The sequence below is a fragment of the Pleurodeles waltl genome, chromosome 4_2, assembly GCF_031143425.1.
Source record: "Pleurodeles waltl isolate 20211129_DDA chromosome 4_2, aPleWal1.hap1.20221129, whole genome shotgun sequence".
Lineage (NCBI taxonomy): Eukaryota > Metazoa > Chordata > Amphibia > Caudata > Salamandridae > Pleurodeles > Pleurodeles waltl.
The window spans coordinates 299,570,333-300,723,765 of record NC_090443.1 but is presented as its reverse complement, the minus strand read 5'-3'; positions in this window follow the sequence as shown (position 1 = coordinate 300,723,765).

Genomic DNA, 1,153,433 nt, shown 5'->3' with positions numbered 1-1,153,433 from the left:
AGTCTGGGTACCTCTAGAATCCCTAGGATGTTGGAAAATACAGACGCAAATTTGGTGTGGGTAGCTTATGTGGACAAAATGTTATGAGGGCCTAAGCGTGAACTTCCCCAAATAGCCAAAAAAGAGGCTTGGCACCTGAGGGGGAAAAGGCCTGGCAGCGAGGGGGTTAATGTTATGAAACTATTTTGTGTTTCTTTGTTTTTTATATTATTATTTGGATTTTTTAGCTATTTATGTTGGAAATGTATGCAGTCAATATTTCTGCTATGTTTTGTGAGCCAAGGATGGCAATATTTTGGTGTACAATATGTTTCCAATTACATTTGTATAATACAATGTTTTTGTACTCAATATTATGTCATAGAGCCTAAAAAACAAACATACATTTTAGGTATGAAAAATATTTAAACATAGATAAAAATGTAAAACTAAAGAAACATAATTAATACGTTCAACTATTAATGACATGTTACTAAGAGCTACCTGCCCAAATTCCCAATAAAAACAAATAACACAAAATTACAGTTTTAAATGTAAATATTAATTTTATTTTTAAATTAAAAAATGCATTTAAAGTGTAATCAATTAAATAACAAACAAAACATACCAAATCCATTAATTTAAATGAACTAATGTATAATTAAAAAACACTAGCCACTCAATCTACAACAATCCAAAATATCTGTTACTATAATATAATACATTTCTAATTTTATATAAAAATAATTAAAAATATATTTCTCAATGACACTAACAATGAAATAAAAACAAATTCAATAAAAAAAACAATAAAATATCAATGAGACTAAAGTAAACTATATTTTAAACGCTGCTTAAAAACTTGTTGTGAACAATATTTAACATAAGCGTAATGCTTACCTTTAATTTTTTCCCTATTGCCAAGGTTCCTACTGTATTCTTGGCAACAGAAATTCTGTTGACACAGGTATGTTCTTAGTGACAGATAAGCTGTTACAGGTTGAGATATGTTTTGTGACAGGGACATTGACGGGGTATAAGACCTAAATTAGAGATTGGTAATGTGGTAGTCCATCACAAATGTGATGGATCACCTGTCTGTCATATTACAAGTGCTTTATCTCCTAAGTCTTCCTAAGGTTATGACCTCAGGGACAGTGCAACTGATACAAGTTATAAATATCTTTAGAGACCAAGTTGCTGCTATGGGTAACAGTTATTGGTAAGACTGCTCCTGGAGACTTTGTTCCTGATGTACGACCATTTAATTTTACGACTCTCTAATTGCTATTGATTGCACATCACAATATGAGACTTGCAAAATGTAAAGTACAAATGTGTCTCAGACACATTGAGTGATTCCCAATGGGGTCGCAAATGACATACCTCATTAATATTCATGACGTAGGTCACAATTTGCAACCCGATGGGAATGGCCACACTCGCAGGGATGTCTGTGACTGCTTTTCAAAAAAGCAGTCCTTTTTTTCTAAATGCAGTCCATTTTCCTCAAAGGAAAACGGGATTTATTTTTAAATGACAAATTAAAAATTGTCTTTTCATTTTTTCAGATTAGGCAGTGGTCCGTGAGACCACTGCCTGCTCAGACAAAATATTTTCGCATGTATTCACAAAGGGGGAGGGTTACCGTGGGGACCCGTCCCATTTGTGAATGGGTTAGCACCAATTTGAAATTGGTGTTAACTGAGATTGTTTGGTGACCTACATTCACAAAACAATCATACATACCACTGCAACTCGCAATTAGGATGGGACGACCTCATGATACGCCTTCCTAATTGCGAGTTACACTCCCTATTTTGCGAGTAGGTAATTGCGTACCGACTCGCAAAAGAGGGATGGTGCATCCTACCTGGCCTTTTTGTGATCACACATGGAGATTTTCACATTTGCGTCTGCAACAAGGCGCCGTACATCGAGCCCTGTGATTTTATTGTTAGGAATGTTGTTACAGGTTACTTCCTAAGTGATAAATATATTGTTCACTTATGTTATGTCATTAGTCCCATGAATGTTGCTACATGGTTTGAATGTCTTTCATTATAGGGAAACTGATGCTGATTTTGTGTGCAGAGACACAGGTGTTGCCATAGGTTATGTCCTTAGTGACAAGTGTGCTATTACAGGTTCTGTCATTAGTGATAGGGGTGCTGTCAACAGGTAATACTTACTTATCGGTATATTCATAATCCTACCTGGCCTTTTTGCAGTCGCAAATGTCACTTAAAACGACAGAGATGAGATACAGGTTACCTCCTTGGTGACGCGGATGCCTGTATCTGTTATGCACATAATGACAGGGGTGCTAATACAGGTTATGAACTTAGAGATGCTGACACAGGTTACATCCTCTGACAGGGTCACTGATGCAGGTTATGAACTTTCAACTTTTTCACAAAAAAACTGATGCTACCACAGGTAATACCTTTAGAGACAGAACTCCTGGTTGGTGTAACTGATGTTCTTCGTTACAGGGTTACTTTCACAGTGTCCCGCAACATAAGTGAATTAGTGACAGGGGTGAACCTATGGGATAAATCCTTAGTGACAGGATTGGAGCTACCTGGTATGAATATCATATTGACGGGGATAGTGCTGCAGGTTAGGTCCCTAATGGCAGGGATACTGCTACTGGTTATGAATGTCTTTGTTGCAGGGATGGTACTACAAGTGATGTTCTTAGTGTTAGGGATTGCTGGTACAGGTTACTCCCTTAGTACGGGTAAGTGACCCACACAGGTTAGTTACTCAGGGCCACATGTACAAATGTCAGGTTTTGTGACTCACAAATTGCAAGTCTAAGCGACTCTCAATTTTCAAGTCACACAACCTGATGTACAACAGTGTCTCAGACACTGTTAGCAATTCTCAAATGGGTTGCAAGGGACATGCCTCATTAATATTGATGAGGCAGGTCGCAAATTGCTACTCATTTGAGAATGGCTGCACTCACATGGATGGTGGCCTACTGGGGTCAGCAGGCCACCATGTCTGTGACTACTTTTTAAATAAAGCAGTTTTTAGGGTCGAGCAGGCAAGCGCTCTGGCCCCTGCTGTAATCTCTCTATGAGCTTTTAACCACGTCCATGTCATGCCCATCACTTTCTTTGGTTTGTAGGCTTGGCTTTTAAAATTTTCTTGATTTCATTTGTGAAAGACATGCACAGGTTATTTATTCTGGTGTTTAGCTATCCTCGAGTGCACTGGCCAACTACTGAAAACATACGAGGATCCATGTTTTCCGTATGGTTTCTGGACTACTTTCTCTTTTTATTTCCTATGCAGCGTGATTCCGCTGGGCAGTAATCAAGTGCTTTGCATGACTATCATTTTACTTCTATTGTTTATCCTAACACTCCTTGGCGAATTCAAGGTTTTACACAGCCCGATCGTGCTCGTTTTTTAAATTATTTATTTGTAATTTCCCCTTGTCCCTATCCCCACTGCTACCCCCCCCATCCCCTTGTTTAAAGGTACTAGGGGTCCGCGGGGAGAGGGGTCTTAGGAGTTTACAACGCTAATAGCTCTAACTTGAGCAAATGCAAAACCCATTGGATTGCAAATGCTTGTGTTTTGCTGGTGCGGAGACAGTGGGCCTGGGCCGCTGCGGTCCCTGAATTGAAACAGGGAACTAGTCCTGTGCGTAGAGGGCACCTCAGCTCTGACAAGCGCTAGGCCTTCCTGGCGCCATGACCGCCACTCCTGGAAGTAGGCAAGAGGATGTTAGTGCTGGAATGTGTCAAGAGAGGACTGTCAGAAGCAGGCCCAAGTAACGGGGGCTTATGCATGATAAAGGGGGCTGACGAGGCAGGTCGTGCTTGCCTAAGCAGTTGTTTACAGCCATGCACTGGTGTGCAGAAAGTGGGATCAACCCTACCCTCGCAGTATCTGGAGGTGGAGCTGCCATGTACTGTCAGTACTGGGCTGGGCTCAACAAAGCACTGACATTCCAAGGGTGCGTGATCAGGCATGTACTGTAAATAAAAAAGCGGACTCAGGAGTACATACTACTGTAGGTAATGGATCAGGGGGAACAATATATGTACGGGTGGATCAGGTACTTTGGGTACCTATGGTTGACTCGAACCCTGATAATGAAGGGGTCAGGGGAGAGACACTGTGGCTATACAAGACTCGTGCTAAAAACGTAGAGTATATATGAAGTGGATTATACAGTGTAAGCACAGAGGCACTGCTTTGTCAAGCCAGATGGGTAAAATGAATTGATTGTTGCGGATGCTGTTAGTACAATCCATGGTTTAATGCAGACACATACATACCAATGGACCCGATTCAGATGAAAGACTCCTGATTATTGGAGCAAAACATGGCTTTATTTTAACAGTTTCCCGCCTGAAAATGCCTTTGCTTCAATAGAAGTCAATGATGGAAAAACATTCTCCCTATTATTTTTTTAACAATCTCCCACTTTTCTGAAATGTTGGCATTCATGCAGACTAGTGGTGATAAACTAGGCTCCCCAGTCCACATACGTCTCCCTGGTTCACCATTACACATACCTGTACAAAAGGCAAGGTTATCCAGGCAGTGTTAAAACAGTTGCTGAACTTGATCATGTTCACTCTCTTAAAACGATGGATTCAAACTGTGACTCAGTACTTTAAATGGAAATATACCTGTCTGCTCCTGAGACGTGCCTACTGCCTCGTTAAATGTATGGCAACAGTGCTGAAAACGCAGGTTATATCCCTTTCAAATTGGAGAAGTGCAGGTTCTCAGTACCGGGCATTACCTGTCCATTTAAAGCACCGAACTTGATTGAAAAAAGGATGGATTACTCAGACAAAATACAATATTTGGTGTGACTAAAACACCCGCAAATCAAGTTATGAGCTCAGTCGAGCACTCATTACGAGTGCGTATATTGGTTATTTTTGTTTTCTGATAGCAAGGGCCGTGGATCATCACCTGCTTTGGTCAGTGTGCCGTCAAGGGGCAAGTACAGTGCTGTGAGAAGCATTTAGCTGACACAGGAGCAGGCGAGGGTCTGCCAAGATAAATACGTGTTTACGCTGTGCTTGTTAGACATTGCCATCGATTCCACCTGTATGAGTAAAGCCAATTACTTTGGTGTTACTGCAGATGAGGCACATGCACTTCCCCATGTGATGCCTTTAGCAGGACAGCAGGCTACTGCCTCCGCAGCAGTGCTTAATTTTCTAAATAAAAAGGTGCCGGTGGTCAAAGCTCTCCTCTTAAACACGCGGCTGCTGCAAATAAAAGTGCGAGCACATAATACTGAGACAGCGTAATCCTGAAGCCACCTTGGGCCTCTTCAATCCATTTACAGCCACTCCTTGCCCCTTCAGCTCACTCTTGCAGCTTCCTGCTTTTCCCCTTTCTGACGCTTTTTCGTTTTTCTCTTCCTCCGTCTTTCCCATATGTGTCTTTTGCTCACAGTAAATGCTTGAGACAGAAAACTAAGCGCCGTCCCTCAGAAATGAGTTCCAGTGCTCTGCACTTGAAATAGCAAGCACAAATTAAGCACTGCTCCGCAGGGCCACGCTAGTCTGCTCATGAAGTACTGGTGGAGGGCACTCTTAGCAAGGCTGTGTCAAGAATGGGGGTGGGCAGGTATATGGTGCGTATGAGTATTGAGGAAGTACTATTGGTGTTTGCTCCGCTGGTCACAGCTTGCCCTGTTTTGATCAGTCGTGCATTACCAGTATATAGGATGGGATAACCTTTGCAGTGGCATGGTATATGATGAGAAATAATTTGAGATGTTTTAAAATAATGGTAACATAGTAACGGATACTTTGCCGTGAGTCAGGTCTACAAGGAAGGATATATGTTGTATCAAAGATGTATTTGGTAGAGTGCAGAGTTTGTTCAAAAACTGCTTTTTGGTGTTAGATCCTGAGGCTTCTTTATGTCAACTTTTTTAGTTTTCATTTTCTATTTCTGCGCAAAAAAAGTCCAGTTAGAAATTTACAACGCTAATAGCTTTAACTTGAGCAAACGCAAGACCCATTGCATTGTACATGCTTGTTTTTAATGCATCCCGTTTAAAAAAAAAAGGAAATAGCATGCATTTAAAAAAACAAAAGGAAACATTTCAGTTTCACTTTTTTTGAATTAGCATGTACCAGGGTCTGCTCTGAAAAAAAAATTGCGCCCCCATTCACAAACGGGAAGGGGTCCCTTGGGGATCAATACTCATTTGCAAATGGGTTAAAACCAATTTGAAATTGGTGATAACTGCGATTGTTTTGCGACTGCATTCACGGTCACAAAACAATCATACATACCACTCGCAATTAGAAAAGGATACTCTCGGCACGCCCCTTCCTAATTGCGACTCACAAACTTATTTTGTGAATCAATGAATAGATAACGGAATCGCAAAATAGCATTTGTACATACCAAAATGCATTTTTCTGTGCGCAAACGGCCCGATTTTGTGAACTAGGATGTTTGCGTACAGGGAAAAGCTTTGTACATTTGGCCCTCAGTGTCAGGGATGCTACAACAGAGCCAGTATGTCGTTGGTGGCCGGGGCACGGAAACAGGTTAACTCCATAGCGACTCCTGAAGATAACAGTTTATGTACTTACTGACAGGCAAGCTGCCGCACATTATAAACTCAGTGACAGGGATGCTGCTATGGAATATGTTCTCCGGGAGAGGGAATCTGCTTCCAGTTGTGATGCCTTTAGTGAAAGGGGTACTACAGGTAACAGAGTTTTTGACCAGGACGCTCCTGCAAGTTATATCCTTAGTTCTAGCGATGCTGCTGCATGCCCTTAATGCTACCTCGGTACAGGGCTATAGATACAGGTTAGGTGTTTAAAGACAGGAATTCTGATAAGTATCCTTATGGGCAGAAATGCTGCCACATGTTATGCCCTTGGTGACAGCGATACTGTTAGAGTTTACGAATGCGATTAGTGACCCTTCTGCTGCCATAGGTTATGCCCTCATCTGCGTGGATGATGCTGCAGATTACGTCCGACGTGTTATGTCCTTAGTGACAGGGATGCTGATGCTGCAGATGCATGCCCTTAGCGACAGTGATGCCATTACACGTTATGTCCTTAGCAGCAGGGGTGGGAATACATTTCGTGAATGCCTTTAGTGATATGGATGCTGATACTGCTGAGGTCTTAGTGACAGGGATGCGGATACAGATTTTGATCTTTACAACATTGCTAATGCTACAGTTTATGTCCTTAGAGATAGATGCCACCACAAGTAATACGTGGCTTTAGTAACAGGGATGCAGACTATGTTTTACTGATCACGAATATTCTTCATAACAGGGATGCTTCTCAGGGTTTTGTGACTTTTGTCCTTATTTAAATGGATGCTCATGTGTCTTTAGTTACAGGGATGCTGTACAGGTTCTTTCCTTAGTGACAGGGATGCTGATACATGAACGTCTTGGCAACAGAGATGCTGAAAGACTGCTGCGCGCATGCCCAGATGCCCCTCCTGCCTTCTAAGAGATGGGAAACGCTCAGCGCTTCATAAGAGACCCGCAGCCCGGCGTGGGACGCCCCCTGATGGTGGCTGTTCAGCACTGCAGAACACTGGATGAGGGAGACAAGGGTCTAGCTAAGTAGGACACGAGGACACACGTCCGGCTCCGAGTCACCTTATTCCTCACCTGAGCTACCCTCTGCCGTTCAAGAACTGTAACCCACATACATCTCTGCTGATGCTCTGCAGCCCTCTTGTTATACTAGTGCTGGGGCTCACACCAAGCTCTGCCGACGCACGTCAGTCCTGATCTCTTACTCCTCCTGTTAAGCATAGCCAGAGTGTATTTGTTCACACACAGAGTGAGGCATTCATACAGCCGATTCCCAAGGGTCTGTGGCAGAGGCTCAGTAACAGAAGAGAAAATAGCTTGAAAAGTCGCTCGGGGAGCTTGTTGTGTGACAGTGACGACTAGAGATTAAGGAGGGACTAAGGCGTTGCAGTGGGTTGGGAAGTGGCAGATAAGGAAGACCTGGGGGGCCGCATCCGTCCTCAGTATCATTGTCACTGTGGATATCGACGACTAATTGCAGAAGTGGGCAGAAGACCGCCTTATTTTACCTCCAAAGACAACCAGCTGCCACCGTTGCCCTCTAAGGGTTCCCTACATAAACATACTTTGGTTAGGGTGACCAGATTTTCACAACCAAAAACCGAGACGGGCACAAACATAGAAATAGGACAGACTTGACAGGTCATATATATATATATATATATATATATATGTATTTGTGTCGCTAAATGACGTGTCGTTTAGTGACATATGTGTATATATAATAATACCACCCTTCCCCCCTCCCCCAAATTGCTGTCAGATGCTCCAGGGTCTGACCGTTGATGAGTTGGACCTTAGCTTATGGGAGACCTTATTCACCCCTCATTAAATCCCCACTGTGCTGTTTGAATGATGCGAGGCAGCACAGCAGGTGACGCTGGATTTGTAAACTTGTGTCTCTGGTGTGATAAAGGGCTGGATGAAACGTGAGGCTGCACAACTTTGTGATCAATGTCCACATTCATCCGACCCTCTCCCAAAAACCGAGACGTCTTTGTTTTGACAAAAAGTGTTGGGACACTGGGACAGTCCTTAAAAAAAATAGGACGTCTGGTCATCCTAAATTTGGTGCATTGGTTGACCCTTCAACTGTTTCCAGAACTGTTGTTGCGCTTACAACCCATTCTTGATGGGTTCAGCTCTGGCTGTTTGATTTCATTCCCCACTTTCCTCCTTTCACCTGGACTGCAGGGAGGCACCACCCACTGACCAGTCTGCCTTTATTAAACCTAGTCCTGGGAGTAATTTTAACTACGCCGGAGCAATTGGAGTAATTTTGGCAAATTCCAAATTACTTTTTGATGTAGAATTACTCATAATTACATGATTACGCCCACTTGCATAATTAAGAGTAATTTGGGGGGATGTAAGCACAAAATCAATAAATTTAGCATACAGGAGCAGATGCCTGCTCTGCTGTTCATGTTGTTGTTTTGCACTTAGTGCTTTTTTCTTATAGCAAGCACTAACATCTAGTTCGGACACAAGAGTGCATTTTGCCCTAAGAAACTAGTGTTAAATGCCAGGAGTGATTTGGGGAAAATTCCTCCCTAAGAGCACATTTAGCGAGCACAAGCGATCGTTCACCCTGCTGTTAGCACAAAATGCATACTCATGTCCACCTTTGCACTAAGAAATACCACTAAATGCAGAATTACACTTCTTGCATAATTGTGTATAATCTCATGGAAGTTGTAAGTAATTCTGCATGATTATACTACACAGAATTACACAAGTTGTGCCCACCCTTAATTTTACCCCTAAGATACTTAAAGCTCTCTTGTGAGAACATAGCCAGACAACTAGATGGAGTAGTCACTCAACTCATGAAGAATCCTAATGCAATCTAAAGCAGTGTGCTGCATCTGAGGCCTCAACTTACAAGCGGATGTTGCCCCAGCACTCCTGCGCCCACTGAATATATGAGTGGCTCGCTCAATGCACCTGGCAGAGAAGGATTGGTTTTATAATGGAATAACAAGACTACAAGTTCCAGAACAGAATTCAAAGAAAAAAACAAAACTGGAGCTGCTACTCATGTATGGACCTAGGAATCAGGCCTGAAGGTGTAGACGAAGCGGTTGCTCCCAGGCCCCGCCGTGTAAAGCTAAGGAGTGGAGTAAAGCACCGTGAGGAGTAAGATTAGGAACTCACTGGTGCCAGGTGCTGTGGTGTGGCACTGGGAGCAGGGACACTGGACATGGCTCTGAAAGAAGTCTACTGCTTAAGGTCTATAGCACAAGAGATGTACACAATGCAGCAGTGGAGCTGGGAGTGGTCAGCTCACCAGACAGAGCCTCAACAACTACACAGGAGAAAGAAGTGTCAAGCAAGGAGCAGTACCGGCATGGATGGAGTGGGCATGGACTTCAGTCCAAGATATTAACTGTGCATCAGGAGGTGGAATGTAGGTTTGAAGAGGTTGGTGAGTGGCTGGTAGCAGACAAGTGGGGATCCATCACAGACACATTATCCCGAAGCAACATCAGGACCGAGGAACTCAATAGCCAGGCCCATCTTTCCCACCACCCTCCTTTTCACTTTGTCATTGAAACATCACCGGACAGCTGTAGAACTGGACATAGTGCAACCACTGTGAAAGGAATCAAGGGATAAATCACATGGTAAAGGACAAACAAGTGTTACAAAGACTACAGTGCCCACGTAGGAGACCACGTTACCAACAAAAACATTTGTTCACAATAGCAAGCAGCATGGGTATATAATCAATTAGAAAAAGTACTTAATTATTATATATACAAGCAATAAAAATCTAAATTATCTTAAAATCACATCAAAGGAAGCCCCTATCAAAACACCCCAGAATAGAAGGACAGAAAAAAGTGCAGAGATCAAGTGCTCGTGATCAGAAAAGGAAACAGGAGATAATAAATCTCACAACAATCTATATACCATACACTAAAAAACAGCCTGTTGGTTAATCTTCTTCTGCATTGAACCAATCTTAATTTAAAAAAGTATTAAATTCTAATTTTAGTCCTTCATCAACACTATAAACAGTAACCAAATTCAGGCTGGAGCATCGTCGTTGACGTTTCGACCCCCTTTTGCTCTTAAGCCAATTCTAAGCTCCTCAACAGGTCTTCTTCAGGACTAACCGATAGGGACCCCTAGAAAAATCCAAAAGGAATCAATAAATCCAACTCAACATCACACCACCATGCTGCAACCAATCACCATACATACTTACCCATTATTTCAAATCGAAGCATGTAACCTCAATCTTCTCCAAAGTTACTTTGAATCGAACCAAATCTAAAAATCCAATCAAAAACCAACTCAATTAAACATGTTATCAACCCCTTGCACAAAGTAACCTACAGCAATATATCCCTCAGATTCTTACCCAACATTTGTAAGCATACCTTTTTTCGCTCGTTGATTAATAATCACACAAAGTCCATCCCATGTATCACTCCTTCAATATTTGTTTTCTCCTTCAAAACAAAAAAATAAACTCATTGACTAAATGTTACTTGCCAACAAAGAAGGTCCCATCTCCTCTTATGGGTCTCACAAAAGCCACCCCACATCTAAATTCACTATTCATTCCTGTCCATTCAATAAACTATAAACTTCAAATACATTGCCTTTAACTCCCTTAACAACCAGATTACCTCTTGACCATTACTATCCTTATCGTATCTTTTCACACCGCCGCTTTAAAAACAAAAGACACAGCGTGTGGAAGACCGCGCTTTTATAATCTAGATCAGCGCGTCTTATTTACGGCATCTACCGGTATTTTAAAAATGCTGAACATACTACCTTCGGCACTTTTGCCTGTCTCAAGCGTCCGTTAGCGAAAAACGGCAAACAAAGGGAATCGCTCCACCTTCGGGGACATTACAGCACTGCCATAGCTCAAATATTTTACATTCACTTGGAATATAAACTAACAAACCGGTCACTAGATCAATCCCAACAAACATCAACATTCCCGAATCCTTATGTGCGATTACCTCTGGACCATTAATGTCCTCTTCGTATTTTTCACAGGGCCTCTTTCCCCAAGCTAAAGACGCGGCGTTCGAAAGAACGCGCTTTTATACTCTACATCAGAGCGTCCAATTTCCGGCATCTAAAGACATTTCAAGAATGTCAAACACACTGCCTTTGTCAGTTTCGCCTGTCTCTAGCGCCCGTTCGGGAATGACGGCAGACAAAGGGAATCAACCTTACGGCACATTTAGAAAATACAACAAATGTGCTGTGCTTGTTCAAATATGTTATACTCACTTCAAACACACAACATAAGCCGGTCATTAAATCAATCCCAGCAAACATCGACAATTCAAAATCCTTATGTCAATTCCATCGTACTGCTCCCTCAGTACAGTAATTATCAAGAATTGGATCTCTCACCAATAAATAATTCTTCATCTCCAAATCAAAAAAGCACAGTATCACCAAGTACAAAATTCAATCACAGGACTAAAAGAAAAACTAGGACTATCACATAAGTTCTAAAACCCTTATTCTGAATTTCTCTATGTTAGTCATATTCATGCCCAACTCTCTAACCAATTGTATTTATAAACCCATATTACTCTCAGTCAACCATTAACCAAGCTAGCTGTCTGCCTGGCTATTTCCTCATATTCATTAAGGCCCTCACTGACCGAGTCCAAAAGATGGATCCACTTACATTCTCTCAATTTCAAGACATTTGTCATATTGCCCCCTTGTTGATTAGGGACGATCTTATCAATCACCAGCCATCTTAAGGAGTCCACTTGATGGTTCAATGTATTAAAATAATCTACCAAAGGTGCACCTTGTATTTTACATCTGGTACAGCTACAGTGCTGCAGAATCTGTACGTTAACTTTCTGTTTAGTCTGCCCAACATACATCAGATCACATGGACATTTGATGACATAGATTACCTTCACACTATTACAGTTCGTATGTTCTTTGAATGTCACAGAAACATTTTTATACTGAAATGTTTTCATCTCGAAACATAGTGTGCATGCTTTGGATGATCCACCTTTAAAATGGCCCACAATTTTCGGTAAGTTTAACATTGATGGCAACAAGGGTTTATTGGGTTCCACTAGCATAGAACTCACCACCCAGCCTTTGATGTTCTTACCCCTCTTGAAAGCATGCATGGGGGATCATATATTTCAAGATCATCTGAAATCATATTCCAATGTTGGTTGATAACTTTTCTTATTTGTGTACTTCTAGTGGAGTATGTTGTAACACAAATCAGTCTGTTATTGCCACTGTATGTTTGTACCCTAGGTTCCAGGACATTCTCCCGATGACAAAACCAAGCTCTTTCACGCACCTTTCCAACTATACTTTTCGGGTACCCACGTGTTACTAACTGATTCACCAAATCTTCAGATTCTGTGAAATAGTCTTGTTTAAGAGAACAGTTCCTCCGAAGACGAAGGAATTGTCCATAGGGTAGATTATCCCTCAGATTACGAGGATGATGGCTAGAATATTGTAGCAATTAATTTTTCTCACTCTCTTTCCTATAGAGAGTAGTATATAATCAATGTTCATTTACCTTAATAGTTAGATCCAGATAATTTATCTCAGAGGAACTATGTTGTATAGTAAATTGAATATCCTCCGATCTATCATTTAACCATTTATGAAATTCCAACAGCTCTTTCTGTGAACCTGTCCAAATCATAATTACATCATCAATATATCCTTTCCACATAGTTACATGGGCAAAGTATGGTAATGTTTCATCAAAGATATAACGTTCAAAAGTATCCATACATAAAATTGCTACATCGGGCGCAAAGGTGGCACCCATGGCCACTCCTTTTGTTTGAATGTAAAAATTACCCTGAAAATAGAAAAAGTTCTTAGTCATTGCTATTTCTAACAGACCAACTATAAAACTTGTGGGTACTTGCAAGGGGTTTATTCTCCTATCAAGTGCTTCTTTAATCACCTGTAAAGCCTGTCCTTGAGGAATATTCGTGTATAATGAAACAATATCTATCGTTACCAAAATTTGATTATCACAGTCAAAATTCAGATTGTCAATTAATTTAATGGCTTCCATTGTATCCCTTATATAGGCTTCTGTCACCGGCACCAAAGGTTTCAAAAATAAATCCACATACTTACAAACTGCTTCTAAAATCGAACCACATCCCTATATAATTGGGCAGCCTGGAGCGGTCAAAGGAGTTTTATGTATTTTAGGGAGTGTGTAAATTGTAGGGATACGAGGATTCTTCCTATTTAAAAAGTCATATTCAAGATCTGTCAAGAAACCCATCAACAAACCTTCATTTATGACTCTTTTAATCGGATCTACCAAATCATTTGTGGGATCTCGATCAAGTCCTATAACTTCCTGCCTCTGCCAATTACATGAGAGTCTCATTCTTATAGTCCTCAGTATTTTGTACTACTATAGCTCCACCTTTGTCCGCCGTTTTAATCACCATATCCTTATTAGATCTTAATGTGGATACAGCATCCTTCTCTGCTTTTGTGATTTTATATTTCACGTACTTCCCCTTAGAGATCAAATTCATCGTATCTCTCATGACCACCTGTTCAAAAGCCAAAGTCTTGTGTGACATTACATGAGCCGGAGGTGTAAAGGTCGATGGTGTCCTTAAACCAGTCACAGAATAGGGAGGGTGGGGCACAGTTTTATTAAAATAGTACCTCAATCTGAGCTTCCGAAAAAATTGATGTTATTCCATTTTCAGATTAAAGGAGTTTGGTAAATTTGTGGGGACAAAAGATAATCCTTTCGATAGTGCCTGTTCTTCTGTCGGTGATAGTTGGTAAATTGATAAATTAACCACTGCATTAGGTGCATTCACCACCTGTAATGCTGTCTCCGTGTTTGTATTTCCTTATTTTCTTCCTGCTGGAAGTGCACCTGTCTCCTGCTTCTGTACCGTCCTCTGTTCCAACCTTGTCCTCTGGGAAAACCCCTGTTCAATGGTTGCCCTCCCCCTCTGGGTTGTGTCCATTGTGTAGGACCTAAAAAAGGTCCAGAGGTTAGATCTAACTGATGAAACTCCTGGTCTCGGGGGGCTGTACTTGTATTAGGTTGCTCATTGTCACTTTCTCCTCCACTAGTACCTGAGGATTCAGAAAAGGTTGTGTACTGCCTGGGTCCACCCTGCCCTCTCGTAGAGTATCTACCTCTTGGATCTTGTTTATAATATTCCTCCTGCAAATATGGATGTCAGTTTTTTAATCATAAAAACTGATATCTCTAGCCAATTTATCTAGCTTGCAAGCTTGAGTATTGATTTTAAAATCCTTCATCGTCCTATCTAGACGATCCAATGCCTCTTTCACATAAACCAAAGCCTTATGATCTAAAATCTCCTTTTCCAGGTCAGCTATCTCCTTCATCAGTTTTTGTACCTCTTCTAATGCCGTTTCCACTCCCAAAACCATCCTGTGGTGGGAACAGTATTGGCTACAAAACTAAAATGCTCTTTAAATCTTGGATTGTCCACAAAAATTGCTGGTTCATTCCTAACTTGCAATCCTAATGGAATGATATTGGATTGCAAATGTTTAGTTAATGAATGTCTGTGTAAATGGGTTTGTACCAATTTCTTCTCAAGTCTCTCTAGTTTATTAGTCCTTTCACTCAATGATAGATCAATAGTTAACGGAGCATTCCCTAAAAACTCTATACCCATTTGGCCCTGGATCAACCTATTAATATAGTCCTCACTGTATGATAATGTTTCTTTCTCGAATGCCATAATGTAAAAAATTATTTCAAAATATCACCAATTCATGAATATAAGACAGACCCTTCGCAGATCAGCACCTGCTCTGAGAATATAAAACAAACCACAGAGGGTAACGCAAATAACCCCAGGGGGCTGGGTAGGAACTATGTTACAAAGACTACAGTGCCTCCGTAGGAGACCACCTTACCAACAAAAACATTTCCTCACAATAGCAAGCTGCATGGGTATATAATCAATTAGAGAAATTACTTTATTATTATATATACAAGCAATAAAAATCTAAATTACATAAAAATCACTTCAAAGGAAGCCCCTATCAAAACACCCCAAAATAGAAGGACAGAAAAAAGTGCAGAGATCAAGTGCTCATGATCAGAAAAGGAAACAGGGGATAATAAATCTCCCAACAATCTCTATACCGTACACTAAAAAACAGCCTGTTGGTTAATGTCCTCCTCATTGAACCAGTCTTAAGTTCAAAAGGTATTAAATTTCCATTTTAGTCCTTCATCAACACTATGAACAGTAAACAAATTCAGACTGGAGCATCGTCGTTGATGTTTCGACCCCCTTTCGCTCTTGGGACAATTCTAAGCTCCTCAACGGGTCCAAACAAGGGCAAATCCTGATACACCGGAATCAGCAAAAGTGTCCGTGGGCCAAAAGGGGTGGTGTTGTTCCCAAAAGACAAACAAACAGCAAGAGAATCCAATAACACAAGAGTGCTTACCAACACTCAATTACCCACTAGCAGAGTCAAAAGCAACATTGCACAGAGGGAGACGTGGGGCCTATGAACTTCCTAAACATGCTCTAGGACCAACTTTGGCAAACCCCCAAACTTTGAAGCCTACATTTCTATCCCAGAATCGACAATCCAAGCAAAAACCCGAGAAGAACCAACGAAAGAAACACAGAACCATCTGATGGACATGTTCCTTAAAAATATTCTTGAAGCATTCTTATTGGCAAAAGTTGGGATATCAGAGACCCTGGCACTAATGATTGACACAGTGTCTGTCGACCTCAGCTTGCTCCATACAGTCCAGCAGAAGATACCGGGCAGAGTCAACAGATGTTGAAGCATCTTTGGAAACAATGACCTTTACCACTACAAGATCTACAAAAAGAGATGATGAAGATGCAGGAACATATCCATCATGTATATATGGACTTCTGAGATGCATGGAATGCAATTTCCTTGGATGGAATTAAGATTAAGAAGGACTGCTGGAAGCATCCCCTGGAAAAGCATTGTTATGATTGCGGGAGGGGGGTTGGCAGGCTATGTTTTTGTTACTATGAATTAATTTAAACACTGTATTAAAATATTTCAGCATTGCTGCCCAACAAAAGGAAAATGTGATGTAATGAGTGATTGTCCTCCTTGTTTATACATTATCAAAGAGGATTTAAATTAGTGTGGCTTTTGGATTGGGAAAGTAGAAGAAATCAATAAGCATAGATCTATTGTTGATGGTCATGTTCCAGTGATAATATAATCATTTTTTGAATTATGGACTTTATATACACTATTTTCCAATGCATGACTTTTCTAAAGAAAGACTAAAGATTATACTTTGATACAAGGAGTCTATTGTCACTAACTATGATTAGACTTTCCCTTATGACATCTAGAGATCATCCTAAACGACAAGCTCAGCATTATGGCTCACATCAACGCACTACACACCTCCTGCTTCTACATGCTGTGCATGCTGTGAAAGATCTTCAAATGGTTGCCTAAGAACACCAGACGGACCATCACACAAGTACTCATCACCAACAGGGTATAGTACAGCAACATTCTCCATTCTTGGAATCTCCAAACAATTCCTACATAGATTATACACCATCCATAACACCTCCACAAGACTCATACTTGACCTCCCATGCCATGCCCACATCACACTACACCTCAGGAAGCTTCTCTGGCTCCCCATTCACACTCGCCATCAATTCAAACTTCTCACACTCATATACAAAGCCCCACGCAACACAGGACCAGAATACATAAACAGCCACATATACTTTCACCAACCCACCAGACACCTATGCTCTGCTTCACTCTGACTCACACACACTCCCCGCATCTGCAAAAGCAAAACTGGAGGTCACTTATTCTGCTACATCGCACCCAAGACAAAAAAACAACATCCCTCAACATATCAGAGCCTCCTCTTCTCTTCCTGAGCTGAAGACCTGACTCTTGGTGTAAATACCTTGGGGACTACACACCTGCACAGCTGCCTAAGTGCTTGGATGCCCTGTTGGATGATTAGTGCACCATACAAATCATCAGAAGATAACATAACATAACAGGCCAGATGTACATAGATGCAGTTTTGCATTTCCTAAATTTCCTTCAAAGAAATCGCTACTTAGGAAATGCAAAATGCTATCTACCAAGAAACCAAGATACCAATTTCCTAAGGACTACAAAGAAGGAATCGCAATTAGGAAATCGCAAATTAGAAATCCAATGCCAGTTGTGATGATGGGCTGCTTTTGCATTTCCCAAATAGCGATTTCCTATTAGTTAATTGCTATTTGGGAAATGCAAAATCAAGAGTTATAGGCCAAAGGCACCCCCAAAATGCACCCCAAAAATAGTGGTGCACAGGTAGAGCACACATATGCCAAAGAGGCATGTGTGAGCTCTATTGCACTTTAAAAAAAAAGCATTTTGGGGTGCTTTTTTTAAATTGCACATAGTTACCATCGACTTTAAGTGAATGGTAATTGCAATTTCTAAATGCCCAACTCGCATTTAGAAAATGCTTTGTACATCTGAATAGGAATAGCAAATAGATAATCCGTGTTTTCAATTTCCTTTTCAGAGAATTGCAGATTGCGATTTCTATTCAGTAGAAATTGCATTTTGCGATACCCTAAAGGGCTTTGTACGTCTGAAAAGCCCATTTTGCATTTCTTAACGGCCCAAAACAACGACTCGGACCATTACGAAATGCAAAATGGCTTTGAGCATAACATACCAAAACATTACATAACAGAGCATAACATATCATAACATGGATTGTTTGACGGAGGTGATTTTCTTATCAAAACGTGTAACACAGTTTAATAATTTTTCAACTACAACTGGAGTGCGGGTGTTTGTTCCCAAAGGAATTCTGTGCATCTTTGATTGCCTCCGGCAGCTGCCTGGAGTCCTGTATTGCCTTCTTCTTGCTTTCAGTTATATATTACACAATGGCAGTCATACTGTGTAGTTATAGTTAAATCCTAGTTACCAAAGGAAGAGTGCTTTTTATTTGCTAATAAGTTTGGCACTGTTTTATGAATCATCAAGAAAATTGCTAAAAAAAAGTTCATCCATGTCAGCTTGTTCCTGGAAAGGTTTGGTGTGATCTGTCAAGCAGCGACAGAGAGTAAATGAGGGTCCCAAAACACAAGTTACCCATGAAATTAACATAGATTCTGTGAAAATGGCTCAATGGAAGTACGCCAAACTTGACAGAAAGCTTAATATAGGTCCAGTAAGTGTGCTTTTTGTAATTTGGTGTAAATCCATTCACTAATTTTTGAGAAATTACGGTTTAAAAACTTCATACATCTGAACGGTTGAGTTAGTGGGAGACTCACACGAGATCCGCGATCATGCAACTTCAAATAAGAGAACAATCTGATTATGCAAGGGGGCTTTTTCCTTATCAGCTACCTCACTGTTGTAAAAGTGAAAGGCTCCTGAGACCTTCTGTGGGAGCTCACGCTCTAATTGGCTGGCCAAAACATTAAAAGGAATGTTGCAGCCACTATTTCAGGACACCAGGACCCAAGAAACCTGAAAATTAGAAATAAATAGTGTATAAGGGGTCAAGGTATGGGTACCCTAAGCCCCTGGACCTTCAAAAGGGTAGGGCCATATCATTTTATTTTTATTTTTGGGGTTTCTGCAATCTAGCAGATGTACTGCTGGAGCCAGCGTGCCCCCCCTTGGGAGTGCAAGGCCATGCTGCCTCCTGCAAGAGTCTTGCCAGATCAGAAAAATTAGAAAAATTATAAAAAGAGTAGTGGGAGGGGCCTGAGTGTCTGCAGTGGGTTGCCATGAACAGGTGAAGGCCATGCACGGCCGGGAGTTGACTGCCCGGAGTGGGGGGGGAGTTTCTGTCTTCAGGGGGTTGGGCATAGGACCTGGCCTGAGGACCACACCTGTGTGTGGCAGAGGTTGGCCTTACATATGGTGATAAAACCTTACTTTACGGTAAAAAATCATTCAAATTCACTGAAAAAAGAAAGGTTAAACTGACATTGTTAGATGAAAATGTCAGTTTAAATGGCATTTTTTAAACTAAAAGAAACACTGACATTCAACAGTTATTATTTTAAGTAATATAATTCACACCCCACAATGCACTGCTTATCACCACACATATTACAACAATCATGACATGTTCTGTGCCATCATTGATAACATTACAGATAACAACTGAACTGACAACATTGACAACAATTTTGTTCTTGGTGGGGGCATGAGTTATAGTTACTTGAAATAAATACAACTGTTAAATTTCAGTGGTTTTTTTTGTTTAAAACCGTAGGTTTAAACTGGCATTTACACCTATCTATCTTGCACTCTTCCCTTTGTTTTTAATAAAAAAAACATAAAACATATATATTTATATATATATATATATATATATATATATATATATATATATATATATATATATATATATACCCCAAAAGGATCCCACTTTAACTGAAGAGATCGGCACTCCGACAGTGGTTGAATAGCAAAAAGTATTTATGTAGTTGATTCCTCAGCTAAATAAATAAATACTTTTCACTATTCAACCACTGCTGGAGTGCCGATCTCTTCATTTAAACTGGGAGCCTTTTAGAATGTGACATGCGTGGGCAGGCACGTTAGTGAGCACCACTGATACTTGGGAGCACGCCGGTACTGCAGGAGTTTTAGGTTGCCACTAGGTAGTCATAGAATATACATTTTTTGACTTTCCTATATATTTGGCACCGTTTGAAGAATCTTCACAAAATGTTCTCAAAACAGTGTTGCAGTAATTCTTGTTGCGCGTGACGAGTTTGGCGGTGATCCGTCAAGCGGGAGCTGAGAAAAAGGGGCCTAAAAAAACATTGCATTTCTCATGTTAATTCCCATAGAATTCTTTAGATATGACTACAGGCTGAAGCACTGGACAGAATCACACAAAATTTGGCAGAAAGCTAGCTGTCGGTACGCAGATTATGCTATTTGGTGTGAATCTGTTCAGTAATGTTTGAGATATTAAAGGGAAAATAAATTTGTATATCTGGACGCGAATATTTTGCAAATATTTCACTAAATTTGCTAATTTTTCATGAATACCAGTGCAAAAGGAAGTGTTGCAATTGGCTGACCGCAACCTGACTACAAAGTTGCAATAGCCATTTTATTTCATGGGACAAAGTCCCTTGGGGTGAAAATCCAAATTGAAAATGGCATACGGGGTCAGGGTGAAGGTACCCTGATCCCAGGAGTGTGATATAGGTGCTTTAGGTGCATATTATGGTTTTGAAATAATTTTGCATCACCATGCACAATATTTGTGAAAATGCGCAAATTTTTGTGAGTTATTCACGAATATGCAAAAATGTGAAAGAAAAACCACAGACTCATTCATACACTAATTCTTTCACTCATGCATGCACTTTGAGACTCATGTGTCCACTCACACACCCAGTCAGACACTCATGCACCCCCTCACACCCATTCAGACTCACACACTCACTTTTACCCAAACACTCACACACCCACTCCCAGATCCACTGACAGAGATAGGCCCTGTAAACAACCTACGCGGCCCACAGCCAACGGATGTGCATGGGGATGGATGGTTATAAGGGCTTGGCTGCAAGACCTGGTTTCAGGCATAGTAATTAAAATTGCTTTATGTTAAAAAATCATTGAAATTCACTGGAAAAACCAAAGGTTACAGAGACTTTATAGTTATGCTCCGAATGTACTCATACAAAACCATAGAAATTCAGCAGTTATAGTTCTTTTAAGTAAATATAACTCAAACCCTAAGGTAACTATAACTCACACCTTCGCCATGCACAGCTAATTACTCCACATATTATATCATTGATAAGATCTTGTACAGCATCTTTGATACTATCACTGCAACATTTTCAATAAAATTATTGATAAGAAAACTGTGCATGACAAGGGCACGAGGTATATTTACCTTAGGGCGCGAGCCATAGTTACTGAAAATAACTTTATAACATCCCTGTGACTTTTGTTTGCCAGTAGCTAATTATAGTTAGGGCCTAGTTTCTATAGGAAGAGCGTTTTTTGTTTTGTAAATAACTCTGGTGCCACTTGATGAATCTTCACAAAATTGTTCAAAACGTGTTTTTCGCATTCATTTTTCCATAGAGTCCTTAGACATGCTTACAGCCCAAACCGCTGGATGGCATTACACCAAATTTGGCAGGAAGCTAGATCCTGTTCCGCAGATTGTGCTTTTTGAGATTTGTTATAAATGTGTTCAGTAGTTTTGAAGATATTAAAGGTAAAAAAATATAGATATTTAGGGACGCGGATCCTCCATTGATCCACTGCTGGTTGATCCACGGATGCGTGCGCCAATGCAAGAATCTGATTGGCTGGCCGCAACCTGACAAGGGAGTTGTGGCCGCTATTTTGTTTGATCAGGGAAACGGTCCCCGGGGCTCAAATGTTGGGTGGAATGTGGATGAAGGGGTCAGAGTAGAGACTTCCTGACCCCATGGAAGGTTTATTAGTGATGAAAAATATAAATTGTGTTTTTAAAATGCATGGGCTTAATTTTTGGATGTTTTTTTAGATCTGTGGATCCAACCATGGGACTAAGCATGGCCCCTGGTGTAAATCTACGAGTGGATTTGTGGATCTCGGGAACCGTAAAAAAAATATATAATCATACACCCACTCAAAACAGGCAGACAAACACTCTCACTGTCACTGTCACACCCAGACAAACACTCTCACACCCACTCTCACACCAGACAGACACTCTCACACTCACTCTCACACCTAGGCACACCCTCTCACAGCCATCCTCGCACCCAGACACACTCTCTGACACCCATGCTTACATCCAGATACACACTCTCACACCCACTGTACCTCCCAGACAGAGTCTCTCACACCCACTCTCACACCCAGAGATACCCTGTCACACTCACTCTCACAGGCAGACACTCTCATACTCACACTTACACTGAGACAGACACTCTCACACCCACTCTCACACCCAGAGATACCCTCACACTCACATCCCAAGACAAGCACTCTCACACCCATAGACTCTCCCGCACACCCAGTCTCACACCCAGACACTTTCACACCCATTCTCACACTCAGATACTCTCACACCCACTCTCACACCCAGAGACACCCTCTCACACACTGTCATATCCAAACACAAACTCACACCCATTCTCACATCCACAGACACTCTGTCACACCCAGTCTCATATCCAGACACTCTCACACCCATTCTCACTCCAAGACAGATACTCTTACCTCCACTCTCACAACCAGATACACCCTCTTACACACACTCTCACACTCAGAAAGACACACTCACTCTCACACTCAGAAACAGCCTCTCACACACATTCTTACAGCCAGGCATACATCATTGCACCCACTCTCACACCCAGACATTCTCACACCCACTCTCACAACCACATAGACCCTCTTGCACTCAGACACTCCTACACCCACTCTCACACCCAGACACACCCTCTCACACCTATTCTCACACCGAGAGAAAGGCCCTGCGGGCAACTCCTGCCACGCATGGCCAAAGCCCAGGGCAGTATTGGGTGATTAGGAAGGTTGGCAGCAGGGACTGGCCACGGGCCAGGCTCTGCAGCCAACCCCTGCCGCTGTCCGCAAAGGCATGTTACGACCCTGTCGTCCCATCTCTAGGGGGCGCTGTAAGGGGACTGTCGGTAGCCTAGGAATCACCTTGAACACTTATCCAGAGTCCCTTGCTGACTCCCGTTTGTTTCTCTTTTCGCCATGGTATACGTTTGTAGTATTACATTTGGTTCCTGGGACTACAAATCCCATAATGCACAGTCTGGTAGTCAGGAAAGCCTGGATTCTGTTATTCATTGTTTTCTATGGGAGAAGTACAGTTGCTCCTTTTCACCGGATCCTCTCCTCCAGGACTTGCGAGTGTCCGAAACTACACACACCTGAGACCTCTCCTGTGCAGCCCAGTCATGTGATTCCACCTGGGGTTTTCTGCAGCTTGGAACTGCTTATAAGCAGCCTTTTCCTCAAGATCCTCATTGTGCATTGGAGTTCGATTCCTTTGTGTTACAGACCCTTTATCTGATGGTGTTCCAGTCTTGTTCCTGTTCTGTTCCAGCTTGAACCTGTTCCCTGTGTCTCTGCCCTTCTCCTGATTGTTCCAGCCAGAGTCTGCTCCCTATCTCTTAGCCTTGTACCTGTTTGTTTCTTACAGAGCCTGCTCCCTGTTTCTCTGTCCTGTTCCTGTCTTGTTTCAGCCTAAACCTGCTCACTGTTTCCCAGTCCTGTTTACTGCTTATTCCTACTCCCTGTATTCTAGCCCTGTCCTTGCTTGTTCCAGTCAGAGCCTGCTCTCTGTTTCCAAGTCCTGTTTTCTGCTTAATCCTACTCCCTGTATTCCAGCCCTGTACTTGCTTGTTCCAGCCAGAGCCTGCTCTCTGTTTCCCATTCCTGTTTCTGTTTGTTACAGCCAGAGCATGTGCTCTGTTTTCCATTGCCTTTCCTGCCTTTGCTTCAGCCTAAGCCTGTTCCCAGTTCCTGCCCCTGCCTCCTAGCTTGTTCCTTCTGTTTCCGTTTCTTCTTCGGTATTTGTGTCTGGTAAGTGTTCTATCAGTCTTCACCAGCATATAAGTGTTTTCCTTTGTTGTGGGATTGGCTCCTGGGTTCCAAGAGGCAATTCCAGCCCCCATCCTTGTCTAGTGTTATACGTTGTCTTTAGTGCCTAACAGTGATAGTGTGCTATTGTTGTTTTTCCAGGAATTGCCACTGTGTTTCCAGCTGGACCCACAAGAGCTTGTCTTGTGTATGTAAGTACTATCCTTGTTTGTGCTCTAAGGGTCCAGAGACAGAATCACTTCTGCTGCCTCCTTTCTATGGGGCTGGCGTGGTGACTATCTGTAAGAGCAAACTGCGCAGAGGCATTGACATTCCCTGTTGCTGTGGGAGGTTCTGTGTCCTACCCTGTGTACAACCCCAGTGTGTTTGACCATTAGTAATCCGTTTCCTGTTTGTTTACACAGGGGTTGCTCTGCTTTTACTTTCCTGTTTCCTGTGCCTGTCCATAGCTGTCTTTTCCCGTGTATGCTTTTAGCTGCTCTTCTGCCCTAGTACACTACCTCTTTGGGATATTTTGTGACCTCCAGAGGTGTCCCAACCAGAGTCCTGATCAGACCCACCCGAAATCGTGACAAGGCAGTGTGCGGCACGGGGTTGGGTGTTTAGAGGGGGGTTGGCCATCGGGCCTAGCCAGATATTACAGCACTCATGACAAGTTTTATAACTTCAAGAAAATTATCAATGAAATTAGCAGTCAAACTGCTGACAAAAGAACTTTGCATGGCGGGGGTGTGAGTTATAGTTATCTTAGGTCGTGAGCTGTGGTTACTTGAAATAACTTTACCCATAGCTGCTGAATTTCTGTGGCTTTGTGCAAATAAATTTAGAGCCTAACTACAACAGCCCTGTAACCGTCGTTTTTTTAAGTGAGTGTCCATGGCTTTATTAATTTTATTTTCTGATTATAACGAGCTACATATATCTATCTATCTATCTATCTATCTATCTATCTATCTATCTATCTATCTATCTATCTATCTATCTATATATATATATATATATATACACACTTCAGATCAGTGTGTATGAGACTAGCTAATCCTAAAGGTAAACAGTTTTTGAGTGTCTGTGGTGTTGTAGAGCGATCCATATAAAAAAGATGGTCTACTGGTCTACGCCTAAAACTTGGGAACTAGCCAGAGTTCCCTACCTCCTTTTTAGTATAATTTATGCAGCACGCTAAGCCTGAAAGAGGATTGCGTTGACTTAGACTTAGACTGGGTGCTCCCTTGCGTCTGGGCAAAACTATGTCCCTCAGACATGATCTAATGAATGCAAAACACATGCTGCTATTAGACATTGCTGGTTAGCTTGGATAGTATTTTACCAATTCAAAGCTGTACTATTGTGCCTGGAGTAGTAAAAAGACTTTGTCATTTTTCAGATTGGTGCGCATGGCATCAGCTAACCCTACACTTAAAGATTTTGCTGCATAATGGCAAAGGTTATTATCATCGGTGTGGATGGCACTATGCCAATCCTATCCTTAAAAACTCTGCTAGAAAAACAGACATTTGAGGGGAGCAGTTTTGAAGTTTAAGAGGTGTTGTTGAGTGGCTCATATAAAGAAACTACTCTCCACCTTAAACTTTTGAACTACCCGGAATTTACTACATATATGCATACACAAGCACACACACACACACACATACATACAGACACACACATAAATTAAATACATGTGTAAAATTATTTAACATTATATTTTTTTTAACTTATTAACTATTGAAAATACATTACTTTAAAGTTGATATTTATTAAAATATATATATCTGTACTTGTTTCTGATTGCTATTTTCTTCCTCTATATTTTTGAACTTATATAAAGAGACCCAGAATGCCTCAGCCCCTCTTCCACAATGGCTGCACTCTATGTCATGGCGAGGAGAATGAGGATCTTGGCAGATTTGAGGAGAGAGAGGAGGAGACAGGAGCGCATTTTCAGAGTGTGCATAACCCATTTTAAGCAGACTGAGGAGGAAATTTATGATAAGTACAGGTTAAGCTCAGCCATGATACTTGACCTGATAGCTGAGCTACAAACCATCCTGCAGCACACAACACACAGGACCAATAGCATGCCCACACATGCGCAGGTATTATGCTCCCTGAACCTACTAGCCTCAGGGAGCTATCAAGGGGTTATAGCAGCAGCTGGAGGGGTATCACAGAGTGCCCTCTCTAGATTTTTCAATGCATTTCCTAATGCCATGTTGAGCAGAATACAACTGTACATAAGATTCCCCAACACTCCACAGTCATTACAACAAACTAAAGTTCGTTTTTACCAGATAGCACAGTTCCCCCATGTCCTAGGTGACACTGATGGGGCACATGTAGCAATCTGACCACCATCGGCCAGCGAGTATGTGTATCACAACCGTAAAAACCATCATTCTATGAAAATACAGGTGATATGCGATGCCTCCTACATCATTACCGATCTTGTGACCAGATACCCAGGGAGCACACATGACTCCTACATCTTTCACCACAGCGGGACACACACAAGACTGCTAGCTGGGGAGTTTGGGGAAGGATATCTACTAGGTAATTTGATAGTTCAGAATAATGCATTGATGTAAGCATGACGTCAGACAGCAAATGTACTCATTTTACTCTCTGTGCATTCAGGAGACAGTGCTTACTCAGTGCACACCTATATGCTAACGCCCTACCTGAGCCCTGCCACTCCAGCAGAGAGGAGGTACAATGCTGCACATAGGGCTACCTGCAATGTGGTGGAGTGCACTTTTGGGCTGCTGAAGATCCGTTTCAGGTGCATCCATAGGAGTGGAGGTGCACTACAGTACAGCCCTGAGACAATATGCAAAATTGTGGCCACATGTGGTATGCTGCACAACATAGCAACCACCAGGGACCCTTACCACCCCTTCTACCAGCAGACAGGACCAGTGCAGCAGAAGGCAGGCAAAGACGTGCTGACATCACGCGCAACCATTTTTGATGTAAGTAATGAAAAATCCACTTCAATAATATGTATTTTAGTAGTTAGCATCTTTATTACCTGGACTTCAGGTAAACAATGTGTCATTAGGACATAGCTATTCACAATGGGCAGACATGAACTATTGATTGATTGATTTATTGATTGACCTGTGTGGCAACGGCACGCCGTGATATCTGGGCTGTTGAACTTGCAAGCGGATTGACTGATCTACAGAAGCTATCAAACTTTCCCAAATATTGGTGATGGTGCCTCGCTGGCTGACACGCTCCTGCCGTATCTAGTGCATAGTTCCCCAGTGGCCTGTGTCAACACCTTAGTGTTTTCAGCAACTCTTTACTGTCCCTCAATCAGGGTCTCCAAGTGCTTGTTTTGTAACCCCATATTGCTATTGTGAGACACAAACTGTCTGTGCAGTGACTTCAAATGTTTGCATTGCAGGCGCTGCACCTTCAGCATGAAAGCTTCCAGGCCGCCAAAGATTGATGGGCCCACTCCTTCTTCTGTGCCCTTTCTGCCTGCATCGTGGCACTTCCTGAGGGGAACTGACTGACGCTGGCACTGGTGCAGGGACTGCTGTCTTCCTGTGGGACTCCCCTCTGGTGGTGGTGTGGGTTCGGGTTCTGACATCTCATCTGAGTCCAGGTTGTACTCTGGCAGTGGTAACACCCTTGCCCTGCGTCTAGTCGGAACAATACTGTAGGACTCACTGGTATTTGAGTCTGACTGTGGCTGTGTTTCTGCTTCCCCCACTTTTTCAGATCCTGTAGCAGCAGGGACTGAGTCATCTGCAAGGACAATTTGCAGCATGTCAGTTCTAGCATTTGTCACAGATTTCCACAGGGTTTCTTTAAATGACAATTAAATTGTGTCACCCTGAGTCGTTTGTGGTGTTTCTCTATGTGGCTGACCACTATCTTGCTATTTATGTTGTGAATTCACCTTAGGGTTGTGTACTACCACTCCCATAAGGCACTGTTATGTTGTATGTAAGATGTGACATGGACTACTTTTCATTGTGCCTCAAGCTATGTTCTATTTCCTAAGGGGCATGTGTACATGCACATGTGGGGATACACATAATCACTGGCCTTACCTTTGCTGGTGCTGGGTGTCTCTGAGGTGTCAATGTCAGTTACACCACTGACAGCTGATGGCAGCAATGTGGACTCCACCAGGTCTTCAATAGGGGTGGACGGTGTGTGGGTGGATGGTCCACCTCTGGTGCTCCTAGCCTCCCTAAGCCTGCTGGCCACCCTCTCCTTGGCACAGGACCACAAATCGTACGATTGCTTGCGTATCTCCTCCACAGAGCGCTGCGCAACACCCACTGTGCATATTTTTGTCTGGATGTCAGACCAGAGTTTCCGCTTCTCACTGTCAGGTACTTGGAGTGAGGTCTTGCCAAAGAGTCTATCATGGTTCCCAACAACCTCCTCAATGAGCACCTCCAATTCTTTCTCACTGAATTTTAGCTTCCTCTTCCTGTCTCCCTTCTCCTTCCCATTGCCAGCAATGGCCATGTTGCAGTTTAATTCTGGCTTCCTCACAATGCTGACTCCCTGGTGCTGGGCTGTGTCTCTCTCACTGCTCCTATGGGTGTGGCATCTGGAAACAGCATGGGCTGACTCACTTCCTGCTTGTGATGTCATCAGGCTGTTCCGGTTTGCCATTTTCGCTATTTGCGATTTTCAGTTACCGAATTGCAATTTATTTTGCGATTCGGTATTTCCATCTCGCAATTAGCGTTTGCGAATTTTAAGAAATCACTATTAGTGATTTTCTAATTTGATACATCGCGTTTTGCATTTCTAAAATTGCGATTTCCTAAAATTCGCAATTTGGAAATCGCAACCTGGAATTTTGATACATCTGGCCCTAGAACCGTTAAATAGAGAGCGGTTACAGACCTACAGGGAAAATGAAATCAGTGATGTAATGATGGAGTACTATGATTAGTTGTTCCTTACTACTGACAGCATGGGAGCCCACAGATGGAAAGTCACATTAAGGTGGGAATACAGGCAAGGAAAGATTAACAGAAAATTACTCTAGACGTGCCAGCCTCTGAATGAGATGGAAGTTGAGTTGGTGACCCAGGCCACAGGTAAAGCTCCAGGAAGTGACAGGTTACCATTGGAGTTTTATGAAAAATTAAGCTTGCTACTGACCCCCAGGCTCTTAGCGCTATGCCAGTCATAAATAGACAGGCAGTGTCTCAATAATGAGTTGGGAGGCAATCAATGTTACACTGACCAAGCCTGGCTGGGCCTCACTGAAGGTATCCTCGCTATCACTCATGAACTTGGAATGCAAGATCCATGGTAAAGTATTGACAGTCAGTAGAATGCCCCTACTACCATAGCTGGTACACTTGTACCAGGCATGCTTCCTTCCACAAAGAAACACCTAATTCAAATCATGAAGGAGCACACCTGCATGGCGACCTGCCAGCAGTAGTGTCAGTTGTTATGGAGAAGGTTTTTAATTCCCTCAGCTATGACCACGTATTCACAGTTTTTCACAGGAAGAGCTTCAATCCTGAGATAACAGTGTGGTTCAAATCACTATGGGCCAGATGTAGCAAAGGTTTTTCCCCATTCTGTGTCTATGGGAAAAAGTGTTTGTACATATGGCCCTATATTCTAACCCATGGCCAGGGTCAAAACAGGGAAAGTAATCTCTGAGCATTTTCCTATACAAAAAGGCACATGTTAATGGTGCCCCAGTACCCTTTACTTTTTTCCCTGAACATGCAGTTGCTGGCATCAACATTTTGGCTGTAAGGGGAAGACAGGAGCATTCAGCTGGCACAGCATTTACACATAAAATCAACATATGCAGATGATGTTCTGCTCTTCATCAGAAATGAGACAACAGGGTTGCAACCTTCACTGTCCCAGTTGAAGCTTTTGGCAGTGTGGGATCAGTGAGGAAAATCATGTTTATTCCCACTGAAACACCCACAGAGCTGGGCCTGATGACTGTCCCTGAACTGTCATTGACATGGGAAACACCATTATATACCTAGGTGTGTGGATATACCAAATGGATGAGACCCTCATTTGGGCAACTTAGGTGTGACAGACTAAAGGATCAAATAATCAGCATCTAGCGTGCCCAAACTGCCCCTCTCAGTTATAGGTGGGATAGTTATCAACAAAATAGTGGCACTTTCCACTTCTTATACTTATTCAGTAGTATTCAACTTGGTGTACAGAAATATTAATTCATGGACAATAACATTACCTTAAAGGACATAATATGGAGAGAGCACAGACATAGAGTCTCCCTCGACAAATTACAGCCGCCAAGTATAAATAATAAGACACATGGTCATGAGAAATCAGTTGTGCCAAAAACTGATGCTACTGCAGAATGTGGCCAAATACTGTTGTAAATTAGTGCTCCAGAAAAACAGTAAAGTTGAGCCCAGGTATGTGGGCTTGTCCCTGTTGGTGGCCATGGGCCAAATCACACGCAATGAAATTCAGACACTTAAACATGGATAAGTGAATAGTGTAGGAAACTTCTCAGTTGCAGGGAGTCAGAAGATGCTGCCCTTACATCTTACATAACACAAAGGGAGAGCAATATCACGTGACATGGTGGGACACGATAAAGAATGATGACAGACCACCATGAAAGAAGAAAATGCACATATATCTTACAGTTATATATGACAAGTAGAATCAACAGTATACATATGACATGTGAAATGGTGGGCTGTATGCAATATAGTGGCTATAGTAACGATGTATGATCACCCCACTCAAGGATTATGCCTTGTGCACTGACACGACTGATAGAGATTTGATTAGCCATGTCTGTGGGCCTCCTTCCATGAACCCCAAGACTGCAAACACTGTGTGCTAGAATAATAGACACTGAAAATTTGCATATGGTCTTGTAGTGAGGTTTTTACTGGTATATGTTATGTGCAGACATGCCATTGTTCCAAGTGTTATAATATTTGTATCAGACTGATAATACCAATTGGTTACAATATTTCAAAACTCAATAAAACATATTTTTAAACTCTATCTTGCATGTCTAATGTGTACAGACCCTGGGACATATAACCCATCTCAACACACTATGGCCCTCATTACGAGCCTGGCGGTCTGTGACCGCCAGGCTCGCGGTTGGCGGGAGCACCGCCGACAGCCCGGCGGTGCCCCGCAGGCATTCTGACCGCGGCGCTTTGGCCGCGGTCAGTGCAGGAAAACCGGCGGTCTCCCGCCGGTTTTCCGCTGCCCGTTGGAATCCTCCAAGGCGGCGCAGCTTGCTGCGCTGCCTTGGGGATTCTGACACCCCCTACCGCCATCCTGTTCCTGGCGGTTCACCCGCCAGGAACAGGATGGCGGTAGGGGGTGTCGCGGGGCCCCTGGGGGCCCCTGCAGTGCCCATGCCAATGGCATGGGCACTGCAGGGGCCCCCGTAAGAGGGCCCAGCTTGTATTTCACTGTCTGCATAGCAGACAGTGAAATACGCGACGGGTGCAGTAGCACCCGTCGCACCTTCCCACTCCGCCGGCTCGATTACGAGCCGGCTTCATCGTGGGAAGGTTGTTTTCCCCTGGGCTGGCGGGCGGCCTTTCGGCGGCCGCCCGCCAGCCCAGGGGAAAACTTGGAATACCCTCCGTGGTCTCTGGACCGCAGAGCGGTATTTCTGCCGCGCAACATTAGCGGGCGGCCTCCGCCGCCCGTCAATGTTGGAATGGGGGCCTATGTTGTGTTTATAAGTAGGCCAGGGCAGTAACATTCGCAGTGCTCAAAAAGGTTGCGGAATTTGGGCACTTCATGCTAGGTGGATTTACGCCGAGTTCCCAAATTTCTGCAATCCGGGGCATGGAGGAATTTTTTTCCAATTAGTGCGGGCAAGGATAGTCTCAGGCCACTTGTGAAATTTTGTGCCCGCTCGCGTGGATTCCGACTGCAACATCACCATTATAGGGCCGCTTGTGACCGACTGCGGCTGCACCAAGGGAATATTCTGTTCTCGGGAAGCAGCTAAATCTACTTCAAAAGGCGTTTGTGATTGGATTTTGTACTCGAGTGGACTGTTCAAGTTGTTTTGTTAGTGTGAGAAGCCTTTTTTGTTTTTTACTTTTTCCTACAACAGGAAGGAAGTGCCCCAGAGACTCCAGCTTCCTGTTCCTATCCAGCAGACTCTTCCCAGTGCTTTGTCCACCTCATGGTCACTTTTCACTTGGATTTCGAGGTGGAAGGACCACTCTCTTTGTTTGCTGAATATACCAGTATTTCTTTGTACTCTCATTTGATTTTTACATTTCATTGTGGTGGGTGGCCTGGAGTTTTAGTAGAGACCTAGTTATGTTTTTGCATTTCATTTCTCACCTTTTGAGAAGGAAACATGTTGCACAGTTCAGTACCTTTACTCCACGTTTGTTACAACTGCAATATTCATTTATTTTACTATATGGTCTAGTCTTCCAAGGGGCATCCAGCCAGTAGGCCCAGTATTAGTCATCAGTGCGTGAAAGAACTGTTTCTGTGGTATATGTTTTTACAACCATAATTTAGGCCAAGGATGGCATTGGATTACATTAAAAATGTTGGCTAATGTTCATATTTCATGTTTTTTTCTGCAAAAAGTGTAAATGTGAGGTAATATTTGAGGCAATCAGAGGATGTGTGTTGCTGTAACATTTTTATAGGTCAGTTAATTTTCGTGTTTGGCATTGCTGAATTAGTGGTAGTGTTTTCTTCAGTGTTAACATGCCTCATTTGCCTGGCCAATGTGCAAGAGTTGTGTGAGTGTCTTTTCCACAGGCCACCATTTGTCCTTGTTCTCCATGCCATGTGGCTAGAGGCCATTTTGTGTAGTCTATAGCCATAGGCTTGAATGTGTTCTTTGTTCTCCATGCCTTCTCGCTCATTATAGTTTTTTGACCATGTGGCTGGTGGCCATTTTGAGCAGCCAGCCAGTGTGCTTTTGCCATAGGTTTGCATGTATTCTTTGTTCTCCATGCTTCCATGATTCAGCGGCCATTGTGTGCAGCCTGCCGGGTGTGCTTTTGCCATAGCCTTGCATATGTTACTTGTTCTCCATGTCCCCTTGTCCGCTGTTGTTGTTTGACCATGTGGCTGATGGCCATTTTAGGCAGCTAGCCTGTGTGCTTTTGCCATAGCCTTGCATGTGTTCTTTGTTCTCTATGCCTCCTTGCTTGCTGTTGTTGGTTTGACCACGTTGTCGGAGGCAATTTGGGGTACTCAGCAAGTGTGCTTTTGCCACAGGCTTGCGTGTTCTTTGTTCTCCATGCCTCCTTGCTCGCTATTGTTGTTTCACCATGTGACTGGCGGCCATTTTGAACTGCCAGGGTGCTTTTTCCATAGGCTTGTATATGATATCAGTTTAATAATATTCTTGAGGATCATTGTAGTATATGTATATGATGAATGTTATTATGATGAACAGTGGTTGATAATATATTACATGCATTTTATTTTACATTTTTCTCATACTTCCCGAGTACCAAGATCGACAATTCATTTAAAAATTTATTTTTTAATGTTACATCTTTTATTTCAAATGTAATTTTAATTTCTGCATTTTTTTAAAACATTTTGCCTCAATCGACCCATCCACCCCCTGACACAACAACATTCAGTTTTTAGGCACTATTGCATTCCCCTTGAAGCCCCTGCTTGCCGTTGAGTAGGTACACTGCTCACATACCAGCATCATTCATTTTTTAATTGTTATTCCATTTTCCTCTGCACCACCTTGCCTGCCATAGGCACACAATAGCCTTCATTTTTTAAGGATTATTCCATTTACCCATTCTCCTCCCTGACTGCCACAGGTGTATCCTTTAGAGCAGATGCACATAAAGCAAAGAGCTATATCTGAATGCTGTGTTATCCCGATTGGAAATTACATTTTATGTTATGGTGGTGTGGTTTGACTTTCAAATGGTTGGATAAATAGTTCTTAATTATTACCTAAGTAACTAACCACACTGAATTATATTGTCTATCTTTGTACTAATTAAAACTGCAACAATGCAACATTTCACTAAATGTTTTTCTTGCTTGTTTGATTTATGTGCACAAGAGATGAAGACATATCACCCACAGAACTGCCAAGTAGAAGGCCAATACAAAAATATGTGACATCAGAAATCCAATTAGTGCCACTGCCAGCTGACAGCTTTAAGATGACCCTAAAGAAAGGTACTACCAAAAAGTGGCCAGTGAGAGGCATCTTTTTTCCACTTGAGTTTTGACCACAACCTGTTTTAGGAGACACTTCTCCACCAGCCTCTGGGGAGAAACCTGGGAGTAGCACTGTGGCATCAATGGCACCACCCCAACCTAAGCCCAAGCCCATGTCTGTCAGAGAGGCCGCCATTGCAATCATGGCGACGCCCACGAGCATTGACGTTGAATTGGATTTGTCCCTTTCCCAAACAGTACCCAATCATTTCAGGAATCATTAAAAAGTGAGCAGCAGCCACAGCCAGCAATAGTAGATCTTCCGGAAGTTGGAGCAGGAGGTTGAACTTCCTCCTTTTAGAATACTAGTCTCCCAGATCTCCAGCAAAAAAAGGAAGGATACGCCACCATCTTCTCCGACCACCCCTTCTGATGATGATGATCTGGACATGGATTGGACTCCTGCAGATTCCGAGAGATGCCAGGAGAGGCAACCGAAAAGAGAAAAGTTCCTGAAAGCCTTAGAATTATGGAAGGGGATAATGAGGAGGATGACAACGAGCCAGCCACTGTTATGAAAGCTGGCACAGAGGAGTCTGATAGTACCCCTCCTATTCAACCTGCTCTGAAGGATGTGGCAAAGGTACCACTTCCAGCTCCTATATTTGTAAAGGCCCAGCTGAGACCTGCATCAACCTCTACCTCCGTAGATGTAGGCACTCCAGAGGGGCAATCAATGACACACCCATCTACCTCTAGTTCTTCTTCAGGCATTGCACCTGGCACACTAAGAAAGTACTCCTCCTCAGTTTGGGACTTTTTTATGCTTAGCAAGCAGGAGAAGAACATTGCAATATGCTCTATTTGCCACACAGGTGCTTGGTGGGTAAGCCTGGATCACACTATGGTACTGAAGGCCAAATGACCGATATGAAAAAACATCATGCAATACAATGGGAGAAGCACCTTAAAAAATAGCTGAATATGGTGGTGGTGACGGTGAGGAGAGACGGGAAACATCAGCTCCAATCACGGTGTGAGGCAGAAGAAGGTGACTTCTTTTTGCAAAGCAGCCCTGTCCCCAGCATCACCCACCTCAGCCACCTCAAAACGACACAAGGCTCAGAGTCAGATGGAGTCACCAAAGCATACTGCGACTGCCCCAAGACGCACATTGAGTCTACCACCTCCTACTTCTCGGATGTCACCTGCATCAGTAGACCCAGAAAAGAAGAAAATCCAGGCTACAATTACAGGATGTGTTAGGTAGGAGGGCCCTTATGACCAGAACCATTCAATGGCACGTTTGTACAATATGAGGCTGGCAAAAATGTTAGTGCTGGACATCATCCCTTTTTCTTTTGTGGAAGGAGTGGGATTTTTAGAATTTGTGGCAGCCATCTGCACAAAATAGAAGGTTACAATTCAGTTCTATTTTGCCAGAGTTGCTGTTCCAGCGTTCCATCACAATGTGCTGCAATGGTTGATTAAGCTTTGCAACAAAGTGCTGTTCACACTATCCCCCTAATGATAGACATGCGGCCCAGTTGTCAAGCAATTGATTACATATGTATCACTGCACACTGGATCTCTTTTGTTGGGGTAAGACAACACCTATCTACAGGTCTTGGCCCTAAAGAAAGTTTTATGCGCGTTAGGCAGCATGCAAGAGTAACCATGTTCACCATGGAGAAATCCCATATAGCTACAAACACCTTGAACACATTTAACATCAAGGTGTATGAATGGCTGCTACCCAGAGATCTCAGAATTGGATTAGTTGCATCAGACAATGGCAGTAGCATAGCAAAGGGCATGGCTATTTCAGGGTCCTGTGTTTGGCGCATTGCATCGACCTGGTTGTGCAGGAGTTTCTAAAAAAAGAATATATAATCAGCAACATACTGACCACTTGTTAAAGAATCTGCACTCATTTCAGCCATTCTTTTAAAGCCGGAACCAGTTGAGCATTATTCAGTATGCTATCAGAGTACTAGTTAAAGCCCTCATACAGGAGGTGCCAACACGCTGGAACTTGACCTTTTACATGTTGCAACGTCTATTTGAGCAGTACAGACCAGGTTCTGGGCAAACCACTGGCCTTTAAGGACAAACTCAACTTCCCTGACTGAGTATGCCACAATAGTACTTTTTAATTAGTTATTGTTGAACATCTGTCTTTGTCAAAGAAAAGAAGACATAGCTTATAGAACATTGTGTTTGTGTCTGATTTATGCTGCCCCACAAATCGTCATAAGTTTGTTCCAGATTGGAGTTAGACCAGTGTGCAGTGAAGAAGATTTCACATTCCCTTCAGGACATTGGAGACAATGACTGCCTCTGTCGCATATCTATCCTTTTTTTTGCCTCACCTAGCAGGCCTGCCCCAGAAATTGACTGATTAACAAGACTGCCATTGGCAAATTCAAATATGTTGCTTGCATCAAAGAGGAGATACAGGGGGTCATTCTGACCCTGGCGGTCACCGACCGCCAGGGCCAACGACCGCGGAAGCACCGCCAACAGGCTGGCGGTGCTTCCATGGGCATTCTGACCGCGGCGGTACAGCCGCGGTCAGAAACGGGAAACCGGCGGTGTCCCGCCGGTTTCCTGCTGCCCCAGGGAATCCTCCACGGCGGCGCTGCTTGCAGTGCCGCCATGGGGATTCCGACCCCCTTTTCACCGCCAGGAACAGGATGGCGGTAACGGGTGTCGTGGGGCCCCTAGGGGCCCCTGCATTGCCCATGCCAATGGCATGGGCACTGCAGGGCCCCCCTAACAGGGCCCCACATTGATTTTCAGTGTCTGCTAAGCAGACATTGAAAATCGCGACGGGTGCCGCTGCACCCGTCGCACGCCTTCAGCTTTCCATTCGGAGCCGGCTTCCTCGTTGAAGGCGCTTTCCCGCTGGGCCGGCGGGCGGCCTTCTGGCGGTCGCCCGCCAGCCCAGCGGGAAAGCCAGAATGGCCGCCACGGTCATTTGACCGCGGTGCGGTCATTCGGCGGCTCCCGCCAGGCGTGCGGTTACCGCCGCCGGCGGGAGTCGGAATGACCCCCGCAATCTTGTACCTACCATTGTGCTTGGATGGGAAGAGGTGTCTACTAACTATTGTACCAATGAGTGAGGATATATTATTGGGTGATTGTGAGTGATGATCGATGATTTATGTGGTGACCGACAATGAGGGAGGGTGTTCAACTAATTAGTAAACTTGATTTCGATCATTTGCAATGTTTGGACCCTGATGGGTGATAATTTTTCCTTAAGGTAAATGGCCCTCTCAAACTTAGAGAAATTTACCTGCAGGTTCCATTCCCTTTTTCTGGTTCTTCAGAGGGCAGGCCAGTCAGCTAACAAACACAAATCTAGACTACTACGCAGCAAAATACTACAATTCTGTTTCTCTACTTGTTCTTCAATAGCAGTGGACTATGGCCCTCATTACAACTCTGGTGGTAAATGCTGCCTACTGCCGTGCTGACGGCCGCCAACATACCGTGACCGCGATGGTAATCGGCTACGGGCATCATGATCCACACATAGAATACCGCCACAATACAGACACCCACACAAGTCCGCCAGACCAAAGGTCAGTGATAAACTGGTGATAGCAAAACCCACACAGTTACGCCAACAGGAATACGCCCACAGTATCACGACCAACGAATCAATGCGGTGGTCTTTCAAACGCGGTAAACCATTGGCGGTAAACACCGCTGCTCTCAAGATACACACACTCAAACATAACAACACCACATTGGACCATTCAAAATACACACACCTGACACACATACACACACCACAACCACACACTCAGACCGCTATAAAACACACACCCACATTACCCACAACCCCTTACAACAAAAAAAAAGATAGCCAACTGAGAGAGACAAGCCAGGACCACCCATTCAATCAGAGGCACAGAACACCATCACCCATACACCATTCACGCACATCACCGCATACACAACAACATATCACCCCTCACATCACCCCACATATCCTCACACATATCACTCACACCACACCCATGGTACCCCAAAGACACCCCAGGTTTTCAGAGGAGGAGCTGAGGGTCATGGTGGAGGAAATCATCCGGGTAGAGCCACAGCTATTCGGATCACAGGTGCAGCAGACGTCCATTGCAAGGAAGATGGAGCAATGGCAGAGAATCGTGGACAGTCAACGCCGTGGGACAGCACCCAAGAACCAGGGATGACATCAGGAAGAGGTGGAACGACCTACAGGGGAAGGTGCGTTCCATGGTTTCAAGACACCAGATTGCTGTACAGAGGACTGGCGGTGGACCCCCACCTCCTCCCTCACAACTAACAACATGGGAGGAGCAAGTCTTGGCAATCATGCATCCTGGGGGCCTCGCAGGAGTAGCAGGAGGACTGGATTCTGGTAAGTCAAATCTTAACTACTTCATCCCCCCACCCTACCTGCATGCCATCACAAACTCCTACCCCTACCCTCACCCCATCACTCAACCACCTCACATATACCCCACTATCACAACCCACCCATCCCAATACCATGCCCTGCATGCAACAACAATGCAAGGAGACCCATCATAGACCTGCATGGGCACCCATCACCCCAGCATGCCCAATTGAGAGAATCACCCAGCCCACAAAATCACCACTCACAGAAGGCCAAGCTGACAGGGGAAGCACAGTCATAGAGGGAAACACACCCATGCACAGGATGGCACACACAGATACATCAACTATGCATTTGCATCCCAACAGGACCCCTACCCAACGAGGAGGTTCCAGCTACATCCAGCCCCCCGAAGAGGCTCTGCACACCTGGATCTGGATGACCAACCTGGCCCATCAGGGACCTCTGGACAGTCGGTTCCCCTGCCACAGTCCCAACCCACTACAGACCCTCCCCCTTCAGGAAACACCAGCACAGCACCCACCCAGTGGGCCCATACTTCTGTCCCCAGGACATGTCAATCAGCAGGGTGTCCACCACTACAGGGACCCCAGGCAACCCGCAAACACAGGACGATCAGGGACCTGGGGTCAGTGGCAGTGGGCACACGGTTCAGGGGACAGAGGCACAGGACAACAGGGAAGCTGGGAGGACTGCTGGGTGACAGGGGGAGGACAGGCCAAGGGAACCAACCCTCTACGAGGCATTCTCAAACATCATTGGAGCATACCCCCATTCCCCGGAGACCATGGGCCAGGTACTGGCCAAGTTACAGGAGACCCAGCGGCTGCAGGAGGGACAGTACCTGGGGATCAGAGAGGACCTAACAAAAATATACATCATCCTGGTCACCATTGCAGGGGTGCTGGTTGACATGGGCAAGACCATGAGGGAGGCAGTGGCACAACAAAGGGTGCCTGACACTAGCAAAACTGAGGAACAGCCTTCCACCTCCGCTGGCGCTAGTGGACATGAGGCCCCGCCACAGGACCAACAGGCAACAAGCACCCCAACCCCTGCAGAAAGAGAACCACCCCGCAAACGGTTCCTGCGATCCAGACAGAAGACAGAGAACATTGCCAAGACCCCCGCCAAGAAATAAGACTCTCCTGATTGTCACCCTTCTGTCCCACTCTGTCACCCTGTCCACCTTGAACTGCCATTATTCCCCTTCCTGTGCCCCATTGGACAATGCACCTGTGATACCAAGAGACTGGAGTCTCACTGGACATTCCTCCACCATCACCCCAGCCCCTTGCACATACCCCCATATTGCACAAAAATAAACACCCTTGAAACAAATACCATACTGGAGTCAGTCTGATGATTCGAAAAATGTATTAGTACAACATTATCAAAGCATTGCAATGCATATGTTCAGTGAAATATACTACAGGATGACCTTTGGTGGGCAGCAATACATATAGCAGGAGCCAGAATGGGGCACACACATCTGAAAATAGAGAATCAAAAGGGTACAGTCAGTGTCCTTAGACAGAGGGTAAGATGCTGCCATGTACAATGTCCAAAAGATTACTGAAAAGTAAAGTTGAGTTACAGTCTCTTACCTGTGTGTCACTGGAAGTACTGCTGTATAATGTTGGTTCTGTTGTCCACATTTTCTTCATCTGCCTCCTCTTCCTTACTGTACACAGGCTCCACCACTGCCACAAGACCATATCCAGGCTCATCCTCCTGCAGAAAAGGCACCTGACGTCTCAAGGCCAGGTTGTGCAACATACAGCATGCCACGATGATCTGGCACACCTTCTTGGGTGAGTAGGGCAGAGATCCACCTGTCAGATGGAGGCACTGAAACCTGGCCTTCAGGAGGCTGAAGGTTCTCTCAATAATCCTCCTTGCACGCCTATGTGCCTCATTGTAACGTTCCTCTGCTCTTGCCCTGGGATTCCTCACTGGGGTCAGTAGCCATGAGATGTTGGGGTAACCAGAGTCACCTTTTAAATATCGAGGGACAACTGTTAGACACACACTAAGCCTTAGGGACAACCCCATATCCAGACACCTACTTATACTGGGTGGGGACCTTGGGCTCACCTATTAGCCACACCCGGTGCCTCTGGAGTTGACCCATCACATAAGGGATGCTGCTATTCCTCAAGATATAGGCGTCATGCACAGAGCCAGGATATTTGGCATTCATATGGGAGATGTACTGGTCCGCCAAACACACCATCTGCACTTTCATTGAGTGATAACTTTTTCTATTCCTGTAAACCTGTTCATTTCTCCGGGGGGGAACAAATGCCACATGTGTACCATCAATAGCACCTATAATGTTTGGGATATGTCCCACGGCATAAAAGTCAGCTTTCACTGTGGCCAAATCATCCACCTGGGGGAACACGATGTAGCTGCACATGTATTTCAGCAGGGCAGACAACACTCTGGACAACACGTTGGAGAACATTGGCTGAGACATTCCTGATGCCATGGCCACTGTAATTCGAAAGGAACCACTTGCCAGGAAATGCATCACTGACAGAACCTGCACTAGAGGGGGTATTCCTGTGGGCTGGCAGATAGCTGACATCAGGTCTGGCTCCAATTGGGCATTGTAAGAAAATGCCTTCTTGGCATGGTTACCCCCTGACGTTTTTGTCTTTGCTGATGCTAAGTTATGACTTGAAAGTGTGCTGGGACTCTGCTAACCAGGCCCCAGCACCATTGTTCTTTCCCTAAACTGTACCTTTTGTCTCCAAATTGGCACAACCCTGGCACTCAGGTAAGTCCCTTGTAACTGGTACCCCTGGTACCAAGGGCCCTGACGCCAGGGAAGGTCTCTAAGGGCTGCAGCATGTCTTTTGCCACCCTGGGGACCCCTCACTCAGCACATGCACACTGCCTCACAGCGTGTGTGTGCTGGTGGGGAGAAAATTACTAAGTTGCCATGGCGCTTCCCTCAGAGTGCCATGCCAGCCTGTGGTATAGGTAAGTCAACCCTCTAGCAGGCCTCACAGCCCTAAGGCAGGGTGCACTATACCACAGGTGAGGGCATATGTGCATGAACACTATGCCCCTACAGCGTCTGAGCAAAACCTTAGACATTGTAAGTGCAGGGTAGCCATAAGAGTATATGGTATGGGAGTTTGTCAAACACAAACTCCACAGTTCCATAATGGCTACACTGAAAACTGGGAAGTTTGGTATCAAACTTCTCAGCACAATAAATGCACACTGATGCCAGTGTGCAATTTATTGTAAAATACACCCAGAGGGCATCTTACAGATGCCCCCTGAAAACATACCCGACTTCCAGTATAGGCAGACTAGTCTCTGCCAGCCTGCCACACACCAGACATGTTGCTGGCCACATGGGGAGAGTGCCTTTGTCACCCTGTGGCCAGGAACAAAGCCTGTACTGGGTGGAGGTGCTTCTCACCTCCCCCTGCAGGAACTGTAACACCTGGCCTCAAAGGCTCACCCCTATTGTTACAGCGCCACAGGGCATCCCAGCTAGTGCAGATGCCTGCCCCTCCAGCCACAGCCCCCACTTTTGGCGGCAAGGCTGGAGGAGATAATTAGAAAAACAAGGAGGAGCCACCCACCAGTCAGGACAGCCCCTAAGGTGTCCTGAGCTGAGGTGACCCTTACTTTTAGAAATCCTCCATCTTGTGAGTGGAGGATTCCCCCACAGGGATGTGCCCCCCCCCCCACAGGGAGGAGACACAAAGAGAGTGTAGCCACCCTCCAGAGTCGCTGGCTACTGCCCTCCCAGACCTAAACACACCCCTAAATTCAGTATTTAGGGGCTCCCCAGATCAGAGGAAACCAGATTCCTGCAACCTTAACAAGAAGAAGGACTGCTGACCTGAAGCCCTGCAGTGAAGACGGAGACGACAACTGCTTTGGCCCCAGCCCTACCGGCCTGTCTCCCAACTTCGAAGAAAACTGCAACAGCGACGCATCCAACAGGGACCAACGACCTCTGAGGCCTCAGAGGACTGCCCTGCACCCAAGGACCAAGAAACTCCCATGAACAGCGGCCCTGTTCAAAAACCTGCAACCTGCTTGCAACAAAGAAACAACTTTAAAGATTTCACGTTTCCCGCCGGAAGTGTGAGACTTTCCACTTTGCACCCGACGCCCCCGGCTCGACCTGCGGAAAACCAACACTTCAGGGAGGACTCCCCAGCGACTGCGAGCCCGTGAGTAGCCAGAGACGACCCCCCCTGAGTCCCCACAGCGACATCTGCAGAGGAAATCCAGAGGCTTCCCCTGACCGCGACTGCCTGACCCAACGCCTGGAATCAACACTGCACCCGCAGCCCCCAGGACCTGAAGGAACCGAACTCCAGTGCAGGAGCGACCCCCAGGCGACCCTCTGCCTAGCCCAGGTGGTGGCTACCCTGAGGAGCCCCCCCTGTGCCTGCCTGCCTGCCTGCATCGCTGGAGTGACCCCCGGGTCCCTCCATTACTTCCTATCTAAAACCCAACGCCTGTTTGCACACTGCACCCGGCCGCTCCTGTGCCGCTGAGGGTGTACTTTCTGTGCCTTCTTATGTGCCCCCCCTGGTGCCCTACAAAACCCCCCTGGTCTGCCCCCGAGGACGCGGGTACTTACCTGCTGGCAGACAGGAACCAGGGCACCTCTGTTCTCCATTGAAGCCTATATGTTTTGGGCACCTCTTTGACCTCTCCACCTGACCGGCCCTGAGCTGCTGGTGTGGTAACTGTGGGGCTGCCTTGAACCCCCAACGGTGGGCTACCTATGCCCCAACTTTGAGACTTGTAAGTGTTTTACTTACCTGCAAAACTAACCTTTACTTACCTCCCCCAGGAGGTGTTGATTTTTGCACTGTGTCCACTTTTAAAATAGCTTATTGCCATTTTTACAAAGACTGTACATGATATTGTGTTACTTCAAAGTTCCTAAGATACCTGAGTGAAATACCTTTCATTTGAAGTATTACTTGTAAATCTTGAACCTGTGGTTCTTAAAATAAACTAAGAAAATATATTTTTCAATATAAAAACCTATTGGCCTGGAGTAAGTCTTTGAGTGTGTGTTCCTCATTCCTCATTTATTGCCTGTGTGTGTACAACAAATGCTTAACACTACCCTCTGATAAGCTACTGCTCAATCACAGTACCACAAAATAGAGAATTAGAATTATCTATTATTGCCACTATCTTACCTCTAAGGGGAACCCTTGGACTCTGTGCACACTATTTCTTACTTTGAAATAGTATATACAGAGCCAACTTCCTACAGGTGTGGAGAAGTGTGGCTCAATGGTTAGAGCGGCAGACCCTGAAGCAGAGATCTGGCTCAAGACCAGGGTTCAAGTCCCGCTTTGGCAGGTCTTGGGCTCAATTCCCCTTGACCAGATAATTCTCGCCTCGGTGCCTAATCTAATTCATGGGTCCCACTCTGCAACTCTGGGCAATAGCTTGCTTAATCTCCACAACGGCCCCAACAGCGCTTGGATGCCTGGCTTCACCCTGGGGGTGCTCAGGAGTGGGCGCCTCACAGGGAAAAGCCAGGAGGGGTTCCATAGCGGTATGAGTACAGCGCCTTGAGACCCTAACGGGTGAGTAGTGCGCTATACAAGTGCTAATTTACATTTACATTTTACAGGCATACAGTTCTTGGATTGTTGCACGATCAAGTCTGTATGTGATGATAATGTGTCTGCCCTCCATTGTTGACAGGTCCACCAGGGGTCTGTACACTGGAGGATGCCGCCATCTCATCATCTGCCTCAGCGGCTGTAGCCTATGGAGGAGAACGGTGAGCAGAAGGTCATATTTCTACATAGAATGCACAACTGTTGCTGAAATTAGGTCACAGAAGCAGTATCTGAAGTTGAGTCAGTTGATGGCCCAATGCCTGCTATGACGCAGTTAGGTGCCATGTGGCCCCCAGAAGTGGGGGCTGTCTGACCTGTGAGGAGGGACAAGTGGAATAAGGTAAGTGTGCTGGCGTTGTGTTCCGTCGCGGTAGGCGGTCGATGACCGCCGCGCAACTTTGCATTGATTATCATTGGGCCCTATGGGTTCCAGGAGCCAATGGCGATGTACGTCGGCGGTGAAGGTACGCACCGCCGCGGACGTCACCGCCATTTTCTAACTATTCATTCACTTTCTACCTGACCGTCAACAGGGGAGGACCTACACTGCAAGTGCTGCTGTGACCTGAGTCTGGAAGCGACAATGGCTAGAGTGTCTAGGGAAGGACCCCTGCCTTCACTGCGGAGGAGTTGGAGAAACTGATGGATGGGGTCCTACCCCAGTACACATTACTCTACGGTCCTCCAGACAAACAGGTGAGTAAACTGTGAGCATGATGTGTGGGCAATGCATGTTTGGAGTGGTGTGGATGTAAGCCACATGTTGGGGGGTGCTGAGGCGTCCTGGCCTGAGTGCTGCATGAGAGGTGGTCAGTGTATGTGCGTCAGGGCATGGGTGGGAACTGGGGGGTAATGAGTATGCCGGTCTGGACGGGTGAGTAATTTCCTTTTCTCCTATCTTTTCCCTCTAGGTCAGCGCCCACCAGCAAAAGGGTATTTGGTGTGCCATCACCAAGGAGGTGCGGACCCTGGAGGTCTATCACAGGCAGAGCACCCACTGCTGCAAGAGATGAGAGGACCTGTGCCGCTGGACCAAGAAAACTGCAGAGGCCCAGCTGGGCCTGGCCTCCCAACCGTCGCACCATGACCCCCCTGTTGTTCCGCATCCTTGCGGTGGCCTATCTGGAGTTGGATGGGCGCTTGAGGGCATCACAGCAGCCACAAGGGGGTGAGTACAGATTCTGAATCCTGACTGCGCGCTTTAGGAGCTAGCTGGTTGGGGGATGTGGGCTGTGGGTGCCCGTAGGCCAGGGCGATCATGGCAGGGTAGGTCCCTTGTGTGCAGGCTCTGAAGCACTCCAAACCCAATGGTGTTAGTGGGCATCTACTACTGGGCAAGGTCCTGTGGGTGTCAGGTGTGCAGATGCTGGCGTTAGGCATTGTACCCCATGGGCTGGTGACTTCCTTAGAGCAGGTTTGGGCATGGCCTAGTGCATAGGGCAGCTCCCTGTGTATTGTGTACGCCAACGGTAGTGTTGTTGCTGGCATTGACAAAGTGTATCCGCTGTCTCTCCCCCCCCCCCCTTTTTGCTTTGTCACCCTGTCCTTATGTGCATTAGCATCATCTGGCAGAGGAGCAGAGGCACCGGGGACGGGGAGAGCTGCACAGGGCCCAGGAGGCCAAATCCACCTACGGTGAGGGCACCAGTGAGACTGAGGGCGAGGGGAGCACCACAGCGGAGACTGGAGGGGACAGTTCTGACAGGGATGCCCCCTCTGATGGAAGCTTCCTGGTGGTGGTGGACACCTTTGTGCCCAACCCAACTACAGGTACAGCCACCACTCCCCGTACCAGCACCGCCCTCCCAGCAGCCCCTCAGCATGTTTCCCCTGCCTGCTCACCCAGGAGGGTGGGCACCTCCTTCGCCCCAGGCACCGCAGGCCCTGCCCCAGTCAGCCCTGCTCCCCTCAGTGAGGAGGCTATTGACCTCCTGAGATCCCTCACTGCTGGGCAGTCAGACATTCTGAATGCCGTCCAGGGTGTCGAGAGGCATTTGCAAACAACAAATGCATACCTGGAGGGCATTCACTCTGGCGTGGCGGCCCAACAGAGAGCATTTCAGGCTCTGGCCTCAGCACTGATGGCAACCATTGTCCCTGTGTCCAGCCTCCCCCTCCAACTTCCTCTATCCAGTCCCAATCCCCTTAACCCCAGCCTATTTCAAGCACATCTTCAGACCAGCAATCACCCAACTCAACACACAGAAGTGGCTCAGGCAAGCACAAGCACCACACTTAATCTCATAGGCACTCACACAAGCACCATCCCCATGCAGACACACCAACATCCACTGCCTCCACTGTGTCCCCTCCTCCTCGTCATCCACCCCCCTCTCAGTAGCGTCTCCACTCACACCTGCATGCACTACATCTTCATCCACTCCCTCCATCACCAGCATGCCCATCACAACACAGCCCTCTCGAGCAGTCACCACCCCCACAACCATGCACATGTCCCCTGTGTCCTCTTCCAGTGTGTCTGTGACCCCTCCTCCCAAAGTACACAAACGCAAGCACCCACCCACCCAGCAGCCATCCACCTCACAACAGCATCCAGCCCATGCACCTTCTCCCAAACTCAGCAGACATACACCTACTACAACCACTCCCTCTTCCTCCACTCCCACACACTCCCCATCCTCCTGTCCCAGTGTGTCTAAAAAACGTTTCCGTGCAAACTTTGACCTCTTCTCTACGCCTCCCCCCTCCTTCCCCTCACGCCAGGATGTCAAGATCCCAGGCCAGCACCACAGCCACCAAGTCGGCGTCCGCTGTGGTACCTGCAAGTCCCAGGAGATCAAAGGGGGCACCCGTCAGGGCTGCCAATGTTCCACCAACCCCTGCAAAGGACCAACCCATTCCACCACCTGCCAAGTTGAGGAAGGTGCCAGCATGCAGCACGGCCAAGAAGCATGACCCACCCAGCAAGGCCTCCTCCAAAACGGCATCTGCAAGGGCCAAGGTCCCAGCAGCGTCTGTCAAGGTGGTGAAGGGGAAGAAAACCCAAGGCAAGGCACTTCAGGCCTCGGAGCCTCCAGGTGAGGGACTGGTGCCCACCATCAGTACCGACAGCCCCTCCACCTGTACTGCGGCAAGCACCGCCACCTGCACCGCCAACTGCCCCGCCAACTGCCCCGCCACCTGCACGCCACCTGCACCACCCCCTGCACCGCCGCTGCCGCAACAACTGTCAGCAGCATCATCCCCAGTGGGCAGCTGTCCGAGTCTGCAGGAGTCAGCCTGGTGTCTCCCTCCAACATTACCAGCACCTGCACCACGGCCAGCACAGGGAGCATCTCCGCCGCAGACACCGCCACAAGCACTGCCATCTGCACCGCCATCTGCACCACTACATGCCCAGCCGGTACCACCACATCTGTCATCAGCAGCATCACCAGTTTGCGGGGATGCAGGAGGGGGCCTGGACCCTCCCGCCACCACTTGAAGCACCACCACCAGCACCGGCACTACCAACAGTTTGAAGCCTTAGTTGCCGCAGGATGGAGTGTGGCTCTGCCTCCATGGAGTATCATGCTACCTGTTCCCTGCACATCTTTTGCCTCAGTCACCCAGGTGAGGGAATGGGAACTGGCACACCCCAAGTGCTGCATCACTGGGCACAAGGCCCCTCCAGAACCAGTGGAAGAAGGCATCCACTATCACTTTCCTTGGCAGGATGAAGCAGACTGGGCACAAGGCCCCCTCCAGAACCAGTGGAAGAAGGCATCCACTACCACTTTCCTTGGCAGGATGAAGCAGACTGGGCACAAGCCCCCCTCCAGAACCAGTGGTCAAACCACCCACATGAGAGACTGTGGCTTTGCACTCCCCAGGACCAAGCAGTGGGCAAACCACCCACTTGAGAGACTGAGGCTTTGCACTCCCCAGGACATCGCTGTGGCCATGTTGCCACCTCCAGGAGCAGTGGAGTTGTACCATCTTCCGGCTGAGGTGAAAACCCCCTTTCCCCCAGAGGTGCCTGTGTGTTTTTGACCCAATGCCCCTGCCGTGTTCTCTCCATTTCGAGGCAGGAGTCAAGTGAGGGCTTCGCCCATGATTTTTTTGCCCACTGGACCTTAAACATTTGCAAAGGACAGTGTACGGCCTTCTGTACATATTGTAAATATTTGTATATACTGTTTTTTCCAATTGTTAACTTTATCTGCATATTTCTAAATATCACTATTTGCACTCAATTCCTTTTGTCCTTGCATTCTTCCAGGGGGGTACGGGGTATAAATGTACTGTTGCTTCATGTGTTTGTGTGTATGGTGTTGTGGGTGAGGGTGGGGGTGTTGCGTGTTGCGTGTGTGTGTCACTCTCTTTTCAACCCCCTTCCCCTTTGCGCTAGGTGCAGTATTCACCGTGGTCATAGGCGCTGCAGTCTTTGGTGTTTCTGGTATATTAGCAGATGCACCAGCATCAGTAGGACCCGTAGTTCGGGCTCCAGGCATCCTGGTTCTTCGTTGAGGGACGAAAGGTGAGTGGTTTCCCTTCAGAACACTGTTTCCGCCATGCTTTTGATGGCATTGGTACCGCCCCGGAAAAGCTAGCGGATTGGTGGGTTGTGATAGGGTGGGCGGTACATTGTCTTCCGCCTGTCTGTTGGTGGTGACCGCCGCAGTGTTAATTGCTACCGCCGTGGTGGTCGGAGTGTTAAAGTGGTTGTCTATGATTGTGGTTTCTGCTGTGGTCGTGATTCCATTTTTTTTACCGCCGGCCTGTTGGCGGTATTACCACTGCTTTAACACTGACCGCCAGGGTTGTAATGAGGGCCTTTATGTCTATCTTGCACAGGTCAGGACTGGGACGGAGTTACTCAGAGTCAGGAGGAGGATGGAAGGACTCCGGACGGGACTGCCTCAACAGCCAGAAGAAGGAAGTTATCAACTTCAAAGGGAAACCATGATGATGACTTTGAGGCCTAGTATTCACCTCAGTGGACTGGAGGGAGGTGCATTGATTTGGGAAATGCTTCTAAGTGTGTGTGCTGCGCTGCTGGCTCAAAGGTGAAACTCCTCTTATGTTCTTGCTCTGCCTCTGAGTCTTCTTGGTCCACTTCTCATGAAGCTTTCCTTCCTTCTGTCCTTCTCTTTGACTCTACAATACAGTTTCTGTTTTAGAACCTGCAGGCCTTCTCCTCTCCTGCACAAACGAAAGGTGAAAGCTCATCACTCTTGCTTCCCTACTGGACAAGTTCACAGCCAGGCACTCAAGAGTGGCAAACATTCCAAGAAGATTGCAGATGCGCCGCCCACTTTGGCAATATGGTATCATTTTTCTTTTGTTAAACATAATTTTTAGAACTTGGTGGGTTCACTTCACTCCTGCATAATTTGTATTTTTCAAACCTAGATGATATAATATTTAGATATATGCTATCTTGGGTCTCTGGTACTGAAGGAATGTTTGCAATGCATTTAACTGAACTGTTTCATACTCATTCCTTCATTTCCTTCCACAACAGATTGATGATGATGTGCTGCTCAGCACCCTGATGAATACTGTCATGTACTGTTTGTCTTTGTCACACCTCCCCCAAATCCCATTTCCCAACCATTCATCGAACTCCTAACCCCCTTATCCCAGGCTGAGTGATTTGTTGAGGTGTGACTTAATTTGACACCATAAATGGATCACACACATGGTGGGGCTCATGTGGTGAAAGCTTCACCAGCTCACTGCGAGATCTTCTATTACCTCAGCAATAGCCCACACTGGCCCCATTTACCCACCCGTGCACAATTTGTCAACATCACCATTCAGGCCTTGTGTTGTGCTGCATAAACACTTACCCTTGGCCACTCTAGTCCTGACTCTGAATCCACTTCTCCTGACACAAGGATTTCCTAATTTTATTTTCAAATAAATACTCACTCTCAAGGAAAGTGAAGAAGTTATTATTGCTAGTTTTTGTTATCATATTAGGTCTTCTTTGCTGTGTCATCGTGGTAGTCTGGTCTGAGTCTTTATAAAGTTATGATATAAATAATATAACCCACTAACTCTGTGGTTTTTCAATCTAGTTGGCTGTGATGGATAATCCTTTGATTAATCTAGCAGTTAAAGTTCACCTAGGTGGGAGTGGAACCTCACTTGTGATGTTGTCCCAGTTACCACACTATCCTTCTTCTACTACCCGCACCAAAATGGCACCTTGGGAAGCCCTGCAGTAAGAAAACTGGGAGAGGTAGCAGCCCTTGCTTCATCTATTCAGGTAGGAGAACTATGGAGTGAAATTGAATGGTTTATTTAGTAACTAACTTCTACTGAAGAGATGTTGTCTTGGTGTATCTAGGTTGTAATAGGCAAAATAGGCAATGGCAAGTCACCCCCCTCCAGTGGTCAGTATATTTACAGAGGGTGGTAGGACAAGGATATAACTAACTGGCATACATTTTAAAGCATATTTAAACAACAGGCTATGCTAAAAGACAGCAGTCCACCTTAATAAAGATTTGAGACATAAATAAAGTAAAATAAATGATTCTTCTTTAATTTATTTTTTTTACAATTATAAAACTCACACTTTCTACCCACAACAGGTCCACCCCTTTCCACACGCAAATCACCCCATCCCCAACCAATGTCCAAAGAAAAGTTAAGTGTCTAAAGTCCGAATTAGTCCAAAGCCCGGTCTTACTCCCTTTCCCACCCTCTCCACCCAAAACAAATGTCTCTCTCACCCAAACAAAAATATATATTAAAAAAGGGCTAAAAGAGGGTGTTCTCCACATGGGTCTGGAGATCTTCGAGGAGTCCCTCAAGGTGTGCAACCCCGCGGCACTCAAGATGCTGCAGGACATGGTGCTGGAATATGTGGTCTGAGCAAGGGGGCAGCAGTGGTCCGGCATGGACAGGAAACTTAGGAAAGAATAAAGGACGGAAGTACTAGGAGATGATGAGTGGGTACTGGGAGAGAAGGTAAACACACCAGCACCTTGAGACCATACGGTCGATTAGCTGCACTTTATAAATCACTGATTGATTGATTGTTTTACAATGCATTCAAAACTTTGTAAATGCTGTATTAACTGAAGTGGATTCACATTGCACAGATAGCACTATTGTACAACCAAATTGAACCATGCTGAAGTTAGGTCATACATGGGTGACTGAATGCCATGGTCAGGGAGGTGATGAATGATGATGGGTGGGCAAATACATATCTGCATTGCTTAACAAATACAGTGAGTTAAGGGAGTAGTTAGAAAATTAAATATCCCCACTTTGAACTAAGGTTTTGATAACCAAGCAAAGCAAGCTAAGTAGGTGAACACATCTCTTTCCAATAGAGCTCCCTTATTTCTTCATCAAAGCAATTATCCATTCATTGTTCTATTCACCGTTTGATACCCACCACTTAAACTCTACATTCTCTCATCCCTTCTTTCACCATTTCAATCCATTCATCCATATATCCACACATCCATCCATACATTCACCTATCCACCCTTTCAACCATTTTTCACCCATCCATCCATTTAACCATGCATTGTTATCCATCCACCCATCCTTTTACACACCAAGCATCCTTTTACCCATCCACCCTTCACCCATCTAGGCATCCTTTCACCCATATACCCTTGCATCTCCTATCACCCACCTACTCATCCTTTCACCCAGCTACACATCCTTTCACTCATGTACCATTTCAGCCACCCTTTCTGTTAACAGTTCATCCTTCTTTCCCTTTTTCCTCAACCCATCATTTGTAGCATTCATGATGAGCTTTTGTCTGCTGAGTTGCAAAGTTGCAAATATAAGAGGCTGTTAAGAACTCAACCAATGTCCAAAGAAAACTTAAGTGTCTAAAGTCCAAATTAGTCCAAAGCCCGGTCTTACTCCCTTTCCCACCCTTTCCACCCACAACAAATGTCTCTCCCACCCAAAAGTAGCTGTAGTATCTAAATGCAGGGGTTCACAAGCAACACCCTTGCAGTAATCATACTAGTAATTGTCAAAAAGCAATCAATATGACTAACCAACACCCACCCCTACTGCTGCCAGTTCTCCCTCTCCGAACACTGCTGCGTCTGGCACACTGGTACTTCCTCTAGCCCCAACGCTGGTAGTCAGTGCTGCTCAGAAGCACATCACACATTTTAGATACTAGATACACCTTCTCTTGTTATTTTTTAAGAACAATTTCAGCAAAATACTACCTCAATAGATCACTTCAGTTCTATCTTCTTCTATCTTTCGCTTTAGGAATTTTGTTAACTATGTTAGAAAAGCAAGGTAGTCAAGTCAGGCCAATCGTAAATGTTTTGTAATGGAGGAGCAGAGCTAAGTCACTGAAGTATAATGAAAGGGTGAAATAATTGGTCAATCAAGGACATAAGGTGAGGTCTTTGTTGGCAAATGCAATCGGACTGTCCTCATACTAATTTCTAGCCATGCTGCACTGACACTGCTGGTATGGTATACTACTGTATAAATTAATAACACCAACAACACAACTTTGAGAGGGCACCATGGCCATCTCTTGTTTTACTGTTTGATCATGAGAAAGAAAAAGAAAGCCTTCTCAACAAACATGCTTAGAAAAGCTCATTGGGGCATGCAATCTTCACAGTAGAGTACCGGTTCTAAAATATGTTCTCTTAGTTTTACAATACCAGTCCAAAAGATATATAAAGGGAGAGGGAAAACTTACTAACACACAGCAGAAAGCTACAGACTAGTACAGACAGCAGGATAAACATGAAATATAGAAAAAAAACAGGATAATGCAAGGATAACAAGAATTTAACAAACCATAGATAGAACCAAGATGAGTAGGAAAAAAGGAGTCTGGCACAGTAATAAAAAAAGGAAAAAATGTTAAAAAAGGGGAGAGGTAAAGTTAGTGAAATAGTAATAGCAGGAGGACTTACTGGGGCCAGCAGATCTGCCAGCTGCCACACTGGTGGTGGCACCCTTATCTCCTTGAACTGTCTCTGAAGCCCCCTTGATTCCCTTGGGTACTGAGGTAAGAAATAAAGAAGATTAAAAAAAATGGATTTGTGATACAATTAATCACCAAAAAATATATTGACAAGCAAAGTCAAACACAGATGTTGTAATATTGTACTTTCCTAAATCAGATTGTCTATAGCACTAGTTGAGTTGGCCTATATTTATTTTCGAAAACATAAGTCCTATTAAAAATGTCCTAAACCTAAACTACATTTCGAATCACTATTGCGTTGCAGTGATAAACTTTGCTTGTCAACCACCTTTGATGGGCCAACACAGTCTCCCTTTTCAAAGCATAGAATCACACTACATATCACCGGGAGATTGAGACTGGGACTGTATGAGCTACAGTAAGAAAGGCACGTAGAATGCTAACTCACTGATATTACTTACTACTACCACTATCTTAGTGACAGGACAGAGGAGTATGCATAGCTTCTTAAATAATCAGCCCAAGTAAGTGTCAACGAGTAGGAATAGGTAGTCCTAGCACCTGGCTAGCTCAAATTGGATCACACAATATTCATCATAACGTAAACTCAACATACCTCTGAGTGTGAGCAGCATGCTATTTGAAAAACATTATCATTGAAGAACACAATAAATAAATAATTACTCACCGAGACCCAACACCTCAATGCCCAGCAGGTCAAGCAGATCCTGCTCATGGTCCTGTATGCTCTCTCAGTGGTGCGTTAACACAAACACCACAGCACACACTGACACAATAAAGAAAATTGAGGGATGGATGAACCAGATAGGAAGAGGATTGAAAAGATTAAGGGTGGATTCAAAACTGGGCCTGTGAGAAAGTAGCCTCTTTCTAGCATGGTTACCCCCACTTTTCGCCTGTTTGTGAGTGTGTGTCAGTGTGTTTTTACTGTGTCACTGGGATCCTGCTAGCCAGAACCCCAGTGCTTAGAGATAAAAACCTATATGTCAATGTGTTTTGCCTGTCTCACTGGGATCCTGCTAGCCAGGACCCCAGTGCTCATAGTTTGTGGCCTAATGTATGCCTGTGTAGTGCCTAACTGTGTCACTGAGGCTCTGCTAATCAGAACCTCAGTGCTTATGCTCTCTCTGCTTTTAAATTTGTCACTGTAGGCCAGTGACTCCATTTACCAATTTCAATTGGCACACTGGACCCCCCCTTATAAGTCCCTAGTATATGGTACCTAGGTACACAGGGCATTGGGGTTCCAGGAGATCCATATGGGCCTCAGCATTTCTTTTGCCTCCCATAAGGAGCGCAGACAATACCCTTACACAGGACTGCCATTGCAGCCTCTGTGAAATAGTGCACACGCGATTTTACAGCCATTTTCACTGCACTTTAGTAACTTATAAGTCACCTAAATGTCTAACGTTCACATGCTGAAGGTTAGGTGCAAAGTTACTAAGTGTGAGGGCACGCTTGCACTAGCAAAGAAGCCCCCACATAGTTCAGGGCCATTTCCCTGGACTTTTTGAGTGTGGGGACACCACAACACACGCATGCACTACATATAGGTCAATACCTATATGTAGCTTCATAATGGTAACTCCAAATATGGCCATGTAACATGTCTAAGATCATGGAATTGTCCCCCCATTCCACATCTGGTATTGGGGAGCCAAATCCATACATCCTGGGGGCTCCACCATGGACCCCCAGTACTTCCAAACCAGCTCTCTGAGGCTTGCACTGCAGTTAAAGCTGCTGCTACCTCACAGACAGGGATCTGTCCTCCTGGGGTCCTGGCAGCCCAGTCCCAGGAAGGCAGAACAAAGCATTTCCTCTGAGAGCAGCGTGTTACATCCTCTCCCTATTTGGTGCATCAAATTTAATCCATTGTCTCAAAAGTCCCATTAGTTACATAGTCATTTAATTTGAGTCTGGTATATACAGATATCACATTATTCTCCTGATAAAATTGTTTGTTTGTGGCTGAAAGCAAGCTGTTTTAGCCTGCTTTATAGTATGCAATGATTGCTTCTTGAAACAGGGCAATACACTTTTTTTTAATGTCACTGGGCCCCGTGCAGATGCAAGTGATATGTGCCAAGGTTTCATTTAGATAGTTATAAAGTCTGCAGTTAGGGTAACTGGTAATGGACTTTCAGAAGCCTTCAATTTTTTTCAACTGAACATGCAACAGACAGTCTCTCAGAAACTGTTGTTTTATAGATGTCTCTAAATTAGAGTTTATGTATTTCTGGCTGGACTGAAGGTATGATTCCTTAAGTCACTCTATATGTTTGTAGCATGATAATTTGTAAAGATCTCTTGAAAGGACTTCTGAAGATCCTCCCTGATTACTCTTTTGCAAGTTAATTGTTGCATGTTCTAGAGATCTTTAAGCAAGGGTAAATTATGTTCTTTGATAACAGAATTAATTTAATCAAGAGCAAATAGTGATCTGGTCATATTGTCCTGTGTCAGCCCTTGAAAAAGCAAGATGGGTTTTGCAGAGGCACAGCCACAGAAGTAGTTGATTTTCCGAGCCAGGTGAACTGCCTCAATTGATGATAGACTTAATTCAAGTGTCATTGTTGCATGAGGAGTGGATCTTCTTAAGTTAAATAAAAGATGTGCATTTTAGTTTAAAAAAACATATTTAAATTATGTAACTTTTTTTGTTTAATACCAACGACCCATAAGTGAGAAGTGGAACAAGTTTTGCCCAAAAGGCCATTGTAGTGGGCCTAATCACAGGCCCCCGTATGTTAAGGCAAACGTTTTTAATGCTTTTGTTATCATGACAGACTTTGTTTTTAACATATTTAGTCGCTGTCCAAAGGTTGGATTCTTTTTCAGATGAAAGCATAGACAAACATACAATTTTATCTCCCAATTTCCATATAAATGTCTTTAGGTTATTCACGAAGGATATGATTTTTGTTTTATTGATGTTCGCCGAAAGGCTATTACAGTTGGTGCTGTAGTCCAGTTGGAGTTTGTGAGCAGATCTGAAGATCATCTGCATATGGCGAGTAGCTAACTGGGCAATGGCCTAATTTTGGTGGATGGAATTCAGACTTTTGAATGTAATCGCCTGTATCTAATCTTTACAAGGAAACAGAAGAGGAGTTTGAGTTCACCCTTGCTTGCGCCCATTCTCAATAAAAATGTTGTGGGAGAGGTGCGACTGGTTCGTTGGCTTGGTTTTCATCCATGAATTAGAATATAATGCAACTATCAGGTGCAGCAGGTTAGCATGTGCACCCATATCTTGAAGCTTGACCAAAGATGGTTGCAGTGTACCTTATTGAACACAGATTAAATAATACACAAAGCATGTATTTAATAGTCTTCTTTTGTATACTGCCTTCTCTAGTTGAAGTGTCAGAGCTAAGATGTTATCTGTGGTTGTGCAGCCTGCCCTGAATCCAGCTTGGTAAGCGGATAGAAGGTTATTGCATGTTACCCATTCTGTTAAATGCAATAGTAAATATTTTGCAAAGAGTTTATGTAGGAAGTTGGCTCTGCATGTACTATTTCAAAGTAAGAAATAGCATGCACAGAGTCCAAGGGTTTCCCTTAGAGGTAAGATAGTGGCAAAAAGAGATAATTCTAATGCTCTATTTTGTGGTAGTGTGGTCGAGCAGTAGGCTTATCAGAGGGTAGTGTTAAGCATTTGTTGTACACACACAGGCAATAACTGAGGAACACACACTCAAAGACAATTCCAGGCCAATAGGTTTTTATATAGAAAAATATATTTTCTTAGTTTATTTTAAGAACCACAGGTTCAAGATTTACAAACAATACTTTAAATGAAAGGTATTTCACTCAGGTATCTTAGGAACTTTGAATCAATACAATATCATGTACAGTTTTAGCAAAAATGGCAATAAGCTATTTTAAAACTAGACAGTGCAATGTTCAACAGTTCCTGGGGGAGGTAAGTTGTGGTTAGTTTTGCAGGTAAGTAAAACACCTACAGGGTTCAAAGTTGGGTCCAAGGTACCCCACCGTTGGGGGTTCAGGGCAACCCCATATTACCACACCAGCAGCTCAGGGCCGGTCAGGTGCAGAGGTCAAAGTGGTGCCCAAAACGCATAGGCTTTAATGGAAAAGGGGGTGCCCCGGTTCCAGTCTGCCAGCAGGTAAGTACCCACGACTTCGGAGGGCAGACCAGGGGGGGTTTGTAGGGCACCGGGGGGCACACAAGCAGGCACAGAAAGTACACCCGCAGCGGCACAGGGGCAGCCGGGTGCAGAGTGCAAACAGGCGTCGGGTTCGCAATAGGTTTCAATGGGAGACCCAGGGGTCTCTTCAGCGATGCAGGCAGGCAAGGGGGGGGCTCCTCGGGGTAGCCACCACCTGGGCTAGGGAGAGGGACTCCTGGGGGTCACTCCTGCACTGGAAGTCGGATCCTTCAGGTCCTGGGGGGCTGCGGGTGCAGTGTGTTTCCCGGGCGTCGGGTTCTTTGAAGCAGGCAGTCGCGGTCAGGGGGAGCCTCTAGATTCCCTCTGCAGGTGTTGCTGTGGGGGCTCAGGGGAGTCAACTCTGGCTACTCACAGGCTTGCAGTCGCCGGGTAGTCCTCCCTGTAGAGTTAGTTTTCCGCAGGTCGAGCCGGGGGTGTCGGGTGCAGAGTGGAAAGTCTCACGCTTCCGGCGGGAAACGTGTGGTCTTTAAAAGTTGCTTCTTTGTTGCAAAGTTGCAGTTTCTTTGGAACAGGGCCGCTGTCCTCGGGAGTTCTTGGTCCTTTTAGGTGCAGGGTAGTCCTCTGAGGCTTCAGAGGTCGCTGGACCCTAGGGGAAGCGTCGCTGTTGCAGTTTTTCTTGAAGTGGGGAGACAGGCCGGTAGGGCTGAGGCCAAAGCAGTTGGTGTCTCCGTCTTCTCTGCAGGGCTTCAGGTCAGCAGTCCTTCTTCATCTTCAGGTTGCAGGAATCTAGTTTCCTAGGTTCTGGGGAGCCCCTAAATACTGAATTTAGGGGTGTGTTTAGGTCTGGGAGGGCATTAGCCAATGGCTACTGTCCTTGAGGGTGGCTACACCCTCTTTGTGCCTCCTCCCTGAGGGGAGGGGGCACATCCCTATTCCTATTGGGTGAACCCTCCAAAATCAAGATGGAGGATTTCTAAAGACAGGGGTCACCTCAGCTCAGGACACCTGAGCTCAGGCTGTCCTGACTGGTGGGTGAATCCTCCTTGTTTTTCTCATTATCTCCCCTGGACTTGCCGCCAAAAGTGGGAACTGTGTTCAGGGGGCGGGCATCTCCACTATCTGGAGTGCCCTGGGGCATTGTAACAGTAAGCCTGAGCCTTTGAGGCTCACTGCTAGGTGTTACAGTTCCTGCAGGTGGAGGTGTGAAGCATCTCCACCCAGAGCAGGCTTTTGTTTCTGTCCTCAGAGAGCACAAAGGCCCTCACCACATGGGGTCAGAAACTCGTCTCTCAGCAGCAGGCTGGCACAGACCAGTCAGTCCTGCACTGAACAATTGGGTAAAATACAGGGGGCATCCCTAAGATGCCCTCTGTGTGCATCTTTTAATAAATCCAACACTGGCATCAGTGTGGGTTTATTATTCTGAGAGGTTTGATACCAAACTTCCCAGTATTCAGTGTAGCCATTATGGAGCTGTGGAGTTCGTTTTTGGCATACTCCCAGACCATGTACTTAATATGGCCACAACTGTACTTACAATGTCTAAGAATAGACTTAGGCACTGTAGGGGCATATTGCCCATGCAGCTATGCCCTCACCTGTGGTATAGTGCACCCTGCCTTAGGGCTGTAAGGCCTGCTAGAGGGGTGACTTACCTATGTCACAGGCGGTATTGTGTGTGCATGGCATCCTGAGGGGGATGCCATGTCGACTTTACCTTTTTCTCCCCACCAACACACACAATCTGCAATGGCAGTGTGCATGTGTTAGGTGAGGGGTCCCTTAGGGTGGCACAACATATGCTGCAGCCCTTGGGGACCTTCCCTGGTCACAGGGCCCTTGGTACCACTGGTACCTTTTACAAAGGACTTATCTGTGTGCCAGGGGTGTGCCAATTGTGGAAACAATGGTACTTATTAGGTGAAAGAACACTGGTGCTGGGGCCTGGTTAGCAGGGTCCCAGCACACTTCTCAGTCAAGTCAGCATCAGTATCAGGCAAAAAGTGGGGGGTAACTGCAACAGGGAGCAATTTCCTTACACAAGCCCCCCCCCCCCAGCCCACAGGCCAGGAGACTCAGCCAAAGCTGGGAGAGTCTTCCTAGTCTGTCAGGCGAGGAAGAGTTGAGGAAATAGGCTGGGTTGTTGCAGGGCCTACTCTTCCTTACATCCTCCTGTTCAGGTCATTCCCTCTGGGGAACTGACCCACTTCCACAGTGATAGGACCTAGTCTGAATTGCCTCTTGTCTGTGCTTTTTATGTCTTCACCCATTCTCTCTATTTTGGGGTTAGAGGTATCCACCTCTGCTAATCTTATCTTAGCCAGGGTCACCCCTAGCTTATCCAAAGCTGGAGTAACCCCACCAGGACCAACAAGGTCAGGGGACCTAACTTGCTATTTGGCATGGGGTCAGACCACCATGCCAAGGATAGTGCAGCCATAAAGGCTAACACCCAGCAGAGGCCACTGACAGCTGTCAGTGCCCAGAACCACACCTTTAGCTCTTCACCTGCAAGGGAAGGAGCTAAGTTACAGGCTTCTTTGGGTTCAGGGTGCCTGTCTGCTGTGTAAGAGTGGGGGGTTACTACATCTTGTAGTAAATACCCTTCTTCCACTCTTTCTTCTGTTAAATGAGGAGCCACTCACTCAGGTTTAACAGTTGCCTGACTAGCCAGGACTTCTTGTGGGTCAGGTTGGACTTTACCAGTGCCATTTTTGGAGTTCTCCCCTACTGAAGCAGAATCTCCTTGGCTTGCCGGAACCTTAGCTAAAGGTTGTCCACCTTTCCTACTCTGTTTTCCTTTCTTTTACTTTTGGGGCCTACTTGCAGTTACTGCAGGAGTAGCACCTCCAGAATCCTTGGGAGAGGACTTGCTCTGGACCAGTTCCTCTCGTGGCCTCTGACTAACCTCTGGGTAGTCATTTCCAAGGAGGCAATCAAGGGGGAGGTCTGTACTGACTACCACCCTTCTCCAGCTAAAAGTCCCACCCACTTTTATGAGCACAAAAGCCACAGGCCTATCAGTGACCCTGTCTGGGCTAACTCTTACCCTGGCAGTCTCATCTGGGATGTACTGGTTGGAGAACACCAGCCTGTCATGCACAATAGTGTGACTGGCACAACTGTCTCTCAGGGCAGTGGCTGGGATTCCATTCACCAGTAGGTGGTGGAAGTGTCTGCTTCCCTCTGGAATCTCCAACTCACCTGTTGGGCCCTTTTTCCAGTTGAAGGCTATGAAGACCTCCTCATCCGAGGAGTCATTCCCAATGGCTACACTGGTCACCCCTGGGATTTTGCTAGATGGTTTGTTTTTGGGACAAGAAGTGTCCTTGGTGTGGTGCCCTGTCTGTCTACAGTTTTGGTACCATGCCTTAGTGGCATCCCAGTTCTTACCCTGGTACCCACCTTTGTTTTGGGTTGTGTCTTGGGGCCCACCCACCTGGTCTGGTTTTTGGGGGCCTACAGAGGACTCTTTTTCTTTATTTCTAGTGTCACCCACTTTCTCCTGGGGAGGCTTTGTAACCCCTTTCTTTTGGTAACCCCTAGTGGAAGTTTTGGTTACCCTAGTCTTGACCCAGTGGTCTGCCTTCTTTCCCAATTCTTGGGGAGAAATTGGACCTAGGTCTACCAGATACTGATGCAACTTTTCATTGACGCAGTTACTTAAAATGTATTCTTTCATAAACAAATTATAAAGCCCAACATAGTCATGCACTTCATTTCCAGTTACCCAACCATCCAGTGTTTTCACTGAATAGTCTACAAAATCAACCCAGGTCTGGCTCGAGGATTTTTAAACCCCCCTAAACCTAATCCTGTACTCCTCAGTTGAGAATCCAAAGCCCTCAATCAGGGTAGCCTTCATGAGGTCATAGGATTCTGCATCTTTTCCAGAGTGTGAGGAGTCTATCCCTACACTTTCCAGTGAACATTTCCCAAAGGAGAGCACCCCAGTGAGATCTGTTTACTTTTCTGGTTGCACAAGCCCTCTCAAAAGCTGTGAACCATTTGGTGGTCATATTTAGTTGCAATCCCTTTGGGGATGTTTAGCATGTCAGGAGTATCTCTGACCCTATTTAAATTGCTGCCACCATTGATGGGACCTAAGCCCATCTCTTGTCTTTCCCTTTCTATGGCTAAGAGCTGTTTCTCCAAAGCCAATCTTTTGGCCATCCTGGCTAACAGGAGGTCATCTTCATTGAGGCTGCCATCAATGCTTTCAGAGTTGTTGGACGCTCCTGTGAGAGAAGCAACATCTCTGACTATTACTTGTGGAGACAGGGTTGGAGAAACCCTGGTCTCCCTAACTAGGACTGGAGGGGGGAAATTCTCCTCCACATCACTAGTTTCCCTCTCTGTAAGGGTATCTTCAGAGGGGTTGTCTCTAGCAAACTCTGCCAAGAGCTCCTGGAGCTGTACATTGGTAGGGTTTGAACCAGTTTTTATCTTTTTGATTTTGCAGAGAGACTTTAACTCTGACATCCTAAAATGCAGGTAAGGGGTGAGGTTGAGTTCCACCACCATCTCTTCTGCAGCAGACATTTTGTTTCTAAAAGTTGAAATACTTTTTAGGAATCTAAAACTATGTCTAGAACTTAATCCAAACTTTTACAAAACTTTTAAACTCTAAAAGAAATGCGAACAGGGACTAACACAAGGCCCTAGCAGGACTTTTACAAATTTAGAAAAATAGCTCAAATTAAAAAAATCTGTTTCTAATGACAATTTTTGGAATTTAGTAATGTGATCAGGTATTGGCTGAGTAGTCCAGCAAATGCAAAGTCTTGTACCCAACCGCTGATCCACCAATGTCGGAAGTTGGCTCTGTATGTACTATTTCAAAGTAAGAAATAACACGCACAGAGTCCAAGGGTTCCCCTTAGAGGTAAGATAATGGCAAAAAGAGATAATTCTAATGCTCTATTTTGTGGTAGTGTGGTCGAGCAGTAGGCTTATCAGAGGGTGGTGTTAAGCATTTGTTGTACACACACGGGCAATAAATGAGGAACACACACTCAAAGACAATTCCAGGCCAATAGGTTTTTATATAGAAAAATATATTTTCTTAATTTATTTTAAGAACCACAGGTTCAAGATTTACAAACAATACTTTAAATGAAAGGTATTTCACTCAGGCATCTTAGGAACTTTGAATCAACATAATATCATGTACAGTTTTAGCAAAAATGGCAAAAAGCTATTTTAAAACTAGACAGTGCAATTTTCAACAGTTCCTGGGAGGAGGTAAGTTTTGGTTAGTTTTGCAGGTAAGTAAAACACCTACAGGGTTCAAAGTTGGGTCCAAGGTACCCCACGGTTGGGGGTTCAGGGCAACCCCAAAGTTACCACACCAGCAGCTCATGGCCGGTCAGGTGCAGAGGTCAAAGTGGTGCCCAAAATGCATAGGCTTCAATGGAAAAGGGGGTGCCCCGGTTCCAGTCTGCCAGCAGGTAAGTACCCGCGCCTTCGGAGGGCAGACCAGGGGGGTTTTGTAGGGCACCGGGGGGGGACACAAGCAGGCACAGAAAGTACACCCTCAGCGGCACAGGGGCGGCACAGGGGCGGCTGGGTGCAGAGTGCAAACAGGCGTCAGGTTCGCAATAGGTTTCAATGAGAGACCCAGGGGTCTCTTCAGCGATGCAGGCAGGCGAGGGGGGGCTCCTCGGGGTAGCCACCACCTGGGCTAGGTAGAGGGACTCCTGGGGGTCACTCCTGCACTGGAAGTCGGATCTTTCAGGTCCTGGGGGCTGCGGGTGCAGTGTGTTTCCCAGGCGTTGGGTTCTTTGAACCAGGCAGTCGTGGTCGGGGGGAGCCTCTGGATTCCCTCTGCAGGCGTCGCTGTGGGGTCAACTCTGGCTACTCATGGGCTCGCAGTAGCCGGGGAGTCCTCCCTGTAGAGTTAGTTTTCAGCAGGTTGAGCTGGGGGCCTTGGGTGCAGAGTGGAAAGTCTCACGCTTCCGGCGGGAAACGTGTGGTCTTTAAAAATGCTTCTTTGTTGCAAAGTTGCAGTTTCTTTAGAACAGGGCTGCTGTCCTCGGGAGTTCTTGGTCCTTTTAGATGCAGGGTAGTCCTCTGAGGCTTCAGAGGTCGCTGGACCCTGGGGGACGCGTCGCTGTTGCAGTTTTTCTTGAAGTGGGGAGACAGGCCGGTAGGGCTGGGGCCAAAGCGGTTGGTGTCTCCGTCTTCTCTGCAGGGCTTCAGGTCAGCAGTCCTTCTTAGTCTTCAGGTTGCAGGAATCTAGTTTCCTAGGTTCTGGGGAGCCCCTAAATACTGAATTTAGGGGTGTGTTTAGGTCAGGGAGGGCATTAGCCAATGGCTACTGTCCTTGAGGGTGGCTACATCCTCTTTGTGCCTCCTCCCTGAGGGGAGGGGGGCACATCCCTATTCCTATTGGGGGAATCCTCCAAATCAAGATGGAGGATTTCTAAAGGCAGGGGCCACCTCAGCTCAGGACACCTTAGGGGCTATCCTGACTGGTGGGTGACTCCTCCTTGTTTTTCTCATTACCTCCCCTGGACTTGCCGCCAAAAGTGGGGGCTCTGTCCAGGGGGCGGGCATCTCCACCAGCTGGAGTGCCCTGGGGCATTGTAACACGAAGCCTGAGCCTTTGAGGCTCACTGCTAGGTGTTACAGTTCCTGCAGGTGGGAGGTGTGAAGCACCTCCACCCAGAGCAGGCTTTTGTTTCTGTCCTCAGAGACCACAAAGGCCCTCACCACATGGGGTCAGAAACTCGTCTCTCAGCAGCAGGCTGGCACAGACCAGTCCGTCCTGCACTGAACAATTGGGTAAAATACAGGGGGCATCTCTAAGATGCCCTCTGTGTGCATCTTTTAATAAATCCAACACTGGCATCAGTGTGGGTTTATTATTCTGAGAGGTTTGATACCAAACTTCCCAGTATTCAGTGTAGCCATTATGGAGATGTGGAGTTCGTTTTTGACAAACTCCCATACCTTATACTTATTATGGCCACAACTGTACTTACAATGTCTAAGAATAGACTTAGGCACTGTAGGGGCATATTGCTCATGCAGCTATGCCCTCACCTGTGGTATAGTGCACCCTGCCTTAGGGCTGTAAGGCCTGCTAGAGGGTGACTTACCTATGCCACAGGCAGTATTTTGTGTGCATGGCATCCTGAGGGGGATGCCATGTCGACTTTGTCTTTTTCTCCCCACCAACACACACAATCTGCAATGGTAGTGTGCATGTGTTAGGTGAGGGGTCCCTTAGGGTGGCACAACATATGCTGCAGCCCTTAGGGATCTTCCCTGGTCACAGGGCCCTTGGTACCACTGGTACCTTTTACAAGGGACTTATCTGTGTGCCAGGGGTGTGCCAATTGTGGAAACAATGGTACATTTTAGGTGAAAGAACACTGGTGCTGGGGCCTGATTAGCAGGGTCCCAACACACTTCCTAGTCAAGTCAGCATCAGTGTCAGGCAAAAAGTGGGGGGTAACTGCAACAGGGAGCCATTTCCTTACAGTTTACCTTCTGCATCCAGAAGGGCTATCAAGCACAAGTTTGCAGGGTCTTTTGGCTTCCCTTTTTATGAAGTGGTTGTATTATTGGCCCTTGCCATCGTTCTGGTACTTCTCCTTACAGTAAGACAAGGTCAAACACCAGCTTTAATGTACTTGCCACAACTGTGGATCATGTTTCATTATGTCAATTAGGATCCCATTGAGACTCAGGGCATGACAGTTCTTACTTTTTATTATCAGTGAAGATATCAATTTTACTGGTGTTGTCATCCCTTTGTTGACATACCAATGTACTTCAAAGGTTCTCGGGCACCAGCTTGTATAGTGAAATGTCATGTACTCTTCACATTTGACAGATGGTATATCGGAATCGGTCGCAAGCCTATATGATGATTAGCTAGTCCATATTAAATGGCAAAACTTTTTTGTGTCTTTTTGCTCAACTATTTTTTAAAGTTTAGCCCATTTTTGTATTAGCCTCCTCTGTTTTTATCCTCCTTACTGTTTTTCTGTTTGCTGGCTTTATTTGCTTTATAGTGTAGGATTGTTCAATGCTTTGTTGAAGAGTTACTAAAAATCACATGGATCTACTGAATTTTTATAGTTAGTAATTTCCTTGAAAACTCATTGATTTGTCTTCTTCTAAATTGGATGTTGGCTACGATGTTTTGGGACAGATGAGATATAATTTTTATTGTATTGTACCACATTTCTTTCCATATGCTGTCCTACCCATCAGGGTTACTGAACTCGTAAAGCATCTTTTTCAACATAGGGTTAGTGCTTAGTGTTGCAGTTTGACTGACAATTTAACATATCAGACTATAGTTTTATTGTTTATGGCAGTTGACTTATCTGGTATAGAATCTAGCATTTGAAAACTCGAAAATACATATCTTAATCTGATAGTCTGAGGATTATGGCAACTCCTTAAAGATAATTTCATAGTTTTCACACTTGAAAATATGAAAAGTGAGTCAGAGACAAATCTGTGATAGAACTTGAGTTTATCAAGACCAATGTCTTCCTTGAAAGGTTGAGCATTAGATAAGCGACTGTTAAGACAACGAAGGCCAGATTCCATTAAAAAAAGTTCTAAGAAATTTATATTTCTGAATGTTGCTTTTCACTTTATTGAAAAAGATAGGCAGGGGTATGAAAAAGGCTGTACCTGGACCTTCTTTGGAGGTATTCAATGCTGAAAATACTTAGACTAGGTCTTTGTTGAAGTCCCCTGCTGCAATACAAGGATGGTCCTTATAGTGCTCTATTAGGTGTTCCAGCTTCTCCAAGGTGCTGTTAAAGTCAATCCTAGAAGCTGGTCAATGAACGTTTATAATATATAGCCACTCAGCCCTAGAATTACCCTCCTTAACAACGAGGATTTGATTGGAGGAAGATGTAATCTCTTTACATCTTAGTTTACAATGGTTGTTGATTAACATAAGCAATTCTCCCAGTGAGTGACTGACTCCGGCCTTTTTGCCTTCATCTCGAATGTAATAAAGTTGGAGTAACTAAAACTGTCATTTTTCCAGGACTCTTGTAAGCATACTACATGGGACTTAATTAGAAAAGAGTTTAAATCAAGTTTTGAGATTGTCAGGTGGCCAGATATGCCAGCAATGTTCCAGGAACAAATCTGTATGGGTTGTTGGTTGTCGTCTTTTGATAAGGAACCTTTGTTAGACAGGGTGTTCTATTAAGCACTTTGTTTTCAAGTTGGAACTATTATTGTTACAAAACATTGCATCCAACTGTGCAAACACAGGTGGCTATTTATGTTTGGCCATCTGAGCTAAGAGGATGCCCCATTCCTCTCGTTCTTTCCTGACCCAGATTTTGGATACAATCTCCTCTGTGGCTCAAGTTACATTGGTGAGCTCAATGTTACTGTTGTTTTCAGTAAGAAAGCAAAAGGACGCAAGGTCTGCTGAGGTCACCCACCTAAGTTCTAGAAAAGAAGTTCTTATTTTTTAGAAGATTCTGCCGATTCAAAACGTCTTGAGACCCCCTCGATTGGTAAAGAGGTTTAAAATCCAAGATCGTTACTGGTTTACTTTTGACACGGAAGAAGTGTGCGCCTTGGTCTCCAGAGCCTTGATTCGGATAATTATGTGATTTTGGGCCAGATGTATGAAACATTTTTGCACTCTCAAACGGTGCGAATTGCAAAAATCGGCCGTTTGCGAGTGCAAAAACGTGGTCTGCGATGCATGAAATGCATTCGCAGACCAAAAATAAGAAATCGCAATTTTTGCGATTTTTTGCGTTGCGACCTGCTTTTGCAAGTCGCATTTTGCAATTCGGTATTTCCAGTAGGAAATTGCGAGGCGCAAACTGCGATTCTCAAAATCCAAGTCGTAAAGGGATGCATCAAAAAATCGCAAATTGCGATTTTGCGCAGAATGGCATTTTGCATATATATAAGAGGTATAGGTTGAACTCAGCCATGCAGCTGGAGGGGTCTCACAGAGTACCCTCTCCAGATTTTTGAATTCTTTCATCAACGCCATGCTGAGCAACCTACAACAGTACATCAGATTCCCCCACACCCTACAGGAAATACAGCAGACCAAAATAGAATTTTACCAGATAGCACAGTTCCCCCACGTCCTAGGTGCCATAGATGGCACACATGTGTCAATATGTCCACCATCAGCCACAGAGTATGTGTACCGAAACCGTCAATACCAACATTCCATGAATATTCAGGTGTTATGCAATGCCTCCTATATCATAACTGATCTCGTGGCCAGGTACCCAGGGAGCACACATGATTCGTACATCTTTCGCCACAGTGGGATTCACACAAGACTGCTAGCTGGGGAGTTTGGTGAAGGACATCTACTAAGTAATGTCACTCTGTATACTGGTGCATAGATGGCGAACCCATGTCAGATGGCTCAGTTACTCATCACACCCTCTGTCCCTTCCAGGAGACAGTGCGTACGCAGTGCGCACCTACATGATGACGCCCTGCCTCAATCCTACAACACCAGCTGAACAGAGATACAATGCAGCACACAGGGCAACCCGCAACGTGGTGGAGCACACATTTGGACTGCTGAAGAGTCGCTTCCGATGCCTCCACAAAAGTGGAGGGGCATTACAGTACAGTCCAGAACAACATGTAGAATAGTGGCTACTTGTGCAATCCTGCACAAGATAGCTACAACCAGGGGCATACCTGTAGAAATATGTGAATTTGAATCAGATGAGGATGACAATCCCATACCACCTCTACAGCCAGCAGACAGGACCAGTGCAGCAGAGAGAAGGCAAAGGCATGCCGACATCACACACAACCATTTCAGATGTGAGTATAAATGACACAAATCCTCTGAAAACTGTACCTGTAGTGAAAGAAATGTATTACCTTACGTCAGGTAATGTACGAGTGAGTAATAAATGAAACAGGTGATGTGACAAACGCAAAACAACAAATAACCAGAGTTATGCACTATTTCTTCATAGTCGCAACAGCAGTCTAATGGCAGCAAGAGTCATTTTTTTCTACCAGGCACACCACTCGGGTGCCCAGTTATGTCACTGGCACCTCTATTGTCACCTTCAGTGGCAGTGCTGTGCCTGGCACTGCGCCGTCTGGTGTCTGCTGCTGGAACGGCAACACTGCTGAGGCTGGAACTGTCCTCAGTGTCCCCCAGTACTAGCTCACTTGGAGTGGCTGATCGTGGTCCCATGATGTGTTCGATCACATTTGTGATCTGAACAAGTCCATGGACAATGTCCCTGCTGCTATGTGCAGCCTCCACTTGCGCAGCCACTGCGCGACGGGCAATCAATGCAGTCGAATTTGCCATCCTGTTAGAGGACCGGCAGTAGCTGCCAAACATTGTACGGAATCTGCGCTCCTGTCTGCCCTGGCTCACCCTCTCATGGTGCAGCTCCTTGCACAGTTCACGGACAGCACTTGTAAGGTCCCTGTTGTCCTGTGAAGCCTGCACCTGTCCCTCACGCAGCTGTACAATATTACTATTGAGTGCGTCAAGTTGGCGATGCAGGCCCATCATGTTGCGGTTGTGTTTGCGCAGGTTTCGGTCTAATGCAAGGATCCGCTTATTTTGCAGACGCTGCTGCTGCAACATAGCAGCTTCAAGGCCCCCGAATAAGGAGGGACCCTCAACTGTCTCATGCTGCTGTGCCCAGGACTCCGTCGCAATCCTGCGTGATGCTGTGGTTGGCTGGCACCTGCCCTCCGGAATATGGCTGCGCCTGTCTGGTGCTGATGGTGTGCTTGGCTCTTCCTGCTGCTCATCAGAGTCGTTGCTGAGCTCTGGCAGTGGCAGTGCCCTGGGCCTCCGTAGTCCAGTCGACATGTGGAGGGACCCACTGGTGTCGGAATCTGAGGGCAGATGGGTGTCTGTCTCTCCTACACATGCAGATGGTGTGGCTGCTGGGCCTGGCCCGCCTTCAACAACAATATGCAGCATGTCAGTTCTGTATGCTACATTATCTGTCAGACAATAGCAATAAAGGTACAGGTACTGGTCTATACGGTGTTGTGTGTGTTGTGTTACTTTTCGTGTCACTATACTTAATTACATTGTTGTGCTACTTTCAGTTCTAGGTTGTGGACTGCCACTCCCATAATGCATTGTAGTGCTGCTTCTAAGATGTGGACTGGACTACTTCACACACTGTTTCACATTACATGCTAATTCCTAAGGGGCTTTTGTGCATATACATATACAATATTGCACCTACCTTGGCTGGTACTCTGTGTCCCGGAGGTGTCGATCTCTGTGACCCCAGTCACAGCTTCAGGGAGGAGTGTGGACTCCACTAGGTCCTCCAATGGTGTTGATGGTGCCTCTGTTGGTGGATCGCCACCTGTACCCCTGGCCTCCGCAAGTCTCCTTGCCACCCTCTCCTTTGCATGGGACCGCAGGTCGTACCACCTTTTTTTGATCTCTTCGATGGAGCGCTGTGCCACTCCAATGGCGCAGATTTTGGACTGTATGTCTAGCCATAGTCTCCTCTTTTCACTCTCAGGCACCTGGAGTGAGCTTTTTCCAAACAGGCGGTCATGGCTCCTCACCACCTCCTCAGTTAGTACCTCAATCTCCTGTTCGCTGAATTTCAGCTTGCGCTTCCTTTCAGCCTTCTCCTGTGCTTGGCCTGGGGTGTCCATCCTGTCTCAGGTGTTCTTGCTCCTTCTGAGTGCTGCTCTGTGTGGCTGGGCTGCTCTCTCTCAGGATGCTAGTTTGGGTGTGGCACCTGAAACTGCCTGGGATGACTCATTTCCTACTGGTGATGTCATCAGACTCCTCCAGGTGTGCATTCTCGAACTTTCTCGCAATTTGTGATTTTTTACTGAATCGCAAAAAAAACGCAATTTGCGATAATGCAAATTGCGATTCGGTAAATGGGCCTCGCAAACCACAAAGAGCGATTTTTAAGAAATTGCTAATTCCGGATCGCAATTTTTCTACATGGCCAATTGCGACTCGGAAATAGCGATTTCTTAAAAATCGCTATTTGCGATTTGCAAGCTCCATTTTTCATACATATGGCCCTTTGTGCCTCAAGTAATTGTTGAAACTCGTTCCTTTAACCTGGGGCTAGGGCAGGACTGTGTTGGAAAGTGATCTGGTTTCCTTAGGTTGCACGAAATTGAGGTGACACAGTTATCCGTTAAAACAGCCTTGACCTGTCTTTAGGTGCAAATTTTATTAACGCATCTGCCACTCGATGCAACAAGTTCATCATAGGCGGAGTGAAAACTTGACTTACTGCCTGCGCCGAACCCTTGATTAATTTTCCATTCTGGCTGTTAGCTACATTTTGATATCCTGTATAGGAAACTGTCTTCTGTTTATGTTGCTTAGTGAATTCATCTGATGTCTGCTGCGCAGTTTCCAAGATTCCATTTGAAATAAGGCTCTTTATGTTAACCCAAACTTGTTCGGGCCCTTCCAAGGATGTTTGGGCCTGTATTGATAATTCTCCTGCATTGCCGACATGCTGCTTCGAGTGTGGCACAGAGATGAATGTTTGGTTGGCTGTAGTCAAAGCGTTTCCTGCAACTACTTGACTGTAGAGTAACGCTTTGCAGTAATCATTACTAAGATTGCCCTCTATGTGAGGCATAATAGCTATGCTTGAATGATCGCTGGTCCGCCTTTGTGAAGCAAATGAGGACTTCATAGAGACACTCGTTACGTTTCTTAAAATCGGAAATCATTTTTTGTGCCTCCGATTGATTGCTGACAGCATCCGTGCCCAACTCTTTAGCCTTTACGTTGTGCAGATTTGTTCATCCGCTTTTTCAGTCATCATTTGCTTACATGAGTTTTAAAAGGTGCTTTTAGATCATTTGGGTTGATGCTTTGTGCCTTTTCTACAGCCGCTGCAATCTCCTCCGCCTCCGATGCTACAGATTTTGAACACATTTTACAATTTTCTTTATCTTGTCCCACACTTGTGCTTGACGTTAGTATCTAATCGCTCAAGGCTCTCTCGCAGATTTGAGTTGGTCTAGGTAAATCTTGAGCCATGCAGGCAAGTGAAGCTGTTTTCATGGAATTGTTTGTTATTAATTCTGATTTTACGCAGGAGCATCTCTTTGTTGGGCGGAGCTGCAAAAGGCTTATTAAATCATGGATCCTCATCAAGCTAGAAGTGCTCTTCATTAATGTTGACATTTTGTGTCCACCCTAATTAAAGTTTTACTAAGGGAGTTCCACGTGGTTTAATGTTCTTATATTGATTTTAATAGTATAACTTGCTCTCTAATATGGACTGGCTGAATTTCCAAGGCCTCCACAATTTTTTGTAAGAGTGGTTCTAATTGCTCTCATAGCAGAGAGAACTGGATATGGTGGAGGGCTTTCTAAATCCTTTTCCAATCAATAATCTTGACCTGCGGAGTCAAACACTGTTGCTCTGGCCTATGTGGATGGAGAGGATTGAAAGTTAGTTTGATTAGTCAGTACCATCAGCAGATCTGAATTGTAGAGCGAACTTGCTAGCTCAGTTTGCACGTTAGTAACAGAATTCAAGTTCTGGGCAGCAACTACTTTGAATTGTTCAGAGACTTTGCTCTGCCTTGATGTAAGGGTTGGAACCTCCTGAGATAGGGACTCCTCAATCTTCGCTCTCCCATAAATTGAATGCTTTGAGAACCTGTAATGTCAAATACTGATATATAAAAGACACTATGAAGCTCAACTTGAGTAATCAGTGGTCCCTGAGGATCAGATTGGGGTATTAAAGTGATATCAGTAAACTAAGCCATTCTTGGAGTACGGGGTTTCCCTGTCCCACCAGTTGGCCCAATTAATGCTGTGTTTCCATTGTCAGAAGAATGCTTTGAATTATTACAGTTTTGTTTCAATTTCTTTATTGGCTTTTGAATAATAGGTATGTACCTTCTGGGTATCGGTCAACTGTCCAGTGTTTATGAAACTGTTCATAAAATCCTGAATAGGAAACTCAGTGTCTCAGCACGAACAACCAGACTAAATGCCTCTCATAATGACCTAGAGGATTTGACATACAAAAGTCTCAAATAACAGAGCAACATAACAGATCCAACAACTCATAATACAGTGAAGAACCTCTTGTCCTGCCCCCCTCATCAGTGCTCTCTTACAGAGAGTCCCTTAACCAAGTTTATCAAACTGTGCCATGGGGCCCCTGTTGTATACCCAACTAAAGTATCCACCATATTAATCGGGCTCCAATCCCTCTCACACCTCAGCCATGTCCTTCAAGGGTCAGGTGAAATGTGCTCAGTCTATAATATTTTTGGCCACACCCTCCATTGCCGCAGAGGCGGCAGGGCTGTCCCTGCCCAGATCACGAATCAAGGCATCCCATACCAGCAGGTCATCCACTAGTTTATCATCTCATTTGACCGTCTTCATGTGTGCAGGCTCCGCCCTAGCCCATTCCATCAAGTCACGCAGCTAGTCCGCAGTCAGGGGGGTGTCGAGCTCAACCACTGAATGGCTATATAGCTCTTGGCTAGAGTCAGCCCGAGAAATAAAGTTTTTTAGAAAGTTTCTTATTTTTCCTAGCTGGAACTAGTCGCAGTAAGCAGAATTTAATTTCTCTGTGTATCGCCTACCTCGTAGCCCCCATAAGTGCTGAAGCACTCTGTCCCAGCAAGGGAGAATCCGTGGTCAGCTCCACAGGACATGTAAAAAATCTATCTCCATATATCCACAATGGGTGCAACTTGCATTCCTAATGAGAAAAATCATGTGAAGATGCTTTGGTGAGAGATAAGTGACATGTACCACATTATATTGAGTAAACTTAAAGCACGTTAGTAGAGATGTCCTGTACCCCACTGTGTATCCTAGTCAATTATGGGGTTGTAATTTGGAACTTGCAGACCTGCTGCCACGTTTCCTGTACCTTCAGAGGGGGTCTAGGTCTACCCACCGGTAACGCTCGGTGTATATGTGTTATGGTTCTAATACCCCCAGTCAGCGTCAGCAGCTCAACAAGCGCCTGGGTAAGGTCAGAGGATTCTGGGAACCCTGGCCACACTTACCGTGCCGTGGTGGCAATTTTGGCATTTTTAAGGAATTGGCCCAGACCTAGATTTAACATCTCTGTGGCCTCCTGTAGGGTTACAAACCAGCCTTATGGGTTTAAATTCTCTAAGGTAACACAGCCCCCCTCCCGCCAGTGAGCCACAGATATGGATCATGCAAATTTGTGCAAAGAGTTGGATTTTCTATATCTCAAACTTCGCGGCATAAGGTGCCCTGTGGATCACTCTGCGGACCATCTGCTCCCACAATCTGCACACCATTCTTAGGAAATGTGGCATTCCACTGGTCTCATCATTGCCCCTCAGCAACAGGAAGCTGAGATCTTCCTCTCCCACACAGCTGTCAAAAAATTATTCTCCCAATTATGTTCATCATCGAACCAATGTGTGGCATGCTGTAAGTGTGAGGAAGGTAGTGCAACTCCAGATCCGGCAACTGAAACTGCATCGTCGTCCAGGGCAGTCCAGAGTAAGGCAGGAAAGCCACCTAAACCTCCACCAACTGTCCCAGTTGGAACAAATCCAATTTTGATTGATTGACATGTAATCGTGAAAGGTCTCTAAATACCCTCTTCACAGCCAGCATGATCGGGCTGAGGTATCTGGCTGACAAAAATACGAGAATTCGGCCTAGTATCTTCTAAACAACAATCAATAGCGACAGAGGCCGATACCTGAATCCAGGGGCAGAGGGATCTATCCCTGGGTAAGGCATTAGCACAACCAGCGCCTCCCGCGTGGTCTCTGGGACCAAACCTCTCTCCTAGATTATCAATAGTTTATCGGCCATAGTGTCCGGGAGAGTTTTATACAGTTCCACAGGTAGGCCATCTCCACCTGGCTCCTTAGCTGTCTTTAGTGACACTATGGCTTGTAGAATCTCTTGTTTGGTTAACAGCTGTTCTAGGTCCACCGATCCAAGGTCCCTCAGTCATTCCAGTGAATGCAGGTAAACCGCCACCTCCTGCCTTGAGAAGTTGCCAGGCAACGTGTACAACTGTCTGAGGTGAACCATTGAAGTCTCATTGATAGCTTGCTGCGTACGCACAACTCTCCCTGTTGAGTCTCTGATTAATAATATGGGTTTTAATTGGTGTTCCTGCCTGATCACCCTAGCTAACAGCCTACCAGCCTCATCCCACTCCATATGCAGGCGGCCTCTTTATGAATGTTATACATATTTTTCTAAGCGCTCCCAGGAGAAAAGGACCTGTCGTTTAGCAGCCTCCCAATCCAAGCGCACTAATGGGTCATGTGGTAACGTCCTCTCTAAAGTAGCCAAATTACCTTTTTAGAGGTGCAGCTTTCTTTCCAATGTCTGCCAAATGCTTGTAGTGGTCATAATATCCACACGGAGGACTACCTTCATAGCATCCCACTCGGTCGCCCTGCATGGGGTGCTCTCCCAGGTATGAGTTAAATAATCAGTCAGGGCCTCGGCTATCACCCCCCCTATAAACTGGATCAGTAAGGGAATTGGCTTGCATTGGCCATAATGGAACCCTTGGCGGTCAACAAATCAGGGAGTAAGTCATAAGTAAGGGCAAATGATCAGAAATATACCATGACAAGTATACCGCATCCGTCACCTGCAGATTGTTTTCGGACTGCATAAGGAAGTGGTCTAACCTACTATGCATTTTTGCTGCAGGAGTAAGAACGTGTCTGCTGATGTAGGGCCCTCCAAATATCCAAGAACCCTATGCCACTCAACAGTTGTCTCAGGGCTTCCATCATATTGGGCTTAGTACCCTGTCGCACCAGGAGCCAGTCCATGTCCACATCCAACACACAGTTCAGGTCTCCTATTATAATTAGTTTAGCAGGCAGAAACCCCCTCAATGACACCAACACTCCCCCAAAAAATAACCAATCATCTACATTGGGAGCATAAATGCTAATCAGGAAGATGTCATGCGCATCTGAGGTACCATGAAGGATAAAATACCTTCCATTTGGATCAGTCTGTGCCTCCAGTTTTTGGAAAGGGACTCCAAGGGCTACCCATATAACAGCCCCCCAAGCAAAGCCTGAATAAGAAGTTGCATACATCTGTCTTCTCCGGCGTCGACAGAGGGAAGCCACACAATCACCCCATAAATGAGCTTTATGTAAAAAGGTGATCAATGTCCTATGTTGTTTAAGAGAGGCAGGAATTTTATGGCATTTGTCTGGTTTATTTAGCCCTGGAACATTCCACGTGAGGAACTTATATTCTTGCCCCAACCCTGGCATGTCTATTTGTCCTGATCCTGAAGACCCTCCCACTGGACCACATTAAAAACAGAGGTAAAGCAAATGACACATGAGCTTTAAGAGCACTGTCCCACCAATGAACAGAAACAAAAATCACAACAAACAACCATACCCCTCCCACTCTCATCCCCTCCCCCAGGCAGAATATGCAGAACCCCTTACAGCTCAACCTATGGATAAAAGGGCCCTGGTCACCGCAACACTTCCCAACCCCTTCCCCACCCGCTTAACAACTAAAGGCAAATACTGCATGAATGTACCCATGATCCATGGGCCCCAAACTGGTACTCAGCAGACCACCAAGCGACAAGTCCCAGTCGCATCCCACCACAGACCACTCAAGTACAACACCCCACATACAATTTCTACATATACCAACAATTATGACTCCCGTCAATGTACCTGAGTGCCAGTAGGGAGCACTTTCTTACCTATCCCAGAGTATTGGAGTTTCATCATAAACAAGAATATAGTATGCAAAACATACAATTAGATACTTATCAATAGTCTTCTATGGCACTGCAAGGGGCTGCTAGGTGTGATAGTCTCAGAGATCGCCCCCCTCCAAATGCGTCTCAAGGGGGTGGGGTTATAGCTTGCCACCCCTAGCACTGGAGTCGGACGTCTAACCAAAACAATCCCTGCACCCCATCCCCTAACCATAACAAAGCAGGAAATGAGGACATTCAGAAAACTCATCCAGCATCTGTACTGTCACTCATGGTATCAGGTACCAGCCTGATCTGTGAAAAGGCATTCTTGTCTAAGAATCCCTGAACCTCTGACTTCAGTCTCAGAGATCACCCCCCTCCAAATGCGTCTTGAGGAGGTGGGGTTGTAGCCTACCACCCCTAGCACTGGAGTCGGAGGTCCAACCAAAACAATCCCTGCACCCCATCCCCCTAACCATAACAAAGTAGGAAATGCTGATACTCAGAATACACATCCAGTGTCTGTACTGTCACTCAGAGTATCAGGTACCAGTCTGATGTGAGAAAAGGCATTCTGGTCTAAGAATCCCGGCACGTCTGACCTCAGGGTGCCATCTGCACAGACCAGTATTCAACGTGGCACCGGAGTTGCCTGATCCGCCATAGTTTCAGAAGTTGTCCTTCTGTTGTGAGTTGAGTGCCGCACAGCGCTTTTTTAAGTGTTACGCTTACCAGAAGTGTTAATGCCATCTAGTTGCCCCAGTGTGTCCAACCAGCCCACCACCTCTTGTGGGGATTTGTTGAAGTGGACACAGCTCACATATTGTACCCTCAGTTTGTCAGGGAACAGCAAACTGTATTTGATGTTTCTGGCTCTCAGTTAATGTGTGACCTATAGGAAATTGGACACTCCAGGTATAGTCAGGGTAGATGAAAATCTGCTTGTCTCCAGATCTGGGAAGGCTACGGTTGCGCACATGTTGGAGGATGGCATTGCGGTCCCAGTAATTAAAAAGTTGAGCCATCATGACCTGTGGGGGATGGGGGGGAGCTCCAGTGCCCTTTGGGCCTTCTCTATCACAAAGAAGTTAGAGAGCTGTGGAGGGTGGAGGCTGTTCGTGATCCATTTCTCCAGGAAGAGCTCAGCTGAGAGCCCCTGCAGGAAGCCCATCAGACAAATATTATTATGCAGTGACCGGCTCTACGCATTCTCCAATCGATCCTCCATGTGTATAGCACTGCATTTTAGACCCTCCTCTGTGGCCCTTAGCACCTTGACCTTCTTTTTGAGAACATCCACATTGTCCTCCACAGCAGAGGTCCAATCTGCCAACTTCTGGAGATCCTATACACATGATTGATCTCCATGGCCACTGAGTCCATTTTCCCTTTGAGCGCCACCCAGGAGCCTTGTACAGCTGCCATAAGCTCTGCAGTAGTACAGCTCCATGCCAGCAGCCCAGTGAGCAGTCCCCCCCTTGTTGTGCTAGTTGTCCCTCGGGCAACATCACAATGTATTGGTCAATTTTATTGACCTGTGTCGGTTTCATCCTCTTATCTCTCTCCATGGTCTGTGGCTCCAGCAAGGACAGTGCACACTTCACTACTAGGTAGCATTTGTTATGTTTAAAGCCAACACAAATGTTTCCCTGTGCCTCGGCAGGGGGCCTCCCTGGGAGTGAGTCTCCCCCAAGGTGCCACCATTCCCTACCCACAGTGCAGCAGCAACCAATATGTGGTCAGCCTAGGAGCAACATATTTGCTCTCAGTAGGCCAAGTTGCAGTGCTCATATAACGTGCATATTATCTGTTCCTCATCATTGGTCCAGTCCACCTCTCTCCTCCCCAACTTTTCAGATCCAATCAGGGAGGCACAGACATCAAAGTACTCTTCCTCTAGGCAGAGTCTGTCGGTCTCAACATCAAGTCCCAGTTCTGGGAAGTGATCAGCTTTTGTCTTGCATCCAGAGGATGGGGTTAAAGCGGGTGCCCAGCAGTAAGCACAGTCCCAGTGGTCCCCCAACCGTCTCAGCCCGCAGGCCAGCTGGGCCCCACAGTGCACTCATGGTCACCTCTGCCCTCAATTCAGCTGCTACAAGTCATTGCATCCAGCCCTCGTGTGACACCATGCATGTCAAAGTCCAAAGGCCATGCCGAAAGCCTCCAGCCCAGGACACCGCCCTCGCCGACCTTCCTCCCTTCAGGTCCGACACCTTTCTCAGGGCTACTACAAGTGCTCAGGACGTTTTCACAGTATCTTGAAGGATTGTGTGGGCATTTACATTAGTTACTCCTACCTCACCTCTATTGTTGTCCGGGGAAAGATGGTGGAGGAGATGCCTTTACTGTTACCCGTAGGTTGTCCCACTGGGGAAGCCCCAAGGGACGGTTGGTGAGCGCCCAAGTCACGCGGCATGTGTGAGGAACATGAGGCCACCGGTTTCCCCTTTCAGACGCCGTGAAGCAGGGGTGGCTCAGTTGCAGCAACCCCACCCATGGCTATCGGCTCACCTGTCTTCAAGGCTGGAAGCCCTCCCCACTGTCATGGGCTCCACAGGGAGGAGTTACACCCACCAGAGGTCTAGATGGGACATGTCAGCTACCATTCAGCAGATCTCTGGACCAGTGCATTGTTTTTGTTCCTCGCCATTGATGCGGCCTCCTGTGCCTGACACCTTGGGCTTCCTGTCCTGTGTTCTGGAGTGTGCCCCAGGCAAGCGACCCGTCTCGCGGCACACTGAGTTCTCTGCAAATGTGTTTCTCGGGCTCCCTCTGGAAACAGGGCATCAGGGGGTGTGACCAGGGCAAATTGTAGTTCCCCATCAACAGACAGGGGAGCAAACAGAAAGAACATCTACACAGGCATTTTAGCAGGTCACCTCTTTCAATTAGTACTGGTTGACATCATTGAGAGCTAAGAGCTAATTGATTTCTGCTTTAAGAGTGACAAGCTGTTATGCAATCCTTGTGACCCAGATAGTAATTGTTTCTGCATTGAATTGTAGTCCTTCTGTTCTCTGACTTAAACTGTTTTTCTACTGAAACTACATTAGTGTCATCTGAAGACTGAGGGTTGTCTATAATTAAACCTTGAGATTCCCCTCTCACTGAAGGCCAGTGAATCTGGCTGTGGTGCCAGTCCAGGTGTATAGCCTGGCCAGTAAGATTGCGGAGGTGTGAGCTTCAGATTTTCCGACAATCCAGCTGGCACATAATGCTGAAATACAAGATACCAGAAGCAGGGTACATGAGAGGGGCCTTTGGAGAAGTGGAAGGGGAGAGGAATGCAGATTTGTAAGAGTGCTAGGACAGAAAACACACTATTTTGTAAAATAACCAATATTTTTTAGGACTCTCAAAACAGAATGGGATAGTGTGTGCATTTTTGTCTGTTTGAATGCTAAAATTCCTGGTGAAATCTGACAGACCATTCACCATAGCCAATGGAAAGCACCTATACCCAAATGTTTATCAGACAATAACTTTAATAGGGGGTGTAACACCCCCCAAAGCTGTGCCCCTGTGCCAGTCTATGCTCTACGGTCACTGTTCTTAATATCAATGTTATCAGAGTAATCGTCCTGTCTTGACTGGACATAGGGTTTTCCAGTATGCTCTGACCCCCAACGTCCCTACCAGGATGACACAACAGCATTGAACCTTGGGCTAGATTAGAATTTACAGTTTTCCGCAACCTTTGCTGGCGTATTTTTATCTTGCCTTCCTATTTCTGGATATCACAGAAATCGCAATAAGTAGGGTTTCCATGAGCTCCTGGAGTTGACAATATTTGTACTTTAAAAGCACAATGTCCCCCCAAACGTTGGATTAAGTTGCATTGCCCAAACTCTATTTCCTGATTTAAACTAGCTGTGTCCAAATGTCCAGGTTTCCAATTAAATCAGTTAAATTAGGTTACTGTGGCTGCAGCTGACCCAAATGGCCCAGTTTGCCTGCCACGCCCACTGCAACTGCAACCACACCTCCACCCACTCACCCTCCAGCGGTCAAAGTCCCACACCGTCAACAACTAAGCACTCGCACAGTTCTCTAAGCAGATGGTGCTGGCATCAGGTAATGGGAATGTCATGACACAGGAAAGGAGATGGCTGGTAGAGGGAGGAGTAGCCGGTGAAATCTGCCCCTGCAATGTAATAGGGTGCAGGGGGACCTGGTGGAACCCAACAGGAGCCGGTCTTCGGAATCGGACAGCACCGATCAAACAATGACCCCGGCGGACAATATCATGGGGCACAAGCACTCCTGGTAGCCCCTGCCCAGAGTCTTAGCATAAGGCGTAAGGTGGAGTCACCAAGTGGAGATGCAAACAGCCAAACTGTGGAGAGTGACAGTGTCTGTATTTATAAATAGGGGCAGCTCCTTCGCAATGGCAAAGGAGCATCATCCCCTGGATAAGGGTCAGAAGCTGAGAAATAAAACAATAGCCTACTTTTGTTTTATTTTTCAGCTGCTGGCTCAGCCAGCATGTGCAGGGTGGTGCTGGGCCATGGGAGGTGGGAAAGGGGAGGGGAAGTGGAGGGCACCTAAGTGTGCATGTTAGTTTGGCTGGCGGTCTTAGGCCAGCCAAACTGACATGGCACTTAGGTTTGTCCAACCGGGCTGTGTTGCACAGCTGGGTTGGAGAAACCGCACAGACTCTCATGCAGTGTCTGAGTGGCAGACCAAGCCGCTCAGACCAGTCCTGGCACTGCTTTCACACTAGGTTTAGCATGAGAACAGCGCCAGGATTGCATGGGGAGCCTGTGCTGGTGTCCCAGGGACTGCTTGGACACCATCAGAAGAGAAGCGTGAGGAAGCTGGCAGCATCGGGACAGGTACGTTTATTTTTTAAATGTATTTTTTATTTGTTTTCCCTCCTCTGTCCCCCGACCCCCCTTGAGATTTGTGTCAGCTGCCACTGTTCATAAACATGAGATATTAAGACCCCACACACATTTCTCCCCATTATAAACTTATGCAGACCCTGATGTATTTGTCTCCTCACACATGTCCTCCTGCTCCCTCTGCTGTATTCAAAAATCAAGATATTAAAATACCCCTCTCACACCTGTCTTCCTTCTCAGGTGTATATAACTGGGGATAAATAGTTCTCCTGCATATATCTCATTTCACTCCTCTGCAGTATTATTCAACCTAAGATCTTACATGCCTTTTTCACAACTCTCTCTCTTTTCAAATATATGTAGTCCCTGAGATATTTAATTGCCTTCCAAATATATGTTCACACACTCCCTCTGCAGTATTTCTAAGCCTAAGGTATTAAATGTCTCCCATATCTCCTGCCTTCCCTTCTCAAACATATGCACACCGTAAGATATTCAATTGTCTAGGTGTTATGTCTCATCTTACCCCTGTGATGCATTTACAAACCTGAGATATTAAAAAGTCTCTCACATCTTTACCTCTTTTCAAATGTATGCAGATATGTAGACACTGAGGTATTTGTTTCTTCATATATTTCATCTGCCTCAAACTGCAGTACGTATACATCAAGATATTAAAAAGCCCACACCCTAATGGGCTTGCAGCAAACATAACAAAAACTCAGTCCCAATTTAAAAAATGAAGTTGTAGTTACTTGAGTGAACTATAACTGGTGAATTTCTATGTTTATTTGAAAATGTTACTTCCTTCTGGGATATCCACACACAAATTGGTCACCTCACAGCGCCCTCACCAGCTGGTGCCTGTGTCAGGGATGGACCAGTCGCCTGTTAATTATTTTCACCAAATGACAAATAGTCAAACGTGGCACTCCAAGGATCCAGTATTCCTCTATTTAATTATTCACAGAGCCACAACTGGCGTCTCCCGACGGGTTGAGGCCTACACGATCTTGATCACTCGTCGGGTGATGGTGGTTGTGGCTCTGTGAATCATTAAATGAATACTGGATTCTTGGAGTGACACATTTGACCTTTTGTTGTTTGGTGAAAAGAATAAATAAAAATAAAATATTTATATATATATATATATATATATATATATATATACCGCCACTAGCTAGTTAGGACCATTTTGTTCCATTGATGGAGCGTTTTTTGTTTTGTCAATTACTTAGGCGCCGCTTAATAAATCTTATCGAAATTTTCAAAACTTATACTTGGGTCAATTCTGCTGCTTTGTTGAAAGTTTTGAGGTGATCTGTCAAGTTGAGGCTGAGAAAAAGGGGGGATCCATAAACACCTTTCCCCATTCTGTGTCAATGGGATTTTTCAAATTTCTGAACACGACTACAGCCTGAACTGCTGGACGGAATTACACTAAATTTGTGCCCTAAGGTAACTAAAACTCACACCCTCGCCATGCACTGTTAATTAACCCACAAATTAAAGCACTCATGACATCTTTAATAACATCATTGATAATATCAATCTAATATTTGCTGGTACGCTTTTGTTGAAAGAACTGTGCATGGCGAGGGTGTGAGTTATAGTTACCTTAGGCCACGAGTTATAGTTACTTGAGGTAACTCTAACTATAACTGGTGAATTGTATGTTTAAAATGTGAGTCTAACTATAACGTCCCTGTAACCTTTGTTTTTTAAAGTGAATACATACATATATATATATATATTTATATATATATATATATATAAATGTGTATATATATATATATTTACTTACTTTCACACCTATTCTCACATATCCAGGCATAGCCTCTGACAGCCACTCTCACACCCAGATAGACACTCTCACATTCAGAAAGACACTCTCACACCCACTCTCACACCCAGAGAGACATTCTTACTCCCACATGCAGACACTTACTCTCACACTCAAAGAAACACTCTCACACTGACTCTGACACCCAGAGAGACACTCTCACACCCACAGAGAAACTCTCACTCTCACACCCAGAGAGACAATCTGACACGTAGTCTGACACTCAGAGAGACTTTCACTTCCAGTGTTACAACCAGAGAGACACTCTCACACCCACTCTCATACCCAGCAAGACACTCTTACACTCACACTCACTCTCACACCCAGACACTCACACTCACTCTCAGACTCACTTTGGCACCCAGAGAGACACTCTTACACCCACTCTGACACCCAGAGAGACACTCTCACACCTACTCTCACACCCAGAGAGACACTCTCAAACTGAGACTGATAGCCGGATAGAGACTTTCACATCCACTGTCACATCCAGGCAGAAACTCCCACACCCAGAGAGAGACACTCACAGTCACTCTCACACCAAAGCAGACATGCTCATACTCACTCTTACACCCAGACAGACACTCTCACACCCAGACAGACCCTTTCACATTCACTGTCAGACCCACTGAGAAAATCTCACACTCACTCTCACACCCAGAGAGACACTCCTATACTTAGTCTGAGAGACTCTCACACCCAGTAATGCAACGAGAGATACACTGTCAAACCCACTCTCACACCGATCAAGACACTTTCACACTCATTCTCACAGAGAGATTCTCAGACCCACTCTCACACCCAGAGTGACAAGTTCACACTCATTCTCAGCCCTAGGTACAGACTGCCACACTCATTCTTTTCATTGGACACATTGGATTTGTGAAAGTAGGAAAACTGTTTGACTTCTCTGAATATTTTGGAAAAAATAAAAGTAGGCCTGTAACTGTTATAAGACTTTTATGAACTTGTGACCTCCTGCTGCAATGGAATGTTGGAAGGTTGGTTGCTATGGTAACGAAGCTAGAGAAGCATGTGGGCAAGGCATAAATAAAGACTAGACTGTGACTTTGTAGTTGCAGGTCTAGTGAAAAATATGTTTAAACATATGTTTGACTGTGAATTAAGTATTTTATGGAAGTAGTAATATATTTGAAATTATTTTACAATATATTGAGAAAAAAGTTGGTAGTCCCGCACAAATCAAAGGATCTATCCACAGATTTATACGGGGGATCTTGCTGGGCTATGTGGAGAAATTGCAGATTCCAGTACAAGTGGTACGGATTTGAGCTATCTTTTGAGGAGTGTTGGAAAGGGTTACGTGTAAAAACCAATTAGGATCTGTATAGCAAAGGTTAGGTGTGCAAGAGAGATTCTAAATCAGCTTGTTATTATGTAACCTTGAAAACAAAGGTCAAAAGGTTGCCATTATTGTTTGGCTGGCCTGAGAGTGGTGTTCCATTATTCTGGTTGGTTTTTGCATACTTTCAGTGAGATTAAATTCGAGCTGATACTGACAGAGAAATATACACACCAGCAAACACACTAAACAGGTATGTGTTGTAGAATTAACTTAAATTCATGATGTGTTAATATAAATTAGAATAAATAGAATTTCCAAAACAACTGCAAAAGATTATAAATAATAGATGTGCTATAACAATAATGATATGTTGAATGATCGGTAAAGAGAGAATACATTTTTATTTTACCGCATGAGACTGAACTGTTAGCTACTTTATAGGTAAGCTATAGAGTGGAGAAGTTTGTAATAATGAGGTGAAAGATATGTTTGTTAGTAAACAGTAAACTGTGCACTTAACTAGGGTGTAGGTAGACTATACAGCAGGATTTTGTTTGGGTAAAAAGATAAAACATGTCCTTTTAAGATTCAGAGACTTAGACATACAGTTGCAGACACTTATGTTAAAAGATATATTGATTGTCCCTATCATAATGCAAGTGATATACTTATTAGGAAAATGATTAAGGTACTGACCCAAGTAGTCCAACGGTGACATAGGCAATTATACATACAAGTACACACTTATGCAACAATTATATTTCACAGGTATTGGAGTCAGTTGCACAAACAGATACATATCTGTGTGCTCACTGTATGTAATTAGACATTTGGTGGGAAACTCATAAATATACTAATATAGTCACTCAGATATGCAGGCAATTATTGACATAACCTACTCTCACATGCAGACAAATACTCGTTTAAGTAAGGTTCAGGCCTACTACTGCAGACTGTGATTGTACAGTTTTAGTAGTACTGTGACTTGCTATTAGAAAGGCTGCTTATTAATCCTTTAAGTGTTGTCTTAGTGATGAAAGTTGAGTAGCCTGGTAGGGTATAAGTAGAATGTAGAGCAGGGTGGTTTGAAGTTAAAAGGATACCTGCACACCCATCGGAGCACCTATGTACACTTCAGCTGCTCTTAGAGCCATACAGCCAGTCTCAAACCCACTGTCAGATCCAGGCAGATGCTCTCACACCCTTTCTCACACTCAGTCAGACACTTTCACAACAAGGTTGATATCCACATCAGCACTAAAAGATATGCTTAAGTTTTGAATAAAATGTATTTGTGAAGGGGTATTTTTATAACAGAAAATGTGTTTCTTAAATAGAGAATCACTAAGTGATTTTAACATGAAACTATTTAAAATTTTGTAGAGGTAAAATTATTATTAATTTAATTTGCAGGTATTCAGTTGTACTTAAAGAAGAGCCAGAAAGCCTCATAAGAGAGAAAGAAATAGGAAACAGAGGAAACAATACTACCCGATTCAATCTGAGAATAAAAAGCCAAATAAGGTGGAAAATGTGGAGAAGGCAAAAAAGAACAGCTGGTAAGAGCACTAAGGACTTTCTGAAAAAGTATGTTGAAAATTAAAAAGTGAAAACAATGTGTCCAATGAAAAGAGGAATTGTTGGTAATACTAGAAAATGTAATAAGGAAAGAAAGGAGTTGACTTGGAGACAACAACAGTTTTAAGGAGATGAGAGTAAAATGTTTCAAAGTAGAGTAATTCAGAATTTGTTAAAGAAGATGAAGATGTGTGAAAGGAAAAGTGCTATAATTAAGCAGAAGGTACTTATTAGGAGTATAGTGGACAAAGCGTTCCTTTTGAAAAGGGAACTTTCTATCTTAATATTAAACACAAGGAAGACACTATACAAAACAGTAGCATGCATGAGGAAAAGAACATTAAGAAAAAGGCTGATTAACAAACGTAATTTCTGTAAAGTCTTGAAAGGTGAAAGGATGCACACACCTAGCACAGAACCATTTTTTATTACAGAAAGCCACTTGTGAGAAAACATATTACTGGATGCAGTTGACACAATGGGCAGTTGCTATGAAGTGAAGAATGGCACTCCCTTAGAAAGAGAACAGTTAGTTCCAAGAAATGTAGAACAAGTCATAACTGAAGCAGTACAAGGAAGGAATACCCAATGTCCTGTGTACAAGTGGAAGTGTAGCAGTATTGGTAGTGTCCATCAGGAATCAATTGATAAATTGCTATTTTTTCTAAGAGAATTTTCATGGAGACGTCTGAAACAGAAACTTAAAATGCTTCAAGAATTACATCCATGCAAAGTTAGAAAATACACTAAATTACAAGGTCATTTATTGGCATGTTGTAGGAGGGTGGCCTGGTTTGTGGTGGGTACCGAAGGTACTTACACCTTATACCAGGTCCAGTTATCCCTTATTAGTGAAATGTAGTCAGTGCCTAGAAGCCAGGCTGTCTAGAGGTAGCTGCAGGCAGAGCAGCCAAGTCTGAACTGGGAGACATCCCAAGCTCTTGAAATACCACTGTAGTCACACAGTACTCACACATGAAAGACAGTACTCAGTGTTACCAAAAATAAAGGTACTTTATTTTAGTCACACAATGCCAAAAATACTTTGGAGACTATACTCCCTTAGGAGGTAAGTAAATTACACAATATATACACTAGTAACCAAAAACAGGTGAGTAAATAGTCAGAAAATGGTGCACACAGTAAAAATCACAATAGGTTTCTATTGGGAACACAAACCATAAACTAAAGTAGTGGAATGCGAAAGTTGGTTCCCACCTAGGCAAGTGTAGTGTGAAGAGGGGAGAGGAGTGTAAGAAAACACAAAAGGTAAGTGAAATACCCCACCCCGGAGCCCAGGAAAGCAGCAAGTTTCCTGAAATACACTGGAAGTTGTGACAGAAGATAATGCAAGAACCAGAAGAGACTGCAAGACACCATCGATGCATTCCTGGACCTGAGGACCCATGGAAGAAGAGGACCAAGTCCAAGTAGCACTGAAGAGCCCAGGGAGAACAGGAGCCCCTGCTAACCCGGATAAAGGTGCAAAAGAAGAACCACCGGTGAGAAGTCAGACAGTATTGCACCAAAGAAGACAGATGCAGGCTCCTGGTTGGTGCAGAAGGTGTCCCATGCCAGATGGATGAATGCAGTCTGGTTTGCGTCACTGAATTCCGCCAACAAGCCTTGGCACACGCAAAGCTCGCAGTCAGCAGAAAATGGTGCTGCCCAGGACCAGGAGGGACCTGGTGGCCTCTACCCAGGAGGCGTAGACAGAGGTGGCTCTCAGCAACTCTGAGACCCTCAGAAGACCAGGCAGCGCGCACAGGAGTCCCACAGCACAGGTACTAAGGAGGTGGAAATAAAGGCCCACGCAGCACGACACAAAGGATTCTCATGCTGCCGGAGAACCACTCAGGAAGCTGTGCGTCACAAGATGGAGAGCTGGGGGCCTAAGCTGTGCTGTGCAGGAAGAACCTCTTGGAAGGTCGCACACAAGCCTTGGCAACTGCAAGTCATGCGGTGAACGGGGGTACTGTCTTGCGTGGGGAGGCAAGCTCTTACCTCCACCAAAGTTGGACAGCTGGACATTGGCACTGCCAGAGTCACTTTAGTCCACTACCCGTGTTGCTGGATCCACGCCTGTCATCTGGAGAGGGGAACCACGCCACAGGTCGTCACTGCAGAGAGGTGCCTGTTGAAAAAAGGAAGTTACTCCATCATGCCACGGGAGATTCCTTTGGTTCTTCTGGTGCAGGCTGAAGACAGGCAGTCCTCGGAAGATGCACAACCTGGAAACAGTTGCAGTTTCTGGCAGGAGCTGAAGTTACAATGTTGCAGAAGTCGTCTTAGCAACTTTGTTGCAGTTTTGTAGAGTTCCTGGAGCAGTCAACGGTTGAGCCGTTAGTTGAAGATGAAGTAAAGGTTGCAGAGGATTCCTGCTGGAGTTTTGCCATCCGAATCTGAAGAAACACCCAGAGAAGAGACCCTAAATAGCCCTGAAAGGGGGATTGGTCACCTAACCAGGTAAGCACCTATCAGGAGGGGTCTCTGACGTGACCTGCTGGCACTGGCCACTCAGATGCTCCCAGAGTGCCCTACCATCTTGGAATCCAAGACGGCAAAATCCAGGGACACTCAGGAGGAGCTTTGGGCACCACCCCTGGGTGGTGATGGACAGGGGAGTGGTCACACCCTTTCCCTTTTTCCAGTTGTGTGCCAGCGCAGAGACTGGGGGTCCCTGAATCGGTGTAGACTGGATTATGCAAGAAAGGGAACCATATGTGCCCTTCAAAGCTTTTCCAGAGGCTCCGGGAGGATACCCCTCCCATGCCTGTGACACCTATTTCCAAAGGGAGAGGGTGTAACACTTCTCTCCTAAAGGAAATGCATTGTTCTGCCTTCTTGGGATTGAGCTGCTCAAGCCCCATGTGGGCAGAAGCCTGTCTGTGAGGTAGCAGCAGCTCGGGCTGCAGTGGAAACCTCAGAAGGCTGGTATAGCAGTACTGGGGGTCCACTGTGTATCCCTTAGAGTGCATGACATTGTGCAACCAATATTGGAATCAGTATTGGGGTACAAATCCCAGTTTTTAGACATCTTATTTGGCCTTATTCGGAGTTACCATTGTGAAGCTGTATATAGGTATTGACCTATGTACAGTTCACACTTAAAATGGCGCCGCACTCATGAAGTCTGTGAAAATGGGCTTGGATGATGTGGGGGCACCTCTGCTAGTGCAGAGGTGCCCTCACACACAGGTACCTTTGCCCCAGCCTTCAGGGTTGGAAGACCTGATATATAGGTGACTTATTAGTGACCTGGTGCAGTGAAAATGGCTGTGAAATAGTGCATGCACTATTTCACACAGGCTGCAATGGCAGTCCTGTAGAACCCTTTGTATGGGCTCCTTATGGGTGGCAAAAGAAATGCTTCAGCCCGTAAGGATCCCCTGAAGCCCCAATGCCCTGGGCACCAACTACCATAAACTAGGGACCTATAAGGGGGGTCCTGTATGCCGATTTGGAGTGAAATAACGAGTCACTAGTATGTATTGACAACTTTAGAAACAGAGAGAGCATGAGCACTGGCGTTCTGATCTGCAAGACTCCAGTGACAATTTAGAAAACAGTGAAACACATTGATAAGCAGGCCATAACCAATAAGCACTGGGGTCCTGACTAGTAGGATCCCAGTGACACAGTCAAAAACACACTGTCATAAGGCAGAAATGGGGGATAACATGCCAAAAGAGGGTACTTTCCTACCTAACCCCCGAGCGACAATAAGGCTAACCTTGCCCAGATGAGTCTTTATTGTCTAAGTGGAAACATCTGGAGAGTCCATCTGCATTGGAGTGGTTACTCCCAAGTCTATGTTCCACTGTAAAGTTCATACCCTGTAGGGAAATGGACCACCTCAACAATTTAGGGTTTTCTCCTTTCATCTGTTTTAACCATAAGAGAGGTTTGTGGTCTGTTTGAACTATGAAGAGAGTCCCAAACAAGTAGGGTGTTAGCTTCTTCAGGGCCCAGACCACAGCAAAGGCCTCCCTTTCTATGACTGACCAACGCTTTTCTCTAGGAGTCGAACGTCTACTAGTAAGAGCAACAGGTTGATTCTGGCCCTCTGAATTAAGTTGTGATAACACTGCCCCAACCCCTCCTCAGAAGCATCTGTCTGGACAATAAACTTCTTAGAATAGTTTGGGCTTTTTAGGACAGGTGCAGTACACATAGCCTGCTTAATCTCCTCAAAAGCTTTTTGACAGCTGGCTGTCCATAATACCTTCTTGGGCATTTTCTTTGAAGTGAGTTCATAAAGAGGGGCAACAATGGAGCCATAATTCTTAATGAACCTCCTGTAATACCCAGTGAGACCAAGAAAGGCTCTGACCTGGGTCTGAGTAGTAGGGGGAGACCAGTCTAAAATGGTCTGGATCTTCCCCCTAGTGGTTCAATCTGTTACCCACCAACTAGGTGTCCCAGATAAACCGCCTTCCCCTGCCCTATCTGGCATTTTGATTACTTGATAGTGAGGCCTGCTTTTGGCAGGACCTCCAAAACTTTCCACAGGTGGACCAGGTGGTCAGCCCAGGTGGAGCTAAATATAGCAATATCATCTAGATATGCTGCACTGAAAGCTTCCAGACCTTGGAGGACTGTATTCACCAGCCTTAGGAAAGTGGCAGGTGCATTCTTCAGGCCAAAGGGCATAACTTTAAATTGGTAATGCCCTCCAATGGTTGAGAATGCAGTTTTAAGTTTAGCATCTTCTGATAGCTTGATCTGCCAATACCCTGCAGTCAAGTCAAAAGTGGTCAGATACTTGGCAGATGCCAGTGTATCTAACAGTTCATCAGCCCTGGTTATAGGGTGACCATCAGTCTTGGTGACTGTGTTGAGCCCTCTATAATCCACACAAAACCTAATCTCCTTTTTCCCCTTCTGAGGATGAGGTTTTGGCACTAGCACCACTGGGCTGGCCCATGGGCTATCGGAGTGCTCAATCACTCCTAGGTGTAATGTCTTTTGAACCTCAGACTTAATACAGTTCCTGACATGGTCAGGCTGCCTATAAATCTTACTTTGACAGGTAAACTGTCTCTAGTATCAATGGTATGCCCACACCAAGTGGTCTGACCAGATGTAAGTGAAAAGAGTTCAGAGAATTGGCCTAGGAGGTTCCTGCAGTCCTCCTTTTGCTCTGCTGTAAGGCAGTCTGCAAGGATAACTCCTTCCACTGAACCATCAGCTGCAGTGTTGGAGAAGAGGTTTGGAGAGGGTCACTCTCTTCCTCCTGCCCCTCGTCGGTGGCCATGAGAAGGGGCAAGTCTGCTATATGATAATAGGATTTCAGGCGGTTTACATGAACTACTCTTAGAGGACTTCTGCGAGTGCCTAGGTCTACCAGATAGGTGACCTCACCTTTCTTCTCCACTATGAGATGTGGACCTCTCCATTTGTCCTGGAGTGCTCTTGATGCCATAGTCTCCAATACCCACACCTTCTGTCTTGGATGGTACCCAGTTAGGACAGCCTTCTGGTCATGCCATTGCTTCTGGAGCTCTTGGCTTGCCTGAAGGTTTTTAGTGGCCTTTTTCATGCACTTAGCCATTCTTGATCTTAGGCCAAGCACATAATCCACAATGTCTTGTTTAGGGGGCTTCAAGGGTTGCTCCCAACCATCTTTAACATGTGCAAGTGGACCCCTAACAGAGTGACCAAAAAGGAGTTCAAAGGGGCTGTAGCCCACTCCCTTCTGGAGTACCTCGCTGTAAGCAAAAAGGAGGCATGGCAGCAGGACATCCCATCACCTCCTGAGTTTTTCAGAGAGTCCCATGATCATGCCTTTGAGAGTTTTGTTAAATCTCTCAACCAGTCAATTAATTAGTTTGTGGATGATAGGGTGTGGTGAATTTATAGGTTACACCACATTCCTTCCACATTGCTTTTAAGTATGCAGACATGAAGTTGCTACCCCTGTCTGATACTACCTCTTTAGGGAAGCCCACCATGCAAAATATTCCCAGGAGGGCGTTTGCCACTGCAGGAGCTATAGTGGTCCTTAAGGGGATGGCTTCTGGATATCTAGTGGCATGGTCCACTACCACTAAGATGAACCTATTTCCAAAAGCAGTTGGAGGGTCAAGGGGGGCAACAATGTCAATCCCATCCCTCTCAAAGGGTACCCCAACCACAGCTAGTGGGATTAAGGGGGCCTTTGGAGTGCCACCAGTTTTGCCACTGGCTTGGCAAGGGACACAAGAGCAACAACACTCTTTTGTGTCTTCTGACATGTGAGGCCAGTGAAAGTGAGGGACCAGTCTGTCCCAAGTCTTACTTTGCTCTAGATGTCCAGCAAGGGGAATGCCATGTGCCAGTGTTAGGAGGAATTACCTATACTCTAAGGGAATGACCAGTCTCCTGGTAGCACAAGGTTTTGGGTCCCTTGCCTCAGTATAAAGGAGATTATTCTCTCAGTAAACTCTGTGAGAGTCACTGACATCCCCTGCTTCTTGTTTGACAGCTTGCTGTCTCAAACTCTCCATTGTGGGACAGGTCAGCTGTGCTACACTCAGTTCCTCACTGGCAGGCCCCCCTGCATCCAAGAGCTCAGCTGTATCAGCCTGAAGCTCCCCTGGTGTAGGTTCTGCACAGGGAAATGACTCATCCTCATCAAAAAGGGAATCTTCTGGAAAGGGAGGGATAGTAGACAAGGGTTTGCCCTTTCTACCCCTAGTTTTTTGGAGTACTTGGTCCATTGTTCCAGGATCCAAGTTTCCCTGTCCTCTTTGTCTCTTGGCCTGAGCTCTGGTGAGAGATAAGTTGTGCCCAGGAATGCCCAGCATTGCTGCATGAGGCTCCAATTCCACTTCAGCCCAAGCTGAAGTCTCAAAATCATTGCCCAGTAGACATTTTACAGGTAGGTCAGCGGATACCACAACTTTCTTTGGACCAGTAACCCCCCCCCCCTCCCCTCAAGGTGAGATTCACGACAGCAATGGGGTGGATAACAGTTTTGTTATGGGCATCAGTCACTTGGTACTGATGACCAAGTAGGTGTTGCTCAGGAGCTACCAATTTTTCCATCACCATAGTGACACTGGCACCTGTGTTCCTATAGGCCTCAACCTGAACACCATTTATTAGGGGTACTTGCTTGTACTTATCCAAATTAAGGGGACAAGAAACCAAGGTGGCAAAGTCAATGCCACCATCTGAGACAAAAACAGCCTCTGTGGTCTCCCTACCTAGACCAACCCCCACTACATTACCAAAGGTGAGCCCAGCTAGTAGTCTTTTTCCCACCACCACGGCTATTACTAGGGACACTAATGAAGCAGTGGGGGTTGTGGTGGTGGGAGGTTTGGTGTTCCTCTTGGGACAAATAGGATCATTTGCCCAATGGCCTTTGATTTTACATAGATAACACCATGGCTTGTTCTGATGGTTGGAAGAGGATTTAGGCCCATCCTTAGAAGATGTTTGGGGACCTGATGAAGACTCTGACTTTTTATCTTTGTCCCCACCCTTATCATGAGACTCACCATCCTTATTCTTGTCCCTGTCACCCCCTGTATGAGCTTTTCTGCTCACCCTTTTTCTGACCCATTTGTCTGCCTTCGTTCCCAATTCTTAGAGAGAGGTCAGATCTGAGTCTACCAGGTACTGGTGCAACAACTCAGACACACAATTGTTAAGAATATGCTCCTTCAAGATTAGATTGTGTAGACCCTCATAATCAGGCACTTGGCTGCCATGTAACCAACCTTCTAAAGCCTTCACTGAACAGTCCACAAAGTCTATCCAATGTTGTGAAGACTCTTTTCTGGTTTCTCTGAACTTAATCCTATATTGTTCAGTGGTTAAGCCAAATCCATCAAAGAGTGCTGTCTTCAAAACATTGTAATTGTCTGAATCATCTTCTCTGACACTAAGTAGTCTATCTCTCCCCTTGCCAGAGAAGGACAATCACAGAAGAGCAGCCCACTGCATCTGTGGGACCCTCTGAACTTTACGGGCCCTCTGAAGTGCAGAAAAACACTTGTAGATGTCACCCCGTCCTTGTAAGGGGGAACAAACTTGTGCAAGTTTCTAGAGTCAAATGTGTTCTTCTGAACACCATATGTCCTGCAACTGCTATTGCTGCTGCCACCATGGGGAACTAACCCCAACCCCTGTCCTTCCCTTTCCACAGCTAGGGCTTCCCTAAAAAAGGCCAACTGTTGCTGTTGCAGCCTCAGTCTGGCCTCCTCCAACATCAGCTTTCTGAGTTCCCTATCTAGGGAGTTGTCCTCAGGGTTGGCTGTGTGGAACACGTCTGAGACTGACGTGACATGGGAATGAGCAGAGTCTGACCTTTCCCTGGCTTGTGTAACCCTAGTTACCTGGCCTCTAGGTGTGAATGGAGCTCTACTTGTGTGTGACCCCTCCTATTGCCAGCACACTATATGGTTTACCAGGGGGAAGATCTTGGGAAGGACCCTCCCCTGCATCCTCAGGACCCTCTCCTGATTCTACCTGGTTAAAATCCCCCTCTGCCTCCTCTACCTGGTGACCAGACTGTTCTTTGTCATCCTGGAGAAGGAGATTTAAAATGAAATCTTTGTTAGGGTTCTTCCCAATCACTAGGCTTCTCTCTAAGCAAAGCCCCTTCAAACTTTTAAAGTTTAGGTTCTCATAAGTGGTTTTGACAACCCTAGGATGGCCCCAGAAGAAGACATAGTGATAGAAAAGTTAGAGTAAAGTGAAAGGAACTAAAATACCTACTTTATAACATTTAGAATTTTAGAATGCAAGTGCAACTACTAGGTATACGTTTGTATAACCCCAAGAGTAGAGTACACTTTCCTGTCGAAAGCCCCTGTGACAAGGCAATTACAAGTACTTATCCCACCGCTGCACCACCAATGTAGGGGGCTGGCCTGGTTTTGTAGTGGGTACCTAAGGTACTTACACCTTATACCAGGTCCAGTTATCCCTTATTAGTGAAATGTAGTCAGTGTCTAGAAGCCAGGATATCGGGAGGTAGCTGTAGGCAGAGTTGCAAAAGCTGATCTAGGAGACATGAAAAGCTATTGCAAGACCACTGTAGTCACACAGTACTCACACACATGAAAGACAGTGCTCAGTGTTACCAAAAATAAAGGTACTTTATTTTAGTCAGACAATGACAAACATACTTTGGAGACTACACTCGCTCAGGAGGTATGTAAATTGCACAATATTTACACTGGTAACCAAAAACAGGTAAATAAATAGTCAGAAAATAGTGCAAACAGTGAAAATCACAATAGGTTGCTAAGGGATTGGGGGAACACAAACCATAAACTAGAATAGTGGAATGCGAAAGTTGGGTTCCCACCTAGACAATTGTAGTGTGTAGAGGGACTCTGGGAGTATAAGAAAACACCAAAGGTAAGTAAAATATCCCATCCCAGAGCCTGAGAAAGCAGGAGTAAAACACAGCAAGTTTCCTAAAACACAATAGAAGTTGTGATAGAAGGTAATGCAAGAACCAGAAGAGACTGCAAGATGCCAACGTTGGATTCCTGGACCTGGGGACCTGTGAAAGAAGGGGACCAAGTCCAAGAAGCACTGAAGAGTCCAGGGAGAACAGGAGCACCTGCTAACCCAGAAGAAGGTGCAAAAGAAGAGCCACCGGTAAGAAGACAAAGTCAGAATTGCACCAAAGAAGACAGATTCCTGTTTGGTGCAGAAGATGTCCCACGCCGGATGGATGAATGCAGTCTGGTTTGCATTGCTGGATTCAGCCAACAAGCCTTGGCACAACCAAAGCTTGCAGTTAGCGGAAAATGGTGCTGCCCGGGATCAGGAGGGACCTGGTGGCCATTACCCAGGAGGAGGAGACAGAGGGGGCTCTCAGCAATTCAGAGAGCCCTCAGAAGACCAGGCAGCATGCACAGGAGTCCCACAGCAGGGGAACAAAGGAGGTGCAAATGGAGGCCCACGCAGCACAACACAAAGGATTCCCAGGCCGCCGGAGAACCACTCAGGAAGCTGTGCATCACAGGATGGAGTGCTGGGGGCCTAAGCTGTGCTGTGCATGAAGAACCTCTTGGAAGGTCACACACAAGCCTTGGAACTGCAAGTCACGTGGTGCACGGGGGTACTGTCTTGCATGGGAAGGCAAGCTCTTACCTCCACCAAAGTTGGACAGCTGGAAGTTGGGACTGCTGGAGTCACTTTAGTCCACCACCCGTGTTGCTGGATCCACACCTGTCATCTGGAGAGGGGACACAAGCAACAGGTTGTCGCTGCAGAGAGGTGCCTGCTGAAGCAGGGAAGTGACTCCATCACTCATGGAAGATTCCTTTGGTTCTTTTGGTGCAGGCTAAAGACAGGCAGTCCTCGGAGGATGCACGTCCTGGAAACTATTGCAGTTGCTAGCAGGAGCTGAAGATACTAAGTTGCAGAAGTCGTCTTTGCTTCTTTGTTGCAGTTTTGTAGAGTTCCTAGAGCAGTCAGCTGTTGATCCGTTGATAGAAGATGAAGTAAAGGATGCAGAGGATTCCTGCTGGAGTCTTGCAATCCAAATCTGATTAAACATCCCGAGGAGAGACCCTAAATAGCCCTGAAAGGGGGATTGGTCACCTAACCAGGTAAGCACCTATCAGGAGGGGTCTCTAACGTCACCTTCTGGCACTGGCCACTCAGATCCTCAAAGAGTGTTCCACCACATTGGAATCCAAGATGGCAAAACCCAGGGACACTCTGGAGGAGCTCTGGGCACCACCCCTGGGGTGGTGATGGACAGGGGAGTGGTCACTCCCCTTTCCTTTGTCCAGTTTTGTGCCAGCGCAGGGACTAGTGCTTCATGAACCGGTGTAGACTGGATTATGCAAGGAGGGCACCATCTGTGCCCTTCAAAGCATTTCCAGAGGCTCTGGGAGGATACTCCTTCCATGCCTGTGACACCTATTTCCAAAGGGAGAGGGTGTATGTAGGAGGCTGGCCTGGTTTGTAGTGGGTACCTTGGGTACTTACACCTTATACCAGGTCCAAATATCCCTTATTAGTGAAATGTAGTAATGTTCTAGCAGCTTAGGCTGATAGAGGTAGCCAAAGCAGAGCAGCTTAAACTGAACTAGGAAACATGCAAAGCTCATGCAATACAACTTATAGTTACACAGTACTTATACACAAGTAAAAACAATACTCAGTGTTACCAAAAATAAAGGTATTTATTTGGGTGACACAGTACCAAAAATATCTTAGAGGCAATACTCCTTCTGGAGGTAAGTATTATAAACAATATATACACTAGACACCAAAATTAGACAAGTAAATAGTCATAGAACAATGCAAACAATAGGAAATGCTGCAGATTGCAATGGGAGAAAATAGGTCTAGGGGCAACACAAACCATATACTAAGAAAGTGGAATGCGAATCACTAATTCCCACCCTAGACAAGTGTAGTGTGTGCAGAATCGCTGGGAGAGTAAGCATACAGTAAAGGTAAATAAATCACCGCACCCCAGATCCCAGAAAAGCAGGAGTAAAGTTCTGCAAGTTTTCTTAGGACACACTACAGCTTGTGATTGTGATTATGCAGTAATCAACCAAGTCTGCAAGCAACAAACAGTGGATTCCTGGACCTGAAGACCTGCAAAGGAAGGAGACCAAGTCCAGAAGTCGAAAGAAGTGCCAGGAAGGACAGGAGCCTCTGCCAACCCAGAAGAGGGTGCAAAAGAAGAGTCCACGGTTAGTCAAAGACTGCAGGAATGCACCCTAGGGAAATGCCAGCTGGTTCCTGCATGATGCAAAGGATGTCCCACAACGTGAAGATGGATGCAGACATGATTTCATGTTGGAAGTCGCCAACAAGCCTTGGTTACGATAAAAGTGAGTTTTGTGTAAAAATGGTGCTGTCTGGACCCAGGAGGGACCTGGGGGACTCAACTCTGTATGAGGAGGAAGAAGGGGTCTCTTCACTTCAGAGAGCCCTCAGGATGCCAGGCAGCACCCAAGGGAGTCCCAGGTCACGGGGACAAAGGAGGTGCAAAACCCAGTTGGTGCAGCAGAACAAAGGAAGGTCCCATGCCGCCGGAGAACAACTCAGCGAGTTGAGCATCACAGGATGGAGTGCTGGGGACCTGGGCCAGGCTTTGCACGAAGGAATTCTGCAAATAGTGCACAGAGGCCTCAGGAGGTGGAGAAGATGCCGTACACAGGGGTACCATCGCTCTCAGGGAAGGCAAGGTCTTACCTCCACCAAATTGCATCAGCAGGACCTCAGGCCAGTCTATATTGTAGGGGTCCAACCTCTTTGTCCTTAGGAGCACGCTCGTCGCTGTGAGAGGAGTCCAAAGGTACCTGTCGTCATTTTGGAAGCTGCCTGCTTGAGCAGGGGAGTGACTCTGTCACCCCACTGGAGATTTCTTTGGTCCTTCTTGTGCAGGATGAAGACAGGGAGTCCTCAGAGTGTGCACACCATGGAAAATGTTGCAGTTGCTGGCTGGAGCTGAAGTTGCAGAGGAAAAGTATCCCTTGTGGATACTTTGTTGCTGTTACAGCGGTTTCTGGAGCAGGCTGCGGTTGATCTGAGGTCAGAGGATGATGAAGTAGTTGCAGAGGATTCCTGAAGGAAACTTGCAAACAGAATCTGAGGAGAACCCACAGGAGAGACCCTAAATAGCCCTGAGAGGGGGATTGGCTACCTTATCAGGTTATCAGGTATGGACCTATCAAGAGGGGTCTCTGATGTCACCTGCTGGCACTGGCCACTCAGAGGCCTCCAGAGTGCCCCCACACCTTGCAAAGCGAGATGGCGGAAGTCTGGGACACACTGGAGGACAAGGGGTCCCTGAACCGGTGTGGACTGGCTTATGCAAGGAGGGCCCCATCTGTGCCCTTCAAAGCATTTCCAGAGGCTGGGGAAGCTGCCGTCCCCAGCCTGTAACACCTATTTCCAAAGGGAGAGGGTGTAACACCCTGCTCTCAGAGGAAATGCTTTGTTCTGCCTTCCTGGGACTGGACTGCCCAGACCCCAGGAGGGCAGAACCCTGTCTGTAAGGTGCCAGCAGCCGTAGCTGCAGTGCAAGCCTCAGAGAGCTGGTTTGGCACTACGGGGGTCCATAGTGGAGCCCCCAGGATGCATGGAATTGGCTACCTAATACCAGATTTGGAATGGGGGACAATTCCATGATCTTAGATATGTTACATGGCCATATTCGGAGTTACCATTGTGAAGCTACATATAGGTATTGACCTATATGTAGTGCACACGTGTAATGGCGTCCCCGGGGGGTCCAGGGTGCCAATTGAAATTGGTAAATGAAGTCACTAGCCTACAGAGACAAATTTAAAAGCAGAGAGAGCAGAAGCACTGAGGTTCTGATTAGCAGAGCCTCAGTGACACAGTCAAGCACTATGCAGACACACACATTAGGCCATAAACTACGAGCACTGGGGTCCTGACCAGCAGGATCCCAGTGCGACAGGTAAAAACATACTGACATACAGGTAAAAATGGGGGTAACATGCCAAGGAAGATGGTACTTTCCTACAGTGTAACACCCCTCTCCTAAAGGAAATGCATTACTCTGCCTTCCTGGGATAGAGCTCCTCAAGCCCCAGGAGGGCAGAAGCCTGTCTGTGAGGAAGCAGCAGCTGGGGCTGCAGTGGAAACCTCAGAAGGCTGGTGTGGCAATACTGGGGGTCAACTGTGGAGCCCCCAGAGTGCATGAGATCGTGCAACCAATACTGGAATCAGTATTGGGGTACGATTCCCAGTTGTTAGACACCTTACTTGGCCATAGAGTTAGCATTGTGAAGCTGTATATAGGTGATGACCTATGTACAGTGCACACTTAAAATGGCGTCCCCGCACTCACAAAGACTGGGAAAATGGGCCTGGACGACGTGGGGACACCTCTGCCAGTGCAGGGGTGCCCTCACACACAGGTACTTTTCACCCAGCCTTCAGGGTTGGAAGACCTGATATGTAGATGACTTATATGTGACCTGATGCAGTGAAAATGGGTGTGAAATAGTTCATGCACTATTTCACACATGCTGCACTTTCAGTCCTGTAGAAGCCTTTGTATGGGCTCCTTGTGGGTGGCAAAAGAAAAGTTGCAGCCCATAAGGATCCCCTGGAACCCCAATGCCCTGGGAACCTATGTACCATATACTAGGGACTTAGAAGAGGGGCCAGTATGCCAATTTGGAGTGAAATACTGAGTCACTAGTATTTAGTGATAAATTTAGAAACAGAGAGAGCATGAGCTCTGGAGTTCTGATTAGCAGAACTCCAGTGACAATTTAGAAAACAATCAAACACACTGACACCCAGGCCATAACCCATAAGCACTGGGGTCCTGACTAGCAGGATCCAAGTGGCACAGTCAAAAACACACTGACATCAGGCAGCAATTGGGGGTAACATGCCAAAAAGAGGGTACTTTCCTACATGTCTTTTAAAGAAAGTCTGAAAAAGCACTTTCTATCACTTTAGGATACTAGCTGTGCATCATTAAAAAATTAGCAATTTATTTAGGAGACTTTATTATGTAAAAACCCCAGCTTTGTGTTTAGGATATTTGAATAGAGCTCTGTTACATGGCAGTGTGTCAGGTGTTGAGAAAGCTTCTGAAGATGCTCACTTCTGTTTCTTTGGGCATGAAGAAGACAATAGAGAAAATGGTGAGGTAGTGAGAACAGGTGTAGGTGAAATGGATAAAGAAATTAACACTGACAATTTTAAAGAAGAGATGGGAAAGTTTAATGCACTGTGTTCTGAGAAATCTGAAAATGGTTGCATTTGTTGTCAGCACACTCACTAAAGAAACCATCTCATAATGTAGTTGTGTTTTCTAAAACTGAACAACATAACAATTATGAGTGGTGAGAATTTGGTGCATATCTATCTGTAGAAGAACGTTTTCATTTAGACACAAAGGAAAGAATGTGTAAATATTGTTATAATACATTAGAAGAAAATACAATACCAGCTACAGCAATTTAAAATAGATCAGAATTGAAACCAATACCACAAGAACTTGACTAATTAAATGTGTATGAATCAGTTCTAGTACAAACTGTTCAGCCATTTCAAGTAATTATTCAAATGGAGCCAAAGACAGACAAGCCCCCACCAACAGAACTTCAGGAAGGACTTAAAGGAAGAGTTGTATATTTACCACAAAAAAACACATTTTGACACTGGATTAGTAAAAGATATCTGGCAAGAGTTAGTTAATGTGAATAAACTAAAAAAAAGCCGCATTATACTTGAAGGAAAATATTATTTTTTACAAGAATGTTGACATAATTGGAAATGTAAGTTGTACTGATAATGACTTACTACAATCAAGTGGACGAATAGAAAAAGTGGATAAGAAGAAGTCAGAAGAAACATATGATCACTATAGTATTCATCCACTTAAGTCAAAAAAAGTTGTTGCGGATGCTATTGATCTGTCTTAAATAAAACAAGCTAGAAGTGTATGTGAAAAAGGTTTAGAGGTTTGCTGTTTTCTGCTGCTATTTCCCACACGAGTAGGTGGCCATTACGATGACGACTTGAGCATATACCAGCAGCTGAATACAGGTAAACAAGGTTATAGTCAAAGGATCCTAGGTTTCGGCAATGTATTCCATACATATACCATTTGTTATTTGAGAGTGACTTGTCAGGACTGTGTTATGCTGTGAACCACTCGCTTAAGACAGGAGTCAATCTTCAAAATCTAGCTGCAAGGGAGTTTGTTGGTAAGATAAACGGTAAGGATGAAAATGTGGAGTACAAATTTATCAATTTGATGGAATGTCAACATGGGACTAATGAATACTGGTACCATCGTCATAGAGAATTTAAATGTGTGCTCTTCAACTTAGGTCCACTTACTTGTTTTGTGATGCTTAGTTGCACAGAGTATGCTTGGGATGATTTACTAGAATTTCTAGGCAAATATGTAACATAAAGGATATTCATTTGAAGACAGCAGGAGAACTTTACTCTTTGGATCCTGCTAAAGGATGTAGATATTTCAATCACAAGTTTCACACGATGCTGGGCTTTATATGCAACAAAACAAATCCTCCTCTTGGAGAAGTCACAGATTTTTTTGGGAGAAAAGAGTAACTGGCAAGAGATGTGCCTCATATTCACAGGCTATTGTGGATAAAAAAATAACCAACATTTGGAACTGATACTGATGAGTGTGTATTGTGTTTCATAGAATAGTATATTACATGCAGCATTCCAGATGACAATAATAGCAAAACCCTATGACAGTAAGTTCTATGCTTCCAGACACATAGACGTGGCAACTATTACAGTTGAAGATACAGATGTAAAGGAAACATTTATACCAGATGTCATTTTGGATTTCCAAGGCCTATCATTTCTAAGGGGAGAATGAATAGCTTTTTATCTGCAGTGAGGCATACACTGACAAGTAAATCACCAAATAATACATATTATCTAAAAGATCAGAAGCTTCCAAATATATTAAAGATTACAATCCTGTTATTTTGAAGTTATGGAGTACAAATGTGGACACACAATTAGTTGCGGACAATTCCATTGCTGTTGCTCACTATGTCACTTCAGACATCACTAAATCAGAGAAAACAGAGATGAAGGAAACATGGGAGGAGATTTCTGCAGAAAAATCTCTCTCAAAGAAATTAAACAATTTTAGCTTGAAGATGCTCTCACATAGGGAGATAAGCTCATTTGAGTTCTGTGACAGGTTAAGTTCAGCTAGCGTGTACTCAAAGTCTAGGTGCATTGCTTGTGTTAGTCTAGGACTTATACACATATGAAACAGAGTTTTGAAATCTTTCTCACACATTCATTACCTGGCAGAGTTCGATCCGGAGAGTACAGATATTGTGAAAACAAATATGTTGGATACCTACTATCCAAGAAGAAGTCCACATCTTGAAAATGTGTGTCTTTATGAAATTCTGCAACACTATAGGTCCCGAAACAATGTGTCAGAAAGCATTGATGAAGGCAGATATGCTGTTGCTGGTTGCGACAGTTGTTTTGTTAGGCATGCAAAAGGTAACTTAATTAACCATAGAAAACGTACTTGTCAAATTACTGAGAAAAAAGATTTTTTCTACTTAGCACTTCTCCATTTCTTCAAACGTTGGCGTTCTGAAACAGATTTACTTGGAGAATATGATTGCTATGAAGACTCTTTCAATGCTATAAAAGACACCAATTAGTGTCCAATTTCTTCGAACTATCTAAAAATGTTGAATGAAGAAAATGAACAAGATGAGATTATTGGTGCTGAGATAGCAGAGGACAGCTAACAAAGCAGCCAGAGTTGTGGACCTTTCAGTCAAGATCTTCTTGGTCAGCCAATTATTGAGAATGAAGCAGCCATAGCAATGAATGAGGTAGGAATAGCAATGTAGTAAGCAAGAGAAAAAAATGTTGACTTCCAACAGTTTGTAGAACAAATGAATGATGAGCAGAAAGAAATATATATAGAAGTCAAAGAAAAAATAGAACACAGATTCCTGCATGAAAACAATGAATGCAAGTGTTCGAGTTTTCAGACAATTCTTTCATATATTAGTGGACAAGCTGCATCTGGGAAAAGCTTTGTGACGGGCCGTTGCTACCGCAAGCGGACCCGCCATATTCAGAAGATCGAGACTGCACTGCCACTTCCTACCCGGAAGTGCAGCGTGTGCCAACCAATCCCCTTGCACATCCGGGTGACAAGGGGCAGAGGGAGCCATTTCGCACCGTCACCCGGCGTCAAAAGGAGGATGTTTCGGAGGAGATGGAAGAGACAGGAGAGTGGAGGTCACGGAGCGGGAACCCTGGAAAAGAAGACGGAGACAAGGAGGAAAGCAGAGGATACTCCAACCCAGACGGCCCAGCAGAAACCCATACCGATGACGGGCGATCCGAACCAGTGGCGCGGGAGGCGCCCAGCGCAAGCTCCGACTACTCTTGGGGAACAGCGTGGCCCCTTCAGGTGAATGGCTGTCATAAATCTGAGTGAGGGCGGACAGGGGAGGAAGTGAGGAAGTGAGGAAGGGAGGAAGGGAAGAAGGGAATAAAAAACAGAGCATTGTGTGCCGAATGAAAGAAGGTGTTCATTATTTTTGTTTTTTTGTTTGGGGGGGTGTAGCGGTCCCATTTGAATTGTACGTTTTCAGTCTATTGTTGGATATTTTGATCCTGGTAACTAAGTTGGGTACTATATATATGCTCGGAGGGTAAATTCAGAGTAAAATCCTACGACCCAGAGCTCAAGGGGGGGGACACAGGGAAAGGAACCAGGGTAGAAGGAGGGTTAGAGTAATAGACTTACCTCCAAGTACTAGTGGTAGCAAACGTCAAAGGAGGTGGATAGAAGCGACCCTATAGGCAAGAGAGAATAGAGAGCGACACGGGCAATCAGATCGACGCCCTAAAGTAGGAAAAACTGAGAACAGGGAGGAAAGGTAAAGAAGACCAGGAAACCTATATAGAGAAACCAGACTCGTACAGAAGAAGGGAGAACGAAAAGAGGAGAGAAAGAGGGGGAGTCAGCAAGTACAGAAAACAGAAGAACCAAAAGAAAGCCAGACTGAAACTAAGAAAGAAAGGAGAGAAAAGGGGGGGGGGGAGAAAAGGAAGTAGTGGCAAGTAAAGGACAGTCACCTTACCTGTGTCTATTTCGCTCTTTTCCCCAAATGCACCTCCTGGGAGCCCTGTAAAGAGAAGACGAAGAGAAGAATAAAAAGGAATGTTCATCGTATATACGGGAAAACACAGACCTAAGTGCACAATCTTTACATCTGATAAAAATCATCATACCATCTGACCACTGGCTATTTGTCCTCTTTGCGCCGCCCTGCTACAAGCTTCTTCATTCAAATTCTAAGCACATATCTACAGAAGACTACAGCCTCTATTTTGTCAAGTGTTGTATTTGCACCTATTGAATTAGCTGTACCCAGCATCAAAGGAGTTACCTTGCACCGTCTACTCATGCTACCTGTTGAATACAACATTAAACTGACATATCAAATGATATCTGGTGAGGCTTGACACAAAGTTTCCAGAGTGTTGAAGAAATTAAAGCTTTTAGTCAGTGATGAGGCACGTTGTCAATGCTTGCCTTTGTGCATATGAAAATTCAACAGTTATTGAAGAACAGAGTATGATGTACTTTTTGGAGGAAAGCATGTAATTTGTTTGGTGATTTATTACAAATTACTACTATAAAAGGATAGCTTGTATTTAGCACTCTTACATGAAGAAACTCACAATTCCTAGGGAGCATTGGAAATGTAAACATTTGGTTGAATTTCCAATACAAAGAATGAATTGGAAACATGTGTCAAGCCTCTGATATCCAATATGAAAATATTCTGAAGGACATCAGAGCAGGAATACTGTCAGTAGAAGGGAAACATTGTTTAGAAACACAACTTAGAAAGAATAAATTTACTTCAAAAAAATCTGCAGCACAGCTAATGTTTGAATTTATTCATCCACAAAAATCTGTGTGTCTAATGCGTTCTCTTCAAGCATGCATCTCTTTCAATGAAGAACTGCTGCAGCAGGAGAAAGAACATATACTAAATCTTCCAGCAATTGATAAATTGGAACATCAAGGACTAACAATAGTCTTGAATGAAAAACTGAAGTTAAAATTGCATTTTTTAGAAAAGTCTGTTTTCAAAACTGCGGTACTAGAAAAGTGTCTACGTGTTTGTAAGAACTGCAGGATGATTTTGCATCATGGCCAAAATAATTGATTTCATTTTGTATCCCAACAGAATTGAGGTTAAATTCTGAGCAAATAAATTTGATGATGTTAAAGGTGTAATAGATAGAAAGGTCTGTTGCCCGTTTCTTGCTTGTAAAAGAATTGTATACTTGCAGAAAGCAGTTTCCATTATGTTTAGTGGTTAGCACATGCTGTAACAATTCATAAGTCTCATGGCCCAAGTGTAGATGCTACATTTATCAGCATTGGAAGTACTATATTCAAGGAGGGGATGTCATATGTAGCTTTGTGACGTGCTAGAACTTTGTCCAGTTTGTATCTAATAGACTTTGATGACAGTAAACACTGATTCAAGGTGTGTGATAAATTATAAACATTTGAGAAACCTGTATGCTCCTCATTTAGGGCAGAACCCAGTTAATGAAAAACCTAGAATATTACCAAATTGAAAGATTTTGAAGGATCATACTGGTGTTCCTGAGAAAAGAAGACAAAAACAAAAGAAATAATTATTTGCGAAAAAGGGCAGTAACAAAGGTGGTGAAATTGTACGTTATCAGTTTTCAAACATGGATGAAGTCAACTGCTATGCCACTGTAGCTCTCAATGCACTATTCTCTTTACCTGCTCTGGTTCACACAATTAAACAGAAAAACATTAAAAGATTCTGCTCTGAACTCTTTACGTTCTTAGAATGCTTGTCCAGTGATAGAATTAAAACATATTCTGCATCTCATATTTGACATCTTGTTGATGTGTGCACTGAATCTGTACATTTCACACAAAACACTCAGGGAGATACATGAGAATCCCTGATGGTCATACTTGGTATCTTAGAGGAAGGGATGGTACCTATTGAGAAACTATTTGGACTAAGTTATTCATGGCATCATGACTGTGAAAATTGTTCCTTCTCTTCAAAAACAGAAGTAGATTCAGAACATTTTATCTACTTGACTCTACTAGCCTTAAAACGGTCAGTTGCATCACAAAATAATTCATATACAAAATGCATCAGATCTTCTATCAACTTTGAACATAACAAGAACTGGCAAGTATTTTATCTTAATGCTAAAGTGATGAAATGCAGCTGGAACTCAGTTGGAAACTCTAATTACAAATTTTAAAGCAAGACAATTTTCACTTTCCAGTAAAACATACACTTTTACAGCCATTATTTTCCATGAAGGAGTAAGTGTTACATCTGACATTATACTAGTTATATCATAAACACAACTGGATGGACAGAGTGTAATGATACTAAACTTACATTTAATCAGAGATTACCCTATACATTCCCAACTTCTTACCTTCTGTTTCTTGTACCAAAATTCTAAGGAGGATTACTACTGGAGAAATGCAATAGTACCTGTATGGGGCTTTTTATATGAGAAAATAAGGCACCATATTGACTAAAAGGGGTAATGTCTTTCCAAGGGATTGCAAATCTTCAAATCTTCTCACTTTTGGATTAAAACCCTAGACATAGTACTAAACTGGAAATGGAGATCAGAAACTTTGAACTAGAACAAACATCTACAGAAGATGCAAAGCACGACTGCTAAACTTTTGTTTCAAGAACAACTGGAAAATAATTAAAATAACTCCTCTTCAATGGATTACTGTACTTTATGACACCATGCGGCCTACCAAGGGTGATATCTTTAGGTACCTTTTTCAATACTCCTATGATTCATACACATTAATTATATTTACATAGGTACAATATTCTTTACATAATTGACAAGTGTAGCTAAAAGAGTTTGGTTAATATTTGTAGTGAGTGCGATACATAGTAATGTTAAGTTCAAATAATGTGCTATGCAGCTATGTTTTTTTTAAAGTCCATATGATTGTTTGTTCCCCCCACTGTTCAAGGGTGAGTATCTATATGCACTTAATATATAGTGCAAAAATGTAGAAGCTGAGGACACTGGACAAGAGAATATGACGTGATTAAATAATGTTTGTCATTTTTATACAGAAGTATAAAACATTTTGCTTCTTGCAATTAACAATATTATTTTTATTGCAGATTGAGAAGTTTTAATACAGAACTTAATAGAAAAAGTTACCTTTTATTTATGTCTTCTCTCTTTTTACAGAGGTTGAAGAAGCTATTTAATGCGGTAATTTAGGTAACTAATTACATCTCACACACCCATGTACACAGTGATGCATACACTGACACACCCAGGCACACACTGACACAGACAGTGACCCACCCTTGCAAACACTGATGCATAAACTGACAAAGCCAGGCACACACTGATGCATACAAAGACATATACAGGCACACACTGATACATACACTAATACACCAAGGCACTCACTGATGCATATACTAACAAATCCAGGTACACACTGATGCATATACTGACACACCCAGGCCCACACTAATGCATACACTGACACACCCAGGCACACACTAATGCATACAATTAAATATCCAGGCACACACTGATGCATGCACTGACACACCCCTGCACACACTGATACATACACTAACACACCAAGGCATGCACTGATGCATACACTAACACATCCAGGTTCACACTGATGTATACATTGACACACCCAGGCACACACCGATGCATACACTGACACACCGAGGCACACACTATTGCATACAGTAACACATTCAGGCACACACTGATGCATACACTGACACCCAGGCACACACTGATGCAATCACTACCACACCCAGACACACACTGATGCATACACTATCACAACCAGGTTCACACTGATGTATACATTGACACACCCAGGCACACACCGATGCATACATTGACACACCCAGGCACACACTGATGCATACAGTAACACATTCAGGCACACACTGATGCACACACTAAAACATCCAGGCACACATGGATGCATGCACTTACACACCCTGACATACTCTGATAAATACACTGACAAACCCAGGGGCACACTGATGCATGTACTATCACACCCAGGCACACACTGATGCATGCACTATCACACCCAGGCATACACTGATACACCCACGTACACAGTGATGCATATACTTATACATCCAGCTACACACTGATCAATACACTGACACACCCATGAATACACTGATGCATACACTGACACATCCAGGCACACACTGATGCATATACTAAGACATCCAGGCACACACTGAGGCATACACTGACATAGCCAGGCACACACTGATGCCTTTACTGACACACCCTCATACACACTGATGCATACACTAACAGACCAAGCCACACACTGATGCATACACTGACAAAGCCAGGGACACACTGATGCATACACTAACACATCCAGGCACACACTGATGCATACACTGACACAGTCTGGCACACCCTGATGCATATGCTAACACACCTAGTGTCCCACTAATGCATTAACTGGCACACACATTTATACACTGATGCATACACTAACACACCCAAGCACACACTGGTGCAAGCACCGACACAGCCAGGCATACACTGATGCATACACTAACACACCCAAGCACACATTGATACATACACTGACACACCCAGACACACATTGATGCATACACAGACACACCCAGGCACACCCTGACACATAAAATTTAAAAATAAAACCACGCACACAGTTATTTTCAGTAAATATGGCAGTTCCAAAAAATAAGTTTTAATTAAAAAATATTTTTAACTGTTTTTTTTTGTGTTTTTTTTTTTTTAAATGGGTTAAAAACCAAGGTTTATAACCAAGAAAACAGTATGCAAAACTGTTGCATTTTCATAAAACATGTTTTGGTAACTGAAAATTAAGTAAAACAAATCAACAGCAGTGGCTCTTAACTTTTTCAAGCATGGTGATTATGTCTGCTTTTTTTTAACAACAAGTTCCTGGTACTTGTCGCAATGGATGACCATCTCCTTAAGCATATTGCATATTGGTGTAATAGATATATTTTGAAGAGCTGGAGCACCAGAAGAAGTCAGTGGTCCTGGTGCAGAAGAATCAGTAGCTCTCTCCCTGATGTAATGGAGGTATGTGCGCTCATGTTAACTTTTCAAATGATTCTGGATAATATAGTACCATAGCTACACTTTTCACAGTGCCTCTAGAAAGGTTTTTTTTTCCACATAGAGTGCACCCCACATATTTTGCACAAGCTTTTTTCCTCAGAAGTGGGGATGGTGAACCATCTCCACACATCACTTTCTTTTCTATTTGTTTCATCCAGATGATCATACTCTTCTTCCATGCTTGTAGACCTGCCAGGACCTTCTGCCAGGACCTTCTGCCATCTCAATTCCCAAATAGGAAAGTGTAGTCTTCTCACCAGGAGATAACAGCAAAGTGACTGTTGGATTTGGTTTAGTTGAAAACTTGGGTGTGGATCTTATGAACCAATGGAAAGGTATGATTTTCTTTTTTTTCATACCTGGGCACCATAGATGTTGCGACAAATCAGCGGATTCTGCATATTCTAAAACTACCTTATTTCTATATAAATAAATAGTACAATCATTAAGGAGCTCTTGGATATATGTAATGTTGTAGTATATTTGAATTTATACAGTATTACATGCAAAGAAAATGTATTAAATAAATCAGCGAATCTGCGGTTCGGAATGCAAAATAACATATGATCGGAGGAAAAACCATAGAGTTCATTCACCCGGCAGTTTGCGGGTCTGTGGAAAATCCACGGATCTAAATTTTTTCACAAATAAAAAATTAATTAATTGACATGCTATAAATCTCTTTGATACTATCATTTTTGGTATAAATATACTTCATTACTTTTACATATTTGTTGGAATCGCTTTAACTGAATTACTGTTTGCTATCAACCAACTATGATATAATGGAGTATGTTGTAACAGTACACAATGATCACATAATTTGGAAAAATTGATATATAAACATTTAACATATTTTTCATTAATACAGCAACAAGATTTACTGAAAAAAATCAAAGTTTGCAGGCCAATTATAGTTAGGAATTAGCTTTGAAAAAACTGTGCAAATTCACTGAAACAAAGAAAGTTTACAGGGACATTGTAGCTAGGAAATAGATTTTTAAAAAACTTTGAAATTCCCGGAAAAACCAAAGGTAACAGTGACGTTATAGTTACATCCTGAATTTACTCATACAAAACCTTAGAAATTCAGCCGCTATAGATACCTGAGCTAACTATAACTTGCGCCCCCGTAATGCACTGCTTACAACCTCACACATTACATCACTCATGACATGGTCAGTGACATCACTGATGACATCTCAAATAACATCATTGATGACATCACTCATTGATGTGATCACCCACTCACACTGTCATACAAGCTGAAATACATACACTTATAGACAAATAGTCATATACTCGTTGACAGACCCATAAAACTACTTATATACATCCATACATTCAATCAAACATGCAGTCACACATGCACTCATTCACCTAAATGTCACTCACTCATCTATTCAGACAGCTATACAACTGCTCATATATCCACTTACTGTGCCATACTCCCACTCATACACCTATAAGAGCACTCATTTACCACATACACACCTACACAACCAATGACACATCCACTTAGTCACTCATGCAGCCAATCACATAGCCACTTGCTCAGACACTCACTTATGCATAGACAAACTCACATTTATTCAATTACAAATGCACTCACTAACTCACTCACTCAGCAATAGTCACTTACACAGCAAGACATTCATACATACAAGCACTAATACACTCACTAACTCACTTCTTAAGACAATCACAAAGTCACTGACAGAGCTAAAGCAGCCACTGAGAAACCAATAAAGCTATTTTTATATTTGGTTACTCTTCTGTACAACAACTGACGCAACCACTCACTCACCCATCCAGCAACTTACATACCCACTCACTCAGTGATACAGCTAGTCACACATCCAGTTAGTGTCTGATACAGTCACTGATCCAGCCACTCACTTATATATACAAAACGTATACATCCACTCATTTAACTATACACTCACTAACTCACCAAGTCAGTCTCTCATACAGTCCCTTACACACAATCACTCAGCTACACAAGTGTACACAGAGCCACTTACCCATCTGAACAGGTGCTTAGACACCATTAGCCCAACCAATGCACCAAATCATAAATCCACTCAGTCACCAATACACCTACTTACAGATCCACTTACTCTCCCACACAGGGACTGAGTCAACAATTCACTCACCCATATAGTCACTTATATACCCACTCATACATACATATAACTATTAACATTAACCAGATGATGTCATCAGTGATGGCATCAGTGATGTCATTTGAGATGCCATCAGTGATGTCACTGACCATGCCATGAGTGATGTAATATGTGATGGCATAAACAGTGCATTACATGGGTGCAAGTTATAGTTAGCTGAGGTAACTATAACTGCTGAATTTCTAAGGTTTTGTAACAGCAAATTCAGAATTTAACTATAACGTCCCTGTAACCTTTATATATATATATATATATATATATATATATATATACACACACAGACACGCACACCCTTGTATAATTATATATTTTAATATTTTGGATAAGCCTTTTTACTGAATGTGTCAGTAGTTTCAAATCTTGTATTTCAAGAAAAAGAGCTCTTCACTGAGAGTGATTTCTCATAATTCACAGAGGTAAACTCATTTAAAGATATTCAGCTTCCATAAACAAATACAAATGTTAAATGGATTGTTAACTCAGCATTTATTCTTTCTTTCAGGGCAGGTAAAAAGTGCTTTCACAAGATAGTCCTACTCAGATCATTAATCAGCACACCTGACAAGCTCATCCTTGCAGGCCTTTCCTTGATGCAATCTCCTTCCAATGAATCCTTCCTGGCTTAGGGGAATAAACACTGCAAACAGAAAACTTTGTCTACAAAAAGTAACACTGTCCCACATTGCACTTTGTTTTCTTTCTTTACACATGTCTTGTTAAGCCTCAGCTATTCTGTCAATATACTCGAAAAGAAAAGCACATTTTAGATTTTTTTTTAAATTCCTTACAATGCTGTATGCATTTAAAAACTGATGTAGAATAACACACATTGTTGCATAAAACACACTTCAAGTATGGGCATATTATTCCCAAAAAACACATATTTCTTAAATCATTCGCAGACATTTCTGCAATCTCAAGCAAACAATGAATACTAAATAGATGACTTAAATACTCTAAATATTTCTAAAGAGTACTAAAATAATTAATAAACTCAGGGCTTCATTTACAAGCCAGCGGCGTCAGTTTGTAAAGCCCTACGCCATATTATATCTGTGCCAGTATAATGTATGCAGGGTAGGCATTGCCCTAGAAAAAGTGACATAGAACTGACGCAATGAAATGAACAACTTATCACTGCATCACTCTACGACTTCTCTGCATCAAAATGTTACCTCCTACTCAGACCAGGCATAAAATTGACGCACTGCTTTTTCCTATGGGACTCCTCTTGCATTGCTGGAGTTGCGTCAGTTTAACGACGCAACTCCAGCAATGTGTCACTTTAGCACCAACAAATGCGTCAGAATTTCTGACACATCTGTGAAAACGTGCACCATGGAGCTCTGTATTGTAAATACAGCACATCTATGGCTTTGTTAAGGGATGTGTGGCAGGCACAAGAAATTTTATGCATGAATGACAATGCACCAGTTTCTTGTAAATTAGGCTCTCAGTCTTTTGATATGTAAATGTCACCAGACCCACTCAGTGGCAATACTTGATGCCCGATTCATAGTTTGTATATCTGTTTTGTGAGTTATGAACTTGGGTCCTAACCATTTCGTTTGAGTTTCAGTGACTTTTCGCTTTTTGATTTGCAACCATATCTCCAATTGACTATGATGTTTTTCAGTGACTTTCTAAGGTTTTTTTAAGCACCAAAGATAACCATAACTTCACTCCAACCTTTGTTTTTTTCAGTGAAAAGTTCGCTTTTTGTGATCATACTACATGCAGTAATGCCCTGTCCCCTATCAACCATGGATTGCCAGCCCTTGCCTAGCTGTGCACTGTGAAAGTTAGTAACAATGATTAGCCTTTGGCATGGCCCTGTACCAAACACTCCCTGGGCAGTCATGCCCCTTTGTGTATGGCTTTTGACACCAATGTGCTAGATTTAACAATGATTAGAAGCATCCAGTGGCATGGCATTTTGAACATTATATCTAAGTGATTGTATATTATTAATTCACTGTGTTATTTTACAGTCAACAAGAACATGGGAGGAGGAATTAGAGTTCTACAGTACAGAAAACTGGAATATGAGGCTATAATCTCATTCAAGACTTAACTACATTTCCTGGGTGGATTTACAGGCTGACTTAGAGTTTGGCAGAGAGGGTATCCATCACTACGGCGAAGGAGTAGTCTCTGCCAAACTCAAAGCCTGCACAAATGATGTACAAATGTGCGGACCTTCTCTGTCTCTGTTGCTGACATACTCCTCCAATAGCCAAATTAAGTAAGGGCTATTGGAGATTTGGCCATTCAACCATCCACTTGATTTAGAGTGGGCCATTGAATGGACAGTTTTTGCTCTCCCATACTGCTGTTAAAAATGAGGCAGCGCGAAACAGTGAACTTGTATGAATGGCCCCCACACCAGGGGTGAAGTCTCCCATGGTGTGCAGGTCATTAGTGTTTGGGTGTCCAAAATCAAAATTCCACTTTGGGATTTTATTTCAAAAGAAACAAAAACTTGCTAAAAGTTTAACAGGTGGGCGTCATGTTTTACCGAGCCATCCGTCACATTCTTAACTCATTGAAAGGAATCACTGTGATGCGTGGTGTTTCCTGTAGTGCTTAATTTGTAAAAGAATGAGTGCAGGCACCAAATCTCTGCTCAAAAGGCCACGGCTGGTGCTATTAAATATGGGCCCCTCAAATACCAAGTCTGTGTAGTCTTAAATCCACCTCATCACTCTTTAATCCTCTAACAGACACTCACTGGCCTTTCTATATGACACTCTTGTAGGTTCCTGCTTTCTTCTTTTGTGGCAGTTGTTCCATATTTTTCTTTCTCATTCGTTCCAGTGGCGGCCACCATAAATATCAAGGGGAGGGGCAAGGGGGATGATTGGGGTGGGGGGGACAAATGATAAAATTAAAAAGAAAAAAAGACCGCTGCCACAGCTGTCTTCTGCCGCCTCGCTCGTCGTTCATTTCGTGTTCTGGTGTCCCAGCATTTACTGGGACAGCAGAATATGCTCCCCAACAATCCTGGCACAGCTTTCATGCTAAACCTAGCATGAAAGCAGCATCAAGATTGGTCTCAGTAGCTCGGACTGCCGCTCAGACACAACCCTGGGGCCGGTGCCGTTTCTCCAGCCCGACTGAATACACAGCTGGGCTGAAGAAACCTAAGTGTGCATGTGTGTTTGGCCGGCCTAAGATGGCCGGCCAAAAACACATGCGCACTTAGTGCATTCAATTTTTTATCCCCCTTCCCACCTCCCATGGCCCAGCGCCACCACTCCCTTCACATGCTGGCTGAGCCAGCAGCAGAAAAATTAAACGATATTGAAGTATTGCTTTATTTTTCTGCTGCTGGATCTTAGCCGCGGGGGAGGGGGTTGACACTCCTCTGCCATTGCGGAGGAGCTGCTCCTGATTCATTCCCCTTTGTGTGTTTATCCCTCTCCTGCTCTCTGCATATGTCTGCTGAGAAACCTAAGTGCCAGTCCCCAAAAATGAGTGCCAGTGGGCACCAATGGCTCAAATTAGGCACTGCTTTCCTGTCAATATTTAGAGTTGTGCACTGGGTGGACAAATATAAATTTGGAAGACAGGTACTCCATCAGAGCAATGGAGTATTTTACTTTGTCATCCTGACGGAGTACAATTCGTACTTTGAAGTGTGATTCAGGCCTTCAACTCTGAATAAGAATTATCTGTCAAAATGATGGAATGATCAATGTTCCTACAAGCGGAAGTACTTTACAGACATTAGGGTCTAAAAAAAGATCATGAAAGCAAAAATTACAGAAACAAGGGAGACACTAACATTACTAACTAGGTGATTGTATCTTCCAATGTAAGAAATGGCAAGCAAGCAAAAATACACTTTGTTGAAAATCCAAACATGAAATGTCAAAGACTTGAAAAACAGAACAATGCGTCGTCCCAAACAATTTCATGTCACATGGGCTCCAAAATGAACTGTAAACATATATTTTCCAATGAGCACACTGTAATACAGATTATATGGCAACCATGCTGATGTAAAAAACACAACACAATTAAACAGCATTATTGAGTGACGTAAGGAAAGTACTAATTATAAGCAAGTTTGTTTATTTTGTGGTGTGCCTATGAGAAAAGCCCAAATCGGAACACAAAGCACTGGATGAATTCATCACTGTATTATATAAATAAAAGATAATGTCCCATATGTACAAAGACATTTTGCGTGTGTGCGATTCATAATTTTTGGGCCATTAGGATATGCAAACTGCCATTTTGCTATGTAGGAAAGGCATTTGCAGTGGTGTAAAGTGTAAAATTCGGGCAGTGAAATGCGCGATGGGGCTATGCCTGGGGGCCCCTGCACTGCCCATGCCAATTGCATGGGCAGTGCAGGGGCCCCCAGGAGCACCCCAAGTCGCCCTTGCCGCTAGCCTTTCCATGGCAGTGTTTACCACCGCGGCCAGGCTGGAGGTCGGGGATTATTTCGCCTGGTGGTATAGTGGAGGAGCCGGCGGTATGGCTGTGGCTATAGCGCCACGTTCATAATAGCTGGTGGAACACCACCAGTGTGTTGGCGGTGTTACCGCCAGCTTACTGACAGCCGCCAGGGTCGTAATGAGGCCCTAAGTAATCAGATAACACTTTATTTCATTCCTGAGTTACACTCTCAGCTACAGGCCTCAACGCTCAAAAGCAACGCAATCCCAGCACATGTGCAGGTAGTGTGTTGCCTACACCTCTTAGCTTCTAGCAGTTACCAGGTGGTCTTAGCAGTGGCAAGAGGGGTCTCACAAAATGCCTTTTTCAGGTTCTTTCACACGTTCCTCGACTTCATGATGAGCAACGTTAACCAATATATATCATTCCCCAATACCACCAATTATTGCAACAAACCAATTTGTTGTTCCACAGGGCAGCACAGTACCCTAATGTTATTGGCCGTGTTGATAGCAAACATATAGCCATATATCCCACCCCCTGCCACAAGACCAATGGGTCATGACTGTACAGACTGGATACATGCTGCAAGATAGCCGCTACATGTGCTGTACTGCACAATAGTGCCATGAAGAAGGGTCTCCACAACATCCCCATAGAGCCTGATTCTGACTCTGATGATGACTTATCACCACTACAGGTGCAGCAGGAGGGCACACATGCAGCAGAGGGCCGTGTGCGACACACAGAGATCACCAACAATTATTTATAAGGTAAGAGAAATTAACACATATAATAATGAAACAGCACAACTGATGGTAATGCTTGGTATCTAACTGAGAAACCACCATTTATTCAGGTAGTAACATTGTTTTAATCGAAGATCAACTGTATCCTAATGGATGTAATAGTGTGACAAAAATGCAACAAAGTATGTAAGGCAAAGCAAAACAAAGTCTCTGAATGTACAGTTTCCCTTCTTTTGGCTTCTGGGGTTGGATGACTTGTCAGCAGCACTAGGCCATGGGACTTTTGAGATGTCACTCCAAGAAGTGTGTCGGCTTGAACACCTGTAACTGCATGCCTCCTGAATGGATGTGCCACTGAAGTTAGCGACCTCTTCGCTCTCAGGTGCAGCCAGGATGTTGGGGACACAGCTATTCTCAGGTGCTGTGGTCACTTGCTGCAGCCCACGTGCAATGTCCTGACAGCTGTACCCCATGTCAGTCTGACTGTTCACAGCCGCCTTGCTAGGTTGTTGTGGCTACTGCCAGGTAGTTGATGGACCGGGTGAATAAATCAAACGTTGCCAGCTACTGCCTGTGCCTCTGTCTCTGCTCATGGTACTCCCTCTCCAAATTTTGCAGCAACTTAGACATTCTTTGTAGCTGCCTACTGACAGTCAGTATTTGTTTTGTCTGCAAGCGCTGTACGGAGATGATGGACCTCTCCTACCCACCATACACAGGAGAACTCTAACATGTTGTCTGACATGTTCTCGGTACAGCCTGCTGATCTTTGCTCTCTATGCTGTCTGTGTGTCCTGGCCTCCGATGTTGTTGGGTCCCTGCTCCGTGATTGACCCTGATCACTGTCCACAACTCTGGCAGTGGGGAGATAATTTCTCTCCTGCCAGTTGGAGTGGAGGAGAGGGGCTGAGGGGATGGCGGTGCTGTTTCCTCAATGACCACATCAGTGTCAGTAGACCCTGCGGCTACAATGTTTTCTGACACACCGGAGCTGTGATCTGTGCAAATGCATGTAAATAGGTATTGTAAATAAATGGATAAAGTTTGCCCACATTATTGTTGTGACTATACTTCATGTTTGTGAAATGTTTATGTTATACAAATATGTTTGGTGTAGTCATCAGCACACAGTTCAACAAGCCAATGATGTATAGACCAACTTCCATGATGTATTGCTAGGGTGGGGCAAGCATCTCAATGGAGTTATACATGCTGTGATGTTTGGTATATGTATTTGCTAACATTATGTTTTGCTAGGTAAGTTAAGGGAAGATGACTTCTCCTGGATGGTTCCTGCTGGATTAGATGTGTCGATGTCAGCTACTCCCACCACACTCTCGGGTTCCAGGGTGCCCGCTATGAGTATTTCCATGGCAGTTGGAGGGGGTTGTTTTGAGGGTCCTCCACCTGTTTCACTTCCCTCTGACATCCTGCTGGCCACCATCTCCTTCGTACGAGACCTCAGGTCATGCACCCTTTTTCTGATCTTAGGAATGGTGGTCTGGGTGACCCCTGGGGAGTTAACCTTTGCCGGGATGCTGGTCCATATCCTCCTTCTTGTTTGCCCCCTGCCACTGAGAAGAAGGCCTTCACAAACAATTGGTCCATATGGGCCACTCATTCCTCTGTCAGATCTAGCTCCTTCTCAGTAAATTTGAGCTTCCTCTTCCTGCTTCCTGAGTCCTGGTTCCCATCTTCTGCAGCCATGTTCTTCTCCAGGGATGGAGTTATTCAGTCGCAGTGGTGATGCATGACTACTCATTACATCTAGCTTAGGCCTCTGGGTTGTGGCCATACCCTGTATTTGTAAATGTCCTGGTCTGACATCATCATTCTGCATTCAGAAAGCTACATTTCCTTTTTACAATTTCCTATTAAGAAATGACAATATTGCAATTTCAAAAATTGTGATTTCCTAATTTCAAATGCAAATCCATAGAAATTGCTATTTGTTGGATCAGTGGGTATGTAGATACCATTTAGCAATTCCCATATAGCGATTTCTGTGAATTTGGATATCGAAAAACAGGAATTTCTTGCATGTGCCCCAGTATTTCCATCACAAAGTGATGATGACAGCATATTTATAAAGTTAATAATTATACATACCTTATCTTTTAAGCTTAAACATTAAACAGTAAATTAAATAGTAAATATAAATAAAAATGAAAAATAATAATAATGTAAAAAAAAAAAATCTAAAACATCTGTCTAGGTACTTACCAGTTAAACATTGTGGTAATTCTAAATGCTTACTATTTTTCAGGCTTGCAGATGTTGCAAAAGATCATTCCACTCCTTCTTATTCTTGCTAGGAAAACAGTAGTCCTATCTATAGTTCTTTCCCAGCAAGGTTTTGTTACAGCCTCTACCTGGATTACCTGTCTATCTGTCCCCAGCTTGCAAGTAATCTAGCTAGCAAGTAATCCAGAATGCAGCTAAAGTAGGTCAGAATGCAGCTCCTCACCTCATTCTGAAGCTTCCCTGCTGCTCGCCAGCTTTCTGCCTATTGAGGTTATCCATTGGTTTTTATAGCCAAGTTGTCCACTGTTAGAAATGTGGTCTCTAGTTGGCAGTCGGTTTGAACCCCACCCAAGTAGGGACCCTCACTCTTGTCAGGATAAGATAGCTACCCGCTCAGATAACCCCTGCTTACCCCCTTGGTGGCTTGGCATGAGCAGTCAGGCTTATCTCAGAAGCAATGTGTAAAGCATTTGCACATAACACACAGTAATTCAGTGAAACCACTACAAAAGGACACCACACCAGTTTTAGAAAAATAGTCAATATTTGTCTGTGTAAAACAAGACCAAAACGATAAAAGTCTAATAAACAGTGCTAAAGATATGACTTTTGTAAGATTTAACTTAAAAATATAGTTCCTTGAAGTCGATAGATCCACCTGGAGCTATCACGGCGTCGTGATCAACAAAACCAACAGTTCAGGGCGGCCGCGGCATCGCGAGCCAGCTACAGTGTCGGGAAGACCCGCAAACAGTACCTTTGGATTTGCTGGGCGTCGTGATCCTCGCAGTGAAATCCGGAGAGCGGTGTCGCTGGTGTCACGGTGTCGGTCTCGGAGTTGGTGCGGGAGTCATCGGCCCTTGAAGTCACACGCGTTGCGGATCGAACTCTGGGCTGATGAAGTCAGGAGCACTGTTGTGGATGGGGTCGCACCTGCTGTGCGAAGCGGGACTGTCGACGTGCGGTGCCCACAGGTCATGGTGCAGGCAGCGGCTCGGTGATGGTTGTCCAGCGGCGGCGGTGAGACCAGGGCTGCGGTGTGAAGCAGGGTGGTGTGATGTGCGGTGTCACCAGGTCACGGCACTGTTGTGGGCGGTGCGGCATGGGACGGCTCCGTGCAGCATCTACGGGTCGCGGTGCAGACAGGGACGTCTGTTGATGACACTGGAGTCAATGGTGCTGGTGTTGGGGAGTCGGGGCTATAGTGCGGGAGGGGACTGTGCTTTGTGTTCCTCACGAGTGGTGTCCACAGGCCATGGTGCAGGCAGTGGCACCGGTGTCAGCAGGAGTGTTGTCGTCGGGGAGGCCCATGCTGTGGTGTGACCAGGCGATGCCGTAGTGCGGGGCCCACAGATAGCGGTGCGAGCAGTGGCTCAGTGAATTCGTCTGATGATGCCATTGGTGAGACAAGGGTCACTGTGCGAAGCAGGGCAGTGTGGCTCTGTGTGGTGTCGGCAGGCTACGTGCAAGCCAGCGACTTCGTTGATGGTGTTGTAGTGGTGTTTCTTCTTTTACAGGATACAACCCACAGCTCCCAGTGATGCAGGTTGAGGAAACTGAAGTCAGAAGCAAGCTCTACTCCAAGCCCTTGGAGAACTTTCTCAAGCCGGATACACAGCAAAGTTCACCCATTGCTCTCTTTTAAGGTAGAAGCAGCAACTGCAGGCCAATCCATCAAAGCAACACAGCAAAGGGACAGTACTCCTCCTCCTCCAGCTCTTCAGCTCTGGGGTTTTGGGTCTTCTTCTTATACCCCTTTCTGCCTTTGAAGTTGGCAAACTTCCTTGTCCAGGGCAGGTCCCAGACACACACCAGAAGGTTGGAGACTGCATTGTGTCAGGGCAGGCACAGTCCTTTCAGGTGTGAGCGACCACTCCTCCCTCCACTCTAGCTCAGATGGCCCATCAGGATATGCAGGCTACACCCTAGACTATTTTGTGTCACTGTCTAGAGGGAATTCACAACAGCCCAACTGTCAAACTAACCCAGGTGGGGAATCCACAAACAGGCAGAGTCACAGAATGGTTTAAGCAAGAAAATGCCTATTTTCTAAGAGTGGCATTTTCAAACTCACAATCTAAAAACCAACTTGACTAAAATATGTGTTTTTCAATTGTGAGTTCAGAGACCCCAAACTCCAAATTTCTATCTGCCCTCAAAAGGAATCTGGCTTTAAAGTTATTTAAAGGAAGCCCCCATGTTTAACCTATGAGGGAGATAGGCCTTGCAACTGTGAACCCTGAATTTGGCAGTATTTCACTGTTAGGAAATGTACAACACACCAGTACATGTCCTACCTTTTAAACACACTGCACCCAGCCCATGGGGCTACCTAGCACCTACCTTAGGGGTGTCTTACATGTACCAAAAGGGAAGGTTTGGACCCGGCAAGTGGGTACACTTGCCAGGTCAAGTTGGCAGTTTAAAACTGCACACACAGACACTGCAGTGGCAGGCCTTAGCCATAGTTACAGGACTACGTATGTGGGTGGCACAATCAGTGCTGTAGGCCCACTAGTAGCATTTGATTTACAGGACCATGACACCTCTGGTGCACTTTCCCAGGGCTTACCAGTAAATTAAATATGCCAATTATGGATAAACTAATCAACAGTACAATTTACTTAGGGAGCTCTTGCACTTTAGCACGGATCAGCAGTGGTAGAGTGCGCAGAGACAATAAACCAGCAAAAACAGAGTCCAGTACATCATAAAACAAGAGGTCTGAAGGCAAAAAGACAGGGGAGACACACCAAACAGCTGCCAGGTCTAACATCTACCTTCAAGGCTTTATCTCTGTGCCACTGTATTCATAAAGGCCTCTACTTTAGATACCAGTTCCTGCCTTAGCTCTAAAAAACGCATTCTACTCTTGTCCACTGCTAAATGTCTCACCCTTCCCTGCTTCAAGCAATCCTGAAAGGGAGGTTGTTCGTTCTCTTTCTCTGAACTAAGCTCTGAATCTCTCTGCCAGTTGTTTCATATTCTTGAAAGAAGACTTACTTTCTGTAAGACCGGGCACTTTAAGCTTCCATACCTCTTCTGATCCTATCCCGCATTTAATTAATTGAGCCAGAGAACTCTTTGGCATGACAGTTCATGGTCTGTAACTAGCATTCATCCACCTACTTCCTCATGTATGCATTCCCTTGTCAGTATTTGTAAACATCAGTTATTGAAAAAATCATATTCTCTGCCTCTCTCTTTTCAAATATATGAATACCATGAGATATTTTACTTTAACATTCCCTATCATGTTTCTCTCCCCAACCCCTTATCTTCTGTGTACTCCTGTGGTACCCTATTCTACATTTACTCTCCATTAATGGGTGGTGTCAGGTATCCATCAAGACATACAGCCCTGGCAGATGAACATTATGGACGTCACTTGATGAGGCGGCTCTCAAGTGCAATATGTATCTGAAGGGTGAGTCTCCATGCCCAACATGTTAAAGGTTATCTGTAGCTGACTGCTGGTCCGTACATAGCCCTCAGATGTTGACATCATCACTTCAACCCACCTCTACATTTGAGGAGACAAGATATGGACCATTAAAAGAGGGGATGCAATATGTATGTGATTCTTCAAGCGTATGAGCACCCTGTTGAATAACAGCCGCTTTGGGAATCATCTGTGATTTGAGCATGAACTTGTGTTAACTGGAAGGCAGAATCTGTGAGAAGTTAGAGATAATTAGAGAAGCGATAATTTTTTGATTGCTTCTCAGAAGTCAAGTATGATGAGATGGTTCTAGGCTCCAGAGAGATATTCTTTGAAGGTGTGGGAGCCAGATAAGCGTAGTCTCTACTACTGATGGGATGGAAATATTAATTGCATAGTAAACAAGTGTTTACCCCTGCCATGAGTGCCCAACCACATGTGAAACTGAGATCCTGACTTTTATTTTGGACCTGGTATCATGCTTATCTTGTGTGTGCCTAGTCACCTACAACTGTCCCTGAGAATGCATGTTCCAGATCTTTGACCAGGAGGGGTAACCAAATAAGCCCTCCTATTAGGCAGTGGACTACTGTCCCTGTCCTGATTACCTGATGTAAAGTGATGGTGTAATTTTACTATGTTATGTGAATTTTTAGTATGGCCAAACCCTTTTTTCTGTGTCAGGGTGAGTGCAGTATACTGGCCACTCTCATGAAAAGTTCTGCTGTTTTTTTAAATCTAGAACCTTGTGCTAACATTCCCTGTGTGTGATTGTGGAAGGATGTTGTTGTTGTACGAGTCTGAGTGCTGGGGCCAATGAGATCCATTTTGGATGCCTTTGATTAACATGGCACAAGTGGAGGGTGAGGACAGCTTCCCAAAACAGCGGACATGCACTGTCTGCATTTCTGTGGCTGGACGGTGGAGACCCAGACACAGAAGTGAGGAGGATGGGGACAGGGCTGCCTTCACAAAGTCTAGAAAGTCCTTGTTATCAATGGACCGACGACTAGTTCTTTCCCAGCAAGGCCACTTAATGGATTGATGGGATGCTGGTGGGACTGCTGTTTCTATGGTTCAAGGTGAGGAGGTTTTAAGGCTAGGCATGACCTTTTGTATGTCTCTAATGAATGGATTTGGAAGGCCAATGACAGCCAGCTGAAGGGAGCTCACACTTCACTGACCTCATGTTTTGGGTACTCCTCCTTGGAGCCAGCCCCGTCACTATCTGCTGTGAGAAACCTCACTTTGCACACAGTTGTGTCCTGAGAGCAGTCTGTAAATGACTACTGAAAGAGAACCCACCAAAACTGGATCCGAAACCTTAGACAGTGGCTCTACATCCTCTTTCTAGCAAATGTGCATAAAAGGTAGACCTAAACCAGCCCACTTTGTTTCAGTCCACATTTCCCCTTGAACGAGGAGTGGAGTGCTCCACAGAAAAATCAAAGAGTTGCTGTGTAACCAGGGATGGTGTCTGTCTGACAGCCAGTAACCTCGAAGAGGGAAGGACTTCAATTGAAGTCTGCACTTTCTGCTAAAAGAACCAAGGATATACAGAAAGAGTCTAGAAGTCTGTCTGCCTGCTGAGAGAGAGAAAGAGTATGCTTGGCCCTGCAACAGAAGAATCTGTCGATGAAGAGAATCCCAGCATGTTCCTGGCAGGAGGATAAGCGGGAGGAAGCTTCAGAGCAAAGGAAGGGAGCCATGAGTGAACGTGCTAACACACGCAGGTTCTCTTTGTCAAGTTCTCGAGTGAGTTGAATAAAGATGGCACCAAAACTCCGACATCTCATCAGAGCTTTGAGATATTTGTACTGCTGACAGAGAAAACAAAAGTAGTATTGCCACTGAAGCGGAAAGCCAGGATTGACTTGTAGGCTGCAACAACACAGATAAATTAGTTCAAAGAAACTCATCTGAGAGGCCTCTACTGCTATGTCCAATCACTAGCCTGCACCCAGCAAGGAGGGCTTCTGCTGCTGAACAAGGATGTGACAGTGCTGACATGCCCAGTGAATCTGCTCCAGGAACCCTGGCACAAACAAGCACACATAGCTGTCACCATAAGGGCAGGAGTATGTCTACACGTGCTGTACATGTTAAACTGCAACTAAATCAAGGGCAGGTGAACATGGGGCATAGTCCACACAAGTGGACAGAGACAGATGAACATGGGCAAGACCACTACACTTTTCAAACAAGTGTTGGAAAATACATTGGTCCACTAACAAGTGAAACTGCTTTGAATATCTGCAGCTACTCATGATCCTAGTCTACTCAATATAGTGTAGGGAACTGTAGAGACAGCAACTCAACTATAGTGTTAAGGAAAGGAACACTAGCAGAAAGGAAAGTGGAGGATGCAACTGATTATACCCTGTATTATACACTCATAATGTTGTGTAGTATTTCGTTTTGCTGTGTGATTAAAGTATTTTCTTTCTTCATACAAGATAAGCTCTGGGCTGGATATTACAATATTGTATCTGTTAGTTGGCTTTTACATTCTGACCTCTTGCCGCCCACATCACCACCCTGATAAGTCTTTGACTGCTCACCCTCGTTGTCCTAAAATTCAAGTGTGGATAGAGTTAGACTTAACCCAGTTTGCAGAGCCATAATAAGGCAAGCCCCAGACATCAATGGCAATCAACCTTATCCACAATTGTTGGAACCTACTAGCCCATGTTTACATGTGCCCCCCAAATGGGGTCTGACGACTGCCTAATCTTATTTTACAAAAATGGATACGTTTTAGTAGAGGCAGATTCATTGAGTGCAGGTGTTTAATAGGTCTGTATAGACAGACCTTCCTTTTCAGACATTTGGGAGCAGATCCAAAAATGAAATGATGGACATTGGACCTTAAAACCGACCCAGGCTATAATATGCGACCAATGGAAGTGAAGTAGAAGAGCAATAGCTCTGAAATGAGATCATAGTTAAATCTCAATTTTTGTAGATTGATTTTGAAGAATTTGGAGAGGGCCAAAAGCTATTTGGCAATGCCGAGTTATACAGGTACGTTAGTCCAAGGCCAAGCATACTTCAACAAAATCAGAGCCAAGTGTTCTGCAACCCTCTAAAGTGAGCATAGGGATTACGGTGCAATTTACACATCTGATAGATGCATGGCTGTTATGTAGGGGAAATAACGGACAGCATATTGTTCAAGCCTTGGGGCGATAGAAATAATAAACACACCACACACTTTGTTCGGTTAACAACTGCCTTTTCACCAACTTGCAGGCAACTTTATTCTCTCGGCTCCTGACGTCAGGACTCAACCACACCAACTCGGGTCCGAGGGGGTTTGCCTTTCACCCTCGTGCTGGAGCTGACACAGAAACACCCCTGTCAGCACTGATCACATGGTTTAAACATAACATTCCTCCTTAACTCAAAATAAAATAAGCAAACGCAAAACAGAACTAGTTATCGAACACGTACGCTGGTATCACTTCCCCAACAATGGAAACAAAACACAGTTATTGCCATTTGACCTGTATGAGTTCTATCAGAAACCCACAGTTATGAACATACATAGTCCTTGAGCTTTACAGTGGCAGAAGGCCGGGGACATAGATCATATCGCCCATGCCTTTTCGAAGTGCTGCATCTGTTGTAGAATCCGTAGTGGAAACATCTGAGTTCATTCGACGAGCATCAGAATCATGATGACGGTTTGGAATTGCCCAAGGCACATCCTGGGCCTCCCTGGAGGATATGTCAGGACCAGGTAAGGATTCATCATTGACAGGAAAAGGCATTCCATCCTCCTCCTCATCACCAACACAACCTTCAGACGTTTCGGGTGGCCCCTGATCCTGCCCATTTCAATGGTATCGCTTAAACCAGGAAACATTTCTCGTTACCACTTCAGCACCTTTGTTCACCGTCACCAATGCGCCCTTTACTCAGGCAACGGTCCATGGAATGGGCTCAAACGAAAGTCTGAATTTTCCTCCGGATGTTGATTCTTCATCAGCACCAATTCCCCTACTTGTAGGTCTCTGATGCGAGCTCATCTCTTCTGAGACATTCGATCATTCTGTATTTTGCGATGGCGTAGCCGGATAGCCACGTGATCTTGGAGCGGGGTGGGAATGCTCACATGAGGAATTGTGTCTCTTACTTCCCTGCACATACAAACCACAGTAGGGGCCACTCCCGTAGTGCAGTGTGGCGTCAGACGGTATTCCCTTAAAAATTCAAATATGGCACACTCCATGTTCCTACCCCGGGCTACTGCAATCCTCAGCACCTTGTTTAATGTCCTCATAAATCGTTCCACTTCCCCGTTGGCTTGAGGCCACCGAGAAGTGATCTTTCTGTGATGAGTGGCATGCGAAGCCAGGTAGGAGGCAAACTCGTGACTTGAGAAAGGGGGACCATTACTGTTCTCAATTCTTGCAGGATCCCATGGGTAGCCATTATTTTCTCCAGACATGGTATCACTCTCTGTGTGATGGTGGCTTCCAGAACTTCCACCTTGGGATACTTTGAAAAGTCGTCTATGACAACTAACATGTGTCGTCCGGCGGGCAAACTGCCTAGATCTGCACTGGCCCTTTGCCACGGACTGGAGGGAATCGGCTCTGTGATGATGGGCGATGGAGGTTCCGCTGGGCTAAGGGTTTGACACACATGACAGTGTTGTATGGTCTGTTCCACACGGGCATCCAAATCAGGAAACCATACCTTACTTCGCAACCTTGCCTTTGTCTTTACCATCCCCTGATGGGCGGCATGCGCTAAGTCAATCGTCTTTTGTCGCAAACTCTCAGGAATAACCAAACGACTGCCCCGCAAGAGACAATCCTCGGAGGAGACTGCCAGTTTGTGTCGAACACAGAACAGAGACTGCAATGTTGCACTGGAGTCAGCGGTTCTGAGAGACAAGTTTTGTTTCAACAAATGCCACCTACCAACACAAACACACGAAATTGCCAGTTGTAAGGCCTCATCCATCCTGGTGGCCTCTTGTATCTCTTTCAGTGACATCGGCAGTGGCCTGGATCTCTCCACCATCAGCCTCACGTATTCCTCAACTGCCTCCGCCTCATCTTCTTCCCAAGCCTTAACTGGTCTGGCATGCCTTGAGAGGTTGACAGCTGGATTTTGGGCACCCGGTCTGTACACCACAGAGAGCTGGTATCCCTGCAGCTGGAGAATCCATTTTTCTATTCGGGGTGGAGGTTGAGGCGCCGTTTTACTGAATAAAGGTATCAGTGGCTTGTGGTCCGTGGATACAACAAAAGGATGACCATATATGTACAGATGAAAATGACGACAGCCCCAGTGTACAGCTAACACTTCTTTTTCAATGTGGTAATAGCGTCTCTCCGTCATTGTTAATGCTCTGCTAGCATACGCCACTGGTGCCCATTCGCCATCATCACCCTTTTGTGACAGGACAGCCCCCAGCCCCACGGGACTGGCATCGACAGACAGTTCTGTGTCTTTGAAAGGGTCAAAATAAACCAACGTGGTGTCTGCTGATAGCGCTTGCTTGGTTGCTTGAAATGCAGTCTCTTGTATCGAACTCCATTCCCACGTGGTGTGGGTCTGTACAGTACGTTACCATGCCCAGAAAGCTGCGGACTCCTGTAACGGATGTGGGTGCGGGTGCCAATTTTATATCAGCCACTTTCTCAGAATCAGGCCAAACACCTTTTTCCGAAGAGTGATACCCAAAGAATGCAATGTCTTGTCTCAAGAATTCACATTTTTCTCTGTGTAGCGTTAACCCTTTTAGGTGCAGCCTGTGGAACACAGCACAAAGTCTCTTTAAGTGCACTTCAACCGTGGGAGGGTGCACTAGGATATCGTCACTCACATTGATGACACCCTTCAGACCAGCCAGCACCCCTCGTATAGTGTCTTGAAATACTTCTGCGGCGCTGGCGATCCCGAAACGCAAACGCCGGTACCTTCTTAGCCCGATGTGGGTGGAGAATGTCGTTATGGCTCTGGATTCCGGTGCCAACATCAGCTGATGATATCCTGCACGGAGGTCCATTTTCGAAAACCACCTTGAGCCACGGACTTCCGCTACAATATCATCCACCGTGGGGGTGAGATGACGTTCCCTCCGGATAGCCACATTTGGTAGTCTCATATCAACACAGATACGCACTTCGCCAGGTTGTTTTGGTTTGCACGTGACAACAATCGGTGACACCCACGGAGTTGGCCCTTCAACTTTCTCAATAATGTCAGCCTCTTCTAGCTTCCGTAGATCCGCTTCTACCTGGGGTCGAAGGTGAAATGCTATGCGTCTCTGTTTGAGGGCCACTGGTTTGATAGTTTTATCAATGTGCAGTTTTATCTGACGATCTTTCAGACACCCAATCCCTTTGAACAGATCAGCGTGCTCTTTTTCCAGGCACTCCAGCGCCCCCAGATGTATACTGAATGCAAACACCACCAATTTTAGCTCTTCCGCTATGCGGCAACTGAATAGCATTCCGGTGCCTATTTTTGTAACATATATTTTAGCCCGGGTGGTTATGTCATCATGTGGTCTGTGGTGAACACCCCGGCCAGTGGAATTGGCGTGGCAGATCCAAATGCAAACACTTGCACTGAGGTGTGACGAAGTTGGGGGCGATTTGGTAGTTGGCTGAATGCGGATTGAGCCAGTATGTTTATTGAGGCCCCCGTATCAATGAGTGCAGTCACCTGATGACCTGCCACTCTTATCTTGCACTTGGGAATTTTCTTCCTAATCAGACTATCTGGTTCAGTTGCATGAATAATGTATACTATTCCTTCTGGCTCATCATCATCATCCATGTCTATGGTGTCCTCTTGTTGTTGAATTGTTTTCGCGGCGTGCATTGTTTTGGGTCTTTCTCCCTTGGGCCTTGCTGTGGAATGGCACACCTTGGCAAAATGATTGACCTTCCGACAGTGCATTGTTTTCCTAACGCTGGGCATTTGCCTTGGTGTGGGTAGGACCCTCCACACATGTAGCAGGAGCGACTCGTGCTGGTAGACTTAATTTTGTCTTTTTTTCTTACTGTGGCAGCAGACGTGATGGTATTTACTGGTTCTGCCTTGATGGACCGTGTGAGCGCAGATTCCATGTGCAGCGTCCGTACTTTGGATAGCTCCTTTGATCGACCCATAGTCAACATGTCTGCCGTTGTCATGCCTGGAATTTGTAGTATGTGTTCCATTAATTCGTTGGAGTGGCACCCTTGAATGAATTGCATCCGCAGGGTCAGGCAAAGTGCACGTGCTGGCCAGTTCTCTCAATCGCGCATAGAAGACGTCCACTGATTCCTCCGGTAGTTGCCTAGCTTGCCGGAGCAGAAAACGCTCATAGTCTGGTTTGGCCAGAGGTTCAAAATGAGCTGTGATTGCTTGTTTGAGAGTCAGATATGTGAACGGAGGTACCTCTTCCACCACCGACTTGCTAATCTTGTGGATCGCCGCCCCGCCCACGTGTAGGAGCATTGGTCGTCGCCGGTCGGGGTCCAGCGCCATTGCTGCAAAGTAATTTTCTAGACGCTCTACCCATGACTTCCATTTTGCTGACTGAGCTGATGGGGGCCCTTCCACCAGAAAAGGCTCAAGCGCCGTAAATGTGGCCATTGTGATGTGCTTTAACGTCTGCCAAAAGACTATGTAATTGTGGTGACACAAACAACTAAGTGTTCCCTTTGATATCAGTGCAGCGTAGGAGATGACAATTATAAGGCTCACTTTTTTTTTCTCTTGCAGAATTGGAATAATCTTCCTGTGCCGTTGTGTCACGTGAAATAGGAGTCTTTTACTTTGACTCCAACCAGCTGGTTGCAGACAGGACGCCGTAAATCAAATGTTCTGGGCGTGGCCTGTTCCCCGCTCTGGATTGCCGACTCACCGCTTGATGGTGCCAGCGGCTCTGTGCGCGTGCCGTCCTCTCCAGTCTGCTTGCCTCCTGCGGCAAGAAACGCACTAGCTGCCCACGCCGCCTCCTGCGAACACCAGGCTGAAGAAAAAAGGAATGCCGGCGCGCGATCGAGTGACTCTCCAGCCCGGCCTTTGCTGGAATCACGACCGCTGGAGCCGCCCGCTCAACTCAGCATGCGCTCGCAGGCATCAGCCACTGCGTACCGGTCGCCAGGGCGGGTACGTGCGAGGTCCGTTTCATACCCTTGTCGCCAATTTGTTATGTAGGGGATATAACGGACAGCATATTGTTCAAGCCTTGGGGCGATTGAAATAATAAACACACCACACACTTTGTTCGGTTAACAACTGCCTTCGCGCCAACTTGCAGGCAACTTTATTATCTCGGCTCCTGGTGTCAGGACTCAACCACACCAACTCAGGTCCGAGGGGGTTTGCCTTTCACCCTCGTACTGGAGCTCACACAGAAACACCCCTGTCAGCACTGATCACATGGTTTAAACATAACACATGGCAAGGTTACAACAGCCAACCAGAACACCATATACAAACTAGAGTCAGTTTTAACACCTAGATTGTTGAACATAGGAACTCTGTGGGGACAGACAGCAAGATCAATGGAATAGAAAGAGGATTCCTAGGTGCTTAGTTTGAGCCAGGTTCTATGTTTAGCTTGAGCCAGGTTTGGCCCATTCAATATTTCATGTCCAGCAGGTAATGTTAGAAATAGGGAAAATCGATTAAATATTGTCTGAGCCCAATAAGATTTTGGGTATCACCAGCATGTGTGAGGAATTACAAGCCATGAGATCAGGAAAGTGCCACCAAAAACTGAACATAAAGATTACGTGTGAGGATAAATCCAAGCTTTGGTGGTCACCAAAGGAATATCCTGTGGTTGAACACCAGTAAAAACCTTAAGGGGATCTTTGAGTACATTTGATCAAAAAAGATGCAGACCAATGTAACATCTGGCTTTTAATGCCAGTTATGCAGAGCTAATTATGAGGCATGACATGACGTAATGTAACATAACATTTGTGTCAATTATCAAGGAATAAAAATCATGACAAAGAAGGAATAGTTCTGTCCACTGGGTTTAAATTAAATGGAAGTACTTAAGGGGCCAGATGTGCTATAAAACTGGTCAAAAATACATGGTCGTAGGTTATGCCCAATATTTTTGCAGCCAGTGTTGAATTTTATGAATCGACCTATGTACCAATAGGTCAGGTCACAAAATTCTGAATTGGAATGGGTAGCAATCCGACTTACCTCCTGAAGTATTTAAGGGTAGGTTGCAAATTGCAACTCACTCTGATTGCCACAGCCACATGAACGTGGTCTGCAAAGGTCAGCAGAACACTATGTTTATGATTGTGTTTAAATAAGGAAAACGTTTTTCTTTAAATGCATCCCATTTTCCTTAATGGAAACAGGACTGACTATGTTAAAAAAAAGTTTATTTCTTTAAAAGTTTCAGTGAGAGTTAACAGTGGTCCTCTGGACCACATCATATCCTCCCTGAAACAAATTCTAAGATTTATAAACGTGAAAGGGCTCAGAGGGGACTGATTTAGCATTTGAATAATAAGCTCGCAATAACCCACTTCCAAATAGCGATTGGTATCCGGTAGAAATCCCATTTTAGGAATCGTAAAATGGGATTATAGATGGCAAAGCCTGTTTTTGCAGTCGTAAACTTCCATTCACTATTTGCGATGTCACCTTTTTAGATGCCTAATTACAATAATCAACAACTGAAGGCGACCAATTAACTTTTCTAAAGTGCCTGACAACAATTTAAATTAATTTTAATAAGTTTCAACTATAAACATTTTTGTTAAAATCTGCTATTTTTTCCGTAGATGTTGAATCGTATATCGAGCGCAGGAGCAGCAAATTCACATCCATGCAAAAAAGAAGATGCTATTTCAAAACGGGGTGAGAGTTGAAAAAATGATTTAAAGGCAGAAGTTGAAAGGGGCCAATCATGGTAGCATGCGAAAACATCAGCTTCAACAATAAATCTTGACAATCCTGACTGCAAAAATAAAGGCCTGTAAAAAATATGTATCTGGTAGTTTATATTGCCATGACACTGATTCTAACCATCAGTCCGTGCCCTGTAATACACACAAGGTCGGGGTTTATTTGGCTACGACAAAATGTTTGCAGATCAACATTCTTCTCTGATTACTATTTTTGCAGTCTGCATTTCTTACTCTTCCTTCTAGAGGTCTATATTTTTGAGTATTTATTATTGCTTTACCTATATTTAACTCTAAACTCTCACGCATAATTATAGCTGTTACCTTACTGGGCTACAGCATCTCACCTTCCATGGCATGAGTTTCCATTGAACATTTGCAAATGTTTTTACATGATATAGTAAGTTGCGTAAGCTTTGCTTACTTACCAGTAATTACAAACATCCATGAACAGTAACGCCAAACTAAACAGCCCAGACCCAAGGCAGAAAACAGAGGTGCCTAAAATCTCCCCACCCTCGAGGAACTATGCGAACACAGTGAAAAGGCCACAAAGAGGCACCAAGCAACACCTACAACAGGGCACAAGACCACACCGGCCGAAGTTAGGTACAAAAGACAAAACAAAGGGGAAACCAGAAGCACAGCCAATGGTAGCCCAAAATATAGCAGATGGGTGCCCAAAATACAAAAGGGGGAAGACCCTGACCAGAGGAACAGGCACGTTAGAGGAAAAAATTCAAGAAGGCCCCAGAGGAAGCATTCCAAACACAGAGGTCAGGACCCAACATGCCACAAAAGGGGACATGCATTCTGTTCATGAAGGCCATCTGCCCACTCCAGAGCACAGGCAAGAGGGAGCAAGTGCAGCACCTCCATAATACAATACATACTCCCCCTAAGTGGTACGGGTATGCCAAGACGTGGTTCCCGTGCACACTGTGTCACTGGAAAAAGCTATATCCAGCTGATGACCCTATAACAAGGGCAAAACTGGTTCTGGGTTGCTTTTGTTCCGGTTCAGGAAGGACCTGGCTTGGCAGTTGGGGCTGGACTGTTCCCATTGGAGCAGGGACAAGACCAATTTGCATATACCTAGATGCAAACTGAGGTGGCATGGTGTGCAAAATAACAATGGATGGGGATGGGGTCTGAATAATTAGAATTGGCTGAGTTTAATTAAAGAATTCCATCCATCACTTTTTGTATACTTTAGTATGTCTTCTAGTGACATGATTACCCAGCCAGCAGTGCATATAGAAGGGAGACGCTAACAACCTGTATGTGATTCGAAGGTGGGGTCTAAACCTCCATCCGCGCACATTCATAGATGCAGTCAGAGAGCCACCCCTGATAGCAGCAACTATCTTTGTTTAAATGTTTTGTAAAGCACTGGAATGTTGTGTCATCTCTCATTTGTGACACACACAATTGATGTTGTGTCATCTCTCCTTTGTGACACACACAATTGAAAGCACAAGGGTGATGATACACAGGATGAGGGTATGCTTTCCTATAAGGGATTCCTTAGAGAGCTCTAGGTGGTGGTTTTGGGATGGGCGGTCTTTCTTAAGGGCCTCAACGCCCCCTCCCTCCACTCACCCTTCCCAGTGCAGAGATGAAGGGGCTATCCAGTGTCATAACCCAGAGAAGAAAGGCCTAGGAAGTAGCTGAGCATACAAGAATTGGCTTAGTCCCTATCAATGCTGCACAAAGGCACACTCTCAGAGGAGCAGCTGACATTTTGCCATGTCATATACATTTCCGGATCCAATAGGTGGAACGGTAGAAGGTGCCATGGCAAACAGACAAAGAGTTGCTTCATTTTAGGATAGAGACTTTGCAGCTGCTTCCTGACATTTGTATCATTTCCAGACATTTGAGAGGGAAAGGGGTTACTGCTGGGATTAGGATGAGAGCTGGATTGTAATTGGGGTTGATGCTGGAATTGTGGTTGTGTTTGGCATAGGGGTTAGAGCTGTTCTTAGGTTGAAGTTGAAGGTGAGGTTGAGACTAGGAGAGGTTGGTTTGTAGTGCAAGTGTGGTTAGAGTAATGCTTTGCTTGGGTTGGGGTAAGGGTTGTGGTTGGCTTTGGAGACAGAGACGGATTTAGGATAGTGGTTATTCATCAGTTTGATTAGCTGTTGAGAGTGGGTTTTGTGGGTGGTTTGTACTTGAAATTGTAATTTGGGATTTGCTTGGTTTTGTGATTGGACTGGGATTGGGGTTGTGGTTGGTTTTGAGATGGAGTTGAGTTTGTATTTTTGAATGGACCTCTAATTGGTTTGGGATCTGGAACTGTATTTTGGATTATTGTGGGAGTTGTGATTGTGGCTGGGAGGTGTATTTGGTTTACATTGGAATTGTGGTTGGGCTATGGCTGGATATGTGATTAGGGTGGGGTTAGAGTTGTTTTGAGGGTTGAAAATAGACATTACAGATAGGGTTGAGGTAAGAGTTTGAGTTGTCATTTTGTTTGTGGTTGTGGCAGGAGTTGGAGTTGTGGTTTGGTTGGGACATAGACAGGGAGTATGGGGTGGGGTTTTTGATTTGTTTTTGATTTGGGTTTGGAATAGTAGTTGGGGTTAAGTTGGAGTTGTGACTGAGGCTGGGGATTGTAACTGGAATGAGTTTGGATTTGTTGTGATCATGACTATAGTTGTGAGTAGATTGTGATTGGTGTTTGAGGTGTGGGTTTCGGTTTAAAGGCTGGGATAGGTATTTGAATTGTAGTTGGGTTATGATTTGTGTTCCTGTAGGGGTCAGAAGTAAGGGCTCTAGTTGTGTTTGGATTTGGAGTTAGCGTGTGTGATGTTGGTTAGAGTTGGAGCTGTGGTTCTGTTTTGGGTAAAGGTAGCAGTTGGAAATGATTTGGTTAGGGTAGGGAATTGGCTTTCTGGTTAGGTTTATTTGCGTATAGATTTGCAGTTGAGGTTTTTGTGCGGTTGCAGCAGAAACTTGAGTTGTTGCTGATTTAGGGGCTGCGTATAGGTTAGTGTTATCAGGGGATTAGGGTTGGATCTGGAGTTTTTTTTTTTTTTTTATTAGGATTGACCTTCCCAAAACAATGCAAAGTGGACTTATGAAAAAGAGTACATTAGAATGTAAACAAGGCCATTATTTCTTAGACCATTCTCACTTAATTTTATATCACTGATGCATTTTCCAACCACACTATGTCATAACATATTAGTATTGATTCTGTACTCTGTGACTGGTGTTCTTTCATGTCAAAAGTGATCAGCAGGTCTCTAGAAATAGGAAGGTGAGTAGCCAACTAACAAAGTTCAGATCAATAATCACACATTATAGGAAAATAACTTGTGTTAAGTATAAAAATATTTAAAGTATTATCTCTACACACTTTTTTCATTAATAAGAATTTTGACCAGTCCTCCAAGCACTCTACCGACTACCTACAGCTAGATGAGCAATGTTCAAGATGCTTTGCATCATCCACAGAGCCTCCCAAGGAAAAGGACCATTATGCCTACCACTGAAATTCAAGTGATGCAAACAAAATACTCTTACTACAAGAAATTATCAGGCGGCAGTGCTTTCTCAGTAAACTTCACCTAAGCTCGGGAAAGCACTGACAGCCATGATTTGAAACATCCAGGAGTATTTACAGTTTACAAGAGAGGTAAAACCATGGCTGTTACTAAGATAACTACACCATCCCATAACCCCGAAATAGAACCTGGAACAATAATTCAGATTTTCCACAGCTTGGTGGGTAGAAAATCATGATTTTAGACACTGAGGCTACTATTATGCACTGTGAACAACAGCCACTTAGATTATGTTGTTCGCATGCTTTCTAGGTAAATTTTTACTGTGAATTGGGCATAATTAGGCTAAGCGGCATAATGATGTAATTTCGGGAATTTTTAGGAATTTCACATAACAAGCATTATGCATAAATCCTGAAACTAAGTGAACTACGCCGGTGTGATTAAAATTTTGCAGAGGTCTAGAGAGTATACTGGTCAGGTTCTTTCATATCTGTGGACTGTAAATTGTACTTGAAGGTGCAATTTTATGGCAAGTGACAGAGGCCAGTATTATGATTGTCCTTTTTATTTCCCCTCAAACACAGCAGCAAGAAGGGTTGAATGCAGAATCAGAATCAGAACCTTAACGTGATAAACATGCATAAATACTCAGAACACGCACCCATTTTCCTTCTTTTTGCTGCAAATGACAACATGCTACATACCTCCATAGCACTTAAGCCAACTTCTGATTCTGCAATGGTCTCCACATCCTAGAAAGATCCTCCCATGCAATACATCGAAGTAATATTCAAACTTATCCTGGAAACAACAACAACCAAAAACGTTAATGAAAGAGAACTGTTAATATGCAGGATAATATTAGCCTATGTGTCTTTAATAAAATTTGATTTTCTACCCACCAGGCTTTGTAAAACCTGAAATTCATGGCTAGCATGGAGGCCAATATAATGCATGTTTAATACCTTGCCATAAAATTCAGAAGGGCACTTGCCACAGGCTTGAAATGAAACCTTTTGAACATCTAATCAGTTTCTTAGTCTGCAGAAGCAAGAATACAGCTTAAACTTCCTCCCACCATAAACACCTTAGAGGCCATAGTGTCCCTTGCTAAATGAGTTCCAAAATGTTCAACATTAACACCTGCCTTCTTCATGACCTCCTTAACTCATGTGGCCAACTCAGGACTTGAAACAGGTGTGTGTGGATATCTGAATGAAATTTACAACTGTGAATCGCCCTATTTTCTTAAACTCAGAGTTCTGTTCTCATACTCTTTCAAACAACTCACCACACACAAAACCTCCTGATCTCCCATCCCAGGATATAAAATAATCCCAGACATAGTCAGTTCTTTTCCTAATAACTTTGTATGAGAACATCCAGACGTAACTTCTAGTGCCCTTATATCTGAAACTCGACACAAAGAAACCAGACAAAGCAGCGCAGCCAACTTAAACGACAAAATCTTCAGAATGAATTGCTTATTTCCTGCCCAACTGACAAACTCATTTAAAACCAATTCAACATCCCTAAGAGATAAAAACGTAGCTCCTGGAGGGATCTCCAACTGAACACTTGTTACCAAACCCTTTACCAACTCATGCTGCTCAACAGGCACTCCATTCATCAATTCATGACCTACAGAAACCACAGACCTACTCTAATTCACTGAACTATATGCACTACCTTGTTTAAAAACATCTGCTAAATAATAGACTGCACCCTCTCCAGGTGGCGAAATAGGATCAAACCCCACCCTGTGAACATCAACAAACCCATCTTTTCCATGTCAACCTTTATGCTTTTTTGGTACCCGGAGCCTGAGACTCCTTGATGATCCTTGAAGCCTCTGAAGATAATCCTGACATTGACTCTCTTCTCCCTAAATCATCCAAACAATCAACAGCAGGTATCCCTGCAATGCCAATTTGTGACTCTCCCCTGATGCATTCTTCAATAATTCTAGAAAACATAGTAACACAAATAGATCATCTATCAACAAACTCATTTCTTTCGGGAGCCATGCCTGAAATAGCCTAAAGGGAGTCAGCAATAGAACTTCTGTCTCCTCTCTCCTTACTTTTACCAGAAGTCTCTGAATCATTGAAAATGGAGGGAACTCACAATTGCAACCCAAATCCCAACTCTGCAGAAATGCATCTATTACCCTGGCATCTGGATCCGGTCTCTAAATGAAATAATCTGGAACCTGCACATTCAACCTGCACGCAAACATATCCCCCCAAATGGACCCCACTTCCTTTCCAATCTCTTGAAAATTTGCAGATCCAACCTCCAATCACTTGAATCCTTCAGATATCTTGAATTCCAATCTGCCACTGAATTGCTCAACACCGCAATATGCTGTGCCTGTATCATGATATTCCGATCTAGGCAAAAATGCCAAACATTCCTTGCCAAATCTGCCAAAACTCTGGAACACAGACCCCTCAGTCTGTTGACAAACCTGATTGCTGACACATTGTCCATTCTCAACAACACACAGCATTTCATGTGATCCTTGACAAAGCTCTTCACCACAAAAGAGCCTGTCAACAACTCCAAATAAGTGATATACATCTCCTCCTGAGACCATTTCACTTCTGTCATGAACAAACCACATCTCCCACCCAGCCCTGAAGGTTTGCATCCGACTCGATAACCAATGCTGGCAAATCTCCAAAAATGGCCTGACCATTCCATGACTCCAAATTGGCCAACCACCAATCCAACTCTATCTCTGCCTCCTGACTCAGATTCACCCCTCTGCAAAGCCCTGTAATGTGGTGGTCCTGGAAAAATGGCTTGTATTGATGATGTCAGAAGGCTTAAGAGTCTTGCCAACTCAACCAAGCCTTTATTGGCCTCATTAATTTCTCAAACCTCCCCATCATGCCTTCCCATTGGAACATAAAAATATGCCTGAGATCCATGCAAATTGGTGCTGTTAGATATGCATCGTTGAGATCTAGACATGTTAACCAATCTCTTCTCCTCAGTCGATCCCTCAACAAATCAATACCTTCTACTTTGAAATGACTGTACTTCTCCCAATAGTTTAGATCTCATAAATACATCACAGGCCTTATGCCCTTGTCCTTCTCCACCAAAAAATATTGCTTACAAAACCTTCTAAAGTTTCTCTTGATTTCTGTATTGCACTGTTTTCCAAGAGAGCATTTACTTCCCAAGTTACTAGCTTTTCTTGTTCCTTTGCAAATCTCAAAAACCCTTGGTCTTCTTTCAAGCACAGGGATTCCAACAAACTCTATTTGATATTCCTGTACTGTCTCTAACATCCAAGGATCTCCTGTAATCTCCTTCCAATGTGGTAAAAACCAGGTAAGTCTGCCACCCAGTTCTATATAGATACACGAAGGGCTTTCTGCCAAACATACCTGATGCTCCTCTGGCACTTCTGTCTCCTTTTGGACCTCTAGAACTTCCTCTTTGAGTCTGCGGGAAGAAAGTCAACATTCAGAATACATGTCGGGTCTAAATCCTCATGTGAAAGAAGCTTGAGTGATGCCAAGTCCTCAGCCAGAGAATGGACCCTGCATTCTCTGATCCCCACGAAAGATTTTCTTACCTTTCTGAACCTTTTTAATAGAATTGAAAGGTCCTACAAATCGCAATTTGTCTTTAACAAATGACTCTCCAAAAAGCAATCCATTGGCGTCTGCCTCTAATTTCTTACTGGCCAGTTTTTCCAACACAGGGTCTAATTTAATTAAAATACTCTTCCTTCTTGCCATACAGAGGGCTGCCTTTGAATTTCCCAACAGACAAATTGCCCTTTGCACTCAATGACACATCTCATCCACATTTATACCTATATGATTATAGTATGCCTCCCCACACATGTCAACACTTTTATTTAAGGATGTGTAGCAATCTATCCTGGCAAACTTTAGGCTGTTATCCAAGCTTTTCTGGAGACCCCATCCAGATTTATGTAAAAACACCATCTTCTTTTGATCCAGTTTGTGTATAAAAGCCACCTTATTTCTCAAGTAGGTCTTGGATACTTAACCATGTTGGTACCTCCTTAATCATCTCATGCCTTATCTTGTACTGAATATACTGTGCTATCTACTCTGCTGGGGGTCACTGAGGAGAAAAAATGTTTTGAATAAGGAGTAAACAAAATGTCCTCCACAAACAGATCCATTAAACTCTTCAAATCCTCACACTTCTTGCGCTCCCTCAGCTGTTGTTTCTTCCGCACTTCATCCTAATCTGAATCATCTAAATCAGAAGAGCAACATAACTCAATATCACCACTAGTTGATGTCTTATTACAAGCCACCACTTTGTGACCCCTTTTTTGGCCTTTGTAGCCTTTTCTCACAACTTCACTTGAGTTGTCCTCTTTTCCCTGCCACAATTTCGAGTTTTGCCATTCTTTTCCCAAGTGCTTTCTTTTTTTTGCGAGACCTTGCCCCCTTTCTAGAGCCACTTGCCTCAACCTCAGTTACTTAAACAGGCCAACATTGCTCCTCTTCCAAATTACTATAGGATCTGCCCACTACTGGTATCAAGTTTTCCACATAATCATCCAAACATTCCCAAGCTGTGAAGCTAAAGATGTAAAGGCCTTGTCAACACAAGCCTGAATCTTCACTTCCGAACTTTGGCTTTCAATCTAATCTGCCATTTTATGTCCTAAACCACTTAATAGTACAGACTGAAAAGCCAAACAGCATACACCTCTAAAACCTACAACTCAGAATGAGACATTCCATTTCCTTAATGGTCTGTCCTTGGGCAAACTGCTTTTCTCCCAAAATGTGGCCACTGAATTCAGCTACTTCTTCAAAACAACATTTCCCAAACTAGAATGACTGCGGCATGCATGCCTACACTCCCTCTTATGTCAGCCCTTAACAGACAAGCCAGCTGTAGTACATCAACAAGTGTTCGCAAGCACTCCATGCGGCTTGCCCTCAATAACTGTACCTCACAATCCTCACAAGGATTTTAATTCTGAATACCGCATGTTTGACCTGTCACTCCTTGGCGTGGTTTCCCCTGTCTTTTGGCTTCTGGCCTCCTGTTTTTAATCCTGTGCTGAATTTAAAGAGCAAGTGCTCTCTGTCAAAATGGTATTAGTGATTGGCATATTTGATTTACTAGTAAGTCCCTCGTAAAGTGCACCATGTATGCCCAGGGCCTGTAAATCAAATGCTTCTAGTGGGCCTGTAGCACTGATTATGCCACCCACATGAGTAGCCCTATACATATGTCTCAGACCTGCCACTGTATTGTCTGTGTGGACAGTTTAAACTGCTATTTTGACATGGCAAGTGCACCCACTTGCCAGGCCCAAACCTTCCCATTTACTACATGTAAGTCACCCCTTAGCTAGGTCCAAAGCAGCCTCCTGGGCTGGGTGCAGTATATTTAAAAGGTAGGATATGTACTGGTGTGTTTTACATGTCCTTATAGTGAAATACTGCTAAATTTGTTTTTCACTCCTGCAAGACCTATCTCTCCCATAGGGTGACATGGGAATTGCCTTCAAATATCTTTCAAGTGTCATTTCCCATTGGAAGCAGGCAGAGATATGGAGTTTGTGGTCTCTGAACTTACAATTTAAAAATACATCTTTTAATGAGGTTGTTTTTTCAAATTGTAAGTTTGAAAATGCCATTCTGTGCCTCTGCCTCTCTGTGGAATACACGTCTGGGTCAGGATAACAGTTGGGCTGTTTGTGAATCCACTCTAGACAGTCACCCAAAGGGAGCTGAGGTGTCCCCTGCAAATCCTGATAGGTCTTCCTGAGCTGGAGTGGTGGGAGAAGCTGACACTTGCACCTGAATAGGGCTGTGCCTGTCATCACACAAAGCAGTCTCCAACCCCCTGGAGTGTGTCTGGGGGAGGGCAGGAATGCTAGGCCTTGTGCATTACAAATACTTTTCTTTGAAATTTGCCTGCGTCAAAGACTGGAAGGAGTATAAGTACTGGACCTCTGACCGCAGAAAGTTAGACTCCTTCTGGACTGAGGACATTCTGTCAGGAAGAAGAGCTGGATGCTGTAGGAGGGAATGCCACTCTGCCTGTTGCTTTGCTGTGCTGGCTTGCTGCTTGCTGCTCTTGTCTTGGGGGTGAAAGGACTGGACTTTGCTTTCTACATCCTGCTTCCAAAGGTTCTCTAAGGGCTTGTACTGAGCTTGCCTCCTGTTAAAAAGTCTCAGGAAATTCTACAACTTCTCTTGCTGAGAGTCCTGACTTGCCAAGTGGCACCAAATCCAGTTCCTGGGCCCTTGGGAGTGAGTTCTGGTGTACCCAAGAAACTACAATCCCATAGCGACTTTGGCACCAGCACTGCTGTTTGACTCTGTGTCCCTGCCTGCACCGAAGCTGTGGTCTCTGTTGAGTGCAACAACAGTGATCAATGCCAAAGGCCAAATGCCGCTGCAGCACCTCCGAAGAACTGCCACAGTGTGAGTCTCAAGTGCCATGTCACCCACGACTTTGACACCCGACTTTGCTTTCTACATCCTGCTTCCAAAGGTTCTCTAAGGGCTTGTACTGAGCTTGCCTCCTGTTAAAAAGTCTAAGGAAATTCAACAACAACTTCATCTGCCAGTACCTGGGCTCTCTTGCTGAGAGTCCTGACTTGCCAAGTGGTACCAAATCCAGTTTCTGGGCCCTTGGGAGTAAGTTCTGGTGTACCCAAGAAACTACGATCTCAGAGCGACTTTGGCACCAGCACTGCTGTTTGACTCTGCGTCCCTGCCTGCACCGAAGCTGTGGTCCCTGTTGAGTGCAACAACAGTGATCAATGCCAAAGGCCAGACGCCGCTGCAGCACCTCCGAAGTCCTGCCACAGTGTGAGTCTCAAGTGCCATGTCACCCACGTTTTTGACACCTGACTCGGACTCCACCGCAAAGTTGACGCTTCCCATCTTGATCTGCTAGATTCATCAACCCTGCCTTGTCGTAAGAAACCGATGCTCACCACCAATGCCGCTTCACCTCCCCTGCAACCGTAAGGAACCAATGCCTCACCTCCCTTGCCTAGCAGCAAGGAACCAATGCCTCACCTCCCAGGTAGCAGTAAGGAACCAACGTCGCACCGGCTCCAGCAAAGCCTCACCTCCCCGACTCCATGCAAAGTCTTTGTTTCCCCATTGTTTTCCCAGGTATTGGGGTCAGGGCGACTCTGTGACCGGCCCACGCTCCCTTATAAGTGGCATCGGACTGTTGGGAACTATTCCATCAAGATGCCGTGATAGCCCCAGTTGGAGCATTTTTGTTTCTAAGTGTTTTACTAAGATTTAATCTTTGAAAATGTGTTATTTTTACTTGTGTATGTTGGATTTTTGTTGTTTTGGTCTTGCTTTACTCAGATAAATATTGGATATTGATCTGAACTAGTGTGGAGTACTTTGTGGTATTCTCACTGTGTTACTTTGTGTGTGTACAAATACTTTACACTTTGCCTCTGAAATAAGCCTGCCTGCTTGTGCCAAGCTACCAAGGGGGTTAGCTTGGGTTACCTTAGCTGTGTAATTCCTTACCCTGGCTAGAGTAAGGGTCCTTACTTGGACAAGGTGCAAACTACTGCAAACTAGAGAACCCATTTCTAACATTGGTGATCAGTGGTGAGGATAGATTTTGTATCTATACATTACATACAGTGATTGTTGTATGCTACTTCCATATCGCAGACCACTATACCCCAACATACTGGTGTGGTTTTTCTGTTTTTGCAACTTTTGAATTTGATTCACAACCATGTCTCAGTCTGGTGAACCATCATTTAGAGCTGCAGAGTTGATGTTTGAGTAGGTGAGGTTGGAGATCTATTTGGTGCCTCAGCTCAAAAAGTTATGCTAGGAGCTCAAATGTTCTATTAAAGTTAAAGGCCTCGCTAAAATGCAGGAGCTACAGAAGACACTGAGGGCTGGTTGGCAGCAAAGGAGGCTGAAGAGCACATAGATGAGGAGAATGCTGTTGTGGAGGGAGAGGAGCAAAACATGCATGATGATTTGATGGAGAATCAGGATCTGTCTGGGAGGAGGGCACCTTTCAAGGCAATCAGCAGCATTTCCTCAAGAGGTCTGATTCCAGAGGAGCTGGAGGACAGGCGGGAGACTAGGAGTCTCCAAATGGAGCTGGAGAAGCTCAAGCTGGAGCATGAGATGGAGCTTCATTGGAAACTAGCCAGGTTCCAGAGAGAGGCAGAGAAAGAGTAAATCGCTGTGGAGAAAGAGAAAATCACCATAGAGAAGAAGAATTATTTTTTAGCTCAAGAGCTGAGCTTGAAGGAGCTGGATCTAAAAAGCAGATGGTGGCAGCAGTTCTATGGTGCAGTCTGTGGGGAAAGTAAATATACTCAAGGATGTGGTGAAGGATTTTGCTGTGGGGAAGACATAGAGCAGTGGTTCAGGGGTTCTGAGGTGGCAGTGAGGATGAATATAGTCCCTGAGAGGGATTGTGGGGGGGGGGCAGACCTGTGGAAGTATATCTTAGTGGAGGGGAGGAACACCTTGTTGGCATTAGATCCAGAGGATCAGAGGATCCAGAGGATCAGATGAGGTACCCTACCATGAAGGACGTCTTCACCAGGAGGTATGGTCTCCCCCCACAAAGTTACAGGCTAAAGTTTAAGAAGAGTACTAAACTTGGGTCCCAGACTTGGTTGGAGTATGTTGATTCTTTCTGCAAAGCACTGGATGGTTGAGTGAAGGGCAGCGAGGTAACAGACTATCAGGGGCTGTACAATTTGATTGCATGGGAGCATTCGTGTAGTCGTCATTTTCCAGAGCCATGCCAGCACTTGATTGACAGCAAGCTTATTGTCCCCAGGAAGCTTACCAAGGAGGCTGGCTCAGCACCAGGGTCCAAAGTTGTATTTGGGAGACTCAGTCAAAGGTGGGCCAGGGTCCCCAACAGAAGAAGGTGGGGGGACAAGGATAAAAGTAAGGAGTTCTGTAAAAGACCCCAAACCAGTTCCCAGAGTAGGATATCCCAACCTCCTGTTGAAAAGAAAAGTTAGTTCCCTTTAAGAAAGCCTGCAAGGAAGGGACCTCTGAAGTGTTTTGCCTGTAACCAGGAAGGGCATTTCTGGGGGAGTTCCAAGTGTCCCAAGCGGACACAGCCCCCACCGGTGGGCAGACCCTAGGGGTTGCAAGAGTAGCGCTTGGGGAGGAGTTGGCCACAGTTGGTGGTGGAGAACCAGCTGAGTTGTCCCTAGTCTCCCTGGGTGAGGGGGAGGTGGTCCAGAGCACCCTCATGCCTGACAACACTAAAAAGTACAGGCAGTGAGTGATCATTAAGGGGAGGTGGGTGGAGGCTCTGAGAGACACAGGAGCCAGTATGACAGCTGTCATCTGGTGTCTGAGGAGCAGGTAATTCCTAGTGTGGTCCACCAGGTTGTAGCAGTAGCCAACAGTGAGCAACAATGCTTGGTAGCTCAAGTTTCCTTTAAATGGGGAGGGGTCTCAGGTCCTTTGAGGGTAGATGTGAGTCCATTCATGCCTGTTGACTGTCTGCTACGGAATGACCTGGAGCATACCACCTGGAGCATACGCACTTGGAGATGTTAGGATTGCCAGAGTGGGCGTGCATGACCACACGGTCAATGGCCGACAGAGAGGCCGATCAGCAGGACTTGGAGACTGGAACAATGGCCCAGGTACCAGCCAGCAGGGGTAATGGGTGAGGGAAACCCGCTCCTGAGATTCCCATGATCTGGGAGTAGACTGAGCCTAAGTGCTACACCCTGCAACCTACAGGGGGAAGAAGTGGCCGAACTGGGGGAACTACCTGAGCTGACCCATTGGCAGCGGGAAAGGAGGCCCAACCAGGGACGAGTTCTGTGCAGCACAGAAAGTGTGCTCCACTCTTGAGGGTCTTTGGAAACAGGCCAAGGCCCAGGCAGCTAGTGACGCCTCTGGATCTCACCTGATATACTGGGAGAATGATCTCCTGTATAGCGAGCCTAAGGTTGCTGAGCCTGGGGCAGCCCTTGTGCTGGTGGTACCCCAGTGTTTCAAACCCTTCCTACTGGGTCTGGCTAATGGTGTGTCAATGGCAGGTCATTTTAAGCAGGACAAAACCTTTGACAGGCTTCTCACCCACTTTTATTGGCTCCAAATGAGGAAGACCTCAGATGTGTTCTGCAGGACTTATCAAGCCTGCCATGCGAGTGGCAAATCTTGAAAGAGGTGCAAGGTTGCTCTTCAACCGTCTCCTGTCGTGAGCACCCCTTTTGAGCGGGTGGGCATTGACACTGTGGGGCTCTGGACCCCAAGACAGCTATGGGCAACAGGTTTATCCTGGTCTTGGTGGGCCATGCCACCTAGTATCTGTAAGATATCCCTCTCAGGACAGTGACTGGGCCCACCGTGACCAGGGCACTTATGGGGATCTTTACCCATGTGGGTTTCCCTAGGAAGTGGTATCTGGTACCAATTTCACTTCATTGTACTTGAAACCCATGTGGAAGGCGTGTTGTGTTACCTACAAGTTCACCACACCTTACCACCCCCAAAGCAATGGGTTGGTTGAAAGGCTCAACCATACCCTGAAAGGCATGATTAATGGTCTCTCAGAACCCATGAGGCATAAGTGGGCTTTCTTGTTGCCATGTCGGTTGTTTGCCTTCAGAGAGATACTGCAGAAGGGGGTTGGCTTCAGCCCTTTTGAACTTCTCGATGGCACCCCGTGAGAGGGCTTCTCAGTTTGGTGAAGGGGGGCTGGGAGCAAGCTCCCAAGAAGCCACCCCAGGATAATCACTTACATGCTGGCCTTCAGAAGCTTGCCCAGGAGAATCTGGAAGGTAGCCAGGAAGACATGAAATGCTGGTACAACCAGAACACCACCCTGGTTGAGTTTCAGCCTGGCCAGAAAGTGTGGGTGATGGCTCCTGTACAGCCCTGTGCTCTCCAAGACCATTGATGAAGGAGCGCAAGAACAATGTCACCTACCTGGTGGACATGCAGACTCCTAAGAACACTTTGAGGGTCCTGGCATGAACTGCCTCAAGCTGCACTTCGAGAGGCCTGAGTTGACCATGCTTTTGGTCACAGATGATGGTGTGGAAGAGGGGAGTGCACCTCTCCCAACCTCCTGTCTTCCAAAGAGCAGGATTGGTCAGTGGAGGGTGTGAACCTTTCCCCTACTTTAACGCTAGAGCAGCAGAAGGACTGTCGCCAATTACTGGGACACTTCACCTCCATGTTCTCGCTTACAACTGGAGTCACCCAATGGTGTCCCCATGATATTGACACTGGGGACAGCCTACCTGTTAAGCACAAGTCTTACAGGTTGACTGACAGAGTGAGGAACCACATCAAAGATTAAGGCGGTCATTCTGACCGCGGCGGTCGCCGCCCGCCAAGCGGTTCCCGCCGAAAGACCGCTCCGCGGTCAAAAGACCGCAGCAGCCATTCCGGCTTTCCCGCTGGGCCGGCGGGCGACCGCCAGAAGACCGCCGGCCGGCCCAGTGGGAAAGCCCCTTCAACAATGAAGCCGGCTCCGAATGGAGCCGGCAGAGTTGAAGGGGTGCGACGGGTGCAGTGGCACCCGTCGCGATTTTCAGTGTCTGCAAAGCAGACACTGAAAATCTTTATGGGGCCCTGTTAGGGCCACCCCAGCCAGTGGCATGGGCAGTGCAGGGGCCCCCAGGGGCCCCACGACACCCGTTCCCGCCATCCTTTTCCTGGCGGTAATTACCGCCAGGAACAGGATGGCGGGAAGGGGGTCGGAATCCCCATGGCGGCGCTGCAAGCAGCACCGCCATGGCGGATTCCCTGGGCCAGCGGGAAACCGCTGGCTCCCCTTTTCTGACCGCGGCGGTAGAATCGCCCAGGAAGCACCGCCAGCCTGTTGGCGGTGCTTCCGCTGCCCTCCGCCCTGGCGGTCATGGACCGCCAGGGTCGGAATAACCCCCTAAGTCTCCAAGATGCTGGAGTTAGGGGTGATTGATCACTCCAAAAGTCCTTGGTCCAGCCCAGTGGTTCTGGTCCCCAAGGCTGCTCCACCCAGTGTCACACCTGAACTGAGGTTCTGTGCTGACTACCGGGAGCTCAGTGCCATCACTAAGGTAGACATGCACCCCATCCCCTGAGCTGATGAGCTCATCTACCGGTTGGGCGCTACCAATTTTCTCAGCACGTTTGATTTAATGTCTAGACACTGGCAGAGTGCCTTAACAGAAGGGGCCAAGGAGAGGTCGACGTTGTCAAAGACAGAGGGGCATTAACAGGTCCGTGTTATGCCCTTTGGGCTGAAGAATGCCCGTCCACATGCCAGGTCCTGGCTAGGTTGGAGAACTTCAGTGCAAACAGGGTGCATAACACTACCTATTATACTGCTTTGCCCTCTTCCATTCGCAATAGACAGAATCTCGATGGGTCATGTCTATCAACAAGTACTGTACCAGTTCACAACAACAAATTAACCATCATCAAATTAACAGGCTTTGAATAATTTAGGAGATCTGTTAAATGCCATTGATCAGTCTAATTTAATCCTCCACTCCACTGCAGTTCTCAACTAGCTACAAACTAGGAACTTTTGGCAGGAATTGATAAATTAGTTTGACTAAAAAAATTGAATTTCAGATGTTGGCACTGCTTTATCCTGCAAGTTCATACCTGAAGAATACCAGGTTTTTTATTTACTTACGAAAGACGGATGCTGCAAGGTATGTAATTTGTCACATCCCTACACCTCTTCTCCAACGAAAACTCTATTTTTCTCTCTGTGGAAAAGTTGCTAAAATATGTATAAAGGTACTTGAGAATGCATAATAGGGAAGGAAACTTGTTACCTGCACATTTGGCCAGGTGCCAAGGAGAATAAGCGAAACAATGATCTGCAGATTATTTTTTGCAAAAGAGGCACTTCATCATGTCAGCACGGGGAGCTCCGCGGTGATCCGGTTTTGAGGGCAAACAAAGATGTTTTTGTCTCATTTTTCTGCTCTGTCCCTCATCAGAAACGTTCCCCTCCCAACGGCTTCGGTTTCCGACTGGACATTAGAACTTAAAATGCCGAATAGAGGCGGAAGCGAACCTACCAGCTGACATTTATTCCACCTTGGGGACAGTAACCCATCCCCGCGCTCACTGCAAATTAAAAAAACGCAAATAAAAAATAATTTAGATTTCTTCTCAAAATCGAGACAATTTGGACTTGATTTAGAGGTGAGTGGAAGGGAAGGATTCTCTTATTGCTGGAGTAGGTGCTAACTTTGGTAGGGAATCCACTGGTGGAATTTTGTCACCCACATATTATCACTGCGGTTGATGAAAATGCCACCTACTTTGGTGGTAACCCATTCGCAAAGGGGAAGGGGTCCCCAAGCGACCCCTCCCCTTTTGCAAATGAGGGTGCAAACATTTTTTAAACGCAGACAATGGTCCCAGGGACCACTGCCTACTCTTAAAAAATGAAGAAAAAAAACTGCATTACATTTAAAAAGCAATAACAGATATGGTGGTCTGCTGATCCCAGCATGCCAAAAAAGCGCTTTGCAAAAAAACTCCTAATAGCACAGTTTTGCAATTCGCTGTTTGATACTCGCAATCTGCAATGTATTACAGTGTGTTTAACACTGTTCGCGATTCGCAGTGGGTCGCAAATGGACCTGCCTCATCAATATTCATGAGGCAGGTCACAATTTGCGACCCATTGTGAATGGCTACAATCACAGGGATGGTGGCCTGCTGGGGTCAGCAGACCACCATGTCTGTGATTGCTTTTTAAATAAAGCATTTTTTGTAATGCATCTCGTTTTCCTTAAGGGAAAACGAGATGCATTACAAAAATAGAAAACTGAAAAGTTTTCTATTCATTTTTAAGAGTAGGCAGTGGTCCCTGGGACCACTGCCTGTTCTGAATTTTTTTTTGCACCCCTATTCGCAAAGGGGAAGGGTCCCCGTGGGGATCCCTTCCCTTTGCGAATGGGTTACCACCAACTAGAAGTTGGTGGTGCCTGGAGTGTTTTGCGACTGCCTTCCCGGTTGTAAAACAATCATACATAACCCTGAGAGTCGCTATTAGGAAGGGACACCCTTGGCACGCCCCTTCCTAATAGCGAGTAGCAACCCCTATTTTGCGAGTCGGTAACAGGTTACTGACTCGCAAAATAGGGAGGGTGCATGGCAAAAGCCTTTTACCTGTCGCAAATGGCCCGATGGCTAAAAGAGCTTAATACATCTGGCTCACAGCGCCTTGAGGTATTAGCGTTTGCTCACCACTCATGGCCAGTGGTGTTGTAAGGATGCCACTGCCCCTGCTATGGGCAAAGAAAAAAAGCCGCTTTCTTCATGGTTTATAATAAAAAAAGACAGCTATAATTGGGTTGCATTGGGCCCTTCAGATCCCTGGGCTCTAGGGCCACTGCACCTGCTGTCCTATGATGAGCTATGCCCCTCATCATGGACCTTCAGTAAGCGTTGTGATGTGACTGTGAGAACCTGCTAAGGACTGAAAGATGCAAAAGATAAGAATTTGTCAAATTGATAAGTTTCAACGGAATACGATGTCGCTGTGTTCCATTCAATATATGGCTTGTGAGTGAGGCAGCCAGAACAGCGAGCACGTGGATTTCAGTGGTGTTTTGACCACGTTTCAGCAGCTGCAAGGGTCCTTGAAGGTAAATATTATTGATAATTTCAGTACCCTATAAAATGTTTAACGCTCATGAAGTCCTGAAGATGGTCCCCTGAAATGATGTGAGCAGGACCAAAACATCAACAGTTTAGAAGCTTGGCAGGGCATTGCATAGTTGCTATAAAAAGGAGAATGGGTCGTTATAATCAAACAGCAGAAGGGTGTTTTCTTCTGTTTTGGACCTTTATGCTCTCGAAGTCCCTTCTTTGATTTGTTTTTAAACTGTGTTATGTGTAGTACATCCTTGTATGTTATTAAAGAGAGCTGCGCAATAAGGTTAGTGTGGCTCTCTATGGTGGGTCACATATAGGGATTTCCTGTGTCGTTTTGAAACCTACTTCTTTTGTATATAAAATAAAAAGTTGCTTTGTATTTAATTGCTCTCTTTTGAGGCTAATTATGCTTTGAGAATTCATATGTGTGATGGATATATTCGTTTATGAATGTATTTAATGTCCAAGGGGCATTTTGCTTGATATGTTGATTTTACTAGTTACCCCAGCCCCTTGTGATAATACTTAGCAGGGTACACCCTAGGATGCTAGGAATATGGAAAAGACAGGAACTGCTCGGAATTGACCCAGAGGGGGGCTTCTGGAATTTATGAACTCTGTTTACAAACTGCTTGAAAATAAGGGACGACAATTTCCAGCCATGGTGCCAAGATTTCTCTTCCAGAATCAAGAGGCCTACCAGTGGTGACTGATAATTTTTTCTGTGCTCCTAGGCTGGGGTATTGACTGCAAACTATCCTGTGGACCAGAAAACTAGAGAGTTCTACAATATTGCCAGCAGATGCTCCTTCCACCCTGCCTCAAAGAAAGGAGCTGATGAGCTGCTTAAAAGGTGTGTTGGAGGGGCATGTGCATGAGGAAGCTGTGCCTAAAAGAGAAGGTGCTGCAAAGGAGCAGATACAGATGGAACTGAACTGGTCCATTGTGAGATGGGAAATGACCTCCATGGCTCAGCCAGAGGGTGGGGACTAGAAGCCCAGGGTACTCCTGCAGCATGTGGTGAAAGGAGAACACCAGTAACTGTGAGTGCATTGTGGAAACCAACTATGTGGCTTTTTTCGTTTAAGAACTGAGCATCTAGAAGTATTGAGGGATTCTAAAGAATGCTGACTACATTTGGTGGTCACTTCTGAGGAACCATTGTGTCAGAAGTAGTGCTGTGCCACTGTCAGAGGGGCCATTGACCAACACTGCCGATGTACTACTGCACCTAAAGTAGGCACCAACTTGTTTTCAAGGTGGGCTTGTGATTGGTCCAGAGGATGATCCCAGGAATCAAGACACACCAGACCATGAGCATACTGACTAAATGGTGGTCTCCTCAAACTTGGTACTAGTGCTGCCTACACATACCAAACCTATTTGCAAATTATGACTATGTCAGCTGGGCTGAGACAAAGTCACAGTGATCCCTGCTCCGGATAGACACACCTCACCATGAGGAGAGTTTCACCTCACCAGTTGCTGAACACTTGCTAGCCTACCTGCCCTATCAAACACGAGAATAAATAGAAAGATATTGTACAGAGGAGGAAATATTATCCAGAAGAGAGCCCACCAATTGAGAGGTTTAGACACACTGCTCATCACTTGCAACTAATGACAACTAACAAGGATCAACATGACCTCCCCACAAACATTACGTCCCCCAAGGAGAACTAAAACTCTTACTTGCATTGAATTTCGAAAGTCACAGAAGTATCACTTGATGGGAGCGTGGCTAGGCCAGCCAGTAAGATGGCTGCCACAATGTGAGGCTCTGCTGGGCGCCTGGCCGAATCTGCTCATTTCTCCTGTCAGGAGCGGCACCTGCAGCATAAAATTGTGCCCTGAGGTTCCCTGCAGACCCATGAGCTGCTGGGATAGTTTGCTGCTGGGGTTTGTCTGGGGCCGGCTGTTGCTGGCCGTCCTGGGCCTCTGGGGGCGGGCCTCTGTTCCGGCGTGGGCCGCGACACCTGGGGGCGCTTCGCGATAGGCCTCATTCGTCTTGTCGGTGGGCCCGGGGAAGCGGAGTGGCTGCAGACGATTACGCCCGGAGATAGGTGGGAGCGCTTGACTCTCGCCTGGAGGCCGGATCGGCGGTCATATCGGACCACGGCCTCTTTTGTGTTGGTGGTGCTCCGGGCTCCCGTGGCTCGGGCCTGTCGGGCCGCGTGGGCCGTTGCGGCTGTCCTTGGTCAGGCCTTGGGTGAACGTGCTGGGAGCCGGAGGCCAGGGAGGGGCGGTGCCCAGTTGGACCAGCGCTGGCCTTGGGAGTCGAGTTGCTCGCCGGCTGGATGCCCCTTTGGGCCGCCGGGGGCTGTGAGGTGCGGTGAATGAGCTGCCTCTGGGGCCCGGAGGGCGGGTGGGCTCTTGAAGGTGAGGTGCTGCGCTTTGGGCCTTCTCTGCTGCGAGGGATATTCGCCGGCTGATTCGAGCTGGGGGTGGCCGCTTGTTGTGCTGATAGGCGGCTGGGACCATTTCCTGACTACTTAATCTGGAGTTCTGGGTCCCCCTGGTGATAGTCGTCGCTGCTGAGTGGGGCTGCCGGACGAGTTTCTCCCCTGGCTGCTGGGCACTGGTTGGCCCTTTTGAGCAGGTACATTTCTGAATTCAACAGTGTTGATTGCGGCTGTGTGCTGCTGGCGAGGTTGTGGGGCTGCCTGGCTGGGGGGCTCGGCCGGCATGTGGTGGATCTGGAGACCTGGTAGCTGTACTGTCTCATCCTGAAGGCACTTGGATCTGAACTCAACGGGCTGGTCTCTGGCTTGCTGTTATCTGGCCGGTGGAAGTGAGTCTGTGTCCCACTCCCGCTCTTGCGGTGTTCCGAATATGGGTAAGACGGAGCAGAAACAGGCTAGACTTACCTTCGAGGGCGGGAAAAAGAGGGGTGGGGTTTCTGCCCCTCCGCCCGGTTGGGAGTTCGCTGAAGAAGGTGCGTCGGATACCTCTGCCAGGGCTATGTTCCTCAACCTCAAGGGCAGCCTTGCAAGTATTGACGCTAAGCTTGACCATCTGACTGTGCAGTTGGACCGAATTAAAGCCAGGGTGGATGATCACAACTCCCGGTTCGATCAGTTGGAAACGCGCACCTCGGAGCTAGAAGATCAACGGAATGGCGAACAGGAGCAGTTGCTCCGAATGGAGCGCATACTGGAAGTTATACAAAATAAAAATGAAGATTTGGAAGCCAGGTCGCGTTGCAATAATATCCAAATAATAGGCCTCCCGGAGTCCACGGAAATGGGCAGAATGGAAGACTTTGTGGAGGGCATGCTATCGGAGCTCTTCCCTGGGGAACTTTCCCAGATGATGGTGGTGGAGCGGGACCATAGGTCTTTGGGACCCAGGCCACCTCCTGGGACTCCCCGCACCCCATCATTGTCCGCTTGCTAAACTATCGGGATAGAGACGCTGCGGCTGGACAGGGAGCGGAGACCTGTGATCTACAAGAATACTGAGTTCAACATTTTTCCAGACTACACTCCCAGTGTGCAGGCCGCACGCATGGGGTTCCTGCCAATTAAACGTACCCTGAGCCAGACTGATGCTAGATTCTTGCTTATTTATCCTGCAAAGCTGAGGGTGCAGCACTGGAGTAAACTGTTTTTCTTTACAGCCCCAAAGCTTGCTGCTAAGTTCGCTAAAACGGTGCCTAGGAGGTCGGCGGTGGCAGTCTCAGATGGGCTGGAAAACTAGAGTGTAGCTTTAAGCGATAATGACTGAATGTGTAAGGGTACTACTGACAGAGATCTTTTCTTGCTGAGAGGTGGGTGACCCAGTGTTGGTGCTCCCGCCTTGGGCTGCTCCATTGTTTAGTTTTTTGCTGGCTCTTGCCCTCCTCCCCCTGTCCTGTTGGGGTAGCGGGATGGACGGCCTTGCACTCGTCCCTTGGATGAGTCCTAGATACGCTATGTTAGTTACCAATGGGGTTAATGTTGTACTGGGGGGTGTGCTATCTGCTTTGACCCGGTTGGGGGGTCTGCGTGGGTGGGGGGTGTCTAAGTTCTTTCACTTTCTATCTTCTCTCTTTTTCTCTTTCCCCTTTTCCGAGATTGACTGGCAGGGCAGGGTACTGTGGATGTGCTACGTTCTCGTAGACCCGTGGGTATGGCGCTGGGGGGAGGGACCTTGGTCAGGTGCCTCACTTGGAATGTGGATGGCTTGAACAATGAGCGTAAGCTGCGACATATGTCAGCTTATGTTAAGCGCCAGGAAATAGAAATATGCATATTACAGGAATCCCATTTGGTGGCAGATATGCAGCATCAGCTAAAGGCTGGTTGGATCGGAGAGTGTCATTGCGCGGTGTTTTCGCGCTACGCGTGGGGGGTGGCGATATTAATCCGTAAGGGTCTGCAGTAGCGCACCCAGAGGGTTATTGCAGATCCAAACGGTCGCTGTTTTAATTCGCGGCACCCTGCTCTATGGAGCTTGCAGACTAGTGTCAGTACACGGCCCAAATACGGACGACCCTGAATTCTTCTGTGAGGTGTGGCGCTTGGTTGAGTCACTGGGTAGCGGTGCAGTGCTCTTGGGAAGGGATTTCAATGTGGTTTTAGATTCAGCGGCTGACCGTGAAAGCCAGGCCAGGGTGCAGAGCGTTGCCATCGCTAGAGCCTTGTCGTCTGCTATGGCAGAGGGTGCTTTGGTAGATATCTGGAGGGATAGACATGAGTCTGCTCGAGAGGGTACGTTTGTTAACTATGCCCACAACAGTTGGTCCCGCATAGATCGTTGGTAGGGTTCGAGAGATGTTGAGCTATGGACTCAGTCGGTGGAACACTTAGCGCGAACCCTGTCGGATCACTCGCCGGTCAAGTTGGTTCTGGCGGTCCCTGGTGGGCCTGGGCGGGCGTGCTTGTGGCGCTTACCTCATGGGGCGTTGAGGGACACTGCCTTTCGTGAGGAGGTCCGTGAGGCCATTCTACATTATTTCGCAGAGAAGATTGGATCCGTAAGCTCGGCGGGCACTTTGTGGGAGGCCTTCAAGGTGGTGATCCAAGGTGTGATCCAAGGTGTGTGTCTTGCGAAACAACATGGTGTGTTGAAGGCGTGGCGACAGGAACTGGCTGAATTGGAGGAGCAGATTTCATAATTGGAGCGGCGCTTGGTGGTGGATTGGTCGGGTGCTATGCTGGCGGCTCTTCGGGATGCTGTATCGCGGTATGAGGAGGCTTTGCTCCGGGAGATCTGCTTTTTGGGGAGATATGCCAGGGCGCGGTGATATGGTGAGGGTAAGAGTGCTGGGTGCATGCTGGTGTGTATGTTGTGTAGGCCTTGGGCCAGCAATTATGTTACTGAAATTGATAGTGCTGAGGGTGAGCGGGTGGTGGGGACTGATGGTGTTATGAGGGTTTTTTCAAAACATTTTGAGGACCTCTACGCTGAGCCCACTGGAATGGACGTAGGTGCAGCTCGGGATTATTTCTCAGAGATTTCTCTGCTCTGGTTTGATGAAGCACACAGGTCATATTTTGATGCCCCCTTTTCTGAAGAGATGGTAAAGGCGGCGATTCGTGGCTTGCCTGGGAATAAGGCCCCTGGCCTGGGCGGATTGACTGCGGCGTTTTATAAGGAGAACGCTGATATTTTGGCTCCTCACCTTTTGGAAGTTTATGCTGAGGCTATGGAGACTGGGGTGCTCCCTCCCTCACTTCGTGAGGCTTTGATTGTTACGATTCTCAAGCCCGGCAAGGATCCGCACTGCTGTGACTCGTATCGCCTGCTCTCTTTGATTAATATAGATAATAAAATCCTGGCCAAGATGATTGCGGTGCGATTACAGCCGCTGCTCCCGAAGTTGGTATTGCCGGACCAGTCCGGTTTTGTGCCCGGTAGATCTACGTCTCATAACCTGCGCACGTATTTCGTGATCACTAGCACGATTGACACAGAGGATGATGCGGCGGCGGTGTTCTTGGACGCCACTAAGGCCTTTGACTCGCTGGCGTGGGAGTATTTGTTTGCGCTGTTGGTGAGAGTGGGTATGAGTGCGCGCTTCGTGCAATTGATCCAGCTGCTGTATTCTGAACCCACAGCAAGATTGCGGTTAAATGGTAGTTTTTGAGGCCCCTTCCGGGTGGCTTGTGGGACTCGTCAGGGATGCCCTCCTTCTCCGCTGCTATTTGCGGTTGCGATGGAGCCACTTGCGGCGTATCTGAGACAGCATCATAATAAGAGGGGGCTAACGTTTTCACAGCGGCCTATCTTTATATCCTTATACGCAGATGATATTGTGCTGTATGTGCGTGAGCAGCGGAACAATTTGGATGTGCTTCTGGACGAGATTGTGCGCTTTGGTATTTCCTCTGGCATTGCGATTAACTGGTCTAAGTCGGTGGTGATGCCCCTCACTCGGAAGACTGTGGAATTCCCCTCCCGGTATCCGATTGGATGGTCGGTTGGTCCGGTACGCTATCTGGGTGTCTGGCTTAGTTGCGAAGTGGAGACGCTTTGGCGGGCAAACTACGGTAAGGCTATCGCGTGGTTGGAGGATAAAGTTGAGACGTGGCGTTTGCTGCCGCTTTCGCTTCTTGGGCGCATTGCGGTCGTTAAAATGTGAATCTTCCTCTTATTCTCACTGCAGGTTTTCTACGGCGTCTTCGGTCTGCCATGATACGTCTGGTTTGGGCTGGTGGACAGCTCAGGACCTCCTGGGAGAAGCTGACATTGCCCTTCGAGCTGGGCGGTCTTGCTGCCCCAGATTTGGAGCTATACTATCTCTGTGTTCAGGCCCACTTTGCGTATTACTGGTTGCACCCTATCCAGTATTTGCTGCACCTTGCCTCTGAGAGTGATGCAGTGTGGCCTGACGGTCTGTCTAGAGTTCTCGGCAATCTTCCTTGGCACAGGGTGTGCGGTGTGGATACAGTGCAGTGCACGGTTAGAGCTTGGACCGCTTTATTGCGCCGGTCTGGTGTGAGCGAGCCTTTTGCTCCCTCGTTGTCGGTGCTAGATGTCGCAGACAAAAGAATGTTCCACGATGTGAAGCTGCGTGACCTTCTTCGCGATTCTGGCATAACTGAATTGGGAGAGTGGTTTGCGGATGGGTGGCTGATATCTCTGGAAGTTGTGCTGGAGAATGGGCGCGAAACTGCGCTGCATAGGTTGTATGTACTGCATGTCTACGCGATGCTGCGTGTGCATTTCCCCAGTCTTCCGGAGGCCCTTTCGGTGTGCCAGGCTCTTGAGGTGCTGTGCCTGGCGCAGTCACTACGGAAGCTCATTTCCAAAATATATACCTGTCTGCAGGATCAGCAGGGTGGCGCTGCAACGGCTGCGAGACCTCTCTGGGAGATGGATTTGGGCGAGCCCATCACGGAGGAAACGTGGCGGAAATGCTGTGCGAGCATGAGAGCCCTGTCACCTAATTACAGGCTGCGGCTTATACACTTTAAGTTTCTGCATCACTTGTACTACACTCCGAGAGGCCTACATGATATGGGCTTACACGTGGATGCGTGCTGTGAGAGGTGCAAAGCTCCGGATGCTGATTTCCTACACCTTGCATGGCGCTGCGGGGGTGTCCATGCTTTCTGGGTGGAGGTACTGCATATGATAGAGCTGGGGCTTCCTTTCTCCCCCAAACTTGCGCTGCTTGGGTATGTGGATGAGGTGCCACCGGTCCATAGGCGTCTGGTTGGCCTATTGTTCCTGCTGGCGAAGCGTAGGGTTGCAATGTGCTGGGGTCGAGGCCGGGTCCCCCGCGGCTCGGATTGGTTGCGAGATGCTTAGTTCTGCCATGAACAACTGATGATATTCTGGGAACTGATTCCTGGGGGCTCCCGGCCGCAGGATATATGGGGCTGCTGAGTTCCTTTTTGGAATCTCTTCCGTGAGGCTGCTCAGGTGTGTTCTGGCTGGCCGCGAGCATGGAATTCAGGTTACTGTCGCCTTCCTTCAGCGTCGCAGCTGCTATATGGTGTCTGTTAACTGTCCTGCCCTCCTTCCTCCTGTCCTTGTTTGTTCTTTGCCCTTTTCTTTCTAGTTGATCATGGATGTTTTGTGCCTTGCGAATACCTGCTTCTGGTTTCTCGCCCCTAGATTTTGACTTGTATATGCTCTATGACCATGGGCCGAGATATTGCCCGGGCGTTCCTGATGGACGGGGTGCGGAGCATCCATGTCTCTTTAACTGGTGATCTGCACTCGGCTGCAGTTCTGGTCCCTGTGTGGGACTGTAAAATGTTGTTATCATGCTAATCCTGTTTGATGGGCAGCTTTGTTATTTGACATCCTTGTTCTGTTGATTAATCAATAAATAATAAATAAATATAAAAAAAAAGTATCACTTGATTTTGCTGTACTAAACTAGATGGCTAAGTATATGCTAACATAGAAACACCCTTAGGTGCAAGAGAGATGCACAAGATTAACCAGACACTTCCCAGAAAAGAAAGACACAGACAATGTCAATGAATAGTACATGATTGAAAAACTTGAATCACTCCATAAGGGTATGACAAATGCGCTGTTGAAAAACAACTACTGTGGGTTTATAGTCTACAAACAAACATGCAAGGTGTAAACAATGAGGTTCCTTGGGTCCAGCTGAATAGGAGACATAAACAATTGGGTAACACATACACTAAGTAACCCTCATCACTGTTAACCTGTCCCCCGGTGTCAGAAAGAAATGTTTCATGACAGCGATGGTCATAATGCATGTAGAAAAAGGAACACAAGATACCTTTTGAGGACTATTTAAGCCTTTTCCCTCCCCCTTTTTAAGATAATGTTTGTGCTATACCAGGGGCATAAACCTTAGTTAACCAATTTATCATGATCTTAATATTACTAAAAAATATATCCCTCTGCACGCCAGGATAAGAATATACACATTTAAACTAATCCTGCTCTCCTTTGGTGATAATACTGGGAGATGTACTCTTCTGAACTAACTAGCAGTCAATCTTTAAACTACAATGGCATGCTCAATGTATAGCGTCCCCATTGGTAATAATACTGAGGGCAAGCAAGACAAAATACTTGGGAACTAACTTTCACATGACTACCGTGACTCACGCGATGGACTCTAGACCAATCACACTCTAGCTGAGACCTCAGACTTGAGAACTATCCTTCCCATGACTATAGTGAGTCACGTGGCAGACACTTAGACCAATCATTCTGAAGCAGGGCATTCAGCGAATGAGGCCAGAACACATCAGTTACCATGTGACCGACAGTACCTAATCATACTGCAGCCAGTAACAATGTGACCAACAGAGTCCCACCCAAAGATAGAGCTCAAATACATAAAATTTTCAGTACTGCTATCAATGATGACTCATACTCATGCTACCATAAAATTTAGCATTTAGACTAATGCCTCTGGCTTTCTCAATTTGTGACTATAGATCTAGAAACAAATAATTTTCTTTCATATAAAGGTGGCACACACTATCGCTATTTTTCCACTAATATAGGGTAACCCATGATATTCCATATGTAAGTGTCTGATTACAGGTGTGGCCCACCCCTGCCAGACCAGAAAGTTAGAAAGTAGCCCTAAACAGGATCAAAGCTGCACGTGTGATAAGCATGTTGAGTTTCTGCATATCAATTACAGCACCACCCTCACACATGTGCTGTGTCATTGAATGCTTTTTCCATGAATCATCACCATCCCAGCATGATGGATAGTATCCTATTGCTTACATTTATATGCCTTTATGCGGTAGGTCTTGACATTTAAATATATAGAGGTATGAAATTCCGGTCTATCCAAAAGATACATATCTATTCTAAAATACACTCATGGAATTAGATTGAAGAATCCTTTCTACCCTGAGAAATGCCCCCGACAGGTTATCTGGCTCTTAGATTGGGTACAAACATGTTGGCACTTTCAAAGCAAAAGATGATCAGGCCATGGTACCCCTAAACATCCAGTAATTTGTTAAGTCACATTTTAATCATAACTGAGGTACCTAATAATAAAGGATACAGCTGTGGTATAACTTAAGGTATTTCTAATATAAACTGGATCCCTGTACAAGCCAGGAAAAGAATGTGGCCCTCATTACGAGTGGAGTCCGCCCGCCAAACTTGTACCGCCATCTGACGGCCAGTGTGGCCAGAATACCGCCAGCCCAGTGGAAATCAGGGCCTTAACATTGACGCCGGCACGTAATCAAGCACCCGCTGCGCTTTCCACTGCCCGTAATTCGGACAGTGAAAAGCAAGACGGGGATGTTCATGGGGGCCCCTGCACTGCCCATGTTAAGCGCATGGGCAGTGCAGGGGCCCCCAGGAGACCCCCAATGCCCCCTTTCCGCCAGAATTTCCATGGCGGTCCAACCGCTGAATGCAGCGCCACCCTACTGGATTACAACTGCTGACACCGCCAGGCTGTTGACTGGCGGTGTCAGCGGTTGGACCATGGCGGCTCAGCCACGGTCGTAATGTGGCGGTCAGACCGCCACGACCGCGATGGTCCGACCGCAACCGTGAGTCTGGTGGTCTTAAGAACGCCAGACTCATTAGAAAGCCTATGTCTTAGAACTCCCCCATTCATTTTGATCGAGTCTGCTCTAATAGTAAAATCTTATCAGGATGGATGAGGTGGCCACTGATGAAGCATGCCACATTACGTGTTTGAGACTACCTCATGTAAAATATTTTTTGACCTGGGAACAAGGAGTTAGGAATAGGTATTACACATTCTGTCAATAGATTCACTTCACTCATTGTGATTTGTACTAAACTATATGCCCTCAAATAGTTATCTACAGTATTGTGTTGTGTATAAATAGTAAACTACTTATCTCTTTCATAAGTCAAAGCACTGGCTGGACATTGATTAATTGATTGTCCTTGAATGAGTTCTGAGTTTTAAGCCACACATCGACCCCCTGCATATGCGCTGGACCTCCTGTCTTTACTAACCCAGAGAGTTAGTTGCTTAAAGACTGTACTTGATGCTCAGTTACAGGCTCAATAGTAAGGTAACACCCCAGGAAACTAGTGATAAAACTTCTTGATTATTAGGGTCTGGACTTAGTAACCCCTGTCTGTCCTGGGGATCCTTAAAATAGTTCTCATGGGGGGTACGAAGTCAGAGAGAGCAGGGGCTAGAGATTCACAGATAGGTGGTGGTATAGAATCTGGAGCAATAGGTGGTACAATGTCATGAATAGCAGAAGTTACAAAGTCAGAGATACAAGAGAAGTTAAAGAGTCAGAGAAAGCAGAAGGGTTCACAACAGAGATGGCAGGTTGTATAGAGCAAGAGATAGGGTAGAAGGCATAGAGTCAGAGACAAATGCGTGAGTACAGAGTTAGACATAGGAGGGGTGGAGAGTCACAGATGGTAGAGAGTCAGATTGAAGACAGTACAGTCATAGACCACAAATGGGTAAAGAGTCAGAGGCAACCAAAGGGGTAGAAGATAGATTTAGCAGGCCACATGGAGTGAGCGATAGGAGAGGGGTGCAGTCCATGATAGCAGAGGAGACACAGAGTCAGATATAACAGAGGGTACAGTCAGAGATAACTGAGGGGGTACAGAATCATAGCTAGAGCCAGAGATAGTGGGGAATAAAGAGAGTGAAAGCAGAGAGGTTACAGAGTTTGTGTTAGCGTTAGAGATCTAGAGGGAGTACAGAATAATAGATAGAAGCGGGTACAAAACCAAAGATAGCCATGAGGGAACAGAGTAAAAATCATCAAGAAATACAGGGTTAGACATAGCAAGGGGTGCAGTGTGAGAGACAGCAGGCAATAAAGAGTAGAAACTCAGAGTCAGAGAGGGAGTACTGAGTCAGAGAGTACTCAAGGTCCTGGTACACATGTAAGGATGGTCTTGCTGAGGTAAGGAGGAATTCTCAGCACAGTTTGCTCCACAGCACCTCTGGTCGAAATGCAACAAGCAATGACTGCCTCAAGGTGAGGGGGCGAGACACAGAAGGGCACACATCCTTGCAGCATTGTTAGGGTTATTGTTAATGGCCACCTGTACAGTCCACAATCCATCTGGGTGCAGTTGGTATGGTAAAACAGTGAATATGAGTAGGCTGTGACGGAAAGTTTTGGATGCATCGCACCCGCCCTTCCCGTTTCCCGATTTTCAAGTCTCAGGAATTAACATTGCGTGTTCTGTCCTATTGCTTCTTGGTGTCCCAAGCCTGCACTGTCTTCATTACTGGAACATAGCATCCACCTCTACTGCTGGAAGGTACCTGCACAGACACAGTATGGGACCAGAAGGTGATTCTGCATACTGAGAAAATTCACCTATGAGAGATACAAGTCTGTTGGCAAAATAGCAACATAAAACTGAATACTCGTGTCACTTTTCAAAACTCCACAAAGCACCTTGACTTGGATTTTAGTACTTTCTGTGCCTGAGAATAGTCAGCCTCCAAAACATGAAGGACTATGTTGTCCAGGTTGACTATTAACCTGTTGAGGTGCAAAGACCATCAGCTAGATGAGTAACGTAAATGCCAGTTACGTTGATTAGGCAATCAACACATTTGGTTAAGTGTCTAACAAACCGAATTGAGTAAGTTAATGTTCAATGTTTAGGCTTTCACTCAATTAAATTGAGTAGGCGTGTAACCAAATTAGCTCAGTATGAAATTGTTTTAAACAATGTACAAGTGCCCAAAATGGATCAGATGGAAGATTGGTTAGTATTGAATAATAAAACGTTATTGCATTTGTCAAAATACTGGGCAGTGATTGGGTTGATGACATTATCATGGTTAGAAGAGTCCTGTATGTGGGTAGTGGTCCCAGAGAGATTTCTGGAGCCTGTGTGGTGGTCAACTTTAGAGATACTGGCATAGTCGCAATGCTTCTACATGGCCTAAACTCATCACAGTCAAATTTGAAGCACATCTGGTCATTTCCTCTGGGGTATTTCCATAGGGGTTTACATTGCACATATGGAGAAAACTGACATCCTCTGTACATTCACGTATGTGCAAGGCCATCAGCCTTTTAGTGTCCCGGGGAGAAACGTGTTTGTCCCTCTAGTATCCCTTGAAGACATTGACTGGCAACTAGAAAGGGAAATTACGAGTCTAGCTCATGAGCCCAGACTTGCCCCATCTAATAAGGACTTTGAACATTTCCTCCAAAGCATTCTATTATTCTTTTCTACCGGAGCAGGAATTAACAACAATTTTACTCAAATAATTGTTTCTGATGTATTTCATGGAATATTGCATGGCTTGGTACTAAGCTAGCAAACCCTGATTAAGTTTCATCAAACCGTTTGATTGTATCTGACTACAGGAGACATGTGCCTTGAGACCTTTTTCATTGCTGGTCATCGTACTTTTTGTGCTCCAGCAACCCCCTCCCAGTTTGGAAGAGCAAAGGTAGGCTTAGCCCTGTTAATTTCACAAAGGTATTCTGGCTCTGTAACACTGCAGATACTTAATTCACCTCACTATCAAACGGTCTGCTTGGAAGGTTTGGCTGCAATAAATATAGTTGTGACCACATTTTATAATACCAGTTCCTCTTATAAAAATGGGGAAGTGATTAGGGCACTGAAAACTGAATTTGCACCTCAGAGTAATCATGAATGCGCTATATTATGGGTTGGTGACTTTAACACTTGTATGTGTAACCAATCATAATCAAAGGTTTGTGGTATTGTGAACGATAAAGATATTGATTTTAGATAATGTCTTAAAAAGTATTTTAACAGAATATACGTTTTTTCCATCAGATCTATGCAAGTTCACCCACACTCAAGTTTCAATCCTGACATAGGAGCTGCTTCAATGATTGATTTTGCCCTCTGACAAGATCTGACCACTTTTCTTCAGGATTTGAAGGTGCTTTCACATCGCGCAAGCAATCGCAACCCTTTAAGACTGACACTTTGCACTGAACCAGGCTTTGCACTTTTAGCTGTGAGCAGTAAAGAACTTGACTTATCAACTGACAAAGGGATATTATTAAAGTGGTCCAAGCTTAATACCACTAAGGTTGTTTCTGAATTGCTGCAGACTGCTAACACGAAGGTTATGGCTTGTCTCAATGATGGCAACCCTTTAGGGAGGGAGCAGAGTTGGCTTGACTGGGTATGTCCCATTGAACACAATACACTATAAGTAGAGTTAAATAAAAAATAAAAAACCTGTATACCCTGACATTTAGGCATTCAGGTTAGCGTACAAAATGTCTATCGCAAATAGAAAGACCATAACCAGGGAGGAAGCTTGGGACCCACGCCATCTTGCAGTGCAACTAGAGATAACAAGAACTCTGCAGGGTTACAAATTGCCTCTTTTTTAGAGACACTGCAGTCTCAAGGCCAGCAACAGTTATCCCACCTGAGAGGTGGGTAGAGCTCCTCGGAATTATATACTCATCTACAGCTGATGATATACAATGAGTACTTTTTGATAAACCCTCAGGACTAGTTCTTTTTGAAGTGCTAGCAGTTAAGGCTGCTCTGACTAAGAGCTTGACATGGAAGGCACCAGGCCCTGATGGAGTACCATATTATCTTTTTAAGGCCAACCTAGATCTCTGGCCCACACTACTTACTGACATACTGGTTAGGGCTGCTGGAAAGACCAAACTTCCCAAGTCTTCTTCAAACTCAATAATAATTCCTATTTACTAGAAGGGGGAACAAGGAAACCCTGTTTGTAACAGACCAATTGTGCTATTGGAATCGGTAGCAAAGGTGTCCGAATGTGTCTGGCTGGAGAAATTGGAATAATGGATCTGTAAAAACAGTGTACTGTTAGGTGTTCAATGTGGATTTCGCCGGGCTTAGGGATTATTGAACACTGCTTAAATGTATATATGTTGATAGTGCAATACTCGATTGCTAAGACTGGTGCACTACATCTGGCTTTTATTGACTTTTGAAGTGCATTTGATTGTGTCAGTCAAATGAAAGTATGGGGTAAAATGGTGAACCTTTGTGCTGATCCCTCTATTGTTAATTTATTGATACAGCTACCAACAGACACTATCACTTCTACATGTTATGGCTGTAAGGGTGAATGCACAGGATCTATCAAAATCAGAATTGGAGTCGGACAGGGCTGTATACTGCCCCCTTTCTCTCTAATTTGTACATCAATGAATTGGAAGGTTGTTTAAGGGTAAGGGTGCAGGATATGTCCCAGATAGGGACATAAGGACCCTACTTGACAACAGCAAAACCGCGGCCCTCATCCTCCTGGACCTCTCAGCCGCCTTCAACACCGTCTGCCACCACATCCTGCGCACACACCTCAACGACGCAGGGATCCTTGACAGAGCCCTGGACTGGATCACCTCCTTCCTCACCAGCAGAACCCAGAGAGTCCGCCTCCCTCCATTCCGCTCTGAAGCCACCAAGATCATCTGCGGCCTACCCCAAGGGCCATCCCTCAGCCCAACCCTCTTTAACGTTTACATGACACCACTCACAAACATCGCCCGATCACATGACCTCAACATCGCCTCATACGCTGATGACACTCAGCTGATCCTCTCCCTCACCAAGGACCCCACCACCGCCAAAACCAACATTCATGAAGGAATGAAGGCCATTGCCGAATAGATGAAGAACAGCTGGCTGAAACTGAACTCTGACAAGACGGAGGTCCTCATCCTTGGCTCCACCCCCTCCGGCCTGGGATGATTCCTGGTGGCCTGCCACACTGAGAACCGCACCGACACCCACAGACCACACAAGCAACCTGGGGTTTATCCTGGACTCATCGCTATCAATGACCCAGCAAGTCAACACCTTCTCTTCCTCCTGCTTCAACACCCTCTGCATGCTTCAGAAGATCTACAGATGGATCTCCCCCGGAACCAGAAGGACAGTCACTCAAGCTCTCGTAAGCAGCAGACTGGACTACAGCAACGCCCTCTAAGTAAGAAACACGGCCAAGCTCCAGAAAAGACTGCAACACATGCAGAATGTCTCTGCACGCCTCATCCTAGACATCCCCTGCCACAGCCACATCACAGCCCACCTGAGAGACTTGCACTGGCTCTTCATCAACAAGAGAATCACTTTCAAGCTCCTCACCCACGCTCACAAAGCACTGCACAACACCGGAGCAGAATACCTTAACCGACGACTCACCTTCTATACCAGGGCCTACTAGCTTCACTCCACTGACCTTGCCCGAGCCACCGTTCCACGCATCCATAGAACGACCACCAGTGGCAGACCGTTCTCCCACCTCACCGCCAAGACATGGAACACCCTTCCTATCCACCTGCGACAGAAACAGGACCTGCTAACCTTCAGGAGACACCTCAAGACCTGGCTGTTCAAGCAGTAGTAGCACCCCCTCATTCCTCCACCCACCTCAGCACCTTGAGACCCTCACGGGTGAGTAGTGCGCTTTACAAATGCTATGATTGATTGATATAGGGTCACACCCTTTGTCTGTACCCCTCTACGCAGATGTTGCGGTGCTAACTCCTGTACTGCAAATGGGCTCCAATTATTAATTGACTCACTGAATTTATGGAGGATTTAGACCACCAGATAAATCATGCTAAATTGTATTTGATAATCTGTGGCCCACATACTGTGAAAATCAGGACCCCTTTGTGCGGGGACACCCTTACAGAACGTTAAAACCTTTCAGTATCTTCGGCGTCCCCTTTGATTCCATCTTGAAATGGAATAACCTATGTAAAACAAGAGCCCCGCAATTTGATTGTCCAATAATAGTGGTCTTCAGGTTTTCCAGTAAATTGAGCTTTAAACCCCTAAATGAGACAATAGGTGTTTATAGGAGGAAACATATCCCCCATCACAATTTATAGGGTGGAATTATGGGCACATAAAGAGCAGAATGGCTTATAACCGATCAAATATGAATTTTCACAGAGATTTCTCTCTGAACCAAAAAGTAGCCCTAACTTTATTTGTCACTAAATTAGGTAATGGCTACCTGGAGAACTACATCAAGTTACGGCCACTTGTCCTCTGGTTTTCAATATGGTCTAAAGAGGAAACTAAATTGAACCACATGATTATAGTGATTGTTTAGCCCTGGAGCACGTTCATATGAATCCCTGGCTCACATATGTGAAAGAAAGTTTTGAACTGATTTGAAAATCTGATTTTTTTGTAAAGCTGACCAAATGAGCCTCGGCTCCAAAAATATTGAAAACGTTCTTCCTGGATAAATGTGATGAGGCCAGATTGTAAAAGGAGGTAACAAAACCCTTGATGTGAACTTATACCTTGATTTTTACCACCAGTGCAATGGTGCCATAACTTGTGAATATATCACATGTCTATCGCAGATTCCTTGTCAAAAGATTTAAGCTCAACATAGTGCATGCCAAACTGACTTTTCCTGGGAAGGGTCTGTGTCATAAGCCTTTATCTCCTTGTCCTTGTGATAATCGCTCAGCTCAATAAACAAAGCAATTTGGTTGTATGATGCAACCACGCCGGCCGGAACAACGCATGCCTTAACGTGGTCCGAACCACGACCATGTTGTTTCCATGCATGCCTTTACCACGCATGCCTTTACAACAAATTTCATTGTAAAAGCATGACTAGTAAAGGCATGTGTGGAAATGCATGCGAAAAGGCATGCGTGGTTCTTTCATGCAACCCCTCCACCTGCCCTGAGGCCTAAAACTACTCCCACCCCTAATACCTAAACTACCCTGGCCCCCCACCTGCCCTCAACCCTAAAAAAAAACTACCCCGACCTCCCACCCCCACCCCACTAACAAAAGTACCACCTGTACTGAACCCTAAAAGAAAAACTACCCCCACCCTTGCCCCATAAAACTATAATACCCCCAACACCCACCACCCGCCCTGAGCCCTAAAAAAAAAACTACCTGACCCCCCACTCCGCTCCTAAAAAGTAATCTACCCTGACCCCCACCTGCCCTAAAACCTCCCCCTCTAATAAGTAAACTACTCCAACCCTCCCACCCACCCTAAGCCCTAAAAAAAGAAAAAACTATTGGGCCCCTGCCCATAAAAACTGTAACCCCAACCCCCCTACCCACTCTGAGCCCTAAATCCACCCCACCACTTAAAACTACCCACCACCCCTGCCCCAACCCCACTTACCTCACCACCTCCTCTCCCGATCCTTCCTCCTCTTCTCTTCTCCCTCCTCCACCCTTCCTTAAACCTTCCCCTACCCCTTTATAATTAAACTACCTCGCCCCACATTAAGGCCTAAATACAAAAAATACTAAAATCCCCCACCCTGTCTTTAAAAAAAAAAAAATACCCTGACCCCCACCCTAATCCCTTAAACCCCCCCCCCCCCCCATAAAAAAGAAATAGCCCTCCCAGACCTCCCCACCCCAATCCCTCAATCCACCCCCACCCCTGTCCCATCCCCACTTACCTCACCGGCGTCCTCGCATCCTCTCCCGAACAACGCATGGCTTTTTTCTGTGCCTTAACCACGCAAATGTGTAGTTCAGCACATGCGTGGTTAAGGCACAGGGAAAGCCATGCGTTGTTCAAGCAAGCGTGGTTATGCTTCGGTGGGAAATGTGCCCGTCCTTAAGGGCGCATTGTTAAGGACGTTTCCCAAGCAATTTATGTTATTTTATTGTTTTTATTATCAATCTAGGATTCGTGTTTTATGTCCATTGTTTCGTGATAGTATTTTTAGACAATACAAATCCGCTCTATTGTTTCTACAAGAACTTGGCACATAGTATGCATGTATTTCTGCAGACAAGTATATCCAACAATGTATTAAGTTATGAGAGAGGCAGTGATATGCGTGTAAGATGATGACAGAATATGTATGCACACAATTCCTCTTTACATGTCATCGCTTTAGATTATTCTCTGTTAACAATGTTTTTATCATTAGATTTTCTTATGTAACAGTGTTCTATCTTTATATGGCTTTTATTTTTAAAGTGCATAGTTTATGCAATTTTTGCAGAATAAAGATGAATTGAATAAAATAAGGCAGGCTTTAAATCATCTAAGTTGAGTAGAAATGTAACCAAATTAGCTTAGTAGGATGGTAATCAAGTGTACTAACTAGTCAATCAGTCAAGTGGGTTGAGCAGGCCATTACCAAATGGTTGAGAAAGCAATCAACCTAATAAGTTAGGTACTCGATAAACTTTAAGTAGCCAGCTAACTGGGCCAGTAAAGGCTGTTAACCAACTGATTACAACATAGGTAGCCCAGAATTAATCTGCTGACCACTAGGTAGTAGATTTGATGCCACGGCAAGTCCTGAAAAGATCAAGGATATGTTATGTTTTCTACACAAACCCTGTCTTTTGGAAACACAAGTTAATATTCCTGTAAAGGACATGGAGTACATGAAATGTCAAGATGGCGTTGTTGAGGGTCTGCAATAGAAAACCCAAAGTATTCAGAGCTATACAAGCTGAGGAAAGTCAACTACCTGTCATCCCAACAACGGGCAACCTTGACTTGTGGTATCTTACACCTCTCAGCTTACCACTCGCACTACCTACTGAACAAAACGCTGACAGGGAGTTAATGGTGGGGGCAATTTCTGTGAGCCATTTTGGAGGGTTCGCTACCCTGGTCAAAATGCACCTTCAATCTCAAAATGGTTATTCATCTTTGGATGTGAGTGGAAAGTTATTCATCCATGGGACCTAAACAGATGCTTTTCTTGTCCTCTTCATTGTAAAGACATGAGCCTTCAGTTGTGGTGAGGCGTAGACATATGCACGGTGGTCTCCATTACTTGATACTGTTTCCCCTATGTTTTTTTAGCCTCAGGAATCAAGGCAGTACAATTCCGGTCAGTTCAAATCCAGACTAGTTTTATTCCGGAGAAGGTTTTCTGTTCCCTTCCATCATGCTCTGCATTTGTAGCTCTTCCTGGTGTGTTGACGTTTAGAATGAAAACTGAAGAAACAATCTCCTGATGCTGCCTCATTTTTTTTTACTGAAACGCCAAAACATGGTGGACAAGTCTAGGAGCTGGGAGTCATTATGTAGCCTTCAGTCTTCACTTCGTTAATGGGACTTTCTGCTACCTGAGTCTAGGGTGACCACCCACCCGTAAGTTTCACGGACTGCACGTAATTTCGCCCTGCGGTCCTTTGTCTGTGATGAAAGCCTTAACGGACAGCATTTGTCCGTAATGTCAGCCTTTCACCTAAAGGACAAAATGTAATTAGGACAGCTCACTTTCCCCAGCTTGACTGGAAGGCAAGGCGACTCCTGTGGTCTGAGGAAGGGAGGGGCAGACAGATAAGAAAAGGCCTTCTTGCCAGGTTGTCTCCTTCCCTAAAGAAATGCAAATGTGCACAACTGGTAAATCTGCAAATGTAAAGGGGCTTTGAAACCTGCATTGACATTAATCAAAGGAGTCACTTGAAGATTTCTGATGACAAAGACATTTTATTTTTGAGAGGTACCTTAAGGGTGTTCCAAGATGAGCTGTGGACGGTGTGGTTTTATTGGACTATTATAAGAAAATGTTAGTACTAGGTATAAACTGTATATTATTCAAATCTGTATTTTAGAAGGACTTTTTTTGTTTAACTGAAATGTATTTGCACATTTTGTAGCAGCCTATATTATAATGTGTGTAATGCATGTTTAAAATAAGGACTTACACATGCACAGTTCTTCCAGGGACCTCAGTATCTCACTGTACTAACAAACATTGGCAGAGCCAATAAGTCTCGTCTACGCAGAGTTATTGGCTTTGCCAATGTGTTTTAGCCATGTTATACACCACAGTGGCTGCTGTTCAGCATGGCTAAAAGTTAGAGGCAAAGTGGTGTAGAGGGGAGTAGAGTGGCATAGGAGCAGTGGCGTAGAGCACAGTGGTGCAGAGTAGAATGCAGTGGGGTACAGGGCAGTTGTTTAGAGTTCATTGGCGTAGAATGCAGTGGCATGGAGTGGCGTGGGGCAGCACAGAGTGGCATAGAGTGCAGTAACATAGAGTGCAGTGGTGTAGAATGCAGTAGTACAGAGTAGAGTGGTGTAGAGTGCAGTGGCGGAGAGTGCAATGTTGCAGAGTAGAGTGTCAGTGCAGTAGTGTAGAGTGGCGTAGAGCGGTACAGAGAGCAGTGGCGTACAGTACAGTGGTGTAGAGTAAAGGGCAGTGCTGTGCAGTGCAGTAGAGTGCAGTGGCATAGAGTGACATGGGGCAGAGTAGAGTGGAATACAGTGATATGGAGTAGAGTGGCATACAATAGAGTGGCAGGGAGAGCAGCCTTGTAGAGTGGTGCAGTGGCATAGAGTGCAGAATAGTCTTGAGTGGCATAGAGTGCAGTGGCGTAGAGTGGTGCAGAGTGGAGTAGTGTAGCGTGGTGCTGTGCGGAGCAGAGTATAGTGCTGTAAAGTGCAATGATGTAGAGTGGAGGTATGCAGAGTAGAGTGGTATAGAGTGCAGTGGAATAGTGTTTACTGGTGCAGAATGCAGTAGTACAGAGTAGAGTGGTGTAGAGTATAGTGACGGCCAGGGCAGTGTTGCAGAGTGGAGTGTTGGATTGAAGTGGCGTATAGTGCAGTTGTTTAGAGTTCATTGGTGTAGTGCGTATTGAAGTAAAGTGCTGTGGTTTAGAGTGCAGGGGGGCAGAGTGGCGTAGAGTGCAGTGGCATCTAATAGTTTGTTTCAGAGTAGAGTACAGTGGCATAGAGTGGAGAGGTGTAGGGTAGAGTGCAGTGGCATAGAATGCAGTGGCAAGGTGTGCAGTGGCGTGAAGTGGATTGTTTCACAGTAGAGTGAAGTGGCGTGGAGTGGAGAGGTACATGGTAGAGTGGAGTTGCATAGAGTGTGATGGCATAGAGTAAAGTGGCATAGAGTAGATTAGAGTGACGTACAGTGTATTGATGTAGCCTTCAGGGGCATATAGTTGAGTGTTTTAGAGTAAAGTGCACTAGCATAGAGTGTATTAACATAGAGTGCAATGGCGTACAGTGCAATGTTGCAGAGTGGCATCGACTGGAGTTGTGCGTACTAGATTGGTGTTGCATAGGCTGGATTGGTATAGCTTGCAGAGGCATAGAGCTCAGTGGTGTAGAGAGACGTAAAGTGCATTGGCAGAGTAGAGTGGTAAAGAGTAGAATAGAGAGGAGTAGTGTGAAGTAGCATATAGTTCAGTGGCTCTGAGTGGAGAAGAGTGCAGTGTTCCACAGTGCTGTGGCATTGATTGGTGTAAAGTGGAGTGCTGCAGAGTAGGGTGCAGTGGTGTGGAGTGGTGCAGAGCAGAGTGGAGTGGAGTATGCATGATGTGGTAACACACTGCCATTACAGACAACACGTTTTTGTTTGAAAAGACCATTACCTTGCACAGACATACAGTTTTTTCAAATAAAATGATACAGTGCACAGACAATGATGTGTGGAAATTGCATCACCTAATGCAATGATTTGTTTTAATCATATAAAGGTATCTGTTTCCAGCACATATCAGAATGAACAAAATGTGCTTCATTTGTACTCCTAATTCTGATATGTTGTGAAGTTTATAGAAAAAAACTCTTTCCTAACCACAGTAACCAGCAAGATTGCCGCACGAATCCTCTCACTTTGAAGTCAGAGAAAGAAGAGTAAACACTATGGCCCTCATTACGACCCTGGCGGTCGGCGGTAATTTGGAGAAAGGTACTGCCAACAGGCTGGCGGTACCTTTTCCCAAATTATGACATTGGTGGTTTGGCTCAAGCCAAACCGCCATTGTACCACTCCGTCCGCCAGGGAAGTCTCCAGCCAGGCGGGCGTCACAATCCCACCCTCGGGATTATGACCCCCACCTACTGCCATGTTTTTCATGGCAATCGTACCGCCACGAAAACCATGGCGGTAGGCACTATCAATGCCAGGGAACTCATTCCCTGACACTGATAGGGGTCTCTCCTGTCCCCCTCCCCCTCCCAAAAGTCCTCCCCCACCCTCCCTCTCCTGCCCCCGCACATTTACACACCCACACGCAAACACATACACAATCATACACACATGCATACCCACATCCACCCACGCATGCACACATGCACACATACATACACACACACCACAACACACACCAACATACATTGTCGCACGCACGCATTCACAACATACACGTACACTCACATTCAGATATTCGTGCATGCATTCAGCGTGACTCACACCCGCATGCACGCAAACACAATACAGACACACTCCCCACACACATGCAATACCCCCCCACACACACACCATCCCCCCTCTCCTGTCGGAGAACCTGACTTACCTGCTCGCAGAGACTCCTCCGGGAGGAGACGGGACGCGGCGCTGCTGCCAGCAGCAGCTTCCGCCAGCAAAACACCGCCAGGCCGTATCATGGCTCATGGTGTGATCAGCGGTGTTTTGCTGGCGTGGGGATGATGCTGGCAGCAGCACCACCTTACCGCCGTCTGCTGCCATGACCGTCGATGGTATTCCACCAACCTCCTGGCGGAATTCCTTCATGTCATAATGGGGGTGGGCAGCTGGTAGCCACAGCGATGGTATGTAGCCGTAGGCGGCAGTTACTCCCAATGTCATAATGAGGGCCTAAGTTCCTACCGAAGACAGAGTCTGACATTTGACCTTGTTCTTTGAATGCACAGCAAATGTGATGTGATAAGAACAAGATTTACAGGCCTGTTTACAGAAAGGGAGTACTCAGAAGGATACTGTAAGTAAGGTTTGGGCTAGGGAAGGGACGAACTTAGGCTACATAGCCTAAAACAAAATAAATCCAGCAAATTGAAAGCAATGAAATGTGAGTTACAAACCACAAAGCCAATGGCAAGCAACGGGCAGAATGCATTCTCAAGGAAGCTCTATGAATGTACTTAAAGTGACAGCCATGAGATACATTGTGGGGAAAGTCCAGTATTTCAGTCCATTCCATATCTTGCAGAGGTTTGGCCACATCAATCACCCAGGTAGTATGATGAGAAGACCTGGAGTGGTCTCAATGTTGCAGGAAAGGTCTGTACACCCATTCTAACAGTTTGGCCTATGGTGTAGAGCTTCTGGCACACCTCATGTAGGGTTAGTGCTAGGTGGCAGATATGAAATAGGGCATTTAATTATTGTTTACGGTGGCTGTAAGTAAGAAATTGACTGGGGTGAAGATGGTAGTCTTCCACAAGGGTTTGGAAATTTAGTAGCTCGCTGTCCTGAAGCAAATCCCCCAATTTTAAGACACCTGCAGCATGCCTCTTGTGGAGTTGCTCTGAGCACTGCTGTCCTATGCGAGTGGGAAGTCTTAGCAAAGGTAGTGCAGGAGCACAGGGTTTCTTCGTGTCAGTGAGTTTACAGGTTCTAGCAAGGCAAGAGAAAGCTGTGCATGATAACCCCGGATAGTGATCCAAAGAATGGTTAGTAGGAAACAATGAGCAGTGCAGTAAGCCCTCCTTAAAAGTCTTTACGGATAAACCCCATCTCATGCAGGGGGGTGGGAAGAAAGCCAGCAAACTACCCTTTGGACCTGTGCAGCTGAAGAATAGCGTTCTAAGTCCAGAAGGCCTAATCTAACCACAGTCACGGGTAGATTTAGAGTGGAAAGTGCTTCCCGATGACGCCCTAGAGACCAAGTCAGATGTGTGGCATGTCTGAAGGAGGAATGAAGGAAGAGCATGGGAAGGTTTTCAAAATAATACTATGATCGGAGGAGCACACCATCTTCACTAGTGTCACGTGGCCCACTACAGAAAGCAGAAGAGAAGACCAAAAAGCAAACTGGGCTCGGAGGGACTGTGACGCTCTGCCGAGATTTCCATCCTGCAAATCAGTGGGAGAATGGAAGATATAAATCACTAGGTATCGAAAGGTAACTGGCTCCCAGTTCAATCTGAGGTCTAATTGTATATAAAGGGGAAAACAGCACCATATGTTAAAGAAACACTAATTAAAATTTAAAATGTTTACATTTTGTTTGTGCAATTTACATCCCAAATATTTTAAAGATTTTATGTGAACTTGACACTTAAGAGATAACCTAGATCACTAGTTTGGCGTTTGCTCAGTTTCAAAACCATTTTAAGACATGGACAAAGCAGACAATTGCCTTGCACAACCTTGCAAGGGGTCTGGCCCCCTGCTCACCCTTCACAAGCATGAACAGTGGACCATTGCACCAGAAGAGTTTGCCAAGGTAGGTAGGTGCTGCTTGTTCAACCACTTGACAGTGCCTCTTCTGTATCTCTTCTGTCTGCGGAGACAGCTCCCCAGGTACCCAATACCTTCAGATAGTCTTGGTGGACCTATCTTGTCTGATTTTATGAATTGTCCCACCGTGTTCTTCAATTCCTTATTTATCCCTTAGCAAAACCTCCCATTTTATCTCGATTTCATCCTCCTTTTTTTTATTATGTTTCATTGGTAGTCCGGGCTCCCAGTTCTGAGATAAATGTAGAGTCTCAGACATACACTAGTGCTGTGAGACTACAGATAAGTTGTGGGTACCTCACATCCTGACATTAGGGGGGTCATTCCGACCCCGCCGGGCGGAAACCGCCCAAACACCGCCCCGCGGTCAAATGACCGCAGGGAGCATTCCAACTTTCCCGCTGGGCCGGCGGGCGATCTTCAAAAGATCGCCCGCTGGCCCAGCGGGAAAGCCCCAGCAAAGATGAAGCCGGCTCCGAATGGAGCCGGCGGATTTGCTGGGGTGCGACGGGTGCAGTTGCACCCGTCGCGATTTTCAGTGTCTGCCAAGCAGACACTGAAAATCTTAATGGGGCCCTGTTAGGGGGCCCCTGCAGTGCCCATGCCAGTGGCATAGGCACTGCAGGGGCCCCCAGGGGCCCCACAACACCCGTTCCCGCCAGCCTCTTCCTGGCAGTGTAAACCGCCAGGAACAGGCTGGCGGGAAGGGGGTCGGAATCCCCATGGCGGCGCTGCATGCAGTGCCACCATGGAGGATTCCCTGGGGCAGGGGAAAACCGTCGGGAAACCGCTGGTTCCCCTTTTCCGACCGTGGCTTTACCGCCGCGGTCAGAATTGCCCCGGAAGCACCGCCAGCCTGTTGGCGGTGCTTCCTCTGCCCTCTGCCCTGGCGGTTGGAAACAGCCAGGGTCAGAATGAGGGCCTAGGTGTGCTACTGTCGCCCACACCATCAGCCCTCCCTCATTATTTTATTTTTTTAGGTTGAAGGTCCATGGGCGGTTGGGGTGAGCCAGATGTTTTTGTTCCATTTGTTTATACTAGCTTAAGGTTAATTACTTTAGTGTTTCCCAAACTGTTTGCCATGGTTTTAAAATGTTCAGAAACATAATCAAAATGTTGCTGTTACTTTCTCTTGAAGAAAGATTGGGTAGATTTGGGTAGGGGTGATGGCCTTGACACAGTACTGAAGAGCATTAATTTACTACTGAACAAGGATGTAATGTGACACCTGAATGTAGCATACCAGGAGGCAATCACAAAAAGACCACAGTGAAGAAATAGCACTATGTTAAAAAAGAGTAAATAAATGCACTGATAACGTAGTGAGGCATGGCCTCTCTTGGGTGTGTCTGTAAAACTGAGGTTGAATTTTGACCCTTAGTCCTGAATTTTGACCCTTTGTCCTGACTTTTTAACAGTCCTGTCCAGAATTTGCCTCAATGCCAGGTGGTCACCCTACCTGAGTCATTATCCTGCATTTTGACCTGAAGGTGCCTCCACTTTCACATTGGAAGCTCGCCAAGCTTTCCAATTTGATAAACAGCATATTCTCATGTCAGGTGACAAGTTTTGATTGCAGATGGATGTGATCTGGGTTCGATACGTTTATTTTATTAGTGCCCCAGCAGCAAAACAAATGCTTATGAATAAAACACCTCTGTCTCCCCACCTCTCTCTACATAAAAGTATTTAGTTATATGTGTATTGTTATTTTTATTTCGCGTCATGCATGAGTCAGACTCCGCAGGTTGAGAGCGCGAACCAGGTGCGCGAGGACCACAAACACTTTGCACGCGTTCGGCCTCCCCCTTTGCATGCCCTTCATAATTGTAGTTATTAACCATATATGCGTTTGTAGGTCACGGAGACCTGGTGGCTTGCTATAGTTATTAAAGCGCCTCGGAGCACCAACGCCTCTGCCACCGTGCACATTTCTCCGTTAGTGCATTTGTGCCCACGTAGCACCTCAAGCAGGTGGAAAGGTTCATGCGATGCTCTAAGCGTGCCAGCGTGTGCTTTGTAGCAGGTAATCATCGCCAAAAGGTCAAATTAACTGGTGAATTCTGTGCTATACCAAAAGCGTGAGGTATAACATATAAACATATAATAATATTATGAGTAAGAGTACCCAGCTGAAATGTGCACATTTTCCCTCCTTCGAAAGGATAAAAGGCGGGTGCTCTGACCCGCGGTAAATAGTGTATTAAACTTGCAGGCCAGTACTATGACACTGGGCGATTAGAATCCCTGACACCTCTGTGGTGCCGAAGCGCCATCTTTGGAAAGGTCTCTTCCTTGCAGGCCAATTTTAGTAAGGAATCCAGAGAAATAAGCAACAGCAGGATTGTTATAAAATGAACCTGTGCAGAGGTACACAGGGCGTTAGCTGAAGGGAAGCAGAAAAACAAAAAAATAAAATAGCATTTTGTCTGAGTCTTCTAGGCACTTCTAGTCTCCCTGTTTCCTTTCTGATGTAACATTACAGGGAAACTTCGGGCCAGATTTACTACAAAGTGACACAGCGCGGTACTGCGTCAACATTTGCAGTGCCACTTCACTTTAGAAACGCAGAGATGCGCCGTCTATACTAAAAGTCGGCGCATCCCCGTGTTTCCCCCGTGCAGTGGCTAAATATAGCTGCAAGCGCCAATGCAGGCATCCTTGCACCACAGGGCAAGGGGGTCTGCATTGAAGGGAATTATTGTGTATGTTCAAGAAGGTATCCTTTCCTGCACATAAAGGAGCATAATTAAGAAAAGTGGCGCTGCACACAGTGCAGGACCACTTTTCTTCCGCCCTTTACAGCCCCCCCACCACTACCATGTGTGCGCTTTATTTAAAATATGGCACACCATGGCACAGGGTAGGGGGCAATAGCATAATTTTTATTGGCAAGCACAAAGTGCTCCATCCATTCTGTAATCTCTCTTTGGGCTTGAAACCACGCCCATGCCACGTCAGTCACTTACATTGGTTTGTGGGCTTGCCTTTTAAAATCCGCTTGCTTTCATTTGTGAAAGGCATTCATACGTCATGCCTTTTCCGGTGTTTAGCCCACCTACACAGCACCGGTAAAGTACCAAAAACACACAAGGCTCTATGTTTTCAGCCTGGAGTCAATGCATGCATTGCAGCACTTTTTAAATATGGTGCAGGGATTTTGGCCTCGTTGGGCCACATTAGCATAAAAAAATGACGTTAATGTGGTGCAAGAAGGCGCTAGAGGCTCTTAAATATGCCCCAAACAATCTACATTGGCGATTTGGCACTTCTATGTGTGCTGCAGAATGCAGCAAACATAGAAGTAGAAATTCATATTTTTTGAATGATTGTTTATGTACAGGAATGGGCACCTTCCTGCACATAAACAATCATTCATGGCCTTCAACTCTATCTGTGTGTGCTGCAGAATGCAGCACACATGGAAAAAACAAAAATGCAGAGGAATAAAAGTATTTCTCCTGGCTATGCCATGCTAACGCCACCCCTGGGGTGGCGTTAGTTTTTGGCGCTACCACAGATTTGCGACTTCTTGTAAATCTGGGGCAGCGCCAAAAGCAATGGGTGTTGTGGTGGAATGCCCACAGCAACACCCATTTCACGCCCCTCTGACGCAAAAAGCTGTGTCGGAGGGGCCCATATTTACAAGGTGGCATTAAGCCACAAAAAGTGGCTTAGCGCCACCTTGTAAATGTGTCACACTGCACAGCGCCACCGGAGTGTCACAAAAAGTGGTGCTCCGGTGGCGCAGGGGCCTTGTAAATCTGGCCCTTCGGTTCTAGGTGTGCTTGTTCAGTTCTGTGGGCAAAGCTATCCATGGACATGCTCCCTTTAAAAAATCACTTTTAGGGATGTCTTAATCAGTCTATACCAGAGGTCATCAATCTGCGGGGCACGGCCCCCTGGGGGGCCGTGGAGTCATGAGAAGGGGGCACAGATTTCCCAGCCTCACTTCTGCCTGGAATCCAAAAATTTTGAAAAAGACAACTGTTAATTTGGATAGTTTAAAACGCTTTAGCTGAATTGTCACTCAGTGAGTCTCCTGTTCAGTGAAACAGAGGGAGGGACAGGCATCTAAACAAGCGTTCATGCCGGGATGCCTACTTGCCTGAAAGAAATGCAAATGTGCGCTACAAGTTAATCTGCACATGTAAAGGGTAATCTGCAAATGTAAAGGCTGGTTGGGAGCCCCTACAGGCTTTAGATGATGGAATCATTGGAAGCTTTGTGACGACAAAGATTTCTTCTTTTTGAGTGGTAGTAAAAAAAAGTTAACAACTGAACTGTCAAGTGCATGATTTTAATTGGTATTCACATAGTGTTTACTATCCCAGAGGAAGAGTTGAAGGGGCAGTTATGTAAAAAACAAAAATGTATTACATATGGTCTAGGTATTACTAAAATATGTATTTTGGAAGCACCATTTTATGGTAAAACTGTGTGCACATTTTGTAGTAGTCTATTTTGTACTGTGTGTAATGCAAATATAAAATAATGACTTACATATTCACAGCGCTTTCTGTCACTGGCTGTGCCTCGTAGCACTAAAAATACACCAGCCACTATTCTGCAATGCACCAACCACAATTCAATTATATGACTATCTGGTTACACACAGACTTCTAAAGTGCATTAACCAATAGAGGTTTCAAAATGTACTAGTGCATTTCCCACAGAATAACAACTTTTTAAATTTATTTTTCATTTAATCTTCCCGTTATTTTATATGTAGCCTCCTGGTGGTGAAAGCTTCACATTATTTTACATGTAGCTACCTGGTGGTGAAAGACCTAAAAACTGAAGTCAACAACAGCAGCAAACTAATCTAACCACAAGTCAGTTTTTACTAAAATGGAAGCATTTGTTTTCATTTAGTTAAAAATAAAAAAACTTTTTAGAAAAACAGTTTGAAGGAAGATTAAGCAACCACTTTCTCCCCTAGAATTGAAGAAAGCATCTTACTTTGACTTTACAGTTCATTATTAACAATTGTAAATGGTATGTTTTAATTATGATGAATGATGTTCGGCAACCTCCAGTTCCATGCAGTTGTAAAAGCCAAGTCATCAGCACACCATTAAATAGAGTATGGTTCTCCTCGGATGCCGTGCACTAAAGTTGCAGCCCATGCATTACAGCCATTATACAAAAGGCAACTGGAATTATGTGATTGTGTGGCAAATTTCACATAATCACAGATTTGACACATTTTCCACATAATCCATCATCTGCTGCATAATCTGCTGATTTTAACAAAAATAAATGTGTGTATAGCTCAAACGGTTCAAAAATTACTAAAAAGTAGCGACACAGGTTGCAGCGCAGTAGAATGTCCTTTGCAAAGCAGGACTGGTCAACTTTTTGTTGTTTATTGTTATATTTAGGTGTTAAACTGGTATTAATGAGGTGCAACCACAGATTGACCACCTCTTGGAAGAAAAACAGTCACACCCATCACATTAGTTCAGAAACATATTATTATCTAAATACGTTTTGTCAAATTATGTTTTGTTTGTGAAAAAAAGTACCATTGTGGATTTTGGGGTCATTCTTTTTAGAGACTTTTTGTTTGAGCTGGTTGGTAAGCCTCCGGCACGAACCACAGCCACCCACTAACATTTGGTTTGCTAAACACTTTTTAATATTATTTTCCCACCGTATAAATGATTTGCTGTGGGAATTGAGGGTGTTTATGGTTGTCGATGATGAGGAATACCAGATTTTTGAAATTTTGTCAGGAAGGGGTCCTTACGCCTAAAGATTTTTGACAGGGGGATCTCGCATCAAAAAGTTTGAAGACCTCTGGTCTACACCCTTCTCTCTCTGACTCTTTACCCCTGCTAAGTCTGACTGTGCCCCCTGCTGTCTCTGACTCTGTACATCTTCTCTCTCAGACGTTGAAACACTGCTCTTTCTTTCCTATAAGGTACCGCTGCTCCCTCTGACTCCATACTCTCCTTCTGTCTCTCACTCTTTACCCTCTCTTTCAACTCTGTATCTGCCTTCTATGTCCTACAAGGTACCCTACTCTCTCTGACTCTAAACTCCCCTTCCATCTCTGACTCTTTACCCTGTCTTTCACCTCTTACTCTGTACCTACCTGCTAACTTCTACAAGGTACCCCTACTCTTTCTGATTCTATACTTCCCATCCATCTCTGACTCTTTACCCTCTCTTCCACCTTTTACTATGCTGTGTCCTACTAGGCATCCCGCTCTCTGTAGCTCTAATCTCCCCTGCTATGTCTGACTTCGTGCACTCTCTGCTATCTTTGACTCTCTGCTGCACCCTATGATCTCTCTGACTCTGCATTCCCTTCTATCTCTAAATCTATACCACTGTTATTTCTGCTTCCGAAACCCTGTGCTTTCTTACTCTGTGCCCCATTCTCTTATATTCATGTTTATACACAGTACGTAATTGAGCCAATAGAATAGGAGGACGGTGTATCTAGGCTTCTGAGAGCAATGAAGACATAGAATATATGATGCTGAGGTTTAGAATGTTATTGTCAGAACAGAAAAGAACAGGCAGGTGAATGGTTGTGAATTTTTGCTGATTCCTGGGGTTTGAGCTTATGAAGAATAAATCATACTTTCAGAGAATGTTGTCCTATATCATTACGCAGAAACTACAAAGAATGGGGTTTTGGGGGGTGGGAGTCAACCACCATTAGGTCTCCCTACTGGGAGGATTGGGGAAGTGGGACAGTCCATGGCGGCATTGGGCTTCACGGGCATCTTTTGGACAACATACTAGCCCTTTGGTATATAACCCTCTAATTTGTGACGCCAGCCACCATTTTCTAGAGGTGACACGGAGGCTGGTGGTTATAGCGACCAGATAATTTTAGCTATCGTACAGTTAAAAGAGGTTTGCTGAACATAGACCTACCAGCATATCGCTTGAAGGGAAAGAGAAGATGACAGTGAGGCTGTTTAAAGAAGGCACCGCATCCACTTGTTGCAGGTCCAGGCCCTGACGCAGGTGAGGCCCATGCAATTGGGCCTCCAAAGAGGTGGTGGCGACAATTTCCACCTGCTCACCTTCATGCCAGGCCCCCAGTGTCATGGTAATAGTCCGAGCTGCTTGTACAATTTCAGAGCAGCCCCTGCAGGCAGGGTGCGGGTGATGGTGCAGCACATGGTGGAGCGGCTGCTGCAGGCGGACAGAGTGCTGCTTAAAGTTCCCCAAGTGGCCTGCGGTGGCAGAGGAGGGAAGCAGGCAGTCTTAGTCACACCCCATTAAGCGGCCCAAGATGTAGCACAGGCTGCTGCAAGGGCTACCTCACGGAAGGGCATGGAGGGCGTGGCCTTAGCACCAGTACACCAGACCTCTTTTTTCTTTTTCAGGTTGGGGCAGCACAGGCAGTGGAAGACTCAGGAGTCATGGCCACACCGAGAGGAAGAGGAGGCAGGGCCCGGGGCTGGCTAGCCGAAGCACCAGCGGAAGGAGGTTGCACACACAGCCGGGAGCTGCCACGGATGCCCACTCAGGGTCACAAGACAGCCAGGTTAGTATGCCTGCCAGCATCGGTCACAAAAAATCCGGGTTAGTAAGCCTGCCAGTGTCATGACATGGGTGAGGCAATGTCCGGGCACCGAAGAACTGCAGTGAGGGAGCAGGGTGGCATGTGGTTCACAACAAGAAGAAAAAGTGTGGATAGGCAGAGAACATTCAGGGAGGGAGAGAGCACCTCCCAGGCCATCAGGTAGGTATGGTCAAGATGAGAGGTATCACACAATGTTGGACTACGATGAAGAGAGCATGGAGGAAGGAGAGATCAGGGATTAGGATGAAGCGGAAGGGCAGTGGTGGGGAGGAGGCGAAGGGGGGGTGGAGAGGTCTACTCACCCATCTGCTTATCAGTCATTGCAGGTAGTAAGTGCGGCAGGGAGGCCTGTCGGGCACTGGGATGCTCCCCAGTGGAAGCAAGTGGCGAGGTGGAAATCTCTAGAAAGGCCACCGACTTTAAAGCCAGGTAGGCCGGTGGTGCGGCAAAAAGAACACATGGTTTCAGAGGCAGTGGAGGCCAGGGAGCCTCTTATTAGCAGGGAGACCCACTTACATAGAGGTACTTATGTATTGTATGCCAGGGTGGGGATAGACACAGCACTGACTCTCGGGGCTGAGACGACGGTAGTCAGCGACAGTTCGCAATCGGCACCAATTACTAGTGGTCAACAGGAGCAGAAAACAGAGGGAGATAAAGGAGCACAACAAGGAAAGGTGGAACAGAAAGTAAAGGAAGCAGACGGTCACACAGGCCAAACGGAGACTAAGGAGTTGAAAGTAAAGAAGCTCCCATCCAGGGGGATGGCTAGGTCGTTGGGTCACACCTGATGTTGTCGACCAAAGAAAAAATATGGAAAGGGGACTAAGTAGAGATGTTGAAGCTCCTACATCGGGAACTGAGATCAAAAGAGCGGTCGAAAGAGAAGGAATTTGAGTTGGCCAAAAGGCCAAAAGTGCAGGTCAACATTGAAAATTGGACAGCAGCCTTAGAGGGTGGGGTGCTTTTCAAATATATGGACATCATTAGAAAGACACAGATTAATTATGGCGGGTAGGCATGGGTCCAATACGTTGAGGAGTTCTGGGCGAGGATGGCATTAGACCCTGATGGCCAGTGGGAAGAAATCAACTCCGACCCGTGGCAACACACCATGGGGCCAGCTAAATTTGGGAAAACAATTTTCACAGCCAGTGGGCTTCGCATAGTTTATCGCCCCTTTCATGGAGGTCCCACCCGAGGTGAGGCGGGGTCATCAGGGAAGAGTCAGGCAGAAATTATTGGGAGTAGTAGCAGCCAAGTGGGGGCGTGCTGGGACTTTAGCAAAGGCATGTACACAAAGGAATATTGTAAATTCAGACATGATTGCTCCAAGTGCAGGGGGAAGGTGCCCATTGGTCAACTGTTTCAGATCCAGGCAACGGAGCAGGGGGTGCAGGAGCTCAGGGACAGACACCACAGTCTAGTAGGTGACAACAGCAGGGTAACTGGCAGCAGTCTTACTGGTGGTGTGGGGGGACACAAGACGCCGGGGGAAGGGCTCCTACTCCAATTAAGTTGGATAGGTTGCGATTTTGGTTGGAGCAGTATGACAGGACAGATATAGAAGAAATGTTGTAGGATGGTTTTACCTGCGGCTTTTGACTAGGCTATTTTTAGCCCACATGAGTGGTGCTGGGCAGCAAATCTTAAATCAGCTGGGATACACAAACAAATAGCGCAGCCAAGCTGGATAAAGAAGTGCGAGAAGGTCGCATGGCAGGCCCTTTTGCAGACTGGCTGGGGTAAAACCTTATTGCTTCCACAATTGGGGTGGTGCCAAAGAAAGAGAAAGGTCAGGTTTGGCTCATACCACACATCTAATGGCTGGAGGGTTCTTCGGTGAAAAACGTTTACCCGGAGGAGCAGGTGTCGGTATCATATGCATCAGTAGATGTGGCATTGGCGCTGGTCGAAGAAGTCAGACAGGGGAATTGATGGCGAAGAGTGACATCAAGTCTGCCTTTCGTCTATTGCCAGTACACCCTAGGGACTTCAAGCTTTTGGGAATTCAATTTGATGGGAAATGGTATGTAGACAAAGCACTTCTCATGGGATGCTCCATATCATGCGCCCTTTTCGAGGCCTTTAGCAACTTCCTACAGTGGGTCTTTATGGAACACACATGGCATACACAGATCATGCACTTCCTAAATGACTTCCTGCTGGTGGGGACAGCAGGTTCTAGACACTGCCAAGAATTATTGGAAGAATTTTAGGTCATCGTGGATCACCTAGGGGTGCCTTTGCTCCAGAAAAAAACTATGGGTCCCAGTACAGTTCTGGTCTTCCTGGGCTTGGAGATTGATTCAGAGGCAATAATGGTACACCTCCTAGATGATAAGAAGGTGGACATTATGCTGTTGTTAAATAACATGTTGTACAAGCAGAAGGTGACGGTCTGGGAAATACAGTTTTCATTATTTCATTTGAATTTTGAGTGCTGGGTGGTATGGCCAGGCAGGACTTTCTGTAGACAACTAGGTTTGGCGCTTTCAGGTAATTGGCTACCACATCACCATATACACCTAACAGCAAAAGTTAAAGAGGATCTGCACATGTTGCGCCTCTTTTTGGAGTCCTTTAATTGGGTTCCATTGATGTCTTGGCAGGAGCTGGAATGGGATGCACAGATAATTTCTGATGCAGGAGGAGGTACAGGCTTTGGCATCTGTTGGCAAGGAAAATGGTGCATGAAAGAATGGCCTCAGAGTTGGAAGCGGGGGGAGTAGCATTGCCTTCCTAGAGTTCTTTCCTTTAGTTGTAGCAGTGACAGTATGAGGGCGGCAGCTGGCTCACATGAAGGTAGTCTTCAGGATAGACAATATGTTCTTTGTGCAGGTAGTCAATTTCCAGTCAGTCAGAGACCCACAGGCACTTCAATTGCTGCGAGTTTTCGTCTTAGGATATCTGCGGCATAATATTGCGTATCAAGCAAGGCACATCCCAAGTGTGGCCAATGACACTGCAGATGCTTTGTCTTGTTCACAGTGGGAGAGGTTCCATGGGCTGGTCACAGACATGGAGCTGGTCAAGACACAGATGCTTCGGGACTATAGGAGACAAAGGATGCTTCAACTGGTGCTAAAGTCCTAAGCGGTCTTGATAAGGGATTCTTAAGCACAGGCTTGGCAGAAATTCTTGCAGCACGGGGTGAGCAGAAGGTAGGAAGAATGGGAGAGGGTGGAAGACGTGGTACAGTATATTCTGGCATTTGGGATTGATAGATGGGGGCAGTCAAGGGTCACAATATCAGGTACATTAGCTTGTATTGCCTCCATGGAGAAACTATGTTGGGCCTATGCACCATCCGCAGGTGAGTTAGGACGAAGGATGTTAGAAGGTTTGGCCAGGGAAACAGGAGGAGCTGAGTCAGGGACGAGGCCAATCACATTCAATTTGCTGGAATGGCTTATGCTTGCCACCGATTTGCACGAACTGTAATGAGGTAGTGCTGTTTAGCACCCTCATGTCCTGGATGTTTTTCGGAGCATTCAGCGTGTCGGAATTGCTGGGAGGTAAAGGCTGTGCTGGAGTGCTTCGGCACATGTACGAGGTGTGGGCACCTGGCTGGCAGGGTCCAAAACGGACCAGGTCTGGAAAGGGGCAGCTATATGCATGAGGAGGTACCTCTTGGCGGCGTTATGCCCACTTCAGTTGGGCCAACAATTGAGTGAGCTACAGGCATCAGCGTGGGGCTTGGTATTCCAGCATGAAGATAAGAAGCCTGTCATGGCCTTCCAGTTGTCCATTTTGTGCAATGGCTTGTGTCACTTGGGGATAGAGGCTTTTTCTTTTGGTACACATTCTTTTAGAATAGGCATGGATACAGAGAGGGGTAGGAAAGTGTGGCCTAGGGACAGGTTAATGCATATGGGTAGATGGAGGTCGGACTGCTACTGGTATTATGTGCACTTTGGGGGAAGGGGATTGGAATGCAGGGAAGCTTCTGATGTTCTTTGTGTCTTGCAGGTTCAGAACTTCCTGGGATATCCATTTGGTAGGTGGGATACTCGTTTCTTAAATAGGCTCAGAAGCATGTAGCCAACAGCAGCTACGGTTGAATATTGGTTTGGATGAGTCAGTGTACATGATGTGATGGAAAGGAAAAAAGGGATGCGATGGGACGACTTGCTGCCACACTTAAATAAATGTATGGCTAGGGGACAGTGTCCAGACATGTTGATAGTACTCCTCGGGGAAAATGATCCAGAGGTGCAGAAAGGCTTAGTGGTCGTTAAAACCATGAAGAAAGACTTACAAGAAATTCAAAAGCAATGGTATGGATGTCATGTAGTGTGGACAGTGTTTGTTCCACGATGGGTTTGTCAGGAAGCCCATAGACCTGGGGCTATTGAACGGACGCATCGTAAAGCCAATAAAGAGATACATGCCTTTTGCAGTAGTAAAGGCATCACTGTGCTAGAACACATTAATTTGAGATTTGAAGACAAAGGGCCCCATTCACAAAGGTAAACTTAGACATTTGGGGGGTCATTCTGACCCTGGCGGCCGGTGACCGCCAGGGTCACCGACCACGGGAGCACCGCCAACAGGCTGGCGGTGCTCCCGAGGGCATTCTGACCGCGGCGGTTCAGCTGCGGTCAGAAAGGGTAAACCGGCGGTCTCCCGCCGGTTTACCACTGCCCTACAGAATCCTCCATGGCTGCGGAGCGCGCTCCGCAGCCATGGGGATTCTGACACCCCCTACCGCCATCCTGTTCCTGGCGGGTCTCCCACCAGGAACAGGATGGCGGTAGGGGGTGCCGCGGGGCCCCTGGGGGCCCCTGCAGTGCCCATGCCCAGGGCATGGGCACTGCAGGGGCCCCCGTAAGAGGGCCCCGCAAAGTATTTCAGTGTCTGCAAAGCAGACACTGAAATACGCGACGGGTGCAACTGCACCCGTCGCACCCCTGCAACTACGCCGGCTCAATTCTGAGCCGGCGTCCTCGTTGCAGGGGCATTTCGTCTGGGCCGGCGGGCGCTCTTTTGGAGAGCGCCCGCCGGCACAGAGGAAATGTCTGAATGGCCGCCGCGGTCTTCTGACCGCGCCGCGGTCTTCTGACCGCGGTGCGGTCATTTGGCGGCGGTACCTTGGCGGACGGCCTCCGCCGTCCGCCAAGGTCATAATCAGGGCCTTGGTCTAAGTTCAGACCAAAAGTTTAAGTCTATAATTTTAGGTATTCACAAAGGTACGTTACAAGTAGTATCTGCGTCTGCACTCGGGCGGATCATCTGCACTCAGGCCAGATCATCCGCATTTGGGCCGGATCATCTGCACTTGGGCCAGATCATCCGGACCAGAGCCGTAATCAGTGTAATCCCATGCACAGGAACATAATCAAGCCCACCTGCAACTCAGACCCAAAAAAAAGATAAAAGCAGCACACAAGCAAGGCTCTGGTTTCCCACGAACCATACTGTGCCTGCCTGTGCTGCATATATTGAAACCATGCTGCCCACTAGGAGGAAAAAAAACAGGCGGAGACCACCATGATCCTTAAATGCATTGTGAGGAACTACAAGAGACTGAATGGTCTCCCACTCTAAAGTAGCAGTTCCTCACAACAGGCAGCTTTATGGCAACAGCTGGCCATGGCAGTCACTGCATTGGGGGAGGACATCTGGACTATAAATTACATTAAGAAGAAGTGGCAGGATGAGAAGAGGAGGGTGAAGGAGAAGTACACCACGATAGAGGTGACCAGGGCTCTCCCAGGTGTACAAACTAGAGCACACCTCTCACTCTCCCCACTTAAGAGGGATGTTCTCTCCACTGTAGACCCCCAGCTGCTCCCTGGGCTGCATGTGACTGATGACCGTAATGTGGTGCCAGATATTTTGCAATGTAACTAACAATGACACCAAATGAATAATGTTTGTGATACTCAATGAATGTGTCCATGAATGGTGTCACAACTAAGTGCTATCTGCATGGTGACTCTGCCCCTCATGTGTTGCAGCTAGTCCATTACACTACAAGTGCCAGAACCATTTGTGATGGCAATAGAAATTTACAATAACTCAGTCCCAAACAGTGAACCATCACTGCTGCCTCGTACACTTCACGCTGATGTATGGCAGTAGAAAGGTCCCTGCTGTTGGCATGTAGATGCAAATGTGTAGTCATGCCACAGGTTGCACATAACCAAATATCTTGGACATGTCTGATGACCTTTCTGTTCTGTTGACACATATAGTCAGAGAACAGTCACACACAGGAGCACAGGTCCCTGCACCATCAGTGAAGTTACGTCATAGAGCCAAACTACCCATACCATCAGCACAAACTGGTACGTAAATATGGCTAGGGCAGGGAATTCTTCCATACACTGTTACCAGTCAATTCATAGTTAATGTACATGAAATGCATGAACTGTGTCAAACCTGTGAAGTGAACTATGTATGCTTGTGTTTCAAGTGCCAACTACTATGTTAACTGAAGACACACCTATCATATGTAGGCCCTGTGACGTTGTCCAGAAAGGTACAGCCTGCAGTGACCTCTGGAACATGTATGGGTGTGACTTCTGGTCTGACACCACACACTGGGCAGATGTCAAACACTGGTAAGGATACATGAAAATGGCTTCATAAAAAGCTTTTGCCCCTAAACTGTGCCACATACCAGCCTGACATGTTGGTCAATGATATGTCTACCAAATATGTATGTGTATATTACCTACCGAAGGGTTCATAAGTGCCCTCACGTAGGTTTATGTTTGCGGTGGTCAGTGCTGGAGGTCTACATGTGACAAGCCACAATGACTCACCTCACGGGATTTAAGGTGTTTGTGCCTTCTCAGGTATACATGGCTGTCACTCTGGGGAACTGTCTTAAGTGTTTCCATTGTTCATGGAATGTCATTCAAGTAGAGAGCGAGGCAACACAGTGATTGATCCACCCGTGACACTCTCCACGCAGGCCACTTCAAACCATGCAAAGTGGCCTGCTGTGGCCTCATAGACTTGATTAACTGGTGTGTGCAGCTAGAGTTGCACAAAGAGCGATCCTCCAGGGCCTTGAGGGGCTCATTAATTTGTCCACAGGTACATCATGGAGAGGTGAAGTCACAACCTGTTCCTAATTTCCTGACATGGATACTTGTTGATAAGATGCCAGAAAACAACTGATAAAGTCATGTTGTTGGTGAGCGGTCTACAGATACCGGCAGGCTTGCATTTTGGGAGTGTGATAGGGGATGGCAAGTTGGTTGTAGAGGAGGAAAGACTTAACATCTAGTGGTTGAAAAGCCCAGCTTTTCCACTTGAGCAAGATGTGGGCTCCTTTAATTCTGTCAATCTCCCTTTGCCAACAATATCCCAAATTAATGAACCCCAGAATAGAAGACCACAAGATGTGTGCTGACCATGACTGTATACAGTGTCAGGTAACATAGAACATGAAGTTAGAAGCACAGGCTAAAGGGTAAGTGCACAGCAGTGATAGCTGCCCTCAAAGACTATATTTAGCAATGTAGTCCTGTTTGGGGGCGGGGATAATCAAATGTCACCTATACGTTGGTTGATAATTGGGTATATCAAACATTTACCTGTCAATTTACTGACAAAATCTGATGTGCAAAAATTGCCCAGCTCTGCATGTTCCGGAAGACTTCTTTACAAATTAGCACATACCACATCATACTTCAGATGCATGATGCCAATGAAGATGTATGTGTGTCCAGAGCTAGCCGGTGCAGGACACCCAAGTCATTCCTGTCCTATAGCTCTCAGAGACGTCCAATTACATTTTTGCCTGTAAGTGTGGAAAATGGTTGATCGGGGACTTGGTGTAACTTGTAGATCACTGGCCCATATCTCTAACATGTACCATCATCCTTTGCTATCAGTAATGGATATGTATGTTATGTGACAGCCGCTGCCAGGACAAAATCAGTGATAAGGATGACACCATCCAGGGGTTTAGCAGACATCTTGGCTGGAGCAGTCAAACCCACTGCCATCTGTGTGTCAGGTAAGTGTGTCATATGGTGTGGTAAACTATTGATACTTCACCCTTGAACAAGAACTAATTCCTTGTGGAAGTGGATGAGCAGATATTGCCATTTTTGATCTCTCCTGTAGTTGGTGTGCAAAATGTACTTTGATTTGTGATGCTTATGTCAGGTGTGCTTAATCACATTTGACACATGAAAAGTAGTAACTATGGTGTCACCTCTCTCTATCGCTGCTGGATCTCAGACCAGTTCTTCTGCTACACACTCAAGGAGCAGCTGACATCTCGGGGGAGCTCAGTACCACACAGACCTTTGATAGGAACTGGTGAGTTTGCGTATGCATTTCACATCTGCTTTCCAGATCACATGTGGAACATCTGTTAAATTGAAGGTTTTTTTACCAATACCTGTGTTGCACCACATCATGTTGTAAGCCACATACCTAGCCTTTTGCAAACTCTGTCTCACAGGTGGTGACGATGAAGATCTGAGTCTGGATGACGGAGCAACTACCAGTGACTGGGGCCTGGCAATCAGACTGGCAAACGCAAACCTACTTCTCTTCCAAGTTGCCTTGTCAGCTTCCAGAACAGCACAGGAGGGATAGGAGGAGGGAGATCAGGGGCTGAAAAAAGTAATGTGAAGGCCAATCCCATGACCACTCCATTTGGCCCATGCAGCCCAGACACAAAGCATACATCTGATGTGTTTGGCATGGTGCCTCCTTCTACAACCCAGAGGATTGCCCCTTGCCCACAAACACCAACCTACAGCTCATCTCTTCACAGCCCTTACATCCAGGTCAGACATGTTGGTTCCCCTACCCATTCCTACTGTGACAGTGTCTCCCAGACCTTTTCTCAAACATCTGAGGAACATGCCAGCTCTGGTGAGGAGCAGGTAGCCTCTAGTCACAAATCTATTCCTCACAACCTCTCACTTAGCACTACCCCCTCTGCTTGTGCACCTGCTGTTGGTATCTGAGGGCATCCCAGGTGGAGAGTGCTGGCAGATATACATGTCGGAGAGTGGAAGGAAGATGTTTTCCAGCAGCAGTCAGATTTGAGGCAGGATATTTGTGACATAGGGGCTACACTGTCTGAATGTCCGCCTCACTGCAGGACATGCACCAACTCCCACATTTGGTGCACAGAATGACTCAGGTGTTGGAGAGGATCAATACATCTTGGTAAGACATGGGCAAGAGGCTGAATGACACAATGTGATACAGAGGGAGTAGAGTGCAAGAGACCATGCATTGGCTATGAAGATGATGGAAGGGATACTCAAAATAATACCAATTCCTTCACAGTCAATGCATGGAGGAGAGCCAACACATCTATCTGTACCATACCACCTCTAACCCCTGGTTAGGCAACCTGCACCAGGCCCCCACCCCCCACTGTGGGAACACTCACCTTGCACATGCCCTCTAATGCACTGCCACATGCCCCCCCTGTAAAGGCTCCAAGAAACCCTGTCCAGGCAGACCCCCACACAAGACAGACTCAGACACCCGCTGGCCAGGAAGACCTCCACACTTTACAGGCTCAGACACCCGCTGTCCAAGCAGACCCCCACACTGGACAGACTCAGACACCCTGTGTCCAAGTGGACCCCCACACTGGACAGGCTCAGACATCCGCTGTCCAAGCATACCCCCACACCGGACAGGCTCAGACACCTTCTGTCCAAGCAGACCCCTACACTGGACAGACTCAGACACCCGTTGTACAAGCAGACCCCCACTCCTGACAGGTTCAGACACCTGCTGTCCAAGCAGACTACCACACTGGACAGGCTCAAACATCTGCTATCCAGACAGCCACCCACACTGGACAGGCACCACACCCACCTGCAACTAAGAACTCCAGGAAATATACAACATTGCAAAGGTTCTCACCACCAAAACTGAGAAGACCCAGCCGAGATCCCCCATGAGCACTGTGGTATATGCGTGCACAGCACTATGTAAATAAATACATTTTTGCACATTTAAATTTGTTTGGTCACTAGTTGATGATGTTCAAAGTCTTAATGTGGCTGTAGGCCATGTATGTATCAACAATGTGGGTAAGACATGTTCATCACTAGTACCATCTGTGTACAATTGTGTCATGTGGAAGGCATAGCTAACCAAATCCAGATGTAGAATTCCATACAATGGTTCCAGCACAGAGAGTGAACTACACAACTTTCTTTCTTCATTTTTCTTTATATAGATAAATGTATTCGATAAAACACAACCGTCCATTGGGAAAGGAAGAAACCAAAAGAAATATTGCTCTTCACAGAGTAGGGGCATGAGACATGGAGAGGGTTGGCAAAATAAATATAACACTTGAAGAAACAACATGGGAAACAGTCTATTCATATGGAAGAAAAAGAAAAGTCCAGTCCAAATGAAATGTTGAGTCAATAAACATTCTGGTCATCCGCTTTCTCTATCACAATGAGATCCTCTGCCGTTGTGGCCTCTTCCTGGCTGGCCATAGTAGGACCAGACACCCCGTGGGACTGAGACACACAGCAGTACGAGGGGTAGGAGGTACAGAGTGGGAGGAACGACAGGGGGACACATGGATGGTGGTGTGGGAGGGATGCTGAGACAAGGCAGAAATCATGGCTGCACTAAAGGAAGTGAGGGTGGCATTGATGGAATCCAGGGGCCGGGTCAAGTCCTCTCGAGTCCTAAGCTGTTCTTCTATTAACTGCTGTAGGAGTCGAGGGAGGTTGGCCTGCTCCCCCTGAAATGCCACCATCCCTTCCTGGGATGCAGCCACAGGGGTCACAACACATGGAGGGGTTTGGGTAGTGGAGGGATGTTGGTTGTGGGGGTCAACTGAGCTCCCAGTCGGACTAGGTCCGGCACACGGAGGGAGACAGTTGGCAGGGATGGCAGCTTGGGGCCCAGTTGGACTGGGGGCCTCATGTTCTAGGGAGGGGACAGAGCCAATCGCACATGTAGGAGATTGCAGTTCTGGGCACACCTCTGGCTGATCAAGGTCTTCAATGTCCAGGGTAGAGGCAACACCCCTCCCCCTTAACGGCCAGAGGTGTCAAGATCAAGGTCCCCCTATCGGCTCCACAACCTCCACCCAGGCATTGTCCTCAGAGTCCATCCGGGTGGGTGCACTTCCCCTGCCTGTAGGTGGTGCAGATCCCTCCTCCTCCTCTTATTCCTCAGTTGTCCTGTCTGCCATCGTCCCCAGGTAGCTCCTTGGTCCCCGGTACTTTCTTGGACAGCCGGGTCCACTGAAATGGAAGTGAGAACATTATGTAGTTGGTGTCTAAATCATGGCAAGGCACATGAGTATCTGAAGCAAAAGCTGCCTTTGTCCACCTTTGATCTCACTGACCAATTCCAGCTGACTTTGATTCCCAATAGAATGTGTACTATCACTGATATGTCCAGATATGACTCACACCTTGATATCTGTCACAATTTTGGGCGGTATACCCTACTGTAGTGACAAAGCAGAACCTTAAGCAAAACCTAAAAACCTTGTCCTGATTCTCAACTGCCATAAAAGTTGTATGTGTGAATGATTGAACTGAAGTTCAATTTACCCAAAGATATTGGGACAAAGGTTGCCTGTCCTCACTACCTAGTCTTCTTCACAAGTCAGTGTACAAGTGGAGATGGAGCACTGTCTGGATGGAGCTGTTCGCCCCAAAGCCATGGCCTCGAATTACAAAGGTAAACTTAGAGTAAAAGTCTAAGTTTAGACCAAAAATCTAAGTTTAGGCCTAGCGTCTAACTTTAATCGTAGTACAGTTAGACTTTTGGTCTAAGTTTACCTTTGTGAATCATACCCCAAGTGTAAAATATAGACTTTTGGTCCAAGTTAACCTTTGTGAATTGGACACCATGTGTCAATGATCACCCTGCCAAGAGCAGACTTGGTAGCCACGAAATATTGAATATCATCTGCTGTGTAGCGTGATCTGATTCCACATAAATGCTTGAATGGGTGTACAAGTGCAAATCAGCCCTGGGCCCTGACCTTTGCGAGGCTGTGGGTACATGCATTAGGAGATGCCTGAAACGATTTGCCAATATACATGGCAGGTGCCACATTTGGCAGTTCAGGATTGTCTGTTGGTGCTGCACATCAGTTGGCATGTGTGCAAAGGTGGCTCAACAATTTAGCTGTGAAATGAGACAGACGAGCCACTGTTGTAAGGACAAGTGCGTTCGTTCAACCTTGGGAATTCCGGAACCATATTGTGTGAGACAGGTATTCCAAAGTCAGCCATTACTCCAAGATACAAGAAATGTTTTTTTACACTGTTGATACACAAAAACAAGGCATGCATGTCACAGCATCCGACACAAGAAATGTGACCACTTGACCTCACACTGGACAGGCTCTAATCCATCCATTTGGCATTGTACCCAGCAGTGATAAGGCCCTTTCTTCCATAGTCATGGTGGAGGCATTGCATTTCTTCACATGAAAGCATGAGTGAAGGCTATTTCCCCTATAGTGTCCAGCACACTACAAGCTCCAGAATGCACATTGGTCAGTGCTTCCTAAGTGATCCCATGGGGCACTGGCCTTATGACTGTTGCAGCAAATGTCCAGATTCTGTACATGATGACGTGATGCATGGTTCTACAGCTCTGTTAACTCTCACACCATGCTACCAGACACAGCATGCAGGCAATGCACTCACCAGACATCTGCTGCTTCACCTCCTCCAGCTGAGCATGGAGGGTTGGCCAGGCTGTACTCAGGACCCTCCTGTACAGTGGTGTGAGGCAGGGCCAGTGTATGTGGGGTTGGCAGAACTGCACCAGCAGTTCTTGGCCCTCAGACGTGTCCAACATTTCAGTACCTCCCAGCGCTTGCAGCACATCCTGGCCCGCCGGTGGTATACGCCCACTGCACTGCAGCGCTGCGCAATCTGCACCCAGATCTGGGCAAATGCTGCATTGGTCAACTGGTCCTCGGGCTCCCAAAAAGCTGAGGGTAGTGATCTAGCACTATCCCAGCTAAGATGTCCAATTCCCTTTCCCTGAAGGGGAGTGCCCTTTCCTCAACTCCTTCAGCCATGTTGGGGGCAGTAAGGATGAACTGAGCAGCAAGATGGCAGAGGATCCTGTCTGTAGCAGAGGGTGACTCAGAAGGACTAAAAAATGGCTGCCTGCAACTTCCTGTCTGGAACTTCCTGCCTTGCATTTCCTCTATGTCACTTCCTATTGATTATCATTGGGTTAGCCAGATTCTATGCGGATCATCCTCACCCAGAGCATACGCTCTGCATGCGGAGTGTAGGATCCGCCTGCGGGGCATAGCACTGTCATCAGAATGGATTTTTTTTTGGAGTGACAAATGGAAATCAAACATGACATATGCAAGCGTGTACTGAGGGAGGAATGGAATGTTTTGTGGTTACACTTTACACTACAGAACTTCCTAGCACAGTTTTGCACTTTGCATTTCATTATGGTACATGTGGTCCAGATATCTTACTCACAACTTGGGAAACTGTGCTGTATCACCAATCCAGGCTCAGGTTGTGATACCAATCCCTGGACACACGGCACCAAGTACACAAAGGGCCAGAGGTACAGTATAAGACTGGGAAGCCATTTCAGCACTGACTAGTTTTGCACGCAGGCCCCAAAACAGAAATTGTAAGTTAAAGTGTGTGGATCATGCAGGATTGCCATTTTTTAACTAGTTGCACATATTGGCATGCCCATTCTGTAACAATACACAATAATGAGACCTGCCCTCTCCCCTCCAGTGCCAGTGAAAAATGCTCAATACTCCCCTGGTCAGTCAGGACATGCCCACGACCTACGCACTACTGGTAGTGGCCCTTCAATCATTGCACATGGGTTACAATCACTACACTGCAATATCTCTTGGCAGGAAAACCCACTTTGGTTACAAGGACAGATCTTCTAATGTGGCACCTTCACTCCAATGGGCAACCGCCTTTGTGAAGCAGAGGCCTCCTGTGACACAATCAAGGGAGGTCTCACACATGCTGAGCTTTGATCCCCAGAGCCAATGAGGCATTAAGTGACGTTTGACACGCTAGTCCATGACGTGCGCATAATAACATGCACAGACAATCTTTAGTCTCCTGGGGACAGCTGTTGTACACAGACATCATGTATGAGTCGCAAAGTAGTCTCAGGACTGCCTATGTGGACAGAGGGGGTCATTCTGACCCCGGCGGTCTCAGACCGCCGGGGCCAGGGTCGGCGGGAGCACCGCCGACAGACCGGCGGTGCCCCGCAGGGCATTCTGACCGCGGCGGTTCGGCCGCGGTCAGACAAGGAAAACCGGCGGTCTCCCGCCGGTTTTCCGCTGCCCTACAGAATCCTCCATGGCTGCGGAGCGCGCTCCGCAGCCATGGGGATTCTGACACCCCCTACCGCCATCCTGTTCCTGGCGGGGATGGCGGTAGGGGGTGCTGCGGGGCACTGCAGGGGCCCCCGTAAGAGGGCCCCACAAAGTATTTCAGTGTCTGCTATGCAGACACTGAAATACGCGACGGGTGCCACTGCACCCGTCGCACCTTCCCACTACGCCGGCTCAATTCTGAGCCGGCGTCCTCGTGGGAAGGTTGATTTGCCCTGGGCTGGCGGGCGGCCTTTTGGCGGCCGCCCGCCAGCCCAGGGCAAATCCCAAAATACCCTCAGCGGTCTTTAGACCGCGGAGCGGTATTTTGGTGGGGGAACTTCGGCGGGCGGCCTCCGCCGCCCGCCGAAGTTAGAATCAGGCCCAGAGTGTTAAATGTCAACCAATCATCATTGACAACAGACTGCAAACCACATGAGGCCACGACACATGTTGCTCGGGTGAAAAAAGTGTCAACTAGCTGGTAACGGACCTTAATACCCTGCCCTCTGTTTTTTACAATGGCCCGGTTGCCTGGTTTCAGACCTAGCTGAGGGTCCAGAGGTATGTGTAAGCCATGATTTGATGCTATGTTGTGCAATACACAAAAGGATATTATAATCTTGCACACACCCTGAGGGGAGTACAGCAGCACCCCCCGTATGATCAAGACATCTGAATCTTGACTTCAGGAGCCCAAAATTGCATTCAATTATGGCTTGTGCACAACAGTGGTTGCACATCTGTATGGTGTGAGGAGATGAGGGGAGATTGCATGTGCATCATCACCTGATGAAGGAAAAGGAGTGACATTTGAAAAAGGTCTCTCATGACTCTGTGTAGTACATGCTGTATGACGGACGTAGTACATGCTGTGTCTGTTTGAGGCATGAATGTGGGATGGAGATCAGCTTTGTCTGATATTTGTGCACATGTGCATACATAATTATGCATCTCATACTTGTGTGGTGCTAGGTACTTACCCAGTAGCCGTATGTTGACAAATTCTCCTGCTGCCATCCGCCGGGCAAGAGGTGATCTCTGGAAAACAAAGTTGCCATGGGTACTGCCTGGGAATACTGCATGCACATCAATGAAGCTACCACTGGCATCATAGACACCCTGCATGTTGATGGAGTGCCAGCGGTGTCTGTTGCAGAAGATGTGTGCATTGTGGTGAGGTGGCTGGAGAGCCACATGAGTGTAAGCAAATGCACCTAGCATATGTGGGAAGAGGGAAATGTGGAAAAAAAACCTAGCTACCCTTTACCTTCTGGCCAGTGTATGGGGCATTCGTATGTGGCCCTGGGCTCTCCTACTGATGCAGCTCAGTACCTGATGCAGGCATTGGGACTAGGTTGCCTGGAAGATGACGACAAGGTCACCCTGAGACCCTGTGAAATGACCCTGTAGCAAAGAAATGGAGAGTTGCTAGGATCTTGACCTAGGCTCGGATGACGTGGGAGTGACAGGTCACTGAGTTAACATCTTGTTCCCACTCACAAACCATCTCCAAGATGATATCAGGGGGAAAACGGTATCTGGCCAGGACATCTTGGCTGGACATCACAAAGAGGTTTATCCTTTGTCTAAAGATCCTCTCTACTCTCCTCCTCCTCAATTGATCCTGATGCATAGCAAAGGGAAAACCGACAAACACATTCAATGACATATTGCAAGGCCTGAAAGGGTTGGTTTGTGTCAGCTTTGCTTTCATGTGTGCAGCAAGGCTGTGACTGGGTGTGGACTGAGGAGTTTCAACTGGAGCTGGGTGGGGGATGGTAGGCACTAACACAGGTGTGTCATCTTCCATTTCTGCCTGATCTGGTCTGAGTGCGGACGACCCGCCCCTGAGCGCGGAAGTAAATATACTACTCCCCATTTACCTTTGTGAATACCGAGCAGTCGTAAACTTACACTTTTGGTCTAAACTTAGACCAAAAGTGTAAGTTTACCTTTGTGAATCGGGCCTAAGGAGTTTTTTTAAGGGAGACGGTGTTCACCTGTCCTTCATGCGCATAGAACTATATTTTTCATATTAAGGACACACTGAAAAGCCTGTTGAACATACCTTAAGTGAGTCCTAAAAGGGGTGGGGGGGTAGAAAAGTCTGTGGGCCTTTTTCTGGGTGGCAGAGGCACGGCAAGTTGCCAAAGTTAGAGAAATTTAGGGTTGTTTAGTGGCAGTCCAGGTGCTTAACAAAGGGTTCACAACAGCACGCACGGGCGAGTTATAAAGTTAAATGTTTGTTAAGAATGTATCTTAGTTACAGGTTCAGTATTTTGATAAGTATAAGGCAGTGCAAGGGAAAAAACTGTTGAAACCGTATATGGAAAGTACTATTGAAAGGTCAAGGATGGAGGGAAAGGGGGGAGAGTAGGGAAGGGGGAGGTTTTATGTAGGTGATTACGTTTATAGTGAGGTGGTTAGTTTTGTACGGCAAAGATCAAGGTTTTCATTGTAAGTGCACCTGTTGCCAATAAAGTGGCTTTTTCCACACTCAGGCCTGTTGTCTGTGGTTGGTAATTTCCCCCTCTTTTCCAACCTATTTTAGCCATTGGAGAGAACTTTTAGATAGTAATTTATTGACTTTATTTTTGCCCTGCACGAGAGGAGAAACGTAAAGCAATTGTGCTATTTTATGGCATCAGCAAGTTTCTATTTAAGCACTCGCCTGTGATTCTAACTACTCTACTTTCAACCATGTGTAGGTAGCATTGACAGTTAGTCCCTTTACAGGTAGCGGTGACAGTTACTGGTGCACAGCAGTGAAACTGCGCGAAGGGAGGCAATGCTGCATTGCCTCCCTTCGCTCAGTTTCACTGCTGATGCTGTGCTCTTGCCAAGGATACACACGACAGGAGCGTGCCTCTCTACTCTGAGTCTTACCGACCGGTTGTAGGGGCAACACTGATCATACTACATTGGGCGTACTTCAGACACAGCACCACGACATTTGTAGTGCCCATTTCGGACGTGTCTTCCCAAATTATACTGTGCAGTCAACATTACCACAGTGATGTGCACACCAACTCACGAGCGTGAAGCGGATCTCACATGCTTTGAGTAGTGCCATCCTCACAGATTTACATCTCTGCAGATCTGTAAAGTGATGTGCACACCAAATTTATAAATTACCCATTTTAGTCATGTAAGTGCAGCCTTCCAAGAAGGATCCTCATTGGTGACATGCACACCTATATACTCTTGTAGCCTGGTTATGAAAATGTAAGTGTGTTATTCTCGTAAGGGACATGCACACCTATGTACTCTCGTCAGTGACCCGCACACCTATATACTCTTGTAGCCTGGTTCTGGAAATTTAAGCATTCTATCCTTGTCAGTGACATGCACACCTATATTAATTTGAAGACTGGTTATGAAAATATAAGCATGTTACTTTTAGGACAGCATTGTGACATGCATAATCTTTATATTCTCATACAAAATACAAGCAATAGTAAGATACATATGCATCCACCATGGCTACTATGAATCTTCCAGCGCCAAACCGTTCATGGTGATTGCGGGTGAATCTAATTTAAAGTGAGAAGAATAGAAGGAATATTTTGTCAATTACGTTGCTACATTTGACACACAAGATATGTCTCCAGAAAGAAAGATTTATTTTTTTTGCATTGCCTAGGTCTAGGAGGTTGGAAAGTATACAATTGCATGGGGGAAAAAACATGTTTAGGGGATGTGTTTGGGGACACATTGGCAGATTTAGATGCCTACTTTGCTCCAGCTGTATGTAGGACTATAGACAGATATATTTTTTTTCACAGAAAAAAAGAGAGAAAATGAGAAAATAGTCGACTATATAGCCTCCTTAAGAAAATTAGCTTTGTCATGTAAATTTGGGGGGGTTAGAGGATGAGTTAATACGGGACCAAGTCATCATGCACTGTAATAACCCCAAATCACAGGATAGGTTGTGGGTACATGATGAATCCACCATGCAGGAAGTTACTGCAATCATTAGTAAATCAGAACTTACATCTTAGTGCGCTAAGGCTGTAATATCTACTAGCAAGAATGAGAATGGAGATGATTTGTCAAAATTGTTAAAAGGAAAGGTCAGACAAAGAAAGTTCAGGAGCATAATAAAAAAAGAAATACAAAATGCAGGGAATCAAAGACTAAGGGGGTCATTCCGACCCCCGGCGGGTCGGCGGGAGCACCGCCAACAGACTGGCGGTGCTCCACAGGGTATTCTGACCGCGGCGGTTCAGCTGCGGCCAGAAAGGGAAAACCGGCGGTCTCCCGCCGGTTTTCCGCAGCCCTGTAGAATCCTCCATGGCGGCGCAGCTTGCTGCGCCGCCATGGGGATTCTGACCCCCATACCGCCATCCTGTTCCTGGCGGCTTCGGCCGCCAGGAACAGGATGGCGGTATGGGGTGTCGTGGGGCCTCTGGGGGCCCCTGCAGTGCCCATGCCAATGGCATGGGCACTGCAGGGGCCCCCGTAAGAGGGCCCCACCCTGAATTTCAGTGTCTGCTCAGCAGACACTGAAATTCGCGACGGGTGCTACTGCACCCGTCGCACATCCTCCACTCCGCCGGCTCCATTCGGAGCCGGCATCCTCATGGAGGGGTGTTTCCCACTGGGCTGGCGGGCGGCCTGTTGGCGGTCGCCCGCCAGCCCAGTGGGAAACCCAGAATACCCGCGGCGGTCTTTTGACCGCGCAGCGGTATTCTGGCGGTTCCCTCCAGGCGGGCGGCTCCCGCCGCTCGCCGGGGTCAGAATGACCCCCTAAATACTAGAATGGAAGAATTGAAAGGCAAATGTTACCAACGTGGCAGCTTGTATCCTCTAGCACACAATAAAAAGTGTCCAGCTGTAAGGCAAAAGTGTGCAGAGTGTGAAATTAAAAGCCTCTATGCATGGGTGCACTGGAAATCTAAGTTCATTAAGTGTGTTGTGGGTGAGGGAGAACAAGATTATCAATCCCATTCTGACACTGATAGTCCCCAAGTGTTGTGTGTACAAGAATGTGTAATGGATGTGAATGGGCAGAACAGGAAGAAACCGGTCTGTGAAATAGTTGCTGTGGGAGGGCATATAACGTTAGTGGCTGACCCTGGCTCACCCTATACTATTATTAATGAGGAAACATGGACATGTTTATTTTGCACCAAATTGGGATCCAAATTGGTGAAACCGGATATCCAACCACTTAACTTTACTGAAGAAACTATAGATTTACTAGGTTACCACAAGTTATTGTTTGAATTCAAAGGCAGAAAGGCTGTGTGTAAGTTGTAAGTAGCAGTTAAAGGTATGCGTGTGCTCAGATGATGGGATCAAGGAAACCAGGTATTTCACTAGATCCTAATAGTCCGGATCCAATGTTAAGTGTGAGTAATGAAAGGAAGAAAGGGGTGGATTTGATAAGAACATTTCCTACAGTGTTTTCTGGGAAAGTAGGTGAGCTCAAATAATTTATATACAAAATTAAATTGGAAAATTATGTATGTCCTAAAGTACACAAGGTAGGAAACATCCCTTAGAGTGTAAAAGTAGAAGTAATTAAAGAACTTAGGGGGTCATTCTGACCCTGGCGGTAATTACCGCCATGGCGGAGGTTGGCGGTAGCACCGCCAACAGGCTGGCGGTGCTCCGCCGGTCATTCTGACCGCGGCGGTACAGCCGCGGCCAGAAGCGGAAAGCCGGCTGTGTACCGCCGACTTTCCGCTGCCCATGGGAATCCGCCATGGCGGCGCAGCTTGCTGCACCGCCATGGGGATTCTGACAGCCCATACCGCCATCCTGTTCCTGGCGGTTCACCCGCCATGAACAGGATGGCGGTATGGGGTGTCGTGGGGCCCCTGGGGGCCCCTGCAGTGCCCATGCCAATGGCATGGGCTCTGCAGGGGCCCCCGTAACAGGGCCCCACAAAGAATTTTAGTGTCTGCTTTGCAGACACTGAAATTTGCGACGGGTGCAACTGCACCCGTCGGACCTTCCCACTCCGCCGGCTCCATTCTGAGCCGGCTTCCTCGTGGGAAGGGTGTTTCCCGCTGGGCTGGCGGGCGGACTTTCGGCGGTCGCCCGCCAGCCCAGTGGGAAAGCCAGAATGACCGCCGCGGTCTTTCGGCGGGAACCGCTTGGCGGGCGGCGACCGCCGTCCGCCACAGTCAGAATCACCCCCTTAATGAATTGGTTGATGCAAAGATAATAGAGCAGGTGGAATCCTCTGATTGGATAGCTCCCCTAGTTGTGGCAAGGAAAGCTAATGGATGTATCTGTTTGTGTGTTGGCTTGAGGGAGCTATATAAAAGTATTTTTGTGGACATGTTTCCATTGCCATGTATAAACGAGGTGTTATCAGTAACCAACGGAATGAAGTGGTTTTCCATTATAGACCTCAGATCTGCATACCATCAGGTACAGTTACGGTACAATAGCTAACACCTCACAGCTTTCGTTACTCCTATTGGGTGCTTTTAATTTAAAAGAGTACCTTTTGGGTTAGCCTCAGGGGCTGCAATGCTCAAAAACATATGTTTAGAGTGTTCCAAGGCAGGAAAAGAGTCATTTTTGTAAGATGACATCCTAATAATGGGAAAAGATAAAAGGGAGCATGATGTGGAGCTGCATAAAGTATTAGTAACATTGAAACAGTATGGTTTTACAACTGAAGAATCCTAATGTAAAATTGAAAAGAATACTGTGACATACTACAGACATGAAATCAGCCACAAAGGCATCCCACCCAAGACGGAACTAGTGGAAGCTATACGGAAAGTGCCCACTCCGCGGATCAAAGATGAAGTACGATCCTTTTTGGGACTATCAGAATGTTATGCTAAAATTGTAAATAATTTCTCAAGTAAAATGTTCCGTATTAGGCAATTACTAACGAAAGGCAACACATTTCTGTGGTCAGAGGACTGTCACAAACGTTTTGAAAGTATAACAGATGACATTTATAAATCCCCAGCATTTCAAGGATTTGACCCAAGATACAAGAGTTTTGTCACCACTGATGCTAGTCAAAGGGGTTTAGGGGCTTTACTTTCCTAGTTACAGGGGGATGGCACAGAAAGGGTGGTAGCCTTCGTATCCCAGATAATTAACCACAGCAGAGGAGATATACTCCGCTGCTTAAAGAGAAGAATTGGGATGTGTTTGGGGCATAAAATATTTTAGACTGTTCATCTGGGGAATTGAGGTAGTAGTACGGAGTGACCACAAACCACTATCCATAGTCCTTACATCGCATGGTCTTAGTAATGTTTCACCAAGAATAACAAGGCTCTCCATGCAATTGTTAGACTATGTGTATGTATTTAAACATCATAATTGGGAAATACACAAAGACCAGGGAGGGCAACTTGTACTTGGCCTTTATAGATTTATCCTCAGCATTTGACTGCGTAGTACATGGAAAATTATGGGACATTTTAAGTAGTATAGGGGTTGAACCAGCAATAATTCAGTTCATCCAGGACCTGTATACAGGCTGCAGAGCAAGAGTGAGATATGGGGTAAGAGGAGAATGTACTAGGCCCTTTGGCATACACAGAGGAGTACAACAAGGCTGTATATTAGCTCCACTCTTGTACTCATTATATATAAATAATTTAGAATGTGAACTCATAAGTAAATGTAAAGATCTCCCTCAAATAAGACATCGCCCTTTCCCGGCGCTACTTTATGCAGACGATGCTGTACTTATGGCCTGGACTCCACTAGCCCTCCAAAAGCTTCTGACCACTTGTATAACCTTTATGACAGACTTGGGCCTTACAGTTAACCGCTCTAAAACTTTTATAATGAATTGCGGTAGGAAATCGAGCAAGATATATAACATCACTACACAAGATGGGAAAATTGATACAGCCAGATCATTTTCATACCTGGGTATAATGTTTGATAAACAGGGTTCCTGGGCACACTGTGTGAAAATTAAAAAAGCGCAGATCACGAAAGCAACGGCAGCCTTGAAGATCTTCTCAAAAAGGTTAGGGGGGATCACCCCACAGAACATGGTAAAAATCTACAGAGCCAAGTGTATCCCAGCCGCCATGTATGGATCAGGTATTTGGGGATAAACTAATTGTAACCCGATCCACACGGTGGAAAATGATTTCCTGAGATACTTGTTGATGGTACCAAATGGTACTTCATTGTACATCAGTCATGCTGAACTAGGGGTTTCTTTCCTAGTTGACTTAATAAAGATACAGCCATTATTATTATGGCAGAAAGTCTGGACCTCAGAACATACTGGACTAAACAAGGCAATTTTACGTGACTGCATGGCATCAATACATTCTTTAAGAGTCCCATGGCTGGGGTATACAGGGAGTGCAGAATTATTAGGCAAATGAGTATTTTGACCACATCATCCTCTTTATGCATGTTGTCTTACTCCAAGCTGTATAGGCTCGAAAGCCTACTACCAATTAAGCATATTAGGTGATGTGCATCTCTGTAATGAGAAGGGGTGTGGTCTAATGACATCAACACCCTATATCAGGTGTGCATAATTATTAGGCAACTTCCTTTCCTTTGGCAAAATGGGTCAAAAGAAGGACTTGACAGGCTCAGAAAAGTCAAAAATAGTGAGATATCTTGCAGAGGGATGCAGCACTCTTAAAATTGCAAAGCTTCTGAAGCGTGATCATCGAACAATCAAGCGTTTCATTCAAAATAGTCAACAGGTTCGCAAGAAGCGTGTGGAAAAACCAAGGCGCAAAATAACTGCCCATGAACTGAGAAAAGTCAAGCGTGCAGCTGCCACAATGCCACTTGCCATCAGTTTGGCCATATTTCAGAGCTGCAACATCACTGGAGTGCCCAAAAGCACAAGGTGTGCAATACTCAGAGACATGGCCAAGGTAAGAAAGGCTGAAAGACGACCACCACTGAACAAGACACACAAGCTGAAACGTCAAGACTGGGCTAAGAAATATCTCAAGACTGATTTTTCTAAGGTTTTATGGACTGATGAAATGAGAGTGAGTCTTGATGGGCCAGATGGATGGGCCCGTGGCTGGATTGGTAAAGGGCAGAGAGCTCCAGTCCGACTCAGACGCCAGCAAGGTGGAGGTGGAGTACTGGTTTGGGCTGGTATCATCAAAGATGAGCTTGTGGGGCCTTTTCAGGTTGAGGATGGAGTCAAGCTCAACTCCCAGTCCTACTGCCAGTTCCTGGAAGACACCTTCTTCAAGCAGTGGTACAGGAAGAAGTCTGCATCCTTCAAGAAAAACATGATTCTCATGCAGGACAATGCTCCATCACACGCGTCCAAGTACTCCACAGCGTGGCTGGCAAGAAAGGGTATAAAAGAAGGAAATCTAATGACATGGCCTCCTTGTTCACCTGATCTGAACCCCATTGAGAACCTGTGGTCCATCATCAAATGTGAGATTTACAAGGAGGGAAAACAGTACACCTCTCTGAACAGTGTCTGGGAGGCTGTGGTTGCTGCTGCACGCAATGTTGATGGTGAACAGATCAAAACACTGACAGAATCCATGGATGGCAGGCTTTTGAGTGTCCTTGCAAAGAAAGGTGGCTATATTGGTCACTGATTTGTTTTTGTTTTGTTTTTGAATGTCAGAAATGTATATTTGTGAATGTTGAGATGTTATATTGGTTTCACTGGTAATAATAAATAATTGAAATGGGTATATATTTTTTTTTGTTAAGTTGCCTAATAATTATGCACAGTAATAGTCACCTGCACACACAGATATCCCCCTAACATAGCTAAAACTAAAAACAAACTAAAAACTACTTCCAAAAATATTCAGCTTTGATATTAATGAGTTTTTTGGGTTCATTGAGAACATGGTTGTTGTTCAATAATAAAATTAATCCTCAAAAATACAACTTGCCTAATAATTCTGCACTCCCTGTATTATGGCCTTTTTTGAAAACATGGGCCATAAAGAATATTACACAAATCCAGAATTACTGGAAAGACTTACCAGGAAGGATCTGAGGGCCTTGACTTTGAAGTACCTAGAAGATCAGCGATGGGAAGTAGAATCAAAGAAGTGTAGTGTCATGTCTAACCAATTCATCTTGTCCACAGAGGGCATGCAGCCCTAGCTGGTAAACGTGGCAAAACCCTGGTATCGTTTTGTCCTTACAAGATTAAGGTTAGATACGTTCCATTGTTTGGTAACTTTTCCGACTATGAATGATTGGAGTGTATCCTTAGGGCCATGTCCCTGTGATGCAAAGGCAGCTCAAACTACGATACATGTGGTCCTCTTTTGCAAATTTTATGAAAAACAGAGAAAGCGTTTTTAGTGCCTTTTTTAAGATTTATTAACTTGTGACAGTGTCGCACTGCGTATATTAATTTCCAGATTTTATCCTCAATTGAAATATGCAGAATCATGGCACATTTCCTATGCTCTGTAATAACTGCAAGAAAGTCTATGGGTGTATCGGTGTCAATATAACTAGGCCATTTAATTATTTGTGATTGGATTAATTAATACGACAATGTATCTTATTCTTGGTATTTTTTTATTTTTTATTTTTTATTTTTATGTATTTATTGTGTTTTTTCTTCTTTTATATATAAGATGTGTTTTATCCGTTGCTTTTATGACTTGTTGGAAAGTCGAATAAAGTTCTGTGCTTCCAAACCGACTCTGCTATTTCTGACTTTGTACTGCCTGTGCTATATTTGACTCTGTAACCAGCCGATGGACTCACTGATTCTTTACACCATGCTGTTTCTGATTCCCTTGCTTTCTCTGATTCAGTACCCCTGCTTTCTCTCATTGCAGACCCCCGGCTATCTCTAGCTCTCTCCACACTATCTAGGACCCTGTGCTGCCTCTGCTGTCCTTGACTCAGTATCAACCGCACCTTCTTCTGTGCTATTTCTGACTCCACACCCCTTCTACCTCTGACTCTTTAAACTAAGTCTGACCTTATAACAAACTGCTGTCTCTGCACATTTTCTCTCTCTTAGGCGTTGAATCTTTGCTCTTGCTAACTCTATACCCCTGTTATCGCTGATTCTGTATCCCCAACTATCTCTGGCTCTGTAACCACTGCTCTCTCTTACTTTGCACCCCAAGAGCTGTCTCTGACTCTTTTCCCTCTTTTCCACATTTTACTCTGTACCCGCCTGCTATCATCTACAAGTTATCACTGCTGTCTCTTTCTGTATAGTCCCCTGCTATCTCTGATTCTGAACCCCTGTGCTATCATTGATTCTATACACCTTCTGCTCTATCTGACTCTGTGTAGGAAAGTGCCCCTCTTGGCATAGTTACCCCCACCCCACATTTTGCCTGTTTGCCTGATATTGATGCTGACTTGACTGAGAATGTGCTGAGATCCTGCTAACCAGGCCCCAGGACCATTGTTGTTTCCCAAAAAAACTGTACCATTGTTTCCACAATTGGCACACCCCTGGCAAACAGCTAGGTCCCTTCCAAAAGGTACCCATGGTACCAAGGGCCCTGTGGCTAGGGTAGGTCCCCAAGGACTGCAGCATGTATTATGCCATCATATGGAACCCCTCCCCAAACACAGGTGCATACTGCCATTGCAACTTGTGTGTGTTGGTGGGGACAAAAGGGCTATGTCAACATGGTATCCCCCTTAGGGTGTCATGCCCACAAAATACTACCTCAGGCATAGGTAAGTCACCCCTCTAGCAGGCCTTATAGCCCTAAGGCAGGGTGCACTATCCCACAGGTGAGGGCATAGCTGCATGAGCAAAATGCCCCTCCAGTGTCTAAGCCCGTTCTTAGACACTGTAAGTGCAGTGTGGCCATATTGAGTACATGGGCTGGGAGTTTGTCATTAAAAACTCCACAGCTCCCTGATGGCTCCACTGAAGTCAAACTTCTCCGCACAGTAAACCCACACTGATGCCAGTGCTGGATTTATTGAAAACTGCACCCAGGGGGCATCTTAGAGATGTCCCCTGTATTTTAACCAAACGTCTAGTGCAAGACTGACCTGTTTGTGCCAGTCTGACAGTTCCAGACAAGTGTCTGACCTCACAGGGTAAGAGCCTTTGTGCTCTCTTAGGCCAGAAACAAAGCCTGCACTGGGTATAGGCTTCACATCTCCCGCCTGCAGGAAGTGTAACACCTGACAGTGAGCCTCAAAGGCTCAGGCCTCCTGTTACAGTGCCCAAGGGCACTCCAGCTAGTGGAGATGCCCACCCACCGGACAAAGCCTCAGTTTTGGTGGCAAGTCCAGTGGAAAAATTAGGAAAAACAAGGAGGAGTGACCACTTCAGTTAGGACCACCCTTAAGGTGCCCAGAGCTGAAGTGACCCCCTCCCTGCAGAATCCTCCATCTTTGTTTGGAGGACAGGGACCAATAGGGTTAGGTCTGTGTCCCCCTTCCCAAAGGGAGAGAATACAGGAAAGGTGTAGTCACCCTCGGGGTTAGTAGCTATTGGCTACTGCCCTCTGACCCTGTAAAGCCCTGAAAACCAGGATTTAAGGGCTCCCCTGATCCTAGCTCATCAGATTCCTGGCAACCTCAAGAAAAAAAGGCACTAAAGCAAGAAGAAAGAAGGACTGCTAAGCTGATCCCCCTGCAGAGGAGACTCCAAACATCAACTGACTTGACCCCAGCCCTACTAGCCTGTCTGCAGCTCCAAAGACTCCTGCTCCAAAAAGGTGACACATTCTGCAGGACCAGCAACCTCCCTAAACCCCCAGAGGACTGCCTGCCTACCAGAGGACCAAGATCTCTTAAGAACAGTGGCCCTTTCCAGAAGAAACTCCAACAAAGGTTTCATGAACACCTCCCCGGATCCGGGAATCCTGCCCACTCTGCACCCAACGCCCACGGCCTGTGTCCAGGTGGCCCACCAGTCCAGAGCAGGTCCCCAGGTGATTCTGACCTTGTGTCCACCCTGGGTCAAACCCTCCTGGCCAACACGATACCTGCAGCCTAAATCTGGAGGACCCCCCTGACTGCAAGAGAATTGGACGAAGATTTCAGACGCCTAAAGGTACCACTGCACGTGCAGCCTCCTGGCCTTGGGGAATCAGACCACTGGCCCAACAACATTCAGCAGGCGGCTTCCCTCTTGCCCAGCCTGTTGTTTCCTGGAACCAATCCTCTGGACCAAGCTTGCTGCATCTTTGTAATCCTTAGGGTCCCCCTTATTGAAAAGCATTGGGAGCCCGATGCTGTGTTTGCATCCTGCACCCGGACACCCCTAGGTCGCGGAGGGTGTGAGTTTGGTGCTGATATGTTGCTCCTCTGGTGCTCACCTAAACCCCCCAGGTCTGCCCTCTGAAAACGTGAGTACTTATCTGCTGGCAGATCCAATTCCGAGTGCCCCCGTCTCCATAGGAGCCCATTTTAAATCTTGCAGCAACTTTGACCTTTGCACCCGGCCGGTCCCGTGTTCCTGGTGGTGGGTGGTTAGGGTTAACTTGTCCCCCAACCTGTGGATATCCTAAACCCTGGAGACTGGAACTGTAAGTCTTGTACTTACCTCAAAACTGTACTAACTTTTCTTCCCCCCTAGAACTGTGTTGAAAATAGCACTGTTAACTTTTTAAACAGATTATTGCTATTTACTTGAAAACCATTTAACTTGCCAAATTGAAACAAAGTGGTGTTGATACATATGCTTACTACTTACTAATGTAGTTACCTGCAATCAGAATCTTGTGGTTCTAGAAATAAAGCAACAAAATATATTTTTGCTATATAAAAACCATTGGCCTGGAGTTAGTCATCTATTGCCTGTGTGTGTACAGCAAATGCTTTACACTACCCTCTGATAAGCCTAACTGCTTGAACACAGTACTCAGAAAGAGAGCATTAGTATTATCTGTTTTAGCCTCTGTTAAGCCTCTGGGGAACCCCTGAACTCTGTGCTCACTACATCTAATTTTGATATAGCATATACAGAGCCAGCTCCCTACACTCTTATCTCTCCATGTGATCTCTGTCTGTGTCCCCTGCTGTCCAATAGCCTAACACAAAATGATGGGGCCCCTGCAGAATGTGCTGAGGACCACCCCAGCCTCACATATCACAAAGATATTTGTTGGCCTTGGGCTTTATGGGGGCCCTCTGAAGGGTTGTGGGTCCCTTGAAGGGTTGCCTCCCCAGCACTACTGAGGCTGCAAGGGCCTGCATTACACCTCTTCTGCTGTCTCTGAATCTATACCCTCACTATGGCTGTGCTCTCTCTGAGTACTTCCTCAATCCCTCATGCTCTGCACACTTTGCTGTCTCTAACTCTGAACCCCCTGCTATCTCTAACTCTGTAGGCCAGCATAGTATCTCTCTAAATCTGCATACCCTGATATCCCTGACACTATACCCCCTGCCAACTCTATATGCCTTCTGCCTTCCATGGGCTATCTCTGGCTCGATGCCCCTTTTTATCGATAGTTTCTCTGCTACATATAATTCAGACACTCCTTTGTTGTCTCTGTCTATGTGATTCCTGCTACCTCAGACTCTACATTGCCCCCAAGTGTTATCTCAGGCCCTGCACCTCTTGTACCTTTGACACTGTGTGCTCCTTGCAAAGAGTGGCAGAGTTTCTGTGTACCTTCTGTAATCTATCTGTCTGTGACCCAAGTTGTGGCTGCTGCCAGGAAGGGGTGTGGGGGGAGGGGACAGCACATGGAACGGGGGTGTGAGAGAGCAAAAAAAAAAACTTACCGCCCCCTCCTTGATCTGCCGCCTCTCGCCTTCTTCCCTCCCCAACCAATCCCAACACTTCTCTCATGCTGTTTACACAGCATGAGAGAAGTGCCACAATTGGCCTGAGCAGGCAGAAATGCTGCTCAGGGAGGGAGTGGGGCACTGTGCTTGGTCTCCACCCGACTGCAAAATACTGCTGGGTGGAGAGTTTCTAAGTGCGCATGTCAGCTTGGCCGGCCTCAGACGGCCGGACGGTCTAACTGACATGCACACTTACACTACCCTCTGATAAGCCTAACTGCTTGAACACAGTACTCAAAAGAGAGCATTAGTATTATCAGTTTTAGCCTCTGTTAAGCCCCTGGGGAACCCCTGAACTCTGTGCTCACTACATCTCATTTTGATATAGCATATACAGAGCCAGCTCCCTACACTCTGTATCTCTCCATGTGCTCTTTGTCTGTGTCCCCTGCTATCAAGTAGCCTAACACAAAATGATGGGGCCCCTGACTCTGTACCCCTGCTACATATTACTCTGTACCCCTGCTACCACTCACTCTGTACTCCTGCTAACTCTCACTCTGTACCCCTGCTACATCTGACTCTGTACCCCTGCTATCTCTCACTCTGTACCCCGGCTAACTCTCACTCTGTACCGCTGCTACCTCTTGCTCTGTACCCCTGCTACCTCTGACTCTGTACCCCTGCTACATCTGAATATGTACCCCTGCTACCTCCGGCTCTGTACCCCTGCTACCTCTCACTCTGTACCCCTGCTACCTCCGGCTCTGCACCCCTGCTACCTCTCACTCTGTACCCCTGCTACCTCTGACTCTGTATCTCTGCAACCTCTGACACTGTACCCCATTACCCCTGCCTCTGTACCCCTGCTACCTCCGGCTCTGTACCCCTGCTACCTCTCACTCTGTACCCCTGCTACCTCTGACTCTGTATCTCTGCAACCTCTGACACTGTACCCCATTACCCCTGCCTCTGTACTCCTGCTACCTCTCACTCTGTACCTCTGCTACCTCTGACTCTGTACCCCTGCTACCTCTGACACTGTACCCCTGTTACCTCTGCCTCTGTACCCCTGCTACCTCTGAATCTGTACCCCTGCTACCTCTGACTCTGCACCCCTGCTACCTCTGACTCCTTACCCCTGCTACTTCTGACTCTGTACCCCTGCTACCTCTCACTCTGTACCCCTGATATCTGTGACTCTGTGCCCCTGATACCTCTGACTCTGTACCCCTGCTACGTCATACTCTATATCCATGCTACCTCTCACTCTGCACCCCTGCTACCTCCCACTCTGTACCCATGATACCTGTAACTCTGTACCCATGCTACATCTGACTCTGTACCCCTGCTACATCTGACTCTGTACCCCTGCTACCTCTCACTCTGCACCCCTGCAACCTCTCACTCTGTACCCCTGCTACCTGTGACTCTGTACCCCTGATACCTGTGACTCTGTACCCCTGATACCTCTGACTCTGAACCCCTGCTACCTCTGACTCTGTACCCCTGCTACCTCTCACTCTGCACCCCTTCTACCTCTCACTTTGTACCCCTGCTACCTCTGACTCTGTACCCCTGTGACTCTGTAGCCCTGCTATGTATCTCTGCTACCTCTGCCTCTGTATCTCTGACTTTGTATACCCGTACTCTCTGGCTCTTTTTCTCCTGCTGCCTCTCTACCTCCTGCTGCGTCTCATGCTGCAACACATCTTATCTCTCTGACTCTGTACCCCTCTGTTGCCGCCGGCTCTGTATTTCCAGTTATTATTGACTCTGAACCCCCTTACCCGCAGAGTACCTCTGCCCCTGTGCAACCTTCTATTTCTGACTATTCCGCCTCTCCCCCTCCACGCGCCGCTTCTGTTTGAGGCTAGAATCAAGTCGGATCCCAGCACACCCGCGGATGCGCTGGTGTCTTGGCGCTGAACTCCGGTTCGACATATGCCAGCCTCGGCTGGTTCCAGGGTACGTGGGCACATCCTGCCGCAATCTGCCTGTCAAGCTGGCACCGTATGCGGTGGGGGCCGCTGGGTGGGTGTGGGGAGAAGGATGCCTATCAAAGCTAAGCATCGGAGGGTACATCGATTTGGGTGTGGGAGGGGCACAGGCTGGCACAGGCACCCGTTGAGAGCACGAAGGCCGACAAGCAGGCGGTCCCGGGAGGACATTGGGGCTGGCAAGCTGTGGAGAGGAGGAGGAGGGGCGTGCCGAGGGAGGGATGATTGAGGGACGCGTCTTTTGGGGCTGACGATGTGTGCAGTGCTGCAACTGAGGGTGCAGAGTTGTACTGCGGGCGGAGGCATAAAGGGACACAGCGAGTGAGGGTTATGCCATGGTCGGGGGCACTAAGGGCTGATACCCGTGTGTGTACAGACGAATACTGAGGTTTCCTAGGCGGGTTAAATCGGTGGGGGGGGGGGGGGGGGGGGGGGTTGGGAGGGGCTGCTGGGGGCTGGCTGTGAATACTGTGCAGACTTTAACCTTGACTGCCCCTTTTATCTGCGATCTCTTTGGCGAGAGGCCAATAAGTGGCTGGGCATCCACATTGAATTCCCGACCCTCCGGTGGCGGTGGAGGGTCCGATAGAGAGGCCCTGCCAGCAGAGGCTTGGGGTGAGCACATGCTGTGATTGGCCTCGCTTCTCATCATGCAATTCAAAATAACACAACAGATGTCAGGTTTCTGGTGTGAATCATGCAGAAATCAGTTTTTAAAGCCTTGGCTTCAATCTGTATTTGCTGTTCCTGACTCAGACCTCGAGGCGCCTCAAAATCCAAGAGAACAGGGGTATTTCAAAACTGAAAGACCTTCAGAGCTGTTTGCTCTCCACTCAAACCCCCTGACATATCATAGTCTCCAGCCTGTCAAGAAATCTATCTTGCCTGGCTAATTACTTTCAGAAGCAAAAACCCGGACAGGCCAAGCCTAGAAATAGGACTGAAGGCTGACGCTTTTTATGTATATTCCAGGGTCTAGGACTTAGGTCTGGTTTGGGCTTTACATTTACAGATTTTAATTGATACTTTTGACTTGAAAGCTCGTAACAGGAATTTTTGTGTAATATTTGTAATATGTGTGATATTTGTAAAATAACATGGCGCTAAATGATGTATAACACAATAATTGACATTGAGGGCCAGATTTATGCTGGTCTTGCGCTGTTCCAGCGCCACATTAGCATCATTTTTTTGATGCTAATGTGGCATTGGAAGGGGAAAAACGCCACACCATATTTAAAAACTGGCGCAATGCTTGCATTGCGCCACTTTGTAACCCCTTGCGCCACATTATACTTGTGCCAGGCATAAAGTATGCAAGGGGGGGAAATCCGGCGCTAAGGGGACGTGAAAATAGCACAAAGGAATCTATTAGATTTCTTTGTGCCATTTTTATCAGCATTTTGTAACGCTTGCTAAGTGCAGACATTAAAAAGAGGCTCCCATTGATTACAATGGGCTCTGGGAGCTTTGCAGGTTTAGCATCATCATTTTTTATGCTAATCCTGAAAAGCGCCGGACTAGCGTAAAAAATTATGAGGTTAGTCACCCTAACTACCGCTATGGTGAGCCGTATTTTAAATATGGCTCTATCATGGTGGCGTTAGGGGGCTCTAAGGGGCATAGAAAAAGTGGCGCTGCACTAGGTGCAGCGCCACTTTTCATAAATCTGCCCCTACATGTGTAGTGATACACGCACACGCGCGCACGCGCACACATACACAAACACACACGCACCTAAATTGTTCTTAAAATGAGAGTATACATTTAATTCCTGCTTTGAAAGATGGCTTGACTTTCATCTCGAAAACTGGGACATGTTTTTAAAATTGATAACAGTGTCAGGACACCGGGACAATCCTCTGAAAACCGGACTGTCCTAGAAAATACAGGACGTCTGTTCACCCTAAGAATGAGGCTACTCACATGCTAGCGATTCACCCCTCAATCAGCACATCTCAATCAGCATAGATTTGCAAAAACAGGAGCTGCCTTTGTCGATGTGATCAATAAGGCATATCCTAGCCCAGTCTCAATTTTTTAATGTGGATTACTTATCCTTGCTGCTGACATCAGGTTTTGGGAGTGCTTTCCGACGAGTTCTGATAATTTGTCTCTCTCCCCACAGTGTGTACCTCTCCTTAGAGAGAATGTGCCTTTGTGGAAGCTTCTGTTAGTAAGCGAAAGTACATTGTTATTCAGACTGATACGTGAAGCCTTTTTTCATTAACCTACCGACATGTACCATAACTGTAGAAAATCTTCAATAAACTGTCTGTAAAGGTTAGCAAACCCCAAAATGTTATTGTATCTTCTTTACAGTAAATGGAATCAGTGATTCCCGTTAAGGATCTATGCTGATACCTTAGTCTGACAAGATGAATCCTAGAAAAGATACTAATTTAGGACCAACATACATGTATCCAGTTTAGCATTTAAATATGTGCATGTTGGCTGCTCAATACTTCTTTTACATGTTGTCTTTATGTTTTTTCACGTTCTGTGAAAAAATGAAGATATCAAAGTAGATTATGATAACGATATTTAATATGTCACAGAAAATCTCTTTGATCAGGTGCTGGGATGAAACGGGAATGTCCCACAAAAAAATAGTGCTACCCCTCTGAACCAAGAAGGGAGAGTTTCTAGAGAAAAAGAACAACAAATGTCCCTGGGTTCTAAGAGATCTGCTGTTGCTACACAAATAATGACTCGATTCAAACTATGTAAAATAAAAAAATAAAAAATATATATGTATGTATGTATATATATATATATATATATATACATATAATAATTTATATCTCATTATTAAAAGCATATATCCTTACTCAAAGATTTATACATATAAAAATGTCACCACCATAAGGAAGTTCACATATAAATACCACAATTATGTTGATTTTATGCCTCTTTTTCATTACTCATCATAAAATGTTGAATAAATCCACAATCCTTCTTTCCATGCAATTATGTAAGGAGTCTAAGGTCAACACCTCTTTCTCAAAGACATCTTTTCTCTTGGTGCTATAATATGCAAGATAGCCAGGAAATTATACAACACCTATTCCTAAGTACTGCAGATTAATTCGACACTTAGGGCCTCATTACGAGTTTGGTGGTCCTGTGACTGCCTTGTTGGTGGTGGCGGTCTGACCGCCAACGGTCTGGCAGAGCAGACCTTCCTGTAACGAGTTTGGCGGTCATACAAACAGAAGACCGCCAGCCGCCTGCCAGCACTGCCAGGCAGCACAGGCAACCACGGACACAAGGAAGCACAAACAGGCCAGCAAAGAAAGTGTTTCCACCCGACCCATTACAAGGTTGCACACTGCCGTGGCAGTCCAACCAACATGTACAAGCAGTACAAAGTGAGACACTCACCTGCAGTCAGCTTTACACATTTTGACCACCATGGAGCCATTCCCAAACATCATGCCACTGCTGCTGCTCGTCAAAAGACAACAGAATAAACATTGATGTGGACGCCATCAACCGTAAGTACACACACCTACCTGTATCATTTACCTTTATAAACAGCTTTTAGCACCAGAAAACATTACAGGTGTGCAAACGGGTGGGGGTGGTGACTGCAGGTTTGCTGTATGTGGTGGATGTAGGTGTGTCTGTAGTTGTGGTGTCTGCGGGTGTGGTGCTTGTGGTGGATGTCGGAGGGTCTGCTGGGGTGATGTCGGCGGGTAGGATGGGTGTGGTGGTTGTGTCAGTGACAGTTTCGGTGGTGTATGTAGGTATGCTTGATGTTGTGTGTGATGCTGGCCTGGGGGTGTCAGGGGAAGCTGTGACTGTTGCTATGTCTGTCGGTGGATGTTGTTTGTGTGCATGCCTGTGTGTCTTGTGGTGCTTGTGTTTGTGTGCGCTACATTTGTCTGTTGTGGTGCATGCTTGAGGATCCTTGAGGATGCTTGAGGATCTATTTGTGTGCTTTGGATAGGTGAGGGAAGGGAGGATTTGGATTGGGAAGAGGAGGTGGAGGGGGGATGGAAGCTGGGGGGTGACTGGCTGCTGTCAGTGTGGAGGCCAGAGCCTTAAAAGATCTCTGTAGGCCAGACATTGCACCATGAATGACTTCCAGGAATGGATTAATCTGTTGCAGTTGACTTGCCAATCCCTGGATGACATTCACAATAGCGGTCTGACCCACAGAGACACTTCACAGGAAGTCAATAGCCTCCTCACTGAGGGCAGCAAGGGTAACAGGGGCTGGGACGGAGGGACCTACGGCAAAGGAGACACCCTTTGAGGGTGCTCTTGGGTGAGCGGGCACAGACAACTAGGTGGGGAGCAACAGGGAGGGCAGTGATAGAACGGGGTGGCAGACAAGGATGGTACTATAGGGTCTCCGTTGGGTCCGCCACCACTAGGGAGTGATCTTTGGAGGAGGAATCCGATGGTTGGGATGTAGATCCCGTCTCTTTCACCTGCCTGTGCTGATGCTGCAAAAAGATGAGAAATAGGGTCATAATATATACATTATAACACTTCAATCACAACTGTGATTGACAAACAATATCATCATGTCAAGCGGCACATTCACGTGCATAACATATGCAAGCATGCCATCTGGACTTACCAAAGTTACCCACAGGCTTATCAGGATCCCAGACAAATACAACTGCATGGCTGAAGTCTTGCAACCTTAACAACCATACAACAACTAGGTGACCTCTCCATCCTCACAGCAGTGCCACATGCAGCAAATCCCAATTAACCTGTAGCCAATAATACTATTCCTTTGTATAGTATCTTCCTATATTTCACACACAAGTTTATGCACACATCCATTTTGCTATTTTGCACTCACATGATGTACCAACATTTTGAGATGATGCCAAAGAAATCCAGCTATCTCAGATACAAAAGTGCAATACCCTGGAGTAGTTGGGATAGAAATACCCATGTCACAATGGACAAATTTCAACAATGTACAGCTCAAAAAGAGACACCTGTCCCAATAGAGTCAAGGAGATAGTATCAATGTCACTAAGGTAGCCCTCACCTGTGTCACTGAAAGGAAGAACATTGGCGTCAGGTCCACACACACCACAATAAATCTGTAAGCCCCAGGATAGCCACCAGTAACGTCTGACACCCATTACAATGACATCTTCTGATTGTCTCTGTAGTAAACATCTGTACCTTGCATGTTGGACAGACACAGAACTTGCAAGAACTAATAGAAGGACTCCAACCTGCTGTCTAAGGAAAAGCAACATCACTATCCACATCTAAGACATGCTAACCCTGGTATCTGTCTGTGGATGAATGCTTGAACCCAAACATATGTGATGCCAACATCACTGCAAATCACTCCATGATGCATGTAGGAGGCTGGCCTGGCTTATAGTGGGTACCTTGTGGTACTTACACCTTGTGCCAGGTCCAGTTATCCCTTATTAGTAGAATAGACGTGTTTCTAGCAGCTTAGGCTGATAGAGGTAGCTATGGTAAAGCAGCTTAGGCTGAACTAGGAGACATGCAAAGCTCCTACTATACCACTTATATCATATAGCACAATATCACAAGAAAACACAATACTCAGAGTTACCAAAAATAAAGGTACTTTATTTTAGTGACAATATGCCAAAAGTATCTCAGAGGAGACCCTCACTTAGGAGGTAAGTAATATACACAAATTATATGTACACAAACCCAAAACAGGTAAGTAACAGTAAGAAAAGTAGTGCAAACAATGTAGAATCACAATAGGATGCAATAGGTAGACATAGGCCTAGGGGCAACACAAACCATGTACTCCAAAAGTGGAATGCAAATCACGAATGGACCCCAAGCCTATGGGAAGTTGTAGAGGGTCGCTGGGACTGTAAGAAAACAGTAAGGGTGTCCAAAATACCCCACCCCAAGACCCTGAAAAGTATGAGTAAAGTTACCCTACTACCCCAGAAAGACAGAATAGTCGTGATAGGGGATTCTGCAAGAACCACAAGCACCAGCAAAACACAGAGACGGATTCCTGGACCTGAGGACCTGTAAAGGAAGGGGACCAAGTCCAAGAGTCACAAAAGTGTCCAGGGAAGGCAGGAGCCCACTAAACCCCGGCTGAAGGTGCAAAAGTGCGGCCTCTGGGTGGAAGAAGCCAAAGATTCTGCAACAAAGAAAAGGGCCAGGAACTTCCCCTTTGGTGAGGAGATGTTTCACGGCGTGCTGGAGGTTGCAGACGTGTTTCCACACAGAAATACCACAAACAAGCCTTGCTAGCTGCAAGAGTCACGGTTAAAGATTTTGGGTGCTCCTGGGGACCAGGAAGGACCAGGATGTCGCCCCTTGGAGGAGGAGACAGAGGGGGCACTCATCAACTCAGAGAGCTCCCACAGAAGCAGGCAGCACCTACAGAAGTACCGGAACAGGCACTTAGAAGATCTGAGGACAGCGGTCGACTCAGAGTCACAAAGGAGGGTCCCACGACATCGGAGTCCAACTCAGCGAGTGGGGCAATGCAGGACGGAGTGCTGGGGACCCAGGCTAGGCTGTGCACAAAGGAACCCTTGGAGAACTGCACAGAAGCCAGAGCAGCTGCAAATCACGCAGTACAGAGGTTTGCTGTCTGGCGTGGGGAGGCAAGGACTTACCTCCACCAACTTTGGACAGAAGGGCCACTGAACTGTGGGAGACACTTGGACCCAGCTCCTGTGTTCCAGGGACCACGCTCGTCAGGATGAGAGGGGACCCAGAGGACTGGTGATGCAGAAGCTTGGTGCCTGCGTTGGCAGGGGGAAGATTCCGTCGACCCACAGGAGATTTCTTCTTGGCTTCCAGTGCAGGGTGATGGCAGACAGCCCTCAGACCATGCACCACCAGGAAACAGTCGAGAAAGCTGGCAGGATGAGGCGCTACAATGTTGCTGGTAGTCATCTTGCTACTTTGTTGTGGTTTTGCAGGTGTCCTGGAGCAGTCAGCGGTCGATCCTTGGCAGAAGTCGAAGAGGGAAGTGCAGAGGAACTCAGGTGAGCTCTTGCATTCATTATCTGAGGAATAGCCCAGAGGAGAGACCCTAAATAGCCAGAAAAGGAGGTTTGGCTACTGAGAAAGGAGGCTTGGCTACTGAAAGAGGTAAGCACCTATCAGGAGGGGTCTCTGACGTCACCTGCTGGCACTAGCCACTCAGAGCTGTCCATTGTGCCCCAACACCTCTAAATCCAAGATGGCAGAGGTCTGGGACACACTGGAGGAGCTCTGGGCACCTCCCCTGGGAGGTGCAGGTCAGGGGAGTGGTCACTCCCCTTTCCTTTGTCCAGTTTCGCGCCAGAGCAGGGCTGGGTGATCCCTGAACCGGTGTAGACCGGCTTATGCAGAGATGGGCACCATCTGTGCCCATCAAAGCATTTCCAGAGCCTGGGGGAGGCTACTCCTCCCCAGCCCTTCACACCTATTTCCAAAGGGAGAGGGTGTAACACCCTCTCTCAGAGGAAATCCTTTGTTCTGCCTTCCTGGGACTGGGCTGCCCAGGTCCCAGGGGGGCAGACACCTGTCTGAGGGGTTGGCAGCAGCAGCAGCTGCAGTGGAGATCCCGGAAAGGCAGTTTGGCAGTACCCGGGTTCTGTGCTAGAGACCCGGGGATGCATGGAATTGTCCCACCAATACCAGAATGGTATTCGGGTGACAATTCCATGATCCTAGACATGTTACATGGCCATGTTGGGAGTTACCATTGTGACGCTACGTATAGGTAGTGACCTATATGTAGTGCACACCTGTAATGGTGTCCCTGCACTCACAAAGTCCGGGGAATTTGCCCTGAACAATGTGGGGGCACCTTGGCTAGTGCCAGGGTGCCCACGCACTAAGTAACTTGGCACCTAACCTTCACCAAGTGATGGTTAGACATATAGGTGACTTATAAGTTACTTATGTGCAGTGAAAAATGGCTGTGAAATAACGTGGACGTTATTTCACTCAGGCTGCAGTGGCAGTCCTGTGTAAGAATTGTCTGAGCTCCCTATGGGTGGCAAAAGAAATGCTGCAGCCCATAGGGATATCCTGGAACCCCAATACCCTGGGTACCTAGGTGCCATTTACAAGGGAATTATAAGGGTGTTCCAGTGTGCCAATGAGAATTGGTAAAATTAGTCAATAGCCTGCAGTGACAATTTTAAAGCTAAGAGAGAGCATAAACACTGAGGTTCTGGTTAGCAGAGCCTCAGTGATACAGTTAGGCACCACACAGGGAACACACACAGGGCATACATTATGAGCACTGGGGTCCTGCCTGGCAGGATCCCAGTGACACATGGGCAAAAACAAACATACATACAGTGAAAATGGGGGTAACATGCCAGGCAAGATGGTACTTTCTTACACACACCCCCCCCCCCCCACCCACAAACGAAGGACAATAAGGCTAACCTTACCCAGATGAGTCTTCATTGTCTAGGTGGAAATATCTGGAGAGTCCATCTGCATTGGAGTGGGTACTCCCAGGTCTATGTTTCACTGTATAGTCCATTCCCTGTAGGGATATGGACCACCTCAACAATTTAGGGTTTTCACCTTTCATTTGTTTTAGCCAAAGTAGAGGTTTGTGGTCTTTCTGAACAATAAAGTGAGTACAAAACAGGTATGGTCTTAACCTTTTCAGTGCCCAGACCACAGCAAAGGCCTCCCTCTCAATGGCAGACCAACACCTTTCTCTAGGGGTCAACCTTCTGCTGATAAAAGCAACAGGTTCATCCTGGCCCTCAGAATTCAGTTGTGAAAGTACTGCCCCAAACCCTAATTCAGATGCATCAGTTTGTACAATGAATTTGTTGGAGTAACAAGGGCTTTTTAGGACCGGTGCAGAGCACATGGCCTGTTTGAGCTCCTCAAAAGCTTTTTGACAGCTGGCTGTCCACAACACCTTCTTCGGCATCTTCTTGCTAGTGAGATCATTAAGAGTGGCTGCAATGGAGCCATAATTCTTTTTGAATCTCCTATAGTACCCTGTGAGACCTAAAAAGGCCCTCACCTGGGTTTGAGTTGTAGGGGGGGGGCAGTCTATGATAGTTTGGAATTTCCCCTGTAGTGGTGCAATCTGTTCTCCACCTACCTGGTGGCCCAGATAAACCACTTTCCCCTGTCCTATCTGGCACTTTGAGGCCTTGATAGTGAGGCCTGCCTTCTGTATGGCTTCCAAAACTTTCCATAGGTGGACCAGGTGATCATCCCAGGTTGAGCTAAAGACAGCAATATCATCTAGATATGCTGCACTAAAAGCTTCCAACCCCTGCATGACTGTGTTCACCAACCTCTGAAAAGTGGCAGGTGCATTTTTCAAACCAAAGGGCATTACTGTGAATTGATAGTGCCCTCCAATGGTTGAAAATGTAGTTTTGGGTTTAGCATCTTCTGATAACCTAATCTGCCAATACCCTGAAGTTAGATCAAAAGTGCTTAGATACGTGGCAGAAGCCAGTGTATCTATGAGCTCATCTGCCCTGGGTATAGGGTGAGCATCTGTCTTGGTTACTTGATTGAGCCCTCTATAATCTACACAAAACCTCATCTCTCTTTTTCCATCTTTGGTGTGAGGTTTTGGTACAAGCACAACTGGTCTAGCCCAGGGGCTTTCAGAAGGCTCAATCACTCAAAGTCCAACATTTTCTGCACCTCTTGTTTAATGCAGTCCCTGACATGGTCAGGCTGCCTATAAATTTTACTTTTGATAGGCAGGCTGTCTCCAGTATCAATTGTATGTTCACACCAGGAAGTAGTACCTGGTACAAGTGAAAAGAGTTCAGAAAACTGACTTAGGAGATTGACTCAGTTGTCTTTCTGTTCAGCAGTAAGACAATCTGCTAAGACCACTCCCTCCACTAAGCCATCACCATCAGTGGTAGAGAAGAGATCAGGGAGAGGGTCACTCTCTTCTTCCTGTCCCTCATCTGTTGCCATGAGTAGGGTGAGATCAGCCCTGTCAAAGTAGGGTTTTAGGCGGGTGACATGAATCACCCTAAGGGGACTCCTGGCAGTGCCCAGATCTACCAAATAGGTAACCTCACCCTTCTTTTCAACAATTAGATGGGGTCCACTCCATTTGTCCTGGAGTGCGCTTGGGGCCACAGGCTCCAATACCCACACCTTCTGTCCTGGGTGGTACTGGGTCAGGACAGCCTTCTGGTCATGCCATTGCTTTTGCAGATCCTGGCTGGCCTGAAGGTTTTTACTGGCCTTTTTTCATATACTCAGCCATTCTGGATCTTAGGCCAAGTACATAGTCTACTATGTCCTGTTTAGGAGCTTTTAAAGGTTGTTCCCAACCCTCCTTCACAAGAGCAAGTGGACCTCTTACAGGGTGTTGAAAGATGAGTTCAAAGGGGATGAAGCCCACTCCTTTTTGTGGTAGCTCTCTGTAAGCAAAAAGGAGGCAAGGTAACAGGACATCCCATCTCCTCCTGAGTCTTCCAGGGAGTCCCATTATCATACCTTTGAGAGTTTTATTAAACCTCTCAACCAGACTATTTGTTTGTGGATGGTAAGGGGTGGTAAACTTGTAGGTTACACCACACCCCTTCCACATTGCTTTTAGGTATGCAGACATGAAGTTGCTACCTCTGTCTGACACCACTTCCTTAGGAAAACCTACTCTGGAAAAGATTCCCAGGAGGGCCTTTGCCACTGCAGGAGCTGTAGTGGTCCTTAAGCATATGGCTTCAGGATACCTAGTGGCATGGTCCACTACCACAAGGATGAATCTATTGCCTCAAGCTGTTGGAGTGTCAAGGGGGCCAACCATGTCAACCCCTACCCTTTCAAAGGGCACCCCAACCACTGCAAGTGGAATTAAGGGGGCCTTTGGAGTACCACCAGTCTTGCCACTGGCTTGGCAGGTCACACTAGAGCGACAAAACTCTTTTGTGTCCTCTGACATATGAGGCCAGTGAAACAAGGGGACAAGACTTTCCCAAGTTTTCATCTGGCCCAAATGCCCAGCCAAAGGAATGTCATGTGCCAGGGTAAGAAGAAACTCTCTGTACTGCAAGGGAATGACCAATCTCCTGGCAGCTCCAGGTTTAGGGTCCCTTGACTCTGTGTACAAGAGGTTATCTTCCCAATACACCCTATGGCTGTCACTGACATCCCCATTCTGCTGTTTGACAGCTTGCTGTCTTAAACTCTCTAATGTGGGACAGGTTTGCTGTGCCACACTCAGCTCTTCCCTGGCAGGCCCCCCTTCACCCAAAAGCTCAGCAGTGTCTGCTGCCAGCTCCTCTGGTGTAGGTTCTGCACAGGGAGAGGATTCCTCTTCCTCAAAAGGGGAATCATCTGTAGAGGGAGGGATAGTGGGCAGGGATTTACCCTTTCTACCCCTAGTTTTTGGGAACACTTGGTCCATTGTTCCAGGATCCAAGTTTCCCTGTCCTTTTTGCTTCTTGGCCTGAGCCCTTGTCAAAGCAAAAATATGCCCAGGAATGCCCAGCATTGCTGCATGAGCCTCCAACTCCACTTCTGCCCAAGTAGATGTTTCCATATCATTGCCCAGTAAGCAATCTACAGGTAATTCAGTGGCTACCACAACGTTCTTTGGACTAGTAACCCCCCCCCCCCACACACAGCCACAACAGCCATGGGGTGGCTAAGAGTGTTGTTATGAGCATCAGTCACTTGGTACTGCTGACCAAGTAAGTGTTGATCAGGGTAGACCAGTTTTTCTATCACCGTAGTTACACTGGCTCCTGTGTCCCTGTAGGCCTCAACCTCAACACCATTGATAAGGGGTAGTTGCTTGCACTTACCCATATTAAGGGGACAAGCAGCCAAGGTGGCAAAGTCAATTCCACCATCAGAGACTAAAACAGCCTCTGTGGCCTCCCTAACAAAACCAACCCCAACTATACTGCCAATAGTGAGCCCAGCTACACACTTGGATTGGCTATTAGTAGTAGACTTCCCACCACCACTGCTATTACTAGGGGCACTAGAGGTTGCAGTTGGGGTTGTGGTGGTGGGAGGTTTGGTGTTTTTCTTTGGACAAGTGGAATCACTTGCCCAATGGCCTTTTACTTTACATAAATAACACCAAGGCTTTTTCTGATTGTTTGAAGAGGATTTGGACCCACCAGCCCTAGAGGATTTTTGTGGGCCTGATGAAGACTCAGAATGTTTACTTTTGTCCCCACCCTTGTCAGAAGACTTACCATCCTTCTTCTTGCCATCCTTGTCACCCTCTGTATGAACTTTTCTATTCACTCTTGTTCTGACTCATTTGTCTGCCTTCTTTCCCAATTCTTGGGGAGAGGTCAGATCTGAGTCTACCAAGTACTGGTGCAACAAATCAGACACACAATTGTTAAGAATATGCTCTCTCAGGAAAAGATTATACAGGCTTTCATAGTCAGAAACTTTACTGCCATGTAACCAACCCTCCAAGGCCTTCACTGAACAGTCAACAAAATCTGTACAGTCTTGAGAGGACTCTTTTCTGGTGTCTCTGAACTTAATCCTGTATTGTTCAGTGGTTAAGCCAAATCCATCCAAGAGTGCATCCTTCAAAACTTTGTAATTATTGGCATCACTTTCTCTGACAGTAAGGAGCCTCTCCCTACCCTTTCCAGTGAAAGATAGCCACAAGATAGCAGACCACTGCCTCTGAGGGGCCAACTGTACCATACAGGCCCTCTCAAGTGCAGCAAACCAATTATTAATGTCATCCCCCTCCTTGTAAGGGGGGACTATCTTATGCAGGTTTCTGGAATCTTGGTCTCTAACAGTATTACTATCTGAAACACTGCTGCGGCCACCATGGGGACCTAACCCCATTCTCTGTCTTTCCCTCTCTACATCTAGGAATTCCCTGTCTAAGGCTAGCTGCTGATGTTTAAGCTTCAGTCTGGTCTCTTCCACCCTCAGCTTTCTGAGTTCCCTTTCCATTAAGTTATCCTCAGGGTGGGAGGGTTGGGAATGTTTGGATACAGGTGAGATTTGGGAATTGGCAGAGAGAGACCTGTCCCTAACTGGCTGGATCCTAGTAACCTGGCCTTTAGGAGTGAAAGATGCTCTACTAATGTGTGAGCCTCCCCCAATACCAGTGCCACTAGGGGGGCTGCTAGAGGGCAGGACTTTGTAAGAACCCTCCCCAGCATCTTCAAGGACCTCCTCTGAGTCTGACTGGGAAGCCTCCCCCTTTTCCACTCTTTCCTGAGATGGGTTAGACTGGTTCTGGTCATCCTGTAAGAGAAGGTTAAAGAGAAACTCTTTTGTTGGATTCTTACCTATGCTTTAACCTCCATCCAGGCAGAGACCCCTCAACCTTGTGTAGTTTAAACTCTCATAAGTTGCCTGAACAACTTTGGGAGTGACCTTTACTAAAGACATGATAGAAAAAGGTTTAAGGATAGTGAGAGAAAAAGTTTTAGAACTTTTGGAAGTACAGAGAAAAACTTTTTCAAACTTTCAGAAAACTTTTAAAAGTTTCAGAACTTTTCAGAAACTTAGTAAAAGGTTTTAGAGCAGAAAACTAAACTGTTTTGGTTAAATGTACATATACTGAACTATTTGGTATAAGATTTTCTTATGAAAAGCACAAAATGACAAAGTGGTAAAGCAGTTACAAGTACTTATCCCACCGCTGCACCACCAATGTAGGAGGCTGGCCTGGCTTATAGTGGGTACCTTGTGGTACTTACACCTTGTGCCAGATCCAGTTACCCCTTATTAGTAGAATAGAGGTGTTTCTAGCAGCCTAGGCTGATAGAGGTAGCTATGGCAAAGCAGCTTAGGCTGAACTAGGAGACATGCAAAGCTCCTACTATACCACTTATATCATATAGCTCAATATCACAAGAAAACACAATACTCAGAGTTACCAGAAGGTACTTTATTTGAGTGACAATATGGCAAAAGTATCTCAGAGGATACCCTCACTTAGGAGGTAAGTAATATACACAAATTATATGTACACAAACCCAAAACAGGTAAGTAACAGTAAGAAAAGTAGTGGAAACAATGTAGAATCACAATAGGATGCAATAGGTAGACATAGGCCTAGGGGCAACACAAACCATATACTCCAAAAGTGGAATGCGAATCACAAATCGCCACCTAGCCTATGGGAAGTTGTAGAGGGTCGCTGGGACTGTAAGAAAACAGTAGGGGTGTCCAAAATACCCCAACCCAAGACCCGGAAAAGTAGGAGTAAAGTTACCCTACTACCCCAGAAAGACAGAATAGTCGTGATAGGGGATTCTGCAAGAACCACAAGCACCAGCAAAACACTGAAGACGGATTCCTGGACCTGAGGACCTGTAAGGGAAGGGGACCAAGTTCAAGAGTCATGAAAGTGTCCAGGGAGGGCAGGAGCCCACTAAACCCCGGATGAAGGTGCAAAAGGGCTGCCTCCGGGTGGAAGAAGCCAAAGATTCTGCAACAACGAAAGGAGCCAGGAACTTCCCTTTTGGTGAGATGTCCCACGGCGTGCTGGAGGTTGCAGAAGTGTTTCCACGCAGAAATACCGCAAACAAGCCTTGCTAGCTGCAAGAGTTGCGGTTTAGGATTTTGGGTGCAACTCAGAGAGCCCCCACAGAAGCAGGCAGCACCCGCAGAAGTACCAGAACAGGCACTTACAAGATCTGAGGACAGCTGTCGACTCAGAGTCACAAAGGAGGGTCCCACGACGTCAGAGTCCAACTCAGCGAGTTGGGCAATGCAGGACTGAGTGCTGGGGATCCAGGCGAGGCTGTGCACAAAGGAATCCCTGGAGAAGTTCACAGAAGCCGGAGCAGCTGCAAATCACGCAGTACACAGGTTTGCTGTCAGGCATGGGGAGGCAAGGACTTACCTCCACCAACTTTGGACAGAAGGGCTACTGGACTGTGGGAGACAATTGGACCCAGCTCCTGTGTTCCAGGGACCACGCTCGTCAGGATGAGAGGGGACCCAGAGGACCGGTGATGCAGAAGTTTGGTGCCTGCGTTGGCAGGGGGAAGATTCCACCGACCCACAGGAGATTTCTTCTTGGCTTCCAGTGCAGGGTGAAGGCAGACAGCCCTCAGAGCATGCACCACCAGGAAACAGTCGAGAAAGCCGGCAGGATGAGACTATAATGTTGCTGGTAGTCATCTTGCTACTTTGTTGCGGTTTTGCAGGTGTCCTGGAGCAGTCAGCGGTTGATCCTTGGCAGAAGTCAAAGAGGGAAGTGCAGAGGAACTCAGGTGAGCTCTTGCATTCGTTATCTGAGGAATAGCCCAGAGGAGAGACCCTAAATAGCCAGAAAAGGAGGGTTGGCTACTGAGAAAGGAGGCTTGGCTACTGAAAGAGCTAAGTACCTATCAGGAGGGGTCTCTGACATCACCTGCTGGCACTAGCCACTCAGAAATGTCTATTGTGCCCCAACACCTCTGAATCTAAGATGGCAGAGGTCTGGGACACACTGGAGGAGCTCTGGGCACCTCCCCTGGGAGGTGCAGGTCAGGGGAGTGGTCACTCCTCTTTCCTTTGTCCAGTTTCGCACCAGAGCAGGGCTTGGGGATCCCTGAACTGGTGTAGACTGGCTTATGCAGAGATGGGCACCATCTGTGCCCATCAAAGCATTTCCAGAGGGTGGGGGAGGCTACTCCTCCCCAGCCCTTCACACCTATTTCCAAAGGGAGAGGGTGTAACAACCTCTCTCAGAGGAAATCCTTTGTTCTGCCTTCCTGGGACTGGGCGGCCCAGGCCCCAGGGGGGCAGAAACCTGTCTGAGGGGTTGGCAGCAGCTGCAGTGGAGACCCCGGAAAGGCAGTTTGGCAGTACCCGGGTTCTGTGCTAGAGACCCGGGGATGCATGGAATTGTCACCCCCAATACCAGAATGTTATTGGGGTGACAATTCCATGATCCTAGACATGTTACATGGCCATGTTCGGAGTTACCATTGTGACGCTACATATAGGTAGTGACCTATATGTAGTGCACATGTGTAATGGTGTCCCCGCACTCACAAAGTCTGGGGAATTTGCCCTGAACAATGTGGGGGCACTTTGGCTAGTGCCAGGGTGCCCACACACTAGGTAACTTGGCACCTAACCTTCACCAAGTGAGGGTTAGACACATAGGTGACTTATAAGTTACTTATGTGCAGTGAAAATGGCTGTGAAATAACGTGAACGTTATTTCACTCAGGCTGTAGTGGCAGCCCTTTGTAAGAATTGTCTGAGCTCCCTATGGGTGGCAAAAGAAATGCTGCAGCCCATAGGGATCTCCTGGAACCCCAATACCCTGGGTACCTAGGTACCATATACAAGAGAATTATACGGCTGTTCCAGTGTGCCAATGAGAATTGGTAAAATTAGTCACTAGCCTGCAGTGACAATTTTAAAGCTAAGAAAGAGCATAAACACTGAGGTTCTGGTTATCAGAGCCTCAGTGATACAGGTAGGCCCCACACAGGGAACACATACAGGGCATACATTATGAGCACTGGGGTCCTGCCTGGAAGGATCCCAGTGACACATGGGCAAAAACAGACATACATACAGTGAAAATGGGGGTAACATGCCAGGCAAGATGGTACTTTCCTACAATGCATGACAACAGTTAGGAACAATCCTCAATCATTACAAACATGTGCAGTGCCCTTTTCCACATGATGCGACATCAAGGGCACAGATAAACACAGAGTAGTTATACAATATTGACTTAACTGTCATGTTTCTCATTGCTGCTGCAGTCCTACATGCCAAATGACATACTGAGACATGAAGATATCTGTCAGACAATAAACAATGCTGACACACTCCTGTCTGTGGCACAGCATGAAATGCACCACCATTGTAAATGTACTATTCCACTAATAGCTTTCCATGCACATATATGTGAGGGAATACAGACATCATCCCATCAACATGGGTAGTACATGCATGAAATTGCAGATTAAGGATGTTTTCTAAAGAGAAAAGGACACATGCTGACATGTAGGCACAAGGAATGTTGGCTACAGTCATGGGACACAATTCTACTCAATGGACATTCCCCACTTACCAAGGGAAAGTAGTTTGCTACATCTGCAAATCATTAGCCATGTAAGACATTTCACATCAATGCTGGGCAGAAACACATCACAGACTGCAGTGAGGCACCAGCACACATCATACACTGAAGGTAACTTGCTTCTGGGTGGCAGATGTCTACATACACATATGACCAGACACATGGCAGAGGACAGTGGTCCATACCTCACTTACCTTTTGTCTGTGACTGTTAGGGGAAGTGATATGTTGGTCATAAATTACACCCACTACAACAATAAAAAGCACCAGTTTGATACACATGACATAAACAATCTCCCATCTACTGTATGACACATGGCTCATCCCTAATTGTCAGGGGAGCAGTCAGTACCCCACTCAATCACCTGACAATGGGACAGGCAGGAGATTGTTGTTTACTCACCCCACTTGTGGCTGCTGTGCTGTCCTCAAATGCCCATCCAACACCAGGTAGGCCACCACCAGAATATGGGCCATGAGGGGGGTCATGGTCTGACGGGAACCCCGCCTACATTGAGAGGACAGTCCCAGCTGGGCCTCAGCAATCTTCCGGGTCCAGCGTCCCAGGTCCTCCCACCTCTTTCTGCAGCGGGCGCTCCGCCGTCTGTGGACCCTCAGGGTACGCACCTTTGTGGTGATGGTTCTCCAAATCCCAGACAAGACAAGAAATTATGTTTACAGGTCCCATCCAAAATGACTGCATCACATACATGTCAATACACAAAGCTATGAACATTGTTTTTTGCCCAAACTGCCCAAGTGTACCACCTACCAGCCACTGAGTACAGGGACATGACTACAAACACTTCCCAATCTGCAGACAAGCTCTAGCAAAGTGAGAGCTGAGAAACTATGGGACACATCCCACCCCTGTGGCTTCTGATTGGTACACTCCTTGGGCATGAATACATTAAAACACTCACACTCTGTGAGAATTATTCCCTGCATACAGTTCCTACAGGCTGCTGCCAGAGTACAAACTCAAACATTACATGTGGTTAACAATGAAGGGACTGGCATGGTGGGTGTAGAAGGTGTCTAACCTGTCCATGTGTGGATATGTGGACTGACAAATGCATTCTCATGCCACCTCAGGGGGAGGGGTTCTGTATCATGTACCTGTGCCACAGAACATGCTCCTGGACAAATGTGTCCATCCTACAGAGATGGCATCCAACAAACAAAGGCATGCATTGTCCATTTTCTGCAATGTGACCACAAATGAGTCACATATCATGGGTTTCCAGGATTCATCACTCTGTCTGGACTGTGGTGTCCATCATCTATGCAATAAGTCTGCACAGGATAATTATGACCTGTGTGATGATGTAATCATGGCTGTGGCAGTAAGGGCCCCGTAAGGAGTCATAGACACACATTGACAGTGTTGCCAAGTGCACATTATTCACAGATAATTGGTTTCCTACTAAAACCATTTACATACTCATCAGGGAAAGAACCTCAATAAGCTGCATTTTATCACAGGGCCTAGAGTGGTTCACATAACAAGGATACACTTGGATACAGGGACTGGGCACAGTGTCACAATTGCATAGTCAAAATGACTCAAAACCAGCCTAGACTTGGACCCATACTGGGAGATACATTTGACAGACCCTGGTCTCTGCAGGCTGAGCAGACAGAACCTACATGAAACTCCATTCCCATCACTTCCATGCAAGACAGTACATCATGTAGCCAACAACAATTTTCCATGTGGTGTGTATGTGACAACTTGAAGGGCAGAGTGAGTCAGGATATGCCCTCAGAATAACTGTTTAGTAACGCTAGATGTGGTTAGATATCTCTGTGGCAACATACATATAGCTCACTTTACACACACCTGACACATACAACACACATACACAGCCCATGCTGTCACTCAAATACATGTGGTCTCACATTAACAACATCCATGTGTCAAGGGATGTATGCTGATGGCTGTGATGTCACCTCACCTAGTTTTGTGCTTCTGACATAGGTACAACAGGGTACATTCAAGACACACACACACCAAAGTCTAAAGACTCAACATCTGGCACTGAACACAGTTACATGCACATTGACTCTCCCACTGATGCCCCACCAACTCCACCTCCATGGCGTTGACTCTACATTCTGGCACACATGGGCACAATCTAGCCTGTGAGGAGGGAAAACATGGTGAAGTATAGTGAATAAAAGTAGACATGAGGTACTTACCTGCTCCTCTGGTGCAACATAAAGCTGTCCGTACAGGGGTAGGACCTCCTCCACTAGCTTCTCCAACTCCTCCAGAGCTAATTCTGTGTAATTGGCCGTGGTGATGTGTAATGTGTATCATGTCCTCAACTTAGGACTTGCCTTGTCACAGTTTGTCATTGACATGCATAATGTATGTTGCAAGGGACAAACAGAATGATGGCTGAACTCATTACTTATACTACATAGATACCCAGGGAGGGTGAGGTTCAGACATCCACCTGTCTACCATCTACTGCCCAACCTTCAGACCATGGAAGAAAGACACATCAGCCAGATCTACTATCTGAATAGGCAAACAATTTTGGATCTCTGTCATCAGTTGGAGTGAGATCTGATGCCTGCCATTCTTCATCCAAATAGCATTCCACCCATTACACAAGTAATAGCAGTGTTTCACTTCCTGGCCACAGGGTCCTTCCAAAATACAGTGGTCCTATCTGCTGGGATGTCCCAGTCTATCTTCAGTCTTTTATTGAAGGTTGTAGTCCCAGCAATGTTAAAACACCTGGACAGCTGTATCTGGTCTCCACAACGTGAGGATTTCGCCCATGTGAAGCCTGACTTCTATGGTTTGGCACACATCCCACATGTTGTAGGAGCCACTGACGTTACACATGTTGGCTTGGTTCCACCGCATGGCAATGAGCAAGTCTATCACAACAGGAAGAACTTCCATTCCATCAATGTCCAAGTTGTTTGCCTTGCGGGCCTCTACATTTCACAGGTCTGTGCCCGTTATCAGGGTTCAGTTCATGATGCCTTCATCATGCGAAACAGCAGTTCTACAGCTGATGTCACGACTGTGCCCAGAAAGGGCCTGGCTCGTTGGTAAGTCACATATGTCATGTTTGTTTGTATGAAATGTCTGTTGCAAAAATTTGGATGAGAGGGACACATAGTTTCACATACGTCCCATTCCATTACTGGGGACTCTGCATACCCAAACCGTCCATAGTTGTTGACACCTGTGAGGAACCCAACTACGCCAGAGGAAGTCCGCTTCAACGATGCCCATGGAAGAACAAGGCGTGTCGTAGAGCAGGCTTTTGGGCTCCTGAAAGACAGATTTCAGTGTCTGGATAAGACAGGTGGAGCCCTCCTCTACTCACCCTAAAAAGTATGTAAGATCATTGTGGCCTGCTGCATGCTCTACACTATTGCCCTGAGGCAAGATATCCCATATATTCTAGAAGAGTGGGAGCTAGCAGTACCACCGGGTGAGAATCCTGAAATGACAAGTGAGGATGACAGTGATGAAGAGAAAGATGAAGACTTGCGGACAGAATCTCATCAATCACTACTTCACTTGAGTATAAGCATGTAATGTCATGCGAATACTGTGACTTTATGGAGAACTGTAAGGGTCAGGATGTGTTGCGTAGGGTATACTTTTTCCAATTGACATGGGATCTCATGCTATGCAGTATACAGCCAAGGTTTGCTTGCTAACTCAGACTTGTAAATATTACTACTTTGATGATCTGCTTTGTTTGTGTCTGTCTCATTGCAATGTGAATCAATCTACTGAAGTTTGATATGAGGTTTTGGTCATATGTATAATTTTTCCTGTCTAAACTCCTTGCATTGTGTTTCATCCAGGTCTCTTCACCATGCCATCTTCATGTGGGCATTTCAGAGTTGTGACATTAGCAGTTAGCCCCTGCTGTTCTGACATATGAAGTGGACATGGATTGATCCAGGTAATGTTGGTCACAGATATGGTGTGTATGAGTCCTGTGCCAAAGCAGCTTGGACAGTGGGTTGATGGAATTCTGAAGTGCACAATACACTTGTTTGATGTGGTGAGTTGGTCCAATTGTCTTGTGTGTGATCATGTGGCTTAGAAACATGTCATTCAGTGCAATCTGTGCATTCTACCTTTACAAGGTGTTGACAATGAACCGGTATGACCTTTGTGTAGCTGTCGATGTGTTTCCTCATTGCAGCTAACAGTGTGTGTACCACAGCACTGACATAGGTTTGTTTCATGCCACCAGATGCTTGCTCATTGTAATAGGATGGACCTATGATCAGGGACTGTTGTACTGTCCTCTGTTTGTGCCATGGCATATGTGTCGTAGGCAGACATGGTTTTGGTATGTGATAAGGCTGTAGCTAGTGACAATATACACTAATGTGTTAACCTGTTCTACGGGGCACTGTCTGACAAAGCCCTTTCTTCTGTGTTCTGGGGAATTATACCTTTGGGATATCTAGCCTGACTCAATATGGTTCTGCCATTCTAGGCTGTGACAGTCCAGACATTTTAGCAGCCTATGTGCTGTACTGTACAATAAAATGTTTGGTGTGGCCAGACACTTGTGTCATTTTGTTCCTAATTCTCCTCAGCATGACACTACCTGAAACATATCCCTCCTTCCCTTACCAAAGTATGTCTTCCTCATGTGCATCACATGGGTTTACAATTCAATCTTTCAAAATGTATAAAATATCGTAGTAGATAGTGTTTTTGTGATAGGTGTGTTTATTTACATATCTGCAGGAAATAAATGTAAGACTCAACTAAAAAGTAAAGTGAAGGGATCAGTCATGGTGGATGAAATCAAATTAGTAGATGCCACAACATTTGAAATCCAAAGACCAGTGTCCTACTACCATGAAAAATGGGAAGTGGTTTAAGGACAGTCAACAGAGTGAATCTGTGGCACACAAAGGAGTTATTTCAGGAAAAGGTCACTTGCTGGCAGTGGTTGTTATCTTGTCATCCGCACCTCCTAGAGTCTTGGGTGAAAGTCTGTTTGTGGGGGGGATCTGCTTGTACAGAGGCAGGGGTGTCTGAGACGGGTCATTCCCTTGACAGGGCATCCCTTCCAATGGCTGCCACAGATGTTAAAGAGGCTGCTGTTGCTTGGCCAAAGGAAGGGGTGTAGTGTTGCTCATGGTCCCTGATCAGAGTACTACTGATCTCCCTGAACACCCCTGTTAGGGTGGGCAAGATGGTGTTGGTGGTCTCCCACTTTTCCAGAGACTCACGATTGAAGCTGTTTCATCTCCCCGAGTTCGACAAGTACCAGGCCCATCACGCCTTGGGATTGTTTTTAGGCTTCCAAGATTTTGCTGACTATAATTGTTGGAGGTGTTTTGCCGTGACCCAGGATCCTAGACTGCGAGGCACAAGATGGTTGTCACAGTCCTTGGGCCACAGGTTAGAGTTCAACTGGCTGCCTGAGATGTTGAAGCAACAGGGCTGAGAGGAGTCGATGTGGTTACGGGGAGGCTCACTGGTGTCATCCGACCAGAACCATCTTCATTGTCCAGACGTCCAGGAGTGGTGTTCTCACAGAGGGCTTCATCCATGGGGCAGTGGCAGTCTCTCCAGTGGGCTCGGTATTCACAGTGGCAGCTAGACCGCTAGATATGAGAGACACAATGTTAAAGGTTGTTTTGTGACATCTACCTCCAATACAAAACAGTGGCATTTGGCTAAGGCCTTGTACACATCCTAGTTGCAGATTTCTCTTATGTGACAGGTACACATGCTATCAGTTGTATTGACCTGACATTTTAATAACATAGCAATTCTATTACAGTCAGCTAGCTTCACAATGTCTGAGTTGATTAATACTTGGAAGAATGGTCATGGACCCATTTATTGCCAGTGGTGCAGGCTAAACAGTGGCTGGGCAGGATGATGGTTAGGTCATTTGAAGACCTAGTTGCCTGCTATGCAGGCAGACCCAGAACCTTGTTGTATATGTGATAGTTGCCATTGTGTGGTCAGTACAATGTGAATGTGTCTGCTGCTAAACCATTCATATGATGTATCTTGGGGCCTTTGATCTGTCTCAATTTTTTTTAACACAGGTTGAGCTGTCCTTGCTGTCCACAATATTTTCATATTGGCATAGCTGCTCAATATGGATCTGGATTGTTAGCCACATCACAGAGTGTACCATGATCTGTATCTTGGTCCCTCTCAGGTGGGTAAACTTCATTTGTGAGTTTACAGACAGATGCACAATGTAATAGGGACACTTGCCTGGTTATTGGAGTTACAGGGAATGGCCCTCCTGGGACCTAACGCCATGGTACTCCAGGTACTACACACAGTATACATAGGTCATCCTCTCAGGTGAGTACAGTGCAAAGGCTAAGTAGAGGGAGAAGGGTAATTGGAGCAGAGGACACTGTTGTGGCTGAGTGAAGTGACAGTAGCAGTGCCTCATGGCCTTAGCATTCCTGTCAGTGCCTGTCCTTCCCACACACTATACAGATGTCATCCTCTCAGGTGTGTATACTCTAATGGGGAGTTGGCAAACAGGCTAATTGTGAGTAGAACATTGTTCAGGTGTTTGTAATGTGGAATAGTGCCTGCTGGGAATTGTAGTATTGCCAATCCCTATACCACACACACTATATGTTGTTGCCCCAGGTGATTCTAGAGGCCAGACAGGGGTCTATGGACAGGTGGACACTGGGCTTTTGAGTGGGTTGACAGTGAAGTTAGCAAAAGGTGAGCACTGATAATAAAATGTGGTGATATTTTAATGTTATGACTTACCCGACTCCACTCTCCCAAGTATTCCTGTCAAGCTTTCAGGACGCAGGTTGGCCAAGACCTTCTCCTCCCATGATGTGAGTAGTAAAGGGGGGGCACCACCACTCGTCTGGACATGTAGCTGGTGCCTGGATGCCATGGGACAGACCTTCCCTGAGGTAGTTCCACCTCTTCTTGATGTCGTCCCTTGTGTGCGGAGTGGGGCCTACAGCATTCACTCTGTTGACTATCCTTTGCCACATTTCCATTTTTCTGGTGAAAGTAGTGTGCTGGACCTGGGATCAAAATAGATGTGGCTCTACTCTAATGATTTTATCCACCATGACTCTTAAGTCATCTTCAGTAAAACAGAGATTTTTCTGGGGTGACTTGGTGGTGATAATTAAAAAATATCTTGGTGGTGAGAATTAAACAGATGAAGAGAGTACATGGAGTAGAGAGGCATAAGTTGATGTGATAGGCATGTGTTGGGGGTGTGGGATATGTGCTTAGGGAAAGTTGGAGGGGTGCCTATTCTATGGTTTTATCTTTTTTGGATTACTTGCTTTTGCTTGAGTGTTTGGTGTTGTAGATACAAAGGATTGTGGTATGTGAAGGGGTGTGTTTTATAGTGTGATTTGCAGGTGTGTTGGAGATGGCAATGTATGCCAGCTGTGTTGTTTTCAAATCCATCCAATGTGGTGTTGCGTTTTACTTTGTTGACCGTGAACCATCGTGGTTCGGACTGCCATTGGTAGACCGCCGTGGCTGCCCGCCACTGTGACTTTTGACTTGTAATATGGTCGTTGGTTGGTTGACGGGCTGTTGGTGCTGGTGGTCAGACCAGCTATTTTCCACCCTCCAAAGTACGGGTGGTGTTGTTTTTTTGGCTGGCTTTTGTCAGTCCTGCCTGTGTAACTCATAATACGGCAGTCTTTTGACAGTCAACCTGGCAGTCTTTTGACAGCCGCCACTATAGTGGTCTGGCGGTCCAACCGCCAAACTCGTAATCGAGCTGTTAATGATGAGTAATGAGAAAGAGTTGTAAAACCAAATAGTTGTGGTTTTTATATGTGATGTTCAGAATGATAATGAAATTTGTATTTTTATATATATAAATTTATGTTTATGAATACATCTTTGTTTAAAATGATGTAATGAAATAGTTTTTAAAAATATTTTTGTATTTTTATTGTGCACAGTTTTAACAGTGCTGCTGGTTGAATAATAACAGTAGTTATTTTATGAAGCTGAGCCTTACATAAACCAAGAGGCATACCTATTTACTCAAAACCTCCATATATATTATTAAAACTGATTTTCTACTTAACTCCTGCTTTAATGTGGATGAGATATATGCTCCTCGGAGATCTAATTTAGTGAACATCATTGCTGAACAGACTTGATTTAACAAGACCAAAATTAGAGGTAATGGGTGCCTATCCCACACTGTGATAGTGTTTAACTCTCTGTAGTCAACACAGAGTTGAAGTTCACTATATGCCGTGCAGATGAAAAATAATGTTGTCCTAGCAGGGGATGTCAAATGGCGAAACAAACTTTTCTTTAAGTTGTCTTCAATTTATTATTTCATCTATGCATCCACCTTCAAAGTCCAAGGGTAGATACAAACATGTGGTATTTTGTCATCTGTTATTTATTATGTGGTACAATCATATTCTCTGCAGTGGCAGCGTGTCTGCACCTTTCTCATTGAACACAATAGTAAATTCAATGTAAACATCAGGAATGTTAAAGTTATTTTCTGTGATGTTGAGAATATGCCACTCAACAACAACTGGGCTGGAATAATGCTGCCTTTGAAAAATCATTTGTTCTCACAAGATTCTTAAAGTAACCTATGAAGTCTTCCTGTCCATTTGTGGAGTGTGGAGTCATAGCCAATATGTTCCTAAGACAATAAGAAAAGTGTAAGTATGTATAAGTTCAAAGCAAATAGCTTTAGATTGGCCTAGGTCTGCAGTCAATGCCCACTCCTCTGAGTTCCTTGCATACTTCTCCCCCGTTAAGTGGATCAATGTCAATCCCCTGGATGGATTCCATCTGTTCTTTCTTAGAGTAACAAATATAATGGGCTTCAGCAATCTTGATATACATGAAGCAATCTGCTGCTCCAGAATCTAACTGGGCTTAGCATTCTAGCATCCTTTCTGGAGTTGCCCAAGTAACGTTTAACAAAAAATCAGCTCGACTCTCTGCAGACACTAGTAATCCCTTCTTGCCCAGTCTTGGTCTGCAGCTTAAGACCGGACTAGTGCATTTCTCTGCTGCTGAGGGTAGTTCCTCACACATCAACCTGTTTCTTGACAGTATATTCAAGTACCAGTCTTACACCTTTTCTCTCTCTCCTCACTTGAAATGGGCTTGCACAGTTTCTCAATCTCTATTAGTTCATCTGAATTAAAACCTGATGGAGCACCCAAGGGACACTGGTTACTCATCAATGAGGCATGCTTCTTCTTTCAGATATTTTCTCCTTTTGTTGATGATCAATTTGAAACACCAAATCAATTGATGAATTGGTGGAGGTGGGGCAGTTAGTGATCAGTGCGGCTTCTAAATCATCTCAAAGTGCAAGATTAAAAATGTCTGCAGGCTTCATCCTTCCAAGCTGCCAGGCAGCTGCTTAGTACAGAAGTCCTGCCCTTGACCCCAGCGTGCAAGCTATCCATGGTTTTGATCAAATATGAAGCTCAAATTATTGAAACACATGAATATCTGAAAAAAAACAATTGTAATGCAAAAATATTGTGGTATAGAATTTCAATGCCTTTTTGGGGTAAGTCATATCATTTTAAGAACATCGCTGTGTTATTGTGTTTATTATAATTTTCAGTGACAGATTTTTAAAAAATATTGTTTTTAAATATTTCAATGTGTTTTAGTTAATATATGAATTTAATGTGTTACTATTGTTGGCATAATTGTTATGAATTTTTTTAAATATAGTTTGCATTTTTTAGTGATTTAGTATTTTTAATTTAATTGTTATTAGTACTTCATAATGTTGTAGTGGTTTGTTGGATTTGTATAAGGATAGGGTAGGAAGTTATTTAAATTAGAAGTATCATTATTTCATTATTATTTTGTTTTGTATTATTAATTTTAATTGAATAATTAAGTATTTTCGATATTATAATATATTTTCATTTTATATCATTTACATTGTTATTTTTTTATTGTTATTATTGGTAATAGGAGGCTATATTTTAGTAGCAGGTTTTTGGGTTTGTAGGGATAATGGATGGGATGTAATTAAGTAATAATTATTGAAATATATTTTGTATTTATTAATTCATTATTCAATTGATTATTATTAGTGTACATTTTGTAATACTAATTTATGTAAGTTATATTTTAGGTGTGGGTTGCTAGGTTTGTAGGGATATGGTGTGGTAAGCTAAATAACATTAATTTAATGTTCTTTTGTACATTATTTATTATTTGATTAGTCAATATGTAAATTAATTATGTAAATGCATTATTTTATTAATGATTGTGTAAATGCTCTAGTATTAGCTTTATTTGTACATGTATTGTAACATGTATATGTGTATTACCCATGTAGTTTTAAATGTTGTGTTTTATTACTGTTTTGTACAATAAATTTGTATTATTATTCATGATATTGTACATATACATAAAAACATAATCAAACATTCATGTATGTGTTTATATAAATATATTTATTTTTTATTATTAAAAATAGTGGAATTTATTTATGTTAAAAATGTTCACGATTTACTGCTTTAAAGTATAAATATAATAGAAAAACAATATTTTTGTATGCTTTTTAACAACATTATTTTTCCCCAATATTCTTGACATTTTCCTCACAAGTATAGGATCATAATATTGTGGTAAATGATATTGTTGACACAATATTTTTGTCAACTATATTGTTTACTACGATATTGTGTCATTGATCTATTCATGGCGCCATAGACAGGTGAGCCACAGCCTTAAATATAAATGTTTCACTGAAGTTCTTGTAATCTTTATAGAACCTTAGAAACCCTGCTGATTCCTGATACATTATAGAAGAGTTTGTAGTGTATTTATTTGGAGTGAATTCTACAGTTAATTGTTAAGTTGGTGTGAAGCCACAATAGTGATCCTGGAACAATGCTTTTAACCAACAAGGTACAGAGTGAGAAGCAACACCCTCGATGATCTACGTGCAGTCCTCCAAATGTCTGTTTGCATTCCAACCTTCCATTCTAGCACACACACTTCCCATTTCAAAAACATATTCCATACGGTCATGAAACACATACAATAACACCACACATCTTCCCCAGCACACCAGAGAGACACACAACACTCACAAGCAGACATGCACACACCTAACAAGAGAGAGATAGTAAAATTACTTTGCCCTAAAACATTACTTTACTGTAAAACAAAGCATTAGTTCACTTTGGTACGATACATTCCCAAGCCCTGCGTCTAACAACCTGTTCACAATGCTTCCAACAATGGCAATGTAACTCCTAGTACAATCTCCCTCTACATCAAACAAAAACACAACAGTTTTCCTCTTCTCACTCATTATCAACATCTCTCATCTCCACATTTATCTTTATATAATGGCACTCTACCTAAATTTTAAATTCTTCTATCTTCTAACCTGAAAGCATATCTCATCCCTTTTATCTCTCTTTGTGAATTGCCCAATATGGCAGCATTTATTCTACAAAACAAGATTTTGGGCTCTAACACACTGTCCAGCAGTAATGTTGGCCACTTGGTTTCATCATTGCCTTGTCTCTATTTATGTGTTCCCTTATTTTACATTTCCTCTTAGTCCCTTATCCTTATGCAGGAAATCATTCCTCTTCTGTCTGTTAATCAAGCAACAGGGAGATAACTTGGTAGCAAGCATGCACCCTACCAACAATCTGAGTTGGATCTTCCTGGTCACAGCATTAGGATAAATTTTCTAAATAAACAAAGAAGCGTGTACGGACTTCCTCCATCTAATTTCTGAATCAAGTGCCACCTGGATAAATTTCTTTACCACTCTGTTAAAATGTTCATCATAGCCATTAGCCTCAGAATGGTTTAATATCACTTGAGAATGCTTGATTCCACAACTGTCTGGGACATTTTCAGACATAAACTGAACTCAATTATTTGAAGCAATCTCTTGTTGTATCCTTTCTTTCTTTACAAAAAAGATTACCTAAGAACCAAATAACAACCTCATTGGTGAAACTTCTAACCACATGCGCCTCAGGCCATTTGAAGTAAGAAGCTATTGCATGTAATTCCTTTTGAAGTAATATAGAAAAGACTTGCATCAAATTAGTAGCTTTCTTACACCAGGGCCCTTACAGTGACTGCTAGAGCACTGCACATCTAAATCAATTTACCACTCCTACAAAAGAAACTTACAATTTCTTACCCACTTGCCACTCACAATATATGTTCCAAGCTACCAAACAAATTATATTGCTTTCATTTTTGTACCTGAAATTCTGCAGTGACCCTAATAACATAACCCAGTTAACGCTTTGCGTATGCCAACACGTGGTATAATTTTATTCTCCTCACAATATCACTATTATTTGACATCTGCTCATTTGCAACACTAAGTTATACTGTACAGTCACTTATTAATTTGTTCTCTCTAGGCCAGCCTATCACTAGATACTCTTCAGTGTTCATCAACTCAATATCCTTTCCCATTTTCTTCATCTATCTACTCTTTCTTAACATATCATTACTCGATTTGCCTACAATCTCCACTACATTAAAATAAGTGAAAGCAACTTCACCCTCCTTGTCATCACTTTCTCTTATTTCAACGGACAAGTTAAATCAAGACAACACATCTACAAGTCTATTCATTCTAACTCATACTTGTTGGACCACCAAACTTAAGCTTGCAACTTTGAAGCTAGTCTTGAGAGTCTGAGATTTAAATTTTTAACTTCCTCAGGTACAAACATAGTACCCCTTATGGCTCTCTAAACTGCTCAGATGCTTAAGCACACAAAACAGGTCATGTTCAACTATAGAACACTTTCTTTCAGCTGGACATAATGTGTATGACATGTACAACACCACCCACACTCCCCAGTTTTCTTTCTCTGTAGTAACTCAATTCATAACCACTTGCATCGACTTCTGTCATGCATTACTCCCGATCACAAATGGTTTTAAACAGGGTGCATTTACAATTTGTTTTTTTTAATCAATTTGAGACATTATTTTTGTTCCTGATTTCAAATAAATTTTACAATTTTTATTAATTTCTGTAACATTTCTCTACAAATATGGAATAAAACTTTGAGACCTAAAAATGATTAATGAAAGCTGCTCAGGTTGGGTTGGACTCAGTTGCCCACAGCCCCCTTTGTGTTATGCAACCTGTTGGGAGGAGGAGAAGCCTGGGCAGGCTTAACATTGCGCTTTTAAGATGGATAGGTAAAGCATGGACCTTTTTGTCGAAGATTGGTTAGAAAACGTAGTGCTACAAGGGAAATCCTGGTGATTTTTCTCAGTTGAAAGAGTGCGCAGGATATTAGCAAGAGCCCACGCCCAGGACAACCCCCCTGACTGATCATTGCCAGGCCCATGAATTACAGAGACTGAGATAATATACTCCAGCTCCCCGTAAATGTGGCCCCTGAACACTTGCCGGGAAAGAAGTCAATATATATCAAGAGTAAACAACCCTGGTCCAAAGGCAGAGGGGGACATTTATACCTATCAGGATGACACTGTGCCAAAATGGCATTAAATACTCTCTGATCTTTCCAGCGAAGCTAAGAGTAGTCCAAAAAGACAAAGTACGGTGTCTACTATCTACACAGGAGGCGTGGCAGTGAATGGAACACCAGGGCTAGTGATCAGAACCAAAGGCTCAGTCGGAGGGACTACATGCATGGCAGCTTCAAAAACCCAAGAAAAGGAGAGGTGCAGGCAGTAGATTGTCTCCAACAAAAGCACAGATAAAGGCGGAACAAGAGAAGGTGGTGGAAGAAATCAAGATCTGCAGTGACAATCTCAGCAGTAATAAATGGGGAGCAATAGCACTAGAGGAAGTGGATAGTGGGCCAGACTCTGCAGGGTCTGACACAGAGACTGAGGGGGAACACCTACCTGTGATCACACCAATGACATAGTACCATATTGTGTGACACAACACCTATATGCGAACTGTGCCTGTGGGGTTGAAGGCCACTAAACACGGGCTCATGCCCAACAACTGGTACTTTTGATGCATAAGCTCTAAGTTTGCGGAAGGATGGTGAGGAGCCAGTGCGCAGCACGCCATGTGATTTTCTATATCTTTGTTTAGTTCCTGCAGGGACTACCCCAGCATAATATAGTGCACAAGACATTTCTTTAACATTACATGTTTAATTGGCTAAGGGTACACACATACCATGAATTGAGGGTGGTGATCATGTTCTGGATCACAGCACGGTAAGGTAGGGTGGGGGTTGTTCATGTTCGGGAATGTTCTAATCACTATGCACACAAGGACACCATACCGCACATGTAGTGGAGGAGATACAACCCTTGCCGGTGCACTGATGGCCCCATATGGGCATGTAGGATTGCTATGACAAAGACACAAACCCTGAACTTGACATTGTGGAACGTCAATGGCCCAAGCAATGCAGTTAAAAGAGGCCTGGTAACCAGGGCCATTAATAGATACAGGGCAGGCATGATATTCTTTCAGAAAAACTACCTAATGGACGCACAACACAAATGTGTAGGGTAGGGCAAATATAGAGTGGCATCCTATGCGCAATACACCTCGGTCTCCCGGGGGTGGCACTCCTGCTTCGAAAGTCACTACCGATTCATGTCCTCCGCATATGGTCGGACACTGCGGGATGCTACACAGAGATGCTGGGAGAATGGGAAGGGGAACACGTGATTCTTCTTCATATATATGCCTCGCACGGCTTTCAACTACAGACAGTGCAGACGGTAGGGCAACTCTTGGTTGGGTTCCCACGGGCCTGTACCATAGTGGGGGGAGACTTCAACCTGGTAAGCAACACATGCATGGACAGAAGGAGTACTAAACCAGAGGGAAAGGCCACAGTGGGGAAGTTGGGGGAGTTAATATGGACATTCGGACTGACTGATGTATGGAGCGCACTTCATGGATGGGAGAGGCAGTTTCTCCTTTTACTCACATCCACATAACATATCCTCCAGACTTGACTATGTCCTGACACTTAGAGACAAAGTGGGGAGGTTTCTAAAGGCTAAATATCTGTTGCGAGGGATCTCCGATCTTTCTCTGCTGAAGGTCACCCTGAACACCGGTAGAGACAAGGCTCCCTAGGGTTGGAGAATGGCTACCTGGAGGTTGGCTGACAAACAGGTAGTGAAGACACTAGACAAGGCCACCAAACGCTACTTCTGAGACAACAAAGGAAATGTGGATAGCCAAGTATAGTTTGGGAGGCATACAAGGAGACTCTCAGAGGTGTACCAATAGTAGGAGGGGTGGGAGATAAAAGGGCCAGGCTACAACGGCTGAAGATGCTAGAACATGAAATAGAAGCCTTGGAAAAAGACCATGCCACCCACGTTACGGCATCTGTCTAATGGCAGCTAGAGCAAAAATAAATAGAATATTGAGAGTTTGTGTGCCATGATGTGAATAGCTCCTTTCTTGCCAAACGGAAGCACATTTATGAAGCCGGCGATAAGGCTGGTAAACTGCTAGCTTGGGTGGGGGCCAGAGAGCAGTACTCTATGCACATAAGGGAATTCAACTTAGAATTGGGAGGAACTGTGAGGGGCAGCGGACAAAAGCACAGAAGCATTCATGAAATATATGACCGCCTTCTACCCCCCAAAGCTGAGACCCCTGAGATTGAGTGTTAGAAATGGGGTCTGTAGTTGGCAGGTGGTGTGCACCCTGTCCAAGTAAGGACCCTCACTCTAGTCAGGATAAGGGAGATACCCGCTCAGATAACCCCTGCTCACCCCCTTGGTAGGTTGGCACGAGCAGTCAGGCTTATCTCAGAAGCAATGTGTAAAGCATTTGCACATAACACACAGTAACACAGTGAAAACACTACAATAGGTCACCACACCAGATTTAGAAAAATAGCCAATATTTATCTATTTAAAACAAGACCAAATACGATTAAAAACCCAACATACAGTAACAAAAATGTTGAATTCTACAAGTTTTACTCGAAAATACAGTTCCTTGAAGTCGATAGCTCCACCTGGGGCTATCACAGCATCATGATCAACAAAACCAACAGTTTAGGCCGGCCGTAGCTTGTGGGCCAGCTACGGAGTCGGGAAGGCCCGCAAACAGTACCTTGGATTTTCAGGCTGTCGTGATCCTCGCAGTGAGCTAAGTAGAGCGGCGTCGCTGACGTCACGGTGTTGGTTCCGGAGTCGGTGCAGGAGACGTTGGGCCCTTGAAGTCACACACGTTGCGGATCGAACTCCACGCTGATGAAGTCAGGTGCGCTGTTGCGGATTGCGTCGGGGCTGCGGTGCGAAGCAGGTCGATGCGATGAGCGGTGCCCGCAGGTCATGGTGCAGGCAGCGGCTCGTTGATGGCGTCCAGCAGCGTCAGTGAGATCAGGGCTACGGTGTGAAGTGGGGTGGTGCGATATGCGGTGTCCACAGGTCACAGTGCAGGTAGCAGTGGCGCCATTGCTGAATCGCTGTCGTCGGAAGGCCCGAGCCAGCGGTGCGGGATGGGGCTGTGCTTCGTGACCCTCACGAGTGGGCTCCACAGGCCACGGTGCAGGCAGGATGCCTGGTGATGACACAGGAGTCGATGGTGCTGGCGTCGGAGGACCGCGGCTGCGGTGCTGGACGGAACGTTGCTTTGTGCCCCTCAGGAGTGGTGTTCACAGGCCACGGTGCAGGCAGCGGCTCCGGTGTCAGCAGGAGTGTCATCATCGGGGATGCCCAGGCTGCAGTGTGAGCCGGCGATGCTGGAGTGCTGGGCCCACAGGTCGCGGTGCAAGCAGCGGCTCGGTGAAGTTGTTCGATGATGGTGTCGGGGAGACCAGGGTCGCGGTGCGAAGTGGGGCAATAAGACTCCGTGGGGCGTCAGCAGGTCACGGTGCAGGTCAGCGGCGTCATTGGCGGCATTACAGTGGTTTCTCCTCTTGCACAGCACAAAATACACAGTTCCCAGTGCTGCAGGTCTAGGAAACTGAAGTCTTTGGTGTCCCTAAGACTTCCAACAGGAGGCAAGCTCTACACCAAGCCCTTGGAGAATTTTCTCAAGCAGAACACACAGCAAAGTTCACCCAGGCCAGTCCAGCAAAGCAGCACAGCAAAGGGACAGTACTCCTCCTCCAGCTCTTCATCTCTTCTCCTGTGCAGAGGTTCCTCTTGATTCCAGAAAGATTCTAAAAGTCTGGGGTTGTGGGTCTTCTTATACCCCGTTCTGCCTTTGAAGTTGGAAAACTTCAAAGCAAAGTCTCAAGTGTTTGCAAGATCCTTCCTTGCCCAGGCCAGGCCCCAGACACTCACCAGGGGGTCGGAGACGACATTGTGTGAGGGCAGGCACAATCCTTTCAGGTGTGAGTGACCACTCCTCCCCTCCAGCACAGATGGCTAATCAAGATATGCAGGCTACACCCCAGCCCCCTTTGTGTCACAGTCTAGAGGAGAGGTGTGAGCAGCCCAACTGTCAAACTGACCCAGACGGGGAATCCACAAACAGGCAGAGTCACAGAATGGATTAAGCAAGAAAATGCCTACTTTCTAAAAGTGGCATTTTCAAACAGACAATTTAAAAACCAACTTCACTAAAAGATGTATTTTTAAATGGTGAGTTCAGAGACCCTAAACTCCACATTTGTGTCTGCTCTCAAGGGGAATCTGTGCTTTAAGGATATTTAAAGGCAGCCCCCATGTTAACCTATGAGAGAGATAGGCCTTACACAGTGAAAACCGAATTTGGCAGTATTTCACTGTTAAGACATATAAAACACACTAGTGTATGTCCTACATTAAACATACACTCCACCCTGCCCATGGGGCTACCTAGTGCCTGCCTTAGGGGTGCCTTACATGTAGTAAAAGGGGAGGTTTATGCCTGGCAAGTGGGTACAATTGCCAAGTCGAAATGGCAGTTTAAAACTGCACACACAGACACTGCAGTGGCAGGTCTGAGCCATGTTTACAGGGCTACTAATGTGGGTGGCACAACAAGTGCTGCAGGACCACTAGTAGCATTTGAGTTACAGGCCCTGGGCACCTCTAGTGTACTTTACTAGGGACTTACCAGTAAATCAAATATGCCAATCATGGAAAAACCAATCAACAATACACTTTACACAGACAGCAAATGCACTTTAGCACTGGTTAGCCGTGGTAAAGTGTCGAGAGTCCTAAAGCCAACAAAAACAGGTCAGAAAAATAGGAGGAAGGAGGCAAAAAGACTGGGGATGACCCTGCAAAAAGGGCCATTTCCAACACTGAGCTTAAAAGTTTTGTACGGTACTGTATGGGTAATGCTCTGAGCCGAGACAAAGAGGTGAACATTACAACAGGATCTCACAGAGGCAGAAATAACAGCAGTTTTAGCTCAGCTGCAAGCAGAGAAGGCCCCAGTCCCTATAGACTACCTGTAGAATTATTTTGTAAAGTGACGCAACAGGTGACAAAACCAATACTGTCCGTGTACAAAGATGCTCTGCAAAGGGGATCCTTGAGGGCTGATCCCCGCACAGCGTCAATAGTTCTCATTACTAAGACCGGACAGCCGGAGCACAGGTGTGATTCTTACAGGCCTATCTCTCTGTTAAATTTATACACCAAAATCCTTTAAAAAATGCTGGCTAACAGACTCTATAATGTGATCTCTGACCTGATAAATGGTTTCATAACAAGGTAGCGCTATCGGATCCAGGGAGGATACCCTGGACCACTGTGTTAATGGATGCCCACAAGGAGTTTGATTCGGAGGAATGGCCTTTCTTGTTTTTACTTCTAAATAGAATGGCGTTTGGGCCTCATTACATTAAGTGGGTTAAGCTACTCCATCCCGACCCATGTGCTAGGATCAAGGTAAATGGCTAAATTCAGAGAATTCCCTATTGGAAGAGCCATGAGATCGGGGTGTTCTCTCTCACTGATGCTTTTCGCAACGGCGATAGACCCTTTGGTGACGCTCATGAGGGTGGACACACAGATTTGGGGTTGGATTGGAGGAGAGAGTGTAGCTCTACGCAGACGATGTTCTGCTATACCTGACCCATAATAAACAGTCACTGCCTCAGGTGCGGGAACTGTTTCACTTATTTGGAGAGTTCTCTGGGATCGTGGTTAGCTGGGAGAAATCACTACTCTTCAAAATGGAGGGATGGGGGTCATTCGGGCCCCTGCCACTACCGTTAGAGATAGATCTACACGGATTCAAACACCTGGATATTTGGATAACTAGGGATGCCAACTCCTACACCCGGGAAAACCTCGATCTGCTGATTCAGAGATTGAAAAGGGGTGTGAAACACTGGTGTAGCTGCCACTCTCCCTACTGGGTAAAGTGGCTATTTTTAAAATGATCTCTCCTCTTCGACTAACGTACGTTTTACAAAATAGCCCAAATGCGATACCGAAGTCCTTCTTTAAATGAGTAGACACCCTGTTAAGGACGCTACTCTGGGCAGGTGGCCCACCACGCTTAGCACTATAGACTTTCCAATGCTCTAAATTTGAAGGAGGGATAGCACTCCCGAACCTACAGAATTACTGTGAGGTGGTGTAGGTCAGCATAGTGAACGATTGGGTGTATGCAGATAGGGAGGACCCAGCATTCAGAATGGACAGGTGGGGAATGACAGACTTCAGCATGAACTATATGGGAGCCGATTGCGAGAGAGGGCATTCCCGGCAACGTGCACAGTGGTAAAGAGATGGAATGGTCTGCTCAAAGAGATGACGTGGGACACAAGACTCGCACTCTGCAGACCACTTTGGGAAGGCGCACGAATGTGGCAAGTGACTTCACTGCAGGGCTTCCAAGGGTAGGATGCAATTGGTATGTCGACCTTGGCAGAGGTGTGGGACGCTAGTAGCGTGGTTCCCTTTGATCTCCTCTAAAAGGAATACGAGATGCCAACTACACAATGGCTTAAATCCAGACAACTGCGGCAGGTACTCACCCATAGCATAAATATAGCTGAGGAAACACACAAAGACTCCCTGCTAGAACGGAGGCTACTGGGCGGACAGGTGAAACATAAACTGATATCCCTCACATACGGCACACTAGTTTGAAACACAGGGAATACTGATTCGCCTTAAAGAAAAATGGGAAAGGGATGTCGGGGAGCTTGATGCCGAAGACTGGCAAGAGGCACTGGGTTTCCCACCTGAAAGAACCTTTAAGGGTAAATACCAGTTAATACAACTAAAACTCTTACACTGTGGGGCAGAAGGACATTCATACACACTTGGTGGATATGCCCAGAAATATGCCACTTTTACGAGCAAATCACAAACTCGATGGTAGCAGTGGGGATTGCCTTTGATCTGACACCCCTAATGGCTCTATTGGGCATATGGGTGCCCTAAGACCTCACAAGATGCAAAAAGATCATGGTAAATGTGGGTTATATGGTGGCAAAGCGGAACATCGTTCAGTCATAGGGAAGCAAGACTCCCCCCCCCCCCCCCCCCACCCCAACACTTAAGAGATGGGAAGAGGACATGGAAGGCTGCAAAAACTTAGAAAAGGAAGTGTATAAAGACAGGGGCTGTGTGAAAAAATATGAGAAGATTTAGGGGACCTGGGATTCGGAGGACATGCACTTGTCAGAGTTGGAGCAGCTGAGCATGGTCTGAGACAAAGGGCAAGGGGCATGGAGGAAGGATTGGGAACATGGGAACATTTAACGGACTAACACCTAACTGAATGTTATAATGAGCCACCCACTCGGGCAAGAATATTGCTGATATGGGAAAGGAGGGAGGCGTAGGTGGGGACAGGAACTGGTGCTGTAATATTTGATTAATACTCTAATACAGCGTTCTTGCAATTGTATCTGCTTTATATGACAACAAATAAAATTAAAATGATTAAAAAAAGAAAAAAAAACATTGCGTTTTTAGCGATCCTTGTATCCTACAGCACAGGAATCCTAAAAGCTGCTTGGGTGGGATGGGCTTGATTGCCCTAAATCCCCCTTGTGATCTGTAGCCTGCTGGGAGGAAGAAAAGGCAGGACTGGCTTAACATCATGCTTTTAGTGCTCCCCCGTGTCTTGCAGCGCAAGAATCCTGAAAGCTGCTCAGTTGGCATGGGCTCAATTGCCAGTGGGAGATTTTAATAAAAAAATCAGGAGAGTGTATTTCTCCCATTGACTTCTATTGAAGGGGAGGCAATCTCAGGTGGGAGACAGACAAAATAAAGCCATTTTTGCCTTAAAAAATCGGGAGTCGCTTACCTGAATCAGTTCTATGGGCATGTATGAATTGCCCACAATGGGCTTTGGGGGAAACCGACCCACAGGAGTGTTCTTCCATGATTATTGGGCGATTTGAACAGTCCAGGCATTTTAAGGGCTAATTTTGGGCTATGCTCGCAAACGTGGGATAGCCCAACATATGAAACTAGCCATTTAGAGTAGGCAGCCAACATTTTGTAAGGTGACCTGGTGGTTGCACATTTATAGAGAGTGATTGTGTGATTATTGCAGGGTGAGTAGTGCTGATGCATGCCAAGCGCTTGAAAGAGGCTATGCACCTTCTGCACATTTACATTTACATTTGCAGGAGGCCGCCAGGCTGGGCCTGTTGGCCTGAGGGATCCGTGTTGTCATCTGCCCAGCTCTCTGGGTGGCCGAAGGAGTTGCTGCTGTGGTCCTGGCATGTTTGCCCTGTGCAGCAACTCGCCTGTGAGAAAGGTAAGCGAAAGGGGCTGCTCCTGTGTAAGGAGAGCGACCCCTCTGCAAGTGTATGGTACATGGGGCACACGTAGGGCAGCACAGCGGCCGGCACTGCAGTTTATGGAGGGCTGGGTAGGCAGTTACAAGGCAGGCTGTGGCTGAGTGCCGGCGGGCCCTGGGAGATTCTCCAGAGGCAGTGGCACGTGGGTGGGCCCTAGGAGATCCTAGCAATGCGGTCATTCATGGGCAGGCCTGGGTGTCTATTAATGGGGAAGAGTGTCGGCTTACCCCAGGGACTCACACACAAATTGAGTTGCCAGGCCCAGGGGGACACAGGAAACATCAGCGTGGTGTCAGGTGTGGCCTTCGCATGTAACATAGGCCCTCATTCCAACCCTGGCGGTCTCTGACCGCCAGGGCGGAGGGCAGCGGAAGCACCGCCAACAGGCTGGCGGTGCTTCCAGGGCTATTCTGACGCCGCGGTCAGAAAAGGGGAACCGGCGGTTTCCCGGCGGTTTTCCCCTGGCCCAGGGAATTCTCCATGGCGGCGCTGCTTGCAGCGCCGCCATGGGGATTCCGACCCGCTTCCCGCCAGCCTGTTTCTGGCGGTTTTCACCGCCAGAACCAGGATGGCAGGAACGGGTGTCGTGGGGCCCCTGGGGGCCCCTGCACTGCCCATGCCATTGGCATGGGCAGTGCAGGGGCCCCCTAACAGGGCCCCATACAGATTTTCACTGTCTGCTTTGCAGACAGTGAAAGTCGCGACGGGTGCCACTGCACCCGTCGCACCCCGGCAACTCCGCCGGCTCCATTCGGAGCCGGCTTCCTCGTTGCAGGGGCTTTCCCTCTGGGCCGGCGGGCGATCTTCTGGCGATCGCCCGCCGGCCCAGCGGGAAAGTCAAAATTACCCCCGCGGTCTTTTGGCGGTTTCCGACCGGCGGGCGGCGCCCGCCGCCCGCCGAAGTCGGAATGAGGGCCATAGTACTTGACAGTGGGGATAATGGCAGAGAGGCCGGGATGGCAGGACTGGCAGGGGATGGCTTAATCATGGCTCCGTGGGGATGATTTGGCACCATGTTTGGCTTCGGGAGCAGCCCCCGAGATGAACACAAGTATAGAGGATACCGACAACAAGTGTACAGGAAAGCACGCTCTTGTTCATTGCTACTGGGCAGCGAGGGTCTTCCGGGGACAGCAGCAGTCAGGGCACTGGACACAAGAGCAAGGAAATGTTGGGCCCCAACACAATGCACAGAACTCAGTCTTTCGGAAGGTAGGGGGGTCACACGGGGCAGTGGGAAAGAGCTCATACTTCAATTAAGTTGGACTTACTGGATTTTTAGTTGAGTGATGGTTTTTGATGGGCTTTCCAGTTGGGTTATGAGCAAGGTTGGATTGGGATGAAAAATAGGTCCAGGCACCCTATTAAAAAAGTGGCCCGCAATTGCGGATTATGCCTTTTCGCATAGCACTGCTTCAGTGTTTGAAATAGTATCAAAATAAGGAGGGGTGTTCTCTAAAAGAGACTTCCTAAAAAACAGAAACAGAATGATCTGTCTAGCTGTCAAGATCTAAGAGTATAACTTTTGTTTTCTTAGCTCCACTGAGATTTAAAAAGAGGCAAACATTGCCATCTCTCCTTGTGCATGGATTAGTGCACACTAGTGAACCATAGCTGAATATCAGTGAGGCCATTTCTGTTCAGGCCCCCTGCTCAATCTACATACATTAATGTGCCCGTAGCCGGCCCAAGTTAGGTTTTTTTATCAATGTGTCGGCCCAGCATTTGTATCAATGTGGTGGGGGGCGGGTGGGGGTGGGGGTTTGAGGACTGGGATTGATGACTCCTGTCCTGTTGGTGAAGGGGAGATAACAAGGCCTCCAGAAATGGTAGCATCTGAACAGGCACAGATCGATCTCAAATCGGCCACCACTCTGCCCTAAAACGCGGCCCATGGCTGCATCTAAGACACTGGCCAATCGGCCATTGCCCGAGTGCCCGCCTTACCAATCCGACCCTGGTTATGAGGGCCCAGAACTACGGAGGTGTGCTGACAATCTCAAGCCTGCCAAGGCACAGAAAACAGTTGTAGAGGAAAAACTGAACAAAGCGATCCAGGAGGCCAGGATGACGGTCACATTTGGTGATTGGACCCTGTAGGGGACCTCATTATATCCTCCACTGGTGTGGTGCTGAAAAAGGAAAGAGGTCAGTTTCAACTAGTACAACACTGATTTTATAGTGGACAACATTGTATCGTGTACTACATCTCTGAAGATATTGCTATGTCACTGGTTGAGTAAATGGGGAAAGGGAAGCACATGGCAAAGAGCGATATCAAGTCTGCTAATAGGCTGTTGTTGGTACATCGTGATGATTTTCAACTACTGGGCATTCACTCTGATGGTCAATGGTATGTGAATAAGACATTACTCATGGGCTGCACAAAATCATGTGCACTATTTGAGCATTTCAGTTCCTTTTTGCAGTGATTGCTCACATGATGCACATGGCATTCATCAATCACACACTATTTGGATGACTTCTTTGTGGATCAGCCCGGTTCTGAGAACTGCCAGTGGTAGCTGGCAAGTTTTCAGGAGCTCATGGGTGACATAGGTGTGCCTTTGGCACCAGACAATAAAACATTAGGGCCTAGTACAGTTTTACACTTTCTTGGCTTTGAACTTGTTTTGGTGTCTATGGAAGCCCATTTACCAATGGACAAGAGTCTATACATGCGGTTGCTGGTGGACTTTTTGTCCGCTAAGGACTAAGTTCTAGTGTGTGAGGTACAGGTGTTGATGGGTCATCTGAATTTCGCTTGCAGGGTGATCAGAGCAGGGAGGAACATTTGTAGGCACTTGAGGTTGTCATTGGTGGGTTTGTCTCAGCCTCACCATCACTTGAGGTTGTCTGCAGGAACACAAGAGGATTTGCACATGTGGCGTATGTTTTTGGACAACTTCAATGGTATCCCTTTGATGGAGCACAAAGAGCGGGCGTTCGTGATGAATTGTTTGAAATACAATATTGTGTTCAAGGCATAACATGTACTGGGAGTGGACAATGACATTGCGGATGCCTTGTCTCGTTCACAGTGGGAGAGGGTCCATGGGCTGGTCATGGAGGCGGACAGGGACAAGACACTGCTGCCAGCAGATATGTGGAGCATAGGAGACAGAGGAGGTTCCAGCTGGTAGTAGGGTCACTGGTGGAGTCCACAAGGAGAACTTATACACAGACATGGGAGGAGTTCATACAGAGTGGTGCACAGAGTATACCAGCGGGTTAGAGCAGGAATGAAGGTATTGTACAGTTCATTTTGCCTTTGATCAAAAAGGGCTTGTCCAGGGTTAACATAACAAGGAAATTGGTGGGGAGTGCATTCATGGGCAAGCTATTTTGGGGGTACCCCTCATGGACGGGGCGATTGGGAAAGCGGATTCTTGAGGGCTGGACAAGAGAGTGAGGCAGTGGGAGAACTCGATGGAGACCGTTGTTGTGTCCATTGATTGTTCAGGAAGGTGGCTGAATTCTTGCCGGTGGTTTGTGACAGAGAAGGGGAAGTGTATTGTTTTCCACACTGATGTTGTGGATGTTTTTCAGAGCCTTTTGAGTGTCGGAGTTACTGGGGGGATGGGAGTTCTAGGGGTTTGACTTGGGACAATGTCATGTGGACGGAGGTGGCATTGAGCTTTTTCTGTCCAAAACAGATCAGAGGGCACATTAGAAGAAAATGAGGCTTTAGAATTACCCCGTGCATGTGTTGTGCCCGGTTAGATGGGGAGAAAGTCTGTGAAGTTTGGCTCGGAGCTTGCGCAAAGAGGTTTTCCTACATGGCTCTGGGATCAGGTAACTTCCTTCCAACTCATGGCGTTTTTAAGAAAAGCTCTGGTACTCCTGGGGGAAGATTCAGGTGCCTTTGGCACTCATTCTTTCAGGATGGGGGTGGCCACTGAAGCAGCAAGATGAGGTTGTGGCAGAGAACTGATTATGGGTTTGGGGAGTTGGTCCTCTGAATGTTTCAAGAGATATGTGAGATTTGAGGGGGAGACAGGTTGATGTGATGTTGTTTTGGTTTGCTGACCCTTTATGTTATTTCAGTTGCTGTAGCAGGCCAGGAGGTAGTGTCCCTACTTATCTGGTTTGTGGGACACTCGTTCATTAAGTGGGCGGAAAGGCACGGGGTGCAGAGAGGTCATGGCTCTAACCTGGGGTTCAACAACTGTTAGTTTACTGTATCATTGTATGGTAAAAGGGGGATGCGATGCAGGGAGCTGTCACACTGTTTCAATAGCCGGTTGCGATATCATTGCTGCCTTGATGCTCTGGTCCTACATTTAGGAGAAAACAACATGGTCATTACAAAAGGGTTAGCATTGTCAAAAGAAATAAAAAGGGGTTTGAAGGAAATCAAATGACAGTGGTCAGGATGTTACATTATTTCGTTATTTGGATGGAATTTATTCCAAGGAGAGCATAGAGGTGGGCAAGGAGGCCCACAGTCATAGACAAAGCGAGGTGGAAAATCAATAGGGATTTCTGCAAGGATGAAAACTTGGATGGGGTAGAACATCTGGACCTGAAATTTGACACTGTGGAATTTTTCCAGGGAGATGGGGTGAATTTGTCTTGCAATAACAGAAGAAAACCCACCTTCAATATTGGGTTCCTAACAAACGGAATCCCTCACTAATAAAAAAAGACGAAAGAATAAGTGTCGCAAGACACCAAACTACAAAATACATCGGGATGTCTCTAATGCCAAAATATTTATTATTCAAAAACGTATATAGACATAAATATAGTTATTGAAAGGAACAAAAATAGTCTTATGCCCCCTGGGACAAAAAGGTTTAAAAGCTAAAAAACTACACAATCACACCAGCTCAGTCATACAGAATAACATACAATCCAAAGAAGGACAAAGCATATACATAAATAGCACTTAAAGAAACAAACATAAAGAACTTTCCCAATAGCACCAACTAATCTCAGTGTACTAATTCAACATGATTATAATTTCACAATACACAAAACTTCAATACAGATAGCAATGTTGCAAGGAATCCTCTGTTCCTGTTGTGGTATTTATTAATTCATAAAATAGCCTTATCTGTTGATGGCAATACTTTCCATTGGTCATAATCCACACTAGCTGTATTGGAAGGGAAAAGAAATTCCAGTCTTTTCTTATCACAAACATAGATACTCCTAAGTGACCCATCAAAGAGTGTTAAAGATAGAAATTATAAATAGCTCCAAAAGGTAGATTAAAAATATCGGTTGCTCCAGTAAATGCATGTTCTCAATAAAGTGATAACCCGGAGCTACTACCAAGTCAGCTCCATTAAAGTGTCGCCCCACTTGGCAACAAAAACAGTGAAGTATAACTGTCTTACTTCTTGGCTTAGAACTTATAGAGCACCATGCATCCTCCATCGTAAAACGATTCCATCCTCAATCATCGCACATAGACCAAGATTTCTTCATAAAGATAAAAGCCAAATCAAAAATATGTCACTGCCCCAATACCTCGTCTGAATAAGCAGACGGACGTTGCTACAAACGGAAAACTCTGTGTGTAAACTGCTGTTTCAATGTAATATTCTGTAAATCCCTCATCACGCTTACCTGATGGGTCTCATGCCAACGGTAACGGCCAAATCGATGACTGATTCCCACCCGTTCTCTCCACCTATCTGAAAAATATGTCCACATGAAAAGCGAAATAATGTCACTTAAGAACTAACGAGAGAAAGAAGTCAGAATTGGAAGTGCTCACGATATGTAGCGAGATTAGAATAAATTAGACGACGGGCAAGTAAATGTCTCGAAGTGAAGCAGGAATGTGTGGCTGCCACACTTCAAAAAATGAACTGAAAAATGCCCTAAAATTGTACATGATAGTACACATTAGTCAGTTGCAAAAATAACAGCTGTCTATCCCAAGAAACAACGAATATTTTTATCGATCTTTAAGAGGAGATATGAATTACAAGATCTGTCAGATAAAAAACAATCCCCCAAATAAGGACTGAAAAAAATTACTAGTAATAACCCCAGTTAAATCAAAAATTAATAGATGAAAATGTGAGAATGATGGCAACACACATATGCACCATCCAATTTTTATGAAGGCGGGTATTCAGCAATACTGAGCCCCATGCGTCCTTATGGTGCAATTCATTAGTGTAGAGAATCCTTTATCATGCTGCAAGATAATCTTGTACGGGTCTACCTCCAGACAAACAAGAAGACATAAGGAAGGGCATATCTAGACAATGAAAGCTTAATAATTATCAAAGAATATCCATCTATGATGACACCCGGAGAAGGATATGGATCCAACAAAGGGTAATGAAACCCCATGTTAGATTTCTCTTACTGAAAAAGATTTAAAAGGGGCTAACTGACCTATCACAAGAAAGCATTCTCCCACGGTATTTTGTCATTAAGTCCTTGATGTACCGTGTCTAGAAAATAGATCCAATAACTTCCCTTTTTTTCTGTGCTTATCAGTGTCTCCTTGTAGTGTTACAATCTTCTCAAGGATAATCCATTTCAATTCCCCTTCCTCATGTCCCTTCTCTATACAGTGATCAACTAGGGGAGCTTGAAGCTGTCGATTTCTGATCGCTGACATATCTTCACTAAATCGAACTCTGAATTGTCTTCCCGTCTCCCCCACATATCCTAGATGGCAAGGACACATAATGCAATAAACGGCATTGCAGCTTTGACTGTTGGTGGTAGATTTTAGATATACCATTTTGTTTTTGTACTGAAAAATATCAGATAACATAGCTTGGGCACAGGCATGGCAGACTCCACACCGATGGTTGCCCAAGACAGGATTGGTTCCTGTGATACTCTTCTGAATGAAAGTATTATCTTTCATCGATCTAGCTTGAACCAATTTATCTTGCAAGTTGGAATTTCTCTTAAACGCAAACATAGGTTTAGGGAGAGGAGCATAGTCATCATTGGTGTTCAATATATTCCAATGAGTATTGATAATTCCTTGTAACCTGCTATTGATATTAGAATGTCTAATTACACATACCATTCTAGATTGTTCTTTTTTCCTGTGAGGTTCAAGGAAGATGTCCCGATCATAATACTTCGCCCTCTTATAGGCATCCTGAATTACCCTATAAGGGTATCCTCTCTGGAGAAAATTATCATTCATCCTTTTGGCATTCCTATCATATTCATTAATACTACTACAACTCCTCTGAATTCTGAGGAACTGACTGAAAGGAATGCTCTGTCATTGGCAGCTAGGGTGATAGCTATCAAAATGTAATAATGTATTCCTGGCCGTAGGTTTCGTAAATAGAGTCACTTGAAGATATCCCTTTTCCTCAAAGATAAGAATATCCAAGAATTCTACCTTATGATTGCTAACATTAGGAGTGAATTTGAGGTTGTTGTCACACAAATTAAGCCACTCAACAAACTCCTGAAGGTGTTCTCTATCTCCTTCTCAAATAAAGAAAATGTCATCAATGTAGCACCCCCACTGAGTGACATTTTCAAAAAAAGGGGCAATTTCATTATATATGTGTCTTCTTTCAAAGAGACCCATGTAAATATTTGCCACACTTGGAGCACATGCAGCACCGATACTTACTCCCTTGATTTGTCTGAATATGTCTCCATCAAATTCAAAGAAGTTATCCCTCAACACTATTTCGAGACAACTCATCACAAAATCAACCGGGACATCGATAGTCCCTTCCATTAACAACTGCGTTTGTCTTGCTACATGATGGATCTTTACATTTTGCAGTTAAAGAAGACCCTGGTTCGAGCTTTGAACATGCACAGGTGAAGTGGTTGGCCCTAGTTGGGGGGTGGGGGGAGTCAGAAAATGTCAGGTTCTGGGGTCTTTTTCTGAGTGGCTGTTGGCCTGTAAGTTGGCAGGGTTTTGAAATAAAATAGATTTTTGTTGCCATAAGCAAATTCAGGATATAGGGGAAGATGTCGAGAAAGGACACCGGGAGGAGGCAGGAAAATAAAAGTTATGCTTTAGGAATTTTAGATAGATAGATTTTAAGAGATATAGGTTAAGTGCTAGGCGAGGTTAAAGATTTTAAGAGATATAGGGGCATATTTATACTTTTTGGTGCAAAACTGCACTAACACAGTTTTGCATCAAACATTTTTGCACCGGCTTGCTCCATTCTTGAACGCCAGCCGAGCACCATATTTATGGAATGATGCAAGCCAGTGCAAAGGGTAGGCTAGCGTAAAAAAAAATGACGCTAGCCGGGTGAGGTGGCGGTATGGGAGAAGGGGGTTTTGCACCAAAAAATGACATTAGGCAGGTTAGAGTAAAAAAAAAATGACTCTAACCAGTCTAGCGTTATTTTCTGATGCAAAACCATCCATACCACATGACTCCTGTCTTAGAAAAGACAGGAGTCATGCCTACCATCCAAATGGCCAGCACATGGGACCAGGGTCCCCTGGGCATGGCCACTGCACCCAATGCCATGTAGGGGGGCCATTTCAGGGGCCCCAATGGCACTTAAAAAAAAGACTTACCTGTACTTACCTATATTTACCTGGGCTGGGTTCCCCCATCTTCCACTGTCCCTCTGGAGTGGGTGAGGGTGTCCCTGGGGAGGGCACCAGTGGGCTTATTCCATTGTGTTCCATCATGGAAATAGGCTCACAGGTCCCCTAACGCCTGCCCTGACCCAGGTGTTAAATAATGGTGCAAAGCAAGCTTTGCACCATTATTTGACCCCTCTTCCCCCGTGCGTGATTTTAGCACGGGGGATAAATGTGGCGCTAAGGCCATCCAGTCATTTTGTGGATGGGAACACCTACCTTGCATTTCATTGATGCAAGATAGGTTTCTACGTCCAAAAAGTGACTTTAACTCCATAACTTTGGCGCTAGACGGGTCTAACACCAAAGTATGAATATGGAGCTAGTTTTGCACTGAATTTGCGTAAAACAAATGACGCAAATTCGGCACAAAACAAGTATAAATATGACCCATAGATTTAGCGCTAGACGAGGTTAAAGGTTACCATTTTTTATTGTGCATTCTAGTAGGTAATTAGTAAGATATGATGTGGGGATGGGAATTTTAGGGGTGGGGAGGTTTAGCAATCGTAGCTGACTTGTTGTATAGCCAGGTTAATAGTTTGCAAGGCATAAGGCCTAGGGTTACATGTGATGTGCGCCTGTTTTCAATAAAGTGCCCTTTTTCCCACTAAAAATATGCCCCTGATGTATGTGCTGCTCTCCTCTCTTCCAATGGGTTTTGGGGGGAGGCAACCTACGAGAGTGTTCCCCAGGCATTATTGGGTGATTGGAACCACCCAGGCATTTTATGGGCTCATTTTGTCTATGCCTGCAAAAGCGGGATAGTACAACATATAATACAAGTCATTTAGATTAGGCATCCACCATTTTGTAAGGTAACCCAGTAGCTGTGCATTTAGAGAAAGCTACCCTCCCTCCCTCCCCATTTAGTTTAAGAAGGGGTGTTCTTCCTTTTAATTTTTTTCAGTTCCATGGAATTTTGGTTAGCTTTTGTTGGATACAGGTGCTCAGGGCAGGGCAATGTATATTAGGTTGCTCTTGAAGCAGGTGCACAGCAGTTGGCCTAGAAGTTAGAAGGGTTTTGAAAAAAAGTTGACTGTTGTCATAGGCGAATTCAGGATATACGGAAAGGTGTCAAGAAAGGGTACCTGGAGAAAGCAAGAAACTAAAAGTTACGTTTTAGGAATTTTAGATACATTGATGTTAAGAGATATAGGTTAGGTTCTAGGGGAGGTTCAAGGTTACCATTTTCAATTCTGCATTAGAGTAGGATTTAGATATTGGTAGGATATGATGTGTGGGTGGGGGAGGATTAGCAATTGTAGGTGACTTGTTGTAGAGCGAGGTTAATAGTTTGTAAGGCATAAGGCTTTGGGTTACATGTGATGGGCACCTGTTTTTAATAAAGCAGCCATTTTAACACAAAAAATATGCCTTTGTTATATGTGCTGCTCTCCTCCCGCTCGATCCCTCTTATGTTCTGCAGCGTGCTGGAAAGAGGAGAAGGCAAGGCAGACTTAACATAGTGCTTTTATAGCTCCATGTGTCCTAGAATGGGAATCCTGAAAGCTACTAGGTTAGGGCTGGACTCAGTTGCCCACAACCCCACTCGTGTTCTGCAGCTTGCTGGGAGGAGGAGAAGGCTGAACTGGCTCAAGATCATCCTTTTCGCAGTCCTCAATGTCCCGCAGCGTGGACCGCACATGAGGCACCAGGTCCAGAACTGGCACGTCTGTGCCCATCAGAGTACCGAGGAGGCCAAGCTGGGCTACCCCTCTTTCGTTTGATATCCCTTTTGAAGTTTGGCTAATACTTCTTCCCAAATGGGTAAGGAGAAATTGGTGGCACTCAATATTGTAACTTTTTTAACAAATGTGATGGGGCCATTAATGATGAAATCAGGCTTGCAAACGCTCCATGGACCGCGAAGGAAGCAGCCATACTATAGACCACACTATTCCACTTGACTGCTGCCCATTAGCACAACCATCAGTAGCCCATACCCCAGGTCCCAATAACCCATGTGTCATCAATGAACCATTGGCAATAGAGCGTGCTTCCCTAAAGAACCTGAGTTACCTGCAGCTAAGAAATCAAAAGGGGCCATACATAGTGAACGTTCAAAGCCAAAGGTGGGCCTAGTCTCACATTCACTATCTGGGGATCTACTGAAAGATCAACAGGGAGCTATAGCTCTGGAGCAGAATGCTGTGGACGCCATAAACCTAAAGCAACAGTTGCTGATGGAAAATGCTCCATGCTCTCTAGAGACTTTTGTGTAGTATTCTTTTAATAAATTCTCAGAAAGGATTAACACTTTGGAGGTCACTTGCAAAACTTGTTTAGACTTGGTCAAACTGTTATCTTGATGGTCAAACTCGGGTAGCCAAGACTAATTCTATCACCCACCTAATAATCAGGAATGTGTACCTTTTACTTATTCACGGCTAACAGGAGGTGATGTCGAGTTAGCCCCTGCGGATACGTAGAAAGAGTATGTAGCCCTGGATGGAGGTTCCAACCACTGATCTAGACAGCTCCGGCATGTGGTTCTCAAAATTTAATCAGGGGAAAAGTTAGAGGATGGGACAGAATTGTTTTTACAATTGCTATCTGAGGATACCCTGTAAGTGTGTTGAAGTGGGTGCTGCGTCTTCAACCTGAACAGAAGAGGGGTAGTTCAAGTTAAAGAACAAAGGGCGTGATTTAAGAAAAGTGGTGCTGCACCCAGTGCACATCCACTTTTCTTGTGCCCCTAAGCGCCCCCTAACACCACCATGTGTGCACTGTATCTAATATACAGCACACCATGGCAGTAGTTAGGGAACTAGTGTCAAAAATGTTGACGCTAGTTCAGAGCTTTGCAGGATTAGCATCAAAAATGTTGATGCTAATCCTGCAAATCCCATTGAGGCCGATTGTAAACAATGGTGTGCCTCCTTTTAACGCCTGCTCTGAGCAGGCATTAAAAGGCATGCTCCCCTAACGGGGGAACATCCCCTTTCCATACATTATGCCTGGCGCAGGCCTAATTTAGCGCAAAGGGTTACAAAGTGGCGCAATGCATGCACTGCGCCACTTTGTCAATTTGGCACAGCAATTTTGGCCTCGTTTTGCACAAAATGATGCTAATGTGGCGCAAGGAGGCGCTAGGACTCTTAAATCTGTCCCAAAGGTAGCCATTGGATGGGCTAGAAAGTAGGAAGGTTTAAATACATGCTGGACCCTATCAGCATGGTCGGACGTGTCCCGCGGATGGGGAAGGCACCGAAAACATGTAGGCTTGTGCAGTGGTCAATTTACATTCTGCATTTTTTGCGGGAAAAGCTTTAGCATTATTGGCCTCTCCTTTACCATTCAACAATAAGATATTGATAGTTCCTTTAGGCAATTTTTACAGTCCCCTTTCCTTAAGTAATGTAGCCCATGGCATGCACAATTCCACATTAGTTATTAGTCAATCCTAAAATCCCGGTCACTTAAGTGCGTCTGTCTAATCAGTTTGTATTTATAATCGTTTTACTCCCCTAAACTCTTTTTTGGATCAGGATGGGAATGTGCCTTTGACTCGTTCTGTCCAGGAAGCCGAGAATTCAGTAACTAACTCTTTGCAGGGAGGCGTGGGCAGCCATAAGGTGGATGGCGTGTAGGGTATACCACCAGTATTCACCAGAGTGTGTAAAGATACTGTGATGGAATACTGCGGGGACAAGGTCAAAATTATGGAATTCCGACTGGATTATTGCAAACGCAATTACTCTGTTTTGTGTTTTCAAGAAACCTTAACCAGTTCTTTTCAATTAGATGGGTATTTGTCATTTTGCTCCCCTGCGATCAGTACAAATAATGGTAGGGTTAAAAGTGGGTTAGTGGTTCTAATCTCTATCAACTAACCAGGGAAAGTGACTAAGGGAGTTATAGAATTTCCTTTTTACCAATTTGTTAGATATGAGTTTAAGGAGGTTTTAATTCGGGCCCGGGCTCCCAACTAGTGAAAAGGCAAGGGTGGTTTGACTCAGTCTATACAAAGGCCCATAGTGCCCTAAACAGGCTTTAAAGCAATCCCCTTGAGGCAGAGAGGTAGTAAAACAATGTAGGCTCTATTAGAAGCTAGCAGACAATCGGGTAGTTGTTAATGCCTCTTTTTAAGGGATACGTCCTTCCCCATTGTGTAAACTGGAAAAATCCCCCCTCCAACACCCCCTCCCCGGATGAGTGGATAAAACACTTCATTTATTTACTCACCAGGTGCATCGCCTCTTTGGAGAACCAACATGGGGCTGCTGAGATACCCTCTAGCCCCTTTATTTAGATCTAGGGGAGTTAATTAGTGGCCTTAAGAACAGCAGAAAAGGGAGAGCTCCGGGACCTAATGGAGTGACATTATATATATTTAGAAAACATTTTGATTTATGCTACTCCGGTTACCAATGTGCTGAAAGTTGCGGTAAAAGGTGGTTCGCTCCCTAAAAGAAATCAGTCCATGAATGTCCCAATTTAAAAAAAAAGGGAATAACTCTTACCCAGATGTTACAGGCGTATTTCTTTATTAGCTTCAACACTTAGAGGCTGTCAAGATTAGAAATCTGGGCAGAAGAAAATAACATAACTTGTGATGTACAGTATGGTTTTTGGAAAGAACTGGGTACTATTGAGCAATGCTTGAATCTTAGGGGGTCATAATGAACCCCGGCGCTTCAGCCCGCCATGCCAACGGCGGGTGAAAAGCCCGCCACCGGCATGGCAGGCTGAACCGCCATATAATGGACATATGGAGGGCCGCCTGCTGCATCCGACAGGCAGCTTGACGGTGGAAGGAATCATTATCCGACAGGGCAGTGCTGCTGCCCTGTGGATAATGACCTGTACTGCCCCCAGCCTTTCCCTGGCGGGTTCCCCCACCAGGGAAAGGCTGGCAGAAGGGGTGCTCCGGGGCCCCCCTGGGGGCCCCTGCACTGTCCATGCACTTGGCATGGGCAGTGCAGGTGCCCCTGTGCAGTGCCCCATCACGCAGGTCACTGCCCGATTTACGGGCAGTGATCTGCGCGACGGGTGCAGCTGCACCAGCCAAGACCCCAGTGACTGTGCTCTCTCCCTCTAAATTTGGATGCTTATGACTTTGCACACCCCACAACTGGCATACTGGTGCCGCCATATAAGTCCCTAGTATAGAGTACTTAGGTACTTAGGTACCCAGGACACTGGAGCACCAGGGGTTCCCCATGGGCTGCAGCATGTATTGTGCCACTCATGGGAGCCCATGCAAAATGTGTCTGCAGGCCTGCCATTGCAGTCTATGTGAAAAGGTACGTGCACCCTTTCGCTACAGGTCACTGCACCAAGTCACTGTACGTCACCCCTTTGGCAAGCCCGTCTATCCCTAAGAGGAGGGTGCAGGTACCTGTGTGTGAGGGCACCCCTGTATGAGTAGAGGTGCCCCTACGAACTCCAGCTCCACTACACTGGACTTTGTAAGTGCGAGGAAGCCATTTTACCTGTGCACTGGACATTGGTCACTACCTATGTCCAGCTACATAATGGTAATTCAGAACCTGGGCAAGTATTGGTTGTATGATTCCTTGCACCTTGAGGGCTCCTTAGAGGTCCCCTCAGCATTGCTCCTTACAGTCTTTTGGGGTTTTCTAGGCAGCCCGCGCTGCTGCCACCCTCCAGTCGGGTTTCTGCACTCCTGCTGCTTGACCAGCTCAAGCAGAGGAAGGCAGAACAACAAAGGATTTCCTTTGGGAGAGGGAGGCAACACCCTCGCCTTTTGGAAACAGGAGTTACATGGCTTGGCAGGGGTAGCCTCTCCAAGCCACCGGTATGCTTTGAAGGGCACATTTGGTACCCTTCTTGCATAAACCTGTTTACACCAGTCCTGGGACACCCAGTCCCTGCTCTGGTGCAAAACTGGACAATGGAAAAGAGAGTGACCACTCCCCTGTCCATCACCACCCCAGAGCAAGAGCTCCTCTAGGTGGCCACTTGATTCTTCCATCTTGAACCAAGGTAGGCAGGGGGCCCTGGGAGTATCTGAGTGGCAAGGTCAGGTTGGTGACATCACAGCCCCCTCCTGATAGGTTGTCACCCTGCTAGGTGACCAAACCCCCTTCCTGGGCTATTTAGGGTCTTCCTTTTGGGTGGGTCCTCAGATTTGACATGCAAGATTCCAGCAGGACTCCTTTGCAACTTCATCTTCTGGCCACTGGGACTGAAACTGGACCCTCCAGGAACCAACAATCTGCAACTACAGCGATGACTCCGCTCTGCAATAGTATTTCTCCGGCTTCTTCCAGCAACTGCAACTTTTCCCTGGCTGTGAAACCTCTGAGGATGATGAGTCTTCAGCCTGGACAAGAAGTAAGAAGGAATCTCACTTGGAGTGAAGGAGTCACTCCCCTGCAGCCGCAGGCACCAACTGCAATGATGACCAACTGCGTGGATCCTCTCCCCTCCAGAGCTGCGTGGATCCTGCATCACAGATGATGGTCTACAGTGGCCCCCTTGGTCCTCCCTACCAGCTCGCCAAGTTGGGAGACAGTAAACCCTTGCCTCTCCTTGCAGGGCAGTACCCCTGTGCACCGCAACTCATGCAGGTACCAAGGCTTATTTTTCCTCTTCCAAAGGATCTACAAGCTCCGCGTAACCCCGGCCCCCAACTCTCCTTCCTGCAAAGCACAGTCTCCTGCCTGCTGCTCCCGGCGACTAGGGACTCCTCTTCAGCTGTGCTGAGTGGGCCTCACTGCAACTCCTGTGCCTGCTGCCGTTGGGTTTCCTGTGGGGGATGCCTCCTCTTCTTGTGACTCTCCCAGCTGCTGAGGGTCACCCCAGACTCCCCTTATTGGGTCACGTCCCCTCGACCTTGCTGTTCCTCTTCAGCCTTGCAAAACATTTTCTCCATCTCTTGCATTTCCCAAGGCTTGTTGGTGGTTTTCCAGCACCACTGACTGTCTGCATCTCGACTACCGACGAGGGACATCACTTGCATTACTTCTGGGACTCCTATTCGGCTCCTGTGCTGCACCGCTGACCTTCTTCATCCACCATCCACCTGGTCCTGCATCCACAGAAGGGTGGGTAGTGGCTCCTGCCACCACCGGACACTCCATCTCGAACTGGACTACGTCCCCTTCCTTTGCAGGTCCTCTACTGTCAGAATCCACCTTTGGGTTCTTCCAGTCTTGGTTGGGTCTTGCATAATCCTTTTCCAAATTCCTCCTGTTGGTTTTGGGGAGACCAGGTACTTACCTCTGCTCTTCTGGTCACTGGGGGTCTCTCTGGTGCTCACATCTTGGGGTTCCCAGTTCCTCCAGCTCTCTTCTACTGATTCCACTTCCTTCGGTGGGGGACTGCCTTTCACATTCCACCCTTTTAGTATATAGTTTGGCTCTCCCCTAGGGCCCTCGCTATTTGCTATTGCTTTTAGCAATGCCTATGGCTTTCTGTGCTATTTACTGATTCCTAATGTGCATAGAATAGTGTGTTTACTTACCTCCAGTTGGGGGATTGCCTATTCACTATTCTGTTATCTGTGTTACTGTAGGAGGCTGGCCTGGCTTATAGTGGGTACCTGGTGGTACTTACACCTTGTGCCAGGTCCAGTTGTCCCTTATTAGTAGATAAGTAGTGTTCTAGCAGCTTAGGCTAATAGAGGTACTATTCAGCAGTTTTGGCTGAACTAGGAGACATGCAAAGCTCCTACTATACCACTTATATCATATAGCACTATATCATAAGAATCACAATACTCAGAGTTACTAAAATTAAAGGTACTTTATTTTAGTGACAATGAGCCAAAAATATCTCAGAGGATATACTCCCTTTGGAGGTAAGTAAAATACACAAAATATACACACAAACCAAAATCAGGTAAGTAAACAGTTAGAAAAGTAGTGCAAACACTGTAGAATACAAAAGGATGCAATAGGCCTAGGGGCAACACAAACCATAAACTAAGAAAGTGGAATGCGAACCATTAAGGGACCCCTGGCCTAGTGTAGCGTGTAGAGGGTCGCTGGGAGTGTAAGAAAACACTAAGGGTGTCCAAGATACCCCACCCCAAGACCCTGAAAAGTAGGAGTAAAGTTACCCTACTTCCCCAGAAACACACTAAAGTCGTGATAGGAGATTCTGGAAAGACCACAACAGACTGCAAAGCCCTGAAGACGGATTCCTGGACCGGAGGACCTGTAAAAGAAGGGGACCAAGTCCAAGAGTCATGAAAGTGTCCAGGGGGGCAGGAGCCCACTAAACCCCGGATGAAGGTGCAAAATGGCTGCCTCCAGGTGGAAGAAGCTGAAGATTCTGCAACAACGGAAAATGCCAGGAACTTCTCCTTTGCAAAGAAGATGTCCCACAGTGTGCTGGAGGATGCAGAGTTGTTTCCACACAGAAAGACCACAAACAAGCCTTGCTAGCTGCAAAGGTTGCGGTTGAAGAAAATGGGTGCTGCCCAGGCCCAGGAAGGACCAGGATGTCGCCCCTTGGAAGAGGAGACAGAGGGGGCGCTCAACAATACAGAGAGCCCACACAAAAGCAGGCAGCACCTGCAGAAGTACTTGAACACAGGTTCAAGAAAACTGAGCACGGCGGTCATCTTAACACTACAAAAGAGGGTCTCACGAAGCTGGTGGTCAACTCAGCGAGTTGAGCAATGCAGGACGGAGTGCTGGGGACCTGGGCTATGCTGTGCACAAAGGGTTCTTGGCAAAAGTGCACAGAAGCCCTAGCAGCTGCAGATCACACAGTACACAGGATTACTGTCTGGCGTGGGGAGGCAAGGACTTACCTCCACCAAATTTCGACAGATGGACCACTGGACTGTCTGGGTCACTTGGATCTAGTTCCTGTGTTCCAGGGACCACACTCATCACAACGAGAGGGGACCAAGAGGACTGGTGAAGCAGAAGTTTGGTGCCTGCGTTAGCAGGGGGAAGATTCCGTCGACCCACTGGAGATTTCTTCTTGGCTTCCAGTGCAAGGTGAAGGCAGACAGCCCCCAGAGCATGCACCACCAGGAAACAGTCGAGAAAGCCGTCAGGATTAGGCGCTACAATGTCGCTGGTTGTCTTCTTGCTACTATGCTGCAGTTTTGCAGGCATCCTGGAGCAGTCAGCGGTCGATCCTTGGCAGAAGTCAAAGAGAGAGATGTAGAGGAACTCTGGTGAACTCTTGCATTCGTTATCTGAAGAGAAGCCCACAGGAGAGACCCTAAATAGCCCTCAGAGGAGAATTGGCCACCTAGTCAGGTAAGCACCTATCAGGAGGGGCCTCTGACGTCACCTACTGACACTCGCCACTCAGAGGCTTCCATTGTGCCCTCACACCTCTGCATTCAAGATGGCAGAAGTCTGGGACACACTGGAGGAGCTCTAGGCACCACCCCTGGGGTGGTGATGGACAGGGGAGTGGTCACTCCCCTTTCCTTTGTCCAGTTTTGTGCAAGAGCAGGGGCTGGGGGATCCCTGAACCGGTGTAGACTGGCTTATGCAAGGAGAGCACCATCTGTGCCCTTCACAGCATTTCCAGAGGCTGGGGGAGGCTACTCCTCCCTAGCCCTTAACACCTATTTCCAAAGAGAGAGGGTGTAACACCCTCTCTCAGAGGAAATCCTTTGTTTTGCCTTCCTGGGACTGGGCTGCCCAGACCCCATGAGGGCAGAAGCCTGTCTGTGGGTTGGCAGCAGCGGTAGATGCAGTGAAAACCCCAGAGAGCTGGTTTGGCAGTACCCGGGGTCCATGCTGGAGCCCTGGGGATGCATGGGATTGGCACCCCAATACCAGATTTGGCATGGGGGGACAAGTCCACGATCTTCGACATGTTACATGGCCATATTCGGAGTTAACATTGTGAAGCATTGGTATTGATCTATATGTAGTGCACACGTGTATTGGTGTCCCCGCACTCATAAAGTCCGGGGAAATTGCCCTGAACTATGTGGGGGCACCTTGGCTAGTGCCAGGGTGCCCTCACACTTAGTAACTTTGCACCTAACCTTCACCAAGTGAGGATTATACATATAGGTGACTTATAAGTTACTTAAGTGCAGTGTAAAATGGCTGTGAAATAACGTGGACGTTATTTCACTCAGGCTGCAGTGGCAGTCCTGTGTAAGAATTGTCTGAGCTCCCTATGGGTGGCAAAAGAAATGCTGCAGCCCATAGGGATCTCCTGGAACCCCAATACCCTGGGTACCTAGGTACCATATACTAGGGAATTATAAGGGTGTTCCAGTGTGCCAATCAGAATTGGTAAAAATGGTCACTAGCCTGCAGTGACAATTTTAAAGACAGAAAGAGCGTAAGCACTGAGGTTCTGGTTAGAAGACCCTCAGTGACACAGTTAGGCACCACACAGGGAACATATTAAGGCCACTACTATGAGCACTGGGGCCCTGGCTAGCAGGATCCCAGTGAGACATGCAAAAACAAATTGACACACAAGTAAAAATGGTGGTAACATGCCAGGCAGGATGGTACTTTCCTACAGTTACTATAATAAAGTACCTTTATTTTTGTAACACTGAGTTGTTCTTTTATGTGTGTAAGTGCTGTGCGCCTATAGTGGTATTGCATAAACTTTGCATGTCTCCTAGATAAGTCTTGGCTGCTCATCCACAGCTACCTCTAGGGAGCCCTGGCTTCCTAGACACTGCCTACACTTCACTAACAGGGGATACCTGGACCTGGTATAAGGTGATAACACCATAGGTGCTCACCACACACCAGGTCAGCTTCCTACAATGGTGAATTAGGGATACCATTTATGGCCATTTATTGATTTAGCTACCTTATTACTCTGGCAGCCTATTTGAACAAAAACATCACTAAATAGAAAAATAATTTGTGAGTGTTTGAATCTGGATAATGCCCATCAAATATCAAGATTGAATTATATAAAGAAATCCTGCGAGAATATGGGAATCTCAAAATATTTTGATGATTCAGAATCCATTGAGGGAGGAGCAAAGGCATTTCAAAATATTGATCACCAATATCAGAACAGAGAGCGGACGAGTAGAAAATGAAAAAAGTGAGAGTCGTAGCGCACTCCCTTTTGTTAACTTAACCTGGCTGTCAGCCTTATATTACCGTGATCTTGAATGCGCAGCACAGATTTTGTTGACTAGATTTTGTTTAAACATGCACATCTTTTAGTAGCTTGTAATAATAAAATCACTTTAAGCGTGCATTTACAGCCCTGTCTTTGAGATGAGATGAGAATGCACTTTACATTTGTGCTTTTCTGTGGTTTTTATGTGACACAGAGGGAAGCATTTATTAAATCTTTGTTGAAACACTTAACATTTACACAATGTAAGCCGGCACTTGTGTATTTATAACAATTACATTCCCCCTTTATTTGTATTTTAAGGTCGAGCCTGCGAGTGCATGCGCTAGCACATGCGTCTCACTTGCGAGACTCTGTTGATAACAGTAAAGGGATTGGAGCCCACCTGTCACTTACCATTTGTTGGCTTGCATGCCACTTCTTTACAGCATTGTAATTAGTCACTGCTTGCTAAGCATCATTTCCGTTCCTCTTTATGAAGAAGGGACCACGCACTCATTGACTCAACTTAATCAGTGCCTGTCTGCTGCTCCCAACGTGATTGAGGTACTATTTTGTTCCTTTTAATTTCTAGTGCCCTGCAAACAGAAGGCGTGTGACTGGCAAAATTGTGCCCAGCAGGACAAACAAAATTGCAACATTTTATTTTCTATAGCTAACTTTCTCTTATTTTGCCAAGTCGTCTTTTATCACTTTGCACTCATGTTTTCTTTTGTTTTTGCTTGTGGGCGCTGTTCTCAAAATATGACGATTATCTTGTTCTAAATATTGCAAAGCGACAATGTTTCTTCTGTGTAATTTCTGAAATGATGCTTTAACACACAATTGTGCTGTACACCCCTGTCCACCTCACTATAATCCACGCCTGTCCACCCCACCGCACCCCAAACCAATCCACCCCACTACAATCCAAACCACTCACCCCAATCCACTCCAACCCACCCCACTCCAATCTTCCTACCCCAATCTTATTTGCCCCAATCCAGTCTGCCCCATTCCAATTCGACCCACTCCAATCCAAAACAATCTGCACCACTCCAAAACAATCTGCCCCATTCCAGTCCAAAACAATCTGCCCTACTGTAACACAAAACAATATGCCCCACTCCAGTCCAAAACAATCTGCCTCTATCCAAAACAATCTGCCCCACTGCACTCAGCTGCACTTCAGTCAAAAACAATCTGCCCCACTCTTATCCAAAACAATCTGCCCCACTCCTATCTGCCCGACTCCAATCCAATGCACCCCACTTCAGTCTAGTCCACTTCACCCTAATCCAATCCACCTCACTCATTCCAATTCACCCCACTTCAATCCATCCCACTCCCATCCATTCCACCCCACACCAACCCAATCCACCCCACTCCAATTCAATCCACTCTAATACAATCCACTGACCCCAATCCGAAAGAATCCGCCCCACTCCAATCCAAAACACTCTGCCCCACTCTGATTTGCCCCACTCCAATCCAAAACAGCCTGCCTCACCCAATCCATTTCAGTCTGCCCCACTCCAATCTTTCCCACTTTCATCCAAAACAATCTGCCCTACTCCAGCCTGCCCCACTCCAATTTGCCATACTCCAATCCAGTCTACCTCACCCCAATCCATTCCAACCCACTCCATCCCAATTCACCCTACTCCAATCTACCCCACTCCAATTCAATCCACCCCACACCAATCCAGTATGCCTCACATCAATCCAATCCACCCCAATCCAGCCCACCCCACTCCTGTCCAATCCACCCCCATCAGTCCAATCCACCCCAATCCAAACCACCCAACTCCAATCCACCCCACCCAACACCAGTCCAACCCACCCTACTCTAATGTAACCCTCCCCACTCCAATCCAACCCACCCACTCAAATCAATTTCACCCCACTCCAATCCAATCCACCACACTCCACTCAAGTTCACTGCTACCCAATCCACCCCACTCCAATCCAATCCACACCACACCACACCAATCCCATCCACCCCACCCCACTCCAATCAAATCCACCCCACTCCAATACAAACCAACACACTCCATTCGAATCCACCTCATTGCAGTCCAGTCCACCACAATCCACCTCACTCCAATCCACCAACACCATTCCAATCCAATCCAATCCACCACACTCAATCCAGTCCACTCCACTCTACCTTAACCCACCCAACTCAATCCAATTCATCCCAGTCATTCAAATCCTCCTCACTCCAATCCACCCAGCCCAATCCGATCCACCACAGTACGATTCACCCCAATCCAATCCACCCCAATACAGACCACTCCACTCCAGTCCACACCCCACTCCAATCACCCGCTACAATCCAATCCACCCAACACCAATCCAATTCACCCCACTCCAATCCACCCCACCCAAATCCAACCCATCCCAGCCCTCCCCACCCCATTCCAATCCAACCCACCCCACTCCAATGCAATATCCACTCCAGTTCACCCCACCCACGCCCCAATTCCCCCACCCCATTTCATTCCACCCCACTCCAATCCACCCCACTGCACTCCAACCCACCCACTCTACTCCAATCCACCCCATTCTACCGCAGTCCAATCCACCCCACCCCATCCCAGTTCAGCTCACTGCACTCCAATCCAATCCATTCAGCATACCCAACTCCAATCCACCCCACTCAATCCAGTCCATCCCATGTCAATCCAATCCACCCCACCCCACTCCAATCCACCCGAACCCATCCCAGTTCAATCCACCCCACTCCAATCCAATCCATCCAGTCCACCCTGCTCCAACTCACCCCACTAAATCCAATTCACCCCATGCCAATCCAATCCACCCCACCCCAATGAAATCCACCCACTCCAATCCAATCCACTCCAATTGAATCTAACGCACGCCAGCTCACTCCAATCCAATCCATCCCACTGCAGCCCACCACACCCCAACACAATCCACCCCACTCCTTTTCAATCCACCCCACTCCAATCCATTCCACTCCAGTTGACCCAGCCCTACTCCAATCCACCCCACTCACTCCAATTCACCCCACTCTGCTCCAATCCACCCCACTCACTCCAATCCACTCCACCCCATCCCAGTTCAGTCCACCCCACTCTAATCCAATCCAATGCAATTCACCCCACTCTAGTCCATCCCACTCCACCCCACTTCAATCCTATCCACCCCACTCCAGTCCAATCCACCACACTCCAATCCAGTGGATCCAATCCAATCCAATCCACTCCAGTCCAATCTAATCCACCCCACTCACCCCATTCCAATCCAATTCACCCCACCCCACCTCTATCTCTCCAATCAAAACCATCCACCCCAATCCAATCTAATCAACCCCACTCGAATCCACCCCAATCCAATCCACCTCACCCCATGTCAGTCCACTCCAATCCAATCCATCCCACACCAATCCACTCAATCAACCCCACAATCCAGCCACCCCTCTCTACTTCAATCCAATTCACCCCACTACCTCAGTCCACTTCAACCCACTCCACCCTATTTCACCCCACTCCACTCTATGACACTCTCTGCCACTGAACCACTGAACTCTGATCCGCTCTACTCATCTCTACGACACTCTACTCCCCCTAATTCCACTCTACGACACTCCAAAAATCCACTCAATGAAACTCTACCTCCCCACTCCACTATGACACTCCACGCTACTAACGTTTAGCCACGCTGTGGTACAACATGGCAGAACACATTGCCAAAGCCAATATCTCTTGTATAGGTGAGACCTATTGGCGTTGCCAGTGCTTGTCTGTATCAGGTTTTTCTGTGTCACATTAGGAAAATTAGAAGATGTGTATTGGATGTCTCGATTTTCTTTTATGTCACTCTGTTAAGATGATTTATTGTTTTAACAATATGTTTTTAGCAAAAAAGCATGTAGAGTTATGCTTTGTTGCTATTTTGAATGGTGTGTTCCTAATTGAGAATGATATGAAATGTACTATGTCTATATATGTCACACCTTTTTTATTATACTGTTTGTCTGGTGAATATTGATTTTATACAGAGTGCATTCAAAATTAGGAAGATAGTGTAGCTTTTTTATATCTTTACAGGCTATGGATTCCCTGATGTCTTTTTAAGCTATAGGCTATTTATGTATATTGATCAAATGTATATTAATACTATTGTGACTTGTTTGTGTGGCTTTTATGGCTTTATTAAGCCTATTTAAGTAATCATTGACCGTAACTGTTATTTTTATCCTGATTCTGGTGTCCTGAGAATTACATCAATGTGATCATTTTTGGGACATATTCCCTCTTTGGGGATTTTGGGCTAGATGTACTAAAACTGGGAATACTGATTTCTTAATTGCAATTATGTCCGAATTGCAATTAGGAAATCAGTATTCCTAATGTATGAAACGCCTTTGAGTTTAATTAGCAATTCCTAGTGTGTTGCAAATATTTCTACCTATAGGTCACAATTGGCGACCCATTAGGAATCACAGTCATCAAAGGGAGGGTGGCCTCCTGGGCTCAGCAGACCACAATGTCTGTGATTGCTTCTTAGTAAAGCAATCTTTTATTTTAATGCAGTCCATTTTCCTTAAAGGAAAACTCGCTGTATTTAAAAATAAAAACATGAAACTTTGCAGTTTCATTTTTTATGAGTAGGCAGTGGTCCATGGGAGCACTGCCTGCTCTTAAAAAAAATATTATTTACATTCTCAAAGAGGAAGGTGTGCCTTGAGGACCCCCTCTCCTTTGCAAAAGGGTTACCATCAGTTTGAAACTGGTGGTAAAGTATTACTGGTTTGCGACCAGAATGAATTCGCAAAACAGTAGTACATACCATACCGATTCAGTATTTGGAAGAGGCGCCCTAAACACACCCCTTCCAAATACCAAACCGCAAAAGCAAAATGTGATTCCGTAACAAGTTACCTAACCGCATTTTGCCTTTGGTATATTGGAAAGGGCATTTTTCCAGTCGCAAACTGCTTGATGCGCCCTTTGCAACTGGAAAAATGCTTTGTACATCTGGCCGCTAGTGTCCCAAGTACTCCTCCTCATGTCAACCAAGCTTTCATTTAGTCAGTGCTTAATTTGAGCTGTTGGTTTCCGGTGCTCGGCACCAGCACTTAATTGTCAACACCTGCACTAATGACAGTCTGCTACATGGTGGCACTGTTTGTCTAATTTAGAAATGAGCACAACAACAGTTGTACATTAATTAAATATACACTAAAAATGAATAATGCCTGCCATCCAAGCCACTCTTATAGTTTGGGGGTGTGGCATAGACTGGGTTGTCAAACTTTTAGGAGTATGATAGTTAATAATTGTGCTGGAACTGTAATTGGCAGCGCTGTCAGGGACAATGGGTGGTACAAGTTTCAGTGGCCTCCTGACGAGGGCTCTGGCACTTATTTTGTTACAAATCAAGCAGTGCATTTAGTCTGCTTGATGGTTAAGCCCGTTTTCCTAAATGCTACCAACAGTTACCTCAAGTTTTCAGAATGTTTCATTCTGTCCTTCCTAAATACTAGGATGTCATCCTGAAAGACTCATGCTCATTCGAGGCCTTCCAACACTTTATCATAACTATATGAAAAACAGGATAAGCAGCTACGTTTAATCTCCCATTTGTTCTTCTACTCTTAAACTTTAAATTGGCCCAAAACTCCACCATCTCACTCTTATGGCCTATATAACCACTTGGGTGTATGCCTGTATGCAGTACTTTACTAACCAGCAACAGTGATTCAAAGAATGTTATTACATTAACAGAGTACCAAGCACATGAATCCATCATGAAGCATGCATACACTCCATCCTTTATCATATTGAAATATGGCAACCCTTTATTTTTATTTTCCTCACTGGTGCCATCACTGAAACATAACACTACATCACCCGTGTTACCTTCATCCTCAACACCCTCAGTGACGCAATTCACACCCTTGTTAGCACTATTGCGCATCTGGCTAAAATGCCCCTTACCTTTACAATTCTTGTAAAACGTACCTATAGTTGTGCAGTTTTTGGCACTCACCCAATAATTAAAACGACTACATATATGGCAATTATACTCCTTTTTTTCTTTTCATAATCACTGCCACCATTCTTGGTTTCATTTATTCTTTATCCTTCTCGTCCTTCCCATTCTTGGAAATGACATTCAATACTCTCGCAAAATTGAACTTTATTAGTTCCTGACATAATTTTATGATAACTCTATGCTTATTGCAGCATCATCCACTGCTTTAAAAGTCTCCGCATTTCCAGATCATAATCTCTCCTGTCCTTTCTAAAATTTAGGGCCTGATTTCAATTTCGGTGGATGGGTTACTCCATCAAAACGGTGATGGATATCCATCTGACGAAATATAAATCTCATAGGAAATAATGCCTATCCGCCAAAATTTAAATCAGGCCCTTAGACTTCATTCAAATGTAGTCACATAAAATGACTACATATTGCCAGGATTTTTCAAGTTTGCACAATGTTAAAACTTCTTTAGTCTCACTACTCATAATAAAGAATGTAGTCATCATAGTCCAGTGCGTATTGATAGAAATAACAAAACAAAGTAATTAAGTTGTGATCTTCACCTACACCACGGTGCTTCTAGCTACTCTGCTATTCTGGTTCTTCATAAACAAACAACCCCATGAAGGCTGATGTTTTTCTTGCACTTTATTGCTGAATGCCCCAGCAATGTCAAGTTCCTCAATATCAACGCATAGTACCGAAAAGCAGACCAACAACTTTAAGTACTCATGCCCTCTGATTAGGTCGCAGGAATTTTACAGAGCTATTCCGTAGACTTTCTGTCCCAATAACAGCAATGATCTTGAACCACTTTGTATTACGTGTACTCTTCCTGCAGCAGGCTCGTTGTTGCCGAGCAACAATTTAGAACTAAAGATGGCCGCGCCTTGACTCAATGGATTTACACGTTGTTTGTGACGCACTGCGTGCATGCCACACGAGGGCGTCCCTGCCTAGTCTCGATTCTCGAACAGCACGACATGCCTCAACTTTAGAGGCTGGGCAACATCACTTCTCGGACCTTGGGCGATTTAGGGCGGAAACCCTGCAGCTCACCACTGCCTCCAAATCACTCTGGCAATCTGCAGAAACTTGTAAAAGGAATCCACATTCTCATCCACATCACGATGGCCACCAAGTAGATCTAAATGCTCTTTACGGCCTTCCAGTGAGCTTTATAAGTGTACTCTAAGATGCTTGCGAAATCAATCCCTCACCCCACACCTGCTTTAGTCCACTGCCTTCTCCAACACGACTGCACCTCTCCTGCCATTCACAGTAAATGGGCATGACCATTAATGACCACCATGGTATTGGTTCAGCAGTCCCACATGCATTCCACTCGTCAGTTCTGAATCTTGTTTTCTTCTAACATTTCACCACATTGTTGCTCTCCTTTCAATTCCAATTTGAGAGGATTATTGAGTCCCTACCTTCCAACCAGTGCTTTAAATGGGCCGGTACTGTCCGGTACTGAGTACCGGCACTTTTTTATTTTGAGAGGGAGAGTACCGGCACATCTCAAGAAAAACGTAATACTTTTAATTGGAGAGTACCGGCACTTCTCAGAAACAAGCAGGTACTCTGGTACAGAGTACCTGCACTTCTATTTTTCCATTTAAAGCACTGCTTCCAACTACTGTTTGCGGCTGTGTCTATTTAAGTAGCTCACTGGGCATAAAAATGTGTGACCCTTGAAAAAAATTAGCCAGGGTCCCACAGTTTTTTTAGGTCTGGGTTTTGACAGTGCAGCTACCAAGCAGGTCAACTTCTAACAATATACACAGTGTAGGTTTTGGATTTTCCCCTTTCAACCACTGGCTTTCTTTGGCCAGCTTTTTTCAACCATTGAATGGAGACTTTGTCAAACATGTCTTGACTCAGCACGGTGGAGTAATCATCTGTCACTTAAAGCTATTGGCCTTCCAACTCCACTCTAGTTCTTACAATGAATTATGTGAAGGACTGCTAAACAATTATAGCCCTTTCTCATGTTGTCTCCTTCTTGAGAGCCTTGCTCTAATGTGCCAACCCAATATGCATGTATTAGAACAATATATTCAGACCCATTGGGTTTGCCAATGTTTGTTTAGATGTCCGCCACTGCCAAATGAAAGGCTACTAAATATCAAGGCTGGCTATTCATAATTCCAACTCGTTTCCTTATTCCGCCACCCTACACTTCCTGTCTCTTTCTCTCACACCTGTAGGCCCTGTAAACAAAGCAGAGGTGAACCGTCTACTGATAGGGAAAGTGTGTGAACCCCATCAATGAAATCCCTAACATTGTAGCTGTGTTGGGGTTCATTGGGTCTGGAAGTTCTTCTGGTTCAATGTAGTGGTTGGTACTTTACAGCATTGTTCATTTGAACTACTTTAAACTACAACTGTCAATGACGTGTTCCATGATGTGTTATGGTCAGGTAAGAGGCAGAAAAGTCTAACTTATGTTACTTGTAGGGAGCACAGAAAGTAGATTTCATGTTGCTAGATACCACAGCAAGCATCCTATCTGTTGGATTGCTTGTTTCTCATGTACTTTATGCACACTTGGGCCCTGATTTATACTTTTTGGTGCAAAACTGCACTAATGCAGTTTTGCACCAAAACATTTAGCACTGGCTTGCACCATTTCTGTGCACCAACCGGGCACCATATTTATGGAATGGTGCAAGCCTATGCAAAGGGTAGGCTAGCGTAAAAAAAAAATTATGTCAGTCTGGTGGGGCTGGCGGTATGGAAGAAGGGGATTTTGCACCAAAAAATGACGTTAGGCAAGTTAGAGTAAAAAAAAAAAGACTCTAACTTGCCTAGAGTCATTTTCTGACACAAAACCATCCATACCACATGACTCCTGTCTTAGAAAATACAGGAGTCATGCCCACCACGCAAATGGCCAGCACAGGAGACCAGGGTCCCCTGGGCATGGACATTGCACCCAGTGCCATGTAGGGGGGCCCAATTCAGGGTCCCCAATGGCACGTAAGTACAGGTAAAATACCTACCTGCACTTACCTATATTGTCCTGGGATGGGGTCCCCCATCCTCCCCTGTCCTTCCCTCTGGTGTGGGTGGGGGTGTCCCTGGAGCCTGGGGAGGGCACCTGTGGGCTTATTCCATGGTGTTCTACCATGGAAATAGGCCCACAGGTCCCCTAATGCCTGCCCTAACCCAGGTGTTAAAAATGGTGCAAAGCAAGCTTTGCACCATTTTTTGACCCCTCCTGTGCATGATTTTGCCACGGGGATTAATACGGCGCTAAGGCCATAGAGTCATTTTTTGCAAGGGAACGCCTACTTTGCATCTCATTTACGCAAAGTAGGTTTCCACTTCCAAAAAATGATTTTAACTCCATAAATTTGTCGCTAGACGGGTCTAGCGCCAAAGTATAAATATGGAGTTAGTTTTGCACTGAATTTGCATAAAAAAAAACCTGATGCAAATTTGACGTAAAACAAGTATAAATATGCCAGTTGATTGGAATACCCTTAACTTGCTAGAACCTGACTGCACATTGGGTGTTGTCCTGTTCTCACCCTTATGGGAGCAGATGGGATCTATCTGCTCAGCAAGTGCTACTAAGCTTGGATCCTCCAGAGAGGATCTGGTCCCACTCTCTCCTTTCTGGGCCATCTATAGGGGAAGAGATTAAGTGAAGGTCCCATTGCCTCTGTTGCCTAAGCAACATGATGGGTTTCACCTCTATTAGGAATCTTTCTCCAGAAGTGTCACACACAAACACATATACATTCTGAACATTCCAGGACATGTTCTGAATATAGCAACACAAAAGGATGATGGACAGAGTGTTGAAACCTTTCAAACACTGACCCCCAGTCACAGATCTGGGTTTAATCCATCGTTCTTTTGCTCACCATGCCACGTCAGTTTGGACCCAGCCATATGCAAATCAGTCTTGACCCTGTTCCCCATGGGAACGGTCCAACCAAACTGCCAGGCCAGGTCCTCCCTGGACCGGAAACAAGAATCCTGGGACCGATTTCAGGGTATCACCCTTCATCAGCCACTCTAGCTTGAATCCAGTGGCACAGTGAGCAAGGGACCCACGACTGGGCATAATCTTCCCACTTGTGGCAATATTTTCGCAACATAAAATGATGATGGACGGAGTGTTGAAACATTTCAAACACTCACCCCAGTCACAGATCTGGGTTTAATCCTTCATTCTGAATATGCCCAAAAGACCGGGCCCAGATGTGTGGCTAAGCGAGGGAGTCCATCCTGGGCCTTACCAATACATCACTTCATATCATACATGGGTGATCTGGGAATTGTGTTGGGACCCTTAACAAGGTTTGAGGATGGGAAATCTGGAAACTGTTGGGCTGATTTGGAGTTAGAATGATTGTAGGAAACTGACCCCGTGTTGCAGTACCCCCCACCCTTTTTGCTTAGTTTCTGAATGCAACTTGGACTGGAGTGCACTAGGTACCTGCTAACCAGGTCCCTGGTGCCAGTGTTCTTTCCCTAAAATGGATAGAAATATTGTCACAATCAGCAACACCTTTAGCTGCCACTATAAGTCCCTAGTAAATGGTACTTAGGTACCCAGGGCATGGGGTACTAAGGGTAGGCCCCTAAGGGCAGCTGCACAGATTATGCCACCCTCAGGGACCATGCATCCAAGTGCATACAGCACTGCCATTGCAGGCTGAGTGCCTGGGTACAATCCTAAAAAGCAAAACTGACATGGTGCACTGCATGTGTGACCTGTCCACTACACACTGTATGCAATATAGGTAAGCTACCCGTCTGGCAGGCCTTTCAGCCCTAAGTCATGGTGTACTATATTGCATGTGTGGGCATAGATGCATGAGCAACATGCCCCTACTGTGTCCTTGCCATACCTTGGACATAGTAAGCGAAAAGAGCAGCCATTTTACATGCATGTGGTGGACACTGGTCAGTACGAGTTTCACAGCTACATGATAGCCACTCTGCCCCCTGGGTTATTTAGTATCAAACAATTCAGAATGATAAATCCAAACTGGTACCAGTATTGAATTTATTGCAAAATGTACCCAGAGGCCACCTTAGAGGTGCCCCCTGCAAAAGATACCTACCCTGGCATGGTTGCTGGCTGGTCACAACCAGCCTGCCACCAACAGACAAGATTCTGGAACCCTGAGGTGAGAGCCTGTGGTCTCTGGGTCCAGAGAACTAAGCCCTTCCTGGGCAGAGGTGCTACACCTCCTCCCCCAGGAATGTGCACAGCTTTGCCTATGAGCTTCAAAGGGCTTACCGCTCTTGAAACTCGACCCCCAGCCCTGCTGCTAGCAGCAGATGGCCGCCCCAGTTGCAAAGGGGAAATGCACAAAGGACAGAAGGAGGGGCCATCCACAGCTTGCACCCCCCTAAGATGTTGCATGCGAGCTGACCCCTCCATTTCATTTTCCCCCATCTGGCATGGTAGGTAAATAGCCTATCAGGGACAAGGAAGTGACCTCTGCCCACAAGAAGTGGTCACATAGTGGGTGTAGCCACTCTAAGGTAGATGACCCATTGGTCACTACTAACTACTTCCCTATACATCCACTTAATGCAGTATTTAGTGGGCACCCCTAGACCTGCAGATCAGATACCAAGGACACAAGAAGACCAGCAACAAAGAATACCCAAGGCTCGAGAACCGCATTCCTGTTGCACAAAGAAAAAGGTGCCAAAACCTGCCTGCTGCACCCAGGACTCGACAATCGCTGTTGAGGGGTTGCTCGGACATCGGATGGACTCTGAAAAATACCCAGAGGACCTCCGCTCTTCTGAAAATCATGGAGGATCTCCCTCCAGAGTAAAGGCATCACTCTTTTGCAACAAAGACCCAAAGACCAGTGAAGTTCAGTTCACTGACCAGCTGCAGACCAAGGATCTGGACGCCGTAGCCAGGACAAATTTCACCCAATCCACCCGGAGGACAAACCTTGCAAGCGTGCCAAGTTTGGTGGCACTGTGCCCTCCAGTGGCTGATTCATGCAATATCCTGGGGTATTGGTCACTCAACGTCGGACTCCAAGAAGAAAAGTCTACACCATACTCCAAAAAGGACCAGGAAGAAGCCCCAGTTGAGGGACTTCCGAAACCACCAGAACCACCCACCAGAATGGCCCTGCTCACCTGTAAGCAACCCTCAAAGTTACCTCCTTCCTGCTTCCAAGGGCACCTTTGTGCACAGCTCTTGGCTCATGTATCTGCTCTGCACCTGGCCTCCCTGGGCCCTGCACCGCATAACCAGCTGTCCTCTAGGTGCTCCCCACCCTTTGTAACCTCTATACTCCAAGGGACTCACCAGAATCACCTTGAAGTCCACGTGCTTTCCAAGTGGTCCCCCACTTTGGTCCTGCACCAGCTCTAAGGACTTTCCAGCAGCTCTTCCTGCCAAAACCGGGACCAGCCTGAACTCCTCCGGCTGGCCCACAGGACATCTTGATGACCTTGACCTAAGAACAAAGAGAAAAATTGGTTAACACAGTCTGATTTTATATGCATTTTTAAAGCTTTCTCCCATTGATTCCTATGGTATGTAATTACGCACAAAAGACTATTTTTGCTAAACTTTGAACAATCATAACTTAAGAAGTACCATATTTTGATGATTTTGGTCTTAAACATAATATAGAAATCAGAAGTATTTTTGTAAATTGGTCTCAAGTTATTCCTTTGAGTGTGTGTCTTGCTTTATTGATACTATGAGTACAACAAATGCTTTGCACTTCTCCAAGACTGGCCTAACTGCTCTACCAAGATACCATAAAAATTAGAGCATTAGGTGGTCTAGTTTTTACCTCAGTAAACCAAAGTGTGGTTGCCCCGACTCTCTGCCCAGTGTGTTTGGATTTCCACACTACATAGAGAGCCAGCCTCCCACATTTGGTGTCTCAGCGGTGGGATAAAGACTTTGCATTTGTTGATACCACTTTGTCAATTTGTGAGCACATAAATAACTCTCCAAATTGTCTTTAGCTTAATTACATTTTTTTTTTTTTGGCTAAAAAGTTTGCAAATTTTAAAACTAACTGCTAGGGCCCTGGTTAGGTCCCTACAATAATAGTAAGAGTAAAAAGTCCTTACTTTAGTTGGCCTTATTCAAAAAGGGGTTCCAGATTTCTAAAAAGGTCCTAACTTTAGTCAAGTAAACCTGTCAGATTCAGAGAAGCAGAGCCAGGTGCTCGACCTAGCCCCTTACATGGCAAATACCTATGTCCAGTTAAGGAAACTCTGCAAGCTGTACAAAATTAAAACATGCTAAAGTTGACCAGATTAGATTCCTGGTAGCTCAGCATGAAAAATCCCACTCCACAGAGGAAGTAAATGGTGAAACCTCTGGTGAAGAGGAAGATACTGTGGACAATGGGGATAAGGGTAGCTCCTCCTCCCTTAGCATTATTACACCCAGAGAGGAAGACCTGGCCTTAGCCAGGCTGACAAAAAGACTGACCTTAGTGACCCAGCTTGTGGAAACTGAAGCAAAAAGAAAAGAGTTGGGCTTAGCATCCATCTCTGGTGGCAGCATATCAATTAATAGGTAGGAAGTGCAGGAGGCCGGCCCGGTTTGTAGTGGGTACATTGGGTACGTACACCTTATACCAGGTCAGTTATCCCTTGTTAGTGAATGTAGTAGTGTTCTAGCAGCTTAGGCTGATAGAGGTAGCTATAGCAGAGCAGCTTAGGCTGAACTAGGAGACATGCAAATCTCATGCAATACCACTTATAGTTACACAGTACTTATACACAAGTAAAGACAATACTCAGTGTTACCAAAAATAAAGGTATTTATTTGGGTGACACAGTACCAAAAATATCTTAGAGACAATACTCCTTCTGGAGGTAAGTATTATACACAAGATATACACTAGAAAACAAAAAGTAGACAAGTAAATAGTCATAGAACAATGCAAACAGTAAGAGATCCTATAGAATGCAATGGGAGAAAATAGGTCTAGGGGTAACACAAACCATATACTAAAAGAAAGGAATGTGAATCACGAATTCCCCACTAGACAAGTGTAGTGTGTGCAGAATCACTGGGAGAGTAAGAATACAGTAAAGGTAAGTAAATTACCCCACCCCAGAGCCCAGAAAAGCAGGAGTAAAGTATTGCAAGTTTCCTTAGGACACACTACACCTTATTTTTGGGATTTTGCAGCAGCCAACCAAGTCTAAAAAGAACAACTGCTGGATTATTGGACCTGAAGACCTGCAAAGGAAGGGGACCAAGTCTAGAATTCGAAAGAAGTTCCAGGAAGGACAGGAGCCCCTACCAACCCAGGGGAGGGTGCACAAGAAGAGTCCCCAGTTAGTCGAAGACTGCAGAAATGCACCCTAGGAAGATGCCAGCGGGTTCCTGCATGATGCGAAAGATGTTCCACGGCGTGTAATTGTTGCAGACGAGATTTTGTGTTGGAAGGCACCAACAAGCCTTGTCTACGGCAAAAGTTCATTTTTCATCAAAATGGTGCTGGATGGACCCAGGAGGGAACTGGGTGCCTCAACTCTGTGTGAGGAGGAAAAGGGGGCTCTCAGCACTTTAGAGAGCCCTCAGAACACCAGCCAGCACCCCTCAAAGCCGCAGGATATGGTTCAAAGGAGGTGCAAAATGCAGTTGATGCAGCATAACAAAAGAAGGTCCCACGCTGCCGGAGAACAACTCAGCAAGTTGAGCGTCGCAGGGCAGAGTGCTGGGGACCTGGGCCAGGCTGTGCACAAAGGAATTTTGCAAAGAGTGCACAGAGGCCTCAGGAGGGGAAGAAGGCACAATACACAGGGGTACCGTCGTTCTCGGGGAAGGCAAGGTCTTACCTCCTCCAAATTGCATCAGCAGGACCTCAGGACATTCTATGTCGACGATGTCCACCCTCTGTGTCCTTAGAAGCATGCTTGTCACCATGAGAGGAGTCCCAGGGCACCGGTCATTTCCTCAGAAGGTGCCTGCTTGGAGCAGGGGAGTAACTCCGTCACTCCACTGGATTTTTCTTTGGTCCTTCTGGTGCAGGATGAAGACAGGGAGTCCCCAGAGCATGCACACTGTGGAAACTGTTGCAGTTGCTGACTTGGAGCTGAGGTTGCTGAAGAAAAGTGTCTCTTGTAGACACTTTGTTGCAGTTACAGCGTTTCGTGGAGCAGGCTGCAGTTGATCCGAGGTCAGAAGAGTCTGAAGTTGGTGCTGAGGATTCCTGAAGGAAACTTGCAAGCATAATCTGAAGAGAACCCAGAGGAGAGACCCTAAATAGCCCTGAGAGGGGGATTGGCTACCTTATCAGGTAAGCACCTATCAGGAGGGGCCTCTGACGACACCTGCTGGCACTGGCCACTCAGATGCTCCCAGAGTTCCCTGACCATCCTGAAAACAAGATGGCAGAACCCAGGGGCACTATGGAGGAGCTCTGGGCGCAACCCCTGGGGTGGTGATGGACAGGCGACTGGTCACTCCCCTTTCCTTTGTCCAGTTTCACGCCAGAACAGAGACTGGAGGTCCCTGAACCGATGTAGATTGGATTATGCAAGGAGGGCACCATCTGTGCCCTTCAAAGCATTTCCTGAGGCTCTAGGAGGAAACCCCTACCATTCCTGTAACACCTATTTCCAAAGGGAAAGGGTGTAACACCCCTCTCCTAAAGGAAATGCATTGTTCTGTCTCCCTGGGATTGAGCTACTCAAGCCCCAGAAGGGCAGATGCCTGTCTGTGAGGTGGCAGCAGCTGGGACTGCAGGGAAAAACTCAGAAAGCTAGTATGGCAGTGCTGGAGGTCCATAGTGGAGGCCCCAGGGTGCATGGAATTGTAAAACAAATACTGGAATCAGTATTGGGTACAATTTCCAGTTGTTAGACACCTTACAAGGCCATATTCGGAGTTACCATTGTGAAGCTGTACATAGGTATTGACCTATGTGCAGTGCACACTTAAAATGGCGTCTCCGCACCCACGAAGTCTGGGAAAATGGGCCTGGACGACGTGGGGGCACCTCTGATAGTGCAGGGGTGCCCTCACACACAGATACTTTGCATCCAGCCTTCAGGGTCTGAAGGCCTGACATATAGGTGACTTAAAAGTGACCTGGTGCAGTGAAAATGGCTGTGAAATAGTGCATGCACTATTTCACACAGGCTGCAATGGCAGTCCTGTAGAAGCCTTTGTATGGGCTACTTATGGGTGGCAAAATAAATGCTGCAGCCCATAAGGATCCCCTGGAAACCCAATGCCCTGGGTACCTAGGTACCATATACTAGGGACTTATAAGGAGGTCCAGTATGCCAATTTGGAGTGAAATACTGGGTTACTAGTATGTAAGGACAGATTTGGAACCAGAGAGAGCATAAGCACTGGTGTTCTGGTTAGCAGGACTCCACTCACACAGTTAAGCACACTAACAAAAACAATGAAACAGACTGACAAGTAGGTCACAAAAAATAAGCACTCGGGTCCTGACTAGCAGGATCCCAGTGACACAGTCAAAACACTCTGACAAACAGGCCAAAAATGGGTGTAACCATGCTAGAAAGAGGCTACTTTCCTACTATGCCATAACTGTAAAACAACAAGGCACCACACCAAGGACACTTTTTGTCCCAAAAACCAACCCACTAGTAAACCCCTAGAGGTAACCAGTGTAGCCATAGGAGATGAATCCTCAGATGAGGAGGTCCTCTTAGCCTTTCACTGGGCAGTGGGCACCACAGGTGAGTTGAAGATTCCAGAGGAGAGCAGACACTTCCCCCACCTACTGGAGAATGGAATCCCAATCACTGGCTAAGAAACACCTCTGCCAGTCACACAGTTGTGCCTGACAGGCTGGTGCTCCCAAACCAGTACAACACAGGAGAGACTGCCAGGGTAAGGACTATCCCAGGGAAGGTAACTGTTAGGCCTGTAGCCATAGTGCCACTAGAGATAGATGGATCCCTTAGCTGGAGAAGGCTAGTAGTCATTACAGACATTCCCTTTCATTGTCTCCTTGGAAATGACGACCCAGAGGCTGGCCAGAGCTCAAAAGAGGAACTGGTCCAGTGCCAGTCCTCACCCAAGGAGTCTGAAGGTGCTGCCCCTGCAGTAAGTAAGTAAGTAAGTAAGCCTCAGAAGAAAAAGCAAAAGAAAAGGAAAGGAAAGGTGGGCAACCTTTAACTAAGGCACCTGAAAGCTAAGGAGTTTCTGTTCCATTAGTGGAGAACTCCACTGTTGGAACTGGTGAAGCCCTGTTTGGGCCCTAAGAAGTCCTGACTAGTCAGGCAGCTGTTCAGCCTGAGTTGCTGGCTTCTCAGCTGGCAGAAGAGAGAGCAGAAGAAGGGTGTTCTCCGCAGGATGGAGAGACCCCCCCACCCCATAACAGCAGACAGGCACCCTGAACCCAAAGGTTTAAAAGAGTCTCAGTCCTTACGAATCAGTTGTTGTAGCTTTGGAGCACAGAGTACCTGGGAAGCATCAAAAATAACGACGCATGGGGGTGGCAGAGGAGGAGGTGCGTTGAAAAATAAGGCACTGTGTCAGATTTTCCATCACGGCACAGACGATGCGTTGTTTCTTTCCATGCTGCAAGGTGATCAGTTGAGCACAGCCTTGGTTCCTTATTGCGATGAGGGGATATTTTGATGCCAAGGGACGATGCATTGAAAATCCATGACATGCTGGTAGAAAGGAGCAGGTGCTGTGTCAACCCGATAGGCATTGCAGTGATTTTTCAGCCACGAGGCAGTCCCTGTGTCAGATTTTCCACTTGCGAGTCCGGTGCTGCGTCATTCCAGTCGGCGGTGCAGCAATATTCCAACCACGATGCAGGTGCTGCAGCGATTTCTGCAGGCGCATCAATTTTCCAACGCATAAAGATTTCCTGAAGGGGTGAAGTCTCTGTTGGTCCTGAGATTTCGGAAACAGGAGGCAAGCTCAATCCAAGCCCTTGGAGTGCACTTTAGGAGAAAGGCAGAGTCCTTCCAGCAGAGTCAGGAGCACCAAGAAGCAGGGCAACAAGAATGAAAGCAGTCCTTCAGCAAAGCAGTCCAGAGGAGTCCTTTGGGCAGCAGCCAGGCAGTCTCTTTGACAGAGACCAGGTGTAGGTCTAGAAGTGTCTGATGTGGTGGGGTCTGAGACCCAGTTTATATACCCAAACATGCCTTTGAAGTGGGGGAAACTTCAAAGAGTGGTTCTGAAGAGCACAAGTTCCCCTTTCAGCCCAGTCCTGTCTGCCAGGATCCCTGTGGGGGGTTATCAGTCCTTTGCGTGAGGTCAGGCCACTGGCATTTGAAGTGTAATAGGGACCCCCTCCACTTTTCCTGCCCATGGAGACCCCTTCAGTATGCAGATGAATGTAGATGTGACTGAGTGTCCTATGTTTATGGCTGTCTGGGTGGAATGAAGAACCCGCACAGACCAGAGGTGAATTGGAGACAGGCTGTAAGACGCAGGCAGCAGTAAGTGCAGAGAAATACCCACTTTCTAAAAGTAGTATTTCTAAAATAGTAATATTAAATCCAACTTCACCCGTAAGCAGGAATTTCTCTTACCATTCTAGCCATATTAAACATGACAGGGCTACTCCTTTCAGATCAGAATCTACCACTTAACACTATATGAGGGTATGAAGGCAATTCTAATGCTAGTTTCTGAAATGAGCAGGACACACAGTAGTAGAAAATTAATTTGTGAGTTTTCCACTGCCAGGACATGTAAAACACATAAGTACATGGCCTTCTTTTTACTTACATAGCACCCTGCCCTATGGGTTACCTAGGGCCTTCCTTAGGAGTGACTTATATGTAGAAAATTGGGAGTTTAAAGCTTGGCAAGTAAATGCCAATTTGAAGTGACAGTGAAACTGCACACACAGGCCTTGCAATGGTAGGCCTGAGACATGGTTAAGGGGCTATTTATGTAGGTGGCACAATCAGTGCTCTGGGCCACTAGTAGCATTTAATTAACAGGCCCAGGGCACATGTAGTGCATTTTACTAGGGACTTACAGGTAAATTAAATATGCCAATTGGGTAGGAAATTTTTTACCATGTTTAGGGGAGAGAGCATATGCACTTTAGCACTGGTCAGCAGTTGGAAAGTGTGCATAGTCCTAAAACCAGCAAACATGAGGTCAGAAAAATCAAGTGAGGCAGGCAAAAAGTTGGGGGATGACCACCATAAACCTGTCAGGTCTAACATGTGCCTTCCCAGCTGAAAGTGGGAGAGCTACCCAACTCTTAGGGCTGGCATCACTAAGGCAGAAGAATCTGGAGAGACCATCAGCATTGGTGTGGTCAGTCCCTGGGTGATGCTCCACCGTAAAGTCTATACCCTATAGGGAGATGGACCACTTCAAGAGTTTAGGATTTTCACCCCTCGTCTGCATGAGCCATCTGAGGGGCATGTGGTCTGTCTGAACCCAGAAGTGGGTCCCAAACAGGTATGGTCTCAGCTTCTTCAGTGCCCAGACCACAGCAAACACTTCTCTTTCAATGACACTTCACTTCTATTCCCGTGGAAGTATTCTCCTACTAATGAAGGCTACTGGATGGTCTAGGCCCTCCTCATTCAGCTGTGCTAAGACTGCCCCATGCCATGCTCTGAAGCGTCCATCTGCACTACGAATTTCTTGGAGTAATCAGTGGCCCTGAGCACAGGTACTGTGTATATGGCTTCCTTGAGGCAATCAAATGCTTTCTGACAAGCTCTGTTCAGATCACCAACCTGGGCTGCTTCTTAGAAGTCAGCTCAGTTAAGGGGGCAACAATGGTGCCATATCCCTTAACAAATCTTCTGTAGTAACCAGTGAGGCCTAGGAAGGCTCTGACTTCAGTTTGAGTTTAAGGTGGTGTAGGAGGCTGGCCTGGCTTGTAGTGGGTACCAGAAGTACTTACACCTTGTGCCAGGTCAAGTTATCCCTTATTAGTGTAGAAGAGGTGTTTCTAGCAGCTTAGGCTGATAGAAGGTAGCTATAGCAGAGCAGATTAGGCTGAACTAGGAGACATGCAAAGCTCCTACTATACCACTGGTGTCATATGCACAATATCATAAGAAAACACAATACACAGATATACTAAAAATAAAGGTACTTTATTTTTATGAAAATATGCCAAAAGTATCTCAGTGAGTACCCTCAGTATGAGGATGCCAAATATACACAAGATATATGTACACAATATCAAAAATATGCAGTAATAGCAAAAGGAAGTAATGCAAGCAGTGTAAAGTTACAATAGATTGCAATAGGAGCACATAGGTATACAACACAAACCATACTCCAAAAGTGGAATGCGAACCACGAATGGACCCCAAACCTATGTGAGCTTGTAGAGGGTCGCTGGGACTGTAAGAAAACAGTGAGGGTTAGAAAAATAGCCCACCCCAAGACCCTGTAAGGTAGGTGTAAAGTGCACCTACAACCCCCAGAGAGCACAGAAGTCGTGATAGGGGGATTCTGCAAGGAAAACCAACACCAGCAATGCAACAACAGTGGATTTCTGGACCTGAGTACCTGTAAGACAAGGGGACCAAGTCCAAGAGTCGCGACAGTGCCGAGAGTGGGCAGGAGCCCAGGAAATGCCAACTGAGGGTGCAAGGAAGCTGCCAGCGGATGGAAGAAGCTTGGTGTTTTGCAAGAACGAAGAGGACTAGGAACTTCCCCTTTGGAGGATGGATGTCCCACGTCGTGAAGAAGCTTGCAGAGGTGTTCCCACGCAGAATGACCGCAAACAAGCCTTGCTAGCTGCAAGGGTTGCGGTTAGGGTTTTTGGATGCTGCTGTGGCCCAGGAGGGACCAGGATGTCACCACTTAGATGAGGAGACAGAGGGGGCGCCCAGCAATTCAGGGAGCCCTCAGAGAAGCAGGCAGCACCCGCAGAAGTACCGGAACAGGCACTTAGAAGAGGAGTGAACCGGAGTCCACCCGAAGTCAGAAAAGGGAGTCCCACGACGCCGGAGGACAACTCAGAAGGTTGTGCACTGCAGGTTAGAGTGTCGGGGACCCAGGCTTGACTGTGCACAAAGGAAATCCTGGAAGAGTGCACAGGAGCCGGAGCAGCTGCAAATCACGCGGTACCCAGCAATGCAGTCTAGCGTGGGGAGGCAAGGACTTACCTCCACCAAACTTGGACTGAAGAGTCACTGGACTGTGGGAGTCACTTGGACAGAGTTGCTGAGTTCCAGGGACCACGCTCGTCGTGCTGAGAGGGGACCTAGAGGACCGGTGATGCAGTCTTTTGTTGCCTGTGGTTGCAGGGGAAAGATTCCATTGACCCACTGGAGATTTCTTCAGAGCTCCTGGTGCAAGAAGGAGGCAGGCTACCCCCAGAGCATGCACCACCAGGAAACAGGCGAGAAAGCCGGCAGGATGAAGCGATACAAGGTTGCAGTAGTCGTCTTTGCTACTTTGTTGCGGTTTTGCAGGCGTCCTGAGCAGTCAGCGGTCGATCCTTTGGCAGAAGGTGAAGAGAGAGATGCAGAGGAACTCTGGTGAGCTCTTGCATTCGGTATCTGAAGAATTCCCCAAAGCAGAGACCCTAAATAGCCAGAAAAGGAGGTTTGGCTACCTAGGAAGGAGGATAGGCTAGTAAGAAAGGTAAGAGCCTATCAGAAGGAGTCTCTGACGTCACCTGATGGCACTGGCCACTCAGAGCAGTCCAGTGTGCCAGCAACACCTCTGTTTCCAAGATGGCAGAGGTCTGGGGCACACTGGAGGAGCTCTGGGCACCTCCCCTGGGAGGTGCAGGTCAGGGGAGTGGTCACTCCCCTTTCCTTTGTCCAGTTTCGCACCAGAGCAGGGCTGGGGGATCCCTGAACTGGTGTAGACTGGCTTATGCAGAGATGGGCAGCATCTGTGCCCATCAAAGCATTTCCAGAGGCTGGGGGAGGTTACTCCTCCCCAGCCATTACACCTATTTCCAAAGGGAGAGGGCAGAAACCTGTCTGAGGGGTTGGCAGCAGCAGCAGCTGCAGTGGAGACCCCGGAAAGGCAGTTTGGCAGTACCCGGGTTCTGTGCTAGAGACCCGGGGGATCATTGAATTGTCTCCCCAATACCAAAATGGCATTGGGGTGACAATTCCATGATCTTAGACATGTTACATGGACATGTTCGGAGTTACCATTGTGACGCTATACATAGGTAGTGACCTATGTATAGTGCACACGTGTAATGGTGTCCCCGCACTCACAAAGTCCGGGGCATTTGCCCTGAACGATGTGGGGGCACCTTGGCTAGTGCCAGGGTGCCCACACACTAAGTAACTTTGCACCCAACCTTCACCAGGTGAAGGTTAGACATATAGGTGACTTATAAGTTACTTAAGTGCAGTGGTAAATTGCTGTGAAATAACGTGGACGTTATTTCACTCAGGCTGCACTGGCTGGCCTGTGTAAGAATAGTCAGATCTCCTTATGGGTGGCAAAAGAAATGCTGCAGCCCATAGGGATCTCCTTGAACCCCAATACCCTGGGTACCTCAGTACCATATACTAGGGAATTATAAGGGTGTTCCAGTATGCCAATGTGAATTGGTGAAATTGGTCACTAGCCTGTTAGTGACAATTTGGAAAGCAGAGAGAGCATAACCACTGAGGTTCTGGTTAGCAGAGCCTCAGTGAGACAGTTAGTCATCACACAGGGAACACATACAGGGCACACTTATGAGCACTGGGGCCCTGCCTGGCCAGTGACACATAGACTAAAACAAAATATATACAGTGAAATAAGGGGGTAACATGCCAGGCAAGATGGTACTTTCCTACAGGTGGTTGCCAAGCCATGATTGTTTCAATCTTGTCCTAGAGGGGATATACCTTGCCACAATGTCATCTAAGTAGGCGGCATAGAACGCCTCTTTACCAGCCACGACCCTGTTAACCAACTGTTGGAAGGTAACAGGGGCATTCTTCAAGCCAAAGGGCATCACCCAGAATTGGTAATGTCCCTCGGTGTTTGAGAATTCTGACCTCTCTTTTGCCCCCTCAGTCAAGGCGATCCGCCAGTACCCTGTTGTCAATTCAAAGGTACTGAGGAACTATGCAGCGCCTAGCCTACCAATGAGCTCATCAGCTCTGGGGATGGGGTGTGCGTCAGTCTTGGTGGTGGAATTGAGACCTCGGTAGTCCACACAGAACCTGATTTGGTGCCCGGAGGGACAGCCTTTGGTACTAATACCACTGGGCTGGACCAGGGACTGTTAGAGGTTTCAATCACCCCTAAAGCCAGCATTTGGCAACCTCCTCCTTGCTGCTGGCCTTCACCCTGTCTGACAACCTGTAATTGTTGTCCTTTACAGGGGGACTGTCTCCCTTGTCAGTGTCATGGACGCACGGATGTGTGAGTCCAGGGATGAGGGAAAACAGGGAGGAAAACTGTCCCAGTAACTGGTAACAGTCACCTCGCTGGTCTAGGGTCAGGGAGTCAGAGAGGTTGACACCCTCTACTGACGCATCACTTTCCTGTACAGAGAGGAGGTCAGGGAGGGATTCATCCTCCTCCTCTACACCCTCATCTGTCACAAGGATCATGCTCACCTCAGACCTCTCTAATTGAGGCTTGATTCTGTTTACATGGAGCACCCTTAAGTGGTTTCTAGGAGTCTGAAGGTCCACTAAATAGGTGGCTTCCCCCTTATGCTCCTTTATTTCGTATGGGTCAGTCCAGAGGTCCTGGAGGGCTCTGGGCTCTACTGGTTTCCTGACGCATACACTGTTGCCAGGTTGAAACTCCACCAGAGTGGCCTTCTGGTCATGCCAGCGTTCCATTACCTCTTGACTGGCCTCAAGGTTGCTTTTGGCTTTTTTCCATAAGCGGTGCATCTGGTTGCTTAGGTCCAACATGTAGCTGACCACACCCTGGGGGGTTTATGGGAGCTTTCTCCCACCCCTCCTTGACAATCCTTAGGAGGCCCCTGACAGTGTAGCCCTGGATAAGTTCAAAGGGAGTAAATCCTACCCCTTTCTGAGGAACTTCTCTGTAAGCAAAGAGAAGGAATGGCAGGAGGGCATCCCACTTACGCCTCATGGTCCCAGGTAGGCTTGCAATCGTGCCCTTCAAGAACTTGTTGAATCTCTCAACTAAACCATTAGATTGAGAATGATAGGGTATGGTGAACTTGTAAGTTACACCACACATATCCCACATGGACTTTATGTATGCAAACATGAAGTTAGTGCCTCTGTCGGACAGTATCTCTTTGGGGAACCCAACCTGGTAAAGATTGCCATCACAATTCTGGTCACCACAGGTGCAGTCAGCATCCTCAGAGAAATTGACACTGAGTAGCGTGTGGCATGGTCCTCCAAGACCAGGATGAGCCTGTTGCCTAGGGCCCTCTTGGGGTCCAGTTGACCCATGACATCAACGCCCACCCTTTCAAAGGGGGTGCCAACAACGGGGAGTGGGATCAGGTGGGCCTTCAGCTTTTTCCCTCACTTCCTACTGGCCTGGCAGGTGGGACACAACCTGCAGAATGTATCTGAGGCTATCTTCATTAAGGGCCAATAGAAGGGGGTGACTGTAGGAAAGTACCCTCTTTTTAGCATGTTACCCCCAGTTTCTGCCTGATGTCAGTGTGTTTTTGACTGTGTCACTGGGATCCTGCTAGTCAGGACCCCAGTGCTTATGGTTTATGGCCTGCTTGTCAGTGTGTTTCACTATTTTCTAAATTGTCACTGGAGTCCTGCTAATCAGGATCCCAGTGCTTATGCTCTCTCTGTTTCTAAATTTGTCACTACATACTAGTAACTCAGTATTTCACTTCAAATTGGCATAGTGGTCCCCCCTTAAAAGTCCCTAGTATATGGTTCCTAGGTACCCAGGACATTGGGGTTCCAGTGGATCCCGATGGGCTGCAGCATTTCTTTTGTCACCCATAGCGACCCAATGCAAAGGGTTCTACTGGACTGCCATTGCAGGCTGTATGAAATAGTGCATGCACTATTTCACAGCCATTTCCCCTGCACCAGGTCACTTATAAGTCACCAATATATCAGGTCTTCCAAACCTGAAGGCTGGGTGCAAAGTACCTGTGTGTGAGGGCACCTCTGCACTAGCAGAGATGCCCCCACGTCATCCAGGCCCATTTTCCCGGACTTCGTGAGTGTGGGACGCCATTTTAAGTGTACACTAGACATAGGTCAATACCTATGTCCAGCTTCACAATGGTAAATCTGAATATGGCCAAGTAAGGTGTCTAAAAACGATGAATTGTACCCCAATACTAACTCCAGTATTTGTTTTACAATCCCATGCACTCTGGGGGCTCCACAGTGGACCCCCAGTACTGCCATACCAGCCTTCTGAGGTTTTCCAGGCAGCCCCAGCTGCTGCCACCTCACAGATAGGCTTTTGACCTCCTGGGGCTTGAGCAGCTCAATCCCAGGAAGGCAGAACAAAGCATTTGGTTTGGGAGAGGGGTGTTACACCCTCTCCCTTTGGAAATAGGTGTTACAGGCATGGGGGTATCCTCATAGAGCCTCTGGAAATGCTTTGAAGGGCACAGATAGTGCCCTCATTGCATAATCCAGTCTACACCAGTTCAGGGACCCCCAGTCCCTACTCTGGTGTGAAACTGGACAAAGGAAGGGGGATTGACCACTCCCCTGTCCATCACCACCCCAAGGGTGGTGCTCAGAGCTCCTCCAGGGTGTTCCTGGGTTCTGCCATCTTGGATTCCAAAGTGGTGGGGCACTCTGGGAGCATTTGAGTGGCCAGTGCCAGCAGGTGATGTCAGAGACCCCTCCTGATAGGTGCTTACCTGGTTAGGTGACCAATCTCCCTCTCAGGGCTATTTAGGTTCTCTCCTCTGGGTGTTTCTGCAGATTTGGATTGCAAGACTCCAGCAGGAATCCTCTGCATCCTTGACTTCATCTTTTACTGACAGATCAACCGCTGACTGCTCCAGGAACTCTAGAAGCTAAGACGACTTCTGCAACATTGTATCTTCAGTTCCTGCCAGCAACGGCAACAGTTTCCCGGTCGTGCATCCTCCGAGGACTGCTTGTCTCCAGCCTCCACCAGAAGAACCAAAGGAATCTCCAGTGGAGTGACGTAGTCACTTCCCTGCTTCTACAGGCACTTCTCTGCAGCAACGAATGGTGGCTTGGGTCGCCACTCCAGATGACAGGCATGGATCCAGCAACACAGGTGGTAGACTAAAGTGACTCTGGCAGTCGCAAAGTCCAGCTGTCCAACTTTGGTGGAGGTAAGAGCTTGCGTTTTGTGTCTTCTTCACCTCCTGAGGCCTCTGTGCACTCTTTGCCAAATTCCTTTGTGCACAGCCTTGCCCAGGTCACCAGCACTCCACCCTGCGACGCTCAACTCACTGAGTTGTTCTCCGGCGTAGGACCTTCTTTTGTTGTGCTGCATCAACCGTGTTTTGCACCTCCTTTGATCCCGGATCCTTCCACTTCTGGAGGTGCTGCCTGGCATCCTGAGGGCTCTCTAAAGTGCTGAGAGACCCTCTTCCTCCTCACACAGAGTTGAGGCCCCCAGGTCCCTCCTGGGTCCATCCAGCGCCATTTTGATGAAAAACGCACTTTTGCCATAGGCAAAGCTTGTTGGCACCTTCCAACACGAAATCTCGTATGCAATGATCTTCACGCCGTAGGACTTCTTTGGATCACGCAGAAACCCGCTGGCATCTTCCTATGGTGCATTTCTGCAGTCTTCGACTAACCAGGGACTCTTCTTTTGCACCCTCTTCTGGGTTGGCACGGGCTCCTGTCCTTCCTGGAACTTCTTTCGACTTCTGGACTTGCTCCCCTTCCTTTGCAGGTCTTCAGGTCCAATAATCCAGAAGTTGTTCTTTGCAGACTTGGTTGGCTGCTGCAAAATCCCCAAAACGAGGTGTAGTGTGTCCTAAGGAAGCTTGCAGTACTTTGCTCCTGCTTTTCTGGGCTCTGGGGTGGGGTAATTTACTTACCTTTACTGTATTCTTACTCTCCCAACGATTCTGCACACACTACACTTGTCTAGGGAGGAATTTGTGATTCACATTCCACTTTTTTGGAATATAGTTTGTGTTGCCCCTAGACCTATTTTCTCCCATTGCATTCTATAGGATTTCCTACTGTTTGCATTGTTCTATGACTATTTACTTGTCTAATTTTGGTGTCTAGTGTATATGTTGTGTATAATACTTACCTCCAGAAGGAGTATTGTCTCTAGGATATTTTTGGTACTGTGTCACCCAAATAAATACCTTTATTTTTGGTAACACTGAGTATTGTCTTTACTTGTGTATAAGTACTGTGTAACTATAAGTTGTATTGCATGAGCTTTGCATGTCTGCTAGTTCAGCCTAAGCTTCTCTGCTATAGCTACCTCTATCAGCCTAAGCTGCTAGAACACTACTACATTCACTAACAAGGGATAACTGGACCTGGTATAAGGTGTAAGTACCCAAGGTACCCACTACAAACCAGGCCAGCCTCCTACATCTTCTCACTGGTGGTTCTCCTTTTGCACGTTCATCCGGGTTAGCAGGGGCTCCTGTTCTCCCAGGACTCTTAGTGCTTCTTTGACATGGTAACCTTATTCCACAGGTCTTGAGGTCCAGGAATCATCATGGGTGTCTGTTTTGCTTTCACTAATGACCGAGCTGACAAAAATCTCTGGAATGCACTTCTTAGTTTAAAGAAGACATTTATTATTATTCCACCACAAGGTTCCTAAAAAAAGTGAAAGAGATTAGTAGGTTGAAAGCACACTTTTAAAACAGTCACAGCAATAAAAGGAAAATATATCTTTTTTTTATTTTTATTATTTTTATGGAGCAGGTGATACTTACATTACATATATGTAACTTCAACTTACATCGTTGCCGTATACATTGATGTTAAGACACTTCCACTTAAAGCATCAAACTTAAAGTTTATCCAATTTCCTCGAACTAAAATTGACTAAATGAGTCTGCTTCCTCTACTTCCACTTCCCTTCACCTAATCTTCCACCGAATTGCTCATTTTGGCCCAGATCCGATGATATCTTTGCATGGCTCCTATCTGCTTAGTATACAATTTTTCCCTAACCCTTGTAGACTCCATTTTCACCTCCCATAATGCATAAGTCGGAGCGATGGGTGATTTCCATGCTTGTAGGATAAGCGATAGAGCTATCACTGAGCTCGCGAAAATCAATTGTCTGGATGCGGTAGTAAGATTTGTGATCTGCGTAATACCCCAAAGCGCCACCACTGGATTGGGGGTGATCACATAGTCTATCCAAGAGCTTAGCCTCTGAAAAATCTGCTCCCAGTACCTTACCAAAAATATACAAGAAAAACACATGTGCATCCAATCTCCTTTAAAGTTTTGCCAGCGTGGACAGGAACCTGATGACTCAGGATGCATGTCTCTTATTACAGCGGGGGTATAGTACAACAGCCACCTAGAAAATAAAGTAATCCTTTTAAAATTGGCCCCTCTAAGTACTTTGTACAACACCTCGTTGTGTTTTCTCCACTGCTGTATTTCTATCTTGCATCCTGTCATGTTAGCTATCCGGGCCAAAAGTTTGGTAGTTAACTTCGTTGCCCCTGCATCCTGAAGTAATTTATACCACTCTCCAATGCCAAATTGATTATCATAAAAGGCCTGGGCAATGGGTTTATTCACACAGTTCGAGGATCTTTGCGCTAGACGCAGGGAGTGTTGAATTTGACAATATGAACATTTTAAGCTGTCTGGAGTATCGCTTACGCTTACTACACACTGTGCCCATGTTTTAAAACGATCCGCTAAAATAAAATCCTCTATAGTCATAAAGCCCAGTGCTTCCCATTGCAGAATATTGCCTTGACTTATTTCCACTCCTAAACACCCAATATCTCTTAGTCGTAAGAATGAAAAAGCCTCATCAATTTGATATTTACGCTTTAACTGTAATATAATTACTTGAATCATAGCCGGTAGTTTATACCTAACCCTTTTTGGTAGACTAGGGAATTTAAAAAAACGCAAAGGATGTACATTACTTTCTAGCATCATCTGATTGAGATAGAAACTACATTTTAACTTTAGCCCTGCTCTCGACACCCAATCAAATACCGATGCTTCATAGTAAACTGCTATATTAGGGAGAGCTAATCCTCCATCTTCCACTGCCAAAGATAGCTTAGCAAGTTGGAGCCGAGGCTTCTTATGATTCCAGATGAATTGTCTAATTACTACGTCAAGATTCACAAAAATGTTTTTCGGGACTCGCAAAATTACAATTGAAAAAACAAATAATAGTAGAGGAAGGATCGACATTTTAACCAAAGCGGCCCTTCCTATAATAGTCATAGAAGATTCCTGCCATTTGCGTAGCAAACCTTGAATTTTTCATATAATTCAGCTGAAACAAATCTGCCGTACTCGGAGATACATATATGCCAAGATATCTCATAGGATGGGAGGCTGAAGATGCAACTCGAACACCCTGCGGCTAGACCGAAAGCTCAGCATTGTAAAGCAAGGCCTCTGATTTGGATTGGTTAATTTTATAGCCCCCTAACTCAGAGAATGCCCTAATCGTTGCAAACGCTCTATCGATATTCTGTTGTTCCGCCCTAAGATACAATATCATATCGTCTGCAAAAAGTTTTACTTTGGGCGCTGTTGGTAGAGAGGGTTTAATATTTGAATCTCGTAGAATCGCTGCAGCTAAAGGCTCAATAAACAGTGCAAATAAAACTGGAGAGAGGGGACAGCCCTGTCTCGTGCCTCGTGTAATTTGTACTGACCCTACTACCCGAGCATTGACAAAAAATTTTGCTTGAGCACCTTTGCTCCTCAGACAACCAAACTTTGCAAGCACCGAAAAGAACACTTGCTAATGAACAGGATCAAACACCTTTTCTGCATCGAGCACCATAATAGCTTCCGGATGAAATCTATGCAACAGATAATCTATGGCCTGTATTAGGAAACTCGTATTGGTGGATAGTAGCCTACCTGGTAGAAATCCACACTGGTCCTCGTGTATCAATATTTGGGCTACCTGAGCTACACAAGCTGCCAGAATCTTAGTAAAAAATGTATAGTCCTGATTTAACAAGCTGATTGGATGATATGAGCCAGGATATTCCGGTGGTTTGTCTTTCTTAATAAAACTAACCACCCTTGCACATGAAAATTCGGAAGGAATCTCTGCTACCTCCAGTATTGCATTAAATAGCTTTGTTAATATATCAACTATTGGATCTTCCAGAATTTTATAAACTTCTGCCGGAAGGCCATCTTCACCTGAAGTTTCACCATTAGAAGCATCCCTTATTGCTTTAATAACTTCCTGGGAAGTAATAGGGGACAATAATAAATTCTGTGCCTCGACGTAAAGCCTTGGTAGAGAAACTGTATCTAGATAATGATGGATTTGTAACTCATTTGCTTGTGATGACTCTGTACATAATTTATCATAATGTGAAAAGAATACTTTTGCGATCTGTTCTGAGTGTGTAACCATCCTAGCCTGGTCTTCATCAAAGATGGCTTTAATTAAACTACTCCTAGAACGCTTTTTAATTGACCAGGCTAAAAATCTTCCGGCATGCTCGCTTTCTTCGCATTGACGTTGAAAAGTTGTATGGCTATTGAGTATTTCCTTAGATATAAAACATTATTTTAGATTAGCCTGGGCCCTTGCTAATCCTAGTAATGTCTCTGGACTAGGAGACAGTTGTTTCTTGTCTTAGTGCCTGCTCAGGTTCCTGTTGCAACTTAGAACTTTTCTCACGAACTGTTTTTCCTAAATGAGCTTTGAAAAAAATAGCCTCCCCTCGTATGAAGACCTTAGTGGCCCCCCAAATATGAAAAACCGGGGCGGATCCCTTATTTATCTTCAAAGATTCTGTAACTGACGCTTTGAGGCTGGTAACCCAGTCTTCCTCTGCCAAGAGAGATCTGTCTAGGCGCCATTGTGAACGGTGATGCTGATTAACCGAATCTTTGAAATCGTCAAAATCGACATGATCTGAAAAAGAGTTTGCAAGAATTCCTGTTCAATGCCATTTTAATATAAATTAGACTAGAATTAAATCAATTCTTGACGCCGTATTATACCTTTTGGAATAACACGTGTACTGTTTAACATCAACATGATCAGCCCCCAAACATCTACCAGGGCTATCTCTTGAATTAATTTTACAAGAAATTGAGAAGTTTTAGGTTAATTTTGTGCTTTGTTCTTACGTGTTGAATCCCATTGGGTATTTAACATAACGTTAAAGTCCCCTCCTATTATGAAATACCCTTGAAGAAGGGAAAGATGCGTATATAATTTCTGCATTGGCTTTATATCATCCTCTATCGGGCCATAATAACTTACAAAATGGCACTCTTTATTTGCCATTGTTGTGGAGACTATTATCCATCTTGCCTGTGAATCGCAGACAACTCTAATGATTTTCCCTGCAAATTTACTCAAAAACAAAATTGCCACACCCTGTACTGCGGCATCTGCTGAAGTATAAAAGGAATTGACAATGTGTGGCGGAAGTCTAGGTAACTTGGAATTGAGCTTTAAATGTGTCTCCTGTAAGAGAAACACTTGAACCTGAGCCGTTTCCAGCAAGCTAATCACAGCACGAAATTTCGTATTATTATTTAGCCCATTTAAATTACAGGAGGCCACTCTTAATTTAGGTTCCATCCTTACACAAGATGTAGTTCTTTCCTGCCATACCCCGTCGCCCTTGAGCTGATGTTTAATAGAACTTCTCCTGTCTTGCGTATTTTGTTCAGGTAAGTACTTAAGTTGAAAAGCTAACACCTGCATTTTTGTTCTAACTCCCTCCTACCCCCTCCCCTCTGTAAAGCTCCCCCATCCTCCCCGCCCCTGCAGATCCAACCCGTCATGAACCCATCGGATACATTACCACCCCCCTCCCCACAACCAAAAAAACCAGTAATAGAGTGCATTGACGTGGCACCCCTTAAACCTTGACCTCCAAAGAGCAGCAAGGCGGAGAGACAACACTGGCCCCGAGAAACAAAATTAATCTCCCTTAATCAACAAATACCTTAAGCGGCATTATCTTTATCGCTTCCCCCTCCCCCACCCCATCCCCTTACCTCCCCCTCTCTTCTACGCATTTCAAGCCCCGTACACCTCTTTTTGAGGTCTATTATCCTTATACCCTAGGTTCTCTGAGGGGAAGCGGATGTAACTTTTTACTAGACCATGAAAATGTACATGCACAAACATATAATAGCTAAACGCCTAAATAGCAGATATTACTTTAGGAATGTAGTAGTCCTCTTGATATGGTCTAGTTAAACTGTAAACTTTGCACTTGTATAGCGCACTACTCACCTGTTAGGGTCTCATGGCGCTGTACACATACCGCTGTGGAACCCCTCCTGGCTTTTCCCTGTGAGGCAACCACTCCTGGACAGCCCCAGGGTGAAGCCAGGCATCCAAGCGCTGTGAGGGCCGTTGTGGAGATTAAGTAAGCTATTGCCTAGAGTTACGGAGTGAGACCCATTAATTAGATTAGGCACTCAGGCGAGAATTATCTGGTCCAAGGGAATTGAGCCCAAGACCCGCTGAGGTGGGAATTGAACCCTGGTCCCAGGCCAGATCTCTGCCTCAGGGTCTGCCGCTCTAACCATTGTGCCACACTTCTCCACGTCACTAAACCTAAGAGCTTATCCTCTCATTGGTCAGCTCTTTGCTTTTCTTGCTTTTCTATATGCTCCAGAATGTTCCTTGCTTTCTGGACTTTTTGGAAAACTTTTCGCTTAGCCCTTATAGAGTCTTTCAATCTTTTGAAACCGTCAATTAGTCCAACAAACTCCCGACGCCGGTGGGCTGCTGCCACTGACATATCTGAAAACACCCAGAAGGTAGCGTTTGAGGTATCATCCAGCTTGAATTCACGTACTTTCCTGGCTTGAGAAAGGAGTTGTTCCTTAATTCTAAAGTCACCGAAATTAACCAGAATGGTGCGTGGATACTTTGTATTAATAGGACGCACAAAGGGTACCCTATGGGCCCTCATGATAGATAAATCCCCTTTCGACTTTGCCCAGTCCGGAAGAATGCTTTTACAAATAAGTCCGGACACCACCTTGGTTACTGATAAGCCCACTTCCGTCTCCTCGGGGACCCCTACAAATCTAAGATTAGAGCATCTTGATCTGTTTTCCATCTCATCCAACTTCATTTGGAGATTTTCTAATTCAGATTGAACATGAGATGTTGTTGACTCCACTTGATTTTTAATATCCTGTAGATTCGAGACCCTCTGTTCCACCTGTGATACTCTAGTCGAAAGAAGAGTTAAGTGAGTATTAAGTTGAGTCAGCTGATCTTTTGTCTCCCTACGGGTTTCTTCCTGAGAGACTTTAATGGCTCGAAGTTCCACTAAGATCTGTCCCATCACCTCCTCCATTGTTGCAGTAATATTTGTAGCAGGTACAGTGTTCTCCGAACTGCAGGGATTTGGTAAAGAACTGGATGGCGAGACCATAGTATTGGCTAGTGGACTCTCTGAGGTTAGATTAAGCACCGTTGAGCCACTTAACACCCTAACAGGAACACTGACGGGAAGTGTTACGTTATTTTTTTTTAATCCTTCTCCTAACGGAGTTGTTTTCTCAAGACCTCCCTCTTTTAATGTACCTGCCTCAGTCGCTTTGAATGATTGTTTCACATTGCTGATAGTATTTGAAAAAAGCGGATAGGAAAGTTTTGCGATGCATTTCTCCTGGAGTTTAGGTGATAACATTAGGTGAGGAGGAGGGAGAGCGTCTAGTACTACTAAATTTGGTGGTGGAGAGGGAGTTGCTACTATTGAATCGTCTTGGGAATGCAACTCCGTGGACCACCTCGCTGATTGTGCAGAGCCGTCCACCATGCCGGGCTCGAGCATGCCAGTGAGACCCATTAAAGGCGGTATAGAGTCCTGATTCGCCACGGAGACTCTGAAGGAGCCTAATCCGTGTAGCTGCTGAGAATTGTGCCTATGCCTGCCAAGGGCCGGAATCCAAGTTTGCGATTTTGCTCCTTTTGGATTCTTTGGTGCTATCCGTGTTTTGAATCCTACGTCCCGTGTCATATGTTTCATGGCAAACTGGGAGGGTGCCCTCTGGTGATGATAAGGCCAAACGATACTGAAGAGGGGGGAGAGGCTGAAATAGAGGGCGATAAGATTCTAGACAGCCGAATAAGTAGTTGGGTTCCCTGAGTTTAAGGTGTGGAGACCAAGTAAGACGACTGACAACAGAAGTAACTGGAGTAGCAGGGGACCCTCAGGGGAAGACAGCCACATCCACCTAAATGCTTCCGTCGCGCTCCCGTCGACCCAGGCAACTTGTGGTATGTCGCTGCCCCACCTAACCCAACCACACACTGGGCTCCTTACCCCCTCTCTTCTGCCAGGGTCCGCAGTTCACACTTGTTCTCTTACAACGAGGAAAATATATCAATATGATTCTTAACTGCAATGTACACAGCAAATATATGCAATTATATTATAGCATAATTGCGAAGCAAAGGATAAAGTCAAAATTAATCACCGTAGGGCCTGCCAAGCTCTTCATCTTTCTCATGCCAGCAAGAAGACGACCCCTGTTCAACTGCGAGAAAGAGATATCCACCCTCACGGGACATGTGTCTGTTTCAGGCATTTGACGTTCAATCCTGACCGAGGTCTCGGAAATATCCCTCGCTACTGAGCAGGGCCTCCTTTTTATATTTTAAACAATCATGGAAAAAACCTTCTGAAAGGCCCTCCCCTCTCAGATGGAAATATTCAAACTTGCTGGCTACTGTAGGTCAGAGTCGGAAAAAAAAAGTTGAAAATTGGCCAACCTTTCAAGACTCCCCTTCATAGCCAACCTGTTCCCTGCACTGAAGAAAAACAAAAAAAATATGTGCTTTCTTATCATGCTATTGTGTTCGGTAAGAGAAAATATGAAAGACACAAGCTTAGTTTACCATGTGGAAAAACACAGCTCATCTGCAATGTCTCAACTGCAATGTCTAATGCCACAATAAAGCCAATAGGCAGCTCAACTGAATACAAAATGTAATCTGCAACTAGTGAACATTGAACAACTAATATGCACATTGGCGAAACACAAAGTCAGTGGTCAAACCTACCTATTTTCACTACAGTGTCTTGCAGTCTCTTCTGGTTCTTGCATTATGTTCTGTCACGACTTCTAGTGTGTTTTAGGAAACTTGCTGTGTTTTACTCCTGCTTTCCTGGGCTCTGGGGTGGGGTCTATTACTTACCTTTGGTGTTTTCTTACACTCCTAGCGCCTCTCTACACACTACACCTGCCTAGGAGGGAAACCGACTTTCGCATTTCACTATTTTAGTATATGGGTGGTGTTCCCTTGAGGCCCATTGCAACCTATTGTGATTTTTACTATTTGCACTGTTTTCTTACTGTGTACTTACCTGTTTTTGGTTACTAGTGAATATATTGTGTGATTTACTTACCTCCTAAGGAAGTATAGTCTCCAAAGTATTTTTGGCCCTGTGCCACTAAAATAAAGTACCTTTATTTTTGTTACACAGAGTATTGTCTTTCATGTGTGTGAGTACTGTGTGACTACAGAGGTATTGCAAGAGCTTTGCATGTCTCCTTGTTCAACCTTGGCTGCTCTGTCTACAGCTACCTCTGTACATCCTGGCTTCTAAACGCTGACTACATTTCACTAATAAGGGATAACTGGACCTGGTATTAGATGTAAGTACCTTTGGTACCCACTACAAACCAGGCCAGCCTCCTACATTGGTGGTGCAGTGGTGGGATCAGTACTTGCAATTGCCTTATCACTCAGTCACCGTTGCTTTCCACAGGAAAGTGTACTCTATACTTGGAGCTATACCAAAGTATACCTAGTCTTTTCACATGTTTTCTAAAATACTAAAAGTTAGATAAAGTAGGTCTTTTTTCTTTCCTTTCACTTTACTCTAACTTTCTATCATGTCTTTCTCCGAGGCCCCCCCTAGGGTTATAAAAAACAATTATGAGAACCTAACTTTTAAAGTTTTAAAGGAGCTCTGCTCATAGAGAAGCCTAGAGACAGAGAAGAACCCTAACAAGGATTTCCTTTTAAATCTCCTTCTCTAGGATGACCGGGAACAGTCTTGGTGGTCACCAGGTAGAGGAGAGCGAGGGGGATTCTAACCCACTAGAACCAGGAAATGTTCATGATGATGCAGCGGAAGGTCCTTCACAAAATCTTCCCCCTAGCAAACCATCTAATGTAGACAAGTAGATCTCCCTTCACACCTAGATGCCAGGTTACTAGGGTTACAACAGCTAGGGAAAGATCTGCCTCTGCTCATTTCCTTGTCACGTCAGTCTCTGAGGTGTCCCACACATCTAATCCTGAGGATAACTTAACTTCCTAGACAGGGAACTCAAAAAGATGAGATTGGCGGTGACTAGACTGAGGCTGAAACAGTTGGCCCTAGATAGGGAAGCATTGGCTGTGAAAAGGGAAAAACAGGGGTTGGGGTTAGTTCCCCATGGTGGCAGCAGCAATAGCAGTTTCAGGAGCTATAGTGTTAGGGAGAACGCTTTTGATCTTACACAAGATTGTTCCCCCTTACAAGGAGGGGGGTGACATCTACAAGTGGTTTGCTTCACTTGAGAGGGCCTGTAAAGTTCAGAGGGTCCCTCAGATGCAGTGGGCTACTACTCTGTGGTTGTCCTTTTCTGGCAAGGGGAGAGACAGACTCCTTATGGTCAGAGAAGAGGATTTGGGTAGTTACAATGTTTTAAAGGCAGCTCTCTTGGATGAATTTGGCTTAACCACTGAACAATACAGAATTGGGGGCTACATGTACGAAAGTTTGGTTTTGGGACTCGCAAACTGCGAGTCAGAGCGACTTGCAATTTGCGAGTCGTAAAACCGTATGTTGCACAGTGTCAAGGACAATATTTGCAATTTGCAAGGGGGTCGCAAATGCCCTACCTCATGAATATTCATGAGGTAGGTCACAATTTGCGACCCTCTTGGGAATGGCCACCCTCACAGGGATGGTGGCCTGCTGGAGACAACAGACCACCATGTCTTTGACTGCTTTTAAATAAAGCAGTTTTTTTTTAAATGCAGCCAATTTTCCTTAAAGGAAAACGAGATGCGTTTCAAAAACAAAAAATGAAATGTTTTTGTTTAATTTTTTCAGAGCAGGCAGTGCTCCGTAGGACCACTACCTGCTCTGCAAAAATGTTTTTACTGCCATTCACAAAGGGGAAGAGGTCCCATGGGGCACCTTTCCGTTTGCGAATGGGTTAGCACCAGTGTGACACTGGTGCTAACTGCGATTGTTTTGTGACCGCGAATCATACATGGGACTGTGACTCGCAATTAGGAAGGGAACACCCCTTCCTAATTGCGACTTGCAATCCCTTTTTGCGATTCTGTAAATAGTTTACTGATTCGCAAAAATGGGTCTGAACATGCCAAAGTGCATTTTGCATGTCGCAAATAGCCTGATTCCCTGTTTGCAATGTGCAAAATTGTACGTACATGTAGTCCTGAGTTCAGAGACACCAGAAAAGAGTCGTCACAAGATTGGATAGACTTTGTGGACTGTTCAGTGTAGGCTTTAGAAGATTAGTTACATGGCAGCAAAGTGTCTGATTATGAGGGTCTATATAATCTAATTCTGAGAGAGCATATTCTTAACAATTGTGTGTCTGACTTGTTGCACCAGTACCTAGTAGACTCAGATCTGACCTCTCTACAAGAATTGAGAAAGAAGGCAGACAAATGGGTCAGAACAAGGGTGAGCAGAAAAGCTCATACGGGGGAACCAGGACAAGAAGAAGGATGGTAAGTTTCATGATAAGGGTGGGGACAAAGACAATACGTCAGAGTCTTCATCAGGCTCACAAAAATCTTCTGGGGGTGGGCCCGAATCCTCTTCCATCAGAAAAAAGCCTTGGTGTAACCTGTGTAAAATCAAAGGCCATTGAGCAAGTGACCCCACTTGACCCAAGAGGAACACCAAAACTTCCAACACCACAACCCCCACTGCTTCCACTAGTGCCCCTAGTAATAGCAGTGGTGGTGGGAAAACACTACTAGTAGCCAATCTAAAGGTGTAGCCGGGCTCACTTTTGGTAATGTACTGGGGGTTGGTCTAGTTAGGGAGACCACTGAGGTTATTTTAGTCTCAGATGGTGGCATTGACCTTGCCACCCTGGTTGCTTGTTCCCTTAATATGGATACGTACAAACAATTGCCCCTAATGGTGTCCAGGTTGGGGCCTACAGGGACAGAAGTGCCTGTGTCACTATGGTGATGGAAAAACTGGTAGCCCCTGAGCAACACCTACTTGTCATCAGTACCAAGTGACTGACGCCCATAATAACACTGTTAGCCACCCCATGGCTGTTGTGAATCTCAACTGGGGGTGGTTACTGGTCCAGAGAAAGTTGCAGTGTCCACTGACCTACCTGTAGAATGTCTACTGGGCAATGATTTGGAGACTTCAGCTTGGGCTGAAGTGGATTTGGATGCTCATGCAGCAATGCTGGGCATTCTAGGACACAGCTTTGCACTCATCAGGGCTCAGGCCAAGAAGCAAAGAGGACAGGGAAACTTGGATCCTGGAACAATGGACGAAGTGCTCCCAAAAACTAGAGGTAGAAAGGGCAAACCCTTGTCCACTATCCCTCTCTCTCCTGAAGATTCCCCTTTTGATGAGGAGGAGTCTACTCTCTGTGCAGAACCTACACCAGAGGAGCTCCAGGCTGACACAGCTGAGCTTTTGGGTGCTAGGTGACCTGCCAGGGAAGAGTTGAGTGTGGCACTGCAGAGCTGTCCTACATTAGAGGGTTTGAGACAGCAAAGCACAACTTGGGAAAGACTAGTCCCTCACTTTCACTGGCCTCACATGTCAGAAGACACAAAAGAGTTTTGTCGCTCTTGTGTCACTTGCTAAGCCAGTGGCAAGACAGGTGGCACTCCAAAGGCCCCCTTGATCCCAGTGCCTGTGGTTGGGGTGCCCTTTGAGAGATTTGGGGTTGACATTGTTGGCCCCCTTGACCCTCCAACTGCTTCTGGAAATAGGTTCATCTTATTGGTAGAGCACCATGCCACTAGATATCCCAAAGCTATCCCTCTAAGGACCACTACAGCTCTTGCTGTGGCAAAGGCCCTCCTGGGAATATTTTCCAGGGTGGGCTTCCCCAAAGAGGTAGTATCAGACAGGGGTACCAACTTCAAGCCTACATACTTAAAGGCAATGTGGATCAATGTGGTGTAACATATAAATTCACCATACCCTGTCATCCACAGACCAATGGATTGGTTGAGAGATTTAACAAAACTCTCAAAGGCATGATCATGGGACTTTCTGAAAAACTCAGGAGGAGATGGGATGTCCTACTGCCATGCCTCCTCTTTGCCTACAGGGAGGTACCCCAGAAGGGAGTGGGCTATAGCCCATCTGAACTCTTTTTGGTCACCCTGTTAGGGGTCACTTGTGCTTGTCAAAGAGGGGTAGGAGCAACCCTTAAAGCCCCCTAAACAAGACATTGTGGATTATGTGCTTGGCCTAAGATCAAGAATGGCTGAGTACATGAAAAGGCCACTAAAAACCTTCCGGCAAGCCGAGTTAGAGAAACAATGGCATGACCAGAAGTCTGTCCTGACTGAGCACCAGCCAGGACAGAAGGTGTGGGTATTGGAGCATGTGGCATCAAAAGCACTCTAGGACAAATTGAGTGGTCCACATCTCATAGTGGAGAAGAAGGGTGAGGTCACCTATTTGGTGGACCTAGGCACTCCCAGAAGTCCTTTAAGAGTACTTCATGTGAATAACCTGAAACCCTACTATGAAAGGGCAGACTTAACCCTACTCATGGCCACTGATGAGGGGCAGGAGGAAGAGAATGACCCTCTCCCTGACTTCTTCTCCAACACTGCAGCTGATGGCTCAGTGGAAAGGGTTATCCTTGCAGACAGCATAAAACAGAGCAAAAGAAGGACTGCAAGAACCTCCTAGGTCAATTTTCTGAACTCTTTTCACCTACACCTGGTCAGACCACTTCGTGTGAACACACCATAGATAATGGAGACAGTTTACCTGTCAAACGTAAGATTTATAGGCAGTCTGACCATGTCAGAGAGTGTATTAAATCTGAACTTCAGAAGATGTTGGACTTAGGAGTGATTGAGCACTCAGATAGCCCCGGGACCATCTCAGTGGTTCTAGTACCAAAGCCTCACTCCCAGAATGGGAAAAAAGAAATTAGGTTTTGTGTTGATTATAGAGGGCTCAACATAGTCACAAAGACTGATGCTCACCCTATACCCAGAGCAGATGATCTGATAGATACACTGGCATCTGCCAAGTATCTGAGCACTTTTGACTTGGCTGCAGGGTATTGGCAGATCAAGCTCTCAGAAGATGTAAAACCCCAAACTGCATTCTCAACCACTGGAGGGCATTACCAATTTACAGTTATTCCCTTTGGCCGGAAGAATGCACATGTCACTTTCCAAAGGCTGGTGAATACAGTCCTCCAAGGTCTGAAAGCTTTCAATGCAGCATATCTAGATGATATTGCTGTATTTAGCTCCACCTGGGATGACCACCTGTTCCACCTGTGGAATGTTTTGGAGGCCCTGCAAAAGCCAGGCCTCACTATCAAGGCTTGAAAGTGCCAGATAGGGCAGGGGAAAGTGGTTTATCTGGGACACCTAGTTAGTGGGGAACAGACTGAAACACTATGAGGGAATATCCAGACTATTTTAGACTGGTCTCCCCCTACTACTTAGACCCAGGTCAAAGCCTTTCTAGGTCTCACTGGGTATTACAGGACGTTCATTAAGAACTATGGCTCCATTGTTGCCCCTCTTAATGACCTCACTTCAAAGAAAATGTCCAAGAAGGTATTCTGGACAGCCAGCTGTCAAAATGCTTTTGAGGAGCTTAAGCAGGCTATGTGTACTGCACCTGTTCTAAAAAAAGCCCAAACTAGTCTAAGAAGTTCATTGTCCAGACAGATGCTTCTGAGGTAGGGGTTGGGGCAGTGTTATCACAACTTAATTCAGAGGGCCAGGATCAACCTGTTGCTTTTATTAGAAGAAGGTTGACCCCTAGAGAAAAGCGTTGGTCAGCAATAGAGAGGGAGGCCTTTGCTGTGGTCTGGGCCCTGAAGAAGCTAAGACCTTACTTGTTTGGGACTCACTTCATAGTTCAGACAGACCACAAACCTCTCTTATGGTTAAAACAGATGAAAGGAGAAACCCCTAAATTGTTGAGGTGGTCCATTTCCCTACAGGGTATTGACTTTACAGTTGAACATAGCCCTGGAAGTAACCACTCCAATGCAGATGGACTTTCCAGATATTTCCACTTAGACAATGAAGACTTATCTGGGCAAGGTTGGCCTTATTGTCCCTCGTTTGTTGTGTAGGAAAGTACCCTCTTTTTGGCATGTTACCCCCAATTTCTGCCTGATGTCAGTGTGTTTTTGACTGTGTCACTGGGATCCTGCTAGTCAGAACCCCAGTACTTATGGTTTATGGCCTGCTTGTCAGTGTGTTTCACTGTTTTCTAAATTGTCCCTGGAGTCCTGCTAATCAGGACCCCAGCGCTCATGCTCTCTCTGTTTCTAAATTTGTCACTACATTCTGGCTACTCAGTATTTCACTCCAAATTGGCATACTGGTCCCCCCTTACAAGTCCCTAGTATATAGTACCTAGGTGCCCAGGGCATCGAGGTTCCAGGGGATTCCTATGGGCTGCAGCATTTATTTTGACACCCATAGGGAGTCCATGCAAAGGCTTTTACAGGACTGCCATTGCAGCCTGTGTGAAATAGTGCATGCACTATTTCACAGCCATTTTCACTGCACCAAATCACTTATAAGTCACTTATATACCAGGTCTTCCAACCCTGAAGGCTGGGTGCAAAGCACCTGTGTGTGAGGGCACCCCTGCGCTAGCAGATGTGCCCCCACATCGTTCAGACCCATTTTCCTGGACTTCGTGAGTGCGGGGACGCCATCTTAATTATACTCTGGACATAGTATTGGTTTTACCATCCCATGCACCCTGGGGGCTCCACAGTGGTCCCCCGGTACCGCTATACCACCCTTCTGAGGTTTCCCAGGCAGCCCGAGCTGTTGCTACCTCACAGACAGGCATCTGCCCTCCTGGGGATTGAGTATCTCAATCCCAGGAAGGAAGAACAAAGCATTCCCTTTGGGAGAAGAGTGCTGCACCCTCTCCCTTTGGAAATAGGTGTTACAGGCATGGGGGGTATCCTCCCAGAGCATCAGGAAATGCTTTGAATGGCATCCCCTGTCCATCACCACCCCAGGGGTGGTGCCCAGAGCTCCTCCAGAGTGTCCCTGGGTTCGGCCATCTTGGATTCCAAGGTAGTGGGGCACTCTGGGAGCAGCTGAGTGGCCAGTGCCAGCAGGTGATGTCAGAGACCTCACCTGATAGGTGCTTACCTGGTTAGGTGACCAATCCCCTTCTCAGGGCTATTTAGGGTCACTCCTCTGGGTGTTTCTTCAGATTCGGATTGAAAGACTCCGGCAGGAATCCTCTGCATCCTTTACTTCATCTTCTACCAATGGATCAACCGCTGACTGCTCCAGGAACTCTACAAAACTACAACAAAGAAGCTAAGACGACTTCTGCAACAACGTATCTTCAGCTCCTGCCAGCAACTGCAACAGTTTCCAGGTTGTGTATCCTCCGAGGACTGCCTACCTTCAGTGTGCACCAGAAGAACTGAAGGAATCTCCCATGGAGTGACGGAGTCACTTCCCTGCTTCAGCAGGCACCTCTCTGCAGCGACGACCAGTGGCTTGGGTCCCCACGCCAGATGACAGGCGTGGATCCAGCAACGCGTGACTTACATTTGCCAAAGCTTGTGTGCGACCTTCCAAGAAGTTCTTCGAGCACAGCACAGCTTAGGCCCCCAGCACTCCATCCCGCGACGCACAGCTTCCTGAGTGGTTGTCCGGCGGCGTGGGAATCCTCTGTGTTGTGATGTGTGGGCCTCTATTTGTACCTTCTTTGCCCCCATGCTGTGGGACTCCTGTGCATGCCCCTCCTGGGTAGAGGCCACCAGGTTCCTCCTGGTCCCGGGCAGCGCCATTTTCCGCTTACCGTGAGCTTTGCTTGTGCCAAGGCTTGTTGAAGGAATCCAGAGACGCAAACCAGACTGCATTCATTCATCCGGCATTGGGCATCTTCTGCACCAGCCAGAAACCTGTATCTATCTTCTTTGGCGCAATACTGAATTTGTCTTCTCACCAGTGGTTCTCCGTTTGCACTTTCATCTGGGTTAACAGGGGCTTCTGTTCTCCCTGGACTCTTCAGTGCTTCTTGGACTTGGTCCCCTTCTTCCACAGGTCTTCAGGTCCAGGAATCCATTGTTCGTGTCTTGCAGTCTCTTCTCGTTCTTGCATTATCTTCTATCACGACTTCTAGTGGGTTTTAGGTAACTTGCAGTGTTCTACTCCTGCATTCCTGGGCTCTGGGGAGGGATATTTTACTTACGTTTGGTATTTTCTTATACTCCCAGTGCCTCTCTACACACTACATTTGCCTAGGTGGGAAACCAACTTTCGCATTCCACTATTTTAGTTTGTGGTTTGTGTTCCCCCTAGGCCCATTGCAACTTACTGTGTTTTTCACTGTTTGCACTATTTTCTGACTATTTACTTACCTGTTTTTGGTTAGTAATGCATCTATTGTATGATTTACTTACCTCCTAACGGAGAATAGTCTCCAAAGTATTTTTGGCCTTGTGACACTAAAATAAAGTACCTTTATTTTTGTAACACTGAATATTGTCTTTCACATGTGTGAGCACTGTGTGACTACAGTGGTATTGCAAGAGCTTTGTATGTCTCCTAGTTCAGCCATGACTGCTCTGCCTACAGCTACCTCTAGACAGCCTGGCTTCTAGACACTGACTACATTTCACAAATAAGGGATAACGGGACCAGGTATAAGGTGTAAGCACCTTTGGTACCCACTACAAACCAGGCCAGCCTCCTACAGTGACAATCCTGGCAAAAGTCTTGTCATGAGCCAAACCCAGTAGGAAGGCCCGGTAACACCTGGGGACCACCAGCACACCTGCTGCCCCAGTATCCAGAGCCTTAGGCTCACTATATAGGAGATCATTCTCCCAGTAAATCAGGTGATCTCCAGAGGCTTCACCTGCTGCATGAACTGAGGCCTGTCGCCTCAAGCCCTCAAGAGTGGGACACTCTTTCTGCGTTGTGCAGAACTCCTCCCTGATAGGCCCACCCTCAACTTACCAGCCAGCAAGCTCAGGTAGGTCTCATAGGACAGCAGTGTCCTCCCCGGTGGGCTCAGGGGCCTCCTCCTCAGGGACCCCACCAACCTCCACCGCAGGAACTTCGGGGGCTGGTTTCCCGCATCCCCTGCCCCTCTCCTTGGCAGCTGTTGGGGCCATTTTTCCATGCTCCAGACACCCTTGACTAACCCTCCCGGGCAACCATGGACCATGTGGTCATGCAGATCCACTCAGGCAATCCCATCATTTCCAAGTGAGACCTGAGCTCTACTTCCCTCCAGGTAGTGTGCTCTAGATCATTGCCTAACAAACAATCTACAGGCATGGCAGGAGTCACAGCTACTTTCAGAGTACCAGAGAACCCCACTCCCACTTTAAGGGAACTAAAGCCACCAGTAGATGGCTCTTGCGATTGTCAGCAACTATGACTTGGTGGAATGTGTTCGGTAGGACCTGCTCTGCAGGCACCAGCTGACCCTTGACAGTAGTCATGCTGGCTCCTGTGTCACGCAGACCCTCCACCAGGTGTCCATTAATCGTGACCCACTGCCTATATTTAGAAGTATTGGCAGGCATGTGGGCTTTTGGCACCATATCTGCATCCTCCAGGGATGCTAGGAATATATCTGCCTGTTCCCCAAAGCTATCTGGGACTTCCTCCTCCCTGAGTGCTACACTAGCGAACCCAGGTGTCTGCCCACCAGTGGGGGCTGTGCCCTCTTTGGACATTTGGAGTCGCCCTTTGAGTGACCATACTTAGAGCACTCTGCACATTGGAGAACCCACCTCCCTGTCTTGTGATCAAAGAAGACTTTCATCTTAGGATCAGACTGGGACTGGTTACCTCTATTCTCTTAGGAATTATTTTGGGGGTCTTCAGAGAACTCCTTATTTTTAGGTTTTTCTCTCCCCTCTTTCTTCTGCTAAAACCCCTGTTTACCTTTGTGGGTGTTCCCCCAGATACCTTTTTGGACACTCTGGTGCTAGCCCAGAGGTCCGTCTCCTCAGCAAGCTTCCTGGGATCAGTCAGCTTACTGTCAACTAGGTGCCGGCACCACTCTGTAAAACAAATACTGAGCATGTGTTCTTTCAGGTTTAAATTTTAGAACCCAACATAATCACTGACTTTGCTGCCCAGCACCCAGCCATTCATAGCCTTATTGGAGTAATCAATAAAGTCTGACCAGGATTGGTTGCGGAGCTTGTTACTGTTCCTGAATCTCTGGCAATACTTCTTAGAGGTCAGTCCAAATTCTTCAATCAAAATGGTTTTCATGGGAGTGTACTTGTCCTGGTCCCCAATCTCTAATGTCAGAAGTGTGTCCCTCCCAAGTATAGGCATGTGTTTCCACAGACTCGTCCCCGAGTGTTCTTCAGGAACCCTGTGTGCCCTCAGTGCAGCTTCCTAAGCAGAAAACCACTTGTCAATGTCATCTTCCACCACATACCTGAGCAGCACATCCTTGGGTATACGAACCTTCTTCTCTCCAGCAGATCCTGCATGTATGCTACCACCATCACTGCTGGATTCAGACTGCCTAGCCTTGAGCTGCAGCTCTTTCAAACTCATTTCATGAGCCAAAATAAGTTTATTCTCAGCTAAGGCCTTTTTGCCTCAGCCTGCCTTTTAGCTCTCTCAGCTTCTGCTTTCCTTTCCTCTCTTTCAGCTTCAATTTTATTTTTGCCAACTGCAGCCTGAATTCTCTCTCTTCTCTCCTTTCCACTGTGGTTAGGTCATGGCTTGAGACACTGCTTTCTGGTGTCACAGAAGAACAAATCCTGGGGAGTCACCCCTTACTGCTGTTGGTAGCTCATCGGAAGAGCCCTTCTCCGGCTCCCCCAACTCATCATTCTCTTGGGTATGAGACTCTGCCCAGGCCCTCAGCACCTTCTGAAACTCTCACTTCTTGGAAGCTTCATGGGCCGGTACCCCCATATTTTTCCAAAAGCCCTTCAGCTGGGGACTGTGTAATCCTCCAGTTTAGCCAGGTAAAACTCCCCAGCTCCACTTGTGGACCCAGCCAGAGACATGATGCATAGGATTGGTTAAAAATGTAAAGCAGGTAAAACTTGCAAAAGAAGAAAAAAATCGAAAGGACCTTTAAATGTGGGTAGGTAGTATACATGTAGCTATTGTATGGCACTGTACAAACACAAGTCCTATCCTCACCGCTGATCACCAGTATTAGAAATTGGGTCTCTAGTTGGCAGAGGTATACACCCTTGTTCAGGTAGGAACCACAATCCTAGTCAGGGTAAGTCACAATACAATCACACAAGTTGTTTTATCTTTGTAACACACAGTACTTGGGATGCGTAAAAAATAACGATGCACTGGGGCCACAGAGGAGGAGAGGTGTTGAAAATAAGGTGTTGCGTCAGATTTTCTGGCGCGGCACAGACGATGTGTTGTTTCTTTCCACACTGCAAGGTGATGCGTCAATTTATAGGAGCGCAGCCTTGGTTTCTCTCTGGGATGCGGGGATATTTTAACGTCCAGGGACGATGCGTGGAAAATCCTGGACACGCTGGTAGTAAGGAACAGGTGCTGCGTCGATCCAGTAGGCACTGCGGTGATTTTTCAGCTGTGAGGCAGGAGCTGCATCAGATTTCCAGTTGTGAGTCCGGCACTGCGTCGGTCCGGTAGGCAGTGCGGCGATTTTCCAGCTACGATGCGGGTGCTGCATTGATTTCTGCAGTCGGTGCATTGATTTTTCTAACACACAAGGATTTCCTGAAGGGGTGAAGTCCTTGTTGGCCCTGAGACTTCAGAAACAGTCTCTATGACAGATTCCAAGTGTAGGTCCCGAAGTGCCTAATTTGGTGGAGTCAGAGGCCCAGTTTATATTCCCAACAATGCCTTTGAAGTGGGGGACACTCCAAAGAGTGGTTTTGAAGTGCACAATTTCCCCTTACTGCCCAGTCCTGTCTGCCAGGATCCCTGTGGGGGGGGTTTCATTCCTTTGTGTGAGAGCAGGCCACTGGCCTTTTAAATGTAAGAGAGAGACCCTCCACCCTTCCAGGGAGACCCCTTTAGTATACAGATGAATGCAGATGGACTGAGTGTCCTGTGTTTATGGCTGTCTGGGTGGAATGCACAAGGGGAGCTGTCAATCAGCACAGACCAGAAGTGGATTGGAGACAGGCTGTAAGGCACAGATGGCAGCAAGTGCAGGAAAATGCCCACTTTCCAAAAGTGGCATTTCTAAAATATTAATATTAAATCCAACTCCACAAGTAAGCAGGAGTTTCTATTACCATTCTGGCCATACTAAGCATGACAGGGCTACTCCTTCCAGATCGGAATCTACCACTTAAAAGCATATGAAGGCAGTTCTAAAGCTGGTCTATGAAACAAACAGGCCTCACAGTAGTGGAAAACGAATTTGTGAGTTGTCTACTGCCCGGACATGTAAAACACATAGGTACATGTCCTGCCTTTAACGTAGCACCCTGTCCTATGGATTACCTAGGCCCTACCTTAGGGGTGACATATATATAGAAAAAGGGCAGTTTAAGGCTTGGCAAGTGGTTTTAAATGCCAAGTCAAAGTGGCAGTGAAACTGCACATGCAGGCCGTGCAATAGCAGGATGAGACATGGCTAACAGGCTACTTATGTGTATGGCACTATCAGTGCTGCAGGCACACTAGTAGCATTTAATTTACAGGCCCTGGGCACATGCAGTGCACTTTACTAGGGACGTACGGTAAATTAAATATGCTAATTGGGTAGGAACCAATGTTACAATGTTTAGCGTGAGAGAGCATATGCACTTTAGCACTAGTTAGCAGTGGTAACATGCACAGAGTCCTAAAACTGGCAAAAATGAGGTCAGAAAAATAGAGGGAGGCAGGAAAAAAGTTGGAAGATGACCACCCCAAGGCTGTCAGCTCTAACACTCTGTTACTGTTTTTCTGGCAGTCACTAGAAGATTTTTTGCAGCATCCTCAGGATGTGGAAGCAGGTGGGTGTCAGTGAGTTGGCGTGGGCATTCATGTTGAGTTTGTCATCTAAGATGAATCTTAGGTTTCTGGCATAAGCGGTAGAAGGGCAGTCATAGGTCTACTGCCCACCAGGAGGACTCCCATGGTAAGGTCTACTTTTCAAAAATTACAATTTTAGTCTTGTTCGAGTTGAGCTTGAGGTAGTTGAGTAGGTGAGTTGGCTACTTTGTAAAAGGTGGTGGTGAAGTTGGTTCTTCTTAACAGTATCATGCTCATAAAGGAAAGTACCAGTTGTGTGACATCTGTGTTGGATAGAATGTTGATACAATGTGACGATGTTGCCTGGTGGAGTCATGTAGATTTTGAAGAGGGTCAGGCTGAGTGCAGATCGTTGGGTGCTCCTCAGGTGAGGTCCCTGTTTTGGTGTCATATTGGCTTTCTGTGTTCTTCCAGTGAGGAAGGAGCGTTTCCAGTTGAGGTGAGTCCTTGGATGCCTGTCTTATGAAGTCTTCTAATCAGGGTGGAGTGGGAGACTGTGTTGAAGGCCGCTGTGAGATCGAGCTTGATGAGGGTCGCTGTTTCTCCTCGTTGAGGAACATCCTGATGTCAGTTGCTTTGATGAGGGTTGTGGTTGGGTCTAAAACCTGATTGAATTGTGTCCAGTAGGTGGTGTAGGCCGAGATGGTCTGTGAGTCGCTTGTTGATTGCTTTTTCAATGACCTTGGCTGGGTTTGATAGAGACAGAGCTAGGGTGGTAGTTTGCTAACTGGGTGGGGGCTGCTGAATATTTCTTTAGCACTTCAGTGATTGCTGCGTGTGCGTGTTTCCAGGCTTCCAGGAAGGTGGTGATGGAAGTGTTTAGGATGCAGGTGGGTCAGGAAGACCCACAAGTTGCAGATGGAGTGAGGGCAAAAGGACGCCTGGGCTTCATAGTGGATGCTTCTCATGATGTTAGCTGTTTCTTCCACTGCAATTGATTTCCAAGTAATCATAACATTTCCTGAGCTTTCTGTGGCTACACTGGATGAGAGACTGCTGGGGTTTGGTTGAGGCTTAAAGTTGCTGTATACAGTTGTGATTTTGCTGCTGAAGAACTCCAATAAGTTGTCACAAAGGTCTTGCGAGGGGGTGATGTTATTGGTGAAGGATGTTGGTGCGGTGAAGTCCTTGACGCTATCTTTGCTAAACATGTTCAAAGTTCTGTCTGAGGATGAGGTGTCAGGACCACCAACATCTTTGGTGGAGTTATCATTGCACCTTTGATGGACCCAAAGGCAGAGCCAATGACATCAGTGGTATGTTGGCATGTAGTTATGTCTACATAGGGGATTTAAGCCACCAGACGCATGAATGGACTTTACTAGCCTCCTCTAAATCAAGGCTTATGAGAGGGCAGTCTAACATAGATATGAAACACAGTATCTTGCTCTCATACAAACTAGATGATGCCACATGTAATTCTGATTCACCCCCTCAAACACAGTGTGTCTCTGAACATCAAAAGTGACTAAGGGCCTCATCACGACTTTGGTGGTCCCACCACGGGATCGCCAAAGCTGCGGGGAGGACGCCACTGCCATGGTGGTGATGTCCCCCCGAGCGGTGGAAACACTGTAATATGCGTTCCAGCCAGGCTGAGGGACGGGAACAGTGCTAGGATATTGGCCTCAGCTCTTTTAATATCCTAGCACTCCAGCACCCTCAGAATGCGCAATGCCTGCAAAGCTGGGCAGGGGGACTCCTGTGCAGGGCATGGGCATTCCCCCCCCCCGTGGCCCTCAGCACTGACTTTACGCTAGCCTTTTCATTGCGGGGTCCCCCATGAAATGGCTGGCGGAAAGTGGGGTTGTAATCAGCCAGCCGCTCTGGCTGAGTACAACTCAGGCTGCCGTCACCACATCGGGACCCAGGTTCCCGACGGGGACAGTGGTCCCTTGGTGGGTCCACCTGCCAGGGTCATAATGTGGCAGTAGGACCGCCACAGTTGCGGCGGTCTGACCGTCACCGCTAGTCTGGCTGTTCTCAGACCGCCAGGCTCGTAATCAGGCCCTTAGTGAGTGGATATGTTAATAAACTACATGACACGTGAAACTAGCGGTTGGCAAGTTCCTGATTGCAAGAGGACTGGAAAAGGGTGCCTTATTTACTACACCCATGGAATACCGACACTAGGCGCAGGGGGATTTACTATGTAGGTAAATACCTCCTATTCCTTCTGGGCTGGAAAATGAGGAATTATATGCAGAATTTGTGTTTTCCACACTGAATTCGTGTGCAGAATTTTTCACATTCTCTGCAACAGATTTCAGCAGGTCTCAGTTATAGAAATGCCTGAGGTTAAAATCGCGGGGGTGTAGCGTTTACTGACAATATCGGAATTCTGAACCCCTCCACCGCGAGCGCAGGACACATAAGCTGGTCCCATCCAGGGGCGGCGATGTTAAAATGTGCCACCACCCACAAACGGCACCACTGAGGTAGCGCCTGTATTCGGGCCCGAGCGCGTGTTACCCGCCAGGACCTTTTGTGACTGCACGCGAGGGCGGCCGAAAGCGCGCGCGCAGCTCGCGGCAGCCCATTTCCGAAGCGCGGCGTGTTGGAGGACCGCGCGGTGGCTGTGCCATTACCACCACTGGATTCCCAAGGTCTGAAAAGACGGTTCCTTAGCAACCAGGAACCGAATGAAAAGGAGCAGGAAGAAAGAGGGGGGGAAAACACAAGAAATCGTACACAAAAACACACATAATTATATCCAATATTGTCCTCTTTCGCCCAAGCTGCTGTACAAAGCGGTAGGAGTGCGCGCTTCTACAGTTAACCCCTCGCTCGCCGCTCCGTGCAACATCAGCTTTTCCGTCCTCGAAATCAGAGCCTTGTTGCACAAACTTTTACTTATCTGTGCGTTTTCTGAGAAACTGTTATGAATCACTTGTGGCTCTTATTTTTTGCACTCTTACTGGCGCAGGCGTGTTTCTGAAAAGAAGAGAATCTTGTATGAAAGCCAAAACCAGCAGGTGTCTCTGGAAGAGAGGAGGGGTCTCTGCCTCCTCGAGCGTTTTGCAACTTCAGCAACACTGACAGCGCCTCCTGCAGGCGCCGCCGTAAGAGCAGTGTTTTTCTCTTAGGAGCTGTGTTACTTCAGCCGCATTCCCTGCCCTTCCAGTAGGTGTCACTGTGAGAGCATTGCTTGCCCTTCCCAAGAGGCAGCCACAGTCCCATCTCCACCAGCACGTGTCTTTGAAAGAGCAGAGCCTTCCAGCAGGTGTCACTGTAAAATTAGTACGTGGCGTTTACTTCTCAGAGCTATTACTTCTCCAGCATTTCTATCACCTCCATCGCTATAAATTCAGTACTTGAACCTCCTTCCTTAGGACTAACTGCATCAGCTGTTCCTGACCCCCAATTGTCTTTCAATCCACATGGCTGTGTTACTAAAACTGCACTCACAGCCTCCTCCTTCAGGTGTCGCTGTAAAAGCACAGCATGCCGCCTCGCAGGGGGTAATACTTCAGTATGACTCAGACCCTCCCTCCAGCCTCTGACACTGTAAAAGCACTCTCTTAGGGACTGCTCGTCAGCAGCACTTCCAGTCCTCAACAACAGGTGTCGCTGTGAGACTGGCACTTGTCTCTCCCTTCCTGAGGGAAGTGTTAATTCAGCATCACTCCCCAACCTTTTGCTGGTGTCATTGTCAGAGTTGACAAGCCCTCCCACGGGCTCTGTTGTTTTAGCAGCACTCCCAGACTTGGCCAGCAGTCGGCACTGTAGGAGCAGGGCTGCCACCCGGGGGCGGTGTTACTTCAGCATCACTGCGAGTCTTGGTCAGGTGTCTGTGTAAGAGCAGTATGCATCTCGCCTTCTCTGGGGCCTGTTACTTCACCAGCACCCCCAGCTTCCTCCGGCATGTGTCTCTGTAGCAACAGTGCTGGAGTCTTCCTCTGGGGTTTGTGCTACGTCAGCAACAGGTGTCAGTGTGTGACAGCAGGCCTTGGTTCTCTGCTCGCACAGCCTGTGTGGGCTGCCGTTACCAGCACTAACCCCCACCCAACAGGTGTCAGGGGAAGGTCAGCACTTGGCTCCCCTTTAGGATTTGCTGGGACAGTCCCCATTTTTTCTCCACCTTGCCCCACAAATGTCTCAAATTTTGCTTATGTCCTTGTATTTAAAAGGGGGGTTGGGATGGGGGCGGTGAGGGGGTGGGGAAGTGTTTGAGTAGAAGCCACTTTTTTAGGTGTTCTAGTTACCACCTGTTACAACTAAGTGTAGGGAGATGGCTTTCTTTATAGTGCACTAAAATGAAGTACACTGTGCAGAGAGTCCAGTGGATCCCTAATTGGTATTGCAGAGGCAACAGTAGATAGGTCTAATGCTCTATTGGTGGTGGTGCTGCGAGCAGTTAGGCTTATCATAGGGTAGTGCTATGCATTTGTTGTACACACAGAGGCAATGAATGGGACACACAATCAAAGAATAAATCAGAGACCAATTTAAAAAATAACATTTCTTTTTGTATATGTTTCAAACCCAAGAACTTTGTAATCAGGTAAGTAGACTTTTTAAGCATAAAGATTTTTCAGTTTCAGAAATAGATAGTGACATTTTCAGAGTTCTATCAATGTTATCATATGGAGGAAAACAATGTTCATCAAACACAGGACTAATAACTACTTACAAAGCCAATCTCAAGGAGTCAAGGTAAGTACTGGGCACTGATCAGAACCACACCAGCAGGTCACTCCGGGCAGTGCTGGGGCAGCCGGGTGCAGAGGTGCAGTAAGGCATCGGGTACCCAATGGTTTCCTACGGGAGTTTGGTCCTCGTGAAGACAAGCTGCAGGCTTTGGCTAAGAAGCCAGTCCAGGATTACAAACAGGTAGGCTTTCGGTGCTCAGGGCGCAGGTGTACCTTTTTTCCTCTTCTCCTGTGCCTAGGGGCAACTGATGCAAGGAAGACTTTAGGCATCGGTTTTTCATGTCCCGGAGCACTTGCGGTCAGGGGGTCCTGTAGGTGGGGCTACAGGCATCGTGGGGGAGTCCCGCAGGGGTGGACCGAGGGTGGACTCGAGCCCCTAAGAGCCAGGGGACGTCATTGGCACCGATGATCCACCTCAGCTGGGGTCAGGGGCCATGGGTGCAGTGGTTGTTGCAGCTGTCAGATTTTCTCTCTCCACAAGCCTGTGGGAGAGACGGCCTGCATGCAGAGGCTGCAGGCATCTCAGGGGAGTCAAAGAGGGGTGAGACCACACTGGACTCGGTCTCTGGGCAGTTGGGGATCTGTGGTGGCACCATAGTTTGGCTTCACTTTGGGTCGTGGATGTTGGGTGCAAAGGTCACTTCTGGTGTTGGGTTTCCAGAGTTTCAGCAGCTGCAGAGTCCTTTTCTTGGAGTTTCTTGTTGCAGGGCAAGTCCAGTGCCCACAGGAGACGATTCTTTGAGGTCAGCAGGCAGGCCAGAGGGGCTGGGTCCAGGTCAGCTGCTTCTTCTTTTCCTCTTTTGTGAGTACAACGCTTCTTTGTCTGGGTCTTTTTAGGTTGTCAAAATCTGAGTTCAGGTGCGCCACCTAAATACTCAATCTAGGGGCGTTACAGGGAGTGTCAGGCGGTAGCCAATGGGCTGACCACTTTGAGGGTGACTTCACCCTTTCTATGACCCTTTCGCTGGGAAGAGGGCATAAACCTAACCGTAGTGGCCTAAGTCCTTCCATACAAGATTGAGGAATTAAAAAATTAGTGTCCACTTTAGCTCGTCCACCTAAGGGGTAGGACTGTGATGAAGTGAGCACTTCTCCTAATTTAACTAATTTTCCTGCCTGTGGTGCTGCCAAAAGTGGGGTCAGGGCAGGGGGGTCGGTCATCTCCACCATCTGGAGAGACCTGGGTCACATTATAAAGGAGGCAAGGCCTTTGAAGAAGCTCCCTGCCCTGGAATGTCCATCCTGCCTGGAAGAGGAGGTGACACCTCTGCCCAGTGCAGACTTTTGTCTCAGGTCCTCAAGAGTGCTGGCTTTCACCTTGGGGGGCCAGAAATGTGTCTGTGGTGGCTGAACTGGTGAAGACCAGTCAGTCAGCACACTAGTAGCTGGTAGGTTTTCAGGGGACACCTCTAAGGTGCCCTCTGTGAGCTTTTTGTAAGAAGTCCATCATTAGGGTCAGTGAGAGTTTATTATTCTGAGATGTTTGATACCAAACATCCCAGGATTCAGACAAACCTTCATGTAGCTGGGGAACTTGTAATGACCAGTCTCCAGCACATGCATTTAAAATGGCTTCCCTAGACACTTACTATGTCTGTGAATCGAAAATGACATAGCAAGGGCATATCTGCTCATGCAGATATCCCCTCACAAGTCATATAATGCACCCTGCTACAGGGCTGTAAGGCCTGCTAGAGGGGTGACTTACATACATTGCATACAATGTTTAGGGGACATGGCACAGGCTGGGTGCCATGTTGTGTTTTCAGTTTTGGAAGCACCTTGTCATGCAGCCTGCAATGGCAGTCTGCATAAGGTTGGCACTGGGTCCCTCGAAGTGGCACAAGTAGTGCTGCAGCTCTGAGGGGCCCTCTTCAGTACTTATGCCCTAGGTACCAGGAGTATAATTTACTAGAGATTTACAGGCGGCTGAAGGGCCTGATCACTTGGAGATCAAGTGACTAGGTGTCTTGTTTTAGGGAAGGAACACTGGCACTGGTGACCTGGTTAGCAGGAACCCAGTATACTTCAGTCGAAGTTGGATCTAAAAACCAGCCAAAAAGTGTGTGGGGGGTACTGCAACAAGAACCCAGCTCCATACAGTAGACAGTTTAATTGACAGGTATGATGCTGGTTTTAAAAATTACATTTTGTTTCTTTTCATAGTGCCTCATCTCTATTCCTGTGTTGATGAGAGCTGCCATTCCGCACCGATACCTTGATGTAAAATTGTAGTCCTTCTATTTTAGCAAAATGTCCTGTTTTTTTGGTTAGGATCTGGTCACCCTACTCCCCATCCACAGGGACAGTGCTTCTTCACTGGTAATTGCAGCTCCCCTCGCAGGTGTCTCCCTCTAGGGCCTGAGGTACTTCAGCAGGACTTCCAGCCCCTCTAAGAGGTGTCACACAAAAGGGTACATGTCTCTCCCCCAGGTTGTGACGCTGCAGCAGTCTCTCTCTATGTGCCATGCTACTTCATCTGAAACCCCAGACCCCTGCAGCAGGTGTCACTGTAAAACCAACATGTGACCGTCTCTCCTCGGGCCAGTGTTAATTCAGCAGCACTGCTAGTCCCATCCAGCAGGAATAACTTAAATCCGCTCCCTCTCCCCCATTTCTGCCTACCATCCTTCCATCCTCTCATGCCTTCCTTCCTCACTTGCCCCTTCACTACTCCCTTCTTTACCCCTTTCTGCTTCTCTCCCTTCATCCACATTATACCTTTCATTCTTCTCTCTCTTACTTCATTCCTGATATTGAACTCCAGTTCCTTCCTTCCTGTCCCCTTCTTTCCTTACCCTTATGTCTCATGCCTCCTTTCATCGCATGCCTCTTTCTTCCCCCTTCTCTCTTTCCAACTCCTTCATTTCCTGTTCCCTACTGTTATCTTTCTTTGAGCCTACTCTACTTTCTTATTCTGTTTTCCTCCCTCTCCCCATTTCCCTCAGCTCCTTCTTTCACCATTCCCTCCTCCTCTTCCTCTCTTCGTTTTTAGGTCGAGCGTAAGCATACGACCTCTTGTATACTTTTAAATATACTTTTTCTGTGGGCTTCTAGCTATTTCATTTGTTAGTTTCAGTGTCATTTAAAAATCCTTGCTTGCTATTGGTCAGTCATGCCTCTTTGTCCATCCTTCTTCTGTGTGGGAGCAGGGACCAACTACTCTATAATTACACTTTGTCCTGTTTATCTAGTCTGTAGAGGATTTTGTTTTACTTTGTTTCTTGCTCCTGTCCAAGGAAGCTACCCTTTTCATTTGCAGAGCATTCTTCCTCTTAGCTTACCTGTGAACAAGGCTATAAATCAGGCTGGTATCTAGGTTACATTTGGTCTTTTTGCGCTCTCTGCACCCTCTCTCAGCTGCCTGACTCCCGCCCTTCCTTGGCTTGGATTTTCTTTACCAAGTGTGCCTGCCTGTGTGGTGAGGGAAAGGCGGAGGGTCGCTTGTAATTGCTTACAGCCTAGGCACCCAGCTCTACAAGGGTTCCACAATCCTTAGAGACAGTGCCCACTTCTGCTCCATACTGGGATCTCACTCCCAACTCCGTCAGTGCACCTCAGTTCACACACTTCAAGCCCTCAGCTGTGCCAGTGCCAGGAACCCCACATATGCTGTTTGCCAGAGCACCTCAGTTCTTGCAGTCAGTACACTCTGCCGCTCCAGTACTGGGACCTCAAGTGCAGCTCCATCAGTGCACCGCAGTTCACACACTCCAAGCCCTCAGCCATGCTAGTGCCAGGAACACCCCACACTCTGTTTGCCAGAGCACCTCTGTTCTTGTAGTCAGTACACTCTACTGCTCCAGTACTAGGACCTCGGGCGCAGCTCTATCACTGCACCTCAGTTCACTCACTCCAAGCTCTCAGTCGTGCGAGAACCCCACACTCGCTGTCTGCCAGAGCACCTCAGTTCTTACAGTCAGTGCACTCTGCTGTTCCAGTACTAGGACCTCAGGTGCAGCTCCATCAGTGCACCTAAGTTCTATCCCTGCATCGTCACTTCCTTTCTCATGCTGTGACCCCGCACACATACAGTTCCATTACAGCAGTTCAATTCTAATATTCAGTCCCGCTGCAAGCCAATCTTGGACCCAAAAGAGCAAAACACAGCTCAGCCTGTCCACCTCAAGTCTAACATCCAATGCCACTGTTGATTGGAACCACCACAGCTCCGCCAGAATCCATCAATTTTAACATTTAGTGCACCTTTCTTCTCAGTACTAAGGCACACTCACACACACATACCCTTCAGGACTTCTGCTTCTGTGGTTCAGAGGCAATGCCACTCTGATACTGGGCCTCACTCGCAGCTTCACCAGGACACCTCCAGGCTAACACTCTGCAACAGTGGCACAGTAATACTAGGTTCCACATATAGCTCCATTCATATACCTCACTCATGACCTAGTGTGCCAGTTACTATTCCAGTACTGCAGCCCACATACAACTCTGGCAGTGCACCTGACCCTAACCTGCAGCATCCCAATATTCCAATACCAGGAGTTACATGGAACTCCGTTTCTCATTCCTCACTCCCTCCCTTTCTGTTATTCCAACACTGGGCCAGTACACAGCTCTGTCTATACCTCCGATCCTGATCTGAAGCACCCCAATATTGCTGCATTGGGGTTCACATACAACTATGCTAATGCACCTCCTGCTGTTCTGCAGTGTCCCCTGCTGTTTCACACTGACTTTTGTTCGAGGACTTGAGGGAGCCAAATAAATCTATTCTTAGCTGACATCTTTATATGAGAGGGTCTGTTCCACCTATCTCACTCTGTTCTTTCCTTTACTCATTTTACTCTCAATGTTTTCTTTCACCATCACTTTTCTCTTTCCAGCTCTTAAAATCCATGCATTAACAGTTTTGCACTTTCTTTCAACTGTTTATTTCTACTCCTCTCCCTTTTTTTTATTATTTCCCTCTTCCTACCTCCTCTTTCAAACTCGTAAAAACGTGGTTATTTTTTCCTTGTTTCATTCCTCTCTTTTTTGTTTATCAGGCGTTCATTCTTTCACTATTTTTTTCTCTTCCCTTCATTCTTTCATTTTTTTATTTCCTCTTTTCTTTGACTCAGTATGCGTCCTTTCACTTTTTTTTTTTAGATCTTTCTTCCTTCCTTTCTCTGGTGTTTTTCTCATCTTTATCTGTCAATTCACGTTTTACAATAAATCCCTCTTTTTCCCGTCTGTATGTGGAAACTACAAGTTACTTGTCAGGACCCGAAGTGTCAGTGTGGTATTCCTGTTCTATGTCTGTGGAAAATGTGTCAGTATATACATGCCCTGGTTCTTTCGCTGCTTGTTTCTTTCACCATCTCTCTTTTTTTCCTCTTATGTTCATTTTTCTCTTTCTTTTCACACTTTTTTCATCATTTTTCCTCTTTATCTTTCGTTCATTAGTTTCCTTACCTTTCTTATTTTGTCTCACACGTTTGCTCTATTTCTTCTCCTAGTAGTGTTTTCATTTTCTTGTTCTCTCTTTCCCTTCTTTCTTTTATTTCTTGTTGACCCCTTCTCTTTCTTCCTTTCATCTGCTGTATTCCTTTCGCTTCTCTTTGTCTGCCCCATCTGCTTTCTCTCCTGAGGCCTAGTTATCAATGGAGCAACAAGTGTAGTGATACCTGGGCCCAGAGACCTATGGCCCTCACTCAACTCTTATTACTGCTATATTTTCCTACCGAACTAACAGTCAACCATTTCCCTTTCTTACTCCAAGGCCCATGACACCATTACTAAGCCACTTGTCCTCTCCATCTTTACACCCTCTTTCCTTTCACCCTCCAATCCGTCCCAAATTATATTTTTGTTATGGTGTTTTGAGCATTGCACTCTAATGCCAAAAGTTTATTTCTGATAATGGTTTATATGATAATTGTATATGTTTATGATAGAGGAAGAAGGTAAATGGGAGTGTTTTAGTTAAATGCTGGTCCACTCGAATTATATGGCAGGAAAAGACAAAATTATGAGGCAGGGTTGACCAATTTTATGTGGTAAGAAAAGTTCAGTTATGAATTTACAATGCCAATAGCTTTAACTCAAGAAAATGTGAGACCTATTGCATTGCAAATGCTTGTTTGGTTTCCTTCTCTGCCACATACACTGCCCTTTCAAGCCCTATCACAGGCTGCCTCCAGAACACCCCCTCAGAGAGCTCTTCACACACAGACCCTACCTAGGCTTCTCTCAAAGCCCTCACAGGCTCCTGCAAATGATCACTCATAGGGTCCCTCAAACGTGTTATCACAGGGCTCTTCACAAGGTCCCTCACAGTCTGACGCCCTTCCATGTCCCCTTACTTGGCGCCTTTTACTCAGTGGCGTAACGAGACTTGAGGAGGCCCCCTTGCAAAATAAACGGAGGAGCCCCCACCCAGTCAGGAGCTCTCAGACCAGGTGCCTGCTGCCGGTGAACAGTCTACTGCACTAAGGGTGGCTCCTGGAGCTCGGGCCCGCTCCCCCCTACACCGCGGAGGCCTTTGTTACGCCAGCGCTTTTACTACTCAAAGTACGTAATACGGACCTCTCACGGTCCCTTTGGCGTGAGGGCCCTCAGATCCTGCCCCGCACACCCTCCGGCCGCGCTGTTCCCCCACAGACGCCCCGACCCCAGGAGGGACGTCCCTACTCACTGTGAGTCCTGAGGCGGGTGGATACTTCCGGTATGAGCTGACAGACAACGGAATCAACGGACGCCACATGGAGGCTAGATCTATCTAAAGCACCAGCTCCGACCTGAGCTTATCGTCTAGACTCCCACTCGGAGGCACGAAGGAAGCCTCATCATTGAAAAAGCAACAAAATAACAATAAAATAAAATTGCATACCAAATAGCGAGAGGACTCTTAGTCTGCCATTTAAAGATTTCTTATTCTACATTATGCATCCACGTAATCTAGCGTTCTGAATTAACCGAAAGACACCTAGAACTACATTAAATCCTCTACATAAATATTGTTTAGGGTGGAGCGTGGCCACAGTCTGCAGGTAACATTTCCCCCTCTCAGAAACATTATGCGATGGATGATCACCCTCATCACAGAGTTTTATTGGAAGAGGAAGGTCAAAATATATCTCAGCTTCTATTACAAACTACCCTAAAGAACTTGGCGAACCGGCTCCCAGTGAGTATGATTCACAAAGCTTTCTTCAAACGGGAAGTATGACTTACTCCTGGAAATTCATGAGTAAGTCAGGAGGTCAACAGTAAGTTGCACCTGCTCTCAGAAAAAAAAATATTCTTAGATTTTAAACAGGGTTAGCTACAGTGGTGCCACGAACCGCCTGGTTTAGCAGCTAAGGTGGTATTTGCCACGGGAACCTTAGGTCTGGGGAACTGGGATTCAGAACAATGTTTATCCATGTCATATTGGCTTCTTCTGCCTACAGGGCTGCAGACAAAAACTCAGGGGAAAAAACTGAGGGACATTTAGGCAGAACTGAGGGATCAGGGCCAAAGACTGACAAGTGAGCAAATTTCAGTGAATGAGAGAAAGAAATTATGCAAACTTGGACATGAGACATAAGGGCAGCAAATAGTGAGAGGGATAAAGGTAAGAGAGGAAACTCAAGTGAGGAAAGAAAGACAAACTGGTAGACAGAAACAGGAAAGGAGGTAAAGCAGAAACAAGTGTCGAAGAAAGGAAGAAAACATAAGAGGAAGAGAAGGTTAAAAGAAGGATGGAAGAAAGGAAGACTAAAAGGAACAAAGGAAGAAATAGTCTCAGCAGAGATGGATGTAAGTGTGAATGAATGGACATGGATGGAAGAGTGAAAGGATCAATTGATGAAAGGATGGATCAAAGATTGTACCAAGGGTTTATGGATTTATGGATAGATAGCTGAATGCCAAGGTGAAAAAATGAATGGCTAGAAAAGTGGATGGGTGGTTCGATGTGTGCAGGGGAGGGATGGATGGATGATGATGAACAGGCGCAGGATGAAAAGGCGGAGGATGGAAAAGTGAAAGGGTAGACAGATGAGTGAAAGAATGGATGGTGGGGTGAAAAGGGGGACCTATGGAAGGTCGAAAGGATGGAAACATGAAAGATAAATAATGGGGGGATGAAAGGGCGAAGTAAGTGTCAGCTAGACTTCTTCGCCTTCATGGTGTCATTAGAGGTGTGGTTCGAAGTGGGGGTATTTTAATTTTCTGGCTACCCCATTATCTAGCCAAACGCCTGTCGCTACCGCCCCGGCAGCTGGTGTCAAGCAGTGAAGGCGGGATGGAATCCGGCACCAGGAGGATCGATACACTTCCCAACCACCGCGGAAGAGTTAACTAGAGACGTGCGCGCCGTTCCCTCTGATACACCACCAAGTGAGAGACACACCTGTGCCTGGAGAGTAATGATGCCAGCCCATGCGTGGGAAAAAACGGAGACGTGAGGATGACATGTCAAATGCTCTCGTTAAGCACGCCTTCCTTTTCAAAGCGCGCCGACACCCTCTCTGTATTGTTCTCCATGTATAAAACTGCAAAAACACATTGGTCGGGATGGTCTTCCGTGTTAGCAGTACATTTTTGCGGTAAAAGTACGCCGTTTGCTACTCTTGTTACACTGCCAGTTCCGTGTCATACGAAACGATATTCTTTTTGACTTTTCAGGGAAATTGTTCCCGTAGCAGCTCTTAATAACCCCTCAGGAGAGCCCCGTGGAAGCGAATGCCTTTTGGGCAGGTGAACGAGGTCAACGCTCGTACCCGCGAAACACACGGGGCACCTGGACCTGGGTTGATCGGAGCGCCTTTATACTGTGGTGGTTGTTTAGGGGGTACCGGAAGTTGCCCCCTTCAATTTCTGACCTACTGCAGTGAGGGCTTCTGCGATTCCGTACCTGTTAGCAGAAGTTGCACCTGTAACCCCTTTGCTGCTTATTTACATGTTATCTACTTCTATAAAATATTGGGGGTCATATATGCTTGACGTCAATTCACCGAAATGCCACGGGCAGCGGGAGATACATTACTTATTTTTAGTGTAATGAAAAATTAACAGAAAACAAAGAAATGGGCGCCCCAACCGACGTCCGTCAGGGCGAGCTGCCCTTGTTCTCCAGGAACTAATTTTGCCACCTACAGAGGCCAGGAGGTTCAAAGGCAGGCACAGGAGTCAAAAGGGGCAGGCACGGGGTCGCAGCTGCGACCTCTGGCTACCCCTAAATAACGCCCATACATATATGTCCTAGACGCTTTCGTATCCATGTCCTGGCTGAAAATGCCCTCCACATTGATTACTACCTCACTACCATGTTAGTGCGACAGAAGCGGAGTTAATGAGATGAGTCTTGAACATTTGTCGCAGATATGATGACGTTCAGCGGATGGTACCATGGAACTGGGACCACACCAGTGATTTGAAGCCTTACACACATTTTACAGTGCAACATAACAGCTGATGAGAAGGCTCACTTGACAAAGGGGAAAACGTCATGGATTTTTATTGCCATCTGTCTCTAGGCTTTTGTTCATCTGATAAATTACATGTTACAATGAAGGGTTCCATTCAGTAGTAGGTAAAAAGGCAGCTTTGTTTACATCAAGTCCTCATTAGAACTGGATTACATATGACATTTAAGTGCAGACCCAGAAATAGCCCCGGAATATACTCTCCCAGTAGGAAGCTGACCCATTCTGGAATGAGCTTCCCCTGCTGACCAATGTGGTACAGACACCACGCAGTCCACACATTCTCAACGCGGGCATCAGTCTTGCAGGTATTGACAAAGGACAAAAACAACAGGTAGGGGCTGAGAGAAACAAACCCCAAAGGTCCGGGCAATGGGACACTACCTACCAAGAAAGGTGAAAATCAGCCTGTCACAATCAACTTTTTGTGGTTGAGAAACCATTTCTCAGGCCATATTTATTACACAAAACATTCATTATATTAATAGTATTTTTGATTTCCATCACACATTATTTTACGTTTAGGGTGAAGAGTTGGAGAACGGCTATACATTGCAATCTCCTAATCAACTCTCTTGGAGTCATGTTTGGCCATCCTGATAGCCCTTTGAGCATTGACTAATCATCTCAAGAGCCTGGATGCCAGCCACCGGCCCCCTATATATAATCTTCACACAGCAAACTCATCTACTACCCTCCCAAGAAAGAGGAGTCAAGACCAGAAAATCAGCTGAGCCCTAAAACACCCATGCCGGAGCCCAACCTAGGAGGCATCCTACCTGCAACACTAAGGAAGATGGGCCTGCGCAAGTGGGCAATGTCTTGGTTCCCTGGAACAAGATCTATCTCCCAACAATCCCAGGGCAGAATAGGATACCTGGAGAGCCAAGGACAACCGCTGGTGTGCACGTGCCTGGCCCTGCCCTACAGACCGTAGCACCACTGCCCTGCCTTGAGCTAAGGTTTAAAGCTAAATTCACCCAGAATACACCTGCCTTTGTTCCAGATGCCAAACCTTAGTGCCACACCTGACTCTGTCTTTGCAACAGCATACACCAAATAATGAGAACATAACTAAATCAACCACAACAAATCAGAAAGCAATACTGGCGTCAGGCGTACCCACGGCTTAACTGCTCATTTCTACGCCCTGCCAGCCTCCCAGGCGACCCCGCTGAACCGTGGCAGTCGAAGGTTTCCCGGCTGACCCGGGAAAAGTGCGCACCAGAGCTGCCAATGACGTTGGTGTGCCCCTCCCCCGCGCGGGTACAGGCCCCTTCTGTGGAGGACACCGTTGCGGAGTTGCCCCTCTGTTCTGATAACAGAGTGATGTTGTGTTGAGTGAGGCTTCGCAGCAAGAGACCATGCAACGCTTAATGAATCATGTAGAGGGTTTCTCATTCCACCCATTACCTGATCGGGAGCCAGTTCGGTGACGTCAAGGCAGGGGTGATGTAGCTGGAGCATTTCAGGCCGGAGGGTAGGTGGGCGTGGTGGAGCTGGGCCTTTTGTGGTTTGGAGAATGTCTTGGCAGGTGGCAGCGCGCGGACGCTGCTGCAGTAGTCAAAGCAACACAATGCCACTGCAAGGACCAGGGCGATCCGGAGTGACAGAAGCTGTGGGTAGAGGATTGCTTGCACACGGCTCAGCGGGTCGACGATGTTTTTAGCAACAGCATTGACTTGAAGTTCAATAGACAAGTTTCGCGTGGAACAGGACTCCGAGGTTGCCTGCTTTGCGCTGAGTGGTGGAGGGTAGTTCCTTTTGGTGATTGCCAGTTGAACAGTAGTGCGAAGGGGTCCCGTGATCATCAGTTTGAATCCTAGTGGGCTCAGTCAGCCTTTCATCCTTCTGAAGTCGATAAAATGAGTAACTCTGAGGGCCTGATTTAGATTTCAGTGGACGGTTTACTCTGTCACAACGGTGACCGATATCTCGCCCGCCAAATAGAAATCCCATTATTTCCCATGGTATTTATATTTCGGAGGAAGGGCCATTGGTCACCATTGTAACAGAGTAACCAATCTTCCAAAATCTAATTCAGGCCTTAAGTGGGTAACGATATACACGGTTATTGTTATTAACGCCGAGAGACTGCCACTGGAGGAAACGTGACTTCTACAAATATGCCTGTGATGTGATATTATAAGCAATGGGTTGTGACTGGGTGAGATTTATTGCCTCCTAGGCATACATCATAAAGGTTGCACCCTACTGACTATTTACATGCTAAATTCAGACCGGAGTCCCGGTGTCCTGGCACACATGTGGTACACCGATATTAATTGGAAAAGCCTGAGTAGACGCCGCCCCGCAGCCTTGGCACTGCCCTTGCTACCCCTGGACTCAGAAGTTATGGAGGCAGAAGTAGGTAAATAACCTAACCAGGTTCTAAGAACTGTGTTTATCACTCTCTGCAACCCCCTCAGCTCCATACAGGAGGCTATTGAGGGGGGTAAAGGTGGCACAAGAGTTCAACTCGTTTGTATCACCTGGGGTCAAAAGGTGGATCATCTCACTTTTGCCAGCCCTAGCATTTAGGTAAATCAACCCTCACGAGGTGGTGGGAAAAGCTGCGGGTGTTGAAGATGATTCCACTTCGATGTTGCTAACTTCTGTGAAGGGTGGTAGTTTAACCTGATGGGAGCAGACGTCCAGGCAGAAAGAGAATCTCGTAACTTCCGCTAATTTCCTAAAGCAACCCTCACATGGACCAATGAGAAGCATGGCACGATTTTTGGCATTGACGCCACTGAAGGGGCAAACGGGAGGAGGTTATCTGCATGGTCCTACCGCCTGGAAGAGATCAGATCCTCTTATGTCCAAGAGGTCGTTTTTGGTGCAGGAGTCCATCTGGGGGGGGGGGGGGGGGGGGGGGGGCGGTTGGGGGAGGGGGGGGTATCCACAGATGGACTCCTGAGAGGGGTCAGCAGTTCACTGGGCTCTGGTTAGCTTGAGATTTCTTTCAGAAGAGGTGTGGTGATGGCGCGCTGGAAAAATGAGGGCTCTTCTACCGCAGGAAAGCATTGATTGACGATGTAACTAGGAGTGAGGGCGGCCAGGCCAAGGAAGCTCATCTTGTAGTAGCCACACAGAGGAGAAGATGCAGATTTAAGTAGTCCTGGCTTTTTGAATGCATTTGGAGGAGCAAGAAATGTTTTTGGAGGATGAAGGGCAGTCTATTATCTCTTAGGGTGAGTGGATCGGTTTGGCGTGGGGCATAGAACCTACCACAAATGGATGGTTTGAGGGGATTAACCTGGGGTGTACGAAGTTGAGAGTTTCTCACAGAAATGCAGACCATGTCACTGAGAGGAATGAATGAACTCATGGAAGTGGTTCATGTGCACAGAGCCCGTCGCTTCTGTGGCTTGAGAACCTCAGAGGGTGGGCTCAGAGAGGCAGGACTGCTGAGTGGGTCGGGACAGAAGTAAAGAGCCTCCACCCACAGGCAAGACGACGTTAGGTAACTGGCATAAACACTCACATCTAGAAATGTTTGTGGGGGCATGAGGGTTGTAGAAATTAACTCAAGGATACACACCGTCTCAAGGATGCAGACTGTGAGTCATCTGTGGCTCAAAAATGTCGATGCCTCTTCGGGGGTAGTACGCGCTATATAATACAATAGATTTGGGGTTCATGAGCCTGGCACGGGAATACAGACCCCGTCACCCTCATGACTAACTAGCCCTTGGGGTTGACACAAAGATATAGAACCTATCTCCTCTAAGGTACGGTTGACTCAGGGATGTTGCGGAGGGATACAGAAGTGGGGCACATGATAACGTTGTCACCACAGCTTCTGTTTGTGCGCTTCTTGTCTTCAAATTTTGGTGTGCAAGGGGGAGTGTAAAACTTGTTTTTGGTTTAATGGCGCTCTCTTGTGTCTATACTTGGTACTGCCAAGATACTTCTTGCCCTTAATGAATGAATACATTTATAATTCGATGTATGAAAGAGGGCAGAGTGAACCAACTAGTGAATGGATGAAGGAAGAGATGAGTGACTGATTGAATAGTACCCGGATGCCTCCAGTAGGCCCCCGCCCCGACACCCGCCAAACGAAGACCGACAGAGTCTGATTGTTTTTGGCATTAGAATAATTTTATTTACAAATGACAATTACTTAAAATCACAAATCATAAAAAACATTTCCTGTAAATCAAAATTCAATCCTGTCATAAATCACGATAACGACACATCCAAGGATCCTCCTGCGTCCCGAACACCGTTGGACCACACAGGTGAACCGTACTTCACCTGTATCCTTGGGGGGGCGGTTCCCAACACCTCAACGTCCCTTGTCCTCGTGCTCCGGGTTCCGCCCCCACCCCAACACCAAGCTGCCGTGGGGGTGCAACAGGGTGGCCAGGAGCGGGAGCCCCGTGCCCACCCCAGCGATCTGGGCACCCTAACCCCCAAGCTGGTGTGTACATCCACCGGTTGATTCAGGACTGCAAGATCCTACCTTCGGTGTTATCCAGGGTACCCTGCCTTGGGTACCCCTCTGTTGCTTAGGGTGAATGTATTATCTCATTTCCCGCCTACTATTCCCCCTCACACCTTACCCTAAATCTCATGTCTAAAGGGATGGGAGGGTGGGTAACGCTGTTCACTGGCCGTGCCGCCCACGCCGTCTCCACTAAAAAGGCTGAGGCCTGACCTGGGGGGCACTTTAATACCCCCCAATGGAGGGGGCGGCGCAGGCGACCGGAAGTTACACGTGCGGCCTCCGGAAGTGCCAAGGCCAGAAAACGTAAGACTAGCGTACAGGGCTCGGGCCACGGCGGCCCCGGGCACTAAGCGCCGCACCCCCCCAATTGGGGAGGCGCTCTGTCATACTTAAAATAAAAACTAAACATTTGAAAGAAAGAAGGATTGAAGGAATGCATGGTTCACGGTTTACTAACTGGCTAGGTGATTGATGGATGAATTGACAGAAGAACGAAGCACAGATGAGCAGGCGGACTTAAAATATGCCTTAACCCTCTGCACACGGAATCACCTCACATTCAACTTTTTTTATAAGGGGCGAATTGGTACCACTGTATACTTTTTAGGGTGCTTTCATGTGAATTTCTGGCACCCATAGATTTTTAGACAAAGCTGAGGCCAGAGGTAAAATGACTAAGGGGTTCGCGGGTGGGGGAGTGTGTGCACAAGCCTTAAAACTCTACTGTAAAAGAGTCCAGGGCAGACTTAAGAAACGTGGCGCTGCACCCAGTGCAGCACCACTTTTCTTGCGCCCTTTAGCACCTCCCAACCGCCACCATGTGTGCGCCATATTTAAAATACGGCGCACCACAGTGCAGGGTAGGGGGCAATAGCGTAAAAATTCCCTGTCACTGTAGGGAATTTTTTTTTTACGCTATTGATGTACTGTTCAGGGTTGGCACCAACATTTTGGCGCTAGCCCTGAATAGTACATAGGGACCCATTGTAACCAATGGGGTGCCCCCTTTTAATGACTGCTCTGAGCAGGCGTTAAAATTGCTGAACAAAAAATAGCGCAAAGAAATCTTTTAGATTCCTTTGTGCCATTTTTTCAACCCCCACCCCCATGGGGGGAGGTTCCCCTTGCATACATTATGCCTGGCGCAGGCACAGCGATTTTGGCCTTGTTGGGCCACATTAGCATAAAACAAATGACACTAATGTGACACAAGGAGGCGCTAGGCCCTCTTAAATCTGGGCTGTACATAGTTAATTGTTCTTTCAGAATAACGCAGTCTTTCGATCCCTGCAACTAGTCTGCCTCAGAAAAAACACATTTCTAATCAGCCAAAAAAACAAATAACTTTACAGAAACGAAATTAGATAACAGAACTATTAAATATAACATGCAGGGAGGTTGGGACATCTTCCTCAAGGTGTTTTTGTTTCGAGTGCGACTAAAACACTTTTTAAAACTTTAATGCAATGGATGATTCTTTAGTCAAAAGATTTTATGGTTTCAGTTAGTTAAAACCATAACAATTTCACAAATTAAAACTAAAGATCATTACACTTTATAAACATCATAAAAGTGCATCTGCGAAGAAAGTTCAACAGGCCGTTCAGTTAGCTGCCTGCTAACACACCTCTCAGAGCTAACTGATGAACTGAAACATGTCCCTTGTTTGCACAAAATAGGCAAACGTTAAAATGATACATCCAGGGAGCGCCCCCAAAAAATTAGGGGTTAAGTGCTGGTGGGATATATAGACCCTTCTCAAGTTTATACATTTACAGGCATTATGGGCAGTCAATCATCATAATCATGAACTATTAGAAGACCTAGGCCAGGTTCAAAGAATAGAAGTAATGCTTGTGCAAAATGAGGCAGCTCGCAGTGGACTTCTTTTTGCCGTGGATACCCAGGCCACTTTTGTAAATTTCGAGTGACCAATGCCAATACAGCAGACCACTGTGGGCTTCTTTCGCCGTGGATGCGGTCTCGGACGGTATTATGGAACTTGAGTGACCCTAGGCTTTTCACGTAGGCCATTGCCAAGAATTTAACAAATTTGCAGTTTAGCTGCAGGTCACTGGGGATAAGGCACACCGTGATGAATTCCCTGCACGTGCGGATGCCTCTGTAATTGAAGCTTCTCTTTAGTAGTTGCGACCGAAGCTTACGCAGCTGAGGACAGACGCAAATCAGATGAATAAGATCCTCTTTTACCTCATTATAGCGCCTGCATGATGTCGGCCCAGAGTATTTCTATGCTGGTTTATTTGCTGGGGTTGGTATATTGCCCATTCGTAGAGCCATTGGACTGCGTTTGATGCGTGCTGGAAACGGAGTTGCCGAGTAGGGTGCGGGGGGACAGCGTGTTGTAATATATGATTACCACCCATGCGTGCGAGCGGGAACGTTTGATTTTGTCTTTAAGAGAAGATTAGAGTTTTATGGCCATCTTGGTTCCCTTTTTGAAGGCAACATATGACGCACTTGCCGCTCATAGTTCTGTTAGGCCCAATTGCTTGATAGAAATATTCAAATATTTTAATGTTCTGACTGCCGGGCGCTTTGAAGAGCAGACCATAAGGCACAATTTGATGCGTCTTGGGCACGGCTGATCTTACACCAGTTTTTTATTGCTGTTCCTCTTCTGGCTAGTTCTTGCGTTATACGACCAAACACAGGCACATTTGTGCTGGAGATAAATTCTGGGTTAGATTGAACACTTGCTTGAAGGTGTTGATCTGTATTTTGCCAATTTTTGCCACACCCAGCCCTCTCATCACTACACTAGCATAAGCGATGGCTGGTATTAACTTGGAGGTGATAACTGTTAAGAGTGGTTCAAAAGACAGCCCGTTCAATTTTTTTGGCAAGGTGATGTGCGGACCCTTTCTTCTCAATGTATTGTTTTTGCTTTCCTTTCCTTTTGAATCAGGGTATAGCCCCAGATATTTGTAGTTAGTTATTGACTCCAGTTGTGCATCATTTTGAACTATCTGGGGCAGCATGCCCAGGTCTGTTGCAGACAGACATTTATTTGGTTTTGGTCACGTTTCTCCTTTGGTCCAGGTACTTCGTTCTTGCAAGGCATGCAAGGACATTCAATGATCTCTGTAGATCTTCTTTGGTTAGACTAAACAACACAGTGTCACCTGCATATGGTGGGTGGGTAAGAGTGAAGGGAACCCAGGTGGAGGGGGAGGAGACCTTGTCTGATCCAGAGCAGGTGGAAGGTCTGCCATAAAAAGAATCAAAAGAAGGGGCTCTAGCTTGCACCCCTTTTTTGTCCTTGGAAAGTTGGAATCTTTCTGGATATACTTGTGCGATCACCAATTTTCTATTTGCATCCAGGTTTCTGAATACAGTGATTAGATCACTCTTAGCAGAGTGTGTGGAAGGCCCCACTTCTTCAGTTTATTCCACAATAACTCTTTTTTTACACAATCAAAGGCAGCTTTAAAATCTATGAAGCTGAGGTGTTTTTTTTTTCTTAAGCTGCTTACACTGATCAATCAGGAGTGCAGAGGCTCACATATAATTGTTGTAGTACCCACACCTTTTCTAAAACCTGTCTGATTCAGTGAGATAATGTTTATTTAACCCAGCTGTTAAATCTGCAAGCAACAAGGATGCATAATGTTTGGCCTCTGAGTCGAGAAGGGTGATGAGCCTCTAGTTGGTTGGGTTTGTCCAGTCACCGCCTTTGAATATTGGATTTATAATGGGGCCGCCAACTTTCTGGAGTGCCACCACTTACATGAACTTCATTATATAGCGAGACCAGTACACCTGTGGCCAAAGTTCTTTGTCTTCTTTGAAGATGGCCTGCGGAAGGCCATTTGGTCCTGGCGCAGGTTCCCAACGCCCATTAAGAAGACTTGGGCTGGGGTGTACATGGCTTCAACTTTAGTTGGTGCTGGAATTATGATTGCTGTCTACCTTACCAATTGATTGCATGTGTAGTGTTTGGCACTAGAGGATTGTTGTTACTGCCAAGGTAGTTCACCCATGTTGATTCTCCAATTTTTGAATTATTTATTGATGTTTCCTTTTAAGTTGAGGTTGTTTACGGTTTCCAAGAACTTTCTTGCATTACTCTGCCTGGTGTTAAATATTATATTAGCCCAAAAGGCATCCTTTTCAACTTTCTTATCCTCCCATAGTTGATTTTTGTATTCTTTCTTGAGGCCTTTCAAACGTGCCCACAGTGTTGACTTTAGGGGATGCACTGTCAATTTCCTAGCAACTTTCTTTTGTTCCCTTATCAACTCTGTGCAATGCTTCAATAGAGGTGGTATCATTTTTGTTCTGACTGGTGGTCCAGAAGTCTTTCTTTGTGACACTGTTGGAGCTTGCACTAATAAGGCAGATCCAAAGCCTAACCAAGCATCAATTTGTTTGTCCATGGTGTTTATACTATGAATCATTAACTTGATGCGAGATCTGCTATGGTTTCATTTGACCATTGCAGTCGCTTCAGGTTCGTGGTTGTGGTCACTGCAGTTTCTGCTGGGGCCTGTACATGTGTACATGGGGTTATTCCTAACAACAAAGCTGGCTTGAATGATCGCTGCTGTTGTGTATTTTATTGAGAAGTGCCTAACCAAGGGAATTAACGGCAGGGAGACCATTGTATAGTCAATGATCAATCATGAGTTAGGACCATGGTGTGTGTAGTTTGGTGGAGTTTCATCTGGAAATCTTCCATTTAGAACCCTCATTCTGAGAAGTTCCAGCGTCATGACAAGTTTGTCTCCACTAAGATCTCGATGCTTGGCTTTCCAGTTAGCCTGGACCAGTAATTTCTATAATGTATTATCTATTTTGAGTAAATCGTCATACTCTAAATTGCAAATTAGGTTTGAATTGAAGTCACTTGTCAATTTTATGTCCCATGTTGGTTGGGCTTGCTTGTAGCTGAATATTGTCGTTATTATTTTTTCTTTTAAGGCTTTTAAAAGGTGGGTGTAAACACTGAACAATAGTACTGGAAGTCTGTTGTCTAGTGTCCAGTTACTGAGTTTAATAATTTGTAGACCAGGGTCTACGTGGGGTAATTCTTCCATAGTCATGTTTAAACTAAGCAATTCGTAGACCGCAAGGCCCCCTTTGGGTCTTCTGTTGTGTTTGGAGTTTAGGCCCTTGTTTGATATGACATAAAGCCTTCCACTGTTATATCCACCACTGACCATATTTTTTGGAGAGCAATTATGTCTATGTTTGCCCAGTTCTTAGGAGGGGTACCATCTTGATGTAGTGATTTTGCTCCAGCAATATTTCAGGACAGAAGGCCCTGGACCATGTGCTTAGGTGTTGGTACATTCGCACGGAGAGTTTATGTAGAGCATGGTGGTGCAGGAATCCAATCCCATTGGGACCCACTTTGGTTGGTAGGCACTTTCTTTAGACATTGATCTCCTGAAAGGTCAATGGAGGTGCTTTGTGCACCCCTCAATACCGATTGGGCAGTTATTGCTATGTGGGGCAGTAACCAATTTTTTTATAGCAGTGAAAATTGGTATCTAGGAGGCGGATGTCTTTTTAACATGATACTCCAACTTTCGAAGACCTTTGCAAAAGTTAAAAAAATTCTACTATTTCATTTGACCTCCAAAGTTGTTATAGTACCTTCTGGTAGGTGGCAGTTGTTGATTGCAATAGGTCTGTTGAACTTATGTCTTTTAATTTGGGAATTTCTCCAAGTAGCCTCATGATGTTCCCTCTATTGAGGATATCCTGTTGATCTTAGGTGGTGTGTTCTGGTATAAATAGAAGTTTTTTTTGTCTGCCTTCAGTTTTGATCGATGGTACATGTGAGGAAAGGATTGTTGTGGTGTGCCTCGTAAATGGTTTAGATTGTCTCGCCGGGTATAAGGCCAGTGACGAGCCGCTTTGATTTCCTACAGGGTTGTCATTTTTCCTCACTTTTAATGGACTTGTTTTCCCAGCGGGGGGCACCTTTTGGAGAGCTAGTTTTGTCCTTCAGTGGAGCTAGGGGTTTTAAAGAGATAGTTTGATCACAGCTATTGGTAACAAGGGACATTTGATGTAAGTTAGATGTACATGTGCTTAAGCTGTTGTGTTACCCGTAGTGCATATTATCTCTTGTTTGAGGAGGTGATTTTGCCGAGCCCTGTGGTTGCGAGGGGAAGTGATTTAGACTTGTGGCTTGATTCAGTAAGGTGCTTCATTGCATTTCGTCCTGTTTTACACAGTGTCCAGCTAATTCGTCCCTATGATTCACTTCCCCATCTGCTGATGCATATGTCCGGGCATGAAATTCTTGTGTTATGTTGTGTTGTGGTTGAGTTAATCCATAAATGCGATTACTGTTATTTACTACTTGAGTTTCTTCCTATCTGTATGCTTGGATTTTAGTGTTATCATGCTGTTGTGTTTTATGAGGAGAAGTTGTTGAGACAGCGACCGAGTATCCTGTGTCATCCAGATGACAGAGAGATGCACTAGTGGGGGATGCTGCCTGCATCCCCTAAATAGTTTTGCCCCAAAATAGGATACATTCTTTAAGGGGCTGTTTTTTTTAGACTGTAAGCTTTATATCTTGCCTTCCTCGCTCGTTTTTGCTGCCTTTTGTTCAGTCTAGAGAATGAGACACGTTTGTTGATCTTAGTGTAAGCTTGCACCTGATTTATTTGAGGTGATTTTACCCCCTTTTGGTGTTCTGAATTGACGGTATTTGCCGTTGATGTTGTCCTTCCTGGGGTTCTAATATCACTAATTGTATTTCCTGTTTTAAGCTCCTGGTTTGGGTTTGATTAGTGGTTATTGGATCACTCCTGGTGACCAGCCTTTCCAAAGTTAAAACAGTTGACAGAAATTCCAGAAGCGAGGCCCATTTCTTTATGATCAGACCACATGTACATTTCGTCAGTAATGAGGAGCAGACAGCTTGTACCTTTGAAATTACAGATGCTAAGGATTCCAGTTTTAGGTTAATGTCTGGGATGTGTGCAGTCAATAGGTTAATTAAAACGATCTGTACACCTAGTTTGCCCAAACTGGTAATTCAAGATTTCAATTGATGTTTGTAATGTTGTCAGTAGGGTTTCCCACCAGTGCGGGGCATATTGTATTTGCTTGCATGTGATTTTTGGGGACTCGGTCCCCATTGTTGATGAAATCCTATGAGGAGATGGAGGGCTTTGCCTTATGTCTAAGGAGCCACTTTCGTAGCGAGTTTGGGGTGTGTTTAAGGCTGATCTTAAATTTGTGTAGATCTTTTGGATTGTTTTTCAATGAGGGCTTCCGACAATATTTTTGGTCGCGTTAGTTTTAATGTTAGAATTGTTTTTTCCTAGTGATGAGTGTTGTATTGCGGCTGCCCTATCATTCCGTCGTGTCATTTGTTGCTTAGCCCCCGGGGTTATGATTGTACCTAGGCCTGGGGAGGACTCAGGATGCTGGTTGTCATCTAAGCATAATGTTTTGACTTCCAGGGCCTGCATGATGTCTGTATTGTTTAAGATTGAGAGCGACTGGGGCCTTGAACCAGCATCCTGCCTAACATTAATGGAGTGCGTACCAAGATCAACATTGCATTCGCTACCTAGGAGTGAGTTGTTTGAGGCGATTTCATTTGGAGTAGATTGTGGTCTGCTCAAAGCATGACCCTGAAAGTCTACCTATAAGATTTTTTGATTGGAGTTAAGAACTGGTGGGGGAGTGGACTTTCCAATGGTAGCAACAGTCTGTCGCGTCAACTGCTGTGATGAACTTACATTAGGAGCTGTTGGTTTCACTGGTTGTTCTAGAGGACAGGAGGAGTGATATTCAGTGCCTTTACCCGATTTTGTGGAGTTATGGGACAAGGAAGACCAGGTATTTCCTGGTGTGGCATAAATTACAGCCACAGCCTTTTTAAAAAAGGAACATTTTTGAGTTTACTTTATTTTCCCAAACTAGGACACTATTAACTCTGGGGAGTACACTGCCACCAAACCTTCGTTTAGCATTTTCACTTGCTTAGTGGATGTATGTGTATCCTTCCGGAAGACACGCTTCCATAGTTTGTTCGACAGTGGTTGACCAGATTTGCCTAACCTCATTTTATAGGCATTGTTTCACAGGGTTTGTCGTTGGTATGTCTTATTTGTTCATTTTAATGATATAGGCCCTCATTATGACCCCGGGGGTCAGCGGAACACTGGCGGTAATACCGACAACAGGCTGGCGGTGTTCCGCCAGTGTATTATGACCGTGGCGCGTTCGCCATAGTCATACTGCCGGTCCCGCCAGGATACCGCCAGGCTTTAGCCGGGCGGTCATAATCTGCCAGGGCAGTGCTGCAAGCAGAGCTGCCCTGGGGATTATGAGTCCCCAACCGCCAGCCTGTCCATGGCGGTACACACCGCCATGGAAAGGCTGGCGGTAAGGGGGACTCGGGGTGCCCTTGCACTGCCCATGCACTTGGCATGGGCAGTCCAGGGGCCCCCAGGCACAGCCCCATCGCGCATTTCACTGCCCAAATTACGGGCAGTGAAATGCACAACGGGTGCTGCTGCACCCGCTACACATCAACATTGCCGCCGGCTTGATTACGAGCCGGCTTCAATGTTGATGTGACTTTTCCGCTGGCCCAGCGGAAAAGTCATAATAGGGGGCCAAGCCTACCGCCAGCACTGGCGGTATGTTGGCTCCCGCGGCTTCAGCGGTCTTTTTACAAGACTGCCGAAGTCGTAATGAGGGCCATAATGTTTGTCCTCATTGGATTTGAATTTTGTTCAGTCCCCTGGTTGAGGGGCCTTCCCATCAGACGTAGGGTGTGCAGATTTGATGGTCTACTTATGTTTGGTGCTGGTAAGGCATGAGCACAGTTTCACCTAAATTGCCTTTCTTATGTGGTGCACAAGCCTTTGGTCATTCGGTCCTGAGTTACTGAGTGCGGTTTATTTCCTGCAGTAGTTATCAGGCACTGTTGTGTTAGTTTGATTTTAAGTGGATTGAAGTGGGCTAATTCATTTATGGACTCCATGGCTGAGCCATGAGCGTGCCAGCTGCAAGTCCCTGGTCCCCAGTCACACCGTCTTCCTTTCATGGGATGTAGGGTAGGACCTGGAAGGTTCCGAGTTGGATGTACAAAACACGAGGCCTCTAGAGGGGTGTGCTCACTCGACCTCAAGCTGCACTCACACCAAGCTGGGCTGCCTCCACAAGAACGGGCTCTACCAACACCACACAGTGACCTAATGCCAACTGCACCTCTCCAGAGACCCACCTGTGCCGTGATATAAGTAGCTATAAAGTTGGACCTTGCGCTCTACAAGGCTCTGGGATCAGGAGCTTTTACCACTGCCACTACCTGCCTCCTACCTCCCAGAAGTTATGCACCACCACCTCCCTGTCCCTCTTTGCAATAGCCTGATTGAATGGTATTATATATCTAGCAAGGCAGGCAGGGATTATGGAGGGAGGGCAGTGCTTTCAGGCCGCAGTGCAAGCTGGAGCAAGTAAAGGTGCGTGGATCGCCTGGCAAGGTGGGTTGGAGCATGAGCTGAAAGGGGTTGTGACCTGAGCAGGGATATACAGGGGGTTGCGGGGACACAGCATGGGTGGAGCCTGCCCCCTGCCAAAGCTGGCACCAATAGTAAGACTCTAGTTGCTCAAGTGGCTAAAATTTCCTCACCACTCGATCACCCATCTGTACTCCCCTGCTCTCAGGAGGCTCCTCTGCTCTTTTATGCCTCTGCTCCGCTGCACTCTGCTACACTTCCACATGTCCACCCTTCTTCCACTGACCGAACTGAGCTTCAATGCCTGGATTGTAGGGCACAGAGCACCAGCATCAGCACCTTGCTCCTCGTGGCTGCTGCTGAGTGCCCGTGCCTTGCTCCTGCAGTGGTTTCCTGGTTGAAGGGGCTGGCAAATGAAAACTGTAGGGCTGCGAAGTGCTGGCACCTGGCTTCTAGCAGCTGTTCTGGCTTATGCTCCTGTCACACCCTCAATCAGCAATTCGGCAATCGATTCAATGCACTACGCATCATCCACTGATTGATGATTATTTTACTTGGTAGGTTATGTTGATTTATATAGTGCACTAATCACCGAAGAGGGTATCCAGGTGCTTGGGTAGGGGTGTGGTCCCCAAGGATCTTCATTTTCTTGCAGAACTCAAGAAGTGAGGAAGAGGCTGTGATGTGTTGAGGGAGGTCGTTCCATGTCCTGGATGCGATGTAGGAGAATGGGTGACCTCCAGTTTTGCTTTTACGGATGCAGGGAATGTGTGCAAGTGAGGCAGAGTATAGGTGTCTGGTGGGTTGGTAAAAGTGTATGTGGCTTTTCATGTATTCTAGTCCTGTGTTGTGTAGGCCTCTATATGTGTGTGTAGGACTCTATGGCGGTCATTCTGACCCTGGCGGTTAAAACCGCCGGGGCCGTGGTCCGCGGGAGCACCGCCAACAGGCTGGCGGTGCTCCTTTGGGCATTCTGACCACGGCGGTACAGCCGTGGCCAGAAACAGAAAGTCGGTGGTGTACTGCCGGCTTTCCGCTGCCCAGGGGAATCCTCCATGGCGGCGCAGCTTGCTGCGCCGCCATGGGGATTCCGACCCTCATACCGCCATCCTGTTCCTGGCGGTTTCGGCCGCCAGGAACAGGATGGCGGTATGGGGTGTCGTGGGGCCCCTGGGGGCCCCTGCAGTGCCCATGCCAATGGCATGGGCACTGCAGGGGCCCCCGTAAGAGGGCCCCACTTAGAATTTCAGTGTCTGCTTAGCAGACACTGAAATTCGCGACGGGTGCTACTGCACCCGTCGCACCCCTTCCACTCCGCCGGCTCCATTCGGAGCCGGCTTCCTCGTGGAAGGGTGTTTCCCGCTGGGCTGGCGGGCGGCCTTTTGGCGGTCGCCCGCCAGCCCAGTGGGAAACCCAGAATGACCGCTGCGGTCTTTTGACCGCGGTACGGTCTTCTGGCGGTTCCCGCGCCCGCCAAGCTTGGAATGACCCCCTATATGTGTGTGAGAGAAGTTTGAATTGGCTGTGCTTGTGAATGGGGAGAAAACAAAGCTTCCTGAGGTGCGGTTTGATGTGTGTGCAGCATGGGAGGTTGAGTATGAGTCTTGCAGTGGTGTTCTGGATGGTCTAAATACTATGGAGGAACAGTTTAGAGAGGGTTGCTATAGTCCAGCCTACTAGTGATGAGTGCTTGTGTGATGGTCTGTCTGGTGTTCTGAGGCAACCATTTGAAGATCTTTCACATCATACATAGGATGCGAAAGCAGGAAGTGCACACTGCGTTGACGTCAGCTGTCATGAAGAACTTGTCATCTAGGGTGATCCCTAGATTTCATGCGTTGTCTGTGGTCCAGGGTGTTGGCCCTAGCTCCAATGGCCACCAGGTGAAATCCAATGGGGGAGTCTTGTTGCTGAAGACCAGAATTTTTGTCTTGTTGGACTTGAGCTTCAGTCAGTTGGTTCGCAATGAGACTCCTACCATGGTCATGCAGTTGATGAAGTTGGATCTTGGAATGGTTGTGTTATTCGTCATGGAGAGGATGAGATGGGTGTCATCAGCGTCGCATATGACGGTGATTTCTTGTGGTAGGATGACTGTTTGCAAGCGGTGCCATGTACACATTGAAAAGTGTGGAGCTGAGGGACGATACCTGTGGGACCCCGCATATCAGTTTACTGGTCTCTGATGTTAAGGGTGGCAGCCTGGCCCTTTGGGTTCTTGCAGTGAGGAAGGAATAGACCTGTTTGAGAGTGGATCCTTGCATGTCAATCTTGTGGAGTCTTCTGAGGAGGATGTTGTGGGAGACAGTGCTGAAAGCAGCAGAGAGGTTGAGAAGGATAAGGGCAGCTGTTTCTCGTCACCCGGGGCTGTGATGAGTGCTGTTTTGGTGCTATGGTTCTTTCTGAATCCTCATTGAGTATTGTATAGAAGATGGTGAAGTTCGAGGTGGGTTGTGACTTGCTTGTTGTTGGCCTTCTCAATCACTTTGTGTGGATAGGGGAGCTGGGTGATGGGTCTGAAGTTGCTGAGTTGAGTCGGTCAGCTGTGGGCTTCCGGAGGGCAGTGTAAATTTCTACATTTATCTGGGAAAGTGGCAGATGTTACAGAGGTGTTGATGATGTTGCGCAGGGTGGTGCTGATTAGTGATGTTCCAAGGTTGTAGATATGATGGAGCATGGGTCCATGAGGGGAATGATTGCCGCTGTGTTGTTTCTGATGAGGGTTGTCCATTCAATAAGGTGACCTTCTTGGTTGGTGATGGGTAGGTTAGCGATGAGTTCTTTGGGGTTCAGTTGGTGCGCAAAGTTGCTACAGATGTTAATGCTTGTGCTGTGGAAGAACTTGGATAGGTTGTCACAGAGTTTTTGGGAGTTACCGATGTTGTTGACAGTGGCAGAGGGGAAATCCTTAATGATCCAGAAGATCTCCTTACAGCTGTTGGAGCTTCCTTCGATGCGGTCCACTAGTGTTTTTTTCTGAGTGTCTCTTATTTGCTTGTGATAGCGTCTGAGTGCAGCCTTGTAGGTAGTTCTATCTGTGGTGTCGCATCAGTTTGGTGTCTTGGAGGTCTTCTGTGTACCATCTGCCCTGCTTGTTTGATCTACTATGCTTGTTTGGTTTGATGGGTGTGACGGAGTCCACTCAGCTCTTCAACCAGTTGTTGAAGTCGTTGATGTCCTTACTGAAGACTTAAAGTTATGTATTTTTTTCACCATTAGCACTGAAAATTATACAGAACGTCAGCAAGGACATTCTTTTCAAATTGTAATGTATTTTTTTTGGCAATAAGAAAGTGGTCCATTTATCAGAATTGATGACTTTGCCAGGATTATAATTACTACTTTGGCTTACCTTCTTTAGGCTCTGTTTAGAATGAGCTCTATGAGAGACTTAAGAACACCGTTATATAGTACACTTATTTGTTTTATTTTTCAATTTTACAGATCCCCTTCTATTATTGACAAACAAGGTTTATGTTTTCATGGATTCGGTTAGGAGAATTTTGGAAGAAATTTGAATCATCTCAACTACCTTCACTGCAGTCTAGTCTACATGGAAATCATACAGACTGTGCCTACTGCCCTGGACTTCCAGCCGCTGCACTTCCGTTTTAATATTGCTGCAATTGAACAGCATCCATTATGTCGTCTTCAAAAAGGCAAAACTTTGACATAAGCTGAAATTGATTCAACCCAAAAACATGCAGAAGGTGTACTGACTTTTTCTCAAGTACATTAACCCTTCGCTTCCAGGCCTTTTCACCCTCAGGTGCCAGGCCTTTTTTTGGCTATTTCGGGCAGTTCGCGCTTAGGCCCTCATAAATTGTTTTCTACATAAGCTACCCACGCCAAATTTGTGTCCTTTTTTTCCAACATTCTAGGGATTTTAGAGGTACCCAGAGTTTGTGGGTTCCCCTGAAGGAGACTAAGAAATTAGCCAAAATACAGCAAAAATTTCGTTTTTTTTTTTTAAATGGGAAAAAAGGGCTGCAGAAAAAGACTTGTGGTTTTTCCCCTGAAAATGGCATCAACAAAGGGTTTGCAGTGCTAAAATCACCATCTTTCCAGCTTTCAGGGATAGGCACACTTGAATCAGAGAAACCCATTTTTCAACACAATGTTTGCACTTTACTGGGATACCCCATTTTTACTATTTTTTTGTACTTTCAGCCTCCTTCCACTTAGTGACAGAAATATGTATGAAACCAATGCTGGATCCCAGAAAGCTAAACATTTCTGAAAAGTAGACAACATTCTGAATTAAGCAAGGGGTAATTCGTGTAGATCCTACAAGTGTTTCTCACAGAAAATAACAGGTGAAAAAAACCCAGCCATTTGACTCCAAGATTACTCTGTAACTTTTTCCTGCGATGTCAGATTTTTTAAAGCAATATACCGTTACGTCTGCTGGACTCTTCTGGGTGTGGGGATATATAGGGCTTGTATGTTCATCAAGAACCCTAGGTACCCAGAGCCAATAAATTAGCTGCACCTTGCAATGGGTTATCATTCTATACCAGGTATACAACAATTAATTTGCTGAAATATAAAAAGTGAAAAATAGGTATCAAGAAAACCTTTGTATTTCCAAAATGGGTACAAGATAAGGTGATGAGAAGCGGCGGTTATTTGCACATCTCTGAATTCTGGGTTGCCCATAGTAGAATTACAGGGCATTTCTCAAATAGACGTCTTTTTTACACACTGTCTTACATTTGGAAGGAAAAAATGTAGAGAAAGACAAGGGGCAATAACACTTGTTTTGCTATTCTGTGTTCCCCCAAGTCTCCCGATAAAAATGGTACCTCACTTGTGTGGGTAGGCCTAATGCTTGCGACAAGAAACACAACATGGACACATCACATTTTTACATTGAAACATTTGCAAAGTGCCTAGCTGTAGGTTCTGGCCTCTAGCTGAGCCGGAACCTAGGAAAACCTAGAAAACCTGCGAAAATTTGAAGACTAGACACCTAGGGGAATCCAGGATGGGGTGACTTGTGGGGCTCTGACCAGGTTCTGTTACCCAGAATCCTTTGCAATCCTCAAAATTTGGCCAAAAAACACTCTTTCCTTTCATTTCGGTGACAGAAAGTTCTGGAATCTGAGAGGAGCCACAAATTTCCTTCCACCCAGCGTTCCCCCAAGTCTCCCGATAAAAATGGTACCTCACTTGTGTGGGTAGGCCTAGCGCCCGCAACAGGAAATGCTCCAAAACACAACGTGGACACATCACATTTTCCTAAAGAAAACAGAGCTGTTTTTTGGAAAGTGCCTAGCTGTGGATTTTGGTCTCTAGCTCAGCCGGCACCTAAGGAAACCTAGCAGACCTGCACATTTTTGAAAACTAGACACCTAGGGGAATCCAAGATGGGGTGACTTGTGGGGCTCTGATTAGGTTCTGTTACCCAGAATCCTTTGCAAACCTCAAAATTTGGCCCAAAAAAACACTATTTCCTCTCATTTCTGTGACAGAAAGTTCTGGAATCTGAGATCAGCCACAAATTTCCTTCCACCCAGCATTCCCCCAAGTCTCCCAATAAAAATGGTACCTCACTTGTGTGGTTAGGCCTAGTGCTCACAAAAGGAAATGCCCCAAAACACAATTTGGACACATCAAAATTATCAAATACAAAACTACCTGTTTTTTTTTTGGGGGGGTGGGGCTGCATTTTTGGTCCTGGGCTCAGCAGCCATCAAGGGAAACCTACCAAAACCAGACATTTCTGAAAACTAGACACCCGAAGGAGTCCAGGGAGGTGTGACAATGTTTTCTTACCCAGAATCATCAGCAAACCTCAAATTTAGCTAAAAAAATCACTTTTTTCTCATATTTCTGTGTGGGATCACCGCACTGGGACAAATTTCCTACCACCCAACATTCCCCTCAGTCTCCCGGTAAAAATTATACCCCACTTGTGTAGGTGGGCCAAATGCCTGTGACAGGGAAGGGCCAAAAACATGTTGAAATTGAGGGGGAACCAAAGCGTGTCCAAAAGGGCAGTTTGAAAAAAAAAAACATTTTTAGGCTGACAAGTGCAGCAAAATTTTTATCGGTACAGATGAGACAATGTTGTGTGGTAGGAATTTTGTGGATTCCTGCAGATTCCGGAAGGTTCCATCACAAAAATATGGGAAAAATGTGTGATTTTCAGCAAAGTTGAAGGTTTGCAGGGCATAGTGGGTAAACTGTGTGGGGTGCATGAGAAGCACACCACCCTGGAACCAACCAGATGTTTAGTTTTCAGATGTGGCTGGGTCTTGTGGATTTTTCTACAGGGAAGTGTCCCAAAGTCAAAAAAGTGAAACCCTCACCATTCCAAGTGGGACAATTTTGAGAGTTCCCAAGCTCTCATGGCCCAAATGTAAAACCAAAACCCAAAATAATCAAATGTCCTCTTGCTTGCGTGGGATAAGATGTTTTAGTGTGCTGGGGAGAGCTGAAAGACTGTTACCCCCTTCAGTTGGGGTGGGGGCATAACCAGGCCCATACTGGTTGGTAGCCACCACCCCACTATTAATATATATATTTTTTAATTCCATGCCATCTAGTAGTCTTTCTGACTCCGGGGTGTGGATCGGGGGTAATTGCCCCCATCTGCCCACTGGTGGGCAGAACAACTTTGGCCCCATTTATTTGTGGTGGGGGTATGGCCATACCCCCCTCTTATTTTGAAAACAAAATCTTCCCTGGTCTCTGGTGGGCTTTCTGCCCCCCTTGAGGTACTGGGTTTTTCAGAACCGGTACTGATCCGGTAACCCAGTGGTGCCAGGGTACACCCAAAGACCTCGGGTACTTTCCTGATTCAGACCACAGAAACTCAGAGTCTTCTAGGTGAAGTCAAAGATCGAATTTATTGGCTGCAACCAAGTAACAAGCGTCCTAGAAGTACAACAGCACGGTTTGTATGTTCTCAGGAGACTGTGTGTCAATGCAAAGTCAGGTTTCCTTATATACAGTTTTTTAAGCTTCAGGCAAACATTCTTGACATGTTGGTTGGTTATTCACATGTTTTCACTACAAAGGAAAAAACAGTGTCATGATGAAACCTCATATTTCATGTCATCCAACCCATAATAAATTACCCGGCAAGGCCTAGTATTTTACATCAGATAAGTGTGGGCCCCCAATAAAAAACGGGCACCTCCCCCTCGTAAAGTAAGAAGAAGAAAAGAGCAGGTGCAGGTGTGAGCAAGATTAGGCAGGGTGTGTGAGCGATAATAAGGGTTTTATGGCATGGTGTGCCTTGATGCTATCTGATTCGGCCACTGGGAGAGGGACTGACCAAACAGGTTTGGCCTGAGGCAATGGTTCCAGCTTGCCCAGGTCAGAGAAAAGTCAATCAAGGTGTACGTGTCCTTGGAATCAAATCTGACTGTATTATAAGCCTATGTGAGGGCAACTTTTAAAAATGGCTGCCGTGTATAAAATGGGAGCCATGAGTGCAGGACGAAAATGGCGATTTCGAGGTGAAAACGCTGCTGGAATTGAGCGAAAATGCTCATGCTTAGTGTACTAGTCATTATCGGTCTTTTGATACTAAAATCGTACTGCTGTGGCAAAGTAAATTACATGGGTCCAGAATTTTTAGAACCACACCCTTTGGGGCAGATGGGCATCCAAAAATAGTCTGATCTGCCCCAAGAGGTGCAGATATGGCCAACAGTAATGTGCCCCCAAGGGCAGTGCCCCTTGACTAAGGGGTCGCTCCCCACACATAAAACAAAAAACAAACAAGCAAATAAATTCTCCCTGGTGTCTAGTTGTTTTTGCCCCCGGGGGGGTGGCAGAAATGGCCTAAAAACAATTTGGCCCCCCAGGGAGCGACCCTTGACTAAGGGGTCGCTCCCCACACATAAAACAAAAAACAAACAAATAAAAAAATTCTCCCTGGTGTCTAGGGGTTTTCTGGCCCCCCTGGGTGCAGATCGACCTAATTATATTAGGCCAATCTTCCCCCGGGGGGGGCAGAAATGGCCTAAAAATATTTTGCCCCCCCGGGAGCAGCCCTTGCCCAAGGGGCCGCTCCCCTTATGCGTAAGGATAATAAAAAAAATCTCCCTGGTGTCTAGTGGTTTCTGCCCCCGGGGGACAGAAATGGCCTAAAAACAATTTGGCCACCCAGGGAGTGACCCTTGCCTAAGGGGTCGCTCCCCACACATAAATGGAATGTTTTTTTTTTTATCCCTGGTGTATAGGTGTTTTCTGCCCCCCTGGGGACAGATCGGCCTAATTATATTAGGCGATCTGCCCCCATGGGGGGCAGAAATGGCCCCCTGGGGAGCGGCCCTTGCCCAATGGGCCGCTCCCCTTATGTGTGTGTGTAATAAACAAAAGAATTGCCTGGTGTCTAGTAGTTTCTGCCCCCCCAGGGACAGATCGGCCCAATTATATTAGTCCGATATGCCCCCGGGGGGGCAGAAATGGCCTAAAAGCAATTTGCCGCCCCAAAGAGCGGCCCTTGCCTAAGTGGTCGCTCCCTGCACATTAAAAAAAAAAAAAAAATATTATCCCTGGTGTCTAGGGGTTTTCTGCCCCAGATCGTCCTAATTACATTAGACCGATCTGCTTCTAGGGGGGGCAAAAATTGCCAAAAAATGATTTGCCCCCATGGGGAGCATCCCTTGCCCAATGGGCCACTCCCCTCATGTCCATTTCACCCAAAAACAAATTCCCTGGTGTCGCAATCGGGCAGCAGAAATGCTTGCAGACACATGAAAGGAAAGGAAAGGCCTTTCCTTTCCTTTCATGCCTCTGCTGGCCCCCTCCTCCTGAGTAGAAGAGAAATGCTTTTGCATTTCTCTTCCGCATCGCGCTGGAAGCATATCCCGTGCTGACGTCAGCAGACATTACTGGGGGGAGGTTCAGGGGGGTTGGGAGGGTCGGGGTGGAAGGGGAAGCGATTCTCCTTCCAGCCCTGACCTGGGGGGTGGGGAGGCGGACCTTGGGGGGAGCGCTAGCGCTTCCCCTGAGGGTCAGTAATCGGACATAATGGTTACATCCGTGGCACCTGAAAGGCGCAGCCACGGACGTAACCATTACGTCCGTGTCCCGCAAGGGGTTAATCCCTAAAGCTATCTTACCATCCTGAGAAATTTTTTTTTCTTTGACAATGTGTTTGCTGGGATATGGAGTAATCAAGTGCTTTTTCACCTGGTGAATCATGTACACATGTAGGAAAGTACCATCTTGCCTGGCATGTTACCCCCATATTTCACTGTATGTATATTGTTTTAGCCCTTGTGTCACTGGGAAACTGCCAGGCAGGGCCCCAGTGCTCATAGTATGTGCCCTGTATGTGTTCCCTGTGTGGTGCCTAACTGTATCACTGAGGCTCTGCTAACCAGAACCTCAGTTTTTATGCTCTCTCTGCTTTCCAAATTTGTCACTGCAGGCTAGTGACTAAATTTACCAATTCACATTGGCATACTGGCACACCCATATAATTCCCTTGTATATGGTACTGAGGTACCCAGGGTATTGGGGTTCCAGGAGATCCCTATGGGCTGCAGCCTTTCTTTTGCCACCCATAGGGAGCTCTGACAATTCTTACACAGGCCAGCCACTGCAGCCTGAGTGAAATAACGTCCACGTTATTTCACAGCCATTTACCACTGCACATAAATAACTTATAAGTCACCTATATGTCTAACCTTCACTTAGTGAAGGTTGGGTGCCAAGTTACTTAGTGTGTGGGCACCCTGGCACTAGGCAAGATGCCCCACATCGTTCAGGGCAAATTCCCCGGACTTTGTGAGTGCGGGGACACCATTACACGCGTGCACTATTCATAGGCCACTACCTATGTATAGCGTCACCATGGTAACTCCGAACATGGCCATGTAACATGTCTAAGATCATGGACTTGTCACCCCAATACCATTCTGGTATTGGGGGGACAATTCCATGATCCCCGGGTCTCTAGCACAGAACCCGGGTACTGCCAAGCTGCCTTTCCGGGGTTTCCACTGCAGCTGCCAACCCCTCAGACAGGTTTCTGCCCTCCTGGGGTCCAGGCAGCCCTGGCCCAGGAAGGCAGAACAAATGATTTCCTCTGAGAGAGGGTGTTACACCCTCTCCCTTTGGAAATAGGTGTGAAGGGCTGGGGAGGAGTAGCCTCCCCCAGCCTCTGGAAATGCTTTGATGGGCACAGATGGTGCCCATCTCTGCATAAGCCAGTCTACACCGGTTCAGGGATCCCCCAGCCCTGCTCTGGCGCGAAACTGGACAAAGGAAAGGGGAGGGACCACTCCCCTGACCTGTACCTCTCAGGGGAGGTGCCCAGAGCTCCTCCAGTGTGTCCCAGACCTCTGCCATCCTGGAAATTGAGGTGTTGGGGCCACACTTGACTGATCTGAGTGGCCAGTGCCAGCAGGTGACGTCAGAGGCTCCTTCTGCTAGGCTCTTACCTCTCTTGGTAGCCAATCCTCCTTCCTTGGTAGCCAAACCTCCTTTTCTGGCTATTTAGGGTCTCTGCTTTGGGGAATTCTTCAGATAACGAATGCAAGAGCTCACCAGTGTTCCTATGCATGTCCCTCTACATTTTCTACCAAGGATCGACCGCTGACTGCCCCAGGACTCCTGCAAAACCACAACAAAGTAGCAAGATGACTACCAGCAACATTGTAGCGCCTCATCCTGCCGGCTTTCTCGACTGTTTCCAGGTGGTGCATGCTCTGGGGGTAGCCTGCCTTCACCCTGCACCAGAAGCTCCGAAGAAATCTCCTGTGAGTCAATGGAATCTTCCCCCTGCTAACGCAGGCACCAAAAGACTGCATCACTGGTCCTCTGGGTCCCCTCTCATCCTGACGAGTGTGGTCCCTGGAACACAGCAACTCTGTCCAAGTGACTCCCACAGTCCAGTGACTCTTCAGTCCAAGTTTGGTGGAGGTAAGTCCTTGCCTCTCCATGCTAGACTGCAAAGCTGTTTACTGCGTAATTTGCAGCTGCTCCGGCTCCTGTGCACTCTTCCAGGATTTCCTTCATGCACAGCCTAGCCTGGGTCCCCAGCACTCCGTCCTGCAGTGCACAACCCTCTGAGTTGGCCTTCGACGTCGTGGGACCCTCTTTTGTAACTTCACATGGACTCCAGTTCACTATTCTTCTAAGTGCCTGTTGGGGTACTTCTGCGGGTGCTGCTTGCTTTTGTGAGGGCTCGCTGAGTTGCTGAGTGCCCCCTCTTTCTCCTCCTCCACAAGGCGACATCCTGGTCCTTCCTGGTCCTCAGCAGCACCCAAAAACCTGTACCGTAACCTTTGCAGCTAGCAAGGCTTGTTTGCAGTATTGCTGCATGGGAACACCTCTGCAAGCTTCATCGCGACGTGGGACATCTGTCTTCCAAAGGAGAAGTTCCTAGTCCTCTTCTTTCTTGCAGAACTCCAAGCTTCTTCCATCTGGAGGCAGCTTCCTTGCACCTTCATCCGGGGTTTCCTGGGCTCCTGCCCCCCGGACACTGTCGCGACTATTGGACTTAGTCACCTTGCCTTGCAGGTCCTCAGGTCCGGAAATCCGTTGTCAGTGCACTGCTAGTGTTTGTTGTTCTTGCAGAATCCCCCTATCACGACTATTGTGCTCTTTTGGGGTAGTAGGTGCACTTTATTCCTACTTTTAGGGTCTTGGGGTGGGGTATCTTGGACACCCTGACTGTTTTCTTACAGTCCCAGTGACCCTCTACAAGCTCCCATAGGTCTGAGGTCCATTCGTGATTCGCATTCCACTTTTGGAGTATATGGTTTGTGTTGCCCCTAGACGTATGTTCTCCTATTGCAACCTATTGTAATTCTACACTGTTTGCATTACTTTTCTTGCTCTTACTTACCTGATTTTGGTTTGTGTACATATAACTTGTGTATATTACTTACCTTCTTACTGAGGGTACTCACTGAGATACTTGTGGCATATTGTCATAAAAATAAAGTACCTTTATTTTTAGTAACTCTGTGTATTGTGTTTTCTTATGATATTGTGCATATGATATAAGTGGTATAGTAGGAGCTTTGCATGTCTCCTAGTTCAGCCTAAGCTGCTTTGCCATAGCTACCTTCTATCAGCCTAAGCTGCTAGAAACACCTCTCTTCTACTAATAAGGGATAACTGGACCTGGCACAAGGTGTAAGTACCTTTGGTACCCACTACAAGCCAGGCCAGCCTCCTACAACACATGATCACATATTCAGTTTCTGAATGAATTTGCAGAATAATGAATTGTTTATCAATTTATACATTTTATCTAACATATTTACATATCACTTCATATACTTGCGTGAATTTCAGTAAGATTCGTCCAACACCACCAGTTTTACAAAATTCTACTAATCTGGGTCTTGTCGTGGAATTGCTGTATTGGGGACACAAGTGCTTATACGAGAAGGTGGGAAAGAAATAAGAAGAGACAAAGCATTTGCCAGAATTTTCGTGAACAGGAAGTATCAAATACCTGATTGGACTTATTTAGCAGTCATGCCACTTTGAAGTTAATACACTTAGATTCCGGTAACCAACGATTGAGGGAAAGACCTGCTGCGGTACTTTCAAATGTTCTTCTATGTAATATCATCCTGGCTGCCATATTGTGAACATGTTGCTGATGAGTAATTTGTCCCTTAGGGCGACCACCCATTAATATGTTGGCATATCACCATATGAATTTATGTTGCTTTGTATGCACTAGAAGTTGTGGATTTACATTTCAGTGCGACTGTTGAAAATTCATGGAAAGCATTTTGTTGGGATCCTTGGAATCTGGACAGTTTGGGCCGGTGAAGGGGGGTCTATGGTTTCTAGACATTGGTTTTGTTCCCTTATCTGTTTTAACTAGAGTGAGTGACGGTGTGTGATTGGTTTATTATCTGTTCATGTCTTTTTCTTCATTGTGGTATTTTTCCAGCTTTCCCCAGGTGTCTTAGATGGTTGCTAAAATGTATATGTAGTATCAAATGAATATCACCATGAGTGTAAAATAAACTGATGTGGTTATATTTATGGTTGGGTATGACCTTGGCTTGACGCGCTGATATTATCTACTCAAGGATTCCTGGTGTTCCGGAACCATTTATGAAGGTGGGTTGTTTGTTTTTTTGGTTCCTTTTTTTGGTATGTTGGCATAGTCATCATCATCATAAAATCTTTATTCGGTTGAAATAAACAATAAAAGAATACAGTACATGTAAATATAAAACCATCTCAATAAAACATTTACTCATAAAAGTGCCAATCAGTGAAAAGGAATGAAAACCCTAGGACAGCAATCACAAGACAACTAGTCAGAACTTGATCTCCTGGATGTCAAACCATCTCGTAAAAATACATAAAATAGCAAATATAACAAATTCATTGGGGAGCATCTGTAAATAAACCAGGGTCGGCCGGCCTTGGTGAAAATTCAACAACTTCAACAAGGGGACTAAAAACTGCTCTCTGGGCCTACTAAAATAACAATAAAACATAAAATGTAGAGTGTCTTGTGGAGACCTATTGTCGAAGTCGCAGGGCAGCCTGCAATCAGATAAGGTCCAACCAGATGGAGAGGCTAATAAATGATGAAGCGAGTTAAACCTGAACCTAGCTAACAAAAACCTACCTTGCTGGTGGAAAACCTGTGATAGCTAAGGCTCCATGCCCTGAAAAGTCTTCAGGAGAATGTGTTGCCGCACCTAGGGCTTCTGCAGCTCCCTCGGTTCTCTATCCAAGAGTGCCCGCATCATAAAAAAATTCTTGACACATTTCACCTCATGGGTTGACAGCAGATTTGGGTCAGTGAAAATATCTAATCTCCCAAGGGATGAAAAAGCTGCCTTTTCATATGCTATTGAGGGGATTTTGTGCGCCAGCTCAAGGGCTGAACAATTGGAAAGGATCAATCGATTCTACTTCAGGTCCCCCTGGTTCAAACCTTGATCTAGCACAAAAAAGGGCAGAGGCCCACTGTGCCCATCACGTGACTGATACCAAGTTCTGCGTGCACTGAAAACGCGGCGGTGCGATGAGGTACCTGTGCTACTTGACATAAAAGTTGATTCTCTAAAATTTGGATGGTAGCCAACTTTGCATACCCCCACACCTCAATTGCATACCATAAATGGGACACACATTTAGCCTGATAAACGTTTAGGAGTACCCTCGGTCACCACGGACCAAGCCTGCGTGCAAAACTAAAAACTGCCTCAGTAGTTTTAAGAAACGAATGGCTTCCTGTAGGCTGGCCTGGTTTGTAGTGGGTACCTAAGGTACTTACACCTTATACCAGGTCCAGTTATCCCTTATTAGTGAAATGTAGGCAGTGCCTAGAAGCCAGGCTGTCTAGAGGTAGCTGTAGGCAGAGCAACCAAGGCTGAACTAGGAGACATGCAAAGCTCTTCCAAAACCACTGTAGTCACACACTACAAAGACAATACTCTGTGTTACCAAAAATAAAGGTACTTTATTTTAGTGACACAATACCAAAATATCTTAGAGGCTATACTCCCTTAGGAGATAAATATTATACACAAAATATACACTAGTAACTAAAATCAAGTAAGTAAACAGACATAAAATGGTGCAAATAGTGAAAATCACCATAGGCTAGAATGGGGCTAGGGGCAACACAAACCATATACTAAAATAGTGGAATGCAAACGTTGGTTCCCCACCTAAGCAAGAGTAGTATGTAGAGGGGGGCTGGGAGTGTAAGAAAACACCAAAGGTAAGTAAGTAAAGTACCCTACTCCAGAGGCCAGGAAAACAGGAGTAAAGTACAGCAAGTTTCCTCAGAACACACTAGGCGTCGTGATGAAAGATTATGCAAAAACCAAGCAAGACTGCAAGACACCAACGATGGATTTCTGGACCTGAAGACCTGTGGAGAGAGGAGACCAAGTCCAAATACAGATGAAGAGTCCAGAAGTAACAGGAGCCCCTGCTAACCCGGATGAAGATGCAAAAGTGGATTCTCGGGTTAGAAGAAAAAATCAGAAATGCACCAAAGAAGACAGCTGCAGGTTCCTGCCTGGTGCAAGAGATGTCCCACGTCAAGTAGAAGAATGCAGACTGGTTTTCGTAGTTAGATTCCGCCAACAAGTCTTGGCTCACGCAAAGGACGCGTTTGGTGGGAGAAGGCACTACCTGGACCCAGGAGGGACCTGGGGGTCTCAACTCGGCCTGAGGAGACAGAGGGGGCTCTCAGCATTTCAGAGAGCCCTCAGAAAACCAGACAGGACCCACAGGAGTCCCAGGACACTGGATCAAAGGAGTTGCAAACTGTGGTCGATGCAGCACTACACAAAGAGATCCCACACTGACTGAGGAAAACTCAGAGAGCTGAGCATCGCAGGATAGAGTGCTGGGTTTTTACTTAAAACTGTAATGTGATACTGAACACAAGTACAGGTACTACCACTGCGCACCACAAATGTTGGAAAATGGGTTATTGGTAAGGGCAGGTAAGTACCTACACTTAGCAATAGGCCACTAACCTCCACTTAGGTCCAGTTAAGTCTCAGTAAATTAAACCTAGCTCAACCCTTGGTAGCTTGGAAACGAGCGACAAGGCTTAACTTAGGAGACAAAGTGTAAAGCATTCAAATATCACAAAACAGTAATTAAATAAAACACAGGAAACAGTTTAAAAATCCAAAACCAATTTATGAAAATAGATTATATTTTTATCCTTAAAATGACACCAAAACTAATACAATCGGATAAGGGGAACCGGAGATGTGAATTTTTTAAGAATTAATGCTTTCTAGCTCATAGAAGCAACTAGCGCTCAATGGGTTAAAAAAGGTAACACTGGAAAGGAACAAAGTCCTGAGTTCAGGCCAACCACGAGGTAACACTGTCACACTTACTTTCAGAAGTGTTTGATTCAGGAAAGTGGTCCACAGCATCAGCCAAGAGTTCAGAGGCCCTGGTGTGCCTCTTGGTGTCTGGTACTACTACTCCCACAATGCACCTTTTCAAGTTATGGAGTTGCTCCAAACGTCTGGATATTCTTCCAGAGGTCCTTCTTGTGTCCTTGAAGTGTCCACAACTTGATCCAATGTTCCAGAAGCTCTGAGTTGCTCCTTGGGAGTTGGGACTACAATTCCCAGAATGCACCTGGTCAGAATCCTCAAATGGCCACTGGACACTGGTCAGCTGGGCTCTGCTTACAGGACTCAGGGCAGCTCCTTGTACCTGTAGCAAACAGGGAGTCTCTTCTTGAAGCAGTAGAAGACAGGCAAAGTCCTTTTAGTGGAGAAGCCCAAGTGTGCAGCTGGTGAAACTGTAAACTTTGTACTTGTATAGCGCACTACTCACCCGTTAGGGTCTCAAGGCGCTGTACGCATACCGCTGTGGAACCCCTCCTGGCTTTTCCCTGTGCGGTGCCCACTCATGGGCAACCTCCAAGATGAAGCCAGGCATCCCAGCGCTGTTGGGGCCGTTGTGGAGATTAAGCAAGCTATTGCCCAGAGTTACAGAGTGGGACCCATGAATTAGATTAGGCACCGATGCGAGAATGATCAGGTCCGAGGAAATTGAGCCCAAGACCCGCCGAGGCGGGAATTGAACCCTGGCCCCGGGCCAGATTTCTGCATCAGGGTCTGCCGCTCTAACCATTGAGCCACACTTCTCCACAGTCCTCCAGAGTGCAGTATCCAGGTGCAGGTCAGGGGTCCAGCAGGGCAGCCCTTCTCCTGTCATTCTTCCTTGTTGGAATACGATAGGGATCTGAGGGGTGGGTGGAGGTCTGCCAGTTTTATCCCTGCTCCTGGGTGAAGGGTCCTTCCCCCTGTATTGACCACTTCCTGGGAAGTGTGGCAAAAATCAATCCCAGGGAGCAACATTCCTCAAAAATCCATCATGGGGGAAAGTGATTTTTGGAGGTTACATCTGGCTGAGCCCACCCACTGGTGTGGCTAAAAATCCTAAACACACCCCTCTCCTGCCCTCTCCTAATCTAATCAAAGGGGCACCTAATTGTCTGGGTTTGCAGGATGTGAGGGTGTTGCTGAGTTGCTCCAAAGGTCCTTCTCTGACTTTGAAGACCAGTTTGGCAGCCCTCCCCCTTCCTGCTTCACCATCTGCTGAGGGGAGATCTCCTCCCCCAGGCAGATCCCTTTGTTTGGAGCCAGGCCACTTCACACCTCATCAAGGCGGCCTGGCCAGGCTGCCAGAGGCTGGCCAATCAGAGCACAGCAGCAAAAACACTGCAGGGCTGAAGTTGGCAACTTTTCAGGTAAAGTTGAAAACTCTTTACCTGAACAGGTTATATTAAATCCCACAACTGAAAGTTGTGGGATTTATTATAACAATTAATTTGATACCAAACTTCTGGTATCTGTTACTTAAGGGGACTTTTAAAATTAAAATAAAGTCTCCCCATTCTAGCCTATGGAGGGCATTCACTACAATGAGGGAAAAACAAATTTGGGTGTCTTACCTCACCAGGGCTTATAAAACTATTTTTATAAGGTCCCTGCTTATAGTTACATGGCACCCAGCCCTAGGGGCACATAGGGCACACCTTAGGGGTGACTTATATGTACAAATAAGGTCGTTTAGGACTTTATAACTACCTTTAATTCCAAAGTCGAATTTGCATGTAACTTTAATTTAAAAGCAGCCAGCAAGGCAGGCCTGCCTTTAAAATGACACTGGGCACCTCAGCAGTGCACCTATGGGTGGACTACCTATGCTGGGGTCCCTAAACCTACATGCCCTACCATATACTAGGGACTTATAGGTAGGTTGACTAAGCCAATTATAATAAGCCTAATTTCCATACTGATTTTACACAGAGCACAGGCCCTGGGACTGGTTAGCAGTACCCAGGGCACCATCAGAGACAGGAAAACACCAGCAAAAAGTGAAAAATGGGGCCAAAAAGTTAGGGGGCCTCTGCAATCAGCCCTGTTCTCTCACACAAGCCCCCTCCCCCCAGCCCACACGCCCAGGAGACTCAGGCCAACCCTGTGAGAGTCTTCCTGGCTTGTCAGGTGAGGAAGACAGTGAAGAGAACAGTTTGTCCCTTTGCAGGGCCTACTCCGCCTTACATCCTCCTGCCATGGTCACTCCCTCTGGGTAGTGAATCCTTCCCAACAGTGAAAGGACCCATCTCAAACTGAAACTTCCCTCCAGGGGGGTCTTCCTCCTCTCTCTCTGCCAACTTGGGTGGTGAGGTGCCCACCTCCCCTACCCCTAACTTTGCTAGGGCAACACCTAGCTTACCCAAAGAGGTCACCCAACACTTGAGCAAACCCACCATGACCAACAGGGTCAGGGGGCCTACTTTGCTTTTGGCCCTGGGGTCTGCCTCCCAGGCCAAGTGCAGTTCTGCCAGGAAGGCTAGCACCCAGCAGAGGCTACTGACAGCTGTCAGTACCCAGAACTACACCCTAATCTCTCCACTGACAGGTGGCTGAGCTGCTTTAGGGGCAACTGTGGGGTCCTGGCACCCCTCTTGCTGTCTAGAGTGGGGGGCTACCACCTCCTGTGGCATACACCCTCCTTCCACTCTCCCTTCTGTCAGTTCAGGGGCAACATCCTGCATCTGAACAGCTGCCTGACTACTCAGGACTTCCTTGGGGTCAGGTGAGGCCTCACCAGTGCCAACTCTGGGCTACCCTTTACTGGGGCAGAAGGCCTTTGGCTCCCTGGAACTCTCTTTAAGAGTGGCCCACCCTTCCTTTTCTTCTTTCCTTTTCTTGGGGACCCCTGTCTCCTAACTGTAGGGACTGACTCCCCAGGACTTTGGGTTGGAGGGACGCCCTGGGCAACCGCCCCATCTGGGACCAGACTCACCTCAGGGAGGTCATTACTCAGGATAAAATCTAGGGGGAGGTCAGCACTGACTACCACTCTAAACCAGCCAAGGATACCTTCCCTCTCTAGAGGCACTATGGCTACCGGTTTAGAAGTGACCTCCCCTGTGGCTATCCTGACTTTCCTGGTCTCTCGTGGGACATACATGTCTGGGGTACCTAACCGGTCACTCACTATAGTGTGACTGGCACAGGTGTCTCTCAGGCCATTGGTAGGGATCCCATTCAGCTGAATGGGGTGAAAGTGCCTACTCCCATCCTCAGGGATCACCAGCTTAACATCTGGTCCTGTCTCCCAGCCAAATGCTAGGAGGACTTCATCATCTGAGGAGTCCTCCTCCATGACTACATTGGACAGCCCAGTGCTAACCACCTTCAATGGACAGGCTGCATCAACTCTGAAGTGACCTGTCTTCTGACAGTCAAAGCAAGCCTTACTGTCCAAGAGTTATTTTAACCCTGGGTCTCCCTGTCTCTGCTTGTCAGAGTGGGATTGGGATTTACTCTCCTCCTTCTTAGGGTTCTGGGGTACAGAGGGAGTCTCTGTGGTGGGCCTACCACCTCCCTCCTTAGGTTTTTGGGGACCTGACCCCCTTCTTGGAGTCTCACCCCTGGGACTTGACAACCATCCTTGTTCTCAATCACTCCTCAGCTGCCTCCCCAGCTCTCTAGGGTTGGTCAGATTAGAGTCCACTAGATGATGGCGTAACCTTTCTTAGATACAATTGGTCAAGATGTGCTCTCTTATGATCAGATTGTATAACCCCTCATATGTATTTACTTTGTTACCATGAATCCAGCCCTCTAGTGCCTTAAGTGAGGTGTCTACAAAGTCAACCCAAGACTGGGTATTGACCTTCTGGGTGCCCCTGAACTTCACCCTATACTGCTCTGGGGTCAGACCAAACTCTTTAGTTAAGCATCTCTTCATACTGGGGTATGAATCTGCCTCCTTTCCCCCTCAAGATTCGGAGCCTATCCCTCTCAGAGTTGGGGACCAACTCCCAAAGAAGTGAACCCCAGTACTGAGGCTTAACTCTCCTCATCTGGAGGGCCCTCTCAAAGGCCCCTAGCCACTTATCTATGTCATCCCCCTCTACATAGGCAGGAACCACCCCCTTGGGTATTCTGGGGTAAAACCCCCCACCCATGGACACCTCAGCTTCTCTGTCGCTGCCACCATATCTTTTCTCTTTCTTTGCCCACTTTTTCTCTTCTAGGGCCAGCTTCTGTGCCTCCAAAGCTATAAATGCTAGCTGGGCCTCCAGCTCTCTTTCCCTGAGGGACAGGTTCTCTCCTCCTGAAGGGAACCACTTCCCCCAACTAGCTTTGGGTATGCCCGTAGTGACTGTGTGAAGTGAGGACCGGTCTTGCTCCTCCTCACTTAGGCTCAGATGCCCTCCTTCCCCTGAGTGCTTGGAGCTAGCATCCTCACCTGCTTCTTCCTCCTCTGGAGCTTCCTCTGAGCCTACTTCTTGGGCCTCAGCCCATGCTGTCAGGGATTTAATCTGGACATGCTTCCTGAGGTCAGTGGTTGCAGGCAACACCCTTGCAGTACACAAACCCCTACGCTGGACTACTGTCAGTGTGGGTAGGCTAGCCAGATCAAGCTCCATGGTTCCCTGGTTTTGTGTCAACAAAAACTTTTTGCAAAAATTGGAAACAAGAATTTAGAAAAATCACAAAAATTCAACAATTGAAATTAATCCAAATTAAAAATTATTTTTGCACTAGGACAATTTAAAGGATTTTTTATTTGTTTTACTTAAAACTGTAATGTGATACTGAACACAAGTACAGGACACCACCACTGCGCACCACAAATGTTGGAAAATGGGTTATTGGTGAGGGCAGGTAAGTGCCTACACTTAGCAATAGGCCACTAACCTCCACTTAGGTCCAGTTAGGTCTCAGTAAATTAAACCTAGCTCAACCCTTGGTAGCTTGGCAACGAGCGACAAGGCTTAACTTAGGAGACAAAGTGAAAAGCATTCAAATATCACAAAACAGTAATTCAATAAAACACAGGAAACAGTTTAAAAAAACAAAAACAATTTATAAAAATTGATTAAATTATTATTTTTAAAATGACATGAAAACGAATAAAATCGGATAAGGAGAACTGGAGATTTGAATTTTTAAAGAAGAAATGCCTTCTAGCGCATAGAAGCAACTACCACTCAAAGGGTTAAAAAGGTTAACACTGGAAAGGAACAAAGTCCAGAGTTCAGGCCACCCACGAGGTAACACTGTCACACTTACTTTCAGAAGTGTTTGATTCAGGAAAGTGGTCCACAGCACCAGCCAAGGGTTCAGAGGCTCTGGTGTGCCTCTTGGGGTCTGAGACTACAACTCCCACAATGCACCTCTTCAACTTATGGAGTTGCTCCAAACATCTCCAAACTTCTTGATCTTCTTCCAGAGGTCCTTTTTGTGTCCTTGAAGTGTCCACAAATTGATCCAAGGTTCCAGAAGCTCTGAGTTGCTCCTTGGAAGTTGGGACTCCAATTCCCAGAATGCACCTGGTCAGAATCCTCAAATGGCCACTGGACGCTGGTCAGCTGGGCTCTGCTTACAGGACTTGATGCAGAGGACTCTGGGCAGCTCCTTTGTGCCTGTAGCAAACAGGGAGACCCTTCTTGAAGCAGTAGAAGACAGGTAAAGTCCTTTTAATGGTGAAGCCTAAGTATGCAGCTGGTGCAGTCCTCCAGAGTGCAGTATCCAGGTGCAGGTCAGGGGTCCAGCAGGGCAGTCCTTCTTCTCCTAGAGTTCTTCCTTGTTGGAATCTGATAGGGATGTGAGGTGTGGGTGCAGGTCTGCCAGTTTATCCCTGCTCCTGGGTGAAAAACAGGGGGGTCCTGGTTCTCCAATCAGGTGCAGGGTCCTTACCCCTGTGATGATGACTTCCTGGGAAGTGTGGCAAAAATCAATCCCAGGGATCAACATTCCTCAAAAATCCATCATGGCTGAAAGTGATTTTTGGAGGTTACATCTGTCTGAGCCCACCCACTGGTGTGGCTAAAAATCCTAAACACACCCTTCTCCTGCCCTCTCCTAATCTAATCAAGGGGGCACCTAATTGTCTGGGTTTGGAGGATGTGAGGGTGTTGCTGGGCTGCTACAAAGATCCTTCTGTGCCTTTGAAGACCAGTTTGGCAGCCCTCCCCCTTCCTGCTTCACCATCTGCTGAGGGGAGATCTCCTCCCCCAGGCACATCCCTTTGTGTGGAGCCAGGCCACTTCACACCTCATCAAGGCGGCCTGGCCAGGCTGCCAGAGGCTGGCCAATCAGAGCACAGCAGCAAAAACACTGCAGGGCTGAAGTTGGCAACTTTTCAGGTAAAGTTTAAAACTCTTTACCTGAACAGGTTATATTAAATCCAACAACTGGAAGTTGTGGGATTTATTATAACAATTAATTTGATACCAAACTTCTGGTATCTGTTACTTAAGGGGACTTTTAAAATTAAAATAAAGTCTCCCCATTCTAGCCTATGGAGGCCATTTACTACAATGAGGGAAAAACAAATTTGCCTGTTTTACCTCACCAGGGCTTATAAAACTATTTTTATAAGGTCCCTGCTTAGAGTTACATGGCACCAGCCCTAGGGACACATAGGGCACACCTTAGGGGTGAATTATATGTACAAATAAGGTAGTTTAGGACTTTCTAACTACCTTTAATTCCAAAGTCGAATTTGCATGTAACTTTAATTTAAAAGCAGCCAGCAAGGCAGGCCTGCCTTTAAAATGACACTGGCCACCTCAGCAGTGCACCTATGGGTGCACTACCTATGCTTGGTTCCCTAAACCTACATGTCCTACCATATACTAAGGACTTATAGGTAGGTTGACTTTAGCCAATTATAATTAGCCTAATTTGCATACTGATTTTACACAGAGTACAGGCCCTGGGACTGGTTAGCAGTACCCAGGGCATCATCGGAGTCAGGAAAACACCAGCAAAAAGTGGCAAATGGGGGAAAAAGTTAGGGGGCCTCTGCAATCAGCCCGGTTCTCTCACACTGTGGTCCACCACCTGTGTTCCAGGATCCACGCTTGTCATCAGGAGAGGGGACCCAGAGTACTAGTCGTCACTGCAGAGAGGTGCCTGCTGAAGAAGGGAAGTGACTCCGTAACTCCACAGGAGATTCCTTCAGTCTTTCTGGTGCAGGATGAAGACAGGCAGTCCTCGGAGTGTGCACGACCTGGAAACTGTTGCAGTTGCTAGCAGGAGCTGAAGTTACAGAGTTGCAGTAGTCTTCCTGGATACTTTGTTGCAGTTGTAGAGTTCCTGGAGCAGTTCTGCGGTTGATCCGATGGTAGAAGGTGAATCAGACTTTGCAGAGGATTCCTGCTGGAGTCTTGCAAAACCGAATCTGAGGAAACACCCACACGAAAGACCCTAAATTGCCCTCAGAGGGGGGTTGGTCACCTAACCAGGTATGGATGTATCAGGAGGGGTCCTATGCCTGTAACTCCTATTTCTAAAGGGAGAGGGTGTAACACTCCTCTCCTAAAGGAAATGCATTGTTCTGCCGTCCTGGGATTGAGCTGCTCAAGCCCCAGGAGGGCAGAAGCCTGTCTGTGAGGTGGCAGCAGCTAAGGTTGCAGTGAAAACCTCAGAAGGCTGGTATGGCAGCACTGGAGGTCCATGGTGGAGCCCCCAGAGTGCATGGGCTTGGCCACCCAATACCAGAATCAGATTGGGGGTACAATATCCAGTTCCTAGACACCTTACATGGCCATATTCGGAGTTACCATTCTGAAGCTACATATATGTATTTACCTATATGTAGCGCACACTTATAATGGTGTCCCCGCACTCACAAAGTCCGGGAAAATGGGCCTAGATGACATGGGGGCACCTCTGCTAGTACAGGGGTGCCCTCACACACAGGTGCTATGCCTTCAGGGTCTGAAAGTTAGACATATAGGTGACTTATAAGTGACCTGGTGCAGTGAAAATGGCTGTGAAATAGTGCTTACACTATTTCATTCAGGCTGTAATGGCAGCCCCGAAGAAGTGTTTGAATGAGCCCCTTATGGGTGGCAAAATAAATGCTGCAGCCCATGAGGATCTTCTGGAACCCCAATGCCCTAGGCACCATATACTAGGGACTTATAAGGGGGAGTCCAGTATGCCAATTTGGAGTGGAATACTGGGTTACCAGTATGTAAGTACAAATTTGGAATCAGAGAGAGCCTAAGCACTGGAGTTCTGGTTAGCAGGACTCCAGTGACACTGTCAAGCATACTGACAAAATAGTAAAACATATTGACATGTAGGCCACAAACTATGAGCACTGGGGTGCTGACTAGCAGGATCACAGTGAGACAGTAAAAACACACTGACAAACACTGAGAAACAGGCCAAAAATGGGTGTAGCCATGCTAGAAAGAGGCTACTTTCTTACCCTTACAGTTATTTTTTGCATCAAATAGAACCCCCAAATAGGGAAAGTCCAAGACTTTCCCCAAGGAGTGATCTGCCACATTAAAGGTCTTGGTGCTGGTGGACTTCGGCCGACAACCATAACATAAGATTAACAGACAGGTCCAGATCCCTCATAAATGAGACAAACTTATCCAAAAGTAGATCCAACCCCCAGCAGTGAGGGCCATAAGGAGTGCATCATCTGGGTATAACAGAACTGGGAAGTATCTCGCACCTATCATGGGGCAGTCCACAAGGACGAAGAGAAGGGCAGACTCCAGTCCTCACACAGGCAAGGTGAAAAGGAACGGAGCGTGAATACACCCCTGGTGAACACCACTACTAGTGGAAAAGGGCTGGGTATAGGCATTATCCTGTGAAAAACACAATAAGGCAGAATTATTAGAGCTTAGGTCAGCTAAAAATGCTTCAATATTCAGGTCGACCCACAACTTGGTGAGCAAGCCCCACAATTTGTCACGGTTTACCCTGTCAAATGCGGACGGCAAATCCATGGAAGCTGAATGCAAAGATTCCAACTGGGCCACTGTGTATTTATTAATAATAAGATAAAGGTTCAAGCAGTGGTTACAGGTAGACCTACCCAACATAAAACCGTATTGGACATCACTAATGATGTTGTTCTCTTCTGCCCATTCCAGCAGTCAATTAAGAATTGCCCTTCCCAAATCCTTTACCACTGCATCTATTAGTGATAGGGGGCAGTAACATTGAGGGTATTGGCATAGTCCACTTTGGAGTTGATAAGTGTTCCATCTCTGCCTTTAAGGGGCCCAAAATGTTCTTTTCAGGCCATTTAAGAACAATCCTAATTTAGCTCCTTTAGTACCAGGCTGCCTATGTTCACCCGAGAAAGAAATGTCTTAGACCCTTTTTATTTGGGGTAAGTAATTTGCAGTCATTTTAAACCCAGTTATATCTGTACGTCATCTGCATAAGAATGAAACTGCCGACCTCCAGGCCATATGAATTAAAACATTGACTTAATAAAGACATTAAATAGTGGTGGTGACAGGAGGGAAGCTCCTGGTACCAACACTGAACCCTCTGTTCATAAGGTTGATAAAAGACAGATTTCTCTTGGGCCAGATTGACTCAGTGACATGTCAGGCAACTCATTGAACAGCTGTGCTGCATTGTTCCAACATCCAACTGTGTGGTGCCAGACCTAATAAAAATGACATGCCGATGATAACAGTATATGCACATATGTGAACAGCACTAAGCAGCATGAATCACTAGCATACGAAATGAAAGGTAAAAAACTATATCTGAAACCTTTGAGGATTCGTGCTTGCTGATAGGACGTGCTTTCATGGAAGGGCTCTGGAAAAAACATGGCAAAGTTTTAGATCCACAGAGCCAGAACCAGCTTGGGTGTAAGAGGTAGGTAGTCACAGGAAAGCAAGGAAACCACATATCACAGATGAGGTTGAAATCCTCTTTACCTAAGTCAACAAACACAAGAACAAGCTCTTTGTGAGTTCCACAGTTACACCTGGGGAAAAAACAGCTGCACTCTAGACCCAAACATACAATATAGAAATATAGAGGCACCTACCAAAGGGACTGCTGAAGAAACTATAAAAATATGTGATAGAGCTTAACAATTAGTGAAGTCCATCATGTCACAAAAGTCATTAGGATGTGACAAGTTTAAGTTTATGAAATTAACAGAGAGAAAAACTAATGTAGAAAGATGCACTGACACGCATTTTAAATGTACAATTGCTTGCATTTCAAAGTTCGACCTAGGTGCCTTAGGTGCCTTCTGAATTAAATCACACATTAGAAGGTTAAAATTGATGTTAAAATGTAATTTAGACTTTAACCTAGCAGTGCGTATAGAAAAAATATTGAATTCCTTGTGATTAATGAAAGATTAATGACTTTGAAAATATGTGCAAGTGAGACAAATGCACTTCCCTGTTATCCCCTTCTGTGCTCAGGACGTAATGGTTACGCCCTGAGGCACAGTGCTCGTGTGCCCAGGACATAACCATTACGTCCTGGGCACAGAGACCAGAGGGAGCGCTAGCGCTCCCTCTGCGGGACTCTCCCCACCCCCCAAGGGAGGGATGGAAGGGGAAGCCCTTCCCCTTCCACCCCCGCACCCCTGTGACATCAGCGTGCGATCGCGCGCTGATTGTCACAAGGCCTCCTCCCATTGCGCTGGAAGCTCAGCTTCCAGCGCGATCGGAAGAGAAATGCAAAAGCATTTCTCTTCCGATCAAGTGGAGGACGGAGAGGCTTCAAAGGGAAGGAAAGAATTTCCTTCCCTTTGAAGTCTTTCTGAGCGTTTTAGCAGCCGGATTGCAAGCAATCCGGCTGCTAAAACGCCCACTAGACACCAGGGATTTTTTTTATTTTTATAAAATTGGCATGAGGGAGCGACCACTTGGGCAAGGGTCGCTCCCAGGGGGGGCATTTTTTTTAAAGGCCTTTTCTGCCCTGCTAGGGGCAGATCGGCCTATAATTAGGCCGATCTGCCCCGGTGGGGGGGGGGGGGGGGCAGAAACCTCTAGGCACCAGGGATCATTTTTTTTTTTGTATTTTGGAGGTGGGGAGCAAGGGTCGCTCCCCTAGGGGGCAAATCATATTTAGGCCATTTCTGCCCCCCTTGGGGGCAGATTGGCCTATTTTTATGAGGTCAATCTGCCCCCAAGGGGGACAGAAACCACTAGACACCAGGGAGTTTTTTTTTTTCCGTGAATTTCACGCAAGGGGAGCGACCCCTTAGGCAAGGGTCGTTCCCCCTGGGGGGCAAATTTATTTTAGGCCATTTCTGCCCCCCTGGGGGGAAGATCAGCCTATTTTAATTAGGCCGATCTGCCCCCAAGGGGGGCAGAAACCACTAGGCACCGGGGATTTTTTGTTGTTGTTGTTTTACAGATGGGGAGCGACCCCTTAGGCAAGGGTCACTCCCCTGGAGGTGCAAATTGTATTTAGGCCATTTCTGCCCCCTTTGGGGGCAGACCGGACGATTTTAGGTCAATCTGCCCCCAAGGGGGGCAGAAACCACTAGGCACCGGGGATCTTTTTTTTTGCGCCAACGTCACGCAAGGGGAGCGACCCCATAGGCAAAGGTCGCTCCTGGGGGGGATGGGGGAAAATTTATTTTAGGCCATTTCTGCCCCCCTTGGGGGCAGATCGGCCTATTGTTATTAGGCTGATCTGCCCCCAGGGGGGGCAGAAACCTCTAGGCGCCAGGGCAAATTTTTTTGGGTGTTTTTTTGTTTGTTTTTTCAGAGATGGGGAGTGACCCATTAGGCAAGAGTCGCTCTCCTGGGGGCAAATTGTATTTAGACCATTTCTGCCCCCCTTGGGGTCAAATCGGCCTATGGCACCGGGGATCTTTTTTTTTTGCGCCAATGTCACGCAGGAGGAGCATGGGTTGGGGGGACAAATTTATTTTAGGCCATTTCTGCCCCCCCTGGGGCCGGCTGAGCTAGAGGCCAAAATCCACAGGTAGGCACTTTACAAAAAACACCTCTGTTTTCTATGAAAAAATGTGATGTGTCCACGTTGTGTTTTGGGCCATATCCTTTCGTGGGCGCTAGGCCTACCCACACAAGTGAGGTACCATTTTTATCGGGTGACTTGGGGGAACACAGAATAGCAAAACAAGTGTTATTGCCCCTTGTCTTTCTCTATATGTTTTCCTCAAAGGATTCTGGGTAACAGAACCTGGTCAGAGCCCCACAAGTCACCCCATCTTGGATTCCCCTAGGTGTCTAGTTTTCAAAAATGCGCTGGTTTGCTAGTTTTCCCCAGGTGCCGGCTGAGCTAGAGGCCAAAATCCACAAATAGGCACTTTGTAAAAAACACCTCTGTTTTCTGTGAAAAAATGTGATGTGTCCACATTGTGTTTTGAGCCATTTCCTTTCGTGGGCGCTAGGCCTACCCACACAAGTGAGGTACCATTTTTATCGGGTGACTTGGGGGAACACAGAATAGGAAAACAAGTGTTATTGCCCCTTGTCTTTCTCTACATGTTTTCCTTCCAAATGTAAGACAGTGTGTAAAAAAGACGTCTATTTAAGAAATGTCCTGTAATGCATATGCCAGTATGGGCACCCCGGAATTCAGAGATGTGCAAATAACCACTGCTTCTCAACACCTTATCTTGTGGCGATTTTGGAAATACAAAGGTTTTCTTGATACCTATATTTCACTTTTTATATTTCAGCAAATGAATTGCTGTATACCCGGTATAGAATAAAAACCCATTGCAAGGTGCAGCTCATTTATTGGCTCTGGGTACCTAGAGTTCTTGATGAACCTACACGCCCTATATATCCCCGCAACCAGAAGAGTCCAACTGACGTAACGGTATATTGCTTTCAAAAATCTGACATCGCAGGAAAAAGTTACAGAGTAAAACTTGGAGAAAAATGGCTGTTTTTTCACCTCAATTTCAATCTTTTTTTTATTTCAGCTGTTATTTTCTTTAGAAAACACTTGTAGGATGTACACAAATGACCCCTTGCTGAATTCAGAATTTTGTCTACATTTCAGAAATGTTTAGCTGTCTGGGATCCAGCATTGGTTTCTCACCCATTTTGGTCACTAACTGGAAGGAGGCTGAAAGCACAAAAAATAGTAAAAATGGGGTATGTCCCAGTAAAATGTCAAAATTGTATTGAAAATGTGGGTTTTCCAATTCAAGTCTGCCTGTTCCTGAAAGCTGGGAATATGGTGATCTTGCCACCGCAAACCCTTTGTTGATGCCATTTTCAGAGAAAAAAAACACAAGCTGCCTTCTGCAGCCCATTTTTCAATTTTTTTTGAAAAAAACTAAATTTTCACTGTATTTTGGCTAATTTCTTGGTCTTCCTCAGGGGAACCCACAAAATCTGGGTACCTCTAGAATCCCTAGGATGTTGGAAAATAAGGACGCAAATTCGGCGTGGGTAGCTTATGTGAACAAAAAGTTATGAGGGCCTAAGCGCCAACTGCCCCAAATAGCCAAAAAAAGGCTCGGCACAGGAGGGGGAAAAGGCCTGGCAGCGAAGGGGTTAAACTTAATGAAATGTAGTAACAAGTTTTTATATTTATATGAAATGGATTACTCATATTGATGAAATATTATTAATGTTGAATTTATGTTTGCATATTATGGGGGTGATTCTCACCCTGGCGGGCGGCGGAGGCCACCCGCCAGAGTTCCCCCCTCCAAAATACCGCTCCGCGGTCGAAAGACCGCTGAGGGTATTTTGGGTTTTGCACTGGGCTGGCGGGCGACCAGCCCAGTGCAAAACAGCCTTCCCACTAGGACGCCGGCTCAGAATTGAGCTGGCGGAGTGGGAAGGTGCGACGGATGCAGTGGCACCCGTCGCGTATTTCAGTGTCTGCAAAGCAGACACTGAAATACAAAGTGGGGCCCTCTTACGGGGGCCCCTGCAGTGCCCATGCCATTGGCATGGGCACTGCAGGGGCCCCCAGGGGCCCCACGACACCCCATACCGCCATCCTGTTCCTTGCGGCAGAGCCGCCAGGAACAGGATGGCGGTATTGGGTGTCAGAATGCGCCACCATGGAGGATTCTACAGGGCAGCGGAAAACCAGCGGGAGACCGCCGGTTTTCCCTTTCTGACCACGGCTGAACCGCCGCTGTCAGAATGCCCTGCGGGGCACCGCCAGCTTGTTGGCGGTGCTCCCGCCAACCCTGGCCCCGGCGGTCCATGACCGCCGGGGTCAGAATGACCCCCTATATGTGTTACGTAAAAGTGTTTAATTTTTTTTTCACGACCTAAAGTCTTGTTTCAGATTTCGCTCCTATGAGAAGCAAAGGCCCAGATTTAAGAGGTCCTAACACTTCCTTGCGCCACAATATTTTGTGCTAATGTGGCCCAACAAGGCCAAAATCGCCGCACCAGATTTACAACGCTGCGCAATGCATGCATTGCACCACTTTGTAATCTCTTGCACCATTATGACTGCGTCAGGCATAATGTATGCAAGGGGGCGTTCCCCTGTTAAAGGGGCCAAAAAAAGGCACAAAGAAACCTAAAAGATTTCTTTGCACCATCTTTTTCAACACTTTTAACACCTGCTCAGTGCAGGCGTTAAAAGGGGGCACACCATGGGTTACACTGGGCCCCTATGTACTGTTCAGGGTTAGCACCAAAATTTTGGCACTCAGCAGTACATAAATAGCGTAAACAATGTTGATACTATTGTCCCCTACCCTGTGCCATGGTGCACCATATTGCAAATACGGCGCGCACATGGTGGCAGTAGGGGGGGGGATAAGGGGTGCAAGAAAAGTGGTGCTGTACTGAGTGCAGCACCACTTTTCTTAAATCTGCCACAAAGTCTTTTTGTAATAGATCCATTGCTTAAATGTGGAAAGATTAATTTATTTGTCCTTGAGAGGCAGAACATCGCAGGAACATGGTCTGAGATCGTATACATTTGTTTCAAACCTGCTTAGAGTCACACGGAAAGGAGATGTTACCATGACAGACCTGGGAAGATATATGCTTGTTTCAATTTGGAGTCTTTCGATTATCCATCATTGGTTGATGCCTATTCAAGGTAGCATTAACTGACACCTTTTTCGAGTCAAATTGATTTTTGTAATTTGTAATATCAATGGACATTTGAACTTCAGTCAGTCTGGAGGGGTCTTGAGGAGACTTAAGCAGCTTGCAGAGAGATCCTGATCTTTGCAGATGCCTTACTGATTTTTATGTCTTGCTTTTGAAGATTCCCTGAATGCTGTACCCTTGGAGAGGTATCTTCCTCTCTGCCATTTGCCCTCACCCCTGAAGAGCCCTTTTTAGATTTAGTAATCCTTTTATTATACACCTTCAGAAGACTTCTTTATGAGCTTTTGATATGCTGACGCTTACTCTTTTTACCTATCTTTGCCAAAGTTAATTAGCGTCCTGCAGTCCAAGATTATATTTTTTCCAAATTATTTTTGTCCTTTTGTATTTTGTGCACATGTGTTTCTCCCCACACATGTATTTCCCTGATTTGGTTAGCTGTAGGGTTGATCTGTGTCCAGCCAAAGATTATTGACTCTGCTAAATTTGAATTGACTAATGGTTGTAAATTCTAAGCAGCGAATGCTATCTGTGTCTTAGATATTCTGTTGATGTAATGTATTATTTTACTTGAATGTCTAGTTTTATTAATGTTAGTTTGTCTGAATTTATTCCAGTGCCTGGGCAACCCGTAGTGATTATATACCTTTATAACTTGACTTTGAGCTTGTGTTTGTAATAAATCTTTTAACTTTATTCTTGATTGGAGTTATCCTTCTATGGCCACATTGGCCATGGTGTCTAAATTGTTTGGGTATTGTTGAAATGTTGTTGATGGCTCACCACACTACTTACTGAGTCCAAAAGTCAGTCGACCTTGGTGAGCATTTGATTCCTGCGAAGGATGAAAAATGCGTCCACAGATCTGGTAGGAGATTGATGGCTTTGTCCCATAAGAAGGGGAACAATATTTTTGTTTAGTTTTAGGGAGATAAGATTGATCCCATGTTACTGCCCAGTTCAGAAAACTTGTCCCCAACTGCCCCAACTTGTAATTTGTCCCATGGGCCATTCCAAAGGCTGATGAAGTTGCAGCGGTGTGCCTACAAGTGACGTGTTGCATGAGTATAAATAGGGATTCACGCTTGTGATGCTTTCAGCTTGAAGATTGCAGTGAAGTGTGATGTTGTGAAGTATTTTGCGAAGTCGCTGTACTCAAAATAATTGTGGAGCTTTGTGCTCAAAAATCTCTGTGGTTGTTGTTGATGGGTCCGTCATGGCCTAAGATGCTGGGATAACGCACAAGTGTAGAAGACACTTAAGTAATTTATTGTCTGCAGTGAGGTACTTGTCATGAGAGGTCATTGACGGTGCCAATAGTTTTTCCTTGAGTGAGTGTGAGTTGATATTTGGTATTTAGTGAATCCGAATCCTAAATTCACAAAAAGGATCTATATCAACCAGAGTGCGAATTGCTGGTTAAGTTTGACTCATTGTGTAATTGTGAAAGCTCCAGTCGGAAGTGTAACCCGTACAACTTTGAGGTGCTTGAGTTTCTACCCGTAGTGTGCAGACAGGTTATTGTTTTGTGCCTGCAATATTTTGCATTAGGTGTGAGTGAACAATTGTGTGAGAGACAATTGCGAAGCAATTTCAGCTGCTGAGAGAAGTGAATGTGACGTCATTTTGTGCCACACTGTTGTAGGTCGGTTAATGGGAAGCCGTGCTGGTATTGGTGGACAGTATCACATTGCTATTGGTTAAGAGCAGCTTGTGAAAAGGATTATGGGATTGACAATACTTCCTGATTCAACTGAAAATTGTTGTGGTTATTTGAATTTTAGTAAACCTGAATTTTTTCAAGGCGTTTGGAAGTGCGCTAAAAGGAGATGTGTTTATTCCAGTTAGAAAGGGAGCAGAAGCCCCGCTCGAAGGAACCCCAGCTTATCATTTGGTGTCATTAAAAGAAGTTTCTGCATGTGTATGGCTTGAATAATGGTGTAAAATGACTGAAAAAGAGGGTGCTGTAGCTTTTCCCCATTATGGAACATTTAGTTTGAGAGTATTAGACAATTTGAGGAGAATAATGTATGAGTCAAAGCCCCCTCTAAGACCTGCACAATTTGAAGCCCTTAGTATTTGGGAACTTATTGCAACACAGAGAACAACTACAACATTTGAGAATCAAATGCAGAAAGCAATTAAAACATTAGCGGAAGCTACATGGGATGCAGAACAGAAAATGTGGAGAGCAGACATATTAGATGGAGTGAGAATGTTTCCAGCTACTACAGAGGAAGGTGATTGGACGACAAAACCAAAGACTCGAAAGAAACAGACAGCAAAGGCAGAGTAGACAAGACCAGACAGCAGAAGGTGAGGGTAAAAAGACAGTCACATATAAGAATGATTTGGAAGATGAGTTCATAAATCAGCTTTTGATGAATCGTCCCCCACCGTACCATTCAGTTGAGGCAGAAACGAGAAGCGAGACAGTACAGAATGTAGTCCCAAGTACAGAATATAGGCCCTCATTACAACCCTGGCGGACGGGGGAGAAGTGGCAGTAATACCGGCAACAGGCAGGCGAAAAAAAAATGGAATTATGACCATGGTGGTTACCGCCATGGTCATCTGCCACTTCTCCACTCTGACCGCTGGGCTGGAGACTTCAGTCTCCAGCCCGGCAGCCGTCAACAGACCGCCGGCGGTATCAGGACCCTGCATACCGCCATGGATTTCGGGTGGTTTGGAACTGCCACGAAATCCATGGCGGTAGGCACTATCAGTGCCAGGGAATTCCTTCCCTGGCACTGATAGGGGTCTCCCCCACCCCCAAGTCCTCCCCCTAACCCCCGACCCCCTACCACCCCTCAAAGGTGGCAGGACCCCCCTCCCCACCACCAACACCAACACACACACACCCCCTCCCCACCCCCACCCCCAACATGCACATACACACACCCCCACACGCACACATACACTACAACAATACATACCCGCACACATACAAACAGACATGCACACAGACCGACCCACATTTCCCATACACACAACACCCCCGCATGCATACACGCACTCACACACCTCCTCTACATACTCACACGCACACTCCCATGCACGCACACAACACACAACATCCCCCCACCCCCCTCCCCTAACGGACGATCAACTTACCTTTGCCGGTGATCCTCCTGGAGGGGACGGGATCCATGAGGGCTGCTCCACCACCAGCACCCTGTCACCAGAACACCGCCACACCGAATCATGGGACGTGATTCGGTGGGCAGTGTTCTGATGACGGGCGGTGGAGGTGGGGCAACCTCCACTTCCCCGCCGACCGCAAGTATGGCTGCTGGCGGCTCTCTGTCCGAAAAAGGACGGAGGGCTGCCAGCAGTCATAATAAGCTGCGCGGAAAACGGTCTTCAGCACGGCGGTACCTCAGCGGTATTTACAAAAGACCGTTGAGGTCGAAATGAGGGCCATAGTCCCGAATGTGCCAACTGATCCAGTTGCACAGATCTTGAATCAGACAGTTCCAAGTACACTCATTAATTCAGTGACACAAGTGTCCATGGTTTATCAACCAGTTCTAACTGTTAATACAGCACAGTCCAGTTGTAAATCAAGTGGTACCAAGCCCAGTTATGAATCAGGTAATGCCAAGTCCTAATGTGAATCAAACAGTGCAGTTACCTAGTGTGATTACACTTGTGCCGAATTTTAATCAGAATCAGCCTATGCATATGTTTACGCCGGTGCAGGCAATGTCCAATGTTACCTTGAATCAGACAAGACAGACTTTCAACAGACTTTTAACAGGTCAAAGTGCTGGAATGTCAATTCGGCAGGGGCAAACAAATTTGATGGGTCCCAATGCATTAACATTTCTCATGGCTTTTGGTCTGGTTGTTCCCTTGTATGCTTCAGGTATCCCTGGAAGTAATGCCCATTCAATTAATGTTTCATAATTCCTGAAATGCCAGCTGCATTTGCTGGGATATAACCGATTGGTATACAGGGATCAGTTGATTCAAACAACTCTGGGATGGAGAGATCAACTTCTTTTGGTCCACCTTTGATTCCTAAACTAATTTCAGAATCTAACCAGATGTTAAATCAGGCAGGACCAGTTCTTGATGAGAGGTTTCCACAGGGAACCCCACTTCCTTACATGTTGACACCAGATCAGATTATGAACGTACACTGTAGTACCCCACAAGTAGACATGCCCCAAATAAATAATATTAGTTTGCAAGGCCTTTCAGCACAACAGTTAACAAATTGGTTAAACAATCGGAACCCACAAGGTACAATAGGTGCAACAAATGGCACCGTTAGATCTGAAGAGACACCAGAGAGAGAGAGACAGGACAGTGAATGTTCCCAGATTGAAATTAGAATTAAACAAATTAATTTTGGGAACACTAGATACAGAGCAATTGGAAACGTACACAAAAGATTAATTGCGATTTATGTGTAAGGGCATTACTCAACGTGTTGGACAGGCTTACGAAAAGTTAGTGGAATTAGCTGAAAAATAAGAAGTGGCTTTAGAAAAATCTAAACCATTAAAAAGAAGTTACAGATTAGAGTTCAGCACCAAAGACATTATTAATATGAAGTTGCCCGGAACGATAATGCACATTAAGGAATTAAGTACATATATCCAAACATGGGGAGCATTAGCTAAGTGGGAAGGCAGATGGACAAAGAAAAAAGATCAGAAGAAGGCAAAGCAGAATTTGTCCCTTGCAGGAGCAAATCAAGCTGAGGACAAAGTAAAAATAATGCCTGTGAGAGAAATACCAGGTGGAAGATATGTGCATGTACCTTGGAGTAGGAATGATATACTGTCATTCACTAATGATTACCCGAGGTAAGTTAAAAACCATTAGAGTGGTTCCAGGTGATTTGTGGACTGAGTGCAAAAGAAGTATTGACTGGCCAGATCATAAACCTCAGAGGGATCCAGTAACAGGTGCGCTATCTGAAGAGGCGATGAAAAAGTATTATAAGGTAATTGAATTCCTGAAGAACAAAATGTCCCCAAAAGATATTGATTGCCAGAACATTGACAGGACATCACAGGAAATCAAAGAGTCTATTCATGCTTATTATGAAAGATTGTTGCAAGCTTCCAAACAGCATAGCCGTACAGAGATCATAGAGCCAAAGGCTATGAGTCATTTTGTGCAAGAATTGAAGACAGACATTAGTGAAATGATTCAGCAGCACTTGATTTGTTGGCAGAACAAACCCATTGATGAGAACCTGAGGTATGCAAGGTACTCCAGTGATGAAATTGAATTGAAGCAGAAAAAGTTGAAGGAAAAGCTGATGGTGATATAATTGAAGGCTGCGCATGAAAGGAAGTCATAACCCACAGATGATGGTGAATAGAAGTGGCGTGCATGGTGTGCAACAGCAGGTTAGCAATGTGGTTCAGTCTAGAGGTAAAGGACGTGGTGCTCTGGTAGATCAGAGTGGAAATTTGGTCAACATTCAGTTACTGAAGAAAATGAATCCTTGTCATGCTTGTGGAAATTTTGGTCATTGGCGGAGGGAATTTCCTTATAATAATGCAAATAATTTGGCACAGAATGTTGGAGTTGCTCAGACTCCAGTTAATAATCAAGTTCAAATTTGGAGAGTCTAAAGACCCTGAATTCCGCATATATAGGTGTCCCCAGGACAACAGATGCAGGTACCACAAGCCACTATGACTCAGCAGCAGGTGATTTTTCCTCAGCAAAACTTGAATCAGATGGTAAATGCAAACATGAATCAACTGGTGATTGCAAATGTTGAACCAGATAGCATCACAATTTCCCTTAACTGATTTGAGCGATGAGGAATTCTTAGAGACATTTCATAGTGGTAGTTCCAATGATGAAGATTGTATGTTAGATGCATTGTTAGAGGTAGATAAACATGGTCTCTATGTAAATGTCAACGTTATGGGGCATGATGTGTCATTCCTGGTTGACACTGGAGCTACACGTTCCACTGTGAGAACAGAAGAAGTGCTAAACGTGCCCCCGTCAGGAAGGAGAATTCAGGTTGTAGGAGTAGCAAATCAGCAGTGACAAATCCTGATACAGAACATGTCATATTAAAGATAGGTTAATTTGGAGATAAGCACCAATTTGTGGTTTGCGATTCAAGTTCTGTTAACCTGTTAGGATGTGGCCTGTTGTGTCAGCTAAATTGTTCCATTTAGCTGCACACATAAAGGAATAGAAATACAAACAAATGAGAAAGAAGATGTCTCATGTAAAATTGTAGAACAGTACCCATTTGTCTCACTGTATCCAGTGATGACATGTCAGGATTTGCCCGAAGAACTGTAGGAGGGATTTTTTGTCCAAGGTTTGGGATTTTTTAGGAAAGGATATAGGACTAATGAAAGAGGTTGATCCAGTCCAAATAACAGTGAAGCCAAATGCAGTGTATCTGAAGATACCTTCTTACAATATGACACCTGAGACAACTGCAGCCATAACACACTTGACTGAGAGTCTGATTGAGGAAGGTGCTCTGAAGAAAAGTTTGGGAAGCCCTTGCAATTCCTCTATTTTAGGATTATGGAAGCTCAATGGAAAATATTGCATAGTTCAGGATTTGAGAAAGGTGAACGAGATTGTTGTTCCATGTTGTCTAATGGTACCGAATCCAGCAGTGATTTTGTTTCAGATCCTGTGTGAAGCAAAGTGATTTAAGGTCATTGGCTTGTGTCAGCCGCACTTTTCCATTTCAATTCACGAAGATAGCCAGTTTCTTTTTGCCTTTAAATTTAACAGTCATATTTTAACATGGCGTCGTACTCCACAGGGGTATACAGAATCGCCATCAATTTTTAATCAGATTTTGAAGAAGAATTTGGAAACCATTAAAATGCCCTGTCATTCAGTCTTAGTGCATTATATTGATGACCTTTTGGTTGTGTCAAATACTCGAGAAGAATGCAGAAGAGATACCGTAGCTCTCTTGAATCATTTGGGAGAAAATGGGCATAAAGATTCTCCAGCAAATTTGCAGTACTGTAAAAAGGAAGTCCGATGTTTGGGTCACCACATAGAGAAGGGTCAAGGAAGGTGTCCCAGAAGAGAATTTCAGCAATCATGCAGATGAATACTCCTGTTACCAAGACAGAAGACAGAATGTTTTTGTGAATGGTTGGCTACTGCTGCCAATGCGTTCCAAACTTTTCCCTTTTGTCCAAGCCCTTACAGAGGCTAACATGCAAGGATGTGTCTGATCCGGTACCATTTGATGACAAATGCATGCGTGCCTTCACTGACCTGAGAGGAAGCTTGTGCCCAGCCCTCATTCTGGAAATGCCTGATTACAACAAATGTTTATTTTTATTTTGCTGTTGGAGGAATGAATGTGCTCTCTCTGTTTTGACACAGTTACATGGGAATGCTAATAAGCATGTAGCATATTTTTCTGCTACACTTGATCCTGTAGCTGCAGCGTTGCCTGGTTGTCTAAGAGCCGTGACAGCCTTAAGAGTCAGCATTGAACAATGCTAAGGAATTGTTATGGGCCATCCACTGAACATTTTTATTCCTCATTCAGTGGAAATTTTGTTAACCCGTACCAAGACTGAGCACCTGACCAACGTGCATTTGACCCATTATGTGCAAGTATTGGGTTCTTCAAATGTCAATATAAAGAGATGTAATGTGTTAAATGTAGCTACTCTTTTGCCAAATCTATTTGAAAATGCAAGTGAATGCGAAGATGAGGTTGAGCATGACTGTCCTGATGCGACTGAACTGTGCACCAAACCAAGACCCGATATTCAAGATATAAACTTTGACAAAATGACTATGTCATGTTTGTTGATGGCTCTGGTTTAAGAGATCCTGATGGTGCCCTGAGAGCAGGTTATGCAGTTTGCACAGTCTGAGGTGTGATAGAAGCCTCTTGACTTTGAGGAGTCTTTTCTGCCCAAGTAGCCAAATTGATTGATCTTACTAGAGAAAGCTGTGTTTCTGAACAGCTCAAAGTGACCATTTTTACTGATAGCCAATATAGATTTGGTATTATTCACGACTTTGGACAGTTGTAGTCCCAGAGAGGCTTCATGGCCTCTTCTGGATGCCCTATCTGAAACAGTGACAAAGTTTATCAATTGCTAAAAGCATTACAATTAACTGTGAAAATTGCAGTTGTAAAATGCACAGCTCACCTAAAGTCAAATGTTTATATATCCTTGGGTAATACCTATGCAGACGAAGTAGCGAGGTATTGTGTCCTGCATTGTACTTCCTTTAATGAGGAATGGAATTCTAGAAATGACGACAAGACAAGTCAAAATGTCTTTATGACAACCAATAATACTTGGGAAGAAGTTAAAAGATTACAGGAAGAAGTGACAGAGGAAGAAATGGGGGGTTGGGTTAGAGCAGGATGTGTCCATAGGAATGAGGATGATGTTTGGGTGTTGAGTGATAGAGAAGAAGTGTTGCTAAAAAGCCTTTGTCCCCGATGGCAAGGTATTACCATGGACAGGCTCATATTGGTAAAGATGCATTGATCAGAACATTCAGGCAAACATGGCACAACCCCAGATTTAGATTGGTTGAGGAGGACCATTCAACAGAATGCAGCTTGATTTTATTGAATTGCCAGTGTGCAATGGGCTGAGGTACATTTTGGTGGAGGTGTGCATATTCTCCCATTGGGTAGATGCTTTCCCAGTTCGAAGAAATGATAGCCTCACAGTTGCAAAGCTACTGTTGAGAGAGTTGATACCTTGATTTGGTTTCCTGACTTCTCTGGAATCAGAAACGAGGAATTAAGTTCAACAGTGTGATTCTTAAATTATTTTGTGAAGCATTACAAGTTAAGCAGAGATTGCATTGCAGTTGCAGACCAGAAGTTTCAGGCTGGTAGAGTCGGTAAATTAAACATTGAAGTCTCGACTGGTAAAAGTATGTGCATCTACAACACTGAAATAGCCAGATGCATTGCCTCTTGTCCTGATAAGTATGTGCAGCACGCCTGACAGAAAGACCACATGAGATCATCATGAGGCACTATGAGGTTGCCAGCAGTGCCTGCAAATGCTCTTGTGAACATAACAGGTGACCTGGTACTGGATTATTGCAAAGGACTAGCTGATGTGGTTTGTTCTTTGTTTTGCCAAGTTGGAAAAGCAACTGCACAACCGCACCAAGAACTTTGTCATGACGTGAGTCCTGGCGCACATGTAAAAAAAAAAGCCATGCTTGGAGCTGTATTGGAATAGGCCATACCAAGATGTTCTAGTGACAATGACAGCAGTGGAGTGTGCTATTCTCCCAAACTAGATCCATGGAGAAGCATTCACAAAGTTCAGAGTCCTCTTGATGAAACAGCATCTGTTCCCAAAGGGTCGTGACAGTTAGAGAGATGATCCAAATTAGCCAAGCTGTAGGGACTGGACAAGTGGCTAATGCAGTGGATGCACGTCCTGGTGAACTTCTGAGAGAGTCAACAGCAGTTGAAAGTACAGAAGGGTCGAGACAGAGTCAGGTGACTCCTGCTAGCTCAGATCACATTGAAACCCCAGTCGTGCCAGAGAAAAGAGTTGTATCTGGAGATCAGTGGCCCAAGAAAAGTTCAGAGCCAGTAATAAAAAGTGCCTCCTACTGAAGATGAAGTAACTGAAGAATCAGATCAAAGTGACAGTGAAACTGAGGGTTGTGTAACAGGGAGGTCTAAGAGAAAAAGAGTGCCAAGTCAAAGATACTCTGCTCCAGAATGGACTTATTTTACAACTGATGACCGGGATAAGGAGTTTGTTGCCTTTTAAGTTAACAGTTTGACTCCAGCTGAACATTTTAGAAATTGAAACTGCTTTGGAACTGAACTTTAAAATCTCATTGGCGCTTGATGAAGAAAGACATAATTTGCCGGAGGTGCTTATTAGTGATTATCAGATGGCTTATTATTAGAGACATTTGAACTTTTAGTAGGAGCTTTTTAAATTTTTGTAAATAAGAAAGACTCTTGATGAACTCTTTGGATTTTTGTTTTTGAAGAAATTGTTTTTGAATTTGCTTTGCTCAAACAAAGAAAAGTCTGAAAGAGACAGTGAAATAATTGCAAGACTCTTTTGCATTTTTTATTTTGGATAAAGAAGCATAATGTGGTCTGAATCAAGACAAACCACTAAACCTGATTGAAGTAAGAGGAGTAAATGTAAGTATGTGTGAGTAATTTAACAATAATATGTGCGATTGTGATTATCATGATGATTGTTGGATTGAGTTTGCCAGTCAAGAATGATATTGAGAAAACCAATCACAAGTGCCCTGAATTTAGAGGATTCATTCACAGGTCAAGATCTGCTGTATGAGGATGAGAGACTTTAATATACTGATAGTTCTAAGGGAGATTTGACATTAAATGTGTATTACAGATTGTTATACGAATACATTAAAATCATGGAGGTTCGTGATTGCTACCCATGCACATCAATCCTTTAATCAGTGCAGGAAGTAATCATTTGTCGCAGCTTGCCATCAATATATGAAATCTCCCCTATAGTCTGTTACTATCTCTGTTGTATGAGCAGGAGTATTATCGATACTTCCGTTCTAGCTATGATTTAGTGTTTTCTTTGGTGCCTATAAAGAAGCACCTGAGTAGCGTTGCTAAAGTAAAAAACATTGACACTGTGGGAGGATTCTTTGAACCTACCCTGACATTTGGAACAGTATATGCACACAATAATAATTTACCTGCCTACTTAGTCCAGTAGAAAAGGAATTTATTGGACATGCTGCAGAAAGAAAGAGGGCAATGAAAGCTAAATTGGAAAAGGGTGTATTAGTATTAGATTTGGATAGAGACCCTGCATATGCCACAGTGAAGAACAGTCAACGAGTTTTAGCATTAGATTGGCAACACATAGGGAAATTATGTGCACATAGACCAAAGTCAGACACAGACACACATTTTGTAGGAACTAGTGAATGTAAACATGTTTTTGTATTTAAAAGTACATGGACCTTTAAGTTAAATGGACAGGATCCTGCCATACCAAGAGTTTATTTTATATTTGGGAAAAAGACCTATTACAATGTGCCGAAAGGCTGGTTCGGAACCTGTTATCTGGGAGTAGTTTTTTCTGAACATTTATCATGTGGACAACGTTAATGATCCAGTCTGGGATGAGAAACCAAAACTATAAGAGTTAAATGATGGGCAAGTGCATCAGAGATAGTGCGACATACTTTTGGTGTCATCATTCCATCAGTGGGAGTGATATTGGATGATCTCAAGATTAGAAAGTGATCAACAACAGTAGACAAACTATCTACTGACTCTGCAGGAGCTATGTTGTTAATGGGCATGGAGACGGTTTCTGTGAGATCAATGGTTTTGCAAAATTGTCTTGCGTTAGACATTTTGCTCGCAAAGAAAGGCAGAGTCCGTAAAAAGTTGCATGCACAACATTGTTTCATATACAATCCTGACAATAATAAGTAGAAAATACATTTCAAATATGAACAATTTGAAAAGAGACCTGAAAGAACTGACAGCCACTGGTGCATGGGAAGCTATTAGAAGTGGTTTCTCAGCCATTGGAAAATGGTTTGGGAACATTGGAAAGGAAATAGGAGGAACCATTGTGAGACCTCTGTTGATTGTGGTTTTGTGTGTCATAGTTACATTTGGATTTTATGAGTTATACAAGATATGGAAAGAGAAAAGAGCCAAGACTAGGCAGAAGAAAGAGCAGACCTTATCAGGATAAGTCATTGAAATTCTGACTTATCTCATTGAAATGAGAGTTTGGTCTTTTGTGAAGGCGTATTTCACCATCAAAAGAGGGACTGACAGAGCTTAAAAATTAGTGCTGTCTCCTGTGTCACAAAAGTCATCAGGATGTGACAAGTTTAAGTTTATGAAAGAAACAGAGAAAAAAACTAACATAGAAAGCTGCACTGACAAGCATTTTAAATGTGCAATTGCTTGTAATTCAACGTTCGACTTTGGTGCCATTTGAATTAAATCACATGGATTAAAACTGATGTTAAAATGTAATTTTGCCTCTAGACTAACAGTGCATATAGAAACAATATTGAATTTCTTGTGATTAATGAAAGATTAAATATTTTAAATGTATGTAAAAGTGAGAGAAATGCACTTCTCTGTTATACTTAATGAAATGCAGTAACAAGGTTTTATATTTAAATTAAATTGATTACTCATTTTGATGAAATATGAATGTTAAATTTATAAGTTTGCATATTATATGTCTTTTGCTAAAACATATTAATTAAAAGCATTTTATATGCTCCTTCTGTTGGCATATGTAAGGCCTGCAGAGCTTGCATTTTGCAGTCATGTAAAAGTGTTGAATTAAATTTTTCATGACATGAAGTCTACTTTCAGATTTAGCTCCAATGAGAAGCAAAGTACTTTTGTAATAGACCCATTGTTTAAATGTGGAAAGATTAATTTCTTTGTCCTTCAGAGGAAGAACACTGCAGAAACATGGACTGAGATCGTATACTTTTGTTTCAGACCTGCTTGGAGTGACACGGAAAGGAGACAGACCTGGTAAGTCATGTGTTTGTTTCAATTTAGAGTCTTCCGAGTATCCCTCATTGGTTGATGCCTATTCAACATAACATAAACTGACACCTTTGGCGAATCAAATTGATTTGTGTAATTTGAAATATCAATGGACATTTGCACTTCAGTTAGTCTGGAGGAATCTTGGAGAGACATGAGCAGCTTGCAGAGAGCTCCTGATGCTATCAGATGCCTTGCTGATTTTGATGTTTTGCTGATGAAGATGAAATGCTGTATCCTTGGAGAGGTATCTTCCTCTCTGCCATTTGCCCTCTTCCCTGAAAAGCTGTTTTGAGATTTAGGGGCTCATTCCGTTCTTGGCGGTTTAGACCGCCATGCCAGCGGCGGTGGAAAAGACCGCCACCAGCATGGCGGTCTGAACCTCCATATTATTAACACAGGGAGGGCCGCCTGTGGCGGCCCTCCATCACCACCAGGCTACCGCCGACAGGCAGCCTGACAATGGCAGATTACATTATCCGACAGGGCAGTGCTGCAAGCAGCGCTGCCCTCTTGATAATGTACCCTGTTTCCCCCAGCCTTTCCCTGGCAGGTTTCCCCACCAGGGAAAGGCTGGCAGAAGGGTTGCTCCGGGGCCCCTCTGGGTGCCCCTGCACTGCCCATGCGCTTGGTATGGGCAGTGCAGGGCCCCTCGTGCAGTGCCCCGTCACGCAGGTCACTGCCCGATTTACGGGCAGTGATCTGCGCAACGGGTGCTGCTGCACCCGCCACACTGAGGCATTGACGGTGGCTCCATGTGGCGCCGTCGGCAATGTCCCGGCCCAGCAGAATGTTCTTTATACGGCCGGCGGGGTCTCAAGGGGGCTGGCGGTCTATAGAAAGACCACCAGCATGAACACGGCGGTGTTTACCACTGTGTTTATAATGAGGGACCTAGTAATCCTTTTATTATGCCCCTTCAGAAGACTTGTGTCTGAGCTTTTGATATGCTAACACTTTCTCTTTTTCCCTATCTTTTGCCAAATTTAGTTAGTGTTCTGGAGTCCAAGATTATCTTTTTCCAAATTATCTTTGTACTTTTTGTCTTTTGCCTGCAGGTGTTCAACCCAATAAATGCATTTCCCTGATTTGGTTATTTGTAGAGTTGACCTGTGCCCAGCCAAATATTATTTACTCTGCTAAATTTGAATTGACTAATGATTGTAAATTCTGAGCAGCGAATAATAACTGTGTCTCAGATATTCTTATTCTTGTTCTGTATTATTTTACTTGAATGTCTAGTTTTAATAATGTTAGTTCGCCTAAACTCATTACAATGCCTTGGGCAACCTTTAGTGATCATGTATCTTTATAACTTGATTTTGTGCATTGTCTACATGACTTTAAGCTTGTGTTTGTAATACATCTTTTAACTTTATTCTTGATTGGAGTTTTCCTTCTGTGAGCACATTGGTCATGATGTCTAAATTGTTTGGGTATTGTTGAAATTTTGTACTTACTGGGTCCATAGGTCCACCAACCTGGGTGAGCATTTGATTTCTGCGAAGGATGAAATATGTGTCCACAAATGTCATGACATGAAGTGCAGAACCAAGGCCAAATTGGTAAACAAACAGGAAGTCAATTCAGGTAACAGGTAGAGTCAAATACCCAGGAAGGGCTCATCTATAATGTCGAACAAGAGTCAGCTACAGTTGCAGTAGAAATGGTGATTTGAATTGAAGGCACCAATACAACTGACTTGCACCTAGGACCAACATCAGGACCCTCCCTTTGGGACACCCCATAAAAGGCAAGTAGTTTTGCCCCCCGGCACATACGGATAACAGAGTTACCCGTTACTCTAGGACAAGGAGATGGCAAGTTAATGAGATTAATTTAAAAGTGGAATCTGAAAGTCAACTTAGAAATGGGAAATTCCTGGAGGTATCAGTAGTTTCAGGTGCGATTCCACTTTTAATCTTTTATTGCTCCCCAGAGTTTCACCTGGATAGTTTGCTTTCAGCAGTCCACAGGTGAAAAGCAATGGGGACAGGAGTTACTGTGGACCCTGGTATTCCAGTGGGGCCTGTAGTTCTGGTTTCTGGCCCTTTCATAATTATAAAGACCATCTTATGAGGCTGAGGTAAGAATGTCCAGTCACACACATGTAGATCCATGGTTACTTGCATAGGTGTCTTTACTATTCTATGTCTAATTATTTTCTATATTTTGCAAAAAGTAGTACTCAGTCCCAGTAAACATACAATTTGTTTTTGTATTTAGAGTTTGTAAAGTGCGTTATGCCCCAGGGTGTCAGAGTGCTAGCAATAAAGGAAGAAGCTGTAACGTGAGAAAGACACCAACCAACCGAAGGGAGAAAAGCCAGGTTTTGAGTTTCTTTCAACAAACTGTATGGGAAGTGATGCTTACAGTGCAGGGAGGTAATGTATTCCACAGCTTAGCTGCAGCTACCAAAAAGGTCTGCCCTCCCCATCTGGCTTTCTGAAATCTTGGGGTATTCATCTTCCTAAGAGAGGATGATCTCAACAGTCTGTTAGGAGAGTACCATTGGAAAGCCATTCTCAGAGCAAGGTGGTCCTGCAAATGCAGGCCTGTGTGAACTAAACACAGAGCTTTAAACATCACACGCTTCCTGATCGTCAGTCAGTGAAGAGACCGAATGCCATCCCTAAACAATAGTCATTTTGAGACATCCAGAATCAAATGAGCAGCTGCATTTTGGACAAACGTCTGTTAAGAGTAGATTTTATAATATTTAGATACAAAGAATTGTATTAGTCCAACTGAGAAGTAATAAGGGTGATAACCATTGCCTCCCTGAGCTCAGCAGGAATGAAAGGAAAGATCTTTTTTAGAATTCTATTGATGAGAAAGTAGGCACTCACTGTCCTCTTTCCCTGAGAGTCAAGCGAGAGGGTACTGTTAAAAATGACACCTACATTTTTGGCTTCAGTGACAAGACGCGGTAAAGGGCCACAGGTCTCTGACCACCACAGTCCAGACCACACTGACATTTGCTCACCAAATATCAATATGTTTGTCTTATTGGCATTCAGTTCTAGTCAATTCTCTTTCATCCAGGTACTTATTTCTGTTATCCAGCATTTGAACCTATCCGCTACCTCACAAATGTCATCTGTGATAAAGACAATAATTTGGGTGTCATCCGCATATGACAATAGTTGGAAGCAAAAGACTTTATCACATTGGACAAGGGGGCAATGTACTGATTAAACAAAGTTGGGCTGAGAGAAGAGCCCTACGGAACACCACAAGGCATCTGGTAAGATTTCGATCTCAAGTGCCCAAAACTTACTATGTGGGTCCTGCTCATGAGAAAGGACTCCAACAGGGACAGAGGGGAGCTCCTCATACCTATCTGGCGCAGTCTATGTACCAGGGGGGAGGGGACACCATATTGAATGCCGCTGACAATCTAACAGCACCAATATGGCAGACCCTCCCTCATCCACCTGGCAGTGTATAGCATCAATAGCCACCAGCCGGGCGGATGCCTTGCTGTGGCCTCTCCGAAAACTGTGCTGCAAAGGATTTAAAAGATCTTGAGTGACCAGGAACTCTATTAGCTCCTAATGAATATATTTTTCAAGGATATTTTCTGGCGCAGGCAAAAGAGAAATAGGACACAAATTGCTTAGGACCTCAGGGTCTCCATTGGGTTTCTTTTTAAAAGGGGAAAAGATCCCAATTGTGAGAATTTGATAAAAAACTATTTCAAGAATTTCAAGAAAGTAAATATTTGCAATAGAAAAAATTGAACGGGTTGACAAATTCACTGGTTTTTGTACATTTCTCTCCGCGTATGCCCTATTCTGACATATTGCTTTTGCGGTAATCTCTCACAGACTCTGGTGCTCCGGAACATTATCATTCTCCAAGGAAGCTAGGTTCTGGGAAGTTGTTTGGTTTCTCTTTAGGTCGTCATATTTTTGACTGAAAGTCAAAAATCTTCCATCCTGGTAGCCTTTCTAATCACTTTCTTTGTTCCTATAATACAATTTCATCTTCATGCTTGGTTAGTCTCTTTGTGATTCCATCCATTTTCTTTTCACATGATTCATGATCCTCCCTGTTTTTCAACTCTTGTCTCATTTGGTCAATTTCTTTCAGGATTGGCTCTCGTTCCTGCCACACAAATTTTATTAGAATTGTCATCATCGGATTTGAGCAATCACTGAGTGACAAAGCTAGTGTTGGAGCACATGGGGCTAGATGAGATGGGGATAGACAATATCCTGTAACTCACCACTTTGGCACACAACATAAAGGTGACAAGGATTTGCTGAAATTTGTTGCAATTGTTTGGATTCCAGTCTCAGCCAGGGGGGGGGGGGACTGCATTCGCATTTTAAGACATCTTGAATCTAAGTTTATTCTTGAACTCAATATTAAGATTCATAATGGGCTCAACACAGATGAAGAAATGTTTATCCACTTGGGGATTAATCTGCCTTTATGATGTATGGGTTGGTCTTTCTAAGTTTTTTTTTGCTGCTCCTTCTGTTAAACTTAGTCATAAGAAATTTAGCTTATATTGATTTTGATGTGAGGAGGTTAGTTAGCTTATCTCTGATGATCTGTGTCTGACATCTGACTTTGATTTTACCTTTTTATTCTATTGTGTTTTTATGTTCACGTAGGGTTGATTCCTCCATCCTGACTTGGCTTGGTCATTCGGAATTGCCCTGTACCTAATTGTCCATTGGGCTGGTCTCACTTCTACTGTTATGCTCCCATGAGTCCAGGAAGAAGACAGGAAACAAAAGAGCTGAAATATCTACTTCTTTTTCTTACTCGTTGTAAAAAAAATGTAAATTCTTTTTTCTCTATTTAGCGGATTGGTATTTTTGTTTTTTTGCTTAAATGGTTGGCTTATGCTGGCAAGATGCAGTTTTTTTTTTTTTTACGCTTTTTGATTTTGGTAATTGGACAAACATGTCACAATCATGTGGTACACACCTAGATTGGACAGATGGGATACATTTTGGTCACATACAGGCCTGTTGCCATGTTTCTTATTAGCTGGTTTCTTTTAAACACAACCCATGGGGCAAGATACTCTAACTGGTTAAGTCGAATGTATTTTTTGGAGTTATAATTTTTAGAAACCTAGTTTGGGACTTGACTGTAGGAAGCTAATTGATTTGTGAGACGTAGGATAACATATGTATCGAGATTTGAATAACTCTGTTTCTAGCCAATGTCCATATAACGAACAATGTGCACACAAAATGTACATGTATTTGTTTCCCCCTTGCCAACACGTTTTATGAGATGGTCTTTTCAATAATAGCCCACTATTGCATGGCATGGTGTGATGACTAAGCAATTGCATTATCTGAAGACTAAGAAATTATTATATGTGAATGTATACAACTTCTGTTTTAACCTCCCAAGCACATGCACTGGAGGATATGGGAATTTGAAGCATTTGGTGGGAGGTTCTGGTTATGATTCGAGTAATTTGTTCCGTAAGGAAAAAGAATGTTTATTTCATCTGTTCTATCTGCAAATGAATAGCCCCCTTTTCTTATGCATTTAGCATTATTATGATCATTTTTATCTTTACAATGCATAATTTACACTGTACTGCAATGCAAGACACTCAGCTAATTGCATTAATTACGTAACAAACTGATTGAAAGATCGCCAGGTCAGCTGATCAGATTTTTATGAGGAGTGAAAATGCATGTCAGTTAGACAATGTATGATTTTTTTTATGCTGCAAATGACTACTTTCACATATCATTGGTAAATAAATTTCAATGTTTGTATCACTTGCAATTTACCTTCTATGTACACAGACCGCCATACAAACACACCATAATATGGCCAACAGTTAATGATGTATTATGAGTGTTCCCAACCCTTTCTTTATGTTGCTTACACTTTCCCTTTAAAAAGTGCCGTAAATAATTCTGCCTAATCCAAGATCAAGGAATGGTTACACCTAAAAAATGCATTGGGTTGTGAGTGTGCACCTCCTTGGATTGTCGGAGAGCGTTTGTGAGAAATATATATATGTATATAAATTACAGGGACGTTATAGTTAGGCTCACATTTTACACATACAAAACCATAGAAATTCACCTGTTATAGTTAGAGTTATCTCAAGTAACTAGAACTCGTGCCCTAAGGTAACTATGGCCCCCGCCATGCACAGTTTGTTCATCAAAACTTTTACTGCTAAAATGACATTGATATTGTCAATGATTTTATTAAAGATGTCATGAATGCCGTGGTTTGTGTGGTGATAAGCTGTGCATGGTGAGGGCGTGAGTTATGGTTACCTTAACAAACATCAAAATCATTTCCCAGAGAGGTGGTGGTCCCCGGGGCTGTGGGGGGCCATGTGGCAACCCCCCATTCACTATATTCTTTGCCACAGAGATGAGGTGGTCTCCCTGGCTACGGGGGGGGCAGACGCCCCTCCACATGTCATTACTATTGTGCCCTAGGGCAATTTTTGCAAGTGCCCCTCCTGCATTTAATTAAACACTAGCCCCGGGGAGGTGGCTCCCCCACATTCAAAATTTGAATGGCCCTGGGACCTGGCCCACACGGGGATGCATTTAAACAAGTGCAATTGTTTTCCTTTTCAAAAAAAATATTTGGGGGGATCTGCCGCTTCTCATGAGGAAATTAAAAAAAATAAGAATCTTTTGCTCTGTAGGGGTCCCTCTGTGACCCCAATATGAGAGCTAAGGATCAGGGTGTCCCTACCCTACCCCGTTTCTTTTTTAATCTTTTTTTTTTCCGGGAGTCAGCAAGGAAGTGTTGGCAGCCAATCAAATCTCAGGACGTGATCGGAAGGGTTCGTGGAGTCTTTGCGTCCCTACATAAATCTTTTTTTTTTTTTTTAATCATTCAAAAACTACATAACAGATTTACACCAAATAACAAAAAGGGTGCTTTTCAGGACCAAATTTGGTGTAATTCCGTCCAGTGTTTCATTCCTGTTCAAAATCCTTATGGGAATTAACATGGGAAATGCAACTTTTTCACCCCACGTTTTTCTCGGTCCCCGCTTAACAGATCACCCCAAAACTTTCGATACAGCAGCTGGCCTGAGCGTCAAACTTTTTGGGAAAATTTTGGAAAGATTTGTCAACCGGCGCCAAAGATATAGGCAAGTAAATAAAACGGTTTTCTATAGAAACTTGATCCTAACTATAACTACCAATAATTCATATATATATATATATATATATATATATATATATATATATATATATATATATATATATATATATATATATATATATATATATAGAGAGAGAGAGAGAGAGAGAGAGAGAGAGTTTTAAAAACATAGATATTCACTAAAAAAGCAAAGGCTACAGGGACGTTATAGTTAGGCTCACATCGTAAACGTACCTAACCATAAAACATTCACCTGTTATAGTTATTGTTATCTCAAGTAACTATAATGCATGCCTTAAGTAACCAGGCCCTGTGGCCAACCCCTATAACCACCTAATCCAGTGCTGCGCAGCAGCAGTTGGCCGCTAGGTGTGGCCTGTGGCAACCTCTATAATGACCCAACCCCGCACTGCGCATAGCCTTTGGCTGTGCACAGCGGGGGGATGGCCACATGGCCTGCCCTGTGGTCAGACCCTGCGGTCACCCCTAAAAACACCCAATTCCCCTTCCCAAGGCCGATCTTGGCGCCAGGGGCCCAATCACCTGCTCCTTCGCTATGTACAGCTAATTACTCCACATATTATATCATTGATGACATCTTCTTTGTCATCTTTGATAGTATCACGGCAACATTTGCAGTACAATTATTAATAAGAAAACTGTGCATGTTGAGGGCTCGAGTATAGTTACCATAGGGTGTGAGTTATGTAGTTAAATTAAAAACCTATCTATAACGTACCTGTAACCTTTTTTTTTCAATGAATATACAAATATATATATATATATATATATATATATATATATATTGTGTCTGAACAAAGCTAAACCACTCGGATGACCTCTAATGAGAGCAAAACACATGACAGGGGTTGCTTTACTCATTCCAGGTGGGCTTGGATGGCATTTGACCAGTCCAAAGCTGCAATACTGTACCTGGAGTGGTAAATGGCTTTTGTCATTTTACAGCTCGGCAAGGATGACACTGTGTCAATCCTATGCTTAAAGATTTTGCTGTACAAAGGGCAAAAAACGTTGTCCCTATCTAGCTCGGCGAGGATAGCACTGTCCTGATCCTATGCTTAAAAACTTTGCTAGATAAACAGACCTTTGAGATGAGCAAATCTAGAGTGTCGCTGGTGTTGCAGAGTGCTCCTTACTAGAGCTGCTCTCTATCTAAAATCTCCAATCTACACACACATATATATGTTTATAGATAGATGTGCAGTTCTATGTAAAAATATAAACCATTTTAAAACTAACATTTGAATTATAAAAATGTATTCGTTTTTATAATTTGAAAATCTATTTAATTTAAAAATACATGTTAAATATATATATTTTTTAATGTTATTAATTCTAATACATAACTTTTATTAATATTCTACTGTATAGATAGTAAACAAATGTAAATATTTTACTGTAGGTAGAATCTCCACCCCAGTGGCAGGGATCTCCACACCACATTCCCTTTCTACATTTGTGAAGGTGGAGTTAGCATCACTGATTGCCTGCACATTGTTGAAGTGCATTTGTTTCCTGCTCCTGTAATTGTGTGCCATGTCAGAAGGGGAGGATTTACAGACGGGGAAAGGGAGAGTATGATGTGTAATCTAGGATATGTATGACACATGGGAAGGTGGATATGTAAATTCAAATGTTTGCCATGTCGCAGCGGCAACCAGTGATATATAGTTGAATCTGGCGTGGAAGGTAATCAGATTTGGGTCTGGTTTGGGGAACCCCATGTATTTATTGTGCTGTAAGGGATAAAGAGAGCCTTCAAAACGTAGCAGAAATGCAGAAAATGCACGTTTTCCACCCCAACTGCTCTTGGTCATGTGATCTGGAAGAAGCATGATGCTAGCAGGTGCAGTACAGCAAGTAATTTTAATATGCTATGACTGTGTACTATTGGTGGTTCTATGGATGGTGAAGTCTCTTCACGATGCCTTATAATGGGACACCTGCTTGTCCTATAGCTTTGTTTACAAGTTTAAATGCATCCTCTCCAAGCCAAACATTGTCACTTGCACTTTACAAATGCTTTCCCTACGAAGCTGGAGTAATTTTTTTTTTTAAATAAATGTTATTATATGTTTTTATCAAACACGGTGCACAGAACATTTCATACAGTATTAAAAATACACATTCCAGAGGGCAGGGTCTCCAATTACATCCGTAGTATTCACTTTTCCGGAAAACTAGTCAAAATACCAAGAGCGCACCTCACATACATTTCAAACTTTTAACTATACGTCTAGTGCCCATAGATCATTCACCCCCTATATCACATTCGGTCATTCATTTGCCCCTGTACATGCCTGCTTTGGACTGCATTATCTGTGCCATCGATTCGTAGACTGTAGAAATCTTTAAATCTCACCCGGATCTTCACAAATGTTTTCAAGCAACCACTACACCAGTTTTTCAGCCCCCATACCCAATCCATCGTCGACAGCCACGATCTATGCATATCTGGGGATCCCCATTTTCTTACAATGACTCTCTTGGCAACAACGAGATCCCTACATAAATGACAGGAGTTTTTCCCTTGGAAGATTTACATAAATCGGATTACCCAAGATCACGAATTGAGGTTTGAGGGAGATTTCACATTTCAGTATTCATCCCAAGTCTTTCAATATGTCTTTCCAGTAGTCTTGGAGTTTGCTGGAGTACCACATTTATGCAAAAATGCCCCTCTTCCCTTCACACGCTTCTTACAGATAGACGGCCTTCCTTTTTTTGTAGAGCCTACTTCCATCATAGTAAGCGCTATGTAGATGCTTGAGCTATAAGAAACACAATCTAGCATGGCTAGCTTGTTCTCTAGGGTGTATGAAGGCGTCTGCTCAGTGAATATCTTCCATTGCGCCCAGGTCTCTTTCCCATCTCTGTAAGAGAGTCACCGAACCGTCTGACATATTGTTGAGTAGAGTTTAATCATAGACGACACTGCCCCTTCCACAGCTCCCCTACCAGAATCTGACTCTCCAGTGTGGTATAGTCAGGCAAATCACACCTAGAAATTGCCTCAGCCTGCAGAGCGTCCGAGTTGCATGTATTTAAATCCTTCTATAGGACACCTCATACTCCATCTGCAGACGCACAAAGCTTTTAATATTTCTCTCTTCCACATTAGCACTAATTTTAGTGATTCCAAAAGATACCAACGGGCAAACCCCTGTAATTTACGCACTTCTTTCAGGCTGTTCCCTTCCCAAAACAGTGTTTCTATTGTGCACTTCGTCGTTTCACTCCAGACAGGTAGTTGCTTCATGCCAGATCATCTGCTGTGGCTATTTCTGGCCAGTTGCAGCAGTCACTGCCTGGTTGCCCGATTCTGTCTGCTGGAGACAGATGTACCCCCGTGAGTGTAAGCAGCAGTGATACCAAGGGAGCTGTATTGGTACAAGGGCAATAATCAGTAAGATGTCCTTATGGTCAGTCTATGTTCTTGGAAATTCATCCCCATGACCACCGTTGCTGTGCTTCCCAAGTGAAATGCCTGATCCAGAATTCACTGCTGTTGATAATCTGTATACCCAGCAGCAACTTCACAGAAGTGGTGCTCAGTGCCACAGGAGAAGCATAGGAAGCTCACACAAGTACAAGAGAGTGGGTTCTGAGGCGATCCCTGCACCCCAAACAAAGATACCTCCACTGAATCAAGAGTAGGTTCAGAAAGGGGCAGGTACCAAGGGTACTCTCCCTCTAGCGGAAGGAGAATAAGGCATCAACTTAATCAAGATCAGTAAAAAGTCTAAAACCCAAGCAACAAAGGTAGGAAGCTGGGGCGTGGCTGGGCGATTGGATCAATCTAGCAAGTTGTAACTTGTACTGAGACACTGGCCCTCTGTCTCTCTGCCTTTTTACAGGCCTTTCCTTGGCTGGCAATTGTTTTCAGGTATGCTAGCTGGGTGCACGTGGGAAGAGGAGATGTCCCAGCAGGCTGAATTGCACTAAATAAGTGGGCCTTGCCTGCGAGACGGCTCCAGTTGCTTGCATTGCATTGTGTACCTGGGAGCCCCTCACTGTGTGGACGGCCACTCACCCCCTTATAAGAGCCAGACTCTCCATTGTGATCTGCATCACTTCTGCGGTCACCAGCTGATACTTCTTCACCCAAGGCATGGCAGTGTGGGAGAGTGTGTGTGTGCTGCCTGCATCAGTACATGGGGGTAAAAAGAATAGGACAAGTGCAGTGGGGATCAGCCCTAACACTGGGCCACTCTGTTATGTCTTCCATTGTGGGTTGCTTGGTGAAAAGGGGGGAAGGGGTGTTTCTAGGTGACTTTTACATGCTTCCGATTATTGCCATTTATTTGCACGTTTTCATTTGGTGATTGTTTGTACTATTTGCACCAATGCTAAGTATTCCAAAAATGTGTGAGATTGGTAAATTTCAGTTTGCAGTGATGCTTATGCCACTTTGTGCTGCATACATCTCGATACGCCCACAATGCATGCATTACCAGGGATTTGCCGCAAAGCAATGCCACTTGGTGCAGCCTTAAAGTTGACTTTTCATGTTCCCTGTCTTTGATTGAGGTGAATGTTTGCTCTACCCTTTCATCAGTGCTACCTGACAGTAGAACTGGGGATGAGTTTGAGCAGTTAGAAATCACTCAAGCAAATCAAAGCTGCAACCGTCATGGTGGTTACAGATCATTTTTTTAGAATGTGGACAACAGATTAAGGACTATTAGCCATGACAATTCTCTTTCGTCAGTGTTAGCGCGTCTGACCTAATTAGGTTTCTTATCTTTCATTTATAAGGGGACTCGTTAGAGGTTCGATGGACCTTTTGACTTAGCCTTGAGTAATTCCCACCTTAATTCCCAAATACAACACAACATCATCAATAACATCAATCAACAACATTCATAACCTTGGGAGTCAGTAATCTTCATGCACCATGACCTATTTCACCAAGAATAACCACACCTTTATGTAAAGTTAGAATGTTTATTTCCCTATATTAACAATGCTAATATCACATAAATTAGTATCAAAACCATCTGATACACACACAAGAACAACAATGATTGACAAAATCTTCTAAAGAATCTTAATTTAATTAGAGTATTTATTACTACACATTCTTGAGTCACGGTACAAATTAAAAGTAAGAATAACTGTGCAATAGAAATAGCATGCATCTAGATTCAGCAACTGAGCAACATCAATTGTTATTAATAGCAACCTGTTAACATTTCAAGGTCGCCCTTACTAACTTTCTGATTAGAATAGCATGTTTGGGCTTCATGCAAAACAATTTAGTCAACATAAATTTGGAAAACATCTAGCTATGGCTCTGTCAAAATAGCGGTTGGTACCTAGAACCAAAAGACAACTCACATAAATAATAAGAGCATTTTGTTATACCACTCCTCATATGGATCAGCAATCTGCGATTATCTTTGTCAGTTGGACGTCAGTTCAGTCAGCATCAGCAACAAGCCATTAAAGAGAATGGTGCAGAACCGGGGGCTCTAAGCTATCTGAACCATTAGGAAAGCAATATCTAAGGGAATCAGCATTTAGCAGCAGAAGTTCAAGCAATAAAGTTGAAGATAGAATCCTCTCTGTAAGATATCGAAATAGGAATGAGCTCCCTTCTCTCTGTGCAGTCGGGCTAGGTTAAAATCACCTAAAGAACCTCCCACATTACCATTGGCGAAAGGATCGTACATTTACAATTAGTCCAATTGAAATAAAAGCTCAAATCTAAGATATAACTGTCTTTCACATTTCGATGATTAGCTCCTCTTCTCCTGTTCCCACCGTCAGGCTCATCAGGTAACATTTTTGTATCCATCCATACTCCAGTCAGTGCAACCATTGTTAGCTCCTGGGAACATCGCTGTCTCACGCATCAAACTATACAATGTATCATCCACTAGTACAAGATCTTCTAGCAAGCAATTCTCATGAGAAACTTAAAGACATATGCTAACGTTTGATCAACTCAGTGAAAAACAATGCATGTATTAATGTATTTTAGTCATACATTTCCAACGATTTATTAGAACAGTACAACTCAATATAAGGCTGTGCAAAACTAGGCCCAAACCTCACTAACTTAAGGTCTACAGTTAATAAAGCAAATATATAATGCACATTCATTAATACATCACTATACTACATTTCCTTAATGCTGATACTTCAATTAACATGAATAAGCCTTTTAACATAGACAGTTCGTGATTAATAGCGGCCACTCGAGTGGGCACATTTTCCATGTCGCACATTATTTTCTATGTTTAGTCAAATTTTATGCAGATTCATCATCCAAAGCACATGAATATTTATTAGTAAAAATTCAGCATTCACAATCCCTCCTCTGATGACTAAATATGTCATCACACTTTACATCTTCCCACACACATTTTTGCTCCCCTAAAATTTGTCCTCCTTATATCTTTTATTTCTTCTTTCCCTTTTCCAATCTTCCCTGAACAATTTCTCCATTTTAATTTCTTCCCTCCTCTGATCATTTTTCCATTTCTTCATCTTAATCACATGATACAATTTACATATTCCCGATGCTCCAATTACACATATCACAATAATCAATATCACTTGTATTATCTTCAATGTTATCCCTTTCCCTAGGTTGCCCCGCCAATTTCCACGGAAGCAAAACCTTTGCAAACATTTTTCAAAACTCCTGGTTCTTTCAGCTCTTTCAGATCAGCACTATCATTAATCAAATTGTTAATAAGGCTTCTAATTTCATTACTATTGTTAGGGATATATGAGCAACAATGTTACGGAATCAGCATTTTACAAACGCCACCCTCCTTTCCTAAAAGGATTTCTAACGCAAAGCAGTTCTGAAGAGTCATAGATCTTACTGCAGCCATTTCTGTGTCCATTAGGATCATGGCTCCAGAAACATTTGTCAGCATGTTATCCACAATAGTAGACAACTTTTGAATTTTCAAAGAATTCAGAATAACTCCTACTGAAGGAATTATTGCTCCAAATATGTCTCCAGCTATGCCAAAATATTATTCTCGCTTTTGTCTAACATGATGTAATTCAGTCATTTTAGGTATCTTACTCAAGTTGATAAATCTTTAGGAAAACTATCTTTAAGTAACATGTGCCATGCCATCCTTTATGAAGACAGTAATACGCATTTGGTCCACAGATGTAATAAACTCCTGGAATTGCTGGGTCTTGTCCATTCAACACGAACGTCCATTTACTCTGAAACAAAAACACATGTCTACATTCACTCGTTCCCACAAACAATGTATCAGTTCTAGATTTAGGCCTAGATACACAAAGCTTTCCTAGGAGTTGTGTATCTAAAGCTAACCTCCCATTTATCTTTATGTCACTAAATGCATGATCATTTCTAAATGTCCTTTTCTCTAAGCCTTTTTCTAATTTCTCCTTTAATGCCTTTCTTCTATCATCTGTCTGATCTAAGAAGCTCTTTTCTATGGGTGTAAGCAAGCATGTTAGGTTGTTTCTATGTGCATAAGTAGTGCCAAAAGTCAATGTAGGTTCAGAGATTCCTCTCACTAATTCTATAGTGTTTTCCTTAGCTACTCTACTCAGGTACTTAATTATAGAGACAAACGAAAACACTGCATTGTGGTTGGAATAGAAGTATTGAATGTACTCGTGGTTATAGAATCTGGTTAGTAAAAGACTACAACTTATTCCATAAGTAAGGGGCAAACTATGGTATGTAACTCTTTCCTCCACTGATGAAGGAATCTGCGTGCAGACATAGCAATCTCTCGCATCCATCGTCTCAGCATACCCATGCAATAAACAATAGAAAACATTAGAAGAAAGTTCTCCTTGAGTACTATCTACATGCAAATAGTTCTCATTTATTCTAAACCTATATATTTCTGTGAGTGCAGTAGTTGTTTCCAGAGCAGAGGTATGGTTGGCCACACTCTTATCAAGAAGAGTCATGCTCACAATCAACACCAGACACAATATCATACATACAATCGCCAACCAATACCCATGTATTTACAGCACCTATTCTTCCTACCCTGTTGGCTAAGGTTACTCATGATCCGTAAAGAATCAGAAACTAGAAGAGAAAAATTATAAATGCAGCAAAAATCAAAAACAAAATCTTCAATCTTTACCAGTTATTTACAGCTTTCAGTTTTTCTTCCAGGACCCTTGTCAAAAATAGGTAGCTTTGTCAAAATCGGTTTAGCAGCCTGTCAAATCGGGTTCCCTCAAATGGTTTTTCTGGTTACTTTCAATAGTCTCTTTTCTTTTCTCAGTTTACAGTTTTGCAACAATTCAGTACATATATCTTCTTCAAAGTGTCAAAATATTGACCTGGAATGTCTCGATCAAAACAAAAAGACAAAAAATCACTCAGCCATTCACTTGTCATTGTATACGCCCATTCAGGGTCTGCGTAACTTCTATTTGCAATTCTCTTCCTATTCAGTCTTTGATCTCCATTTAATTCTCCCTCACTCAAATCTTCTCTCCTTGTTGTGTCTACTTCCTCCTCAATTGTCACTGTAATTGCCTCTTTTCTCTTTGCTTGTGACTTTGGCCACTTATCGCCTTTCAGTGGACCTTTTGTCAATGCTCTTTTCAGTGCTAGATTTGTGATTCCCCTTTGTTCTGCAGTATTTTCTCTTGACATACCTGCGACTGGTTCAGTAGGCGTCATATCGCTTTGGCTTTTATCCGCCTCAACTCCTTCCCCTTCGAAGTTTGTAGTTTACTCTGTTTGTCTTTCAAGACCAACTGCTTCTGGGAGAGCCCTCCTGTGACTAGACTCTCCTGCTACCTCAGTTGAGGTGGGTTCACTGTCACTCTCCTGTAGGTCTCCCACTTCATCTCTCACAGGAGTGTTTGAAATGGCTTCAGTTTGCTCAGATTCAGTATCTCATTCTCCTTCTCCCTTCTCCAATTCTGGAGTTGGTCTGGACGTTGCTGGTACTCTCAACAACTCTTCTTCATTGTCCAACAGACACAGTACTTTCCGAGTATGGCTGACACGGATCCAGTTCGGAACTCCAGCGCACTTCACAGCTGCAGTAGTAACCAGTAGTACTTGGTAAGGGCCTTTCCACCGTGGCTTCAAACAAGTCTTCCTCACGTGCTTTCTGATCACAACCCAATCTCCCACTCTCAGGCTGTGGCTTTGCTTTTGAGATGGCTGCAGTGTGGTGGCTTTCACCTGATGAGAGAAAGAGCAAACCACATCAGCCAGACCTTTGCAATAGTCCAACATCATATCATCTGTCATGTTCACAAAAGCATTGGGAGAAACCGCTGGCAACCTCATTGCTCTGCCCATGAGGATTTCATGTGGTGACAGTCCTGTTTTCCTGTCGGGTGTGTTTCTCATAGTCATCAGAACTACCGGCAGTGTGTCAGACCATCTCAGATTTGTGGACACACACATTTTTGCTATTCTTGATTTCAAGGTATCATAAATCTGCTCCACAAGTCCTGAGGCTTCTGGGCGGTAACTACAATGCAACTTCTACTCAATGTTTAAAGCTGAAAATAGAAATTTGATTACTTCATTGTTTAAGTAACTTCCTCTATCTGATTGTAAAGAGACCGGAAACCCAAAGCGTGGTATCAGTTCCCTAAGCAGTAACTTTGCCACTGTGAGGCTGTCATTTCTTCCTGTAGGATAAGCTTTGATCCAGTGACTAAAGATGGAAACAATCACCAACACATATCAATCTTCCACACACAGGCATCTCAATAAAATCCATCTGCATTCTGCCAAATCGACCTCCCGCTCTTCCAAAGTGGATGAAATTGACCACAGTCCCTTTACCCACGTTCATCTGCTGACAGATAACGCATCGATGGCAAACTGCTTCGGCAACCTGTCCAAATTTCGGATTGAACCAGAACTTCTTGAACGTTTGAATCATGGCATCCCTCCCAACATGTGCTTGACCATGGTAAAATCTAGCCATCTGAGTCAACAAACTATTACTCAGAACCACTTGTCCCTCCCCAGACACCCAGACGTCATCTTTATTTTGAACACATTTTAAATTTACCCAATTCCTTTTCTCATTTTTGTCAACATTATCCTGTAATGCTTTCAATTCTTCCAAGGTATCTATAGCATGTAATGCATAACTTGGGCACATTTCGTCTTCAGGTAACAATTCCCACTTATCAATGCTCAAAACCTTGCAACTTGATCCACATATCCATTACCCATTGACACAAAATCGGGTGATTTCAGGTGTGCATTGCATTTCACCACGGCAATCTTTTCAGGTAATTGAATAGCTTGTAACAACCCATGAATTCTCTCACGATTTCTGACTGGTGAACTAGATGAGGTCAGGAAACCTCTCTGTGACCACAGCTGGCCAAAATCGTGGACTATTCCAAATCCATACTGGCGGTCAGTATAAATAGTAACTTTAAGCTATGCAGAAACATGGCATGCTCGGGTAAGGCTACCAATTCTGCCACTTGCGCAGAATACACTCCTCGAAGTCAGGACACCTCGAGTATACCAGAAATTGTGCACACAGCATATCCTGCTCTCAGTGCTTCCATGTTATCTCTTAAACAGGAACCATTAACAAAAATAATTTGGTCATTTTCTTCCAATCTGGTATCTCGAACATCAGGTCTTGGTTTGGTGCACAAATCAGCTACTTCCAGACAGTCATGATCAACTTCTTTCAATCTGTCAGCTTCAATATTCTCTTTTGGAAGTAAGGTTGCTGGGTTAAGCACTGTACACCTTTAGAGCGATACAGTAGGTGACCCCAGGATGACTGTTTCATTACATGTCAGCCTGGCATTAGTCAAATATGGAGTCCTGGTTCTGGTGAGTAAAACTTCAATGGAGTGAAGAACCATAACAGTTAAAGGATGTCCCATGACAATGATCTCACTCTGAGTGAGGCTCAGTCCAAACACTGTGACTGTGCGCAGACAACCTGGTAAGGCTGCTGCAACTGGGTCCAAAGTAGCTGAAAAATATGTGACTGGGCTGTTTACACCACCATGGATTTGAGTCAAAACAGACAATGAACATGCATTCCGCTCATGACAAAACAACATGAAGGGTTTTGTCTAATCATGTTGCTCCACTGGGGCTTGATGTATTTGAATTTGCTGTCTATGTACCATTTGAACTTGAGGTTGGCCTTGAGGTTGCATTTGCTGCGATTGGGACATCTGCAAATGTGGCATTTGCATTTGTTGCATGGGCTGATAACCTTGCATTTGATTCACATTACTTTGAAAATTTGGATTGTGACCTCTCATTCTCCGTCCTCTCATATTTGGAAAATAATAGATTTTGCTTGTTTGCTGAACAACGCCTTCCTGTACTAACATCGGACACTCCTGCTTCCAATCTCCGAGGGCTCCGCAGGCGTGACACAGTAGCAATCTTTTAATTCCTTGCACATCATTCTGAACAACCACAGTATTCAAATCAGGACTAGGGCTCCCATTTCTAATTCTACCACAATCTTTACCTCTTGCTTGGTTCTGAAAAACGCGTTTCCCTGCTGTTGCGGAAAACGTCCCTGCATTCCTGACTGTGCCGCTTTAATCTACACCACCATTGCCTTTTCTCTCAACTTTCTTTGATTCAATTCAATTTCATCACTACAGTACTTTGCATATTGGTATACTTCATCAATCGGCTTCCTTTGCCAACTAATCAAATGACTCTTAATCATCTGGATGATTTCCAGTCTCAATCCTTCAACAAATCTGAACACAAAATGAATCATGTCTTTCGGCTCAATTGTTTTTGTGCCACTGTAATGTTTGAACACCTGTAACAATATCTCATAGTATGCATGTATTGACTCTCTCGCTTCCTGGGGTATCCTGTCTATTCTCTTCCAGTCAGTGTTCTTGGGTGAAATTCTTGTTTTAAAAAATTCAGTCACCTTATAGTAATATTTCATTGGGTCAGGGGATGGTGCACCTGGTTCGTGAGACACCTGCTGGTAGAATTTTCACTGGGTCCTGACCCTGCTGCACAGTTGCAGTAGGATTCACAGAGTACCTTTTTTTCTTGTCTCTGTTCTTTACCCATCTTCCTTCCCATTTGTCTAATGCACCCCATGTTTGAATGCTCTGAATTAATTCCCTAAGGTGAATTTTCATTTACGGGGCTCTGATGCTTTCAAAATCATTTCAGTAAAAATGTATCCTATAACTCCTCTTCATGTGCTTTGTTTTCTCAATCTCTAGGTCATATTTCTCTGCTAGGTCTGCCAATTTCTGATGTACTATTCCTGCTTTGTTAGTAATCCGCTTGCATAAGTAACACAACTCATCATCTCTGAATGTAATGTCCAATCCCATAGTTCCCTCAATTAGGTCTTCAACTTTCAATCTAAGCGTGGTCAAATTCAGGGCACTTCCTCCGCTAGAATCTCCTTGACTGCTACTCAACTTCTCTAACCATTTGGTTAGCTGCTGAGCTGTCAAACCCTTTAACGAAACTTTGTTATGGCTTACACCTGGCACTTGCTGTACTGTTAGGTTTGGGGTCTCTGGTGTCACCACGGTTGGATTTGGACCTATGTATGATCTCACTTCATTATTTGGAGGAGTCCTGAAAGGATTTAAATCAATTAACTGAACTGTTCCCTCAAATGTTGGTCTTGTGGGAGTTAGCATTGTTGCATTTGCATTATATCTTCCCTTTCTATACTCAAGAACATGGTTTTCTATTCACTGTTCCCATTGTTTCCCTGGGTGAACAACGGTATAACTGAACCTATAGTTACTGGTACTGACACCGCATCTGGACTGGATCTGACATTTGAGTCTCTAGGATACATTACTCCTGTATTCTGATTTGTCAAGGCAGACACTTCTGTCTGTGATCCTGTTACGGGGTTGTATCTCAGGATCATCTCTGTCTGTACCGGGGACATTAAGGGGGTCATTCTGACCCCGGCCGGCGGCGGACGCCGCCGGCCTGGCTGGGACCGCCAGAATACCGCTGTGCGGTCAAAAGACCGCCGCGGTTATTCTGGGTTTCCCGCTGGGCTGGCGGGCGACCGCCAAAAGGCCGCCCGCCAGCCCAGCGGGAAACACCCTTCCACGAGGAAGCCGGCTCCGAATGGAGCCGGCGGAGTGGAAGGGGTGCGACGGGTGCAGTAGCACCCGTCGCGAATTTCAGTGTCTGCTAAGCAGACACTGAAATTCACAGTGGGGCTCTCTTACAGGGGCCCCTGCAGTGCCCATGCCATTGGCATGGGCACTGCAGGGGCCTCCAGGGGCCCCACGACACCACATACCGCCATCCTGTTCCTGGCGGCCGAAACCGCCAGGAACAGGATGGCGGTCACAATCCCCATGGCGGCGGTGGATTCCCCTGGGCAGCGGAAAGTCGGCGGTACACCGCCGACTTTCCGTTTCTGGCCGCGGCTGTACCGCCGCGGTCAGAATGTCCAAAGGAGCACCACCAGCCTGTTGGCGGTGCTCCCGCGGACCACGGCCCTGGCGGTTTTTACCGCCAGGGTCGGAATCAGGCCCTAAGTTTGGTGTAGACGTTATATAAATAAATGTTGGCTTCTGGTAAACTTGCACTGTCTGCACTATCAAGTTTGTTGCGGTATCTACAATTGGTACATCTGGATCAATCCTGAGAATTCTGGGGATTCAATTGATATCAGGGCTGTAGGATCTATACTGGTACTTGAGCTCCTCTCGTGGGCTGCATTTCTCAAAAACTGTAAAATAAACTAGTCATCATCTGACTATTCATCACATGTTACAGACTTCCTAGACTCTGTGGATTTCTGCTTTCTCTTGTCCGAAGGGTAAGAATCCTTTTTTTTAGTACTCTTTTTAGCCTCATTCCCGTTCTCTTGTGTAAATGCTGGAAACAACTTAATTCCCTGTAAAGTTTCAGTTCCCCAAAATTTCTGGTCACTATCTGTGGAAGGCTGGCCTGGTTTGTAGTGGGTACCTAAGGTACTTACACCTTGTAGCAGGTCCAGTTATCCCTTATTAGTGAAATGTAGGCAGTGTTTTAGCAGATTAGGCTGTCTAGAGGTAGCTGTAGCAGAGCAGCTTAGGCTGAACTAGAAGACATGCAAAGATCCTGCAATACCACTATAGGTACACAGTACTTATACACAATAAAAGACAATACTCAGTGTTACCAAAAATAAAGGCACTTTATTTTAGTGACACAAGGCCAAAAATATCTTAGAGGCAATACTCCTTCTGGAGGCAAGTATTATACACAATATATACACTAGAGGCCAAAATCAGGTAAGTAAATAGTCATAGAATAGTGCAAACAGTAGAAAATACAATAGAATACAATAGGCCTAGGGGCAACACAACCTAAATACTAAGAAAGTGAAATGTGAATCGCAAATTCCCCCTAGGAAATGTAGTGTGTAGAGGGGTGCTGGGAGTGTAAGAAAACACCAAAGGTAAGTAAAGTACCCCACCCCAGAGCCCAGGAAAGTAGGAGTAAAGTACTTCAAGTTTCTTCAGGACACACTACAAGTTGTGATAAGAGATATTGCAAGAACCAAGAACGACTGCAATCAACAACTGGTGGATTCCTGGACCTGAAGACCTATGAAGAGAAGAGACCAAGTCCAGAAGTTGCAGAAGATTCCAGGAAGGACAGGAGCCCCTGCCAACCTAGAAGGTGGTGCAAAAGTGGATTCTCCGGTTAGAAGAAATTTGCAGAAGTGCACCAAAGAAGATGGCTGTGGGTTCCTGCTTGTGCAGGAGATGTCCCATGTCGAGTTGTTGGATGCAGGCTATTTGTGTCACTGGATTTGTCCAACAAGCCTTGGTTCAAGCAAGTTCGCGGTTTGCGTCAAAATGGCGCTGCCTAGACCCAGGAGGGGCCTGAGAGCCTCAACTCAGACTGAGAAGGCACAGGGGGCTCCCAACACTTGAGAGAGCCCACAGAAGACCAGGCAGCACCGACCGGAGTCCCAGGACACAGGGACAAAGAGGAGGCAAAGTGTGGTTGGTGCAGCACAACAAAAGAAGGCCCCACACTGCCGGAGAACAACTCAGCGAGATGTGTGTCACAGGATGGAGTGCTGGGGACCTGGGCTACACAGTGCACAAAGGATTCTTGGAAGAAGTGCACAGAAGCCCAAGGAGCTGGAGATGATGCCTTGCACAGGGATACTGTCACAAACCGGGAAGGCAAGCTGTTATCTCCACCAAAGTTGGACAGCTGGACCTTAGGACAGACTGTGTCATGTTGGTCCACTGTCATGTTGGTCCACACCTGTGTTCCAGGGAGCACGCTCGTGGGCAGGAGAGGAGTCCCAGAGAACCGGTCGTCGTCGCATAAGGTGCCAGCAAGAGCAGGGAAGTGACTCCATTACTCCACAGGAGATTCCTTCAGTTCTTCTGGTGCAAGGTGAAGACAGGGAGTCCTCAGAGCATGCACACCTTGGAAACTGTTGCAAATGCTGTCTGGAGATGAAGTTGCAGGTCACAAGAGTCGTCCTGGATACTCTGTTGCAGTAACAGTGGTTCCTGGAGCAGTCTGTGGTTCATCTGACGGTCAGAAGCTGAATCAGAGGATGCAGAGGATTCCTGGAGGAGTCTTGCAAAGTGAATCTGATTAAACACCCAGAGGAGAGACCCTAAATAGCGGACTTGGGGAATTGAGAGGGGAATTGGCTACCTAACCAGGTATGCACCTTTCAGGAGGGGTCTCTGATGTCACCAGCTGACACTGGCCACTCAGAGGTCTCCAGAGTGTCCCCACACCTTGGAATCCAAGATGGCTAACGCCAGGGACACACTGGAGGAGATCTGGGCACCACCCCTAGGGTGGTGATGGACAGGGGAGTGGTCACTCCACTTTCCTTTGTCCAGTTTCACGCCAGAGCAGGGACTGGGGGTCCCTGAACTGGTGTAGACTGGCTTATGCAAGGAGGGCACCATCTGTGTCCTTCAAAGCATTTCCAGAGGCTCTGAGAGGCTACCCCTCCCAAGCCTGTAACACCTATTTCCAAAGGGAGAGGGTGTACCACCCTCCTCCCAAAGGATATGCAAAGGAAATGCATTGTTCTGCCTTCCTGGGACTGAGCTGCTGAGACCCCAGGAGGGCAGAAACCTGTGAGGTGGCAGCAGCTGGAGCTGCAGTGAAAACCTCAGAGAGCTGGTTTTGGCACTACTGGGGGTCAATGGTGGAGCCCCAGGGTGCATGGGACTGGCCCCCAATACCAGATTTGGAATGGGGGGACAATTCCATGAACTTAGACACCTCACATGGCCATATTCGGAGTTACCATTGTGAAGCTACATATATGTATTGACCTATATGTAGTGCACGCATGTAATGGTATCCCTGCACTCACGAAGTCTGGGGAATTGGCCCTGGACAGTGTGGGGGCACCTTTGCTAGTGCAAGGGTGCCCTCACACTTAATAACTTTGCACCTAGCCTTCAGCAAATAAAGGTTAGACATATAGGTGACTTATACGTTACTTAAGTGCAGTGAAAATGGCTGTGAAATAGTGTGGGCACTATTTCACTCAGACTGCAGGGGCAGTCCTGAAGTAAGGTTTGTCTTAGCTCCTTATGGGTGGCAAAAGAAATGCTGCAGCCCATAAGGTTCTCCTGGAACCCCAATGCCCTGGGTACCTGAGTACCATATACTAGGGACTTATAAGGGGGGTCCAGTGTGCCAATTGGAATTGGGATATGAAGTCACTAAACTATAGTGACTAATTTAGTAAGTAGATAGATCATAAGCACTGGAGTTCTGGTTAGCAGAAATTCAGTGACACAGTTAAGCACTGCTGAAAACACACACATTAGGCCACAAACTATGAGCACTGGGGTCCTGGCTAGCAGGATCCCGGTGAGACAGGGAAAACATACTGACAAAGAGGCAGACATTGGGGTAACATGCCAAGAAAGATAGTACTTTCCTACACAACCCCCTGTCGAAGTAAGCCTCAGCAAAGCCTACTAGTGGAAGGGGTTCGCCCTTCTCTGCACAAAGTCCTCAGACCATATAGGAAGAAGTTGGCACAGAAACTGAAATAAAGACAAAGTTTATTAAACCTCATGAGGTGGTACTACAGTTCAAACAGCACCCTTCTGTAATGTTTGAAGTAGCGCACTGAACTTAGAGAGCATGGTCCTTTTATACCCACGCAGGGGATAAAAGAAGATGATATATTTATAGAAGCAAGACCTACATACATATAAGGTCATATAGAAATTCACAGTTGACAGGTAGGAGGGGCTAACAGTTTTCAAGGACTAGTTGACACATTACTGTCTGTTACTGACTACTAACAGCTGCAGATCTTACTGGGCATGTGCGAAAGTGGGAGATGATAAATATAACTTGTCACTAGACAGATTTTCAAGAGTAGTTAACAGAAAGGTAGGACAGAGCACATGGCAAGCACATGGCAGAGAAAATGGCTGCCATGAATACAAAATGGATTCTGCGAAATGTTCACAATAGTTGCTAAATACAAGATGTCTTCTGCTAATGCTTAATCTAATCGCTATTAAATTGCAACACCCCCTTCCCCCAAACAAGGGACAATAAAGCTACTCTTGCCCAAGATGAGTCTTCATTGTCTAAGTGGAAATATCTGGAGAGTCCATCTGCATTGGAGTGGTTACTCCCAGGTCTATGTTCCACTGTAAAATCCATCCCCTGCAGGGAAATGGACCACCTCAATAATTTAGGGTTTTCACCGTTCATCTGTTTTAGCCATAAGAGAGGTTTGTGGTCTGTCTGAACAATGAAGTGATTCCCAAATAAGTATGGTCTCAACTTCTTCAGGGCCCATACCACAGCAAAGGCATCCCTCACTATGGCAGACCAATGCTTTTCTCCAGGGGTCAACCTTCCATTGATAAAAGCAACAGGTTGATCCTGGCCCTCTGAGGTAAGTTGTGATAACACTGCCCCAACCCCCAGTTCAGAAGCCTCTGTTTGGACAATTAATTGTTTTGAGTAATTTGGGCTTTTTAGGGCAGATGCAGTACACATGGCCTGCTTAAGCTCCTCAAAAGCTTTCTGACAGCTGACTCTCCACAATACATGTTTAGGTATCTTTTTTAAGTGAGGTCATTAAGAGGGGCAACAATGGAGCCATAGTTCTTAATGAACCTCCTGTAATACCCAGCAAGACATAAGAAGGCTCTGACCTGGGTCTGATTAGTAGGGGGAGCCCAGTCCATAATTGTCTGGATCTTCCCCTGTAGTGGTTCAATCTGTTCACCACCTACCAGGTGGCCCAAATAAACCACTTCCCCTGCCCTATCTAGCATTTTGAAGCCTTGATAGTGAGGCCTGCCTTTTTCAGGGCCCCTAAAACTTTCCACAGGTGGACCAGGTGGTCATCCCATGTGGAGCTTAATACAGCAATGTCATCTAAGTATGCTGCACTAAAAGCTTCTAAACCTTGGAGGACTGTATTCACCAGCCTTTGGAAAGTGGCAGGTGCATTTTTCAAACCAAAGGGCATTACTGTGAACTGATAATGCCTTCCTATGGTTGAAAATGCAGTTTTTGCTTTAGCATCCTCTGATAACGTGATCTGCCAATATCCTGCAGTCAAATCAAACGTGCTTAGATACTTGGCAGAAGCCAGTGTATCTATGAGCTCATCTGCCGTGGGTATACGGTGAGCATCTGTCTTAGTTACAGTAGGAATCCTCTATAGTCTACACAAAACCGCATTTCTCTCTTTCTTCTTTCCAATGAGGTTTGGGGACAAGCACCACTGGGCTGGCCCAGGGGCTATAGAGGGCTCAATAACTCCTAGGTCCAACATTTTCTGCACCTCAGATTTAACACAGTCTCTGACATGGTCAGGCTGCCTATAAATCTTACTTTTGACAAACAGTCTACAGTATCAGTAGTGTGCTTACACCAAGTAGTGGTACCAGGTGTAAGAGAAAAGAGGTCAGAAAAGTGGCCTAGTAGGTTTCTGCAGTCCTCTTTCTGCTCTGCTGCGAGGCAGTCTGCAAGCACCACTCATTCCACTAAGCCATCAGATTCAGTGTTGGAGAAGAGGTCAGGGAGAGGGTCACTCTCTTCCTCCTGCCCTTCATCTGTGGCCATGAGTAGGGTTAAATCTGCCCTATCATAGTAAGGTTTAAGGCGGGTGACATGAAGTATCCTAAGGGGACTTCTAACAGGGCCAAGGTCTACCAGGTAGGTGACCTCATCTTTCTTCTCCACAATGAGATGGGCTCCACTCCATTTGTCCTGGAGTGCTCTTGGGGCCACAGGCTCAAATACCCACACCTTCTGTCCTGGGTGGTACTCAGTCAGGACAGCATTCTGGTCATGACATTGCTTCTGAAGCTCTTGGCTGGCCTGGAGGTTCTTAGTGGCCTTTTTCATTTACTCAGACATTCTGGATCTTAGGCCAAGTACATAGTCCACAAGGTCTTGTTTAGGGGGCTTCAATGATTGCTCCCACCCCTCTTTTACAAGAGCAAGGGGACCCCTAACAGGGTGACCAAATAGGTTTCAAAGAGTCTGTAGCCCACTCCTTTCTGGGGTACCTCCCTGTAGGCAAAAAGGAGGCATGGCAAGAGGACATCCTATTTCCTTCTGAATTTTTCAGAGTCCCATGTTCATGCCTTTGAGAGTTTTGTTAAACCTCTCAACCAGTCCAATTGTTTGTGGATGATGCGGGGTGACTTTATATGTTACACCACACTCCTTCCACATAGCTCCCAAGTATGCAGACATGAAGTTACTACCTCTGTCTAGTACAACTTCTTTAGGGAAACGCACTCTGGAAAATATTCCCAGGAGGGCCTTTGCCACTGCAGGTGCTGTAGTGGTCCTTAAGGGGATTGCTTCTGGGTATCTTGTGGCATGGTCTACTACCACAAGGATGAACCTATTATCAGAAGCTGGTCGAGGGTCAAGGGGGCCAACAAAAGCAACCCATACCCTCTCAAAGGGCACCCAAACCACTGGCAGTGGGATTAAGGGGGCCTTTGGAGTGCCACCAGTCTTGCCACTGGCTTGGCAGGTCACACAGGAGCGGCAAAACTCCTTGGTGTCCTCTGACATATGAGGCCAGTGAAAATGAGGAACAAGTCTGTCCCATGTTTTACTTTGCCCCAAATGTCTAGCCAAAGGAATAGAATGTGCCAGAGTTAGGAGGAATTTCCTATACTGTAAAGGATGACCAGTATCCTGGTGGCACCAGGTTTAGGGTCCCTTGCCTCAGTATAGAGGAGATTGTTCTCCCAGTAAACTCTGTGGGAATCACTAATATGCCTATTTTGCTGTTTGACAGCTTGCTGTCTGAAACCCTCTAGTGTGGGACAGGTCTGCTGTGGCATACTCAGTTCCTTCCTGGCAGGCCCCCCTGCACCCAAGAGCTCAGCTGTGTCAGCTTGAAGCTGCTATGGTGTAGGCTCTGTCCAGGGAGTTGACTCCTCCTCATCAAAAGGGGAATCTTCTGGAGAGAGAGGGATAGTGGACAAGGGTTTGCCCTTCCTACCCCTATTTTTTGGGAGCACTTGGTCCATTGTTCCAGGATCCAAGTTTCCCTGTTCTCTTTCCTTCTTGGCCCAAGCCCTGGTAAGAGCAAAGATATGCCCTGGAATGCCCAGCATGGCTGCACGGGCCTCCAACTCCACTTCAGCCCAAGCTGAAGTTTCCAAATGATTGCCTAAGAGACACTCTACAGGTAAGTCAGAGGATACCATAACCTTCTTTGGACCAGTAACCACCCCCCTCCAGTTGAGATTCACAACAGCCTTGGGTGGCTACCAGTGTAGTTCTGGGCGTCTGTCACTTGGTACTGATGACCAAGTAGGTGTTGCTCAGGTGCAACCAGTTTCTCCATCACCATAGTGACACTGGCACCTGTGTCCCTGAAGGCCTGAACCGTAACACTATTTATTAGGGGTAGTTGCTTGTACTTATCCATATTAAGGGGACAAGCAACCAAGGTGGCAAGGTCAATGCCACCATCAGAGACTAAAACAGCCTCAGTGGTCTCCCTAACTAGACCAACCCCCACAACATTACCAAACCTGAGCCCAGCTATACCCTTTGATTGGCTATTAGTAGTGTTTTCCCCACCACCACTGCTATTACTATGGACGCTAGTTGAAGCAGTGTGGGTTGTGGTGGTGGGAGGCCTAGTGTTTCTCTTGGGACAAGTGGGTTCACTTGCCCAATGGCCTTTATGCTTAATTAAATAACACCAAGGCTTTTTCTGCTGATTTGAAGAGGATTTGGACCCACCACCCCCAGAGGATTTATGTGGGCCTGATAAAGACTGAAGATTTTTTCACTGTCCTCACCCTTGTCATGAGACTTACCATACTTCTTCTTGCTATCTTTGTCACACCTGTGTGAGCTTTCCTGCTCACCCTTGTTCTGACCCATTTGTCTGCCTTCTTTCCCAATTCTTGGGGAGAGGTCAGATCTGAGTCCACAAGATATTGGTGCAACAAATCAGACACACATTTGTTAAGTATATGCTCTTGTGGTTATGTTTCTGCTACAAAAGGATCTGACTTTTGTCTAGTGGCAGTTTTGATACCATAACGTAGCACAGAAGGTTTATATGCCTACTGTAAAGATAAAATCTGTATTTAATGTAAATAGCTGAGTATATTAGTAAAGTCAGCCATTACCTGAGCTATAATACAAATGAAATGTATGTACAGGGGGCTATCGAGAGATGAAGGGCACTTTTACTGGGTAGTAGTGAGGGAATCCGAGGAGAAGGTCATGGGAGTGGTAGCACCAATAATGATTGTTGGACTGGGCGCTAGAGGCGCTAAAGACTGTGACGATTGGTATGTGACAAGGTAAAGTAATAGTGTGCCTTTTTTTGAGTGTCTTGAAAGAACGTGCTGATTGAGGGAAGAAGCGAAGGTAAAGTGACCTCTACTGTTGCACGTATCACACACACACCCACCAGCAATTTTGTGACTGTCTACATAGGCTAGTGTTTTGTTAGTGTTTTGTAGTGTTAGTGTTTTAGAGCAACAGTTTAGCCAGTAGCAGAGGTGGCATCTCGTTGGATGACTCCTGCTCAAGCCCTCACTCAGGTTATAGAAGACAGTTCTGACGTAGGATCAGAGACAGCAGATACTGAGATAGCATCTGAGAGATAGGGCAATGGCGCAGACTCTGGGAGTGATTTTTCAGTCGGAGGAGTCCCATTCGATAACTCCTCTTCCATTGATTATGAGGAAGGTGATGAGGACAGTCCTGCTGTCCCTTCGCAAGCACAGTCTGTGCAGCGGGACAATAGCGGGTTAGCCCAACCCAGAGAGCAAGTGCATGCGTTGGCAAGCACAGAGAGAGTGCTCTTATGGGAGCTCCCCAATTTAGTTCAGCCCCAAATTCCACTGTCCAAATCGTATTGTGGAGACATCAAAACTATCTATTACAAAACAACCTGGTTTTGTAAGGTAGGCACCTGTGTTTTTGGTCCTGGGCTCGGCGGCCATATAGGGAAATCTACCAAAACCTGACATTTCTGGAAACTAGACATCCGGGGGTGTCCACAGAGGTGTGACTTGTGTGGATTCCCCAAAGTTTTCTTACCCTGAATACCCTGCAAAGGTGAAATGTTTAATAAAAGCTCATTTTTTTCTTGCATTTCTGTCACACAAATTATAGAAATATGCCGGGATCCACAAAATTCTACCACTCAGTGTTTCCCCACCTGTCCTGATAAAAACGCTACCCCATTTGAGTGCTTGTACCTAGTGCCTGCGTCAGGAATGGATCACTCCAGGGACAACAGTTGGCCTCTTGTAAGGACCAACATTGATAATTGTGTGATCTATTCCTGTTGCGGGCACTAGTGAGGTACCATTTTTATCGGGAGACTTGGGGGAATGCTGGGTGGAAGGAAATTTGTGGCTCCTCTCAGATTCCAGAACTTTCTATCATCGAAATGTGAGGAAAAGGTGTTTTATTTGCCAAATATTGAGATCACCACAAGTTACCCATCCTGGGTTCCCCTAGGTGTCTAGTTTTAAAAAATGCACAGGTTTGGTAGCTTTTCCTAGGTACCCGCTGAGCTTGAAACCAAAATCCGCAGCTATGCAGTTTCCAAAAAACATGTCAGATTTCAACATAAAAATGTGATGTGTCCATGTTGCGTTTCCCGTTGCGGGCTTTAGGCCTACCCACTCAAATGAGGTACCATTTTATTGGGAGACTTGGGGGAACACAGAATAGCAGAACAAGTGTTATTGCCCCTTGTCTTTCTCTACATTTTTTCCTTCCAAATGTAAGACAGTGTGTAAAAAAGACATCTATTTGAGGAATCCCCTGTAATTCACATGCTGGTATGAGCACCCCAGAATTCAGAGATGTGCAAATAATCACTGCTTCTCAATGCCTTATCTTGTGCCCATTTTGGAAAGACAAAGGTTTCCTTGATACCAATTTTTCACTCTTTATATTTCACCAAATGGATTGCTGTACACCTGGTATACAATGAAAACCCATTGCAAGGTGCAGCTCCTTTATTGGCTCTGGGTACCTAGGGTTCTTGATGAACCTACAAGCCCTATATAACCCCGCAACCAGAAGAGGTCAGCAAATGTAATGATATAATATTTTTGAAAATATGACATCGCAGGAAAAAGTTACAGAGTAAAACATGGAGAAAAACAGCTGTTTTTTTCACCTCAATTTCAATTTTTTTTTTATTTCAGCTGTTGTTTTCTGTAGGAAAACCTTGTAGGATCTACACAAATGACCACTTGCTGAATTTAGAATTGTATCTACTTTTCATAAATGTTTAGTTGTCCGGGATCCAATATTGGCTTCACACCCATTTCTGTCACTAACTGGAAGGAGGCTAAAAGCACAAAAAATAGTAAAAATTGGGTATTTCCCAGTAAAATGCCAAAATAGTGTTGAAAATGTGGTTTTCTGATTCAAGTCTGCCTGTTCCTGAAAGCTGGGAAAATGGTGATTTTAGCATCACAAACCCTTTGTTGATGCCATTTTCAGGGAAATAAACACATGCTTTCTTCTGCAGCACTTTTTCCCATTTTTCTGAAAAAAACTAAATTGTAGCTGTATTTTGGCAAATGTCTTCGTCTCCTCCAGGGGAAACCACAAACTCTGGGTATCTTTAGAATCCCTAGGATGTTGGAAAAAAAAGGACACAAATTTGGTGTGGATAGCTTATGTGGACAAAAAGGTATGAAAGCCTAAGCGCGAACTACCCAAAATAGCCAAAAAAGGGCTCAGCACTGGAGGGGAGGGGGGAGACCTAGCAGCTAAGGGGTTAATAAGTCTTTTAATAAAGACACTTCATGATTAATGGTGGACACTCAAGTGGGCATATTTTCTATGTGGCACATTATTTTATATGTTTAGTCAAATTCTATGCAGATTCATAATCCAAAGTACATGAATATTTATTAGTAAAAATTCAGCGTTCACATCAGCAGCAGCTAAAACAGTATCTGGTAGTGAAACAGGAATCCAAACCTGCCAACTCACACGGTGTCACCAGGTGACACGTGATTTCGGATCCCTTCACACAGTTACCGGTGAGGAGCCAAAATCACACAGTGGCAGGAAAGGCAACCTCACAACCACTGCACAAAGTGGATTTCCATCTTGTCTTTGGCAGCAGTAAGCAGCTGATGTCCATTAAGAGGTGTGAAAACATCGGGGAACATTGGTGACAGACTTGAGAACCTTTTCTTTTTTGGAGGGGTGAGGAGCTAGGTGAGGGGCAGCATGCAACTTAGGTAGCTCTGGGCACGAAGCCGCATGCCCTCCAAGGCCCTGCCTCCTTCTCACACTAAGAAATTTGTTTGTATATTGCTAAATATGAAAAACCTCTTGGTTCCATCCTTATACCTAATAAGTGGCTGTCCAACCATTTGTGATGGTCTAGGAAGGCCAGTCATTGCAATGCAGCTATCCTTTCCAAAATGTTTTGACACCTAAAAAAGACCAGCTCTTGGGTCATAATTTTGAAGCATTTCCAAGTATTGAGGCTTTTTTTAAAGGTAGGTTTAGTACTAATTTTTGCAGAATATTTGGTATTAAGCTTGTCAAAAAGCATTAGTTAACCATTTTTTGATACATTGATTAATAATCGTAGACAGTTCTGGCTTCATGCCTTATTTATGACAGGTAAGACTGTCTTTTTAGAAATCATTTGCTGAAAATGTCACGCAATTAAAATAGAAGATCATTCACTTTTCTTTTCCTGCATCCTCTTCATACAAAATGTCCTCTTGTATCTTTTATACTTTTTTTTTTTAGCAATATAGGGTACACATTATGGATTATTGAATATTCTGACTTTCTCCATAAAAGGTTTGGAAAATGCTTCTCCATAGACATAAACATAACGTATAATCATATAATCAGAAACTCTTCTAACCATTTATAGAAAGCTTGACAGCCTCTTACGTCTTCCATTGACGTTTTAAGCCATGGGCAGTTGCCAAGGGCTCCACCTTCTGAGTGCCCCTCCCCTTCCGCCAGGAAAGTAAACGTTATCTCTCTCTATTTCACTCTATCTGAACCTCTCTTCTCTCTGCCCACATCTACCTCAGTCTCGCTCTGACAGCATCATCTTGACGATCTGTGGGGTCCTGGGAAAGACATAATTCAAATGTTTTTTGTTACAATTAGCACAAACGTGGGTGATAAAATTAAAAGTTGTTATGAACACGGGGGGTTTGGGGACAAAATGTGTCTTACCTATATCCCCAAATGTCTTTAAGGTGACACTGGGTCTTGTCCAATAGTACTGAAAAGGCCCAGCAGGGGCGTAGCTTCAGAGGGTGTTTGGGGTGTTGCACCCCCTTAATAAATGTATTTTTAGTAAATTGTCGGGTACAGGTGCTTTCAGTCGGATTTCACCTGATGTTTTTACATGCACACACATACATACAAAGCATACACACATGTTCGGTGTTTTGAAGTTTTTTAAAAATGTTAGTGATTTTACAAAATATTGTGTTTTTTAGTAGCCCCAATAATCCGCACTGCTCTCCCTTTCAATTGCCACATAAGCCCCCTCATGCCCTGCACATCGTATGAATTTTGCTATAATATGTCAGAGTGATTGTACGGACAATCTGAAGCTCTTTCTCAGTAACTAATTTGAAAATATCACTTCAACAGGCGTTGGGTGCCACCGTGTGGCGATTTATGGTAATGCGTTGCATACACATACAGAAAAAAAAGTTTAATTTGGGAACGTTTTGCATCATTAATTTAATGAGAAACTGAGCACAGTGTTTAATTGAGAGGTGGTTGCCAGTGGAGGCCACCTGCACTCGTTAGGGACTGACACTTATTTTTCCTCATTACACATTTACGAGAGCAAGTGAGGCAAAAACACACAACAGAAAGACGGAGGAAGAGGAATGCGAAAAAAATGCCAAAAAGTGAGAAAACAGGAACGTGCAAGAGAGATATAAAGGGAAAGGGAGGGTTAGTGAATTAAACAAGCATAAAGACTACGCAGCCTTGGTATTCAGCGCGCTAATATTTAATTTGCACCGGCCATGGGTTTTTGAACAGAGCCATGAGGACCTGAACTCATCCTCATCATTTTGTAAATTAAGCACTATCTGAGCATGTAAATCTCAGCTTACAACGATTCAATTTATCTGTTTTTCCCTAAAACTGAGCCTACAGGAATGAACTCCATGGAAACACATCTGCTCTTGTGGCCCCTAGGTACAATCTCACTATGCTGGTCTCATACATGGCAACATTTAGAACGTGCACGATGGAAATTTTGAAAACCAAATAGGGGAAATTGATTTTCTCCTTTGTTTTACATTGAAGAGGATGAGATTTCTTGCAGGAGACACTTAAAATAAAGCCATTATGAACTTGTATGTGATATTCACTGGCAAAATAGTATCAAAGGGTCATTATCATGCAAGGTCTGCAGAATCAGCCAGTGTCCAAATGCAAAAACGCTGTGTCATTAATTCACAGTGAAATTCCAATGGCCTGCCTTTAAGCTAGAGGCTCTGGAAACCATTTATTGTTTTCTAGACACACTGAACCTCCCGGGAAATGCATAGCTGACTCAGCGAAGCTCACTTTTAGCGGTTTATTGGTATATGTCACTGCCATAGGTCATAAAACAATTTTTTTCTTTGTATTAAAGAAATGCATTCTAATTCAGGTAGCTGAATCCTTGAAAGTTATTTTAAATGTCTTCTGAAAAAGAAGTCTGTGCAATCATGCCATCTAACGTATTGTTCTAGATTGATATGTTTTTCACGAGCATCAGCTAAAGGTATCAAAACCTGAAGCGTTCCCACTGTTAAGGAAAACACAAGGGGAAAGACACACTTGGGCCTATTCATAAACAGCTCTATGTACTCAGGGGCAGATTTATGACTTTGTGGTGCAGCGCAAGTCACCTTGCTGTGCTGTGCAGCGTCATAGGAAAAGACCAAGGGCCATATTTATACTTTTTGACGCAAAGCTGCGCCGGCGCAGTTTTGCGTCAAAAATTTTACCGCCGGCTAACGCCATTTCGATGCGCCATGCGGGCGTCAAATTTATACTTTGACGCACGGCGGTGCAACCAACAGGTGGGAGTCATTTTTTTTTTACACATACAGCGGCGTCAAGTCATAAAGGAAAACAACGTTAACGCGACGTAAATGACTGTGGGTCGATTTACGACAGCGCAACCCGGAAAGCGCCATTTCTTTTGATGCAATAGCGTCAAAATTACCCGCGAACACTGCCCTTTCAGCAGAGGAGAGCCAAAATGGATCCCAGATGCCACTACAGACCCCAGGAAGATGACAGCAGACCAGGAACCAGCCAGGATGATCCATACAGGAACCAGGACATATATAGAAAAAAAAGAAAGTGTCGCTTCAGTGCAGAGGAGCAGGAAATCCTGGTTAAAGAGGTGACAGAACACCAGCACCAACTGTTCATCACCTCTAAGTTGCCAATCAGCAGGAGAGAGGCCATATGGCAACAAATTGTTGACAAGATCAACAGTGTGGCAGAAGTACGAAGGACAGTCACCGAGTGTAAGAAACGCTGGCATGACTGCAAACGTAGGACAAAGGAAAAAATGGCCAGGAACCGGAAGGCAGCACTGCAGACTGGAGGGGGGAGTCCAGCACACCAGGAGGCCCTGGACCACATGGAGGAGATGGTCGCAGCCGTCATCCCTGAGGAGATCGTCACAGGGATTCAAGGACAGGACAGCGCAGACTACCACGAGACAACGCACATGCAGGGTAAGTCGCATGGGGAATTATAATGCAATAATGTTAACTGCAACCGGGGTGGGGAATACCTACTACACAATGCATGGAAGTCAGCATATATATGGAGTGGCATGGGTAAAGGGGCACGGCAGGAGGGGCATGCCCAGCACAGACAGAAGCTGGGGCACGACATAACACAGCACCAACAACAGTCCCATGGGGGCATCCTGTCATGACAACAATGGAGCTAAGGGAAAGCCGCAACAGGTGGGAAGGCCACTACGTCAAACTTACATCCTGGCACTCGTCAGTCAAAATATATCCTACATCAACTAGGTCCCTATCAGTAATCCAGTAGCCAAAACAACAACTACAATGTAACTGCAACAACAGTTGACACTAACACCTCTGATCTCTGTGCAGCTATAGTAGCCAATGGCAGTAACCTCCCCATGGAACATACATACCTAAATTAGGGGGTGAGGATGACATCTGCAACAATCTCCAGAAATAAGACAAAGGCACCAGTACACTCAAATGTCAATGCCCATAGTTGACACATACATCAGCCAAAGTAAACAGCGATAGGAGCCACACAGCACTAAGGACACACACATGCTGCATACGTCAGGGTCCCTCACGTGCCTGGCTAACAAGGCAACATCACTAATGTCATACTGCTCAGACAATAACATTGAGGAGGGGACACATGCAACTGGTCACTGAAACACTCCTGCACAGTCAGAGGACCAAATAGGACATTGATACGATAAACAGGGCAATCCAATTAAACACACATTACCCAACATCAGCTGGAAACATCAACAATGTCTACATCCATATCACATCATAACATTGCCATGCATAGGATATGCCACATAACAATTACAATTAGGTCAATGTGAACAAACAGATTTTGGGGCAGGTCCTGAGAGGCAAGTGTGCTGCCAGGGCAATCACAACACCCACAGCCAGTGAAAGGTCTCACCATAAGAATAGATATACACGGAGGGTCGAGTAGGACAAAAAGATGGCTATTCCCTAATTGGTACAAAGTAACACCTCGAGGCGATTAGGCGGACCAATTTTTATAACTCTATATCATACATGTGACACACAGGTGGGCCATAGGCCTATAACAATGCCCATATGAAGGACAGCAGATACCAATACCAAACAAGATCACAAAGTAAAGTCATCAAAAGGCTTGCATGTTACGTCAAAATTGTCACAACACAGACACACTAATTGTACCCTGTTTCATTGCAGAGGAACATGGATCTCCTGCCGATATGCCTGTCCCTGATTTCCCTGATGACATGGATGACGAGCCCATAAACATTCCCCAGGAGACCATCCAAAAGGTCCTTGAAACCCTCCAGACCCCACCTTCAGTCACAAGGAGGAGCACAGAACAAGCAGCCATCACAGAAGAACCACCCACCACCCCAATTGTAAGACCTGCCAGCTCCAATACAGCTGAGGACTCTGACGACACTGGCACCAGCTTTGAAAGAACTGTAGTTGGTGTACAGCGGGAGCTGGCCAAGGAGGTGCGGGTGGGGATGCAAAATATGACAGCCAGCCTTGAGGGGGTGCGCTCGTGCATGTTGTCATCTGCAGATCAGGCAGCAGCTATGCAAGCCCTAACATCCATACTGCAAGGACTACAAGAAACTATAAAGGAATTCACCACTGCAGTAAGGGAGTTGCCCCAACACCTCGCACCCCAAACTTTCCACTGCATGCACGAATGCAATCATGACTCCCTCAGGGCTGACCTGACTGCCTACCATCGTGATGTGGCTGCTATTCTCAAAAACCAGCAGGCCCTCCTTGCAGCAGTACTGCCCTTAAGAACTTCACAGGGAGCAGCCCCTGGGATGTCTGACTCCACGTCTTCTAACACTGAGGTGTGTGTTGCCCCTTCACAACCAACAACAACAAGGACAAAGCAGGCAACACACACATCAGAAGAAGAAGACATGGAACAGATCACATTCTCACGGAAGAGTACCCGGAAGCACTAGTCCCTGCACCATGTCCTACTTTGACCAAGGTCCTACGTTTTGTCAAATGCCAGTCTCACTACAACTATACTCAATGACTGTTCTGCTAACCACTGTATGACTTGTCAGCATTGCCAGTGAATGTCTCTCTCCTACTATTCGGCAAATCCTGTCCCTCTGCACTGTCTGTTACATCACCCCAGCATGTCAGGAGCATCATCCACACCCCTTCTGTAGGATCACCATGTAAGAATGCACCAGAACGGACTCAGCAAACATGGACAATGTACATTTTGCACTACAGCACCTATCAATAAATAGCACTTGCACACCTTATATGTCTCTGTGTAATTTGACACATCAACTGTGCAGTAGGTAACTCTAAAGTGCCTGTGTGACAACAATGTAGCTTGTCAATACAACTGTCCTGACATCATGTAGTCTGATACATCTGGGCAGTGGCCAGGATTGCATCATAGCCTGACCATCGTGAGGAGAATAACTGATGAAGGGACAAACCACACACAATTATGCTGTGTTGGACTGAATAATGTTCCATCTATAGCAATCCAAGTCAACTAATGGTGGCTGAGAAATGTAGGCACCATGCAATACTAAAAAATGAATTTATGCAGCATAATCTAAGCAAACACAACTAAACACTGCATCAATCACCCTTTCTGAGTATACTTCCATGAAGGGAAGTCATGCTGAATTTTTACACACATGATCTATGTCAGCAATGAAGACAACAAGACAAGAGTGTTAACAACACCTCATCTACAAAGATGTCCCTGAACATCACACTGCAGTCCGACCTAATACATTTACCACAATACCAAGTCTGGAAGCACACTTTGTGATGTAGAATACCTACTCATCAACACAAATCCTTGGTGATCGATGTAAACTACTAATGGTGGGTCTACCAAATGGTGGATACTTACCAAGTTAGTACTGGGGTAGCTGCCATGTTAAACCTCCATTTTCTGTGGTGTGTAGCATAGGACACAAATGTCATAGAAAAACATTCACCTACACTGATGTCAAGCCCATGATCAAGTAGCAGTTAACGCATAATGCAAAGGGTTAACTATATGTTTATTCCTTTGTATTCACACCAGAGGCAACTAAGGGAAAAGTCATACCTACACTAATCTAACCTGACCACTCCTAACCCACAACTGTCCCTAACTAACCTAAGCTAAACTTACTCTACACATATAACGAATCGATCTAAACATCAACCCCCCACCCACCATTATGAGACAGGACACATGCAGGACAACACATACTAACCTACACACATACTATACTATCCTAAACAATCATATATATATATATATATTTTTTAAACAGACAGGAATCCCAACATTGACCCCAACCCACCCACCCACACAAAAATGAAAAATAGAAAGAATAAGGACCCCTCACCCTCCTCCCTAACACTAACTAAGCTAACAACCTACACTAACCTAACACTAATCCCCAAAACCCAACTATCATTACAAAAAGGAAAGAGGAGAGAGGGGAGGGATAAATAAAAAACAAGCAATAAAGTCCTAGAGGTTGGCCCTCCGTAGGGTCCGCCTGATGGACCGAACCCTTTTCTTAATGTAGGCCACATCCTGGCTTAGCTTGTCCACCTTGGTAATAAACTTGTTCATTTTCCTGTTTAATGCCAGGAATGCCGCAGGGTCAATAGGAGGGGCTGCTGCAGTCTGTGTGCTGGCAGAGGTGCACGGTGTTGGAGTTGTTGTTTGCCCACTGGACTGTCCTGCAGCTCGGAAATTGCTGGGTCCAGGTTGTGCTGCAGAGGCAGGGTCAACTGTCCCCACCGTTGCTGGGGCCACTTGGGGAGAACTGGTGGATGTGGTGCTGGTGGCTGTTGTGGGCAATGTTGGGCCACCCTGTGGTGAGGTCCACCATGCTCCGGAGGCCCGATCCGCTTGGTATTTTCGGGCCATCCTTCTGAACCCCGACTGCACCTGCAGGATGTGCCGGTATCTCATTGCATGCCTTTCGAACTGATGTCTCTGTGCGGCACTCATGTTTGCAGCTGTGAAGAGAAAGGGCAACTATTTACCATAGGAAATGCATTGGGTGGAATAGCACAATGGGTCAATTGCACATTACTTGTACTGTATTTGTTACAGCGATTTTCACAACATAGATCATTGAAAGTCTCAGAGGAAGTACATGGGAAGCCTGCATACTAAAGGGCATCTCACACCTAGCATATCCATGTCTCTACATGATGGGTGACATCAGCCTAAACTTCTCATCCAAATAATGGGTAATGCAGCTGACATTATGGCTGAACCTCTTCCGCCTATTGACTTCACTACATATGTCACTCTATGTGATAACAATCACAACCCTCAATATATGCCATTTGTAATTGTTTTTTGCTAATATAGAACTCATGTGCCATAACCGAATGTGTACACTAGGTTCAAAACAAAGTTGCCAAAGGTCACAAGTATGTGTAACATACTGGTTGCTCCAGTCCTAGGTACCCTATTCCCAAACACATGGCAGTCTTTGAGGGTGGGGTGGGAAGAACAACCAACAATCCCATATTCAATGCACACCCAGGAGTGTATAGAAAGCTCAACAAGTATTTGCCTCCACACACAACACCAATGAAGGGCTAGCAAGAAATTGGAGTCAGCCAAACCTTGTCCTATCCAAGGTCCACACATGTCAAAATGTACTGACTTAGGCCAACATCACATACTACCAGTGAGGCATATTTTACTACACACACAGAGGAGCAAGAACACCCATGATCATGAGTAGAATGAACACCTAGGCCATTGCACTCTAGTCCCACACACTTCTAGTTCAACTTGTGGTAGTACATGCCCCCGGAAGATCCAACCTACAGTGTACTCAGTCCATCCTCAACTAGAGAAGCTGCATATTTGAGACAAGCCTTTTGCAGAAGCTATCTGGGAGAATGTCAGTCTGAAATGCAGACTCAGTCCAAGCCAAGTCCCAGAGCAACTCTTACATTAACCAGTGTATTCCACATGACTCATCCCATTCCCCATAGCGGGCCCGACTGGCATGGCCCACAGACCCTAAATCTGAGAGATGGATAAGCATAGGTCTACTGAAACTGAAGTGATAATTGAAATACCACTAATGGAACAATACTAATGAATGGGCAGCGCATCAAACCTTGAATTCTGTTGAACACACAGTAGTCCATCATGCATCACTAGCAAACAATAAAAATAGCACACATGCAACACTCACTGTAGGTGTCGGGGTCCTCAAAATGAGTCACCTCTCCCACGGTGTACGGTGCAGGTCCACCTGTAAAGCATGGAAGGAAGAATATACTCAGACTCCGTGCACTGACAAACAATTGCAATTACAAAGACAATGTGAGAATATGACATGCGTAATGAAACACTTTCACACATGCTCATACTGCATGGAATAATTCTTGATCAATATTTACATTGGATGAGTCTCCTGCTACAGTTACACACCCTACTACACACATGCAGTGGCCAGGACAGTCATGTAGTGTCAAAGATGCACCTCCATTAGTATGCCCCAACAATATCGGGGTGCATTCATTTCATCATGTGCATCCCAGAGAGACATCCAAAAGCTGGTTACTTGAGGACTGCATGGCCCCTCAAACTCAAACAGCCTATCTGGTCATTTTCAACACACACCAACCAGACACACATGTGACATATGTGTGGACAACATAGCTAACTTCAATTGACGTGAAGGCAGCACTCATTTATAGCATCATATTGGGTTTACAAATTTCAGTCTAGCTATGGCGTCTACATATGTAGGTATGATGTTTCAACATCCATTTTTCACTGGCTATTGTGACCTGTAGAGTTCAAATAGAGGCATTAACGTGTTGCTGTCTGACACAAAGGCAACACTACATTACATACAGCTACAGGCAACCGGTATGTGTAGAAAACATGAGCTACCTGACTGCTAGCATTTGTCTTCCTACACATTGTGCAACAATTACCCAGTAGGTTTCCCTAGCATTACACACAGTCAGCTACTTATCTAGCAGATTGGGTAACAATCATCACATGTCCCCACACAGCTTTCAATTGTTCACATGTAATTGATTTGTACTCACCAACATGTCCACCAATCGTTATTCCCAGGTGGTCCAGCAGATCCTGCTCCCTGGATATCAGATCAGCCCAGCGGTGCTTGAGTTGATGGTCATTCCTCAGGCTACCATAGACACGGACCAAGTGGTGGTGCACCTTCCCCCACCGGACTTTACGTGCCTCCGTGTGATACCCCTGTATCACACGACCCCCAGCCTCCAGCATGAGTGGGAGGAAATGGCAAACAAGCCATATAAATCCCCTCAATTCCTCCTCACCCATCCTGGCAAGCCGTGGCCTACCTGACATCTCTGCACTAACAAAGTGGAAAAAGTTGGACAAAAAGGAAAAGGGGGAAATGGGGAAAGGTAGAGTAGTGAAAAACAAAGAAAACTTAAGAATAAGAGCCCAACTAACCCCAAAATTACACTACCCAGAACAGACTCCCACAGACAATAAAAGAAACACTGGACTTGACAAAAGTATACAATACAGACTCAGACAGTATTCAACAACAAGACAATGATGACAAAAGCACAATAGATAAGTACACTGGACACAAAAGCACTAAAACGCAGGACAACACTTTCCGCACAGCCACACAGTCTAGAATAATCTGAGACTGCAAAGTGAAAGTGAAAGTACACCCACAGTACAGAATCTGTAAACAGGATATCCTATTACATCACATCCTGCATAAAATGGCCGCCGTTTTAATTTTTCCGTTATTCGTCATTTTTTCACGCATACAGATTGTGCGTCATATTTTTTTGACGCATAAGAGTGCACATAATGCAGAGTCAAATTTTTTTTCGTCATTGTTCCCTTATACTGTATTTGTGTGAGGCTTATTTTACAGTTCTAGAGTTGAAATTTAAGCCGCTGGCAAATATGATGACCAAATATGAAAATTAATTTTGACTCTGCATTATATGCACTCCTGTGCGTCAAATATTTATGACGCCCAAGCTGTATGCGTGGAAATATGACGCATTATAAAAAATATGGTGGCCATGTAATGCTGGTTATTAATATATTTATTTTAAAATGATATTTTTTGACTCAGCATTATGTGCACTCCTGTACGTCAAAAATTTATGACGCCCAAGCTGTATGCGTGGAAATATGACACATTATAGAAAATATGGTCGCCATGTAATGCTGGTTATTAATATATTTAGTTTAAAATTATATTTTTTGACTCAGCATTATGTGCACTCCTGTACGTCAAAAATTTATGACGCCCAAGCTGTATGCGTGGAAATATAACGCATTATAGAAAATATGGTGGCCATGTAATGCTGGTTATTAATATATTTATTTTAAAATGATATTTTTGGACTCAGCATTATGTGCACTCCTGTACGTCAAAAATTTATGACGCCAAAGCTGTATGCGTGGAAATATGACGCATTATGGAAAATATGGTGGCCATGTAATGCTGGTTATTAATATATTTATTGTAAAATGATATTTTTTGACTCAGCATTATGTGCACTCCTGTACGTCAAAAATTTATGACGCCCAAGCTGTATGCGTGGAAATATGACGCATTTTGTCAAATTGTGAAGAGAATTTTGTCATGACCAAACGGTGCTAAGTGATACACATTTGGGCTTAGCTATGGCACATGTCCCTTATAGGATGTATAGAAGGCATTCACAGTGTAATAGTAATGATTGCTCCAAATGGTTATTACCCATATTTGTACACATATTTTGGGTAATTGCTGATGGCTAATTTCAAATGATGAATGTGATACCAGGATGTATTCCTTAGCAAAAATGTGTCCACATTTATCACGGTAATCCAAATTATCTATAGGCCAAATAGGTAGTGCAATTGTCACCTACACTTTTTATGGGGGTAATCATGTCCTAATTATGAATTTGTGTATCTTATATGTGTTTAACTTTTGACATGTAGGCCACACATGCCCCTTATGCATGTGTGTACTTCACATGTGCATATTTCATGTATATTTGGGGGGCGGTAGAGGTGGACTTAGGCCCCCAGCACCCTAGGGTTTGCCCTTCTAGATTTGCTAATTTATCCAAGGGTTTCATTTATTCAGTAATGCTAAACCTGCAGCAGCAGGATCATGGAAGCCCATAGGGTATGATTCACGGTTTGCCATTCAATAATCCCATTTGCCCATTTGACGTTTGCCCTATTTATTCTTTGGAGCAATCTGACATACCATTTTGCATTAATATATTTTGCTAAATCTCGACGTTCCTCATGTGCTGATGACAAATAGGTTGTTGATGTATGTGGCCCTTTATGCATTACCTGGTTTAGTGGCATGTTTCATTCTTCCTGCTAGGTTCCAACTGGGACACTACTGTGATCAGCTGCTTGCAAATATTTTGTTGATTGGATGGCACAAGTTTATATGTGTGGTCCAATGTAGATCCACTATCAACTGTCAGGGTGTATGTTGTCACTGTAACTTCCAGGTCTCCACATGAGTTAGTGGCAGCTAATCTTGTTCCAATTGGGCATTGTTTGTAGCAAAAATGGAGAGAAGCCATTGAGGACATGGTCACCTACACATGGATGGTCCCACCCTGTCACTGAACATGTGTAATGAGACTTTCGAATGGGCAACCTTTTTGTGCTGAGTGAGAGAATGTCTCAGGTGTCTGGATCTGGCATGTGTCATTGCCACATTTGTACTCCAGTTGGCCTCTGTGGATGGTAATGTATCATGAAACATCATAGCCTCTGTGCAGAAGTAAATGGCTGGTATTCAACACACGACTCATCTTTATCATTTGAAAAAGTGTTACTCAGCGTTTTGAACAGTCAGGGTCCTCATATGTGTTGACTTTCCATGGACATTAACTGAGGTTGCTGGTTTTGATGGAGGCCATTTACACCATCATACACTATGGTCCTGGTCCACTGTCACACTTTTACGTTTAGGCATTAATGAAGGTCAGACAACGGAAGGGCCAAGATTTGGCTATTCATGGGCACTGTCACAAATCTGATGCAAATGACAGTCAGACGATGCACTACTATGTATTTGAGTATACATTGATGAGGCTAATGACAAATTATTGTCTGAGGTACAAAAGGTATTGGACAGCATGTGTGTCCATAGGTGGACCCCAGGTATCTGTAGAGTGACCCACGGACAGGTGCCAGTCAGGCTGACAGGATGCTGGGTCAATCAGGTGCAAGCTCTTTCAGTAATCACATGATCACATGTTCTGACTAGGACTGGTCAGAGGGAGCATTAGACAGTTGAGATGTCACACTGTGTATGTCCTGTGTTGCTTTGAAGGTGACACATGAACCCTGATAAAGTGTTACACGGCAACATTAGTGTCAAAGCTTAATGATGTAATGGCTCACATTCAAACATGTATGCAGTAGGAGGCATCTGCAGGGACAGGGCATGTACATTTGGGTGGTGTGCATGGAGGGGATCACAGGTGTGGCCTCCATCTGTGTCTCACTAGTCCTGTCAGATGGGATTAGCTGATAAATAGCCTACAGTAACTTTCACAGAAGAATCAATCTACAGGTGATCCCAGGCCTTATAAACTCCAAGGCAGTGTATTATATGAGCTGTGTTCCATGCAGTGAGATGGTAGTATGACAATGGTCGGCATAGTAAAGGGTGTGGCACACTGGATGACTCTTGTGAGTGTGTGTGTGTAGATGAGGGAATCTGAGTGTACACAAATCGGCATTCCAGGGACCTCTTCAGACAGGTGGGGTGTGAGCAGCTGCAAGTGTGTGTATTGTTTTTAGAAAAGGCCTGACATGTAGATGGGATGTGATGTGCTGGATGCTTGTCATAGGTGTAGCACTTGTGCTGTGTATGTTCTGCTTATGTGTAACTCTAGTTACAGATAGTCATTGCAATGATAGTAAGTAGTTGGAATTACTGTTGGCAAGAGTCTAGTACTACATTCCTGTTCCTGAAGCATTAGCATGTGAACTGGCTGATGTATGAGGCCTGTTTTCCCCTAGTTAAGTGATGGTGTTTTAGTTGTGTGCCATGATCCATGTTTCCTACATGTATGTGAGTCATATGTGTGGTCCTCAGCTATTGCCCTTCAAAGGTGAACTGTACAGGATGTCTGTCATTTACATGGTGTGTGTATTTGACCATTGTATGGTGGCGATTACATTTGTGGTGTATATTTTTTGTGTGATGATTGTTATGTCATTATTGCTCAATGAGACGACATTCTTCTTCAGCAATTTCAAACTAAAGGTGGGCAGAAATGAATAGGTCAAACCATGATGTGGTGTTTGTTATCTGTGTTTATTTACAATTGTGCATTAAGTGGTGATAGTAAAAATTAAGAAAATAAATTATTTACAATGTGTTGGCGCCTACGCACTCCAGCAGCCGTGTTTGGTTGTTCCCCCTCCTGTTGCAGGCCAGCATCCTCCTCTTCATCGTCTTCAGGCATGTATGGGTCTGGTTCCAGGAGGGGAATGTTCCTTTTTACACAAATGTTGTGCAATATGGCACAAGTGAGTATGATCCTACAGACCATCTCTGGGGAATATAGTAGGCTACCGCCAGTGATGTCAAGGCAGCGGAACCTTAACTTTAGGATCCCAAAGGTGCGCTCGACAATGCTGCGTGTCCTCTTATGGGCGTCATTGTATGCCCGCTCTGCAGCAGTAGTCGGGTTCCCAAATGGTGTTATTAGCCACGGCTGGATGCCATACCCCTGATCAGCTGAAAGAAAAACACAGAATGGGATCATGTAGATGTAGCTGGCACTATTGAAAAGACCTTTAATGGCAGTATTTGTCTTGTGTTGTCTGTGACTCTTTTGTGTACTAATGTGACAACCTATGCTTGTAGGCTATACCTTCTGCATTGTGTTTTTTCCTTGGCTGAGCAAGTGTTTGTCTGCTAACCGTTTGTCAGCAGTATGTTTTGGGAATTGCAATAGAGTGTGTCCTCCCTAGCATTGTGACTTGTGATACAGGTGTCCGTGTGTCTTCACTGGGGGTGAGATGATAGTTCCATGCAGAGTTAAAATTGAAAGTTTTTGTTAACACGTTCATATCAAAGTACCCTGGACATCCCATCCCTTGAAACTTATGCAATGTATTAATGTAAAGGTTATTGTGACACTTACAATTTGCAAGGTGACATTTAGGCAACCACACTCATTAATGTCTTCACATTAAGCTGTACAGTAAATTACAATGTGTGACAGGTTCAATGGTGAGTTAAGAAACATGGCTAGTGATGTGAGGTCCTCAGTGTGTTCCTGTCTAGGTGTTCCTGTTGTGGTGTATGTGTTATGTGTCCTAGAGGGTTGCTGTGCAGTGTGTATGTGAGTAGGTTTCTGTACTTACCAACAAGTAGTCCATTGCCATACCGTCCATCCTGGAAGTGTTGGTTGATGGTGCTGTGACGGAAGATGAAGGAGTCATGTACACTCCCAGGATATTTAGCCACGATGTTGCTGATCAATCCCTGGTGATCGACTATGGCCTGCACGTTGATTGAATGTGTGTGCTTCCTGTTGCGGTAGAGGTGTTCTGTTGCAGCAGGTGGCACAAGGCGTACGTGTGTGCAGTCCATTGCACCAAGGACGTGTGGGAAGCCACTGATGGCTTAGAACCCCTGTTTAGTTTCCTGCTGCTTCTGCAGTGTGTTAGGGAAGCAGATGTGGAGGGGTGTCAGGCGAATGATGGCATCCAGTACTTTTGGCAGAAATGCGGAGAATGAAGGTTGTGATATTCCGCCAACCAGGGCACCAGTTGTTTGAAAGGAGCCACTTGCCAGCAGGTGAAGTACGGCAAGCAGCTTTGTTTCTGTTGGGATAGTGCGGGGTGTCACCAAAGTGGGGGCCAACTGCTGTTCAATGTTTCGCAGCAGCTGCTGAATAGCCTGCCAGTTCAACCGGTACCTCTGGATGATGTCGTGTTCCCTGAGGCCATGCAGAGTTGTTCTTGGGCGGAATATCCTCTCCTGCCTTCTGCGCTGCCTTTGGGGGTCCCTGCTGCTGTTGTTGTAGCTGCTGTTGTTGCTGCAGGGCTCTGCGTCTACGTGCACGCTGGATAAAAATCACCTCCATGTCTCCCTGTTGCTGCTCTGCTGCTCTGCTGCTCTGTTGTTTGTTCTGTGTGTTCTGATTAAATACAGGTGTGTTTGCCCCATTTTAACGCCTGCCCTGACACAGGCGTTAAATTTTGACTGCACATCGGGCTTTGCGTAATTTTTTTGCTCCGCCTCCCGGCCGAGAGTCATTTTTGCCCGGAAGCATAAATACGACGCACGGCCGTGTGCGTCGTTTTTTGGTCGGGAACGCCTACCCTGCATATCATTAACGCAAGGCGGGTTGCCGCATCCAGAAAATGACGCACACGGCGCAAACGGACGTCAGGGTTTAAATATGGGGCAACGTTTGCGCTGATTGTGCGTCAAATTTTTTGACGCACAATCGGCGCAAACGGAGTGTAAATATGCCCCCAAGAATGTGCCGTATTTATCCCACTGTGGCGCATTCCAGTCCTTTCCCCAACATGGCGTACAATTGGCTGTCTACCGCCAATACAGGGACCCTTGCACCAGGGTGCAAGGGTGCCTCCCTTGCATGCAGGATTGTTTTTGTGACGGTAGGGACACCTTCCTACACAAAAACAATCCCCTGAGGCATATTCCTTTATGTGTGCTGCAGAGTGCCTCCCCTGGGAAGGAGTAGCATTTTGGTGCATTCCCAGGTCTACTAATTCTGGTAAATCTGGAAATGCGTCAAAATCCATGGGAGTTGCATGGGAACACCAATGCAACATCCATGGAAAGCCATCCCAGGGCAGAGTAACACAATGCAGCTATTTGCCCTACACTACTCCTGATTAATCAAGCCACTCAGGTGTTGTAATTTAGTAGCGATTAGATTAAGCATTAACAGAAGACATCTTGTATTTAGCAACTATTGTGAACATTTCACGGAATCCATTTTGTATTCATGGCAGCCATTGTCTCTGCCACACGCTGCCATGTGCTCGGTCCTACCTTCCTGTTAACTACTCTTGAAAATCTGTCTAGTGACAAGTTATATTTAGCATCTCCCACTTTGCACATGCCCAGTAAGGTCTGCAGCTGTTAGTAATTAGTACCCAACAGTAATGTGTCTACTAGTCCTTGAAAACTGTTAGCCCTTCCTACCTGTCGACTGTGCATTCCATATGACCTTATATGTATATAAGTCTTGCTTCTATAATTGTACCAGCTCCTTTTAGACCCTGCATGGATATAAAAGGACCATGCTCTCTTATTTCAGTGTGCTACTTCAAACATTACCGAAGGGTGCTGTTTGAACTGTAGTACCACCTCATGAGGTTTAATAAACTTTGTCTTTTATTTCAGTTTCTGTGCCAACTTCTTCCAATATGGTCTGAGGACTTTGTGCAGAGAAGGGCGAACCCCTTGCATAATAGGCCTTGCTGAGGCTTACTTTGACACAGGGTCACACAATGTGGCCTTGCATGGTTTGATAAATTGCATTTGGGGTTTGCGTCCTGCATGTACCACGTTGCATGGTGCAAACGTGATGCAAACTCCTTCATAAGAATACGCCTAAGTTTAGTATCACTAAAGTAGTACTACTCATGTACTACAAATATCTATTCACAAATCTGTGCGTGAATGTTTCTGCCTCTCCTATCTTTTCTGTGAGTAGATTTCCACCCTGACTGCACAGATATGCATATATTTTTTTGTAGTAAATGTGGGAAGGACAGATGGGGGTGGCTGGAAAATTGGAAATACTTATTACAAAATAGGAAGGGTTTAGGGAGGGACAAAGTCCCACCCTCAAAAGAGGAAGACCATAGCTATTCACAAACTGCACTTCTAAAGTTACTACAGCCAAAAAGGATCTAACACAGTAGTTAATGTACTCCAGTTCAATCTTGGAGTAAGTCCAGTGCCATACATGCCAAACCACTGGGACTGAAAAACTTTCTCTTATAAAATAATGGAGCCAACAATCACCTAAAGAAATATATAGGGATTTCTTTCAATTTTATGGCTTTTTGAATGTAAGGTATCAATTATTTCATCATCCAATATTTTTATATTATTAAAAGCTAATCTTGTAGAATTTTACATCAAGGGGAAAATCATTTTGGATACTGTTTTTTATTTTTTTATGTAAAGCCAATCCTGTTTAATGTTATAACAAGGATATGTTTCCCATAGAAGCAGATGGTGTATATTTATATAACAAGATTGTCAACACTTACAATGCACATAGCAATGATTGTTGTCAGCTCCACCACCCATCTACAGCTGAAACACATTTCAACTCCAACCAATCACAGCCAGGCTAACTACATTAAAATGGAACTCACATTCTGAGGAATACTTATTTGAGGAGGAGGAGAGAAAGGGTTTATCAGCAAATGATCAACATCGTTGGCATGTCCAGACAAGCAGTGACTGTCAAATACTGCTTTTCACCTGAAGTAATCCTTGACAAGGTTGCAGACTGCAAGCAGGAGCTTGATTCACCTACAGCCTGCTGCTAGCCTGTCCCCGCCTCTATCAAAATACTGGCTGCACTCCAATTCAGCAATTGAGTCTTTCCAGGCGGTCACCTCTGACAAAATTGGCATCTCACAGGCAAGCAAGTCTTAATATCTGCATCAGGTACTGAGATACATCAACAGAAAAATGCACCAGTTTGTCACTATGCCAAAGTCAGTGACAGAATGAAAACGGGTGGCAAGGAAATTCTATGCTTTTGGTGCCTTCTCTCTTGTGCTAGGTGACATTGATTGCACCCATGTGGTACTTTGACCAGCTCACCACAAAGCACACCTTTTCTACAGCTGACAGCGAGGGCAACCCATCAACATGCAAGCTTTCTGTGATGCCCGGGGCTGCATCACTGATGTAAACTCTGCCTTTTCTGGAAGCATACGATAGCTACATCATCTGTCAGTCACTTTTTGCACTTTCTTAGTGGTGTTTTTTTTTTGTGACAAGTGGCTCATTTGTAAGTATAAACACTTCACTTGGGGGCTACATGTGCATGTGGTTGTGGATTCTCTAACATACTGTCATCACTACAGCACAATACATACATATTACCCTTACATCCACTGCATGCTTTATTACCCTCGCATCCACTGCATGTTTTATCAAATCAAATTTTATTATCAATGTGCATAGTTAATAAAAACCATTACACTTGTGCACAATAAAACATGAAGAATACAACCATTACACTTGTACAATAATAGAGAAATGCAAGTACTTCACAGTAAAATAGACCATGTTTTCTTAACCCAGCGTTGTATTGATTTGCTTCGGGAGGGTTTCATATAGTACAAACTTAGGCAAAGTGCCTGTGCTCAAGTTGTGACCCATGAATTTGGTCACAGTGAGTCATTGGTTGCTATGTATCAGCACTTGAACAGCTCAAGGTAAAAATCAGTGCAGACTTTGCTACGATGCATAATCTCTAGGTAAGGTCCAAGATATAAATCATAATATATTCTTAAATCCGTTATGGCAGCACCTGTTAAACCAGACTATCATCCTGTGAAACCAGTACCTGAACAACCCAAGATGGGCGCTCTGCAAAATATGCAAAAGTGCAGGGGCTGTACAGATGGTACCTAAGCGGTCTAGGATGGGAACTGCGCAAAGTTTGCTAAAGTGTCATGGCTAAAGTGCCAGTGCTATATGCGTTTGAACATTCGGCAGAGGAGTAGCAGGTTTACACATTCCCTTTCCAACGGATTGTACTGAAGTGATAGAATAGTGTTTTCTCAGGTGAAGTACCCAAGACTCCTCACTTAAGTTTGCATTATATACAGAATCCTTGTCTACCTCATTGATTGTTTTTCAAAATGCTTTAGAGTTTCTGGTTTTGCAGGTGTGGAATACCTTTGCCCAAATCTTATCAAAGTTATCTTTCTTGGCTATCCAAACTGCCCTCTTGTAGTCTTGTCACAGTTTTCTCACACTGTCTTGTGGTACCTTATGGAAGTGATTATATTTTAACAATCAATACTTTGTTTTAGTGATCTCTTTAGCACCACAGGCTGTTTGTTATCCATGTCGATGTTCTCTTTCTGTAGAATACAAGGTGTGAGGGCACCTTCTTTCTGCGGTATATTGCCAGCAGTGTCTCAAAGTACTGCTCTCTGGTGTTTATGGCATTATGAGGGTGAAATGATATTCATTCAGCGAGTTTATACAATTTGTTAAAGTTTCATCCTGCGACCGTGCATGCCATCTTAACCTCTTTAGCTTTTCTGTGTTTGAGTCTGAACTTAAAATATTGGCTGATGAATGCAGATGTAGTATGAGGTTCATGACGATTGTTTGTGGATTGTGTTCACTCTCTTCTATTCTGAAGTCCCATATGTGTTTAAAGAGGGTCAAAGAGACAGCAGAATAATCCATTACAGTCTTAGTTGTTGAGAGATGTGTGTCCAGCCAGGGGGCTTGTGTCCCCATGAATCATCCATTCAAAACGTGCATGCCTTAGACTGTTGACAGGGAGGCAAGACAAATAACTTGGCTATCCTTTTGTCTAAGTATTGGAGGCCTCTTTTGGAATGTTCAACACTGCATTTTGGGAAATGATGTTTTCATCATACTTTTGCTGACAAAGGAGGTTTGAGTTGACATCCCTAGAGATCATTATGCCCTGGCACCCAACAGCCCTCTTATGCAGTCCACTTCCTTCCCCAAAACATGTGTCCTTGACTGCTTTCAAAAAAGCCCTGAGGCCAGTCCAAGAGGTTCAGGAACTGATGTTTCTCGATATCTGAGGTTTAGCTGGAGAGGTCCAGATACTCCAAAAGATAGTCACTGAACAGATTTGAACCTTATGTAGCCTCATAACCTCATTGATAGAAGGTCTTACTCATGTCTGCCTACCCAATCCATGCAACCTCCTGATGTTCCATCTCCGAGTTTTTCTGTGATACCTGCTTCCCCTGCTTCTCTTGTGTTTCCCTTTTCCCTGGGGTATGTGATCCTGCCACAGCCAAACATTTGATGTGTGCATCAGAGGAGGACTTTAACATTGTTGTGGTGAAGACAGAGTGCAAAGATGGCTGGGGGACTTTGCTCCCAAGCCAATAATATGATTTAGAGATCAACTCTGGCTTGGGAGTGTGACTATATTATAATTTGGGACAGTGGACTTTTGATATTGGACTGTTTATTGACTATGGACTTTGCTTTTCACCTTTCCATATATAGTGTTTTCCTTGACATTTTCTGATGTGTTTTTATTGTTTTAGCAACAGAAAAGGATGATGGACGGAGTGCTGAACAATGCAAACACACACCCACAGTCACAGATCTGGGTTTAATCCATCGTTCTTTTGCTCACCATTCCACCCCAGTTTGGACCCAGCCATATGCAAATCAGTCTTGACCCTGTTCCTCATGGGAACAGTCCAGCCCGAACTGCCAAGCCAGGTCCTCCCTGGACCAGAAACAAACATCCTGGGACCGGTTTCAGGGTTTCACCCTTCATCAGCCAGGCTAACTTGAATCGAGTGGCACAGTGAGCAAGGAACCCACTTAGGGCAACTTTAGCAACACAAAAGGATGATGAACGGAGTGCTGAACAATACAAACACTCACCCCCAGTCACAGATCTGGGTTTAATCCATCGTTCTTTTGCTCACCATGCCACCCCAGTTTGGACCCAGCCGTATGCAAATCAGTCTTGACCCTGTTCCTCATGGGAACAGTTCAGCCCAAACTGCCAAGCCAGGTCCTCCCTGGACCAGAAACAAACATCCTGGGACCGGTTTCAGGGTTTCACCCTTCATCAGCCAGGCTAACTTGAATCGAGTGGCACAGTGAGCAAGGAACCCACTTAGGGCAACTTTAGCAACACAAAAGGATGATGAACGGAGTGCTGAACAATACAAACACTCACCCCCAGTCACAGATCTGGGTTTAATCCATCGTTCTTTTGCTCACCATGCCACCCCAGTTTGGACCCAGCCGTATGCAAATCAGTCTTGACCCTGTTCCTCATGGGAACAGTTCAGCCCGAACTGCCAAGCCAGGTCTTCCCTGGACCAGAAACAAGCATCCTGGGACCGGTTTCAGGGTTTCACCCTTCATCAGCCAAGCTAGCTTGAATCGAGTGGCACAGTGAGCAAGGAACCCACGTCTGGGCATACCCTTCCCACTTAGGGAAACTTTAGCAACACAAAAGGATGATGGACGGAGTTTTCCCACACTCTCTGCTTTAAGACCCCTCTTTACTTCACTTTAGCCCTTCCCAAAGAGAGTTTTTCGCTTTCCCAAAATGCTACTTTTTTGCAACATCAAACATTCAACACGGATGAAAGTTTGACACAGTGATGTTATCCAAAAAGTGTACAGATTTTATTCCTCAAAAATGGTTACAGTGAATACAGTAGCTATTTATTGTAATGTAGGAAGTTGGCTCTGTATATACTATTTAAAAGTAAGAAATAGTGTGCAGAGTCCAAGGGTTCCCCTTAGAGGTAAGATAGTGGCAAAAAGAGATAATTCTAGCGCTCTATTTTGTGGTAGTTTGGTCGAGCAGTAGGCTTATCAGAGGGTAGTGTTAAGCATTTGTTGTACACACACAGGCAATAAATGAGGAACACACACTCGAAGACAATTCCAGATTATATAGAAAAATATCTTTTCTTAGTTTATTTTAAGAACCACAGGTTCAAGATTTACAAACAATACTTTAAATGAAAGGTATTTCACTCAGGTATCTTAGGAACTTTGAATTATCACAATAGCATGTTCAGTTTTGACAAAAATGGCAATAAGCTATTTTAAAAGTGGACACTGTGCAAAAATCAACAGTTCCTGGGGGAGGTAAGTCAATGTTAAGTTCACAGGTAAGTAAAACACTTACAGGGTTCAAAGTTGGGTCCAAGGTAGCCCACCGTTGGGGGTTCAAGACAACCCCAAAGTTACCACACCAGCAGCTCAGGGCCGGTCAGGTGCAGAGGTCAAAGTGGTGCCCAAAACACATAGGCTTCAATGGAAATAGGGGTGCACCGGTTCCAGTCTGCCAGCAGGTAAGTGCCCGTGACTTTGAAGGGCAGACCAGGGGGGTTTTGTAGGGCACTGGGGGGGACACAAGCAGGCACAGAAAGTACACCCTCAGCGGCACAGGGGCGGCCGGGTGCAGAGTGCAAACAGGCATCAGGTTTTCAATAGGAATCAATGGGGAGACCCGGGGGTCTCTTCAATGATGCAGGCAGGCACAAGGAGGGCTCCTCGGGGTAGCCACCACCTGGCCTAGGCAGAGGGTTGCCTGGGGGTCGTTCCTGCACTAGAGTTCGGTTCCTTCCGGTCCTGGGGGCTGCGGGTGCAGTGTGGTTTCCAGGCGTCGGGTTCCTTGAAGCAGGCAGTCGCGGTCAGGGGGAGCCTCTGAATTTTCTCTGCAGGCATCGCTGTGGGGGCTCAGGGGGTCAACTCTGGCTACTCACAGGCTCGCAGTCGCCGGGGAGTCCTCCCTGTAGAGTTAGTTTTCCGCAGGTCGAGCCGGGGGGCGTCGGGTGCAGAGTGGAAAGTCTGACGCTTCCGGCGGGATACTTGTGGTCTTTAAAAGTTGCTTCTTTGTTTCCAAAAGTTTCAGTTTCTTGAACAGGGCCACTGTTCTTGGGAGCTTCTTGGTCCTTTAGATGCAGGGTAGTCCTCTAAGGCTTCAGAGGTCGCTGGACCCTGTTAGATGCGTCGCTGTTGCAGTTTTCTTCGAAGTAGGGAGACAGGCCGGTTGGGCTGGGGCCAAATCAGTTGTCGTCTCCGTCTTCACTGCAGGGTGTAGTGAATCCTAGTTTGTTTTAACGGGATAACAGGAGTTAGCTTAGCCGTCGGCTTGTAAACTCGTGCCCCCATCACCCAGTGACTTTTAACCTACTAAGCTTGCTCTGTCTTAGTCCATTTAATTATTTATATCCTTATATTGTGGCCTTGTTTATAGTTAGGCCACTTGTTATGGGTTCTATTATCGGTGTCACTGCGCCAAGGCGTCAAGATCAAGCACGAAAGACAAACATACAGTAGGCATTCACACTTAGGGATTTTCCCTCTCTATACTTTCGAGGGATTATTGATATTAATTGCCGTCCCAAGCATGCCTGTTATCTATTGTTATGAATAACACTTATGTCAGGGGACCTTGTAGATCTGTATAAATACAACACACTTTTAGACAGATAATCAGAGGGATTCCGACCAGAGGGCATCGCCACCATCGCTGATACCGATGCTGCAGTCATCTTGACACTGACCCAGTCTTCGTGTCCCTGCGGAGTCTGAAATAGAGACCTCATTCCAAGGTAACGAGGGTTGGGGGTTCCTCTCATGGACACGGTTTTGGCAGATTAGGTTTAACGAACCCAGCTCTCCTTGAGGTATTAGGGCTTGTGCCATCTTTTACATATACATATACTTCTTTCATATATTGCATAATGGTGGGGGTCTTTATAACAATGACTCTCCTCTTCACAATACTGTTGCTTGGTATATTCATTATCCTAATCATTGCAGTTCATGCAACATATCACAAATTGCAGTTATGTTGAATAAAAACTATTATAACTTTACTGCATCTATGTTATTGCCTTTGTTTGTATGAGACATAATAAATCTGTGAGAAAAGGGTAATTTCCGTTTAACCACGACAACCCTGAGATATTGTACTTTGAGTCCATGCGTAAGCGACTGCTACAAATCACCTTTGACTATTGTGTTTATGGTGAGGTACTGCTACTAAGCCGGTAAGGTTTGGACAACAGTTACAACTAGTTGTAGGAAGAGACTTAGGGGGTCATTCTGACCTCGGCGGTAAAAGGCGCTTACTGCCGGTCAGAAGACCGCCATAACACCGCCGCGGTCGCGGTAAACCGCCACGGTCATTCTGACCCGCAACTGGCAAACCGCCAAAATCCCGACATTCACAAAAGTCCGCCACACCAACGGGCAGTGCAAAACAGGCGATGACCAAACCTCCACCGCCACGCCAACAGAAATACGCCCATGCCATTCCGACCCACAAATCCCCGCAGCGGTCTTTCAACCACGGTATTCCATTGGCGGTACACACCGCCGCGGTCAAAACACACACACCTTTACAAAACACTACCACATTGGACAAATCAAAATACACACACCTGAGACACATACACACACCACTCCCACACACCCAATTAAATATAAAACACACACCCACATCACCCATAAACCCTTACGACCACAATTGCGACTGAAGGACAGAGAGAGACAGCACAGCATAGAGTAGACCATCACACAGAGGCAAATCACAACATCACCCACACAATTTCCACGCACAAAACACCATACACCACCACACTCACCACACTCTACAACACATACACCACCCCTCACCTCATCCACACCACCCCATGGCACCCCAAAGACACCCCAGGTTCTCTGACGCAGAACTCAGGGTCATGATGGAGGAAATAGTTTGTGTAGAACCCCAGCTCTTCGGTGCACAGGTGCAGCACACCACCATTGCCAGGAAGATGGAGCTATGGAGCAGAATAGTGGACAGGGTCAACGCTGTGGGACAGCATCCACGCAATCGGGACGACATCAGAAAGCGGTGGAATGACCTACGGGGGAAGGTGCGTTCCATGGTATCAAGGCACAACATTGCGGTACAGCGGACTGGCGGCGGACCCCCACCTACTCCCCCAGAATTCACAGCATGGGAGGAGGAAGTCTTGCACATCCTGCATCCTGAGGGCCTCGCAGGAGTAGGCAGAGGAATGGCTCTGGTAAGTCAAATCTCCACTACTTCATTCCCCCCACCCCACCTGCATGACAAATCATACCCCCACCCTCACCCCCACCCCCATCACACCAACTCCTTGCAAATGGCTCACCATCACAACCCACCCATCCCAAAACCTAGCCCTGCATGCGTCCCCAAAGCATGGACACCCATCACCAAAGCATGGCCACTGCACACACCCATCACCCCCACAAGCCACCGTCACAAAAGCCCCCACAAGGGAATGCCAGCACTGGGGTACACGGCCACCCACCCATTACATGAAATGCCACACACAGAAGCAATAACCATACTCTTATACCCCTGCAGGACCCGAACGCCACCACACCGCCACGGAGGGTCCAGAGATGTCCATCCCACCCCCAGAAGAGGCCCCCAGTGATGACAGCAGCTCTGTCTCCCTGGACCCAGATGACCAGCCCGGCCCATCGGGGACCTCGGGACAGTCGGTTCCCCACAGACAGCCACAGGCTACACCAGACCTAACCCCCTCTGGGAACATCAGCACAGCTCCCACCCAGCGGGCCCATGCCTCTGTCTCCAGGACACGTCAATCAGCGGTGTGTCCACCACTACAGGGCACCCAGGTTGACCAACCACCCCAACAACAACAGGGACCTGGGGGCAGTGGTAGTGGGCACACCGTCCAGGGGACAGAGGCCCAGGGAAACAGGGGAACTGGGAGGGCTGCTGTGCGACAGGGGGGGGACAGGCCCAGGGAACCGACTCTCCAAGAGGCCCTCTCCTCCATCATGGGAGCATACCAGCACTTCCAGGAGACGATGGCTACGGTACTGGCCAGGTTCCAGGAGATCCAGGTACTGCAGGAGGAACAGTACATGGGGTTCAGAGAGGAACTGAGGAACATTAGTTCCGCAATGGGGACCATCGTCGTGGCCCTTAACCAGATAGTCACCACATTGCGGGACCATGTGGCACCACAAAGGGCCCCTGTCACTAGCCTGGACCAGGAACAGCCTACCACCTCCGCCGGCGCTAGTGGACAGGAGGCCCCCACACAACGACAGGCCACCAGAACCCCACCTCCTGCAGAAGAAGAACCACCCCGCAAGCGGCACCTGAGATCTCACAAGAAGACAGAGTAGGATGCCAAGACCCCCGCCAGCAAAGGATACCCCCTGATGTCATCCCACTGTCCCACATTGTCACCCTGTCCAACCTTGAACTGCCCCTGCTCCATCCTTCCACAGGCATATGGACAATGCACCTGTGAGACTGAAAACTGGACTCTGCCATGGACATTACTCCACCATCACCCATCACCGTTTTACAATCATGTTCCTAAATTTAGCACTTTAATAAAATCACTTATTGCACTTAAAAAATCTGGAGTCTGCTTGTATTTTGAACAAATGTATTAGGCATAACGGTGCAATAATGTTCAGTCACATTGTGCTGAAAACATACCACTGTCACACAGCTGTAGTCCATGGGCAAACAAAGCAGAGGTCACGCAGTGGGGCCCACAGCTCTGAAAACGGAAGGGAAAGTCACAACTCAGTTAACAGGAACTGGGGGGAAAGACAGACAGTAGAGAGGCAGGAGACTTTAAGTAAATGTAATATGGCTTGGTTGATTCGTACCTGTGTGCTACTGAAAATACTGTTGTATCACTGTGTCCCTGTTGTCTGTGTCGTCCCCGTCGTCTTCCTCCTCTTCACTCTCCACAGGCTCCACAGCTGCTACAACACCACCATCTGGACCATCCTCCTGCAGGAAAGGCACCTGCGTCGCAAAGCCAGGTTGTGAAGCATACAGCAGGCCACGATGATATGGCACACCTTCTTTGGTGAGTACATTAGGGATCCACCTGTCATATGCAGGCAACTAAACCTGGCCTTCAGGAGGCCGAAGGTTCTTTCTATAATCCTCCTAGTTCGCCCATGGGCCTCATTGTAGCGTTCCTCTGCCCTTGTCCTGGGATTCCTCACTGGGGTAAGTAGCCACGACAGGTTGGGGTAACCAGAGTCACCTGTTAGCCACACACGGTGTCTCTGTAGCTGTTCCATCACATAAGGGATGCTGCTATTTCGCATGATGTACGCGTCATGCACTGACCCAGGGAACTTGGCATTTACATGGGAGATGTACTGGTCAGCCAAACAGACCACCTGGACATTCATCGAATGATAACTTTTTCTGTTCCTGTACACCTGCTCACTTTCACTGGGGGGAACCAAAGCCACATGGGTCCCATCAATGGCACCAATGATGTTGCGGATATGTCCAAGGGCATAGAAATCACCCTTCACTGTAGCCAAATCGCCCACCTCAGGGAAAACAATGTAGCTCCGCATGTATTTCATCAGGGCAGACAACACTCTGGACAAAACCTTTGAATACATAGGCTGAGACATCCCTGATGATATGGCCACTGTTGTTTGGAATGATCCACTTGCCAAAAAATGGAGGACTGACAGAACCTGCACCAGAGGGGGAATCCCTGTGGGTTGGCGAATGGGGGACATCAGGTCTGGCTCCAGCTGGGCACACAGTTCCTGTATAGTGGCTCTGTCAAGCCTGTATGTCAGTATGACATGTCTTTCTTCCATTGTCGACAGGTCCACCAGCGGTCTGTACACGGGAGGATTCCTCCATCTCCTCGCAAGTCCCAGCGGACGGTGCCTAGGAAGGATAACATGGAGCACAGAGTCAAGCAACCCACAGGTACGTAACCACAGCTTTCACAGTACACGATTCGCTATGCATTGAATGGCTTGTATGATTGGCAATGCAAGGCCTAGGCCTGTGTGACGCAGTAGAAATTAAGCCATGTGGGCCCTTGAAATGGCGGCTGCCTGACCTGTGAAGTGTGACAATGGGATGTGAGGTCAATGCGCTGGCGTGGCACACCGTGGCGGTAGGCGGTCGAAGACCGCGGCGCAAAGCAGCATTGGTTAACATTGAACCCTATGGGTCTCAGGAGCCAATGACGATGTGCGCCGGCGGACGCGGTACGCACCGCCGCGGGCGTGACCGCCATTTTCTATCTGCTTAATCACTCGAGACCTGATCATCCACAGGAGAGGACCTATACTGCAAGTGCTGATGTGACCTCGGTCTGGAAGAGACAATGGCTGCTGCGACTGGGGAAAGGGCCCCTGCCTTCACATCTGAGGAATTGGAGAAACTTGTTGATGGGGTCCTCCCCCAGTATGCGCTACTCTACGGTCCTCCAGACCAACAGGTAAGTACACAGGGAGCACGTTGTATGGGCTATGCCTGTGTTGAGTGGGGTGGATGTGAGATGGTGGGGAGGGGAGCGAATGAGGAATGCAACGCACGACAGATGAGAGCATGTGCCACATGGCAAGGTTGGGGAGGGGGGGCCACTCACATCGACCATGCAGAAAAGTGATGATATTTCTTTTCCCACCCTGTACATGTCACATAGGTCAGCGCCCATCAGAAGATCGACATTTGGCGTGCCATCGCCAAGGACGTCCGGGCCCTGGGGGTCCACAACAGACGGGGCACCCACTGCCGCAAGAGGTGGGAGGACATCCGCCGTGGGAGCAGAAAGACCGCTGAGGCTCTGCTGGGGATGGCCTCCCAACCTAGGAGGGGTGCCACACGGCAATTGACCCCCCTGATGTCCCGGATCCTGGCGGTGGCCTACCCCGATTTGGATGGGCGCGTGAGGACATCACAGCAGACACAAGGGGGTGAGTCTCAGCACATTCTGCTATATCAGCGCACAGTGGAGGTGTCTGGGTGGTGGAGGAGGGCTGTGGCTATCTCTAGGCCAGGGCGGTTTCTGTAGGCTAGGCCCCTCCGTTAGGCATGGCCCTGTGCCCCCGCCCCCCACCTCTGTAGGGTGCTAAGTACAGCTATCCATGGCCCGGGCTCACCTATGTGTGCAGTTGTCCTCCATAGACTTGTAGGCCAAGTCACAATAATTGAGTAGTGTACCCCGAGTGCGCGGCGTAGTGCAGGGGGCTTCTGTGTCTGTCCTCTCCGCCAACGGTGCCGCCAATGCATGCACTCAACATGTCTTTCTTTCTTCTCCCCCCTTTTTTTTGGTTTTCCTGTTCATGTGTGCATTAGCATCATCAGGCGGAGGAGAAGTGGCATCGGCGCACGAGGGAGCTGCATCTCACATGGCCCCGGAGGGCCCTGCAACCGACTCCGAGTTCACCAGTGAGACGGAGGACACCCACGGGCCCAGGACTCCATCACAGGAGGGCCCCGCTAGCGAAAGGTCGGATGGCGACTGAGCGGGACTTATTGGCCAGATCTGGTTCCCTAGGAACACAAGACAAGCACCGCTGAACAGGGCCCGCCGTGACAAGCACCGCTGAACAGGGCCCCGCCGTGACAAGCACCGCTGAACAGGGCCCGCCAAGACAAGCACCGCTGAACAGGGCCCCGCCAAGACAAGCACCGCTGAACAGAGCCCCGCCGTGACAAGCACCGCTGAACAGGGCCCCGCCGTGACAAGCACCGCTGAACAGGGCCCCGCCGTGACAAGCACCGCTGAACAGGGCCCGCCAAGACAAGCACCGCTGAACAGGGCCCCGCCGTGACAAGCACCACTGAACAGGGCCCCGCCGTGACAAGCACCGCTGAACAGGGCCCTGCCGTGACAAGCACCGCTCCGCTGGGCCCTTCCTGTCAAGCACCGCTCCGCTGGGCCCCGCCGTGACAAGCACCGCTCCGCTGGGCCCTTCCTGTCAAGCACCGCTCCGCTGGGCCCTTCATCTCAAGCACCGCTCCGCTGGGCACCGCCGTCTCTGAACTGCTCCGCTGGGCCCTTCCTGTCAAGCACCGCTCCGCTGGGCCCTTCCTGTCAAGAACCGCTCCGCTGGGCACCGCCATCTCTGAACTGCTCCGCTAGGCCCTTCCTGTCAAGCACCGCTCCGCTGGGCACTGCCGTCTCTGAACTGCTCCGCTGGGCCCTTCATCTCAAGCACCGCTCCGCTGGGCCCTTCCTGTCAAGCACCGCCCTGCTGGGCCCTTCCTGTCAACCACCGCTCCGCTGGGCCCTTCCTGTCAAGCACCGCTCCGCTGGGCCCTTCCTGTCAAGCACCGCTCCGCTGGGCACCGCCGTCTCTGAACTGCTCCGCTGGGCCCTTCCTGTCAAGCACCGCTCCGCTGGGCCCTTCCTGTCAAGCACTGCTCCGCTGGGCCCTTCATCTCAAGCACCGCTGGCCCATTGGCAGGGCCGGATCTGTGTCGGGCAGGGCTTCACGAAGCACTCTGGCCAACATGCCTCCTCCATAACCAGTGGAGTCTGTAATCCACCTGATGGACTGTGGCTTTGCACTTCCCATGATGTGACAGTGGTTAACCCACCCACTGTATAGACTTGAGAGACTGTGGCTTCGCACTCCCCAGGATGGTACAGTGGGCAATCCGCCCACTGTAGAGACTTGAGAGACTGTGGCTTTGCACTCCCCAGGATGGTACAGTGGGCAATCCACCCACTGTAGAGACTTGAGAGACTGTGGCTTTGCACTCCCCAGGATGGTACAGTGGGCATGGAGGCCCCTCGTGGATCTGGCGTCGTGGACTCATGTGGCTGAGGTGCCCCCCCTTCCCTCCCCCTGAGGTGCCTGTAGTTTTATTATCTGATGCCCCAGCAGTGTTCTCTCCAATGGAATCGGGTCTCGTGTGTGGGCTTTGCCCATGTGTTTATGCACATTGGCCCACGAACAATGGAAGGTAGCCAATATGTGCCGGACTTTTGGGCTATGTATATATTGTTAATGTTGTAATATATTTTATTTAGATATTTCATATTTCACTTGACTTCAAATATGCTATAATATACTTCAATTTTAACAATCAATTTATTTTGTCTTTGCATTCTTCTGGGGGGTTTGGGGGGTGTCACTCTGACTTGTTGCTCTGCATTGGTGTGTAGGGATTTGGGGGGGGGGGGGGGTGTTTCGCGTATGTGTGTGCCCGTAACCTTTTCTCCTCACCCCTCCCCTGTGTCGTAGGTGCAGTACTCACCGTTGTCGTCTGCGCCGGCGTTCGTGCTCCTGGTAGAGGAGCAGGTAGACAATAGCTGGTAGGATGTTTAATTCGGGTTCCATGCTGTCCAGATTCCTCGTGGAGTGTATAGAGGTGAGCGTTTTCCCGTTCGTAGTCTGTTTCCGCCATGTTTTTATCGGCGGGCTCCCGCCCCGGAAAAGGTGGCGGATTGGTGGGTCGTGATAGGGTGGGCGGTACATTGTCTGCCGCCTGTCTGTTGGCGGTGACCGCCGCGCTGTTTGTTTGTCCCGCTGTGGCGGTCGGAGTGTTAAAGTGGCGGGCTGTGTTGGCGGTTCCCGCCAGGGTCAGAATTCCATTTTTTTTACCGCTTGCCTGTTGGCGGGTTGGCCGCCGCTTTAACACCGACCGCCAGGGTTGGAATGACCCCCTTAGTCACCTACAAACGAAAGTACTGTCATCCTGAGACCAGCAGTCTTGCTCAGAGCAAGAGTCCAAACTACGACATGGCGCCACCAACGATGGTGTTTAGGCACTAATTTACGGTTACCCTGACTATCACTGTCTCACAGACAACAGGTACCCTCAGTACCATTATACGGAGACGTCCGTGGTCTTTGGGAGAATCCTCCTCAGCCAAAAAGGTAATACCTGATTAGGCTGTAGGTTGTTCGAGCTCGAACTCACAAAAGAAAAAACGTCCCCTATTTTGGTGTTCCGTTTCTCTAACAACAAATATGGCCAATACCATAGACATTCCTGCAAATGCTAGAAATGCACTTACACAACATTTAATAGCGCATGGCCTTACGGAAGAGGGCGGGGAAGTTACTCTGATTGTAGAAGCAAGTGAAGCCTACCAAACAGAAACATTTTACTGTTGGGTTGCCTTTCCTGAGGCTGACCAACGGACGCACACATTTCACACATACGACATTGCGGACGTACCCGTAAGATACGAAGCATACCAGTATCATGAAATATCGCTCACATATCAAAAACACCATAACTGGTTTGAAGGCGCCCTACCACATGTACTAAGACGGGTGAGGCTAGGTCCTTTAAGTAATGAGGGACCTACATGGCCTATGTTTGCTACATATACACCTCACCCAGGCATACAGAATATGCCACTCGCAGATTTATGAATATTATATAATGAATTAGTGGCATTTTATAGACGATTGGTTCAGTTTGTGATGCGAACATTGAATACTACCCCAGCGCGTCCAGCACCGCCAGTAGCTGGTGGATATCAATTGGCTACCGGGATTAATCCACAAACAGTGCATACCATTATGGGTAAAGTGCCCACAGAATGGGAAAAAATACCGTTCTGGATTGCCCAGAAAACAAATCAGCTGGAAGCTGTGTTCCCCCATACGGGGCCACAGGACAAACATAGATTGCTCACTATGTGCTTGTCGTTTGGGATGGTTCCCTCAGTGGATGAATGTGCCACTTGGGGTACAGTCTTCGCTGCCGTTTATACTACCACACATGGTACCCCTACACTTGCCAATTTACCGGAAGTGTTAAAACAAATACAAAATGAACATGGGGCCGCACCGGCCCTGGATCTGGGGATGAAATTGATGCGTAACTTTGATGCCGTCTCCTCGATAATACTAAGTAATATTAAAGGGGAAGCGGTGGCACTGGCAATACGCCAGCGTCTCTGGGAAACTCCAAATGTGGAACAAGAGAGACAGCTGCCGAGAATAATATCTGATACCTATACTAGTATAGGACGGGATGGGCTGGGAGCCACACCTAAAAAATTGGACATACCGAGTACCACCCATAAGGAAGGTACAAAGCAAGCACAAGAGGGCTCTAAAAAGTGCTGGGACCAACAAAAAGATTTCAAAGATAGGAGAAATAAAAGAGCTGATTCTCCACATCCGGAGTACTCCGAAAGGAGGTATAATCTCAGGAATAGGGATAACATTAGAACTCCAGATGGATATACTGATTCACGTCCTTCTCGTTCCTTTCAGGACGCACCGGATAGACGTAGCGAGAGAGGGGGCCATCAAGATCGACGTCCGGAATACGTGAAAGAAAAGAAAGACTCGCCGCAGTCTACCATTAAAAAAGAAGAGAAGACTCCTCAGCAAAAGCCACAATTTAAAAAGAAGAAGGTGGCAGCACTGACCGTTAAAAATGCCAATAGTATTGAGAACACTGTTGAGGAACAAGAGGTGGGCAGTGACTCTGTTGGACAGCGCGGCAGAGGTCACGATATGTCGCCAGAGTCTGAAAGATCATCTGAATGCGACAGCAACTAGCGATTACATCGCAGTTGAGACGGCGGATGGCCGCGTTCTCCCACCCGATCGGGTTTATGATTTAACAGTTCAGATAGAGGGAGACGTGGAACGCATTATTAGTGTAATATTCTGGGATGAACTTACTAGTGATATCCTGTTGGCCGAGAGAGACTGGCCACCTGAACATGTCCACAAGCTCCCACATGGGGAAGATGTCATTTTGCCTTCTTTCTCCGATCTTGTTCCGGAGGCAGACAAACAAGCCTATGCTGCTGAATGGGCTTTAGCGCAGGCACCTGCATTATACCGTAATCATGTAGGATGGGACAAGGACTCTCCTTGTCATGTTATTCCCGTTCGGTCTACACCACACCCGCAGCCACAATACCCTGTTAAACATGAAGCAAAAGCTCCAGTGACGGAGATACTGTCACAACTTGAATATCAGGGAGTAATTGAGCCCTGTACATCGGCAATGAATAATCCGCTATTTCCCGTTGCGAAACCTGATCATTCATATATAATAGTGGTTGATTATAGCCACTTGAATAGTCATGCACGCACTTATGCTATACAAAATTCACACAGCACAGCTCTGATTAATAATATAGTGCGTAAAAAATACAAAACTACATTGGATATCTCTAATGGATTTTTATGCCAGAATTTAGCACATGAAAGTAGAGACCTAAGTGCATTTTCCTTTGGTTCTCAGAAACGCTTCTGTCGTTTACCCCAAGGTTATAAAAACAGCCCAGGACTGTTTTCGGCCCGTGTCACATCAGTCTTGCATGAGCTTGATTCCAAGGCATTATCCTATGTGGATGATATCTATCTCACTGATGACACCCTTGACATTCATCTTGCAAGGGTCGCTCGGATAATTCTGGGATTTGCTGCCTACGGATATAAATTTAATTTTAAGAAAAGCAGAATTGCCTTTCTTAGTGTATTGTTCCTGGGATATGAGCTATCAAACGAGGGGAAGAGCCTGGCCCCACACTTCCTAGAGAAGTGTGCTCAGCTACAGCCTCCGAACACGCTAAAGAAATTGCAGTCATTACTGGGTTTCTTTAATTTTGGCAGAACATACATTCCTGATTATGCTGAACGCGTCAAGCCACTATATGACTTAATTCAGCCCAATTATTCTAGCAGGCGATGGACAATTGAACACACACACATCCTAAGGGACATACAACGAGACATGCTGGAAGCTAGACACTTGTACACACGGGACAATAAAACGAATTTGGTCATCAGAATAATAGCTGGTGCCCTAGGATTTACCTATGTCACCTTTAATGAGGGTGACACAGTGCCAATAGCATATAAATCACATTTGTACTCCAATGCAGAGAAACGTTTTGCTCCTACTGAAAAAATTCTGACGGCAGTTCAGATGGCCGTCATAAAAGGAGAGACCGCTTGCCCAGGGTAAACGCATTGTTGTTGTCTCCCCGGTTCCGGCCTTAGAGGCTGTCACTAAAGCGAGCGTTCCAAACGCTAAGGCATTGCATCCACGCTGGATTCAGTGGGCAACGTCTCTGACCGCCACTGATGTTGATTATGTGTTTGACCCAAGACTTCAGACACAGGAATTTCTCCAGTATGAACAAGAGTACCCTGCTCCCTTACACATATTGCCAATAGACAGTTATGATACAATCATTTATACTGACGGATCGGCACAACCGGCTGTGGGTACTAAACATCAATACTCGGCAGCTTGCGCAGCCGTGTGCGGGGTAATGGAAGATGGAGTTTTCCATCCTCATAATACCTACACTCAGACCTTAGGGGACTGCACAGCCCAGTTGGCCGAGCTTAAGGCTCTTCTTCTAGCGCTCGAACATTCAGAGCCAGGAACACAGACTTTGATTGTCTGTGATTCGTATTACTGCGTCCAGTCATACAATGAATATCTCAATCATTGGAAACTGAACGGGTTTAGAGATTCTAAAGGGAACACCATTAAACACAAAATGTTGTGGGGAAGGGTGGCTGATCTTAAGGATAAGCTGCCATGTGTCCATGTAGCTCATACATTAGGGCACCAACGTGTAGGAATACATATTGCCGGTAATACATTGGCTGACGAAGCAGCTAAAGCATCAGTAGCTACGGCTTCTGTGGCTGCAGTGACTCGTTCTCGGACGAGGTTGGATAATGAAATACTGATAGCCGTTAAAGCCTCGGCTGCAGGCAGGACACTTCCGAAAGGATACCCTACAAACTATACCTATCATCTCAGTGCACAGAATGTTGCTTTTGCAACAATTCCTGATGTTGGTGATCGAGTGATCCCAAATGAAGACCAAAGATTGGAACTGATTACAGCTGCACATGAGGGTGTCGCTTCTGCACATGCTGGTATACAGGCCACTATCACCATTCTACAACAACGGTACTGGTGGCCTGGTCTACGCAGACGGACTAAACAGTATGTCCTTTGCTGTGACATTTGTCAGAAGATTAAGGGCTCGAATATCAGACGCCCTCCGCAGACATATCTCTTAGTGTCAGACAAACCACTCCATTGTGTGTACCTGGACCATTGTGGTCCTTTGCAACCTGATGGTGCATACAAATACATTTTAGTGGCTGTAGATTCCTGTTCTAGATTCCTGTGGGTATGGCCACAGCGGTCGGCTGACGCCCGGACTGTTATAAAAGATTTGCTGATCTTTATCGGTACATATGCGGTTGCAGCATTCCATTCGGACCAGGGCCCTGCATTTGCCTCTAAGGCTTTCAGGGACACCATAAGGACGATGGGTGTTGGAACTCCATTACTCCTCACCATACCATCCCGAGGGAAATTCGGTCGTGGAGAGGCGGAATCGTGATCTAAAGCAGTCCTTAACAGCTCGAGTATTAGGTTCAGGCCGCAGTTGGTTACATCACCTATATGGGGTCCAGAGAGCACTGAATAATCTGCCAAGACGGTCCTTGGGGGGAAAGTCTCCATATGAGGTTCTCTTTGGGACACCTATGTATGTTCCCGATCTTGATGCCCCTGGTATGGTGGCAGCAGAAACACCATTTGACATAAAAGAACATCTCGCTGTTTTACAGGAGCTTCAACAATTCCGTGATGATAAATCTTCTGCAAGTGCTGCCACCTTTGGAATAAGGGACTTGGCGAAAACTTCGACTGGCTGGATTCCTAACGTTGGGGATCTGGTTTGTGAGAAGATCGCTGTGAAAAAAGAGTTTGGTCCAGCATACACAGCCCCTGTACCGGTCTTGGGGATAAAAGGCACCAGGACTGTCATCCTTCCGCCGTTGTCTGGTTCTAAATCAAACAGATTCATCTCCATTGACGACATCAAATTACACCATGTGGCCGATTCTTCACAGTAGACCAGGAGGTCCCTTGGGTAGTTCCCGATCCCCTCTCACTACCCAACAGGACATCCCTCTACATAGTAGGATGACCATCGCTACTACTGACTATGCAACTATGTCAGCTGCTGTTCCAGACACTTCCTCGACCATGGGGAGGGCGGAAAATGAACTTTTGTTGGTTCCAGTAACAATTTCGGAGAACGCACCGCTACAGGATTTGGCTGTATTTTACACGAACACTTCCACGACTGGTAACGTCATCTATCATGAACCTCCACGAACAGTGGATGTGAATTTGATGAGTCCTGTGTTTGCGGAGACTTCCTCTGGCTATTTTGTGGGCATTGGTGATTTTTCTTCCGATTCATCCTCAACTGAGACTGACAAACTTTCCAGAGGTAACAATGGTTTAAAAATAACTATTTGATATATCCATGGAACTATCTCTGGTTCTGTTTGACATTTGTTGCATTGTTTTTATGGATTGGTTTTGTGACTGTTTTCTTTTTACTAATTAATGGTCACTATCTTGCTGATAGCTCCTCAGTGGAGCCTGTTGATGTACTTTTAACACCACATCATTCATCACATAAGGTCCGACGTGATTTGTCCCCTGTCAATATTACAGCTATTCCAATTTCTGATGGGATTGTTTGGGACAAAGTTCCGTTCGATATATACGGGCCTACAGAGGTGATTCAAATACCATACGTGTTCAAAATTTCTATGTCTGATGTTATTACACCTAATGTTGTCTCTGATGATTGGGATGTCCAAACAGTTGATTCCATGCTAACTGAGATGAAGGACTACTCCGCTTTTGGAAGTGATGATGTATATGATTTTACAATGAATTATGGTGAAATGTTCTGCTATAATAATTGGGGACATCACTACCTGCACCGTGCAACTAGATATAGGCCTCTCTTTAACTACACACAATGGGAACATTGTTCAACACCACGGGTGGGGAGTCCAAAGTATTACAGTGACAAATTCACATACTTTTCTGGGCATGATACAAAGAAAGCTGAATCTTATTATTTTAAATTACCAACGACACACATTAGAAAACTATTGCTAACAGATACGAAACTGATTTATTCAGATCCCTTTGTTTCCCGACTTTCGATTGAGGGTTATGACTATTGGAAGAACACTATCGATTTGAAGAGTGTATTGGGGACGCAGGATTGGCAGATACAGGGTAAAGAGGCTTTGTTTCGAGCTTGCTTAATTCCTGTGCAAATTATTTTTTTGAATGATACTGTTGAGCAGACATCATGTCTAAGATTAGCAAAAATTAAGGATCTAAATACGCCCAGTATTCCTACACCGACAAAATTTATGGATTGGCAACACTTTTTAAATGTTTCTGAGGAAAGGCTAGATGCATTGGTTAAGGCTGGTGCCTATAATTCTTCACTTTCCCATCCCGGGGGATGGTTGGTATGGCCCACCGACACTGATGAGTGTCAAAGGCGTTTTTTGAACTCTTCAGGGTTTTTTTCCATTCATAGGCCAGACCCTCGCTTTTTGTCAGGTCAGCATACTGGTATAATTACAACATACAGTGTGGGTAAGCTGTGCCAGCAATGGGTACAAACAAACACCTTAACAGCGGTGAAACACCCCCTGAATACTCTTTCTGACAGTATAGACCTACAAGATTTCCTATTAGGTCCTAGAAAACAACGCTCAAAATGGTTTTTATATGCCATGTATAATGAAATTTGGAAACTTACTCAAATTGAGGCTGCTGCACGTTTACGGCAACTTGATAGAGAGAATTTGGAAAAAACATTGGCTGTTGTCGACAATGGCATGAACATGCTATCCAACAGGATTTATTCCCTGTCGAATATAGTGTCATCTGCTATTGATATCACTCAGACTGATTTGTCTCGGTTATATCATGGGCAAACACAGCTGCGTTCCATCATGCAGCTGAGTTGGGCATTGCAGACGCTGAAAAGTGGCCACATTCCATGGAAATACATTAATGGGAGTGACCTATTCGCTGCTTTTAATTTTTCCAGGGAACAAGAGACAATGGCTAAAAGGGAGGCTCGTTTCACCTTGCTTCAAGTTGAAAAATTAGATAAGTTGCCCTTCACGGTAGCAGAGAGTCCTTCAACTATCTGGCTCTTACACGGCATTATTAATTTACCGTTTTCAACGTTTCGTTTCTCAAGCTGCCTGAAACATCTTGCAGTGGGACGATATGAACGGCTAGGAGATAGCTTTATTAAGGAAGAGTGGGAGTTGCCCTTTGAGTATCGATGTCTGAACGGCGGAAGTGAATGTGAGACTACTGTTCGTCATTCCATGATATGCAAACAGGTGTCTCTTCACAGTCTTTGCAATGCGGGGGTCGCGAATTTGGCCTGTTTTCTGAAGGGTACTCCCGCCCCCTTGATTCATTCAGTGTTTCATGTACTTTCTAATGGGAGTTATGTTCTTCTGAGCGATGACAGCTGTTGTGGCTTACGACCTGGAATTGCCTACGCAATCTCAGTCACGAAGGTCGTTACGTGTTGTGGCCATGTTTTGTTTCCCCCCACACGAGAGATACAAGTATCTGAAATGTGGCCCCACATTGATACTATTAATGTGAACTATGACAAGTTGAGTAGACTGAAGGCGCTGTTGTTTCAAAAACAGGTCGCCTTGACATCCGCAAAAGAGACGTATGCTCTCCAGGTTGCGAGATCATCAGCCGAGATACAATCCCTTTTAAATACCGATTTCCCCAAACACTTTGGAGAGTTGGTGTTCAGAATATTCAATGCTTCAAGCACAACTGGGATTGTTCATTTCTTTAAGGCTGTCGGGTCTGGTTTCGTGTCCATCTTCCAGACTGTCTTCGGAGTCATCCCATCAGCCATCCATTCTCTCTTTTCCAGTGTGTTTGGTGGCTTTCCAATTATTTTGGCTTTAATTGGCAGACTACTACTGCTATTTTTTCTGATTCACGGTGGTTGTTTTTTTCCAGCGACACAGAGCAATGGAGCCGCTCCCGTCAACACCGCTGTGCCGTGAACGCATGGTTCGGATCTTCGGCACACCTTTGCTGGTGGAACTGGAATTTGACTGGTCATTGTCATTCCGGCCTCTACTGTGGTGCGTACAACCAGTGTTCCGCTGCATATGGTGTCTCTTTGAACATCTGACTATGGTCTGTCTTGCTGTTGCGCCGACATCTCCTGTGGACCACGAACTGCTGATGTCCCCGATGAGGGTTCATACACGGTCATGCCCCTTGAGACTGCGGTTTCCCGCGAGGCCACCTATGAGCCTTCTGTTATACGATCAAACATGGATGAGGACACTGCAGCGAGTGTCGATACACCGATGACCATGGCTCACTTCTGCTCTGTGGATCGGTTTGTCCATCCAGCTCTCAATTTCACTTCAGACGATGTTGACTCATTTTTGAGATCCTTGAATGGTGACTTCGATGACATTCTTCAGGATCCTGCATATGGCACATAATTTGATGAATTTGCTTGCCAGTTCCCGGTTCTAAGAAGTAGCGATTGTACTAAAAGTTTGCTATACTTGTCATGGTTGATATTAACATCTCTGAATGTTTTTTAAACGAACTTTAAAAACACAGCATTTACTTTTTATTTCTCATTAAGTTTTTTGGGCTTTTAGTTCAGTAGCAGCTTTTTAGCAATTGGGTTTCTTTACCTTCATCATACCTGTTATGGCAATGGGGAGGGTGTAGTGAATCCTAGTTTGTTTTAACGGAATAACAGGAGTTAGCTTAGCCGTCGGCTTGTAAACTCGTGCCCCCGTCACCCAGTGACTTTTAACCTACTTAGCTTGCTCTGTCTTAGTCCATTTAATTATTTATTTCCTTTAAAATGGCGGCCTTGTTTATAGTTAGGCCACTTGTTATGGATTCTATTATCGGTGTCACTGCGCCAAGGCATCAAGATCAAGCACGAAAGACAAACATACAGTAGGCATTCACACTTAGGGATTTTCCCTCTCTATACTTTCGAGGGATTATTGATATTAATTGCCGTCCCAAGCATGCCTGTTATCTATTGTTATGAATAACACTTATGTCAGGGGACCTTGTAGATCTGTATAAATACAACACACTTTTAGACAGATAATCAGAGGGATTCCGACCAGAGGGCATCGCCACCATCGCTGATACCGATGCTGCAGTCATCTTGACACTGACCCAGTCTTCGTGTCCCTGCGGAGTCTGAAATAGAGACCTCATTCCAAGGTAACGAGGGTTGGGGGTTCCTCTCATGGACACGGTTTTGGCAGATTAGGTTTAACGAACCCAGCTCTCCTTGAGGTATTAGGGCTTGTGCCATCTTTTACATATACATATACTTCTTTCATATATTGCATGATGGTGGGGGTCTTTATAACAATGACTCTCCTCTTCACAATACTGTTGCTTGGTATATTCATTATCCTAATCATTGCAGTTCATGCAACTTATCACAAATTGCAGTTATGTTGAATAAAAACTATTATAACTTTACTGCATCTGTGTTATTGCCTTTGTTTGTATGAGACATAATAAATCTGTGAGAAAAGGGTAATTTCCGTTTAACCACAACAACCCTGAGATATTGTACTTTGAGTCCATGCGTAAGCGACTGCTACAAATCACCTTTGACTATTGTGTTTATGGTGAGGTACTGCTAGTAAGCCGGTAAGGTTTGGACAACAGTTACAACTAGTTGTAGGAAGAGACTTAGGGGGTGATTCTAAGCTTGGCGGGCGGCGGGAGCCGCCCGCCATGCGGGAACCGCCAGAAGACCGTACCGCGGTCAAAAGACCGCGGCGGTCATTCTGAGTTTCCCACTGGGCTGGCGGGCGACCGCCAAAAGGCTGCCCGCCAGCCCAGCGGGAAACACCCTTCCACGAGGAAGCCGGCTCCGAATGGAGCCGGCGGAGTGGAAGGGGTGCGACGGGTGCAGTAGCACCCGTCGCGAATTTCAGTGTCTGCTAAGCAGACACTGAAATTCTAAGTGGGGCCCTGTTAGGGGGCCCCTGCAGTGCCCATGCCATTGGCATGGGCACTGCAGGGGCCCCACGACACCCGTTCCCGCCAGCCTGGTTCTGGCGGTCAAAACCGCCAGAACCAGGCTGGCGGGAAGGGGGTCAGAATCCCCATCGCCATGGAGGATTCTGCAGCCCAGGGGAAAACCGGCGGGAAACCGCCGGTTTCCCTTTTCTGACCGTGGCTTTACCGCCGCGGTCAGAATGGGCCTGGATGCACCGCCAGCCTGTTGGCGGTGCATCCGCGGTCCCCTACGCTGGCGGTCTCGGACCGCCAGGGTAGGAATGACCGCCTTAGTCACCTACAAACGAAAGTACTGTCATCCTGAGACCAGCAGTCTTGCTCAGAGCAAGATTCCAAACTACGACAAGGGCTTCAGGTCAGCAGTCCTTCTTCTTCTTTAGGTTGCAGGAATCTAGTTTCCTAGGTTCTGGGGAGCCCTTAAATACTGAATTGAGGGATGTGTTTAGGTCTGGGAGGGCAGTAGCCAATGGCTACTGTTCTTGAGGGTGGCTACGCCCTCTTTGTGCCTCCTCCCTGAGGGGAGGGGGGCATATCCCTATTCCTTTTGGGGGAATCCTCCAAAATCAAGATGGAGGATTTCTAAAGGCAGGGGTCACCTCAGCTCAGGACACCTTAGGGGCTGTCCTGACTGGTGGGTGACTCCTCCTTATTTTTCTCATTATCTCCCCTGGACTTGCCGCCAAAAGTGGGCACTGTGTCCAGGGGGTGGGCATCTCCAATAGCTGGAGTGCCCTGGGGCATTGTAACACAAAGCCCGAGCCTTTGAGGCTCACTGCTAGGTGTTACAGTTCCTGCAGGGGGGAGGTGTGAAGTACCTCCACCCAGAGCAGGCTTTTGTTTCTGTCCTCAGAGAGCACAAAGGCCCTCACCACAGGGGGTCAGAAACTCGTCTCTCAGCAGCAGGCTGGCACAGACCAGTCAGTCCTGCACTGAAAAATTGGGTAAAATACAGGGGGCATCTCTAAGATGCCCTCTGTGTGCATTTATTAATAAATCCAACACTGGCATCAGTGTGGGTTTATTATTCTGAGAAGTTTGATACCAAACTTCCCAGTATTCAGTGTAGCCATTTTGGAGATGTGGAGTTTGTTTTTGACAAACTCCCAGACCATATACTTAATATGGTCACAACTGTGCGTAAATGTCTAAGAATAGCCTTAGACACTGTATGGGCATATTGCTCATGCAGCTATGCCCTCACCTGTGGTATAGTGCACCCTGCCTTAGGGCTGAAAGGCCTACTAGAGGGGTGACTTACCTATGCCACAGGCAGTATATGGTGTGCATGGCATCCTGAGGGGGATGCCATGTCGACTTTGCCTTTTTCTCCCCACCAACACACACAATCTGCAATGGCAGTGTGCAAGTGTTAGGTGAGGGGTCCCTTAGGGTGGCACAACATATGCTGCAGCCCTTAGGGACCTTCCCTGGTCACAGGGCCCTTGGTACCACTGGTACCTTTTACAAGGGACATATCTGTGTGCCAGGGGTGTGCCAATTGTGGAAACAATGGTACATTTTAGGTGAAAGAACACTGGTGCTGGGGCCTGGTTAGCAGGGTCCCAGCACACTTCTCAGTCAAGTCAGCATCAGTATCATGCAAAAAGTGGGGGGTAACTGCAACAGGGAGCCATTTCCTTACATAAATGTACTGTTATTTAGGGGGGTTTCTCCTACTACTACATCTACAAAGGTAACATTGATTGAGTCTGTGCTTCTGTTGTTGGATGAGGTGGTGGTGGTTGAGCCAGTTGGGATGGAGGTTGAGGTAATTGTCAACATCAGGGCAGTGCACGCTCTACAGGCGACTAGAATGCAAAAACCCAGCACTTTCAAGATAACGTAATTTATGCATTGTGCTGATATGCTGTTGTTTAAGCTTTTGCATTGCAGAGTTTAATCCTGAAGATTTATGTTCAAGGTGCTTATAAATACTGTTCATTTGCAATGTATTGCTGCAGGCTTTCAGAGTGTGTCAGGGTGTGTTCCCTTTGCAGGGCCTTCTAGAAGCTTTCCCTGCAGCATTCCTGGGTGTGGTTTGTAGGCTGGGCCAAGACTCTATATAAGGGAGCCAGCCCAGCTCCACGTGCTCACTATTCAGAGGTCCCGGTGCAGAGCAGCAGCAACTTCCTGAGCTCCTGTTCCGCAGGCCTACTTTGATCTTCCAGGCCTTGCCCTTTCACTTTGTTGGTGATTCTTGATCAGGGCGGTAAGATGGAAGTCGGGCTGGGCCCCCGATCCCGTTCTCAAAGGCTTTCGAGTTCTTGGGACTAATTTGCATGATAAAACAATTTTGCTCTTGTGCATGTGAATGTGCACTTGGTGTTTCATGGCATTTACATGCTGACACTTGAATCGGCAAGACGCGTGATTCATTTCTTGTGCTTAACTCATGATGTTCATTGTGCGCTACCATTGCATGGCATTTACTTGGTGGCCTTCGAATCGGCAAGACGCGCGATTCATTTCTTGTGCCTAACTCATGTTATTCATTGTGCGCAACTATTTCATGGGTTTTACAAACTCTTGTGGAAATCTGCAATGTGCGCAATTTATGTTCCTGCATTCTAAGAAACTAAAGTGCTAGAATTCTAGATGTTATATTGTATGTGCATAATAAGTCCCTTAAATACATTTCCTATGTGTTATAGAATTCATTCAGATTATTTTCTTGTCCTCATGCAAAAGACTATGCTTGAATTTGAAAATGTAATTCTAGAAGGTTCTGATGTTTCTAATCCATGTGTAACATTTTATTGAGAGGTTCATTGAAAAGTTGTATTAATCCTTCCTGATTCCTTCACAGGTAAACAGGCATCTTGAGGCCTAGTTATTTAAGTCCATGCTTAAGTTATCCATGTTTCCAGTATGACAATGCTTAGAATTATAGTCTAGTAATGACTAATATGACATAATCTTGATATTGTGTGTTTTAACCTTTTGCTTCGTACAGGTCTCCTTCCCAGCTGTTCCCTACCTAATCCCCTTTTCCCCACTTGGACTCTCTTAGACTCTGTGACATTCTAATCAGAGTATTGGAGCTGTCTTGTGGTGGATGTGTTGGGAATGTGCGCAGACCCCGAGAATCTGGTGACTCTGACAGTAGTGGAGATGGTGTAAGTGGAGGTGGTGCAGGTGGCTGTGGCAGAGGTTGGCAAGCAGTGTGTCCCTCCTATGTTGAGGTGCTTCTGTAGAATTTCCTGCATGTGCTGGACATGAGGAGTGATATTGGCATTTTTTGCTTACTGCCTCTATCATCATCATGGCCAAGGCATGTTGCCTTGTATGGACTTCCCTAAATGTTTGAAGATGTTCTTGGTGCATCTTTGCCATGCATTGATAGCATTTTGCAATGTTATCCAAAGCACGAGTCTCCCTGTCATTCATCTGAGGGAGTCCTTTAAGGGACGCAGCTATCTAAGGCCTAAGTGCATGAATATCCTCAAATACATTACACTGCTGTATAACTGATCCTACCAGAAAGCAGCAATGGACCATGCCAAACCACCCGCCCCACCCATGAATGTGGTCGTCTGACATGGCCAGCAGGCTGTCCAGCATAAGAGGGTTGCCATTCAGGTGGTTCTCAGGAGAGACTGATGAAGGGGGAATACTTGCTTTTTAAACGGAGTGCTCTCTCCTTTATATGATTGAAAGAAGATCTGAGATGCACATTCATGGGAGCAGTTTGTAGGAGATTGTACAGAGGCACCTGTTAGTTGTGGAATGTGTGGAGGTGAGTGTTGTGTAAGTGGAACTAGCATCCATGGCTGCTTAGCTGGGGACTGGCAATTCTTAGAAGTAATTAAGGAGGAAGACTGCTGATCCGCACTGAAGTGGCCTTCTTGAAGATGATCTATGTGGAAGCAACAATGACCTCTACCTTCTTTGGGTCCTCCACTTCTTCCTCAGCCAGGTCTTGCTCATCCTCTTCTTGTTGAGCAGTGATGGCCAATGCTATTGTTGCTTGACGGAGTTTTAGCTTCTCTCCTCTGGTTGCCTCCCGTTCTCCACTTATATGTAGTTCAGCATCATTGTTCGAAGCACCTGGAAGAAGATGGCAAAAGGTGAAGGACATCAAATTGCTTCAAGTTCAATTACTTTTATATGCATTGTTCTGCAAATTAATAATACAGTTGGTACCAATTGAGCATAAAGATTCATATGAAATTAATGGTTGAGTCATGAATGGAATTATTATATCTAAAAAATGTGAGCTCACCAGATCCATCAACAGAGATTTGTTTCCTGGAGATTCCGCGTGAAAACGGCTGCTGAACTTGTGCCCTGAGGTTATTGTTTAGAGATAAAATCGATGACCAATTGATACAGTAAATATATAAAAGTCATCATGACCAGAAATGCTGACACGTTAGAGATACATACATGAAAGGAAAATTAACAACAACGTTAGAAATACTTTTAATATTTGATATACTAAAATAATAAATTAACTATTGGAAGGACTAATAATGAGATGCAGAAGTTAAGATTAGAGGTTCCCAGACTTACTTGACTGAATAATAGATGATAGAGGGCCTAATAGCTGCCGCTAGCATGTTCCCTGATGTCATTATTATTGATGTTCACAATGTGAACACCACAGCTGTTGTATTACAAAAGCTGGCAAGAAAGGGAGGCATATATAGTGGAGAAAATCATCATAAATCATATAAGAAGATGCTATTTATTTGGTTTCAGTACTCATTTTGAGACTCATAAAGATTGCTCTCCTGCAAGTTAAGACAAAGCCTAACACATATTTCATGTTTTCATTGGCAAGTCGAAGGTCAATTTTATTAAAAAGTGTTTTTTATATGAAAACATGTGCATTATACCTTGAGCATGATGATAATAGGGTTGTGCGACAAAATACATACAGTTACCCTGTCAGTAAGAAACAAAGAGATTAGCTCCAAATGCAACAAAAACAAACATTTAATTTACCAGACTACCATTTGGATGCTCGGTGGTGCCAGTCAGGGTTTTGGTACAGTGCTAGGAGCAGAGGTCACTGTTGTTGCATCAAGGCCGGACTGGCTGTATCGGGCATCAGGCATTTTCCCAGGAAGCTGGAAGGGTGGGGGGCTGCTTTGTTTTACTGAGGGGGGCCTGTTTTGTAGCAGTGCAGACATTTCAAAAGTACTGCAGACTACCTTACATAACCAACAGTTTTCAGGCAACACTAAAAGTGCCAAGATAACTCTGGTGATTTATGTACCTGCTGGAGAGAGATCAGAGTTTTGACTACTGGCAGTTTTTACTCATATAAGGTAGCACAGAGTGTTAATCTGCCTGCTGCAAAGAACATGTACTACGCAGATTAACGGACAGTATTTATGTGTATAGCTCCGTAGCATACTGCTTTTGGCATAGAGATCCTTTTGTTACTGTGCAGGCCATAATTTAGAATCAACATCTATCACAGTGGGCTATGAACTGTCATCAAAGAGCTGCATCCAAACTCTATAGTACAGATTAGAAAGTTATGTTTTTTCCCCAGCTTTTGTCCTAATTGTACTAAAAAGGGTTTGTTATTTGTAAAGTCAACTCTAACCACTGTGTTACGTTCTGAATCATGAGTTTATGCTTCCCCAGACCAAGCACTCTTAAAAAATGCCTACTAGTGTGGATGACATGTGAATCCTACACCTTGTAGTCACCATTGTCTTAAATAACATTTTCTGTACACGGATGTACACGTGTATGATTCATTGCCTCTGAATGTGTGTGTGATGTAAAGTATTTCAACACCCTATGCTGGTAAGAAAGGCACTATGAAACAAATGAAATACTTGTGAAAGAGGGACTATAGAGAGATAAGAGGTACTGTTAGAGGGTGATGCTGAGGGAATTATTGAAGAGCCCCAATGAAAAGTACAGTATGCTGGTGCTCTGTAAGGCCATTTACTATGCTTTAAGAACGAATACAGTTGAATATATAATGAAAATGTGTTGTAGAATGCACCATTTTTGCCACTGTGTTCCAATTTTTCATGGGAAGGGGTTGGAGGGGAGAAACTCCAAGCCTCATTGTAGTGGTCAGGCTTGCTCGCTAGTTACCCTGTGGGGGGTCGTCTGACAACATTTGCCAGGGCTGTTTTGAGTCCTCAGTCCGACTCTGTGTAGCACGTGCTGGATGACACCACAAAACAGGGCTTTAAAAAAGGTTAAAAGTATGTGTATATAATAGTGTAACACTGTAATGTCAAGGTTAGAATTGACTACAATTATAAGGCATTCCAAAACTTAAAGTAAAATATGGTGTTAAGGTTTAACAAACCAAGTGGTAGAAATCGCCTACAGTGAGTTAATGAGCTTGTTAGCATAAGGACATTTCTTTGTGTGCAGGTGAGTTGTGTTGTGACACCTGCCCTGAGTGTTGCCCTGCTGCACTTGCAATGACTCCTGCCCCAGCTGAAACAACCAGTCTCGTCGAAAGATTAGCTGTTTGAAAAGAGAATTAAAAAAAATCAAACAACATGAAGCGATTGCTGTGGCTTGTGTTAGAGGATGTCTTGAGGGGTGTATAAATGATTTATTAGTGTATGCTATATTGATTTGTATAGCACACTAATCACTAGAGAGGGTATCCAGGCACTCTGGCAGGTGTGTAGGTGTGTGGTCCCCAAGGTGCTTTTACTAAGAACCAAGTCTTCAGATTCTTGCGAAACGCAAGAAGTGAGGAGGAGGCTCTGAGATGTTGAGTGAGGTTGTATCTTGTCTTGGGTGCGATGTAGAAGAATGAGTGACCTCTAGTTTTGTTTTTGCCGATGCAGGGAATGTCTGCAAGTGAAACTGAGGCAGAGTATAGGTGTCTGGTGGGTTGGTGAAAGTATATGCAGCTGTTCAGGTATCTTGGTCCTGTATTGCGTAGGGCATTGTATGTGTCTGTGAGAATGTTGAATTGGCTACGCTTGTGAATTGGGAGTCAGTGAAGCTTCCTGAGGTGCGGTATGAGGTAGGTGATTTATGTCTAACAATGCAGGTATGGTGGAAGGACAGACAGGGTGAGTGATTGTAGGTTTGCTTTTAGTAAGAGAGAGATAGGGCTAGGTTATTAGATAGCTGTACATTAGTGTTGGCTGAAAGAGGCAGCCCATATAGCAGATGGTTGGTGCATTGTGGAGAACACAGCCTCCTTTAGCGGGGCTGAGTTAAAGTTCGGATCCAGTTGGCCCTTCGGGAAAACTTCAGCCAGCTAAACCATAGAAAACTTATCTTTCACCTGCCTCCTCTCATTTTGCCACTTCTTTTTGATATCCCCAATGGTGCAGGCCTCATCCCTCAAAGCAGTGACAGTCTGCACCTTCACCTTCCTCCGTCTGGGTTCCAGTGAGGGTAAATGCAGGCAGCCCATGTAGTTGGTTGTAGTATTTTACCACACATTCAAGTACAAGGGCTGTCTCCTCCTAAACAAAATATATTTTCATCTTGAGCAGGGTGGACTGCAAGGTTCTGAATGAATGTGTTGGCTGCAGGGTCAGCAAGAAAAAGACCAACAACGCTGATCCTTTAGTGTGGGCAGTAATTATGTTGTTGTGAGGGAAACGGTGTTATATGTGTATGATTTGGTTCAGGTGTATATAATTAGCCTACTCCCCTCCATGCAGATATCTACCCCCAACGAGGGGAAGGTCTCCACCCCACTGCAGCTGTCCCACAAAGTGTGTGGACCATTGAATACAGTTGTAAAGTTAGGTGTAGTAACTATATGGTAATACATTATGTTTATTTAGACACCATCACCTGAACTGAGTGAATGAGTGACATATAAGTCTATAATTTGTAGTAATAGCCTAAAGAAGTGAATTTACTAAAAAGTGTAAAAGTTAATTCATTGACATGTGAAAGTACCTTTTTGAATAAGCCCCACAGTGTCGACATTTATTCCTATATATTATAACATTGTATCTGGGTATCAGATTTACGTAACCCGTCTCTGTGACCCCAGTCGCGACTCACTTCGCTCATAAAGGGCAGGGCGGTGCAGCACGCGGGGGGAGGTGTGGGGGTCTAAAATTTTATTTAAAAAATAAAAGCTTACCTGGATCAACTGCGCCACTCCTCTTTCTCCCATTGTCGCTGCAGACACAGGCTCCCAGCATACATGCACACTGAGGGGAGTGCACAGGGTTTATTACTGTTTCGTTTGTTAAAGGTTTTGCAGCTTCTGCTGCTGGCGAGGGTGGCGACGCTCCTCCGCCCTAAGGGAGGAGCCGCCCCTGTGTGACCCTCAACACAAGTTGCCCGTGTTGGAGTAATTCTGTTCAATAGATTATCTTTACGAATGTTTGCAGGCACATCAAAATCATAGTCATATTATAAATTAAGCACTCTCCAGGTTCTCTTCACTTCTCCAGGTTTTTATTGGTCTCCAAATGGGAATCAAATTCACATGCCAAGTATCATTATTTTTATTCCATAATGCGTGTAATGTGTGTTGGGATCTGTGCCACTTTATCAAGGCTTGAATGTTCTGCCCACAACTCTCTTAGCCCAGTAAGAGCCAGATGTACGACCCTCAGTGTCTGCAACTTGCAATTTGCATTTTGTTCAGACATTCTAAGAAGAAAGATAGATGCGCAGGCTGAGATGTATGTAGGCTTGCACAGACAGAGTGCATTTGTTAATGCACTGAGGCTCCTGACATTACACGAATGTTTGGGGTTATATCATTCCAACTAAAGTCTGTCAGAATGCGCTCACTATTATAGAACTCTTAGGCCCATATTTATACTTTTTTAGTGCCGCACTTGCGTCATATTTTGACGCAAACACGGCGCAAACTTGCAAAATATAATTGTATTTTGTAAGTTTGCGCCGCTTTTGCGTAAAAAAATGAAACTAACGTGGCGCTAAAAAAGTATAAATATGGGCCTTAGTGCATCTTTAGGTACAGAAGAATATTGTTGAATTGTTTGTGTTTCTCACCATTCTAATAATGCTTGTTACAGTAATGTCTCATCTTTCCAATAGTCACAGTTTAGGTTTTATTTTCAAGAATTAGACATTTTTAATAAACATTTGAAAATGTACTATTGCGTCCCCTCTTGTAATACTTTGAGCATGCTAAAGTGACAAATGAAAGGGTTAGATCTGGTTCCACAAATTCTTTGGAAATCAGAGTGGTCATGTTCGAGGTTACCAACAGCATCTACAACTTGTGGTTTTGAAGTTTAGGTGTGGCCCTATGTGATAGCTAGAACAACATTTACTGATTATTTAGGAAGAACTAGTCATTATACTATTAGGTTTTGTTGACCAAATACACAGTCTTACTAGACTAGTAGGGACCGTATAACGGTTCTCTGTCAAAATAATCAGCTTCCCAAGCTTCTAGAAGCCTGTTGAGTGGTATTTGTGTACGTTCTCGTAGCGCTCAATATAGGCAGGTGATGAGATTGTGAGCCGTCCCTATGGTGAAGAACGCTTGTGTTAATGCATGTGTATCTGTTTTGGTCAATGATGTGAACCACTGTTTCTCACAGGTTAGGGCTATTTAACTGCAGTTTAGGAACTGCCCCCTTTGCAGATTACATAGATTTGTTAATTCATCAAAAAGTTAGAAGGTGACCTTCTTGAAAAAGATCTCCCACTGTGTGCAAGCCCACTTCACTCCATTGCTGTAAGTCTTGTTCAGTGAGAAATCTTCTGTTCTTATGGAAGCCTAGCAGTAGGATTGCCAGAACATAGGTAGCAACATTATTCATTAGTGGGAAATTACGTTGGGGACACCAAAGGGCTAACCTTCCTAGTCACTGTAAGTTAATGATGAGTTTAGTTCATGGAAAAAAGAGTCTTAGTCGTGTAGCGGCACCAATGGGCCTTCAGGAGTAAAAACATAATTGAATGAATATCCAGACAGCTAGTTTGACATCCTTTGCAGATGGGCCGCAAAAAAAGTATTCTTTAAAAATGGGGACTCCCAGCCCACCGCTCTCTGTTGGTAGCTGCAGGTTCGTTATTGTTACATGATGCTGACTGGGGCTCCATATTAAGTCACCCAGCATAATATCAGGAGTAAAAGAACTTTTGGAGGGGATAGATGGCAATATTAGTTCAGTAGTACACAAACGAGGAAGCATGATCATGTTGAACAGGGCCCCCTCCAAAAACCTATCTGCGTACGCAGAGCTGTTGTGGCGCATACAAACTTGCCCTCATAAATGACTTGCCCTGGTTGATATATATTGCCCCCAAAGGTAACAAACTGATGTGTCTTCTCAGGAAACAGGGCCACCTCCTAAATCTATGGTAGTGATGGGTGCCCCTGGTCTAGGCATGATTTTGACCAATTAATCTGCAATCCCGCTACTCTACTGAAATTATGCAGTATGGAGCCTATACTGTCATGACCCTCACCAGCATCCTTTATGTATAGTAAAATGTCACCAGCATATAGCGAGTCAGCATGCAATCTGTCTCTTAACCGCTTCTGTGCCGCGGACGTAATGGTTACGTCCTGCGACACTCTGTGTTCTTCCCTCCCACCCCCTAAAGGCAGGGATGGAAGGGGAAGACCTTCCCCTTCCACCCCCGACAGACCCCCCAACCCCCCAACCCCCTGTGAAATCAGCGTGCGATCGCGCGCTGACCATCACAGAGGCCTCCTCCCATCGCGCTGGAAGCGGAAGAGAAATGCTCAGCATTTCTCTTCCGATCACGTGGAGGAGGCCTGAGAGGCTTCAAAGGAAGGAAATTAATTTCCTTCCCTTTGAAGTCTCTCTGAGCATTTTAGCAGCCGGATTGCAAAGCAATCCGGCTGCTAAAATGCCCACTAGACACCAGGGATTAATTTTTTTGCTGAAATTGGCATAAGGGGAGCGACCCCTTGGGCAAGGGTCGCTCCCCAGGGGGGAATTTTTTTAAGGCCTTTTCTGCCCCCTGGGGGCAGAAACCTCTAGGCATCAGGGATCTTTTTTGTTGTTGTTGTTTTTTTTTTTTTTTTAGAGGTGGGGAGCGACCCCTTAAGCAAGGGTCACTCCCCTAGGGGGCAAATTATATTTAGGCCATTTCTCCCCCCCTTGGGGACAGATTGGCCTTTTTTTATGAGACTAATCTGCCCCCAAGGGGGACAGAACACACTAGACACCAGGGAGTATTTTTTTTTTTTTTCGTGAATTTCACGCAAGGGAACAACCCCTTAGAAAGGGGAAAAATTTATTTTAGGCCATTTCTGCCTAATAACAATAGGCCGATCTGCCCCCAGGGGGGGCAGAAACCTCTGGGCGCAAGGGCTTATTTTTTTTTGTGTTTGTTTTTTTGTTTGTTTTTTTAGAGATGGGGAGCGACCCTTTAGGCAAGGGTCGCTCCCCTGGGGGGCAAATTGTAGTTATACCATTTCTGCCCCCCTTGTAGGTAGATCGGCTGATTTTTGTTAGGTCAATCTGCCCCCAAGGGGGGCAGAAACCACTAGGCACCGGGATCTTGTTTTTTTTGCGCCAATGTCACGCAAGGGGAGCGACCCTTTAGGCAAGGGTCGCTCCCCATGGGGTGGGGGGCGGGTGACAGGGTGGCAAATATATTTTAGGCCATTTCTGCCCTCCCAAGGGCCTATTGTTATTAGGATGATCTGCCCCCAGGGGGGGCATAAACCTCTAGGCGCCAGGGATAAATGTTTTGGGGATTTTTTTTTGTTTTGTTTTGTTTTTTAGAGGTGGGGAGCGACCGCTTAGGCAAGGGTTGCTACCCAGGGGGGAGGCAAATTTATTTTAGGCCTTTTCTGCCCCCCCGGGGGCAGATCGGCCTATTGCTATTAGGCCGATCTGCCCCCAGGGGGGGCAGAAGCCTCTAGGCACCAGGGATAAACAAAAATTGTTTTTTCGTTTTTGTTTTGTTTTTTAGAGGTGGGGAGCGACCCCTTAGGCAAGGGTTGCTTCCCGGGGGAGGAGGAGGCAAATTTATTTTAGGCCTTTTCTGCCCCCCCGGGGGCTGATCGGCCTATTGTTATTAGGCCGATCTTCCCCAGGTGTGGCAGAAACCTCTAGGCACCAGGGATAAAAAAAATGGGTTTTTTTTGTTTTGTTTTTTAGAGGTGGGGAGCGACCCCTTAGTCAAGGGTCGCTCCCCTGGGGGGCAAATTGTATTTAGACCATTTCTGCCCCCCTTGGGGGCAGATCGGCCAATTTTTGTTAGGCCAATCTGCCCCCATGGGGGCAGAAACCACTTAGGCACCAGGGATTGGTGTGTGTGTATGCGTGTGTTTTCTTTAGGGGGGCAGCCCCTTGGGTAAGGGTCGCTCCCCATGGGGGCCCATTACAGTTGGCTATATCTTCCCCCCCATTGGGGGCAGATGGGCCTATTTTTGGAAAGCCCTTCTGCCCCCAAGGGGGGGGGGGGGGCAGAAAGCCCACCAGAGGCCAGGGAAGTTTTTTTTCAAAAATAGGAGGGTGGGGGTATGGCCATATCCCCACCCCAAATAAATGGGGCCAAAGTTGTTCTGCCCACCAGTGGACAGATGGGGCAATTACCCCTGATCCACACCCGGGGGGGGGGCAGAAAGTCTAGTAGTTGCCAGGGAATTTAAAAAAAACAAAAAATATTGGGGTGGTGGCTACCAACCAGTATGGGCCTGGTTACGCCCCCACCTCAACTGAAGGGGTAACAGCCTTTCAGCTCTCCCCCACACTCTAAAACATCTAATCCCACAGCAAGCAAGAAGACATTTGATTATTGTGGGTTTTAGTTTTACATTTGGGCCATGAGAGCTTGGTTTACTCTCAAAATCGTCCTACTTGGAATGGTGAGGGCTGCACTTTATGGACTTTGGGATGCTGCCATGTAGAAAAATCCACAAGACCTAGACACATCTGAAAACTAAACATCTGGGTGATTCCAGGGTGGTGTGTTTCACATGCACCCAGCACCATTTTTGTACCCAAAATCACCTGCACACCTCCAACTTTGCTGGAAATCACACATTTTTCCCACGTTTTTGTGATGGAACCTTCAGGAATCTGCAGGAATCCACAGAATTCCTACCACTCAGCATTGTCTCATCTATAGCGATAAAAATTATGCGGCACTTGCCAGCCTAAAAATTTTTTTTTTGCAAACTGCTCTTTTGAACCCCTTTGGTTCCCCCTTAATATCTACATGTTTTTGGCTCTTCCCTTTCACAAGCACTTGGCCCACCTACACAAATGAGGTATCATTTTTACCGGGAGACTGAGGGGAACATTGGGTGGTATGAAATGTGTCCCAGTGCGGTGATCCCACACAGAAATGTGGGAAAATGTGATTTTTTAGCTAAATTTGAGGTTTGCTGAGGATTCTGGGTAAGAAAACATTGGGGGATCCACGCAAGTCACACCTCACTGGACTCCCACGGGTGTCTAGTTTCCAGAAATGTCTGGGTTTGGTAGGTTTCCCTAGAAGGCTGCTGAGCCCAGGACCAAAAACGCAGGTGCCCCCCCGAAAAAAACAGGTAGTTTTGTATTTGATAATTTTGATGTGTCCAGATAGTGTTTTGGGGCATTTCCTTTCCCAGGCAGTAGGCCCACCCACACAAGTGAGGTACCATTTTTATCGGGAGACTTGGGGGAACGCTGGGTGGAAGGACATTTGTGGCTCCTCTCAGATTCCAGAACTTTCTGTCACCGCAATGAGAGGAAAAAGTGTTTGTTTGGCCAAAGTTTGAGATTTGCAAAGGATTCTGGGTAACAGAACCTGGTCAACGCCCCACAAGACACCCCATTTTGGATTCCCCTAGGTGTCTAGTTTTCAAAAATGCGCTGGTTTGCTAGGTTTCCCCAGGTGCCGGCTGAGCTAGAGGCCAAAATCCACAGGTAGGCACTTTGTAAAAAACACCTCTGTTTTCTGTGGAAAAATGTGATGTGTCCACGTTGTGTTTTGGGCCATGTCCTTTCGCGGGCGCTAGGCCTACCCACACAAGTGAGGTACCATTTTTATCAGGAGACATGGGGGAACGCTGGGTGGAAGGACACTTGTGGCTCCTCTCAGATTCCAGAACTTTCTGTCACCGCAATGAGAGGAAAAAGTGTTTTTGGGCCACATTTTGAGGTTTGCAAAGGATTCTGGGTAACAGAACATGGTCAGAGCCCCACAAGTCACCCCATCATGGATTCCCCTAGGTGTCTAGTTTTCAAACTGCACAGGTTTGCTAGGTTTCCCTAGGTGCCAGCTGAGCTAGAGGCCAAAATCCACAGCTAGGAACTTTGCAAAAAACAGCTCTGTTTTCTTCGTGAAAATGTGATGTGTCCATGTTGTGTTTTGGGGCATTTCCTGTCGCGGGTCATAGGCCTATCCACGCAAGTGAGGTACCATTTTTATCGGGAGACGTGGAGGAGCAAAACAAGTGTTCTTGTCTTTCTCTACATTTTTTCCTTCCAAATGTAAGACAGTGTGTAAAAAAGACATCTATTTGAGTAATGCCCTGTAATTCACATGCTAGTATGGGCACCCCGGAATTCAGAGATGTGCAAATAACCACTGCTTCTCAACACCTTATCTTGTGGCCATCTCGGAAATACAAAGGTTTTCTTGATACCTATTTTTCACTTTTTATATTTCAGCAAATGAATTGCTGTATACCCGGTATAGAATAAAAACCATTGCAAGGTGGAGCTCATTTATTGGCTCTGGGTACCTAGAGTTCTTGATGAACCTACAAGCCCTATATATCCTGCAACCAGAAGAGTCCAGCTGACGTAACAGTATACTGCTTTAAAAAATCTGACATTACAGGAAAAAGTTACAGAGTAAAACGTGGAGAAAAAGCGCTGTTTTTCACCTCAATTTCATTTTTGTTTCTATTTCAGCTGTTATATTCTGTAGGAAACACTTGTAAGAGGTACACAAATAACCCCTTGCTGAATTCAGATTTTTGTATACATTTCAGAAGTGTTTAGCTTTCTGGGATCCAGCATTGGTTTCTCACCCATTTCGGTCACTAACTGGAAGGAGGCTGAAAGCACAAAAAATAGTAAAAATGGGGTATGTCTCAGTAAAATGTCAATATTGTATTGAAAAATGTGGTTTTATAATTCAAGTCTGCCTGTTCCTGAAAGCTGGGAAGATGGTGATCTTGTCACCGCAAACCCTTTGTTGATGCCATTTTTTTAGGGAAAAAACCACGAGCCGCATTCTGCAGCCATTTTTTCCCATTTAAAAAAAATATTTTGGCTAATTTCTTGGTCTCTTTCAGGGGAAACCCACAAAGTCTGGGTACCTCTAGAATCCCTAGGATGTTGTAAAAAAGGGACGCAAATTTGGCGTGGGTAGCTTATGTGAACAGAAAGTTATGAGGGCATAAGCACGAACTGCCCAAAATAGCCAAAAAAAGGCTCGGCACAGGAGAAGAAAAGGCCTGGCAGCGAAGGGGTTAACAGTATAAGCCAAAGTTCCATCTTCCTGTGCAGTAGAGCAGCTAGAGGTTCTATACCTAGTGCAAAAAGACGGGGTGTCTCATCCCTGTGTGGACTGCTAATGGTTTTGATATTAGTTTACTAACTCTAACTCAGGATTTCAGTGGGGAGAATAACAGTTGAATTAGTCAAAACAGTCATCCACCAAACCCCCTTTTGCTAGTACTCTAATAAGTATTCCCAGTGAAGTGTGACAAATGCCTTGTCAAGGTCCAACATGAGGCAAGTAGAGCGGGGAATAAGTGGTGTATGCTTTCCATTATTCTTTGCAGTCTGTGGATATTGAAGGAGGTTGTTCTTCCCCCGGCACAAGGCCATTTTTTATTATAATGGGCCAACGTGGGAAGCACCTGCAGATATCTATCCACAAGAATTTTGCCTAATATTTTGTAATCCATATTTAAAATTGCCAGTGGTCTGTAGGAAGTCGTTATGGTGGGATCACGGCCAGGCTCTCGGCTAGAGACCACCAGAGCCTCTTGAAGGAAGTGCAGGAGCACACCTTTAGTAATAGCTGTTTCATAAAGCTCTAGTAAGTGGGGGACTAATTGATCAGCAGAGGTTTGGTAGAACATTTGCGGGAGACCATCTGAGCAAGGCATCTTACATGTCACCGAGCTCCAGATTGTCCACCTTATTTCCTGTACAGTAATAGGAGCATCCAGTTCCTCTTTCTGTTCGGCAGTAATTTGGGGCAATGTTATGTCAGAGGAAAGGGTCAAAAGCATCAGTACACACCTCATGACTAGTGTCATAAATGGTAGAATAGTACTGGTTGGAATATGTTGAGTACATTTTGTTGAGAATAGCACAAGTGACTCGGCTGGGATCGTACCAAGATTTTAGTGGCGACATATTGGGGGTGATTCTGACCGCGGCGGACAGCGGTCGCCGCCCGCCAAGCGGTTCCCGCCGAAAGACCGCGGCGGTCATTCTGGCTTTCCCACAGGGCTGGCGGGCGACCGCCGAAAGTCCGCCCGCCAGCCCAGCGGGAAACACCCTTCCCACGAGGACGCCGGCTCAGAATGGAGCCGGCGGAGTGGGAAGGTGCGACGGGTGCAGTTGCACCCGTCGCGAATTTCAGTGTCTGCAAAGCAGACACTGAAATTCTTTGTGGGGCCCTCTTACGGGGGCCCCTGCAGTGCCCATGCCATTGGCATGGGCACTGCAGGGGCCCCCAGGGGCCCCGCGGCACCCCCTACCGCCATCCTGTTCCTGGCGGGAGACCCGCCAGGAACAGGATGGCGGTAGGGGGTGTCAGAATCCCCATGGCGGCGGAGCGCGCTCCGCCGCCATGGAGGATTCTCAAGGGCAGCGGGAAGTCGGCGGTACACCGCCGACTTTCCGTTTCTGGCCGCGGCTGAACCGCCGCGGTCAGAATGCCCAGCGGTGCACCGCCAGCCTGTTGGCGGTGCTACCGCCGACCTCCGCCATGGCGGTAATTACCGCCAGGGTCAGAATGACCCCCATTATCTTGTTTGGCCAACCATGTGATTAACCTTCCCGCTCTATCCCCTCAACATGCCTTCTAGCTATGTAGGAGGTGTAGTCAAGGCAGCACGGTAGCCCAATGAACCATGCATTTTTCTTTAACTGAACCTGGGGTTTCTCATTTGTCGGGTTTAGTGCATGTTCTTTCTCAAGTTGGAACAGCTTCTTTTCAACTGCAACAGGCTCTACTGCCATTACCTTGTGGGTACCTCTTACAGTCTATAAATCTGTGCCCCTAGTTACTACCTTAAAAGCTTGTCATTCTATCTCGTGGGCAGATGCAGTGCCGCAATTCTTCACAAACTAATCAGTAATGTGTTCTAGAAGTGTTGTCTGAAATGTGGTCTCTGCTAGTAAATCCCAACGAAGTTTCCATGAGGGAATTGCTGAGATGGGTTTATCTCAATTATACTCAGCTATAATGGGATTGATATCTGAAGTGAGCACAACTGATAAACGCAACACCTTCAACCGTTCCTTCTTAAAGAAGATAAGCAACACTGGATCACACAGTGACAACTTAAAATGAAATCCAATTTTCCTTGAAACCCTCTTTGATCTCCTTTTGCATGCTAAACTCACCCCAATCCTCAACTCAATTAAGAACTCCATCAATTAGTATGATGGACAAAGAGGGTCAGTGATTCAGAGCACAGTAGACTGCCCAAACGGACATTGAGATCACAAAATCGAATAATAAAATATATTTATAGTCCAAGTTGTTGTCTTCAGATATCTAACAAGGACCAATGTGCTAGCCACCTAGCAAGGGTGTCAGCAGTATGTTTGTTAGGGGCTTGTGGAAGTGAGGAATGTGATCTGTAAATGTTAATGCTGAGAACAGATTTAAAGTCTCCACCTAGAACTTAGGGAGTTCCAAACCACTGCGCATTGTGGCAGCCTAGATTCGACCTTGGTTGCCTGCCATCTACACCTTTCCACGCAAACTTGTAATTCCCTGCACAGGGATCAAACCTTGCACCTGGACGGCAATGACACCACAATCATAGACAGCTGAAAGGAGAAGCCACTTGATACTAAAGACTTTGCCTACAGCCCCCCTCTAGATCCAGATGGGTCTCTCTCTAGGGTCTGTGGCTCTGGCCTCCTTATGCCTCCCGTTGCAAGCTGAAAGAAGTCTTCGACTCCATTGGCACCCAACTGCCCTACAAGGGACCATGGGGTCTCTGGAGAACAAAGCATAGGGGAAGGCTGATGTAAGGAGCTAGGGAAACCAAATCCTACCAAAGTGAGTGCTTTTAGAGGCAGATAGGCCTGCTGAAAATGCTCCTTGAGGCAGGAGCTTGCCACCAGGAGTAATACGATCTCAAGATCAAAAGAATTGCTTCAAAGAAATCCAAGTTAGGTATCTTTGAAGATGCCCACTTAAACATGTCAGAAAAGAAATTAGCGTGCGTTTTGCTCCATCAATACTTTCTAAATTTCCTCCAGTGTGTGCCTCTGCCCGCAGGTCACTGCAGCGTTATTCATTTCAATAGTTAAGAGCAAGATAATTGGGGCCCACTTCCAGAGCATAATTTTGAATTTACCCCCCACCCCTCCCTGGGGCCAACACAACAATAACAAGCATTTTCAATGCAACGGGTCTCGCATTTGTTTGAGTTAGAGCTATTAGCATTGCAAAGCAAAAAAAACACGCAGCGCGATCGTGCTATGTAAAATGCAGTGCGATCGGGCTGCGTGAAAAAAAAAAGATAAATTAATCCAGACCCCAGGCTGAAAACATCGAGCCTCGTATGTTTTTGGTACTTTACCGGTGCAGTGTAGGTGGGCTAAACATCGGAAAAGGCATGACGTATGCATGCCTTCCACAAATGAAAGCAAGCGGATTTTAAAAGGCAAGCCCACGAACCAATGTAAGTGACTGACATAGCATGGGCGTGGTTTCAAGCCCAAAGAGAGATTACAGAATGGACGGTGCGCTTTGCACTCGCCCATAATAACAAGCATTTGCAATGCAACGGGTCTCGGGTTTGCTCATGTTAGAGCTGATAGCGTTGTAAACTCCTAACCCAACTTTTCACCTATCGGCAAAAGTGCTTTTATGTAAGTAACCCGAAAAAAGTGAAATTAACTGTGTAAAGCGCTCGACTTCTGCCAAGCGAAATCGCGCTAAGAAAATAGAGAAAAAGTAGTCCACGATCCATCAGAAAACAGCGAGCCTCGCATGTTTTCTGTACCTGGTTGCTGCGCTCGAGGAGGGCTAACCACCGTAAAAGGCATGACGTGTGCATGCCTTCCATTAATGAAAGCAAGCAGATTTTACTAGGCAAGCCCACGAACCAATCAAACACACTCATGTGACGTCGACAGGGCTCTGAGCCCTTTTCTAATAACTAAAGCATCTCGCTGAGATACGGCATGCAACGCAGGCTCGACCCTAAAAAGGACCTCGCTGGGCCAGCATGCAGTTGCAGGCCCCAAGGCCCATACCATTACCGAGAGCAAGGAAAGGCCCAGGTCCTGCCCTGCCCCCTGTGCCCATGTCTGGGGGTGGGGGACAGGTGCATCAGTCTGCAGCCTTCTTCCTGACTGCCTGCATGGACTTGTGGTGGCAGAACAGGAATGCCCACACCTGCACTAGCACCACACAGTGCCAGCAGAGTACGTAGCCAGCAGGAAAGAGCAGGTGTGGCTACCCAAACTGCCTTCACATTGTTTGAGGCTGTGTGTGCCGTGGGTGGGATCGGAGCACCCCAAAAAGGAAATTAAAAAAAGAATGAAAAACATGCAGCACATGGCTAAAAAGCGGGCAAGCACCCTGGTAAATATATTTTACCCCATCAAGCTCGTCATAATGCCCTGCAAGGGCTCAGTTGCATGGTTTTCTTTCCTTGTGGTGCAGGGGCGCTACCGACCACACATGAGAGTGCTTTTGGGGGGGGGGGGGGGGGGTGGCACAAGTAGCAGCCTCACCCCCCCCCACCCCACCCCCCCACCGCAAGTGATAATTATAAAATGAAGTCAGTGGCTTCTAAGGAATCGAATTTCTAACCAACGGAGCTGTATACATAATTTTAAAAACGCTTCTTTAGAAAGAGTATTTGCTTTCAGCTCGGGGATGCAGGGGCCTCTTCTGGTTGGTCCTATCGCTGCATTTTATGTGGCCTGATAAGTGTAAAAAAATGTGACACATATTTTGATTTGCAGTGCTTTATTCAAAGTATTTTAACGACAGTGATTACTAAGAAACATAGCAATGCTTTTGTTAATGGTAATGCTGCTGTATTTAAATATCGTTATTGATTCCACTAGTACGATGATGATTTCTAACCTTGTTGTTTTTCCAATATGGTGATCCCTTGACAAAGCCAAAAGGATTGCTTTATGTAGTGATGTGGTGAGCACTTGACAGAGCCAATAGGCCTGCTTTATGTAAAATGATAGCTCTGCATATTGTGATATTACACATGGTATTTTTGTGTATGGGGGTATTGTGGAGGTATAGGATCCACTAGGGTTCAAAATGGGATTTGAGGATGTCACCAAAGGTATTCTTATCTACTTAATGTATGTATTTTTAAATTCCTTTTTTAATGGTGTGTGTAATAAATGTACTTTTCTTTTTTTTTTTCTTTTAAGAAAAAGCACTAACTGCTATTTGTTGAGTGTTATTGTTGCATGCCAGTGGATGGAGATTACTGGCCCACACCACCTTCACTGAGTAGGACTTTTACTGCTCTGCTTCACTACCCTAGGAGAGTCAAGTGCTACAACTGGGTACATAGTTCCCATTAGGTGAACAATTGTGAACACATTACTTGCGCAGGCATCACATCCTGCACAACTAATAACCCAATTTCTTACAGTAACCATGAAAACACAATCCTGCAGTCAGTACCCTTGTAGTCTTTGAAAATAGGCATGTCATACAAAGACAAGAGAAAAAATGGAGACAAACCAAGGCTGTCAGAAACAGTCCTGACCAGCTTCTGTCAACCTGCCACGTCCAAGGCATTTACAAAGGCTCCCAGGTATCTCAAGGAAGTGATGCCCTCCCTGACTCTGAAGGCCCTAGCAGGGCATTCTTTCTCTGACTAATTTGTCTTCAGACAAACAATTCCCCTACCCCATCACAGTACTGGATGCTAGCCGTGCCATAACAAGCATTGCTTATCGTAAGATACCTTACCTTAACTGACACTGATTACTATAAATTCTACTTACTGAAGAATTCCCTTCTGATATTGCCTATGTAGTATCTGGGAGACTACATGAAGGAAGAGAATACCACTTACCTCCCTATTGATAATACCTTCTGCCGTATCATAGACGTCTCCATATTTAAGGACGTGTCCCAGGTCATGGCGCCTCTGGAGAAGAAAATACTCCAACTGCAGGCATAATGCCAAAAAACCCTCGAAACGAGGGAAGTTACCTTAGGGCCTATGTCCCAAGTACCACCGAGGCAGAACTCGACCTCTGGTCAGGAGATTAAGCGCAAATGCACGGAGGACCAGGGAGTTGACCTGGATGCCATTGATCATCTTAAAAAGGCATTCATTAGGCGTGGCTTCGGGCGTCAAGATGGCGGTCGCACTCTGAGAGTGCTCTGGACCCCTCCGTCATCCGCCCCATGAAGCTGCCGTTATCCAAATAATTGGCGCTGCCCTGAATGTGCCCGTGGGCTCCTGGACCCCGGGGATCCCCTTGAAAACGAGCACTGGGAATATCTGAGCTGTAGACGCCAGCCGCGAACGGATCGGAAAACTAAGATGGCGGCCGGGACTGCGGTGCCCCGCCGGACCCGGAGTGAGGGGCTGGCCCACTAATGTGGCCGCTCCGAGCGCTGTGAGCGGCACCGGGGGCGCCGGCGCTGCGCCCCGGGACCTAGACCCTTGTGAGCCGAAACGAGGTTGTGGTGTGGACGGCGAGGGGAAGACTCGTGGCGGCCCGGACCCCGCTGTGCAGGCGCGCGGAGGTCCGGGAGGAGGGAGAGACAGACTGAGATGGGAGGAGGACCCCCCCACCTGGTTTGACCGGACCGACGGAATCAGGATGGCGGCCGTGGCTGCGGCGCCCCGCCGGGCCCGGAGTGAGGGGCTGCCCCGCTGACGCGGCCGCTCTGAGCGCTGTAGGCGGCGCCCGCGACATCTGCGCTGCGCCTCGGGACCCGGACCCCTGAGGGCCGAGGCGAGGTTGTGGAGCAGACGGCGGAGAGGAGGCTCCCGGCGACCCGGACCCCGCTATGCAGGTACGCGTAGGTCCGGGAGGAGGTAGAGGCAGACTGGGGTGGGGAGAGGACCCCTCCGCCTGAGGTGAACGGAAGGGCCGCCGCGCGGGGCGCTTGCATTCCTAGCCATTGTCTCTGTGTGCCTGGGGCGAAGCGGGCAGCCCCCCGGCGGTCCACTTGTCTCCAGGGGTCGGCCCTGGGGGGCGAAGCAATACTGAGCTCGGGTAGTCGGGCCCCTCCCCTCCCCCCTCGGAAGAAAGAAAGAGCTCCAACCCAAATTTAATGAGGAGATAAGACCCAAGCGAAATAACAGGCCGGGCAGCTGGACAGCCCCAGGCTTCCCCTGTTGAATATCACTGCAGCTGATCCCGTAGAAGAACAGATCTATAATCCTGACTGGTGCAGGGAGACCTCTCCGTGCCCCGGCCGCACTTCAGGGATGCAGCGTAGGCAATGCACACCAGCCGACCCCAGCCAAGGAGACCTGCTGGGGGTGTGCTGGGACGCCGGGGAAACAAAGAGTCCTGCGATCTCCTGGTGACCTAGCGAAGCGAGGCGTGGCCTGATGCGGGACCGGGCGGTCGCCCGACGGCATGTTCTGGCGGAGTGAAGTGGACCAGTGACCACCGAACCCCAGGGAGGGGACTGGGACAGTGTCCGCCCACATGTACTGTTGAGACCCCGCTGGTGGACCTCCTCCGGGACGCCCCCCGGTTCGGGTGCTGGAAGCTAGACGAGGTGGCTCTAGGAGTCGACATAAGCCGCCCCCAACTTCCTGAGACAAAATGGGGAAGGACAGAGCGAACAAGCAACCCCCGGCCTCCCAGCAAAAGATCGACCAGTTCACGATGCCAGCGGGTCCCAGGAGAGAAGGGGAAGCCGCTAATGGAGGCCCAGCGCTAGACGGAGTGAGTGCCATCCTCCAAGCAATCCAGTCATCGCAGTCAGCCGTGGAGACCAGAATCGGGGAAGTGCGAGAGGATATGGGCCTCATCAGACAAGACCTCAGAAATGTAGTGAGCCGAATTACTGAAGTGGAAGGTCGGGTCTCCCAAACTGAAGACGAACTAGCTGATCTTAAAACAAAAGTGGCCCAGTTACAGACTCGACAAGTGAACTACACCGTCGTGCAGAAGATGCAGAAAATCGGTCAAGACGCAACAACCTACGCTTTGTCGGATTCCCAGAGGGTGCGGAAGAAGACAAAGCTTCGGAATTCTTGGAGCGCTGGATCAAGACCTGGATACCAGACCAGGCTCTTTCACCCTGGTTTGCAGTTGAACGCGCCCACAGAGCCCTTGCACCGCGCCACCCCCCGGGTGGCCCGAAGCACCCGATGATCGCACGCTTCTTCAACTTCAAAGATCGGGACAATATCCTTAAAGAGGCGAGACGCTCAGAAGATCTTCAATGGGAGAACCATAGGATCTTAATATTCCCAGATTACACCCGGGAGGTCCAGACCCGCCGCCGGTCGTACGAGCAAGTCAAACAAAAACTTAGAGCAATGCAACTCTCGTACATGCTCCTCTTCCCTGCGTGGCGTAAAGTCATTATGGCTGGTATGGTGCATTTCTTTGAATCTCCGGAGGAGGCATGGGACTTGCTGACCGAGGAGGGCGTCGAAGCCCGAAGGGGACCCCTGAAACAAGGGGGGGAGCCCCCCCGGGACAGATCCCCCCCCCTATGGGAGGACCCCGGAGGAGCCGGAGACGCACCAGATCTCGGAAAGGGAAGCGGGGGGACCTAGCTGTTCCCATAGGCGGGGGGCGGCTGGAGACCCGGGCTCCCAGATGGAGGGGACCGCCGTTGAGTCCCTGGAGGTGCAGGACCAGGTGCGGGCCGAGGATGGCGGCCGCCTGAGCTAGTCCCCGGTGCTTGGCTAAAATGTTACATGGAGTTCCCGTCGTGACGCATGGGGGGGATCGATATGACCGGGCCGCCCCTGAGGGGCCCTCCGGGGTGCTTCTTCTGGTGGCCCGGCGGCTCCCTAGGGTTCGCCAAGTATGACTTGATGACTTCTTACTGATGATTGCAAATGATCCTATTGAATGGAGGGGTCCATCACTCCACTCCTATGGCAGTCTCACTGGCTGCTTTGTTCTGGTTGGTTACTTGGGCGACAGATGCTTCTGGGGTGGGAGTATGGGGAGGGGGGCAGTTGGGGGGTGAGAAGTTCGAGTTGGGGTTAGATAGTAACATTTTGACAGTCATTTTCTATGGTTTTAATATTTCACTGTTACGTTTTAAACGGTCATCCCTGGGTCCACTGACAGACACCCGACAATGTACGGCACCCACGCAGCCCACGCCTGGTCCTCACTGACACAAATCATCTCCTGGAATGTGAACGGGCTGTTAGACAAGATCAAGAGATCCGCAGTATTCAATACCCTCCGTAGATATTCCCCCTCGGTGATCCTACTGCAGGAAACTCACCTCCTGGGAAGGCATATTTATACTCTGTTTGCGCCGGATTTGCGTCGTTTTTTTTTACGCAAATCCGACACAAAGCTAACTCCATATTTATATATCGAGCGCCAAAGATCTTGGAGTTCGCGTCATTTTTTAGCGTGGACACCTACCTTGCGTTAATGATATGCAAGGTAGGCGTTCCCTTCTAAACAATGACTCTAAGGCATGTGCGCCTTATTTAAACTCCCGTGCAAAAATGGCGCACAGGAGTGGGCGGGCCTTAAAAAATAACGTCCAGCCGCTTTTGCGTCATTTTTTAACGCCTGGTCAGGGCAGGCGTTAAGGGACCTGTGGGCTCGGAAGGAGCCCAGCGGTGCCCTCCCATGCCCCCAGGGACACCCCCTGCCACCCTTGCCCAACCCAGGAGGACGCCCAAGGATGGAGGGACCCATCCCAGGGAACTTAAGGTAAGTTCAGGTAAGTATTTTTTATTTTTATTTTTTGTGGCATAGGGGGGCCTGATTTGTGCCCCCCTACATGCCACTATGCCCAATGACCATGCCCAGGGGACATAAGTCCCCTGGGCATGGCCATTGGGCAAGGGGGCATGACTCCTGTCTGTGCTAAGACAGGAGTCATTTCAATGGGGGTTGGGCGTTAAAAAAAAGGCGCAAATCGGGTTGAGGCCAAAATTTTGCCTCAGACCTGACTTGCCCCATTTTTTGACGCCCAAGCTCCATTTTCCCTTACGCCGGCGCTGCCTGGTGTGAGTCATTTTTTTTTACGCACACCAGTCAGCTGCGCCGGCTAACGTCATTCAATAAATAAGGCGCCCGCATGGTGCTTTGGAATGGCGTTAGCCGGCGTTAAAAGTTTTGACGCACAACTGCGTTGGCGCAGTTGTGCGTCAAAAAGTATAAATATGGCCCTAAGTGCCCTATGCTCACACGAGGAGGATTCGATAGGGTATACCACGCGGGCTTCTCCAGGGGCTCCAGAGGAGTGGCCATCCTACTCAACCGCTCACTACCTATGGTGATTACATCTACGCTGTCCGACCCACAGGGCAGGTTCGTGGTTGCCTCAGGGGTGTTTCACGGTTCACCGCTGAACCTTGTATGTGCATACGCCCCCCCAGCGGGATTCGATGCCTTCCTACTCTCACTCCGCCAGGTGGTAGCGGGACTCCCCCAGGGAACCACGTTAGTAGGGGGGGGACTTTAATGCTGTTCTGGACCCCAGACTGGATGTATCCGGTGACATTACTACTAGTAGGTCCTCCCTGGCCACGAGTCTTAACGGATGGGCCGAGAGTCTCTGCCTATGTGAGGTATGGAGAACATGGCACCCCAATGAACGTCAATACACACATACATCAGCCGCCCACTGGACACACTCCAGAATTGACTTAGTATTTATGCCTGCTCTAGACATCATCGGTGTCACGGGGCGGAGATACTGCCTCGGGGGGTCTCAGATCACGCACCTGTGCGAGTCCGGTTGGGTGGGGCAGACCCCGCCAGGCGGCCGATGTGGCGTCTGAACGCATGGTACTTACAAGATAATGAATATACCCTTGAAATTAGAGACCACCTTGCTCAGTATTTTGAGCTGAACTTGGGAACGGTTCGGTCCCCAGGTATAATATGGGCCGCTTGCAAAGTTACACTAAGAGGACATGCCAAGTGTCTCCTTCGTTCACGTGAACGTGCTCGAGACTCTCGAGTATCTGAGTTGGAAGCTGAAGCACTAAACCTGGAGCGCCAACAAACAACTTTATCCTCGGCCTCTACTCTGAGGCAACTCACTAAGGTGCGAGAGGAAATTAGGCACTTAGTGCTAGAGTCAGCAAAACACCTATGGAGAGCATCAGCCGTCCGCATATATGGCTGGGGAGACAAGAATGGGAAACTTCTGCATTGGCTGGCCACTCGCCCCTTGGCTAATAGAATTATACCTGAGATCAGGGATGACTCGGGCGCTCTTGCTACAACACCCGTCGAGATTGCACAGAGCTTCGCCTCCTATTATGCACGCCTGTACGCAGAACACCCTCGGCCCATTATTGAAAGGGAATCCCCCCTCTTGAATGACATAACTCTTTCTAGAGTTTCCCAGACAGCCAGGAGTAGGATGGATGAGGCAATTAGCCTCACAGAAATAACCAGCGCAATTGCTAGCCTGGCATCGGGCAAGACCCCAGGGCCTGATGGATTCCCGGCAGAGGTATATAGGAAGCGCAGTGATATTTTGGCTCCACACCTGCTCAATATGTATGAAGAAGCTGAACAGAAGGGCCACTTCCCTCCTGAGATCGACCTAGCTACAATAGTAGTGATCCCCAAGACCCAACCTCCGTCGCTATACTGCTCGGCATACCGACCCATTTCACTCGTGAATACCGAAGTCAAAGTGCTAGCCTCAATCCTTGTCTCAAGGCTAAGAGACGTAATGCCCACATTTGTACACCTTGACCAATGTGGCTTCATGTCTGCCCGTAGCACTAGGCACTGCATTAGGCGGTTACACCTAGCCCTGGCACACCATAAGACCCTGTCTCACACTCCCCTGGCTTTGCTTTTACTCGATTTCGAGAAAGCCTTTGACACAGTAGACTGGTCCAACCTCGAGCACGTCCTACAAAGAAACAGACTTGGACCCAGATTACGGGGCCTGGTGAGGCTACTTTACTCTAACCCGAAGGCCCGTGTCCAAGTGAACGGGGTAATCTCCGACCCATTCGCTATTGGCCGTGGCACCCGACAGGGGTGCCCGTTATCCCCCCTGCTTTTTGCGCTAATAATAGAGCCTCCGGCGAAGTTGCTTTGGGAAGACCCGCTGATAGAGGGTTGGCCCTGGCCTGTTTGCCTAGAGGACTGTGTAGCATTATACGCGGACGACTTCCTGCTGTACATCTCTAATCCGGCTAAAAGTGGCCCCGCATTTTACAAATTCTGGGTCTCTTCTCGGAAGCCTCAGGACTGATCCTAAATCCTAGTAAATCCTTACTGGTTCCCCTCCAACAGTCTCGAGACAGTGTGGACTGGCAGCAAAACATTCCAGTACGGAAAAATAGCTTTAAATACTTGGGTGTACATGTCTCCATGCTCCCTGAACTAACATGGGAACTTAACATCACACCATTAACCAAGAGAATTAAAAATGACCTCAAGCGATGGAGGGACCTCCCCCTTAATCTACTTGGGAGAATCGCACTTTACAAGATGATGGTTCTCCCCAGACTCCTCTACCTCCTCCAGAATTTCCCTCACCCTATTCCCATGAGATGGTTCGGAGAGATGGACTCAGAGGCACGCCAATTTTTATGGAATGGCACCCGTCCCCGGTTGGCGCTTAAAACCCGCCAGAGAGACGTTTATGAAGGGGGACTAGGAATGTCCAATATCCATTATTATCATCTAGCAATGCAACTACTCGTGATCAATGACTGGATGGGGGTGGATGGACCCGGCGTACCAGCTAGAACTCCAGACACTGAGTTATTCAAAGATCTATGATGCCCTATATGGTGGGCCGAACTCGCGCGGGGCCCCGGAAGTGACCGGGGTGGTATTGCGGGGTTAGCGGACGGCCCAAAGGGTGACGGGGTGGTGGGGGCACCTCACCCAGCAGACCCCACTATGGCAGGGGACGCACTTAAGAGAAGTGGCGGGCCTGGAGGGATTCCAGAAATGGGACAACATAGGTATCTCTACACTGGGTGACGTATCGGATGGCTCACACATGCGTTCCTTTGAAGACCTCCAGAAAATCTTTTCACTAAACAAGACGCAATTCCATAAATACCTCCAGATCCGCCACGCCTTACTGACAGAAGTCCAGACAGGGGACAACATACCTGAATATAGCCCTATGGAGGCGAGAGCACTGATGGGGAACCTGGGTAAAGGAGGCGTCTCCCAGATATACCGTACATTAATCGCTATCACTGCCTGTTCCCTGGGGGGGTTGCGTCAGAGATGGGAGGGATGGGTGGGTCCTATGGAAGAGGTGGACTGGAACGAAGCATTGGCAGCTCCACACACAATAACAATGACGACTCGTCTCCGACTAATACAAACCTACTATCTCCATGCGGCCTACCTTACACCCGCCAGACTGCACAGGGCAGGTCTCCGACCCACAGTTGATTGCCCCCGTTGTAAGGGCCCAAATGCAGACTTTTTCCACATGGTATGGACTTGTCCAATTATTAAGGCCTATTGGGCGGCGGTTACACGGGAGATCTCAGCGGCCTTACAGATAGACATGGGGTTGACACCACTGCCACTCCTGCTGGGGATCATGGGAGACACTGGACTGAGGAGAGCGGAACGAACCTTTCTGGGGGTGGCGTGCCTGGTGGCCAAAAGAGACATAATGACAGACTGGAAAACCAAAAGAGCACCGGCTTTGACTAAGTGGAGACGAGGAGTGGATTGGTGTGCTCAGCGTGAAAAACTCGTATACGAGGCTAGAGGATGCCCGAATAAATATAATAAGGTGTGGGGGAAGTGGGAGGCCGCAACAATCAACCTCTCAGCATGACTGACTGGCTCAACACTGGAGAGAGCCGGAACAAACCCCTTTCCTCCCCCCCCTGATGGGTTAAAGCATTCATGATGCGCTCCAATAGGGAGGTACACAATCTACTCGTTCAACGTGCTGTCTAGGACTTGGGATTGACCAATGTTCGGTGCCCGTTGGCGCCTAGTTACATGTATGTACCATTGTTTTACTTTTTTGCAAAACCAATAAAACTTGCTTTATTAAAAAAAAAAAAAAAGCATTCATTGACTCCCATCCCTTCCCAATTGACCCCCAGGTTCCTGGCACCTCAGAAGGGTCCCAGATCGTTTCTCCTTCCCCAGACCTGGGAAACGGGGATGATTCCTGTAAGGAAATGCCTCCTTGGCATGGTTACCCCCTGACTTTTTGCCTTTGCTGATGCCAAGTTATGATTTGAAAGTGTGCTGAGGCCTGCTAACCAGGCCCCAGCACCAGTGTTCTTTCCCTAAAACGGTACCTTTGTCTCCACAATTGGCACACCCTGGCATTCAGGTAAGTCCCTTGTAACTGGTACCCCTCGTACCAAGGGCCCTGATGCCAGGGAAGGTCTCTAAGGGCTGCAGCATGTCTTATGCCACCCTAGGGACCCCTCACTCAGCACAGACACACTGCTTGCCAGCTTGTGTGTGATGGTAGGGAGAAAATGACTAAATCGACATGACACTCCCCTCGGGGTGCCATGCCAACCTCACACTGCCTGTGGCATAGGTAAGTCCCCCCTCTAGCAGGCCTTACAGCCCTAAGGCTGGGTGCACTATACCACAGGTGAGGGCATAGGTGCATGAGCACTATGCCCCTACAGTGTCTAAGCAAAACCTTAGACATTGTAAGTGCAGGGTAGCCATAAGAGTATATGGTCTGGGAGTCTGTCATACATAAACTCCACAGCACCATAATGGCTACACTGAAAACTGGGAAGTTTGGTATCAAACTTCTCAGCACAATAAATGCACACTGATGCTAGTGTACATTTTATTGTGAAATACACCCAGAGGGCATCTTAGAGATGCCCCCTGAAAACATACCCGACTTCCAGTTTGGGCTGACTAGTTTTGCCAGCATGCCACACACCAGACATGTTGCTGGCCACATGGGGAGAGTGCCTTTGTCACTCTGTGGCCAGGAACAAAGCCTGTACTGGGTGGAGGTGCTTCTCACCTCCCCCTGCAGGAACTGTAACACCTGGCGGTGAGCCTCAAAGGCTCACCCCCTTTGTTACAGCGCCACAGGGCATCCCAACTGGTGGAGATGCTCGCCCCTCCGGCCACTGCCCCCACTTTTGGCGGCAAGGCTGGAGGAGATAATGAGAAAAACAAGGAGGAGTCACTCCCCAGTCAGGACAGCCCTAAGGTGTCCTGAGCTGAGGTGACTCTGACTTTTAGAAATCCTCCATCTTGCAGATGGAGGATTTCCCCATTAGGATTAGGGATATGACCCCCTCCCCACCGGGAGGAGGCACAAAGAGGGTGTAGCCACCCTCAGGGATAGTAGCCATTGGCTACTATCCTCCCAGACCTAAACACACCCCTAAATTGAGTATGTAGGGGCCCCCAGAACCTAGGAAGATAGATTCCTGCAACCTGAAGATGAAGAAGGACTGCTGACCTGAAGCCCTGCAGAGAAGACGGAGACACCAACTGCTTTGGCCCCAGCCCTACCGGCCTGTCTCCCCACTTCAAGAAAAACTGCAACAGCGATGCGTCCCCCAGGGTCCAGCGACCTCTGAAGCCTTAGAGGACTACCCTGCATCTAAAAGGACCCAGAAGCTCCCGAGGACAGCGGCCCTGTTCACAAGAACTGCAACTTTGCAACAAAAAAGCAACTTTAAAGACTTCATGTTTCCCGCAGTAAGTGTGACACTTTCCACTCTACACCCGACGCCCCCGGCTCAACCTGCGGAAAACTAACTCTACAGGGAGGACTCCCCGACGACTGCGAGCCCGTGAGTAGCCAGAGTTGACCCCCCTGAGCCCCCACAGCGACACCTGCAGAGGTAATTCAGAGGCATCCCCCTGACCGCGACTGCCTGCTTCAAGGAACCCGACGCCTGGAAAACACAATGCACCCGCAGTCCCCAGGACCTGAAGGAACCAAACTCCAATGCAGGAGCGACCCCCAGGCGGCCCTCTTCCTAGCCCAGGTGGTGGCTACCCTGAGGAGCCCCCCCCTTGCCTGCCTGCATTGCTGAAGAGACCCCCGGGTCTCCCCATTGATTCCTATTGGAAACCCGACGCCTCTTTGCACTCTGCACCCAGCCGCCCCTGTGCCGCTGAGGGTGTACTTTCTGTGCCTGCTTGTGCCCCCGCGGTGCCCTACAAAACCCCCCTGGTCTGCCCTCCGAAGTCGGGCTGGCAGACTGGAACCGGGGCACCCCTATTTCCATTGAAGCCTATGTGTTTTGGGCACCACTTTGACCTCTGCACCTGACCGGCCCTGAGCTGCTGGTGTGGTAACTTTAGGGTTGCCTTGACCCCCCAACGGTGGGCTACCTTGGACCCAACTTTGAACCCTGTAAGTGCTTTACTTACTTGTGAACTTAATAAATACTTACCTCCCCCAGGAACTGTTGATTTTTGCAGTGTCCATTTTTAAAATAGCTTATTGCCATTTTTGCCACAACTGTACATGCTATTGTGATGATTCAAAGTTCCTAAGATACCTGAGTGAAATACCTTTTATTTAAAATATTTTTTGTAAATCTTGAACCTGTGGTTCTTAAAATAAACTAAGAAAATATATTTTTCTATATAAAAACCTATTGGTCTGGAATTGTCTTTGAGTGTGTGTTTCTCATTTATTGCCTGTGTGTGTACAACAAATGCTTAACACTACCCTCTGATAAGCCTACTGCTCGACCACACTACCACAAAATAGGTCATTAGAATTATCTCTTTTTGCCACCATCTTACCTCTAAGGGGAACCCTTGGACTCTGTGCACACTATTTCTTACTTTGAAATAGTATATACAGAGCCAACTTCCTACATTGGTGGATCAGCGGTGGGGTACAAGACTTTGCATTTGCTGGACTACTCAGCCAATACCTGATCACACGACTAAATTACAAAAATTGTCATTAGAAACTGATTTTTGAAATTTGAGCTATTTTTCTAAATTTTTACAAGTCCTGTTAGGGCCTTGTGTTAGTCCCTGTTAGCATTTCTTTTAGAGTTTAAAAGTTTTGTAAAAGTTTGGATTAAGTTCTAGAGATTGTTTTAGATTCTTTAAAAGTACTCCAACGTTTAGAGAAATAATGTCTGCTGTAGAAGAGATGGTGGTGGAGCTCAACCTCACCCCTTACCTGCATCTTAGGATGTCAGAGTTAAGGTCTATCTGCAAAATCAAAAAGATAAAAACTGGTTCAAACCCTACCAAAGTACAGCTCCAGGAGCTTTTTGCAGAGTTTGCTCAAAACAACCCCTCTGATGATGTCCTCACAGAGGGGGAAACTAGTGATGTGGAGGAATTCCCACCTCCAGTCCTAGTTAGGGAGTCCAACAGCTCTGGAAGCATTGAGAACAGTCTCAATGAAGATGACCTCCTGCTAGCCAGGATGGCCAAAAGGTTGGCTTTGGAGAGACAGCTTCTAGCCATAGAAAGGGAAAGACAAGAGATGGGCTTAGCGCCCATCAATGGTGGCAGCAATTTAAATAGGGTCAGAGATACTCCTGACATGCTAAAAATCCCCAAAGGGATTGTAACTAAATATGAAGATGGTGATGACATCACCAAATGGTTCACAGCTTTTGAGAGGGCTTGTGCAACCAGATAAGTAAACAGATCTCACTGGGGTGCTCTCCTTTGGGAAATGTTCACTGGAAAGTGTAGGGATAGACTCCTCACACTCTCTGGAAAAGATGCAGAATCCTATGACCTCATGAAGGCTACCCTGATTGAAGGCTTTGGATTCTCAACTGAGGGGTACAGGATTAGGTTCAGGGGGGCTCAAAAACCTCGAGCCAGACCTGTGTTGATTTTGTTGACTTCTCAGTCAAAACACTGGATGGTTGGATTAATGGCAGTTGTGTAAATGATTATGATGGGCTGTATAATCTGTTTATGAAAAAACACATTTTAAGTAATTGTTTCAATGATAAACTGCATCAGCATCTGGTAGACCTAGGTCCAATTTCTCCCCAAGAATTGGGAAAGAAGGCAGACCATTGGGTCAAGACTAGGGTGACCAAGACTTCCACAGGGGGTGACCAAAAGAAAGGGGTCACAAAGACTCCCCAGGGGAAGAGTGTTGAGGCATCCAAGGGTAAAAGTAAAGAGTCTTCTACAGGGCACCAAAAACCTGCTCAGGAGGGAGGGTCCAAAGCCTCTTCACAATCCAATTTTGGGTACAAGGTTAAAACTTTGATCCCAAAAAGGCCTGATGTCGTAGCTGTAATCAGCAGGGACACCAAACTGGAGACAAGGCCTTTCCCAAGAAAGGTTCCACTTCAACTACTACTCCGGTTAGCACTGGAATAGCCAGTCTTCAGGTGGGATCAACAGTGTGCCCAGAGCAAATCAGGGTCCACCCTGAAGCTACATTAGTTTCTGAGGGTGAGATGGACTTAGCCACACTGGCACCTGGCCCCCTAATATGCAAAAATACAGGCAGCAACTCTTGATTAATGGGACTAGTGTAGAAGGCCTGAGGGATACAGGTGCCAGTGTCACAATGGTGACAGACAAACTGGTTTCCCCAGGACAATACCTGACTGGACAAACGTATCCAGTCACCAACGCTGACAATCAGACTAAAGTACATCCCATGGCTATGGTAACTTTAGAAGGGGGAGGGGTCACTGGCCTGAAACAGGTGGTAGTCTCGTCAAATATCACTGTAGACTGTTTGCTTGGAAATGACCTGAAGTCCTCAGCATGGGCTGAGGTAGAACTCAAAACCCATCCAGCCATGCTGGGTATCCCTGAACTGGTGTGTGTCAAAACAAGGGCACAGTGCAAGGCTCAGGGTGTAAAAGTGGTGTTGGAGTCTGGAATAATGGCCCAACCCTCCAAGAGAAAAGGAAAGAAGACTGGGGAACCAGCTTCAACACAACAAAAGAATAAAAAACCTCTCTTCCCAGGAAGAAGTTCTGCCCTCTGAGGGAACTGAGCCCATGGAGTTGGAACCTTATCAGGTTGAACTCTTAGGCCCAGGGGGACCCACAAGGTAACAGTTGTGTAAGGGGCAAGAAACCTGTCCCTCTCTTGAAGGCCTTAGGCAGCAAGCTGCTGAAGAGACCAAAGGAAAAATCACTGGAAAACATAGGGTCTATTGGGAAGATGGACTCTTCTGCACTGAGGCAAGGGATCCCAAACCTGGTGCCACTAGGAGAGTGGTAGTGCCTCAGGATTTTAGGAAGTTCATTCTGACCCTAGCCCATGATATTCTACGTGCTGGGCATTTGGGACAAACCAAGACTTGGGAGAGGTTAGTCAACCATTTCTATTGGCCCAACATGTCCCAGAAAGTAAAGGAGTTTTGTGTCTCCTGTGCCACCTGTCAAGCCAGTGGTAGGACAGGTGGCCATCCAAAGGCCCCCCTCATCAGTGTGCATTTATTGTGCTGAGAAGTTTGATACTAAACTTCACAGTTTTCAGTGTAGCCATTATGGTGCTGTGGAGTTCGTGTTTGACAGACTCCCAGACCATATACTCTTATGGCTACCCTGCACTTACAATGTCCAAGGTTTTGCTTAGACACTGTAGGGGCATAGTGCTCATGCACCTATGCCCTCACCTGTTGTATAGTGCACCCTGCCTTAGGGCTGTAAGGCCTGCTAGAGGGGTGACTTACCTATGCCATAGGCAGTGTGAGGTTGGCATGGCACCCTGAGGGGAGTGCCATGTCGACTTAGTCATTTTCTCCCCACCAGCACACACAAGCTGGCAAGCAGTGTGTCTGTGCTGAGTGAGGGGTCCCTAGGGTGGCATAAGACATGCTGCAGCCCTTAGAAACCTTACTTGCATCAGGGCCCTTGGTACCAGGGGTACCAGTTACAAGGGACTTACCTGGGTGCCAGGGTTGTGCCAGTTGTGGAGACAAAGGTACAGTTTAGGGAAAGAACACTGGTGCTGGCGCCTGGTTAGCAGGCCTCAGCACACTTTCAAATCATAACTTGGCATCAGCAAAGGCAAAACATCAGGGGGTAACCATGCCAATGAGGCATTTCCTTACAATCATGTACTAATAGGCATTACTTCAGAAGGTGCATAAAATTCCATCGCATGCCATTCGTAAGACTGTTTGAAGGAAAGACTGGAGTGAGAGCCTTTGTAGATAATGATTTAATTTAAAGTACAATTATTGGTGAACATGTGGCAATCTTAAAACAAGTGTTGCAAAGTATACAGGAATGTGGGGTAACACTGCAAAAATAATAATGTAGTTTCTTTAAAAATTATATTGAGTACTTAGTGCATGTAATAAATGAAAATGCATTTTAACCCAATCCATCTTTAGTCTCAGCCATCTCAAAATCACAATCACTGTGCAACAAAGAGGAATCAGTATCATTCTTGTGAATTCCACTCAAAGTGCATTAAGGGCTATGCAGAAAATGGTGGAAACTATGCATATTCTGATAACAATTAATGATTTTGTTTTAAGGTGAGGAGTATGAAGGAAGCTTGGTTGATTTGAAGAGGCAGTTATAGAAAGCCCTGTTGTTAAAAAACGTCAATGAAAGCTTACAATACATTGTCACAACTGTAGATGAAAGCCAAATTTGGTTAGGTGCAGTACTCAGTCAAAATCTCCCCTTGAATAGCAAAGCGTGCTTGCAAACTACAAGAATACCACTTCAAAATGGTACATATTTCAGGGCAGCATAATGTGTCTGCAGATTATCTGTCTCGTGCCCATGTGAGAATGAAAGGAATGAGGGAGAGTCAGAAGAGGATGAGTGACATGTGGGTACAGCATACATAAAAAATAACTTACAAATGACCTATTGGTGGCTCTCTATGGACAAAGATGTAGAAACATATGTCAACCAATGCAGCATGCAATTGCACTGAGAAAGCAGTGAAATTACATGATTCCCGTGACATTTCTAGAGTTACCAAAAGGACGTTGGTTGAAGGTGGACATTGACTTTATAGGGCAATTTCTTCCCTCCCACATGCAGACCATTATGCTGTGGTGCTCATTGATTATTTTAGTAATTGGGTGGAGGTTAAATTTGTATGAAAGCCCAACTTTAAGTTCTAAACTGAGTTAAACAATAAGCTGTAAGGTTTCCACATCATCTACTTAGTGGCAATGGGGTTCAGTTTACCTCAAAGAAAATTAAACTTTCCAAATGTTAATAGCATTGAACATATTCAATCCTCCTGCTACCATCCCCAAAGCAATGAACAGGCAGAAAGCACCACTCAGATTATCTAGGAATCTCTCAGAGAGCACTTAAATCTCATGTCCATGTTGAAGCAGTGCTAAAAACCATAATATTGTACTACCACACCACTCCCCTTATTACAATTGGTAAAACACCATTTGAATTACTCCGAGGCAGACTGGTCATTACCAAGTTGATCTATTATCAATTCAAAACATGGAAGAAACAAAAGGACGAGTTCTAAGGTCAAAGGGGCAGTTCAATTGAGTAAAACTGTGATTGAAAAACAATATAAGCTGAAAAGCAAGTGAACAACAATACAAGATGAAATGCAACTATGACAATAGAAAAAAGGTTAAGAACTCATCCATTCATCCAGTTAGGATCAAGCATGCTTGAAAAAAGTGTCAGCAGATTCAGTGATCTGTTAAGGTAATCCAGAAAAGAGGCACTATTCTCCTTTTGGAAAATGGTCAAAGGTGGAATAGCTCTTGGGGGGTGGGCGTGGCTGGCACAGGTGGATTAGCACACGCTCAGCGGCACTCCCAGCAGAACTCAGCCAACCGCCCTAATCATTTCTTCCTTTTTGGCACCAGAGCTCCCTGGACACCTGTGGTAGCCCCCCTCAGATTCTAGCAGAGCGTGGGCACTAATCTGGCCTCTCCGCTGTCACAGAAGTCGATTGCCTAGTGAGGCCTACAGGAGTCTGCGGATCAAAATGGCAACACCCATCAGGCTATGACCTTTCTACTACAAAAGAACACGAGCGAAAAGAGAGGATCAGGATAAGTATGTGTGCAGTAAACTCTTGGACTTTAAAAACAAACCAACCTACCACACCCTGGTGCTTGCCTGGGGGAGTGTGTGGAGAGGATACCGGGCACTGCGGCAACCCATCCCTGTGGCCTATGGCTTGGACCGCAATGACGTGAGGGATTTCAGGCCCCTCATAAAATCAAAGAAATGCAGTGGCCCGCTGCACCCCGAGGTGGTAACATTCTGTGTGACTAGAGGGCCGAAACACAGACAGAGGGCCCCTGTAATACTGAGGTGAGCCGGGACTGCAGACCGGGCTGAGGGGGCGGGGATGGAGCTAGGGAGGGAGCCGGTGGATTGCAGCATCATGTCCAGCTTGAAATCATACCGATCCTACCACTGAACCTTTAGAGGGCACAGAGACTCTCAGGTCCTTGGAGGTTTGTGACGCCTGCTGCAGCGCTTTTTACCTCGTAACCACCACTGAAACAATCTGCTCTCATTTATTTAACAATGCTCTGATAATGTGGAGCTGGGCAGACCCCAGGTACCCCAGGTACCCTGTAAGTGGCATACAAATATTGAGCTCTACCTACTTCAGATTACACCACCCTTGGCAGCATGTGGGAGGAACCTAACTGAGCGCCCCCACCTAAAAGTTGTGCATTGTGAAAGTGAGCGAATGTGGCAGGTTTGCAAGATGGCTTGGATGGGGAGGCTTTGTTTCCTTGTCCTGGGGAAGGGCAGTTGTTTTTTTGAATTATTGTAATGGTTTTCAGGTGTTGCACTGGGTTTGCATCCGCACACCTGTCGCCACCATCACACACCCTGGTTACCCCCTGGAATCCATGGGGTACACAATCACACTGGCTTCACCTCTTTGCTTACTACATTATCAAAGCCCAATGGCATCCTCCCTAACATATAACATTCTCAGTTGGAATGTCAGGTATACTCCTACCTGAAGCGGAGGGTGCGCATATAGCACTGCTTCAAGAAAAACACCTCACCTCCCCCCCACAATGATACACCATAAAAGAGAGATGACGCAGGCAAATTTACGCCACAACATATTCTGCTTCTGCCAGAGGGGTACTGATATGGATTTGCCCAGGGTTTCTACTTCTGGTCACAAAGGAACTTATAGACCCAGATGGCCTCTATGTCTTGGTAACAGGACGCTTGGCAGGGCAGGACCTTACGATACTGGGAATATATGCTCCCAATTATGACCAGGGGAATTTCCTAGCTAGATTGTCTGGTGTAATCGATCCATTCCTGACTCAGGCCATACTACTGGGGGGAGACCATAACTGTATCTCAGATCCCCTCCTTGATAGCTCTCATCCTCCACTGGGCAACTCCCATGTAATGCACATGGCTAAAGCCTACCAAGATTGGTGACAGCATTGAGGCCTGTGAGAAAGTAGCCTCTTTTTAGCATGGTTACCTCCATTTTTTATCTGTTTGTGAGTGTTTGTCAGTGTGTTTTTACTCTCTCACTGGGATCCTGCTAGCCAGGACCCCAGTGCTCATATTTTAAAACCTTATTTGTCAGTGTGTTTTGCCTGTCTCACTGGGATTCTGCTAGCCAGGACCCCAGTGCTCATAGTTTGTGGCCTATGTGTCTTGTAAGTATGCTTGACTGTGTCACTGAAGTTCTGCTAACCACAATTCCAGTGCTTATGCTCTCTCTACTTACCAAATTTGTCACTATAGTTCAGTGACTCCATATTCCAATTCTGATTGCCACACTGGACCCCCCTTATAAGTCCCTAGTATATGGTACCTAGGTACCTAGGTCAATGGGGTTCCAGGAGATCCTTATGGGCTGCAGTATTTCTTTTGCCACCCATAAGGAGCTCATACAAACCTTTCATCAGGACTGCCACTGCAGCCTGAGTGAAATAGTACACAGACCATTTCAGAACTATTTTCACTGCACTAAGTAACTTATAAGTCACCTATTTGTCTAACCTTCATTTTCTGAAGGCTAGGTGCAAAGTTACTATGTCTGCACCCTTGCACTAGCAAAGGTGCCCCCACGTGGTCCAGTGCCAATTCCACAGACCTTGTGAGTGTGGGGACACCATTATAAACATGCACTACATATGTCAATACATATATGTAGCTTCACAATGGTAACTCTGAATATGGCCATGTGAGGTGTCTGAGATCATGGAATTGATCACACCAACCCAAATCCGGCATTGGGGGGACAATCCCATGCACCCTGGGGCTCCACCATGGACCTCCAGCACTGCCAAACCGGCTCTCTGAGGTTTCCACTGCAGCCCCAGCTGCTGCCACCTCACAGACAGGTTTCTGCCCTCCTGGGGATTGAGCAGCTAAGTCCCAGGAAGGCAGAACAATGCATTTCCTTTAGGAGAGGGTTGTTACACCCTCTCCCTATGGAGATAGGTGTTACAGGCATGGGAGGGGTAGCCTCCCAGAGCCTCTGGAAATGCGCTGAAGGGCACAAACGGTGTCCGCCTTGCATAATCCAGTCTACACCGGTTCATGGACCCCCCAGTCCCTGCTCTGGCACAAAATTGGAAAAAGGAAAAAAGGAAAGGGGAGTGACCGCTCCCCTGTCCATTACCACCCTGGGGTGGTGCCCAGAGCTCCTCCAGTGTGTCTGTGCAGTTAGCCATTTGGATTCCAAGGTGTGGAGACCCTCTGGAGACCTCTGAGTGGCCAGTGCCAGCAGGTGACGTCAGAGACCCCTCCTGATAGGTGCATGCCTGGTAGGTAGCCAATCCCCGTCTCAGGGCTATTTAGGGTTTCCTCTGGGTATTTCCTCAGATTCGGTTTGCAAGATTCCTCCAGGACGCCTCTGCATCCTCTGCTTCAGGTTCTGACCATCAGATCAACCGTAGACTGCTCAAGGGAGCTGCCAGATTACAGAATGAGAGGCCTTCAAATCGGTAATTAGAGGCAGAGGTATAGCAGAAACAGTAGGAGTCAGAAGCACCTTGGTGAAATATATTGCAAGAAAAGAAGAAGCCCTAAGGGACTTAGGGCCATATGTACGAACACTTTTCCCCATAGACACAGAATGGGTAAAAACCTTTGCTACATCTGGCCCTTAGAACTTGAGAGACCAGGCAATCCAGGCTTAATATCAACACTCCTAGAAGCCAAAGAAGAGGTGGCCAGCTGCATGGAAAGCAAGCTACGCTGTTTGGACCACAGAGCCTACATGGCACCAGTGCCTGCCAAACGGGATATGACAGGGTGGCTAGCAAAGCCAGCGCCTGTAACTCACTAATACTGGAGCTAGAGACTGCGGATGGTGAGCGACTATATCACCAGGTAGCTATAAACACTAGATTCCAAGAATATTACACCTTCCTATATGCACCACCAGGGGAAAGGCTCACTCCTACTTAGTTGCAATTCCTTGAAGGAATGAACCTCCTGAAATTAAAGCAGGGAGATGGGTCGAACATAGGGGAGCCCATTACACTACCAGAAGTCTGAGCAACTATTAAGGCAATGGCCCAAGGTAAGGTACCAGGTGCAGACAGATTTCCAGTGAAGCTTTATGCCACATGAATAGAGGAACTTGCTCCTAAATTAGTAGACCTTTATGCAGAGGCACTGGAGGTGGGCACTCTCCCCCCACCACGAATGAGGCCATAATGATACCATTATTAAAACTGAGTCACTCAGCTGAGGAAGTGCGCTCATACTGTCCATTATCAATGCTGAGTAAGGATTACAAACTTTTGAGTACAATACTAGCTATCGCCTCCTACCACACATGCCCAAATTGATCCACTCTGACCAAACAGGCTTCATAGCAGGCCGCAACACTGCAATAAACATTAGACATTTCATTTCCCTCCTGGAACCTCTTCTTCTGTGTGCAGGAGAAGCAGTGGTCATAGCCATTGACATAGAAAAGGCTTTTGTCAGCATCAGATGGTATTATCTCCACCAGGCGATGGCAAAAATGTGAATGAGACCGGTTCATCAAATGGACCAAGTTACTTTATGTGGCACCAACGGTTCGGGTCAAAATGGGTAGAACAATCTCGGGACCCTTTGCGGTGGGAAGAGAAGTGAGACATGGCTGCCCCCTTTCTCCGCTTCTGTTCATGGTGGCAGTAGAACCCCTAGCAAATGCAGCCAGAGTAGGGATTTTTATAGAAGACTGGAGGCTCAGGGACAGCAGCACAAAATTGCATTGTATGCAGATGATATGATCCTCTTCTTCCATGATGCAGAAGTAGACCTTACAGGGGTATCTTGCTACTGGAACACTTTGGTGCAATATCGGGCCTCTGCATTAACTAGTAGAAATCCCACATTTTCCCAATATGCCGAAATACGCCCCTGCCCTGAAACTTGTGCGGCCTAACATGGGAAGATTCCGCCTTCAAATACCTTGGGGTGCAGATTTATGACAAACACTGTGACCTGTTGGAGAGAAACATGGGAGCACAAATTAGAAAACTGAATGAATGTTGCTTTTTGGAAAACACTCCCGCTATCTGTGGCGGGCTGCATAGCCATTGAAAAAATGGTACCCTTACAGTGGCTGCTCTATTTTTTCATTACCCTGCTAGTATACATTCCTCAATCCCTCTTCTGAGCACTAGATTTAATACTGACCTATCTTATCTGGTGAAAAGGAAGGCGAAGAGGAGCTTTAGGCACAACCAGAGCACCCAATAGTGGAAGGGGGGTTGGCAGCACCTAACATGAAGGTTTATTACCTGGCTGCCCTGGTCAATGGAGAAACTTCAACCCCAAAGGGAAATAACTCACAATACCCCAACCTCTTATACACTATTTCATATCCTAGTAGCACCTAGAGGGACTCCTTCCAAAAAAACAGCAAACTTACAAGTAATAAGGTGTTGCTGGCCACGCAGCTTGCAGCGCACACAGACCACAACACTGTACTCCCTAGATCCCCCACTGTGTTGTTTGGCATTACATCCAGGATGAAGAGCCCTTGGGGGCTGTGAGAAAGTAGCCTCTTTCTAGCATGGTTACCCCCATTTTTGGCTTGTTTGTCATCGTTTGTCAGTGTTTTTTTACTGTCTCACTGGGATCCTGCTATTCAGGATCCCCAGTGCTCATAGTTTGTGGCCTACATGTCAGTATGTTTGACTGATTTGTCAGTATGCTTGACTGTGTCACTGGAGTGCTGCTAAATAGAACTCCAGTGCTTATGCTCTCTCTGATTCCAAATTTGTACTTACATACTGGCAACCCAGTATTCCTCTCCAAATTGGCATACTGGACCCTTCTTATAAGTCCCTAGTAGATGGTACCCAGGGCATTGGGGTTCCAGGCATGGGATCCATATGGACTGCAGCATCTATTTTGCCACCCATAAGGAGCTCATACAAACATTTCTTCAGGACTGCCATTGCAGCCTGAGTTAAATAGTTTAAGCACTATTTCACAGCCATTTTCACTGCACCGGGTCACTTATAAGTCTCCTATATGTCTAACCCTCAGGCCCTGAAGGCTAGGTGCATAGTACGTGTGTGTGAGGGAACCTCTGCACTAGCTGAGGTGCCCCCATGTCATCCAGGCCCATTTTCCCAGACTTCGTGAGTGCGGGGAGCCATTATAAGTGTGCCCTGCACAATACATATGTGTAGCTTCACAGTGGTAACTCTGAATATGGCCATGTGAGGTGTCTAGGATTGAGAAATTGTACCCCCAGTCTGATTCTGATATTGGGGGGGTCAATTCCATGCACCATGGGGGCTCCACCATGGACCCCCAGTACGGCATACCAGTCTTCTGAGGTTGTCACTGCAGCCCCAACTGCTGCCACCTCACAGACAAGCTTCTGCTCTCCTGGGGCTTGAGCAGCTCAATCCCAAGAAGGCAGAACAATGCATTTCCTTTAGGAGAGGGGTGTTACTCCCTTTCCCTTTGGAAATAGGTGTTACATGCATGGGAGAGGTATCCTCCCAGGAATATGACACTAAACCACTACTACCTAAACAACTACTACTTAAACAACGACTTCCCAACACTGAAAAAAACCTATAAAACGAATTATTTTACACCGAAGTCTAAACAACGAAAAAAAACATTAACTAAATCATTCCTGAACAACGAACACCTATTTAACGACTACGAAAACCACTAAATCACGAACATTCCACTAAACGACTACTATGTAAACCACGACTACCTATACAACGACTCCCCAAATAACTACTACCTAAACAACGACTACCCAAAAAAATAATTACCTAAATAACGACTCCCCAAATAACTAATACCCAAACAAACTACTACCCAAACAACAAATACTTAAACAACGAATCCTAAAATAACTACTACCCAAACAAATGACTAGCCAATCAACGAATACCCAAACAAACACTACCCAGCACCAAAAACGCCTAAACACCTAGGCCCGTATTTATACTTTTTTTAGCGCCGCATTTGCGCCGCTTTTTGACGCAAAACGGCGAAAACCTACAAAATACAATGGCATTTTGCAAGTTTGCGCCGTTTTTGCGTCAGAAAACGACGCAAATGCGGCGCAAAAAAAGTATAAATACGGGCCCTAATATATTGAAAACGAACTCCAAACAACGAAAAATATTAATAATTTATATGACAACTAAACAATAACGATTAATAAATAAAATATTAAAAGCACTACAATAATACGTTTAAAAAAATGGAAAATAACAATATATTTCCTACATACAAAAAACAAAACATCACAAAAATCCAAAACATATAAACACCGTTTTAAATCAAAATAAATAATACTTAAATAATTATAAAACAAACACAACACTAAAAAAAATACCTATATAAAACGATAGTCCTACAGCACTTTCTACATGACCCAGGAAGCACTTCCTCTACTGAACAAACGAGAACAAACATAAAAAAAAATACAAACTACAAAACAAATGCACTACACAATTATATATATCTAACATCACAAACAAATTCACAATAAAAAAACACATCCAAAACACATTCAATTTACAAATAAAACAATACTTACAAAAACACATATAGATACCAACGACCTCCATTTTCTACTCATTACTACACCGAACAACTTACAGAGAAGACGAGCATATCACTACGGAAAAGAATTAAAATATAATTTATCCAACACCGCCATCTACTGAGATAACAAGGTAAAATATCCATAAATAAATATAAAGAAATGTACTAACCTATACCACAGCTAAAATAATATATAATTAATGTACCTTTCGTACTATTTTGTTACAGGCATAAATATCAAGAATCTGACCAAAAAGATAAACACCACACCTTCACCATCAAAGGTAAACCATTACCATTGTACAAAAACAATTTCACTAAACCATAAACAATTGCATTAAAAAATTTGTTAAATAACGAATACCATAATATAATTAAGAAATATATATTAAATATTAAAACTACAAAGTAGTTAAAAAAAAGGAATTAATTCACCTAATAAATTTAACCAAAAACCAAATATTATTCACCACATTTCAAACCTACTAAAAAAATTACTTCTAAATCAAAAAAACTAAATAATTAATAAAACAAAAGAATAAACTAAATAATACACTCTTTCTTATTTCTTACAGACTCCAAGAACCCAAAAAACACCACAAAACATTAAAAAGTGAAATAAATCAATTTGTAAAAAAATAACATCTAAAATAAGAAAAAAACCTCAAAGTAAGTATAATATTTTCATTATAACATACAACAAGATTTTCTAGTTAAATAAAACTAAACAAACATTCTTATTCAAATACCCCTTAACTTAACACCAAACACACATAAATTCAATAAAATTAAAAACACTTCGCAAACACATTACATATATTATATCAAAAAAATAACTATTACAACTCCACCAAACACTTACCTCTAAACAGCTACTGAACAATAAATATAAATAAATTTTACAACAAAACACCAACTTCCAAAACAACTAGTGCCTTAACAACAAGGAAAGAACACCAACCTTGTTCTTACTACTAATAATTTTACCACAAATGCCTTAACAACAATATTTCATTCTAAAAGCATTCTTGATAAAAGCATTACTAATAGGCACCATTCACCCAACATCCCTCACCCCACCACCCCAACCACACCCCAAAACCTAAAACACCCTGACCACCCACCCCCTCCCCAAAACCAAAAACGCCCCACCCCCCAAACCCGCCCAAAAACCTAAAACACCCTGACCACCCACCCCCTCCCCAAAACCAAAAACGCCCCACCCCCCCAACCCCACCCCAAAACCCCCTCACCCCAACCCCCTTGCCAAAACTAAAAATACCCCACCCCCCAACTGCACCCCAAAACCAAAAACCCACTACCCCTCCACTGCCTCCCCAAAAACGCCCCACCCCCCAACCCCACCCCAAAACCTAAAACCCCCTGACCCCACACCCACTCCCCAAAACCAAAAACGCCCCACCCCCCTAACCCCACCCCAAAACCTAAAACCCCCTCACGCTCCACCACTTCCCCAATACCAAAAACACCCCACCCCCCCAACCCCACCCCAAAACCTAAAACCCCTCACCCTCCACCACTTCCCCAAAACCAAAAACGCCCCACCCCCAAACCCAACCTAAAACCCCCTGAACCTCCACCCCTCCCCAAAACCAAAAACACACCACCCCCCCAAACCCACCCCAAAACCTAAAACCCCCTCACCCCAACCCCCTCCCCAAAATCAAAAATGCCCCAACCCCACCCCAAAACCTAAAACCCCCTAACCCCCGCCCCCTCCCCAAAACCTAAAACCCCCCACTAACCCAATTAAACCCCTTGTCAGCTGCATAATCCTCCTTCACCAACTCCCTTCTTTGAACCTTAACCACACATGTTCATTATTCAGAACATACCATACATAGTTAACTCACAAAATAACGTATTCATTGTTAAGAAAAGCATAGTTATACTTTAATTAACCATGACTTCATAAATAAAACATTGTAATAAAGGATGTTTCCCAAAATTTACTATAACAACTCCACCACATACTTACATCACAGCACCTGCTACACAATAAATAGCATGAAAATGACTATTCCTACTCCACCAAATACTTACCTCATATCACATTAAAATACTCAAAACATTAAAAAATAATCAAAGCAACTTCACTAGATACTTACATTAACATAGGTGCTGCAGAATAATTATCAAATAATATACTATTACAACTCCACAAACTACTTACCTCATAACAAAAACTAGGAACACAATAGACCCACAAATACAAATCTAAAAGCAAAAATTACTTACCTCAATAAATAACACACAATCACCAAATATAAAACATAACACACCACCGACACCAAACACTTACAAATAGGACACATTATATATTAATTAACTTACTAAGTGGTAAACTAAATCCACGACAAATTTAATAATAAAAGCTGCAAACTTCTTTTAACCTATTTCTTTTATATTATTTACAGATATTTCCCAAATGGCATCGCAAGGAGAAGCAAGTTACATAACCTCAAGAACCGGAAACCAGCTACTAAAGTATGACGGTTATCTTTATTGCAGAGACAAGGTTGTCAACCTCAGGAGCCATTGGAGGTGTGTACAATTCTACTCTTCACATTGTAGAGGCAGAGCTGTAACTCTAGAAAACACCGTTGTTAAAACAACAGATCACAACCACTCTGCCTCTGCAATAGAAATTGAGATAAGAGAAAACATACAAAAAATAAAAAACATTGCACACACCTCCAATGACTCCTGCGGACAGGTTATAAGGGAGGTAGTACAAAATATTCCAATACAGATTTCCGGTAGCATGCCTTCCGTACCAAACCTTAGGAGAATATTTCAACGACAAAGACTGGCAAGTAATCTCCAACATATAACACCACAAACCTATGAAGACATTAACATCCCCCCAGAACTAACAATTACCTTCTCCAAAGAAACTTTCCTCATTCACGACAACGAAAACCCTCAAAAAAGAATTTTAATATTCAGCACAACAAGCAACTTACTAATCCTACAAAATAGTGAAATTTGGATGATGGACGGAACCTTTAAATCCACACCACATCCATTCACTCAAATTTACACCATACATGCCACAAAAAATAACACTACAATCCCCCTAGTGTATGCATTACTGCCTGATAAACATTCCTCTACTTACAGTGAATTTTTATCAACAATCAAAAACAAAACATCAAATATAACACCTAGAAAAGTAATACTAGATTTTGAATTATCAATGATAAATACAATACTAAAAATATATCCACAAACCCAAATTCAAGGATGCTTTTTCCACTTTTCACAAGCATATTGGCATAGAATACAAAAATCATCCCTAAGTAGAGAATATTTCTCAGATTGCATACTACAATTTGAATTAAAAAAACTCACAGCATTATGCTTTGTACCACCTACAAAAGTAGATGAGTATTACACCGCAATAACAGAGTCTAACTATTATACACAAAATGAAGACAAATTAGAACCCTTACTAAATTACTTCGAACAAACCTGGTTTGGATACCTAAACAGATCTGGTCGCAGACGAAAGTCAAGATTTCCAATAGAATGGTGGAACTGCTACCAAACCTATTTAGAAGGTGGTGCAAAGACTAATAATGCCATAGAAGGATGGCACAATGCCTGGAAATTTTGAAAAAGGAACAAAGTTTCCAAGAAATGAGACTTGCTCAATCACTGTCAGGCAGCCTGAACCCACGCACAAGTAAAAAAAGCAAAGAAATGACCGAAAGAATTTTGGCAAAAATACAACAATTTGAAACAATAACATCATCAGACTACCTCAACAGTCTAGCATATATTCTACATTACTAACAACCACTAACATACTAAAAAATTACTTGCCAGTTCTAAAAAAAAAAAACACCATCAATTAAATTGGCATTTTTCAATTTTTTTTTACACTAAATGTACACAACAAAAATTGTTCCTACCTTTGACGTTTTCATGTCTTTATCCAAACACGTGATGCTGAATAAATCTTCTTCATCAATATAGAAAACAGCATCTCATACTTAGAAAAGAAAGAAAAAAACATTAATCATCCAAAAACAATTAAAAAATATTCATATTAAATGGATGATAAAAAAACCAACTCTATCTACTATACAAACAATCGAAGAAATAAAATATAATACTTTACCCAACCAGAAATTCGAAAAATATCTAAAAAACGTAAAATACCAAATATACTTTTTTTTTCCTAAAAAAAGTAAAAAAATTAATCACATACTAACCAAAGCCACATGATTAATTAAAACATTAACTATCAAGAAAATGACATGAAAACGATATAAAGGATACTACTAACACAAAAAATTTATCACAAAACCTATTACAATGAACAAAAATATTTTTTCATAAACCGAACAACTCACTCGCTCAAAAATCCCCAAACTAAATTTATACAAAAAATATACAATTCTTTCCAACTACTACAAAAACAGTATAATCATTTTTAAGATATATCACTACTAAACAAATTTGTTTACTTTTACGAAACCACTATCGTATACAAAAATATACGAAAACAAATAATGAAACATAAGAAACATAACAAACACCGAAAATCTACTACCTACCTTATAACTACCTCCGACAACTATTTCCGTAATAAAAATACCCTACTACATACTGTAAAAAAAAATATAATCCCACTTACCTGAATGAGGTCTCCGCTTCCGACCTATGTTGACTGCGACGCTCCTCCGACTGAATACAGAAGACGTCAAACAACGTAAACATGGAAGAGCACTAAAAATAGAAAACGGACTATTTCACTCATAGACTATAATAGGGAAAATAAGAAAATACCACAGAAAATAGATAAAGAAATATAAATAAATAAGTAAAAAAATTCTATAAATCTGTAAATATCAAAATATAATTAAAGAATTTTTTTTGCATTTTTTCAACTTGATTAGGTTCAAAATAAAAAATATTTAAAAAAAATGAATGGTATTTTTATTTTCACAAAATTAAATTTGCATGAAAAAAACATTATTGCACATGCAAAAATTTCTAACCTAAAAAAACAAAAAATCTATAATTAATCTACAAATAATTATTTAATTAATTAATTTTTAGAAATAATATTGAAACAAATTAATATATATAAAAAAATTACATCCAAAAAAATAATTAACAAATATTAATAATATTAACAACATCATATCAAAAAAAAAAAACATGTTAAGAAATTTTAAAAATCACAAAAAAATAAAAATCGAATAAATATTTAAATTAAAAAAATATTACATTATTATATTCCAAAATCTACTATACCAACTACTATACTATTAAAAAAATCAAATATACATTCTTAAACATAACTATTTTTAAACAAAATTATTTTTACACCTTCAATAACAATTAAAAAAAACACAAAACCTAAAAATATAACACAAAAAAATAATTCACCCAAAATAACAAATTATAAACTATCAATACATTTCAAAATCATACTCCACCAATAAACCAAATTACATCCCAAAAAAAAATAAAAAACTCAAACATAGAAAAAAATACCTAATCATAAAAACAAAACCCCAACCATAAACCCTACATCCCCTATATCCCACCCCTAATTGTAAATATACTTTCAATAAAAAAAATAAAAAAAATTAACCAAATACAATAAATAATACCAGACTACTAATACACTTCCCACCCATAACTCCTAGATCCCATATATCCCACCCCTAAACCCACAACATAAATTACAACATATAAAAAAACACAAGTACTTAAAATAATACCTAAGTATTAATACACTTCCCCACCCTTAAACACAACATCCCATATATCCCGCCCCTAAACCCACAACATAAATTACAACATATAAAAAAACACAATTACTTAAATTAATACCTGAGTATTAATACACTTCCCCACCCATAACCCCTTCATCCCACATATCCCGCCCCTAAACCCACAACATAAATTACAACATATAAAAAAACACAATTACTTAAATTAATACCTGAGTATTAATACACTTCCCCACCCATAACCCCTACATCCCACATATCCCGCCCCTAAACCCACAACATAAATTACAACATATAAAAAAACACAAGTACTTAAAATAATACCTAAGTATTAATACACTTCCCCACCCATAACCCCAACATCCCACATATCCCGCACCTAAACCCACAACATAAATTACAACATATAAAAAAACACAATTACTTAAATTAATACCTGAGTATTAATACACTTCCCCACCCATAACCCCTACACCCCACATATCCCGCACCTAAACCCACAACATAAATTACAACATATAAAAAAACACAAGTACTTAAATTAATACCTGAGTATTAATACACTTCCCCACCCATACCCCCTACATCCCACATATCCCGCCCCTAAACCCACAACATAAATTACAACATATAAAAAAATACTAGTACTTAAATTAATACCTGAGTATCAATACACTCCCCCACCCATAACCCCTACATCCCATATATCCCACCCCTAAACCCACAACATAAATTACAACATATAAAAAACCCAAGTACTTAAATTAATACCTGAGTATTAATACACTCCCCCACCCATAACCTCTACATCGCCTTTATCCCACCCCTAAACCCACAACATAAATTACAACATATAAAAAACACAAGTACTCAAATTAATACCTGAATATTAATACACTTCCCCACCCATAACCCCTACACCCCATATATCCCGCCCCTAAACCTACAACATAAATTACAACATATAAAAAAACACAAGTACTTAAAATAATACCTGAGTATTAATACACTTCCCCACCCATAACCCCTACAACCCATATATCCCGCCCATAAACCCACAACATAAATTACAAGATATAAAAAAACACAAGTACTTAAATTAATACCTGAGTATTAAGACACTTCTCCACCCATAACCCCTACATCCCATATATCCCGCCTCTAAACCCACAACATAAATTACAACATATAAAAAAACAAAAGTACTTAAAATAATATCTGAGTATAAATACAATACCCCACCCATAACACCCACAACCCATAGAATCCGTTACTTAATCCACACAATATACTTAAAAAAATTAAACATATAATAATTAAACCCTAAACAAATAAAAAACAAAACACAAAACTCACCTTAAAATTAATCAAAAAATAATTCACTTACCTTAAAATCCGTTGTTCTGGCATTAGTTGTTAAGGTAAAATCGCTGTTAAACCAGTAGTTGTTCAAAACTTCGTTGTTAATACCCAGTAGTTCTTCAAGAGTCGTTGTTAAAGCAAGTAGTAATTCAAACATAGTTGTTCAGGTTGTTTCCCTCCTCCCAGAGCCTCTGGAAATGCTTTGAAGGGCACAGATGGTAGCCTCCTTGCATAATCCAGTCTACACCGGTTCAGAGACCCCCAGTCCCTTCTCTGGCGCGAAACTGGACAAAGGAAAAGGGAGTGACCAATCCCCTGTCCATCACCACCCCAGGGGCGGTGCCCAGAGCTCCTCCAGAGTGTCCCTGGGTGCTCCCATCTTGTTTTCAGGATGGTCAGGGAACTCTGGGAGCATCTGAGTGGCCAGTGCCAGCAGGTGACATCAGAGACCCCACCTGATATGTGCTTACCTGGTTAGGTGATCAATCCCCCTATCAGGGCTATTTAGGGTCTCTCCTCTGGGTGTTTCCTCAGATTCGGTTTTGCAAGACTCCAGCAGGAATCCTCTGCAACCTCTGCTTCACCTTCTACCGACGGATCAACCGCAAAGCTGCTCCAGGAACTCTACAACTCCAAGAAGGCTACTGCAACTCTTAAACAGTAGGTTGTGCACGCTCTGAGGACTGCCTGTCTTCATCCTGCACCAGAAGGACCGAAGGAATCTCCTGTGGAGTGATGGAGTCACTTCCCTGCTTCAGCAGGCACCTCTCTGCAGTGATGACCAGTACTCTGGGTCCCCATTCCTGACGACGAGTGTGGATCGTGGAACACAGGTGATGGACCGAAGTTACCCAGACTGTCCAAAGGTCCAAATTTGGCTAGGGAAGAGATTGCCTCCCTGAGTCAGAGAGTACCCCTGTGCACCCAGTGTTTGGCACCTCCTAGGGCTTGTGTGCGCTTCTCCAAGGAATCCTTCATGCACAGCGCAGTCCAGGTCCCCATCACTCTATCCTGTGACGCTCAGCTCCCTGAGTTGTTCTCCAGTGGCATGGGATCACTTTGTGTAGTGCTGCGATGACCATGATTTGCAACTCTTTTGTCCCCATGTACCAGGGACTCCTGTGGGGGCTGCCTGGTCTTCTGAGGGCTCTCTAAAGTCATGAGAGCCCCCTCTGTCTCCTCAATCAGAGTTGAGACCCCCAGGTCCTCCCTGGGTCAAGGTAGCACCTTTTCCCACCAAATGCATCTTTTGCGTGAGCCAAGGCTTGTTGGCAGAATCCAATGATGAAAAACAGCCTGCACGCTTCTACTCAACGTGGGACATCCCTTGCACCAAGCAAGAAACCTGGCTGTCTTCTTTGGTGCATTACTGACTATTTCTTCTAACCGGACAATCCACTTTTGCACCTACAACTGGGTTAGCAGGGGCTCCTATTATTCTTGGAGTCTTCATCTGTTCTTGGACTTGGTCTCCTCTCTTCACAGGTCTTCAGGTCCAGGAATCCATCATTGGTATCTTGCAGTCTTGCTTGGTTTTTGCATTATTCTTTATCACGACTTCTAGGGTGGTCTGAGGAAACTTGCTGTATTTTACTCCAGCTTTCCTGGGCTCTGGGGTGGGGTACTTTATTTACCTTTGGTGTTTTCTTACACACTCAGCCCCCCTCTACACACTACTCTTGCCTAGGTGGGAAACCCACATTTGAATTCCACTATTTTAGTGTATGGTTTGTATTCTCCCTAGGCCCATTGTAACCTATGGTGATTTTCACTATTTTGTCAGGGAGACCGGATCCTCGGGATTTGCGCCTGTTCCCAATATGTCCACCTCTTGGCCGCTCCAAACTCTACTAGCTATCATAGCACAGAGTTAAAGAATGGCCAAGCGGGGGATGGGGGTTTAGGTTGGGAACAGCGGGGAAGGAGACCTGTGGGAGCAAGAGTTAAGAACACAATAGCAAGATTATTCACATTGATTTTCATAAACTTTGTTCCAAATATTTATATACTGATAAGATGAATGATCAAGGGCTTTTCTATAACATGACCTTATTAGCTCTGGGTACCTGGAAAATAAAGAAGGATTATGCAAAATTTCATATGAGTGTTTTTAGAATAACATCTTATGCTCTGAACATTAAACTTTCTCAAGTTAGTTCTTGGAATAGCAACTACGTTATAACAAGAATTAATTAACACATTAGTTTTCATTAATGAACTGTGATAGACTCATAAATGATACTGCAAGGTCACACTCTGTTCTGAATTTCAGAATTCAATGGTCTAGAAATTATCATGCACTTTAATACCAAACTATGCATCAAGATTTCAATGCCTAGAAATGATCGCGCACTCTGCCGATCTGAAACACAAGAGATAAATGTCAAGAATGAATCACACACTCTGCTGCTGATTCAACCATCAGAATTCAAATGTCTAGAAAAGATTGCGCATTCTGCCAATCTGAACTGCAAGGGTTAAATACCAAGAATGAATCGTGCACACTGCTGCCGGTTCCACCATCAAGGTTTAAATGCCAAGATACGATTGCACACTCTGCCGTTCTGAGCTGCAAGAGTCATTTGCCAAGAATGAATCGCGCACACTGTTGCCGATTCGTATATCAAGATTCAAATGCCATGAAATGATCGCACACTCTGCCGATCTGTACTGCAAGAGTTAAATGCCAAGAATGAATGTTGCACACTGTTGCCGATTCGTACATCAAGATTCAAATGCCATGAAATGATCGCGCACTATGCCGATCTGTACTGCAAGAGTTAAATGCCAAGAATGAATCGCGCACACTGTTGCCGATTTGTACATCAAGAATTAAATGCCATGAAAACAATGGCACACGCGATTAACCAAAAGGCCCAAAACTGGAATATTTCTGAAAACGGAGTTGGGGGCCTAACCCAACCTCCGCCTTACCGTCCCACTTGAGGATCACCAAGATAATGAGAACAGGCCTGGAAAAGACTAGGCAGGCCTCCGGAACAGGAGCTCAGGAAAATGCTGCTGCTCTGCACCGGTACCTCTGAATAGTGACCACGTGGAGCTGGACTGGGTCCCTTAAATAGACCCAGACCCCGCCCACGTGCCACACCCAGCCAGACTGCAGGAAAGGATTCTAGAAGGGCTCAGAATAGGGACCACACCCTAACCACTCCCTGTAATCCTGCAGCAAAGCCTTGAAAATGAACAATACATTGCAAACAGCATTTATGACTTTTCAAGATAAATCTCTGCAATGCAAAAGGTTAACATACTGCAGCAACACACAATGCATGAATTATTACATTGCATAAGGATTGGCTTTTTGCATTACGTCGTCCGTACAGCGCGCACTATCCTGATGTTGACATATTTGCACTATTTTATGACTGTTTACTTACCTAATTTTGGTTACTAGTGTATATTTTATGTATAATACTTACCTCCTAAGGGAGTATTGCCTCTAAGATATTTTTGCCTTGTGTCACTAAAATAAAGTACCTTTATTTTTGGTAACACTGAGTATTGTCTTTCATGTGTGTGAGTACTGGGTGAACAGTGGTATTCCAAGAGCTTTGCATGTCTCCTAGTTCAGCCTTGGCTCCTCCGCCTACAGCTATCTCTAGACAGCCTGGCTTCACAGTAAAGCATATTGACGAAAGCAGTGAAACAGACTGACAAGTAGGCCACAAACCATGAGCACTGGGGTCCTGGCTAGCAGGCTCCCAGTAACACAGTTACAACACATTGACAAACAGGCCACAAATGGGGGCAACCATGCTAGAAAGATGTTACTTTCTCACACCCATTTGAGCCTCTCACTTTTGTGTGCCCTGATCTGTTTAATTAAGCTTTTCACCTTCCTTGACCCTCTCAAATTACGCATGTTGTTATTCCACATAACTTTAAGAGTTGCCGGAAACCTTAGCTGGGCAGTAGCTCCCTGCTCCCTAAGTACCTCTATCTATTTTCACAACTCCCATGTTGATCCAGTGTGACCTTTGAGATGGCTGATCTAATGCAAAAGGAGCAGTCATCTGTCTTGAAGCTGCCTGCTTTCAAGGTGACTGATTGGATCTGTTCTTTCAATGTGTAGGGTTTAAGGTTAATCAGAATCTTCCTTGTGTTCTTTCTATTTGGGTTGTTCATAAAGGGGTCTAGGTGTACTCTCGGTAATTATGCAGCAAACCCGTTGGAGTCTAAATAAATGTTTTGATTAGATGAACCACAACCGCATTCAGGTCATCGCCTCTGACTTCCTCAGGGAATTTCATAATTCTCACATTATTGTGCCTGTAAAGTTCCTAGCTTATCTCTAAGCTCCTTCTCATCTGTTCTCAGTGATTGAATCTCCACACGACTGAACTCAACTACTCCCATTAGCTCCTCCAGCAAAACCTCCAATGTGTTCACCCTTAACATTAACATAACCATCTTTCCTTCCGATGCTTCACAGGTGCTTCGTATGCTTTCTTAATTTGTCTCAGAGATTGCAAAAGTAGACCTGAAGTTTTATTTCATCTTCAATGTGATTTTGCTAACACTTAGAAAAGAGTGGTTTAAGAAATTGCAGGGAGAAGTAAGCAGTTTTATCTGGGCCTCTAGGGAGATAAGACTTGCTTGGAAAAAAGCTTTGTGGGAAATTTATTGAGGGTGGGATAGCTGCCCCAGATTTAAATTTCTACTGTTGGATCTTTCAGCTGAACAACGTCTGAATGTTGCTAAGAAGAGAGGTCTCGCAATAAAGTTCTATGTTTCAAGCCATGCTGAAAAACATGCCTTATGGGGACAGGTATGTCTTATACAAATTTGGAAATCCCATATTCTTCAAACAGGTGAGGCTGAAGACTCTGAACAATGCTTGTAGGTTCTGTGTGCAGATTAGGTGGGTTGCAAGGATACCTTATTATAGTGAATTTGTCCCTATCTAGAATTCTCCAGGAAATCCACAATGTTTACGGAATAGCTTAGCAAGACCACTGAAAGAAGTCGAACTGAACACAAGGGGATAGATCACCAAGGAGAGCAGCTTGATATTCTGAGAAGATATATCTTGGATCACTGGTAATAGACTATCACGATTTAAGTACTATCAACTGGCTGGCTGGCTATGATAGTTGTTTCAAGATGGTTGTGGGGGGCACTGAATGGCAAGTGCTACTACATGGGAGCTCCCCATAAAGAAAGAGGTGGTGACATGGTACTGGATGACTTTGCAAGGCATTGATGGAGACTTCACCTTGCCAGAGGAGATTTGGAGGAGGGACCTGCTGATTTTGGAGCTACTATACTTCTGGCAAGTATCTGTGTCTACATAAAAAAGTGAAATCTGCATCTCTCAAGAAAGATCATCTGTTTACATTACATAGAGCCTACTGGACCTCCAAAAGGCTGCTAAGCTTAGGAAATCGAGCTGTGAAGTCCTACTGGAGATTTGGTGTCAAGATGCCTGACGATGTACATATTTTAATGCAATGTCTCACCACTCAACTCTTCTGGCAAGAACTGAGAAAGGCCCTATCCGAGATGTTGGAAGAGAAATAAAGGTAAACCTAGAACTGGTGATTTTTGGTATCTTAGAAGGTAAAGAGGCTATCATTAAATTGCCAAAAGACAAAGATTGCTTTTATTTCAATAGTTTTGCTGGCAAAAAGGACGACATGCATGGGTATCACTCTATCCCCCTGGTTTTACAGATTGGGTGCTATCTTCTTGGCAGGCTAGTAAGCTTGATTGTAACTGTCCTACAATGAGAACGGTGGAGATGTGGAAGCCACTACAGATCTGGTGGAAAGACTGGAACGATATCTGTGAAGGGCCGATAACAATTTGAAATGCATCTGATGATTAAAACCTAGGACAGGGGCATGCGGGCACCCCCACAGCCTCTGCGGTGCAGGGGAGTCCCCAGTCTCCAGTACGTGAGGAAGGCCCCCTCAGTTTGTCTGTGCATGACTTGCTCTAAATCAGCTGCAGTGTGTATAGTCTGTTCTGAGCTGCTTGTGCTGCCCAGGACTAAAGAGAAACAAAGTAACAACTTACCTTATATCTCTTGAGTCACAGCCCACCAGGACCCTGACAAGAGTGGGTCCCCCTCAGAAAGAGCATCCTCCATGGGGCACTGCTCATCTGAGAGGAAACGAGGTAGGATAGATCTGACTGGGGCAGGAGAATGTTTGCAACTTCAGTAACAGGACTCTGCCTGGACGCATTGGAAGGTATAAAATCAGGGGCATAGCTATCAGTGATGCAGTCAGTGCAGTGTCACTGGGGTTCAGGAGCGATGGGGGCCTGCTTTGCCTGTGTACACTCCATTTATTTTACTCACTGCCTGCTCAGATCCACATAGCTGCTGATATTCCCGGGATCATGTGAGATGTGTTCTCCTTTTCAGGCTTTTTCTTCGAATTCTGGTAGTTGGAGGCCTGCTTTATAATGCCATAAGGAATACTACAAGTCCCACAATTCAAAGAAAAAATTGGGACTGGCGCAGCACATCATGCATGGTCCTGGGAAACTTGGCAGGTCGGATCAGCTTTTTCCCGTATCTGGCCTGCACCATCCAATCTCTGTTTCTACTTCCTGGAGAAAAACTGAGAGGAAGCAACAAAAGGCAGGTAGAAAAGCAACAGACCAGACGCAGATACGCGTCAGAGATGAGCATTGGTTTAATTTGTGGATTTTTTCTGAGATGTATTTCGATAGTGGTCTAGCCAGCGGTGGTTCCTCTTAAGGAGCGGAAGTTCGTTGACCCACTGTTTTCTTCCACGACCCACCCTGAAAATAAAAATATAATACTGTCAACTGTGAATTCTAATTTGTGATGCTTTTAAATACCAGTGTTTAATGGGGCAGCAATTACTTGTATTGAAATCACATCACGAAGGTGGGGGGCATGGCTGTTGCCATGGAGAGCTGCAGATCACTGTACTTAAAGTGCGCATGACTTACTGGCCGGTCTCTGGACTCGGCCAGCCTGAGATGCGCACTTCAGGCTTCTCACATCTAAATCCACTCTGACCAGATGGCAGGTGATGTGCCAGCTAACTCAGGCCTCTGATTCTTCAGTGGGGCACTGTTTTGCCTTGTCCATCTAATCCCGGCGCAGCTCTCATGCTATTTAATGTATTAAATAGTATAAGAGTTACGTCGGCATTGGCTCTTTGGCACTCAGGAAGCTCCATACTTGGGCACAGAACATCCAGACAGTGCAGGGGCAGGAACAGTGCACAACATGGCCAATTATTGTGCCTCTTTATTTTAAAGCACACAATGATTAGCCATGTGTTTTTTTATCATCCTCTTCTGGGCTTCCTTCAGGCAGTATGCACACGGACCACAGAAATTCTTGCTGACAGCAGAGCTGTGCGTTGCCGGCCGTTCCGAGAACGTGTGCAAGCTTTGCTTGCTTTTCTTCTAGTGTTGCTACATGGTGACACACACTGCAGACAACTAATGAGCCTCCGCTGCCATATCAGACAAGTGCACTAATGTTATTATTTCAAATTAAATAGTCATGATGTGAGATGGGTGTGCACCCTGCAAATAAACACTACCTGAGTTCGACTGCCCTTTAAGAAAAAGAAACAAACAGCGTTAGAACAGGCATCTTGAGAAATGCCTTCTCGACTTGTTCACTTTTGTTTTACCATTTGCTAAATGGGAACTGAATCTAACGTTTGGCACTTTGATTTAGAATTGAGCATACTATGGAGCAAATGATGGAATAAAAAAAGTCCCATTGAGCCCCAATAACAAAATGTTTACAGTAGGCCTAGTTTAAGGATTTATTTTTCTACCTCATACTTTTGGTGCCACGAGAGGCTAAAAAAAGGTACACAATGTTAAAGAAAACGAAATCATATAATGTGTTCATTTCAATTTAGAGACAGGCACAACCTTTTTGCATTTCAATCTAGGGTCGTGGGCATTTTTAAATCATAAGAATGTGGCCATATTTTTCTGGTTGCAACTGGCATTAATCCATGTGGTTAAAATTTGAAACGCACTACTATTTCAGAAATATACCAGCTTTTGGTGTATTACAGTACATGCATACTACTCCCGGGGGCTTGTAACACTATTGTGTCATAATAGCGCACACACAATCATTTCATTTGTCAGTCCCAGCCACTAGTCACCATGGGCTGGGGTTCAAAACTGCAGTGCACTTCAACATCAAACATAAAAAGTAATTGTAAACAAAAAGAGTTAATTTGAAATAACATTGGTGGTGCTGCAACAGAACCGTAAAATTCAAAGAAACATAAAGTATTACCTTGCTACGTGTGTGTAAAGTGCCTTTGCATACATTTTCCCGCCTCATTAATGCCAAGACCATGTCTTTTTTTATTTTACATTGTCTGAAGCTTTTCGGCCCAGAATCCATGAACTTGTTACTTTTCTGTTAAATAAAATTGCATTTTGCTACAGTGGCAAGTTACTTGCTCACAGACTTCTGTAACCACACCTAAAATAGTCTTGTACTGTGTCTCTAGTAGTGTACGGCATACCTTCAGTAGCTAAGCTGGTATGCAAAGTATCTGCAAGTGAAAGGACACTTCTATGCATAAAGTAAATTGGCAAATTATGCCAAAAGACTACATGTTATTCATAATTTCCATAAATTGATTAATGTAGTGATTAGAATTTGCTTTCTTACCCATTCAGAACCATGTTTTGGCATTATGTTAATGTAAAGCCTGTCTGCATACAGTTGCCTGCCTAGTGAATGGAGAGACAGTGTCTAAGAGCCTGAAAGGCCCTTTTTCCATTGGTGTCACTCACTTTGCTCACTCGGTGACAGTTAGAGGCGACTTTTATGCTCACCGCTTTAAAAAGCACCAGCCGCCACTGTCAACAGTGAATGTGTACGTGTCTGTCAGTCTCTCAGACACCCTCTAACAGAAAGTTGCACAGCTTGGAAGGTTATGTTTGTTACTGGTTGGCTTTCTCTTCATTGATTTAGAGGAATTTAAGTACACCTGTCCTTAACAAATACTGTGCTTAGGAATAGTAATAGCTTCATATGTTAAAAACCTTAGCATTCCCTGGTCTCTACAATTTATTACCAGAGTGTGGACACCAATGAATTAGCAAATTTAAAAGGTAGCAGTGAGAGTCTTCAAGACCAGGTTTACTAATATCACAGTTGATGAAAAATATTGATAACCTCACTCTGAACACACAAAAGTGTACACCTCTTTAAGCCATGGTGCTGACCTAAAGAAGGCACCTCGTGCATTATATACTAACGTTTTCCTATGTTGGATTATGCCGTAGGAGTTTTGGGAGTTATGCCAATGTGGAGATCTTTGGGTATGACGTATTGACCTGGTGGGGGCTATTGTTTTTTTGTATGAATTAGGGTCTTCAGCAACCTTTCTATGGCACTGCACAGAATACATCCAGAGTGCTGTACTAGTGCTAAAGGATGTGAAGTGGTGATTGAATGTGGTGATTATACATGGTGCAAATATGTACTTGCGGTCGGAGAGAGTTAGGAAAGTGAGCACTCTCCAGCAAAATCCTCTCCTCAATCAGTGGCTTTTTTGTGTGTGTGTGTGTGTGTGTGCATATGTACCTATCTATATTTCTATGTATCTATATATCTATCTATATCTATATCTATATCCATATCTATATATCTATTTATCAAATCACTTAAAAAAATAAATGTTACAGGGACGTTATTGTTAGGTTCTGAATTTACTCACACAAAACCATAGAAATTCAGCAGTTATTGTTATGGTAATCTCAAGTACCGATGCCTCACGCCCTAAGATAACTATAACTCGTTCCCCCACAATGCACAGTTTTCTCATCAATAATTTGACTGCTGTTACATTGATATTTTTAATGATAGTATAAATGATGTCATGAGTGCTGTAATATCTGGGGTAATTAGCAGTGCACGGAAAGGGCACGAGTTATAGTTATAATAATATAAGTGCTGCCATTACATTGTATGACCCAGAAAATAGACTACAATTTATATGTGACTGGTGGAGAGCACCCTATACCTAGCTATTGTGACCCATGTACCAACCAAACTCATATTAATTATCTTAACTTTCTCTTTTTCACCCTCCCCCACCCTTCACCCCTTGATGTCTTGCCTGTTCCCCACCAGAACCCCCTGGCATCTTATGCCCTGTGAGTAAAGGGTATGTCACCCATTCAACCTCTGGCAGATGTGATGTTGTGCATCCAAACTTGACAAGGTGCAAATGCTATGTTTAGGCACTCAGCAGGACCATCAACTAGCTGTAACCCAGCCCTATCTTCAACCTTTCTTCATTTTGCTAATGAAAGCCTGTGCTTTATCAGCTGTATGTAGCATCTTGAATCTCCCTTTTCACAAAACCTTCAGGTTTGGCAGCTGAATAACTTGTGCCTACCTTCCCAGTGGCCTAATTTTAGGAAACAATGCATGCATGAACCATCCCAAGTGTGCTATTTCAAATGGCATATCCTGAAAAATAGAAAACATGAAGCCTGCAGTAGCTTTGACACTATGGCCCTCATTATGACCCTGGTGGTCTGAAGACTGCCAGGGCCACGGTGGTGGTTTAACCGCCACATTATGAGTGTGGCAGATTGGCCTCTGCCAACCTGCCAAATCCCCACTCATACCGCCAGGGCGGTTGGACCCCCCGGCCGGAGATGAGCATCTCCGACCCAGCGGTATTTTGTGCCGGCTTTCCACCAAGGTGTACGCGGTAGTAGCACCACCACGAAAACCCTGGCGGAAAGGCTACCGGTAACAGGGAACTTCTTCCCTGTCACCGGCAGACAACTCCCCCCCAGCAAGCACAATAACCTCCCTCCCCCACCAGGTACAGCACCCCCATCCCTCCCCACCTCCCCGCATACATGCACACGCACACAGATACCCACATGCACCCTGCATACACTCATTCATCAACACTGACATACACGCTTTCACTCACATGCATCCATACACGCATTCACTTCAGCACTCACACGCACATTCACTTCAGCAGTCATACTCACATTCACTTCAGCACTCATACTTGCATACACACACGCAGACACACATGCACTCATACACACATGCATACAAACACTCATACACACGCATACACACATGCATACAAACACTCAGACACACTCATACACACACATACACACATGCAAACAAACACTCATACACACACGCATGCACACACTCATGGAAACACTTATACACACATGCATACACACTCACACAAACACGCATACACACACTCATACACACATGCACAAACAACACCCCCACCCTCCCATCCCCCTCCCCTGTCGGACGCCCGACTTACCTTGTCCGGCGAGGAGGTTGTCCGGCAGGGAATGGTAACAGGCGCTTCCACCGCCAGCAGCGCCCTGCCATCAGGACACTGCTAGGCTATATTACAGCTCGTAATACGGCTGGTGGAGTCCTTCTGGCGGGGTGGGGCTGGTAGTGGAACCGCCCATGAGCCTCCACCCACCAACACAACTACTGCTGGATTTCCAACCAAAATGTGGCAGACATCCAGCAGTACTCATAATATGGTGGGCTGAAGACCGCCAGCACTGGCGGTCTTCTGGCGCACGCGGCTTTGGCGATCTTTAAAAAAGACCGCCAAAGTCAAAATGAGGGCCTGTGTTTGTTTTGTGCCATTGTAAGAACTTCTCTAACAATAAATGATCTGAAAAGAAAGCTAGAATAGTACATGGTTTGGAGCTTTATTGTTCAGTTGAAAGGATGTTCAATGTGCTCCTATAATAGTCCATATGCTTATGTGTATCAATATATAAGACCCTCTCATTGATCAGCACACTCAAACTACCTGTAATGGAAGACAGAAAATAGAGTACTTATGTGAGTAAAATAAAATTACCAAAATGACAAAAATCCCATTAGTAGAACTCAAAGTATGACTTTTTAAAGAATAAACTGCAATGTAGGACTTTGAAGTTAATAGTACTCAAAGGTTACTTGAGGTTATGCTAGACCAGGATAAATTCAAAATTCAGGCCGACCTCAATGGATCGCTGGACGGCTACAGGACCCATGCAAAGCCCGCTGAAAAAGTACATTGGATGGAGCAAGCATCGGCGTTGAAGACTTGATCCATGTAGGGTAAATGCGGCTTTGCCTAACCTTGCAGTCGGGTCCTGAGTCATTGTGGAACCCCTTATGATGCAGACACTGCATCGTCATTGAATCTGGAAGTGGCGCCTTTGATTCGGTGCTGTGTCATCATCGAGCCACATAGTTGGGACCAGTGCCGTAGTCAAAGTGGCACTGCATGGTGTAGAAGGACATCCGGTCAGTATCGACCAGTGCAAAGTCATCACTGTGTCTGTTTTGGCAGAAAAACAGCTGCAGAGTCGGCTTCCATAGCCCACAACTGGATTGACATCTCATGGCTGGGCAGGGCTCACAGTTGGCAGACTTCAGCAGCTGAAGCAGAGTTGAGGGAAGGCTTTGATGGCTGTAGGAAGTTGGCTCTCTATATACTTACTGCAAAGTATGAGATAGTGTGCACAGAGTCCAAGGGTTCCCCTTAGAGGTAAGATAGTGACAAAATTAGATAATTCCAATGCTCTATTTTGTGGTAGTGTGGTCGAGCAGTAGGCTTATCAGAGGGTAGTGTTAAGCATTTGTTGTACACACACAGGCAATAAAAGAGGAACACACACTCAAAGACTTACTCCAGGCCAATAGGTTTTTATATAGAAAAATATATTTTCTTAGTTTATTTTAACAACCACAGGTTCAACATTTGAAGTAAATACATAAAATGCAAGGTACTCCACACAGGTAAGTTAGGAACTTTGAATAAAAGCAATATCATATACAGTCTTTGTTAAAATGGCAATAACCTATTTTAAAAGTGGACACAGTGCAAAAATCAAATCAACAGTTCCTAGGGGAGGTAAGTAAAGGTTAGATTGTGAGGTAAGTAAGACACTTACAAGTCTCAGTTCCTGGGCATAGGCAGCCCACCATTGGGGGTTCAAAGCAACCACAAAGCTATCACACTAGCAGCTCAGGGTCGGTCAGGTGCAGAGGTCAAAGATGTGCCCAAAACACATAGGCTCCTATGGAGAACAGGGGTGCTCCGGTACCAGTCTGCCAGCATGTAAGTACCCGAGTCCTTGGGGGCAGACCAGGGAGGTTTTGTAGAGCACTGGGAGGGACACAAGTAGGCACACAAAACACACCTTCAGCGGCACAGGGGCGGCCGGGTGCAGTGTGCAAAGCAGGCGTTGGGTTTTAGTTAGGATTCAATGGAGGGACCCGGGGGGTCACTCTAGCAGTGCAGGCAGGCACAGGGGGAGCTTCTTGGGACAGCCACCACCTGGGCTAGGCAGAGGGTTTCCTGGGGGTTACACCTGTACTGAGGTTCGGTTCCATCAGGTCCTGGGGGCTGCGGGTGCAGAGCTTGTTCCAGGCGTCGGGCCCCCTGTTACAGGCAGTCGCAGTTGGGGGGAGCCTCTGGATTCTCTCTGCAGGTGTCACTGCGGGGGTTCAGGGTGGTCATCTCGGGCTACTCAGGGGGTCGCAGTCACCGGGGAGTCCTCCCTGTGATGTTTGTTCTCTGGATCTCGAGCCGGGGCGTTGGGTGCAGAGTGGGAAGTCGCACGCTTCCAGTGGGAAAAGTGAAGTCTTTAAAGTTGTAGAAAAGTTGCAAGTTTGTTGCTGTTTATTGAGCAGAGCCACTGCTCATGGGATTTTCTTGGTCCTTAGGTTCAGGGCAGTCCTCTGAGGCTTCAGAGGTCGCAGGTCCCTGTTGGATGCGTTGCTGTTGCAGTTTTTTGAGTCAGGAGACAGGCCGGTAGGGCTGGGGCCAAAGCAGTTGTCGTCTTCTGTCGTCTCTGCAGGTTTACAGGTCAGCAGTCCTTCTTCTTAGTTCAGGTTGCAGGAATCTGAATTCCTGGGTTCTGGGGTGCCCCTAAATACTAGGTTTAGGGGTGTATTTAGGTCTGGGAGGGCAGTAGCCAATGGCTACTGTCCTGGAGGGTGGCTACACCCTCTTTGTGCCTCCTCCCTGTGGGGAGGGAGGCACATCCCTATTCCTATTGGGGGAATCCTCCAAAATTAAGATGGAGGATTTCTAAAGGCAGGGGTCACCTCAGCTCAGGGCACCTTAGGGGCTGTCCTGACTGGTGGATGACTCCTCCTTGTTTTCCTAATTATCTCCTCCAGCCTTGCCACCAAAAGTGGGGGCAGTGGCCGGAGGGGCGGGCATCTCCACTAGCTGGGATGCCCTGGGGCGCTGTAACAAAGGGGGTGAGCCTTTGAGGCTCACCGCCAGGTGTTACAGTTCCTGGAGGGGGAGGTGTGAAGCACCTCCACCCAGTGCAGGCTTTGTTCCTGGCCACAGAGTGACAAAGGCACTCTCCCCATGTGGCCAGCAACTCGTCTGGTTGTGGCAGGCTGGCAGAAACTGGTCAGCCCCACACTAAAAGTCGGATTGGTATTCAGGGGTGTGATGAATTACAGAAGCACGGCAGACCACGTTTGAAAATGCATGTGAAGTTAAACTGCCTTATGGTGCTGTGAGAAATATGTTTTCTTGTTTATCAGGACTGGATGAGTGCTGTGATAAAGCATATTTAGAAAATGTGCCTTTTGAAAGAAATGATGTTCCTTTTGTTCTTGACAGAAGGGTTTGGATACTTTTATCTGCTTACAGAAAAATGCAGGAGAGATGTAGGCAGTTAGAACATGAAAATAAGAATTTACGTGAGCAAATTAGCCAGAACACATTAATGCAAGATAATGCTGAAATCTATAAAAATGCTGTTTTAGAAGAATCTGGCTTTTCCCATTCCAGTAATGAGGGGGTTAAGACAGCTGTGAGCAAGTCTGAGCCTCCGTGTGAGCAGAGCATAGAGCAAAACACCCCGCATTCCTTAACTGTTAACACTGAGAACAGAGCTCAGACCGTTATTTACAGACCGCTTCTGCAAAGAAAAATTAATTACATGGCAGAAGTACCGTCGCAAAATGTGCAGTTACTGGCACAAATAAAACAAAAGATTTTAGAGTTTCTTATTGTTTGCACTGAGCAAAAGACACTGAGTTTCATGAGAAAAAAAACATGGGCAGCTGCTCGCTTTTAATTTGGCAAATGAAATAATTCAGACTTTAGGTTTCTGCGCAGTGCAAGAGGGAAACACTGATTTACATGCAAATAAGGAACAGGGGAGGACAAGAGTGCCCCTGGAACTTTGGAGTATGGAAACTGAAATATCAAGCATGCAGTGGGTGATTAATTCACCTAAATCTCACAGTTTAGGACAGGCACAGGAAGCTAGTATCATACACTGGATCTGGTACATGCAAGACAGGGCTAGAGTCACTGCAGCCCTACATGAACAGGTGTCACAAGCCCCTTTTCAGGATGTGGAGAGGGTGCAGGGAGTACCACAGGTAAAAGAGTCACCAGTGAAATTGAGTGCACCATTTGAATTTGTGTCCCATGAGGATAAAAAGCATGTTTGTTTGACTAATGATTCATTTACTGAAAAGTAGTTTTCTGGCACAGGAGAAGGAACAGCGTTGTAAAATGTGTGTCAGACTTTAAAGCTGCTTGAGATGTGTCATTTTTAGACTGATTCTTGGTTCACTGCCAATGGTTTAGCCGTTTGGTTTTCCACATGGCTTGTACATAACTGGTTCAATTCCTTTGCAGATGTTAAAGAGAAAAATTCAGAGTATATAAGTTTCAGTCTTTTCTGTGTAGATGTATCTGACGTGAAAGGTTATGAGATCAATATGTTAATACACTTGCTTTACAGTGATTGCTTTTATCATTCAAATCTGATTTGCTTATAATGTTTTTGTTGATATTAGTTGTTTTTTTGTTTTTGTTTGAAATAAGAGGTATGAAACAAAAATTCATTGGTCATAGGGTGGAATATGATGCTATTAATTGTGTTTGACCAATGACTTTGTGTTTCACCACTGCGCATATTAGTTGCTCAATGTTCACCAGTAGTACATTATATGTTTTGTTCAGTTTAGCTGCCTATTGGCTTTGACGTGGCATTAGCCATTACATTTTGTATTCCGTTCAGCTGCCTATTGGCTTTGACATGGCATTAGACATTACATTCTGTATTCAGTTTAGCTGCCTATTGGCTGTGACATGACATTAGACATTACATTTGATATTAAGGTTAACTGCCTATTGGCTTTGACGTGGGGTTAGACATTGCAGTTGAGACATTGCAGATGAGCTGTGTTTTCCCAAGCTGTGTTTTTCCACAAGATGGACCAAGCTGTTTTCTTCAGACCTTAGCTGAAAAGAGCACGTAGATTTTGTGTTTACCTCGCAATCCAGTCTGAGAGCTCGGGGGCTCGGGAGAATTGGCCACTCTCCAGGGTCCTTCGGTTCTCACACTGAGGGGCATATTTATACTCTGTTTGCCCTGAATTAGTGTCATTTTTTTTTACTCTAATTCGGTGCAAAACTAACTCCATATTTATACTTTGGTGCTAGACCCCTCTAGCACCAAATTTATGGAGTTAAAGTCATTTTTTGAAAGTGGAGACCTACTTTGCCTTAATGAGATGCAAGGTAGGCGTTCCCGTGCAAAAAATGACTCTATGGCCTTAACGCCATATTTAGGGGCATATTTATACTCTACGGCATATTTATACTCTGTTTGCACCAAATTAGCGTCATTTTTTTTAACTCTAATTCGGTGCAAATCTAACTCCATATTTATACTTTGGTGCTAGACCCATCTAGCACCAAGGCCCTGATTTAAACTTTTTTTGCACCGCATTAACGTCATTTTATGACGCAAAAGTGGCGCAAACTTACAAAATATTGGCCCTTATTTATACTTTTTGCTGCAAAACTGCACTAACTCAGTTTTGCACCAAAATGTTTAGCACCGGCTTGCACCATTTCTGTGCACCAGCCGGGCACCATATTTATGGAATGGTGCAAGTCGGTGCAAAGGGTAGGCTAGAGTAAAAAAAAATGACTTTAGTCGGGTGGGGCTGGCAGTATAGAAGAAGAGGGTTTAGCACCAAAAAATGACTTTAGGCAGGTTAGAGTAAAAAACAAATGACTCTAACCAGATTAGCGTCATTTTATGGTGCTAAACCTACCATGCCCATTTCAGGGCCCCCTATGGCACTTAAACAAAAAAAATATATATATATACAATCTTACCTGTACTTACCTGGGATAGGGTCCCCCATCCTCCGCAGTCCCTATGGTGTGGGTGGGTGTGCACCTGGGGCCTGGGGAGGGCACCTCTGGGCTTATTCCATGGTGTTCCAAAATGGAAATAGGCCCACAGGTCCCCTAACCCCTGCCCTGACCCAGGTCTTAAAAAATGGGGCAAAGCTTGCTTTGCCCCATTTTTTGACCCCTCCTCCCTCCCTTGCACCATTTTTACATGGGAGTATAAATATGGTGTTAAGGCCATAGAGTCATTTTTTTGCACGGGAACGCCTACCTTGCATCTTATTAAGGCAAGGTCGGTTTCCACTTCCAAAAAATGACTTTAACTCCATAAATTTGGCGCTAGACGGGTCTAGCACCACAGTATAAATATGGAGTTAGTTTTGCACTGAATTAGAGTAAAAAAAAACGGACTCTAATTCAGTGCAAACAGAGTATAAATATGCCCCTTAGCATAAAAAAATGATGCTAATCTGGTCAGATTCATTTATTTTGACTCAAAACTGCCTAACGTCATTTTTTTTAAAGCTAGCCTACCCTTTGCACCGGCTTGCACCATTCCATAAATATGGTGCCCAGCTGGTGCTAAAAAATGGTGCAAGCTGGTGCAAAACTTTTTGGGGCAAAACTGCCTTAGTGCAGTTTTGCACCAAAAAGTATAAATAAGGCCCTGAGTTTGCTTTTAATGATGACTCTGGGCTACAGCAGGGTAGATTGAATCTGCTTTGACTTCAGACAGGAGCTAGACGTCAGTTGCCTGTCTCCCGTTTGGGTAGAGAATCTCTTTCTCGCAGTTGACCGGAGTCATCAACTTGCAGACCCCAGAAAGATGAAGCTGAGTTATAGGCCCTACGGTGATGAATTTTGACTTTTATGCTTTGCTTTGAAGTTATGCTATAATATAATCAAGTATTTTCTGTGTACATTGCAACTGAGAAGTACTTTGATATATTTTGCTTTCATTGCTGTGACTACTTTTGAACGTGTGCTTCCAATCTACTAATTTCGTCTCTCAGGAACCTCGTGGTGGAAAAATAATAACAATAAATGTCTTCTTTAAACTCAGAAGTGCATTCCAGAGAGGTTCTGTAAGCTCGGTTATGAGATAAGAGGGAAAGCAGAACAATGGGGCATCTCTAAGATGCCCTCTGGGTGCATATTACAATAAATTGCACAATGGCATCAGTGTGCATTTATTGTGCTGAGAAGTTTGATACCAAACTTCCCAGATTTCAGTGTAGCCATTATGGAACTGTGGAGTTCATGTTTGACAAACTCCCAGACCATATACTCTTATTATGGATACCCTGCACTTACAATGTCTAAGGTATTGCTTAGACACTGTAGGGGCATAGTGCTCATGCACATATGCCCTCACCTGTGGTATAGTGCACCCTGCCTTAGGGCTGTAAGGCCTGCTAGAGGGGTGACTTACCTATGCCACAGGCAGTGTGAGGTTGGCATGGCACTCTGAGGGGAGTGCCATCTCGACTTAGTCATTTTCTCCCCACCAGCACACACAAGCTGTGAGGCAGTGTGCATGTGCTGAGTGTGGGGTCCCCAGGGTGGCATTAGACATGCTGCAGCCCTGAGAGACCTTCCCTGGCATCAGGGCCCTTGGTACCAGGGGTACCAGTTACAAGGGACTTATCTGAGTGCCAGGGCAGTGCCAATTGTGGAAGCAAAGGTACAGTTTAGGGAAAGAACACTGGTGCTGGGGCCTGGTTAGCAGGGTCCCAGCACACTTTCAATCAAAACTTAGCATCAGCAAAGGCTAAAAGTTAGGGGGTAACCATGCCAAGGAGGCATTTCCTTACACCCCCCCCCCAAACGAAAGAGGTTGAGACTAACCTTTCCCAGGAGAGTCTTCATTTTCTAAGTGGAAGAACCTTGAAAGGCCATCAGCATTGGTATGGGCAGTCCCAGGTCTGTGTTCCACTACAAAGTTCATTCCCAGTAAGGATATGGACCACCTCAACAGTTTAGGGTTTCTCCTTTGATTTGCATTAGCCACCTGAGAGGTCTGTGGTCAGTTTGAACTATGAAGTGAGTGCCAAAAAGGTATGGTCTCAACTTCTTCAGGGACCAGACCACAGCAAAGTCCTCCCTCTCAATGGCACTCCAACGCTGCTCCCTGGGGAATAACCTTCTGCTAATAAAAGCAACAGGCTGGTCAAGGCCATCATCATTTGATGGGACAAGTCTGCTCCTATCCCATGTTCAGAGGCATCTGTCTGCACAATGAACTAGTTAGAGTAATCTGGAGCTTTCAAAACTGGTGCTGTACACATTGCTTGCTTCAGGGTGTCAAAGTCCTTTTGACAGTTCACGGTCCAGTTCACTTTCTTGGGCTTTTTCTTGGAGGTAAGTTCTGTGAGGGGTGTTACTATTGATCCATATCCCTTCACAAACCTCCTATAGAACCCAGTCAAGCCAAGGAATGCCCTGATTGAGTCTGGGTTTTTGGAGCTACCCAGTCCAGAATAGTCTGGATCTTGGGTTGGAGTGGCTGAACTTGGCCTCCACCTACAAGGTGACCCAAGTAAACCACAGTACCCTGCCCTATCTGACATTTAGATGCCTTGATGGAGAGGCCTGCTGCTTGCAGGGCCTGCAAAACCTTCCTCAGATGGACCAGGTGATCCTGCCAGCTGGAGCTAAAGACAGCAATATCATCAAGATGAGCTGCACTAAAGGATTCCAAGCCAGCAAGGACTTGATTCACCAACTTTTGGAAGGTGGCAGGGGCATTCTTTAAGCCAAAGGGCATCACAGTAAACTGATAGTGCCCATCAGATGTAGAGAATGTTATTTTCTCTTTTGCTTCTGGTGCCATTTTTATTTGCCAGTACCCTGCTGTTAATTCAAAGGTACATAAGTATTTGGCAGCCCCCAATTTGTCAATTACTTCATCTGCCCTTGGAATGGGATGAGCATCTGTCTTGGTGCCAGAATTAAGTCCTCTGTAGTCCAAACAAAACCTCACCTTTCTCTTTCCATCCTTGGTGTGAGGTTTGGGGACCAAGACCACTGGGCTAGCCCAGGGACTGTCAGAGTGCTCAATCACTCCCAACTCCAGCATCTTGTGGACTTCCACTTTGATGCTTTCCTTAACTTGGTCAGACTGTCTAAATATTTTGTTTTTGACACGCATGCTGTCTCCTGTGTCCACATCATGGGTACACAGGTGTGTCTGACCAGAGGTTAGGAAAAGAGCTCAGCAAACTGCTGGAGGAACTGCCTGCAGTCAGCCTGATGTTGGCCAGAGAGGGTGTCTGAATAGATCACTCCATCTACCGTGCCATTCTTAGGGTCACTGGAGAGGACATCAGGGAGAGGTTCACTCTCCGCTTCCTGGTCCTCATCTGTAACCATCTGTAACCATTACATCTGCCCTATCATGGAAGAGTTTGAGGCGGTTAACATGGATCACCCTCTTGGGGGGTCCTGCTAGTGCCTAGGTCCACCAGGTAGGTGACCTGACTCTTCTTTTCTAGCACTGAGTAAGGGCCACTCTATTTGTCCTGAAGTGCCCTGGGAGCCACAGGCTCCAGAACCCAGACTTTCTGCCCTGGCTGAAACTCAACTATAGCAGCCTTTTGGTCATACCACATCTTCTGGAGTTGTTGGCTGGCCTCAAGGTTTTTGCTTGCCTTTTCCATGTACTCTGCCATCCTTGAACGTAGGCCTAGTACATAGTCCACCACATCTCTCCCAGCCTTCTTTTACAAGCGCTAGTGGTCTCCTAACAGGATGGCCAAACAGAAGTTCAAAGGGGGGAAACCCTACTCCTTTCTGAGGCACCTCTCTGTAGGCGAAAAGCAGACATGGCAAGAGGACATCCCATCTCCTTTTGAGTTTTTCAGGGAGCCCCATGATCATGCCCTTCAATGTCTTGATGAATCTCTCAACAGGACCATTGGTTTGTGGATGGTATGGTGTGGTGAATTTGTAGGTCACCTCACACTCATTCCACATATGTTTTAGGTATGCTGGCATGAAGTTGGTTCCTCTGTCAGAAACCACCTCCTTAGGAAATCCCACTCTGGTAAAAATACCAATGAGTGGTTTGGCTTCTGCAGAGGCAGTAGTGGACCTAAGGGGAATTGCTTCAGGGTACCTAGTAGCATGATCCACTACTACTAAGATATACTGATTCCCTGCGCTGTGGGAGGTACAAGTGGACCCACTATATCTACTCCCACTCTTTCAAAGGGGACCCCCACCACTGGAAGTGGAATGAGGGGGGCCTTTGAATGGCCACCTGTCTCACCACTGGCTTGACAGGTGACACAGGAGGTGCAAAACTCCTTCACCTTCTGAGACATATTGGGCCAATAGAAATGGTTGACTAACCTCTCCCATGTCTTGATTTGTCCCAAATGCCCTGCAAGGGGAATGTCATGGGCTAAGGTCAGAATGAACTCCCTAAGCTCCTCAGGCACTACCACTCTCCTAGTGGCACCAGGTTTGGGATCTCTTACCTCAGTGTAAAGGAATCCATCTTCCCAATAGACCCTGTGTGTTCCACTGACATTCCCTTATTTTGTTCAGCTGCTTGCTGTCTTAGGCCTTCAAGAGAGGGACAAGTTTCTTGCCCCTTGCACAGCTGTTCCCTTGAGGGTCCCCATGGGCCCAAGAGCTCCACCTGGTAAGGTTCCAGCTCCATGGACTCAGTTCACTCAGGGGATAGAATTTCTTCCTGGGAAGAGAGGTTCTGTTTCTTGTTCTGTGCTGAAGCTGGTTCCCCAGTCTTCTTTCCTTTTCTCTTGGAAGGTTGGGCTATTATTCCAGACTCCAACACTTTGTTTTCACCCTGAGCCCTGCACTGTGCCCATGTCTTGACACACACCAGTTCAGGGATATACAGCATGGCTGCATGGGTTGTGAGTTCTACCTCACCCCATGCTGAGGACTCCAGATAATTTCCAAGCAGACATTCTACTGGTATAGCAGAAAAGACTACCACCTGTTTCAGGCTAGTGACTCCTCCCCATTCTAAATTTACCATTGCATGGGATGGACTTTAGTCTGATTTTCAGCATTGGTGACTGGATATGTTTGTCCAGCCAGGTATTGTCCTGGGGAAACCAGTTTGTCTGCCACCATAGTGGCACTGGCACCTGTATCTCCCAGGACTTCTACTCTAGTCCCATTAATTAAGAGCTGCTGCCTGTATTTTTGCATGTTAGGCGGCCAGGCAGCAAGTGTGGCTAGGTCCACTCCACCCTCTGAGACTAATGTAACTTCAGTGTGAACCCTGATTTGCTCTGGGCACACTGTTGATCCCACTTGGAGACTGGCCATTCCAGTGCTAACTGGAGTAGTAGTTGTTGTGGAACCTTTCTTGGGACAGGCCTTGTCTCCAGTTTGGTGTCCATGCTGATTACAGCTGCAACACCAGGCCTTTTTGGGATCAAAGTTTTTACCCTTATACCCAAATGAGGATTGTGAAGAGGCTTTGGACCCACCCTCCTGAGCAGGTTTTTTGGGGCCCTGTAGAAGACTCTTTACTTTTTCCCTTGAATATTTCAATACTCTTCCTCTGGGGAGGCTTTGTGACCCCTTTCTTTTGGTCACCCCCTGTGGAATTCTTGGTCACCCTTGTCTTGACCCAGTGGTCTGCCTCCTTTCCCAATTCTTGGGGAGAAATTGGACCTAGGTCTACCTGATGCTGATGCAGTTTATCATTGAAACAATAACTTAAAAGGTGTTCTTTCATAAACAAGTTATACAGCCCATCATAATCATTTACACCACTGCCATTAATCCAACCATCTAGTGTTTTGACTTAGAAGTCAACAAAATCAGCCCAGGTCTGGCTCGAGGATTTTTGAGCCCCCCCCCTTAACCTAATCCTGTACTCCTCAGTTGAGAATCCAAAGCCCTCAATCAGGGTAGCCTTCATGAGGTCATAGGATTCTGCATCCTTACCAGAGAGTGTGAGGAGTCTATCCCTACACTTTGCAGTGAACATTTCCAAAGGAGAGCACCCCAGAGAGATTTGTTTACTGTTCTGGTTGCACAGGCCCTCTCAAAAGCTGTGAACCACTTGGTGATGTCATCACCATCTTCATATTTTTTTTACAATCCCTTTGGGAATTTTTAGCATGTCAGTACTTTCTCTGACACTATTTATGTTGCTGCCACCATTGATGGGAGCTAAACCCATCTCTTTTCTTTCCCTATCTATGACTAGGAGCTATCTCTCCAAAGCTAATCTTTTGGCCATCCTGGCTAACAGGAGGTCATCTTCATTGAGGCTACCCTCAATGCTTCCAGAGTTACTGGTCTCCCCTGTGGAAGAACCAGTATCTCTGACTATCACTTGTGGAGTCAGGGTTTGAGGGACCCTGGCCTCCCTAACTAGGTCAGGAGGGAGGGAATCATCCTCCTGGTTACTAGCTTTCCCCTCTGTAGGATTATCTTCAGAGGGGTGGTCCTTTGTAAACTCTGCCAAAAGCTCCTGGAGCTTAACTTTGGTAGGGTTGGACCCAGTTTTTATATTTTTTTAGCTCAAGGAGAGTCCTTAGCTCTGACATCCCTAGATGTAGGTAAGGGGTGAGGTTGAGTTGCACCACCATCTCTTCTGTGCTAGACATTATCTTTCTAAAAGTTGGGATAACTTTTTAAGAATCTAAAAACTACTTCTCGAACTTAAATCCAAACTTTTACAAGCCTTTAAACTCTGAAAGAAATGCTAACAGGGACTTACACAAGGCCCTAGCAGGACTTTTAAAAAATTTAGAAAAATAGCTCAAATTTCAAAAATCTGTTTCTAATGACACTTTTTAGAATTTAGTTGTGTGATCAGGTATTGGCTGAGTAGTCCAGCAAATGCAAAGTCTTAGACACCACCGCTGATCCACCAATGTAGAAAGTTCACTCTGTATATACTATCTCAAAGTAAGAGATAGTGAGGGTCATTCTGACCCTGGCGGCCGGTGGCCGCCAGGGCCACCGACCACGGGAGCACCGCCAACAGGCTGGCGGTGCTCCAACGAGCATTCTGACCGCGGCGGTTCAGCCGCGGTCAGAAGCGGAAAGTCAGCGGTCTCCCGCTGACTTTCCGCTGCTCGTGTGAATCCTCCATGGCTGCGGAGCGCGCTCCGCAGCCATGAGGATTCCGACCCCCCCTACCGCCATCCTGTTCATGGCGGGAAAGCCGCCATGAACAGGATGGCGGTAGGGGGGGTCGCGGGGCCCCTGGGGGCCCCTGCCGTGCCCATGCCAATGGCATGGGCACGGCAGGGGCCCCCGTAAGAGGGCCCCGCAAAGTATTTCAGTGTCTGCCTTGCAGACACTGAAATACGCGACGGGTGCCACTGCACCCGTCGCACCATCCCACTCCGCCGGCTCGATTACGAGCCGGCATCCTCGTGGGAAGGTCGTTTTCCCCTGGGCTGGCGGGCGGTTTTTCAGCAACCGCCCGCCAGCCCAGGGGAAAACTTGTAATACCCGCTGCGGTCTTTTGACCGCGGCGCGGTATTTTGGAGGGCGGCATCCTGGTGGGCGGCCTCCGCCGCCCGCCAGGGTCGTTATGAGGCCCAGTGTGTACAGAGTCCAAGGGTTCCCCTTAGAGGTACGGTAGTGGCAAAATTAGATAATTCCAATGCTCTATTTTGTGGTAGTGTGGTCGAGCAGTAGGCTTATCAGAGGGTAGTTTTAAGCATTTGTTGTACACACACACGGAATATATGAGGAACACACACTCAAAGACTTACTCTAGGCCAATAGATTTTTATATAGAAAAATATATTTTCTTAGTTTATTTTAAGAACCACAGGTTCAAGATTTGAAGTAAATACATAAAATGCAAGGTACTCCACACAGGTAAGTTAGAAACTTTGAATAAAAGCAATATCATATACAGTCTTTGTTAAAATGGCAATAAGCTATTTTAAAAGTGGACACTGTAAAAATCAATAGTTCCAGGGGGAGGTAAGTAAAGGGTTAGATTGTGAGGTAAGTAAGACACTTACAAGTCTCAGTTCCTGGCCATTGGCAGCCCACCGTTGGGGGGGGTCAAGGTGACCCCAAGGTTACCACACCAGCAGCTCAGGGCAGGTCAGGTGCAGAGGTCAAAGAGGTGCCCAAAACACATAGGCTCCTATGGAGAACAGGGGTGCTCCGGTTCAGTCTACCAGCAGGTAAGTACCTGCGTCCTCAGGGGCAGACCAGGGGGGGTTTTGTAGACCACTGGGAGACACAAGTAGGCACACAAACACACCCTCAGCGGCACAGGGGCGGCCGGGTGCAGTGTGCAAAGCAGACGTCGGGGTTTAAATAGGAATCAATGGAGGGACCTGGGGGTCACTCTAGCGGTGCAGGCAGGCACCGGAGGGGCTTTTCGGGAAAGCCACCACCTGGGCTAGGCAGAGGGTCGCCTGGGGGTCACTTCTGCACTGAGGTTCTGTTCCTTCAGGTCCTGGGGGCTGCGGGTGCAGTGCATGTTCCAGGCGTCGGTCCCTAGTTACAGGCAGTCGCGGTCAGGGGGAGCCTCTGGATTCTCTCTGCAGGCGTCACTGTGGGGGTCCAGGGGGTTCATCCTGGGCTACTCATGGGGTCACAGTCCCCGGGGAGTTCTCCCTGTGGTGTTTGTTCTCTGGATCTTGAGCCAGGGGCGTTGGGTGCAGAGCGGGAAGTCTCACGCTTCCGGCAGGAAATGTAAAGTCTTTAAAGGTGTAGAAAAGTTGCCAGTTTGTTGCTGTTTCTTGAGCAGAGCCACTGCTCACGGGAGAACAGTCCTCTGAGGATTCAGAGGTCGCTGGTCCCTGTTGGATGCGTTGCTGTTGCAGTCTTTTGATTCAGGAGACAGGCCGGTAGGGCTGAGGCCAAAGCAGTTGTCGTCTTCCGTTGTCTCTGCAGGTTTACAGGTCAGCAGTCCTTCTTCTTAGCTCAGGTTGCAGGAATCTGATTTCCTGGGTTCTGGGGTGCCTCTAAATACAAAATTTAGGGTTGTGTTTAGGTCTGGGAGGGCAGTAGCCAATGGCTACTGTCCTGGAGGGTGGCTACACCCTCTTTGTGCCTCCTCCCTGTGGGGAGGGGGGCACATCCCTATTCCTATTGGGGAAATCCTCCAAGATTAATAAGGAAGATTTCTAAAGGCAGGGGTCACCTCAGCTCAGGGCACCTTAAGGGCTGTCCTGACTGGTGGGTGACTCCTCCTTGTTTTCCTAATTATCTCCTCCAGCCTTGCTGCCAAAAGTGGGGGCAGTGACCGGAGGGGCGGGCATCTCCACTAGCTGGGATGCCCTGGGGTGCTGTAACAAAGGGGGTGAGCCTTTGAGGCTCACCGCCAGGTGTTACAGTTCCTGCAGGGTGAGGTGTGAAGCACCTCCACCCAGTGCAGGCTTTGTTCCTGGCCACAGAGTGACAAAGGCGCTCTCCCCATGTGGCCAGCAACTCATCTAGTTGTGGCAGGCTGGCAGAAACTGGTCAGCCCCACACTAGAAGTCAGATTGGTATTCAGGGGGCATCTCTAAGATGCCCTCTGGGTGCATGTTACAATAAATTGCACACTGGCATCAGTGTGCATTTATTGTGCTGAGAAGTGTGATACCGAACTTCCCAGATTTCAGTGTAGCCATTATGGAACTGTGGAGTTTGTGTTTGACAAACTCCCAGATCATATACTCTTATGGCTACCCTGCCCTTACAATTTCTTAGGTTTTGCTTAGACACTGTAGGGGCATAGTGCTCATGCACATATGCCCTCACCTATGGTATAGTGCACCCTGCCTTAAGGCTATAAGGCCTGATAGAGGGGTGACTTACCTATGCCACAGGCAGTGTGAGGTTGGCATGGCACTCTGAGGGAATACCATGTCGACTTAGTCATTTTCTCCCCACCAGCACACCCAAGCTGTGAGGCAGTGTGCATGTGCTGAGTGAGGGGTCCCCAGGGTGGCATAAGACATGCTGCAGCCCTTAGAGACCTTCGCTGGCATCAGGGCCCTTGGTACCAGGGGTACCAGTTACAAGGGACTTATCTGAGTGCCTGGGCTGTGCCAATTGTGGAAGCAAAGGTACAGTTTAGGGAAAGAACACTGGTGCTGGGGCCTGGTTAGCAGGGTCCCAGCACACTTTTAATCAAAGCTTAGCATCAACAAAGGCAAGAAGTTAGGGAGTAACCATGCCAAGGAGGCATTTCCTTACAATGGCCCTGAGACTTCCAGTGCAGGAGGCATGCCAGCAAGCTCTTGGAGAACTTGGGTTCAGGGATGTAAAGAGCAAGTCCAGTCCATACCAGCCTTCTGAGGCTTTCCAGGCAGCTCCAGCTGCTGCCACCTGACAGACAGATTTCTGCTCTCCTGTTGCTTGAGCAGCTCAAGTCCAGAACAAAACATTTCCTTTGGGAGAGGGGTGTTACACCCTCTCCCTTTAGAAATAGGTGTTACAGGCATGGGAGGTGTAGCCTTCCAGAGCATCTGGAAATGCTTTGAAGGGCACAGATGCTGCCCTCCTTGCATAATCCATTCTACACTGGACTGGGAGTCACAGGTATGTCCAGTGGGGAAGCAGGAGGCTGCAGGGCTCTCAGACTCAGCCAGCATGTTTTGCACTGCATCCCCAAAATCGTGAGGCTCTGGAACTAGAGGTCGATATCGTTTGTTCCTCCAGGACACCGATTATTCATTACCACCAAGTCACCCACTCAAAGGTCTCTGTTTTGGGCATTTGCCTTCCTCGACATTCGGTCATTGTTGACACAGCGTCTGTGTGATGTGTCAGCCACATGTTCCTGCAACACAGAGGAACTCTCATAGTGGGGAATCATTCTGGCCACCATTCGATGTATGCACAGAGAGCTTGGCACCACTTTGGTAGTAGCATGAGGTGTGAGCCGATACTCCAGTAAAAAGGCATATAGGGCAAACTCTATTTGCTGTCCCTTGGCTACAGCGATTCTCAGTACTTTATTTATAGTTCCCATAAAGCGTTCTGACTCTCCACTCACATGAGGCCAATGAGGCTTGATCTTGCGATGGCGTATGCCATGGGAGGTCAGATATGCAGTGAAGTCCTAGCTCAAGAAAGGCGGGCCATTTTCTGTCCGGAGTTCCTGGATGAGTCCATGAGTAGCCAGGATCTTTTCTATACGTGGCATAGTTTGTTCTGTCATGGTGGATTCCAGAACTTCTACCTCCTGATACTTAGAGAAATTGTCGATGACAACCAGCATGTGTCGCCCATCCACCAGGATTCCCAGGTCCACACTGGTTCGATGCCAAGGAGCTGAGGGGATGGGCTCGGTGATGATGGGTGCGGGAGGATCGTCCAGGACCAATGGTTTGACATACATGACAGTGTTGCACAACCCACTCAACATGTTGAACTAGCCCATGGAACCCTACCTTGCATCGGAGCCTTGCCTTAGTCTTTACTATCCCTTGAAGGGTGGCATGAGCATGGTTTTTGACCCTTTGAGGGCCCTGGAATAACTAGTCTCGGACCTCACAAGAAGTACCCCGTTGATACCGCCAGCTCTTGCCAGACGTGGTGTCGGGAGGACAACATCATACATGCCGCTTCCGTCCTTCGTGACACATTGTGCATCCTGGTGTGCCATCTCCCAATGATGACACTGGGTATGGCCAACTGCAAGCACTTTTCAGCCTGGGTGGCTATCATGATCTCCTCTAAAGATATAGGCAGTGGTAGTGATTGTTCCACCACGTCAGCTTCCTCTCAAGCAGTGGCTGGCCTGGCATGCCTGGAGAGATAGTTGGTGGGATTCTGAGCCCCCGGACAATAGACCACCAAAAACGGATACTCCTGCAGTCGGAGGATCTACTTTTCAAATCTAGGAAGTGGTTTGGAGGATTACCCATTGAATAAGGGAATGAGGGGCTTATGATCGGTATGTATTGTGAAGGGCTGCCCATACAGGTAGAGGTGGGAGTGACAACTCCAGTGCACCACTATGGCTTCCTTTTCAATGTGTGAATACCATTGTTCGGTGTATGTCAATGCCTGACTGGCATAGGCCACTTGGGCCCACTCCCCATTGTTACCCTTCTATGACTGGACTTCCCAGAGTCCCACGGGACTGGTATCTACTGACAGCTTGATTCCTTGGAGGGGTCAAAGTATACTAGAGTGGTGTGTGCTGACAGGGCTTGTTTTGTCGCTTGAAAAGCTGCCTCTTGGATGGGCCACCATTCCCAGGCCATACTGGCCCTGGTCAGTTCTCTAAGAGGAGCAGTGAAGGAGGTCAGGTTTTGAATGATTCTTCCGCAGTATGTGACCATCCATAGAAAACTGTGGACCCCCGTGACAGTGGTGGGAGCTGGTGCAGAATGAATGCCTCAGAACTTTTCCAGATCAGGCATGATGCCCTTTTCTGAAAAATGGCATCCAAAGAATACGTTTCGCTGCAGAAACACATATTTCTCACGAGAAAGCATCAGCCGGTTATCGTGCAAACGCTTGAAGGTGGCACGCAGTTTTTCAAGGTGCTCCTCAATGGTGGGGGCATGCACCAAAATGTCATCTCGCACACTTATGACACCTTCCAGCCCAGTCAGCACTCCTCTCATGGTGTCTTAGAATAATTCTGCAGCGCTTGAGACACCAAAACTGAGGCGTTTGTACCTCTGGAGTCTGGCATGTGTTGAGAGTGTGGTGATGGCTCTCGACTCTGGTACTAGCAGTAGTTGATGATATCCTGCCCGGAGATCCATGTGCAAGAACCAGCGAGACCCACACACCTCCACCACAATATCAACCACTGCCGGGGTTAAGTGTCATTCTCGACAGGTGAGCAATCGCATACCTACACAAATTCTCACCTCGCCAGGCTGTTTTAGTTTGTGAGTGATGATAATGGGTGAAATCCAGGGTTTTGGTCCATCTACTCATTCAATAATATCAGCCAACTCCAGTTTCTGTAGCTCTTCTTCAATCTTATGGCGGAGGTGGAATGCAATCCACCGGTGTTTTAGGGCGACAGGTTGAATGGACCTTTCAATGTGGAGGTTTATGAGCCTTCCTTTAGGACATCCAATGCCCTCAAATAGCTGTGAGTATTAATTCACCAGTTCATCAATGCCCCCTAAGTGTCCACTGAAAGTAAACAACACCAGATTGAGTTTCTCAGCTGTGCGGTAGCTCAGTAGCATACAAGAACCAGTCTCTTTGACGTAGAATTTGGCACGGCCCTGTGTGAGACTGGCTCCTTGTTGCAGTAACCCCCCTCCACGTTTTGCCTGGTTTCTAAACGCAACTTGGACTGGAGTACACTGGGATCCTGCTAACCAGGTTCCCAAAGCCAGTGTTCTTTCCCTAAAATATGGTAAAAGTAATTGGATACACCTTTAGCTATCACTATAAGTCCCTAGTAAAAGGTACTTAGGTACCCAGGGCATGGGGTACTATAGGAAGGCTTGTGAGGGCAGCAGCACTGATTGTGCCACCTTCTAGGGCCATGCATCTAGATGCACCCAGCACTGCCATAGCAGGCTAAGTGTCCTGGGGCAAACCTAAAATACAAACTCGACATGGCCCACTCCCTGTGTGCCCTGTCCACCATACACTGTATATGTTATGGGTAAGTCACCTCTCTAGCAGGCCTTCCAGCCCTAAGGCAGGGTGCACCATACTATATGTGAGGGCATAATTGCATGAGCAATATGCCCCCACTGTGTCCTTGCCACACCTGGGACATAGTGAGTGAATAGAGCAGCTATTTTAATATATGTGCTATACACTGGCCAATACGAGTTTCCCAGCTACATAATGGCTACTTTGAATTCTGGGTTGTTTGGTATCAAACAACTCAGAATGATAAATCCAAACTGGTACCAGTACTGGATTTATTATAAAAAGTACCCAGGGGTCGCCTTAGAGGTGGCCCCTAAAAAAGCTAACTATCCTGGCATGGTTGCTGACTTCCATCCAGACAGCCAATACACAAACGCTGAGGGAGAGCCCTGTCTCTCTGGTTTGTGAAATAATGCCCTTCCTGGGGGAGGAGCTAACTCCCCCTCCCTCAGGAATGAGCATTTCCCTGGCAGTGAGCTTCAAAGGGCTACCACCCTTGAAACTCTACCCCCAGGCCTGCTGCTAGCAGTAGATGGCCTCCCCCTTTACAAACTCCCACTCTTGGAGGGAGCAAAAGTGGGAAACCACACAAAGGGTAGGAGGAGTGGCCTCACTTAGCATGCACCACCCCTAGGGGCTTGCAGGCGAAGTGTACCCTTTATTTCATTTTTCTCCATCTTGGAATGGAGGAAAATAGCCAATCAGGTTTAGGGAAGTGACCCTTCCCACAGAAAGTGGCCACTGTAGTGGGTGTAGCCACCCAAGGGTAAGTGTTCCATTAGACACTACTAGGTTCCCCCTAAAACGCCCACTAAATTCAGTATTTAGTGGGCTCCCCTAGACCAAGAAATCAGATTGAACAGGAAAAAAGAAGACAGCGCCAGGACGAGAACCGAGGACCTGCTGCACCAGAAGAGGCTCCAAGGCTCCTGCTCGCTGCACCAGAGTCCCAACAATCGCCACTGTGGAGGAGCTGACCACTGGACTGACCTCAAAAGCCCCAGAGGACCTCCAGGATTAGCAAATAGCCTAAATCTTCCTCCTGAGTGGAGGCACCACTCAAGAAAATCAAGAAAACTGCAAAGGACCAACAAACCAGTGAGGGTCACTTCACTGAATTGCCGATATCTCCACGACCGGAAGTCACAGTTGGACCCGACGACACAACGACGACCACTTGGACGTGACCCGCATCTGCGCCAAGTGTGGTGGCACTGCGCCCTCTAGTGGCTGAGATACAGCAATACTCTGACTACTGGTCAGCTGACATCAGACCAGTAGAATATCAGCTCCCCCAGAGCTGACAAAGGATCAGTAGGGACTTCAGGAACACCCTGGACCTCTGATCAGAGTGCCTACTTTGTCCTGTAAGCAGCCATCAAAGTGACTCATCTCCAGCTCCAAAGGACTCTGTTGCGCACAGCTCCTGGTCCTCCAAATTGCCCTGCACCTGACCGCCCTGTGCCTTGCATCGCAGGATCTGCTGTGTGCCCCAGGTCCCCAACCCCATGCGACTTCCACAGCCCCAGGGGACCCCACGGTACCATCTTTAAACCTGCAAACCACCTCCTTTTCCACGTGGCCCCTCGAGGAGGCCCTGTGCCTGTGCCCAGAACCTCTCCAACGCTACCCCCACCGGAACCGGGAGCCACCTGAGACTCTCCAGCTGGTACAGTGTGCCCACTGACTGCTGTGACCACCCTGCAAGAGAAGAGACTGGTAACTCAACTATGATTTTTACTGCATTTTTAAACGTGACTGTGCATTGATTCCAATGGTGCGTAATTATGCACAGAAAGACTAAGGCCCCTATTTATACTTTTTTTGCGCCGCATTTGCGTCGTTTTTTGACGCAAAAACGGCGCAAACTTGCAAAATACCATTGTATTTTGTAGGTTTGCGCCGTTTTGCGTCAAAAAGCGGCGCAAATGCGGCGCTAAAAAAAGTATAAATACGGGCCTAACTTTGCTAAAACTTCAAAAAGTCCTAACTTGAAAAGTACTTAACATATTCTAAAGATCTTGGTCTTAAAATGTATATAAATGTCTGAAGTATTCTATTAAATTCTGGTCTTGAGATATTCATTGAGTGTGTGTGGTGCATGATTGGATTTGTGAGTACAGCAAATGCTTAGCACATCTCCTGGATTAGCCTAACTGCTCGACCAGCTACCTTAAAAATTGGAGCATTAGGTGGGCTAATTTTTACCTCTGGAAACCAACATGTGATTGACTGAACCCTCTGCATAGTGTGCTTGGTTTTGCACACTGCATACAGGGCCAGCCTCCCACAGACCCGTCTTTGTCTCATCGGTGATGTCTGTTGTAAAGAGTCCTGCCAGGGGAAGTGGTGTTGACGACCCAAATGCATAGACTTGAGTGGCTGTGAGGCGAAGTGTCAGATGAATAGATATGGTTTCTAGGAATAGACTGCGCCAGGATGTTAATGGACGCGCCGGTGTCAATGAGGGCCGACACCTGTTGACCTGCAATTACGAAGTTGAATCTTGGAATCCGTTTTTGGGTGTGTCCCTAGGTTGCATTGCATGAATGATATAGACGGCCCCTTCCATATCATCATCATGATTGTCCATGTCCCTCTCGTCTTCAAGGTGAATGGAAGTTTGTGCAGCGTTGACTGTTTTTGCTATGGTGGGTCTTTGTGTAGGTGTGGAACGACAAACTTTAGCAAAGTGATTGAGTATGTCGCAGTTGGTGCATCATTTTCCATGAGCCAGGCAGGGGCCCAGGTGCAGGTAGGATCCTCCATAAGTGTAGCAAGTCAGAGTGCTGGTAGGGAGTTTTGGTCAAGTTTTTCTCTTGTCTGAGGATGCCGTAGATACTGCATTCACTGGCTCTGTCTTTACTTGTCTCTGCAACGCCACTTCCATGTGCACTGAGCATGTCCTGGATAACTCTTTTGATTGACCCATGGTGAACATTTCCGCCATGGACATGCTTGGAACCTGCAGAATGTGTTCCCTCAGCTCTGCAGAGTGACATGCTTAGATGAACTGGGCTTGCCCTTCATCATCAGTGTCGGACAATGTACACGTGCTGGCCAGGTCTTTGAACCTCGCATAGAACGTGTCCACTGACTCCTCTGGAAGTTGACGGGCTTGATTAAGAAGAAACCTTTCATAGTCCAGGTTTGCAAGAGGTTTGAAATACAGGGAGTGCAGAATTATTAGGCAAGTTGTATTTTTGAGGATTAATTTTATTATTGAACAACAACCATGTTCTCAATGAACCCAAAAAACTCATTAATATCAAAACTGAATATTTTTGGAAGTAGTTTTTAGTTTGTTTTTAGTTTTAGCTATGTTAGGGGGATATCTGTGTGTGCAGGTGACTATCACTGTGCATAATTATTAGGCAACTTAACAAAAAAATATATATACCCATTTCAATTATTTATCATTACCAGTGAAACCAATATAACATCTCAACATTCACAAATATACATTTCTGACATTCAAAAACAAAACAAAAACAAATCAGTGACCAATATAGCCACCTTTCTTTGCAAGGACACTCAAAAGCCTGCCATCCATGGATTCTGTCAGTGTTTTGATCTGTTCACCATCAACATTGCGTGCAGCAGCAACCACAGCCTCCCAGACACTGTTCAGAGATGTGTACTGTTTTCCCTCCTTGTAAATCTCACATTTGATGATGGACCACAGGTTCTCAATGGGGTTCAGATCAGGTGAACAAGGAGGCCATGTCATTAGATTTCCTTCTTTTATACCCTTTCTTGCCAGCCACGCTGTGGAGTACTTGGACGCGTGTGATGGAGCATTGTCCTGCACGAAAATCATGTTTTTCTTGAAGGATGCAGACTTCTTCCTGTACCACTGCTTGAAGAAGGTGTCTTCCAGGAACTGGCAGTAGGACTGGGAGTTGAGACTCCATCCTCAACCCGAAAAGGCCCCACAAGCTCATCTTTGATGATACCAGCCCAAACCAGTACTCCACCTCCACCTTGCTGGCGTCTGAGTCGGACTGGAGCTCTCTGCCCTTTACCAATCCAGCCACGGGCCCATCCATCTGGCCCATCAAGACTCACTCTCATTTCATCAGTCCATAAAACCTTAGACAAATCAGTCTTGAGATATTTCTTGGCCCAGTCTTGACGTTTCAGCTTGTGTGTCTTGTTCAGTGGTGGTCGTCTTTCAGCCTTTCTTACCTTGGCCATGTCTCTGAGTATTGCACACCTTGTGCTTTTGGGCACTCCAGTGATGTTGCAGCTCTGAAATATGGCCAAACTGGTGGCAAGTGGCATCGTGGCAGCTGCACGCTTGACTTTTCTCAGTTCATGGGCAGTTATTTTGCGCCTTGGTTTTTCCACACGCTTCTTGCGACCCTGTTGACTATTTTGAATGAAACGTTTGATTGTTCGATGATCACGCTTCAGAAGCTTTGCAATTTTAAGAGTGCTGCATCCCTCTGCAAGATATCTCACTATTTTTGACTTTTCTGAGCCTGTCAAGTCCTTCTTTTGACCCATTTTGCCAAAGGAAAGGAAGTTGCCTAATAATTATGCACACCTGATATAGGGTGTTGATGTCATTAGACCACACCCCTTCTCATTACAGAGATGCACATCACCTAATATGCTTAATTGGTAGTAGGCTTTCGAGCCTATACAGCTTGGAGTAAGACAACATGCATAAAGAGGATGATGTGGTCAAAATACTCATTTGCCTAATAATTCTGCACTCCCTGTAGATGATTAGGGCCTGCTTCAAAGACTGATAGGTGAATGGAGGGCCATCATCAGTCACTGCTTTGCTGATTTTGAGAATCATGTCGCCCCCCCCCCAGATGTAAGATCATGGGCCGGAATCTGTCATTCTCTAGTGCACTGCAGCAAAGTAGGTCCCCAGCCTGTCAACCCACTCTTTCCACCGTGCTGCTTGCACTGAGGGTGGTCCATCTGCCACAAAATGCTCCAGTGCAGGTATGGATGCCATGGTGTGGCAGTGACGAGTTTCTGATGAGGATATGCGCAGTGTTGGTGGCAGTTCGTTAGGGCAGGTGGCAGGGGGTGGGCTGTTCATCTGCACTTGTCAGGGTCACTTTTGCAGGTCTCTGCTTGCTTTCGCTTGACAGGGTAGGATTGCGCACAGAGGAGATCTGCAGACAGTTCAGAATAATGCACAGGTGACGTATCTTCAGGGTTATGGAGTGGCAGCAGGGCCTCTTGTCCGTAGATGGGAGGATGACAGAATCAGGCAGGAAAGCGGCATGAGAAGCTAAGCACCTCGAGAGCCTCTGCGCACAGGGTTGATTACATTCTCCCTGTGGAGTCAGGCAGCAGCAGGAGCGGAGTGACAGAGGAGCCTCTGTGTTCCAACCAGTAAGGGTGGGCTGACTTTCGTATCCAGTTAGTCTGCAGACCCACGGTATATCGGACAGGCTACACGTATGAGGGATTTGTTGGTGTATCAAATGACCTTTGTTGCCAGGCCGCCGGTCACTTTCATTAGCTGGCCCCTCACGTCAGGGGCATACCATTCTCCCCTTGTTACTGAGCGAAACCAAACATAATGGTTGGGGTTGCACCACTCTTTAGTGGGCTCGGCCCACAATGTAACAAGCATGACCAGTAATTAAGAGCTGCGAAGAATATACTGGATCGACACTTGGAAGTGACTGCATTTACTCACTACCCATGCTCCTTTGGGTATCTTTGCAGCTCAAATGATTCCCGTTCAATGCAGTCCACACCTAGGGCTCTGCACATAGTGGCATCGTCAACACCTGGCATAGGGTGTCTTCCAGTGTGTATTCTTTACCACTTCTCAATGGCAGTGCAGCATTCGTTGCTCCAGATATGTTTTTAGTTCAGTAAATTCGGAGAAGTACAGTTAATGGCACTCTAAACTCTTCCAAGTGATTATATGTCACAGTACCAAACTCCGGATTTTCTACTATTCTGCAATGGATCTGGCACTTGAAGCCTTGGCTTCTTTGAGCTTTGTGACCAATCATGGGATCAGCCATACTGTAGGGCCTTGGTCGTCACCTTGTCTCATTTATGACCTTGACCTCTATCTTTTACTTAGGTCTGGAATATTCCAAGGGATATGAGCTAAATATCCCATTTTGATTTTTTCCCATAAGGCTCAGGTGTCAAAAAGAGCAACCAATGTGTTGACCGACTCCCTTACATATAGCTAAATCCTTTGTAAGACGCGTAATGGCAGCTCAGGCTCACCTCCCATAAGCAATTCCCATCCAAATGCAACTAAACACACAGACAAATGTTACTACACAGGCTGCAGAACCAATGACACACAGCACTCGTAACTTATCAGCCTTCCTCACACTAACAAGTGTTCGCCTGTAGTCTCTGCCCAAGCAAGGTTGTGGCCTAGATCTTTGTGGTCACAGTTAAGCTAGTATGTCACACGTGACTCTGCCCAACACAGGCTTCATGGTACAGGTGATCAAGGCACAGTAGATGTTTGTGAAAGGTGCTTCCGGTTAAGGGTGTTTGATGAGTAAGTGAAATAAAAATAAGGCAGTAAATGATAACAAATGGATGTTCAGCAATAAAGTAAACTAGCAGCACAAAAGCAAGAAAACCCTAAATACACCCAACGTAGAAGGCAATCACTGAATACATCAGCAGAGCATATCATGCAGAAGAGAAGCAAAAGGTTTGATTCTGGATGCTTGGTATCTGCCAACTGTTCAAGTTTAATTACTTTCACAGCCTGATGCTCAAAGAGGGCTGAACATCTATGAAAAAGCCCTGGTTATGGTGACAAAATCTCAAGAAGCTAACATTTTGAGAGAGTTACTTGGTTTCATTGGAGCAAAGTTATTCAGGGTTCCCTGGTTCATAGACAACATGCGTATGAAGTAAAAATCTGCATTTATCGAGAGAATGATCCGGGAAACTAGGCTACTCTCACCGGATGTCATAAGCATGTATACATCTGCATGAGAAAAGGTGTCTTGTGCCACAACAGAGCCAAATCAGAGATCATGTACTTGAGGAAGAGACCCAACCCGATTTCCCTTCATACAGCTGCTAACTTGGAGCCCGTCACTGCCCGGTCATTGAATTAAAGGTGCCTGGGAAATCATTTTAAGAACTTCTCACATATGCTTATTAAATGAGCATCATGGTCAAGCGTCTCACCATGCAAATGTCCATGTTCTGAAAAATCTGTCAACCCCTGTAGGCTTCTCAAGGAGAAGAGATAAAAATGGCAGGACTAATATAATATAATCTACATGGGGCTAATCAAGATATTCAGAGATGAGTTTCAAAGACAAGTGGCCAGGATTTTCTGGGACATAATCAAATAAAACCAGTACTAAAACTGACCATTGGCTCCAGGTAGAGACCAGGGGCTTGTTTGGGATACTAGCATTGTGTATTAACTCCCTGCTCACCTGCAAAACATGGCACTGCTTTATACACCTCACCTGATTCACCAATGGACCTTGAAACAGCGAAAGCAGACCCTCCATTACTCTGAACCCAGGATCCTCCAAGAGGACAAATTTCACTTGATTTACTAATAACCCTTCAAATGATGCAAGCATGCTGGTTGCTGGGGTACAAGATCTCATATTCTGAAATGCTATTCACTAAGTTCTGATGGCAAAGTGGAATGCCCTTCAAAATAAGGAGAATTTAAAATCAGAATTATTTAAGCTGTTGTTCAGGTGAAGGAATTAGCTTGGGGCAGTTACTGAAGAATGTTGTAAAGGGAGTCTCTGTCACTTTCAACTAGATGCTAACTGAACTTGTTCATAAGTTTATCCTGATAGTGGCTAGTGCACTTAGAGTGTCAGTGTTTGTGAGAGAGTGGTTTATAAGTTGGAGTGGACTGGGGCCCACCACAAGTAATAAAGCCACTGTCTTGTTAGGTTGAGTCACAGGTTTCATCAATTTAAACCTGAGCTTGACCCCACATAACTCTGGTGTAGAGCAGACAGGCTTAAATTAGCGATCATGTTCAAAGCCTTTAGAAGTACCAAACCAGTTAATAAGTTGAAAACACAACGCAGTAAAAATCCCACTCCAGTTTAGAAAAATATTTTAAAAAATGTAATGAACAAAATGACACCAAAACAGCACAAATTTAATAAGGGGCACCTGAAGTATGAATTTAACATTTTTTAAGTCGAAACAGTGTCAAGAAAAAGTAAAACACTATGGTTGCTATAGTCAATTTTTGTGGTAGACCTGGACCAAAATACAATTTCAAACTGACTCCAATGGATACACCAAGTGGATTGGTCCCAGTTAAAGTCTGGAAGGCAGAAAGTTTGAAAAAATGTCTAAGCCCTACTAGTCTCAAGGAAAACGTTTTCTAAACTATCCAAACTTTCATCTGGTGCCCATACAACCACAAGAGTCCACATCTAAAGCCGCCGGGACCTCAGGAGAGTCACTTAGAGGCTCACAGGTGTCAGGCACGGTTCAACAGAAAAGGTCCATTTAGGGTCCAGTTGCTATTGGTAGGCTGGGTACTTTAGGAAAACGGCCTTTACTGCTTGTCGTGTCTCTGTAGCCACAAATGAGGTCAGCCAACAAACTGTTGGAGTCCTCTTCTTATGTCTGGGTTACATGTTGGAGCAGGTCCAGTCCTTCAGGTCTCCTCACAGGTCTCAAACAGCTGCTGCAGTTCTTCTTCTGTCCTTCCACCGATCCAGAAAGGGTTCAGATTTGGTGCTTTAGGATGACACATTTATGGCTGGCACTACCTAGTGCATGGGGATGACTCAAGGGCACTCCATAACCAGTGTAGTAAAAACAACCCTGGGGCAACACTACCCGCTGTTTCATTAGTTCCCGTTTGCTTTACTACAAACAGATCTAGAAGGCCATAAATGACATGTATCAGGACATTTTCAAGATGGTGAAAATCTTTGGCCACTCTAAACTTGGGCCTTGAAAGCTGTGGGGGTGTAGGAGAGTGCACTTTAGTAATTAGAGGTGTCCTCCCCCATCTAGTACTAATATCTGGTTTGAAGAAGGTCCTGTAACCACAACAAACTAGTAGACAGAAGTCAGGTAGGACAAAGGCAAGGTACCCAGACAAGGGATGCACAATAATTATCCTTGCATCCGGATTTTCTTCTTTTCAAGTGCACCAAAGTGTTACATGTGGCTCAAACAGACGTCTGGCAAGTTTGGACACTGTGGTCACTCAGGTGACAAAAGCATGCCCCCAACTCCCAATCTGAATATTCTATTAAGCTAAGAGGAGTTATTCCTCCTTCTTTGATGGATTAGGTGATGCATAAAATGTTGAAAATATGACAGATTGCCCTACATGAAAGGGCATGACTACATTGGACAGGAATGGAAAAACCCAACAATGTCAAATGTTTGGCCTGTTGTCTGGAGGTGGATTACGACTGTTTGAGGTGAGTCAGCCTTATTAACTAGTCATTGGGGCACCAAAGGACTGGTATTCCCAACCTCTACTGATGATCTGCAACCATCACCATCACCGTTTTGAACACCTGAGGTGCAAACCGCATGTAATGCCTGTGGGATTGCAGGACGGAAATGTGAAAATATGAGTCAGTCTCCTGGATGGATGGCTGACAGAACTTGGGCCAGGGGGAGCATCCTGAATTAGTCTTTCCTCAGAAAGAAGTTCAGAAGGCAAAGATCTTTGTTGGGATAAAGGTCTCTATCCTTCTTCCGAACAAGAAAACAGGTGACAGGAAGGAAGGTTATAGTAAAGCTATTTTGGCTAACAAAATTGATCACAAATAGATTCAATTTTCAGTAGATTGTGGGTTTAATGAACCTCCTGCAAAGATTTACGTTTCATGGTGTAATATCGGTAAGATAACTGAGGGGGTTAGTGAACTTACTTTACAGATCTGTGTATAAGGTCTAGTTGTGGGTTTGAAACATTAAACACTTCACAGGTTTCAATTGGTTGTCAATCAATCAATCAAGATTTATAAAGCACGGCTAATCACCCAATAACGTATCTAGGTGCTTGGAGTTCCTGGAGGCTTATTCGAACAGCCACGTCTTGAGGGCCTTTCAGAATTCCAGAAGTGAGGTGATGGTCCAGAGGTGCATGGAGAGACTGTTCCAGGTTTTTGCTGCAATGTGAGAGAAGGAGTGACCTCCACTTCTTCATTGGTAGATGTGGGGAGTGTAGGAAAGTGAAAGGGAGGAAGAGCGTAGTCTCCACTGGTTGGTGGAAGTTCAGGCAGTGGTTAATGTACACAGGTCCTTGGTTGTGTAGAGCCTTTTGTGCGTGGGTCAGCTGCTTTAATTGGCTTCTCTTCTATATGGGGAGCCAGTGGAGTTGCCTGAGGTGGGGTGTGATGTGGGTTCGTCGGGGAAGGCTGAGGATGAGTTTGGCTGCAGCACTCTGTATGGTCTAAAGTCACTGTGGGACATGTGTAGATATTCTTTCGTAGAGGGTGTTGAGGAAGTCTAGTTGTCTGGTGATGAGTGCCTGTGTCATGGTGCATCTCGTGTGTAGGTGCAGCCACTTGAAGGTCCAGAACACTGGTTTTGATGCGTATGGCAAGGGCTGACTTCTTTGTTGTCCTCAGAAGGCAGTGTTAGAGGTTGAGGGAGGTCTTGAAGGCTTCTCTGTCGCAGGTGTCCTTGCTTGCGCGCCATCTCCTCTTCAGCTGTTCACTGACTCATTTTGATGTTTTGAGTTCTTGGGTGTGCCAGCTAGCCTTTTTGGAGGATTTTCTCTGGATGTTGCTCTTGATAGGGATGATGCTGTTGGCACCTTTGGTGATCCCGGCGTTAAAGATTTTCATGCCCTGTTCGAGGTTGGTAGTGGTAGCGGGGTTGGAGTTGTTGATGGTGTCTACCCAGCTGGTCTCTGAGATTTTGTTCAACCTCTAGTGGGGGGAGCAGGTCATCTTAGGAGTGGATGTGTGGGGGTTGGAGATGCTGAAGTGGACAATGGAGTGATCGGTCCATGTGAGGTCTGTGATATGGCTGTATTTGAGGCAGTTGCTGGAAGTGAAAGTGGGGTCCGCCACGTGTCCTGCCGTGTGTGTAGGGTCGTGGATGATCTGGGTCAATCCGAGGCTGCTCATACTGTCGAGGAGGTGTGCAGTGTTGTTGCTTTTGGGGTCATCGATGTGGAAATTTAGGTCACTGAGGAAGATGTAGTCTTTGGAGTCTAAAGCTAGGGGTGCAATGAAGTCTGCGATAGTGTTGCAGAAGCTGGAGCGCGAGAGAACCCCGGCTGGAAAACCCAGGCAGCTGCGGTGTCACTGGATCAGTCTGGAACGAGCATGAACTGGAAGCCACAGGCAAGTGGAAGGGCAGGTATCCAGGTGCCTACATTGTTAATTGAAAAGGATTACATGTAATGTGTAGGTCACAGATTTCTACATAATGTAAGAGAGCTCAGTTGTTTAAAGCTTTTGTTGCAAAGATCATTACATGACTCACACATCAAGTGTTAAAATCAGGAAACATGGCGGCCACTGCAAACACCTGCATGTAACCAGCAAAGGGTAATATTCAATCATTTCAGGTTTAACTCAATGTTTTGTAAAATTGTATTAATAAAATACTTTGGGTTTGGTGCTAATAAATACTTCTAGCTAAGAATAGAAAATATTTACCTTGTATTCTCAGCTATATTAAGTGGCCCACTGGAATTATGTGATTAGGCAGCTGCAGCATTTTTTACATAATGATGGATTTGCTGAGTTTGCCACATAATCCATCATCTGCTACATAGTCTGCAGATTTTAAGAAAAAAATGTGTTTCTACTTCAAATGGATTGAATGTTTCTTAAAGCATAGTGACAAATGTCCCCACATAGTGGAAAGCTGTTTGCAAAAGTTGACTTGTCATCTTTCAACAATTTATTGCCCTATTTGGGTGTTAAGGTGGTAGTGACAAGATTAAATCTGTTCCCAGACAGTGTTACCATGTGTAAAAATGACAAAATTATTAAGTAATTCTCTAACAAAATCTGCTGCATTATGCCGCATAATGTGTATTTATCTTGCCACATAATTTAGTTAACCCTGCTTAATGATTTGGTTCTTCCCTGCCGTATAATTCCAGTGGCCCTGCATATAAATGAATGAATGTTAGTGTAAGTACAGGCACAGATGCACCTCCCATTAGTGATTATCTAGAGAAGAAAGCCATTTACTGCTGGGCTGTTCCTTTCTGCATGCTAAGCGTGTGAACGCACTTATGTCAAAACACAGCTTCAGGACAAATTCAGGAAGATTCGGTGGGACTAGCCTGGGTTCCAGTTGTGACTCAAGAATAGTTGCAAGAGCCAAAATCTGGCTGGTTCCCACTCTACTCCAGCATAGAAATAAGGGCTACAGATGTAGTGTCCTGCTGGACACGTCATGCAGTAGGGCATGCATAGGAGCACTGCTCACACACCCTACACCATTGCAACACAGGCGTTGCAAGTCAGGTGACCCTGCTAATAAAAGGGGCTGAGCGCACATGCTCTGGGCCAGTGTTAGTGACTTCCATCATGGCATCTGTGTTATTCTTTACTTAGTACGTTGGCCTAGGGCCCCACTATTTTACACTGGAGACAAGCAAGGGATGAAGAACTGTAAAACACCACAATCTGGTACCACCTGCAGAGGGTGTGCCAAGTGATGCCTTCCCAGTCTGAGGACAGCTAGAGCCTCGATGAAGCACCTCGGGCCAATTCCGCCTTGTCCCGTCAAAGAAGTGCCAGAGGTTAAAAGCAGGTGAACGGAGCGTCCTGGCTTCACACAGTGAGTTTAGGCCGCAGTTGAGTGCAACATGTGAACCCGTCCAGCACCAGCAGAAGCCGACAAACTGCCTGCAGCTGAGACCTCACAGCCAGGAAAGTATCGGAGGTGGCTGGACACGACAGCCAGTGCATCTGGCAGGAAGGCACAATAATGAGGTGAGTTTGAAGGCAAAAGGCTGCTTTATTGGAAAGGTTTGCTGACTCATTACGTAACAAAACATTATTAATTAACCTCAGCCAAACTCATACAATATAACAACCTGAAATCTCCCACCCTTAAAGCATTTCCCCCCCACAACAAACAAACAGTGCCCCAAAGTCATTCAAACATTCATTCTCCCTAATCACCTTCCTTCCTGCACTGCACACCAGAAGTCCCCCCAACCATCTGTCCCCTGCATTCCATGAGTCCCACCTACCCAGCCAGGGTCCCAACCCTTCCATCCTGTGTTGATCTTTTTCTTTTTCTGCCACCACGAAAGGCCTGTAAGGCGTTTTTCTTGTCCCCCTATTTGTCTATTACAAAATTTCTGGAGCCATTACATCATCACATGGTTAGTCAGAACTGTCACTAATCAGTCTGCCATCCGTTTGATGTATCATTGAGTACAGTGACAAAGAAGAGGCGATTGGGGGGTGTCGCCATAACGGCCAAATTTCTTTAGATTTGTTGGTAATATTAGGGAAAAGCTCCCTCTGACTGGCGAAATCTGAAGGAGGATAGGAAAGGTGTGGGGGGTGATGTTTCAACAGCCATACAACCACCCTCTTATCCTCAGAAGTTGCATTAAATTGTCTTTGACCTCTAATATGTATAACTTGTTTACCAAACAAGGACAAATGAACCCCATCCCAACAAAAAAAAAAATCTAAATCATCTTTTTTGATTTCCTCGTGTTCTTTCCACCATAAACCCTTGACTTTACAAAATCGAATCATGTCCATATTCACATTCCTTCTTGCCTTTTCAACAGCTGTATATTTTAAGGCTCCCCTCCAAACTCTCCTAGGACCAAACGCTGTCCAAATTACCTGTGCACCTGCCCATGACCTGCTGATGGTATCCAAGTCCGCCCTCTTAGCCTTTATCAAACCTAAGCCTGACTCCTCAACTAGGTAATTTTCCACCAAGTGTATCAATAAGGCATCCGGGCAGTGCCTGTTAATGATCAAATTTGATAGACTCAGTAATAATTGACCCCAGTTGAAGCCCTCCCCAGCCCCATCAAGACAATTGCACATCTTCAAAACAAAAACCCAAATTCTTCCCCCAAGGCATCTTTTTGGTGTGTTTTGCAGCCCATTTCACGAAGGAATGTCCTATGATCCAGACCGAAAAAGCCGCCAAAACTGGTCCAGCAACACAACCTAGGATAAAAGACATCAATTAGACTTCCTTTTAGAGCCCATCTAAACTCCTTGCTAGTACAAGCAACAATTGGATGACCACCTGGCCAATCTCCTTACCTCACCTAATGACAGCCCCAATCTAGCTGCTTCTGATGCTGCACCAATTCTGAAGGAATGTGTTCCAAAATTACCTGGATGTTCTCACATTTCTGACACTATTTTCCTAAGTACTGCAAGCGCTTGCCCCGTTGTTAACCTACTTCCATCTTGATGATGAAAATCAAAAGCTCTTTGAGACCCTCCCCTCGCAATTTGTATGAATTGATGCCATGCATCTACAGGACAGATTCTTCCTCCAATGCGGTTGAATAATATGGTGGTCTCCTTACCTGTTTGTTCCGTCTTGGAGTGACTCAAAAAGATCTTCATTGACTTACCTGCCAGTGTGACATGCTGCACCACCAACCCATCTTCTTTTCTGCTGCCCAAGAGTTCTGAAATACGAAAGGCTCCAAAGAATAGCCAGACCATACAGAGGTGGAAGAACGTCACATCAAATGTAGAGTAGCAAACTTAATGCAAAACATAAACTAAACCCAGTAACTTACCCAATTCTGATAGGTTCTCTCTGCAAAAACCCTTTTTTGAAACTCCTTAGCCCAACCAATCAAAATACTCTTTCCCGACTCACATGCCCTTGGTTCATATCCCCAAAACATTTTACCATAAAAACTGATACCTGTGCTGCTTTTGTAGTAGCCAAAATGTGATTTTCAATGTTCTTCATGATAAAACTGAGTACATCCTGATGATGCTTCTGCAAACCATCTGTGTTGGGCCTAAAACAAGCTCCACTTTCCAAAAACTCATCCCAGGCTTTTCTGTTAGAGACTCTGGTACTTAGAACAATAGGTTTTTCCACCAGTTCTCAGATCCTCGTGGTGCCAGGTCCCAAACCTCCTGGGGTACCAGTGTCTTCTGCAGATCTCCTCTGGATGCCAAACCACATAAATTCTGCCACTGCGATTGAGATAAAGCATCCACAATGTTGCTTTCTTTACCTAGCACATGCTGGGCTTGAAAAACAATGTCTGTTGCACCACGGTCCGCCGCTGCCCCTTTTTTTGGCCTCATCTCGCACGAGGTCCTAGATTGGGCATTGGGCCTCGGCGAGTTCAGGGTGTGGCACACCCTTGGAATTAGGAGTGGGCGCCCCCTACATGCCTCAATTACCTGGTGATTGACTTTTTGTTGGACTTCTATTTCTCTGTCTTCTTTTCTCTTCCTTCTTCTTTTCTTCTTTCCTTTGTTTTTTTCCAAATAGGGGCCATATTCTTCTTTCTCCCAGCATACCTTTTTTTCTACCTCTTTCCCTGCATGCTTTAGGTTCCTTTTCTAAAATGGGGTCCTCATCCATTTCGTTCTATAGTCCTTTTCCCAATCCAGCAAGGCGTCTTTTGCCTTTCCTGTAGGTCACTTCCTGTTTAGGGGTATTTAAGGAGTGGGATTCTTGTTCTCCTTGCGCTGCAACTCTTCCTTTGGTGGTGATCATGCTCCGGTTGTTTTTTCCAGCCTTTTTTCCTTTGATCGTTCTAGTTTCTTCCACTTATTGTTTTTTTATTGAATGTCTTTCATTTTTTCTTGCTTATTCTCTGTTCCAGTGAGTTCCAGTCATGGAGGTTTTTTTCACTTTGGGTTTTTCCTCTGGGACTCCTTCTGGAGGGCACGGACTGCCTTTTGATGTACCATTGTCAGCAGCATCGTGGCTACCAGAAAGGGCCGCCTTTACCTTGGTCAGAGCAGGACCTACAAAAATCAAGACCCTCCTGCAGTTCCAGTTGGGCAAAACTGTAAGCGACTAGTAAACCGTGACAATGTCATGCACAAGAAACTTAGCATGAACCTCTGTAGTAGTCTAAACATCCTTTTGTCACTGACTTTTTGACCATTAACCGGTTCAACTACCATTTTGTTATCAATGTGAAACAACACTGATTTGTTAGCTAAATGCTCACCCCAAACCTCCAGAGCAATTAATAGTGGAAAGAATTCAAGAAAGGCAATGTTGCGTCATTCAACCTTCCAGTGAGCAGGCCACCTTTCTGCACACCACTTGCCATTCCAGAAGATAACAAAATCTTCAGAGCCTACCGTATCTGTGTAAATATGGACTTGCCACCTGAAATTTTCTCACCAATGACCATATTGATACCCAATTGAAGCGTTTCAAAAAGTCGAGCCACATTTCAAGATCTGCATTGATGTCCAAAGTAAGCCTGATACTGTGATGGGGAAGAGAAGCGCCAGATAAAGCAAAACCTAGCCTGTGACAAAAGGCTCTCCCTGCCCTTAGAACACGACAAGCAAAATTCAGATGCCCTAAAAGCTGCTGTAATTGCCTTACTTGCAACTTGGATGCTGCCAGAGCCTGCGGTAATAGACTAATCAGCTCTTGGACTTTCACCACCTGTAGCCTTGCTTCCGTCTTGACTGTGCCTAGATGTATGCCCAGAAAAACCAACTGTGTACTGAGACGTTTGGTTTTCTCAAGGGCCAAGGGAACACCTAAGTCTTCTGCTATAAACTGAAACTTTTGCAATGCTGTTTTAGAATCTTCTGTATCTGCTCTTCCTTTAAATAGAAAGTCATCCAAGTAGTGAGTTATACCTTCATGACCGAAAATCATCGTGAAGCACCACTGTAAGAAAGAACTAAATGATTCAAATAACCTATAAGACACAGCACAACCCATAGGTAAAACCATGTCAACATAGAACTTATCCTGAAATGAAATACCCAACAAAGAGAAATCCAGTAGCAGAACCGGGAGCAGCCTAAAAGCAGGTTTTATGTCACGCTTCATTAACTGAGCACTACTACCTGCCTGGCGGATCAAAGCCCTGGCCACATCCAAGGAGTCAAATTGTACAGCAGTGTCTTTCGCAATTAAATTGTTTACTGAATCACCCTCAGGCCAAGACAAATGGTGAATCACCCTAAACTCACCTTGTGTTTTCTTAGGTACTGCTCTTAATGGAGAAACCATAAGATCCTTCAAAGGCCAACTACTGAAGGGACCTGCCATCCTACCTTCTTTGACTTCTTTGTCCAACTTCTGTTTGAACACCTTGGGATGTTGTCTGGCAGCTAGCAACTTATGAGCAAAACATTTTTTGGTAACCAAGACGAAAACCTTACTCAAATCCACAGCGTGGTGTCGCTGCTGCTTTCTCTGAGGGTAAAACGATAACCATCTCTTTGACTGCTCCAGCTTAACTGGAGTAAAGTCCCTTGTTGCCAGGACTGCTAAAACCCCTACCTCTCCCTGCAACTGCTGGGCCCCCTTGATATTGTTCCCCAAAGCAGTGCAGGACCGCATGTCTCCCACCGCACTTAGGGCCATATGTACGAACACATTTTCCCATTGACACAGAATGGGAAAAACCCTTTGCTAGATCTGGCCCTTAGAGCATTTATTCTTATATTTACACATGGCTCTATTGCAGACACCCCTGGTACAATTCCAGCAGGCGCTAGTTGACCTGTCCTCTTTTCGATTGCCCCAGCCCGCCTGAGGTGGACTTACTTGGAAAAGACTGATAAGGCACTGCTAAACTACTGGCTGAATGCATAGTGGGTGGGGGTCTCTGTGGGTACATCCATTGTACCCACAATTCATTATCCACATCCCCCATGGCTTATCGGGTGTCAAAACCATTCTAGGCCTGATCGCCTCATCATAGTGGAGCCATGCATATCCCCCAAATTCTGCGTGAGTCTTTCTGATTGTGTCTATATATTTAAAAATGGTCACCTCTCTTTGGGAAAACTTCTCACATTAGATGCTCACAAATATAAACAACACAGAGGGCCATGTGTCAATATTAGTAGGAGCCCTCGGAGTCCCTGCTAGTTCCCATACTTCCTCTGTAGACCTTTCTTTTGCCTGTAACTCCGTGTGTACCAACTTGAATACATCTAAAACTCCCCCTTCCAGATTTTCTCCTTCATTTTGATTGAAAGATGGGCCCAAATGGCATTGAGACTCCCATGTAAGGAAGCATGTGGTAGACTGTGGATAGTTCCTAATTATCTTTTACCTTCTCAGCATTACTATCGTTGATTGATGACCCAGCTATGTTGTGTTAGTCTCTACTTTTTTCTTTTGCAATGAGCTTTACCTGTCTAACCTTTTTTCTTCTGTTGAGAGTTATGCAAAACTGTATCACTCTTCTCTGTTTCTTTCTCCCCAGTTAAATAGTCCGTACCAACCTCTTTGTCCACCCCTGTGGGACCCACCCCAACATCAGCGGTTAAAGCCTGTCACCTGTGATCAAAACCCTAACCTTTCCACCATTTTAACTCACCTGTCCGTTGTCTGTGCTTCTGCCTGTTCATGTCCAATTGATCCCATCCTGTCGTCACCTACCCCAATGTTCTTCCCCCATCGAATTTCCTTTTGGCTGTTCCTTCCTGCGAAATGACACTTGCAGAAAAAGGATCAGTTTTACCCCCCTCTCTCAGCATCCCAGAGTGGCCTTTTATCTGGCCCTGCCAATGCAGAATTTCACCCTCCTCCAATTCCTCCTCATCCTTGTAATATAATTTGCACTCCATTTCCATATTGTCCATGCCACCACTCATACCCGGTTTCTCCCCATCTCTCACTCCACCATCATAATTCTGCCACTCAACAATGTGCAGGGGCGCCAGTTGTGAAGAAGGAGCTGCATTCCTCGTAGTCAGGAAGGTGGCCTCAGACCTCTCCCTCTCGCTGGGTTATACAGGCCGTTCTCAACATCTCTGGTTTCCTCTCATCACACCTCCCTGCATTCTGTGGCCTCGGCCCTTCGCCACCTAGCAGGTTTCCCAAACCTTTGCAATGGGTGGTCCTGGGCCCTACCCGCCTCCCCAATTTCTGGTTCCTCACACCATCAAATTCCTCATTTCTGACCCAAACCCATCTGCCTGAATTATCACCCTGCTGCTCATCCTGCTACTTTATCTTTAATATATGCTGTGATTGACCTAATTCCATTGTTGACAGAGACAGTCCTTTTTCCCACTGTTTAAACCCAGAGAAAGTGTAAATTTGTGTTGTAACTTCGTGTTGCAGACACTGGTTTAACAATGGAACCTTTAGTTTCTCTATTTGGTGGGATAACTGCCTTCCCGCTGGCAAAATCGCTGTATGTGCACATTGTTTCGGTTTCTGCCAAGCGTTCTATGTCCTCAACATATTGTGCTTTATAAGCACCACAGTGTGACTATCCCGCGACTGTAGTCCTCTTTCTCTTTCTTGTGAAATGATGTAGTGTATGCTCGCTTTTGGAACAGCGTGTGAGCACACTGCTGCCACCTGTGTTTTAGACCGCACTCTGGGAAGAAGGGGCAGAGGCTGTTCTTACTAATTTGAAGCCCGCCAATGATGCGGATGCCCTTCTCCTCGTGCTCATCGACCTCTTCTCAGCAGAGGTGCGTATTTTAGTCCTGCCCGCCCTACCTCTTTGAGTCACCCGAGCCTTCGCACTGGATAAGTAGCTCGGTCCCATTGCCTTGTAGAGAAGCTCTATGCTTCAGCTGATTACCACCTTCACTTAGGATAATTTCGCTTGAGGGTTTCACCTTCGCTCTTGCCTTGGCCCGCAGTGGTCAGCACGCTAGCACTGCCGCAGCCGCACTGCTTGCTGCCAAGCGTTTTGGCCTAGTCAGACCTACCCATGCCTGCGATAGCACGCCAGGCTGAGGTAAGTCTTCCCTCCCTGCCTTTAATAATACTTTTAGTGCATCTCGCACTGCCTGATGTTTATCTACCATTCTTTACCTCCCGTCCTTAAGCAAGAATCTTTATAGTTACCTCACTACTTCAAACAGCCTTACAACTGGGATTTTATTACAAGACCGGGGGCTCATAATATGCCTTCTTTTCTTACTTTATTTACGTAGCAGCCAAGAACAACAAATCCTAGAAGACCCTGGGAAAGAACTACCAAACGACATCACAATGCAGGTAACCAATCATATATTGAGTGTGAGTACAACTATCTTAACTGTGAGCAACAAGTCCTCTTTTCTTGCTGCTCGCAGTCAAGATAAGTACTCTGCTCGCTTATTTAACATTATTTATGCATCACAAATGTTTTTTAATGTTTTATATGTTGCTAGATGTTTAACTTGCCTTTATGTTGCCTGTATGCCTCGCACTTCTCTTCTCTTCTCGCTCTGTGCTCTAGAGCTGTTCTTCCCCCGAAGCATTCTATTTTTAGCCGTTACACACTAACGGCTCTTCAACGCTTCCTCAGAGGGAAGCCTTTCAGTTTTGCCTTCCCTCTTTCCTTGCAGGGATTCCCCTTTCCCCTGGGGAGTTGCCATCTGTCTCCTGCAGGCTTCTTCTGGCTCTGCCCTGACACACACCCTCCAGCCTCAGTCAGGTTAACCCCTGCTTGTCTGGTATTCTCCTCACCAGTCAAGCAGGTTTTTCTCTTTCCATGGGCTTTTTGCACATTTTTCAGTAGATCCTATTTTTTATTTGTATTATTTTTTTATTTTTTTATTATCATTATGTCTGGGGACGAACAGACCCAGTTTTTAAAAGACCATTTGAAGTATTTTATTAAGGATTCGGTGCAACATGCCGTTTCTGTTTCCATGTTGGATATTTCCAAAAATTTGGAGGCCTCATTATCCAAAATGCTTCAGCCCTCTCGTGATGTTCCTCCTAAAAAGGGAACGAAACGTGCGGCTCCCTCCCGGGTGCCTCATACTGGCGTTTCTGTTAAATCTGGGCCTCCTACCCGAGAGGCGAATACTTCGGGGCTCCCTTCTTCCCCCATTTCCGTTACTAACCTCAGAGATATGGACAGTGATGAAGATGACACCTTTGACATTTCTGTCAAGCTTGGGTCTTTGGAGGAGAGGCGGAAAATTTCTCCCTCGGATGTTTCATCCCTTGCACTGTCTGATGATTTGGTGGACCAGTTTGGGGAACCCATGTTCTACCTTACTTCGATCCACCATCCTAATTCCTCTGAGTGGTTCCCCTCCGAGCATGTCTCGGATTACGTTTCCTATTATTTAAGGCACCCCTTGGATAAGTCATGCAGAAATAAACTTAAATCTGAATGTCCCAGACCCTCCCTCCCATCTAAGGTGGCTGATACCACCTCTATTGATCCAAACATGTTATTATTTTTTACTAAGTTTGGCAAGGATCCAAAAAAGAGGGTTGATAGGGCCTGGTCTAACTGCCAGGACAGATTGCTTGATTTGGTTGGTCCTTTAACAAGGATTTTGGACCTCGCTGAGGAGGCTAAAGCGGAGTGCGGTCAGGTAGACCCCGAGATGCTGTCCAATTGGGCTCAAAGGGCAATTTGTATGCTTGGCAATGCCAATGCTTATATATCGCAGGAGCGACGCAAGAGCCTTTTACTCAAGATTGACCCAAAATTGAGTTCCTTATCCATCAAAGAGGAAGGACCTAAGGCCGAAGTTCTGCTGTTTGGTGATTCCTTCATAAAGGAAATGAGTAGATATGTCTCTACATTTGCTAGCATTGATAAAGCCCAGTCTTCTATGAAGAACATTTTTTCCCAGCGGGTTTTTGGCAGGGCCGGCAGAGGAAGGAGTCGCTTTGCCGCCCGTTTCTCATCTCGAGGACAGTTCCTCAACCAAGGATCCTTTAGCCAAGACTCCCAGCAAGATTACCAAGGATACAAACCCCAGTTCTATCACCGGCGATTCGGTGGAGGCTGTGGCAGGGGTTTCAAGCCCAAGAAGGATCTCACAGGTAAGAACTTCCAGTTCTGGCCTTCCTCCAGTAGGAGGCAGGTTAGCTTATTGTCTAGGCGCTTGGTTGTCAGATCCCTGGGTATTACAGACAGTACAGGGTTATTGCATAGAATTTTATCAGCGTCCCTTTCAGACCAACCTTCCTCTTCCCCTTCATTTTTCAAACGATCAGTTTCTGTTGGTACAGGGCGAGATTCAGTCCCTTCTAATGAAACAAGCCATAGAAAGGGTCTCCTTCAACCCTTCTGGGTTCCTAAGCACTGTATTTCTGGTTCACAAGAAACACAACAAATATCGGCCAGTCATAAATTCAAGATTGTTCAACTACTTCGTAGTGTATCATCATTTCAAGATGGAGACGATCCTCCATCTCAGGGACATTCTCCTTCAGGGCGATTGGCTAGTCCGCCTGGATCTCCAAGACGCCTATCTTTCGGTCCTTGTGCATCCAACTTTCAGGAAGTTCCTTCAGTTTCAGTGGGAAGATTCTTTCTTCCAGTTCAGGACACTGCCCTTCGGGTTGTCTTTAGCCCCTTGGTGCTTTACCAAGATCCTCAAACCGGTGGTTGCCTTTCTCAGGGCTCAGGGTGTCAGGCTCATAGTCTATCTCGACGATTTCCTCATTATGGCCCAGAACAGGTCTTGTCTTTTGGTCCATCTGGGTCTTTGTCAGAATCTGTTGATAAGTCTGGGCTTCCTCATCAATCCTATCAAATCAGTTCTTATCCCTTCTCAACAATTGGAGTTCCTCGTTTTTTTGGTGAATACAGTCGATTCGATCCTTCAACTTCCTCAATTAAATGTAGATTTGATAAAGAAAGAGATTCGACACGCCTTATCCATTTCCCGTACCTCCCTCAGGTCTTTGGCTCATCTAGTGGGCCTCCTCTCTTCCTCCATTCAGGCCATCTTCCCAGGGCCTCTTCATTACAGGGCCCTTCAAAGACAAAAAATTTGTCATCTCCATCAGGGCCTAGCTTATTCAGATTCCGTCGCTCTAGACGCGGAATCCAGGGAGGAACTCCTTTGGTGGCTCAGTCATTTAGATGCCTGGAACGGGAGAACGATTTTCTCTGCCGCCCCAGATCTTGTCTTAAAGTCAGATGCAAGTCTGACAGGCTGGGGCGCAAGATGTGGTCAACTCTCGACTGGGGGTTCATGGTCAGTTCAGGAGTCAACAGTGCACATCAGTTGTTTAGAGAAGCTTGCAGCTTCCTTTGCCATCCAGTCCTTTACAAAAGACAGAGTCAGGTGCACAGTGCTTCTCCGAATAGACAACCTGTCAGTGGTCAGATACATAAATCATTTGGGAGGTACCAAATCCAGACCCCTGGCCTTCCTGGCCAAAAGCCTATGGGAATTCTGCCTGCAGAGGAACATTTCGGTCAGGGCAGAATATTTACCGGGTCAGCTCAATGTCGTGGCCGATTGGTTTTCCAGACATATCTACGAAGCAAGTGACTGGCGTTTGCATCCTTCTGTTTTCAATCACTTTTATTCCATCTTTGGCACTATGTCAATAGACCTCTTTGCTTCCCATCTCAACTCCCAACTCCCTTCCTTTTTAAGGTGGAGACCGGACCCCTTGGCGATGGCGATGGCCATGGATGCCTACCTTCAGTCATGGCCCCCTTCTCTCCTTTACGCCTTTCCTCCCTTTCTCCTTATTGCTCGGGTCCTAGCACAAGTTCGCAGACAGAGTTCATCCCTCATCTTGATCTCCCCCATTTGGCAGTCCCAGCCTTGATATCCAATTATTCTGGAGCTAGCTTTGGATTTTCCAGTGTTGATCCCTCTCTTTCCCAGTTTACTCCTTAACCCTCAAGGTCTTCCTCATCCCTTAGTCATAGACAACACCCTTCATCTAGTGGCCTGGAGGATTTCGGGGCTTCCTGGAGAGCCCCAGGAATTTCAGAGGAAGCTATCCACTTTATCCAGCAATCATGGGCCCAAGGCAAAGCAAGAGTTTATAAGTCGGCCTGGTTGGCCTGGTGTTGCTGGTGTCTCAACAGGAATTCAGATCCCGTTTCAGCAGATGTAACCTTAGTAGTAAATTTCCTAGCTTCTTTGGCGTCTCAGGGTAAAGCTTATCGGACTGTTAACACATACAGATCTGCAATCTCTGCAGAACATGTCAGAGTGGATGGAAGACCTATTGGTGAACATCCTTTAGGCTGCCGATTGTTAAAGGGAGTACGTTTTGTCAAACCTCCAATTCCTAAATACAATATTATGTGGGATGTTAATACTGTACTTCGTCTTTTTATTACATGGCCAGATAATGATCAGTTATCGCTTAAACACTTGTCAAAATCAAATCATTAACATTTATAAAGCGCGCTACTCACCCGTGCGGGTCTCAAGGCGCTAGGGGGAAGGGGGGTTTACTGCTGCTCGAAAAGCCATGTCTTGAGGAGTCTCCGGAATGCGGAGTGGTCCTGGGTGGTCCTGAGGCTGGTGGGGAGGGTGTTCCAGGTCTTGGCTGCCAGGTAGGAGAAGGACCTCCCACCCTCCGTGGAGCGGCGGATGCGGGGGACGGCAGCGAGCGCGAGGCCAGAGGAAGGGAGGAGACGGGTGGGGGTGTAGAAGCTAAGGCGATGGTTGAGGTATTCAGGTCCCTTGTTGTGGAGGGCTTTGTGTGCGTGGGTGAGAAGTCATAAGGTGATCCTTTTGCTGACTGGGAGCCAATGCAGGTGTCTCAGGTGTGCGGAGATGTGGCTGTTGCGGGGTACGTCGAGGATGAGGCGGGCCAATGCGTTTTGAATACGTTGCAGGCGTTTTTGGAGTTTAGCGGTGGTCCCAGCATAGAGGGTGTTGCCGTAGTCCAGGCGGCTCGTGACAAGGGCGTGGGTCACGGTTTTTCTGATGTCGGCGGGGATCCAGCGGAAGATCTTGCGGAGCAAACGGAGGGTGAGGAAGCAGGCGGAGGACACGGCTTTGACTTGTTTGGTCATGGTGAGAAGAGGGTCCAAGATGAAGCCAAGGTTGCGGGCGTGGTCTGAGGGGGTCGGTGCGGTGCCAAGGGCCGTGGGCCACCAGGAGTCGTCCCATGCGGTCGGGGTGTTGCCGAGGATGAGGACTTCCGTTTTGTCAGAGTTCAGCTTTAGGCGGCTGAGTCTCATCCAATCTGCGACGTCCTTCATGCCATCTTGTAGGTTGGTCTTAGCGCTGGCGGGGTCCTTGGTGAGGGAGAGTATAAGTTGGGTGTCGTCGGCGTAGGAGGTGATGATGATGTTGTGCTTGCGTACGATGTCGGCGAGGGGGCTCATGTAGACATTGAAGAGTGTCGGGCTGAGCGAGGAGCCTTGAGGTACACCGCAGATGATCTCGGTGGGGTCTGAGCGAAAAGGTGGGAGGTAAACTCTTTGAGAGCGGTTGGAGAGGAAGGAGGCAATCCAGTCCAGGGCCTGGCCTTGGATCCCGGTGGAGCGGAGGCGGGTTATTAGGGTGCAGTGACAGATGGTGTCGAAGGCAGCCGAGAGGTCAAGGAGGATGAGGGCGACTGTTTCACCGTTGTCCATCAGGGTTCTGATGTCGTCTGTGACTGAGATGAGGGCGGTTTCAGTGCTGTGGTTGGTTCGGAATCCGGTTTGTGAAGGGTCGAGAAGGTTGTTGTCTTCCAGGAAGTTGGTGAGCTGTTTGTTGATGGTCTTCTCTATTAACTTGGCAGGGAAGGGGAGGAGCGAGATGGGGCAGAAGTTTTTCATGTCGCTTGGGTCATCCGTAGGTTTCTTTAGTAGGGCGTTGACTTCGGCGTGTTTCCAGCTTTCGGGGAAGGTAGCAGAAGAAAATGAAGAGTTGATGATGGTCTGGAGGTGCGGGGCGATGATGTCGTCGGCTTTATTGAAGATGAAGTGAGGGCAGGGGTCCAATGGGGCGCCGGAGTGTATAGAGTTCATTGTGGTTTTGGTCTCTTCAGTGTTGATGTGGGTCCAGGCGTTGAGGGTGATGGCCGGGGGTGTGGGTTCGGTGATGCTTGGTTGGGTCTGGTGTCCGAAGCTGTCGTGGAGGTCGGTGATCTTGCGATGGAAGAAGGTGGCGAGGGAGTTGCACAGGTCTTGTGAGGGCGTGACGGCGTTGGCGTTGGGGTTGGAGAACTCTTTAACGATGCTAAAAAGTTCTCTGCTGTTGTGGCTGTTTTTGTCCAGTCTGTCGGTGAAAAAATTCCTTTTGGCTGCGCGGATCAGGTGGTGGTGTTCACGGGTTGCGTTTTTGAGGGCGGTCATGTTGTCGGCAGTGCGGTCCTTGCGCCAGGCTTTCTCGAGGGCGCGACAGGTTTTCTTCGATTCCTTAAGGGTGTCAGAGAACCAGAGAGGTTTTTTGGTGATGGCCTGTCGATGCGTGCGTCTGAGGGGAGCAAGGTTGTCTGCGCAGTTGGAGATCCAGTTCGAGAGGCTGAGGGCTGCGTCGTTGGTGAGGGTAGGTTGGTTGACGGTGAGTGCGGAGAAGAGTTGTTCTTCGGGGTTTTTGTTCCACTGTCGACGAGGGATGGGTTGAGTGCGAAGGTGGCGGGTCTCGCGTCGGAATGTGAAGTGGACACAGCTGTGGTCGGTCCAGTGCAGAGCGGAGGCGTGGCTGAAGGAGATGTGTTTGCTGGCGGAGAAGATGGGGTCAAGCGTGTGTCCGGCGATGTGGGCGGCGGTGTTCACCAGTTGCTTGAGGCCGAGGTTGGCGAGGTTGTCGAGCAGGGCGGTGGTGTTGGGGTCGTTGTTCTGTTCCAGATGGAAGTTGAGGTCGCCTAGGAGGATGTAGTCCGGCGAGGCGAGGGCGTGCGGCGATGGAGTCGCTGAAAGGGGCACGCGGTCCGGGGGGACGGTGGATGAGGGATCCTCTGAGGGTGGTCCTGGGGTCGGTGCAAATCTGGAAATGCAGGTGTTCAGCGGCGAGGGGGTGTCTTCGGTGGAGGTGGTGACACTGATGGAGTCTTTGAAGACGATGGCGATTCCTCCTCCTACTTGGTTGGTGCGGTCTTTCCTGGAAATCTTGTAGCCTTCGGGGATGGCAGTGGCGATGTCAGGGGCCGAGGAGGCGTTCATCCAGGTCTCCGTGATGAATGCGACGTCCGGTGCTGTGGAGTCCAAGAGGTCCCAGAGTTCAACGGCGTGCTTGTGGAAGGATCGAGCGTCGACCAGGATGCACTTGAGGTGGTTGATGGCGCGTGGGCTGGTGGTCGTGGTAGTTGCGTGGTGGAAGATGCGTTTGCAGGAGTGGCAGGCGAAAGGTCCATGGGTGCGTTTAGGGTGAGCTTGGAAGCAGGTGTTGGAGCGCCCTGGGTTGAGGGCGTGGAGGGTGGTGGGGTCGTAGCGGAGCAGCGGGGTTTGGGAGAGCTGGGGACCAGGGGTCGTGGCGCTGGGCGTGGGCCAGGCGCGGACGGGCGCAGACAGGCTTGCCTCTGGCGCGCCAGCGGCGCACCAGTGGCCGCCATAAGAGGGAGGAGGGGGGGAGGGGTCAGCTGGGGGCGAATGGGAGCTGGGGGGCGGGGGCGTGCAGGAGGTGGCGGCGGGAAAGCGGAAGGGGGGGTACAGGTAGAGGGAGAAGAGCTGGGGGAGGGGGGTTTAAGGGTGGTGGGGGGTGAGTTTTAGGAGGTTTAGGAGATTAGGGAGAGAGATAGGAGTAAGGTTGGGAAGATAGGGGAGGGGGGGTTGTAGAGGTGGGTGAGTGTGAGAGGTAGAGTGAAAGGATAGGAAGATAGGGGTGGTAACAGAGGGGGTGGCGAGTGGGGGGGAAGATAGAGAAATAGGTAGATAAGAGGAGGTGGTGAGTGAGGGAGATAGATAGTGAGAAAGAGAGATAGGTAGATTGGTAGATAGGAGGAGTGAGGGAGGCAGATAGCGAACGGGGTAGATAGGGGTGATACAGATGGGGAGGCGAGTGAGGGAGAGAGATGAGACAGGAGCAGAAGGGCAGGCGCGGGAAGAACAGAAGACGGAGGACGAAGAAACAGAAGACAGAAGACGAAGAGCAGAAGGCAGAAGACGAAGAACAGAAGACAGAAGACAGAAGACGAAGAACAGAAGACAGAAGACCACAGAAGAAGGTACAGAGGACAAAGAACAGAAGACAGAAGACCACAGAAGAAGGTACAGAAGACGAAGAGCAGAAGACTGAAGACTACAGAAGAAGATAAAGAAAAAGAGGAGCGCAGAAGACAGAGAAATACAGATGAAGGTGAAGAAGAGGAGCACAGAAGAGTACAGATGAAGGTGAAGAAGAGGGGCGCAGAAGACGGAAGAATACAGATGAACGTGAAGAAGAAGAGGGGCGACGAGTGGCAGAGGAAGGAGCCAAGAAGAGGGACAGAGAAGAAGAGGCACACGCGGGTCGCGGTGCAGAGGAGAGGCTGAGAAGCACACAGATGAAGAGAGAAGACGGGGAGCAGGAGCGAAAGAAGAGTCCAGAAGAAGATTACAGAAGAGGAGCGAGGAGGAAGAACAGAGAAGAAGAAAAGAAGCAGGAGAGAGGGTGAGTAGCGCGGGGCGGGGTGAGGGGCTGGGAGGTGAGGGGTACTTACTGCGAGGTAGCTGGGTGGTCTCAGGAACCTGGGCTGGAGGAGCTGCAGCGGCAGGGGGAGCGACCTACCCTTGGGTGCCTTGCCGGCTAAATTAACAATGCTTTTATGTTTGGTTTCTATTAAACGTGTTTCTGATGTGAAAGCTGTAGATGTTTTCTCTTTCCGGTTTTCCGCTATGGGCGTTTATTTCCAGGTCAGTAGACATACCAAAACTAACTTATCTTCTGTATTTTACCCCTTTTTTCCCTCTCAACCCAAGCTGGGTGTTGGCAATTGTTTGAAGTCGTACGTTTCTCGAACTGCAGATCTTAGAAACGTTTCTTCCTCCCAGTTACTAATTTCCTTTCAGAGACCACATAAGCCTGTTTCTGCTCCCACTCTGGCCTGTTGGATTAAATGGCTCATGTCCCTTGCGGGCATTTCTACCCTTTCTTTTGGTGCCCATTCGGAGAGAGGGGCTGCTGCCTCTAGCGCCTTTTGTGCAGGGGCTGGGTTGCAGGATATTCTTAGATCTGCACATTGGTCAAACGTCAATACTTTTAGAACTTTTGATTGTAAACCTGTGGATCATCCATTGGACAATGTTATTTCTGTGCTTTAAACTAGCATAATCTGAGCCTACGGTCTTGTAATAAAATTTAGATTTTCCTAGCCTTGGTGTCTGAAAGGCTAGATTTTATTAAAGACACGGAGGCGAGTATTCTCCCGCCGCATTTGGTTTTAACCCTCCCTTGTGTTAACTTCACAGTCACGTTACCTTTGACCAGCTCTGCTACATCTGGCTGATTTTCATTCAGATTTGCTCGGTTCCATTTCGTCTCATAGTTCCTCCTGGTTACCTGTTCAACTCGTTTCCTTCTTCATGGACTCCTTCATGGATTTTCTGTCTGCACTATTGACTTTCTATTTTGTTATGTTTTGGTTCTCAGATAACTATGACTGACTCTCGCAAGAAAAGAGGGCTTGTTGCTCACAGTTAAGATAGTTGTACTCACACTCGATATATGATTGGTTACCTGCATTGTGATGTCGTTTGGTAGTTCTTTCCCAGGGTCTTCTGGGATTTGTTGTTCTTGGCTGCTACATAAATAAAGTAAGAAAAGAAGGCATAATACTCGCCTCAGTGTCTTTAATAAAATCTAGCCTTTCAGACACCAAGGCTAGGAAAATCTCAATTCTATCTAACAACACCTACCACCAGGACCACCTGTCATAAAATGGCAGCTTGACCCCATTGACAGTGACCTAACGCCATTCTAACCCTCCCCCTGGACCTCAAAGTGCCAATAGCTAACCCCTCTCGCCTAGCATGTTCCACCTGCTCGAATCACCCGGGGGGCCAACATCTATGATGCCACCCCTGGGAATCTATTGTGCTCTCAAGGTATGAGGCGCCTAGACACTGACTGCTCCACTACTGTAAGAGGTGGCACCAGTGGAGCATCAAGTCTTTAAGGCACAAGCCGCCCTGCTGACAAGCTTGCATGAAAGCCAGCTAGAGGTACTCCCGCCATCTGTGGTGATGCTGGGGCCAAGCCAGCGAACCCATCAAGGGTTCAGAGAGGACGAGGCGCACCTCCCCCCAGCACCCACTTAATGTTCCTGCCAAGACAGACACCAAGGGCTCCGCACGCTACCTAGTGGGTGCCTCACATTACAGCTGAGCTGGAGAGGCAGTGTGCTTCCTGCTAAACCTACCATCTCCTGCTTGCAAGAATTAAATGGCGAGATACCCTAGGAGAACAACCGGAAAAGATGGGACGGGTGCAGAGACAGATGCACAATACCCATTAGGCTGAATGGGCTTTAGCCTCTCCCCGCCGTGCTTCATGCTGGGCTGATGCTTCAGGACAGATTGCTGAATAAGGCACAGTGATGGGTCTGAAAGTTATTTACAGTCATACGTGCCCTTGTTCACAGAGAGCATGCACTATTTACTTATATTTTAATTGCTTTGCTTCCTTTCTAATCATTCCCCATTTGTCAAAGCTGAGTGTCTGGTGTTAGGTGTGAAAGGTAATGTTTTCACAGCCCATCCTATTCCCAGACACACAAACAACTACAGGAGAATTCCACTCACACAATCTACAAAAAAGATTGAATTCTTACCTTACAACATGTAAACAAGTTACCCACACACTGAAATGGAAGAAACGATTTGACAAGGACTTCACATATCAAAACAAATGTAAATAAAGACTGGCATTAACTTAAAATGTGAATTTTAGCATTTTTTTAAAATTTGTGCAGCCTTTTGTAACTTGCAACAAAAATGTTAAATAAACAAAATGTTGCATTCCGAGATTGAATTAAAATAATGTGTCTTGCTGGACTTTTTCTGTTCAGATTTTCATACATTACGTCTGGTGTTAGTAAGAACTGGAACCTCCATGTCTTACTATTGCCAGGTGTAAAGACTTCTTTGTCGGATTCAAATGTGTGACCTACAGCTCACATCATGTTTCAGCGCAAGGCATTTTACTAACATTTATTCGTCGTTGTGCATACTTCTTGGGATAGTCACATGCTCTATATGTGGGTATATGTACTCATGCACCAGTACTGCACCTTCTGCAGGAAGCTAAGTTCAAACTGAAGGCCACAACTTAAATTTCAGCAGGGGCATCTCAGCCTTACATTATTTTGACATTGACAAAATGAGTACCACTGAGATGACAATATGGCTTTTGGTAAATTACAGTGTTAAAAAATGTCTTAATGTATTCTCAACAGTGCATACATGGTGTGTTGTGGATTTTTTGTGATCATTTAGAATATTGGGTAATGGTGTAACGATGATAATTAATTTTATTGAAACACACCTTGGCTGAAATACAGCCGCCTTACTGAATCGTCGCAATGGCCACAAAAGAATGCCATGTTGCACATGGGAGTGACACAGTTGGCCATGTTCCTGGGGTGGTGGAAGATAATGGAGGAAGCAAGATCAAAAATACGTTTTGCATGGTGCACTGATAATCTTTGTACCATTTCTTTCTATACCCATTGTACCATTAAGTTCCCCTAAAACCTTTAAATTATGTCAGTGATAGTGACTGACTTATGTGTTACACAATAAATTGTTATCCTGTTTGAAGATGTTTCCTTTCTATGTTTTTAGCAGAGTGAATATGCGTGCAATATCGCAAATTTCTCTGAATGAATACAGATTTTTATTATATTGCCACTTGGAACATGTTTAGTTGACTCCTATGAATGTAAGGTAGTGCATGCACACTACGAATATACATTCGGGTCTCAAAATGTATATTAATTGGTAAAAATGTACATACACTGCTACATTTACATTACATTTACAGTTTTAAGTTTACATTACTGGTACAGATTTACATTGGATTAGACAGTCTTACTTAGTATGCCAGGGTGGGGCTTGCTACGAGGCTCGATGGCTTTGTTCCTGAGTCTCTCACGATGATGCTCCAACTTTGGGGCCAAATCTGGCAGAAGCAGGCCTGAGATTACTTTGCTGAGGTTGAGAGTGAGTGCAGAAAAAAGGGTAGGACAATTTATTGCCATTGATTCTGCCAAACTGGGCCTAAATGTGAGAGGAGCTGGGCACCGGCCCACTGAAGAGCAATCAAGATGGTGTAGAGAAGGTGCACAAGTAAACAGCAGCACCCTAGTGGGATGATCAAGAAGAGACTGGTGAAGCTTATCAACCCATTTCCAGAACTGGGTGGGCGGAATCTAGGCCCATGCACCCTGAGTCCCTTCAATGTACCAGCCTGACTGGATTCTTTCATTCCATTGCCTGGTATGGCAGCAGATATGCTACATTGCGCACCCACGGGGAGACTTTAGTGATGCCGTCTGAGTAAAGCTAAGAGTAGAAAAGCCCAGGATTTTCTGAAAGCTTAAATATATTGAGATGAGGGTTTAAGCCCATGTGTTAAACTAGGTGCCTGCTTGGCCCAGAGCAATAATTTAGGGTCACTTCTGAAACTGTTGTAATTCCTAGCAACAACACATTATGTACCCCAAGGAGCAAATATCTAAAACTATTTGAACAAACAGGATTTCAGTCAGCAGAAATCCTCATTACCAAAGGCCTCATGTGACATGGCAGAGGATGAGGGCAGCACCAGGGCTGTCCATCTGACCCAAAGTCAGGCACTCACTATGAACAATTCGAAATGCTTGAGTGTGTCAGTGTACACAGGAGATGGTGAAAATGGAACATCGCCTCAAAGTTTGCAGGCACCAAAACCGGAGTTGGAACCCTCCAAATGAGAGTGACTGCAGTGAAGTGCTTTGGACACATTTGCCATTAAGAATCTCAGCTATATCGCACTCTCCTAGACAACGTTGTATGGTCATAACACGTATAAAGTCTGAGACTGAGGGCCTAGAGAACAGACTGAAAGCTAACAGGAGCAGAGTGTTGGGCTTTACTCCCCTGAATGAAGTTGAAGATATGGCAGCCCCCCTGCAGATTTCTATACAATCGGAGGTCCCACAAAATAGAGGGGTCCTGAGCTAGCGGACCTAAAGCTACTAGACTTTCTATGAGAGGTCTAAAGCAGGAGTTGATAGGGCAGCAACCATCACTGTAGAGTTGGGTTCTGCTTCACATACTAGAGAAGGCCAGATAGCGCCCCTCAAGGGCAGCTTTCCGCCCCCTCTTCAAGGTGTCTACAGTCTGACCTTTCCTGAGTCTTATGTTAGTATTTCAATTTAGTAGTGTACCCTTAGCTGAATATGGTGAGAGTTAGAGGGAAAACCAATAGGAGGACAGGGACCATCGAGTTTAGAAATGTAAGGTCCTTAACCATGGTTTAATAAGGTGGGAGGCAGAGGGTTCAGTTAGCAGAAAGAGCACAGGTTTAAATGAAAAATATCATGCACAGGTTTTTACTCTCTTGGAATATCGATTTCATGTTCACAAAATCGTGTACTATGCCTCTGAAATTCAACTGAAGTCAGGATTAGGATTGCCAAGATTATACATTGCACCTTTATCCCTGCCTGCTACGATATGGTAAACTCATGAAAGTATGTAGCAATCTCTCGTCCTCACTTCATAATTACTCATGTTTGTCCAAAACCTTTTTAAATTCTGTATCTATTTAGCCCCACCACTCTCACAAATAATCAGATTAATGGATTTAGAAATTATTTAACTCGCCTCACACAAACATTGCACTGAAATTCTCTAATGGCATTTGTAAAAAGAAATCCATAGACTAAAGTTGTAGCTCAATTCTTCATGGACTATTGCTAAATATTTTAACAAATGATATTGCTACTTAATATTTTGTCGCCACTGGATTTCGTAAATATGCTGCTAGCTTTGGTATATATTGTGTGCTGTAAGGGAACAACACACATTTTGCTTAATTTGTGCGCAAGAGAGTTGTATTCTGCACTAACATTCTATCCTGCAAATAATATAAGGTGTTGTCGGCTGGTAAATGCAGTGTGAATAGAATAACAACTAAAGAACTGTGTGTAACCTGCAGTTTTTCTAAAATCTGATTTGAGACAAGACACCCAAATACCTTCTAAAATATTTTCGATTGAGTCATATTTGTCTCAGTGTGCTTTAGAATTCACCATTTGCCACTGTCTGCCACAAAACGTGAACCCAAAAATCCCCCTCCAACCAGGTCTACAGGATCTATGTGTCTTAGAATGCACATTTGGAATTCATTCTGTGAAAAGTTCTTGAGTAAGAATCCTCGCCCCAGCACTGCCCTGCAAAAGCTGCCCACAGGAAATGAAAGCTCCAAACCGGAGTTGCTGTGAGCCTAACAAGAAACAGCAATGTTGTCAAAGTGCCACTAGAGGGCAATAGCACCACACAAAGCTCTGCAATATGGATAAGTCTTGCTGTGAAGGCGCGGGGCCCGCATGCTATGTGCCAGCCCAGCATGAGTGGACTTCACATCATGACAAAGAAAAGGGAATGTTGTTTGCACTGGTTGAGAAGGCGATTGGTGTGAAACAACATATCTGGCAGGCCCTTTTACACGAAGTTAACTCTCAAATGAGTGTCTTCTTAAAGACTGTAAACACCTTACGAACTGGGGGGAACCCATTAAAGCAATAAACATACGATTTTGGCTCATGAAAGAACAGACAAGTCTGGGCCCAGTGCCTGCACCAGAAAGAGTGAGACGGCTGGATTCCCCCGCCAAGTCCAAAGATACTCACCGCCATGTCAATGTGACAAATGGTGAATCACCCTAAACTCACCTGGTGTTTTCTTAGCTGCTGCTCTTAATGGAGAAACCATAAGATCCTGCAAAGGCCAACTACTGAAGGGACCTGCCATCCTACCTTCTTTTACTTCTTTGTCCAACTTCTGTTTGAACACCTTGGGATGTTGTCTGGCAGATAGCAACTTTTGAGCAAAACATTGTTTTGGTTACCAAGATGAAAACCTTACTCAAATCCACAGCGTGGTGTCGCTGCTGCTTTTCTCTAAGGGTAAAACGACAACCATCTCTTTGACTTCTCCAGCTTAACTGGAGTAAAATCTCTTGTTGCCAGGACTGCTAAAACCCCTACCTCTCCCTGTAACTGCTGGGTTCCCTTGATATTGTTCCCCAAAGCAGTGCAGGCCCGCATGCCTCCCTCCGCACTTAGAGCATTTACGCTTATATTTACGCATGGCTCTATTGCAGAAACCCCTGTTACAGTTCCAGCAGGCGCTAGTTGACCTGTCCTCTGTTCGATTACCCCAGCCCTTCCGAGGTGGGTTTACCTGGAAAAGACTGATAAGGCACTGCTAAACTACTAGCTGCATGCATTGTGGGTGGGGGTCTATGTGGGTACATCCATTGTACCCACAATTCATTATACAATTCCCCCATGGCTTATCGGGTGTCAAAAGCATTCTAGCCCTGATCTCCTCATCATAGTGGAGCCATGCAAATCCCCCAAATTCTGCATGAGTCTTTCTGATTGTGTCTATATATTTAAAAATGGTCACCTCTCTTTCGGAAAACTTCTCTCATTAGATGATCACAAATATAAAGAACACAAAGGGCCATGTGTCAATATTAGTAGGAGCCCTCGGCCTCCCTGCTAGTTCCCATACCTCCTCTGTAGACCTTTCTTTTGCCAGTAACTCCCTGTGTACCAACTTGAATACATCTAAAACTCCCCATTCCAGATTTTCTCCTTCGTTTTGATAGAAAGATGGGCCCAAATGGCATTGAGACTCCCATGTAAGGAAGCATGTGGTAGACTGTGGATAGTTCCTAATCATCTTTTACCTTCTCAGCATTACTACTGTTGATTGATGACCCAGCTATGTTGTGTTAGTCTCTACTTTTTTCTTTTGCAATGGGCTTTACCTGTCTCACCTTTTTCCTTCTGTTGAGAGTTATCCAAAACTGTATCATTCTTCCCTGTTTCTTTCTCCCCAGTTAAATAGTCGGTACCAACCCTTTGTCCACCCCTGTGGGCCCCACCCCAACATCAGCGGCTAAAGCCTGTCACCTGTGATCAAAACCCTAACCTTTCCACCATTTTAACTCACCTGTCCGTAGTCAGGGCTTCTGCCTGTTCATGTCCAATTGATCCCATCCTGTCGGCACGTACCCCAATGCTCTTCCCCCATCGAATTTCCTTTTGGCTGTTCCTTCCTGCGAAATGACACTAGCAGAAAAAGGATCAGCTTTACCCCCCTCTCTCAGCATCCCAGAGTGGCCTTTTACCTGGCCCTGCCAATGCAGAATTTCACCCTCCTCCAATTCCTCCTCATCCTCGTAATCTAATTTGCACTCCATTACCATATTGTCCATGCCACCACTCATACACGGTTTCTCGCCACCTCTCACTCCATCATCATAATTCTGCCACTCAACAATGTGCAAGGGCGCCGGTTGCGAAGAAGGAGCTGCATTCCTCGTAGTCAGGAAGGTGGCCTCAGACCTCTCCCTCTCGCCGGGTTATAGAGGCCGTTCTCAACGTCTCTGGGTTCCTCTCATCACACCTCCCTGCATTCTATGGCCTCGGCCCTTCGCCACCCAGCAGGTTGCCCAAACCTGTGCAATGGGTGGTCCTGGGCCCTAACCGCCTCCCCAATTTCTGGTTCCTCACATCATCAAATTCCTCATTTCTGACCCAAACCCATCTGCCTGAATTATCACCTTGCTGCTCATCCTGCTTCTTCATCTTTAATATATGCTGTGATTGACCTAACTCCATTGTTGACAGAGACAGTCCTTTTTCCCTCTGTTTAAACCCAGAGAAAGTGTAAATTTGTGTCGTAATTTCGTGTTGAAGACACTGGTTTAACAATGGTACCTTTAGTTTCTCTATTTGGTGGGATAACTGCCTTGCAGCTGGCAAAATCGCTGTATGTGAAATAATGTCTGCTGCAGAAGAGATGGTGGTGGAGCTCAACCTCACCCCTTACCTGCATCTTAGGATGTCAGAGTTAAGGACTCTCTGCAAAATCAAAAAGATAAAAACTGGTTCAAACCCTACCAAAGTACAGCTCCAGGAGCTCTTGGCAGAGTTTTCTAGAAACAACCCCTCTGATGATGTCCTCACAGAGGGGGAAGCTAGTGATGTGGAGGATAATTTACCCCCTCCAGTCCTAGTTAGGGAGACCAGGGTTTCTCCAAACCTGACTCCAGAAGTTGCTTCTCTCACAGGAGAGTCCAACAGCCCTGGAAGCATTGAGGGCAGCCTCAATGAAGATGACCTCCTGTTAGCCAGGATGGCCAAAAGATTGGCTTTGGAGAGACAGCTCCTAGCCATAGAAAGGGAAAGACAAGAGATGGGCTTAGCTCCCATCAATGGTGACAGCAATTTAAATAGGCTCAGAGATACTCCTGACATGCTACAAATCCCCAAGAGGATTGTAACTAAATATGAAGATGGTGATGACATCACCAAATGGTTCACAGCTTTTGAGAGGGCTTGTGCAACCAGAAAAGTAAACAAATCTCACTGAGGTGCTCTCCTTTGGGAAATGTTCACTGGAAAGTCTAGGGATAGACTCCTCACACACTCTGGAAAAGATGCAAAATCCTATGACCTCATGAAGGCTACCCTGATTGAAGGCTTTGGATTCTCAACTGAGGAGTACAGGATTAGGTTCAGGGGGGCTCAAACATTCTCGAGCCAGACCTGGGTTGATTTTGTTGACTTCTCAGTCAAAACACTGGATGGCTGGATTAATGGCAGTGGTGTAAAGATTATGATGGGCTATACAATCTGTTTATGAAAGAACACCTTTTAAGTAATTGTTTCAATGATAAACTGCATCAGCAACTGGTAGACCTAGGTCCAATTTCTCCCCAATAACTGGGAAAGAAGGCAGACCATTTGGTCAAGACTAGGGTGACCAAGACTTCCACAGGGGGTGACCAAAAGAAAGGGGTCACAAAGACTCCCCAGGGGAAGAGTGTTGAGACATCCAAGGGTAAAAGTAAAGATTCTACTACAGGGCCCTAAAAACCTGCTCAGTAGGGAGGGTCCAAAGCCTCTTAACAATCCAATTTTGGGTACAAGGGTAAAACCTTTGATCCCAAAAAGGCCTGGTGTTGTAGCTGTAATCAGCAGGGACACCACACTGGAGATAAGGCCTGTCACAAGAAAGGTTCAATTTCTACTACTACTCCAGTTAGCACTGGAATAGCCAGTCTCCAGGTGGGATCAACAGTGTGCCCAGAGCAAATCAGGGTTCACACTGAAGCTACATTAGTTTCTGAGGGTGGGGTGGACTTAGCCACACTGGCTGCCTGGCCCCCTAATATGCAAAAATACAGGCAGCAACTCTTGATTAATAGGACTAGTGTAGAAGGCCTGAGGGATACAGGTGCCAGTGTCACAATGGTGACAGACAAACTGGTTTCCCCAGGACAATACCTGACTGGACAAACTTATCCAGTCACCTATGCTGACAATCAGACTAAAGTACATCCCATAGCTACGGTAACTTTAGAATGGGGAGGGGTCACTGGCCTGAAACAGGTGGTAGTCTCCTCAAATATCACAGTAGCCTGCTTGCTTGGAAATGACCTGGAGTCCTCAGCATGGGCTGAGGTAGAACTCAAAACCCATCTAGCCATGCTGAGTATCCCTGAACTGGTGTGTGTCAAGACAAGAGCACAGTGCAGAGCTCAGGGTGAAAAAGAGGTGTTGGAGCCTGGAATAATGGCCCAACCCTTCAAGAGAAAAGGAAAGAAGACTGGGGAACCAGCTTCAACACAACAAAAGAAAAAGACCCTCTCTTCCCAGGATGAAGTTCTGCCCTCTGAGGGAACTGAGCCCATGGAGTTGGAACCTTATCAGGTTGAATTCTTAGGCCCAGGGGGACCCACAAGGGAACAGTTGTGTAAGGGGCAAGAAACCTGTCCCATTCTTGAAGGCCTCAGGCAGCAAGCTGCTGAGGAAACCAAAGGAAAAATCACTGGAACACATAGGGTCTATTGGGAAGATGGACGCCTCTACACTGAGGCAAGAGATCCCAAACCTGGTGCCACTAGGAGAGTGGTAGTGCCTCAGGAGTTTAGGGAGTTTATTCTGACCTTAGCCCATGATATTCCACTTGCTGGGCAATTGGGGCAAACCAAGACTTGGGAGAGGTTAGTGAACCATTTCTTTTGGCCCAACATGTCCCAGAAAGTAAAACAGTTTTGTGTCTCCTGTGCCTCCTGTCAAGCCAGTAGTAAGACAGATGGCCATCCAAAGGCCCCCCTCATTCCACTTCCAGTGGTGGGGGTCCCCTTTGAAAGAGTGGGTGTGGACATAGTGGGTTCACTTGAACCTCCCACAGCCTCAGGGAACCAGAAACATACTAGTAGTAGTGGATCATGCTACTAGATACCCTGAAGCAATTCCCCTTAGGTCCACTACTGCCCCTGCAGTAGCTCTCATTGGTATCTTTACCAGAGTGACATTTCCTAAGGAGGTGGTGTCTGACAGAGGTACCAACTTCATGTCAGCATACCTGAAACATATGTAGAATGAGTGTGGGGTGACTTACAAATTCACCACACCATACCATCCACAAACCAATGGTCTTGTAGAAAGATTCAACAAGACATTGAAGGGCATGATCATGGGGCTCCCTGCAAAGCTCAAAAGGAGATGGGATGTCCTCTTGCCATGTCTGCTTTTCGCCTACAGAGAGGTGCCTCAGAAGGGAGTAGGGTTTTCCCCCTTTGAATTTCTGTTTGGCCATCCTGTAACGGGACCACTAGCTCTTGTTAAAGAAGGCTGGGAGAGACCTCTCCATGAGCCTAAGCAAGATATAGTGGACTATGTACTAGGCCTACGTTCCAGGATGGCAGTGTATATGGAAAAGGCAAGTAAAAACCTTGAGGCCAGCCAACAACTCCAGAAGATGTGGTATGATCAAAAGGCTGCTATGGTTGAGTTTCAGCCAGGGCAGAAAGTCGGGGTTCTGGAACCTGTGGCTCCCAGGGCACTTCAGGACAGATGGAGTGGCCCTTACCCAGTGCTAGAGAGAAAGAGTCAGGTCACCTACCTGGTAGACCTAGGCACTAGCAGGACCCCCAAAAGGGTGATCCATGTGAACCGCCTCAAACTCTTTCATGACAGGGCAGATGTAAACATGTTAATGGTTACAGATGAGGTCCAGTGTAGGAAGTTGGCTCTGTATGTGCTATTTCAAAGTAAGGAATAGCATGCACAGAGTCCAAGGGTTCCCCTTAGAGGTAAAATAGTGGTAAAAATAGATAATACTAATGCTCTATTTTGTGGTAGTGTGGTCGAGCAGTAGGCTTATCCAAGGAGTAGTGTTAAGCATTTGTTGTACATACACATAGACAATAAATGAGGTACACACACTCAGAGACAAATCCAGCCAATAGGTTTTTGTATAGAAAAATATCTTTTCTTAGTTTATTTTAAGAACCACAGGTTCAAATTCTACATGTAATATCTCATTCGAAAGGTATTGCAGGTAAGTACTTTAGGAACTTTAAATCATAAAAATTGCATGTATACTTTTCAAGTTATTGACAAATAGCTGTTTTAAAAGTGGACACTTAGTGCAATTTTCACAGTTCCTGGGGGAGGTAAGTTTTTGTTAGTTTTACCAGGTAAGTAAGACACTTACAGGGTTCAGTTCTTGGTCCAAAGTAGCCCACCGTTGGGGGTTCAGAGCAACCCCAAAGTCACCACACCAGCAGCTCAGGGCCGGTCAGGTGCAGAGTTCAAAGTGGTGCCAAAAACACATAGGCTAGAATGGAGAGAAGGGGGTGCCCCGGTTCCGGTCTGCTTGCAGGTAAGTACCCGCGTCTTCGGAGGGCAGACCAGGGGGGGACACAAGCCCACACAGAAATTTCACCCTCAGCAGCGCAGGGGCGGCCGGGTGCAGTGTAGAAACAAGCGTCGGGTTTGTAGTGTTAGTCTATGGGAGATCTCGGGATCTCTTCAGCGCTGCAGGCAGGCAAGGGGGGGGTTCCTCGGGGAAACCTCCACTTGGGCAAGGGAGAGGGACTCCTGGGGGTCACTTCTCCAGTGAAAGTCCGGTCCTTCAGGTCCTGGGGGCTGCGGGTGCAGGGTCTCTCCCAGGCGTCGGGACTTAGGATTCAAAGAGTCGCGGTCAGGGGAAGCCTCGGGATTCCCTCTGCAGGCGGCGCTGTGGGGGCTCAGGGGGGACAGGTTTTGGTACTCACAGTATCAGAGTAGTCCTGGGGTCCCTCCTGAGGTGTTGGATCTCCACCAGCCGAGTCGGGGTCGCCGGGTGCAGTGTTGCAAGTCTCACGCTTCTTGCGGGGAGCTTGCAGGGTTCTTTCAAAGCTGCTGGAAACAAAGTTGCAGCCTTTCTTGGAGCAGGTCCGCTGTCCTCAGGAGTTTCTTGTCTTTTCGAAGCAGGGGCAGTCCTCAGAGGATGTCGAGGTCGCTGGTCCCTTTGGAAGGCGTCGCTGGAGCAGGATCTTTGGAAGGCAGGAGACAGGCCGGTGAGTTTCTGGAGCCAAGGCAGTTGTCGTCTTCTGGTCTTCCTCTGCAGGGGTTTTCAGCTAGGCAGTCCTTCTTCTTGTAGTTGCAGGAATCTAATTTTCTAGGGTTCAGGGTAGCCCTTAAATACTAAATTTAAGGGCGTGTTTAGGTCTGGGGGGTTAGTAGCCAATGGCTACTAGCCCTCAGGGTGGGTACACCCTCTTTGTGCCTCCTCCCAAGGGGAGGGGGTCACAATCCTAACCCTATTGGGGGAATCCTCCATCTGCAAGATGGAGGATTTCTAAAAGTTAGAGTCACTTCAGCTCAGGACACCCTAGGGGCTGTCCTGACTGGCCAGTGACTCCTCCTTGTTGCTTTCTTTGTTCCCTCCAGCCTTGCCGCCAAAAGTGGGGGCCGTGGCCGGAGGGGGCGGGCAACTCCACTAAGCTGGAGTGCCCTGCTGGGCTGTGACAAAGGGGTGAGCCTTTGAGGCTCACCGCCAGGTGTCACAGCTCCTGCCTGGGGGAGGTGTTAGCATCTCCACCCAGTGCAGGCTTTGTTACTGGCCTCAGAGTGACAAAGGCACTCTCCCCATGGGGCCAGCAACATGTCTCTGGTGTGGCAGGCTGCTGGAACTAGTCAGCCTACACAGACAGTCGGTTAAGTTTCAGGGGGCACCTCTAAGGTGCCCTCTGGGGTGTATTTTGCAATAAAATGTACACTGGCATCAGTGTGCATTTATTGTGCTGAGAAGTTTGATACCAAACTTCCCAGTTTTCAGTGTAGCCATTATGGTGCTGTGGAGTTCGTGTTTGACAGACTCCCAGACCATATACTCTTATGGCTACCCTGCACTTACAATGTCTAAGGTTTTGTTTAGACACTGTAGGGGTACCATGCTCATGCACTGGTACCCTCACCTATGGTATAGTGCACCCTGCCTTAGGGCTGTAAGGCCTGCTAGAGGGGTGTCTTACCTATACTGCATAGGCAGTGAGAGGCTGGCATGGCACCCTGAGGGGAGTGCCATGTCGACTTACTCGTTTTGTCCTCACTAGCACACACAAGCTGGCAAGCAGTGTGTCTGTGCTGAGTGAGAGGTCTCCAGGGTGGCATAAGACATGCTGCAGCCCTTAGAGACCTTCCTTGGCATCAGGGCCCTTGGTACTAGAAGTACCAGTTACAAGGGACTTATCTGGATGCCAGGGTCTGCCAATTGTGGATACAAAAGTACAGGTTAGGGAAAGAACACTGGTGCTGGGGCCTGGTTAGCAGGCCTCAGCACACTTTCAATTGTAAACATAGCATCAGCAAAGGCAAAAAGTCAGGGGGCAACCATGCCAAGGAGGCATTTCCTTACACAACCCCCACCCAAACGAAAGAGGATGAGACTAACCTTTCCCAAGAGAGTCTTCATTTTCTAAGTGGAAGAACCTGGAAAGGCCATCTGCATTGGCATGGGCAGTCCCAGGTCTGTGTTCCACTATAAAGTCCATTCCCTGTAGGGAGATGGACCACCTCAACAGTTTAGGATTTTCACCTTTCATTTGCATCAGCCATTTGAGAGGTCTGTGGTCAGTTTGAACTAGGAAGTGAGTCCCAAAGAGGTATGGTCTCAGCTTCTTCAGGGACCAAACCACAGCAAAGGCCTCCCTCTCAATGGCACTCCAACGCTGCTCCCTGGGGAGTAACCTCCTGCTAATGAAAGCAACAGGCTGGTCAAGGCCATCATCATTTGTTTGGGACAAAACTGCCCCTATCCCATGTTCAGAGGCATCTGTCTGCACAATGAACTGCTTAGAATAATCTGGAGCTTTTAGAACTGGTGCTGAGCACATTGCTTGTTTCAGGGTGTCAAAGGCCTGTTGGCATTCCACAGTCCAGTTCACTTTCTTGGGCATTTTCTTGGAGGTGAGTTCAGTGAGGGATGTCACAATGGATCCATATCCCTTCACAAACCTCCTGTAATACCCAGTCAAGCCAAGGAATGCCCTGACTTGAGTCTGGGTTTTTGGAGCTACCCAGTCCAGAATAGTCTGGATCTTGGGTTGGAGTGGCTGAACTTGGCCTCCACCTACAAGGTGGCCCAAGTAAACCACAGTTCCCTGCCCTATCTGGCATTTGGATGCCTTGATAGAGAGGCCTGCAGATTGCAGAGCCTTCAAAACCTTCTTCAGGTGGACCAGGTGATCCTGCCAGGTGGAGCTAAAGACAGCAATATCATCAAGATAAGCTGTGCTAAAGGACTCCAAGCCAGCAAGGACTTGATTCACCAACCTTTGGAAGGTGGCAGGGGCATTCTTTAAACCAAAGGGCATAACAGTAAACTGATAATGCCCATCAGGTGTGGAGAATGCTGTTTTCTCTTTTGCTCCAGGTGCCATTTTTATTTGCCAGTACCCTGCTGTCAAGTCAAAGGTACTTAAGAATTTGGCAGCACCTAATTTGTCTATGAGCTCATCAGCTCTTGGAATTGGATGAGCATCTGTCTTGGTGACAGAATTGAGCCCTCTGTAGTCCACACAAAACCTCATCTCTTTCTTTCCATCTTTGGTGTGAGGTTTGGGGACTAAGACCACTGGGCTAGCCCAGGGGCTGTCAGAGCGCTCAATTACTCCCAATTCCAGCATCTTGTGGACTTCCACCTTGATGCTTTCCTTAACATGGTCAGACTGTCTAAAGATTTTGTTTTTGACAGGCATGCTGTCTCCTGTGTCCACATCATGGGTACACAGGTGTGTCTGACCAGGGGTTAAGGAGAAGAGTTCAGGAAACTGTTGTAGGACTCTCCTACAATCAGCTTGCTGTTGGCCAGAGAGGGTGTCTGAGTAGATCACTCCATCTACTGTGCCATCTTTTGGGTCTGATGACAGAAGATCAGGGAGAGGTTCACTCTCTGCCTCCTGATCCTCATCTGTTACCATCAACAGATTCACATCAGCCCTGTCATGGAAGAGTTTAAGGCGGTTCACATGGATCACCCTCTTGGGGCTCCTGCTTGTGCCCAGGTCCACCAAGTAGGTGACCTGACTCTTCCTTTCTAGCACTGGGTAAGGGCCACTCCATTTGTCCTGGAGTGCCCTGGGAGCCACAGGCTCCAGAACCCAGACTTTCTGCCCTGGTTGGAACTCAACCAGTGCAGCCTTTTGGTCATACCAAAACTTCTGGAGCTGTTGGCTGGCCTCAAGGTTTTTGGTTGCCTTTTCCATGTACTCTGCCATTCTAGAGCGAAGGCCAAGTACATAGTCCACTATGTCTTGTTTAGGCTCATGGAGAGGTCTCTCCCAGCCTTCTTTAACAAGAGCAAGTGGTCCCCTTACAGGATGACCAAACAGAAGTTCAAAGGGTGAGAATCCTACTCCCTTCTGTGGCACCTCTCTGTAAGCAAAAAGCAGACATGGCAAGAGGACATCCCATCTCCTTTTGAGTTTTTCTGGGAGCCCCATGATCATGCCCTTTAATGTCTTGTTGAATCTCTCAACTAAGCCATTAGTTTGTGGATGGTATGGTGTAGTGAATTTGTAAGTCACTCCACACTCATTCCACATGTGTTTTAGGTATGCTGACATGAAGTTGGTACCTCTGTCAGACACCACCTCCTTAGGGAAACCCACTCTGGTAAAGATACCAATGAGGGCCTTGGCTACTGCAGGGGCAGTAGTCGACCTAAGGGGAATAGCTTCAGGATACCTAGTAGCATGATCCACTACTACTAGGATGTACATATTTCCTGAGGCTGTGGGAGGTTCCAGTGGACCAACTATGTCCACACCCACTCTTTCAAAGGGGACCCCCACCACTGGAAGTGGAATGAGGGGGGCCTTTGGGTGCCCACCTGTCTTACCACTGGATTGACAGGTGGGGCAGGAGAGGCAAAACTCCTTAACCTTCTGGGACATATTGGGCCAGTAGAAGTGGTTGACTAACCTCTCCCACGTCTTGGTTTGTCCCAAATGTCCAGCAAGGGGAATGTCATGGGCCAATGTTAGGATGAACTCTCTGAACAGCTGAGGCACTACCACTCTCCTAGTGGCTCCAGGTTTGGGGTCTCTGGCCTCAGTGTACAGGAGTCCATCTTCCCAATAGACCCTATGTGTTCCATTTTTCTTGCCCTTGGACTCTTCAGCAGCTTGCTGCCTAAGGCCTTCAAGAGAGGGACAGGTTTCTTGTCCCTTACACAGCTCCTCCCTTGAGGATCCCCCTGGGCCTAAGAGCTCAACCTGATAAGGTTCAAGCTCCAAAGGCTCAGTTCCCTCAGAGGGCAGAACTTCTTCCTGAGAAGAGAGGTTCCCTTTCTTTTGCTGTGTTGCAGTTGGTTTCCCAACTGACTTCCCTGTTCTCTTGGTAGGCTGGGCCATTCTTCCAGACTCCAGCTCTACTTGTTCACCCCGTGCCTTGCATTGTGCTCTTGTTTTCACACACACCAGTTCAGGGATACCCAGCATTGCTGCATGGGTTTTTAGTTCTACCTCAGCCCATGCTGAGGACTCCAGGTCATTTCCAAGCAGACAGTCCACTGGGATATTTGAGGAGACCACCACCTGTTTCAGGCCATTGACCCCTCCCCATTCTAAAGTAACCATTGCCATGGGATGTACTTTTCTCTGATTGTCAGCGTTGGTGACTGTGTAAGTTTTTCCAGTCAGGTATTGGCCAGGGGAAACCAGTTTCTCTGTCACCATGGTGACACTGGCACCTGTATCCCTCAGGCCCTCTATTCTAGTCCCATTAATTAAGAGTTGCTGTCTGTATTTTTGCATGTTAGGCGGCCAGACAGCTAGTGTGGCTAAATCCACCCCACCCTCAGAAACTAGAGTAGCTTCAGTGTGGACCCTGATTTGCTCTGGGCACACTGTTGATCCCACTTGGAGACTAGCCATACCAGTGTTACCTGGATGGGAGTTTGGAGTGGAACCTTTCTTGGGACAGGCCTTGTCTCCAGTTTGGTGTCCATGCTGTTTACAGCTATGACACCAGGCCTTTTTGGGATCAAAGTTTTTACCCTTGTACCCATTGTTTTGTGAAGAGGCTCTGGGCCCACCCTCCTGTGCAGGTTTTTGGGGGCCTGTAGAAGACTCTTTACTATTTTTAGTTTTGGTTGTCTCATCACCCTTCCCCTGGGGAGTCTTTGTGACCCCTTTCTTTTGGTCACCCCCTGTTGAAGTCTTGGACACCCTTGTCTTGACCCAATGGTCTGCCTTCTTTCCCAATTCTTGGGGAGAAATTGGTCCTAGGTCTACCAGATGCTGATGCAGTTTATCATTGAAACAATTACTTAACAGGTGTTCTTTCACAAATAAATTGTACAGCCCATCATAATTACTTACACCACTGCCTTGAATCCAACCATCTAGTGTTTTCACTGAGTAGTCTACAAAGTCAACCCAGGTCTGGCTCGAGGATTTTTGAGCCCCCCTGAATCTAATCCTATACTCCTCAGTGGAGAATCCAAAGCCCTCAATCAGGGTGCCCTTCATGAGGTCATAAGATTCTGCATCTTGTCCAGAGAGTGTGAGGAGTCTATCCCTACACTTTCCTGTGAACATTTCCCAAAGGAGAGCACCCCAGTGAGATCTGTTCACTTTTCTGGTTACACAAGCCCTCTCAAAAGCTGTGAACCATTTGGTGATGTCATCACCATCTTCATATTTAGTTACAATCCCTTTGGGGATTTTCAACATGTCAGGAGAATCTCTGACCCTATTTATGTTGCTGCCACCATTGATGGGTCCTAGGCCCATCTCTTGTCTCTCCCTCTCTATGGCTAGGATCTGTCTTTCCAAAGCCAATCTTTTGGCCATCCTGGCTAACTGGATGTCCTCTTCACTGGGGCTATCCTCAGTGATTTCAGAGGTGTTGGTCTCTCCTGTGAGGGAACCAGCATCTCTGACTATTATTTTTGGAGTCAGGGTTTGAGGGACCCTGTTCTCCCTAGATAGGATTGGTAGGGGGGAATTGTCCTCCAAGTCACTATCCTCTTCCTCTGAGTTGCCACCCTCAGAGGGGTTGGCCTTTTCAAACTCTGCCAAAAGCTCCTGGAGCTGTATTTTGGTAGGTTTGGGGCCCATTGTTATTTTCTTTATTTTACAGAGTGACCTTAGCTCCCTCATCTTAAGATGGAGGTAAGGTGTGGTGTCGAGTTCCACCACAGTCACATCTGTGCTAGACATTTTGCTTCTAAAAGTTGGAATACTTTTTAAGAATCTACAACTGGTTCTAGAATCTAATTCAAACTTTTACAAACTTTTAAACTCTAAAAGAAATGCTAAACAGGATCTAACACAAGGCCCTAGCAGGTCTTTTAAGAATTTAGAAAACTTTTCAAATTGCAAAAATCAATTTCTAATGACAATTTTGGAATTTGTCGTGTGATCAGGTATTGGCTGAGTAGTCCAGCAAATGCAAAGTCTTGTACCCCACCGCTGATCCACCAATGTAGGAAGTTGGCTCTGTATGTGCTATTTCAAAGTAAGGAATAGCATGCACAGAGTCCAAGGGTTCCCCTTAGAGGTAAAATAGTGGTAAAAATAGATAATACTAATGCTCTATTTTGTGGTAGTGTGGTCGAGCACTAGGCTTATCCAAGGAGTAGTGTTAAGCATTTGTTGTACATACACATAGACAATAAATGAGGTACACACTCTCAGAGACAAATCCAGCCAATAGGTTTTTGTATAGAAAAATATCTTTTCTTAGTTTATTTTAAGAACCACAGGTTCAAATTCTACATGTAATATCTCATTCGAAAGGTATTGCAGGTAAGTACTTTAGGAACTTTAAATCATAAAAATTGCATGTATACTTTTCAAGTTATTGACAAATAGCTGTTTTAAAAGTGGACACTTAGTGCAATTTTCACAGTTCCTGGGGGAGGTAAGTTTTTGTTAGTTTTACCAGGTAAGTAAGACACTTACAGGGTTCAGTTCTTGGTCCAAAGTAGCCCACCGTTGGGGGTTCAGAGCAACCCCAAAGTCACCACACCAGCAGCTCAGGGCCGGTCAGGTGCAGAGTTCAAAGTGGTGCCAAAAACACATAGGCTAGAATCGAGAGAAGGGGGTGCCCCGGTTCCGGTCTGCTTGCAGGTAAGTACCCGCGTCTTCGGAGGGCAGACCAGGGGGGGACACAAGCCCACACAGAAATTTCACCCTCAGCAGCGCGGGGGCGGCCGGGTGCAGTGTAGAAACAAGCGTCGGGTTTGTAGTGTTAGTCTATGGGAGATCTCGGGATCTCTTCAGCGCTGCAGGCAGGCAAGGGGGGGGTTCCTCGGGGAAACCTCCACTTGGGCAAGGGAGAGGGACTCCTGGGGGTCACTTCTCCAGTGAAAGTCCGGTCCTTCAGGTCCTGGGGGCTGCGGGTGCAGGGTCTCTCCCAGGCGTCGGGACTTAGGATTCAAAGAGTCGCGGTCAGGGGAAGCCTCGGGATTCCCTCTGCAGGCGGCGCTGTGGGGGCTCAGGGGGGACAGGTTTTGGTACTCACAGTATCAGAGTAGTCCTGGGGTCCCTCCTGAGGTGTTGGATCTCCACCAGCCGAGTCGGGGTCGCCGGGTGCAGTGTTGCAAGTCTCACGCTTCTTGCGGGGAGCTTGCAGGGTTCTTTCAAAGCTGCTGGAAACAAAGTTGCAGCCTTTCTTGGAGCAGGTCCGCTGTCCTCGGGAGTTTCTTGTCTTTTCGAAGCAGGGGCAGTCCTCAGAGGATGTCGAGGTCGCTGGTCCCTTTGGAAGGCGTCGCTGGAGCAGGATCTTTGGAAGGCAGGAGACAGGCCGGTGAGTTTCTGGAGCCAAGGCAGTTGTCGTCTTCTGGTCTTCCTCTGCAGGGGTTTTCAGCTAGGCAGTCCTTCTTCTTGTAGTTGCAGGAATCTAATTTTCTAGGGTTCAGGGTAGCCCTTAAATACTAAATTTAAGGGCGTGTTTAGGTCTGGGGGGTTAGTAGCCAATGGCTACTAGCCCTCAGGGTGGGTACACCCTCTTTGTGCCTCCTCCCAAGGGGAGGGGGTCACAATCCTAACCCTATTGGGGGAATCCTCCATCTGCAAGATGGAGGATTTCTAAAAGTTAGAGTCACTTCAGCTCAGGACACCCTAGGGGCTGTCCTGACTGGCCAGTGACTCCTCCTTGTTGCTTTCTTTGTTCCCTCCAGCCTTGCCGCCAAAAGTGGGGGCCGTGGCCGGAGGGGGCGGGCAACTCCACTAAGCTGGAGTGCCCTGCTGGGCTGTGACAAAGGGGTGAGCCTTTGAGGCTCACCGCCAGGTGTCACAGCTCCTGCCTGGGGGAGGTGTTAGCATCTCCACCCAGTGCAGGCTTTGTTACTGGCCTCAGAGTGACAAAGGCACTCTCCCCATGGGGCCAGCAACATGTCTCTGGTGTGGCAGGCTGCTGGAACTAGTCAGCCTACACAGACAGTCGGTTAAGTTTCAGGGGGCTCCTCTAAGGTGCCCTCTGGGGTGTATTTTGCAATAAAATGTACACTGGCATCAGTGTGCATTTATTGTGCTGAGAAGTTTGATACCAAACTTCCCAGTTTTCAGTGTAGCCATTATGGTGCTGTGGGGTTCGTGTTTGACAGACTCCCAGACCATATACTCTTATTGCTACCCTGCACTTACAATGTCTAAGGTTTTGTTTAGACACTGTAGGGGTACCATGCTCATGCACTGGTACCCTCACCTATGGTATAGTGCACCCTGCCTTAGGGCTGTAAGGCCTGCTAGAGGGGTGTCTTACCTATACTGCATAGGCAGTGAGAGGCTGGCATGGCACCCTGAGGGGAGTGCCATGTCGACTTACTCGTTTTGTCCTCACTAGCACACACAAGCTGGCAAGCAGTGTGTCTGTGCTGAGTGAGAGGTCTCCAGGGTGGCATAAGACATGCTGCAGCCCTTAGAGACCTTCCTTGGCATCAGGGCCCTTGGTACTAGAAGTACCAGTTACAAGGGACTTATCTGGATGCCAGGGTCTGCCAATTGTGGATACAAAAGTACAGGTTAGGGAAAGAACACTGGTGCTGGGGCCTGGTTAGCAGGCCTCAGCACACTTTCAATTGTAAACATAGCATCAGCAAAGGCAAAAAGTCAGGGGACAACCATGCCAAGGAGGCATTTCCTTACATCCAGGAAGCTGAGAGTGAACCTCTCCCTGATCTCCTCTCCACTGACCCTAAAGTTGGCTCAGTAGATGGAGTGATCTATTCAGACACCCTCTCTGGCCAACAGCAAGCTGACTGTAGGAAAGTCTTACAACAGTTTGCTGAGCTCTTTTCCCTAGCCCCTGATCAGCCACACCTGTGTACCCATGATGTGGACACAGGAGACAGCATGCCTCTCAAAAACAAAATTTTCAGACAGTCTGACCAAGTTGAGGAAAGCATCAAAGTGGAAGTCCACAAGATGCTGGAATTGGGAGTCATTGAGCACTCTGACAGCCCCTGGGCTAGCCCAGTGGTCTTAGTCCCCACACCTCACACCAAAGATGGCAAGAGAGAGATGAGGTTTTGTGTGGACTACAGAGGACTTAATTCTGTCACCAAGACAGATGCCCATCCCATTCCAAGGGCAGATGAGTTAATTGACAAACTAGGTGCTGCCAGATATTTGAGTACCTTTGACTTGACAGCAGGGTACTGGCAAATAAAAATGGCACCAGGAGCAAAAGAAAAGACAGCATTCTCGACACCTGATGGGCATTATCAGTTCACTGTGATGCCCTTTGGATTAAAGAATGCCCCTGCCGCCTTCCAAAGGTTGGTGAATCAAGTCCTTGCTGGCTTGGAGTCCTTTAGTGCAGCTTATCTTGATGATATTGCTGTCTTTAGCTCCAGCTGGCAGGATCACCTGGTCTACCTGAAGAAGGTTTTGCAGGCCCTGAAAGCAGCAGACCTCTCTATCAAGGCATCCAAATGTCAGATAGGGGAGGGAACTGTGGTTTACTTGGGACACCTTGTAGGTGGAGGCCAAATTCAGCCACTCCAACCCAAGATCCAGACTATTCTGGACTGGGTAGCTCCAAAAAACCAGACTCAAATCAGGGCATTCCTTGGCTTGACTGGCTACTACATGAGGTTTGTGAAGGGATATGGATCCATAGTGACACCCCTCACAGAACTTACCTCCAAGAAAATGCCTAAGAAGGTAAACTGGACTATAGAATGCCAACAGGCCTTTGACACCCCGAAACAAGCTATGTGCACAGCACCAGTTCTAAAAGCTCCAGATTACTCCAAGCAGTTCATTGTGCAGACTGATGCCTCTGAACATGGGATAGGGGCAGTTTTGCCCCAAACAAATGATGATGGCCTTGACCAGCCTCTTGCTTTCATTAGTAGGAGGTTACTCCCCAGGGAGCAGCGTTGGAGTGCCATTGAGAGGGAGGCTTTTGCTGTGGTTTGGTCCCTGAAGAAGCTGAGACCATACCTCTTTGGTACTCACTTTGTAGTTCAAACTGACCACAGACCTCTCAGATGGCTAATGCAAATGAAAGGTGAAAATCCAAAACTGTTGAGGTGGTCCATCTCCTTACAGGAAATGGACTTTATAGTGGAACACAGACCTGGGACTGCCCATGCCAATGCAGATGGCCTTTCCAGGTTCTTCCACTTAGAACATGAAGACTCTCTTGGGAAAGGTTAGTCCCATCCTCTTTCGTTTGGGGGGGGGGGTTGCGTAAGGAAATGCCTCCTTGGTATGGTTACCCCCTGGCTTTTTGCCTTTGCTGATGCCAAGTTATGATTTGAAAGTGTGCTGTGGCCTGCTAACCAGGCCCCAGCACCAGTGTTCTTTCCCTAAATTGTACTTTTGTCTCCACAATTGGCACTCTCTGGCATTCAGGTATGTCCCTTGTAACTGGTACCCCTGGTACCAAGGGCCCTGATGCCAGGGAAGGTCTCTAAGGGCTGCAGCATGTCTTATTCCACCCTGGGAACCCCTCACTCAGCACATGCACACTGCTTGCTAGCTTGTGTGTGCTGGTGGGGAGAAAATGACTAAGTCGAGATGGCACTCCCCTCAGAGTGCCATGCCAACCTCACACTGCCAATGGCATAGATAAGTCACCCCTCTAGCAGGCCTTACAGCCCTAAGGCAGGGTGCACTATACCACAGGTGAGGCATAGGTCCATGAGCACTATGCCCCTACAGTGTCTAAGCAAAACCTTAGACATTGTAAGTGCAGGGTAGCCATAAGAGTATATGGTCTGGGAGTCTGTCACACACAAACTCCACAGCACCATAATGGCTACACTGAAAACTGGGAAGTTTGGTATCAAACTTCTCAGCACAATAAATGCACACTGATGCCAGTGTACATTTTATTGTAAAATACAGCCTGAGGGCATCTTAGAGATGCCCCCTGAAAACATACCCGACTTCCAGTGTGGGCTGACTAGTTTTTGCCAGCCTGCCACACACCAGGCATGTTGCTGGCCACATGGGTAGAGTGCCTTTGTCACTCTGTGGCCAGGAACAAAGCCTGTACTGGGTGGAGGTGCTTCTCACCCCCCACAGGAACTGTAACACCTGGCGGTGAGCCTCAAAGGCTCACCCCCTTTGTTACAGCACCACAGGGCATCCCAGCTAGTGGAGATGCCCGCCCCTCTGGCCACTGCCCCCACTTTTGGCGGCAAGGCCGGAGGAGATAATGAGAAAAACAAGGAGGAGTCACCCACCAGTCAGGACAGCCCCTTCAGGTGTCCTGAGCTGAGGTGATGCCTGCCTTTAGAAATCCTCCATCTTGGTTTTGGAGGATTCCCCCAATAGGATTAGGGATGTGCCTCCCTCCCCACAGGGAGGAGGCACAAAGAGGGTGTAGCCACCCTCAAGGACAGTAGCCATTGGCTACTGCCCTCCTGACCTAAAGACACCCCTAAATTCTGTATTTTGGGGCTCCCCAGAACCTAGGAAACTAGATTCCTGCAACCTGAAGATGAAGGACTGCTGACCTGAAGCCCTGCAGAGAAGACGGAGACACCAACTGCTTTGGCCCCGGCCCTACCGGCCTGCAATAGCGACGCATCCCAAAGGGTCCAGCGACCTCTGAAGCCTCAGAGGACTACCCTGCATCTAAAAGGACCAAGAAACTCACGAGGACAGCGGCCCTGTTCAACAAACCTGCAACTTTGCAACAAAGAAGCAACTTTTAAAGACTACACGTTTCCCGCCAGAAGTGTGAGACTTTCCACTCTGCACCCAACGCCCCCGGCTCGACCTGCGGAAAATCAACACTACAGGGAGGACTCCCCAGCGACTGCGAGCCCGTGAGCAGCCAGAGTTGACCCCCCTGAACTCCCACAGTGACGCCTGCAGAGGGAATCCAGAGGCTCCCCCTGACCGCGACTGCCTGCTTCAAGGAAACCGACGCCTGGAAAACACACTGCACCCGCAGCCCCCAGGACCTGAAGGAACCGAACTCCAGTGCAGGAGCTACCCCCAGGCAGCCCTCTTCCTAGCCCAGGTGGTGGCTACCCCGAGGAGCCCCCCTCTTTGCCTGCCTGCATCGTTGAAGAGACCCCTGCGTCTCCCCATGGAATCCTATTGAAAACCCAACCCCTGTTTGCACTCTGCACCCGCCCGCCCTGTGCGCTGAGGGTGTACTTTCTGTGCCTGCTTGTGTCCCCCCTGGTGCCCTACAAAACCCCCCTGGTCTGCCTTCCGAAGTCACGGGTACTTACCTGCTGGCAGACTGGAACCGGGGCACCCCTATTTCCATTGAAGCGTATGTGTTTTGGGCACCACTTTGACCTCTGCACCTGACCGGCCCTAAGCTACTGCTGTGGTAACTTTGGGGTTGCCTTAAACCCCCAACGGTGGGCTACCTTGGACCCAACTTTGAACCCTGTAAGTGTTTTACTTATCTGTGAACTTAACATTTACTTACCTCCCCCAGGAACTGTTGATTTTTGCACTGTGTCCACTTTTAAAATAGCTTATTGCCATTTTTGCCACAACTGTACATGCTATTGTGATAATTCGAAGTTCCTAAGATACCTGAGTGAAATACCTTTCATTTAAAGTATTGTTTGTAAATCTTGAACCTGTGGTTCTTAAAATAAACTAATAAAATATATTTTTCTATATAAAAACCTATTGGCCTGGAATTGTCTTTGAGTGTGTGTTCCTCATTTATTGCCTGTGTGTGTACAACAAATGCTTAACACTACCCTCTGTTAAGCCTACTGCTCGCCCACACCACCACAAAATAGAGCATTAGAATTATCTCTTTTTGCCACTATCTTACCTCTAAGGGGAACCCTTGGACTCTGTGCACACTATTTCTTACTTTGAAATAGTATATACAGAGCCAACTTCCTACACTGTTCTTACTAATTTGAAGGCCGCCTGTGATACGGACGCCCTTTTCCTCGTGCTTATCGACCTCTTATCAGCCGAGGCGCACATTTTAGCGCTGCCTGCCCTACCTGTTGAGTCACCAGAGCCTTCGCACTCGATAAGTAGCTCGGTCCCATTGTCTTGTAGAGAAGCTGCCAAGCGTTTTGGCCTAGTCAGACCTACCCATGCCTGCGATAGCACGTCAGGCTGCAGTAAGTCTTCCCTCCCTGCTTTTAGTAATACTTTTAGTGCATCTCGCACTGCCTGATGTTTATCTACCATTCTTTACCTCCCGCCCTTATAATTAAGCAAGAATCTTTATATTTACCTCACTACTTCAAACAGCCTTACGACCGGGAAGCTATCTAACGACACCTACCACCGGGACCACCTGTTGTAAAATGGCTGCTTGACCCTAGTGACAGCGACCTAATGCCATCCTAACCCTCCCCCTGGACCTAAAAGGGCCAATAGCTAACCCCTCTTGCCTGGCCTGTTCCACCTACCCGAATCACCCCAGGGGCAAACATCTATGATGCCACCCCTACGACCCCATTGTGCTCTCAAGGCATGAGGCGCCTAGACACTGCCTGCTCCCCTACTTTAAGAGTGGCACCAGTGGAGCATCAAGTCTTCAAGACACAAGCCGCCAAGCTTGCATGAAAGCCAGCGAGAGGGACTCCCGCCATCTGTGGTGATGCTGGGGCCAATCCAGCGAACCCGTCAAGGGTTCAGGGAGGACGAGGCGCACCTCCCCCAGCAACCACTTAATGTTCCCGCCAAGACAGACACCAAGGGCTCCGCACGCTACCTAGTGGGTGCCTCACATTACAGCTGAGCTGGAGAGGCAGTGTGCTTCCTGCTAAACCTACCATCTCCTGCTTGCAAGAATTAAATGGCGAGATACCCTAGGAGAACAACCGGAAAAGATGGGACGGGTGCAGAGACAGATGCACAATACCCATTAGGCTGAATGGGCTTTAGCCTCTCCCCGCCGTGCTTCATGCTGGGCTGATGCTTCAGGACAGATTGCTGAATAAGGCACTTTGATGGGTCTGAAAGTCGTTTACAGTCATACGTGCCCTTGTTCACAGAGAGCATGCACTATTTACTTATACTTTAATTGCTTTGCTTCCTTTCTATTCATTCCCCATTTGTCAAAGCTGGATGTCTAGTGTTAGTTGTGAAATGTGCAGACTTTTGGAAGTTGCAACAAAAATGTCGAATAAACAAAATGCTGCATTCCGACATTAAATTAATTGTTCAGTTTCACACACCACGTCTGGTGCTACTAAGAACTGGAACCTCCATGTCTTACTATTGCCAGGTGTAAAGACTTCTTTGTCGGATTCAAATGTGTGACCTACAGCTCACATCATGTTTCAGCGCAAGGCATTTTACTAACATTTATTCGTCATTGTGCATACTTCTTGGGATAGTCACATGCTCTATATGTGGGTATATGTACTCATGCACCAGTACTGCACCTTCTGCAGGAAGCTATGTTCAAACTGCAGGCCACAACTTAAATTTCAGCAGGGGCATCTCAGCCTTACATCATTTTGACGTTGACAAAATGAGCACCACTGAGATATCAATTTGGCTTTTCGTAAATGATAGTGTTAAAAAATGTCTCAATGTATTCTCAACAGTGCATACATGGTGTGTTGTGGACTTTTTGTGATCATTTAGAATATTGGGTAATGGTGTAACGATGGAAATTAATTTTATTGAAACACACCTTGACTGAAATACAGCCGCCTTACTGAATCATCGCAATGGCCACAAAAGAATGCCATGTTGCACATGGGAGTGACACAGTTGGCCATGTTCCTGGGGTGGTGGAAGATAATGGAGGAAGCAACATCAAAAATACGTTTTGCATGGTGCACTGATAATCTTTGTACCATTTCTTTCTATGCCCATTGTACCATTAAGTTCCCCTAAAACCTTCAAATTATGTCAGTGATAATGACTGACTTATGTGTTACACCATAAATTGTTATCCTGTTTGAAGATGTTTCCTTTCTATGTTTTACGCAGAGTGAATATGCGTGCAATATCGCAAATTTCTCTGAATGAATACAGCTTTTTATTATATTGCCACTTGGAACATGTTTAGTTGACTCCTATGAATGTAAGGTAGTGCATGCACACTACGAATATACATTCGGGTCTCATAATGTATATTAATTGGTAAAAATGTACATACACTGCTACATTTACAGTTTTAAGTTTACATTACTGGTACAGATTTACATTGGATTAGACAGTCTTACTTAGTATGCCAGGGTGGGGCTTGCTACGAGGCTCGATGGCTTTGTTCCTGAGTCTCTCACGATGATGCTCCAACTTAGGGGCCAAATCTGGCAGAAGCAGGCCTGAGATTACTTTGCTGAGGTTGAGAGTGAGTGCAGAAAAAAAGGGTAGGACAATTTATTGCCATTGATTCTGCCAAACTGGGCCTAAATGTGAGAGGAGCTGGGCACCGGCCCACTGAAGAGCAATCAAGATGGTGTAGAGAAGGTGCACAAGTAAACAGCAGCACCCTAGTGGGATGATCAAGAAGAGACTGGTGAAGCTTATCAACCCATTTCCAGAACTGGGTGGGCGGAATCTAGGCCCATGCACCCTGAGTCCCTTCAATGTACCAGCCTGACTGGATTCTTTCATTCCATTGCCTGGTATGGCAGCAGATATGCTACATTGCGCACCCACGGGGAGACTTTAGTGATGCCGTCTGAGTAAAGCTAAGAGTAGAAAAGCCCAGGATTTTCTGAAAGCTTAAATATATTGAGATGAGGGTTTAAGCCCATGTGTTAAACTAGGTGCCTGCTTGGCCCAGAGCAATAATTTAGGGGCACTTCTGAAACTGTTGTCATTCCTAGCAACAACACATTATGTACCCCAAGGAGCAAATTTCTAAAACTATTTGAACAAACAGGATTTCAGTCAGCAGAAATCCTCTTTACCAAAGGCCTCATGTGACATGGCAGAGGATGAGGGCAGCACCAGGGCTGTCCATCTGACCCAAAGTCAGGCACTCACTATGAACAATTCGAAATGCTTGAGTGTGTCAGTGTACACAAGAGATGGTGAAAATGGAACATCGCCTCAAAGTTTGCAGGCACCAAAACCGGAGTTGGAACCCTCCAAATGAGAGTGACTGCAGTGAAGTGCTTTGGACACATTTGCCATTAAGAATCTCAGCTATATCGCACTCTCCTAGACAACGTTGTATGGTCATAACACGTATAAAGTCTGAGACTGAGGGCCTAGAGAACAGACTGAAAGCTAACAGGAGCAGAGTGTTGGGCTTTACTCCCCTGAATGAAGTTGAAGATATGGCAGCCCCCCTGCAGATTTCTATACAATCGGAGGTCCCACAAAATAGAGGGGTCCTGAGCTAGCGGACCTAAAGCTACTAGACTTTCTATGAGAGGTCTAAAGCAGGAGTTGATAGGGCAGCAACCATCACTGTAGAGTTGGGTTCTGCTTCACATACTAGAGAAGGCCAGATAGCGCCCCTCAAGGGCAGCTTTCCGCCCCCTCTTCAAGGTGTCTACAGTCTGACCTTTCCTGAGTCTTATGTTAGTATTTCAATTTAGTAGTGTACCCTTAGCTGAATATGGTGAGAGTTAGAGGGAAAACCAATAGGAGAACAGGGACCATCGAGTTTAGAAATATAAGGTCCTTAACCATGGTTTAATAAGGTGGGAAGCAGAGGGTTCAGTTAGCAGAAAGAGCACAGGTTTAAATGAAAAATATCGTGCGCAGGTTTTTACTCTCTTGGAATATCTATTTCATGTTCACAAAATCGTGTACTATGCCTCTGAAAATCAATTGAAGTCAGGATTAGGATTGCCAAGATTATACATTGCACCTTTATCCCTGCCTGCAACAATATGGTAAACTCATGAATGTATGTAGCAATCTCTCTTCCTCACTTGATAATTACTCATGTTTGTCCAAAAGCTTTTTAAATTCTGTTTCTATTTAGCTCCACCACTCTCGCAAATAATCAGATTAATGGATTTAGAAATTCTTTACGCAAGAACATTGTTAGGCTAACTCGCCTCACACAAACATTGCACTGAAATTCTCTAATGGCATTTGTAAAAAGAAATCCATAGACTTAAGTTGTAGCTCAATTCTTCATGGACTATTGCTAAATTTTTAAACAAATGATATTGCTACTTAATATTTTGTTGCCACTGGTTTTCGTAAATATGCTGCTAGCTTTGGTATATAGTGTGTGCTGTAAGGAAATAACACACATTTTGCTTAATTTGTGCGCAAGAGAGTTGTCATCTGCACTAACATTCTATCCTGCAAATAATATAAGGTGCTGTCGGCTGGTAAATGCAGTGTGAATAGAATAACAACTAAAGATCTGTGTGTAACCTGCAGTTTTTCTAAAATCTGATTTGAGACAAGACACCCAAACACCCTCTAAAATATTTTCGATTGAGTCATATTTGTCCCAGTGTGCTTTAGAATTCACCATTTGCCACTGTCTGCCACAAAACGTGAACCCCAAAGTCCACCTCCAACCAGGACTACAGGATCTATGTGTCTTACAATGCACATTTAGAATTCATTCTGTGAAAAATGTCTTGAGTAAGAACCCTAAACCCACTGTAAACTTTATTTTTGCAATGTTGAGTCTAATCTTACTGGTCGAGAGCACTTAAAAATTAAATACACGCTAGATAGTGTACTGAAAAATCCAATCAATGTTAAGTACTACATGAGGACAATGAAGGGCTACCCACAAATAATTTTTACTCGTTCACAGATGATGGCTCAGCCCCCCTTATGCAAACTGTTAGCCCCCTACAAAATATGGGTCTAGTTTCGGCCCTGTGCAGAGAACACAGTGCGCATTCCTTGTGGCCGTTTGAGGAGACAGCGTTCTTCCCACAGCAGCCCTGCTGCATCGGCCAACACTCTACTTCAGAAAAGCAGAGCCACCCTTGGAGAGCAACCCTAAGCCGCGACGGCAGGAGAATCCTCGCCCCAGCACTCCCCTGCAAAAGCTGCCCCACAGGAAATGAAAGTTCCAAACCGGAGCTGCTGTGAGCCTAACAAGAAACAGCAATGTTGTCAGAGTGCCACTAGAGGGCACCAGCACCACACAGAGCTCTGCAACATGGCTAAGTCTTGCTGTGAAGACGCGGGGCTCGCATGCTATGTGCCAGCCCAGCATGAGTGGACTTCACATCATGACAAAGAAAAGGGAATGTTGTATGCACTGGTTTTGAAGGCGATTGCTGTGAAACAACATATCTGGCAGGCCCTTTTACACGAAGTTAACTCTCAAATTAGTGTCTTCTTAAAAACTGTAAACGCTTTACGAAGTGGGGGGAACCCATTAAAGCAATGAACAAACGATTTTGGCTCATGAAAGAACAGACCAGTCTGGGCCCAGTGCCTGCACCAGAAAGAGAGTGAGACGGCTGGATTCCCCCGCCAAGTCCAAAGATACTCACCGCCATGTCAATGTGACAAATGGTGAATCACCCTAAACTCACCTGGTGTTTTCTTAGGTACTGCTCTTAATGGAGAAACCATAAGATCCTGCAAAGGCCAACTACTGAAGGGACCTGCCATCCTACCTTCTTTTACTTCTTTGTCAAACTTCTGTTTGAACACCTTGGGATGTTGTCTGGCAGATAGCAACTTTTGAGCAAAACATTTTTTTGGCAACCAAGATGAAAACCTTACTCAAATCCACAGCGTGGTGTCTCTGCTGCTGTTCGCTGAGGGTAAAACGACAACCATCTCTTTGACTTCTCCAGCTTAACCGGAGTAAAATCCCTTGTTGCCAGGACTGCTAAAACCCCTCCCTCTCCCTGTAACTGCTGGGCTTCCTTGATATTGTTCCCCAAAGCAGTGCAGGACCGCATGCCTCCCTCCGCACTTAGAGCATTTACGCTTATATTTACACATGGCTCTATTGCAGAAACCCCTGTTACAATTCCAGCAGGCGCTAGTTGACCTGTCCTCTGTTCGATTACCCCAGCCCTCCTGAGGTGGGTTTACCTGGAAAAGACTGATAAGGCAATGCTAAACTACTAGGTGCATGCATTGTGGGTGGGGGTCTCTGTGGGTACATCCATTGTACCCACAATTCATTATCCACTTCCCCCATGGCTTATCGGGTGTCAAAAGCATTCAAGCCTTGATCTCCTCATCATAGTGGAGCCATGCAAATCCCCCAAATTCTGCATGAGCCTTTCTGATTGTGTCTATATATTTAAAAATGGTCACCTCTCTTTGGGAAAACTTCTCACGTTAGATGCTCACAAATATAAAGAACACAAAGGGCCATGTGTCAATATTAGTAGGAGCCCTCGGTCTCCCTGATAGTTCTCATACCTCCTCTGTAGACCTTTCTTTTGCCTGTAACTCCCTGTGTACCAACGTGAATACATCTAAAACATCCCCTTCCAGATTTTCTCCTTCGTTTTGATAGAAAGATGGGCCCAAATGGCACTAAGACTCCCATGTAAGGAAGCATGTGGTACACAGTGGATAGTTCCTAATCATCTTTTACCTTCTCAGCATTACTATTGTTAATTGATGACCCAGCTATGTTGTTAGTCTCTACTTTTTTCTTTTACCTGTCTCACCTTTTTCCTTCTGTTGAGAGTTATCCAAAACTGTATTACTCTTCCCTATTTCTTTCTCCCCAGTTAAATAGTCCGTACCAACCCCTTTGTCCACCCCTGTGGGACCCACCCCAACATCAGAGGTTGAAGCCTGTCACCTGTGATCAAAACCCTAACCTTTCCACCATTTTAACTCACCTGTCCGTAGTCAGTGCTTCTGCCTGTTCATGTCCAATTGATCCCATCCTGTCGGCACCTACCCCAATGCTCTTCCCCCATCGAATTTCCTTTTGGCTGTTCCTTCCTGCGAAATTACACTTGCAGAAAAAGGATCAGCTTTACACCCCTCTCTCAGCATCCCAGAGTGGCCTTTTATCTGGCCCTCCAATGCAGAATTTCGCCCTCCTCCAATTCCTCCTCATCCTCGTAATCTAATTTGCACTTCATTACCATATTGTCCATGCCACCACTCATACCCGGTTTCTCCCCATCTCTCACTCCATCATCATAATTCTGCCACTCAACAATGTGCAAGGGCGCCGGTTGCGAAGAAGGAGCTGCATTCCTCGTAGTCAGGAAGGTGGCCTCAGACCTCTCCCTCTCGCAGGGTTATAGAGGCCGTTCTCAACGTCTCTGGGTTCCTCTCATCACACCTCCCTGCACTCTGTGGCCTCGGCCCTTCGCCACCCAGCAGGTTGCCCAAACCTGTGCAATGGGTGGTCTTGGGCCCTAACCGCCTCCCCAATTTCTGGTTCCTCACAACTTCTAATTCCTAATTTCTGACTGTAGGAGGCTGGACTGGCTTGTAGTGAGTACCAAGGGGTACTTGCACTTTGCACCAGGCCCAGTTATCCCTTATTAGTGTATAGGGTGTCTAGCAGCTTAGGCTGATAGATAATGGTAGCTTAGCAGAGCAGCTTAGGCTGAACTAGGAGACGTGTGAAGCTACTACAGTACCACTTAGTGTCATATGCACAATATCATAAGAAAACACAATACACAGTTATACTAAAAATAAAGGTTCTTTATTTTTATGACAATATGCCAAAGTATCTTAGAGTGTACCCTCAGTGAGAGGATAGGAAATATACACAAGATATATATACACAATAGCAAAAATATGCAGTATAGTCTTAGAAAACAGTGCAAACAATGTATAGTTACAATAGGATGCAATGGGGAAACATAGGGATAGGGGCAACACAAACCATATACTCCAAAAGTGGAATGCGAACCACGAATGGACCCCAAACCTATGTGACCTTGTAGAGGGTCGCTGGGACTATTAGAAAATAGTGAGAGTTAGAAAAATAACCCTCCCCAAGACCCTGAAAAGTGAGTGCAAAGTGCACTAAAGTTCCCCTAAGGACAAAGTAGTCGTGTTAGAGGAATAATGCAGGAAAGACACAAACCAGCAATGCAACAACTGTGGATTTCCAATCTAGGGTACCTGTGGAACAAGGGGACCAAGTCCAAAAGTCACAAGCAAGTCGGAGATGGGCAGATGCCCAGGAAATGCCAGCTGCGGGTGCAAAGAAGCTTCGACTGGACAGAAGAAGCTGAGGTTTCTGCAGGAACGAAAAGGGCTAGAGACTTCCCCTTTGGTGGACGGATCCCTCTCGCCTTGGAGAGTCGTGCAGAAGTGTTTTCCCGCTGAAAGGACGCCAACAAGCCTTGCTAGCCGCAAATCGTGCATTTGGCGTTTTTGGACGCTGCCGGGGCCCAGGAGGGACCAGGAGGTCGCAAATTGGACCTGAAGAGAGAGGGGACGTCGAGCAAGACAAAAAGCCCTCACTGAAGCAGGTAGCACCCGGAAAAGTGCCAGAAACAGGCACTACGAGGATGCGTGAAACGGTGCTCGCCGAAGTTGCACAAAGGAGTCCCACGTCGCCGGAGACCAACTTAGAAAGTCGTGCAATGCAGGTTAGAGTGCCGTGGACCCAGGCTTGGCTGTGCACGAAGGATTTCCGCCGGAAGTGCACAGGGGCCGGAGTAGCTGCAAAGTCGCGGTTCCCAGCAATGCAGCCCAGCGAGGTGAGGCAAGGACTTACCTCCACCAAACTTGGGCTGAAGAGTCACTGGACTGTGGGGGTCACTTGGACAGAGTCGCTGGATTCGAGGGACCTCGCTCGTCGTGCTGAGAGGAGACCCAAGGGACCGGTAATGCAGCTTTTTGGTGCCTGCGGTTGCAGGGGGAAGATTCCGTCGACCCACGGGAGATTTCTTCGGAGCTTCTGGTGCAGAGAGGAGGCAGGCTACCCCCACAGCATGCACAAGCAGGAAAACAGTCGAGAAGGCGGCAGGATCAGCGTTACAGAGTTGCAGTAGTCGTCTTTGCTACTATGTTGCAGGTTTGCAGGCTTCCAGCGCGGTCAGCAGTCGATTCCTTATCAGAAGGTGAAGAGGGAGATGCAGAGGAACTCGGATGAGCTCTTGCATTCGGTATCTAAAGTTTCCCCAGAGACAGAGACCCTAAATAGCCAGAAAAGAGGGTTTGGCTACCTAGGAGAGAGGATAGGCTACTAACACCTGAAGGAGCCTATCAGCAGGAGTCTCTGACGTCACCTGGTGGCACTGGCCACTCAGAGCAGTCCAGTGTGCCAGCAGCACCTCTGTTTCCAAGATGGCAGAGGTCTGGAGCACACTGGAGGAGCTCTGGACACCTCCCAGGGGAGGTGCAGGTCAGGGGAGTGGTCACTCCCCTTTCCTTTGTCCAGTTTCGTGCCAGAGCAGGGGCTAAGGGGTCCCTGAACCGGTGTAGACTGGCTTATGCATAATTGGGCACATCTGTGCCCAAGAAAGCATTTCCAGAGGCTGGGGGAGGCTACTCCTCCCCTGCCTTCACACCATTTTCCAAAGGGAGAGGGTGTCACACCCTCTCTCAGAGGAAGTTCTTTGTTCTGCCATCCTGGGCCAGGCCTGGCTGGACCCCAGGAGGGCAGATGCCTGTCTGAGGGGTTGGCAGCAGCAGCAGCTGCAGTGAAACCCCAGGAAGGGCAGTTTGGCAGTACCAGGGTCTGTGCTACAGACCACTGGGATCATGGGATTGTGCCAACTATGCCAGGATGGCATAGAGGGGGCAATTCCATGATCATAGACATGTTACATGGCCATATTCGGAGTTACCATTGTGAAGCTACATATAGGTAGTGACCTATATGTAGTGCACGCGTGTAATGGTGTCCCCGCACTCACAAAGTTCAGGGAATTGGCTCTGAACAATGTGGGGGCACCTTGGCTAGTGCCAGGGTGCCCTCACACTAAGTAATTTTGCACCTAACCTTTACCAGGTAAAGGTTAGACATATAGGTGACTTATAAGTTACTTAAGTGCAGTGTAAAATGGCTGTGAAATAACGTGGACGTTATTTCACTCAGGCTGCAGTGGCAGGCCTGTGTAAGAATTGTCAGAGCTCCCTATGGGTGGCAAAAGAAATGCTGCAGCCCATAGGGATCTCCTGGAACCCCAATACCCTGGGTACCTCAGTACCATATACTAGGGAATTATAAGGGTGTTCCAGTAAGCCAATGTAAATTTGTAAAAATGGTCACTAGCCTGTTAGTGACAATTTGGAAAGAAATGAGAGAGCATAACCACTGAGGTTCTGATTAGCAGAGCCTCAGTGAGACAATTAGTCACTACACAGGTAACACATTCAGGCACACTTATGAGCACTGGGGCCCTGGGTTACCAGGGTCCCAGTGACACATACAACTAAAACAACATATATACAGTGAAAAATGAGGGTAACATGCCAGGCAAGATGGTACTTTCCTACACAACCCCCCCCCCAAACGAAGGACAATAAGACTAGCCATGACCTGATGAGTCTTCATTGTCTAAGTGGAAATATCTGGAGAGTCCATCTGCATTGGAGTGGCTACTCCCAGGTCTATGTTCCACTGTATAGTCCATTCCCTGTAGGGATATGGACCACCTCAACAATTTAGGATTTTCACCTTTCATTTGTTTTAGCCAAAGTAGAGGTTTGTGGTCTGTCTGAACAATGAAGTGAGTGCCAAACAGGTATGGCCTCAACTTCTTCAGAGCCCAGACCACAGCAAAGGCCTCCCTCTCAATGGCAGACCAACGCTTTTCTCTAGGGGTCAACCTTCTACTAATAAAAGCAACAGGTTGATCCTGGCCCTCAGAATTAAGTTGTGATAGGACTGCCCCTACTCCTAATTCAGATGCATCAGTTTGGACATAGAATTTTTTAGAGTAACAAGGGCTTTTCAGGACAGGTGCAGAGCACATGGCCTGCTTCAGCTCCTCAAAAGCTTTCTGACAGTTTGCTGTCCATAATACCTTTTTAGGCATTTTCTTGGATGTGAGGTCATTAAGAGGGGCTGCAATGGAGCCATAGTTCTTAATGAACCTCCTGTAATACCCAGTGAGGCCTAGGAAGGCTCTCACCTGAGTCTGAGTGGTAGGGGGAACCCAATCAATAATTGTTTGGATTTTCCCCTGTAGTGGTGCAATCTGTTCCCCACCAACAAGGTGTCCCAGATAAACCACTTTACCCTGCCCTATCTGGCACTTTGAAGCCTTGATAGTGAGGCCTGCCTTTTGCAGGGCCTCCAAAACTTTCCATAGGTGGACCAGGTGATCATCCCAGCTGGAGCTAAAGACAGCTATATCGTCCAAATATGCTGCACTGAAAGCTTCCAGCCCTTGCAGGACTGTGTTCACCAACCTTTGAAAAGTGGCAGGTGCATTTTTCAAACCAAAAGGCATTACAGTAAACTGGTAATGTCCTCCAATGGTAGAAAATGCAGTCTTAGATTTAGCATCTTCTGATAATTTGATCTGCCAATACCCTGCAGTCAAATCAAAAGTGCTTAGATACTTGGCAGATGCCAGTGTATCTATAAGCTCATCTGCCCTGGGTATAGGGTGAGCATCAGTTTTGGTTACCAAGTTGAGACCTCTATAGTCTACACAAAACCACATTTCCTTCTTTCCATCTTTAGAATTGGGTTTTGGTACCAGCACCACAGGAGAAGCCCATGGACTGTCAGAGTGCTCAACCACTCCTAGTTCCAACATTTTCTGAACTTCTTGCTTTATGCAGTCCCTGACATGGTCAGGCTGCCTATAGATCTTACTTTTGACAGGTAAACTGTCTCCAGTATCTATAGTGTGCTCACACCAAGAAGTGGTGCCTGGCACAGTAGAGAAGAGTTCTGAAAATTGTCCTAGGAGATTTATGCAATGGTCTTTCTGCTCAGCAGTAAGACAATCTGCCAAAACTACACCTTCCACAAGAGCATCTTGTTCTGTGGAAGAGAAGAGATCAGGTAGAGGATCACTGTCTTCTTCCTGTCCCTCATCAGTTGCCATGAGCAGGGTGAGATCAGCCCTGTCATAGTAGGGTTTCAGGCGGTTGACATGGAGCACCCTAAGGGGACTCCTGGCAGTGCCTAAGTCAACCAAGTAGGTGACTTCACCCTTCTTTTCAACAATTGTGTGGGGTCCACTCCATTTATCTTGGAGTGCTCTTGGGGCCACAGGCTCCAAGACCCACACTTTCTGCCCTGGTTGGTACTGAACCAAAACAGCCTTCTGATCATGCCATTGCTTCTGGAGCTCTTGGCTGGCCTGAAGGTTTTTACTGGCCTTTTTCATGTACTCAGCCATCCTTGATCTGAGGCCAAGTACATAATCCACAATATCCTGCTTAGGAGCTTTTAAAGGTTGTTCCCAACCCTCCTTTACAAGTGTGAGTGGACCCCTAACAGGGTGTCCAAAAAGAAGTTCAAAGGGGCTGAAGACCACTCCTTTCTGGGGTACCTCCCTGTAGGCAAAAAGGAGGCATGGTAGAAGGATATCCCATCTCCTGCGGAGTTTTTCAGGGAGACCCATAATCATGCCTTTGAGAGTTTTATTAAATCTCTCCACCAGTCCATTTGTTTGTGGATGATAGGGTGTTGTGAACTTGTACGTTACACCACACTCCTTCCACATGGCCTTTAAGTATGCAGACATGAAATTGCTTCCTCTGTCTGATACTACTTCCTTTGGGAAGCCCACCCTGGAAAATATTCCCAGGAGGGCCTTTGCCACTGCAGGTGCTGTAGTGGTCCTTAAAGGAATAGCTTCAGGATATCTTGTGGCATGGTCCACTACCACTAAGATAAACCTATTGCCTGAAGCAGTAGGAGGGTCAAGGGGGCCAACTATGTCAACCCCTACCCTTTCAAAGGGAACCCCAACCACAGGCAGTGGGATAAGGGGTGCCTTTAGGGTGCCACCTGTCTTGCCACTGGCTTGACAGGTTTCACAGGACTTACAAAATTCCTTTGTGTCCTCAGACATCCTAGGCCAATGAAACAGGGGAACAAGCCTGTCCCAAGTTTTCATATGTCCTAGATGCCCAGCTAAGGGAATGTCATGTGCCAGTGTTAGGAGGAACTTCCTGTACTCCTGAGGAATCACTAATCTCCTGGCAGCTCCAGGTTTAGGATCCCTATGCTCAGTGTACAAGAGGTTGTCCTCCCAGTAAACTCTGTGAGAGTCACTGACATCCCCATTAGCCTGTTTGACAGCTTGCTGTCTGAGACCCTCTAATGTGGGACAGGTTTGCTGTGCCACACTCAGCTCCTCTCTGGCAGGCCCCCCTTCACCCAAAAGCTCAGCAGTGTCTGCTTCCAGCTCCTCTGGTGTAGGTTCTGCACAGGGAGGGAATTCTTCTTCCTCAGAAGTAGAATCCACTGTAGAGGGAGGGATAGTAGGAAGTGGTTTGCTTCTACTAGCCCTAGCTTTAGGGAGCACTTGGTCCATTGTTCCAGGATCCAAGCTTCCCTGTCCTTTTTGCTTTTTGGCCTGAGCCCTTGTCAAAGCAAAAATATGCCCTGGGATGCCCAGCATTGCTGCATGGGCCTCAAACTCCACATCTGACCAAGCTGATGTCTCCAAATCATTCCCTAATAGACAGTCTACAGGTAAATCTGAAGCTACCACAACTCTCTTTGGACCAGTTACCCCCCCCCAGTTGAGATTTACAACAGCCATGGGGTGGCTTTGTGTTATGTTGTGAGCATCGGTTACTTGGTACTGGTGTCCAAGTATGTGTTGTTCAGGGTGTACTAGTTTCTCAATCACCATTGTGACACTGGCACCTGTGTCCCTGTAGGCCTGGACCTCAACACCATTTATTAGGGTTAGTTGCTTGTACTTCTCCAAGTTATGGGGGCAAGCAACCAAAGTGGCTAAATCAATAGCCCCTTCAGAGACCAAAGTAGCCTCTGTGGTCTCCCTAATCAGACCAACCCCAACTAAATTACCAAAAGTGGGCCCAGCTACTCCCTTGGATTGGCTATTAGTAGGTTTGCTCCCACCACCACTGCTATTAGTAGGGACACTAGGTGTAGCAGTAGGGGTTGTAGTGGTAGGAGCTGTGGTGCCTTTCTTTGGACAACTGGGATCTGTTGTCCAATGGCCTTTTATTTTACATAAATAGCACCATGGTTTCTTTTCCTTGTTCTGATTAAAGGAGGATTTGGACCCACCACCCCCACCAGAGTGTTTTTGTGGGCCTGATGAAGACTCATTTTTAGATTTGTCCCCACCCTTGTCAGAAGACTTACCATCCTTCTTTTTGTTGCCATCTTTGTCACCCCCTGTATGAACTTTTCTGTTCACTCTTGTTCTGACCCATTTGTCTGCCTTCTTTCCCAATTCTTGGGGAGAGGTCAGATCAGAGTCCACCAAGTACTGGTGCAACAAATCAGACACACAATTATTAAGAATATGCTCTCTCAGGATCAAGTTATACAGGCTGTCATAATCAGTAACTTTACTGCCATGTAACCACCCCTCCAAGGCCTTCACTGAATGGTCAATGAAATCAACCCAGTCTTGTGAAGACTCCTTTTTGGTCTCTCTGAACTTTATCCTGTACTGTTCAGTGGTTAAGCCATAACCATCCAGGAGTGCATTCTTAAGAACTTGGAAATTGTTAGCATCATTTTCTTTCACAGTAAGGAGCCTATCCCTACCTTTTCCACTAAATGATAGCCATAGGATAGCAGCCCACTGCCTTTGAGGGACATCCTGTACAACACAGGCCCTCTCAAGTGCAGCAAACCACTTGTTAATGTCATCCCCCTCCTTATAAGGGGGAACTATCTTGTGCAGATTCCTGGAATCATGCTCTTTTGCAGGATGACTATGGGGAATACTGCTGCTGCCACCATGGGTATCTAAACCCAACTTCTGTCTTTCCTTCTCTAATTCAAAAGACTGTCTATCCAAATCCAGCTGTTGCTTTTTAAGCTTCAGTCTGGTTTGTTCCACCCTCAACTTATTGAGTTCAATCTCTAACATTCTGTCATCAGGGTTGGTGGGAGGGACATTTCTAGAAACAGAGCTATGATGGGAATGAACAGAAGGAGACCTGTCCCTTACAGAAGGCACCCTAACAGCTTGGTTTACAGAAACATTACTACCAGTATGGTGAGAATAAATGCTTTTGCTATGATGTGAGACAACACTATTTATTTGGTGTGGCTCATCATCATTACCATCTATGCTAGATTGTCTAGTAATGGGCAGGCTAGGAAGTTTCTTTCCTGAATCTTTTCCTGGGGGAGTCCCTGAATCAGATTGGGAACTATTAGGTACTTTTTCAACAGATGGGGCACCTATGGCCTTATCCTGTTCTCTAAGCATGTTAAGTAACAGTTCCAAGGAAGGATTCTTCCCTACACTCAAACCTCTCTCTATACAGAGACTCCTTGCTCTTTTCCAGCTAAGGTTGTCATATGCAAGTTTGGACAGTTCAACACTTTGGCCTGTGCCAGACATTTTTTAGAGAGAGTTAAAGTGATAGAAAAAGAGAAAAAAGTTTTCAGAACTTTTTGGAAAGACAGAAAAAACTTTTTAAACTTTTAAGAACTTTTTGAAAGTTTAGAAGTACTTTTCAGCACTTAGAAAAGAGTGAAAAGAGGAAATGCAAAACTTTTTGGCTATGTGTATATACACTGACCTTGTTTTGTATATTTTTCTCTTATGAAAAGTACAATGACAAGAGTGGTAAGTAGTCTCAAGCACTTATCCCACCACTGCACAACCAATGTAGGAGGCTGGACTGGCTTGTAGTGAGTACCAAGGGGTACTTGCACTTTGCACCAGGCCCAGTTATCCCTTATTAGTGTATAGGGTGTCTAGCAGCTTAGGCTGATAGATAATGGTAGCTTAGCAGAGCAGCTTAGGCTGAACTAGGAGACGTGTGAAGCTACTACAGTACCACTTAGTGTCATATGCACAATATCATAAGAAAACACAATACACAGTTATACTAAAAATAAAGGTTCTTTATTTTTATGACAATATGCCAAAGTATCTTAGAGTGTACCCTCAGTGAGAGGATAGGAAATATACACAAGATATATATACACAATAGCAAAAATATGCAGTATAGTCTTAGAAAACAGTGCAAACAATGTATAGTTACAATAGGATGCAATGGGGAAACATAGGGATAGGGGCAACACAAACCATATACTCCAAAAGTGGAATGCGAACCACGAATGGACCCCAAACCTATGTGACCTTGTAGAGGGTCGCTGGGACTATTAGAAAATAGTGAGAGTTAGAAAAATAACCCTCCCCAAGACCCTGAAAAGTGAGTGCAAAGTGCACTAAAGTTCCCCTAAGGACAAAGTAGTCGTGTTAGAGGAATAATGCAGGAAAGACACAAACCAGCAATGCAACAACTGTGGATTTCCAATCTAGGGTACCTGTGGAACAAGGGGACCAAGTCCAAAAGTCACAAGCAAGTCGGAGATGGGCAGATGCCCAGGAAATGCCAGCTGCGGGTGCAAAAAAGCTTCGACTGGACAGAAGAAGCTGAGGTTTCTGCAGGAACGAAAAGGGCTAGAGACTTCCCCTTTGGTGGACGGATCCCCCTCGCCTTGGAGAGTCGTGCAGAAGTGTTTTCCCGCTGAAAGGACGCCAACAAGCCTTGCTAGCCGCAAATCGTGCGTTTGGCGTTTTTGGACGCTGCCGGGGCCCAGGAGGGACCAGGAGGTCGCAAATTGGACCTGAAGAGAGAGGGGACGTCGAGCAAGACAAAGAGCCCTCACTGAAGCAGGTAGCACCCGGAGAAGTGCCAGAAACAGGCACTACGAGGATGCGTGAAACGGTGCTCGCCGAAGTTGCACAAAGGAGTCCCACGTCGCCGGAGACCAACTTAGAAAGTCGTGCAATGCAGGTTAGAGTGCCGTGGACCCAGGCTTGGCTGTGCACGAAGGATTTCCGCCGGAAGTGCACAGGGGCCGGAGTAGCTGCAAAGTCGCGGTTCCCAGCAATGCAGCCCAGCGAGGTGAGGCAAGGACTTACCTCCACCAAACTTGGGCTGAAGAGTCACTGGACTGTGGGGGTCACTTGGACAGAGTCGCTGGATTCGAGGGACCTCGCTCGTCGTGCTGAGAGGAGACCCAAGGGACCGGTAATGCAGCTTTTTGGTGCCTGCGGTTGCAGGGGGAAGATTCCATCGACCCACGGGAGATTTCTTCGGAGCTTCTGGTGCAGAGAGGAGGCAGGCTACCCCCACAGCATGCACAAGCAGGAAAACAGTCGAGAAGGCGGCAGGATCAGCGTTACAGAGTTGCAGTAGTCGTCTTTGCTACTATGTTGCAGGATTGCAGGCTTCCAGCGCGGTCAGCAGTCGATTCCTTATCAGAAGGTGAAGAGGGAGATGCAGAGGAACTCGGATGAGCTCTTGCATTCGGTATCTAAAGTTTCCCCAGAGACAGAGACCCTAAATAGCCAGAAAAGAGGGTTTGGCTACCTAGGAGAGAGGATAGGCTACTAACACCTGAATGAGCCTATCAGCAGGAGTCTCTGACGTCACCTGGTGGCACTGGCCACTCAGAGCAATCCAGTGTGCCAGCAGCACCTCTGTTTCCAAGATGGCAGAGGTCTGGAGCACACTGGAGGAGCTCTGGACACCTCCCAGGGGAGGTGCAGGTCAGGGGAGTGGTCACTCCCCTTTCCTTTGTCCAGTTTCGCGCCAGAGCAGGGGCTAAGGGGTCCCTGAACCGGTGTAGACTGGCTTATGCAGAATTGGGCACATCTGTGCCCAAGAAAGCATTTCCAGAGGCTGGGGGAGGCTACTCCTCCCCTGCCTTCACACCATTTTCCAAAGGGAGAGGGTGTCACACCCTCTCTCAGAGGAAGTTCTTTGTTCTGCCATCCTGGGCCAGGCCTGGCTGGACCCCAGGAGGGCAGATGCCTGTCTGAGGGGTTGGCAGCAGCAGCAGCTGCAGTGAAACCCCAGGAAGGGCAGTTTGGCAGTACCAGGGTCTGTGCTACAGACCACTGGGATCATGGGATTGTGCCAACTATGCCAGGATGGCATAGAGGGGGCAATTCCATGATCATAGACATGTTACATGGCCATATTCGGAGTTACCATTGTGAAGCTACATATAGGTAGTGACCTATATGTAGTGCACACGTGTAATGGTGTCCCCGCACTCACAAAGTTCAGGGAATTGGCTCTGAACAATGTGGGGGCACCTTGGCTAGTGCCAGGGTGCCCTCACACTAAGTAATTTTGCACCTAACCTTTACCAGGTAAAGGTTAGACATATAGGTGACTTATAAGTTACTTAAGTGCAGTGTAAAATGGCTGTGAAATAACGTGGACGTTATTTCACTCAGGCTGCAGTGGCAGGCCTGTGTAAGAATTGTCAGAGCTCCCTATGGGTGGCAAAAGAAATGCTGCAGCCCATAGGGATCTCCTGGAACCCCAATACCCTGGGTACCTCAGTACCATATACTAGGGAATTATAAGGGTGTTCCAGTAAGCCAATGTAAATTGGTAAAAATGGTCACTAGCCTGTTAGTGACAATTTGGAAAGAAATGAGAGAGCATAACCACTGAGGTTCTGATTAGCAGAGCCTCAGTGAGACAGTTAGTCACTACACAGGTAACACATTCAGGCACACTTATGAGCACTGGGGCCCTGGGTTACCAGGGTCCCAGTGACACATACAACTAAAACAACATATATACAGTGCAAAATGGGGGTAACATGCCAGGCAAGATGGTACTTTCCTACACTGACCCAAACCCATCTGCCTGAATTATCACCTTGCTGCTCATCCTGCTTCTTCATCTTTAATATATGCTGTGATTGACCTAACTCCATTGTTGACAGAGACAGTCCTTTTTCCCTCTGTTTAAACTCAGAGAAAGTGCAAATTTATGTCGTTATTTCGTGTTGAAGACACTGGTTTAACAATGGAACCTTTTGTTTCTCTATTTGGTGGGATAACTGCCTTGCAGCTGGCAAAATCGCTGTATGTGCACATTGTTTTGGTTTCTGCCAAGCGCTGTATGTCCTCATCATATTGTGCTTAATAAGGCACCACAGTCTGACTATCCCGCGACTGTAGTCCTCTTTCTCTTTCTTGTGAAATGACGTAGTGTATGCTCGCGTTTGGAACACTGTGTGAGAACACTGCTGCCACCTGTGTTTCAGACAGCACTCTGTGAAGAAGGGGCAGAGGCTGTTTGTAAGGAAATGCCTCCTTGGCATGGTTACCCCCTGACTTTTTGCCTTTGCTGATGCCAAGTTATGATTTGAAAGTGTGCTGAGGCCTGCTAACCAGGCCCCAGCACCAGTGTTCTTTCCCTAAATTGTACTTTTGTCTCCACAATTGGCACACCCTGGAATCCAGGTAAGTCCCTTGTAACTGGTACACCTGGTACCAAGAGCCCTGATGCCAGGGAAGGTCTCTAAGGGCTGCAGCATGTCTTATGCCCCCCTGGGGACCCCTCACTCAGCACATGCACACTGCTTGCCAGCTTGTGTGTGCTAGTGGGGAGAAAATGACTAAGTCGACATGGCACTCCCCTCAGAGTGCCATGCCAACCTCACACTGCCTATGGCATAGATAAGTCACCCCTCTAGCAGGCCTTACAGCCCTAAGGCAGGGTGCACTGTTCCACAGGTGAGGGCATAGGTGCATGAGCACTATGCCCCTACAGTGTCTAAGCAAAACCTTAGACATTGTAAGTGCAGGGTAGCCATAAGAGTATATGGTCTGGGAGTCTGTCACACACAAACTCCACAGCACCATAATGGCTACACTGAAATCTGGGAAGTTTGGTATCAAACTTCTCAGCACAATAAATGCACACTGATGCCAGTGTACATTTTATTGTGAAATACGCCAAGAGGGCATCTTAGAAGTGCCCCCTGAAAACATACCCGACTTCCAGTGTGGGCTGACTAGTTTTTGCCAGCCTGCCACACACCAGACATGTTACTGGCCACATGGGGAGAGTGCCTTTGTCACTCTGTGCCCAGGAACAAAGCCTGTACTGGGTGGAGGTGCTTCTCACCACCCCCTGCAGGAACTGCAACATCTGGCGGTGAGCCTCAAAGGCTCACCCCCTTTGTTACAGCGCCACAGGGCATCCCAGCTAGTGGAGATGCCCGCCCCTCCAGCCACTGCCCCCACTTTTGGCGGAAAGGCTGGAGGAGATAATGAGAAAAACAAGGAGGAGTCACCCACCAGTCAGGACAGCCCCTAAGGTGTCCTGAGCTGAGGTGACCCCTGCCTTTAGAAATCCTCCATCTTGGTTTTGGAGGATTCCCCCAATAGGATTAGGGATGTGCCCACCTCCCCACAGGGAGGAGGCACAAAGAGGGTGTAGCCACCCTCAAGGACAGTAGCCATTGGCTACTGCCCTCCCAGACCTAAACACACCCCTAAATTCAGTATTTAGGGGCTCCCCAGAACCTAGGAAACTAGATTCCTGCAACCTGAAGACGAAGAAGGACTGCTGACCTGAAGCCCTGCAGAGAAGACAGACACCAACTGCTTTGGCCCCAGCCCTACCGGCCTGTCTCCCCACTTCGTGAAAAACTGCAACAGCGACGCATCCCACAGGGTCCAGCGACCTCTGAAGCCTCAGAGGACTACCCTGCATCTAAAAGGACCAAGAAACTCCTGAGAACAGCGGCCCTGTTCAACAAACCTGCAACTTTACAACAAAGAAGCAACTTTTAAAGACAACAAGTTTCCAGCCGGAAGCGTGAGATTTTCCCCTCTGCACCCGACGCCCCCAGCTCGACCTGCGGAAAACCAACACTACAGGGAGGACTCCCCCGTGACTGCGAGCCCGTGAGTAGCCAGAGTTGACCCCCCTGAGCCCCCACAGCGACACCTGCAAAGGGAATCCAGAGGCTCCGCCTGACCGCGACTGCCTGCTTCAAGGAACCTGATGCCTGGAAAACACACTGCACCCGCAGCCCCCAGGACCTGAAGAAACCAAACTCCAGTGCAGGAGCAACCCCCAGGCGGCCCTCTTCCTAGCCCAGGTGGTGGCTACCCCGAGGAGCCCCCCCTTTGCCTACCTGCACCGTTGAAGAGACCACTGTGTCTCCCCATTAAATCCTATTGAAAACCCGACACCTGTTTGCACTCTGCACCCGACCGCCCCTGTGCCGCTGAGGGTGTACTTTCTGTGCCTGCTTGTGTCCCCCCACAGTGCCCTACAAAACCCCCCTGATCTGCCCTCGAAGTCGCGGGTACTTACCTGCTGGCAGACTGGAACCGGGGCGCCCCTATTTCTTTTGAAGCCTATGTGTTTTGGGCACCACTTTGACCTCTGCACCTGGCCGGCCCTGAGCTGCTGGTGTGGTAACTTTGGGGTTGCCTTAAACCCCCAACGGTGGGATACCTTGGACCCAACTTTGCACCCTGTAAGTGTTTTACTTACCTGTGAACTTAACATTTACTTACCTCCCCCAGGAACTGTTGAGGTTTGCACTGTGTCCACTTTTAAAATAGCTTATTGCCATTTTTGCCAAAACTGTACATGCTATTGTGATAATTCAAAGTTCCTAAGATACCTGAGTGAAATACCGTTCATTTAAAGTATTGTTTGTAAATCTTGAACCTGTGGTTCTTAAAATAAACTAAGAAAATATATTTTTCTATATAAAAACCCATTGGCCTGGAATTGTCTTTGAGTGTGTGTTCCTCATTTATTGCCTGTGTGTGTACAACAAATGCTTAACACTACCCTCTGATAAGCCTACTGCTCGACCACACTACCACTAAATAGAGCATTAGAATTATCTCTTTTTGCCACTATCTTACCTCTAACGGGAACCCTTGGACTCTGTGCACACTATTTCTTACTTTGAAATAGTATATAGAGAGCCAACTTCCTACATTGGTGGATCAGCGGTGGGGTACAAGACTTTGCATTTGCTGGACTACTCAGCCAATACCTGATCACACGACTAAATTCCAAAAATTGTCATTGGATTTTTGAAATTTGAGCTATTTTTCAAAAAAATTTAAAAAGTCCTGCTAGGGCCTTGTGTTAGTCCCCGTTAGCATTTCTTTTAGAGTTTAAAAGTTTTGTAAAAGTTTGGATTAAGTTCTAGAGATAGTTTTAGATTCTTGAAAAGTATTCCAACTTTTAGAGAAATAATGTCTGCTGCAGAAGAGATGGTGGTGGAGCTCAACCTCACCCCTTACCTGCATCTTAGGATGTCAGAGTTAAGGACTCTTTGCAAAATCAAAAAGATAAAAACTGGTTCAAACCCTACCAAAGTACAGCTCCAGGAGCACTTGGCAGAGTTTGCTAGAAACAACCCCTTTTGATGATGTCCTCACAGAGGGGGAAGCTAGTGATGTGGAGGCGAATTTCCCTCCTCTAGTCCTAGTTAGGGAGACCAGGGTTTCTCCAACCCTGACTCCAGAAGTGATAGTTAGAGATGTTGCTTCTCTCACAGGAGAGTCCAACGGCTCTGGAAGCATTGAGGGCAGCCTCAATGAAGATGACCTCCAGTTAGCCATGATGGCCAAAAGATTGGCTTTGGAGAGACAGCTCCTAGCCATAGAAAGGGAAAGACAAGAGATGGGCTTAGCTCCCATCAATGGTGGCAGCAATTTAAATAGGCTCAGAGATACTCCTGACATGCTAAAAATCCCCAAAGGGATTGTAACTAAATATGAAGATGGTGATGACATCACCAAATGGTTCACAGCTTTTGAGAGGGCTTGTGCAACCAGAAAAGTAAACAAATCTCACTGAGGTGCACTCCTTTGGAAAATGTTCACTGGAAAGTGTAGGGATAGACTCCTCACACTCTCTGGAAAAGATGCAGAATCCTATGACCTCATCAAGGCTACCCTGATTGAGGGCTTTGGATTCTCAACTGAGGAGTACAGGATTAGGTTCAGGGGGGCTCACAAGTCCTCGATCCAGACCTGGGTTGATTTTGTTGACTTCTCAGTCAAAACACTGGATGGTTGGATTAATGGCAGTGGTGTAAAGATTATGATGGGCTATACAATATGTTTATGAAAGAACACCTTTTAAGTAATTGTTTCAATGATAAACTGCATCAGCATCTGGTAGACCTAGGTCCAATTTCTCCCCAAGAATTGGGAAAGAAGGCAGACCATTTGGTCAAGACTAGGGTGACCACGACTTCCACAGGGGGTGACCAAAAGAAAGGGGTCACAAAGACTCCCCAGGGGAAGAGTGTTGAGACATCCAAGGGTAAAAGTAAAGAGTCTTCTACAGGGCCCTAAAAACCTTCTCAGGAGGGAGGGTCCAAAGCCTCTTCACAATCCAATTTTGGGTACAAGGGTAAAACCTTTGATCCCCAAAAGGCCTGGTGTCGTAGCTGTAATCACCAGGGACACCACACTGGAGACAAGGCCTGTCCCAAGAAAGGTTCTACTTCTACTACTACTCCAGTTAGCACTGGAATAGCCAGTCTCCAGGTGGGATCAACAGTGTGCCCAGAGCAAATCAGGGTTCACACTGAAGCTACATTAGTTTCTGAGGGTGGGGTGGACTTAGCCACACTGGCTGCCTGGCCCCCTAATATGCAAAAATACAGGCAGCAACTCTTGGTTAATAGGACTAGTGTAGAAGGCCTGAGGGGTACAGGTGCCAGTGTCACAATGGTGACAGACAAACTGGTTTCCCCAGGACAATACCTGACTGGAGAAACTTATCCAGTCACCAATGCTGACAATCAGACTAAAGTACATCCCATGGCTATGGTAACTTTAGAATGGGGAGGGGTCACTGGCCTGAAACAGGTGGTAGTCTCCTCAAATATCCCAGTAGACTGTTTGCTTGGAAATGACCTGGAGTCCTCAGCATGGGCTGAGGTAGAACTCAAAACCCATGCAGCCATGCTGAGTATCCCTGAACTGATGTGTGTCAAGACAAGGGCACAGTGCAGAGCTCAGGGTGAAAAAGAGGTGTTGGAGCCTGGAATAATGGCCCAACCCTTCAAGAGAAAAGGAAAGAAGACTGGGCAACCAGCTTCAACACAACAAAAGAAAAATAACCTCTCTTCCCAGGAAGAAGTTCTGCCCTTTGAGGGAACTGAGCCCATGGAGTTGGAACCTTATCAGGTTTGTCTCTTAGGCCCGGGGGGACCCACAAGGTAACAGTTGTGTAAGGGGCAAAAAACCTGCCCCTCTCTTGAAGGCCTCAGGCAGCAAGCTGCTGAGGAAACCAAAGGAAAAATCACTGGAACACATAGGATCTATTGGGAAGATGGACTCCTCTACACTGAGGCAAGAGATCCCAAACCTGGTGCCACTAGGAGAGTGGTAGTGCCCCAGGAGTTTAGGGAGTTCATTCTGACCTTAGCCCATGATATTCCACTTGCTGGGCATTTGGGGCAAACCAAGACTTGGGAGAGGTTAGTCAACCATTTCTATAGGCCCAACATGTCCCAGAAAGTAAAAGAGTTTTGTGTCTCCTGTGCCACCTGTCAAGCCAGTGGTAAGACAGATGGCCATCCAAAGGCCCCTCTCATTCCACTTCCAGTGGTGGGGGTCCCCTTTGAAAGAGTTGGTGTGGACATAGTGGGTCCACTTGAACCTCCCACAGCCTCAGGGAACCAGTACATACTAGTACTAGTTGAACATGCTACTAGATACCCTGAAGCAATTCCCCTTAGGTCCACTACTGCCCCTGCAGTAGCTAAAGCACTCATTGGTATCTTTACCAGAGTGGCATTTCCTAAGGAGGTGGTGTCTGACAGAGGTACCAACTTCATGTCAGCATACCTGAAACATATGTGGAATGACTGTGGCCTGACTTACAAATTCACCACACCATACCACCCACAAACCAATGGTCTTGTGGAAAGATTCAACAAGACATTGAAGGGCATGATCATGGGGCTCCCTGAAAAGCTCAAAAGGAGATCGGATGTCCTCTTGCCATGTCTGCTTTTCGCCTACAGAGAGGTGCCTCAGAAGGGAGTAGGGTTTTCCCCCTTTGAACTTCTGTTTGGCCATCCTGTAAGGGGACCACTAGCTCTTGTTAAAGAAGGCTGGGAGAGACCTCTCCATGAGCCTAAGCAAGATATAGTGGACTATGTACTAGGCCTACGTTCCAGGATGGCAGTGTATATTGAAAAGGCAAGTAAAAACCTTGAGGCCAGCCAACAACTCCAGGAGATGTGGTATGACCAAAAGGCTGCTATGGTTGAGTTTCAGCCAGGGCAGAATGTCTGGGTTCTGGAACCTGTGGCTCCCAGGGCACTTCAGGACAGATGGAGTTGCCCTTACCCAGTGCTAGAGAGAAAGCGTCAGGTCACCTACCTGGTAGACCTAGGTACTAGCAGGACCCCCAAAAGGGTGATCCATGTGAACCGCCTCAAACTCTTTCGTGACAGGGCAGATGTAAACATGTTAATAGTTACAGATGAGGACCAGGAAGCTGAGAGTGAACCTCTCCTTGATCTCCTCTCCACTGACCCTAAAGATGGCTCAGTAGATGGAGTGATCTATTCAGATACCCTCTCTGGCCAACAGCAAGCTGACTGTAGGAAAGTCTTACAACAGTTTGCTGAGCTCTTTTCCCTAACCCCTGGTCAGCCACACCTGTGTACCCATGATGTGGACACAGGAGCCAGCATGCCTCTCAAAAACACAAAAACAACATTTTCAGGCAGTCTGACCAAGTTAAGGAAAGCATCAAAGTGGAAGTCCACAAGATGCTGGAATTGGGAGTCATTGAGCACTTTGACAGCCCCTAGTCTAGCCCAGTGGTCTTAGTCCCCAAACCTCACACCAAAGATGACAAGAGAGACATGAGGTTTTGTGTGGACTACAGAGGACTTAATTCTGTCACTAAGACAGATGCCCATCCCATTCCAAGGGCAGATGAGTTAATTGACAAACTAGGTGCTGCCAGATATTTGAGTACCTTTGACTTGACAGCAGGGTACGGGCAAATAAAAATGGCACCAGGAGCAAAAGAAAAGACAGCATTCTCCACACCTGATGGGCATTATCAGTTCACTGTGATGCCCTTTGGCTTAAAGAATGCCCCTGCCACCTTCCAAAGGTTGGTGAATCAAGTCCTTGCTGGCTTGGAGTCCTTTAGTGCAGCTTATCTTGATGATATTGATGTCTTTAGCTCCAGCTGGCAGGATCACCTGGTCCACCGGAAGAAGGTTTTGCAGGCCCTGCCAGCAGCAGACCTCTCTATCAAGGCATCCAAATGTCAGATAGGGGAGGGAACTGTGGTTTACTTGGGACACCTTGTAGGTGGAGGCCAAGTTCAGCCACTCCAACCCAAGATCCAGACTATTCTGGACTGGGTAGCTCCAAAAAAACAGACTCAAGTCAGGGCATTCCTTGGCTTGACTGGCTACTACAGGAGGTTTGTGAAGGGATATGGATCCATAGTGACACCCCTCACAGAACGTACCTCCAAGAAAATGCCTAAGAAGGTAAACTGGACTATAGAATGCCAACAGGCCTTTGACACCCTGCAAAACAAGCTATGTGCACAGCACCAGTTCTAAAAGCTCCAGATTACTCCAAGCAGTTCATTGTGCAGACTGATGCCTCTGAACATGGGATAGGGGCAGTTTTGTCCCAAACAAATGATGATGGCCTTGACTAGCCTGTTGCTTTCATTAGCAGGAGGTTACTCCCCAGGGAGCAGCGTTGGAGTGCCATTGAGAGGGAGGCTTTTGCTGTGGTTTGGTCCCTGAAGAAGCTGAGACCATACCTCTTTGGTACTCACTTTGTAGTTCAAACTGACCACAGACCTCTCAGATGGCTAATGCAAATGAAAGGTGAAAATCCAAAACTGTTGAGGTGGTCGATCTCCCTACAGGAAATTGACTTTATAGTGGAACACAGACCTGGGACTGCCCATGCCAATACAGATGGCCTTTCCAGGTTCTTCCACTTAGAACATGAAGACTGTCTTGGGAAATGTTAGTCTCATCCTCTTTCGTTTGGGTGGGGGGGTTGCGTAAGGAAATGCCTCCTTGGCATGGTTACCCCCTGACTTTTTGCCTTTGCTGGTGCCAAGTTATGATTTGAACGTGTGCTGAGGCCTGCTAACCAGGCCCCAGCACCAGTGTTCTTTCCCTAAATTGTACTTTTGTCTCCACAATTGGCACTCTCTGGCATCCAGGTAAGTCCCTTGTAACTGGTACCCCTGGTACCAAGGGCCCTGATGCCAGGGAAGGTCTCTAAGGGCTGCAGCATGTCTTATGCCACCCTGGGGACCCATCACTCAGCACATGCACACTGCTTGCCAGCTTGTGTGTGCTGGTGGGGAGAAAATGACTAAGTCGACATGGCACTCCCCTCAGAGTGCCATGCCAACCTCACACTGCCTACGGCATAGATAAGTCACCCCTCTAGCAGGCCTTACAGCCCTGAGGCAGGGTGCACTATACCACAGGTGAGGGCATAGGTGCATGAGCACTATGCCCCTACAGTGTCTAAGCAAAACCTTAGACATTGTAAGTGCAGGGTAGCCATAAGAGTATATGGTCTGGGAGTCTGTCACACACAAACTCCACAGCACCATAATGGCTACACTGAAAACTGGGAAGTTTGGTATCAAACTTCTCAGCACAATAAATGCACACTGATGCCAGTGTACATTTTATTGAGAAATACACCCTGAGGGCATCTTAGAGATGCCCCCTGAAAACATACCCGACTTCCAGTGTGGGCTGACTACTTTTTGCCAGCCTGCCACACACCAGACATGTTGCTGGCCACATGGGTAGAGTGCCTTTGTCACTCTGTGGCCAGGAACAAAGCCTGTACTGGGTGGAGGTGCTTCTCACCACCCCCTGCAGGAACTGTAAAACCTGGCGGTGAGCCTCAAAGGCTCACCCCCTTTGTTACAGCGCCACAGGGCATCCCAGCTAGTGGAGATGCCCGCCCCTCCGACCACTGCCCCCACATTTGGCAGCAAGGCTGGAGGAGATAATGAGAAAAACAAGGAGGAGTCACACACCAGTCAGGACAGCCCCTAAGGTGTCCTGAGCTGAGGTGATGCCTGCCTTTAGAAATCCTCCATCTTGGTTTTGGAGGATTCCCCCAATAGGATTAGGGATGTGCCCCCCTCCCCACAGGGAGGAGGCACAAAGAGGGTGTAGCCACCCTCAAGGACAGTAGCCATTGGCTACTGCCCTCCTGACCTAAACACACCCCTAAATTCAGTATTTTGGGGCTCCCCAGAACCTAGGAAACTAGATTCCTGCAACCTGAAGATGAAGGACTGCTGACCTGAAGCCCTGCAAAGAAGACGGAGACACCAACTGCTTTGGCCCCAGCCCTACCGGCCTGTCTCCCCACTTCGAGAAAAACTGCAACAGCGACGCATCCCCCAGGGTCCAGCGACCTCTGAAGCTTCAGAGGACTACCCTGCATCTAAAAGGACCAAGAAACTCCAGAGGACAGTGGCCCTGTTCAACAAACCTGCAACTTTGCAACAAAGAAGCAACTTTTAAAGACCACACGTTTCCCGCCGGATGCGTGAGACTTTCCACTCTGCACCCGACGCCCCCGACCCGACCTGCGGAAAATCAACACTACAGGGAGGACTCCCCAGCGACTGTGAGCCTGTGAGCAGCCAGAGTTGACCCCCCCTTGAACCTCCGCAGCGACGCCTGCAGAGGGAATCCAGAGGCACCCCATGACCGCGACTGCCTGCTTTAAGGAACCCGACGCCTGGAAAACACACTGCACCCGCAGCCCCCAGGACCTGAAGGAACCGAACTCCAGTGCAGGAGCGACCCCCAGGCATTCCTCTTCCTAGCCCAGGTGGTGGCTACTCCGAGGAGCCCCCACCTTTGCCTGCCTGCATCGTTGAAGAGACCCCTGGGTCTCCCCATTGAATCCTATTGAAAACCTGACCCCTGTTTGCACTCTGCACCCGGCCGCCCCAGTGCTGCTGAGGGTGTACTTTCTGTGCCTGCTTGTGTGCCCCCCGGTGCCCTACAAAACCCCCTGGTCTGCCCTCCAAAGTCGCAGGTACCTGCTGGCAGACTGGAACCGGGGCACCCCTATTTCCATTGAAGCCTATGTGTTTTGGGCACCACTTTGACCTCTGCACCTGACCGGCCCTGAGCTGCTGGTGTGGTAACTTTGGGGTTGCCTTGAACCCCCAACGGTGGGCTACCATGGAGCCAAGTTTCAACCCTGTAAGTGTTTTACTTACCTGTGAACTTAACATTTACTTACCTCCCCCAGGAACTGTTGATTTTTGCAGTGTCCACTTTTAAAATTGCTTATTGCCATTTTTGCCAAATCTGTACATGCTATTGTGATAATTCAAAGTTCCTAAGATACCTGAGTGAAATACCTTTCATTTAAAGTACTGTTTGTATATCTTGAACCTGTGGTTCTTAAAATAAACTAAGAAAATATATTTTTCTATATAAAAATCTATTGGCCTGGAATTGTCTTTGAGTGTGTGTTCCTCATTTATTGCCTGTGTGTGTAAAACAAATGCTTAACACTACCCTCTGATAAACCTACTGCTCGACCACACTACCACAAAATAGGGCATTAGAATTATCTCTTTTTGCCACTATCTTACCTCTAAGGGGAACCCTTGGACTCTGTGCACACTATTTCTTACTTTGAAATAGTATATACAGAGCCAACTTCCTACACTGTTCTTACTAATTTGAAGGCCTTCTGTGATACGGACGCCCTTCTCCTCGTGCTCATCGACCTCTTCTCAGCCGAGGCATGCATTTTAGCCCTGCCTGCCCTACCTGTTGCGTCATCGAGCCTTCGCACTCGATAAGTAGCTCGGTCCATTGTCTTGTAGAGAAGCTCTATGCTTGCTGCCAAGCATTTTGGCCTAGTCAGACCTACCCATGCCTGCGATAGCACGTCAGGCTGCAGTAAGTCTTCCATCCCTGCTTTTATTAATACTTTTAGTGCATCTCGCACTGCCTGATGTTTATCTACCATTCTTTACCTCCCGCCCTTATAATTAAGCAAGAATCTTTATATTTACCTCACTACTTCAAACAGCCTTACGACCGGGATGCTATCTAATGACACCTACCACCGGGACCACCTGTTGTAAAATGGCTGCTTGACCCTAGTGACAGCGACCTAATGCCATCCTAACCCTCCCCCTGGACCTAAAAGGGCCAATAGCTAACCCCTCTTGCCTCGCCTGTTCCACCTGCCGAATCACCCCAGGGGCAAACATCTATGATGCCACCCCTACGACCCGATTGTGCTCTCAAGGCATGAGGCGCCTAGACACTGCCTGCTCCCCTACTGTAAGAGTGGCACCAGTGGAGCATCAAGTCTTCAAGACACAAGCCGCCAAGCTTGCATGAAAGCCAGCGAGAGGGACTCCCGCCATCTGTGGTGATGCTGGGGCCAATCCAGCGAACCCATCAAGGGTTCAGGGAGGACGAGGCGCACCTCCCCCAGCACCCACTTAATGTTCCTGCCAAGACAGACACCAAGGGCTCCGCACGCTACCTAGTGGGCGCCTCACATTACATCTGAGCTGGAGAGGCAGTGTGCTTCCTGCTAAACCTGCCATCTCCTGCTTGCTAGAATTAAATGGCGAGATACCCTAGGAGAACAACCGGAAAAGATGGGACGGGTGCAGAGACAGATGCACAATACCCATTAGGCTGAATGGGCTTTAGCCTCTCCCCGCCGTGCTTCATGCTGGGCTGATGCTTCAGGCCAGATTGCTGAATAAGGCACAGTGATGGGTCTGAAAGTCGTTTACAGTCATACGTGCCCTTGTTCACAGAGAGCATGCCCTATTTACTTATACTTTAATTGCTTTGCTTCCTTTCTAATCATTCCCCATTTGTAAAAGCTGAGTGTCTAGTGTTAGTCGGGAAATGTGATGCTTTAACAGCCCATCCTATTCCCAGACACACAAAAAACTACAGGAGAATTAGACCCACACAATCTACAAAAAAGATTGAATTATTACCTCACAATATGTAAACAAGTTACCCACACAGTGATTTGGAAGAAACGATTTGACAAGGACTTTACATATCAAAACAAATGTAAATAAAGACAGGCATTAAATTAAAATGTGAATTTTAGCATTGTTTTTTTTAATTGTGCAGACTTTGGAAGTTGCAACAAAAATGTCGAATAAACAAAATGCTGCATTCCGACATTAAATTAACTGTTCAGAGTTTCACACACCACGTCTGGTGCTACAAGAACTGGAACCTCCATGTCTTACTATTGCCAGGTGTAAAGACTTCTTTGTCGGATTCAAATGTGTGACCTACAGCTCACATCTTGTTTCAGCGCAAGGCATTTTACTAACATTTATTCGTCATTGTGCATACTTCTTGGGATAGTCACATGCTCTATATGTGGGTATATGTACTCATGCACCAGTACTGCACCTTCTGCAGGAAGCTATGTTCAAACTGCAGGCCACGGCTTAAATTTCAGCAGGGGCATCTCAGCCTTACATCATTTTGACATTGACAAAATGAGTACCACTGAGATATCAATTTGGCTTTTCGTAAATGATAGTGTTAAAAAAATGTCTCAATGTATTCTCAACAGTGCATACATGGTGTGTTGTGGACTTTTTGTGATCATTTAGAATATTGGGTAATGGTGTAACGATGGAAATTAATTTTATTGAAACACACCTTGACTGAAATACAGCCGCCTTACTGAATCATCGCAATGGCCACAAAAGAATGCCATGTTGCACATGGGAGTGACACAGTTGGCAATGTTCCTGGGGTGGTGGAAGATAATGGAGGAAGCAACATCAAAAATACGTTTTGCATGGTGCACTGATAATCTTTGTACCATTTCTTTCTATGCCCATTGTACCATTAAGTTCCCCTAAAACCTTCAAATTATGTCAGTGATAGTGACTGACTTATGTGTTACACCATAAATTGTTATCCTGTTTGAAGATGTTTCCTTTCTATGTTTTACGCAGAGTGAATATGCGTGTAATATCACAAATTTCTCTGAATGAATACAGCTTTTTATTATATTGCCACTTGGAACATGTTTAGTTGACTCCTATGAATGTAAGGTAGTGCATGCACACTACGAATATACATTTGGGTCTCATAATGTATATTAATTGGTAAAAATGTACATACACTGCTACATTTACAGTTTTAAGTTTACATTACTGGTACAGATTTACATTGGATGAGACAGTCTTACTTAGTATGCCAGGGTGGGGCTTGCTACGAGGCTCGATGGCTTTGTTCCTGAGTCTCTCACGATGATGCTCCAACTTAGGGGCCAAATCTGGCAGAAGCAGGCCTGAGATTACTTTGCTGAGGTTGAGAGTGAGTGCAGAAAAAAAGGGTAGGACAATTTATTGCCATTGATTCTGCCAAACTGGGCCTAAATGTGAGAGGAGCTGGGCAAGCTTATCAACCCATTTCCAGAACTGGGTGGGCGGAATCTAGGCCCATGCACCCTGAGTCCCTTCAGTGTACCAGCCTGACTGGATTCTTTCATTCCATTGCCTGGTATGGCAGCAGATATGCTACATTGCGCACCCACGGGGAGACTTTAGTGATGCCGTCTGAGTAAAGCTAAGAGTAGAAAAGCCCAGGATTTTCTGAAAGCTGAAATATATTGAGATGAGGGTTTAAGCCCATGTGTTAAACTAGGTGCCTGCTTGGCCCAGAGCAATAATTTAGGGGCACTTCTGAAACTGTTGTAATTCCTAGCAACAACACATTATGTACCCCAAGGAGCAAATATCTAAAACTATTTGAACAAACAGGATTTCAGTCAGCAGAAATCCTCATTACCAAAGGCCTCATGTGACATGGCAGAGGATGAGGGCAGCACCAGGGCTGTCCATCTGACCCAAAGTCAGGCACTCACTATGAACAATTCGAAATGCTTGAGTGTGTCAGTGTACACAGGAGATGGTGAAAATGGAACATCGCCTCAAAGTTTGCAGGCACCAAAACCGGAGTTGGAACCCTCCAAATGAGAGTGACTGCAGTGAAGTGCTTTGGACACATTTGCCATTAAGAATCTCAGCTATATCGCACTCTCCTAGACAACGTTGTATGGTCATAACACGTATAAAGTCTGAGACTGAGGGCCTAGAGAACAGACTGAAAGCTAACAGGAGCAGAGTGTTGGGCTTTACTCCCCTGAATGAAGTTGAAGATATGGCAGCCCCCCTGCAGATTTCTATACAATCGGAGGTCCCACAAAATAGAGGGGTCCTGAGCTAGCGGACCTAAAGCTACTAGACTTTCTATGAGAGGTCTAAAGCAGGAGTTGATAGGGCAGCAACCATCACTGTAGAGTTGGGTTCTGCTTCACATACTAGAGAAGGCCAGATAGCGCCCCTCAAGGGCAGCTTTCCGCCCCCTCTTCACAGTGTCTACAGTCTGAACTTTCCTAAGTCTTATGTTAGTATTTCAATTTAGTAGTGTACCCTTAGCTGAATATGGTGAGAGTTAGAGGGAAAACCAATATGAGGACAGGGACCATCGAGTTTAGAAATATAAGGTCCTTAACCATGGTTTAATAAGGTGGGAAGCAGAGGGTTCAGTTAGCAGAAAGAGCACAGGTTTAAATGACAAATATCATGTGCAGGTTTTTACTCTCTTGGAATATCTATTTCATGTTCACAAAATCGTGTACTATGCCTCTGAAAATCAACTGAAGTCAGGATTAGGATTGCCAAGATTATACATTGCGCCTTTATCCCTGCCTGCTACGATATGGTAAACTCATGAAAGTATGTAGCAATCTCTCGTCCTCACTTGATAATTACTCATGTTTGTCCAAAACCTTTTTAAATTCTGTATCTATTTAGCTCCACCACTCTCACAAATAATCAGATTAATGGATTTAGAAATTATTTAACTCGCCTCACACAAACATTCCACTGAAATTCTCTAATGGCATTTGTAAAAAGGAATCCATAGACTAAAGTTGTAGCTCAATTCTTCATGGACTATTGCTAAATATTTTAACAAATGATATTGCTACTTAATATTTTGTTGCCACTGTTTTTCGTAAATATGCTGCTAGCTTTGGTATATATTGTGTGCTGTAAGGGAACAACACACATTTTGCTTAATTTGTGCGCAAGAGAGTTGTCTTCTGCACTAACATTCTATCCTGCAAATAATATAAGGTGTTGTCGGCTGGTAAATGCAGTGTGAATAGAATAACAACTAAAGAACTGTGTGTAACCTGCAGTTTTTCTAAAATCTGATTTGAGACAAGACACCCAAACACCTTCTAAAATATTTTCGATTGAGTCATATTTGTCCCAGTGTGCTTTAGAATTCACCATTTGCCACTGTCTGCCACAAAACGTGAACCCCAAAATCCCCCTCCAACCAGGTCTACAGGATCTATGGGGGTTATTCTAACTTTGGAGGAGTGTTAATCCGTCCCAAAAGTGACGGTAAAGTGATGGATATACCACCAGCCGTATTACGAGTTCCATAGGATATAATGGACTCGTAATACGGCTGGTGGTAAATCCGTCACTTTTCCGTCACTTTTGGGACGGATTAACACCTCCTCCAAAGTTAGAATAACCCCCAATGTGTCTTAGAATGCACATTTGGAATTTATTCTGTGAAAAGTTCTTGAGTAAGAATCCTAAACTCACTGTAAACTTTATTTTTGCGATGTTGAGTCTAATCTTACTGGTCTAGAGCACTTAAAATGAAATAAACGCTAGATAGTGTACTTTAAAATCTAATCCATGTTAAGTACTGATGACGCAGAAATGAAGGTTTTACATTTATTAGCGCTTAAACGTAGTGCTGCAATAATCAAGAGTGACTTTAACCGAACTAATAAAGATTGTACGGGGACAAAATGTGCCCTCAGAGTAGTTTGCCAACATTTATAAGCGTGCTTTATATAACGTGATGTATTAGAATTGCACTAATCCGACATAATCATAAACGTGTGCTATGATTCGCTTGTTTGAAATGCTTTAGCTTAGCCTAACTTTAGTGGAGGCTTCGGCCTAGTCGCCTGGTCTCACGGTTTAGATGCTCGTATTTTTCCAATGTGCTAATAAACGTGTATTTCTGCTTGAAGCTGTACTTTTCCACTGAGATCGTTCACATGCTTATCTTAAGGTTTCGTGCCAGCCTGGCATTTTTCTCTTTGCTCCAAGGTCAATCTGCAGGTGCGGACAATGGAAGCTCTGAAAATGAGTTAATTGGTATAAAATGTTGCAACTTGCGTACCCGTCTCCAAGGATAATGTATGCTTAAGTAAAAGCTTGAGAACTGTTGTTTTTGATTGGACAACTTGAAGCCAACCTATGAACCCTCCAATGGAAGACCCTACTGGATTTGAACTGTTGTCTATTTAAACCAGGTGCACGAGAAGAAGGTAGCCACTGCAGCCATTACCAGCCCGATACCCGCCATTTTGCAGGACATTGCAGCTAATATGGCCCACCTTGCTGAGACGCCATTTTGAAAGAGACTCTGATGCTTTCTCTAATCGAGAGAAAGAGACTTAAATGATTCTTACCCTAGAGACTTTAACTTTGATTTGTCCCTTTGCATGAAGTAGTAGTTTTATCTTGCCGCCGTGAGGCAAATTGCCCCGTCCACCCCTGCCCCTTTGCCCCGTCCCATGCTGATCGAGAAACGGTACCTGTGAGACGAAGACTTCCTTGAATGCTGATTGTAATTGGTAAATATGAAAGGACATTGTACAATTGCATTGTGTTTCTTTTAGGTAACCAACTGCTGATTTTTGATAAGAGCCCTAGCTAGGAGTTTTCTAAATTAATGTTGCTAAATTGTTTTTGCATGAAGTCCCACATGCCGATGCTAATTTGAGGTTAGATGAGGATTCCTTTTGTTGCACGATGCAATTTGAGACCTTGTTATGCTGACCAATGTATGCAATTAGCTCATTACAGATTATAGTTTTAGTGATTTGCATTGCTATTATCGAATGCCTTGTTATTCAAATGCTGCATAGATTGCACCTGTTTCGTCGTTATGGACAGCTATTAATGTTCATTTACGTTTATCATTTGGTGTTGAGACACATCTATATTGTGCTAGCCTTGTTAATATAGGGAAATAAATTCACTAACTTTGAATAAATTGGTGTGGTTATTCCTGACTGAAAGGTCAGGGTTCGCCGAAATGTATTCTGGATTAATTGTTAAGTGTTATGTTGATCAGGGTATTGCTTATGTTCGTTATTGATTATCGATTACATTAAGTTGGCTGGTCTCGAGTGAAGAGAGTCCCACTTAGCCAAAAGATTCATCGGCCTAAAGAGCGTCCAAATACAGGTAAATTATTAGTACGGAACGCTCTATCAGTAGATGGTAGCAGAGGACGGTTTAGACTTTTGGGACCCCACTCGAAACATACATGGTGTTGAATTAACGGTTTCGACTTTTGAGATCCCACTCGAGAAGTTGAATTAGATTTTTCTTGGGTAAAACAGATTGACAGAATGATGATGGGCTAAGTCCACCGCGACTTTCCCGGGATCTCGGAGCTTGCGAATGGAGAGAACGGAGGTGTGAGATCAGCGTTGGTGGTACTAGTGACGGTATGAGTGAAGTTAGGATTTTGCGCTTGCACAGCTTATTGCCGCAGATTGTGTGAAAAGATTGCGAGGATTTTAGAGAATAGCGGAGGTGCGACTCCGAGTGTAGAAGTAGGGAAGTCGTCGAACTTCATAGAAAATAGCGGAGGTGCGACTCCGAGTGTGAGAGTAGGGAAGTCGTCGAACTTCATGTGCATGTGGCGCTTCGTGCATAAAAAGGTCCACGTGGTTGTTGTTGTTGAGACGGGCCCTGCGAGGTCAAGAGACTCCGGAGTATGTTGAAAAGTGTATGAGACACTTGTTTTATGTTGTGGTCTGGTCGGTTTAATAGGTTGATCGGGCGTGGTCAACGAGTCGGTACGTGTGTTAAAGGAGTGAAAGAAAACTTCGACTTCGGGCTTTGACAAAATTCTAAAGTGCACTAGAATAGATCACTGACAAGTTGAGAGCAGTCTGCGGGTCAGATTTGCTTGCGAACGTGGGGACCGAGAAAGATGGAATAACTGCCGAGGCTAGTGAAAAATCCCTAAGGTCCTGAAGCGATTGTGTTACCCTTCCTGTAGTAAACCGACAGATCTGTTTTATTATTATTTTTTTTAGTAGCTCGCGATACATGCCAGAAGTTGTTACGAGAGGAGCTGAGTGAAGGAGGACTAGCCGCGAGGCTTTGTCAGCCGCAGTGTGTGAGTGTGACGTCACTAGGAGCCGCGCTGGGATAGGTTGGTTGTAGAGAAGGGTCGCGCACGGATTGGACGCAGTCCGTGGGGCTCGATTGGAAGGGGAAAGGCAGGCGAAGAGTATTCCGGGAATTAAAGTCACCTATTGATTACAAACTTTGTGAAATAAAAGACGAGAAAATGAAATTTTTTAAAGCATTAAAGAGTGCGATGAAGGGGGAGTCTTACATTAAAGCGAGCGTAGGAGAGGAAACGCCGCCCGAAGGTACACCAGCTTACATTGTAATGGAGGAAAAGGGGGTAGCTCCGTGCCTTTGGCTAAAGCAATGGCACAAGCTGACAGAGAAACATGGGAGCGTAGCGTTCCCGGTCCATGGGACATTCAATATAAGGATCCTAGAGAATTTGAGATTCGCGATGTACGACATGAAGATACCTCCAAGGCCAGCACAGTTTGAGGCTCTAGCGATTTGGGAACTAATGGCTAGACAGCAGCAGCACAATAAGTTCGAGACTAGGATAAGGAAGGTAGAAAAGACACTAGCGGACGCTAGGTGGGATAATGCACAGAAGGTGTGGAGGTCAGATGTATTGCAGGGGATAAAATTGTTTCCCGCAATTACTAAGGAAGAAGAGGAGACAGGTAAGAAAGCTACCTGTAAGACAAACAGGAGGTGTTCCAAGGATAGAGAGGACGAGGAAAAGTTGAGAAGAGAAGAGGAGTTAGAGGATGAGGAGTTAATCATGCAATTGCTGAACAACCGTCCACCACCTTATGCAGAGAGTGGACAAGGTCCAAGTACCAGTTCTGCCCCTCCGGCACCGGTACAGAACAGTGAAAGTCAGAGTTCAGGAGCATCATCGGGATCTAAGGACCCGAGTTTACTGTTCACCCCGCAGATACCGCAGGTTAGGAGAATATATCCAGATGTGCCCATACTGAAACCAGCAGAAAATTATCAGCCGCAGGTCCCAAGGTACTACAGCAGTGACAACAGTACGGGAATGATTCTAGATCCAACCGCAATGGGAGGACAGAATGGTCACAACCCAACACTGGCACAAGCTGAATCAACCCAGTTTTTGATGTCTCAAAAGCAGATGCAGGGGGGAAACGCACATGCTCAGATGACGGGGAGTCAGATGGGCATGCCGGCAATGATGACCCATAGTTTGGGAATGAACATGTCTCAGAACATGGGGAATGGACAGAACGCAGATGCGATATCCCTACCCATTACTGTAGGTCCACCGGTACCTTTGTACATTCAGCCTAGTTCAGGTATGAGCAGTCAAGGATCAATGCTGCAGAATGGGACAGAAAGGAGGTGCATAGAAAACACTCCAGGGATAACTCCGATAGCGGCTCAGCCAACTGGATCTGGGCCCTTGATGGAGTTTAGTCCCATATGTGCTCAGTCAACACTGGTGAGGTCGAGTCCCCCACTGATGATACCGCTATCACCGAACACTGAAAAGTTGCCGCAACCATCAATGGCAGTCGATGTGAATGCTACACTGATGGGGTTGAATGCGCAACAGCTGACACAGTGGTTCAACAGTCTGAATTCCACACAAAGCTCAGCCAGTGGGAAGGGAGAAGATTATCTGAATAGGGTCAGGTGGAACATGGAAGCACAAGAATTGGTGGAAGGGACTATGGGTGTGAATAGGTTAGAGTCCTACTCGGAAGAAGAGCTGAGGTATCTATGTCCCAGGATTACGAGAGAAGTGAACAAGGTACATAGAAGCTTGCAAGAAATAGCTGACAAAAACGGGGTTGACATAGACAAGACGAAACACTTGAGCAGGAGCTACAGGTTGGATTTCGGGACCACAGATTTTGAACACATGAGGTCAGCAGGCATGAAGGCGCACCTTAGAGAATTGTTGCAGAGTGCACAAGTGTGGAGGTGCTTAGACAAATGGGAAAGCAGATGGGTAAAGAGAAAAGAAAAGAGGAAAGACAGTGTCCCAGAGCTCAACGAGAAAAGACCACAGAGTAGTGATGCAGTAACCATGTTACCAATGAGGGAGACAGCAGGGGGAAAATTAATACATGTACCATGGCACAGAAGCGACATTCAGTCTTTTACGGATGATTTTCCCAAACTGAGAGAGAAACCGATTGAATGGTATCAACAGACTGATAGGTTTGTGAAGCTTGCAAAATGTCTCTGGGAAGACCTGAACACTCTCTTTGAGATTGTGGTTCCGGCAGATTTGTGGGAGGATTGCAAAAGAGCTGTAGGTTGGCCGACAAGTGAACCAGAGAGAGACAGGGATACGGGTGCACCATCACCTATGGTGATGAGCTTGTACTATAAGGTGATTGAGCATTTGAAGACGAAGGTTGCCGCGAAAAATGTGGATTGGCAGAAGATCGATCGAACTGCCCAAGAGGCTAAAGAGTCGATTCATAGTTACTATGAGAGGTTGTTGAAGGCGTTCAAGAACTACAGTGGCACGGAAACAATAGAGGCGAAGGACATGCTTCATTTTGTGTTTAGATTTGTGGAAGGGCTGAGACCAGAGATAAGTCAGATGATAAAGTCGCATTTGATTTGTTGGCAATCGAAACCGATTGATGAGGTGTTGAATTATGCGAAATACTGTAGCGACGAAATTGAAGTGAAACAGAAAAAGTTGAAAGAGAAAGTGATGATGATGCAGCTTAAAGCAGCTCAGACAGGTCTGCAAGGTTTGCAAGGGTTGCAAGGGTTCCAACAACAGGTACCGCAACCGCAGCCGCAGTTGCAGGGAAATATGACGTTTCAGCCACAGGCGAGAGGCAGAGGCAGAGGAGGTTTTGTGAATAATGGTCCGGATTTGGACACTGTTGTGACTCCGAATGGTGTGCAGGCATTGAAAAAGGTGATGCCGTGTCACGTGTGCGGAATTGTCGGTCATTGGAAACGCGAGTGCCCGATGGTGGTGCAGGAAGGTGCAGGTGTTGGTCAGCAAAACAATGATGTCAATGCATTTCAGACAATGAGGGGACCGAAAATGAGAGGTCCAAATCCAAATTTTCAGACCATAAATCAGCTGCAGGGATTACAGCCCATGCAGCCGCAGCAGATGCAGATGCCCCGTATGCAGATGACGCAAATGCAGCCAATGCAACAGCAGTTTCCCATGGTACCTAATCAGCAAATGCAAATACCTTTGGCACCAATGAGTCAGCAGCAAGTGATGGTTCCTCCACAGGTCTCGGGTCAGGTAATGAATACAAATGGCACCGTACAACAGTGCCCATTACACAGTGAGAGTGGAATAAACAATGTATGGGAGAGTGAAAGTTCAGGAGAGGAAGGAGATTGTGTGCTTGCAGCATCCTTGGAAGTTGATCAAAAGGGTCCGTATGTGGAGGGAAGAGTAATGGGTCATCGTGTTTCATTCTTGGTTGACACAGGAGCAACACGTTCAACTGTTAAGAGCATTGAAGTACCAAATTTGCCACTCTCAGGGAGAACAGTTCAAGTGGTGGGAGTAGCAAACAGGCACCTGACAAACCCAATTACAGATCCGGTACCAGTCAGCATTGGTAACTATCAAGGGTTACATAAATTTGTGGTATGTGACTCAAGCCCGATAGCACTGTTAGGGAGAGACCTATTGTGCAAATTGGGTTGTTCGATTATGTGTTCGAACGATGGAATAAAAATTCAGACGAGCAGTGATGGGGAAGAAGAGGACAGTGTAGAGGGGGATGAGATGGAAACTGTCGATGAAGAGTATCCTCTGATTTGTCTTTTCCCGATGATAACTGAAGAAGATATTCCAACTGAATTACGGGAAACAGTCGGAAAGGAAGTGTGGGATATGACAGGGAAAGAGGTGGGATTGATGAAAGGAGTGGAACCAGTGAAAGTGACTGTAAAGCCCAATGCAACCTTTCCCCAGACCCCACAATACCACATGGCACAAGACACCCTCATGAAAGTTGCCCAACTCATTGACGAATTTGTAAAGCAGGGAGTACTGAAAGAAGTGTTAAGCAGTCCATGTAATTCACCAATAATGTGACTAATAAAGCCGAGTGGAAAGGTCCGAATAGTGCAGGACTTGAGGAAAATAAATGACATCATAATTAAATGTTGCCCTGTCGTACCAAATCCAGCTGTGATAATGTTTCAAGTCCCTTGCGATGCCGAGTGGTTCTCAGTCATCGACTTGTCACAAGCATTCTTTTCGGTGCCTCTTCATGAGGACAGCCAATTTCTCTTTTGTTTCAAATTCTTGGACAGAGTTTACAGTTGGTGTCGAATTCCTCAAGGGTTTTCTGAGTCACCGTCAATATTCAATCAGATTCTAAAGAAAGACTTGGAAGCGCTAGAATTGCCATTCGAGTCAACCCTAGTACAGTACATTGATGACTTACTGATTGCATCTAAGACAGAAAGTGGCTGCACAGCCGACACCATTGCTCTGTTGAACCATTTGGGAAGGAATGGACACAAGGTGTCTCCTTCAAAGTTGCAGTTCTGTCAGAAGAAAGTGAAATACTTGGGTCACCAGATAGAGAAAGGGTCACGGAGAATAATGAAGGAAAGAATAACGAGTGTACTTCAAATGAGTCCACCAAAGACAAGGAGGGAGGTGAGGACGTTTTTGGGAATGGTAAGCTACTGTCGTCAGTGGATTCCCAACTTCTCGACTCTAGCAAAGCCTTTACTGAAGCTGACCCAGAAGGATGCCTTGGATCAAATTGAGCTGAAAGGAGATGAGATGGATGCTTTTATTGAATTGAAAGAATGCATGTGCAGGGCTCCAGCTTTAGGTATGCCTGATTACACAAAGCCTTTCACATTGTTTTGTCATGAACGTGATGCATGTTCTTTGTCTGTCTTGACTCAAGCCCATGGTGGCATAAACAGACCAGTAGCGTATTTTTCAGCTACTTTGGATCCGGTCGCAGCAGCACTTCCAGGGTGTTTGCGCGCCGTAGCAGCAGTTGGTATCAGCCTCACTCAGAGTGAAGGAATAGTGATGGGACACCCAGTAACAGTCATGGCCCCTCACTCAGTTGAGATACTTTTGACCCCCTCCCGAACGCAACACATGACTGGAGCAAGACTCACAAGGTATGAAACGATAATTCTGGGCTCACCCAACGTGCAGCTGAAAAGGTGCACTACGTTGAATCCAGCAACCTTGCTTCCCGGTGAAAATGCTGAAATTGAGGACGCTGAAGACGTCGAGCATGACTGCCTTCAGGTGACTGAATTTTGCACAAAACCTCGACCTGACATTAAGGATACTAAGCTTGATGAAAATGACCAAATTGTTTTCGTTGATGGTTCATGTCTAAGAGATGGGATGGGAATTTTGAAAGCAGGATATGCTGTATGTACTGTAACAGGTGTCTTGGAAGCATCCTGGCTCCAAGGAGTCTATTCTGCACAAGTAGCAGAACTTGTAGCCCTTACAAGAGCATGTCAACTGTCTGCATTGATGAAAGTCACCATTTACACTGATAGTCAGTACGGGTTTGGAATTGTGCACGACTTTGGACACCTATGGTCACAGAGAGGTTTCCTGACTTCTTCAGGATCCCCAGTGAAAAACGGGGAGAGAATAAGGGAATTGTTACACGCCATTCAAATGCCAGCCGAAGTTGCAGTGGTAAAGTGTAGTGCTCATACAAAAGGACAGGACTATGTTTCTCTGGGAAATGCATATGCGGATCAAGTCGCAAGATTTTGTGCCTTGAACTGTATATTACTCAGAGATGAATGGAATTCGATAAGTGAACCAGAACTCGAACCAGCTGAAGCATTTGCCTTGAAGGTCGTAGATACAATGGATGAACTAAAAGCATTACAGAATAACGTCAGGGAGGATGAAAGAGATTCCTGGATTAAGTCACAATGTATAAAGAGACCAGATGAGTTATGGGTTTCAAATGAGGGAAAATTTGTTTTGCCAAATAGTCTCTTATCGCAGCTTGCGCGGTTCTATCATGGGCAGGCTCACCAAGGGAGAGATGCCATGATAAGATTGTTCAAAACTGATTGGTTTAACCCCAGATTTCGTCAAGCTGCAGAAGCAGTTTGCCATCGATGTGTCATTTGTCAGCAGATGAACCCAGGGAAAGGAACGGTTGTGAACGCGAGCCACATTGGTAGGGCGAGCGGCCCGTTTAGTAGAATGCAGATGGACTTCATTGAGATGCCTGTGCATGGAGGTCTGAAGAATGTGTTGGTGATTGTGTGCATTTTTAGTCACTGGATTGAAGCATACCCCACACGTAGAAATGACAGCCTTACAGTTGCAAAACTATTGTTGAGGGAGTTAATACCACGTTTCGGATTCCCGATCTCTTTAGAATCAGATAGGGGAAGTCACTTCAATAACGAGGTGATAAAGTTACTTTGCGCAGCGCTGAACATTGAGCAAAAACTGCATTGTAGCTATCGCCCTGAAGCCTCAGGACTGGTGGAACAAATGAATGGTACATTGAAATCAAGAATGGCGAAAATATGTGCATCGACAAATTTGAAATGGCCTGACGCATTGCCCTTGGTGTTAATGTCAATGAGAAACACCCCTGATAGAAAGACTGGATTGTCTCCGCACGAAATTCTCATGGGCAGGGCTATGAGACTTCCTGCAGTTCCCGCAAACGCACTTTTGAATATTACAGATGATATGGTGTTAGACTACTGCAAAGGTCTGGCTGACGTGGTTCGCTCTTTCTCTCACCAGGTGGAAGCAACCACCTTGCCACCGATCCAAGGTCCAGGACACACACTGAAAGCAGGTGACTGGGTCGTGATAAAGAAGCACGTGAGGAAGTCGTGTCTAGAACCCCGTTGGAAAGGCCCTTTCCAAGTGATCCTAACGACCACTACCGCTGTGAAGTGTGCGGGAGTTCCCAACTGGATTCACGCCAGTCACACAAAGAAAGTGTTGTGTCCCACAGATGAGGAAGTTGAAGTGCTGAAACTGCCAGTGCCTGATAAAACAGTGCTCAGCGCTGAGACAGAGCAAAACCGAACTGAAAGCGAACAGGCAGGAACAGAAGAGAGAGAAATATTCTCTGAGGACGAAACGACCGACTCACTTGGGGAAGACCAAGGAGAAACCTCAGACAGCGACGAAGCAGCTGAAGGTGACAAAGAGCCTGAAGCAGCTGAGGGTAGCAAAGGGCCTGAAGCAGCTGAAGGTGACAAAGAGCCTGATGCAGCTGAAAGTGATAAAGAGTCTGAAGAAAGTAACGGTGACGAAGGGCTCGAAAAAGGTGAAAAAGAAGGAGAGCCTGATCAGAGGAGGGCTTTCCCAGAAGCAGAGGATAGAGAAAAAGAAAAAGAGAACGTGATTGATTCCCCAGAAGGAGGGGACAAGGCAGAACAGAACGAAAAAGTTCAAGCTTCCACAGAAAAGATCGCAGGTCCATCAAATGAACACGGTGCGAAGAGGAGACTAAGTATATCACCAATAAAACAAAGGACTAAAGAAAATTTGAACGACGGAGAAAGGCCAAAAGTGAAAGAGAAAAGAAAGGAAGTGACTGTCGTGGTACCATCCTCAAGTGAAGGAAAAGACTTGGCCAAAGAGGAAAGTACCAGTGAGGCAGAATCCAAAAGAGAAGCAAAATTGAAAAGGAAAAGGATACCAAACAGGAGATATTCCGGTCCAGAATGGGCATATGTAGTCAATGACGATTGGACTGACGAATTTGTATCTCTTAGCCTCGAGAACGAAGAAGAAGAGATACCAATAGAAAAGAAAAGTTTTATGGACTCTGTCGATTGAAAGGGTAATAAATGATATTGCTTGCTACAATCTAACATGATACAACCAGCTGAGACATTGCTAAACCGGATAAGACACTTGCTGAACTGATAAAAGACTGAGTTATTGCCGAATTGAGACAAATGCTGCTAACCGATAAATGACTGGCCTCTTGAAGAAAACTGTGTGAACATTGCGCTCGTTCAGCTTTGTAACTGAATTGCTAAATAGTTTCTTTATAGGTGCTTCTAGCTCTCTGATTCTATACAGATCATGGCTACACAAAACAGTAGAGTGAAATATTGTAAATATGCGTGTATAGGCTTGATAATTGCATGTGTACTAATAATAATGGCACTTGTGCTTGGAATGCATGGTAAGGGTGAGAATGAGAAAATTGATGCTTCTACTTTTGCTCCAGTTACCGTCACTGAACTAACTGCATTGAAAAGACTAGAATTAGATGAGAGACACTTGCATGATAAGAAAGAACTTTCGTATAATGTTTTCTATCGCTTGCTAACAGAATATGTAGAGACTATGGATGCGAAAGATTGTTATGTGTGTACACAGATACCGACATCAGTAAAGGAAGGGGTGACTTATCACCACATGCCTCTTACATACGGGATTACATGTAGTATAGTAATGTCTAGATTTTATGGTCAAACTAACATACAGTATTTTTACTCAAATTATGATGTTACCTTTGCATATGTTCCTATAATAGCGCAGCTAAGCCAGATTGCTAAAGATTGGGATGCTAAAATAATGAGGGAATTTTTCGAGCCAATGCAACCTTTTGAAACGGCTCACGCTCATAGGGAAAACCTTACCTGCTCGCTCTCTGCAGTAGAAATAAGCTTTTTAGATCGCACAGATGATAGAAGGGCACAAATGAATGCGAAATTAGAAAAAGAGCTAAGTAAGAGGACTTCAGTAGATCATTATGATTTTGCCGCAATAAAGACACAAGGGAGAATAGCTTTAGATGCTTGGCATGTAGGGAAATTTTGTATATATCGAGGTGAATCTTATTATGATAACATTTTCGTAGGAGCGAGTGAGTGTAAACATATGTTTATCTTTAAGGCCAAATGGACATTCATGATGAACGGACTTGACCCTGTCATACCAGGTGTATATTACATTTGTGGGTATAATGCCTATTATCGTCTTCCAAAGGGATGGTGGGGAAGATGTTATTTGGGTATAGTGTTCCCAAAAGTTTATCAACTGGATGACCTATCGATGATTCCAAAGACGTCTGGATCCCATCGTATCCAGAAAAGAGAGACCGCAGCTGCTGTGGTAGGAGATATATTTGGAGCCATGATTCCTTCATTGGGAGTTGTGTTGAATTCCATCAAAATAAGAAAGTTGTCTACTATAGTGGATAACATGTTGACAAAGTTTTCAGGTGCTATAATCCTGATAGATGCTGAACTTGCAGCGGAAAGAGCTATGACTCTTCAAAACAGGCTTGCCTTAGACATTCTTTTAGCAAAGGATGGCGGCGTTTGCAAAATGCTTGGTGCGCGCCACTGTTGCACGTATATTCCCGACAACAGTGTGAAAATTAAAACTATGCTTGCTAATCTAACAAAGGAGAGTGCAGACTTGAAGGAATTGAAAGAACCAGGAGTGTGGGAGAAGGTTGGAAAAGGACTTGCTTCAGTGGGAAATTGGATTGGGGGAATTTGGAATGGAATATTACTAAAAATAATACAGGGAATATTAATAGTACTGATTTGTATATTTGGAATTTGGGGAATAAAAAGGGGGATAATAATGATTATGGCAAGAATTAAAAGAAGGAAGGAAGAGAAAATGATGAAAAGAATGGCAGAAGAATACAAAGCGAAAACTAGGGGAACTAAAAGGAAAAGAGAACTGACAGAATTTTAATGGAATAAAATTTGTGGGAATAGTTTGTGTGATGACAAGTAGTCATCAGAGGAGGCATTGATGACGCAGAAATGAAGGTTTTACATTTATTAGCGCTTAAACGTAGTGCTGCAATAATCAAGAGTGACTTTAACCGAACTAATAAAGATTGTACGGGGACAAAATGTGCCCTCAGAGTAGTTTGCCAACATTTATAAGCGTGCTTTATATAACGTGATGTATTAGAATTGCACTAATCCGACATAATCATAAACGTGTGCTATGATTCGCTTGTTTGAAATGCTTTAGCTTAGCCTAACTTTAGTGGAGGCTTCGGCCTAGTCGCCTGGTCTCACGGTTTAGATGCTCGTATTTTTCCAATGTGCTAATAAACGTGTATTTCTGCTTGAAGCTGTACTTTTCCACTGAGATCGTTCACATGCTTATCTTAAGGTTTCGTGCCAGCCTGGCATTTTTCTCTTTGCTCCAAGGTCAATCTGCAGGTGCGGACAATGGAAGCTCTGAAAATGAGTTAATTGGTATAAAATGTTGCAACTTGCGTACCCGTCTCCAAGGATAATGTATGCTTAAGTAAAAGCTTGAGAACTGTTGTTTTTGATTGGACAACTTGAAGCCAACCTATGAACCCTCCAATGGAAGACCCTACTGGATTTGAACTGTTGTCTATTTAAACCAGGTGCACGAGAAGAAGGTAGCCACTGCAGCCATTACCAGCCCGATACCCGCCATTTTGCAGGACATTGCAGCTAATATGGCCCACCTTGCTGAGACGCCATTTTGAAAGAGACTCTGATGCTTTCTCTAATCGAGAGAAAGAGACTTAAATGATTCTTACCCTAGAGACTTTAACTTTGATTTGTCCCTTTGCATGAAGTAGTAGTTTTATCTTGCCGCCGTGAGGCAAATTGCCCCGTCCACCCCTGCCCCTTTGCCCCGTCCCATGCTGATCGAGAAACGGTACCTGTGAGACGAAGACTTCCTTGAATGCTGATTGTAATTGGTAAATATGAAAGGACATTGTACAATTGCATTGTGTTTCTTTTAGGTAACCAACTGCTGATTTTTGATAAGAGCCCTAGCTAGGAGTTTTCTAAATTAATTTTGCTAAATTGTTTTTGCATGAAGTCCCACATGCCGATGCTAATTTGAGGTTAGATGAGGATTCCTTTTGTTGCACGATGCAATTTGAGACCTTGTTATGCTGACCAATGTATGCAATTAGCTCATTACAGATTATAGTTTTAGTGATTTGCATTGCTATTATCGAATGCCTTGTTATTCAAATGCTGCATAGATTGCACCTGTTTCGTCGTTATGGACAGCTATTAATGTTCATTTACGTTTATCATTTGGTGTTGAGACACATCTATATTGTGCTAGCCTTGTTAATATAGGGAAATAAATTCACTAACTTTTAATAAATTGGTGTGGTTATTCCTGACTGAAAGGTCAGGGTTCGCCGAAATGTATTCTGGATTAATTGTTAAGTGTTATGTTGATCAGGGTATTGCTTATGTTCGTTATTGATTATCGATTACATTAAGTTGGCTGGTCTCGGGTGAAGAGAGTCCCACTTAGCCAAAAGATTCATCGGCCTAAAGAGCGTCCAAATACAGGTAAATTATTAGTACGGAACGCTCTATCAGTACTACATGAGCACAATGAAGGGCTACCCACAAATAATTTGGATTCGATCTCAGATGATGGCTCCGCCCCCATTATGCAAAGTGTTAGCTCCCTACAAAGTATGGGTCTAGTTTCGCCCCTGTGCAGAGAGCACAGTGCTCACTCCTGTGGCCGTTTGAAGAGACGGCGTTCTTCCTGCAGCAGCCCTGCTGCATCGGCCAACATGCTACTTTAGAAAAGCAATGCCACCCTGGTAGAGCAACCCTAACCCGCGACGGCAGGAGAATCCTCGCCCCAGCACTCCCCTGCAAAAGCTGCCCACAGGAAATGAAAGCTCCAAACCGGAGCTGCTGTGAGCCTAACAAGAAACAGCAATGTTGTCAAAGTGCCACTAGAGGGCATTAGCACCACACAAAGCTCTGCAATATGGATAAGTCTTGCTGTGAAGGCGCGGGGCCCGCATGCTATGTGCCAGCCCAGCATGAGTGGACTTCACATCATGACAAAGAAAAGGGAATGTTGTTTGCACTGGTTGAGAAGGCGATTGGTGTGAAACAACATATCTGGCAGGCCCTTTTACACAAAGTTAACTCTCAAATGAGTGTCTTCTTAAAGACTGTAAACACCTTACGAACTGGGGGGAACCCATTAAAGCAATGAACATACGATTTTGGCTCATGAAAGAACAGACCAGTCTGGGCCCAGTGCCTGCACCAGAAAGAGAGTGAGACGGCTGGATTTCCCCGCCAAGTCCAAAGATACTCACTGCCATGTCAATGTGACAAATGGTGAATCACCCTAAACTCACCTGGTGTTTTCTTAGGTACTGCTCTTAATGGAGAAACCATAAGATCCTGCAAAGGCCAACTACTGAAGGGACCTGCCATCCTACCTTCTTTGACTTCTTTGTCCAACTTCTGTTTGAACACCTTGGGATGTTGTCTGGCAGATAGCAACTTTTGAGCAAAACATTTTTTTGGTTACCAAGATGAAAACCTTACTCAAATCCACAGCGTGGTGTCGCTGCTGCTTTTCTCTGAGGGTAAAACGACAACCATCTCTTTGACTTCTCCAGCTTAACCGGAGTAAAGTCCCTTGTTGCCAGGACTGCTAAAACCCCTCCCTCTCCCTGTAACTGCTGGGCCCCCTTGAAATTGTGCAATGGGTGGTCCTGGGCCCTACCCGCCTCCCCAATTTCTGGTTCCTCACATCATCAAATTCCTCATTTGTGACCCAAACCCATCTGCCTGAATTATCACCTTGCTGCTCATCCTGCTTCTTCATCTTTAATATATGCTGTGATTGACCTAACTCCATTGTTGACAGAGACAGTCCTTTTTCCCTCTGTTGAAACCCAGAGAAAGGGTAAATTTGTGTCGTAATTTTGTGTTGAAGACACTGGTTTAACAATGGAACCTTTAGTTTCTCTATTTGGTGGGATAACTGCCTTGCAGCTGGCAAAATCACTGTATGTGAAATAATGTCTGCTGCAGAAGAGATGGTGGTGGAGCTCAACCTCACCCCTTACCTGCATCTTAGGATGTCAGAGTTAAGGACTCTCTGCAAAATCAAAAAGATAAACACTGGTTCAAACCCTACCAAAGTACAGCCCCAGGAGCTCTTGGCAGAGTTTGCTAGAAACAGCCCCTCTGATGATGTCCTCACAGAGGGGGAAGCTAGTGATGTGGATGAGAATTTCCCCCCTCCAGTCCTAGTTAGGCAGACCAGGGTTTCTCCAAACCTGACTCCAGAAGTGATAGAGATGTTGCTTCTCTCACAGGAGAGTCCAACAGCTCTGGAAGCATTGAGGGCAGCCTCAATGAAGATGGCCTCCTGTTAGCCAGGATGACCAGAAGATTGGCTTTGGAGAGACAGCTCCTAGCCATAGAAAGGGAAAGACAAGAGATGGGCTTAGCTCCCATCAATGGTGGCAGCAATTTAAATAGGCTCAGAGATACTCCTGACATGCTAAAAATCCCCAAGGGGATTTTAACTAAATATGAAGATGGTGATGACATCACCAAATGGTTCACAGCTTTTGAGAGGGCTTGTGCAACCAGAAAAGTAAACAAATCTCACTGAGGTGCTCTCCTTTGGGAAATGTTCACTGGAAAGTGTAGGGATAGACTCCTCACACTCTCTGGAAAAGATGCAAAATCCTATGACCTCATGAAGGCTACCCTGATTGAAGGCTTTGGATTCTCAACTGAGGAGTACAGGATTAGGTTCAGGGGGGCTCAAACATTCTCGAGCCAGACCTGGGTTGATTTTGTTGACTTCTCAGTCAAAACACTGGATGGTTGGATTAATGGCAGTGGTGTAAAGATTATGATGGGCTATACAATCTGTTTATGAAAGAACACCTTTTAAGTAATTGTTTCAATGATAAACTGCATCAACATCTGGTAGACCTAGGTCCAATTTCTCCCCAGGAATTGGGAAAGAAGGCAGACCATTTGGTCAAGACTAGGGTGACCAAGACTTCCACAGGGGGTGACCAAAAGAAAGGGGTCACAAAGACTCCCCTGGGGAAGAGTGTTGAGACATCCAAGGGTAAAAGTAAAGATTCTTCTACAGGGCCCTAAAAACCTGCTCAGGAGGGAGGGTCCAATGCCTCTTCACAATCCAATTTTGGGTACGAGGGTAAAACCTTTGATCCCAAAAAGGCCTGGTGTCGTAGCTGTAATCAGCAGGGACACCACACTGGAGACAAGGCCTGTCCCAAGAAAGGTTCCACTTCTACTACTACTCCAGTTAGCACTGGAATAGCCAGTCTCCAGGTGGGATCAACAGTGTGCCCAGAGAAAATCAGGGTTCACACTGAAGCTACATTAGTTTCTGAGGGTGGGGTGGACTTAGCCACCCTGGCTGCCTGGCCCCCTAATATGCAAAAATACAGACAGCAAATCTTGATTAATAGGACTAGTGTAGAAGGCCTGAGGGATACAGGTGCCCGTGTCACAATGGTGACAGACAAACTGGTTTCCCCAGGACAATACCTGACTGGACAAACTTATCCAGTCACCAATGCTGACAATCAGACTAAAGTACATCCCATGGCTATGGTAACTTTAGAATGGGGAGGGGTCACTGGCCTGAAACAGGTGGTAGTCTCCTCAAATATCACAGTAGCCTGTTTGCTTGGAAATGACCTGGAGTCCTCAGCAAGGGCTGAGGTAGAACTCAAAACCCATGCAGCCATGCTGAGTATCCCTGAACTGGTGTGTGTCAAGACAAGAGCACAGTGCAGAGCTCAGGGTGAAAAAGAGGTGTTGGAGCCTGGAATAATGGCCCAGCCCTTCAAGAGAAAAGGAAAGAAGACTGGGGAACCAGCTTCAACACAACAAAAGAAAAATAACCTCTCTTCCCATGAAGAAGTTCTGCCCTCTGAGGGAACTGAGCCCATGGAGTTGGAACCTTATCAGGTTGAACTCTTGGGCCCAGGGGGACCCACAAGGGAACAGTTGTGTAAGGGGCAAGAAACCTGTCCCTCTCTTGAAGGCCTCAGGCAGCAAGCTGCTGAGGAAACCAAAGGAAAAATCACTGGAACACATAGGGTCTATTGGGAAGATGGACTCCTCTACACTGAGGCAAGAGATCCCAAACCTGGTGCCACTAGGAGACTGGTAGTGCCTCAGGAGTTTAGGGAGTTCATTCTGACCTTAGCCCATGATATTCCACTTGCTGGGCATTTGGGGCAAACCAAGACTTGGGAGAGGTTAGTCAACCATTTCTCATGGCCCAACATGTCCCAGAAAGTAAAAGAGTGTTGTGTCTCCTGTGCCACCTGTCAAGCCAGTAGTAAGACAGATGGCCATCCAAAGGCCCCCCTCATTCCACTTCCAGTGGTGAGGGTCCCCTTTGAAAGAGTGGGTGTGGACATAGTGGGTCCACTTGAACCTCCCACAGCCTCAGGGAACCAGAAACATACTTGTAGTAGTGGATCATGCTACTAGATACCCTGAAGCAATTCCCATTAGGTCCACTACTGCCCCTGCAGTAGCTAAAGCACTCATTGGTATCTTTACCAGAGTGGCATTTCCTAAGGAGGTGGTGTCTGACAGAGGTACCAACTTCATGTCAGCATACCTGAAACATATGTGGAATGAGTGTGGGCTGACTTACAAATTCACCACACCATACCATCCACAAACCAATGGTCTTGTGGAAAGATTCAACAAGACGTTGAAGGATATGATCATGGGGCTCCCTGCAAAGCTCAAAAGGAGATGGGATGTCCTCTTGCCATGTCTGCTTTTCGCCTACAGAGAGGTGCCTCAGAAGGGAGTAGGGTTTTCCCCCTTTGAACTTCTGTTTGGCCATCCTGTAAGGGGACCACTAGCTCTTGTTAAAGAAGGCTGGGAGAGACCTCTCTATGAGCCTAAGCAAGATATAGTGAACTATGTACTTGGCCTACATTCCAGGATGGCAGTGTATATGGAAAACGCAAGTAAAAACCTTGAGGCCAGCCAACAACTCCAGAAGATGTGGTATGATCAAAAGGCTGCTATGGTTGAGTTTCAGCAAGGGCAGAAAGTCTGGGTTCTGGAACCTGTGGCTCCCAGGGCACTTCAGGACAGATGGAGTGGCCCTTACCCAGTGCTAGAGAGAAAGAGTCAGGTCACCTACCTGGTAGACCTAGGCACTAGCAGGACCCCCAAAAGGGTGATCCATGTGAACGGCCTCAAACTCTTTCATGACAGGGCAGATGTAAACATGTTAATGGTTTCAGATGAGGTCCAGGAAGCTGAGAGTGAACCTCTCCCTGATCTCCTCTCTACTGACCCTAAAGTTGGCTCAGTAGATGGAGTGATCTATTCAGACACCCTCTCTGGCCAACAGCAAGCTGACTGTAGGAAAGTCTTACAACAGTTTGCTGAGCTCTTTTCCCTAACCCCTGGTCAGCCACACCTGTGTACCCATGATGTGGACACAGGAGACAGCATGGCTCTCAAAAACAAAATTTTCAGACAGTCTGGCCAAGTTGAGGAAAGCATCAAAGTGGAAGTCCACAAGATGCTGGAATTGGGAGTCATTGAGCACTCTGACAGCCCCTGGGCTATCCCAGTGGTCTTAGTCCCCAAACCTTACACCAAAGATGGCAAGAGAGAGATGAGGTTTTGTGTGGACTACAGAGGACTTAATTCTGCCACCAAGACAGATGCCCATCCCATTCCAAGGGCAGATGAGTTAATTGACAAACTAGGTGCTGCCGGATATTTGAGTACCTTTGACTTGACAGCAGGGTACTGGCAAATAAAAATGGCACCAGGAGCAAAAGAAAAGACAGCATTCTCAACACCTGATGGGCATTATCAGTTAACTGTGATGCCCTTTGGATTAAAGAATGCCCCTGCTGCCTTCCAAAGGTTGGTGTATCAAGTCCTTGCTGGCTTGGAGTCCTTTAGTGCAGCTTATCTTGATGATATTGCTGTCTTTAGCTCCAGCTGGCAGAATCACCTGGTCTACCTGAAGAAGGTTTTGCAGGCCCTGCAAGCAGCAGACCTCTCTATCAAGGCATCCAAATGTCAGATAGGGGAGGGAACTGTGGTTTACTTGGGACACCTTGTAGGTGGAGGCCAAGTTCAGCCACTCCAGCCAAAGATCCAGACTATTCTGGACTGGGTAGCTCCAAAAAACCAGACTCAAGTCAGGGCATTCCTTGGCTTGACTGGCTACTACAGGAGGTTTGTGAAGGGATATGGATCCATAGTGACACCCCTCACAGAACTTACCTCCAAGAAAATGCCTAAGAAGGTAAACTGGACTATAGAATGCCAACAGGCCTTTGACACCCTGAAACAAGCTATGTGCACAGCACCAGTTCTAAAAGCTCCAGATTACTCCAAGCAGTTCATTGTGCAGACTGATGCCTCTGAACATGGGATAGGGGCAGTTCTGCCCAAAACAAATGATGATGGCCTTGACCAGCCTGTTGCTTTCATTAGCAGGAGGTTACTCCCCAGGGAGCAACGTTGGAGTGCCATTGAGAGGGAGGCTTTTTCTGTGGTTTGGTCCCTGAAGAAGCTGAGACCATACCTCTTTGGTACTCACTTTGTAGTTCAAACTGACCACAGACCTCTCAGATGGCTAATGCAAATGAAAGGTGAAAATCCAAAGCTGTTGAGGTGGTCCATCTCCCTACAGGAAATGGACTTTATAGTGGAACACAGACCTGGGACTGCCCATGCCAATGCAGATGGCCTTTCCAGGTTCTTCCACTTAGAACATGAAGGCTCTTTTGGGAAAGGTTAGTCTCATCCTCTTTCGTTTGGGGGGGGGGGGGGTTGCGTAAGGAAATGCCTCCTTGGCATGGTTACCCCCTGACTTTATGCCTTTACTGATGCCAAGTTATGATTTGAAAGTGTGCTGTGGCCTGCTAACCAGGCCCCAGCACCAGTGTTCTTTCCCTAAATTGTACTTTTGTCTCCACAATTGGCACTCTCTGGCATCCAGGTATGTCCCTTGTAACTGGTACCCCTGGTACCAAGGGCCCTGATGCCAGGGAAGGTCTCTAAGGGATGCAGCATGTCTTATTCCACCCTGGGGACCCCTCACTCAGCACATGCACACTGCTTGCCAGCTTGTGTGTGCTGGTGGGGAGAAAATGACTAAGTCGACATGGCACTCTCCTCAGAGTGCCATGCCAACCTCACACTGCCTACGGCATAGATAAGTCACCCCTCTAGCAGGCCTTGCAGCCCTATGGCAGGGTGCACTATACCACAGGTGAGGGCAAAGGTCCATGAGCACTATGCCCCTACAGTGTCTAAGCAAAACCTTAGACATTGTAAGTGCAGGGTAGCCATAAGAGTATATGGTCTGGGAGTCTGTCACACACAAACTCCACAGCACCATAATGGCTACACTGAAAACTGGGAAGTTTGGTATCAAACTTCTCAGCACAATAAATGCACACTGATGCCAGTGTACATTTTATTGTGAAATACACCCTGAAGGCATCTTAGAGATGCCCCCTGAAAACATACCCGACTTCCAATGTGGGCTGACTAGTTTTTGCCAGCCTGCCACACACCAGGCATGTTGCTGGCCACATGGGTAGAGTGCCTTTGTCACTCTTTGGCCAGGAACAAAGCCTGTAATGGGTGGAGGTGCTTCTCACCCCCGCAGGAACTGTAACACCTGGCGGTGAGCCTCAAAGGCTCATCCCCTTTGTTACAGCGCCACAGGGCATCCCAGCTAGTGGAGATGCCCGCCCCCCCGGCCACTGCCCCCACTTTTGGCGGCAAGGCCAGAGGAGATAATGAGAAAAACATGGAGGCGTCACCCACCAGTCAGGACAGCCCCTAAGGTGTCCTGAGCTGAGGTGACCCCTACCTTTAGAAATCCTCCATCTTGGTTTTGGAGGATGCCCCCAATAGGATTAGGGATGTGACCCCCTCCCCACAGGGAGGAGGCACAAAACAAAGAGGGTGTAGCCACCCTCAAGGACAGTAGCCATTGGCTACTACCCTCCTGACCTAAACACACCCCTAAATTCAGTATTTTGGGGCTCCCCAGAACCTAGGAAACTAGATTCCTGCAACCTGAAGATGAAGGACTGCTGACCTGAAGCCCTGCAGAGAAGACAGAGACACCAACTGCTTTGGCCCCAGCCCTACCGGCCTGTCTCCCCACTTCGAGAAAAACTGCAACAGAGACGATCCCCCCTGGTCTGCCCTCCGAAGTCACGGGTACTTACCTGCTGGCAGACTGGAACCGGGGCACCCCTATTTCCATTGAAGCCTATGTGTTTTGGGCACCACTTTGACCTCTGCACCTGACCGGCCCTGAGCTGCTGGTGTTGTAACTTTGGGGTTGCCTTAAACCCCCAACGGTGGGCTACCTTGGACCCAACTTTGAACCCTGTAAGTGTTTTACTTACCTGTGAACTTAACCTTTACTTACCTCCCCCAGGAACTGTTGATTTTTGCAGTGTGTCCACTTTTAAAATAGCTTATTGCCATTTTTGCCAAAACTGTACATGCTATTGTGATAATCCAAAGTTCCTAAGATACCTGAGTGAAATAACTTTCATTTAAAGTATTGTTTGTAAATCTTAAACCTGTGGTTCTTAAAATAAACTAATAAAATATATTTTTCTATATAAAAACCTACTGGCCTGGAATTGTCTTTGAGAGTGTGTTCCTCATTTATTGCCTGTGTGTGTACAACAAATGCTTAACACTACCCTCTGATAAGCCTACTGCTCGACCACACTACCACAAAATAGAGCATTAGGATTATCTCTTTTTGCCACTATCTTACCTCTAAGGGGAACCCTTGGACTCTGTGCACACTATTTCTTACCTTGAAATAGTATATACAGAGCCAACTTCCTACACTGTTCTTACTAATTTGAAGGCTGCCTGTGATATGGACGCCCTTCTCCTTGTGCTTATCGACCTCTTATCAGCCGAGGCGCACATTTTAGCCCTGCCGTCCCTACCTGTTGAGTCACCCGAGCCTTCGCACTCGATAAGTAGCTCGGTCCCATTGTCTTGTAGAGAAGCTCTATGCTTGCTGCCAAGCGTTTTGGCCTAGTCAGACCTACCCATGCCTGCGATAGTACGTCAGGCTGCAGTAAGTCTTCCCTCCCTGCTTTTAGTGATACTTTTAGTGCATCTCGCACTGCCTGATGTTTATCTACCATTCTTTACCTCCCGCCCATATAATTAAGCAAGAATCTTTATATTTACCTCACTACTTCAAACAGCCTTACGACCGGGATGCTATCTAACGACACCTACCACCGGGACCATCTGTTGTAAAATGGCTGCTTGACCCTAGTGACAGCGACCTAATGCCATCCTAACCCTCCCCCTGGACCTAAAAGGGCCAATAGCTAACCCCTCTTGTCTGGCCTGTTCCACCTGCCTGAATCACCCCAGGGGCAAACATCTATGATGCCACCCCTACGACCCCATTGTGCTCTCAAGGCATGAGGCGCCTAGACACTGCCTGCTCCCCTACTTTAAGAGTGGCACCAGTGGAGCATCAAGTCTTCAAGACACAAGCCGCCAAGCTTGCATGAAAGCCAGCGAGAGGGACTCCCGCCATCTGTGGTGATGCTGGGGCCAATCCAGCGAACCCGTCAAGGGTTCAGGGAGGACGAGGCGCACCTCCCCCAGCAACCACTTAATGTTCCTGCCAAGACAGACACCAAGGGCTCCGCACGCTACCTAGTGGGCGCCTCACATTACAGCTGAGCTGGAGAGGCAGTGTGCTTCCTGCTAAACCTACCATCTCCTGCTTGCTAGAATTAAATGGCGAGATACCCTAGGAGAACAACCGGAAAAGATGGGACGGGTGCAGAGACAGATGAACAATACCTATTAGGCTGAATGGGCTTTAGCCTCCCCGCCGTGCTTCATGCTGGGCTGATGCTTCAGGACAGATTGCTGAATAAGGCACCTTGATGGGTCTGAAAGTTGTTTACAGTCATACGTGCCCTTGTTCACAGAGAGCATGCCCTATTTACTTATATTTTAATTGCTTTGCTTCCTTTCTATTCATTCCCCATTTGTCAAAGCTGGATGTCTAGTGTTAGTTGTGAAATGTGATGCTTTAACAGCCCATCCTATTCCCAGACACACAAAAAACTACAGGAGAATTACACCCACACAATCTACAAAAAAGATTGAATTCTTACCTCACAATATGTAAACAAGTTACCCACACAGTGATATGGAAGAAACGATTTGACAAGGACTTTACATGTCAAAACAAATGTAAATAAAGACAGGCATTAAATTAAAATGTGAATTTTAGCATTGTTTTTTTTAATTGTGCAGACTTTGGAAGTTGCAACAAAAATGTCGAATAAACAAAATGCTGCATTCCGACATTAAATTAACTGTTCAGAGTTTCACACACCACGTCTGGTGCTACAAGAACTGGAACCTCCATGTCTTACTATTGCCAGGTGTAAAGACTTCTTTGTCGGATTCAAATGGGTGACCTACAGCTCACATCATGTTTCAGCGCAAGGCATTTTACTAACATTTATTCGTCATTGTGCATACTTCTTGGGATAGTCACATGCTCTATATGTGGGTATATGTACTCATGCACCGGTACTGCACCTTCTGCAGGAAGCTATGTTCAAACTGCAGGCCACGGCTTAAATTTCAGCAGGGGCATCTCAGCCTTACATTATTTTGACGTTGACAAAATGAGCACCACTGAGATATCAATTTGGCTTTTCGTAAATGATAGTGTTAAAAAATGTCTCAATGTATTCTCAACAGTGCATACATGGTGTGTTGTGGACTTTTTGTGATCATTTAAAATATTGGGTAATGGTGTAACGATGGAAATTAATTTTATTGAAACACACCTTGACTGAAATACAGCCGCCTTACTGAATCATCGCAATGGCCACAAAAGAATGCCATGTTGCACATGGGAGTGACACAGTTGGCCATGTTCCTGGGGTGGTGGAAGATAATGGAGGAAGCAAGATCAAAAATACGTTTTGCATGGTGCACTGATAATCTTTGTACCATTTCTTTCTATGCCCATTGTACCATTAAGTTCCCCTAAAACCTTCAAATTATGTCAGTGATAGTGACTGACTTATGTGTTACACGGTAAAGTGTTATCCTGTTTGAAGATGTTTCCTTTCTATGTTTTTAGCAGAGTGAATATGCGTGCAATATCACAAATTTCTCTGAATGAATACAGCTTTTTATTATATTGCCACTTGGAACATGTTTAATTGACTCCTATGAATGTAAGGTAGTGCATGCACACTACGAATATACATTCGGGTCTCATAATGTATATTAATTGGTAAAAATGTACATACACTGCTACATTTACAGTTTTAAGTTTACATTACTGGTACAGATTTACATTGGATGAGACAGTCTTACTTAGTATGCCAGGGTGGGGCTTGCTACGAGGCTCGATGGCTTTGTTCCTGAGTCTCTCACGATGATGCTCCAACTTAGGGGCCAAATCTGGCAGAAGCAGGCCTGAGATTACTTTGCTGAGGTTGAGACTGAGTGCAGAAAAAAAGGGTAGGACAATTTATTGCCATTGATTCTGCCAAACTGGGCCTAAATGTGAGAGGAGCTGGGCAAGCTTATCAACCCATTTCCAGAACTGGGTGGGCGGAATCTAGGCCCATGCACCCTGAGTCCCTTCAATGTACCAGCCTGACTGGATTCTTTCATTCCATTGCCTGGTATGGCAGCAGATATGCTACATTGCGCACCCACGGGGAGACTTTAGTGATGCCGTCTGAGTAAAGCTAAGAGTAGAAAAGCCCAGGATTTTCTGAAAGCTGAAATATATTGAGATGAGGGTTTAAGCCCATGTGTTAAACTAGGTGCCTGCTTGGCCCAGAGCAATAATTTAGGGGAATTTCTGAAACTGTTGTAATTCCTAGCAACAACACATTATGTACCCCAAGGAGCAAATATCTAAAACTATTTGAACAAACAGAATTTCCGTCAGCAGAAATCCTCATTACCAAAGGCCTCATGTGACATGGCAGAGGATGAGGGCAGCACCAGGGCTGTCCATCTGACCCAAAGTCAGGCACTCACTATGAACAATTCGAAATGCTTGAGTGTGTCAGTGTACACAAGAGATGGTGAAAATGGAACATCGCCTCAAAGTTTGCAGGCACCAAAACCGGAGTTGGAACCCTCCAAATGAGAGTGACTGCAGTGAAGTGCTTTGGACACATTTGCCATTAAGAATCTCAGCTATATCGCACTCTCCTAGACAACGTTGTATGGTCATAACACGTATAAAGTCTGAGACTGAGGGCCTAGAGAACAGACTGAAAGCTAACAGGAGCAGAGTGTTGGGCTTTACTCCCCTGAATGAAGTTGAAGATATGGCAGCCCCCCTGCAGATTTCTATACAATCGGAGGTCCCACAAAATAGAGGGGTCCTGAGCTAGCGGACCTAAAGCTACTAGACTTTCTATGAGAGGTCTAAAGCAGGAGTTGATAGGGCAGCAACCATCACTGTAGAGTTGGGTTCTGCTTCACATACTAGAGAAGGCCAGATAGCGCCCCTCAAGGGCAGCTTTCCGCCCCCTCTTCAAGGTGTCTACAGTCTGACCTTTCCTGAGTCTTATGTTAGTATTTCAATTTAGTAGTGTACCCTTAGCTGAATATGGTGAGAGTTAGAGGGAAAACCAATAGGAGGACAGGGACCATCGAGTTTAGAAATATAAGGTCCTTAACCATGGTTTAATAAGGTGGGAAGCAGAGGGTTCAGTTAGCAGAAAGAGCACAGGTTTAAATGAAAAATATCATGCGCAGGTTTTTACCATCTTGGAATATCTATTTCATGTTCACAAAATCGTGTACTATGCCTCTGAAAATCAACTGAAGTCAAGATCAGGATTGCCAAGATTATACATTGCACCTTTATCCCTGCCTGCAACAATATGGTAAACTCATGAAAGTATGTAGCAATCTCTCTTCCTCACTTGATAATTACTCATGTTTGTCCAAAACCTTTTTTAAATTCTGTTTCTATTTAGCTCAACCACTCTTATTAATAGTCAGATTAATGAATTTAGAAATTCTTTACGCAAAAACATTGTTCGGCTGATAACTCGCCTCACACAAACATTCCACTGAAATTCTCTAATGGCATTGGTAAACAAAAATCTTTAGGCTTAAGTTGTAGCTTAGGGCCAGATGTAGCAACCAGTTTGCGACTCGCAAACGGCAAAAATTGCTGTTTGCGAGTCGCAAACCGGAGTTTGCTATGCAGAAATGCATTTTGCGAGTCGGGACCGACTCGCAAAATGCATTTCCGACTCGCAAATAGGAAGGGGTGTTCCCTTCCTATTTGCGACTCGCAGTGGTATGCAATTCCATTTGGAGTCGCAGTTACCATCCACTTGAAGTGGATGGTAACCCACTCGCAAATTGGAAGGGGTCCCCATTGGACCCCTTCCACTTTGTGAATGGACCCCAAAATATTTTTTCAGGGCAGGTAGTGATCCAAGGGACCACTACCTGCCCTGAAAAAATTCAGAAACAAAAGGTTTCGGATTTTTTTTTAAGTGCAGCTCATTTTCCTTTAAGGAAAACGGGCTACACTTGAAAAAAAAAACTGCTTTATTTACAAGCAGTCACGGACATTTGGGTCTGCTGACTACAACAGGCCTCCATGTCAGTGAGTGCCCATAGTCGCTATGGGGCCGCAATTTGCGACCCACCTCGTTAATATTAATGAGGTGGGTCTTTGCGACCCCATAGCGACTTGCAGACGGTGTCTGAGACACCGTTCTGCATTGCAAATTGCGAGTTGCAATTTGCGAGTCGCTCGGACTCGCAAATTGCAAGTCGCAATTTGCAAAGTACCTACATCTGGCCCTTAGTTCTTCATGGACTATTGCCAATTATTTTAAAAAATGATATTGCTACTTAATATTTTGTTGCCACTGGTTTTCGTAAATATGCTGCTAGCTTTGGTATGTATTGTGTGCTGTAAGGGAACAACACACATTTTGCTTAATTTCTGCGCAAGAGAGTTGTCTACTGCACTAACATTCCATCCTGCAAATAATATAAGGTGTTGTAGGTTGGTAAATGCAGTGGGAATAGAATAACAACTAAAGATCTCTGTGTAAACTGCAGTTTTTCTAAAACCTGATTTGAGACAAGACACCCAAACATCTTTTAAAATATTTTCAATTGAGTCATATTTGTACCAGTGTGCTTTAGAATTCACCATTTGCCACTGTCTGCCACAAAACGTGAACCCAAAAGTCCACCTCCAACCAGGACTACAGGATCTATGTATCTTACAATGCTTATTTGGAATTCATTCTGTGAAAAATTTCTTGAGTAAGAATCCTAAACTCACTGTAAACTTTATTTTTGCAATGTTGAGTCTAATCTTACTGGTTGAGAACACTTAAAAATTAAATAAACGCTAGATAGTGTACTGAAAAATCCAATCCATGTTAAGTACTACATGAGGACAATGAAGGGCTACCCACAAATAATTTTGACTCGTTCACAGATGATGGCTCCGCCCCCCTTATGCAAAGTGTTAGCCCCCTACAAAGTATGGGTCTAGTTTCGGCCCTGTGCAGAGAGCACAGTGCGCATTCCTTGTGGCCGTTTGAGGAGACAGCGTTCTTCCCACAGCAGCCCTGCCGCATCGGCCAACACTCTACTTTAGAAAAGAAAAGCGACCCTGTAGGAAAGTACCATCTTGCCTAGCATCTTACCCCCATTTTTTCATGTATGTAAGTTTGTTTTTGCCTGTCTCACTGGGATCCTGCTAACCAGGACCCCAGTGCTCATAGTTTGTGGCATGAATGTGTGTACCTGTGTAGTGACTGACTGTGTCACTGAGGCTCTGCTAACCAGAACCTCAGTGCTCATGCTTTCCCTGCCTTTAAAATTGTCACTATAGGCTAGTGACCATTTTTACCAATTCTAATTGGCAAACTGGAACACCCTTATAATTCCCTAGTATATGGTACCTAGGTACCCAGGGAATTGGGGTTCCAGGAGATCCCTATGGGCTGCAGCATTTATTTTGCCACCCATAGGGAGCTCAGACAAATCTTAAACAGGACTGCCACTGCAGCCTGAGTGAAATAACGCACACGTTATTTCACAGCCATTTTCATTGCACTTAAGTAACTTATAAGTCACCTAAATGTCTAACTTTCAGTTGCTGGAGGTTAGGTGCAAAGTTACTAAGTGTGAGGGCACCCTGGCACTAGCAAAGGTGCCCCCACATGGTTCAGGGCCATTTCCCCGGACTTTGTGAGTGCGGAGACGCCATTACACGCATGCACTACATATAGGTCAATACCTATATGTAGCTTCACAATGGTAACTCTGAATATGGCCATGTAACATGTCTAAGATCATGCAATTGTCTCCCCATGCCAAATCTGGTATTGGGGTGCCAATCCCATGCATCCCCGGGGCTCCAGCATGGACCTCGGGTACTGCCAAACCAGCTCTCTGGGGTTTTCTGCACAGCTACCACTCCTGCCACCCCACAGGTACGGTTCTGCCCTCCTGAGGTCTGGGCATCCCAGTCCCAGGAAGGCAGAACAAAGAATTTCCTCTGAGAGAGGGTGTTACACCCTCTCCCTTTGGAAATAGGTGTTAAAGGCTAGTGAGGAGTAGCCTCTGCAAATGCTTTGAAGGGCACAGATGGTGCCCTCCTTGCATAAGCCAGCCTACACCGGTTCAGGGAACCCCCAGTCCCCGCTCTGGCGCGAAACTGGACAAAGGAAAGGGAAGTGACCACTCCCCTGTCCCTCACCACCCCAGGGATGGTGCCCAGAGCTCCTCCAGTGTGCCCTAGACCTCTGCCATCTTGGGTCCAGAGGTGTGAGGGCACTCTGGAGGCCTCTGAGTGGCCAGTGCCAGCAGGTGACGTCAGAGACCCCTCCTGTTAGGTGCATACCTGACTAGGTGGCCAATCCTCCTCTGAGGGCTATTTAGGGTCTCTCCAGTGGGTTTTTCCTCAGATAATGACTTGCAAGAATTCACCAGAGTTCCTCTGCACCCCTGTCTTCTACTTCTGCCAAGGATCAACCGCTGACTGCTCTAGGACGCCTGCAAAACTGAAACAAAGTAGCAAGAAGACTACCATTGACATTGTAGCGCTTAGTTCTGCTGGCTCTCTCGACTGTTTCCTGGTGGTGCATGCTTTGGAGGCTGCTTGCCTTCATCATACACTGGAAGCCAGGAAGAAATCTCCAGTGGGTCGACTGAATCTTCCCCCTGCTTCAGCAGGCACCAAACTTCAGTGTCACTGTACTCTGGGACCCCTCTCTTTCTGATGAGCGTGGCCCCTGGAACACAGGTGGTGGACCCAAGTGACCCAGACTGTCCAGTGGTCCAACTGTCCAAATTTGGAGGAGGTAAGTCCTTGCCTCCCCTCTCCAGACAGTAATCCTGTGCACTGCGTGAACTGCAGCTGCTAGGGCTTCTGTGCACATTTCCACAAAATCCTTCGTGCACAGCCAAGCCCAGGTCCCCAGCACTCTGTCCTGCATTGCTCAACTCCCTGAGTTCACCTCAGGCTTCGAGGGACCTTCTTTTGCAGTGTTGAGCCGACCGCCGTGTTCAGACTTCTTGAACCCATGTTCAAGTGCTTCTGTGGGTGCTAACTTCCTGTGCGTGGGCTCTCTACGTTGCTGAAGGCCCCCTCTGTCTCCTCTCCCAAGTGGCAACATCCTCATCCTTCCTGGGCCCGGGCAGCACCCTTTTTCTTCAACCGTGACTCTTGCAGCTAGCAAGGCTGGTTTGCGGTCTTTTGCCAAAGAAACAACTCTGCATCTTCCAGCAGTCAGTGGGACATCTTATGCACAAAGTAGAAGTTTCTAACACCTTTTATTGTTGCAGAATCTTCAGCTTCTTACATCCGGAGGCAGCAATTTTGCACCTTCATCCGGGGTTTAGTGGGCTCCTGCCCCCCCCCCCCCCCCCCCCGGACACTTCCACGACTCTTGGACTTGGCCCCCTTCCTTTGCAGGTCCTCAGGTCCAGGAACACGTCTTCAGTGCTTTGCAGTCTGTTGTGGTCTTTGCAAAATCCTCTATCACGAGTTTAGTGTATTTTGGGGAAATAGTAGTACTTTACTCCTACTTTCCAAGGGTCTTGGGGTGGGGTATCTTGGACACCCTTAGTGTTTTCTAACACTCCCAGTGACCCTCTACTCACTACACTAGCCTAGAGGTCAATTTGTGGTTCGCATTCACTTTCTTAGTATATGGTTTGTGTTGCCCCTAGGCCTATTGCATCCTATCGTATTCTACAGTGTTTGCACTACTTTCTGACTGTTTTACTTACCTGATTTTGGTTTGTGTGTATATTTTGTGTAGTTTACCTACCTCCAAAGGGAGTATATCCTCTGAGATATTTTTGGCACATTGTCACTAAAATAAAGTACCTTTATTTTTAGTAACCCTGAGTATTGTGTTTCTTATGATATAGGTGGTTATTACGATCTTGGCGGTGTGGCCCGCCATGCCAGCGGTGGCGGGAAAACCAGCCAGTCGGCACGGCGGGCCACACCGCCACATAAACAACACCATGAGGGCCGCCATCGGCAGTCCTCACTCACGGCCCGGCTGCCTCCGTCAGGCCGTCTGGCGGTGGTCGGAATTATTATCCGACAGGGCAGCGGTGCTGCCCCTCGGATTATGATCCCTAATCTTCCAGCCTTTCCCTGGTGGGGAAACCCCCCAGGGAAAGGCTGGCGTAAGGGGTGCCCCGGGGCATCCCTGGGGGGCCCTGCACTGCCCATGCACTTGCACAGTGCTCCGAAAGATCTTCCGTTGGATCCCCGCCAACATCAGAAAGACCGTGACCCACGCCCTCGTCACAAGCCACCTGGACTACGGCAACACACTATACGCAGGAACCACCGCTAAACTCCAGAAACGTCTGCAACGAATTCAAAACGCCTCTGCCCGCCTCATCCTCAACAAACCCTGCAACAGCCACATCTCCGCCCACCTGAGACACCTGCACTGGCTTCCCGTCAACAAAAGGATCACCTTCCGAATCCTCACCCACGCACACAAAGCCCTCCACAACAAGGGACCCGAACTCCTCCACCGCCACCTCAGCTTCTACACTCCCACCCGTCCTCTTCGCTCCGCCAACCTCGCTCTCGCTGCCGTCCCTCGCATACGCCGCACCACGGCGGGTGAGAGGTCCTTCTCCTACCTGGCGGCCAAGACATGGAACTCCCTCCCCACCATCCTCAGGACCACCCAGGACCACTCCGCTTTCCGGAGACTACTCAAGACCTGGCTCTTCGAGCAGCAGTAACCCCTTCCCCCTAGCGCCTTGAGACCCGCACGGGTGAGTAGCGCGCTTTATAAATAAAAATATTTATTTATTTATGTGCAGGGGCCCCTGTGCTGTGCCTCATCGTGCAGGTCACTGCCCGATTTTCGGGCAGTGATCTGCGCGACGAGTGCAGCTGCACCCGCCGCACAGAGGCATTGGCGGTGGCTCCATGTGGAGCCACCATCAATGTCCTGGCAAGGCATTCCTCTGGGCCGGCGGGCAGAAAAATGTTTCCGCCCGCCAGCCCAGAGGAATGTTCCTAATACGGCCGGCGGGGATCCGGGGGTGCTGGCGGTCAGCAGTTTGATTGCCAGCATGAACACATCGGTTTCGACCACTGTGTTCATTATGAGGGCCATAGTACCTATATGATATAAGTGGTATAGTAGGAGCTTTGCATGTCTCCTAGTTCAGCCTAAGCTGCTCTGCTATAGCTACTGCTATCAGCCTAAGCTGCTAGAACACTACTAATCTTCTAATAAGGGATAACTGGACCTGGCACAAGGTGTAAGTACCATCAGGTACCCACTATAAGCCAGGCCAGCCTCCTACACACCAGGGTGTAATTTGAAGCCGCGACAGCAGGAGAATCCTCGCCCTAGCACTCCCACAGGAAAAGAAAGCTCCAAACCGGAGCTGCTGTGGGCATAACAAGGATCAGCAATGTTGTCAGAGTGCCACTAGAGGGCACCAGCACCACACAAAGCTCTGCAACATGGCTAAGTGTTGCTGTGAAGGCGCGGGGCTCACATGCTATGTGCCAGCCCAGCATGAATGGGCTTGACATCATGACAAAGAAAAGGGAATGTTGTTTGCGCTGGTTGGGAAGGTGATTGGTGTGAAACAACATATCTGGCAGGCCCTTTTACACGAAGTTAACTCTCAAATTAGTGTCTTCTTAAAAACTGTAAAAACCTTACGAACTGGGGGGAACCCATTAAAGCAATGAACAAACGATTTTGGCTCATGAAAGAACTTAGCAGTCTGGGCCCAGTGCCTGCACCAGAAAGAGAGTGAGACGGCTGGATTCCCCCACCAAGTCCAAAGATACTCACCGCCATGTCACTGCTCCGGCCAACCTCCCTCTAAGAGCCTGCACGTAACTGGAAATGGATGCCTGTAGACCCTAACACGGAGAAGGCATACCAAATGAGAGGGTGATGACTGCACGCCCCCTGGCGCTAGAGCTGATGAAGTAATACCTATCTTTCCCGGAAATTCCATCCTTCAGTGTCCGTGACTTTCATAGATTCAGGCCCATATTTATACTTTTTTTAGCGCCGCATTTGCGTCATTTTCTGACGCAAATGTGGCGCAAACTTGCAATATACAATTGTATTTTGTAAGTTTGCGCCGTTTTTGCGTCAAAAAACGTCGCAAGCGCGGCGCTAAGAAAGTATAAATATGGGCCTCACTATCTCAATCCCTGTCGTTGGGATTTGAATCCTTGGTAGGAATGTTGAATAACAATGTCCGCCTGACATCCCCACAGGCATTGCCTGGCCAGAGTCTCAATGTGGGGTATGATGCATAATAGCGCTGGCCGCAGAGAAAGGCACTGTTCCAGCAGGAGAACGGAGAGAGAGAGGGCCTTTGTGGTGCAGGGCCTGAGCCTGACGACGAGAGGGCCAGCCTTGCAGCGTCACCCCTACTGCCCAACAACATAGAGACACCCGCAGGGGGCCACAAAGAGGAACAAAATATAGAGGCAAAACCTCAGCAAGTTTGCACCGGACCAACACTGCTTCGACTTCGCAAGGGGTCAGCGAACTCTCGAAAGGCGTATGAGAGGAGAGAGAGGCGTGGCCCAGTTTGGTTCCGGCCAGGGCAGAAACAACTGCATGTGGAATAAAGAGAGCGACACGTGAATGCAGTCAGAAAGGGTGGTCAGACACTGATTAATGGTATACAATGGATTATTTGCCATTGAAGTACCACCGTATTGGTCAGTCCCCACCAGCCTTACCGGTCCATGAGAACCTTACCACGAAATTTCCCAAAGCCGAGTTCACCTGGTGATGAAACAAGGATCGGAGGAGCTGAGCGGTACAAGAGAGGTGATCTGACTACTTCCACACAACAGAGAAGAGGAAGCATTGCAGGAAGGCACCCTCATCACAAGGTGCAACCCATCCAGTACTACCCACTAAAGAGACTAAGGGGCATATTTACGACCCCCTTGCACCATTATTGCATCACGTTTTGGGACGCAACAGTGGCACAAACCTTGAAATCATATTTGTGAGCTCACGGAAATCCACTTTGCTTGACTTTGAATGGCCTCATATATATGGAGTAAGGCAAGGTAGAGCAAACCACTGTGTTGCCTTACTCTGCTTAAAGAAGGTGTTCCATGGGCATTGCAGTGAGTGTTCTCACGCAACACCCATGGCTTTTGACACATCTCCAGATCTACAAGAACTTACAAGCCTGGGAATGCGCCAAAACCTTACTCCTCCCCAGGGAGGCACAATGAGGAGAAATATCTTTAATCTAAATTGTATTTTAGATATTCAGTGGTATTGGAAGTCTGATATGTATCTAGCATTCATGAATCTGTGCTCAAGATACGGAGCAAACAGCCCACCTACTTGTCTCTGATGAAGGAAGTCTCCTTAAGTTGCTGTCATGATCACAAATCTCAACCAACAAACAGACATTGCCATTGGAATTTGCTTACAATTCTGCTAGTGTAAAGACATTTCTGTGACCCCAAATGGATGGGTTTATTGGTGTGTTTCATGGATTCACCAGCAAAAGGTGATGAAGAAATGCCTATCTTTCCTGGAACTTCCATTCTCCAGTTTCGGTGACTTTCATAGATTCACACACTCAGGGCCAGATGTACAAAGGCTTTTATGCGTCGCAAACAGGGAAAATCGCTGTTTGCGAGGCGCAAAACCTGAATCGCGATGCCCATTCCCGTTCTGTGAGTCGGTAACCTGGTTACCGGCTTGCAAAATGGGACTGCGAGTCGCAAATAGGAAGGGGTATTCCCCTTCCTATTTGCGAGTCGCATCGCGATGTAGGATTGCTTTGTGACCGCGAACGCTTGAATGGCCTTGAAATTTTTTTTTCAGAGCAGGTAGTGTTCCTGCTCTGAAAAAATGAAACCGAAACGTTTCATTTTTCATTTTGTAATGCATCTCGTTTTCCTTTAAGGAAAACAGGCTGCATTACAAAAAAAAAAAAACTTCTTTATTTAAAAGCAGTCACAGACATGGTGGTCTGCTGTCTCCAGCAGGCCACCATCCCTGTGAGTGCTGCGACTCGCAAGGGGGTCGCAAATTGCGATCCACCTCATTAATATTAATGAGGTGGGCCTTTGCGCCCCCCTTGCGACTCGCAGATGGTGTCAGGGACACCATCCTGCATCCGGCATTGCGACTCGCAAATTGCGACTCGCTCAGACTTGCAATTTGCAAGTCGCAATGCCGGAATTTCGTACATCTGGCCCTTAATCCCTGTCATTGGGATTTGAATCCTTGGTATGAATGTTAAATAACAGTGACCGTTAACACTCAATTTAACACAGCACTTACTGCAGTAAAGTCATCTGACTGTATGACCCAATCTTTAGCCAATAAAGTATATTGATGCTTTGAGTTCCATGCTTGCAGAGTTTTGCATAGTTCTGACTTTTCTACCCTGTGTGACTGAAAAGATGCATATTTAATTTACTTGTAAGTCCGTGTAGGAGGCAGGCCTGGCTTATAGTGGGTACCTTGTGGTACTTACACCCTGTGCCAGGTCCAGTTATCCCTTATTAGTAGAATAGAGGTGTTTCTAGCAGCTTAGGCTGATAGAAGGTAGCTATGGTAAAGCGGCTTAGGCTGAACTAGGAGACATGCAAAGCTCCTACTATACCACTTATATCGTATAGCACAATATCATAAGAAAACACAATACTCAGAGTTACTAAAAATAAATGTACATTATTTTAGTGACAATATGCCAAACGTATCTCAGAGAATACCCTCACTTAGGAGGTAAGTAATATACACAAGTTATATGTACACAAACCCAAAACAGGTAAGTAACAGTTAGAAAAGTAGTGCAAACAATGTAGAATCACAATAGGATGCAATAGGTAGACATAGGTCTAGCGGCAACACAAACTATATACTCCAAAAGTGGAATGCGAATCACGAATGGACCCCAGACCTATGGGAGATTGTAGAGGGTCACTGGGACTGTCAGAAAACAGTAAGGGTGTCCAAAATACCCCACCCCAAGACCCTGACAAGTAGAAGTAAAGTTACCCTACTACCCCAGAAGGACACAATACTAGTGATAGGGGATTCTGCACAAGCAAAACACTGAAGACGGATTCCTGGACCTGAGGACCTGTAAAGGAAGGGGACCAAGTCCAAAAGTCACTAAAGTGTCCAGGGGGGGCAGATGCCCACTAAACCCCGGATGAAGGTGCAAAAGTGCTGTCTCCGGGTGGAAGAAGCCGAAGATTCTGCAACAACGAAAAGGACTAGGAACTTCTCCTTTGGATGGAAGATGTCCCATGGCGTGCTGGATGTTGGGGAAGTGTTTCCACACATAAATACCGCAAACAAGCCTTGCTAGCTGCAAGGGTCATGGTAGAGGTTTTTGGGTGCTGCTGGGGACCAGGAAGGACCAGGATGTCGCACCTTGGAGGAGGAGACAGAGAGGGCACTCAGCAACTCAGAGAGTCCCCGCAGAAGCAGGCAGCACCCGCAAAAGTACCGGAGCAGGCACTTAGAAGATTGGTGTAACTGGAGTCACAAAAGGAGGGTCCCACGACGTCGGAGTCGAACTCAGAGGGTTGAGCACTGCAGGACGGAGTGCTGGGGACCCAGGCTAGGTTGTGCATAAAGGAATCCTTGGAGAAGTGCACAGAAGCCGGAGCAGCTGCAAATCACGTAGTACACAGGTTTGCAGTCTAGCGTGGGGAGGCAAGGACATACCTCCACCAAACTTGGATTGAAGGATCACTGGACTGTGGGGGTCACTTGGATCTAGCTCCTGTGTTCCAGGGACCATGCTTGTCAGAATGAGAGGGGACCCAGAGGAACGTGATGCAGTCTTTTGGTACCTGCGTTAGCAGGGGGAAGATTCCGTCGACCCACAGGAGATTTCTTCTTGGCTTCCAGTGCAGGGTGAAGGCAGACAGCCCTCAGAGCATGCACCACCAGGAAACAGTCGAGAAAGCCAGCAGGATGAGGTGCTACAATGTTGCTGGTAGTCATCTTGCTACTTTGTTGCGGTTTTCAGGCGTCCTGGAGCATTCAGCTGTCGATCCTTGGCAGAAGTCAAAGAGAGAAGTGCAGAGGAACTCTGGTGAGCTCTTGCATTCGTTATCTGAAGAATACCCCAGAGGAGAGACCCTAAATAGCCAGAAAAAGAGTTTGGCTACCAAGAAAGGAGGATTGGCTACCAAGAGAGGTAAGAGCCTATTAGAGGGGGTCTCTGACGTCACCTGCTGGCATTGGCCACTCAGAGCAGTCCAGTGTGCCCCCAACACTTCTGAATCCAAGATGGCAGAGGTCTGGGACACACTGGAGGAGCTCTGGGCACCTCCCCTGGGAGGTACTGATCAGGGGAGTGGTCACTCCCCTTTCCTTTGTCCAGTTTCGTGCCAGAGCAGGGCTGGGGGATCCCTGAACCGGTGTAGACTGGCTTATGCAGAGATGGGCACCATCTGTGCCCATCAAAGCATTTCCAGAGGCTCCTTTGTTCTGCCTTCCTGGGCCAGGGCTGCCCAGACCCCAGGAGGGCAGAATCCTGTCTGAGGGGTTGGCAGCAGCTGCAGTGGAAACCCTGGAAAGGCAGTTTGGCAGTACCCGGGTTCTGTGCTATAGACCCGGGGGATCATGGAATTGTCACCCCAATACCAGAATGGTATTGGGGTGACAATTCCATGATCTTAGACATGTTACATGGCCCTGTTCGGAGTTACCATTGTGACCTATGTGCAGGATAAATTGCCCTGAACGATGTTGGGGCACCTTGGCTAGTGCCAGGGTGCCACACACTAAGTAACTTGGCACCCAACCTTCACTAAGTGAGGGGTAGACATATAGGTGACTTTTAAGTTACTTCTGTGAGGTGAAAAATGGCTGTGAAATAACGTGGACGTTATTTCACTCAGGCTGCAGTGGCAGGCCTGTGTAAGAATTGTCTGAGCTCCCAATGGGTGGCAAAAGAAATGCTGCAGCCCATAGGGATCTCCGGGAACCCCAATACCCTGGGTACCTAAGGACTATATACAAGGGAATTATATGGGTGCACCAGTGTGCCAATGAGAATTGGTAACTTTAGTCACTAGCCTGCAGTGACAAATTTAGAAAGCAGAGAGAGCATAAACACTGAGGTTCTGGTTAGCAGAGCCTCAGTGATACAGTTAGGCACCACACAGGGAACACATACAGGGCAAATTCTATGAGCACTGGGGTCCTGCCTAGCAGGATCCCAGTGACACAAGGGCAAAAACAAACATACATACAGTGAAAATGGGGGTAATACGCCAGGCAAGATGGTACTTTCCTACAGTCCGTACTAAGGTCCGTAGTAAGGTGGTGCTGCCTGTGCCAAGGGCCTGTAAATTGGATGCTTTTAAGGGATCTTGCAGCACTGATTCTGTACCAACTTAAGTAGCCCTTTAAACATGTCTCAAGTCTGCCAGTGCAGCCTGTGTGTGCAGTTTTAATCTGCCATTTCAACCTGACAAAAAACCTTTTTGCCAATCCCAAACCTCCTTTTTAATACAGACAAGTCACTCCTAGGGTAGGCCCTTAGCAGCCCAGAGGACAAGGTGCAATGTATTTACAATGTTGGGGATGTGCTTTTAAGTTTTACATGGCCTGTTAGTGAAAAACTCTTAAAGTTGTTTTTCACAACTGCAAGGCCTACGTCTCCCGTAGGGTAACATTAGAGTTACCTTATTACATTTAATAAGCTGTAACCTCTGAATGGGAACAATTAACCAGTCGTGTTCGGTGTCTTTGAAATTGTAATGAAAAATCCTCTCTTCTGCTAATGTCAGATTTTAAATAACAGTTTTGAAAATGTCACTTTTAGAATGTTGCACTGTCCTGCTGTAGACATTTAGTGCCTGTGGCCTATCTCTGGGTCACATGACCAGGTGTAGCTGACAGTTGTGGTTTGTGGTTTGCTCCTAGACAGCTAAACACAATAGAGAGCTTAGGTGTGCCTGGATGGGCAGTCACTGGCAGGATGGGAAAGTGGAGCTGGGCACAGCCCTACTTATACTTGAATAGTCTGTGCCCTGCCTACACACAAAGAGCTGCATACCCCCTGTAGTTAGTCTGGAGCTAGGGCAGGGAAGGCATGGAGTCTGTGGACTTCAAAGGGAGACTTCTAGAAGCTACTCTGTAGCACTGCTGCTCTGGAGGACTGCTGTCCTGTGGCGCTGAACTGCTGCCCTCTTGTTTGGGAGAGAAAGACTTGATCTGCATCTATTGAATTTCACCCAGAGTAACTCCAAGGGCTAGTTGACTTGAGCTTCAGGTTCAGAAGGCTCTAACAACCTTGAACCCAGCACCTGTACTCTCAACCATGCGACGCATCCTTGTCTCGGTACTTTGCATCACAAGCCCTTGTCGACGGGTCCCTTGACAACAATGCAGGACCTCGCATCGCTGCTTCGCAGATCCTCAGAAGTGAGGCATCACCTCAGCTGCACAATGCTTAATTGATGTGGAACCTCGCAATGCTCCACCGCAACTGCCTAACTGAGTCTATGTTGTTGACTCACGCTCCATCGTGGTCTGCCTGAACTTATGACTTTGTCCCGGTCTGACACAACCACATATCCACATTTAGCTCTTTGTGCTTTTTGGCACTTGTAAGGAAATGCCTCCTTGGCATGATTACCCCCTGATTTTTTGCCTTTTGCTGATGCCAGTTATGATTGAAAGTGTGCTGGGACCCTGCTAACCAGGCCCCAGCACCAGTGTTCTTTCCCTAAACTGTACCTTTGTTCCCACAATTGGCACAGCCCTGGCACCCAGAAAAGTCCCTTGTAAATGGTACCCTGGTACCAAGGGCCCTGATGCCAGGGAAGGTCTCTAAGGGCTGCAGCATGTATTATGCCGCCATGGGGACCCCTCACTCAGCACATGCACACAGCCTCACAGCTTTTGTGTGCTGGTGGGAAGAAAATGACTAAGTCGACATGGCACTCCCCTCAGAGTGCCATGCCAACCTCACACTGCCTGTGGCATAGTAAGTCACCCCTCTAGCAGGACTTACAGCCCTAAGGCAGGGTGCACTATACCAAAGGTGAGGTCATATGTGCATGAGCACTATGCCCCTACAGTGTCTAAGCAAAACCTTAGACATTGTAAGTGCAGGGTAGCCATTAAGAGTATATGGTCTGGGAGTTTGTAAAATACGAACTCCACAGTTCCATAATGGCTACACTGAAATCTGGGAAGTTTGGTATCAAACTTCTCAGCACAATAAATGCACACTGATGCCAGTGTGGAATGTATTGTAAAATACACCCAGAGGGCATCTTAGAGATGCCCCCTGAATACCAGTCTGACTCCTAGTGATAGGCTGATCAGTTTCTGCCAGCCTGCCACAACCAGACGAGTTTCTGGCCACATGGGGAGAGTGCCTTTGTCACTCTGTGGCCAGGAACAAAGCCTGTACTGGATGAAGGTGCTTCTCACCTCCACCCTACAGGAACTGTAACACCTGGCGGTGAGCCTCAAAGGCTCATGCCTTTTGTTACAGCACCCCAGGGCATCCCAGCTAGTGAAGATGCCCGACCCTCGGACCACTGCCCCCACATTTGACGGCAAGGATGGAGGAAATAATGAGAAAAACAAGGAGGAGTCACCCACCAGTCAGGACAGCCTCTAAGGTGTCCTGAGCTGACCCCTGCCTTTAGAACTCCTCCATCTTGAGATTGGAGGATTCCCCCAATAGGATTAGGGCTGTGCCCCCTCTGCTCAGGGAGGAGGCACAAAGAGGGTGTAGCCACCCTCTAGGACAGTAGCCATTGGCTACTGCCCTCCTGACCTAAACAGACCCCTAAATTCAGTATTTAGGGGCACCCCGGAACCCAGGAAACCTGAAACAAGAAGAAGGACTGCTGACCTGAAAGCCCTGCAGAGATGACAGAGACGACAACTGCTTTGGCCCCTGCCCTACCGGCCTGTTTCCAGACTCAAAGAAAACTGCACAGCGATGCATTCGACAGGGACCAGTGACCTCTGAAGCCTCAAAAGACTGCCCTGAAATCCGAAGAACCAAGAAACTCCCGAGAACAGTGGCACTCTTCACCTACAGCAACATTTTTGCAACTTTCTAACAACTTTTAAAGAACTCACTCTTCCCTCTGGAAGCGTGAGACTTCACACTCTGCACCCGACGCCCCCGGCTCGAGTTCCAGAGAACCAACACTACAGGGAGGACTCCCAGGCGACTGCAACCTTGTGAGTAACCTGCGACGACCCCCCTGGACTCCCACAGCGACGCATGCAGAGAGAATCCAGAGGCTCCCCCTGACCACGACTGCCTGCAACAAGGAGCCCGACGCCTGGACCAAGCACTGCACCCACAGCCCCCAGGACCAGGAGGAACCGAACTCCAGTGCAGAAGTGGCCCTTAGGTGACCCTCTGCCTAGCCCAGTCAGTGGCTGGCCCGAGAAGCCCCCCTGTGCCCTGCCTGCACCGCTAGTGTGACCCCCGGGTCCCTCCATTGATTTCTATTACAAATCTGATGCCTGCTTTGCACACTGCACCCGGCCGCCCCTGTGCCACTGAGGGTGTGTTTTGTGTGCCTACATGTGTCCCCCCCAAGTGCTCTACAAAACCCCCCTGGCCTGCCCTCCGAAGACTCAGGTACTTACCTGCTGGCAGACCGGAACTGGAGCACCCCTGTTCTTCATAGGCGCCTATGTGTTTTGGGCCCTCCTTTGACCTCTGCACCTGACCGGCCCTGTGTGGCTGGTGCTGTGACATTGGGGTTGCCTTGAACCCCCAACGGTGGGCTGCCTATGCCCAGGAACTTGAACATGTAAGTGCCATACTTACCCAAAAAACTAACCATTCCCCAGGAACTGTTGATTTTTGCACTGTATCCACTTTTAAAATAGTTTATTGCCATTTTAACTAACACTGTGTATGTTACTGCTCTAATTCAAAGTTCCTACCTTACCTGCGTGGAGTACCTTGCATTTTATGTATTCACTTCAAATCTTGAACTTGTGGTTCTAAAAATAAAATAAGAAAATATATTTTCTATATAAAAAAACTATTGGCCTGGAGTTAAGTCTTTGACTGTGTGTTCCTCATTTATTGCCTGTGTGTGTACAACAAATGCTTAACACTACCCTCTGATAAGCCTACTGCTTGACCACACTACCACAAAATAGAGAATTAGAATTATCTAATTTCGCCACTATCTTACCTCTAAGGGGAACCCTTGGACTCTGTGCACACTATCTCTTACTTTGAGATAGATAGTATTTACAGAGCCAACTTCCTACAGCGCTATTTTCACTGAAATCTTAAAAAATGCACATGGGTTGTACCCATTTAGTACAGGGGCTTTTTTTAGCAAGGGGAATTCGCACATCTTGCCAAGCAGTGCATGCTTGTTTGAACCCAACTGACTCTATAATACATTGTTTTATTAAGTATTTATTAAAGATAGATCAGAAAATTGAGGTTTTCCTAGCCTTGGTGTCTGAAAGGCTAGATTTTATTAAAGACACGGAGGCGAGTATTATGCAGTCTTTTCTTGCTTTAATTTTAACAGCAGCCAAGAAAGAAAACTACATTTCCCAAGAAAAGGAAAAAATACAAAGTGGCATCACAACGGGGGGAACAACCACAGGGACGTTGAGTACAGCTATTAATATATTGACTGCGAATAACAAGACCTCTTTTCTTGATGCTAGAACTAAAGAGGAGAATAAGTAATGAATAAAACCTCATAAAATATACCCATAGCAGCGAAAATTTCCATAAAGCAATCTTGAAGCTGGCGAGCGGAGAGACGAGCCCAGGAAGAAGAGCTGTTGAAGAAGCAATCTTGTTCTGAAGGGAGAACACCATGTGGATTAGGAGGAACCAATGCTGGAAGAAGGAGTTGGAACTAAAATAAAGAAAACAGGGAAGGGTTAATAAAGTGGAGGGGTAATACTCTGTGTCTTTAATAAAATCTAGCCTTTCAGACACCAAGGCTAGGAAAATCTCAATTTTATTACAAGACCAGAGGCTCATATTATGCATGGTTGAAGCATAGCAATAACAGAGTCTGAACCATGAAAATTGGTTTACAATAAAAGGTTCTAAACGTGTTTTCATTGGACCAGTCTGCAGACCTGGGAATATCCTGCAGTGAGGCTCCAGCCCAGAAAAGCCCCAGAGTCCATAGCACCTCTAGCGGAATGGGCTCCAAAGGAATCGACATTGATCGCAGCTAAAGACATGATCCATCTGACCTAACGGTCTAAGGTAGGGGAAGAAACAGGTTTATGAGGCTTCTGGAAATAAATGAGTAATTGGGAGGCTAAGGATGATCTCAGGTCTGCAGTATGATTCACACAATTCTTTAAACAAGTTGCAACACACAATTTGGGTTGAGAGGGAAAAATGGATAATGAACGGAGGCAAGGTTAGTCTTAGTACATCTTCGAACCTGAAAAGAAACACCTCGAGGAGAACAGAAAAAGGAGGACACATCCAAAGCTTTAACATCCGAAACACGTTTAAGGGAAATCAGACATAAAAGCATAGTCAATTTTGCAGATAGTTGCTTAAGGGAAAGGAAAGCATTATCCGGCCAGTCAATGAGGAATTTTAACACCAAATTAACATCCCACATTATGCTGCACTTAGGAGATGGAGGAAAAACATATCTTACTCCCTTTAAAAGTTGACAAATGAGAGGGTGCTCACAAATCGGTCTGCCATTGACTCTATAATGTTCAGCTGAAATGGCTGATCTGTAAGTATTAATAGTATTGTAAGCTTTACCCTGGGAAGCCAAAGAAGCAAGGACATTTACAACCAACACTACATCAGCTGAAAGGAGATCCGAATTCCTGTCCATACACCAGCTGCACCAAGCGGCCCATGCAGATTTATAGGCCTTGGTGGTACCAGGGGCTCTAGACTGTTGGATGAGTTTGAGAGCATCTTCCGAAATTCCTGGGGTTCTCCAGGACGACCCAAAATCTTCCAAGCTATGAGAAACAAGCAGTTGTCGAGGACCGTGTGATTTTGTCGACCTTGGGGATCCAGCAATAAGTTGGGGAAATGAGGAAGCCAGACCGGACAGTCGGCTGCTAACTCCAAAAGAGTTGGATACCAAGAGTGTGCTTGCCCAAAGGGGGTTATGAGAACCAGAGTGGACTGCTGTCTGCGTGCCTGTGCAAGGACTCGAGGAACCAAAAGGAAAGGAGGAAAAGCATAAAGAAGATATGATGGCCAGATCTGAAGGATAGCATCTGTGGCGAGAGCCTGTGGATCCTGTCTCCAGCCGAAGAAGGAAGGAAGATGGGAATTGATGTGTGAAGCAAAAAGATCTATGGAAAGGTTGCCAAAGATGGAAATAAGATGATTGAACACTGAAGGGTGCAGCTGCCAATCGCTGGAATCCTGAAGATGTCTGGAGCACCAGTCTGCGACTGTATTCAATTTTCCTAGCAGGTAAACTGCCCTGACTGAGATGTTTAGAGGAAGACAATATTCCCACAGATGCTTTGCTAAGGTTAATAAAATCTTGGACCTGGTGCCTCCTAGATGGTTGATGTACCTGATAGCAGTGAGGTTGTCCATTTGGAGAAGAATGGTGCAACTTACCTTGTCTTTTGTAAAGGAGCGGATGGCAAAGGAACCTGCAAGCATCTCTAAACTGTTTATGTGCTAGAAGGACTCCTTCTGAGACCATGCGCCTCCAGTCGAGAACCGACCTTATCTTGCCCCCCAAACAATCCGACTTGCATCGGATTCTAATATAAGATCTGGGGCGGCAGAGACGATAGTACTCCTGTTCAAAGCATCTAGGTGTGTCAGCCACCAATGTAGTTCCTCTCTGGACTCGGGGTCTAGAGCAAGAGGCTCGGAACAGGCAAGACCCTTGTGAAGATGGTGAATCTTCAAATGCTGAAGGGCACGATAATGCAGGGGACCTGGGAAGATAGCATGAATTGAGGAAGCAAGAAGCCCTACAAGACAAGCCAGAGTTTTGAGAGAGATATGAGGAAGAGATAAAGATTGACGAATTTCCTTTTTGATTAGGGAGACCTTGTGCTGGGGAAGTTGAAGAATAGAAAGTGTAGTGTCTATGAGAAAACCAAGGAATTCCAGCTTTTGAATGGGAACGATGGCAGATTTCTGAAAATTTATGAGAAATCCTAACTTGAGGAGAAGATTTTGGCAAAGATGCAAGTGGGAAAGAAGCAGATCTCTGTCCTGTGCCATAAGGAGAAAATCGTCTAGCTAGAGGATGAGGCAGACACCTCGAGATCTGAGGAAAGCTGCTACGGGCTTGAGAATCTTGGTGAAACACCAAGGGGCCGAAGAGAGGCCGAAAGGAAGGACTTTTTATTGGTAAAAGGAGTTTCCCCATTGAAATTGGAGATATTTCCTGTGAGAGGGATGAATTGGTACCGTAAGGTAAGCATCTTGAAGATCTAATCTGACAAACCAATTGTTTTGAAGTAGAATGTCACTGAGGTTGAGGATAGTCTCCATTTTGAAACGGCGATAAATGACAAAATTTTAGAAATTCTTGCAATTTAAAACTAGCCAAAACTTCTGGTTTTTCTTTTGGAGCAAGAAAATGGTGCTGAGAAATCCGGAAGAGTCGAACTGAACTGGCTGTATGGCCTGTTTGGAGAGGAGAGATTGAATCTCGTTGTGGAGGAGCTGGTGTTGTTCTTGAGAGAAAACCAAGGGAAGAGGGAAAGAAGATTGGATTGGGGGGTGATAAAATTCTAAGAGGTAATCCTGAATGGACTGAATCACCCAAGGATCTGACGTGAGAAGCAACCATGACTCTACGAACAAAGCTAATCTGCTTCCTACTGGAGGTAGGCCAGAATTGAAAACACTTACCAGACAATTGTTCTCCTTTATTGGAGTATCCTCTGCTCCGGTAACCTCTTGAACGGCGGGGGTAGAAGCATGGCTTATATCCCGAGTAGGCATCAGGCTGGTTCTGCTGAGATTAGGAGTCTCGGTTGGGGTATTGCCCTCTGAGGGAACGGCTGGCAAAGTGACTCCTGCCTTTGACGGCCCTGGAGAAAATCAGTGATGAAAAAATCTTCTTCAGAGAGAGATGAGCCTTATATAAAGTAGCAAAGGTGGAGACATACTTGCCAAGTTCTTTTATAAAGGAATCTCCAAATAATAGGCCATTAGCCGAAGGACCCTCTTCTTTGGAGGCCAGCAACGCCAATTTGGGGTCAATCTTCAGAAGAAGACTCTTCCTTCTTTCAATGGATAACTGGGTGCTTGCATTACCCAGCATACAAATAGCATGTTGTGCCCAATTAGAAAGAACCACAGGGTCTATAGGAGACTGCTCCATTTTTACCTCTTCTGCCAAATCAAGAATCCTGGTTAGAAGACCCACCAAGTCCAACAGCTTATACTGGCAACCGGACCAGGCTCTATCCCAAATCTTTCCCAAATTTGGTAAAAAACATAAGCCTGTTTGGGTCAATAGCAGGGGTAGCGGTAACATTGGTGGATAATGAAGGACGGGGACACTCAGACTTTAGTTTATTCCTGGTAACCTTGTCTACGGAATGACGTAAATAAAAAAGAAACATATTCTGCGACATGGTCGGTAGGAAACCATTCTTTAGAGTTGGGATGTACCATGAAGGAAGGGTCGAACATAGGTTCACCAGAATGGTCCACTAAAATTTGAGACACAGGGTGAGTGGCACAACCGTCATAAGGAGAAATGTTCTGCCTTTTCTCCAGAGGCTCATAAACATATTGATCAACAGAGTATGACTGAGGGAGTCATTTTCATCATCATCATCCGTGTCTCTCAAATGGGTAATGTGGATGGGGGAGGAAAGAGGTCCCGATTTAGGAACCTCTCCAGTGGGAGGACCAAAAGAAACAGAAACGTCTTTTGATGGCCCTGGAAGTGAGGCTGCACGTTTCTTGCCTTTGATAGAAGGCACCTCATTTGTAGAAATTATTTTTGAGAAAGAGGCTTTTAAAGTTTTTGACATATCTAACATTGAAACAGACACAGCCTGTTGGACAGAGTCTTTTATGAAATTCTTTAAGGTTTCCTGGAGAAAATTAATGTCTTCTTCCTCAGACATATTGAAGTGATAGCCAAAAATATATAGAAAAATAAATAGAAACTGGTAAACCAGAGTTAAACAGCAAAAAAGGGATTAAAAAACAAGCTAGGAGAGGGGGGAGTGGCCTGGGAATAGAGGTGTGTCGAGTGAACGAAGAAAAATCCTACTGCTACAACAAGAAGAGGCGGTAACCTAATACTAAACCCCTCCCAGTGGGGAAGGAGCCAGGAAAGCCAAGGCGGAAGAGCAATCGATGCAGGGAAGCGACCGGCGCACTAAACTCCGAAGGCTGAGGCAAGAGGTTGCCCGGAACAATGCGTTTCCAACGGCTAAAGACGACTGTTGGAAGACGCGAGTCCACACAGAAGCACACGCGCACGAGAGCGAGCACAAGGATAAAGCAGATTAACACGGAGATAAGCACATAATAAGTATAAAGTAAAAATAACAGTAAATATCAATAAACATGAAAAATACTGAATATGAATAAAGATAAAAGGTGCGAGTACTTATCTTGACTGCGAGGAGCAAGAAAAGAGGTCATGTTGTTCGCAGTCAATATATTAATAGCTGTACTCAACGTCCCATTGGTTGTTCCCCCATTGTGATGTCACTTTGTAGTTTTTCCTTTTCTTGTGAAATGTAGTTTTCTTTCATGGCTGCTGTTAAAATTAAAGCAAGAAAAGACTGCATAATATGAGCCTCCGGTCTTGTAATAAAATCAAGTAGCTTTTAACTTGTACTGCATTACATTTACTTCACACTTTGTTCTTCTTTTTGTATGCAATGATTTTAATCAATCATGTACAGTGAAATTACCTTATCTTACCATTTGGTACAGCCAGATTTATTGCTTTTCGATCACCCAGTTTTAGACTTTTATTGTGGGTGAGTCTCCAAACCTGATTCTCACTCCAGTTTTTTTTATGGTAGAGTGCACATGTTTGCCACCAATGACCACCTTTTAAGATAAGGCAGCTGCAGTGCAGCTAGGATAAGGGGCACTGGCTGGTTACACATGCACAAGTGTGCACACTTGTGTTTGCAAGGGTACACGCTGCACAAGAGAGACTACAGTTGTGCACAGCCATGTAGCTGCACAAAGGTAACCTGCCTGTGCCATAGTGAGTAGTTCAGCTACATTGTTACATTTATGAACTGCTAAATTTGGATTGGTAGGAGCTAGAAAAATACTTTTTACACTCTTTTGAATTGTAATGTAAAGTCCTCTTTAAAGGTGAAGTCAGATTTTAAATTATTATTTTAGAATTTCCACTTTTAGAAAGTTGGAATTTTCCTATTTAAAGTTTCTGGGAATTTCCAGCTGCCAGGGCTGATGATGGCTCTCCCATTGTGAAATGCATATTGGTGTCATATGGTGCATGAAAGGCCTTGGCTGTAGAGGAAGTAGGGCTTCCTGACACATCCCTGTTAATTACCTCGCATCAGGGGTTAGAAATGCATTTTAGTGTGGTGGGCCGCATCATCACACTAAAATGTATAAGTCACGCATTATGTTGCCTCCTGACACCACCAGCACTGTGAGGCAGACCTATATAGTTGGCAGCAGTGCTCCATTAGAAGCAAGCAGCGTGGACCTCCATGTATTGCTTGATGCCACAGTGAGTACAGTTGACTTATCATAATTAGCTGGCACTGGTCGCACCAGCCTGGGGGCTCAGCTGGGCTGGCTGCAGCAGCATTCAATTATCTGTTCACAGCGGAGACTGACTCGCTCAGACCCAGCTGGCAGCGGCATCACGTGACATGGTGTCATGGTGTCACGTGACAGACAGTAACCGTGTCATTTGTCGACATGGAAGTCACTGAGGAGGCAAGTGGCAGCTATGTTCTTTGCCGCACCACTGCCTGTGCCGCCAATTTGGTGCATGCCTCATCAATGTGCGACCACTGGAGCAGTCATCACTGCAGAAAGGCAGAATCATGTTTATAAAAGATTATCTGCCTTACGATGCACTGCTGTAAGGCTCGTATTTGCCGCTCAGGTCTGTGTGATTGACTACTAACACGTGTTTATTAAGATTTATAAAGAACATTAATATAATTTAATTTTTGAAGCATGTAACTCAGATTTGCCCATCTCAGGCTGGTGCTGCAGGGGGCAGGTTGTATTAATTAGCAGCTGAGACCCTGCTGTGCCTGCTGTTTCAAGGGGAACAGTTATTTGCATTCTAATTGAAGTAAGCACCATTGCCCAGCATTCGATTTAACAACATCTTTAGCTGTGGAAATAGAAGGCGGACAACAATGTTGCTCACGTGGTCATAGATGGCATTCAGAGTTGGTAGATAAGGCTATTTCTAACACATATGCGTGATATTTTTCCCTCTTGTGGGAAGAAAAAACTCAACGGAGTAGTGGCTTATTTTTAGGCTAAATAGAACCCTGTTTGTGTTTTTTTGTAAATGGAAGGGCCTCCCTACCTTTAAGTTGGTGAGACATGCAGTGCCCCACAGCACTGTGCTAGCTGCTGCCACAGCAGCTTTTCTTTTCAGACAGTGCCTGCCTCATCATATGGCTGTCCCCTTACCCCCTCGGCCAGCCCTCACCGCCAGGCAGCAGCAGCAACAGAGAGTAGTGTGCGTGCGTGTGTTTTTGTGGGTGTGTGCGTTTGAGTGTGTCGCAGGTGCACACATTAATGAAACCCCAAGAGGCCAGAAGGGCTCAGCAAAAGCTGTTTTAGCACTGGCTCGGAGAGCGCTATCACACGGCTCTCCCCGCTCAGACTCTCATAGCCCTCCAGCCCCCGAACATGAGTGAAGTCAGCAACAGCAGCAAATTACATTAAATATTCTTATATCTAGGCTGCCATGTGTGTGGTGAGCAGGATCAGGGGCCTGACCTTCTGACTCAAGTCACACTTTACCTGAGCTGTCTTTGACCCTTCAGTGCCAAGGACACATTGCGAGACTGTGCAGTGCAGCACATAACCAGGCCAGTAAGCCACCTTCTGCAGACCCTGCTCAGCAGACTAGTGGAAGACCATCCTTCTGCATAAGAGAAGGTTCAAGGTGGGAGCTAAACGTAGACCCATCACCACCAGTCACCAGCAATAGACCTGCTTGTCAGCTACAATCGTCCGCACTGCCTGCTGCCACCCGAAGGCCCGTCCTGCCTAGCACTCTCGCCAGTCACGAGGCACTTCTGGTTAGACAGTCAGGTTAAGACCAGCAGTTTGTAGTATACTCATGATGTGTCAATGGGGTGATGTCTTTTTCACTAGGGGCGGGTTACACACTCATCTTTGCAGCATGTGCATTAACCCACTAGGCTTCCAGTATAGGATATTGGCCTGACAACAAGAAGCCTGGTTTGTTTCTTCATTTCATGCTATTTTCAGATGCACAATCCACAAGAAAGTTCTTGTCAGGCTATGTATATGCCTCAGGTCCCTGCACACTTCTTCATGGGAAGGCGGGTACATAATGTACATCTCCTGATCAGGTATCACAGCCTAATATAACCCAGAAATCTATTTTTACTAAAATAGAAGCATCTGTATTAATAATGTTAAAAATGCAAACCTTTTTACAAAAACAGTGTTAGCGAAGATTAAGGGACCACTTCCTCCCCTGGATTTAAAGAAAGCATCCCATTTGGTCCTTACAATTCATCATTAATGATTGTAAATTGTATATTTCAATTATGGTGACCTCCAGCTCCATGCAGTTGTAAAAGCCAAGCCATCAGCAGGCCATGAAGTTCACATGCTAATTATGTGACTGTCAAAAGGAAACCACTATTTATTTTCTGAGAAAAACATATATTCAGAAGATACACTTGAAGATGACTCTTGGCATTATAGACAAAGTCAGAAAAAACCTTAAGTTTGCAAAGATATAATACTGGCTTTACTCAGTCATCTTACAAAGGGGCAGTAGAATAACGATCTTCCATTTCAGGGCTTTGCAGAAGTTTCAAAATCCTTTTAAAGGCACAATTTCTTATATTCACTTCTTTCTTTCACCTGTTTTAATTGTTTGCTTTTATTCATGAAAATGTCTCATTCTTAGTGCCACACATTTGACAGTTGATTGTCACTCATAAGTACACTGAAACCATAGAAATGTCACACATAAGCAATCTTTTGAAGAATGTTGTTCCCTGGGATTGATTTTTGCCACACTTCCCAGAAAGTGGTCATCAAAAGGGGAAGGACCCTTCATTTGATTGGAGAACCAGGACCCCCCTCTTTTTCATCCAGGGGCAAGGATAAATATGGCAGAGCTGCACCAACACCTCAGTTCCCCACCAGATCCCTACAAAGAAGAACAACAGAAGAAGAAGGACTACCCTCCTGGACCCCTGACCTGCACCTGAACACTGCACTTTGGAGGACAAGTAAGTATATGCACTCACACATCCCTGTAGTGTAGCAAGGTTGGTTGATGTGTAGAGTCGTGCAGGATATGTGTTACAAAAGCAACCTTTGATTACATGAATGCACAATGTACATGCTAGACAGCACAACAATGTAGAGTGTCATAGAGTACATTGTGAAAGCCAGATGGCAAGATCATTACAAAATCATGACCAGACCCACATCACCTGCACAGGAGCAGTGGGCTGAATATTGGCCTCAGGGAATGCAGGCACCCTGGGGATTAGATGCAATCTAAACAGTAGTGGTGTCAATATGTTAAAACACAATCACCATGGGCATTATGAAGAACACTGCAAATCAGCTTGGCAGATGTGGACGTGACCGCTTTTCATATGTCCACAAATGGTAGTCCCAGTGAGCTGTGTCACTGTGTCACAATATGTGCCTTGAGACAAAAAGTCTGCCTTGTCGCACAGTAGTTGTATGAAGAATGCAAAGATACTGCCATGTGAAAGGCAACTACAGTGCAACTTGGACTCTATACCTCAGTGTAAAAGACATCCTATGAATCAATGTTGTATTGAATGTCAAATAATAGCAAGTCAGTTTGTCAATCAGAAATACTCTTGTTAACATCTAACATAGGACGTCATTATCACTTCTCTCTTTCAATGCAGAAGATGTACCTACACCTCCTGAGCAGCTGCCTGTCTGGGATGACGATATGGCTGAGGATGACAGCCTGCCAACTCCTGACCAAAACACCAACCGGCAAATCCTGGTCTCCACTGACACATAATCCCCAGTTGCAGGACCATGCCATGGCTCATCACATGCAGGCAAAGTAATATCATGTGTCCCTCTACATAGCCTAGTGTCTATCCCTACATGTCAGCTATTAATGTCACCATGCTGCACATCATCACTCAGCATATGCATGTGATGGGTGTGTGCATGCATGTTGTACATTTCATCTGCACAGGTATTTTGTGATATAAGTAGCAAGTGTTAGCAAAAGCGTAAGCCTGGGTGAGAATTGTTTGGCAAGCCGTCATGGGTAACACCACCAGAAGGTAGATTGTTTAATGGGCTGTTGAATGACTATGCTGTTCAGACATGCCTCTGGTCAAACACACCTTGGCATTTCTGTTAAAAAGACATTGCAAAGGTATGTCTATCTATCCAGTAATGAAAATGGGGCATTACACAACATGTGTGAGGCCTTTAACTTCATTACCATGTATGGAATGCTGACATCTTGGCCTGCAACACGTACTCATTCTATCTTCACTGAGGTGTGAATCCTTACATCCTGCGTAGACTGGCCTTACAAAATGGACATAGAATGCAATGTGGATGACTACAGTAGCAATGTGCATCTGACATACATTTAGAAGGTTCACCATACCTAACAATGTTCACCTATAAATCCACTACCAAATAATTTAACAGACTTTGGCATTTTGGTCATGGTGCCTCTGTCAGCCAATCTATCATGTGGCCCTGCAGAGACTGGCAAGACATTCACCTTGACATTAGTCAAAAGCTAATGCAGATGCAACCTTGACATATTTTATTTAAGATATGTCTGGAACATATTATTCCATTGGAAATGGGATGTCCATTGGACATGGCATTGCAAACATTATCCAACATCACACACAATCCTTGGACAACACATTAAGCATTCAGCTGACACTCACTGGTAGCATCCGGATCTGTGAAGCTCTCCACCTCACCTGTTGTGTACAGTGCTGGTCCACTTACAAGACAAAGCATGGCACATTGCACTGTGAAGGTAGAACAAATACACTGTGGGCATGAGAAGCACAGTACATTGAATTAGCATTTGTTTATGTAAGTCTGAATGTTGATCATGAAGCATATGGCACAGTTGACATGGCTTAAGGATACACATAGGTAAGGCAGGGTGAAGTGTACACTTATATAATAATCCTAATCATGCATCTGGCACCCAGATTGCGGAACACGTACAAATACATCACTACTTTCAAAATGGCACAAGGGTGCCTGCCTTTCATTGGTCTGCAGACCTAAAGATTTGACATACCAGACTCTGCAAGATATCTGTTCCTGTCTCATATCTTTACATTTCTATGGCAGTGCAATACATATCTGACAGAAACCTTGCGTGTTCCTTGCATTCATTGAGCTCAGTATCTGTCAGTGCTGCGCAGTAAATGGACATTGTCCATCCGTGCCCTGTACAGGCATAGGGGGTCATTACGACCTTGGCGGCCGGCTACCGCCGCCCGCCAAGCGGTAACCGCCGTGCGGCCGCCAATGCAGCCGCACTCCCATGGCCCCCATTACGACATCCCCGCTGGGCCGGCGGGCGCAAACCAAGTTTGCGCCTGCCGGCCCAGCGGGGATGAGGCCGCAACATAGGAGCCGGCTCCTAATGGAGCCGGCGGTGTTGCAGCCGTGCGACGGGTGCAGTAGCACCCGTCGCTCTTTTCACTGTCTGCTATGCAGACAGTGAAAAGCTGGCCGGGGCCCTGTTAGGGGGCCCCTGCACTGCCCATGCCCCAGGACACCCCTTACCGCCAGCCTCTTCCTGGCGGTGCAAACCGCCAGAAACAGGCTGGCGGTAGGGGTGTCATAATCCCCAGGGCAGCGCTGCTTGCAGCGCTGCCCTGGCGGATTATCACCGCCGGGGCTAAAACGGCGGGAAACCGCTGGCCCCGGCGGTGCGACCGCTGCACTACCGCCGCGGTCGTAATGAGGGCCTCCGTACCGCCAGCCTGTTGGCGGTACGGACGCTACATTACCTCTGGCGGTCTCTGACCGCCAGGGTCGTAATGACCACGTAATGTGGTATTGTGAATACCTACATGTATGAGAAAGGTTCAGATGTGGCCCAAACAGCATTTAAGACATCTGGCAATAATTGCATGTAAGTGGATTCACTTGTACCATATGTTGAGCCTCATTTACAAGAGGCCTGCACCACTGGAGCATCATTTCCATTAACTGCGTTAGTGGCTCAGCCCTCTTAGTCATATCTATAAGGCTATGCCAAGGCATCCTGCATGTCTTGGCATGACATCATAGGTATGAAGTATGGCAAGGCTGAAACAAGTACTGTGAAGACATACTCTGGTCAAGAGGCATTCCAGGTGCATTGTGGTTGCTTTTCCAAAACAACACCCATGGATTTTGACACGTTTCCAGATTGACAAGAATATGGTAACCTGGGAAGGTGTCATTCCTGGTGCCTCCCCAGGGGAGGTGCAATGAGGCAAAATATCTTAATTGATCTTTGTGTTTTTCAGAATTGTATGTGTGCTGCATTCTGCAGCACACCTAGAACAAAGAAAATACCTCCATTTTTTGTTTTTGTGCAGATGGGTGTCCCTTCCTGCACAAAAACAATTGTGCCAACAACGTAGACACCTGTGCACCATGGTGCAAAGGTGCCCCTGTTTGCAAAAGACACCAACTGGGGCACCTGCACAGACAGAAAGGACAGGAATGCCCATATGTCATTAATATGGGCTAGTCCTGCCCTTTACGTTTGACGCTGGGAAGTGCGGCAAGAAGTATTGTTGAACTGCTTTGCACCATAAATCAAAAAATGAGGCCCACATAGTTTGGCACACACATTTGTGTGTCAGTCAAGACCTGGAATGCCTGGTGATAACACTGCCTGCCCAGTGCTGGTGGGGCAAGAAGCACCTCTGGCGCTGGCATACAGTACCTGGTCTGTATGGGCTAATGCCAGCCCAATGTTAAAATGCCTCTGTGACATGCTTCTCCTTTTCAAAATAGTTTGGCGGAGGCATGGCCTTTAGAGCCTAAATCATATGTGATCTGCTGAGTCATTGGATACAAATCATATATTAGCAAAGGAGACACAGCAAATAACTCACAGCATATGTTTACTTACCAACAGCTTCACTCACTTCGACATCAAGGTGATCAAGGAGGTCATCATCCTGCCTGACCACATCTGCACAGCGTTGCTTTAGTTGGTGTAATGTCCGTTCAACTTTGAAGATCCGATGCATGTGCTGCAGCACCTTCTCCTATTGTGTCTTCATCTTATGGGTTGGGTTGCCCTGGATGACCCGGCCACCACTGGCAAACATGTTTGGGAGATAGTAGGTAGTGTGTTATGATCGACAGGAATCTAGATGCTGCGTGCCCTACCCCTTCCAGGCATGTCCCTCCCCCCAAAAATAACCCCAAATAAGTCTAAACTATTCTAAGTACCCCAAACTACCCCTAGCAATACAAAACCTCAAAAAGACATACACCCGACGTACATAGGACAAAACAATACAAAATACAATTGCAATATAGAAATAACCCTTTACGTACACAACAGGGACAGCACAGACTTCAACAGGACCAAAATATAGCTACACACTCTCCAGCAACTACACAACACAACTGCCAGCAAGCACAGACAGAAAGACTGCAAAGGAAAGTGAAAGTAACTTCACCCTTCCTAGTTTGCAGCCTGGCAGAGCCATTGCATCATTTCCTGGGCGGATGCGTCATGTTTTCACCAAATGCATTTTTTTTTTCACGCAAGGCATGACAATGCACACTGCTGTATTTCTAATGCATCGGCTGGGATGCGTGACATCCGGCTGACGTGATGGTTAAAAAAATCAAGCATTACGCTAATGCATCCTTCTTTATTTGACACAATGGGCCAAATGTTTGTATGACAATGTAGTGTGTAGTGCAATGCATATCAACAATTACAGTGATCAGGGCATTGCCAGAGAATATTTGAGGGGGCATGCTTGATGTATTTGAATGTTTTCATGTGTGTGTAGATAGTGCACATACAGGGAGTGCAGAATTATTAGGCAAATTAGTATTTTGACCACATCATCCTCTTTATGCATGTTGTCTTACTCCAAGCTGTATAGGCTCGAAAGCCTACTACCAATTAAGCATATTAGGTGATGTGCATCTCTGTAATGAGAAGGGGTGTGGTCTAATGACATCAACACCCTATATCAGGTGTGCATAATTATTAGGCAACTTCCTTTCCTTTGGCAAAATGGGTCAAAAGAAGGACTTGACAGGCTCAGAAAAGTCAAAAATAGTGAGATATCTTGCAGAGGGATGCAGCACTCTTAAAATTGCAAAGCTTCTGAAGCGTGATCATCGAACAATCAAGCGTTTCATTCAAAATAGTCAACAGGGTCGCAAGAAGAGTGTGGAAAAACCAAGGCGCAAAATAACTGCCCATGAACTGAGAAAAGTCAAGCGTGCAGCTGCCACGATGCCACTTGCCACCAGTTTGGCCATATTTCAGAGCTGCAACATCACTGGAGTGCCCAAAAGCACAAGGTGTGCAATACTCAGAGACATGGCCAAGGTAAGAAAGGCTGAAAGACGACCACCACTGAACAAGACACACAAGCTGAAACGTCAAGACTGGGCCAATAAATATCTCAAGACTGATTTTTCTAAGGTTTGATGGACTGATGAAATGAGAGTGAGTCTTGATGGGCCAGATGGATGGGCCCGTGGCTGGATTGGTAAAGGGCAGAGAGCTCCAGTCCGACTCAGACGCCAGCAAGGTGGAGGTGGAGTACTGGTTTGGGCTGGTATCATCAAAGATGAGCTTGTGGGGCCATTTCGGGTTGAGGATGGAGTCAAGCTCAACTCCCAGTCCTACTGCCAGTTCCTGGAAGACACCTTCTTCAAGCAGTGGTACAGGAAGAAGTCTGCATCCTTCAAGAAAAACATGATTTTCATGCAGGACAATGCTCCATCACACGCGTCCAAGTACTCCACAGCGTGGCTGGCAAGAAAGGGTATAAAAGAAGGAAATCTAATGACATGGCCTCCTTGTTCACCTGATCTGAACCCCATTGAGAACCTGTGGTCCATCATCAAATGTGAGATTTACAAGGAGAGAAAACAGTACACCTCTCTGAACAGTGTCTGGGAGGCTGTGGTTGCTGCTGCACGCAATGTTGATGGTGAACAGATCAAAACACTGACAGAATCCATGGATGGCAGGCTTTTGAGTGTCCTTGCAAAGAAAGGTGACTATATTGCTCACTGATTTGTTTTTGTTTTGTTTTTGAATGTCAGAAATGTATATTTGTGAATGTTGAGATGTTATATTGGTTTCACTGGTAATAATAAATAATTGAAATGGGTATATATATTTTTTTTGTTAAGTTGCCTAATAATTATGCACAGTAATAGTCACCTGCACACACAGATATCCCCCTAACATAGCTAAAACTAAAAACAAACTAAAAACTACTTCCAAAAATATTCAGCTTTGATATTAATGAGTTTTTTGGGTTCATTGAGAACATGGTTGTTGTTCAATAATAAAATTAATCCTCAAAAATACAACTTGCCTAATAATTCTGCACTCCCTGTATGTGTGACTTCTTGCATTACTGGTGTCCTACCATTCATAGGATGCATCTCCTCTCTGTGTGGAATGGCACACCTTACAGGAGGTGCGCCCTGTGCAAACTGAGAAAATGTACATTATTCAATAGAATGCATTTCCCCTAGGTCAGACAGAAATTTGCATTGTCCTGGTGGCAGTGCATTCAAGTGTAAAATGGAGAAGCTTTGGTAAAACTGCTCTGTGTTGCACAGTGCACGTGGCAGCCTGTCTACAATTTAATGGGTATCACAGATCCCCTTGCAGCGAGTGACTTCATACACCTGCAAGGGAATGTCTGGGTGGGGCCAAAGGATCCCTTTTCCCCCACCAAAGCGCTTCCATCAGGAGGCGCACTGTCAGTGTGCCTCCTGACATCTTCTTTGTCTCTGTGTCCACGTCTTTGATACAGCGCTGATGCAGAGGCAAATTGATTCCCTCATTTGTATTGAGCCACGCCCCTCTGCAAAAGAGGATTACCCTCTGGTGATAGTGCATGCACATAAGTGGCCCTGCACTATTGCTTTTCTATGAGAGACTGCACAAGCATCTGCAGTCCCTTCTGGCATTCCCAAGTGCCCTAGGTGTTAAAAAAGCAGGTGCAAATGTCCATCGTTCCACCACGGCACTTCACTGATACATCCCCTGGTGTGAATACTGGGGCACACAAAGTAGCATTTTCCAACTTGCTGGCATATGAAGGGACCTACTGACTAATCATTGACGCAATGCAGGGCAGCAATCCAAGTTGATGTGCTGCGTGGCATGAAAAGGAGAGGGCAGGCCTGCCCCATATATTTGAAAATATTACGCATTATTTCATTCTTCTTGTGCTGATGCACTGCAGGCAGCCTAGCACCAACACAGGCACCCTTGCACCATTGTGTCTGGGTGCCGGCATTGCACAGAGAAGTGTTTTGTGCAGGAAAAGATGCATTCCGGCACAATGCAACCTCTTGAGGAATTTCCCTCTTTCATTCTGCATCACACATAGCTAGAGGAAATGACAAGGTCACAGACATATTTCTCTTGTGGTTATGCCGTCCTCCATGATGTATGGAGAAATCATGCGATCCCTGGGGTACAAACATTGTCTAATCTTGGATTGCATGAAATCCATGGGTGGAAGCATGGGAACGCCTATCTTCCCCCCATGGAAAGCCTTTCAGAATGAAATATTACACAATGGAGCACAAGACGCTGACCTGAATTACCTTTATTTCAAGCACACACAAGGTGTGGTAGATTGCCCTTTGACTGGCTTGTGAATTCTGTACTGCCATTTTGTGTCAACAACAGTGGTGTAAAGATGACAGGAAATGGTTAGGCCTGGGTAGAGTTACTGGAGTTCTGCTATGCAGAATTCTGCAAAGTGCTGAAAAAACTTTGCCACACTACGCAGAGTCTTGCAAGCGGTGGAGTTTGGGTAAGTTGCACTATTTGTGCTGATTTTCAGCACCAGGAGTTTCTCCCGCGCTGTCAATCATTGTGAACAGCATCATGCCAGAGGACGGTAACTTCTTCCTGCTGCTCGAGTAGAATTTCTACTCAAGCGGCAGCTTCCTCAACGTGAGCCGCAGCTTTCTCAACAGATGTGGACATGGTCTGCCATGACTGCCCACGTTCAGAAATGTTGCTTGCGCTCACCATCTAGCAATTTCTCTTGCTCGCCAACTTAGCATTGGCAAGCCACAAAAGAGAAAAAATTCTGCTCAGTGTCACTTCGTGGACTTTTTCGGCACTCTGTGCTCCAGGTGGAGTTGGCAAAAATCTGCGAACTCCACCGGCAGAGCAGAATTCTTCTCCCACCCCTAGAAATGGTATGAAATCTAGCCATGAGTGTTCTTGAGTGGTTGACATTAGGAGGCTCATATGCAAAGGTCTTGCCACACAGGAGAATCATTTTTCAAAGTTGGGGGGGCCCAGGACTTTCACTCATACTGATGGTGCAGAGACACAATGCACGCCTATGCATGACCTCATAAATATTGCGTAAGGCAAGGCAGCGTGATGAACTACATTGATTGACTCTGCATCAAGTTGGTTTTGCACGTGCCTTGCAATGGGTGTTCACATGCAACACCCATGAAGTTTGACACTGACCTAGATTATCAGACTCACTTAAACCTGGTGTAGCCCCAAAAAGTTAGACATCCCTAGAAGAGGCGTAACAAGAAGAAATGTTTTAAATCATATTTGGCTTTTCCATTTCCATGTGTACTGCATTCTGCAGCACATATACAACTTATCAAACGAGTCCATGGATGGTTTATGTGAAGGAGAGTGCAGAGAGGACTATAATGGAATTTGATGTCAGATTGGTTGAAGGGATAAGCCTTTTCTACAACTCCATGTTTACATCCATAAATATACATGAGTCATTCTGAATATCTGTTAGACCTGGCATCCTTGGCGTAGTCTCCCCTGTCTTTTTGCCTCTGCTTGCTATGTTGTGACTGTATGCTAGACTTTTTTTGTTGGTTTGTGATACTCTGGGCACTTTACCACTGCTGACCAGTGCTAAAGTGCAAGTGTTCTCTATGTATAGTGTATGTGTAATTGACTTTTCCACGATTGGCATATTTGATTTACTAGTAAGTCCCTAGTAAAGCGCACTATTAGTGCCCAGGGCCTGTAAATCAAATGCTACTAGTGGGCCTGCAGCACTGATTGTGCCACCCACATGAGTAGCCCTGTAAAGATGGCTAAGACCTGCCACTGCAGTGTCTGTGTGTGCAGTTTTAAACTGCCAATTTGACTTGGCAAGTGTGATCACTTACCAGGCCCAAACCTTCCCTTTTTGTACATGTAAGGCACCCCTAAAGTAGGCGCTAGGTAGCCCCATGGGCAGGGTGCATTGTATGTTAAAGGTAGGAAAAGGAATTGATGTGTTTTACATGTCCTGACAGTGAAATACTGTCAAATTTGTGTTTCACTGTTGCAAGGCCTATTCTCTCATAGGGTAATATGGGGACTACCTTTTAATATCCTTTAAGTTCAGGTTCCCGTTGGGTGCAGATAGAGATATGAAGTTTGGGGTCTCTGAACTTTAAAAATACATCTTTTAGTAAAGTTGGTTTTTAGATTGTCAGTTTGAAAATGCTACTTTTAGAAAGTGGGCATTTTCATGCTTAACCAATTTGTGTTTCTGCCTGCTTGTGTATTTCACGTCTGGGTCAGACTGACAGTTGGGCTGTTGTAAATTCCCTCTAGACAATGACACTAAGGGAGCTGGGATGAAGCCTGTGTATCATGATGAGTCTCCTGGGCCCCAGAGTGGGGAGGAAGGAGGTGACACCTGTCCTCACACAATTCAGTCTCCAACCACCTGGTGTGTGAGTGGGCACGGCAGGATCTTGTGAACAACAGAGACTTTCATTTGAAGTTTGCCTACTTCAAAGGCAGAAAGGAGTTTAAGTAGTGGACTAAGAACCCCAGATTTTTAGATTACTTCTGGATCAAGAGTAACCTCTTTGTTGTGTGTTTAAGTGGAGCTTTGTTATTATAATGCTGGACTAGCCAGCATTCATTGAATGTATAGGTTTAAGTAGGTAGAATGTTCCTGGGAGTTAGTTGGAAAGAGGACAACTGGTGTACGCTGTGCCTTTCGTGCTCCTCAGTTCAATGAAGGAATATTTGTATTTCATGCTTCAGAGCATTATTTCCTTAACACTGGTGACGAGTGTTGAGGAGCTGTCGGACCTACGCTATGACTGCTGCAGTTTTTGGGATTATTTGCTTGTTGATCTCCTTCGCTATGGACAAGCCTCCATTCAAGCAGTTTTGCCTGCCTGCCTTCGATGCTGGATGCTTAGTGTTTCCTACCCTCTGACTACACTGATATTTGTCTCCGTTTTGGCTGCGCTACGCTGTTTACATTTATTTCATTCAGGGCTCGAGTGTGAAGTCTTACCTTTGGACGCTCGCTCTGGATTTCTTCTGTAGCATATCACAGGGGCCTTCATCTGTCGGAACGCCGAGGGCTTCATCACAGGATTCTCAGCATTCTCCTCAGGCATTCTCCTTAGGAAACGCGTCTTCAAGGGAGGTCACGCAACTTAACCTCGCACACCAGCAGCCTTCTTAAAGTTTGGATAGAATTGCCGTCATCACGTAAGATCACGCTACATGACTTTGCGCGTTGACAGACATTTTGAATTCAGCGTAGGATTCATTCTGGGAAAGATTCAGTCACCTTTAATGGTGATTTTCACATTTTTTGGTTTTCCTTTTATTTATTTGAATCTCAATATTTATGCAAAAGGCATTGCTCTGCACAACCTCTTGCTGGCAGAAATTAACTTAATGGAGGTACTTTACAGTGTAATTATATATTTATAACTAGTACTATTTGTATTTTTTTTATTTCTTTGCTCTCTGTTTGGTGACGATTGGGCAGTGAATTAGTCCCTAGGGTGAAGTGTGGACACTGGACAAATCCATTACAGAATGACCACACAAAATAACAGCATTTCTCAGCCTCAACCATTTTGATCAGAAGGATTAGAACATCCATTAAAATGGTTATAATGGAAAGTATGTTTTACTAATTACATTGATGCGGTAAATGAGTCAGGAAGGATAGCAGAAAAAACGGATTTTGTCTACATTCATTGGGACCAATTGGGTTAACAGTGTAATTCCAAATGACTAGAATAATTATCTCTGGAGACATGAATGTGTAAGATGTAGCACTACTGAATTTAGATAATTACTTTGCCCAAAAAGTATGTATAGGAATCACAAGATTTAAGTGTTTCCAAGGAACCAGAATAAGTCGGAATCGATTGAGAATTATGTTGCTGAACTTCAAAAACTAGCGTTGGCTTGCAAATTTGGTAGTTTGTGTGAGGAACTGGTCAGAGATCAATTTGTCATGCATACATGCAAACCAACCATACAAGAACGGCTTTGGGTTAATGGTGATGCATTTTTAGAAGGTGTTCTTGCCATTGTGTTCAAAGCAGAAATCTCTACTAGATGTGCAGTGGCTCTTAAACAAGGTGCGCAGGAATCTGAAGTGGACTGTAAGGTTAACACAAGTAAGGATAAGAAAATGGCTCCAAAATTTTATCTATGATAAAATTAAAACCAAAGAACCAACTAAATATTATAGATGCTGGTAGTTTAGATCACTAAGGGCCAGATGTAGCAAAGGGTTTTTCCCATTCTGTGTCAATGGGAAAATGTGTTCGTACATATGGCCCTTAGTAAATAGCAATAATTGTCCTCCGGCCCAATTTTTTTTAATTATTGTGGAATCTTAGGTCATTATGCTTAGGTGTGCAGGAAAAAGAGAATTAATGTTAAATGTGTATGTGATCCAGGTGCCAATAATAATGAGGAGGAGGATGACGAGGTGAAGGTTTCAGTTAGTGACCTTGTCCTGACTGTCAGAGGTAATCTGGTGTTAAACTAATGATGAGATAAGTAAAAATAACCCAGAATGTTTAATGGAGATTGGAGGAGTGAAGGTAAAATGTTTTGCTGACTCAGGTTCACCCTACACAATCATCAAAGAAAATCTTTAGAAAAGTTATTTTGTACAGAAAGTCGTGGAGCAACTGCTAAGTCCTGACATACATCCTGAAAGTTACAGTGGAGAAATAAAATGATATTTTAGGTTACAGATGGTTTACCTTTAAGTTTAAAAAAATAAAGAAACCAGAGCTGAATTATATGTTGCTAAAACGGTTATACCTGTTTTGGGATGGTATGATCAGAAATTATTGCATATTATCCAAAATCAAAATAGTGAAGATCAAGTTTTAGTGGCGGATGAAGGCATTACAGTTAGTGAAAAAATGTTAATGAGATTTCCATCAATTTTTGATAAATAATCTGGGTAACCTTCAAGGATTTGAACATAAGATAATACTTAAGGACGGCGCCGTACCTAAGGTGCATAAATATTGCAATACACTCATTTTATTGAAGAAAGAAGTTTCTAAAGAGTTAGACAAGTGTGAGAGAACAGGGCTGATTGCAGAGACCCCCTAACCCCCCCCCCCCCCCATTTTCCACTTTTTGCTGGTGTTTTCCTGACTCTGATGGTGCTCTGTGTACTGCTAACCAGACCCAGGGCCTGTGCTCTTCGTAAAATCAGTATGCAAATTAGGCTAATTATAATTGGCTAAGTCTTTCTAAGTATAAGTCCCTAGTATATGGTAGGGCATGTAGGTTTAGAGACCCTAGCATAGGTAGTGCACCCATAGGTGCACTGCTGAGGTGCCCAGTGTCATTATAAAGGCAGGCCTGTCTTGCTGGCTGCTTTTAAATTAAAGTTACATGCAAATTCGACTTTTAAATTAAAAGTAGTTCCAAAGTCTTAAACTACCTTATTTTTACATATAAGTCACCCCTAAGGTGTGCCCTACATGTCCCTAGGGCTGGGTGCCATGTAACTATAAGCAGGGACCTTATAAATATAGTTTTATAAGCCCTGGTGAGGTAAAACAGCCAAATTCATCTTTCCCATAGGCTAGAATGTGGAGACTTTCTTTTAATTTTAAAAATCCCCTTAAGTAATAGATACCAGAAGTTTGGTATCAAATTAATTGTTATAATAAATCCCACAACTTCCAGTTGTTGGATTTAATATAACTTGTTCAGGTAAAAAGTATTAAACTGTACCTGAAAAGTTGCCAACTTCAGCCCTGCATTGTTTTTGCTGCTGTGCTCTGATTGGTCAGGCTGCCTTGATGAGGTGTGAAGTGGCCTGGCTTAGCACAAAGAGATGTGCCTGGGGGAGTATATCTCCCCTCAGCAGATGGGGAAGCAGGAAGGGGGAGGTCTGCCAAACTGGTCTTCAAATGCAGAGAAGGACATTTGGAGCAACCCAGCAACACCCTCACATCCTGCAAACCCAGACAATTAGGTGCCCCCTTGATTAGATTAGGAGAGGGGTGTGTTTAGGCTTTGTAGCCACACCAGTGGTTGGGCTCAGCCAGGTGTAACCTCCAAAAATCACTTTCAGCCATGATGGATTTTTGAGGAATGTTGCTCCCTGTGATTGATTTTTGCCACACTTCCCAGGAAGTGGTCATCAGAGGGGGAAGGACCCTGCCCCTGATTTGAGAACCAGGACCCCCCTGTTTTTCACCCAGGACCAAGGATAAACTGGCAGACCTGCAGCCACACCTCAGATCCCTATCAGATTCCAACAAGGAAGAACTACAGGAGAAGAAGGGCTGCCCTGCTGAACCACTGACCTGCATCTGGATCCTGCACTCTGGAGGACTGCACCAGCTGCACACTTGGGCTTCACCAATAAAATGACTTTACCTGTATTCTACTGCTTCAAGAAGGGACTCCCTGTTTGCTACAGGTACAAAGGAGCTGCCCAGAGTCCACTGCATCAAGTCCTGCAAGCAGAGCCCAGCTGACCAGCGCCCAGTGGCCATTTGAGGATTCTGACCAAGTGTATTCTGGGAATTGTAGTCCCAACTCCCAAGGAGTAACTCAGAGCTTCTGGAACCTTGGATCAAATTGTGGACAGTTCAAGGACACAAAAAGGACCTCTGGAAGAAGATCCAGAACTTTGGAGACGTTTGGAGCAACTCCATAAGTTGAAGAGGTGCATTGTGGGAGTTGTAGTCCCAGACCCCAAGAGGCACACCAGAGCCTCTGAACCCTTGCCTGGTGCGGTGGACCACTTTCCTGAATCAAACACTTCTGAAAGTGAGTGTGACAGAGTTACCTCGTGGGTGGCCTAAACTAAGGACTTTGTTCCTTTCCAGTGTGACCTTTTTTAACCCTTTGAGCGCTAGTTGCTTCCATGCACTAGAAAGCATTAATTCTTTAAAAATTCATATCTCCAGTTCCCCTTATCCGATTTTATTTGTTTTGGTGTCATTTTAAAGCTAAAAATATTGTCTATTTTTATTAATTGATTTTGGATTTTTAAACTGTTTCCTGTGCTTTATTTAATTAATGTTTTGTGATATTTGAATGCTTTACGCTTTGCCTCCTAAGTTAACCCTTGTCGCTCTTGCCAAGCTACCAAGGGTTGAGCTAGGTTTAATTTACTGAGACCTAACTGGACCTAAGTGGAGGTTAGTGGCCTATTGCTAAGTGTAGGTATTTACCTGCCCTTACCAATAACCCATTTTCCAACATGTTTGGTGCGCAGTGGTGGGATCCTGTACTTGTGTTCAGTATTGCATTACTTTTTAAGTAAAACAAATTAAAAATCCTTTAAATTGTCCTAGTGCAAAACTTGTTTTTAATTTTTAATTTTGATTAATTTCAATATTTGAATTTTTGTGATTTTTCTAAATTCATGTTTCCAATTTTTGCAAAACATTTTTGTTGACACAAAACTAGGGAACGATGGAGCTTGATCTGGCTAGCCGACCCACCCTGAAAGTAGTACAGTTTATGGCGTAGTGTACTGCAAGGGGGTTGCTGCAACCACTGACCTCAGGAAGCATGTCCTGATTAAATCCCTGACAGCATGGGCTGAGGCCCAAGAAGAAGGCCCAGAGGAAGCTCCAGAGGAGGAAGAAGCAGGGGAGGATGCTAGCTCCAACCTCACAGGGGAGGGAGGGCATCTGAGCCTAAGTGAGGAAGAGGAAGACCGGGCCCCACTGCACACAGTCACTAAGGTCATACCCAAAGCCAGTTGGGGGAAGGGGGTCCCTTCAGGAGGAGAGAACCTGTCCCTCAGGGAAAGAGAGCTGGAGGCCCAGCTAGCATTTATAGCTTTGGAGGCCGAGAAGCGGGCCCTTGAAAAAAAAAGTGGGCAAGGGAAGAGAAAAGAGATGGTGGCAGCAACAGAGAAGCCGAGGTGTCAATGGTTGGGGGGTTTTGACCCAGATTACCCAAGGGGGTGGTTCCTGCCTATGTAGAGGGGGATGACATAGATAACTGGTTAGGGACCTTTGAGAGGGCCCTCCAGATGAGGGGAGTTAAGCCTCAGTCCTGGGGTTCACTTCTTTGGAAGTTGGTCCCCAACTCTGGGAGGGGTAGGCTCCTAACCTTGAGGGGGGAGGAGTCAGATTCATACCCCAGTATGAAGAGATGCTTAGCTAAAATGTTTGGTCTGACCTCAGAGCAGTATAAGATGAAGTTCAGGGACACCCAGAAGGTCAATAACCAGTCTTGGGTTTACTATGTAGACACCTCACTTAAGGCACTAGAGGGCTGGATTCATGGTAACAAAGTAAATACTTATGAGGGGTTATACAATCTGATCATGAGAGAGCACATCTTGACCAAGAAAGGTTATGCCACCATCTAGTGGACTCTAAGCTGACCAACCCTAGAGAGCTGGGGGAGGCAGCCGATGAGTGGTTGAGAACCAGGGGGGTTGTCAAGTACCAGGGGGAGACTCCAAGAAGTGGGGGTCAGGTCCCCAAAAACCTAAGGAGGGAGGTGGTAAGCCCACCACAGAGACTCCCTCTGTACCCCAGAACCCTAAGAAGGAGGAGAGTAAATCCCACTCCCACTCAGACAAGCAGAGACAGGGAGACCAAGTGTAGGAAGTTGGCTCTGTATGTGCTATTTCAAAGTAAGGAATAGCATGCACAGAGTCCAAGGGTTCCCCTTAGAGGTAAAATAGTGGTAAAAATAGATAATACTAATGCTCTATTTTGTGGTAGTGTGGTCGAGCAGTAGGCTTATCCAAGGAGTAGTGTTAAGCATTTGTTGTACATACACATAGACAATAAATGAGGTACACACACTCAGAGACAAATCCAGCCAATAGGTTTTGTTATAGAAAAATATCTTTTCTTAGTTTATTTTAAGAACCACAGGTTCAAATTTAACATGTAATATCTTGTTTGAAAGGTATTGCAGGTAAGTACACTAGGAACTTTGAATCACTTCAATTGGATGTATACTTTTCAAGTTATTGACAAATAGCTACTTTAAAAGTGGACACAGTGCAATTTTCACAGTTCCTGGGGGAGGTAAGTTTTTGTTAGTTTTACCAGGTAAGTACGACACTTACAGGGTTCAGTTCTTGGTCCAAAGTAGCCCACCGTTGGGGGTTCAGAGCAACCCCAAAGTTACCACACCAGCAGCTCAGGGCCGGTCAGGTGCAGAGTTCAAAGTGGTGCCCAAAACACATAGGCTTCAATGGAGAAGGGGGTGCCCCGGTTCCAGTCTGCCAGCAGGTAAGTACCCGCGTCTTCGGAGGGCAGACCAGGGGGGTTTTGTAGGGCACCGGGGGGGACACAAGCCCACACAGGAATTTCACCCTCAGCGGCGCGGGGGCAGCCGGGTGCAGTGTTAGAACAAGCGTTGGGTTTGTAGTGTTAGTCTATGGGAGATCTCGGGATCTCTTCAGCGCTGCAGGCAGGCAAGGGGGGGGTTCCTCGGGGAAACCTCCACTTGGGCAAGGGAGAGGGACTCCTGGGGGTCACTTCTCCAGTGAAAGTCCGGTCCTTCAGGTCCTGGGGGCTGCGGGTGCAGGGTCTCTCCCAGGCGTCGGGACTTAGGATTCAAAGAGTCGCGGTCAGGGGAAGCCTCGGGATTCCCTCTGCAGGCGGCGCTGTGGGGGCTCAGGGGGGACAGGTTTTGGTACTCACAGTCTTAGAGTAGTCCTGGGGTCCCTCCTGAGGTGTTGGATCTCCACCAGCCGAGTCGGGGTCGCCGGGTGCAGTGTTGCAAGTCTCAGGCTTCTTGCGGGGAGCTTGCAGGGTTCTTTCAAGGCTGCTGGAAACAAAGTTGCAGCCTTTCTTGGAGCAGGTCCGCTGTCCTCGGGAGTTTCTTGTCTTTTCGAAGCAGGGGCAGTCCTCAGAGGATGTCGAGGTCGCTGGTCTCTTTGGAAGGCGTCGCTGGAGCAGGATCTTTGGAAGGCAGGAGACAGGCCGGTGAGTTTCTGGAGCCAAGGCAGTTGTCGTCTTCTGGTCTTCCTCTGCAGGGGTTTTCAGCTAGGCAGTCCTTCTTCTTGTAGTTGCAGGAATCTAATTTTCTAGGGTTCAGGGTAGCCCTTAAATACTAAATTTAAGGGCGTGTTTAGGTCTGGGGGGTTAGTAGCCAATGGCTACTAGCCCTGAGGGTGGGTACACCCTCTTTGTGCCTCCTCCCAAGGGGAGGGGGTCACAATCCTAACCCTATTGGGGGAATCCTCCATCTGCAAGATGGAGGATTTCTAAAAGTTAGAGTCACTTCAGCTCAGGACACCTTAGGGGCTGTCCTGACTGGCCAGTGACTCCTCCTTGTTGCTTTCTTTGTTCCCTCCAGCCTTGCCGCCAAAAGTGGGGGCCGTGGCCAGAGGGGGCGGGCAACTCCACTAAGCTGGAGTGCCCTGCTGGGCTGTGACAAAGGGGTGAGCCTTTGAGGCTCACCGCCAGGTGTCACAGCTCCTGCCTGGGGGAGGTGTTAGCATCTCCACCCAGTGCAGGCTTTGTTACTGGCCTCAGAGTGACAAAGGCACTCTCCCCATGGGGCCAGCAACATGTCTCTAGTGTGGCAGGCTGCTGGAACTAGTCAGCCTACACAGATAGTTGGTTAAGTTTCAGGGGGCACCTCTAAGGTGCCCTCTGTGGTGTATTTTACAATCAAATGTACACTGGCATCAGTGTGCATTTATTGTGCTGAGAAGTTTGATACCAAACTTCCCAGTTTTCAGTGTAGCCATTATGGTGCTGTGGAGTTCGTGTAAAACAGACTCCCAGACCATATACTCTTATGGCTACCCTGCACTTACAATGTCTAAGGTTTTGCTTAGACACTGTAGGGGCACAGTGCTCATGCACTGGTACCCTCACCTATGGTATAGTGCACCCTGCCTTAGGGCTGTAAGGCCTGCTAGAGGGGTGTCTTACCTATACTGCATAGGCAGTGAGAGGCTGGCATGGCACCCTGAGGGGAGTGCCATGTCGACTTACTCATTTTGTTCTCACTAGCACACACAGGCTTGTAAGCAGTGTGTCTGTGCTGAGTGAGGGGTCTCTAGGGTGGCATAATACATGCTGCAGCCCTTAGAGACCTTTCCTGGCATCAGGGCCCTTGGTACCAGAGGTACCAGTTACAAGGGACTTATCTGGATGCAAGGGTGTGCCAATTGTGGGATCAATGGTACATTTTAGGTGAAAGAACACTGGTGCTGGGGCCTGGTTAGCAGGGTCCCAGCACACTTCTCAGTCAAGTCAGCATCAGTATCAGGCAAAAAGTGGGGGGTAACTGCAACAGGGAGCCATTTCTTTACACAAGCCCCCCCCAGCCCACAGGCCAGGAGACTCAGCCAACGCTGGAAGAGTCTTCCTAGTCTGTCAGGCGAGGAAGAGTAGAGGAAATGGCTGGTTTGTTGCAGGGCCTACTCTGCCTTACATCCTCCTGTTCAGGTCATTCCCTCTGGGGAACTGACCCACTTCCACAGTGATAGGACCTAGTCTGAACTGCCTCTTGTCTGTGCTTTTTATGTCTTCACCCATTCTCTCTATTTTGGGGTTAGAGGTATCCACCTCTGCTAATCTTATCTTAGCCAGGGTCACCCCTAGTTTACCCAAAGAGGTTACCCAGAGCTGGAGTAACCCCACCATGACCAACAGGGGCAGGGGGCCTAACTTGCTATTTGGCATGGGGTCAGACCACCATGCCAAGGATAGTGCAGCCATAAAGGCTAACACCCAGCAGAGGCCACTGACAGCTGTCAGTGCCCAGAACCACACCTTTAGCTCTTCACCTACAAGGGAAGGGGCTAAGTTACAGGCTTCTTTGGGTTCAGGGTGCCTGTCTGCTGTATTAGAGTGGGGGGTTACCACATCTTGTAGTAAACACCCTTCTTCCACCCTTTCTTCTGTTAGCTGAGGAGCCACCCACTCAGGCTTAACAGTTGCCTGACTAGCCAGGACTTCTTGTGGGTCAGGTTGGACTTTATCAGAGCCATTTTTGGAGTTCTCCCCTACTGGAGCAGAATCTCCTTGGCTTGCTGGAACCTTGGCTAAAGGTTGTCCACCTTTCCTACTCTGTTTCCTTTTCTTTTTCTTCTGGGGCCTACTTGCATTTACTGCAGAGGCAGGCACTCCAGAATCCTTGGGAGAGGACTGGCCCTGGACCAGTTCTTCTCTTAGGCTCTGACTAACCTCTGGGTAGTCATTTCCAAGGAGACAATCAAGGGGGAGGTCTGTACTGACTACCACCCTTCTCCAGCTAAAAGTTCCACCCACTTCTATGGGCACAAGAGCCACAGGCCTATTAGTGACCCTGTCTGGGCTAACTCTTACTCTGGCCATCTCACCTGGGATGTACTGGTTTGAGAGCACCAGCCTGTCATGCACAATAGTGTGACTGGCACAAGTGTCTCTCAGGGCAGTGGCTGGGATTCCATTCACCTGTAGGTGGTGGAAGTGTCTACTTCCCTCTGGAATCTCCAACTCACCTGTTGGGCCCTTTTTCCAGTTGAAGGCTATGAAGACCTCCTCATCTGAGGAGTCATCCCCCATGGCTACACTGGTCACCCCTGGGATTTTGCTAGGGGGTTTGTTTTTGGGACAAGAAGTGTCCTTGGTGTGGTGCCCTGTCTGTTTACAGTTATGGCACCATGCCTTAGTGGCATCCCAGCTCTTACCCTGGTACCCACCTTTGTTTTGGGTTGTGTCTCTGGGCCCACCCACCTGGTCTGGTTTTTGGGGGCCTACAGGGGACTCTTTTTCTTTGTTTCTAGTGTCACCCACTTTCTCTTGGGGAGGCTTTGTAACCCCTTTCTTTTGGTCACCCCCAGTGGAAGTTTTGGTTACCCTAGTCTTGACCCAGTGGTCTGCCTTCTTTCCCAATTCTTGGGGAGAAATTGGACCTAGGTCTACCAGATACTGATGCAACTTTTCATTGAAGCAGTTACTTAAAATGTGTTCTTTCATAAACAAATTATAAAGCCCAACATAGTCATACACTTCATTTCCAGTTACCCAACCATCCAGTGTTTTCACTGAGTAGTCAACATAATCAACCCAGGTCTGGCTCGAGGATTTTTGAGCCCCCCTGAATCTAATTCTATACTCCTCAGTGGCGAATCCAAAGCCCTCAATCAGGGTACCCTTCATGAGGTCATAGGATTCTGCATCTTTTCCAGAGAGTGTGAGGAGTCTATCCCTACACTTTCCTGTGAACATTTCCCAAAGGAGGGCACCCCAGTGAGATTTGTTCACTTTTCTGGTTACACAAGCCCTCTCAAAAGCTGTGAACCATTTGGTGATGTCATCACCATCTTCATATTTTGTTACAATCCCTTTAGGGATTTTCAACATGTCAGGAGAATCTCTGACCCTATTTATGTTGCTGCCACCTTTGATGGGTCCTAGGCCCATCTCTTGTCTTTCCCTCTCTATGGCTAGGATCTGTCTTTCCAAAGCCAATCTTTTGGCCATCCTGGCTAACTGGATGTCCTCTTCACTGGGGTTATCCTCAGTGATTTCAGAGGTGTTGGTCTCTCCTGTGAGGGAACCAGCATCTCTGACTATTATTTTTGGAGTCAGGGTTTGAGGGACCCTGTTCTCCCTAGATAGGACTGGTAGGGGGGAATTTTCCTCCAAGTCACTATCCTCTTCCTCTGAGTTGCCACCCTCAGAGGGGTTGGCCTTTTCAAACTCTGCCAAAAGCTCCTGGAGCTGTATTTTGGTAGGTTTGGGGCCCATTGTTATTTTCTTTATTTTACAGAGTGACCTTAGCTCCCTCATCTTAAGATGGAGGTAAGGTGTGGTGTCGAGTTCCACCACAGTCACATCTGTGCTAGACATTTTGCTTCTAAAAGTTGGAATACTTTTTAAGAATCTACAACTGGTTCTAGAATCTAATTCAAACTTTTACAAACTTTTAAACTCTAAAAGAAATGCTAAACAGGATCTAACACAAGGCCCTAGCAGGTCTTTTAAGAATTTAGAAAACTTTTCAAATTGCAAAAATCAATTTCTAATGACAATTTTGGAATTTGTCGTGTGATCAGGTATTGGCTGAGTAGTCCAGCAAATGCAAAGTCTTGTACCCCACCGCTGATCCACCAATGTAGGAAGTTGGCTCTGTATGTGCTATTTCAAAGTAAGGAATAGCATGCACAGAGTCCAAGGGTTCCCCTTAGAGGTAAAATAGTGGTAAAAATAGATAATACTAATGCTCTATTTTGTGGTAGTGTGGTCGAGCAGTAGGCTTATCCAAGGAGTAGTGTTAAGCATTTGTTGTACATACACATAGACAATAAATGAGGTACACACACTCAGAGACAAATCCAGCCAATAGGTCTTGTTATAGAAAAATATCTTTTCTTAGTTTATTTTAAGAACCACAGGTTCAAATTTAACATGTAATATCTTGTTTGAAAGGTATTGCAGGTAAGTACACTAGGAACTTTGAATCACTTCAATTGCATGTATACTTTTCAAGTTATTGACAAATAGCTACTTTAAAAGTGGACACAGTGCAATTTTCACAGTTCCTGGGGGAGGTAAGTTTTTGTTAGTTTTACCAGGTAAGTACGACACTTACAGGGTTCAGTTCTTGGTCCAAAGTAGCCCACCGTTGGGGGTTCAGAGCAACCCCAAAGTTACCACACCAGCAGCTCAGGGCCGGTCAGGTGCAGAGTTCAAAGTGGTGCCCAAAACACATAGGCTTCAATGGAGAAGGGGGTGCCCCGGTTCCAGTCTGCCAGCAGGTAAGTACCCGCGTCTTCGGAGGGCAGACCAGGGGGGTTTTGTAGGGCACCGGGGGGGACACAAGCCCACACAGGAATTTCACCCTCAGCGGCGCGGGGGCAGCCGGGTGCAGTGTTAGAACAAGCGTCGGGTTTGTAGTGTTAGTCTATGGTAGATCTCGGGATCTCTTCAGCGCTGCAGGCAGGCAAGGGGGGGGTTCCTCGGGGAAACCTCCACTTGGGCAAGGGAGAGGGACTCCTGGGGGTCACTTCTCCAGTGAAAGTCCGGTCCTTCAGGTCCTGGGGGCTGCGGGTGCAGGGTCTCTCCCAGGCGTCGGGACTTAGGATTCAAAGAGTCGCGGTCAGGGGAAGCCTCGGGATTCCCTCTGCAGGCGGCGCTGTGGGGGCTCACGGGGGACAGGTTTTGGTACTCACAGTCTTAGAGTAGTCCTGGGGTCCCTCCTGAGGTGTTGGATCTCCACCAGCCGAGTCGGGGTCGCCGGGTGCAGTGTTGCAAGTCTCAGGCTTCTTGCGGGGAGCTTGCAGGGTTCTTTCAAGGCTGCTGGAAACAAAGTTGCAGCCTTTCTTGGAGCAGGTCTGCTGTCCTCGGGAGTTTCTTGTCTTTTCGAAGCAGGGGCAGTCCTCAGAGGATGTCGAGGTCGCTGGTCCCTTTGGAAGGCGTCGCTGGAGCAGGATCTTTGGAAGGCAGGAGACAGGCCGGTGAGTTTCTGGAGCCAAGGCAGTTGTCGTCTTCTGGTCTTCCTCTGCAGGGGTTTTCAGCTAGGCAGTCCTTCTTCTTGTAGTTGCAGGAATCTAATTTTCTAGGGTTCAGGGTAGCCCTTAAATACTAAATTTAAGGGCGTGTTTAGGTCTGGGGGGTTAGTAGCCAATGGCTACTAGCCCTGAGGGTGGGTACACCCTCTTTGTGCCTCCTCCCAAGGGGAGGGGGTCACAATCCTAACCCTATTGGGGGAATCCTCCATCTGCAAGATGGAGGATTTCTAAAAGTTAGAGTCACTTCAGCTCAGGACACCTTAGGGGCTGTCCTGACTGGCCAGTGACTCCTCCTTGTTGCTTTCTTTGTTCCCTCCAGCCTTGCCGCCAAAAGTGGGGGCCGTGGCCGGAGGGGGCGGGCAACTCCACTAAGCTGGAGTGCCCTGCTGGGCTGTGACAAAGGGGTGAGCCTTTGAGGCTCACCGCCAGGTGTCACAGCTCCTGCCTGGGGGAGGTGTTAGCATCTCCACCCAGTGCAGGCTTTGTTACTGGCCTCAGAGTGACAAAGGCACTCTCCCCATGGGGCCAGCAACATGTCTCTAGTGTGGCAGGCTGCTGGAACTAGTCAGCCTACACAGATAGTTGGTTAAGTTTCAGGGGGCACCTCTAAGGTGCCCTCTGTGGTGTATTTTACAATCAAATGTACACTGGCATCAGTGTGCATTTATTGTGCTGAGAAGTTTGATACCAAACTTCCCAGTTTTCAGTGTAGCCATTATGGTGCTGTGGAGTTCGTGTAAAACAGACTCCCAGACCATATACTCTTATGGCTACCCTGCACTTACAATGTCTAAGGTTTTGCTTAGACACTGTAGGGGCACAGTGCTCATGCACTGGTACCCTCACCTATGGTATAGTGCACCCTGCCTTAGGGCTGTAAGGCCTGCTAGAGGGGTGTCTTACCTATACTGCATAGGCAGTGAGAGGCTGGCATGGCACCCTGAGGGGAGTGCCATGTCGACTTACTCATTTTGTTCTCACTAGCACACACAGGCTTGTAAGCAGTGTGTCTGTGCTGAGTGAGGGGTCTCTAGGGTGGCATAATACATGCTGCAGCCCTTAGAGACCTTTCCTGGCATCAGGGCCCTTGGTACCAGAGGTACCAGTTACAAGGGACTTATCTGGATGCCAGGGTGTGCCAATTGTGGGATCAATGGTACATTTTAGGTGAAAGAACACTGGTGCTGGGGCCTGGTTAGCAGGGTCCCAGCACACTTCTCAGTCAAGTCAGCATCAGTATCAGGCAAAAAGTGGGGGGTAACTGCAACAGGGAGCCATTTCTTTACACCAAGGGTTAAAAAACAACTCTTGGACAGTAAGGCTTGCTTTGACTTTCAGAAGACAGGTCAGTTCAGAGGAGATGCAGCCTGTCCAAAGAAGGTGGTTAGCACTCAGCTGTCCAGTGTAGCCATGGAGGAGGGCTCCTCAGATGATGAAGTCCTCCTAACAATGGGCTGGGAGACAGGACCAGATGGTAAGCTGGTGATCCCTGAGGGTGGGAGTAGGCACTTTCACCCCATTCAGGTGAATGGGATCCCAACCACTGGCCTGAGAGACACCTGTGCCAGTCACACTATAGTGAGTGGCCAGTTAGTGAGCCCAGAAATGTATGTCCCAGGAGAGACCAGGAAATTCAGGATAGCCACAGGGGAGGTCACCTCCAAACCTGTAGCCACAGTGCCCCTTGAGAGGGAGGGTATCCTTGGCTCGTTTAGGGTGGTAGTCAGTGCTGACCTCCCCCTAGATTGTATCCTGGGCAATGACCTCCCAGAGGTGAGCCTGGTCCCAAATGGGGCAGTCGCCCAGGGCGCCCCCCCAACCCAAAGTCCTAGGGAGTCAGTCCCTAGAGTTAGGAGACAGAGGTCCCCAAGAAAAGGAAAGAAGAAAAGGAATGGTGTGCCACTCTTAAATAGAGTTCAAGGGAGCCAACGGCCTTCTGCCCCAGTAGGGGGGGACCCCAGAGTTGGCACTGGTGAGGCCTCACCTGACCCCAAGGAAGTCCTGAGTAGTCAGGAAGCTGTCCAGATGCAGGGTGTTGCCCCTGCACTGACAGAAGGGAGAGTGGAAGGAGGGTGTCTGCCACAGGAGGTGGTAGCCACCCACTCTAGACAGCAAGAGGGGTGCCAGGACCCCACAGTTGCCCCTAAAGCAGCACAGCCAACTGTCAGTGGAGAGCTTAGTGTGTGGTTCTGGGTACTGACAGCTGCCAGTAGCCTCTGCTGGGTGCTAGCCTTCCTGGCAGCACTGCACTTGGCCTGGGAGGCAGACTGCAGGGCCAAAAGCAAAGTAGGCCCCCTGATCCTGTTGGTCATGGTGGGGTTGCTCAAGTGTTGGGTGACCTCTTTGGGTAAGCTAGGTGTTTCCCTAGCAAAGGTAGGGGTAGAGGAGGTGGGCACCTCACTACCCAAGTTGGCAGAGAGAGAGGAGGAAGACCCCCCTAGAGAGAAGTTCCAGTTTGAGATGGGTCCTTTCACTGTTGGGATGGATTCACTACCCAGAGGGAGTGACCATGGCGAGAGGATGTAAGGCAGAGTAGGCCATGCAAAGGGACAGTCTGTTCTCTTCACTGTCTTCCTCGCCTGACAAGCCAGGAAGACTCTCCTCAAGCTGGTCTGAGTCTCCTGGGCATGTGGGCTGGGGGCTTGTGTAAGAAAATAGGGCTGATTGCAGAGGCCCCCTCACTTTTTGCCCCCATTTTCCACTTTTTTATGGTGTTTTCCTGACTCTGATGGTGCCCTGTGTACTGCTAACCAGTCCCAGGGCCTGTTCTCTGTGTAAAATCAGTATGCAATTTAGGCTAATCATAATTGGATAAGTCAACCTACCTATAAGTCCCTAGTATATGGTAGGGCATGTAGGTTTAGGGATCCTAGCATAGGTAGTGCACCCATAGGTGCACTGCTGAGGTGCCCAGTGCCATTTTAAAGGCAGGCCTCCCTTGCTGGCTGCTTTTAAATTAAAGTTACATGCAAATTCAACTTTGGAATTAAAAGTAGTTCCAAAGTCTCAAACTACCTTATTTTTACATATAAGTTACCCCTAAGGTGTGCCCTATGTGCCCCTAGGGCTGGGTGCCATGTAATTATAAGCAGTGACCTTATAAATATAGTTTTATAAGCCCTGGTGAGGTGAAACAGCAAAATTTGTTTTTCCCTCATTGTAGTAAATGGCCTCCATAGGCTAGAATGGGGAAACTTTATTTTAATGTTACAAATCCCCTTAAGTAACAGATACCAGAAGTTTGGTATCAAATTAATTGTTATAATAAATTCCACAACTTCCAGTTGTTGGATTTAATATAACTTGTTCAGGTAAAGAGTTTTAAACTTTACCTGAAAAGGTACCAGCTTCAGCCCTGCAGTGTTTTTGCTGCTGTGCTCTGATTGGCCAGCCTCTGGCAGCCTGGCCAGGCTGCCTTGATGAGGTGTGAAGTGGCCTGGATCAGCACAAAGTGATGTGCCTGGGGGAGGAGATCTCCCCTCAGCAGATGGGGAAGCAAAAAGGGGGAGGGCTTCCAAACTGGCCTTCGAAGGCAGAGAAGGACATTTGGGGCAACCCAACAACACCCTCACATCCTGCAAACCCAGACAATTAGGTACCCCTTGATTAGATTAGGAGAGGGCGGGAGAGGGGTGTGTTTATGATTTTTAGCCACACCAGTGGGTGGGCTCAGCCAGATTTAACCTCCAAAAATCACTGTCAGCCATGATGGAGTTTTGAGGACTTTTTCTCCCTGGGATTGATTTTTGCCACACTTCCCAGGAAGTGGTCATCACAGGGGTAAGGACCCTGCCCCTGATTGGAGAACCAGGACCCCCCTGTTTATCACCCAGGAGCAAGGATAAAACTGGCAGACCTGCATCCACACCTCAGATCCCTATCAGATTCCAACAAGGAAGAACTACAGGAAAAGAAGGGCTGCCCTGCTGGACCCCTGACCTGCACCTGGATCTTGCACTCTGGAGGACTGCACCAGCTGCACACTTGGGCTTTACCACTAAAATGACTTTACCTGTCTTCAACTGCTTCAAGGAGGGACTCCCTGTTTGCTACAGGTACAAAGGAGCTGCCCAGAGTCTCCTGCATCAAGTCCTACAAGCAGAGCCCAGCTGACCAGCGTCCAGTGGCCATTTGAGAATTCTGACCAGGTGCATTCTGGGAATTGTATTCCCAATTCCCAAGGAGCAACTCAGAGCTTCTGGAACCTTGGATCAAATTGTGGACAGTTTAAGGACACAAAAAGGACCTCTGGAAGAAGATCCAGAACTTTGGAGACGTTTGGAGCAACTCCATAAGTTAAAGAGGTGCATTGTGGGAGTTGTAGTTCCAGACCCCAAGAGGCACACCAGAGCCTCTGTACCTTTGGCTGGTGATGTGGACCACTTTCCTGAATCTAACACTTCTGAAAGTAAGTGTGACAGTGTTACCTCGCGGGTGGCCTGAACTCTGGACTTTGTTCCTTTGTAGTGTGACCTTTTTTAACCCTTTGAGCGCTAGTTGCTTCTATGAGCTAGAAAGCATTAATTCTTTAGAAATTCATATCTCCGGTTCCCCTTATCCGTTTTTATTCGTTTTGGTGTCATTTTAAAGCTAAAGTATTTCCTATTTTTATAAATTGATGTTGGATTTTTAAACTGTTTCCTATGTTTCATTTAATTACTGTTTTGTGATATTTAAATGCTTTACGCTTTGTCTCCTAAGTTAACCCTTGTCGCTCGTTGCCAAGCTACCAAAGGCTGAGCTGTGTTTAATTTACTGAGACCTGATTGGACCTAAGTAGAGGTTAGTGGCCTATTGCTAAGTGTAGGTACTTACCTGCCCTTACCAATAACCCATTTTACAACAACAAGCTAGTTGCAAGTCAAGTGATAGAGCCTATAGAAGCTTCTGATTGGAGTTCTAATGGCAAAATAGGGTTATGTGTGGATTTACGCTATTTGAGCAATAATATTCTTATAGATAGATTTCCTTCACTGAAAATTAATGAAATGATCACATGTTTAAAGGGTGCCAAGTGGTTTTCTACTATTGATTTATCCTCTGCTTACCAGCGGGTTTTCTTATCACCAGAATCAATGGAGTTAACATCATTCTTTACTCCTTTTGGTTGCTTTCAGTTTAAGCATATGCCATTTGGTCCGGCATCAGCTGTTGCTGTGTTTCATCGGTTAATGTTCCATCTTTTCAGTAAAGAACAGGGCGTCACTTTTTTTGAAGATGATATTTTGATATTTGGATTTAGTAAGGAAGAACATAAGAATAGATTATTGAAAGTCTTAAGGATCCTTGAAGAAAAGGGACTTACTGTAGAACACTCTAAATGTAAGTTTGCATGTAAAAGTGTTACTTATTTGGGACACATCAATAATGAATTTGGTGACAAACCAAACCCTACATTAGTTTCTGCAATAAGGAAGATACCGATGCCCACCAGTAAGGAAGATGTAAGATCATTTTTAGGTTTGGCAGAATTTTGTGTGAAGTTCATTTCTAATTTCGCAAACAAAACTTATAATATTTGTCAATTATTTAAAAAGGATTGTGCTTTTCTGTGGAAACTGAATTGCGATAATGGTTTCAGAATTATTAAAACAGCAATTGCCAATTCTATAGCTTTGAGAGGTTTTCACCTTTCCGCTGAGAGCATTATTACTACAGATGCTAGTATCAAAGCTCTAGGGGCAGAAGTCCCAGAAGGATACTAAAGATAAAGAACACATTATTGCATATTCTTCTAGATCCTTGCCACCCTTTGAGGAAAAGCACCTTATAATTGAAAACAAAGCGTTGTCTTGTGCATGGGCTTTGGAACATTTTAAATCATTTATTTGGGGGAAAGCTTGCACGATCCGCTGTGACTACAAACCTTTGGTTACAATTCTGACGGCAGAAGGGTCAGCTATTGCTTCTTCAAGACTGGCCAGAATCTCAATGTGCATACAAAATATTATATACAATACTGTGTGTAAGGAAATGCCTCCTTGGCATGGTTACCCCCTGACTTTTTGCCTTTGCTGATGCTATGTTTTGATTTGAAAGTGTGCTGAGGCCTGCTAACCAGGCCCCAGCACCAGTGTTCTTTCCCTAACCTGTACTTTTGTTTACACAATTGGCACACCCTGGCATCCAGGTAAGTCCCTTGTAACTGGTACCCCTGGAACCAAGGTCCCTGATGCCAGGGAAGGTCTCTAAGGGCTGCAGCATAACTTATGCCACCCTGGGGACCGCTCACTCAGCACAGACACACTGCTTGCCAGCTTGTGTGTGCTGGTGAGGACAAAACAAGTAAGTCGACATGGCACTCCCCTCAGGGTGCCATGCCAACCTCACACTGCCTATGCAGTATAGATAAGTCACCCCTCTAGCAGGCCTTACAGCCCTAAGGCAGGGTGCACTATACCATAGGTGAGGGCACCAGTGCAAGAGCACTGTGCCCCTACAGTGTCTAAGCCAAACCTTAGACATTGTAAGTGCACGGTAGCCATAAGAGTATATGGTCTGAGAGTCTGTCAAACACGAACTCCACAGTACCATAATGGCTACACTGAAAACTGGGAAGTTTGGTATCAAACTTCTCAGCACAATAAATGCACACTGATGCCAGTGTACATTTTATTGTAACATACACCCCAGAGGGCACCTTAGAGGTGCCCCCTGAAACCTTAACCAACTACCCGTATAGGCTGACTGGTTTTAGCAGCTTGCCACACTCGAGACATGTTGCTGGTCACACGGGGAGAGTGCCTTTGTCACTCTGTGGCTAGTAACAAAGCCTGCACACTGGGTGGAGATGCTTATCACCTCCCCTTGCAGGAGCTGTAACACCTGGCGGTGAGCCTCAAAGGCTCACCCCCTTTGTTACAGCACCACAGGGCATTCCAGCTAGTGGAGTTGCCCGCCCCCTCCGGCCACGGCCCCACTTTTGGCGGCAAGGCCAGAGGAGATAATGAGAAAAACAAGGAGGAGTCACTGGCCAGTCAGGACAGCCCCTAAGGCAACCTGAGCTGAAGTGACTCTGACTTTTAGGAATCCTCCATCTTGCAGATGGAGGATCCCCCCAATAGGGATAGGAATGTGACCCCCTCCCCTTGGGAGGAGGCACAAAGAGGGTGTAGCCACCCTCAGGGCTATTAGCCATTGGCTACTGCCCTCCCTGACCTAAACACACCCCTAAATTCTGTATTTAGGGGCTCCCCTGAACCTAGGAACTCAGATTCCTGCAACCTAAGAAGAAGAGGACTGCTGAGCTGAAAAACCCTGCAGAAGAAGACGGAGACACCAACTGCTTTGGCCCCAGCTCTACCGGCCTGTCTCCCCACTTCGAAAAGACACTGCTCCAGCGATGCTTTCCCCAGGACCAGCGACCTCTGAATCCTCAGAGGACTGCCCTGCTCTAGAAGGACCAAGAAACTCCAGAGAACAGCGGCCCTGTTCACCAAAGACTGCAACTTTGCTTCCAAAGAAGCAACTTCAAGACAACTGTGTTTCCCGCCAGAAGCGTGAGACTTGCAACTCTGCACCCGACGCCCCCGGCTCGACTTGTGGAGAACAAACACTTCAGGGAGGACTCCCCGGCGAGTACGAGACCGTGAGTAGCCAGAGTTGCCCCCCCCGAGCCCCCACAGCGACGCCTGCAGAGGGAATCCCGAGGCTCCACCTGACCGCGACTACCTGACTCCCAGATCCCGACGCCTGGTAAAGACCCTGCACCCGCAGCTCCCAGGACCTGAAAGATCGGAACTCCAGTGCAGGAGTGACCCCCAGGAGGCCCTCTCCCTTGCCCAGGTGGTGGCTACCCCGAGGAGCCCCCCCCCCTTGCCTGCCTGCATTGCTGAAGAGACCCCTTGGTCTCCCATTGATTCCAATTGAAAACCTGACCTGTGTTTGCACACTGCACCCGGTCGCCCCGTGCTGCTGAGGGTGTACTTTCTGTGCTAACTTGTGTCCCCCCCGGTGCCCTACAAAACCCCCCCAGTCTGCCCTCCGAAGACACGGGTACTTACCTGCTGGCAGACTGGAACCGGGGCACCCCCTTCTCCATTGAAGCCTATGCGTTTTGGGCACCACTTTGAACTCTACACCTGACCAGCCCTGAGCTGCTGGTGTGGTAACTTTGGGGTTGCTCTGAACCCCCAACGGTGGGCTACCTTGGACCCAAACTTGAACCTCGTAGGTGGTTTACTTACCTGCAAGAACTAACAATTACTTATCTCCTAGGAACTGGGAAAATTGCACTGTGTCTAGTTTTAAAATAGCTATATGTGTTTTATTTGAAAAGTATATATGCTATTGTGATTATTCAAAGTTCCTAAAGTACTTACCTGCAATACCTTTCATTCAAAATATTACATGTAAAATTTGAACCTGTGGTTCTTAAAATAAACTAAGAAAATATATTTTTCTATACAAAAACCTATTGGCCTGGAATTGTCTCTGAGTGTGTGTTCCTCATTTATTGCCTGTGTGTGTACAACAAATGCTTAACACTACTCCTTTGATAAGCCTACTGCTCGACCACACTACCACAAAATAGAGCATTAGTATTATCTCTTTTTGCCACTATCTTACCTCTAAGGGGAACCCTTGGACTCTGTGCATACTATTCCTTACTTTGAAATAGTACATACAGAGCCAACTTCCTACATTGGTGGATCAGCGGTGGGGTACAAGACTTTGCATTTGCTGGACTACTCAGCCAATACCTGATCACACGACAAATTCCAAAAATTGTCATTAGAAATAGATTTTTGCAATTTGAACTATTTTTCTAAATTCTTAAAAGTCCTGCTAGGGCCTTGTGTTGGTCCCTGTTAGCATTTCTTTTAGAGTTTAAAAGTTTTGTGAAAGTTTGAATTAGATTCTGGAACTAGTTTTAGATTTTTAAAAAGTATTCCAACTTTTAGAAACATAATGCCAGGTGCAGATGTGAATGTGGAGGAACTCGACCTCACACCTTACCCCCATCTTAAGATGAGGGAGCTAAGGTCACGATGCAAAATAAAGAAAATCACAATTGGCTCAAGACCCTCCAAACAACAGCTCCAGGAGCTTTTGGCAGAGTTTGAAAAAGCCAACCCCTCTGAGGATGACAACCCAGAGGATGATGATAGTGAACTGGAGGAGAATTCCCACCTTCCAGTCCTAACTAGGGAACCCAGGGACCCTCAATCCCTGATTCCCACTGTGATAGTCAGAGATGCTGCTTCCCTCACAGGAGGGACCATCACCTCTGAAATCACTGAGGATAGCCTCAGTGAAGAGGACCTCCTGCTAGCCAGGATGGCCAAAAGATTGGCTTTGTAAAGACAGATCCTAGCCATAGAAAGGGAAAGACAAGAGATGGGCCTAGGTCCCATCAATGGTGGCAGCAACATAAATAGGGTCAGAGATTCTCCTGACATCTTGAAAATCCCTAAAGGGATTGTAACTAAATATGAATATGGTGATGACATCACCAAATGGTTCACAGCTTTTGAGAGGGCTTGTGTAACCAGAAAAGTAAGCAGATCTCACTGGGGTGCTCTCCTTTGGGAAATGTTCACTGGAAAGTGTAGGGATAGACTCCTCACACTCTCTGGAAAAGATGCAGAATCTTATGACCTCATGAAGGGATCCCTGATTGAGGGCTTTGGATTCTCCACTGAGGAGTATAGAATTAGATTCAGGGGGGCTAAAAAAACCTTGAGCTAGACCTGGGTTGATTTTGTGGACTACTCAGTGAAAACACTGGATGGTTGGATTCAAGGCAGTGGTGTTAATGATTATGATGGGCTGTACAATTTATTTGTGAAAGAACACCTGTTAAGTAATTGTTCAAATGATAAACTGCATCAGCATCTGGTAGACCTAGGACCAATTTCTCCCCAAGAATTGGGAAAGAAGGCGGACCATTGGGTCAAGACTAGGGTGACCAAGACTTCCACAGGGGGTGACCAAAAGAAAGGGGTAACAAAGCCTCCCCAGGGGAAGAGTGTTGAGACATCCAAAAACAAAAATAGTAAAGAGTCTTCTTCAGGCCCCCAAAAACCTGCACAGGTGGGTGGGCCCAGAGCCTCTTCACAAAACAATTTTGGGTACAAGGGTAAAATCTTTGATCCCAAAAAGGCCTGGTGTCGTAGCTGTAATCAGCCTGGACACCAAACTGGAGACAAGGCCTGTCCCAAGAAAAGTACCACTTCTAACTCCACTCCAGCTAACACTGGAATGGCTAGTTTCCAAGTGGGATCAACAGTGTGCCCAGAGCAAATCAGGTGTCACACTGAAGCTACATTAGTCTCTGAGGGTGGGGTGGATTTAGCCACACTGGCTGCCTGGCCTCCTAACATGCAAAAATACAGGCAGCAGCTCTTACTTAATGGGACAAGTGTAGAAGGCCTGAGGGACACAGGTGCCAGTGTCACCATGGTGACAGAGAAACTGGTTTCCCCTGGTCAATACCTGGCTGGACAAACTTATCCAGTCACCAATGCTGACAATCAAACTAAAGTACATCCCATGGCTATGGTAACTTTAGAGTAGGGATGGGTCAATGGCCTGAAACAGGTGGTGGTCTCCTCAAATATCCCAGTAGACTGTTTGCTTGGAAATGACCTGGAGCCCTCAGTATGGGCTGAGGTAGAACTGAAAACCCATGCAGCCATGCTGGGTATCCCTGAACTGGTGTGTGTCAAGACAAGGGCACAGTGCAAGGCTCAGGGTGAAAAAGTAGAGCTGGAGCCTGGAAAAAGGGCCCAGCCTACCAAGAGGAAAGGAAAGACAACTGGGAAACCAGCTGCAACACAACAACAAAAAGAGAACCTCTCTTCTCAGGAAGAAGTTCTGCCCTCTGAGGGAACTGAGCCTATGGAGTTGGAACCTTATCAGGTTGAGCTCCTAGGCCCAGGGGGACCCTCAAGGGAGCAGTTGTGTAAGGGGCAAGAAACCCGTCCCTCTCTTGAAGGCCTTAGGCAGCAAGCTACTGAAGAGTCCAATGGCAAGAAAACTGGAACACATAGGGTCTATTGCGAAGATGGACTCCTGTACACTGAGGCAAGAGATCCCAAACCTGGTGCCACTAGGAGAGTGGTAGTGCCTCAGGAGTTCAGAGAGTTCATACTGACCTTAGCCCATAATATTCCTCTTGCTGGGCATTTGGGACAAACCAAGACGTGGGAAAGACTAGTCAACCACTTCTACTGGCCCAACATGTCCCAGAAAGTCAAGGAGTTTTGTGTCTCCTGTACCACCTGTCAAGCCAGTGGTAAGACAGGTGGACATCCAAAGGCCCCCCTCATTCCACTTCCAGTGGTGGGGGTCCCCTTTGAAAGAGTGGGTGTGGACATAGTGGGTCCACTTGAACCTCCCACAGCCTCAGGGAATATGTACATACTAGTAGTAGTAGATCATGCTACTAGATACCCTGAAGCTATTCCCCTTAGGTCGACTACTGCCCCTGCAGTAGCCAAGGCCCTCATTGGTATCTTTACCAGAGTGGGTTTCCCTAAGGAGGTGGTGTCTGACAGAGGTACCAACTTCATGTCAGCAGACCTGAAACACATGTGGAAAGAGTGTGGAGTGACTTATAAATTCACTACACCCTATCATCCACAAACTAATGGCCTTGTTGAGAGATTCAACAAGACATTAAAAGGCATGATCATGGGGCTCCCAGAAAAACTCAAAAGGAGATGGGATGTCCTCTTGCCATGTCTGCTTTTTGCTTATAGAGAGGTGCCTCAGAAGGGAGTAGGGTTCTCACCCTTTGAACTTCTGTTTGGCCACCCTGTAAAGGGACCACTAGCTCTTGTGAAAGAAGGCTGGGTGAGACCTCTTCATGAGCCTAAACAAGACATAGTGGACTATGTACTTGGCCTACGTTCAAGGATGGCAGAGTACATGGAAAAGGCAAGTAAAAACCTTGAGGCCAGCCAACAGCTCCAGAAGTTTTGGTATGACCAAAAGGCTGCAATGGTTGAATTTCAACCAGGGCAGAAAGTCTGGGTTTTGGAGCCTGTGGCTCCCAGGGCACTTCAGGACAAATGGAGTGGCCCTTACCCAGTTCTGGAGAAGAAGAGTCAGGTCACCTACCTGGTGGACCTAGGCACTAGCAGGAGCCCCAAGAGGGTGATCCATGTGAACCGCCTTAAGCTCTTCCATGATAGGGCTGATGTGAATTTGTTGATGGTAACAGATGAGGACCAGGAAGCTGAGAGTGAACCTCTCCCTGATCTCCTCTCATCAAACCCTAAGGATGGCTCAGTAGATGGAGTGATCTATTCAGACACCCTCTCTAGCCAACAGCAATCTGACTGTAGGAAGGTCCTGCAACAGTTTGCTGAGCTCTTTTCCCTAACCCTTGGTCAGACACACCTGTGTACCCATGATGTGGACACAGGAGACAGCATGCCTGTCAAAAACAAAATTTTCAGATAGTCTGACCAAGTTAAGGAAAGCATCAAAGTGGAAGTCCACAAGATGCTGGAATTGGGAGTCATTGAGCACTCTGACAGCCCCTGGGCTAGCCCAGTGGTCTTAGTCCCCAAACCTCACACCAAAGATGGAAAGAGAGAGATGAGGTTTTGTGTGGACTACAGAGGACTTAATTCTGTCACCAAGACAGATGCCCATCCCATTCCAAGGGCTGATGAACTGATTGATAAATTAGGTGCTGCCAAATTCTTAAGTACCTTTGACTTAACAGCAGGGTACTGGCAAATCAAAATGGCACCTGGAGCAAAAGAAAAGACAGCATTCTCCACACCTGATGGGCATTATCAGTTTACTGTTATGCCCTTTGGTTTAAAGAATGCCCCTGCCACCTTCCAAAGGTTGGTGAATCAAGTCCTTGCTGGTTTGGAGTCCTTGAGTGCAGCTTATCTTGACGAAATTGCTGTCTTTAGCACCAGCTGGCAGGATCACCTGGTCCACCTGAAGAAGGTTTTGAAGGCTCTGCAATCAGCAGGCCTCTCTATCAAGGCATCCAAATGCCAGATAGGGCAGGGAACTGTGGTTTACTTGGGACACCTTGTAGGTGGAGGCCAAGTTCAGCCACTCCAGCCTAAGATCCAGACTATTCTGGACTGGGCAGCTCCAAAAACCCAGACTCAAGTCAGGGCATTCCTTGGCTTGACTGGGTATTACAGGAGGTTTATGGAGGGATATGGATCCATAGTGACAGCCCTCACAGAACATACCTCCAAGAAAATGCCCAAGAAGGTAAACTGGACTGTAGAATGCCAACAGGCCTTTGACACCCTGAAACAAGCAATGTGCACAGCACCAGTTCTAAAAGCTCCAGATTACTCCAAGCAGTTCATTGTGCAGACAGATGCCTCTGAACATGGGATAGGGGCAGTTTTTTCCCAAACAAATGATGATGGCCTTGACCAGCCTGTTGCTTTCATTAGCAGGAGGTTACTCCCCAGGGAGCAGCGTTGGAGTGCCATTGAGAGGGAGGCCTTTGCTGTGGTTTGGTCCCTGAAGAAGCTGAGACCATACCTCTTTGGTACTCACTTTGTAGTTCAATCCGACCACAGACCTCTCAGATGGCTGATGCAAATGAAAGGTGAAAATCCAAAACTGTTGAGGTGGTCTATCTCCCTACAGGGAATGGACTTTATAGTGGAACACAGACCTGGGACTGCCCATGCCAATGCAGATGGCCTTTCCAGGTTCTTCCACTTAGAAAATGAAGACTCTCTTGGGAAAGGTTAGTCTCATCCTCTTTCGTTTGGGGGGGGTTGTGTAAGGAAATGCCTCCTTGGCATGGTTACCCCCTGACTTTTTGCCTTTGCTGATGCGATGTTTTGATTTGAAAGTGTGCTGAGGCCTGCTAACCAGGCCCCAGCACCAGTGTTCTTTCCCTAACCTGTACTTTTGTTTACACAATTGGCACACCCTGGCATCCAGGTAAGTCCCTTGTAACTGGTACCCCTGGTACCAAGGGCCCTGATGCCAGGGAAGGTCTCTAAGGGCTGCAGCATAACTTATGCCACCCTGGGGACCCCTCACTCAGCACAGGCACACTGCTTGCCAGCTTGTGTGTGCTGGTGAGGACAAAACTAGTAAGTCGACATGGCACTCCCCTCAGGGTGCCATGCCAACCTCACACTGCCTATGCAGTATAGATAAGTCACCCCTCTAGCAGGCCTTACAGCCCTAAGGCAGGGTGCACTATACCATAGGTGAGGGCACCAGTGCAAGAGCACTGTGCCCCTACAGTGTCTAAGCCAAACCTTAGACATTGTAAGTGCAGGGTAGCCATAAGAGTATATGGTCTGGGAGTCTGTCAAACACGAACTCCACAGCACCATAATGGCTACGCTGAAAACTGGGAAGTTTGGTATCAAACTTCTCAGCACAATAAATGCACACTGATGCCAGTGTACATTTTATTGTAACATACACCCCAGAGGGCACCTTAGAGGTGCCCCCTGAAACCTTAACCAACTACCTGTGTAGGCTGACTGGTTTTAGCAGCCTGCCACACTCGAGACATGTTGCTGGCCACATGGGGAGAGTGCCTTTGTCACTCTGTGGTTAGTAACAAAGCCTGCACACTGGGTGGAGATGCTTATCACCTCCCCCTTGCAGGAGCTGTAACACCTGGCGGTGAGCCTCAAAGGCTCACCCCCTTTGTTACAGCACCACAGGGCATTCCAGCTAGTGGAGTTGCCTGCCCCCTCCGGCCACGGCCCCATTTTTGGCGGCAAGGTCAGAGGAGATAATGAGAAAAACAAGGAGGAGTCACTGGCCAGTCAGGACAGACCCTAAGGCAACCTGAGCTGAAGTAACTCTGACTTTTAGGAATCCTCCATCTTGCAGATGGAGGATCCACCCAATAGGGATAGGAATGTGACCCCCTCCCCTTGGGAGGAGGCACAAAGAGGGTGTAGCCACCCTCAGGGCTAGTAGCCATTGGCTACTGCCCTCCCTGACCTAAACACACCCCTAAATTCTGTATTTAGGGGCTCCCCTGAACCCAGGAACTCAGATTCCTGCAACCTAAGAGGAAGAGGACTGCTGAGCTGAAAAACCCTGCAGAAGAAGACGGAGACACCAACTGCTTTGGCCCCAGCTCTACCGGCCTGTCTCCCCACTTCGAAAAGACACTGCTCCAGCGACGCTTTCCCCAGGACCAGCGACCTCTGAATCCTCAGAGGACTGCCCTGCTCTAGAAGGACCAAGAAACTCCTGAGAACTGCGGCCCTGTTCACCAAAGACTGCAACTTTGTTTCCAAAGAAGCAACTTCAAGACAACTGCGTTTCCCGCCAGAAGCGTGAGACTTGCAACTCTGCACCCGACGCCCCCGGCTCGACTTGTGGAGAACAAACACTTCAGGGAGGACTCCCCGGCGACTACGAGACCGTGAGTAGCCAGAGTTGCCCCCCCTGAGCCCCCACAGCGACGCCTGCAGAGGGAATCCCGAGGCTCCCCCTGACCGCGACTGCCTGACTCCCAGATCCCGACGCCTGGAAAAGACCCTGCACCCGCAGCCCCCAGGACCTGAAAGATCGGAACTCCAGTGCAGGAGTGACCCCCAGGAGGCCCTCTCCCTTGCTCAGGTGGTGGCTACCCCGAGGAGCCCCCCCCCATTGCCTGCCTGCATTGCTGAAGAGACCCCTTGGTCTCCCATTGATTTCAATTGAAAACCTGACATGTGTTTGCACACTGCACCCGGCCGCCCCCGTGCTGCTGAGGGTGTACTTTCTGTGCTAACTTGTGTCCCTCCCGGTGCCCTACAAAACCCCCCTGGTCTGCCCTCCGAAGACGCGGGTACTTACCTGCTGGCAGACTGGAACCGGGGCACCCCCTTCTCCATTGAAGCCTATGCGTTTTGGGCACCACTTTGAACTCTACACCTGACCGGCCCTGAGCTGCTGGTGTGGTAACTTTGGGGTTGCTCTGAACCCCCAACGGTGGGCCACCTTGGACCCAAACTTGAACCCCGTAGGTGGTTTACTTACCTGCAAGAACTAACAATTACTTACCTCCCCTAGGAACTGTGAAAATTGCACTGTCTAGTTTTAAAATAGCTATATGTGTTTTATTTGAAAAGTATATATGCTATTGTGATTATTCAAAGTTCCTAAAGTACTTACCTGCAATACCTTTCATTCAAAGTATTACATGTAAAATTTGAACCTGTGGTTCTTAAAATAAACTAAGAAAATATATTTTTCTTTACAAAAACCTATTGGCCTGGAATTGTCTCTGAGTGTGTGTTCCTCATTTATTGCCTGTGTGTGTACAACAGATGCTTAACACTACTCCTTTGATAAGCCTACTGCTCGACCACACTACCACAAAATAGAGCATTAGTATTATCTCTTTTTGCCACTATCTTACTTCTAAGGGGAACCCTTGGACTCTGTGCATACTATTCCTTACTTTGAAATAGTGCATACGGAGCCAACTTCCTACACTGTGTATACACCAGGCAAAAATAAAGTGGTGGCAGAGTTTTTGTCTAGAATGCCAGTTATGTTGAAACAGTGTGAAGGTGAAACATGGAATGGATTTCAGGTGGCTTTACTACACAACAAAGGCCATCCTGCCATTAATTAATGTGAATCGCAGACTAAATGTCTGAAGGACCATATTTTACAGGAAGTGTTATTGAATGTAAAGAATGGGAGGCCTAAGAAAGAATTGATTAACACATTAATCAAACCATTTTGGGAAGTAAGAGCAGAGTTGTCAATTAATGATGAGGGCATTTTATCCAGAGGGAACAGAATAATTCCCCCAGAAACGTTACTTGTGAATTTGTGTCATGAAGGACATTCAGGCATTGTCAGAACTAAATCTGTACTTAAGAAATTAGTTTGGTGGCCTAGAATGGATATGGCTGTGGAACGTGTAGTGCGAGAATATGTTGCATGTTCTACTTCAGATAAGGCATTACAAACTTTACGACCTCCTTTGTGCGCTGGCTTTCTTCCCAACGAACCATCAGAGTCAGTGGCAATTGACATTATGGGGGTCATTATGATCCCGACGGTCGGTGTAAATGTGGCGGTAGTACCGCCAACAGGCTGGCGGTATATACTGCCACATTATGACATCGCCAATGTACCACACCGACTACCGTGGCCGTAGCAGCCGCGGGACTGGAGATACCAATCTCCAACCCGGCAGCTGCTACTGTCCCGCCGGCGCCATTATGACCCTGCCTACTGCCAGGGTTTTTGTGGTGTTCATAATGCCACAAACATTATGGTGGTAGACCCTACCAGTGACAGGGAATTACTCGTAGGAGGCCTGCACACCCCCCCTACCACTACCCAGACAACCCCCACCCCGCCTCTATCCACGCTCCCCACCTTCCAATCCTCTCCCCATACATGCACACTCACAAGCACACACCACATATGCACACACTCACTCACACAGGCATACACGCATTCATACGCACTTGCATCCATTCATTCACCCACACATCCGTACAGGCATTCAAACTTACACGCAGACACGCACTTCACATTTCCATTCATTCACGCATTCTCACACATGCACACACACACGCAAGCAACACAACACACTAATTCTTATTCACGCACACGCGGTCTGGCGGTTTTCTGCTGGCAGGCGCTGGTACCACCAGCAGCACCCGCCACAGAACACCGCCAGGCCGTATTATTTTTCATAATATGGCTGGCGTGGGGCTGCTGGTGGTAGCAGCGCCACCTTAACACCATCTGCCTGCATGGCCACAGTTGGATTTCGGCCCTTCTTGTCATAGAAATCTGGCTGTGGTCATATCATGGCGGATGGATGTTAGGCTCGCCGCCGGTCTTTTGGTGGGTGTCGCCACAGCGGTTGGCGGCACTTACCGCCAAAATTATAATGTAGGCCTATGTGCCCTGTGGGGGATCAACATAGGTATATTTTGGTGTTAATTGATTTTCTGGCATGTGGTGAAAATTGTGGATAAGGCTGATACGGATGCTGTTCTAGAATTTTTGGATGATGTTTTTACGTATGAGGGCATTCCTTCCTCTATTGTGAATGACAATGGCGTACAGTTTCTTTCCAATAAAGCAAAGTCATATTTTGAGAGACTTGGTATAAAACATGTTATTACCTCTTGTATAATCCCAGTAGAAATGGAATGGTAGAAAGATTTAACCATGTTTTAAAAGGTACAATTTAGTTAGATATTAAAAATAAAGATGATTGGATTACACAAGTAGGGAAGATGATTTGGACTTATCGAGTTACATGCAATGACGCTACTGGGCTACCACCATTTGTAATCGTGAGAGGGCGGAAGCTGAGATCCAAATATAATCCTGGATGGCTACTTGCCACAGGTGTGGAGTAATGGTCAAAGGATCAAGTAAGGAACAGAATGGAAATGACACACAACAAAAGTAAAAAGTAATATGATGCTAAACACGGTGTGAAACCTGTTAAACGGGATTGCTATGGGCAGAAAATGTGCTAACACTACAGGAAATTAATTTGAATGGTTTCAGGATGAAATCATGGAGTCTGAGGCCCCATTTACAAGTCTGGTGGTCCCTAACCCGCCAAATTCACTGTGGTGTTCGGACCGACACCAAAACGGCAGTCCGTCCACCTTTTTGGTGAGCAATGGCCTGGCGGTGCCGGCGGTCTTAACACACCGGAGCGGCGCTTTATGCAACGCTGCTCTGGGGATTACGACTCCTGTGTCCGCCAGTTTTGCATGGTGGTTCCACCGCTCTGCAAAGGCTGTCAGAGACGGGTTGCCTGGGGCCCCATGGTGCTTTTTACTGCCTGAATTACAGGCAGTGAAAAGCGCGACGGGTGCTGTTGCACCCGACGTATTGCAACAGTGCTGCAAGCTCAATTACGAGCCAGTGTCAATGTTGTGGGTAATTTCCCGATGGGCCAGCGGAAATCTCAAAATAGGGCCAGCTGGCGGAATATCGGAGTGGCGGTCTTCCGACCCAGAGTTTGGCAGGCAGCCTCTACTGCTGGCCAAGCTCGTAATGAGGCCCTGAGTCTGCGAATGAGCCAGGAACAAGCAGTTTAACTAGGGAAACAAACCTTACCCAGGAATCCATGTTTAACAAATGTAACATTGATCAGACAGATGAAGAAACCAGAAAGCAGGATGAGACAGTTAGTAAAGGTGCACTAAGTGGTTCTAAAGAGAGTGCCAATATGGGACAAAAAGTGGATTAAGTACTAAAAAAAAAAGTATTGTTATGGAAACAAAGACACCGGGTTGGTTAAGAGACTATATTGTCAGCAATATGTAAATGATTTAGATTTTTATTTCAAGTACACATTATTGCTACTGTTTTTTTTTTATTTGTTTATTAGTTTATCTGCTGTATTCAAAACATTAGGTAAGATCATATCAGTAGACAATAATTCACCGCTGCAAGTGGCACACACCTCTGTACATTAAAGCAGTGGACGGTTGATTAGCCTTCGAATACATTCTAAAGGAACAGGCGTATAATCACGGTAAGCAATCGATTAACAATAAACAGGTACACATAAAACAAGAAGCTCATGGAACTATATCCAATGTGGAGGGAGGGGGTCCTCCGTGGTCTAGGGTCAGAGAATGTGTCCGGTAGGGGGATTTAGATGGGCATGTGTATTGGGCTGGAGTGGAAAGCACCAAGGAGAGAACCAATCTCCCATCAATTATAGTGAGGCAGTTGTCCTAGAGTATCCCTGCTTACATGGTGGGTGGAGATCATTCTTGGCCTCAACATTTAATACCAGATTCTCCCAGCAGTCCCCACCTTGATGGATAATTCCACATGCCCGTAGCCATTGAATGTAATGTGCTTCTGCCCGCACCTGAATTAGCAGATCTTGCAGCCACTCATGAAGAGATTGGGGCGCCAGAGACTTCTACAACATGGCTATCCTATATTTGAATAATACAAAAGTGAGGTCAATGAATCTGTGGAGATATTTATCGCCTTTTTCTTGGCGCGAAGGCATAATAGGCAAGAGGTGTGTGTAAGGGGCAGGGGATGTGTAGTCAATCCTGTTACAGTCTCGGTGACCCTGCTCCATGTGGATTGGAACACCCGGCACTCCCATATCATATGGTAAAATCTGCTGAGGGCAAGGTGCATCGTGGGCAACCAGGAGTCAATAAGGGAAACTTGCGTTGGATACGATGAGGGTCTAGATAGGCCTGATTCCCCGTTCGCGGTGCCCCAGGAAATTCTCATGGCATGCAGTAAGATATAATAGATGAGAAATTGGTCAGGTGTGATAGTGTATGTTTCAGTGATATCGTAGAATGTCATAAGGAAGCCTCCTAAGTATAAATCTCCCGTCCGGGTAACCACCACATCTAGCCACCTATCTTGTTTGACAGCTTGTACTATTCCCCTTAATTAAGGCATATCCTATATGGGAATCTCTGATGAGAATGGGATGTGGGGGTCTTTAGAGTGCACAAAACGATGCCAGCATGTGTGAAACACTCTCATCTGTTGTGAACTTGTGGATAAAGGACCAGGTGAGTCCGACAGCCAAGTATACACACTGACTCTCCCTAATCTCACCTGGATAGAGGGCCATTCCGGGCATCCAGTTGAAGATAACCAGGCCATCGGCCACTGCAATTGTGCTGCCGCATAAAACAATTTAAAACTGGGGGTTCCCAGTGTGCCCTCTGTCATCAGTCTCTGGAGTTTGGGCAGGGCCACCCTACAGTGGCCGGCATTCCAGATAAGTTCCAGGAGCAGGCCATCGAGCATCCAAAAAAAGGCTTGCAGTACCACTATAGGTTGCGCGGCAAAGAAGTAAAGCAATCTGGGTTTTATCAGCATCTTGGACATCGCAACCTGACCCACTGGAGACAGAGGCAATGACCGCCAGAATGAGAGAGAGCTACAGATACCCGCAACCTCCTTATCCAGGTTACCCAAACTGTGAGGTAAATGTTAACTCTCAGATGCTTAAAGTAGTTGTAGCTCCAGAGGAGGTCTGTATCAGTCACGACTCCCCTATTTGAGGAAGAGTATGGTGCCAGCGGGAACAAGCATGATTTGGGCCAGTTTACCCGTAACTAGAAGCGTCACCAAGCATCTCCAAAAGTTGAATAAGGTCAAGGAGTGTGACCCTCACATCGCGAAGGTAGATGAGGACATTAAACACATATAAGGAAATGACATGATGATAGCCCAACTCTGGAACTCCCCAAGCCCGAGCTCGATCACGCAAGTGGCAGGCAAGGTGTTCCATTGCCAGAGCGAAGAGAAGTGGCAACTATGGACACCCCTGGAGGGTCCCCCTTTGGACAGCAAAGATCTCTGATATCACCCGGCCTGTTCTTACTCTAGCCAGCAGCTCTGCATAAAATGTGTGAACCCATTTCAGGAATCGAGGCCCGACTCCCATAGTCTTGAGGGTGGAGAAGAGGAAGTCCCAACCTGAGGTGTCAAACGCCTTCTCGGTGTCTAGTGACACTGCCACTTGATCAAGGGCATCCGTGAGGTGTTATAGATTAGTCACAACAGGCGTCGTATGTTAAGGAAAGTGCTACGGTCTAGTATAAAGCCCGATTGATCAGTATGATCAGTATGGACTAGTTTATGTATTATGTATTATGGGAAGCAGTCGTTTTGCCAAAATCTTCCCTAGTATCTTACTGTCAAGATTCAATAATGAAAAGGGACAGTTTGACTTAACATCTGTGGGACTGCTTCGCGGTTTAGGTAATACCACTATTAAGGCCTCACGAAGTGAGTCCGGTAGACGGCCCAAGTCATGTGCCTCCTGAAATACCTGAGAAAGGTGCTGTGTAACAGCAGATGAAAAGGTAGCATAGTACTCAATTGGTAGGCCATCCGTACCCTGAGTTTTGTTGTGAGCGATTTGGGACATAGCCACACAGATCTCATCCATTTGAAAGGGTTCCTCAATGGCGTCCCGTTGGTTGGTTGAGAGTTTGGAAGAGGTGCCCCCACTAGGAACCCCTGCATGCAATTCGGGTGTGGGGCTACAGATCTTGCATAAAGCTGCCGATAATAATCTTGGAATGTGTCATTGATTGCTGCCTGAGAAGTGGCTACCGTACCATCGGCCAGGCGAGTCGCTATACCAGGGGCACCACAGTGTTCCTCCCGGAGAAGCCAGACAAGTAATTTACACAAGCGACCCCCGTGGGCATGTTGCATAGCCATCCTTTTATAATAATCGGAGCGACTCAAGGTGGATTCCACCTCATTATGATGTTTACGTTGCTGGCAAAGTTGGGAGGGCCACTTTAACTGGTTTGCAACCCATGTCTCCATCAGCCATAAGTAGCGTTCCACATCAGAGAGGTCATACAATGGCCATGGACTACCTTGAGCACATCCCATTCTATGGCTTGGAAATAAGTGGAGCTGGCATTTGCTTCAAAATACTGTGTGAGGCAATGTGACAGTACATCGCAGAAGAGGGGGCTCAAAAGTGCCTTGGGCTGAAGTCACCAGGTAGGTATGGAGGGGCCTTGTTTGCCCCAATTCAGGGTCAACATCAATGGACTATGGTTCAAGTACGTTCATGCAGAGTATTCCGATTGGGTCATGAGAGGGCAAGTTTGGTCAGTGCAAAAAAGGGTGTCAATCCGGGTGTGCAGATCATGAACCGACAAGTAGAAAAAATAATCACAGTCATACGGGTGACCCATGCGCCATATGTGATGGAGGTGCACTTGTGTGCACCCCTGACTAAAATGGCAAGAGATATGGATGCTTTTGGCTGTGGGTAAATGGGGGTAAGAACGATCCAATTGCAGGTGTGGGACACAATTGAACCCCCCCCCCCCATATTGCTGGGAGTAGTGGATCTCAAAAGAGTGCATGAGAGAGGATCCAGGAAACCTGCTTGGTGCATATATCGCCACCAGGTTGAGGGGAGCGCCATCTAACAGGCCTTCTAAAATAACATACTGTCCATCCGTGTCCACTCTCGTCTCCACGCATATGCGGATATAGTAGTGCCATATGTCTGTCCCCGCCATCTGGCCCAAAGGCGGCCCAACTCAAAAGCTGTGAGGTGCATGTCCTGAAGCATTGCCATGTGTACATGTCGGCACCTGACAGATGGGTACACCTACAGCATTGAACTGAGTATACCATGTCCTGCACATTCCATGTCATAATGTGATATTGCTGGACACTTTCTAGGGGTGTGTCAGTCGTCATGTCTGGTATTTTATGTACAGAAGAGGTCTGTCAGGAAACCAGTCCCTCCCCACCCGTTGAATCTCTACCACCCTTCGATGAAGACACCCCCAGGTCATCCATAGCAAAAGTAACTAAGGCATAGAATAACAGCCTTGTATCCAAAAGTTTGTTCCAGAGCAATACATAACAATCAAGCTAATAACACCCCAATACAATGATATCCCCCCAGGGCAGGAACCTCATCAGAGGTCACCCAATGAATAGAAACATCGTCACAACAACATGAGGAACAAAAGTGTACAGGAAAACCTGTCTGAGTAGGCATGGTATTAGCATGTCACCAGAGCTCAGGACTCCTTGCGTGGGCCCAAAGCTTTATTGGAAAGGCGCCAGATGTCCATGTCACAGAGGTGCAGGAGCGGCACAGCAGGAGTTCAGCAGGATCAAAGAAGAGAGTCATAAAGGGTAATCTGCAGATCTGGGCGTAACATGGGGAACTCCAGTGGTGAAAGTCAAGGAGGTCTCCGACTCACCGACCACGGAGTCACCAAGAATATTGGCTCGCACAACAGTAAATTAATTTGTCTGCTTAACGCCACGGCTTCAACCGCACATGCCAGGACTCGGTCAGGCCGGGCAAAAGGGGTGCCATCCAGTGCAGGGGCCCAGTGCCAGCCAAGGGGGCCCCAGCCGATAAGAGCACAGGACAGCGCAGACAATTGACTTTCAATTCTTCCCAGTGCCACAAGACATGAGTGTAGAGGCCCTTATCATGTTGAGGGCATGGGCCAGGGAACCAGTTCTCCGGTCACGAGACACAGCAGTGTGGCCAAGGACAGTGGTGAAAGGAGGCTCGCTGTCTTCACCGCACCCCACAGCCCTGTGTCAGAGAGGATCAGCCTCGGGACAGGACCCCAGCATCCCACTTAATCGGGCCAATGTCCAGATGTTTCAGGGCATCTGTATACACCAGTTTCATCACATCCCAGCTCTGTTGAGTCCCACTATGCTTGGGGGCCCCTCGATAGGGACTCTAGTACCCCCACTGGATACTTCAGTGTTCCGCAACAGGCAGTGAGCCTCTGCTCAACTCACGCAGCCCTGCCAGACTCACCCCCTCAGTCCTCAGGTGCCGCGGGTCCTCCTCATCGCTGTAGGCAGCATTATGCCTCTCACTCGGTGCAGCGGCTGTCCCTGTGCCGCCCGGGTTCTGTAAAGCACCCTCAGTAGGGTCATTATCTCTCCAGTGCCTCCTCTATGTCTCTGCCAGGTGCTCCGATGAGCTGCAGCAGGTGGGGTCCCCTTTTTCTGATGTGCAAAGCCTTGTGGGATTCACTCCCACAGCCTTCAGTCACTGCAGGGCCCTCTTAGTGGCCCCATAAGCGCTGCACCTGTCTCTGGGCACTCTAGCCGCCCATCCGAACCGGGGTCTTGCCGTCCGCCGTGTGGTCGGCCCCTTCTCGGTAATCGGGGTCTGAAGGCACAACATGCAGCCGTAAGTGAAGGCAGCTGTTGCGGTCCCACCTGTCCCGCTTCAGGCCCTCGATCGGTCAGGTCCTACTTCTGCCCCCGGCACACCCGAGATTCAATGTGCGCCCCCAGGGCACGTAGGATCCCCCGCATGCCGGTAAGCCTTCAGCAGGAGGTCCCGCTTGCCCTGGGAAACAGGATAATTGGCTGGCCCAGCGATGAGCTTTTAGCAAGCGCCCATCCCAGTGCCCATCTTGGCCACGCCCCAGATTATTGCTATCGTTATGATATATTTTTCCCTACATATGCATTTTCCTTGTTGATGTTTCTTTTGTAACATTGTTTTTTCTTTGATGGGACAGGGAAGTGTTATGTGTTTAAGTGGAGCTTTGTTATTAGAATGCTGGACTTACTGCCATTCATGGAATGTATAGGGTTAAGTAGGTAGAATGTTCTTGGGAGTAAGTTGGAAAAAGGACAACTGGTATAAGTTGTGCCTTCCGTGCTCCTCACCTCTACAAAGGAATACTTGGATTTCATGCTTCAGAGTGTTACTTCCTTAAGGAGAAGACCTGAAGAGCTGGAAGAGGAGTACTGCGCCTTTGCCTGTGAGTGTGCTTTGCTGGGTTAGTCTACAGTTGCTGCTTCTGTCTGAGAGAGGACAGAGACTGGACTTTGCTGTGTTTTCCTGCTAAAGAAGTAACTCTAAGGGCTTGGACTGGGCATTTCCCATGGTGTGAAGTCTCAGGGCCAACAAAGACTTTCTCTGCCAGCACCTGGACTCTTGCTGAGACTCCTACCCTGTCAAATGGTGCCTAATCCAGTCCCCGGGCACTTGAAAGGAGAAGCTGGCGGAACCAACACAGAAATCTATGCACTGCAGCCGTGTAGGGGAAAAATCGATGCAGCATCTGCTTTACGGCTGAAAAATCGATGCACCACCTGCATCTCGGCTGGGAAATTGATGCAACACTGCAAGTGGCTGCCAAAATGTAAGTATTACCCATACAGCGCAGCTCGTTCACAACAGTGCAATGGAATTTCACATGCATCGTTGTTGGGCGTCAAAATCATCATGAACCTGCGTGGACCCGAGGTTGTCTGTCTAGAAATCGAGGCATTGTTCTTCTGCAGGAAAGAAAAATGATGCATTGCCTACTGGACCGGAGAAGAAAGGACCAGCTTGTGTGTGCTGGTGAGGACAAAACAAGTAAGTCGACATGGCACTCCCCTCAGGGTGCCATGCCAACCTCACACTGCCTATGCAGTATAGATAAGTCACCCCTCTAGCAGGCCTTACAGCCCTAAGGCAGGGTGCACTATACCATAGGTGAGGGCACCAGTGCAAGAGCACTGTGCCCCTACAGTGTCTAAGCCAAACCTTAGACATTGTAAGTGCACGGTAGCCATAAGAGTATATGGTCTGAGAGTCTGTCAAACACGAACTCCACAGCACCATAATGGCTACACTGAAAACTGGGAAGTTTGGTATCAAACTTCTCAGCATAATAAATGCACACTGATGCCAGTGTACATTTTATTGTAACATACACCCCAGAGGGCACCTTAGAGGTGCCCCCTGAAACCTTAACCAACTACCCGTATAGGCTGACTGGTTTTAGCAGCCTGCCACACTCGAGACATGTTGCTGGCCACACGGGGAGAGTGCCTTTGTCACTCTGTGGCTAGTAACAAAGCCTGCACACTGGGTGGAGATGCTTATCACCTCCCCTTGCAGGAGCTGTAACACCTGGCGGTGAGCCTCAAAGGCTCACCCCCTTTGTTACAGCACCACAGGGCATTCCAGCTAGTGGAGTTGCCCGCCCCCCTCCGGCCACGGCCCCACTTTTGGCGGCAAGGCCAGAGGAGATAATGAGAAAAACAAGGAGGAGTCACTGGCCAGTCAGGACAGCCCCTAAGGCAACCTGAGCTGAAGTGACTCTGACTTTTAGGAATCCTCCATCTTGCAGATGGAGGATCCCCCCAATAGGGATAGGAATGTGACCTCCTCCCCTTGGGAGGAGGCACAAAGAGGGTGTAGCCACCCTCAGGGCTATTAGCCATTGGCTACTGCCCTCCCTGACCTAAACACACCCCTAAATTCTGTATTTAGGGGCTCCCCTGAACCTAGGAACTCAGATTCCTGCAACCTAAGAAGAAGAGGACTGCTGAGCTGAAAAACCCTGCAGAAGAAGACGGAGACACCAACTGCTTTGGCCCCAGCTCTACCGGCCTGTCTCCCCACTTCGAAAAGACACTGCTCCAGCGACGCTTTCCCCAGGACCAGCGACCTCTGAATCCTCAGAGGACTGCCCTGCTCTAGAAGGACCAAGAAACTCCAGAGAACAGCGGCCCTGTTCACCAAAGACTGAAACTTTGCTTCCAAAGAAGCAACTTCAAGACAACTGTGTTTCCCGCCAGAAGCGTGAGACTTGCAACTCTGCACCCGACGCCCCCGGCTCGACTTGTGGAGAACAAACACTTCAGGGAGGACTCCACGGCGAGTACGAGACCGTGAGTAGCCAGAGTTGACCCCCCTGAGTCCCCACAGCGACGCCTGCAGAGGGAATCCCGAGGCTCCACCTGACCGTGACTACCTGACTCCCAGATCCCGACGCCTGGTAAAGACCCTGCACCCGCAGCTCCCAGGACCTGAAAGATCGGAACTCCAGTGCAGGAGTGACCCCCAGGAGGCCCTCTCCCTTGCCCAGGTGGTGGCTACCCCGAGGAGCCCCCCCCCTTGCCTGCCTGCATTGCTGAAGAGACCCCTTGGTCTCCCATTGATTCCAATTGAAAACCTGACGTGTGTTTGCACACTGCACCCGGTCGCCCCCGTGCTGCTGAGGGTGTACTTTCTGTGCTAACTTGTGTCCCCCCCGGTGCCCTACAAAACCCCCCCAGTCTGCCCTCCGAAGACACGGGTACTTACCTGCTGGCAGACTGGAACCGGGGCACCCCCTTCTCCATTGAAGCCTATGCGTTTTGGGCACCACTTTGAACTCTACACCTGACCGGCCCTGAGCTGCTGGTGTGATAACTTTGGGGTTGCTCTGAACCCCCAACGGTGGGCTACCTTGGACCCAAACTTGAACCCCGTAGGTGGTTTACTTACCTGCAAGAACTAACAATTACTTATCTCCTAGGAACTGGGAAAATTGCACTGTGTCTAGTTTTAAAATAGCTATATGTGTTTTATTTGAAAAGTATATATGCTATTGTGATTATTCAAAGTTCCTAAAGTACTTACCTGCAATACCTTTCATTCAAAGTATTACATGTAAAATTTGAACCTGTGATTCTTAAAATAAACTAAGAAAATATATTTTTCTATACAAAAACCTATTGGCCTGGAATTGTTTCTGAGTGTGTGTTCCTCATTTATTGCCTGTGTGTGTACAACAAATGCTTAACACTACTCCTTTGATAAGCCTACTGCTCGACCACACTACCACAAAATAGAGCATTAGTATTATCTCTTTTTGCCACTATCTTACCTCTAAGGGGAACCCTTGGACTCTGTGCATACTATTCCTTACTTTGAAATAGTGCATACAGAGCCAGCTTCCTACATTGGTGGATCAGCGGTGGGGTACAAGACTTTGCATTTGCTGGACTACTCAGCCAATACCTGATCACACGACAAATTCCAAAAATTGTCATTAGAAATAGATTTTTGCAATTTGAACTATTTTTCTAAATTCTTAAAAGTCCTGCTAGGGCCTTGTGTTGGTCCCTGTTAGCATTTCTTTTAGAGTTTAAAAGTTTTGTGAAAGTTTGAATTAGATTCTGGAACTAGTTTTAGATTTTTAAAAAGTATTCCAACTTTTAGAAACATAATGCCAGGTGCAGATGTGAATGTGGAGGAACTCGACCTCACACCTTACCCCCATCTTAAGATGAGGGAGCTAAGGTCACGATGCAAAATAAAGAAAATCACAATTGGCTCAAGACCCTCCAAACAACAGCTCCAGGAGCTTTTGGCAGAGTTTGAAAAAGCCAACCCCTCTGAGGATGACAACCCAGAGGATGATGATAGTGAACTGGAGGAGAATTCCCCCCTTCCAGTCCTAACTAGGGAACCCAGGGACCCTCAATCCCTGATTCCCACTGTGATAGTCAGAGATGCTGCTTCCCTCACAGGAGGGACCATCACCTCTGAAATCACTGAGGATAGCCTCAGTGAAGAGGACCTCCTGCTAGCCAGGATGGCTCAAAGATTGGCTTTGTAAAGACAGATCCTAGCCATAGAAAGGGAAAGACAAGAGATGGGCCTAGGTCCCATCAATGGTGGCAGCAACATAAATAGGGTCAGAGATTCTCCTGACATCTTGAAAATCCCTAAAGGGATTGTAACTAAATATGAATATGGTGATGACATCACCAAATGGTTCACAGCTTTTGAGAGGGTTTGTGTAAACAGAAAAGTAAGCAGATCTCACTGGGGTGCTCTCCTTTGGGAAATGTTCACTGGAAAGTGTAGGCATAGACTCCTCACACTCTCTGGAAAAGATGCAGAATCTTATGACCTCATGAAGGGATCCCTGATTGAGGGCTTTGGATTCTCCACTGAGGAGTATAGAATTAGATTCAGGGGGGCTAAAAAAACCTTGAGCTAGACCTGGGTTGATTTTGTGGACTACTCAGTGAAAACACTGGATGGTTGGATTCAAGGCAGTGGTGTTAATGATTATGATGGGCTGTACAATTTATTTGTGAAAGAACACCTGTTAAGTAATTGTTCAAATGATAAACTGCATCAGCATCTGGTAGACCTAGGACCAATTTCTCCCCAAGAATTGGGAAAGAAGGCGGACCATTGGGTCAAGACTAGGGTGACCAAGACTTCCACAGGGGGTGACCAAAAGAAAGGGGTAACAAAGCCTCCCCAGGGGAAGAGTGTTGAGACATCCAAAAACAAAAATAGTAAAGAGTCTTCTTCAGGCCCCCAAAAACCTGCACAGGTGGGTGGGCCCAGAGCCTCTTCACAAAACAATTTTGGGTACAAGGGTAAAATCTTTGATCCCAAAAAGGCCTGGTGTCGTAGCTGTAATCAGCCTGGACACCAAACTGGAGACAAGGCCTGTCCCAAGAAAAGTACCACTTCTAACTCCACTCCAGCTAACACTGGAATGGCTAGTTTCCAAGTGGGATCAACAGTGTGCCCAGAGCAAATCAGGTGTCACACTGAAGCTACATTAGTCTCTGAGGGTGGGGTGGATTTAGCCACACTGGCTGCCTGGCCTCCTAACATGCAAAAATACAGGCAGCAGCTCTTAATTAATGGGACAAGTGTAGAAGGCCTGAGGGACACAGGTGCCAGTGTCACCATGGTGACAGAGAAACTGGTTTCCCCTGGTTAATACCTGGCTGGACAAACTTATCCAGTCACCAATGCTGACAATCAAACTAAAGTACATCCCAGGGCTATGGTAACTTTAGAGTAGGGATGGGTCAATGGCCTGAAACAGGTGGTGGTCTCCTCAAATATCCCAGTAGACTGTTTGCTTGGAAATGACCTGGAGCCCTCAGCATGGGCTGAGGTAGAACTGAAAACCCATGCAGCCATGCTGGGTATCCCTGAACTGGTGTGTGTCAAGACAAGGGCACAGTGCAAGGCTCAGGGTGAAAAAGTAGAGCTGGAGCCTGGAAAAAGGGCCCAGCCTACCAAGAGGAAAGGAAAGACAACTGGGAAACCAGCTGCAACACAACAACAAAAAGAGAACCTCTCTTCTCAGGAAGAAGTTCTGCCCTCTGAGGGAACTGAGCCTATGGAGTTGGAACCTTATCAGGTTGAGCTCCTAGGCCCAGGGGGACCCTCAAGGGAGCAGTTGTGTAAGGGGCAAGAAACCCATCCCTCTCTTGAAGGCCTTAGGCAGCAAGCTACTGAAGAGTCCAATGGCAAGAAAACTGGAACACATAGGGTCTATTGCGAAGATGGACTCCTGTACACTGAGGCAAGAGATCCCAAACCTGGTGCCACTAGGAGAGTGGTAGTGCCTCAGGAGTTCAGAGAGTTCATACTGACCTTAGCCCATGATATTCCTCTTGCTGGGCATTTGGGACAAACCAAGACGTGGGAAAGACTAGTCAACCACTTCTACTGGCCCAACATGTCCCAGAAAGTCAAGGAGTTTTGTGTCTCCTGTACCACCTGTCAAGCCAGTGGTAAGACAGGTGGACATCCAAAGGCCCCCCTCATTCCACTTCCAGTGGTGGGGGTCCCCTTTGAAAGAGTGGGTGTGGACATAGTGGGTCCACTTGAACCTCCCACAGCCTCAGGGAATATGTACATACTAGTAGTAGTAGATCATGCTACTAGATACCCTGAAGCTATTCCCCTTAGGTAGACTACTGCCCCTGCAGTAGCCAAGGCCCTCATTGGTATCTTTACCAGAGTGGGTTTCCCTAAGGAGGTGGTGTCTGACAGAGGTACCAACTTCATGTCAGCAGACCTGAAACACATGTGGAATTCACTACACCCTATCATCCACAAACTAATGGCCTTGTTGAGAGATTCAACAAGACATTAAAAGGCATGATCATGGGGCTCCCAGAAAAACTCAAAAGGAGATGGGATGTCCTCTTGCCATGTCTGCTTTTTGCTTATAGAGAGGTGCCTCAGAAGGGAGTAGGGTTCTCACCCTTTGAACTTCTGTTTGGCCACCCTGTAAAGGGACCACTAGCTCTTGTGAAAGAAGGCTGGGTGAGACCTCTTCATGAGCCTAAACAAGACATAGTGGACTATGTACTTGGCCTACGTTCAAGGATGGCAGAGTACATGGAAAAGGCAAGTAAAAACCTTGAGGCCAGCCAACAGCTCCAGAAGTTTTGGTATGACCAAAAGGCTGCAATGGTTGAATTTCAACCAGGGCAGAAAGTCTGGGTTTTGGAGCCTGTGGCTCCCAGGGCACTTCAGGACAAATGGAGTGGCCCTTACCCAGTTCTGGAGAAGAAGAGTCAGGTCACCTACCTGGTGGACCTAGGCACTAGCAGGAGCCCCAAGAGGGTGATCCATGTGAACCGCCTTAAGCTCTTCCATGATAGGGCTGATGTGAATTTGTTGATGGTAACAGATGAGGACCAGGAAGCTGAGAGTGAACCTCTCCCTGATCTCCTCTCATCAAACCCTAAGGATGGCTCAGTAGATGGAGTGATCTATTCAGGCACCCTCTCTAGCCAACAGCAATCTGACTGTAGGAAGGTCCTGCAACAGTTTGCTGAGCTCTTTTCCCTAACCCTTGGTCAGACACACCTGTGTACCCATGATGTGGACACAGGAGACAGCATGCCTGTCAAAAACAAAATTTTCAGATAGTCTGACCAAGTTAAGGAAAGCATCAAAGTGGAAGTCCACAAGATGCTGGAATTGGGAGTCATTGAGCACTCTGACAGCCCCTGGGCTAGCCCAGTGGTCTTAGTCCCCAAACCTCACACCAAAGATGGAAAGAGAGAGATGAGGTTTTGTGTGGACTACAGAGGACTTAATTCTGTCACCAAGACAGATGCCCATCCCATTCCAAGGGCTGATGAACTGATTGATAAATTAGGTGCTGCCAAATTCTTAAGTACCTTTGACTTAACAGCAGGGTACTGGCAAATCAAAATGGCACCTGGAGCAAAAGAAAAGACAGCATTCTCCACACCTGATGGGCATTATCAGTTTACTGTTATGCCCTTTGGTTTAAAGAATGCCCCTGCCACCTTCCAAAGGTTGGTGAATCAAGTCCTTGCTGGTTTGGAGTCCTTTAGTGCAGCTTATCTTGACGATATTGCTGTCTTTAGCTCCAGCTGGCAGGATCACCTGGTCCACCTGAAGAAGGTTTTGAAGGCTCTGCAATCAGCAGGCCTCTCTATCAAGGCATCCAAATGCCAGATAGGGCAGGGAACTGTGGTTTACTTGGGACACCTTGTAGGTGGAGGCCAAGTTCAGCCACTCCAGCCTAAGATCCAGACTATTCTGGACTGGGCAGCTCCAAAAACCCAGACTCAAGTCAGGGCATTCCTTGGCTTGACTGGGTATTACAGGAGGTTTATGAAAGGATATGGATCCATAGTGACAGCCCTCACAGAACATACCTCCAAGAAAATGCCCAAGAAGGTAAACTGGACTGTAGAATGCCAACAGGCCTTTGACACCCTGAAACAAGCAATGTGCACAGCACCAGTTCTAAAAGCTCCAGATTACTCCAAGCAGTTCATTGTGCAGACAGATGCCTCTGAACATGGGATAGGGGCAGTTTTTTCCCAAACAAATGATGATGGCCTTGACCAGCCTGTTGCTTTCATTAGCAGGAGGTTACTCCCCAGGGAGCAGCGTTGGAGTGCCATTGAGAGGGAGGCCTTTGCTGTGGTTTGGTCCCTGAAGAAGCTGAGACCATACCTCTTTGGTACTCACTTTGTAGTTCAATCCGATCAGAGACCTCTCAGATGGCTGATGCAAATGAAAGGTGAAAATCCAAAACTGTTGAGGTGGTCTATCTCCCTACAGGGAATGGACTTTATAGTGGAACACAGACCTGGGACTGCCCATGCCAATGCAGATGGCCTTTCCAGGTTCTTCCACTTAGAAAATGAAGACTCTCTTGGGAAAGGTTAGTCTCATCCTCTTTCGTTTGGGGGGGGGTTGTGTAAGGAAATGCCTCCTTGGCATGGTTACCCCCTGACTTTTTGCCTTTGCTGATGCTATGTTTTGATTTGAAAGTGTGCTGAGGCCTGCTAACCAGGCCCCAGCACCAGTGTTCTTTCCCTAACCTGTACTTTTGTTTACACAATTGGCACACCCTGGCATCCAGGTAAGTCCCTTGTAACTGGTACCCCTGGTACCAAGGGCCCTGATGCCAGGGAAGGTCTCTAAGGGCTGCAGCATACCTTATGCCACCCTGGGGACCCCTCACTCAGCACAGACACACTGCTTGCCAGCTTGTGTGTGCTGGTGAGGACAAAACTAGTAAGTCGACATGGCACTCCCCTCAGGGTGCCATGCCAACCTCACACTGCCTATGCAGTATAGATAAGTCACCCCTCTAGCAGGCCTTACAGCCCTAAGGCAGGGTGCACTATACCATAGGTGAGGGCACCAGTGCAAGAGCACTGTGCCCCTACAGTGTCTAAGCCAAACCTTAGACATTGTAAGTGCAGGGTAGCCATAATAGTATATGGTCTGGGAGTCTGTCAAACACGAACTCCACAGCACCATAATGGCTACGCTGAAAACTGGGAAGTTTGGTATCAAACTTCTCAGCACAATAAATGCACACTGATGCCAGTGTACATTTTATTGTAACATACACCCCAGAGGGCACCTTAGAGGTGCCCCCTGAAACCTTAACCAACTACCCGTGTAGGCTGACTGGTTTTTGCAGCCTGCCACACTCGAGACATGTTGCTGGCCACATGAGGAGAGTGCCTTTGTCACTCTGTGGTTAGTAACAAAGCCTGCACACTGGGTGGAGATGCTTATCACCTCCCCCTTGCAGGAGCTGTAACACCTGGCGGTGAGCCTCAAAGGCTCACCCCCTTTGTTACAGCACCACAGGGCATTCCAGCTAGTGGAGTTGCACGGCCCCAGTTTTGGCGGCAAGGCCAGAGGAGATAATGAGAAAAACAAGGAGGAGTCACTGGCCAGTCAGGACAGACCCTAAGGCAACCTGAGCTGAAGTAACTCTGACTTTTAGGAATCCTCCATCTTGCAGATGGAGGATCCACACAATAGGCATAGGAATGTGACCCCCTCCCCTTGGGAGGAGGCACAAAGAGGGTGTAGCCACCCTCAGGGCTAGTAGCCATTGGCTACTGCCCTCCCTGACCTAAACACACCCCTAAATTCTGTATTTAGGGGCTCCCCTGAACCCAGGAACTCAGATTCCTGCAACCTAAGAGGAAGAGGACTGCTGAGCTGAAAAACCCTGCAGAAGAAGACGGAGACACCAACTGCTTTGGCCCCAGCTCTACCGGCCTGTCTCCCCACTTCGAAAAGACACTGCTCCAGCGACGCTTTCCCCAGGACCAGCGACCTCTGAATCCTCAGAGGACTGCCCTGCTCTAGAAGGACCAAGAAACTCCCGAGAACTGCGGTCCTGTTCACCAAAGACTGCAACTTTGTTTCCAAAGAAGCAACTTCCCGACAACTGCGTTTCCCGCCAGAAGCGTGAGACTTGCAACTCTGCACCCGACGCCCCCGGCTCGACTTGTGGATAACAAACACTTCAGGGAGGACTCCCCGGCGACTACGAGACCGTGAGTAGCCAGAGTTGCCCCCCCTGAGCCCCCACAGCGACGCCTGCAGAGGGAATCCCGAGGCTCCCCCTGACCGCGACTGCCTGACTCCCAGATCCCGACGCCTGGAAAAGACCCTGCACCCGCAGCCCCCAGGACCTGAAAGGTCGGAACTCCAGTGCAGGAGTGACCCCCAGGAGGCCCTCTCCCTTGCTCAGGTGGTGGCTACCCCGAGGAGCCCCCCCCATTGCCTGCCTGCATTGCTGAAGAGACCCCTTGGTCTCCCATTGATTTCAATTGAAAACCTGACATGTGTTTGCACACTGCACCCGGCCGCCCCCGTGCTGCTGAGGGTGTACTTTCTGTGCTAACTTGTGTCCCCCCCGGTGCCCTACAAACCCCCCCTGGTCTGCCCTCCGAAGACGCGGGTACTTACCTGCTGACAGACTGGAACCGGGGCACCCCCTTCTCCATTGAAGCCTATGCGTTTTGGGCACCACTTTGAACTCTACACCTGACCGGCCCTGAGCTGCTGGTGTGGTAACTTTGGGGTTGCTCTGAACCCCCAACGGTGGGCTACCTTGGACCCAAACTTGAACCCCATAGGTGGTTTACTTACCTGCAAGAACTAACAATTACTTACCTCCCCTAGGAACTGTGAAAATTGCACTGTCTAGTTTTAAAATAGCTATATGTGTTTTATTTGAAAAGTATATATGCTATTGTGATTATTCAAAGTTCCTAAAGTACTTACCTGCAATACCTTTCATTCAAAGTATTACATGTAAAATTTGAACCTGTGGTTCTTAAAATAAACTAAGAAAATATATTTTTCTATACAAAAACCTATTGGCCTGGAATTGTCTCTGAGTGTGTGTTCCTCATTTATTGCCTGTGTGTGTACAACAGATGCTTAACACTACTCCTTTGATAAGCCTACTGCTCGACCACACTACCACAAAATAGAGCATTAGTATTATCTCTTTTTGCCACTATCTTACTTCTAAGGGGAACCCTTGGACTCTGTGCATACTATTCCTTACTTTGAAATAGTGCATACAGAGCCAACTTCCTACACTGTGTATACACCAGGCAAAAATAATGTGGTGGCAGAGTTTTTGTCTAGAATGCCAGTTATGTTGAAACAGTGTGAAGGTGAAACATGGAATGGATTTCAGGTGGCTTTACTACACAACAAAGGCCATCCTGCCATTAATTAATGTGAATCGCAGACTAAATGTCTGAAGGACCATATTTTACAGGAAGTGTTATTGAATGTAAAGAATGGGAGGCCTAAGAAAGAATTGATTAACACATTAAACAAACCATTTTGGGAAGTAAGAGCAGAGTTGTCAATTAATGATGAGGGCATTTTATCCAGAGGGAACAGAATAATTCCCCCAGAAACGTTACTTGTGAATTTGTGTCATGAAGGACATTCAGGCATTGTCAGAACTAAATCTGTACTTAAGAAATTAGTTTGGTGGCCTAGAATGGATATGGCTGTGGAACGTGTAGTGCGAGAATATGTTGCATGTTCTACTTCAGATAAGGCATTACAAACTTTACGACCTCCTTTGTGCGTGGGCTTTCTTCCCAACGAACCATCAGAGTCAGTGGCAATTGACATTATGGGGGTCATTATGATCCCGACGGTCGGTGTAAATGTGGCGGTAGTACCGCCAACAGGCTGGCGGTATATACTGCCACATTATGACATCGCCAATGTACCACACCGACTACCGTGGCCGTAGCAGCCGCGGGACTGGAGATACCAATCTCCAACCCGGCAGCTGCTACTGTCCCGCCGGCGCCATTATGACCCTGCCTACTGCCAGGGTTATTGTGGTGTTCATAATGCCACAAACATTATGGTGGTAGACCCTACCAGTGACAGGGAATTACTCGTAGGAGGCCTGCACACCCCCCCTACCACTACCCAGACAACCCCCACCCCGCCTCTATCCACGCTCCCCACCTTCCAATCCTCCCCCCATACATGCACACTCACAAGCACACACCACATATGCACACACTCACTCACACAGGCATACACGCATTCATACGCACTTCCATCCATTCATTCACCCACACATCCGTACAGGCATTCAAACTTACACGCAGACACGCACTTCACATTTCCATTCATTCACGCATTCTCACACATGCACACACACACGCAAGCAAAACAACACACTAATTCGTATTCACGCACACGCGGTCTGGCGGTTTTCTGCTGGCGGGCGCTGGTACCACCAGCAGCACCCGCCACAGAACACCGCCAGGCCGTATTATTTTTCATAATATGGCTGGCGTGGGGCTGCTGGTGGTAGCAGCGCCACCTTAACACCATCTGCCTGCATGGCCACAGTTGGATTTCGGCCCTTCTTGTCATAGAAATCTGGCTGTGGTCATATCATGGCGGATGGATGTTAGGCTCGCCGCCGGTCTTTTGGTGGGTGTCACCACAGCGGTTGGCGGCACTTACCGCCAAAATTATAATGTAGGCCTATGTGCCCTGTGGGGGATCAACATAGGTATATTTTGGTGTTAATTGATTTTCTGGCATGTGGTGAAAATTGTGGATAAGGCTGATACGGATGCTGTTCTAGAATTTTTGGATGATGTTTTTACGTATGAGGGCATTCCTTCCTCTATTGTGAATGACAATGGCGTACAGTTTCTTTCCAATAAAGCAAAGTCATATTTTGAGAGACTTGGTATAAAACATGTTATTACCTCTTGTATAATCCCAGTAGAAATGGAATGGTAGAAAGATTTAACCATGTTTTAAAAGGTACAATTTAGTTAGATATTAAAAATAAAGATGATTGGATTACACAAGTAGGGAAGATGATTTGGACTTATCGAGTTACATGCAATGACGCTACTGGGCTACCACCATTTGTAATCGTGAGAGGGCGGAAGCTGAGATCCAAATATAATCCTGGATGGCTACTTGCCACAGGTGTGGAGTAATGGTCAAAGGATCAAGTAAGGAACAGAATGGAAATGACACACAACAAAAGTAAAAAGTAATATGATGCTAAACACGGTGTGAAACCTGTTAAACGGGATTGCTATGGGCAGAAAATGTGCTAACACTACAGGAAATTAATTTGAATGGTTTCAGGATGAAATCATGGAGTCTGAGGCCCCATTTACAAGTCTGGTGGTCCCTAACCCGCCAAATTCACTGTGGTGTTCGGACCGACACCAAAACGGCAGTCCGTCCACCTTTTTGGTGAGCAATGGCCTGGCGGTGCCGGCGGTCTTAACACACCGGAGCGGCGCTTTATGCAACGCTGCTCTGGGGATTACGACTCCTGTGTCCGCCAGCTTTGCATGGTGGTTCCACCGCTCTGCAAAGGCTGTCAGAGACGGGTTGCCTGGGGCCCCATGGTGCTTTTTACTGCCTGAATTACAGGCAGTGAAAAGCGCGACGGGTGCTGTTGCACCCGACGTATTGCAACAGTGCTGCAAGCTCAATTACGAGCCAGTGTCAATGTTGTGGGTAATTTCCCGATGGGCCAGCGGAAATCTCAAAATAGGGCCAGCTGGCGGAATATCGGAGTGGCGGTCTTCCGACCCAGAGTTTGGCAGGCAGCCTCTACTGCTGGCCAAGCTCGTAATGAGGCCCTGAGTCTGCGAATGAGCCAGGAACAAGCAGTTTAACTAGGGAAACAAACCTTACCCAGGAATCCATGTTTAACAAATGTAACATTGATCAGACAGATGAAGAAACCAGAAAGCAGGATGAGACAGTTAGTAAAGGTGCACTAAGTGGTTCTAAAGAGAGTGCCAATATGGGACAAAAAGTGGATCAAGTACTAAAAAAAAAAGTATTGTTATGGAAACAAAGACACCGGGTTGGTTAAGAGACTATATTGTCAGCAATATGTAAATGATTTAGATTTTTATTTCAAGTACACATTATTGCTACTGTTTTTTTTTTATTTGTTTATTAGTTTATCTGCTGTATTCAAAACATTAGGTAAGATCATATCAGTAGACAATAATTCACCGCTGCAAGTGGCACACACCTCTGTACATTAAAGCAGTGGACGGTTGATTAGCCTTCGAATACATTCTAAAGGAACAAGCGTATAATCACTGTAAGCAATCGATTAACAATAAACAGGTACACATAAAACAAGAAGCTCATGGAACTATATCCAATGTGGAGGGAGGGGGTCCTCCGTGGTCTAGGGTCAGAGAATGTGTCCGGTAGGGGGATTTAGATGGGCATGTGTATTGGGCTGGAGTGGAAAGCACCAAGGAGAGTACCAATCTCCCATCAATTATAGTGAGGCAGTTGTCCTAGAGTATCCCTGCTTACATGGTGGGTGGAGATCATTCTTGGCCTCAACATTTAATACCAGATTCTCCCAGCAGTCCCCACCTTGATGGATAATTCCACATGCCCGTAGCCATTGAATGTAATGTGCTTCTGCCCGCACCTGAATTAGCAGATCTTGCAGCCACTCATGAAGAGATTGGGGCGCCAGAGACTTCTACAACATGGCTATCCTATATTTGAATAATACAAAAGTGAGGTCAATGAATCTGTGGAGATATTTATCGCCTTTTTCTTGGCGCGAAGGCATAATAGGCAAGAGGTGTGTGTAAGGGGCAGGGGATGTGTAGTCAATCCTGTTACAGTCTCTGTGACCCTGCTCCATGTGGATTGGAACACCCGGCACTCCCATATCATATGGTAAAATCTGCTGAGGGCAAGGTGCATCGTGGGCAACCAGGAGTCAATAAGGGAAACTTGCGTTGGATACGATGAGGGTCTAGATAAGCCTGATTCCCCGTTCGCGGTGCCCCAGGAAATTCTCATGGCATGCAGTAAGATATAATAGATGAGAAATTGGTCAGGTGTGATAGTGTATGTTTCAGTGATATCGTAGAATGTCATAAGGAAGCCTCCTAAGTATAAATCTCCCGTCCGGGTAACCACCACATCTAGCCACCTATCTCGTTTGACAGCTTGTACTATTCCCCTTAATTAAGGCATATCCTATATGGGAATCTCTGATGAGAATGGGATGTGGGGGTCTTTAGAGTGCACAAAACGATGCCAGCATGTGTGAAACACTCTCATCTGTTGTGAACTTGTGGATAAAGGACCAGGTGAGTCCGACAGCCAAGTATACACACTGACTCTCCCTAATCTCACCTGGATAGAGGGCCATTCCGGGCATCCAGTTGAAGATAACCAGGCCATCGGCCACTGCAATTGTGCTGCCGCATAAAACAATTTAAAACTGGGGGTTCCCAGTGTGCCCTCTGTCATCAGTCTCTGGAGTTTGGGCAGGGCCACCCTACAGTGGCCGGCATTCCAGATAAGTTCCAGGAGCAGGCCATCGAGCATCCAAAAAAAGGCTTGCAGTACCACTATAGGTTGCGCTGCAAAGAAGTAAAGCAATCTGGGTTTTATCAGCATCTTGGACATCGCAACCTGACCCACTGGAGACAGAGGCAATGACCGCCAGAATGAGAGAGAGCTACAGATACCCGCAACCTCCTTATCCAGGTTACCCAAACTGTGAGGTAAATGTTAACTCTCAGATGCTTAAAGTAGTTGTAGCTCCAGAGGAGGTCTGTATCAGTCACGACTCCCCTATTTGAGGAAGAGTATGGTGCCAGCGGGAACAAGCATGATTTGGGCCAGTTTACCCGTAACTAGAAGCGTCACCAAGCATCTCCAAAAGTTGAATAAGGTCAAGGAGTGTGACCCTCACATCGCGAAGGTAGATGAGGACATTAAACACATATAAGGAAATGACATGATGATAGCCCAACTCTGGAACTCCCCAAGCCTGAGCTCGATCACGCAAGTGGCAGGCAAGGTGTTCCATTGCCAGAGCGAAGAGAAGTGGCAACTATGGACACCCCTGGAGGGTCCCCCTTTGGACAGCAAAGATCTCTGATATCACCCGGCCTGTTCTTACTCTAGCCAGCAGCTCTGCATAAAATGTGTGAACCCATTTCAGGAATCGAGGCCCGACTCCCATAGTCTTGAGGGTGGAGAAGAGGAAGTCCCAACCTGAGGTGTCAAACGCCTTCTCGGTGTCTAGTGACACTGCCACTTGATCAAGGGCATCCGTGAGGTGTTATAGATTAGTCACAACAGGCGTCGTATGTTAAGGAAAGTGCTACGGTCTAGTATAAAGTCCAATTGATCAGTATGATCAGTATGGACTAGTTTATGTATTATGTATTATTGGAAGCAGTCGTTTTGCCAGTCGTTTTGCCAAAATCTTCCCTAGTATCTTACTGTCAAGATTCAATAATGAAAAGGGACAGTTTGACTTAACATCTGTGGGACTGCTTCGCAGTTTAGGTAATACCACTATTAAGGCCTCACGAAGTGAGTCCGGTAGACGGTCCCAGTCATGTGCCTCCTGAAATACCTGAGAAAGGTGCTGTGTAACAGCAGATGAAAAGGTAGCATAGTACTCAATTGGTAGGCCATCCGTACCCTGAGTTTTGTTGTGAGCGATTTGGGACATAGCCACACAGATCTCATCCATTTGAAAGGGTTCCTCAATGGCGTCCCGTTGGTTGGTTGAGAGTTTGGAAGAGGTGCCCCCACTTGGAACCCCTGCATGCAATTCGGGTGTGGGGCTACAGATCTTGCATAAAGCTGCCGATAATAATCTTGGAATGTGTCATTGATTGCTGCCTGAGAAGTGGCTACCGTACCATCGGCCAGGCGAGTCGCTATACCAGGGGCACCACAGTGTTCCTCCCGGAGAAGCCAGACAAGTAATTTACACAAGCGACCCCCGTGGGCATGTTGCATAGCCATCCTTTTATAATAATCGGAGCGACTCAAGGTGGATTCCACCTCATTATGATGTTTACGTTGCTGGCAAAGTTGGGAGGGCAACTCTAACTGGTTTGCAACCCATGTCTCCATCAGCCATAAGTAGCGTTCCACATCAGAGAGGTCATACAATGGCCATGGACTACCTTGAGCACATCCCATTCTATGGCTTGGAAATAAGTGGAGCTGGCATTTGCTTCAAAATACTGTATGAGGCAATGTGACAGTACATCGCAGAAGAGGGGGCTCAAAAGTGCCTTGGGCTGAAGTCGCCAGGTAGGTATGGAGGGGCCTTGTTTGCCCCAATTCAGGGTCAACATCAATGGACTATGGTTCAAGTACGTTCATGCAGAGTATTCCGATTGGGTCATGAGAGGGCAAGTTTGGTCAGTGCAAAAAAGGGTGTCAATCCGGGTGTGCAGATCATGAACCGACAAGTAGAAAAAATAATCACAGTCATACGGGTGACCCATGCGCCATATGTGATGGAGGTGCACTTGTGTGCACCACTGACTAAAATGGCAAGAGATATGGATGCTTTTGGCTGTGGGTAAATGGGGGTAAGAACGATCCAATTACAGGTGTGGGACACAATTGAACCCCCCCCCCCCCATATTGCTGGGAGTAGTGGATCTCAAAAGAGTGCAGGAGAGAGGATCCAGGAAACCTGCTTGGTGCATATATCGCCACCAGGTTGAGGGGAGCGCCATCTAACAGGCCTTCTAAAATAACATACTGTCCATCCGTGTCCACTCTCGTGTCCACGCATATGCGGATGTAGTAGTGCCATATGTCTGTCCCCGCCAGCTGGCCCAAAGGCGGCCCAACTCAAAAGCTGTGAGGTGCATGTCCTGAAGCATTGCCATGTGTACATGTCGGCACCTGACAGATGGGTACACCTACAGCATTGAACTGAGTATACCATTTCCTGCACATTCCATGTCATAATGTGATATTGCTGGACACTTTCCAGGGGTGTGTCAGTCGTCATGTCTGGTATTTTATGTACAGAAGAGGTCTGTCAGGAAACCAGTCCATCCCCACCCGTTGAATCTCTACCACCCTTCGATGAAGACACCCCCAGGTCATCCATAGCAAAAGTAACTAAGGCATAGAATAACAGCCTTGTATCCAAAAGTTTGTTCCAGAGCAATACATAACAATCAAGCTAATAACACCCCAATACAATGATATCCCCCCAGGGCAGGAACCTCGTCAGAGGTCACCCAATGAATAGAAACATCGTCACAACAACATGAGGAACAAAAGTGTACAGGAAAACCTGTCTGAGTAGGCATGGTATTAGCATGTCACCAGAGCTCAGGACTCCTTGCGTGGGCCCAAAGCATTATTGGAAAGGCGCCAGATGTCCATGTCACAGAGGTGCAGGAGCGGCACAGCAGGAGTTCAGCAGGATCAAAGAAGGGAGTCATAAAGGGTAATCTGCAGATCTGGGCGTAACATGGGGAACTCCAGTGGTGAAAGTCAAGGAGGTCTCCGACTCACCGACCACGGAGTCACCAAGAATATTGGCTCGCACAACAGTAAATTAATTTGTCTGCTTAACGCCACGGCTTCAACCGCACATGCCAGGACTCGGTCAGGCCGGGCAAAAGGGGTGCCATCCAGTGCAGGGGCCCAGTGCCAGCCAAGGGGGCCCCAGCCGATAAGAGCACAGGACAGCGCAGACAATTGACTTTCAATTCTTCCCAGTGCCACAAGACATGAGTGTAGAGGCCCTTATCATGTTGAGGGCATGGGCCAGGGAACCAGTTCTCCGGTCACGAGACACAGCAGTGTGGCCAAGGACAGTGGTGAAAGGAGGCTCGCTGTCTTCACCGCACCCCACAGCCCTGTGTCAGAGAGGATCAGCCTCGGGACAGGACCCCAGCATCCCACTTAATCGGGCCAATGTCCAGATGTTTCAGGGCATCTGTATACACCAGTTTCATCACATCCCAGCTCTGTTGAGTCCCACTATGCTTGGGGGCCCCTCGATAGGGACTCTAGTACCCCCACTGGATACTTCAGTGTTCCGCAACAGGCAGTGAGCCTCTGCTCAACTCACGCAGCCCTGCCAGACTCACCCCCTCAGTCCTCAGGTGCCGCGGGTCCTCCTCATCGCTGTAGGCAGCATTATGCCTCTCACTCGGTGCAGCGGCTGTCCCTGTGCCGCCCGGGTTCTGTAAAGCACCCTCAGCAGGGTCATTATCTCTCCAGTGCCTCCTCTATGTCTCTGCCAGGTGCTCCGATGAGCTGCAGCAGGTGGGGTCCCCTTTTTCTGATGTGCAAAGCCTTGTGGGATTCACTCCCACAGCCTTCAGTCACTGCAGGGCCCTCTTAGTGGCCCCATAAGCGCTGCACCTGTCTCTGGGCACTCTAGCCGCCCATCAGAACCGGGGTCTTGCCGTCCGCCGTGTGGTCGGCCCCTTCTCGGTAATCGGGGTCTGAAGGCACAACATGCAGCCGTAAGTGAAGGCAGCTGTTGCGGTCCCACCTGTCCCGCTTCAGGCCCTCGATCGGTCAGGTCCTACGTCTGCCCCCGGCACACCCGAGATTCAATGTGCGCCCCCAGGGCACGTAGGATCCCCCGCATGCCGGTAAGCCTTTAGCAGGAGGATCCCGCTTGCCCTGGGAAACAGGATAATTGGCTGGCCCAGCGATGAGTTTTTTAGCAAGCGCCCATCCCAGTGCCCATCTTGGCCACGCCCCAGATTATTGCTATTGTTATGATATATTTTTCCCTACATATGCATTTTCCTTGTTGATGTTTCTTTTGTAACATTGTTTTTTCTTTGATGGGACAGGGAAGTGTTATGTGTTTAAGTGGAGCTTTGTTATTAGAATGCTGGACTTACTGCCATTCATGGAATGTGTAGGGTTAAGTAGGTAGAATGTTCTTGGGAGTCAGTTGGAAAAAGGACAACTGGTATAAGTTGTGCCTTCCGTGCTCCTCACCTCTACAAAGGAATACTTGGATTTCATGCTTCAGAGTGTTACTTCCTTAAGGAGAAGACCTGAAGAGCTGGAAGAGGAGTACTGCGCCTTTGCCTGTGAGTGTGCTTTGCTGGGTTAGTCTACAGTTGCTGCTTCTGTCTGAGAGAGGACAGAGACTGGACTTTGCTGTGTTTTCCTGCTAAAGAAGTAACTCTAAGGGCTTGGACTGGGCATTTCCCATGGTGTGAAGTCTCAGGGCCATCAAAGACTTTCTCTGCCAGCACCTGCACTCTTGCTGAGACTCCTACCCTGTCAAATGGTGCCTAATCCAGTCCCCGGGCACTTGAAAGGAGAAGCTGGCGGAACCAACACAGAAATCTATGCACTGCAGCCGTGTAGGAGAAAAATCGATGCAGCATCTGCTTTACGGCTGAAAAATCGATGCACCACCTGCATCTCGGCTGGGAAATTGATGCAACACTGCAAGTGGCTGCCAAAATGTAAGTATTACCCATACAGCGCAGCTCGTTCACAACAGTGCAATGGAATTTCACATGCATCGTTGTTGGGCGTCAAAATCATCATGAACCTGCGTGGACCCGAGGTTGTCTGTCTAGAAATCGAGGCATTGTTCTTCTGCAGGAAAGAAAAATGATGCATTGCCTACAGGACCGGAGAAGAAAGGACACACTGCCTCACACATCGCTGACTTTTCCAAAGCACGCTCACCCATGTGGCTTTATTTTTTACACAAACCAGGTACTTTGCATAAAAACAATGCATCCATTGATTTCTATGGATTAAGACTCTTTTTTTTTTTTTTTTACTTTAAAATGTTTCACTTTACTTGTGTATGTTGGATTTTTGTCATTTTGGTCTTGTTTGATGTAAGAAATTAGGTCTTTGGTTGGCAGTCAGGTTACCCCCTGTCCAAGCAAGGAGCCTCACTTTAGTCAGGGTAAATCATACACAATCCAGATTATCCTGTGCCCACCCTCTGGTAGCTTGGCACTGAGCAGGCAGGCTTAACTTAGAAGGCAATGTGCAAAGTATTTGTGCAATAAATCATGCAATAACACAGTTGAACACCACAAAAATACACCAAACATTGTTTAGAAAAATATATGGTATTTATCTGAGATATCACTGTAAAAGTGATATAAAGTGTCTTTAGTCTTTTAAAAGGAATAATTGTCTCTTTCAAGCACAAAGTACCTGGCTTGCATTCAAAATCTCCACAAAGAACCACAGAAGAGGAGATGCGTGGAAAACAGGGAGGTGTGCGTCGATTTCTTGGGCTGCACACGGCGATGCATTGTTTAGTTTTCATGCAGGGATGGCTGTGAGTCGATTACCGGTCCTCGGTCGTGGATCCTCTTCGGGTTGCAGGGTTTTCGGACGCCCTGGGGACGATGCGTGGATTTCCGGCACTAACAGGACAAAGTCACAGGGGCTGTGTCGATCCGGAGGGCGTTGCATGGATGTTTCTACCGCACGGCAGGTGCTGCATCAATTCCTCTCTGGAAGTCAGGCTGCGTCATTCAGGCTCGGTTGTGCATCGATCCAGTGGGCCGTGCATCGAATTTCCGGTCGCTAATCTGGCGCTGCATCGATCTTCTCGTTGCGAAGTCAGGCTGCGTCTTTCCACTTTGGCATGCAGTGAATTTTTCACCGCGGTGCAGGCTGTGCGTCGTTTATGGCAGGCTGGGGGGATTTTCATCGCACAAGGAGTCCTTCTTGTAGAGATGAAGTCTTTTTGGTCCCAAGATTTTAGGGAACAGGAGGCAAGCTCTATCCAAGCCCTTGAAGAGCACTTCTTACCACAGCCAGAGAGCAGCAAGGCAGCAGGGCAACAGCAAGGCAGCAGTCCTTCACAGAAAGCAGTCAGGTGAGTCCTTTTGCCAGACAGGGAGTTCTTCTTGGCAGGATGCAGGTTCTGGCTCAGGTTCTCTTCTCAAGGAAGTGTCTTGTCCCGAAATGGCTGAGTTGGTAGGGGCAGAGTCCCTGTTTAAATACCCAAATGTGCCTTTGAAGTGGGGGAGACTTCAAAGAGTGGCTTAGAAGTGCATAAGGTCCCTTTCAGTTCAATCCTGTCTGCCAGGGTCCCAGTAGGGGGTGTGGCAGTCCTTTGTGTGAGGGCAGGCTACTGTCCTTTGACATGTAAGTGTCAGGACCTCCACCCTCCCAGTCCAGGAAGACCCATTCAAAATGCAGATGTATGCAAGTGAGGCTGAGTATCCTGTGTTTGGAGTGTGTCTAAGTAAATGCACAAGGGAGCTGTCAACTGAATCCAGCCAGACGTGGGTTGTAAGGCACAGAAGGATTTAAGTGCAGAGAAATGCTCACTTTATAAAAGTGGCATTTCTAAAATAGTAATATTAAATCCAACTTCACCAGTCAGCAGGATTTTGTATCACCATTCTGGCCATACTAAATATTACCTTCCTACTCCTTTCAGATCAGCAGCTACCACTCAAACAGTATATGAGGGTAGCCCCAATGTTAGCCTATGAAGGGAACAGGCCTCACAGTAGTGTAAAAACAAATTTAGGAGTTTTACACTAGGAGGACATGTAAACTACACAGGTACATGTCCTGCCATTTGCCTACACAGTACCCTGCCCTATGGGTTACCTAGTGCATACCTCAGGGGTGACTGACATGTAGAAAAAGGGGAGTTTTAGGCTTGGCAAGTACTTGTAAATGCCAAGTCGAATTGGCAGTGAAACTGTACACACAGGCCTTGCAATGGCAGGCCTGAGACAAGGTTAAGGAACTACTTAGGTGGGTGGCACAATCAGTGCTGCAGGCCCACTAATAGCATTTAATCTACAGGCCCTGGACACATATAGTACACTTTACTAGGGACTTATAAGTAAATTAAATAATTCAATTGGGTATGATCCAATGTTACCATGTTTAAAGAGAGAGAGCATATGCACTTTAGCACTGGTTAGCAGTGGTAAAGTGCACAGAGTCTAAAAACCAGCAAATCAGTATCTAAAATGTTGAGGGAGACAGGCAAAATGTTAGGGGTGACCACCCTAAGGCTGTCAGGTATAACATTTGATTTAGATAAATATTGGCTATTTTTCTACACTGGTGTTGTGTCCATTTTGTAGTGTTTTCACTGTATTACTGTGTGTGTTGGTACAAATACTTCACACATTGCCTCTGATATAAGCCTGGCTGCTTGTGCTAAGCTACGAAGGGGGTGCACAGGGGTTATCCTAGGTGTGTATCTCCATTGCCCTGACTAGAGTGAAGGTTCCTGTTTGGACAGAGTGCAAACTAACTGTCAACCAGAGACCCCATTTCTAACAATATCCATGGGTATTGCCTGGCAAAACGCTCCCCCACGTCCCATGCAAAGCACCCATGGCAAAGAGTATATCAAAGCAGCCTATTGAGGTGCCTTGATTTGCTCCATAGCTATGATGCCAGGATGAGCCACACAGGGTGACTTGGCATGGGCTTGTGGATATGGTTGGAAGGCTTGTGTCACCTGAGGGCCAAGAGTAGTGGGGCACCAGCAGAACCTGCCTGCGGTACATTCAACCATATCTGTAAGCATTACTAGACTAGGATGTCATGGGGATGCACTACCCACTCTTGGAGTAACATACACCGGCTAGTTCATCCATTCTAAAGTATATAGAGCATCCAGAGAACAGATTGACTGTTTAGATTCACAATGGATGTGTCTAGACAGATGTGACACATGTTGATATGTGTATATCAACAGTTACCAGAGAGTCATATTCAACAACCACCACACCATGTTGTGGTACAAACACATCAAATATATGGGCTTGGACATGGAAGAATATGTGTTGCAGTACTAATACACATTAGGGTTTGCCTCAAATCTTTCTCTATATTTTGGTTATCACAAGGCCAGCTTCAGAAGCCAAAACAATTCTGATTTATTCCAAGGAAGTATCTGTTTGGTCTTGGCATGCATCTCTGCTGCTCTATTAAGGGGTTACTTGTACTGAGAATGTGGTCATGCATTCACACAAGACAGTCACTTCGGCATTTATTGTCACATTCTGCTACCCAGACCTGGAATGCATTGGTGCACAGTTCTTTGGCTGAATTTATCTTGCATTTAGTCATTGATTCTGTGCAAAGGTTTTATGATCAGACTCTTTGTGTTCTGTTTTAACATTCACACATGAAATGTAGGAATAGGAGTGAACCTATTGCTTGTATCTGAGTGCAACACACAAACATGTTAGGAGACATCACTTGCATATGAGCCTAGTGGGGCAAGGTGGCAGCATTGCTACTAGGTAGCCAATCTTACACTGGCACAGTTGAGTATTTTGCATTTATATGTGTGTTGGGAGATGTCACAGTGGGTTTGATATGTGCCTGCAGACATTAATTTGCCATATGTAGACTTTATGGGTTGGACAGTGTTCTCATGCACATACTATGTACCTTGGCTCACAGGCATCAGACTATGAGTTAACTCTACTATCCTCCACAAGTATGAGGCTGTAAAAATGGCTAGCTGTACAACACACACAGTCATTGCACACTATTTACTTTAGCACACAATTTGGATTGTGTGTGGATGTCTGACAGTCATTACACTGCAACAGAACACATTATCACGACCTGTCCAAACTGTGCCACATTGAAATCTTTGTTTGGTGTCTATCTTCTGAACAGACCTGCATTTGGCACAGGTTGTTGGCATGAACACATTTTTGATTTTACAAAATGTCTTCCAGTCCTGGTTGTTACACATTGCTACATACCATTATTGTGTAGAAATTACTAGCATGTGTGATGTCAGTGTTTTGAGGTTACATTAACTCTGAAGTGGTAGTGTTCAAAAATTATTTGTCATTTTATTATACTTTTTCATTTAGTCCATACATTTGTGATCCATTGATTTGGCTCATGCATCTGCAAAAAAAAAAATGTGCACAATTTGGTCTGTCCGCCGTTTCCCAGAAATTCAAATAACATTTTGGTATTGGTCCTCAACTTCCTCCTTATCCTCACCCTGGCCTTCATGGTCTTCATTTCTCTTGGCCCATGGGACATTGGCCTGGACACATATGTTGTGCAAAATGCAGCAAACAAGTATGATCTCACACACAACGGGGGAAGTAAAGCAATCTCCCTCCTGACATATCAAGATAGTGAAAGCGTGACTGTAGGACTCCAAATGTCTGCTCTACTATGGCCTGGGTCCTGCTAAGTGCATGGTTGTAGCTCTGCTGAGCATCCGTCTGGGGATGTGCATATGGGACCATGACCCATGGCTGCAAACCATATCCGTGGTCAGCTGAAAAGACAGGAGGGGAACAGTCAGTCAATGTTCATGATGGCTGATGTGTCTACATTCATGTACATTCTGTTCTGTGTTCTGAATGACTCATCCACTTTGAAACCAGTATGGGATGTTTACTGACATTGTTTGACATACATGCACTTTCATTTCTTGTACGACTGGCACTGTATTATGCATACAAGTATACTGCCCTCTGTGATACACTTACTATTTGTAACACTTGTTAGTGTCAATGCCATGAATGTGGTGAATCTTTACTAGTATGGAGAGTCAGTTAGCTATTAAGGAGGCACTGCTCTTACACTCCTCCATTATGTTTGTTTGGGACTACTTTTGCATTTCTGAAGTGATACATGTCAGATTTTGCATATTTTAGCCTGCATTGATAATGTTGTCTCATTCATTCACACATATATGTATGTGACAGTAATAGTCATTGTTGTTCATTAGCTCCTGCCATGGGAAGAGTAGGGAGTGTATGTCATTGTGGGACATGAAAGTCTACACAGGGCAGTGCACTGTGTCCACTATGTTGACAGTACACAAGGGGAGAGATATGTGGGAGTCTTGCACTGCTTTACTGATTGAGGACAGTATTGGACATATTTTTCAACATGATGCAGTGTCCCGGGTTTGCAGGCTGCACTGGCAAACAATGGCCAGCATAGCACCTAGACAGGCACATTATGTGAATGGGGAATGTGTGGCTGCCTGTCCTATGAGTTGTACTTTATGCATGAGGGTCTACCCAGCTGCTGCACAGTCGGAATCTTTGGATAACTGTTATTAGGTTTTTGTGGCAGAAAATGGAGTGGACATAGGATGGCAGGTGTGTATATATGATGACTAAAGTAATTTCCTATGGTACACCTGAACTGGGGAAGGCAATATATTTGATACTATCTCAATTTCACAGGTAATGGATGCGTGACATACCTCATGACTGTGGGAGTTACCTGAGGACACACAGACAACAGAAATGGAGGCCCTTCCTTCAACATGATATTGCGACACAGCATTTTACATAGTGCTGCTTTGGTAAGGATCTTTCCACCATTTGCGAACACACACAGGGCCTCATTTACGGGTTATTGCCAAGGGCAGCACAGGGAGTCACTTAGCTGCACTGCCCTGTATCAAAAGGAAAGGGCCTGAATGTGCCATATTAATGAACTACAGTGCATTGATGTTCCCTCTGCATGAGCAAGATCACAGGTTGTTCGTTAGCGCCAACACATACTCCCTTGCACCATGGTGCAAGTGTGTCTGCGTTGTGCGTTCAATTGTTTTTATGAAGTAAGGGATATCTTCCTGCACAAAAACAAACAATGGAGGCTTTTTCCTCTTTGAATGTGTGCTGCAAAATGCAGCACACATAGAATGAGTAAACAATGAGCAGAAATTAAGTTAATTCTCCTTGTTACACCTCCCCTGCGAAGGAACACATTTATGACACATTTCCAGTTTCCAAGGTCCTTATAAGTCTGTGAATGTTTCATATGGCATTGGTGTTGCATGGGTAAACCACCGTAAGGCCCATGGAACATACCCTTGATGTAGAGTAAGGCAGCACAGCACTTTGCACTGTCTTTCTTTAGTCCGTATCTCTGAGGCTATGCAAGGGCACACAGAGTGACTTTGCGTTGCCTCACAGTTATGACTGTCAGATCTGCGCCATCAGAGCGTCATGGAAACAAATGCCCCAGCAGTGCAGACATCTTGTACACGAGGCCCACTGTAGCTTAACAGGTCTTAACACGTGTGACTTTGAGGATTATATTGCACATGTGCCATATGGTATGGTGCAGGTATGAGGCCCGCACCTGTTATGTATGCACTGCCTTATTCACCCAACACAAATATGGCTATTTTATCCAACGTGATTTATTGTCATGAGGTCAGTCATGTGCTTGAGATGTACTTGCCAACCAGTAGGCCATTCCCATATCTCCCATTCACTCACTTATGATGGAATGTCGGAAGATGCATCATGAGCACTCCTGGGGTACTTTGCCAGAAAATTGATGACCACCCCCAGATGGTCCACTATGGCCTGCACATTGATGGTTTATGTGTGCTTCCATTGGTGTTACAGGTGGGGTGTAGCACAAGGAGGCACCAGTTGCACATGAGTGCAGTCTATCGCCCCCAACACATATGGAAATCCAGCAATAGCATGGAAGCCCTGTTTGTTTTCAAGTTGTTTCTGCTGTGATTTGGGGAACATGAGGTGCTGGGGTGTGAGGCTCATGATGGTATTAAGGATGGATGGGAGGAATGCAGAAAATGATGGCTGCAATATTCCTGCCACTCTGGCTGTGATGCTTTGGAATGAGCTAGACACCAGCATCTGTAGCACTGCCATCAGCCTGGCCTGCAGGTGATGTTGGTGCACCTCTGGGATGTTGTCTGCAGCCTTTGTGAAATTTGGTGCAGGAGCTAGACAATGGACTCCCTCCTGAGCCTGTATTAGGTGTTGACCTCCTCATCCCTGAGGTCAATGAGGTTAGGCCTCTGCCAGTATGTTTGCTCCCTTTTCCTGCTCTTGGTGCTCCTAACTGCAGGATGAGTAGCTCCATGGCGTAGTTGCGCTTGCCAGAGCATTTTGGGTATATTCTGCTTATGTACCAGTACCAACTACCAATGCACCAAATGCATTCAACAAAGAAACCTCAGCTCAAGATTGACACCCCGCCTCAAAACACCACCATACTAGAAAAAGACAATAGGTGGTACATCTTTTTCTGTTCAAGCAGCCAAACTAAGGAATTCATTATCCCCAAATATAAGATCCATGGATGACTATCTTACCTTCAGAAGGCTACTCAAGAGTTGGCTCTTTCCTTTATAACCACCATACTCAGACAATGATGAATGATAATCTGAATATATGTATATATCTAGATGTGTGTATTTCTTTGTACAAATATGTATGATAACAAATTTATCTTAAAATATATACATACTGTTTAGGCCTGTTTAAGAAATGTATATTTTACTTACAGTTAAATGTATATATATATATATATATATATATATATATATATATATATGTATGTATGGTGCAACATCACTTACAAGGTGGGAAATACAACTTAATGCATTTACCACAATGCCTTTACCATGCATATATGCATTTACCATGCATGGCTTTACCACGTATGCCTTTACCATGAATATACCTTTACCATGCATGCCTTCACCAAATATATCGTTGTAAAGGCATAAGTGGTAAAGGTATATGTGTGTTGAACGTTTTAAAGGAAAGAAAAACAATGTAAATTAATGAATGGTGAAGGTGTATGCGTGGTAAAGGTTTTAAGGCCAAGTATTAAGTGGTTTAATTTTTTATATATATATATATATATATATATATATATATATATATATATATATATGTATTCACTGAAAAAAACAAAGGTTACAGGAACGTTGTAGGAAAGTACCATCTTGCCTGACATGTTATCCCCATTTTTTACTTATATGTATGGTTGTTTTTGCCTGTGTCACTGGGATCCAGGACACAGCTAGCCAGGACCCCAGTGCTCATACGTTGTGCCCTGTATGTGTTCCCTGTGTGGTGCCTAACTGTATCACTGAGGCTCTGCTAACCAGAACCTCAGTGTTTATGCTCTCTCTGCTTTTAAAATTGTCACTGCAGGCTAGTGACTAATTTTACCAATTCTGATTGGCACACTGGAACACCCTTATAATTCCCTAGTATATGGTACCTAGGTACCCAGGGCATTGGGGTTCCAGGAGATCCCCATGGGCTGCAGCATTTCTTTTGCCACCCATAGGGAGCTCAGACAATTCTTACACAGGACTGCCAATGCAGCCTGAGTGAAATAACGTCCTTGTTATTTCACAGCCATTTTACACTGCACTTAAGTAACTTATAAGTCAACTATATGTCTAGCCCTCACTTAGTGAAGGTTAGATGCAAAGTTACTAAGTGTGAGGGCACCCTGGCACTAGCCAAGGTGCCTCCACATTGTTCAGGGCAATTTCCCCGGACTTTGTGAGTGCGGGGACACCATTACACGCGTGAACTACATATAGGTCAATACCTATGTGTAGCGTCACAATGGTAACTCCAAACATGGCCATGTAACATGTTTAGGATCATGGAATTGTCCCCACAATACCATTGTGGTATTGGGTGGACAATCCCATGCATCCCCGGGGCTCCAGCATGAACCCCGGGTACTGCCAAACTAGCTCACTGGGGCTTTCTCTGCAGCTACCGCTGCTGCCAACCCTCAGACAGTTTTCTGCCCCCCTGGGGCCTGGGCAGCCCAGCCCCAGGAAGGCAGAACAAAGGATTCCCTCTGAGAGAGGGTGTTACACCCTCTCCCTTTGGAAAAAGGTGTTAAGGACCTGAGAGGAGCAGCCTCTCCTGGCCTCTGGAAATGGCACGGATGGGGCCCTCCTTGCATAAACCAGTCTACACTGGTTCAGGAATCCCCCAGCCCTTGCTCTGGTGCGAAACTGGACAAAGGAAAGGGGAGTGACCACTCCCCTGTCCATCACCACCCCAGGGGTGGTGCCCAGAGCTCCTCCGGTGTGTCCCAGACCTCTGTCATCTTGAATGTAGAGGTGTGAGGGCACAATGGAGACCTCGGAGTGGCCAGTGCCAGCAGGTGACGTCAGAGACCGCTCCTGATAGGCTCTTACCTGGTTAGGTAGCCAATCCTCCTCTGAGGGCTATTTAGGGTCTCTCCTGTGGGTTTCTCTTCAGATAACGAATGCAAGAGCTCACCAGAGTTCCTCTGCACTTCTCTCTTTGACTTCTGCCAAGGATCGACCGCCGACTGCTCCAGGACACCTGCAAAACCGCAACAAAGTAGCAAGAAGACTACCAGCAACATTGTAGCGCCTGATCCTGCCGGCATCCTCTCCTGTTTCCTGGTGGTGCATGCTCTGAGGGCTGGCTGCCTTCACCCTGCACTGGAAGCCAAGAAGAAATCTCCCTTGGGTCGACAGAACCTTCCCCCTGCTAACGCAGGCACCAAACTTACGCATCACCGGTCCTCTGGGTCCCCTCTAATGTTGACAAGCATGGTCCCTGGAACACAGGAGCTGGATCCAAGTGACCCCGACAGTCCAGTGGTCCTTCTGTCCAAATTTGGTGGAGGTAAGTCCTTGTCTCCCCACGCCAGACAGTTTTCCGGTATACAGAGTGATCTGCAGCTGCTAGGGCTTCTGTGCACTTTTGCAAGACTTTCTTCATGCACAGCAGAGCCCAGGTCCCCAGCACTCTATCCTGCATTGCCCAACTCACTGAGTTGCCCTCTGACTTTGTGGGACCCTCTTTTGTTGTGCTGAGACAACCGCTGTGCTCAGATTTCCTGAATGCCTGTTCAAGTGCTTCTGCGGGTGCTGCCTGCTTCTGTGTGGGCTCTCTGTGTTGCTGAGCGCCCCCTCTGTCTCCTTCTCCAAGGGGCAACCTCCTGGTCCTTCCTGGGCCCTGGCAGCACCCAAAACCTTCAACCGTGACTCTTGTAGCTAGCAAGGCTTGTTTGCGGTCTTTCTGGGTGGAAACAACTCTGTATCCTCCAGCATGCTGTGGGACATCTTCTGACCAAAGGAGAAGTTCCTGGCACCTTCTGTTGTTTCAGAATCTTTAGCTTCTTCCACCCTGAGGCAGCCCTTTGGCACCTTCATCCGGGGTTTAGTGGGCTCCTGCCCCCCTGGACACTTGTGTGACTCTTGGACTTGGTCGCCTTCTTTTGCAGGTCCTCAGGTCCAGGTATCCGTCCTCAGTGCCTTGCAGTCAGTTGTTGTCCTTGCAGAATCCCCTATCTCAACTTTACTGTCTTTCTGGGGTAGTAGGGTAACTTTACTTCTACTTTTCAGGGTCTTGGGTTGGGGTATCTTGGACACCCTTAGTGTTTTCTTACACTCAAAGCGACCCGCTACACACTACACTAGGCCTGGGGTCCATTAGTGGTTCGCATTCCACTTTTGAAGTATATGGTTTGTGTTGTCCCTATGCCTATTGTCTCCTAATACATTCCATTGTGTTCTACAGTATTTGCACTACTTTTCTAAGTGTTTTACTTACCTGATTTTGGTTTGTGTGTATATTTTGTGTATTTTACTTACCTCCTAAGGGAGTATATCCTCTGAGATACTTTTGACATATTGTCACTAAAAAAAATACCTTTATTTTTAGTAACTCTGAGTATTGTGTTTCTTATGATATAGTGCTTTTTGATATAAGTGGTATAGTAGGAGCTTTGCATGCCTCCTAGTTCAGCCTAAGCTGCTCTGCTATAGCTACCTCTATCAGACTAAGCTGCTAGAACATTATAAGCCAGGCCAGCCTCCTACAAACGTCATAGCTAGGAAATAGAATTTTTAAAAAACATAGAAATTCACTACAAAAAACAAAGGTTACAAGGGCTTTATAGTTAGGCTCACACTTTAAACGCACAAAACCATAGAAATTCATCTGTTATAGTAAGAGTTATCTCAAGTAACTATAACATGTGCCCTAAGGTAACTATAACTCGCGCCCCCACCATGCACAGTTTTTTCGTCAAAAATGTTACTGCAAATATTAAATTGATATTATCAGGGATGTTATCAAAGATGGCATGAGTTCCGTAATTTGTAGGGTAATTAGCAGTGCATGGCGAGGGCTGTAGATGGGGGACAACCTGACCCCACCACCAGAACTAAGGGTTCAAGGTGTCCAAACCTTGGTCCCTTTTTTTTTTTGCTTTTTTATTGGAACTCGGCCGAAGCCGAGTCCCAAGATGGCTGCCAAAATGTCCTGGTATGAAGTGTTGACAGCCAACAAGAGCTGTGCATTTCCCTGCACGAGCTCATCATTGTTCTCGAAGTCGTCACAGCCAGAGATATCTAAATGTCTTTTCCCTTTAATATATCCAAAACTACTGAACGGATTTACACTAAATAGACGAAATCACAATCTGTGTACTGAAAACTAGCTTTCTGCAAAATTTGGTGTAATTCTGTCCAGCAGTTCGGACTGTAGTAGTGTCTAAAAGTCCTATGGGAACTAACATGGGAAACAATCACCGGGGCACTTTTTTGGGGGGGAAATTCGTAAACATTAGTCAAACGGTGGCAAAGATATAGGCAAGTCAAAAAATGCTTTTTCTATGGAAACATGGTCATACGCATATATATATAGTTTTGGGGGTTTAGAGTGGCTAATGGTTATTGGGTGGCAAGGGCATTTGTAGGTTTTAGGGTGGGTGTGGGTTTTGGGGTGATAAGAGCATTTTTAGATTTTCGGGTGGGTATGTGTTTTTGGGTAGTAAGGGCATTTTTAGGTTTTAGGGTGGGTATGTGTTGGAAAGTGTTTATTGGTTAGGGCAGGTAAGTACCTACACTTAGCAATAGTCCAGTAACCCCCACTAGGTCCAGTTAGGTCTCAATAAATTAATCCCAGCTCAACCCTTGGTAGCTTGGCAACGAGCGACAAGGCCTAACATAGGAGACAGTTGTGTAAGGCATTTAAAAATCACAAAACAGTAAAGTCAAAGTTTGAGGCTGACTGCGATGGAGCCCTGCTCAGCTAGAGCAAAAGGGAAGCCTTGGTAAAAAGTTTACCTTCGGACTTTACAGATTTTACTCAAAGATTTTCTTCTGCAGGACAAAGTCACCAATCCGATCCGACCTTCCTGGAGCCCTCTTAGGATACGCGTCGCAGGAGACCTCGGTGAAGAATTCTGCCATCAGACTTGAAAGGTTTTTTAGCATGGAAATCTTTGTCCGGGCCGAAGTTGAATTTGGATCTGATGTACCTGGAACCCTCCTCAGATGTGCTGTGTGGGAAGTCCAGGTCAACTTTTTATGTTCGGACTTTGTCACTTTTTTGGACCTTTTTCTCTCCGACGTCAGACGACCCTTCACAGCAAGCTGATTTCAAGTCAACGTCATCGGATTGCCTTTCCAGGAGCCCCCAGTGAAAGTCTGGATGTCTGGGGGCTCTGGAGCTTTTCAGGGGGGCAAACCTCCAAGTCGGGCCGGGGGCTCTGGAGCTTTTCAGGGGGGTGAACCAGCAAGTCAGGCCTGGTCATGCCTGCTTGACTCACAACGTCAGATTGGTCCCCTTATGGAGCTTTTTACCAAACGTTCTCCAATACTCTCCAAACTTCTGGATCTTCTACCAGAAGATCCTTGAAGGTTCTTTCAGAGTCCACAGATCACCTCAAGGTTCCAGAAGCTCTGAGTTGCTCATTGAGGGTTAGGACTCCAACCTCCAGAATGCACCTGGTTTAAATCCAAAAATGACCACTAGCCATTGGTCAGTTTCTTCAGATTTTGATGCAGGGGACTCTAGTCAGCTATTTTCTGCCTGTAGCAAAAAGGGAGTCCCTTCTTGAAACAGTTGAAGACAGGCAAAGTCCTTTTTGTTTTGAAGCCCAAGATTGCAGCTGGCGCAGTCTGAGGTGTAGGTGCAGCTCTGCCAAGTTTATCCTTGCTCCTAGGGTGGAAAGCAGAGGGGGCAACTGTCCAATCACAGGCAGGCCACCACTCTCTTAGATGACCACTTCTTGGGAAGTGTGGCAAAAATCAATCCCAGAGAACAACATTCTTTAAAAATCTGAATTTTGGAGGTTAGGTCTGACTGAGTCCACCCACTGGTGTGGCTAACTTCCCTTAACACACCCCTCTCCTAATCTAATCAGGAGGGCACCTGGCTGTCTGGGTTTGCAGGAGATGGGGGAGGTCCTCAGCTGCTCCAAATGTCCTTCCCTCTTTTGAAGACCAGTTTGGCTGCTCTCCTCAATCCTGTTTCTCCATCTGCTGAGGCAGGTCTCTTCCCGCAGGCACTTCCTTTGTCTTCAGGCCAGGCCACTCTACTCCTCATCAAGGCAGTCTGCCAGGCTGCCAGAGGCTGTCCAATCACAGAAGGGCACTATGAAGCTGAAGTTGGCAACTTTCAGGTAGAGTGCTAAAACTCTTTCCCTTAAATAGTTATATTAAATCCATCAGTGGCAAGTTATTGGATTTATGATTACAATACGTTTAGTACCAAACTTAACATATCTAGCTCCTTTTGAGACTTTATTAATTAAAATAAAGTCTCTCCATTTTAGCCTATGGAGCCCATTCAATACAATGAGGGGAAATTAATGTGGCTATTTTTTCTCACAAGGGCTTATAGTTACACTGCACCCACCTGGGGGCATCTAGGGCACATCTTGGGGGTGACCTATATGTAAACATAAGGTAGTTTAAGACTTTGGAAGTACTTTTAAGTCCAAAGTCGAATTTAAAGGTAACTTTAATTTAAAAGCAGACAGCAAGGCAGGCATGCCTTTAAAATGGCATTGGGCACCTCATCAGTGCACCTATGAGTGCACTACCAATGCTGGGGTCATTAAACCTACATGCTCTACTATCTTCTAGGGACCTATAGGCAGGTTGATACTGCCAATTATAATTAGCCTAATGTGCATAAACATTTTAATCAGAGCACAGGCCCTGGGACTGTTTGGCAGTGCCCAGGGCACTGTCAGAATCAGGAAAACACCAGCAAAAAGTGAAAAATGGGGGCAAAAAGTTAGGGGTCTTCTGCAATCAGCCCAGTTTTCTCACAGTATGGGTTTTTGGGTGGGAAGGGGTGTTTAGAATTTAGGGTGGGCATGGGTGTTAGGGTGGGTATGGGGTTTGGGGTGGTAAGGGCTTTTTAGGTTTTAGGGTGGGTATGGTTTTTGGTATGGTAAAGGTATTTTTAGGTTTTAGGGTTGGTATGGGTTTGGTGTGGTAAGGGCATTTTTAGGGTTTAGAGTGAGTATGGATTTTGGGGTGATAAGGGCATTTTTAGTTTTTAGGGTGGGTATGGGTTTTTGGGTGGCAAGGGGTTTTTAGGGTTTAGGGTGGGTATGGGATTTTGGGGTGGTAAGGGGTGTTTGAGTAAGGGAATTTTTAGGGTTTAAGGTGGTACTTTTTACCAGGCATATGCCTTTACAACCAAATTTTTGTGGTAAAGGAATGCGTAATTCCGTCATACAAGCTATGTATGTGTATTTAAATATATATGTGTAGATTATTCTGTGTTTGACTTGTTCATAGGACACTGCATAGTTTATATATAGGTTGTTTGATTAGATGCTTATGAGTCTCTATTTTTATTTTATCTACGTCAGTACCTAAAGACACATGCTGCAGAGTGCCTGAAGGATCTTCACTCAGCCCACCGCTTTTCAACATCTACGTGGCCTCGCTTGCCAAGCTTATGAAACAACATGGGCTAAACATATGCCCTCATTACAACTCCGCCGCCCGCCAAAATATTGGTGCTATCAGGCTGCCAATGCGGCCTGAAATCCGCCGGCCGTAATTTGACATCCCTGCTGGGCCGGCGGGTGGAAACAGAGTTTCCACCCGCTGGCCCAGCAGGGAGTAAGGCCATAACATTGCAGCCGGCTCCCAATGGAGCTGGCGGCAATGTGGCAGTGCGGCGGGTTCAGCAGCACCCGTTGCGCAATCCACTGCCGTAATTCAGCCAGTGGATAGCGCAATGTGGCTGTGCATGGGGGCCCCTGCACTGCCCATGCCAGTTGTATGGGCAGTGCAGGGGCCCCCAGGGGCCCTCCGAGTCACCCATTCCGGCAGCTGTTCCATGGCGGTATTTACCACCATGGAACGGCTGGCGGATTACAACCGCCAGAACTGCCATGGCGGTAGCCTGGCGGTCCCGGCGGTATGACCGTGGCGATACCGCCACGGTCACAATGCGTGCTTTAGTACCGCCAGCCTGTTGGCAGTGCTAACGCCACTATTGCCCTGGCGGTCAAAGACCGCCAGGGTTGTAATGAGGCCCATAGTCTTCTACGCCGACGACATCCAACTGATCCTCTCCCTGTCGGAGGACTCTGCAAAGGCAAGGAGAAAATGCCACTACAAAGAGTAGTCACCGCTTGGATGAAGGCCAGCTGCCTCAAACTCAACACAGACAAGACAGAGATCCTCATAATCGGCTCCACTCCTTCTGCCTGAAATGATTCCTGGTGGCCCACCACTCTGGGAAATACTCCCACAGACCACGCACGCAATCTGGGCATCATCCTGGACTCCTCTCTGTCCATGACCTGCCGAGACAACGCTGTTTCTTCATCATGCTTTCACACATTCTCACTCCTGCGGAAGATTGTCAAGTGGATCCTCATCACCAGCAAACTGGACTACGACAACTCACTCTATGTGCATCACCAAGAAACTACAGTCAAGACTACAAAGAGTCCAGAATGCAGCAGCCAGACCCATCCTGGACATCCTCGACACAGCCGCATCTCCTCCCTACTCATAGACCTACACTGGCTCCTATATCACATACAAACTCCTGATCCACACCTACAAGGCACTGCACAACATAGGACTGGAATACCTCAAACTCCGCCTCACCATCTACGTATCCAACAGGACATCTCCGTTCCTCCCAGCACGTCCTCAAAGCCATCTCCAAGATCCAGAAAAACACAGCAGGAGAAAGACCCTTCTCCTGCCTGGCAGCCCGGACATGGAACAGGCTACCTGTCAAGCTCAGACACATCGCTTCACTGAAGCAGTTCAGGACGGACCTCAAGACCTGGCTCTTCGACTGAGCAGCACACCCACAAACAGCACCTTGAGACCTATGGGTGATTAGCCACGCTTTACAAATATTTGATTGATTGGTTGATCTATCACAATAGATAAATATTACCTTAACTATTTATCTACAAGCTTTTCACTATTGAAATATTAAGGAAATATTAAATAATGTCATAAAAGTACACAAATAAATTAAATTCAAATGCTGCAACCCTTGAAAGTCTGTATTTTTATGATACAACGTAAAATCTTAATATATCATATTCCTTATACATATATTTATTTATTATTTAATCATGTATCTACATATATATATATATATATTACTTTAGTCGTACTGTACAAGAGGAAAAAAAATTACTCTTTTGAAAGCTTTACTCTGTCTCACCATCACCCTATACCCTAATCTATCCTCTATCTCCACTCTCTGATTCACCCAAATCCATTCTACTACTATGATCTCAAAAAAATAACCCTTCCTAGACTCTTCCCTCCTGGCTCACTCTAAACCTCAGTTTATGACTATGATCTCCCAAACAACCATACTAAATTCTTCCTCATTTATCTCTCCTTTGACTCATCCCAAACTCCATTTTACTACTATGATCTCCCTAATCCCTTTTTATAGACTCTTCCGTTCTCCATCTCTCCTTTACTCACCCCAAACATCATCTTACTTCTATAATCTCCCAATTAACACGTCTGGATTCTCCCCTCCATTAAGCCTCCATTATGTTATTCAATCCAACTAACAGACTCACATGTCCTCCACTCAAATTAACTCATACCTCCCTATATAAATACTAATACTTATACTAATACCAGTACTATACTCAGATTTCACTATACTAATGCTCCACTAACCCTTTGGGTTCCCGAGCAGCGTGCTACTCACCAAAAAGCTATTTGTCACCTCACTATTGAAATATTGAGTAAAGATAAAATAATGTTATAAATGTACACAAATAAATTAACCTCAAATGCTGCAACTCTTGAAAGCCTGTATTTATATGATACAACTTTAAATCTTAATCTATTATTGTAGGAGGCTGGCCTGGTTTGTAGTGGGTACTTTTGATACTTACACCATATACCAATTCCAGTTATCCCATATTAGTGAAATATAGTAGTGTTCTAGCAGCTTAGGCTGATAGAGGTAGCTGTAGCAGAGCAGCTTAGGCTGAACTAGGAGACATGCAAAGGTCCTGCAATACCACTATAGTTACACAGTACTTATACACAATAAAAGACAATACTCAGTGTTACCAAAAATAAAGGTGCTTTATTTTAGTGACACAAGGCCAAAAATATCTTACAGGCAATACTCCTTCTGGAGGTAAGTATTATCCACAATATCTACACTAGACACCAAAATAGGTTAAGTAAATAGTCATAGGATAGCGCAAACAATAGAAAATACCATAGAATGCAATAGGAAAAAAAAGGTCTAGGGGCAACACAAACAATATACTAAGAAAGTGGAATGCAAATCACAAATTCCCCCCTAGACAAGTGTAGTGTGTAGAGAATCGCTGAGAGAGTAGGAAAACCACAAAGGTAAGTAAAATACTCCACCCCAGAGCCCAGGAAAGTAGGAGTAAAGTACTGCAAGTTTCCTTAGGACACACTACAAGTCGTGATTAAAGTTATTGCAAGAACCAAGCAAGACTGCAAGCAACAAATGGTGGATTCCTGGACCTGAAGACCTGTAAAGAGAGGAGACCAAGTCCAGAAGTCGCAGAAGATTCCAGGAAAGATAGGAGCCCCTGCCAACCTAAAAGATGGTGCAAAAGAGGATTCTCCGGTTGGAAGAAGTCTGCAGAAGAGCACCAAAGAAGATGGCTGTGGGTTCCTGCATGATGCAAAGGAGATCCCATGTGGAGATGTTGGATGCGGGTGAGTTGCATCGCTGGATTCGTCCAACAAGCCTTGGTTCAAGCAATGTCACGGATTGCGTCAAAATGGCGCTGCATGGACCCAGGAGGGAACTGTGGGCCTCAACTCAGACTGAGGAGGCAGAGGGGGCTCCCAACAATGAAGGGACCCCACAGAGGTCCCAGGACACCGGGACATAGAAGGTGCAAATTGCGGTTGCTGCAGCACTACAAAAGAAGGTCCCATGTCCCGGGGAACAACTCAGAGAGTTGAGCATCACAGGATAGAGTGCTGGGGACCTGGGCCAGGCGATGCATGAATGATTCTTGCAAATAGTGCACAGAGGCCTCAGGAGGTGAAGATGATGCAGAGCACAGGGGTACTGTTGCAAACGGGGAAGGCAAGCTCTTATGTCCTCCAATTTTGGACAGAATGACCTTAGGAATGTCTGTGTCGAAGGGGTCCACCATCTGTGTTTCCCGGAGCACGCTCGTCGCCTGGAGAGGAGTCCAAGAGAACCGGTTGTCGTCTTAGAAGGTGCCTGCTGGAGCAGGGAACTGACTCCGTCACTCCACGGGAGATTAATTTGGTCATTCTGGTGCAGGGTGAAGACAGGGAGTCCCCAGAGCATGCACACCATGGAAACTGTTGCATTTGCTGGCTGGAGCTCAAGTTGCAGAGTCGAAGTAGCCCTTCTGGATACTATGTTGCAGTTACAGCGGTTCCTGGAGCAGTCTGCGGTTGATCCGAGGTCAGAGGATGAAGCAGTGGTTGCAGAGGATTCCGTATGGAAACTTGCAAGCAGAATCTGAAGAGAAACCCACAGGAGAGACCTTAAACAGCCCTGAGAGGCGGCTTGGCTACCCAACCAGGTATGCACCTATTAGGAGGGGTCTGTGACGTAAAATGCTGGCACTGGCCACTCAGAGACCTCCAGAGTGTGCCCCAACACCTTGGAAAACAAGATGGCTGAAGTCTGGGACACACTGGAGGAGCTCTGGGCATCATCCCTGGGGTGGTGATGGACAGGGGAGTGGTCACTCCCCTTTCCTTTGTCCAGTTTAACGCCAGAGCAGGGACTGGGGTTCCCTGAACCGGTATAGACTGGCTTATGCAAGGAAGCCACCATCTGTGCCCTTCAAAGCATTTCTAGAGGCTCTGGGAGGCTACCCCTCCCAAGCCTGTAACACCTATTTCCAAAGGGAGAGAGTGTAACACCCTCCTCTCAAAGGAAATGCTTTGTTATGCTTCCTGGGACTGAGCTGCTCAGACCCCAAGAGGACAGAACCCTGTCTGTGAGGTGGCAGCAGCTGTAGCTACAGTGCAAGCCTCAGAGAGCTGGTTTGGCAGTACTGGTGGTCCACGGTGGAGCCCCCAGGATGCATGGAATTGCCTCCCCATTACCAGATTTGGAATGAGGAGACAGTTCCATGATCTTAGACACCTTACATGGCCATATGTGGAGTTACCATTGTGAAGCTACCTATAGGTATTGACCTATATGTAGTGCACGCGTATAATGGTGCCCCTGCACTCACAAAGTCCGGGAATTGGGCCCTGGACAGCTTGGGGGCATGTTTGTCAGTGCAAGGGTGCCCTCACACTTATTAACTTTGCGCCTAGCCTTTAGTAAAAGAAGGTTAGGCATGTAGGTGACTTCTAAGTTATTTAAGTGCAGTGAAAATGGATGTGAAATAGTGTGTGCACTATTTCACACAGGCTGCAGTGGCAGTCCTGTGAAAGGGTTTGTCTGACCTCCTTGTGGGTGGCAAAAGAAATGCTGCAGCCCATAGAACCCCAATGCCCTGGGTACCTAGGTACCATATACTAGGGACTTATAAGGGGGGGTCCAGTGTGTCAAATGGAACTTGTAAATGAAGTCACTAGCCCATAGTGACAAATTTGGAAGTAGAGAGAGCATAAGCACTGACGTTCTGGTTAGCAGAGCCTCAGTGACACAGTTAAGCACTACTGACAACACACACATTAGGCCACAAACTATGAGCACTGGGGTCCTGACCGGCAGGATCCCAGTGAGACAGGCAAAAACATACTGACATACAGGTAAAAATGGGGGTAACATGCCAAGAAAGATGATACTTAACTACACAACCCACCCTAACAAGGGACAATAAGGCTAACCTTGCCCAGATGAGTCGTTATTGTCTAAGTGGAAATATCTGGAGAGTCCATCTACATTAGAGTGGATACTCCCAGGTCTATCTTCCAATGTAAATTCCATATCCTGTAGGGAAATGGACCACCTGAACAATTTAGGCTTTTCGCCTTTCATTTGTTTAAGCCATAATAGAGGTTTGTGGTCTGTTTGAACAATGAAGTGAGTCCCAAACAAGTAGGGTCTCAACTTCTTCAAGGCCCAGTCCACAGCAAAGGCCTCCCTCTCTATGGCAGACCAACGCTTTTCTCTACGGGTCAACCTCCTACTGATCAAAGCAACAGGTTGACCCTGGAACTCTGAGTTAAGTTGTGATAACACTGCCCCAACCCCCAGTTCAGAAGCATCTGGCTGGACAATGACTTTTTGGGAGTAATTTGGGCTTTTTAAAACAGGTGCAGTGCACCTAGTCTGCTTAAGCTCCTCAAAAGATTTCTGACAGCTGGCTGCCATATAAGACCTTTTTAGGCATTTTCTTTGAAGTGAGGTCATTAAGGGGGCAACAATGGAGCCATAGTTCTTAATGAACCTCCTGTAATACCCAGTGAGATCTAAGAAGGCTCTGACCTGGGTCTGAGTAGTAGTGGGAGCCTAGTCTATAATTGTCTGGATCTTCCCCTCTAGTGGTTCAATCTCTTCTCCACCTACAAGGTGGCCCAGATAAACCACTTTCCCCTTCCCTATCTGGCACTATGAAGCCTTGATAGTTAGGACTGCCTTTTGCAGGGCCTCCAAAACTCTCCATAGGTGGACCAGGTGGTCATCTCAGGTGGAGCTAAATACAGCAATGTCATCTAAGTATGCTGCACTGAAAGCTTCCAAACCTTGGAGGACTGTATTCACCACGCTCTGGAAAGTGGCAGGGGCATTTTTCAAACCAAAGGGCATAACATTGAATGGATATTGTCCTCCTATGGTAGAAAATGCAGTTTTTGCTTTAGCATCCTCTGATAACTTGATCTGCCAATACCCTGCAGTCAGATCAAAGATGCTTAGATACTTGGCAGAAGCCAGTGTATCTATGAGCTCAACTGCCCTGGGCATAGGGTGAGCATCAGTTTTGGTTACAGTATTAAGACCCCTATAGTCAGCACAAAACTGCATTTCTCTCTTTCTTTCTTTGCTATGCGGTTTGGGGACAAGCACCACTGGGCTCAATAACTCCCAGGTCTAACATTTTCTATACCTGTGTTTTGAAGTAATCTCTGACATGGTCAGGCTGCCTGTAAATTTGACTTTTGACCGGTAAACTGTCTCCAGTATCAGTTGTATGTTCACACTAGGTAGTTGTACCAGGTATGAGGGAAAAAAGTCCGAAATCTGTCCTAGGAGATTTTTGCAGTCAGTCCTCCCTCTGCTCAGCAGTGAGGCAGTCTACAAGAACCACTCCTCCCACTAAGCCATCAGCTTCAGTGTTGGAGAAGAGGTCAGGGAGAGGGTAACTCTCTTCTTCCTGCCCCTCATCTGTGACCATGAGTAGGGTTAAGTCAGCCCTATCATAGTAAGGTTTAAGGCGATTGACATGAAGCACCCTGAGGGGGCTTCTGGGAGTGCCCAGGTCTACCAGGTAGGTGACCTCACCCATCTTCTCCACAGTGAGATGGGGTCCACTCCATCTTTCCTGGAGTGCTCTTGGGGCCACAGGCTCCAATACCCACAACTTCTGTCCTAGGTGGTACTCTGTCAGGACAGCTTTCTGGTCGTGCCATTGCTTTTGGAGCTCTTGGCTGGCCTGAAGGTTTTTAGTGGCCTTTTTCATGTACTCAGCCATTCTAGATCTTAAGCCAAGTACATAGTCCACAACGTCTTGTTTAGGGGGCTTTAAAGGTTGCTCCCAACCCTCCTTCACAAGAGCAAGGGGACCTCTAACAGGGTGACCAAAGAGGAGCTCAAAGGGGCTGTAGCCCACTCCTTTTTGGGGTACCTCCCTGTAGGTGAAAAGGAGGCATGCCAAGAGGACATCCCATCTCCTGAGTTTCTCAGAGAGTCCCATGATTATGCCTTTGAACGTTTTATTAAACCTCTCAACCAATCCATTTGTTTGTGGATGATATGGGGTGGTGAATTTGTATGTTACACCACACTCCTTTCACATTGCCTTGAGGTATGCAGACATAAAGTTACTAACTCTGTCTTATACAACTTCCTTAGGGAAGCCCACCCTGGAAAATATTCCCAGGAGGGCCTTTGACACTGCAGGTGCTGTAGTAGTCCTTAAGGGGATAGCTTCTGGATACCTTCTAGCATGGTCCACCACCACAAAGATGAATCTATTGCCAGAAGCTGTTGGGGGTCAAGGGGGCCAACAATGTCAACCCCTACCCTCTCAAAGTGCACCCCAACCACTGACATTGGGACTAAGGGGGCCTTTGGGGTGTCCCCAGTCTTGCCACTGGTTTGGCAGGTGACACAGCAACGACAAAACTCCTTAGTGTCCTCTGACATATGGGGCCAGTGAAAATGGGGAACAAGTCTGTCCCATGTTTTACTTTGCCCCAAATGTCCAGCCAAAGGAATGTCATGAGCTAGAGTTAGGAGAAATTCCCTATACTGAAGAGGGATGACGAGTCTCCTGGTGGCACCAGGCTTATTGTACCTTGTTTCAGTATAGAGGAGATTATTCTCCCAGTAAACTCTGTAGCTGTCATGGACATCCCATTCTGCTGTTGCTAGCTTGCTGTCTGAGATCCTCTAGTGTGGGACAGGTTTGCTGTGCCACACTCAGTTCCTCCCTGGCATGCCCCCCTGCACCCAAAAGCTCAGGTGTATCAGCTTCAAGCTCTTCTGGTGTAAATTCTGCACAAGGAGAAGGCTCCTCCTCATCAAAAGGGGAATCATCTGGAGAGGGAGGGATAATGGACAAGGGTTTGCCCTACCCCTTGTTTTTGGGAGCACTTGGCCAATTGTTCCAGGATCCATGTTTTCCTGTCCTCTACTGATGAAGGGCTAAACCCAGAAACACGTTTCTAGAGATACACCGCAATGTCTGCATCAACTTTGGTGAAAAACGACAGATAATTTTCAAGTAAGCGTTAACTGTGAACTGCATTTACCAGGATGCAAAGGGGCGAACTGTGCTGGGATGTGAGGCAGTGTGCTCCCAACCCCCCTTCCTGTTTAAAAGGCCCCCTTGAGCCAGTGAGCTGATGAGCTTTGGAGATGAACCTGCGTGCCTGTGAGTGGTACTTGACATGAGAGGATTTTGGCAGCATTTCTAGCACCCCCAGATGCATTTTCTTTGTTCTCCACTCTCTACTGATGAAGGGCTAAACTCAGAAACACGTGTCTAGAGATACACAGCAATGTCTGCACCAACTTTGGTGAAAAACCACAGATAATTTTCAAGTAAGCGCTAACTGTGAACTGCGTTTACCAGGATGCAAAGGGGCGAACTGTGCTGGGATGTGAGGCAGTGTGCTCTCAACCTCCCCAACAGCCATGGGGTGGCTAACAGTGTTGTTATGGGTGTAGGTCACTTAGTACTGATGACCAAGTAGGTGTAGCTCAGGGGCTACCAGTTTCGCCATCACCATAGTGACACTGGCACCTTTGTCCCTGTAGGCCTCAACCTGAACACCATTCATTAGGGGTAGTTGCTTGTACGTATCCATGTTAAGGGGACAAGCAGCTAAGGTGGCAAAGACTAAAACAGCCTCAGTGGTCTCCCTAACTACACCAACCCCCAATACATTACCAAAAGTCATCCCAGCTACACCCTTTGACTGGCTATTTGCAGTGTTTTTCCCACCACCACTGCTATTATTAGGGGCACTTTTGGAAGCAGTGGGGGTTGTGGTGGTGGGAGGTTTGGTGTTTCTTTTTGGACAAGTGGAGTCACTTTCCCAATGGCCTTTTTATTTACAAAGATAACACCATGGCTTTTTCTGATTGTGTGAAGAGGATTTGGACCCACCACCCCCAGAGGGGGGCCTGTTGAAGGCTCTGATGATTTTTTATCTTTGTCCCCACACTTGTCATGAGACTTGCCATCTTGCTTTTCTGCTCGCCCTTGTTCTGACCCATTTGTCTGCCTTCTTTCCCAATTCGTGGGGAGAGGTCAGATCTGCGATACTGATGTAACAAAATCAGACACACAATTGTTCAATATATGCTTTCTCAGAATTAAGTTATATAGGCTTTCATAGTCAGTCACTTTACTGCCATTTAACCAACCTTCCAGGGCCTTCACTGAACAGTCTACAAAATCTGTCCACTCCTGTGATGACTCCTTTCTGGTCTCTCTGAACTTTATTCTATATTGATCAGTGGTTAAGTCCAGACCATCTAAGAGTGCACTTTTGGGTATGTGGTAGTTATCTGCATCATCCTCTCTGACAATAAGGAGCCTGCCTCTCCCCTTGCTAGTGAAAGATAGCAGCCCACTGAACTTGAGGGACCCTCTGAACTTTACAGGCCCTTTCAAGTGTAGCAAAACACATACAGATGTCATCCCCATCCTTGTAAGGGGGAACAACTTTGTGCAGATTTCTGGAATCAAATGTAGGTCCCCTAACACTGGAGTTCCTGAAACTGCTGCTGCCACCATGGGGAACTAACCCCAACCCCTGCCTTCCCCTTTCCACAGCCAGGGATTCCCTGTGTAAGGCCAACTGCTGCTGTTGTAGCCTCAGTCAGGCCTCCTCTAACCTCATCTTTCTGAGTTCCCTATCTAGGGACTGGTCCTCAGGGTTAGAAGTGTGGGATGCTTCTGAAACCGAAGTAACATGGGAATTGGCAGAGGCAGATCTTTCCCTAACTTGAGCCACCCTAGTTTATCTGGCCTCTATGTGTGAAGGGAGCCCTACTAGTCTGTGAACCCTTTCCATTCCCAGCTACACTTGGGGGTTTGTTGACACAAAGATCAGTGGAAGAGCCCTCCCCAGTTTTATCACAAATGCTCCTCTGAGTCTACCTGGTTGGAATCTTCCTCTACCTCCCCCTCTTGTTGATCCTGACCAGTACTAAGTCCCTGGTCATCCTTCAGAAGGAGATTTAAGAGGAATTCCTTATTGTGGTTCTTCCCAATCCCTAAACTTCTTTCAATGCAGAGACCCCTCACATTTTTAAAGTTTAGATTCTCATATGTTGTTTTCACAACTCTAGGGGTAGCTTCTACACCAGACATGTTGCGAGAAAGAGTTTAGGAAAAATAGTAAAAAGTTAGTAGATTAGTAGGCCTAACATTTTAGGGAAAAGAAAAACTTTTCAGAAACTTTGAAACACTTTTGCAAAGTTTAAAATAACTTTTTAGAAAGTTAGAAATGACTTCTAGGTACAATTATGTATAGCTCTAAGTACTGGAACAAACTTTTCTTGTTAAAAGCACTAGTAACAAAGTGGAAAAGCAATTGCAAGTACTTATCCCACCACTGCACCACCAATGTAGGAGGCTGGCTTGGTTTGTAGTGGCTACCTTGGGTACTTACACCTTATACCAGGTCCAGTTATCCCTTATTAGTGAAACGTAGTAGTGTTCTAGCAGCTTAGGCTGATAGAGGTCGCTGTAGCTTAGGCTGAGCTAGGAGACATGCAAAGCTCCTGCAATACCACTATAGGTACACAGTACTTATACACAATAAAAGACAATACTCGGTGTTACCAAAAATAAAGGTGCTTTATTTTAGTGACACTAGGCAAAAAATATCTTAGAGGCAATACTCCTTCTGGAGGTAAGTATTATACACAATATATACACTAAACACCAAAATAAGGTAAGTAATAGTCATACGATAGTACAAACAATAGAAAATACCATAGAATGCAATAGGAAAAAGTAGGTCTAGGGGCAACACAAACCATACACTAAGAAAGTGGCATGCAAATCAGAAATTCCCCCCTAGACAAGTGTAGTGTGTAGAGAATTGTTGGGAGAGTAGGAAAACCACAAAGGTGAGTAAAATACCCCACCCCACAGCCAGGAAAGTAGGAGTAAAGTACTGCAAATTTCCTTAGGACACACTACAAGTCTTGATTAGAGTTATTGCAAGAACCAAGCAAGACTGCAAGCAACAAAATGGTGGATTTCTGGACCTGAAGACCTGTATAGAGAGGAGACCAAGTCCAGAAGTTGCAGAAGATTCCAGGAAGGACAGGAGCCCCTGCGAACCTGGAAGATGGTGCAAAAGAGGATTCTCCGGTTGGAAGAAGTCTGCGAAGAGCACCAAAGGATATGGCTGCGGGTTCCTGCATGATGCAAAGGATGTCCCACATGAAGATGTTGGCTGCAGGTGAGTTGCAGTGCTGGATTTGTCCAACAAGCCTTGGTTCAATCAATGTCAAGGATTGCGTCACAATGGCGCTGCCTGGACCCAGGAGGGATATGGGGACCTCAACTCGGACTGATGAGTCAGAGGGGGCTCCCAACACTAGAGGGAACCCACAGATGACCAGGCAGCACCCACGGAGGTCCCAGGACACCGGGACAAAGAAGGTGCATATTGTGGTTGCTGCAGCACTACAAAAGAAGGTCCCATGCCGCTGGAGAATAACTCAGTGAGTTGAGTGTCGCAGGACAGAGTGCTGGGGACCTGGGCCATGCGGTGCAAAAAGGATTCTTGCAAATAGTGCACAGAGGTCTCAGGAGGTGAAGATGATGCAGTGCACAGGCGTACTGGCACAAATGGGGAAGGCAAGCTCTTACCTCCTCCAAATTTGGACAGCAGGACCTTAGGTCAGTCTGTGTCAAAGGGGTCCACCACCTGCGATCCAAGGAGCATGCTTGTCACCAGGAGAGGAGTGCAAGAGATCTGGTTGTCGTCTTAAAAGGTTCCTCCTGGAGCAGGGAAGTGACTCCGTCACTCCACAGAAGATTTGTTCGGTTCTTCTGATGCAGGGTGAAGACAGGTAGTCCCCAGAGCGTGCACACCATGGAAACTGTTGCAGTTGCTGCCTGGAGCTGAAGTTGCAGAGTCGAAGTAGCCCTTCTGGATACTTTGTTGCAGTTACAGCGGTTCCTGGAGCAGTCTGCGGTTGATCCAAGGTCAGAGGATGAAGCAGTGGTTGCAGAGAATTCCTGATGGAAACTTGCAAGCAGAATCTGAAGAGAAACCCACAGGACAGACCCTAAATAGCTCTGAGAAGGGGATTGGCTACCTAATCAGGTATGCACCTATTGTGAGGGTCTCTGATCTCACCTGCTGGCACTGGTCACTCTGAGGCCTCCAGAGTGTCCCCACACCTTGAAATCCAAGATGGCAAAACCCAGGGACACTCTTGAGGAGCTCTGGGCACCATCCCGGGTGGTGATGAACAGGGGAGTGGTCACTCCCCTTCCTTTTGTCCAGTTTCGCACCAGAGCAGGGACTTGTGGTCCCTGAACCGGTGTAGACTGGCTTATGCAAGGAGGGCACCATCTGTGCCCTTCAAAGCATTTCCAGAGGCTTTGGGAGGCTACCCCAACACTTATTTCCAAAGGGAGAGGCTATACCACCCTCCTCCCAAAGGAAATGCTTTGTTCTGCATTCCTGAGACTGAGCTGGTCAGACCCCAGGAGGGCAGAACCCTGTCTGTGAGGTGGCAGCAGCTGTAGGTGCAGTCCGAGCCTCAGAGAGCTGATTTGGCAGTACTGTGGGTCCATGGTGGAGCCCCCTGGGTGCATGGAATTGGCTCCCCAATACCAGATTTGGAATGGAGGGACAGTTCCATGATCTTCGACACCTTACATGGACATATTTGGAGTTATCATTGTAAAGCTACCTGTAGGTATTGACCTATATGTAGTGCATGCGTGTAATGGCGTCCCCGCACTCACGAAGTCCAGGGATTTGGCCCTGGACAGCGTGGGGGCACCTTTGCTAGTGCAAGGGTGCCCTCAGACTTAGTAACTTTGCACCTAGCCTTCAGTTAATGAGGGTTAGACATATAGGTGACTCATACGTTACTTAAGTGCAGTGAAAAAGGCTGTGAAATAATGTGTGCACTATTTCAGGCAGGCTGCAGTGGAAGTCCTGTGAAAGGGTTTGTCTGAGCTCCTTATGGGTGGCAAGAGAAATGCTGCAGCCCATAAGGATCTCCTGGAACCTCAATGCCCTGGGTACCTAGGTACCATGTACTAGGGACTTATAAAGGGGGGGTGCAGTGTGCCAATTGGAATTGGTAAATGAAGTCACTAGCCTATAGTGACAAATTTGGAAGTAGAGAGAGCATAAGCACTGACGTTCTGGTTAGCAGAGCCTCAGTGACACAGTTAAGCACTACTGACAACACACACATTAGGCCACAAACTATGACCACTAGGGTCCTGACCAGCAGGATCCCAGTGAGACAGGGAAAAACATACTGACATACCTGTAAAAATAGGAGTAACATGCCAAGAAAGATGATACTTTCCTACAATTATATTCCTTACACATATAGGACCAGATGTAGTAACTTCTGCATTTGCGATTCGGAAATTGCGAATCTGTGCGCCTCGCAATTTCCGAATCGCAAATGCGGATGCAGAACGGTGTCTCAGACACCATCTGTGACTCGCTATGGGGTCGCCAAGACCCACCTCATAAATATTAATGAGGAGGGTCGCATTTTGCGACCCCATAGCGAGTCCCTGCACTCACAGGGATGGTGGCCTGCTGAAGTCAGCAGACCTCCATGTCTGTGACTGCTTTTTAAATAAAGCAGTTTTTTGTTTTTATTTTGCAGCCCGTTTTCCTTAAAGGAAAACGAGTTGCAAAATAAAAAAATAACGAAACCATTTGGTTTCGTTTTTTCAGAGTAGGCAGTGGTCCATTGGACCACTGCCTGCTCTGAAAAACCTTTTGGGCAACATTCACAAAGGGGAAGGGGTTCCATGGGGACCCCTTCCCTTTTGCGAATGGGTTACCACCAGTGTGACACTGGTGGTAACTGCGAATTGCTTTGCGACCGCATTCGCGGTCACAAAGCAATTCTGCATTGCGATTTGAGTCGCAAATAGGAAGGGAACACCCCTTCCTATTTGCGAGTCGCATTCACAATTTGTGAGTCGGTACCGACTCGCAAATTGTGAATGTGCATCGCAGAAGGCTTTTTGCATGGCGCAAACTGCGATTTTCACAGTTTGCACCATGCAAACAGCTTACTACATCTGGCCCATATTCCCTTATTATATAATCATGTATCTATATATTTCCTACTTTGGTCCTACTGTACAAGAGGGAAAAAAATGACTCTCTTGAAATCTTTACTCTGTCTCACCATCACTCTATAGCTCTATTAATCTATCCTCTATCTCCACTCTCTGATTCACCCAAACCCATTCTACTAGTATGATCTCCAAAATACCCTTCCTAGACTCTAATCTCCTCCCCCCTCCTGCCTCACTCCAAACGTCAATTTACGACTTTGATCTCCAAAACAACCATACTATATTCTCCCTCATTTTTCGCTCCTTTGACTCATCCCAACCCCCATTTTACTGCTATAATCTTGCTAATCCCTTTTTATAGACTCTTCCATTCGCCATCTCTCTTTTACTCATCCCATACCTCATCTTACTACTATGATTTCCCAATTAACACTTCTGGATTTTCCCCTCCTTTATCTCTCCATTATTCTATTCAATCCAACTAACAGACTCACATGTCTCCCACTCAAATTAACTCACACCTTCCTATACTAATACAAATATTGTACTTAGATTTCTGTATACTAATGCACCACTAATTTTTTTAGGTTACGGAGTGGCGTGCTACTCACCAAAAAGCTCTTCGACACCTCAATAGGGATAGTAAGCACTATATAAATACAATTACAGTTATAATGTGTCATTTTTACGATTGGGTTGTTGATGAGCAGGACTTTTTACGCATTTTGGACTCTGCACATCATTTGCCAATGATGCGTCACTTTCCCATAAACTTGTAGATATGGATGTGTCAGGTCTGTGTGGCATTTTAAGAGGGAACGTCTACCTTTCAATACGATTAATGTGACCTGACGCAGCCTGTTGTTGCACAGGTAAAAAACAACAAAAAAACTGAGAAAAGTGACACATTATGCCTAATGCGTCACTTTATTTAAATGCATTCGGTCCAAAAAGTTTGGGCCATTTAAAATTAAAAAGAAAAACACAGTCTTACATAGATGTATAGAATCCATTGGAATCACAATAACTCATCATAATTCATAATAATAGTCATTCAAAATACTATAAAAATCTAATAATCAGCTAGCATATAACATATTTCAGTAAAATCCTTACAACTAAAGTTAAAATCGGACTTAAAATACGACGATTAGCAAATTATGACATAAGAAAAACATCTCTGCAAGCTTGTGCGGTCTCAGTTTGCTCCTAAAAAGATCGAACATTCTTGCTAAAATACAGGTAAGGATGTTGCATATAAGTTAAAAAGTTAAAAATAATGACAAGGTACATGACATATATTAAAAATAAGAGGAAAAACAAAGAAATATGGGTCTGGTTGGAATCTCCCTCTATAAACAAACAAAGGCTCAGCCTGGAACTCTAGGGGCCCTCCACAAAAATAAGCCTACGACGGATAAACCAAGCTGCCGATAAGAATTTGGAAACTGAGGAGGCAACCAGTGTGGATGTATCGTATTTGCATATTCTGGTGGCATTGGCTCTGTCCAACAATGATATATTTTTACAGAGGGGAATAATCCACTTTCCTCTAGGGCTCTTATATGAGGGACAGAAGAACAGAATGTGCTCAATTGTTTCTTTATAATGAGGGCAAGATATACATCTATTGGTCGAAGGAACGCTGGATGACCAGTGAGCCGTCTAAATATTAATCGGCAGGGAACCATATCTAAACTGTAAATAAAGGGCACGAGCATATGGTGGGATGGGGAGGTTCATGAAAGTCTCAGGCCAGGGTTCGTGTTTGAGTTGGAGGAATTCTATTGTTAACCTACCCAGCCCGTTTTGGCGCAGCATATCTTCGTTGGCTTTTTCCCTGTATCTTCTTTTAACAAGTTGTCTCGCGTTATTGGGAATCAATTCCGGATGTTCCCAGTAATGGGGGAGACCTATTTTAACCCAAGCAGATTTCATCTCCTGCAGCCAGTGAATTTTAGTCGGGCCCTGAGGAATAGCTATGAGTTCCCTCACCGCCGCCCTGTATGGTTCGAGTTCGGGAGTTGTCCAAAGGCAGATCCAATAGGAAAGCGGTCTCAGGGCCGCTATGGTTTTGGTGCTGTTTAACCCTAAGTCGAGCCTGAGAGGAATCATTGGGGTACCTACCCCTAACCGGGAAACCTGTCTAAGGAAGTTGCTTTCTTTTGTTTGTAAAATATCCAATCTTCTATGTAATCCCCAGAGTTCTGCTCCATACAGGGCCGCCGCGCGGATTTGGGCATTATAAATCTCGGCAATAATAATCAGAGGGGAACTCAGAGCCTTTCTGGACCTATGTACTAGGGCCCCACCTCTTTGACTTAAGATAAGTGCCCCTTTATCAATGGCTGCCTCCCATTTTCCTGTAGTCGATAATCTAATTTCCAGATAGTCAAACTCTTCCACTTTCTCCAGCAGTATTGAATTCATTTCGATTCTGGCACATGGTCGTTTCCTTGAAGAGCTGTATATCATAAGTTTCGTTTTTTTTTGCATTGACGTCAAGCCCAAAATCCCTTCAGAATGCACAAAATTGGCTAACCAAATTTTGGATCCCCACAGGCGATTTAGCTAGCAAAATTGTATCATCCCCGTACAATTAACAGGGGATTTTTTCCCCAGCCAATTTAGGCGAGTCGTTTATGCAATTCTCCAGATACTGGATACAGTTATTGATATAAAGCAAAAAAAGGGTAGGAGCCAGAACGCACCCCTGCCGGACGCCTCTATTAATAGCCACAGGATCTGTCAACTCACCCTCCTTGCCGCATCTTATTAGGGCATAGGTGTCGTCATAAAGCCGGGTGATAAGACTCAAGAGGCCTGAAGGAAGCCCCATGTTGGAGAGTGTTGACCATAGCATGTTCCTGGGGATTAGATCAAATGCAGCTCTCAGGTCTATGAAAACCACATATAGATTTCCCCCCCCTAAGTCCACATTCTTCCATTTAATTGCCAGGAATCTCAGAACTTGGTCAACAGTGCTCACAGCGGGTCTGAACCCTGCTTGTAAATTAGATAGGGCATTAGTTTCCATGATCCATTCATCGAGGTGGCACAAAATGTGTTTAGCATAGATTTTAAAAAAATTATCTATGAGGCTGATCGGACGATAATTAGCTGGGATATTGGGGCAACCTTTTTTAAAGATAGGGACTATCTCGGCCCCTTTCCATGAATGAGGTATAGGGGCTCCAGCTGCGATTGCATTGCAAATTCAATTGAGATAAGGAGCCCATATGCCAGGTCTTGTCTTGTATAAATCGCCCGGAATCTTATCAGGACCTGGAGCCTTTCCCCAATTTAGTGAATCTATAGCGGCACTTGTTTCAACTAAAGTAAATAAGATCGGGGTAGCGTCTTGGGATATTGAAACATCGAGGGACCTGGAAGAAACCTCGAGAGGACCTGCATATAGTTGGCCAAAATGCTCAACCCAGGTTGCAGGAAGAATTGATGTGCCAGGTACAGGGGCAGAGTCTCCACAGTTTTCAGCAATTAATTTCCAAAACCTGGAGGTATCTTTTGATTTGGCAGTTTCCAGGATAGCTACCCATCTAGCCTCTTCCCAGCTTCTACGTGCCTTGGTACATTCGTTCCTATAATCTTTTCTGGCTGTTCTTATAGATTTAAATTGGCCTGTTTTTGGAGTTTTCAATAAAGTGAGCTGTGCTTCCCTACATAAATTATTAAACCACCGTGCCCAGCACTTTTTCTTAGGGTTACTGGTGATCTCTTTTGTAAAAAGGTGTTTTAGGGAGTCAAAAAATGTTTACTGTGGGCTGCTAAAAGCCTATCACCCTCATCATCTTCTTTGTAATGAAGCATGCACTCCATTTGATTAGCTAGCAGATTGTATATTGATGAGAGATGCTCGGGGATGTAGTAACAGACTCCCATTTTAAATTCCGTCTATTATTTGATAAAGCTAGCTGATGGGCGTAAAGCTTAGAGTGGGGTGTCTCAAGTAAAGGGAATAGGCCTCTAGTCGATAAAATCAATGGGTCGTGGTCACTCTCTTCATGCTCTTGTACTCTCATATAAACCATATGGCCCACAGTCTAATATCGAGGAGTATATAATCAATCTGGCTTCTAGATCTTCCTCGTCTAAAAGTGGGATGCAGATTTGTGTCAGAGCAGGAGCGACCATTGCAGGCTCGAAGGCCATTAGTTATTGTAATATCAGCCACTAAACGAGCTGTTTTGTTCCATCTCGGCCTTTTATTAGAGACTAGCTGTGGAATCCCCCAGTAGGCATCCTCTTCTTGGTAAAGCTCTTGAACCAGGGGGTTGGGCTCAAATATGACATTAAAGTCCCCTCCAATCAAAATAAAGTGAGAAATATTATTTTTAAGTAAGCTATCCAATAAAAGTAGAGTATCATGATCTACAAGGGTGCCCTCACTCCTGTTATAAACATTGATTATTAATAAATATTTCTCCTCAGGGATCATTAACAGTAGGGCCTGTAGATCAGAGCAGCCCGTATCTATTGCTACAGCTTTGCTTCTGAGAGAACTGCTTAGCCATATAAGTAGCCCTCCCGAAGGTCTCCCAGGGGATGACTTTCGAGCTGGAACCCAAAAGCTTCTAAAACCCAGTCTATGTTTGGGACCCGTCGCCCAAGTTTCTTGAAAGAGGCATAGTAGATGTTCATCAATAAATTTACCCCATTCCGAATTTTGCATTTTACTTTCCAGCCCTGCTATATTCCAACTAAGAACCTTAGCAAGATCGTTAGATTTGATATGTCTAACTTCCTTTGGAGGGATATAGTTGCCTGTATCTGTATTGTCCTGTGTGGTGTACACTTCACAAGGTGCTGGGCCCAATGAGATCATATCTAATGAGGTATCTAAATAATAGAGCCCTGGATCCCTAGAAGTGATTGTGGGAGGAGGGAGCCCCTCCTTGTTGACTGAATGAAAAGTGTTGTCAGAAGTTCCCGGATTATCAGGGTCCATCAAAGGCAATGGGATTGCTGAAGTAGGAACATTAGGGACAGTATGGTTTGTGTATTCAGAAGCAAGGGTGTTGGAATCCTCTTCCCACGAGCCATCACATAGTCAATCTATCTCCAAGAGTGACAGTGATGGATGCCTGGGACCAAGAACAGGGCTGGACCGTGTCACAGTGTCACGGGAAACTTTCTGAAACAATAATGGTAGCCTATTCATGGGTGGCCGTACGGACGGATAGAATGCTGCAAGTCTACACAGAGAGACCATGCCTACTGAAGGTTGTGGTCTATCTGCATTTAACGCTAGATGCCGTACAAGAGCAGGGGAGTCAAAATTGATGACAATACAGTCCCCTGTACCAATCGTTTCTAAAGAACCCACCCACCCAACCCTTCTCACCATCAAGATCGAGGGTGTCCTGGAGAATGCAAACCCCGCATTAAGATGTAGCCAATGGATAACCTTGTTTTTGAGCTCAATAAAGGATTCCGGGGATTTGGTTTTAAGTACAGGCACATTAGAAATAACCAAGACATATGGGCATGACTCCGGGGGGAGTTGCAATGCTCTTGTTCCAGTTGGACCAATGGTCAGGGTCCTCTGCAAGGAGCCAGGGAGAACATGATCACAAGTAGGATTAAGAGTACCAATACTAGGGACTGGCTTTAATGAAAGAGATAACCTTTCTGGGGGATGGACTGGAGCCATCAGCGGAGAAATAATCAAGGAATCTGGTGCTCTGGCAGGACTGCTTGAATCTTGATTTAAAGAAGGAAAGCGGCTCTTGCTCAGTAGGGCAGGTCGACTATTAACACTAATCTGCTCGTGAGTAGGGTAAGAATGGTACAAACAGGGTTGGGTGTCTGTAGAGGTAGAGGATACTGGCTTCTGGGTCTTGATAAAAACTTCTAGTTTCTCCTCTATTGTTTGAAGGCGGGTTGCAATTGGAAGGAGCAACTTAGAGATCTCTTCTCTTATGAGAACCCTAATGGACTCATTTGAATGTTGGTCACTGGTAAGAATCAAGGAGGATGGATCCATAACCTTATTAAGGAGCTGGATCGAGTGGAGGGGACTCATGGTCCTGGAACGTTTATTTAATACGGCAGGCTCCCTACGTTTCCTTTTGCCCTTGGGATTGGGAATGATGGTGGTAGGGAGCACACTCTTTGAAAAGCTCCTGGTCGGCGAAATCAACAATGCAGGTGGAATGGAGTCATTTGGCGTTTCACCCTGGGACTTCTGGAAGGTACCTGCGGGGGAGGGGAAAGGGGGGTCGCTATAGGTAGAGGTCCTGTGTGCGAGGTGGACTGTATGGGAAGGTCGTCGTGGGCTACAAAAATAGCTGGAGAAGATGGAACTGCTAAACGACGCTGCACCAGCTCTATTTCTTTCTCTAGAGCCCCGACGGCCTTTTGTAAAAAACCATCTAGGGTTTTATTTGATCCAAGCTTCTCTTCGACCCCCCCCCCCACGCCGACGACCCATCTTTCTCACTGGAGTCTTGGGGCCTTAGAGTGAAACCCAAAGCTATAGGGATACAAACGAGCCCCTCTCAGTACTGTTAGAAACCCCACACCTTACGATGATTTTTACACTCCACGACCCCTACTGCAGATGGCAAGCAAACAGAGGAACCCCCAGGAGCAAAAAGGAAAAGGGGATAACCCGACCCGGCCTCCTATAGTCTTGGACGGGCACGGGATAACCCCACACTCGTTCAGCAGCAAGGAGTCCTGGAGGGGCAGTCCCCACCTCAAGCAATAAAAACCAGTGGGCGGGGGGGTCTGGGTCCTGCCCCTACCTCGCAAGCAGTCAACAAAGTCCAATAAGTGCCACCGGCGCGCAAAGAGTCTTGAAAGGACTGTCCCCACCCCAAACACCAGGGACCAGTGGGCGAGGGGGGTCTGGGTCCTTCCTCTACCTCGCAAGCAGTCAACAAAGTCCAATAAGCGTGACCCACGGCAGCGGACGCGCAAAGAGTCTTGAAAGGACTGTCCCCACCCCAAACACCAGGGACCAGTGGGCGAGGGGGGTCTGGGTCCTGCCCTTACCTCGCAAGCAGTCAACAAAGTCCAATAAGCGTGACCCACGGCAGCGGGCGCGCAAAGAGTCGTGAAGGGACTGTCCCCAACCCAAACACCAGGAACCAGTGGGCGAGGGGGGTCTGGGTCCTGCCCCTACCTCGCAAGAAGTCAACAAAGTCCAATAAGTGCGACCCACGGCAGCGGGCGCGCAAAGAGTCTTGAAGGGGCTGTCCCCACCCCAAACACCAGGGACCAGTGGGCGAGGGGGGTCTGGGACCTGCCCTTACCTCACAAGAAGTCAACAGGATCCTCTGTCTACAGGACCGGCTCAACTGCAAGACAAAATCCTCACCTTACAGCCCTCCGAGAGTGGGACGTCAGGGGGGTGGCCCAGCCCAGCCTCTGTCAGGCGCGGACGAGCACAGGACGGGCCTGCCCTTGGCCCGGGCTTTGCCCGGGCGCCGCCCACACGCGTCCTGCGGTGGCGGGAGCGCGAAAAGAAACTTAAAGGGCTCCTGCCCTTGTTTCCCGGCAGCACCTCCTCCTCTCTGGACAAGACGCACTACCCGCGGTGGCGGTAGCGCGAAAAGAAACTTAAAGGGCTCCTGCCCTTGTTTCCCGGCAGCACCTCCTCCTCTCTGGACAAGACGCGTTACCCGCGGTGGCGGGAGAGTGAAAAGAAACTTAAAGGTCTCCTGCTCTTGTTTCCCGGCAGCACCTCCTCCTCTCTGGACAAGATGCATCACTTAGTAAATGTGGAGCAGGGATGCAGATCCGCTGCATTAAAAAAAATGACAGAGTAGCGGGTTAAACTTCTTACAAATATGCCGTTTAGTTTCTAAACTTCAGTGTCTGATTGATTGATTTCTTACCATGAAATCTGGATTATTTATGGATTTGTATTTCAATCTAGATATTCTATTTTACTCCTACATAGATACTGTAAATTTCTGAATATAGACTTTCTCATGTCTGTATCAAAATTTTGTTTATATTTATTATGTATTGGTACTTTGGAGTATTATGTTGAGTTAGGTATTCTAAAATGTTGCATCAGGCAGTTTTGAGGATAGATTACTTGTGCACAATTTACACCCTCCAGAATTTGAACCATTTTAGACATATCTACTTTCGTCCCTTAGCTAACCTTTTATTTGGAAACTTTATAGTACATTTGTTTTTGTTTATCGATGATTTACGTCAATACAGCTATACCACAATACTTCTTTGCACCTCGGTAGTAACTGGATGCCTATTTGTTATTTTAGTGTTTTAAACCTAGATTGTGGTGCACCTATACGTGAATCTGGGTGCTATATTTCCAATTGGCATTCTTTGTATATCATTTTACCTCAATGATATATCTCATTACAATTAGATCTAAACATTTGTAGGTGTATCATAAGTGGATTCTGAGTTTTATTAAAATTGACAAGTTTTGTGAAACTGTTGAACTTTTGTATCACTGGAAATGTATGTGGGTGCTCAAATTGAGTATTGATGTATGGAACAGCTCTATTTTATGTGTGTTCTATGTATCTGGATGCTTTCCTTCAGTCTATTAGTATCTATTGCTTCATTTTTCAAATCAACATATTCTATCTGTCGTTTTACTTCCATCACATATATTGTTATAGTTCAACCTAAATATTTGATGCACATTTTAAGTTGATTCTGTGTTTCATTTAAATTAACAGTTTCTTTTATTGTTGAACCTATATTTTAATTTCAATATTATGCTTTTTTGCTAATTTACTTATGTGCTTTGTAAATATGAACATTATATAATTTTGTGTGTATCATTATATGTGTACAATTTATTTTCTAGGTTTTGTAATTTTCTGGATATTTTTGTACAATACTGTGATGTCTATTTTTGTCTCTTTCTTACTATTTGGATGCTGATCTTCTTCATAGAGGTATGAGGATTCTCTCTGTATCCACCATTCTATCCAGAAGATTTTGTTTTTAAATACAATCTAGATGTATCAATCGTGTATCTGTAAATCAAAAGCTGTATTTTATTACTCTTCTATCGCAAGTGCGTTTTCTATGTAAATTGCCTCAAGAATATTTCACTGTCATATAGAAGTTTTATTCTAAGTGTTACTTTTGACTGTTCTCACTTTGTTTCAGTGTTTCAGGAATACCTTATATGTGTATCTTCACGTCTCAGAATTTTGGTTAATTTTAGAGGTATCTGTTTGCTTCTCCTATTTATCATAGGATTTGAAGATTGCTTAGGTATTTGTTTTTCTATCTGGATTTCTTCCACCAAGATTCTTTTACATCTGAATATGTTATTTTTATTTTGTACTATCTAGATGCATGTTTGCATAAAATAAACTCTGTAGTCTCTGTGCTTCATTATTGAATCTAGACATTTCCTTTAAAAATTATATTTACACTTTAAGTAGATTACCTTGTATATCTAGATATTGTACTTTATCATAGGCATGTATCAATTAAGTATATCTTTATTATATGGTATTACCTTAGTATGGAAACAGAGAGTGAGAAGTAGGTTTTTGGGATGGGTCTGTCTTCCTTGTAGTCTATAGGCCCAGTCAAAAGAGTAATCATAGGATGGACAAGGAAAAAGGATTTTCCTATTCGAAAAACCCTCGCCCACCAGGGTTACCCCTTGGTGGTATGCTTCATCATTGGGTTTCTTCCCGTTCCATTATGGAGCAGGGTGTGCTACGACCTACGGAATACGTGGGAGCACTGATGTAATCTTGACAATGTGAGGGATAGGAGTGGTGGGGTCTTGGGTGAGTTAAAAATACCTACCTCCTAATAGTTCCAGTGATATAATAGACCTCACGGAGGCGGTATGATTAAAAAGGGGGCTACAGAAGTGAGGCGTGTTGTCTATCATACTTTCTGGTCTACATGTTTCAGAGCCCTGCCCCTAGGCTCTTCTTCAGGACTAAGGTTGACTCCCTGGTGCCATCCTCATCTGGCTACCACTATTGAAAGCAGTGATAGTACATGCTTCGTGATAAGGTGCACTTCACCTAACTACTGTAGTGTATTGAGATGATACCTATAGTTCAGGATGTCCTTTTTAAAATTTTTATATTGCCATCAACATCCCGAGGACCTCCTTGCCATTTCGGCACCCTCAAAAGACACTGATTCTAGGGCCATTACATTCCTCCCTCTGTTCCACGGAGGCCGTCATTTTGTGAAAGTTATAAGAACACAAAGGCCAGGGCACACCTAACGTATAATATTTGTGTAGTATATCCAAGTGGTGATTCAAGAATTGAGTCGAAGTCCAGGTAAGCAGGTGACACAGGATATTTATTGAAGGTGAAAGCAAGTGGTCACAGTTCCAGTCAGATGACCAAATATAATATAAGTCCAAGACAGCAAAACAGCCCACACCTGTTTCGTCTTAAAGACTTTGTCAAGGCTTTAGCTATGTGGACACATGAGGATGAAGAGAAATAAATGGGAGTTCCGAAGGTTCATATGAAATAAAAATAGCTCCTGATGAGCCAATCAAGTGCAGTACAGGTAGCAATGAGGGCTATGATAAGCCTTGAAAGTGATGTAATTCATGCCGTGCTGATCGTGTCAGTGCAATGTTGATGTGATTTTGTGAAAGTTAGCAGCCCAGTGCTGCTGCTCTTCTCAGCATGCCGTGACGTAAGGGTTGAAGTTAATTTAAACTCTGCTCCGATGAGAGCCTGCAAGATTCAGACCGCGGGGGGGGGGGTGAAACTTAGGTACAGACCAGGAGTGTCGCTTTGATGAAGTAAGTGCCTCTTAAACATTTCTGCACCGCGCCAGGGACTCTGCAATCTACCGATCTTAAAATGTAACCGTTTTCTTAGAGTGTCACTACAAGCACACACCCCACCTGGAGGATCTAAGATACGAGAGTCCCATTACTATGGAATAGGTTATGCATGCACCACATGTGTGCTGGCTGGTGTGTTTTATGTTTTTTTGAGTCGTAAGTCTTGAATTGCCCATCAATAAGGCATATTTGCATGATCTACACATGTGTTTTAACCACAAGTGGGATGCAGTTTGCAAAGAGGTGGAACCACGCCCACAACCAAGATATATGCAGCAGTCCATTATGAATGTGACTCTGTTCCATTCCACAGGTTTAATGATTGACATCCTTAACTATTGTTATCATCTTAATACACCACAGTAGTAAGGTGAAGTGCACCTTATCACTAAGCATGTATAATCATTGTTTTCAATAGTGGTAGCTAGATGAGGAGTAGAACCAGGGAGTCAACCTTGGTCCTGAAGAGGAGCCTAGGGGTAGGGCTCCAAAACATGTAGACCAGGAAGTAAGGTACATAACACACCTCACTTCCTTAGCCCCCTTTTTAATTATACTGCCTCCACGAGGTCTATTAAGTCACTGGAACCATTAGGAGGCAGGTATTTTTAACTCACCCTAGACCCCACCACTCCTATCCCTCACATTGTCAAGATTACATCAGTGCTCTCACGTATTCCGTAGGTCGTAGCACGCCCTCCTCCGTAGCAGAACGGGAAGAAACCCAATGATGAAGCATGCTACCAAGGGGTAAACCTGGTGGGTGAGAGTTTTTCGGATAGGAAAATCCTTTTTTCCTTGTCCATCCTGTGATTACTCTTTTGACTGGGCCTTTTTGTAAAGTGATGTAGGCTACAAGGAGGACAGACCCAGTCCTAAACCCTCCTTCACCCTGTCTGTTTCCATACATAAAGGCAGCGCAGAGCGGCAGGAGTTTTCTCTCTTTAGAGTTCCCTCTCTAGATGTTTTTTTATTACACCTACACGTGAGGGACCGTTACCACACATGGTGGATATCACAGAGCTCACTTTCTCGGCTGAGGAAGTAGAGCAAATTGTAACCTCAGGATCATCATTTAGCGATACACCAATATCTGATAATGTGGGAGACAGTGGACTGGACGAACTTAACACCCTGAAAAGAAATCGAGTCAAAAGCATGATCCATGGGATCATGATGGCTGAATATCTCAGAGCAAATGCAGCCCAACAGGGTCTCATAGTAAGAAATAAACCTTTCATTTTCCAACATGATAAAACTTTAAAAAAAGATTGGCCACTTATATCTTGGCATTGTACCCAAGACTGGTTGATTCTCATTATTAAGACTGCAACAAAATTATGGGAGGAATTAAAGAGCGAGATTCTTACTATAGAGGTCCGCCTGAAATCATACTTGTCCACAGGAGTCCTTAAGAAACACCTTGAGGAATTAAATCATACTATAAATGAATATGAAGTCTACCTGAAACAGGCCAAACATCAAAAACTTAGAAAGGACGTAAGCAGATTTTTGCATGGAATAGTATACCCCCATATAAGAGAAGACTAGGGCCCTCATTACAACATTGGCGGTAAAACCCACTTACCGCCGTGCAGAAGACCGCCAACAAACCGCTGCGGCGGCAGAAATCCGCTACAACTATTACGACCCACAGCTCGGAATCTGCCAAAATCCAGACAGCCGCACAAGTCCGCCACACCAAAGGTCAGTGATAAACTGGCGATAACAAAACCCACACCGTCATGCCAACAAGAATACGCCCACACTATCACGACCCACGAATCCACGCAGCGGTCTTTCAACCGCGGTATTCCATTGGCGGTACACACAGCGGCGCTCAAAATATACACACATTTACAAAACACAACCACATTGGAAAATTCCAAATACACACACCTGATACACATACACACACCACACCCACACACCCAATCCAATTTATAACACACACCCACATCACCCACAAACCCTTATGACCAGAATTGCGAAAGAAGGCCAGAGAGAGACACCACCAGAAACAACACTAGCATCCACAGACACACAACATCATCACTCACACAACATCCACGTACCTCAGACAACACACACAAACACATCCCCTCACACATCACAACACACACCACCTCACACATCACCCACACCACATCATGTCACCCCAACGACACCCCAGGTTCTCAGAGGAGGAGCTCAGGGTCATGGTGGAGGAAATCATCCGGGTAGAGCCACAGCTATTCGGATCACAGGTGCAGCACACCAGCATTGTCAGGAAGATGGAGCTATGGTGCAGAATCGTCGACAGGGTCAACGCAGTGGGACAGCATCCAAGAACACGGGGTGACATCATGAAGAGGTGGAACGACCTACAGGAGAAGGTGCGTTCCGTGGTCTCAAGACACTAGATTGCAGCACAGAGGACTGGCGGTGGACCCCCACCTCCTCCCCCACAACTAACAACATGGGAGGAGCAAGTCTTGGCAATACTGCACCCTGAGGGCCTCGCAGGAGTAGCAGGAGGAATGGACTCTGGTAAGTCAGATCTTAACTGTTATATCCCCCACCCTACCTGCATGCCATCACATACCCCCACCCTCACCCTCACCCCATCACTCCAACACCTCACATATGTCCCACTATCACAAACCACCCATCCCACCACCAAGCCCTGCATGCAACACCAAAGCATGGGCACCCATCACCCAAGCATGTCAACTACAAATACCCACACAGACCCCAAACCAAATATCACACAAGGACCTAGACAAGAATGCAAGCACTGGAGTACAGGGTCACTCACCCATTGCTCACAATGGCACACATAGATGCAATAATCATGCCTTTACACCCCTGCAGGACCCCTACCCAACGTCACCGGACAGGAGGTTCCAGACATGTCCACTCCCCCCACAGAAGAGGCCCACAGTGATTACAGCAGCTCTGTACAACTGGATCAAGATGACCAGCCCGGCCCATCTGGGACCTCGGGACAGTCGGTTCCCCTGACACTGGCACAAGCCACCACAGAGCCTCCCCCCTCAGGAAACACCAGCACAGCACCCACCCAGCGGGCCCATCCCTCTGTCCCCAGGACACGTCAAGCAGCGGTGTGTCCACCACTACAGGGAACCCAGGCAAACCCACCACCCCAAGAAAATCATGGACCTGGGGGCAGTGGCAGTGGGCACACGGTTCAACGGACAGAAGCACAGGAAAACAGGGGAACTGGGAGGACTGCTGTGCGACAGTGGGAGGACAGGCCCAGGGAACCCACTCTCCACGAGGCCCTCTCCAACATCATGGGAGCGTACCATCATTCCCAGGAGACGATGGCAACGGTACTGGCCAACTTTCAGGAGACTCAGCGGCTGCAGGAGGAACACCATCTGGGGATCAGGGAGGAACTCAAGTCCATCAACACCACCCTGTTCACCATTGTAGGGGCGCTGCAGGACATTGTCAACACCAGGAGGGACACTGTGGTACAACAAGGGGCCCCTGACACTAGCCTGGATGATGAACAGCCCACCACCTCTGCCGGCGCTAGTGGACAGGAGGCACTGCCACAGGACCACGACACCAGCACCCCACCCCCTGCAGATAGAGAGCCACCCCGCAAACGGTCCCTGAGATCCAGAAACAAGACAGAGAACATTGTCAAGACCCCCGCCAGGAAAATAGACCCCCCTGAATGTCATCCTTCTGTCCCACTTTGTCACCCTGTCCATCCTTAAACTGCTGTGGCTCCACTTCCTATGCCCCTTTGGACAATGCACCTGTGGAACAAATAGACTGGACTCTCTCATGGACATTTCTCCACCATCCCCTCCGACCGTTTTACAAACCCATCCACTTATTTGCACAAAAATTAACACACATCAATCACAAAACAATCTGGAGTCAGTCTGTGCTGTCACAAATGTGTATTTACAATAACTATGGAATATAGCAATGTCAATTTAATTGTCAACATACCGACTTAACACAGCTCTAGTCCATGAGGAAATATAGCAGAGGTCACACAGTGGGACCCACATCTTTGAAATGGAAAGGCAAAGTGACAAGTAAGGCTCCACACACTGAGTGAAAATGACAGACTTATGATAGTTCAAACAATAGTAAGAGATGTGTGAGGCAGTGATATCTTCTTACCTTTGTCTCAATGGAAGTATTGCTGGATAACGTTGTTTCTGTTGTCGATATCCTCTTCTTCTGCCTCCTCTTCGTCACTGTCCACAGGCTCCACAGCTGCCACAAGACCTCCAGCTGGACCATCCTCCTGCAGAAAAGGCACCTGGAGTTGCAAAGCCAGGTTGTGCAGCATACAGCAGGACACGATGATCTGGCACACCTTCTTTGGTGAGTAGTAGAGAGAACCACCTGTAATATGGAGGCACCGGAACCTGGCCTTGAGGAGGCCGAAGGTTCTTTATATAATCCTCCTAGTTCGCCCATGTGCCTCATTGTAGCGTTCCTCTGCCCTTGTCCTGGGATTTCTCACTGGGGTCAGTATCCATGACAGGTTGGGGTACCCAGAGTCACCTGCAAATGTCAAGGGATAACTGTTAGACACACACTAACCCGTAGGGACAACCCCAGACAACTATTCACAGGGTATAGGCTCCTTGTACTCACCTATTAGCCACACACTTTACCTCTGGAGTTGCCCCATCACATAAGGGATGCTGCTATTCCTCAAAATGTAAACGTCATGCACTGAGCCAGGAAACTTGGCATTCACATGGGAGATGTACTGGTCAGCCAAACACACCATCTGCACATTCATTGAATGGTAGCTCTTCCTGTTTTTGTACACCTGTTCACTCCTGCGGGGAGTACCAAGGACACATGTGTCCCATCATTGGCACCTATGATGTTGGGGATATGTCCCAGGGCATAGAAGTCACCTTTCACTGTAGGCAAATCCTCCACCTGAGGGAAAACGATGTAGCTGCGCATGTGTTTCAGCAGGGCAGACAACATTCTGGACAACACGTTGGAGAACATAGGCTGGGACATCCATGATGCAATGGCCACTGTTGTTTGAAAAGACCCACTTGCCAGGAAATGGAGTAATGACACAACCTGCACTAGGGGGGGGATCCCTGTGGAATGGCGGATAGCTGACATCAGGTCTGGCTCCAACTGGGCACACAGTTCATGGATTGTTGCACGATCAAGTCTGTAGGTGACTATTACGTGTCTCTCTTCCATTGTCGACAGGTCCACCAGCGGTTTGTGCACCGGAGGATGCTGCCATCTCATCACCTGCCCCAGTGGACGTGCCCTATGGACGAGAATAGCGAGCAGAGAGTAGCCAACACTGAGGTATCACAAGTTGTCATTAGCACACATTTATTATTTAGGATATTTGGCGTGCCACCGCCAAGGAAGTCCGGACCCTGGGGGTCCACCACAGACGGTGCACCCACTGCCGTAAAAGCTGGGAGGACATTCCCCGCTGGAGCAAGAAGACGGCGGAGGCCCAGCTAGGGATGGCCTACCAACGTGGGAGGGGTGCCTGTCGCACCATGACCCCCCCTGATGTTCCGGATCCTGGTGGTGGCGTATCAGGAGTTAGATGGGCGCTTGAGGGCATCACAGCAGCCACAAGGGGGTGAGTACAGTCACATTCCTCTAACTCTGCGCGCATTACGAGTTGTCTGGGTGGGGGAGGTGGGTTAGTGGTTTCCCCTAGGCCAGGGTGAAGTTTGTAGGCATGGTCCCTTGTGAGGCAGGCTCTGTGGCACCCCAACCCCACCAGTGGTAAGAGCCATCTACACCTAGTCAGGCTACTGTGACTTCCATGTGTGCAGCAATCGGGCATAGGCCTTGTACCCCATGGCCTTGTGAATAATCTAGGAACTGTTAGTGCATGGCGTAGTGCTGAGGTCTGCAGTCTCTGTAGTGTCCGCCAACGGTAGTGGTATTGCATGCACTGAACATGTCTTTCTTCTGTCTTCTCCCCCCTTTTTGTGGTCTCCCTGTTCTTGTGTGCAATAGCATCATCTGGCGGAGGAGCAGTGGCACCGGAGCAGGAGGGAGCTACATCCCACTTGGCCCTGGAGGGCGAGACAACGGAGTCTGAAGCCACCAGTGGGACAGAGGGCGAGGGGAGCTCCACTGCGGGGACAGGAGGTGACAGCAGCAACAGCGACTCCTCCTCTGATGGGAGCTCCCTTGCGGTGGCGGGCCCCTCTGTGCCCCCCGCATCCACAGGTACAGCCGCCACCCCCTACCAGCACCGCCCTCCCAGCAGCCCCTCAGCGTGTGTCCCGTGCCCGCTCACCCAGGAGAGTGGGCATCACCTTCGCACCAGGCACCTCAGGCCCTGCCACAGTTAGCCCTGCTGCCCTCAGTGAGGAGGATATTGACCTCCTGAGATCCCTCACTGTTGAGCAGTCAACCATTTTGAATGCCAACCAGGGGGTCGAGAGGCATTTGCAACAAACAAATGCATACCTGGAGGGCATTCATTCTGGCGTGGCGGCCCAACAGAGAGCATTTCAGGCTCTGGCATCAGCACTGATGGCAGCTGTTGTCCCTGTGTCCAGCCTCCCCCTCCAACCTCCTCCACCCAGACCCAATCCCTGTACCTCAGCCTATCCCAAGCACACCATCAGACCAGCATGCACACACCTCAACACACAAAAGTGGCTCAGGCAAACATAAGTGCCACACATCCCACAGGCACTCACACAAGCATCATAACCATGCAGACATACCAACATCCACTGCCTCCACTGTGTCCCCCTCCTCCCAGTCTCGTCTCCACTCACACATGCATGCACTACATCTTCAGCCAATACCTCCATCACCAGCACGCCCATCACCACACACCGCTCACGTGCACTCACTATCCCCACTACCATTCACACATCCCCTGTGTCCTCTCCCAGTGTGTCTGTCAGCCCTCCTCCCAAAGTACACAAATGCAGGCACTCCCCCACCCAACAGCCATCCACCTCATGACAGTCTCCAGCCCATGCACCTTCATCCAAATTCAGAAGATGTACACCTCCTACAACCACTACCTCTTCCTCCACTCCCAAACCCCCTGCATCTACCCGTCCCAGTGTGTCTAAAAAACTTTTCCTGGCTAATATTGACCTCTTCCCTACACCTCCCCCCGCCTGTCCCCTAGGGCCAGGCTTTCCAGGTCCCAACCCAGCACCTCAGCCACCACATCACCAGGCACAGTGGTGCCAGAAACTGCGGGCTATTGGACTGCGCCAACCATCAGGGCTGCCAGTGTGGCTCGGAGCGAGGGCAAGGACATTCCGCCACGTGCAAAGCTTAAAAATGTGCCCACATCCCAGAGGGAGAAGCCGAAGAAACCTGCCACAAAGGGCTCAGGGAAACCAAAAGGGGATAGTGGCAAGACAGCTGCACCACCATCCAAGGTGGGGAAGGGCCAGAAAGTGAAGGGCAGGTCAGGAGAGGGCATGGTGGCACCGACTGAGGGACCAGTGTCACAACTTCTGTCCACATCAACGTCAAGCTGTATGGCGGAGAAGACTGCCACCTGCACCGCCATCTGCACCGCCACCGAGCCCGCCGCAAGCACCGCTGCCACAGAGCCCGCCACCAGCACCGCTGCCACTGAGCCCGCCCCCAGCACCGCCGCAACAGAGCCCACCACCAGCACCGCAGTGACTGAGCCCACCGCCAGCACTGCTGCCACTGAGCCCGCCGCCAGCACCGCCGCAACAGAGCCCGCCGCCAGCACCGCAGTCACTGAGCCCGCCGCCAGCACCGCCTCAACAGAGACCGCCACTAGCACCGCAGTCACTGCACCCTCCACCAGCACTGCAGTCACTGAGCCCACCACCAGCACCGCCACGACTGACGCCACCGCAAGTACCGCCACCGGCCCCGCGACATCCTGAGCCAGTGGCACCACCGCAGACATGGCTGCCATCCCCAGTCGTCAGTCGTCCGAGGCTGGTGGTGAGTTCCAGGAGCCTGGGCAGCTTCTATGATGCATCACTTTCAGTGGGAGATACAGCCACTACCTCTGTCCTTGGCAGGATGAAGCACTCTGGGCACAAAGCCTGTAGGAGGCTGGCTTGGCTTATAGTGGGTACCTTGTGGTACTTACACCTTGTGCCAGGTCCAGTTATTCCTTATTGGTAGAATAGAGGTGTTTCTAGCAGCTTAGGCTGATAGAGGTAGCTATGGCAAAGCAGTTTAGGCTGAACTAGGAGACATGCAAAGCTCCTACTATACCACTTATATCATGTAGCACAATATCATAAGAAAACACAATACTCAGAGTTACTAAAAATAAAGGTACTTTATTTTAGTGACATTATGCCAAAAGTATCTCAGAGGATACCCTCACTTAGGAGGTAAGTATTATACACAAATTATATGTACACAAACCCAAAACAGGTAAGTAACAGTAAGAAAAGTAGTGCAAACAATGTAGAATCACAATAGGATGCAATAGGTAGACATAGGCCTGGGGCAACACAAACCATATACTCCAAAAGTGGAATGCGAATCATGAATGGACCCCAGGCCTATGGGAAGTTGTAGAGGATCGCTGGGACTGTGAGAAAACAGTAAGGGTGTCCAAAATACCCCACCCCAAGACCCTGAGAAGTAGGAGTAAAGTGACCCTACTACCCCAGAAAGACAGAATAGTTGTGATAGGGGATTCTGCAAGAACCAAAAGCACCAGCAAAACACTGAAGACAGATTCCTGGACCCGAGGACCTGTAAAGGAATGGGACCCAGTCCAAGAGTCACTAAAGTGTCCAGGGGAGAGCAGGAGGTCACTAAACCCCAGATGAAGGTGCAAAAGTGCTGCCTCTGGGTGGAAGAAGCCGAAGATTCTGCAACAATGAAAAGGGCTAGGAACTTCTCCTTTGGACGGAAGATGTCCCACGGTGGGCTGGAGGTTGCAGAAGTGCTTCCAGGCAGAAATACCGCAAACAAGCCTTGCTAGCTGCAAGAGTGGTAGTTGAGGATTTTGGGTGCTGCTGGGGATCAGGAAGGACCAGGATGTCGCCCCTTGGGGGGGGGAGATGGAGGGGGCGTTCAGCAACTCACAGAGCCCCCGCAGAAGCAGGCAGCACCCGCAGAAGTACCGGAACAGGCACTTAGAAGATCTGAGGACAGCAGTCAACTCAGAGTCACAAAGGAGGGTCCCACGATGTTGGAGTCCAACTCAGCGAGTTGGGCAATGCAGGACGGAGTGCTGGGGACCCAGGCTAGGTTGTGCACAAGGAATCCTTGGAAAAGTGCACAGAAGCTGGAGCAGCTGCAAATCACGCAGTACACAGGTTTTCTGTCTGGCGTGGGGAGGCAAGGACTTACCTCCACCAACTTTGGACAGAAGGGCCACTGGACTGTGGGAGACACTTGGACCCAGCTCCTGTGTTCCAGGGACCATGCACGTCAGGATGAGAGGGGACCCAGAGGATGCAGAAGTTTGGTGCCTGCGTTGGCAGGGGGAACATTCAGTCGACCCACAGGAGATTTCTTCTTGGCTTCCAGTGCAGGGTGAAGGCAGACAGCCCTCAGAGCATGCACCACCAGGAAACAGTCGAGAAAGCCGGCAGGATGAGGCGCTACAATGTTGCTGGTAGTCGTCTTGCTACTTTGTTGCGGTTTTTCAGGCATCCTGGAGCGGTCGATCCTTGGCAGAAGTCGAAGAGGAAAGTGCAGAGGAACTCTGGTGAGTTCTTGCATTCATTATCTGAGAAATAGCCCAGAGGAGAGACCCTAAATAGCCAGAAAAGAAAGTTTGGCTACTGAGAAAGGAGGCTTGGCTACTGAAAGAGGTAAGTACCTATCAGGAGGGGTCTCTGACGTCACCTGCTGGCACTGGCCACTCAGAGCAGTCTATTGTGCCCCCAACACCTCTGAATCCAAGATGGCAGAGGTCTGGGACACACTGGAGGAGCTCTGGGCACCTCCCCTGGGAGGTGCAGGTCAGGGGAATGATCACTCCCCTTTCCTTTGTTCAGTTTTGCGCCAGAGCAGGGCTGGGGGATCCCTGAACCAGTGTAGACTGGCTTATGCAGAGATGGGCACCATCTGTGCCCATCAAAGCATTTCCAGAGGCAGGCGGAGGCTACTCCTCCCCAGCCCTCCACACCTATTTCCAAAGGGAGAGGGTGTAACACCCTCTCTCAGAAGAAATCCTTTGTTCTGCCTTCCTGAGACTGGGCTGCCCAGACCCCAGGGGGGCAGAAACCTGTCTGAGGGGTTGGCAGCAGCTGCAGTGGAAACCCCAGAAAGGCAGTTTGGCAGTACCCCGGTTCTCTGCTAGAGACCCGGGGATGCATGGAATTGTCCCCCCAATACCAGAATGATATTGGAGTGACAATTCCATGATCCTAGACATGTTACATGGCCATGTTTGGAGTTACCATTGTGAGGCTACATATAGGTAGTGACCTATATGTAGTGCACGTGTGTTATGGTGTCCCGCACTCACAAAGTTTGGGGAATTTGCACTGAACAATGTGGGGGCACCTTGGCTAGTACCAGGGTGCCCACACACTCAGTAACTTGGCACCTAACCTTCACCAAGTGAGGGTTAGACATATAGGTGACTTATATTTACTTATGTGCAGTGAAAAATGGCTGTGAAATAACGTGGACGTTATTTCGCTCAGGCTGCAGTGGCAGTCCTGTGTAAGATTTGTCTGTGCTCCCTATGGGTGGCAAAAGAAATGCTGCAGCCCATAGGGATCTCCTGGAATCCCAATACCCTGGGTATCTAGATCCCATATACAAAGGAATTATAAGGGTGTTCCAGTGTGCCAGTGAGAATTGGTGAAGAAAGTCACTAGCCTGCAGTGACAATTGTGAAAAGCAGAGAGAGCATAAACACTGAGGTTCTGGTTAGCAGAGCCTCAGTGATACAGTTAGGCACCACATAGGGAACACATACAGGGCATACATTATGAGCACTGGGGTCCTGCCTGGCAGGATCCCAGTGACACATGGGCAAAAACAAACATACATACAGTGAAAATGGGGGTAACATCCCAGGCAAGATTGTACTTTCCTACAAAGCCCCCTCCAGAACCAATGGAGAGATACTTCCACTACCTCTGTCCTTGGCAGGATGAAGCACTCTGGGCACAAAGCCCCCTCAAGAACCAGTGGAGAAAGACATCCACTACCTCTGTCCTTGGCAGGATGAAGCACGCTGGGCGCAAAGCCCCCTCCAGAACCAGTGGAGAGATACATCCACTACCTCTGTCCTTGGCAGGATGAAGCACTCTGGGCGCACAGCCCCCTCCAGAACCAGTGGAGAAAGACATCCACTACCTCTGTCCTTGGCAGGATGAAGCACTCTGGACACAAAGCCCCCTCCAGAACCAGTGGAGAGAGACATCCACTACCTCTGTCCTTGGCAGGATGAAGCACTCTGGGCACAAAGCCCCCTCCAGAACCAGTGGAGAGATACATCCACTACCTCTGTCCTTGGCAGGATGAAGCACTCTGGGCACAAAGCCCCCTCCAGAACCAGTGGAGAGTCACATCCACTACCTCAGTCCTTGGCAGGATGAAGCACTCTGGACACAAAGCCCCCTCCAGAACCAGTGGAGAGATACATCCACTACCTCTGTCCTTGGCAGGATGAAGCACTCTGGGCACAAAGCCCCCTCCAGAACCAGTGGAGAGATACATCCACTACCTCTGTCTTTTACGGGATGAAGCACTCTGGGCACAAAGCCACCTCCAGAACCAGTGGTGACTATTATCCACTTGAAAGACTGTGGCTTTGCACTCACCAGGATAAAGCAGTGGGCAAACCACCCATTGGGAAGACTTGAGAGACTGTGGCTTTGCACTCCCCAGGATACAGCAGTGGGCAACCCACCCACTGGAAAGACTTGAGAGACTGTGGCTTTACACTCCCCAGGAGACAGCAGTGGGCAACCCACCCACTGTAAAGACTTGAGAGACTGTGGCTTTGCACTCCCCAGGATACAGCAGTGGGCAACCCACCCACTGGAAAGACTTGAGAGACTGTGGCTTTGCACTCCCCAGGATACAGCAGTGGGCAACCCACCCATTGGAAAGACTTGAGAGACTGTGGCTTTGCACTCTCCAGGTTACAGCAGTGGGCAAACCACCCACTGGAAAGACTTGAGAGACTGTTGCTTTGCACTCCCAGAATAAAACAGTGGGAAACCCACCCATTGGAAAGACTTGAGAGAATGTGGCTTTGCACTCCCCAGGATACAGCAGTGGGCATGGTGCCCCCTCGTGGAGCAGTGGCATTGTGCGTTCATCAGGCTGAGGTGCCCCCCCTCCCCCTGAGGTGCCTGTTTATTTTCGATCTGATGCCCCTCCAGTGTTCTCTCCGTTTGGAGTCAGGTATCGAGTGTGGGCCTCGCCCATGCATTTTTGGCCCAGTGGTCCACGGACAATGATCGGACTTGTGTAGTTGGTGTACATAATTGTATATACTGTATTTAGAGTTTTGAGTACTGGATTTTTATTGATTACATTTGTTCAAATCAATTACTTTTGTCCTTGCATTATTGAAGGGGGGGTGTGTATGTAGTGTTGCAGCATGTATTTGTGTGTATGGTGTTGTGGGCGAGAGTAGGGGTGGGGGTGTTGCGTGTGTGTGTCACTCTCTTTTCCCTCCCACCCTCCCCTGTTTTGTAGGTGCAGTACTCACTGTGGTCGTCGCCGCCGTCTCTGGTGCTCCTGATAGAGGTGCAGGAAGACAATCGCCGGCAGGATGTGAAGTTCTAGCTCCATGGCATCCTGGTTCCTCGTGTGGTGTGGAAAGGTGAGTGATTTGCCCTACTGTGCACTGTTTCCACCGTGTTTTTGATCGCGTTGGTTCCGCCCCGAAAAAGGTTGCGGATTGGCATCTTGTGATAGGGTGGGTGGTACATTGTCTTCCGCCTGTCTGTTGGCGGTTACCACCTAGCTGTTTGTTTGTACCGCCGTGGGGGTCGGAGTGTTAAAGTGGCTGTCTATGTTGGCAGTTTCCACCACAGTCGTAATCCCATTTTTTTGTCCGCTGGCCTGTTGGCGGTATTACTGCCGCTTTAACACCGACGGCCAGGGTTGTAATGAGGGCCTATGTTCCTTTAGAGAAGAATCCAGGGTACAATACAGACTCCGACTCTTCAGCCTCAGGTTCTAGCAATTCTGACTCCAACATAAAAAGACAAAATCAGGGGAGATGGAATAACAGAAGGAACAGGAGAGCTGGTTTAAGAACAGGGAGAGGGTGGGGCACTTACCATATATACCCAGCCCCGAGTGCATAAGGCCCCCTATTACCCTAAATGTACCCTTGACATTTTGAGCATTAAGAACCTCAAGATCATTTTTCACAGAATCGCCCTCCTTTTTTAGGATCAGGCCAGAGACGCCAAGGGGCAGATCAAACAGACAACCTAAGGTCCAATGGACATCGGACCGAGATCAATGGAGGATGACGACACGGAGCATGACTATGGAGAATACACTGGGTCAGGACAATCAAGTAGGGCTAAGCAGCCGCACAGCTTAGTAGTGAATTTAAGTGACGTATAATTGATCGATGCACAGATATGCCTTCTTGAGAAAGGTTTCGGCTTTGGCCCAACAGTCCCCCTGGACAAGTTTAGATTTGCATAGAAGTAAATGACTTTATTAGGAGATCAAACTCAGATCCTATAAGGTCAGCCATCAGCTGATAGTTCCACACTAGGGGACACAGGACTACGAAAAAAGTCATCCTTCACAATCCCCAGCACAGCCATCCTAGTAGAAATCCTCACCTTTGAAAAAGTAGTTCTGAAGGAGATCAGTGAGATCAATACTAACACTTTGATGGTATTTCATAACACATCAAAGGACTAGAAGATAGCGCTACAGGAATTAGCTAACAATAACAACATAGTAATGAAACCGGCAGAAAAGGGAGGTACCATTGTAATCCAAACTACAGAAAACTATCACAAACAATGTTTGAGACTATTGGGAGACACAAGCAACTATGAAAGACTCAAGGAGGATCCCACTGATTTTCTTAAGGCCAAGATCAACAGCATGCTGGAGCAGGCTCTAGCACACAGCTGGATCTCTCAGAAAGAAGGAGATTTTCTTATCAATAACAACCCAGTAACTCCATACTTTTATACTATCCTTAGATTCACAAAAACCTCAAAACACCTCCTGGTAGACGCATCATATCAGGTATCAATTCTATTTTGGAACCTTTGTCCTGTTTCGCAGATGCTTTTCTAAGACCCCTAGTCCAAAACGCAGATACCTACCTCAAACATACAAAAGACGTACTGTGTCTCCTGAAAGATGGACTGTTTGACCCAGATAATGTGATATTGATAGGATTGGATGTGGAGAGCCTATACATGAGTCTCCCCCACTCCGACATATTACGTATAAATAAGGAGGTTATCTTTGACATCGAATGGGATTATCAAACACCACGGAATGTAGTTATGGAATGCGTTTTCTGGGCCTGATCCCAAATATTTTTTTGATTTTGAAGGAAATTTGTACCTTCAGAAACACGGGACGAGCATGGGGAGAACCTTTACTCCGAGTCTGGCCGGTCTCTATGTACATCATCCTGAGAAACAGAAAATTCAAAATCCTACCTATCCATACAGCGAAAACATAATATTGTGGAAAACATACATTGATGATACACTGGTCATCTGGAAAGGGGATGAGACGCAAGTAGGTACATTCTTAGAGTGATTAAACAGACATGACCATTTCCTTACATTTACCCACACAATGAATAGGGAACAACTGGTCTTTCTGGATCTAAACATTTTAACCACCATTGGAGGCCTAAAAACAACCACTCATGAAAAACTGACAGCCAAAAAATTTTTTTTTTCTGCTTGACAGCACCCACCCTCATTATCTAAGGGAAAACCTTCCATTTGGGCAATTCCTCAGATTGAGAAGAAATTGCACAGAGATATTGGATTATAAAAAACAAGCCTAGAGTCTAGCAGCAAAACTGGAGGCAACAAAATACCCCAAGACTAATTAATTGAGCCATGAAACAAGCTTGTAATAACAACAGTGACGCTCTCCAGGACATCCCTCTTGTAAAGGGAAAGGAAGAAAGACTGATATGCATTACAACATATAACATAGCTTCCAACCAAGTAAGAAAGATCATTAATAAACACTGGCACATCCTCAATAGTGGCTCATTAAATATCCCCAAACACATGTTTCACACAAACAGGGGAAATGTCTCAGAAATGTGCTTGTGCACAACTGTCCACGCCAGTTGGATAAAAAACTTGAGGGTATTAACTACCTACCACCACCCACAGGATATTATCCATGTGGGAACTGTAGTGTGTGCCATCTAACGAAAGTTACCAAATGGGTCACCTTCAATGACAACACGACATGGGACATCGGAGACTTATCCAATTGCAACACCCAGCGAGCAGTATATATGATCACTTGCCCATCTAACCTACATTATGTGGAGATGACCCCCGCGCAGAGTTAAAACTCGCATCTGTGAACATCACAATAACCTGAGATGTGGACCAGCTACTACTAAAATGTCCACTCACCACAAAGAAAAGGCACCCACAGTGGCGGAATACCAGTAGGTTATCTTAGGACACCAGAAAGGAGTTGATAATGAGTCCATACTGTTTGAAGAGGAACAACGGTGGGTCTACAAATTACACTCACACTAAAAAGGCCTCAATGAAAACTACCCTTGGAGCCAGTTGATGAAGCAGTGACATCACGTTGACCATCTCTCAGATTGTGATAGATACATCTAGTGAGTGCCACAGGGTTCTGTTATGATGCCATCCACAGTACCCCTTGGAAGTAAAAGTTTTTTTACTCATGTGAATATTACCATCTCTTCATTTTATACAAAAACAGTAGTCTGTAGCACTCACATATAACTACTACCACGTAGTGAATACTTGAGTTTTAATTCCACTTGTCATTAAAGTGCTCCCATGACCTCTTTGCCATTTCAGGCACTGTCAAAGGACACCTATCTTAGGGTCCTTAAATTCCTCCCTTTCTTCCACGGAGACCACCATCTTGGAAAGTGAACAGCCCAGTGCTGCGTTTCACAGCATGCAGAGCCACTAAGGTTTAACTTCATTTACACTTGGCTCAGATGAGAGCCTGTAAGATTAAGACCCCGGGGAGGTAAACATTCGGTACGGTATCGCTTGGATAAAGTAAGTGCTTTTTAATGTCTCTATTTTGCCATTGCCATCCCAATGACCTCCTTGCCATTTTAGGCACCCTCAAGAGACACTTATTCTAGAGGCCTTACATTCCTCCCTCTTTTCCACGGGTGGCCGCCATTTTGTGAAAATTAGCAGCCCAGTGCTGCTCTTCGCAGCATGGTATGACGCAAAGGTTGAAGTTCATTTAAACTCGGCTCCGATGAGAGCCTGCAAGATTCAGACCCCGGGGAGGTGCAAGTTATGTACAAAGCGGGGGTGTTGCTTTGATGAAGTAAGTGCCTCTTAAACATTTCTGCATCGCGCCACGGACGCTGCAGTCATACCGATCCTAAAAACTTTAAATATAACCGATTTCTTAGAATGAGACTACAGGCACACACCCCACCTGGAGGATCTATGATACGAGAGTCCCATTACTAATGAGTAGGTTATGCGTGCACCACATGTGTGCTGTTTGATGTGTTTTATGTGTTTTTTGTGTCGTCAGTCCTGTATTGTCCATCTAGAGAGCATAGTTTCATGATCTACATGTGTGCCTTATCCATGAGCGGGTGCAGTTTGCAAAGCGGCGGCACCACACCCACAAGCAAGATATATGCAGCAGTCCATTATGAATGTGACTAAGTTCCATTATTTTTCCAAAGGTTTAATGAAGGACATCTTCAGTATCATCTTAACACACAACAATAGTTAGGTGAAGTGCACCTTATTACGAAACTTGTATAATAATTGCTTTCAGTAGTGGTAGCCAGACGGGGAGTGGCACCAGGGAGTCAACCTTGGTCCTGAAGAGGAGCCCAATGGTAGGACTCCAAAACATGTAGACCAGGAAGTAAGATACATAACACACCTCACTTCCGTAGCCCCCTTTTTTTATCATACCGCCTCCACGAGGTCTATTAAATCACTAGAGCCATTAGGAGGCAGGTATTTTTAACTCACCCAAGAGTCCACCACTCCTATCCCTCACATTGTCGAGATTACATCAGTGCTCCCACGTATTCCGTAGCTCACAGCACGCCCTGCTTCATAGCGGAACAGGAAGAAACACAATGATGAAACATGCTACCAAGGGGTAACCCTGGTGGGTGAGGGGTTTTCAAATAGGAAAATCCTATTTTCCTTGTCCATCCTGTGATTATGCTTTTGACTGGGCCTTTTTGTAAAGTTGCACCTTATTATATTCAATTTTAATTGTTATTCTTGATGGTTAAATCTAGCTGCTTCAAGGAAGCTTTAATGTGTCTTTTTTGAGCATGGATATTCTACTACAGTGTATTCATATCCAGATACTTTGGCTCACCTTTCTAGCATCTGGGTACCTTGTTTCATTACATTGGTATTTTAATTGGTTAATTGTTTATTGCTACATATAGGTGGTATATGTACATCTGTTCCAGATATATTAGATGTGTATCATTATACATACATGGGGTATTTCATTACACTTGGATATACATTTGTCAATGTGTGTCTTATGTAGATTATTTTTTTAAACCTTAAAGTGGATAGTTTGAATGGTTGGACCTCAATACTTTATTTCAATTTAATAATTGTTGGCTAGTTTATCAACACACCTTTTAGAGTTGCATATGTATCTGGATACTTACATTGTCTATTGTGTGTACGGAGACTCTATTTTATATGTTTATTTTGAATCTGGATGTTTATCTTCATTAAAATAGTACTTAAATACCCATTTTCTATTGCTGTGGTTTGTGGTTGCTTTATCTATTTACCATGATAGCTGGACTTTTATGTAATAATTATAGCTAGAGTTGCCGTAGTTGGACTCTTGCTCTAGGCAAGACTGCTGGTTTAGGGATGACAGCACGTTTGTTTGTAGGTGACTAGGCCAATCCTACAACAAGTCTCAACTGTTGGCCCACCCCTCCCGGCTCACAAGCAGTACCTCCCCAAAAACCCAAATAGGAAAAGGTGATTTGTGGCAGCCTTTACGCATGGATTCAAGAGTGTGACATCTCAGGGGAGTCGTGGTTAAACGGAGATTACCCTTTTCATATGTGAGCAACAAGTCTCAGTCACACACAGGCAATGAAGGAGATGCAGTAAAGTTTTAAATTGGTTTTATTTACAAGACTACAATCTACTGTAAAATGCATGAGCTGCGATGATTAGGATAATGAACAATGCAAGAAACAAAACGATGAAGATTAGTCATGAATTCAAAGACCCCCACCATCTTGCAATAACAAAAGATGTGAAAGAGGCTTTAATACCCTAGCATGATGAACCTAATATCTAACCTAAAGAGAGCTAGTTGTGATGAACCTAATCTGCCAGTACTGTGTCCATGAGAAGAGCCCCCAACACTTGTTCCCTTGGAATGAGGTCTATAGATCAGACTCCGTGGTGGGGACACGAAGGCTGGGTCTGCATCAAGGCGATGTGTAGCATAGATAGCGTTGATGGCATTTGGTAGGAATCCCTCTGATAATCTTGTCCGCGTGAGATGTATTTATACAGATCTTGTAGGACCCCTGACACAGCTATGTTCCCAAACAATAGATAAGAATGCATGCTTGAGGCGGCAATTATATAAAAAATTATTTCCAAAGTACATTATGTTCCTGTCACACGTAAAAGGGACATGATGTGAATGCCTATGTATATATCTTTTGTCTTTGACGCTGACAGTGACACCTTCACAGAGTGGAACTGATAACGTGAAATCAAAACATCTTTCTGACTATAAAAACAGCAGCCATTTTGGAAGAAATAATTAAACAAATGCACTGAAACAGAGCTGGCTAAGTAGGTTAAAAGTCACTAGGTGGCTGGGGGCACAGGTCTGCAAGCCAGAAAGCTAAGCTATCTCCTGATTCCCAAGAAAACTAAATAGGATCCACTACAGAGTGTTTTGGGTGAATCATTGTTTCTGATGGATACAACTACCTGTGGATTCCTCACCTCATGAATACTCCCATGGCGCCAGCATTCGACGGAAATCTTCTTACTAGTCTCTGCACGTCGACGAGGACGTCACTCTAGCCCACGCGACGCCGTCTGACGTCATACAGGCAATGAGAGGTCCTCGACGACGTGCGGACGTCAGTTCCCTTTTTTCCGTGCATTCGAAACGGTTATCTTCGAGGGAGCAACTGTTACTCTTGCGGTTACAGTGTATATCTTGCTGCGTAGTCTTTCGCTGTGGAAATAATGTCGCAGAGGAAGTCTGGATTTAAGCCTTGTCGTGAGTGTGGAGGCAAGATGTCGGTGACGGATCCTCATTCCGATTGCCTTTGGTGTTTGAGCTCCGACCACGACGTCTCGACTTGTGATTCATGTCAGCACATGAATCCAAAGGCCCTCAAGGAACGTGAGGCGAAGCTGTTTATGGCCAAGTCAAAGGGGAAACATCACAAGAAGTCTTCTTCCCCAAGACATCGGCGTCATCGAGACTCCCGGCGCCGTAGAGAATCTCGGCGTCATTCAAAGGAGACTCGCTCCAGGTCTCCGGATCGGCGCCGAAGGAAATGGGAGGTCAGTCCCACGGTTACGCCGCATCCTTCGACGCCGTTGCCCTCTCCGGCGTCTCCAACTTCACCTGGACAGGCGTCGGTGATTGAGGTATTGGAGCCTCAAGTGTTTTCTCCGGCGCAGACGCCGAGGCCGGCGTCGGGGTCGCCTCCGAGACAGGCACCCCAGTATCCGGCTTTTCCCACCCCTGGAGCCGATAGTTCCGCATTCTTGAATGCGATGTATGCCATCTTCCAACAGATGGCTCCAGGGGGTGCTCCGGCTGGGCCTTTGGCCTTTTCTTTGGGTGATCCTGCGCCTCTTCGGCCGGCACCCTTTATGCCCTTTCTCCCGTTTGGGAACGTGGGCTCGGCGCCACTGTCGGCGCCGGTGGCCGCTCCGGTGGCTTCAGAAGGATTGGCCCCGGGGATTTCCATCCCGTCGACGTCGGGATTTCGGCCTGTGACTCCGGTGGGTCCATCTGCGGCAGTTGCTCTTCCGTCGGCGCCGAAGTTACCTGTGGCGCCGGATGCGGCGTCGGTGGCTTCTGAAGATCGGCGCCGATCTTCGACTTCGGCGGAGGCATTGTCGACTCCCCGTATTGAGCAACGACTTCATTCAAGGAGACGTGCTCTCCGTGTATTAGAAGAGCAGGAGTACCAACGAGCCCTAGAGGAAGGAGAGCTAGAGGACTCGGGTGATGGGCTGCGTGGACTGGAGTCGGCCAGTGGGCTGGACACTTCCCCTGAGTGGGACCTTTCGTCCCCGGGGGAATATACTGAGGAGGCTGCTTCCTTTCATGCAGTGGTACGGAAGGCAGCTAGTTTTTTGGACCTGCCTTTGCCGGTGGTGGAGGCAAAACAAAACCTTTTGACAGAGGTGTTACATCCGGCCTCAGCCGCGGCGGAGCCTCTGTTACCATTTAATGACGCTCTGCTGGATCCGGTGTTAGAGGTGTGGAAGAGGCCGGCATCTTCCCCAGCAGCTCACAGAGCCGTGGCCAGGAGGTATCGGACGGCTCCAACTGACCCTGGTTTCCTATCTAGGCACCCTACGCCGGAGAGCTTGGTGGTGCAGGCCTCCTGTTCGTCCAAGTCAGCGCCTGGTTCTTTTCCGACGGTGCCTGGGGACAGAGATTCAAAGAAGCTAGAGGCGCAGTCGAAGAAGATTTTTTCATCCTGCAGTCTGGCGTTAAAAGCCACCAATGCAACCTGTATCCTGGGGAGGTATATTCATGCTCTGATGGATGACATTTCCTCTTCGTTTACAGAGCTTCCCCAGGGTCTTTTGGATCTTGTCTCAAATGCCCAGGCTGCTGCGACCCAAATTATCCAGACGGGACTGGATACCACCGACTCGGTAGCCAGGGCAATGGGCACAACTGTGGTGGCAAGGAGACAGGCCTGGCTCCGTAACTCGGGCTTTTCGGCAGATGTACAGTCCACATTGTTGGATCTCCCGTTTGATGGGGACAAACTGTTTGGAGCTAAGGCTGATTCGGCCTTGGAACGTTTTAAAGAAAGCAGGGCCACGGCTAAGTCGTTAGGGCTCCAAGCTCCTTCTTCCACGGCCTCTTCCAGATTCTTCAGGAGGTTTCGTGGATTTGGGCGTGGCTCTTCCTCCTCTTCCTTTCGGGGGAGATATCAGCAACCTGCTTCTTCCCATCCCTATAGATCTTTCAGGGGGAGAGGTAGGGTCCGCACCAGGGGAGCCTCTCAGCAGCACTCTGCCTCTTCCTCATCCTCTGGCGGGGTGCAGCAGGGGAAGCAGCCTTAGGCTTCCACCATTTCCCACTCACTCCTCTCCTGTAGGGGGAAGATTACAGCATTTTCTCACCAAATGGAAGACTGTTACATCGGACACTTGGGTTCTCAGTGTTGTGGGAAAAGGCTACACCCTTCCCTTTCGGGAGTTCCCGCCCCTCATCCCGCCCCGCCCTTCGTATTGTTCAGAAGAACACCTCCTGTTGCTAGAACAGGAGGTGCAAGTCCTCCTTTCAAAGGGCGCAGTGGAGTTGGTCCCGGAGCAGGAAAGGGGTCGAGGAGTTTACTCAAGGTATTTCCTGATTCCCAAGAAGGATGGTCATTTGAGACCAATTCTGGACCTGAGGATCTTGAATTGGTTCCTCAAGCAGGAAAAGTTCAAGATGCTGACCCTAGCACAGGTGCTTTTGGCGTTGAACATGGAAGACTGGATGGTGTCTGTCGACTTGCAGGATGCTTACTTTCATATCCCGATACTCAAGTCACACAGGAAGTATCTCCGGTTTGTGGTGGGATCGCAACACTATCAGTTTGCGGTCCTTCCGTTTGGTCTTACTTCAGCACCTCGAGTCTTCACGAAGGTGATGTCGGTGGTTGCGGCAGAACTCAGAAGGAAGGGGATAGCAGTATTCCCTTACTTGGACGACTGGTTGATCAAAGCCAAGTCCCCGGAGCTTGTGTCGCATCATCTGCAGTCAACAACCCAGTTGTTGTTCGACCGGGGTTTTTCGGTGAACGAGCCCAAATCTCACCTAGAGCCCTCTCAGCGCCTCCTGTTCATAGGGGCAGTACTGGATACAACATTGGGTCGGGCCTTTCCTCCGCCTCAGCGGATTCAAGATATTCAGGATTTGGTTCCAATGTTTCGAAATGGAGCGGTAGTTCCAGTCCTCAAGGTCCTTCGTCTGCTCGGTCTTTTTGCCTCCTGCATTCTGTTGGTCACGCATGCTCGCTGGCACATGAGGGCTCTTCAGTGGTGCCTCCGAAGGCAGTGGTCTCAACTCAGAGGGGATCTAGAGGGTACTGTCAAGATCTCCAGAGATGCTGCTGTGGATTTGAAGTGGTGGATTGCAAGCAACAATCTTTCACAAGGAAAGCCGTTCCAACAGTCGCCACCAGTGACCACAGTCATAACGGATGCTTCCACTCTAGGGTGGGGAGCTCATCTGGGGGATCTGGAGATCAAAGGTCTTTGGTCTCCAGAGGAACAGATGTTTCACATCAATCTGTTAGAGTTACGGGCTGTACGTCTGGCTCTCAAGGCCTTCCTCCCTTCCCTTCGTGGTCAGTCGGTACAGGTCCTAACGGACAATACTACCACGATGTGGTACATAAACAAGCAGGGAGGAGTGGGGTCGTACCTTCTCTGCAGAGAAGCTCTTCGACTATGGTCCTGGGCAAAGGACCATCGGATTTGCTTGATAGCAAACCATCTGGCCGGAGTTTTGAACGTGCGTGCGGACAGTCTCAGTCGCCACTTCTCGGCAGACCACGAGTGGCGTCTCCATCCAGATCAAGTCCGTTTAATCTTCCAGAGGTGGGGGTTTCCTCGGGTAGATCTGTTCGCCACTCGAGAGAACGCGCATTGTCCGTTGTTCTGCAGCCTTCAGTATCCGATGCAGTGAGCGTTGGGGGACGCGTTTCAAATAACCTGGTGCGGCCAGTTGCTTTACGCGTTTCCTCCCATACCCTTGATTCCTCGAGTATTGAGGAAGATTCGCCAAGACCGGGCTCTAGTAATCTTAATAGCTCCGGATTGGCCAAGGAGGGTGTGGTACTCCGACCTTCTCCAACTCTCAATGTGCCCGCCGCTCCGTCTCCCTTTCAGGGCAGACCTCCTCTCGCAGTCGCAGGGGCAGGTTCTACACCCCAACCTCCAGAGTCTGCACCTACATGCCTGGAGATTGAACGGGGCAACCTGAGTTCCTTCTCTCTCCCGCCTGAGGTAGTGGATGTTATATTAGCGGCCAGGCGACACTCCACTAAATCTATCTACGCTAATAGGTGGTCTAAATTTGTTGCGTGGTGTGGAGAGAGGCAGATTGATCCTTTGCATGCTCATCTATCGGACGTTTTGTCTTTTGCTCTATCTCTGGCGCAGAAAGGTTGTGCAGTGGCTACCATTAAGGGTTATTTATCGGCCTTGTCAGCCTTCATATGTCTTCCAGACCAACCATCTTTATTTAAATCCCCTATTGTTATCAGATTCTTGAAAGGTCTTCTAAATCAATATCCTCCAAAGCCATTCATTATGCCGCAATGGGATTTGTCCTTGGTCCTGACTTTCCTTATGGGGTCCCCTTTTGAACCTATGCATTCTTGCCCCTTGAGGTATTTGGTTTTAAAAACAGTCTTCCTGATAGCTATAACATCAGCAAGGAGAGTGAGTGAGTTGCAGGCCTTATCAGTAAAGCCCCCTTATACAACTTTTTATGGGGATAAGGTGGTGTTGAGGACCAAGGCTGCTTTCCTCCCGAAGGTTGTTTCACCCTTCCATTTGGCTCAGGCAATTACTTTGTCCACGTTCTATCCTCCGCCTCATCCTTCCAAAGAGGAAGAAAGACTGCACCGTCTGGATCCAAAGAGAGCGTTGAGCTTCTTTATTGATAGAACAAAGGATTTCAGGCTGGAGGATCAGCTGTTTATTGGATACGTGGGCAAGAGGAGAGGAAAGGCAGTCCACAAGAGAACACTATCCAGGTGGGTTGTTCTTTGCATTAAAATATGTTACTCTTTGGCAAAGAAGGATCCTCCTGAGGGCATTAGAGCTCATTCCACCAGAGCTAAGTCGGCCACTTCGGCCTTGGCCAGGGGTGTTCCTGTGGTCGACATCTGCAAGGCCGCAACTTGGTCGTCCCTTCACACTTTTGCAAAACATTACTGTTTGGATTCTGAGGTTAGAAGGGACGGCCATTTTGCACGGTCAGTGCTGCAGGATTTCTTGGTTTGACCATTTAGGCACCCACCGCCGGGCGTGGTACTGCTTTGGGACTCTATTCATGAGGTGAGGAATCCACAGGTAGTTGTATCCATCAGAAGAACGAGGTACTTACCTTCGGTAACGACTTTTCTGGTGGATACATTAGCTACCTGTGGATTCCTCACGGTCCCACCCGCCTCCCCGTTGCCTTTCTGGTCTTACCAAGTAATCCTTGAGTGCGCTCCTCTTGGTCTTTGAGGGTGCAATAGATGTGTATATAATATATTTATATATATGTATATATGTATATATCTTTGTGTATATACTTGGTGTGTGTATATATTTTAAAAGAGAAAGTTTTATATATATATTTATATAAAAAGATTTACAGTTATTCATACAATGTTGTGTGTTTTTACAATATAATTGGATGTTGCCTTGCTCTTTCATTGCATTGCCTGGTTGTTCTCATGCACGTAAAAAATGATTGGTACTGACGTCCGCACGTCGTCGAGGACCTCTTATTGCCTGTATGACGTCAGACGGCGTCGCGTAGGCTAGAGTGACGTCCTCGTCGACGTGCAGAGATTAGTAAGAAGATTTCGGTCGAATGCTGGCGCCATGGGAGTATTCATGAGGTGAGGAATCCACAGGTAGCTAATGTATCCACCAGAAAAGTCGTTACCGAAGGTAAGTAACTCGTTCATCTGGATATGTAACATAAGATTTAGGCTTTACTGGACTTATGGTTTTGTTCCTTGAAATTTTACACCAATATATTTTTAATATCAGAAAACTATATTTCTAATCTGTAGTGTCCAATTAATTAACTTCTTACAGTGAAATTGTGATTATGTATGGATTTATATTTGAATCTCGATATTTTATTTTAAATCTACATTTATACTTTAAATGTTATGCTCTACATCTGAATGTTGTACTTTATCATATTGGTATCTGAATTATGTATATATTTGTTATAGATCGGTACATTAAAGCATTATAATATGTTAAGTATTATGAAAGGCTGCATCTGGCTGTTTTGGGAATAGAATACTTGTACATAATATACACCCTTTGCAATGTGATTCATTTTAGACATATCTGCATTCATCACATAACTAACATTTTGGGCTCATCACAAGTCTGGCAGTCACCTGACCAGTCTCTCGGTGGAGGACAGACCACCGCCAATGTGGCAGTCTGAGTGCCATATCATGACCACATTGGTCGTGCCATGGTTGGACCGCCTGCACCGCCAGGATCAGAGATCCCGGTGGTCTGGCAGGTAAGGCGGTCCTAATCCACCAGTGCAGTGCTGCCCTGTGGATTATGACCTCGTTCTCCACCAGATTTCGTGGTGGTAGCACCACCAGGAAAAGGCTGGGAGAAAACGGGTGCAGAGGGCTCCGGGGGGGTGCCCTACACTTCCCATGCACTTGGCATGGCCAATACATGGTTCCTCCTGGCCAGCACTATCTCAATGTTCATACAGTGAACATTGCAAGAGTGCTGTAGGATGCAGGCTAGTGCACCCTGCATCCTACAGCATTTCTGCTGGCTCGATTACGAGCCAGAGGCAATGCTGCAGGGTGTTTCCCGCTAGGCCAGTGGGCGGAAACTGAGGTTTCTGGCCACTAACCTAGTGGTAAACTCCTAATGGGCCCAGAGGGGAGGTACCCACTGTGGCCACAACCTCCCCGTCAAAAGTTTGGCGAACGGTGTAAACCGTCTGCAAACTCATAAGGCCCTTTATCTGAAAACTTCATAGTATATGTGTTTTTATTTATCAATCATTTTCTTCAATACAGTTGTATCATAATACGTTTGTGCACCTTAGTAGTATCTGGATGCCTATTTATTCCTTACATTGAAATCTGAATTGGTTAACATGTTTATCTTTATATTTGTAGGATGCATTTTCTTCCAATTTAGAAAGTTTAGTTGTATATCACAACACTTCAGTAGAGTATATCATTACAGTAGTGTAAACATTTCTGTATGTGTATCATATGTAGAATTATTTTCCTAGATTCCTAAAGTGCACACTGTGAATGATCTGATAAGGCAATTTGTTTTCAATATAATGCTTTATGTCTAGCTTATCATCATACTTTTATCATTGCAAATGTATCTGGATGCTTGAATTGGAAAATATTGTGTTCTGTTTTCTGTGTGTTGTTTGTATCTGCATGTTTTACATCCTTTTATTAGTATCTGCTACCTCTTTTCTACTGCTGTAGCATGTGGATACCTTATCTCTGTACCCCAACAACTGTAGTTTTACATATGTATCAAATCTGGATTTTTATGTACGTATAATTGAGTCTGAATGCATTATTTTCAATTGGCGTACCTTGTATATAATTTTGCCTCAATGTTATATCTCATTACAATTCTATCTAAATATTTTTATCTGAATCAGGAGTTGATTCTGTGTTTCATTAAAATTCACAAGTTTAAAAAAGATGTTGAATCTTGCTTTTATTATTGGAAATATATTGTAATGCTTAAATTGAGTATTATGGTGTAAAAACACTATTTTATGTGTGTTGTATCTATCTTGATGTTTTCCCTCATTTTATTAGTATCTATTGCTATTTTTCTTCTGCTGTAGCATGTGGACACTTTACCCCTACACAATGATGGACAGAGTTTTAGGTATGTGTCAAATTTAGATTGTTCAGTATATATAATTGAATCTGGATGCTTTATTCAGCATCAACAAACTCCGTCTATTGTTTTTCTTCAATGATATATCTTGTTACAGTTCAGTCTAAATATTTGCATGTGCATCATAAGTTGATTCTTTGTTTCATGAAAGTTGAACGTTTAAAAAAAATTTTGAACTTACATTTTCATTTCAATATAACACGCTTTTGATCATTCATTTATGTACTTTGTATACATGAACTTTACATCAATTTGTGTGTATGTGGATTTTACACCTGTGTATCATTATTGTGGGACAATTTATGTTCAGGTGCACTTTTCTGGATGTTTTTGACAAGAATATGATATCCATTTTGTTCTTTTTTTTATCGAATAGATGATGATTTCCTTCAGATTGGTATTCGGATTCTTTATGTATCTACCTTTATATCTTGAAGATGTACTAAAATACACACTAGATGTGTCAACTATGTATCTGTAAATCAAAGGTTGTATTTCATTACTCTTCTATCTCAAGTGTGTTTTCTATGTAAATTGCTTCAATAATTTTCCATTGTGACTGCCTTACTTCTTAACACTGTTTATTGAACAGCTTATATGTATATGTTCATGTCTCAGAACATTGTGTTTACCAGAGGTATCTGGATGTTTTTCCTGTGTCTCATAGAATTTGAAGCTTTAGTAGGTACTTGTTAGACCTGACAGCCTTAAGATGGTCTGCCCCCAACTTTTTGCCTGCCATCCTCCAGTTTTATGATCTTGTTTTTGCTGATTTTAGGACTCTGAACACTTTACCACTGCTGACCATTGCTTAAGTGCTCTCCTCTAAACATAGTGACATAAGTCCCTCGCAAAGTGCACTATACGTGTCTAGGGCCTCTAAATTAAATGCTATTAGAGGGCCTGCAGCACTGATTGTGCCACTCACATAAGTAGCCCTTTAACCATTTCTCAGGTCTGCCATTGCAACATCTGTGTGTCCAGTTTTACTACCACCTCCACTTAGGGATTTAAAACTATTTGCCAAGACTTAAACTCCCCTTTGATTACATATAGTCACCCCTAAGGTAGGCCCTATGTGACCCACTGGGAAGAGTGCAGTGTATTTAAAAGACAGGACATGTAGTAGTAGTGCAAACTTTATTCGACTTTCAACAAGTCATAAAAGTATCAAATACAACACATCTATATATAAGAGCACAATCAATAAAGTAAAATGATAAAAGAATAAATAGTAAAGATAAAATACATACCATTAGTTTGTCCATTCACAGATATTTAAATAGCCTAGTTAGGTTTAGACCAATGCACCCATAGACTTTCTTGCAGTTAATACAGAGCATAAAAAATTTGCCAAAATTCCACACATTTTGATAGAGGATAAAACCTGTAAGCTAACGTACGCACTACAGCACTGATGCAAGTTGATCAATCTTTAAAGAGGCAGTAAAAGACGCTTTCTCTGTTTGCCATAAAATTTACAAAAGAGGACCACATTCATCGTAGTTTGGGATGCCTTTGCGTCACAGGGACATACCCAGTCATTCAAAGTCGGAAAAGTTACTAGGCGATGGAAGGTATCTAATCTTAATCTTGTAAGAACAAAACGATGCCAAGGGTTTATCACATTTACCAAGTAAGGCTGCATGCCCTCCGTAGACAAAATTAATCGGTTGGACATAACACTAAACTTTTTTTATTCTACTTCCCATCGCTGTTCTTCCAGATGCTTCAGTGTCAAGGCCCTCAATTCCTTCCTGGTTATTTTTTCTAATGATTCTGGGTTTGTATAACAATCTTTACAACCCATGTTTACAAAAAAGGTCATAATATATCTCAACCAAGGAGCTCTTAACGAGTGTGTTGACGTCATACAATCAGATAAAATAGCCTTATTTAGTCCAGTATGCTCAGAGGTCCAAACTTTTTGCCATAATAATAATGACTGTATCTTTATCAGATCAACTAAAAAAGAGACCCCTAATTCCGCGTGGCTAATATACGACGGTGTGCCGTTTGGTACCATTAACAAGTATCTGAGAAAATAATGTTCTACCATCTGAATCAGATTACAATTAGTATAACCCCAAATACCTGATCCATACATGGCAGCCGGGATACACTTGGCTCTATAGATTTTTACCATATTCGGCGGGGTAATCCCCCCTAGCCTTTTTGAGAAATTTTTCAGAGCCGCCGTTGTTTTAATGATCTGATCTTTTTTTGTTTTCACACAGTGTGCCCAGGAACCCTGTTTATCAAACATTATACCCAAGTATGAGAATGTTCGAGCTATGTCCACTTTCCCCTCGTGAATAGTAGTATTATAGGTCTTGCCCAGTTTCCTACCACAATTCATTATAAAAGTTTTAGAACAATTAACGGTAAGTCCCAAGTCTGTCATAAAAATTATGCAAGTGGTTAAAAGTTTTTGGAGGGCTACTGGTGTCCTGGCCATAAGTACTGCATCATCTGCATAGAGTAGCGCCAGGACAGCACGATTACCTATTTGGGGAAGATCTTTACATTTGCTTATCAGTTCACGTTCTAAATTATTTCTGTGTAATGAGAACAAGAGTGGAGCAAGTAAACAGCCTTGGCGCACCCCTCTGTGTATGCCAAAAGGCCTAGTACAATCCCCTCTTATCCCATACCTTACTCTTGCTCTACACCCTGTATACAGGTCCCGTATAAACGGAATTATTGTTGATTCAACCCCCATACTACTTAAAATGTCCCATAGCTTCTCATGTAATACACAGTCAAATGCTGAAGACAAATCTATGAAGGCCAAGTCTCTAATCCTTGTGTACTTCCCCATTAGAATGCTTAAATTCAGGCCCTGTTCCACCGTACCTATTCCTGTACGGAAGCCATACTGCACTGGAGATAAAATATCATTTTCTTCCGCCCATATTTAAAGTCTATTCAAGATTATTCTCCCCGCTAGTTTAGCTGATGTATCAAGTAGGGAGATTGGCCTGTAGCAAGCTGGGTTGAGGCGATCGCCTTTTTTGTATATAGGGACGATAATAGAATCTCGCCACTTTGATGGGGGGCCTTGTATGCAGAAAGCCCACAATACCTGCGTCATTAAGGGGCCCCATAGTTGCGTATTTGCCTTATATAAATCTATCAGGACACCATCAGGGCCCGGCGCTTTCCCCGCTTTGCTTGTATTTATGGCTGCTACTACCTCCTCTAGGCTAAACTGGGGTGTTACAGTCAAACGTGGGCCTTCCTGGGCATCTGGGCCCTTTAGGGAATCCATTGACTCTATATCACTGGGCTGACGGTATATCTTAGAAAAATATGCAATCCAATCCTCTTCTGTGCTGGTTCGTGTTGCTGGGGCAGGGAGGAGCCCCTTTTTGAAAACTGTGTAGCGTGCCCGCTTTGCGGGTTGCCTAACTGGTTGCTGCTGCCGGGGCGAAGGAGAGGCCCCTTTAAACACCCAGGAGCACTCCCGCCTCGCGGGACGGACTGGTTCGTTCTGCTGGGGCAGGGAGGAGCCCCTTTTTGAAAACTGTGTAGCGCCCGCTTCGCGGGTCGCGCTGATTGGTTGCTGCTGCCGGCGCGGAGGAGAGGCCCCTTTAAACACCCAGGAGCGCTCCCGCCTCGCGGGATGCGCTGGTTCGTGCTGCTGGGGCAGGGAGGAGCCCCTTTTTGAAAACTGTGTGGCGCCTGCTTCGCGGGTCGCGCTAATTGGTTGCTGCTGCCGGGGCGGAGGAGAGGTCCCTTTAAACACCCAGGAGTGCTCCCGCCTCGCGGGACGCGCTGGTTCGTGCTGCTGGGGCAGGGAGGAGCCCCTTTTTGAAAACTGTGTGGCGCCTGCTTCGCGGGTCGCGCTAATTGGTTGCTGCTGCCGGGGCGGAGGAGAGGCCCCTTTAAACACCCAGGAGTGCTCCCGCCTCGCGGGACGCGCTGGTTCGTGCTGCTGGGGCAGGGAGGAGCCCCTTTTTGAAAACTGTGTAGTGCCAGCTTCGCGGGTCCCGCTAATTGGTTGCTGCTCCCGGGGCAGAGGAGAGGCCCCTTTAAACACCCAGGAGCGCTCCCGCCTCGTGGGATGCGCTGGTTCGTGCTGCTGAGGCAGGGAGGAGCCCCTTTTTGAAAACTGTATAGCGCCCTCTTCGCGGGTCGCACTAATTGGTTGCTGCTGCCGGGGCGGAGGAGAGGCCCCTTTATACACCTAGGAGTGCTCCCGCCTCGCGGGACGTGCTGGTTCGTGCTGCAGGGGCAGGGAGGAGCCCCTTTTTTAAACTGTGTAGCGTGCCCGTTTTGCGGGTTGCCTAACTGGTTGCTGCTGCCGGGGTGAAGGACAGGCCCCTTTAAACACCCAGGAGCACTCCCGCCTCGCGGGACGGGCTGGTTCGTTCTGCTGGGGCAGGGAGGAGCTCCTTTTTGAAAACTGTGTAGCGCCCGCTTCGCGGGTCGCGCTAATTGGTTGCTGCTGCCGGCGCGGAGGAGAGGCCCCTTTAAACACCCAGGAGCGCTCCCGCCTCGCGGGACGCGCTGGTTCCTGCTGCTGGGGCAGGGAGGAGCCCCTTTTTGAAAACTGTGTAGCGCATGCTTCGCGGGTCGCACTAATTGGTTGCTGCTGCCGGGGCGGAGGAAAGGCCCCTTTAAACACCCAGGAGCGCTCCCGCCTCGTGGGACGCGCTGGTTCGTGCTGCTGGGGCAGGGAGGAGCCCCTTTTTTAAAACTGTGTAGCGCCAGCTTCGCGGGTCCCGCTAATTGGTTGCTGCTCCCAGGGCGGAGGAGAGGCCACTTTAAACACCCAGGAGCGCTCCCGCCTCGCGGGATGCGCTGGTTCGTGCTGCTGAGGCAGGGAGGAGCCCCTTTTTGAAAACTGTATAGCGCCCGCTTCGCGGGTCGCACTAATTGGTTGCTGCTGCCGGGGCGGAGGAGAGGCCCCTTTAAACACCTAGGAGCGCTCCCGCCTCGGGGGACGTGCTGGTTCGTGCTACTGGGGCAGGGAGGAGCCCCTTTTTGAAAACTGTGTTGCGCCTGCTTCGTGGGTCGTGCTAATTGGTTGATGCTGCCGGTGCGGAGGAGAGGCCCCTTTAAACACCCAGGAGCGCTCCCGTCTCGCGGGATGCGCTGGTTCGTGCTTTTGGGGCAGGGAGGAGCCCCTTTTTGAAAACTGCGTAGCACCAGCTTTGCGGGTCCCGCTAATTGGTTACTGCTCCCGGGGCGGAGGAGAGGCCCCTTTAAACACCCAGGAGCGCTCCCGCCTCGCGGGATGCGCTGGTTCGTGCTGCAGAGGCAGGGAGGAGTCCCTTTTTGAAAACTATATAGTGACCGCTACGTGGTTCGCACTAATTGGTTGCTGCTGCCGGGGCGGAGGAGAGGCCCCTTTAAACACCTAGGAACGCTCCCGCCTCGCGGGACGCGCTGGTTCATGCTGCTGGGACAGGGAGGAGCCCCTTTTTGAAAACTGTGTAGCGCCTGCTTTGCGGGTCGCGCTAATTGGTTGCTGCTGCCGGTGCGGAGGAGAGGCCCCTTTAAACACCCAGGAGCGCTCCCGTCTTGCGGGACGCGCTGGTTCGTGCTTCTGGGGCAGGGAGGAGCCCCTTTTTGAAAACTGTGTAGCACCAGCTTTGCGGGTCCCTCTAATTGGTTACTGCTCCCGGTGCGGAGGAGAGGCCCCTTTAAACACCCAGGAGCGCTCCCGTCTCGCGGGACTCGCTGGTTTGTGCTTCTGGGGCAGGGAGGAGCCCCTTTTTGAAAACTGCGTAGCACCAGCTTTGAGGGTCCCGCTAATTGGTTGATGCTGCCGGTGCGGAGGAGAGGCCCCTTTAAACACCCAGGAGCGCTCCCGTCTCGCGGGATGCGCTGGTTCGTGCTTTTGGGGCAGGGAGGAGCCCCTTTTTGAAAACTGCGTAGCACCAGCTTTGCGGGTCCCGCTAATTGGTTACTGCTCCCGGGGCGGAGGAGAGGCCCCTTTAAACACCCAGGAGCGCTCCCGCCTCGCGGGATGCGCTGGTTCGTGCTGCTGAGGCAGGGAGGAGTCCCTTTTTGAAAACTATATAACGACCGCTACGTGGGTCGCACTAATTGGTTGCTGCTGCCGGGGCGGAGGAGAGGCCCCTTTAAACACCTAGGAACGCTCCCGCCTCGCGGGATTTTGAGTCCCCCCAAATTTAAAAGATAGTACATCTACATTAAAATATATTTCAGGGGCGATGGGGGTGATAGACAAACAAATTGCCAATGTAGAAGGAAAAATGCTGACAACTAAAGAACATATTATTCAATCACCAAAGTACACCGGGACACCTGACGATTTTAATCAGAGTGATCATGGGGCTGTGAATATGGAAGTAAGGCACACAAATGGATGTATTCAAAACATCTCGGATTTAATTTATACCCCGGACGATCCTTCACCTGTAGCTAAGCGCCCAAGGAAGCCGACAGTAGGGATGGTAGATAATACCCCCAAAAAATTGCCAAAGAAAGATTCAGTAACTACACTTGGTAGACAGCCATTAAAGAAACCATCCCGAAAGAAAATCTCAAGTAATTCAGTAGACACGACTCAAACCCTCCTTGCAAACCTTTATGAATTGGTAAATACTTTGAATTCATCAATCAGGGCTTCACTGGACTCTTTGACAGAGCGCTTAAAAGTGGTGGAGAGTAATCTTGAGGCAGGCTTAGGAATCATAAAGTCTCTACAATCTGAGGGCTCACATTATGTGAAACAAGACAGGACATGTATTTTTAAGTTGTACATGTACTGGTAGTGAAAAACTCCCAAAGTCATTTTTTACTTTTGGGAAGTCTACTTCTCTCATAGGCCAGCATTGGGGATTCCTTTATATACTTTTAAACTATAAATCTTGTTCAGAGAGAAGTATCTACCTCATGTTTCACCTCTCTGAAGTAGTAATGACAAACGGTCTTTGCTGGTATAGTTGTACTTAACATAACTATTTTAGAAATGCTACTTTTGGAAAGTAGGCATTTCTCTGTCCTTATTGCTCCATGTGTCTTATAGCCTGTCTCTAATCCACATCTTGTCTGTGCTGTGTGACAGCTCTCCTTGTGCATTCTATCCACAGAGCTGTAAACACAGAACTCTAAGCTTCATCTGTATTCATCTGCATACTGATGGGTCTTCCTGGGCAGGAGGGTTAGAGAGCCTCACACTTACACTTCAAAGGGAAGTGGCCTGACCCCATACAAAGGATTGATAACCCCCACAGATAGCCTGCCAGATAGGACTGGGCTGAAAGGGAACCTGTGCACTTCAAAACCACTCTTTGAAGTCTCCCCCACTTCAAAGGTGCATTTAGGTATAAGTACTTCTATACTTGGTTGAAGGACCCCATCAAATCAGACATTTCTGGACCTGGAACTGAATCTCTGTCAGAAGGTCTAATGTGCTGCTCAAAGGACTCAACTGGACTTCTTTACTGGAAGGACTGCATTTCTGCTAGTTGCCCTGCTTCCCACTGCTCTCTGATCCTGGTGGAAGGACCCTACCTTCCCACCAGAGTGATCTCCCAGGGCTTGCTGGCTTGCCCCCTATTCTCTTGCAGTCTCAGGAACATCAAAGCCTGCCTACAACTTTCCTGGTGCTGCTGGACTTTACCTTCTGGGAGTCTCACCCTTTCTTGATGTGCCCCCTCCAAGCTCTGGGACTCAGAAGTGGTTTCTGAGGCTGAATTCTACAAAAATTGGCACTTCGCCCCAAGTGCAGTGGAAAAATTGGTGGATCGTATCTCCAACGATGACATAGTGGCTGCATGATGTCAGCAGAGTTACAGCCTTCACGACCCGATGACACATCGTATTTACCTCAACGGAGCCCAACGACGACACAGTGACCTGACTGCATGGAAAATGTTGACGCATCGTGCCATCAGGGTCAACACTTCACTCCCCCAAATGTACTGTTTCAGCGGGCCCTCGTGGGTTTTGTAGATGCCTACACTCCGTCACAGTCAACCTGGATTTGGGATTTTCACTAGTCCCTTGTGATCTCAAGTAATCTTTTGACTGCTAGTGACCTCTAAACACTGTTGTCACATTTCATCTTTAAAAATTCATATCTATACTTTCCCTGGATGACAGATTGTTGTTTTGGTATTCATCTACTCAGATAAATATTCCCTATTTTCCTAACCTGGTGTGTTGTCTTCTTGTGGTGTTTTAACTGTGCTACTGTGTGAGTTATTGCACAAATACATTACACATTGCCTTCTAGATTAAGCCTACCTGCTCTGTGCCAAGCTACCAGAGGGTGAGCACAGGATAATTTGTGTTGTGCCGTGACTTACCCTGACTAGGATTGTGGTCCCTACTTGGATAGGGTGCATACCTCTGCTAACTAGAGACCCAATTTCTGACAGTACTTGTAGGTGTATCCAGATGTCTTACACCAATATTTTTTTACATCTGAATACTTTATTTCTACTTTGTAGAATCTGGTTCGATTTGTATATATAGTAAACTCAGTAGTTTTTATGGGTTAATTATTGAATCTAGATATTTTCTTTAAAATTATATTGACATTTTAAGATGTTACCTTGCATATCTAGAAATTGTACTTTATCCTAAGTGTATCTCAGATAAGCATATCTGTATTATATGGTATCACCCTAGTATATTCTATTTTAATTGTTATTCTGAATGAGTGAATCTAGCTGCTTCGAGGATAGTTTACTTCTACATTATGTCCTACGCGGCTTGAATCACTACAGAGGTATGTGGATGTTTCTCCTGGAAGTTTTAATGTGTATTTTTTTGTATATGGATTTTCTACTACAATACATTCAGCTCTGGATACTTTATTTTACCTTTCTAGCATCTGATTACCTTGTTTCTTTATACTGGTATTTGAATTGTTTATTTCTTTACTGTTGGATCTGAGTGTTATATTTACATCTGTTTTACATAGTTTAACTGTGTATCATTATAATTCCATGACATAGTTCATTACTCTCGAGTATAAATTTGTATATGAATACCATATGCTGATTTTTTTTTTATTAAACCATAAATTGGGTATTTTAAATGGTTGGCTCTGAATATTTTATGTCAATATAATGCTTTTTGGCTAGTTTATCAGCATACCTTTTGCCATTGTAATTCAACCTGGATACCTAAATTGTCTATTACAGGTCCTGAGACTCTATTTTATATGTCTAGTTTGCATCTAGATGTTTAGCGTAATTAAATTAGTATCTATACACAACCTTTCTACTGCTATAGTTTGTTGTTCCTTTATCTATTTACCATAGCTGGAGTTTTATGTAAGAATCATAGCTCAAGTGTTTTGGATGTATCATTGATTCTGGATTGTATCATTGAATCTTTTTCTAATGTGCATACTGCCACCGTGTAGAGTTCTACCTCAATGGTAAACTTCATGAAAGTTTTGTTTAGATATTTGTATGTGCACCATAGCTTTGTTCATAGCTTTGATATACAGTTTCCTTGAATGTTTGAACTAGACAGCCTTTTTCAAAATATTATTTTCTTACTCATTTACTTGTAAATTACAGTATATGTGTATATGATATCATAGCAAGTTTTTCTGGATTTTTCATCCATGTATCATTATAGTTGGACACTTTGTATTCTATTAGTTAGTTGCTTCTAACTGTTTTACTTTAGTACTCTGGTATCTAAATTCATTTTTTTGTGTTTTGTAGTACATGGATGCTGAATTTCTTTACAGTTGTGTTTGAAATCCCCATGTATATAATTTTCTTTGTGGAATATTAAGATAAATAGACTTTGATTGACACTTTGTTTCATGGTGGCAGTACCTGGATGTGTTACGTGTGTAAAATAAGATTTTAACCTTTACTGGGTATCTGTTTTTGAATCTTCAAGTTTTACAGCAATATCCAAATAGTATATTTCTAATCCGTAGTGTCTGATTGCTTTGTGTCCTAGAGTGAAATTGTGATTGTTTAATAATTCATATTTAAATCTAGATATTTTAATTCTACAGGTACTTTAAATGTTATCCTGTACTTCTGGATGTTGTATTTGCACATATCTGTATCACAAATATTTATGCATTTATTATGTATTGGTACCTTAGAGTATTACATTGTGTTAGGTATTCTGAAAGGTTGCATCTGCCGTTTTGAGGATAGAATACACATGCATAATTTACAACAACCACAATTTGAATAAGGATTCATCGCTTAGCTAACATTTTATCTGGAATGTTTATCATGCATGTGTTTTTGTTTATGGATGATTTACTTCAAAACAGTTATATTGCAATACTTTTTTGCACCATAGTAGTATCTGGATGCCTATTTGTTCTTTACTTTGAAATCAAAATGTGTTATTTATATAGCTTTGTATTTGTAGCGACCATTTACTTCCAATCTACGAAGTTTATTTTTATATCACTACATTTGAGTAGAGTGTATGATAACAGTTGTGTAAATATTAGTATATGTGTATCATATAGATTCATTTTTCATTAATGTCTAAAGTGGACACTGTGAATAGTTAGATATGGTAACTTTATTTCAAAATAATGCATTTCGTCTAGCTTAACATCATACTTTTTAGTATTACAAATATATCTGGATGCCTTAATTGAGTATTATTGTGCCCAATGGTTATTTTTATGGCTATAGTTTGCATCTGGGTGTTTTACTTCATTTTATTAGAATCTATTTCCTCTTTTTTTCGGCTGTAGCATGTGTGTGCTTCAGGTTCTGGTTAGCAGAGCCTCAGTGATACAGTTAGGCACCACACAGGGAACACATACAGGCCACAATTATGAGCACTGGGGCCCATGCTAGCAGGATCCCAGCGACACAGGCAAAAACAAACTGACATTTAAATAAAAAAGCGGGGTAACATGCCAGGCAAGATGGTACTTTCCTACATTCACCCTAGGCCACTTCATACCTCATCAAGGCAGACTGACCAGGCTGCCTGAGGCTGGCCAATCAGAGCAGGGCACTACCGAGCTGAAACTGGTAACTTTCAGGCAGAGTTCTAAAACTCTTTCCCTGAGTTAGTCATATTAAATTCAACATTGGCAAGTTGTTGGATTTATTATAACAATAGGTTTAATACCAAACATGAAATTTCTAGCTCCTCTTGAGACTTAATCAATTAAAAATTAAGTCTAGGGAGCCCATTCACTACAGTGAGGGAAAACAATTTCAGCTATTTTTCCATCACCAGAGCTTATAAAACATCTTTTATAACGTCCCTGCTTATAGTTACATAGCACCCAGCCCTTGGGGCACTTAGTGCACACCTTAAGGGTAACTTATATGTAAAAATAAGGTAGTTTAAGACTTTGAAAGTACGTGTAATTTCATAGTTGAATTTGAGGGTAACTTTAATTTAAAAGAATCCAGCAAGGCAGCCCTGCCTTTAAAATGGCACTTGGCACCTCAGCAGGGCACTTATGGGTGCACCACCTATGCTGGGGTCCCTAACCCTACATGCTCTACCATTTACTAGGGACTGATATGTAGGTTAATACAGCCAACAATAATTAGCCTAATTTGCATATCCATTTTAATCAGGGCACATGCCCTGGGACTGGTTAACAGTGCCCAGGGCACCATGGGGGCAAAAAGTTAAGGGGCTTCTGCAATCAGACAAGAGTTCCCACAGGGTTATTATGCAGTGAGGCTAGCTAGGCTTTAATTTGCAATAGTTTCACGTTACCCCCAAATAGGTCCTTTCGATCAACCGCAATAAATCCCTTGCACAGTCCTGGTATTGTGGCACAGACCAGTCAGGCTTTAGAAGAGGGACATGTTAAGCATTCCAGAGGACCAAGATGAATGTTAAGCAATTGACACTACTCCAAAGAAATCTGACACCAATTTTAAAAAATACAGTAAAATTTTATATAATTGTAGACACCAAAATCAGATGAGTATAATCTGAGTTATGGATTTTTAAAGGAAGCATAAAGCTCGTCCAGGGGAGATCTGGAGTTACTTTTGGCTTGCAGGGGTTCCTCTTTCCTTTGGAACTGGTTTCTGGTCCAAGACGAGTCACAGTTGTGCAGTTGCAGGGTGGGAGCCACAGGTGCAGTCATTGGCACCTCTTACTTTGGGCAGGTCCTGAAGTCACAGATTTGGGTCTCTTCTTTGTTCTTTGTTGCCAGCCAATCAGATCTGAGGTTCTGGTGCCGGGGGGACCCTTAAATCCTAGATTTATGGGTGTTAGTGGTGTGGAATGCTGGTAGCCAATGGGCCACTAGCCCAGGTGGCTAATATGCCTCTGAAGTGACCACTTCCTGTAGAGGGTGACACCTTTCTACCTAGATATCTTTAGTCTGCACTTTTAAAAATGGCAGAACCCTTCTATGGCTGTACAGTTCAAGTAGCCCACCTGAGGCTTGTGGCTAGCCTTCTCGGGTCTATGCCTCCTGACTATTTAATTTTTCAACCTGCGCAAGTGCACACATGCCTGGGCCGAGGGGTGGCTTTGTCCTCCTCTGGGAGGGAGCCCAATTGTATATCAGAGGTGCTGTGGCCTCTGAAGCTCACCACCTTTATTTGACAATTTACTAGGCATCCTGCCAGAGAGGGAGGTGACACCTCCCACTCAGGCAGGCGCTTGTTTCTGTCTCCTGGGAATGGCCACACCACCTGGCAATGGGCCAGATTCCTGTCTTGGTGGCAGTAGTTGCAGGCTGTCAGCCAGGGAACAGGAAAGACTGGGGCCTTAGGGGTGACTGACTTGAATTAAAGATAGCAATGTGACCTTGCCACTCTTGGTGAAAGTAAAGTTAAGTTTGGGCAGTTAATATTGCTCATGCAGTCTGCAATGGCAGGACTGCTGTCATCTGTTTACTTGGGTCACTCTGGGTGGCACAATCAGTGCTCTAGATCCTGGTGACCCCTTGAAATGCCATGCTCTGTGTACATCTGATACCATTTACTAGAGTAAAGTCTTTGCAAATTAGGGTTACCAATCACATGTACCATACTTTAGGGAGAGAGCACTGGCACTGGGGCCTAGTTAGGAGGCTTCAGAGCACTTTCAGGGTCAAAACCATCAGCAGTGGAGAAAAAAGTGTACGGCTTGGCTATACAAAAAGGGCACGTCCTTACAGCACCTTTCTAGTATCTAGGTGTCTTGTTTCTTTACATTGGTTTTGAATTGTTTGTATGTTTATCATTGTATCTGGGTGGTGTATTTGCGTCTGTTCTACATAATTTAATGGTGTATAATTATAGTGCAATGATGTAGCTCATTACGCTTGGATCTACATTTTTATATGAGTACCAAATGTAGTTTTTTGGTTATTAAACCGTTAAGGGAGTATTTTAGTTGCTTGGTCCTGAATACTCTCTTTCAATGTAATACTTTTTGCTAGTTTATCAGCATACCTTTTGCCATTGCAAATGTATCTGGATGCTTACCTTGTCTAAGATTACTATTTTATATCTTTTGTTTCTATCTGGATGTTTCTCTTTATTAGATTATTATTTATTACTATAGTTTGTAAATGTTTTAACTATTTACAGTCGTTGCTGAAATTTTATGGAAGACTCATAAGTAGAGTGTTATGGATTTAGCATTGTATCTAGATTATTTATTTTTTCTAATGTACACAGTGTAATTGCATATAGTTCTACATCGATAATAAATTGACATATATTTTTGCCTAAATATTTGTATGTGAATTATAACTTTGTTCAGAACAATCTACAGTTTCCTTAAAAGTTTGAACTAGACTGCTTTATTTCAATATAACATTTTCTTTCTGATTTATTTGTATAATAATCCATATGTGCATATTATATCATTACAAGTGTTTCTGGATTTTTCACACCTGTATTATTATCATTAATCATTTTTTGTTCTATTGTCGGCTGCTTCTCAATATTTTAGTTTGATACTGTGTTATCTAAATTTGTTTTTTCTGCTTCGTAGCATGCAGATGCTGAATTTCTTTACAGTGGTGTTTGGAATCCTCATCTCTCTATTTTACTATCTGGTAAATTAAGTACAATCTAAATGCTTCAAATGTGTGGCAGCAAACCTAAGTGCTGTATGTTAGTACATGTTCATCCCAAAACTCTAGGTATCTTGTATCAGGTTAATTTTATTGTGATCTGGAATGGTTATTCTAACTCTCCAAACTAAGCAATCAACTTTACTTCATCCTAGTGCTTAACCCCTTCGCTGCCAGGCCTTTACCCCCTCCTGTGCCAAGCCTTTTTTTGGCTATTTGGGGCAGTTCGCGCTTACACCCTCATAACTTTATGTTCACATAAGCTACCCACGCCAAATTTGCGTCCTTTTTTCCAACATCCTAGGGATTCTAGAGGTACCCAGACTTTGTGGGTTCCCCTGAAGGAGACCAAGAAATTAGCCAAAATACAGTGTAAATTTTGTTTTTTTCAAAATAATGGGAAAATAGGGCTGCAGAAGGCAGCTCGTGGTTTTTTCCCTGAAAATGGCATCAACAAAGGGTTTGCGGTGGCAAGATCACCATCTTCCTAGCTTTCAGGAACAGGCAGATTTGAATTGGAAAACCCAATTTTTCAGTACAATTTTGACATTTTACTGGGACATAACCCATTTTTACTATTTTTTGTGCTTTCAGCCTGCTTCCAGTTAGTGTCCAAAATGGGTAAGAAACCAATGCTGGATCCCAGAACGCTAAACATTGCTGAAAAGTAGAAAAAATTCTGAATTCAGCAAGGGGTCATTTGTGTACATCCTACAAGTGTTTCCTACACAAAATAACAGCTGAAATAAAACAAAATTGAAATTGAGGTGAAAAAAACAGAAATTTTTCTCCACGTTTTACTCTGTAACTTTTTCCACAATGTCAGATTCTTTAAAGCAATATATCGTTACGTCAGCTGGACTCTTCTGGTTGTGGGTATATATAGGGCTTGTAGGTTCATCAAGACATCTAGGTATCCAGAGCCAATAAATGAGCTGCACCGTGCAAGGGGTTTTTATTCTATACCGGGTATACAGCAATTCATTTGCTGAAATATAAAAAGTGAAAAATAGGTATCAAGCAAACCTTTGTATTTCCAAAATGGGCACAAGATAAGGTGTTGAGAAGCAGTGGTTATTTGGACATCTCTGAATTCCGGGGTGCCCATACTAGCATGTGAATTACAGGGCATTTCTCAAATAGACGTCTTTTTTACACACTGCCTTACATTTGGAAAGAAAAAATGTAGAGAAAGACAGGGGGCAATAACACTTGTTTTGCTATTCTGTGTTCCCCCAAGTCTCCCGATAAAAATGGTACCTCACTTGTGTGGGTAGGCCTAGTGCCCACCAAAGGAAATGGCTCAAAACACAACGTGGACACATCACATTTTTTCACAGAAAACAGAGGTGTTTTTTGCAAAGTTCCTACCTGTGGATTTTGGCCTCTAGCTCAGCCGGCACCTGGGGAAACCTAGCAAACCAGCGCATTTTTGAAAACTAGACACCTAGGGGAATCCAATATGGGGTGACTTGTGGGGCTCTGACCAGATTCTGTTACCCAGAATCCTTTTTAAACCTCAAAATGTGACCAAAAAAACACTTTTTGCTCTCATTTCGGTGACAGAAAGTTCTGGAATCTGAGAGGAGCCACAAATTTCCTTCCCCCCAGCTTTCCCCCAACTCTCCCGATAAAAATGGTACCTCACTTGTATGGGTAGGCCTAGCGCCCATGAAAGGAAATGGCCCAAAACACAACATGGACACATCACATTTTTTCACAGAAAACAGAGGTGCTTTTTACAAAGTGCCTGCCTGTGGATTTTGGCCTCTAGCTGAGCCGGGACCTGGGGAAACCTAGCAAACCAGCGCATTTTTGAAAACTAGACACCTAGGGGAATCCAAGATGGGGTGACTTGTGGGGCTCTGACCAGGTTCAGTTACCCAGAATCCTTTGCAAACCTCAAAATTTGGCCAAAAAAACACTTTTTCCTCTCATTTCGGTGACAGAAAGTACTGGAATCTGAGAGGAGCCACAAATTTCCTTCCACTCAGCATTCCCCCAAGTCTCCCGATAAAAATGGTACCTCACTGGCGTGGGTAGGCCTAGCGCCCACTAAAGGAAATGGCCCAAAACACAACGTGAACACATCACATTTTTTCACAGAAAACAGAGGTGTTTTTTACAAAGTGCCTACCTGTGGATTTTGGCCTCTAGCTGAGCCGGCACCTGGGGAAACCTAGCAAACCAGCGCATTTTTGAAAACTAGACACCTAGGGGAATCCAAGATGGGGTGACTTGTGGGGCTCTGACCAGGTTCTGTTAACCAGAATCCTTTGCAAACCTCAAAAGTTGGCCAAAAAAACACTTTTTCCTCTCATTTCGGTGACAGAAAGTTCTGGAATCTGAGAGCAGCCACAAATTTCCTTCCACTCAGCGTTCCCCCAAGTCTCCCAATATAAATGGTACCTCACTTGTGTGGGTAGGCCTAGCGCCCACAAAAGGAAATGGCCCAAAACACAACGTGGACACATCACATTTTTTGACAGAAAACAGAGGTGTTTTTTGCAAAGTGCCTACCTGTGGATTTTGGCCTCTAGCTCAGCCGGCCCCAGGGGGGGCAGAAATGGCCTAAAATAAATTTGACCCCCCAACCCCCCCCCCCCGGGGAGCGACCCTTGCCTACGGGGTCACTCCCCCTGCGTGACATTGGCGCAAAAAAAAAAGATCCCCGGTGCCTAGTTGTTTCTGCCCCCCTTGGAGGCAGATTGACCAAAAATCAGCCGATTTGCCCCCAAGGGGAGCGACCCTTGCCTAATGGGTCGCTCCCCATCTCAAAAAAAACAAACAAACAAAAAAAAAACACAAAAAACATTTTTGCTCTGGCGCCTAGAGGTTTCTGCCCCCCCCCGGGGCAGATCGGCCTAATAATAATAGGCCGATCTGCCCCCAGGGGGGGCAGAAATGGCCTAAAATAAATTTGCCCCACCACCCCCCCGGGGAGCGACCCTTGCCTACGGGGTCGCACCCCTTGCTTGACGTTGGCGCAAAAAAAAGATCCCTGGTGCCTAGTGGTTTCTGCCCCCCTTGGGGGCAGATTGACCCAAAATCTGCCAATCTGCCCCCAACGGGGGCAGAAATGGTCTAAATACAATTTCCCCCCCAGGGGAGCGACCCTTGCCTAATGGGTCGCTCCCCATCTCTAAAAAAACAAACAAAAAAAAAATCCCCAGTGCCTAGTGGTTTCTGCCCCCTTGGGGGCAGATCGGCCTAATTAAAATAGGCTGATCTGCCCCCCAGGGGGGAAGAAATGGCCTAAAATAAATTTGCCCCCCAGGGGAACGACCCTTGCCTATGGGGTCGCTCCCCTTGAGTGACGTTGGCGCCAAAAAAAAGATCCCTGGTGCCTAGTGGTTTCTGCCCCCCTTGGGGGCAGATTGACCTAAAATCGGCCGATCTAATGGCCTAAATACAATTTGCCCCTCAAGGGGAGGGACCCTTGCCTAAGGGGTCGCTCCCCATCTGTAAAACAACAACAACAACAAAAATCCCTGAGGCTTAGTGGTTTCTGCCCCCCTTGGGGGCAGATCGGCCTAATTAAAATAGGCTGATCTGCCCCCCAGGGAGGCAGAAATGGCCTAAATATAATTTGCCCCCCTAGGGGAGCGACCCTTGCCTAAGGGGTCGCTCCCCACCCCAAAAACACAAAAGAAAAAAAAAAAAACAACAACAACAAAAAAAATGATCCCTGGTGCCTACAGGTTTCTGCCCCCCCCGGGGGCAGATCGGCCTAATTATAGGCCAATATGCCACCGGGGGGCAGAAAAGGCCTTTAAAACAAATTCTGCCCCCCCTGGGAGCGACCCTTGCCCAAGGGGTCGCTCCCTCATGCCAATTTCATAAAAGAAAAAAAAATCCCTGATGTCTAGTGGGCGTTTTAGCAGCCGGATTGCTTGCAATTCGGCTGCTAAAACGCTGAGAGAGACTTCAAAGGGAAGGAAATAACTTTCCTTCCCTTTGAAGTCTCTCGGCCTCCTCCACGTGATCGGAAGAGAAATGCTTTTGAATTTCTCTTCCGATGGGAGGAGGCCTTGTGACAATCAGCGCGCGATCACTCGCTGACGTCACAGGTGGGATGGGGGGATCGGGGGTGGAAGGGGAAGGGCTTCCCCTTCTATCCCTGCCTTGGGGGGCTGGGGGGGAACCCCTCAGAGGGAGCGCTAGCGCTCCCTCTGGGCTCTGTGCCCAGGACGTAATGGTTACGTCCTGGGCACACGAGCACTGTGCCTCAGGACGTAACCATTACATCCTGGGCACAGAATGGGTTAATGGATAGCTTATTTGTATATCTTTATGTCTGGGGGCTTTTTTCACTGTGGCAGTATCTGGATTATTTACGTGTGCAAGATAAGATTTTAAGCTCAACTGGATATTTATTTTGCTTATCTTGATGTTTTACAGCAATTTTGTTTACCTCTGAATACTAAGGCCCTCATTATGACATTGGCGGTAAATCCCACTTACCACATACTAACTGCCACAGCATACTGCGGCAGCGGCGGATATCCACTTACCATATTATGACACACACACACCAATCCGTCACTATTCAGCCACACACACAAACCCGCCAGCCCAAAGGTCAGTGATAAACTGGCAGTAGCAAAACCCACACCGTTAGGCCAACAGAACAACGCCCACCACATTACCGTCCATGAATCACCACGGCGGACATTCAATGGCGGTAAACCATTGGCGGGTCATACCACCGCGCTCAAAATGGACACACACAAACAAAACAACATCACATTGGTCAATTTAAACAACACACATCTGACATCCATACACACTCCACACCAACACACACACCACTATAAAACATACACCCACATTACCCACAACCCTTTACGAATACAAACAATTGCCAACAGAGAGAGACAGCAAGACCACAGACAAGACCAGAGACACACACCACTATCACCTATGCACCACCCATGCACCTTCGATCACATACCCCAACACATGACCCCACACACTCTCACCAACACCACTCACACTACACCCATGGCACCACAATGACACCCCAGATTCTCTGAGGAGGAGCTAAGGGTCATGGTGGAGGAAATCATCCAGGTAGAGCCACACCTATTTGGATCACAGGCGCAGCAGATATCCATTGCTAGGAAGATGGAGCTATGGCGGAAGATCGTGGACAGGGTCAATGCCATGGGACAGCACCCCAGAACAAGGGATGACATCAGGAAGAGGTGGAACAACCTACGTGGGAAGGTATGTTCCATTGCAGCAAGAAACCAACTCGCTGTACAGAGGACTGGCGGTGGACCCCCACCTCCTACCCCACAACTAACAACATGGGAGGAGCAAGTCTTGGCAATCATGCATCCTGAGGGCCTGGCCGGAGTAGGAGGAGGACTGGACTGTGGTAAGCTAACTCTATACTACTATCACCCCCCCACCTGCATGCCATCACATACCCTCACTCCCATCACTCCACTACTTCCCACAAACCCCACCATCACATATCACTCATCCCAATGCCAAGCCCTGCATGCACCACCAATGCATGGACACCGCTCACAGACCTGCATGGACACCTATCACCAAAGCATGCACACTAGAGACAATCAGCTAGCCCACAAAATAACAACTCACACAAGGCAAAGCTGCCAGGGCAATAACAAACATAGAGGGAAACCCACCCATGCACAATATGTCACACACAGAAACAATAACACTTCATTTACATCCCCACAGGTATTCCAGCCAATGTCACCGGAGAAGAGATGCCAGCAACATCCAGTCCTCCCATAGAAGAGGCCCACAGTGATGACAGCAGCTCTGGTCGCCTGGATCTGGATGACCAACCTGGCCCGTCAGGGACCTCCGGACAGTCGGTTACCCAGGCACAGTCTCACACCACCACAGAGTCTCCCCCTCCAGGAAACACCACTACAGCACCCACCCAGCGGGCCCATACCTCAGTCCCCAGGACACGACAATCAGCAGTGTGTCTATCACTACAGGGACCCCAGGGCACCCTTATACCCAAGACAATCAGGGACCTGGGGTCAGTGTCAGTGGGCACACGATTCAGGGGACATAGGCATAGGACAACAGGGAAGCTGGGAGTACTGCTGCGCACCAAGGGGAGGACAGGCCCATGGAACCGACTCTCCAGGAGGCACTCACCACGATCCTGGGAGCATACTAACATTCCCAGGATACGCTGGGCCAGATCCAGACAAGATGCAGGAGAACATGCGGCTGCAGGAGGGATAGTACCTGGGGATCAGGGAGGACTTGAAGTCCATTAACACCACCCTGGTCTCCATTGCAGGGGTGCTGGCAGACATGACCAACAGTATGAGGGAGGCAGTGGCACACCATCGGGCCCCTGCCACTAGCCAGACTACTGAACAGCCCTCCACCTATGCTGATGCTAGTGGACAGGAGGCCCCGCCAAAGGACCAACAGGCCACCAGCACCCATCCCCTTGCAGAAGGAGAACCACCCCACAAACGTTCCCTGCTATCCAGGCAGAAGCCAGAGACTATTGCCAAGACCCCCACCAGGAAATAAGACTCTCCTGATTGTCACCCTTGAGTCCCACTCTGTCACCACTGCCATTGCTCCCCTCCCTATGCCCCCTTGGACAATGCACCTGGGCTACAAATAGACTGGACTCTAACCTAGACTTTCCTCCATCATCACCCCAGCCCACTGCACTTCCCCTTTTTCGTCAGAGCACTGCAATAAACACACTTTGAAAAAATACAAGTATTAAGTATGTCAAATTATTTATGTATGTATTCGTTTAACAAGGTTTAAACATTGCAATTCAACTGCATAGTAATGTTTACATAGGGAAGACCTGTAGTTGCCTGCAGTGAACACACCAGGAGCAATAGTGGGGCACCAACATCTGCAAAAAGATATGCCAAAGGGTACAGTGAGTGGTCATAGAAGTAGGAATTCACAGTCTGCCAGTGACAATGTCAAACATAAAACTGTCAATGAAATGTGAAATAACACTGTCTTACCTGTGTGTCATTGGAAGTATTGATGAATCACTGCAGTTCTGTTGTCCTCATCCTCATCCTTTGCCTCCTCATCTTCACTGTCCACAGTGTCCACTGCTGCCAAATGGCCATCTCCATCTTCCTCCTCCTGCAGAAAAGGCACATGGCGTCTCAAGGCAAGGTTATGCAACATACAGCATGCCACGATGATCTGGCAGACCTTCTTGGTTGAGTAGCACAGGGATCCACCTGTTAGATGAGGCACTGAAACCTGGCCTTCAGGAGGCCAAAGGTATGTTCAATAATCCTTCTTGTTCGCCCATGTGCCTCATTGTAACGTTCCTCTGCCCTTGTCCTGGGATTCCTCACAGGGGTCAGTAGCCATGATAGGTTTGGGTAACTTGAGTCTCCTGCAAATATCGAGGGATAACTGTTAGCCACACACTAACCCTTATGGCCCACACCATACCCATACACCAACATCCACAGGGTGGGAACCAGGGCTCACCTATTATCCGCACCCTGTGCCTCTGTAGTTGGGCCATCACATTTGGGATGCTTCTATTCCTCAGGATAAAAGCATCATGCACCGAGCCTGGATACTTATCATTGACATGGGAGATGTACTGGTTTGCCAAACACACCATCTGCACATTCATTGGAGGAATTTTTTTTCCATTTTGCGGGGGGTGGACAAATGCAATATGTGTTCCATCAGTCGCCCCAATGATGTTGGGGATATGTCTCATTGCATAGAAGTCAGCCTTCACTGTGGCCAAATCCTCAACCTGGGGGAAAATGATGTAGCTGCACATGTGTTTAATCAGGGAGCACTATTGAGAACATTGGCTGTGACATTCCTGCTGCCAAGCCCATGTCACTTGGAAACATCCTGTTGCCAAGAAATGGAGCACTCATAGCATTTGCACAAGAGGAGGGATCCCAGTGGGGTGATGGATAGCAGATATCAGGTCAGGCTCCGATTGGGCACACAGATCTGTGACTGTGGCCCTTTCAAGTCTGTAGGTGAGGATGATGTTCCTGTCCTCCATTGTTGCCAAGTCCACCGGGGTCTGTACATGGAGGGATGTGTCCATCTCCTATTTATCCACAGCGGTTTCACTCTATGGGGCAAAAATGTGAGCAGCTGGTCATAATCTGTACATTGTAACTACTAAAGTTCAGTGCATATTGTGACTTTTACAATTTATTGGTGGCATATGTCCAGAATTTGAAATTGTGAACTGTGACGCAGTTAGGATCCATGGCCTGCCCCCTGCCCCCCTGAAATGGCGTCTGCCTGTTCTGTATGGATGGACAGGTGGAAGTGAGGTAATTCTGCTGACGTTGTGTGCCGTTGCGGGAGACGGTCAGGAACCGCCGTGCAACTCCTCATTGGTTATCATTGGGCCCTATGGGGCACAGTATCCAATGGTCATGTATGCCGGCAGTGACAGTATGCACTTCTGCGGACGTCATCACCATTTTGTATCTGTTCACTCACTTGCTACCCGACCTTCAACAGGAGAGGACCTACACTGCATGTGCTGCTGTGACCTGTGCCTGGAACCTACCATGGCTCGTGTGACTGGGGAAAGGGCCCCTGCCTTCACCTTGACGGAGTTGGATCAACTAGTGGATTGGATCCTACCCCAGTACCGACTGCTGTATGGGCCTCCAGACCAACAGGTGAGTACACTGTGAGTATGATGCATGGGACATGAATGTATGGAGTGGTGTGTGTGAAGACCTCGTGTGGGGGGGTTGGTGGATGGGCTCTGGGCAGCGTGCAGCATGTATGCTGGGCCATGTCTGTGCAAATGGGGATGGGAGGGGGTATGGTGGGCCATGAGTGTAACAGGCAGGACGGTCTAACTAATATCTTTCCCTGTGTATATTTCCTCTGCAGGTCAGCGCCCATCAAAAGAAGGGTACATGGCGTGCCATCGCCAAGGACGTGCGGACCCTGGGCATGGAAGATGGTGGAGGCCCAGCTGGGGATGGCCTTCCAATGAGGAAGGGGTGCCCATCGAACCCTGACGCCCCTGATGGCTGCGCATACTGGTGGTGGCCTATCCGGAGCTGGTTAGGAGCTTGGGGGCATCAGAGCAGCAACAAGGGGATGAGTACAGTGCCCCTCATTACTAAATATGCCTGGTGGGGGGTATCCGGGTGGGGGATATGTGCCTGTGGGTGCCCCTAGGCCAGGCCTGACATTGCAGAGTAGGTCACATGTTGGGCAGTGTTCTGATGTGAAATTCCTCCAACCTAGCTAGTAGGCACCCACTATTGGACAGAGGTGTGTGGGTCCCAGGTATGCTTCAGTTGGCAGTATATGTCCCTCCCCATGCCCTGATGACTAGCATGGTAACTAGTAGTGCATTGCCTAGTGCGTAGGGCTGTTCCCTGTGTGTGAGTGCGTTGTGTATGCCAACGGTGGTGTTAGTGCTGCCATTGACCAAGTGTATCCTTTGTCTCTCCCCCCCTTTCTTGTTTTGTCATCCTGTCCTTATGTGCATTAGCATCATCTGGTGGAGCAGCAGGGGCACGGACGACGGAGGGAGCTGCATCCCACAGGACCCTGGAGGCAGAGTCTACTGACAGTGAGGGCACCAGTGGGACGGAGGGTAAGGGGAGCACCACGACAGAGACTGGAGGGGACAGTGCGGACACCGATACCTCCTCCGATGGAAGCTCTCTGGTGGTGGCGGACACCTCTGTGCCCACCCCAGCTACATGTACAGTCGCCACCCTTCGTACCAGCACCGCCCTCCCAGCAGCCCCTCAGCGAGTTTCCCATGCCCACTCACCCAGGAGGGTGGGCATCTCCTTCGCCCCAGGCACCTCAGGCCCTGCTCCAGTTAACCCTGCTGCCCTGAGTGAGGAGGCTATTGACCTCCTGAGATCCATCTCTGTTGGGCAGTCAGCCATTGTGAGTGCCATCCAGGGGCTGGCAGCCCAAATGCAACAGACCAATGCATTTCTGGAGGGCATTCACACTGGCTTGGCAGCCTAACAGAGATCAATCCAGGCTCTGGCCTCCTCTCTGATGGCAGCAATTGTCCCTGTTTCCACCTTCCCCCTCCAATCTCCTCTACCCAATCCCATTCCCCTCAACCCCAACCTATCCCAAGCACACAGGCAGACGAGCAATCACACAGAACAACACACAAGAGTGGTACATGCAAAAACAAGCACCACACTTCATCCCACAGACACTCACACAAACACTATCCAGATGCAGACATGTCAACATCCACTGCCTCCACTGTCTTCCACCTCCCTCCCAGTTGCGTGTACACTCACACCTGCATGCACTACATCCTCATCCACTACCTCCATCACCAGCACACACATCAGAACACACACCTCACTGGCAGTCACCACCCCAACAGCCATGCACATGTCCCCTGTGTCCTCTCCCACTGTGTCTGTGGCCCCCCTCCCAAGGTACACAAACACAAGCAATCAGACACCCACCAGCCATCCACCTCACAACAGCATCCAGCCCATGTACCTGCACCCAAACACAGCAGGCAGACACCTCCTACAACCACTCCCTCTTCCTCCATTCCCAAACATTCTCCCTCTTCCCGTCCCAATGTCCCTAAGAAGCTTTTCCTCTCCACCGTTGACCTCTTCCCTCCCCCTCCTCCCCCCGTCTTTCACGTCAGGCCAGGGTGGTCAAAACCCAGGCAAGCACCTCAGACACCCAGTCCACGGGCCCAGTAGTGTCCCCAGCAATTCCTGGTGGGAAAGGATCCCAGGCACCAGGCAGCCGGATGGAAAGGGTGCTTGCTCCAAGTGCTACAAGGAAGGGCAAGGAGCTACCCCCATCTGCTGCAAGGAAGTGCAAGGAGCCACCCCCAGCTGCTGCAAGGAAGGGCAAGGAGCCACCCCCAATTGCTGTTTCAATGAACGGCAAGGAGCCACCCCCAGCTGCTGCCAAAAAGATCAAGGAGCCACCCCCAGCTGCTGCAAGGAAGGGCATGAGCCACCCCCAGCTGCTGCTTCAATGAACGGCAAGGAGCCATCCCCACCTGCTGCAAAAAGGTGCAAGGAGCCATCCCCAGCTGCTGGCAGGAAGGGCAAGGGGTCTGCACCAGCAGGCAGTAAGGACAAGGGGCCTGGTGCTGGGACTCAGTCAGAGCCCACACCACCAACCATGGTGGTGCAGCCTTTCGAGGCTGCAGGGGATGGGCAGGAGCTTCCCCCCACAACTACCACCAGCTCCGCCAGCAGCACCGCCACCAGCAGTAGCACCAGTGGGCAACTGTCCGAGGCTGCAGGGGATGAGCAGGAGCTTCCCCCCACAACTACCGCCAGAAGCGGCGGCACAAGTGGGCAGCCGTCCGAGGCTGCAGGGGAGGGGCAGGAGCTTCCCCCCACAACTTCCACACGCAGCAGCACCACCAGCACCACCACGGAACAGCCATCACCGCCGCAGACATTGTGTGGTCCTGCCTCCATGGGCTCTTGTCCAACCTGCCCACTGCAAATCCTGTGGGATTGACAACCAGCTGAGAGACTGTGACCCTGTAGAGAAGCCATCCACTCACCCCATCCTCCCCAGGATGAAGATCGCAGGGCATGATGTCCCCTCCAGAACCAGTGGAGAAGCCATCCATTCACCCAATCCTCCCCAGGATGAAGATCACAGGGCACGATGCCCCCTCCAGAACGAGTGGAGAAGCCATCCACTTGAGAGACTGTGGCCTTGCACTCCCCAGGACAGAGTAATGGGCACGATGCCCCGTCCAGAGCCAGTGGGCAAGTCACCCACTTGAGAAACTGTGGCCTTGCACTCCCCAGGACCAAGCACGGGGCATGTTAAACCCCTCCAGGACCAGTGGTGTTGTTCCATCTGCCTGCAGAGGTGCAACCCCATTCCCCATCCCCCTGAGGTGCCTGCTTATTTTCTGACTGATGCCTCTTAAGTGCTCTCTCTGGTTGTTGTAGGAGTAAAGTGGGGCCTTGGACTTTGTAATGTGGCCCTGTGGCCCATGAAGATTGAGGACTGGGCAGTGTCCATTCATTTGTAAATATGTATATACTTTTTTATTTGGATACACGTATACTATATTTATCTTACTGCATTCACTTTGATCTATTGGAGTTGTCCTTGCATTATTCCTGAGGGGTACGGGGTAAATATGTTATGTTACTGCATCTGCTTGTATGTATGGAGTTGAGGATGGGGGTGTTGCGTGTTGCGGGTGTATGTCACTCTCCTTTTCCTCCCTCCCTCCCCTGTGTGCTAGGCAGCTGTACTCACCGTGGTCGTCTTCGCCGTCGTTGGTGTTCGTAGTGGAGGCTTTTGATGTCGTTGGTACTGCCCCTGAAAAGGTGGCAGATTGGACTGTCATAATACAGCGGGTGAAACATTGGCTTCCGCCTGGCTGTAGGCTGCTACCGCCGTGGTGCCTGTTAATTCCACCCTGGCGGTCAGTGTGTTAAAGTGGCTGACTGTCTGAGCTGTTTCCCCCATGGTCATAATTTGGCGGTATTTACCGCCAGCCTGCTGAAGGTATTACCACCACTTTATCACCAACCGCCAGGGTTTCTAATGTCTTATTGATAAGTTTCTTACAGTGAAATCTGGAGTAATTATGGACTAATATTTGAAACTAGACATTTTATTTTAATCCTAAATGTTATCCTGTATCTCTGGATACTTTATTTTTTATACGTGTATCCCAATTATTTATATTTTCATTATGTATTGGTACCTTAGATTATTGTATTGCATTTGGTATTCTGAAAGGTGACAACTCTCTGTTTTGATGATAGTTTACTTGTGCATAATTTCCACCTGCTGCAATTTTTTAGATATATCTGGATTCATCCCTAAGCTTACAATCTATCTAGATTTACTTCAAAATAATTATATCACAATACTTGTTTGCACCTTGGTAGTATCTGGATGCATATTTATTCTTTGCATTGTAATCTGAATGTGTTAACCTTTTTATCTTTGTGTTTACTTCCAATCTGGAAAGTTTAAATGTGCATCACTATACTTGATTTAAGTACATCGTTACAGTTGTGGAAACATTTGTGTATGTCTATCATATGTATATTCATTTTATCAATATGCCTAAAGTGTGCATTGTGAATTGTTAGATATGGCAACTTTAGTTGAATATCATTCTTTATGTCTAGCATGTCATCATTGCAAATATATCTGGATACTTAAATTGAGTATTATTGTATCCAAAGGCTCTTTTTATGGGTTTTGATTTTGTGCTACTATATCATGTGGATGCTTTATCTCTAATTGGCTACAACTGGAGTTTTAAATGACTGTTGAATCTGGATTGTTGTGTACTTATACTTGAATCTCAATGCTCTATTTCTAATTTGCATACGTTGTCAATTTTATTACCTCAATGATATATCTTATTACAGTTCAGGCTAAATATTTGTATGTTTCATAAGTTGATTCAGTCGTTCATTAAACTTATCAGGTTTTTGATGTTGAACCTTGCTTTTATCATTGAAAATATTTATGGATGCTTAAATTGAGTATTATTTTGTCTAAGCGCTTTTTTGTGTGTCACATCTATCTGAATACTTTTCTCCATTATATTGGAATCTATTTCCTCTTTTCTACTGCTGAAGCATCAGGACACTTTGCCACTCATTAAGAGTTTGGCGAGTGGAAAAGGTCGCCTGCCAAACTACTGTGGTCCGGTTACCGCCAGTGCGGTCCCCTTCCCAGGGCCCCTATTAAGAGTTTCCCTCTGGGTCAGTGGGCGGAAACAGAGTTTCCACCCACTGACCCAGCAGGAAAGCCCACAACATTGACGCCAGCACATAATTGAACCGGCGGCAATGTTGCGGTACGTACGGTGCACCAGCGCCCATTGCGCTTTTCACTGTCTGCAAAGTAGACAGTGAAATGTGCGACATGGCTGGCCATGGGTGCCCCGGCACTGCCCATGCCAAGTGCATGGGCAGTGCAGGGGCTCCCATGGGGCCCCCTGCACCTTGTCTTTGCCAGCCTTTACATGGTGGTGCTACTGCCATGTAAAAGCTGACAGAGAGGGGACTCGTAAATCCCCAGGGCAGTGCTGCTTGCAGCGCTACCCGGGCCAATCAGGAGCACCAGCACCCACAGACAGACAAGTTGTGATTTGGCGGTGCTGGTGGTCTGACTGTGACGCAACCGCCACAGTCGTAATGTGGATGCCGGACCGCCATATTGGCGGCAGTCCGACCGCCACTGCAGTCCTCCTAATGACTACATTTATCTCTACAGAGCGACAGAGGGAGTTTAGGTATGTGTCAAATCTGGATTGTTCTGTACATATAATTGAATGCTTTATTTCCATTTGACATATTCCGTATATTGTTTTATCTCAATTATATACCACATTACAGTTTGGTCTAATTATTTGTATGTGCATCATAATGTGATTCCGTGTTTCATTAAAATCAACTGTTTTTTAAAATGTTGAACCTATCTTTATCATGTCAACATAATGGTTTGTTGCTAATTTACTTATCTACTTTGTATCCGTGAACATTTTATCATTTTGTGTGTTTCTGGATTTTTTTGCTGTGTGTCACTATATTGGGACAATTTATGATCTAGGAGCTGCGATTTTCTAGATGTTTTAGTACAATACTGTCTATTTTTTATTTCTCTTCCTTACTATATGGGACCTGATTTTCTTTACAGTGGTATGTCGATTATTTTTGTAGCTACCTTTCTATCTGGAAGATGTATCAAATGTGTATCTGCAAATCAAAGGTTGTTTTTATTACTCTTCTAAGTGTGTTTTCTATGTAAATTGCTTCAAGAATGCTTCTTTGTCATGTATATGTTTATTGTAAGGACTATACTTGTTTCTTACTTCAGTACAGTCTTTAATGAATAGCTTATATGTGCATCTTCATGTCACAGAACATTGTTTCATTGTAGAAGTGCCTGGATATTTACTAGTGTATCATAGGATTTGAAGTTTTATTAGGTACTTGTTTTTGTATCATGATGTTTTACACCAATATTAATAAAATACTAATACTGATTTCTACTTTGCAGCAGCTGGGTGCTTTATTCATGCAGCAGAATCTGTAGTCTTTATCGATTAATTACTGATTCTAGATATTTTCTTGAAATACTACAATGGAATTTTAAGTAAGCTACTTTACATATCCAGACACTTTACTTTATCATAAGTGTATTTCAATTATGCATATCTGCATTATATGCTTCTACCCTAGTATATTCCGTTGTATTTATTATTCTCAATGGTTGAGTCTAGCGGCTCTGAGTATAGTATTTCTGCGTAGTTTATGCCCTATATAGGGTGAATCACTACAAAGGTATCTGGATGTTTCTCTTTAACATTGCACCTGGAAGCTTTAATGCCTATGTGTTTTTTTTTTATATGGGTACTTTACTTCAATGCATTCATATCTAGATATTTTATTATACCTTTCTAGTGTCTGGGTGCCTAGTTTCTTCACATTGGAATTGTGAGAAAACAGGGCTGATTGCAGAGGCCCCCTAACTTTTTGCCCCCATTTTCCACTTTTGGCTGGTGTTTTCCTGATTCTGGTGGTGCCCTGGGTACTGCTAACCAGTCCCAGGGCCTGTGCTCTGTGTAAAATCCATGTGCAAATTAGGCTAATTATAATTTGCTAAGTCAACCTACCTATAAGTCCCTAGTATATGGTAGGGCATGTAGGTTTAGAGAGCACAGCATAGGTAGTGCACCCATAGGTGCACTGCTGAGGTGCCCAGTGTCATTTTAAAGGCAGGCCTGCCTTGCTGGCTGCTTTTAAATTAAAGTCATATGCAAATTCGACTTTGGAATTAAAAGTAGTTCCAAAGTCTTAAACTACCTTATTTTTACATATAAGTCACCTCTAAGGTGTGCCCTACCTTAATTGTTATAATAAATCCCATAACTTCCAGTTGTGGGATTTAATATAAGTTGTTCAGGTAAAACGTTTTAAACTTTACCTGAAAAGTTGCCAATTTCAGCCCTGCATTATTTTTGCTGCTGTGCTCTGATTGGCCAGCCTCTGGCAGCCCGGCCAGGCTGCCTTGATGAGGTGTGAAGTGGCCTGGCTTCAAACAAAGAGATGTGCCTGTGGGAGGGAATTTCCCTTCAGCAGATGGTGAGGCAGGAAGGGGGAGGACTGCCAAACTGGTCTTCAAAGGCAGAGAAGGACATTTGGAGCAACCCAGCAACACCCCCACATCCTGCAACCCCAGACAACTAGGTGCCCCCTTGATTAGATTAGGAGAGGGCAGGAGAGGGGTGTGTTTATGATTTTTAGCCACACCAGTGGGTGGGCTCAGCCAGATGTAACCTCCAAAAATCATTTTCAGCCATGATGGATTTTTGAGGAATGTTGCCTCCTGGGATTGATTTTTGACACAGTTCCCACGAAGTGGTCATCACAGGGGGAAGGACCCTGCAACTGATTGGAGAATCAGGACCCCCTGTTTTTCACCCAGGAGCAAGGATAAAACTGGCAGACCTGCACCCACACCTCAGTTCCATACCAGATTCCCATCAGATTCCAACAAGGAAAAACCAAAGAAGAAGGACTGCCCTGCTGGACCCCTGACCTGCACCTGGAACCTGCACTCAGAAGGACTGCACCAGCTGCACACTTGGGCTTCACCACAAGAAGGACTTTGCCTGGCTTCAACTGGTTCAATGAGGGACTCCCTGTTTGCTACAGGTGAAAAATTGCTAACCAGAGTCCCCTGCACCAACTCCTGAAGAAATCAACCAGCTGACCACTGCCCAGTGGCCAAAAAGGAGTTTTCGGCAGGTGCATTCTGGGAGTTGTAGTCCACACCTTCAAGGATCATCTCAGAGATTCTGGACCCTTGGGGTGAGCTGTGAACCCCAAAAGAACCTTAAAAGAACATCTGGGAGAAGACCCAGAAGTTTGGAGAAGTTTGGAGAACTTTTGAAAAAAAAGCTCCATAGAGGGACCGACCCGCCGTAGCAACTCTAGCCGGCTTGCCTCAACCGCGACCCGACCTGATTCGCGGGTTCGCCCCGGTGAAGAAAATCTCCAAAAAAGACACTAAGTCCGACCGTACAAAGTTGACCGGGACCTCCCAGCCAGCATATCCGAGGAGGGCTCCAAGGACGTCGGATCCAGATCCAGGTTTACCCCGGTCGAAGGATTTTCACCTCGACAAAACAACTAAGTCCGAAGGTAAAAATCTCCACTGAGGATTCCCGTGACGCGTATCCGGAGAAGGGTTCCAGGAGGTCAGATTGGACTGGCAGGTTCGTCCCGCTGAAGAAAATCTTCAGAAAAACGACTACGTGCGAAGGTAAACTTTTGACCGAGGCCTCCCGCGGCATGTAGCCGAGCCGGGCTCCACCGCGGATGGCTTTAAACTTTGACTTTGCCCCTGTTGAGGTGCAACCAGATGACCCGATTGGCACTTTTTGTTACTAGGCGCTTTAATAACAATAATTATTTAAAAATTCATATCTGTGGTTCGCCTTATCTGATTTTATTAGTTTTTGTGTTATTTTAAAGATAAAAATATAATCTATTTTTATAAATTGGTTTTGGATTTTTAAACTGTTTCCTGTGTTTTATTTAATTACTGTTTTGTGATATTTGAATGCTTTACACTCTGTCTTCTAAGTTAAGCCTTGTCGCCCGTTGCCAAGCGACCAAGGGTTGAGCTGGGTTTAATTTACTGAGACCTAACTGGACCTTAGTGGAGGTTAGTGCCCTATTGCTAACTGTAGGTACTTACCTACCCCTACCAATAACCCATTTTCCAACAGGAATTTAATTGTTTATACATTTATATTGTATCTAGGTGGCATATTTACATCTGATCTACATAAGTTAATACTGTATCATTATACTTCCATGATGAGTTTCAATACACATGGCTGTAAATTTGCATATGTGTATTATATGTACATTACTTTTTATTAACCCTTAAAGTAGGTTTTTTAAATGGTTGGTTCTGAATACTTGATATCGAGGTAATGCTTTTGGCTAGTTTGTCATCACACGTTTTGCCATTCCAATTGTATTTGGATACTTAAATTGTCTATCATTGTGTTAGGAGACTCTACTTTCCAGATTGTGTCTGCATCTAGATGTTTATCTTTTTTAGGTTAGTATTTGCATACCTCTTTTACATAGCTATAATTTGTGGATGCCATATCTATTTACCATGGTAGCTGAACGTTTATGTAAGAATCATAACTAGAGTGTTACGGATGTATCAATGTATCTTGTTGATTTATTTGTTTCTAATGTACATACTGTATTTCGTATAGTTCTACTGCAATAATAACTTACATTACAGTTTTGTCTAAACATTTGTATGTGCATTATAACTTTGTTCAGAACAATCTACAGTTTCCTTGCAATTCTGAACTAGACTGCTTTATTTAAATATATCATTTTCTTGCTAATTTATTTGTATATTACTGTATATAGGTATTTAATATTATTACTAGTGTATCTGAATTTTTCACCCATGTAGCTTTATAGTTGGACTATTTATTTCTGTTGTTGGCTGTTTCTCAATGTTTTAGCTCCATACTCTGGTATCTAAATTCATTATTTCTGGTTTGTAGTATTCGGATGGTGAATGTCTTTACCAGGGTGTTTGTAATCCTCATGGATATATTTTTCTATTTTGAAGATTGTGATAAGTACAATCTAGATGTTTCAAAAGTGTTTCAACAAACCTAACTGCTGTACGTTAGTACAGGTTTATCTCAAGTCTTTCTATGTATAGTGTATCAGGATAATTTCATTGTGATGTGAAATTGTTATGTTATTCTAAATGTTTGATTTGAGCAGCCTACTTTACTTCATTCTAGTGGTTAATGGTCTTCGTTTCATTGTGGGTGTGTCTGGATTCTTTTCCTGTGTAACATACATTTGTAGGCTTTATTGGGTATTTGTTTTTGTATCTTAAGGTTTAACAGTAATATTTATTTCTATCTGAATACTTTAGTTCTAATCTGTAATGTCGGATTGTTCATTTTTTACAGTAAAATCTGGATTATTTATGGATTAATATTTGAATCTAGATATTTTATTTTAATACTATTTAAATACTTTACATTTTATCCTACATATCTAGATGTTACATTTTCTATATCACAATTGTGTATACCTGTATTTTGTATTGATACCTTAGATTATTATCTTATGTTTGGTATTCTAAAAGGTTGCATCTAGATGTTTTGAGGATAGTTTACTTGTGCATAATTTGTGCATAATTGACACCCTTCAAAATTTGAATAATTTTAGACATTTCTAGATTTGTTCCTTAGCTAACATTTTATCAGAAAATGTTATAGTGTATATGTTTTATTTTATTGAATATTTACTTCAATACAGTTATATCACAATACTCTGTTTGCACTTTGGTATTGCCTGGATGCCTATCTGTTCTTTACAGTGGAATCTGAATTTGTTAACATGCTCATCTCTGTATTTGAAGGGTGCATTTACTTCCAGTCTAGAATTTTAATTGTATATCACTATACTTTAGTAGAGTATTTAATTACATTTATGTAAACATTTGTGAATGTTTAACATATAAAGATTCATTTTTAATTAAAACTATAGGAAAGTGCTATTTGTGTATGGTCAACCCCAAACTGTTTTCTCCAATGCTGATGGTTATGACTCTGAAAGTGCACTGGAGCCTGCTAACTAGGCCCCGGTGCCTGTGCTTTCACCCTAAAATATGATGCATGTAAATTGGTAATCCCAATTGGCAAGGACTTTAACCCCCTTATAAGTCCAGGGTAAGTGGTAGCATTTATGCTCAAGGCATGGGAGCTAAAGGAGTCACAAGGGCCTGTAACACTAATTATGGCACCCTGAGTGACCCAAATAAAAATATGATAGCAGTCCTGCCCTGGTAGACTGCATGAACAATGCAAACTGCTCAAACTTGTCTTTGGCATCATCATCGGTGGCAAAGTCGCAGCACTGTTGTTTTTTTGCTTGACCTCTTTTTATTGAAACATTACCACAGTTACAAAAGATGACCTTTCTTCAAGAAGAGAGCACAGTTGTACATCAACCAGAGCATTGCTATACAATTATATTCAAAGATGCCTGAAGGGCACACAACGCAAATAACCAGTAACATGTAGGGTGTAAGACATCCAGCCTAGTGTCCTGCCTGACTGTAAGGCATATTAGAAACTAACTAAACAAATTGAGAACTAAGGTCGACAATGCCAGGTCAATAATAACCACTTGGAGCCTCCGAGCTACAGTTCTGCCATTTAGGTGTATGGCGGGGGCCCACATGGGGAATGAGGAGATAACATCTGTATCTCCAAGACTTGTATTGCTGATAAAGCTTTCCTGTTAGAGGGAAATTCAGTCAAACAGCTGTAATTCTTTATGTTTTGGGGTGGGGGGTGAAGCACGTGAACCCAAGGTGGGTAAAATAAGTAAGCTAGGTTTTCCAGGTATGTAAAGATTAGGTGGCAGTATGAGCCAATTTGTGTGAGCGTTGTTCCATCACCATCACATGCCTGAGATGCTGACACCACAGGGCAGCGGGGGCACTGTGGTTTTCTTCCAAGCCCACACGATGAGTTGCCATTCAGCATTAGGCATATGGCAAATGAGTCTCCCCTCTGCATGGGTCATAGCTTCCAGTGACAGGGGCTGAATGCCTAGTATAACCGTGGTGCACATGGAAGAAATTGGGTACCCCAGTACTCCTTTGATATGCCCCCAGATTACCTTCCTGTATGTGGCTATTAATGAGCATGACCAACAGAGGGGGGAAGTAGATAGATAAAGAGTGTAAAGAGGGGTCAGGATGTAATACCACTGACCCATAAGCATACAAGTCATCTCCTGTTGGGAAATGCTTCTGTATGTGTTGGGGGTATCACACCACTGTGTGGATGAGATGCTCTCCGTGTTGCTATTCTGCCAACAAGCTGGATAGGTGTGAATGGGAAGGAGCACCATGTACTGAAGCAATCAGTAGGTGTTGGAAATCAAGCCCTTAGAACAGTCATAGGCCCTGACGACCTTTTCAAAAGGAGTGTAGTCTGGTGTGGCCCCTTGCTAGTTGGAAGGGTATAACTCCCAATTGCACAGTTGATAAAACTGAAAAAGCGTTGATTCAGGGAGGTTGAAGTCTGGCTTGCATTATTCAAAGGGCTTAATAGCGCTACCCACAAAGAGGTCTCTTAACATCCTACATTCGCCTGCCTTCTAACTGAGGAACGCATGCTGGGCAAGTGCCGGGGAGAGCTCAGGAATACAAGCAATTGCAGTGTTAGGGGAAGCGAAGGTAGGGAGATCCCTCTGAAGTACTATTTTATCCCAGATCTCATGCACCGTTCGGGTGGGGGTGGCTATATAGGTACTAAGTGGCTGAACATACTTAGGGAGCCAGGCTAGGTCCCAAAGAGGTTGGAAGGCTACGGTTCGGTCCATATGAAACCAATGTTTGTCACTCTCACAAATGACCCATTCAGAGCTGTAGTATAGGAGGGTTGCACAGCAATATCTGAGAAACCCACCTGCAACCCAGAACCCAAAACCAGATACAAGCAGCACACAAGCGAGAGTCTGGCTTTCCAAGAACCATACTGTGCCTGCCTGTGCTGCATATGCTGACGGCCATGCTTCCCACTAGGAGGAAAAAAAATACACAGAGGAGGAGACCACCATGACCTTGAAATTTGTTGTGAGGAACTACAAGAGACTGCATGGTCTCCAACCCTACAGCAGCAGTTACTTACAGAAGTCAGCTTTATGTCAGCAGTTGTCAATGGCAGTACTGCATTGGGGGAGGATATTCAGACCGTGAATGACATCAAGAAGTGGCAGGATTAGAAGAGGAGGGTGAAGGAGAAGTACAACAGGATAGAAGTGGCCAGGGCTCTCCCAGGTGTACAAATTGGAGCCCGCCTCCAACTAACCCCACTTGAGAGGGATGTCCTCTCCACCATAGACCCATAGCTGCTCCATGGGCTGCCTGTGACTGATGACCGCAGTGTGGTGCTAGGAAAGTTGCGATGTAACTAACAATGACTAATTTTGTGATACTCATTAAATGTGACCATGAATGGTGTCCCAAATAAATGCTATCTGCATGTTGACTCTGCCCCTGATGTGTCTCAGCTAGTCCATTACACTACAAGTACCAGAATATTTTTTGATAGCAATAGACATTTACAATACCTCAGTCCAAAACAGTGAGCCATCACTGCTGCCTCATACACTTCACACTGGTGTATGGCAAGGGAAAAGATCCCTCATACATTTACTTCTGCTGCGGGCATGAAGATGCAAATGTTTAGTGATGTCACATGTTGCACATAATCAAATATCTTGGATATGTTTGATGGACTTTTTGTTCTGTTGCCACATACAGCCAGAGAACAGACACACACTGGAGCACAAGTCCCTACACCATCAGGGAGGCAACGTCATGGAGCACAATAACCCATATCATCAGCACAAACTGGTATGTAAATATGGCTAGGGGAGGGCATTCTCCCATACACTGTTACCAGTCAATTCATGGTTAATGTACATGGAATGCATGAACTGTGTCAAACCTGTGAAGTTAATTATTTATGCTGTGTAACACGTGTCAACTAGTATGTTAACTGAACACACACATATCTTTGTAGGCCCTGTGATGTTGTCCAAAAAGGTATAGCCTGCAGTGACCTCTGCAACATGTATGGGTGTGACTTTTGGTCGGGTACCACACACTGGGTGGATGACAGACACTAGTCAGGATACATGAAAATGGCTTCACAAAAAGCTTTTGCTCCTAAACTGTGTTGTAAATGCCGGCAGTATGTGGTGTCTGTCTAATGTCACTGTTGTCACTCATTCCCATATGCTCACACATGGCTCATAACAGTATACGACACGCCAACCTGACATGGTAGCCAATGATATGTCAACAAAATATGTATGTGTCCATTACCAATTTAAGGGTTCACATAGGCCCTCACGTGGGTTGATTTTTGCGTGGATCAGTGCTGAAGGTCTACATGTGACAAGTCATATAGGCTCACCTCACAGGGTGCTAGGTGTTTGTGCCTTCCGAGGTATACATGGCTCTGTCACTCTGGGGAACTGTCACAAGTGTATCCATTGTTTATGTGATGCCATTCAAGTGTAGAGTGAGACAACACAGTGATTGGTCAACCCTTGACACACTCCGTACAGGCCACTTCAGTCCATGCAAAGTGGCCTGCTGTGGCCTCATAGACATGGTTTACTGGTGTGTGTAGCTGGAGATGTACAAAGACTGATCCTTCAGGGCCTTGAGGGGCTCATTAAGTTGTCCTCAACTCTATCATGGAGAGGTGGAGTCATAACCTGTTCCTAATATCCTGACATGGATACTTGCTGAAAAGATGCCAGAAAACAACTGCTAAAGTGATGTTGTTGGTGAGGGGTGTACTAATACCAGCAGGCTTGCATTTTGGGAGTGTGGTAGTGGGTGGCAAGTTGGGTGTAGAGGAGGGTAAGCCTAGACATCTAGTGGTTAAACAGCACATTGTGCGGGCGTGGCTGGAAGCCGATGGAGCAGCACGTGTAAAGCGGAGCTCCCAAGGGCTGCCGATCCTCGCATGAATAATCCTGTCGCTTGGACCCCGACAAAGAACACGGAAAACATATGGCACCTAAAGAAACCCCCGGTGTACTGAGCAACGGCAATCGAAGAACTTAAAACAGTAATTTGAAGGCTTTGCGGCCCCGAAATAGAAACGGAGCGATGAGGCAAAATGGCGGCCCTGCAAAGACACAAGACTGAATGCCGGACGAGGGCGGAGAACTGAGGAGCCGCCTAACATCGGCACAGCAGGAAGTCACCGGAGCACAGAGAACGCGCCCGGAACCTGCGCCGGCCCCGGGGCGGCGACTCGAATGAGCGGTAAGGGGGACCGGAGGAAGGAACCCGGGTGGAGAGCCAGACCTGGAGGTGGCGCGGGAGAAACTCAGCAGGAGCACAGGAAAGGCCACAGGTGCCAGTCCTGATCCCTCCACCAGCGCAGAGGAGAGTAAGGGGAGAATAGAAGCAAGGGGCCAAAGAATGGTGAGAGGACCTAGCGGCGAGCCGGGGGGGGCCCTGAAAATTGCAGACCGCAGACCCTGTAGGCCAGATCGGCCGGAACAGCGCGGGCCCCGGGGGGAACCTGGGGAGGTCGCCCAGGGAAACAAAATAAGGCCCACTCCCCAGAAAAGGAAACTGGCAAATAGAAAATACATCCAAGGGAGAAGCGGCAAGGGCAGTACAGGGGAGCGGACAACGAAAAAATGACCAAGTGCCCAGCCTGCCAACACGGGGCAACATGACTCGCGGAAACTGCAACCCGCACTGCCAGAAAGGGGAAAAGTAAGCAGAGCTCTCCCTGCCATAGTACACAACATAAAGGACATCTAACGCACAAGCAGCCCAGGCGGGAGCCCACATACAGCGAAACAAAGACATAGGGGGTCATTCTGACCTCGGCGGTAAAAGGCGCATACCGCCGGTCAGAAGACCGCCATAACCCCGCCGCGGCCACGGTCATTCTGACCCGCAACTGCCAAACCTCCAAAAACCCGACATCCACAAAAGTCCACCATACCAAAGGTCGGCGATAAAATGGCGATGACCAAACCTCCACCGTCACGCCAACAGAAATACGCCCACACTATCACGACACACGAATCCACGCGGCGGTCTTTCAAACGCGGAATTCCATTGGCGGTACACACCGCCGCGCTCAAAATACACACACACATAGAAAACTCAGTCACATTGGTCATTTTGAAACACACACACCTGATACACATACTAACACCACTCCCACACACCCAACACAATATAAAACACACACCCACATCACCCACAAACCCCTACGACCAGAAATTATTGACGAAGGCTAGAGAGAGAGCACAGAATAGACAAACCCACAACACAGAGGCACACAACACCATCACCCACACAGAATCCACGCACCAAACACCACACACCACCACACGCACCACACCCATCACCACAAACGCCACCCCACACCTCATCCACACCACCCCATGGCACCCCAAAGACACCCCAGGTTCAGTGACGCAGAACTCAGGGTCATGGTGGAGGAAATAGTCTGTGTAGAGCCCCAGCTCTTCGGGGCACAGGTGCAGCATACCACAATTGCCAGGAAGATGGAGCTATGGCAAAGGATAGTGGACAGGGTCAACGCGGTGGGACAGCATCCACGCAATCGGGATGACATAAGGAAGCGCTAGAACGACCTACGGGGGAAGGTGCGTTCCATGGTATCAAGGCACAACATTGCGGTGCAGAAGACTGGCGGCGGACCCCCACCTACTCCCCCAGAATTCACAGCATGGGAGGAGGAAGTCTTGCACATCCTGCATCCTGAGGGCCTCGCAGGAGTAGGCAGTGGAATGGACTCTGGTAAGTCAAATCTTCACTACTTCATTCCCCCCACCCCACCTGCATGCCAAATCATACCCCCACCCCCACCCCCATCACACCAACTCCTTGCAAATGGCTCACCATCACAACCCACCCATCCCAACACCAAGCCCTGCATACGACCACAAAGCATGGACACCCATCACCAAAGCATGCCCACTGCACACACACATCACCCCCACAAGCCACCCTCACAAAAGCCCCCACAAGGGAATGCCTGCACTTGGGTATACGGACACCCACCCATCACACGAAATGCCACACACAGAAGCAATAACCATACCTTCATACCCCTGCAGGACCCGAACACCACCACACCGCCACGGACGGTACAGAGATGTCCATCCCATCCCCAGAAGAGGCCTCCAGCGATGACAGCAGCTCTGTCGACCTGGACCCAGATGACCAGCCCGGCCCATTGGGGACCTCTGGACAGTCGGTTCCCCACAGACAGCCACAGGCTACACCAGACCCAACCCCCTCTGGGAACACCAGCACAGCTCCCACCCAGCGGGCCCATGCCTCTGTCTCCAGGACACGTCAATCAGCGGTGTGTCCGCCACTACAGGGCACCCAGGTTGACCCACCACCCCAACAACAACAGGGACCTGGGGGCAGTGGTAGTGGGCACACCGTCCAGGGGACAGAGGCCCAGGAACACAGGGGAACTGGGAGGGCTGCTGTGCGACAGGGGGGGGGGACAGGCCCAGGGAACCCACTCTCCAAGAAGCCCTCTCCTCCATCATGGGAGCTTACCACCACTCCCAGGAGACGATGGCGACGGTACTGGCCAGGTTCCAGGACATCCAGGCACAGCAGGAGGAACGGTACATGGGGTTCAGAGAGGAACTGAGGAACATCGGTTCCGCAATGGGGACCATCGTCCTGGCCCTTAACCAGATAGTCACCACATTGCGGGACCATGTGGCACACCAAAGGGCCCCTGTCACTAGCCCAGGCCAGGAACAGCCTACCACGTCCGCCGGCGCTAGTGGACAGGAGGCCCCCACACAACAACAGGCCACCAGAACCCCACCTCCTGCTGAAGATGAACCACCCCGCAAGCGGAACCTGAGATCTCACAAGAAGACAGAGTAGGATTGCAAGACCCCCGCCAGCATAAGATACCCCCTGATGTCATCCCACTGTCCCACAGTGTCACCCTTTCCAACCTTTAACTGCCCCTGCTCCATCCTTACACAGGCATATGGACAATGCACCTGTGCGTCTGAGAACTGGACTCTGCCATGGACATTACTCCACCCCCAACCCGTTTTACAATCATGTACCAATATGTAGCACTTAAAATAAATCACTTATTGCACTTAAAATAACAGGAGTCTGCTTGTATTCTTAACAAATGTATTACACATAACAGTGCAATTATGTCCAGTTACTTTGTGACGACAACATACCAAGTTCAATAAGCTTTAGTCCATGGGCAAACAAAGCAGAAGTCACGCAGTGGGTCATACAGCTCTGAAAAGGGAAGGGAAAGTAACAAATCAGTTAACAGGAACTGGGGGGAAATACAGACAGTACAGACGCATGAGGCCTTAAGTAAATTTAATATGGCGTGGGTGAATCTTACCTGTGTGCTACTGAAAATATTGTTGTATGACTGTATCCCTGTTGTCTGTGTCGTCCCCGTCGTCTTCCTCCTCTTCACTCTCCACAGGCTCCACAGCTGCTACAACACCACCATCTGGACCATCCTCCTGCAGGAAAGGCAACTGGCGTCGCAAAGCCAGGTTGTGAAGCATACAGCATGCCACGATGGTATGGCACACCTTCTTTGGTGAGTACATAAGGGATCCCCCTGTCATATGCAGGCACCTAAACCTGGCCTTCAGGAGGCCGAAGTTCCTTTCTATTATCCTCCGAGTTCGCCCATGGGCCTCATTGTACCGTTCCTCTGCCCTGGTCCGGGGATTCCTCACTGGGGTCAGTAGCCACAACAGGTTGGGGTAACCAGAGTCACCTATTAGCCACACACGGTGTCTCTGTAGCTGTTCCATCACATAAGGGATGCTGCTATTTCGCATGACATACGTGTCATGCACTGACCCAGGGAACTTGGCATTTACATGGGATATGTACTGGTCAGCCAAACAGACCACCTGGACATTCATCGAATGATAACTTTTTCGGTTTCTGTACACCTGCTCACTTTCACTGGGGGGAACCAAAGCCACATGGGTTCCATCAATGGCACCAATGATGTTGGGGATATGTCCAAGGGCATAGAAATCACCCTTCACTGTAGCCAATTCGCCCACCTCAGGGAAAACAATGTAGCTCCGCATGTATTTCATCAGGGCAGACAACACTCTGGACAAAACCTTAGAAAACATAGGCTGAGACATCCCTGATGATATGGCCACTGTTGTCTGAAAAGACCCACTTGCAAAAAAATGGAGTACTGACAGAACCTGCACCAGAGGGGGAATCCCTGTGGGTTGGCGGATGGGGGACATCAGGTCTGGCTCCAGCTGGGAACACAGTTCATGTATAGTTGCTCTGTCAAGCCGGTATGTAAGTATGATGTGTTGTTCTTCCATTGTCGACAGGTCCACCAGCGGTCGGTACACGGGAGGATTCATCCTTCTCCTCGCAAGTCCCAGCGGACGGTGCCTAGGAAGGACAACATGGAGCACACAGTCAAGCAACCCACAGGTTCGTTCACACAGCTTGCACAGTACACGATTCGCTATGCATTGAAAGTCATGTATGAGTGTTACAAGGCCTAGGCATGTGTGACGCAGTAGAAATCAAGCCATGTGGGCCCTTGAAATGGCGGCTGCCTGACCTGTGAAGTGTGACAGTGGGATGTGAGGTCAATGCGCTGGCGTGGCACACCGTGGCGGTAGGCAGTCGAAGACCGCGGTGCAAAGCCGCATTGGTTAACATTAAACCCTATGGGTTTCAGGAGCCAATGACGATGTGCGCCGGTGGTCGCTGTACGCACCGCCGCGGTACGCACTGCCGCGGGCGTGACTGCCATTTTCTATCTGATTAATCACTCGAGACCTGATCATCCACAGGAGAGGACCTATACTGCAAGTGCTGCTGTGACCTCGGTCTGGGAGATACAATGGCTGCTGCGACTGGGGAAAGGGCCCCTGCCTTCACTTCAGAAGAATTGGAGAAACTTGTTGATGGGGTCCTCCCCCAGTATGCGCTACTTTACAGTCCTCCAGACCAACAGGTTAGTACACAGGGTGCACGTTGAATGGGCTATGCCTGTGTTGAGTGGGGTGGATGTAAGATGGTGGGGATGGGAGCGAATGAGGAGTGCAACGCATGAAAGATGAGAGCATGTGCCACATGGCCAGGTTGGGGAGGGGGGGGCACTCACATTGACCAGGCAGAAAAGTGATGATATATATGTTTCCACCCTGTACATGTCACATAGGTCAGCGCCCATCAGAAGATCGACATTTGGCGTGCCATCGCCAAGGACGTCCGGGCCCTGGGGGTCCACAACAGACGGGGCACCCACTGCCGAAAGAGGTGGGAGGACATCCGCCGCGGGACCAGAAAGACCGCCGAGTCTCTGCTGGGGATGGCCTCCCAACGTAGGAGGGGTGCCAGCCGGCAATTGACCCCCCTGATGTCCCAGATCCTGGCGGTGGCCTACCCCGATTTGGATGGGCGCATGAGGACATCACAGCAGACACAAGGGGGTGAGTATCAGCACAATCTGCTAACTTTGCGCGCAGTGGAGGTGTCTGGGTGGGGGAGGAGGGCTGTGGCTATCTCTAGGCCAGGGCGCATTCTGTAGGCTAGGCCCCTCCGTTAGGCATGGCCCTGTGCCACCGCCCCCCACCTCTGTAGGGTGCCACGTACAGCTATCCATGGTCCGGCCTGACCCATGTGTGCATTTCTCGTCCATAGACCTGTAGGCCTAGTCATGATAACTGAGTAGTGTACCCAGATTGCGCGGCCTAGTGCAGGGGGCTTCTGTGTCTGTCCTCTCCGCCAACGGTGTTGCCAATGCATGCACTCAACCTGTCTTCATTTCTCCCCCCACCATTTTCTTTGTCTTCCTGTTCATGTGTGCATTAGCATCATCAGGCGGAGGAGAAGTGGCATCGGCGCACGAGGGAGCTGCATCTCACATGGCCTCGGAGGGCCATGCAACAGAATCCGAGTACATCAGTGAGACGGAGGGCGAGGACCCGTGGAGACGTCAGCAACACCGACACGTCCTCGGAAGGGAGCTCCCTTGCGGTGGCGGCAACATCCGTGCCCACCGCCACAACAGGTACAGCGGCCACCCAGCGCACCAGCGCCGCCCTCCCAGCAGCCCCTCAGCCTTTGCTCCGTGCCCGCTCGCCCAGGAAGGCGGGCATCTCCTTCGCCCCAGGCACCTCAGGCCTTGCCCCAGTTACCCCTGCTGCCCTCAGTGAGGAGGTCATTGACCTCCTGAGGACGCTCATTGTTGGGCAGTCTACCCTTTTGAATGCCATCCAGGGTGTAGAAAGGGAGGTGCATCGGAGCAATGCATACCTGGAGGGCATTCATTCGGGTCAGGCTGCCCATCAGTGATCGTTCAACGCTCTGGCCTCAGCACTGACGGCAGCCATTGTCCCTGTCTTCAGCCTCCCTCTTCTGACTCCCTCCACCCAGTCCCAGTCTCCTGTTCCTCTGCCTATCCCATCCACACCATCAGACCAGCCTGCACACACCTCAACACCCAAGGGCAGCTCATCCCGACATAAGCACCACAGATCCCACAAGCATTCACCCAAGCAACATCCAGATGCAGACATGCCAACAGTCACTACCACCTCTGTGTCCCCCACCTCCTCATCTCCCTCCTCCCTCCCTGTGACGTCTCCACTCACACCTGCATGCACACCACCATCAGCCAGTACTTCCATCACCAGCACACCCTCCATTACAGTCCGCACACGTGCAGTCACCACCCCCACTGCCATTTACACGTCCCCTGTGTCCTCTCCCAGTGTGTCTGTCACCCCCTCTTCCAAACCACACAAACGCAGGCAGCCACCCACCCAACAGCCATCCACCTCACGACAGCCTCCGTCACAAGCACCTGCACCCAAAGACAGCACACTTGACTCTCCTACAACCACATCCTCTTCCTCCACCCCCATACCCACTGCACCTACCCTTCCCATGGCTCCTAAAAAACTTTCCCTCTCCAAAATTGACCTCTTTGCCTCACCTGACCCACCCCCTCCACCTGGTAAGAGTCCAAACAGCACCTCAGCCACCACCAGCCCTGCATCTACTGTGACCATAGTGCAGGGCTATTGGAGTCCACCTCCTAGGGCAGGAACATCGGCCAGCAGCAAGGGGACAGCCAGCCCACCCCCTGGGAAGAGGACAAAAAAAACTAAGGGCCGGCGCGACAAGCCTGACTGCAGCCACCAAGGACAGTAGCCATGCCCCGTCACCTGCCACATCATCTAAGGGAGGCAAGGGCCACAGAGCTTCAGCGAAGGAGGGCAAGGGCAGCAGGGTGGAGAAGTCAGGGAGCAGCCGAGCTGCCCAGGAGGGCCCCACCAGCCCCATTCCGGGTGTGATGGACGACACCCACGGGCCCAGGACTCCATCACAGGAGGGCCCGCGACCGCACCGTCGGATGCCGAGTGAGCGGGAAGTCTTGGCCAGGTCTGGCTCCCTAGAAACACAGGACAAGCACCGCTGAACAGGGGCCCGCCGTGAGGAGAACCGCTGAACAGGGGCCCGCCGCGAGAATAACCGCTGAACAGGGGCCCCCGTGAGAAGAACCGCTGAACAGGGGCCCGCTGTGAGAAGAACCGCTGAACAGGGGCCCGCCGTGAGAAGAACCGCTGAACAGAGGCCCGCCGTAAGAAGAACCGGTGAACAGGGGCCCACCGTGAGAAGAACCGCTGAACAGGGGGGCGCCGTGAGGAGAACCGCTGAACAGGGGCCCGCCGTGAGAAGAACCGCTGAACAGGGGCCCGCTGTGAGGAGAACCGCTGAACAGGGGCCCGCCGTGAGAAGAACCGCTGAACAGGGGCCCGCCGTGAGAAGAACCGCTCCGCTGGGCCCTTCCTGTGACGCACCGCTCCGCTGGGCCCTTCATCTCAAGCACCGCTCCGCTGGGCCCTTCCTGTCAAGCACCGCTCCGCTGGGCCCTTCATCTCAAGCACCGCTCCGCTGGGCCCTTCCTGTCAAGCACCACTCCGCTGGCCACCGCTGTCTCAAGCACCGCTCCGCTGGGTCCTTCATCTCAAGCACCGCTCCGCTGGGCCCTTCCTGTCAAGCACCGCTCCACTGGCCACCGCCGCCTCAAGCACCGCTCCGCTGGGCCCTTCCTGTCAAGCACCGCTTCGCTAGGGCCCTTCATCTCAAGCACCGCTCCGCTGGGCCCTTCATCTCAAGCACCGCTCCGCTGGGCCCTTCCTGTCAAGCACCGCTCCGCTGGCCACCGCCGTCTCAAGCACCGCTCCGCTGGGCCCTTCCTGTCAAGCACCGCTCCGCTGGGCCCTTCCTGTCAAGCACCGCTCCGCTGGGCCCTTCCTGTCAAGCACCGCTCTGCTGGGCCCTTCCTGTCAAGCACCGCTCTGCTGGCCACCGCCGTCTCAGGCACCGCTGGCCCATTGACAGTGCCGGTTCTGTGTCGAGCAGGGCTTCACGTAGCACTCTGGCCACCGTGCCTCCTCCATTGACAGTGGAGTCAATATTCCATCTGATGGACTGTGGCTTTGCACTCCCCAGGATGGCGCAGTGGGCAAGCCACCCACTGTAGAGACTTGTGAGACTGTGGCTTTGCACTCCCCAGGATGGTGCAGTGGGCATGGAGGCCCCTCGAGGATCTGGCGTCGTGGACTCATGTGGCTGAGGTGCCCCCCCCTTTCCTTCCCCCTGAGGTGCCTGTAGTTTTGTCATCTGATGCCCCAGCAGTGTTCTCTCCAATGGATTTGGGTCTCCTGTGTGGGCTTTGCCCCTGTGTTTGTGCACATTGGCCCACGGACTATGGAACTTTAACAGAATGGGCAGGACTTATTGCATATGTATATATTTTTAACTATCTTCATTGCTTATTTTGTATCATTCATATTTCATATTTCACATTACTTCATTTGTGCTATTATATACTTCCATTTCAATGTTCATTTAAATTTGTCTTTGCATTATTCCGTGGGGTTTGGGGGGTGTGACTCTGACTTGCTCGGCAATGGTGTGTTGGTATTTGGAGGGTGGGTGGGGGGGTGGGTGTATCGCGTATGTGTGTGCCCGTAACCCTTCCTCCTCCCCCCTCCCCTGTGTCGTAGGTGCAGTACTCACCGTTGTCGTCTGCGCCGGCGTTCGTACTCGTGGTAGATAAGCAGGTAGACAATGGCTGGTATGATGTTTAATTCGGGTTCCATGCTGTCCTCCTTCCTCGTGGAGTGTGTATAGGTGAGCGTTTTCCCGTTCGTCATCTGTTTCCGCCGTGTTTTTATCGGCGGGGCTCCCGCCCCGGAAAAGGTGGCGGATTGGTGAGTTGTGATAGGGTGGGCGGTACATTGTCTGCCGCCCGCCTGTTGGCGGTGACCGCCGCGCTGTTTGTCTGTCCCGCCGTGGCGGTCGGAGTGTTGAAGTGGCGGGCTGTGTTGGCGGTTCCCGCCAGGGTCAGAATCCCATTTTTTTGACCGCCTGCCTGTTGGCGGGTTGGCCGCCGCTTTATCACCGACCGCCAGGGTCAGAATGACCCCCATAGTACACACTGAAAATGGGCAAACCTAAGAAGCGGGAGGGCCCAGGAGAAGACAGCAGCTCAATAAAAGAAGGAACGTACGGGGAGGCCAATGAAGGAACCACCCTAGAAACTCTGCTGCAGGATATTCAAGCCTCTAGAGAGGCCCTGGAACTTAAAATAGACACACTGTCTGTAGATCTGACGCTCTTAAGAGATGATCACAGGAAACTGTCCGACAGAGTAACGGCCAATGAAAAATCGTTAGAACAACTATCTCCTGAATGTAAGACACTCTCCAAAACCACAACCACTTTGATGGCCAGGGTAAAAATACTGGAGTCACGTGCAGAGGATGCCAAAAACAGAGCACGAAGGAACAACCTGCGCTTGGTGGGCATCCCTGAACAATCAGAACGTGAAGCACCAGACGTAGAAACCTTCCGTGAGCAATGGATACGTAAGGAAATAGCACCAGAGGGCCTAACACAACACTTTGCAATAGAAAGAGCCCATAGGGTACCATTAAGGCCCCCCTGCCTGGGGCTAGGCCGCGCCCGATTGTAGCAAAACTCTTGCTTTTCAAGGACCGAGACTTTATCCTGTCACAAGCACGGTAAAAAGGTGAGAATAAGCTGAGTGGACAACGATTAATGATCTTCCTGGACTTCACTAAAGACACTCAGAAGCAAAGAGCCACTTTTCTGGAAGTCAAACGTGCCTTAGAGAAAAGGGCATCCAGTATGCCATACTATTCCCTGCCAAACTAAGGGTCAGCACGAAAAATGACACACTTTTTTTTACGATGCCACAGCAGGCACAGGAATGGTTGGAGGAGCAAGGCCCGACAGAGCAGCGACCCAGAGAAGGAGTGAGCAGAAAAAAAGAAAGGCCCTCCCGATGACAAGAGAAGCAATGGATGGACTTGACCCCGCCGCTCACCCAAACCATACGGGAAAGACAAGAAGCTGCGAAGGCAGTGGCATCCCTGGGGCATGGAAGTGCCACCTCCCTGCACCGGACCGAGTCGTTGTCCGAACAGGACCTGATGAAATCTTCTGCTCCTCGCAGGACACAGCTGGGGGCCGTCCGCGAATCACCTCTGGGACATCAGACGAGATCATCTGACAGGCCACACCCAAAGGAAAAACAAAAACACCCCCAAAAAAAGGCAAAAACAACAGGTCATTAAATAACAACCTCAACCACTGACAATGATGCAGCAGAGCAAACCCCGCAGCAACGAGGAAAGGCAGCAATCCACTCACCGCAAGTATAACCGGGGTATGGGGATACCAGGGAGAAGACAAATGGAATGTTAAACATAAGCGATGGGTCAGGCCTGAGGGCCTGGCACACGACCCCACCCTAGCCCCCTCTAAACATATATACAATGGTCAGCAAGTTGGGGACAGTTTGGACGGGGAAATTCTCACACCGGTCCTGGGATAGGGAGTTTGTTACAAAAAAGTTGTTAAGAAAGCAGTTAAGGGGTTTCAAATAGGGGGAATAAACATACATGGGGGAATCAACCGACAAAAGCTCCAAGGCGCTGTCGCACACGAGGCTAGGGCATGCGCACCACACCAGAGATTAATTTTTAACAAGGACATATGGAAAAACCACTAGATTACAAATTCCTCACATGGAATATTAGAGGACTGAATAGCCCAGCTAAACGATACAGGGTAAATAATCAACTTAAAAGACGAGGGGTACAAATAGCAATCCTACAGGAGATCCATCTGATAGGGAAAGAAGTAGCAGCTCTGTCCAAAAGATGGAGAGGTCAGATATATGCCACAGACTACTCGGCATACGCGTGAGGAGTCTTGATATGGATACGCCCGGGGATTCCCTTCCAAAAAATAGACACGATAATAGAGACGGCCGCTACGTGCTGGTAAAGGGCCAACTTGTTGCGCCGCAAGCCGCTGCAGCGCAACCCAGCGAAACCGCTTCGGCCCGCTCGCGGGCCGCGGCGGAAGCTGCAAAGGGTCGCAGCAGGCGGAAGCTGCAAAGGGTCGCAGCAGGCGGAAGCTGCAAAGGGTCGCAGCGCGCGGCAGGGCCGGAGACCCAGAATTGGGTCGTGGCCCTCGCTGCGCTCGGCGCGCAAGGTTAATTCTGTCTTAGGGTGCCTGGGCCCCCCTCCATAGCACCACTCACCTGCCAAACGCTTGAGACCTTCCTGAGTATACATGCCTAGTTTTTAAAGCATGCTTTCTCCTTCCCAGCATGCTGTGCACTTCCCTTCTTCCCTGCATGCATTTGTTCCTCTTACACAGGGGCATGTTTTCTATCTTTAGTTATGGCTCCTTCCCAAACCAAGATGGTGGTGTTACTTCTTCCTGTTTATCACTTCCTGTCTAGGGGTATATAAGGGGAACCTTTTCTTCTTCTCATTGCGTTGCAACACTCCAGCGGTGGTGGTCACGCTCCGGCTGGTTTTCTTTTGGAACGCCAGTCGTTCTTGTTCTGTCTTCAGTCTTCCAGATTTCCAGGATCTTGAGGTCTAATCCTTGTGTCCTCCATCTGTTTCAGGGAGTTCCTGTTGGAGGTTTTTTCCCCCTTGGGGTTTTTCCTCTGGGACTCCTTCTGGAGGGCACGGACTGTAGTGGCTTACTATTGTCAAGCAGCACCGTGGCTACCGGAAGGGGTCGCCCCTACCTCAGCCAGAGCAGGACTTGCAGGAACCGGGGCCGCTCACCATCCCTCTCCAGTATCGATGGTAAGCCCAGGGAGAATCATTACAGATTGCAACGCCCAAAACTCCAGTCGCTGTCCGGAACCATGGAGAATCCCATGATGAGTACAGAACCAGCAAGTCAAACCTTGCTCCTGCCGATCCAACAACAGGCCCAAGAACTCCAACAGCTACGTACCGAGAATACGGCCTTCTGACAAGCCTTCGCCTCTAGAGCCACCGATGTTCCTACTGTCTCCGCAACCACGCCTCACTTTTCTGGGGACCCTAACAAATTGCGAGAGTTCCTGGATGCCTTGACAGTCTACTTCGCATTCCGTCCTTCACAGTTCATGCAAGACAAGACCAAGGTTGGGTATTTGATCAGCTCCCTTTCTGGACCAGCCTTGGCATGGGCAACCCCTTTGGTGACAAGCAACGACCCTAGCCTGTCTAATTATTCAAGCTTTGTGGCTGCCTTTAAACAAATGTTTGAGCGTCCTGGACTGGAGTCTTCAGCAGAGGAAGCTCTATGCGATATTCAACAAGGCAATCAGGACATCTCACAATACATCACACGATTCAGACAGTTGGCAGCTGAAACTTCCTGGGTGGACGTACTTTGGTGACCCTGTTTAGCAGGGGTCTCAGGGATGACATTAAGGACGAACTAGTGCACTCCTCCAGAGTGGAGCATCTCAAGGGTTTAATGGATCAGACCCTAGCAATAGAATATTGTTTAAATGAGCGAAGGGTGGAGAAGAAGAGGAGTCGTATACCATCACACTCTATGACGTCCTGCACCCTTTCTCATCATTCCGAGGAGACTCGTTCTGAACCTAAGGGTGCTACTGATGAAGAGCCTATGCAAATTGACATGGCACGAGGGCCATTATCATCTAGTGAGCTGGAAAACAGACGAGGAAAAGGACTTTGCCTTTATTGTGGTGCTGCTGGTCATCTACTTCATACCTGTCGCGTCCGTCCAGCCAAGCCCTTGGGAAACGCCAACTCCCGTCCTCTGTGAGAAGGGTGAGGACGGGATATTTCGAGATACCTTCCATCTGTTCCTCAAGGGAAGAAGGAACTGCTCTTTTCCTCTTACCTGTTACCCTACACTTAACAGACGGCCGTGAAGAAAGAGCACTGGCCTTGCTGGATTGTGGAGCCATTGGTATCTACCTAGACGAGACCTGGACCAGGGAAAGACAGATTCTGCAAATATCTAAGGAAGTACCAGAACAAGTCCACACGGTGGATGGTTCACTCTTGGCCTCGGGACCTGTCCAGTATACCACTCCTACCCTATGTCTACAATTCGGGAAACATCAAGAAAACATTTCTTTCGATTTAATATCCTCACCGCATCACGTTATGATCCTGGGGATTCCATGGCTAACTCGGCATAATTCCTACATTAATTGTGAAACTAGAACCATTTCTCTTTCCTCTCACTTTTGCCAACACCACTGTTATTTAGCAGGAAACTATTGGTCCCCAAAGAGTCTCTTATTTACACCACCTAAAGTGGGATGTTCCATTAATGTTCTACAAGGAGTACCCAGGCATTATCTAGAATATGCCAATGTATTCGAGAAACCAGAAAGACCTGAACTGCCACCCCATAGAGAATACGATTGCGCCATTCCTTTGGAACCAGATGCCGTGGTTCCGTTTGGGCGAATGTACTCTCTAGCAGAGCCTGAGAAGAAGGTCCTCAAGGAATACCTAGAGGAAAATGTACAGAGTGGTTTAATTGCCCCTTCCTCCTCACCTGCAGGGGCTCCTCTCTTTTTCGTACTAAGAAAGACGAAAGACTTGCGTCCTTGCATAGACTTTAGAGGATTAAATAAGATTACTACTAAGGATCAATGCCCTCTGCCTCTTATTAAGGACATCTTAGAAGCCGTCAGAGGGGCAAAGAAATTCACCAAGTTAGATCTTAGAGGAGTATACCATCTTTTAAGGATAAAGGAAGGTGATGAATGGAAGACCGCCTTCAGAACACCTTTCGGCCATTATGAATACCGGGTGATGCCTTTTGGACTAACCAATGCTCCCTCTATCTTTCAAAGATTCATGGACGCTATTTTTTCTGATCTTCTACACCAAACTGTGGTCATTTATCTGGACGACATTCTAATATTCTCTGTCTACCCAGAACAACACACTAAACATGTACTCCAAGTATTAGATAGACTTAGACAACATCATCTATTCTGCAAGCCAGAAAAATGCGAATTTGAGCAAACTGAGGTAAAATACTTGGGATATTGCATTAACCAAGTAGGTGTTGCCATGGATTCAGATAAGATTCAAGCTCTTCTGGATTGGCCATCCCCCTCTTCCATCAAAAATACTCAGTGTTTTTTGGGATTGGCCAATTTCTATCGACAGTTTATAGCTGACTTTGCCCAGAGAATCAGTTATATTACACAAACCCTTAAGAAAGACAATCGAAGGAAAGGTTTTTGTTGGACCTAAGACGCAGAGTTTGCCTTTCAAGAATTAAAAAAGGCCTTCATTCAAGCTCCCATTCTACGGCACCCAGACACCACCAAACAGTTCATCGTTGTCGCAGACGCCTCAGAAAGAGCCATATGGGCTGCCTTGCTACAAAAACAAGATGATGATGGGTTAGAGCATCCTGTATTCTATCTTTCACACATATTATCCGACTCCGAACGGAACTATTCGGTGTTAGAACGAGAACTACTCGCCTTGAAGACAGCTTGCATGGAATGGAGGCACTTTCTTATGGGCTCGAAAGAACCCTTTGAGGCCCGGACAGATCACCGGAATTTACAATGCTTGAGAAACTTTCAGTGCCAAAATAGCCGGCAGGCTCGATGGACTTTCTTTTTTAGTCAATATGATTTTTACATTACATATATCCCTGGTTCTCAGAATATCTTGGCAGATGCCCTGTCCGTCGTTACCCTGAGTGTAGCGATTCTCCTTTACAAAACCTATTTGAAAAAAATAAGATCATTGGCCTAGTACAGACATTCCTAGACAAGGTTAAGTCTGAATATTCCAACCTTGAAACAATGGAGATGAACAATTTACGACCGCAGCTTCATAAAGTCCAGGAATACTATCATCACAACAAAGCCCTGTTCCTACCTACTAAGATAGTCCAGACAGAAGCCCTACGTATGTGCCACGACTCCCCCATCGCAGGTCATCGCGGAATGAAAGCTACCCAAGAGCTCCTGCTTTGCTCTTTCTGGTGGCCCACCATCAAGGCTGATACTGAGGATTATGTGTCTTCCTGTCCCATATGTGCACAAGCCAAGACACCTTGTATTAAACCAGTAGGATTACTCCGTCCATTATCTGTTCCACCAGGTCCATGGCACACTATATCCACTGATTTTATGTGCTCTTTGCCCTCTTCGGTTGGATATCGAGTAATAATGGTAACCATTAATTCCTATACAAAGATGGCACATTTCACGGCATTAAGAAAACTACCTACGGCTAAGGAACCAAGCCAAATCTTTATCCAGGAGACCTTTCGGCTTCATGGCCTACCACAAGTCATTATCTCAGATCGGGGTCCTCAATATATTTCCCGGTTTTGGAGACAATTTTGTAAGACACTAGGAATAGAGGTGGCCTTATCGTCAGGGTTCCATCCTCAAACGAATGGGCAGACAGAATGGCTGAATCAAGGCCTCGAACAATATTTACGCAGCTTCTGTAATGCTCCACAGAGTAATTGGCCTACGTATTTACCACTTGCAGAATTCTCCTACAACAACTCAGTACAAAGTGCCTCAAAAGTCTCCCCTTTCTATTGTTATTATGGATTCCATCCAAGGGCCTTTCCCATTCCACTGAAAGAAACTTCCAATCTTCCTGCCATTACCTCATATGTCCGGCAACTACGGGGTATCCAACGTGCCATACATTCAAATCTTGTAGCCACTAAAACATGCATGAAAAGGATGGCTGACAAGAGACGTCGTGAGGCCCCGCGTTATCAGGTCCACGATAAGGTCTGGCTTTCCTCTAAATTCTTACCTCTCCGACTAACCCAAAATAAATGTAAACCTTGATATTATGGTCCATTCCTGATTCTTCAAAAGATCAACCCTGTGTCTGTCCGTCTTCGCCTGCCTCTGACTTGAAAAATACATCCTGTATTCCATGTCTCACAACTCAAACCTTACATCCCTGATCCTTTTCACAGACAATTCACCTGCCCTCCTCCTCTGTTGATTGATAACATGCCTGAATACGAGGTCCAGGAAATCTGTGACTCTCGGGTATTCCATGGTCGTCTCCAATACCTCATTCATTGGAAGGGCTACCCTATGAGTGAATGCTCCTGGGAAGATGCACCTTCGGTTCATGCCCCTCTTTTGATCCGTCGTTTTTTCCGTCTTTTTCCTCACAAACCCGGGGCCTCAGGGGGGGGGACCTACTGTTGTGCCACGAGCCGCTGCGGCGCAACTCAGCGAAACCGCGGTGGCTCGCGAGTGGGCCGTGGGGGAAGCCGCGGTCCGGGTCAAGGGTCGCGTCACCCGCGGCGGCCCTTTTCTCCAGCTGCAGAGCGCGGCAGGGCCGGAGACCCAGAATTGGGTTGCGGCCCTCGATGCGCTCAGCGCGCGAGGTTAATTCTGTCTTAGGGTGCCTGGGCCCCCCTCCATAGCACCACTCACCTGCCACACGCTTAAGACCTTCCTGAGTATACATGCCTAGTTTTTAAAGCATGCTTTCTACTTCCCAGCATGCTGTGCACTTCCCTTCTTCCCTGCATGCATTTGTTCCTCTTACACAGGTGCATGTTTTCTATCTTTAGTTATGGCTCCTTCCCAAACCAAGATGGTGGTGTTACTTCTTCCTGTTTATCACTTCCTGTCTAGGGGTATATAAGGGGAACCTTTTCTTCTTCTCATTGCGTTGCAACACTCCAGCGGTGGTGGTCACGCTCCGGCTGGTTTTCTTTTGGAACGCCAGTCGTTCTTGTTCTGTCTTCAGTCTTCCAGATTTCCAGGATCTTGAGTTCTAATCCTTGTGTCCTCCATCTGTTTCAGGGAGTTCCTGTTGGAGGTCTTTTCCCCCTTGGGGTTTTTCCTCTGGGACTCCTTCTGGAGGGCACGGACTGTAGTGGTTTACTATTGTCAAGCAGCACCGTGGCTACCGGAAGGGGTCGCCCCTACCTCGGCCAGAGCAGGACTTGCAGGAACCGGGGCCGCTCACCATCCCTCTCCAATGCAGTAGTACTAGTGGTGGACCTTGAAAAAGCATTTGATAGCCTAAGATGGGACTATCTACAAATAATAATGAACAAGATGGGCTTGGGACCAGGGTTCCTAAGGTGGTCTAGGCTGTTATACACCACCCCCACAGCAAGAGTTTGCACGGGACATACAATATCGAACTCATATGAAATAGGGAGGGACATCAGGCAGGGTTGCTCGTTATCACCACTACTGTTCGCCATTGCAGTAGAACCATTGGCATTGATTGCCAGGACAGAGGAACACTATGAGGGAATAACTACAGGGGAAAGAACGCACCAGATTGCATTATACGGCGACGATATGATACTATTTATAAAGGACCCAAGCAGGGATCTTCCCAGGGTCATGTCCCTACTGGAGTGGTTCGGGAGTGTACCGGGACTCCATATTAACTGGCAGAAATCCCATCTCTTCCCGTTGCAGAAAGGGACCCCCCCAGATCACAACCATCAAAAACCTGGGATGGTATCCGACAAGGTTCAAGTATCTAGGCGTACAAATATATCATGAACTGGGAGATCTGCTAGAAGGAAATGTAAACCAAGCAGTCCGGGCCTTAAAAACAGCCACCCAGTTCTAGAAAACATTGCCCCTCTCAGTGACCGGCCGAGTGGCCTTAATAAAAATGGTGGTGTTACCCAGAATGCTATTTGGCTTCACAACTCAGCCGGTGCTGATACCAAGAGCAACCTTTAGGGAAACCAATTCCATTATCACTAGCTTCATATGGGGGGCGGGACGCCACAGACTGGCCCTGCATGAACTGCAACAGCCCACCGACGAAGGCGGATTAGCAGCTCCTGATATGGAACTATACTATTTGGCGGGACAGCTCCAGTGGCTGGCAAAAGAGTGGCACACTGTAATAACCATGGAAGCTGAAAGCCCAGGGAGAGAGGCAAAAGTGGCGGCTCTCGTGGGATACTATTAGCCCAAGGGGGTAGGAAGGAGACAAAATCACTGGAACATCAAGTCATAAACACATGCTGAAAGCGTAGCCTGCAGCGTGCGCGAGTTAAGTCCCCATATACACCGAAATTCCCCCTAATATTCCTTACTTTACTCCCCGGAGGCAGCTCTATAGCAGGGATTCAGAAATTAGAGACGCACGGAATAACCACGATAGGAGACCTATACAGGAATGGAGAGCTCATGACATACATGGACATGATGGCACACTGCGGGGTTCCGCCCGGGATGTTCCTTACACATAGATCCCTAACAGCTCTGATACAGCGACACTGGAAGCAAGGACTAAGGGAACCACCCACACATGCAGGAAGCCACACAATTTGCACAATAGGGGGAGACAGAAACACAATATCCACGATATACAAAACACTGCAAACAGAAGCACTGACCTCTCTAGAAACTCTAAAAACCCAATGGCAAGCAGATATTGGGGAACACATAGACAATGAACAGTGGAGTAATATAACAGCCCAAGTCTACAAAGTATCTAGGAATGCCCTGTTTAAATTGATCAAAATCTACATATACCACAGAGCATACCTGAGGCCAGCCAAACTAACAGCAATGTATAAAAACACAAGCAGCGCATGTCCTAGATGTACAGACTTAGGGGCAGACTTACTACACATGCTATGGACCTGTAGAGAGCTAGCAAATTACTGTGAATAGGTCATGAGAGATACCGAAAGGATTACAGGAAGGAAACTGGCAAGAACCCCAGCAGTAACCCTACTAGGAATCTTTCCCAGACCCCACTAAAAAACAATGAAGAATAAATTAATAGACTTAGCGTTACTTTTAGGAAGAAGAGAAATCACAATGCACTGGAAAGATCCCAAAGGACCGAGGGCCCAAATGTGGAAGGACACTTTGATTAAATGGGCTGAAGCAGAAGGTGAGGCGCTACGCCTGGAGTTGACAAAAGGAGCGGGAAACGCAGAGAGGGCACTACAATGGGACAATCTGATAGACCGTATGAAACACCCAATAGACAACTCTTAAGATCAGGACATCTCTACAGAGGAATCAGACTCAACTGAAAACAATAACACAGACTAGCAAACAGGCCTGCCCTATGCCAGACAATAAACAATCGATAGCAAAAACCAAAGTAACAGCGCCTAGAGGAAAGGAGCACAGGAATTCGTCCCGAACAGCTGAGGGGGAGAAAAGTAACGTAATCAACTATTTGTAAGTATAAAACAAAACAATAAAAATATATTTAAAAAAAAAAAAAACAGCACATTGTGAAAACAGTAAAAATGGGGAACAGCCCAGCTTTTCCATTTGAGTAATATGTGGGCTCCTTAAATGCTATTAATTTCCCTTTGTCATCAATATCACAAATATTTGAACCTCTGAATAGAGAACCACAGTATGTGCGCTAAACATGACTGTTTGCAGTGTCAGGTAAAATAGAACATGGAGTTGTACATGTACATTTGAAACACAAGCCAAAGGAAACGTACACAGCACAGATGGTTGCCCTCACAGTCCATAATTAGCAATATTGTTCTGTTGGTAGGGGCGGACAGTTAGCAATTATTACCCATACCTTGGTTGATAATTGTGTATATCAAACATGTACCTGTCAATGTACTGACAAAATCTGATATGCAAAGATTGCCAAGCTCTGCATGTTCTGGAATACTCCTTTACAAAATAGCATATACCACTTCATACTTAGGATGCATGATGCCAATGAAGATGTAAGTGTGTCCAGAGGTATCCAGTCCAGGACACCCAAGCCAGTCCCATCCTATTGCTCCCAGTGACTATAAGTGGGAAACCTGGTTGATCTGGGGCTGAGTGTAACTTGTAGATCACCGGTCTATATCTCATACATGTACATGTGGAATCATCACCATCATCCCTTGCTATCAGTAATGATACATATGTTAGATACATCTGCTGCCAGGACTACATCAGTGATAAGGATGACACCATCCAGGTGTTTAGCAAACATCCTGGCTGCAGCAACCAAACCCACTGCCATCCGTCCATCAGGTAAGTGTGCCAATTGGTGCAGTGACCTATTGATACCCCACCCTTGAACAAGAACCAATTCCTTGTGGAAGTGGGTGAGAAGATATTGCCATTTTGGATCTCTCCTGCAGTTGGTGTGCAAAGTGTACACTCAATGCATAGAAGGGAGCCCACACATCTACCTCCAACCCCTGGTTAGACATCCTGCGCTGGGCCCCCCAAATCCACGATGGGAACACTCACCTTGCACATGCCCTCCAATGCACTGTCACGTACTCTCCCTGTACAGGCTCCAAGGCCCACTCTCCAGGCAGACCATCACACTGGATAGGCTCAGACACCCAGGGCCATATTTATACTTTTTGACGCACAACTGCGCTAACACAGTTGTGCGTCAAACATTTTACCGCCGGCTAACGCCATTCCAACGCACCATGCGGGCGCCTTATTTATGGAATGACGTTAGCCGGCGCTGTGGACTGGTACGCGTAAAAAGAAATTAGTCACACCAGGCACCGCCGGCGTATGGGAAAATGGGGGTTGTGCGTCAAAAAATGGTGCAAGTCAGGTCGGTGGCAAAAATCAGGCCTCACACCAGAGTTGCACCATTGTTTTTTAACGCAAAATCCGCCTTGACATGACTCCTGTCATAGCAAAGACAGGAGTCATGCCCCCTTGCCCAATGGCCATGCCCAGGGGACTTATGTCCCCTGGGCATGGTCATTGTGCATAGTGGCATGTAGGGGGGCCCAAATCAGGCCCCCCTATGCCACTTAAAAAGTTTTTTAAAAATACTTACCAGAACTACCTTTCCTTCCCTGGGATGGGTCCCTCCATCCTTGGGTGTCCTCCTGGGGTGGGCAAAGGTGGCAGGGGGTGTTCCTGGGGGCAGGGGAGGGCACCTCTGGGCTCCTTCCGAGCCCACAGGTCCCTTAACGCCTGCCCTGACCCAGGCGTTAAAAAACGGCACCCATCAGGCTGTGCACCGTTTTTTAAGGCCCACCCCCTCCAGTGCCTCAAAATGACTCCAGAGTATAAATAAGGCGCGCAGGACTTAAAGTCATTTTTTGGAAGGGAACGCCTACCTTGCATATAATTAACGCAAGGCAGGTTCCCCCTTCCAAAAAATGGTGAACATGGTGGGATTTTGACGTCCGCAGGGTTGGGCGTCAAAGTATAAATATGGGGTAGGGTTTGCGCCGAATGTGCGTCAAAACTTTTGACGCACATTCGGCGCAAGCAGAGTATAAATATGCCCCCCACTGTCCAGGCATACCCCCACACTGGAAAGGCTCAGACACCACATGTCCAGGCAGACTCCCACACTGCACTGGCCCAGACACCTGCTTTCCAGGCAGACTGCCACACTGGACAGGCTCAGACACCTACTTTCTAGGCAGACCGCCACACTGGACAGGCTCAGACACCCGCTGTCCAGGCAGACCCCCACATTGGACAGGCTCAGATACCCCCTTTCCAGGCAGACACCCACACTGGAGAGACTCAGACACCTGCTTTCCAGGCAGACTGCCACACTGGACAGGCTCAGACTCCCACTTTCTAGGCAGACCGCTACACCGGACAGGCTCAGACACCCGTTGTCCAGACAGACCCCCACATTGGACAGGCTCAGACACAAGCTGTCCAGGCAGACCCTCACACTGGACAGGCTTAGACAACCACTGTCCAGGCATACCCCCACACTGGACAGGCTCAAACACCCACTTGTAACTAAATACTCCAGGAAACAAACAACATTTAAAAGGTCCTCATCACCGAAACTGAGAAGTCACAGCCGAAATCCCCCACGAGCACTGTGCCATATGAGTGGACAGCACTAAATAAATAAATGAAATTTTGCACATTTAAATTCATTTGGACATTAGTTGATGATGTTCAAAAGCTTAATGTGGCTGCAAGCCATGTATGTGTCAACAATGTGGATAAGACATGTTCATCCCTAGGGCCATCTGTGTACAGTCGTGTCATGTGGAAGGCATAGCTACCCATCTCCAAATGCAGAATTTCATACTATGGTTCCAGTACAGACAGTGAACTACACAACACACTTTCTCCCTTTTCTTTTTTTACAGATCAATGTAATGCAAAAAAAACAACTGTCCATTTTTGAAGGAAAAAACAAAATAAAATATTGCTCTTCACAATGTGGGGGCAGGGGACATGGAGGGGGTTTGGCAAAATTAAACAAAAACACGTTATGGAAATGTCAAGAAAACAGCCTATTTACGGGGGAGAAACGTCCAGTCTAAATCAAAAGTACAGTCAACTGTCATTCTGGTTATCCTTTTTCACTATGACAATGAGATCCTCAGCCATTGTGGCCTCTTCCTGGCTGGCCACAGGAGGACCTTACACCCCACGGGACTGAGGCCCACAGTAAACAAAGTGGGAGGAATGACAAGGGGACACATGGATAGTGGTGTGGCAGGGACAGTGAGACAGGGCAGAAAATATTGCTGCACCCAGGGATGTGAGGGTGGCATTGATGTAATCAAGCGACTGGGTCAACTTATCTCTGGTCCTATGCTGTTCATCTATTAACTGCTGTAGGAGCTGACAGAGGTTGACCCGCTCCCCTTCAGATGGCCCTCTCCCTTCCTGGGATGCAGCCACAGGGGTCACAACACAGGGAAGGATTTGGGTAGCACAAGAGCCATGTGGGGTGTTGAGGACAATGGAGCACCCTGTGGGACTAGGGCAGGCACATAGAAGGGGATTGGTAGCAGGGGTGGGAGCTGGTGGCCCCATTAGACGGGGGACTCATGTTCTAGGGAAGGGACAGAGCCAGGCCCAGGTGATGGATATTGTGGATCTGGGGTCATCTCTGGCTGGTCAAGGACTTCAATGTCTTTGGAAAAGGCGACATCCTCCACCCGGCCACAGGTGTCCAGATCAGGGACCCCCTCTACATTCTCCACAGCCTCCACCCGAGCATTGTCCTCAGTGTCCATCCGGGTGGGTTCACTTCCCCTGCCTGTAGATGGGACAGGTCCTTCCTCCTCCTCTTTTTCCTCAGTAGACGATAGAGGTCATGCCCATCCTCGTCCCCTGGTAGCTCTCCTCGGTCCTCTCCTTAGTCTTCTTGACCAGCCGGGTCCACTGAAATGGAAGTGAGAGCATTATGTAGTGGGTGTCCAAATGATGGTAAGCTAGATGAATATCTGAAGTAAATGCTGACTTTGCTTTGATTTTACTGACCACTTCCATGTGACTTTGATTCTTAAAAGAATGTGTACTATCACTGATATGTCCAGACATAACTCACACATTAACATTTGTCACAATTGTGGGTGGCATCCATATTGTAGTGACAAAGCCTAACATTAAGCAAAATCTAAAAATCTTGTCCAGATTCTCAATGGGCATAAAAGCTGCACATGTAAACTTCAAAGTACCTAAAAATATTGAGGCAAGGGTTTCCTGTCCTCATTATCTAGTCTTATCACAAGTCAGTCTACAAGTGGAGATGGAACATGGTCTGGATGGAGCTGTCCACCCCAAAGCCATGGGCCCTGATTGAAATGAGGTCTCTAGTTGGCAGTCAGTCTGGGTAAGGGAGATATACAGCTCAGATAACCCCTGATCACCCCCTTGGTAGCTTGGCACAAGCAGTCAGGCTTATCACAGAGGGAATGTGTAAAGTATTTGTACCAACACACATAGTAACACAGTGAAAACACCACAAAGGTACTTCACACCAGTTTAGAAAATAGCCAATATTTATCTACATTAAACAAGCCCAAAATTACAAAAATACAACATACGCAAGCAAAGATATGAATTTGTTAAGTAAAAAGAGTCTTAATCCATTGAAATCAATGGATGTGTTGTTTTAGCATGAAGTACCTGGTATTCGTCAAAAATAAAGCCCCACAGGCGAGTGTGTGTCAGAAAGCAAGCAATGCGTTGATTCCTTATTCGCAAATGAGGCCATGTGTTGATTTTTCCTCAGCTGAGCAAGCGATGCATTGATTCTTTCCTCGAAGGGAAGGGATGCATCGATTTTCAGACAAGCAGCCTCAGGTCCGTGTGGTTATGTTAAAGATTTTGACGCCCAGGGTTGTTGTGTGGAAAATTCAGATGCACTGTGCGAAGGGTCTGGGTTGAAAACAGGTGCTGCATCGATTCTTCAGCCGCGAAGCAGGAGCTGCATTACGTTTTCAGCTGCAGGACAGGCACTGCATCCATTTTTCTGATGTGCACACAGTGGTGCGTGGATTTTCAACCGCAGGTTACCAGCTTCCACTTCTAATGGCCTACAGACTGGATTTGGCACCACTTAGCATGACAGAACTCTAAGCAGAAAAGCTGAGGCACTAGCATATGAACTGTTTGATGTCCTCGAGCCTTCGGAACAGAGGGCGAGCTCAGTCCAATGCACTTAAAAGATATTTAAAGACATTCCTCATGTTAACCTATGGGAGGGATAGGCCTTGCAATAGTAAAAAACAAATACATGTCCTACCTTTTAAATACACTGCACCCTGCCCATTGGGCTACCTAGGGCCTACCTTAGGGGTGACTTACATGTAGTAAAAGGGAAGGTTTGGGCCTGGCAAGTGGGTAAACTTTCCAAGTCAAATTGGCAGTTCAAAACTGCGCACACAGACTCTGCAGTGGCAGGTCTGAGACATGTTTATAGGGCTTCTTATGTGGGTGACACAATCAGTGCTGAAGGCCCACTAGTAGCATTTGTTTTACAGGCCCTGGGCACACATAGGCCCTCATTCTGACCTTGGCGGGCGGCGGAGGCCGCCCGCCAAAGTCCCGCCGTCAGATTACCGTTCCGCGGTCGAAAGACCGCGGCGGTAATTCTGACTTTCCCGCTGGGCTGGCGGGCGGTCGCCTTCAGACCGCCCGCCAGCCCAGCGGGAAAGAGGCTTCCACGATGAAGCCGGCTCGGAATCGAGCCGGTGGAGTGGAAGCTGTGCGACGGGTGCAGTTGCACCCGTCGCGTATTTCACTGTCTGCGCAGCAGACAGTGAAATACATGTAGGGGCCCTCTTACGGGGGCCCCTGCAATGCCCATGCCAGTGGCATGGGCACTGCAGGGGCCCCCAGGGGCCCCGCGACCCCCCCTACCGCCATCCGGATCCCAGCGGTCCGACCGCCGGGATCTGGATGGCGGTAGGGGGGGTCGGAATCCCCGCGGCGGTGCAGCAAGCTGCGCCGCCGCGGAGGATTCAATGGGGCGGCGGTACACTGGCGGGACCCCGCCAGTGGTGCCGGTCCGACCGCGGCTTTACCGCCGCGGTCGGAATCCCCATTGGAGCACCGCCGGCCTGTCGGCGGTGCTCCCGCGGTCCTCCGCCCTGGCGGTCAAAGACCGCCAGGGTCAGAATGACCACCATAGTGTACTTTACTGGGGACCTATTAGTAAATCAAATGCGCCAATTATGAAAAACCAATTGCCAAAATATTTTAGACGGAGAGCACTTGCACTTTAGCACTGATCAGCAGTGGTAAAGTACCCAGAATATCAAAACCAGCAAAAATGAATTACAGCACAGAATCCAAAAACAGGGGGTCGGAAGCAAAAAAGTACAGGGAAACTACAACAAGAGCTGCCAGGTCTAACAGATCCGATTCACAAATGTAAAATTAGAACAAAAGTTTAAACTTAGACCAAAAGTCTAAGTTTAGACCAAGAGTGTAAAATTAGACCAAAAGTCTAACTTTACTCATTGTAAAGACATAGGTGGTCATTATGACATTGGCGGTGACTGTTAAAGTGGGGGCAATACCACCAACAGGCTGGCGGTAATTACTGCCAAACTATGACCATGGCGGTGATACCTCCCATAGACAGCCAAAGTACCACACCAACCGCCAGGGCGTTAACACCACTGACCACGGCGGTAGCCATCAACAGCCAGGCGGAAGACCGGGTACCACCCACCATATTATGACATAGCAAACCACCAAGATTTCCAAGGTGGTACCAATGCCATCAAAAGCCTGGCGGAAACACTTCACAGACAACAAAAGACTCACCATCAGAGATACAGAGAAGACCTCTGCCGCCATGGAAATGGAACTTCAAGTCTTCCCGATGCCCTTCTACTCCATGGTCCACCAGAAACACCAATGCCGACGAAGACAACAACGGTGAGTACAGCTGCCTAGCACACAAGGGAGGGAGGGATGAAAAGGAGAGTGATACACACACGCACAGCACACTCCATTCACACACACACCATACACACAACCAGCTGCAGAGTAAAACCAATGTCACAGGACCCACGTCTAATTAAAACAAGCACCACATTGAGGTTTAACTGATACTGTAATATGATGCAAACAGCCACCATATTGTCCATGCAATAACAAAAACAGGAGTCAATGTCTAGAAAGGGACAATGGCCAGTCCAAAGTTCTAAAGGCCCACATGGCCACAGGGCACAGTCCAAGCCCCAACTTGATTCATGACAGTATCCGGACTCCACTGTGCAGGGGCATCATGTTGGAAATGGGCAGGCACCTCAGGGGGAAGCGGGTGGTTGTGGGGGGCACCTCAGCTGAAGTGGGTGACATGCCCACTGGTTCTGAAGGAGGCTTCTTGCCCAATTGTCTCTGGTGGGGAGTGTAAGGCCACAGTCTCTGAAGGGGGGGACATGCCCACTGGTTCTGGAGGGGGCTCCTTGCCCAGTTGTCTCTGGTGGGGAGTGTTAGGCCACAGTCTCTGAAGTGGGGAACACTGGGAGGGCGTTGCTGGTATGGGGGATGGTGGTTGTACCTGTAGCTGAGGTGGTCCCAGAGGTGTCCGCCACCACCAGGAGCTACCATCGGAGGAGGAATTAGAGTCAGTGTTGCACCTCCTGTCTCCACCGTGGTGCTTCCCTCGCCCTCCGTTCCACTGGTCCCATCGGCGTTGGTGGACTCTGCGTCCTGGGTCCTGTGGAATGCAGCTCCCTCAGTCGCCGGTGCCCCTGCTCCTCCACCAGATTAAGCTAACGCACACATAGACAGGATGACAGAAGAAAATGGGAGGAGAGAAAGGGAGCACTGGGTCAATTACAGCACCAACACCACGGATGGCATACACATTACCATCTCACACAGGGATCAGGAATGAGCACTATACATCGCACAGGCATTCCATTGTCTAGATACCACAGCAGGATGAGAGCCATCCACCGCCAACTGCACCCCTCCTGGGACCCACCAAACCCTGTCTGACCTGAAATGCCACCTAGCTAGATTACAAGAGTTTGCTGTACACCAATTTACCTTGAGCTGGACCACGCAGCAATGTCTGAGCTGACATTAAGGGGTACCCACTAACGGAAACCCACCACCAGGATCCCATGCCAGCCAACAAACATGCCAACATGATTGTCACGCTCACTGTACTCACCCCTTGTGGCTGCTGTGCTGCCCTCAAGCGCCCATGCAGCTCAGGGTAGGGTGCCACCAGTATGTGAGCCATCAGGGGGGCTAGGTTCCGACGGGCACACCACCCTCGTTGGGAGGCCATCCCCATCTGGGCCTCCGTGGTCTTCAGGGCCCAGCGTCTCAGGTCCTCCCACCTTTTCCTACAGTGGGTGCTCCGCCTGCTGTGGACCCATAGGTCTACTCCACAATCCCTTCTTCTGATGGGCGTTGACCTGCAGAGGAAATACAGAAAGGAGGACACCATTAAACATACGATCCAGCCTGTCACACATATGGCCCACAAATACCATTTCCATCTCAATTGGCACACACATCACCCGGCACCCACCATGTACAGTACCACCAGACATCCTTCCCAAATGACACTCTGCTAGCACACACATTTCCATGCAACCTTGTCACATGCATCGTGCCCATGGTGTGCTCACCTGTGGATCTGGAGGCCCATACAGCTGTTCATACAGGGGTAGGACCCATCCACCAGGTGCTCCAGCTTCTCCGAAGTGTAGGCAGGGGCCCTTTCCCCGGCCTCACAGGCCATGCCAGGATCCAGACACAGGTTACAGCAGCACACGCAGTGTATGTGTTGTCCTGTGGAAAGTCAGGAATCAGGTGATGTTTTAGACAGAAAATGGCGGTCATGTCCTGGGCGGTGTAAACCGTCACTTCCCCAATTGATCCCCATAAGCCACTGTACTCCATAGAGCCCCATTTTAGCCAATGAGGAATAGCATGGCGGTGCAAGACCACCTTCTGCCATGACACCCAAAGCCGGCGAAGTTACCTCACTTCCACCTGTCCCTACATACAGGACAGGCGGTCGCCATCTTATGGTGGTGGACAACATTCAGAAAATTGAGAACTGCGTCATTGCTGTAAATTGCACATACATTGCCATTCACATTGTTTTATCACATAAAAGCTCTATGTACACTGAGGTTATGGTTCCATTGTTCAATTTGTGACACCCTACTCACTCTTGTGTCCCTTAGATACCTACCACTGCGGAGGGACAGGAGGAGAAGACAAGACCCCGTGTACAGACCCCTCGTGGACTTGGCTACACTGGAGGACAGGCACATAATACTGACCTATAGACTGGACAGGGCCACAATCACAGAGCTGTCATCCCACTGGATCCCCCCTCTCGTGCAAGTTCTATCAGTGCTCCATTTCCTGGCAACTGGTTCTTTACAAGTGACAGTTGGCTTGGCAGCAGGAATGTCACAGCCAAAGTTCTCAATCATGCTGGCAGAGGTTTTGTCTGCCTTAGTCAAACGTGTGCAACTACATCGCTTTCCCCCAGGTGGAAGATTTGGCCACTGGGAAGGCAACATTCTATGCAATGGGACATATACCAAATATTATTGGGGCGATTGACAGCACACATATTGCGCTTGTCACCCCCCCCGGCCAATGAACAGGTGTTCAGGAATTGGAAGAGTGTCCACTCACTCAATGTGCAAATGGTGTGCCTGGCTGACCAGTACATCTCCCACGTCACTGCCAAGTATCCTGGGTCAGTGCATGATGCCTTCGTCGTGAGGAATAGCAGCATCCCAAATGTGATGGCACAACTATAGAGGCACAGGGTATGGCTAATAGGTGAGCCAGAGTCCCCACCCAAAGTATTTCAGTGTATGACCTTCAGGAGCTATCCCTATACCATTGTGTAAGGCTACTTTTCTACCTCAATGCTTGCAGGATTCACTCTGGCTACCCACATATATTGTGGCTCCTGACCGCTGTGAGGAATGCCAGTACAGGGGCTGAGATTCGGTATAATGATGTGTAGGCAAGTGGCCTCTTTCTAGCATGGTTACCCCCACTTTTGGCCTGTTTGTGAGTGTGTTTCAGTGTGTTTTTACTGTGTCACTGGGAACCTACTAGCCAGGACCCCAGTGCTCATAAATAAAAAGCTATATGTTAGTATGTTTGCCTGTCTCACTGGGATCCTTCTAGCCAGGACCCCAGTGCTCATAGTTTGTGGCCTAATGTATATGCCTGTGTAGTGCCTAACTGTGTCTCTGGGGCTCTGCTAATCAGAACCTCAGTGCTTATGCTCTCTCTGCTTTGAAATATGTCACTGTAGGCTAGTGACTTAATTTACGAATTTCATTTGGCACACTGGACCCCCCTTATAAGTCTCTAGTATCTGGTACCTAGGTACCCAGGGCATTGGGGTTCCAAGAGATCCATATGGGCTGCAGCATTTCTTTTGCCACCCTCAGGGAGCTCAGACAAACCCTTACACAGGATTCCCATTGCAGCCTGCGTAACATATTGCACATACTATTTCACAGCCATTTCCACTGCACTTAAGTAACTTATAAGTCACCTATATGTCTAACCTTCACTTGCTGAAGGTTAGGTGCAAAGGTACTAAGTGCAAGGGCACCCTTACACTAGCAAAGGTGCCCCCACATAGTTCAGGGCCATTTCCCCATACTTTGTGAGTGCGGGGACAACATTACACGCGTGCACTACATGTAGGTCAATACCTATATATAGCTTCACAATGGTAACTCAGAATATGGCCATGTAACATGTCTAAGATCATGGAATTGTCCCCCCAATTCCAAATCCGGTATTGGGGAGACAATTCCATGCATTCTGGGGGCTCCACCATTGACCCCAAGTACTGCCAAACCAGCTCTCTGAGGCTTGCACTGCAGCTACAGCTGCTGCCACCTCACAGACAGGGTTCTGCCCTCCTGGGGTCTCGGCAGCCCAGTCTCAGGAAGGCAGAACAAAGCATTTCCTCTGAGAGCAGGGTATTACACCCTCTCCCTTTGGAAATAAGAGTTACAGGCTGGGGAGGGGTAGCCTCCCCCAGCCTCTGGAAATGCGTTGAAGGGCACAGATGGTGCCCTCCTTGCGTAAACAAGTCTACACCGGTTCAGGGGCCCCTTCTCCCCTGCTCTGGAAGGAAACTGGACAAAGGAAAGGGGAGTGGCCACTCCCCTGTCCATCACCACCCCCCAGGGGTGATGCCCTGAGCTCCTCCATTGTGTCCCAGACTTCAGCCATCTTGCTCTGCAAGGTGTGGGGGCACTCTGGAGGGATCTGAGTGGCCAGTGCCAGCAGGTGATGTCAGAGACCCCTCCTGATAGGTCCATACCTGATAAGGTAGCCAATCCCCTTCTCAGGGCTATTTAGGGTCTCTCCTGTGGGTTCTTTTCAGATTATGCTTGCAGGTTTCCTTCAGGAATCCTCTGCAACAACTTCAGACTCTTCTGACCTCGGATCAATCGCAGCCTGCTCCAAGAAACACTGTAACTGCAACAAAGTGTCTACAGGAGACACTTTTCTTCAGCAACCTCAGCTCCAAATCAGCAACTGCAACAGTTTCCATGGTGTGCACGCTCTGGGGAATCCCTGTCTTCATCCAGCACCAGAAGGACTGAAGAAATGTCCCGTGGAGTGACAGAGTCACTCCCGTGCTCCAAGCAGGCACCTTCCAAGATGATGACCGGTACTCTGGGACTCCTCGCACAGCAACGAGCGTGCTCCTAAGGACATAGAGGGTGGACATCATTGACCTAGACTGTCCTGAGGTCCTGCTGACGCAATTTGAAGGAGGTAAGACCTTGCCTTCCCTGAGAGCGATGGTACCCTAGTGTACTGCGTCTTCTTCACCTCCTGAGGCCTCTGTGCATTCCTTGCAAAATTCCTTCATGCACGGCCTGGCCCAGGTCCCCAGCACTCCACCCTGCAACGTTCAACTCACTGAGTTGTTCCCCGGCAGCGTGGGACCGTCTTTTGTTGTGCTGCATCAACTGCATTTTACACCTCCTTTCAAACCAGATCCTGTGAGTCCCAGGGGTGCTGACTGGCATCCTGAGGGCTCTCTAAAGTGCTGAGAGCCCCCTCTTCCTCCCCACACAGAGTTGAGGCCCCTAGGTCCCTCCTGGGTCCATCAAGTGCCATTTTGATGCAAAACGCACTTTTGTCATAGCCAAGGCTTGTTGGTGCCTTCCAACACGAAATCACATCTGCAACAATCTTCTCACTGTGGGACATCTTTTGCATCATGCAGAATTCTGCTGGCATCTTCCTAGGGTCCGTTTATACAGTCTTCGACTAACCGGGTACTCTTCTTTTGCAACCTCTTCTGAGTTGGCAGGGGCTTCTGTCCTTCCTGGAACTTCTTTCGACTTCTGGACTTGGTCCCCTTCCTTTGCAGGTCTTCAGGTCCAATAATCCAGCAGTTGTTCTTTGCAGACTTGCTTGGCTGCTGCAAAATCTCAAAAATGAGATGTAATGTGCCCTAAGGAAACTTGCAGTACTTTATTCCTGCTTTTCTGGGCTCTGGGGTGGGGTAATTTACTTACCGTTACTGTATTCTTACTCTCTCAGCGATTCTGCACACACTACACTTGTCTAGGGGAGCATTTGTGATTCACATTTTACTTTCTTAGTATATGGTTTGTGTTGCCCCACACCCATTTTCTCCCTTTGCATTCTATAGCATTTCCTATTGTTTGCATTGTTCTATGACTATTTACTTGTCTGATTTTGGTGTCTAGTGTTTATATTGTGTATGATACCTACCTCCAGAAGGAATATTGTCTCTAAGATATTTTTGGTACTGTGTCACCCAAATAAATACATTTATTTTTGGTAACATTGAGTATTGTCTTTACTTGTGTATAAGTACTGTGTAACTGTAAGTGGTATTGCAGGAGCTTTGCATGTCTCCTAATTCAGCCTAAGCTGCTCTGCTATAGCTACCTCTATCAGCCTAAGCTGCTAGAACACTACTACATTTCACTAATAAGGGATAACTGGACATGGTATAAGGTATTAATACCCAAGGTTCCCACTACAAACCAGGCTGGCCTCCTACATGATGCACATGGGTGAGCCAGGCGAATCATAGAACGTACCTTTGGCCTCCTGAAGGCCAGGTTCAGATTCCTCCATCTGACAAGTGGATCCCTGTGTTACTCCCCAGAGAATGTATGCCAGATAGTAGTAGCATGCTGCATAATGCACAACCTAGCCCTCAGACGACATGTGCCTTATCTGCAGGAGGAGGAGATTGGAAATGCCCCTGTTGCAGCAGTGGACCCTGAGGACAGTGAGGATGAGGAGGCAGAGGATGAGGATGTGGACAATAGAACATCAGTTATACGTCAATACTTTCAATGACACACAGGTGAGACAGTGGAATTGCCGTTCCTCTGATTATTTATGTTTTCAGTGTGACTGTAGCAGGATGGCATTCACTTCCTTTGCATCTCAACTGATTGTCACCTATGGCTTCTCATTTTGCAGATGTTGGTGTTGTAACAACTGTGTACTGATGGGATGACTACAGACAGTTACATGTCATTATTTGTATGGTATCAAAGTGTTCAGGTCATTTTCACAAGATGTGACTGTTTCCTGTAAGTTTACTTTTGTGAATTGGGCCCATCAACTTTAAACCTGGAGACTGTCAAAGGCGGAGAGGCATTCAAGGACCGCCAGTAGGGAGGTCGCTGGTTGAGTGAGGGTAAGAGGTCATCCGCAAAAAAAGTATCTTGTGGGCTAAGCCACCAAAAGGAATACCAACTGTTTCCACGGTTCACCGAACGGTCACAGCTAAGGGTTCAACCACCAAGGCGAAGAGGAATGATAATGGGCATCCCTGACAAGTGTCCCAGAAAATGCAAATGGGAGTGGTGTGCTGACTGTTAATGCTGTAAGAAGCCATGAGCTTGGCAATCATGGCCAGCCCCAGTCAAATATTACCCAGAACCACTCAAAGGAAAGTCCAGCTCACTCGGTCGAATGCCTTCTCCATGTCAAGCAGGTCAAGGCATGCAGGAATGTTATGGCATGGGCTTTTTCAACCAGGTGAGCAACCAGAAGTTGCCTCCACCTTCCCTGTTGTGGATGAATCCCACCTGGTCAGGGTTGATAGGGCTAGGGAGGAAACAGTCCATCCTAGTGGCAGGTATGTTAGTAACAATCTTGGTATCTGTGTTCAGGAGGGCAATGGGACAATGGGAGGAACAATGTGTGAGGTCTTTTCTGGGCTTGATTATACGGGCAACTTCAGCCACTGCCATGGTGGAAGTAAGACCTGTGTCATGGGTAAAGGAGTTAAAGAGTGAAAACAGCTGGTCACGCAGGGACAGAAAGGGTGGACTGAGCAGCAGGATGGCAGAGGATCTTGTCTGTAGCAAAGGATGACTCAGAATGACAAGAAAATGGCTGCCTGCAACTTCCAGTCAGGGACATCCTGCCTTGCATTTCCTCTGTGTCACTTCCTGCTGATTATCATTGGATTCTGGGCCGTCGCTGGATTCTATGCCCGAGTGAGGATGATCCAGCCTGAGTATGGACGTAAAGTTACTTCACGTAACTTACCTTTGTGAATACCAAACAGTCTTTAACTTACACTTTTGGTCTAAACTTATTCCAAAAGTGTAAGTTTACTTTTGTGAATTGGGCCCATCAACTTTAAACCTGGAGACTGTCAAAGGCGGAGAGGCATTCAAGGACCGCCAGTAGGGAGGTCGCTGGTTGAGTGAGGGTAAGAGGTCATCCGCAAAAAAAGTATCTTGTGGGCTAAGCCACCAAAAGGAATACCAACTGTTTCCACGGTTCACCGAACGGTCACAGCTAAGGGTTCAACCACCAAGGCGAAGAGGAATGATAATGGGCATCCCTGACAAGTGTCCCAGAAAATGCAAATGGGAGTGGTGTGCTGACTGTTAATGCTGTAAGAAGCCATGAGCTTGGCAATCATGGCCAGCCCCAGTCAAATATTACCCAGAACCACTCAAAGGAAAGTCCAGCTCACTCGGTCGAATGCCTTCTCCATGTCAAGCAGGTCAAGGCATGCAGGAATGTTATGGCATGGGCTTTTTCAACCAGGTGAGCAACCAGAAGTTGCCTCCACCTTCCCTGTTGTGGATGAATCCCACCTGGTCAGGGTTGATAGGGCTAGGGAGGAAACAGTCCATCCTAGTGGCAGGTATGTTAGTAACAATCTTGGTATCTGTGTTCAGGAGGGCAATGGGACAATGGGAGGAACAATGTGTGAGGTCTTTTCTGGGCTTGATTATACGGGCAACTTCAGCCACTGCCATGGTGGAAGTAAGACCTGTGTCATGGGTAAAGGAGTTAAAGAGTGAAAACAGCTGGTCACGCAGGGTAGAAATAAATAGCTGGTAGAAAGTGATAGTGAGCCCATCAGAGCCTAGTTGTTTTGCAAGCGGTCAGTCCCAAACTGCCTGGGGAAAATCCTCCAGAGTTATGGGGACATCAAGGAGTTCAGTGTGTCAGGGATCACTTGAGTACGAATCACAGGCCATTGAATAAGTGTTGGTCAGGTCTTTGTGAATATCGTCCTGTGTATACAGGGTCTGATAGTAATCATGAAATGTCAGTTGCTTATAGCATCCAGTAGTCCCTGAAGTCCTATCTCCTGTCTGGAGTTTAGCTATACTGTATGCATCTTAGCTTGATGCTGGCAAAATTTACATATCAGCAGTGACCTTACTTTGTCCCCCTCACTCATAGTATTTTTGTTTCAGGGTTAAGAGAGAGTGTTCAGCCTAGTTAGTCCTGTGCACCCTCAACTGGCCCTGCAGGATCACTAGCTGGTGTTTGTGGAGGTTGCATGATATAGCCTCTCCGAGGCATTGACTCAGCCATTAAGCCTGCCTCAACAAGTCTGGACTCTTGCTCGCTGGTAATTGCAATAGTAGGATCACCCCCAAATAGCTGCCTTGAACCCATCCCAAAGTGTGTGCAGAGAGGTGTGTGGAAGAACGTTGAGGTTATAGTAATCCACAAATCCTATGCAGATTATCACTGTATCTACTGGATCTCTAAGGAAGTGAGGAAGAAAGTGCCAGTGCTGGGGCCCCTTGTGGGATGTGCGTTGCTGGTCCATACCAGATCTTATGTGACATGGTAAGAAATGGAGATGACTGCAGTCCCTAAGTAGAGAGTGAGTGAAGAAGATTTAATCAATGCATGATGATGAGGTGTGCACATGAGAGTAGAATGAGTAATCGTGCACATCTGAGTGCCTTTACTGCCAGGCATCTATCAACCCCAGGTCCAAGGTATCATGCTTAAGTTGGGCAGACTGCTCCCGTACCCTGATATGTTGCTGTGCTTCTGTTCAATTCTGAGTCCCATACCAGGTTGAAGTCACCACCCACTACAATATCCCTCTCCACCCCAAGCAGCTAATCCCACAGGACACGCACGATATAAGCATCCTCTACCTGATTAGGAGAGTAGAGATTGAGCAGTTGAAGAGGACAATTACCCCTCAAAACCTGTAGTGGTATGAAACAACCTTCCTTAGCCTTAACAGCTTTCAGAATACTGGCACAAAAGCTTGCCTTACATAAGATTCCCACGCCAGCATTTTAGTGGGGGGTGCACCCAATAGCTATGTGGATACGTCAGATGTGCCATGTGGTGGCTATCCACCCACAGGAGATGAGTCTCCTAAAGAAAAATAATGTCTGATTCATGTTCAAAGAGTGATCTCCACACTTGCTTGAGCTTGCTAAGTGAATTTAGACCCCAGACGTTCAAAGATACCAACTCAGTGTGTGATGTCATCACCATATGACAAAGTAAGCTGTGACACTGTCAGTGCCCCAGGTGGGCAAGAGGCGTGAAGAGTGTTCTAATAGGGCAGTGTATGAAGCATAAGCGCAGGGTCCCTGGTGTACTCCCCCCATGATATGCTTGACCTGGATAGGAAAACTAAACAATATAACTAAACAATAATGGGCCAACGGGCCCCACATAGTCCTCCATGTCCCACAGAGATCGGCATGTATGAGCACAGAACACACCAGAGGTGTCAACCCCGTGGCTAGGAAGGGGGCTGGGCGGGCTGTGGGGAAGTAATTGTGTACCAATATGTTATGAGGTCAACCACAGGCTCTGGACCCTCAGGGTCCAGCTGATCCAGGATTTAGGTCCCCCAATGTCCATAGGGTCCACAGTAGAAGAGAAAAAGTCAAATTGTTTCAGAAGCGTATGTTCATAGCCAGGGTCTCTCCCCGGGTTTTGTAGATAGGTAATGATGTTTTTTTTGGTCTCCTGAGATTCATTCTCTTTTTGCTGCCTCTTGGGGTGGTGGCGTTACACCATGCTCTACACAGGGCATAGGCCGTTGTCAGAGGCCCCACAGGTCAGGGAAGAGCCTCCACCAGGTGGGTCATCCTTGTTCCCCAAAAACTGCTTAACTTCAGACAAGGAACACATGGATCGCCACAACCAGGGGAACAAGAGAGCGAAGTGGTGCCTCCATTGATAGCAAATGGCCAGTTCTCTCAATCTGTCTGTGAACGTTTTAAAGTCTCACCTCTTGCGCAGAGTGACAGGGAGAGATACTGGAAAAGCTGGATGGTATGGCCTCTGAACACCAAGTCTGATTTACTCCTAGAGGCCAGCAAGATGGATTCTTTTGCCATGAAAAAGTGGACTCCTGTCAGGATGTCTGGATCACCTGCTGTAGTTCAGCCGTGAAGGCCATAATGTCATCTCCTTCTGCTCCCCTTGGCCCACCTCAGATGCGGATGCTATTCCTTTGGCTGATTTTTTCAATGTCCTCTTGCCTAGCCTGCAATTTGACATGCTGGTCTTTGAGGGTCACCACTTTTTGCCAGGGCATTTCCTGATCTTCTTTGTGTGCATCAACTGTCCACTATGAGTCATCTATGTTACTTCCAATTACAGAGATCTCTCTGCAAATGTCCTTGATGCAAGACTTAAAGTCTGCTTAAGTCTCAGTAGTCTGATTTCAGAGCGGATCTCCTTGAGCAAATGGTCCATATAGCGCTGGGATATGGGCACCGGTGCCAAGCCTTTAGGAATGGCCAAGGTCATGCTCTCCACAGGAGCCACATCAGCTGCGCTTGATTTGCCCCAAAGCAAAGACACTGAATTTTCTTTAGAGGGTTTAAGGTTTGGCATGCTGTTGTGGGTAGGGATCACTGTGGATTGTGCCTCAAGACCCAGGCCCCAAAGAGGAGGGAACAGATCCAAAGAAAGAAGGGCTAGACAACAAGTAGAAGGTCACGGGCAGCAGCCATAACAAGCAGCAGTGAGGTACCACTACCAGCATACCACCAAAATAGAATCCAGCAGGCAGAGGTACTTTCCGGGCCCTGGAGCCACGACTGACATTTGCACCCTGTCTTTCTCCATGCACAGGTCCCTAGCCAGGCAAATGTCCATCTCCCGCAAGAATCAAGTCTACTTAAGGGGGGCTGTTGCTGTCTGCCACACGCCTCAATATCACAAGGCCCACAGGTCCATGACCGCAGTGACATCCACTCCCAAGGCCGCCACTCAGCGAGCTCAGCATGATGCCACAATAAGTGCCCCCTCACAAGACTCTGCTTCAGCACTCCCCCCCAGCCCCTCTCCAGTACTCACTGCTCATGTTATCAGGAGGGAGGTAGTCCCACTTCACTGGCTCCATGACATGTGGCCTGGGGCTCAAGTGTGCACCCCTAGCGCTCGTTGGTGGGGCCCCGTGAGAGGTAAGGTTGTTGGTGCAGGGTCACCCAGGGCAAGCACAGTCCCCGCACTGACCTCCAATGAGGGATGGCCTCGTATGCCAGTCTACCTCGACCTTTGGACTCAGCTCATCAGCTCAGGGTCAGTGAGTCGGCAATCAAGAAGGCAGCTTGGTAGTCTGCCCTGCGCCTCGAACCTTCAAGTGCATGCACCTCAGGTTTCCTGGACCCGCAAAGCCCTTGCCAGTTGTTCAGTGGGATCCTTGGTGCTTTCCAGGGCAAGTGCGGAGAATAATGTGCACCCGGGACCTAGGGGCACATTACACGGCCACAGGGGTCAGGAGCCAAGATGTCACGTCTCACTCCATTGCCATCTTAGCAATGTCCCACAGAACTGCTTTTAATATATGTCAGTCACCCTTACCCCTAAGGTAGGCCACCTGAGCCCAGGAGGTAGGGTGCATCATATTCAGAGTGTGCACATACAGGTGCTAACTTATATGTCCCTATAATAGCCTCTTTCCACTAAGAGCTACTATGAGTGGTCAGGGGCCCATAGGATAACATGGACTGGTACCTGGGCATCCCGAGGTTGCCAGCTCCATTATGGTCCCACTAAAAAGTGTCATGTTTGGTATCAAACAACTTGTCTCATCGAACCTGGCTTGTTCTACTAGTCAGATTTAATGTGACCTGTAGCCAGGTGGCTTCCTTGGAGGTTGCCCACTTGGTTGCCCCAGCCTTTCCTGTGCCCTGGGTGACAATCTTCAGCAGCTGCCACTAAGCAGGAATCTGACCCCATGCCAGGAGGTGTGAACACTTCCAGGAGTCAGAAACAAAGACCTGCCACCACGGGAGGTGTCACCTCCCTCCATGGCAGGATGGCTAGTGAAGTGGCACATCAAGGAAGTGAGCTTCAAAGTCCACACCTCCTCTGATAAGCAACTAGGCTACCTCCTAGATGAGGACAAAGCCACCTCCCTTCCCTAGGCACATTTGCAACCCGGGCAGATGGGAAATTTAGATAGTTAGGGGGCATACACCTGGAAAAAAATAGCCATACCCCAAGGGTGAGATACCCGGCCTATACAGCCAAAGATGGGTTCTGCAATTTGTAAAAGTGACAGAGTAGGGCATTCGGGGTAAAAAAGGTGCCACACTCCTCTGGAAGTTGTCACCTCAGGGTCGAATTAGCCGCTAGCGAAAGTAGCCTATTGGCTTCCAGCACTCACACACCTAATGGCTCTAAATCCAGAATTTAGGGGACTCCCCTGGCACCAGATCCTCCAATTTGGTCACCTTGCAACAAAGGACATAGAAGAATCCAGAGTCTGCGATCTCAGGACCAACCCACAGGAAAAGGTACCAAAGACTGCACCTGTGGCTACCATCCTGAAACTGCACAATGGTGACTCATCCTGGACCAAAGACTGGTTCCAAAGGAAAGAGAAGCACCAAAAAGCAGCACCAGAATTCCCTTGGACTAGAGGTACTATTCTTCTGCAGTCAGCAAGCAACCCGCACTCCTGGAACCAAAGAATCACTGGCCATAGGTCCCACCCTTGCATCACCCAAAAGTAAATGGTCTAGTGCATTGTGGGAAATGTGGTTCTGACCTCCAGTAAGTTTCAGGTGGCTGTTTTTCCCCTGGACTCAAGGACATCAAAGTAATCAAAAGCTGAATTTGTTGCTGCCAAGGCTTGTTGGTGGAAAGTTGGCTACCACTACCTTTGTTCGATGCTGTGCCTCATGGGATTCCTGCAGCATCTTCACCCCAATACCTCAGTGACTCTGTTGTTGAGATTTTGCATCACCTCCCCTCACCAGCACAATCCAAGCAAACAAAAACCAGCACTTATAACTCCTGCGTTCAGCACCAATGACAGCCAGGACAACTGTGCCCTCAGGTCCTACTAGTCAGGTAGAATTCAAGTGAATATCGGACCTTGGTCCTGGGGCCCACGTCACCTTACTATCCAGTGGTTTCCACTGAACTCAACCTGCAAGTGACCAAGTGTCACTAGTGTATTTTCCCTTTGACCTCAATGTTATCAGTGCTAAAGTGCATGTACTCCTACCCTAAAACACGATAACATTGGCTTATCCACAATTGGAATATTACATTTACTTACAAGTCCCTAGAAAAGTGCACTACCTGTGCCCAGTGCCAGTGCATTAAATGCTACTAGTGGGCTTGCACTGATTGTGCCACCTAGTACAGTAGCCCTTCAAACATGACTCAGGCCTGCCATTGCAGAGCCTGTGTGCAGTTTTAAACTGCCATGTCAACCTGGCAAGTTAACCCCATTACCAGACCCAAGCCTTCTTTTTTAGTACATATAAGATACCCCTATGGTAGGCTCTGGACAACCCCAAAAAGTTGGACATGTACTTTTACGATTTACATGTCCAAGTACTGAAATAATCTTAAATTTGTTTTCCACTACCTACCTCTCCTATAGGTTAACATAGGGATTGCCTTATTACATTTTATAAGTGTAATTTCTGATTGGGAAGAAATGGGACACCCAAGTTTGGTGTCTCTGGAATCACAATTTAAAATCAATTTGTAATTCCGAAAATGCCCCTTTTAGAAAGTTAGCATTGTATTACTTTAAATTATCTGGTGCTGTCTGCCTGTCTCTGAATACAAGCCTGGGTGGGTGACAGCTGGGCTCTTGTGCAGTGCATTCCTTCCAGACAGCCAAACACAAAGGGAGCTTAGGTGTGACTGAGCGGCCATCTGAATGTTGATGGGCCATCCTGGGTAGGATGGGATGGAGGAGCTGACGCATCTGAATGGGCTGTGTGCTGAGCCCACACAAAGGGCTGCATTACCCCTGTAGTGTGTCTAGAGCCAGGACCGGAAGGGCAGGGACTCTTTGCACTTCAAAGACCTCTCTTTGAAGCCCCCCCCCACTTCAAAGGCACTTCTGGGTATAAGAAGTGAATTTCTTACCCTATCAAATCAGTGCACCTCTGGACCTGAGGACATTCTGCCAGGAAGAAGGACCGGTGTGCTGCTGAAAGGACTGTCCCCCTGCTAGACTCTCCTGGACTTTGCTAGACTCCTGCTTTGCAGTGCCTGCCTTGCTGCCTACTGCCCTTGTTGCCTTGGAGTGATAAGGACTGGACCTGCATATCTAAATCCCCAAAACCAGAGTGACTCCAAGGGGTGACTGGCTTGCTTCCTGCTCTGAAGTCTCAGGGACATCAAAAACTTCCAACAACCCTGCTGCAGCTTTTGGACTCTGTCATCTGTGAGTCCTGCCCTGACAAATGGTGCCAATCTAGTCTTTAGCCCTTCATAGTGGAATTGCTTCCTGTTTCCTACCAGAATCCATGCATCACCATAATTGCGTCAGTCGGAACCAGTGCATCCTCTTTGACATTGCTGCATCGCTATAGCAGTGCACATCACATCACCGGCTGTACCGCTTGATGACAATGTATCACCTGCATCTCAGGGTTTTGACATAGTTGTGTCTCCGATTACACAGCCCGGAACTGGCGCATTGCCTACATCGCCAGGATAGACAATAATGCTCAACACTGCTGTTCCTGGCATTGCTTCTTGCATCACTTCTCGATGTTGAAGGAACCCTGAACCAAGGTACTGATTTCAGAGGAAGAAGGTTTGTCCCTGTAGTCGAGCCGAGCTCCACCCCTTTCTACCTGCCTTTTTAAATTTCACTCAGTCTAGAGCGACCAGATAGCCCCGGTTAGCAGGTTATGCTTTCAAAATTCATATCTCAACTTCTACTTATTGGATTTTTGTCATTGTGGTTTTGTTTTGTTCATTAAATAGGCTCTATTATTCTAATCTGATGTGGATTATTGTGATGCTATTAATTGTGTTTGACCAATGACTTTGTGTTTCACCACTGCGCATATTAGTTGCTCAATGTTCACCAGTAGCACATTATTCAGGTTAGCTGCCTATTGGCTTTAACAGGGCATTAGACATTACATTTGGTATATAGGTCAGCTGCCCATTGGCTTTAACATGGCATTAGACATTACATTTGGTATTTAGGTTAGCTGCCTATTGGCTTTAACGTGGAGTTAGACATTGCAGTTGAGACATTGCAGATGAGCTGTGTTTTTCCAAGCTGTGTTTTTCCACATGATAGACCAAGCTGTGTTTTTCAAATTGAATTCACACCAAACCCTAGCTGATAAGAGAGAGTACATTTGGTGTTTTCCTTTCTGCTCAGCCTTGGGAAGAGGAGGGGTCTAGGAGATCTGTCCAGTCTCCAAAGGCTTGCTTTACTTTCCCGAGTCTGAGAGGAGGGGGCACGTTTTTGGAACGATGGCCCTGGGCAACAGCGAGGGGGAGAAATATCTTGACTTCAGACAGGAACGAACGTCAGTTGCCTGTCTCCCGTTTGGGTAGAAAATGCCTTTCTCGCAGTTGAACAGGAGTCATCATCTTGCAGGCCCCAGAAAGATGAAGCAAAGAGATAGGCCCTACGGTGATGCAATTTTGACTTTTATGCTTTGCTTTGAAATTATGCTATAATATAATCACATGTATTTGCTGTGTACATTGCAACTGAGAAGTACTTTGATATATTTTGCTTTCATTGCTGCGACTACTTTTAAACTTGTGCTTCCAACCTACTAATTTCGTCTTTCAGGAACTCGTGGTGAAGTAATAATAACAATAAATGCCTTCTTTAAACTAAGAAGTGCATTCCAGAGAGGTTTGGAAAGCTCGGTCATAAGATAAGAGAGGGAAAGCAGAACATTTTGGCGTGAGTCGTCAGTCTGGGAGTCAAATTAGAGATTGGAAGTGCACTATTTAAAAGTGTAATTGTTTTTTGTTGTTTAGAGAATTAAAGAAGCACGGCATACCATGTTTGAAAATGCATGTGAAGTTAAACTGCCTTATGGTGCTGTGAGAAACATGTTTTCTTGTTCATCAGGACTGTGTGAGTCTTGGGATGAGTCCTTGGAAGCATATTTAAAAAATGTGCCTTTGGAAAGAAATTATGTTCATTTTGTTCTTGACAGAAGGGTTTGGATACTTTTATCTGCTTACAGAAGAATGCAGGAGAGATGTAGGCGGTTAAAACATGAAAATAAGAATTTACATGAGCAAATTAGCCAGAACACATTATTGCAAGATAATGCTGAAATCTATAAAACTGATGTTTTAGATGAATCTGGCTTTTCCCATTCCAGTAATGAGAAGGTTAAAAAAAAATGAGCCTCTTGAGAAAAGCGTAGATGTGCAGAACAGCCCACAGTTTTTGGCAGTTGAAGTGCATTCCTTAACAGATAACACTGAGAACCATGTTAGGAATGATATTTTCAGACCGCTTTTGCAAAGTACGGTGTTTAAAATTAATTCAGACAAGGCATAAGTACTGTCGCAAAATGTGCAGTTACTGGAAATTCAGTGGAATCCAGAAAATAGACAGATGTTGTCACAAGTAAAACAAAAGATTTTAGAGTTTCTTACTATTTGCACTAAGCAAGAGACACAGAGTTTCATGAGCTTGTTTGATTTTTGGAAACAGTATAGCCCTCATCTGAGTGAAATCTTAACACTTTGGTACAAAGTAACTAGGAAAAAACATGAGCAGCTGTGCGCTTTTGATTTGGCAAATGAAATAATTCAGACTTTAGGTTTGTCCGCAGTGCAAGAGGGAAACACTGATTTACATATAAAACAGGAACAGGGGAGGACAAGAGTGCCCCTGGAACTTTGGATTAAGCTTTTGACTTGTTATTGGGCTCTAGTGAATACTGAGCAAATGACATTAAATGATAATGTAATTCTGAAACCTGAAATATCAAGCATGCAGTGGGTGATGAGTTCACCTAAATCTCACAGTATGGGACAGGCACAGGAGGCTAGTATTATACACTGGATCTGGTACATGCAAGACAGGGCTAGAGTCACTGCAGCCCTACATGAACAGGTGTCACAAGCCCCTTTTCAGGATGAGGAGAGGGTGCAGGGAGTACCACAGGTAAAAGAGTCACCAGTGAAATTGAGTGCACCATTTGAATTTGTTTCCCCTAAGGATAAAAAGCATGTTTGTTTGACTAATTATTCATTGACTGAAAAGTTGCTGTCTACCACAGGAGAAGGAACAGAGTTGTACAATGTGTGTCAGACTTTAAAGCAAGAGCTGCTTGAGATGTGTCATTTTTACACTGATTCTTGGTTCACTGTCAATGGTTTAGCCGTTTGGTTTTCCACATGGCTTGTACATAACTGGTTCAATTCCCTTGCAGATGTTAAAGAGAAAAATTCAGTCTGAAGTGTCCACCCAGAATTCTGACTTAGTGGGGATGGCTAAGTGGGTGCACCAGAAATGTGGACATCTGGGAGAAAAAGCCACTTACAGGTGGGCAGCGATTAGAGAGATGCGCATTCCCCTAGATTTGATAAAAACTGTGATTTTGCAATGTCCTATTTGTTAGCACACACAACTGAGATCTGTTCCACTAACAGTCAAAGATCAGTTGGGGAGAGGAAAGTTACCAGGACAGATATGGCAAATTGATCAGGTTTTAGGAGGAGTAATTTCTGCAGATTATCAAGGAGAAATCAAAATGATGCTAATAACTAGAAGAGAATCTGATTTATTCATACAGATTGGAGACAGAATTGCCCAACTTGTCAAAAGTGCAGTGAATGGAGGTTTGGTAAAGAAGGAGTCTGCCCCAGCCCTTCTGACCGTGCAAGGAAGGGGAAGCTGTGGCGCAGCAGATGAAAACCTCAGTGCTAAGGTGTGGGTTGAATCCCCAAATGACCCTCCAGAACCTGCAGAAATTATAACAAAGGGCCCCAAGATTATAAAACAAGGAAAGGAAGAAGAAGTGCACAATTCAGATGACAAATGTTATTTGCAAGAAAAGTCATACTTTTTTCTTTTGCAGATCCTATCACGACTCGCCACTGACCATGAGTGTGCTGTGTAGTCTCCCTTCGGTGTGTGTGTGTGGGGTCGGGGGAGGGACCGAACCCCCAACCTGCACCTGATTGAGTAAAGTACAAACCCCATGGATCCATTTTGCGCAACTGGCACCTTCAGTTCAAGTTCTACATGGGATCAATATCAACCTTACCATTTAACTGTCTGTGTTTTTTCATGTGGAACTCTGACTTTCGCTTACATTCCAGCAAACCTTTCAGGTGGACCGTGTACCCTTACATGAGTAAAACTCATGCTACATCAGCTTGCTGTTTTAGAGACACTGTTCAATCAGTTATTATCCCAATCAGAGTATGTAAGTTTCAGCCTTTTCATTGTAGATGTATCTGATTTGAAAGGTTATGAGATCAATATGTTAATCCACTTCCATTGCTTTACAGTGATTGCTTTCATCATTCAAATCTGATTTGCTTATAATGGTGATTTGCTTATAATGTTTTTTTTCGGTGATGTTTTTGTTTGAAATAAGAGGTATGTAGATAAAACAACATTGGTCATAGGGTGAAGTGTGATGCTATTAATTGTGTTTGACCAATGACTTTGTGTTTCACCACTTCGCATATTAGTTGCTCAATGTTCACCAGTAGCACATTGTTCAGGTAAGCTGCCTATTGGCTTTAATAGGGCATTAGACATTACATTTGGTATGTAGGTCAGCTGCCTATTGGCTTTAACATGGCATTAGACATTACATTTGGTATTTAAGTTAGCTGCCTATTGGCTTTAACGTGGAGTTAGACACTGCAGATGAGCTGTGTTTTTCCAAGCTGTGTTTTTCAACATGATAGACCAAGCTGTGTTTTTCAAATTGAATTTACACCAAAAGCCAGCTGATAAGAGAGAGTACATTTGGTGTTTTCCTTTCTGCTCAGCCTTGGAAAGAGGAGGGGTCTAGGAGATCTGGCCAGTCTCCAAAGGCTTGCTTTCCTTATCCGAGTCTGAGAGGAGGGGGCACATTTTTGGAACGATGGCCCTGGGCAACAGCGAGGGGGAGAAATATCTTGACTTCAGACAGGAACGGACCTTAGTTGCCTGTCTCCCGTTTGGGTAGAAAATCTCTTTCTCGTAGTTGAACCGGAGTCATCAACTTGCAGGCCCCAGAAAGATGAAGCGGAGTTATGGGCCCTACGGTGATGCAATTTTGACTTTTATGCTTTGCTTTGAAGTTATGCTATAATATAATCACATGTTTTTGCTGTGTACGTTCAAACTGAGAAGTACTTTGATATATTTTGCTTTCATTGCTGCGACTACTTTTAAACATGTGCTTCCAACCTACTAATTTCGTCTTTCAGGAACCTCGTGGTGAAGTAATAATAATAATAAATGTCTTTTTTAAACTAAGAAGTGCATTCCAGAGAAGTTTTGTAAGCTCGGTCATAAGATAAGAGAATGAAAGCACAACAATTATTATATGTTGTGTTTTGACTGTTTTACTGCTTTAAGTGTTGCTTGAATACTTTATACATTGTCTCCTACACTAAGCCTGCGTGCTCTATGCCAAGCTACCAGAGGATGAGTACAGGTTAAGTTATGGTGTGTAACTGACTAACCCTGACTAGGGTCGTGGTCCCTACCTGGAAAGGGTGCATACCTCAGCCAACCAGAGAACCAATTTCTAAAACATCTCATCTCTTTAATACCACACTATCATATGGAAGTGTTATCTCTATACTGTGAGAACTGGAGTTTTATATACATGTCTAATTTAGATTGCTGTTTACATATACTTGAATTTGGATGTTTTATTTCAAATTGGCATTCTTGGTATTTTGTTTTACCTCAATTCTATTTGTCATTACAGTTCAGTCTAAATATTTGTATGTGTATCATAAGTTGATTCTATGTTTCATTAAAATCAACAGTTTTTTTTAAATGTTGAACCTTGCTTTTATCATTGAAAATATACATGGTTGCTTAAATTGAGCATGATTGTGGCTAACAGTTCCATTTTAAATGTGTTGTTTGTATCTGGATTATTTGTCCCTTATTATATCAGTATCTATTACCTCTTTGCTACTGATATAGCATGTTCATGCTTTATCTCTATGCAGTGATAGCTGGAGTTTTAGACATGTCAAATCTGGATTGCTCTGTACACATAATTGAATCTGGATGCTTTATTTCCAATTGACATACTTCGTATATCGTTTTACCTTAATGATATATCTCATTACAGTTCGGTAAAATATTTGGATGTGCATCTTATGTTGATTCTTTGTTTCGTTAAAATCAACTGTTTATTTAAAATGTTAAACCTAGCCTTTTCATTTCAACATAACACTTTGTTGCTAATTACTTTATGTACTTTGTATACATGAACTTTATATCATTTTGTTTGTATCTGGATTTTACACCTCTGTAAAATTATATTGGTAAAATGTATGTTCTATGTGCTGTTATTTTCTAGATTTTGTTTTACAATACTGTACTGTGATATCTAATTTTCTTATTTCTCTTTCTTATTATATGGCTGCTGATTGACTTCACAGTGTTATTTGGATTATTTATGTATCTAATTTTCTATCTGGAAGATTTCATGAAATACAATTGATATTTGTCAATTGTGTTTGCAAATCAAAGGCTGTATCTTTTCCTCTATCTCTTACGTGTTGTTTGTGTAAATTGCTTCAAGAATATTTCATTCTGATCTAGAATGTTTATTCTAAGGGTTATACTTGACCGCATTTCTTTGTTACAGTGCTTTATGAATAGTTAATATGTGTATCTTCATGTCTCAGAACATTGTTTCATCGTAGAATTATCTGGATGCTTTACTTGTGCATCAGAGGATTTGAAGCTTTATTAGATATTTATTTTGTATCCGGATGTTTTATTTCAATATTTTGCAGATTTTAATACTTTATTGCTACTTTGTAGCATCTGGATGCTTTATTTCATTCAGTAAAATCTGTAGCCTTTATGGCTTCATTATTGAATCTGGATATTTGCCTTAGATACTATACTGACACTTTACATTTGTTCCCATGCATATCTGGATATTTTACTTTATCAAAAATGTATCTGAATTATGCATATCTGTAGTATATGTTTGCACTTTAGTACATTCTATTGTATTTGTTATTCTGAGTGGTTGATTCTAGCTGCAATGGGATAGTTTATTTCTGCATATTTTATGTTCTATTCAGCTAGAATCATTATAGAGGTATCCAGATTTTTCTCTTATCTATGGTTGTACCTGGAGGTTTTAACATGTATTTGTTTTTGCATATGGATGCTCTTCATCAATACAGTCATATTCAGATACTTAATTTCACCTTTCTAGTATTTATGTGCCATGTTTCCTTACATTGGTATCTGAATTGTTTATAAGCTTATAGTTGTATTTGATTGATGTATTTACATCTGTTCTACATATTATATTTGTGTACCATTATACTTCAAAGATGTATTTAATTATACTTGAGTATAAATGTGTATAAGAGTATCTTATGTAGATATGTTTTCATTGAATCTTAAAGTGGGTATTTCAAAAGGTTGGTCCTGAGTACTTTATTTTGATAGAGTGTTTTTTGTCTAGTTTATGAACATCATTGTCATTGCAGATATATCAGGATACTCAATTGTCTATTATTGTGTCTGGAGACTATTTTGTTATGTGTTGTTTGTATAAGGATATTTGTCTAAATTAGTATCTGTAAAACTCATTTCTATTCTTATAATTTGTGAATAGTTTATCTGTTTACACTGGTATCTGGCTTTTTATGCACTATGCATCTGTCATAGCTAGGGTGTAATGTATGTATTATTGTGTCTGTGAGAAGGTAGCCTTTTTCTAGCATGGTTACCCCCATTTGGTACCTGTTTGTTAGTGTTTGTCAGTGTGTTTTTACTGTCTCACTGGGATCCTGCAAGCCAGGCCCTCATGCTCATAGTTAGAACCCTATTTGTCAGTGTGTTTTGCCTGTCTCACTGGGATCCTGCAAGCCAGGACCCCAGTGCTTATAGTGTGTGGCCTATGTGTGTTGTCAGCATGCTCAACTGTGTCACTGAAGTTCTGCTAACCTGAACTCCAGTGCTTATGCTCTTTCTACTTATCAAATTTGTCACTACACTTTAGTGACTCCATATTCCAATGCTGATTGGCACACTGGACCCTCCTTATAAGTCTCTAGTATATTTTACCTGGGTACCCAGGATATTGGGGTTCCAGGAGATCCTTATGGGCTGCAGCATTTTTTATGCCACCCAAAAGGAGCTCACACAAACCTTTCATCAGGACTGCCACTGCAGCCTGAGTGAAATAGTGCCCACACTATTTCACAGCCATTTTCACTGCACTAAGGTAACTTATAAGTCACCTATATATCTAACCTTCATTTACTGAAGGCTAGGTGCAAAGTTACTGTGTGTGAGGGCACTCTTGCACTAGCAAAGGTGCCCCCACATTGTCTAGGGCCAATTCCCCTGACTTCATGAGTGCCGGGAAACCATTATAAGCGTCCACTACGTATTTGTCAATACATATATGTAGCTTCACAGTGGTAACTCCGAATATGGCCATGTGAGGTGTCTAAGATCATGGAATTGTCCCCCCATGGGCCCCCAGTATTGCCAAACCAGCTCTCTGAGGTTTTCACTGCAGCCCCAGATGCTGCCACCTCACAGACAGGTTTCTACCCTCCTGGGGACTGAGAAGCTCAATCCCAGAAAGGCAGAACAATGCATTTCCTTTGGGAAGAGGGTGTTACACCCTCTCCCTTTAGAAATAGGTGTTACAGGCTTGGGAGGGGTAGCCTCCCAGAGCCTCTGGAAATGCTTTGAAGGGTACAAATGGTGCCCTTCTTGCATATTCCAGTCTACACCGGTTCAGAGACCCCCAGTCCCTGCTCTGGCGCAAAACTGGACAAAGGAAAGGGGAATGACCACTCCCCTGTCCATCACCACTCCAGGGGTGGTGCCCAGAGCTCCTCCATAGTGTCCCTGGCATTAGCCATCTTGGATTCCAAGGTGTGGGGACCCGACCCTCTGGAGACCTCTGAGTGGAGAGTGCCAGCAGGTGACACCAGAGACCCCTCCTGATAGGTGCATACCTGGGTAGGTAGCCAATTCCCCTCTCAGGGCTATTTAGGGTCTCTCCTCTGGGTGTTTCCTCAGATTCGGTTTGCAAGATTCCTCCAGGACTCCTCTGCATCCTCTGCTTCAGCTTCTGACCGTTGTATCAACCGCAGACTGGTCCAGGAACCGCGGTAACTGCAACAAAGTATCAGGGACGACTCCTGTGACCTGCAACTTCAGCTCCAGCCAGCTTTTGCAACAGTTTCTAAGGTGTGCATGCTCTGAGGACTGCCTGTCTTCACCCTGCACCAGAAGAACCGAAGGACTCTCCAGTGGAGTGCCAAAGCCACTTCCCTGCTTCTGCAGGCACCCTTCTGTGACGACGACCGATACTCTGGGAATCCTCTCCTGATGATGAGCATGCTCCCTGGGACACAGGTGGTGGACCGAAGTGTCCCAGACTGTCCAAAGTTCCAGCTGTCCAAATTTGTTGTTGGTAAGAGCTTGCCTTCCCATGATGCAACAGCATCCCTGTGCTTAGTGTCTTCTGCAGCTCCTTGGGCTTCTGTGCACTTCTTCCAAGAATCCTTCATGCACAGCATAGCCCAGGTCCCCAGCACTCCATCCTGCGACGCACAGCTCCCTGAGTTGTTCTCCAGCAGCATGAGACCTTGCAGTGTAGTGCTGCAACAACCGCACTTTGCAGCTTCCTTTTCCCACTGTTCTGGGACTCCTGTAGGTGCTGTCTGGTTTTCTGAGGGTTGTCTGAAGTGCTGAGAGTCTCCTCTGTCATCTCAGTCTGAGTTGAGACCCTCAGGTCCCTCCTGGGTCCAGGCAGCTCCTTTTTGACGCAAACCGCGTACTTGCTTGAACCAAGGCTTGTTGGCAGAATCCAGTGACGCAAACAGCCTGCATCTAACAACTCGACGTGGGATATCACCTGCACCAAGCAGGAACCCGCAGCCATCTTCTTTGGTGCTCGTCTATACTTTTCCTCCTACCGGAGAATCCACTTTTGCACCTTCTTCTAGGCTGGCAGGGGCTCCTGTCCTTCTTGGACTCTTCTTCGAGTTCTGGACTTGGTCTCCTCTCTCCACAGGTCTTCAGGTCCAGGAATCCATTGTTTGTTGCTTGTAGTCTTGCTTCGTTCTTACAAAGTCTCTTATCACGACTTGTAGTGTGTCCTGAGGAAACTTGCTGTACTTTACTCCTGCTTTCCTGGGCTCTAGGGTGGGGTACTATACTTACCTTTGGTGTTTTCCTACAGTCCCAGTGCCCCTCTACACACTACACTTGCCTAAAGGGGGATTCGTTATTCGTATTCCACTATTTAGTATATGGTTTGTGTTGCCCCTAGGCCCATTGCAATCTATTGTATTTTTTACTGTTTGCACTATTCTATGACTGTTCACTTACCTGATTTTGGTTACTAGTTTATATATTGTGTATAATACTTACCTGCAGAGGGAGTATTGCCTAAAATATATTTTTGGCCTTGTGTCACTAAAATGAAGTACCTTTATTTTTGGTAACACTAAGTATTGTCTTTTACTGTGTATAAGTACTGTGCCATAGTGGTATTGCAGGAGATTTGTATGTCTCCTAGTTCAGCCTAAACTGCTCTGCTACAGCTACCTCTAGACAGCCTAAGCTGCTAGAACACTGTCTACATTTCACTAATAAGGGATAACTTGACCTGGTATAAGGTGTAAGTACCTTAGGTACCCACTAAAAACCAGGCCAGCCTCCTACAGTATCCAGGTACTTTATTTTTTCAGTCCACATTCTGTAATTACATATCTAATTAGCTCAGTAAGATGCTTCATTACAATTTTGAGTAAATATTTGAATGTGTATCATGTGTAGATCCAATGTTTAATTTAGGGCATTTTGAAAGGTTGATCTGTGCTTATTTATTTCAATATAACACTTAAAAGCTCATTTATTTGTGTATAATTATATATGTGTATATTGTACCATTCCAAATGTACCTGGATTTTCCACCATTGTGTCATTAAATTTAAACAAGGTACTTTTTATTTGTTGTATTTTCTCAATATTTTAATTCAATACTGTGGGATCTAAATTCTTTATTTCTGTTTCATAGCATGTGGACATTGAATTTCTTGCCAATTATATTTGATTATTGATGTATCTACTTTAGTATATAGAAGAATTAGTTAAATATGAACTACATGTTCCTCCTCAGAGGATGATCACCTTGAAGTGGTTGAGGGTCTTGTGTGTCTCAGTGACCTGGAGAGCAATTCTTACTGGAGCGTAGTCTCCTGTCAGAGTCACCCAAGCCGGGCAGATCAAAGGTTAGAAACTAGATGAATCGGGATCCACTGGTTCTCCAGGTTGAGGGGCTAGACACAACACTGTTAGAAATTGGGTTTCTGGTTGGGAGAGGTATGCACCCCGTCCAAGCAGGAACCACAATACTGGGCCTGGTAAGTCACAAACACACCCTAAATTAACCTATGCTCACCCCCCGGTAGCTTGTCACCGAGCATTCAAGCTTAACTTAACAGGCAATGTGTTAAGCATTTGTGGAAGACTTGAAACAGTAAAATAGTGACAACTCACACAAATAGATACCTGGTTAGACGAATAGAGCTTAATTTAATTAACAAAACTAGAACGAAATGACAGCAATCCAATAAGTAAAACTTGTGATGCGAATTTTTAATGAATAAACTGAATTGTGCTTAAAAGCATAAAGTGCCAACCCAGGCTATCTGGTCATGTTGTAACAGGTAAAATTTAAAAAGTAAGGCCAACTGTGGTGAAGAAAGGGTCAGATACAGAGATGAGTCTTGGCCCACTGAAACAATACTTTGTTTGTGTCAGCATCAAAGAGGATGCGAGCAGCAGAGGAGGTGATGCGTCATAGTCAATCCTTGGGGTAGAGGCAATGTGTTGGCTTGAGCTGCGCAGAGCAGGAAATGCATCAAATATAGAGATGATGCGTAGTGCAGTCAGTGATACAATGTTCCTGATCCTCGTGAGTGACTGTGTCCACCTCTTTGCTCCCATCATGCCCAGGATGGCCTATTAGGATTTAGATGGCCCACCAGTCACACCTAGGCTCCGGTTGTGTGTGGCTTTCTAGAGGGAATGCACAAAGTCCAGCTTTCACCCGACCCCAGACGTGTATTAGAGAAGGAATCCCCAATGTTATCCTGTGAAAGGGGTAGGCCTTACATTAGTGAAAAGCAAATTTGAGAGTTTTTCACTACCATGACATGTACAACTTAAATCTGTCGCCCCCATTACAACATTGGCGGTAAATGCCGCTTTACGCCGTGCAGAAGACCGCCAACACACCGCCGCGGCCGCAGAATTCTGCCACAGCTATTAAGACCCACAGCTCGGAATCTGCCAAAATCGAGACACCCACACAAGTCCGCCACACCAAAGGTCAGTGATAAACTGGCGATAACAAAACCACCACCGTCACGCCAACAGGAATACGCCCACACTATCACGACCCACGAATCCACGCAGCGGTCTTTCAACCGCAGTATTCCATTGGCGGTACACACCGCCGCGCTCCAAATACACACACATTTACAAAACACTATCGCATTGGACACACCTGATACACATACACACACCACTCCCACACATCCAATACAATATAAAACACACACCCACATTACCCACAAACCCTTACGACCACAATTGCGACTGAAGGCCAGAGAGAAACACCACCATCTCCAAACTAGCATCCACAGGCACTCAACACCATCACTCAAACAACATCCATGCACAAAACACCACATACCCCTAAACATCACCCCACACATCACAACACACCCCACCCCACACATCACCCACACCACCCCATGGCACCGCAAAAACACCCCAGGTTTTCTGAGGAGGAGTTCAGGGTCATGGTGGAGGAAATCATCCGGGTAGAGCCACAGCTATTTGGAGCACAAGTGCAGCACACCACCATAGCTAGGAAGATGGAGCTATGGCGCAGAATCGTGAACAGGGTCAACGTAGTGGGCCAGCACCCAAGAACACGGGATGACATCAGGAGGAGGTGGAACGACCTACGGGGGAAGGTACGTTCCGTGGTCTCAAGACACCAGATTGCAGTTCAGAGGACTGGCGGCAGACCCCCACATCCTCCCCCAGAACTAACAACATGGGAGGAGCATGTCTTGGCTATACTGCATCCTGAGGGCCTCGCAGGAGTAGCTGGAGGAATGGACTCTGGCAAGGCAAAGCTTTCACTACTACATCCCCCACCCTACCTGCATGCTATCACATACCCCCACCCTCGCCCTCACCACCATCACTCCAACTCCTCACATGTGTCCCACTATCACAAACCACACATCCCAACACCAAGCCCTGCATGCAACAACAGAGCATGGACACCCATCACCAATGCATGGCCACTGCACATACCAACACACACCCCTAAACATTTAGTACACAAGGTCCTACACAAGAATGCAAGAACTGGGTACAGGGTCACCCACCCATTGCACACCATGGCACACACAGATGCAATAATCATGCCTTTACACCTCTGAAGGACCCCTACCCAACGTCACCGGACAGGAGGTTCCAGACATGTCCACTCCACCCACAGAAGAGGCCCACAGTGATGACAGCAGCTCTGTACAACTGGATCTAGATGACCAGCCCAGCCCATCTGGGACCTCGGGACAGTCGGTTCCCCTCACACTGGCACAAGCCACAACAGAGCCTCTTCCCTCTGGAAACACCAGCACAGCACCCACCCAGTGGGCCCATACCTCTTTCCCCAGGACACGTCAAGCAGCAGTGTGTCCACCACTACAGGGAACCCAGGTTAACCCACCACCCCAACAACACCAGGGACCTGGGGGCAGTGGCACACGGTTCAGGGGACAGAGGCCCAGGAACACAGAGGAACTGGGAGGGCTGCTGTGCGACAGGGGGAGGACAGGCCCAGGGAACCCACTCTCCACGAGGCTCTCTCCAACATCATGGGAACGTACCACCATTCCCAGAAGACGATGGCAACGGTACTGGCCAAGTTTCAGGAGACCCAGCGGCTGCAGGAGGAACAGTATTTGGGGTTCAGGGAGGAACTCAAATCCATCAATACCACCCTGGGCACCATTGTAGGAGTGCTGAAGGAACTCGTCAACACCAGGAGGGACTCTGTGGCACAAAAAGGGGCCCCTGACACCAGCCTGGACGATGACCTGCCCACCACCTCCGCCGGCACTAGTGGACAGGAGGCACCGCCACAGGACCACAACACCAGCACCCCACCCCCTGAAGATGGAGAACCACCCCGCAAACTGTCCCTGAGATCCAGGACAAAGACAGAGAACAATGCCAAGACCCCCACCAAAACATGAGACCAACCTGATTGTCATCCTTCTGTCCCACTTTGTCACCCTGTCCATCTTTAAACTGCCCCAGCTCCACTTCCTATGCCCCTTTGGACAATGCACCTGTGAGACTAATAGACTGGACTCTGCCATGGACATTCCTCCACCAGCACCCCTGACCATTTTACAACCCCCTCTACTATTTAGCACTTAAATAAACACCCTTAAATCACAAAACTATCTGGAGTCAGTCTGTGCTTTCGAAAATGTGTATTTGCAATAACTGTGGAAAACTGCTATGTCCATTGTATTGTCAATATACCTATGTCACACAGCTCTAGTCCATGAGGAAACAAAGCAGATGTCACACAGTGGGACCCACATCTGTGAAATTGAAAGGGAAAGTGACAACTCAGGGTCCATACACTGGGTGAAAGTGAAAGACAGATGAGAGGTAGATCAAGGGTATCAGATGTAGCAGGCAGTGATGTCTTCTTACCTGTGTCTCACTGGAAGTATTGATGAATCACTGTGCCTCCTTTGGTGAGCAGACTAGGGAACCACCTGTCATAAGGAGGCACTGGAACCTGGCCTTCAGGAGGCCAAAGGTCCTCTCTATAACCCTTCTAGTTCGCCCATGGGCCTCATGGTAGCATTCCTCTGCCCTTGTCCTGGGATTCCTCACTGGGTTCAGTAGCCATGACAGGTTGGGGTAACCAGAGTCACCTGCAAATGTCGAGGGACAACTGTTAGACACACACTAACTCTTAGGGATATCCCCCGACCCAGACACCTAGTCACACTGTATATGGTCCATGTCCTCACCTAATAGTCACACACGGTGCCTCTGGAGTTGCCCCATCACATAAGGGATGCTGCTATTCCTCAGAATGTAAGCGTCATGCACAGAACCAGGAAACTTGGCATTCACATGCGAGATGTACTGGTCGGCCAAACACACCATCTGCACATTCATCGAATGGTAACTCTTACGGTTTCTGTACACCTGTTCACTCCTGCGGGGGGGACCAAGGCCACATGTGTCTCATCAATGGCATCAATAATGTTGGGGATATGTCCCAGGACATAGAAGTCACCTTTCACTGTAGGCAAATCCTCCACCTGAGGGAACACGATGTAGCTGCATATGTGTTTCAGCAGGGCAGACAACACTCTGGACAACACGTTGGAGAACATAGGCTGGGACATCCCTGATGCCATGGCTACTGTAGTTTGAAAAGACCCACTTGCCAGGAAATGGAGTACTGACAGGACCTGCACTAGAGGGGGGATTCCTGTGGGATGGCGGATAGCTGTCATCAGGTCTGGCTCCAACTGGGCACACAATTCATGGATTGTGGCACGGTCCAGTCTGTATGTGACAATTACATGTCGCTCCTCCATTGTTGAAAGGTCCACCAGCGGTCTGTACACCGGAGGATGCCGCCATCTCCTCACCTGCCCCAGTGGACGTGCTCTATGGAGGAGAACAGCGAGCAGAGAGTCAGCCAACACTGAGGTACGAAAACACAACTTTATTCCACATTTATTTAAATCCACTATGTGCCTGTATTAGTGTGTGTGCAAGGCCTAGATATGTGTGACGCATTTAAAATTAATACCATGTGGCCCCCTAAAATGGCGGCTGCCTGACCTGTAATGTGGGACAAGGGGATGTGAGATAACTGCGCTGGCGTTGTACACCGTCGCGGTAGGCGGTCGAAGCCTGCAGCGCAATCCTGCATTGGTTAACATTGGACCCTATGGATCCCTGGAGCCAATGACGATGTACGCCGGCGGTAATGGTGCGCACCGCCGTGGACGTGACCGCCATTTTCTCTCTGTTCACTCACTTGATACCTGATCTTCGACAGGAAAGAACCTACACTACAAGTGCTACTGTGACCTCAGTCTGGAAGAGACAATGGCTCATGTGTCTGGGGAAAGGGCCCCTGCCTTCAGCACGGAGGAGTTGGAGAAACTAGTGGATGGGGTCCTCCCCCAGTAAACGCTACTCTACGGTCCTCCAGACAAACAGGTAAGTACACTGTGAGCATTCTGAATGGGCAATGCCTGTGTGGAGTGGTGTGGATGGAAGATATGGGGGGGAGAATGCAGTGTGCATGAAACGACGGTGAGTGGATGTGCGTCATGGCAAGGGTAGGGATGCGGGCCAATGACTTTGACGGTGCGGACGATTATATCTTCTCCTTTTCCCTTTTACTATTTCTGTAGGTCAGCGCCCACCAGAAGAAGAATATTTGGAGTGCCATCGCCAAGGAAGTCCTGACCCTGGGGGTCCACCACAGACGGAACACCCACTGCCGGAAAAGATGGGAGGACATTCGCCGCTGGAGCAGGAAGACGGCTGAGGCCCAGCTGGGGATGGCCTCCCAACGTGGGAGGGGTGCCCCTCGCACCATGACCCCCCTTATGTTCTGGATCCCGGTGGTGGCATATCCGGAGTTGGATGGGCGCTTGAGGGCATCATAGCAGCCACAAGGGGGTGAGTACACTCTCATTCAGCTGATTCTGCGCGCATTGGAGGTGTCTGGGTGGGGGAGGTGGGCTGAGGTTCCCCTAGGCCAGGGCGAGTTTAGTAGGCAAGGTCCTTTGGTAAGGCAGGCCATGTGGCACCCCACACCACCTGTGTTCAGAGCCAACTACACCTAGTCAGGCTCCTGTGACTTCCATGTGTGCAGCAATCGGCATAGGCCTTGTACCCCATGTCCCTGTAATTAATTATGGAACTCAAAGTGCACGGCGTAGTGCAGAGGGCTTCTGTGTCTGTGGTGTCCGCCAACGGTAGCGGTATTACATGCACTCAACATGTCTTTCTTCTGTCTTCCCCCCCCCTTTTTGTGGTCTCCCTGTTCTTGTGTGCATTAGCATCATCAGGCGGAGGAGCAGTGGCACCGGAGCAGGAGGGAGCTGCATCCCACATGGCCCTGTAGGGCGAGACAACAGAGTCTGAAGCCACCAGTGGGACGGAGGGCGAGGGGAGCTCCACGGTGGGGACAGGAGCTAAGACCAGCGACACCGACTCCTCCTCTGATGGGAGCTCCCTTGCGGTGGCGGGCCCCTCTGTGCCCCCCGCATCTACAGGTACAGTCACCACAACCCTTACCAGCACCGCCCTCCCAGCAGCCCCTCAGCGTGTTCCCCGTGGCCACTCACCGAGGAGGGTGGGCATCTCCTTCGCCCCAGGCACCTCAGCCCCTGCCCCTGTCAGCCCTGCTGCCCTCAGTGAGGAGGCCATTGACCTCCTCAGGTCCCTCACTGTTGGGCAGTCTACCATTTTTAATGCCATCCAGGGTGTAGAGAGGCAGTTGCAACTGACCTATGCATACCTGGAGGGCATTCATTCTGGTCAGGCAGCCCAACAGAGAGCTTTTCAGACTCTGGCCTCAGCACTGATGGCAGCCATTGTCCCTGTGTCCAGCCTCCCCCCTCCAACTTCCTCCACCCAGACCCAAACACCTGTACCTCAGCCTATCCCAAGCTCACCCTCAGACCAGCATGCACACACCTCAACACACAAGGGAAGCTCTGGCAAACATAAGCACCACACATCCCACAGGCACTCACACAAGCATCATACCCATGCAGACATACCAACATCCACTGCCTCCACTGTGTCCCCCTCCTCCTCGTCTCCCTCCTCCTTCCCTGTCTCGTCTCCACTCACACCTGCATGCACTACATCTTCAGCCACTACGTCCATCACCAGCACACCCATCACCACACCCCGCTCACAAGCACTCACCACCCCCACCACCATTCACACATCCCCTGTGTCCTCTCCCAGTGTGTCTGTGAGCAAACCTCCTAAGGTACACAAATGCAGCCACACACCCACCCAACAGCCATCCACCCCACAACAGCCTCCAGCCCATGCACCTTCACCCAAAGTCAGCAAACGTACACCTGCAACCACTACCTCTTCCTCTACTCCCAAACCCCCTCCATCTACCCGTCCCAGTATGTCCAAAAAACATTTCCTGTCCAACCTTGACCTCTTCCCCTCACCTCCCCTACCCCTTCAGTCCCCTAGGGCCTGCCTTTCCAGGTCCCAACCCAGCACCTCAGTCACCACATCAGCGGGAACAGTGGTGCCAGCAGTAACCGGCTTCTGGAGTGCGACAAGCAGCAGGGCAGCCAGTGTGCCATGTAGCCAGACCACGGACAGTCCCCCACCTCAGAAACATAAAAAGTTGGCCACTGCCCGGCGGGAGAAAGGCAAAACATCTGGCACCAAAGGCTCTACCATGAGTACAGTTGGGAGCGGGAAGACAGCTGCGCCACCATCCAAGGTGGGGAAGGAGCACAGAAAGAAAGGCAATTCACCGCAAACCTGCACGGTGGACAAGACTGCCACCAGCACCGCTGCCAAGGACACTGCCGCCACAAGCACCGCTGCCACGGACACCGCCGCCACCATCACCGCCGGCACCAGAACCGCTGCCAAGGACACCGCCACCACAAGCCCCGCTGCCAATGACACCGCCACCACAAGCACCGCTTCACAGGACACCGCCACCACCAGCACCGCTGCCAAGGACACCGCTGCCACAAACCATTCTTCACAGGACACCGCCGCCACAAGCACCGCTGCCAAGGACACCGCCGCCATAAGCACCGCTGCCAAGGACACCGCCGGCACCAGCACCGCAGGCCAATGAGCGCCGAAAGCTCCGACGCTACTGAGGCCGCCACGAGCAGGATGAAGCACTCTGAGGACACCGCCCCCTCCAGAATCAGTGAAGAAAGGCATCCACTACCTCAGTCCTTGGCAGGATGAAGCACTCTGGGCACACAGCCCCCTCCAGAACCAGTGGAGGAATACATCCACTACCTCAGTCCTTGGCAGGATGAAGCACTCTGGGCACAAAGCCCCCTCCAGAACCGGTGGAGAAAGGCATCCACTACCTCAGTCCTTTGCAGGATGAAGCACTCTGGACACAAAGACCCCTCCAGAACCAGTGGAGAAAAACATCCACTACCTCAGTCCTTGGCAGGATGAAGCACTCTGGGTACAAAGCCCCCTCCAGAACCGGTGGAGAAAGGCATCCACTACCTCAGTCCTTGGCAGGATGAAGCACTCTGGGCACAAAGCCCCCTCCAGAACCAGTGGAGATTTACATCCACTACCTGAGTCCTTGGCAGGATGAAGCACTCTGGGCACACAGCCCCCTACAGAACCAGTTGAGATTTACATCCACTACCTGAGTCCTTGGCAGGATGAAGCACTCTGGGCACAAAGTCCCCTCCAGAACCAGTGGAGTTTTACATCCACTTCCTGAGTCCTTGGCAGGATGAAGCACTCTGGGCACACAGCCCCCTCCAGAACCAGTGGAGATTTACATCCACTACCTCAGTCCTTGGCAGTATGAAGCACTCTGGGCACAAAGCCCCCTCCAGATCCAGTGGGGAAAGGCATCCACTACCTCAGTCCTTGGCAGGATGAAGCACTCTGGGCACAAAGCCCCCTCCAGAACCAGTGGAGATTTACATCCACTACCTCAGTCCTTTGCAGGATGAAGCACTCTGGGCACAAAGCCCCCTCCAGAACCAGTTGTGAAAGGCATCCACTACCTCAGTCCTTGGCAGGATGAAGCACTCTGGGCACAAAGCCCCCTCCAGAACCAGTGGAGAAAGGCATCTACTACCTCAGTCCTTGGCAGGATGAAGCACTCTGGGCACAAAGCCCCCTCCAGAACCAGTGGAGATTTACATCCACTACCTCAGTCCTTGGCAGGAGGAAGCACTCTGGGCACAAAGCCCCCTTCAGAACCAGTGGAGAAAGGCATCCACTATCTCAGTCCTTGGCAGAATGAAGCACTCTGGACACAAAGCCCCCTCCAGAACCAGTGGAGATTTACATCCACTGTCTCAGTCCTTGGCAGGATGAAGCACTCTGGGCACAAAGCCCCCTCTAGAACCAGTGGAGATTTACATCCACTACCTCAGTCCTTAGCAGGATGAAGCACTTTGGGCACAAAGCCCCCTCCAGAACCAGTGGAGACTGTTATCCATTTGAGAGACTGTGGCTTTGCACTCCCCAGGATACAGCAGTGGGCAAACCACCCACTGAAAAGACTTGTGAGACTGTGGCTTTGCACTCCCCAGGATTAAGCAGTGGGCAAACCACCCACTTGAGAGACTTGTGAGACTGTGGCTTTGCACTCCCCAGGATACAGCAATGGGCAAACCACCCACTGAAAAGACTTGTGAGACTGTGGCTTTGCACTCCTCAGGATAAAGCAGTGGGCAAACCACCCACTTGAGAGACTTGTGAGACTGTGGCTTTGCACTCCCCAGAATAAAGCAGTGGGCAAACCACCCACTTGAGAGACTTGTGAGACTGTGGCTTTGCACTCCCCAGGATAAAGAAGTGGGCAAGCCACCCACTTGAGAGACTTGTGAGACGGTGGCTTTGCACTCCCCAGGATAAAGCAGTGGTCAAACCACCCACTGAAAAGACTTGTGTGACTGTGGCTTTGCACTCCCCAGGATAAAGCAGTGGGCAAACCACCCACTTGAGAGACTTGTGAGACTGTGGCTGTGCACTCCCCAGGATACAGCAGTGGGCAAACCACCCACTGAAAAGACTTTTGAGACTGTGGCTTTGCACTCCCCAGGATACAGCAGTGGGCATGGAGCCCCCTCGTGGATCTGGTGTTGTGCACTCATCCGGCTGAGGTGCCCCCCCTTCCCTTTCCCCTGAGGTGCCTGTTGTGTTTCTATCTGATGTCCCTGCAGTGTTCTCTCCGTTTTGATCGGGTATCTTGTGTAGGCCTCGCCCATGCATTTTGGGCTCAGTGGTCCACGGACTTTAATGGTGCAAAACCTGGACTTGTATTCTTGGTGTATATATTTGTTTATAGTGTATATATATTTTCGAATACTGGATTTTAATAGATTACAAATGTTCAAATCATTTCCTTTTGTCTTTTCATTCTTCTGCCGGGTTTGGGGGGGTGGAACTGTAATGTATCAACATGTATTAGTGTGTGTGTTGTAGTGGGTGAGGGTGGGGGTGGGGGTTGGGGTTTTGCGTGTTGCGTGTGTGTGTCACTCTCTTTTCCCTCCCCCCTCCCCTGTGTCGTAGGTGCAGTACTCACTGTGGTCTTCGCCGCAGGCGTCCGTGCTCCTGGTTGAGGAGCAGGAAGACAAAGGCAGAGTTCTGGTTCCATGGCGTCCTGTTTCCTCGTGGGGTGTGTATAGGTGAACATTTTCCCTTCCAAGTCCTGATTCCGCCGTGTTTTTGTTTGCAGTGAATCCGCCCCGGAAAAGGTGGCGGATTGGCCTCTCATGATACTGTGCGTGGTACATTGTCTTCCGCCTGTCTGTTGGCGGTTACTGCTGCGGTGTTTGTTTGTACCACCGTGGCGGACGGAGTGTTAAAGTGGCTGTCTATGTTGGAGGTTTCCGCCACGGTCGTGATTCAATTTCTTTTACAGCCGGCCTGTTGGCGGTTTTACCCCCGCTTTAACACCAACCGCCAGGGTTGTAATGACCACCTATAAGTCCTGCCTTTTAATGACATAGCACCTTACCCTATAGGGTACCTAGGGCCTACCTTTGGGGCAGCTTGTATGTAATAAAATGACTGTTTAGGCCTTGGCAAGGGGTTTTAAATGCCATGTCGACATGCCAGTATAACACTGCATTCAGGCTGCAATAGCAGACTTGAGACATGTTTTAAAGTGATACCTATGTGAGTTGCACAAGCAGTGCTGCAGGCCCACTAGTAGCATTTCATTCCTTCATTGTTAGCTTTATTTCGGTAAAACACAAATACCATAAAAGCACATCACAAAAATCACACTTTTACAAAAATGGACTGTGGATAAAAGTCCTTGAATGTGAAATATTTTCCCTTGAAGATCGTGCCATATAAAAACGTGATAGAAAAGAATGTTAAATTTTCCATAATAAATATCGTAACACAAATATATTCCTAGTTAAAAACGACAGATAGGATAAAAAGAAAGTACAAAGCATTCCCATTATGGACTCCTATTAATGGGATGACTTTAACATTTTTGTTCTAGCACACCAAATTTCGTCTAAATAGCTTGCTACGGCAAATGCCACCATGCCCTCGGTATTAGACCTAAACATTCTAAGGGCAGTAAAACGATTCTGGAAGCCCATGATTCTACAAAGAGGTACAATCCATTTGATTCGTTGTTTATCATAAGCAGGACAATGGAATAGTACATGTGCACTACATTCAGGAAGGCAGCAGCCCATCGGACAAAGATTGGCAGAAAGATCATCTTTAGACCAAGTACAGGTGAATGAACATAGCGGTAGCGAACCTAGCCTGAATCTGATCTAAAGGGCGCGGGCTCGAGGGAATGTAATCAGATCCATATATGATTCAAACTCGTAGTGACATTTGACTGATGTAAATTTATCTTTCAAACTACCTAGAGGGACCTCTGTTAGATTTCCCACTTTTAGCCACCGCCAGATTACATCCTTTACAACATGTGCCGCATTTTTGGGTAAATCATTAGGAACCAACCAGAAATGGGCCATCCCCAGTTTAATTAGCCCTAACGTACTTGCACTAAGGGATTTTTTCTGTTTAGTTTCCACTAATCAGAGCTTTCAGCCATGTCCTATATGGGCTAAGTGTATCCAAGGACCATATTCTGATCCAGTATAATATTGGTTTCAGCGCTGCTATATGTGCAATAGAGTCTAGGTTCACGTCCATGCGAACAGGCAACGTAGGGGAACTAGTGGGTATTCTGAGAATAGACTTTATAAAAGAGTTTTCAGCAATCTCCAAATCCTTTAGGTTACCATGTCCCCATAGCTCCGCTCCATAAAGAGCATTCCCTCTTGCTTGTAGCTTGTATATTTCCATTGCTGGAGTGATTGCGAACCTAGGGGACCTGTTTGCAAATCTCAGTACACCACCCAGGTTCTGCTTCAGTGACATATGTGCCCTTGCTATCTGAGCCTGCCATCTATGCGTATCCTCCAGTCTAACCCCCAAATACACAAATTCAGCAACTCTCTCCAGCTCTACCCCTTCCGTAAAGATGCTCTTTCTTACTTTGTGTTTGTTATCACCAAAGATCATATACTTTGTTTTCATAGAATTAACATCAAGACCGTGGTCTTTACAGAAGGACGTGAATTTTTGGAGTAAGTTTGCTAAACCGGAAGCAGTTTGGGACAACAATAATGTATCATCCGCAAAGAGCAGGCATGGTGTCTTCATCCCCCCCTAGTTTGGGGGCATCGTTATCACAAGCAAATAGATAAGGAATAAAAGCGTTTATAAATATTAAGAAGAGAGTTGGGGCCAAAACACACCCTTGTCTCACTTCCCCATTTGCTCCCCATCTAACTTTGGCAAAGGTCTTATTGTACAAGCTTTTTATTGTATTTAATAGCTTACATGGGAGTCCTGCTCTGTCCAGTATCTCCCATAGCTTTTGGCGTGGGACCAGGTCAAATGCAGATCTAAGGTCCACGAAAGCTACGAATAGCTTCCCCCTTCCAGGTCGATAGACTTCCATTTAATCGTGAGGAATCTGAATATCTGGTCGATTGTGCTAATTTTTTCCCTAAAACCAGCTTGGAAGTTGCTCAGGATTTGTGATTCTTGTATCCATACCTTAGTTCTCATCAAAATCTGATGGCAGAATATTTTTTGGAGGTTATCCAAAAGACTAATTGGCCTGTAATTTATTGGGTCAGATCTATTTGCCTTTTTATAGATAGGTATAATGATAGCACCCCTCCAGGTGCGTGGATAATTCCCAGTGGCCAAGACTGCATTTGATACTTTATTTATATATGGAACCCATGTCTCTGGGTCAGATTTATATAAATCAGCCGGAATACCATCGAGACCAGGAGCCTTTCCCGTTTTTTGGGCCATAATGGCCTTTCTCGTTTCAGATAGTGTAAATGGCATAGGGTTGTTCTCAGAGAGAGAACCCATTTTGTACACCTCAGGATCATAAACTTCATCTTCATAGAGTTTCGTAAAGTGATCAGCCCAAGTATCAGCGGGGATATGGCAGTCTAGTCTATGGTCCTGGTTTCGCCCATTGGAAGCTACCAGGGACCAAAAGCGTTTTGTATGCTTTTCCCTGGCTGCTGTCAATAGATTCTGCCAGGCCGCCATTTCCCAATTATTTGTGGCATGCTTTATTGTTGACGCATAATCTCGCCTGGCATTGGTTATCAGGGTTTTCTCTCTAGATTTGATCGCTTTGATCAGGCCGTTTCTAGCAACCCTGCATGTTTTGTCGAACCACCTGTTACAGAAGCGCACCGGGTGTTTGACTTCTCTACTAGCTTTTAGGAAAAGATCCCGAAGAGTAGCAAATAAGGCCGTATGGAGACTCAGGATCTCATTTGGAGAATGGAAAGAAGGGGTTTCAACAAGCTGATGTGTTGATACTATATCATACACAGTCTTCTGCAATTTTGTAGACTTTTGGAAGCACTCCCATTTTAGTGTACGCTTGTTAGAGGAGAGTGTTAGGGGCAGAGAAACTCTCTTGTTACAATGGGTATCCTCATTTTCTAGAATTAGGCCCTCATAGGTGACTAGAATTGGGGCATGGTCGCTAGTATACTGTCTTCCTACATGCATATCATGTATACAGAACCAAATTCTTGTATCAATTACCGCATAATCCAATGTACTACTATACTGGCCTCTAAAAAAAGTGTGCTTAGCAGGTGTGTCCGAGGGAAAACGGCCATTCGCGGGGGGAATGCCATGGGTGATCATAAAGTGAATAAATTGGAGCACTCTACTATTTGACTTGACCTGTTTCTTTAGAGAGGAAAAAGGCGGAATATTCCATGCTGCGTCTTCTAATTGGGTTACTTCTGAGAAAGCACAGTTTGGTTCAAGTGTTACATTTAAGTCCCCTACAATAGAAATGAGATGCGAACTTATATGTTCTGAAACTAGAGCATTTAGTACATAGAAGGTTTAGAACAATTTGTTAGGGGACCTGGTCTATTGTAAATGTTAACACATAGCAGAAAAGAACCGCACTTCTGCTGTATGGATAAGGCCAATATGTCCTCTGAGTCCACTTCAATTTCTTGAATTTTCCCCTTGACTGTAGTCTTCAGCCATATAATGAGCCCTCCAGCTGGTCTCCCCATCGGGGAGTGGCTTGCTGATTTGCAGTAGGATTTGAAATCTTGTCTAAATACATTGTCTATCATCCATGTTTCTTGAAAAAATCAAATGTCAAAGTTGTCGATGTAGACCCCCCAGTCTGGATCAGCTAATTTAGTACGAATTCCCGCCAAATTCCATGACAAAAGGTTTGGAGTTAAATACCCATCGCTTACATTCTTCTTCAGTGAAGGTGTAGGACTACACATATTACCATTTGAGTTTTTAGAGGTAGAGTTAAATATAACATTTTTTATGCCTGGCAATGGAGATTTCTCTCTCCCTTCAGCGGGAGGCTCTGATGGGGCCCCCTTTTCCCCAGGAGATGTGAAATTGGGGAACTCCCTTTGGTCCCATTTGGGAATAAGCCAATCAGATTCATCTGCCAGGAGTAATTGGACAGGACTCTTTAGTGTTGTTGAAACATTCACGGGGGGACTATCCTGGTTATTGGATTGGACCAAAGGTTTCTTAGGAGCTAATGAGTTCATATTTGGCACGTGGTCTTCTTCAGGCCAACAACTTTTAAAGTAGATCTTCGAGCCATTTTTCAAAGGGTTTCTCATTTCTAGTAGCATTTAATTTATAGACCCTAGGCACATATAGTGCCTTCTACTAGGGACTAAAAAGCAAATTGAATATGCCAATTAGGTATATACCAATCAAACCGTGTTTTAGGGAGAGAGCACAAGCATTTTATCACTGGTTAGCAGTCCTAAGGCTAACAAAATTGAAATCATCAAAAATGGGACGCAAGCAGGTAAAAGTATGGGGAAAGACAGCCCTATGGCTGACAGATCTAACAAACACTAACATCCTTGCCCCATAAAAAGCATTTTTTATGGAAACAGCAGCAAGAACCACTAAATCTTCTGGGCAAAAGGGACTTACCAGGTCTCTGCATGAGACATGTATGACTGAAAATAGGGAAATTCGCAAGGAAACTACTAACAGGATGAAGGAAGTAGTTAGTGCCAAGTGCATACACAGGATCAGATTCTGGAACATACAGATTCTGTATGGCACAGGAAAGCTGATTCAAGTAACATTTGATATGAGGCGCTACACTCTAGACATCACAGGGGTCAACAAAAGTAGGTAGACCGGATCTGGCACAATGAAAACTACGACAGACAAGAAGGTACTGTACTCTGGTAGGGAAGGTGACCAAAATCACAAAGGAATAGTCATCATTCTGAGTAAGGGGAAAAGAAATGACTAAGTAGTAGTCAGTCAACAGAAGACTCATGACAGCCAAGTTAAATGGCTGACACATCAACACCAAAATTATCTAGTGGTATGCAAATAATGCAGAGGAAACAGTCAAGGACGTATCCTACCAACAGATGCAAGATGCGCTTCAAGCAGTGCCAAACCACAAACTGAGGATTTTGATGGAATACTTGAATGCTAAATTGAGAAATGACAACATGAACAATGACAAAAAGGTGAGAAAGGAAGGTTGTGGAATGAACAACAATAGAGAAAGACTTTTGGAAATTTGTACCACAAATGTTCTGCTCTTAGGAAGGACTTCCTTTTTCCACCGTGATATTAACAAACTAACTTGGTGCTTACCCGAAGGCAGAGACAAAAACCAACTTGACCTCCTGCTAATAAGCAATTTCTTGAGACACTCACTGCAAGATGTCAGACTGTGGAGTGGAGCAGATGCCAGCCGCCATCACCAGCTGGTGACCACACTTGGCAAGTGAAGCTCAGAAAAACAGAACAGAAAACATCAGAAGGACAATACTTTGATGTGGAAACCTTATAGGACTTCCAGACTGAGAAGGCAATCCTATTGTTATAAGTCTACCTCAATTTCTCACGCATGTACTGTTATAGGTGGACAATTTTTGTCTATTAGTTGGTTGTTTCTGAATGTTTCAGTTTAATACTGTGAAATCTGTCTCTTTGTTTCTGTTTCAAGCATGCAGATGCAGAATTTCTTTACAGTGGCATTTGGATTCTTTATGTATCTATTTTTTGAACTGGAAGATTTAGTTATGTACAATCTAGATATTTCAAATGTGTATCAGAAAACCTAAGGAATATATGTTATTAAAATTCTATCTCAAGTCTTTCTTTGGATATTCTTGAGGAGAATTTCATTGTGATGTGAAATTGTTATCCTAAATGGTTAAACTGAGCAACCTTACTACATTCTTGCGCCTTATAAATAGTTATTTTGTGTATCTTTAAGCCTGAGTACTTTGTTTCAATGTGGGAGTATCTGGAGTGTTTAGCTGTATAAGTCAGGCTTTTAAGCTTTACTAGAAATTTGATTTTGTATCCTGATGTTTTACATTGATATTTTCATAATTCTGGCTACTATAATTCTAATCTGTAGTGTCCGGATGATTTAGTCCTCACAGTGAAATCTGAAGCATTTATGGATTCATATAAAAAAACTAGAAATGTTAATTCACTACTATATAGATACTTTGAATTTTATCTTGTACATCTCAGTGTTGTATTTTATCATATTTGTGTCACAATTATGAAAACATTTATTATATCTTGGTAGTTTATGGTATTATATTGCATTTTGTATTGTGAAAGGTTGAACCTATCTGCTTTGATAATAGATTACTTACGAATAATTTACATCCTTTACAAAATTGAAACATTTTTGACATATCTAGATTCTTCTCCTCTCTAACTTTATAACCTAGATTAGCTGTTTAATCCATTCCCACCCAAACCTGAAAGGTGAGCCTCTCATGTATTGGCTCCAGATGTCTTGGCTCCCTAATTTGTTCTAATAGGCCAGGCTATCCCAGCCCAGAAGCAATGTAACAATCTAATTAACAAATTCAGTTTTCGTCCCCCTACCCATTTCCTTTACAAAGAACTGAGTCTAACACTGGTAATTGGCCTTTTGTGGGGGAGGCCTTTGCAATTACCTTGTCCCAAAACAAGAGACAAAGGCTTAGAATACAATTATGAGCTGAGCCAGAGGAATATGACAAATCCTGAAGTCCCATAGGTTGTGGATGTGGGTTACTGTGGAGTGCAAATACAAACTTGGTGTGCATATTTAACCACAGTTTGATATCTTGCTGGACCCTATAGGCCTAAGTAGAGCAAAACTGCACTCCAGGGCAGATTTAGCTTATCATGTATAATAATGCATATTAGAACACCACATGCTCACACTGTGAATGTCCACTCATATTATAGACCCTATTCCATCTAAGCCCCAGTCCTTGCAGAGTCCCTTCTCAACAGGTTACTGGTACATAAATAACTGGCTGCTCACCATGCGCTTGCGTGTGCTTAAGTGTTCATTTGTACCCAGACCAGTGCCTCTCACCCTTGATGCACAGCAGCAGCCTTATCTTAAAAGGTAGACATTGGCAGTTCACAAGCTCAGTCCAAATACTGTGAATTTATTGTGAATGAGACTCAGTTAGTGAGATGCGCACACAGTAGAGGTAAAAAAACAGGTCGTCAAAGTGGAATATGCAGTGGGTACTAAATAGGGGAACCCATTTGCTACAGATGCTTTATCATTATTGTAAGAAACGGAGTTGTTGGTCACAAGGGGGGTGACCCATGTTCAAGCAACAGCCACAATCCCTGGCTCAGTGAAACAGAAAAAGTCACTAAATAAACCTGCGCTTAACCCTGGGTAGCTTGGCACAAAAAGCAGTCAGGCGTACCCTAGAAGCAATGTGTAAAGTATTTATGCAGCATACAAACAGTTATAAAGTGAGAACACCACACAGAAAGATACCACACCTGAAAAATCTCAAACCAATATAGAAAATAGAGTATATTTTAATAAATGATTTAAGACCAAAACAACCGAAATTCAATCAGTAGAACTGGAGTTTGGAACTACAAGAAAGTCATCCTTTTTCCCCTGATCACCCCAATTTTGTTTTGACTGATACTGGTGGTTACTGACTCTGAAAGTGACCTGGAACCTACTAACCAGGCTCAGGGCCAGTGCTCTGCCCTTAAAAGATACATGGTAACTCATGTAATTACAACTGGTTCAGACATCCTCCATGTAAGCCCCTACCATATGGTAGAGCATGTAGATTTAGAGAACCCAGTAGACTTAAGTGTGCAATGCTGTGGTGTCTAGTGTCATTTTAAAGTTAGCCCTGCCTTGCAGGCTGTTTTTAAACTAAAACTGAGTCCAAATTCAACCTTGGGATTAAAAGCACTTCCAAGGTAGAAACCTACCTTTTAATTACACATAAGTACCCCCTAAGGCCTACCCTAGTACCACAAGGGTAAGGTGCATTGCAAATAAAAACAGCTACATAAAAAAAAAGGTTTTATATGCCCTGGTGAGAGAAAAACAGCCAAACTATTTTTTCCCAGTGCAGTGTTGCTAACTCCATAGGCTAACCTGGGAAGGCTTTATTAAACTTTAATAAAGTATAACATTTGACAGGAGTGAGCTAGCACTGTAAATCAAAGTAGCCAAATAATAATTACAATGAATCCAACAACTTGCTAAAGTCAGATTTATTATAACTATTGCAGGATTTTTTTTTAGAACTTGTTTTCCCTAAGTTACCTAAAGCAGCCATTAGCAACCTTTTCTGATTGGCCAGCCTTTGACAGTCTGAGCCAAGCCGCACCCTTATAAGGTGTGAGAAGACCTGGAGCTAAAGCAAAAGAGACATCTGGAATGGGAAGATCTGCTGCCTGCAAATGTCAGGACAAGAAGGTGACTGGGGAACCAAACTGGTCTTCAAAGGGAGAAGCACAGATAGCAGAGGAACCAGGCATACACCCACTTCCTGCATCCCCAGCCAGAGGGGAGCCCCTCTAATTAGATTAGGAGAGGGGATGGAAGGGGAGTGTAGGAAAAGGTAGCCACACCTGTGTGTTGGACTAGCCAGACCTGAACTCCAAGGAGAGAATTTCTCTATTTTTATTGAGATGTGCATTCTAAGACAGAAATATGCCACACTTCCCAGGAAGTGGTCATCACAGAGGGTGGCAACCTGAACCACATTGGTTGGGGGTACCCCCCCTCCTTGCCAGCTCAGAATAGGGAATACATATGAAAGAGTTGCAGAGCACCTCAGATCCCTGTCTGGAAACATCTGGAGAAGAAGGACTGCCCTGCTGGACCCTTGGACTTCATTCAAAAGGACTGCATCTGTGGCACTCACAGGACTACATAACAAAAATATTTTGGCTGACTTAAAGGATAAAGGAGTGGACTTCCTGATCAACAACAAGTAGAAAAGTGCTGGAAGAGCTACCTGCAACATCAACAACAAGGACAAGTTTAGTTAACCAGCTTCACCTGGATTTTACTTGGATTGACCAGATGCATTGTGGGAGTTGTAGTCCCAGACCCAAAGAGGCAAACCAGAATTTTCAAACCCTTGGCTGGTGCTGTGGACCACTTTCCTGCATCATAAAATCTTCAGAGAAGTGCTTCTGAAAGTTTGGAAACTTTTGGCAAACTTTTGTGAAAAAGCTCCATAAGCAGACCGGCATCCAGGATGAGAGTCGAGCCAGTGATGTCAAAGTGCGACTCTGCCTGATTGTGCAGGTTTGCCCCGCTGAAAGCTCAAGAGCTTTTCAACATCAACAACAAAGACAAGGACCTCCAGAATTCACCAAGGCTTTCTGCTGCAGAAGGCAGGCATCATTGAAACGAAGTCTGTATCAGAGGACCTGCTCACTCATTGTTGAGAGTAAACGTTCCATATAAATGACTAAGACAGAAAGTAAAAACTTGACTGAGCCCTACCACTCATCACAGCTGACCCACACTCCATCACAATTGGCCTAAAACATTGCCTTTGTTCCGGTCCAGCGAGACCAGATAGTCGCGTTGGTGCTTTTCGCTTTTAGGCTCTAAAAAGCACATTGTTACATTTGGAGCCTGATTTAGATGTTGGCGGAGGGATTACTCCAACATAAAGGTGATGGATATCCTGTCCACAGAAATCAGAATTCCATTGTATTCTATGGGATTTAGATTTTGGTAGACTGTGTAGATCCTTCAAGGTTTGCCTACAGAAAGCAATAGTTGAAATAAAATAAAAAAAATTGAAATTGGATTGATAAAAACAGCCATTTGTGTCTATGTTTTCATCTGTAACTTCTTCTTACTATGGCAGATTTTCAAAAGCAATATCCGCTGGACACTTCTGGTTGTGAGGAAATATAGAGCTTGTAGGCCCACCAAGAACCTTAAATACCCAGGGCGAATAACTGAGCTGCACCTTGCAATGGTTTTTCATTGTGTACCGGGTATACAGAAATTCATTTGGTAAAATATAAAGAGTGAAAAATAGGTATCAAGGAAACCTATGTATTTCTGAAATAAGCACAAGATAGAGAGTTTAGAAGCAGAGGTTATTTGTACATCTCTAAATATGTGGATACCTGTAGGAAGCTGGCTGTGTATATAATGTATCAAAATGAGATATAGGCCCTCATGACCCTGACGGTCGGCGATAAAGTGGCGGTAATACCGCCAACAGGTTGGCTGTAACTACCGCCAAAATGTGACCATGACGGAAAGATCTCCGAAAGACAGTCACGTACCACACTGACCGCCAGGGTGGAAACAACAGCCACCACAGCGGTAGCCGCCAACAGCCAGGCGGAAGTCAATGTTCCGCCCACCATATTAAGACACAGGAAACCGCCAACTTTTCCGGGGCGGTACCAACGACATCAAAAGCCTGGCGGAAACTGAGCTCAGAAGTGAAAGGACTCACCATTGGAGACACAGGGAAGAACCACGCTGCCATGGAACTAGAACTGCATGTTTTTCCGATGAAATTCTACGTCCTGCTCCATCACGAACACCAACGCTGGAGAAGCCAACAACGGCGAGTTCAGCCAGCTAGCACACAAGGGAGTGGTGGAGGAAAAAGAGAGTGACACACACACACACAACATACACCCCACACACACACCCCATACACACAACCAGATGCACTACAAAAACAATTAGACCCTGTAATTCGGCAGAATAATGCAAGGACAAAACGATTTTGCCAAAGTGTTTGTAATAAGATCAACACAGTAGAAATAATAAGTTAGGCAAGATAATAGATGTATACATATTTACAGAAAAAGGAACACAGCCCAGTCCTCAGTATGAGTGGCCCATATGGCCACAGAAAACGTCCAAGGCCACACTTGTCACCTGCCCACGGCCTGTAGATCAAATGCTACTAGTGGGCATGCAGCACTGATTGTGCCACCCACATGAGTAGTCCTATAGACATGTCTCAGACCTGCCACTGCAGTGTCTGTATGTGAAGTTTTAACTGCCAGTTCGACCTTGCAAGTGCAGCCACTTGCCAGTCCCAAGCCTTCCTTTTTACTGCTTGTAAGTCACCCCTAAGGTAGGCCCAGGGCAGCCCTTATGGGCAGTGTGCAGTATATTTAAAAGGTAGGACATGTACTTGTGTGTTTTACATGTCCTGATAGTGAAATACTGTTGAATTCGGTTTTCACTATTCCACGATCTATCTCTCCCATAGAGAACATGGGGATTGCCTTGAAATATCTTACAAGTGTTATTTCCCATTGGGGGTAGTTACAGATATGGAGTTATGGGGTCTCTGAAGTCACAATTTAACAAGCATTTGCAATGCAGTAGGTCTTGCATTTGCTTGAGTTAGAGCTACTGGCGTTCCAAATGCATAACTGTACATGGAGAGAACACTGCAGGGGCATCAGTTGGTAAATAGGCAGGCACCTCATGGAGACGTGGGACGGGGGGCACCTCAGCCGGGAGATGAAACAAGACCACTGGTTCTGGAGGGGGCAACATGCCCTGTGCTGGTCCTGGGGAGTGCAAAACCACAGTCTTTCACGTGGGTGAATACCCCACTTGTTCTGGAGTGGGCAACATGCCCTGTCCTTGATCATGGGTAGTGATGGGCCACAGTCTCACATGTGGGTGTCCTTCCCACTGGTTCTGGATGGGGCAACATGCCTATTGTTTTGTCCTGGGGAGTGCAAGACAGCAGTCACTCGAGTGGGTGTCTTATCCACTGGTTCTGGAAGGGGCAGGCCACACAGCAGCCCATGGAGGCAAGATTATATAGCGTCTGCCGGCGGTGACGACTGCACAGTGGTGGTGCTGCTGGTGGGGGAGGCTCCTGCACATCCCTTACACCCTCGATGGATGCACAGTGGTGGTGTTGCTGGTGGGGGAGGTTCCTGCACATCCCCTGTACCCTCGGATGGATGCACAGTGGTGGTGCTGCTGGTGGGGGGAGGCTCCTGCACATCCCCTGCACCCTCAGGACAGATGCACAGTGATAGTGCTGCTGGTGGGGGGAGGCTCCTGCACATCCCCTGCACCCTCAGACAGATGTACTATGGTGGTGCTGCTGGTGGGGGGAGGCTCTTGCACATCCCCTGCCCCCTCGGACGGATGCATAACCATGGTTGGTGATGGGGGCTCCGTCATAGTTCCTGGTCCAGGCTCCTTGCCCTTCCTGCCTGCTGTTGCAGGCTCCCTGCTCTTCCTGCCTGCTGGTGCATGCTCCTTGCCCTTCTTGCCTGCTGGGGCAGGCTCCTTCCCCTTTAGGCTGGCTGGTGCAGGCTCCTTCCCCTTCAATACATGTGGCCTGGATCCCTTTCCACCACAAGTGGGTCATTTAGGACTGGACAGTGGAAATAGTGGATGTGATTGTGTCTGCAACTGGATGGTGTTTGTGTGAGAGCCTGTAGGATTAAGTGTGGTGTTTATGTTTGCCTGTGACACTTTTGGGTGTTGTCTTGTGTGCATGCTCATCTGTATGTGTACCTGGGATAGGTTGGGGTTGAGGGAAATGGGGCTGGGCAGTGGAAGTTGGAGGGGGAACAGTAGAAACAGGGACAATGGCTGCCATCAGAGAGTAGTCCAGAGCCTGAATCGATCTCTGTTGGGCCGCCAATCCAGTGGGAATGCTCTCCAGGAATGCATTAGATTGTTGCATCTGGGCTGCCAGCCCCTGGATGGCATTCACAATGGTTGACTGTCCTACATAGATGGATCTCAGGAGGTCAATAGCCTCCTCACTCAGGGCAGGAGGGCTAACTTGGGCAGTGCCTGAGGTGCCTGAGGCGAACAAGATGCCCACCCTCTTGGGTTAGCGGGCACAGGCAACTCGCTGAGGGGCTGCTAAGAGGGCGGTGCTGGTACGGGGTGTGGCGGCTCTACCTGTATCTGGGGTGGTCACAGAAGTGTCCACCACCATCAGGGAGCTTCAATCGGAGGAGGTATCTGTGTCTGAACTGTCTTCGCCGTAGTGCTCCCCTCGCCCCGTCCCACTGGTGCCCTCACCGTCGGTGAACTCTGACTCCTGGGTCCTGTGGGATGCAGCTCCCTCCATTGCCGGTGCCTTTGCTCCTCCACCAGATGATGCTAATGCACATAAGGACAGGATGACAAAACAAAAAAGGGGAGAAGAGACAAAGGATACACTGGGTCAATGGCTGTTCCAACACCATTGTTGGCGTACACAGCACCCTCACACACAGGGAACAGGCCTACGCAATATGCATTGCACTACCAGAGAAATAGCTTGCCACCAAGGCATGGGGAGAGGCACACAACGCCAAATGCAGCACACCTGGGACCCACGCAGCCCTGACCAGTAGTGGATGACTTCGAGCTAGGTAGAAAAATTATCCCTTGAGAAACCTAGACACCAGGGGACCTACACTGCAATGTCAGGCCTGGCCTAGGGGCACCCACTGACACACATCCACCACCCGGATACCACCCCACCAGCCGTAAGTTGTAATGATGGGCACTGTACTCACCCCCTTGTGGCTGCTGTGATGCCCTCAAGCGCCCATCCAGCTCTGGATGGGCCACCGCCAGTATGCATGCCACCAGGAGAGTCAGGGTTTGACGGGCACCCCTTCCTCGTTGGGAGGCCATCCCCAGGTGGGCCTCCGCCATCTTCCATGCCCATCGTCTCAGGTCCTCCCACCGTTTGCGACAATGAGTGCTCCCCCTGGCATAGAGCCTAGGGTCCGCACCTCCTTGGCGATGGCACGCCATATACCCTTCTTTTGATGGGTGCTGACCTGCAGAGGCAATACACACAGGAAAATATCATTAGACAAACGGTCCTGCCTGTTACATGTATAGCCCACCATACCCCTTCCCATCACCATTTACACACACATGGCCCAGCACAGAACCTGTATGCCGTCGAGAGGACATCCACCCACCCCCCTTACATGAGGCCTTCACACACACAACTCCATGCCTTCATGCCACATGCATTGTGCTCACAGTGTACTCACCTGTTGGTCTGGAGGCCCATACAGAAGTCCGTACTGGGGTAGGACCCCATTCACCAGTCTCTCCAACTTCTCCGAAGTGAAGGCTGGGGCCCTTTCCCCTGTCAAACAGGCCATGGTAGTTCCACACAGAGGTCACAGCAGCACATGCAGTTTAGGTCCTTTTCTATGGAAGGTCAGGTAGCAAGTGAGGAATCAGATAGAAAATGATAGTCACATCTGTGGCGGTGCATATCGTCACTGCTGGCGTAGATCACCATTGGCCAATGTACTCCATATGGCCCAATGTTAGCCAATGAGGAGTTGCACGGCGGTTCCCGACCGCCTCCCGCAACGGTGCACAACTTCAGCGCAATTACCTCACTTTCACGTGTCCCTCCACAGAGGACAGGCGGACGCCATTTCAGGGGTGGGGGGCAGGCCTGTAATAATGCTGCATCACAGAAGATATTAGCACATACTGGACAAATCACAATGACCCATTACATGTTTACAGGATGCAAACTACTGTTGTAGCTCCATTGTTCAGTTTGTGACCGGCTCCTCACTCTTTTGTCCCTTAGATTCCTACAGCTGCAGATGAATAGGAGATGAAGACATACCCCAGTGTACAGACCCCTGGTGGACTTGGCAACACTGGAGGACAGGCACATTATCCTCACCTATAGACTTGACAGGGCCACAATCACAGAGCTGTGTGCCCAGTTGGAGCCTGACCTGATATCTGCTATCTGTCATCCCAGTGGGATCCCCCCTCTTGTGCAAGTGCTATCTGTACTCCATTTCCTGGCAACTGGTTATTTCTAAGTGACAGTGGGCTTGGCAGCAGGAACGTCACAGCCAATGTTCTTAATAGTGCTGACAAGAGTGTCTCTGCCCTGATAAAACACATGTGCAGCTACATTGTTTTCCCCTAGGTTGAAGATTTGGCCACAGTGAAGGCCGAGTTTTATTCAATGGGACATATCCCCAACATACTTGGGGCAATTGATGGAACACATATTGCATTTATCCCCCCCCCCCCGGCAGAATGAACAGGTGTTATGGAATCGAAAGAGTTTCCACTCCATGAATGTTCAGATGGTGTGCTTGGCGGACCAGTACATTTCCCACGTCAATGCTAAGTATCCAGGGTCGGTGCATGATACCTTTGTCCTAAGGAATAACAGCATCCCAAAAGTGATGGCCCAACTACAGAGGCATATGGTGTGGCTAATAGGTGAACCCTAGTTCCCATCCAGTATATGTTGGTGTATGGGTATGGTGTTGGCCATATAAGACAGTGTGTGGCTAACTGTTGTCCCTCAATATTTGCAGGTGACTCTGGTTACCCAAACCTATCATGGCTGCTGACCCCTGTGAGGAATGCCAGGACAAGGGCAGAAGAATTTTATAATGAGACACATGGGCGAACCAGAAGGATCATTGAAAGGACATTTGGCCTCCTAAAGGGCAGGTTCCGGTGCCTCCATCTAACAGTTGTGCTACTCACCAAAGAAGGTCTGACAGACAGTGATGGCATGCTGCATGTTGCGTAACCTGGCCCACAATCGCCATGTCCCATTCCTGCAGAGGAGGAGGCTAGAGTTTCCCTTGTGGCAGCAGTAGACTCTGTGGACAGTGAGAATGAGGAGGCAGAGGATGAGGATGAGGACAACAGAACATATGTGATCAGACAATACTTCCAATAAAGTAGCCTCTTTCTAGCATGGTTACCCTCACTTTTGGCCTGTTTGTGAGTGTGTGTCAGTGTGTTTTTACTGTGTCACTGGGGTCCTGCTGGCCAAGACCCCAGTGCTCATAGATAAAAAACTATATGTCAGTGTGTTTTGCCTGTCTCACTGGGATCCTGCTAGCCAGGACCCCAGTGCTCATAGTTTGTGGCCTAATGTATGAGTCGTCAGTAGTGCTTGACTGTGTCGCTGAGGCTCTGCTAACCAGAACCTCAGTGCTTATGCTCTCTCTGCTTTCAAATTTGCCACTGTAGGATAGTGACTTAATTTACCAATTTCATTTGGCACACTGGAACCCCCCCTATAAGTCCCTAGTATATAGTACCTAGGTACCTAGGGCATTGGGGCTACAGGAGATCCAAATGGGCTGCAGCATTTCTTTTACCACCCATAGGGAGCTCAGACAATCCCTTACACAGGACTGCCACTTCAGCCTGCGTGAAATAGTGCACACACTATTTCACAGCCATTTTCACTGCATTTAAGTAACTTATAAGTCACCTATATGTCTAACCTTCACTTGGAGGCTACAGGCACCAAATGGTTAGGAGGGGAAAATACCAACGTTCTAAAAGAGGCATTTTCAGAATTGTGACTTACAATCAGACTTTACCATAAAAGAGGGCTACAATTCTTTACACATCAAACTTGAGATGTCGACCTGCTACCAATTGAAAATTAGCACTTATTAAATGTAATAAGTAAACCCAATGCTATCCAGTGGGAGAAGTAGGCCTTGCAGTAGAGAGAACTGGATTTAAGAGCTTTTCACTACCAGAACTTGTAAAACTTAAAAGTGTATGTTCAACTTTGTTTAAACACTGCACCCTGCCCGTTGGTCTGTCCAGGGCCTACCCTAGGGGTGACCTATATGTATTAAAAAGGAAGATTTGGGCCTGCCAAAAGGTTGTTTTTGCTAGGTAGAAATAGCAGTTTAAAACTGCACATAGACTGCAATGACAGGCTTAAGACATGTTTACAAAACTACTTAAATGGGTGGCACAATCAGTGCTGCAGGCCCACTGGTAGCATTTAATTTACAGGCCCTGGATAGATGTAGTACCATTTTAATAACTACTTACAAATAAATTATATGTACCAATTGTGTTTAAGTCAATTTTATCCTGTTTGAAGGAAAGAACAAAAACACTTTAACACTGGTTAGCAGTGGTAAAGTGTGCAGAGTCCTAAACTCCAACAGAAATCGATTCAGAAAAAAATGGAAGAATAAAGGCAAACTGTTTGGGAGAAGACCACCCTAAGGTTGACATCTCTAACAGCCATCTTTCCCAACTATATGAGAAAAGTACAGGCACAGCACAAGCTGTCCCTTGAAGTCAAACAACTGAGAGAATGGGAGCTGAAGTTTACATTGATTTATCTAGACAGCAAAAATCACTTCTTTAATAATCCTGAAAAAGTCGAGAGCTGGTTGATGAAGTGGGATTGTCTTATCCAGGTGACTGGTTGACACCTGTTCGGTATAAGTCAATAAGGACGCTCAATGAAGGACCACACGCCAATTATGAATACAATTTAGCTTTACTAGAATTTCAGGCAAATGTAGGCATTTAGCACATTAATAATAGTGGAATAAGAATAGCAATGAAAAGCATCTTTTCATATGTAAGTACACTACAAAGAGCATCTATGTATACAATATGAGCAAAGAGTTCATTGACAGATATAAGCTTGGAATAACTGTATACCAAAATGTGTTACACTAAGATGTTTAGAAAGCAAAATATAAACGAGCTGAATACTTCAGATTATAAACACAGTGTAAGCATAATAATCAATCATAATAATAGAGCAGAGAAACAAAGGCCTTTCATCCCTGTGTGGAACTTAACTTAGTCCACGAAGTCGTGGGAAGCCCTCTACCGCCTGCTTGGACCTCTCTCCCCCTCAAGCATCACGGTCTCTGAACAGCAAAACAGGGAGGCAGCGCTGGGCCATGGCAGCTTTCACAACCCCATCTGCGAGCTTCAGATCCCTCACCCGCACTTCAGTGCTTAAACAACTCGAAGCTTGGATTCTATCTCTTTCTGGCATTTCCTAGCTATGTTATCAGCACTTGGCTGCTCTGCCCTTCCCCAGCCTTTGTTTTCATTCCATCTTCTCCCTGTACTCTTGTTCTCAAGGTTGAGACCGAGTCTTCTACACAAACAAGCTTGAAAATAATATCATGAACTTCTCCACGTTGTCCGGTGATTTCAGCAGGCATCACGCTCATCTACACTGTTCAAGCTAATTAATCCTTTGCGTCACAATGTCTTCCGCACCTTTCCCTATACTGATCAGGGAATCACCATCTAGACAAAATCATCTAAACCTCTGTGTAGAACTGTGATGAGCCCTAAAGCCAGCAAAACAAATTCAGCAAAATAGGAGGATGAAGGCACAAAATGTAGGGAAACACCACCCTAAGGAAGACAGTGTGTTGTGATGTGTCTTTAACTGTGATGTACCTAATGCATTCTTAGGTACATAACAGTGTATGACTGCAACCAGGCAACTAGAGGAGCTGGAGGAGAAATGGCAGGCAATGTAAGTCCTGTTGTGGTGGCTGTATTGATGTATGTTTAAAACTACAATAAAATACTTGGAAACGCTGTTCCTGTTGGATCAATAACTTAACATTTGGCGACGAGCTGAAACCACACGGATTTCAACTGTAATTCGAAGATACACGGAAACAATGGATCAATGGCCATTTTCCTAACTATCTCACTCAGACGGTGAGTTTCATGCATGACTGTAGCTATCCTGTGAAATGTAAAAGAGTAATTGCACACTCTTTTTTCTTACCACTTCCGATGTTTTTCCTGATGTTTTATAGAGTGATAGCGTGTGCACAGTTTTGGTTCAACAGTGCGCGAGCTAAGTATCCAAAGCTATCTGCAAATTGAGTTGCGCGTGCACAGACACCTGCAGTTTTCTAAAAATAACAATTTGCCTCCATATTACATTATTTGTGCAGTACTCACCAAACTCACCATCGTACAGCAAGGAAGGATGTTGCATTCTGCACATGCTGTCTGGATTCACCGGGAAGAGAAAGAGGATCATAAACAGAGTGAAATAAATACAGAAATAGAAATAGGACTACCAAACACATCCAATAGACTATAAACAAGGAAGGAAGCAAGTACAGAAATAGAAATAGGACTAGCAAGTACAACACAGCATTAAGTAGGAACAAGGCTGCATTAATATATTAAAAGGGAAAATAATAATCAAGCACAGCCACCACAACAGAATAAGATAGTTTAAAACCATCCAAACTACCATTATACAATACTTTCTGGTATTTGAATTGCACAGTATTTTGCATTGTACTTTACTTACTGTGTCATTTACTTACCTTGAAAATGGCAGCAGGGAGCATGTTACCACCTCCACAATTCCTGTCTGATGCAGAGGATCCAATACTGCACTGGAAGAAATGGAAAATAAATGCTTGACTCTTTCATAATAGCGATAGGTGGAGAGAAATTCTCTCCAGCAAGGAAACAAGGTGTACTTCTACACAATTTAGGAATTGATGGCTGTAACATTTATGAAAGCCTCAACAACATCAATAGTTACTGCAGAAGGGGAAGCACAAGATATATTTGAAATATCTATGCTAATGTTGGAAAGGCACTTGGACCAAAAATAAACATAGTTATGGAAAAACACGAATTCAAGGGAAAACAGAAAAAGTTGGAAATTATATAGCATCACTTAAGAGTTTGGCACGTACAACCGATTTTAGAGACCTCACTGACTCATTGATCAGAGACCAATTAGTACGTTGCAACAATAATCCACGAGTTCAAGAAAAACTGCTGGCAAAGAATCCAACCCTGAAAGAGGTACTGGACATTGTGGAGGGAATGGAACACACAACAGGTTGGGTTCGATAAATGCGAAAAAACCTCTTAATGCAAGTTTGTCATAAGTGAACACAATTGGTATAGTAGAAGAAGATTATGATCTAATCAACCAAGTGGAAAAGATCATTGTCTAGAATACCCAGAGCAAGGAGAAAATTAAAGGAAGGACAGCAAAAGATTCTAAAGAAAATTTCAAAACTAAATGCTACAGATGTGGAAACCCAAATCACTTTTCGAGTAGTTCTACCTATTTTGCTAGGAATTTAACATGCACATCATAAAAGTATGCAGGAGTGTTAAAGTAAATAATATTGATCTACCAGATATGCATCAACATACTGTATTATGTATATTGCAGGACACAACAAATGAAATTCATATGGATGACATGGATGTTGGTGGTATAAAAATGCCTGAATGTCAAAGAACTATTGATGACAAGGAAGTTACAGTCTTGGCAGACTCAGGATCACTATATACCTTAGTTGGAGATAAGAATTGGGAGCGTATTTTTGGGAAACAAGACGTACAATTAAAGGAACCTTATATCAATCCAGGAGGGTACGGAGGAATCTAAATTGACCTCATTGGATATACCATAAAGAAAATTAATTTCAAGGGGTGAGAAACAGTGGGGAACGTTTATGTGGCCAAAAGAGGTGACATCTTGTTAGGCTGGCAACACTAGAAGGATTTGGATATCATATTAAACCCTAATGCCACTGATCAAGTCATGTTAGTAGAAAATGTGAGTGGTGGAGAGGATGTAATCAAGGAATTCCCAGATATGTTAAAATAATTCTCAACAATGGTGTCATTCCTTTTGTTCACAAAGTAAGGAGGATACTGAGTTTTATGTTGAACCTTTTGGAGCAGGAGTTAGACAAACTCATGAAAATTGATGTAATTGAGGAAACTGAATTATTGGAATGGTTGGCCCCAGCAGTGTTAGTACCAAAAGATAATGACACTAAGGTTAGGATGTGTGTTGACTTGAGGGACTTGAATCAACACAAATGGGTAGATCGCCAACCTTTACCCAACATAGCAGAGACATTATCCATGTTTAAAGGGGCGAAGATTTTCAGCATAATGGATCTGTCGACAACTTATCATTAAGTAATAATCCATAAAGACTCCCAACACCTCACGTCTTTTGTAACACCACTGGGGGGGCATTCCAGTTCAAGAGATTACCATTTGGATTAGCATCAGCAGCTGCATGTTTTCATAGATTAATGAAGAAGGTACTGGAAGGGATCCAGAATGTGTTGTTTTTTCCAAGATGATATTCTCAATTATGGTGACAATGAAGCAGCTCATGATGTTACTTTAAAGGAAGTATTGGTGAAATTAAGAGATAATGGACTCACAATTAAAAGAGAAAAATGTCAATTTAGAGGAAGCACAGTAACATACTTGGGACATATCATTCCTGGAGAGGGTATTAAACCCAAGATGAGTCTGACAGAATCCATTGTCAAAGCACCTGCTCCGATTGAAAATGATGGTGTTTGCTCATTTTAGGATTGGCACAATATTATTCTAAGTTTGTTCAAGGTTTTGCCAGTATGGTTATGACTTTAACCCCTCTGGTGCCCTGGACGTAACCGTTACGTCCTGAGCAGCACCGTCCGGGTGGCCAGGACGTAACCGTTACGTCCAGCTAGGGGCCCACTGGGAAAGCTCTAGCGCTCCCCCTGGGGGCCTGGCACCCCCTCCCCTGGGCAGGAATAGAAGGGGAATCGCTTCCCCTTCCATCCCTGCCACCCTGACCCCCTGTGGCGTCTGATGACATCAGTGCGCGATCGCGCACTGACCTCATCAGAGGCTGCCCCCACCCAGCCAATCGGAGGAGAAATGCAAAAGCATTTCTCCTTCGATCACGTGCAAGGGGTGAGAGAGGCATGAAAGGAGAGGAAAGGCCGTTCCTCTCCTTTCATGTCTCTCTCTGCATTTCTACTGCCCGATCGCTTTGCGATCGGGCAGCAAAAATGTCGCTAGACACCAGGGAATTTTTTGTTTGTTTATATCATAACGGAGCGGCCCCTTGGGCAATGGCCGCACCCAGGGGGGCAATTTATTTTAAGCCCATTTCTGGGGGGGGGGGGGCAGAAACCGCTAGACACCAGGCAGGGATCATTTTTTGTTGTTTTATGTATGTGGGGAGCAACCCCTTACGAAAGGGTCGCTCCCTGGGAAGGCAAATTTACTATTAGGCCGTTTCTGTCCCCTTTGGGGGAAGAATGGCCTATTTTCATTAGGCAATCTACCCCCCAAGGGGGGAAGAAGCCGCTAGACACCAGGGAGCTTTGTTTTTTATTTATGTTTATACCTAAGGGGAGCGGCCCCTTGGGGAAGTGCTACTCCAGAGGATGGTAAAATATTTGTAGGCCTTTTCTGCCCCCCTGGGGGTCAGATCAGCCTATTATAATTAGGCCGACCTGCCCCCAAGGGAGGCAGAAACTCCTAGACTCCAGGGATATATATTTTTTTATGTTTCCTTTTTTTTCTATATATATGGGAGGCGACTCCTTAGGCAAGGGTCGCTCCCCTGGGGGGCAAATTGTATTTAGGCCAGTTCTGCCCCCATCGGTCTATTTGTATTAGGCCAATCTGCCCCAGAGGGGGGCAGAAACCACTAGACACTAGGGATATGTCAGTTTCCTCGTGAGGGGAGCGACCCCTTAGGCAAGGGTCGCTCCCCTGGGGGGGGCCAATATGTTGTAGTCCATTTCTGCCCCCCTTGGGGGTAGATCGATCTATTGTCATTACGTGATCTCCCCCGGGGCGGCAGAAAACCCTAGACCGTAAGGGATTTATTTTTTTTAATTTCATTTTTTTATATGTGGGGAGCGACCCCTTAGGCAAGGGTTGCCCCCTGGGTGGCAAATTGTCTTTAGGCCATTTCTGCACCCCTTGAATGCAGATCGGCCTATTTTTACTAGGCCGATCTGCCCCCAAGGGGGGAAGAAACCACTAGGCACCAGGGTTTTTTTTTTGGTCAATTTCACACAAGGGGGCGACCCCTTAGGCAAGGGTCGCTCACCTGGGGGGGGGGGCAAATTTATTTTTGGCCATTTCTGCTCCCCTTGGGGGCAGATTGGCCTATATCTATTAGGCCGATCTACCCCTGTGGGCGCGGGGGGAACGACTCAGACACCAGGGATTGGTATGTGTGTATGTGTGTGTTTTGTTTGGGGGCAGCAGAAAGCATACTAGATGTCAGAGAAGTAAAAAAATATATAAAATAGTGGGTGGTGGCTACCAACCAGTATGGGCCTGGTTATGCTCCCACCCCAACTGAAGGGGGCAACAGTCTTTCAGCTCTCCCCGCACACTAAAACATCTTATCCCATGGGTTTTGATTTTACATTTGGGCCCTGAGAGCTTGGCTAACTCTCAAAATGTTCCCACTTGGAATGGTGAGAGCTGTACTTTTTGGACTTTTGGACGCTGCCATGTAGAAAAATCCACAAGACCTAGACACATCTGAAAAGTAAACATCTGGGTGATTCCAGGGTGGTGTGCTTCATGTGCACCCGCAGCATTTTCTTACCCAAAATGCTCTGCAAACCTCTAACTTTGCTGGATATCACACATTTTTCCCACATTTTTGTGATGGAACCTTCCGGAATCTGCAGGAATCCACAAAATTCCTACCACCCAGCATTGTCTCATCTATATCGATAAAAATTCTGCTGCACTTTTCAGCCTAAAAATGTTTTTTTCAAACTGCCCTTTTGGACCCGCTTTGGTTCCCCATCAATTTCAACATGTTTTTGTCTCTTTCCTGTCACAGGCACTTGGCCCACCTACACAAGTGAGGTATAATTTTTACCAGGAGACTGAGGGGAACGTTGGGTGGTAGGAGATTTGTCCTGGTGTGGTGATCCTACACAGAAATGTGGGAAAAATGTGATTTGTTAGCTAAATTTGAGGTTTGCCGAGGGTTCTGGGTATGAAACACTGGGGGAATCCATACAAGTCACACCTCCCTGGACTCCCTCTGGTGTCTAGTTTTCAGAAATATCTGGGTTTGGTAGGCTTCCTAGATGGCTGCTGAGCCTAGGACAAAAAATGCAGGCTTCCCCCGTAAAAACAGGTAGTTTTGTATTTGATAACTTTGATGTGTTTTGGGGCATTTCCTTTCGCGGGCACTAGGCCTACCCACACAAGGGAGGTACCATTTTTATTGGGAGACTTGGGGGAAAGCTGGGTGTAAGGAACTTTGTGGCTCCTCTCAGATTCCCGAACTTTCTGTCACCAAAATATGAGGAAAAAGTTTTTTTTTCACCAAATGTTGAGATTTGCAAAGGATTCTGGGTAACAGAGCCTGGTGAGAGCCCCACAAGTCACCGCATCTTGGATTCCCCTTGGTGTCTAGTTTTCAAAAATGCACAGGTTTGGTAGGTTTCCTTATGTGCCCGCTGAGCTAGAGGCCAAAATCCACAGCTAGGCACTTTCCACAAAACAGCTCTGTTTTCTTTGGGAAAATGTGATGTGTCCATGTTGTGTTTTGGGGCCATTCCTGTTGTGGGCGCTATGCCTACCCACACAAGTGAGGTAACCATTTTTATCGGAAGATGATGTAGAATGCTGGGTGGAAGGAAATTTGTGGCTCCTCTCAGATTCCAGAACTTTCTCTCACCAAAATGTGAGGAAAAGGTTTTTGTGGCCAAATTTTGAGGTTTGCAAAGGATTCTGTGTAACAAAACCTGCTGCGTGAACCTGCTGCCCCACAGGTCACCTCATCTTGGATTCCTCTAGGTGTCTAGTTTTCAAAAATGTGCAGGTTTGGTAGGTTTCCCTAGGTGCCGGCCAGGTTTGGTAGGTTTCCCTAGGTGCCGGTTAGAGGCCAAAATCCACAGCGAGGCACATTGCAAAAACACGTCAGATTTCAATGTAAAAATGTGAGGTGTCCATGTTGTGTTTCCTGTCGCGAGTATTAGGCCTACCCACGCAAGTGAGGTACTATTTTTATCGGGAGGCTTGGGGGAACACAGAATAGCAAAACAAGTGTTATTGCCCCTTGTCTTTCTCTGCATTTTTTCCTTCCAAATGTAAGATATTGTGTAAAAAAGAAGTCTATTTGCGAAATGCCCTTTAATTCACATGCTCATATGGGCACCCTGGAATTCAGAGATGTGTAAATAACCACTGCTTCTCAACACCTCATCTTGTGCCCATTTTAGAAATACAAAGGTTTTCTTGATACCTATTTTTCACTCTTTATATTTCAGCAAATGAATTTCTGTGTACCCGGTATAGAATGAAAACACATTGCAAGGTGCAGCTCATTTATTGGCTCTGGGTACCTAGGGTTCTTGATGAACCTACAAACCCTATATATCTTCACAACCAAAAGAGTCCAGCAGACATACCAGTATATTACTTTTGAAAATCCGACATGGCAGGAAAAAGTTACAGAGTAAAACGTGGATAAAAATGACTGTTTTTTTCACCTTAATTTAAATATTTTTTAATTCACCTTTTATTTTCTGTAGGAAAACCTTGTAGGATCTACACAAATTACCCCTTGCTGAATTTTGAATTTTGTCTACTTTTCGGACATGTTTAGCTTTCTGGGATCCAGTATTGGGTTCACACCCATTTCTGTCACTGACTGGAAGGAGGCTGAAAGCACAAAAAATAGTGAAAATGGGGTATGTCCCAGTAAAATGCCAAAATTGTGTTGACAGATTGGGTTTTCAGATTCAAGTCTGCCTGTTCCTGAAAGCTGGGATGCTGGTGATTTTAGCACTGCAAATCCTTTGTTGATGACATGTTCAGGGAAAAACACACAAGCCTTCTTCTTCAGCCCTTGTTTCCCATTTTTGAAAAAAATAACAAAATATTCACTGTATGTTTGCTAATTTCTTGGTCTCCTTCAAGGGAACCCACAATGTCTGGGTACCGCTAGAGTCCCTAGGATGATGGCAAAAAGGACGCAAAGTTGGCATGGGTAGCTTATGTGGACAAAATGTTATGAGGGCCTAAGCGCAAACTGCCCCAAATAGCCAAAAAAAGGCCTGGCACCTGAGGGGAAAAGGCCTGGCAGCGAAGGAGTTAAGGATGTTCCTTAAAAAGGAAAGCAAGTTTGTCTGGTCTGATGAGTGCGAGGGAGCTTTTGTGAGTATTAAGAATGTAATATGCAATATGCCAAACTTAAACCATTTTGATATAGGCAGGAAAACTATTCTTACTACTGATGCCAGTCTCAAGGGGCTAGGAGCAGTGTTGAGCCAAGTGGATAATGGAGAAGAAAAAGTTATAGCATTTGTCTCTTGTTCCCTAAAGGGAGCAAAAGAAAAATATTCTGTCATTGAACGGGAGGCACTTGCTTGTGTATGAGCTATCCATCATTTAAGATTTTTTTGTGGGGTTTACCTTTTACTTTTACGTCTGACTAGAAACCATTGGTACAAATATTCACATGTAAGGAGTCAGATAGGGCTACTCCTAGAATTAAGAGGTGGTTTGGAGAGTGTGTTGGAATTTAACTTCAATATTGAGTATTTGCCTGGACTGAGAAATTTCACAGCGGACTGTTTATCTAGATTGCCTGTCGAAGGAGATGCTGTAATGGAACAGTGCACTTCAGTGATGTGGGTCTTGGAATCGGCTTTATCTCAGGATGAATGGAATCGAGAAAATGAGAAAATTATTATTTTAGCATGAATAAAATGCATGATAGAAAGAGGATGGCCTAAACAGAAGAGTTTGGGATGTGGATGTACAAAAATTCTGGGGAGTGAAAAATGAATTAAGTATGTTGGATGATCAGGTTTTTAAGGGAGATCGTGCGATTCCACCGGAAAGGTAAAGAGACCAAAAAATGAATCTGGCACATGAAGGGCATCTAGGTATGAATCTTACTAAAGCCAGAATACGAGAAAAGTTTTGGTGGCCTGGTCCTGACAAAGTAGCTGAAAATTTAGTGAGGGATTGTTGGTAATGTGCCAACAGTGACAAAGCTAAAATAGTAAGAACGGCACCTTTATCTCCCACAGAGGTACCTGATGAACCCTGGTACAAACTAGGGCTAGATATTGTTGGACCTTTTAATTTACTGAACATTAATGAGAGGTATGTGATAGTCCTTGTAGATTATAAGTCAAAATGGGTTTCCGCTCGTTGCGTTGGGTCAGTCACGACAAAGACTATTATAGAATTTTTGAAGGATGTATTTGTTTCAGAAGGTATTCCCAAAATAATTGTCACAGACATTGGGGTTCAATTTGTTTCTGATGAAATGAACATTTTTTTAGGGGATTTGTCAATTGAACATCAACACACAGCACTTTATGCTCCACAAGCTAATGGTCTCATAGAAAACATAAATGGACTTGTGAGAGATTGTGCTCTGCTAGCCATAACAAACAGAGGAATTTTCAAAAGTATTTTTAGGGATAAACTTTAGGCTCATCTCACTACTCCAAACATTTTATTAAAGAAATCTCAGTTTTAATATTTGAGGGGACGGATAGCAGGAGCCAAGTTGAATCCCAAATGGTTAGGATGTAACAGTGGAAATGAGAGTACTGATGGGAGCAAAGTTCTTATTCATCAAAGGAAGTGTTAGAAATGGGGTCTTTGGTTGACAGTCAGGTTACCCCCTGTTCAAGCAAGGACCCTCACTCTAGTCAAGGTAAAAGAGAATCACCCTCAGCTAACCCCTGCTTACCCCCTTGGTAGCTTGGCAGAGCAGTAGGCTTAACTTCAGAGTGCTAGGTGTAAAGTATTTGTACCAACACACACAGTAACTTAATGAAAACACTACAAAATGACACAACACAGGTTTAAAAAAATAGGAAATATTTATCTAAACAAAACAAGACCAAAACGACAAAAATCCACCATACACAAGTCAAGTTATCAATTAAAAATCAGTTTTTAAGTAGTTTTAAATACACACTAGCGCTTCTAGAGTGAAAATGTACCTGGTGCGCGTCGAAAATAACCCAGCACGGGCGGGTGTGCGTCAAAAACAACTCCGCACGGCGGTACTTGAGTCAAAAATCCAGCCGCATGATGATCCGAAAATCCCACAGCACAGGTTGTGATCTCCCAGCCTCCGTCAGCGATCCTGCGTGTCGTTTCTCCTGCTCCGTGCTTCGATTCTTTGGTCACGTTTCCTGCGGAGCCGGCGGAGCGTCGGTTTTTCAGCCGCAGATCGAATTTGCGTCAATCTTTTCCCTGCACGGCACTCTGTGCGTAGATTTTCTTGTCTTTAGGCGGCCAGCTTCTCCTTTCAGGGTCCCAGGAACTGGATGGGCACCACAGGGCAGAGTAGGAGTCTCTCCAGAGACTCCAGGTGCTGGCAGAGAAGTATTTGCTGTCCCTGAGACTTCAAACAACAGGAGGCAAGCTCTAGATCAAGCCCTTGGAGATTTCTTCTCAAGATGGAAGGCATACAAAGTCCAGTCTTTGCCCTCTTACTCTGGCAGAAGCAGCAACTGCAGGATAGCTCCACAAAGCACAGTCACAGTCAGGGCAGCTCTTCTTCCTCAGCTATTCAGCTCTTCTCCAGACAGAGGTTCCTCTTGGTTCCAGAAGTGTTTCTAAAGTCTGTATGTTTGGGTGCCCTTTTTATACACAATTTCTCCTTTGAAGTAGGCCTACTTCAAAGCAAAGTCTCTTTGGAATGTGAAATCCTGCCTTGCCCAGGCCAGGACCCAGACACTCACCAGGGGGTTGGAGACTGCATTGTGTGAGGGCAGGCACAGTCCTTTCAGGTGTGAGTGGCCACTCCTCCCCTCCCTCCTAGCACAGATGGCTCATCAGGATATGCAGGCTACACCCCAGCTCCCTCTGTGTCACTGTCTAGTGTGAGGTGCAACCAGCCCAACTCTCAAACTGACCCAGACAGGGAATCCACAAACAGGCAGAGTCACAGAAATGGTATAAGCAAGAAAATGCTCACTTTCTAAAAGTGGCATTTTCAAACACACAATCTTAAAATCAACTTTACTAAAAGATGTATTTTTAAATTGTGAGCTGAGACCCCAAACTCCACATGTCCATCCGCTCCCAAAGGGAATCTACACTTTAATCAGATTTAAAGGTAGGCCCGTGTTAACCTATGAGAGGGACAGGCCTTGCAACGGTGAAAAACAAATTTAACAATATTTCACTGTCAGGACATATAGACCACATTGCTATATGTCCTACCTTAACCATACACTGCACCCTGCCCTTGGGGCTACCTAGGGCCTACCTTAGGGGTGTCTGACATGTAAGAAAAGGGAAGGTTTAGGCCTGGCAAGTGGGCGCACTTGCCAAGTCGAATTTGCAGTTAAAACTGCACACACAGACACTGCAGTGGCAGGTCTGAGACATGATTACAGAGCTACTTATGTGGGTGGCACAACCAGTGCTGCAGGCCCACTAGTAGCATTTGATTTACAGGCCCTGCCACCTCTAGTGCACCTTACTAGGGACTTACTATTAAATCAAATATGCCAATCATGGATAAACCAATCAACATTACAATTTACACAGAGAGCATATGCACTTTATCTCTGGTTAGCAGTGGTAAAGTGCTCAGAGTTAAAAAACCAACAGCAACAGGTCAGAAAAAATAGGAGGCAGGAGGCAAAAAGATAGGGGATGACCCTGCATAAGCAAAAAAGTCCAACAGGAAGTATAAAGAGCAATTTGATAATGAGCATGGTGCTGTGGCTAGGAACTGGAAACTAGGGGAGTTGGTATTCTAAGAGGGAGTCTAAGTTCATAGGACCATTTCCTTTCAAAGAGCTTAAGAGAAATGTTGTAACACTGGAAAACGGGGAAGTATGGAGCATGTCTAGATTGGCTAAGTGTAATTGGAATTCTAGAGTGATTCAAGCCAACCGGCATGATTTTGATCTGGAAATTAGAAGGGAAATTGGTCATGATTATAAAACTACTACTTCACACAGAGAGATCCCCATGAGAAGGAAGCCGGAATATTTTAAGGACTATGTGTGACCCTTCTCCAATTTTTCTCTAATGTGTAAATAATTGTGGGAACTTAACTTCTATTGTCCATACAGGCAATAGGGTTAAAATATATGGTAGGTTATGTTGAATATGCATTTTAGTTTGTTTTATATTAGTACATTTTTGTATATTTATTTGGGGGAAGATGTGTTGTGATGTGTCTTTAACTGTGATGTATCTAGTGGATTCTTAGGTACATCACAGGATATGATTGCAACCAGGCAACTCGAGGAGTTTGAGGAGAAATGGCAGGTGATGCAAGTCCTGTTGTTGTGGCTGTATTGATGTATGTTTAAAACTACAATAAAATACTTGGGAACACTGTTCCTGTCGGATCAATAACTTAACACAGTTCTAACAGTTGGATTTGTTTTAGAAGTTCAAAAAGAAGGGTAATAGCAAGTTACCTCTATACTCCAGAGCATATGAGAAGGTGCTCGTTGAGACTGGGTATGTGCTAAAGTTAGCGTTTTAGTTGCAACAGGGTTGAGTCTGACCACTGATGTGAATGGGCTAGGAGTTGTTAGCTTGATAAATGGGGAACGGATATACAGGAGGTAGAACTGGCTACGTGGAATAGTTTAGTTTTTTTTAAACTGTTAATATACACAGGGGAGGTATTTCAATGGGGGCACTGGGGAGTTGACCCAGTGGCACCCATTGTTAAAATATAATTTAAAATATAGAAATATTAATGATGTTAATAATTGAAAGCATTTTTTTATTGTTCCGGCTGTGGTGCTTTCAGTTCAGCCGCGGGCTGGCTAGATCGAGTCATGTTGCTCACTACAGGCAGGCCATGGGTGCTACCTTACCATGCATGATTCGGTTAAGTAAAGAGTACAGGATATGTCTATGTAAACAACCATGGGAATCCCCCTGATTTCCCACCATTATGTATGTCAATGTAAAGACATGCCCTACCATGGCATACCAGCAGCAAACTTCGTTGTTACCCTGTGTGAATCTGCAAGTTTCCTTATGACACACTACATCTCGTGATTGGGATTTTGCAGCAACCAACCAAGTCTGCGAACAACAACCGCTGGATTCCTGGACCTGAGGACCTGCAAAGGAAGGTGACCAAGTCCAGAAGTCGAAAGAGGTTCCAGGAACTACAAGAGCCCCTGCCAACCCAGAAAAGGGTGCAAAAGAAGAGTCCCCAGTTAGTCGGAGACTGCAGGAATGCACCCTAGGAAGATGCCAGTCGGGTCCTGTGTGATGCAAAGAATGTCCCACGATGTGAAGATTGTTGCAGATGTGATTTCGTATTGGAAGTCGCCTACAAGCCTTGGTTACGACAAAAGTGTTTTTTGCGTCACAATGCTGCTGGATGGACCCAGGAGGGACCTGGGGGCCTAAACTGTGTGTGAGGAGGAAGATGGGGCTCTCAGCACTTTATATAGCCCTCAGGATGCCAGCCAGCACCCCCGGGAGTCCCAGAACACGGGGACAAAGGAGTTGCAAAATGCAGTTGATGCAGCACAACAAAGGAAGGTCCCACTCCACTGGAGAACTCAGTGAGTTGAGCGTCGCAGGATGGAGTGCTGGGGACCGGGGCCAGGCTGAGCACAAAAGGATTTTGCAAATAGTGCACAGAGGCCTCGGGAGGTGAAGAAGAAGCAGTACACAGGGGTACCGTAGCTGTCTGGGAAGGCAAGGTCTTACCTCCTCCAAATTGAGTCAGCAGGACCTCAGGACAGTCTAGGTCGATGATGTCCATCCTCTGTGTCCTTTGGAGCATGCTCGTTGCTGTGAGAGGAGTCCAAGGGAACCGGTCGTCGTCGTCAAAGGTGCCTGCTGGAGCAGGGGAGTGACTCCGTCACCGCATGGAAGATTTCTTCGGTTTTTCTTGAGTAGGATGAAGACAGGGAGTCCCCAGAGCGTGCACACCCTGGAAACTGTTGCAGTTGCTGACTTGGAGCTGAGGTTACAGAAGAAAAGTATCCCTTGTTGATTCTTTGTTGCAGTTACAGCGGTTCTTGGAGCAGGCTTCGGTTGATCTGAGGTCAGAGGATGGTGAAGTAGTTGCAGAGGATTCCTGAAGGAAACTTGCAAGCAGAATCTGAACCCACAGGAGAGACCCTAAATAATCCTGAGAGGGGGTTTGGCTACCTCATCAGGTAAGGACCTATCAGGAGGGGTCTCTGACATAACCTGCTGGCACTGGCCACTCAGAGCCCTACAGAGTGCCCCCACACCTTGCAAAGCAAGATGGCTGAAGTCTGGGACACACTGGAGGACCTCTGGGCACCACCCCTAGGGTGGTGATGGACAGGGGAGTAGTCATGCCCCTTTCCTTTGTCCAGTTTCGCACCAGACCATGGCACAAGGGGTCCCTGAACCGGTGTAGACTGGCTTATGCACGGAGGACACCATCTGTGCCCTTCAAAGCATTTCTAGAGGCTGGGGGAGGCTACCCCTCCCCAGCCTGTAACACCTATTTCCAAAGGGAGAAGGTGTAACACCCTGCTCTCAGAGGAAATGCTTTGTTCTGCCATCCTGGGACTGGGCTGCCCAGACCCCAGGAGGGCAGAACCCTGTCTGTGAGGTGGCAGCAGCTGTAGCTGCAGTGCAAGCCTCAGAGAGCTGGTTTGGCAGTACTGGGGGTCCATAGTGGAGCCCTTAGGATGCATGGAATTAGTTCACCAATACCAGATTTGGAATGGGGGACAATTCCATGATCTTAGACATGTTACATGGCCATATTCGGAGTTGTGAAACATAAAGGTATTGGCCTATGTGTAGTGCACACGTGTAATAGCATCCCCACACTCACAAAGTCTGGTAAAATGGCCCTGAACTATGTGGGAGCACCTTTGCTAGTGCAAGGGTGCCCGCACACTTAGTAACTTTGCACCTAACCTTCAGCAAGTGAAGGTTAGACATATAGGTGACTTATAAGTTACTTAAGTGCAGTGAAAATGGCTGTGAAATAATGTGTGCATTATTTCACAGCCGTGGCAAATATCAAGGCTTGCAGTGCACAAGGAATCAATAAAACTTTGCATTTTTAGGATTTTAAAATATATCAAAAGGCCCTAGAGGAGGTAATAGGGAACTCACACTGTGAAGAAAGGAGGCATTATGGATAATGCGACTCCGTACAGTAGAAAAGGGTCTCAATACTGATCATACAGAATATTTTTGGGGTGATTAATTGCTATTATCAATATGACATGTATTTTAGTACATATGAAGTAATATAAATGTTGTTTCTGTTTAGCCATGTTGGTAAATGCAATTTTAATTATTCAAACATTCATTATTTGATCAGCATTGTATTGTATACTTGGTTTTACTTGTTTAATTGAGGGCGATATTTCATCGGAATCCTCATGAAATTGTGAGTATTGTGCATTATTCTTAGTCATAATTTACCATTCTCAATGAAATCTTGACTCATTTATGAGTAATACACTCAGTAGGCTTTTTCAACTTCCTATGCGATCTGGGTTACGATTTTCTAATTCTATTAATAGTTCCTTTATCTGAGCTCATCTTTACGCCCCTTTTCTATTGTTATGATTGATGACCTCGAGATTCTGGTTTCAAGGGTGGTAACTTTGTGTGTTTTTCATTTTATGGGTTTAAACCTACTTTCAGTTATATATTTCCATGATTACATGTGGAGATATGGGGATATATTTAGCAACATCAATATGCCGCCATGGGGTTGAAGTGTCACCCTGTATGACCATTTACAAATCATAGAATGGCATGGCGAGTTTCTGCTTGTGGTTGCAACATCAATATGGCGCCCAAAATGGGATTTCAATATCTGGTCCGTCATTATTTATATATTTTTGTTTATTGGCCAATTGTCGTACTTTTGAGATTTCGAGCAAGCGGCACAGAGTTGGCAGACCGGTAACTACAGTACACATGTAAAAGGGCATACTGGATTTTTATATTTAGGATCCTGTTATTTGTTTGGAGTTTATCAGGTATTATGAGTGTTTGTTTTCTTACCAGTTGCACATGAGTACGTTTGTTGACAAAAGGCGTAATTTTGGTGTCACTGCTTCTGTATTTATTTTTACATTTAGTTATATTTTAACTTTTAGCTTTGCTTGCTCTTTCAAAAGCTTGGGTTTTGTACTTGCTCTAGTACAACTGTAGATACGTCACTGGGTCGATTGGGATTTTTTTGTTAACTTTATGAGTTGTTTTGGTTGGACTTTGATAAACAGATAGAGGTTTTTTTGTTATGCTTCATTCACTTGTTGTTTTGCAAGCATTATATTTTGGGATTTTTTCTAAGGTTTCTCCTACTTTGAAAATCAATTTCTCACATTGTGGTCATCCAATCCCACTGGGTGTTGGTATGGGTATTCACACATATTTTTATCGTAACATATTTCATGTGGTTTCGTTTTGATGAAATTTCAGCCCTGAGGAAGTCGCAGGGGTATTTCCCTAAGACGAAACACGTGTTGGCTGCTTTGCTTTATCAGAAGAACCTTGTAACCATTGAGCTGAAGAAACACTATCACTTTATGGCGTATGAACTGTACAATACTGTTGGAGTAAATCATAAAGACTGAAGAACCACACAAAGGACCCATTACGTGGATTGTTCTTTTTGAATGTTCTCTCATTAATGATTTATATTATGTGGAGTCATTGCGACTATCATTTTCCCAGATAGGTTACAAAAGGATTGAAGTTACTGAGTTTTCATACTAATTACTGTTTGTATGCAATACTTCAGTGAGTGCCTCATATGTTAATATTAGTTTTCTGTTTTACTTGGTAAATCAGTTAGGGGTGTGGGTGTTCTCCTACAAGTGCTTCGCTATTTGATATTTTGGTCTTACATATGCCGTACTGGTTCTTTGAGCACCTATGTCCCCCTGTTTTTCACACCCTTCTCTGGTTTACAAACTATTTTAGGGGAGGTAGCTTAAGGCAGGCTTCATCAGGTAATAATGGATAGAGCTAGGCTAGTGGAAGAATTGTTTGATAATCTAGCTTGAGGTAGCACATATCAAGAAACAATATACAGCACTAATCTCCCACGTAATGAAGGCTTAAAGAATAAACTCATCAGACTTGAGAAACTAAAGAAAAATGAACTATCTAAGTTGTGGGATGGAGCCACAATGAAACAATATAAAAAGTTGAATCATATCCCACGAGGTCTTAGATCCCAAATATTCCCCACTTGTGATGACTTGGACGCTGACCTTTTGGATTTATGGGATAGCAAATTGACATCTAGTTCCATGAGACGCATAGACATTTTGGTCACTAATGCAGAAATGAAGGTTTCCACTTTTCAGTCTGAAATTGCTGTTCCTGAAAATGAGATTAAGGAGCTGAATTTAAAAGAGCCAACAGAGAAAAATTATAAGAGTTTGGATGAGGTTTTATTGAAATTTCAAGAGGAAATCACACAGAGGAAGGCTAGAAAGCTGAAAAGGGATACAAGGGATTACCAGACTGGTAGAGTTTTTACTTTTTCAAGTAAATGTGATCATCTTATTCAGACAAATCCGACTCATAAGGGGTCAATGGTTTCTAATATCTCTAATTCTACTTCTATAAGTACTTCGGTTACAAGTGACAGTGATACCGATGGGGACTGGATACTTCTGCTCAGTATTGTCCTAATAATAAGAGCAATAGTTTTTTACAAGAGCTATTGAGAATCAATCAAGGCAACCGCAACCAGAACAGAAAAATACTAAACACAGGAAGACCAGATGGAGAGGAAGAGGCGTTAGCCACAAAAGAAAGGGAACGAGGTGGAATGAAGACAAGGTCCTGGGACAAAAGAGTTTAGACAACAGTGGTTCATCATCAATGTATGTGATTAATTTGTCCAAAATTGAGCTCTCATCAGGGGCTAAGTCCCTTTTGGAGAAAGGCTTGAATTTGTGTCCCACTAGCCATGGGGACATATGCAGATCTAAGGTAGACTTATTTAAATTCATTTGTAAATTGAAACTAAAAAAATACTTTTTGTTGAATCTGGTGTGCACACAAACATCTAGTCCCCTTGCACAGGGTTTGGAATTAAATGCCTAATCTTTTAAAGATATTCTTGATACTGCAACATTATTATCTATTGCAGAATGGGATGAAGACCCCACTATTCTTTCGTAGGTGTTGGAAGATCTTGATATTACATCCAATACCAGCATGACTAGTGGTTTAAAAAGGAAATCTCAGTGGACACCCAAGTTATTCAGCAATAATAACCTGGATGTGTTCTACGACCTGGTATGTAGAGATTTTGACAAATATATGTCCAAAGAGAAGTTCCGGAATATTACTCATGATTTAAGACCTGACGAACTACAGGCACTTAGATTACTTCAACAAGAGGAAGGCATTATTATCAGACAGGCTGATAAGGGTGGGAATGTTGTGATCGTGACCAAACCGGATTATGATAATGAGATTAGCATGCAATTGAATGATGCTTTGTGTTATGAACACGTCACATTTAATCCAATTTTTGGCTTATCAAATAAAATCCACAGTAAACTATTGACATGGCACCAACAGAAGTTACTTAATAAAGATGAATATTTATATCTCAGAGTAGATCATCTGATGTTTCCCTGTCTTTATACTTTGCCAACAATTCATGAGAAATTACCATTTCCACCAGGACGGCCTATTGTTTCCGGTATTGCGGGACCAACTGAAAAACTGTCTGAATATGTGGATTTATTTTACAACCTTTTGTCAACAATCTTCCCTGTTTCATTACAAATACGACACATATCCTTAGTATTTTAAGTGATGTGGAATGGGAGACTAACATGCTATTAGTGACAATGGATGTTGTTTCATTGTACACATGCATAACTCATGATTTAAGTCAAAAAGCATTACAATATTTTCTTAACAGAAGGTCAGCGAGTCTTTGGGAGCACATGGGGATGCTGATGGAAATGACTGATATAATTCTCAGTAACAATTTTTTCCTTTTTAACAAAGACTGGTTCCGACAAAACCAAGGGGTGGCAATGGGCTCCAGATTTTCTCCTTCGTAAGCAAATCTTTTTATGGGATGGTTTGAAGACAGATAGGTCTGGGGTCCTGAATCGACGCAATTGCAAACACATATATTGTCTTGGGGACGCTATATAGACGACTGCTTTATGATTTGGACCGGTAGTGTTCAACAATTGATTGAATTTTGGGACTATATGAATTCATATGCAATGAATATTAACTTTACTTCTCACTACAGTTCTAGGGTTATCAAATTTTTGGAGTGGAACTATTTATTGAGGACAACAAGATTCATAGTAGATTGTTTCATAAACCAATGGCTTGTAACTCCATCTTGCATGCTGCAAATGCACACCAAAAACACCAAATTACGTCAATACCTTATGGTGAAATGGTGAGAGCCAGACATAATTGTAGCAAAGATGATGAGTTTCTGAGATGTATTGAAGAAATAAGTCAACGGTTCACAATACGGGGATATCCTAAACAGGTGATCAAGAATGCACAATATAGAGTCAGACATATTACCAGAAGTGTTACACTGAAATCTATCATCTTAATTCCAATAGTGAGACGGATAATGTAAGATTGGTAACAGATTATACCAATACATCTCTGGCTCAATGGAAGATTATCAACAAGCATTGGAATATTTTGTACCAGGATGAGACTTTGAGAAAATCCATTTCCAATAGAGCAGAAATTATATACTGCAAGGGGAGATCTCTGAAAAATATTCTTATTCCTAGTTTCCCAACGGTCAGACCTAGAGATAATTGGTTGTCCACACATAGGGAGAGTTTTTTTAAATGTGGTCAATGTGGGTTGGTTCGATGGGCCTGTCATGGTATAAGAGAGTTTTCTAGTACAATGGATTGTGTTTTCAAAATCAAGTCAGCAATTAATTGTAATACATTGTTTGTCATCTACATTATTCAATGCAAATGCACCCTTATCTATGTTGGGAGTACTATTCCTCTTCTCAAAATCAAGATTGGTGAGCATACCAGAGCGCTTATAAATGGAGATGAGAGATATCCTATGGTGGCACATATCAAGGCTTGCAGTGCACAAGGTATCCAAAAAACATTTGAATTTTTTGGATTTGAACATATACCAAAAGACCCTATAGGAGGTAATAGGGAACTCACACTGCGAAGAAAGGAGGCATTATGGATAATGCAACTCGGTACAGTAGAAAAGGGTCTCAATACTGATCGAGAATTAGAATATTCTTGGGGTGGGTAACTGCTATTATCACATGCCATGCATTTGAGTACATATAACGTAATATAAATGTTGGTCATGTTTAGCCATGTTGGTAAATTCAATTTTAATTATTCATACATTCATTATTTGATCTACATTGTATTGTATACCTGGTTTTACTTGTTTAATTGAGGGCAATATTTCATCGGAATCCACATGAAATTGAGAGTATTGTGCATTATTCTTAGTCATAGTTTACCATTCTCAATTAAATCTTGACTCATTTATGGGTAATACACTCAATAGGCTTTTTCAACTTCCTATGCGATCTGGGTTATGATTTTCGAAATCTAGTAATAGTTCCTTTATACGAGCTCATCTTTACGTCCCTTTTCTATTGTTATGATTGATGATCTCGAAACTCTGGTATCAAGCCTGGTAACTTTGTTAGCGTGTTTTTCGTTTTATGGGTTTAAACCTGCTTTCAGTTATATTTTTCCATGATGACGTGTGGAGATATGGTATATGAGGATATATTTTGCAACATCAATATGCTGCCATGGGGTTGAAGTGTCACCCTGTATGACCATTTACAAATCATAGAATGGCATGGTGAGTTTCTGCTTGTGGTTGCAACATCAATATGGCGCACAAAATGGGATTTCAATATCTGATCCGTTTTTGGTTTCTTTTACTTTGTTTGGAATGTTTTGTCACATTTCAGTAGTCCACTTTTTATGTCTTTTTCGTCAGGATAAAAGCACTTCCGCTGCTCGCTATAGTCAGCGTACTCGCGATCTTCAACTCGATATGGAGCTTCCGTACTAGATGTCATTAATTACAGAGATGTGACAACACGTTTGTTGTACATCATTATTTTGGCTCTTTAAATAGGCGTTCTTCAAATGATTTGAATTTGGACATGACTTGCACATTTGTACTGGCCGGCCATGGTTCTAAGGTGCTTAATGTGTTCATTACTTATATATTTTTGTTTATTAGCCAATTGTCGTACTTTTGAGATTTCGAGAAACCGGGACAGAGTTCGCTGGCCGGTAAATACATTACACATGTAAAACGGCGTACTGGATTTTTATATTTAGGATCCTGTTATTTGTTTGGAGTTTATTAGGTATTATGAGTGTTTGTTTTCTTACCAGTTGCACATGAGTACGTTTGTTGACAAAAGGGGTAATTTTGGTGTCACTGCTTCTGTATTTATTTTTACATTTAGTTATATTTGAACTTTTAGCTTTGCTTGCTCTTTCAAAAGCATGGGTTTTGTACTTGCTCTAGTACAACTGTAGATACGTCACTGGGTCAATTGGGATTTTTTTGTTAACTTTACAAGTTGTTTCGGTTGGACTTTGATAAACAGATAAAGGTTTTTTTCTTGTTATGCTTCATTCACTTGTTGTTTTGCAAGCATTATATTTTGGGATTTTTTCTAAGGTTTCTCCTACTTTGAAAATCAATTTCTCACATTGTGGTCATCCAATCCCACTGAGTGTTGGTATGGGTATTCACACATATTTTTATCGTAACATATTTCATGTGGTTTTGTTTTGATGAAATGTCAGCCCTGAGGAAGTCGCAGGGCTATTTCCCTAAGACGAAACATGTGTTGACTGTTTTGCTTTATCGGAAGAACCTTGTAAACATTGAGCTGAAGAAACACTATCACTTTATAAAGTATGAACTGTACAATACTGTTGGAATAAATCATAAAGACTGAAGAACCACATAAAGGACCCATTACGTGGATTGTTCTTTTTGAATATACTCTCAGAAATGATTTATATTATGTGGGGTCATTGCGACTATCATTTTCCCTGATAGGTTACAAAAGGATTGAAGTTATTGAGTTTTCATACTAATTACTGTACTGTAAAACCAAGTACTTCGGTTACAAGTGACAGTGATACCGATGGGGGACTGGGCACTTCTGCTCAGTATTGTCCTAATAATAAGAGCAATAGTTTTTTACAAAAGCTATTGAGAATAAAACAAGGCAACCGCAACCAGAACAGAAAAAGAGTAAACACAAGAAGACCAGATGGGGAGGGAGAGGCGTTAGCCACAAAAGAAAGGGAATGAGGTGGAATGAAGAAAAGGTCCTGGGACTAGAGAGTTTAGACAACAGTGGTTCATCATCAATTAATGTGATTAATTTGTCCAAAATTGAGCTCTCATCAGGGGCTGTGAAAGAACAGGGCTGATTGCAGAGGCCCTCTAACATTTTACCCCCATTTTCCACTTTTTGCTGGTGTTTTCCTGACTCTAATGGTGCCCTGTGTACTGCTAACCAGTCCCAGGGCCTGTGCTCTGTGTAAAATCAGTATGCAAATTAGGCTAATTATAATTGGCTAAGTCAACCTACCTATAAGTCCCTAGTATATGGTAGGGCATGTAGGATTAGGGACCCCAGCATAGGTAGTGCCTCCATAGGCGCACTGCTGAGGTGCCCATTGTCATTTTAAAGGCAGGCCTGCCTTGCTGGCTGCTTTTAAATTAAAGCTATATGCAAATTCGACTTTGGAATTAAAAGTAGTTCCAAAGACTTAAACTACCTTATTTTTACATATAGGTCACCCCTAAGGTGTGCCCTATGTGCCCCTAGAGCTGGGTGCCATGTAACTATAAGCAGGGACCTTATAAAAATAGATTTATAAGCCCTGGTGAGGTAACACAGCCAAATTCGTTTTTCCCTCATGGTAGTGCATGGCCTCCATAGGCTAGAATGGGGAGACTTTATTTTAATTTTTAAAGTCCCCTTAAGTAACAGATACCAGAAGCTTGGTATCAAAGTAATTGTTATAATAAACCCTACAACTTCCAGTTGTTGGATTTAATATAACTTGTTCAGGTAAAGAGTTTTAAACTTTACCTGAAGAGTTGTCAACTTCAGCCCTGCAGTGTTTTTGCTGCTGTGCTCTGATTGGCCAGCCTCTGGCAGCCTGGGTAGGCTGCCTTGATGAGGTGTGAAGTGGCCTGGCTCCACACAAAGAGATGTGCCTGGGGGAGGAGGTCTCCCCTCAGCAGATGGCGAAGCAGGAAGAGGGTGGGCTGCCAAACTGGTCTTCAAAGGCAGAGAAGGACATTTTGAGCAACCCAGCAACACCCTCACATCCTGCAAACCCAGACAGTTAAGTACCCCTTTTATTAGATTAGGAGAGGGCAGGAGAAGGGTGTGTTTAGGATTTTTAGCCACACCAGTGGGTGGGCTCAGCCAGATATGACCTCCAAAAATCACTTTCAGCCATGATGGATTTTTGGGGAATGTTGCTCTCTGGGATTCATTTTTGCCACACTTCCCAGGAAGTGGTCATCACAGGGGGAAGGACCCTGCCCCTGATTTGAGAACCAAGACCCCCCTGTTTTTCACCCAGGAGCAAGGATAACACTGGCAGACCTACACCCACACCTCAGTTCCCTACCAGATCCCTATCAGATTCCATCAAAGAAGAGCTACAGGAGAGGAAGGACTGCCCTGCTGGACAACCCTGACCTGCACCTGGACACTGCACTCTGGAGGACTGCACCAGCTGCACACTTGGGCTTCACCACTAAAAGGACTTTACCTGTCTTCTACTGCTTCAAGAAGGGACTCCCTGTTTGCTACAGGTACAAAGGAGCTTCCCAGAGTCCCCTGCATCAAGTCCTGCAAGCCGTGCCCAGCTTACCAGCGTCCAGTGGCCATTTTAGGATTCTGACCAGGTGCATTCTGGGAACTGTAGTCCCAACTCCCAAGGAGCAACTCAGAGCTTCTGGAACCTTGGATAAAGTTGTGGACACTTCAAGGACACAAAAAGGACCTCTGGAAGAAGATCCAGAAATTTGGAGACGTTTGGAGCAACTCCATAAGTTGAAGAGTTGCATTGTGGGAGTTGTATTCCCAGACCCCAAGAGGCACACCAGAACCTCTGAACCCTTGGCTGGTGCTGTGGATCACTTTCCTGAATCAAACACTTCTGAAAGTAAGTGTGACAGTGTTAACTTGTGGGTGTCCTGAACTCTGGACTTACTTCCTTTCCAGGATGACCTTTTTTTTATTAACCCTTTGAGAGCTACTTGCTTCTATGTGCTAGAAAGCATTAATTCTTTAAAAATTCATGTCTCCGGTTTCCCTTATTTGATTTTATTCGTTTTGGTGTCATTTTAAAGACAAAAAGATCATCTATTTTTATAAATTGGTTTTGGATTTTCAAACTGTTCCCTGTGTTTTATTTAATTACTGTTTTGAGATATTTGAATGCTTTACGCTTTGTCTCCTAAGTTAAGCCTTGTCGCTTGTTGCCAAGCTACCAAGAGTTGAGCTAGGTTTATTTTACTGAGACCTAACGGATCTAAGTGGAGGTTAGTGGCTTATTGCTAAGTGAAGGTACTTGCCTGCCCTTACCAGTAACCCATTTTCCATCATTTTTGGCCTCAGCGATGGGATCCTGTACTTGTGTTCAGTATCACATTACAGTTTTAAGTAGAACAAATTAAAAATCCTTTAAATTGTCCTAGTGCAAAAATTGTTTTTAATTTTTAATTTGGATTCTTTTCAATTATTGAATTTTTGTGATTTTTCTAAATTCTTGTTTCCAATTTTTGCAAAACGTTTTGGTTGACATAAAACTACAGAACCATGGAGCTTGATCTGGCTAGCCTACCAACACTGAGAGTAGTCCAGCTTAGGGGGTTGTCTACTGCAAGGGGGTTGCCTGCAACCAATGATCTCAGGAAGCATGTCCTGATTAAATCCCTGACTGCATGGGCTGAGGCCCAAGAAGTAGGCTCAGAGGAAGCTCCAGAGGATGAAGAAGCAAGGGAGGATGCTAGCTCCAACCACTCGGGGAGGGAGGGCATCTGAGCTCTAAGTGAGGAGGAGGAAGACCGGTCCTCACTGCACACAGCCACTCTGGGCATACCCAAAGCTAGTTGGGGGAAGGGGGTCTCTTCAGGAGGAGAGAACCTGTCGCTCAGGGACAGAGAGCTGGAGGCCCAGCTAGCATTTATAGCTTTAGAGGCACAAAAGCTGGCCCTAGAAGAGAAAAAAGTGGGCAAAGAAAGAGAAAAGAGATGGTGGCAGCGACAGAGAAGATGAGGTGTCCATGGGTGGGGGTTTTTGCCCCAGATTACCCAAGGGGGTGGTTCCTGCCTATGTAGAGGGGGATGACCTAGATAAGTGGCTGGGGGCCTTTGCGAGGGCCCTCCTGATGAGGAGAGTTAAGCCTCAGTACTGAGGTTCACTTCTTTGGGAGTTGGTCCCCAACTCGGGGAGGGATAGGCTCCTAACCTTGAGGGGGGAGGAGGCAGATTCATACCCCAGTATGAAGAGATGCTCAACTAAAAAGTTTGGTCTGACCCCAGAGCAGCATAGGATGAAGTTCAGGGACTCCCAGAAGGTCAATACCCAGTCTTGGGTTGACTTTGTAGACACCTCACTTAAGGCACTAGAGGGCTGGATTCATGGTAACAAAGTAAATACTTATGAGGAGTTATACAATCTGATCATGGGAGAGCACATCTTGACCAATTGTATCCAAGAAAGGTTACGCCAGCACCTAGTGGACTCTAAGCTGACCAACCCTAGAGAGCTGGGGGAGGCAGCTGATGAGTGGTTGAGAACCAGGGGGGCTGTAAAGTCCCAGGGGGGAGACTCCAAGAAGGGGGGTCAGGTACTCAAAAAAAAACCTAAGGAGGGAGGTGGTAAGCCCAGCACAGAGACTCCCTAAGAAGGAGGAGAGTAAATCCAACTCCCACTCCAACAAGCAGAGACAGGGAGACCCAGGGTTAAAAAAGTTCTTGGACAGTAAGGCTTGCTTTCACTGTCAGCAGACAGGTCACTTCAGAGGAGATGCAGCCTGTCCAAAGAAGGTGGTTAACACTGGGCTGTCCAGTGTAGCCTTGGAAGAGGACTCCTCAGACAATGAAGTCCTCCTAACACTGGGCTGGGAGACAGGACCAGATGGTAAGCTGGTGATCCCTGAGGGTGGGAGTAGACACTTTCACCCTATTCAGGTGAATGGGATCCCTACCACTGGCCTGAGAGATACCTGTGCCAGTCACACTATAGTGAGTGACCGGTTAGTGAACCCAGACATGTATGTCCCAGGAGAGAGCAGGAAAGTCAGTATAGCCACAGGGGAGGTCACCTCCAAACCTGTAGCCATAGTGCACCTAGAGAGGGAGGGTATCCTTGGCTGGTTTAGGGTGGTAGTCAGTGCTGACCTCCCCCTAGATTGTATCCTTGGCAATGACCTCCCAGAGGTGAGTCTGGTCCCAGTTGGGGCGGTCGCCCAGGGCGCCCCCCAACCCAAAGTCCTGGGAAGTCAGTCCCTACAGTTAGGAGACAGAGGTCCCCAAGAAAAGGAAAGAAGAAAAGGAAGGGTGGGCCACTCTTAAAGAGAGTTCCAGGGAGCCAAAGGCCTTCTGCCCCAGTAGGGGGGGAGCCCAGAGTTGGCACTGGTGAGGCCTCACCTGACCCCAAGGAAGTCCTGAGTAGTCAGGCAGCTGTCCAGATGCAGGGTGTTGGTCCTGCACTGACAGAAGGGAGAGTCGAAGGAGGGTGTCTACCACAGGAGGTGGTAGCCCCCCACTCTAGACAGCAAGAGAGGTGCCATGACCCCACATTTGTCCCTAAAGCAGCTCAGCCACCTGTCAGTGGAGAGCCTAGGGTATGGTTCTGGGTACTGACAGCTGTCAGTAGCCTCTGCTGGGTGCTGGCCTTCCTGGCAGCACTACACTTGGCCTGGGAGGCAGACCCGAGGGCCAAAAGCAAAGTAGGCCCCCTGACCCTGTTGGTCATGATTGGCCAGCCTCTGGCAACCTGGCCAGGCTGCCTTGATGAGGTGTGAAGTGGCCTGGCTCCACACAAAGAGATGTGCCTGGTGGTGGAGGTCTCCCCTCAGCAGATGGTGAAGCAGGAAGGGGGAGGGCTGCCAAATTGGTCTTCAAAGGCAGAGAAGGACATTTGGAGAGACCCAGCAACATCCTCACATCCTGCAAACCCAGACAATTAGGTGCCCCCTTGATTAGATTAGGAGAGGGCAGGAGAGGGGTGTGTTTAGGATTTTTAGCCACACCAGTGGGTGGGCTCAGCCAGATGTGACCTCCAAAAATCACTTTCAGTCATGATGGATTTTTGAGGAATGTTGCTCTCTGGGGTTGATTTTTAACACACTTCCCAGGAAGTGGTCATCACAGGGGGAAGGACCCTGCCCCTGATTGAAGAACCAGGACCGCCCTGTTTTTCACCCAGGAACAAGGATAAAACTGGCAGACCTGCACCCACACCTCAGTTCCCCACCAGATCCCTATCAGATTCCAACAAGGAAGGTCTACAGGAGAAGAAGGACTGCCCTGCTGGACCCCTGACCTGCATCTGGACACTGCACTCTGGAGGATTGCACCAGCTGCACACTTGGGCTTCACCACTAAAAGGACTTTACCTGTCTTCTACTGCTTCAAGAAGAGACTCCCTGTTTGCTACAGGTACAAAGGAGCTGCCCAGAGTCCCCTGCATCAAGTCCTGTAAGCAGAGCCCAGCTGACCAGCCTCCAGAGGCCATTTGAGGATTCTGACCAGGTGCATTCTGGGAATTTTAGTCCCAACTCCCAAGGAGCAACTCAGAGGTTCTGGAACCTTGGATCAAGTTGTGGACACTTCAAGGACACAAAAAGGACCTCTGGAAGAAGATCCAGACGTGTGGAGATGTTTGGAGCAACTCCAGGACCCCTTCCCAATGTCACCAGACAGGAGGTGCCAGACATATCCAGTCCCCCCACAGAAGAGGCCCACAGTGATGACAGCAGCTCTGCATGCCTGGATCAAGATGACCAGCCCCGCCCATCTGGGACCTCGGGACAGTCGGTTCTCCTGCCACTGGCACGAGCCACCACAGAGCCTCCCCCCTCAGGAAACACCACCACAGCACCCACCCAGTGGGCCCATCCCTCTGTCCACAGGACACGTCAGTCAGCAGTGTGTCCACCACTACAGGGAACCCAGGCAACCCCACTAACACAGGACGATCAGGGACCTGGGGGCAGTGGCAGTGGGCTCACGGTTCAGGGGACAGAGGCACAGCATAACAGGGAAGCTGGGAGGACTGCTGTGTGACAGGGGGAGGGCAGGCCCAACGAACCCACTCTCCACGAGGCACTCTCCAACATCATGGGAGCTTACCATCATTCCCAGGAGACGATGGCAACGGTACTGACCAAGTTTCAGGAGACCCAGCGGCTGCAGGAGGAACACTACCTTGGGATCGGGGAGGACTTGAAGTCCATTAACACCACCCTGGTCACCATTGCAAGGGTGCTGGCAGACCTTCTCAACACCAGGAGGGACAAACTGGCACAACAAGGGGCCCCATACAATAGTCTGGACGATGAACAGCCCTCCACCTCCTCTGGCGCTAGTGGACAGGAGGCACCGCCACAGGAACAACAGGACACCAGCACCCCACCCCCTGCAGATAGAGAACCACCCCACAAACAGTCCCTGAGATCCAGGAACAAGATAGAGAACATTGCCAAGACCCCCGCCAGGAAATGAGACCCCCCCTGAATGTCACCTTTCTGTCCCACTATGTCACCCTGTCCATCCTTAAACTGCCATTGCTCCACTTCCTATGCCCCTTTGGACAATGCACCTGTGAAACAAATAGACTGGACTCTGCCATGGACATTCATCCACCATCACCCCAGCCCATTTTACAACCCCCTCCATGTATTAGCACAGGAATAAACACACTTCAATCACAAAACAATCTGGAGTCAGTCTGTTCTTTCACAAATGTGTACTTGCAATAACTATGGAATATAGCAATGTCAATGTACTTGTTCACATACCAATGTAACACAGCTGTAGGCCAGCAGTAAACATAGCAGAGTGCACAAAGTGGGACCCAGATCTGTGAAATGGAAAGTCAAAGTGACAAGTCAGGGTCCATACACTAAATGAAAGTGACAGACTTATACTAGCTCAAACAATAGTATGAGATTTGGGAAGCAGTGACATCTTCCTACCTGTGTCTCACTGGAAGTATTGCATGATGATGTTGTTTCGGTTGTCGATATCCTCTTCTTCTGCCTCCTCTTCTTCACTGTCCACAGGCTCCACAGCTGCCAAAAGACCACCATCTGGCCCATCCTCCTGCAGAAAAGGCACCTGCCGTCACAAAGCCAGGTTGTGCAGCATACAGCAGGCCACGATTATCTGGCACACCTTCTTCGGTGAGTAGTATTGGGAGCCACCTGTCAGCTAGAGGCACCGGAATTTGGCCTTCTGGAGGCCGAAGGTGCGTTCGATCACCCTCCTAGTTCGCCCATGTGCCTCATTGTAGCATTCCTCTGCCCTTGTCCTGGGATTCCTCACTGGGGTCAGTAGCCATGACAGGTTGGGGTAACCAGAATCACCTGCAAATGTCGAGGGACAACTGTTAGACACACACTAACTCTTAGGGACAGCCCCATACCCAGACACCTATGTCAACTGTATTGGGACCTTGGCCTCACCTCTTAGCCACACACAGTGCCTCTGGAGTTGCCCCATCACATAAGGGATGCTGCTATTGCTCAAAATGTAAGCGTCATGCACAGAGCCAGGATACTTTGCATTCACATGGGAGATGTACTGGACTGCCAAACACACCAACTGCACATTCATCGAATGGTAGCTCTTCCGGTTTCTATACACCTGTTCATTCCTGCTGGGGGATACAAATGCCACATGTGTACCATCAGTGGCACCAATGATGTTGGGGATATGCCCCAGTGCATAGAAGTCACCTTTCACTGTGGGCAAATCCTCAACCTGAGGGAACAAGATGTAGCTGCGCATGTGTTTCAGCAGGGCAGAGAACACTCTGGACAACACGTTAGAGAACATTGGCTGAGACATCCCTGATGCCATGGCCACTGTTGTTTGAAAAGACCCACTGGCCAGGAAATGGAGTACAGACAGCACCTGCTCTAGAGGGGGGGTTTCCTGTGGGATGGTGGATAGATGAAATCAGGTCTGGCTCCAACTGGGCACACAGTTCCTGGATTGTTGCACGATCAAGTCTGTATGTGACTAGGATGTGTCTCTCTTCCATTGTCGACAGGTCCATCAGGGGTCTGTACACCGGAGGATGCCACCATCTCATCACCTGCCCCAACGGACGTGCCCTATGGAGGAGAACAGCGAGCAGAGAGTCATCCAACACTGAAGTATCACAATGTGTTATTTGCAGAAACGTTATTAATCCGCAATGTGCCGGTATCTGTCTATATTCCCGGCCTAGATAGGTGTGACACAGTTAACATCCATCCCATGTGGCCTCCTGAAATGGCAGCTGCCTGACCTGTAAGGTGGGACAAGGGGATATGGGGTAACTGCGCTGGCTTTGTACACTATTGTGGTGGGTGGTCGAAGACCGCGGCGCAATTCTGCATTGGTTAACATTGGGCCCTATGGGTCCCAGCAGCCAATGACGATGTACGCCGGCGGTGACGGTACACACCGCCGTGGACGTGACCACCATTTTCTTTCTGTTCACTCACTTGATATCTGACCTTCAACAGGAGAGGACCTACACTGCAAGTGCTGCTGTGACCTGTGTCTGGAAGCGACGATGGCTCATGTGTCTGGGGAAAGGGCCCCTGCCTTCACTTCGGAGGAGTTGGAGAAACTGGTGGATGGGGTCCTCCCCCAGTACACCCAACAGTACGGTCCTCCAGACAAACAGGTGAGTACACTGTGAGCATGCTGCATGGGCAATGCCTGTTTTGAGTGGTGTGGATGGAAGATACATGGGGGGCTGACCCCTGGGGAGTGTATGTGTATCAGGGCATGGGTAGGAACTGGAGGGCAATGAGTATGACGGTCCGGACGGGTAAGTAATTTCCTTTCCCCCTGTACCATTCCTCTAGGTCAGCACCCACCAGAAGAAGGGTATTTGATGTGCCATCGCCAAGGACGTCCGGACCCTGGGGGTCTACCACAGACGGAGCACCACTGCCGTAAAAGATGGGAGGACCTGCGCCGCTGGAACAAGAAAATGGCGGAGGCCCAGTTGGGGATGGCCTCTCAACGTGGGAGGGGTGCCCGTCGCACCATGACCCCCCTGATGTTCCGGATTCTGGCGGTGGCCGATCCAGAGTTGGATGGGCGCTTGAGGGCATCACAGCAGCCACAAGGGGGTGAGTACACTCTCATTCAGCAGACTCAGCATGCATTACGAGGTGTCTGGGTGGGGGAGGTGGGTAGTGGGTTCCCCTAGGCTAGGGCGAACTTGGTAGGCAAGGTCCCTTGTGAGGCAGGCCATGTGGCACCCCAAACCCACCAGTGGTAAGAGCCATCTACACCTAGTCAGGCTCCTGTGACTTCCAGGTGTGCAGCAATTGGTCTTAGGCCTCGTACCCCATGGTCAGCTGAAATTTCTAGGAACTGTCAGTGCATGGCGTAGTGCAGAGGGCTGCTCCCTGTGTGTTGTGTCCTCCAATGGTAGTGGGGTTGCATGCACTGAACATGTCTTTCTTCTGTCTTCCCCCCCATTTTTGTGGTCTCCCTTTTCTTGTGTACAATAGCATCATCAGGCAGAGGAGCATTGGCACCGGAGCAGGAGGAAGCTGCAACCCACTTGGCCCTGGAGGGCAAAGCAACGGATTCTGAAGCCAACAGTGGGAAGGAGGAAGAGGGGAGCTTCACGGCGGGGACAGGAGCAGACAGCAGTGACAGTGACTCCTCCTCTGATGGGAGCTCCCTTGTGGTGGCAGGCACCTCTGTGCTCACCGCATCAACAGGTACAGCCGTCACCCCCCTACCAGCACCGCCCTACCAGTAGCCCCTCAGCGTGAGTCCCGTGCCCGCTCACTCAGGAGGATGGGCATCTCCTTCGCCCCAGGCACCTCAGGCCCTGCCCCAGTCAGCCCTGCTGCCCTCAGTGAGGAGGCTATTGACCTCCTGAGATCCCTCACTGTTGGGCAATCTACCATTGTGAATGCCATCCAGGGTGTCGGAAGGCATTTGCAACAAACAAATGCATACCTGGAGGGCATTCATTCTGGGCAGGCAGCACAACAGAGAGCACTTCAGGCTCTGGCCTCAGCACTGATGGCAGCCACTGTCCTGTGTCCAGCCTCCCCCCTCCAACTTCCTCCACCCAGACCCAATCCCCTGTACCTCAGCCTAACCCAAGCACACCATCAGACCAGCATGCACACTCATCAACACACAAGAGTGGACATGGCAAACATAAGCACCACACATCCCACAGGCATTCACACAAGCACCAGACCCATGCAGACACACCAACATCCACTGCCTCCACTGTGTCCCCCTCCTCCACGTCCTCCTCCTCCCACCCGGTCTCGTCTCCACTCACACATGTATGCACTACATCCTCTGCCCCTACCTCCATCACCAGCACGCCCATCACCACACACTGTTCACGTGCACTCACCACCCCCACTATCATTCACACATCTTCAGTGTCCTAGCCCAGTGTGTCAGTGAGCCCTCCTCCCAAAGTACACAAACGCAGGCACACACCCACCCAACAGCCATCCACCTCACAACAGCCTCCGGCCCATGCACCTTCACCCAAATTCAGCAGACGTACACCTCCTACAACCACTACCTCTACCTCCACTCCCAAACCACCTCTATCTTCCCATCCCAGTGTGTCTAAAAAACTCTTCCTGACTAACATTGGCCTCTTCCCTACACCTCCCCCCGTCCTTCCCCTAGCGCCAGGCTTTCCAGGTCCCAGCCCAGCACCTCAGCCACCACACCCCCAGGCACAGTGGTGCCAGCAACTGCGGGGTCATCGAGTGTGCCACCCATCAGTGCTGCCAGTGTGCCACGTAGCGAGGGAAAGGACATTCTGCCACCTGCCAAGGTTAAAAAGGAGCCCACAACCCGGAGGGAGAAGCCGAAACTACCAGCCACCAAGGGCTCAGCAAAAACCAAAGGTGATAGTGGCAAGACAACTCCGGCTCCTTCAAAGCTGGGGAAGGCCCAAAAGCAGAAGAGCAGGTCAGGAGCGCGCACGGTAGCACCGACTGAGAGACCAGTGTCACACTTTCTGTCCATGACCACACCAACCTGTACGGCGGCGAACACCGCTAGCTGCCCCGCCACCACAACCGTCACCTGCACCGCCACCTGCACCGCCCCAGCACGTCTACATCCTCAACGACAGTCCCCAGCCTCTTCCCCAGTGGGCAGCCGTCCGAGGCTGCATGAGACGTCCTGCTGTGTCCCTCAGCAGGTGCTGACCCATGTACCGCCGCCAGCACCGCAGCCACAGACACGGCCACAAGCACCCCCGCGACAGACACCTCTGCAAGCGCCGCCACCTGCATCGCCCCCGGCATGTCTACAGCCTCAGCGACAGTCCCCAGCCTCTTCCCCAGTGGGCAGCCGTCCGAGGCTGCATGAGACGTCCTGCTGTGTCCCTCAGCAGGTGCTGACCCACGCACCGCCGCCAGCACCGCCGCCACAGGCACCGCCGCCACAGACACCACCGCAAGCACCACCACCGGCCCTGTGGCGTCCTCGGACACAGGCACCACTGCTGACATGGCTACCATACCCAGTGGTCAGTCGTCTGAGGCTGGAGGAGAGTGCCTGGACCATGGGACATGACATCCATCACTGTTTGCACCTGCAGGTGGAAGGCACAGCCGCAGCAGTGTGATCCATGTCGCTGCCTCCATGGCATATCATGCTACCTGAACCTCACCAACCTCGTGGCACGCACACCCAGGTGAGGGAATTGTACCGGCCACACTGCACGTGGAGCACTCTGGGCACCATGCCCCCTCCAGAACCAGTGGAGTATCACATCCACTACCTCAGTCCTTGGCAGGATGAAGCACTCTGGGCACCATGCCCCCTCCAGAACAAGTGGAGAGATACATCCACTACCTCAGTCCTTGGCAGGATGAAGCACTCTGGGCACCATGCCCCCTCCAGAACCAGTGGAGAGATACATCCACTACCTCAGTCCTTGGCAGGATGAAGCACTCTGGGCACCAGGCCCCCTCCAGAACCAGTGGAGACTGTTATCCACTTGAGAGAATGTGGCTTTGCACTCCCCAGGATAAAGCAGTGGGCAAACCACTCACTGGAGAGACTTGAGAGACTGTGGCTTTGCACTCCCCAGGAAACAGCAATGGACATGGAGCCCCCTCGTGCAGCAGTGGCGTTGTGCGTTCATCAGGCTGAGGTGTCCCCTCTCCCCCTTCCCCCCGAGGTGCCTGTGTATTTTCGATCTGATGCCCCAGCAGTGTTTTCTCCGTTTCGAGTCAGGTATCATGTGTGGGCGTCGCCCATGCATTTTGGGCCCAGTGGTCCACGGACAATGATTAGTACACTATCCGGACTTGGGTAGTTGGTGTACATATTTGTATATACTGAATTTGGAGTTTTGACTAACAGATTTTTCATGATTACAATCGTTACAATCATTTCCTTTTGTCCTTGCGTTCTTCCAGTGGGTTGGGGGGTGTATATGTAATGTTGCTGCATGCATTTGTGTGTATGTTGTTGTGGGTGAGGGTGAGGGTGGGGGTGTTGCGTGTTGCATGTGTGTGTCACTCTCTTTCCTCCCCCCTCCACTGTGTTGTAGGTGCAGTACTCAACTTGGTCACCGCCGCCGCCGATCGTACTCCTGGTAGAATAGGAGGTAAACCAACATGGGTAACACCTGAAGTTCGGGCTCCATGGCGTCCTGGTTCCTCGTTGGGTGTCGAGAGGTGAGTGCTTTCCCTTCTGTGTACTGTTTTTGCTGTGCTTTTGATAGCGTTGGTTCTGCCCCGGAAAAGGTGGCGGATAGGCCTCTTGTAATACAGTGGGCGGTACTTTGCTTTCCGCCTGTCTGTTGGTGGTGTCTGCCGCGCTGTTTGTTTCTACTGCGGTGGCGGTCGGAGTGTTATAGTGGCTGTCTATGTTGGCGGTTTCCGCCATGGTCGTAATCCCATTTTTTTCCCGCCGGCCTGTTTGCGGTATTACCGCCGCTTTAACACCAACCACCAGGGTTGTAATGAGGGCCTAAGTGCCTTATCTATTAAAGATATTCATGATACTGCAACATTATTATCTATTGCAGAACGGGATGAAGACGCCACTATTCTTTCGCAGGTGTTGGAAGATCTTGATATTATATGCAATACCAGCATGATTAGTGGTTTAAAAAAGAAATCTCGGTGGACACCCAAGTTATTCAGCAATAATAACCTGGATGTGTTCTACGACCTGGTATGTAGAGATTTTGACAAATAAATGTCCAAATAGAAGTTCTGAAATATTACTCATAATTTAAGTCCTGATGAACTACAGGCACTTAGATTACTTCAACAAGAGAAAGGCATTATTATCAGACAGGCTGATAAGTGTGCGAACGATGTGATCATGAACAAACTGGATTATGATAACGAGATTAGCATGCAATTGAATGATGCTTTGTGTTATGGACACGTCACATTTAATCTAATTTTTGTCTTATCAAATAAAATCAACAGTAAACTACTGACATGGCACCAACAGAAGTTACTCAATCAAGATGAATATTTATATCTCAGAGTAGATCATCCGAGGTTTCCCTGTCTTTATACTTTGCCAAAAATTCATAAGAAATTACCATTTCCACCAGAAAGGCCTATTGTTTCCGGTATTGCGGGACCAACTGAAAAACTGTGTGAATATGTGGATCTTTTTTTACATCCTTTTGTCAACAATCTTCCCTCCTTCATTAAAAATACGACACAAATCCTTAGGGCCACATTTATACTTTTTGACGCAAAACTGCGCCAGTGCAGTTTTGCGTCAAAAATATTACCGCCGGCTAACGCCATTTCGGTGCACCATGCGGGCGTCAAATTTATACTTAGACGCCCAGCGGCGCAAAGCACAGGTGTAAGTCATTTTTTTTTATGCACACCGACGTGTCAAGTCGTAAAGCAAAATGACGTTAACGCGGCAGAAATGACTGTGGGTCGATTTACGACACCGCAAATCGGATATGCAGTGTTTTTTGATGCAATCGTGTCAAAATTCCCCGCGAACACAGCCATTTCAGCAGAGGAGAGCCAAAATGGATCCCAGATGCCTGTACAGACCCCAGGAAGATGACAACAGACCAGGAACCAGCCAGGAGGACCCACACAAGACCCAGGACAGTATGAAGAAGAATAGACCACCAGCACCAACTATTTGTCACCTCAAAGTTGCCAATCAGTAAGAGAGAGGCAATATGGCAACAAATTGTTGACAAGATTAACAGTGTGGCAGAAGTACGCAGAACAGTCATCGAGTGCAAGAAACGCTGCCATGACTGCAAGTGCAGGACCAAGGAAAAGATGGCCAGGAACAGGAAGGCAGCACGGCAGACTGGAGGTGGGAGTCCAGCACACCAGGAGGCCCTGGACCACATGGAGGAGATGGTAGCAGCCATCAACCCTGAGGAGATCGTCACAGGGATTCAAGGACAGGACAGCGCAGACTACCAGGAGACAACACACATGCAGGGTAAGTCGCATGGGGAATTAAAATACACAAATGTTAACTGTAAGAAGTGGGGGATACTGACCACAAAATGCATAGAAGCCATGATATACATGGAGTGGCATGGGTGAAGGGGTATGGCATGGGGGCATGGCCTGTACAGAGAAAAGCTGGGGCACACCATAACACAACACCAACAACAGCCCCATGGGGGTATGCTGCCATGCCAACGATGTAGCAAAGGTAAAGCCACGCCAGGAGGGAAGGGCACAACGTCAAACTGACATCCCGTCACACGTCAGCCACTATACCCCCTACATGAACTAGGGCCCAATTAACAACCTCTACCCACAACACAGACACACTAATTGTACCCTTTTTCATTGCAGAGGATCTCCTGCGGATAAGCCTGTTCAGGACTACCCTGATGACATGGATGACGAGCTGACAAACATCAGCCACCAGACCCTCCAAGATGTCCTTGGAACCCTCCAGACCCCACCTTCTGCCACAAGGAGGAGCTCAGAACAAGCAGCCATCACAGAGGACCCACCCACCACCACAATTGTAAGACCTGCCAGCTCCAATACAGCTGAGGACTCAGATGACACAGGCACCAGCTTTGAAAGAACTGTAGTTGGAGTACAGCAGGAGCTGGCCAAGGAGGTGCGGGTGGGGATGCAAACTATGGCAGCCAGCCTAGAGGGGGTGCATTTGTGCATGATGTCAACTGAAGAACAGGCAGCAGCTATGCAAGGGCGAACAACCATCTTGCAGGAACTTGAAAAAAGGCTGAAGGAAAACAGCACAGCTGTAATACAGTTGACCCAACACCTACAACAGCAATCCTGTCAACGCGTACACGAATGCAACATTGAACCCCTCAGGGCTGACCTGGCTGCCTACCATCGGGATGTGGCTGCTATTCTCAAGAACCAGCAGATCCTCCTTGCAGCAGTACTGCCCTTAAGATCTCCACAGGTAGCAGCGACCGGGATGTCTGACTCCACTTCTTCTAACACTGAGGTGTGTGTTGCCCCTTCACAACCACCACCACCAAGGACAGAGGAGGCAACACACACATCAGAAGAAGAAGAAATGGAACAGATCACCTTTACACGTAAAAGTACCTGGAAGCACTAGTCCCTGCCACATGGCCAACTATTACCAAGGTCCAGTGCTTTGTAACATGCCAGTCTTACAACAACTGTACTCAATGACTGTTCTGCAAACCACTGTATTACTTGTCAGCCTGCCCAATGCTTGTCTCTCACTTACTCATTGGCAAATCCTGCCCCTCTGCACTGTCTGACACATCACCCCAGCATGTCAAATGCATTTTCCTTTAGCACTTGTGTAGGATTACAATGGAAGATGTCACTATAATGGACTCACAATCATGGAAAATGTACATATAGCACTACAGCACTTTTCAATAAATAGCACTTACACAACCACTTTGTCTCTGTGTAATGTGACACATCAACCATGCAGTAGATCACTGAAATTTGCCTCATGTCAAATTACATAGCTTATCAATACAACTGTCCTGAAATTATGTAGTCTGCTAACTATGCACAGTGGCCTGGATTGCACCATACTCTGCCCTTCCTGAGGGTAATATCTGATGAAAAGAGAAACCATACACCATAATGCTGTGTTGGACAGAATAATGCTTCCTCAAGGGATATCTAAGCCATTAAATAGTGGCAGCAAAATGTTGCCACCATGCAATACTAACACATATAACATTGCCCACAAATCTAAGCAAACAGTCAACAAACTGCATGAATGAAGGTGTCTGACTTTACATCCAAATCAGTAATCATGCTGAACAGTGTCACAAATGATCTATGTGAGTCATGAACATGATACTACAAGAGTGCTTACTACCACTCAGCTAATAAGGGTTTCCTTGAACATCACGCTGCAGTCAGACATAACACAGTGTCCCCAATCATAAATCTGGAAGCACTGTATGTGACACTGAAAACATACTTAATGAAAAAAACACTTTGGGATCCATAGTAACTGTGATTGGTGGTTGCAATGAATGGTTGAATCTTTGCAAGGTAGCTCTGGGGTAGCTGCCAATCTTACAGCTCAGTTGGGATTTGTTTGTAGCATAGGACACAAATGTAATACAACAGAATTCATGTATACTTCTGCCAAGGCCCTGATCTACAAGCATTTCACACATACTATAAAGGGTTCACTACATATTTATTAAACGGTAATAACAGAAGAGAAAACTCGGGGAAAAGTCTTACCTACCCTAATCTACCCTAACTACTCATTACCCTCAACTGTCCCTAACTAACCTAAGCTAAACTTACTTATCACATTTAACGAAACATTCTAAACATCAACCCCACACCCCCCTTATGAGACGGGACACATGGAGGACAACAGATACTAACCGAAACACATACTATCCTATACTAAACAAATATATATATTTTTATATATATATTTTTTTTCGATTTTTTTTTTTTCAAAACACACAAGAACCCCAACATAGCCAACACACACTCAAAAAGAAAATATTGAACTAATCAGGACCCCCCCACCCACTAACACTAACTAAACTAACAGCCTATACTAACCCAACACTAAGCCCCCTAAACCCACAAAGTATAAGAATAAGGAAAGAAGAGGTAATCATGTCCATCTAAAAAGTCTAGAGGTTGGCCCTCCGGAGGGTCCGCTTAATGGATCGCACACGCCTGTTGATATGGCGAACATCCCGCCGCAGGTGACTCATTTTCCTGAGGACACGGTTCATTTTGTGCTGCATGTCCACAAAAGCAGCAGGGTCAATTGTTGCATCTGGGGTGGTCTGTGTGCCAGCTGATGACGTGTGTGGCAGTGTATGGCTAATGCCTGTGGGCTGCCCTGAAGGTGGTCCACTGCTAGGGCCTGGAGAACTTGCAGATGTTGTTGGGACAACGGTCCCAGCTGTGGGTGGTGCCACCTGGGTGGTAGTGGTGGTGGTGCTGGTGGTGGCTGTGGTGGGCAAAGAAGGGCCACCCTGTGGGAAAGCCCTCCAGGCTCCGGAGGCCCGTTCGGTCCTGTATCTTCAGGCCATCCTTCTGAACCCTGACTCTACCTGCAGGATATGCTGGTACCGCATTGCCCGCCTCTGGAAGTACATGGCAGGCCAGCCTACAAAGGTCGTATCACACATAGCACGTCCAAACCCTACAAGATGGGTAACAACTGACATGATTTTGGCATCAGAGTTCTGCCAGTTGTCAGCTAACAATCATGCTGCACATCCTCCGCCAATCACAAATGTCAGTGTACGGGATGGAAATCTAGGGCCACATGATCTGCAAGTTGTAAATGGACTTGCTAGTATAGTACTCATGTGCGAAACCTGAGTGTGTATACTAGGTTCAGACGAAAGATTCACTGATTTACATGTCTTGGTAACATACTTGCATCATCAGTCCTAGGTACACTATTCACAAACCCATGCCTGTGTTTGAGGGTGGGGGGGGTGGAGAAACAACTAACAATTTCAAACCACATGGACACCCAGGAAGCTTATGAAAGCTGGACATGTGTTTGGCTCAACACACACACCACAGGTAAGGTGTATCTACAAATAGGAGACAGCAAACCCTTGACCAATCCCATCGCAACACTTGTCTTGCAATGCAGACCTTTGTCCACATCATATACATCCAGTAAGCCATGACTTTCAACTAACACAGAGTTGCAAGAACACCCCTGATCATGATTTGCATGCACACCTAGGCCATTGCACTCAAGTGCCACATACTCTTAGCACTACATGTGGAGCTACATGCTGCTAGGAAGTTCAACCTACAGTTTCATAAGTACATAACTGAATAAGGAATCAGAAGTCTGTGGGTAAGCATTTTGCAGCCCCATTCTGGGAGAATGTGGGTCTGACAGGCTGAGTAAATCAGAGATTAGGTCCAGTCGACTCTTGCTGATACAAGTGTTATCCACATGACTCATCCCAATTCACATTGCGGGGCCTACAGGTATGACCTAGAATCCCTAAATAAGACAATAGGATAAGCATTGGCCAAATCCAAAATGCTGAGAAAATTACACCCCACTCATGGAACAAGACAAATGATGGGCCAGCGCATCACACCTTGCTATTTGTTCAACACATAGGAGTCCATCACACATCACCAGCAAACATAACACATAACAGATATGTCAACACTTACTGGAGTTGTCGAGGTCCTCGAATGAAGCCACCTCGCCCACAGTGTAGGGTGCGGGTCCACCTGTAAGGCATGGAAGGAAGAAATGTGCTCAAATTCTGTGCACTGACCAACAATTCCAAAGACAAAAACTATGTGTAAGATGACATAAGTAAGTAAATCCACTCAGACATGCTGATACTGCATCCGATATAGCACTGCTAACTTTTACATACCATGGGTCTCCTGTGAAATTTACACACATATCTGCACACATGCAATGGCCCTAACTATCATGTGGTAGCAAACATGTTCCTTCATTAGTGAACAGACATAATAATGGAGTGTATTCATCTCATCATGTGCATCTAAAAGAGACATCCAAAGCTAGTTTCCTTGAGGAGTGAATTACCAGTCAAACAGCCATTGTGGCCATGACAAATGTATGACACATAGATACAATGTACAGAGGGGCAGGAACATTTGTAAGCCCTCATGTTGTTACAGTTTCTTCATTTGATGTGGCCCAGCTATGATGAGTTGCACCAACCATAGATATTTGAACCCATGTGCATACCTTTGGCCTGCCATCCCTAAACGAAAGGTGAAACACCAAACACCAAACACCAGTGTAAGATGTTAGCTGAGGGCACCTTGCACTTTTTCCCTATGTCTCCAAATCAAGATCTGACATGTATCCAAAATGATGAAGGACCACAATAATCCCTAACATTCATAGAACTTCTGTGAACCCTTTCCTTACACACTCACCAGACACACATGAGACATATGTCTAGGACACATTGCTATCAGCAATTGACGTGAAGCCTTCACTAATTTTCTGCATCATGTAGTATTTCTAAAGTCAGTCTAGCTGTTGCGTCAACAAAGGTTGATAATGTTTTGGAAAATCTATACCTCACTGGCAAATGTGACCTATATATATACATAATTGGCTCCTAAATTGTGTTGCTGTCTGACACAAAGGCGGCGCCAACAAAATTATTCAGTAAGTTTGCAGAGCACTTGCTTCCTGACAGCTAGCAATTGTGGTCCTTAACATAGTCCATCAATGACCCTGTATGTTTCCTAAGAATGCTACACAGTCAACAACATAGCCGGCAGATATTGTACAAATCATCTGATGTCACTACAGAGCTTTTAATCGTGCACATTTACATGATTTGTACTCATCAACAGGGCCACCAATCATGATTCCCAGGTGGTCCAGCAGATCTTGCTCCCTGGAGATGAGGTCAGCCCAGCGGTGCTTCAGCTGGTGGTCATTCCTCTGGCTCTGATACAAGTGATGCAGGACCTTTCCCCCCCCGGATCCTTCGTGCCTCGTGTGATACCCCTGCATCACCCACCCCCCTGCCTCAATCATAAGGGGGAGGAAATGGCACACAGCCATATGAACCCCCCAAGCTCCTCCTCACCCATCTTGCCAAGACGTGGCCTACCCAACATCTTAGCACAGAAAAAGGGGAATAGGGGATACAGAAGAACAAAGGAGAATAGGGGGAAAGTAGAATAAGAAAAAAGTAAACTTAACAACTAAAAGAGCCTAACTATCCCCAAACTATCACTACCCACAACAGACTCCCACAAACAACAAAGACAATACAATACTTAACAATAGTACACAATAAGCACTCAGACAGTATACAACAACAATTTTAATTCACAAACTAACAAGTAATGGACCACACAGGAGACAAAAGCACAATTTCACTGGACAAAACTCAGAACACAGCCACACAGTCTAGAAGAATCACAGACTGCAAAGTGAAAGTGAAAGTACCCCCACTGTACATAATCTGTAAACAGGATATCCTATCACATCACTTCCTGCATAAAATGGGCACCGTTTTTATCATTATGCGTAAAACAAAATTGACGCATACAGTATGTGCATCATTTTTTTCGACGCACAGGAGTAAAAATTAGGCCGCATCCATATATTTGGAAATAGTCTGACACTTAACCAATTTTAAAGGCATAATGCGTCATTTTGTGACGCTTGTGCATCATTTTTTGACACATATGCGTCAACATTTCAGGGCATTAACTGGTTTTGGGTCATTTTGCCATTTTAATGTAATGTTACATTTGTGACACAACTAGGATAGGCTGATTGCACCCACTTTGGTGTTGACGGTGTATGGTCACATGTGAGACATCATACTGCTGCGGACCATGATTCCTTAACAGGATTTTCACTCTTGGCTGACGCACTAGATGGTCATATGTGTGGCCTACATATATGTATTGCACAAATTGGGCATGGTTGGCATCAGGAAAGGATAGCAAGGTGACGCACATAAGTACAATACCTCAATGCTTATGGCTCAATGTGTGTGCATTGGCTGCTAATGTAGTTGTCGACCCAGTGTGTGTGCATCACAAGATGCATTATTGAAAATATGCTTGTATGAATGTGTGGTCAATGTGTCCAAACCTTAGATGCAAGTCAGTGTGGAAATGAGAGAGTACATGTGCTAGTCATACATGTAGTAACATCTGTTGTGTGCACTTCCAAGATTTTGGGTAACGTAGACACCACAAATGACAAAGCATGCACCGGATAGATGTTCATGTCAATGGTCCAAAAGTTGCCCATCCCATGCCTTAGAAATTTGGTAACTGCTTCATAGGCACTTGTTGGTGAACCCACCGTGAGTCTGGCACATGTACAGACTAAGTGGGTACCATGTTATTGGCACAGACAGTCAAAGGTGACCCACAACTGTTATATCACGCCACAGTTGTGGTCATATGACTGAGCCACAAATCTCCAGTGGCACTGGTGGACCAGCAGACGAGGCAGCACGGGGCCACATATTTCCAGTGATCAATTGCATAGAGGTGTCTGGTTCATGTGTGTGGTCCAATGTTTATCCTGTATATTTTTAGGGGTCTATGTTGTCACAGTTACATCCAGGTCTCATCATGAGTCAGTGGCGGCTATTCCTGTATCTACTGATTATCCTTCGGAGAGCAAAGGAAGTAAAGTCGATGAGGACATGAGAACCTACATGGGGATGGTCCCACCCTGTCACTGCAGACGTGTTATGAGACTGTCAACAGGGCAACCTTGGTGTGCTGAGTGAGATCATATCTCAGGAGTCATGTTCCGGCAGGTCTCATTACAAAATTTGTACACAGGTTGGCCTGTAAAGTTCCCACTGCATCTGGAACATCATAGCCTCTGTGTTGATTAATCTTGCAGCTATTCACCACGCACAGCCCATCAATATGTTGTGAGCAATATGATTCAGCGTGTGAACTGTCAGGGTCCTAACATGTGTGGACTTTTCATGCACATTATCAGAGGTAGCTGGTTCTTCTGGAGGCACCATACCCAATCCCTGCATACGGCCATGGTACACTGTCACACTTTATCGTTCATGCATACATGAGACCCAGACAAGGGATAGGCCATGATTTTGGTATTCAAAGACAATTTTACTAATATGGTACAATAAAAAGCAGATGATGCTATACAATGTATTTGGGTATGCATTGAGGAAGCACATGACAAAATACCCCCTGAGGAATGTGAGGTTTGGTAACGCAAGTGTGGTACATATGTAGCCACAAGGAACCTTTAGGGTAGCGCACAGACAGGTGCCAGTCAGGCTGACAGGATGCAGGGTCAATCAGGATCCAGCAATTTCAAAAGGTACATACTCAGTGGTCTGACTTACACTGGTCGGAGGAAGAAGAAGACAGTTGACATGGAAAACTGTGTTTGTCCTGTGTTTTTGAAGGTGACACATAAACCCAAGGGCTGTGTTACACAGCTTAATTACTAGCAATGCATAACGGTGTATTTGACAAAATGGCAACTTCTATGCTGTTCCAAGCATCTGCAGGGGCAGTGCATGTTCAACTGGGTGATGTGCATGGAGGTGATCACAGGTGTGTGCTGCATCAGTTTATCACATGTCCTGTAGGTGAGATTCGAGTTCAAATGGCCAACAGTACCTTTCACATGGGAAGCAATCTACAGGTGATAACAAGGCTTAGAAACTACAAGCCAGTGTATTAATTGACCTGACATCCATGCAGTCAGATGTACTATGACAATGGCATAACATAGGAAAGGGTATAGCACACTGGATTACTATTGTTAGTCTGTGTGTGTAGAGGAGGGAATATCTGGGTATACATATTACCATTCCAGGGACCTCTTCAGACAGGTGGGTTGAGACCAGGAGCATGGGTGTGTCAGTAGTTAGGAAATGGGCTGACATGTACATGGAATGTCATGTGCGCAAAGCTTGTCATAGGTATGGCACTTGTGCTGTCTATGTTCTGCTTCTAGGGAACTCTAGTCACAGATTGTCCTTGCAAAGATAGGTACTGTATGACTTACTGCTGTCAAGGGTCTGGACATACATTCCTGTTACCAATGCAATAGCACATCAACTGCCTCATGTATGAGGCATTTGTTTCCCTTATAGACTGATGGTGTCTTTGTTGTGTGCCATATGCTGTGATGAACCATGTTGCCAACATGTATGTGTGAAATAGGTGTGGTCCTCTGCTATTGCCCTTCAAAGGTGAAATGTACAGGATATATGTCATTTACAGTGTCTGTGTATGTGACTGTTGTATAATACGCATCACAATTGCAGAGGAAATTTCTGTGTCCTGATCGGTATATCAGCAATGCTCCATGAGGCTACACTCTTATTCTGATAGTTAGAGATAAAGGTGAGCACAACTGATTAGCCATACCATGATATGGTGATTATTATCAAGTGTTTATTTACATTAGTTAATACAGTGGTGATGGTGATTAGTTTAAAAAAAAATGTTCACAATATGTTGGCACCTACGCAATCCAGCAGCTGTGTTTTGTTGTTCCCCCTCATGTTGCAGGCCAGTATCCTCCTCTTCAGTCATTTGTGACTCTGGTTCTAAGAGGGGAATGTTTCTTCAGTTGCAAATGTTGTGCAGGATGGCACATGTTAAAATGATCTTACAGACCATTTCTTATGAATATAGGAAGCTGCAACCAGGGATGTCGAGGCACCTGAATCTCAACTTGAGGATGCCAAAGGTCCTCTCCACTATGGTGCGTGTCCTCCTATGTGCCTCATTGTAGGCACACTCTGCTACAGTGCTTGGGTTGCCAAATGGTGTCATAATCCATGGCTGGATCCCATACCCCTGATCAGCTGAAAAAGAAAATGAATGGGATCACGTTGATGTAGCTTGCCCCATTAATATCACCTTGCAGGACAGTATTTGTCTTGTGTTGTCTGTGACTCTTTTGTGTTATTGTGTTCCTTCCTAGGCTTGTAGGATGGACCATTTGCATTGTCTTGTTTCCTTGGCTGAACAAGTGTTTGCCTGCTGACCGATTGTCAGCAGTATGTTTGGGTATTTGCAGTACAGTGTGCACTCCCTAGCATTGTGACTTGTGATACAGGTGTCCCTGTGTCTCCACTGGAGATGAGTTGATAGTTCCATACACAGATTTATTTTGACAGTGGTGGTAACACGTTAGCATCTATGTACCCTGGACATCCCATACCTTTAGACTTATGCAATGGATTAATTTAAACATCAGTGAGACGCTTACATTTTGCAAGGAGACAATTAGCCAGACCTCTCCATACGTTGCGATCATTGACGTCTTAACATTTGACTGTACACTAATTTCAGATGTGTGACAGGTTTACTGCAGACCTATCAAACATGGCTAGCGATGTCACGACCTCTGTGTGTTCCTGTCCACGTGTCGATGTAAGGGTGTATGTGTTGTGTGTCCTAGAGGGTTGCTGTGCAGTGTGTATATAAGTAGGTTTTTGTACTTACCAACAATTAGTCCATTGCCATATCGTCCATCCTGGAAGTGTTGATTGATGGTAGAGTGACGGAAGATGAATGAGTCATGGACACTCCCAGGATACTTTGCCACGATGTTGGTGATCAATCCTTGGTGATCCACAATGGCCTGCACATTGATGGAGTACGCATGCTTCCTGTTGCGGTAGAGGTGTTCAGTTGCAGCAGGTGGCACAAGGTGTACATGTGTGCAGTCGATGGCACCAAGGACGTGTGGGAAGCCATTAATGAGGTAAAACCCCTGTTTTGTCTCCTGCTGCTTCTGCTGTGTGTTGGGGAAGCAGATGTGACGGGGTGTGAGTCCAATGATGGCATCCAGTACTTTGGGCAAGAAGGCAGAGAATGATGGCTGTGATATTCCAGCAACCAGGGCGCCAGTGCTTTGAAAGGAGCCACTAGCAAACATGTGAAGTACAGCTAGCAGCTTGGTTTCTGTTGGGATGGTGCAGGGTGTCAGCAAGGTGGGTGCTAACTGTGGCTCTATGTTGCGCAGCAGCTGCTGAATGGCCTACCAGTTCAACCTGTACCTCTGGATGATGTCATGTTCCCTGAGGCCATGAAGGGTTGTTCTGGTGCGGAATATCCTCTCCTGCCTTCAGCGCTGCCTTTGGGGTCCCTGCTGGTGTTGTGGTAGCTGCTGTTGTTGTTGCTGGGCTCGCTGGATGAGAAGCACCTCCATGTCTCCCTTTTGCTGCTCTGCTGTTGCTTCTGTGTGTTCTGATTAAATACAGGTGTGTTTACCTCATTTTAACGCCTGCCCTCACCCAGGCGTTAATTTTTGACGCAAATCGAGCTGTGCGTCATTTTCCGACTCTGCCTCCCGGCTGTGCAGCATTTTTGCCCAGAAGAATAAATAAAACGCACGCCCGTTTAAGTAATTTTTTGGATGGGAAATCTTACCTTGCATATGATTAACGCAAGGCGGTCACCCGCATCCAGAAAATGACGCACACGCCGGGATTTTGATGTCCGCGGGCGGCAAAATTTAAATATGGGGCAAGTTTTGCGCTGAATGTGCGTCAAAAACTTTGGCGCACATTCACGCAGACGGAGTATAAATATGCCCCTTAGTATTTTAAGTGGTGTGGAATGAGAGACTAACATGCTATTAGTGACATTGGATGTTGTTTCATTGTGCACTTGCATAAATCATGATTTGGGTCAACAAGCATTACAATATTTTCTTAACAGAAGGTCGGCAAGTCTTTGGGAGCACACGGGGATGCTGATCGAAATGACTGATGTGATTCTCCGGAATTATTTCTTCCTTTTTAACAAAGACTGGTTCCGAAAAAGGGGTGGCAATGAGCTCCAGATTTTCTCCTTCATACGTAAATTTTGTTATGGGATGGTTTGAAGACAGATGGGGTCCTAAATCGACACAATGACAAACACATATATTGTATTGGGGACGCTATATAGACAACTGCTTTATGATTTGGACCGGTAATGTTGAACAACTGATTGAATTTTGTGACTATTTGAGTTCAAATGCAATCAATATTAAGTTTACTTATCACTACAGTTTTAGAGTTATCGCACTTTTGGATGTGGAACTATTTATTGAGGACAACAAGATTCCTAGTAGATTGTTTCGCAGACCAACCGCTTGTAATTCCATCTTGCATGCTGCAAGTGCACACCCAAAACACCAAATCACGTCAATACCTTATGGTGAAATGGTGAGAGCCAGACGTAATTGTAGCAAAGATGATGAGTTTCTGAGATGTATTGAAGAAATGAGTCAACGGTTCACAATACGGGGATATCCTAAACAGGTGATCAAGAAAGCACAATGTAGAGTCAGACATATTACCAGAAGTGTTACACTGAAATCTAAGGGTCATCTTAATTCTAATAGTGAGACGGATAAGATAAGGTTGGTAACAGATAATACCAATACATCTCTGGCTCTAAGGAAGATTATCAACAAGCATTGGAATATTTTGTACCAGGATGAGACTTTGAGAAAATTAATTTCCAATAGAGCAGAAATTACATACTGCAAGGGGAGATCTTAGTCCTAGTTTCCCAACGGTCAGACCTAGAGATAACTGGTTGTCCACACATAGGGAAGGTTTTCTTAAATGTGGTCAATGTGGGTTGTGTCGATGGGCCTGTCATGGTATAAGAGAGTTTTCTAGTACAATGGATTGTGTTTTCGAGCTGAAGTCAGCAATACATTGTTTGTTATCTACATTATTCAATGCAAATGCATCCTTATCTATGTTGGGAGTACTATTCGTCCTCTCAAAATCAGGATTGGTGAGCATGCCAGAGCGCTTATAAATGGAGATGAGAGATATCCTATGGTGGCACATATCAAGGCTTACAGTGCACAAGGTATCCATAAAACATTTGGATTTTTTGGATTTGAACATATACCAAAAGAGCCTAGATGTTTGACGCACATTCGGCGCAAACAGAGTATAAATATGCCCCTGTGTGTCTGACTTGTTGCATCAGTATCTTGTGGACTCAGATCTGACCTCTCCCCAAGAATTGGGAAAGAAGGCAGACAAATGGGTCAGAACAAGGCTGAACAGAAAAGTTCCTACAGAGGATGACAAGGATGGCAAGAAGAAGGATGGTAAGTCACATGACAAGGGTAGGGACAAAGATAAAAAATCATCAGAGTCTTGATCAGGCCCACATAATTCCTCTGGGGGTGGTGGGTCCAAATCCTCTTCTCACAAAGATAAGAAACCTTGGTGTTATTTGTGTAGAGCCAAAGACCATTGGGCAACTGACAGTCATTGTCCAAAGAAAAACACCAAACCTCTCACCACCACAACCCCAACTCCAACCACTAGTGCCCCTAGTAATAGCAGTGGTGGTGGGAAAAGCACTACTAATAGCCAGTCAAAGGGTGTAGCTGGCTCACCAGTTGGGGTTGGTCTAGTTAGGGAGATCACTGAGGCTGTTTTAGTCTTTGATGGTGGCATTAACCTAGCCACTTTAGTTCCTTGTCCCCTTAATATGGATAAGTACAAGCAGCTACCCCTGATTAATAGTGTTCAGGTTGAGGCCTACAGGGACACAGGTGCCTGTGTCACAATGGTGATGGAAAAACTGGTTGCCCCTGAGCAGAACCTACTTGGTCACCAGTACTAAGTGACAGATGCCCATAGCAACACTGTGAGCCACCCCATGGCTGTTGTGAATCTCAACTGGGGGGGGGGGGTACTGGCTCAAAGAAAGTTGTGGTAACAACTGACTTACCTGTAGAATGTCTGCTAGGCAATGATTTGGAGACTTCAGCTTGGGTTGAAGTGGTGAAGAAGATGCAGTACACAGGGGTACTGTCGCTCTCTGGGAAGGCAAGGTCTTACCTCCTCCAAAGTGCATCAGCAGGACCTCAGGACAGTCTATGCCGATGATGTCCACCCTCTGTGTCCTTAGGAGCACGCTTGTCACTGTGAGAGGAGTCCAAGGGTACCAGGCTTTGTCTTGGAAGGTGCCTGCTGGAGCAGGGGAGTGACTCCGTCAACCCACGGGAGGGAGTCCCCAGAGCATGCACACAGTGGAAACTGTTGCAGTTGCTGACTTAGAGCTGACGTTGCAGAAGAAAAGTATCCCTTGTGGATACTTTGTTGCTGTTACAGCGGTTCCAGGAGCAGGCTGCGGTTGATCCGAGGTCAGAGGATGGTAAAGTAGTTGCAGAGGATTCTTGAAGGAAACTTGCAAGCAGAATCTGAAGAGAACCCACAGGAGAGAACTTAAATAGCCCTGAGAGGGGGTTTGGCCACATTATCAGGTAAGGACCTATCAGGAGGGGTCTCTGACGTCACCTGCTGGCACTGGCCACTCAGCACCCTCCAGAGTGTCCCCACACCTTGCAAAGCAAGATGGCTGAAGTCTGGGACACACTGGAGGAGCTCTGGGCACCACCCATAGGGTGGTGATGGACAGGGGAGTGGTCACGCCCCTTTCCTTTGTCCAGTTGCACACCAGAGCAGGGGACAAGGGGTCCCTGAACCGGTGTAGACTGGCTTATGTAAGGAGGGCACCATCTGTGCCCTTCAAAGCATTTCCAGAGGCTGGGGGAGGCTACCCCTTCCCAGCCTGTAACACCTATTTTCAAAGGGAGAGGGTGTAACACCCTGCTCTCAGAGGAAATGCTTTGTTCTGCCTTCCTGGGACTGGGCTGCTCAGACCCCGGAGGGCAGAACCCTGTCTGTGAGGTGGCAGCAGCTGTAGCTGCAGTGCAAGCCTCAGAGAGCTCGTTTGGCAGTACTGGGGGTCCATAGTGGAGCCCCCAGGATGCATGGAATTAGCTCCCCAATACCAGATTTGGAAGGGGGGGACAATTCCCTGATCTTAGACATGTTACATGGCCATATTCGGAGTTACCACTGTGAACCTACATATAGGTATTGACCTATTTGTAGTGCACGCATGTAATGGTGTCCCGCACTCACAAAATTCGGGGAAATGGCCCTGAACTATGTGGGGGCACCTTTGCTAGTGCAAGGGTGCCCTCACACTTAGTAACTTTGCACCTAACCTTCAGAAACTGAAGGTTAGGAATATAGGAGACTTATAAGTTACTTAAGTGCAGTGAAAATGGCTGTGAAATACCATGCCAAGGAAGATGGTACTTTCCTACAATGGCATGCTGATTCTGATTAGCCGGTCTCAGTGCAGGATCCAGTAAAGCACAGAGGTCATGGATTGTAGCACGATTGTGTCTGTAGGTGACAATGATGTGACGTTCATCCATAGTTTCCAAATCAACGAAAGGTCTGTACACAGATGGGTCCCTCCCTCGCCACATGGGTCTGTACCTATGGGGGAGGAAAGAAAACATATGACGGTCACTTATACACCTGCAACACATGTTACTGTATTAGTTAATGTGCGACACGTAGGTTACACACACAAACGCTAAGTATGAAGTACACCATCAGGCAAATGTGTGCAGAGTCAACTCTGTTTAAATGGCATACCAGTGTGGACACATTTCCAAAGATGGGTGCATGTGAGGAACAGACACTCATGTCAGCAAATGACTAAGGCCGTATATTAGGAGTACCTGAATGGGGCCCCTGGCCAGGCTATGATAACGTGGTGGTAGCAAGATGGTAGCCTCTTGCCATCCAGGTCTGAGGGAGTGGAAGTGACATCATGCTGCTGGTGGAAGTCGTCATGTCGGAAGGCGGTGTTCACCGCCGTGCACCCAATCGTTGGATTACATTATTGTCAATGGGGAACCTGGGCCTATCATGATCACCGCCAGCGGTGACGGTGCACACCGCCGCAGAACGTACGCCATTTCATCAGACCCTTGCCACTTGACTCCTGATTCCTGTACAGGCCAGTACTCCACTGAGCGTGCTGCTGTGTCCTGACTCTGGTCCCTGAGATGGCGTGAGTCACAGGGGAACGGGCCCCAGCCTTCATCCCGAAGGAACTGGAGAAGCTGGTGGACGGGGTCCTACCCTGCATGCCAAGTTCTGTGGGCAACCAGAGGAGCCGGTGAGTTGGCAGGTGTCATCCTTAGATGTGTGTGATTGTGGTGGATGCCTGTATGCATATGTGTTTGTGACTGCCCAGCTATAGACGTTCTGGCATGTACTGTATGTGTGTTGATGGCATGGCTTTCAAAAATGTCCGTTCCATAGGCAACGACATGTCATCTGTATTCGGTGCACACATACTGACATCTGTTTTTCTACTCTGTGTGTCCCATGCAGGTCAGTGCCCATCAGAAGAGGGGACTCTGGCAAGCCATCACCAAGAAAGTGCGGACCCTGGGGGTCTACAACCGGCAGAGCACCCACTGCAGGAAGCGGTGGGAGGACCTGAGGGGCTGGGCCAGGAAGACCTAAGAGGCCCAGCTGGGGAAGGCCTCCCAATGAGGAAGGGGTGCCTGTCGGACCCTGACTCCCCTAATGGCCTGCATTCTAGCAGTAGCCTATCCGGATTTGGATGGGTGCTTGAAGGCAGCACTGCAGCCACAAGTAGGTGAGTACCAACACTGTAGTAATATTCTTTGATGGATGTGCTTGGGTGATGTGGTATTGATGCTGTCTAGTGCCAGGCACTCGGACACATGTGTTCATGCATTCCTGCCCCCTCAAAGGGCCGGGGATGGTGTGAGGGCATGTTTGTGTGGCCCCCAATAGGCCGATGGGGGGCCCCCTTTCTGTAATTCTGGATGGTTTGTGGGCTCATTGGTGAGTGCATTTGCTGGGCATGGTCTCCCATGTGTATACTCCACACAGTTAATCAGGTCCGTGTTTCCGGTGGGTAATGGGGTGTATTCTGGGGTAGTGGCTACTAGTCAGGGGCACAATCATGACTATTGTTGTAGGTGCTGCGTGTAGGTGTGTGACCTGGATGGGAGCGTGTGTGAGCCAGGGATGTACATTCATTCAGGTATTTACAGAGTTCTCCCATGTTTTGTCTCTCCACCCCTGTGCCATTGTGTCCTTTGTGTAGATCAGCATCATCTGGTGAGTGAGCAGTGGCACCGGTGAGTGGGGATGCAGCGGCCCACAGTTTCAAGGAGGCAGAGTCGGCAGATGCCAAGGGGACCAGTGTGTTGGAGGGCGAGGGGAGTACCACAGGGGAGGCAACTACCACTGGCGGTAGTGACTGTGATACCTCCTCTGATGGCAGCTCCCTGATGGTGGCGGACCCTACTGGGCCCATTCATTCAATGTCATTTTCCACCACCCCGTGTCATCTCTGCCCTCCCAGTTGCTCCCCACCCAGTTGCCTGTGCCTGCTCACCGAGGAGGTTGGTCGTCTCCTTCAGCCCAGGAACCTCATCCCCTGCCCCAGTCAGCCTTGCTGCCCTCACGGAGGAGTCTATTGACCTCCTGAGGACCATCTCTGTAGGGAAGACAACCATTGTGAATGCCATCCAGGGGCTAGCATCCCAGATGCAGCAATGTAATGCATACCTAGAAGGCATTCACGGTGCCATGTCTGGCCTACATAGATCTTTTCAGGCTCTGGCCTCCTCTTTGATGGCAGCCAGTGTCCCTGGTCTTTCTGTCCCCCCTCCCACCACCTCTACCCGTTCCAGCACCCCACTCCTTTCACCCATCGTAAGCACACGTCCAGACAGCCATGCACACGGATCAACACACAAGAAGCACACAGAGAAACACAAGCACCACAGTTCCTACCACAGGCAGGCACACACCCAGCATACCAAAGCAGAGACAACAACATTCACTTCCCCCAGTGTGTCAACCTCCCCTGCCACCCTGTCTGTCACCTCACCATGCACACCCACACACATTGCACCCTCAGGCACTGCTGCCGGCCCCATTCTTGCAGTCACCACAACATCTGACATCCAGACATGCACCCCAGGCACCACACCTGCACTCACCACAACTATCTTGTCAGACACTTACAGCACACTCACCAAACCTGCAGACACCCAGACAACATCCACGTACACTGACAGCCTGTCTTGTCCCACTGTGTCCACCCCTCCTCCTCCCAAAAAACTCAGACATTCACAGACATCCACCCAACACACATCCAACACACATCAGCATAATTTACAGGCACCTGCATCCACGTCCGGCACACCTACACCTGGTACTAGCACTCCCTCCACCTCCACTCCCAGACCTTCCTCCAAATCCCCCCCAACTGCCCCTAAGAAGCTTTTCCTTTCCTGTGTTGACTTTTTTGAACCCACTGGCCCACCCCGTCTCGTCCCTAAACATACCCATCTCCTTGCCCAGTCTACTCCTTCCTCTTCAAAGTCTACCCTTGTCCGCCCTTCCCATTCCTATGCCCCTTCCCCAGGGAGAAAGAAGCCCCGTGTTGCCCCAGGTCCCTCTGCCACCCCCGGGGCCAAGCCCACTGCCCCACCTTCCAAGGACAAGCCCAAACCCCCTCCGCCTCCCAAACCTAAGCCCAAGTACCCCCTTCCAGATGTAAGTCCCCGCCACCACCTGCCCCTGTTCCCTGAGGTGCCTGGCTGCCCCATTGATGCCCCCTTCAGGTGGAGTACCCTGTGACACATGCAGGAGTCAAGTCCGGCCTACTTTGACCCTTCTGGGACTTTTCAAATGGACTGGCCAACTGCCTTATTTGGACAGTATGTTTTTTACTGTGAATAAATGTCAGTGCCCAGTAGTGCTGTTGGCACATTATGGTGACGTTGTTTCAGTGTTTCACTCTGGGGGTGTGGTGTGCACATATGTGTACTTTGGTACAGGTCTTTGTTGCCTTGCGTCGGTACATCTTGTTCTGTTGTGTATGGTGTGGGACGGTTTGGGAGTGCATTGCAGGGTGGGTGGTGTGGTTGTGTAACTATGCCCTTTCTTCCCATGCGTACTAGATTGCGAGACTTACTGTCATCATCTTCGTCTGTGGTCACAGTCGTGGAGGTATAAGGAATGGAACAGCACTGGCATTATTTCCAACTCTCTCTCCATGTCTGCATTGCCGTGTTGTGTGTGCCTCCGGTGAGGGTGTCCTTCTATTTCGTTTGTTACCGCCACCCAAAGTTCCCACCCCAGAACTGGCGGCAGTCTTGTGCTTCTTGATTTGGTGGGCGGGTAGTTCCTTTCCGCTGGCCTGTGAGCGGCCTCCTCCGTCCTCTTCGGCTCTACAATGATATCGGTGTGTGGATGGACCGCTACTTGTTTCTCATGTGCTTCATTATTTGGTGGTCCGGACCGCCAGCTTTTTGGCTGTAGTTACCACCACCGCTGGCGGGGCGACTTTTACCGCCATGTTCATACTGATCAACTTAGTCTTGTTGAATATATAACTCCTGATTATGTACCCTAAGTAATACAGGACAAAAGTGTACCATAGGAGGTAAGGAGTAGCTAGAAAAACACTTTAGATGGTACAATATTCTGTGGAGCAGCAGAACTGAAATAAAAACTTTATATGTGAGATGTACTTACATAAAGGAGAAAAATGTCTTGACACAGGCAAACCACCACTATAATTTCATATAACTAATTTTATACATGCATGTAATCTGTCAAATAATCAACAAAATAAGCTATGCTGCAAGAAATTCGCCTGCTGAGACCAGAAGTGGAAAAAAGTTCCTATGAAGTGGAAACTGCATATATATGTGGCTATATGGTTATATATCGCAACTATTCAAGTGGGAGTTTTATGTGGATAGCATCAGAGATCTCATTTCCCGCACAGCAGATCACTGCAGATCCCCAAGGAAGACAATTGATATTGAAGGGTTTTCTTGGTGCCATTGAAACATGCCTGGTAAATGTTTATGCATCAAACATAGATGATAAAACATGTTTTAGAGACATACTAAGCGCAGCATTCCACTACTTGGTCGTAAGATTGATTTGGGAAGGAGCCCTAACGTGTGTATTAAATGGTCAGCTTGACAGATACCCTCCCAAAAATGGCTCTAAACCAGACTGGAAGTAAGGGTAGCAGACATAATGCAGGAAGCCAAATTAGTAGACACTTGGTGGTATCAACACCCAGTGAACAAAATGTTTTCATATCACTCACATACCCAATGCACAAAAAGCACACCAGACTACATTCTGGGAAAAGCAGAGGATTTGGATGGGTTTGGGGATACAACCTACCTAAATATATTCCTTTCATGCCATTCACCATTGCCTGCCACATTATTAGAAACAAACTGAAGGTCAAAAATACTTATATGGCCATTACATGTGGAGGCTTTAATCTACCAAACATTTGTAACTCATCTATGGGGATTTAATCAGCATAATGAAAACTAACAAGAAAGTAAGCAATAGCATGGGAGGCCTATATGGCCCTCATAGGGGAATGTATTTCCTGAATAACAGGGGATAAAATGAAGTCGGAGCACACACTGTATAAAAGGAAAAATCATTACTGGACTTTAAAAAACTGGTTCTTGACTGAGGGAATGAAGAGACAACTAGAAGATACATGGGCCCAGCTAGATAAAAATATCCATACAAAATAAAAAGACTGCACAGACAGAGTGACAAAGAGGGAAAATACTTGCTGGCTTCTCTGAAGAGAAAAAAACATAGATATCATACAAATACAAAATGGAAAGAAATGCCACATAAAACAATAAGTAGTGGAGAAATAATTGACACAGGCAAAGAATACTTAGAAGATGGACAATCCCTATGATTAATATGTCAGAAATATCACAATACTTAAACAGAGTAACCAGGGGCGTAGCTTCGGTGCAGGGGCAGGAGGGGTTACACCCCCCTAACAAATGTATCTTGTGATAAACAGTTGGGTACAGGGGCTTTTAGTTGGTTATGGTTAGGTGTCATGTCGAATTTCACCAGGAATTTTACACACACAGACAAAAACGCACACACTCTCTCTCCCGCTGTCAGTTTGGAAAGACTTAAAAAAATGTTGGTTATTTCACAAAATAATGTGCTTTCTCTCACTTAGCCCCATATTTATACTCTATTTGCGCAGTATTTGTGTAATTTTTTTACACTAATCCCGCAAAACTTAACTCCATATTTATATTTTGAAGCTAGACATGTCTAGTGTCAAAAATATGGAGTTTGCGCCATTTTAAGGATGTGTGAAGCCGCCTTGTGTCAATGAGATGCAAGGTAGGCGTTCCCGTCCAAAAAATGTCTCAAACCCCTTAGCACCATATTTATGAGGCAAACACACAACTACTTAAGGAAAACACACACAAGCAACATCATTGCCCAATAAGTACAACATGGAGGTGCTACTGATGCAGTATGCTAGATGATGCAGAGCATAGGAGCAACAGCAGCAGCCACCACCACCCCAACGTGGCCCCCAAAGCAACACAGAAGGCAGGAGAGGGTCTTCAGGACCAAGACAACCCTCCAGGGCCTCAGGGAACAGGACATCATCCAGAGGTATAGACTCAACTGGCAAGCCATCCAGCAGCTGCTGTGCCAAATTGAGCCACATATAACAGCCAGACAATATACCACCGGTGACCAAGCTGCTAGCTGTCCTGCATATGTTGGCAAGTGGCTCCTTCCAAACAACAGGTGCCCTGGTCGCTGGGGTATCAAAGCCCTCATTCTCTGCCTTCCTTCCCAAGGTCCTAGATGCAATCATCTCCCTCACACCCCACCACTTCAGCTTCCCCAACACACAGCAGAAGCAGCAGGAGATCAAACAGGGGTTTTATCAAATGCATGGATTCCCGCATATGCTTGGTGCAATTGACTGCACCCATGTCCAGGTTGTACCACCTGCAGCAACAGAGCATCTATACCGGAACAGAAAGCACATCCACTCCATAAATGTACAGGCCATAGTTGACCACCAGGGATTGTTTACCAACATCTTGGCCAAGTATCCTGGGAATGTACATGATTCCTTCATCTTTTGCCACAGCACCATCAATCACCACTTCCAGGATGGACAATATAGCAATGGCCTTCTTGTCGGTAAGTCCATAAACCTAGCAATATACACACAGCACAGCAACCCTGTACACAATACATACACCTCTACATTGAGACATGGGCAGGAAGACACTGAGGTGTGACACAGGTAGTTATGTTATAAACCCTGACACAATGGGATACAACCTTGGGCAAATGATGGCTGCCAGCAAAATTAGCTGCCACTATAGAGCTACAAGGGACCAATGTCAAAGCACACAATGACAATGACATGGCCTGCACTGAAACTACAACTTGGAAGATGAACCATTTACTATTACATTAGCCACATAGTCAATCCCACACCCTCCCAAGCAATATGTACTGTGGAAGGGGTGTACAATGTGTGTTGCTGCAGGTCAAACACCATGAGACACAAAGCATGATGATGCAGACTCACATGTAGGTGACACGGAAATACTGAGGCAGTCCCAACATCGTAAATCACTCTTGGGCTGCCGTTGCCAGGTAGCAATAAGGAAGTGCACTGTGCTATGTACACATATTGATGTGCCACTAATGCAAACGTCACACTGCTGCACACACTGAAAGAACTAATTGTCCATCAAAGTAACAGATGTACAGGGAGATTGCTCTTCCTGCACAGATACATCCACCTCCACAAGGCAGTTAGCCAGGTTACCTGGAGCAAGTTTGGTAGTGTAGGTGCACGGTTGCACATAAGCCACTGGCAGAGGAAACTACAAAGGTTTGCATAGAACCAAGTCACAGATGGGACAATTGTGCATTGTCAATACTGAACACCTCAGCGCTGCAAACTTAGGGAGATGTGCTGTACATTGTCACCAACCCTAATCAAAGGGCCTCTCTGTTGCATTTCATCTGCAATGACATATATCTAATTGGATGGGATGTCCAGGCCATGTAGTGCAACCATGTTACCACCACATTGAAATCTATTGTGTGTATGAAAGTATCATGTCCCCTTCAGTGAAAGCACACAAAACATGTTGATCACTACACAACGCATGGTACATACATGCCGACCAGCAGTTTGGAAACAAAATCATAGATACCAGGTCAATGGGCCAAAAACACAAGTTGTCAAGTCAAACAACCCACTGCAGAAAAAACCTCACAGAAGCCCAGGATCTCACACAATACCACAAACACATATGAGTCACAGATGACACAAGATATCAACTGCCATGCTACATGACATTCCTGGTGCAAGCACTAGCAAAATACTTACTCCTATTTTATTTTTCTACTGATCAGGGTTATGGGATCCACCCGTGGATCATGACCCCATTCCCCAACCCAAGCACAGCAGCAGAGCGTGCCTATAATGAGGCACATCGGAGGACACACACCATTGTAGAAAGGACCTTTGGCATTCTGAAGTCCAGATTCAGATGCCTCGTCATCACAGGAGGCAGCCTCCCATATGCCCCAGAAATGGTCTGCAAGATCATATTGACTTGTGCCATCTTGCACAACATTTGTGTGAGCAGGAAAATCACTCTATATAAACTGAGCAAGAATTGCCTGAGGAGGAGGAGGATGGTGCCAGGGAAAATGAGGGGGAACATCCAAACACAGCTGCAGGAATGCGCCGCAGACAGCAGATTGTTCAAAACTTTTTTCACCAATAGTCACTCTAAACACCTTGTTAGGATATGTAATTAAACACCTCACTTTATCACACAATCCTGCTCTGGTTACTTATTTCTCCATCACATGTTCTTTAGGAATGTGAGTATTACCTCAGGGAGCATGTCACAAAGACAAATCTGAATACTTCTGATGCAACATCACATGTGATGCATATGATTGTACAGCAGACATCACCCACATATAAAAAAAACATATTTTGAATTTCACATATGAAGGACAAAATCACAGGACCATAGCATATGACAAACATCCGCGTTGCCAACCTGGTCTACTGTAGCACATGACACACAATTATGACACCTCCAATCAGAAGGTAAATAAGCGCCTCATACATGAGGCAGTGGATGTGAAACATCAATGGTAATAGGAATGTATGAACAGACCCCTGACATTAGTAAGTGTGACATTTGCTATCTCTGCAAGGAGCTTGTGTGACAAGAGGTGCATAATTTGTGAAAATTGATAGCATGAGTGTCCCAGGTATGACAAGCAGTGTTCACAACACATGCCCTGCGCAGTCCATCCCTGGAAATAATTCCTGCCACTGCCATGTGTTTAGTCTCTGCCCTCCCATCTCTATGGGGCGCTGTAAATGGACTATCTGTACCCTAGGAATCATCACTAACACTCACCCATACTCCCATTCTGACTCCAGTTTGCTTCCCTTTTCCATATGGCATGCTATAGAAGAACTACATTAACCTGCATCGACTTCAGGTCCCATAATGCACTGCCTGGAAGTCGGTAAGACCTGTAATCTTCTGTCCATTGCTTCCTATGTGAAAAGTCCAGTTGTCCCTTTATACTGGATTCTTTCCTCCAGGACTTGTGAGAGACTGAAGCTGCACACACCTGTGACCTTTCTTGTGCAGCCCAGCCATGTGACTCTGCCCTGGCCTTGCTGCTGCCTGGAACTGCTTAGAAGCTGCCATTCCCTGAAGCTCCTCGTTGTGCATTGGAGTACGATTGATTTGTGTTCCAGACTCCTTGTTGGATGGTGTTACAGTCCTGATTACGCTTGAACCTGCTCTATGTTTACCCAGTGCTGTTCCTGCTTGTCCCAGTCAGAGTCTGCTCCCTGCTTCTCAGCCTTGTTCATGGTTGTTTCTGCCAGAGCCTGCTTTCTGTTACCCAGACTTGTTCCACTGTGTCAACCAGAGCCTGTTCCTTGTGCCTGGCCTTGCCTACTAGTTGGTTCCCTTGCTTTCTGTTTCCTCTTGGGGTATCGTGTCTGGTAAGTGTACTGTAAGTCCTCACCTGTCTAGAACTGTTGAACTTTGTATTTGTTCTGGCACCTGGTTTTCAGGAGCCTATTGCAGCCCCCTTCCTTTGTCTAGTGTTGCATGTAGTCATTAGTGCCTAACAGTGACAGTATGCTATCTGCATTCCAGGACTTGTTACTGTGTCTGCAGCCTGACCAACAAGAGCTAGTCTTTTGTCTGTAAGTACAACACTTGTTTGTGCCCTTATGGTCCAGACACAGATTCACTTCTGCTGCCACCCTTCTATGGGGCTTGCTTGGGAGTAGTTGTGAGATTAATCTGCACAGAGGCACTGACGTTTCCTGTTGCTGTGGGAAGTTCTGAGCCCTATCCTGTGTACAATCTTAGTGATAAGCCCTGTGTGTTTGTCCATTACCGACCCATTCCATATTTGTCTACACTAAGGTTGCTCTGTATTCACTCTTCTGTATTATCTGCCTTACCAAAGCTGCCTTATCCCATTGTATGACTTTAGCTGTTCTTCTGCTTTGGTACACTTCTTCCTTGCAAGATACTCTGTGAACTTAAGGGTTGCCCCAACAGACTCCTGACTAGACCCGCACAAAACCGTAACACCATGGAGCCCAATACTGAGACAGGGTACACATGCCCACACACTTGAACAGGACACTTCTGTGGAAAGCACATCAGAAAATATGTGAACACATGCAGCCAGGGCAGCAGGTCCACCACAGCAACATTGGTAACTTAGGTAATTTTCATGAGTCAAACTGACGTGTACATAACAATTTTTTGAGTGGAATTAAGGCACAGTGTCACAAACACTACCTATCAAATGTACAAATGGACGACATATGGGTAGTTCACACACAAGTCACCATGAAGTCGTAGGCAGCAAATGACATATGAGGGGTAACATATCCGACGTAGCCCTCATCAGCCTTCCTCAATCATCGTTGTGTTTTGTTTTTCGTGGGAAATGTAATGTCCTCAAAGTCAAACAACTACACACATCAAATGAGTCAACACATAATACAAACACATATCATGACTGTTGTACATCACTGATTGCCATTTGATGTAGATACCCATTTGTAACACATTCATACATGAGCATTACATCAAATGTATTGCACGCTTTTCCTTCAGAAGCACACATTTTGTTGATACAGTTCATTCCCACTCAAAACACACAGGCCATGATTTATACTTTGGTAGCACCACATTGCTGTCATTTATTGACGCAAAAGCGACACAAACTTACAAAATACAACTGATACAGGCTGCATACATGTTAAGTAATTGAAAATCACGCAAACGCAGATTGAGTCAAAAAATTGGACGGGAATGCGTCGGAAAACAACACAAACAATAACTAAACATACATGGGCCCTTAGCGTTAATTCCACCAGCATACCCCACGCATGCAGATATACATTAAAAATAGTTTCCCGGTAATGCGTGGTATTTTGCCGCACATGTAGGTTATGCAGTGAATATATTTCACTCAAACATCGTATGCGTAAAGAAATACCCACAAGACGGAAAACAGGCCGCATAGGGGACAGGAAGTGATGTAATAGGAAATCCTGTTTACAGACATGGTACAGTGGGAGTACTTTCACTTTCACTTTACAGACTGTGCTTTTTTTTTACTGTGTGGCTGTGTCTTGGTGTTGCTCATGTCTGAAATGCCTTTATTGTATCTTGTGGTGTCTCTTGCATCTTTTTGTGGAATCTATTTGTATACTGTACCTGTTTAAGTGTTTTTGTGTAGTTTAGTGTATTTTGGATTGTATTTGTACTGTCTGGTGTCTGTTTGGGGGTTTGATTAGCTGGGTTAGTTGGGGTTTGTATTTTGGGTTGTAAGTTTCCTTTTTTCACATTTATTTTAATTCCTTTTTCCCTTTTACTGTTTAAATTGTTGTGCACTAACATGTCGGGAAGGGCAAGTCTGACCAGCATGGGTGAGGAGGAGCTTGGGGCGTTTGTGCGGCTGGTGTGTCACTTTCTGCCGATGATGCTGGAGATGGGTGGGCGTGTGATACAGGGGTATCACACAGAGGCAAGGCAGCTGCGTTGGGGAAAGGTGCTCTACCACTTCAAATGTATGTTCAACACAACAGGGAATGAGCACCAGATGAAGCATCGCTGGGCTGACCTGGTGGCCCGAGAACGGGACCTGCTGAACCATCTTGGTGTGGTGATCGGTGGCGTTGTTGGTGAGTATCACATTGACAAATGTGTACAGTTGAATGCTCCTGAGTGACAGTAGCAGATGTCTTGATGTGCTGCATGCAATGTTTGTGGCCATGTTGAATGCAAGTAGAACAAACTGTTAGTGTCCCAGTACTGAGATGTATTCCACATGTCTATACATGTTAATAATGCAGGCCTGAGCTTTGTTTAGTCATGTCCGACTATTACTTAGAGCCACATGTACCAAACAATTTTTCTCACAAACGGCCTAGTTTTCAGATTTTTTGTGTGCACGTTAGGAAAAATATTCATTCAAATGCACACCCTCATTTTTGCCATTCTGCTAACACATTGCCCAATCACAAACACAGAGTTTGTTAGTGGCATTTAGGAAGGGGCATTCCTTTCCCATTAGCGAGTCGCAGTCCACTGATTGAGTCTTCTTGACCATAAATGCTGGCACTAAACAATTGCAGTTATCATCCGTTTCAAGTTGGTGCTAACCTATTTGCAAAAGGCGAGGGGTCCCCATGGGATCCCATCCCCTTTGTGAATGCATGCCCAAAAATTGTTTCTGAGCAGGAAGTTGTCCCACAGACCACTGACTGCTTCCCAAAAATGATTTGAGTCATAATATTGTTTTTTTAAATGCTTTCTGTTTACCCCTGCTGAAATAAGGCTGCATTTAAACGAAAATATACATCCCTATTTGAAAGCAGTCACAGACATGGTGGTCTGCTGAGCCCAGCAGGTCTGCATCTCTGTGAGTGCCGCAATTCCCAAGGGGTTTGCAAGATTAGACCTACTTCATCAAAATTGATAGGGTAAGTCATTTGCTACCCCATTTGTGAATTGCAAACAGTGTAATTGACAGTGTTGTACCTCCGATCATCCTACTTGTAAATTGCTAGTTGCTAAGTCTCGCAATGTGTGACTCACAAAACCTGATCTTGGTACATGTGGCCCTGAGTAACACATTTCAGGTGCAATGACAACCCCTGCGCCCATTCATTCTGTCAATGATGATCAGCTAAGACACTGTCAGCATACCACGTTTCACTGTATTGGGACAGAAAAGTGGGCTATCCATGTTTAGCGCTATATTCTCCTCATTACACACACATGATCCCTTAGGGGATACTTCCAATGGGGCATTTGTTACCTACATACAACTGTGCCACATCTGTTATGGACTGAATTCACGATAATTGCTGACTGAAAATTGATTCACATATCCATCACACAGTTGCACATTGTCCCAAGTTGCACTAGCCACAACACCTGAGTCACTTGTATTGCATTGCACCAGGGAAGTTCCATTGAAATTGTCACCCAATACCAAATCATGACATGGAGTACCATCTGAAATGGATTAGCCACAAATGTTTGTAGTCAGGTTTAACACCACATGATTGTCACGCCCAGTGCATGTGTGCATATGTGTGTCAATCACTCACTGGAGTGTCAGTGTCAATGTGAGTTTATAGTGGTATGTCTGTTGGAGTGTCTACGTGCAGGATCAGCAGCTCACTCATATAAAATGTTAAACACTGTGATATGTTGTCCACACGTTTGTACAGCGATGTGACATTGAGCATGTATTTTCTTTCCCTATCTTACAGGTGGACCAGCCCCCTATACCAATGGGGAAGTGGCTCGATTTGAAGACCCCGACGTATCCAGTAAGTGTGATAATGTCTGTCCTGTGTAGTGATTGCAGCTGTTGTGTGAGTGACTCTTGTGTGTTGCACTCATTGCAAGATATGATGAGCTGGCATGTGATCCAATATATTACTTGACTGGATGTTGACATATTGTTCCATGCAAGAGTTAGACATTCACAGGCAGAGAGTTATATCTTGGGAGTCTTGTGCTGCGCAATAGGCAGCAGCATGTGAAGAAGGTGATTAGTAGTCACATGTCATCCCACATTTGCTTTGGAAGTGCTCCAGTGTCAGAATATTGTCACTGAGTCATACCCCAATTTTCACAAGACAGTGATGCATCAGTTTTCTGCTGAAATGTGCGCATCCCTGTATTGTAATGCACATGTAGGACTGCATGGGTAACTGTCCCCCAGCATCTAGCCCCATAAGTTGTACTCCATTTACATGACACTTATGTGGTATGGAATAGGCGTGCATGCAGGTCGAGGCCAGATGTGTGCTCGCATCAATGTGGTTGATTTTGGAATTGTGTTGGCAGATCAGGTGTTGGTGGTTGTCCACGAATGGAAACATGAATGTAGATGTGATTGACCTATGGATACCTCATTCCTAGGTGGCAGCCCTCCTCACATGTATTCCACTCACTAAATCCATGTACAAGTGGACATGGCTTCGTGGTTGTCCTCAACAGTTGTGATGATGTATTGCATGCCCATCCCCCCTGAGGCAAAGGGGTAGTGGAAGAACATATATGTGGGTAGATGTGATGATCAGTGTAGATAACAGTCATCTCATTCAAGCTTGCATGTGTCCCAAACAACATCCTGCCAATTCCATCTACAAATCACTGGTGCCTTGAAGTTGGCTCATATGATAAGGATTATTCGGCCTGGCCCATGTGAAGTACTTGCTGTATTTGCATTGTGACACATTGTGCTACATCAATGTACAGATCACTTTATTTGGTACACCTCTTGTTGTGCTTTGCTGTGCTGTTAAATACTTGAAGGTGAGGCAGCGCTCCCATTTTATTCCTCAGGGACAATATATCATCTGTACTGTGATTTGGGCTGCATGTACAATTTGAGGGAGAGTGTTAGATTATCATCTGTACATGCATTACACAATGATGACACTGATGGTTGCCTTTCTCATTTTACAGCTGCCAACATGAACGCAGCAAGGATCAGGGATTTCCAGAGGCGGGCAGCGAGGTACAGGCACATCTTGGATGTTGAGTCTGGGCTCCAGAGGACGGCTAGATGCTATCGGAGAGAAAGAGCCACGGGAGAATGGCGGGCTTTCAGCCAAGGGGGACCGGCATTGGCCACAACAGGTGAAGCCACCACCACAACTGCAGCCAGTAGCACAACGGCCACCATAACATCAGCCCCACCTGTTGCACCCTCAACCTCGAGACTAACACCCACCACACCTTCTGCACCTTCCACTTTAGCATCACCGACCACCACACCTGCAGGAGCAACTAGGTCTGGTACACAGACCACCACATCTGCTGCTTTGGACATGACCGCCATTTCCCAGTTCCAGAGGAACATGCACAAAGTCATGAAAAAGCTTGACACTCTCCAGCAGGACGTGGACAGAAGTAGCCGGAGGCTAAAATCTATTAAGAAAGCTCTGAAGAGGGCAAACCTCTGAACTCCTGCCTTCTCTCACCCTTAATTCCGCCCCCTCCCTTCCCTTCCTTATCCAGTTTTTTAATGGGTTTAGGGGGTTTAGTCTTAGGTTAGAGGAGGGTAGTAGTTTAGATAGGATAGGTAGGTGGGGGGTTTCATATTATTACATGTTAGTTTGTGGGTGGGTGGGGTTAATGTTGGGGCTTTTGTGTATTTTAATAAAAAAATATATAAAAAAATGTAAAAATACAAATAAATATATATTTGTTTAGTATTAGTTAGTATCTGTTTAGGTTAGTATATGTTGTCCTATAAGTGTCTCGTCATATAAGGGAGGTGGGGGGAAATGTTTAGAGTGTGTTAGTAAGTAAGTTTAGCATAGGATAGTTAGGGCCAGTTGAGCGTAATGTATAGTTAGGATACATTAGGTTAGTATAGGTGTGTTACATAGTTTTAAGTTCTGTTTTGAACATAGTTATTAAAGATTTAGGTACTCTCCTACGGCATGTGTCATATGCTTGGGGATCTGGGTCTTTGAATGTGTACAGTGCCAATTGTCTGTTGGCCTGTGTATTCCGTCCTGCATCACATCCCACTCTTGACATGTTAATTCCCACTTCCAACTGAGCTGTCACATTGACAGCTACAACAAATCTAAATCTCTGTGCATCTGCCATCCATTGTATTCACCACTCAATGTGACCATGGTTCCCATGTATTGGACAGGTAGATGTAGTTTTAAAGCTGTCATCGTTTGGGTACTGTGTTGAAATGTTGGGCACTGTGGGACGTCTGCCTGCAGCCTGATGTTCATGTGAACACTGCTAAACTGAGTAGTGTCAATTTCTGATGAGGTCAAGTATACAAATTTCACGCCTATGTGTTTTAATTGTACTCCCAGCTGACGTTATTGGCCAAACACTCTTACACAGCCATTCCTGCTGTATGTTGTGGGTGAGGCATGTATGCTTTAAAGCAAATGTCACTTACACAATTACTTTCTTGGAGGGTATGTGGACAGCATTGAGTTTCATCTTGTAGATACCTTGGCCCAGAAATATACTATTATTACACTGCATTTTCCTCAGTTTTTAACGCAAAAGCTGCGTAAACTTACAAATTACAATGATATTTTGTAAGTTTGTGCTGCTTTTACTTCAAAAATGAGGCAAATGCGGTGCAGAAGAATTAGAAGTCATGGCCCTTGTGCGTAAATATCTGCCCACATTATTTCTGCACTCTGGTATTGACACTCTGTGACCATTGACATGTTACATGCATCACAAACCTCCAGCACAGTAGATGTGCCACATTACACAGAGACAAAGTGGTTGTGTGGGTGCTGTTTATTTTGAAGTGCTGTAGTGCAATATTTACATAGTCCAGGTTTGTGAGCCCATTAGTGTAAAGCATTCTATTTTGACACAACACAAGTGCAATGTTGAAGGACATGTCACTGGACATGCTGAGATGAAGTGTCATTCAGTGCAGAGAAACATGAATTGCCAATTGAGTAGTGAGAAACAATTGCAGTCCATAATGGTAATGTTAACAGTGTGTCAGTGAAGAGTGCATGTCACCAACTGTAACCAAGACTGGCATGCTGTCAAGCACAGGACAAAGGAAAATCAGTGCCCATGTGGCATGGGCCGGTGCTACCGGGTACTTCTACGGGTGAATATGACCTGTACCACATCTTCATCTTCTGATGTGTGTGTCCTCTCCTCTGCCCTTGATGGTGGTGGTGGGTTTGAGGGGGCCACACACACTTCAGTGGTTGGAGAAGTGGACTCCAAATTCCTAGCAGCTGCCATCTGTGGAACTAGATATGGCATCACTGAGGCAAGGAGGATCTGCTGATTATTGAGTATCCCAACACAAAAGGATGATGGACGGAGTGCTGAACAATGCAAACACTCACTCCCAGTCACAGATCTGGGTTTAATCCATTGTTCTTTTGCTCACCATGCCACCCCAGTTTGGACCCAGCCATATGCAAATCAGTCTTGACCCTGTTCCTCATGTTAACAGTCCAGCTCAAACTGCCAGGCCAGATCCTCCCTGGACCGGAAATAAGCATCCTGGGACCGGTTTCACAGTATCACCCTTCATCAGCCAGGCTAGCTTGAATCCCGTGGCACAGTGAGCAAAAGACCCACGTCTGGGCATACCCTTCCCACTTAGGGCCACTTTAGCAACACAAAAGGGTGATGGACGGAGTGCTGAACAATGCAAACACTCACCCCCAGTCACAGATCTGGGTTTAATCCATCGTTCTTTTGCTCATTATGCCACCCTAGTTTGGACCCAGCCATATGCAAATCAGTCTTGACCCTGCACCTCATGGGAACAGTCCAGCCCAAACTGCCAGGCCAGGTCCTCCCTGGACCGGAAACAAGCATCCTGGGACCGATTTCAGAGTATCACCCTTCATCAGCCAGGCTAGCTTGAATCCAGTGGCACAGTGAGCAAGGGACCCCCGTCTGGGCATACCCTTTCCAATTAGGGCAACTTTAGCAACACAAAAGGATGATGGACAGAGTGCTGAACAATGCAAACACTCACCCCCAGTCACAGATCTGGGTTTAATCCATCATTCTTTTGCTCACCATGCCACCCCAGTTTGGACCAAGCCATATGCAAATCAGTCTTGACCCTGTTCCTCATGGGAACAGTCCAGCCCAAACTGCCAGGCCAGGTCCTCCCAGGATGAGAAGCAAGCATCTTGGGACCGGTTTCAGGGTGGCATGGTGAGCAAAAGAATAATGGATTAAACCCATATCTGTGACTGCATTGTTCAGCACCCCGTCCATCATCCTTTTGTGTTGCTAAAATATTGAGTATGGCAGCAACATCCCTGTGGTAGGCAGCCACGTCTGCCCTGAGGGGGTCCAGCTTGTTGTCATGCATGAAGCTGCAAGATTGGGAGGGCAGGTGTTGTAGCAACTTCCTCACAGCAGTGGTGAGGTCCCTCACACACTGTTGGACTCCTTGCCATAGGGATTGTGTGACTTGTATAGCTGCTGACTGTTCTGCGGACGTCATCGTGCACATGCGCATCCCCTCAAGGCTAGCTGCCATAGTTTGCATCCCCACCCGCACATCCTTGGCCAGCTCCTGCAGTACTCCAACTACTGTCCTCTCAAAGGTGGTCCTAGTGTCATCAGAGTCTTCAGCTGTGTCTGAGCTGGCAGGACGTACTATTGGGGGCTTGGGTGGGTACTCTGGCATGGCTGCTACATGTGTGCTCCTCCTTGTGACTGGAGGTGGTGTCTGGAGGGTTCCTAGGACATTTTGGAGGGTTTCCTGGCTGATGGTTGTCAAGTGGTCATCCAGGTCATCGGGGTAGCCTAGGACAGACAGATCCACAGGACAGCCATCATCCTCTGCAATGAGATATTGTACAATTAGTGTGTCTGTGTTGTGGCAGTTCTAATGTGACGTCACTGACTCCCTATTGGTGGTACATTGTAACCTTGGTTCACATGCATTGTTCCTATCATTAATGTTTGCAGTCTCTCAGTCCTATGCCCCACCTGCATATTACATGTAGTGTGGGCAGTTTTGGGAATTGTCTGCGTCACATCTTCTAGGTGTGGCTTCTGTCCAAATTGTGGCTTACCACCTTCTTGTCCTAATAAACCCTCACTCTGCTTCCACTAGCATGGTGAGGCCTTGCAATGATGACCTATACGGTGCTGAGACCTAGCACCATACCATGTATTGCATTTCCATGAAACAATACAGGTGCTACTATTGGTAGTTTCTCATGTTGATGTTTGCGTATCTGTGCTACATTGCATTGCTCTGATGGGCCTGGCAGAGTTCCATTTCCTGTCATGACTGTGCGGGTGTGTTTGCCTTGCTAAACACATATGTTCTCCCCCTCAATGCTGTTGTCTTGGCACTATGACACCTGAGATGTTACATGGTGGCATTGCAGCTATTGTGACACAAGCAGAGACCCTGGAATGGGCAGCATAGGTATGAGATTACTGCTGTGTACTTCATAATGTATGTGACAGTGACTGATGTTTATTGAGTCTATGGACATGTGCAGTTGACAGGAGTTGCACTTTGTTTGGGGATTGATCACGTAGTCATACTGATCCCTCATTTTGAGTGTGTTTGTGCCATGGACACCTAACTGCAATTTCCTAATTGACCAGCACACACAGCACAGGTAGTAGTGACAAGTGTTGTCAATGGTAAATGCAGCTTGAGCCAATGGCCTGAGACTGAGCATTGTCCTCAAGTTTACATTCTGACATTACAGCTTTCCTGTGACAGCAGTCCAGTTTTACGTTCTACCCTACCCTCCTGGTCTGCTTCAGCATTTCCAGCAGCCGTGACATGGCAGGGTACCCCCATGCAAAGGTTGTTGGTATTGTGTTGTGCCCCTGGATGCCCCTGCACAGCCCATGGCCCTGGCATGTGCAGCGCAGGGAGTCCCGTGCCGTGCCCCTTTGCCCTTTCCACTGCCTGATTTTCAGGGCTGATATGCATTGTGTAGTAGGTATCTACCTCCTCCTTCTTGCACTTGACATTTAGGCATTTTGGTCCCCCATGCAACTTACCCTGCATATGTGTTGTTTTCTGGTAGCCTGGCTGTCCTGTGATACCAGTGATGATTTCCTCGGGGATGATGGCTGCAACCAACTCCTCCATCTCGTCCAGGTTCTCTTGTGGTGCTGAACTCCCACCTCCGGTCTGCAGTGCTGCCTTCCTGTTCTTTGACATTTTCTCCTTTGTCCTGTGCTTACAGTCATGCCAGCATCTTGCACTCCGTGACAGTTCTCCTGACCTCTGCCACACTGGTAATCTTGTCCACAATCTGTTGCCAAATTGCCTCTCTCCTTCCAATTGGCAATTTAGAGGTGATGAATAGTTGATGCTGGTGCTCCGTCACCTCACTGACCAGGATTTCATGCTCCTCTGTGCTGAAGCGACACTTCCTCTTCTTCTTGTCTCTCCCCTGGGTCTGTCTGTGTCCTCCTGGCTGGTTTCTGGTTCTGTGGGGTCTCCCTGGGGTCTCTCCTGGCTTCTGGGATCCATTCTGGGCTCCTTAGCACTGTTTGCTGCATTTGCGTCTCGTTTTGATGCTATTGCGGTGAAAAATGGCGCATGGACGTTTTCTGTCATTTTCCATATCACAAACAGGATTAGAGTAATTTTTCCTGGGTTAACTTAATTTTGCCTTAAGGTGCAATGGTTAGCGTAAAAAAAAAATGACTATAACCTGTTCTTAGTGCCATTGTGCGTCAAAGTATAAATATGACATACGGGTGGCGTTAAGAAACGACCTAGCCAGTGCTAAACGTTTTGATGCAAAACTGTGTTTGTGCAGTTTTGAGTCAAAAAGTATAAAACTATCCCTTAGTGCCCCTACCAATCTGCATTCCTCTCCCTTTCTGCTGCCGCTAAGCCCCTCTTGTGCGCCAGCTTGTCCGTATGCCCATGACAGTATCAATGCAGTAACAATGCAGTGACTTTAACTAACGGCAGAGCAAAAGAATAAGTTAGAAATGCATTAACCACAGCCAAATTTAAGATAGTACTGATAGCTCGGAACAGATGCTTGGAATTTTATTGGGCACGTTATTGATAGTGTCAAATAAGCATCTACAGCAGACAAATTACACCCTTTATGAGAGAGAGAGAATCAGTACTTACATTTCAAGATCTGACAGACACTTCATTAATTTTGCTCTGTCCTCTGCTCTCAGTTTTGAATACTGATGTAAAGATATTTTTCAAACCACTAACAAAGAGAGTGCCAAAGTTAGTAAGCTCATTGTTACACAAAGAGTAACCTAGAGTTTATTCCCAAAAGAAACTTGATGCACAATATGAGAAGACTCACACATGTAATACACAAAGTAAATGCTTCTAATGACAAGTCCATATTAGAGGTATTGAATGTTGAGCACGCATTCAACACAGTATGCTGGGAATACATCTGGTTAGTGATGGAAAGAATGGACTTTGGAACAATATTTCTAAGATGGGACTAATTATTATACTTAAACCAATCAGCATGTGTCAGGACTAGGGGATGGATTTCAAATAATTGGAAACTCAAAAGGGGTACATGACAAGGCTGCAGACTATCCCCATTGTTATTTGCATTACCAGATAGCAAGCAGACTGCAGGCTGCTATGGTGGTACAATGGGATACTGGAGAATCCATAATAGACACACTATTTCATTATATGCTAATGACACATTGGTATACTTGAAAGAACCTGAAAACTGACTTTTTATTCTTCCAGGCCTTGGAAAATTCTAGAAAAGTGTCAGACCTAGCCACTAACTGGGCCAAATCAAAGTTATTCCCAATTGGTAATACTAAAAAGGTGGAAGTTACTAATCTACAGGCCTAGGAGCATGATAAACAACAAACTTAAGATAACTGGACATACTGGTCATAAATGGTAAGCAACCACAACATATGCCTACTATGGGTAAAGTCATGACTGAACTCAAAGACATTTTGGAAATTGCTTCCATTGTCTATTATGGAGATAATTGCAGGGATGAAAGTGTTTTTGCTTCCCAGGTGCCTTTATACATTGAAAAGCTCTTTGTGCTCCATCTATTTTAAACTGTTTAAGAAATGTTGATGAAGAAAATACATTCTTCCTTATAGTTTTTTTGTCTCCCTGTCTGTAGAGTGAGTGAGAAAAGGGCCAGGTTTTAATTTTGAAGTGGAAGAGGCTTGAATCACTGAGCTTTCAGGGGAAAAAAGGCTGGATCATTTGGAACGTGTGCAGTTAACCCCTGGAGTACGTAGTAGACATTGAACACGACTAGGGTTATCTTACTGTCTCCATTAGGGCTTCATCTAATAGGAGGAAGGGTTGCCATTTGTAGAGTATCTGTCAAGAAGCTAGGAGGATGTTCTACTGAGAGAAGAGGGAGGTCTAAAGTTTTTGATGCCTAATTCAGCACCACACGAAAAATAAGCAATTTCTAGTGCAGCTGGGCCATGGTCTGGATCTATCTCAATATCAGGAGAAGTATACAGCCCTAGAAAGGTGTGCAGTCGGTGATCCCATACAGTAGAAAGGAAACTCATAATAGGGTCTTCTCTACCTTGACCTGATCTTGTTCTGAATCAAACCCAAATAAGTAATGACTGCTCCTCATGAAAGTGCTGTGTCTCAGTCTCTTCTCTGCATTTCCCATCTTCAAGGAGCCTTTGAATCTCCATTCTTGATCTAATTATTTGAGTAGGGGTTTATGTGGTTTATCTGATGAGAATACCACCTGTGGCATAAACGCCACCAGTGCCAGAGTAGAACTTTCTTCCTGTTCTGGCATCTATAGCGGTGCCAGCACCGGGTAAGGAGTCAGAAAGAGAGCCGGCATTAAAGGAACACCTTCCTGTATTGGTAAAGCACACAGTGTTGATGAAACATTCGGCATTGGAAGGGAAACAGATAGAGCCCCTTATAGGCACATGGGGATAGGTGACACTGCTCAGTGAACCTGTGTGGTTTGAAACATCTCCAGAATAATTTGAATTTCTTCAATCGGGTATGCCAGCACCAGTACAGAAGTAGGCAGAGACAGTGGAGGCAATGATGCCTGCACTGGAGTCAGTGGGTTGGTGGGGCAGCTCCACTAGCTGAAATTCAAATGAAAACTGAGCTTCGAGAGAAGCCCTGGGAGGACTCTTACCTTTGGACTTGGGCCTTATGGATGAAAGAAGAGAGTGCTTCTTTTTTTTCCCCTCAGTGATTTGCATGAGAAAAGGAGTAACGGGGGACCTCAATGTTGTTCAGGCATAGAGCGTGATCAAGTGTGATGACGGCCTTGGTGGTGGTCCTTCACCTTTGCTTTAAAACGTATGACTTCCCATTCCTTTATTGTCCTAGGATTCAGCCTAAAACAAATATCCCACCTCAGCGAATCATAGCTCAAGCTGAGGCACCACAAACAATTGTGGTGTGGATCTGTATTGGACATTCTTCTATCACATTTTCAAAGGGGCTAGAATCCTGATTTCTTACAGAGTGACATTTTCACCTGTACTACACCAGCTTTCTTTCCTCACATAAGTAGATGAGTGGTGCTACAAAACCACATCGAAAGACATGGAAGAAACTGAACTGACACCGGGGTACTGAGATAGCTGCTTTATGGCTCCAGTGATATCACTACAACTCTACTTCCAACATGGAGATGGAGCCAGCAGCAACTACTGGTGGCAGAGAGCTATTGCAAATGTTTCCAGATCCAGTCTGGGATATTCAAAGTTGAGGAATCTGCAGGTAGACGTATCTATCGGAAATGTGTTTGGAGCTAAGCGGGTTCCACAGGTTTGGCTTTGATAATAAACATCCTCTTTTAAATACGAGGGACATTTTTTTATTTCTGGATGATGCTGCTGTATTCAGTAGCCATGATCTTGTTTCCACATATCACAGTCAGGATGCTCCTTTTTCTGTGAAGTATAAAATTCAGCACTATGGTTTGGAACTCATTTCCACAAGATGTCAATTGATCAGATGCCTGTGATGTATTCTAAAGAGTGTTACAATACAATGTACTCTGTAACTACGTTTTTTTTTCAGATCAAGAAATATAAATGATGTTTGGTCCAAAACTTTTTCAAATAGTCTTCTGATAAAATGGTTATGGTTGGCCCTCACAAATATTCTCTTCCACTACTAATCACACATCCTAAGCCCACATCTTTTTCTTCTCAAACTGCTCTACTATCAGGCACCATACTACCCCCACTTTTATAAAACTTTGAAGAAGTGCCTGACTTTTACTGCACCTGTCACTTTCTGAAGAATAGAAAGGATTACTATCTATGTGCGATCTAGACTCACATTTATATCATTGCCCTACCCTTGCCTCATTCTTCAATTTTCTACCTTCTTTCTTATCACTGCTGACTGTATTAAGTTGAGGAAAATGATTTAAAACATTTTCTGTTGATAAAGCTTTAACAGCTAAAATGTAGCCCTTAATAACCTTTGTTACAGCAAGTATTTCACATTAATTTGGATTCCACCAATACACTAAACTTCCTTGTGCTGTCTTAGAGTAACAGCTAATGACAATGCACTCGTATCACTATCGGTCAAAGCATGTGTCATGAGATGCCACTGAAATGTGGACAGCTGACACAAATGTGTCCACTGTTTCTTTACTTTCCTATGTCTGGTGATAAAGTTATGTCCCTCCACAATCCCACTTAGTTCTCAGGAAAAATGTTAGTCAACCATTTTAAAAGCCCCCAAGTACTCATTCTACCTTCAAGTGTCATTGCTAGGGGCCTCTATTTCTGGTAAACAGGCTATCAATGGCCAACAGTTAATTTATGAATGCTCTATACTGTATAATTCTTTCCATTTCAGTGCTTTTTTAGCTACACTAGACAAAAACACATTAGGTGGTACAATATTCTGTGAAGCGATGAAACTGAAAAATAACTTTAAATGTGAGATGTACTTACATAAAAGATGTACTAAAATAAAAGAGCTAAATGTCTTGACACAGGTAAGTTACCACCATAACCTAATTAATTTCACACATGCACATGATCTGTCAAATAACCAACAAAATAAATGATACTTCAATGTTAATGAAGGGTACATTTAGAAGAAAAAACAAATTCACCTTGATGTGCTTTTGTACGCGGAAACGCTGGTAGCTATGACACAGATGAGAAATGATTAACTTATGGTAATATGCAAGGTATTTATGAAGTATCAAAATAGTAATAAAGTCAAAATGCAAAACAATAAGGATCCCAACTGAAGTAGAAACAAAGTTTTAAATTTAATGAATGCAATTTCATCAAAATGACAAAATAATCATATAAGGGGAAGGAGATACACATTTTTTACGTTTGAAGTAGGAATAGCAGCAAAAAGCGTAACATAGACGATCCATAGTCACTGTAGACTGGGACACAGGAAAAGTTCCTGGGTCCAATCCCACCTATTATGGACATTTATTTTCAAGGTGCTGAAAGACTTTGGCCACACTCAAATGGACTCTGATGGCTCTGGGGTGTGAGGGAATGTACTATGGTAATTCTAGTGTGCTCACACATCTAACTTTAAAATCCAGTTTTAAACAGACAGTGTGCTCCCAATAAACCCAGAGACAGAAGTCAGGTAGAAAGAAGATAGGGTTTCCACCAATTAGAGGATTGGTTCAAAGTAATCATTTCTGCCCATTCAGGTCTGCCTTTTGTTTGCTCCTGGGAGGCGTTTCACACCTTGTTAACAGCTATTCAGATGCTAATTATTTACTGGCGGAAGCAGGATTGAAATTGAAAATTTAACCGCAAGGAACTTAAGGCAGCAAAAAGGTAACTTTCTAAAAGGTAGTTTCCTTAATATTTGTTAAACGTCTGACTTCACCATTGGATTGGATTTTTAATGATAGTTGTTTAATTATTTTGTTTAGCTAATCCAATTCCTGAGATATAGTATTAGGGTTTTTAATATAAACTCTGGTTTTGTATATAGAAATGCTAGGCCTGCCACACTGAAACACGGCTTTTGTGTACTAGTTACTGTAAGGACATGTCAACATTACATTTCTGCATATCTTACTTTAAGTGCCATATACCCTGCCTCGTGGGCTAGAAGGTTTACAAACGGGTGACCTATTATTATTTATACGTGAGATTTTGACCAGTGAAATGTGTGTATTTTCACAGGTTGAATTGCAGTTTTTACGCTGCTAGAGTAAGGCTACATTGGTAGGCCTGAAGCTATGTTTGCACTGCTGATGAATTGGATAGTACAATAGCTGCTGCTATCCACTGGTGACATTCCATTTACATGGACCAATAAGTAAGTTACATATGCCAATTAGGAATATACCAATATCATCATGCTGAAATGAAGAACACAGGCTCTTTACCACTGGTTAGCAAGGGTAAAGTGCAGAGAGTTCCACAACCACTGGAACAGTAAAGATAAAAATCTGGGAGTACACTATGTAAAAGATGGCTATTCATACACCACCCAAAACTGCCACCAAGACATGTATGCTATGAGACCTTACTTGTTAATTCATTCATACAGCAGTTTTAAAAGCACTGCAAAGTTCCTTGTATATCCAGCAGCTTGTGGGTAAAAAAAAAAAGTGTCAAGATAACTCTGGTGATTAATGTACCTACTGGAGAGAGAAGGGAGTTTTGTCTAGTAGCAGTTTTGATTAATCTAACGTAGCGCAGATAGTTAATATGCCTGCTGTAAAGAATGTGTATCATGCATTACTGCTTTTGTCATAGATGCTTTAGTTACTGTGCAGTTCATATGTGACAATCATAATCTAGCACAGTGAGCTATGAACTGCCGTTTAAGAGCTGCATGCAAACTGCATGGTACGAGTTAGAAAGTTATGCTTTTTCGCAGTATTTTATTATCCTATTACTGCTAAAAAAGGTTTGATTGCATAGTAATAAATTCTTACTATAACGTCAATGCTAACCACTGTGCTATGTTAGGAATCCTGAGTTTGTGCTTCTCCAGACAAGACACTCTTACAAAATGCCTGCCAGTATGGATGACATGTGAATCCTACATCTTGTAGTCCCATTTGCTTTATGTAGCATTTTCTATACACTGATTTACACATGTGATTCATTGTCTCTGTATGTGTGTAATGTAAAGTGCTCTGACTCCCTACATTGGTGTGAGAGGTGCTAAAAAATGAAATACATTTGAGAGAGGGGCTATGGAGAGATAAGTCACTTAAAGATTTACTTCCGTTCCCCACCATAAAGTTATTTGAAAAAGCTTTCTCAGATCCTATGTGCCTAAAAATATAAATACAGAAATTGCATGGAAAATGTACAATCCGACCTGAAGATTGAACTTTCTGAAATAAAACCAAACATTGAAAAGTTAGTGGCCGAAATGCAGCACCAATGTCCCCATTACATTTTTAGATTTTTGCATATTTTGTCAATATAAAATAAGTATATATTTAGTAATTCAAGTATTTGTTCGGTGTGTACTTGTTTGTCGATTTATTGCCAATTACTGTTGTAATTGAAATTTAAATCATACAAATTGCTTGGGGGTCCCCAGCTTCCAGCAGTGATTCTATTTGGGTCCTCGGGAGTCAGTAGGCTGGGAACCACTGGTCCATATGCTCCACTAATCAACGTGCCCCAAGCAGTGTGTGCACTGCACATGCACTCCAGTTGCTATGGAAACAGCTAATGTATTCTGAATTTCTTCCTCATGCTAGGATGTAGACCTAATCTATCAGTTTCCATGGAGACCGGAGCTCAGTAGTATCAGATGTGATTAGTCTGCAAACAGAAGAATAAAGCTTCCATTCTCGCCCCTCTAGGGCCTAAACCCTGCTGCCTGACTGTGAAATTGAGATCAGTCAGGAATTCTACCAGTGCTGATTAAATGAGATTTTTGTTATCCATGTGAACTGGAATTAAGAGAACAATTTTCTTTTGAGTACAAATGTTTTATTCACTATTTCACAGATTAAAAAAATAGAACCAGACAGAGACTTGCCTGGGTCACACTTGCCTAGGTGGGAGCTAACAGCTAGAGGGGGAACCTCAGCTATCAGAACCGAAAGGGCACTGCCAACAACATACAGATCATACACTGTAATCATTACAGTCATGGTCCCACTAAATGTTACAGGATTACAGGATTATAGGGCCTCATTATGAGTGTGGCGGTTGGAGAAGTCGATCGCCAGACTTGTGGTGAGACCACCGCTGTGAGGAGACCACTTATGCCCTAAGGTAATTATAACTCACACCTGCACAGTTTTTTCATCAAAACGTTTATTGCAAATATTATATTGATATTATCAATGATGTTATCATGATGTCACGAGTGCCGTAGTTTGTGGGGTGATTAGCAGTGCATGGCAAGAGGGCAAGTTATAATTACCTTATGGCACAAGTTATAGTTACTTGAGATAACTTTAACTATAACAGGTGAATTTGATATGTTTAAAATGTGAGCCTAACTGTAATGTCTCTATAACCATTGTTTTTTTAAGTGAATTTGGATGTTTTTTAAATTCTATTTCCTAACTATAATGTCCCTGTAACGAGAGGGCATGGCCAAGATGGCGGCGATGGCAAACTTATGAAACGCTGCTCCGCTGCGGCCTGTTCACCAGCCGTGGATATCCTGAACCAGGCTCCAGCGAAATACTTGTACCTGGCCCTGGAACACATGCGAGTAGGGCTGGACATGAAAGAGACGTTCTGGGGGCCATCTACAGCAGGAATTGCCACGGAGTGAGGCTCAGGGCCGGCGGGACGACACAGCCGGTCGGAGCCATTGTTGGGAAGTGGCAGGCCCCAGGTGGGTAAGAGCCATCGCTCGTTATTTCCTGTCCCCCTGGAGGAGGAGGAAGACACTCATGTGGCGGGGGAGAACAACCCTTCCCGTACCCCAGGGCTGTCAGAGGTGCTGCCGGGGACCGATGAAGACCGCGATGGGGCCTCCGGAGCTGGAACTGAATTGAGAGCATAGGCTAGGGCCTAGGCGAAGACGCGGCCTGCCAGTCTTGGGTGTGTGAGGCCGCGGTACCCCGAGGGCAAAGAGCTGCATCCTGTTGGAGCCCCCTGGATTTAAAAGACAGTGAGGGAGTGGGGCAGGGGGGTAGACAGCGGTGAGGATCGGCTGTCAGATGGGGCGGCGCAGCCCGGGCCTTTGAGGGGAGAGATTGCTTGGGGGGCATCTCCCTGCTGACTGTTTGGATTGACTTGCCTCCCCCCCCGGGTGCAGTTGTGGGAGCTGAGGGGACCCGGACCTTGGGAGGCCCATTGCACTAAGGGGAGGCCAGAAAGGACTCGAGGGAAGGCCCTGCCCCCACACTTCACTGACTGTCATTGCAGGAGTATCATCTGCAGACATGACCCCACAGGGGAACAGGGTAGAAGGAGACAGTACGCCCTGTTGCGGAGGCCCCCTCCTCGGACACTGCTCCCGCATATACCCAGGGTCCCCCCGCCTGCCCACTGGGGTCGTTCTGGAGGCTGGAGTAATCATTGGAGACCCACCGGTGGGGACCCAGTCATTGTGGGAATTTCCTTTGGACAGGAGGGCGCTGGGGTGCAAGACACAGGGCGCTGAATGGGTATAGTCTCTGGCTGACTCAGGAGTGTGGCCCGGAACAAGAGAAGAACTGGGGATTGGTTGTCCTGACGGGCCCAACCAGGAGAGGGACTCCCCGGCAGAGGCGGGGGAACTACAAGGAGTAGCCCCCAGTGACGTTGCAAGCAACGAGTGAGAGGTGGCTACACCATAGCCTTAATATAGCAAAGGCTGCCCCACACTAATTACCTCAACATGGTGAAGGCCAGCAGAAAGAGAGAAACCGGCGAGGTCCTGGAGGTGCTGCTGATGGGACCGGGCACAGTGGAACAACAAGACATTCCCCCAATCTTGGCAGGAGGCCCTACCCTGGGTAATATACTCCAAGCAATAACAGCCTCTCGCAAGGCCCTAGAAACAAAAATTGATTCCCTGGGAGCTGAGTTTGGCCTACTGAAAGACGATCATCGTTGGTTGGTTGAGAGAGTGACGGCAGTGGAGAGAAAAGTAGTGGACATACCAGCTGCAATTACAGGTACACAAGCACAACTAATGGAACTGGAGAACAAGGTCAAGGTCTTAGAACAGAAAGCTGATGATGCAGAGAATACTTCCAGGCGTAATAATATACGGATTCTGGGAATACCCGAGAAAGAAGAGGGCAGAAACATGGTAAGCTTCCTTGAACAGTGGATCAAAGATGAAATAGCACCTTCTGGGCTGTCGACATTTTTCACGCTGAACAATAATAGAGTAAAGCTATTCCCAGAATTTTCAAGGGAAGTCCAAACCCGCTAAAACACTTTCCTGGCTGCGAAGCGGAAACTGAGACAAATGGAAATCTCGTATGCAATGATCTACCCGGCCCGGCTGAGGCTACAATCCCATGGTCTTGCCATTTTCTTCAAAACCCCACAGGAAGTGTGGTCTTGGATCGAATCACAGTCACTGCAGGACTCACAGGACCCCCAGGGCCTGCAGGCCTGGCAGATGGCACACCCGAAACGTACCAGGTGGCGGAGGGGGGAAGCAAGGGGATCCCCCACAGCGGCTGAGAAGGTGCAACGGGCCCAACATCGGGCATTGGCAGAGGTAGTGGTGTTTGCCAGGCGCACTCGCTCCATCGCTGACACTAGTGGAACTCAACTGATAGATGGGGACCATTGAGGGAGCCCAGAGCGCTGGAACAAACCAGCCTGACTCAACAGATCTATCAGACTCTGAGCAGGATCTTCCTGTGGTCACCCCCAGAACAGCGGATGAACTAATCTGAAACCGATAGCAGCTGTGATCAACAGGAGGCTCTCTGGGGAAGCATTCTTGGACTGGGCGACCCCCCTGTTACAGTTTGAAGTCCACCCTGGAGCGGGAATCAGGAGACAGGCCCTGGCTGCAATTTAGACAATACACAGCGGACACTGCAGCACGAACCGGGGGTGTCTCACAAATCAATATGCGGCACCTAGGCTTCCCATAATTGCATTGCGATGGCTGGCGGAACAGGCTGCACTGGCACACGACCCTCACCCACCCCTCATCCAGAGAGGTGGAGAATACCACAATGTTGGTATTTATGGGCACACTTTGGACAGGAATGACTTTGCCAGTCCAGGGGAGGGGGGAGTTGGGGAGTTAAATTGTTGTCTGTTCAATTGGGGGAAAGTACAGCATGCCAAAACACAGGGGACATACATACACTACACACAAACCTATGGCCCTGGTGCTCCCTATGGCGACCTGTGGGAGTGACTAGAATATCACCAAAAGATATCGTCACACAAAATGCTAGAACCCAAGTGATATAATATAATTTCCTGGAATGTGAGGGGTATCCATACACTTACTAAACGGTATACAGTATTTTTATATCTGTCCCATAGGGGTGCACATATTGCGTTACTCCAGGAAACTTACCTGCTGCAGAAAGAAGGGCAAGCCCTACAGAGGAGGTGGAGAGGACAGCTGTACTATACGACATGCTGGGCATTTGCGAGAGGAGTACTGATCTGGGTGAATCCTGTGGTACCGTTTCAATGCATGGATCATAGGGTGGACCCACAGGAGCACTTTGTGGCGCTCCAGGGACGCCTGGTTGGGAGAGACATCACTATCATCAACATTTATGCCCCGAATGTTAATCAGGCAAGTTTCCTTAATGAGCTATCCCTCCTTTGGACGGGACAGTGATCCATAAACTGGCTCACACACTTCAGGACTGGGAGAGCAACTGGGCGTTGATGGACACCTGACGGGTGCTTAACCCTGATGGCCGAGAATATTTATATTTCGCCTCAGTTTACACTTTACATGTGCGGTTAGACAAATTCCTTGGTTCCCTACCACTTGATTAGAAGATTTGTGATGTAGAATACCTGACTAGAACCATATCTGATCACACCCCTGTACTACTGTACTTACGCTGGGGCACAGACCCTCCGCCCATACCCACATGGAAGCTCCAAACAGAGGCGCTCTTGGACCCTCCCTTTAGGGGGCAAATAGGAACTTGTATCACACAGTATTATGCAGAGAACGACGAAACAACAGATTCCAGAGGGATGGAATGGGCCGCCTTCAAAACAGTCCTAAGGGGTAGATGTATTGCAGAGGCCGTGGGGATACGATTTACCTTGCTGCAAGAAACGCAGGCCTCGTAAGCAAGAAGCAAGAGGAGGTCAAATTAGCGGAGAGGAGGGGGACTAAGGAAGCGGTATTACAGGTCAGGGAGCTGGTGACCATCCTGGTGAAACGTCTTCGCTGTCACAACAACAGAAATTACATGATAAAAACACACGCAGCATGAGACAAGGCTGGGAAATTGTTGGCATGGTTGGCTCACCAAGCACACGAGGGTCCCCAATAGTAGAGGTCCAAATAGCTTTGGGACATACAGTCACAACACAGGCTGGGATTAATGGGGCCTCCCACACCTATTATGCAGGATAATAGAAAAGTAAATTGCATGTCACCTCTTCTAAAATTGCAGAACTTCTGCAGCTGCTGGTCTTCCCCAGACTAGGGCTGGAGGAGGCAGAATCATTGGGGGGGATAACACTTCCAGAACTTCGGGCAGCCATACAGCATTTGGCAAGAGGGAAAACACCGAGGTCAGATGGGATCCCAATGGAGTTCTATGCAACCTTCATGGAGCAAATGGTGCCTAAGTGGGTAGCCATATACAATGAGGCCAGACAACTGCAGACTCTTCCTCCCGTGACCAGAGAGGCCTTGATGGTCCCCCTGTTAAAACCCGGGAAACCATTGCAGAATATGAAGGTTTGGGCTGGGCCGTGGATTCTTACGCTGGGTCAAACTCTTATACGCGGAAGCACACGCAAGAGTTAAAACAGGTGCATTCATATCACAGAGTTTTACAATGGAGCTCAGCACTCGGCAGGGCTGCCCGCTGTCAAGCTTTTTATTTGCTCGGGTGGTAGAACCCTTGGCAATCCGTGCTCGCTTGGGGAATGATTACAGGGGCCCGACTAGAGATGCAGAGCACCAACAGATCGCGTTGTACGCGGATGACATTTTAATATTTTTACGGGATCCGGAGAGAGACCTGCCAGCTACGAGTAAGAATGTGCCATGCCCATGATGATATGTTGCAGAGTAACATCGACAGGGCAATGGGTTGCCTAAAACAGACCATAGACTTTTGGAAAACGCTACAGCTAATCGTCATGGGATGAGTGGCCTTACTAAAGATGGTGGCACTGCCACGTTTGTTTATTACTTTGGCGCATTACCAGTTAAAATCCAGCGGGCCATGTTTAAGGAATTGGAGAGGATTACGCTATCCCTCTTGTGGGGTACCGGGCACAAAGAGTTGCACTAACCACTTTGCAACATCCTACTTCTGATGGGGGATTAGCAGCCCCAAACTTTGAGGACTACTACTTGGCAGCACAGTTGCAATACCTCACACAATGACAGTGGAGTCAACAGAGCCCGTTGAATGAAAGACGGTTGGGCACACCCTCAGGGACCGGGCTCCTCTGACTGCTCCTGGGGTTCCCTGATCAAGGGCAGTGGGAGACGAAGGAGCAAAGAGTGGTGGCATACTGCTGGAACCAATGTCTCTGAAAAACAAGCACTAGACGTCCTTACTCAGCGGATCTTCCACTTGATTTCTTGGTTACATTAATCCACAGTGCTCACAGGAGGGGAGTCCACTTGCTTCAGCAGATGGGGGTGCGTCGGGTGTGGGACCTTTATAGAGACGTGACACTACTAGGGTTTCACGAACTGCAGGCAGAGTGGGACATTAGCTCACAGCACTTTCTAGTACACGGCACCATTCTGTCTGCAATCAGGCAACACTTGGGGCCGGGGGCCCATCAGTGCCTGGCGTCTTGTTTCAGGCCATAAGTTTAATTGCCTCCTGCACTTCCTGAACTGTGATTTCTCCCCCCAATGTCTGTACCTGCTCTGGAGGTAATCGTGGTAAATGGAGGGGGCCCAGCAGGTTCCCCAGTCCTGTGCATTTACAAGAGGTTACGCACAGAACTAATGAAACCGCTAGCGAGCCTGAAAACTAAATCAGAGGAAGACCTAGGTAAGACAATTGAGGACTGGGAGAATATCCATTATAACACAACAAAAGCCACAAGAAATGCCAGGTTTAAATTGATTAATTTTTATATATTGCACAGAGCCTGTCTTACACCGAAAAACCCAATAGAATATAAAACATACAAACAATACAATGCAATCTCTGTAATGAACTGCACGCCACATTCTTTCACATGCTTTGGGAGTGTCCTCAGCTGAGAGGTTACTGGGAGGCCATTGCGCACACCCTATCGACAGTCCTAGATAAAGAGGTCCCTTTCTCAGCGAGCTGTTGCTTGCTGAGCTGGTTCCCACACACGCCGAAAAAGAAAGGTCACCGGCTGCTTCCAAGACCTGGCATACATGATTGGGAAAAGAGAAATAACCAGAAACTGGAAAAGTAAGCAGGCCTGAAAATAGATACATGGAAATCGGAATTTACTAAGTGGGCAGGATAGTAATCAGAGGTTAGACTCAGAGAGGACAAGAGAGGCCAACAGAGGCCGAACTTTGTTAGAGGGAGCACGGGCATGGGAGACCCTAACGGATTCCCTCAAAGATTAAGCATAATGAGTGGTGACTTCTCCCAAAAGGATGGAACAGGAAGAAATCTGAACTGGTAGGACCATTGGAATCGATTTCAATGAATAGGCACATCCCTTGGTAGACACCTGCACCTTGGCCCTGATAATAAAACAGTCACATACGCAGTAACTAGAGGCAATAGATGTGCCTTATCAACCAACCATACATGAAAAACTATAGGAAAGTGGTGATGGGTCCGCGACGTACCTACTAGAAGTGAGGAGGAATGGTGGGGGGGGAGTTTTGAAAGTTAAGGAAATGATACATTAATAGCAAGAACACACTGAATAAAGCATCAGGAGGGACAATGAGATCAAATAAAACAATTGAAACAAGATACTAACAATAGGATGACGAGGATACTAACCAATTCAGTAAAAGGTTCTGATACAAGACACGGTACTGTTCTAATGTTGTATGTGTGTACGAATAAGAAAATGCAATAAACATCTGTTTTAAAAAAAAAAGGTGAGGCTGTCTCGGGTGGGCAAATGGCAATCACACTCTGGAAGGGTTGACCCTTTGTCCAGCTAGACAAGCTGGTGGCATGAACAGGGAGGGGAAACTAGTGCCCAAACCAGTTTTCCCATTGAAGTGTAGCCCAAATGTAGCCACACATCTAGACTGGGCTACTAAGCTCCTTACATCCAAGGTAGAATTCAGACATCATGGGACTGGGCAGAATAGTGCATGCTGGTATTGCTGGGTGCCTCACATTGCTGGAAGTCGTTACAGGCCAAGAGAGGCTGCATAGACTGCTGGACTGCACATGCTGCACCTGGGCTAGCAAAGAGAGGACTGTGCCTGTGGCTACTGGTTCTTGTAAATGTTGCTCCTGAGCACAAGACCAAAGAGGTGGCTCCAAGGATCAGTTGGCTGACCCCCTGAAACAAGCACCGTGGCCATCAATGCTGAAGAAGTCCACTTCAGCAAGGCAGTAGCTGCATTCTCCGAACCACCACTAAGCACCCCTGGGGAACCAAGAGACTGATCCTTGATGGCCAAAAGTTGCGCCTGAGACTTCTGGGCCCAGGAGTGTCACCTGAATCTAGACTGGTTACCAATGAGGGACATCAACCTTGACCAAAGGATACCACTGGACCCACTGTGTACGGAGACCGGTAGCCCAGCTGCAGCTGGCCTTCTATTGGCTCAAAATGAACTTTGATGAACACTGAACCCTGTGGCCAAAGTCGCCCCACCTTACCCGTGGACTGAGGAATAACTGCTATGACACGCCCATCAACCGCCGATGCAGGACCCAGAGTGTCTTTCATCATCCTCAGTATCCTGCATCCCCAGAATCAGGACATTGTAGTCCACTGCGGTCTTAATGTAAACTATAGAACTGGTCTCTAGACTGCTTTAGTGAGCATGTGGCTGTCCAATTCCTCCTTAGTGCCCCTCCAACCCCTCCCAGGCTGGATTTGGTCACCCCACTCGGTCCGGAGCAGCCGAGCACAACTCTTTTAAACTTTTCAAAAGTTTTTTAACTTTATGGTTAACAATGCTTGTTGGACTAAAAAGCAGAGATTTACATTTTACTTGAAAATCTATGTTTCCCGGACCCTCCAGTGGATTTTGCACATCTTGGTGTCTAAAAATAAATAAAAATATAATTTTGTTTTATAAATTGGTGTTGTATTTCTTCTGTATGCCTTTCTTATTTCATTGTTTGGTGTTTCTAAATGCTTTTCGCTAGCTCCTTTGTTTAAGCTTTGCTGCCCGAAGCCACAGCTACCGTGGGTTGAGCTGAAGTTTTTATAAATGAGCCTGACTGCTCCCAAGACAGTTGTGCAAGTGTATTACATGATAAGGTTGTCCAACCATACCATATAATACACCACAATCCATACAGTAGGCTTTTATAGAGGGATTCCAGAATCCCATGTATTATATAGTTTTCATAAAATCTCTGTGGTACCTTTAACAATATGCACATGATTTCTTTTACATTTTGGTCTACGGTGATAGCTCTATAATTCTATTTTGGCTGGGCAAATAAATAGCACATGCATTGTATATTGTCCCATGCCCTAAATATTATGGCATGCTACCTTATCTACTCCAAAACATTGCTTGACTGAAATATGGTGGTTAAAACTAGATCTGGGTGCAACTTGTGGAATTTCACTCCACAGAATGATGCCAAGTTACATAAAAACTCTGAGCGATTCTGCAGAATTCCGCCTACAGTGGAAAATACAGGTTGCGCTGCTCGCACTCCGAGCAACAAACAGGAAATGGAGAAAAAGTACTTTGTCCCTAAGCCCCAAGCCCTTCCCTTATAACAAAACTAAGAAAGGAAATGCAAAACAGCCCCCTACTGCAACTCCAGGACGCCCACAATCAAATTTAGAAACAAAAAAGGTAACAAAATACTAGTGCATGCCCTCTATCAAACAACAAACATTCAAAGGTTATTTAACTTACTTGATTTTTCTCAAAATACCTAAAATTAAATTCAGCAGGGATTGTAGACAAAGAGAGTAATTCCTTTCCCTCCAAATCCAATTGAAAATTGACGAAAGGATGGACACAGCAGTAGGAGCAGCCTTCTGGACAGGAAAAGGACGTTGGAGTCTCTGTGACACTTCCTGTTGAAAAAATTAAAGTGAAAAAAATGTGTTTTGAACTAAGAAGAAACTACGTGAACCATCCATTCTGGTAGAACATCTACTCAAAGCATGATTTTCACATTGATTTTGCGTACAAAATCTACTTGGGAAGCAGCTCTCTGACTATGATCATGCGCATTCATAAAATCTCGCCGGATGTCCTCCTAGCAGTGGAAATCTCGCTAGAGGAAGCTGAATCTTGCTTGCCTTCGTCAGCGTGCATTCTGAAGCCTTGCATTGCTCCCATTTTCATCATGTTGCTCGAACAGGAAAAATGCACCATGTGGCAAATTGGAGGATTTTGGCAGGAACTCAATGTTACAAGTAACACGGAGTCACAAAAGTGGTTTAATTCCGTCCGCTGATCTAAAATTCTGCTCGGTTTAATCATAATAACAGCAGTGCAAAACCATCAAGGGTAAGCATATCTTTCTTATGTTGGTAAGTAAAATTCAATTTTAAAGTATTGTATATTAAAATATTGTTGTTTGCATTTTTTTTGTTATGCATTATGTTATTTGTTTGTCTTTTAGTTACGTTAGTTGCTTTTATATATAACTATATCTTAAACTATTGTTATTTATTTTAGTAGTTGCTTGGTTTTTCTGGATAATATGTATGTAGTGTTTTAGTAAAACAATTTTATTTTATATGTAATTTGTATTTAATAATATTTACATTATTTTGTATATACTGTATTTCTTCGCAGGTTGCACATCTAGCAGCTGGAGTGGTTGACTGGTGTTTTAATTTAATGAAAGATTAATTTATATGAAAATATTAATTATTACAAAATGTAATCAATTTAAATGCTTATGATCTTATGTGGTAATTTAAATACATGTTATTTTTTTTTTTTTAATATTAGATTTATTTATTGATTTTGTAAACATTGAAAAAAGAAGAAAACAAGTTTCCTTTTAGATGGAGGTGTTGGAATGGGTACTGTTATACCTGACAGCTTTAGGGTGGTATTCCACCCAACTTTTTGTCTACCTCCTCCATTCTCCTAACCTCATTATTGCTGGTATTGGGACTCTGTGTACTTTACCACTGCTATCCAGTGCTAAAGTGCATGTGCTCGCTCATCTAAACATGGTAATATTGGCTTATGCCCAATTGGCATATTTAATTTACTTATAAATTCCTTGTAAACTACATGTGCCCAGGGCCTGTAGATGAAATGCTACTTGTGGGCATGCAGCACTGGCTGTGCCACCCACTTACATAGACTCTTAACCATGTGTCAGGCCCTTTTGCCAGGCCCAAACCTTGCCTTTTTATTATACATATAAGTCACGCATAAGGGAGGCCCTGGGCAATTTAGAGGCCAAAATGCATTGAATTTAAAAGCAGGACATGTACTTTTAAGTTTTACATGTCCTGGTAGTGAAAAACTCCCAAAGTTGTTTTTTACTACAGCAAGGCCTATCTCTCTCACAAGATAACAAGGTTAGTATCTTATTACATCTTTTAAGTGTAATTCACAATCTAGAACAGATAAACTTTTTGAGTTTGGTTTCTTTTGAGTCACAATTTAAAATCGCAACTTGTGATGAAGTTGGATTTTAAATTGCAATTCTGAAAATGCCGCATTTAGAAAGTTGGCATTTGGTGATTTTAACTGTTTTGTGCCTGTTGCCTGTTTCTGCTCACTTGTCCGGGGTGGGTGACAGCTCGGCTTTGTTTATTCCCCCTAGAATGCCACAGAAAATGTGAGCTTAGGTGTGACTTGATGGGCAATCCTGGGTGGAAGGGAGGGAGGAGCTGGGCACAGCCTCACTTACACCTGAATAGGCTATGCCCTGTCCCTACACAAAAGCCCCCTTTAGTGAGTGTGGAGACACAGCAGGAAGGGGAGGACTTCTATGCACTTCAAATGCCTGTCTTTGAAGCCTACCCCACTTAAAAGGCTCAACTGAGTATAAGCACTGGACCTCTGACGCAACCACCTCAGTACACTTCTGGCCATGTGAAGACTGCCAGGAAGAAGAACTGTTGTGCTGCTGAAGGACTGCCACTCTGCTGGACTGCTGCTTTGCTGGACTCCTGCCTTGCTGTGCTGCTCTGCTGCCTGCTGTTCCCCTGCCTGGGTGAGAAGAACTGGAACTGCATCACCTGAACCCAGAGTGACTCCAGAGGCTACCTGGCCTTCTGATTAGAAGTCCCAGGGACATAAAAGACTTCCATGAAAGACGGGATCCTGCACCTGGACTCTGCCATCTGTGAGTCTGCCCTGCCAAGTGGTGCACCCCACTCCGGCACTCTTGGAAGTGTGCCCAGTCTGTTTGCTTCAGCAGAACCAATGCGTCCTCTGCTGCAAGAGCAGAACTGACATATCATCACAGCTGTGTGGATCAGAACCAGCACATCACCACTACTGTGTGGGTTGGAACCAATGCAACAGACTCGTACTGCTGCAACTTGGGACCGGTGCATCATCTTCGGAACTGCCACTGCACAAAACTTTCTCCAGTGCAAGCTCCTCAAAACCCTCATCAACACCAGCCTTAACGATGATACTACAGCTCTGCATCACAGCCTCAACGTTCATCGAAAATGACTCATCGCCTCAGCTGTGCAACGCATACCCATCACCAGCCTTCGTATTGCAAGCCCCATCAACGGAATCCTCAACAACGATGCAACAGGACCTCGTCCTGCAGCCTTGCCACCTCTAGGAACCGAAGAATTGGTTGCACAACTCATTTAATTTTCGGGCCCTCGCAATGCTTCACAATCAGGATTTAAGGTATTTTTGTTCCAAGGGTCTAGCTGGGTCCCTATAGCTGGCCTGTGCTCCATCAATTCGGCCTGAACTTTGTCCCGGGCCAGAGAGACCAGATGTCCCTGGTTGGCGTTTCCTGCTTTCAAACACAATTTCACAGTTTATTCTTTAAGAATTCATAACTCAAGTTCTACTTTTTGGATTTTTGTCCTTCCGGTCTTTTTTATTTATTATAAAAGTTCTGATTTTCTAACCTGGCAAGGAATCTTTTGGTGCGGTATTTTCACTGTTTTACTGTTTGAAGTGTTGCGTAACTACTTTACACATTGCTTCTAAGATAAGCCTGACTGCCCTGTGCCAGCTACAACAGGGAAAGCACAGGTTAATTTAGAGTTTTCCTGACACTAATCCTGACTAGGTTTGTGTTGCTGCTTGACCAGGGCCTATACCCCAGTCAACCAACAACCCAATATCTAACCGGTTCTCTATTATTATTAAGAAAAATATTGTACATACATGTTGGGGGGACTGGATAGTTAATTAATTCTCTTTAGATTTGTTCTGTAGTTATTACAAATTTAATGTGAAAAATATTTTGGGCTTCAGAGTTTCATTTGGTAAGTAATGTCTTTTGCATTATTCAGAAATAAGTAACTTTTGACATTTTCCTTTCTTCTTAAATTTTTGTAAGTTCAATTTTTGTGCACCTAGGTAAGGTTTGGTATGTTATATTTCTTTTTAACAAATAATTATAAAAGGAAAGTATGATAAAATGATTTTTATACGGTACATTAGTTTATTTAAACATTTTTTTATTGTAAATGCATTTAAAAAACAATGATGATTCTTTTTGATAGCATAGTTAATTAAAATAGTTTTTACATTATGTTTTTAAAACTTAGGACACTGAATCTCAATACCACCTCCTTAATAACTATAATCTCCTCAGTGTTGGTGAGACATGATTTAGAATTAAAATTCAGAACCCCCAGGTCCCCAGTGTCTGTGGGACTAGAGCTAAAGTAAATCTGGTCTTTCCAAATATATGCACATTTCATAGTCATAGTAGAACTGAAGCTTGAAAAGTAAGTCTGACCTCCCCCACTAAATGTATTTTCCTCAATGTTAGTAGGACTGAAGTTAGTAGAAAATCTGACCTCCCCTGATATACATTGTTATCTGACATCTGCATGTGATGGTGGGGGCCTTTGAACTAAATTAAGTTCCTGGACACATCGCAAATGGTCATTCTGCCAGAAAAAAGAAAAACAAAATTCCCACATGCACACCTTTGTCTTCTCCTCTGGGAGCAGTTTTCATGCCTCACCGAGGGCCATTTAACAGCTGGGTGACAGTTGGAAGGCTTGTATAACTTAACCTTTAGGCATTTGAGAAAGAGAAATAGTAACTTTCTAAAAGTTACCTTTACCTGATATTTTTCAAACATCTTACTTCCTCAATAATTTGGGATTTAATACATATTAAAAAGTGTTGTTGAATCATATTTCTAGCTGGTGTTTACCCTGAGATATCACAAATACTATTTATTATTGCTTCCCATTGTTCCTCTATTGGCCAGCCCAGCTACAATGAAAATAGCTGTTGGGTACTAGTCACTTTAAGGATGTTAGTATTATATTTCTACATATCCTACTTTTAAGTATCATGCACTGTGTCTTGTGGGCTACAGGGTGTAATTATGGGTGATTTTTTAATATATAAAAGGAAGGTTTAGACCTGTCAAAGAGTTGATTCTGACAAATCAAATTGCAGTCTTACCACTGCTATAGTGATGCTCCAATGGTAGGTCTGAAGCCATGTTTTTACTACCACTGTAGTGGACGGACCAATAGGATCTGCAGGTCACTAGTCATATTTTACTTAGAGGCACTGAGTACACCTTGTACCATATACTAGGTAAGGTAAACGTAAGGTAAAAATGCCAATTAGGGTCATGCCAATTAAACTAGGGCTGGCCAGAACTCACAGAGTTCTACTCATCGAAATTCCACTGAGTTACAAAAAAACTCTGCAAGATTCCACAGAGTTCCACGAACAGGGGGAAAATATGCACGTCACACTGCTTGTGTTGAACTTTTTCGCCGGTAGTACAAACAGCACGGAAAATTCAGCACGAATGGCACCATGCAGTGCACAAGAGCCATTCAAGTTGATTTAGCTGGCACTTGAGTAGAAAATCTACTCGAGCAATAGCAAATCTACTCAAGAATCAGCCCTTTGACCACAACCACTTCCAGCTGCTCATGTTAGAAAATCATGCTTGGGGACACCAAATCTCAAAATCTCACTTGCGCTCACATTCCTGGAGCCTCGCGGGAAAAAGTCTGCCACAAGGCGATTGGCGGAATTTGGCATGATTTTCCGCTTTACAAGAGTAACACAGAGTCACCAAATTCCACCAATTCTGCAGGCAGAACCTCTAAATTAAGCCATATTAAAAGAGGGAGCTCAGGCACTTTACTACTTGTTAGCACTGATAAAGCACATAGAGTTTTACAGCCAGCAAAAATAGAGTTCAACAAAAAGGTGAAAAGCCAGGATGATCATGGAGAAAGAGCATGTTTTGTACAACTAACAGTACATGTCTGCTTCCAGAACCCAGCAAACTCCCCATCACTCATTGACTGTATGCTTGCCTTTGAGCCTGTACTGTGCTCTGCTGCCTTTTGCCTAGGTGCATGCTATAAAAATACTACAAACATACAGAGGTATAAACATTACTGTGGCTTTATACCACACCTGGATCGATATCTCAGTCAATGCAATTGCTCATCTCAAACGTGGCCTGTCTCACAGAGTTCAATCTCCCCCCTCCCCCTTGGAATACCAAAGATGTAAGTTCTGTAATGTAATTCTGCAATATAATTATTCAACAATTATAATCAAATTATTAAAACACAGTGCTGAAAAAGTAATTAAGTAAAACTCAAATATTAAATTACAATAAAATGAACAGTAAAATAAAATACCAAAAACAAAATCCTAAAAACAAAACAAAACAACACAAAACTCTGATAAAAACATAACCAGAATCAATCAACACAAAATGAATAATAGATATATCTTCAACAAAAAAGGGAAAGCATGTTTAATTCTAAATCCAAAGTAATGCACAAAAACGAAATTAAAATAAAACTATTAAATTCCATCCAAAAATTTAAATTAAGCATAAAACATAAATACAATAAACTTAACCTGCTAACATTCTCAATTCAAACCAATCAGTGTACAAAAGTTATATATGAAAGAATAATGCTGACCACTCCCACTTGAACATAATAACAGTAGAGAAAGTGTTCTATTTTAGAAACATACAATTTACTATTCCCTCTCCATAGTAGATTTTTCTATTCCCAAGCTGTCCCAATAGTAGGGAAAACATTGGAGTTTTAGGGTATGAAACTTAACATTCCCCTTCCATCCTAAGCAACACTGATGAAAGTATTGCTCTTTGGAAGGGTGGAATTTACTAGTGCTACTCTGTAAGCAACAGTGTGGAAAGTGTTATACATTGGAGGTTTTCATATGTATTATTCCCAAGCCAAACAAAGCAACAGTAGGGACACACTTTGACTTTGGAAGGGTTGAATTTACTATTTCCATTCCAACCTAAGCATCAGTAGGGAAAACGCCAGACTTTAGAGAGGTCTGATTTACTATTCCCATTCCAACCTAAAGAACAGTAGGGGTCGTCGCCATTCAAGATGGTAGATTGGACTTGAAAGCAGAGAACTCTAACTGCTTCACTTTTAATCCTTCAAAATCCTGATCGAACACTATACTAATACTGACCAGATCACCAAAGACAGATTTCTCTGACCTCAGTGTTCCCACTGTGATTATCTGTGGTCCATTTTAGGCCTAGAAACAGACAGCCGAATTGTGGCAGAGGGCATGTACAGAGGTTCTCAGCCATATTGTGAGAGTGAGCTGCATTTCAGCAGAGGCGATCTATTGCATGCCCAGGACTACCTGTGGAGTGGACAGGACACACGAGTATCAAGTTAAGAGTGAACATACGTTGTATCAGCTTGCATCTGGCCCTGAATTCATGAGCAACCATGATTGACCCTGAGCAGCGGTCTGCAGGGAGGAGTCCTCCTGTGACCTTCCTCCCCGGCCCACTAGCTTTGAAAACGCTGGAGTCTGCCCCTTCTAGGAGAATAGTAGAAAATTGATTGGGCTGTAACGGCCTGGGGGGAAAGCAGTGAATTTCTGCAGCTCATGTTAAACACTGTGGCATGGAGCTGAAGCACTGGCACAGAGCTTAGACAGTGCTAGGTAAGTGTTGAGCTCCAGGACACCCATTGACCACATCTGACCTGGTACATGATGGCCCTACGAAGAAGACAGAGTAGGAGTTGGGCAGAACTGCCATTGGCCAACTCTGCTGTGTGTAGCACAAAGCTGCTGCTACTGGGCTGTTTATTGGGTTTTGCCTTCTACAGACTAGTGGGAGCGTTGCCCATCTGCATGAGGGATCCCTCAGAGATGCCTGCGACCATCTCACTAAGCGATGCACTTTGTGTGGATGTCCTCCATGACACCACCATGGGAAAGGAGAAGGCAGCTAACCCACAGCAAGCCAACACCATAATGTATTACAAAATACCACAGGCCGCAGAGAACCATGCCTCAGGCAGTGTCTCAAAGTGCACAGCAACAGGAGACTCTGTTAGAGGAAACCTCTAGAGCAGAACCAATGGCAGCAATCCACAGTTAGTGAATGACCCTGGAAGGGAAGCTAGAGACAGTCTCTATCGATGTGAACCTTGTTCTATGCAGACCTGCACAATGGGGATGAAAGGGTCCACAGAGTTTAAGGTATAGTGTTGGAGCTCCAATCAGAAGTCAAAGTGCTGAAAGACCAAATTGCTAAACTAACTGTGACAACAAGGATCTTACAAGAAAGAACAAAAAATGGGGATAACCACTCCCAATGCAACAATCTTCATTTTTGGGGTTTCCTGAGCGAGCTGAAGGTGACAGGGCAGAATCCTTTCTGAAAGATTGCTCTGTCACAATCTCAGACCTGAAAGATCTATCAAACTTATTTACTTTTGAGAGCGCTCCCAGGTCTCTGATGACAATGTCTCCAGCAGGGTCTCCACTAGAGCCATGGTAGAGCGCACTCTAATTCATAAAGATCAGGATGGTAGTTTGAAAGCATGTAGTATAGCAGCACAGCACCTTCAAAAAACACACTATAACAATATGCCCTTATTACACCAGAAAGGTCCAAGCACAGAGGAAAACGTATGTTGACATAAAGCAAAAAGTCAGAACCATGGGTCTCCTGTACATTTTGCTCTTCCTAGCGTTCCTGAAAGTTATCTCTCAGGGTAAGGGTCACTTTTTTGGCAAATCCGAGGATGTCTGGGCATGGCTAGAAATGTGGTACAAAGAGGCAGCCTGGTCCATGGAGAGCTCTCGCTCATTGCACCCAACGTTGCTTTGAAGAGAGAAAAGATGGAGAGGTAGACGGGGACCTGGTGCCTGAGCTACGGGCCCCAACAAACACAGAGGATATAAATTCACAAGGATGGCATAAAGGACAAAAAAGGAGAACCCTCCTTGGAAGAACTTAAATCAATGGAAATGGCAATAATTCTACAGAAATGGACAGCACTGCATAATGATACTTTCTGCCCTTTGCAATGAAGCTGGTGCTGGCCAGACGACAGACCGCTGAGAGACTACGCTGTAAGACTGCTTATGAAACACTGGGGAGGGAGGAATGATTTACGATGCCCTTTTTACCCTCACCTTCAGGGGGAGGAGAGACTTTCACACCCCTGTGAGACAAAACACACCCTACTGGGGGGCTAGCACCAGCTGAAGGTACGCTGACTGGGGATGCCCTTGGTTGAAGCATGCCGCACGGAAGTGTATTTCCTATTGTCTTCCTTTCATGGCCTCAATATCTGATGGGTTCTGTTAGTTTAAAGGGTTATTGAATCATATTTTTGAGGGTGAGAGAAGAGTTTGCATCATTCATTCAGCATTCAGGGCAAATTAGTAATATATCTGGGTGAATCATTAGTTGAAGGGAATCCTGTGTCTACCCGCTGATTGGGGGTGGGGTGTGGTGTTATGTTATGTTTTGTTCTTGTTTTTGCGAGGAACTACCTAGTCCATTGATGAGTGCTGAGACAGGGGCTCAGTGGCTTGGCATGGCAAGAACTACAAAAGCAGGGGCTGTCATCTGGGCCCCACCTAGGCTGGGGCTCTCTTTAAATATCTATTGTGACCATGGCTACGGTGTTAATAGCCTGCAATGACTAGTGTCTTAACAGCTGCTTGTAATGTTACAGAGTCTATTCCTATCTATGCAGATATAAAGCACAATTTGCAATGTTATAGGAAACCCACATTTTCAAAGCTGAAATTGTGAAACTGGGAAAGAAACTGAGAGGAGACATTCTCACAGCCACATATTGTAATTATGCAAGAGGGGTGGTGACTTTGATAGTGGCTTGGGTCCCCTTCACTGAGAGAATGGTACACTCAGACCGTAGGGGTAAATGCCTGATTGTGGTTGGAGTACTAGTTGTGTTTGACACCTGCCTGGTGAACATTTATGCAGCAAATATGGATCATGGGCTCTTCTTCCCTGAAATTATGAGACTCATTGCTTCATACTTGGGCATGTGAATTTTATGGGTGGTGGATTTTAGTTGTGTTCAGAGTTAGCCCATGGACACATTTTCCATGAGGAAGGGCCTGAAGCCTATCTTAGAAATGACATTGAGGGAGATCTTAGTTGACCTATAGTTACTGGACATTTGGGGGCACCATTGCCTGCTAGAAAGAAATGTACTTCTATCATATACTGGTGCACAGAGTATACAGACATTTACATCAAATAATGAGCCTGAGAGAAGACACTGACATAATCAAAACCTGCTCTGTGACATCTCCTTTGCATTTTCTTTTTACAGGGGCAAATGCATAGATGTCTCTGCGGTGACGAGGGAAATAAATGTAGCTACACACACACCGTCTTTTAGTTTTGTTGACATTTTTATTATGGCAGTTTTTCTCTTGGTGCTTTTTCGTATATATTCTCACAAGTTTATGGAAGTCCCTGTTTCTTTTTCTTTTCTTCCTTTTTTCCTTTTTCTTAGACTTATCAAAGTCGTACTTATGTACTGCACAAAAGCATAGCATTTGCTGTATACATACTTCCCACATTGGACTCGCAGCATGTCATGGATATACGAAATGTGTTCAGAATTCGCGTAATTGGTTCAACCCTGTCTACTTTGGGTAGGTTGTTATGTGTTTTTGTTTGCCTTCGTGGTGCTGCTTGGTACGTTGATGCTCACACCTGGTCAGTTTTTTGGTACTACGTGTCTGGACCCTCACATGACTCAACCTCTCTTTCTTTTGTTCTGTTTGTCTCTTTAATATGAATGAGTCACATTGTGTGTTTGGGTCATCCATTATGGGTACTACAGTCACATGGGTGAAACTGCACCGTGTTGCATGCAGGTATGTTGTCTGATTTGGTCTCACACAGTCTTCTTCACTTAAAAGGTATATTTCATGGGGGACCCTCCTGTGTGCTGCGTTTTGGACTAGTCTCTCTTTTGGACTCGCACTTTTCATATTTTCGGTTTGGGTTTCTCTTTGGAAAAGCGAAAAGCCTCTTGATTCTTCCAAAATTGTTTTATGGTATTACTACATATTTATTTTTCTACACATTTGTTTTGCAGCCTTGAGGAAGTCATATTGATAAAACACGTGTCAGCTGTACTGTCATTGGACTAGCTTTTTTTCTAAATTGGGAAACATATGCCAGCGAATAAATAAAATCCTCTTGATACACTATATATCTATGTTTTGCAAGCACATTAAGGACTGGACCCTATGGACTTCTTGGTGTGCCCTGGTACATAATTCCTTCCCGAAATACAAAACCTCTGTGCACTTAAACCAATATTTATTCAACCATTCATCACTACTTCTTACAATGCTACCAAGGTGGGTTAGGTCCAAAATCCTGCTATGATGATTGCAAACTGACATGTTGACCAACGGTGATTTTGTCAGTCATATTACAGAGTACACCACATTGGTTTTTCAGAGGAACCATGCTTCAACAGACAGGAAATGGAGTGGGAGGCATATAAAATGCTTCTGAGAGGAGAATGTAGGGCCCTGGATTTTGGAGTGTGGAAGCAACTAGAGAGAGAATAACGGATTTAGAACAGGAACAGGAACAACCAAACAACCACATAAATGCCTGACCCCATAGGCTTTAACAGCTTGTTGAGGTACCAGGACGAGTTTAGAAAACATGGTCTACAGTGTAAAAATACATATGCACACAATACAGACAGAGTCTGTTTCAGGAGGGAGACAAATCTGGGAAATTACTGGCACAGCTGCTAAAAAGGGAACATCCCATGCGCAAATACTGTCCCTACGTCCTCATTATATTTTAAACAGGGAAGGACCCCCAACAGTACTGGACCAGTAACAAGGTAGGTCGCTTAAAAATTGGTCAAAATGAAATGTGCCAGAAAACCATCATAAGTGCCCCGAATCGATCGGTAGAATCAGCGAATAGCTGCTGTTGACAGCAGAAAAGTCTTTTCAAATATAATAAGAATCGTTCATTATATTGTGTATTACAAAACTCCTGCAAGTTTTACTCGTCCATTTACAGCCTTGAAAAATTTGTTGTGGACTACATACGTGTCGGCTGCCATCCGCTTGTGAAATAAATATGTGTTGCTATTACTATTGGACTCTGCTCATAGCTATATATGCTATTACTCTTTAAAATGTACTGTTAAACGGACTGTTATTTTTTACTCTGTGTTGCTTGAATTACAACACTCAATAAGTCATTATCCAAACAGTGTTTTTTCTTCATAAGGGCTGCAGAGGGAGCAACAGGGTCCCTGCAGTCCCTGTCAACTCAGTGTGTTGCACGTGGGAGCTAGTTTCACAGTTCTGAGCTCCCAAACTGGGAGAAGCCACAACACTTTCTTCTACTTCCACCTGCAAGGCACCTTGAGCAGGGAGATAGAGGCCAAGCGTGATCCGCACCACAAATATAGGCAGTGGGCAACGCACCTGGCCTGTTGGTTCTTTTCTCCTTGCAGTCGCAGGAGATGGGGTCCCCAGGAACTGCTGTTGTCTTAGTCCCCGGGGAGAATGGGCCCAAACGGGCAAACATTATTTGGTGAAAAGGGGTCCCACTTCCTCCCCCAAGGAGTATTAAATACATTGTTGCACTGACCTTCCAGACCTGACACACTATGAGGGAACTCACTTTGTTGTGAAGTGCCACGCTTTTCTTTCACTGCCTGGTGCCCCCAGGAGACCAGGCTGTATATCAGTGCTATATGGGTTGATTTCCACTTACTACTGGGCTGCTTTTGTTCCTGGTGGTAAGCTCTAGTCACCAAGAGCAGCCCCTCAGGCCTCCTGGTTTCTAAAACAATGCTTTTTGTGTAGAGCTGTTTTTTCTGGCATCCTGTGCCAGACATGGCCTGGTGCTCTTCCTCTATTTGTGGGGGCATTGTGCACAACCCCTCTACAGCCATCCAGTAGAACATCCTACGTGCCTCATTAACCAGGTCCCAGAGCCTCATGGACTTCTGGAATGGCACCTCTCTATCAGCAGAGCAAAGTGCCAGTCCAAAGAGTGTCCAGGGGAACCATTCAAGGTCCCCTAACAGTTCCTTTCCCCCAAATGTTTCTCAGGAGGCATAAGACATCCAGCCTGTCAGACCCTGGAGAAACACATCCTAGTGCTGGGGGTCGGCTGGTGTCAAGTCCCAAAGCCCATCCTTGCAGGGCATCAGATGGCTTCTCTTTTCAGCAGCATAATAATTAGCCGTCATTGCTCCAAGGTACAGTGTCTTTTCAACTGTCTCTCCTCTGTGCAAGGTCTTTTAAAAAGGGCTGAAAACTTCAAGAAGCCAGGCACCCCTGGCTAATCATAGAATGTCACATCCTACGCCACTCTAGGCCTGGGTGGAAATTCTATTCCGTTGGAGTAATCAGAGTAATTTAGGTAATTTCATGTTACTCTTTGCATTACTCGTAATTACACAATTACTTCTACTCACATAATTATGAGTAATTTGGGGCAAAATATCCTACTGCAAGAAAGATTTAGCGAGTGCTCACACTTGCTATACATGTTCTGTTGTGTTTAGTGCTATTTGTTTGCGTAAAATGCATTCTCAAACACATTTTAGATGCGAAGAAATAGTGCTAAACATAGAATTGCACTTCTTGCATAATTATGCTGAATCTCCTGGATTTCTCAACTAATTTTGCATGATTTTGCTACATTGAATTATGTGAAACTATTAAAACCTGTGCCAGCACAAGGGAACCAGACGTTTAGCTCAGCTGGGGTCAGCAAAAACTATGGGGGTCATTATGAAGACAGCGGTGTTTACCACCGTGTTCATGCTGGCGGTCATTTCACTGACCGCCAGCCCCCCTGGGACCCTGTGGGTGGCATGAAGAACATTCTGCTGGGCTGGCGGGCAGAAACATTGTTTCCGCCCGCCAGGCCAGCAGAATGCAGGGCAGGGACATTGCCAGCAGCTCCACATGGAGCTGGGCGGGTGCACCAGCACTTGTTGCACAGATCACTGCCTGTAAATCGGGGCACTGCACGGGGGCCCCTGCACTGCCCATGCCAAGTGCATGGGCAGTGCAGGAGCACCCCTTTCACCAGCCTTTCCCTGGCGGGGGAACCCGCCTGGGAAAGGCTGGGGGAATTAGGGTACATTATCCGGAGCGTTGCCCTGTCGGATTATGTTATCTGCCATCGTCAGGCTGCCTGTTGGCGGTAGCCTGGCGGTGGTAGAGGGCCGCCACAGGCGGCCCTCCCTGTGTTGATTATATGGCGGTTCAGACCGCCATGCCGGTCTTTTCCGCCGTCGCCGGAATGGCGGTCTGAACCGCCATGTTCTTAATGAGGAACTATGGCGGTCATTCTGACCCTGGCGGTCAAAGACCGCCAGGGCGGAGGACCGCGGGAGCACCGCCGACAGGCCGGCAGTGCTCCAATGGGGATTCCGACCGCGGCGGTAAAGCCGCGGTCGGACCGGCAACACTGGCGGTCTCCCGCCAGTGTCCCGCCGCCTCATTGAATCCTCCAAGGCGGCGCAGCTTGCTGCGCCGCCGAGGGGATTCCGACCCCCCCTACCGCCATCCAGATCCCGGCGGTCCGACCGCCGGGAACCGGATGGCGGTAGGGGGGGTCGCGGGGCCCCTGGGGGCCCCTGCAGTGCCCATGCCACTGGCATGGGCACTGCAGGGGCCCCCGTAAGAGGGCCCCTAAATGTATTTCACTGTCTGCTGCGCAGACAGTGAAATACGCGACGGGTGCAACTGCACCCGTCGCACAGCTTCCACTCCGCCGGCTCGATTCCGAGCCGGCTTCATCGTGGAAGCCTCTTTCCCGCTGGGCTGGCGGGCGGCCTGAAGGCGGCCGCCCGCCAGCCCAGCGGGAATGTCAGAATTACCGCCGCGGTCTTTCGACCGCGGAACGGTAACCTGACGGCGGGACTTTGGCGGGCGGCCTCCGCCGCCCGCCAAGGTCAGAATGAGGGCCTATGTGTTTATTACAATTTTATTTTACTGAAATGGGTAGGTTTTTTAGAATGGGTTAGAAATATTTATATCATAGCGAGCAGGTCAGATACTGCTACGTTCATCTTCTAAGCACCAAGAAAGCAGCAGATTCATTCCAGAGAAACAAATGTTAAATGGAGGGATGTCTCATGCGCCTCAGGAAACATTTTTGGCAGGTTACTTTCCCACTTAACTTTGGCACAAATGTATATCACTATAGATGACATGCAGGCTGCAATACAAACAAGGAGTGTGGGAATGCACCACAGGATGAAAGATCACAAGCTGATCTTTATAACACTTTTAAAAATAAGGAGGTCATGGACTTTGAAAACATGCCACAAGAATCCTCAGAACAGAGGGCATCACTAATGATACTTAGACAGGCCTCTTAATCGATGTCCTTCAAAAGGCATAATACACCAAGCCTTTGCCTGAATCACAAAATAATCAGCGTTCTCAATAGAACTGCTAAATAATCTTGGTGACCTTGGCCAAATGTTGAGAAGAAATGTCCAGAGGCCTTTTTCTTCACAATTAGACAGCAAGCATTTGCAATGTAATGGGTCTCGAGTTAGAGCTATTAGTTTTTTAAATTCCTAACTGGACTTTTCTTGCCACATAAATTGAAAATGAAAAGTAAAACAGTTGACATAAGCAAGCCAATTCAAAGCACCACTGCCGCCATGATAGGGAAGGAGAGACACAAAAGGAAAAAGAAGTTTGCTTACAGTCAAACGTATTGGCAAACGTGCAATTATCCAGGTAACAGGGTTGATAGCAAAGGCAGTAACAAAACTGCCCCAAGGAGGGGCAATAGTAAAGTATTTACCAATGGTAGCAAAGGATTTTTGAAAGGCAAGCTAATGAACGAGTGATAGTGATAGGCAGACAGAGGGCGTGGTTAAAAGTCCACAGATAGATTACAACACGTCAGAGCGCTTGCGCACTCAATCTAAAAATGTTTCAGAGCAAACTGTGTAATAATGTGTGCTTATCCTCAATCTCTTGCTAACATATGAGCAAAGTAGATAATGTGCACAATTTGGACCATCCGTAGAACTTTATACACTACATTAAGCTCTTCCCTCATAGTACAGACAACAAGTGTGGCCTATGTATGCACAGCAAAACAGACATGTTCAAAGGCTCTGAAGCCACACAAGTGGAAGCAATGCATTCTACTAATTCCAAGTTATAATAGCAACATAAAATGTCTACGGAGCACATTAAAGGCTGTCATAAGTACTGCGTGAACCAGAAACGCCCCTAGTACACTTTTATTCAAGAATATACTGTGGTCGCCCATGGCAAACGGGCCAAAAACAGTTCTTCAAAACTAATTTGAGGCTAGACCACTGCATGGCATTTTGGTTGTATAGTTGTTAGCCAAAATAATTGATGTGCAATACCTTTTTGCAAGTTTCACAAATGGCAATCCTGGCATAAAGGATTTGAGGCAATATATCCTAGTGGTCTTGCTTGACGATGTCCAGTCAGGATTTTAATTGTATTGAGTGATGGCGTTAGAACCGAAGTAAAAGCAATGCATGTTTCTTTTGGTATTTCTAAAGTGCATACCTAGCTGGCTAGCAATGGAGCGCAGCACAGGGCAAGCCCCAATGTAGATACATAGGTGCAAAAGGGACATAAGGAAGAGGCAGGACTAGTGAAAAGGTTGAAAAGTCAGTTTGTTTATATTTGTGAAGTTTTTTTAATAACTCTGGCAGAATTTGTAAAATTGTCCTTTACCATTAGTACACACGGGACACCCACAGAATCTCTGGAAGTTTACACAAAGTACATTTTTAGCCTCAAACAGGCTTTGTGTGATATTTCACCCTTAGTGCAATCAACGGGAGGGTTTGGTATGATCTATGGATCAGTATTTAGAGCTTAAATGACAACTGTCGCCAGGCTAGTCAGCGTATTGCGTGCCAAGACTTTGACAAGTTTTCATGCAGTTTTTTAACTGTTTATCGTGTGGACGTGTACAATATTTGACCGCCGTTCTACAGAATGGAAAAAGCTGAACAGATAATGCCTGTTTTTCTCTTAAATCATCAATCAACATTTTCTAGTGTTTTAGGTGTGGGGCTCCTAAACGGCCCAGGTCATAACATATGTGTGAATAAGAGCAATGTGTACATCAAAAACCACAGCTCTCAAGATTCCTAGGACCATACACCCATGAGCAGTTCTTCTAGTACAGGCTTCTCACTTTGCTGTCTTGGACTTGTAATCTTGCTCATAACATCAGAACTACAAATCCCATAATGCAAAGAAAAACCTGGAATGGATAAACCACTCACCCCCAGATGGGGGAATCCTGAGAGCTTTGAAAGCTGTTGTGGTTACATTAAAAAATGGGCATATTATAGACAGTGTTGCTGTGGTTCAACGAATGAGCACATTAACGGGCTAACTTCAGATTGACATGCAGCAGAAAGTGGCGTGCAAATGATAACGTGTCCCAGCTTTGATAATTTGCTCACAATGGGACTCGCTTTTGGCCAATGAATCTTTTGACCCTGATTGGAGACTCCTTAAGACGAGATAGCTCATGAACATCTCACAATACAAATCAATGACCTAATCAATATGCCCAGTGTCTAACCAATTCAGCTAATCAATAACATTTAATAAGAAACCAGACACCCCATGACCTTTCAGCCATGAATAACCACACAAATCTAGTAAGATTTTGGATATTTATTCCCTATTAGTTACAATCTACTAGCATATTCATTAGTCTCAATACCAATAAGCACATCAACAAAACTACAACATGGCAACTGGAATATGACTTTATCAAGGCAAAGATCATAAACATTAGAACAAAGCACGAAGTCAACATGTGTCAAACTTAACAGAGTATCACTAGTACATTATTCAACAAAGCAAAGATTCAGGCATTTGTCTATTTGCATCCGATTTAGTGAATTCCTTAACTAACCTCTTATTAGCATCAGCATGTTGGACTTCATGCAAAACAATTTAGCAACATGAATTTAGAAAACATCTGGCTATGGACACTGTCAAAAGAGCAGTTGGTACCTAGAAAGAAAAGGCAAACAGACAATTTTAATTTATCATCAGATAGTTACCCATCCAAATGGGTCGGCATACAGTTTCAGTCTTCGTCCTCAGGACAGCAGTCGATTCGTCATCAGCCAGGATAAAACAGCAAAGTCTCAGCAAGGTAGGGCAAAGGCCCTTCCCTCATAAGGAGGAGAGACATGTATCGGGCAAGGCAAGAAAGGTGAGGATGATTTAAAGTATCAAACAACAAAGGCTCAAAACAGGATATCAGAGTAACAGCAAGAGTGTCCCTCTAATGGCTGATTTCTCCTTGTCTCACGTTGTTATATTGAATTTGCCGGACAAGTTCCTAATTTCCCATTGGGCAATGTTTGGTGCATCGTTATCTTTGTCCAATAATCCGTCGCTCACCTTACTAGAATTTTCACCTAAGACAGTTCTCATGCAGTTAATTGGCTCCTGTGATTGACGTCTTCATCAGGTAGAATGTCAGGTAAGAAAAGTTACACTTGCCGCTCCAGTCAGTAGTTCCATAGTCTTTACCAGTTTAGGCGACCTTGTACCTTTTACGAATTACACTGTTGCATTCAGCAAAAATGTCTCTTTGAGCAAGTCGGGTCTCATGAGAAAGAATTTTACTACGGTTATACACACATCTCTAGCTTCTGGAAAATCACAGTTTCATGTCCTTCAGGAATCAGCACATTGCACGTTAGAAAAACACATTTAATCCGAGACCAAGTCGCTAGGCCCAGACTCTTGCTAACTAAGGCCTAGTGATTTATTTAGCAAACTTTAATACATAACTTGTAATGCTAGTACAAAATCATACATGGGCACATTATTAATTCATTATTATTCAGTTTCATTAATCATCGTATATGTTGGTGGCCACTCACCGTGGGCACATTTCAAACATGTGCATTACACTAACACATTTTCGAGGCAGTTTTATTAAACATTATTATGCAAGCTTCTCATGTTAATAATGGTTATAAAAATTACACTCCAACAATCCCTCCTCTGATGGCTCTTGTCATCACACAAGTCCCTTCTCTCACAAATCTTTCATTTTCTAATTTCCTTCATCTCAATTTCTTCCCTTGATTTTGCCTTATCATATTTTGCTCTGAACATTTTCTCCCTTTTATTTTCTTCCTTCTTCGCATTACGTTTTGCCAACTTTGCTTTAATTCTTTTACTAATTTTGCATGATAACCATAATTCAAATAAGCAAGCCAGAACAATTAATATCCCCTGTATTATTTTTGCCAATATCCCATGGCAAATATTGTTAAACCAGCTTCCCACCTTAGCAAGCCCCTTTCTGACCTTCTCCCAAACACCTGGTTCTTTCAATTCCTTCAAATCAGTACTAGTTCTTGTTAAGTTAGTATGCATACTTCTAATCTCATTACTATTGTCAGGTATGTAGGCACAGCAGTGACGCTCATTAAGCGTCTTACAGACTCTGCCATTTTTCGCTAAAAGCATGTCTAAAGCAAGCCTGTTTTGAAGAGTCAGAGCCCTCTCAGTTCAAGTTCAGTATCCATCAGGAGTATAGCTCCCGTGAAATTTGTCAGCATGTTATCCACAATAGTAGACAACTTTCGAATCTTTATGGAGTTCAGGATAACTCCCACTGAAGGAATTATTGCTCCAAATATGTCTCCTACCACACCAGCAGAAGTCTCTCTCTTTTGTCTAGTCTGAAGTAATTCAGACACCCTTGGAAACTTCTTTAAATCCTCTAGCTGATATATCTTTGGGAAAACTATTCCCAAATAACATGTCCCATACCATCCCTTTGGAAGACGGTAATAAGCATTAAGCCCACAAATGCAATAGACTCCAGGGATCGCTGGATCCTGTCCATTTCACATAAAGGTCCACTTATTCTGAAACAAAAACACATGCTTACAATTACTCGTTCCCACAAACACGTTGTCATAATATGACTTAGGCCGTGTAATGCAAAGCTTACCTACATGTAGTGCATATAAAACGAATTTCCCTTGTTCCTTAACTCCACTGTAACTCCCACTATTAATGAAGGATCGTTGCTGCAAGCCTTTCTCTAATTTCCCCTTCAAAACCCTTCTTCTGTCTTCAGTGTGATCTAGAAAGCTTTTCTCTACCTGTGTGAGCAAGCAAGTCAAATTATTGCGGTGCGCATAAGAGGTACTAATTGTTAACGTTGCTTCAAAGAACCCCATGACTAATTTTATAGCATGATATTTCGCCACACTATTCAAATCTTGTATAATAGGCACATAAGAGAACACTAGGTCATGGTTGGAATAGAAATACTGTATCTCTTCCTGGTTATAGAACCGGGTTAGTAACAAACTACAACTTATCCCATAGGTTAAAGGTAAACTATGATAGGTAACTCCCTCTTGCACTGAAACAAGGCTTAGGGTACACACATAACAAGCTTTCGCATCCATAGTATCAACATACTCACTCAGCAAGCGATAGAAAACATTAGTAGACAGTTCCTCTTTTGTGTTAGTGCCTCCATGCAAATACTTCGTATCTTGCTCAAACCTCTTCCAAGGTGTTAGTGTAGCAGTCTCAGGAATTGTAGCATTGTTAGTTTCATTGTCATCCACCAATCGCATTTCCACGAACAAAGCTATAATGAATATCACGCATACAACACCCAAAGCAACACCCAAATATTTACAACGCTTACTTCCCCCATTATCATCTCCCGTGCTAGGCATGATCTGTAAAGAATCAGAAAGCAAAGTGCTATAAGTGCATACAACCAACTGAGGATGGTTCAAAGCCTCCTTTTTTTTTCTCTGGCAAATTAAAACAAGCGAAAGTCTTCCTGCAGCAATTATTTACAGCTTTCACATTCACTCCCAGGATCCTTGTCAATTTCGGTTAGCAGCTTGTCACAATCAGTTTTCAAAGGTCAATTCAGGTGAACAGTATCACATCCAGTAACTCATCAGTCTCTTTTCCCAACTTCCTTTAGCTCAATTTCAACTTAACACAATTTCTTTTCCTTTTGGCCAAATTCAGGTACCATAGTATTGCCCTGGGACTTCTCGATCAAAACAGAACGCCAGAAACTCCTGTTGCCACTCAGCTGACGTTGCATATGCCCATTCAGGACCCGCGTACCTTCTGTTTGCTACTTTCTTTCTTTTCAACTTGCGCTCACCTTGCAACTCTCCTTCGCTCAGATCTTCTTTCCTTGTTGTATCAATCTCTTCCTCAATTGTCTCATCAACGACCACCTTTCCTTTTGTCACTTGCGATTCTGGCCACTTATCTCCCTTTAAAGTCCCTCTGTTGTTTGACTTTCTGTGTGGCAGCTCAATGCCCTCCTCTTGTTCTGTGGTGTTTTCTCTTGCTGGACCTGCAATTGGCTCAGGAGGAGTCCGGACACTCTTACTCTCTTCTGCCTCAACTCCCTCGCCTTCTGGGTCTGTCAGGGGCTCTACTTCGAACCCATATCTGTCTGCTTCTGGGAGAACCTCTGTTTGGGTCAGTCCTCCTGGCTCCTCAGTTGAGATAGGCTCACCGTCACTCCTCTGGATCTCGTTTTTTGTTTGAGTGACCAAGCCGTCCTCAACGGGCTCTCCTTCTAACTCAGTTCCCTTTTGATTACTGTCCGGCCCTGAGACTTCCTTTTCTGAAGTGGTTATTTTCGACAATTCAATTTCCTCATCAGTTGGACACGTCACCTTTTTCGTGTGACTGGCATGAATCCAGTTTCGAATTCCCATACACTTCATAGCAGTGGTAATTGTCAGTCTTACTTGATATGGCCCCTTCCAACGTGGCTCCAAACACGACTTCCTCACGTGTTTCTTGACAACAACCCAGTAACCAGCTTTCAGGTTGTGACCTGGATCACTTATCTGTTGCAATGTGGTAGCTTCCACCTGGTGAGAGAAAGAGCGGACCACATCAGCCAGACCCTTGCAGTAGTCCAACACCATATCATCTGTGATATTCACAAGAGCATATGCAGGCACTGCGGGCAATCTCATAGCTCAGCCCATGAGAATTTCATGAGGAGACAGTCCTGTTTTCTTGTTGGGTGTATTTCTCATTGACATTAGCACTAAGGGCAATGCATCAGGCCATTTCAAATTTGTAGCCGCACACATTTTTGCCATTCTCGATTTCAGGGTACCATTCATCTGTTCCACTAGTCCTGAGGCTTCAGGGCACTAACTACAATGCAACTTTTGTTCAATGTTCAATGCTGCACACAAGAGCTTGACCACCTCGTTGTTGAAGTGTCTTCCCCTATCTGATTCTAAAGAGATCGGAAACCCGAAACGTGGTATCAATTCCCTAAGCAACAGTTTTGCTACAGTGAGACTATCATTTCTGCGTGTAGGGTAAGCTTCAATCCAGTGACTAAAGATACACACAATCACCAACATGTACCTCAATCCTTCACATACAGGCATCTCAATAAAATCCAATTGCATTCTGCTAAATGGACCTACTGCTCTCCCAATGTGGCTCAAATTCACCACTGTCCCTTTCCCCGCATTCATCTGCTGACAGATGATGCACCTGTGACAAATCACTTCTGCAGCTTGTCTGAACTTCGGGTTAAACCAATCAATCTTGAACAACCTGATCATGGCATCTTTCCCAATATGTGCCTGCCCATGGTAGAACCTTGCAAATTGTGACAGAAGACTGTTCGTCAAAACCATTTTCCCCTCATCTGAGACCTACAAATCATCTGGTCTTTGTACACATTGCATTTTGAGCCAAGAGCGTTTCTCCTCTCTGCTGGCACGACCCTGTAACAATTTTAATTCCTCCAAAGTGTCAACTACTTTTAATGCGTAACCTGTGCATGTCTCATTTGCCGTTTCAGGTAACAATTACCACTGATCTTTGAACGATATGCAGTTCAATGCACAAAACCTTGCGAATTGATTTGCATATCCATTTCCCATTGACATGAAGTCTTGTGATTTCACATGAGCGCTGCATTTCACCACGGCAATTTCAAGAGGTAACTGAATCGCATGCAACAACTCCTTAATTCTTTCACCATTTTTCACTGGAGAACCAGAGGAAGTCAGGAAACCCCTCTGTGACCACAATTGGCCAAAATCATGGACAATTCCAAATCCGTATCTGCTGTCAGTATAGATAGTTACCTTCAATTTGTCAGCGGCGTCGCATGCCCTAGTAAGAGCAACCAATTCAGCCACTTCAGCAGAATATACTCTTTCAAGCCACGATGCTTCTAGGATACCAGTGATTGTACACACAGCGTGTCCGGCTCTCAGTACTCCTACTGAGTCTCTTAGGCATGAGCCATCGACGAAGATAATGTGGTCATTTTCTTCCAATTGGGTATCTTTAATATCAGATCTCGGTTTGGTGCACAGTTCGGTTACCTCAAGACAATCATGTTCTACATCATCAGGATCTTCAACTTCTGTATTCTCATTTGGAAGCAATGTTGCCGGGTTCAGCACTGTATATCTTTTTAGTGACACATTTGGTGACCCCAATATAATCGTTTCATATTTTGTCAATCTGGCATTCGTCATGTGCTGAGTTTTGGTTCGGGTCAATAAAATTTCGACTGAATATGGGACCATAACTGTTAAAGGGTGTCCCATCACTATGCCTTCACACTGTGTGAGGCTTTGACCAACTGCTGCAACTGCGCGCAGACAACCTGGCAAGGCTGTTGCAACTGGGTCAAAAGTAGCTGAAAAATATGCTACTGGTCGGTTTGTACCTCCATGGACCTGAGTCAGGACAGACAAAGAACAAGCATCAGGTTCATGACAAAACAGGGCAAAAGGCTTTGTGTAATCAGGCATACCTAAAGCTGGAGCCCGGCACATATACTCTCTTAACTCAATGGACGCTTTCATCTCTTTCTCGGGCATAGTTATGGTATCTGGGTCATCCTTAACCTCCTTAACCGTCAGTTTCACCAAGGGCCTGGAGATGATGGAAAAATTTGAGATCCATTGACGACAGTAGCCTACCATTCCCAGAAACATTCTAACATCTCTCCGTGTTGTTGGGGGACTCATCTGCAATATTGCGGTCACCCTTTCTTTAGATATTTTCCTCGGCCCCTTCTCAATCAGATGCCCTAAATATTTCACTTCCTTTTCACAGTATTGCAGCTTCCTTGGGGATACCTTATGACCATTCTTTCCCAAATGGTTCAGTAAGGCAATGGTATTGTATTTGCAATCATCTCTCGTTTTAGATACAATCAACAAGTCATCAATGTATTGCACTAGAGTCGATTGAAATGGCAATTCCAATGACTCCAAATCCTTCTTCAGGATTTGATTGAAGACGGAAGGTGATTCCGAAAACCCTTGAGGGATTCGACACCAACTGTAAACCTTGTCCAGGAATTTGAAACTGAAAAGAAATTGGCTGTCCTCATGAAGAGGCACAGAAAAGAATACTTGGGACAAATCAACCACCGTAAACCACTCTACATCGCATGAGACCTGAAACATAATCACGGCTGGATTTGGCACCACTGGGTAACACTTCACCACTATGTCATTTATCTTTCTCAAATCTTGGACAATTCGAACTTTCCCACAAGGCTTCCACAATCCCATTATAAGTGAATTACATGGGCTACTCATCACTTCCTTCAGGACCTCTTGCTTCACAAAGTCTGCAATTATCTGCGTTACCTGTATGAGGACATCCTGTGCCATGTGGTACTGCGGTACCTGGGGGAACACGGCATTTGGCTTCACATCTTCCTTGACTGGTTCTACTCCTTTTATCAATCCCACTTCCTTTCCTGTCAAGTACCACACTTTCTCTGTGACTGTCCCCTGCAGATCTGCGGGCAGATCAGTCACTGTGAACAATCTCAACCTGAACCGGATCTGTAATCGGGTTAGTCAAAAGCTGAGTTGCTACACCTACTACCTTTATTGTATGTCCCGAAAGGGGCAGTTTCGGAACCTCTGCACTTCTGACTGTAGAGCGTGTAGCCCCGTTGTCAACCAAGAATGAAACCTTGATACCCATTACTTTCCCTTGCACATAGAGCCCTCTCTGATCTACTTCTAGGGACGCTGCCAGCCTACACTCCTCACTGTCTGAACTGTCATCCGACCATTCATCGTTTATTCCGTTCTCACCACGCAAAGGGAACTGTTGTACTGTGTTACTTTGACTCATTCCTTGACCTGTGATCTGTTGAGGAAGCATCACCTGTTGCAGTCCCATTGGTGCTAAGGGCAACTGCATTTGCTGTCTAGGTACCACGGGAATCTGCTGTTGCATTTGCTGCATCTGCACTGTTTGCACACGTTGCATCTGTACCTGTTGCATGGGTTGAAGACCCTGCATCTGAACTATGTTATTCTGAAAATTCAGATTTGGACCCCTCATTCTCGGTCCTTTAACATTTTGGAATGCATTGACATCATTGCTTTGTTGAACAATACCCTCCTGCACCATCATCGGGCATTCCCGCTTCCAGTGTCCGACGCCCCCGCACGCATGACATGGGAACACCTTCTTCATCCCTTGGACATCATTTTGTACTACTACTGTATTCAAATCTGGACCACGGTTCACAAAACCTCCTCGACCTCTGCCTCTCGCTTGCGCCTGAAACATTCCATTTCCTTGCGGCTGTTGCACCATCTGTTGTACTCCGTTTCCCTGCATCCCCGCTTGTGCTGCCTTAATTTGCATCACCATCACTTTCTCCTTCAACTTTCTCTGCTTCAACTCAATTTCATCACTACAGTATTTTGCATATTGCAACACTTCATCAATCAGATTTGCTTGCCAACAGATCAAATGATTCTTAATCATCTGGCTAATTTCTGGCCTCAGCCCTTCAACGAACCTGAACACAAGGTGATTCATGTCCTTTGCCTCTATGACCTCTGTACCACTGTAATGCTTGAACGCGTTCAACAACCTCTCATAGTAGGCATGTATCGACTCCTTGGCTTCCTGTGCCGTTCGATGAATCTTTTGCCAGTCAATATTCTACGGCAACACTTTCTGCTTCGAAAACTCGAACACCTTAAAGTAGTACCTCATCACCTCAGGAGACGGAGCTCCTGTGACTTTGTCCCTTTCCGGTTCTGCTGTCGGCCAATCCACACTTCTCTTGCATTCAATCCACAAGTCAGCTGGAGCTATAATCTCAAAAAGCGTATTCAAGTCTTCCCAAAGACACTTCACAAGCTTCACAAACCTGTCTGTCTGCTGATACCACTCTATTGGCTTCTCCCTCAGCCTGGGAAAGTCATTTGTGAATGACAAGATGTCACCTCTATACCATGGTACATGGACAAGAACCCCTCCAGCTGTCTCTCTCATGGGGTACGCTTTAATTGTACCAGTGTCAGGCACTGACTTTGCCTGCTGCTGCTCCGAGCAATCACTCTTTCCTTTATCTCTTTGCCCATCTGCCTTCCCACTTTTCTAATGCTCCCCAAAATTAGGCGCTCTGCAGTATCGCTTTGAGGTGTGTCTTCATCCCAGTAGACCTCATGTGATCGAAATCCTTCGGTTCAAAGTCTAACCTGTAACTCCTCTTCAGATGCTTAGTATTTTCTAAGTCTATGTCATATTTGTCTGCTAGTTTTGCCAACCTCTGATGCACTTTGCTCACCTCTTTGGTTATCTTTGGGCACAAAAATCTCAACTCTGCCTCAGTGTACGACTCCAGTCTGTTCACTCCCATGCTCCCCTCTACTAGCTCAGCTGCTTCCATGCCCAACCTCACAAAATTCAGGTATTCCTCTCTCTCCAACCGCTCTGCTGTTGCAGGAGTAGTCTGTGGTGAATTCAGCTTGTCCAGCCATTCATTCAGTTGTTGCGCAGTTAAACCTTGCAACGAGATATTTCCAGCCTGTATCATAGGTGTTTGTGGCACATTCGCACTTGGAATCTGCGGAGTCAGCAATCCCAAACCTGACTGTCTCACGGCATCTGGAGGAACCCCTTTCGGACTGAAGTCTAACAGGGACCTAGACCTCTCTACCATCTGTTCCACTAGAGTCATCCCTTGAGAGCTCCCTGCGAACCCTACTCTTGTCATGTCCTGGGTCATTACTCCCTGATCACACACGCTAGGCTTGTCCTGCGCGTACAACGGTACTGGTGGACCAACTGTAATAGGTAAGGATATGGTGGCTGGCGCCGGCTTATTTCCCCCAACCTGTGGAACATTTGCTCCCATGTTCTGATTCAGTATCTGTGCCGTAGCTAACTGCGGTCCTATGACCGAAGTTTAACTCTGAATCATCTGTTGCTGCAGCTGGGGCAGTAAAAGTGGAGTTGGCTCAATCTGCACTAATTTTGGTCTTGTATTTGCCTGATCCGGCGGCACCATCAAGCTCGTGGTTGTCTCTAATACCGGGACATCAGGGTAGAGCCTCTGAACTGGTGGTGGCTGCAACTGTGTCTGTGTCTCTGGGGCAGTGGACACACTGACACTATTTTGTACCGGAGGCAGTGTCGTAACTGTATTTGCCTGTGCTGTATTCGCTGTTCCCTGGTTCTGTGTTGAATTTACAGGACCTGCACTAGTACTTGGTCTAGTATCATCCATTGCATATGGCGGTGGACGATCATGTAGCAGCTGATTGAGGAACTCATCATCATCTGAGTCATCTGCATCTGCCCAAGACTTTTTAGTCTCCTTTTCTTTGCTAGAGCCCTTGTCCATTTACAAGTGGCCTTTCTTCCTTGCATGTCGGCTTCTTGAGTTATTGCCGGAAACATCCTGACCCCATCTATTATTTCCCTTCTCCACATTCTGTGTTCACTATCCCACCTAGCCTCCGCTAGTGTCTTTTCTGCCTTTCTCATTCTCCTCTCAAATTTCTGTTGCCGTTGTCGTATGGCCATCAATTCCCATATTGCTAACGCCTCAAACTGTGCTGGCCTCGGAGGTGGCTTTTGCTCATTTAATGCCTTCCGCAAATTCTCTAAGATCCCTATGTTGAACGACCCATTCTCTGGAAACACCAGACTCCCATCTTTCTCTGTTAATTTGCACCATTGCTTTAGCCAAAGACATGGCGCGACTCCCTTCTCCTCCATTACGGCATAAACCGGAGTATCCTCTGGCGGTGTAGGCTCTCCCACACATCTCCCCTCAAAGCGCTCCTTAAAGCCTTGAAGAACTTCATTTTTGCGTCTTTTATTTCGTTTATAACTGAATCAGGAAGTGACTTTAATTCCCAGAACACCCTTCGCCTACCTTCTCAACCAATTGCATCTCACGGACGGCTGCCAATCCATGCGCGACCCTTCTCACTAACCGACCTATCCCAGCGCGGCTCCAATGACATCACACTCACACACACTGCGGCTGACAAAGTCTTGCAGCTTGTCTTCCTCACTGTCGATATGCACAAACTAAGGCAAGATATTGCAAGCATTAACAAAACTCAAATTTGCCGGTTTACTACAGGAAGGGTAACACAATCGCTTCAGATCTTTACAGAGATTTCACTTGAAGCCTCGGCTGCTACTCTCTCCTTCTCAGATCCCGCACTCGCAAGCAAAATTTGACCCGCAAATTTTACTCTCGACTTGTCAATGGTTTGTCCTAGTGCACTTTAGAACTCACCAAATATCCATCGAAGTTTTAATTCACTCACATTGACTCAAACTCGACTCATCAACCACACCCGATTGACCTATTAAACCACGCAAATTACAACATAAACCAAGTGTCTCATACTCTTATCAATATACTCCGGAGTCTTAGACCACGCAGGGTCCGTACATCACCAACAACCAAGTGGACAATTGTTTTGCACAAAGCGCCACACTCACATGAAATTCGACGACTTCCCTACTCTCATACTGCGGAGTACACACACTCCTACTAAAACATCACCTGGCCGAAAATCCTCCCAATTCACCTGCAATATGCATAAGCTGTGCAAGCGCAAATCCTACGTCACTCACACCATCACTAGAACGCCGAGAACATACCCAACTCACTTTGGCAAGCTCCGGGGTCCTGGGAAAGTCATTAGGGACTTAGGGGCACATCATCTTTCCAATTTGCATTATTTCAAAAACAACTCTAAAACAATGGTCCCTCTTCTTGGGGCCCCAAAGGGCCTAAACCATCCTCTGCTACCAGAACTGATAACGCATCCCAGTTTTGATAATTTACTCACAATGGGACTCGCTTTTGGCCAATGAATCTTTTGACCCTGATTGGAGACTCCTTAAGACGAGATAGCTCATGAACATCTCACAATACAAATCAATGACCTAATCAATATGCCCAGTGTCTCATCAATTCAGATAATCAATAAAATTCAATAAGAAACCAGACACCCCATGACCTGTCAGCCATGAATAACCACACAAATCTAGTAAGATTTTGGATATTTATTCCCTATTAGTTACAATCTACTAGCATATTCATTAGTCTAAATACCAATAAGCACATCAACAAAACTACAATATGGCAACTGGAATATGACTTTAGCAAGGCAAAGATCATAAACATTAGGACAAAGCACAAAGTCAACATGTGTCATACTTAACAGAGTATCATTAGTACATTATTCAACAAAGAAAAGATTCAGGCATTTGTCTATTTGCATCCGATTTAGTGAATTCCTTAACTAACCTCTATTTAGCATCAGCATGTTGGTCTTCATGCAAAATAATTTAGCAACATGAATTTAGAAAACACCTGGCTATGGACACTGTCAAAAAAGCAGTTGGTACCTAGAAAGAAAAGGCAAACAGACAATTACAATTTACCATCAGATAGTTACCCATCCAAATGGGTCGGCAAACAGTTTCAGTCTTCGTCCTCAGGACAGCAGTTGATTCGTCATCAGCCAGGATAAAACAGCAAAGTCTCAGCAAGGTAGGGCAAAGGCTCTTCCCTCATAAGGAGGAGAAGAATGTATCGGGCAAGGCAAGAAAGGGGAGGATGATTTAAAGTATCAAACAGCAAAGAAACATATAATGGGGAGACTTAGATCTGTAAAAAATACATTTGAGTGCAGTGAATAGGAAAACGTTTTGGAATTATGAGATGGTACAGGTGTATTATTTATAGACACAATGGAACCTTTGTAGAGCGCTCCAACGATGAATAGCTTGAAATAGCTGTGACACTGTATTCATCAGATTGTCCTCTTTCAGTGTAGCCTTCGCTCATAGCACTGGAAGCCTTCACAAAACTCAGAAGGAACAGCAAAAATGTAAAGGTATTCTCCACTGTGAAGTGGAGAACACTTGGTTGTAGAAGTACAATCTGCTTGTACTTCTAAACATCCAGCTGATTCTATGGTGGTTTAAAGGTATGCCAACACAAGATCAAAACTACTGCCTGTAAGATAACTTTCGGGTAATTATACAAATTACAATGCAGACAAATAAAATAAAGTACGTAAATTATTAGAACTGTTGATATAAATGAAGGTAAGAAAATATTCAGAGATAATTAATGTCCACACTGCCAAAGAAATTCATGATTTTGAGAACTAAATTAAATTGACAGAAAGATGCAAATGAGTGCTGCTGACATCCGAATTTAACTCTAAGAAAACAAGTAAGCACACTCATCATGCACATTGTGTATACCACTTAATGTCAGTGTGCCACAGTAAATAAGCAATTATTGTCAGCAAACAGCCAAGCAAATCAATAATTGAATAGTTGATAACTGCTGTGGAAGAAGCTGCTGTATAACAGGGTCACATGACAGCCAATGTTTAATACTTTGATAAAGCTATACAAAACAGCATTTGGTGTGAGCATGCAAGTCCTTATGTGTACATGAAATAATGATGAAGAATAAAAAAAGATTTTTGAACAGAGCCATGTATGAACAAAATGCCTACAATTCAGATTCGCCATGTGCCAAGGGCTTATGTTGAACACGTGGCATTCTGTTAACATGTGAATGCAAAATGAAACACACTGGAGTTTAAATACCCTTGTATATTTTCTTTACCAGTTAGGTCAAATTTGAATTCTTGATACCCAAAGACAAAACCATCTTGCTATTGGTTCTCTACTCAATAAAATGCTAGGAGTCAATTCGGTAGTAAAAGTAAAAGTTACAACTACTGGTCTCTACTGGAGGGTTTAACTTTCAAAACTTTAAGAATTATCGTCTACCATTCCCCTCTTGCCATACATACTAATCAATTTTCTTCCATGGAGATAGATAGGGAAGAATTGATGTATCATCGAATTATCACTTGGAACTCCAGACCCTAATTAAAACCAGGGAAATACCCACCAAGAAAATTCGACTTCTACAGAATATCTAAAACAAATGCTGGTCCTTGATTTGGCACATAAATGCACATGTTTTAATAAAAGCCCATCTGATTATTCCATCGGTATTATAGAGCAGTCCATATTCTGAATAAACTCAACTAATCCTTAAATTAGATACATTATAAGGTCTACTAAATTAAAATAAATTCCTCTCCTATGAAAGATCATTGATTAGCAAAAGTGGAAACCAAAGAGTCATCAGTCAAAGTAGGGCCATTTCCTCTGAGGCTACCTATATTTCATTAGCACCCTGCACTTAGACCACACAATGCTTTTGTGTATAGTCTCAGGGACATGTTAAGACACTATAGGACTACGTCATTCCAGAGCAAAAAAATCAACATAATATATTGGACTCGTACTAAAATATATAAAAATAATTTCAGTGAGCACATAACTTGTTTATTCAAGCAAAAGATCAGAAAGAGACCTAATTTGGACTCTGACATAAGTTTGAGGTTCTCCATGTTCCTCTGTGGGGATAGTAAACGTTGTGCTTGAGAAGCTCAATGAGTGCCTTAAGGAATGTAGAAGAGGGCAATTTATCCTGCAATGGATGATGGGACTGGCTATGTGTTGATAGTATCTGGAATCATAAAACTGATTTACAAACACTGCACACAGTGTTTTGTTCTAGTCTTGGGAGACCCTGGAAAAACATTATGGAAAACTCGTCTAATTTTTATTCAGACTTCTGGGTGCCAGCCCCTTTTAATTTAAAAAAAATAAAGTACACTGCCTGTTTTCAATGTAGTTCTGATTAATGATAATATCTAGAAGTCACATTGTATCGTATATTCTTAAATAATTTCTTTAAAGTTTTCAATAAAATCATATTATTAAATGTAGGCTTGTGGTACAGCTCAGTCATTGGCAAATAATGACTAAGGAAGTGGAAATGAAAAAGTAACAATACTAAAACCAACAAAGGTGCATAAAACAGACAATCTCCAAAAACAAGTAAAATAGGAAAACCCATTAAAAACAATGCTTCATAAACACCAGGAGAACGTTGTAATTATATTAACAGAGGAAAACCCGACTTAAGGGTACGATTTAGCGACGTATACATATATTTCACAAAAGAACAAGCGAAAGTGAAATTCAATAGAACCTGCTTTTTTATACAGCCTATCTTAATATTATTTATAAGAGATTGATTTTGTGTGAAAAGAATTAGATTAATATCGGCATATTTACTGCACTAGTGTATAATGGGCATGTGACTGGAACACACTATTTACTTTGTATTTGGGTAAATAATCAGAATGTGGGAAACTGCTCGCTGAACCCAGAGAAGATAATTTTCTTTCCTCGTTTATAGATATGAAAATTTAGGGCGCTTGATTGGATTTGAATAAAAGATATTAAAAAAAAGAAGGAGAAGTTGATTGGCTCTGGTGCGCCTTGGCGACAGAGGCGCCGGAATACGGGCTCCGAGGAGTTAAAGCGTATATAGCTCAATAATTGCTGTGCCCTACACAGCGAGTGCACTGCATGCGCACTCCGGTTGCTATGGGAACAGGGATGAAGTGCACCCTGAGTCTTGCTGGATTGCAGGCCTAGACTATCTGTTTCCATGGCGACAAGAGCTCCAGAATCTGATGTGATTAATCTGCAAACCAGTAAATGAAAGGCCTCCCTGGAGGAGCTAAACCCTGTTGCCTTTTGTGAAAGATCTTCAAACGAATTTACACACAATTCTCACTGGCAGAATAATGCAGATGTTTTTTCCTCGTGAAAAAGCGTTTATCAAAGCAATTCTCATCTGAGTGCAAGCTTTTTTTTCTCACTATTTGACAGATGAAAGACCAAAAGCCAATACCTTGGGGTCGGGATGATGAGTACAGCTGTTCTAGAGATACACCGAAAAATCAAGATTACCACGACATTGACTCTACAGATGGGTGTACACAAGATATTTTGTCTCTGAGCAGACATACTAGAAGTTGCTGCTTTAACTCTAAATACTGGTATCATTTTATCGACGTCGAAATGGCAAAAGTCTGAATTGGCCCTGCTGGAATCTAAAACTGTTATCTGTTATAGAGGCAGGCGCTCTGCCCACGGCACTATCGCAACAGCTATATCTGGATTTCACAAAAACTGGTAGAGTTCTAGTCAGTCTTTATTATTTTATAGTTTATTATTTTATTGTTTGATAAATTAAAGTCAGAATAATCACACAGAATAGGACAATATCATTTAAAACAAACCCAAGAGTGCCGTTTGCACAAAAACACAAACTGCAATTTCTCATAATTTCAACTCATGAATAAAACAGATGTACAATGCAAAAGTGCAAAATGCAAATAAATAAACAGGAATAGCTGAACATTACTTAGCAGCAAAAATATGTTTGAAACCTGTACAATCTCGCTATGCTGCATACTGTCACCCATTAAACATTAAAGACCTCAGCTTAAAAGCAGTTTGAAGTACAAAACAAAAAACAATTACAACTAACATCTTTAAAATACAAGATTAATTTGTTGATCAAAATTGATGTAAAATAGGAAAGCGCAATTACTTATAACTAGACAGTTGTAACTAGGCACATCTTAGTAGCAAGAATTAGTACTAGTAGCCTGTCTAAATTTGTTAAGATTCATATAACCAAAAAAAAAAAGAAATCTGTTCTAATGCCATTGAGTCATTTCCCTATCCTTAGACGTTTCAATACGCCTTCACTACAAGGATTATTTTATGTGTAGGGCTGCTGACCCCCTTGGTGTATCTAGGACTTTTGGAGTCCTGGGCAGAAAGGGAATTTGAATTTGTGAGGTCTCTTTAATTTACATATAACGTGAAATCACAGCAAATGATATCACAGGAAGTACCAGTAATTGACTGTTGAATAGCTTGCAAGAAGTAACTTTCTTGGTGAGGATATCAGTTAAAACAATAAAACATAAATATTCAAACTAATAAAATCAGTACACATATTTTAACATTCTATTAAGTGGGAATATATTATATTCGTCACACTGGATTGAAAGCTTTGACCTAGGCCACTCCAAAATATATATCCTTAGTCAAATATTAACAATTTTTTGTAGATTATTGTATTAGGTATGTATGTATGTGGTTTTTATATCAGGCACTGGCAAGCATAAAGTCAAGGAGTGAAAGGAAGGTAAATGGTTTGTGATCTGCTAATGCATTGTGATGACTCTGTAGATGATGCAGCTGGGTTTGAGGAAGGTACGAGCTGGCAAGGGGAACAGGTGGAGTTCCATAACCGTGGAATAACGTGATCATATTTCTTCATGCTCTAGTGAGGTGTGCTGCAGCATGTATAGTGCCCTTAAGGGGAATCAGCGTGTATTAAAATTTCAAGATGGTTTCTCAGATACCTAGTGCAAAATAGGATATGTTTAAGAAAGATATTAAAAACAAAAAAAAAATGCTGAAAATAGCTTGACTTCAATTAAAGACATCATCCACGTCAGTGTAAAACATCAGCATACAATCATATGTAGGCTAAAAGGGTTTAATGTCATATGCCTTGAACTATGACTATAGCATGCCTATCAGCACCCTCTGAAGCCTTCAACTGTTCTTTTATTAATTATTAGAATACACTTGCATGGTTCCAGAGTGCCTTTCCTTTTGTAAATTGGCTTGATGCAGATTCAATAAATAGTTTTGAGATACATCTCCTTTCACCTGGCTGCATTGTTTCTCTCAATTTTGCAGAACACCTGTATAGCACAAGTTCAAATGCAACTAAGTAATATTGTTAGCCTAGTTCACTGGTACATTTCCGTGCATCTCACAGTGCTGGACTATGAGAAGGGGGCAGGCCTCTAGGGTTGCATCTGGTACTTTACTGTCATAGCTAGTACTTTCATGTTTAAACCAAAGCAAAAGAGCAAATATCTCAACAGAAAATCTTGGGATATAAAAGTATAGAAGAAAAAATCCTTGCCTCATCAACAAAGTAAAACCTCTCAGATTTGAAGTGTGAAAAATATAAAGGCAAAGGGTATAGAGCAGAAGTCTTCTAATGGTGGAGAGCCCCCCCCAACCAAAGGTGGGCATCAAACGATCCCAGGGGAGCTCTAACCTCTGGCCATGAGAAGCATCTATTATGCTAGAAGGTAACAGAGATGACCATCATAATTATTAATACAGTGCAGCATATTTAGCAAAACAGAACAGTGACATTGAACCACTTTATAATTGGGCCCACAGTAATACCTTTTTTCACTTGTTTCCTGGCTGGAAGTAGGTGTCAAAGTGGTAGAATGACAGATGAGTTCCAAATAACCCTTAAATTCTATTCTTCCAGTTCTGAGAAATGATCACATGGTGGCCACTTTTGCACCTTTCAGGTCTCCAGTTGCCACATGCACGATGGCAATCATGTATTTGATTGCATTTTTAAAAGGATGGATAATTGAACACAACTGAAATGGATGATGTGCTATGTTCAGTCCCACCAATGATATAGAATTACTATAAGAAAATATGTTTGACACACTGGGACACTTTTATGAACTCACTTTTTTAAACAAATGGGAGAGTGCAGTATTAAAATGATTGAAGACCATTGACATGGCGACTATGATATAATTAAAAGAACAGACAATATCAACATAGTTGTCACATATAAATGTAAAAAAGGGAAGCCAAGATAAGATACCCCTCTGATCGTATCTCCCAAGCTTTGACCTTGTCCAACGAATTATTCCACATCTATGCGATAATCTTGCTCAATTCTTATTGGACAAGATTACGCTAATATATGACAGCATCCAGGCAGGAAAAAATCCTACACCTGAAAATCTTTCTATGACCACTCACAACAACGCAATCGTGATTACTTTAAACTCTTTCACGCCAATTAATGGAGATGATCTTAATACTGCTGTTACAATCTGTCATCCAATAGGACTATGCCTGTCTAAATGCATGAAGCTTCTTCTCTGATTTCTTAAAACTGAACTGCTAGACTTATTTAACTGTTTTTCAGGGCAAGATAAGTTTCCCTTTCCATAGAAAAATGACACTTTAAAATCTATTTTAAACGTTCCTACCCTTAATGTACAAGATATCAATCAACCAATTTCGTTTCTACCACTCATTAGCAAACCTTCGAAAACATTGTTTTTCAAACAGCTCCAGCAATTTGTCAAAGACAACAAACTTTTGGCTAGCTTATAAGTCAAATTCTGCAGATAACGCAGTTCAGAACTGGTGATCCTATTGGTTTTGGGTATGCCTCACCACCCCGTGGACAATGGGGATGTTAGGGCACTGGTACGTTTAGGACTTGTCAACAGCCTTCAGTACTATACATCCTTCTACCGTGAAAAGACCCTAGATAAAATGGGGCTGGGCTAATGAGTCATCAAACAGATTACATCATTTCTATCAGACCATCATCAGATCACTAAATTACCACCTTTTCATTCCACACTTCAGCAATTGAACTGCAATGTCCCCATGGGTCAATCCTATCACACTGCTTTTTAATCCACACTTCTACAACACCTAGGAGTCAGTTTCTATGTCCATGTGGAAGGCATTACATTGAGGGCCTGTTTTATGTTTGGCAGTTGACGTAAAGGCAGGCAGTTTGGTGAGGGACATAACATCTGCTGCCCTGCCTGTACTCCGCTCACCAAATTTAGAGGTGCACACTGGCCCCGTAGACATCTCTATACATTAGCAGGAACTGTTGTCATGCTGATTCCTATCAATGTAGGGAAGGTTTTGTTTGTTTTTCACAAGCACACAGTATATTGATACAATTCTACAGAGGCGGAGAAGTCTTTTTCTCCTTATCTCGGGGATTAGGGAGAATTTGTCAATAACTTTTACATTAGTCTGGGATACTGATGAACTGGGCTTCCCCAGCTTTATCTATCACATTGTCTATCCATGGTAAAGGACAGGTATTAAGTTTTGATATTTTATTTACCTGATGAAAATAGAATCTAGATTTAATTTATAGATTTATATCTATGGGAAGATTTGAGTCATGTACACAATAGACTGCACTTTGACAATCCGACATATGAAGAAAGAGTTGCCCTTACACAGTTGTCTTCAGCCCCCGATATTATAATTAAAAAAGCTGATAAAGGGGGCAATATTCTTATAATAATTAGGGACAAATACATTGACACAATTGACAGACAACATGCTGATACTACAGCATACATTAGAATAGATTCTAACACTCTGAAAGAAATCACAAGCCTTCTAGAAAAGAAATCGAAGGGTTGGAGAGAATTGTATCGCATATCCAACTTAGACTTCAGATATATATTGAATCCACAACCTAGAGCACCCTGCATTTACGTTTTACCTAAAATCCACAAACAAGGAGATTTTCCTCCAGGTGACCTATATTTCAGGCATCGGCTCCCACACTGACTGTCTTTCAGTGTATAGAGACGTCTTCTTGCAACCATTTGTCTTTGTCCAGAATCTTCCATCCTTTATACATGACATCAAAAGGCTTATTGAGTCAACTTATAGATTTCTCCTGGAAAGAGGATTGTTGGTTTGTGACCTTAGACATAGGCCCTCATTCTGACCTTGGCGGGCGGCGGAGGCCGCCCGCCAAAGTCCCGCCGTCAGGTTACCGTTCCGCGGTCGAAAGACCGCGGCGGTAATTCTGACATTCCCGCTGGGCTGGCGGGCGGCCGCCTTCAGGCCGCCCGCCAGCCCAGCGGGAAAGAGGCTTCCACGATGAAGCCGGCTCGGAATCGAGCCGGCGGAGTGGAAGCTGTGCGACGGGTGCAGTTGCACCTGTCGCGTATTTCACTGTCTGCGCAGCAGACAGTGAAATACATTTAGGGGCCCTCTTACGGGGGCCCCTGCAGTGCCCATGCCAGTGGCATGGGCACTGCAGGGGCCCCCAGGGGCCCCGCGACCCCCCCTACCGCCATCCGGTTCCCAGCGGGCGGACCGCCGGGAACTGGATGGCGGTAGGGGGGGTCGGAATCCCCTCGGCGGCGCAGCAAGCTGCGCCGCCTTGGAGGATTCCAACGGGCAGCGGAAAACCGGCTGGAGACCGCCGGTTTTCCTGCACTGACCGCGGCCAAAGCGCCGCGGTCAGAATGCCCTGCGGGGCACCGCCGGGCTGTCGGCGGTGCTTCCGCCAACCGCGAGCCTGGCGGTCACAGACCGCCAGGCTCGTAATGAGGGCCATAGTCTCACTATATACATTTGTACCCAGAAACACATGGATTCAAGCTATATGCTATTTTGGGACTTTAAGGGATGTCACACTACTAGAACACACTAACATGCTGATTGAGATGATTGTATTGATACTGGATAATAACGTCTTTGTCCACAATGGCTGCTGCTTTTGACAACGTCAAGGTGTAGCCATGGGTTCCAAATTTCCCCCCTCATTTGCTAAATTATACATGGAGTGGTTAGAGAAACATTACATGTGGTCTGATTGCCTCACTAGACTCATTAACCATGTGGTATGTGGGGCAGATATATTGACAATATTCTGATGGTCTGGACAGGCAATGCACAGTCATTAGCGGAATATGAATCTTTCTTAAACAACAATAGCTACAATATCTACTTTACACATCACTTCAGTCAGACGCAGATTGCTTATTTGGACCTTACTGTCTACATTAGGAACTCCAAGATTCTTTCTACACTTTTTAGAAAGACAACTGCATGCAACTCTATTCTCCATGCCTCCAGCTCACACACTCGTTCCCAGATACACTCCATCACTTATGAGGAAATGGCCAGACTAAAACGGAAGTGCAGTGAGGACTTCACTTTTAACAGGGAACTGGCCAATTTGGAGAGGAGACTTGTGGCCAAAGATTACCCTACTTCAGTCTTATCACAGGCCAAGAACAGAATTTATAAGATACCAAGCCAAAATCTGTTTTAAAATAGGTCCAAATCCTCAAACAAAGAAAACACCCTTATCACACCCTTTAACAGATCTAGCCTTAATCTGTATAACATTCTTCTCAGACATTGACACATTTTGCATTCAGATGCAGCACTTAAAGATATCATCCCCAATTACATATAGTAGGGGCAGAACACTTCAAAACATTCTATGTCCAAGTTTCTTAACCCTGAGCCATAAACAACAGATAGTGGGTCAGTTCTTGTCACAACCAAAGGGTTTCTTTATGGGTGGATCTTGTAATGTGTCCTTGTGCGCTAGATAAAATGAAAGCCTTCCAATACAACACTACTACCAGATATACTATCAACTCTTTTATCAGGTGCAATGCCAAATTCGTAGTTTACTGTATTGTGGGTATTAGTCAATGCATATATGTTGGAAGCACTATCAGACCTCTCAAAGAAAGGAACACAACTGTGCCCTCAGCAACAACAATGGCAATTACCTTCTCTCTGTTCACTTCAATACAGAACACCGAACGTGCCAGGTATCCCAACCAAGGTTCCATGCCATTGGAGTAGCCTCTGAACATCCACAAGGAGGAGGCAGTGTTTGATCATTATGCAAACTGGGGACGCATTGGATCATGAAACTTAGAGTTGTTGACCAAGGACTCAATTTGGATTGTGCATTACATGTTTTTTTTGGATGGTTCATGAACATCTAGACTGCTTGTGAGCCACGTGTCATCATTCATACTGCATCACTATATCACAATGTCTATGCATATACTGTTACAATTATGAGGTATGTTGGTTTTGGCTTTTCCTTTGTTGTGACCTCTAGATACCAATATTAAACTGATCAAAGATCGGGGTTTAACCGTCCAGTACCGCTGCGTTTTTACACATATTGGCCCTCATTCTGACCCTGGCGGTCTTTGACCGCCAGGGCGGAGGACCGCGGGAGCACCGCCGACAGGCCGGCGGTGCTCCAATGGGGATTCCGACCGCGGCGGTAAAGCCGCGGTCGGACCGGCACCACTGGCGGGGTCTCGCCAGTGTACCGCGGCCCCATTGAATCCTCCGCGGCGGCGCAGCTTGCTGCACCGCCGCGGGGATTCCGACCCCCACTACCGCCATCCAGATCCCGGCGGTCGGACCGCCGAGATCCGGATGGCGGTAGGGGGGGTCGCGGGGCCCCTGGGGGCCCCTGCAGTGCCCATGCCACTGGCATGGGCATTGCAGGGGCCCCCGTAAGAGGGCCCCTACATGTATTTCACTGTCTGCTGCGCAGACAGTGAAATACGCGACGGGTGCAACTGCACCCGTCGCACAGCTTCCACTCCGCCGGCTCGATTCCGAGCCGGCTTCATCGTGGAAGCCTCTTTCCCGCTGGGCTGGCTGGCGGTCTGAAGGCGACCGCCCGCCAGCCCAGCGGGAAAGTCAGAATTACCGCCGCGGTCTTTCGACCGCGGAACGGTAACCTGACGGCGGGACTTTGGCGGGCAGCCTCCGCCGCCCGCCAAGGTCAGAATGAGGGCCTTTGTCTCCTTCTTCCTAGCATGTGGTGCACATCACCAAGTGATCAGCTGGGTGGCCCTCATACTCTTTATGCCACTCTTTCCTTATGTTGGTTCTGTCACAAGCAACCGTTCCTTTTTTTCATACCTCTCAAAGAGTAGGACACTTACTGTTCAATGATTAGAACGGGCACAGTTGTTATATTTGTACTGGTAGAATTCACTCTTACTTTTGGTTTCTTCCATTGATATGAGACGCCCTTGCCATTCCTGTAGCCAGGGTTTACAAAGTTTGTATTAGGCCAATACTTCAGCCTGTTCCAGACTCACAACTTGGTCAATTTATTCATTCACCTTTGCCCCTACTTCCTTTTCCCACCTTCCAAATTCCTTGCTGGGTCTTTTCATCTACATTTTTCTCGGTTGGAGTTTGTATGTCTGGGTGCACTATGTTTTTGTTCAAATACGTACTATACACTATCCCTTCCCCAAGATGGTGGTATTTTTCTATCTCTGCTCATGCCTTTGTTCTTTGTGCCAGTCCTCTTTCCATGGCCTCATCAACAGGTGCTTAATGCGTTCACAGCGTTGGGGTGAATTTGCAAACACTGCCTACAACGCACTGAACATGAACTCTAACGGGGACCCTCTACTAATGGAATTCTGGTCTTGATCAGACACCATCTGGTGGGTTCTTATGAGTAGTTTTAATAATTTTTATTCTCTCGCTTTTTTATTTAGATCTGCTCATGGGACTTATCAAAGGTTCCGCAAGTGATGCCTAGGTGACTGTACCTTTAACGATCAACTTCACCACTGAACTTGGTGTTTGCCCGATCTTCTCCCCTTATTTCCTGTTTTGGGGAGATTACTTACACATTTTTTCAAATAACGGAGCTTACAGTACACTACATGTATACATTGGCCTTTTCCTGAATATTTTTATTCCTTGAACCGTTTAGTTTGGGTAGAATGTAACATTTACCATATCTTTTTTCTCCTGAGGTACACGTTTCTTTCACCTACGTTCAAACCGGAGTCCATTGTTTCCTTGCATAAGAACTTCTAAAATACTTTGCAGGATTCTGGTTCTCCTTTCTTTGGCGGTTTTACACGACTCACCTCAGGTAATAATTAATTCTGTGCACTTTTGCCCTCATCTATCTGACATATCAGAACAATTCTCTATCATGCTGTTGCCTCCCGCATTCATTCCTCTAATTTGTCTAAATTTGGTTGTTGGTCTCCCCATCACAGGGCTTGGATGTACTTCTTATGGTGTGAACCTCCTTTCACGAGGCATGTGACAGATTTCACTTGATACTATAAAGTGAGATACAGATAGTATGGTACCAAACTGGAGTTTTCACTGTCAGGTTCAACCCTTTGTGTAGCCTTACATTGGGGGAAGAAGAGAACTGTGCAAGGGCAACTCTTTCTTCAGGTGTCAGATTGTGAAAGTGCCATGTGTTGTGTACATACCCAAATCCTCCCATAGGAAAAAATATTTGGTTACTAATTCATACAAAGTTTCAATAATACTGTCTGTGTGTGGGGGGAGAAAGAAAGCCTTATATGGCATTCTGTATTCTCATTTGTTTTTTCTTCTTCTGTGATTGTATCTTTGCAGCCTTGAAAAAGTCGTCAACAGACAAAACACGTGACTGCTGCTGTTTGCTTGTTAAATAAATATGCACTACCTTTTTAACTGAACCCTCTTGTTTTTGAATATTAATACACTCATACGCTGAATGTATTGTTAACAAAACTTACTGCGCTCCAGGTGGTTTTGTAAAGTTTATGATTGCGTGAGAAATTTTCCCTCACATGTTGGACAGGAGCATGGTAGTATAGTGCCACTCCTGTTGAGCTGTAAACGCTGTTGCTTCTATACCTACTTACACATGAGTTTTAGGAATTGCAGCAATCTCCATACTACTGCTAACACACCTCTTTTAGTGCCTTTTTGTGGTTTGCTTGCATTCCTTAAGTGGGGTTATACCTTACACGCAACTATGTCAACTTTTAATGACAACATATCTATAGTTGTTTTAGGATAAGAATGCTGCAAATACTGAGCCCCCTGATACTAATGGAAATGAGGAACTGAATTTTTTTTTATCAGATAAGAGTAACTGAAAAACAGGCGTTGTCACAATAATGGGATGCCACCATCCTTTAAAAACTTGGAGATGAAAAGAGGTCTTAAAATTATCTTTTTCTCCACTTTTGATGATTTAGTGGAACACCTACATTTGGCATGGCAACAGTTAGTACACAACTCATCTTACAGCATGATGTCCATCCTCATTAGACATGCTGTAGGAGGCTGGCTCTCTATTTAGTGTGCAAAGCTGGGCACACTGTACAGAGAATCCGGGCACATATATGTTGCTTTGCAGAGGTAAAAACTAGACCACCTAATGCTCTAATTTTTATGGTAGCTTGTACAAGCAGTTAGGCCAATCTTGGAGAAGTGCAAAGCATTTGTTGTATTCACAGTATCAATAAAGCAAGACACACTCAAAGAAATAACTTGAGACCAATTTACAAAAATACTTCAGATTTTTATAAAATTGTTAAGACGAAGATTATCAAAATTGGGTAAGTACTTTTTAAGTTAAGATTTTTCAGAGTTTAGAAAACAAAGTCTGTGCGTAACTACGCACCATAGTAATCAAAGAAACCAAACTTTAAAAATACATATAAATTCAAGCAATGCTTTTACCAAGGTCTCTTCTTGTTTATAGGTTGAGGTCATCCAGAAGTCCAGTTGGCCAGCAAGAGGAGTTTGGGCAGTTCCTGGTTTTAGCAGGAAGAGCTGCTTCTTTGAGCTGGTGCAGGACCACTGCCGAGGACCACTTTGAAAAGCAATGCATGGGCGGATTTCAAGGTGAGTCCGGTGGGTCCCCTTGGAGTGTAGAGGTTTCAAGGGGTGGGAGACACTTAGAGCACAGCTGATCTCCAGTGCAGGCCCCAGAGAGGCCAGGTGCAGAGCAGATAGATTAGCCCAAGAGCTGTGTGCAAAGATGCCCTTGGAAGCAGGAGGTAGGTCACTTTGAGGGTCGATTGCAGGTCAGCACGGCCACTATGGTAGGTATTTCAAGTGGCTTCTGAAATAAATCCCTCAACTGGGGCTTCCTTGTGGCCCTTTTGGAGTCCAAAGTGGACTTTTCTTCCTGGTGTCCGATGTTGAGTGACCAATATCTGGGGCTATTGCACGATTCAGCCACTGGAGAATGCAATGCCACCAAACTTGGCACACTTGAAGGTTTTGTCCTCTTGGTTCATCGGGTGAAGCTTGGTTTGGCTGCCACGTCTGGTTTCTTGGTCTGCAGCCGGTCAGTGAACTGGACTTCACTGATCTTTCGATCCTTGTTGTAGGAGAGTGATGCCGTCTCTCTGGAGGAAGATCTTTGGTGATTTGTAGAAGAGTGAAGGTCCTCTGGGATTTTTAGAGTCTTTCCAATGTCCGGGCAACACCTTAGCAGCAATGGTTGGGTCCTGGGTGAAGCAGGAGGGTTTGGTGCCTTTTTCTTAAAGCAGCAGGAATGCAGTTATCAAGCCTTAGGTCTTCTTTGTTGTTGGTTTTCTTGTGTCCTTGGAATCTGATCTGCAGGCCTAGGAGCACCCACAAAAAACTGTATTTAGTGGGCGTTAGAGGAGCACCTAGGAGTGACCAATGGGTCATTTACGTTAGAGTGGCATACCCACTATGTGACCACTTCCCTATTCCTGATAGATTATTTCCCTACCATGCAAGAAGGAGGAAAATGAAATGGATCAGTCACCTTGCATGCAACACCTTAGGGGTGGTTCAAGCTGGTGTTGGCCCCTCCTCCTGTCGTCTGTGTGTTTTCCCGCCAAAAGTGGGGGATTGCAATGGGGCAGACATCTGCTGCTAGCAGCAGGACTGTGGGTCATGTTTCAAAGGCGGTGAGCCCTTTGAAGCTCAATTATTTTGCTCATTCCTGGGGTAGGAGGTGTAACACCTCTGCCCAGGAAGTGCTTTGTTCTCTGGACCCAGAGAGCACAGGCTCTCACCCCAGGGTTCCAGAATCCTGTCTGGTGGTGTCAGGCTGGTTAAGACCAGCCAGCAACCATGCCAGGGTAGTTAGCTTTTGAAGAGTGCACCTCTAATGTGGACCCTGGGTACCTTTTGCAATAGATCCAACACTGGTACCAGTTTGGACTTATCGTTCTGAGTTGTTTGATACCAAAAAACCCAGGATATAGAGTGGCCATCATGTGGCTGTGAAACTCGTACTGACCAGTGTCCAGCACATACATATAAAATGGCTTCTCTGTTTACATACTATACCCTAAGTTTGGCAGGGACACACTAGGGGCATACTGCTCATCCATCTATGCCCACACATGCAGTGTGCTGGTGTAGTGCACCCTGCCTTTATTGCATGCAGTGTATAGTGGACAGGGCACACAGGCTGTGTGCCATGTCAGTTTTGCAATTTAGAATTGCGCCAGGACACTGGCAGTGCTGGATGCATTTGGATGATTGGTCCCTGAGGGTGACACAATCTGTGCTTCTGTCCTCAATGTTCTACCTATAGTACCTCATGCCCTGGGTACCATAGTACTATTTACTAAGGACTTATAGTGGCCCCTAAAGGTGCTTCCAATTGTGCCAATGCATCGTACCAGTTTTGGGAAAGAGATCTGGGCCAGGGAACCTGGTTAGCAGTAGCTATGGGCACTAACTACTTTGAAACCACATCAAATACCAGGCAAAATGAGGCACTTTCCTACACTCCCCCCAAACAATAGAGGAGTAGACTACCCTTTTCCTAGTGAGTCTTCATCATCTAAGTGGAAGAACCTGGAAATGCCATCTGCATTGGCATGAGTAGTCCCAGGTCTGTGTTCCACTTGAAAGTCCATTCCCTGTAGGGATATAGACCACCTAAGCACCTTACGATTTTCACCTTTCATTTGTTGCAACCATCTGAGAGGCCTGCAGTGTGTTTGAACAATGAAGTGAGAGCCAAACAGGTATGGCCTCAGCTTCTTCAAGGCACAGACCACAGCAAAGGATTCCCTCTCAATGGCACTCCATTTCTGTTCCCTAGGGAGTAGTCTTCTGCTTATAAAAGCAACAGACCGGTCATGTCCCTCATCATTCCTCTGGGCTAGGACCACTCTTACCCCCAGTTCCGAGGCATCTGTTTGGACAATAAGCTACCTGGAGTAGTCTGGAGCTTGTAGGACTGGAGCAGAGCACATTGTGTTCTTCAGAGTGTCAAAGGCCTTTTGACAACTCACTGTCCAGTTAGCCTTTTTGGGCATGTTCTAGGAGGTCCATTTTGTGAGGAGGGCCACTATGGTACCATAATCCTTCACAAATCTCCTATAATTCCGAGTCAAGCCAAGGAATGCCCTGACCTGCGTCTGGGTTGTGGGAGCTTCCCAAGTCAGAATGGTCTGGATCTTGGGTTGGAGGGGTTGGACTTGGCCTCCACCTACCAGGTGGCCCAAGTAAACAACTTTACCCTGCCCTATCTGGTACTTACTGGCCTTGGTAGTGAGGCCTACCTTTGGCAGAGCCTCAAGGACCTTCTCTAGGTGGATCATGTGATCCTGCCAGATGGAGCTATAGACAAGAAGCTGCACCAAAGGATTCCAGCCCAGCAATGACTTGGTTCACCAATCTTGGAAGGTGGCAGGTGCATTCTTCACTCCAAAAGGCATAACAGTACACTGATAATGCCCACTTGAAGTGGAAAATGTAGACCTCTCTTTTGCTCCTGGGGTCAGGCCAATGTGCCAGTAGCCAGATGTTAAATCAAACGTACTGCGTTATCTGGCTGCCCCAAGTCTGTCAATTAGCCCATCAGCTCCTGGGATTGGGGTGCATAAGTGTTGGTTACTGAATTGAGGCCCATGTAATCCACACAAAACCTCATTTAATTTTTCTCTCCTTTGGAGTGTGGCTTGGGGACTGACACTATTGGACTAGCCCAGGGACTCTCCGAGGGTTCAATGACATCCAAATCCAACTTGACTTTTGTTTGCATGCTCTCCTTGACATGGTCTGACTGTAAATTTTGTTTTGTTTTTGACAGGCATGCTGTCACCAGTGTCCATATCATGGGTACACCAATCAGTCGTCACAGAGATCAGGGAGAATAACTCAACATACTGGTTAAGATTTGCCTGCAATCAGCCTGCTGAACCATCTTGTGGGCTGCTGGAGAGGAGGTCAGGGAGAGGTTCACTCTCTTCTTCCTGTCCTTTATCTGAAACCATGAGCATGGTCACACCAACTCTCCCATAATACCGTTTTAGGTTGTTGACAAAGATAATTCTCTTGGGGTTTTGCAACTGTCTAAGTCAACCAAGTAGCTGACTTCCCCTTTCTTCTCAAGAATGAAATAAGGCCCAGACCACTTGTCTCGGAGAGCCGTTGGAGCTATAGGCTCCATCACCCAAACTTTCTGCCACTCCACCATAGCAGCTATTTTGTCACACAGGTGCTTTTGCAGCTCCTGGCTGGCTTGAAGGTTTTGGCTTGCTTTCTCCGTGTACTCTGCTATTCTCGAACTTCGCCCAGTACATAGTTCACTATGTCCTTCTTGGGCTCTCTGAGGGGCCTCTCCCAGCCTTCCCTTACAAGACTAAGTGATCCCCTAACAGGATGCCCAAACAAAAGTTCAAATGGAGAAAATCCTACTTCCTTTTGTGGCACTTCCCAGTAGGCAAAAAGCAGACTTGAAAGTGAGACACCCCAATCTCCTTCAGTTTTTCAGGGAGTCCTGCAATCATGCCTTTTAGGGTCTGGTAAAATCTTTCAACCAACCCATTTGTTTGTGAATGGTATGGTGCAGTGAACTTATAAGTCACTCCGCATTCCTGCCACATGTGTTTTAAGTATGCAAACATAAAGTTTGACCCTCTGTCTGATACTACCTCCTTAGGGAAACCAACCCTGGTAAAAATACCCAAGAGGGCTTTAACTACTGCAGGAGCAGTGATGGTCCTCAGGGATATATCCTAAGGAAATATATAGTGGCATGATCCACTGCCACTGGGATCTATTTTTGTCCTGATGCTGTTTGAGGGTCAAGGGGCTCAACAATATCAACCACAACCCTCTCAAAGGGTACCCGAACCACAGGTAGTGGAATTAAGGGGTCCCTTAAGTGGCCACCTGCTTTGCCACTGGCTTGTAAGGTGACATAGGACTGGCAAAAGTCCTTTACCTTCTGAGACATTCCAGCCAGTAAAAATGGTTTACTAGTCTGCTCCAAGTTTTATTTTGGCCCAAATGCCCAGTTAGAGTAATGTCATGGGCTAGAGTGAGGAGAAATCCTCTGAACTGTTGAGGTACTACTACCCTCGTGGTTCCACCAGGCTCAATGTATCTGGTCTCAGTGAACAGCAGTTCATCCTCCCAATAAACCCTGTGAGTACCACTAACATTACCCTTCTCTTCCTGTGCAGCTTGATGCCTCAGGCCTTCGACAGGTTCTTTTCCCCTTGCCCAGATTATCCCTAGTGGGTCCCCCTGGACCGAAGAGCTCTGGGTGGTACGGCCCAACCTCTGCAGGCTCAGTTCCCTCTGGGAATAACAAGTCCTCTTCCTGAGAAGAGTGGCTCTGACTTGGGATGTGTTTTGTAGCTGGCTTCTCAGTCTTCCTGCCCTTTCTCTCGGGAGGTTGGACCACTGTTTCAGGATCCAACTCTCCTTTTTCTCTCTGAAGATTGCACTGTGCCCTAGTCTTAATACAGGCCCATTCTGTGATCCCAACCATGGCTACATAGGTCTTCAGTTATACTTCATCCCAGGGGGGAATGCTCCAGGAAATTTCCAAGCAGAAAATCTGCTGGGATGGATGGGGATACATCTACTTCTTATTCACCTGCTACTCCCCCCAACCAAATGTTAACATTCTGATGGGATGGAACTTTGACTCATTGCCAGCATTGGTGACATGATAAGATTTCCCTACTAGAAACTGATAGGAGTGGACCAAGTGCTGGGTCACCATGGTGACACTAGCTCCTGTATCCCTCAGGGCTTCAACTTTTTACCCGTTTATCAAAGGGTGCTGCCTGTATTGTTTCATATTATTTGGCCAGGCATCACAAGATAATTCTACCCTTCCCTCTGTGACTTGTATTGCCTCTGCGGGTGCACTGACGTGGTCTGGCCACAACTGTGATCCCATCCGGAGATTAGCAACTGCATTTACTGCAGGTTGGATAGAGGCATTCTTTTTGTTTTTACAGTTAGGATCTCCAGTTTGGTGACCTTTATTCTTGTAATCATAGTGCCTAGCCTTGTTGGGATCAAAGTTCTTTCCTTTGTACCTAACCCTAGACTGTGAGGAGTCTCTGGGCCCACCCTCCTGTGCCGGTTTTTTGGGCCCTTGAGAGACTCTTTATTTTTGTTCTGGCTCCCATCTTTCCCTTGGTGGGGCTTTGTGGCCTCTTTCTTTTGGTCTCCCCAACAGTGGTAATTTTAGTCACTCTTGTCTCGACCCAATGTGCTGCCTTCTGTAGGAAAGTAACCTCTTTCTTGGGATAGTCTTTCTTCCTGATGTCAGTGTGTTTGTGTGTGTTCACTGGGATCCTGCTAACAAGACCACAGTGATTATGTTCTCTCCCAAAACTCTGTATTTCATCACATAATTGGCACACTGGTGCCCCACTGTAAGTCCCTAGTATATGGTACCTAGATTTCCAAGGCATTGAGGTTCCAGGGGATCCCTATGGGCTGCAGCATATATTTTGCCACACATAGGGATTCCAAGCAAAGGGTTCTGCAGGACTGCCATCGTAGCCTGATTGAAAAAGTGCAAGCACCCTTTCACTGCCACTTTTCACTGCACCATGTCACTTATAAGTCACCTCTGTGGCAGGCCTTCTAGCCCAGAGTGCAGGGTGCAAAGTACCTGTGTGTGAGGTCACCCCTGCTCTAGCAGAGGGGCCCCCACAATCTCCAGGCCCATTTTCCTAGACTTCGTGAGTGCGGGGACGCCATTTTACGCGTACATAGATCAATAACTATGTCCAGCTACATATTGTTAACTCTGAACATAGACATATTTGGTATCAAACATGCTGGAAACATACCCCAATGCTTTTGGAAGCATTGGTTGTATGATCCCATGCACTCTGGGGGCTCCTTAGAGGACCCACAGCGTTACCATTACAGCCTGCTGAGCTTTTCCAGGCAGCCCAAGCTGCTGCCACCTCGCAGACAGGTTTCTATCCTCCTCTTTCTTGAGCAGCTCAAGCCCATGAAGGCAGAACTAAGGATTTCCTTTGGGAGAGGGGTGTTACACCCTCCCCCTTTGGAAATAGGTGTTACAGACTTGGGAAGGGTAGCCTCCCAAGTCACTGGAAATGATTTGAAGGGTGCGTTTGGCACCCCCTTGCATAAATCAGTCCACACCAGTTCACAGACCCCCAGTCCCTTCTCTGGCATGAAACTGGACAAAGGAAAGGGGAGTGACTACTCCCCTCTCCATCACCACTCCAGGGATGGTGCTCAGAGCCCCTCTAGAGGGTCCCTAGGCTTTGCCCTGTTGGATTCAAGGTTGGCAGGGAACTTTGGGTGCATATCAGTGGCCAGTTGAGGCAGATGATGTCAGAGGCCCTACTGATAGGTGTTCACCCAGCTAGGTGACCAAGCCCCCTTTCAGGGCTATTAAGGGTCTCTCTCTTGGGTGGTTCCTCAGATTCGGTTTGCAAGACTCCAACAGGATTCCTCTGCAACCTCCAGTTCAACTTCTGACAGAGGAAACTGCATCTGGACACTCCATGACCCGACAAGCTGCAACAAAGAAGCAAGATGCCTCCTGCACGGCTCCTTCCAGCAACTTCAACATTTCCCCAGTCATGCATCCTCTGAGGACAGCCCATCTTCAGCCTGCACCAGAAAAAAGAAGGAATCTCCCTTGGGATGAAGGAGCCACTCCCCAGCATCCGCAGGCATCAAGTACAATGACGACCGGCTGCGTTGATCCCCTCTCCTGCTGAGCTGCTTGGAACCTGCAACACGGGCTGTAGACTGAAGTGGTCCCGATGGTCCTCTCTTCCAGCTGTCCAACTTGGGTGGAGGTAAGCCCTTATCTGCCCACGCAGGGCAATACCACTGTGCATCTGCCAGGGCTTGTTGGCCTTTTTATCAAGGGATCTTCAAGCATCTTGAAGCTCCAGCCCCTAGGACTCCTTCCTGTGACAGATAGTTCCCTGAGTGTTTCTCCGGTGGCGTGGATCACTCGTACTGCTGCGTGGGCTCCTTCTTCGACTTTCGTGTCCCCGTCCTGTGGGTGCTGCCTGTGCTTCTGTGGGCTCTCTGTGTTGCTGAGGGCCCCTCTGACTCTCCCTCCTGTGTAGAGCCCACCTGCTCCTTCCTGGTCCCTGGCAACTCCACTTTCCAGAGTTTCCGGAAAAACCTTAAGTTTTGCATGTGCCAAGAGTTGTTGGTGGAATTTGACATCGCAAACCTGACTGTAGTCCTCCTTCTGGCATGGGACATCACTTGCATCCTCCAGGAACTCAACTTCGTTTTCTTGGGTGCAGTACTGACTCTCTATCACCATAGACTCATCTCTTGCACCTTCAGTCTGGTGGGTAGGGGCTCCTGCTCTTCCTGGACTCTGCTGTGTTTGTTGGACTTGGTCCTCTTCTTCCACAGGTCCTCTTATCCAGGAATCCACTGTTGGTGTCTTGCAGTCTCTTCTGGGCTTTGACATAATTCTTCTTTCTTTCCAAGTGGGTGTTCTGGGGAATTTACAGTGATTTACTCCTGATTTCCTGGTCACTGGGGGTGTTGTGGTACTTACCTTTGGGCTTTCCTAGTACTCCGAGCTCCCCTCTACACACTCCACTTACTTAGGTGGGGGACTTACTCTTGCATTCCACTTTTTTAGTATATGGTTTGTGCTCCCCCTAAGGCTATTTCTCTCTATTGTGATTTTCATTAATTGCACTGTTTTATGCCTATTTCTGCATACTAGTGTATTTATTTAATTTGTGTATTACTTACCTCCTAAGGGAATATAGCCTCTATGGTATTTTTGGTATTTGTGTCACCAAAATAAAGTACCTTTATGTTTGTAACACTGGGTGTTTTCTTTCATGTGTGTAAGTACTGTGTGACTACAGTGGTATTGCATGAGCTTTGCAAGTCTCCCAGATAGGCCTTGGCTGCCCATCCACAGCTACCTCTAGAGAGCCTGGCTTCTAGACACTGATTACACTACTCTAATAAGGGATACCTGGTCCTGGTATAAGGTGCAAGTACCTAGGGTACCCACCACATATCAGGCCAGCCTCCTACACCTTCCCCAGCTCTAGAGGAGAAAGTGAACCTAGGTCTACCATGTATTGATCTAGCTTCTCATTGCAACAATTACTCAACAGGTACTCTTTAATGAACATGTTAGAGAGCCTATCATAATGTTGTACCTTGTTACCAGCTAACCAACCACCCAGCATTTTTACTGAATAGTCCACAAGCCCTTCCCAAGTTTGCCTCTGGGTTTTTCAAGCCTCCCTGAACTTTATGCAGTATTCTTCAGTTGTAAATCCAAAGCCCTCGGTCAGGGTACCCTTCTATTAGGTAAAAGGGCTTAGAATTGGCCTATCCCTGCACTTTCCTGAAAACAACTCCCAAAACAGTATGCCCCAGTTTGTTTTCTCAATTCCCCACCCTATACAGGCCCTTTCAAAGACAATTTTTTTTTCACTATACCATCCCCTTCTGAGAAGAGAGGGACAACTCCTTTTGGAATGCTAAATAATCAAAGTAAAAATGCATCACCATGAGGGGTAAATTTGTCATCCTAGCCAGCACCAAAACCAGGGCACCCTCTGACAGCCAAGGCATTAGACCACACATGGCATGGCAAAATTCTCCCGGGCAGCGCATCCACTCCATAGGTGAGTTCCTGTCTTAGCTCCAAGTCCCCCCGTCTTTTATAGCTTACACAAGCTAGGAGAGCATTCTAGAACACACTCCCCTCCATTACGAAATCAAAGCTGGTTGTACTTGGTCTGTGTCGAAAACATGCAAAAGAACCAGCCTTGCTTCAATGTGCATTCCACAGACAGAGCTGTGCCTTTCTCTGATGAAAACATTCCCAGCCTGGTACCCTCTTATTGTGTTTCCATCTCCCCCAATATGTTCCAACACGGTGTGACCCTGCTCTAGTGAAAAAGCAAAAACACGTTCTGTGTAAAAAACAAGCTCTGTGTGGCAAAACCCTGTGCTGTCGTGGCAGCATCTAAAGCAGTGCACAAAATGCAGTCAATGGTCAAGATGAAGTCGGTAGTTAAATACACATAGCATTACACTCCCCCTTTGACCATTGATTCTCAGAACATTCTGGTCTGACAGTAACCCTTTTTGGTCTAAACAGTCTTACGATGAAGTATGCATTGTATACAGCAACATAGCATTATTATAAAAGAGATTACTATTAGTATTCCACCTGAAATGGAACAAAGCTGACCAAAATCTGGAAGCCACTTAAAGAGCCAGTCCCACCATCCTTTGTCTACATCTAGCTTCACGCCCCTCACCAATTCCTGCCAGGCCTCAATGTGAGACTGGGTAGATTTAGAATGATCTGGCAGGTTAAAAGAACACATTCCATCAAATTCTGAGCAGCCATGATCGTGCTTCAGAAGCAAGTAGTCAATAGCTGCCCTATTTTGCAAAGCAGCTTTTCTAGTGCCTTGTATGTCTAATAATAGTTCTGCCAAAGCAACAGATGTATTATTAATATTCTTAACCATCAAACATGCTAGTTTGTTAATAATTTGAGTATTATGAAGTGCTAGTCCTGGAACTCCTACCATAGAAAGACCTCAGCTTACATATTCTGCTCTAGATAATAATTGAACTTCAGAGTCACAGTCTTCACTTAGTTAAACTGTTTCTCTTGTGTTTCAAGAATGTAATACAACGTGTAATGGAAACATCATAGGTTCTAGAGACGTGAAAGAACACTGTCCTCCAGTTATATTTGCAGGAATGTAAGTATATGTGATATTTCCAAAAGAAAATATCCATCCAACAGGTAACTTGACATGCTTGATATGACTAGCACCAAACACTATATTTTTACAAGACATGATATTATTTACATTGTTACACATGTTATCACTTCATTGGAATAGTACTTGTTGTTCCCATGGGATCTCTTGGGGAGACCCCGCTGTTGCTTCAAGGCGCATTTGAGCGCATTTTCTGATTTTCTAAGGCCCTCATTACAATCCTGGCGGTCGGCAGAGAAGCGGCGGTCTTACCGCCAACAGGCTGGCGGTAAAATTTTGGAATTATGACCATGGCTGTCATCCGCCACTTCTCCGATCCGACCGCCAGGGCGGTGAAACCAAGGCGGAGACGACCGCTGGGCTGGAGACCTGGGTCTCTAGCCCGGCGGTCGTCACAATACCGCCGGCGGTATCATGACCCGGCTGACCGCCATGGATTTCATGGGGTTTGGAACCGCCATGAAATCCATGGCGGTGAGCACTATCAGTGCCAGGGAATTCCTTCCCTGGCACTGATAGGGGTCTCCCCCACCCCCCACCCCCACCGAGTCTTTCCCCTACACCCCCCACTACCCCTGCCACCCCCAAAGGTGGCAGGACCCCCTGCCCCACCCCTACCCCCAACATTACATTACACATTCACACCTGACACGCACGCAGGCACCACCAACACACATACCCGCACACACCCCAACATACATGCCAACTGCCACACCCACAGTCATACGCACACACCCACATTCAGACATACATCCACACATCCATACAGACATACATACAGACAGACACACACTCATTTCCAAACACACAACACCCCTGCATGCATACACGCACTCACACTCCCCCTCTACATACACACATGCACACCCCCATGCACGCACACAACACACAACACCCCCCACCCCCCTCCCCTAACGGACGATCAACTTACCTGGTCCGTTGATCCTCCGGGAGGGGACGGGATCCATGGGGGCTGTTCCGCCGCCACCACACCATCATCAGATCACCGCCACGCCGAATGACAGAACGTGATTCGGTGGGCGGTGTTCTGTTGACGTGGCGGTGGAGGTGGAGCAACCTCCACTTCCCCGCCGACCGCCTGTTTCGCTGCTGGTGGCTCTCCGTCCGGAAAAGGACGGAGGGCTGCCAGCAGTCATAATACGCCGAGCGGAAAACCGCCATCACTGGCGGTCTTCAGCACGGCAGTCCCTCGGCGGTCTTGTCAAAAGACCGCCGAGGTCGAAATGACCCCCTTAGTGTTGCATGTTAGGTTGTAGCAGACATCACGAGATCACCTGTGTTAGGTTGTCCCATTTCTCTTCAATGGTTTCTTGGCAAAACCAACAATACTCATATGGTAAGAAATGATTGTTAATGTCACTTTCTACCACAGCCTCATCCTTATGGGTGGCTTTAAATATTTGCAGCAGAACACTGGTGGGGGTTGAGATGGCCACTAAGCAAGTGGAGATTACATGAATGGTGCTTTTCATATTCATCATTCAGAAATTTGATTTGCAAAGCACAGTTTTCACTAAGTAGATCCAGACATTTTCCAGCTGCTGTGGTAGAGTTCTTGATTGGTGCTGTTGGTCAGTCATGTTGGAGCTGGGAGCTTTCGGTCCCGCCTGACCCCACTCGGATCTATCCAAACACACTCCACTCAGAACAGCTAGCACACAGACACCTCTTATTCTGGCCTGTAAAAGAGACAGGAATGATTATTCTCACAAATAACATTCATCAGCTTGTACATATCCCCATTTTTTTGTCCTGGTTTCATGACTAAATAAATATCGTCCTTGCCCTTTGCTTTGATTTCTGCTGGTTCAGGGGGACGATTTGGTGATTCTACCCCTACCTTAGCACTGGGATTTCTGTCAGCTGAGCCAAATCCTCCCTCCCCTCGCACTGTAAGAAGGGCTAGGGCAGTCCTCTTTTTAACTATTCCTCCATACCCTGGAATGATTACAATTTGAGCAATTTTGTCTCCAGATTATATTATCAAATCCATTTCTCCACTGTTCAATAAAATGACTTTTATTTCTCCTTGATAGTCCGCATCGATCACTCTCCCCAAGAACTGAATATCCTTGAGTGCCAGCTCAGATCAAGGAGCAATCAATCCAAAAGGCTCTGGGAGAATTTGGATTCCAACACCTGTTTCTATGAGCATCATGTCTCTTGGTTTCAGCCTGTACATGGTCAAAGCATGTAAATCAAGATCTGCAGATTCTGGTGGTGCTCAGTACAGAGCTAAAGCACCTGTCTTTGTCAACCAATACATAATGGTATTGGTTGCTACATGGGGTTGTATCTGTAAAGCCGGGTCACCGGTTGCATTAAAAAGAGCCTCTGCCTCCTTCACAGGTCTATTATTCAGAATCAGAAGGGATTCATTTAAATGATATCTTCAATTTCTCAACGCATTATTGGCTAGTTTGCATAACTTCAGCAAGCCCTTCATTCTCTCAATCAATCTTGCAGCTTGTGGATAGTTTGGAATAAGACCAATCTACTCTATATTGTGTGTTATGAACAGTAGTCTTGCACCAACTTACCTTAAAAATGAGACCCATTGTCACTCTGTACGTGGAATGGAACTCCGTAGTATAATATCAAAGGTTTTAGTGTCTTGATTGTATTGAAATGAGTAGCACGTGTACATGGAAACGCGATCAGATAGCCAAAATAAGTATCCACCACCGTGCAGGTGCATTGACACCCCTGACAATTCGGTAGTGACCCGATGTAGTCAATCTGCATATCTGTCCTGCCACCTTTCCTGTCCCCAACTGACCTCTAACAGTCTGCGGAATAGATCTCTGTTGTGTTGACAAATAGGACATTGCATGATAACGGTTTTGATCATATCTATGGAAATGTGCATCCCTCTAATCTCTGCCCACCTGTTAGTGTCCTTGTCTCCCAGTTGTCCACATTTTTGGTGAGTCCACTTAGCTATCTCCACCAAGTCAGAATCCTGTGTCGCCACTTCTGCATCTGAGATTATGACTTTGTCATCTCCAAGGGAATTAAAAGTTTATTCTAGTGAGTCAGTGGGACAGTGGGCATCAACATGCTATACAGTGACAGCACTTTGCTATAGCATTTCCCAAATTTACTGCCACAACTCTTTGCCCCCACACCTCCTTGGAATGTATTTGCCAGTTGTGTGCATGCCACTTGGGGAGCCAGGTGGCCAACCCATTGTCAGTAGACACAGAATCATTATACATGTGACATTTCCCAGGTGATTCCTGTTTTAGACCTTGACATACAGCGTACAATTCTGCGTATTGCCTACTATTCCCTTCTCCTGTAGTGGAAAGCAGCTTCTTTGTTACAGGATTATATGACACTACCTTCCAATGTCTCTTGGCCCCCACATACTTTGCTGAATCATCAGTGAACCATACATGCTTCTTATACTCAGGGTACAAGGACTCAAATGGCTCACCCCAGCTCACTGAGCTTCTTTTTCCTCTGGCACCTCCTGTGACACCTATTCATCCTGCACGGGGACCTATGCCACCTTTTCATGCAAAGCCGCGGTTTCTGCTGGTCCCACCCAGGCCCTGTCCTGTATGTAACATTTCAACTTAATGACACTTGCTTCCTGCGCATGTCCTATTCGGTGAGTTTTGCGTGAACTCATCACCCACTGCAATATCGGGATCTCGAGTCTCAGAAACACATTATGCCCTATTGCCATTTACTCAGTATCTCCTAGAGCCCAATAACACACCAGTAACTGCTTCTCAAATGGAGTATATCGCTCCCCAGTGTCTGGTAACTTTTTGGTCCAGATATCTAGGGGCACCTTCTTCCTTCCCTGTTTGTGCCACACAGTCCAATTTGCATATTGCCCTTGAACGGTCGCATGTAACTCAATGTCTCCCTCCTGTACTGTATTTATTTTGAAAAAATGGGGCAAACCAGTACCCTGCGGCCTGAGTAAGTGAATAATATATCAAAAAATGTTTTGGTCCCTCTGGTGGAGGGATATGAATTAACCTCCACGACAGTGGTTGTACCAGAAAGAACTTTCTGTACCAATGAGGTTTGTGAGTAATATATCACATTTATTGGAAACTTAAATTCAACAATTTAAAGTAAAGTAATCCAGGTGCTCCTATATAACGGCGCAGTGTGAGTGAATTATGTGTTAGTATAAGTGTTCAAGTGCTATTTACATGAAAACTAAAACCAAACTGTGGTTAAAAGTATCAGGTCTCAAATAAGCACCTCTAACATAGGTACTGTGAGCCTGCTGATTTTTTCAAAGTCAATCCACAATTTCTAATACAACGTTGACGTTCTACCCCAATCAAAGAAATTAATTCATACGGGTCATCATCAGGACAGAATATTGAAATAGGAAGCACCCCTATTTAATTGTACTCAGAAACATATTAGTTGTGTTATAATGAAACTATACCAATTTGCCTTCCATCTCACGTACCCCTGGTGTGTTGTTAATAATACCACTTTTTTACTTTGCCATCTAATGGCTTCAGGAAGGTCGTAGATTGTTCCATGAAAATGAGCCAAGTGTTTCAAGTCCTTTTTAAAACTTGTTGGTATGGTCCTATGTTAAAGTTAAGGATCTGCAGCCCTGGTTTAGTCAGGTTAAATGCTTTGGTGGTAGTTCAGCAGCACGGTGAATCCATTGCCATAAGTCTAAAGAATGTTGAATCACTGCTTTTGCCTATATCAAGTGCACACTGCTGCTGCTCTCCCCATTCAAACTCATGTTTATTTCGAGTCACCTTGTACAAAGGGACCAAAATCTGACTCAAGAGAGGGATGTGCATTCTCCAAAAGCCAAACAATCTAAAGAATTGCTGAGTTTCCTACCTATTACGAAGTGTGGCAAATTCTAGTATCTTTTGTCTTACCTGCGGCAACACCTCCCTTTGTCCCTGATTCCAATGAATTCCTAGAAACTCCACATTCTGAGAGGGTCTTTGCATCTTGTCTGGATTTATCATTCACCCTTTGCTTTGCAAATGTTTCGCAACCATTTCCAACTGAGTCTGCACCTGTTCTTGTGTTTCTCCCTGAATCATCACATCATTAATATAATGAGACAGCTGCACTCCTGAAATGACAGATACTTCATGAAGGTGTTCTGCCACCAGCTGGTGACAGATGGTGGGGCTGTGTGTACATACCCCATAGACAATATTAATGACTTTAATTGTGTTCCGAGCCACGATTCTCAGGGGTCAATGGTATAGAAATGAAAGCATTGACACTATTGATGGTTGCATACCAGGTCCCTTTATGTTTTTGTATCCTTTCAATCAAAGGGATGGTATCAGGGACCGCTGCAGTCAACAGGGGTGTATGTTTGTTCAATTCGCAATAATCAATGTTCAGTCTATAGCTACCTTCTGATTTGAGTACAGACCACATAGGATTGTTCCATGCAGTGGTGACCGGGGCCACCATCCCTGTCTCTACCAAATACTGTGTAGTTTTACTTATCTCCTCATGCCCTCCCGGGATTTAATACTGTTTCAAGTAAACCACCTTGGTCGCTCGGGGCACCTTCACTGGGGGTTTATTCAAATGACCCACCCTCACTGCTGCCGCTGAAATGTATCTCTTCAATCCAAATTGATAACACCCATCTTCCAAATATAAAGTAATTCCTTTCAGTATATCAATCCCAAGAATATATTCTAAGAGGGGCACTATCAAGACAATGTATTCTCTTTTTGGCGTTCTCCCTAGTTTAATTTGAACGTTAGTCTGCACAGTGGGGGTTTGCTTTCCAACTAACCCTGTGATAGTGTAGTGCTAGCCTGTCAACTTTTTCATATTTCCATATATTAAAGAGGCCTCCGCTCCGGTGTCCATCAAGGCCTGGACCTTTTGAATACTTCTATTTTTCCAGAGAATTTCTAAATCAACATGGGGTCTTTTATCCTTGTGAGCCCATCCCTGTACCGAAGTTTGGCCTATTTCCTAATCTGATTTAAACCTGTCGTCTTTTGCCCAAGTCAAGTCTGGATATATGCTCTCATATCTGTGGGGAGATCCCTCTTCTTACCTGTTCTCCTCAGTCAACCAATCAGTGTTCAAATCTTCCTCCTCCTTGAACCTTGAGGAAACATTTTTGTCCCTCTCCTTTCCTTCCTCCGGCATTTCTGACCTGCCCTGACTCATCTGTTTGTTATCCTGCTTATTTACTTTCCTGCTCCCCTCCTTTCTGTCCAGCCCTCACTTGCTATACATCTCCCACAGACTCTTGGTGTCTATCCCATCTATCTGTTCTTTGTTGACACCATCCTTCATCAATGCCATAAATATATCTTTCCTAGATACTCTATTATTATCTGTGTGCCCTTCAGACTGAGAGGCTCTCTCAGGTTTTATCCCTTCTCCTGGCTCTCCCAACTCACAGATATCTGTCTGGTTGATTAACAGGGTCATTATCACATGGTTGTAGGCTGGGGTAGCCAAATGAATTATTTGTTTCGCACTGACACTGTCTGCGGTCCATCCAACAAACATTGAATATCACACAGAAAAATTGCAGTTATCATATCCTCTTCCTTGATTCTCTGCATAGCATCTCTCAATGTATACCAAGGTGTATCATTATGTGGCTAGTCTGACTCTGTAGGATACTTATGATCACACCCTATGACTTCTAACTGCAAAAGGGTGATCTGTTGGTGGCCCTGATAACCCCTAAACTGCTCCAGTTCAGTGGGATCAGTGCTAAGTATACAAAACTTCAGTGTGTCTCCTACATCTAACATCACTCTAGAAGCTCTTGTTTCAAATAATCAAACCATCCATATAAGCAAGGATTCCCCAGGTCTCTGCTGAAATATGTCTATAATATCATTAACATCCTATTTAGTGTAATCTTCAAGGGGGTCCATTGCGGTCTCCTCGAGGGTACTGTGGGCCAGTTTAATCTGTCTATGGGCTGCGCAGAAAGCACTTTCTGCTCTTCTGGCTCACCCTGACCACCACTATTTACCAGAGTCAGCAAAGTCAGAGGAATCTCAAATATTAGCATCCCATTTGTCTGGATTCCAGTCTGGCCCTGTTTTAGCAATGGCTAAATGAACCTTCTTTTTGTATACCCTTTCACGACGCTTCTTGTAATTATATTGAGGTACGTACCCTGCAGCCCGCTCTGCTACGGTCTGGTAAGTATCAACTTTATCTTGTATAATTTATTCTGACATGATAAAATTGTCAAAGTATTTTTGGCTTCCACTAGCTGCCCTTCGAATTGTTCACATTCCTGTTCTAACTGAACACATTTCTCATGCATTTTCCGATAAAAGGATGACCTTCTGCCTAAGATGGATAATGCTCTTCCTTTTTCTACTGGTACTTTTTGCAAACAAGCCTGTAACACCTGTTTCCAAAGGAATTAGGTGTAACACCCCTCTCCCAAAGAACATCCTTTGTTCTGCCTTCCTGGGCTTTAGCAACTCAAGAAACAGGAGGGCAGAAACCTGTCTGAGAGGTGGCAGCAGCTGAGGCTGCCTGGGAAACCTCAGAAGGCTGGAATAGCAATGCTGGGGGGGCTTTTAGGAGCCCCCAGAGTGCATGGAATCATACAACCAATGCTTGCAAATGCCTTGGGGTATGATTCCAACATGTTTGATACCAAACATGCCTATGTTCGGAGTTACCATTATGTAGCTGGACATAGGTAGTGACCTATGTCCAGTACATGCGTAAAATGGCGTCCCCACACTCATGAAGTCCGGGAAAATGGTCCTGGAGGGCACCTCTGCTAATGCAGTGTAAATGGCAGTGAAAGGGTACATACACCTTTTCACAAAGGCTGCAATGGCAATCCTGTAGAAGCCTTTGCATGGGCTCCCCATGGGTAGCAAAAGAAATGCTACAGCCCATAGGGATCCTCTGTAACCCCAATGCCCTTGGTACCTAGGTACTATATACTAGGGACTTATGAGGGGGCACTAGTATGCCAATTTTGGGTGAAAATCTGGGTTACCAGTATGCAGTAAAAAAAATTAGAGGAGAGAGAGCGTAATTATTGGGGTCTTGTTTAGCAGGATCTCAGTGAACACAGGCAAGCACACTGACATCAGGCAGAAAATGGGGGTAACCATGGTAAAATGAGGGTACTTTCTTACACTCACCTCTACTGGGACACGCTTAGCCCCTTGCATGTCTTCTTTGACAGGGGGTGTCCTCACCTCTACTGGGGCCCTTAGGAGGCCCGGATTGTCTCTTCAGCGGGGGACCACTCTTCCTTAGTTCCCTCGCAAAACGGCACACTCAATCCGCAGCTGCCCGTGTCTTTGAGGCGGATGCAGGTACAAGCAGTTTCCTGGCAAGCAGCGGTCCTGGCTACTTTGCCTCGGGCCTCACAGCATCTCCTGCGTTGTCCGGGCTGGCTCGCTCATTTCTCCTCCTCTCCTCAGATGACACACTCTGAGTGCGGCCCAGGCCGCAGCAGTGATCACACCTAAGCAGGTGCCTGCCGGTGCACCAGGGGCACTCCACACCACGCTCCTCACCCTCGGAGCACCACATGGAGCACAATCGCTCCAGATTCTGTTCCCCTGTGCCCCGGGGGCACTCCACAAAGTGGGCTCGGACATGCTAGCTCCCCGGCTTCCCGTGGGGGGAGGCACAGTGATCATGTCCTGGAGTGCATTGTCCAGCGCTCGAAGGCAGATGACCATTAAGTACTTCTCCTGCGCTTGGCTCAGAAGACCTACCAAAAAAATGCACCTCAGGACATAAAGTGCTTTTCCAGCGCTTTAAGAGATAAAATTGCAGATGAACAGCGGACACAGCTCCTAGTCCCTGGGGATTTCAAGAGGGGGCACAGGGCAGTAGGGCCCAAACAAACAGGCCAGTACAAAGGGTTGTAGTCAGTGGCAGTTCTTCCTAGTGATCCAGCAGGTCCTAGGTCAGCACAACAGCAGCAGTCCCAAGACAGTTCCTCGCAAGTCCATCCAGCAGCATCCTGTGTCCAATTCAGTAGTCCAGTAGTGTCTCCCTTACATGGGGAAAAACCCCTGTACTTGTACTCAGTTTTGCACAACTTTTACAAAAGGGGGAAAAGAGGTTCCAACCAGTCCTAACTGGTTCTAGGAGTGTTCCCTCTCTCCTCCAGCACAGCCTCCATACATCAGTGGGGGGTAAACAAGCCCTTTGTGTGTGGCCATGGCATAGCCTTTACAAATACAGGTACGCCCGCCTCGCCTTCTCTCAGCCCAGGAAGACTATTCAATATGTAGATGTACCTCTGTGACACCTCTAAATTGTTTGCACAAAGCCCAGCTGTCACTCTGCCCCAGACATGGATTAGAGTCAAGCTGCAAAACACCAGAGTCATAAGCACAGAGAAATGCCTACTTTCTAAAAGTGCAATTTCTATGATGGTAATACAAATTCCACCTACACCAGTAAGCATTACAACCATACCAAACATGCCTACTCTACCCCTCATGGTCAGACAACACCACCCAGACATAAGGTAGGGCATTTCCAGTACAATCCTAAGAGCAAGGCAGCACTCACAGCAGTGAGAAACCAGATAGGCTGTTTGTCACAACCAGGACAGGCCACACAATCAGGCACATGTCCTGCCTTTTACATACATAGCACCCTACCCATAGGGCTAGCTAGGGCCACCCATAGGGATGACATATATGTAGTAAAAAGGGAGTTCCAGACCTGGCAAGTAAATGTAGATGCCAGGTCCCTGTGGCAGTAAACTGCGCACACAGCCCTGCACTAGCAGGCCTGAGACAGGTTTGAAAGGGAACTTTTGTGGGTGGTGCAAGCTGTGCAGCAGGCCCACTAATAGCATTTAATTTAGAGTCCCTGGGTATAGGTATACCACTGTACAAGGGACTTACAGGTAAATTAAATGTGCCAATTAGGTGCAAGCCAATCATACCAAATTTAGAAGAGAGAGTACATGCACTTTAGTACTGATCAACAGTGATAAAGGGCTTAGAGTCCTAGAGCCAACAAAAAGAGGTCAGAAAAAATAGGAGGAGGAAGGCAAAAGGTGTGGGGATGACCCTGTGGAAAGGGGCAGGTCTAACACCTACCTTTCAAATACACTGCACCCTGCCCATGAAGCTACTTAGGGCCTACCTTAAGGGTGACTTACATGTAATAGAAGGGAAGGTTTGGGCCTAGCAAGTGGGTACACTTGCCAGGTCAAATTGGCAGTGCAAGACGATTGTACGACGAAACAACGACTTCAAAAACAACTACTGCCTTAACAACGAGGTCGGAACACCGACCTCGTTGCTACTACTAATGATTTTACCACGAATGCCTTAACAACAATATTTCATTGTAAAGGAATTCCTGATAAAAGCATTAGTAATAGGCACCATTCACCCTACATCCCTCACCCCACCCCCCCAACCCCAACCCCACCACAAAACCTAAAACCCCCAGACCCCCACCCCCTCCCCAAAACCCCCTGACCCCCCACACCCTCCCCAAAATGACAAACGTCCCACCCCTCCAACCCCACCCCAAACCAAAAACCCCCTGACCCCCTCCCCAAAACCAAAAACGCCCCACCCCCCCAACCCCACCCCAAAACCTAAAACAACCCCCCACCCACTCCCCATAACCAAAAACGCCCCACCCCCCCAACCCCACCCCAAAACCTAAAACCCCCTGACCCCCACCCCCTCCCCAAAACCAAAAACGCCCCACCCCAAAACCAAAAACCCCCTGACCCCCACCCCCTCCCCAAAACCAAAAACACCCCACCCCCCAACCCCACCCCAAAACCTAAAACCCCCTAACCCTCACCCCCTCCCCAAAACCTAAAACCGTCCACCCCCCACCCCCTTCCCAAAACGTAAACCCACCACTTACCTTCGCCAACTCCCTTCTTTGTACCTTAACCATGCATGTTCGTTGTTCAGAATATACGTAGTTAAGGCACAAAAAAACGGAGTCGTGGTTAAAAAAAGGATTGTTGCGCTTTCGTTAACCACGACTTTCGGAAACAAAAAGTCGGAAAAAAGGATGTTTCCCATGCAAGACTGCACACAAAGACACTGCAGCTGCAGGTCTGAGACATGTTTAGAGGGCTACTCATGTGGGTGGCACAATCAGTGCTGCAGGTCCATTAGTAGTATTTGATTTACAGGTCCTAGCCGCCTCTAGTGCACTTTACTAGGGACTTACTAGTAAATCAAATCAGCCAACCAGGGATAATCAATCCTAATCACAATCAATAGAGGGAGCGCTTGCACTTTAGCACTGGTCAGCAGAAAATCATTAAAAGCCCAGAGTACCAAAAACCAGCAAAAACAAAGTCCTGCAGACAGTAAAAAAAAAGGAAGCAGAGGCAAAAACACAGGGGAAACCACACTAAGGATGCCAGGTCTAAAAATGTGTATGCTGCCACCAGAGATGGGTCCTATGCCCAGCTCTTCTCTCTTTGTTTCCATTTCCTAATGGTGACTCTCCTAGGCCAGACTTTTGGTCAACCTGGCTAAGGCCAAGTCTTCTTCTGTGGGTGCACTAATACTAGGGGTAGTGGAGCAGCCCTCATCCACATTGTCCACAGCAGTTTCCTCTCCACCTGAGGCTTCACCATCTAGGTCTCTTGTGGAGTGGGCTTCTCATACTGGGCAACCAGCTGGTCTAATTTGGCATGTTTTCAAGTAGAGTTTATGTACAGCTTGTAGAGCTTCCTTAAATGGGCATAGTTATACACCATGTAAGGGGCTAGGTCGAGCTACCGGCTCTGGTTGTCTGCATCTGACATGTTTCTGCTACCAAAGTTGGGACCTTTTTATATATTTGGAACACTTTTTTGGATAAGGCCAACTATAGTAAGGACTTTTTAACTCTGACTATTCTTGTAGGGACCAAACCCAGGCCCTAAAGCTAGTTTAAAATTTTGCAAAAAATCTAGCCAATTGAAAAAAATGCAATTAAGCTAAAGACAATTTGGAGAGTTATTCATGTGCTATCAGCAAATGCAAAGTCTTTATCCCACCACGGGGACCCCAAGTGTAGGAGGCTGGCTATCTATGTAGTATGCAAAGCTAGACACTCTGTAAAGAGTCCAGACAACCACACGTTGGTTTATAGAGGTAAAAACTAGACCTCTAACACTGTAATTTCTATGGTAGGTTGGACGAGCATTTAGGCCAAATCTCAGAGAAGTGCAAAGCATTTGTTGTACTCACAGTATCAATAAAGCAAGACACAGACTCAAAGGAATAACTCAAGACCAATTTACAAAAATACTTCAGATCTTTATAAAAATTTTAAGACCAAGATCATCAGAATCGGGTAAGTACTTTTTAAGTTATGATTTTTCAAATTTTAGCAATAATAGTCTTTTTGTGTGGAATTACGCAGTATATTTATCGAAGGAAGAAAACTTAAAAAACACATATAGAATCAGACAATTGTTTATAGCTCGAGGTCATCAAGAAGTCCTATGGACCAGCCAGAGGAGTTCTGGATGTTCCGGTTTTAGCGGGAAGAGCTGCTGAAAAGTCCCTGGATCTGGTGCAGGACCACTGCGGGGGACCACTTGGAAAAGCAATGCACAGGTGGACTTCAAGGTTAGTCCGGTGGCCCCGTCGGAGTGTAGAGGTCACAAGGTGCGGGGATCCTTAAAGCACAGCTGTTTCTCCGCTGTAGGGTTCAGGGAGGCTGAGCACACAGCAGATAGATGAGTAAAGTGCTGAGTGCAAATGTGCCCTTGGAAGGAGGAGGCAGGTCACTTTGAGTGTCAGTTGCAGTTCACCAGGGCCACTCTGGTGGGTGGTTCTGGTGGTTTCTAAAGTCCCTCAACTGGAGCTTCCTCCTGGTCCTTTTGGAGTCCAGAGTAGACTTTCTTTCTTTCTTGTATCCGACGTTGAGTGACCAGTACCTGAGGCTATTGCACAGTTTAGACACTGGAGGACACAGTACCAACAAAATTGTCACACTTGCAGGTTTTGTCCTCTGGGGCTGTTGGTTGAAATTTGGTCTGTGCTGCAGTGTCCAGTTCTTTGGCCAGAAGCCAGTCAGTGAACTAGACTTCACTGGTCTTTTGGTCTTTGTTGCAGGAGAGTGATGCCTTCACTCTGGATGGAGATCCCCAGTGATTTTTTGAAGAGTGGAGGTCCTCTGGGGAATTTTAGAGTCTGTCTGATGTCCAAGCAACCCCTCAGTGGCACTTGTCGGGTCCTGGGAGCAGCAGGCAGGATTTGGCACATTTTTCTTTGTGCTGCAGGAATACAGTTCTCATGCACTGGGTCTTCTTTGTTGCTGGTCTTCTTGGGTCCTTGGATTCTGATCGGCAGGTCCAGGGGTGCCCACCAAATACAACATTTTGTGGGAGTTTAGAGGAGTACCATGTTGTGACCAATGGGTCATCTACATTATGGTGGCACACCCACTATGCGACCACTTCCCTATCCCTGACAGGCTATATTCCTACCATGCAAGATGAAGGGAAATGAAATAGAGGGGTCTCCTCGCATGCAACACCTTCGGGGTTGTGCAAGCTGATGGTGGGCGCTCCTCCTGTTCTTTGCGTATTTTCCCGCCGTTGCCCCAGCCAAAAGTGGGGTTTCAATGGGGCCGGCCATCTGCTGCTAGCAGCAGGGCTGTGGGTCAACTTTCAAAGGTGTTAAGCCCTTTGAAGCTCACTGGCACAGCAGTGCACATTCCTGGGGGAGGAAGTGTAACACCTCTGCCTAGGCAGGGCTTTCTTCTCTTGACCCGGAGAAGACAGGCTCTCACCAGAGGGTTGCAGAATCCTGTCTGGTGGTGGCAGGGTGGTTGAGACTGGCCAGCAACCATGCCAGGGTAGTAAACTCCATTACCCGTTTATTCTTGTGAGTATATTTAGATATTTAAACTCACGTTACAGAGGCTTGATGTTTCTTATATATTTTTGAGGGTGCTTTGAACATCAGTGCAGCGTTCAATGCGTGAGTGCTTTTTGAATAATATTACATCGCCAAGGTCAGTTTTCCTTTGGTGCTGTGCATGAGCACATGGGTTCTGCATTTTCTTTTAATATCTGCTTCAATAACACGTTTAATATATAATTTTAGTTGAGTTTCCCTGGCTATGGTCTCTTTTTCGATGTACAAATGTAAAAATGTTAATTTGTGAGTGGACTTGATACAACTACACTGTTGAAGCTAAATAATTTTTATTCTGACACGAGGGTGTGGTGTAAGGTGAACAGGAGTCACTGTTCACCCCTGGTGGCTTATGTTGATAAAATTATTATGTGTATAGTGATTATTATTATTTTTTCACATATTGCATTTATAGGCACTGTTCATCTCGTCCTGAGGAGGCCAGATTTATAAAGGCCGAAACGTGACAACATTAATGATGGAGGAATGCGCATTGCAATTTTTGAATAATTGGATGTAAAAAATATTGGACTATATAGAAGACGATTTACCAGCAATAGTTTTTTGCTGATGGACGATATGTCTTTTCAATTAGCTGCATTACCTCATCAGTACACTGCTTACCACTGCATGGTTTAGCAGTTATAGGTTAAGAAATAACGGTGCTCAAAGCAATTCTTGATTTTATTCTCTTTTGATATTGTTATGTTTTTCTGTTTCCTGTATAGTTTGTTGACGGTGGCGGTGCTGGCAGTGGTGGTGGTAGCCTCCAGGCCTTCACCTGCAGCCTCGGACGGCTGAAGTGCCATGGCTGGTGTTGTGTGCCCCTTTCTGCCCCTGGCAGATGGTAGTGCCTCCTTGCCTCTGCCAGCTGGTGTCTTTTTCTTGCTGGATGGTGGTGCCTCCTTCCCCTTGCTGGCTGGTGTCCCTCTCTTGCCCCTGCTAGGTGGCAGACCCTTCTTGGCCTTGGCAGGTGGTGCTGGCACACTGGCTGGGCTGACAGGTGACTCCTTGGAGCCTCTCACACCTACAGTTGCTGCAGAAACCAAAGTGGCCGTGGACTGGGTGGCTGAGGTGCTGGGCTGGGTTCTGGCCACCCTGGCCTGAGGTGAAGGACAGAGGGGGGAGGGATAGAGAATAGGTCAAGGGTGGTGAGGAAAAGCTTCTTAGGGACACTAGGGTGGTAAAGAGGGTGAAGGTTTGGGTGTGGAGGAAGAGGGAGTGGTTGTAGGAGGTGTCAGTCTGCTGTGTTTGGGTGCAGGTGCATGGACTGGATGCTGTTGTGAGGTGGATGGCTGTTGGGTGTCTGAGTGCTTGTGTTTGTGTACTTTGGGAGGAGCGGTCACAGAAACTGTGGGAGAGGACACAGGGGGTGTGTGCATGGATGTGAGGGTGGTGACTGACAGTGAGGGGCGTGTAGTGATAGGTATGCTGGTGATGGAGGTAGTGGATGAGGATGTAGTGCATGCAGGTGTGAGTGGAGACGCTACTGGGAGGGAGTTGGACGAGGAGGAGGAGGGGGACACAGTGGAGGCAGTGTATGTTGGTGTGTCTGCATGTGAATGGTGCTTGTGAGATGAAGTGTGGTGCCTGCGTTTGCCTGAGCCACTTCTGTGTGTTGATTTGGGTGATTGCTGGTCTGAAGGTGTGCTTGGGATAGGCTGGGGTTGAGGGAATTGGGACTGGGTAGAGGAAGTTGGATGGGGAGGCTGAAGACAGGGACAATGGCTGTCATCAGTGCGTTGGCCAGAGCCTGGAATGCTCTCTGTTCGGCCACCACACCAGAGTGAATGCCCTTCAGGTATGCATTTGTTTGTTGCAAATGCCCTGCTACACCCTGGATGGCTTTCAGTATGGTTGACTGCCCAACAGAGAGGGATCTTAGGAGGTCAATAGCCTCCTCACTGAGGGCAGCAGGGCTGACTGGGGCAGGGCCTCAGGTGCCTGAGGCCAAAGAGATACTTACCCTCCTCAGTGAGCGGGCACGGGAATCTCGCTGAGGGGCTGCTGGTAGGGCAGTGCTGGTACGGGGGTGGCAAATGCACCTGTAGTTGGGGTGGCGACAGAAGTGTCCGCCACCGCCAGGGAGCTGCCATCCAAGGAGGTGTCGCTGTCAGTAGTGTCCCTTCCTGTCTCCGTCGTGGTGCTCCCCTCACCCTCCATCCCACTGGTGCCCTCACCGTCAGTGGATTCGGCCTCCTGGCCTATGTGGGATGCAGCTCCCTCGTCACCGGTGCTTCTGCTCCTCCGCCAGATGATGCTAATGCACACAAGGACAGGGTGACAAAACAAAAAAGGGGGGGAGAGACAGAGGATATACTTGGTCAATGCCTGCAACAACACTGCCGTTGGCGTACACAACTCACAAGGAACAGCCCTATGCACTAGGCCATGCACTACCTGTTACAATGCTAGTCACCAGCCCATGGGGTACAATGCCTAACGCCATTAGCTGCACACCTGAAACCCACAGGACCCTGCCCAGTAGTAGATGCCCACTAACATTATTGGAGTAGGAGTGCATCTGAGCTTGCCCATCATTGAACATACCCTGCCATGTTCCCCCTGGCCTAGGGGCACCCACAGCCCACATCCCCCACCCAGGTAACACCTTAACGCGTGCAAAGTTATGATTATGAATCTGTACTCACCCCCTTGTGGCTGCTGTGATGCCTTCAAGCACCCATCCAACTCCGGATAGGCCACCACCAGGATGCGGAACATCAGGGGGGTAAGGGTACGACGGGCACCCCTTCCTCATTGGGAGGCCAGCCCCAGCAGGGCTTCTGCCGTCTTCCTTGCCCAGTAGCGCAGGTCCTCCCACCGTTTACGGCAGTGGGTGCTCCGCCTGTCAAAGACCCCCATGGTCTACACCTCCTTGGTGATGGCACGCCAAATACCCTTTTTCTGATGGGCGCTGACCTACAGAAAAAAAACAACAGAAAAGGTATTAGTCATACGGTCTGGATTGTTATACTCATGGCCCAACATATCCCCCCTCCCCTTACGCACATACATTGCCCACCATACATGCAGCACTCTGCCCAGGACCCCTTAGACCCTCCCCTACACGAGGCTTACACACACAGCAATCCATACATTCATGGCCCACGCATCATGCTTACAGTGTACTCACCTGTTTGTCTGGAGGACCATAGAGTAAAGTGTACTGGGGTAGAACCCTATCCACCTGTCTCTCCAACTCCTCGGAAGTGAAGGCAGGGGCCCGCTTCCCCAGACACTCAAGCCATTGTCGCTTCAAGACACAGGTCACAGCAGCACTTGCAGTGTAGGTCCTCTCCTGTTGAAGGTCAGGTAGCAAGTGAGTGAACAGATAGAAAATGGTGGTCACGTCCACGGCGGTGCCTACCCTCACTGCCGGCGTATATTGCTATTGGCTCCTGAAACCCATAGGGCCTAATGATCACCAATGCGGTGTTGCGCGGCGGTCATCGACCGCCGACAACAACGGCACACAACACCAGCGGAATTACCTCATTTCCATTTGTCCCTCCTCACAGGTCAGGCAGACGCCATTTCAGTAGGGCACAGGCCATGGCACCTAACTGCGTCACAGTAGACATTGGCACATCAACTGACTTACAACTTCACATACTGTTTCTGTAAAGAAAAAATGGCATATTAATGTTGGAATATGTGTGTTTATGACCTTCTGCTCACCGTTTTTCATCCTAGAGTTCAACCACCCAGGATGAATAGGAGATGGAGACATCCCCCCGTGTACAGACCCCTGGTGGACCTGGTGACAATGGAGGACAGGCACATTTTCCTGACCTATAGACTTGATAGGGCCACAATCCAAGAACTGTATGCCCAATTGGAGCCAGACCTGATCTCTGCTATCCGCCACCCCACAGGTATCACCCCTCTAGTGCAGGACCTGTCAGTGCTCCATTTCCTGGCAAGTGGTTCCTTCCAAGCGACAGTGGCCATGGCATCAGTGATGTCAAGCCCTATGTTCTCAAATGTGCTGACCAGAGTGTGGTCTGCCTTGCTGAAACACATGCGCAGCTACATTGTATTCCCCCAGGTGGAGGATTTGGTCACAGTGAAGGCTGACTTCTATGTACTGGGACATATCCCCAACATCATTAGTGCCAATGATGGTACACATATTGCGTTTGCCCCCCCCCCCCGGAGAAATTAACAAGTGTTCAGAAATAGAAAAAGCTTTCACTCTCTGAATGTGCAGATGGTGTGTTTGGCAGACTAGTACATCTCCCATGTCATTGCAAAGTATCCTGGCTCTGTGCATGATGCCTTTATCCTGAGGAATAGCAGCATCCCATATGTGATGTCTCAACTCCAGAGGCACCAGGTGTGGCTAATAGGTGAGCCCATGGTCCCCACCCAGTTGATGTAGGTATGTGGGTGTGGGTTTGGCCCTAAGGGTGAGTGTGTGGCTAACAGGTATTCCTCGATATTTGCAGGTGACTCTGGTTACCCCAACCTCTCATGGCTAATGACCCCAGTGAGGAATGCCAGGACAAGGGCAGAGGAATGTTACAATGAGGCACATGGGCGAACAAGGAGGATCATTGAGCGAACCTTTGGCCTCCTGAAGGCCAGATTCCGGTGCATCCATCTGACAGGTGGATCCTTGTACTACTCACCCAAGAAGGTGTGCCAGATCACCGTTGCATGTTGCATGTTGCACAACCTGGCCTTGAGACGCCAGGTGCCTTTTCTGCAGGAGGATGAGCCTGGGGATGGTCGTGTGGCAGTGGTGGACCCTGTGGACAGTGACGAAGAGGAGGCAGAGGAAGAAGATGTGGACAACAGAAATACACTAATTCAACAGTACTTCCAGTGACACACAGGTAGGACACTGTAACTTCACCTTCCATTCCAGTTTGTGTATGACATTGAACATGGCATCCTGAATTCCCTATTTCTATGGCCACTTACTGTACCCTTTGGCATCTATATTTTCAGATCTCTGTGCCCCACTCTGGCTCCTGGTGTGTTTACTGCTGCCCTCTACAGGTCATACCTATGTAAATATTACAGTGCATTTGAATTGCAATGTTTACATTTCACACACTCCATATTTGATTTTGTTCCAAGGGTGTTTATTTTGGTGCTAATAATGGGCTGGGTTGCTGATGGAGGAAAGCCCAGGGTAGAGTCCAGTCTATTTGCATCACAGGTGCATTGTCCAAGGGGGCATAGGAAGTAGAGCAATGGCAGTTGAAGGTGGACAGGGTGACAGAGTGGGACAGAAGAGTGACAATCAGGAGGGTCTAATTTCCTGGCGGGGGTCTTGGCAATGTTCTCTGGCTTCTGCCTGGATCGCAGGGACCATTTGTGGGGTGGTTCTCCTTCTGTAGGGGGTGGGGTGCTGGTGGCCTGTTGTTCCTGTGGCGGGCCTCCTGTCCACTAGCATCGGCGGAGGGCTGTTCTTCGGTGTGACTAGTTTCAGGGGCCTGTTGGTGTGCCACTGCCTCCCTCGTGGTGTTGGTCATGTCTGTCAGCACCTCTGCAATGGCGACCAGGGTGGTGTGGATGTCCCTCAAGTCCACCCTGATCCCCAGGTACTGTCCCTCCTGCAGCTACTGGGTCTCCTGCAACTTGGCCAGTATATGGCCCATGGTCTCCCAGGATGTTGGTGAGTGCCTCGTGGAAAGTCGGTTCCCTGGGCCTGTCCTCTCCCTGTTGCACAGCAGTCCTCCCAGCTTCCCTGTTGCCCTGTGCCTCTGTCCCCTGAACTGTGTGCCCACTGCTGCTGACCCTAGGTCTCTGATCATCTGTTTGTTGGGTTGCCTGGGGTCCCTGTATTGGGGAACACACTGCAGATTTATGTGCTCTGGGGACAGAGGGATGGGCCGCTGGGTGGGTGCTGTGGTGGTGTTTCCTGAGGGAGGAAGCTCTGTGGTGGGTTGGAACTGTGCATGGGTCGCCGACTGTCTAGAGGTCCTTGATGGGCCAGGTTGGTCGTCGTGATTCAGGTGTGCAGAGCTGCTTTCATCACTGTGGGCCTCTTCTGGGGGGGGCTGGATGTGGCTGGCACCTCCTCTCCAGTGACATTGAGTGGGGGCCCTGTGGGGATGTAAATGCAGTGTTATTGTATCTGCATGTGACATCTTGTGCATGGATAGGTTTCCCTATATGGTTGTTATTAGCAAGGCAGCTTTGGCTTTTGTGAGTTGTGATTGGTTTAGCTAAGTGATTGTCACTAGTGTGCATGCGAGGATGATGGGTGTCCATGCAGGTCTGTGGTGGGGGTCCATGCATTGGTGTAGCATGCAGGGCTTGGTATTGGATGGGTGGGTTGTAATGGTGGGGTGTATGTGAGGTGGTGGAGTGATGGGGTGAGGTTAGGGGTAGGAGCTTGTGATGGCATGCAGGTAGGGGGGGATAAAGTAGTAAAGATTTGACTTACCAGAGTCCATTCCCCCTGCTACTCCTGCCAGGCCCTCAGGATACATGATCGCCAAGACTTGCTCCTCCCATGTTGTTAGATGTGGGGGAGGAGGTGGGGGTCCACCACCAGTCCTCTGTAGAGCTATCTGGTGTCTTGCAACCACGGAATGCACCTTCTCCCGTAGGTCCACCTCTTCCTGATGTCATTCCTTGTTCTGGGGTGCTGTTCCACGGCGTTGACCCTGTCCACGACTCTCTGCCATAACTCCATCTTCCTAGCAATGGGCGTTGGCTGCACCTGTGATCCGAATAGCTGTAGCTCTACCCGGATGATTTTCTCCACCATGACCCTTAGCTCCTCCTCTGAGAACCTGGGGTGTCTTTGTGGTGCCACGAGTGTAGTGTGAGTGGTATGTGTGAGGGTGTGTGGGGTGATGTGTTGAGGTGTGTGCTGTGAGGTGTGTGGATGGTGTATGGATGATGGTGTTTTGTGGCTCAGATTCAGTGGGTGCTCCTGGCTTGTCTCTCTCTCACTTGCCAAAATCTTTGGGTCTTAAAGGGTAGTGGGTATTGTGGATATGTTTTTTATAGTGTGTTGGGTGTGTGGTTGTGTTGTGTGTATGTGTATCAGGTGTGTGTATTTTGAATTGTCCAAAGTTATGTTGTTTTGTTAGTTTGTGTGTATTTTGAGCACGACGGTGTGTACCGCCAATGGATTACTGCACTTGAATGACCGCCGCGGTGATTCGCGGGTCATGATGGTGTGGGCGTATTTGTGTTGGCGTAACAGGGTGGGTTTTGGTACCGCCAGTTTATCACTGACATTTGGGCTGGCTGACTTGTGTGTGTGTCTGTATAGTGGCGGATTTCTATGTGTGGGTCATAATACGGGTAGCAGTATACCGCCGCGGTCGCGGTACGTTGGCGGCAGTCAGCTTGGCGGTAATCAGCATTTACCACCAACGTTGTAATGAGGGCCTTAGTCTAACTATATACTTCTATACCTAGAAACACAAGGATTCTAGCTACACACTATTTCTTGACTTTAAGGTCTGCCACACTACTAGAACACACTACTTTGCTGATTGAGATAATTGCATTGATACTGGACAATAACTTCTTTCTCCACAAAGGCTGCTGGGTTTGTCAGCATCCAAGCATAGCCATGGGTTCAAAATTTTCCCCCTTATTTGCTAGCTTATACATGGAGTGGTCAGAGAAACGTTACATCTGGTCTGATTGCCCCTCTAGACTCATAAATCATGTGGTATTTTGGGGCAGATACATTGACTGATGATCTCGGCAGGCAATGCACAATCATTAGCCAAATTGTAATTTTTTTTAAACAACAATAGCTACAATATCTCTTTTACACATCACTTCAGTCAGACACAGAATGCTTATTTGGACCTTACCCTCTACACTAGGAACTTCAAGATTCTTTCCATATTTTCTAGAAAACCGACTGCATGCAACCCTATTCTCCATGCCCCAAGCTCATACCCTAGGTCCCAGATACACTCCATCCATTATGGGTAAATGGCTAGACTAAAATGGAATTGCAGTGAGGACTTCACTTTTAATAGAGAACTTGCCAATTTGGAGAGACGACTTTTGGCCAGAGGTTACCCCGCTTCAGTCTCATCACATGCCAAGAACAGAATTTCTAAGCCACCACACCAAAATCTGTTTAGAAATAGGTCGAAATCCTCAAACAAAAAAAACACCAAATAAGCCCTTACAGGCCTTTAAACAGATATAGCCATCATCTGTATAAAAGTCTTCTCCGACATTGGCACATTTTGCATTTAGACACAGCACTTAAAGATATCCCCCCCCCCCACTCAACTCTCAATTACCTACATTAGGGGCAGAACACTTCAAAATATTCTATGCCCCAGTTTCTCAAACCAGAGGAATAAACAACATAGAGTGGGTCAGTTCCTCTCACAACCAAAAGATTTCTTTAAGTGTGGATCTTGGAACGTGTCCTTATGCTCTAGATAAAATGAAAGCCTTCCAATACAACACTTCTACCAGATATACAATCAACTCTTTTATCAACTGCAATACCAAATTTGTAGTTTATTGTATTGTGGGAATTTGTTGATGCATATATGTTGGTATTACTATCAGACTTCTCTAAATAAGGACACAGGAACACATCTGTGCCATCAGGAACAACAATGGCAATTACCCACTCTACTCACTTCAATACAATACAGAACATGCCAGCTATCCAAACTAAGGTTCCATGCCATTGGAGTGGCCTCTGAACATCCAAAAAGAGGAGACAGAGTCGGATCATTAAGGAAACTGGAGATTCATTGGATCATAAAACTTAGAGCTGTCGACAGAGGACTCGATCTGGATTGAGAACTACATGTTTTTTAAGATGATTCATGAAAATCTAAACTGTTTGTGACCCATGTGTTATCATTCATATGCATCACTGTATCACAATGTCTATGCATGTACTGTTACAATTCTGAAGAATGTTGGTTCTGGTTTTTCCCAATATTAAACTGATCTTAGACCGGAGCTTAACTGTCCAGTACTTCTGCGTTTTTACATATATCATCTCTTTCTTCCTAGCACAGATGTACACCACTTAGTGATCAGCTGGGTGGCCCTCATACTCTTTCTGCCACTCTTTCTTTATGTTGGTTCTGTCTCACAAGTGCACCATTTCTTTTTTCATACCTCTCAAAGTATAGGGCACTGAGGTGCTCATTATGACTTTGGCGGTATTTCCCCAAAAAACGCTGTCTAAGCGGTCTCCGAAAGACCGCCCGTGATGGCAGTCTGAATATCGCCGTATTCCGAGTCACCAACAGAACACCGCCCAAAAACAGCCAAAAATATGAAATCATCGGCCTGACTGATGGCGGGAGAGAGACGGTTCCATCAGCAGCACACCGCCACGCCGACAACATCCCCCTCCAAATTACGTCTCACAAATCAGCACTGCGGTCTTTGTATGGTGGTAATCCATTGGCGATCCGAACCGCCGCACTCAAAAACACTCCTCTATCAGAACACAACACCACATTGGAAAATACAGATATCCCACACCTGATACACATACACACATCACACACACCTGATCACAGCACTATATAATACACCCCTACACACGCCCACAATCCTTTTCATCCAGAAATTTTGACAGAGAGAAGGAGGACTTCACTAACTGAAGACACTGCACCTGGACATCATAGGCACCATAACACTGAACACTCATCACACAACAGCATCAGCAACACAACACGCACATCACCACTGCACACAAATACCACAAACCACGCACACACCCTAGCACTCAACCTCCCCCAACAAACAGCACACTCAGCATCCCTTCACATCACACACCCCACCACCCACAACACAACCACCATAGCACCACAAAAACACCCACGATTCATAGAAAAGGAGTTGAGCGTCATGGTCAATGAAATAATCAGAATGGAGCCACAACTGTGTGGAGCACAGGTGCAGCAGACATCTATAGCCCGGAAAACAGTTATGCACAGGATCATCGATAGGGTGAACGTAGTGGGAAACCATCCACGCACAAGGGACCACATCAGGAACAGATGGAACTACCTACGTGGGAAGGTACGGTCCATGGCATCACAACACCAAATCGCCATAATAAAGAGTGGTAGTGGGCCCCCACCTCCTCCCCCTGAGTTCACATCATGGGAGAATAAGGTCTTGGCCACCTTACACTCAGAGGGCCTGACAGGAATACCAGGAGGACTGGACTCTGGTAAGTCAACAACACTCCCCGGCACTATGTACTCCTGCACCAAATGTACCCCAACCACCCTGTCACCCCCTCACACCCCCCTTATGTGCACCAATACACCCTGAACCTAATACACTCCTTTGCATGTCACACCTCCCCACTAAAACCATTCCCACACAGGCCCACCTAGTGCATGGATTTCTCACACTGCAGCAAGTACTGCAACTACCACAATGCAACACTGTCAACCATTGTAGAAGTGCTAATTCCACTCCACATTTGGACACCTGCACGTTTAACCATGTCACCCCCTTCACCATCAAAACATCAGTGCATGGTAACGACAGCAGTCAAGACCACCATAAACTCTATAGCAAAAAATACAATAGCAACTTCCAACAGACCAAAAAACTAGCAATTGGCAAGAAACTGTTAATGTCATTACTGGTCAGCAATTGCAGGCAATGATAGCAAAACATCATTTGTACCACAACTACTATACCATGAGGTAACACACTTCCTCTCACTCCACATGTATCCCTAGTACTGCCACACAGCAGAGGATGCCAGAGACTGAAAGATAGCCCCTGGAAGTAGGTCCAATAGAGGAAAAATACCCTAGATGTCTGGAAAGGGACAACTCACCTGGCCCATCAGGCATGACTGGTCAGTCCACCACCACCAGCCTCACCCTACCCACAACTGAATATCCCCCCCTTGTGGCACCTGCAGCACAGCTGGGTCTACCTTTCCAAACCTGTGTCCCAAGGACAGATCAATCATCAGTGTGCCCCACAGTACAGGGACCAGAGTTGACACCCCAAACCCAGTACAATGAAAGTCCTGGTGTAAGTTGGAGGGGTCACAGTGTGCCAGGGACATAAACACAGGGGGCAAGGGCCAGTGGGAGGGCAACTGTGGGCCAAGGGATGAGGCAGCAACTCGACACAACTGACCAAGAGGCCATCTCCAGAGTCCTGGGAGCCTACCAGCAATCCCAGGACACGATGGGCCAGATACTCACCACCTTGCAGGGGAACCAGAGGCTGCAGAGGGAATACCATCAGGAGGCATGCAGCAGTGGCAGGCACACATGATGGTGCCTGCACACCGGCATGGTCTCCACTGTAGGATTGCTTACTGAACTCACAAGAATCCAGCATACCTCCTCCACCTAACAGCAGGCCCCGTCCAGTAGTCTTCCAACACATGTGCCCTCAACATCTTCCCCAGCTACTGGAATGGAGGCCCGGCAAGAGGACCTACAGGCCAATAACACCCTGGCCCCTGCAGCTGAGAACCCCCCCTCCCCCCCTCCCAGCAAAAGATGGCGTCCATCCCAGCATCCTGCAGGACCTGATGCCAAGACCAAACACACCGCCAGGAGGTGATCCCTCTATTGAACATTCTCACTTCTGTTCCACTGATACATCCTATGGCCTGCCCAATGCCAAACCCCATTATCCCCAGGCTCATGGATACAGGACCTGTGGAACCAACAGATGGACAACCCACTCGAATGATTTCAGAAACTGTGACCCCACTCCTCAGAACTGTGATGTGAAACACAAAATAAACACTAATGATCACAAGTAATGGGGTATGTGTCTTCATTGTTTAAAGTGACATCTTTGGTAACAAACCGTAATCAAACACACACATCTGTACAACAAGTTTATCAGAGTGACAAATGTTGCAGGAATTTCCAGCAGGTGTGTCAGTACATCCATATGGTAGTAACATCCAATGGCAAGGGTGCCAACAGTCGTGTCAGGAAGCAGATTGTAAACACACAAGTGCCCTGATTAGAAATCAAAATAGGGAAAAGGTTAACTGAAGTAACCCATGTAGGCCATTATAATACACATACAGCAGTATTTCACACACACAGGATAAATGCTGCAGCGGGTAGGACACCACATATCTACAGGCTAGGACTGTTAGTCATGTACATGCAAAGTAATGGTATAATTCCATATAGGTGACATCCCTAACAGTACACCACCTTGCATTGTCAATAACAGGTAGGTGCCAGACAGCAGCTCAGAGTACAAAATTATAGGGCTGCTGAACAGGACAATTCAAAGACGTGTACATTCCATTGTCTCTTTAATTAAGACTTAGGACCATACAACTTGAGTACATCAAAACAGATGAGATGTAATGGCACCAGCATTTATCATATGTAAATGGCAGCATTGCATTTACACTTCCCCTCAAGTCAGCATCCCTTCAGGTGTGAAAACAAAGATGGAAGGCAGTATTCTCCTCATACACCTTGATGCATACAACTTTGAAGGACAAAATTCACATCTCCCATACAGGGTTCAACTGTTCATTAAACTTTAGGCCACACATACCTGAGAATCATAGAAAGTATTGGCGAATTAGGTCAGTTTTTTTGTCAGCTGGCTCCTCCTTTTCTGCCTCCTCGTCAGTATCAGGGTCACCGGCCTAAGCCACAGCTCCTGCAGCAATGTCCCCCTCCTCCAACATTGGGATGTGCCTTCTGAGGGCCACATTATGTAGCATGCAGCATGCAGCATGCAGCATGCAACAACAATCTTGCAGACTTTCCCTGGTCGGTACTGTAGGGCACCACCAGACACATGAAGGCAACAAAATATTGCTTTCTATAGGTAAAAAAAGTCCTCTATTACATGCCTCATCCGGCTGTGTGCCTCATTGTACCGGTCTTCCACACCTGTAGTTCAATATCTAACTGGAGTCAGGAGCCAGGGCAGGTTGAGGTATCTGGAGACACCTATGTAGACATAGGAACAGTACATTACGGAACTGTGATAGGCAGAGAGCTGACTGTGTGGAGATGTAGTTTCGACGGCTGAGATGGAGAGTAGTACACTTGCCAATGAGCCAGGCACTTTCTCGCTGTAGATGTAACTTCAATGCAGGGACACTGCTGTTCCTCAGGACGTAGGAATCATGTACCGAATGAGGGAATTTCACAGTCACATGTGACTTATACTGGTCTGCTAGAAACACCATCTGAACATTAATCGAATATGCACTCTTTCGGTTTCTGTAAACCTATTCTTTGGCCCTTAGAGGTACCAAGGATATGTGAGTACCATCAATGGACCCAATTACATGTGGCACATGAGCAATGTTGTAAAAGGCAGCTTTAACAGTGTTCAGTTCTGGACATTGTGGGAACCTTAGGTACCTGTCCATGTGCTTTAGTAGGGCATCCAGCAAATCCTGTAACACTACACTGAACATCGGCTGTGACATCCCTGTAGCCAGTCCCACAGTCACCTGAAATGAGCCACTAGCCAAAAAATTCAGGACAGACAACACCTGTACTGTTGGAGGGTCATTAGGGGGTCAGGAGGTCTGGTTGCAACTGGGCACCCAGTTCCCTGATGGTCAGGTGGTTCAGTCGATAGGTCATCATAAGTGTCTCTCTTCCATGGTTTCCAGGTCTACTAGGGGCCAGTAGACTGGTTCATTCCTCATCACTCCGATTTGGTGGCATCTAGGCAGGGGGACAAACAGTACTCACTACATTTCTTACAGTGTCATGACCGATACATATCACAGGACAATCAGAAAGGATCGGTCCTGTAAGTTTTTATGCATCTTGCAGATGGAAACATTTATCCACACACCATTCCTACCCAGACATTAAGGCAGTACCTCATATTGCCATACTTGTGGAAGGCAGTCGGTGGAAGGTAGTCGGAACCCCCGTGCAACTCCTTTTTGGTTAACATTGATGTCTATGGGAAACTGGGGCCAATGATGATCATCGTCGGTGGTGATTGTCATGACTGCAGCAGCTGTGACTGCCATTTTGTATAGCCCAGGTCACTTGACTCCTGACACTCGAGCAAGCAAGAACTCTACTGCATGAGCTGCTGTGTTCTGTATCTAGGAGCCAAAATGGCACATACTGCAGGGGAATTGTCCCAGGCTTCACTCCAGACGAACTGGAAAAATGGGTGGAAAGGGGCCTACCCCCTTATGGACAGTTGTATGGGGCTCCAGATAAACAGGTCAGTAGAACGGTTGATTGCTCACAACTCGGGTGGTATTTGACGGCAAAAGTGTGTGCACATTGAAATGTGATGTCTGAAAGGTGGAATAGTTTGCTAATCATGTATGTGGTGTACAGTGTACTGGGTAAGTCCATGTGCTGTGTATGCTGTATGTCGGAAAATGCTGATGATGTTTTATATCATCTACATGAGGTTCTCCTTTTTTCTATGTCTCCCATGCAGGTCAGCACCCATTAGAAGAAAGGGTTATGGATAAACATCCCCAAACAAGTGCTGATACTGGAGGTCCATAGCCAGCAGAGCACCCACTGCAGGAAGCGGTGTGAGTACCTGGGACGCTGGGCCTGGAAGACCGCAGAGGTCCAGTTGGGGATGGCCTCCCAACGAGGAAGGGGTGCCGTTGGACCCTGACTCCCTTATGACCCGCATACTGGCGATGGCCTACCCAAGTTGGATGGGCGCTTGAGGGCAGCACAGCAGCCACAAGGGGGTAAGTGCAGACTGTTACATGACATCTGTATGGTTTTCTACTGTGTCCCTTACTGGACTTAGGTATTGACGAGGTCTAATGAAATTAGAGGAGTAAACAGTCATGGTTGTCACTCCAATTGTGTTGCAGTGATGTTCATTAGCTTTGTAAAGCCATGCAAGCACTGATGTGATGGTGCTGTACCAAATTGTCAACTGTAATTAAGACAAACTTCAATGTTGAGGAATTCTACAACCTTCATTCTATATCCCTGATTCTACTTTACTCAGCCAAATTTATCTTGTTAGCTCTGTATTTGAGTTATGACAAGTGTGTGTAGTGAACATTGAAAGAGGATTCATTGCAATATAAAAGGACTTCTGTGCAAAATGTATTCCACAAACGCCTGTTATATTGTCTGTGTATACAGTAACTCTGAAGTTTATTTTTGTTTCATTGTGTTATGATTGACATGTAGGTAAGTATATTCATGGAGTGAATTTATATACGTGAGTACGACAGATAACAAGCATGTAGGATGTTCAATATTGTTTCTTGGTTGAAAAGGTGAGGTAATAAGTGATATAGTTGGCTGTGGCTGCCTGAACTATGTTCATAATAATTGTATCATAGCCATATCATTTTGTCACTGCTGGGATAAGTAGAGATCTCGTTGGTATGTCTACAAGATGGGTAGGCATTGACCCTTTCCTCCCTTTCTTTCTCTCCCAACCTCCTTCTCTCTCCACATCTGTCCATGTGTACATTAACATCATCTGGCGTAGGAGAAGGGGCACCGGTGAGTGGAGAAGCTGCATCACACAGCACCCCAGGAGACAGAGTCCACTGATGCCAAAGGGACCAGTGGGACAGAGTGCAAGAGGAGCACCACGGGAGAGACTGTAACAGCTTCAACATCATCTTTGGATTCCTCCTTCGATGCGTCTCCCTGGTGGTGGTGGACTCATCTGGGACCAGCCCAGCTTCATCCTTGTCTGCCACCCCCATTACCAGCAGCTGCCCTCCCTATAGTTCCCCAACCAGTTGCCCGTGCCCGCTCACCCAGGAGGGTGGGCGTCTCCTTCACCGCAGGTATCTCTGACCCAGTTAGCCCTGCTGCCCACAATGAGTAGGCTATTGACCTCCTGAGGTGAATAGCAACCAGGGACTGGCATTCCAGATGCATCAGAGCAATGCCTACCTGGATGACTTTCATCGTGCCTTGGATGGCCTACAGAGATTGTTTCAGGCTCTGGCCTCCTCTTTGACGGCAGACAGTGTCCCTTCATCTTCCATCCCCCCTCTAGCCACCTGTTCCTAATCCAAGACCCCTCTCCTTTCACCCATCCAGAACATGCCTACAGACCAGCATTCACGCACTCCAACAGATAAGGGTCGCAAAGACAGACACAGGCACAACAAGCGACACCACAAGCATGCACACACACACAACACACATCAGCAAACATGACAACCAACACTTCCTACACTGCATCCCAACCACCTCCTCCCTTACAGTCACATCACCATTCACACCTGCTGTTACTGCAGCATCACTCTCTGATCCTGCCACCAATCCTGTCATACCCTCAGACACTGCAAGAGTAGACATGCACACACCCACCACGCACATCGCTTCCACACTCACCACGACTTCCTTCACTACCACATGCAGCACATCCACCCCACTTGCAGCCACCATCCCAACATACACTCACAAGTCTTCCATTCCCTCTCCCTGCATCTCTTCCCCCTACTCTCAAGAAACACAAACTCCCTCACTCACCCACCCAACATACACCCAACACACACAAGCACACATTGCACACACCTGCATCGACGTCCAGCACACGAACACGTCATGCAACCACTCCCTGTACCTCCACTCCTAAACCTTTTTCATATGTCCGCCCCTGTGTCCCTAAGAAAGTCTTCCTTGCCTCCCTTGACCTGTTCCCTACTCCTATCCCACCCCATTTTGCCCATAAATGCCATGTCTCCCTGTCCCTACCCAGCCCTTCCAACTCCCAGTCCTCCCATGGCCCCCCTACTAGTGCCCATGCCCTTCCCCCTACAAAACACACGCCCCACCAAATTCTAAGATCCCTACTCCTACCTCAAAGTCCAAACACCCTCCCCCACCATCCAGACAGAAGCCTAAAGCCCCACCCCTCCCAAACCCAAGGACCCCCCCCTTCCAAACACAAGCTCCCCCCACCCCTGAAGTGCCTGCCTGCACCAGAGATGCCCCTTTCAAGTAGATGCCTATTTGCGGTCAGGAGTCAAGATGGGCCTATGGAATATGAACTATGTGCCTAGGGCACATTTGGACAGTGGACTGGCCAGTAGGCCCATTTTGTAAATAGTTATTTATTTTTGTTAAAGTTGAATACATGTGCCCACAGAAATGTGGATGTCAAGGTGAAGTACTTGTCCTGGTTTCCTTCTACATGGTGGTGTGATATCTGTGTGCTATGGTGTGTGTTGTTTGTGTATGGGATGTGTCTGTGTTGTTGCACATGCTGGGTAGATGACTTATGCCATGTGCATGTTGAGATGTGTTTGTATGCTGGCTTGTGACATTGTATGGTAGTGGTGTGTGAGTCCGTGTGTACGGTGCTGCACCTGTGAATTCCTTTGTATGTTGGTTGTACGTGACGTCTCACCTTTGTCATTGTGTGTTCTTGCTACGTACAGCTTTTTGTTTGTGTAGTTGTGTGCTGTTTCTCGACTTGCCTGTCTATGACTGCATTTGTGTGTTTGTGATGTTGCTGTCATTGTGTGATTGTGAGGTGTTGTGTATGGATGTGTATGACTGTGTTGGTGCTGCCTGTTTGGCATGGTGTGTATTTTGTGTTTGCGTTTGTGTATTTTGTGTGTGGGTGTGTGTGTAGATGTGTGTGCTGGTACAGTTTGTTTGCGTGTGTGTGGCCTTAGCTGTCTGTGCTGGGTGAGTGTGTTCTGTGTGGGTGTATATAGCTGCCTTTCCATCAAGTGTATGCTAGGCTGGGTTACTTACGGTTGCCGTTTTCATCATCGTCACTGGTCCTGAATGTGTATGGTGAGATAAAACGCTGGGAAGACTTGCAGTTCATTTGCCATGGCGGCCGCGGATGTGTCTGTGTACCTGAAGGTGACTGTTTCCTTTTATACTGCCAGTTTCTGCCAGACTTTTTGTGGCAGTGGCACCAACCTGGAAATCCTGCGGGTCTGCTGACTTGTAATATGGTGGGCGGTAAATTGGTCTCGGACAGCCTGGAGATGGCTACCGCCATTGGAGGCGGTCGGACCGCACTGGCTGTACTGGTGGTGTCTTGGCTATGTTGCGGTTGGATCACCGCAGTGGTCGTAATATGGTGGTCTGCACCACCAGCCTGGCGGCAGTGCCACTACCACCACCAACGTGGCAATGCAGTAACTGCCAAACTCGTAATGAGGGCCTTAATGTTCAACAATTGGAATGGGCACAGTTATTATCTTTCTACCAGTAGAATTCACTCTTACCTTTGATTCCTTCTTTTAATATGAGAAGCCCTTGCCATTCTTGTAGCCGGGGTTTACAAGCTTTGTATTAGGCCAATACGTCTGCCTGTTCCAGACTCACAACTCAGTCAATTCATTTGTTCACCTTTTCCTCTACTTCCTTTTCCCATCTTCTAAATTCCTTGCTGGGTCTGTTTGTCTTAATTTTTCTCGGTTGAGGTTTGTACGTCTGGGTGCACTATGTTTTTTTTCCAATAAGTAAGTTACACTATCCCTTCTCCAAGATGGCAGTCTTTTTGTATCTCTTCTTATGCCTTCTTTCTTTGTGCCAGTCCTCTTTCCATAGCCTATGTTGCACCTGACAGCCTTAGGATGGTCACCCCACAACGTTTTGCCTGCCTTCCTCCACTTTTTTCTGACACTGTTTTTGATGGTTTTAAGACTCTGTGCACTTTACCACCGCTAACCTGTGCTAAAGTGCATATGCGCTCTCCTTTAAACATGGTAACATTGGTTCATACCCAATTGGCATATTTGATTTACTTGTAAGCCTCTAGTAACGTGTACTACATGTGTCCAGGGCCTGTAGATTGAATGCTACTAGTGGGCCTGCAGCACGGGTTGTGCCACACACATAAGTAGCCTCTTAACCATGTCTCAGGCCTGCCATTGCAAGGCCTGTGTTTGCAGTTTCACTACCACTTCGAATTGGCATTTAAAAGTCCTTGCCAAGCTCCAACTCCCCTTTTTCTACAGATGTCTCCCCTAAGGTAGGCCCTAGGTAACCCTTAGGGCAGAGTGCTATGTAGTTAAAAGGCAGGACACGTACATGTGTAGTTTATATGTTCTGGTAGTGGAAAACTCCTAAATTGTTTTCCCACTACCGTGAGGCCTGCTCCTTTGATAGGATAACATTAGGGCTACGCTCATATACTGTTTGAGTGGTAGATTCTGATCAGAAAGGGGTAACCAGGTCATATTTAGTATAGCCAGAATGGTAATACAAAATCCTACTTATTGGTGAGGTTGGATTTTATATTACTATTTAGAAATGCCACTTTTAGAAAGTGAGCATTTCTCTGCACTTAAAATCCATCTGTGCCTTACAGCCTGTCTCCAGTCCACGTCTTGGCTGGGCTGGTTGACAGCTCCTTTTTGCATTTCACCCAGACAACCACAAACATGGGATATTCAGTTATACCTGCACTCATCTGCATACTGAATGGGTCTTCCTGGGCTGGGAGGGTGGAGAGTCTGACACTTACATTTCAAAAGCTAGTGGCCTGCCCTCACACAATGGACTGCCTAACCCCCTACTGGGACCCTGGAAGACAGACCTGTACTGAATAGGGACCTTGTGCACTTCAAACCCACTCTTTGAAGTCTCCCCAACTTCAAAGGCATTTTGGGGTACATAAAGTGGCCCTCTGATCCCACCAAATGAGACACTTCTGGACCTGAACCTGCAACCTGTCAAAGGGAACTGCCTGGCTGCCTAAAGGACTCATCTGGACTGCTTTGCTGAGAAGGACCGCTGCCCTGCTGTTGCCCTGCTGCCCAGCTGTCCTCTGTCTTTGATGAGAAGTGCTCTCCAAGGGCTTGGATTGAGCTTGCCTCCTGTTTTCTGAAGCCTCAGGGCCAAAAGGACCTCATCTCTTCAAGGAACTCTTGTGCGCCGAAAATCAATGCACAGCCTGCCCTGTGACGAGAAAATCACCGCACATCCAAACCAGAATGACGCAGACCATTTTCCGAGTGAAGAATCGATACAGCACCTGCCTTGAGGCCGGAACTTCGACGCACAGCCCTACCAGAATGACGCACAGCCGAACCGGAACAACGCAGCCCAACTTTCAGAGTAAAGAATCAACGAAGCACCTGCTGTGCGACAGAAAATTAGACGCATCACCTACTTGATCAACGCAATGCCTGTGACTTTGATCCGGACACCCAGAATTTCCACGCATCGTCCCTGGGCGTCAAAAGGAAACCCGCTTAGCATTGAGTAACCAAGACTGCATGCCAGAAATCATCACAAGGCCCCTTGTAGTGTGGAAAGAAACTATGCATGGTCTGTGCCGGACCAGAAATTCTGACACACACCCTAGTTTTCCACACATCTCCTCCTCTGTGGTCTCCATGCGTGTAATTTTTTATGCAAACCAGGTACTTTGTGAAACCAAGAAACAACTGTTGATTTCTAAGATTTAAGACTCTTTTTGATCTTGCAAATGTGATATCTCAACTTGTGCTTAATGAATCTTTATCGTTTTGACCTTAATTTAATCAGATAATATTTTATATTATTCTAAACTTGTTTGGTGTTTTTTGGTGGCGTTTTCACTGTGTTACTGTATGATTTATTGCACAAATACTTTACACATTGCCTTCTAAGTTAAGCCTGACTGCTAAGAGCCAAGCTACCAGAGGGTGGGCACAAGATAATTTGGATTGTGTGTGACTTACCCTGACTAGGATTGGGTCCCTATTTGGACAAAGGTGTATGCCTCTGCCAACTACAGACCCTATTTCTAACAGCCTAGTAGCCAGGTACTTAAAGCGTTCACAACATCTGCACGGATTTGCAAACACTGCCTATGATGCACTGAACACAAACTCTACTGATAAGTCTCTGCTAATAGAATTCTGGTATTGATCAGACACCATCCGGCGTATTGTTATGACTAGTTTTAATTTGTTTTGTTCCCTTGCATTGTTACCTAGATATGCTCATGGGACTTATTAAGGCTTTCCCGAACAATGCTTAGGTGGCTGTACCTTTAACGATGGACTTCACCATCAAACTTGATGTTTGCCGGATCTTCTCCCCTTATTTACTGCTTTGGGGAGATTACTGATACATTTTTTCAAATAACAAAGCTTACCATGTACTGCAGGTATTCATTGCCCATTTCCTGAATATTTTTCTTCCTTGCACCTTTTAAGTAGGGTAGAATGTAACATTTACTGTATCTCTTTTTCTTCCTAAGGCACATGTTTCTTTTACCTACGTTCAAACCGGAGTCCATTATTTCTTTTCATATAAACTCCTAAAATACTATGTATAATTCTGATTCTCCTTTCTTTAGCGGTTTTATATGACCACCCTCAGGTAATAATTCATTCTTTGCACATTTGCCGTCACCTAATGGCACTACACAATGCCAAACTAGCCCAAACACAGACACAGCACTGTTACCAATCCTTAAGGCCGCTAAAACCCTGAAATGGACTAATCCTGGCCTTGAAAGTAAGAAGGTATACTCCATGCACAACAGGCACTGACAGACCAAACAACCTTACACACACACACACCCCGCCCCACCCATTTAGAAACCATGCAGCAATGTACAGCCATTCCCACTCACAAATGCCAAGCCAGAATGCCCACCAGATAATAGGACAAACCTGTCATGTGAACCATCACACAGGAACAGAACCCACTCACCAAGCTAAAGTGACCAAGTCTGATTCACAATAACCCCAAGGAGTATGGTACACATGTCACTATCCACCATCCACAAACAGTGTTAGCTGTGCTGCACCCGTCAAAGCCATAGCTGGAAATCAAGCCAAGCCACGGTATGCATCTGACTAACAGATAACCATACATACCTCCAACATTTAACTCTCTCTCCCTCCATCCACAGGTACCCCTGCCACAGCCACCACAGAGAGGTTACCAGAGACTGCCATCCCTCAGGATGAAGGCCCCAGTGAGGACAATACCGCTGGGAGTCTGGACACTGACAACCTACCTGGCCCATCTGGGACCCCACGTCAGTCTATCACTCCCTGTCACATTCTGCCCACATCAACCCCCCCTCCCCCAGCCTGTGGCAACAACATCTCAGCCAAACCTTTGTCTCCAAACCTGTGTCCCAAGGACTGTTCAATCAATTGTGTGTCCCAAAGTACAACAACCTGAGTCGACCCCTGTAGGAAAGTACCATCTTGCCTGGCATGTTCCTCATACCCAAGACAATGAAAGTTCTGGTGAAACTGGGAGAGTGCACACCATGCCAGGGGCATAGGCCCATGGGGCAGGGGGTATGGGAGGGAACCTGGGGGACAGAGGACAGGGCAGCAATGGAGACCTCTGACCAGGAAGCCATCTCCCAAGCCCTGGGAGCATATCAACTATCTCAGGACAGGATGAGCCAGAAAACCAGAGGCTGCAGAGGGAATACCACCAGGAAGTCATGCAGCAGTGGCATGCCAACAATGCCACCATGATCTCCATTGCAGGGGTACTCAAGGACCTCACCACCGTCATGAGTGCTTCCTCCACCCACCAACAGGCCCCTTCCACTAGCCACATCACACCTGAGCTTTCTACATCTGCGGCTGCTAGTGGAATGGAGGCCCTGCCAGGAGAACCACAGGCTGCAGGCACCCCTCATTCTGTAGCTGAGGAACCCCCCCCACAAATGTGAACATCTATCAGACATCTGGCTGCAGCAGATGCCAAGACAAAACCATCTTCCATCTTTCATGACCCCACTTCTCACCTGTTTTTCCACTGTACTCATAATAATCACCATAGATCACAGCTACTGCTTTTGTGTCTTTATTTGTACACATACAAATATTTGGACTGCAAAATGTCATGTGGGTATGGCCCATAATCCAACAGGCAGTGTAATGGATTGCAGAGGGAGGCATCCTCTGCAAGAGACACAGTACAACAGATATGTCCCAGGGTAGATGTAAGGAAGTCACTAGTACAACCACACACCAGAGTACATCCAAATATACAACCTGCAAAAAGAACATGACAGAGACTACCATCAGGATTGATGGCGTGGCACCACACAGAGCACATATGCAATTCATAGTTGCTGTGTGCAGTGTTGATAACCATCTAAACTGGCCACAACAGATGTGACATGAGAACAGGAGAATGCAGAACATAGCACAATACAGTTCTGTCCCTAGGAGATGTGAATCTTGCTACCTGCAGAGAGTACACATGGTAGAGATGATACATTTACAGACAGGACCTTACATACTTGCAGTCACCCCCCACAACACACACATAGGGATAGGGACACAGTACACCACCACTGATAAACTAAATCAGGAGGACCACTGGCAGCAAGCTATGGTAAAATGGTACACATGCAAATAGACACACAGCATACCTGTATGTTACTGGAAGTACTGATTGATGAGCTCTGCCCTGGGGTCAGCTGCACCTTCCTCATCTACTTCCTCATCCCTTTCCACTTCTTCATCACCAGCAACTGGTCCAGCTGTCTCCTCCTAATCACCTAGTAAGGTATCTGACATCTCATGGCCAGATTGTGGAGCATGCTGCAGGCAACTATGATCTGGCATACCTCAGGGGACTGTAGAGGAAGACGCCTCCAGAGACGTGCAGGCACCTGAATCTGGCCTTTAGGAGGCCAAATAGCCCTTCAATTACATGTCTCGTCCTGCCGTGGGCATCATTGAAACAGTTTCCCTTGAGTGGCAGGGTACCTCACTGGTGTCAACAGCAAGGGAAGGTTAGGATAGCCAGAGTCTCCTGTTTGCACAGAGGTAGGACCTGTTACAATACAGGTACAGGCACAGGGACGAATGTGATGACAGGTGTCACAACACAGACACACATCCAAAAGCATACATACCAATGAGCCAAGCTCTCTCTGTCTGTAGTCGTGCCATCTTCTGGGAGATGTGTAAAACATCATTGAAGTCTGCCTACACATAGGCCAAATCCCCTCATTGGGGAACCTGATGTAGCTGTCCAAGTGTTTCAAAAAAGCACACTTTACATCCTTCAAAACAAGACTGAACATGGGCTGTGACATCCCTGATGCCAAGCCCACTGTAATCTGAAAGGAACCCTAGCCCAGAAAGAATAGCACTGACAGGACCTGAACTGTGGGAGGGGTGGCATAGGGATTACAAATGGCAGACAATAGATCTGGCTCCAACTGGGTACATAGATCCATAATGGTCTAACGATTCAGACGATAGGTTAGAATTATATGTCTCTCCAGAGTTGCGAAGTTCACTAGCAGACAGTACACTGGTGCATGTCTCAAATATCCTCATGACAGGGTATCTAGGATAGAGAGGAAAGAATGTACAATGTGATATGTACACCACACATGTTAGCAGAACATATCAAAATAGCACACACCTAACACTGTAGGCATGTCACGCACTGCGGACGCATACTATATTAGGCATGCTGAAGCAGCATGGACTCCACCCTTGATGCACATAGCTGCCCCTGATCCATAGTTTCTTACATACATCACATGTGTCATGTTCCATATCTGGTACACGGGCCTGTCCTGCACTGAGCATGTATGTAGCCATGCCATTTACCAATATGGTGACAGGGTGAATCAGCCGACTTGTAACTGGACATGCTGGTCACATGTGCATGCCAAACTATGATGGCACAACCGAGGCCTACTCCGCATACCGCCGAAAGTGGTGTATAGCGCACTTTTTTTGCTGAACAGGACAGGTAGAAGTTACCTAAGTCCGCCGACATATGTCATCATGGCGGTAGACAGTGGCAACGGCCATGCAACTCCTCATTGACTAACATTGCTGCCTATGGGGGACAGTGGCCAATGGCGACCACCACAGGTGGTGATGGTGCTGTACATGGTGGCTGTGACCGCCATTTTCTGTCTCTGTGCTCACTTGACTCTCGAGCAAGCAAGACCTCCACTATGTGACGTGCTGTGTACTGTCTCTGGGAGCGATCATGCCAAGACCTCAGGTGATAGGGCCCCTGCCTTCACCCAAGGAGAGCTGGAGAAGCTGGTAGAAGGGGTACTACCCCTGTATGGACAGCTGTATGGAGTGACAGAGGAGCAGGTCAGCCCAATGCCATAGTCATTTGTGAAAGGGGTGTGTGTGAGGGTGAATGGCGTACGTTTACCAGTAAGGGAGTACATGCATGCAGGGGGCATGGAGTTCAGGTGTGTGAACCATGAGGTGGATATGTGTGGGCATGTGTAGGAAAGTACCAACTTGCCTGGCATGTTACCCCCATTTTTACTTGTATGTATGTTTGTTTTTGCCTGTGTCACTGGGATCCTTCTAGCCATTACCCCAGTGCTCATAAAGTGTGCCCTGTATGTGTTCCCTGTTTGGTGCCTAGCTGTATGTGTTGTCAGTAATGCTTGACTATGTCACTGAGGGTCTGCTAACCAGAACCTCAGTGTTTATGCTCTCTCTGCTTTTAAAATTGTCACTGCAGGCTAGTGACTAATTTTACCAATTCTGATTGGCACACTGGAACACCCTTATAATTCCCTAGTATATGGTACCTAGGTACCCAGGGTATTGGGGTTCCAGGAGATGCCTATGGGCTGCAGCATTTCCTTTGCCACCCATAGGGAGCTCAGGCAATTCTTACACAGGACTGCCACTGCAGCATGAGTGAAATAACGTCCACGTTATTTCACAGCCATTTTACACTGCACTTAAGTAACTTAGTGAAGGTTAGGTGCAAAGCGACTTAGTGTGAGGGCACCCTGGCACTAGCCAAGGTGCCCCCACATTGTTCAGGGCAAATTCCCCGAACTTTGTGAGTGCGGGGACACCATTAGACGCGTGCACTACATATAGGTCAATACCTCTATGTAGCATCACAATGGTAACTCCGAACATGGCCATGTAACATATCTAGGATCATGGAATTGTCACCATTCTGGTATTGGGGGGACAATTCCATGCATCCCCGGGGCACGAGCATAGAGCCCGGGTACTGCCAAACTAACTCTCTGGGGTTTTCTCTGCGGCTACCGCTGCTGCCAACCCTCAGACAGGTTTCTGCCCCCCTGGGCAGCCCTGTTCCAGGAAGGCAGAGCAAAGGATTTCCTCTGAGAGAGGGTGTTACACCCTCACCCACACTACACTAGGCGTGGGGTCCATTCGTGGTTCGCATACCACTTTTGAAGTATAAGTTTGTGTTGCCCCTAGGCCTATTGTCTCCTATTGCATTCTATTGTGTTCTACAGTGTTTGCACTACTTTTCTAAGTGTTTTTCTTACCTGATTTTGGTTTGTGTGTACATTTTGTGTATATTACTTACCTCCTAAGGGAGTATATCCTCTGAGATACTTTTGGCATATTGTCACTAAAATAAAGTACCTTTATTTTTAGTAACTCTGAGTATTGTGTTTTTTTATGATATAGTGCTATATGATATAAGTGGTATAGGAGGAGTTTTGCATGTCTCCTAGTTCAGCCTAAGCTGCTCTGCTATAGCTACCTCTATCGGCCTAAGCTGCTAGAAAACTACTAATCTACTAATAAGGGATAACTGGACCTGGCACAAGGTGTAAGTACCACAAGGTACCCAGGCTAGCCTCCTACATAGGTTTGGCCAGCTACCTTGCTACGGCCAAACCGACATGCGCAATTCAAACCTCTCCAAACCGGCAGGTATACAATGCCTTTTGGAGCATGGAATCGGCCCACTCCAGTTAATCAACACTTTTTTTATGCTGCTTAACAGCATGAAAACAGCGCCTTGATTGGATGAGGGAGTTGGCTGTGGGCTTCGCTCTCGGAGGATGTTCTGCAGAAGAACGGGGACGTGCTGCAGAACATTGAGTAAGGTAACTGTTTTTTGTTAATACTTATATTGGTGTTTATGTTATATGTGTAGTTTTTTGTGTGTGTGTTTTGCGCCCCTCCAATTTAAATTTGCTACCAACCGCCAGTGGACAGGGAGTGCCTGTAAATGGATTGAAGAGACCTGAGATGGCTTTAGGATTACGTTGCCTCAGTATTCTGTCCTCGCGCATTTTATATGCAGCAGCCGTCTGTTTCAGAGGAGAGTTTTGGGCACAGGTATGCTTTTATTCACAAATTAACCACTGGTGTACGCTATGCTTATTCTACTCCCTCAAATATTACTTTGCATTCAGTAATACCCAATGCACATTCAATTCAACAAATGCACCTTCAGTTCAACAAGTGTGCAACATTGCTTTTGCTATTCATTTGAGGAGATGCACTGCAAACCATTGTCTCTAATCCATCAATGTGCACCTATTTCAAGTTGATGGACTTGAACAACAACTCGCAAAATGTCACTGCTGCATCCAGCTAATATCTTGACTACTTAATACATAGAAGTACAAAGAGCCCAGCTCTTTTATCCCCATTAGGTCCCTGGATCAATGAGCCACAATAGGAGAGAGTGAGTGGTCCTAGGCCCGTCTGCATGAACAAAGCTGTCCTCCGGCCCTGTGTAGGTTTCTTGTCATTTGGTGACTGTATATTTTGGTCTTTTCTACTGCTGGTGTGTCCTCTTCTGAGGACGATATGTCCTCTTCAGTGCTCGCTATAGCAGGTACTACCTTGTGTTCAGTGCTTAATTTGCAAATAAAAACATGCCGGTACCAAAAGCCCTCCTCTTAAACACGCGACTGCTGCAATTAAATGTGCAAACATGAAATACTAAGGCAGCGTAATCCTGAAGCCATCTCGGGCCACTTCAATCCATTTAAAGCCACTCCCTGCCCCTTCAGCTCATTCTTGCAGCTTTCTCCTTTCTCCCTGTGTAATGCATTTTCGTTTTTCTCTTTCTCTGACTTTCCCATATGTGTCTTTTGCTCGTAGTAAATGCTTGAGGCAGAAAAATACGTGCCACACCAGAAACAATAAGCACAAATTAAGCACTGCTTGTGTTATTTTTCAGTCTGGGGCATCTGTTGGCTATTAGTTTAGACTATTACCATAGACCACTAGGTGTTTTATGCAAGAGATTTGCAGTTGGCATGTGGAGATGCGACTTGGGCCCCCGCACAATCTTGTGCAACTAGACCATTGCAAATCAAATTCTAAAAAACAGTGTAATTAAGAAGATATGGTGAACAACACAATCATAGCCACTACCCCCTAAAGACTACTCATGATCCAAACTAATAAACTATTTCTGGAGCATATTGACACCTAAGGCTTCCTGACACTAGATCAAAACTGGCAAGCAAAGCCTAAAACAGACTTAACAAAACAGAAAGCATTTTGAGGTGTCAGATGAAGAGCATAAATGCAAGAGAATAGCACTCCTGTGTGTGAATGGAGTTTGGTGAGCTTAAACAGTTTGGGCACTAAAAGGACAATGAAAACCATGCCAAAAAAGGTAGCTGGGTTCATCGCAAATCGGTATCTCCTGAAGAAAGTGAGGGCATGTACTAGCAACAACCTATTAAATATTACATTGGTTGCATTGGAGAGAATCAGCTGAGGAACTGAGAGTCCATGCTTGAGTCTTCTTAAAATGGAAGCGAATAAAGTGAATTTTAACAGTTTGGCACGCATGGATATATGCTTTCATGAGAGGCATTTGAAGAATCAAAGCAAATTGAGAAAGAACGTCTTTAATCTGTGACGACAGGAGACTACCAAAACAGCCTGATTAATTTCACTAGTCATTGCTAGAACCTTATCAATACAAAAGCTTAAGTTATTTCTTTGGTCACTGGTGTAGAGGTGAACTCCTGGATGCTGGCCAAAAGGGAGAGATCCCATCCAGTTAACTATGTTCCAAAAAAAGAATGTCTTTTTTTCACAAATCATTTTAAGAAAGTTCTTGCTCACCAGTGCAGATGCATTTTTCATCCTTCACCGGAATCAAATGCACAATGAGGTTGACAGACCTTTGGACCTAGAAAGATGGGTGGTGAACCATCAGCAAATTACTTCAATACCACCCCAATAATTTAGACACCATGACCCGTGTGGCCACAGAATGAAAACTCCAATCAGGAATACTGTTCAAAGCTTTATTACAAACACAAGCTCAAAGTCATGAAGACAATGGGTAAAACCAAGTTATAACCATACATAATCATCAAAGGTTGCCCAAGGCGACAAGATAAGTTCATGCAAACTAACATCAGTAAAAATAAGCATTCACAAACAATGACACAGAAAGTCAATAGGAATATCTGAGACACAGAAATCATAAGGTGCTCAGATTTCCCAACCAGTTAGTCAATTTAACTTCAGTTAAGTCAATAATCTTTGGCTGGGCATAGGTCAACCCTACGGCTAATCAAATTAGGAAAATCATGTGGGGAGAGACACTTATGGGCAAAAAACAAAAGTGCAAAAGGGACAAATACATGTGCAAAAAGATGAACTCGGGCTAAAGGACACTAACTAAAAAGAAAAGTAAAATAAGAAGCGTCAGCATGGTGGAGAGTCTAACCTAAAAGAGCATTTCAAGGGGCAAGGGCAAATGGCAGAGAGGAAGATACATTTCCAAGGGATACAGCATTCAGGGAATCTTCATCAGCAAAGCACTTGGTCAGCAAGGCACCTGCAAGCATCAGTAATGCGTCTGTCTCTGACTAAGACAGGAATGCTCTGTTCTCTAAATTTGAGCAAAGTTCGATCAACCAACGGTATATTCATCCACATGAAATGTCCTAATTGGTTATCAGTGTCAGTTCATGTCATGCTAAAGAGGCATCATCCAATTATAAATTATTACCAGACTTCAGGCTGCAACAGTTCAACATTTTCCCAAGTCTGTCATGGGAACATCCTCTTTTCTGTGTGGCTTAAATGGGTTGTAACTGTATACGATTTCAGTCCACATGTCTGCATTACAGGACTCTCAAGGCCAAATGGTTACAGTTCTTCTATAGTTAAACAATAGACATTTTACAAATGGGACTTTGCTTCTCATGGGAAAGAAATCTGAAAGCAGACTTCATGTTATGAAAAATAATTCAGCACTTTCACATGACTAGAAAATGCAAGCTTTGCAGGCCTCAGACTCATCAGTATAAGTAAAACATTTCATTTAAATTGAAAAAGCTTTGTTATTGCGTTACACTAAGTATAACCAAGAAGTAAATTTTTCTCATTTGCACATATTTGTAAAGTCATTAATCTTTCATTAAACACAAGAAATCTAAATTTATTTCCATACAAGCTATTAGTTTAGAGCCTATATTACATTTTAAATCAACGTTGACCTTCTAGCATGTGATTTAACTGAAAAGGCACCTATGTCAAACAGTGAAATGTAAGCAAATTGCCCATTTAAAATGTGTCAGTGAAGTTTTCTACGTTACTTTTTATCTCATGTACGTTTAGAAGCTTAAACTTGTCACAGTCTGATGACTTCAGTGACACAAGGGACAGAGCTAACATTTGGCATGTGAATCCTACATCATGCAGTCTCCTGTAAAGTGCTCTAACACCATACACTAGTGTGAGAGGTGCTAGAAAACAGCAGTTTCCAACCTGTGGTTCGCCACACCCTCCCCCCAGGGGTCCGTGACACATTCCCAGGCATTCTGCAGGCCTGGACCGGCAGGAATGCCGGCAAAGAGGGGTTTCGTTCCCCTTCCATTTTCATTTTAGCTTGATGGGTATTTGAGAGACATCTAGTACGGTACTGGTGCACCGTACCTCTTTTCTAATCCACTGTGAAAATACAGTGAGCCTTTTTGGCACCCATTGTTGCCTATTGCGCGATTATAGTAAGTAAGATATTTATTAGTGTTTGAATGCAGTGTTCTTTCCTTGGACACTTCTTTTAGAGGCATGGTTTGGTATTGGAAGGTTCTCACGCTTTCTTGTAAGTGGTTATTCAGCATGAGATGTCACAGCTTGGCCATGTTGTACTCCACTCACAGTGGGGACTATAGATTTTTCATAGACATCCCTGATTCACCTCCTTTTTCTTTTTTTCTTTAATGAATTCTTCTTCAGACTTCTTGGTCTTCTTCTGTTATGTTTGGTCTCCATATCTGTTTGTATTGGGATTTGGTGCCCTTTTTGAGCTAGCAGAGTAATGTTTTTCTTTTTCCATTGAAGGAGCATGTTATTGTGACTGTGTCCGGATTGGTGAGAAATTACCTTATAGATTCATTTAGTATGATTGGTATATTTCCTTAGTGGACTTTAACTGACCATTTTGGCCTTCTCTCTCTCTTTGTTTTGTGTCTTTTCTTATCATATTGTTTGTCTATGCTTCATATAGGTGTTTACCTTTGTCTGTCTTGATGATGACCCCGTTGAATTCATCCTCAATTGGGGGTTGAAACATCGACTTATTCTTTCACACTTCCTCGGACTGCATTTATATGATACTGGATCAGCACATCACAAATTCTTCAGTTCCGAATGTGGAATCCAGTAATTTATTGAGGAATAGGTGTTTGGTGTATTGAATTATATTGTACATATATTATATGTTTGTTCACCTTTGATCACTTATACACTGCACCGTCACTTGGAGCACCTATTTGCTTGATTCTGAAATATAAAATGTTTTGCAAACGATTGGATCATATTGCTTTGCTCTGAAGGATTATTGTTGCCTTTTTATGATTGGTCATTGCATTTCTCTTGTTCTGCTCTATATCATTTATTCATTTCTTCTTTCACGGTTGAACACTTTTATTGAATATCTAAGAAACATTTGTTCTATGGAATATAGGGTGCCCTATTGTTTGGTTGGATGGGCTGGCAGGGAGGCACTTCTCCAGCTGAGGCCTCTCAAAACGTGTGTGTTATTATATTTATGCATACTGCAAAAAACATGTATCATGCAAAGAACAGTATTTTATGTGCATAGCACAGCGGGTTACTACTTTTGTCATTGAGATTCTTTTGTTACTGTGCAATTCACAAGTCACAGTAAAAATCTAGCACAGTAAGCTATGAACTGCCATCAAAGAGCTGCATGCAAACTGCATGACACAAATTAGAAAGTTATGTTTTCCTCAGTCTTTCATTTTCCTTATGCTACTAAAAAAGGTTTGCTTGTGTAGAAATACATTCTTATTATTAAGGTCAACGCTAACCACTGTGTTATGGTCTGAATCTTGAGTTTGTGCTCCTCCAGACCAAGCACTCTTAGAAAATGCCTACCAGTGGGGATGACCTGTGAAGCCTACACCTTGTAGTCCTCGGCAAAGTGCACCGACACCCTACACTGGTATGAGAGGTGCTATAAACAAATGAATTACATGCGACAGAGAGGCTATGGAGAGATGAGAGGCCCTTATGGTTTTATTTGCTTTCCCTAACACATATTTCTGTAAAAAAGCTTTCTCAGATCATATGTACCTAAGAAATAAAAACAGAAATTGATTGGGAAATGTAGAATCTAATCTGAGGATCCAGCTTTCCTAAATAAATCATATATTGAAAAGTTATTCTCCGAGCTGCAGCATCAATCTTCCCAATAAAATGTTTCAATTTTCGCATATTTTTTCAATATAAAATAATTATGTCTTTAGTAATTTGAGTATTTGTTTGGTGTGTACTTGTTTGTGTATGTTTTGTGAATTACTGGCTCAATATTTGAAATTTAAATCATACAAATTGCTTGGGGGTTCAGTAATGATTCAGTGGGGGTCCTCAGGAGTCAAAAGGTTGGAAGCCAATGCACTAGATCATAGTTTGAATAGAAGTATTGATAATACTCCTGATCATACATCTGTGTTAGTAACAGACTACAAAAGATTCCATGTTAGTGGCAAGCTGTGATAAGTGATTCCTTCCTGTACTGATGACGGAATTTTCATGCAAACACAGCAGTTTTGCACCACGGTGGTTTCTATGCACTCATAATAATTTATAATATACATTTGGTGTCAAATCTACCTTACAACTACCTGTGTGTAAAAGCTTCTCATCCTCATATAGGGAACCTTGATTTGTGAATGAACCTTCCAAATTCGGGGCAATTGTGACTAAAGTTTTCTCACTCACATCCTTAACTTGCATACTCAATCCAATAATCATCAAAATTATCACAGTCACACATGCTACTACTAAACCTACACACACACATACTTACATTTACTCTTCTTACTTCAAACAGAATTCATGGCTTGTCTAGATTCAGACCACAACATATGTCAAATCCAAAACAAAAATAAAAAAATGCAAAAGCGGTTTACAATTATTTCACTCTTTCTTTCAGTCTTTAGATGAGCAAAGCAAATTAAAAAAACAGTCTTTTCAAAACAAAAATCCCAAAATTCAAACGTTCATCAAGAGTCTCTCCTATTTACGAAATTCAAAAGTTCTAACTAAAAGTTCAAATGTCTCTAATAATAAACCATCTGATACTCACTCATTAGCACTTCCAGTAAATATTGCCTCTGTTCATCAAGTAGCAATGAGATTTCAAATGTCAGTTCCAAAGCAATTTCAAGTTCCAAAATGTTCAGCTGGATTTGAATTGTTAACACAAAAGGCAACAAACTCCTTCTCCCAGTCATCCATTGTAAAATGAGTATATTCGGGAGCAGAGTATCTGCAACTTGGCACTGTTTTTCTTTTCGGCCTCCTTGTCACACAACCTTCAGTTTCACCGTCACTTTCCTCTGATTTTTCAGTACTTCAACAATAGGAGGAGGCACTTTTATCACTGACTCTGGGCTTTTCGTGGGCCACTGATCTCCAATAACAACTCTTTCCTCTTGCATGACTGGGGTTTCAATGTTATCTGAGCTACCAGGAGTCGCCTGACTCTGTCTCGACCCCTCTGTACCTTCAGCTGCAGTTGATACACTCAGATTTTCACCAGACGGTGCATGCTTTGCGTTAGCTACATGAGTCCCCATAGCTTGGCTAACCTGGATCCTTTCTCTCACTGTAACTGACCCTTCGGGAACAGACACAGTTTCATCAAGAGGACTTGGAACTTTGAGTGTGTGGCTCACATGGATCCAGTTCAGAAGACCAGCACTAATTTGCACTAGAGCATTTGCAGGCACTGCTGGAAAACTTATAAGTTGCCCCATGATGATCTCATGGGGTGACGAGCCTGTCTTTCTGTTGGGTGTAGTGCCCATTACTCATCAGGACAAGAGGCAATGCATCTGACACTTTCAGTGTTCTAGATGCACATACTTTCGTCAGTCAAGGCTTCAGTGTCCCATGTATCTGTTCTACCAGAACTTAAGCTTCTGGTCTGTAACTGCAATGTAATTATTGCTTAACGTGTAATTCCACACACAATTATTTAAGGATCTCACTATTGAAAGGAACTCCTTGGCATGGTTCCAGAGAAGTCAGAAAACTAAATCATTGTATTAACTCCCTGAATAACAGTTTTTCAACTGTGAGGCTATCATTTCTTTGAGCTGGATAAGCCTCAATGGGAGAACACACACACCACCACAAACATATGTCTCTGCCCATTGCACAGTGGCAATTCAATGAAATCAAGTTGCATTCAGTTAAATGGTCCTCCTGATCTGTCTAATTGACTCAACAACTGTGCATTTCCCTACATTCATCTGCTGACAAGGTACACACCTGTGACACACTGCTTCTATAACCAATCTGAATCTAGGGTTGTGCCATGTTTGTCTGAATGTTGTCTGAATGTTCTAATCATTATGCCCCTCATTATGAACACAGTGGTCAAAACCGCTGTGTTCATGCTGGCAGTCTTCCCAGTGACCGCCAGCGCCCCCGGAACCCTGCTGGCCGTATAATGTACATTCCTCTGGGCCGGCGGACGGAACCATTGTTTCTGCCCGCCGGCCCAGAGGAATGCCTGGCCGGGACATGTGGAGCCGCCACCAACGCCTCTGTGCAGCGGATGCAGCTGCACCTGTCGGCCAGATCACTGCCTGTAAATCGGGCAGTGACCTGCGCGATGGGGCACTGCACAGGGACCCCTGCACTGCCCATGCTAAGTGCATGGCAGTTTAGGGGCACCCAGGGGTGCCCCGGTGCACCCCTTCCGCCACCCTTTCCCTGGCAGGGAAACACGCCAGGGAAAGGCTAGAGGCTAAGGGATCATTATCCGAGGGGCAGCACCGCTGCCCTGTCGGATAATGATTCCGTCCACCGCCAGGCTGCCTGACGGAGGCAGCCTGGCGGTGAGTGAGGGCCACCTGTGACGGCCCTCCCTAGCTTCATTATGTGGCGGTGTGGACCGCCATGCCTGCTGGTGGGATTTCCCGTCACCGCCGGCATGGCGGCCCACACCGTCATGTTCATAATGAGGGCCTATGTCTCTACCAATGTGCGCCTGTCCATGACAGTATCTTGCAATCGGGGACAAGAAGCTAATTGGCAACACTGATTTACCCTCCCTCGACAACCAAACATCATTCTCATTCCTTTGCACACATCCTGCTCTAATCCAATCCTGCTTCTCTTCTTCTGTCACTTCATCCTGCAATCTTTTAACTTTTTCCCAAGTATTAATGACTGTCATGAAGACATTTTGACTTGTCTCATCGTCACTTCCATAACTCAGTTCCTCACTAAAGGAAGTGCAATGCAAAGCACAATACCTTGCAACTTGACCTGCAAAGGTATTTCCCAAGGATATGTAATCATTTGATTTCTGGTGAGCTGCACATTTTACAACTGCAATTTTCACAGGTAACTGTAATGCTTTCAGCAACTGATGAACTTTGTCACCGTTTCGGATAGGTGATCCAGAAGAGGTCATGAAGCCTCTCTAGGACCACAACTTTCCAAAGCCATGAACGACACCAAACCCATATTGACTGTCAGTGAATATGGTCAATTTGAGCTGTTCAAAAATACAACATGATCTAGTAAGAGCAATCAATATAGCTACTTGGGCAGAAAAGACTCCTCAAAGCCAAGAAGCCTCTATCACACCTGAGACTGTGGAGACTGCATACCCAGCTCTCCAGGCACTTTCAGAATCTTTTACACAGAAGACCTCAACAAAAAGGACATAGTCATTGTCGTCCAAGGACATCTTGAATATCAGGTCTTAGAATGGTGCACAATTCAGTCACATCAAGACAGTCATGGTCAACCTCATTCTTGTGGTTTCCATTATTTTCAACAGGATATGGCAAAAGAGTTGCAACATTCAAAATATTATATTGCCTAATGTTTGCATTAGAAGAAACAAGGATTACTTGTTTGTAGTGGGTCAAATGTGCACTTGTGAGAAACTAGGTTGTGGTACGGGTAAACAAGATTTCTTCTGAATAGGGAATAAAAATGTTCAGTGTGTATCCCATAACAATGCCTTCGTATTGCTCGATGCTGACACTCAATGTGGCCACCACTCTTAAACAGCCAGGCAATGCTGCAGCTACAGGATCAAGTGTGCCTGAAAAATATGCCACAGGCTTGTTGGCATTTCCATGTAACTGTGTCAAAACATAGAGAGCACATCCATCCCTCTCACAGCAAAACAAAGAAAAACATTTGTTGTAATCAGATATTCCCAGAGCAGGCTCGACACAAGCTTTCTCTCAGCTCAGTGAAGGCTTTCATGTATTTGTCATCAAGTGGTGCTGGATCAGACACATCCTTGTGTGCCAATCTCTGTAAGGGTTTTGTCAATAGGGAAAGGTTCGATATCCATTGGCGGCAGTAGCCAACCATTCCCAGGAACATTCTGACTTTCCTCTGAGCAGTTGGGGTATTTAACTACATGATTGCTACAGGATTGCTGGAATTCTCTCTTGGGACACCTTTCTTGCACCTTTCTCTTTGTTGTAAATATCAGACTCCCTTTTTACGATACTGCAACTTTGCTGGGAAACCTTTATGTCCATTTTCTTCTAAGTGATTTAAGAGAGCTATGATATCTCTTCTGCATGCTTCTTGAGTACTTGATGAAACCAAAAGGTTGTCAATATACTGTACAAAGACTGAATGATAGGGCATTTTAAGGAACTCCAAGTTCTTCCTTAAAATCGGATTAAAGATTAATCACAATTCTGCATCCCCCTAAGAAGCATGACACCATGTTAAAATGCGACTGCCAATTTTACATGCAAAAAGGAACTGGCTGTCTTCATGAGGGGAGTGGAAGAGAAGTCCTGACACAAGTCAATAAGTGTAAACCATTCCACTTCACAAGGAATCCGAAATGAAATCACCGGTGGATTAGGTACCACAGGAAAACATGGAACGACAATCTTGTTCCCCTTTCTTGAATCCTGAACTATACAGTATTTTCCATTGGGCATCGGCAATCCTAAAACAGGGAAATTTCAAGGGCTTCCCAAAATTTCTTTCAGAACACCTTGCTCAATCAGACCGTGAATCAAGAGTGTTATTCCTGGGCCTATCTAGGGTGTTGTATTGTAGTAGGGTATTCTCTGAACCACTGCATTTGGCTTAACTGTGATTTGAACTGGCTCAACTCCTTCTATGAGACCTATATTTTTTCCTGAAAAAAATTCCAAACCTCAGGAAGGACTGTTTCTCGCAGTTCTGGCAAAACATTGTATGCCATCAATTGATACAGCGAGACAAGTTGGTATTGCTCTACAATTTCACAAGAGATATCTTCTTCCTCATTAGTTTGCATTTCTATTCCTTTGGGTGTGCAGCCAATGGAACAGTTTAGCTTACACTACAGGTCAAGTCCTAACAGATTAACTGAACTTGAATCGCAAACCACAAATTGGTGTTTGGCTTCAAATGAACCTAGTTTTTATTGGAACTTGTTCTGTAACAGGATTTGTCAATTGCTTATTTGCTACTCTATAACCTGAATTATTCTACCTGATAGCAGCAAATCTGGAACCTTTTCAGTTCTGACAGTGGAACATGTAGCTTCAGTGTTGACCAAGAATGACATATCTTGTCCTATAATGTTTGCATTTATATAAGGACCAAGTTGATCTACTTCTAAGGATGCAGCTTATCTTACCTTATCTTCAGAACTATCATTGTGGCGTTTTTCTAAGAATTCTTCATTACATAAATCAATTAAGGGAAATTGGGAAGATATATTATTCACGTTAACATTGACCAGTTATTTTGTGTTTATTTTTGCCATTTGATTCATGTTTTGCTGAAGAACAATCACCTGCTGCTGTGTCATCCAGACTTGCGGAACCTGCATTTGCTGTACTGGGGACATTTGTTCATTTGGAATTTAGGGTCTTTGGATTCCCTGCATTTGAACCTGATTATTATCTTGAATCTGAGCAACTCCAGCATTCCTCACCAAATAATTCATTTTACTATAGGGACATTTCCTCTGCCAATGACCTAAATGTCCTCAAGAACTACATAGACTACTGTTCTTCGATGACTTAACACAAACCACATTTCTACTCTGATCTACATGAACATCACCTCCTCTGCCTCTAGAATGAACCACATTGTTAACCTGCTGTTGCATCCCTTGCATTCAACTTGTATTCACCATCATCGGGGGAGTCTGACTTACTTTAATCACAGCATTCAAATTCATCACCATCAATTTTTCCCTCAACTTCTTCTGCTTCAATTCCATTTCAACGCTACAGTACCTTGCATACTGCAGGATCTCATCAATGGGCTAGTTCTGCCTACAAATTAAATGTTGCTGAATCGTTGCACTAATGTCTGGCTTTAATCCTTGCACCAACTAAACACAAAATGACCCCTATCTTTTGGCTCCATGTTTTCAGTACCACTACACTATTTGAAAGCTTGCAACAATCTCTCATAATATGTATGAATCAACTCTTTAGTTTCTTGTGCTGTCCTATCAATTTTCTGCCAATCAATGTATTTCGGATAAACTTTGTTCATCATGAATTCAATCCCCTTGTAATATTTTTTCATCACCTCTTCAGATGGCGCACCTGTTACTAGATCTCTTGGAGGCTCACGCTCTGGCCAATCAACACTTCTTTTGCACTCAGTCCACAAATCAACTTGAACTGCAATGTCAAACAACATATTCAATTCTTCCCATAGGCATTTTGAAAGTTTCAAATCTCTTTGTCTGCTTGTACCACTCCACTGTCTTTTCTCTCAATCTCAGGTAATCATTTGTGAATAACAGTATATCACTCCTACTCCAAAGTACATGTGCATAACCTCCATCTGGTATTTCTCTCATAGGCATAATTCTCACATTGTTCTCAGCCTGATTTGCTCCTGCAGGAGACAAATTCTGTTTTGTTTTCTTCTGATCTCTTTTCTTTGCCCATCTGCCTTCCCATTTATTTAATGTTCCCCATATATGAATTATGTAATTAATTCTTTAATGTGCATTTTCATTCCAGGCAATCTCATATTATGAATATCTTTATTACAGAACTCTAATCTGTAACTTCTCTTTAAGGGCTTGGAGTTCTCCAAATCTACTTCATATTTCTCAGCCAATACTGCTGACTTCTTGTCAGTCCTGCATGTTGCGTAACATCTTAACACATGAATCGCAATTTATCTTCTGTGTATGTTTATAATTGCTCCATCTCTAACATTCCCATTATGAATTCATTTCATTCTAATTTCCATCTGGGCGTATTCACTGTCCTATCCCTCTCTGGTGTCTCTTCTGATGTAACATTACCATTTGTTGCTACTGTTGCTCCATGTGGACTCAGATTGTTTAACTAATCAGTAAAATGTTGTGATGAAAGACCTTGCGAATTAATGTTATTTGCCTGGGGCACATTTTGGAGGTTCTGCAATGGACATTTATACTCTGATCTGGTGTGGGCATGTAAGGGAGTACGGTTCCCTGAGGAAATCTTGCATCAAGAACTATTCCCACTTGGTTTAACATCTGGTTAGGTTCTGCAGTTCTTGTAGGGGTCGAAGTTGGGATAAAAGAAGCTATTCTCTACATTTCCGAATTGTTTGAATATACTGATCTCTGCATGCCAATTGGCAATATCCCAGCAGATGCTGCTGGTGTTTCAGGAACTGCTGAAACAGTAATCGATTGGGCATTACTTCAAGGGTTACATGAACCATACAATGGAACAACTGGACCTATAGTCACAGGAACTGTTAGTGCATTAGGACCCATCAGATTTGTCTGACTCTGTGGAATTGTCATTCCAGTACTTTGACCTGTTAAAACAGTACTGAACGTTTGTCCTGCTTGATTCAGGGTGACATTTGACATTGTCTGCACTGGTGTATACATAGACATAGGTTGATTCTGATTACAGTTCTGCACAGGTACAGTCACATCAGGTGTCTGCACCATCTGATTTGCATTAGGACTTGGCATTACCTGATTCACAACTGGACTTGTATTGGACTGTGTTGTCTTAACTGGTGGATCAACCACAGGCACTTGAGTCACTGAATTTGTAGGTGTACTTGAAAATGTGTGAATCAGGGTCTGTGCAACCAGAGCAGTTGGCACATTCAAAGGTACATTATGTACTGCTTTCTCAACTGAATGATATGCTGGGGGCAATTCATCAGAACCTCATTTATGAACGTATTTTCTGAATCAGTTTAATATGTTGCTATCTTTTCACCCTCATCTTCAGCTGTCTGTTCTGCCTTTGCTGTCGATTTCTTCCTTGACTTAGGTTTGGTACTCCCATTGCCTTCCTCTGTAATGGCTGGAAACATTCCCACTCCATCTAATAGCTCTGCTCTCCAGCCTTTTTGTTCTTCATCTCATCTAGCTTCTGCTAATGTCTTAACTGCGTTCTGCATTCTATTCTCAAATTTGGTAATTTTTTTCTGTCTTAAAACAAGTTGCCAAAAAGCAAGGGCTTCAAATTGTGCAGGTCTTGGAGGAGGCTTTAATTTGCACATTATTCTCCCCAATTTTTCTAAAATTCTCAGAATAAATAATCAATCACAAGGACATGCTAATGAGCCCTCATTTTAGGTTATTTTACACAATTGTTTAACCCATGCATGCTGAAAGACCTTTTGTTTCTGACCCTTCATAAGCTGGTGTTCCCTTGGGTGCAACGTTTTCACCCTCTCTAACTAGGATAAACACATCTCCCCTTAGCGAACTTCTTAATACTTTGAAAAATTTCATTTTTGCTCAACTTCAAGTCACCACAATGATTTTTGATCAAATCAAGAAGTAAATTCAATCCCACAATTCTTTTCGGAAGCTGTTCGCAACCAATAGAAACATGGTACTGTCCACCAATTCCAGTGCAGCTTCACACTAACCGACTTTTACCAGCGTGGCACAGAATTACATCACACTCACTTCTCTCAGAGGCTAAAATCGCTTTGCAATTGTCTCTCACACTATCACTCAATAATGCAAAATATTGTGAGCCAAAACCAACAACCTTTCTGCACACTACGGGTAGGAACTCAAGCACTCTGAAAGCTGTCGGGCTACATTCCGACTATGGCTTTCACAATTAGACAACGAGTGAAACTTGACCAGCAGTTTTCACTCTGGTTGATATAGATCCTACATGTGTACTTACTGTCAATGATGCCTCATGACAAGTACCTCACTGCAGACAATAAATTAATCAAGTGTCTTCTACACTTGTGTGTTATCCCAGGAGCTTTGACTTCGACTGACCCGTCAACAACAACAATCGCGGACATTTTTTAGCAAAAATCACCACAATCACTTCAAATACGACAACTCCACAAAACACTTCACAACACCACACTTCACTGCAATCTTCAAGCCCAAAGCATCACAAGCGCAAAACCCTAATACTCACACAACACATCAATTATAGTCACAACACTGGAACTTCATCAATCTCTGGGACAGACCACAGGTTAAATTATAGGGGGGGGGCAATTCTTGGACAGGGCAATGACATGAATTCAATCTTATCTCCCTAACACTAAACAAAAATATGGTTCACCCACTTATGGGACGAAACTATGACTCCGCTACCAGAACTATGGACATATTTTTCATCCTTTGCAGGAATCAAATGCACAAGGGGGTCACAGGACACTAAATACAAAAAAAAGTAAAATAAGAAGCATCAGCATGTTGGAAAGTCTAACCTAACGGGGCATTTTAAGGGGCAAGGGCAAATCGCAGACAGGAAGCTACCTCTCCAAGGGATACAGCATTCAGGGAATCTTCATCTGCAAAGCATCTGGTCAGCAAGGCATCTGCAGGTGTGAGAAAAATGCCTGTCTCTTACTAAGACAGGAATGCTCTCTTCTCTGCATCTGAGCAAAGTTTGATCATAAAACGGTATATTAATTCACATGAAATGTTCCAATTGGTCATCAGTGCCAGTTCATGTCACGCTAAAGAGGCATCATCCAATCATAAATTATTTACCAGACTTCAGGTTGCAACAGTTCAACATTTTCCCAAGTCTGTCATGTGAACATATCCTTTTCCATGTGACTCCAATGGGTTGTAACAATTGTATACGATTTCAGTCTATGTTCCGGCATTACAGGACTCTCAAGGTCAAATGGGTACAGTTCTTCTACAGATAAACAATGGACATTTTACAACTTGGACTTTGCTTCTCATGGGAACGAAATCTGAAAGAAGATGTTATGAAAAAATAATTCAACACTTTCACATGACTACAAAATGCAAGCTCTGTAGGCTTCAGTTATGTTAACTATACGAAAATATAAAGTGCAGTTGATTAATACATTTATTAAAAAAAACATATATGATTCAATATTTTAAAGTCATCATTAATAATGTCGCATCAGTATAAGTAAAAAATGGGGCCGTGGCCAATATGGCGACCATGCAAGTCACATTGATAAGAGCTCTGTCTACCCGGGTCCATAATAGTACATTCTGACCCCATACCAAAACCTCCACGGCCATATGACTTGCTTTGATTGCCATGACTGTAGTGGAGGGCCTCCACATCGTCGTTAGTGCTGCAGAAGTGTAGATTGGAGAGCGCTATTGGATGGTGCAGCGGATTGCGGCCGCCACACAGGGTTGGTGAACAGTGCTAAAACCACTGCACTTGGGGGGGCAGGAAGCAAACCCCCACCACATTGCTGTGCCATCTGGACCTCTGCAGAAAGTACCCTGGTGAGAGCGACCTCCTGGGGGATCCAGTCCACTCCCACCTGCCACTACGTACACTTGAGGCGAGGTGCGGGCGGTGCGTCTGCGGTGCAGTAGGGTACAACACGGGACACAGCCCGGACAGCTGGATCTCCGTGGGATAGGGTGGACCCTCTGACTTCTGTCCCTGCGGTGCCTGGTTTGTCAATGGGCATCAGTGCGGGCCGCCTTTGCCATGTGAGGACCAGCCTCGAGTTTGCTGCTCTGGAGGGCACGCCGGTGGGAGGCATGTGTATAGGGCAGGGGGCAAGGTGGCTTGACATGCTGACACAAAGGCCACAAGAGACTTACATCAGATTCGTACCTGCTGCTGTAAATCGGGGTAGAAATATTTTTTAAGTCATCCCCTGCGCTGACGCCTCACACCCCCCCCTTACTCCCCCCCAGAGGGGCATGGACTGCATTGGGGTGGGGGAAACCTGGAACTGGTGCCCACCCCACTAATTAACTGACTATTGGAGGGGCTTCTGTGAAGGTGTCTGCTGGGACAGGTGAATCTACACCCCTCACCCCTACCGCAGACGCGGAAGGTGTACACCGCCTCTGGTGAGGGCTCTTTGGAACACAGGGGAGCAGCACACTTGGAGAATATCCCTGCAGCAGTGTCTCACACCCTCTTCTCCCCCGCAGATGGGCACAGTAGTCCATGTGTAGCTGGGGGAAAACTGGTGGCAACTGCCCTTGCAATGATTATCCCACTGCTGGAAGTACTGTGGTGGAGGGGATGACTAGGGCACGTGGAACCAACCCCTTCCACACTGTTACAAAATGTGTGTACAGCCCCTTGTGAGGTCTTCTCGGAACACAGGGGTGTGCCGCACTCGAGGAATACCGCCACACTGATACATCACACCCTTCCCCGCTGTGGTGGTTTACAACATGCTGCATGAGGCAGAGGAATCCTGGAATCAATGACCCCTGCTAATTAACTCAGTATTGTCACTACTACAGTGAAGGGTACTGTCAGGGTAGGTGGATCCACCCCTTGCTATGAAATTACGAGGTGTGTACTGCCTCCTGGGAGGGAGCTTTTTTGCACCATACTTGGCCCTCTGCTGGTGAGGGGGAGCTCACCCCGTGCCACCTGTCCCTCCCCAAAACACATGGAAACCCCTCGCTATCCTTGTCCCCTGAAGAGCAACCACTGACAACACAGGGGATTAGTCAAGAGACAGCAACAGCTACGCACCATCTAATATGACATTGGTAGCAGCAGAGCTCCCTCTCCCCATAACTGCGACGCATTGTTGTGCCTCCGCCTTCCAGTAATATGCTGGATTGCCCTGCGTGACTGGTCTACCTCCTGCTGTTGTCCAATTATTATTGTGATGGGTCGCACTAAACAGGATAGACCACTGACGGTGTTGTGTAGCCATTTTAGTTATAGCTCCATGCACGTTATTTTAACATACTACGCCTGCCGCTGTGCACTTCAACCTAGATATATTATTATTCAGCTTTGCTTTATTATTATTACAATAGCCACTTTTACGGTCTTGTTTTATTTTCTCTCTATCTAACTGTTTTTGTCTAGGCCAGCACTCTGTTCTCAAACAAAACATTCTTGCTCACTCTGTGCTTTTCCAAGGCGGCCGTAAGATAGGTTGCCGGTGAACGTGATGTAGAGTTTTGTCTCTGATATTCATAGAAAACACACATCCTTATGTAGGGACATTTACTCAGAACATCAGCTGTTGTGTTATAAAAACACTTCTCAGTCCCTTACAAGTTAGAGGGAGATTCCAGCCAGAGAACCACAACTGTATGCTGATTGCCAAATGCTTCGCTACAGCTGCTTATGCAGACTTCAGGCCTTTGCTTAGGTATGGGAGATGATGTCTTCCCAGGGGAACCTGAAGAGCAGAATTAGAGCTTAACACAATGTGCTCTGTTATAGCCCAGGTAGGAATTAGTCCATTGACTCTAGTGACAACATGGTAGCATTATTTCTATGCTTTACTCTCCTTGTCACAATTTTAATCTTGTCATGCTGTATCGTCCTGGTTATTGCAGCCCATGCTTTGCTATCTAGGATGCAGTCACCTTATTAAAACATTATTGAATCATATACTGCCTCTGTTTGTCATTGTGTATGTGAGACCAATGTAATTGAGAGATACAGATGAGACCTGAGTGACTACGATTTTCCTGAGAAATCAAGTATGTCATGCACTCGGCTGCCCAATCATCCCTGCCCTTGGGTAGAGATGAGGCACTGCTAGTTAGCCAGATCAAAACCTGGATTAGAGCAACAGGAGTCACCTGTAGTGGGTCAGACTCAGTCTCCCACACCGCAGGCGATCCTGCAGCTCAAAATCCTGTAGTCTCATTAGAATAAGGAGAGCCTACACGACAACGGGAGCACCTGGGGGACACAGAAGCAACACGGAGGCAGAACGCCGCACACCCAAGTTGAGCCCATGTCTACCACATTGGCAGTGCACTCACACATTTGTCGAGATCCTAGCCACAGGGCTGGACATCAAAACCACAGTAGAACCCAAGATTGATGCACTGCAGATAGATATGGTCCACATGTGGGAAGACCATAAGAAACTGAAAGAATGCCACAGACTCTATGTTGGCATCCCTCCGGCCGTTGGTGTCAGACGACACCACACACATTAGGGCCCTATAGAAAAAGGTGGCATACCTCCGTCAACAAGCAGACAGCCAAGAGGGCAGATCCCAACACCATAATGTGCACATAGTGGGAAATTGAAGGCTGCAGCATGGAATTATACCTCAAAGAATGGCTCTCAGAAACAGTCCTCCAGGGTAAGCACTCAACTTTCTTTTCAATTAAACCTGCACACAGGGTGCCAGCAGATGACCACCCTCACCCCCCAGAACTCCCTCCCAGTCAGTGGTGGCCCATTGTATTCAATAATCAAGACAGGGACTACATCCTACATGTCTCTCACACAAAGGGCCCATGGGCAGTAGAGGACTCCCAGGTAAACATTTACCCTGACTGTACTTCAGAGGTGCAACAAAAACAGTCCTCCTTCTTGCCGGTGAAACAGAGCCTCAGTGATAACAACATTAAATATGCATTGGAGTTCCCCCCTATGCTCTGAATTATGCAGGGAGACAGTGCCACCTTTTGCACTATCCCAGAGGAGGCATAGACATGGCTGGAGCAGCAACGGAGACTCCGGAGCGATAAATCTGGTGGATGAAGCAGAGACGCCGGGAAGCTCACCACCATCACTCGCAGGTTGGCCTATCGAAAGCACAGGCAGCCAGGGAGAGGGCCCTGGTGGTTGGGGAACTGAAACACAGAGTAGCAGCCACATCCCTGCCTCTCTCGGATCAGGTGTGACAACAGCTCAGGGGCTGACCGGGTGCTAGCAGACAAGCTGCTGGGTGGTGGCTCCCAAGTGACTCAACAAATGCTGGCTGAGGTGGTATAGCTGCTCCCTTCACAAGGTATTCTACTAAGTCTTGCAGGTGGTTGGAGGTGGAGGTCATATTAATACTGCAAGGGCTGGGTTTCATAAGTCATTGATCATTAGGTGCTTTACAGCCTCCCAGCCACTCCTCCCTAACACGGTGGGTGGAATCGAAGTTGAGCCGTTCATAACCTTGTTATTTAAGTGCATCATAGTGCCATTGGCTTGATGCCCATTGGCGCACCAGCCTGAGAAGGGGAGTTTGTTGTTGAAATGGAGGTTGTTTATATAATAAATAGTATTTTCAATTTTATATATTTGCTTAGGTGCGTGGTTGTTAGGGAACCGGGAGGCTGTAGGCGAGGAACAGATGGACAAAGGGTTGAAGCACTGAACAAACACAACATGATGCTCCAAGCTAATCACAAATCTACCGTAAGTGACACAATACTAATTTTTTTACCTGGAATGTTGGGGGGCTGGTGGGGGTTGTTAAATGGTACCAGGTGCACCAATTTTTATGTAGATGTAAAATACATGTTGCACTGCTCCAGGAAACCCACATTACAGCGCCATATCTTGAAAGTGTACACAGATGCTGACAGGGCACTTTAGTAGGGAATTCATACTCCTGATATGCCAGGGGGTACTCATATGGGTGTCCCCAGGAGCGCCACTGAAAGTGCTGCACTCCAAGAGTGATCCCAAAAGGAGATATGTAGTGCTAGAAGGAAACCTGGATGGCTCGCCCATCTCAATAGTCTCCCTATATGCCCCCAACTCTAACCAGGGCACATTTTTGCAATCACTTACACCTCCACTCCTACAAAGTGTACTAGCACAATGCTACTGGGGAGGGGATTTTAATTGTGTCCTGGATTGAGACCAAGATCGCTCACTCTGGGGCCCAATCCACAGTCCTCAGGCAACACCGGAGGCAATGGGCAACCTATGTTCAGCCCTCAGACATTTGACGTAGCCTGCATCCCAATACTTGGGAATACTCTTTCAACTCCGGACTACATGACTTACACACTAGAATAGACCTCTTCTACTATAACTCAGAAGCCCTAACAAAGGTCAGTGGCGCAGAATACCTTGGACGCACACTATCTACTCATTGCCCCTTGCAAACATGCAGCCGTGGGTACCAGAGTATACCCACGTGGAGACTTTCTGTACCAGCCCTACAAGATCAGGTATTCTGAGATACTATACTTGGCCATAGCAACACATCCTTTCAGTCCAATGCGGTTACGGCTTCTGACACAGAGGTAGAATGGGATGCATTCAAAATAGTCCTCAGGGGCCACGCGATTAAGACAGCTTACAGCACCAGTCTATCACTAGGCCTAGAGCTGCAGACATTGGAGATCGACATGCGACGATGTGAACAGCTTTTACCAAACAATAGGACAGCGGCCTAGGTACGTGCTGATTATAAAGTGATATTGGACAGGCTAGGAAAATTAGACTACTGGGTCTACAGAGAGGGCGATAAAGCCGGTAAGCTTTTAGCATGGCTCCTGCATTCTGACCCTTCACGAGTTCCAATCATCGCTATCTGTGAAAAGACAGGGCAACTACTCAACACACAGGAGTCTATCAACTCTGCCTTTCAGTTGTATTAATTCAAGTGGTAATCTGCCCCGGGACATACTAAAGGGGATCATATGAGGCATTCTTGGACTACGCCTCCCTGCCACATTTACAACCAGCTATGTGCACCAACTTGGAGGCAACTCTCCTGGCCTCAGAATTAGTAGAGCCAATTAAACATTTGGCATGGGGTAAAACACCTGGGAAGGACGGCTGGCTGATCTAATTCTATGCCACGTACCAAACACAACTTGTCCCTTAACTGTTGAAGGTATACAACTCCGCTTCCGCTGGGAGATCTTCTCTGCCTCTGTGTAGGAGGTGACGCTGATGGTGCGACCCAAACCAGATAGAGACCTCTTACTGATGGGGTCCTACAGCCCCCTCTCCCTGCTAAACGCAGACTATCAGATACCCGGTAGGGTACTGGCAAACAGACTGATCCCCGCAGTCCAAAGTATAGTTCTTCCCAACCAAACGGGTTCATCCCGGGCAAGAACACCTTTATGAATTTCAGATGCCTATTAATGCTCATGAATTGGGCAAGAACCACAGAGGACACCCCTTGGGTTGCTTCGCTAGGCATAGAAAAGGCATTCGACAACCTAGGCTGGTACTACCTGCTAAAGGCACTAAAAAAAATAGGCCCTACTTTACAACACTCCCTTAGCACAAGTAAAAACTGCTAATTTGATGTCACACCCCTTTGACATCGAACGGGGCACCCGACAGGGATGTCCCTTGTTACCATTGATATTCGCGCTGGCGAAGGAACCCTTAGAGTGTGCTCTTTGTGCACACACACCAGAGTGAGGTATTTGGGCTGGGGACAGATGGCATCTAATATCTTTATATGCCAATGACACCCTAATATACTTGCGTGATGAGGCAGAGGCACTGAGCCAATTGATGGCTGTCCAGCAACAATTTGGATAGGTATCTGGGATGAGGGCAAATTGAGAGAAATTCTGCCTCTTTTCTCTCACACCCCTGTCAAAGGAACAACAAGAGGGTCTCCTCATCACCCCTCTGACATGGGCACTTGACTCCATTAAGTACTTGGGCATAAGAATTCATCACTCTGAGAAGGACCTAATAGATAGGAACAGTAGCAGGGCACTCACAGGAATGCATTTATCCCTCCAGTTTTGGACTTCCTTGTCCCTCTCGCCGATGGGAGAAATCACCATCTCCAAAATATTGGTACTTCCTAGGTTGTTATGGTTCTTCTCAGCCAGCCCTGCTGCCGTGCAAGTTGTTTGCTGACATGCGATCTCTGCTGACAGCATTGATATGGGTAAAGGGCAGACAATGAATGGTGAATGGCCCTGAACAAATTATATGCCCCACTGGAGAGGGGGGCGGGCTGGGCGCTCCAAACTACAAATACTATTATGCAGCCCCCCAGCTCCAATGGCCTATGCACTGGTTGGCTTCGCATAACTGGAACGAACTAGTGGTGGACCCGGAGGACATCCATCAACCTAAGTGTTGCAAAGGCTGCTAAGGACAGGCCCAGAGTTGCTGGGGGAGGACACTAAGGCCCTCATTACAACTCTGGCGGTAAATGCCACCTACCGTCGTGCTGACGGTCGCCAACATACCGTGAGCGCGGTGGTAATCTGCCACGGGACCACACAGAGAATACTGCCTCAATACAGACACCCACACAAGTCCGCCACACCAAAGATCAGTGACAAACTGACAATAGCAAAACCCACACCGTCACACCAACAGGAATACGCCCACAGTATCACGACCCATGAATCAATGCGGCAGTCATGGTGGAGGAAATCATCACGGTGGACCCACAGCTATTCGGATCACAGGTGCAGCAGACATCCATTGCAAGGAAGATGTAGCTATGGCGGAGAGTCTGAGGCAGGGTGAACGCCGTGGGACAGCATCCAGGAACCAGGGATGACATCAGGAAGAGATGGAACGACCTACGGGGGAAGATGCGTTTCCTGGTATCAAGACACCAGATAGCAGTACTGAGGACTGGCGGTGGACCCCTACCTCTTCCCCCACAACTAACAACATGGTAGGAGAAAGTCTTGGCGATCATGCATCCAGAGGGCCTTGCAGGAGTAGCAGGAGAACTGGACTCTGGTAAGACATATCATTACTACTATATCCCCCACCCTACCTGCATGCCATTACTAACTCCTACCACTACCCTCACCCCTTCACTCCACCACCTCACATATACCCCACTATCACAACCCACACATCCCAAAACCAAGCCCTGCATGCTACACCAATGCATGGACCCCATCACAGACTTGCATGGACACCCATCATCACAGCATGCCCAGTAGAGAGACCCACCCAGCCCACACAATCAGCAATCACACAAGGCCAAACCGACAGGTAAAGCACAATTCTATAAGGGAAACACCCCCATTGCACAAGATGGCACACACAGATACAATAACAATGCATTTGCATCCCAACAGGACCCCTACCCAGTGTCACCGGACAGGAGGTGCCAGCTACATCCAGTTCCCCCCCAGAAGAGGCCCTTAGTGATGACAGCAGCTCTGCACGCCTAGAACACGATGACCAACCTGGCCCATCAGGGACCTCTGGACAGTCTGTTACCCTGCCACAGTCCCAACCCACTACAGAGCCTCCCCCCTCAGGAAACACCAGCACAGCACCACCCATGCCACTGTCCCCAGGGCACGTCAATCAGAAGTGTGTCCACCACTACAGGGACCCCAGGCGACCTCACTAACCCAGGACAATCAGGGACCTGCGGTCAGTGGCAGTGGGCACACGGTTCAGGGGACAGAGGCACAGGACAACAGGGAAGCTGGGAGGACTGCTGTGCGACAGGGGGAGGACAGGCCCAGGGAACCGACCCTCCACGAGGCACTCTCCAACATCATGGGAGCATACCACCATTCTCAGGAGACCATGAGACGGTACTGGTCAAGTTTAAGGAGACCCAGAGGCTGCAGGAGGGACAGTACATAGGGATCGGGGATGACCTCACAAAAATCTACAGCATCCTGGTCACCATAGCAGGTGTGCTGGCTGATATGGGCAAGACCATGAGGGAGGCACTAGGCAAACCGAGGAACAGCCTCCCACCTCTGCCGGCGCTAGTGGACAGGAGGCACCGCCACACGAACATCAAGCCACCAGCATCCCACCCCCTGCAGAAGGATAACCACCCAGCAAACGGTCCCTGTGATCCAGGCAGAAGACAGAGAACATTGCCAAGACCCCCGCCAGGAAATAGGACTCTCCTTATTGTCACCCTTCTATCCCACTCTATTACCCTGTCCACCTTGTACTGTCATTGCCCCACTTCCTATGCCCCCTTGGACAATGCACCTGTGATGCCATGGACCTTCCTCCACCATCACCCCAGCCCCTTGCACATGCCTCTATACATATTGGGCCTGATTACAACTTTGGAGGACGGTGTTAAACCGTCCCAAAAGTGACGGATATACCACCTACCGTATTACGAGTTCCATAGGATATAATGGACTCGTAATACGGTAGGTGGTATATCCGCCACTTTTGGGACGGTTTAACACCGTCCTCCAAAGTTGTAATCAGGCCCATTATCACTGAAAGAAACACCCTTGAAACAAATAACAATCTGGAGTCAGTCTGATGAATCACAAATGTATTACTAGAACATTAGCAGGCATTGCAAGGTATATGTTCATTTACCCATGCCAATGTATGACAGTGGTTGGGCAGCAGTACACATAGCAGAAGCCAGAATGGAGTACACAGATCTGAAAAAAGGAAACCCAAAGGGAACAGTCAGTGTCCATAGACAGAGGGTAAGAGGCTGCCATGTACAATGTCCAAAAGTATACTGAAATGTGAGGAGGAGTTACAGTCTCTGACCTGTGTGTCACTAGAAGTACTGCAGGATAATGTTTGTTCTGTTGGCAACATCTTCTTCCTCTGCCCCTTCTCCTCACTGTCCACAGGCTCCACCACTGCCACAAGACCATCACCAGGCTCATCCTCCAGCAGGAAAGGCACCTGGCGTCTCAATGCCAGGTTGTGCAACATACAGCATGCCACAATGATCAGGCACACCTTCTTGGGTGAGTAGTACAGGGAGCCACCTGTCAGAGGGAGGCACCGGAATCTGGCTTTCAGGAGGACGAATGTCCTCTCACTAATCTGCTTAGTTTGCCCATGTGCCTCATTGTAACGTTCCTCTGCCCTTGTCCTGGGATTCCTCACTGGGGTCAGTAGCCATGACAGGTTGGGGGTAACCAGAGTCACCTGCAAATATTGAGGGATAAATGTGAGACACACACTAACCCTTAGGGACAACCCCATACCCAGACATCTACTCATACTGTGTGGGGACCTTGGGCTCACCTATTAGCCACACCTGGTGCCTCTGGAGTTGGCCCATCACATAAGGGATGCTGCTATTGCGCAAGATATAGGCGTGATGTACAGAGCCAGGATACTTGGCATTCACATGGGAGATGTACTGGTCTGCCAAACACACCATTTGCACATTCATCGAATGGTAGCTTTTCCTATTCCTGTAAACCTGTTCATTTCTGTGGTGGGGGGACAAATGCCACATGCGTACCATCAATGGCACCAATGATGTTCGGGATATGTCCCAGGGCATATAAGTCAGCTTTCACTGTGGCCAAATCCTCCACCTGGGGGAACACGATGTAGCTGCATATGTTTCAGCAGGGCAGACAGCACCCTGCTCAACACGTTTGAGAACATTAGCTGAGACATCCCTGATGCCATGGCAACTGTAGTTTGGAAGGAGCCACTTGCCAGGAAATGGAGCACTGACAGGACCTGCACTAGAGGGGGGATACCTGTGGGCTGATGGATAGCTGACATCAGGTCTGCCTCCAATTGGGCACACAATTCTTGGATTGTGGCACGATCAAGTCTGTATGTGATTAGAATGTATCTGTCCTCTATTGTCAAAAGGTCCACCAGGGTTCTGTACACCAGAGGATGCCACCATTTCATCATCTGCCTCAGCGGTTGTAGCCTAAGGTGGAGAACGGTGAGCAGAAGGTCCAGTTCCACATAGATGGCACAACTGTGTCAGAATTAATGAAACAGAATCAGTGTGTGAAATCGTGAGTCTGTATATGTGCCAATATGTGCTGTGACGCAGTTAGGTGCCATGCCATGTGCCCCCCTGAAATGGCGGCTGCCTGACTTGTGAGGAGGGACAAGGGGAAATGAGGTTACTGCGCTGGCATTGTGGGTACCAGGAGCCAATGGCGATGTACGCCGGCGGTGACGGTACGCACCGTCACCGACGTCATCGTCATTTTCTACTCATTCACTCACTTGATATCTGACCATCAACAGGAGAGGACCTACACTGCAAGTGCTGCTGTGACCTGAGTCTGAAAGCGACAATGGCTAGAGTGTCTGGGGAAAGGGCCCCTGCCTTAAATGCAGAGGAGTTGGAGATACTGGTGGATGGGGTCCTCCCCCAGTACACGCTACTCTACGGTCCTCCAGCCAAACAGGTGAGTACACTATGAGCATGACGCGTGGGCAATGCCTGATTGGAGTGGTGTGGATGTACGGCACATGTTGGGGGGTGCTAAGGCGTCCTGTCCTGAGTGCCGCATAGGAGGTGGTGAGTGTATGCGTGTCAGGGCATGGGTGGGATCTGGTGGGCAATGAGTATGATGGTCCGGACGGGTGAGTAATTACATTTTCCTCTGTCTTTACCATCTAGGTCAGCACCCACTAGAAGAAGGGTATTTGGCATGCCATCGCCAAGGAGGTGCGGACCCTGGGGGTCTATCACAGGCAGAGCACCCACTGCCGCAAGAGATGGGAGGACCTGCCCCACTGGACCAAGAAGACGATCCTGGCGGTGGCCTATCTGGAGTTGGATGGGTGCTTGAGGGCATCACAGGAGCCACAAGGGGGTGAGTACAGTTTCAGAAAGCTGACTTTGCGTGCTTTAGGAACTAGATGGCTGGGGGATGTGGGCTGTGGGTGCCCCTAGGCCAGGGTGATCATTCCAGGGCAGGTCCCTTGTTAGCAGGCTCTGAAGCACCCCTACCCCAATGGTACAAGTGGGCAACTACTACAGGACAGGGTCCTGTGGGTGTCAGGTGTGCAGGTGCTGGTGTTAGACATTGTACCCCATGGGCTGGTGACTACCTTAGTGAGTGGTTGGCCAAGGCCTAGTGCATAGGACAGCTCAGTGTGTGTTGTGTCCGCCAGCAGTAGTGGTGTTGCTGGCATTGACCATGTGTGTCCTCTGTCTTCCCCCCCCTTCTTGTTTTGTCACCCTGTCCTTGTGTGCATTAGCATCATCTGGCGGAGGAGCAGAGGCATCAGCGACGGAGGGAGCTGCATCCCACATGGCCCAGGAGGGTGAAACCACGGAGGCTGAAGCCACCATTGGGACGGAGGACGAGGGGAGCTCCACGACGGGGACAGGAGGGGATGCCAGTGACAGCGACTCCTCCTCGTATGGAAGCTCCTTGGCGGTGGCGGACACCTCTGTGCCCACCCCAATAACAGGTACAGCCGCCACCCCCCTACCAGCACCACCCTCCCAGCAGCCCCTCAGTGTGTTTCCTGTGCCCGCTCACCCAGGAGGGTGGGCATCTCCTTTGCCCCAGGCACCTCAGGCCCTGTCCCAGTCAGCCCTGCTGCCCTCAGTGAGGAGGCTATTGACATCCTGAGATCCCTCACTGTTGGGCAGTCAACCATTCTGAATGCCATCCAGGGTGTCGAGAGGTATTTGCAACAAGCAAATTCATACCTGGAGGGCATTCATTCTGGCATGGCGGCCCAACAGAGTGCATTTCAGGCTCTGGCTTCAGCATTGATGACAGCCATTGTCCCTGTGTCCACCCTCCCCCCTCCAAATTCCACTACACAGACCCAATCCCCTCTACTTCAGTCTATCCCAGGCATACCTTCAGACCAGCATGCACACACATCAACACACAAAAGTGGCTCAGGAAAACATAAGCACTAAACAGCATCACACAGGCACTCACACAAGCACCATCCCCATGCACACATACTAACATCCCCTGCCTCCACTGTGTCCCCCTACTCCTCGTCCTCCAACTCCCTCCCAGTATCGTCTCCACTCACACCTGCATGCACTACATCATCAGCCACTGCCTCCATCATCAGCACGCCCATCACAACACACCGCTCACGAGCAATCACCACCCCCACAACCATTCACATGCCCCCTGTGTCCTCTCCCAGTGTGTCTCTGAGCCCTCCTCCCAAAGTACACAAAAGCAGGCACACACCCACTCAACAGCCATCCACCTCACAACAGCCTCCAGCCCATGCACCTTCACCCAAACTCAGCAGACGTACACCTCCTACAACCACTACCTCTGTCTCCACTCCCACACCCCCTCCATCTTCGCGTCCCAGTGTGTCCAAAAAACTTCTCCTAGCTAACATTAACCTCTTCCCTATACCCCCCCATCCTTCCCATAGGGCCAGGATGTCTAGATCCCAAGCCAGCACCTCAGCCACCAAATTGGCGTCCGGTGTGGTCCCTGCAAGTCCGGTAGGCTCAAAGGGGACACCTGTCAGGGCTGCCAGTGTGCCACCACCAGATGGAAAGGACCACCCGATTCCGCCACCTGCCAAGGTTAAGAAGGGGCCGGCATGCAGCAGGGGAAAGTCGCACCACCCACCAAGCAAGGCCTCATCCAAACCCAAAGAGGACAGTGCCAGGGTCCCAGCAGCGACTACCAAGGTGGGGAAGGGACACAAGAGCAAGGGCAAGTCACCTCAGGGCACAAAGCCTCATGGTGAGGGGCTGGTGACCACAATTTCCCCAGACAGGACAGCAACCTGTACCACGATCAGCACCGCCGCAACGACCGCCACCTGCACCACCATCTACCCCGCCGCTGCCACCATCATCCTCCCCAGTGATCAGCCGTCCGAGGCTGCCGGAGAAGGTCTGGTGTCTCCCTCCACTGGTACAGACACCTGCACCACGGGCAGCACTGGCAGCATCTCCGCCGCAGACACCGCAGCAGCCACCGCCACCTGCACCGCCACATGCCCAGCCGGTGCCACCACATCGGACATCAACAGCATCCCCAGTGGGAAGCCGTCCGAGGCTCCAGGTGACGTCCTGTACCCTGCACACACCACATGAGGTACCAGCACTGGCACTACCAGCAGTTTGCAGCCTAAGTCACCGCAGGATGGAGTGTGGCTCTGCCTCCATGGAGTATCATGCTACCTGTTTCCTGCACATCTCGTGGCTCAAACACCCAGGTGAGAGAATAGGAACTGCCACAACCCAGGTGCAGCATCACTGGGCACAATGCCCCCACCAGAACTAGTGGAGAGATGCATCCTCTCCCCCAGTCCTTGGCAGGATGAAGCAGACTGGGCACAATGCCCCTCCAGAACCAGTGGAACAAAACATCCACTAGAGAGACTATGGCTTTACACTCCCCAGGACCAAGCAGTGGGCAAACCCCCCACTTGGGAGACTTGAGAGACTGTGGCTTTGAACTCCCCAGGACCAAGCAGTGGGCTAACCACCCACTGGAGAGACTTGAGAGACTGTAGCCTTGAACTCCCCAGGACCAAGATGTAGGCAAACCATCCACTGGAGAGACTTGAGAGACTGTGGCTTTGAACTCTCCAAGACCAAGCAGTGGGCATGGAGCCCCCTCGAGGAGCAGTGGCCTAGTACCATCTTCTGGCTGAGGTGCCCCCTCCTCTTCCCCCTGAGGTTCCTGTGTATTTTTGACCTGATGCCCCTGCAG